The sequence below is a fragment of the Mesoplodon bidens genome (assembly GCF_964165515.1).
Source record: "Mesoplodon bidens genome assembly, chromosome: 3".
Taxonomy (NCBI): domain Eukaryota; kingdom Metazoa; phylum Chordata; class Mammalia; order Artiodactyla; family Ziphiidae; genus Mesoplodon; species Mesoplodon bidens.
The window spans coordinates 18,591,964-19,745,396 of NC_138178.1; the positions used below are offsets into that span (position 1 = coordinate 18,591,964).

Genomic DNA, 1,153,433 nt, shown 5'->3' on the forward strand with positions numbered 1-1,153,433 from the left:
CTCTACGCTCCCAGTGCTGGGGGCCCGGGGTTTGATCCCTGGTCTGGGAACTAGATCCCACACACATGCCGCAACTAAGAAGCCCGCATGCTGCAACTGAAAAAAAAAAAAATGGGAGACCTGGTGCAGCCAAAATAAATAAATAATTTTAAAAAATATTCATGACTTGCATCTGCTCCTACACTGCTAGTTGATGTCAGTGTGACTGGCGGGCACACTGCCACTTAATGTGGCTGAAAATAAGCCATGCACAGAGCCAAGTGCATCGCCTGTGGCAGGCTTAAGAATCACAGCCTCATAGATCTGAGACTTTTACTCATCAGCCCTTCAACTCCATCTCAAAGACTTGATTTCATAGCCCCATCAACAGCACAAGGTTCCCTCTTATACATCCTGGTTATTCAGCCCAGGGTCACTGAATAGTCTTAAGATTTTGGTTATTCATGGCTGAAACAATAAAGAATTTTTAACTTGGCTTTGGAACTGAACATTTCAGTCTGTCATATAAAGCTCCTTTGATTATCCTCTGGACATGAAGTCTGCCTTTCTGTGCTCATTAGCTGAGTTAGAGGCTAGAAAAGACACTTTGCTGATCTAAGTACTGATACAACAGTAAACAAGTCAGATTCTGTAGATGCCAACAGGAATGCTCCCTAACAACAGCAAAAGACATCAGTAATAAAGTCATGACGATCGATCGTTCAAATAATCTAAACCTAGACACATACATACATACACACACACACACACACACACACACACACACCTCACCACATTTTCTTTATCCATTCATCTATCAATGGACACTTAGGTTGTTTCCATATCTAGGCTATTGTAAATAATGCTGCAATGAACATGGGGGTGCATATTTCTTTTTAAGTTGGTGTTTTTTCTTCGGAAAAATACCCAGAAGTGAAATTGCTGGATCATACAGTAGTTCTATTTGTAAGTTTTTGAGGAACCTCCATACTGTTTTCTGTAGTGGCTGCATCAATTTACATTCCCACCAACAGTGCACGAAGGTACACTTGTTTTCCTCACATCCTCTCCAATACTTGTTATCTCTCACCTTTTTGGTAATAGCCATTCTAACAGCTGTGAAGTGATATCTCATTGTGGTTTGATTTGCATTTCCCCGATGATTAGTGAAGTTGAAGACCTTTTCATGTACCTGTTGGGTATCTGTATGTCTTCTTTGGAAATGTCTATTTAGTTTCTCTACCCATTTTTAAATCAGACTGTTTGGTTTTCTGCTATTGAGTTATATGAGTTCTCTTTATATTTTGGATATTAACCCCTTTTCAAATATAAGATTAGCAAATATTTTCTCTCATTTGGTAAGTGGCCTTTTAATTTTGTTAATGGTTTATTTTGCTGTGCAGAAATTTTTAGTTTGACGTAGTCTCACTTGTTTACTTTTGCTCTTGTTGCCTTTGCTTTTGGAGTCAAATCCAAAAAGTCATCGTAAGACTGATGTCAAGAAGCTTACCCCCTATGTTTTCTTCTAGGAGTTTTATGGTTTCAGGTATTACATTCAAGTCTTTAATCCATTTTGAGTGTGTATCATGTAAGATAGGGATCCAGTTTCATTCTTTTGCATGTTCAGTTTTCCCAAAACCATGTATTGAAAAGACAATCCATTCCTCATTGTATGTTCTCAGCTTCTTTGTCATAAATTAACTGACCGTGTACTTGTGGGTTTATTTCTAGGTTCCCTATTCTGATCCATTGATCTATGTGTCTATTTTTATGCCAATATCATACTCTTCTGATTACTATACCTTTGTAATATAATTTTAAATCAGGAAGTATGATGACTCCAGATTTGTTCTTCTTTCAAGATTGCTTGGCTATTGGGGGTCTTTTGTGGTTCCACACAAGCTTTTGCATTATTTATTTCTGTGAAAAATGCCATTGGAATTTTGATAGGGACTGCAGTGAATCTGTAGATTACTTTGGGTAGTATTATCTTTTTAATAATATTAATTCTTCCTATTCATGAGCATAAAATATCTTTCCATTTATTTGTGTCTGTCAGTTTCTGTCCCTAATGTCTTATCATTTGCAGTGTATAGGTCTTTCACCTCCTTGGTTAAAATTTATTTCTAGGTATTTTATTCTTTTTGATGAAACTGTAAATGGTTTTCTTAATTTCTCTTTCTGACAGCTTGTTATTACTATATAAAAACACAGCTGATTTTTGTGTACTGATTTTGTATCCTAAAACTTTACTGAATTCATTTACTAGTTTTAACAGTTCCTGGTGGCATCTTTAGGTTTTTTTTTAATATATAATATCATGCCTTCTGCAAATAGGGATAGCTCTACTCATTCTCTAATTTGGATGCCTTTTATGTCTTTTTCTTGCCTAATTGCCCTGACAAAGATTTCCAGTGGTCTTTTAACTTTTATACTAGAGCTGTAAGTGATTTACCCACTACCATTATGATATTAGGTTATTGTAAATTTAACTATATATTTACCTTTACCAGTGAGTTTTATACTTTTATGTGTTTTCATGTTACTAATTAGCGTCCTTTCATTTCAACTTGAGAAATCCCTTTAAGATTTCTTGTTAGACTGGTCTAGTGGTGATGAACTCCTCCATCTTTTGTTTATTTGGAAACTGTCTCTCCTTCAATTCTGAAAGACAACTTTGCCAGATATTCCTAATTGCCAGTTTTATCTTTTCAGTACTTAGAATATATCTCCCCATGCCCTTCTGGCTTTCAAGGTTTCTGCTGAAAAGTCTGGTGATGGTCTTATGGGGATATATTGTACATAACAGGTGGTTTTCTCTTACTGCTATTAAGATTCTCTTCTTGTCTTTAACTTTTGATAACTTAATTATAATATGTCTCAGTCTGGGTCTCTTTAGATTCATCTTCTTTAGTCCTCTATGGGTTTCCTGGATCTAATATCTGTTTCTTCCCCCCAGTTAGGGAAGTTTTTAGTCATTATTTCTTCAAAAAAACTTTCTGCCTCTTTCTCTCTCATCCTTCTGAGATTGGTGTCCCTTCAGCTATCTTCACTCTTTCTCATTCTTTTGTTGTTGTTGTTATTTTTTAACCCAAAATTCTAAAGCTATTATCCAGTCTAAAAAAATTTACTAGCCCAAGGAGAGGAGAAAAAAACAAAAGCAAAATCAAAAACAGCAAAACTTCTGAACCACAAATGCCAATTTTTTTAATGCAATAATTTGTTTGTAAACTAACCACAATGTAAATTCCAATGAGCTCTTCTAAATGCATCAAATTCAAGCTAAATACAATTCCAAGTTCAGGAAGGACTCCAAAAATTGCAGACATGTCCCAAAGGATAATCTAGCCTAATTGGGCAACAGACTTAAATGATAACAGCTGTCCTCTCCAAAAAGGACTTGCATGGTCAGGTAACTCCCAGGTTGTTTGCTGATAAATAGAAAAGTACCACAGGAAACTCAAGGCATCAATCAGTCTAGACTCACCTGTTCAGGCTTTTATCTTCAATCAACAACTTTTCCAATACATATCTCATGAAAAATTCTCAAAAACTTAAAGAGAGTAATCAAGTCTTCTATCAGCCTTCTCATCTCTAATCAAAATACACTCCTCCCTCCACATTTGCAGTTTTTCACCCTGAATCATCTTCTTTCTTCCTTGTAATTAATAATGGGGAGGAATGATGAAAAAGCAGAGGCCCTTGCTCTAGGCTCTGAAGTAAGAGGGGGAAGCAGAAGCTCCCTGTCTCTCTGCTCAGTGAGCTCATACCCACAAAGGGAGGTGCTGTGGACCACACTCTTTCATTCCTCTTTTCTACCATTGAGAAATGAACTCTGCCTCAGGGAGAAAATAAAATAGAATTTAACACTGATAATGAATTCCTGCCATCAACCCTGAGGGAGTTCCTGCTTAATCAGAGAACTCGCTTTAACATTTTTTGAGCTGGGTCAGTTACCTGTATTAATTAAAGGAAGCATCCAGAAAACCCAATGAACCTAACTCAAGTCATTTTGGCTTTTAAATGCATTGTTTAATTCCTTTGCATCCAATTGACATTCTAAATTACATTCTGCCTTGTAACTATTAAAATATCTTTGTCTTTCCTAAGAACTCACAGGCAGATGTTGAGGAATTCCCAGAAGAATACTGATGGGTAAAAGGAAGGCAAGTTAGAACTAGAATTTCCCCCCAAAAGTCCAGAAACTTACTAATCCATTTGCAGTTGAGCAAAGATTACAGTCTGTGTGTTTTACAAAAATTAATTAAAGTAATACATGCTCATGGCAACAGAAGAAACTATCTGAGATTTGTAAAGTGAAAGACATACTATGTGCTAAAAAAATTGATTTTAATAAGCTGATGTTATTTCCTCAACAAATTTCCCCAAATTAATATGAATAAATGCTAATATACAGGGAATGTATCTGATCTCACAACAATGAGAGCATATTATGGATATTTCTCAGCACTTTGCCTTTCTCATTTGATAATAACAATCATGGACATTCCCCAGCTCTGTCAATGCATATCACATCCATATAATATCTATATCTAATATCATATATATTGATATACCAAGATATAAAAATTATATATCTATACACATAAATATGTTGTAGAGATAAACCACACTCTGTTTAGCATGTACAAGGCCCCAGGATTATTTAGTTGTACATCTAGGCAATCCTCCCTCTAACAGAAAGAATTTCCAAACTCCACACCTAAGCAAAGCAGAACAGATAATGATGAACACAAATACCTAAACTTCACGTAGAGAAGTCTCAAAGATAAAAAGTCATTCTTGTAAAATATTGAAATCAAGGTCAAGGCACTTCCTCCCCTGGCAGTTTTTGCTACAGGAACAAGGTCACAAGACATGGCTCCATATCAGAATTTTCTCGTGAATGAATCTTTGGTTTTTTAACATCCTCCTAAATTAGTCATTTAGTAACTGCCAACATAATCATTTTCAGTTTTCTTGCCACTATAAACAAAGCTGTAACAAATATCCAGGAACATATGGCTTTACATACCACTATCTCCATAAGACAGATTTCCAAACTGGAATCCCTTGGCCAAAGAGAATGAATTTTTTAATTTTGGTAGATGTGGTCAGATTACATTCAGAAAAGGCACAGCAATTCACTACTTCCAGAAGCAAAGTAAGAGAATATCTGCTTTCCTGCAACCCTGACAGCACACAGTGTGATCCCTCCCCTTTGTTTCTTTTTTTCCCTACCAATTACATGATTTAAAAATATAAACTCCTTGTTTAACTTTCACCAACCTGACTTCTAGCCAGTTTGAGTATCTCTTCATATATTTATTAGTCATTTAAATTTTATCTTCAATGAATCACCTTTGCCCTTTCCTTCTTTATGTGTTTTCTATTTCTTACTAATTCAGAGAAATTAGCCACCAATCTCTTTGCATAACCCTGCAATAAACCTTTCTCTGCTCCAAACTCCAGCGTTTCAGTTTGTTTGGCTTCACTATGCATCAGGCACACGAACTTGCGCTCACATTTTCTAATGTTAATTTCTTTACTCTTTCTGTATATAGTATGAAAGAGGGGGCTAGCTTTGTTTTCATGTATCTAATACGTGTGTATATGTTACATATATTTTAATGTCTATCAGGGAGAATGAAGCAACCAAGATGGCAGAGTATGGGGACTCTAGTCTCCATAGCCCAACAAAGATCAATAATCAGACAGCTATCTACAAACAAAAACAGCACTGGGAGAGCTCTGGAGTTCACTGACGAAATTTAACACAGTGGAACAAAAAAACTTGAGAATAACCACACAAAACGGGAAGGAAGACAGCCTCATTTTGCCTGCACCATCCCATCCCCCAAGCCAGCATTGCTAAGCATCAAGAGAGAACTCTGTTAGAAACAGTTCCCCTCACAGGAAGAGGAAGGGCAGGGAGAGCAACCAGCTTCCCAGTCTTTCCGGGCCCCATAAAAAGGTCCCACTTCAGTTTCACCCCAACCAGAGACCAGCAAAGCTGAGATATATACAAATGACTAGGAATGATAAAGAAAATCAGAGGCTACCAAGAGCAGCCATACAGCAGGAAGGATCATGGTTTCTCAGGGACCTGCTCTAGACACAGACCCAGCAGCCTTCACTACCGAAGAAACCAACATCCAGCAGAGCCACCAGAGACCCCTCGCAGATTTCACCGGCTTCCATTCGACAGGCACCTGCAGCTGGCCACCACAGCTAAGCATGTGCACACCACCAGTGCCAGCCCCTGCCGCTGCTTGCCCTAGTCCCTATCCACTGAACCTGGAGACACTGCTGAGGACCCCAATAGCTCTTGCAGCCTTTGCAGACCTTTCCCTGCTCCTCATGCAGTGCTCACCAAGGACCACACATGATGCTGTGGAACCCAACAGCCCGAGTCAGTGAGCCATCACGCTCCCCCAGACCGGGTGCCACCACATGCCCCTGCACTTGGCAACCTGCACCACTAGACCTGGGGTCACAGCATGCACCAGTGTCTGCCCCTCCACGGTGAAAGTCTTCCCTTACCAGAGAGATAGTAATTATACCAAGAATCTTTTTTGACCACAATGGTATGAAACTAGAAATCAATAACAAGAGGAAAACTAGAAAATTCACAAATATGTGGAAATTAAACAACATGCTCCTGAAGAACCAGTGGGTAAAAGAAGAAATCAAAAGGGAAACCAAAGTATATCTTGAGAAAAGGAAAATGGAAACACAACATACCAAAACTTATGGTATGCAGCAAAAACAGTTCTAAAAGGGAATTTTATAGCAATAAATGTCTATCTTAAGAAAAAAGACCTCAAATAAAAACATAACTTTACACCTCTAGTAACTTGAAAAACAAGACAAACTAAGTCCAAAGTTAGCATCAGCAGAAAGGAGATAACAAACATTGGAGCAGAAATATATTAAACAAAGAAGAGAAAAATAATAAAAAGATCAATGAAACTAAGAGTTGGTTGGTTTTTTTTGAAAACAAACAAAATTGACAAATTTTAGCTAGACTTACCAAAAAAAGAGAGAGGACTCAAATAATTAAAATTATAAATGAAAAAGGAGACATGTAAATGATACTACATAAATACACAGGATCATAAGAGACTACAATGAACAATTATATGCCAAATAATTGGACGACTTAGAAGAAACGGGTAAATTCCTAGAAATATACAATCTATCAAGACTAAATCATGAAGACATAGAAAATCTGAACAGACCAATAACAAATAATGAGAATCTATCAGTAATCAAAAATCTCCCAAAAAAGGAAAGCCCAGGACCAGATGGATTCATGGATGAATTCTACCAAACATTTAAAGAGAGACTGATGCTAATTCTACTCAAACTCTTCAAAAACATTGAAAATGAGGCAACATTCCCAAACTCATTTTATGAGGCCAGCATTACCCTCATACCAAAGCCATATAAGGACACTACAAGAAAAGAAATTTACAGGTTTATATTCCTGATGAACATAGATGTAAAAATCCTCAACAAAGTATTAGCAAACTGAATCCAACAGCACATTAAAAGAATCATACACCATGATCAACTGGGATTTATTCCTGGGATGCAAGTATGGTTTAACATATGCAAATCAATCAGTGTGATACACCACACTAGTAGAATGAAGACAAAAATCATATGATCATCTCAATAGATGCAGAAAAAGCATTTAACAAAATTCAACATCCTTTCATGATAAACTCAACAAATTGGGTAAAGAAGGTAAAAACCTCAACATAATAAAGTCCATATATAACAAGCCTGCAACAAACATTATACTCAATAGTGAAAGGTTGAAAGCTTTTCCTTTAATATTAAGAACAAGACAAAGGTGCCCACTCTCACAACGTCTATTCAACATAGTACTGGAATTCCTAGCTAGAAAAATTAGGCAAGAAAAGAAATAAAAGGCATCCAACTCAGAAAGGAAGAGATAAAATTGTCTCTCTTTGCTGGTGACAGGATATATATAGAAAACCCTAACGATGCCACCAAGAATGGTTAGATATAAACAAAGAATTCAGTAAAGTTTCAGGACACAAAATCAACACACAAAAATCAGCTGCATTTCTACACACTAACAATGAACTACCTCAAAAAGAAATAAAGAAAACATTCCCATTTACAATAGTATCAAAACTACTCAGGAAAATTTTTAACCAAAAAAGTTAAAGATCTATACACCAAAAACTATAAGATGTTGAGGAAAGAAGCTGAAGAAGACACAAATATATGGATATTCTATGCTCATGGATTGGAAGAATTAATGTTGTAAAAATGTCCCTACTATCCAAAACATCTATGGATTCAATGAAATCCCTTTCAAAAATTCCAATGCCATTTTCCCAGATTCAGAAAAAAACAATCCTAAAATTCTTACGGAACCACAAAAGATCCCAAATAACTAAAGCAATTTTGAGAAAGAACAAACATGAAGGCATCACACTTCCTGATTTCAAACTATATTATAAAGCTATGGTATCTAAAACAGTATGATACTGGAATAAAAACAAACATATAGATCAATGCAACAGAATAGAGAACCCAGAAATAAACTCATGTATTTAATGAGTTTAAATCAACTAATATTTGACAAGGGAGTAAAGAGTACTCAATGGGAAAAGGATAATTCCTTCAATAAACAGTGTTGGGAAAAGTGGACATTCACATGTAAAAGAACGAAATTAGACCTCTATCTCACACCACTCAAAAAAATTAACTCTTAAGTGTAAAAACTGAAACCATAAAACTCCTAGAAGAAAACATGGAGAAAAATCTTGACATCTGTCTTTGCAATAAATTTTTTTGATTTGGACACCAAAAGCACAAGCAACAAAAGCAAAATTCAACAAGTGGAAATACATCAAAGTAAAAAGCTTCTGCACAGGAAAAAAAATTATCAATAAAATGAAAAGGCAACCTAAGGAATGGGAGAAGGTATGTGCAAACCACGTATGTGATAATTAAGGGATTAATACCCAAAATATATGAGGTAATTATACAACTCAATAGCAAAATAACAAAAAGTCCAATTTTAAAATGAGCAGAGGGCTTCCATGGTGGCGCAGTGGTTAAGAATCTGCCTGCCAAGGCAGGGGACATGGGTTCGATCCCTGGTCTGGGAAGACCCACATGCCACAGAGCAACTAAGCCTGTGCACCACAACTACTGAACCTGAGCTCTAGAGCCCGAGAGCCACAATTACTGAAGCCCACGTGCCTACAGCCCATGTTCCACAATAAGAGAAGCCACCACAATGAGAAGCCTGTGCACCACAACGAAGAGTAATCCCCACTCGCCACAACTAGAGAAAGCCTGCGTGCAGCAACGAGGACCCAATGCAGCCAAAAATAAATAAATAAAATAAATAAATTAAAAAAAAAACCTGGGAAGGACTTTGAAATGGGCAAAAAAGATGAGCGGGTGCCCTGTAGTTCATCCATTCTGATTATTTCCATCTTTCACTGTCTGTGAGCTGTTTTGCAAGTCTATAAATTGTAGAATATGGTTATAATACGAATGATTCTTGACCACAGAAATGCAAATTACTGGTGTTGGGTGAAATATAATTGACAATTGCCTTGGGGATAGATTAGTCTTTTTATCTATTGATATTTATAAATTCATTTCCATATTTCTTTATTGCATGTAAATATGTGCCTCTTTCAATTCTCCTTTGAAACTCTTACAGGTTCCTTCATTAGTTAACTCATTAAATAAAATCCTTGAGAAGTGTTGGTTTTCTATTTGTATGACAATCATGACTTTTATCTTTTAAAAAACTTATCCTATAACAGGAGCCACAATACTTTACAGTAAAAAGAAGATGGAAAAAAAAAAAAAAAAAACCTCAACGAACCATCACCTAGGCCCTACAGATAACTCAGTATCTGGGGAGGAAGAAAGAAATAGAAATGTTCACGCAGCCTGAACCTGCAACAAGCCAGTTGTTAGCTTTGAACATGGATTCCCCCCTCACTGGGAGCTTGGAAGAAGACAAATAAACAGTTATTTGGAGATTAAAACATCACCTTCATAATAGCAAAGGCTAGACTGGGGGTGGGGGTCATGTAGTTTAGTATGAGAGTCAAATGGGCTTTGTGTCACTGAACCTGAGAATTAAGCCAATCACGCAAGTTATGGCACAGCTGAACCAGGACAATTGTTTCAACAAATGATGCTTGGACAAAATGCATGGAAATAGAATCAATCTCCATCCCTACCTCACACCACTCGTAAAAATTAGTTAAAGATTAATCATATGCATAACTAAAACTACAGCTAAACTATAGAACGTCTAGAAGAAAATATAAGAGAAAATACTTGTGATCATGGGGTAAGCAAAAATTTCATAGATAGGACACCATAAAACACTTAGCATGAAGGAAAAAAATTGATTCATTAGACTTAATCAAACTAACAACATCAAAATTAACAACAGAGGGGGAAATTCTCATTAAGTTGTACACTTAAAATCTGTGCATTTCTCTGTATGGAAATTGTACCTCAACTAAGGAAAAGGAAAATGACAAAAAAAGTCATAGTGCATCAGAGCAAATGTTCACAAAAGGAAAATAAATAATAATCAAATGGCAGTTACTAGTATTACATTCAAACTATCGTATCAGAAATTTCCAATACATATCTGCTAAAAACTTCTTTTACAAGCCTCTCATTGAAGTGGAGATTAATTTTAAAGTGAAGAAATTCTGTCCAAATAATTGTCTTTCATCTCTAAGAAAGATAAATAATATTACTTATGTAATGCAAAGCGTGATTTAAATGGTTCTGGGACTTCCCTGGTGGCGCAGTGGTTAAGAATCTACCTGCCAATGCGGGGGACACGGGTTTGATCCCTGATCTGGGAACATCCCACATGCCGCGGAGCAACTAAGCCCCTGCTACACAACTACTGAGCCTGTGCGCCACAACTACTGAAGCCCATGCACCTAGAGCCCGTGCTCCGCAACAAGAGAAGCCACAGCATTGAGAAGCCTGTGCACCGCAACGAAGAGTAGCGCCCGCTTGCCACCACTAGAGTAAGCCTGCAGGGAGCAATGAAGAACCAAAGCAGCCAAAAATAAAATAAATAAATTTATTAATAAATAAATGTATTAATAAATAAATAAATTGCAAGCAGTTAAAATTCTTCCCTTCCTCTCAATGGAGTTTCATCAAATAGTCTGAGGAGTGTGTTGGCCTTTATTACCAGCAAAAAAGCAGATAAAAAAAAATCTGGATACAAAAGATCTTTAATAAAGTTTGTGTTCTAAACTTTAAAAATATGTAAGACTAGGGGCTTCCCTGGTGGTGCAGTGGTTGAGAGTCCGTCTGCTGATGCAGGGGACACGGGTTTGTGCCCCGGTCCGGGAAGATCCCACATGCCGCGGAGTGGCTAGGCCTGTAAGCCATGGCCGCTGAGCCTGCGCGTCCGGAGCCTGTGCTCCGCAACGGGAGAGGCCACAACAGTGAGAGGCCCGCGTACTGCAAGACTAGAGTTTCTTACATCCTGTGCTTTTTTCAGCTGTGGGACAAAACCCTCTTTGCTGTAGGACCATTTAAGGTGCCAGACTCTGCAACCTCCAATAGCTTGTTGTAGCTGATAGCGTCAAACAGAGCTTCTGGAAAATCTGTAGCATTTAATTTCATATTTCTTCCCAAACAATTTTGAATTTTCTCTCTTTCTCTTATTATATTTCAGATCAAGACAGACTTCCAACAACAAAATGTTCAGTTATGTAAACTCTAAAGCAGTGATTCTTCCCTATTTATTGATATGTTAAAAATATTAATATTACAGAATAAAAATTATCCTCTATCGTTGATGAGTAAGATTTTAATTAAAAGTTAGTATGTAGATTGTTAAAATTATGTTTGGGTTTGTTTTGTTTGTTTTTTAAATTTTTTTAAATTTCTTTTTGAAATCATGAACTGAAATACAGTCCAAGGTACAAAGATTTTTTTTACAGCTCTGTTGGTGTACAAGTGACATATATTCAATAATAAACGATACATATTTAAGATGTACTATTTGGTCAGGTTTTTTCTGGGTTTTTTTTTGCGGTACGCGGGCCTCTCACTGTCGTGGCCTCTCCCGTTGCGGAGCACAGGCTCTGGACGCGCAGGCTCAGCGGCCATGGCTCACGGGCCCAGCCGCTCTGCGACATGCGGGATCCTCCCAGACCGGGGCACGAACCCATGTCCCCTGCATCGGCAGGCAGACTCCCAACCACTGCGCCACCAGGGAAGCCCCCAATTTATATTTTATAAAGTAAAGCACAGGAGCTTTACCAGGACAGAAAAATGAGAAGCAGAGGTACCCAAGATGGTATCTTGAGTATCTCCAGCTGTGAACAAGCCAAAACTTAGAGGTTCACACAGCTATTTATCATAATCTCTCAGGGATCTGTGGGTTGATTGGACTCAGCTGGGTGGTTCTTCCCCCTGGTCTCTCATGCAGCTGCATTTAGATAAGAGCTGAGGTGAGAGTCCTCTGAAGGCCGGACGGGCTGGGTGCCCAAGACAGCACCTTCACCTCACATCTGATGCTTCAGTGTTGCTCCATGTGGCCTCTCTCACCTCAGGGTGGAAAGAGCCAGTTAAGTGCAAAGTCCACCACCATTTCTGCTGCCTTCTTTTGGTCAAAGCAGTCACAGAGCCTGCTTGGATTCAAGGGGGATGGAAAGAAATGGATTCCAGCTCTTGATGGGGAAGGGAGAGATGGTCCTGGCCATCTTTGGAAAATACAGTCTGCTGCGGACAGCATAGAAGTTAGATATCTATATCAGAAACAAACATTCCTTACTATTAAGAGCAAGCCAAATAAAATAAATGGGCAAAACTTTACAAAATGCTCAACCAAAAGGAAAAAAAAATCCCTCTCCACTCCAAAAAAAAAAGTAGCAGGATTCTTACTTCAAGTCAACCCAGGTCCCCACAAAAAGATGAAAGCGCTCTTTAGGCTGGAGGAAATGGGCAAAGATACATGTTGGACTTGGTAGACATGCCAAAAGAGTGAGGCTGTAAGAAACACAGTAAAAAATCCAATTCAATTAAGTAAACTGAGTTCCCCTGCATTCTCTAGCCACTAGCCACCCTCTGCAGAGATATTCCAGGGAGTCCCTACCCAAAGAGGGTGCCACCTGGAGAATATTCTCCCACATCATCATTCCAGGATATTCGGTTCTTCCTTGCCTGTGATTCAATCAGCCATCTCCCAAACTCGTTCACTGCCACTCCTGTGTCTTGAAGCTCTTTCTGGAGCGTTCCTCTACCTGGAGCTTTAACTTTGCCCTTGCAGACTTTCCACTACAACTTTCTTAAGGGAAAGTAGTTTATTCTCTCACACTCCATGCACCTTAAGTTCAGAAGGTGGGTTTGCTGTTCTCTGTGCTCCCCATTGCTACCTGCAGACATTTTAGTGGCTCAGCTTTTTTTCAAAACAAAACAAAGAGCAAACACATTTTTCTCGAGGCTCACGCCATTTAAGTAAACTATTCTGTTTACTTCTTCAGAACTGTAATCTTCCCAAAACCCTGACACCTGACTCCCAATCTTCCTTTAAGATGGCCTTAAATCTTATCATTCTGTTTGCCTGGAAGAGTCATGCATTACACCTGTTTCCTGATTTCTCATCCAGTTAGCACTTTGGTACCCTCAAAAGTGTCCCAGCCTCAACAATTTTATGTGGCCACCCTAATCCTGGGTGACTTAACAGTTAGCTACCCTTTGGCCTCATTTCCTTGATCAACTCAGACACCCAGGCCCTTGGTCACACCCTGGACATTGTCAACTAATCTCACTGCCTCCAGAAGCAAAATTCAATCTGCCTGCCTTCTGACCACAATGACCCATCCTTCCAGCTGGCTTGTTTCTGGCCACTCCCATTACAGCTAAACCTTCTCCAAACCTAGGTAACCTAGCCCTGCAGGAGAGCCACACGACTAAGCAGATTGCTTCCACCACCATCACCAATTTCAGGCTCTCAGGCTGCCTGGAAATCCCATTATATTTTTCTGAGCAACACACTCTCGGATTCTCTGCAATGACCTCGTTAAACTTTCTTGGGACTTCCCTGGTGGTCCAGCGGTTAAGACTCCGCATTCCCAATGCAGGGGGCCCGGGTTCCATCCCTGGTCAGGGAATTAGATCTCACATGCCGCAACTAAGAGTCCACACGCCACAACTAAAGATCCTGTATGCCATTAAGACCCAGCGCAGCCAAATAAGTAAATAAACATTAACAAAAAAACAACTTTCTCCAGCTCCCTAAATCTGTGACCTGCTAACCTCCTATCTCACCCCCAGCTGATGACCCTACTTCTTTTCTTACTTTACAAAGAAAATAGAGGCTTGAGATATTATTTTACACAATCTCATTGCTTTTAGGATGAGAAAACAATCCTGGACGTGGTCCACGTGGTCCTACACAGTTTGTCCCTACTGACCTTTCTCCATCTAGCCATGCCTCACACCAGAGCTCCCAGGACACCAGTCCCACTGGTTTGCATTCGATTTCTAATCCCTTCTGCCACTCTCCCACTCCCACCCCAGCCCATCAGCAAATGTTTTGGTTCTGGTTTCATAATGTGTCTTGGATCCAAACTCTTCTCCCCATCCCCACAGTAGAATCCTCACCAACGCTACCATCACCTTTCGTCTGGACTGTGACCACAGCCTCCTGAGTGCTCTCTTACTGCTTTTCCTCTTGCCCCGTCCGACTGATTTTCCAATCACAAGCCAGTAGGATGGCATACAGAAGAAATCAAATCACTTGCTAAACACCTTCCCATAGCTCCCCGTTGCAATTAGAATAAAACCCAACGTCCTCAAGGCTGAGCCCCAGGCCCTGCTTGGTCTGGCGCCTGCCTACCTCTTGGTCCCCATCCTCTACCACTGCCCTACTCTTCCACCATATTCCAGTTACACTGAACTTTCTAACCTACGTTTCTATCTCAAGACCTTTTCTTGCTCTTCTTTCTCTAGGGATGCTTTTCCAAGTCTCTGAATGGCTGCCCTTTTCCTTATTTTGCAAAGAGGTGTTCCCTGACCTTTTTTCCTTTCCCATGAAAGTCACTGCGCTGCTTGACTTGACTTTTTACACAGTACTATGACTGTTCAAAACCTCTCAATGGTTTCCCCTCATTCAGAGCAAGGTCCCTCCCAGACCAGGACAGTCCCTTCCTGGCTGTTTTTCCCACATTTCAAGTGCCCTCCTAACTCAGGGCCTTCAAATGTGCACTTCCTTTTGCCTGCAATGTTCTCATCCAAAAATCCACGTGGATTAATCGCTCATGCATTTAGGTCTGGCTCAAGTGTCACTTAGCTTCCTTGATGACCCTAATTAATAGAGTAAGTCCATCCCCACTCCCATCACTCTGTATCCCTCCCCTTTTAATTTCTGTCAAAATGCTTACATTACTTGATGCGATAAATTAGTTTGTATATTGTCTGAAGGGAATTGCTTTCTTCACGACTGTTTTGGTTGTTCTTAGAAGGGTAGGTGCTAAATAGCTTCTCATTAAGTAGTTAATGGCTGAACTATCTGAAATTACCCAATTAATTTATGGGTCTAATTTATACCATTAGGTCTCCACCCGCTTCCCCACATATATGTCCTTGACAACCCAGCTGTAGAGGGGAAGGTCAGGTGAATTCAATCACATTTCCAAATCTAACTGACTTTAACTGCTATGTTTTCAGATCTCACCCACTTTCTCTCTGGACACGCCACTTCCAAAAGTCACGGCGTTATTTCCACTTAGTCCTTTGCGATGACAAATTGTGTGGCCAAGAGTGGCCTGGTGCGTACGCATTACTTCATTTGCATCAATGTATCTCTGTAATATATTCTTAGAAGTGGGATCGCTGGGTCAAAGGGTCACTGCAGATGTAGATTAAGTCGCTGTTGCCCAATCCCTGTCTACAGGGTTCAGACCATTTTGGATATCCACCAGCGTTATGGGAGAAGCCACAGCCTCGCCGGCCAACTGAGTGCCCCTAAGCTTTGGGGGGCGGTTGCCAACCGGAGAGCTGAGAAACCGCCGCTGCGAAGCGCGCCCTTCCCCGCCCCCGCTCCAGCGGAGACCGCCTAACCCCGGTCCCGCGCCTCCCCTGCGGCCAGGCGGGAGGGGACCGCTCCTCTCCGGCTCCCGCGTGCGCTACGGGCGGGCTGCGCGCGGCCGGGAAGCCGGGCCTTGCACAACTGGCCCGAAAGAGGAAGCCCAGAGAGGGCTGAAGTCAACACTTCAGAAGACCGTTGCAAAAGAAATCGGCTTCTTGAGCTTTTGTGGAACCGCCATCCGGCCCCCAATCCCTTAGCCAATGATATATCGAGGCGACAACCAAGGGGGTCGCTCCCGAGAGGGGAGGGCCCGCGGCGCAGGTAGGGGAGGGCTGAGAGGAAGGCGCAACTTTCCCCAGAATTAAAACCAAGTTGTTTTCTTCTGGGGGAGGGCAGGGGGGAGGGGTAAGACGAAAGGAGGCACAAACCCGTGGAGTCGAAAAAAGCAGCCCTCGAGCTTTAGGCGTCTTCATCCACATCCGTGGGTGTGTCTCCAGCCAGGCGCCCTCCTCGCACCTCGATGCGGAGCCGCGCGCCGAGCGCTCCACGTCTGCGCGCTGCGTGGGAAGGGCCGGGCTGACACCACTTCCTCCCGAGGCTGCCGACCTGAACCGAAGCGCAGCCCAGTGCGCCGCGTCGCCCTCCCGGCCCAGCCCCGCGCGCGCGACGCCCCGCGCAGCCGTCGAGGTAAGCGGCGTCCGCCGGCCCGCCCAGGGGCCCTGGGAGCTGCACCGGGACCCGCCGGGCGGTCACCCGACCAGGAGTCTGGCCTGTCGGGTCCGAGGCCCGACCCAGCTCGCGGCGCCGGCCGGGTGAACGCGCGGCCCCCCGCTGGGCCCTTCAGGGCAGCGGGTCCCCTGGAGTCCCCTCCGTCGACCCCTGCGCTTGACCCAGCTCCGCGCGGGGTTGGGGCTGGGGCTCGTCTTTCCCGCGTTCGGATTTGTCAGATTTGACTGATTTCCTGCCCAGAAAATTGCTCCAAGGTCAGACGGGGAACCGGTACACCCACCCTCGCCTGTCCAGCGGGTCCGGGAGCCGCGGGCTGACCGACGCTGAAGGAATCCCGGGGGTATTTCACGGGGGGCATTTCAGGGGGTATTTCAGGGCGCTGTGCATTGAGTGCAAGTCGTGTGAGAATTTGAGTGACGATCACAGTCTGACGTGTCTTAGAGTGTTTCCTCTTTGAAAACTTTCAGACGGCTGTTTCTTCTTTTTAAAAATAACTTTTCCTCCGAATTATTGTCCTTTTCGTTTTAAAATAAGGTAGAGGAAAGATGTGGACACCAGGCACAAGTTTTGTAATTTGGCTTGAAATGAGTATCGAGAGCATCCTTTTAGAGCACGAAGCAGGAGATCATTATATCCAGGAGGACCTCGGGGCAGGGGTCCCCCTGAAGACCTTGCCCAGTGCACCTCTTATTTTCCTTCTGGGAAGGTATTTCTTATCGTTCAGACCATTGTGGAACGCTAAACGTGTCTTTTCCTAGTGCCACGGCAAAGCGGTTCAAAAATAGCTTTTAATGTGATCATTATAGAAAGAAATGGAGTATCGGAGGAAGTAACATAAAGAAAAAGCTCATGAGTTTATTACTCCTCAGGTATAATGTGATTTAAATAAAGGCCAGGGTACTAGCTACTACTAATTTTAAAGTCTCGGGCCTCTGAATGGATGTTTGGGAGCCTTTGTCCCTTTGAATAAACCTCCAGTGGCAATTTTCCCTCTGGCCTCACTGAAATACTGGGACGGCACATGGGCAGTCTTACAGTAATGCTGGCTAGCAAAATTAACAGAGGATCTACTACGAAACTTCTGTAATGTCTTCCGGGTGGTATTTCCTGTCTGCTCAATGTGTTGTGAAAGGTCTAAGAAATTTAATATCATCTTCAGACTATTAGTACTTAGTAATTTTCACATTATTACTAATATCTGTGTCTTTTCTGGGTATTTGGAAGACTTGGGTTCTGTTCCATATCTGCCTTTAACTAGAAAAGGGTGACGTTGATTAAGTTGCTTTGATCTCTCTGGACCTGAGATAACTTATCCATAAAGATTATTGGCCTACCAAATGTCTGTCATTAAAATAGCAGTTGAGGAATTGCCATAATTCTTTGAATTTGTCCTATCTGGAATGCTGACAAAGTTAGAATTGCTGATCACTAACAAGAAAGAATGGAGAAAATAATGATAACAGATGTTGTTAGATTCTGAAATATTTCGAGGCCTTTTTTTTTTTTAAAGTTCCTCTAAAAACAGTCAATTTTTGACCTATATGTAAGATGGCAAATTTCCATTCTTTTGAAAAACTTCAGTAGGGAGTTGATATGCCCAAGCTTGGGGAGGTCCATATTAGATTTCAAAATTCTTCACGTGTTACTTCTCAAGAAATATAACTTTGTAATATGGATTACTTTATGACTTAGTTACTTTAAATCTTAAACGCAATACTTACTGGGTTATGTAGTGTCCATTAAATCTTATGTATTTTCATGTCCTGAGAATGTATACCAATCACCCACTATTTTTTGCCTTTTTTCAATAACAAATTAGAAGTTCTAGATATTTTCATATTACTGTTAGAATGAACTACCTATAGAATGCATTACCATAAGTGTCTGCATTTGATATGCCACTTTGAATTTCTTCAAACCATCCCACTTTCAAAAAGCATGACTATTTTCACTTACTTCAAATCCTCTTCAATTTTACTTTAGTTATTTTTATACCCAATACCTTTTCGTGAGTGTAGAATCTTATAATAAATTAAGTTTGTGTTTCATAGTCTATCAGACCAAGATATTTACAATTGCACCACATCGCCATCACCCAGCCAAATTCCTGGCACCATAGTTGGGACTCAAATAACATTTACTAAACGTGCAGCTATATGAGTTCCACTTCTGGATTGTACCATCAGTATGTCATAAGTCCCTGAGACCCAGCTGGCCCAACCGTTAGGCCACGGGCCACACCCTTAGGCTACCAACCCTTAGGCTCGAGCAGGCAGAAATGTAGCACCACTCCAAGGCACCACGCCTTCTCAGCACATACTCTAGAGCCTGAATTCATGACTCCATTTCCAGACATTTCCTGAACATCATCTATGCACTTGAATCACTAAGAATCATATTATAAGAGCTGTTGTCTTTCTTCTCTGTCAATTGTTTCCTCTTTATCACCAAATGGTAATAGTAAATAATAATTATATTTATTCAGCTTATATTTTGTACCAGACCCTGTGTAACTAATTTAGACGTGTTGTTTCATTAAGCCTCACATCCTGGGCTTATACTATTATCAGCTTTTATGGTTGAGAAAATGATAGCACAGAGAGGTTAAGAAGCTTACCTAGGGAGTGAGAAGCAGACCTGACCTTTGAACTGAGCCAGTATGACACCAGCACTTGAAGTGCTGTACCAAGGACAAGGACTTAAACGGTGAAAAAACGATGAGGCCTTTTCTCAGTGAAGTTCTGGTTTAATAGGGGAGATATAAATGGGCAGCTACAGTTCCACACGTGACCAAGATCATGTGCTGTGGGAGCACCCATCAGATTCCTACACACTCTGGGGTCAGGGGAGATGAAATGAAGGTAGGCAAGCAAAGCATGTGCCTTGTTAATAGTGGGAAGACAAGCTATAATCACTTGTGAAGTTATTATCTTTATATATGTCTTTTGAAAAAATAATCTGCTTTAGCAGCAATCGTGATTTCATTTTTATCTTTGTGATATTCCAGTCCCTCTTGATAGCTGGCTGCATTGATTAAATCAGTGAAGTAGTGAGTAGCTTTTTTTCTGTTTCTGCTGGGGATCCTTCTGATTTGATCTCATATCACAGACTCATCAGTGAGATGACTGTGGGCTGCGAGAGGGGATAAATGCTAAATCACACAGCAGTTGTGATTTACCTCACAAACTGGCTGGAAGATTTACATCCATAGATAACTATCATACAAACTGGAGGGAAAATAAAGAGTGGTAGTAGAACAAGCAAACACTAGATTTTTTTTCTTCCTTTTTCACTATGAATTATTTCATACATACAAGAGAAGGTGTAAGATATATACGTAAATTACAGCAAATAATAATAAAGCCAACATCTGGATACCTATCACCCAGCTTAAGAAGTAAGATATTATCAATACATCTTCTGACTTCCTCCCAATAGAATTACCCTTTTTTCTTGATGTAGGTAATCATTATTCTGAATGTGCTGATTTCTTAAAAAGCATTTAGAAAGCACGTACATGCATTTGCAGAAATGTCAAACTGGGAATTAGAGTATATCGGCACTTGGGAAACAAATTAGCATCTCCACTGACTTGAAGCATGGTCATAAATAGAGTGTCCTATTAAATAAAGACAACTTAATTTAAATAGCATTAAAACATAGTGGATTACAAGTGGTTAAGAGTAAGTACCGTGGAAGTAGTGGTATCTTAGTCATTAATGAAGTGACCAAGATTCATCAGGGGATAACTAACTTTTAAGTGTAATAAAGCATATGTAACTTAGGGACTGCTAATTTCCATATTACTTAGATTTCTGCTTTAAATACAATTCAGTCATTCAAAAAAATATTTACCAAGCATTATTCTAGGTGAACAGAAGAGGCAAAGGTCTCTGCATTTGTGGAGTTTATATTCCAATGGGGAGATATAGACAATCATCAGTAAGCATAATAAATAAGTAAATAATATAGGTATTAGTGAGTGAAAAGTCCTATTAAAAAGGGCAAAGTTGAACGAAGTAAAATTGCAGTATTAAATAAGGTGGTCAGGCTTGGCCTCATTGAGAAGGTAAGATCTGAGCAAAGGTTTGAAGGAGTTAACTATCTGAGGGAACAGCGTTCCGGGCAGAGGGAACGGCCAGTGACAAGGCTGTAAGGCAGGGGTAAGCCTGGTGTGTTTGAGGAACAAGACGCCCATGTGGCCTAGAGGTAAGTGAGCAGGGAGAGAGTAATAGGAGATGTAGCTGGAGAGGTAAGAGTGGGGGTGAAGAGGTGGCAGATCATGTAGGGTCTTGTAAGCCATCGTGAAAACGTTGGCTTTTACACTGAGTTAAATTGAGGGGCCATTACAGGATTCTGAGAAGAGGAGTCATGTGATCTGACTTACAGGTGAAAGGCTCACTCTGATTGCTTGAGAAAAAGCTGGACAGAGTAAGGAACCTATTAGGAAGCTTTGGGAATCGGCATGTATTTTAAAGGTAGAGCCAATAGGGTTTCCTGGCAAAGTGGATATGGGTTGTGAGAGAAAGAGGAACCAAAGATGACTCCAACGTTTTTGACCCAAACAACAGGAAGGATGGAATATCATCAACCAACATGGAGAGGTTAGAGGGGAGACCATCAGAAGTTGAGTTTTGGACATGGAGATGAAGTGTCAACTGGTAATAACTATGTGTTTATTATATAAAAGACTACAGTCATTCAGCCTAAGTAACTACTTGGGAAGATACAGTTTTTAATTCTCATTGTACAAATTAGAAATGACAATTTAGAGAGTTTTAAGAATTTTACCTGAGATTACAGTTTAAGAAATGGGACATAAAACCAGATCTTTGGGATCCCAGTGCTTTAACTCTTCTTTCAAAACTTGCTGAAAGTGGGACTTCCCCGGCAGTCCAGTGGTTAAGACTCTGCCTTCCAGTGCAGGGGGTACGGGTTTGATCCCTGGTCAGGGGGATCCCTGGTTGGGAACTAAGATCCCACATGCCATGGGGGTGGCCAAGAGCTAAAACAAACAAACAAACTTGCTGAAAGGATTGGCCAGCAATCTTTTTTTTTATTTTTTTTAATTTTATTCTTGGCTGCGTTGGGTCTTCGTTGCTGTGCACAGGCTTTCTCTAGTTGTGGCGAGCAGGGGCTACTCTTCATTGTGGTGCGTGGGCTTCTCATTGCAGTGGCTTCTCTTGTTCCGGAGCATGGGCTCTAGACGCACAGGCTTTAGTCGTTGTGGCACACGGGCTCACTAGCTGTGGCTTGCGGGCTCTAGAGCACAGGCTCCATAGTTGTGGTGCACGGGCTTAGTTGCTCCACAGCATGTGGGATCTTCCCGGACCAGGGCTTGAACCCATGTCCCCTGCATAGGCAGGCGGATTTTTAACCACTGCGCCACCAGGGAAGCCCTGAGCAGCAATCTTTTTTTTTTTTTTTTTTTTGAGCAGCAATCTTTATCAAATAAATAAAATAAGAGTATAGTCAGCTAATCAGTAATATTTCATGCCCATGAGACCCAAGACAGTGAAAATTCCTTCTAATAAATGGGAGAGGGAGAGATGAATACTAAAAAGCCCCATATTTATACACAAATTCATAACCAGTTACATGGGCGTTATGCAATACAAGGTTTCTATGATTGTGAGTCTAACAGCAGGATTCTGAGGGAGGGAAGACAATGGCCTTTTCCAGAAAGGAGCTTTTCGTGCCCTGAGGCTAAGATATTTATATTTTCAAAATCTAAGACCAGATTCGGAAGAGAAGGAAGCTTCCTCGTTGCACAGCTGGATTCAAATAGACGCGAGTGTTAGAGCAGGTCTAAAGGGTCACTAGTAGCTCTTGAAGAATGGTAGATGATGCTGTTGTGACATTCGGAAAGCTGAAAGTGAATTTTAGGAAGTAGCTACTGAGATGGAGGTAACTGACATTTTATTTGTTTTGGTGATAATAGGTATCAGGGCAGTGTCATTATGAAATAGTAGCACTTAGTAGAATGCTACTTATATCATTGTCTACATCATAGTCCATGAAATAGACTGTTTTTTTCCCACAGGCAAAAGTCCAGTTTTCAATTAAGTGCATTATTAGGATTTCATCTCAAAAAGAAAAGAACGAACAAATTAGTTATGTGGCAGAAAAAATACCACAAAATCTTTTTCAGGTGATTTACAGAATGATCTCAATTCAGTGACTGATTAAATGAATTTGTCTAAGGCTGCTGTATTTATAGTATTAATGAACTTTTTCATCTCTGCTGTTAACATAAAACTCACAGCTGGGTCAATGAACTGATGAGGTTTGGGATGTAGCATTTGTTTATTTGTTTCATTTTTTTAGGGGAATGACTTCCTTCTAGTTAAATTCCATAAATGATATAACTTAGCAAATCAAGACTATTTCTTAGCAATTCAAGACCGTTTGTTGACTAACGCGGTGCATTAAATTTCCCCCATTGTACGTGGCAAACAGAGATGAAGTGGCTTGGGCCAGGAACGTGGGTAAATACAGCGTGATACTGTGAGCAGATCTCTTAAGACCAGTGTAGAATAGAAAAGCTGAAACGCCCAGGGAGCTCACTGCACTGACCCTCAGAGCAGAGGACCATCCTCGAGACTCACAGAGGGGGCTTCTGTGCTTACACCAACACTCGAGTTGAATGAAACTCTGCTCAACGTGCTGTCATTGGAACTGTTTTTCAGTTTCATCACATACCTGTTGAGGGCCAACCACGTGCCAGAGTAGAAGGTGTAAAACAGAATAAGATATGGTGCTAAACCTCAAGAAGCTTCTGGTCCAGTGGGAGACACAGGCCTGCAAATAAACACGTTCCAGGGTGTGATGTGCATAAGATGGTGACGGGAGTGATTCTAGAGAAGACAACGTAGGGGGGTGACCAAGAGGCACTTTCAAGGCTAAAGTTATTTCCAGGAGGCCCAGTGGAGTTTCCTCCAGGCACCACATGTATGAAATTGTTCAGCAGGGCTGGAGCATACAGTACAGTGGGAAAGGAAATGGGGAGATTCTGATTTAACTCTTAGTGAGTAATATTCAGATTACATTCATATGGTACAGTCATACCTACCATCTTTGAGTCAAACATTTAGGCACTTGTAATAACGGAACTGTTCTACTCTAGACCTACCCTGTCCAGTACAAACATAATGCAAGCCACACTGATAACTTTATTTTTATTTTATTTTATTTATTTTTTGGCCGCGCTGCACGGCATGCGGAATCTTAGTTCTCCAACCAAGGATCAAATCCACACCCCCTGCAGTGGAAGCATGGAATCTTATCCATTGGACCACCAGGGAAGTCCCCACATAGGTAACTTTCCATTTTCAAGAAACCACACTAGAAACAGTAAAAGAGAAACAAGGGATGTTAATTTTAGTAATCTATTTTATTTAATATATTTATCCAAAATGACTATTTAATGAATTAATATTAATCATACTAAATTGCGTTAAAGTCATATTAAAATGGTGGATGAACTCTTTTACTCTTTCTTTTTTCATACTAAGTTTTCCAAATCCAGCATATTTTACACTTACGGTACATCTCATTTCGGACTAGCCACAATTCAAGGGCTCAATGGCCACCTGTGGCTAGTGGCTACTGAATTGGACAGTGCAGCTCTAGGTAATTGAATAAACACTGTATCCTAACTCCGTGTTAACCCTTCAGCTGCATGGAGGATATTAGGCGCATTATGAAGTAAGCTAAAGGAAAAAAGACAGGAAAAGCATTTTCTCTTACTGTGGGGTCTGTCCCTGGAACCAGATTCTAATGCATAATTAAACCTACACCCAGAATGCTTTATGAGCCCTCTAGCAACAAAAACAAATTGCCATTGCTTACTTTTCTTTTTATTCTTTCTCTTCCCCTCTGCTGCGCCCCCCACTGCCCTTATTTTTTGGATTCTTCCTAAAAGTAACAGGGGCTGAAAAAGAGTGGAAGTAAAAGGTAGAGCAGGATGCCCTAAACCCACATCCGGCAAAATGTGATCGGTTGCCCTAGGCAACGGTGGTTGTCAACTCTTTTTTTTTTCTCTTTAGCTTCCACCTGCTAGCTCACGGGCATAACATACCCTCATCAACAGCAGCTCTCTTTGTGGTGGTCCTCAACTCCAGAAGTATACCTCCCTTTCAGGGCAGGAGGTAATGATAAGATTTGGATTGTGGAGTTGGAGGTGTCATGGGTACAGTTAGAAAAAGTCTCAGGGAGATTCTGATACAGTTCCTGTCTTGTTCAGAATGGTTAAGAAGCTCTGTCCTAGGGACTTCCCTGGCTGTCCAGTGGTTAAGACTCTGCGCTTCCACTGCAGGGGGCACAGGTTCGATCCCTGGTTGGGGAACTAAGATCCCAAATGTCACATGGCACAGCCCCCCAAAAAAAAAAAAACCTCTGTCCTAGAAACACTACTTACAGATGTCCTTCCCAGTAGCTTAGTCTTTTAAAAATGTCCCTGGCCTATGGAAAAATGGCATTCGAGGTACACAGAAATGCAACAGGCAGAAGTAACCATCAGTTAGTACTTGGGACTTGGGAACATGTACGTGGTGTGTGAATAAGTGACTGACATTTATTTCCACTGGTGGTTTTAGAGGGAGATATAGTAACAAAAATGATTATGATAATGGTGATAATAATACTAGCTATATTAGTATCACTAATATCACTTTATATGCATTAGATACTATGCTATGCCCTTTATAGGCGTCATCTCATCCCTATGACGTAGGAACTGTTTTCATTGCTACTTTATAAATGAGGAAACTAAACCAACAGAGAGGTTAAATTGCTTGCTCAGGATCACGCAGCAGCTGAGTGTATTCAGTAAGTGGTGTGTGTCACATGCTTGGATGAAAATACAAGATTCCCTGCCTAACCTCAGTGTGGTGTGAAAGACAGACACTAAATCAGTTGTATTCGAACTGGACATATAGATATTGTAACAGCAGCATTAGCAGAGTAGCTGCCAAATTCTACCTCTTAATCAGCCTGTGTCTTCAGAAGGCCACGTGGCTTGACTGTGAACATGAATTTTGAGTTAGACCTAGGCACAGTCCAGTCCTCCGCTCACATGAGCTTGCACAAATTATTATTTCTCCAGGCAGGAAATTATTATTTCTCTGAGTTTTTTTTTTTTTTTTTTTTTTTTTTTTTGCGGTAGGCGGGCCTCTCACTGTTGTGGCCTCTCCCCTTGCAGAGCACAGGCTCCGGACGCGCAGGCTCAGCAGCCATGGCTCACGGGCCTAGCCGCTCTGCGGCATGTGGGATCTTCCCAGACCGGGGCACGAACCCGTGTCCCCTGCATCGGCAGGCGGACTCTCAACCACTGCGCCACCAGGGAAGCCCTCTGAGGTTTATAATCTATAAAATTAAAATAATGTCACTACCTCATAAGATTGCTTTGAGAATTAAATCAGGCACTGTAGGTGCCTGATCTGTAGTAATTTTTCCATATTTATAATTCCTACTATTCTTATTTTAAAGTAGGTGCTAATACATATTAATATGAGCTTACATTGAGTTCTGAGTATTGGGTTGGCCAAAAAGTTCGTTTGGGTTTTTCCGTAAGACGTTTTTGGCCACCCCAATGCCAACCGTGGCGCTGCGCCGGCTACTAGGAGAGTTGAGGTGTAAATTTTGCCCCTTCAGCATAGTTGAGAAGACTTTAAAAATGCACATAAAGAGACAGATAAGCCATAAGGCACCTTGTGAACTGTCAAATTAGTGATCCTACCTCTGCTGCCACAGGATTTAGAGGAGGGTAGATCGCCAGGATGCAGAAGGGAGCCTTGAGCTGGCCTTGGGTGGTGGGTAGGACTAACGTGAGTGGAGAAAATGGGGTGCAGAGGTGTTACAGACGGTGTGCACAGGGGAAGAGGAATCACCTAGTTTCACTGTAAGCAAACGTTTAGTAAGAGAAAGATGCTGATGGATTTGGAGAGGTATGTGGCGTGCATCATGGATAAACTCATCCCAAATGTTTGCCCTGAAAAACTCCTCCAGCAAGCTGGGGAGAAGCCAGGATGACCTGTGCCCACCGGGACAGTGAGGGCCCTGGTTTGGTCATCAAGCCTCTGCTCCTTGACTAGAAGCACTGGCCTCCCTGCCACCCACTCCTTCACCTTCTGCCTGCCTTTGATTGCCATGGACTTTCCACATTTGGTGTTTGTACCCTTTGGAAAGCCTGCTGACCTGGCCCTGGAGACTGCTAACCTTCCTCTGGGCTGCAGGACAGACCCTGATCACTCCCGAAAAAGGCCTCGGGGGGCCGTTGCCCCTGGTGAATATTGACAGAGAGGGACCTTGAATGACCCCCCACACACAATTTGACACTACGTTATGAAGCAATGAGAGAATAATTGCATTTTTTAAAAAATTGTATCTATTTATTTTTGGCCGCGTTGGGTCTTCGTTGCTGCGCGCAGGCTTTCTCTAGTTGCGGTGAGCGGGGGCTACTCTTCGTTGTGGTGCGCGGGCTTCTCATTGCGGTGGCTTCTCTTGTTGCAGATCACGGGCTCTAAGTGCGCAGGCTCAGTAGTTGTGGCACACGGGCTTAGTTGCTCCGCGGCATGTGGGACCTTCCTGGACCAGGGCTGGAACCAGTGTCCCCTGCATTGGCAGGCAGATTCTAAACCACTGCGCCACCAGGGAAGCCCAGTAATTGCATTTTTGACTGGTTGTCTCTGCTGCAGAACTGCTGGGAGGATAAGGCAAATGGTGGAGGGGTTCAGATTCTTCACCAAGGGGCAAATAAATGAAAGATGCTGAGAAAAACAATATATTGCTTAGCTGATTGAAATATAAATATAAGCCATGAATTAAGTCCTGTGAATATGTCATCATTTTTAAAAAGTGTTTGGGGATTTTCAGCTTAAGTTTTTCAAGTTACATGGAAACTGTTATGTGAAATACGTACAAAATACATGCAGTTCTAGAAGTTGAATTCCCTCTATGTCTGCTGATTCAGCTGTTTGGGGTTCTTGAGATTAGCGGGGGGTTGTTTGTTTTGTTGGTGTCTGTGTGTTTTAAGTCAAGAATTAATTTTCATGCCCGGTTAATCAGTGATCTTTCTATGGATGGACTTGATTTAAATTAGTTTTGCTGGAATCCAGTTCTTTGCAGGAGCAATCATAAATTTACCCTAAATCCATTTGGGTTGGTCCTGGATTATAGTAGTATAGTACTTACTGCTGCTGTTTTTTTCTTTTTATTCTTTTAGCATATAGTGTTTGGTTCATTGCTACATACATTTGCAAAAATGACTCCATGAGTATGTTTTGATTGAGTGTGCAGAGAATTGTAAAAGTTATCACATCACAGAAAGAGAGGGCTTCCCTGGTGGCGCAGTGGTTGAGAGTCCGCCTGCCGATGCAGGGGACACGGGTTCGTGCCCCGGTCCGGGAAGATCCCGCATGCCGCGGAGCGGCTGGGCCCGTGAGCCATGGCCGCTGAGCCTGCGCGTCCGGAGCCTGTGCTCCGCAACGGGAGAGGCCACAACAGTGAGAGGCCCGTGTACAGCAAAAAAAAAAAAAAAAAAAAAAAAAAGAAAGAGAAAGAGCTTTTTTGTTTGTTTGTTTGTTTGGTCCTTTAGGTATAAAAAAACCCTTCTGCTCTCAATAACATCTATTAAAGAATAAAGACTCACACGCTATACACAAAAACTAACTCAAAATGGATCACAAAGCTAAATGTTAGAGCTATAATTATAAAATTCCATATAAGAAAATATAAGGGCAAATTTGTTGCCACCTTTGCTTCTGAAAGTAAAGCTGCATCTTTATTCATATTTATGAAATCTGGATATTTTGACTGTCTGACTAATACTTTTGTCAAGATAGCCCCCTTGGACAATAGGAAAGTGAATGGGGTGGAAAGTGCAGGAACCTAACGGATGGATTCTTGGAAGTTTTACTGAGACTTTGTCTGGAAAGGTCCACAAACACCTACCAAAGAAGTTAACCAAGCACGGTATCCCATTTTCTCTCAGTGGTCCATATCAAAACGAACCTAAGTTGTATCTTAATTTATCATCTGTCTTTTATACCAGGGCATCATCAGGCAGTTGCATTGATCTGAAATCAGTTATTAGGGGTAAAGTAGGTACAAAACAAAGACTCTATAATATGCCCGCCAAAAATTTATTCATATATATTTCATTTGATAGTTTAGATTCTGGTAAGATTATGAAGCGCCAAATTCTCTGATGTTCTTAAATATATTTCTGTGTTGTTCTATGACAGTAATATCTATTTTATTCCTACACCATTACTGTTCTGCTTTAATTATTGTCATTGTGGAAGTCTTTCATTATTTTTTTTCCTCCAGAATTTCCTTTGAATTTGACTCTGGTTAAATAGTGTATGTGTATGTAGATTTTACCATGGTTGTTTTCTAGATAGTTTGAGATTGTCCTTTTCAGATTTTCTTCTCTAATCCCTAAGTTGTTAGGAAAATACTTTTTTCTTCAGGGTTTTTAAATCTTGTGTTAGTAACTTCTATTTTTATTACATTTTGGTCAGAAAATATAACCTGTACAATTTCTCCTTTGGGGAATTTAAATTTCCTGGCATATGACTAGTTTTCAGTAAATGTCTTACAAGCTAACCCTACTTTTTACTCAAAGCCTCTGTATCTTTTTTTCCCATTAATCAATCAAATATAGAGAAGAAATTTGTTACAATTTCTAAGGTCATAATTTTGTAAGTCAACTCTTGAGTATTATTTTCTGTGAAACGTTGATTTAGTCCTCGAAATAATTTGTATAAATAAAAGAATATATTCTTCGCTGGAAAGTTTAATGATGACTCAGTTCTGAATCAAGACAAATAATGCTAAATTCTTATTTCTAGTTGTTGCCTTCAGAGAAATAAAGAAAATAATTAATTAATGACAAGAAAAACACTCCCTGGAAAGTTACTAAGCTTACTTACAAAAAATAAATAAAATACCCTTTAAAAAAAAGTCATCGTAAAATTTGTCTATCAGAAACAACACATGAAGGATACACTTTAGTTTTAATTTAAGCTAAATTAAAGAATTTAAACTAAATTCTTTTCACTTAGTTTAAATTCTTTTCACTAAGAATTTTTAGAATCTAGGCAAGAAAGACAAGGAACTGTTGCAGTGCACTTTCCACCTGAAATCATCCTTCTTGAATTGATCCCAGCAATGTTTAGGAGAAAAAAGTCACAGTTGGGTGGGGTGGAGAAGAGTCCCTTTTCTCCTTTTTGTGAGCAACCTTCAAAATGGAATTTAATAAAAAGGCAACCTATGGAATGGGAGAAAATATTTGCAAACCATACATTGGATAAGGGGTTAATATCCAAAATATATGAAGAACCCATGCAACTCAATAACAAAAAACCAGCAATCCTGTTAAAAAATGGGCAGAGGATCTGAATAGGCATTTTTCCAAAGAAGACATACCGAAGACTGTCTGATACATGAAAAGATGCTCAACATCACGAATCATCAGGAAAATACAAATCAAAACCACAGTGAGATATCACCTCACACCTATTGGAACAGCTATCAAGAAGACAAGAGATAAAAAATCTTGGCAAAGATGTGGAGGAAAGGGAACCCTAGTTCACTGCTGGCAGGAATGTAAATTGATGCAGCCACTGTGGAAAACGGTTTGGAAGTTCCTCAAAAAATTAAAGGTGGAACTACCATATAATCTAGGAATTCTACTTCTGGGTATATATCCAAAGGAAATGGAAATAGGATACCAAAAAGTTATCTGCATTCCCATGTTCATTGCAGCAGTCTTAACAATAGTCAAGATATGGAAACAACCTAAGTGCCCATCAATGGATGAATGGATAAATATGATGGATATATATATATATATAATTATATACATAATTTATATAATATATATTATTAACTGATATATATTATGTATATAATTATATATATTTAGAGAGAGAGAGAGGGGAGAGAGAGAATGGAATATTATTCAGCCATGAGAAAGAAGGAGATTCTGCCATTTGTGACAACATGGATAAACTTTAAGAGCATTATGCTAAGTGAGATAAGTCAGACAGCTAAAGACAAATACTGTATGGTCTCACTCTTATGTGGAATCTCAAAAAGCCAAACTCATAAAAAACAGTGTAGAATGGTGGTTACCTGGGGGTGGGGGAATCAGGGAGATGTTGTGTAAGGGTACAAACTGCAACTCATAGATAAATAAGTCCTTCAGATCTAATTATAGCATAGAGATATAGTCAACAGTACTGCATTATAAACTTCAAAGTTGCTAACAGACTAGATCTTACTTGTTCTCACTACAAAAAGAAAATGATGATTACATGACATGATAGAAGTATTATCTAATATGATTATAGTGGAACTCATTTGCAATATATAAATGTATCAAACCAACACATTGTACACCTTAAACTCACACAATGTTATATGCCAATTATATATCAATTAAAAAATTACATATTAACCTCTGGTTTTGCTAATATGCCCCTTAAGTCCACTTCTATGGACTTAAAACCAATTGTGATTCTTAACTCTATTTTAAGTTATAAAATTAATACAACATTATAGAAAATGTGCAAAATAGAGAAAAATAGACCAGCATCCTGATACAAGTGCTTTTTCACATGTTGATTTATTATCTTGTAGTATTTTTCCCCTGTGTTCTTCATTTTCTTACATTATTGTAATTTTAGAATATAAATTATTTTGTATCCTATTTATTTTACTTAAATATGTTGTTAGAGCCATTTTCCATGGTAACAACAAAAACCCACTGAATGTATTACAGTAATTAACTCTTCTCATATTTGTCGGATATTTAGATTGTTTTTAATTTCCAATAATGCTACCATTTCATCTCCAGGCATATAGAGTTCTTTCAAAGTTTACAAGATTTCCTTGAATTAAATTCCCAGAGGTTGAATTAACAAACCAGAGACAACGAACATTTCCATGATATCTAGATATTTAATAGACATCTGTTGATGAATGAATGAATATAAAGAAAGAGCTTCTTTAAAGCTCCTGGACTTTAGGTCATGCTTGGAAAATACCTCACTACTTGTAATGACCAGGAAATAGAATTCATTTTAGATTAGACAGAAAAGAGTTTATTACAAGGTATACGGCTGCGTACAAAACTGGGAGGGTCAGGAAGGTAGTTTGATGTTAACAGTCAAGAATAACACAGCCGGGCTTCCGTGGTGGCGCAGTGGTTGAGAGTCCGCCTGCCGATGCAGGGGACAGGGGTTCGTGCCCCGGTCCGGGAAGATCCCACATACCGCGGAGTGGCTGGGCCCGTGAGCCATGGCCGCTCAGCCTGCGCGTCCGGAGCCTGTGCTCCGCAACGGGAGAGGCCACAACAGTGAGAGGCCCGCGTACCGCAAAAAAAAAAAAAAAAAAAAGTACATTTTTTGTTACAATTTAAGAATAACCTTTTTTCTCAGATGAAGTTTAGAATCAGCTTGTCAGCTTTTATTTTGTTTTGATTTTAAATCCATTTGGAGGTTTAATTGGAATTCCAAAAATTTTGTATTCTTTAGGAAGAAATGACATCTTTACCATATTGAACGTTCCCTTCTGGTAACCTGGTATTTCTCTCCATTTGTTCGTCTTCTTTTATGCTGTATGGTTTTCTCTATATAGGATTGACAAATTCCTTTTATGTATTTCTATATTTTTCATAGCTTTTGTTGCTATTGTAAATTTGATCCTTTTGCCACATCACTTTCTAATATTTATTGCTGGATATATAGAAATCTTATTGTTTTGTATATATTTACCTTGCATCAGCCATCTTATTAAGGCTGTTTGCACCTAATTCTCTTGAATTTTCTACGTAAGCAATCATATCACCTACTTATGCTAATGTTGTCTTTTCCCTATTGCCTGTGTCCTATATCCACTGCAGTGCTTTTGTAAATAAAGTTTTATTGATACTAGTCATGCTTGCTTGTTTACTGTCATCTACAACAACTTTTTCCCTACAACTCAAGCAGACTTGAGTAGTTGTGACAGAGGCCATATGACTTGCAAAACCTGAAATATTTACTAGCTGGCTCTTTATAACAAAAGTTTGCTGAATCCTACCACAGAGTATCTATAAATTTGAGATATTTTTTCTGAACTTTTATTGTCTAAGATCACCCGAACAAACTGAAACAGTAGCAATAATGATGAGACTCTTTGACTTGTTTCTGACTTTAATAAGAAGACTTTTTGTGTTTTACCATTAGAATAATGGTTGCCATTGGTTTCTGATAGATACCCTTTATCGAGTTAAGGAAAGCACCAACCATTTCAACCTTACTAAGAGATTTTTATCAGGAATGGGTATTGAATTTTACCAACTGTCTTTTCACCATGCATTGAGATGATCATATGGCCTATCATTTAATATTTTAATTTAGGGAATTACTCTAATATATTTCCTACTGTTGGGCTGTTCTTGCATTCCTGGTTATTACATATTTTAATATACTTCTGGAATCAATTTTCTAAAATTTTATTTGCAATTTTTGTATCCATATTTGTAAGTAATATTGATTTGTTGTTTTCTTATTTTCTTATTATTTTTAAAACAAATTTATTTATTTATTTTTGGCTGCATTGGCTCTTCGTTGCTATGCGCAGGCTTTCTCTAGTTGCAGTGAGTGGGGACTACTCTTTCTGGTGGTGCGTGGGCTTCTCATTGCCGTGGCTTCTCTTGTCGTGGTGGCTTCTCTTGTTGCGGAGCATGGGCTCTAGGTGTACGGGCTTCAGTAGTTGTGGCTCATTGGCTCTAGAGCGCAGGCTCAGTAGTTGTGGCGCATGGGCTTAGTTGCTCCGCGGCATGTGGGATCTTCCCAGACCAGGGATTGAACCCATGCCCCCTGCATTGGCAGGTGGATTCTTAACCACTGCACCACCAGGGAAGTCCTCTGATTGCTTTTTAAATATCAGTTATTCTTATTGCTGTGTCATCATAAATCTCTGTGAAGACATCAATTGGAATTTTTTTTTTATTCTCTCCTATTTCTTTCATCACCTCTTTTTTCCTCAGGGGTCAGTATTTTGGGTTTTAGTCTTGATGCTCCCATGTTTGTGTTTTTCCTCAAATATTTCATGGGCCTTGGTTGTTGATTCATAATTTTAATTGAAGGGCTAGAATAACATAAGAAGGTGGTATGATTTACTTGTAGCCGAACAAGCCTCTTTCTTGACTAGGAGGCTGACTGTAGTGGTTCTATAGATGGAAGTGGGGGTTGACAGGCAGCTTTTCCTGTTTGGTCTGGATAACAATCAGGCATGTAAGTTTCAGCTCTCCTCCAGTGCTGTTTGCTGAGGCTGGCAAAGCCTTGTGCTCCAGGTGGAGCTCCTAGAGAGTTCTTAGTGCCTTTCACTGAATGTGGATGTTTCTCCTCCCACCCCCTTTGGATGCATGGATGGATGGATGGATGGATGGATGGATGGATGGATGGATGGACGGATGGATGGAGGAAAGGATGAAACGATGGATGGAGAGTTGACGACTGGACTGGGATCTGTGTATCAGTTACAGGATCCCAAACTTTCTGAGTCCCAAATTGCTCTACTTGGGGTTTTTTTGGCTCAAGTCCCACCTTAAGAACCAGTAAGACAGTTCTCCCACATTATATAAGACAAGGGTTCTTGCTGATTTTAGACCCGGGGCAATTGCGGTTTCTCATTCTTCCTTGTGACAGAGAAATCGAATGGCCCATAGCGTCAGTCCTTTAATTCCTCCAGGGTGTCCCTGGATTTCCATCTTTGCTGACCCCGGGTGTAGATGTTTCCCTTGGCTCTCTGTTTGACAGCCTCCTCCAGACCCGTATTGGACTGCTGTCCCCCTAGCTCTAGAGGTTCTCTGCACAATCCCTTCTCCTTAACATCTTCCAGAAATTCCTCAAAGGTTTGGGTCTAGCAATGCCATCTTTCCTGGCTTTCCAGACTGTTATGGAGTCCTTTCACTGGAATTTTAGGAGAGGTTGTGTATTCACTGCCCACTAACCAGAAGTTATCAATGCATTTTAAATATTCCTACCTATATGCAAACACCACTGTGTGCCAGTTACTGTGCAAGGGTCTGACTGTGTTAATTTCATCCTCCCAACAATTTTATGAATTATATTTCTTATCCCCGTTTTATAGATGAAAATACTGAAGCTCAACAAGGTTGAGTAAGTTGCTCAGGGTCATGCATTTAGCATTGAACCCAGGTGTCAAGCATCCAGTTATCACATTCACATGTAGTGATACAGCCCTGGTGATACAGCAGGGCTCCAACATGGACCATTTGAATGATGATCAAGGGTAATTCCAAGTTCCTTATTCACTGTTTTTATTTTCTTGATATGTGAATTAAATAGAGAGTTGGCTTAGTGGTCTAAATAAAACTGACAGAAAACTCTGTTTTCAAATACATTATTTCCATACTATCCTTGTTCTTTCTCACAGCTGTAAGAGAGAAATTTAAAATGCAGTAGCTCTAGAATGGGTCTGATCCCATGTAGACTGTGTGGAGGAAAAATATAATTAAAAGGCTCTCATTTGTCACATATAAAAATAATACCCAGGCTTCCCTGGTGGCTCAGTGGTTGGGAGTCCACCTGCCGATGCAGGGGACACGGGTTCGTGCCCCGGTCCAGGAGGATCCCACATGCCGCGGAGCGGCTGGGCCCGTGAGCCATGGCCACTGAGCCTGCGCATCCGGAGCCTGTGCTCCGCAATGGGAGAGGCCACAACAGTGAGAGGCCTGCGTACCGCAAAAAACAAAATAATAATAATACCCATAGGAAATCGTATGTAAATATCCTTCACAAAGAAAGTGAAGAAATTCATCAAGAGTCAGCTGTCCACTGAACCAATAGGCACCCTTCTTTGCTTCGTAAATGTGCTCGGATCTCAACTAGTTTGCTGTTAGTGATGCTCTGTAGACACGTTAATTTCTGTCTAGTTGGCTTATTCAGGGACACAAATTTCTGTATTTTTCATGACAAACATCTCATAATTGTGGCAAAATTAATTAAATGATTAATGCTGATATTATATGTTATATATTGTAATGATATAATAATTACTAATTGTAATTAATAATAATGATTTTGGACCTCCTGATGAGTAGATAAAATGCTTAAATTCTCCACAGAAAAAAACATTAACCTTTAAAAAAAATATTTTTAAACACTGTAACTGTGTTATTACTAACTTTTACTGCTTCCCATTTTCTTTTCATAGCCACAAAGTTCACTTAGTGCTTAGTGCGTGCTGGGAACTATGCTAAGTGATTTCCATGGACATTTTCCCTTTAATCTTATGAAATACATAATATCTCTCCTGTTTTGCAAGTGAGGAAACTGAAGCTTATATTTCTTTTTTTAATATTTATTTATTTATTATTTATTTATTTTGCCTGTGCCGGGTCTTAGTTGCGGCATGTGGACTCTCAGTTGTGGCATGCATGTGGGATCTAGTTCCCTGACCAGGGATCGAACCCTGGCCCCCTGCATTGGGAGTGCGGAGTCTTACCCACTGGGCCACCAGGGAAGTCCCTATATTTCTTTTTTCCAGTTAATATGGGCCAATTTCAGGATAGCTAGTGTTATTTATCTCTTATCCTTAAAAACCCTTTTTTTCCCCATTATAAACCATGAACATATAATTTGTTAATGTATTTGTTTAATTGTCCTAATATTATTTATTAATTAATTCAACTTTTTATTGTATTTGAAAGGTTGTTTCCTTAATCTTTATTTCTTATCTCTTTACTTTGGACCATTCTAGACTTCTATTTCATTGGTCAGTGAATCCTGGACCAGTAACTTATTATTTTAATTATTGTATTTACTCCACTGGTGTTACTGTATTACTAATATATATATATAGGTGTGTATATATATATATTTTTACTTTACCATATGAAACTATATATATTTTTCTTTGAGTTTTATTGAAATATAATTGATGTACAGCACTGTATTAGTTTAAAGTGTATGACACAATCATTTGAATTACATATATCATGAAATGACCACAGTAAATTTAGTGAATATCTATCATCTCATATAGACATAAAATTAAAATAATAGAAAAAACTTTTCCTTGTGATGAGAACTCGTAGGATTTACTTTCTTAACAGCTTTCATAGATAACACACAGCAGTGTTAATTATATTCATCATGTCGTACATTACGTTCCTAGTACTTATTTATCTTGTAACTGGAAGTTTGTACCTTTTGATCATCTTTATCCAATCCCCACCCTACCCCATGCCACAGTAACCACAAATCTTATCTCTTTTTCTATGAGTTCCTTTGTTTGTTTTTGAAGTATAGTTGACCTACAACCACTATGTTAGTTCCTGGTGCACAACATAGTGATTGGATATTTCTGTTCTATTACAAAATGACCATCCCAATGTTTACCATTTTCTCATTATCATTTCTAGATAGCTAATGACTGACATTTTGGTATTTTTTTATGCACTGAAGTTTGACATAAATAGTCATTTACCACATGTGCCTTTGCATGATACTTATTTTCTCAGAGCCTCCATTTCTTCACTTGCAAGTGGGACTAATATATTTTGCAGAGCAGGTGCAAAGAGGAGGGGTATAGCAGAAGAGCATAGCATCATGTTGGACACGTAGAAGATACCATGGAATGGTAGCTGCTATGATCATTTGCTCCACTCTCAACAGCTGCATAACAAGTCACCCCAAACTTACTGCTGTAGAACAGACAAGTTTATTATGGTTTCAGATTCTGTGCGTCAAGAGTTTTGGACAGGCCACAGCAGGGCTAGCTGGCCTCAGCTCCGTAATGTCCGTGACCTCAGCTGAGGAGACTTGAACAGCTGGGGGTGATGCAAACAGCTGGAGGCTGAGCTTACCTGGAGGGTTTTTTACTCACCAGCCTGGCCCCTGGACTGGGTAGGACTGGTGACCACAGTGTCTCCTGTGGCCCCTCGAGGTGGCTTGAGCTTCTCACAGGGTGACAGCTGGGCTTCTACAAGGAGTGTCTGGAGGGAGTTCTCAGAGGCCGGGGGATGGCCTGCCCTGCACATGGAGCATCATTTCCTTAACACAGCACCCATCATAGTAGTCACAAGCCACTTTAGAATGGGAAGCCACTTTAAAACCATCATCATCATTATACTGTGAATATGCTTCTTCCATATGAATAAGGAAAGGAAGTGCTTCCAAATTCCACAGGAATTGAGTGACTGTTTTCTTCAAGAGGTTATACGTTGCCCAGGACAGGAACATTAGTGGTAAAAACTGGGCTGTATTCTCCGACGCCTAAGATTAAACACCTGGTTCTTTTTCATTCCGTACCTTTAAACAACAAATAGATGCGACAATTTCTTATGCATTTTCAACACTGAGATAATAATACATGGGAGTGTCTTCTTTCCTTGTGTTTGACATAAAACACAAGCCGCTTTTGACTTGGCTAAAACTTTTGGTTCTCGTAATCTTTGTACATCCTGTACTTGCCTGTGACTTTTTTTTTTAACTTTACCATCTATATGTAGAGCAGTGGTTCTCAAACTTTAGTGTACAGTCAAATCACATGGAAATCTTGTTAAAACACAGATTATTGGGACTTCCCTGGTGGCTCAGTGGTTGAGAATTCACCTGCCAATGCAGGAGACACAGGTTCGATCCCTGGTCTGGGAGGATCGCACATGCCGTGGAGTGACTAAGCCTGTGCGCTACAACTACTGAAGCCCACGTGCTCTAGAGCCCGAGCACTGCAACTACTGAGCTCACACGCCACAACTACTGAAGCCCAAGCACCTAGAGCCTGTGCCCTGCAATAAGAGAAGCTACTGCAGTGAGAAGCCCCCACTCCTCAACGAAGAGTAGCCCCTGCTCACCACAACTAGAGAAAGCCCGCGTGCAGCAACGAAGACCCAATGCAGCCAAAAAAAAAAAAAAAAAAAAGAAAACCCACAGATTATTGGTCCTCACCCCAGAGTTTCTGATTCAGTAATTTTGGAGTGGGGCCGAAGAATTTGCATTCCCAAGTGTCTGGGAGATGCTGTGGGGCAGGTCTGAGGACCCACACTTTGAGAACCACCCTTGCACAGAAGGCACAGCACCAAATCGGCCTCACTAGATTACTCAGCTCTATCAACCCGCCACGTGCTTTCAGAGTCTGGCAATCTTCTCGTAGGATATACCTACTAACTGAACAAGGGCAATGGTGGTACGACCACTCTTACCAGTTTCTGAGCATCCCATGTGTATGAGACATTTGTAAACACTTTGTATACGTTATCTTATCTTATTTAATCCTTTACAAAAACCCAGTGAAATGTCCCCATTTTATAGATTGAGAAACTGACACTATTAAGGCTAAGTTTCCCAGCATCACACCACAGTGAGGGCAGAGCTGAATCCAGGTCTTAACCCTCTCCCTTTTCTTTCAATTCATGACCTCCCCACCCCCACCAGTTACAACCAAGAATGCCCTTGGGGCCAGTTGGTGGGAAAGGGATGGGCTGAGTGAGAAGATCCTGGTCAGGAGACCATTGGCTGGTGGCACAGTGGTTAAGAATCCACCTGCCAATGCAGGGGACACAGGTTCAAACCCTGGCCCGGGAAGATCCCACATGCCGCAGAGCAACTAAGCCCGTGTGCCATAACTACCGAGCCTGCGCTCTAGAGCCTGCGAGCCACAACTGCTGAGCCCATGTGCCACATCTACTGAAGCCCGTGCGCCTAGAGCCCCTGCTCCGCAACAGTAGAAGCCACCACAATGGGAAGCCCGTGCACTGCAACAAAGAGCAGCCCCTGCTCACTGCAACTAGAGAAACAGTGTGATGTGTGCTGGTCACCATCACCCTCCTCTCCACAACCGTGATCGGAATATCCAATCAGCCTGTATCCTTGATCACTGGAGCATCCAGTATGAAGTGGTGGAGATCTCGAAGGGGCCTGCTTTTCTTTGAGAAGGTGACATTTAAGCTGAGACCTCAAGCACCATTTTTAAGCTGCTGCATTCACCTAAAATCTCTCTCCTCAAACCCTAAGATGCTAAGACCCTAAGGCAGTGATTCAAAGTGGCACTTATTTTAAGTAAAATAATTGGTGGTTCCATACTATTGCAGCTAATTAATTTTGTGATCTAGGATAAGTTACTTAAACTTTGTAAAATAGGAAAAATAATGCTAACTTCAAAGGATTATTATGAGGATGCCATCAGCCTTCCAAGCCTTCTGGAAGCTAAAAGAAGGCTTCAGTTTCAACTGCTTAGTGGTATATTAAGGCTTACATTTACTGAGCACTTAGAGCTAAGCCCGGCCTGTTCTATGGACTTTACATGCATTCATTTATAGGAGTCACTTTGACCCCACAAGGTAGCTGATTATCACACCCTTCAAAGGTGAGAAAACTAAAACCCTGAGAGGTTAAGTAACTTGCCCAAGTTTACCCAGCCAGTAAGCAGCAGTGCTGGGTTTTGACCCCGGCCTCCTGGTTCTAGATACTGTCCTTGTCCCTGGGGAGGGACTCAGTGGTCCCCCAGTCTCAGGCCTAGGTGAGCCCACATGTCACAAGGGAAATGTAAACAAAATAGAAGCCTCCCCCCAACACCGCACCCCAGCTACTTATGGAAGGTTGTTTGGGAGAAAAATATTAGATGTTTTTGTTTTCTTTTAAGGGATGAATCATCTTGAATGTGGGGGAGTAAAAATTCAGTTCCTTTCTTGCTTCAAAACAGGAGAGTAGAAGGTATTGTCAGTGCATCTTTGAGGAAGAAGAGAGAAAATTTACTAAGAGACTCAGGAAAAGAATTAGAACTGGGTTGCCGCTGGAAACTCTTAAACGTACCTCAGATTTTTCTGATGTAAACTTTTTCCGTGGCACATATATTTTGGACACAAGCGGTCACAGAAATGGCCATAAATCCTTGCAAATAGAGAGAAAGCAGGGGCACCATGGGACACACACTGCTTGAGCTCATTAGGGCAGAGTTTACCACCCTTGACTGTTATTTTTACCGACAGCCCCAATCCTTTGGCGATTTTGGAGCCATGTGCAGAATACTGACCAAGACGAGAAAACAGAAATTTCCTCACCCCACAGAAAGGCAACAAGAATTGGTTGATATTTCCAGTTTTATCCTTAGGCCATGCTGCGTATAATTTTTCAGCAAATGAAAATATCAGGCTCATAACATTATTTCTTTTTCTTTTTTTTTTTTTTTTTGCGGTACGCGGGCCTCTCACTGTTGTGGCCTCTCCCGTTGCGGAGCACAGGCTCTGGATGCGCAGGCTCAGCAGCCATGGCTCACGGGCCCAGCCGCTCCGCGGCATATGGGATCCTCCCGGACTGGGGCACGAACCTGTATCCCCTGCATTGGCAGGCGGACTCTCAACCACTGCGCCACCAGGGAGGCCCATAACATTATTTCTTGAAAGAAAGGCAAACAGTCAGTTTCCAGCAATAGAGAACTGGTTAAATGATGGTGCAGCACATCCACCTCAAAGGTGCTTGGAGCCATGAAATTGGAAGAACTATGAGTGACAGAGAGGAACGCATGTTACAATTGCTACATACCGAATGGACTCACCTTCTCAGATAAGTTGGCTGTGTCATTATCTCTCTTCCCCACTCACTTCTGAAGGGGGCTCCGTTTGGTTTCCACCCTCAACGCTTCTCCAGAGATAACCAGTGACTTCTGTGTGGTTAAAGCCAGAGGGCATTTTTCAGTTCTTATCTTGAGAACATTCAACATTGTTAAACCATTGCATTGATCAGTTCATTACCATTTTCTTTTTGGAGGTGGGAGATGCTGCACTGAATGTTCAGGGACATTTTAGGACATAAAAGTATACAGTTGTCAGAGAGTTACATATCATTTCTTCTTAGTAGTACAAGTATTATAAAATGTGAGTCTTCACTTGTTCACATTGAGAATCTAAAGATTCTGAGACAGGCTGAGCGTGCCAGGACAATTAGCCAAGTGTGCTGTTCATAACCCAAGTCTGTTCCTTTCAACCTTTAGAGTTCACAATATAACTTTTAGGCTTATCAGAGAAAGTCAGGAAGTTTTTTTAATGTTTCCTGTTGGGTTAAATACAAAGATTTATTTTTCTTTATTGTCTTAAGTATTGTTGGAATTGAAACAACTTCTCTTGAATTCCAATTACAAGTGTTCGATAGGTAGGCCTTTGGTACCTAGATGATAATGCTTCATGATACATAAATCTGCTGCATCAGTCTCTTTTGAGTTTGAAAATTATAATCTGAGCGTTCTGGCAATTTCTGCTGCCACGAATTGTGTGTCCTGGTCTATGAATGTCAGTCTTCGCCAGACATTAACTTCACATTTCAGTGCTGCATCATGAAATCTTTTGAAAGCTTTTTTTTTTCTGTTTTTTTTTTGTGTGTGTGTGTGTGTGTGTGGTACGCGGGCCTCTCACTGTTGTGGCCTCTCCCGTTGCGGAGCACAGGCTCCGGACACGCAGGCTCAGCGGCCATGGCTCACGGGCCCAGCCGCTCCGCGGCATGTGGGATCTTCCCAGACCGGGGCACGAACCCGTGTCCCCTGCATCGGCAGGCGGACTCTCAACCACTGCGCCACCAGGGAAGCCCCTGAAAGCTTTTTAAATGAAGATCTGGGATCCAAATTTAACAGTTGAACTGTGTGTTCTACTACCAATGCAGATAACTTAACTGAAATGACAATTAAATAAAAAGACACCTTTTCTGTTCCACTCAGTTGGAACATATATAGTCAAGGAAAACTACGTCCTAGCTGATTCCTGTTGGTGGTAGCCAGATTTCACATTTGACTGTATGAATCATAACTTTAGAAGTATTAGAATGTCAAAATATGCTTTTGAATTGAGGAGATATGTTGCCTTTAGTTTTCCTTTTGGTTTCAGTGTCTTTTTGACGTTCTGCAGCAACCTGTGGATTTATTTTGCAATATGAAACAACTCACAAAGCTGGCCATCAGTCTTAGAGTGCTGTTGTGGTAGATTCAGCCCCTGGGTGGCTACTTCCTGCTTTCTAAGCAAAGCCTGGAATATGTGTTCTGCCTCGGGCTGTTTCCCACACCTCAGTGGACATGTCTGGTTCTCTTTACTCCAGTGATGGCCAAGATCATGACTCTTCATTCTTAGGAATCTTTAGCAGATGTCGCCTCTGCACTCCTGGAAATTAAAAAGCCATCTGACACTGATATTCTCATGCTTGGGTATTTAAGAATTTTAGCAAGCGCTCAGGGAAATCTTCCTTGGGCTAGTAAACACTGGTCTTCACTGCCAAAGCAACATGAAAACTCGAAGCCAAAGTGCTTTGACGTCTTCCTCTTCATCCTTTTCCACTTTCTGCTTGCAGTTGGAAGAAGAGAAGATTAATGTTTTAAAATCATCCATCAAAATCTTGTGATTACCAGCTCATTTCTGCTTCAGACTGTTCGTTAAGCATGGCATCTAGACCCAGGTGGCCCCTCCTTTTCTACCTATCCTAGGGGTAGATGTCAAGGTCGTGGCCAGATATGAACCTTAGCTTAGTGTTAGCTGTTCTAGAGGGGGGAGGACTATGACATAGTACCCACCATCATGTCTTTGAAGACACAACCCAGTGCTGGAGTCTAGAAGCAGTGATGTGAAAGGTCCTCCCTTTGAAAGATCCTCCCTCACGTGGGACGTGACCACGTGAAAGCCTGTTTCTGTTTGACTTTCTTTGTTGTGTGTGCCTTTTTCTCCTTTTTCTCTGTGTGTTTGAACGTGTGTCATCTCTAGGCAGATGTGCTATGAGTGTCTAAGTGTATTTTCCACCTGTGTTTTTCTTTCACACACCTCTCCTGCTATGACTTCCATCTACATGGCTTATTTTCTGCATAAGGCAAGAGGAAGCAGTACAGTGAAAGAGACTGGACTTGAGTTTGAGTCTTGTCCTTTGTGATCTTGGGCCTGTCACTCAAACTCCGGACCACAAGATCCTCATCTATGAAGATGGGAGTAGTATGATCTACCCCCAAATGGTTTTTATGAGAATTAGATGAAATAATATATCAACTCTGCCCAGGATAGATTTCTTTTTTTCTTTTTTTTTTTTCCTGTGGTACGCGGGCCTCTCACTGTTGTGGCCTCTCCCATTGCGGAGCACAGGCTCTGGACGCGCAGGCTCAGCGGCCATGGCTCACGGGCCCAGCCGCTCTGCGGCATGTGGGATCTTCCTGGACCAGGGCACGAACCCGTGTCCCTTGCATCGGCAGGCGGACTCTCAACCACTGCGCCACCAGGGAAGCCCTCTTTTTTCTTTCACATTGTCTTTGCCTGCATCTAACATTTCATTCTCCCCTGTTCCTCTTTCTTTTTTTTTGTTTTTTGTTTTGCTTTGCCTTTTTTTTTTTTTTCCTAATTTATTTGGCCTCTCTGGCTCTTAGTTGTGGCGCACGTGTTTGTTGCTGCATGCGAGATCTTTGTTGTGGCCTGCAGGGTCTTTTTTTAGTTGCGGCAAGCAGGATCTTTAGTTGCGGCATGCGGGATCTAGTTCCCTGACTAGGGATCAAACCTGGGCCCCCTGCATTGGGAGCGTGGAGTCTTAACCACTGGACCACCAGGGAAGTCCCTGCTTTGCTTTTTTTAAACTTGGGTCTCTCTGACTTAAAAAGATTGGTTCTTTTTTCCCCCAACTTTTTCTTTTGAAAAGTTTCAACACTTCAACAACAACAAAAAAGTAAGAATAGTGCAACAGACACCCATGTACCCTTCACTCAGATTCACTCATTGTTTACATTTTACTGCATGTGCTTTATTTTATTCACCATTTATCTCTTAAGAACAAAGACCTTCTCTTACATGACCACAGTAGAGTTATCACACTCAGAAAATTTAATTGATTTAATACATTTTCTGATATATAGTTCATATTCACATTTTCCAAATTATCCCAATAATGTCTTTTTTTTTATTCGAAGAATCCAGACCAGTCATTTTGTTTATTTTGCAGAATGTCCCTCAATTGAGGTTTGTCGGATTGATCCCTCCTGACTAGACTCAAGCGAAACACTTTGGTGACTGTATTGCAAAGGTGATGCCACATCCTTGGGGCATCACATCAGGGGCAGCAGTGTCAGATTGTCCCATCAATGACGATCCTAAGTTTGATTATTTGGTTAAAAATGTGTCCACCAGATTTTTCCATTGAAAGGTGTTCCCTTTGAAAGCGTTAAAGAATACTCTGTGTCACTTACTGTTTTATTTCTGAGTTCTGTTGAGCATTTTCATCTCACCTCTCACCTACCTGGAGCTTGACTTAGCAGAGAATCATCTTTCACCCACTGGTGTCATCATCCACTCTTCATTCTTTATCTCAAGTTTTGGTTTTTTTTCTTTTCTCTTTTTTATGTCGGCTGTGCCACGAGGCTTGTTCTTAGTTCCCCGAACCCGGGCCCTTGGCAGTGAAATCGCAGAGTCCTAATCACTGGACTGCCAGGGAATTCCCTACTGTTCATTCTTGCCACCCACTATGGTGGCTGTAGAATCATGTCCCTTTTCTTTCTTTCTTTTTTTTTTTTTAATTTTTTGGCTGCGCCGCGCGGCATGCAGGATCTTAGTTCCTGGACCAGGGATCGAATCTATGCCCTCTGCAGTGCAAGCAAGGAGTCTTAACCACTGGACCACCAGCAAAGTCCCCATTTCCCTTTTCTTATCTGTCTCCCCCCTCTACATTGCTCTTCCACTGCTCTCCCTTGAAGTCGTTCATCCATTTAGCAAATACTTTTGTGGGTCTTCACGACCAGGGCAGTCACCATGCTTGGTCCTAGGAAGGCATAAGTAACCCCTGCCCTCGTGAAACTTAAATGAATATATTGCATTTTAATTTTTTTAATTCATTCATTCATTTAACAAATATTCACTCAGTGTCTGTTGTGTGTCTACATTGCTCTGCTTCCTGAGAACCCAGCAAGAAACAAAAACAGTCAAACCCCTGCCCTCATGGGGCTTACTTCTAGTTGGTAAGTGGGGAGAGAATATAAACAGGGAGAGGTGGGCTTGTTGGGAAAGAGTTGGTTTTGAAATAGGTCAGGGAACACTTCAGGAATGAGGGAACAATAAAGCAAAGACCTAAAGGCAGTGGGGAGCAAGCCATTTAGGTCAGCGGGGAACAGGTGTTCCAAAGAGGAAAGCATGTGCAAATGTACGCCGGCAGGGTCCACGGAACAGCTGGGAGGCTGCCGGGAGCAGAGTTAAAGGAGATAAAATCAGGGCTTCCCTGGTGGCGCAGTGGTTGGGAGTCCGCCTGCCGATGCAGGGGACACGGGTTCGTGCCCTGGTCCGGGAGGATCCCATGTGCCGCGGAGCGGCTGGGCCCGTGAGCCATGGCCGCTGGGCCTGCGCGTCTGGAGCCTGTGCTCCGCAACGGGAGAGGCCACAGCAGTGAGAGGCCTGCGTACCGCAAAAAAAAAAAAAAGGAGATAAAATCAGACAGGCAAGAGATGGGGCGGGGCTAAGTATGATTGAATATGTGAAATAAGAGAGAAGTTTGGGCTAGAGATACACACTGGGGGTTGGCAGCTTGTGTGTGGTATTTAAAGCCATGAGACAGCATGAGATCAGCTAGGGAGTGAGTGTAGATAGAGGCCAGAAGGAAAACCAGGAGATCTGGGAGATGAGGAAGAACCAATCAAAGAGGCTAAGAGGAGAGACTAGTGAGGTACCTGAACTTTATACATTTTGGGGAGACTCCCTTTAAAAAAAAGAGTACAAAATGATGAATAAAAGTTAACAAAGTAAAAAGTAAATATTTATTTAGAGTGAGAAAGGAATCGCAACAAATTACTAATTTTTAAAAACACATACCACAAATCTTAAAAGAATACAAATGAACTTATTTACAAAGCAGAAATAGACTCACAGACATAGAAACCAAACTTACAGTTACCAGAGGGGAAATGGGTGAGGGGATGAATTAGGAATTTGGGATTAGCAGATACACATTACTACATATAAAATAGATAAACAACAGAGACCTACTTTATAACATGGGGAACTATATTCAGTATCTTTGTAATAACCTTTAATGGAAAATCTGAAAAAGACTATATATGTATAAATGGAATCATTTGCTGTATACCTGAAATATTGTAAATCAACTATATTTCAATTTAAAAAAACGTATCACAAAATCCAAAAGGTACATTTTAATTTTTATTATTACTAACTGCCTGATATATGTTTTCCTACATTTTTGGCTGCATATTCTTTGATCACCTCTCCATATGAGGATAAATGTGAAATACCATTTTCTGTAGTGGAAATAGCTAATTTAGTCTTTTCTCCCACGTGGTTACTCAAAATTAATTGTGTTATTGATAGTTTAGAAAAAGTTTTACTTCAGTCTCACAGCCCTCTATGGTAAGACTTTATCTGTAATTTCCCCTGTGGTTTCTACTGCTGGAGGTGCCTCTTGCCCAGGAGCAAGACCTCAGAGAACTGAGTCATTTGCTCTCACTAGATATGACATGGCACCCATGACTCCCAGTGGCTCAAGAAGCAGTTGGCCCAGCTCGGCTAGGACCACACATTTCCTGCCCCCTCCCAACTGCTAGACTGGCCCTGGGGGTGGTGTAAGGTGGCTGTGGAAGCCTGGGTCAAGGTGATTCCGTGCAAGGAGCAAAGCAGAACAGCGTTTCCTTTAGATATTCTCCTCGGAATAGAAGATGCGGTCCACAGTCCATGAGATTTACCTTGGGCCCAGCTCTTGCTGGAGTCCAGGTGGAGTGAAGGTAGTGCTGACAACCTGCCAACCCCACTGTAAGCCCTTGGACCACTACCAAGGTGATCTCCCAGCAAGAAAACGGTGTTCCCTATTGTTGGGGTGCCAGAAGAGAACTGCAAGTCTTAGAAGGAGCCTGCAAGTGAGGATCCCTGAAACTTTAGCTTGATTGGCTTCAAGGTCAGTTGGTCTCTGTTACGAGGAAAAGCAGGAAAGAAAGCCTTCATGGAAGCCAAGTGAAGAAAGTATTTCCAGGAGAAGGTGATCAATGAATGGTGTTCAATGCTGTTTAAGCTGCTGAGAATGACATGAAGGTCATTGGTAATCTTGACACAGTTTGGTGACATGGTGGGAACAAAAGTCCAGTTGGGGTATGTCTTGGTCAGTTCGAGCTGCTGTGACAAAAATGCCATAGACTGGGCAGCTTAAACCACAAACCTTTATTTCTCACAGTTTTGGATGCTGGGAAGTCCAAGACCAAGGCACCAGCCGATCCGGTGTCTAGTGAGGGCCCTCTTCCTGGTTGGCAATGTTCATCTTCTTGCTGCGTCCTCACATGGCAGAGAGAGAGAAGAAGCAAGCTCTCCCGTGTCTCTTCTTACAGGGGCACTGATCCCAACATGAAGGCTCCACCCTCATGACCTGATTACCTCCCAAAGGCTCCATCACCAAAACCATCACATTGGAGACTGGGGTTGCAACATATGAATTTGGGGGGAAGGGGGTGTGAGACACAAACATTCAGCCATAGCAGGGTAAATTCAAGAGGAAATGGAGACAAGTAGGAAACAGTGAATACAGGTAACTATTCATAGGAATTGTGCGTATGAAAATTAATGCCCATTCTTATTTACAAACGAGTGAATAATGTATTTTTCTATTTTTGTCTCTTCAAAAAACCATAAATTATGTTGTCACTTCTGTTTGATGTCACAGTAGATCCTAAATATAAAAGCAGTTCCCCATGCTTTATATAGATGCTCAAAATAGAATAAAAAGGGAACCTAAGAAAATCCCAAGATTTTAAAATTCTCTTTTCAGCCCAAGTCTATCCAAGTGACACCAGTCTACATCTTGCCTCCTAAAGATACAGAAAAGCCATCAGGACAGATGCAAGTGAGAATTGTGTTCATATGAACTGACCTTCCCCTGTGTCACACGTGGTTTACTTTTGAATCCTGTTGAACATTTTTGGGTCTTTTTCTGCCATCTCACTTTTCACCTCTCTGGAGCTTGACTTAGCAGAGTGCATTATGACTCCGCCCCACTCCACCCTGCATTCACTCAAAAGCAAAGCAATTTGGAAATAAGTCCATTTTAAAATCATACTTTAGGGCTTCCCTGGTGGCGCAGTGGTTGAGAGCCCGCCTGCCGATGCAGGGGACACGGGTTCGTGCCCCGGTCTGGGAAGATCCTACATGCCGCGGAGCGGCTGGGCCCATGAGCCATGGCCGCTGAGCCTGCGCGTCCGGAGCCTGTGCTCCGCAACGGGAGAGGCCACAACAGCGAGAGGCCCGCGTACCGCAAAAAAAAAAAAAAAAAAAAAAAAAATCATACTTTAAAAAAATATGGTAGTCCATCTCATGTTCTGTAGGTGTGTGTCTACACTGACAAATTCTAAGGTTTTTCAAACTGCTCCCTTAGGGTTTTTTCATTATTGAAAAAAATATGTCATTTCATGATTACTCTTTCACTTGCAAATGTTTTTTCCATCCAACTTTTGCCATCACGGTACCGCCTACCAAAGAATCCTATTGTCTTGGCTGTTCCTTTTGCGTGACTGTACATATATACATCTATGCTGTCCACGTGAATTTCCTTTGAGATTGATTGTTGTGTTGGTTTTGTATTGTTCGTATGACCATAGTGATTATCCTGTTAACTTAATAACTGTTAGCCTAGTTCTTAAAATTTTCACTGATCTCAAGTATACAGTGCAAAGCCAGTTAAGTTGGCCCAAGAGATTTCTTCAAGTTCTTTTTTGAGTATTATTTGATACTGTGTGTAATTTTAGAGATGTTTCTGTTTCCTGTTTTATGTTACACAGAAATTTTAGCTCCCCCCTTCCCCAAACATTGCAAGAACCTTTAACCACATGCTGTGTTGTTCCGTGAACCACTTCCTCTTGAGGAGTGCTTTCATTGCATTTTGAAAAAAACTACATTGAAGGAATCAGGCAAAATGCAATATTGTCTGTTATTTTCCAATCATACTGTACGCTAGCTACTTCATAGTTTCCGCCAGCATTTGTGATCACCTGGATTTTGCACTACATATTCCATACCAAGTGTGGTTCCTATCATCGACAGATCTTTTTTTTTTTTTTTTTTTTTGTGGTACGCAGGCCTCGGGCCTCTCACTGTTGTGGCCTCTCCCGTTGTGGAGCACAGGCTCCGGACGCGCAGGCTCAGCAGCCATGGCTCACGGGCACAGCCACTCCACGGCATGTGGGATCTTCCCGGACCGGGGCACGAACCCGTGTCCCTTGCATTGGCAGGCGGACTCTCAACCACTGCGCCACCAGGGAAGCCCCGACAGATCTTTTTAAAATTATCTCCTCTTTTGTATCTGTAGTTGCAATGTGTGGGCTGATTTCTTTTTTCCTAGGGAAAAAAAAAACACAGCCAGCTGTTTTTTAAATTTAAAAGTAATAAAAATACCTAAGCAAATTGATACTGACAGAGCCTCAGATTTTTCAACCTTCTTTCTCATGAATTCTAGTTATATTTTAACTCTGGCAATCTAGCTATAGACTCAAAACACCACTCCACTTGCCCTGATACATGATACTGCTACAACATGGATGAATCTTGAGGACAAATATTTCATTCCACTTACATGAGATAGCAAGAGTAGCCAGATTCATAAAGAAAGTAGGATAACAGATCCCAGGGTCTGAGGCTGAGGGGGGAGATGGGGAGTTATTATTTAATGGATATGAAGTTACGGTTAAGGAAGATGAAAAAGTTCTGGAAATGAATGGTCCTGGTTGCACAACAATATGAATGTGCTTAATGTGACTGAACTGTGCACTTAAAAATTATTAAAATGGTAAATTTCATGTTATGTATATTTGACTTCAATTTTCTAAAATTTACCAAAAAAATGATAGAATGGAGGGTAAAAAAGAAGTTTCAATGCAAGGATGCAAACATTTTTCTTTGCCTTCAACATGGAAAGACATATAGTATGTAGATGAAGTCTAGGTATTTAATCCTTAATACATTGATGAAGAGAAACACAGTTGTAGAAGACCCACTGAGGAAAATCTTTCAGAGATTTGTTTGAGCCTAGAACAGTGTCTGGGATCAGTACATTTTTTTTTTTTTTTTTTTTTTGTCAAACACTGGGAATGGGACCGAGCAATCTGGTTTTTTTGTTGTTTTTTTGTTTTGTTTATTTTTATTTTTGGCAGCATTGGGTCTTTGTTGCTGCCATGGGCTTTCTCTAGTTGTGGTGAGCAGGGCTCCTCTTCCTTGCAGTGCACGGGCTTCTCATCGTGGTGGCTTCTCTTGTTGCGGAGCACGGGCTGTAGGCACGTGGGCTTCAGTAGTTGTGGCACATGGGCTCAGTAGTTGTGGCACACGGGGTTAGTTGCTCCACGGCATGTGGGATCTTCCCGGACCAGGGATGAAACCTGTGTCCCCTGCATTGGCAGGCAGATTCTTAACCACTGCGCCACCAGGGAAGTCCCAGTAAGTATTTGTTGACTGACTTAAATTGTGTAACCTCAGGCAGGTTAATTAACCTCTGGGTGCCTTAGTTTCCTCATCTGTTAAATGGGGAAAATAAGTGGCCTATCTAGGTTGATTGTGAGGATAGATTTAATCAGTCAATACGTGTAAAGCTCAAGAACAGTGCCTGGCACAGAGTGAGAACACCTAATAGTTATTAGATATTGTTTTTATTATCAGACAGGTAGAGACTGAGTAGATTCCTCTCTCTCAACCGACAGCCACGCACAGGAGCGACAGAGCAGGGGGCTTTCTTCTGGGTATATAGATGGCTGTTCTGGTGGAATTTTGAAGACCAGTTCTAACCTGTCTGAACTTAATTGACCAACTCATTTTAATGATCAAAAAGTCAATTTTACACATCCTTTGTTTTTGCATTAAAATTTTTTTACTAACAATTATTCTATCTTTTCTTTTAATTCTTATTGCTCTAAATTTTCATTCTGTTCTTGGTACCACTACCTCAATGCAAGTAAAGATGATGCATGACTAAAAGCACGGCTGGAAAGAAGAGCTTTGCAACCATCAAATTAGACCATCCACAAATTCATAATCTCTTAATTTGGTGCTTTAGGAAAGCAGGCTTTTGACAAATAAGCGCCGTATAAAAATGTAAATAACACAAGGTTCTTCATTGTATTGATGCTGGCTGCCACTGAATACATCTTTCAGTAAAGCCAAGAATTGATCATCAAAAAGGAAAAATCTTAACCTTTTTATTATTATGCAGAAGTTATTAGGACCACTTTTTAAAATTTTTTATTTATTTATTTGGCTGTGCTGGGTCTTAGTTGTGGCACACGGGATCTTTGTTGTGGCATGCGGGATCTTTTAGTTGAGGTATGTGGGATCTAGTTCCCTGACCAGGGATCGATCCTGGGCCCCCTGCATTGGGAACGTGGAGTCTTAGCCACTGGACCACCAGGGAAGTCCCAGAACCACTTTTTAAAAAACTGTATAAACAGTAGTCGTTTTGTTTTCTATTTTATGAAAAATTCTTATAAGTTTATTATTAACTATTTTATTTAATATACAAAATTAGGGTTTTATGACTATATCTTTTCTTTTTAAATGTGTCAAATAACCCCCCCCCTTTTTTTTTTACCTAAGAGTCATCTCTTAAGGTATTGCAGTGATGTACCAAATTAAACAGGCGAAAGGTTAAAGGAAACTACTGGAATAGAAGAGAGGTCAGGGAGAGGATGGCAAAGAACATACAAAAGTCCAGCTATGGGACTTCCCTGGTGGCGCAGAGGTTAAGAATCTGCCTGCCAACGCAGGGAACAGGGGTTCAAGCCCTGGTCGGGGAGGATCCCACATGCCGCGGAGCAACTAAGCCCATGCGCCACAACTACTGAGCTCACTCGCCTAGAGCCCGTGCTCCTCAAGAAGAGAAGCCACCGCAATGAGAAGCCTGCGCACCACAACGGGAGTAGCCCCCGCTCGCTGCAACTAAAGAAAGCCCGTGCACAGCAACAAAGACCCAACACAGCCAAAATTAATTAATTAATTAATTACCAAAAAATATAAAATAAAATAAAGATCGAATGCAATTAAAAAAAAAGTCCAGCTATACAGACAAAGCTTTTATAACCCCTTATTTTAATACTATTATGCTCAAAATTCAGTTCCAAACAAGAAAGTATAACATATGTGTCATGAGAAGAATATTTGAATGTGTTCATATGTGTATTCATTTTTGTTCTCACAGATTTGCAAATTTACACATAAACATGTAAAAAAACAAAATGTGACACTGGCAAATGCAAACAGGCACATATAATTTATTCTCAGTTTTGAAGCCCAGTGCAAGCCTGAGGCATACAGCTAATTCTATGTAAATAGCAAAACACATATAATATAGATTATATGTTAAAGTGATATAGGTAACCTGATTTATTACTGTGTAATTAAGCTATTCCATTTCTGTTCTAAAGTGAAGTATGAATCTCTGTTTATGGGGCTTAAATGAACTAGATATATGATGTGAATAAAGGAATACTTAAAATAGAAGATATAATTTGTTTTTATTTATTAAATAATGGCAAATTAACCTACTCCTTGAAATGTTAAGTGACTTCAGGTTGAATTAGATAAGAAGGAAAGCCATGGATAACGTCACTTGAGTTGCATGGTGGCTATTAGATTTTTCTCAAAGCAACAAAAACTGATTCAGGCCTAAATAGATGTGAATTCCAGTGCACCTCTGTGTTTGCCAACAAAATTTATCTGTATAAATACCAGTATTTACTCACTTGGAAAGCACTAAAAAGAAGTGAAATATTGCTATAGTGAGTGATGTTCCAGAGACCTGTATCTGTGATTACAGCTTGGAAACAGACTCTCTGTTTATTTGCCCGGGTAGTTAAAGGAAACACGGGATTTGGTGACCTCCAAGGACTGTCCAGCCCCGGAATGTCACATCTTTGCGTGCAGGGCAACAGACTCCACGTCTAGGGCACAGGAGGTGGAATGACAGTGACTAATGACTTCTTCCCACTAGTCTGGGAGGTACCTACGCTCTCTGTGTTTTCAACAAAGCACTTTTAAACCTAAAGATGAGCAAGAGCTTATCCTTACTTAATAAGAGCTCCCAGTTGGGAAAGAAGTTCTAACACAGTAACAAAAAGAGCGTGATCCGGTATGATGGATGCTATTATTGAGTGCTTACACTAAGTACTGTATGCTATTTTATTTAAATGTCCCAACAATCCTATGAATTACATATTAATCTCTTCATTCGACAGATGAGGAAACAAACCCAGGGAGGTTAAATGCCTTATCAAGGTTGTTGTTTTGGGGGACTGGATTTACTGATAGGGTTACCAAGTACAATGGACAGCACATCTCTCTATCAGGCGTGAAGACATCCATGAAAGCTGGATTCCAAATGATCAATAGGGTTTTATGAAGGATATGTGCACTGAGGAGGATGTTATTTAAAGGGAATAGCATATACCAAGACAAAGAGAACGTTTAAAAGCCTGTTCGGAGAATGTCAAGGGCCCTGATGGGTAAGAGTTGAATCCTGAAAAGTAGGTTGGGGCAAATTACGAAGGACTCTGAAAGACATACTGAGACTTGAACTCTCCCCCACTTCATCATGATCTGTCACGGACGATTTTCAAACAGGAGACTGGCGCATGCAAATTTCTATTTCAAATTCGAAGTGATGGTGATGGGGCTTGATGGGGGATCCAGGAGCCTTCAGGCTGGATGAGCTGATGAGGGTCTCAACAGTGAGGATGAAGGAAAGGAAGCTCTCTGCAGGGGAAACCAGCAGGATTTTTTTTGACTGATTGGGTGGAAAAATGAGAAGAGTCAGGGACTATGCCAGGCTTTGTAAATTAGACTAGTAAATGAATAATGACCAAGAGCCAGGTTAGGGCATGTAGGAGGAGAATGCAGCAGAGGGGGAAGAATGGTGGCAAGGACTGTGGACTATTGAACGGGCTGTTTCAGGCGAGCCACTCAGATAAAATGAGGTCTGCCCTGGCTCAGGTCCAAAGTCATGGCTGGAATTGCTCATGCAAATGGCAATGAAACCTGCATCCAAACTGAGTTAGATAGTTGAGGTTAACTTGGCCATAGATATAAACAGGTGTCCTGTTAAGCATATATATATCAGAGTACTTAGGGTAGACTTTTTTCCTGCTCTCTGGGGATATAACTGACATATTAAGTTTAAGGCGTACAACATAATGATGTGATATATGTATATACTGTGAAACAATCACCACAACAAGTTGAATTGAGATATCCATCACGTGGCATAGTCACAGTGTTTTCTCTTATGGACAGATTTTTTAAATGTGTGTATTTAAAGTTTATATATGAAATTTACATATGTGGAGAAGAAAAACTATCTGAAGATAAAAGCTGAGGCTTAGAAGCTTGAGCCTTGTGGAAAGACTGAGAATTCGGGAAAATTGCCCTGTCATTCAAGGAATCTGAGGCAGAATTTCAGCCTGGATGTGCAGCCTCAGCCACCCACCCCTCTCCTATCCACTCTCCACACCCTCCAAAAAAAAAAAAAAAAACCCAGCGAAATCTGTCTGATAAAGAACTATTCCAAATTATTTATTTTTTTATTTAAAAATTTATTTATTTATTTATTTTCTTTGATTTTTTTTTGGCTGCATCAGGTCTTAGTTGCAGCATGTGGGGTCTTCGCTGAGGCCTACAGACCTTTCGTTGCAGCGCGGGCTTCTGTCTAGTTGTGGCATGCAGGTTTTCTCTCTCTAGTTGTGGCACCCCGGGTCCAGAATGCGTGGGCTCTGTAGTTTGCAGCATGCAGGCTCAGTAGTTGCGGCGAGCGGGCTTAGTTGCCCTGTGGCAGGTGGGATCTTCATTCCCCAACCAGGGATTGAACCCGCATCCCCTGCACTGGAAGGCAGATTCTTTACCACTGGATCACCAGGGAAGTCCCTCCAAATTTTTTAAATCTACGGTTTGTTGTTCTTCCCAAGACACAAAAGGAATTCAGAAATGACATACTTACAAAAAGATGTTAATTCCACCCAGTTGCGATGTGCACGTTGCTTGTTTTGCAATCCGTTGCTTCACTAAGGCTCCTCCACCCCTGCTCTTGGGGCTGTTAACCCATACAACACTTTGAGCGCTCAGGGCTGGGTGTTTTCTTGCTCGGTTTCTCTCTTTTTAATCCTGATTTTGACCTTCAGGAAATACTGAACATACAAATAGACACAGCCCTATTTTCTCATGCACGTGTATGTGTATAGGCACTATATATATCCGCGAGACTCTTCTTCTGTCCATAAGGTTTTCTTGGGGAAGATCAATATGTAAGATGATTTGAATGTACACATTTATGTTAATAGCCCTTAACTAAATGTTTTATTATTTTCACCAAGGATAGAACTCTTTTAAACTGTGATCCATTCAGTAACATATTTACTTATGACAGGATTTACAGAATAACTTTGATGTTGACTCCTTTATATAATTCAATATCAACACACTCTGGGGAAAAGGAATGAAAGGGCAGGGGGAAAGATTTTTACCAGATGAACGCAGGGAGAATCAGCAGAGGTCACAAGAAGATGCTGCTGTTTCAAGTTATTTCCGTGTTAGGTGTATGATTCACTCTGGCAAGTCCTCAACCCGTTCTGTTTTTTTTTATTTGATTTGATTTTTATTTTATACTGGAGTATAGTTGGTTTACAATATTGTGTTAGTTTCAGGTGTACAGCAAAGTGATTCAGTTATACATGTACATATCTCCATTTCTTTTCCCATTTAGGTTACTACAGAGTACTGAGTAGAGTTTCCTGTGCTATACAGTAGGTCCTTGTTGATTATCTGTTTTATATATAGTGGTGTTTATATGCCTCACCCCATTCTGTATCAGTAGTGTATACAGGCTGAGAAGCTAAGGTCTTTGGGCTCAGTGGATATTTCTGACCCATCAATGCCACATTTCCTTTCAAGACTTCATTCTTCATCATTTAGCGCTTTTCCAAATGTAATGGTTTAAGAGAAAACATCAAGGATAAGATTCTTATTACTGGCATCATCTTTGCTTCCTTTGAGTTTATTTTAACACTGACTGGCAGTTTTGAGGTCAGCAAATAAATCTATATTTTTCCACTCTGAAAGGATTACTTTTCTCTCATGAAAAACTTTGAAATATGTTAACACTAGTACTTACTCTTAACTTTCCCTGTTAGTAATAATCTGAAGGATTCCTTTATTTTGTCACATTATTGTACTACATAATATTCTAAAGAAAATAAATTCACATGGGCAGTTCTTGAATTTTATAGTTTTTTCCTGCTAATTTCCTCTTATTAAAGTAATGAGTGAATCATCCATTATAAGATTTTGAAACCAGATTAATTGTTTGAAGGGACACTTTTTTTTTTTTTTTTTTTTGCGGTACGCGGGCCTCTCACTGCTGTGGCCTCTCCCGTTGCGGAGCACAGGCTCCGGACGCGCAGGCTCAGTGGCCATGGCTCACGGGCCCAGCTGCTCCGCGGCATGTGGGATCTTCCCGGACCGGGGCACGAACCCGTGTCCCCTGCATCGGCAGGCGGACTCTCAACCACTGCGCCACCAGGGAAGCCCAAAGGGACACTTTTTGAAACCATGAGTACTTTGTTGACTTAAATATTTTCTTTCCTCTATTTTGTAGGTAATTTGAAGAAGGGAGAGTATGATTCAGATACTTTATAAGCAACTGGGAGGGAATTAAAACCATATATGAGTGGATCCTAGCATTGACTTCCCTCCCCAACCAGAGGCAGGGCCCATCTGCATCTCTTTTTCCTTCTCTGACTATGATAAACACTAAACCCAACAATCCACATAGAATGGGATGAACTTCTTCCATCCTTTCTTCACTGTTGCTGTTTGAATCCTTCCTACCTCTTAGACCTACACACATAGACCGACACCTGCAGTGTCTGCCTTACCTGTCACTTCTGTACCTGAAGGGCTCATCTGCCTACCTTGTGTGGTTTGACCCTGAGCACTCACTGAATAGCTTCATCAGACTCAAACACGTGCCTCCCTGTCCCATGTGTATGTTCACCTGATTCTTTCAGGTGTGTCTGCTACTTAGAAGTGGGCTTGTCCCATCGTATCATAGAGTTCTTTTGTTTGAATGAAGTCCCCTTCCTGGCCCTTCCTGGTCAACCCAGTTTTGTAGCTTCCCCATGCTCCTGCAAGATACCTCCTCCACTAGAAGCCAGATAGGAGGTTCTGGAAAATTAACAATCATAGCAATTCAAATATTCTCCCTCCAATATAAAATATGCACAACTGAAAACTTGAAATGACTATTGAATGTACTCAGGAACTATATAGCTCAGAGAGGCTTTTATGTTTCACTGGAGAGAGAGCCTAGAAGGAGAGCAAAGAAAGTTACTGTGGAGAGCAGGAAATTCTGATGGAAAATACTCTCAATCCTCACCTCATCTTCCGCGAAGATGGTGAAGTTGTACATGGAAAAAAGAGTTGTTCCTTCCTAAAATTGGGAGAAGGGAAAACATATGATGGGAAATTTAAGCCAGAAGATTTCCTAAGTGATGTAAAGTGAAGATAACTTTTTTTTTTTTTTTTTTTTGCCGTACGCGGGCCTCTCACTGCTGTGGCCTCTCCCCTTGTGGAGCACAGGCTCCAGGCGTGCAGGCTCAGTGGCCATGCTCACGGGCCCAGCCGCTCCGCGGCATGTGGGATCCTCCCGGACCGGGGCACGAACCCGTGTCCCCTGCATTGGCAGGCGGACTCTCAACCACTGCGCCACCAGGGAAGCCCGAAGATAACTATTGAAGATAATATGGGAAGATTGAACACTAGCTTTGCAGGGTGGATATTTGGAGGATATGCACTAATTCACTCCAGATGGTTTTTACAGCCCTCATTCCTTCTGATTTCTCAGTGTCAGTGCCATTCTGGGTGTTTACTGTTAATATCAACCCAGCTTGTAGATCAGTTCTTGGAACATGGTTAAGTGCTAGATAAATGTGTTCATCGTCATCATTATCATCACCACATCTCTACTTTCAAGAATTGGGTTTTTAAAAAATTATTCAGGTCAGTTTTAAGTAAGCAGAGTCAGTATGAGAAAGGTCTTTTATATAAACAGTTTATAAAGAGAGAACCCCTGATTAGCTAAAGCTATTAAATATGAAAAAGTATTATTGCTCGAGTATTAGTTTGAAGTTATGGTAAAGGGAGAACTGTAAGTTTTCAAGATGATTTATTCAAGGAAAGATAGATCTGACTTTGCCTATTTTAGCCAAATAATTTTTTTATTGAAGTATGGTTGCTGTACAATATTACGTAAGTTACAGGTGTACAATATAGTGATTGACAATTTTTAAAGGTTATACTCCATTTGTAGCTATTATAAAATATTAGCTATATTCCCTGTGTTGTACAGTTTATCCTTGTAGCTTATTTTATACCTAATGGTTTGTATTTCTTAATCCCCTACCCCTATATTGCCCCTCCCCCCTTCCCTCTCCCCACTGGTAACCACTAGTTTGTTCTCTATATCTGTGAGTCTGCTTTTTGGTTTTATTCACTAGTTTCTTGTATTTTTCAGATTACACATATAAGTGATATCATACACTATTTGTCTTTCTCCATCAGACTTATTTAAGTTAACATAATGCCCTCCAAGTCCATCCATGTCGTTGCAAAGGTCAAAATTGCATTATTTTTTATGACTGAATAGTATTCCATTGTGTATATGTACCACATCTTCTTTATCCATTTATCTGTTGATGGACACATAGGTTGCTTCCAAATCTTGGCAATTCAAATAATTTATTTTATTTATTTGTTATTTATTTTGGCTGTGTTGGGTCTTCGTTGCTGCACGTGGGCTTTCTCTAGTTGCAGTGAGCAGAGGCTGCTCTTCATTGTGGTGTGCGGGCTTCTCATTGTGGCGGCTTCTCTCGTTGTGGAGCACGGGCTCTAGGCTCATGGGCTTCAGTAGTTGTGGTGCACACGTTTAGTTGCTCTGCAGCATGTGGGATCTTCTCGGACCAGGGATCAAACCCATGTCCCCTGCATTGGCAGGTGGATTCTTAACCACTGTGTCACAAAGGAAGTCCCAAATAATTTATTTTAAATGCAAACACACACGTGTGTGTGCAGAGATGATAGTATTATGGTTATAGAAAAAACAACAACAACAATCTTTTAGTGCTACATATGTATCAACATAAAAAAATTAGTCATGAGTTGATTATTGTTAAAGCTGGACACTGGATACATAAAAATCATTATATTATTCTCTTTACTTTTGTATATATTTAAAAGTTTCCATATAAAATGATTAAAACACAAACACACACATACATACATATAAATATTGTTTGGCTTAAATAATACATGCTGCACTCACCAGACTTCTTAGCTTGAGCTGTAATTGGTACTAATCTTCTAGTGTTTTAGAGCATTTGGGACCCTAAGAAATTATCTGCGGCAAACTCCTCATCTTACAGATGAAGCAGTTGAGTCCCTTTGCTAAACAACACATTACTAATTAAGCCTCATAATCATGTCTCCTAATGTCCTAATCCAGCCTTGCTAACGATGTCAGGAGGAGAGTGACTAGTTACACCTCCCAGGGCGTCCCCACCCCACTTTATGGAAACGCTTTTCCTCTCTTGGACAGTTCTTTCACTCGGTTTAAGTAGAGAAAGATTATAATGTAAAACTTGTTTTATTTCCATCTCTCATCACTTGATTGTGTGGCCATTTTAGTTCTAAGTGTTTGTCACCCTAATATTTCCAAATGTGCCAAAAGCTGCTGTTTCAGAGATAACTTTGTAAAGCAAGAAATCATTTGGTAAATAATCTTACCACTGACATAACATTTTTGTGTAGGTTTTTAAATGGAAGTGAAGTTCTACATGACTCTGATGCCATCACCTGTGGCCTGAGGCTTTCTCCTTTTCCAATCAGGGTGTCCTACGGTGATGTGAATTCCTGAATGTTGTCCACTTTGTCCACTTGGCCCCAAAGGGACTAGTTCCATCTGGAAAAAGAGTCCAATTGGTGGTCTGAGACAGTTACTAGGGTTCCGTTCAATCTTGGACCAAGCAAATTGCAGAGAGGTCAGGCATGGAATTTCAGGGTGAAATGCACCTCCCTCTCTACAACCTTCTCTTCTTGACTTACTTGCCTGTCTATGGGGCTTTGGGGGAAAAGAGAGAAATGGGACAGTTATCCGGGGATCAGACTTTTATTAGATTGTTTATAACTGGATTTCTTCCTTTTTCAGATGGGTGAGTCAAACGAAGATATAGACCAAATGTTCAGCAATTTGCTGGGAGAGATGGATCTCCTGACCCAGGTAAATTCCCTTCCTTAACTTTCAAATGAGAAAAAAATGGGGTTAAATGGATGTAGGCGAAGGGTATATCGTTGTCCATTGTACCATTTTTTCACCTTCTTGTTTGAGATTTTTCAAAGTAAAAAACATTAAAAGAAAAAAATGGGGTTACAGAATTTGATTTTAATATGACAAGAGAGCTATCTTTTTAAAAAGACTGGAAATTGACAATATTATATATTCCTGATGTAACAGTGGTGGGGGAGAAAATAAACCTTTTTTCCTGTTTATACCCTTCTGAGTTCAGTTAATTGAATACCTGGGTCACACATACATTCTGTTATGGCAATTTTCATGCTCATCGTGTTCAAATATTTAGCCAGTGGAGGAATTTTCCCCAAGCAAACCTTCCACCACCACTACCACTAAACAGTTTCCCCTGCAGTTACCTTTATATAAAGACTAGTCAGCTCATCGCTTTCTGCATAAAGCACTAAAATAAGAATCATCCAGTACTCCTCAATATGATAGGGATCTTAAAGTTTTCTACAAAGTAAATGAAGAATAATCTATGTTTTTTTAAGTATTTATTTTAGGAAAAATAAATCATTGTTAGTTAGCATCTACTTTATATTCCGTATAAAATTCAAGAAGGTTTAGATTCTATGAAAGAAGAGACAAAATGTGAGACAACAGGCTTAGAGAAAAGGGTGCTGACTAATAACCAGGGAGTGTTAGGATGGAAGCCACATTTCTGTAAATCAGAGGACCTTTTTCCTCCCATGAAGAGGGAGGGCTTAATGAACATCTGTGGTCTCTTTGTCCATTCACTCACTTCTGCTCCATAGAGGAATGATTATTCTGATTGGTCAGAGTCTGGGATTTTCATAGTTGAGTGTTGTTACTCTAATTCAAGAAGAAGAGGGCCCCTTAGAGTGTCTTGGATCTGCCTTCACTGAAGGCCTTTCGGGGTTTTGATCCTTCTTCATTGCGCTCAGGTGAGTGGGGTCACAGGGTTTGCTTGGCTAAAACTGTGATTGAAAGAGTTCCTTCCTAAAACCGGTTTCCTCTCTCTCCTTTCCCTCTCTCTGTATTTTACTCAAAGCCTGTTATGTTACACATTCATGCATTCATGTTTTGTTAGAGAACTACTTCTGATTTCTGTAAGTAGCCTAGTAAATTATATTCCTGAGAAAAAAATGAGTTGGCAACCCTAATTGTGATGTTATACTTCCCAGTTACAGCATTTAAAAACCAACTAGTTAATGAATTTTTTTGTACCTTCTTGCACTAAATTTTTTTTTTCTGGTATTTGCCCCGTAGTTTCTCCATCAACCTCCCCCTTTCTTGGCAATTTTTGCAAGCTCATTCTGGTTTTTAGAATGAATTTTGCAGTTGCGGTCACTTTTCCCTACATTTTGTCATTGATTCTAACTTGATTGGGTTCATTGTTTTTTAACTTCTTCTTGATTAATGGCCTTTTTTTCCTACGTATAACTGATGATATCTCATTAATTTATTCTCAAACCTATAATGATTGGTTTCCTTCAGAAATTTAAGACATTGAACAAGGATATTACTTACCAAATAAAATTAACATCAAAGAATGTACTCATTGTCATGAAAACATTCATGTTTAAGAACAGGTGAAATCACTTCTCAACTGTGGATGTAAAAATATTTTTAAATATTAGCTTTTAAATCATACAAGCAGTCACTTTATCCATTAGAAAGTAATATTATTTACAAAATTAGTAACTTACTGTGTCTTAATTTCTTTTTAACAAGTTTTATTAAATAAGAGTAACAGCATTAGCATTTTACTGTGTAATAACAGATTGCATCCTGAAACAGCTCTTCAAGTGACTAAACAATTCCTTTCTTTGATGTCATAACTTAAATCCTTATGAATTGTATGTAGTGTATGTGTCACAATGCTTCATTCCCGGAAATTTTTTGTTGTTTCTAAAAATGAACAATCTCATTCTCATCATTTGACCTGTTTTGTTTCAAGATGTACCTTCTAGAATAATTTTTAACTTGTCATTTTCTGTAGGAAAAAAAATCACCTAAAGCATGTTCAAGTAAGAATACAGTTTTTAGAGAACATATTTAAAGAGAACGTGTACAAGCAACAAATGATTCTTTACTTAATGATTAAATTGCACTGCAAAAATATTAGTATCATGAATAACTCTGGGGGTTGGGATCCGTTTTCACAGAGTTTAGGAGTCGACACTCTCCCTCCTCCAGAACCTGAACCACCCAGAGCTGAATTTAACTACAGTGTGGGGTTTAAGGATTTAAACGGTGAGTATCATTTCTTTTCTTAAGTAATTTAAAATGATAACAATGACTAAAACTGTACACAACTGTAATCTGAAAACAAAATTTAAGGAACTTGGACACCATGACAAGTATAATTTTTAAAGTCCTGGATTTCATTCAGATTGAGTGCTGCTGTTTGGATTGAATTGAGAGGCCAAGAAGATATTTTTGCCTGTAATGAAAAGGAACACTGTCCTGTATTTGCTGAAAGTCTCAAAGCTTTGAAATATATATATTTTTAAAAACAGAGAGTTTCTTCTTACTCCTAAGCCATTACAGTAATAAGGTACAGTAGTATAAGAAAATATTAATAAGGAAATGTCCCTTCGAGGATATTAATGAACTGCCCATTTCATAATGATTGAGAATATATGAATAGATGCTTCAAAATATATTTTAATTAATATATTTAATATATAATATAGTATATTTGCTCTATTTGACATTTTAGTCTCCTCAAGTTTGTCATATTTTATTAACCAAAATCTCTCTTCCTACTTAGTGCATTGACAATCTTTAGCCCATGTGCTATTCAAATTACAATGAATCTTGAAGTAATTGCTTCCAAATTAATGAGAATTCACTGCAGCTCTTGGAAAAGATTTTCCAAAGACTTGCAGCGCCAACCAAAAGAATAAAGAACAAAATAATAGAGAAGCCCAGTTACAGAAATCCAGAGTTCCAAGTTTTATTTCCATTACTCACTGGGTTCCTTTGTTTCTGTCATTTTCAGTAATTTTTTGATTAAACCCTGAAGGTTCGAATACCTGTATCTTGAAAAATTATAGTACATCTCTTCTGATGTCCTCTTTTTCCCACCCTCTTTTCTATTTTCCATAGAAACTTATTATTTCTGTCAGTCGTTTCCATTGCAACATGGAATGATGGTAACATTCATGACGTTTCAGAAAACCAACGCACTTTTGTCAAATTATGACATTAATAGAGAACATGTACTTGCACATATGAACAGTGCTGATTTGCCTGACACGCTCATAACAGCTGAATAATCAGTTCAATTAAAATTAAAATTTAATCAGTAATTTAGTTGTAGTAAGCTCAACTAATGCTTTCGAAGCACTTATTACCTAGTATCAAAAAATTACTGAAAATGTCAGAAACCAAGAAACCCAGCCATACATAAACATAGTCATGTTAAAAGACAGTAACAAGAAACTCGTGTCATTAAGGAGACAAGACCATAAAAAGTACTGATATGAACTGAAAATTAAATTTGTTGGGAATTACAATAGGAGTAGATTTTTTTTTACTGTCTTCCCTTAAAACATTGCTTAAAATGAGTCAAAAAATATTTCACCCAAAGTTATTTGGAGAGTTAACGATAAACTTCTGAACAGAATCCCCAATTATTATTATTATTATTATTATTTTTATTTTTATTTTTTATTTTTTTGCGGTACGCGGGCCTCTCACTGCTGTGGCCTCTCCCGCTGTGGAGCACAGGCTCCGGATGCACAGGCCCAGCGGCCATGGCTCACGGGTCCAGCCGCTTCGCGGCACGTGGGATCCTCCCGGACCGGGGCACGAACCCGTGTCCCCTGCATCGGCAGGCGGACTCCCAACCACTGCGCCACCAGGGAAGCCCCAGAATCCCCAATTCTTTATCACTCAATCCCATACCAATATGTTGAGGATTATAATTTGCTTTGGAAATTGTTACCAAGTGTGTTACTGTGGGAATTTTGTCCCTAAAATTTTTGTAAAGGATTAAAATCATTTGCTGTGTGTCTACAGTTACAATGTAATTGATGACACTAGAAAATTAGGAATATGCTTCATTAGTTCTACACATATTTTCTCTGAGATTTTTAAATTTTTACTTAATTTTATGAAAAGCTATATGCAAAACAGCGGTGGCTTAGAAGGAAAGTGCTTTTTACCCAGTTAAGAGATCCAAACTTCAGTCCAAGTGCTGTACATAGAACTATTAGCATGAATGTAATATGCTACATGGCGTTTATGCTGATGATGTTTGGCAATAAATGATTTCACCATGCTTTCTGCTCATTTGTTTCTGAGAGGGCTTCACTTCCCCTGCCTGCATTTCCTCCATCCAGTTCACGCTGCACACAGCAGCTAGAATTCTCCCCCTCGTGATCACTTGCACCTTGCCCGTACTTTGTTCATCACACTCACCATCCGGTGACTGCCTGATGGACAAAGTGCTGTAGCAACACGACTCACTCACGGCCACGGCTCCCTGTATGCCACGGGGTCTAATCAGCTTTCAGGATCCCAGGTCTTTATCTCCACAGCAATCTCTCACGTGGAAGAAATTCCAGTGAAAATCGTCCTCCCTCCCCCCAACTCTGAAAATTCGGGTATGCCCTTTCCTTTAAGAGTTAACTCCCAGCTCACTGTCTTAGGAAGTCTTTACCACTTAATCCCAATAAAAAAAAATTTTTTTTCATTCCTTAATACCCCCTTGGTGCTTTATTTCCTGCTATTGACTGTTTATCATTAACTGCTCTTTTTGTGATGTGAGAGCCCCTACAGTTGGACGGTGTGCCCACAGAAACTCTGCCCTCACCCCAAGTCTCAAGGCGTATTAAATAAATCCCAGTCGGTGGACACCTACTATCTTCCAAGTATATTTATCAGTGGTGCTCGGTCTGCCCTCCAAAGACCTGGGGAGAATTTTCCAGCCTCTCCCCTCCCCTACTTTCTAAAACTCTAAGATCTTGCACCAGAATGTACAAGAATTCTCTACTTAGGCATCTAATCAGGTGCTTGGAGTTGACTTTATAGCTGACCTGTGAGGTCCCAATGTAGGGAAGACATTCCCCCGTTTTTTTTTCTTTTCTCTGCTTTCTTTTTCTTTTCTTTCTTTCTTTTTTTTTTTTTTTGGAGGGAAGGGATTTTTTTTAGCTTTATTGAGGTTTTTAAGTTCATTAATTAATATTTTTGGCTGCGTTGGGTCTTCATTGCTGTGCACGGGCTTTCTTTAGTTGTGGCGAGCAGGGGCTACTCTTCGTTGCGGTGCACAGGCTTCTCATCGCAGTGGCTTCTCTTGTTGCGGAGCACGGGCTCTTGGTGCGTGGGCTTCAGTAGTTGTGGCGCATGGGCTTAGTTGCTCTGTGGCACGTGGGATCTTCCTGGACCAGGGATCAAACCCGTGTCCCCTACATTGGCAGGTGGATTCTTTTTTTTTTTTTTTTTTTTTTTGCGGTATGCGGGCCTCTCACTGTTGTGGCCTCTCCCGTTGCGGAGCACAGGCTCCGGACGTGCAGGCTCAGCGGCCATGGCTCACGGGCCCAGCCGCTCCGCGGCATGTGGGATCTTCCCGGACTGGGGCACGAACCCGTGTCCCCTGCATCGGCAGGCGGACTCTCAACCACTGCGCCACCAGGGAAGCCCGGCAGGTGGATTCTTAACCACTGCACCACCGGGGAAGTCCCAATTGAGGTTTAATTGACAAAATTGTAAGATATCTAAACTGTACAGTGTGATGATTTGGTGTGCAGACACATTGTGAAAGGTTTCCCCCCATCAGGTTAATTAACACATCCATCACCTCACCTGTTTACTTCTTTTTTTTTTTTTTAGTGAGAACATTTAAGTTCTACTCTTTCAGCAAGTTTCAATTATACCATACAGTGTTATTAACTGTAGTCATCATGTTATACTTAGATCCTCAGACCTTACTCGCCTTATAACTGAAAGTTCCTATTTTACCAACCTCTTCCTGTTTCCCCCACCCCAGCCCCTTGCAACCAGTACTCAAATGTACTCTTTAAAATGACCTTCGTTACGTTTTTCTAGGTGCAAATCGTTGTCTTGACCATTAACGTGATTTTCCCTATCAGAGTCCTTAAATGCACTGGAAGACCAAGATTTAGATGCTCTCATGGCGGATCTGGTAGCAGATATAAGAGAAGCTGAGCAGAGGACAATCCAGGCCCAGAAGGAGTCCTCTCAGAGCCGACCTCATTCAGCATCTCTGGATATACCAAGTTTCAGTGGTGCAGCCTCTCTTGGTTACGCAGCAAATGTGGCTGCACCGGGTATTAGCCAATATGAGGATGACTTACCTCCTCCACCAGCGGATCCCATGTTAGACCTTCCTTTGCCACCACCCGCTCCTGAACCGCTCTCTCAGGTAAGTCCGTGGGGTCAGGACTGTTGACCTCTGCCACCCAAGATCTCTGACCTTCTTCAGAGTGGCGGTTACATTCAAGTTTGTACGCCCAGAGCTCTGAGACTCTAAGAAACAAGGATCCCAGATGTGTTCATTGCAAAGCCAGAGTCTCCATAAAAGGACACATTGGTGTGTATAAAGAACATATTAGGGCCATATTCAGGAATTGTTATAGTTTGGCTAAAATCTATATTTGTATGCAGCTTTCCCTGATAATACTCAACCTTTTGGGGTCATGTTTTATTAACTTGGTATGAACTGTGGAAGTGATTTATACATTTCTGTGTCCCTGGTCCTAGTCCAGTACATAAAGAATAGAAGGCATTCCTTACCTATTTCAGAATTGAACTAAATGGAATTTTGCTGAATTTGGCAGCCGTATTCAGTAGGGCAAAGATATCTATGTATCACGTGTAAGGTCATAGTTGGGAGGGGCATTATGGGGCGGGTAGGTGATGAGTGCTTGATATTAATAGATTTCTGGGAAGTTCATATTGTCATTACGTTGGGCGTTAACTCATATCTCTCATCCATGCAAGAAGAGTGCTTTAAGGATTTTTCTTAGAGTAAGCCACTTTTAAAATATTTTACAGTAAGAACCTAGCTCTATTTCCTGTGGCTTCTGCATTCGTTGTACTGGGTGATGATCAGTATTCCTAAATACGACCCTAGTAACCCTGAAAGTCCCTACAATGCCTTTTGATTGAACAAATATGAAATATAAATCAAATATTAAATCCTACTCATTGCTCTGTTGTGTGATTATTGTATAAAAATTATTTGAAAATTGGTGATCCATATAGAACAGAGGCTCTTTTTCCCCCAATTTTATTGAGGTATAATTGACATATAGTATTGCACAGATTTAAGGCATACAGCATGATGATCAGATACACATATATTGAGAAATGATTACCATAGCGAGGTTAGTTAACACCTTCATCACCTCATAAAAAGGTAATTACCTTTCTGTTTTGTGTATGGTGAGAACATATAAGACCTACTCTCTAAACAAGTTTATAATACAGTACTGTGAACCATAGTCACCACGCTGTACTTTAGATCCCCAGAGCTTATTCATGTCATTAACTGGAGGTTTGTACCCTTTGGCCAACATCGCCCTATTTCCTCTGTCCCCAGCCTCTGGCAACCACCATTCAACTCTCTGTTTCTATGAGTTCAGCTTTTTTAGATTCTCACATATAAGTGAGATCATACACTATTTGTCCTTCTCTGTCTGACTTATCTCATTTAGTGTAATGCCCTCAAGTTTCATCCATGTTGTCACAAACAGCATGATTTCCTTTTCTCTTGGATAAATAATATTCCATTGTATATCGACACCACATCTTCTTTATCCATTCGTCATCAACATATACTGAGGTTGCTTCCATGTCTTGGATACTGTGAATAGTGCTGCCATGGACATGGGAGTGTAGATCTCTTCAAGATAGTGATTTCATTTCCTTTGCGTAGATACCCAGGAGTGAAATTGCTGGATCATATGGTAGTTCTATTTGTAAGTTTTTGAGGAACTGCCATACTGTTTTCCGTAGCAGCTGTACCAATTTTACATTCCCACCAACAGTGCACAAAGGTTTCCATTTCTTCACTTCCTCGCCAACACTTTTTATCTCTCGTCTTCAATAACAGCCATTCTAAAGAGCAGAAGCTCTTAATATAGGGTCCATGAAGAAGTCAGTGAGTCTGTGATTCCCAACTGTATGCAAAGTCAAATGCATATGTGAAGCTTTATGGGCTTCATTGCTTTAAACATATTCCTAAAGGGGTTTGTGGCTCAAAAACAATATAAGAACTACTGGTATAAGAAGTTATATGTCTGCTTTGGGCTCGTAAAATATTTCACTCTCTTTTCTGCCTGCTCATGTGTTTGTCAGTAGTTTGTTGTGTTTTTTTTTTTTGGTGAATTATAAGTTTAAGTTTGATTGGAGAAGATAAGGACCCTTTAGGAATCTAATAAAAACTAAGAATCCCAGAAAACGCATACTAATCCAAACGAATGTATATAATTTCAGGAAGTGCTCAAATCCCTTGAGATTCACCTACAGCTTCCTCAGGTTAGACCCAATTTTGAGCCAAACAGAGATTTTTGCAGACTTAATATGTGAACCTCTGAGTCATCATTTCATCTTTTAAGTTACTCTTCCTAAGATATAAAGGGTGACTGTCTTCTGTATCTCCGGGTTGAAGATTTCTGTTACAGTTACTTAAATTTTGAAAATCGATCACGTGAAATTTGGTGCCCTCTATAACACAGCCTTTTGTCAACATAAAGTGACTGAGACACTGACGATGGCAGGGGTACTTACTCCCTGGTGTTATTGATGGACTGTGTTGAATCTTGTCCTTTTACAGGAAGAAGAAGAAGCCCAAGCCAAGGCTGATAAAATTAAGCTAGCGTTGGAAAAACTGAAGGAGGCCAAGGTCAAGAAGGTAAATTATGAATCACTTTTACATGGGGCAGTCAAATGAATGACTTTGTATTATGCTTAAGGCTAAAAAATTTTTTAAATTTCGAGTGGTGCTTTCCAGTGAGTTGTCGTTTTTTTTTTTTTTTTGCGGTATGTGGGCCTCTCACTGTTGTGGCCTCTCCCGTTGCGGAGCACAGGCTCCGGACGCGCAGGCTCAATGGCCATGGCTCACGGGCCCAGCCGCTCCGCGGCATGTGGGATCTTCCCAGACCGGGGCACGAACCCGTGTCCCCTGCATCGGCAGGCGGACTCTCAACCACTGCGCCACCAGGGAAGCCCAAGTTGTCGTTTTTTAAATTTAAGGACAAAGATAAATGATTCTTTCTATGACCTCGCTTGGCTCATTTGTAATTGATAAAGAGGGGACCTATGTTAGTGTAAATGTGGAGGTTTCCAAGTCTCTACCCCCAGGTCTCCCTCCCCTAAGGATGCCCTCTGGGTTCTGCTCACTCTTGTGTAATTGCAGGTGGCGCCCCCTTCTGGGGGCGAGTTGGCGAGTCAACTGGGTCAGAGTTCAGGTTCTAGTGGCATCACCTCATTTCCACGATGGCTTTTGTGCATTTTATATACCCCCTGAGGCAGCCCCCAGCCTGCCCTGGATGTCCACGTTCCCTCCTGAAATACCAAATGTTCTTTTGGCTAGCGCTGTGTGTTCAAAGTTGGCATAAGTTTTGAGTGACCTGCCTTGACCCTGTTGTCCCAATAAGCCTGTAATTTATCGTGCTTTTCTGTAAAGCATAGGTTTTTCTGGAGACACATATATTGTATTATATCAGAGACACATGTATTTAACCTCAGTAGAATCATCTACCTAATAATAAAGTGTTAACAATAGTTAGTTAGGTAAATTAAGAGAAAGATAAACAGTCTCACTTTGACTCCTGAAGCATATACCGTGGCTGAGACTTGTTAAGAACTTTTTACTTACAGTTGGGTGAATTATTCTTTTCATACAGGGCATTAGATTTTATGTTCCTGCAGCACCTCTCATGGTTCCTTGAATGAAGGATTTCAGTACATGTTGATCGATATTTAATAAAGATTCCTTGACTACCCCAGGATCCAGACTTCCAAGGTTCATCTATGAGAATTTTTCCAGATCATTCTGGTTCCATTCATTTCAAGCATGCATGAACCTTTTTTTATCATTTTTCTTCCCCATTCTCTATGTGTGATTGCATTCTATGGTCGCTTATTGAACTGATACATCCTCGGCTGCCTTCTCCCACCTTGTCCTCACTCTGTGAACCCCTGGTTAAATCCAGCCTGGGCCTTCAGTGCTGCCTGAGCTTCCGAATCCAGTCTCTCTCCCACGAACCTAGAAAACTACTTCCACCTTGTCCTCTCTCTGAAAATCTCCAGTACCTCCTTCCTCTCCCACATTTTCTCAGCCCATTGCACTGAGGAGTAGAAGCAATCCAAAGAAAGGTTCTACAAGCTCCCAACACATTTGCCTCCCTACCCGCCTGCATTTGTGGCAGGTGGTCCATGGTCTTTCCTGTTCCTGTGCATGGACTGTCATGTTTCTAAGACCCGTCCCCCTCGTGTGATTCTCTTCCCACCTCTTTTTTGTCCCTCCTCTGCTCAAGGATGTCCCCCCCAACACACACAGTAAAGCCCACATCCTCACAACGACATCAAGTCCCTGCATGATCTGGTTGCCAGCCCTCTCCCTCACCCTCCGTTCTAGCTTACTGGTCTCACTGCTGCTCCACAGATGTTCCAGGCCCGCCTCTGCCTCAGGACCTTTGTGCCTTGCGTTCCCCCTGCCTGGAAAGCTCTTCCCCAAATTCCAGTGGGTTCTCTCTGTCCCTCGCTAGGTCTGGTCCCCTGCTTAGTGCCATGCACACACACACCCCTGACATCCCTTACCTTCCCCTGCTTTCCTTCCTCCCCACCCAGCATACTGTCCAGTTTACTTGTTTATCCTGTTTAATGCCTGCCTCCCCTCCCCACCCCCAGGGAAGCGCCTCCAGGGAGTTTTGTGTTTTCTTTACCGATGCATCCTCATCTCATAGAACAGGTGCTGGGGTTACAGAGAGGCGAACCAGTCAGGTGAGGTCCCTGCCTGTGTAGAGTTCACTTCTAGGGGGGGAGAGAAGTGCTATGAAGCAAATAAAGCCGGAAGGAGTGATACTGCCCAAGGGAATCTTTTTTTTTTTAACTGAGGTAGCATTGGTTTATAACATTATGTAAGTTTCATGTGTACATTCTTATATTTCTGCTTCTGTATACCCTACCCAAAATTTAGCTTCCATCCGTCACCATACTGTTGATCCCCTTTACCTCTTGAGCAAGAGGGAAAGTGGGAGGAGCTGAGGGCAGAGAGGCAGGTGGGGTCACAGGGTCTCACAGGTCGGAGGAAGAGTTTGGAACATATTGTAAGTGCAGTGGGAAAGCATTTGGCCGCACCACGCGGCATGCGGGATCTTAGCTTCCCGTCCAGGGATTGAGCCTGTGCCCCCTGCAGTGGAAGCGCAGAGTCCTAACCACTGGACCTCCAGGGAAGTCCCCATATGAGGGTTTTTAACAAGGGATAATACATGGTTTTTAAAGATCATAGTGGCCATTGTGTGGAAAGTGGATTGTAGGGGAAGGGATGAGAGCAGGGTGACCTGTTTCATAGCCGTCTCTCTAGCGCAAGACCTCACTGTAGATAAACATGTACTGAACCAAGTTACAAATGGATAGCAGGGGAAGATGGGCTGTCTTCGGTTGCTGACTTTCTCTTTGGAGATAAAAAGACAAGAGAAAATGAGTAAAAATACAATTCATAATTATTTCAACTATTTTAAACCACTGGATGGTTTATAAAATGGGGGCCACATTGGAGATACTCTCAGAGGATAAATGAAAAGAGAAGTTAGTTCTTAGATAAAAAGGTAGAACATGGGACTTCCCTGGTGGCGCAGTGGTTAAGAATCCACCTGCCAAGGCAGGGGACATGGGTTTGATCCCTGGTCTGGGAAGATCCCACATGCCACAGAGCAACTAAGCCCATGTGCCACAGCTGCTGAGCCCGCATGCTGCAACTACTGAAGCCCGTGGACCTAGAGCCCGTGCTCCGCAACAAGAGAAGCCACCACAAGGAGAGCCCGTGCTCCGCAACAAGAGAAGCCACCACAAGGAGAGCCCGTGCACCGCAATAAAGAGTAGCCCCCACTTGCTGCAACTAGAGAAAGCCTGAGCGCAGCAACGAAGCCCCAACGCAGACAAAATAAATAAATAAAAATTTTTTAAATATAAAAAATAAGGTAGAACAACTAGCATATTTGGCCAGTTTTCCTAACTGAAGATGAAGAGAACAGGGAGGAGGAAGCAGTATTTCCACAGAACTTTGCCATAATGAGGTGAATTGTAACTAGCAAAAAGCACCACCTGCCTCTAGTCAACAAAGCAGATGTGAAACAGAAGCAGTTCTGATCAGTGGGAGAGGAAAGAAAATTAAGAAGCTAAGGTGTATATTTTGTCTGACTTAGGACACTCCAGACTTATTTCTAAAACCAAAAGGCTGTCTGGCACAGAACATCGAAAAAAAATAACTGAGTCATACTCATCCATTAATAAAGTAACTAAGATGTACTAACACATAAGCTACAACATGTTTTATAAAGGATGGAATCAAGTTTATCTGCAGTACTTTGCCCTCAAGTATTCTGTGGGGTGTTGACATCACTTTGGATCACGAAGAATGACGTACACAGTTTGTGTTGCAAAGCTGTTGGAACTGGAAACAGAATCGGATTCACTCATTCATTCACTTTGTTTTAAAGCTCTGTGACACAGGAGACCAATTCCATTTGTAAATGTTATCATAGAAGCAAAAATGTATATATTGCAAATGATTTAGGGCTCGGATAATTTTGTATTTATTAGTTTGCAAAAGAAAAAGAAGAAATGATAAAAACCATTAAATCTTTACTATGATGGATTAGAAAGGGGAAGTTTTTTCATTCTTGAGTCATTTTACTCTACATCATATGGTGTTGATATGAAAAGGACTCAGCTTGCTAATCACCTAACTGTGATGTAGGGTGTCATGTGTTGGTATATAGCTACTCTTCAGCTTGCAAATGTGAAGAAAGCTGTGAAGAAGACTAAATATGATTTCTTCTTGCTAAAAGTAATCAGCCTTCTCTTGTTTTTTTTTCCCCTAAGTTTTATAATTGTGGACATTGGTAACTACATATGGATTAAATTTAGTTTGAAATTTCTGCCCAAAAAAACCCCAACCCTTTCATAATTGCATCATTGTCAAATTATGTAATTTAGTTTTTTTCTCTCTTTAAAAACAAAACACCAAGCTATGTTTTATTTTCTCAAGAATTCCTAAGCAAGAACGAAATGTGGTCAAACATCATGAATATTTTCATCGGGAAGATTGTCTTCTAAGTCCTAACACTGGTAGTGTTTCTTAGGACATGTAACTACTTTATAGCAATATTCCTCAGCTGAGAGCAGCAGGTATGCCTTCCACAGAAAATAAGCCATGGTCATTCCACTATTTGAGGCATTTCTGTTTTCCACACAACCATCCATGCCTGATTTCTCTGGTCAGATGAATGGGTCTTTGACACTGTAGTAGTTGGGCCTATTGTTTCATTTTTTAATTTAATTTAATTTTATTTTTTAAAATAAATTTATTTATTTTTGGCCGCATTGGATTTTCATTGATGTGTGCGGGCTTTCTCTAGTTGCAGTGAGCCGGGGCTACCCTTCCTTGCGGTGCATGGGCTTCTCATTGCAGTGGCTTCTCCTGTTGCGGAGCATGGGCTCTAGGCACACGGGCTTCAGTAGTTGTGGCTTGTGGGCTCTAGAGTGCAGTCTCAGTAGTTGCGGCACATGGGCTTAGTTGCTCTGCGGTATGTGGGAAGCTCCCGGACCAGAGGTTCCCCACTGAACCCACGTCCCCTGCATTGGCAGGCGGATTCTTAACCACTGCGCCACCAGGGATGTCCCGGGCCTGTTGTTTTAAGTACATCAAAAGACGTACATACAGGGACTTTCCTGGTGGCACAGTGGTTAAGAATCTGCCTGCCAGTGCAGGGGACACGGGTTCGAGCCCTGGACCTGGAAGATCCCACATGCCGCGGAGCAACTAAGGCCGTGTGCCACAACTACTGAGCCTGCGCTCTAGAGCCCATGAGCCACAACTATGGAGCCCGTGTGCCACAACTACTGAAGTCTGCGTTCCTAGAGCCCATGCTCCGCAACAGGAGAAGCCACCGCAATGAGAAGCCCACGCACTGCAATGAAGACCCAACACAGCCAAAAAGAAATAAATAAATTTATTTTTTAAAAAAAGATGAACATACAACAAGAACAACTGTCCAACTAGAGGTTTCTGGGCTACAGGTTTTCAAGGGAAAAAAAGTATTCTTCGGACAAGCCTGGAATAATGGTCTAATTTGAATGGTCTCAGGAGGAGGAAATGCACCTTTATTGCCCTGATGTCTGCATTTGAGTCTTAGGTGTGCAAGTGTGGGAAGAGCAGATACTAGGTGTGCTTCGACTTGTGGTCCTTGCCTGCGCCTCGTCCAGATTCTTATCACCATCCACACCCTTGGTTGCTCTCAGTAACTCTGCACAGAAATCCACAGGAATTGCATTCTTCACTGTTAACTACACATTGTCTTCAAGATCCAGTTGGGTGGGAGTGGGACCAGCAGTTTCCCTGCTGCTCAGAATCTAACCCAAACTTTGGGGGAGGAAGAAATGTTACCAGTTGTATGGCCTCTCTCTTCACTCCATCTAAGCACTTTTTAAAAATAATGTGTGAATAACCAGGACCAACCTTAGGCAGACAGAATAGGCAGAACTTGTCTCTAACTATCTCATGCTTCTCTTTTCAAGTTAGAATAGACATTTAAGCAAGAGTGTCAGGGGGTTCTGGTTGACGATGTTGCTTCCGGGAATTCTCTGCTGGCGGCCTGTGGAGTAACTGCAGGCACTGCAGGCTGGAGTTTGGGCAGGGATGGTCTGGAAAGGGAAAGGCAGCCTTCCTTCCCGTGTGGCTCTCAAAGATGGACTCTAACTAGAGCGAAGTCCCACTTAATTAGGGAGGATCAGTGATCTTGGCAAAAATAAAATAAGAACGTAGATCTTCCCAGAAGGAGTTATGGAAAATCTTCCCTTAAACATAAGTGTCTAATAAACGTGGGCCTCATGGGCACATTTCCACTGTTCCTTTTGAAGACTGGATAGATAGCACCGTATAACCTGTAGCACTCATAACTAACAACTGCTGGAATTAAAAATATGCTACAGGGCTTCCCTGGTGGCGCAGTGGTTGAGAGTCCGCCTGCCGACGCAGGGGACATGGGTTCGTGCCCCGGTCCGGGAAGATCCTACATGCCGCGGAGCGGCTGGGCCCGTGAGCCATGGCCACTGAGCCTGCACGTCTGGAGCCTGTGCTCCGTGACAGGAGAGGCCACAACGGTGAGAGGCCCGCGTACCGCAAAAAAAAAAAAAAAAAAAAAATCCTACAAATACACAGGTATCAAAGAAAATCCAAACCCTAGCTGATTAGTTGTTCAATTAATTCTGTTATGTTAGATCAGAATCATGGTCTCTCTTAGAGATCAGAAGTTTTAATAACCTTGACAAGTTGTCTGGGAAAAATCAGTGAAATCCTGTGCCCTTAGGAGTAAATTCTCACACCAAACCCTCCAGATTTGGAATAAGGTAGCTACCAATTTGACTGTGAACTCAATGCAGTAAATTTTTTTTTAGTAGAATGAAAAGTGCATTAGGTCACTCATTTGCCTGCATGCCTCCATAATAGCTCTTTCTCAATCTACATTGATCTGGCTTAGTCCACCTCTAATCTCAAACGTGTTCTGCTGTGACACGACCTGCCTCTCAATAAGACCTCTCAGTGATGCTGTGTCACTCTGCAACTTCCGACCTTCAAAGAATTGTAGATTAACCAACTTGGTCTTAACCTGTGTCATAGAACTCTCGGGTTGCATGAAATGGGACCCAACTCCAGCTAAGCAAGACAGAAGAATTTATTATAAAGATACCAGCACGGCTTTCAACTAAGCAACGCTTCTGGGCTCTGAGATGAACCTGAAGAAGTAACAGAAAGATGTCAGGGAGGCAGGCAGGCAGCACTTCTTGGGTTGTGTTGGTTTTCTCTCTCCCTCACCAGAATGCAGAGTCTCTGAAAGCTGGGCAAGGACTTTGCTTATTGTGTATTTATTTGGTTTTGAGAACTGGTTTCTCTACGTTTATATTCCTGGCACCTTAAACAAGTGCTTGGCATATGAGTGAGTTTGTGGGACACCTTCTTACTTAAATTCGCAGAAGAGATAGCAACCTTGAAACCTTAACCTTCGTGGGTGGCCTTCTCCAGTTGCTTGAATTTACTGGCTGCCCTGTGGCTTTATCCTCAGCTTGTTGTCAAGGTGCACATGAATGATAACAGCACGAAGTCACTGATGGTGGATGAGCGGCAATTAGCTCGAGATGTTCTAGGCAACCTTTTTGAGAAAACCCATTGTGACTGCAACGTGGACTGGTGTCTTTATGAAATATATCCAGAACTACAAATCGGTAAGTCCCAGCTCCAGCAATTGGCTGTACTCCAAAAACCCTGTGAGTTTGCTTTATTACGGGCTTTGGCCTATTGCGAAGAAGAGTTTGGTTCAAGGCTATCAAGACTCCCCCTACATCACTTCCCTTAGGTCAGGTTCAGTGCTTGCCTCTTCATTTATCTGTGGCAAAGAGACTTGGATTGGAGCAGGTGGCCAGACCTTGGGGAATGTAAGCATTATTGCTGCTACTTCTCTAGCGGATCCAAAAGGGAAAGAAAGTGACAGGAGGATACTTCTCACCGCATGCTTAGCAAGCTGAGCAGATGGTCGGAGAGCCTGGGTGTCTGTCAGCCGATGTCTCTTTAAAGTTTACTTCTTTATACACTAGGGTAACTCTGCCGCGGGCCTCACATCACTGTCCGCTCACTCAATGTCTGACACTTTGTCTAGTGGAAGAGGCTCAGCCCCGAAGAGCAAAGGACAGTGGATAGAAGTTGATTGAGTTTTTTTAAAAAGCTAAAAAGCAATTAAAGAAATACTCTGTTACTTCTCATTCTTAATACCACTCATAGAACAATTGTCTCCTGGGAGAGCCTGTTGGAATACAGAATTACATGTTTTAGAAGCTTTGGGTACACATCTTTCTGGAGGAAATGGTCTGCACAGAAATAACCTCTTGAAGTTTTCTTCAACTCTCTGAGTCAAATAGAGAATTGAAAGCTCTCTAAAGGAAGGTTTAGGGTTGGTTCCAATATCTGTACATTGTTTTTTAGAGTTTTAAGGAGTGATGTTTTATAGCACTCATCACTTAACTCACAATTTCATTCAAAGTTGTTTACCCAATTATTGCCTAATTGTCCTCCTTCCATATAGGATGTTACCTCCACCTGGGGCTATTTAAAATAGTCAAAAATTCTAATATGAAAAAAGAGCAATGGCTGACCATTATCACTATACTGTAGGTTCATCTGCCATGTTTTTAATGGAAAATAAATTGAAGACCTGAGACTGAGGAATACACATAATAGAGATGTTACAATGTGACATCATGTAAGAATTAGGAATTTCTAAAAACTGATGAGAAGTATGAAGCATTGTATTAATTCAACACCAGCTTATTTCTCTGTTGGAAACCCTGATGTCTTGGGTCTGAAAGAATGCTTTTTCTTGTTTTATCAGAAAGGTTTTTTGAAGACCATGAAAATGTTGTTGAAGTCTTATCAGACTGGACAAGAGACACAGAAAATAAAGTGCTGTTTTTGGAGAAGGAGGAAAAATATGCTGTATTTAAAAACCCCCAGGTAAGATAACTTGTATATTGTTAAACCATATAAAATATCCATTTTTTAATGTCACCTGTGTACTCACCAGATCATTCATTATCTCACAAAATGTCACAAATGTATTCCTTTCAAAGAAACACAAACAACTCTTAGGCCATATGTAAACTAAGAGCCCCTTGAAGGATTCAGAGAGAAAATAATCCATTTTGTTTCTTTTGATTCAGCATCCAAAATATACCTGTTGACTCATCCTCCTCTTCTGTCCTTATAGCTCGTTGGCTACATTAGTCCAATATATGTGACACACTCTGAGCCATTAACACTTCATAGTTTAAAGATACCCTTTTCTTTGTTGTTCATATTTGGTGCTTATGGATGTTGGGATAAGTCAAGAGAGCGCCTGGAAAATGTACAGCTCTCCATACAGTCTACAAAATAAAAAGTGTTGTTCTCCATATTTGAAAAACCTTCCTCAAATCACGCATACAAGGATGTCCCAGACTTGTCCCATGGAAATCTCCAGCCTACTGTCTGTGCATGGCGGGCAGGGAAGTTTCCTCACACAAAGTTGTGTTCAAGCGCTCACCTGGGAAATCTGTTGGAGTTAACCAGGTGAAGAGTAGAGTAGAAGCAGGCATCCTAGGCGGGGTGTGTGTGCAAAGTCCGAGAAGAAAGAGGGAAGTTCTTTTAAGTCATGGGAAATTGTACAGCTGGACCATGAGGAGGAGGAGGTAGGGATAGGGCGTGACAGTGCATTCAGATAAATTGTGGAAAAGAAACTGATAGAAATAGCATATTGGGGGCTTCCCTGGTGGCGCAGTGGTTAAGAATCCACCTGCCAACACGGGACACGGGTTCGAGCCCTGGCCCGGGAAGATCCCACATGCCGCGGAGCAACTAAGCCCGTGCGCCACAACTACTGAGCCTGCGCTCTAGAACCTGCGAACCACAACTACTGAGCCTGTGTACCACAACTACTGAAGCCCGCGCACCTAGAGCCCATGCTCCACAACAAGAGAAGCCACTGCAATGAGAAGTCCGCACGCCGCGACAAAGAGTAGCCCCTGCTCGCCACAACTAGAGTAAAGTCTGCACTCAGCAACAAAGACCCAACGCAGCCAAAAAAATAAAAATAAATTAAAAAATTAAAAAAAAAGAAATAGCATACTGGTTAAAATAAAAGCAGATCAGAAATGAATGTTTCCAGTCACCAGTTCATGCAATCATGATTGTAAGGGGTTCGTTTAAAATATATTTTCAGGCTGTTTACTCAGTTTTTAACATTTTGGTTTTTTTGGCTGCGTTGGGTCTTCATTGCTGCACACGGGCTTTCTCTCTGGTTGTGGAAGCAGGGGCTACTCTTTGTTGCAGTGGGTGGGCTTCTCATTTTGTGGTGGCTCCCCTTGTTTTGCGGTGGCTTCTCTTGTTGCCTAGCACAGGCTCTAAGTGCACGGGCTTCAGTAGCTGCAGCACGTGGGCTCAGTAGTTGTGGTGCACAGGCTTAGTTGCTCTGTGGCATGTGGGATCTTCCCGGACCAGGGATCAAACCCGTGTCCCCTGAGTTGGCAGGTGGATTCTTAACCACTGCGCCACCAGGGAAGTCCCAACATTTTGTTATTTTTATCTTCTCAAAGAACCAGTTTTTATTTTCATTGATCTTTGCTATTGTTTTCTTCATCTCTATTTCATTTATTTCTGCTCTGATCTTTATGATTTCTTTCCTTCTACTAACTTTGGGTTTTGTTTGTCCTTCTTTCTCTAGTTGCCTTAGGTATAAGGTTAGGTTGTCTATTCGAGATTTTTCTTGTTTCAACATTTTGCTGTTTTTAAAAACCCAGCCTCAACCACTCATGCCTGCTTTGCCTGTTTAGCTATATTCTATATTTCTTTTATATGAAGCTGAATTTTTTTGCAACTATGGGATTCATTCAACTTTGTGGTCATGATTGAGGGGCATGGAGCATGCCCCACTCTCTGTGGGTGGAAGAGCTCAAGTCTAGGGTTCGTTCTTGCAGAAAAATGATTTATGGAAGTAGAGATGGTGAGTGAATTGTCATCTGCAGAAGCTTATTAGATGACAGAAGATTCTGAAGCCACTGACAGTGTTCCAGGGTATTGTTCACTGTGTGTTGTATTTATTCCCAGCATCCCAGTGCCAGTGAGAGCCGGTGGAGGCCCGACCCCGCTTAGGACTCACGGATGCTGGAACAGGTCCTGGTCTTCCTGGCCGGCAGCCATGGCATCAGGCCATTGATTTACACTCACTTCACTCTCTAATACTTTGCCACAAGCCCCAAAACTTTAGGAATAGATGCCAAACAAGCATAATTGTCTAAGAATCAAATAGAGACAAAATTTAAAAACTTGAAAAAGTCTGAAAAATGGTCCCAAAGGCTTAAAGATGCATAAAAACTAAGCACTACTAAATACTTAGTGCGTCCGAATCACTAAGCCCTGAAAAATAAGTGGCGGGGGAGATTTTGAATCAACGTGTTGTTTCTGCTGTGATTTTATTCTTGATCAAACTGTTTTTTAACAAAATCATGTGGTCCTAGCAAGACCTCCTTTGGACTGGAGAGCAGCAGGAACAAGATGATCAAGGGCTTTGTAGATCGTGTTAAAGACACTGGGCTTTGTCCTGAGGCTTGCAGGGAGCCGTTGAAGGGTGTTGAGTTGAGGGAAGATCACTGTGATGGCACAGCAGAGAATGGATTTGGAGAAAGTAAAAGTGGCAGCCGCCATGTGATGGAGAGGTGGTTACAGAAGCCCAGAAAGAACAGATGATGATGGACTGAAGGGCATTGGGAGAGACTCAGGAGGTAATGGAATTTTGCAGAATATGGTGACCGCTTGGATGCTGGTATAATAAGGAGACATAGAAGCAGACATGGATGACACTGATTCCCCGCTAGGGAATTAGATAGATCCTGATGCGCTTCACTTCGGTAGGAAGCATGAGAAGAGAAATAGGTTGGGATATAAACATGATGAGCTAGATTTTAAACATTGCTGAGTTTCTCCTTCTTCAAAAAGAATCTCATTTCACCCTCCATAAATTCAGCGTGAAATTTACACATTTTTACTTTTGTATTTTCTATCAGATGGGCAATATTTTATCTATAAATGTCACTAGAGACATGCTTCTAAATTTTTCCTTGTGTTGTTTTCTTTTCTCACGAGATGAGTAAAAATCTTTCTACCTTTGACATCCCCATATCACCTGTTCTCCAACTCCAAGGTATTTATTTACAAGGAAAAAGATAACTGACTGGATTTTGGTCACTTTCCCAATATCCCCCCTCAAACTTACCTTGCATTAAGGAACTTTCCTCTGTGATTGTAAAAAACTTCTAGAGATAAAGATAGTGACAGGAACTGACTTCTATTAGATAGTATTGGTTCTAAGTTCTTAAGATATCAAACCTAAGAACTTTTTTTTTCTAACTTTTATTTGCATTTATTTTTTGTGGCATTTATTCCCGGGCCAGAAGTTTTTGTTTCTTCAGTTTCTTCTGGGATATCTTTTTCTTCTGTGCAACCTCCTCTTCTGGTTTAAGAACAATCTGTTCTTTTTCAGTAAGGCTCATCTCAGTGTGGCAGGGAGAGCTCATGTATGGGTTGATCTGACCATGAGCTCTGTAAGTCCTGCACTGCACTGTGCGGGCTTTGTTCGCCTGGATTTGCTCAATGACCAGAGAATCTACATCTAAGCCCTTAGGTTCAGCCTTACTCTCTGCATTTTTGAGCATGTGCAGTAAAAATTCTGCACTCTTTTTGGGCCGCCAACCCTGCGTCCAGCCCCACTGTTTGGCCTGGCCACACCTACCAACTCCGCCATTGTAATGACAGAATGGCACACATTGCTTCTTTATAGTGACATCCTTCAGATACTTGGTGGCTTTTCGGATACGCATACACGTATTGGCCTGGGCAATTTCACGAGTGTTCTTAAAGTGAACGAAGAGTTGAACCTCTTGATTTGCGTGATTTTGTGGGGTTTTCTGGATCAAGTGAATAGCAAACCATTTTTAGAGGTCACCTCAGGCCGCTTACTAGAAAAGCCTAAGAACTTATTTTCATGGCAGTTTATAACAAAAGCTACATTTTATCAAATGCAGAGGGATAAACTGATGATCCAGGGAAAGAGGGAAATTGCTAGAAACTATTAATAGCTACTCTATGCTAGGCTAGAAGCTTTGCAGGTATTATCTTCAATCTTTACAACTGTAAGTGTTAAGAAATATATATTGCTATTCCTCTTTACAGATAAGAAAACTGAGATCAAAGATAGAAAGGAGGCCTTTGTTTGATCTTAAGACTCATTGGGGACTTTGACGAGTGGTTTCCATAGGTTGAGTCTTCTGTTCAGAGCTCTCAAGACTATAGGAAACCTGGAATGAAATTGGTAGTGACTGAGGACATCCTCCGACAAGGTAAATTGAATACAGCTAGCAGGATGATACCACAAATGGAAACAATTGACTCAGAAGTTACTATACTGACTCAGTTTCCCACAATGAGAAGAAACCGATTGCCAGAGGCCCAGATCAGAATAAGCCCCCATTTATTCTTCTGCTGTCTCTGTAAAAGTGGATGCAAAGGCCTGGCCTGGGCCACCGTTCCTGAAGAACCGTGTGCTAACAGTCACATTGTTTTACATGGTAAATGACATCCTCTGTGCCCTTAGAGACAATGGTGCCTACTCTCATAGGTCTGCAGGTGTAGATCCCTGGAGTGCTTGAGAGTTCAGATTCTGTCTTTCTCCTTGGAATCTGCATTCATGACTCCAAAGTCAGTCTGTTCTTGGCCTCCCCATAGCCTGTTTGATATGTAAAATATGGATCAATATTTGCAGCTTGACTGAGAAAGAGCTTCTGTGGCCCAGAGTATCAGTTCTGGAAAATTACTAAACCATACAAAATTATGTAAAATTTCATGATATTTTACAACACTGAAATCCTTAGTACTTAATAGGATTCTCTTACAAACTACTTATCTGCGGGGATAAGTCTAGGCAGGCGGCGGTAAAATGAATGCAAAGGGAGGTTTTGAGCTCAAATATTAGAAACAACCATCAGTAAAGATTTGGGGACATCAGTGGTGTGCTTTGCAGGCACAAATGCAAAGCACCGCCTCCACCCATGACTTGAAAAGTGATGTTGTTCACCTGTGTCTCAAGTGTCACCTGCTGACTGTGTGGTCTTAGCAGGCTTTCTGATGACACCTGAATTCAGCGTTTCTATTTGTACAATGTGATACGGCTGTACTTCCCACCTCGCAAGGTTAAATCCAGCATGAAAACCGCTTGCAACATCGCAACGTTATATATAAAAGTCAAGTCATTTGATGCCAACCGAAATTCAGTGGTCACCTATAAGAAAAGATGAACTGAAGCATGTTAAAAAATTTTAAGAGTTTATTTGAACAAAATTTGATTCAAATCAGGCAGAACCAAATCAGAAGTCATTAGGAGCACTCCTCAGCTAAGAACCAGGGGAGAGACTTACAGATAGAAGGTACAGAAACCAAGAAAGGAAATTATTTGATTGTAGCCTAGGTAACTGTTTGTGATTGGATGCCCTTAGGTTTCAGTTTTTTGTAACCTTTAGGCTCAGATTTTGGTTTGCTTACGTAGGCTGCCTGGCATTGGAGTCCCCGCAGTCCAGTGGCCTCCTTGTCTAATTAATTTAACAAAAGTTATCTATAATAAGGTGATGGAGAAAAACCAGATCCTGCAATTTTGTGGACCAAAAGATGCTTAATTAGGAAGGAATTTCCCCAGGATGACTGGTCTATACTTAGAGAGGTAATATCAGATGACTTCATTTTTATTTTTTTTAATTTTTTAAATTAAAAAATTTTTTTAAACCTTTTTTTTTTTTTTTTTTGCGGTACGCGGGCCTCTCACTGTTGTGGCCTCTCCCGTTGTGGAGCACAGACTCCGGACGCGCAGGCTCAGCAGCCATGGCTCACGGGCCCAGCCGCTCCGTGGCTTGTGGGATCTTCCGGGACCGGGGCACGAACCCGTGTCCCCTGCATTGGCAGGTGGACTCTCAACCACTGAGCCACCAGGGAAGCCCTTTTTAAACCTTTTTTTAAATTTTATTTATTTTATTCATTTATTTTTGGCTGTGTTGGGTCTTCGTTGCCGCGTGAGGGCATTCTCCAGTTGTGACAAGCGGGGGCCACTCCTCGTTGCGGTGCACGGGCCTCTCATTGAGGTGGCTTCTCTCATTGCAGAGCACGGGCTCTAGGTGCGCAGACCTCAGAAGTTGTGGCACACAGACTCACACGGACTCAGTAGTTGTGGCACGCAGGCTCAGTAGTTGTGGTGCACGGGCTTAGTTGCTCCACGGCATGTGGGATCTTCCTGGACCAGGGCTTGAACCCTGCATTGGCAGGCGGATTCTTAACCACTGGGCCACCAGGGAAGTCCCAGATCACCTCATTTTTAAAGGAGGAAAAGCAGAGTCATGAATTCTCCTGCTGGCTGCTGTTACACCCCGCCCATTAAATAGCTACTTTGGGACATCACTGGTTTAGCTTCATGCCCAAGAGGAAGGAACCACGTAGGAGTCTCACTCATGAACCTTGATGAGGATACAAGACTATCAGTGGTTCTTCAGAGCTACTGCTGACTCCTGGGTGTGCAGACACTGCCGTAACTGGCACTGGGGATCACTTGGTCATGAGAAACTGCTCTACCTAGAACTTTTTAACATGATTATTGAAAGGATACAGAGGCATCTCATGGAAGCATGACCAAGCTTCTCGGGCTGGCACTGGAAATGGAATATTGTGGGGACCACAGTCGAGAGCATCTTTGCTCCGGATCTCCCTCGGACCTCTAGCTCCTGTCCCTCCACAAGCTGTGTCCTTGCCCTCCTTCTCAATGACCCCCTTACTCTCTTCCCACACAGCCCCTTATGGCTGACCTCTATGAATGAAGATCAAACTTTTGTGCTTGCAAACCCCCTAGAACAAGTTTGAGAAGTGATGTACCACCTCGCACATTTGTATGTTGACATGCAAAATGTTTCAGAATTTTTCATCGCAAGTTTAAATAGATGCCAAGAAGGCAATGTCCAGCATGTTATCAATTTTGGCATTTTAATAAGCTAGCCAGTGGAACCGAAATACAGTTCCACAGCCATTTGATTCCCAGCAGCATCCATTTACAAAGCACATGAATAAGCTTTTTTTTAATAGACTATTTTTTAATATAAATTAACTAATTTATTTTTGGCTGCGTTGGGTCTTCATTGCTGCGCACAGGCTTTCTCTAGTTGCGGCGACGGGGGCTACTCTTTGTTGTGGTGCGTGGGCTTCTTACTGTGATGGCTTCTCGTTGTGGAGCACGGGCTCTAGGCATGCAGGCTTCAGTAGTTGTGGCGCATGGGCTCACTAGTTGTGGCTTGCGTGCTCTAGAGCGCAGGCTCAGTAGTTGGGGCACGTGGGCTTAGTTGCCCCACAGCATGTGGGATCTTCCTGCACCAGGGCTCGAACCCATGTCCCCTGCATTGGCAGGCAGATTCTTAACCGCTGCGCCATGAGGGAAGTCCAAATAATAGACTATTTTTAAGAGCAGTTTTAGGTTCACAGTGTAGGGGAGTAGAAATACCTGAGGTTGGGGCAGAGTAGGGACCCTCTAAAGCATGGGGTCAGGACAGGGACCCTTTTGCCCAGGTGGTCCCGCCTCTTTGGGGTAAAGTAGGTTGGGGCAGTAGAACCTTACTGTCCTAATTAAAGCAACTTTGTTGAGGAAGCAGCTGAGTTTCTCCTAGTTTCTCAGTCTGGTTGGCGTTAGGAAAGTTCCTCTTCCCAGTTGACTGTAATCACAGGGTGGTCTGCTCATCCTAAAAGAGTGCCAGATGTTCAGATGAACAAATGAAACTCAGCCATAACCCAAAGAGTTTTGTTTTCCCAGCTGCGCTGACATACAGCTCCCACTGTGCAAAGACCAGTGGGGGCCCCAAACCAAAAGAGATGCGTGAGGCCTGAGGTCTGTGTCTGGAGAGGGAGACAAACCCTGGTGTTAACATTAGCTGTTCTTCTTGCTAGGAGCCCGAAGAATCTCTTTTTCAGAGAAGGTATTGGGAAAACAAATTAATGTAAGGTCGCCTGCTTGCTGTATTGCTGTTCATTTCTTTCTTTCTTTTTTTTTTTTTGCGGTACACGGGCCTCTCACTGTTGTGGCCTCTCCCGTTGCGGAGCACAGGCTCTGGGTGCACAGGCTCAGCGGCCATGGCTCACGGGCCCAGCCGCTCCGCGGCATGTGGGATCCTCCTGGACCGGGGCACGAACCCGTGTCCCCTGCATCGGCAGGCGGACTCTCAACCACTGTGCCACCAGGGAAGCCCGAGGCTCCTATTTTAAAAGAAAGTCTGCTCTTTACTTCAGTGCCCCAGAGCCCCTGACCAACCAGTGTGGGCATGTGTATCAGTCAGGGTTGGAGACATGAACACAACCTCAGAATCCCAGTGGCTTAGAGTAGCAGATATTTCCTCTGTCTGGGGCCTGCAGGTCATCGGGTCCTCTGTCCACGGCTGCAGAATGTGAGTCAGATCTAGGGAGTTCCACGTGCCTCTTCTTGTCCTCGGACCAGCAGCCACCTTGACACACTCTCCTCCTGGTGAAAGGCAAGCATGCCGGAGAATGAGTGGAAACACACAATGCCGCCTCTCAGGTCCTCTGCTCAGATGGAGGCACTGTCCCTTCCACCCACGTTCTGTTGGCCGAAGCAAGTCACGTGGCCAGACGCAACATAAGGGGGCAAGGAAATGAGCTCCGGCCATTCTGGGGGGAGGCACTGCACAGTCATCACTAGATGACGGGCATCGGTGAATTCTGACACAGGGCGGAAGAGAAGAATTGGGAGTGATGGTCGGGTCTTCATCAGGTGTACCCCAGCTCTAGCCAGGCTGCTTGTTCACGGGTGCTCCAAAGGCACCCAATATTCTTTTAAAATTGAAGTATAGTTCATTTATAGTGTTGTGTTAGTTTCAAGTGTACAGCAAAGTGATTCAGTTATACATACATATGTACATATATTCTTTTTCAGATTATTTTCCATTATAGGTTATTATAAGATATTGAGTAGAGTTCCCTGTGTTATACAGTAGGTCCTTGTTGTTCACCTATTTTATATATAGTTCTGTGTGTATGTTAATCCCAGACTACTACTTTATCTGTCCCCCTCAGCCCCCCTATCCCCTTTAGTAACCATAAGTTTGTTTTCTATGTCTGTGAGTCTATTTCTGTTTTGTAAATAAGTTCATTTGTATTCTTTTCTTTAGATTCCACAAATAAGTGATACCATGTGATATTTGTCTTTCTCTGTCTGACTTACTTCACTTAATATGATCATCTCTAGGTCCATCCATGTTGTTGCAAATGGCATTATTTCATTCTTTTGATGGCTGAGTAGTATTCCATTGTATAAATATATATCACATCTTTATCCATTCATCTGTCGATAGACATTTAGGTTGCTTCAAAGAGCCCCAATGTTTATCTAACTCTGGGCCTTTTTACATGCTTTTCCTCCTGTCCTGCACACTCTCTTTATTCCTTTTTCCCTATCTGAATATGAACATCTTTCAAGGCAAAGTTTCAACTTTGACCTCCTCTGTAAGTCTTCCTTAATCATCTCGGTTCACAGTGAGTTCTTCCTCTCTGAAAACCTATAGAACTTAGCTCATTTTGCATTTATGCAGTGTCTTATATGGTTCCCCCATCTATGGATATATAGCCATCTACTTACATTTATCTTTTCAGTGTGATAGATTCTTAAGAACAGTGATATTTTACATGTAAAGGGTACTCACAAATATTTACTCATGGATTGATAAGTGTTTGTTTGATTTACTCTTTATTGCAGAAAGGCGATATTAAAAATGTCACATATTTGCTGTTTCTGTTCTATCCTGCTGCTCTCAAATCTTGCATTTTCAGAAGCTGTGAGAAAAAGAGGCAGGCTGTAACTGAAAGTCTCATTTCCCATTTTAAAGTTCCCTTATTGTTCCACTCAGGTTTTCCCCAACAGATAATTAACTTTTGATTTCTGCTGCTTGCTACAGAGTACTCCAAATTCTCACCCATGAGCAATCCATCCTTTCTAAGGACTGCCCTGCGTGATCTCCAGCTTGGATTTTCTTTGTGCTTTTTGCATTTTCATTAAAACAAAAACACAATATAGCACTGTCACTTGGAAGGGGAAAAAAAGGTATTCAGAAGCCGAAAAAGGGAGAGGGGTCTCAGAGAAGACACGGCTACATCCTGACCCTTCATGATAACTTCATAAAATGAGACCCTTCATGTTTAGAAAGGCTCTTCCCTTATCTTTCCTGCAGAGGGCGACACATGCCTTCCTTTTCCCAGATGATGAGGAAACACACATGCCCTGGAGTCTCCCTCACGGTCTCTGTCCATTCTTTCAACTCATACAGGCTCACACTTTTTCTAGAGCCCTAAAGCAAGTGTGCTTGCTAGGAGCACACTCTGCATTCACTCTCGACTAGGTCATCACTTTTTGTTTGTTTGTTTTTGGCAAAATACACATAACATAGAATTTACCATTTTAACCACTTTTAAGTGTGCAGTTCAGCGGTATTAAGTCCACCCACACTGTCATACTGGGTTCTCTCCTATGGTGTTTAGAGCATTTTAATGCTGAGAAAAGTCATGAAAAACTCAAAGCTCTGGCACTAATTGTCCTCAGGCAAATCTCTTAATCCTTCTGTTTCCTTATCTGTGAAATAGCAATCGTACCTACATTGTGGGGTTCCTGTGAGGATGAAATGACAAGCATACCTGTAAGGCCTCAGTGTAGAGTTCTGGCAGATGGCATATGTTACATATTACATTAGTCACCGTCCTCAAGCCAAACATATGAAATTAGAATCACTTCCAAACCCTATAGAGTAATCACACTAATTCACACTATGCTGTCCTTTCAAATAACACGTAAATGTTTCTTTAAAAACATATTAAAAGATAATTCAATAAGAATTATGGAAGGAGTTGTACTTGATTTATTTCCTCTATTTAAGTTAGCAAGTTGCCATTGTTATGCATTCTATTTCTAGGAGATCTCCTAATTCTGCAAATTTTATTTGCCTGCGGTTTGCTTCCTCTCTGTCCAATACACTCTGTTCTCAAACTTCAGTGTAAGTAAAAATCATCCAGGAAGTGTGTTGGAGTGTAGATTCCCAGGCCCCCTGAGATTCCAGTTCCGTAGGTTGGGAGCCCAGGAACATGCATTTTATGGAGCATCCAGGTGGTCTGGGGATCACACTTGGAGAAACACTCCCATCGTGTCAATAAACATTTGTGTTTAGACTCAGGAGGGTCCTTAATTTAGTCACTATGCACCATGAGTATATGTTCTAGTTTTAATACATTTTTTTCAGGCACTATTTTACAAACTCTACATTTCCACATAAAAGTGCTAAATACTTTGTGGCAGTGGTCACGCCTGACACAATCCACGAACAGACGTTCCAAAGAGATAATCACGGGACAGGGCGAGGGTCCTGCTTCCCTGAGTCGGGAACTGCCGGAATTAGAGTAGGTTTAGTCTCTCTGCCCTTGAACTTCACTGACCTTCAATTTCAGGGGTAGTGTTGTGTGGTGGTAAGGGCACACACATCATACACACTCAGCCCCTGGTGTTCATTCAGGGTGCAGTGCCCTAGCTATTTAACCTTGCTGAGCCTCGGTTTCCTAACCTGTAAAATGGGGGTACTGTCACTTACCTCACAGCCTTGCTGTTAGGATTAGGGGTGATGTTTGCAAAGCGCCTGGCTGAGGATCTGGCATGTAATAGGTACTCCCCCAAAATGGTGAGTGCTTCTAAACTGTGGTCTTTCTTTCTTTTGCTAAGCTGGTTCTCTTTCCAGAAATGCCCTTTCTGCTTCTCTCTGTCCTTAGAAGTTGCCAAGTAGCAAACTTTATGTTGTGATTGACCCACGTGGTTTTTAAAAATTAAAATTAGTTGCCAACGCTTACAAAAATCCAGATTTCATGCTTCTCTGGATAAGCCAGAATCTGTAGTCCTCAAGGCCTTGGGATCCTACATGGTGATCAAAGGCCTGGGACATGGGACACGGGCTCTACCATCCTCTGGTTCTGGGCTCTTCCAAGGGCACTGGGGTCTCCCAGCTTCCAGCATTTGACTCATGTTCTAGACCATGGAATTCAACAATTAAATGACGTTGTATCCTTTGCTAGTGGTCTCTCTCTGCTTGTTTCTTCATTGAATGTGCACTCTGGGAGGAAGGGAAGGTGTTACTTCTGGCCAGTGGGGCAGTGGTCAGCGCTCAGCAAGTCCCTCCATAAGCACTTGATTGACAGAGACCATACACTGTGGTCGACAGTTTACTTCCTCCAGGTATGTCTCCTCTCTCCAGCAAGACCGCGAGTTCCGTGCAGTGGCTGCCATGGTAATGAACACTTACTGATCTGACCTTTTACTATTTTATTTAGAATTTTTACTTGGATAACAGAGGAAAAAAAGAAAGCAAGGAAACAAATGAGAAAATGAATGCGAAGAACAAGGAGTCCTTGCTTGAGGTACGTTTAATTTTGTAGAGTAGAATAAAAGAGAGTTAACTGTATTTTTAAATGATTTGCTTCTCAGAACAATGGGCGATTCTGAGACACACTGAAATTTTTTTTTTTTTTGCTTTATAACAAATTTAATCAGTTATACATATACATATGTTTCCATATCCCCTCCCTTTTGCGTCTCCCTCCCACCCTCCCTATCCCACCCCTCCAGGCGGTCACAAAGCACCGAGCTGATCTCCCTGTGCTATGCGGCTGCTTCCCACTAGCTATCTGCCTTACGTTTGGTAGACACACTGAAATTTTAACTTGGGGTTTTAAAATCAAATTATTACTAAATTATAGCTATTTAGACAATTAAACTGGTTCTTGGAGTCAGTTGTTAAAAAGTTTTGCTTTAGACAGTATATTTTACTCTTCATGAAGTTGGATTCGTAATTTTTGACTAAAAGACATGAATCCACATAAAACTCATCTCTGACCATATATTTCATTGCTTATGTGCTCCGCAGAAGTCAGGCGTGACTTCTTTGCAGTGAATTCTAAGGTGCCCTTCCAGCTGCCAGGTATGGTAGAAAGTCTGAGATTGCAGTTAAGAGATCTGATCCGAGTTTGGCTCTGCCTGTTGAAGTTCATGTGTTATTGGGCAAGTCCAAGAACCTTGGTTTCCTATATCGTATTGAATTATTACAAAGACTTAGGGAGGCAGTGGAAGCACAGCATGTAAGGTACGGTACACATGTCTGGATTATCACTGCAGGGCTGTGTTCCAGAAGTTCATTTGATGGTTGATTTTCTGAAACTTCTAATGAGTTTTCACATAGCAACTTTGCTCAAAATCGAGGCTCTGGGGCTTCACTGGTGGCGCAGTGGTTGAGAGTCCACCTGCCGATGCAGGGGACGCGGGTTTGTGCCCCGGTCCGGGAGGATCCCACATGCCGCGGAGCGGCTGGCCCCGTGAGCCATGGCCACTGAGCCTGCGCGTCCGGAGCCTGTGCTCCGCATGGGGAGAGGCCACAGCAGTGAGAGGCCCGCGTACCTCAAAAAAAAAAAAAAAATCAAGGCTCTGTTCCCCGACCCTAATGCAGATGCGTGCCAGATCACAGGTCACAAATGGGCATAGGAGCCCCAGACAGATTTTTGTTGTCCCTGACAACATGTTGACCTTTTCTTGAGTTAGGAGATTTGGGGCTTCTCTTGAAAACTCAGAAGACCTGTTGACACCTTGGCCCACGTTCCCATCTGGAGCTAATTCACTGATGCTGAAGGGCACCCTCTCCCAGGCACCTAGGCCTGCCCAGACCCCTGCACAGGGTTCTAGCCCAGCCGGCTCTCCCAGCCTGTTCCCGATGGAGCAGGCCCTACAACCTTGCTGCCATGCACTCTCAAGCTCCTGGAGACATGCTACAAGTTTTGGTTCCTGGGACCAAGAACACAGTAGGTATTTCCCAGGGAGGCCAATGGTGGGAGTGGGGACATTCTTTCTGCATTTATCAAAGAGTCTCCAAGTTGAGTTGAGGGAGATAAAGCACCAGGCATCCCCAGCAGCAGAAAGATTCAGGTTCTGAGCATCCCCAGCAGTGATGGACACAGACAGACACGGAAGGGGAGAGAGCAGTTTCCTGACACAGCCCTTGGCTGCTAATCAGTGCTTATTGCATCCGCAGCTGTCTGTAAATCAAGGACTGGTTATGCCTTGGTTTATACAATTGCCTGAATAGGTCTTGTTGGAAGACTTCAGCAGTTTTTCAAAAGCCAGATGGGAAAGAAAATACAAAGCATGTTATGCTGTGAAAAATCAGCATTATCCTGCTTTCGAACTTGGACCCCAAATCTGCTTGAATTTAAGAGATCATTGAAGGGCTCTCGCGTCCCCGCACACGCCTGGGTGCCTCGGAGCCCCTGTAGTTGGGCCCCAGCCCGGGGTCTCCCACCACGCGCGAGGCCAGATGCGGAGGCACAGCTTAGAAAACCGGGAAAACCGGGACGAGAAGCGTTTTGTGCCAGATCACTGCTGCTTATGTGCGGAGACGGAGCAGACCTCCTGGGGAATGAAATCAACGTGTGAGCCTCTATGGAGACCCCAGATTTAAAGCAGGGCCTGAAAAAGTTGGCTGATGAGTTTGCCAAACTTCAGGATTATCGACAAGAAGAGGTTGAAAGACTTGAAGCCGAAGTAGTCGAACCTTTGCAAGCTTATGGAAGTGGAAGGGAGCAGGACCCTGTGGTCTGTGCCCCCCGTGTCCTCAGCCTGCCTTTTGTCTGTGGAAAAATATTAGCCAAAGAATAAGCTTAATCTGAGGAGTGAGAAAATGCAGAAACAAAGGAAAACAGTCAAAGGAGACCAAATAATAATAGTTTAGTCATTAAGCAAAGTCAAGGACCTTTGGTTCCTCCTCAAGGGCTATATTCTGAGCCATATCCTGTGAGCTGTCTTACAGGTACTGAAAACCCCACCAGGTGGAAGAAGTTAACTACATGATGACCAGACTGTAGCCATGACATAAGCTGCCACAATTCCGAGAATCGGCCTCAAAGAAATGGAAACAAACCGACCCTGGAACTAAAGATTAACTGTACCTAAAACAATCAGGATGATGCTGATCAGACCACCGATGATCAATGTCAAGATGACGGTCAGAGCTGACTGTGCTGCTTCTGCATGTAGCTTCTCCCTGCATCTATAAAAGCTCTTGCCCTCTGACTGTCAGTGGGGTAGTCGGCTTTTGGATAGGCGTCCACCCTCCCCACCGGTTGCCAGCATCCAAAATAAAGCAAGCTTTCCTTTCTACCAGACTGGCCTCTTTAATGACTTTTGAGCAGCAAGCAGCTGGACCCCACTTTTGGTTACAGAACCACTGTAAAAATGAAACGAGATGACCTCAAAGCAACATTAACAGTAAAGAATTGAGGAGCTAAACAGTTAACTCAGAAAGAACACGTCAGAGAAACCCATCTGATTGACATGTTATTTCACAGGCAGAAACTGAATTACAGGGACTTCCCTGGTGGCACAGTGGTTAAGAATCCACCTGCCACTGCAGGGGACAAGAGTTCAAGCCCTGGTCCAGGAAGATCCCACATGCTGCAGAGCAATGAAGCCCGTGCACCACAACTACTGAACCTGCGCTCTAGAGCCCACGAGCCACAACTACTGAGCCCGTGTGCCACAACTACTGAAGCCCGCACGTCTAGAGCCTGTGCTCCGCAACAAGAGAAGCCACCGCAATGAGAAGCCTGCACACCGCAACAGAGAGTAGCCCCCCTCGCCGCAACTAGAGAAACCACACACACAGCAACGAAGACCCAATGCAACCAAACATAAATAAATTAATAAATAAATTAATTAATTTTTTAAAAAGAAGCTGAATTACAAAGAGCTACAATGTATGCTACTCAAACAACTCGTCATCTGGAGGAAACTACTGACAATTTTGAAAAGCAGAAAACAAAGAATATAAAGACTATATTTTCAGAATTTATCACTATCGCAATGCTATTTCACGGCAAAGCTTTAGACGTCTCCACTACTACCTACCAAAATACACAAAAGATTGATGAAGAAGATTTAGAGGTTTTCTGAAATTCTCTGTATCCACCAGATTATTCATCCCATTTAGATATCATAAGAGCAAATTCAAAGCCACGTCTTCAGAGATCAGTGTCAGCTAAGTGTGCATCTGGAACAGGACAGGTATCCACCTGTCGACTAAGAAAGGATCAACAAGCAGAAGATGATGATGAAGAGGATGAAGACTTAGATGTTACAAAAGAAGAAAATGAAATTTCTTAAGTAAGCTTTGCATTTCCATTTTCATCTTAAATGACTTGGAATCCAGAATTACTAAAACTGTTAAACTTTATACTGGCTTGATATGTTAAACCTCAAAATGAAATCCTACTGGAAATGGAGAAATTATTAAATGACATTTATGCTGACCAAAAAAAAAAGAGAGAGAGAGATTATTGACAAGGCAACTAATGCCAGCTAAACTGGGGGAAACTAGGAAAGATATGAACAAAGATGTCACCCAGATCCACTACACATACATTTACTTGAAGGATGCAAAATTAAGTTTATTCTGCTTTTATGAGACTGAATGAAAGGAGGTTGAGAGTTATAAAAAAACAAAGCCAAAAATAAGTTTGAGTGTTTGAACTGAAAGATAGAATAATATGTAATTTTATTGTACTGCTTTTAAAATAAATTTATTAAGAATTGTATAATTCTATGCATGTTTTGATTTTTAAACATCTGCACCTAGGAAATATACTTTGTCACTATCCTTTTCTGATACTACAGTATTAATAATTGTCTTCTTTCTTCTTTGATAAGAAACTATCCCCCAAAAAGGACATCTTGCCATTTTTGACAACATGGATGGACCTTGAGCACTAAGTGAAATAAGTCAGACAGAGAAAGACAGATAGCTGTATGTCTCATCTATCTGTGGAACCAAAAAAAAAAAAACCCCTGAAATCATAGATACACAGAACAGATTTGTGGTTGCCAGAGGCGGGGGTAGGGATGCACGAAATGGCTAAAGGGGGTCAAGAGGTACAAACTTCCAGTTATAAAATAAATAAGTCCTGGGGATGTAATGTACGGCATGGTGACTATAGCTAACAATACTGTATTGTATATATGAAAGTTGCTAAAATAGTAGATCTTATAAGTTCTCATCATAAGAAAAAAAGAATGTGTAACTGCGTGAGGTGATAGATGTTAAGTACACTTATGATGGTGATCATTTTGCAATATATACATACATCAGACCATTAGGTTGTATACTGAAAGCTAATACATATTCTATATCAATTGTATCTCAATGCAAAAGAAAAGAAAATTATGCCAAAAATAAAATATTAATGTACAAATATTTTATGTATAGAATTGTATATTTTAATTTTTCCATTTACTAGCAGTGAAACAGTAATTTTTTCACTTACAGGTACAGGAATAAGTTTTCTATTTATCAACTTATAGTAACAGAAATAGACTTTATGTAATGCTTTCTTTTATAATATACCAAGATCGTACTCACAACCTTCCTTATGAAGCTGGGGCTCTCGTTACTCGGATTTTGCAAGTAAAGGCACCGAGGTTGAGTCACTTGCTCGGGGTCACAGAGCTAAGTGGTCAAGAAGCCTGGAAGTCTAACTCAGGAGCTGAGACTCAACCACCATGTTCTTCCTGTCTTTTGGCAAATGGTATGCAGTGTCAATATATGCATTCAATCAAAGCTGTAGGCAAAACGATTTTTAGCTTGAAGGCTAGTTGGCCACAGTTTGTTTAAATGTGAACAAAATATGTGTTTTATCTTTCATGGGTTTTATATCGTTGGAATCTCCATTTCAGGAGAGTTTCTGTGGAACATCCATCATTGTGCCAGAACTAGAGGGAGCTCTTTATTTGAAAGAAGATGGGAAGAAATCCTGGAAAAGGCGCTATTTTCTTTTACGAGCTTCTGGAATTTATTATGTCCCCAAAGGAAAGACTAAGGTCAGAAAAAAAAAATGCTTTTGCAAAAAGGCATTTCATGAAAGTGAAAGTAAAGAAATCCTCAGGTGGTAATTTAAATAAATTCTACTTTGCTGTGAGATTCATGTTACTACGATCTTTATACAGATACATATCCTATTCGGACAGAATTACAGAAATCCTGAATCTTTCCACTGCTGTCTCTTGAAGGTGAAGAGTTTTATCTAGTTTAAAGTCAGGTTTCAGGGCTTCCCTGGTGGCACAGTGGTTGAGAGTCTGCCTGCCGATGCAGGGGACATGGGTTTGTGCCCCGGTCCAGGAAGATCCCACATGCTACTGAGCGGCTGGGCCCGTGAGCCATGGCCGCTGAGCCTGCGCGTCCGGAGCCTGTGCTCCGCAGTGGGAGAGGCCACAACAGTGAAAGGCCCGCATACCGCAAAAAATAAATAAATATAAATAAATAAATAAATAAAGTCAGGTTTCAGAAATTATGACTGAAGCACTTTTCTGAAAATTAATTTGTTTCTTTACATATCGATCTTTGAGGACTTTTTCCCCCCTTTTTACTCTATTGTTCTGTCATTACAGTAAAACTTCTTTTATCTGGAATCATAGTGGTATTAGAAGTCATGACAGATTTTAATTTAGATTTTAGCTTTTATAACTTGAATATTTAAATTGTTCTCTGAAGTGTATTATATGCATTTCCCTGCCTAATTTAGCAGAGTATCTTAGATATCATTTCACTTCTACTTGGTGATTTAGGATTATTGCCTCAAATCTACAAGCACATAGTAAATTTGTCTTCTTTGAAATGTAACTTTAACTCTCATTCTAACTCTTAGCTTTTTCTAAGACCTTTCTTAGAGGATGGCCATTTCCATCTTTTGCTCACCTTTGCAAAGTTGTAGGCTGTCTCTCTTTCTATATCTGGAGTAAGCCAAAGCATCTTGCCTTCACTGCCGAATCCAGGGCACCCCCCAACGGCATATTTTCAAATTGCAGGCTGCTTCTAATAAGGCTTGACCCACATCCCTTGCAGGTGAAGTCATAGTGACTATCCAGGGCTATTCCCACTAGTTAGAAGACTGTTATCTCTGTGGAATGCAGGAGAGCATTATGGGAAATTCTTGGTCCAGAGCAGCTACCACTCCTATTTCGTCTCAATCTTAGAATTCATACTTCTCCCATCTGTGCTATCTTCATTCCAGTCCCAAACGTGGGGGGCATAACAGTTGACCCACAAATTATTTGTTTTATTTTAGAGATGTTATGTCTTTGGCTTTTACATATAAGTGAGATCTATAAGCCTATCAAAAACAACACACTTAGGACAAAAATTAGAAGCATTCACATTGGAGTTGGACAGGCATCCTTTCTGTCTCTGCTCCCATTAACACTGATGGAGGAACTAGCCAGGAAGTCAAGGAGAAGAATAACAAGTATAGGGCTTCCCTGGTGGCGCAGTGGTTGAGAGTCCGCCTGCCGATGCAGGGGATGCAGGTTCGTGCCCCGGTCCGGGAAGATCCCACATGCCACAGAGCGGCTGGGCCCGTGAGCCATGGCCGCTGAGCCTGCGTGTCTGGAGCCTGTGCTCCGCAACGGGAGAGTCCACAACAGTGAGAGAGGCCCGCGTACCGCAAAAAAAAAAAAAAAAAAAAAAAAGAATAACAAGTATGATTACTGGAAAAGAAGAGGAAAAACTCTCTTTATTCACAGTCGACATGATTGTCTACCAGACAATATAAGACACTCAACTGAAAAACTTAAGAGTTTGGTCCCAATGGACCAAATAAACTTACCAAATAAGAAATTGTTTTCTTTATATAAAAATATGCAAATTAAATATGCTGCAAAAGATTCCATGCATTGCAAGAACAAAAAAATACAAAATACCTGACAATAAACTTAACAAGAAAGGTTCAAGATCTTATATGGCATAAAATAGAAAATTTAATAAAGGAACTGAGTTAGAATTGAATAAACAGAAATGTACAATGTTGCTAGATGAAAAGATATTAATTCTCCCCCCAATTTTTCTATATATTCAATTCCAATAAAAAAATTTCAATAGGATTCTTTGTACTTGAAGTTCAAAAACTGATTCTAAAATTCATCAGAAAGAGATGCAGTTCCAAAATAGACACACACAAAAATTTTAAAGAACATTATGGAAGAACCTCTCCTCCCAAATGTCAAAACATTAGACAAAAACAGTACAGGAAGAGAAAACAGATCAACAGAGAGCCATCTAATATAAGAGAAATTCAAGTGAGCATTTTATAGCAGTGGGGAAAGAATGTGATACTCAACAAATAGCATTGAAATAATTGTATATCCATTTGGAAAAATATAGTTTCCTACCTCATACCATGTTCCAAGTTAAATCTTACGTTGATTAAATGTATTTGGACAAAATTACAAAATATTAGGAGAAAATATATGGTCAATATTCTCATAATTTGGCAGTGGGGAAGCCTTCTTAAACAAGACTAAAAACTCAAAATTATAACAAAGAAACTTGGCAGGTTTGACTATATAAAGTTGTGTTTAACTCCTTATGGCCAGATACCAAACAAGAAGTTAAAGACTAGCTCTAGTGTCAGAGAGTACATTTGCAGCGTGTATAACCTAGTATGAATATCCATAAAACATAAAGACTTCAACAACTCATTAAGAAAAAGATAAACCTACTCATAGAAAACCAGCAATGCTTATTAAGTGAGAATTCACAGAAACAGAAATATCAGTAGCCAGTGAATAATTAAAAAGTTGCTCTGGGCTTCCCTGGTGGTGCAGTGGTTGAGAGTCCGCCTGCCGATGCAGGGGACGCGGGTTCGTGCCCCGGTCCGGGAAGATCCCACATGCCGCGGAGCAGCTGGGTCTGTGAGCCATGGCCGCTGGTCCTGCGCGTCCGGAGCCTGTGCTCCGCAAAAGGAGAGGCCACAACAGTAAGAGCCTCGCATACCGAAAAAAAAAAAAAAGTTGCTCTATCTTATTAGTAATCGGGAAAATGTAAATAAGTGAAATTTTTCCTCCCGTGAGATTGATAACACTAACAATATTGATAATATGCAAATTTCATCAGGAGTGGGTAAGAAAAATGGGCACTCTTATGTACAGAAGTTTGGAATGTAAGCTGGTACAGCCAAATTGGGGGACAGTTTAGCAAAATCTATGCAAATATAATAGGGAATACCCCTTCAATGGACAGCTCCATGTTTGGCAATCTACCCCAGAGAAACATTTGCTCATATGCACAATACATTTTGTAATAGCAAAATATAGAAGTAACCTCTAGTCATCTACAGTAGGATGGTGGAATAAGTAGCTACATCTATACAGTGTAATGTTATGCAGCTATACAAAGAATGCAATAAATCCTTTCATATGTCCTAATATAGAAAGACCCCAAGATATAATGTTAAGAAAAAGAACAAAGTCATGGAAAAATATTGAGAGTAAAATCTCGTTTATATTTTAATAATGGTATATATGTATTGGGTATGTCTATGCATACATAGGTATATAAATGTATCCCCAAAAACATTTGGAAGAATGTCTTCTCTGGAGAAGAGAATGAAATTAGAAAAAAAAAGAGTGACGAAGGAAGATTTTTGTTTTGCTATATATAAAATAACTTATTTTTTAAATTATGATGAATGTTTTATTTTTCTAATTAAAAAAATGAAAACTTTGAAAATCCAGAAGAAAATACCTTACAAGAAAAAAGTATACTACCATATATAAAGGAATAATTGTGCATTGAGATGTAGCAATTCTACCCTTTATTTTGTTATTCATTAACTCAGTAAAGAATTATAGAACGTGAGGGGGGAAAAAGTAACAGAACAAATTTGTAATTGAAGTGTAACCAAATATGTAGATTAGAGCTTGATGTCTTCTCAATGCATATTATATGTGGAGGAGAGGGTTCTGTTTCCACAGCACCACCACCAGCCCTAAAGAGAAGGCATGAAAGGAATCTTTTCTCCTCAGGAAGAAGTGTATGAAGTGTGTGCGAATTTTCTGAGCATCAAATTTACCTCTCATTGTTCATCCTGAGGGGGACTTTTTTCTAAATGCTCAGTCATGAAATCCATCACTGACTTAGAATGGCAGAAGACAAAATGAAATATTTGACGAGGTGCTTCGTCACCTTGTCTGAACCCCATCAATAACGATGCCAGTCATCTCTGGGAGTCCACGCGTAGGTGCTAGAGCAGCAGTATAATCTTTTGCTCCACTCTTGGTCTGTGGCATGCTGTTTTGCCTGGGTGTGCTCTTTCCTTCTTAAAATGTAGGCTTGGCTTTTAGAAAGCTATACGTGGTAGATGCTTATATAAATTACCTGAAATTGTGTATTTTCCTACTAAAATGTAATCCTTCGTTGTGTCATGAAGAACGACCTTAGAAAAATATTACTTGTCAGCTAGGTTGAGGTTATTTTTTCCTTCTCTTTCAGACATCTCGAGATCTGGCATGTTTTATACAGTTTGAAAATGTCAACATTTACTATGGGATTCAGTGTAAAATGAAATACAAAGCACCCACTGACTACTGCTTTGTTTTAAAGGTAGGTTTAAGAAGTCCTTACTTTAGATCTGTAAGCAATTTAAGGTAATGTTTCCTTTTAAGAAGAAAAATGTTAAATGTTATACAGTTAACTACAAGTATAACATAATAAGCTTTTTATTGTAAACCAAAATAGGAAAGGGGGAAACATTTCTACCCACTCAGATCGTTTCTCCAAAGCCTGTTATCTGAGTCTAAAACTTTCATATCAACCTGTCTGGATTTCTTCATCACTTTATGAAAAAGAGAACTCTACATTTTGAACAGATTTTAGTTACAATTTTATTGACAAGACAATCCGTCTTTCAGTTCTTTCTTTATCAGACTCTTATTCCGTTGTAAGACATTTTTAGAAATTAGGAAGTTGACAAGATTTTCTAGAAAAATACAGAAAATACAAAAAATAGGAAAATATATCTTTTTCTAAAAATAGCATTACTGGGTCTTGAAACTTTTTAAGGTGCGTATGATCAAAAGGCAATATGTATTATCAGGTGTCTGGTAAGGTTGACATTAGCACCATATTTTGGAAGCTTGGGCAGGAGTAACTTTTCTCTGCCAGCTGTAACGACTGACCCCTAGAAATGGACTCAGGGCATTTATGCAGCTGTTCTGGTCATGCCATTTTCTCTGACCTCACAGATTCCTTTCCCTTCACAGACTCACACCAGAGAGCGGGGGCTAGTGCATTCCACTTGGCCCCGGTGCAGGGCTGGGTACAGAATTTCTTTTTTTTTCCTACAAATATACTTCATCTTTTATTATTTTTTAAATTGAAGTATATAGTTGCTGTGCCATGGTATATAAGTTACAGGTGTACAATATTAGTGATTCACAATTTTTAAAGGTTATACTCCATTTATAGTTATTATAAAGTATTGGCTAGGGCTTCCCTGGTGGCGCAGTGGTTGAGAGTCCGCCTGCCGATGCAGGGGACACGGGTTCGTGCCCCTATCCCGGAAGATCCCACATGCCGCGCAGCGGCTGGGCCCGCGAGCCATGGCCGTGGAGCCTGTGTGTCCGCAGCCTGTGCTCCGCAGCGGGAGAGGCCACAGCAGTGAGAGGCCCGCGTACAGCAAAAAAAAAAAAAAAAAAAAAAAAAAAAAAATATTGGCTATATTCCCTGTGTTATACAATATATCTTTGTAGCTTATTTTACACCTAATGGTTTGTACCTCTTAATCCCCGACTCCAATATTGCCCCTCCCTGAAATCCCCCAGAATTTCTCCTTTCTGAATCGGAGTTCCTCTGTTTCCTTCTGGGATAGAAGTCTGTGGAGCAGGTGTTAATGAGACCAGGTTCCTGGTGAGGCACCTTTGTATGTCTGTCACCCACCCACCCCCAGGGAGACCCCATTACCATGTTTCTGGAAACGTCCGAAGCTGGACTCCGTGTGTGCATATGTGCTCCTGGCAAAGCTGTCACCTTTCCCGAGGAAGTGGGCCAGTCTCTACTATAGGTTTACATCATTTTCACAAAGTAAGGACAATGCTTACATTTACATTGGTGGCAAACGTATTCTTTGTCCAGAACCCTGTCACGGGAGATGATCATGAACCCACTCCCTCATTTCAGAGGCCCCCACACTCGGGTGCCACTGTCACGCACCTGTTACTCCAGGAGTTGGGTATCGCCTTGACCCAGCCATTCTCAAAACCCCGATGGGGCACAGGCAGCCTGGGCATCATCCATATGCAATTGTAGGAAATACTACAGAGAGGTCCCATGTGCCATTTACCCAGTTTCTTCCAATGGTAACATCTGGCAAAACTGTGGTACCATGTCATAACCAGGATATTGACACTGGTCCAGTCAAGATTCAGAGCATTCCCATCACCACAAGGCACCCTCCTTTATAACTACACCCACTTCCCTCCTATTCCCATCCCCTTCTTACCCCCTGGCCACCACTAAGCTATTCTTCATTTCTATCCCTTTGTCAGAAAATGACATCTCTTAATGAACAAAAAGCACACGAGAAATGTTTCATGTGTAATGCAATGATTTAAGCACTTTCCATATATTCACTCACTTAATCCCTTTATCAGCCTTATGGGGTGAGAGCCACAATTCCCCCTAGTTTGTAGATGTGGAACCTGGGCACAGAGACTCCCGAAGTGGCTGAGCCAGGATGAGAAGCCGGGGGGTGGCCCAGAGGCCATTCTCTCGGACACTGTTTGCTAGGCCACAGAATCTCTCCTCTGCCTCCCCGCCAGCCCAAGCCGCCCTTGAACTTTGTCTTCATTGTGTTTCTGTCTGCCCCCATGGCCCTTGTTTGCAATCCTGAGACCCTGAGAAGTTACCAAAATGGAGGCCCTCCTTTGCACATGGGCGTGCACTGCACCTCTGCAGCACTGCCCACATCTCTTAGGTAGGGAGAAGGTTTTAGAGAGAGGTTCTGAAATGCTGGTCAATAAACTGGCTGAATCAGAGTCAGGGGAGGCTGGTTAGAAATACAGGTTCCAGGGCCCTGACCCACTGAATCAAACCATTTAAGGATGGGGCCCAGGAATCTTAGTTTTTCCTCAGCACAGTCAAGTTTTGCACTCAGAGGATCAGAATGTGTTCTAACTCTAAGCGTCAACAGTCAGGGCTTATCAGCTGGTGACGAAATGCACTTCAGAGCGGACAAATAGAATGAACGTTGTCAGAAGGGGGCAAGGGCCCTAACCCATGGCCAGGGTCCAGAGGCTGGAGGAGGGATTTCCAGCAAGAGAAAGAAGAGCTCTCAGACCTAGAGGTTCCCAGGCTGAGGATTTAGACCCAGTGAGCAGGGTGGGAATGCAGTTTCTGGTGCTGACTCACAAGCTTGGAACTAGGTCCCAGAATCATGGGCTGAACTATCTGATCTGGGACACAGGTCACCCTGGGCTGCACTGAGCGTGGCAACGCTGAGACCCAGGGCAGGGCCTCCCAGATGGGAGAGAGGGCTCAGAGGTGAAAAAAAAGCAGGCCTGATGATCCAAGAACAAACAAGAATCAGGACAAACAACCCAAGGGGAACACACATTTCCCTTTCCTCAGAATGATCAGTTCTGTTCTCAAGCCAGTTTCCTTATGGGCAATCACCCTGCTTATTTTGCTCTTAGGCATGCTTCTCGGTTCCTTCCCAAAATATTAGGAATTTCTGTTCATTTGCTGAGTAAAAGTGTCTGTCATCGTTTGGAGAACCTCATTTGTTTATGAACATTTTGGTCATTTATGTGCCTTTCTGTCCACTGTGGGGAAAAAATTTCCTGATATGCAAATATTTCATGAGGGTGAGCAGATTTAAAGAATTCAAAGAATGTGCACATACACTGCAAAAGGAGTTGGAGATTATGGCGAAGCATGTTAAGAGATCGTGTGATTCCACAGACATGCAAGGGCTGAGAAGTTCAGCCCGGGAGTTTCTTACTCAGGATAAACTCACGGATTATCACAGTCCGTGGTGGGGCGCTGTCGAGAAGATGGGAATTTGAGTCCTGGCCTTGTCACCTGGCACATTGTCGGGACTCTCTAAGCTTCATTGCCCTCTGCTACAAAGTGGAAATAAGAACACCTCCTGGGGGCTTCCCTGGTGGTCCAGTGGTTAAGGCTCCTTGCTTCCAGTGCATGGAGCACGGGTTCGATCTCCCTGGTTGGGGAACTAAGATCCTACATGCCGCATGGCACGGCCAAAAAGATAAACAATTTTTTTTTAAAAAAAAGAACACTTCCCGTGCAGATTAAACAATATTTGCCCATAAGACCATCAGTGCAATGTCGAGAGACATAGCCAGCAAGCGAGAACTGGAAGGCATTCGTACTGCACTCTAGAACCAATTAAATATTTCTATTGACCAGTGGTTCTCAAACTTCAGAGTGCATGGGACTCACCAGGAGAGCTATTAAAACACAGGTGGCTGGGCCCCCAGAGTTTCTGATTCTGTGGGTCTGGGATCAGGCCCTGGAATTTGCACTTCCACCAAGTTCCCAGGTGATGTTGATGGCCCAGGGGCCACACTCTGAGAAGGCAGTAGAGACATCACCTGTCCTTTAAGAGGTTGAGCGATGTGGTCAGTAATACAGCAATAGCTTTGTATGGTGACAGATGGTTACTAGACTTACCCTGGTGATCGTTTCATAATGTAGGCAAGTGCCACATCACTAGGTAGTACACCTGAAACTAACATAATATTGTACATCAGCTACATTTCAATTTTTAGAAATTAATAAGTAAATTAAAAAGTGTTTTAAGAGACTGACCATACTCACAAAAAAGATATCAGAGGTTGTCCATACTCACAAGAAAGGACTTGGTACCCCAGAATCATTTCTACCCTTGTGCTCTTTCTTTGATGCACACTCCCCTTTCCTGTGAAGTTGCTCCTTTGTGAATTTTTTCTCACTGCATTCTGAGGTGAGGTATGATGGGGCAGTGGAAGTGACCCTCCTCCAGGAGGAATTATGTCTCTATTGAGCTCCGTTGAGAGGTGGTGAGGGGTCATGGAAAGAGTTCTGGAATTCTGCTCCATCACTCACCTATTCCCTACCCTTACTCTGCTACATTTTCTTCACAGTCTGAAATGACATTACTTAGTGTTTTGTATTTTTATTGGCTTTCTCCCCTAGTAGAATATAAATGCCTAATCAAGTATGAGCTCACCTTAACCTGATTACACCTGCAACAATCCTGTTTCCAAATAACGTCCCATTCACACAGATACCTAAACAGAGGGTTAGGACTTCAACGTGTCTTTGGAGGAGACACAATGAAACCCATGATACCCACCTACTTTTCCAAGCTAGAAATAGAGAAATCATCCCTGAAGTCCCTCCTCTCCCCTCTGTTGTCCATTCCCTCCTCAAGTTCTGGTTTCTACGAGAGACGGCTCTCATGCAGCCCTCTCTGTCTGTTCTTCCTCCTCACTCCACGGCCCCAGCCACCACTGCTGCCTGGATTCCCTGCTGTTCCAGAGGTCTGATGGCCCCACTGCCTAGAGGACAACGTCCAGATGCTATTTTGACACAAGGCCCTTGACTCTGCTTCCTCTCCAGCTTCTTTTCTGCCTCTCCTTTCCATGGCTCCCAGGTCCTGACCACACAGAACTTCTACACGTTCCTCAAATGTATTACAACATTCTGTCACTTTGTCCAAAGAGCCTCTCTCTGGTTTCCAACTTTTACTACGAACTTTACCATGTCACAGAGTGATCATACATTTGTTTACATATGTCTCCCCCAGGGACATCCCAGCCGCCACTTCCTAAGTACAGTGTGAGCCTTTCTTTCTCATCTCTGTCTACCTAGGGATTGGTATATTTCTGAGCACCCAGAGGTATCTATTGAATGCACAGGCCCTTGGTTTCTTGTTATGCTTCTGCCACTCCCTTTGACCTGGGATAAATGGCTTAACTTCTCTGGTCTCCCACTGGGAAGTTCAGAGGATCTGTAAGATCCCTTTGAACAACGATCTGCAGTTGCCCTGACCTCGGTGTGCTGCATGGCACATCCTGCAGGAGCCTCTCTTTCTGTGGTCAGGAGCAACCAGACCAACGGTGGAAGAGTCTAACCAGTGGCACGGAGCCAGCATTTGTCCTTAAACGTCTTTGCAAGTATTTTTTTCAGCTAAAAGCTCAAGGGAGTAAACCCCTTGGCCAGGTCCTAAGACACGACAAAAGAATGAGCACAGGAACTTGCTGTATGATGTCCTGGGAGCCTAGGAGGTTCCTGCCTTCACAAGGGAGCCAGAAAGGAGCCCACTAGGCAGCTCATCTTAGAATCATAAAATCTGAGGATCACGAGAGACCTTCAATGTCATCTGATGCTTAATTCTTCTGTATACAGTCTTAGCACACATGTGACATAAGGAAGTTGGTGAGACGCACGCCACTAATGTTGGAGAGAATGAACCAAAGTCTATACTTCGACCTCCTGATCATAGGAGGAGCCATAGTTAGAACTCAAGGTCAAGAGTTCTTGCCTCTCTTTTGTGCTCAACAGCCATTATGCTTAAGGGAATGACTACATTTTAGTCTATTTGGATGAAGTACATACTTAAGAAATTGTTGATTGTGCTGTTTAAGTGGATGCCTCTACCCAGACAGTTGCTTTCATTGCAAGCACAAAACAGTTTAAGTCTGCTCCTGGGAACCTGGCTTTCCCATGACATGACATGCACCAAAAAACAAACCAAAGGAATTTTAATATATCAGGCCAAAGGTAACAAGATCAACTTTTAAAATTCCTCCAGAAACAAAACAAAACAAAACAACAGCTGCTTTCTAAGAACTATAGGCATCAAATTGCTGGAGAGACCCATGTTTTGCCCCTCTTACAAGACAGTCAGAACAGGAATGCAGTTGGAAGTTAGGGAGCTGTTTCTGGTGCTGAAAGACAAGGATGTTCTGTATGACCAAGGACCTTCGTGCCTGTCCATCACTGTTCTCTTTGATCAGGAGCTCCTGGAAGGCCTGGATGACCCCTAGTGCAGCACCTAGCTCATTGCCACTTAAGATTAGACAGAAATATTCCTTCTCTGCGCCATCCATCTGGAGGCCAAAATGGCCCATTTGGGTAAGAGATGACAGAAGACGGGGTGAAACCCTGAATTCCTGGTAGCAGAAATAACCCTAGGACTTGATGGGGGGGGGTCACAAAGGCATTAATTCCTTGACATAAGAGTTACATCAGGTAAGTTCCTTTATCTGATAAATGGAGAAATGATTTGGATTTCTTGTAGGGCTAGAAACGTGATAAATGTGAAGGCGTTCAAGTGTTCAAAAAGCAGGAATGAAAATGATTAATGATAATAGAGTAAAAAAATGCTTGTGATAAATCATGTCACCGCTTTCTTAAATTCTTTCCAAATTTAGCCTCTGTAAAAAATATACTCCTGTTCCTAATCCTAAAATTGCTACTGGTAATTTTGGCCACCATCTCAGGAAATGTCATACACTGTGAGAATTTTTTTAATGTTTTTGAAAGGTGCTAATAAGTGAAGAGCTTATAAATGGTCTTTGAAATGGCTTTTTCTAGCATCCGCAAATTCAGAAGGAGTCCCAGTATATCAAGTATCTCTGCTGTGATGACGCAAGGATGCTCAATCAGTGGGTTACGGGAATCAGGATCGCCAAGGTGAGAGAGCATTTGGACGCACCCTATCTTTGCTAACCAGCCTCCTGACCTGGGTCCAGTCTTTGTGCTACTGAGAAACAGCTGATCCATTCTTACTGAGTCAATGCCATTAATGGGTCAGTGCTATAGATATTACCTTATTTGCCCATTGGTTTTTTTTTGTGTGTGTGTGGTACGCGGGCGTCTCACCGCTGTGGCCTCTCCCGTCGCGGAGCACAGGCTCCGGACGCGCAGGTCCAGCAGCCACGGCCCACGGGCCCAGCCACTCCGCGGCATGCGGGATCCTCCCGGACAGGGGCACGAACCCGCGTCCCCCGCATCGGCAGGCGGACTCTCAACCACTGCGCCACCAGGGAAGCCCTGCCCATTGGTTTTTTTAAGTAAGTGAGAGTGGTTGATACATGGACCTCTCCCATGACCTGAGAGTCAGGGATTTACTTTCACGTGCGACATCTCAGATATTGATGTATGGAGAGCTTTGCAAGTGTCGTGTGTAATTAAGAAACACGAGATACAGTCTGCAGTAGAATTACATAAAGATATATGTCATCACAGTGCGTGGCTAAAGCTCTCCTCTAATGCGGAGGTGAAAGTATTACCTGACTCTGCTAATCTGGAAAATTATTTAACATATGAAGACATGATTTGTGGATTTTTTCATTGAAATATGTCTACTAAAAGAAATCTCAGGAAAGGAATAAAAAGAGTAGTCATGAAGTCCTTTTTTCCCTGAATTTGCAGTTTGCAATTGAGTGCAGAATTTGGGATTACTCTGTTGCTTCTTTTGTGTTCTCTCCCTAGTATGGAAAGACGCTCTATGATAACTATCAGCGTGCCATGGCCAGGGCAGGGCTCGCCTCTCGGTGGACAAACCTGGGCACTGTCAACGCAGCCCCACCAGCCCCGTCTTCTACAGGTACCTTGCAGAGGGGAAAGTCTGACACCTGTTCAAAGCTCAGAGGTCGTGTTCAAACTTTTCTAATGTATTTCATAGAAACAGAACTTTGTAGACACTGTACAGAATACATTCCCTCCTGATGGTCAAATTTAAGATCCCGCCCCCCCCCACACACACTTGTATCTATTCCTTTATAAGTGACTTTTAGCAAAGCTCTGCCCGTTTTTTCATGATATGCTTGTGGACAAGATGGTGATCACCAACTTAGGGTGAGCTTGAGAGGGAGCTGTGTCTCATCACAGTATAGATGTGATGTTTGTCCAAGGCTCCATTAGTGCCCAGCAGGCTGCTCGCACCAACAGTGATATCATTCCTCGGTGTTTTGTCTCAATAACGTCATGGCTAGAGCCCCGTACCCAATTCTGGACATCACATTTTAATGGTAATAGAACAGCTACTGGTTTATATTTTTAAGAAGGAGGGCAAGACATTGAGGGATGGAGTGGGTACTATGCTTTATATACACATTATTTCTTGTCCTTACAACCACCCTGCAAGGTATACATTATTATCCTCACTCCACAGTTGAGAAAACTAAAGCTTGGAGAAGTTAGTATGTAGTACTTCTCAGTGGTTGAGCTGTGATTCAAACACATTGTCTTTATGATAAATAATGGTTGGAAGAACTTGAACCATTGTGGCCAGTGATTTAATCAGTTGTACCTCTTAATGAAACCCCAATAAAAACTCTAGACACCAAGGCTTGGGGGAGCTTCCTGGTTGGTGAACAAGTCAAGGAACCAGGTGGGTTACATGCCTTGACTCCACAGAGAAAGGAGTCCACATCCAGGACCCACCCAGACCTCGCCCTGTGGGCGTCCATTATAATAAAACTGTAATGGGTGAGTATAGAGCTTTCCTGAGTTCTACAAGTCATTGTGTTGAATTATTGAACCTGAGGGGTCGTGGGAGCCTCTCAGTTTATAAAGGGCTGGTCAGAAGTGGCGGGTGGCTGGCATTGAAGTGGAGGCAGCCTTGTGAAGGTTGTACCTTAAACCTGTAGAGTCTGGTGCCAACTCCAGGAGGTGTCAGAACCGAATTACAGTCCACCCACTTGGGTGGAAACAGAACCCACGTCTTGCCAGGACCTTAGCTCTACCAGTTATGTGTGTGTGTCAGAGGTCATTGGGGATTTGCGGGTGCTGTGAGATGCTCTTTTGATAGGGCACCGCTGAGCCCACATCCAGACACAGGCATCCCTCCCATGAAGTCCCCAAGAGAAAGAGATAAAGACACAGGAGCCATGGCAAATAGAATTCCACGTTTGATCAGCTGGGCTACTGTTCATAACTCCCAATTCAAGGCTACCTGTTAGAACAAGCTAGAGCACGTGGTTTAAACTCAAAGCCTGAAATGGGTCTCTCTCTCTCCTAAGTTTCAGCCCTAGCCAGAGACAACTATAACACCAGGGATTTAAAGAAAAAGAGGAAGAAAAGAAGGGAGCGAGAGAGGAAGGAGGGGAAAAGGAAGGAAGGAAGTGAGCAGAATGACTGGGCTGGCTCTCAACCCACAGGACTCTGCCCACCATTAACCTAGTAGATAGGAATGTGGAGGTTGAGAAAAGGAGAGGGTAGGGGGAGTGAGGCTTCTCCAGCGTGGCGAGAGGGATTGGGACATCCTTTCCTCCCAGAGGGCTCGGCATACGGTAGACACTGAGTCCATCACAGATCTGTCGACATCAACCACAACCGGGCCCTTAATACTGCCTGTGGTTCTTACTGTGTTTCTCTAGACCAATGGTTCTCGACCAAGGGAGACTTGGACCCCCAGGGAAGACTTGGCAATGTCTGAAAACATGTTTGGTTGTCATGCTTTGGAGGGTGCTTGTGTCATCTAATGGGTAGAGGCTAGGGATGCTGCCTGTGCTGCAATGCACAGGACAGCCCTGAACAACAAAGAATCTGCCCGTCCCAAATGTCAGTCAGTAATGTTGAGAAAACCTATCCCAGTCACTGTAATCTCCTAGTTTCTCTAATTGTTTCAGACATTCTTCACTCTCCTCAGATTTCCAATCTCCAGCCCCTTTACTCTCAGCAAAAAAAAAAAGAAAGCATCAACTTTCCACCACCAAACCCAGTGATTTAACCTGCATCTACACCCATCCTAGCCCATGTCTATTATGCTACCTCCTAACAAGGGTCGATTCTTCCATGCACGCTCTCGTCCCCTATTCTTGCCCCAACTGGAGTCCTGCAGCGCAACTCTGATGCTGCCCCTGGAGTTAGCTCAGACCCCAAGAGGGCACAGTCCTAATAAGCCTGCCCTTCCTTCAGATGCCAGCCACACTTCAGGGGTCCCCAGGCCACCCAAACTTTTGACCTACCGGCCACAAATCTGGGGGTTTCCCAGAACCCCCTTAGGTTCAACAGTTCAACTCATAAAACTTGGGAGAGTGCTATCCTTATTGTTACAATGTTATTATAGAGTATACACTGGGACTTCCCTGGTGGCACAGTGGTTAAGAATCCGCCTGCCAATGCAGGGCACACAGGTTCGGTGGGGAACCTCTGGTCCGGGAGGATCCCACATGCTGCGGAGCAGCTAAGGCCGTGTGCCACAACTACTGAGCCCGCGTACAGCAATTACTGAAGCCCGCTCGCCTAGAAGCCTGTGCTCCACAACAAGAGAAGCCACCGCAATGAAAAGCCCATGCACCACAACGAAGAGTAGCCCCCGCTCACTGCAGCTAGACCACACGCAGCAATGAAGACCCAACGCAAGCAAAAAATAAAGAAAGAAAGAAACATTTTTAAAAATTAAAAAAGTAAGTAAAGGATACACATCAGGACCAGCCAAATGAAAGACGAATAAGGTGAGGTCTAGGAGGATCCCAGATGAAGAGCTTCTGTGTCCTCTGGAATCAGGGTGCATCACCCTTCCAGCACATGGATGTATTCACCACCAGGAAAGCACCACTGTCCAGATTTTTTATTGGGATTTCACTTCATCGACATGATTGATCAAATCATTGGCCACGTGACTGAACTCAGTTTCTAGCCCCCGTTCTCTACTCTGCCGATGTCGGGCTGGCCTAAAGCCTCAACCCTCTAATCAGTTGGTTGGTCTTCTGGTGACCAGCACCCATCCTGATCCACCTTGTTTGCATAAACTCAGATGTGTTCCTAGGGGCTGAATAACAAAGACACTCTGATAGCTTGGAAAATACCAAGTTCTGTGCCAGGAACCCAGGACAAAGACCAGAGAGATGCGTGATTATGCCATTCTCTTCTACTTTCTCTCCTGCTCTACTGTTTTCTTCTCATCAATATTGCTCCCTTCTTCAAAGAAACAAAATCAAATGTAAAACCCTCCTACAACTCCAAATGCCCCTCCAGCTAGTGCCCCCATCTGACAAGCAACTGTTCTAAAAGGTGGACCATATTTGCTGTCTCCATGTTTCTACTTCCTTTTCACTCTTCAACCCATTTCAGTCAGGCTTCTGCCTCTACTACCTGGTGGAAAATGCTCTTGCTCATCTCACCAGCGGCCTCTGTGTTGCTAAATCAAACTACTGTAAACCCCTCTTTTTAGTCCACCTTTCAGCAACCCCAACTCAACTGACCACTCCTCCTTGAACCAATCTCCTCTCTCGGCTTTCCAGATACCACACACTCCAAGTCCCCCACCCCGCCCCCACTTCTCTGACCACTCTTTTAACCTCCTATAGTAACTCTTCTTCTTCTTCTTCAACCCCACCTTAAACTACCCAAGACCCATCAATCCTAACCCTATCCTCATTTTACACTATCTCCCTAAGTGATCTAATCCACCCCCAGCACTGTGTATGAGCTGACCACCTATAGCTACGTAAATCCAATCCAGGCTTCTCTGTTGACCTTCAAACCCATGTATCCAACTGTCTGCTCATGGGCTTCACGTGGATCCTTCCCAGACACCTCAAACTCAACATCTGCAGAACTGAGCTCATCCTCTTACCCTCCAGACTTGCTCCCCCATTGTTGTTCTCTGTTTCCATAAATAACATCATCATCTGCCCAATTGCTCCTGCAGAAAACATGCAAGAAAACTCACCTCCAAATCCAGTCACCCCTAAATCCTGCTGATTCTACCTTCTGAATATCAGTCAAACCTGTCCATGCCTGTTTGTCTCCATTGCCATCAAATCCTAGCCACCATGATCTTCACTTGGCTCCATGGGGTGGTGCTTCAGCCCTTCAGATGCTTTCCACTGCTCTCAGATTAAGTCCCCAGTCCTTAGCAAGGCCACCAAAACCTGCATGAAATGAGCCTCGCCCATCTCACCTGCCTCTTTCCCCACCCCTGTCTTCCTGTTCCTGCTACAGAGCCCATCTGCTTTTCCCAGTTTTTCAAAGCCCCAAGCACCGTCCTTTTTCAAGGACTTCTCAGATGCTCTTCCTCTGTTTATGATGCTCTTTGATTTCATGTGGCTAATTCCTGCCCAGCCTCAGATCTGAAATGAATTGTCCTTGGTAGGCCAGTCATAATTAATAATCTGTGTGATTATTAGTTTAGTATCTGTTCCTTCCTCCAGGCACTGAAGGAAATCATGAGGTCAGGGACTGTTTCTCTCTGGTACATCATACTTTTCCCAGCACGGACCGCAGTGCTGGGCAGATAACAGGCATTCGGCTAGAATTCGAAGATGGTTGGGACGACAAATGGAAAAATGAATTAACACCTGGTAGGGTTTCTCTGAGGGTGAAGTAATGTGAACGCCCTTAATACTAAATGCAAAATGCATGTTCATTCCGTTTCTCCTAAATGAATTGCTTAAATCCAATTTTTGAAGAACACGATTGCAGCAGTCAGATGAGATGTCCATTGATCAAAAAGGAGGATCTGGGCTTCCCTGGTGGCGCAGTGGTTGAGAGTCCGCCTGCCGATGCAGGTGACACAGGTTCGTGCCCTGGTCCTGGAAGATCCCACATGCCACGGAGCGGCTGGGCCCGTGAGCCATGGCCGCCGAGCCTGCGCGTCCGGAGCCTGTGCTCCGCAATGGGAGAGGCCACAGCAGTGAGAGTCCCGCGTACTGAAAAAAAAAAAAAAAAAAAAAAAAAAAAGGATCTTTTCCTTGACGGAATATCCGTTAGTAGAGAGTAAATTAACCCATCTTGGTTCTGCTGTAGAGTCTTATTTATCAAAATTAAGCCCTGCAGCCCTACATAGGACAAATGTGCTGAGATCTTAAAATAAACCATACTGAGAGCATCCCTGCTTATTATTAAATGCTTCCATTTGAGCATCTAAGGGGAAAAAAGTCTTCAATTTAAACTGTCTTTCAGTTTATGCCTTAGAATGTATTGCCATGAGCACCTGCTGGGTGGGATTTTAAGCTCTAAAGAGCTACATTAGTGACCAGCTTGGAAGGAACTGAAGATGATGAGCTTAGAAGGAAGGGAAGCCACTTTCAAATAAACGTGAAGTTCATTCTTCTCAGTTATACACATACGTACACGATGACTGTGATCACATCTTAGCAACAAAGACCCGCTTGAAATGACGCCATCTTTTAAAATTCAGTTCTTCTCGTATATTATTATCCAAGCCTCTCTCTTCCCCTAAACTCATCACACAAAATCACTAGGGCTCTTGGAAGGTGTTTAAGGGACCCATGTCCATCCAGGAGCCCGGGACAAATCAAACCATACGTTCCTTGCAACAGCCCTCTTCCCTCTGCCACCAAAATTAAGGTAAATGTCAAGAATAGTGTTGAAAAAACAAATGTTCCTTGGGATCAGAGGAGTTACTGGCTGATGGGCTCACTTGAACCTCGGGCTGTTTGGGGCACTAGTCAGGGAGCCTCCTTCATCACCCCAACAACTGTTTTCTGAGCCATTGGCTTGCAGAGTGGGGGTCACCCACAGAGGACAGATTTCCTGGACCTTGGACCCACAAGAGACAGATCAGAGCAAGAACTGCAGCCGAGGAGACCTTGCGCGGGCACTAACTCTCCCTGGGCAGGACCTGCTCTCAAACCATCGGATAGAGCCTGGAGACAATCAACCCCAGGCCCCATCAGTCTGATGCCTCCTCCGCTTCAACTTTTCATCTGGAATCCCTTTCCTCTCCTGCCCTCTCCCTGTTCACATGGTTGACCCAGAGTCCTGGAGAGGCAAGGCCAAGTGGTGCAGGGTCACTGGCTGGGAGTCAAACCACAGGCGATTTGTGTGCGTCTGCTGTGATTACCCAATTGAAAATCCCGAGGCATCGTTCTACATCCAAAGTGTTTAGCAACAAGTAATGTATTCTTGATAAATGGCAGGGTTTTTTCTTTTATATTAGGAAACAGCCGTGGAGGCTTTTTTTTTTAGTACTTATTAAATGATTTTATGACTTTAGCCACTGTTTTTCATCAGGACTCTTTCGTGGCAATTGGCAGAAATCCAACTCAATCTAGTTTAAGCAACAAAAGCCAAGGGGGAGAGATTTATTACGGCACAAAACTAGGAAATCCAGAGGTAGGCTGCTTTCAGGCACAGCGGGATCCAGGGGGTTAAGCGAAGTCATCAAGATACTGTTTCTTTCTTGGGCAGTGTCCCCATGAGGTGGCAAGGACTGCCACTGGCTCTCCAGGCTAACATTTTTCACACAGCTGGAAATCTTAGTACAAAGAGAAAGCCCCACTTTTGAAAACGCCCTGGAAGGGCTCCATTGCATGCTTATATATACCTAAATCACGTAGCCGCACTGAAGAGGATGCCAGTACACGTGGTAGTAGGATCGGCCCTTTACAAACCACATGGGTGAAGAAAGGGATGAGGGATCATTCCCCTCCTGGGAATGCACTTGAGTTCTGTAAAACATGCGGGTCTCATATGTGTTTAATAAACTTCCCACCCCTAGTTCCTTTGAGGTCTGCCAGAGAGACGTGGCAGCAGAAGGGGTGGTGTTGCTACTTGACAGCTGGGACATTAATACTGTGACCCCAGGACAACCTAGATCCGAAATCGGTGGCACCTACAGGATATATGAGTTATGTGGGTACCCATGGGTTGTCTCAGGATGGGGCAGAGAACCCACAGAAAAGATTAGACTTCTTGGTTAAGGGAGGACAGCGGCGTGGAGCATCTGAGAGATTGCTATAGACGTGACTTCTTTTGTTCCCGCAGACTGGCAGAGACCTAGACATCCTGGTTACATAGCAGTGTGCACTATGTTGTTGAGAAATCAGGCTGTGCGTGTTTGGGCAAAAGAAGCAAAAAATATATATATTGATAATTTGTGCCCTTTCAAGGAATTTCCCCTAACTGTCTTCAGTATTCAGCTTTGGTTTCTGTTTATACAAAGGTGTTTCCATTACCTGTAAAGAAAGATTTTGAATATGCATACAAAGAGGGAAGAGGGGAAAGAGAAGAGACCAAAGGAAATGAGGAGATTGGGCGCTTTGGAATCTAAGGGGTTTAAATCTCTCAGGGGCGGCATGGGATGGGACACAAGACCTTACGAAAAACTCTTAAATTTAAACATCCTAAGACCTTAAGATGTTTAAACCTGTTATTTTCCGCCCTCCAGAGCAAAGATGTGGCTAATCAGAGAGAGACATTAAATAGTCTTAGAGATAATCTCGTGTTTACGTGGCACAGGGTGTTAAGTTCTGACAGCACCGAGCAGATGTGCCGAGGAGGGCAGCTCTGAACAAGGAGATGGCTGCTTTTGCTGAATGAGGAGCATGCATTTTACAGCAAAAAACCTCACAGCAGAACAAGTTGGTATAGCCTGTTCCAGCCTCTTGATTGTATAAATGGACACGAACATATTTTTATTCTGAAATAATTTCAAACTTACAGAAAAGTTGCAAGAATAATGCAAAGAATTTCCATAGACTCTTGACCCAGAGCACCAATACTGAGTATTTGTCACATTTGCTGTATCATCCCCCTCTCCCCATCCCACCCCGCCATATGTTGTCCCTAGACCGTTTTTTTTGGAGCCTCTTGAGAGTAGATTGACTATATTGTGTCCCTTTGTCCCTTAAATCTTCCTTTTGTATTTCCTAAAAAAAAAAAAAATTAAAGCTATTCCCTTACTAACCACAGTACAGTTATCAAATTCAGGAAATTTAACATTTCATGTTGATAGAGTATATTTATGTAAACCACAGCCCATATCCCAGTTTTGCCAGTCGTCTCAATGATGCCTTTACAGCAATGCTCTTTCCTGGCACCGGTTCCGTCCAGATTTGGAGTTTGCATTTAGGCATCATGTCTCTTTCATCCCCTTTCCTCTGGAACATTTCCTCAGCCTTTCTTTGTCTATCAAGACATTAACATTTTTTAAAGAATACAGGCCATTTATTTTATAGAATGTCCCTCAGTTTGGATGTGTCTGATATTTCCTTGTAATTCATCTCAGGTAATGTGTTTGGGGCAGGACTAAGCTGCCGTGTCCTTCTCGGGGTATCCCAGTCGGAGCCATATGGTGTCTATTGCCCCTCATTGGAAACATTCATTCTGACCACTTGGCTAACGTGCTGTCCGATTTCTCTCCTGTGCAATTTTTTCATGTTGTACCTGATAATTCGTACAGAGATACTTTGAGATAGTGCAAGTATCTGATTCCTCATCAGACCTTCCCTTCTTCCCTGTCTCCTGAAGTACTTAATGACCTTCTCTGAGTTGTTGCGTAGAGTTTTGGGTTTTTCAAAATATTTGGAAAATATTTAGAGAAGCAAGCACACAGTCATTTCATAAATATTTGGCAGAACAGCTGGTATTGAGCAGAGCTAAGGCAACCTCGGATTCCCTCAGGGAGGAGACCTCAGGTCGGGGTCTGGGAGGCAGTTCAGTCATGGGAGGAGCAGGCTCAGTGTGTGGAGAGCTGGCTGTCCTCCCCCCGGGATGCCCTCTCCGGAGCCAGAGACATCAACACACAGCTGCTTCTCTCTGACTCTCAAAACTGTGAAACCTCGGCTAGGCACACTTTTGTGCAAAAGGGCAAATAAAAAGGCAGGAAAAGGGCTTCCCTGGTGGCACCATGGTTGAGAGTCTGCCTGCCGATGCAGGGGACACAGGTTCGTGCCCCAGTCCGGGAGGATCCCACATGCCACGGAGCGGCTGAGCCTGTGAGCCATGGCTGCTGATCCTGCACGTCCGGAGCCTGTGCTCTGCAACGGGAGAGGCCACAACAGTGAGAGGCCCACGTACGGCAAAAAAAAAAAAAAAAAAAAAAGGCAGGAAAAGAAGCACATATCAGGACTTCCTGGGGGGGAAAAAATCTAATTTCAGGATATAGTGGGGGTTTGTATATTTTGCCCAATCCCCTCTGTCCACCTTTTTTTTAAAAAAATTTATTTATTTATTTATTTATTTATTTTTGGCTGCATTGGGTCTTCGTTGCTGTGCGTAGGCTTTCTCTAGCTGCGGCGAGCGGGGGCTACTCTTCGTTGCGGTGCACAGGCTTCTCATTGTGGTGGCTTCTCTTGTTGCGGAGCACGGGCTCTAGGCGCACAGGCTCAGTAGTTGTGGCTCTTGGGCTCTAGAGCGCAGGCTCAGTAGTTGTGGCGCACGGGCTTAGTTGCTCCGTGGCATGTAGGACCTTCCCGGACCAGGGCTCGAACCCTTGTCCCCTGCATTGGCAGGCGGATTCCTAACCACTGCGCCACTGGGGAAGCCCTGTCTACTGTTTTTGTGCTCAAAGTATTTTTTGTTAAGGATAACGTTAAGTTGTTCCCGTGCATAGCATGGTATGAACCCAGATACATCCATTTCAGAAAAATCTTCAACAACAACAATTCTTTTATAAAGGAGGTTTTCAAGGTTCATTTTCCAGTCACCAAAAAGTTTTTAAAAGCAGAACATACTGTTCTCTAGGACCCCAGTTAATCCAGATTTTGTTGCTTGTATGAAGTATTCATTTCCCTGAATGTTTTGCTGAATTTCATGAAGTATTGTCGTAGAACCTCAGGTTTTTTCGAAAGCCCTGTGTACCTGTGAATCATTTTGCTTTGGAGACATAAAACTGCTTTGTCTTTTCAGATTAACTCTGAAGAATGTTGAAAATACTTTGCCCACAATTTTTTTTATTGAAGTATAGTTGATTTACAATATTGTATTAGTTTCAGGTGTACAGCAAAGGGATTCAGGTTTTTTTTTTTTTGGATTATTTTCCAGTATAGGTTATTACAAGACATTGAGTATAGTTCCCTGTGTTATACAGTAACTCCTTGTTGCTCACCTGTTTTATATACAGTAGTTTGTACCTGTTAATCCCATACTCCTAATTTTCCCTCCCGCCTTTGCCCACTCTTCTTGTCTCTCTTCCTCCCCCTTAGGAGTTAAAACAGGCACCACCCAGGCCAATGGTCAGATTCCCCAGGCAGCACATTCTATGAGTACTGTTCTCGGAGAAGCCCAGAGACATGTTGAAACAACCAAGGTAAGACCCACTTCTATCAGACTGTCACCTGTAAGCCCATATTCTAAACCATTAGCAGTATTCTAATAACTGTTCTTTTAAAAGGAGAAAATAGAGTTCCAGCAATTCAAAAGTCACTGTAATTTCATTAGATAATTGCTTCATATATATATATTTATCTTAAAGTTACATAGGCTAGAATGGAAAATTAAAACCAACTATCATAGCTTCGGGAAAATGTAAGAATTTTTTTTAACGCTGAGGGTTGGTAACTATTTTTAGTTTAGCTACATTTATTTTGACTGAAGCAATTTTTTTTTTTTTTTGGTTTAGTCAAGTGGTTTTAGCACTCTCTGAAAGTGGCACCTGCATTTTAAGCCCTTGGGATTTTTACTTACTTTTTCTGAATAAATTAGAGCAACATGTTAGTCAGAAGCCCTTTATTAAATGCTATCTGGACCCCAAACCAGATTAGAAGAGTACTGACAGGGTCCCACTATAAAATATTCATTATTGTATTTTTCTGTTAACGTTCTACATATGTCCTCAGGGTGACAGAGAAGAAAACGCATTTTAAAATAATTTCCAAATTGGTGTAACATTCTCTATAACTTTTTTTTTTAGTAGAGGAGATTAATGAAGATTCATTTAAATCTATCTAAAAATTATAGCTAAAAGTTATAATTTAGTTATTAGTCCAATTGGTAATGCCTCAATTGACCATACAAGTTCCACTGAATATTTCCTATGCATGATTCAAACCAGTCTTAAATGTAGTAGTTTTCCACTTCATTCTCCCCTTTCATTTTGTCCATCAGCCAGTGGTGGGAACAGTTAAATCCTGTATTTATCGAGCTTCTTATAATTTTTGAAAACCACAGTAGACCATTTAAGGTGTGTTTCTCTAATATTCTTGTTAGCTTCTCAAGTCTGACAATCTCATCTTGCAGTGTACTTTCAGAGATTATTATTTTCATGGTTTTTGTAATGCCAACTGAAGAAAAACATTTTTAAATGCTGAAAGCAATAAAAGGATCCCAGAATAGAAATCACTTAACTATGCGTGAACACTAATTCCCAAACTGCCTGTTCTGTATTTTTTTAAAAAATACATTACCAGTTAATTTCTTATCATGCTAAGCAGTTGAACTAAATAAAATAAACTCAATCATAAGGGCACTTTGTTAGGGGAAAAAAAAATTTCTAATCTCCAGTGGCAAGAGGTTATTAAGCAAAGAAAGAAATAAAATGAAAGCCTGATAAAATGTAAATTGCAATGATAATTATCACTAAAACAGAGGGATTCAATTCAGCTGCCTGAAACTCCTGGGGGAAGCTGCATTATATAAATATGAGGTGAGCTAGCTCAGGAACAACCTGGAGTCTCAGGACTGAGGGACTGAGCCTCCCCCTCGGGGGGCAGACGCTTCCTAAATCCGGAGACTCACCTGTCCGGGAACTGTCATGTCCACGTGGCCGTGTGGTCAAGAATAAATGCTGTTGTCGCTTTGTTGAAGGACAAGAAGTCCGGCCTCGGCAGCCACGACGCCGGAGCGCCCATGGCCCAGCCCCTTCCCAAGGCCAGCCTGCCTCCGCCCCCTCCCGTGCGACGGTCCTCGGACGTCGGCTGCAGCAGCCCAGGGATGGCCCCCAAGGTCAAGGGCGCGGCCGCCGGCTTCCCCGCGCCGCCCCACGACCTCCTGCCGCCGCCCCCGCCGCCGCCGCCGCCCCTGGAGGACGACGAGCTCCCTCCGCCGCCCCCCGACTTCAGCGACGCGCCCCCGAACTTCGTGCCTCCTCCACCGCCGCCGTCGTTTGCGGGCGACGCGGGGTCCTCCCTGCCGCCGCCCCCGCCCCCGCCCGCCCTCGCCCCCGAAGCCGCGAAGCCGACCCCCGTGGTGGTCAAAAGGCCGCCAGCTCCCCCCAAGAGGCAGGCGAACCCGGGACCACCCGGCGGGGGAGGCGGGGAGCAGGATTTCATGTCGGATCTCATGAAAGCTTTGCAAAAGAAGAGAAGCAACATGCCCTAAGGGAAACCTAGAAGTATCTTTGGGTGATGGGTGTAATCATTGCTAACCTCAAGTGCATTTTTGCTACTTTGTTTCCGTGACATCTTGCTCATTTTAAATACAATATTGAAGTATTCAGACTAGAAATGCAAATAGGAAACGTCTCCCTGTTTCTCGAGTACATTCATAATCCTTAACCCAACACAGAATTTAGAATATCTGCCTGAATGTACGTATCTTTCCTGTGTACTTCCACTTCAATGGAGTTTACCTTCCCTTCCAAGTTAACTAAAATGATGTCTTATGTTCATTTATTTTATTATGTTACGAAGCATCAAATTAATAAAAGTTTAAATTTTTTTCCTTAAGATGGTATTTCTAGAAATAGTATAAATCTAGTGCAATATCAGTTCTATTTTATAATATACTTGACCTTTTAAAAATCCTAGGCCTTCTAAAGTCTTGTTGATCTTCGACATATTTTCCATCTCCATCTCAATGACCTCCAGAACTTTCAGAAAAATCGAAAGAAGAAAAAGAAAAAACCAGGAGAGGTAGAGTGAATTTAGTTTCTTTGAGACTCATTGCTTGATTGATGGGAGTCTTGGACATACCCTAGTTTGGTTTCGGTTTTCTAATGGTTGAATAACATAGTAATTGGGGAAAAAATAGTTTTTTAGATAATTTTTGGATTCTCTGTTATTATAATGCCATAAGTTGCTATAAATAAAAATTTAAAGACAGGAAAAGGCAATCAAATTACATTCTTCAACCAGGAATGTTTTCCCTCAGATAAATTTAATGCTTAATTTTAACAACCAGTTTATCTTAAGTTCCTATTACCCTTATCTTTCTTCTCTAATTGGCTTCTGAGAGTCCTTTTAGATTTTCTTAGTTTTATTTCCATGGTTCTGTTTTATTTATTTATTTTTTTAATGTAAAACACCTCAAAATCTTCTTAAAGTGGGTAGAAAATAATAGCTAATGTGTTGGACTTCCTGGGCAGTCCAGTGATTAAGACTCCATGCTTCCAGTGCAAGGGGCACAGGTTGGGGAACTAAGATCCCACATGCTGGGCGGTGTGGCCAAAAATAATAATAATAACTAATGTGTTATTTTCTACTTAAGGAAGATAATTAATCTTATGTTTTAATATTTGGAAAAAAGTAAGCTCTAAATTGACATTTAAAACAACAATGAAAAAGCAAATTCAGATTTTAAAACCAAAATATTTAGTAATTAAAACTGGTAAGGTGCACTAAATTTTTCCTAAGCATTGGGACCCATCACTATGGAAAAGGAGGGCTCAGAGAGTAGGACCCAGGGGACTGGGGAAGGGAAAGGGAGAGATGTGGTTGTTATGGGCTTCACAGATGACCCCCAAACCATCAATTCAAACATATTCCTAACTTAACAGAGAAGAAATGAGGCCTGAAGATGTGCTTAACCTACATCCCACAGAGCTGGGTCGCCACCCGGGTCTCCTAACTTCTATCCATACTGTACATTTACTTTATGGGGAAAAACTATAAAAATCCAAACATTAAAACGTTTGTGAGTTTTAGCATTAGGTAATGTGTATTTTAGAAAAGCTATAGAAAAGAATTAACTGATTTTGTGGTCAAAATATTGATATAATTTTGGTGGACCAAAAGGTTGAATGCACTGTCTCTCTCCATCCCTGCCTTTATTACAGGATATAAAAGAAAACATTAGGAAATAGATGGTCCAGATAGTCCTTCTTTGCAGAGTTCAACATGCACAAGTTTTAATTACCACAATTTAGTTAAATAACACTATTCCCCAACATGGTTCACATTTGCTGCCATGCTATTTTAACTAGTAATTAGTTTTAACTAGTAGTTAGTAATTATGCAAAGTATAAACATGCTATTAGCCCTTCAACCCACAAATCACTACATAAATAACAGATACATATCATGAATAGTGACCAGTCACATCCCTTCTTTCAACACCATTAGGGATTGATCAATCGATCACCACATACTTATTATTCAGTTTATGCACAGACAGAAAAGTGTCTTAAGGTGATATGGTATTGTATGTATGTGTCTTAAGTCATTAACGTTTAGAGATACAGAAATATTCATAGATTAAATGAAACTATGTCTGGGAATGTCTTTAAAATACTTGGGGATATATAAATTATACCTCAATTAAAACAATAACTAGGAACAAGGGGGAGGTGTGTAGGGGTGTAAATGAAGCAAGATTATCATGCATTGATACTTAATAAGCTGGTTGAATGGTAAATCAGGTTCATTAAACTATTCTCTTTGGTAAATGAAAATTACTATAACAAGACAAAAAAGCTTGAGGAGTACAATTAAATTATATTCTTATTTGATGTACCCCAAATTGCTGGGTACATGGTATTAGATGAAAACTTACAAATTCATTAAAAGATGGTTATAAGATTTTTTAGTTATTGAGAATAACTCAGGTAGTTATTATTCATTAAATTGATTAAAACAAAAATGACCACAAACATGTTCCAGAGAATAGGTCCACTTTATTTGGTTAAAAAATGTTTTTATATATAACCATTATTATGAAATGCAGGATTGTCAAGAAAATGTCGGTGGTCATTAAGAATTTGTCAAATAGGTTATTCTGTGCTGGGTTCGGTGATAGAAGTATCCCTTAGTTGATTTTTCCCAGGTTAAGATGAGCAGCTCACCCTGAGCTCTTTGGCCCAGGAAGGAGTAGGTGAGGAATAGCCTGCTATCTCAGCCGCAGAATGCTTCTGGAAAGGACGGCGAAGAACTTGCTGGAGGAGATGGACCTGGTAAACAATTTAAAGTAGATAAATATAGATGATCTTAATCAGGACCCTTATTAATTTTCTAAATTTCTGAGACGACAAGGTAAATTTTAAATGTGCATGAAAATGTTTAAACATTTTATGTTTCATTAAAACTTCAACTATAGCTGTTACTTAAAATTTCTGTTGTTCCAGAGAAAGTTCCTTAAGTAGTAGTTTTTTGCTGAAACAGGAGAGTGAATATGTACAGCGTCACAAAGAATACATATAATTCCCGATCATTTCTAAATTCCTTGACAGCATTAAGAGAATTATAATTTTCTAAAATATTTATAAAAATAAAAGGATGTCAGTGATTTACGCTCTTTCCAAATCAAGGGCATGGATTCCAACTCATACTGCTTCATTTGCAATTTTGTCCCATGGTATAAACTGAGGGATCAACAAACACACCTCTTTCAGCAATAATTCTAGGATCAAAATGTATATTTTCATCCAGTTATAAAAGTAATTAAGTCGTGGGGATGTAATGTACAGCATGGTGACTATAGTTAATAATACTGTATGTATATTTGAAAGTTGCTAAGAGAATAGATCTCAAAAGTCCTCATCACAAGAAAAAAATAATTGTAGCTGTGTATGGTGACAGGTGCTAACTAGATTCATTGTGGTGAGCATTTCACAAGATACAAATATCAAATCATTATGTTGTAGACCTGAAATTAACAAAATGTTATATTTCAACTATACCTCCATTTAAAAAGTATATATAATAAATATTATACCTATCTAATCTTACCTACTAGTTTAAAAGCTCCCTGAATAGATTTTTATACTTCTCCACAGCAACTCGCAGAGGGTGAATTCTCAAGAAATGTTTGATGCAGGAATGTAAACACAAGGTGTATGTGTAAAGAGTTATAGGTCTAAAAGTTTAACAAGATCTTTTTCTTTTCCTGCATGAGAATTTAACCCTTAGTTAACTTTCTGGATCTGTTCCCCTGGTAACCTGATAAGGTGGTATACGTATGTCCACTGTATCACCATACAACACGGCTTATGACTGACACATAGCATTTGTCCTGGGAGGACCGTAAACACCTGATAGAATGCGTTGTACTTTCTTTAGTGTATAAGGCAGGTCTCTTGTGGGGATATTGGAAACTATGCCCATGGAGCTGTTAGAAGAGATACTGGTTTCCGTAGAACGTGCAGCTTTTCAGCCAGGGCTGGCCCTGCATCTTCCCAGTGTGGATCGTGTCCCCCTGCACCTGAGCTTTACCACTGTACCTCCCTGCCTGCGTGGATGCTTCAAGAACTCCTGCAAAGGAGGAACCTAATGGTGCCCTGCTGGTAAGCTGTGTTTCTGTCCTGTATCTTTCTGAATCAAGGGGGGCCAAAAGCAGTCTGTAATAGTCTTATGAATCTGAATGTTTACTTGGACCTAGGAAGACACCTCCCCACCCAAGGTGGGCACTGCATCCTTACTCAAGTATAATTTTGAGGGAAGGGAGAAAACAGGGAGGGAACAAAAGAGGGGGAAGGAAGGTGAAACAAGGCAACAAAAACATCTTATTAAACACTGTTTAGGGGCTTCCCTGGTGGTGCAGTGGTTGAGAGTCCGCCTGCCGATGCAGGGGACAGGGGTTCGTGCCCCGGTCCGGGAAGATACCACGTGCCGCGGAGCAGCTGGGCCCGTGAGCCATGGACGCTGAGCCTGCGCGTCCGGAGCCTGTGCTCCACAACGGGAGAGGCCACAACAGTGAGAGGCCCGCGTACCGCAAAAAACAAAACAAACAAAAAAACCCCACTGTTTGGTTTCCCCAGCTTAGACTAATTTATCTAAAGATAAATACTGAGTTAGCTTCCTTCTCTTTGTTTTTCCTTAATACCCTAAAGATTACACTTAAAAATATTTTATTTTCTAAAATGAAAACTTAGATTTGTCAGGCTAATTAAACTACTGAAATGTAAAGTTAATGCAAGTTCCAAATTAGAAATAGCAAGAACAGTTTCTCTGTCGTGCCCACTCTGATCAGTTGGTAGTGACTACACAGCATGCTGTGATGAGAAGGATCCTAAGGCTGTGACCCATTTGAGAGAGAAAGGGGGCCGCGATCATTAATAATGTCTGTTCCAGTGCAGGACAGAAGAGTGACAGCAAGAGTGCTGGGGCTGTTCCTCTTCTAAGAAATACACTGTGTGCAATGCATTTTTAAACAATTAATTAGGAAATATTTGAGGCATAAAAGAAAGTATGCAGAATAATATGACAAATACCTGTGTATCCTCCACTCAGCTTCAGAAATAAAATGCTTCCAATATGGTTGAAACCTTGAATATTCTTCCCTAACTCAAATTTCCTCCTTACTGCAAATCAATCACTGTCCAAAGATGATATCATCTTTATTCATTTTGTTACTTTTACTATATATGCATATATCCCTAAAGACATGGTTTTACATGTTTAGAGTAAATTGGGGTGGTAACACATTGTATGTATTCCTTTGCCACTTGCTTGTTTTGCCAAACATTATATGTTAGATTCATCCAAGCTGATGTGTATAGATGCAGTGCATTCATCTTCACGGACGTCAAGATTTCATTTCATGGACCCAGGTTGCTAGTGCCATAGATGCCTGGTACATGCAAAAGCTAATTCCCTCTGGAGAGATGCACCCTCAAATCAGGCTTCACTGGATTTCTGAGATTGAAATCCAAAATCCCTGAACATAAACAATGACTAGCAGAACCAGACCCTCGGAAGTTCAAATAATGTAGATATATCAAATGAATATATAAAAATTTCAACACATTAAAGAGTAAATTTTGAAATATGAGAAAATGATTCACTGATTTAAAAAAAAAGAGAGACCAGGTAATGAGAAGCTGGGAAGCTGGTGCTGGCAAAGGTATGGTTTAGCATGTCTGCAAACAAAATCAGGGTGTTTAAAGTATGATTCGTTTTAAATTAATAAAAATAAGCCCAGAAAAGTCAACCAACTTACCTCTGAAAAATCGTTCCTTTCTGCTTTTTGCACTGCGGATTCTACCATCCAGTTCTTCAGCACGTATCTAGGATTAACAGCTTAAACAAGAGGGAAAAGTTCATCATGGAACAATAATGACTAAGTCGACACAGGCCATGTGAAATTACCACTGAAATGACATAACCTTTAAGAACTTTGCCGGAAGGCTCAAATGAGAAGAATGATCAGCATCAGTCAATTCTGATTGTTTATAAACAATGTACAGTATTTATTATCTTATGGTACAGGAAAAACTTTTTTTTTGCATCATGAGCAATATTATGTTTTATTTTTCTTTTCAGTGTTTCATCATTAATTTGGTTTTCACCATATTCAGTTCACTAAGCATTTTATAAAGCTGGGAGAAAGTAGAAGATTCATCCTGCAGCCCAAATAAAGGGAGGAAAAAGTTGCTGCTCTTCAAACACAGAATTCAGGTCTGACTCAGTAGGAATGCTTAATGCTGTTGTTGCCAAGAGCAAATAGGAAAGGTTACATGCAGGCAAAACTCTTTGTAAATTTATATTTTTTATAGTAACCATGCACTTTTTCATACTAAAAAGTATTATAGGGACTTCCCCGGTGGCACAATGGATAAGAATCCACCTGCCAATGCAGAGGACATGGGTTCAATGCCTGGTCCGGGAAGATCCCACCTGCCGCGGAGCAACCAAGCCTGTGTGCCACAACTACTGAGCCTGCGCTCTAGAGCCTGCGAGCCACAACTACTGAGCCCATGTGCCACAACTACTGAAGCCCGCATGCCTAGAGCCCGTGCTTCGCAACAAGAGAAGCCACCGCAAGGAGAAGCCTGCGCACCGCAACGAAGAGTAGCCCCTGCTTGCCACAACTAGAGAAAGCCTGTGCACAGCAATGAAAAACCAACACAGCCAAAAATAAATAAAATTAAATCTTGAAAAGTATTATAATAATGGCACATTCCAGAAGTTATGTCTTTATTTGAGATGAGACTTTTCCAAGATAATTTATCAACTAGGTGGAAAGGAGGGATGTTTATCCTCACTGGCCTGAAAGAAATTCTGAGAGGACTCCAGAAATCACTGTTTTGTGATTCTGAACAACATTTTTCTGAGTTACTTGAATGGAGGGAACACACAAATTCCACTTTGACTTGGTTTTAAAGAGCTGCCAAGACATGACAGATAATCTAAAATACAAGTGCCCTGTGACCCAGTAATTCTACTTCTCTAGGAATATAGTCTATGGGAACAAATTTAAACATTAAAAAGCATTATTTATATTAAGGAAAACTAGAAACAACTTAAATGCCTATTAATAGGGGACTGGTTAAGTGAAACATTACATACCCTTTCAAAGATATATTATGCAGTCATTAAAAATGTTACATTATAAAGAATGAAGTAGTCAGGGAAATGTTTATTTTTAGTGAAAAAAAGAAGGATCTAAAATTATACCATAACATGATTACTACTACATTTTCTCCTAATCAATACACACAGAAAAAGAGACTACAAGTGTCAATAAATGCATCGAAAAGTGAATAGCAACTGTGGTTGAGTGATGGGAATCTTTTTATTCTTTCTACAAGTTTGCATCTTCCAAATTTTAAAGAATTCATGCAGAACTCTTTTAAAATAAAAACACATATACACAATAAATATATATAATCCTTAGACGAAAAGGAAACTGACATGCAAGGGAAATTGTGGAAGCAGTCGACTTAGGCAGAGGGAGAGTGGAGTCACCCAATTAAAAGTTTAACAAACTTGGGCCTCCCTGGTGGCGCAGTGGTTGAGAGTCCGCCTGCCGATGCAGGGGATACGGGTTCGTGCCCCGGTCTGGGAGGATCCCATATGCCGCGGAGCGGCTGGGCCCGTGAGCCATGGCCGCTGGGCCTGTGCGTCCGGAGCCTGTGCTCCGCAGCGGGAGAGGCCACAACAGTGAGAGGCCCGCATACCGCAAAAAGAAAAAAAAAAAAAAAGAAAAAAAAAAAAAAAAAAAAAAAAAAGTTTAACAAACTTGACCAACACTTTATAGAAACCTGGCAACGAAATACTGTTAAAATATGCTGGGACTTGTAGCTGCAAGCAGAAGTACTTTGGATCAAATTATGTGTTGATATGCACAAACTACCTGAAATCAGAAAATTGTAGATCTGTTCATAGGATTCTTTGAAGTTATCTAATTCTGTACTTTTTTTTTTTTAATCTCGTCTGGAACTTTTTCCCATTGCTCACTGTGGAAATTAATTTTTCCTTTCCTTGAGAGTACACTGTTCAGCATTTATTATTTCTCTAAAAGAATTCAAAGCTGCAGCCTTGAATTCACTAAATGTCTTTCATCTTACCATCTCATCCATCCTGTCATAACCAAACAAATCCAAATACTGAAGACAGCCACGACATTTTCTTCTCTCAATTTCTTTTTTCTCTTAATTGCTGATATAGTCCATATTGAGCTGGCCTATAAATTCTGTATGATTGCACCAGTGAACATAAGTGGCTGGCAGCTAAATCCATGCTGATCCCCAAAGATTGATTACTCACTTCCTTGTAAAAACTCAACTTGCTTTTTTTTTTTTTTTTTTTTGTGGTACGCGGGCCTCTCACTGCCGTGGCCTCTCCCGTTGCGGAGCACAGGCCTCGGACACGCAGGCTCAGCGGCCACGGCTCACGGGCCCAGCCACTCCGCGGCATGTGGGATCCTCCCGGACCGGGGCACGAACCCACGTCCCCCGCATCGGCAGGCGGACTCCCAACCACTGCGCCACCAGGGAAGCCCCTCAACTTGCTTTTATTTCTACAATAGTGTCCTGAGTCAAGAAGCAGTCTCATCCTCTAACTTAACATGGAATATTAGCACCACTCTTATCTCATCAACATGAGTCAGCCGTCCTGATGACACACACTAGCTCTCCACAGCAGTCCTAAGTAAGGCAAGAGTACTCCAGGACTTGAGTACTTGTCTTAACTTCTTTGATCTTCTTAGAACCCATGTTGCAAAAAGGACTAACTTCCCTTTTTTTTCCTTCTCCAAGCCAAGTGTAGTCACATGGTAAACTGAAAGCAGTATATAAAGGTGATTTATTTTTAGCATTACCATTTACTACATGTGTATTATGGCCCAGGCACTGTAACAAGATAACTTACATATATTATTGCTCATCGTTACAACATCCCTGCAAAATATGCCCATTTTATAATAGCTAAGGGCCTTGAAAATTGGGAAGTTAAATATCTTTCATATTATACAGCAAAAAAGTGGCAAGATGAGGTTCATCTGTCAGATTTCAAAACTCATGTTCTTTCCACCATAAACCACACCACCTTCCTTGTCTCTCCACCATCTTTTAAGGCCATATTATTTTAACATCAATATGCAAACTTACTGAAAGCAGGGCTATCATAATCAAGTTAAAAGTCATCTGAAATTGGAAAGGCTCATATATGACACTTCAACTCAACTAAAATACACTCATCTAGAGTTTTTGTAGTTAAAAACAAAACAAGAGCTGAAAACTGGGAGTAATAACTTCCAGTAATTACTTCCTGTTGCTTTTATGTAATAATCCTTAAAGCTGGAAAAATCAAAAGGATTACCTACTTGTCATTCTTTTTCTTCTTTCAGAATCTGAATCATTCATGTTACTAAAAACGAACAGAACAAAGGAAAAATCAAAAGGATTGCCTACTTGTCATTCTTTTTCTTCTTTCAGAATCTGAATCATTCATGTTACTAAAAATGAACAGAACAAAGAACAGAATTAATCACTGTCTCCCCAAATCATATCTTTTTTCTAAAAGGGTGAGAATTATTTCACAAGACAAATATTGAAAAAAAAATTTTAATCACATTGAATCAGTGTCTGAAAGGAAGACAGAAAATCCTGTTTGATTAAACAATATATAAATTACTACCTTATTTAGTTATTTTAGATAATACCAAAACTTTTATTTTTACCAATTAAAAAAATATTTTTGTCTAAAAAAAAAATCTAAACTCTCTGGCACCTCTCTTTCCTTATCTTAAAACATAGTTTTCTGAAAATAATTTAACTTGTTCTTCATTACTCAGGGTCATCTTTATGAATAGCCCTCAACTGCCATTAAACTGTGACAGGCTATTTGCTCCTGTGCGTCCTGTGGTTTTCCTGTCTCTCCCTTCAGGCACCACTACCTGCAATTTCTTTACTCTTTCATGTTTGTTGCTTCCGATTCATTGTGACAGTTAACAAAGCAAAGTAACTTCTGACGATTGTATAAGATGTGACAATTTATAGACACTGGATGAAAGCCTGGGGAGCTCGCTCTCTCCAGAGCTTCAAGGCTTGGCAGACTTGGGCTCAGGACACAGGGGAACGGCATGATCAAAGTTGAGGTGAACAGAAGGGTGCTCTCTGCGTGGGTGAGATGTTACCAGACACTCCTCAGCTGGAGCAGACTTCCCGGGAATAAAAAGGAAATGTTGAAAAATGGAAAGGAAGTGAGGAATCTGATGGGTTGACGATGCTAAAGTAATACATTACATGCTTTCTCAAGAAGTGATTAGGTTACCTTACCTCTTCAGTCTCAAAAGGTACTGGGACACCCAAGCAGGAAAGAGTTTGTGCTTTGAGATCGTTTTCAATGCCCAGAATTGCTGGAAGAAAATACAGTAATAGACTGCTTATTAATACTTGTTCACTTTATTTTAACTTCATGTCCCTTAAATTATGTACTTTAACAATAATTTATAACATCCAGATTTCTCTTAAGGTTCTCTATTTCAAGTAGAAGTAGTACTAAAAAGGAATAATGTTTTCCTTTTCTTTATATAACTTTCAACTCAGATTCTAATTCATGGAGATCCATGTAATGGCATGATTTAAGAGAAATAAAAAATATACATAGTTCTTATAAATAGACATTACATGTGAATACTTACATTATCAAAACCCTTCCTTTAAATAGGGAAAACTCACTTAATATAAAATTTACTTTAAAAATTTAATTTGCAACTGTGTTTTATTTAGTTATCTATTAATTCATTTAACATATATTTATGGAATGTCAACTATGCTAGGAACTATGTTAGTTGGGAAGGATAAAAAAATTAATAAGACATAATTCCTGCCTTTAAAAAGGAAAGTGTGTAAACAAATAAGACAATGCCATTTTAGAAGTGTTATAGAAATATACATAAAGGCTAAGGGGACACAAGCTATTAGCTCTAGTTAAGAGTTAGGGAGTTAAAAAGGTTTGAAATTCAGAAGACACAGAAATTAACTATTAAAATGATTAAAAGTGTAATGATCTCTCTCAAATTTTCCCAACACTCAGTAATTTAAATATTAACATCTGTCAAGAACTCGTTCAAATCACTTTAACATTACTTTGTCTCAGTTAATGTTAAATGTTAAATCTCACCTTAAATGATAATTAGTTCTGATAGCTCATTAATAATTTTTAAATTATATCAAAGCTGCTTATTGGTTAACATTTGCTGGATTTCTTGCTGAATAGGTAGACATTCTTTTATTCAAACCACTCCTAAAAATGTAATTTATGGCTATTACATACCTGTGAGAACTATATACAAATAGTTTTTATATATAAATAATTTTTTTTAGTTAACACAGAAGTCATGAAATATAATGAAGAAATTGAAATTTAAAAAAATATGGCTAGGGCTTCCCTGGTGGCGCAGTGGTTGAGAATCTGCCTGCCAATGCAGGGGACACGGGTTCGAGCCCTGGTCTGGGAAGATCCCACATGCCGCGGAGCAACTAGGCCCGTGAGCCACAATTACTGAGCCTGCGCGTCTGGAGCCTGTGCTCCGCAACAAGAGAGGCCTCAATAGTGAGAGGCCCGTGCACCACAATGAAGAGTGGCCCCCGCTTGCCACAACTAGAGAAAGCCTTCGCACAGAAACAAAGACCCAACACAGCCATAAATAAATAAATAAATTAAAAAAAAAAAATATGGCTAGACTTTCATCTGAAAAATAATAAAAACAATGACTGCAATATAAAAGACTTACACCTTATAAATAGAGCTATGTTTCTAACAATCTATAATAAGTGGGAGTCTTCTGGTTAATACCCATATTATTCTATAAATGTAGCAGATTAGTATTGAAATAAAAAGGCAACACCTTTCTTAAAACTGAATTAAGAACAGCCATTTTGGTAACAGTTTGGCAGTTTCTTAAAAAATTAAACATAAATTTGCTAAACAATCCAGCAATTACACTCCTAGGATCTACCCAAGAGAAATGAAAATATGTTCACACAAAAACCGGTACATGAATGTTCATAGTAGTATTTATTTGCAATAGCCAAAAAGTGGGAATGACCCAAATGTCTGTCAACTAGTAACTGGATAAACAAAATGTGGTCCATCCATATAAGGGAGTAATAAAGTAATAAAGAGGAAATAATATTTTAAGACGTACTTAAAAGGTCTTAAAAATAATAAAGAGGAAAGAACCACTGATACAGGTTACAACATGGGTGAACCTCAAAAATATGCTAAGCGAAGAAGCCAGACACAAAAGACCACATATCATATGATTCCATTTACAGGGGAGGTCTAGAAAGGGAAAAGAGACAGAAAGTAGACTAGTCGTTGCTTGGGGATGGAAGTGGTAAAAAGGGATTGACTGCAAATGGGCAAAAAGGATCTTTTCAGAGTGATGGAATTGTTCTAGAATTGAATTGTGGCAATAACTGCACAAATCTATAAATTATTTAAAAATCATTGACTTGTACACTTAAAATGAGTCGAGTATTAGGGTATGTAAATTATGCCTCAACAAATCTGTTAAAGAAAACTGAGTTAAGAAAAAAGCCAAAAGTCACAAATTAATACCTGAGGAATGCTGAGCTCCTGTAACTGGCTTTGAGTGATCTCACTGAGCTGCCGAAATGTCATTGTAAAGTCAGCTTCTGTCTTTTCCATGAGCTAATGAAAATACTTATATTTAGCAACCTCAATTCTTGAAGAATATACGGAATAGTCATTCAAATGTTAATCAGGAAAAAGAGATAAAATGATAAAACTCACATATAAGAGAAATGCAATTAAATCATCATCACCCTTGCTTTTTCCAAGTAATCCCAATTTGGCTTTGAACAATTCTCTAAATCTAAAAGGAGAAATGTCAATTTGATTTGTTATTAAATTTCTCACTATTTTAAGAATTGCCCTCAAACCAAGCAGGATGCTTTAACATGTGTTAAAACAAACAAACAACAAACCTTGTATCATAAAGAATGGGATACCCCTCCAGAATCTGAACAGCACTACAGGGAGAAAAAAGAAAGCACCGTTAGACCTTGGTTAAATGTTAACATTCTTGAATTACATTTTACATGAACAAAGTGAACCTTCTCATACATTAAATAGCATTCGATTACATACTACTGATTCTGATTTAGTAATTTAATTGTATATCATATCTTAGAGAAAATTGTCAATATAAATTCACTGTCTCAAAGATTTGGATCCGGTACAGGTCAAATCAGGTAACTCCTGAAATATTACTATATACAATTAGCTTATAGGATAAATGTTAATATGTCTTTGTAATACCAAAAGGGTTATATAAATGGCTCTTTTTGGTGTATTTTATTTTATTTTAAATTTATTTATTTTACTTATTTATTTTTGGCTGCATGGGGTCTTCGTTGCTGCACACCAGCTTTCTCTAGTTGCGACAAGCGGGGGCTACCCTACGTTGCAGTGCGCAGGCTTTTCATTGCGGTGGCTTATCTATTGCGGAGCACGGGCTCTAGGCGCGTGAGCTTCAGTAGTTGTGGCTTGCGGGCTCTAGAGTGCAGGCTCAGTATTTGTGGCACACGGGCTTAGTTGCTCCACGGCATGTGGGATCTTCCCAGACCAGGGCTCAAACCCATGTCCCCTGCATTGGCAGGCAGATTCTTAACCACTGCGCTACCAGGGAAGCCCTGGCGTATTTTAAAAATTATCTTAGACCCAACATAATGCATTACAGATACTTCACCCAATACAATAACATTTTATTTGCCTGAACATATGAAAATAGTGAAATACTTCATAAAAATTTAAAAATTAAAGAGTTATTAACCTTAAACCCATTTTTAAACAAATTATCTACTTCTTAACATTCTTAATGTATTTTAAATTATACAGATGCTCAACACACTCTGAAGCTCCACTCCCCTGACCTTCCTGACCTTATCTCCTATGACTCTTCCCCTCGCTTACTCTGCTACAGCTACCCTGGCATTCATGCTGTTCCTTAAACACCCATACACACTCCTGCCTCAGGACCTTTGCACAGGCTATTCCCTTGCCTATAGCCCTCTTCCCCCACATATCTCTGTGGCTGCTCCTGTTACTCCCTCAAGCCTCTGCTCAAATCCAGCCCCTGACAAGGCGTGTGAGCTGCAATAGTGCCCAACCCTATACCAGCCCTCTGGGTGTAAACACTGCTGCTTCTCTTCTGCCTTCCAGATCTTGGCAATTTCTCTTGTGGCCAACCTAACCCGTGACCATACAGGGAAGGGCATTTTTTGACCGGTTTAGCTAAGTTGATACAGTATAAGGCCACTACATGTATATGGCTATATGATTAAGTCCTGGCCAAGGTGAAATAAGGGAAGTGATGTGTGCAAATTCTGAAATGAGTCCTTCAACACTGAGGACTTGCCTCGTTTCTTCTCCATGCTCCTGCCTAGAATGTGGATGTGATAGATGGTCCCATCTCAGACCATGAGGGCCACAAACAATGGATGGTGTCATAGAAAGCTAAAAGCAGTCTGGGACTCAGAAAACTGAGTCCCCATACCAGCCCTGAATTACCAACATGAATTACCATACTTTTACGTGAGGGAAAAATACATGTCCTTCTTGTTCAAGCCACTATTATTTGGGATTTCTGTTACAAGCAACTGAATCCATACTTTATCTAATATCCTACATCTCAATCAGAGTAAAATGAAAATATTAATGGTTATGTAAAATTTCAGAAAGTATAGCACCTATATACCCCATGTGAGTCAAATACTTAAGAAAGTAATCAAGGCAGAGACTTCAAGATGGAATTTAAAAAAATAATAAAAACAATGTTAGTAAGCAGTAAAATGACTGGAAATGCAGAGAGGGGAGTGGAGTGTTAAGAGCGAAGACTCAAAATAGAAGAGACGTACTTCAAGGGAAAACCTACTAACAGTCTGAAATTCAAAATATTAAACTATCTTAGCAAAATGCAGCAGTTGGGTAATTAGAGGTAAAACAAAAGCATTCTAAAGGTCTCATTGGGATGGAGGGAAAAACAACGGGCAAATAGGAGCTTAGTGAGGGAAAATATTTGGAAACTTGTTCTCATATAACAGTAGAGAAAGTGGCAGAAAAACAAGATAACTGTGAGGGGTGGGGGATGCAGTAGTTTCCAAATCAAAGTTGGGGGTTGGAGAGGAATGGATAAGCTCCTCAAATCATAAAAAGGTAAGGAGAATAGGGAGAAACTAACACATAAAATAAAACACAATGTAAGACAGAAGGAATAAAGTAAGTCAATTATTATAATAGATGTGAAAAGCCCACATATGTCTATTAAATCAGAAACCATCACACTGAGTTAAAACCTGGCTATGTTTTGTTTACTTTTATAAGAAACATACTTTAAAACAATGTGATAAAGATAAAAAAGTGAGATTCAAGGCAAATACAACAAAAGTAAGCATGAATATTAATATCAGATAAGTTGAAATTGAGAGCTAAAAGTATTAATCAGGATAAAGGGGGGTCACTGTATTAGGATAAAAGGCACATTTTCTGAAGGAAATATAAGAAAAAAATCAGTATGTACCAATAATGGCATATTATACAAATTCAAAACAATTAGAAAAGATTGCTTGCTAAAAATACAATTAAAGTGGGAGATTTTAATACACATCTCTTATGAATCAAACTTATCTAATAGATAAAAAATAAACAGAATTATAAAAGACTTGAATAATATACTCAATACACTCAATTTGATATATTAAAACGTTTGTGCACATTTTTTATATGATCATGAAATATGTACAAAAATTTATTTTGTTGGACCATAAAGAAACTGTAACACATTTTGACTAGATTTTACCAAACACGTTCTTTGATCATAAAAATATGGACAAAATAAGCCCAACTACTTAGAAATTCAGAAACACACTGATAATAACCCTTGGATCAAAGAAATAAACCATGATTTCACAGCACCTAAAAGGCAATAAATAGGAAAACACTTTATCCTGATAACTATGGAAAAAAGCCAAAATGGTACCCCCCCAAAAAACTATACACACATATATATAGTTTGAAAGCCTTTGTTATTAAGGATTAAATAGTATGGTTTTTAAAATGTTGTTTCTTGCTTTTCAAAAAATGATCATTATACAAATATATTTTCACACAGATTTAATTAGTAGATTTAGGATTTACTCACAGTTGCTTTTGCCCAGGATCCAGTAATGGGTTTAGAGCTTGTAACAACTTGTTTAAATTAAACATTCCAATATTAGCCTGATTTCCTATTTTATATCTTCTTTCATCATCAGATGTGTTTGGTACAAAATCTGTTTAGAGCAAAAATACTATTGCTTTACAGTGGGGACAATTATAATAGATAGTTAATTCATTTTTTAAAAAATTATTTATTTATTTGGCTGTGCCACGTGGCATACGGGATCTTAGTTCCCTGACCAGGGAGTAAACCCATGCCCCTTGCAGTGGAAGCACAGTTTTAACCACTGGACCGGCAGGGAAGTCCCTCTTTCTTCATTTTTAAGTTTATATTTAAACTTAATAAATTTATATATATTAGATAAAAATCTTTCTGACATTAAACGTTTAACTTCAAAGTAATGTAAATACTTAATACCCATGCACATGAAAATCTTTTAAAATATGGTTATTTGCCTAATAGAGGAATACATTCCTAACCTACAAGAATTTCCAGGTTATCACACGTGTACTTCAAACTCCAACTTGATAGCATGTCCCCCACAAAGTCTGCTCTGATCCTTTTACAGATTAGTAAAGCAGGAGGTTAAGTTACTCATCCAAGGGCACAGATTAAGGATCAGATGCCAGAACTCAGACCCATGTCTGTCTGACAACACATTCCCTTCCTCCCGTCGTGTCATCTTCTCTAATATGTCATTTTTTGAGGGCAGAGGCCACAAAGGACTCAATACTGTATCCCTGTGCCACCTGGAAGATTGAGAAGCACATAAAATGACTGTTTTATGAATGAACCCAATTCTTTCTACCACCCCACTACTGAGTTAGCTATAATGGTTTATCTAAAATAAACCAGTGATAATTTTCTTAGTGAAATAAGGAATATACATATAAATCATACACACCTGGATTATAGGCCTCCATAAAACCAAATGGACCATAGTCAATTGTAATGGATAACAAACTGAAGTTATCAGTATTACAAACACCTAAAACAACAACAACAAAAGATGCCCAAAACATGACAAAATAATAAAGCATTTTTAACTGTATAAAATTTATACAGAATAGGAAAGGTCATGAAAATGCATTTGTTTTAGAAATGAAACAAATTATCAATTGAAAGTTTAACTGGTGAAGTCAAATAGCTTAATATATATTAAAACTGTATTTTAAAATTAAATTTAGCCTTTCGTTGTATACTTCCTCCACAACCAAAGATGTCAAATACTACAGGAACAAAAGGCCCAAGAAATGAAAGCTCCTCTCATTTATCCTGAATTTCTAGCATTTATTTAAAAATATATGTTATTTGGAATGGAATTGAGACTACTAAAGAAACAACATTAATTAATTTTCAAAGGTTGTGAGAGGGGGAAAAGGTAAAAATATGGATATGTACCCCAGAACAGTCCTTAGCTGCAGACCACCAGCAGTGTGTGGGGAGGGAGTGTGACCTCCTAGGTGGGGGAGCGGGTCATGGATAGGGGCGGAGTGTGAGGCAGGAGAGAGGCAGGGAATGCATACACCAGCCCAATATAGGATAGCTGGACATGGTGGCAACAGTGTCCAGTGTAGCCAGTTTCAACCTTTTTTAGAGCAGGATGACCCTGCTTATCAAAATGTTCAGTGCATATATAGACTCGAATCCAGCCAGTCTACTTTCAGGAGTTTATCCTCAGAAACTCACCTTCGAGAATGTAAAGATATAACTTGCATGGTGGTCACTGCTGCACAGTTCATAACAGCAAAACCTCTGAAACACCCCCCCTGCTCACCACCCCACCCACCACAGTGAGACCCAGCGAGGATGTAATTAAAGCAGATTTCAAGAAGTTTTACAATGTGGGATCCCCCTTTGGCATTTATCTAGAGACCTTAGTACATATGTGACTTGCTTTTATTTTAAGACAGTTATTCTTAGTTCAGGCAGATATTCCTTCCAATGTAACCCCACACAGTGAATGGCTTCAGACACACACAAGCCAGCCCTACTGTTTTTGTAGGGGATATATGAATACCATCGAAAAAAAGTCTAGAAGTGAGATAAAATGGTTAATAATGATTCTCCTGGAGAACAGAACTCACATGCACTTCTGTATATTTTAAATTCTTTACCATAAGCATGTAGTGCTTTTATGGTTAATGGTTTTTTAAGAAGCTTTTAAAAGACCTAATATATACTCACAAGGTTAAAAAGCTTTACAGGTAACAACATCAACAGGTCGAGGATGCTTATTCTATTTTGCGTATCTGTTCCGTTCAAAATCATTTTAAACATGAGAAAATTGTTTCTCGCTAAAAATAAATTCCTATATTATAAATGTTATTCCTGCTCATTGGCAGGAATGTTTTGAAATACACAAAAAAGAAGTCTTCTGCTTCAACAAATTAATTCTACTTTCTCATCAGAAGCATGAAATGTCAGGAGATTACTTACCATGAGCAAAACCAACAGACATCCACAAGGCAATAAGCTGTGCCATCTCAGACACCACAGTAGAAAAAAAATCCTAAAATGGAATTTAGAAAATTTTCAGATTTTTAAGTAACATATGTTCTTTTAGGGTCTTCTGATTTCCAACATGAAAAGGTGTTCTCAGAGGTGGGCCAAAAGATGACTAAAGAGATGGAAAGTAGTACATGTAAGAAAACAATGGACGAACATAGAGTTATAGATCCAGAAATAATATATACAAGGCTCAGGCATAGTATTACAACCAGGTTTTCTTCATGTACAATAAGAAAAGGAAAAACATTAGAATTCAGCACAGGGAGTTAAATGTCAGCAAAATGCATTATTAAATTTTGAAATAAGTCACCAAGAAAAATAAAGGAATTTCCTTCTCTGTGGCTGTTAAAAGAAAGAAAAAGTTAATGAAGATCAAAAACTTTCCACAAGAACAGAAAATCACATTTGCCTATTATGTATGTATTTATTTTAGAACTACTACTATAGAAATACCTATATATCCAACATGTGAGAAAACAATGTATGTGACCAAGTTACAAATGCTGTTCAAAAAATAATGTATATAGTCAGGATGTAGTCACACCTGTTCTCTTTTTCTAGATACCTTTCAAACAGAACAACTTCCTTATCTATGTCTTGTTTACAAGGTGGTTCGTCGTCTCTTTCTTTAACAAAATGTTCAAAATGCTCTACATTTTCTTTTTTAACTTTAGATTTTTAAGTGCTAAGTTGTAACCACTAATGGTGGCCGGCCAATGATAGAAAACAGAGTATTGTCCTTTCTTTTAAAAAACTTACCAAATATCTGTTAGGTTCCTTGACATCTACTGAGGGGAAGTGTTCCTGTATGATGAAGTCTAATAACATCCTGGAGATAAAGGGGAGATAGTACCAGTGTTCCTCAGAATACAGTATTGAGTATCCAATCATCTTAATCCACTCCTGACATTCATGAATTCATTAGATGCATGCTTATAATTTTAAAAAGTAAAATAAGATTTTACTCCCAAAATAGCCATAGAGAAATATTTCCTCAATACCAATCACAACTGGAAATATGTTTCTAAGATCATATTAGATGCCATCTTATTATGTTACAAATTCAGATTAATTCAATAAACATCCATGGAGAACCTCCAAGCACTAGGAAAAAGAATGACAGACCCAAACCCAGACATTAAAGTGCACACAGTCTATTAGAACATCTGAAGAAATAATGACATTACCGTATAATACATGCAATAATAGAAATATATAAAAAGTATAAAGATAACAGAGCAGAGAATGATTATTTATGTGTGGAAGGTCATGTAAGGTTTCACAAATAAAATGTCAAATAAATTGGCCAAGGTTTGAAGTTAAAATATTTAAGTTGTATATGTATCCTATGTTTAATTCCCTGTTTTAACTGACTAATGAGTCGAGTAACTATTGATACTAGTGTTTATTGCATTGGATAAGAGAGAATCCTGAAAATAACTGGGGGTTATAGATATGACTTGGGAATTATTAAAGTCCAATAGGAGTGAGTTTGTTTAGAGTGGATTAGAGAATTGTTTCAGGCACTTGGGAAACAAAAAGGAATACATACATAGTCATGTTAGCCAGTCCAGTCATTTTAAGGATAAAGTGCTCACCAATATACAACAAATGTCATAGAGATAAGTGAAATATAACTGAACTATGACCACCAGATAGAACAATTTCAGTGACACAGTGAATCTGAGCAGAAGTGACCCAAAAAAACAAATGAGAAGTGAAAATGCCCAGTGAGAGAAGACCTCTTTGAAGGAACCATTCATCTGTCTTCCCTGAAGAAATCTCCAGTAAGATTTGTTCTTAAATGCTTTGTGCAATTTCAGTCTGTTGTTTGCTTTTGTCCTGTTGAAGGGACTGAGCTTCATGTCTGGGTCAACCCAGTATGAAACAGGCATCACACACATGTCAAAACCAGAGTCCAGGAAAGAAGACATATGAGACAGAGGACGCATCCTGGGAATCCCAGAACTTGGAAGGGAATTGCAGAATTGGGGAGTTTGAGTCACTTCCACCCAGGTGTCTGGGTAGCACAGAGGCCCTCAGTTCCAACTGGGTTGCACACTAGATAAAAGCATTCCTTGAGAAAAGGGTCTACTGGGTCTAAATCCTTCTTTTTCAGCCTCATAGAAACCCACACGATGTTAGGCACACAGCAAGTGTTGAAAATATCTATTAATTGAAAGTTTGGGTTTTACTTACAAGAAAACCAAAAATATTTTAACTTCACAGCACATAAATAAGCATTTCTTTCAATTGTCTTCTACCATTGAAAAAAATGGTTTTCTCAAGAATAAACAAGTGGGACCTAATGAAACTTCAAAGCTTTTGCACAGCAAAGGAAACCATAAACAAAACCAAAAGACAACCCTCAGAATGGGAGAAAATATTTGCAAATGAAGCAACTGACAAAGGATTAATCTCCAAAATTTATAAGCAGCTCATGCAGCTCAATAACAAAAAAACAAACAACCCAATCCAAAATTGGGCAGAAGACCTAAATAGACATTTCTCCAAAGAAGATATACAGATTGCCAACAGACACATGAAAGAATGCTCAACATCATTAATCATTAGAGAAATGCAAATCAAAACTACACTGAGATACCATCTCACACCAGTCAGAATGGCCATCATCAAAAAATCTAGAAACAATAAATGCTGGAGAGGGTGTGGAGAAAAGGGAACCCTCTTGCACTGCTTGTGGGAATGTGAGTTGGTACAGCCACTATGGAGAACAGTATGGAGGTTCCTTAAAAAACTACAAATAGAACTACCATATGACCCAGCAATCCCACTGCTGGGCATATACCCTGAGAAAACCATAATTCAAAAAGAGTCATGTACCAAAATGTTCATTGCAGCTCTATTTACAATAGCCAGGACATGGAAGCAACCTAAGTGTTCATCGACAGATGAATGGGTAAAGAAGATGTGGCACATATATACAATGGAATATTACTCAGCCATAAAAAGAAATGAAATTGAGCTATTTGTAATGAGGTGGGTAGACCTAGAGTCTGTCATACAGAGTGAAGTAAGTCAAAAAGAGAAAAACAAATACCGTATGCTAACACATATATATGGAATTTAAGAAAAAAAAACGTCATGAAGAACCTAGGGAGACAGGAATAAAGACACAGACCTACTAGAGAATGGACTTGAGGATATGGGGAGGGGGAAGGGTAAGCTGTGACAAAGTGAGAGAGTGGCATGGACATATATACACTACCAAACGTAAAATAGATAGCTAGTGGGAAGCAGCCGCATAGCACAGGGAGATCAGCTCGGTGCTTTGTGACCACCTAGAGGGGTGGGATAGGGAGGGTGGGAGGGAGGGAGACGCAAGAGGGAAGAGATATGGGAACATATGTATATGTATAGCTGATTCACTTTGTTATAAAGCAGAAACTAACACACCATTGTAAAGCAGTTATACTCCAATAAAGATGTAAAAAAAAAAAAAAGAAAAAAATGGTTTTCTAACCTTAGTAAATCCAATTCACCATAATGAGCCAAAATTTCTAACGATCCAATTCTAAACCATGATTTTGCAACACGCAGCACTACTGCACCTGAAAAAGAAACATTTATTTTAGCATAAACTATTTTAAACTACGCAAACACAGCATAATATGCTTTTCTTTAAAATGAAATTACTTTAATAAAAAAGAATACAGTGATTGGATTTATCAGAAAAACAATTAATTTACATCCTAGAAAGGGTCAAGGATTTTTCTGTCTTTCTTTAGGCCTGAATCAGTTAGAATGTGAGGAACCACAACACCTTCACAAATACTGAGGCCCCAACCTAGTGAGTGCTACTTGGTTAAACTGTTAAGCTCCCACTGTCTCCTCAGTTGTGACCTTTTCCCTGTACCTCACCTTGAAATATAGAATTAGTGGAATATTTCTATGGCACAGCCCCTGTACATGACTTCCATTTGTGTAACTAATTGGAAATTAACTTCAATTTTTAAAATTTGCCTATGTTCTAACTTAGGAATATGCTGAAGAAATACAGTGAATCTATGCTTTTTTTTTCTTTTTTTTTTTGCGGTACGCGGGCCTCTCCCTGTTGTGGCCTCTCCCGTTGCGGAGCACAGGCTCCGGACGCGCAGGCTCAGCGGCCATGGCTCACGGGCCCAGCCGCTCCGCGGCATGTGGGATCTTCCCGGACCAGGGCACGAACCCGTGTCCCCTGCATCAGCAGGCGAACTCTCAACCACTGCGCCACCAGGGAAGCCCGAATCTATGCATTTTGTGTTTGTGTTTGTAGCCTTCTATTTCCGCCTTCCGTTCTGATCGTAGACATTAGTAATATATTTAGTAAATGAATTCATGCTTTTTTCTTATAAGGAATGCTGTACTGACATGTGTTTCCTTGTCAAGGTGAGGTCTATCCCAGATGACAAAGCTGCTGCTCTGCTGGTGCTGTCCTTCAATGAAACACCATACTCACTTCTACATCTGGGCCTTTGTGCACTTCTCCCTGCCCCACCCCCTCTTCTCCCAGTACTGAAAACCTTGCTAACTTTCTAATCTTGTGCTCAAGGTCAATTCCCACTTCCTCCATAAAGCTAACCGGATTTCCCTTTTCCTAACCTCAGATTATTTATTATTCATTTGCTATGGAGTCTATAGTGTCTATTGCTATAGACACTATTGCTATAGTGTCTATGAAGACTGAGTTTCTTAAGACCAGGGACCACGGTATATACTTATTACTCCTGGACCCCCAGAGATGAGTCCAGTGGTATCACAGAAAAGGGTTAATTAGTATTTTCTGGGTTGACTAAGTTATCCATATAGTCAGGACTCATTCACGCTAGTAATCTGAATATTTATTTTCATGTGGGTTTTTTTTTAGCAATAAAAATACATTCACTTAGAAAAAAATATAAGAGCTCAATAGATGATTCTGAATGTTTACTTTATGAATAGCCATTGAATCACGGAATGTCAGTCCTGAAAGACATAGAAGGTGTCATCTCATCTAACCCCTCATTTTAGTTGGAGAAACCGGGGAAAAATGTGACTTGCCCAAAGTCACAAATCAATTCCCACAGAGCCGGTTAGAGGTTTCACATATTCTTTTTGCCTGTCCAGCTCTTTTCCTACAGTGTCTGCTGGGCAAATATTAGGGAAAAGCACAATCAAAATATCTGTATATGACTTAGATGTGGAAATTCTATGAATGGCCTAAAAAGGAGAAATACTTGAGATAATTTGAATCCGTTAAGTTTGGTTTCCAAACCATCTAATTCAAAATTCAGATTAACAGGGAATTCCCAGGTGGTCCAGTGGTTAGGACTCTGCCCTTTCACTGCTGAGGGCCTGGGTTCAATCCCGACCAGGTCCTGGTCGGGATTGAACCCACAAGCTGTGAGGCGTGGCCAAAAATAATTCAGATTAACAATATATACATCATAGACATAAAAGCAGTGTTGTGCCCATCATATCAACAGTCTGTGATCGGAATCTCATTTCCAATCACCATAAACAAAAAGACCTAAATAGCTGTTAAAGCCCCATGTGCAGTAATAGTATGCATTTTATCCAGATAATATTAAAGACGAGAGAGAGAGATGCCTTAAAGATAAATAACCTTTAATTCCTTCAAACATGAATACTCTAGGGGGATTATTATGAAAACCTTATCAAAACATATTTTTCCCAAAGTATGAAGAACATAAAATGTTCTCTTGGTGAATCACTATAAACATCAGTTAAAACACTGGCCCGTAACACAGTGATGTCCAAGGGGCCCAATAAAGCAAGTAGGGCCGTCAGGGGTTCTCAATAGCTCTGCATTTTAAGTAGTTAAATATGTTTATTATTGATTTTCAGGTCTCCTGCCTCTCCAGAGATTCAGTCAAGTTTCTCTCGCTCTTCCTTTTTCACAGCTCTGTGGCACTTTCTCATCCCCTTTCTAATTTATTTCTGACCTCCTAAAAGCTGAAGGAAAAGTTAACCGAACTTATTGGAAGTAAACATGAAGTAAGAGCATCAGGATCTGAGGTAAGGACTGAGGGGGTCTCCTGGGAAGGAAGTATATGAATGTTCATGCACTGGCTTTGTAATGTTTTGCTGGCTGTTCATAAACTTCCCAGGTTAACTTCCCAGAAGTTTGTTGTTAGAAAAGGATGGATTAGTGATGTAAGGGTGTGGGAAAGGATATTCTATTATAATATCCTAACACTGAAATTACATCATGAAGATCCACAGGTCATGTTTTACGAAGACTGCAAAGATGCCCAGTTTCTGTTGTTCCTGAAGAACTTAGTCTAATTTTATGTAAGTGTTCTAAGAACTGTTATTACCTCGTTCTTTCACAACGTTTCCATTGTAGAACTGATCTCTCCATACTGCATCATCACTTACAACCAGACTGAAAGGTAAGAGAATCAAACGAAGTTATAGTGTACTTTAACTGCTAGCAAGCTATCAAGAAGTAACTAAAACTATAAGGAACGATGAGAAATCATGCTATTGGTTTATCTGCTCACTTGACTGACACATTTCTGGAGATAACATGATGCGGTCCTGAAAGTTAGCTTCAAGGGAAGAGGAATTACCTTGCAGCTCTGCTAGTGGGAATTCTGAGATAGTACATAGCCTCGCTACACAAAAATTCTCTCATGGAGGAACGAAGCACAGCTCTGCCGTCGCCATTTCTGTGGGTAATGTGATAAAAAAGATTTCCAGTTATAATTAAGATAACATCAATTTTTACTTAGATGACTAAAAAAAAAAAAAAAAAGAAGTACCGGGAGTATGGGGTTTTTCCTGAGCCTTTTAATTGGAGCTCCCACTTTTCACCCTGCCTTAAAAAAAAAAACCTAAATATTAGCAGATTTGTGTTAATATTTAGCAGAAAAGCTATTATTCAAGAAAACATGTAGTACCTGTTCATGTAAGTTCCAATAAGATGGGCTCTTCCATCCCCGAGCTGATCTGCCCATATCCCAAACTAAAAGGGAAAATTATTCATGTTTATTAACCTTTAAAGCTTTTACTGTAAGTTATAATCAAAGTTACTTTGTCAAAATTGAAAATGGAATAGCGCATTTTTAAGATTATAACAATCAACAACCTGAATAAAGGTGAAAGTAAAATTCAATCCATAAGACATAACTGAAATTCATTTAAAAAACGTAAATTTAAGACATATAATTAATTTCTTCATCATCTTATAGCTGAGCTCAAGCTTGTTAGGTGTAGAATACTGAGAACTGATCTATTTAATTCCAGAATAGGAACTAGGAATGATTTATTAGTAGAAAATTTGCCTATACTATACGCATACAATATAAAATCAGGAGCGTACTGTACCTGAAAAAATTGCTTTTGAATGTACATGATTAACTGTTTCCAAACTTTTCTGTTAAAATTTGTTTGTGGTTGTTCAGCTCCCAGCTGTGCCACTTACTAGCTGTGGAAATTTGAGTTACTTAATCTCACTGAGACTGACCTTTCACTTCTGTAAAATGGGAAAACCCTTGCCAGATTGTTGTAAGAATGAATGTTAATATATGCAAAATGCCTCGCACTGTGTCCAACACACCCAAGTGCTCAAAAGATGGTAATTATTATTATTACCAACAATTACTTATGTATGACTGATTCACTTTTATGTATGACTGATTCACTTTGTTATAAAGCAGAAATAAAAACAAATAAACAAAAAAACAATTACTTGCTAAGTTAAACATCACTCTATTCTCTTAATCAATTAATCTTTAACTCACAAGAAAGTCACAGCAATTTCAACAATTGGTTCTGTGTTTCCTTTTTTTTAAATCAGATTCCACACATTGAACTTGCTTCAACATCTTGCTGTATTTCTAGAAGGTGCCTTCTTAATTGCTTCAGCATGTATAACATCCCCAATGAATCCTGACTTAATTTCTAGCAGTTCTAAAAATGTTCTACAGCTATCCTGGCAAAATTATATTCTATTTGCCCTTCTGAGGCTTTTATATTGACTCATTGTGCGGCCTGACTTTGCCTAAATCTCTTGCCAAAACTCCACTGAATGAGTTCTCTAGCGATAATCACAAAAATGTTATATTGTGCTGCCCCAGTTTTCTCAATTCCATTAGAGAAACTTACGCCCTAGCTTTATCACAAGAAATCACATCAGCTAATCTATATATGACATATTCTTTTAGAAACATCTTCCTGAAGTCTCAATACACTAAATATTAGAAATTAATGCAAAATAACTTCTTCAGTAGGATAGCATTTCTACCAGCTGTTTATATTTGCATAAGGAAGTGATATTGGTGATACTCTTACCTGGTGGCCCCCATATCTGTGAGCCAATGGAATGGATCCAAGTACTATCTTTTCGCCACTTACAAGCTGGATAAAATCATCTGTTTCTGAGACAGATACATCAAGGTCCAAAATATCTTCTAGCACTTGCTGAGGCAGGAAAAGAAAAATCTTCTTACAAACTTAATCCTTTAATAGTTTTTGAGAAAATAAACTTTATGGAAAAAAGAAAATTAAAAGAATAAACTTCTTCCAAAATTACATTAATATTTTCTCAGAAGAGATGTACCATACTTTCTAGGATTATTTATGCTACTTGGGAAAATTAGGTCTATTAGATAGTTCTAAAATTGTTATGGCTTTCTTATTATGCATGGTAAAATAATATTCTTCCTAGTACATATTCTTTAAAGGAACTAGAAAAAAGTAAATGTCCTATTGTTATCCCAAATTCATCTATATCATGAGAGAATAATTTAGAATTTGTTATTGGAGCCCCTTTCTAAGAATTTAACTCATTTACCCCTTTTTTCCACAAAAGTGTGTTTTCCTTGTAAGATAACTTTAAAATGAAACTGAGTACTAGGCTCCAGGAATAAGTATCAAAAAGTGACTTCTAAGAATGACATTCTCCAAGTTATAAATTTTAAACACCAAGATAATCATTTATCAATAGATTAACAATTTAACTCTGAAAAAAATATTACTAATTTAGACAAAAGTTATAGTGACTTAACTGTTATGAAAAAGTAAAGCCTAACCTTTGAAACTGCTACAAGATGTACTCTTGATTTGAAAGGAGTGGGGAAGGCAATTGAAAAAACACAGTTTTTCACTTTACGCACATAATTTTCTTTAACAGGATCAATTGGCAACACAGTTGATAAAAAAAAAAAGACAGCCCTTCTTAGTGTTCTCATTTGTTGCATATTCAGCATTAATAGTCCTTAGAAAGCCTACAGTTCTTTAAGAAACTCAACTTAAACTACTATTTTGTTCATACTTTGTTATTTAAAGACTTATTTTCAACCATATCTATTCAGTATTCATATATTACAGTATATTAAACTGTCCAAGAAGATGGGAGACGAAAAAAGTTTAAAACAAGACACATACCCTGTCTTCAAAGATTTTCACTTATGGGAGACCAATGGGATGTGCAATGTATTTATAAATAAGAATATAGGAATAAAATGAGGTGAGCTGTATTACAGTATCAGAATTACAGTACTGGCCAATCCAGTAGATCCAACCAAAAAAATATTTGGCACTTAATCACATTCTTTCTGCCCTTCAGAAAAATCATAATTAATTGAAGGAAACAGATACATACATAAATAACTCTAAACCAGGCAACAGATGTTTTACTAAATGTACAAAACTGCTTCCAATCCCATCAGAAACTTCAAAACATTTGATACATGCCTGTTCACAGGGCTAGAATTCTAAAAACTGCCTCTAAAGAGATAAACTATGTTTCATGAAGTCCATGCACTAAAGCCCATGTACTTTATTTAAAAAGCTGTAGAGGAAAAAAGAGAGCTTTGGGTATGCTTTAGATACTCAGAAAATGTTTACTTTTAAGTACAATTCTTAAAATCTTAATGTTTTCCTAATCCAAACAAATTAAAACAAAAAATAGAAGAGGATAGGTGTATTACTAAAACAAAGGACACAAAAACCTATGTTTCTGGATAGAGATATCATCAGGATGTCACTGTCACCAAATTATTTACTCAACATAATGGAAATCCAATCAAAATCCAATCAAATTATTTACTAAACATAATGGAAATCCAGTCAAAAATCGTAGTAGGATGTTTTTTTGAAGAAAGAAAGTGTAAATCTGAGAAAATACTTTTTTAAATAACAGAAATGGGAGCTTCCTTATCATTTTAAAAACTGTAAAAATAACTAAAAATATTGCTATCCCCCAAATAGATGCAAAAATCAATGGGACTCCATAAAAAGCACAGAAACAGTCCAAAGTAATGTAAGAATTCCCTATATAATGAAAACAATATTTTGAATCAGTGGAGAAAGGTAGCATCAGGTCAATTTGTTCAATTGTTTGGAATAACTCCTATTTATTCCACACAAGCCTAGGTGAACTAAATGTCAGTTATAATAGAAACAAGAGAATTCTTGTATCTTCTCCATATGAGTAAAAAACAGGCAAATGTGGGTCAGATTTAGCTCTTCACACTTTCCCCTAAGTACATGGTGAATAAGGCAGCATCATGGGGGAACAAACGGGCAGTCAACCAAAAAACAGATTTTAGTATCCATCAAGAAAACCTGACTATGATTAGGGGTAGATGGTCCAATAGTGTATTTTCTTCTCTTTTAGGAGAGCCTCTGTGTGGAAATAGACTAAATTATATAATTAATGCATTATCTTTTATGATGCTCTAAAATTTTAGTAGAGCATGGGCAGTATATAATGTTTCACTAATACGTAGTTTTTTGTACTGATTGACTCACATTTTGGCAAAGTAGCTGAACAGCTAACACCTGTGATCACTGGCCATGGAACAAAAAAGACTAATTGCTTCAGAGGTACCCAGTCCTCACCCTTGTTACATTTAGTGAACTAATCAGTCATAGACTAAGACCCCAGAGAAAATTCCAAATGCATGTTAACCCGTTATCTTAACATTTCAGAGAAATCGGTAATAGAAATAAGGGTATTATTTCAAGTCTTCAGAATTCAGTTTGGTCTAAGAATATGAAATGCACAAAAATTGCTAACCTTTCGGTGCAACTCTTCTCTCAATCAATGTTCTTACCAGAGTTACATTGATAATTCATTTATCAGTTATCTAATAACATCAGGATGAGATGTTTCTATGCAGTACTATGAAACAATATATGGTTATATTTTGTATATAATCTCTCGGCTGTAAAACCTAGTCCTACCTAATGTTTTGAACAGTATCATCATTATGGAAATGTCTTCGAGTGTAGCCAATTCTCCAATATCAAAATAACTTTGAAAATGTTTCAACTGTACACTTATTCCATTTTTATCAGTGTTACTAGTTGTTTCATTTGTATAAGTGCAGTCAAAAAGGCCCAAGCCATTTCTAGACTGTGCACAAGAGGAGTCTGTTCTTTGGCAATTACTTGCACAGCTTAGACAATGTTTTAACTTTCTAGACTCATGCTTGGCCTAGTTGGGTCAAAGGAACTACTTTGTATTCTGCATGTCCTGTTGGTGGGTTATTTGTTCATGGGAAGTTTAGCTACACTATAATGGTGGAGGCCTTCACAAATTTCATCTGCCTTCCCTACGTAGCTTTGCCAAATTACATCTTTTTAAGAGCCAGGTTATTGTTTTAATCTGGGTAAACAGTTTCTAAATGAAAATGGCATAACAGAATTGTGTAGTGCTCTCTCTATCAACTATGTGAGCTTGGGCAAGACACTGAATTCCTATATATGTTTCTCTACCTATAAAAAAAGGGCAAATGAAAATATTCTAAGTCACAGGATTGTTGCAAGTACAAGTGTTTACTGCAACACTCTATTTTGGCCAACTCCACCTGTGGATAGTTAGTACATAAACCTAGATCAAGTTAAGCCACAGGTGCATATTAACAACCTTAATTTGTAAAGCACCTGACATCTTTTATATAATATTCTTCAAAATTGGGGGAAAAAAACCTCAACAAAACTGACATTTTTTAAAACTTCTTTATTATATGCTTTTATTCAGTTAAAAAAATTTGAAGATAAATGAAAAATGTGCTCAGCTATACGGGTACTTGCATTCTTTAATGCAAAATGCATGAGTCAGAAGAACAAGAAAAAATATCAGAGAATCACAGTTGCCTGTTTGCTGGTCTGTTTTCTCCTAAGAGTGACTTTTTTGAGGACAGAGTTAAGTTTCTTCTATTTCTGTATCCTCAATGCTTACACTTTCTCTGATAGGCTTTGTGCGTTTGTACGCATGTACTGAATGATTAATTATATCACGACTTCTCTTAGAAAGACACCCTCTCATTACCATGAGAAGAGTAGATCTGGCCACAGAATTAAGGAAAGGTCTTTCTAACCCTTATCGGGCATTAATCCTGTCCATTCTCCAGTATTCCCTGGGCTGCTTACGAGTAGGTTCAACATTACCAAATATTAAACAACTTCGCACAGCTCAGTACACCCACGAGCGGGACTCACATATCCAGATGTGAGCAAGATTGCCAAACCAGGCCACAATATACCTATAAGGTTTTCAGAGGAGAGCGTCCAGAAGTCGAGAGACGAGGCTAATCTAACTTCTCTTTCACAATAGCCCTGCTCGGGGTGTGACTTGTTACTGTAAAGATGCAAAAGGCTGGCACTTCCTTCAAGGCCAGGTCGCCATAAGGAGCAGACGACGGCGTGGCAGGTAACACCCAAGAGAAGCAGCCGCGGAAACTGGAGCCTCCGGATTAGGCAGCAAAACGGGAACCCGATGCTTCGCGTCCTACTTCTGCCTAAATACGCAGAAGGAAAGTTCTTGATTGTTCGTCGGACGCCCTGTGCCATTTCTAGATGACAGTCGGTCTAACACGGGTGCATTTTTGCGGAGACTGCTGGAGGCACCGGCTGGGCGGGGTCGGGGGAAGCCGCTCCCCAGGAGGAAGATCAAGGTGGTTTCTCCCGAGCCAGCGGCGGGTGGGCGGGTGGGGCTACGAGGGCGTCCAGCCGCCCCACGGTCGCTCAGCCCCCTGCGGCCACGCTTCCTCCTCCCAGGCGGGAAGCACCCTCGGGACGAGCGAGAAGGGGCGGGGCTGGGGAGGCAGACGCTCTTCCGCTGCCGGACTTCCGGCTCCGGGTCGCGGCAGGAGGGGCCGCTGGGCCAGAGGCGGAGCTGCAGCTCTGCCGCGACTTTCAGACGCGGACCATGGCTTCGTGCTGGTGGCGGTGGCGGCACGGCTGTTCCTGGAGGCCAGCGGCGCGGAGCCCCGGGCCCGGCTCCCCCGGCCGCGCGGGGCTGTCCGGGCTGCGCGCCGCCGCCGCCGCCGCCGCCGCCGCCGCCCGCGCACAGGTGAGGCCGGGAAGCGCGCGCCGTGGCCGGGCTCAGAGGTCACCGGGCCAATGACAGCGGCGCCGCAGAATGAATGAGGGCGAGCTGCATGAGCGGCGGGCGGGGGCCGCGGGGCTGCGCTGGGACGCGACCCAGGGCTGGCGGGGCACCGAGGACGGGACAGAGCCGAGGGGTGGGCGCCCCGCGCTGGGCTGCAGAGCTGTGTCCTGGGGACAGGGGAGCGTCTCGGGTGTGGGGAAGGGGCGGTGAGGAGCCAGGTCCCGGGGAAACGCAGGTGTGGCCCAGTGGTCTTCTGGGGTATGCGTAAAGCGTGGAGAGCGTCTGCAGGTGTTTCCTCTCGAGTTACAGCCAGGGCTTCGGGGGCAACAGAACTTAATTGGGATTCTAGAGCAAAAGGTGCTCTGAGCTCTCAGAGATACGGAGGGTCCGGGTAGCCTCGGAATAGGCGGAAAAGTCTCGTGGAGAACGCAGGGCTGATGCTTAGAGTGGACCGGAGTTCAGTCCTGTGGTAGTTGCTTCGGAGGGAGGGCACACCAGGACAGGCTGGAAGGAGAAGAGGCCTGAGTATGTCCCAAGTGGAGAAACCTTGATTTTTAAATCGACCTATGACTTCTTGAAGCAGAGTCAGAATCTGAGCACTAACCATGACTCCCTGACGCTGTCCACTGCTGCCTTTGGACTCCATCTCATTTTTCTCCCTTTCCGGTCAGTTTAGCTCCTGTGTATTGACAAGTTTCTGTGGCTCTGTGAGTCCTTTGCCTCGCTTTGTAGTGATTAATTCTTAGCGTACCACAGGCTAGGCTCGTACTGGTAAGCATAACCACGCAAGGTCTGTGGACTCACTGTCCTTTTCGAGACTTCTCCGGTCGCATAGTAATTGTATGTGTTCTCCTCTCATCCTCAAGGCTCTTTTTTTTTTTTAAGTTTATTTGAATTTAGGACTATTCCCGTTTCAGTCAGATTTGGTGCACTTCCGTATCCATCAAAGACCATTTCCCAATATGAAATATGTAGTTATTTCTAAATGTCTACTTTGGGATACATATGCATACATAATCACAGCTTATCCAAAATAGACATTTGGAGAGAGAATGGCAGCTGGGCCAGTCTATGTATTAGACAGTAAAGAGAGAATATGGGAAAAAGAGAGTCTGCTGGGATCCATTTCAGTACTGTCCTAGCCAGCCTACAAATATTTCCAGTACCGCAGATGAGGATGTTATTTGGAGAGATGGATGCACCCACCACTGATGCCACTGATACTTCTTTTCTTTGATGCTCCTTATTTATTTATTTTTTTAAATTCCATGCCCATTAAACAATTATCTTAGCCACAGAAAGGGTGCTTTCCTGGAGAAAGTATGCTGGATGTCTTCCATTTCTGCCTTAATGACCACAAGGAGGAGCCTTGCTGGTAATGCCAGTACCGTGTATTTCTGATTCGTGTCAGTGGTATTTTTCACTGTAAATACGTGAGCCTTCTGGTGTCTGCCTCAGGAGGGTGTGTTGTGGCTAGTTCATGTCTGTTAGGGCCTGATAGTCCTTGGGGACAAAGAGCAACAACAATAAAGCCACGCCCGTTTCTCCCAGCACAGCTCCACTTTTCCTGATGTTTGTATGTTCTCTCAGCTTCTTCATTGGTAGTATTCAAACGTCTTGGAATAGGACAGAAACCAGTGTGTATCTGATTGTGCCAAATCACTTGTCAGTATGTCTTGATTCTTACTCAGCATTTTCTCTTTTTTAAAAAAAGTAACTTCATGAGAGGCAAGGTTGGCTTTCAGGGAGAATATGTGATGGAAAGACACAGAATCGGAATTGGGAGATGGTTGTTGCCTGTGCTAGTAGTGGCACACTAAGTGGCTCCGGTTACACCACTCCCTTTGAATACTTTCCTGTTCTCCTGAGCACCTCTAACCTCACTTTGGGAAACATTGCCCGAAGGTACTCCTTTTTTTTCTTTGCGGTACGCGGGCCTCTCACTGTTGTGGCCTCTCACTGTTGTGGCCTCTCCTGTTGCGGTCCGGACGCGCAGGCTCAGCAGCCATGAATCACAGGCCTAGCCGCTCCGCGGCATGTGGGTTCTTCCCGGACCGGGGCACGAACCCGTGTCCCCTGCATCGGCTCCCAACCACTGCGCCACCAGGGAAGCCCGCCCGAAGGTACTCTTAAAGCAGAAGAAAGCTTGGTTGAGTACATATCATATTAAATGTACACAGCTAAGAGCTTTACATATGATCTCTAAATTAATCTTAGCATCTCTGTGAGTAGATATTACCAGAAAGCTGTCTCAAGGTAACTACCGGGAAATGTTGGGATCTGAGCCAAGATCCACCTTCCAGGCTTTCAACAAGCTATGCTGTTGCACTGCCCAGTGGTTAAGAGTGCTCTGTATTAGCTGTGTAATTTTAACTCTTCACCCCAAGTTAGAGGTTAGGTCTCAGATCGAATAAGCATTATAATAAATCCTAAATTCGTGTAAATCATTTACACATGAAGGCTGACAAAAGTAGGTTAAGTGTCGTGTAATGGTAAAATGAAAGGATTATCACTTTTTTTCCTTAGGACATTGTAATGCCTGGGGTGTCATAAATGTCCTTACTGGTTTAATGAATATATAATGCTATGGTGAAAATAGAACTCAGGATCGCCTTCTTTGTCCACTTCCTGCCTGGCAAAGTCAACCTTTATTGTCATTTTAATATGTCTAAAGCAGGGTGTGTTCACTAAAGAAAATACAGAAAATATGAATTTTAAAAGAATAAAGCAAAAAACTCGCACGATCCTATTTATTCCAAAATAACTTTTTTTTTTTTTTTTTTTGCGGTACGCGGGCCTCTCACCGCTGTGGCCTCTCCCGTTGCGGAGCACAGGCTCCGGACGCGCAGGCTCAGCGGCCATGGCTCACGGGCCCAGCCGCTCCGCGTCACGTGGGATCTTCCCGGACCGGGGCACGAACCCGTGTACCCCGCATCGGCAGGCGGACTCTCAACCACTGCGCCACCAGGGAAGCCCAAAATAACTCTTTTTAATAGTCTGGTTTATATGCTTCTAAACCCTGTTTTCTGTGGATTTTATTTGTGTGGGTGTACACATTTTTAGTGGAATCACATAATGCACACAGTGCTGTAGGTGCTTTTTTCTTTTGATATATTGTAAACATACCTGTATTACCAGTTTTTCAGACCTTTCTGAATTTCAAGTTCCCCGGCTGTATAAAAACAAGTAGTTGTGAGAGTCAAATAGTATGAAAGCACATTGTAAGGCTTTATTACCTTAGTTTTCTTTTTCTACTGCTAAATCCATCATTTGTCAAGATATTTTCTTCAAGTATTCTGTAAGAGCCCCTCACACATCAGATTAGTAAATTAGTAATTTTTGAAATGCCTGTGTCCCTGAATTCTTCAAGTTAGCTGCTGTATCTATGGGTCCCCACTCCTGTGCACAGTAATTCTTGGAACTATTTGTCGGCACCACCTCTGAATCCTTTAGAAGTCGTTTCTTGTTGTTCTTGTTCTCTCATTAATATTATCTAAATGTGCTGCTGAGCTTGCTTGTTTGTTGACATTACTTTTCAAGAAGTACCATTTCCAAGTATATTCAGGAACAGTGGCTTGAAATAGGCAGTGTTTGTGTAACTGTAAATTTCTTCCTTAACATTGAAATCCTTTCTTTTTCACTGTCTGGGGAGATGCTTTTGGGATATTGGTTATTCTTTGTTTTAAACCAAGTTAAGACTTTAAAAGCGTGTAAACCACACTAATCCTTACTATTCTCTGCCCACTCTTAGCTAAATGGAAGGGAATTTCAGATCTAGAAAGATAGATGTGAATATGGAGCAGTCTTTGGGGGAAGGGATAGATTATAGATGTTTTTTATTTTCTGCTTTTTTCATATTTATATTTTCTTTAATGACGAAAATTGCTTCTGTAATAAGGAAAGAAAACTTTTTGTTATTTTTTCTAAAGTCTGCAGTCTAAATGGACAACTAAAAGCTAAAGGTTACTTTTATTATAAATTATGGGAGTTTTAATTTATCTAGTGTTATAAACAAGTTTTTCACAAATATTCTTACAAGTTTCTTAATACTTTTATTTTATAGATGTCCTATTTTAATCTTGTGAAGAGTTTAACATCTGCCTTTCCAAATATGTATAGTATGTCACGGTAAGTTTATAATCCGTATTGCAACTAAAATTATTAGCCATACTGCCAGTAGATTTCTATTTTAAATTGTGGTAGGCTAGTCCAACAAATTGGATATGCTGTTTAAGTGCCACAGTATCTGCTCTATGTGATCTCTGCCTTTTGAAAAAATGGCAATACAGTTGTCCCTTGGTATGGTGGAGGGGAATTGGTTCTAGCCACCCCCCCACCTCAGATACCAAAATTGGGGATGCTCAAGTCCTATAATATTTGCATACAACCTACACACATCATCCCATATACTTTATTTTTATTTTTTTTTTAAGGAACATTTATTTATTTATGGCTGCGTTGGGTCTTTGTTGCTGCGTGCGGGCTTTCTCTAGTTGCAGCGATCAGGGGGGCTACTCTTCGTTGTGGTGCGTGTGCTTCTCATTGCGGTGGTGTCTCGTTGCGGAGCATGGGCTCTAGGCATGCGGGCTTCAGTAGTTGTGGCACGTGGGCTCAGTGGTTGTGGCTCACGGGCTCTAGAGGGCAGGCTCAGTAGTTGTGGCGCATGGGCTTAGTTGCTCCGCAGCATGTGAGATCTTCCTGGACCAGGGATCAAACCTGTGTCCCCTGCATTGGCAGGCGGATTCTTAACCACTGCACCACCAGGGAAGTCCCCATCCCATATACTTTAAATTTATTTATTTATTTGTTTGTTTGTTTTTATTTTTGGCTGCGTTGGGTTTTTGTTGCCGTGTGCTGGCTTTCTGTAGCTGAGGGGAGAGGGGGCTACTCCTCGTTGCAGTGCACGGGCTTCTTATTGTGGTGACTTCTCTTGTTGCGGAGCACAAGCTCTAGGCACAAGGGCTTCAGTAGTTGTGGCACATGGGCTCAGTAGTTGTGGCCCACAGGCTCTAGAGCACAGGCTTGCAGGCTTAGTTGCTCCGCGGCATGTGGGATCTTCCTGGACCAGGGCTCAAACCTGTGTCCCCTGCATTGGCAGGCAGATTGTTAACCACTGCGCCACCAGGGAAGCCCCTCATCCCATATACTTTAAATCATCTCTAGGTGAGTTATAATACCTAATACAACGTAAATGCTGTGCAAATTGTTGTAAATAAAATGTAAATGCTGTGTAAATAGTTACCAAGCATGGCAAATTCAAATTTTGTTTTTTGAAACTTTCTGGAATTTTATGAGTTTATATATTTATATATATAAATATATTTTTCTATATATATAAATTTTTTTTTTCAATTCGAGGTTGGTTGAATCCGCGGATGTGGAACCCATAGGTATGGAGGCCCAACTGTATAAAATTTAAACTCAGAACACAATGAACATGGTTTATATTTCTTTGATTTTGTGGGTTTCCAGGGTCCTGGTTATAAAAATTGATGTATTGTTGAGCAAGATCAGAATTCTGTTATGTTTTTCTAAATTATAATGACCTTTTTGTATTCATGCTTAATTTCCAGCAAGTATCTGGGCTTAAATTTTCCATCATCATACTCTGCTGTATATATATGCATAGGTCTGTATAATTCTTACTTAAAAGTGAAGTTATCTCAGTAAAGTAACACTCAGTCTTCCACTGTGTGCATTTCTGCCTCTCCAGGTTCCATCACATGACACCAGCAATGTGCTGCTGTAGTAAAACACGGAGCGGTGAGAAATACACTGATCCTTTTAACCTTGGCTGGAGAGACTTGAAAGGTCTGTACGAGGACATTAGGAAGGTAAGATATTTTTGACGATGCTGTAAAGTAATGTTGATTTCTTAGAATTATGAGCAAACAGTGCAGGTTTTCACATGTGTGCCGTGCTGTTGCAGAATTGATTCCCAAATGTCATGTTTCAAATGTTTCTTGAGCAACAAGTGTGGGGCATCATGGAGGATGCAATGCAAGTTACTATCCAGAGGGGGGTGATGGCAGAATTGGGAAACTGAAAGAAAAAAGGTACAGGCAGCACGTACATGTCCAAGGAGTCATCTAACCTTTCCTTGCCAAATCCATCACGTGCTCCAGGCCTGGTGAGGCTATGAAGCCACCAGTGACTCCTGCTACTGTCTTCCTGTCCAGTTCTGAATATCAGCGCCAGGCTGACCCAACTAGGGCTTTCTTCGCGAAGCATTCTTTTCCCAGGATTTTCAGTGGCCCCCAGCCTCACGTGGATTCTCAGATGCTGCCCAGAAATGTTCACGTGCCCCTGGTCAGCTTCCTTCCCGTTTCAAGGTTCTGCACTTTCCCCCTGCAGCCCCCACCCGACTCTCCTGTTTTCACCACTTCCTGTCCAGTGGACCAAGCAGAGGCCGTGAAGGAGGAACTCCCTGCACGCCTGCTCCGGGCCGTTTGCAGCCCACACTGCTGCGTGCCGGCCTCCTCCCCTCCTACCTCAGTGAAGTCAGGGTTCCCTCCTTTCCAGCTTCATCCCTGGACCTCTGGTTAAGTCCCATCCCCTTTGCCTCCTCGGGGCCCTAGGAGCTCCTCCTGCGATTCCCTGCCCTCCTGTCTTTATCTGCAGACTCGCCCTCCTCATTCTCTTTCAGATCCACGTTGGGTGCTCCAGCTTCCTCCTGTTTGTCTTGTAAAGGACCGTCCCTTGACCCCGTGTCCTCCTACCCCTTACCTTCCAGTATTCTTGGCCTCTCTCTCTCTCTCATTCCTTCACCACTGCTCCGCCATCGCACTGTGCCTTCCTTTCCAGCCTCTCCTCTAAAACTGCCTTTGCTTCCTTCCACCAAATCCAGTGGGCACTGCTGGTTTGTGTCTTCCCGGACTCCTTGAACACGGGACACTGTTCACCACAGCCCCCTCTATGAAACCCACCTCTTGGCTTCTGCACTCTGCTCGTTCTCCTGACTCTTAGGCCATCCTTCAGTCAGCTTCCTGGGTTCCCCTCTGGCCCCTCCACCCCACCCCTGTGAATGGTGCCGTTCCCTGGGGCTCTGTCGGCTCCTGTGCTCTCTCTGTCTTCAGTTTACCCATTCCCATGCTTATGACTCCCACATGATATCTCCAGTCCAGATGGAGTTTTCTCTCCTAAACTTTGTTTGCTCACTGGGCAGCTCCCTGGAATGTCCATGACTGTCTCGCACTTGGCAGATCTGAAGCTCTACCTTTTCCTACAGATTGTTTTTTCTCTTGTTTTTCCTACTGATTGGAGGTTACCCCCCAGGAACCCGGGGAGGATCCTCGAGGCAGCCCTCCTCTTCCCCTCCACGCCCTCCTCGTCTCATCTGTGTCTTGCCTTCAGTCCCCAGCCTTGCTTTCCTCCTCCCACCCTCAGCCTGAGCCAGAGACGCCCCCATTGTGCTCCCAGAGCAGCTGCACTTACCTCCACGACAGCAGTCCCCCCGCAATATTGTTTTCCTTCCCCCATCTAGACTCTGAGCTGCCTGTAGGCAAGGGGCTGTCCTATTTATCTTTGAAACCTCTGCGTTTATTATCGTCCTTGGCACTGAGTCAGTAACTGAGGGAGTGAGTGGCTGGCCTGCTGGACTGTGTTCACTTGAGCCCTGCTGAAGGTCCTTTGGGTCCATTTGTAGCTCCCATTGCTCTCAGGGCATAAGCTCTGGTTCTCTCCAGCAAGTCCCTGAGGGACAGATACAGTAAACACACATGCCCATCACCAGGAAGGCTCTCTCCCCTCTTCAGAAATCAAAATCCTACTTATCCTCTAATCCCCAGTCAAAGCTTATCTCCTCCATGAAATGTTCAGTTTTTCTCTTCCACGCTGATCTCTCCATTCTTTGAACTTTAATGCACTTAATGTATGGCATTCTTCAAGTTACCACCATATTATTCACTGAATATTTCACATTTAAAAAAATTTTGCTTTCCCAACTCAATTGGAAGCTCCTTGCCATCAGGTAAACCATGTCTTACACTTACCCTATGAACCTTTGGCTTGTGTGGCTAAGTAACGGCCGAGCCAGACTGACCCCTGCTCTTCTCTCTGGCCACGTCTCATCTTCCAGCCCCTGATACCCACTGACCTCCTGCTTCATTGGCTCCTGCACTCCCCATCTTTGTCCTCTCCCCTCCATCTTCCAAGCTGCAACCAGCCCTGTTTCTTTCTCTCTCCAGCTGTCACTGGCCATCTGGTGCTTTCCTCCCCGCACCTGCTATCTCTTGGAGTCGTGGGGGGGCAGCAGTGCCCACCCCAGCACTGAGGCCCCTGGGGGCGAGCCAGGCATTGCTTGTGGCCCAGCCACACACAGCCAGCTTTATGGCCATGCAATGTTGGAACAGTTTCCTACTGAGTGTTGAATTTCTCAGTTAAAATGAATACACTAAAATCAAATCAAGGTTTTGTGAAAGAAATCCCACTGACTATGCAGTTATGATGCTGTATTGACACAGAAAAACTTTGTTTCAGGAACTGTTCATATCTACAACAGAACTTAAGGAAATGTGTGAATACTACTTTGATGGAAAAGGAAAAGCCTTTCGACCAATTATTGTGGTGCTAATGGCCCGAGCCTGTAATATTCATCATAATAACTCTCGGTGAGTTATTTACTTTCTTCCCTTTATTGGTTTTATATTTGGCAAACCTTCCTTCCCAAGGTTACTGTTTAGTCTCCTGTTTAAGAAGTAGCATGTATCTGAGAATTCACTTTGTGGTAATTAGTTTCTAGCTTTGTGTTCCCAAGGTCACCCTGGAGTCTAGTCTGGGCATCTTCCTTTTCCATGCTTTTTAGTATCCGTGGAAGAACAACTTCAGCTGCAAATAAACATTTTGGAAAGAATTTTCAAAGCCACATTGAGTTTTCTCATTCAGAAGTAAAGAATACCAGGATGTATGCATACTTGTAATCATTGTACACACGGGGCCATTAGTCCAAAGGTTGATGGTTATAAAGTCATGAGTTAAGCCTGGATTCTGGGCACCACACCCGCTGCAGGGCCTGACTTCCTGTGGCCTTGGAAATGTGCCAAAGAAAAATCTTCTTAAAAGAAGGCATTTTGACTATCGGTCTTCACCTTTTATGTTTCAAATATGTGTAAATTTTTCAAATATTAAAACAACTGCAATGTTTTAATATTAAAGGAAAACGCCAAAGGACCCATTGCCATTATTTTTTAGGCTCTTTGCCATGTTACTGGAGTGTCTGCATAGTTTTTTTTGTTACATCATGTAATCTCTTGATGTAACCTCCAGTAGACCGTAATGTACTCATACATTTCCCTAGTGTTGAACATTTGCATTCCATTCCCTTTTCTCTGTAGATAACACGTTAAGGCATGCCTAAGGTTTGCCAGCACGGAATTTAAGGATGCTGTCAGAACGAGTGTCAGATGTTGCTTCTTAGCACATGCTTGCCTCTGCCCGCAGCCGTTTGCGCCCCGCTGCTGTGCCCCTCCAGCTCCAGGATATGATTCCGTGCTCATGGGTGCCTCCCACTTACCCTGAGACTTTCCAAGTGCTCACAGTGTAGTTTGAACAGGCCGTGAAATCTCTGGCAGTGACCGTTTTCCCATCATCAGGACCACACTTTCACTCCACCGGAAGGCAGGGCGGCAGGAATGCTCCCTCTGAACCAAACTTGAAATGGTCTAGAACCTCTCACGTGGTCTAGAACTGGGTTTCTCAGCCTTGACTCTGCTGACATTCAGGGCCAGATAATTCTTTGCCGCGGGGACTGTTGTGTGTCTTGTAGGATGTTTGGCAGCCCCTCCCCTAGTTGATGATGACCAAGAAATTTCTCCAGACATTGCTGGGTGTCCCCGGAGGAGCAGAATCGTCCCTGGTTGAGAACCACTGGTCTAGAGATAGTGTGTGTTTATATTTTTAATTTCTCAGATTAACACACAATACAGTTCATCACCCTCACAGAAAACAAGGGAAGGAAAATACTCTGCATTTGCTCACCTTAAATCCTGTCAGCTGTTATCCCCAGAGTCAAAGTCTTCAGTTTACCTCATTGAAACTGTATAAGCTGTTGGTTGCAGAAAAAAATGGGAGACTATATACCCAGAAAAGGCACTGCTAGTTTAAAACAAAGGAAGTTCAATTCTGCCTTCTCCAGGGATGTTCCAGCTACAGCTTCGTTCTCCCCGTAGCTGACAGGAGCAGGGCTTGCTGAAGGCACAGTATGGAGGCATCGGGATGCGAGTCGTGACTGTGGCGTGCATTTGGGTGGTACAGTAGCCTAACGATATTATTCTCCAAGCCCCAGCTTCTTGAGAATACTTACTTCCTAAGGACCCTTTTGGATCAGGCTCTTAATAGGCCAAATATCTAGCTGTTAACTTCCAAGCCACTTAAAGCAAGAGGGGGTGGGGAGTGGGGGGAGAGCCTGGGCCGTTTGTGATTTTGCTTGTTGCTGAAAGAGCTTTAGAGCCATGTGGGGCAAAGGTAGAAGATTCTGGGCAGGATCGCGCTGGCCTCTGTTTCTAGCTGATGCCACCAGCAGCCCTTCCACTACTTCACCTGCCTGCTTGTTGGTGTTGGCAGAATTGCTTGAGGCCTGCTTCATCATTTGACAGTCACAGTTTAATGGCTCCTCTGAGGCTTATTAGACATCATCGTCTTGCTTCTGAGATGTATATTAAATAGGTTGACAGTAATCCTGGAGGGGATTTTAGAAAACGGAATAGAACAGATACCTTAAGAAATGGGGGGGGACTACCTTCTACTGAGTTCCTCTTTTACTGAGTTTCCGTTTTTCCTGTATTAAGCTTGTCCGTCGTCCATTATGTGTTCCCTGCTAGATCACTTCACTGGGAATTCTTAACCTGAGGTCCGTGAAAGCTGGGGTGGTGGTGGGGGTGGTCTGTGAGCCCCTTAGAATTGTACGCAGAAATTTTCGTATGTTTGCACGCAAAGGTATACATGGCTTATAGCATATTCTTAAAGGGTAACGTGGCCCAAAAAACCTTAAGGCTTCATCTTTATTTTTCTTCTGTGTGTCCTGATAACCACAGTACCTGGTCAGGTAAGGTAGGGCGCATACAACAGATAATCAGACTTGAAAGGTCCAGCAAACAGAGTTGTGGTGGATTCTGAGCCTCGCTGCCCAGATCCCCCTTCCCTGAAGGACCCTTTGCTCCAGCTGCTGGGCCAGTGTTGCTGGTAGAGAGCCTTCAGTTCACAGCCTCTTCAAGGGTTGCCCCGGCTGCAGAGAATCCTCTCACCTGAGCCAGTCCACATCCAGGGACTGACAGATGAAGGGCCATCCTAGCTCCAGAGCACACGATGGAGTGGCCGCGGCTATGGATGGGCCTGCACTGCAGAAACGTCTCCCTCTACCGCATCCTCTTGTCTCCTCCCCTCCCTCAGGTGTTGATCCCAGGGGCACTTCTGAGCAGACATTCTGTACTTTAAACGTGAGAGTCTGCTTTCCCGAGAACCCAACCCTCAACAGAGTTCAGCAGAACCCAACTACCTGTGGGTCAGAACTTACCTTATCAAAGAATCCAAGTCAGAACTGAGCTTTATAAAGGATAGATTTCTATGAAATTGCTCTACTTATTGACCACAACACAATTAGTCTCTTCTCAAACAAGCCAAACCTGTCCTACTCAGAGACCTCATTGAAGACACCTGTTCTTATCATCAGTCTGACCCCATCAGTTTCTCGTGGAAATCTTCTGGCACTGGAAAGGGGATATCGCTGCCAGTGATTGGGATAACAGGCCTACTCAGGTTATACTGGGCACAGATCTGTTGATCTCGACTGTACAGATAGTCACGTGGCATTGAGTCCCACTAGTCCAGTTTACAAAGCCAGACATTTGATTAGATAGAACAGATAAGATGCAGTTTTCACATTAGTAAATAGGTCAAGCTTCCAAATGCGATAAAACTCTTAAGTTCAGAGCAAGTAACTTTTGTGATTGTCATGAAGACAAAGGAAACTACAAAAACTTACTCTAGGGAAACTGTAACAAGACAGTCATCACAGCACCAGCTCACATGAGTGATTCCTAGAGTCAGGCCACTAACGATTCTAGAACCATTCCTGGTTTCTGTGTGTTCTGAATCATTGAGCCAGCTACTGCTGCGGCTGTTTATGGGTTAGGAAGGTTGGTGCCACGAGAAATATTTTTGTCTTTAACCTAGGAGATGGCACTTTTGATGTGTCCATACTCATAATTAAAATGGATCTTGATGTAAAGTCTGTAATAAGGGATACCTACTGAGGTAGAGGAGGCTTTGATAACCAGGTGGTTGTCCATCTCATGGGCGAGGTCAGGCCCAAGCCTCAGGGGAACATCGTTGAGAGCAAGGCGGCTACGAACATGCTGTGTGCTCACTCTTCGGCTCCCACGACCCAGGGGGAGGCTGATTCTATCACTGAAGGAATCAACGTCTACGTTCATCAGCTGTGCTCAATTTGAAAAACCCAAATGCTGCATTATTCTTTTGCACCCTGGATCCTGTGGAGAAAGCCAGCCTGGATAAGCTGCAGGTCTGAGATATCATCATGGAGTCACTCTCCACATGTCCAGGGCTTCCAAAATGCAGTGTTTCTTCAGTGGCAAGAAAATAACCAGTAGCATGAATCCTGCATCATTTACGATGCAACTTTGCAGGCATCTTTTTTTATCTGGATATAAATCTGAGAGATTCAGGAGCTGCTGCTCTTGAATGTCAGTTATTTTTCTTGATATTAAAACTGCTGATGGATTCGTGACTGTTAGGATCAAGCTTAAAACCGCTATTCCCTCCAAAGAAAGGCAGTCTCCACTGTAGTCTGGTGCGCTTGTTCGGGTTTTCAAAGGTGAATGGCCAGTGACCAAGGAAAATGATGTGCTAAGCACGTTGGAGCTCACAGGTATCCCTCCTGCACTCTGCTGTCCCTTAGAAGGAAGGCACCTTTGATCTTCATGCGTCAGTGTGCCAGTAAGGAATACAGGGAAAGGGAACAAGGCTGCAGTGGCTGGGGGCAGAGGCCAGGGAACAGAAATATGGGGCCGAGGATGAGAAGCGAGAGTGAGGGGTGGGCAGGAGCGCCTTCCGTCCCCCGCGTTCAACCTGGACGCCACTGCAGAAGGGGAGACACTTCAAGGTCGTGTCAGTAATGTGGAGAAACAAGATTTTAGACAGATGAAGTAAAATCAAGTAATTTTAAGAATCAGATCACTGAAAAGGAAACATTTGCGCATCAGCAGAAGAGGATGGTGAAAGTGAGAAACTGTGTTAGGCTGAAAAATGGCCCCACAAAAGTATTCACGTCCTAATCCTTGGGACCTGTAAGTGTTACATTATATGGCAAGAAAAGGGTCTTTGCAGAGTTAAGGATCTTGAAATGGGAGTGTCATCCTGGATTATCTGATGGGCCCGAAATGCAATCACTTGTATCCCTAAGGAGGGAGGCAGAGGGAGATTGCCGTAACAGAAGAGAAGGCCGTGTGAAGATGGAGGGGAGAGACTTGAAGGTGGCTGCTTCAAGCTTGTGGCCACAAGCTAAGGCCCTCCAGCAGCCAGCAGAACTGGAAGGAGCGAGGAAAGGATTCTCTCCTCGAGACCCTGCAGGAAGCCTGGCCTTGCCGATACCTCCATCTCAGGGAAACTGCTTTTGGACTTGTGGTCTCCAGAACTGTGGGAGAATTTCTACTGATTTAAACCACCAAGCTTGTGGTGATTTGTCGCCGGGCCACAGGAAACTGGGACAAACCCCATCGTTCACATCCTATCGCACGAGTGCAGAGAGTGTGCCTGCTGGGGCTTTTCTCTCCCTCTGGAGGTACCGCTTCTGGATGCACCAGATCTGGCAGTGCAGACCCAGGGGGGAGCTGAACACTTTCCACAGTGTCAGTAGTTGAGGGACCCAAACTTGTAGCAAGTCAGCTCAGTGGCAGATAAAGATAGAATCTTAAGTGACATGGATATATTGTTCAGCATACTGAAAACTTGAACGTGTCTACTTTTATCAGGTAACAACTAGGAGATGCAGTTCACATCCTAAAGAATTTTAGAGACAGACAGAGAGAGACTTTGTTTGCATTTTAACTAGAGAGTTTCTTCGGTACCAAACTGATAAAGTATTCATTCGTGCCTTTAAAACTCGAGATGATGCGAAGTGTCAGAGAAGAGGAGGTCACCCTCCCATGACTGTGCCTTTCAGAACAGGAGAGACTTCCTGCCCTCGAGCTCCGAAGAGACTTGGGAAGTCGTTGGCATAAGACCTTTAAACTGGGCCCCCAAATTTCAGGTCATGCCTGCGGTTTAGAGGCGGGGCAGCAGAGGCTGAGCTTGTGTCAAATCCCTTCTCAGGAGAAGCTTCCATTTGGGGCTTGCAGTCAGTCAGGCGAATACCCCCACTTACAGAGCCCCAACTTTGTGTGTCACAATCACCAGGACTGCTGCTTCAGAAAGTTCAGGAACTTCAAAATGCCAGTTCCTGAGCCCCATCATGAGGGATCCCAATTCCTAAGTCTAAGGAATTTTCAGTCTGTATTTTCAAGAGTATTGATTTTGACACGGTGGGCAAGAGATGATATTTAAGAAACACTAATCTTGTCAGAGTTCTCACAAGCAAAGTGAAACGCTTCTGTTTAGAATTGGCAGAAGAAAATAAACAGAAGAACATGGGGAAATAGAAACAGAGGCTTCTGAAACCCACCTGAGAACTCTGGTCTTTATACAACCTCTGTAGCTTTGGGAATAGAAGCTTCTCTGTCTCTGTTAAAGTGAAACCACATTTACTATTTAAATTCTTCTGCTTCTCTCAGTTGTTGCAAATCAAGGTAACCCATTGATAAGGTCTGATTTTCTTTTTGGAGACAGTTTTCCCACACTGGGGGTTTACTTGTCATTTCTTTAAGACTTGGCATTATATATCAGTATGAATAGGAGGAAAAAGCATTTTATTTAAATCACATGTGAGCTTGGTGAAGGGTATGTGGGGGGGGTCATTATATTATTCCATCTGTCTCCGTCTGTGCTTGAAATTCTTCATTATAAAAATGTTTGAAATCTAATGAAGAGGGAAGAGCCTGACTGTTGTGAGGGGCTGGCTGAGTCATCGCACGCTCTTGCAGGTGTGAAGGATGGAGGACAGAGCCACCTTTCGAGACTCAGCCTCGGGGCCTCGTTTTCTCCTGCTGTCCCGCCTGACTGGTTTTTCTTAGCACCTCTCCCAGAAGCTGGGAAAGTGCGGCAGCTCTTTCACAGCAGGAAGTAGACATGGTGCCCGGTTTTTTGAAGGCATGACTCAGTTCGGTACTTCGAAGATTTCATCTTCAAAACAGTGTGAGTTGTTTCTGTGATCTGTAAATTTGGGTTCCAGACCATTATGCCGTACTGTGGATACGTAGTGACAGTATTTTCCAGATAGAAGCTGGCACATGTTAAAGGCTAATTGTGCAGGAAAAAGTACATCAGATAAAATGATAAAGCATCTAAAATGGGATGTTTATCCTATGTAGGGGCTGTGTCACGATGCCAAATAACTTTCTAAGCAAGAATCCTCATGGCATCAATTTAGCCATAGAAAAGGCATTTTTACATATATGTAGTCTATGAAATTTCAAGATATTTTAAGAAATCTTTGTTTTAATATCTTCAAATTATAAAGAACTCCAGTGCTTCAGTGAGTACTGCCATTTTACTGCAGCTTCCCACCAGGACCCCTGCCTGCTGACATAGTTTGTGATAACGGAAGTGGTACCCGACCTATAAATACATGAGAAAGGCTTAGAGGTCTTAACAGTTGTTTAAGGTAAGATCTACTTTTAATGAGTAGCAAGTGTATATTTCATCAGACTGAAATTCATTGAGAAAATGTTCTAAAGAAATAGTCTTTCTATTTATGTAAAACACAACTGTAAAAGTCTACATCTTTTCTTGTGCGTTAAGATAGGATCCAGTAAATTTACCTGAAAAATTTTAAAGGTCCAAGCTTCCTTCTATAGGGTCTGTGAGTTTCTCACTGAAGGATTCAGAACAAGCTCTTGGAAGCCATCCAAAGCTCCATTTACTCATAAACTAAAGTAGTTTTACAGGATCGTTTGTCCCTCCCCTCTGTTTCTTTACTTCTCCCTCCTCAGAAGAATGTGTTGTGACCCAGAAGTGTTCAGAACTGTTACAGTTGTGACATTAATAAATAATGAGCAGCACTTTACAGTTGATTTCTGGGCTAAAAGCAGTTGGAAGATTCTGAGGTTTAGTTCTAAAAATCTTAAGTAAGAGTTGCTGGCAAAGCACCATATTTTAAAATTACATGTAAAGCAAGACAGGAAGATAGTCCTCAGGCTGATTTACTGTTTGTAGTTAAATTCCAGCATCTTTAATGTTAATTATACTTCATTTTTCATGGCTTTCTGCTAGATCTGAGGAATTAGAATGAACACTGGCTTTTGCAGATGTTCAGATTAGGTTTTTAAAGAAAAAAAGTCACATTTCAGTATCCCTCTCACTTTTCTCCCCTCTAAGAGAGAACGTGGTGACATCTGAAAAGTAAGCTATAGGAATAAATAAAACATTTGGTTAGCGTGTGTTTGAGCCAGGCTTCTGTTTTATTTAGATTCAGAAAATTCAATTGGTTATTTCTCCAGTTTGATTTTTTTAAAATTCAGTTTTTTTAAATTCCCATAGATGATGATGGTGAGAATAATGATGATTTAAAAGAAATTGGGGTTCCCTTTTAACTGTAAAAGTCACATCCAAGTATCTTCTTGGGAATGTTTCTCCTGTATTTTGTGTTAAATCTGGGAAATGAAAGTTTAAATTTCTAATGCACAGGTTAAATTTGAATTGGAATTCATATTCCAATATGAATTATCAATTCATATTGGTAACCAATATCAATAGCCAATTGGAATTATGAATTCCAGCTCTCTTGGTTATCAAGGTCTTCTTATGAAATATTTAAGGCATTATTAAAAGCTTTGAACACAGTGACCATTGGTTCTTTCATACACTTCTTTAGAATGCTCTTCACCCATCTTCCCCATCCACCCCTGAAATTTAATTGTAACCTAACTGTAAACTTGACCAACTGACCAAGACCACTGTTACAGGACATAATGATGATTCTTCAGCCAGATACCCAGAAATCTCAGGTGTTTATCCTTTTTTTGATGTTAATTACACAAATTCTACTTCTTAGTGTGGTGTCCCGAAAACATAATCTTGGTGCAGAGTATCTTGTGCATTTTTAAAATGTTCTCTAAATGATAGAATTGGCTGTGTAGGGAAGCCAAAGTTTTTATATAGTTTCTCTTAGAGAAATAAAATTCTTTATCCTAGATCCGATGTCCAGTTTTCACAAGATGATTGCTGAGAAGGTTATAGGCGGTGTCTCTGTTAAAAAGCATTGCTTTCTGTTAACTAGAAATGTGCAAGCAAGCCAGCGTGCCATAGCCTTAATTGCAGAAATGATCCACACTGCCAGCCTGGTCCATGATGATGTCATTGATGATGCAAGTTCCCGAAGAGGAAAACACACAGTTAATAAGATCTGGGGTGAAAAGAAGGTACGGCTTTTTGGTTTTTTAAATCTTTCTTATTAAATCCCATACTCTTTGAATTGCATTTATTTTCCAGATTTGTCTCATTAAAAAGTAAAATATGGGCTTCCCTGGTGGCACAGTGGTTGAGAGTCTGCCTGCCAATGCAGGGGGCACGGGTTCGTGCCCCGGTCCGGGAAGATCCCACATGCCACGGAGCGGCTGGGCCCGTGAGCCATGGCCGCTGAGCCTGCGCGTCTGGAGCCTGTGCTCTGCAACGGGAGAGGCCACAACAGTGAGAGGCCTGAGTACCGCAAAAAAAAAAAAAAAAAAAAAAAAAGTAAAATATGCTTCATCAAATGTGGTCTTCCAGCTTTCAAAATAGTTTTCATGTCTGGTCTATATACAGATGTTTGATCATGGATAACAGCACAGAAAAATAAACTTAGTGTTTCTGCTTCTTCACAGTTTTATATAGAATTTGGTTAAGGAAGGAGATTTTTTTAGTTATCCAAAAAGCATATTTCATGAGGAATCACACCTTTTACTTTGGGGCTTACATTACTCAGATTCACTTTAATTGCTTAACCATTTACTAACTGCCACATGCAAGAGTTTCAAGGCAAGTAAATAAAGAAAACTAATATACATATATATATATGTATAAATACACATATATACACACACATATTCATACACATCTGTATCAATCTCAGAGGGATACTGTTCTCCCATGAAATTTTTACCTTTTTGAATAGAAGCTTTATAATTGAATAGTTCATGTGTATTTTAAAGCATATTTCCACATTATTTTATTAGCATTTCTTGAAGGGGGTGTGTAGAACGTGGCATCTTGTTTAAGGATGTTTAAATCATGGGTTGAGGAAGGGGATAAAATTCAGCAAATGAAAGGGAAAACCCACAGGCCTTCTGGGAGCAGGCATCTCCCGCCACACATGCCCCTCCCTTGGCCATCCTGCCCATTTGAAGCACAAACAAAACATTAATGTGAATGAGGTTTCCCTCTCCATACCTTCCCCGCCCTCACATGTCTGTAATACCTGGTTCCCACCTGTTTTCTAATCGTATTCAAAGAAGAAATATACCTTAATTATTATCTTTACATGCTGGTTTTTCTTTAGCGCACATGATTTTGTTAAATCTTTTTATTCCCGATTTTAGATGAAAAGGTTTTGTGTCCTATTGACAGAATTCCATACGTCAGAATGTTGGTAAAAAAGGATGGAGTTTCATTTTGGAGAGGCCCTGGGTAACTCTGTGACATGTCCTGCAGTCTGCTGTGTCTGTTTTCAGAGCCTGTCCTTAAAGCTTTATACTTGAGCCCTTGGGCAAAGGGGGAAGAATAAGTGAACAAGTTAAGATTTTTCTCCTGACTGGTCCCCTCTGTGACTGCCTCTGCTGTTGGGGTCCTCCATCCTTTTATTATTATTATTAATTAATTTATGGCTGCGTTGGGTCTTTGTTGCTGCGCGCGGGCTTTCTCTAGTTGCGGTGAGCGGGGGCTACTCTTCAACGCGGTGCTTGGGCTTCTCATTGCAGTGGCTTCTCTTGTTGTGGAACATGGGCTCTAGGCGCGCAGGCTTCAGTAGTTGTGGCTTGCGGGCTCTAGAGCACAGGCTCAGTAGTTGTGGCACATGGGCTTAGTTGCTCCACGGCATGTGGGATCTTCCCGGACCAGGGCTCAAACCCATGTCCCCTGCATTGGCAGGCGGATTCTTAACCACTGCACCACCAGAAAAGTCCCGGGGGCCTCCTTTAGAAGACCGTGCTTACACTGTCACCTGCCTCTTTCAGCTGCAAGGCTGGTCTGCCCTGCATGGGGCCACCTGCTAGTCTCCCCTTTTTTGCCCGTCAAACAAAACTGCTGTGTTACCAATAAAAATCCATTCATACAGCACCTCCTCCGTGAATCCTCATTCCCCTATTTGGGTCCCTATCCCTTCTTTCCCTTAACCCCTCACCCCAGCCATCCCCAGTCTGGCCAGCTTTAGTTCCAAATGCTGGAACCTTTTGGCCTCTGGGATCCCCAGGGCCAGGAGAGGAAAGAGGCAAAAGCCTAGAGATCCTGAGCCCTCACCTGCTAATGATGTAGGGTGGATGATGGGTGTTTGTGTACCTATAAATCATAATGTGTACAATGACTTTATTTTTTTAATTTTATTTATTTTTGGCTGCACTGGGTCTTCGTTGCTGCGCGTGGGCTTTCTCTAGTTGCGGCGAGTGGTGGCTACTCTTTGTTGCAGTGGGCACGCTTCTCATTGCAGTGGCTTTTCTTGTTGCAGAGCACGGGCTCTAGATGTGCGGGCTTCAGTAGTTGGGGTGCATGGGCTCAGTAGTTGTGGCTCGTGGGCTCTAGAGCATAGGCTCAGTAGTTGTGGCGCACAGCCTCAGTAGTTGTGGCGCACAGGCTCAGTAGTTGTGATGCACGGGCTTAGTTGCTCCGTGGCATGTGGGATCTTCCCGGAATAGGGATTGAACCCATGTCCCCTGCATTGACAGGCAGATTCTCAACCGTTGCGCCACCTGGAAAGTCCTACAATGACATTATAAGTGTATATTTACATTTACATCAAGATACTTTATACAGTATATGTTATATAAAATGATTAGTTGGTAAACATACTGAACATCACTAATTTTAGATACTAGAGAACTAACAGACAGTAAAAACTTGGGACTTCCCTGGAGGTCCAGCAGTTAAGACTCCACGCTTCCACTGCAGGGGGCACGGGTTCAGTCCCTAGTTGGGGAACTAAGATCCCACATGCCATACGGTGCAGCCAAAAACAAAAACAACAACAACAAATAAAAAAACTTAAAATGTGGTTATGTTGCAAATTCTGTGGATTAAAATTCCACAAACTCTATCATTTATAACTACTCTATAACACCTATCCATATCTTTAAGTATGCAAATTAGTGTATTTGAGTACAGCATGTAATTCGGTCATGAATAACTTATAATAGTTGCAAATACAATGCAGACGTTTATTCCCAATCTAAAGAAGATTGGGAAAATACTGATTGGTGTTCGATGAAAAAAATATTTTGTCCTGGAATGAGGGGCAGTGTAATAGCGTTCTAAGAGCATTGAACTTGGAGCCAAGATTCCTTGGTTTAGTTTTCACTGAGAAAAGCATGGGTTGGGCCGTGCTCTGGTGCGTACTAAGTACTAGCTGGATAATTCCCGCTACATGCCCTTAGGAGTTTGGTAAATAGGAAAAATGTGGGAAGAAAACAACAGTATCCAAGGGGTGCTGTGCTCACAGAAGATCTGAGTGAGGGGTCTAAGTGAACTTCCTGCAGGTGCTGCCTGAGCTAATTCTGCACATGACTGCCAGGTGATGAAGGGGAAGGACTTTTTTGAGCAGAAGAAACAGTAAGTGCAAAAGCACAGCCACATAGTTTGATGGGAGAGCAAATGGTCCAGCGTAACTAAATGAAGGCAGTGACATTTTGCTGGGGCTAGGGATGAAGCCAGAGGGTCAGGTACTTCCGTCTCTAGGCATTCATTTCTTCAGCTCTGGAATGGAGAGGCGGACGGGGTCATCTCTGAGAGCCCATCCGGTTCAAACAGCATCCCAAATCTGTAGCTGATTATAACATAATCCTGCTGAGGAAGAGGAAGGGGGAAAACTTATGTCCAGGATGACCCCTACCTCCCATCCTGTTTCTCTTCTGAGAAGTTAACTTCATTGTTGGCTCTGATGCTCAGATACTTTTCTCTGAAAGTTTTCTTCTCTTCTTTTCTAGGCTGTCCTTGCTGGCGATTTAATTCTTTCTGCAGCATCGATAGCTCTGGCACGAATTGGAAATACAACTGTTGTATCTATTTTAACCCAAGTGATTGAAGATTTGGTGCGTGGTAGGTTAATTCTGACTTTTCTTCTTTTTTATTCAATCTTATTTTTTTGCCAAGCAAACAAAAAACCCTCACATGACCACTTTCCTTTTTTATAGGTGAATTTCTTCAGCTCGGGTCAAAAGAAAATGAAAATGAAAGATTTGCACACTACCTTGAAAAGACGTTCAAGAAGACTGCAAGTCTGATAGCCAACAGTTGTAAAGCAGTATGTACGTTCTGTCTCTTTTCAAGTTAAAAACAAACAAACAAACAAACCTCCTAGTTCTTTCTTGGGAGCTAATTCTCCTAGAAAAAATTTCACTGGAGAACCTTAAAATAGTAACCGAAATCCCAAGAGGTCATTGAGAAAAGAATTGCATCCCCAGACAGTGGAGAACTTCTGCTGAGGTGTCCATTTTTGCTGTGTTCTTTTGCTATGCAGACATCAACTTTTCATCTTTCATCCCAAGAATTGAATCAAAATAAGCTTTATAATATATTCCCCAATCTAATTTCCAAATGGTATAACATTTTTTTAAATTAATTTATTTATTATTTTTGGCCGTGTTGGGTCTTTGTTGCTGCATGTGGGCTTTCTCTAGTTGCGGTGAGCAGGGGCTACTCTTCGTTGTGGTGCACGGGCTTCTCATTGTGGCGGCTTCTGTTGTTGCAGAGCACGGGCTGTAGGCGTGCAGGCTTCAGTAGTTGTGGCACGTGGGCTCAGTAGTTGTGGCTCGTAGTCTCTAGAGCGCAGGCTCAGTAGTTGTGGCGCATGGGCTTAGCTGCTCTGCGGCGTGTGGGATCTTCCCGGACCAGGGATCAAACCCGTGTCCCCTGCGTTGGCAGGCAGATTCTTAACCACTGTGCCACCAGAGAAGTCCCTAAATGGTATAACATTTTGAACAACTTATCGTAAATAGTTTCTCTCGTGATTATCACACACACTGTTTCTTACATTTTACGTATAAAAAGTAATGAAGTGCTGTGTTCTTAAGTATAATATTGACCTGGGAGAAAATATATAACTATCAGATTGTACTGGTGGTCTATATACTTTTCTTATGAGTAGTAGATCCTCCCAGTTTTATGAAATATAGACAAGCCATTTTCCTTCCGAGTATAAATTGAGTGTGAACCATAACTTTTTTTACCCCTTGCTTTCTCTTTGGCCTTCCCTTTACTCTTCGCATAGTTTTTCTTTTTAAAAATCAGTTAGTATTATCCTTAATCTGTAGACTAAACTGTGGTATTCACTGCTAGCCCATGAATGAGACAATTCTCTCCATAGAATTGTTCATCTGACTGTCTCTCAGCCTAGCAGATATAAATGAGATGAAAACTGGGCAAGTAACAGTCCCTTATAATTAAAGCAACAAGAAAGGAAGACTTCTAAGGGCCAAATGTCAATTGCTGTCGTGATACATAATTAACATAATTACATAATTATGTAATAATTATACCATAATTACAGTTAAAGAGAGCTTTTTCTCAGGCCTCTCAGGTGAAAAAGTCCTTGGCCAGTAGTGCCTCTATTTGGAAAAGTGTCAAGAAATGTGTAATTTGTAAGCCAGAAAAGAATGAGAGCAACATTTCTTCCTAAAAAGACCTAAGTGAAACCCTAAGGAATGTGAATTATGTAGAACATGCTGGCCACAGTCTCAGCCATTTTTGTCTTTTTATTGAAAGAGCATTTTCTTTTTTTTTTTTAATTATTATTTCCAAGAAATTGCGAGTTTAGTTTTCTAAAAAAAGAGAGACAACAATATGATAGACACTAGAATGCTAAATAAAAGAATAACTGATTTAAAATGGGGGCCATAAAGCTGTGACCTTAATCCTTCATTGGATTTTGATGCCAAAATCTCCATGAAGATGGAGACCCATCCTCATAAGGCACATTACTGTGTTAGGGGAAGCTCCGTAACAACTTCACAGGCCTGAGGCTGCACTTAGAAGCACTAGCACTTAGTGGGGCTGTTGGAACTGGAAAACCTGAGGGTCATTGTCCACACAGGCCCAGGGCAGCAGCGTGACCCTGGAGCCAGAACATGAAATAGTGCACTCAGTGATCGAATCCTACAAGGGCCCGCAGCAGTGGAGCCACGTCATCAAGGAAAGACTTAATTCACTCTCCTCTGCTTAGGAAGCCAAAGACAGGGTAGCACTTGTATTCGCTTGTAGAGAGGACCTCATCCTTCACAGATGAGCAAGTTAAAAGTGGACTTGCATGTGAATATGGCCCGAACCTCGTTAAAAATGAAATGTTTTATACTGTCCACTAGGAGGCATGCTGGCATCACCCCAGAACTACCCACTTTTCATGCGATGTATTCCTAAGCTCCAGAGCTGTTGGAATAATAAAGCAGAATCGTAGTGTGAGCTCTCTGAATAAAAGTTTCTATATTTAAGTGCCTATGGGTACAGATGTTCCAGAGGTGTTATATATTCAGAATTGCTATTTTTGTGCAATCTTGGTACTTAAAATGCAAAGACGTGAGCTCTGAAAGAACGCATGCAAAGCAAATTAGAGATGCCAAAAGGAAGGAGTAAGGAGAATTTAAACGTCAGAATCATTATAGCAGAACTAATGGAATTCCAAGATGTTATGGGAATTTGAAGGGAACTTAATAGCTTAAAATTCATTGTCCTAAGAGCTATTTAATGGAAAATAGTATTAAGATTAAGAGAGGGCCGTTCAGGATTGCTTTGGGACACTGATTGATGTTAAAAATAGAAGTAATCTTGAAAGATGATTAGCTCCTTGTTTCTACACATAGTCATGCAAAATACGTTGTGTAGCTTACCAATGAACACTATGCCTCGTTCCCCAGAAAATCTGATGGGAATGAGACCAGAGGGGTCTGGTGGCCCATCCGGTGTTACTGAGTCAGACGGTAGCTGAGCTGGGATTTGAACCCAGAACTGGGTATGATAATCCTACAGGTTCATGTATTTTTTTTTTTTTTTTGATACGCGGGCCTCTCACTGTTGTGGCCTCTCCCGTTGTGGAGCACAGGCTTCGGACGCGCAGGCTCAGCGGCCATGGCTCACGGGCCCAGCCACTCAGCGGCATGTGGGATCTTCCCGGACCGGGGCACGAACCCCTGTCCCCTGCATCGGCAGGCAGACTCTCAACCACTGCGCCACCAGGGAAGCCCAGGTTCATGTATTTTTCTCATTTCTTTCTGAATTTCTTTTCTCTCGAGTGCTGCATGTGGCCTGGAATCAATTGACTGTCTTCTTGTTACCTCATTTTCAAAGCTACAGAGGGCCACCACAGAATTTGGGTTTGTGGGTCATATCTGCTGAACACCTATTTTTGGTTATGATATTCTTATCTAATCTACAAATAGACCTTATTCAAATTTTAACAGTTGTTGTAATATTGTTATATCAGTAACAAATGGGAAATTTTTTTTCTGGCCCAGGATCTCATGTGGCATTTAGTTGTCAAGAATCTTTTTTTTTTTCTTTTTTTTTTAATTGAATTATAGTTCATTGGTAGTATAGTTGTGTTAGTTTCGGGTGTACAGCAAAGTGATTCAGTCATATCTGTATCAGATTATTTCCACCATAGGTTATTATAAGATATTGCATATAATTCCCTGTGCTGTACAGTAAATCCTGTTGCTCATCTGTTGTACTTATAGTAGTTTGTATCTGTTAATCCCATACTCCTAATTTATCCCTGCACCCTATGGTAAACATAAGTTTATTTTCTATATCTGTGAGTCTGTTTCTGTTTTGTATATAGATTGATTTGTATTGATTTTTAGGTTTCACATATAAGCGAAATCATATATTTGTCTTTCTCTGACTTCACTTAGTATAATATTCTCTAGGTCCATCCATGTTGCTGCAGATGGCAATATTTCATTCTTTTTTGTGGCCGAGTAATATTCCATTGTGTATATATACACCACATTTTCTTAAACTGATCATCTCTTGATGGGCACTTGGGTTGCTTCCATGTCTTGGCTGTTGTAATAGTGCTGCTATGAACATTGGGGTACATGTATCTTTTTGAAATAGAGTTTTCATCTTTTCTGGATATATGCCCAGAGTGGGATTGCTGGATCATATGGTAGCTCTATTTTTAGTTTTTTAAGGAACCTCTGTACTGTTTCCATAGTGGCCTCACCAATTTACATTCCCACCAACAGTTCCCTTTTCTCCACACCCTCTCCAACATTTATTTGTAGACTTTTTGTTGATAGCCATTCTGACCAGTGTGAGGTGATACCTCATTGTGGTTTTGATTTGCATTTCTCTAATAATTAGTAATGTTGAGCATCTTTTCATGTGCCTGTTGGTGATCTCTGTGTTTTCTTTGGAGAAATGTCTATTTAGGTCTTCTGCTCATTTTTTGATTGGGTTTTTTTTTGGTACTGAGTTGTATGAGCTCTTTGTATATTTTGGATATTAACCCCTTAATGGTCACATCATTTGCAAATATTTTCTTCCAGTCCATAGGTTGTCTTTTCTTTTTGTTGATGATTTCCCTTACAGTACTGTGCAAAAACTTTTAAGTTTGATTAAGTCTCATTTGTTTACTTTTGCTTTTATTTCTTTTGCCTTGGGAGACTCATCTAAGAAAATATTGCTGTGATTTATGTCTAAGAATTTTTTGCCTATGTTCTAGGAGTTTTATGGTGTCATGTCTTTTTTTTTTTTTTTTTTTGCGGTACACGGGCCTCTCACCGCTGCGGCCTCTCCCGTCGCGGAGCACAGGCTCCGGACGCACAGGCTCAGCGGCCATGGCTCACGGGCCCAGCCGCTCCGCGGCATGTGGGATCTTCCCGGACCGGGGCATGAACCCGTGTCCCCTGCATCCGCAGGCGGACTCTTAACCACTGCGCCACCAGGGAAGCCCCTTTTTTTCAGGATCTTAGTTCCCTGACCAGGGATGGAACCCGGGCCCCTGCAGTGAAAGCGCTGAGTCCTAACCACTGGACTGCCAGGGAATTCACTATGGTGTCATGTCTTATATTTAGGTCTTTAAACTATTTTGAGTTTATTTTTGTATGTGGTGTGAGGGAGTGGTCTAAGTTCATTGACATACACGTAGCTGTCCAGCTGTCTCATCACCATTTGTTGAAGAGACTACCTTTTCTCCATTGTATGTTCTTGCTTCCTTTGTTGTAGATCAACTGACCATAGTTGTGTGCTTTATTTCTGGGTTCTCTATCCTGTTCCATTGATCTATCTGTTTTTGTGTCAATACCATGTTGTTTTGCTACTGTAGCTTTGTAGTAGTATTGTCTGAAGTCTGGAAGGGTTATGCCTCCAGCTTTGTTCTTTTTCCTCAGGATTGCTTTGGCAGTTCTGGGTCTTTTGTGGTTCCATGTAAATCTTAGGATTAGTTGTTCCAGTTCTGTGAAAAATGTCATGGGTATTTTGATAGGGATTGTATTACATTTGTAGATTGCTTTGGGTAGTATGGCCATTTTAACAATATTAATTCTTTCAATTCGAGACTGGGATATGTTTCCATTTCTTTGAATCATCTTCAGTTTCCTTTATCAATGTTTTATAGTTTTCAACGTATTGATTTTTCACCTCCTTGGTTAAGTTTATTCCTAAGTTGGTTTTGGGGTTTCTTTTTCTTTTTGAAGTGATTTTAAATGAGGTTTTGTTTTGTTTTGTTCTGTTTTTTTTTTTTTTTTTTTTTACTTTTTCTGATATTTCATTGTTATTGTAAAGAAATGCAACAGACTTCTTTTTATTAATCTTGTATCCTGCTACCATGCTGAATTCATTTATTCTAATAGTTTTTATGTAGAGGCTTTAGCATTTTCTATATAGAGTATCATGTCATCTGCAAATAGAGACAGTTTTACCTCTTCTCTTCCAATTTGGATACCTTTTATTATTTTTTTTCTTGCCTTTTTTTTTTTTTTTTTTTACTACAGATTCTATTTCACTTCTAGTGATCGGACTGTTCAAATTATCTGTTTCGTCTTGACTTAGTTTTGGCAGGCTGTATGCTTCTAGAAACTTGTCCATTTCTTCTGGGTTGTCCAATTTCTTGGCATAACTGTTCATAGTATTTTCTCATGTTTTTTAGTATTTCTGTGATATCGGTTATTACTTCTCTTCTTTCATTTCTTATTTTGTTTATTTGGGTCCTCTCTTTTCTTCTTGGTGATTCCTGGCTAGAGGCTTGTTGATATTGTTTATCTTAAAAAAGAAAACCAGCTCATGGTTTTATTGATTTAAAAAAATAATAAATTTATTTATTTATTTTTGGCTGCATTGGGTCTTCGTTGCTCTGCAGGCTTTCTCTAGTTGTGGTGAGCGGGAGCCACTCTTTGTTGCGGTGTATGGACTTTTCATTATGGTGGCTTCACTTGTTGCGGAGCATGGACTCTAGGCACGCAGGCTTCAATAGTTGTGGCACGCAGGCTCAGTAGTTGTGGCTCGCGGGCTCTAGAGCGCAGCCTCAGTAGTTCTGGAGCACAGGCTTAGTTGCTTCATAGCATGTGGGATCTTCCCAGACCAGGGCTCGAACCCATGTCCCCTGCATTGGTAGGTGGATTCTTAACCACTGCCACCAGGGAAGTTCCTATTGATATTTTAATCTCTCTTTTATTTTTTTCTTCTCTGATCTTTATATTTCTTTTCTTCTGCTGACTTTGGGTTTTGTTTGCTCTTTATCTAATTATTTTAGGTGGTCGTTTAGTTTGAGATTTTTCTTATTTCTTGAGGAAAGCCTGTATCACTATGAACTTCCCTCTAAGAACTGCTTTTGTTGCATCCTGTAGATTTTTGTAAGGTTGTGTTTTCATTTTTGTTTGTCTTGAGATATTTTCCGATTTCCTCTTTGATTTCCTCATTGGCCCATTGGTTTTTCAGTAGCATGTTGTTTAGTCTCCATGTGTTCATTTTTTTCCCCCTTTTTCTTTCTGTGGTTGATTTCTAGTTTCATAATGTTGTGGCCAGAAAACATGCTTGAAATAATTTCTGTCCTCTTAAGTTTGTTGAGGCTTATCTTGTGTCCTGGTATGTGGTCTGTTCCTAGAGAATGTTCCATGCATGCTTGAGAAGAATGTGTATTCTGGGTTTTTTTAGATGCAGTGTCCTGTAGATACCAATTAAGTTCAACTGGTCTATTGTGTGATTTAGGACCTCTGTTGCCTCATTGATTTTCTGTCTGGAAGATCTGTCCATTGATGTCATTGGGGTGTTAAAGTCTCCTACTATTATTGTATTCCTGTCAGTTTCTCCCTTTATGTCTGTTAGTATTTGTTTTATGTATTTAGGTGCTCTTATATAGGGTGGATATATGTTAGCAACTGTAATATCCTCTTGTATTGATCCCTTTATCGTTATATAATGTCCTTCTTTGTCTTTCTTTATGCGCTTTGTTTTAAAGCCTGTTTTGTTCAATTTGAATATTGTTATGCCTTCTTTCTTGTCCTTCCCATTTGTATGAAATGTCTTTTTTCATCCCCTCATTTTGAATCTGTGTGCCTTTTGCCCTGAGGTGAGTCTCTTGTAGGCAGTATATTGTAGGTTTTCGGGTTTTTTTTTTTTAATCCATTCTGCCATTCTGTGTCTTGACTGGAGCATTTAGTCCATTGACATTTAACGTAATTATTGACAAGTATGTATTTATTACCATTTTAAACCTTGTTTTCCAGTTGATTTTGTAGTTCTTGTTTGATAATTTCTTCTTTTTGTTTTTCCTTTTGTGGTTTCATGGTTTTCTTTTGTATTATGCTTGAGTTCCTTTCTTTTTTGGTTTTTGTGAATCTGTTGTATGTTTTTTATTTGTGGTTACCCTAGTGTTCAAGTATGTAGACTCATAACAATATCTACTTACTTTAGACTGATAGGTTCAAATATATTCTGAAAGATCTACATTTTTTTTACTCCTCTCTCCCATATTTTGTGATTTTCATGTCCTATTTTACATCTTCATGTTCATCGTTTTGCTGTTAATTGTAGTTATAATCATTTTTACAAAATTTTTTGATTGTTTTTTAATCTGTGTGCTGTCTTATTTAAGTGATCTTCAGTCCTTTTATATATATGCCTTTCCTATTATGTTTTTCTCTTTCCTATAGATGCTTGCTTCTTTTCTATTTAGAGAAAGCCTTTCAATATTTCTTTTAGGGTAGGTTTAGTATTGATGAGCTCTTTTAGTTTTTGCTTGTCTGAAAAATTCATTCTTTCTCCTTCTATTCTAAATGATAATCTTGCTGTTTAAAATACCCTAGATTGTGGGTTTTCCCTCTCAGGAATTTGAATATATCATGCCACTCCCTTCTGGCCTGCAAAGATTCTGCAGAGAAATCAGCTGATAGCCTTATATGAGGGGTCCCTTGTAACTGACTCTGTTTTTCTCTTGCTGCCTTCAGAATTCTCTCTTTAGCTTTAACTTTTGCCATTTTAATTGTGATATGTTTTGTTGTAGGTCTCTTTGGGTTCATCTTGTTTGGGATTATTTGTGTTTCCTGTACGTGGCTATCTATTTCCTTCTTTAGGTTTGGGAAGTTTTCAGCCATAATTTTTTGAAATGCATTTTTGGTCCCCTTCTCTCTCTCTTCTCCTTCAGGAACCCCTATTAGGCATAGGTTGGCACGCTTTATATTATCCCATAGATCTCGTATGTTGCTTTCATTTTTTTTCATTTGTCTTCCTGTGTGCTGTTCTGATTGGGTGATATCCATTATCCTATCTTCCAGATCACATATTTGTTCTGCGTTATTTAGTCTGTTTCTAGATTGTTTTTTATCTTGATAAATGATGTGTCTAATTTTGATTGGTCCCTCTTTACAGTTTCTAGTTCCTTGTTATGGTGGTCAGCATTTCTTTCAATAGTTTTTCTTAACTCCTTTAGCATTTTTATTACCTCCTTCTTGAACTCAGGGTCTAGTAGACTGGTGAGCTCTGTTTTATTGGTTGTTTTTTCAGGGTATTTCTCCTGTTCTTTTGGGAGTAATTCCTCTGCTTTTTCCATTTTACTTAACTTTCTCTGTTTCTATGAATTTAGGAGAATCAGTTGTCTACTGTGGTCTTCAAGGGGTGCTTTTATGTGGGAGTGTTCCCATGTAGACTGTGAGTCCAATATTTTTGGTGTGAGGCCTGTTTCTGGTGTGGATGCCAGCCATGTCGTAGAGTGTGCTGGCTATTATCCCCTTGATAAGGGGTGTGATTGGTGTTGTGGTGACCAGAGCCTGCACTGGAAGTTGGGCGGGACCTCCTCTTTGCTCTGTGGCTGTCAGAGCCCTGTCAGGGGCAAGGTCTGCTCCCCAGGGGTTGGAGTAGGTGCCCTAAGGGTTGGGTTCAGTAAGGCTCTGTTGCCCTTGAGAGCGTGCTCTGTTCCAAAGGAGGTGAGTGCTGAAGCAAGTGAGGTCCATGTGGCCACCATGAAACTATGCGCCACCAGTGCAGGCATCTGCACCTCTGCCCAGAAGTGGCCCAAGGTCATGTCCCTTTCTCTGTTGTGTTTTTTCCAGACCTAGTGCTAGGCTGTGGTGTGGAGTGGGCTGGTGCTAAGGGCTGGAGCATTGTGGCTGCAGGTGGCTGTGCTGCTGCCTGGGGCTTGGACTGCCTCTCCCAGGACCTGTTGGCCCCAGAACCGGCTCCAAGCTGCGGTGTGGGGCGGGCAAACCAGAGCATAGCTGCTGGGGAACGAATTGCTGCGTACTCCTCCCCAGGGGCTGTCCGCCCAAGACGAGCATTTCTGTGGCATCACCTGGTGTGTGCACTAAGTCTGCATACCAAGTCCACCACTGACGGACCCACCTCCACTATGTGCACGCAGACAGTGGGCTCTGAGGTTCGGCCTGGGTCACGCACCAGGCCCTCCCGGCTGTCTCCATGCAACTAGACCAAGTCCTCTCCAGGGCCCGTCCACCCCTGTCCTCCTGAGATTCAGTGCCTAGCTGCTGTTTATACTAGTAGCCCCGTCTGGCGTGTGTTTTGGACTGGGAGGTGTGGTGAGGTGGCAGGTGGCAGTGCCCGTCTGGGCTGTGACTGCGGGTAAGCCCGCACACACGCACTCCTCACGAGCAGAGTCCAGGCCCCTGCAGCCCCTCTGTCTGTCCCAGTGGACCTCCCAGCAGACGGGGGCTCCCCAGGGTGAGGGCCTGCCTTTGTGGACCTCTCCTCCTTCCCCATCCCTCCCAGGGGCACCAGTTTCATCCTGATGCCTTTTTTTTTCGGCCTATGCAGTTACGTAGAGATCTTTTTTTGTAGCTCTAGTTGTATGTGAAATCTTCTGCCAGTTTGCAGTTGGTTTCCTGTGAGAATTGTTCCACATGTCAGTGTATTTTTACTGTGTGTGTTTGTGGAGGGAGGTGCGCGCCACGTCTTCCTGCTCCGTCGTCTTGCTCCTCTCTCTGTCCTGGATCTTCGGTCTCTTCTAATCTGGAACAGTTTCTCAGTCTTTCTTTGTCCTTATATCACCTTGATATCTTGAAGAGTACAGGCCAGTTACGTCGCTGAGCCCCTCAGGTTGGGTTTGTGTGGTATTTCTCAACATGGGGTCCAAGGCTGTGAATTTGGGGCAGGCACACAACAGGAGCCATGCTGTGCCTTCAGGTCATCCCATGGGGAGGCCGGGTGCACCGTGTCCCTTTGTCCTGTTACCGGTACATTCATTTTGATCACTTGGTTAAGGTCGTGTCTACCAGGTTCTTCCATTTAAGTTTACTGTTTTTCCCTATTTGGGGGAAGTATTTTGAGATTATGTAAATGGTTCTGTTTCATATCAAACTCTGACTCTGGTTTTAACATCTATTTGTGATTCTTTCCTGAGACAGTTGCCAAATGACGGTTTAATTCCGTCATTTCTTCTGCACATCACTTCTACAGTAGACTTGGTGTTTTATTCTAAGGAAGAGCTTATCTGTATGGACTCTTGGGTTCTATTTTAGTCTATGGATTATAACCGTTACTGGTATTTTAATGCTCAGTTGTCCCATATTTGGCCAATGGGAAAGGCCCTTCGGCCTGACTCCTGTGTCCTTTTAATCTGTCCCTGTCACTCTTTCAGTACTTCCTTAATTTCTGGCAGGAGATATTCCAAGCTTGTCTTGTCCTCCCCAGCGCTGGGATCCGTCATTTCTCCAAGGGGCACTGGTTCCTTTTGGTGGAGAATGGTATTTAGAAACCAAGACCTGGACACCGGGTGTCATCGCTCCTAGGCTCTCCCAGTGGACACAGCTAGAGAATGTGTGTGTGTGTAATCTATGTGGACATGTGTATAGCTGTGTCTTTATCCATCTGTGTTTATTCAAACCCCTGAGGTACCATATTGTTACCATACTATAGGTTTCATGATTTATACCAACATTCTGTCTTTCCTTACTTGTAACTTCCTTCCCCAAAAGTACGAAACATGGACCCCATTCTCCGCAACATATTTATTTGCTCAATCCTAGAATATACCGTACAGGGTTAAAAATTGATGGCTCATATCTCTGTGAGAAAACCTAGTAGTTCAGTATTTATAGTTCCTTTTGTCTTTAGCTTCAGGATAACATTGTCAAAGTTCTGTGTTCAAAATTTACCTTTCTCCCTGTCTCACTGCAGTGGTTTTATTATTTGAAATATAGTTCGGTTCCTTTTTATTCCATTTTAGGGATTCCCTTCCATTCTGACTGATTTTGTGCTTTGGTTTCGAGGTGATTGTTGTTTCTAGCATGTGAAGCATTAACGTGGCTCCGGAAGTCAAGTGTACAAGAGGTGACTGCCCGCTCATCCCTTTCACCCTGGCCCTACCCGATCCTTTCCACCCACCCTGTAAGTCACCAGTCTCCTTAGTGTCTGCTTCCTCCTTGCTGTGTTTCTTTTTACACAAATGAGCACATACATGTATGTTATTTCCCCTTCTTTCTTACAACAAAAATCAGTATTATACTCTACTGCTTTCTGTGTTGCTTTTGCATTTGCTTTCTGCAGTTAACAGTATACAATGGGTGTCAGTCCATGCCGATTTGTAGACTCTTACTCTTTTTAAACAGCTGCATCGTATCCCACCATGTGGACATGGCATGGTTTACTCAGCATTCCTATATACAGACATCCTGATTTCTGATATAACTACAAATAACACTGCAGTGACTAAGCTTGTGCAGATGTATTTTTTTTTGTTTGTTTTGTTTTTGTTTTTGTTTTTGGCGATATGTGGGCCTCTCACTGTTGTGGTCTCTCCCATTGTGGAGCACAGGCTCCGGACGCACAGGCCAAGCAGCCATGGCTCACGGGCCCAGCCGCTCCGCGGCATGTGGGATCCTCCCGGACCGGGGCACGAACCCGTGTCCCCTGCATCGGCAGGCGGACTTCCAACCACTGCGCCACCAGGGAAGTCCGTGCAGATGTATTTTTGTGTTGTTAGAGGTGTGCCTTTGGGCTCTGTTTTAAAGTAACGGTGTATGTGGTTTTGTTAGAATCTATCCCTCCATGAGGGCTGTGTGTATGCGTTTCCACCAGCAGTTTAGGGGCGAGTCTTGCCTGTTTCCCTACAGTTACACTAACTGAACGTGGCCTCAGACTTCTAATATTTGACCGTCTGATAGATGAGAAATGGTATTACAGTGGGGTTTTAATTTACATCTCTCCTTTCTGAGTGAAGTGGAACTCCTTTTAAGATCCTTAAGGGCCGTTTTTATGTCTTTAATATTTGTGAATTGTCTACTCATGTCTTTTGCCCATTTTTCTAATGGGTGGTTGGTCTTTTTTCCCTCTCAGTTTTAAAGAGATCTTTATATATTAAGAATATTAGCCCATCATCTGTGATAACTATGTTGAAAATGTTTTCTCACAATATTTTCTGTTGGTTTCTGACAACAACCTCTTTTGATATTTTTTGTGTAATGGTGGAGCTCCAATAATCTTCATTATTTTTATTTATTATTATTATTTTTTAATGTATTTATTTATTTTGGCTGTGTTGGGTCTTCGTTGCTGCGCGTGGGCTTTTTCTAGTTGCAGTGAGCAGGGGCTACTCTTTGTTGCAGTGCGCAGGCTTCTCATTGCGGTGGCTTCTCTTGTTGTGGAGCACGGGCTCTAGGCGCGTGGGCTTCAGTAGTTGCGGTGCGTGGGCTCAGTAGCCGTGGCTCGTGGGCTCTAGAGTGCAGGCTCAGTAGTTACGGCGCACAGGCTTACTTGCTCTGCGGCATGTGGGATCTTCCCAGACCAGGGATCGAACCCACGTCCCCTGCATTGGTGACAGATTCTTAACACTGCGCCACCAGGGAAGTCCCTCCATTATTTTTAATAAATAATACCACAGTACGTATATTAACTCTTATGGTGGTGTAAACACACCCTTTAAAGATAGAGATGCTTGATAAATGTCAAGTGCTGTGCCCCTGACAGTGTAAACAGGACTTTCTGACCTTTTTGAGGCAAGGCGTAGGAGAGTCTCCTGAAAGGTGTGGACCTTCCCCCCAAAGACGCACGTGTGCACCTCGTGGCCTGGCTGCGGGCCTGCTTCAAACAGAACAGTTAGCTGAGCTCTGCTTTCTTTTACCGAATCACTCTTGGTTCTCCACCCTTCTCCAGAAAGATTTGAGGCACCTCTGTGATGCTGAGGACAAGAAGCATTCACTTCCATCAGCACACCTCTTGGCCGTTTTGGGGGTTGCAGTGCTTCTGCCTTTTCTGGTCGGGTAGGACAGATCCAGACAGTCCTCACCTGGGTCGGGGGAGCAGGCCTCTGCAGGGGTGAGGGGTGCTCTTTGCTCTGCACTGGTGCACATCGAGCAGAAATGTCCCTTCCCAGCCTGGGGGCGGGAAGCTGCCCGCGGAGGAGTAGCGGGCTTCTGCGTCCGCGCCTGTGAGCTGCAGCAGGCAGCGCAGGCAGACCTCAAGGCTTTATGCGTCCTGGGCCACGTGACTTGGCCTCTCTGAGCCTTGACTTTGAGGCCCTTTGGAAGCAGTGTAGCCGAGTGATGAAGAAGAGTCTCTGGAGGAGACCTCCTGGGCTCAGTCCTGACTCCACCGTCTCCTTGTCCTGCAATGTCTGGTCCCCTCTGTGTCTCAGCCGCTGCCTCCTCAGTGAGTTAAAATGGGAGAAATCGGAATAGTGCCCGGCCCATAGAGTGTGCTCAGTGATTGTTAGCTTTTACTGTCATGAGCCGCAGAAGAAATATTTATGGGATGTTGTGAAATTTAACTAAGATAATGTAAAGTGCTCCATAAATTTTAATTCCTTGAGTTTAGAAATAGAATGGAGTTTTTAAAAATCTTTGACTTCTCAGAAGGAAGTTTGTATTTCTGTGCTGCTTTGTGTTGAGGAAACAGCATTACCCTGTCTACAGAATTGCTTTATGAGTTATTTCTGCCTGGAAGGGGGTGTCATTGTGTTCTGAGCTCAGCGTATCCCAGGCTGCCCAGGCCTTGCCATACACTCATTCTCTCAGACAAGTTGATGCATTTCTTCTTTCAAAATTTCTACACTGTCTCCTGGGTGGTCTCATAGATCCCTCCTTACAGCCTGTGGGTCAGTGCCTGCCAGTGGTAAGGTCTTTGCTGGTGAAAGCAGTTGAGTTTATTATTCACTCAAGTAAGGGGCCGCCTGGCCTTTTATGATGTGGGCTTTTTCATCGAGGATGTGTGGCCAAACATTATACAGGCACAGGCTTCATTCAGTCACCGGAAGCCTTCTCAGGGCCGAGTAGGTTCTGTGCTCTGGCTGCAGCAGAGGTGCCTGGACACTCTCCAGGCTCCTGTTTCCACATCCAGTGGAGGGGAGGACTGTTCACAGTCACAGCGGACATACGGAGTTATAACTAGCTGCCCGGCCCTGTGCTGAGCGTTTACAGGTAGCATCACGTGTATTCCTCACAGCAGCCCTCTGCAGTAGGCACTTAAGAGCCTGCATTTTACAGATGAGGAAGATGAAGCGCAGAAAGACTCAGTGACACACAAAGGTCACATGGTGACTGTGCGGGCCAGAAGAGCACCGTCTGGCTCTCCGGGGGTCAGTACAGACCTTCCCTCTCCAGTAGTGGAGTGTCCCTCTCCTCCTCCCAGCCCCCCACAACCCCATTTTGGTTTTTACCATCTCTGTTCTCTGAAATGTGGGGGGGCCTGCTTTGCATGCTTAGCAGAGCAGCGGGAAATGCACTGAGTGGCCAGTGCCAGCTGGGTTTTTTGGAGTTTTACAGAAGACTTAGAAGTCCTATTTCTCCCCCACTGGAAAGGGGGAAAAAAAGGCTTTTATACAGTTACATGACTTCTTGTGAGAGAAATATGGAAACAGCAACAGGGGCATGAGACTTGAGGCTGTTACAGACACATCAAGAAATAATAGCATTTCAGAATTAAGTGAAATCACCAAAAATTATTATAAGAAAGGACTACAAATGGAGAAATAAACATGGCAACATCCTGTGTACAATTAGATCAGATTAGATATCTATCCCTAAAACAAGGGTAAGTCGGTAGAAAAATAAAAATAATGTCAACAGTTGGGTGAGGTTTGCTGAGTGCTGGAAGCCAGCATTTCAAATACTGGAGTCTCTTTCATTTGCATGTCAAAAAGGCTGACCAGCAGAACTGGTCTAGTTGTAATTTGGTTTTTTCTAAGCGGTGGGAAAGATGGCTTATCCTGTGAAAGAAGGGGGAAAAGGAGAGTTTTCTTAAAGTTTAAGAAAACAATCTGAGGCTGAAATCCTTTCATTACAAACGTTTGAATCACAGGTACTTTGTACGTGTCTGGTCTCCTGATAGCAGTCTCTCCTGACTGCATATAATCCAGCCTCACTGCCTCTTTTCTAAGAGGAAGGAGGCATGACTCCCCCTCCGGGGCCGCCGCCCTGCCAGCAGCCTATCTCAGGATCCTCTGTTTCAGGTCTCTGTCCTGGGATGCCCTGACCCAGTGGTGCATGAAATTGCCTATCAATACGGAAAAAACGTGGGACTCGCTTTTCAGGTTGGTCTGCTGCTTTGTAAGAGTGCGGCCTGTTGGTCCAGCGGGCAGGGTGGCGGGGACACTGGGATGGTGGTGCTTGTGACAGCCCTTTCTCCCTTTCCAGCTAATAGATGACGTCCTGGACTTCACCTCATGTTCTGACCGGATGGGCAAGCCGACCTCGGCCGACCTGAAGCTCGGGTTAGCCACTGGTCCCGTCTTATTTGCTTGTCAGCAGGTATGTCTTTTGGGTTTTTTTGGGGCTGCATTGGGTTTTCTTTGCTGTGTGCGCAGGCTTTCTCTAGTTGCGGCGAGGGGAGCTACTCTTTGTTGTGGTGCGGGGGCTTCTCATTGTGGTGGCTTCTCTTGTTGCGGAGCATGGGCTCTAGGCGCGTGGGCTTCAGTAGTTGTGGCTCACGGGCTCAGTAGTTGTGGCTCACGGGCTTAGTTGCTCCGCGGCATGTGGGATCTTCCTGGACCAGGGCTCGAACCTGTGTCCCCTACATTGGCAGGCAGATTCCTAACCACTGTGCCACCAGGGAAGTCCCAGCAGGTATGTTTTGTGAACTCCCTTGGACACATTGCTGAGAAGCCCTGCAGGACCAGGACCTGCCAGGCATGGCTGATGGGAAGGTTAGAGGAGGAGGAGATGGAAAGCATTTCTGAGAGACCACAGCTCTGGATGTGATCCTAGTTCCAGGACTGAGGTGTCCAGGCCAGTCATTCCACGTCTAAACTCTGTCCGTTTCCTTATCTGTAACATTGAGAAGATGACAGCCTTCCTCCCAAGGTCATTGTGAGGATTAAGTGAGATGATGTTCATGCAGATACTGTGTAACTTAAGCGCTGTGTGCATGTAAGGAAGCATGGTGACTCTTTCCGTGTGTTCTGGGCACTGACAAGGCGGGTGGTGTCTACATCTTGATGATAGGGCTGGACTTTGGCTGTGCCTCAGAGCCCCTTAAAACAAGCACAGGAAGGCCTCCAAGCATGAGAAATTCTCCAGTTCTAGAAGTTTAATGGGACTGTTTGCTGCTCTCAGAGAGCCTCAGCCATTGCCTCAAAAATGTCAAGAAGTCAGTGGAATGCACTAGAACCACATAATTCCTCCTTTCTCCAGGTTGAGGGGCTGTCAGTTAAGGAAGTAAGTTAAGCTACCTTCATATTCTCCTTAATATGGATGAAAAGCTGAGGAGAAGCTTCAGAGATGCTGAGGTGACTTGCAAGGCAGGCGTTTCCAGAGCCTGCTTTGGCCCCTGGCCACGCTGCTTCTGGCTGTGCCAGACGCTCTTTGAAAGAAGTAGGGCATTAGCTGGTACTTGGACAGCTTTTTAATAGATTTTCGTCTTAGTAGTATTTAATTTGTTATTGAGCAAAGCAGTAAAATGGGCATCGCCATGCCATGAAATCAGAAATTAGCTCTTTGATCTAAAATTTTGTAACTTTTAGTCTTCTGAAGATTTGGCCTCTATTCTTTCTCAAAATTTACAAAGATAAATCATGTCTTCCATAGACCTTGATGATTCCATTTTGATTACAGAAACCTTGCTTTCAATCAGTTGCTGGTGCAAGAAAGGAGAGGTCATCTTTTAGTCACTATCTAGTAGAGCTGTAAACAGGGGTGACCCTCAGAGGAGGCTGATGCTTGGGGGCTGGGCCGCTTACCTTGGGCAGACCAGTAGCGGACAGCGGTCAACCCAGGAACGAGGGAAGGGAATGGAGGTGCTGGTGACCAGGCTCCGGGCAGCCTCTCAGGACATTGAGGCAGAGGTGAGAAGTGCAAGTGCTGCTAGGAGCGGTTCCTTTCTCCCAGACTGACTCGCCCACCCAGAGCTCAAGGAGAGTATTCATACGTGTGCCGTGTTCTGGCAAAAATCTGTCAAATCCCCTTGTGTGCATTAAAGCATGAGGGAGGGACTTTTTTTTTTTTTTTTTTTTACCATTAACCCACAAAAAAGCAGAGGATTCACGAGCCACGTAAATGTAAGGCATCCTCAGATCCGGAAGGCAAGGCGCTGGCCGCCGTGTGCACAGCTGCAGACATGAGTCTGTTCCCCGGGCCCTGGTGAGGAAATGTGAATAAGGAATACAAGCTGGGCTGAGTGCACTGAGCTGCTGCAGCCCTGGGGTTCTCAGGGTGGCCAAGGAAGGCAGCTTTCCCTAAAGAAACCCGTATCTACTAAAAAGCCTTGGGGGCTGTGCTGATAGAAATCTTTACAAGTCTAAATAATTGTCATGAGCCCCGTGATACTAAGTTAACAGCTGAGTCCTGCTTCAATTTTAAGATGACTGAGAATGTTGGCCTCTTCTGATTGTGTTTCACCACGAACATATTTCAAAAGAAATGCATTTGCTTTTCTCCTCACAAAGGAGTACGACTAATTCTGTGTTCAGATACGGAGGGGCAAAGTCGGGGGAATGGACCATTCCTACAGATTGACTTGTCAGTTATGTACAAGAGATTAAAAAATGATGGTTTAAAAAGGCAAGGAAAAGGAACGAACAGAAGCTTCCAGTGTCCCAAACCACAGTTCTGTGGTTTCACTGGGAAATCCCAGCATCACAAGGCACACACTCACCCTCACCAGACAGCGCTTTTCCTGTCTGTCCAGAAGGCAGTAGGAAAAGGAGTTAAAAGGCACATCGTGCAGCCTTAGGAAAGGGACACAAATAAGGCCGAGCAGGACGCGGCTCTGGACAGGACTTCTTTCCTAAGCAGACTGATTGTTCTGTCTCACGGCGCATGGGCCAAAAGTTAGGTCAGATCCGTCTAAGTTCTTTTCAACTAAAACATCAAGTTTAGGCTCTACAACAGATTATACTGTCAAAAATTAGGTTCTTGGTCAGAAATTTGTCAAGATTTTGGAGCTAAGATTGATTTGGGGTAAAACAAGTTCCAAAAATAACATGAGAATGTGCCCTATCTCCATTTAATGAAAATGCATTGTTTTTATAATTTGCAAAGGATTCTTTTGTTTGTTAACTCTGACCTCACAACTCCTTTTTGTGGTAGGTATTATGTGCCTTCTACAAGTAAGAACGTGATGCTCAAAACTTGGCCAGAATGTAACCTCTGGTAAACGGCACCACAGGCAATTAAACACTCCATGTCTTCAAAGACCAGTGTCGTTTCACCACACGCTGCAGTGTTTCTGCCTCTGCTCGCGGGGACCAGTGCAACTGCCCCATGGGCCTGAGCCCTGGGAGGCCGCCCAGAGCAGAGGACTGGCTGATCCCGCTCTGAAAAGGCACTGACGACACTCAGAGTCGTCTCAGTGTCGGCCTTCAGTATTTGTCCTTAACCTGCCCGTTTAGTGGAGTAGTGGCAAGATGTCTGTCATCTTTCTCCATAGGTAGGTGAGTTTTGTTTGCAGATTAGATAAATTAGTCTTTGAACTTTTCTGCTTATGAACGTGGAGTTTCACTGGACCAGGACAAGCAACCTTGGGAAACCACTTTCCCTCTTTCATTTAGCATGCTGGGTTGTCTTGAAATTGGAGTTTGTTGATAGAAACTCCCTCTGTCTGGAATCCACTATTTTTGACCTCTCTCTGAAGGGGTTTCTTGACAACAGGGGATTTAAGAAAAGCTTCTGGATTGCTGGGGAGGTCCCAGAGATGACTGTCCTTCCATGTGTATGTGTACACATACTGTCTATAAAAACAAAAACCTTATGTTAAAGTAAACCTTTATAGAGGTTGGATTTCAAGATCTTCACCAACCAAATGGAAGTGTTCTCTTTTTTTTGGTGAGATTCCATTAGTTCCCAGATACCCTTTGAAAGCTCTCTCCTTCCTTCTGCGATCAGTCAGCAGGACCTAAACGTCAGCCTGTGGTCGTGCTTCCACTGCCGTCACCAGCACCAGCCCCGCACCAGCTGCACGGGCTTCTGCTCGCTGTGACTGTTGTGGCCTTAGAGCCACCCAAGTTCCTGCTTGAGTAACAAGCTCACTACAGTTTACTGATCGCCTTTGTCATGAGTTTATGGACAGATTTCACAGTTGGACTCTGATTCATCCACGGGTGATTTTCCTACTTGTAAAACCAGAGCCTAGGCCAACAGGAACTTTATTTCTCAGCACATCTGCGGGCAGGCCAGTGTTCCTCCTGCCTGTTAATGTTACTCATTTCTTCTCACACATTCTGGGGACAGGGGAGTGCCTCAGGGAAGAGTTTGATATTGATATTTGCACATTAAGATTGCACACACTGCATGTGTCAAAGGAAGGATGTAGTCACACTCAGTGGAGAAAAAAATTTTTTTTTTCAAATTTTGCTTTCTCGGTGCTTTTTATAGTAAAAGGAATCAGAAACTACCCAATCAGCACATTTTACCATCGTTGTTGGTGCTGCAGAAAAAGCTCATCTACCCTAAAAATGGTAATTTTACCAGATGCCCAGGACAGTATCACATTAGCTTTGAGGATATACAGCCTTCTAGAAATCCAATTTTGAAATGTGGTATTAAGAAGCTAAGACCAATGCCTACTTGATTTGACTTTTGACCAGTAAAATTGATTTGAGCTTTCCTGATTCGTTTCCTATGAAACTTCAATTTTTATTCTTAAAAAGCCAGTACCTAAAACTAATTACTGGTTTTCGTTTAAGAACTGACCAGCTGCCGGCTCTGTAAATTTCATAAGGACATTACTAGCAGCCTCTGCTTTGTCTGGACACGTACTTTGCTCTGAAAGGAACAGTCTTAAGTCCTCATTTGCCATCATCTAGTTGAGACTTTTCTCTCTGTGCCCTATTTTTCCTCTAGGATTACTAATACCGAGGCGGTGGCTACAGGACCACAACTGCTTTCATCCCTCGGGCTCACTGCCAGGGAAGCGCCGGCCGCTGCTGCGAGCACTGCCGCAGCCAGAACCAGACCCCTCTTAACCTCTTACTTCACGGACCCCTAAGCTGGTAGAACTAAGAGATTTCTGATCAGGTAGCTCAGCCGCTTCCTAACACAGACGAGCAGGCTGAGGGGCTCAGCTGTGGCCGCACCAGGACTAGAGCTCCAGGCTAGACAGTGACGTGGTTTGGTGTCCTGGCTTCCCGCTTCCCAAGTCCGATCATGGCGGCAGTTCTCCTACCTTGCTGCCAAGTACCGTAGAATATAGATTTTGTCTTCAACGCGTCTTGTAGCTGTCTTCTATTTTTCTCTTACTGCCATCAGCTTACCACTGGTCTTTAGAATTTACTACAGTAACCCGACTGCTGCTTCTACCTCTGTCTCCTCTAATTTGATGGTTCTCAACCTTGGCTGCATATTAGAGATGACTGAAGAGCTTTTAAAACCATGACGCAGGGTCACGTGATTCCAGGGCCGGCCGGTGTCAAGCAGCGCTGCCCTCGTCCCCTCCACGAGCCGCCTCGCGGAGCCCTGCCCGTGATTCCCTCTGCTCAGAGACCTTGATAGCCTTCGGGTGTCACTCAGTTTCGAACTAAAAGCACATTGCCCACCTTCTTCTTAGGCCAGTGGTTCTAATTTGTCAGCAGAGACAGCAGGACCAGCAGCATCTGGGAACATGTTAGAAGTGCATGCTCGGGCCCCAGCGCTACTTAATTAGAAACCTCGGGGGAGAGGCCCGGTAGGCCCCTAAAGCTGAGATCCGTAAGAGAAGCCAGGAAGGAGATTTTAGAGGTGAACGCTTGCTCCTCTTTTCTCTCGGACTCAGCCCTGGACCAAGGATACAGCAGAACAGTGGAGGGAACACGGATCAACGGCTGCCCCTCTTGCGTACCAGCTCGTCCCTGGACCCGGAAACGGGAGTCCTCTTAGCTCTGCTGCTTGTAATCGCTAGTTTACTGCTCCCCCGCCCCCATCGTTTAAACGTTTAATCACTTTTGTGGATTTTGTTACCTGTTTTTACCTCCTAGTGTTTGAACATCTGATTTCTCCCAAGAGCATTAAATAGATTTTCTTTCTTTCTGGTTAGTTCCCAGAAATGAATGCCATGGTAATGAGACGGTTCAGTTCACCAGGAGACGTGGACAGAGCGAGACAGTACGTATTACAGGTGAGAGGGTCCAGAACGGAGGACGGCGACAGCAGGTGCCGTGTGGCAGACGAGTTCTGTACACAACGGAACGAATCTCTGACACAAGACCAAGGTTGATCAATTCCTGATGCGGCAAAAACTGAGAAGGACCAAGTTATATTATGCATTTTTCTTCTAGAAGTCTTCCCATTCTAATGTAATTGGCCTTGGGTGGGGCTTGGACCCTAACATTTTGAGGAAGCTCTAAGGGGTTCCCACGTGCAGTCAGGGGTAAGGCCTGTTGGTTTGCAGCCCGTCTCCCCCGCGTCCACCACAGCAGCTCCGCTGCCCTCCTGTCGGAGCCCTAGGAAACTGGGCTCTCCTCGTCCATCCTACATAACTGCAGTAAATGTGCAAATAAAGAAACGGTACCTTTGAAAAAATTTTAAACCAACATAGCAATTAAACTTTAACCTTCAGGGGCTATAAGCTTATTTCAAATATAGCACCACATATCCTCAGAACTTTTCTGTGGAAGCCAGATCTTTTTGCACATTTTCAGTTTGGATCACTGTATTTTGCAGATGAGCCGTTTGGAGCCAAAAGGTCTCACAAATGAGAGTGAGTGAGCAATTTTTAGTAAGCAGTTGTAGTCTGAGATCTGTCGTTAGTCAAATACTTGAAAGAATTCCAAGTAATTACCTTTCAGATTTTTAACATTTCCACAAAGCAAAACCCCTTAACTCTCTATATGGTTAATCATAACGTGCTATGGCTACCACCTTTTTAGAGGGTAGTTTGGCTGTACTATTAAAAACTCAGTGTGAGGGCAGCGGGAGCTGATAAAGAAGGCAGTATACCTGGGAGTGGTCATGGCTTCAGAAATAATGATGTTACTGACGGCTAAAGTGAGAAGTGGGACTGAAAAGAGGGAAATTAACTGTGGCTCTTACACCACACACTGAAGTTCCAGCAAGCCTGGGCAGAAGTGCACGTAGGCAACAAGTCCACAGGAATGTTCCAAAGACCTGTGAACTCCAGCCGCCTGTTCAGCCGCAGGGCTCCTAGCCCCTATTCCCTCACTAAATATGAATGGACAAGTCGGGTTTATTTAGTAGGATTGCTAAATAGTTGATTAAAGCTCACTGAATGAAAGAGTGAGACCAAGTTAAACAGACTCAGGAAAAATAATACGGGGATTCAAAAATACTGCATCAAACAAGAACAGGATAATATTTTCAAAAAAACTGAGTAAGAACGAGCTCTAAGAAATTTTAAATGAATGTGAAAAGCCAACTCCGAAGAAGTGTTGGAATGTGACATTGAGGAAGTTTTCAAAATGAAAACAGCAGTAGAAGAAAATGAGAAAGGCTCTTAACAGGATCAGTACAATCATGCAACAAATATTCCAGGAAGAGACTCGAAAAACAAAAATCAGAAAAAAGGTGGTCACCTACAAAAGGAAAAGTTCAGCACTGGCTCAGGGTGCAGCAAAACCCTGGACTCTATAGAGGGCAGTGAGCAAGGCCGCCCAAATGATGAGGAAACATTTTCAACCTAGAATCTGTCCAGTAAACCATCCACTAAGGAAGGCCAATGTCACTGTCACACAAAGAACGCAAAAGTTGACTTCCAGTACACAGATTCTGGGTAAGTTATTTGCTGATGTGCAACAGAACCGTGGAAACACCAAAAAGAGAAAGACATGGGTACTAAAACCAGTGGAATGAACCAGAGTTCAATGAAAAGTCATCCTGTGATGGCAGCTGTACGGCAGAGCTACAAAGCAGTCAGTCTAAGTAACGAAGAGAAGGAGGCAGTTATATTCAGAAGTGAGCTTCCGTACAGTAAGGCAAAGCAAACTAAAATGTGTCGTATTTTGTGTCACTTGGTTCAGGAAACCAGAGGCCTCTCAACCATGATGCTACGCATATTCTGTTCTGAATGACAGAGGGAACCATGGAGAAGGAAATACATGTCTTGATTCTGCAGTAAACATTTTGACATAACGAAAATAGTAAATGTAATTATTTTATTAGTGTTTAGCTTTCAGAAAGAAAGAACCAACATAAAAACATGGGTACAGAGTGGAATGGAAATCTTTAGTGTAAAGATAGAGGAAAGAGAAGGAGCACTGGTATCCTCATAAGGTGACGTCAGAAGTCGATGGTACATGATGTGACAAGTCATCTGTATTAGAACTAAAGACAGCAGTCAGCGGTCAAATTAGGAGACAGTATGGGTGGGCTAAATCCTTGTCTTTCTTAGCAGAAAGGCAATAGATAACTAAAATTACGAATCGAAACATTAAAACCAACAGATAAAACTGGTGCCTTTGGAAGAAGGGAACTGTTGCTTTTCATCGTAAGCTCTTCTGTACTTTTATTTATCATGTATGTGTGTTAACTTTCACTTGGAATTTTACTGTATAGATTTTAATATATGTAGAACTTTTTAAAAACTCTAATGCTTAAATGAAAAATAGGGGGACAGAGAAGGTTACTTGATATTAATGAATTCACTCCTTGGCATGCTAATACAATAAAAACGTGCTTCAGTCTGAGAAAGGGGCCTAAAGGAAGTGGGCGGAGGAAGCTCTGTGAGTTGGAGAGAGAACATTTGAAACACAGTTCGGCTCTTCACTAACCGGATCTCAAAAGTATGTTTTAATTCATATAGCAGGAATTTAAGAGCTGATCCCAGTGGGTGGCATGCATCTGTTCTGTTGTATTTTGTCTCATAGAGCGATGGTGTGCAGCAGACAACCTACCTCGCCCAGCGGTACTGCCGTGAAGCAGTGAGAGAGATCAGTAAACTTCGACCATCCCCAGAAAGAGACGCCCTCATACAACTTTCGGAAATTGTGCTCACAAGAGATAAGTGACAACTCTTTCTGTTATTTCTGGCAGCTATTTTACCAGACTGTGCCTAAAGAATTTTGTGGAGTATACTTTGCTTCATGTGCAGATAACCAAAAACTCATTTTAAAAAATAATTTCCACCTTATTAATGGGACTTTTTTTTATTGGCAAAGTTTTTCAGAAAACTTTTTAAATGTAATTAAACCATCTGAATCTGTCATTCTAGTCCTGTAAACTCTAATCGTGGTACTTGATGGTTATATGTGGTATTGTTTACACGGTTAATATCCACATGTAAAGCCATTACACAAATAAATAATCAATGTTAAAATTCAAATGGTTTATCTTGTTTCACCATAGGAGTAAAGATCATAAAACTGTGAAGTCTACATTTCAATCCACATTAGTTAGATTTTTAACAGTATCCAAAATTTCATATAGGAGAATGGTTTATTATAAAAGACTGTACATAAAATTTAGACAACAGGTTATATACAAAATTAAGAGAACAGTCCACTCTAAAAAATGAAGATGGTAACTGATCAATAGTGATACTGAAATCATGTTTAAAATTAACAAAGGCAAAATGCGTATGCAACAGTCACATTGATTTGGTAACAATAATGGTCTTTAATTTTCAGAAATAAACGTTTTGCACTAGTCTTACCATTTACTATGCTGTTATCCGTAATGCTCAGTACATAACTGTAATTTGAAATCCAAACAAGTCCTCAATACACAGAAACCCACAACCGAGTCCTCTACTGTAATATCCTAGGCAATACAGAATTGTACACACGAGAAGAAGAGAAGACATCCCTCTAACCCTCCCTTAAGTTAAGAGGAGACACACAAAGTGCACGTGTTGCATTTCAGTTATGTCAAAAGACAATACAAATCTGTTGGTCAGCTATATCCCTGTTCAATGATTAATACATGGTGCACCTTTCTTCCCCAATTATTTTATTTTTAAAATCTTTTCATGTTGCTAGTGCCAGGTAATGGGTTAAATAGTGCGTATTCAAAAATCAATCGCATCCACTGCTACCAAAAAAATATGTAAAAGATGATTATCATTTCCTTTCATTGAACCAGTATATCACAGTCCACTGGAAAACCAAAGGACTGATAGAGCAGTCCTTAAGAATTTTACCTACAGCATATGCACTTTGACACATTTTCTTAGCTTTGAAAAAGTTACGTTAGAAAAGGAATTCAGTAGACTGACTTGTAAATAACCATCTCAGATTTTAAATTCTACAAAAATCAGCCACTGCTGTTGGGACAGGTTGAGATAAGGCTAAAATTTTTTTTCCAAGTTAATATATTGAGAAAATAGAACCATAATTCTGCCATAAATCAGTATCTGTTATTATTTTTTTTAAAGCAAACCAGTGAAGGAAAGGACAAAAACCTTTGGTTCACTTACGTATTTATGAATGGAAAAAATTTATAATGCAAATTCACTCATTAAAAAACTTCGGTACAAATGACAAGACTACAGGTAACCCAATTGTCTTTGTTTCACATGGAGATCTTGGAGACTCAATTCGTTTCAAGAGACCTAAGTACAAGTACTCCAAGTAAGTATTACACAAACTAGAAGCATCTTGGATTTTGTTAAGTATATTTCAATACATAAATTTGTATGCATGCTTTAAACAAACAGTATATTTCAAGAATGAGAGAGTCTAAACAAAAAGTATGACCAGCACCAGCATTTAAGTTTTCTGATTTTAATATTAGTCTGACAGAGCGTTAGTAACCATGCTGCACTGAAACATGTAATGGCACAATCTGAATCATGATTTGTGAAATATTATACCCTACACCCCCAGAATATTTAGGCTGGTCATGAAGTTAACAATGTGTAAGTAAGTATATAAGCACAATCAGTGACAGACAGCCTCTTGTATAGATTGCTGTTTAGCAATACACCAACTGCCTCAGAGATTTATGCTTACAGGTAGACATTCAATTATACCAATAAAACAGCATGTCCTGAACATATGGGCACATTTTAAGACAATCCCGTTAACCGTAATGGTCCCACAGTATGACTGAGTGATAATAAGAACCTACTTTAAAAGCAAAAATTTAATCAGTATAGTGCATGATCGATTCAACATAGTTCCCAGGGAACAGACCAGTCACTCGATTGCAGACTCCTTCATACCAGCCATCATCATTCTTCTTTATTACATAGATGATTGCACCCTCCATAAATGATAGCTCATCATCCTTGTCTTTTGTATAATCATATATTGCCACAACTATGGAGAAAAGAGTTGAAATATCATGTCAGTGCACTATATCCAACATTTAATCGAGTTTTAAAATGTAATGCCAATTAACAGTATAGCCAACCCAACTATTTTAATGAAAAGTCTTAATTCTTAAATCTATATATCTAGGTAGGTCAAGTATCCAACCATGGCTACTAAATCACTAGCTTGATCTTCGGGCCAAACTGACAACTAACTAACTAAATTAGAGAAGTCAAGAGTTTCTACCAACCTATGTAGGAAAGATCTCTGAATTTTAGGATTTATTAGATGTTTCAATTCATTCGTTCAAATATCTACTAAGTGCCAACCACATGCAAAGCACTATTCAAAATAGTGAGCAAAGCTGCGTAGCCAATCAGTAAACCAGGTAACAACCATCTAATTTAAAAATATACTGGGAGGTAAATATCCTACTCATCGCAGGAGAATATTCATGTAGTTTATGGGGCTATACCTAGATTTAAATATACATATACATACACGCACACACACACACACACACACACACCCCTTAAAGGTCAACAAGAATTTCTATTTTTAAAGGGGAAATAGGTGAGTAAAGACTCATTAATTAAGACTTAGAGAACCATTTTGCAATTCTGTGATTATGCTGAGTTCAAAATATCCACTTCCTTTGCAAACAGTGCTGTGGAAAGGAAAGGCATCAAACAACTACCAGCTTTCCAAACTATTGGTTTATGAATTTAATTATTCCTTCCTCTGTCTTTACAACATAATTCTGAAATATGTAATTTTCTAGTATATGTGGAACAGTAGTCATACAACTTTTTTTTCATTAACTTACCTCAGGTAGTGTTTTTCTTAAAATAGAGTTTTTAAGACATTTAAGATCTTCTGGAACTCATTTTTCCCTTAAGAAAGGTGGCTTTGCCCCATAATTATCCTGAACCAGTGAATTATAATAAGGAAGAGACGTGAAGTACTGATCCACAGCATCATTTGCTAAACTGAAACAGCCAATCTTTTTTCCCCTTTACAAAACAGTATATGAAGTAAACTCAACAAGTCCATTCTCCATTTTAATCCTGTAGCAGAATCACAGTATTGTGATCACAAGCTCACTTAACATACCAGTTTCAAAAACACCAAAACATACAGAATAAATAATGTCAAATTATTATCCTGGTATTTTGGCTAAATAACCACCCAAGAAAACCCAGTGACTGCTAGGGATAAACATTTTCTTTGTATTCAGAGTCACATTTTGAGTGGTATAGATGACTTTTAAACTGATCATGACAACACCTGATACCCTCAAAGCCATTCAGCAAAATGGAAATATTATTTCCTCGGGTTCTTAGTTCTACTTGTACAAAGAGCTGATAAAAACACTGTCAATTTAATTGTTTCTATTTTCCAAATCCCCTCTGTAAATGAAACTTAGTCCCACCTAACTTCCCCTTCCCCAGTGCATATATTCTCTCATTTAATAACTCTCACTGCTGAGTATTTAACCATTCAATGTCCATTCTATCTCCAGGACCCTAACTCCATATAAAGATCTAAACTCTCCCTTCTGTATGTACTTACCGTAGGGTTCTTTGGAAATAGAAATCTAATATTCTTATCTGCATCTATCTACATGATAAAAATTTGAAAATAGCTGTCTAGTCCCTCTGAAATCTTCTTTTCCTCGACTTAAAAACAGTGCTTTCAGCTGTTTCTTTTTATAGATGCACTTTCTAGATATTTCAGCCTCCTGAATATCCTCTGAAGGCATTCTTGTTTGCAAGATCCTGAAATATGGTACTCAAAATTAAAACATAATACTGGTCTAATATAAATGAATATTATCAGATTTGTACATATTAGGTTGAAGTTCAGCTAATGTACCCTAAGAATCTGACTTCTGGAAGAGTCATGTCATACTGCTGGGTTAACATAGTCAACTGAACTCCTATTAAACCAGGTTTTAGTCATCTTGTGATTTACAAAGGTGACTACTGAGTAGGCTTGGACTCTAACCCTACTAAATACCAACTCTGGTTTAGACCAGGAGTCCGCAAGCAGTGGCCCATGGCCAAATCCAAGCCGGTGCCTCGGTTTGTCCGTGAAATTTTGCTGGGGCACAGCCGTGCCCGTTCACTTGTGTGCTGTCTACAACTGCCTTTTCTTTTTTTTTTTGGCCACACTGCGTGGCTTCTGGGACCTCAGTTCCCCAACCAGGGACTGAACGGGGCCCTCAGCAGTGAACTCGCCGAGTCCTGACCACTGGGCCGCCGGGCAAGTCCCCACGACAGCTTCTGTGCTACAACAGTGGGGTTGAGTAGTTGTGACAAGACTGAATGGCTGGCAAGTTTAAACTATTTCATTTTGCAATATATACAGCTATCAAATCACTCTGCTGTACACCTGAAACTAACACCACCACCACATTGTAAATCAACTATACTCTAATTAAAAAATAAAGAGAAAATAAAGAATCCTCACTTTATATTGGGAATGTACGGGAACTAAATCATCTTGGCTGGTAAAGCTATTCTCAAGGTGGAGAAACGCTGGACTCGGGGTTCTTTACGGCTCTAAAATACTATAATTAGCTGTTTCCCTTCACAGCAGTTCAACGATGACTGTACCCTACCTTTCTCGATGTAATTTTTTGGGGCCCAAGCAGGATCCCCATCTGCATATGGATCGTTATACTGGACTACAGCGGCCTCCTCATCTTCATAGTCCACTGGCGGCGGCGGCGGCGGAGGTGGAGAGTCGTCAAACATGGGAATGTCATCTGGTGGAGGAGGAGGTGGTGGGGTCGGACTATCAGCAACTAAAACATCCAGATACTGAATTTGAATTCAGAAATCAGACTAGACAGAAATTCGTAAGTTAACAGAATCGAAGAAAACTCTAATTCGTATACAGCATGCACTATAATAAAACATGCAATGATTAGAAATAAAAGCTTGGTGTGTTAAAGCTTCTACTACTTTTAAGAATAATTTTGCAATAATAAAATGAGCTAAAAAATTAAGGGTATTAGGAAGTTCTACAAATTAATGAATGCAGAGGTTAGGAGACAATCTGTTTATAAGACTACAGGAATAAAGAAGTTCCCATATTCCAAGGCTCAGATCAGAACAAATGTCACTCTTTAGTTAGCATATATCCTTAAATAAGCCTTACATCACATTTGTCATTTGGACTATAGTAAACGTTACGAATAACATTAATGGTTTGATAATCATTTATTGTGCACATTCATGTCCCTGATTTTGGCTTTTAGTTACCTTTAGTTCCACAGAAATAAGTCTCCAGTGGGTGGATACATGTTTATTTTTTGTTTTTTTTGGGAGGAAGGAAAAAAAAAAAAAGCTGGTGGTATTAGGTCTGCTTCTATGTGTACGTTTTTCTATTATTTTATTTAAATTTTAACAAGGGAAAATAAATTTAAAATAATTCCAAGCTAGTAAAAAAATCTCACTGAATATTTTCAAAAATGTTTGTATTCATAATAAACTTTTTTTTTAAGATAATCAACTTCTTAAATGTAGAAAGCAAGCTAAGACTTTTACATTATTGCTAGTAAAACTAAGAATGGGACGAGGGAAAGACTAGATCCTAAAGATCCAATTTTCTAAGAATACATCCACAATAAAGATTTTTAAAATAAAGTACTGCAGGAAGATGTTTAAAAAAAGAAAAAAAGAAAGGAACTCAAATCATGCAAAACAATAAAAACGACTCATACCTCAAATTCTAGATGGTTGTGGAATGTGTATGTGTGTGATTTAAATAATCAAAGGTGTAAACAGTGAAACGGGAAAATGTCAGGCTAGAACTGTGTTCAATGAACTATATGGTACCAGGTAACAAATGCTCCCAATATTAAGGAATTCAGAGCTGGAGCACAACTAATTCTTAAGTTTCTGATGGACAAATTTCTTTAAAAGTTAAAGACATATGAAAATGCTCTGATATAAATTGATACAGGAATTATATAATATCTGCAGTGGAGAAATTCAGAATACCAACATACTAATTCAAATGCCAATTTCTGGGGCTATTTCTGTGAAGAAAATGGTCATCATCTACTTGTAATATAGTCTTAAAGTTTTCTACACCCTCCTTGGAATAATGCGCTGAGAATATAACTAAGGAACCCAGATTTAAAACATAAGCAGATAATAGCCCTACTTGATAACCAATTTAATTATGTGATTTCTGTTTTATCCTGTTGGGGGATGAAAAAGACTATTAGGAAACAAATCCTGTGTGCTGATGCTCATTCGGATAGCTCTCAAACAGGTGTACAATTTATTTTTCCTCCAAATGCTAGGATTCATTTTATTTCTGCCCATCCCTTCTCCATAAAACTTGCAAATATTATTGAGGAGAAGAAAATACATGTGAATCCATTCTGACATTAAAGAGCCACAGCTCATATCCTTAATATGGCTTAATGTATAAATTATATGTTTGCCTGAATTCTTAAAATACATTTACCCTTGATTTATACATAATTTACTAGTTTACTATGTCCAACTGCTGTTAATCTACACTGGCTTATCTTCAAGTTACATACACTGGGGCAAGAGTCTGGTCAGTCTAATTCTCTGTGCATAATACTCTGTCTAGCACCACGCATGATTGTTCAAACATTTTCAGATGTTAATCATAAACAGACGTAAACACACTGCTTTTTTTAGAGGCTCATGTCTTAAACTGAAACACATTTATTAATAGGTTAACTGCTAACGTGCATTCATTATCACCAATTTGAGTGCCATAAGGGAACGTTTATGAGAAGAACGAACACAGAAAATCTGTAATTCATAAAACATTTAAGATATTGATATGCAATTTTTCAACAATCTTCCTAACATGCTTTCAAAGAAAACAGATGCCAAATAAAGTTGGGCATTCTGCAGCACAAGAATTACTAACTCAAGTTCTTATGATTGGGAAAAAGAACTAAAATAGTACCGTGGGCCTCTTTAGCAAGACCATGAATGTACGTTAACACTGAATTTCTATAAAAAAGGGGTTATTACCCAAAACCTAATCAATGAGCTTTGGACTCGCTAAATGGATGTTTATTATGGCTATTTTAAAATGTGTCCTAAAAATTCTTGGCTCTAAGGCACTTCAAAGGTTGAACTGGCTTAGTTTTTAAACTCTTGCAGACTTAATTTTTAAACTCTTAGAGCATTAAGGACCAGCGATTTACCTTTGTTCACTTATTTTTAAAAGGAAGATTCACTTATTTTTACATGTTTAAACACATTAGAGTTTCCAACCAAATGTAAACGATAAGGTTGGTTTATGCTCAGAAGTTTCAACATTTTGAAACTGTTTTAAAAGCCCATTAAATCACCAATTTCTTAAAGGTAGGGACTTTGTCTTAGACTATGTGTATTCCTCCCAGAGCCTAGGACATAACACTGAATAAACGAATACTTGACTGGACGAAGGGAGGAAATGTGGAGAATAACACAATAGGGTCAGCAAAAGCTGCACAGTGGAATTTGCCACAGTGTTTTCTCCTGGAGGATGGGCTGGTCATGTGAGTTACACATTTGTTCAAACCATTCTAAGATTTATTTTCATGGTGATGATCCCAAATGAAGTGAATTAGTACTGGACCACCTTACTATCTTAATCTCAACAGCTATTTTGGCATAATAAAATTCAGTAATAGGGGTATTTTTCATTTTGCCAAATAACACTCACTATGATCATGTAGTTAGGATTATATATCTCCCAGAACATCAAAGCACTCAGGTAGTAATATAAAAACTACTCTATCCTAATTAAATCCATATATTCAAAAGAATTTCCAAAAGTCATTAAACCTGACCTTCAGAGAAGACCTAAAAAAGGTGACAGATTTGCATGTTCAGAAATCATCCTCATGGGCCCACACACAGCCAAAACATGAAGAGGACTCTACACTGATTATCACTCTTAACGGAAAGCATGGATGTGATTTACTTATTCTTGCAGATTCATTTTTATCTTAAAACAAATCTTTATATAGGTTCAAAATGATTTCTGTATAAAAATCTGAGGCTACAAAGTTTTCTCCAAAAATGTTTTGTAACCAAAGGAGGAAAAAAAAAACAATGAAAAACAAAATAAAACAAAACACCCATCCCAACTGCATGATAAATTTAATCTCACAGTGAAACTTTCTATACATCTTGATGAGAACTCAATTCCCCTAATAACTATTGAAAGCTAGTAGTTTCCAAACAATTTGAATTTTGGGGTTTGATTACTCTTAAGAATCTGCAAAGATCAGATTTCATGTTTTAGAGCATGTAAATACATAAGAAAACTGCAGTTTTGAAAGTCATCTGAGTCAGTAATCATGCACACAGAGGAAAAACTGAAGATCGTTCTCTTCAGTTTCAATAACATATCTGCACCTCTTTTCAAGATAAGATTAGCTTCTCAATAAAAGTAAGGAAAATGATGACTCATCAGCCATGCATGCTATAAGGAGACAGCCTCTACTCTTGGATAGCTCGGTTTTTCCAAACTTACTGTTTTCCTGCACCCTGGCCACGAAGCCTGTGAGAGGTATCTGTGGAGTCAACTGAGGCATAGGGGGAGGGGGTGGAGCAATAGAAACTGGCGGCAACAACACAGAATGGGGGAAGTAAAACAGATAAAGGAAAGAAAAGGAAACAAACAAAAAGCAGAAGTCAGTTACAAAGACCACAAACATAAGTATGCAAAGAACAGTCTGCAAATGAAACAAAACAAAACAAAAAACAAAACAAAAACCTGCAGAACCTTCTTCAAGTTCATTTCCCAGGAGCAAACCTAAAGCTGAGTTGTGTTTAGCCAGCTGGTTAATTTTATTAAAAAACAAATACACTTGCTTTAATCCTAATGTTATATTGCTTGGGTAAGATTTAAATTTACCATCACCCTCACTTTCACGCAATGAAATTTCTGAATTCTATGGAAAGACTTTAAAAAAAACAGGTAACAGTGAAGTACCAATAAAGGTTTCCAGGATATTGTGTCTTCGCCTTATCTCTCCAACCTAACAGGTATGTCTAGCTTTAGGGTAATGTAAATAAGGACCTAAATAAAACGAATATGTTACAGGATAGCTGTTTATTCCATGTATAAATAAATGAATTAATTACAGGTTTCCTTTAAAAACAAATTTACACACAGTTCTCTAGGAAAAACCCTTGTTTGTAAAACAAGGTTATTACTACTTTTTACGTTGACAGTTTTAAAGACATCACTCTTAAATTTACTGGGGCATAAGAGTGCTCCATATACCATGTTAATTGTTCACTGAATTTCATGGGATATTTCAAGTGACCTTCTTCCTTTCATCACTATTCTGAAAAAGGAAACCTAATCTAACAATAAGGTAAAATATGCAATTATTTGCATTAAAGTAATTTCTAAAGAATCACTGGGTAGCTGGAAACATACTCCGTCTTCCTTCTGGAGAACACATAATTTATAGGAAACTGACAGCAAATGCTCATGTGGACAGCAAATGTATTAAAAATTAAAACTATCTAAAAGTAAATATTCATATATTTACCACCCTGTCTTATTTTAACAAGACGGTAATGGCCAAAGATTGCTTAGAAAAAGTCAATAGGACTGAATCACAAAATTCAGTTTACTGGTAGTCACCAAGAAGTGACACTAAACTGACATGGAAAAACAACTGATTGGCTCCCAAGGATCATTTAATTTAAAGATTGTTTCAATTAATCCAATCTACAATAAGCATAAAAATATGAAAGATGTTCAGTGTACAAATAAGCAACAACTTAAAGCAGTATATGTGCATTAATATTCATTGTATGGCTAAAAATAACATTCAATTCACTATGAAATTAGTCCTGGTTCATTTTGATACTCTGTATATAGAAGTATACACAAGTATGTATATACTGGAACAAGTATGTGTGTGTGTATATATGTGTATATATATGTATATGTATATATATATATATACATATACACATGTATAAATATATATATATATATACACACGCACACACTTGTTCCAGTATATACATATATATACTTTTAATAAATAAAACATTATGTAGCTTTTTAACTTAAAAAAAAAAAAACTCCCACAAACCTAAAAAAATTTTTTAGAAACAACCCTTAGTAACGAGCCATGCTGGTTAATACATAAAGAAAAAGAGGCTACATTGTGACAATACTAATCATTATCACCACATTTAGACAGAAGGGGAATATGCACATCAAAACACTAAAAACATTTACATACTACTACTACTACTACTACAACACCAACAATAACTCAGGTTGAAGGATAATTTGACAACACACAGTAATATATTTAAAATTTGAGGCCAAATTTGCTTTATGATGTCCAAAAATACAGACATTCAGTAATGAAAATGTTGTTTGAGGATAAGCAACCCACCCAAGTACTGTTATAACAGAACTACACCAACATGTATCAGGCGAAGAGTCACCAGAAACCCTATTTGCAGAGTAAACTAAGTGATGAAAAGAAAAATAACGAACACAAAGATGGGATCTAAAAATGCCGAATATGAAAAAAAATTAAAAGTTCATGAAACTAGTGAGACTAATAATCAGATTAACTGTGGAATTCTCAGCCGCCAGCTACTTTTCATTACCAAAAGGAGACCAGGGGAAATGTGAGGTAAAATTCTAACTGGTAAAGTTTCTTAGTAGCTTGGATGAAAATTTTAGTCTGGAAAAGGGTTGTAAAAATTTTGGGATTATCTGTGAGTTGTGATATTTCTGCTAAAGTGGTTTTCAATTCTTAGGAGGTTTTTTGTTTATAACACAATTAGTCTTTAAAGTTTAACCAAAAAAATAAATAACAGAACTTTCTCCTTAGCTCTACTTCAAAACACTTGTTCAAAACATGCATCATAAATGAAAAGAACTTAAAACCAACTTTCTATGTAAATATGGAGTATTCAGTGTTTTTTAGGTAAAATAATATAACATGCAGCCTACAAAAGCCACATGGGAAAGTGTTTCAGTCTATGCCTGGTGATCACTGCTTCAAGCCAGTAACAAATACTGAACTGGCTCATTTCAGATTTCTCCTGGTTGGATTGAGCATCTTGATATGGAAAGTGAAATTAATGACTACCCTAAGCAATTTGAGCTTTCTCACATTTTATGCCAAAGCTATTTTCTAACCTAATCAGCCTTTAAACACTGATTGCAGTTAGTGTTGAGATGTGCAATTTGAGGTGAACAGAAAGAAATCAAAAGAAAGTCCTCCCCACTGTTACAATTATTAGAGACAGAATAAGCAGGCATCACAAATGGTTTTTAATGGTTTGGAACTCATTTCAGTATAGGTTAACAAGCTTAAAAGTGATAGCCAGCAATTTCATTATATTATTGTAAAGAAAAACTGTCACAATGTTTTTAAGTTTACTGTTATTGAACTGTATCAAACATGCCAATAAAAATAAATTCAGCTTAATTAATTTCAGTGTTTTTCTTCTCTAGTTCTACTTACAGTAGTAAAAATTTCATCAGTTAAGTTTTAGTATACGAGTATACTCAGTAAGCCTGAATTTTTTTGAAAGGGATAAGCAATTATTCTTAAAATGATATGCTTCAAGGTCTGTTTTTTTTTTTTTGGCTGCACCATGCAGCATGCGGGATCTTAGTTCCCCAACCAGGGCTCAAACCCGCGCCCCTTGCAGTGGAAGCGCAGAGTCCTAACCACTGGACCACCAGGGAAGTCCCCAAGGTCTAACTTCTTAAAACAAAAATAAACATGAAATAGCACGGTTTCAATTGTTGTCTATCACTGGCAAGAATAACAATTTCAAATAATTTCCTTCAAAAGGAGCTCCACTGCTGCCATTACACCTGCAAAGCACAAGCTTACTTGAATTCTGAGAATAAAGTGGACCTCCGTTAACATGAGGCTGAGCAGAAAACTGAGCCGTCACAGAGGGAGTCCGTCTGTATCCACCAGAAGATGTCGAGGAAGTGGTAGAGTTGTGTCGAGAAATCTGCCTGGTCATTGTGCCATACTGGGAACCAGGAGCTGAGCCCGGGGCTGCTGAAAAGCATTAGTCAAAGGCAACCAACAAAGAACTTGAGCATTGCACGTCACTCCAATGGCAGAACAAAGAGAAGGAGACTATCAGCGAGAAATGTTTATTACTTTTTAAAGCCCACAGCACAAAATAAAGAGAAAAGTAAAGATAAAACACAAACAGCTCTATCTCTGAAGTTACAAAAAGAAGGAAAAACAGATACTGTGTGGAAAGTGCAAAAGTAAATAAGTAATATTCTTAAGGCTTTTAATTTAGCATAATACCAAATGGTATTTTGCTAATAAAATGTATAAATTTTTTTCTGTAACATTTTAAAATATACAGCTTTTATATGTCAACTGTGTCTCTCCAACAAAATAAGTGTCAAATGATAGTCTGAGGCGGAAAGCATCAGTTTTTAGATGTGAATGTCTTAATCTCTGATTTACAAACTTCTCCTTTCCATTGCCAAATCTTCAGAAGCACAGTGTAAGAATCTATCCAGCCAAACCCGGCTTAAATTGTAAAATGCGAACAGTTAAGCACATTTTCCACATGTACTACTATGTTTATTTGAATGTTTAATGTATTAGCAGTTATTACCAATACATATTATAGTAGAATCATTTTTAAGAGAAGTACAATTTTTAGTTTCAAAGCACTTATATATAATGTCAGATTCGTTGTATATCTCCCAGCTTTTAAGAATTACACACTTTGCCCTATCACTTACATTTCTGTAACTGATAAGGCTGAACAAAATTTTGGACTCTGTAAAACATGGACATTTTAAGGCAGCTTTGTGTAGAAAATCCATTATCTTTTTCCATATACTTGGAGGGCTTTTTTTCCATACTACACCCAAAGCACTTTTTAAAAAAATTATCATGCATATTTAAACTAACTAAAGTATTAACAATACTTAAAATTTTATTCAATGTCATCTTTACCAACATTTCAGAAGTTTAAAATTTTAAAGGTTAATATAAAGTTCAAAGCCTGTAAAGTTAACTATACCTTCCAAAGGTAACTTCAGGATTAACATTATCCTCCCAAACATCTAACCATGACTGAGTAAATAAAAAGACAACATCCTGGTTTCCTTTCATTCAGTCAGCCAATTTAACCTCTCCTAGAGGTCATACAAATTATTAGAAAAAAAACCATACAGCAGAGATTGTTCATTAAAAGAAGTGCTAATATTCAACATTTTGGAGCTCCCAAGCCATAGGCAGTCACTAATTATTTAAATCATCCACATGCTCAATTTCTAAACAGAAACACACTTTATAAATAAGAGCCTATTCAAATGCCTTCATAAATGAATAACTCTGGACAGGTAAGTTTTCCAAAGAGCTGAGAAGTAACCCTTTAACCATTTTTAATAGAAATCTCAATAAAATGATTTCTATATTTCTTTTGACTTATATAAAAACTGTATAAAATCCAGGTTATTTGTCTTGGTGATTTAAAACCAAAATAAAGCTATTTAATAGTAGTTCCAAACTATGCCTATTTTAGAATTTATTTTAATATTTTATTAAAATAAAATTATGAAATAAATAATAACAAAGGGTGTATGATTGATATATACATAACTATACATGCTATATATAAATAATACATACATACATATACATATGGTTACATATACTAATATATATAATTATTTATAGTGGTTGTATATAATTTGTTTACATAAATAAATATTATTTTTATATATATTACATATATATTTTTTAAGGAAAAATACTCAGCTCCAAGAATTAGAATATTACCAGTATCCCTGAAGCTTCTGTTTGCCCCCTCTGAACCCCAAACTCCAAAACATATGTGTTAAACATTCTCCCTCTTCACTATACGGTAAGTCCCCTACTCACGAAGCTTCAAGTTGCGAACTTTCAAAAAATGCAAACATGCATTCGCGTGTCCAATCACGTAAAGTTAGTTCACGTGTCTGGTGTACATTGTCACGTGCGTGCATCCTCCACAAGTGGCTGTGCTTTTGTGTACTTTACTGTACAGCACTGTATGGAGTACAGCAGTACAGTACCTTTATTTCAAGCCCAGGATGTCCAGAAGCAAGTGTAAAAGCAGCAGTGGTATAGCTGGTGCTACTGTACTTTTCAAGGTACTGTACTGTAAGATTAAAAATGTTTTCTTGGGCCTCCCTGGTGGCGCAGTGGTTGAGAGTCCGCCTGCCGATGCAGGGGATACGGGTTCGTGCCCCGGTCTGGGAGGATCCCATATGCCGCGGAGCGGCTGGGCCCGTGAGCCATGGCCTCTGGGCCTGCGCGTCCGGAGCCTGTGCTCCGCAACGGGAGAGGCCACAACAGTGAGAGGCCCGCATACCGCAAAAAGAAAAAAAAAAAAAAAAAAAGTTTTCTTTATTTTTTGTGTTTGTTATGTATTATCTGTGTGAAAAGTGTTATAAACCTATTACAGTACAGTACTACATAGCCAATTGCGTTAGTTGATACCTAGGCTAACTTTGTTGGACTTACGAACAAATTGGACTTAATGAATGTGCTCTCAGAACGGAACTCGTTTGTATGTAAGGGACTCACTGTATAGTTTTTTAAAAATCATAGATAATTATAACCTTAAACAATACACACAGAGATCTTGCAAATTTATAAATAATGGAATGATTATGTATTGATTATGTATTCTTGCTGTTTTCCTTTGATATTATCTTTTAAGATTCATCCATGTTGACAAGTATATCAATGTATCATTCATTTTTATTGCTTTATTTGCATATGAACATGCCAAAATTATTTATCCATTCCACTGTAGAATTTGGGTTGCATCCAGATTTTTGCTATTACTATTATACTGCTACTGTGAACATTCCTAAATATGGTTCCTAAGTTTCTCTGGAACAGTGGTTCGCAAACTTCAGCAGTGATCAGAATTTCACCTTGAGGGCTTGTTATAATACAGGCTGCTGGGCTCCAGTCTCAGAGTTTCTGAATGAGTAGGTCTGGAATGGGACCTGAGAATCTGCATTCCTAACTAGTTCCCCCATGATGATGATGCTGCTGGTCTGTAAATCATACTCCAAAAGCCACTGCTCTAGTATAGTGGTTTTTAAACTTTATGGTCTTAGGATCCACTCTAAAATTAGAGAACCTCAAAAAAATTTTTTTGAAGTGGGTTATACCATATTAGAAATTGATTAATTACCATAATTAATTGATTAATTACTATATTAGAAATTAAAACTGATTTATCTTTAAAATACATAAATACACAATCCATTAGCTGTCAAAAATGATGTTATCATATGTTATGTAGCCTCTGGAAAATTCCACTGTGTGCTTGTACCAGAATGAGAATAAAAAAGGCAAATAAGTCTTAGTATTATTATGGCTATAGTTCTGACCGCAAAAACTCCAAGAAAGGATTTTGGCAACCCCCAGGAGTTCCATACTGTGTTTTGAGAACCAGTACGCTAGGGCAAATATCTAGAAATGAAACTGATAAATCTCAGGTAGAAACCTGGTTCAACCTGACTGGGTAACAACAAATTATGTTCTAAAGTGACTGTATCAACAAATAAACTCCCACCAGCAACATGCCTTTCTGCTACTGCACATCCTCATCAACATTTGGTACTGGTGGACTTCTACATTTTTACCTATCTGGTAGCTATAAAATAGTATCTCGTAGTTTTTGTTTTCCTGATTATTAATTAGGTTGAGGGCATTTTTTTCCCACATGGACTTTCTGCCAACAATTTCTATTACTTGGGTCTTTTGTTTATTACTTCCTTTTCCCCTCTCCTCTGAGTACAAGTGCCAATGTTTTGAAAAGAAGTTGCTAGATGGCTTTATTTCACCTAAGCTCTCAATATTTGAAACAGCTCTTTATCCATTTCCACCCAAATGCTACTGTGCATTTCTAGGCTGAATGGTTTTATACCAAGTCTATATTTGGAATTCCTTATATGCTCAATCCAGTCTCCCCCAACTTGGGAGCAATTTAAATGTATTTTATTGAACAAAATGTTTCATGGCATCCTCAGATGCCATAAATCCTGGGCTATATCAGAGTTTTTCAACTGTGACCCACTGGAAAGCCTCAGAGTACCCCACACGGCACACCATTCTCTTTTTCATCTTCTTCCTCTTGTCCCCCACCTTCACCCCACTCCTGTGACTGTGGTATATATATACCAGGGAGTTCCAAATCAAGTTTCACTTTAAAGAATATTTACATCACTATTAAAAAAATTTTTTTTGAACAATCACTGCTATAATATTCCTAGAAAAATCTAAACAGAACAAATGCAAACCACATTAAATTGGTTATAAACTAGGCATAGAAGCATCTGACATCACAGAGAAGTTTCTGTGTAACTTCAGAGGCCTTTCACCAGAAGAAATTAGTGTAAATTAGATTTAATACTTTAAACTTTGTATTACCACCTACAACCTAACAACTACAAATACTTTAAACTTTGTATTACCACCTACAACCTAACAACTACAAAAGCGAGCCATCTAACAGAGGAGTTTACTATGAACTCTGCACAGTAAGGTAAATCACTCCAGAGGTTATGCAGTCTCACCTATCACAGTGTTCACGGGCAGAAGTGGTGGAAGAGGTGGTGCTGGTGGAGCTCCAGAAGGAGGAGGGACAGAAATGTTTTCTAATAAAATAGTTTATAACTCAGGTCAGAGTGCAATAAACAGAACTAATCATTCTGAAACAGTAAGGAAGTATGTTTTGGAAATAAGAAAAAAAGAGAGAGATACCCATATGTAAAGCATGTTCAAACGAGTAAGAATTTTACTAGGTAAAAAGGCCATTGAGTTCACACTTTCATTAACTATAAAATATGTCTGTTTTTATAAGTAGCTTTTTCTCCTTTTTCAACAACATCCTTGAGAAACTAAGTATTTTTCCCTAACAACTTTTGATTATCAAACTTACTTTTAAAGTGTGTATTTTTAACACCATAAAGTCTTCCTTTCACTTAATAAAAAATCAGGGGACCAATTTAATGCTCTGCTATGATTTCTTAAATTTTTATATAATCTAAAAAGTAAAAGAGCTTCTCCTAGTTTAATCCCATTTTATATTCATGGCATTTTACTGAAATACGTATTGAATACCATACATAAATGTAGTAAAGTCACAAAACCAGCTAACAGTGGAGTTGACATACTTACTAGCCTACAAGGCAACATCAAAGTTCAATGATACATAATTCACATTAAAGACACTGATCTTTTGGTTGAATTATCAATAATATTGGCTTGCTCTTGAAATAATAAATATCATTCTTGACTTGTGCCCAAGGCAAGTATTTCTAAAGCAAAATGTCCAGAAAGTTATTTAATAAAGCTATTTAATATGCTTTTCTATAAGTAATGAGAAACATCTGCAAAACTCTAAAGACCCTGTGAAAACCAATCAAAAATTGTTTTTAAATTTGCTTTCATTCTGGCAACAATCTCCTAAGTTTAATAGTTTTATCTAATGTAATTAAATTACTTCAGACTTCTATAATAAAGCTCCTAACTACTACCACATATTAAAATGGGTGAGTATATGACACACCTGGTCCAATAGTGGGTGGCGAGGGTGTAGGCACGGCAATGGGAATGCCAATACTGCTGCTGCCACTGTTTTCTCGGCTTCCACTTCCTCCACTGCTTCCACTGCAAAGGAGAGAGAAAAATCATGAAAATAGCAATTCTAGAGATTTATTCAGAAAAAAAAATCAACTCAAAGCCACTAAATACTCCTTTTATGATGCATATGTGTGTGCTTGTATGTATACACACAAGTATATATAAAGAAAAATTTTAATTGTCCAATATAAATTTTAACCCTAACACTTGAAGTGGTTCTTGTGTTTCACTCTATTTCTCCATCTACTGAAAAACCAATATAGTCACGTAGTACTCAGAACTATAAGAGATCACTGAGACATGAATGACCAATATAATCTTATAGTACAATGAGTCAACAAGGATTTATTTAAAACCTCGTATAGGGCTTCCCTGGTGGTGCAGTGGTTGAGAGTCCGCCTGCCGATGCAGGGGACACGGGTTCGTGCCCCGGTCCGGGAAGATCCCACATGCCGCGGAGCGGCTGGGCCCCTGAGCCATGGCCGCTGAGCCTGCGCGTCCGGAGCCTGTGCTCCGCAACGGGAGAGGCCACAACAGTGAGAGGCCCGCGTACCGCAAAAAAAAAAAAAAAAAAAAAAAAAAAAAAACTCGTATAAACAGCAGTGAACAAAACAAGACATGAACCACACTGTCATGGAGCTCTTCAATGAGACTGTGAAAATTGACATTAACAAATAGTGTGACGGAAGCCACAAAAGATGCTATGGAAACTAATAAAAACGGTAACCAGTTTTAGTCTGAAATTAGTATGTAAACCTCCACTCATCTCAAAGAATGGCAATAAAACAGGGAAATGTTTGGAAAAAATGAGCACATGACAAAAAAAAGACAAATAAGACAATAATGAAGTTTCAGCAAGGCACAGTCTAGAATGGTTGATACTACTAAACTCTAAGCAATTACTTCTATGGACTTACTGTCCCTTTAGGTATACAACCTCGCACTGACCAGCTTTAGTAATGTATGTGTGCACATGTACATTATGCAAATGTACATATGTACACGTGTAGCCTTAAGCTCCATATTATACTTTTAAAAATCAACATCATCAGCTCAGTAGGCCCAGAAACCCAACAGGGAAATGATTTGCACTGCCTAGGTAAGTTTTTTTTCTCCAATATGAGCATTCTATAAACACATTATCACATACTAATAGAAAGGGGAAAAAAGGTATTTATATAACAAAAATAGCTTTGATATGAAGGCCTCCCTCCTCCCAAGCTGGCCAATACTCTGCTTTCTGCCACCACCATATCACAGACAGATGAATATTTTTGCACTTATGTGCTTCCACAATTACTGGCTTATGTGCCTTTTTCTAACATGGAGATTGGCAAGTTACAGCCCACAGGCCAAATCTGGCCCATGGTCTGATTTTTATAACCTGTGAGCTAAGAACATTTTTTTTACATTTTAATTAGTAGAAAAAAAATCAAAAGAGGAATAATATTTTATGACACATTAAAATTATATTAAATTCAAATTTCAGTGCCATATATAAAGTTTTACTGGAACACAGCCATGCTCATTCATTTACGTGTTGCTGGTAGCTGCTCTCATGCTACAGTGATAGAGCTGAGTAATTGCAGCAGAGACCATATGGACCACAAATCCTGAAGTATTGACAATCTGGCCCTTTATAAAAAAGTTTGTTGATCCCTGTTCTAACAGAACAAGCTCCTGAAAAAAAGAACTATATCTCACAGGTATATCCCTGATATCTAATGAAGTAACTCTTAACAACTAACTAGTTGTTGAATATGATTAAACTATTACTACATCCACTATAAAGAACAACCATGCTGGGCCTCCCTGGTGGCGCAGTGGTTGAGAGTCCGCCTGCCGATGCAGGGGATACGGGTTCGTGCCCCGGTCTGGGAGGTTCCCATGTGCCGCGGAGCGGCTGGGCCCGTGAGCCATGGCCGCTGGGCCTGCGCATCCGGAGCCTGTGCTCCGCGACGGGAGAGGCCACAACAGTGAGAGGCCCGCATACCGCAAAAAGAAAAAAAAAAAAAAAAAAAAAAAAAAAGAACAACCATGCTTTGGTATAATAAGTCAATAATAAACATATAAAAAAAACCCCAATTTTGGTCCTCATTGAACTTACCCTGATTCAGTAACTGCAGATACCAATATGACAATTTATTTACTAACAGTAACAATAACAACAAATAACAATTACATAGCATCTAAGAGCATGATATATCCTGCATAACTGAAGCCCCCAAAATGATTTTACCAAGCTGTATCTCTAATAAAACCAACCTAAAAGTCAAGGTAAAGAAGTTCCTTGCCCAAGTTATTAAGTGAGAGGTAAAAATCAAAGAATAAAAAAAACTGAGCTATATGATAAATTTGTCTGGCTTTATAAACATGCGCAAAAATAAAGTGGCTACTTTTGAGGGGAGGAAGGCAGAGGCAGTAATTGGGAAAGGGCCTGAGGGGGATTTCTGGGTTGCGGTTATGTTCCATTTTCTGATCTGGGTGATGGTTACATGACTATATTCAATTTGTATTAATACATCAAGTTGTCATACGTAATAAAGTATATACTTTTCTGAATGTATGTTATGTTCCATAACCAAGTTTTTAAAAATCCACTGGGTAGCTGATTTCTAGAACTTTTAAAAATGAATTTATACAGTAACATATTCTAGTACATCAACTCTCTTAAGAAATTCTTCCTCAGATCTAAACTGTTTTCTTTCCTCCAACCTCTTAAAGTTTAAATCACATTGTATAGTTTCTGATGTTTAACCTGTTATCCAAAAAATTTAAGCGTGGTTACCTTAATCTTTTCTAAAAGACTATTTAAAAAAAACATTCTTCAGACTTCATCCAAATATACATTTGTACCTCTGTCAAAAGGAGGAAATACTAGCAATCTGCTAGCAGTATAAATAGATACTAAAAAATCTAAAAAACAGAAGTCATAACATAAATTTAAAGGAACATATACAATATTAATACCCTCAACTTTTACATTCTATATTAGCATTAGACTAGCACTTTACCTTTACCAGCAACCCTATAGGAGTTTGTCACCAATCAATAACGCACATTCTCAGATGTTCAAAGGCTCAACCTAAAAATTTACCTGTGTGTCCTCGGTCTCTGATTTAAAGAAGCTGTCCTGCCTGGACTATGCTGACTTCCAAGCCTAGCAGGACTTGTCATGTAGTCATTAGGAACTGTTGGAGGTTTAACAGGTTCCAGGGTTTTGTAAGGAGTATTTCGTCTAAAGAAGCATAATAGAGAAAGGAATAATGAATAAGAAAGATAAATGGTATTTTCTCCCAAATTTGTGACTGTCCCTTTATAACCAAGTATAACACAAGTTTTGGGTTTTTTAAATAATAAAGTTTGTTTTTAAAAAACGTTTTAATTGGGATGTATGAATTTTGTTACTTTAATACAAAAGCTAAAATTTGTTGCCTTTTCTTAGGAAACCCAATGGAAAGGGTAATTTAAAAGTTTTCATCTTATTTCTAAAAATCATGGTTATGATTTTTTTAATGCTCAGTAATATCAAACTTTGAAATACATATTATTCCCAGCTCAGTAACCCACAAGCCACTGTCCTTGTATATTATGGAAGCTAAATATCTCCTCTGCAATTTACTCCTACCTCAATTTAGAGATATGTGAACAAGTACATTCTGATCCTAGATGTGATGCCATTAACTTCTCAATAAATGATTTTAACTTTTCTATTTAATAACTTCGTATGTTTTTTTCAGGGGAAAGGTGTTTACAGAATGAAAATAGAAACTAAGATCCTACAAGAAAGCTGATTGCTGATCCCTGTTACTATAAAATAATGATTCCCCCACCCCTCCACCAAAAATAAGGAGTCTAATTTTCTATAATAAAGTGAACAATCTTTCAGAAACGTCTTACAAAGTATTCAATATTTGTATTGCATTGAAAATTGGAAAGGAAGAAGCCACAAACAATTACCTTTTCTACTTCTCCACTGGCCTTCTCACAAAGCTACTCTAGAATGAAGGGCCCTAAGATTACCAGCAGAAGCACAGTTAGAAGTACTCCAAGTAAAGAGTCCCCAAGTCTCAGGGGAAACAGAAGAACTGCAGGCTAGCAAACCAAAGTACACAAAGTAGACCACTTATTCAAAGCTCTGTAATATCAATATTGCAAATACATGTGAAGACACCATACATGGAACCTTCTGGTCATTTCATTTTAAATAAACGTAACTCAGATTTATACATAAATCTTTTTATATATGTATTTATAAATTTATATTTTTAATGAATTAGAAGATAATAAATAAATGATGCTCATTTACATACATACAAAAAAACTTTTCTAGTACAGAATTCCTTAGAGAATATTACAGAACAGGCAGGTTCATTTTGGATTCTGTTCAAGGAAATAGGAACCAAAATGAATCTGTAAAAGGTAGTATTATCACACAGAAAGGGTCCTGTCACAAGGATCCATACATTTACTTAGGTCACAAAAACATCTCTTCCTTTGACATACAAATCCTCTTGTAAGATGTAGCTGAATTCTTACCCCAGTGTTCCCCGGCCTGACATAGGAGGACTCGGTGGTTTCTGAGTAGGAGGATTTGTTCTCGACAGTGTGCCAGTTCTTGCAGGCTGGTTATTTCCATGCTAAAATGTGGAAAGAAAAGCTTTTAGTTTTATATCAAATTGTTCTCTTGGTGTTTTGACACCATGTATTATTTTTTTTAATATCAGAATGTGAAATAAGGATTTCCCAGACAGTTTTAATAACAGACTTTGGTACTACATTTTAAAAAGTGAAGATACCACTTGTACTTGGCTTTTCTTATTATTTTATGCCCTTCATACCAATTTATTGCAAAATACAGGTGAGATGATTGAATTTTATATATTATTTTATTGTTAAAAATGTTCACTGAGATCTAACTTATCTGCAATTCAAATGCTGGGTTTCTTAAAATTTCTGAAATGTGCGCATGAATATAAACTGCAGATCTCAGTGTCAATTTGCTAAAATATTCATCTAAAAAAATCATCTCTATCCCAACAACTCAGTAACAAAGTCATACATAATGCCTGGGAAACCTCCTAATTGTAAGTCAATAAAAGCAAGGCAACTATCAAAAAATGAGCAAAGCAATAAATGTTAGCAAAATTAATGTTCCTATATAAATGCAGATGTCAATATATCTTTGATATATTAACACATCCAAGCTAAATGTTGCTGATTTGAACTGAGTTTGAGTATATTTAATCTACATAAATCCTATGGGGAAAAAGCAGACAGACACAGGAAAAGTTTTCAAATTTTAGTGGCTCTGCGGCCTCTATTGATATAGAGGGGAAACTGTGGATCAAATGATAAGTAGTAACTCTTACCTTGGCTTTTAGCCACTTTACGTTGCAAAAAAAGGGGGGAAAAAGTAGAAATTAATTCTAGATAAGTTATATCTGATAGGACAGGTTTACATTTACAGTTACTCAATTCATGTTAATAAGCTTTTACCCAGCCATATTTCAAATATTTTGTAAAGAAAAGATATCCATAGCAGTAGGGAAATATTCATGGGTATCACATATTTTTTCAAAATAATACATTCATAAGGAAATCACTTAATTATGCCAATCTCATGCAGCTCCAATAATTTCTTAGGTCAGTATTTTATCCTATGAAATTAATCCAACTGAATCACAGATGATTTAAAAAACAAACTTTGATTTAAACACAAACACCATACCTCATTAAATGTATGGCTACTTTAATACATCAGTGTACAAGACCTAAGACTGCTGGATAATGAATGCCCATGTATGAGTATTCATTATTTGAATGGTAGTATAGTATTTTAAAGAGTGATGAACTGCAAATGTTAAAATTCAAAATCACAGCTTGTTTCCCAAATTCAGAAAAGGACCTAGTGTTTAAAAACAAAATTACAATGCACAATAATAGCTTAGCCAGATTCTAATTAAGGAACAAGCAAACAGGGTCTGGATACCCTCTCATATGTAGCTTATGAATACAAATCCTGACCAGGCCAACACTAGTAGAAAGTTATATGTTGCTTTAGTTCTAAATTTTCTTCTGAACGAGTTTGACCATAATTCAAAACTGAAGAAAAGCTGCTTTGATCCTAAAGCCTACTTCTATGAAAACTGGCTAGCGTATATATATGAAATAATGTGTCCAAAGCATCCTACTTGTACCACGCCACTTAAGAAAAAAATATCTTCAGGTTGCAGTCTTTTCATTTTGGGGTGGGGCGTGGGGTCTCAAGTTCTTTCCATAATACTTGCCATTCTAAATATGTATCTATCTATCATTTTTCAAGTGACTACAGAAGCAACATTAAGGAAATCATCCAAAAATGGAGTATCCTTTGACTTATATTCTCATTTCTAGAAACTGTGCCAGAATCTTGGTATTCTCTAGTGTTTGTTTAGAATAATATGGCTCATTTTTATCCTGATTAAACAATGTCTGGAATACTACCTAGCCACTACATTTCACACCTGGATTTAGAAATTAAACTTGGAATAACCTTATTATCCTTGAAGATAAGATTTATTAATATGATAGCATTATAATACACTAAATACTATTCTAAAGTAACTTAGAAATATTCTAAATATGACCACACATCTTCCCTCATTTGCTGTTTCAAGTGAACAAGAAACAAACAAACAAACAAAAAACAGCATACAAGTATAAACTGGTCCCAGATGAAAGGATGAAAGGAGAATTTAATTGGGAATGAAAATTCTAGTTGAACTCTGCTACTATGCAATGGTGTAACCTTTAACCTCTTATGGAGCACAGCCTCCTCTCTTAAGTGCATGTTTATGTATACAGATGTGTTGGGGTTAGCGAATGTTGGAAGGAAATGATCTCTATACCTTACAACTCAAAATATAATTGTTAGCAACCTACAAAATTTTTCCATTTCAGTGTCCCCCAAACACATTCAAAACTAGGCTTTTTATTTCCTTAAGATCTCACTTCATTTCCTTAACATTTACATTTATGGATGAGTCAGTTTACCATTTCCTTGGAACCTTAGGTTGAAAACAGAACTCTCTTTGATTCCTACCTACCTGCAAGCCCTAAGTAGATCATAAGCTTTGCATACCACAGGTATGAAAGTCTGTAAGATGCCAATTCTTTCTCTGAAATGATTCATTAGCTCACTCCTCTAATAAAATCGAAACCTTTTAAAAATACCATTCCTACATATTATAAAGCTTTAGTGTTTCCATTAATAAAATATAGTAACTCCTAGATCATATGGTCTTTTCAAGGCTTGCAAACATATGTGGAAAGTCCTTCATAAGTTATGAACCAGGCTATAAAGCTGTTAATTATTATAGCTGTTTAACAGAAATAATTTTAAATGTTTCTACTAAGTGCTCAAGCCTTCTCTAGTCTAAGCATACTCTGAAACCTTGTTCTTCCTTTTGTTAGGATGAACTTTAGTATTTTTATTTTTATTTTATTAGGATGAACTTTATTGTTCATCTTCTTTTTATTCTCCTTTAGGCAAACTTTCTGGTAGTCTCTCTATGCAAGGATTCTCTTATCCATATCTTACGCTGTTTCCAAAAGTCAAACCAGACTTACCTTAAGACACTTTTTCCATATTTTAAATTCTTACTAAACTTATATGTACCATCTATTTCATAGCATAAAATGCATTAACACAATAAATATCAATTAAATGAATAATACAAATACCAAAACACTAAAATTTACATCATGAAAGAAGAAAATATGATGGAATATTAATCTTGGGGGGTAAAAAACAACACAAAACTTGGTAGCTATAAGAAGAAATATTGGGACTTCCCTGGTGGTCCAGTGGTAAAGAATCTGCCTTCCAATGCAGGGGACGTGGGTTTGATCCCTGGTTGGGGAACTAAGATCTCATGTGCCACAGGGCAACTAAGCCTGCGCACCGCAACTACTGAGCCCACGTGCCTCAACGAGAGAGCCTGCAAGCCGCAACTAGAGAGAAGCCTGCGTGCCGCAACGAAGACCCTGCATGCCGCAACTAAGACCCAACACAGCCCCCCACCAAAAAAGAAAGAAAAAGATAATAAATAATTTTTAAAAGAAACATTAATATATTTGGATACAATTTTTAACAGCCTGTAAATATTTGTTTAAAATACCAAAGCATCAAAGTCAAAAGCCAAACAGCAGGATGAGGAAATATTTGCCAAAATATAAGGAGGTAATTTCTTTGATAGAAAAAAGAACCCTTACAAATCAGTTAGAAAACAAACTTCTAAATAGAAAAGTAGGCAAAAGATAAGAAAATAATTCTAGAATTCTTCCAATTCTTCCAATCCTTAAAAGTGCTTTAGACACTAATTTAAAAATAAATCTAGGGCTTCCCTGGTGGCGCAGTGGTTGAGAGTCCGCCTGCCGATGCAGGGGACGCAGGTTTGTGTCCCGGTCCGGGAAGATCCCACATGCCGCGGAGTGGCTGGGCCCGTGAGCCATGGCCGCTGAGCCTGCGCGTCCGGAGCCTGTGCTCCGCAACGGGAGAGGCCACAGCAGTGAGAGGCCCGCGTACCGCGCAAAAAAATAAAAAAAATAAAAAAAATAAATCTAAAGTTTTCCTCCTTGTAGTTTTGGCCCTGGCATTTGTTCATTAACTATTACCCAAATTTCCAACTTTCACAGATCTCTACAATCCTCTAGAAATATTTAAGCCAACAATGATTTCTTAGGGAAATAAAACTGGATCAATATAGCTGCAATGAGACTACTGGGGAAAAATAATTGTATGTATTTGTATATCACAGAAACAAAATGTGGACGAATAAGCCACGTATCAGCTTCTTAGATACACTGTTCTCACTGACCACCCACCCTCCCACCTACCCACGGTCAAAAAAATATTTCAAAATAGTCCGTACAACAATGTGAATGTACTTAATGCCACAGAACTGTACACTTAAAATGGTTAAATGGTAAATTTTATGTTATGTATATTTTACAATAAAAAACTTAAAAAAAAATACCTGCGTCTAAAGTATCCACATTACAAAAAGTAGATTGCTAAAATTCACATCTGCAGACTTTCAGTATATATTATGCTGTGTTTACACTTCTCATTTATACATATATAATAAAATAGTTAAATTTCCTCACCCAAAATTTCCTTGTAAAATTTGGTTTCATTTTATACTCTTCTTGTACTATGTATTAAACTGTTAAACACAATTATTAGTGGGGAGATAATAGAGGACAATCACTTCTAAGATGGTGACATTTTTTTTTTAATGAGTGTATATTGCTTTGGTAGGAAGAAAAATCAAGCAAAAGGGGAAGAAGTGAGCGCGTGAGAACGTGTGTGCATGGGTGTATGTATATGCATATGTGTATATACATAATTTTTACTTCCAAGGCAGGTAATAATATTATAAGTTCTTCCAAATTCTCAAAATTCAAATTAAATCAATCTAGTCTAAATACCTTAAATTAAAATTGAACTTAAGCTCTTAGACAACCCTAGCCACATCCTTGGATAAAAATACAAGAAACCAGTAACCTCCTCTACATTTGCAAAGTGTTCCAACTTCCAAGCCTGACAGTGAAGGGGAGATTCCAATAGTCTCTGAGAAGAGCAGAATAAAGAGCAGTGTTGCCAGCTATACTCCCCTCTTGATCAGGAACCCCAGATAAGTCAGAATGCAACAAATCCAGCAATACCACCAGGCAGATAACCAGCTAGGAAAAGCTTCAAGATTCTAGCTGACCCCTAAAAAAATTATTATAAATATTCTGGAGACCAGAAAAAAAATCAAGTAATGGTCCTCTAAGAAAGGGACTACCAAATTTCAGAGGAATAGTTTATCTTGGGCAAAGATAGCTAAAGAATTCAGGTCATTCCAGATGCTTCCAAAATAACAGATGAATATCTAAAAAGATGAGAGGCTACAGGTATCCTTCAAGAGCAGCTAATTCTGCCATGCTAAGAAATGGAGAAGGGCAACAAACAATCCCTTTCCTAAAAGCCTGTTGGGGCAGGGGGTGGGAGAGTGGGGAGTGATGCACAGAACAAGACTACACACAATTGTTTCATTTTGCATAAACTGCTGAAATTATATCCACATCCACATAGATGTATTAATACACACATATTTACGAATAAATGAACAAAAGTATTTATAAATTACTTTCTAAACCAATTCTGGAAAGCATATACATTTTTTATTCTTAAATATTCATTCAGTAGTGAAAACAAGACTTGGCATTCACAACACAAATTTATAACATTAGTCTAGGATTCAAACGGCTTAACAAATGCGTGGCCATTTTAAGTGTTTATATCTTCTTGAATACAGCCTACTGCACAGGTAAAATTCTGCCCCAAGCTTAGTATAATATGTAACTAGTATTAAATAAATGGTCTATAAAAATTGTACTGCTAATTACTAAGAGAATCTATTAATTCTTTAAGAAAATCAGCTTTCTCACTATATTTCCTATCCAAAATATTTATTGGATATGCAAATTATTTCAAGTTAATGTAATATAAAACGCTTACCTTGACACCATGGCCCACATCATCCAGAACTGTATAGTCAATAGGTTTCCGAATATACCTTACAGGACGCTCCATATTTGCAGGTGCTATTATTTTGTGAGTTCTTGATGTATTCTTATTTGTTGTCAAAATACCAATCTCTCTTCGAGCCACTTTCTCTTTATGAATGTCCACAGTCTATATTTTAAATTTGAACAAAGCAAGAAAATATTATTTGGCAGAGTAAATAATATATACTATATCCACATATAATGGACCATAAGACTGTATCATGTGTCTATTTTCCAGTGAATAATACTGCATCTTCCCCATCAAAATTAAGCAAATTAATATCTTTCAGGCTCAAAACATGGATTATCTAAAGTGATTAAAAGCACCAACTAAGTTATTGGTTTTGATACCAAAATGATTCTTAGGAAAGCAATTTTCTTGCCTAAAAACCTGCTGTGTGTGGAAAGGGAGGGCTCTTGCTCTGTGTAGCTTACATTTTATTTTGTGGGGATACAGACCAGAAAAAAAAAAATCAATAATAACAACTAGATGAAGTACTATAATGACACACGCACAGTTTATTTGGAATTAAAGGTATTTAGAGCAAGATGTCCGACTAGGTTGAGAAGGCTTTATAGAGTAAGTAGGTTTTTAAAAAATGAATAGAAATATAAGAGACAAATATTCAAGGCAAAAAGAACAACATGTTGCAGACAAAGGTGTAAGAGGAAAAAAAAAAAAAAAGATAAGACCAGAGGTTCCAATCTGGCAGCATGCAGCCTACACATCTGCAGCCTCTCTAGTACTGGCCTTTACGGCTTTAAAAAGTTTTTTTTTCCCCCTTATTTATTTATTTTATTTATTTATTTTTTATTTTTTTGTGGTACATGGGCCTCTCACTGTTGTGGCCTCTCCCGTTGCAGCGCACAGGCTCTGCGACAACGCGCAGGCTCAGAGGCCATGGCTCATGGGCCCAGCGGCTCCACGGCATGTGGGATCTTCCGCGATCTTCCCGGACCAGGGCACGAACCCACGTCCCCTGCATCAGCAGGCGGACTCTCAACCACTGCGCCACCAGGGAAGCCCTCCCCCTTCTTTAATTGCCAACATTTAAAAACTGGGTAGTAGTCAGCACGTGAGAAATAATTACACAACCACTCAACAATTTAAACTTTGGCCTAACAGCAATGCGAAACCAATAACAAATTTAAGCTGAGTGACAACATCAGGTCTGCATTTTAAAAGATCCCTCTGGCACAGGTGTTGAGGGCAGATAGGAGACTACTGGCAGTTAGGAAGTAATTACAGTAGCCTAGGTGAGAAAATGTAAGTATGGGAACTGAACTGAAAGGGGGTGGGGAAGGTATTGTCAGGAATCAGGAAAAAAAAGTTTAATGTTATGTGCATTTCTGCACATCTTGTGAGAAGAGGTACTGATTCCCTTTGTTTTGTATATTTATATAGTAAACAGCCTAAGAAGATATAGTGTCTCCTCAAAGAGCAAAAGGCAGGTTTGTTCACTGTCCGGTATAATAAAGATACTGCCACTCCCCAGGGCAAAGGGCAGGAAGGCTTACTGCCCATTATAAAAGATCTGGTCCCCTAAGCTGGGAGTTCCTTTCCTGTAACACACCCAATTGTGTGTGCAGGCATCAATCACCTGGGTCTCTCTGCAGTATCCTGAGAGAAATTGTGGCTGGTTGTCTGACACAAGTGCTGACTAATGCCAGGAGTAATGACAGCTTTTGTCTCTGACCAGGAGTCTCAGGTCTTCTACTCGAATCCATGGAATTGTGCAGGCTAACTTGTGAGCTTCCACAAAGGGTAAGATTTCAAACCCCTCACAATTTTTGACAGTTTTGGTAATGAAGATGGAATGCTGACAAAGACAAAGCTTTTTAGAAATGGAATGAAAGGACAGTTAACAGGAACTGAGAAAAGTCCATGGGAATCGTGAGTGAACATGTTGACCAAATTGTATGGTCCCCCCCAGGCAATGTCTGGTCCCCTACTTCATGGCCTGCTCATGAGGCTGAACTGGGGTGGCACTTTCAGGCTGAGTACCAGGAAGTAGTTTCAAACACAGCAGCCTGAATGATGCCCTGGTTACTGTCAGCTATCCACCAAGCTCACCAGGTCGGCCCTGTAAACAACTAGTAATAAGATTTGTCTGGCAGAGGGAGGCGGGAGCACCATAAATGTATCCATGATGAGGGTGAAAGAAGGAAAACTGTAACCACTGTGGGCAGAACCAGGAGAATCTTTAGCAACTGCTAGTTTGCCAGGGAGATTGATGGGGTGGGAGGGGCACATAGTGCTTGTTAAAGAAGAAAGGCAACACCTGGCTGTCTTAGTGCTCAGCCCCTCCTGCAGTCCGTCTTCTCAACATTAAACCCATTCGAGATAAGCAAAAGACCTCAGGCTTTGGCAGTGGGCCCTGTCTGCTATAAGACAGTTCTGGCCCTTCTGGGAAACTTTCCCCGAAACAATCTCCCAGGGGCACTGACTAGTCTTTGGGCTCTTCCGTACTAAAGTGGATTTTAAATGATGATTTAGCAAATGATTCACCACAGAATGAGAAACTCACCCACAGAAATCTAGATTAAATTCTATCAGCTTCAGAAAACCCTCCTAAGTCCTTATGCTGAAATCAAGCAAGAATTGAAGAGCTGTTCTTTTGACAATGGAGCGAGCAGCAGATAGTCCACATTAGGTAGACTCCTAAAAACAACGATGCCACCCGTGCAGATCAAGCCCAAGTCGGCCAAAGAGTACAAACTCATGGCCTCCGCCAGGAAGTGATGTGGCTGTAGCCGCTGAATCAAGGCATCCCCTAATGGAAATGGATGATGCCAGTCAGCAACGACGGCCCTGCCACAGAGTACACAACACAGGGCTATGGTGCCCCAAATGCTCGCAGCTACAGCGCCACTCAAAACTGAAATAAATTCACCTTGTTTACCGGTGCAGAGCTGCTCTCTCCCAGCCTCCCCCTACACCCTTTAAAGAGAAAGACTGTTAGGGGCGGGGCCAAGTTCTCCCAGTCCCCAAGGGGAACTGAAGATCAAACATACCCGGGTTTGCGAGATCACTGTGGGGAGGGGAGGGACATTTTATAGCTCTGATATACACTGGAGCCCATGTCACCTTCATGCCTCATCCTGTGGAGGGAGAGGGTACCTTATGCTTTCAGCTATGAGCTTTGGGTGCAGTTCACAGTGGGGAAGAGAGGCTAACGTGTTCTTTTGGGTGGGACTCTTGGTACCAACTCAATGTATTACTGTTGTGGCTTCCAACACTGAATGTGTAATTGGTATTCATATTTTTCATGCTTGCACGGTGAATGCTCTTAAGAGCCAGAGGGGATTATGCCAACTGGGAAGAGCCACATGTAGAAAAGCACTAGCAGCCTTAGTGGCCCACAGTCCTTATGACCCCTCTGAGTACAAGTTTCTGTGCCTGGGTAATGTTACTGACTGGAGCTTCTGACAAGAGGAACAGCCTCCACCAGAGGTGCCCCTTGGACTTGGTATATTCAAGAATGCAGCCAGCCTGGCCCCTATGACCTCTCAGCTCTACAGGAAAGAGTGGCAGCTACCCCTTTAGGGAAAATTTATTTTCCATTCTGTTGGTTCAATGAGGCCCTTGATTCACAGAAGATCCCCTAAATGCCTGGGCCTGGTGCACTAATGATTCAACTAAGCTGAGACCCTGTGGTGTTCCATGGATTGCTGTGCTGTTCAACCTCAGTGCCAGCTATGCAGAAATGAAAGTGGGTGTGGTTGCTGTGCTCTGCGGGCAGAACTCAAGGATGTTCTCAGAGATCTGGCTGATATTCCCGGTGATAAACCTTGTTAGACTTCTACTGATATGGGGCTAATACCCAATGGTAATAGCTGTTCGGGTCTGCTACTTAGAAAACTACAGACTGACATCTTAAAGACTTGGCATATAAACTGTGGAGACAGACAGTAGTTGCCGAGCAGACCATCTGGGTCACTAATATGGGCCATGGTAAGGGCCCATTGTCTGATGAAGCCAACAGGAGTCCAGCTGCTGATGAAGCCTGCACTGCCCAGACTGCCATCTCTGCCGGTGGATCCATCACCACTCCAGATGCGTCAACACATGGACCATCACTGAACAGACACAGAGTAAAGGACTCTCTTCCTGATGCAGAGGCAACCTCTGCGTCCCACACTGGTGACTCCCGGAAAAAGACCCATTCGTCTCATGGTGAGAGAGGCCACATCTCCCGCCACTGGAAGACTGGCTACATCAGACCTTTAACCCCGTCTTCAGACCATCAGTAGTGCCTCGCCGTTGATGACACTCTTTCAGGTTATGGTATTACAATACCAATCCAATCAGCTGGCTCCAACCATACTGTGGCCCCTGACACTAATCTGTGTCATGTTTTTCACTTTCCAAACCATTTGCTATCTGACAATGGTATACTTTTTAACACAAAAGTCACAAAAAATGGGTTGTTTGTCAAAGTATGTGATGGGCTTCCACACTCCCTACCATCCACAGGCATCTTGTATTGGTGAGTGCTGAAACAGCGTCCTCAAAAATCAACTTAAAAAACTCAAAAACAAAAGACAACTGGATTCAAAAATGGTCAAAGGACTTGAATAGACATTTCTCTAAAGAAGATATACAAATGGCCAATAAGTACGTGAAACGGTGTTCAACATCACTAATCATTAGGGAAATGCAAATCAAAACCACAATGACACCAATATGTATAAAATAGATAACTAATAAAAAAAAAACACAATGAGACATCACACCCATCAGGATGGCTGCTATCCGCCCCCCCCACAAACAAAAAAAGAAAATAATAAACGTTGGCAAGGATGTGGAGCAATTGGAACCCTTGTGCGTTGCTGGTAGGAATGTAAAGCAGTACAGCTGCTGTGGAAAACAGAATGGTGGGTCCTAAATCCTTAACTATAGCATTACCATATGGTCCAGCAATTCTACTGCTGGGTATATACCCCAAAGATTTGAAAGCAGAGTCTCCAAGAGGTATCTGTACACTTATGTTTATAGTGGTGTATTCACAAGAGCCAAAAGGTGGAAGTAACCCAAGTGTCCATCAATGAAAGAATGGATAAACAAAATGTGGTGTATATATATATATATATATATATATATATATATTCATTCAATGGAATATTAGTCAGCCTTAAAAAGGGAGGAAATTCTGACACATACTACAACATGGATGAACCTGAGGATATTATGCTGAGTGAAATAAGCAGTCGCAAAAGAACAAGTACTGTGTGATTCCACTTATATGAGGTGCCTAGAGTAGTCAAATTCATAGAGACAGAAGGTAACATGGTGGTTGCCAGGGGCTGCAGGGAGAGAGCAATTAAGCTGTGGTTTAATGGGGACAGAGTTTCAGTCTTGCAAGATGAAAACAGTTCTGGAGACTGGCTGCACAACACTGTGAAGGTACTTACACTACTGAGCTGTACACTTAAAAAGAGTTAAGAAGGGAAATCTTGTTACGTGTATTTTACCACAATTAAAAAACATTTTTTTAAGTCAACTCTAAAAGATTTCTGACTATACCCCCCTTGGCTCTTCCTGGTTTACATACGTCAGCAAAGCAGGTTGGTCACTGAACATGGCTGTTCCCAGAAAGAGACTGTCTCCTCTTGGCCACTTGGGATCCGCCCGAGCATGATGCTTCATTCTTTCCCCTAATGGAGACCCCATGCTGGCCTGATCAGTACAGCCTCTGGGTGGCAGCCTCTGGGTGGCAGCCCAGCCAAAAGGGGGCCTTGGGAATTTTAACTTAATTGTGGTTTAGCCGCCTGAATTTTCTTGTTGTACTTCTGTGGTCTTAAGTATTCTGCTCACCAAATCCCCTTACATTGGACCATGTGGACCAAAGTGGTGGACGTAATAGGATCTCTAAGTTTAATAAAAATGCTCTCGTCCCTCTGGCACCTGACCCTTCCAGACAAAAACGGTCACGGTGAGGGTCAGGGATAATCGGGAAAAAGGGAAAGGTTAGTGACTGGAATGGGACACACTGATTCTGTAGCAGTGGAAGAAGAACAATCCTGGCACCAGTGAAAGAAAAACGTTAAACCTCAGGAGGTAAGAAGGAGGGAGGGACATTTGTGATTCTGTCTTTCTGAATCCCCCAGAACCTTCCTCACAAAGGAAAAGTCCCGGGTGTGGCTCTCCCAGATCGTGCAAGTGCCTCAATAAACGGAACTGCCTGCCGGCTCTGCCATGCCCTGCTGGACAGCTCTGATCACGTGATCATCCTTCTCCTCAACGTCACTGAAAAATCTCAGGAAAGCAGAAGAAGATGGTCCTAGCCCCTGAGCCTCCCACACAGAACACCTGCCAATACCTCCAGGTGTCTTTCCAAACCACCCCCCCCCCCAATTCCTGTAGCTATCATTCAGCCATCCCTAAGGAGCAGGTGAATGCTACCTGACAGGTGGCACAGACAAACAGGACAGACTGGACTGACTGCCTTCAGGTAACACCTCCAAAAACAAAAAGAAGTACTAGACTCAGTTATTTGTATTGAACTGGGAGCCCTAAGGCTTGCCAGCTGTCCAGGAGGCAACACTGGAGAAACTGCCAGCCTGTGCTCGCTAAGTAGGTCCCACCTGGGGTTGGGGGGTGGGAGGGCGGACGACAACTGTAAGCACCACATTCTTCACAGGAGTGCTCATGCGGAAGCCAGGCGTTCGTTACCTTACTTCCCTCCAGAAATGTGGTGACGTGCACTGCAGGGGTGATCCTAAGAGACCTTCAAGTGTTTAAGCAAGCACCACCCATAGATCCTGTATCCACAGACGGCTGTGACCTCTCCAAAGTAAGGCTATTCTTGATTGGGGGGAGGGGGCCCTCCCAGAAGGATAACTGACTTGTTAATTATGTGTCATCTGCTCTGAGGCATTTGTGCCTGAAATGGAAGTTATCCAATTAGAAATGGTGGTTTGCAATCTGTCCCTGACTTTAGCTGAGGTGAACAATGAGATCGTGTCAGCCCTGGAGCCGTTCAGGTCAGCGTCAGCTCACGGGCCAGGGCCAGGGTCATTATGGACGACAGAACTGCCCTAGACTTCCTGCAGGCGAGGCCAAATCTGTGCATTCCCTAATACTCCTGCAGGACTTGGATCAAGTAGAAAGTCAGTACAGAAACTTGAAGAGAAAGCCACTGGGCTCTCTAAGGCAGACCCTGAAGGTTTATGGTATTTGTTCAGCTGGCTGGTCTAGGACCCTGGGGAGCATAGATGAGGTCAAGATTGCAGCTTGGCCTCATCCTGCTACCATGTTGATAGTACGTAAACTAAATTACATGTTTTATGAGACAAACTGAATGGCTCCAGTCCCAGGCTCTGTCAGATAGATTACTCAGGGTGGCCAATGAAGAGCGTAATCATGGGAAATTTTACCAGAAGCCAAGAAGGGAGAGACATGAGGGGTGAATGCTGTTGGAAGGCAATTATCCTTGGGCCCACTGCATTTCTGTTCATCTTGTAGTGGAGGCGCTGCCTGTCTTTGTTCCAGACTATCTTAAGTATGTCTGTCCAGCGAACAGCGAACAGCCAGGAAGGAATCAGGAACAAAGGGCAGGTTTGTTCACTATCTAGCACAATAAAGACGTCACCTCCCTCCAGGATTAAGGTCAGGCAGGCTTACTGCCCATTATGAAGGTCTGGAGGTTCCTCTCCTGTAACAGGCTGCACTGCAAATGTAGGAGCGGCGCCACCACAGGCATCACTCACCCTCCACACAGCCCTCTACGGAGCGTGGGGCTGGGAAACCAGCAAGAATGCTAACAACTCCGATCCTGCTACTGCCATGAGGAATCAAGTCCGATGTCTCTGACTGAGAAGTCTTGTGTCTTCTACCAGCATCCATGAAACTATGGCAGGCTAACTTGTTAAACTGCAGTTAGCTACATTTTTGTGTGTGTGTGCCCCTACATATCTCAAACTCCTTCCTTGTCTGACAGTTCCAGCACAAGATTGACTAGTACAAATTCTAGCTAAATTTTGCTTGACATGGAATTAAGTTTAGGTACTCATTATTCCACACAAGGAAAAATAGAGATTTCACTGGAAAGGAAAAAAAAAAAAGATGGATCACCACTCACCTTGGTGTGCTCCTAACTCCCAAACACTCATACTGTGTTCTCCTTTACAAGGCCGCCTGACAGGCATGGTGCCTCCCGGTTTAGTCGTAGGATCTTCCCCTTTTCTCCTTGGCAAACTCATCCACATTCAGGTCTGAATTACTCTTAACACTCACATAAACTTTTCTCTATTCTAGACCTCTCCTCTGCGCTACAGAATCATACAAACACCTGCTATGTTCCTCTGGGATATTTCAATGGTACCTCAAAATGAATGTGCCCCAAATCACACACAGAGTCGACTTTACTTCCTACTTCAGTTCTCTATCAAGTTATATAGTTCAGACATCCAGCACTTATTTCATACCCAGTATCACTAAATCTTGTCACATTTACCTTTAAGTACAAGAAATTTGTTTCCTTCTGTTTCCAACACTTTAATCCTAGTCAATCCACTATCATCTCTCACCTTGGCTATTGCATCTGCCGTCTAACTGGTCCACCTGCATCCAATCTAGCCTCTTTCCAATCTGTTCTCCACGGTATAACCATGGTGATCTTCACCAAAAAAGTAAACTTGCAAAGACAAAATGAAAAAATCTGAAGCTATCTTACCTGCTTAAATCCTACTTAAAAGAATATCCCACATGGTTCCCAGTCTTCGTGGGAAAAACAAATTCAAAATGGCTCAAGTTCTTTCCATATTTTTCTCAAACATCATGGTGTCCACAACTCTCTTTAAAATCATCTTTTTTTCATCCTTCCCATTTCCCTCACACCCTGTAGAACTATTCAGGACACTATTTCAAATTACTTGAAAAAACTTTTCTCTGAGTTTACTCCCTCCCCAGTCTCCCAATTCAAATCATGAAAGCCCACATCACAACCCGTCCAGCGGTGTACAACCCTCCATATGACAGGGTGAGTGAATAAAGCAGGAGGAGGAGGAGGGGAACGGGCTTGGAACATTTGTATAACAGCAGCATGCATATGTTCACCAAGCCAAAGTTAGCTTTTCCAAGGAGACCAATTCCTTCTCATATTTGAATTTCCTTACTTTCACACTTTATCTTTAGATGGCAAAAGAAGCAGTCTGATATAAAGAAAATTAGTTTTCAATTCTAATATAATAACCATAAAATTCAAGAGTATCTCAAGCTGAGAGGGACTAGCAGGCTGTAGCACCCTACAGCAATCCCCAGACCCATGAAGCACAGGTGAAAACCACTCATTTTTTTTTAAAAGGGCACACAAATGTGAAATCAGAAAGCCTTGGTTTGAACACTCTTTCACTTACTAGTTATGAAATTTTATACAAGTTTTAACTCACTAAGATTCCATTTTGCTTATATAAAATGGGGACTGGGATAATATTAGAATCTATTTATAATATTGCTTAATACAAAAAGTACCAGAAAAAATTAACCACAAGTGAATCATATTTATCAAACTATCCAATCTACAACCCTGCAATTAAGGCAAAGTATTTTCCAAAATATTAATATAAAAACATGGACACAGCACATGGTGTATTAGGAACACTATAGACGTTGAAACTGGAGGACATTAAGCTAAGTGCAATACGTCAGATACGGGGCTGGGGGTGGGGGAGACATATCATGATCTCACTCATATGTGGAATCTTAGAAAGTTGAACACTAGAAGCAGAGAGCAGAATGGTGGTTACCAGGGGTGAGGAGGTGGGGGAAATGAGGAGATGTTAGTCAAAGGGGACAAAGTTGCAGGTGTGCAGGATGAATAAGTCTAGAGATCCAATGTACAGCATGGTGACTGCAGGTAATAATAATAATAATAATAAAGATTTTAGAAAACTCCTCAGAGCCCAGTCTAACAAGCATTAAGGTTCTAGAAGCTTGAAACTCATTGATTCCAAGGTAGACAAGTCTTAAAGGCTAAAATTCATTTGAAAGAAGAAAGCAGATCTTACAGATATGGGTATCAGTAGGACAAACTAGAGAAAAGATAGAAACCCAAAGACAAGTTCTGATCAATAACCATGCTTGATGATTCAGCACCTTAAGGAGAACTGATAAATAGAAGGAATGTATATGACATACATTTGGAAGTAATGAATCGAATGAACAGGCACAGGGTGATCACCTTGTAAGGCATTAGTATATTCTTAAAGATCTTATCTATAATCCAAAACTCACAAAAATTCAAGAACTAAGTTTAACACAGGACAGTATTTGTTTCCTGCTTAAACATCAAATGACAATAAAATAGTTTAACAACTCCCCTGTCCAGTTTTGAAATTACACAATGGTTCCTAATTATTTTTTTAATTTGAAGAAAATCTTCACATTTAAAAAATAATTTTTTGAATTTTATTATTATTTTATATTGCACTTTAAGCACATAAAATGAAACAGTACTGCAATGGGCTGGTAACAAAGACATACCTGCAGTAGCCTAATACAAAGTAAACAAGGCTTGGATCTGGGTAACGTTAAGAGGCACAACCTAGAGCTAATAAAACACAACTAGAGGGGCTTCCCTGGTGGCGCAGTGGTTAAGAATCTACCTGCCAATGCAGAGAACATGGGTTCGAGCCCTGGTCCAGGAAGATCCCACATGCCGCGGAGCAACTAAGCCCGTGCGCCACAACTACAGAGCCTGCGCTCTAGAGCCCGCGAGCCACAACTACTGAGCCCACATGCCACAACTACTGAAGCCCGCGCACCTAGAGCCCGTGCTCCGCAACAAGAGAAGCCACCGCCATGAGAAGCCTGCGCACCGCAACGAAGAGTAGCCCCCGCTCAACACAACTAAAGAAAGCCTGCGTGCAGCAACAAAAACCCAACGCAGCCAAAAAATAAATAAATAAATTTATTTATTAAAAAAAAAAACAAACAAAAACAGGGCTTCCCTGGTGGCGCAATGGTTGAGAATCTGCCTGCTGCCAATGCAGGGGACACGGGTTCGAGCCCTGGTCTGGGAGGATCCCGCATGCCGCGGAGCAACTAGGCCCGTGATCCACAACTACTGAGCCTGCGCGTCTGGAGCCTGTGCTCCGCAACGAGAGGCCGCGACAGTGAGAGGCCCGCGCACCGTGATGAAGAGTGGCCCCTGCTCGCCGCAACTAGAGAAAGCCCACGCACAGAAACGAAGACCCAACACAGCCATAAACAAACAAACAAACAAATAAATAAAATTAAAACAAAAAACAAAAACACAACTAGAAAACTCTCCTGACAGACTTACCATGACAAGTACAAATAATATCAAGAGTTGTGAGAAAGAATAATAGCAATGGGGAACATAGGAAAATCAGCAGAAATATTCTACCCCCCAAAATAACCAGAACACCCTGAATAACCCTAAGAAACTCCCTCCCCATGCGGTAATAAACAGTGAAATGAGAGTTTGACAGATTAACCTGAAAAAAAAAAAATGTGTGGCCTTCAAAGCCAAGTACAACACACCGCACCTACTCACAACCAGATACACGTCTCATTCCTCCACTCCCATCCAATGTAGTATTGATGCTAAATCTTCCCAAACTGATCTTCAGCTTCGAGCCTCTCAATAAAAACCTTAATGGGGTTTCTCATGGTTTCAAAATACATACGGAAGGGCAAGGGGGAAAGAATGACCAAGACGTGGTTTTAAAAAAAAAAAAAAAAAGAAAGGGGGAGGTGGGGGCTTGCCTGCTGACATTTATTATAAAGCCAAAGTAAATAAAACAGTAGGGTTCTTAAATAGGGTTAAATAAATGGACCAATTCAACAGAAGATACAACTCAGAAACAAACTCATGATCATAAGGAAACTTGTTACCTTACAATGATTGCACAGGAGAAAAGAAAGCATTATTTAAATAGGGCAACTAGTTTGCCAGATAGAAACACAGAAAATGGATCCCTACCTCACGCTAGAGGGAAAAAACCAACTCCAGATTCATTAAATGTAAATGCAAATAAGTGGCAAATTTATACTTGAAATATTACATTAATGAGAATGAACTACTATGAATGAAATATATGAAATACAGATAAATAGTAGAAACACAACACTGAATTAAAAAAGCAAGCTATACTGGGCTTTGGTTTTGACTACATACAGCCTGAATCTATTTTTATTAAACCCAAACCCAAACAAAATTAAACAGTAACTATTTAAGGATACATATAATTTGTGATAAACTTTAAAAGGGCAAGGAAATAATGATAATAATGCCCCTTGGGAGTATAGATTGAAACACAAAGGTAGAAAAAACAGAATTGACCATTTTCTAGTTAACTTTGGTGGTAGAGTCACAGATGTTTATGTTATTATAAAATTTATGTTACATTACATTTATTCTTTTGAATGTTATTTAGTATAATTTTTTTAAGTCTTTAAATTGCACAAAAAGCACAAATAGAGCACAGAGAAAAAAATGACTACTATTCCTGGAGCATTATCAGAAGACTCCATAAAAGAAACCTCACTTTAGCCAGCCATATCTGGCAGGCCAAAGAGAAGAAAGTAGACGGGGCGGGGGGTGGGGGGTGGTGGAATTCCAAGCAAAAGGAACAGTATAAGCAAAGGCAAAGAGGCGTGAAAATACAACACCTGCCTAGAGATTGGAGAAAATTTTAAATAGAATGAATAAAAATAAGTTGAACTCTACTCATATTAAGAGTTATTAAAGAAAGACTAAAGAAATTAGGAAACCAAACTTGACAAGTTCTTTTTAAAGCGCCAAGCGGACCCTTTATAGTATGAGCAGAATGGGAATTGAACAGGAATAGGTAAAATAAATTGTGTAGAAAGCAAAGGTTCGAAGGAAAGAACAGTTACAATATTCCAAAAGTGATTCTATTTAAAAGAAAAACAGTGTTTTCCAAAATGAGTGTTGAAATAAAAAGATAAATTTCACAAGTAGACAAGATTTTTAAATTACCTTTTAAGACATGATTATTTAAAATTATTGTATGGAAATATGTTGTTTTAATTATACTCTCCCTTACCACTTTGGGAAGTTGGCGGGGGGGGGGAGGTGGTGTGTAAAGAAAGCATATGCTCCTTTTAAATATCCTTCAGAAAACAATCCTTTTTAATTATCAAAAGACAGGCGGGAAAGAAGTACGACATAGCAAAACTACTAAATATTTCACATATTTTCTTCAATATCATATCCGAAGGCCTACTAGCCCCACAAATGACAGTGCCAATACAGCGAGGTCATTATAGGTTTCAAGCAAAGAACCTTGTATGTAAGTAAAAGCACAATAAATGCTCGCTGAATGAGTAACTACAGAATGAAAACCAAAACACTTTTGCCCTGAATAGAAAAAGGAGAGGAGTATGAAAGGGGTAGAAAAAGTGTAAAAGAGTCCTGAGACCAGCCACACACAGAAAGCCTTCAGCTAAGAAAGAGACAATCTTTGTCTGTTACTGCTTATTTGGACCAGACTCTGGAAATGGCCCTATGCCCAAAATTCTGTGTTACAGAGCTTTGTTCAATAAGCTTGAAACAAGGTCCCAATCAACTGCGAAGTTAACTTGATTCAGAATGACCTATATATACACACTATAAAACAGACCTATTTAGAAAAGATGAGCTGCAAAATAAGACTCTGGTGGAAGAACATAATATAAAACACCCAGATCAGAATTATTCTGAAACATTTTATCCTGGGAAAAACTGGATCTGTCACTAACACGTTGGCCTACACCCAACTTTAGTACAACACAAGGACACTTTTCTGTCTCCCCCCCTCCTGCTTAAGAAATATAATGCACACTATACAACACTCTACATGGCAATTATGTGTCCACATCAAAAACAATTTTTTGTGCTTAATTTAGTGACAATCATTTTTGATCCAAACCAGGATCTAAAGTAAATATGAGCTTTTAAGAGAACATTAGATCACAGTTCATCTTCTACATGTCACTCATAAACTTGTACTAATTCCCCAACTCCTTACCCAAGAATTAACATTTGTTTTAATATCTCATGAGTGTCCCTCCCCCCTCAAAAAGATAATATATTTAAAATTCTGTAGAAATGTCAGGCATTATAATCTAATGACTTCAATAGCATAGACTCAGGAAGCACACTGCACAGATTTACAAGTAGACTCTACCATTTACTAGCTGTGTAGCCTTGAGCAAATTACTAAACTACTCTATGACGTCAGTTTTCTTACCAGACAAATGAGGTTTAAAAACAAAGAATTTTATCAACCTCACACAGTTAATATGAGGATTAAATGAGGTAACATGTATAAAGGATTTTCAACAGTGTCTGGCATGGAAAGAACTAAATAAATGTTAGCTTTATTTATTATTATTTATTATTATTATTATTATTCTATGTTCCCAAATCCATATTCAAGTGTTTAACTCTGAGTTTACCAGATGATGTTAAACCTGTTAAAGCTTATAGCCAATAATAAATACAACTCTTATGAGCAATCTTAGAAATTAAAAATTGTTACTTAATTCATTTAAGATGTTCCAGCTATATTAGACATATAACAAGGAGTGTAAATCAGTATTATCAGAAGAGTCAAATCCAACACTTTAAAAGGATTTGGACTGTACTTAATAATAACCTCTCTGAGCCTCATTTCTTTCACATTCATCACAGGAGTATTTTTGGTCCTGTAATTCTTCTTACAAGAAAGGACAACATTTGGGGATATTTATACAGAAAGAATATTTAAAGATACAAGTTGGTAGATGAAATTTAGAGATTAAATTTAGAGGATTGATTACATTATTTTGTATTTATATATATATATATATATATATATATATATATATATATATATATATATATATATAATTGAATATATATATTTTTTTCCTCCCCAAAATGATAAAGGGAAATAAGAGGAGGAAAATCAGTGGCCAAGAACTTCCAATAAATCGCTGGATATCAGAAAGCAAATGGAAGCAAGGTAACTAACTGAACAGAACAACAGAAGAAGCTAAAACCCAAAACGCCCGTAGACAGCAAGGCAATTTATTCTAAAAGAAAAAAATAACCCTTGAGAGGCTAAGAATTTGGAAGCAACAGTTTCTTTAGACTACAAAAGTGAGGAACAGAATCAAAACCACAATGAGATAGATACCCCTGGACATCCACTAGGATGGCTCTTTTAAAAAAATAGATAAAACAGAGATTGTGAGGGTGTGGAGAAAACTGAAACCTTGATACACTGCCAGTGGCAATGTAAAATGGTGCAGCCACTTTGGATAACAGTTAGCAGTCTCTTGAAGGGTTAAACACAGCGTTACCAGAGGATCCAGCAATTCCACTCATAGGTATATAACCAATATAACTGAAAACATATGTCCACACAGAAACTTGTACACAAATGTTCATAGAAGCATTATCCATAATAGCCAAAAAGTAGAAACAGTCCAAATATCCATTAACTAATAAATGGATAAATCTGATATATCCATAAAATAGAATATTATTTGGCAATAAAAAGGAATAAGCACTGACACATGCCACAATATGGATAAGTTTTGACAACATCATGCTAAGTGAAAGAAACCACTGCAAAGGACCACTTACTACATGATTCCATTTATATGAAATACCCAGAATGGGCAAATCTACAGGGATAACAAGTAAATCGTTAGTTGCTTAGGGCTAGGTGGAGAGAGGATGCAGGGATTGGGGAGTGAGAGCTAAGAAGGATAGGGGGTTTCTTTTTTGGGGTAATGACAATATTCTAAAATTGCTGTGGTGATGGATGTGTAACTCTGTGAATATAACAAAAGCCACTGAATTGTACACTTTAAGTGGGTAAATTGTATGGTATGTGAATTCTATCTCAATACAACTGCTCTTCTTTTAAAAGTGAGGAACAGAGCTAAAAGCTGGAGAATTGAGGGTCTGTATACTGAACTGTTGAGTTCGCCGTCCTTCCACTCACCATGTTCTCAAATGCCAGCTTTTCCTCATAAACACAACTCTCATGAAAGAAATTAGAAAAACTCTTCACTGCAGAAACAGAACAGCACAAGAAAAGACTTTTAAATACTGAAGACTTGGGTGGGGCCCTGCCCAAAGCCCAACCCCCACAACTGACAGTCTCTGTCACATATTTATAGTTTCTACTTAAGCATTTCAGTTCCTCATTGTTAAATAGAAGCAGACTAGGATCACCAGATTATTTGATATAACATTGCATGGGGGGTGGGGGAGGACCTAAAATAAAACAAAACAAAAAAAAACAGAAAAAAAGAACATGAAAAAAAAATTTACAGAGACTAGAGGAATCCTTTTTTTAAAAGGATTTATATTATATGAAATATATATATTCATGTCATATATGTTTATATATTATATGAAGAGTAAAAGGTAATTCATTAATAAATAAGAATCCAACTTGTGAAAAAGAGCAAGAAAATTCTTAAAAATTAAAAACAATAGTAAAACTTAACAATATAAATATTTGATACACTCTTATTTATAGTTGGGAAAGTCTCCCAAAGATGTAGAAACTAGAAAGGGAAACAGTACTAAAATATTAATTCAGAAGGTCTAATATCTGAATAGAACATCTAGAAAAAAAGAACAGAGAATACACGGGAAAAGAAATTATCGAAGAAATAACACTAGACCCGCCCCCCCAAAATATAGTAGCATATCCCCCAAGTACCAGCATAATGTACTTTCAAAAGACCAATACCGGGCTACCCTGGTGGCGCAGTGGTTGAGAGTCCGCCCGCCGATGCGAGGGACATGGGTTCGTGCCCCGGTCTGGGAGGATCCCACATGCCACGGAGCGGCTGGGCCCGTGAGTCATGACCGCTGAGACTGTGCGTCCAGAGCCTGTGCTCCGCAATGGGAGAGGCCACAGCAGTGAGAGGTCCGTGTACCGCAAAAAAAAAAAAAAAAGACCGATACCAAGTTATTTCCCTGTGAAATTTCAAAACACCACAGCTAAAGAGAATAAATATTCCAAAGGTTTCCAGAGAGAAAAAGACAAGTTACATACAAAGGATCTAGAACCAGAGACATATCAGACATCTCAATGACAATACTGGAAGCCAGAAGAAATGGACTATATTGCCTTTCAAAGGAAAATAATTTTCAGTCTAAAACTAAGGGCAGTGCAGCACAGTGATAACAAGCAGATTCTAAAATGAGACTTCCTAGTTCAAATAATGCCATTTAATAGCTGTATGATCCTGAACGAGTAATATAACTTCTTTGTATATCAGTTTCTTCATCTGTGAGATGGGATTGTTGTGAGAATTAATTCATAGGTGTTCATGTGTGTAAAAAGCCTAATACACAGTACTTACTATAAAAGTGCTCTAGAAAGCAAGACTGGGTAAAGAAAGGGGCAATACAGAACTTAGCTTTTCACTATAATCCCTTAGGTAGCATCTGACTGGCTTGGACACACTCACATATTATCAGACGGACAGAGGGAATTGTGAAATGAAGCCCAATGATAACACCTGGGCAGAGAAAAATATCCATATGCCTTTAGCTCAAATGAGACAGAAAAATAGAAAATAAAAATTGTATTGAAAGAGAACCACCTGACCAGACAGTCAAAAAGGGAAACAGGATGTTGTGAGAAAGATTCTTGGTCTGGTTGAGCAGCAGAACCAGAGTAATCCAGGACAGGCTGGGTCAGATTAAAGAAAAAAGACACCGTTTGTTGATAAGAGTAAAACAGAGTACTTAAACAGAGAAACTGACTTTTAATCACAGTTAAATGACAAGCTTGTTCAAAGATGAGATTCACTGAGGCTCTGGGGGTTGGTTTTGGTTTTGTTTTCTTTTGAGGGTAAATTTAAAGCATTTTAAGTTAAAAGATAATAGGAAAATAAAAGTAAGAGAAATAAGACCTTATATCTTACTAAAACTCAGGAATACCTTGTTAATATAAGGAATACCAACGGAGGCAATATGACAGATTAGATAACCTGAAAAGTCTCCCACTTACAAACTGCCTAAACATGCTTGATAGACTATGACAGAATCTTTTTAAAATTCAGTCCAATATTAAATAGAGCAAAGAAAATCCAGGGAGAAGGAGAAAGGAGGACTAAAAGAGCAGAAAATATGAAAGAAGCTATTCTACAGGGGCTTGCTGGCCACTAACAAAGGGGCTTAGACTTTTATGCCAAATGGGAACTAAACATAAGGCCTTGGCTTGCTGAAGGTGGGAAGATAGAACTGACATGGCAAAAGGAACTTTGCAAATGTGATCAAGTTAAGGGTCTTGAGAAAAGAAGATTATCAGGATTACTGATGTGGGCTCATGCAATCACAAGGGTCTTTAATTAAAAGGGAAAGAGGGAGGCAGGACAGTTAGTGCTGATCAGAGTGATGCCATGTGAAAAAGACTCAACTGGCCATTTCTGGCTTGAAGATGGAGGAAGAGGCCACCAGCTAAGAAATGCAGGAAGCCTCTGGAAGCTAAAATAAGGCAAGAGAACAGCTTCTCCCATAGAATGTCCAGAAAGAACAATCCTGCCCACATCTCAATTTTGGCCCCAGTGAAACCCATTTCATATTTCTAAGCGTCAGAACTATAAGATAACAAAGTTGTGTTAAGACATTAAGTTTGAGGTAATTGTTATAACACCTCTAGGACACTAATACACACACACACACACACACACACACACACACACTGGAGAGGAAGGGGGGCAGTTATCCAAGATAGTATAACATGTTCCATGAAGTTTTCAGGTACAAACCTCTAAATAGTCCTGGATTGATAGTATCCCTAAAACACTTGGCAGAACAGAACTGTCTAGGAATAATCAATTTATCTTATCAATGTATTACCCTTAGCCTGCAGAGAGATCTCAAAGATGAGATCTTAAGATGAGCTCACAATCAAAATGCATAAAACACATAAGGAAATACTCCACCATAAGCAGGAGGCAGCATACACACATCACATGTGCACATACACATACGTGCACACATACACAATAAGGCCGCCAAAGAATGTTAATCCAGAGGAAGGAAGGGAGGGAGGGAGGGAGGGAGGGAAGGAGGGAAAAGAGAAGAAAAGAAAAAGTAACAATAGGTGACAGGAATAAAAAGTACAGAATAATGGTGGTTCATCTGAATCCAAATATATCAACAACTACATTAAGTGTAAATGCAATAAATGCCCCAGTTAAAAGAAATAGCACACTGTATTTTTTGGGGGCGGGCTTGCAGCATCTCAGTTCCCGAACCAGGGATTGAACCCAGGCCATGGCAACGAAAGCCTGGAATCCTAACCATTAGTGCACGAAGGAACTCTCACACTGTATTTTTTTAAATCCAGTTATTCTTAAAAGAGACAAATCTTAACAGGAAAAAGTTGAAAGTAAAAAGAATGGAAAAGTTCACTTTGTTATACAGCAGAAACTAACACAACAATTATACTCCAATATAGTAAAGCAATTATACTCCAATAAAGTGAAGCAATTATACTCCAGTAAAGATGTTAAAAAAAAAACAACAACTAAATTACATTACCAGAGGTCAGGATAGTGATTACCTTTAGGAAGGAGAGGAGGGGTGGCAGGTGGGAAGAACATAAGGATGATTGGCTATGTTGTAGGTCTTGATGAATACACAGGTTTTTCCTTTGTGATAATTCATTTAAAATGTAGGTTTACATTTTGTGCATTTTCTATGTGTGTTATACTTCAATAAAAGGTTAAAAAAATTTTTTTAAAGAATGGAAAAGATAAATTCTATATATTAATATGTAGTATAATGATATCAAGACAAAATAAACTGTAATTTAAAAAACCCTAGAGCCGGAGAATCCTTTATTCCATAGTAATGCTGTCTTTCATCAAAAATATTTTTACATGAATTTATCAATGGAGGTTTTAAAATTTATACTTTGCTCTTCAAAAGAACAAACCAAAAACATTAGAGAAGCTACTTTCATGCCAAGCTTGGTGGGGGAACAGTTTTAGAAAAAATGAACACGTGGGACTGCACATAAAACTGCAGGTGGCTAGAAAGGAAACCAGCTCAAAGGAAAAATAACTAAAAATAGGCTTAGAACAGTGATTCTGACTGCCTTCATTTGGATTTTCAAATTATTTCAGAGCTAAAATGTATACAATTTGTTTTTAACGAAGATGGTTGGTTATTTTAGAAATAAGTTCTGCCATCATTAGATATACTTATTTATATCTTAGAAGTTCTCAAGTAACACTTGAAATTCAGAACCAAAGGATTTTTAAATCTGAAAATTTTTTAGATCTGAAATGATCGTAATGACAAATACAGCAAAATAAATTATTCCTGATTAGTTGAAATAAAAATTCCTATGACAGCAAATTTTGTTGGATCTCTAACAAAATATTTTTAGGGATGTTATGCCTTGATGTACATGCCAGATTCTTTACAGATTTCCTCTATCTTTATATATTATTATGGATTTACAAGCCCTAATGCTAGAAACACTTAGAAAAAGTCTTAGAAGTAAAAAAAAAAAAAAAGTTTCTTTAAAAAATTAAGACAATGAAAGTAGTTTTTAAATAGGAAGCTATTGCCTCCAAAAAGTTATCTTTAATTTATCACATGAATCTAATCATGAAGAAACAAACATTCATATTGACATTCTACAAACTGACTGGCCTATAATTTTCAAAAGTATCAAGGTCAGGTGAAGTTAAGAAGTCAAGGGTAGACTGAGGAACTGGTGCAGTTTGAAGAAGGCTGAGGAGACATGATAACTAAATGCTTCTGAACTGGGTCTTTGTCCCATAAAGCTATTGAACAAATTGGCAGACAAGTGGAATGTGTGGATTAGATGGTAATTAACCTGATTTTGATGACTGTTTTATGGCTATGCAGCAGCATGTACTTACGTCTAGAAAATACACACTGAAGGATTCAGGAGTGATGGGGCATCACAGCAGCAGGTTATTCTCAAACAGTCCAAAACAAAAAAGTTCTTTGTCCTGTACGTGCAATTTTTCTGTGAGTTTAAAATTGTCCCTCCTCCTCCTTCAAAAAAATATTTTAAGTCATCTTTACTACTCAGTGATAAAAATGAGAGCAAGACTTTTTTTTTTCAAATTCAATGATTCAGAGGTATTTAGCAATCAATGTTCCATTAATCTGTGGAGGAACACAACCAAATAAGGTTTCTCTAAAATAAGGATACAATGACTTTTTTTTCCATCAACTGAAATTAAAAGGGAATGGCCCCATTCAAAACTGTTACAAATTCTAATGGCCCTGAAGTCTCTGCATTGAGCTCCTCTAAAGAGATTCTGAGACCTTCCACTATAATTTCCTTCCCTTTTATTTGTTGAATAAATAGACGTATGCATGGTAGGCACCAGAAATACAGCAAAGGTGACAGTGAACCCTATGGAAGGCAGACAGTGAATAGGACAAATTAACGATGTAATTCTAATAATAAATTCTATGAAAGGGAAGTATAGGACGGGAAGTATAGGACGCTATAAAAATAATTAACAGAATTCTAATAAGATGTGTGCAGGTGGGAGGCAGCCAGAAAGGGGAATTGGGGAAAACCACCCTTTAATAAAATTTAGGGTAAGACCTCAAGGATGAGTGGGAGTTAGCCAGGTGAAACATGTCTGTAACAATACTAGCCAGGACACTGACAGGCAGAGAGATTTCTTATCCCTGGAATTTAAAGGTCCGAGGTGGGTTACTAGTAAGGGATAAGGCTAAATATAAAGGCAGGTGCCAGGCCTCTTAAAGAAACTTAAATGTTGTTAAAAAGATTTTAAGATTTTTTTTTCTGGCAGTCACTGATTTTCAAATCTTTCTGTTGTTCATCCTAATTTCAAATCAACTCTTACACAGAATCTCATTATGTAATATAAACAAAAGTAGCACTGTCCTGTCTAAAGTGGAAAAGAGGGTGCTTTAGAACTTCACCAGCTGAGCTTCCTGCTTCCCTAAGTGAGGGCAAAGGCAAAAACAGGAGGAAAGAGAGGGGGCAGTATCAGAAATAACACATGGTGGGGCTTCCCTGGTGGCACAGTGGTTGAGAGTCCGCCTGCCGATGCAGGGGACATGGGTTCGTGTCCCGGTCCGGGAAGATCTCACATGCCACGGAGCGGCTGGGCCCGTGAGCCATGGCTGCTGAGCCTGCGCATCTGGAGCCTGTGCTCCGCAATGGGAGAGGCCACAACAGTGAGAGGCCCGCATACCGCAAAAAAAAAAAAAAAAAAAAAAGAAAGAACACATGGTGGGCTGTATTAGCCAGATTTCCAATCAGAAACTGATGAACTATTCCAATTAGAAAAATTCAAAGAGCATTTATAACATAGAGGGACTAAATACAAAGGAATGGTGAGGGATATGGGAACAGAAAGGAAGGTACAGGAACTAGTGTTAGCAGCAGCAACAGCACCCCTAAATCCAAAAGGACAAGGGCAGGAGAGATTACCAGAACGATGAAGAGAAAGTCACACAGACAAGGCCACCAGGAAGGGCTTTATTGAGGGGAATAATGACTTGTCTTGGGACACAGCCAGTCCACCAGGAAGAAACCAGGGAAATAAATATTCTGAGCTTACCTTCCTCACTGCTTCCGACCTGCCCATGTCCACACAGGCTGCACCCTATCTGAAGCCGGAAGTCACAGACGCCCATTGACATAATCCATACAGTAAACCTCCCAGGGTAAAGACCAGCGAGGAGAGAACAGATCAGGAAGACCAAACATAAGCTATCTGTCATGAAGGAGTAGGCCCAGAAGTACAAGGAAAGATCAAACCTAGCCTTCTGGAACCAAGGAAAAGGTTTCCATGAGACCAGGACAATTAAGCTGAAGCCTTAACAATGAGCAGGAGTTAGCCAGGCAGAGGAAATCGGGGAGACAGACATTTCAAGCAGAGGGACTAGCCACTACAGCGGCACACTGCTAGAACTCTGAATGAGGAGGCTTGAAGCACAGAGTGTGAAGGAAGGGAAGGAATGAAGCTAGAAAGGCAAGGGAAGACAAGATCATGCTTGCATCAATACCACACCAACAATCCAGCCTTTGTCCTGAAGGCAAAGTTTAAGGATTGAAATATCATCTGATAGAGGTGGGTGTGGGTTTTTAATAAAAGCAGTAGGCACAGAGATTTTCTTTTTAATGGTAATGGTCAATTCTCGCTCTTATTTGTTGACCAGCTCCTGCCTGGTTGTTTCACAAGAACTGCAAGGCAAAGTGTGAGTATGGAGAAGACTGCAAACACTGACACTATGAAATTACAGGTTCTAATCCACTTCAGCCTTTTTTTAATTCTCCACACTTGGACTTTCTCAGGGAACAGGTGGGCAAAAATATTTTCAGTGACCACATTAAGTACTATGTTTAAGATTCTGAACCAAATCATTGATAACTGAAAATTTACACTAGGGTACATTCATTTTCCTTTGAAATGGAGAACTTTCTAAAAACAACAGTGAGGGATGTCCCTGGTGGTCTAGTGGCTAAGACTCTGCGCTCCCAATGCAGGGGGCCGGGGTTCGATCCCTGGTCAAGGAACTAGATCTTGCATGCCACAACGAAGATCCCGGCAATGAAGATATCAAGTGCTGCAACTAAGATCCTGTGTAGCCAAATAAATAAATAAATATTGGGCTTCCCTGGTGGCACAGTGATTAAGAATCCGCCTGCCAATGCAGGGGACACGGGTTTAAGCCCTGGTCTCAGAAGATCCCACATGCTGCGGAGCAACTAAGCCCGTGCGCCACAACTACTGAGCCTGCACTCTAGAGCCCGCAAGCTACAACTACTGAGCCTGTGTGCCACAACTGCGGAAGCTCACGTGCCTAGAGCCCGTGCTCCACAACAAGAGAGGCCACCGCAATGAGAAGCCCACACACCACAACAAAGGGCAGCCCCCGCTCGACACAACTAGAAAAAGCCCGCACGCAGCAACAAAGACCCAACACAGCCAAAAATAAAACAAATAAAATAAAATAAATAAATTTTAAAAGCTAATGTTAATAAATAAATATTTTAATTAATTAATTAAAAAAAACAGTGATGCTTATTCATAAAGGACTACAGATTTTCTGAAGTTCCACATGGATAATTTAAAGATTCAAGGATCTGCTCCTTGCCAGACCCTAAGGGAGACACTAGGGACACAGTGATGAACCAAACAGATGAGGTTTCTGTCATCATTAAACTTACCTCTAAGAGAAGGAACAGGCATTAAATAAGTAAACAAACATAATCACAAATTTGTCACGTGCCACAAATAAAAGCAACAAGGAAGAGGTGGCAAAAAATATTTCTAGATTTAAAAGAAAGATATCACTGCTCCTTTTTGCAAAAGCAACATCCATGGAGTAGAAGGAGACAAAATCAAACCACAATGGACTGAGGCATATATATGTTTCAAGGAAGAAGATGCCACAAGATGACAGATTCAAGAACTTAGGCTGTGAACTGTCAAGAGAGAAAAGGTAATATCTCAAAATGCATGGTAAGGAATGCTTTTTTTTAAGATAGGGGGAAAATACTTAATGTTGATTGGAGGGGGAATTCAAGAGAGGCTGAATATAAGAGAAAGAGTGGATGATTAGCTATGATGACTAATAATGCCAACGTTTTATATCCAGGTGTTAGGCTAAATGCTTTATATGCAATTCTTTATTTCATCTCTAAGGTCAGCTCTATAGTCCCAATTTTGCATATGAGAAAACTAAACTCAAAAAAGTAGGTTATCTGATCAAATCACATGCTGGCAGAACTAGGATTCAAACCCAGATCTTTATGACTTCAAAGCAGACCATACCACACTGTCTCATTCAAAAAATACTTTTCAAACCACCTCTTAAGCTCTGGTTAACCACGTACTGAGGATACAGAGATGAGGAACTCCTGGGGCACAATCGGTCGGAGTGTGGTACTTACACAGGATGGTCTTTACCTTCAAAGAGAGAGGAAGGGGAGACAGACATGTATCAATACCTCAGGTCACTGATACAAGGAGGAGCAAGTAAGACGGCAGAGCACAGACTGCATCAGTAACCCTACCCTGAGCTAATCAGTGAAGGCTTCATCTGGTGCTTATGTTAAGCAGAACAGAGATGAACAAAGTTAATTCCAACTAAGACAGATTACGGAAAAGCAAAGAAGCACAAAATTGCATGCTGTGTTTGGAACACTTCAAGAAGTTGAGCGTGGCAGGAATGTGATGAGAGTTGGAAGAGACCAGACCAAAGGGCCTTTTATGCCACGCTAAGGTATCTGAGGTTTAAACCACAGCAAGTGAAAAACCATTTCCAGGCTTTGAAAAAAGATTAGGCAACTGTAAAGACCCAGCAACTGATTAGGAGGTTCAGGCTATAGCCTGGTGAATGGCTTACAGACAACCAAAAGGTCAGAAGATCTGGAAAGAAACTCCCAAACTAACCGCTTATAATCAAAACAGAAGGGCTTCCCTGGTGGCGCAGTGGTTGAGAGTCCGCCTGCCGATGCAGGGGGACGCGGGTTCGTGCCCCGGACCGGGAGGATCCTACGTGCCGCGGAGCAGCTGGGCCCGTGGGCCATGGCCGCTGGGCCTCAGCGTCTGGAGCCTGTGCTCCGCGGCGGGAGAGGTCACAGCAGTGAGAGGCCGGCGTACCGCAAACAAAAACAAAAAAACAGAAGAAACAGAAAAACAGAAGAAGGAGGGTTCCAAAGTCCCTTTTAAGGCTGTCTGCCTTAAAAGTAAAGAACAGAGTCTCAGGTTTCCAAAGGATCCTCTTTCCCTTGCTTCAAGGCTTAATCACATCAGTCTGCCATCTGATGACGGTTAGGGAAGACTGATACTCTCTTTTTCTGCTAAACATGCTGCTCTGATTCAGGAGCTATATATTTCCCACCAAGCAGGTAAGAGAAGCAGAGAAGCAACAAAAGCATACACCTACTCCCCTAATGAAACACAAGCTGTAATTCAGCTTTATCAATGAAACCAAATCAAAGAGAAATGAACTACAATTTAGAACTTCAGATTTATTTTTCCAAACTAACCTCCAGGTACATTCCTCATTCCAAATAAAACCTGCATCCTAGTCACCCTGAACAAGCCATCATGTCTTTGTCTAACGCCATTGCCTCAGACTGGAATGCATTTGCACTCCATGTCAATATGATAAATGCACAGGCTCCCTTCAAACCCCAACTTAAATGTCACTCCTTCAGCGCCACCCAAACTACATGCCCACAGGACTTTTTTCTCTATTCAAATGTTTATTAAATATTTCCATGTATTGTACTGGATAGTATACAGACCAACCCCTCCTAAACAGAAATTTTAACAAACACTTACTGAATGCTAAGCATATGGCAGGTTTAGTGCTAGGTTCTAGAATTTTAAAAATTGAATAACAATACAATCTGCTGCCTTTCAAAAACTCCCCAACTACAATAAAAAACATACATAGTAAAGGTAGCATTTAGGGTAAATGAATGAGGAAAAAAAGAGAAATAAGACCAGAATGAAAATCAATGCAGTGGATGAAAATCAATTCTACACACACTCTTTCACAAAACTGAAGAGGAGGGAATACTGTCCAACATATTTTGTAAGACCAGCACTACACTAACACCAAAAACCACAGACCAATAACCACTGGTATGTATATTTTACCAAACACACAAAAAAACTTAAAAAAAAAAAAGAAGAGTAGGCTTACTGAACCCAAAGCTAAAGCTGAAAGTGGTAATGACTAGTCAGTCAGTAAGATGAGTAAGGACTCCATATTTCTAGGCTACCTATTGATACTATACTGCCAGTTAATTAAATGTGAATTTAAAGCTTTTTACAAGCTGTTACCTGTGAGATATGATTGATGGAAGACTCCATTCTCCGAAGCTGAGAGGCTTGGATGTCCAGCAATTGCAGTACATTGTTAGCCAATGCATTTATTTGATAAGCAACACTAGCTAGGGATTGGGTCGTGTAGGCTTTGGTCTCTTCTAAAGCTTTTCTCTTGTCTGTAGCCTGAAATAAGAACAAAAACAACCAATATTTATTTAGGTTAACATTCATTAAACATCTGTTCTATAGAAAGGCAGAGTTATAATTTATATTTTTTAATAGAAAAGCCCAACTGAATCAAAAAATTTATCGGACCAGTCTGATGAACCACAAAGCACTCTACCCTCAGACCCTAATAAAGGCATGTGCCTCAGGTCCTACTGCTCACTCTCTGCCTGCACCCTGCACTGACCTCCCCGCGTGTCCCCTCAAGGCATGCTGTGTATCTCCTCCAGGACCTGTGAGTAATAAATGTCTCTATTTCACTTTCCCTTCTAGTCTTTTGTTGAACCCTGAGCTCACCATCCATGACACCCTGGGGCTCTACTTAACAAATGTTAATTTAACAAAAAACTCACATCTACTAGTCCAATGATATGGACTAAATCCATTCTACCTTACATTCCTGTTTACATTAATCACCATCAGAAATCCAAACCCCCCATTAACCATTACAACCAAGCTTCTCATCTCCACCAAAACTACTATAAATCTTATGACCCCAACCTTTACCCATCCATTCTTCCCAAACTCTAGTACACAACTCAGAGTCAGACAGTAAGAAATGTTCAGAGACAAAGTTCAGAGCAAAATTCAAAGACAAGTGATAAACCCTGGGGGGCGGGGGGAGGTGGGGGGAATGGAGGGGGGCGGGGAACAGAGTGGCCAGCAACTTGTATCACAATTAATATGTAATCTAAAAATTAAAAGGCCAAGAATAAATAGAAACAATGGAATAGAGATCTAACAGTTCAAAAAAAAAAAGAAGCAATGCAACCACTCTTAACCATTTTTAAAAACACTCAACATCGCTCATCATAGACAAGAAATGCAGATGCAAACTAATATGAGATACTATTTCTCACCTATCCATCCAGCAAAAATCCAAAAATGGGACAAGGTACTCTGCAAAGTTGTGGGAAAGTCTCTCTGATACACTGCTGGTGATAGCCAGCAAAATTACACATGGACTTATTTTCTGTCCCAGTAATTTCACTTTTAGGAATCTATCTCAAATAATCACTGGCAAAAATATTACATAATTATTCATTACAGCACTATTTGCAATAGAAAAGACTAGAAACAACTGATATAACCAGCGATGGGGGACTGGTTGAATAAACTATGGGACCTCCAAACAGCAGAGTACTATACAGCTCTAAGAAGGAACGTTGAGGGATGTCGTTATTACCACTACACTCGATCTCCAGAATATTGCTAAGGTAAAAAAAAAAAAAAAAAAAAAAAAAAAAAAAAAAAAACAAGATAGAAAATAAAAATGTTTATTGAATGCTACTACTTAAGAAATGGGGAGGGCTTCCCTGGTGGCACAGTGGTTGAGAGTCCGCCTGCGGATGCAGGGGACACGGGATCATGCCCCGGTCCGGGAGGATCCCACATGCCGTGGAGCGGCTAGGCCCATGAGGCATGACCGCTGAGCCTGCGGGAGAGGCCACAACAGTGAGAGGCCCGCGTACCACAAAAAAAAAAAGAAATGGGGAAAGATACATAAATATATGTTTTTATTTTTTAAGAGAAAAGGATAAAACATAACATCTTTAAAAAATAATTACATATGGGGTCAGGAGTAAACAGGTTGGCAAGAACATGGATAAGATTCTTTAAACATACCTTGTTTTTAGATTTGTTTTTGGAACTATGTAAATAATTCACACAATTATAAGAAAATTAAATTTTAAAAAGGAATTTCCCAAAATTAAATGTAAAATTAATCAAATGAGCCTAACTGTGCATCCAATTAGTGGCTTAACCAGAAAGAAAATATCCTAAAAGTGGCTTCAAAGCACAGAAATTTGATTGTACATTCTTTTTTTTTTTTTGGCGGTATGCAGGCCTCTCACTGTTGTGGCTTCTCCCATTGAGGAGCACAGGCTCCGGAAGCGCAAGCTCAGCGGCCATGGCTCACGGGCCCAGCCGCCCCGCGGCATGTGGGATCCTCCCGGACTGGGGCACGAACCCGCGTCCCCTGCATCAGCAGGCGGACTCTCAACCACTGCACCACCAGGGAAGCCCCTGACTGTACATTCTTAATGGGGCTTATCCTTAGGACGAAAACAACTGAAAGAGGAAAACAAAAAAAAAATACTAAAGCTGTTTTCAATCACTTTGTTGCTGATGGCCGTTGTGGAATTATTATCCTGAGACTATTGTTTGTGTAGTGTGGGACAAAGCAAGTCATTACTTAGGTTTAAGTCATTGAGACCTGAGATGTTTGGCATAATTCAAAAGAAATTCTGATGTAAGAAGAATGAACTTAAAAAACTATCGTCCTGGACTTAAAGTGAAAGAGCATTCATTTGAACCTAATTTTGATTTTATCACGTATTATGTATCAATATCCTAGTTCTGTCCAACAAAAAGGCCTAAATGTAAAACATGGTGACTGTAGTTAACACTGTACTGCATAATTGAAATCTGCTAAAAAGGTAGAACTTACATGTTCTCAGCAAAAAAAAAAAAAAAAAAAAAGATATACATGAAGTGATGGATGTGTTAACTAAATATTGTCAATGGAATGATAGCAGATACGGGTGCTACTTCCAGGCCTAGACGTAAAAACTTCCCATGCGTCTTCCGATGCAATGGTTAAAGTAAAATGTAGCCCTACCAAAAAAATAAAGCTGTATTTAACAGAAACCATTTTACACTGCTTCTATTTTAAATTTAAATTTAAAATAATTAAAATCAAATAAAAATTTAAAATTCATTTTCCCAAACTAGCCACATTTTAAAGTGCTCAAGAGCCATATGTAGATTGTGGCCTTACTGGAGACAGTGCAGTTCTAGTCACAGTTAATTTTCTCTATAGACCACGGATTTAAAAGTTAAATCTGCACAAGAATTACTGTTGTCACTTATTTCAGATTTGTAAGTTTAGTATCCAATAGTTGGTCTCCCTCGTGCTTTTTTGTTTGTTTGTTTGCGGTACGCGGGCCTCTCACTGTTGTGGCCTCTCCCGTTGTGGAGCACAGGCTCCGGACGCGCAGGCCCAGCGGCCATGGCTCACGGGCCCAGCTGCTCCACAGCATGTGGGATCTTCCCAGACCGGGGCATGAACCCGCGTCCCCTGCATTGGCAGGCAGACTCTCAACCACTGTGCCACCAGGGAAGCCCTTCTTTGGTGCTTTTACTGTATTAACTACCAAGCAGCCTTAGTATGTTCCAAAGGATCACACAAAATGGATTATAAACTAGAAGACAAATAGCACTTCTCCAAGGAGCTAAAACAGACACTGTTAATCAATTATAGCAGTCTTCCTACAAAAGTCTAAATACTTTTAACTAATCACTCTAGGAGTTGACACATGATACGTAACCCATTTGCCATCCCGGTTTTATGCCACTTACGAAGTTTGCTTAAAATGGAAATAAACGTATTCAGCTTTAAAGGAAGTTAATTATTTAAAAGAGCTAAACTCAAAATAAACAATGTAGCCAAGAACTAAACAGGAAATTCCTTAGATAACTGAATTTTCTGAAGAGCCCATATATAAAACTAGCTCTCCCTCACTTATCCACCTGTGGATCCCAAGCTTAGCTAGAGAAAAGAAACTTTTCAAGTAAAACTACTCCTATTAAGTCCTTTTCTTGCCCCTCAAGGTGACTACACAGGCAAAATAATCTCGTTTTTCACTCCCTAAAGTGGAAATTACGAGTTATAAGCAATCTCTCTCATACCTATACATTTATCTTTAACCACACTTCCTCTCCCACGTTCTCAACCTTCACATACAACCACAAGAAAAACCTTTCTACCTCTATTACAAGTAATTACTTAAATCCCAAAAGAGACAGAGAGAACATCCTCATCATGAGTATGCTTAGAAAGTAATGCAGGGCTTCCCTGGTGGCACAGTGGTTAAGAATCTGCCTGCCAATTCAGGGGACATGTGTTCGAGCCCTAGTCCAGGAAGATCCCACATGCCGCGGAGCAACTAAGCCCGTGAGCCACAACTACTGAAGCCCACGTGCCTAGAGCCCATGCTCCACAACAAGAGAAGCCACCGCAGTGAGAAGCCTGCACTCACCAGAACTAGAGAAAGCCCACGTGCAGCAACAAAGACCCAACGGAGCCAAAAATAAAATTAATTAATTAAAAAATTTAAAAAGTAATGCATTCTAAGTGAAAAAAATACTATATGGTTTCATTTTTGCCTGCTTTTTTAACAAAGAGAGAGAGAGATAAATTTAAAAGTTAATGTACCATGGTCCTTATCATTCAAATTGACCTTGTTAACAGTTAATAGTGTATTTTCTTCAAGTCTCTCAAGTACATGTATGTATACAAGCATGTAAAACTTACCATAACTCTATAGCTACATAACCTTTTTCCATTTAAAAATATACCATGGGGCTTCCCTGGTGGCGCAGTGGTTGAGAGTCCGCCTGCCGATGCAGGGGACATGGGTTCGTGCCCCGGTCCGGGAGGATCCCGCATGCCACGGAGCAGCTGGGCCCGTGAGCCATGGCCGCGGAGCCTGTGCTCCGCAACGGGAGAGGCCACAACAGTGAGAGGCCCGTGTATCGCAAAAAAAAAAAAAAAAAAAAAAAAAAAAGAAAGAAAAAAATATATACCATGAGCATTTTCCCATGTGCTATTTTTCTCTTCCTATTCTTTTTTAAAAAACAATTTTCAATAGCTTCATGATTATGGCAGTAACTGTTTGTTGCCTACTCTCATTTTAATTCCTCTAATATTAAGACCCTGATCTTAATCAGGGCATCAATGTGAAAAGCAAGTTCAAATCCCAACTTCCTCTAAATAACCAAACAAGAGATGGCATTACTTCGTAGTTGTAGGAATTCAATGGAAAACATGCACAGTGAATTACAAATATCTCCTACTGTTCCCCTGGTTAGCATAGAGTCTTATATATATGTAGAAAGAGTAATATGATAACCCCATGTATCTGTCCTTCAACTTCAATAAATGTCATCTTTAGTTTTAAAAAATTCACATTTTACTTGGTTTTATAATGTTTGCAAAGTTTTATATCTAAAATATATTAAAAATTAAGTTTCACTGATTTTTAAATGAAGTTAGGACCCTTCTTAGAAAATATCTTAAAATACCCATTTTAATATAGATTTTTTTAAGGAACTGTTTTTCTTTTTTTTAATATAAATTTATTTATTTTATTTTTGGCTGTGTTGGGTCTTCATTGCTGCGTGCAGGCTTTTCTATGGTTGTGGCGAGCAGGGGCTACTCTTCGTGGCAGTGCACAGCTTCTCATTGCAGTGGCTTCTCTTGTTGTGGAGCACGGGTTCTATGCATGTGGGCCTCAGTAGTGTGGCACACGGGCTCAGTAGTTGTGGCTCGCGGGCTTATTTGCTTATAGATATTTTTATATCATATGAAATGTGATATGATATGATATGATGATATCATGATACCATCTATATCCTATGAAATAAATACCAAACCATCAATACTGTCATTTGGCTCTAGCTCCACCTTAAATCTGTATTCCTCAAACACTACTACTGTTGATTTCTTAAAGGTACTTGTTTATTGGGAATTTCCTGCAGGCCCAGTGGTTAGGACTCTGTGCTATCACTGCAGAGGGCACAGCTTTGATCCCTGGTTGAGGAACTAAGATCCCGCAAGGCATGCGGTGCAGCCAAAAGAAAAAAAAGTATTTATTTATTTTACCAGTCTAATAAAACTCATCACTTTCTCCCCACTCCTCTCTGTAACATTTTAGCTGTATAATTAAGTTCCAAACAAACACTAACCTATAAACTAACTTTAAGAGCATCATTTCTAATACAGGGCCCGACTACTGAAAGATGTCCTACAGGGAAAACAGCCTATACCTAGCACATATCCTACAGTACTAGCCGAATAACATTTCAGAAAAATAGTATGACAAATTAAAATGTTCTCTTTCTTACTCACCTTGAACCCTTCTTTAAAGTCTGACAAGAGGATGTGAAAATAGTTTCTTTTCTTTGAGGAACAATAATTTCTCTGTGTCCTAACTGCAAGTGGTTTAATAACCCTGCCTAGGTAACAAAACACAGGTCTCTTGTGCATTGAAAAAAAAAGCTTTGACCATCTTGCTTCTGTCTTTACCTTTCCTCCCACTCTTTGTAGAAATGTCACCACACTGTATCGGTTTAACAACTTCTATCTTAACTCTAATCCAAACTTGCCAGAAACTTTTCCAAAGTCAGTATTTTTCCCACAGAATATTTCAAATATTTAAATAAGGTTTTTCCAATGAAAAAATGGAAGGTATTTCATGATAATTCATTAAAAAATAACCCACATCTACCAAAAAACACCATATTTCAATGACTCCAACAAAACAGATATGTCAGAGGCACCATTTTTATGTATCACTCAGAAAAACCCTACCAACTCAATTATGTCAGAATGCTTTCTTATGAAGAAATTTTATTTTATACTTACAGAAAATGTTCTTTGGGATTTAGGTGGTGAACTTTGTATGTCACTCTTAATCATAGAGTAATACCAGCTATAGAGTTCATTTTCAAATTTTTCCAACTTCCAAAACAAACGCTTTACATCTTTTGTTTTGTATGATTCGAGATTTAACCAAACCTTGTGCACAGCTCTTGACAGTCATGTCTATTCAGTTTCCTTAAAACTAGAATACCCCTTCCTCCCAACCCTGACCTTTTTTTTCTTTCAAAACATAGACATTATTTTAAAATTCCAGGCCAGCTGTCTTATAGGAAGTCCTACAACCTGGATTTGTCTGATTGCTTCCTCATGATCAGATTCAGATTAAACAGAGAGGCTGGAATAATATATAGAAGATGCTGTAAACTTCCTACTACATGTGATACATCTTTTAAAATAAGGTTCCACCTTTATTCCCGGGACTTTGCTCCAAGCTCCTGACACTAATTCTGTAAACTCTGATGCTGGTGCTATCTTTTTTTTTTTTTTTTTTTGCGTTATGCGGGCCTCTCACTGTTGTGGCCTCTCCCCTTGCGGAGCGCAGGCTCCGGACGCACAGGCTCAGCGGCCATGGCTCACGGGCCTAGCCGCTCCGCGGCATGTGGGATCCTCCCGGACCGGGGCACGAACCGGTGTCCCCTGCATCTGCAGGCGGACTCTCAACCACTGCGCCACCAGGGAAGCCCCGATGCTGGTGCTATCTTAATCTTACCAGGAGGTATCAAAAAAAAATTTTTTTTAAGAGAAAACCCAAGGCTCTTTTCTTTCTTCAAATGGTCCTTAAATGGTTTGACTCTTTTCTTTCCTCAAATGGTCCTTAAATGGTTTGTTGACAGGCTGCAATAATACAGTTATACCAACAGCAAAACCATCCAAATTCATACAAAGACAACTGGGAACAATAACAACTGCTGCTTGGCTGATAGCTTTTTAAGGACAACATTAATTGTAAAATGCATCCCAGTTACAGAAATGTTAAAATGCGGGGGTGAGGAGAAAGTTTCTTAGAACTGCTAAAATACACTCTATAAAGTTTAAGAACTCTTTTTTTTTTAAAGAAGTATGTTAATGTTAATGAGAAGGATTTAAAATGTCAACTTTTAATACCTGTAACAGGAGGAGTTTTATATACACAAAACAGAATATCTACTTTGCTGAAGGCCACCTAAGTATTTGGTTAGTTTGAGACTTGAGAAACTTTCCAGGAGGAATCCATAATCACTTCGTGGAGAGGGATGTGAGGATTCAGGAAAAAAGAGCACACAGGCCAAATCCTGGTTGGAGCCATGGGGATTAGGGTATGTATGCATACACTCAATACCTAGCTAACATTGAAAGGATCTAATTTTTCTCCAACACAATACCTATTCCAATAAAAGTAAAAAGGAAATAAAAAGAAACCCTACCAAGTTACAGGAAATATCCAGCAAGAAGAATAAATTTTTTGCGTAACAATTCAGGTTGAAACTTAGTCACTGTAAGCTCCAGCACAGCTCCTCACCACCACCTCCCACTTAAAGTAACTGCTAACTGCCTAACAGTCCTTTCATTCCAGCAAAATCTAGGGGAAATCCCTGCTGCCTGTTGTGTCACACAGTTTTGAGGTAGAGGAATGGGAGTTGTTGCACACGTTCTTCTTTAATTGAAGAGCTAACACAGAACAATCAACAGCTGGTATACTCATATATATACTTTTAAAAATAAATTTATTTATTTATTTATTTTTGGCTACACTGGGTCTTCATTGCTGTGCGCGGGCTTTCTCTAGTTGCGGCGAGCGGGGGCTACTCTTCGTTGCGGTGCGTGGGCTTCTCATTGCGGTGGCTTCTCTGTTGCCGAGCACGGGCTCTAGGCGCACGGGCTTCAGTAGTTGTGGCTCGTGGGCTCTAGAACGCAGGCTCAGTAGTTGTGGCGCACGGGCTTCGTTAGTCCATGGCATGTGGGATCTTCCTGGTCCAGGGCTCGAACTCATGTCCCCTGCATTGGCAGGTGGATTTTTAACCACTGTGCCACCAGGGAAGCCCATCAGCTGGTATACTTATTAAATAACATTCCAAATTCAACTCTAACGTAGATTATGTTTTTAAACCTTCCCAAGTCAATTTATAACTCCAGGGCATTTCCAATAACTAAATAATTACGTTCTGAAATTTTAGGTTTTACCCTAATTATAGCCTCAGTCAATGACACTTATCCCAGACTCATTCCTTTACCATCCTGTACCATACTACAGGATGGTAAAGGAATTATATTTATAAAAAACAGGCTTAATGAAAACCTGTAAAAACCCAGTTTTAGAAAGAGCAACTACATTTAAACACAAAATAAGTGAAATGTATTAAATAAGTTAAATAATGTCAGTGTATGTCAGTAAGTTAAATAAGTTAAATAATGTCAGTGTATTGTTGACAGAATATATTCCACAGGAGTCCAAGACACTGGGTTCCTTCCATCAACTCCTTCCATGTTAACTAATTACCTTCTCATATAATCTTATTTCCTCTTAAAAGGAATTAAACTGAAAGAGCCATGATGATCAAGAGTGTTGCCTGGGCAAGCACTTTAACATTCTGCTGGAGGGTGCAATTAGACAATATGTATCATGGTTCTTTAAAATGCATATATTCTTCACTTTCTAGGAATTACCCAAAAGAAATAAAAGGCCAAGTGCAAAGAAACTGTATGCTCAAGAATGTCCACACCTTTGTTTATAACAGGAAAAAAAAAAAACAAAACCTAGAAACAATCTAAATGGCCAATGACTGGTGGTTAAGATATTCATGTATTAGAATGCCATGCAGTGAATAAAAGTGATCTAGGTATTTACCAACAAGGAAAATGCATTAAGTCAGAATTCAAACTGGGAAGTAGAACCACTGTGAGTTACAGAATAAGAAATTATAGAATTTTACTTTACACAATTACAGGAATAGCTGGGAAAGTTGTGAAGGTCCCAGAGGGAAGTATGAGGATCAGAGAGTCATCAAATAGTCTATCTGAGACACCCAACACATCCAGCTGCAGAAAAGCAACTGCAAAGGAAAGACTCATAGAGAGATCTGGGAAGCTGTAGGTCTCCCACCAGGTGAGTGGGCCTGACGCCACTGTTGACCAAATTATCAGCAACCAAGAAAGAGAGCTGGATGCAGAGCAAAGGAGACCAAGGTCAAGCTGGAACCCACCAACACCTCTGCATCTCTCACTGAATCTTACCACAAAAACCTTCAGAGGTTAGTGAGTGTTGCTTACACAAATTCTCTTTTAGCCAATTCTAACCCACACACATGCAGGGAAGGAACCATACTATAACTATGCCATACACAATTCCACCTTAAGTAAACTGATATAGTATGAACCACTGTGATACCCTCTGTCAATATGGTACACACACACCTCTGTCATCACATTCAGCTCCTGAATAAAAACAACAGCAAAATCACGCTTCAGTCTAACATAATGCAACCATCCCTCATACAACCAAAAAGATGCCATCTCCCCAAAAGAGAGTACAAAGTCTACTTTCTCTTTGAGTAATGTTCTTTCCTTTCTTAGTTGAGTTGTACTTCCCCTTTGATATCATGCAACTTAAATATTGAAATACAAGGTTAACCACTAATAACACACCTTAAGTTAATACAGAAGAATGGGGGGGGCAGAGAATAGGTTACTATATACACAAATATTAAGATACAGAACAAATATTCATAACTACTAGGTTTTCATTCTATAACTGGTCATGAGGTCATAGCTGGTGTTTATCATAATTTTCTTCTCCTACTATCCATTACATATTTCATTTGCCCTCAGCAATCACCTCATATGGTTGTTGTTGCTTGCCTGGTGGGCGGACTGGTAAAAGGCACTCCAGAGGATCTCCTGCATTCCAGACATACTCCTCTTTACCCCCATTGTGTAGTAGCAACCCAATTTCCACTTGAGAGTCAGGATCAATCACAGTAACCAATACAGTAATCTCCTGCTTTGCCTGTTAGTTCACTGGCATGAGGAAGCCAAAGTGACTGGTGCTCAACTTCCAGTTTAATAGAACCAGCGCTGCATTTCCCAATAAAAGCATTCCTCTCTTTGGAACTAAGAACTCTAAACCAGCATGCCCCAGAGTTGTGGATACAGAAGAAAAATTTTTGGTAGTGGATCATTACGGGTAATAGTGAGAAAATGTCACACCTCGTTTCCACCTCTTGATTCCCTGACATATGAATGCTGGCTACAAGAGAAACCCCACCACACACCGGTGGCTGATTCAGAGACTAGACCACATCTTAGAGAACACTACCCCAACACTGCAAAGAATTGCCACCAACTGGGCAGTGAGTCCTCAAAAGGACATATTCCACTGTTCTATCAATTCAGCTCCTTCAGGCTAATGGGGAACATGGTAAGACCAGGGATTCCATGAACATGAACCCAATGACACATTTCACTTGCTGTAAAATGAACTGCCTGGTCAGAAGCAATGTGATATGAAATACCAAGACATAATTAAGGCATTCTGAAAGTCACAAAGAGTTTTGGCAGAAACAATGCAGGGAGGGAAAGCAAATCCATACCCAGAGTAAGCAGCTTTTTCAGGGAGAAAAAAGTGCCGTCCTCTCCATTATGGAAGTAGTGAATGCAAACCACCTGCCACCAGATATCTGGCTGGTCCCTCCAGAGGAATGGTGCCCTCTTAGGGGGTCACTGGTGGCTCTCTGCTATCGGCAAGGTGGTCATTCAGCAGTAGCAGTAGCCAGGTTGGTCTGGTGAGTGGAAACCCATGTTTCCGAGTATATGCACAATCTCCATGCCTGCCACCATGGTGTCTTTTTCATGAGCTCACTGGGCAAGGATAGAGGTGGATAGGGAAAGAGGGTGAAATCCAGAGGTAATGTCCTGTCCACCTGATCACTAAGATCCTTCTCTGTTGAGGTTGCTCTTTGATGGGCATTCACAATGAACACAAATATTACTCTGTGTCCATTTGGAAGCATATCTATATATCTATTCCCCATACTTCCAATTATGTTCCTTCCAAGCCCATCATCAATTAGCCGAACGATTAGCTACTGCCATGAATTAGAGTGGGTCCACATCTCTAACCATCTCTTTCAAGACAAAACAACTAGGTGCACTGCTCAAAGACCTACTAGTGGTTTGCAACAAGTATTTACTGTATAGCACAGGGAACTATATTCAATATCTTGTAATAACCTATAATGGAAAATAATCTGGAAGAAAAAAATATATGTATATATAACTGAATCACTTTGCTGTACACCTGAAACTAACACAGTATTGTGTATTAACTATATGTCAATTAAAAAAAAAAAGATCCACTGGGAGAATTTCCCTTCACCACTGCCCTTCTGGGTAACTGCTGAGTATGGCTATAATGCTACAGATGTCCATCTTCAGGTGGTACCAGCATATTACGTAGAACCATCTGTAAACTAGACCAAAGTGTTTTCTTCCTCAGTCAACTGGGACTCCTCATGAGGCCATAGGTGTGGGGTGAGAGTGAAGAAGCAAAGAAACAGGAGGATGAGTATACACCATATGGAGTACACACCACAAGAGAAGGTATATAAAATACTCAGTAATAAAAGCAAGATATAAAATGATTATGTACTTGTTTTAAAAGAAATGTGTATACACCTCAGAAAAGGTCTAAAAGGAAATGTATCAATACAGTAGTGGTCATCTCTGGGTGATTTTTAAGTATTCTTTATATTTCTTTATATCCAATTTTTTAAATGATCATTACTCCAATAACAAGAAAAATGATTATTTTTACTAAGAGAATTCTCTTGGTATAATCTTAATGGGAAAAAAAACAGAATATATATCTGTGTATATAGTGTGACCTAATTTTCTTTGGTATAATTAAATACCTACACAAGCTAACTCATCAGATAATGAGAGAAGATACATCAGCATGTTAACAGTTGGATTATAAATAATCTGTGTTTTCATCCTTATCCTTTTGTGACATTTCCAAATGTTCAACAATAACCATGTAACATTTTTGCAGACACCAGGAGACTAGGAAGAAGGCTGTCTTAGTACAGCATGAGGGGGAAACAGAATTTGAATCCTTGATGACACTGAGCTAAAGAATTAACCAACAGTAGGATAATCTTACCTTGGAATTTCTTATGATATAAAGTAATAATAAATGTTTCTTATTGTTTAATCTTAATTGAGATGAGTTTACTACCTGCAAACCTAATGCATCCTAAATGACTTAACTTTTATATGAGGGAGGGGGAGAGTAAGTTTCCCAAAAAGGGTCTTGGTTAAACTAGAAATTAACAATTTATAGTAATACTTCTAGTCATATAGACAAAAAAAAAATCTATTAGAATAACTTCCAAATTACCAAGACTATTTTCTAAACTAGTCCACTAATTTATAGCTGACTGTGTTATTCATTACAATTTATCTGAAAAATCAGCCTAGTTTGCCCTTCCCACAAGGCAATTATATTTTAATCTGTATTAGTCTGCTCAGGCTGCCATAACAAAATACCACAGACAGACTGGCTTAAACAACAGAAATTTATTTTCTCACAGTTCTAGAGACTGGAAAATCCAAGATCAGGATTCTGTTTCTGGAGCTCTCTTCCTGGCTTGCAGAGATCTTTCTCACTGCATCCTCATCCTCTGGTGTCTCTTCCTCTTGTATAATAAGGACACCAGTTCTGTTGGACCAGAGCTCCACCCTATGACCTCATTTAACCTTAATCACCTCTTCAAAGGCCCTATGTCCAACACAGTAGTTATATGGGGGGTTAGGGCTTCAACATATAAATTTAGGAGCAGGGGGCATAATTCAATCCATACCATCATTTTTCTTCTTGAACATTAAGAAATATATCCATCTTACAAATACCCCAAATGTACTCCTGATAGTAATACTTTTAACAGCACGTATTATTGGTTTTCAAAGCATTTTTCACGTAGTAAACTAAGCAGACATCCTGGTTTCACAGATAAGGCACTATGTAAAGCTCAGAGATACTAATTTGTCCAAAGGTCCCCTAAACGGTAAATGGTGGAGCTAGGACTGTGTACCACACAGCTCTTAATCTTGTCATATGCACTTAAAAGATAGGAATTTTATTTAACCTAATGTTCTGAACAACAGAAGCAGCTTGGGGTCAGAAAGAGGAAGGTCAGAAAGAGCAAAGGACAGGGTTCAAAGCAGAATAAAATTAACAGGAACATTAGCTTGGAGGTAAGCAAGCGTTAGTCAGCAGGCCCAACGGAGAAGGAAATATGCCACAAGGCTAGAGAAATCCTACAGACCCTTGAGGAATTTGGACTTCATCCTGAGGCTAAAGGGGAGCCACTGAAGGATTTTCAGAAAGAAAAGACATGACTAGTTTTGGGCTTTAGAAAGATTACTTCAGTTGCAGTTTTACCAAGTGGATTGGGAAAATACAGACGAGAATGGAGACAGGAATTCTGTTATAATATGTACTCTGCACCACACACAAGAAAGTCATCTTTACGTTCAATACCCCACGAAGACAACTAACAATGAGGAGAAAGAAATTTGGTGAGGTTAAGTAACTTGCCCAAAGGAGCACTGCTAGGAAGAAATAGGGCCACCAGGTTTCCCAAGGCCATGGTCTCCCCTACGCCACACTGCCTCCCAGTCTACAATTCCAAGAGGGAACAAAGTATAGTTCTAATGTGTCACAGTGAAACCACTGAAGTATTTCGTCTAAGATGAGCCACCCCAAGTCATCATTAACTAATTTGTGTACCACATGAATTTTAATTAACTGGAAGGGAAAAAAGAATAGAGTGAGAAAGCTGACTTTCTCCACATAGCTGAGAATGTTTCTGATCTACAAAACAATTAATGCTCTATAGAGGGGATCTATAAATGAAAAAAAAAAAACAACTTAAACATTTAACACTTTTCTAAGTTATTCCTCACTAAAGGAACAAATTCACATCTTTAATTCATACCCAAATAAATGTGACTTTGCTAGGAAATTACTAAAGGAATAGAATGCATCATTTCACAAACTACAAGGTAAGGTAGTAGTTAACACTGTCACAATCAGCACCACCCTTAATTAACTGACTTGAGAAAAACAAAGTACTTCTGCTTAAAAAAAAAATCAAGGTTCTATAAATATCAACAAAAGTACCTTGTGCTACCACTGACTCTGCCTATTTCCTCACTTACACCAGCTTACAAGTCTCACAGAAACAGTCTTGGCTATCTCCATCCTAGTGATTCATTAACCACATTTTCCAAACCAAAAATCATAACTAGTATGACACTATCTGACAAACTACCTTTATCTTAATTTGTTATATAAAAGTATAAGAACTACAACAGTATGAATCAATTAACAAATCTTTACTGAAATCAACTAAATTTTCTAAATTACAGACAGCTATTCCCAAAAACTGTGAGACAGAGAGTCATTTTTACAACTACTCCAAAAAATCTAAGACATGAACAGAGGAACATTCTGTTAACACCCATCAGTTATAAAAATAGAGACAAAAGAAGGAAAAATATTTTATTAACAAATTACCACAAACTGAATCCAAACCAAATAATTTAACCGATCAGAAATCTAAGTACCAATTAGGGAGATACAATAATACTAAAAAGAAAGCCATCTGACAAAATATGTACAAGACCTATTTGAGGAAAACTACAAAACTCTGATGAAAGAAACCAAAAAACTAAATAAATGAAGAGATAATCCACGGTCATGCATAAGAAGACTTGATATTGTCAAGACATCAATTCTCCCCACCTTGATCTATAGATTCAATGGAATCCCAATCAAAATCCCAGGAAGTTACTGTGTGAATATCAACAAAGTGATTCTAAAATTTATACACAAAGATGATGTCAGCCAGATAGCCGAGTAAGACACCCCTCATCGTATCCACCTTCAACAACAATTTTGCATCTGTCCTTGGACAAAAGGGAGCTGTGGGATCCAGAGAAGAGACTATAAAACTCAGGAGCAGTCCAAGATCAAGGAGAGCTGTTTTAAGACAGACCTGTACCCATGGTCTCAGCTACAGACTCAGAACCAACTCTATATCAGAGGCCATGGCTATAGCCCCATTTCGCTTTGGTTCTGACACCAGCACCATATGCCAAGGGGCATGGGAGGACTCTTACCCACCTGTACATCTGGTAATACATATACAGGCATTCAGTCTCAGATGTGAACCATGAACTGGCCTGTGAATGAGTTCCAGCCCCTCGCAGCTGCAGTCCAGGAGCCCCTAGAGAACACTAATTTAGACAATCACCCACAGATTAGAGAACCTCTGTAGAAGTCCAGGAGTCCAGTTGAGAAGTTCCAGCCCACCACTGGGACAAAAGAAATCTGAGACAAGATGCATTGGAAAGGGTAAGAAGCACAGTTTGATTTTACCCACTTTACCCATCCCTTCAAGGCAGCACAGCTCAGAGCCAAAAGAACACTTCCCAGCCAATGACTTCTCCCTCGAGGTAAAGTGAGAGCAGGTGAGGGAACGCCTAGCTTCCCCAGCTGTGTCACACACTGCCAAAGAAGCCCCGTCCAGAATACTGAGCCGTGAGCAGCAAAACTAGGAGGTGGTGAGTGGCTGGGAGACCAGCAGCCCGACCTTGGTGCGGAACACAACAGAAGGGATGTGGATCCTACTAAGCACGTCAAGGGCTCCATTAGGAGGCCCAAGCACAAGCTCCTGGGGATGCTCTGCCCATAGATACCCCCACACTGGCCCACAGGCGCCACCAGTGCCCCTCGTGCCCGACCCCACATACCCCACCTCATGACGGGCTCCCGTGAGTGCTCCACACAGTACCAAGAGTGAGCTTTTGCAGCAGGCTAGTGAGCACACACAGAAAGCCAGCCTGAACCTGCAGGCCTGGGAGAGACCATAAACTTGAGCCATAAGCACCACCCTCAGGAAAGCAAAAAGGAGGCTGTCAGCATCCGGCCTGGTACTTTGCAGGATCAAGAGAATGCAAACAAGCTTAAGAATTCTGTCACAAGGAGGAGCAAGAAATGTGGAGCAGGAATGTCCACAGAAGATATATCAAAGCCTCGGAATCCCTAGCAGATCTGACAGAAGATATTTCCCTTCTGCAGTCAATTAGTAAAAACTGGAGGAGGCGACTGCTCCTTCAGGTGTGAAGACAGCAACACCAGAATTCAAAGAATATGAAAATTCAAGAGAAAATGACACAATCAAAGGCTCACAATTTTCCAGTAACCAATCCGAAAGACATGGAGTTCTGTGATTTACCCAATAAAGAATTCAAAACAGGGGTTTCAAGGAAGCTCAATGAGCTACAAGAAATCAAAAAGATAATTTAACAAAATCAGTAAACACATGAACAAAAATGAGAAGTTTAACAAAGAGAAAGAAATCATAATAAAGAAACAAATTCTGGAGCAAAAAAATGCAATAAATGAAATAAAAAATGCAACAGAGACCATCAACAGCAGCATGGATCAATCAGAAGAAAGAATCTGTTAAGTAGGAGACAGGAACTTTGAAATTATCCAATCACAGGAGAAAAAAAGAATGAAAAAGAGTGGGAAAAGCCTATGTGATTTTGGGGATATGATAAAAAGAAACAATTTGTGAATTATTGGAGTCCCACAAGGAGAAGAGAGGGAGAAGAGGGCAAAAAGTATTTTTAAAGAAATAATAGCATAGAACTTCACAAAATCTGGGGAGAGATTTGGACACCCAAGTTCATGAAGCTCGCACGTTCCCAAACAAATTCAAATCAAATCTTCCGCGAGGAGCGTTGTAACGAAACTGTCAAAAATCAAAGACAAAGAGACTCTTAAAAGCAGCAAGAGAAAAGAAGCTTGTCACCTACAAAGGAATACCCATAAGGCTATCAGCAGATTTCTCAGCAGAAACCTTATAGGCCAGGAGAGAATAGGATGATACATTCAAGTTGCTTAAAGAAAAAACTGCCAACCATGATTACTTTATCCAGCAAAGTTGTCTTTCAGAAACAAATGAGATATAAAGACTTTTCCAGACAAACAAAAGCTGAGGGAGGTCATCACCACTAGGTCTGCCTTATGAGAAATGCTGAAAGGAGTTTTTCAACATAAAATGAAAGGATGCTAATTAGCAACATGATATACAACACACTGGTACAGGTAGGTATATCCTATCCAACAGCAGCAGAATACACATTCCTCTCAAGCACACACAGATCATTCTCCAGGATAGAATCTATGTTAGGTCACAAAACAAGTCTTAGCAAATTTAAGGAAACTGAAATCATACCAAGAATCTTTTCTGACCACAACGGTATGAAACTAGATACCAATAACAGAAGGAAAACCGGAAAATCCACAAATATGTAGAAATTAAAAAACACACACCCGAACAACCAATGGATCAGAAAAGAAAACAAAAGGGAAATCAAAAATCACCCTGAAACAAAATGGAAATACAATTTATGGGATACAGCAAAAACAGCTGTAAGAGAGAAGTTTATAGCAATAAATGTCTACATTAAAGGGAATTCCCTGGTGGTCTAGTGCTTAGAACTTGGTGTTTTCACTGCCGTTACCTGGGTTCAATCCTTGGTTAGGGAACTAAGTTCCCGCAAACCACGTGGCACAGCCAAAATAAATTAAAAAGAAATGCATTTTAAAATAAATGTCTACATTAAGAAAAATATCTCAGATAAACAACCTAACGTCACACTTCAAGAAAAAAACAAGAACAACGTAAGCCTAAAGTTAGCAGAAGGAAGGAAATAAAGATCAGAGAGAGACCAGAAAAAATAGGAAAGATCAATGACACAAAGACATGGCTTTTCAAAGAGACAAACTAAATTGACAAACCTTTAGTAAGACTAAGGGGGAAAAGACATGAATAAACCAAATCAGAAATTAAAGCAGAGACATACAACTCATACAATAGAAACATTAAAAAAATCATAAGAGACTCCAATAAAAAATTATACACCAACAAACTGGATAACCTAGAAGAAATGGATAAATTCCTAGAAACATACAACCTACCAAGACTGAATCATGAAGAACTAGAAAATCTGAACAGACCAATAACAAGTAAGGAGACTGAATCAGTAATCAAAAATTTCCCAGCAAAGAAAAGCCCATTACCAGATGGTTTCTCTGGTGAATTCTACTAAACATTCAAAAAGGAATTAACATCAACCTTTCACAGGCTTCCAAAATAAATGAAGAGGGAACACTCTCAAACTCATTTTACAAGGCCAGCATTATCCTGATACCAAAACCGGATAAGAAAACTACAAGAAAAAAAAAAATTACAGGCCCATACCCCTGTTGAATAAACATGCAAAAATTCTCAACAAATATTAGCAAACTGTATTCAACAGCACAATAAAAGGGCCATACACCATGATCAAGTGGGATTTAACCCTAGGATTCAAGAACAGTTCAACATAAACAACTAACATATGCAATAAGTGTGATGCATATTAATAGAATGAAAGATAAAAATCATATGATCTCATTAGATGCAGAAAAAGCATTTGACAGAATTCAACATCCTCTCATGATAAAAACTCTCAACAAATTGGGTACAGACGGAAGGTAGCTCAACATGATGAAGGCCACAGATGACAACACCATACCCTAAGGTGAGAGTTTGAAAGTTTCTCCTCTAAGATCAGGAATAAGACAAGGGTGCCCATACTCACCACCTCTATTCTATTGTACCTAGTACTGGAAGTCCTAGTCAGAGCAATTAGGCCAGAAAAAGAAATAAAAGGGGGCTTCCCTGGTGGCGCAGTGGTTCAGAGTCCGCCTGCCGATGCACGGGATGCGGGTTCGTGCCCTGGTCCGGGAAGATCCCACATGCCGCAGAGCGGCTGGGCCCGTGAGCCATGGTCGCTGAGCCTGCGCGCGTCCAGAGCCTATGCTCCACAACGGGAGGGGCCACAACAGTGAGAGGCCCGTGTACCGCAGAAAAAAAAAAAAAAGAAAAGAAATAAAAGGCATTCAAATCAGAATCAGAAAGGATGCACAAAACAATCTGTTCACAAATGATATTATCTATATACAAAATGCTAAAGACTCCATCAAAAAAAAATTAGAATAAAAGAACTCAGTAAATTTGCAGGATACAAAATCAGCACACAGAAATCAGTTGCCTTCCTATACACTAACAATAATATATCTGAAAAAGAAATTTGTTTAAATCCCATTAATAGCATACAAAACATCAAAAACAATAAAATACAATTTTTTGTACTAGTTTGTATGGATGCTATACAATAACATCAAAAATAACAATAATATATAGGAATAAACTTAACCCAAGAGGTAAAAGATCTATACTGTGAAAACCATATGACTTTGAAAAAAGAAACTGAAGACACAAATAAATGAAAAGATTTATCATGTTCATGGATTGGAAAAATTAGTTATTGTTAAAATGTCCACACTACCCAAAGCCATCTATAGATTCAATGCAAGCCCTATCAGATTTTCAAAAGCACTTTTCACAGATAGAAAAAAAATTCCTAAATTTTTTATTGGAACTACAACATATTGGAAATAGCAAAAGCAATCCTGAGAAAGAAGAACAAAGGTGGAGGCATCACACTTCCTGATTTTAAACTATATTGCAAAATGATACTAATCCAAAAAATTATGTATATATAAAATATACATATAGTACCAGTGTAAAAACAGATACAAAGACCAATATAACAGAATTAAGAGCCCAGATATTAACCCTCACATATACAGTCAAATAATATTTGACAAGGGAGCCAAAAATACCCAATGGGGAAAGGATAATCTCTTCAATAGTGTTGAGAAAACTGAATATTCACATGCAAAAGAATGAAACTGGACACCTATCTTACACCACTCACAAATATCAACTCAAAAAAGGATTAAACATAAGACCTAACACCATAAAACTCCTAGAAGAACACAGAAAAAAGGCTCCCTAAAATTAGTCTTGACAATGACTTTCTAGATATGACACCAAAAGCACATGCAAAAAAAACTCAAAAATAAATAGGTGGTGGGCTTCCCTGGTGGCGCAGTGGTTGAGAGTCCGCCTGCCGATGCAGGGGACACGGGTTCGTGCCCCGGTCTGGGAAGATCCCACATGCCGCGGAGCGGCTGGGCCCGTGAGCCATGGCTGCTGAGCCTGCGCATCCGGAGCCTGTGCTCTGCAAGGGGAGAGGCCACAACAGTGAGAGGCCCGCCTACCACAAAAAAAAAAAAAAAAAAAAAAAAAAATAAATAGGTGGGACTATATCAAACTAAAAGGCTACAACACAGCAAAAGAAACCATCAACAAAATGAAAAGGCAGCCTACAGGATGGGAGAAAATATTTGCAATCCGTCTATCAGGTAAGGGGTTAATACTGAAAATATACAAAGAACTCACATAATTCAATAGCAAAAAAAAATTTTTTTTTAATTTAAAAATGGGCAGAGGACCTGAATAGACATTTTTCCAAAGAAGACATACGAATGGTCAACAGGTACATGAAAAGAGGCTCAACATCACTAATCAACAAGAAAATGCAAATCAAAACCACACCTCACACATGTCAGAATAGCTATCATCAAAAAGACAAGACATAACAAGCACTGGCAAGGATGTGGGGAAAAGGGAACCATTGTGTCCTGTTGGTGGGATATAAATTGGTATACCCACCATGGAAAACAGTATGGAGGCTTTCAAAAATTTTAAAACAGGACTACCATATGATCCAGAAATCCCATTTCTGGGTGTATATCCAAAGGAAATGAAATCAGGATCTCAAAAGGATAACTGCACTCCCATGTTCACTGCATTCTTCATAATGGCCAAGATATGGAAACAAGCTTAACAACCTTAAATGTTCATCTACAAATGAATGGATAAAGATATGGTGCGCACGCGCGCGCACACACACACGCGCGCGCGCACACACACACACACACACACACACACACACACACACACACACACACACACACACACACACACACACAATTTCTCAGCCACCAGAAAGAGCAAATCCTGTTATTTGCAACAGCATGGATGGACCTTGAGGGAATTATGCTAAGTGAAATAAGTCAGACAGAGAAAGACAAATACTGTATAATATCACTTATATGTGGAATCTTAAAAAGCTGAACTCAGATAAACAGAGAGTAGAATGGTAGTTGCCAACGGTGGTGGGGAATGGGAAAATGTTGGTGAAAGGGTACAAACTTCCAGTTATGAGATGACTAAGTTCTGGGGATCTAATATATAGCTTGGTGACAATAATTAACGATACTGTATTATATATTTGAAAGTTGCTTTCACCACAAAACAAAATGGTAATTATGTGAGGTGATGGACGTATTAACTAACCCTATTGTGGTAATTGCTTGGTAATGTGTATGTGTATCAAATCACCATGTTGTATACCTTAAACTTTTACACAACATTGCATGTCAACTGTATATCAATAAAGATTGAAATTTTTAATAAATATAGTTTATCTAGAGAGTCAAAGGACCAAGAATAGCCAACACAATGCTAAATACAACTTTGAGACCAAAGTTGTACTACCCAACTTCAAGACTTACTATAAAGCTACAGTAATCAAGACAAGTGTGGTTCTGGCAAAAGAACAGACAAATAGATCAATGGAACAGAAGAGAGAGGCCAGAAATAGGCCCATATAAATACAGTCAATTGATCTTCGACAAAGGAGCAAAGGCAACACAACGGAGCAAGGAAAATCTTTTCAACAAATGGTGCTGGAACAACTAGACATCCACATGCAAAAAAAAATGAATCTAAACAGAGATCTTACATACTTCACAACAGTTATCTTAAAACAGATTACAGACCTACCCAAAATGCAAAACTATAAAACTCCTAGTTTTATAGGAGAAAATCTAGAGACCTTGGGTTGGGCGATGACTTTTCATTTATTTATTTATTGGCCAAACCACGCGGCTTGTGAGAGTTTAGATCCCTGACAAGGGATCGAACCCGGGCCCTCGGCAGGAATTGAACCACGGAGCCCTAACCACAGGACTGCCAAGGAATTCCTGGGCGATGACTTTTTGGATACAACACCAAAGGCATAATCCATGAAAATACAGAACTGATAAACTGGACAAATTAAAGTTAAAATTTTCTGCACTGCAAAAGACACTGTCAAGAGCATGAAAAGACAAGACACAGACTGGGAGAAAATATGTGCAAAATATGCCTGATATGGGAGTTCCCTGGTGGCGCAGTGGTTAAGAATCCACCTGCCAATGCAAGGGACATGGGTTCGAGTCCTAGTCTGGGAAGATCCCACATGCCACGGAGCAACTAAGCCCGTGCGCCACAACTACTGAGCCTGTGCTCTACAGCCTGCAAGCCACAACTACTGAGCCCACGCGCCTAGAACCCATGCTCCGCCACAAGCGAAGCCACCGCAATGAGAAGCCCTTGCACCGCAACGAAGAGTAGCCCCCACTCACGACAACTTCAGAAAGCCTGCTCGCAGTAACGAAGACCCAACGCAGCCATAAAGAAAGAAAGAAAGAAATATATATATATATATATATATATATATATATATATATTTAAAACCTGGTAAAGAACTGTTATCCAAAACACACAAAGAACTCTTAATCGCAACAATAAGAAAACAAATAATCCAGTTAAAAAATGGACCAAAGACCTTACAGACATCTCATCAAAGAAGAGACACAGATAGCAAATAAGCATAGGAAAAGATACTCCACATCATGTCATCAGGGGAATGCAAATTAAAATGAATTATCACGGGCTTCCCTGGTGGCGCAGTGGTTGAGAGTCTGCCTGCCGATGCAGGGTACACGGGTTCGTGCCGCTGTCTGGGACGATCCCACATGCCGCGGAGCGGCTGGGCCCGTGAGCCATGGCCGCTGAGCCTGCGCGTCCAGAGCCTGTGCTCCACAACGGGAGAGGCCCGCGTACCGCAAAAAAAAAAAAAAAAAAGAATTATCACTACACACCTATTAGAATGGCCAAAATACAGAACAATGACAATACCAAATGCTGATAAAGATACAGAGCAACTAGAACTTTCATTCACTGATGATGGGAATGCAAAACTGTACAGTCAGTTTGGAGGTGAAAACTTACGTATACACAAAAACCTGTATATGAATGTTTATAGCAGTTTTTACTCATAATTGCCAAAACCTGGAATCAACCAAGATGAACAGATAAATAAACTGTGATACATCCACACAATGGAATACTATTCAGAGCCAAAAATAAATGAGCTATCAAACCATGAAAGGACACGGAGAAACCTTAGATGAATATTACTAAATGAAAGAAGCTAATCTGAAAAGGTTACATATTGTATGATTCCAACTATATGATCTTCTTTAAAAAGCAAAGCTTAGGAGACAGTAAAAAAAATCACTGGTTGCCAAGAGTCAGGAAGGAGGGAGGGATGAATAAGTGAAGTACAGAGGATTTTTAGGTCAGTGAAACTACTGTGTACTGTAGAATAATGGTGGACACATGTCATTCTACGTTTTTCAAAACCCAAAGAATGTACAACGTCAAGAGTGAACCCTAAACTATGTAAACAAACTATAGACTCTGGGTGATAATGATGTATCAGTGTAGGTCCATCAGCTGTAACAAATGTACCATCCTGGTGCGGGATGTTGATAATGTGGGAGACTGTACATGTGTAGGGGCAGACAGTACACGGGAAGTCTCTGTGCCTTCCATTCAATTTTGCTGTGCATCTAAACCTGCTCTCAAAAAGTCAACTGGAAAAAAAAAAAAGAAAGAGACAGAGAAAAAAATAAATCCATTCACCTCAGTATGTTAGCTCAAACACAGTTTTAGTGCATCAACAGTATAGTTCAGGCTGTAGAACAGGGCTCAACAACTATGACCCTCAGGCCAAATACTTACCCCCCATTTTTGCAAACAAAGTTTTATTAGAACACCTTCACACCTATTAATTCACATATCATCTATGGTTTTCTTACTACAATGGCAGAGTTGAGTAGTTGTGACAGACCACATGGCATGCAATGCCTAAAATAATTATTATCTGGCTCTTTGTGAAAACATCTGCCCACTCCTGCTCTAGAACAGTGATTTCCAACCTTAGGTGGACATCAAAACGCCTGGTGAGGGCTTCCCTGGTGGCGCAGTGGTTGAGAGTCCGCCTGCCGATGTGGGGTACACAGATTCGTGCCCCGGTCCGGGAAGATCCCACATGCCGCGGAGCGGCTGGGCCCGTGAGCCATGGCCGCTGAGCCTGCGCGTCCAGAGCCTGTGTTCCGCGGTGGGAGAGGCCACAGCGGTGAGAGGCTCGTGTACCGCAAAAAAAAAAAAAAAAAAAGTGTACAATAAAAAAGGAAAATATACAAGATAAAAATCAGGTTATCCAATAATATAAAAGATAAAGGCACGACGTTAATACACAGACCACAGAGACCACAGAGTACTACATAATAAATCAAAGCCATAAGTTTGGCTCTGATCTCCACAAATCCACAAAGATAAAGGAACAAGATCATTACATGACTTACAGTATCCATGAGGTCAAAACATCTTGGTGGGGCCTCCCTGGTGGCGCAGTGGTTGAGAGTCCGCCTGCCGATGCAGGGGATACGGGTTCGTGCCCCGGTCTGGGAGGATCCCATATGCCGCGGAGCGGCTGGGCCCGTGAGCCATGGCCGCTGGGCCTGCGCATCCGGAGCCTGTGCTCCGCAACGGGAGAGGCCACAAGAGTGAGAGGCCCGCATACCGCAAAAAGAAAAAAGAAAAAAAAAAAAAAAAAAAAAACATCTTGGTGGAAGTAAACTTTTTTTCGAAGACTTGTGCCTGACTATAAAAGGAATGTTTTATTACAGTTCTTCTCAGCGACATAAATATGTCATTTATTCCTCTCACCTTACACCACCTTACCTCTTCACTCAAAAATGAAACAAAAACCCTGAGAGTGGCAGGGTTTTCATATAGACAGTACCATGCTACCTGCCTGCCTTTCTTTTCTCTCTCTCTTTTTTTTTGGGGGGGGGGGCGGAGGGAGGCAGGGGGAGTAGGGGGAATAAGGATGAGTGTAAGAAATGCACAATTGAACTGGAGATAAGTGGCTCTATATTCCACAAGATATGATTAAACACTAATAATAAATCCAGTAATGCAAGCAGTCCCCAAGTTATTATACTTAGTTGATACAAAAGGGATTTATTCAGACCTATAATTCATTTCTCCTGCATTTACCCACTTACTGAACGGCTTCTGTTGATTATGCCAAATGTGACCAGATGAAAGAACACAATATATATCAGGGCACAGCAAAAAAAAGCACAGTGTCATCTTACCAGTGTTAAATTTAAAGTGTGGTTTCTCTGTCTTCAAATGTGGGAACCACTACACTGGTTTTCTACAGTTTAATGCCAGCAGTTTGGGTATATTTTTGACTGAGACCTCATCTCCTCCACTACCCTCCCTTGCATCTGACACTATCAAAAACGAATTACGTGTAGCTCTTTCAAACTTGCCGTGGTACACATGATTTTCCTACTACCTAGATCCCTTGCCTCCCAACCTCCCCTTCTGCTTAACTCATGACTCAGAAAAACTACCTCCATGAGAAATTTAAATTTCCCTGAAACCCCCAAACATTGCACTGTTCCTTAAAATTCTCTCTGAAAGTTCCTTTTTAAAAGGGACAGTTCTCAATCCACATATAAGCCACACATATTTTGAAGGTACTTATAAAAAGATTCTAAGTGTCTAAAAATCCAGCCATCTATAATACAGATTATGACAGAATATCAAAATTAATGTTAGAAGGAGGAACTTGCCCCTCAGCCCCATGACACCACAGCACACAGCCAGAGAGACCTTAGAGTGCCTTTCCTCTCTCCTCCCGCTGCCCACTTCTGCCCACACTGCCAGCTAACAGTCAAGGCTTATTCCTATTTTCCAACCCACTGCTCTGCCAATCAATTCAATTGTGGAGGAGTAAAAGCTGGAGTGCGCCGGAACCAACTGTGTACTAACGGCTGAAAAAGAGAAGGTCTACAGATTCACTTCTGTGACTGCAAACTGCCTTCTGTGGGCATATTGGCTTTATGCTGGAGGAGAATGGCTCCAGGTAAACTAAGTCATCTTTGAGTTCTCCCTTTCCCTATCCACCGTATCTCCTTCACCGAGCTTCCTGATTCTTCTTGCACCTATCCCTCCCTTTTCCATCTTAACTGCAGCTATCTCAATTCAAGAACAGATGTAACAGTCCTCTAACTTGTCTCTCTGCATCCAGTCTGCCCCTTCACAAATCCATCCTGCACCCATGCCAGACGACTCTTCCTCATCCTCTGTGCAAAAAGTGGAAGGATACAAAACAACTTGACGGTGGCTTGGGGGAGGGGATGAACAGGCATATGGGGAGAAGAAGGAAGGGAAATTCTAGGTTTTGCTTTTAATACAACTGAATTATTTAATCTTTTATGGGAATCTATTAATTACCTAGATGCTCTTTTAGGAAAAAAAATGCTGCTTGACATTTTTTCTTTCTGTAAGCAAAATTCTAACTGCCAAAACTAAAATTAAAAACCTTTCAAAAGTTACAATTATTTTCTTCTATACAGAACGTTTCCTCATTTAAATGTAAGTACTACAGATCGATTTTCTCTTCCCTAAATTTAAGGCTTTATAATCTTCTATCATTCAATGATTTTTACATAACTATACTGCATATAACATAGACATCACAACACCTAGAGTCTTTCATAGAGTAGGCAATTAATAACTATTCGTTGAGCATCAAACAACTATTTGTTGAATTACTTTTAACACATCTCTACAGCCTCAAACACTCCTCCTTCTAGAAAAGAAAAATAAGTAGTCACAGCCCATCACAATGATTCCAGGCACCAGAGAGTTTAGATAATCCACGACCACTCGCTACCATCACCTCAAGACCAGCCTCCCACCATCTCCTCTTGAGCTCCTTCCAATCCATACATACTCCAGCCTCCTTCCAATCTGTTCTCCACTCTAAACACAAGTAATCTTTAAAAAGTAAAAATGATGTCATCCCGTTGCTTAAAATTTTCAACGTCTTCTCATCTGCCTCAGAAAACAGACCAACATCCTTAACATAGCCTATAAAAAACTTATTTGATCTGGTCCCTACCTAAGTCCCCACAGATCACTTTCCCCTCTTTGCTCACTATACTCTAAAGCACACAGGTTTATTAACTTGTTCAAAATCATTCTGCTCATAGAGAACGGACGTATGGACACGGGGAGGAAGGGAAGGCTGGGACGAACTGAGAGAGTAGCACTGACATATATACACTACCATGTGTAAAATAAATAGCTAGTGGGAAGCTGCTGTATAGCACAGGGAGATCAGCTCAGTGCTCTGTGATGACCTAGAGGGGTGGGATGCGGAGGTTGGGAGGGAGGCTCAAGAGGGAGGAGATATATGTATACATATAGCTGATTCCCTTTGCTGTACAGTGGAAACTAACACAAGATTGTAAAGTAATTATAACCCAATAAAGATGCAAAAAAATAATAATAATAATTCTGCTTTCCCTCACCTTTGGGCCTGTACACATGATGTTCCTGTTCCCTCTGGTAAGGACATTGTTGTTCCTTCCCTCAAAATTTCTTGGTTAACTATATTAAATTTGGTTAATTATATTCACCCTTCAGATCTCAATGCCAACATTACTTCTTTGATATGCCAGGCTGGGTGGGAGCAGCTGACATACACTCTCATGTCGACATGTGCTTCCCTAGATAAAATTTATTACAGGATGTGATTTATTTGATTAGCGAGAGAAGCAGAGATTATATCTTAAGGGCAACAATTACACCTGATTTGCAAAATATACTTAGGCACATGATAGTCAAAAACTGCTGAATAACTGAATAAGTGACAAACTAATATATTCTGTCATACAGTGAAGTATGCTACATATAATTACACATATTTCACTTTATTGGGCATTCCTATGGTTCCAACTTGGGAACCCATAAAAATTTGCCAGTTTTCTTTAGGATCTTTATGGCATTCTCTGATTATTCTGAAAGAATGGGAGTATCACCAGTTTGTTTCCCCACTATTCATAGTAAAGTCTAAATATGATTGATTATTAATTTTAATGAAATGTGGAGATGAAAAAGAAAAAAAGATTTCACAACCTTTTTGATAGGGAAATGGTTTAAAAGAGAAATGGATTAATCCAAAGCTTTTTTCATTGAAAGCATAAAAATATATAACAGAAGAGGGAAAATGTCAGAGAAACAGCTGAAAGAAAAAACATATTCTCCATTTTTTTGTCTTTTTCTACTACTTTAGTTGGGTCATTTTTATTTTTACATTTTTTTTAATTTATTTTTTGTTTTGTTTTGTTTTGTTTTTGTGGTATGTGGGCCTCTCACTGTTGTGGCCTCTCCCGTTGCGGAGCACAGGCTCCGGACGCACAGGCTCAGCGGCCATGGCTCACAGGCCCAGCCGCTCCGCGGCATGTGGGATCTTCCCAGACTGGGGCACGAACCCGTGTCCCCTGCATCGGCAGGTGGCCTCTCAACCACTGCGTCACCAGGGAAGCCCCATTTTTATTTTTTTTAAGACATAAATACTTTAGTACAGAAAAGGAAGATATGTACCATAGGTAATATCAGCAACAGATTTCTTCAAATCTAATTTGGAACATACTCAAAGTAGAAATAAATGATTACGATAAACATTTTAAAATTAGTGTTTCATACTGCTTCATAAAAATCATATAATTTAAACAACTTCCTATTAATCAAATAAATTTATTCAAACAAATTACCAAACTTTTGGCATGGGTAAAATTTGGAGAAAACAGATATATAAAACTAAAACTATTTCAAAATTAGTGTTGAAAGGTGAAATATACAGAGCAATAATAGGACCCATAATATAAGAAACTACCCAAAATGATTAACATAGTATATGCTGTACTAAGAGAATTCCTACACAAGGAACTTTAAATTTTTTATGAGGTATTTACACAAGCTTTTAGTCAGAGATGTGCACTACAGATAGTACTATACAAAGATATTTAAAATTCAGAGTCCCACTATTACCATAAATGGAAGACATTAAGTCTACTAAGCCAATCATCTATACCAGAGTTTCTCCAAGTGGGGTCTGTGGACTAATGAGGATCTCTCACACCCTTTCTGGAGGTTCACAAGGTCAAAACTATTTTCATAATACAAATGCTATTTGCCTTCTCTTCTGGCAAGATGCCTTTTAACATTCTGTGTAACAAAATGAAAAGTATATATAAAGTAATTCTGCTGCATTCTAAGTACAATAGGAAAAAGCACTTGTGCAATTTATTTGCAAGCTGAATAAGCCATTTTTCCATGGAACTTCAAAAAACAACTGACAAACTATGGTTAATCAGATTGGATATGTGGCAGACATTTTCCTAAAAATGAACGAAGTGAGCCTATCATTTCAAGGAAAATAATTGGCAGTGTTTGTTGCCAACAGTAAAATTCGAGCTTTCAAGTAAAAAATAGAATTTTGGAAACCTTTCATCCACCAACGTGAGCTGGGAAGCTTTTCAATACTTAAAGACTCATAAGATCTGTAGTGATATTAATGAATGTGACTTTTTTTCATATCATATAATGAAGCCAGTCACTAAAGAGATTGCAGTAATATAAAAACAATGCCACTCTTCTCATTAAACTTTTTTTGTTTTGGAAACCTATGGATATTTTCCAAAAAATTATTATTTACATTATTTATGTTAAAACCCATTACATTTTATTTTAAATGAATTAATAAACGTTTTAAACTTCTCCATTTTAACTTTTGATACAGTAAATATTGATAGATACAACCACCTAAAGGAAAGTTCCCTGGGATCCTTGATATTTTTTGAGCGTATAAAGGAGTCCTGAGACCTTAAGTTTCAGTACTGTTGATCTATACTGTGAAGGAATAAAGACAAAGATGTTCTAATTTAACACAATCTCACTTGTATTTTCTCTCTTCAGCAAGACTGAAAAAGTGATTTTAATAAAAAGATTTTAAGAATGTTTAAGAGAGGGGCTTCCCTGGTGGCACAGTGATTGAGAGTCCACCTGCCGATGCAGGGGACACAGGTTCGTGCCCCGGTCCGGGAAGATCCCACATGCCGCGGAGCAGCTGGGCCCGTGAGCCATGGCCGCTGAGCCTGCGCGTCCGGAGCCTGTGCTCCGCAACGGGAGAGGCCACAGCAGTGAGAGGCCCGCGTACCACAAAAAAAAAAAAAAAAAAAAAAGAATGTTTAAGAGGAATCACAGTTCATAACAATCTGAATTAAACCACTTCCTGAACAACCTACTTATTCAGTATCTTGATACCTAAATTATGACAAAGTAAACACTTAAACATAACATTTGCTAACAACAAAATAGAAGGAATAAGTGTAAGTAAATTGGCGATTTTTTTTTAGAGGAAATTCAAAAACTAACTCAGAAACAAACTAATGAAAAACATCAGAATTATAGGGCTAAAAGTTAGAGACAAACTCTACTAAAAACCATCAGAATTGTAACTTTAGACATAAACTAGTTCAAACTCACCCTTTTTTTTTTTTTTTTTTTTGCGGTAGGCGGGCCTCTCACTGTTGTGGCCTCTCCCCTTGCAGAGCACAGGCTCCGGATGCGCAGGCCCAGCAGCCATGGCTCACGGGCCTAGCCGCTCTGCGGCATGTGGGATCTTCCCAGACCGGGGCACGAACCCGTGTCCCCTGCATCGGCAGGCGGACTCTCAACCACTGCGCCACCAGGGAAGCCCTCAAACTCACCCTTTTTTAGAAGATACAATAAAAGAGTTAAAGGCTGGTTAAAATACAACTAATTCGTGATAGAATGAGGACCAGAACTAAGCTTCCAGACTCCCGGAACAGTTCATGTAAACTTTTGAGAGCTTATGTGCCAGGCACTGGAGATATGGGAATAAACCAGACAAACGTGGTAAACCTGCTTTCTTGTAGATCAGCATCAAGTGTCAAACATATGTAATGAGCACCACAGAGGAAACATATAGCACTCTATGCGAGCATTTAATAGGGTATAAATTGACCTGGTGGGACAAGGAAGAGGTGTTTAAGAAAGAAACCTTATTGCTGTCATCCACCAACATCCTCATCACTCCCCTCCTTCGCTAAGGACTCACTAATTCATCACTATTCCTATCATATTCTTAGTGATGTCAACATTCACTCAGATAATCCACCCAAAACTCTTGTCTCTCAGTCATTTGACTTCCTGAACTAAAACAATTTTTTCTTCCATTTTTTCTTCATCACTGTCAAAACCTCCCATGGTCATCACTAGTAATTACACCATTTCCAAAAATACAGACTTTAAAAATCCCACATTCTAAACACCCAACTTCTATCTCTGCAGTTTACTCTAGTACCTAGATTCCAACTATCCTTACATTTCATGGGACTTCCCACGCACTAATCGTCCCAGTTTTTCACTGTCTGTGTCGCAACTAAGATGTGCTGCGAGTATAAAACACACATCAGATTCCAAAGATTTAGTACTTTAAAGAGAATGTAAAAAAAAAAAGAATATAAAATATCTCATTAACAAACTATTTTTTAATATAAATTTATTTATTTTTAATTTTGGCTGTGTTGGGTCTTCGTTGCTGTGCGTGGGCTTTCTCTAGTTGCGGCGAGCAAGGGCTACTCTTCAATGCGGTGCTCAGGCTTCTCATTGCAGTGGCTTCTCTTGTTGCAGAGCACGGGCTCTGGGTGTGCGGGCTTCAGTAGTTGTGGCATGCGGGCTCAGTAGTTGTGGCTCGCAGGCTCTAGAGCGCAAGCTTAGTAGTTGTGACACACGGGCTTAGTTGCTCCATGGCATGTGGGATCTTCCCAGACCGGGGCTCGAACCCGTGTCCCCTGCATTGGCAGGTGGATTCTTAACCACTGTGCCACCAGGGAAGTCCCTAACAAACTATTTATGTTGATTACTTATTGAAATAATTATATTTTGGATGCACTGGGTTAAATAAAATGTTATTAAAATTAATTTCAACCTATTTCTTCATACTTTTTAAATGTTATTAGAAAAATTTTAAATTAGATATGTGTCTCACGTTATATTTCCATGAGACAGTGCTAATGTATTCTGTGATGACTCCTAAACGTGGATCTCTAACTCTGACTCCTCCCTAAATTCCAGAAAGACCATCTGGCCTATCTATTTCATTGTCTAATATAATGCAGACTTAACACACATCCACAGCAGTACTCTTGGTATCCTCCTGTCCACGTGCTACCATCCACTGACACAGTTAGGAAAACAGTTTAAACTAGGAGTCATCCTTAACATGCCTCTTTCCCTCACATCCAATCCACCAGTAAGTCCTGTTCAGCTCTACCTCAAAAATATCCAACCTCTCCCCTCAATTCCTCACCCCACCACTTAAAGTACAGGCAGTTCTCATTTCCCGCTTAGACTAGTACAATCCCCTCCCTGCTGGTAATTCTGCTCTTGCCTTCCCTTCAATATGTTTTCCACTCAGTAGCCTGAATGATTCTTTCAAAAAGTAAACCAAGGGACTTCCCTGGTGGCGCAGTGGTTAAGAATCCGCCTGCCAATTCAGGGGACACGGGTTCGAACCCTGGTCCGGGAAGATCCCACATGCCGCGGAGCAACTAAGCCCGTGTGCCACAACTACCGAAGCCCACACGCTCTAGGGCCTGTGCTCCCCAACAAGAGAAGCCACCGCAATGAGAAGCACGCACACCACCATGAAGAGTAGCCCCCACAACTAGAGAGAAAGCCCCCGTGCAGCAATGAAGACCCAACACAGCCAAAAATAAAAATAAATTAATTAAATAAATTTTAAAGAAAAAGTAAATCAAGTACTCTAATGATAACCCCATCACACCTGGAATAAAATCCAACCACTTTTCAAAGCCTCCAAGGCCCTACATGATCTGGCCCCTGACAATCTCTCTGACCTCTCTCCTCCTAGTCTCCCTCTCAGTAATAACCCTCTAGACATTACCCTTACAAAGATTTTTCCAGTCTCAGAGCCTTTGCACTTGCCTTTTCCTTATATCTTCACATAGAAGATGCCCTATCTACCCTCTAGGTCTCAAATCAAATGTCACCTCCAGAGTATCACTTCCTACTTCCCAAGCTAAAGAAGTCCCCCTTCCCAATCCCAATTTTCTTTATCCTGTCACCCTATTCTATTTTCTAAATTTTCTACTTCCAATGTGAAAGTCTTTTTTTTTTGGGGGGGGAGGAGTTAATTATCTGTCCCCTCCTCTCTGTAATGAAAACTTCCTAAAGGTAGGAACTTGGCCTCACTCACTATTCTATCTGTGGTACCTAGGATAGTACCTGACACTTAGTAGGTACTCAAAGGATTTTGATCAAATGAAGAATGAATGAATGAATATAGTAATTTTTCATCTGAACTATAAGACCTGACAAATGAGTAATATTCAGACCAAGAGGAACAAGTTTTCTAGTCAGAGAACATTTGCAAAGGCAGAAAAAAAACAAAATTTCAAAAACGGAAAGGCCAATATGACTGGTAAAACGAGGGTAATGGGATGAATGCAGTAAGACTAGAAAGACAGGAGCTATACTATATATGGCCTAATAGGCCTCACTGTGAAACTGCATATTTATGAGGAATCACTGACTAACTTTTAAGCAGGGAAGTGACATGATCAGATTTCCATTTTGAAAGTGACACTCAAGTGGCACAGTGTGGATAATAGGGAGGTGATCAGAGGGGGATGTGTGGTGATGTAAAGAAGACAGAAGCTACAGCAGTTTTCTAAGCTTTACACTAGGAGATGGAATAGACAGATTTAAGAAGAAGATTCAACAGGACCTGGTACAGATGAATCAGTAGTGGTAGCTGGGGAAGGAGGTGCCAGGAAAGAATAATGGAGGAGCCAAGAACGATGCCCGGCTTTCGAGTGCATGAGTCGATGGAAAGTAAGGAGTAGGAGAGACTGGGGAAAGGTGATGAGTTCAGTTCCTACAAGTCTGAGGTACCTGTGACTCAAACAAGCAGATATATGGATTGAAACTGCAGTGGAAGAGAGATCATTCAGATGGGAATAACTAAAACAGCTAAGGTGGTAGGTGTAGAAAGGAGCTCATACAAAGTCACTGTAATATTTCAAGGTAAAAGAGAACAAAGGGCCAGACAGTAACAGGAAAAAGTAGAAAAGAATGCCATCACAGAAGCCAAAGAATTAGGTTTAAAAAAAAAAAAAAAAGAGGGTATGGTCAATTGTGTGAAGTGATGCTGAGAAAACAAGCAAGAAAAGAACTAAACACTGATCAAGAGGCTTGAGATGTTTCGATTCTGACTGCACAAAATCAGTAAAGAGAGAAGAAATAAAGATATGAGAAGTGTAAGGTTTCTAAAAAGGCAAGCAAGGATGGGACCCAGAGCAAAGATAAGGACTGACCTTAGCTAGGAGGAAGGACACCTCTCCTCCATTACAAGAAGGAAGCAGAATAGAACGAATGAGGACACCAGTAGGCTTGGAAATGTAGTGGTAAGAAAGTACATGTCGTATACAACGAGGTCTAGTTTCTCTATGAAATAAAAGATGAGAAAGGAAAGAGATTTTAAAAGGGAAGAGAAAATTTATAACAGTATATGGTGTAAAATGACGTGGAAGGACTTCCCTGGTGGCGCAGCGGTTAAGAATCTGCCTGCCAGGGCTTCCCTGGTGGTGCAGTGGTTGAGAACCTGCCTGCCAATGCAGGGGACATGGGTTCGAGCCCTGGTCTGGGAAGATCCCACATGCCGCAGAGCAACTGGGCCCATGAGCCACAGCTACTGAGCCTGCGCGTCTGGAGCCTGTGCTCGGCAACAAGAGAGGCCGCCATAGTGAGAGGCCTGTGCACCACGATGAAGAGTGGCCCCCGCTCGCCGCAACTAGAGAAAGCCCTCGCACAGAAATGAAGACCCAATACAGCCAAAAATAAATAAATAAATTTATTTTTTTAAAAAAAGGAATCTGCCTGCCAATGAGGGGGACATGGGTTCGAGCCCTGGTCTGGGAAGATCCCACATGCCGCAGAGCAACTAAGCCTGTGCACCACAACTACTGAGCCTGTGCTCTAGAGCCCTCAAGCCACAACTACTGAGCCCACGTGCCACAACTACTGAAGCCTGTGCACCTAGAGCCTGTGTTCCACAACAAGAGAAGCCACCACAACGAGAAGCCCCCGCACCCCAAAGAAGAGTAGCCACTGCTCTCCACAACTAGAGAAAAGCCAACGCACAGCAACGAAAACCCACTGCAGCCAAAAAATAAATTAATTAATTAACTTAAATTAAATGACTTGGAAAAAGATAGTGGGATTGCTGGGCTATACTGAGGGCTCACTTTTGAGTGGTAACCATGATTTTTAAATGGCACTAATCAATCCTTTCCACTACACTGCCTTCTTAAAGTGTTTGTTACTACAAGTCTTAGGTTGCCAATATTTGAACTAAGAAGTATCTTTCTCCATATGCTGCATTACATACCTTTCTGGTGTTTACGTAGAGGGCATTAATCCCCCATGGCCCAAATAAAAAGGGTTCTCACAAAGTATCACACTTGCCTTTCAAGAAAATAGAAAATAAAATTTACCAAACCCAATTTTATCACAGCATGTAGAAATTACTAACAGTAATTAAACATAAAGTCAGGAAACAAACTAAAGGTAAATTAAAGTTTTTCAGTAATACACTTTTTCATTAACGTGAGTATTTTTCTTTCCTTTAAGTTTCAAGGAGATAAATAATAAAATTTTGCTCCAATCAAAAGCAGTTGAGAATATCCAACTGCACATCTTATGTACTATGCTTCATTGAAGCTCTAAATAAGAATATAATTCACATCTGACTTAATAATTAGATAATCTCACAGAAGTGTTAGAATTTTTTAATTTTAAAATATACTATAACTGAAATACTTTCTGCCTTATTATCAGCAATATAAGTTTACCAGTTGTACAACATAAAGTTTAGATATATTCGTTAAAAGCTGTATATGTGGGCTTCCCTGGTGGCGCAGTGGTTGAGAGTCCGCCTGCCGATGCAGGGGACATGGGTTCGTGCCCCAGTCCAGGAAGATCCCACATGCTGCGGAGCGGCTGGGCCCGTGAGCCATGGCTGCTGAGCCTGCGCGTCCAGAGCCTGTGCTCCGCAACGGGAGAGGCCACAACAGTGAGAGGCCCACGTACCGCAAAAAAAAAAAAAAAAAAAGCTGTATATGTGAGTGATATTACAAGGGACTTGTCCTGTCTAAGCTATATATATTTCTAAAAAGTTTAAAATTCGTGCAATTACCATATTTGATATTACTTTGGTCATCAGGGGGAAAATTAACTTTACATATAAAGTGGAAAATTAGGCTCCAAGCCTTAATTCACACTGAAGTTCTGAGTGTATGTTCATGCCTGGAATTCCTTCTTAACACTGCAGTACAATGGTAGAAATTCAAAATTCTCTACATGCAAAATTAGGTAATTATGTATTTCACAACAAAACACCACTATGAAGGACTCCTAGGTGTATATATGGAAAAGAACTGAAAACAGGCACGCAAATACTGTACATGAATATTCATAGCAGTACTATTCACAACAGCCAAAAGGTAGAAACAACCCAAATGTCCATCAAAGGATCAATGAATAAACAAAATGTGGTATAATATACATACACTAGAATATTACTAAGCCATAAAGAGGAATATAGTACTAATACATGCTACCAAGTGAATGAACCTTGAAAACATTACGCTTTATATAAGTGAAAGAGACACAAAAGGCCATGTATTGTATAATTCCATTCATATGAAATATATAGAATAGGTAAATTCATAGAAACAAGGCAAACTGATGGATGCCAGGTGCCGGCGGGGTGGGATGGGGACAAACTACTTAACAGGTATGGGCTTTCCAGAGGAGTGATGAAAATGTTTTAGAATACATCGAGGCGGTGGTTGGAGAACACTGTGAATGCACTAAATACCACTGAACTGTATGCTTTAAAATGGTTGGTTTTATATTATATGACTTACAGCTCAATTTTTTAAATTCTATTATGAAGCAGATAATATTGCTATATTCTAATCAACCTATGGCAGGAATTACTAACAAAATTGTAAACTTAAAATACGTTAACTATTTTAAAGCTCTCTACTCCTTATTGTCATAAATAAATCAGAATAACATTCATTATCTTTTCCCCCACATATAGAAATTGTGCGATGGATTTAAATAAGCCTTTTATCTTTTAGAGATACGTACTAAAATATTTACGGATGAAATAATACATCAAAGATGGACTTTACAATAATGACAGACAGACAGGAGAGGATTACAGATGAAAGGAGACTGGCCATGAGTTGGTAATTGTTAAAGCTGGATGTTGAACACGTCGGGGTTCATTATGCCATTCTCTCCACATCTGGGTATATGAGTGTTTAATTACTGTGCTAAAAATTAGTAAAATAAGACTTTAAATGGTTTCCTTATACTTTAAGCTATACCTGAGATGGTACTACCAATATTCTTTAGTTGATATAAATCACAATTCCACAAACATTTGCTGAACTTGCTAAGCACAGATGCGTATCAAAATCAGAATCTATTTGATAACAAATAAACATTATCTTCCTTAGGATGTTTTGTTTTGCTTCCAGATTTTTTTCACAAATACTAGCTCACTACCAACTATTTCTCAGAAAATTTCATTTTGTAAATGAAGAAAATTAGTAAATTAGTTAGTTAAGTGTACCTATTCGGGTTGACACAGAGTGGTAATACTAAAAAACTTCAAGTCTCCTTTCTATGGAATTAATGTTTACAGTTAAAATCATCAGGTTAGCTATCTCCTTTAAAAACAAAATCCAGTAATAGCCATTTTCCAAAATCAAATAATTGCCATTTTCTCAATACCATACTTTTTTTAAAAATCCCGTATTTTTTAGGATGGTGTCTTATTAAATAAATATTAAGGTCTAAAAAGTTTGTAGCCCCAGGGTTTGACTATTATTCTTCAAAAGTCAAACCATAACTTCAGTGAAAATTACAATCAACACAAAAAGACATTAGAAAAAATATATAGCTCCCCCCAAATTCAAACGTTTAAATGCTCCACAATTAGCTTTCCACTGTCACTTTTACCTTACTTTTCTTACCAACACTATTTTCATGGAATTACATCTACACAATCTCCTCTAATGTCTGACTCAAACTCTTGTCCCAATATTAGCACTCTTCTTCTCTAGCTAACACATTCTTGCCTATTAACTCACAAATTTCTAATTCCTAGGACATAATTTAGCTGAAGATACAGTTATTCTAAATGGCCACAGAGGGACTTCCCTGGCTGTCCAGTGGTTAAGACTCCGAGCTTCCAGTGCAGGGGGGATCTCTGGTCAGGGAACTAAGATTCCCACATGCCTCGCAGCACGGCCAATAAATAAATACATGGTCATAGATCAGAATCAAAATTGCCCAAATACCTCTTTTCTACTGAGCTCAAGGAGTATTAGCATTGGGCTTCCCTGGTGGTGCAGTGGTTGAGAGTCCGCCTGCCGATGCAGGGAACGCGGGTTCGTGCCCCGGTCCGGGAGGATCCCACATGCCGCGGAGCGGCTGGACCCGTGAGCCGTGGCCGCTGAGCCTGCGCGTCCGGAGCCTGTGCTCCGCAACGGGAGAGGCCACAACAGTGAGAGGCCCGCGTACCGCAAAAAAAAAAAAAAAAAAAAAAGGAGTATTAGCATTCTTCAGCTATCAGAACCAACTGGAGAAAGCAGAAGCACATAAGAGTAATTAGAAAAGTGTTCTTATCCTCAGGGATTATTTCAATCATTTTCTTAAAAAAAAACCCTCTTCTAAAGATACAAACATACTAAAACTGAGGATCTAAACACACCAGAACTAGATCACAGTACCACACGTAAAGTTCTTATTATATTATAGTTACAAAAGGAAAAAAAGAGAGATGAATGGACTTTCATTAAGACCTAATATGCAAGGTCAGATTCTGCCTGCTTGACAGCAGCATTAATGTTTAATTAATGTTATGACATGATATAGGCCAATCTAACAATTAACTGAGGATTTTCCATAAAATTATCTAAAATCCCATTTTATTTTGTTTATTGAGATATGATTGACATATAACACCATATTAGTTTCAGGTGTACAATATAATAATTCACTATTTGTATATACAGCAAAATGGTCACCACAATAAGTCCAGTTAACATTCAACACCACACAAATTTAAAAAATTTTTCTCTTTTTCTTTCTTGTGGTGAGAACTTTTTAGATCTACTCTAGTAGCAATTATACAATACAGTATTATTAACTAGAGTTACCATGTTGTACATTACTAAAACCCTGTTTAATTCATTTAGATTTCCAACCTATACCTCTAATTTTGCTAGCCAGTGTTTTACTCAAACTTCCAAGTGCAAGTAAGATTGCTACCATTTCCAATCTGTCCTAATCTCCGCAAGCACTTTGACATCTTTACCTGAGCATAGTTTGTGTGGAAATCAGAACTACCCAAAATATTTCAAGACATTTTTTGTTTTGCTAACTTCTACTAATTCTTCTACAAATTTCCTTATCACAAGTGCAAAGCTGATTCAGAACAGAAAAAAAAAAAAGGCAAAGGTGCACAAGAGAAGAAGAGGATCCACTGAGCTCAGTGAAAAACTAGCCTATGATTCCTGTAATTCAATACTTCAAGTGCCAAAGCTACCATCTTTTGTGATCGGGCAAGTCCCCAAATTACAAACATACCTGTTCTTATATTACAACTTGGAACTCACAGAAAACAATAGTAAAATAGTTGTTAGGTTCCCAGACATGATCCACAAGAGTCTATTCCATGACATTTCTGAACTAGTCTGAGTTCTAGACTCATTTGCATCTGGAGACAGTATGATATGGAAAGAGCATAGCCTTTGGAGCCTGTCAAGAGTTAGGGAGAAATCCTGACTGCCAATCCCTAACTGTAGGATCAAACAAAAATTCATTTAACTTTTCCGAGTCCCAATTTCCTCATCTGGAAGAGAATACTGCCTATCACAGAGAGTTTTTGTAAGGATTAAAGGTAATACAATTCAACCAGCACAGACTGTGAAAGAGTAGGTACTCAATAAGTAGAAGCAAGTTACTCTTCCCTTTTCTATTACCCTCTTCATACATTCTTTTTATCCACTTAGGATACAGAATCAGAAAATCTGGGTTTGATCCTAGGCACCATCTCATACAAGATATGACACTTTAGGCTAGGTATTCAACGTCTCTGAACCTCACATTGCTCATTTGTTTAAAAAAGAAAGAAAGAAAGAAAAAAGATCATAATTATTGTAATAATTAAGTGACATTAGTTTATAAACTGGAATAAACTGTACAGCACCAAAAATGTCAGCTCTTACCTACTCTAAAGTGCTCCGCCTCAAAAAATTATCTGCCTTCCAAGATCACATGGGTATAACGAGCAAATGAATATAAACTGATGTCATGGGTGGAGGAAATCAAGCTAAATTAAGTAGCTCACTGATGACATCCCCTTCACCTTCCCAGACTTTAGGATATACTTGTTAACCCAAACAAGCCCCTGTTGGCGAAATTCCGGGGAAAAAATTAAATTAAAAAGTTAAGCGGGCTTCCCTGGTGGCGCAGTGGTTGAGAGTCCGCCTGCCGATGCAGGGGACGCGGGTTCGTGCCCCGGTCCGGGAGGATCCCACATGCCGCGGAGCGGCTGGGCCCGTGGGCCATGGCCGCTGAGCCTGCGCGTCCGGAGCCTGTGCTCCGCGACGGGAGAGGCCACAGCAGTGAGAGGCCCGCGTACCGCAAAAAAAAAAAAAAAAAAAAAGAAAAAGTTAAGCTATAAGGAAGACTTTTCTGTCCTTACCCAACCTATGCTGAGAAACCTTTCGTAAGCAGTTTCTACTCCTTTTCACTTAGACCTCCTTCTTATTCCTCAAAATAATCCCCATAACAAAGGCGGTATGGACCCTAAAGTAGAGCAAAGCGAACTGGCCAGATAAACAAGAGTGACTGTCCTTGACACAATCCACCAGAAAATTCAAACTAAAGGGGGGAAAAGGCAAAGATTTTTCTTTATGTCTATACAAATGTTTATATAAAGTACACTCTCTATTTTGAATATTATTTTCCTGTAAGAATTTCAAAAACCCTGTCCTTTTTAAGATAGTGGACTCTTCTGAGAAGTTTTGCTATTAATAAAACAATTTAATAATTAAAGTCAACAAGACCAAAAGAGCTAATAAAGTGCTCAAGGACTCAATTGCACTACAGCCAAAAGAACTTGCCAGCTAAACACCTTACCTGAACTGTACTTCCAAACTGTAGGAAAACAACAAAATGAAAAGTAAATTCTCAGGATAAAAATCACTCAGGCAATAATTTAACTCACCTTGGGTATAAAAAAATTCTCAAAACACAAGTGACCATATACCTTCCCCAAGAGAAGGTATGTTTACATAGGGTGTTAGCCCTTATCCAATCGGTCACAGAAGGGATACAATGAGATTTCAAAAGACGCCTAAATGGATATTTCTAGTACTATTTGTTCCCTCTTCACAGTACCACAGCACATCACGAAATCAGCTACCACCACATATGTCACCTTCCACCAACTGCTCATCATCTTCTGAGCCTGTCAGAGCGTGACCCTGTCTGAGCCTCCTGGGAAGGGAGCTAGTGGCCAGCTTCATGCAGCCCAAAGTTTAAAAGCTATTACAGTGCTGTGTATGAATTTCACTCTTTTTTCCCCCCAGTATTTCTAAATATCTCACTGGTGTCAAGTTTAGGACCACCAAAAAAACTTGGGGCCAGTGACAGTGGATCTTGGCATCATGGTACTAACATGCTTAAAAGACTACGTGAGAAACAACATGATTTATTTAATTAGGGATATAATGAAATTTTAAAGTGCTTCAAAATTACGATGGCAAGAGGGGAAAAGAAAAGGGTCAGGGGAAAAAAAAAACTTACAGCACACAACTACCTGAAAAAGAAATAGCCAACAGACAGGTTAAAACACGTTTGCATTGGCCAACACGTAGCAGTTACCACACTATATGTCAGATTTCCCAACATGCAAAACGAAAAGAAGCCACCCCTTTATGAAGTGCCTATCTGCTGACTTCTACAAAGAAATGACTTTTCTAGAAAGGGGGCAATATAACTTCCTGTGCTCTCCCTCTGACTTTCAAAATCTTTAAAACCTTCAGCAAACTGAGATTCACTTCAATTTTAAGGTTCTTCATGTGAAGTTGAATAAAACGTGTTTATTTTTAATATCGACAAACTACAGAAAACTTTTCTGCTTGAAAACTATATCCACATTTCTACTAGATTTTAGATTTTTTTAAAAGCTAAATATAAAGTTTGCAAAAACAAGTAATACAGTAGATGTGGCAGGGGTTCAACAAGTTTATCAGCGGAATTCCTAAAGTAAAAGCTTGAAAAAATTTATGAGATGAACTCCTAGTAGTGCTACTGAAGATACAATGTTACTAATATGGAAACTGAGAAACATTCAAAATATTCTGAAAACAGTATCTCCTTCTAAAAATAGAGGAAAAGCATCTGCCAACAGAAACCACTGGTTCTTAAAAATGATAATCACGTGGGATGCATTTCTATAAATACTTTAGTTCTGAACTGCAATAACCCCAGCCTCTGAAAGCACGTTTTGGTCATGCCTTACCACTAACAAGCGAATTTTTGGTGCCATTACATTGATATAAAGGACTCTGCTACTTTTATTTGCTTCTACTGCAAACTGTTAGTTTACGCAGTTAAAGATCTACAAACCAAACTACCACACAACATAATTCACTTTCAATCAATAAAATAAAAGCAAACAACCAACCATCTGCCATAGATAAGGTCCCAAGAATTTTCTAAAAAATTTAGAATGACATATTTGACGTTCTGGTTCTAGTTCGGGGATTCATTCTCTACATGTACTGTAAAGAGAGAAACCTCAGGAAAAAAGCAACCGGCGATTACACCATTCTATTTTAAGTTAAGTTACTTAAGAAGCCAGCAGTTCAAGAACTTTTGGGGAACAGAGAGTATTGAAGCCATTTTTCCAAGCAGTTAAGGATAATTTGTGCTTTACACTAACGACCGCCCTAACAACCTCTAGAATACATTACGGTGGGGGCGGAAGTGAAAATGATGAGACGAGGGGAGAAAACCCGACTTGAAAACGGATAGGCAGGCAGATTTACAAACCTTCAATTAACGGAATTCGGAGATTTAACTTCTCTTCTACGCCCTCCCTCGCTCCCCACCCGCTTCCTCCTCTCCTCGGGGGAGGTCTGTGTGATGTGACTCACGACAAATTTTAAAAATAAATAAATAAATAAAAGACACACCCTCTGGGCTGAACTGACATACTCTCGCCCCCACCCACCCTCCCCCGACGCACCCCCCGCTTCTCCTCTCGTTCCTGCCGCTCCTCCCCGAGCCTCGTCCCGGCCCTCTGCTCTCCGTTCGCTCGCCCGGTCCGAGACCCTCGGCCGGCGGAGAGGCGGCGGGGCGGCGGCGGGGGGCTCCGGGACGGAAGGCCGGCGGGTGGAGGGCGGCCGGGGGGCAGCGCGGCTCGGGGGGCCGAGCCCGCGGGGAGGCGGACGGCAGGGGGGCGCCGGACCGCGGCGGCCGCGGCTCCGGGCTCCCTCGCCCATTTTCTCTCTCCGCTTCTATGGGTTTCAACCACCACGGCCACTTCCTGTATTGCAGCCCGGCCACCCGCTCTCTCCCCGACTGGGGCTGGGGTTGGGGCTGCCGCTGAGGTTAGGTAGTTCCCCACCCCGCCCAGTGGGCTGCTCACTCGGGCGGCCGGCGGCGGGTCCTCGGCCCGGCCGGCAGCGCCCGCCCGCGCGCCCGCGCTCCTCACCTGTATGTAGTTGTTTTCACAGTAGTCCGCCACCCGGGTCAGATTCTGATAACTCTCTATCAACGCCCTCTTGCCAGACGGGATCTCCTCCTCTAGTAACATCTGCAGCTCTGCCATTTTCCACCCCTCTGCATCGCTTCCTCTCGCGTTAAAGAGACAGAGGCTGCAAGGTCCGCGGAGGTTCCGAGCACCTCACAGCCCGGACACAAACCGCCTGCCCGCCCTCCCGCCTGGTATTGTGGGACGGCACCTCCTCCTCGCCCTCCTCACGCTCTCCACCCGCCTCCACCCACTTCTCGCAGCCTCCCCAAGCTCGTTTTCTCGCGAGCCTTCCTGTCTTTGCCTCCCCCTTCCCGCAACCACGGGATTTCCCCCCCCTTTGGCATGGCCTTCTGGGAATTGTAGTCTCTCACTGGCTTGGCCGCCCATCGAAAGCGCATGCGTTCAGGGAACCTCAAAAAAAAAAGACCCGGGAGGAGAGCAATTAAAGAACTTGGAAAGAGAGTGGTGGTTTAAATCCCGAGTTTCTTAACAGCTCCGGGAGATGGCGCCACAGGGTGATTCTAGAGAATGAAACTGGTTCCCCGAGAAGGCTGTGAAGCTTGGCAAAACTTGGTTAACTAGGAAACGCCCTTGAATCAGATACCCATCTGATAAGGATTTAAAAGGACTAGAGTATGGAAAACTCCAAATCTTTACTTCCTCTATCTTCTTAGAGATAACGCGACTCGGGCTTTTCTTTCTAAACTTCTGCAGGCTTTACTTTCTAAACTTCCTCAATTCACTTAAAATTTGGGCAATACTTGGGCTTCCCTGGTGGCGCAGTGGTTGAGAGTCCGCCTGCCGATGCAGGGGACACGGGTTCGTGCCCCGGTCCGGGAAGATCCCACATGCCGCGGAGCGGCTGGGCCCGTGAGCCATGGCCGCTGAGACTGCGCGTCCGTAGCCTGTGCTCCGCAACGGGAGAGGCCACAACAGTGAGAGGCCCGCGTACCGAAAAAAAAAAAAAAAAAAATTTGGGCAACACTTGATATTAACAGCTCTATACCAAGCAATGTACTCAACATTGAGGGTACAAGTTGAGTAAGGATACTCTGTACACTTACAGACCCACGATTTAAAAACAAACACATATATATAATATATAAAAACGATTTACTATGTTGCACACCTGGAGTCCCCTTAAAACCATGATCCCTTATTGAGTTTATGATTAATCTATATCCAAAACTTTATTCATTTCTTTCTCCCCTCTGACCTCAATCCTGTGCTAACACTAATCAACCAACGTCAGATGACTATAGTTACTGCTGTCAATAACGTCTTTAATGCACTAAAATCGCTGTTACAGGTATCATCATTAAGGTAAAAACTCAGGATGTTTCTCCAGGGCAAGGTGAGCTCACAGACCGTGGACCATGGACCACCTGGCCAGAGAATCATCAACTGGAGACATTCTGACTCCCGAAACCACGATTAAGAAATGTCACAGGGCAACGATTAATCCCAGTTTCTTTGTTTCTCACCTTTAAAACACCTGTAACTCAAAGACCAAGCTGGAGTGGGTCTGAGGCTTGTCTCTCACTCACTTGGCTTGGCGCCGTGCAATAAACCCTTACTCTGCTGCAAACTCTCTCAGTCAAGAGTTTGGCTTTCTGAGCCATGAGCACACAAGCGCTTTGCTTGGTTACAAAACTAAGATAATACTGTAAATCAACAATACTTCCATTAATTTTTTTTAATTTTTAAAAATAAAAAATAAAACCAAACAATTTTTAGTACTATCACGCCCTCATCTCTTATTCTTTGACTCTTTGCGTGTATCTCCCTACATTTTTGAAGTTTTGTACAGGTTGTTTCTCTACATCGTGTAAAATCATTGTGCTTTTTAAAAAATCATCAACTGCTTTGGAATAGTCTAAAACACCCTATATTTCAAGCTTTTTATTTCAAGAGAAACATTAAATGCTTTTGATATAATGGACTATGAAAAGTATTGTCCAAAGGCTGAAAGGAAACTAATTTAAAGATCATTTAAAAGTCCATATTTTCATCTCTCCATGAAGTCATTTAGAATCACAATAACTATAAAAATAATAACATGACAACCAAATGTTTAAAAATTGACCCATGAATAGGTATTTATTGGATATTGCCTTTACTAGGGGCCAATGATGCTTAGCCTCTACAAGGAAAAATTTATATCTTCTCCAACCTGAAAGAGATAACTACACCCAGTCACCAGATTCTTTTTTTTTTTTTTTCCGCCGTGCAGCTTACGGGATGTTAGTTCCCTGACAAGGGGTTGAACCCTGGCCGCATTGGAAGGGCAGAGTCCTAACCACTGGACCACCAGGGAATTCCCCCAATCAAGGATTCTAAGGTCCATAAATCAATAAATGACATACTCTCCATAATAATCCGAAATAGACATAATAGTCTTTCTTTAATACTTATCTTTAATCCAAACATCATTTAATACAAGTTATTAAAATTTGATGTATTCTTGAATCTGGTCTCTACGCGAGCCAGATTTAACTATGGAAATCACTAAACTTATTTCCATATACTGATACATTTCAACAACATTGGGGAGTGATTAGGCAGGTGATGCTGCTTTACTCTTTTCAAAGTCCTATTAGATTTCCTTAATGCACACAACTCAGAGATAAATGACCTAAAGATTCTTTTCTATCTTTACCAAATAAGGCAATTTAAGCTTACACAGGTTAAAAGATTTAGCTAATAGCACTGAAAATAGTAGTCAAGTTCTCTGACTTCTAGAACAGGTCTTTCTACTATCCAGTTAAAACTTTCTCTTGAAATATTTATGGCTTATATAAAGTCCATTCAGTGAAGTTACCCCTCATACCTTTAAGGTGATTGAGTTGAATATGCTATCCTTTGTATTTTTATTTAAAAAAACAACAACTAGGGCTTCCCTGGTGGCGCAGTGGTTGAGAGTCCGCCTGCCGATGCAGGGGACACGGGTTCGTGCCCTGGTCTGGGAAGATCCCACATGCCACGGAGCGGCTGGGCCCGTGAGCCATAGCCGCTGAGCCTGCGCGTCCGGAGCCTGTGCTCCACAGTGGGAGAGGCCACAACAGTGAGAGGCCCGCATACCGCAAAAAAAACAAAACAAACAAACAAAAAAAACAACTAGTTTCCCTTACAATGATAGTCTGTAATAAGGCAATATTTCCTTTAAAACCAAATAGGATTTGTGGGGATAAAACCATAAAACACCAGCACCATACTGTAGCCATGGGCTTTCAATATTTTTTGACACAATGTGAACCAGGATATATATATATATATATATATGCAGGTTTAAAAGTTTCACAAAACTAAGTATGGTACTCTGATTTTTCCTATTCTAATTCAGTTTATTTAATGCTGGTAAGGACTATGAAATTGATCTCATGATCCACTACAGAAAGATGACCCATAGTCTGAAAACCATTTTTCCCTTCCACTAAATTAAACAAATATGACCCTTTACTAAGCATATATTATCATAAATTTATATTGTCATAAATTTTTTTAAATCACAGTTATTAACAGACCAGAAAAAATGTCTTAAAAGACTTAATAGAATAAAACTTAGCTAAAGTAAAGGACCTGAATTTCTATATCAAAACAGCTTACTCTGTACAATCTTAATTAAAATCCTAACAGGTTTTTTGTAAAAATTGACAAGGTGATTCTAAAATTTATCTGAATGCAAAGGCCCTAGTACAACCAAGACAACAGAAAAATGAAGTTAGAGGACATACACTACGAAATTTCAAGATTTACTAAAAAGCTACAGAAATTAGGACAAAGTGGACTTGGTGAAGAACATACAAATAGTTCTTTGGAACAGACACTAATATATGCAGAAACTTATTTTATGACAAAAGTGCCAATGAAATTCAATGGGAGAAAGGATTCTTTTTTCCCAATAAATGTGCTGGAGCCATTGGACATTTGTTTTTTTCATATGAACATTGAATCTACATCACCCAATACTCCAAAATTTATTCAGGATATATCACGGTTCCAAATGTAAAAGGTAAAACAATAACGCTTCTTCAAGAAAGCATAGAGCAACTTCACAAGCTTGGGGTAGGCAAAGATTTCTTAACCAGGATACAATAAGCACTAACAAAAAAAAAGAAAAAAAAGATAAATTGCTTTTTTTTAGGGTTTTTGGTTTTGTGTATAAATTGCTTTTTAATAAAATGAAAAACTAAGCCATTGTATTCATTTCCTACTGCTGCTGTAAAAAATTACAACAAATTTAGTGACTTAAAACAACACGAATTTATTATCTTACAGCTCTGGAGATCAGAGATCTCACTTGTTTAAAATTAAAATGTCAGTAGAGCTTTGTTCCTTCCGGATACTAGAGGAGAATACATTACCTTGCCATTTCCAGCTCCTAGAGGCTACCTGCATCCCTTCACTATGGCCACTCCTTCCATCTTCATGTCAAAAGCACAGCATCCTCAGGTCTCTCTCTGACTCTGCTTCTGTCATCACAACTTCTTCTTCCTGACTCTGACCATCAACCTCCCTCTTATAAGGATCCTTTGACTACATACATCCCACCTAGATAATCCAAGAAAATCTCCCCATTTCGAGATTCTTAACTTGATTACATCTGCAAAGTCCCTTTTGCCATGTAAGGTAATATACTCACAGTTTGCAGGGATTAGGACACGGACATCTTTGAGGGGCCATTAGTCAGCCTACTATAGCCATCATTAAAATTAAAAGTTTGTTCATGAAAAGACACTATTAAGAAAGTGAAAAGATAAGCCACAACACATACATTTGAGAGAGGACTTGTATCTGGAATATATTAAAACAAAACAAAACAGAAAAGCTCCTCCAAGTCAATGGGGAAAAAAAGAATTAAAAAAAAAAAGGAACAACTGAAAAAAAAAGATGACAACGGCACTCCACAAAAGGCCAATAAATATATGAAAAGGCACTCAACTCATTATTTATCAAGAAAATGCAACTTAAAACCATAATAAGATAACTACACTCCACCAGGATGTAGTGTAAAATTTAAAAGACTGTACTACATACCCTTTAGAATGGCTAAAATAAAAAAGTCCTGACAATAGCAACTGCTACTGACAATGTAGGGTAATGGGACTTTCATATATTACTGTCTGTAAAATGCTATAGCCACTTTGGAAAACAGTTTAGTAGTTTCTTATAAAGCCAAAAATATACTTAATAAATAAGCTAGCAGGGACTTCCCTTGTGGTCCAGTGGTTAAGACTTCACCTTCCAATGCAGGGGGTGAGGGTTCGATCCCTGGTCGGGGAACTAAGATTCCACATGTCTCGAGGCCAAAAAACAAAACAAAAATAATAATAATAATAACCTAGCAATCCTAATCCTAGATATTTACCCAAGAGAAACAAACACTAATGTTCACACAAAAACCATGTGAGTGTTCACAGTAAAAACATTAAAAGCTGGTAACAACTCAAATGTCCTTCAGCCAGTTACTGAACAAACTGGTACATCCAAACAATAGACCACTATTCAGCAATAACATGTAATGAACTATATATACACACAAAGTCTTAGATGAATCTCAGATGCATTTTGCTAAGTGAAAGAAGCCCCCCTCCCCCTCAAAAAAAGACCAATAGTACCTCGTGTTGGCATAATGTATCGCATCTAGCACACACTCACACACACACACACGAGGGTATATACATGAGTATACAAGTGTAAAAGGGCACAATCACTTTGGAAAACTGTTTGGCAGTACCTGTTAAAGCTAAATATACACCTCCTTAAGGTCCAACAATTCACTCCTAGGTATTTATTCAAGCAAATAAGTATATATGTCCACAGAAGGATATGTACAAGAATGCTCAAAGCAACTTTATTCATAACAGGCAAAAAATGGAAACAACACAAAAGCCTACAAACAAGGGAAAGGAGAGCTAAATGGTGGTATATTCATATAATGGAAAACTATGCAGCAGTAAAAGGACCACACTACTGATAACCACAACATGGATGAATGCATCACTAAATGCACTCTCAGAGGTGAAAAGTTTTATCAAGTGAAATTAACCAGACATAGAGTGTATCCTATATGATTTCATTTCTATGAAGTCAGAAAACAGGCTAAACTCATGGACGATGACAAAACTCAGAATCGTAGTTAACTGTTATAAGGGATAGATTGGAAAGGAACATGAGGAAATCTTCTGGGGTACCAGGAATATTCTATGTCTATTCACCAACTGGTTCGTGGTTACAGGGTTGCATATGTAAATAAAAAATCATCAAGCTGTACTCTTAAAAGTAGTGTGCTTTACACAATTTAATGTATGTATATTATATCTCATTTTTTTAATGAATAAAGAAAAAATATTTTTTAAAAAATCTCACCTAAAAAACCCCCAAAAACCAAAACAAAACAAAACAAAAAACAACAACAACAACAAAACTCACCTAGGTCTTCCCTGGTGGCGCAGTGGTTGAGAGTCCGCCTGCCGATTCAGGGGACGCCGGTTCGTGTCCCGGTCCGGGAAGATCCCACATGCCGCGGAGTGGCTGGGCCCATGAGCTACGGCCGCTGAGCCTGCGCGTCCGGAGCCTGTGCTCCAAAACGGGAGAGGCCACAACAGAGAGAGGCCCATGTACCGCAAAAAAAAAAAAAAAATCTCACCTATAAAAAGGAAAAATCAACAGACAATATGAAAAACAAAACATATACATCTTGGCAAATTTATTGAACTTTAAGGATAAAAAATAAAGGAATGGGGCTTCCCTGGTGGCTCAGTGGTTGAGAGTCTGCCTGCCGATGCAGGGGACACGGGTTCGTCCCCCGGTCCGGGAAGATCCCACATGCCGCGGAGGGGCTAGGCCCGTGAGTCATGGCCGCTGAGCCTGCGCGTCCGGAGTCTGTGCTCCGCAACGGGAGAGGCCACAACAGTGACAGGCCTGAGTAACGAAAAAAAAAAAAAAAGGAATGTTCTAAAGAAACAGTAGGTTACCATCAACAGAAAAAATATCAAGCCAACCTTTTCCTCTGCAACAGATGTCAAAAAACAATAGAACAAAGTCTATAAAATCCTGAAATGAAATTAATGTGATTCAGTAATTCTTTACCTAGTGTGGAAGATGAAAACATCCAAACAGAAAGTTAGATATAGTTCATCGTAGGTAACTGAATTGGATTAATAAAAATAAATGGTTGTTAGAATATCGAAGATAGAATGAAAAAGCTTAAAAAACTACCAAAGAGAACAGACAGATTTTTCTACAAAAGAATGATAATTAGCAGAGCTCTTACCAACAATAATAGATACAAGAGATAAAGGAGTTATTTCCTGAGACTGCTGAGGGAAAATAACTCTCAACCTAGAATTTAAACCCAGCTAAGTACCATTCCAAGGATGACATGGTTCAGACATAGAGGAGAGTTTACCACCCAGAAACCTTAAATTTAAAAAATATACATTTTAATGCAGACAGAAAATGTGGAATAAAAGAAACAAAAATGAAATTCATTGGTGAATTTGATTACCTATGGATTAACAGAATAAATTTTTTTCAAGTTAAAAAATTAACTATCTGGGATTTTTCTTTTTTTTTTTTTGGTTTTTTAAAAATATTTATTTATTTACTTTTGGCTGCACTGGGTCTTCGTTGCTGCATGCGGGCTTTCTCTAGTTGTGGTGAGCGGGGGCTAATTAAATTAACTAATATAATGTTATATGTCAGTTATAACTCAATAATAATTAAATAAATAAATATATAAAACAAAATGAAAAGGCAAACCACAGACTGGAAGAAAATATTTGCAAAACAAATATTTAATAAAGGAGTTGTATCCATAATATATAAAGAACTCTTACAACTCAATAATAGGATAACAAACCAATTTTTTACAGGCCAAAAGATTTGAAGAGACACTTCACCAAAGAAGACATACAATGGCAAATCCCCCAACACACACACACACACAAAACCCACAAAAAGATGCACAATGCCATTAGTTATTAAGTAAATGAAAACTTAAACCACAATAAGATTCCACTACATAACCAATAGGATGACTAAAATTTGGATGTGGACCAAATGTGGCTCTCATACAGCACTAGTGAAAATGCAAAATGGTAAGACCACTTTGGAAAACAATTATGTAGTTTCTCATAAATGTAAAACACACTTATCTTATGATCCTGCAATTCCACTCCCAGGTAATGAAAACATGTCCACAGGAAGACTTATAAGCAAATGTTCAAAACAGCCAAAACCTGAAGAGAACCATATGTCCATATAGATAAACTGATTGTAATATATCCACATAATGGAGTACTACTGAGCACTAAAAAGGAACAAACTGATACACACAACAGCATGGATGAATCACAAAAGCATTATGCTCAGTGAAAGAATATACACAAAAGGCTACATACTGTATGATTCCATTTATATGAAATTTTAGAAAATGCAAAAAAACAACTACAGTGATAGAAATCATATCAGACTTTGCCAGAGGCCGGAAGAGGGATAGGGGAGTGACTCCAAAGAGACACAAGTAAACTTTTAAGGGTGATGGAAATGTTCTACGTCATAATTGTAGTGGGGTTACATGAAAATATACATTTGTCAAACCTCATGGAATTGCACATTTAAAATTTGTGAGTTTTATTGTAACTCAATTACATCTAACTGAAGATGACCCCAGAAAGTACAGGCAGGAGAAAAATCCCTTGCTTCGAATATTAGAGAACAGGAAAAAGTTACATATTTTTGTTGCCTTTGATATATGATGAAAAGTCATACAATCCAAAAAGACAGCTTGCCTCTCCCAGTTGTAAGGGTGACTAAATGCTCAAGAGTTAACATTAAGTATTATAGGTACACATTGTGACACTAAATTATGAGCATGATGCTAACTTTTGAGAGTCCAACTTCTCTCCCATCATGTGCACTTTTATAGTATTTAATGCTTTAGTATTTTTTTAATGTTAATATTTTACTTTATTTATTTAGGCTGCGCCACGCAGCATGCAGGATCTTAGGTTCCCAACAAGGGATCAAACTTGGGCCCTCAGCAGTGAAAGCATGGAGTCCTAACCACTGGACCACCAGGGAACTCCCTGATTTAGTATTTTTCTGTGGGGTTATTTTTTTTTCAAATAAATCTCAACAGAATAAAGAATAACAGTATTAAATTTGATGGATTCCTTGGGCTCCAGTTGAAAATCAGACATTGTACGTTTCATTTCATGGATGTCTAGTCAAGCTAATCATTTTGGTCATGAAAAACAGTTTGTAACTGCAAACTCTGCACATGTGCTTGGAGAGAAATTGAAATTTCATGTATTCCACTTTGAAATAGCAGATTGCTGACGACCATAAAGAACTTAGTTCAGAGGGATGAAGAGACATGCCAGGCAAAATCATAATTTGGACTATCTTGTTATCTGACACACAAGGAGCGACACTGCATATACTTAGAGAACCTCAGACTCCTGGGAAGCTAATTCACAATATTGCATCCCAGGATACTAAACTGGAAGTTAGTGGTCAGCAAACCAGAATGTAGAGGAGCAATGTGGCACAGTGGACAGAAACCAGGAGTCCGGCAACCAGGGCTCTTCTCCATCCCCAGGGTCCCCATCCACTACACTATGTGACATGATCACGTTCTCAAAAAAAAAAAAAAAAGGAGAGGGGAGTGTATTAGTCTACTCGGGCCACCACAACAAAATAACCACAGATTATGTAGCTTAAGTTTATTGCCTCACAGTTCTGGAGGCTGCAAGTCCAAGATCAAGGAGTCAGTAGGTTTCTCCTGAGGCCTTTCTCCCTGACTCGAAGATGGCCATCTTCTCACTTTGTTCGCACGCGGCCTTTTCCCTGGTGTCTCTCCGTGTATCCTAACCCTCATCTTTTGATAAGGACACCACTCATATTGGATTAGGGTAGGACCCTGTGACCTCATTTAACCTTAACTACCACTTTAAAGGCCCTACCTCCAAATACATTCACAGTCTAAGGTACTTGAAGTTAGGACTTCAACCTATGAATTTTAGGGGGACACAATTTAGTCCATTGCAGGGAATTAACTGACATCCTAAGATTCTACAACCCTCAATTATTACCTTGCCTTGTTTCTTTTCAAATTAACAGTACCACCCAAGAATCCCCAGAAAAGGAAGGAGGGTTAATAGGACACTCTGTTTGAACAGTTTAGCAAGACAAGAAGATTTCAGGGGATGAAATGAACTGTAAACACTCCAAATTTTATTATAGTTTATGGTGGGTGTCTTTTTATGCAGAGTCATGACATTTGTAGGAGGTCAAGCCCAACTGCCAGTTTTCAGGCAGGCCTGATTCTTTTAACACAGAAAGATCTTTCTTGGACACATTAAGCCAAGCCAGTGTTATTTAGTGTGGAGCAAGCTGTTATCATGAAATAATTAAAAATTAGCAATGGCTAAAAATGAAAGGCGCCTGGGGTGCTTGGGGAAAAAATATACCCTTTAAATGAAATCTCATGTTGTGTTTTCTTCTTTTCCAGAAGCTGCAATATTTCCAGCATGATTTGACTGAATTAATCGCTTGTTAATTTTGGAAGCTGCTGAACCAACACAACCTCCTCCACTTCCCTCTCTCAACTTCAGGAGGATGCTGCACATGTCTGCGACAATCAGAGCAGCTGACCTCGCCAGCAATAACAAGGGTCACTTTCTTTGAACCTAGTGGCGAACTGGGTACTAGCAACGGCCCTTCCCTGAACTTCATCCCTCCAACCCTTCCAGTGGTTTTAACCAATCCCTTATTGTTGGAAATATCTAGAGTAATTTCTCTTTCCCTGACTAATACAACTGAACAAAATGACATTTAAAAAGTCTAAAGACAGGGACTTCCCTGGCGGTCCAGTGGTTAAGAATCCACCTTCCAATGCAAGGAACTCAGGTTCGATCCCTGATCAGGGAACTAAGATCCCACATGCCGAGGGGCAACTAAGCCCATGTGCCACAACTACTGAGCCTGCACGCTCTGGAGCCACAACCAGAAAGAAGCCCACTCGCTGCAACGAAAGATCCCACGTGCTGAAATAAATAAATAAATAAAAGTCTAAAGGCAAATGACAACTCATGTAAAGTTAGTATTTCTTTAGTTGGAAGTTACAGAAAACAACTCAAGATACCGTAAGAAAGAAAAAGGGAAAAGGGGGGGAAAAAAGAAAAAGAAAAAAAGGATTACATTACGAAAATTCAGACTTACTCATAGAACTCAAAAACAGAAATGTAGTCTGTCCTAAATAAGTACTAGTACTAATCATGGAGATTCCTCAGTAAATTAAAAATAGAATTATCATACGATCCAGAAATCCCACTTGTAGGCATACACCCAAAAGAATTGAAGGCAAATAGCTCAAAGATATTTGTATACCCGTGTTCATAGGAGCATTATTAAAAATAGCTAAAATGTGGAAGGAAGTGTCCATCAATGGATTAAAGGATAAGCAAAATGTGGTATATACTTACAATGGTATATTTTCGGCCTTAAAAAGGAAGGAAATTCTCTGATATGTTACAATATAGATGAACTTTTTTTTTTTTTTTTTTTTGGCTGCGCAGCATGTGGGCTCTTAGTTCCCCGACCAGGGATCGAACCTGTGCCCCCTACAGTGGACGTGTGGAGTCTTAACCACGGGACCGCCAGGGAAGTCTAACATGAATGAACCTTGAGGACATTTTGCTAAGTGAAATAAGCCAGTCACAAAAAGACAAACACTATGTGATTCCCCTTATATGAGGTGCTTAGAGCAGTTAAAATGATAACAACAGAAAATAGAAGGGTGGGGCTTCCCTGGTGGCGCAGTGGTTGAGAGTCCACCTGCCGATGCAGGGGACATGGGTTCGTGCCCTGGTCCGGGAAGATCCCACATGCCGCGGAGCGGCTGGGCCCGTGGGCCATGGCCGCTGGGCCTGCGCGTCCGGAGCCTGTGCTCCGCAACGGGAGAGGCCGCAGCGGTGAGAGGCCCGCGTACCGCAAAAAAAAAAAAAAAAAAAGAAAAAAAAAGAAACAAAGGAAGATCTCACATCAGTAACCTAACTTGTCATTTTAAGACACTGGAAAAGGATGAGTAAACTAAATCATCCTAAGTAAAGAAGGAAGGAAATAACAAATATTAGAGAAAAAAAAAGCTTCAGTCATTTATACTCAGTCAGCAAGTCTGTCCCTTTAGTTGCATCCTTACCTGCTGTGAATATTTTTGGTGTTTATACTTTCGGCCAGTATACTGAATGGAGAATGGCATTTCATTATTTTAATCTGTATGCTTGAGTATCTCTTCGTATGTTTATTCTTTATTGATTAGTCAGATTTCCACTTTTAAAAACTGCCCGTTCAAGTCCACTGCACCTTTTTGTATTAAGTTGTTCACTTTCTCTTATTGATTTGTAGATTCTCCTCATATGTTAAGGATATTAAATGGGTTACAACACCTTGTATGACTTTACAATTACTTTAGTCTTTGCTTATGGTATTTTGCCATTCAAAAGCAAAACATAAAAACAAAGAGAAAAAAATGTGTTCAATAAATATAAGCATTTCTGATCAAAGTTGTTGTTTGCCCTCACAAATCTGTTCTTCCCTTCCTACTGTTCACTAGGTCATCCAAGTAAACTACACTTCTCAGCTTTCCTAAGAGGCTAGATGTGGCTGCAAGATGAAGCTCGTTACCAACGGGATTGAGGGGAAGGGATATATAAAATTTCTGACTCACTTGTTTCAATGACTTATCTCTGGCTTTCCTTAGCACCAGCTGTCAATGGTGGAATCCAAGCCTTTTTAGACTGAGTGCAGTTAAACTCCTTTATGGACAGTTGTGTTCTTATAAGCTGAGATTAAATAAACTGTCCACCGAAGACTTTCTACTACCAAAACAATTTAAAGAGTCCAGTACAGCTGATGTGAACTCAAGAATAAGACTCAAGGACTTCCCCAGTAGTCCAGTGATTAAGAATCCACCTGCCAATGCAGGGGACATGGGTTCGAGCCCTGGTCCGGGAAGATCCCACATGCCGCGGGTCAACTAAGTGTCCTACAACTACTGAGCCTGCTCTCTAGAGCCCACATGCCGTAACTACTGAGCCCACGTGCTGCAACTACTGAAGCCTGTGCGCCTAGAGCCCGTGCAACCAGAGAAGCCCGCACACCACAACGAAGAGGAGCCCCCGCTCACCACAACTAGAGAAAGACGGCACACGGCAACGAAGACCCAACGCAGCCAAATAAATAAATAAATAAATATTCAAATTTTTAAAAAAAGAATAAGACTCAATCTCTGTTAGTGTGTTTAATTTGTTATCTTGACAGATATGAATCCCATAAAATAATAAAGGCATAAATTTGCTATGTTTTGCCTCTAGATTGTATGTTGTTTTATTTTGGCAAATTGCAAGTGTGGATATCTTAGGCCAATACTCTACACATGATGCAGAAGAATTTTAGACTCAACTATTCCACCACTGACCAGTATTACACGCTTTTTCATTTTCATAGAGAATCAATAAGGAATACTTCAAAAATGTTTGCAAGAATTCAATTATAATCATATAATTTTAAAGAACACCAGTGTTTTTCATTAGAAAATTAGTTAATATCTCTAACTATGATCATAACATCAATAAAATGGATCATGACCAGGATTTTTTTTTTTAAATTATTTATTTATTTATTTATTTATTCATTTATTTATGGCTGTGTTGGCTCTTCGTTTCTCTAGTTGCGGCAAGTGGGGGCCACTCCTCACCGCGGTGCGCGGGCCTCTCACCATCGCGGCCTCTCGTTGCGGAGCACAGGCTCCAGACGCGCAGGCTCAGCACTTGTGGCTCACGGGGCCAGCCGCTCCGCGGCACGCGGGATCCCCCCAGACCAGGGCTCGAACCCGCGTCCCCTGCATTGGCAGGCAGACTCCCAACCACTGTGCCACCAGGGAAGCCCCCAGGATTTTTAAAAATAAAAAAGAGAAGACAATTTTAGAGTATATAACACAAGTATTATTTAATGAAAATTTTGTTTTAAATGATATATGTATAAGAGTATTCCGTGGTGATGGAAAACACATTTCTTATTTGGAAACCTAGTCTGAAAAGTTTGTAAAATGCTTGGACCACCAGATCAAGTCGATGGAGATGTCCATATAAGAGCAACACTTTGATATCAACCCAAGGAGCAGGGTAAATAGGAATGTAATCCTAATAGTCCTATAAGTGTTTTGAGCAAACAGTATCTTTTTTTTTCAGATTTTATTTATTTAGTTTAATTTGTAAGACATTCAGATGGTTTAATATTCAAAAAGCTCAAAAAAGTATGCATTGAGAATCACACCTGATTCCTAGTAACCAACCCCAGAGGCAACAAATGTTACTAATTTCTTATAGGCCTTGTAGCTCTTCTATGCCCATAAAAACAAAAAATTTTACCTAAATCGTACATAGTGTTCTGCCTCCTTTCTTTTTTGTTCATTTAACCATATCTCAGAGATCATTCCATATCATACGTTAAAACTGCCCCGTTATTCTTTATGGTATTTTACCGATTGGATGGGTCATAATTATTCACTCAGTTCCATGTGGAAGGACATTTAAATTTTTTTCAAACTTTATCACCACAAAACTGCAGTGAAGAGTTTTTATTTTACATAAGAAAATATAGCCCTATATGTTATCAAAACATATTTAAGGGAGTTCCCTGGCAGTACAATCGTTAGGACTCGGCGCTTTCACTTCTGTGGCCTGGGTTCAATCCCTGGTCGGAGGAACTAAGATCCCACAAGCCGCTCAGCACAGCCAAAAACAAAATAAATCAAAACATATTTAAATGTTACTATAACTTAAACGGTTTTGTAATGGCACATGAATAAAGAGACAAAAGAAAAAGAATAGAAATTCCAGAAAGAAGCCCCCAAATATAATAGGAACTAGTTTGTTCATTCGTTTGCTTGTTTAAGGCAAATCCATTTACCTGTCTGAAACACACTGGCCTATTCTGAAGGAGAACAGTCCAACCTTTTAATTCTGATTAATCCTGGATGAAAACAGTTTACTGGATTTGGCTTTGCTGAAATAAACACAAAGGCCTGAATTATAAAAAAAAAAAAAAGATTTGCATTGCAAAATTAAGTTCTGTGAAGTAGGATTTCTCCATTTTCCCACCATTTCCACATTTTCCAAGGGCATATAATTTATAAAGTTGAGTTTTTATTGTGACAATATATGTATAACATAAAATTTACTGCTTTATTTTTAAGTGTACAGTTCAGTACTGTTGAGTATATCCACAATGTTGTACAACCATCACCATTGTCCATCTCCAGAACTTTTCATCTTCCCAAAGTGAAATTTTATACCCATTAAATAATAACTCTCCATTCACCCCTCCACCCAGCCCCTGTCAACCAGCAGTCTACTTTCTGTCTATATGAATTTGACTACTCTAGGTACCTCGTGGAAGTACATTTGTCCTTCTGCGACTGGCTTATCTGGCTTAGCGTAATATCTTCAAGGTTTATCCATGTAGCATGCGTCAGAATTTCCTTCATTTTTTTAAGGCCGAATCATATTCCATCGTATGTATGTTCCACATCTTGTTTATCTACTCATCTGTTCATGGACAATGGGGTCCACCATTTGGGTATTGTCACTAGTGCTGTTATGAACATGACTGTACAAACATGTGTCTGAGTTTCTGCTTTCAAATACATGTCCAGAAGTGAAATTGCTGGGTCATATGATAATTCTAATCTCTCTTTTTTTTTTTTTGGCCACACTGCAGGGCTTGCAGGATATTAGTTCCCTGACCAGGGACTGAACCCGGGCCCTTGGCAGTGAAAGTGCAGCATCCTAACCACTGGACCGCCAGGGAATTCCCTGATAATTCTATATGTAATTTTGTCAGGAACTGCCATACTGTTTTCCAGAGCAGGTGCACTATCTTACATTTCCACCAGCAATACACAACGGTTCCGATTTCTCCACATCCTCACCAGTACTGCTATCTTCCATTTTTTTGATAATAGCTATCCTAATGTGATGTGACGTGGTATCTCATTGTGGTTTTGATTTGCATTCCCCAATTGATTAGTGATGCTGAGCATCATTTCATCTGTTCATTGGCCACCTGCATATCTTCTTTGGAAAAATGTCTATTCAAGTCCTTTGTACGTTTTAAAATCTGTTTTTTGTTGTTGCTGCTGGGTTGTGGGAACTAGTATTTTTAAAGGGGGCATTTCAAATCGGGGGGAAGAGATGAATTATTCAATAAGCAATGTGGGGCAATTGGGTACAATTCTACAAAATAAATTTGTTACACTTCTCATATTTGCTTTTTTCAGGGAAATAAAATATTCAGATAAAAATGTAGACCCTCGGGGCTTCCCTGGTGGCACAGTGGTTGGGAGTCTGCCTGCCGATGCAGGGGACACAGGTTCGTGCCCTGGTCCGGGAAGATCCCACGTGCCGCGGAGCGGCTGGGCCCGTGAGCCATGGCCGCTGAGCCTGAGCGTCCAGAGCCTGTGCTCCGCAACGGGAGAGGCCACAACAGTGAGAGGCCCACGTACCGCAAAAAAAGAAGAAAAAAATGTAGACCCTCTGTGCGCCATAACCAGTCCCTCCACCCACCAAGGCAATCACTAGCATGAATTTAGTGTTTATCTTTCTATTGAAAAATATTTTACACATTACGTTTGTATAATTTATAATTCTGTTTTTTGTGTTTTATATATTCTACAAATTTTTTTCCACTTAACATTATATTCTTGTGATTCACAGTCGAATGGTCCATTCCTTTTTCATCACTGTGTAAGTATCTCATTGTTTAAATGTTCCACACTTTATTATGCATTCTCCATTTGAAGGTATTTTGGTTGTTTCAAGCTGTTTACTATTGCAAACAGCTTTCTGATGTTTATATTTTTATATTCAGGGAATTTGGAAGGACAAATAGACCAAACAAGGCTGGTGCTGGTATTCATGATGTCATCAAGGACTCAGGCTCTTCTCCTTGGTACATTGACTCTTGTTATATATGGGGTAAGATAGCTGCTATGCCTCTATCCATTTCAACAACTTTTCATTACGAAGAAGGATGAGGGTAAAAGGCAAAGAGGCAAGCCAACTAAATCTTTACCTGTAAAAACTCCTTCACAGAAGCACTATCCAGCAACTGCCATTATACTCACAGACCAGAACAGTGACACATGGCTACCTTTAGCTGTAGGAGAGTCTAGGAAATTGAGTTCTTAGCTTTTTATAACCTCCATAGAGACAAGGGAGAAGGGAGTTGGATATAGAGACTATCACTCAACATACGTGTTGAGGGACTTCCCTGGTGACGCAGTGGTTAAGAACCCACCTGCCAATGCAGCGGACATGGGTTCGATCCCTGGTCCGGGAATATCCCACATGCCGCAGAGCAACTAAGCCCGTGAGCCACAACTACTGAGCCTGTGCTCTAGAGCCTGAGGGCCACAATTACTGAGCTCACGTACCACGACTACTGAAGCCTGCGCACCTAGAGCCCATGCTCTGCAATGAGAGAGGCCACTGCAATGAGAGCCCTGTGCACTGCAACGAAAAGTAGCCCCCCTTGCCACAACTAGAGAAAGCCCGTGCGCAGCAACGAAGACCCAACGCAGCCAAAAATAAATCCCCCCCCCAAAAAAATCTCTTATACCGTATCAATCATAGTAGTTCTGCTTTCCTAACCAAACTGTAGCTGATACAAAAATAGTCTTCATGGATTCATAACAAAGTACAAACTCCTTTGCATGGCATATATGACCTTCAAGTCGGCCTCAATCAGTGCTTTGACCTTTCATCCAGTCCTTTGACCCACCTTCCCTCATAACAATGCTGCCATCATGTGAACAAACTTGCTGCCAATCACATATGGTGTACTGTTTTAGCTTTTTTTTCTTCCAGTTTTACTGAGATATAATTGAAATACAGCACTGTATAAGTTTAAGGTGTACAGCATAATGATTTGACTTAACATACATCTTGAAATGACTATCACAGGAAGTTTAATAAACAAAAAAGAAAAAAGTATTTTTTTACCTGTGATGAGAACTCTTAGGATTTACTCTAACAACTTTCATATATATCATACAGCAGTGTTAACTGTATTAATCATGTTGTATATTACATCTCTAGTATTTATTGTATAACTGGAAGTTTGTATCTTTTGACCATCTTCATCCAATTCCTCCTCCCTCCACTTCCCACCTCTGGTAACTGCAAATCTGGTCTCTTTTTCTATGAGTTTGTTTTTCTTTCTAAGTATAATTGACCTACAACACTATGTTAGTTCCTGGTGCACAACATAGTGATAACGATATTTCTATACATTACAAAATGATCACTTGTTTTAGCTTTTCTACCTCTACCTAGAATGACTCTCTCCCCATTCCAGAAGAACCAGCTAAAAAGTTGCTTCCTCTGTGACATCCCCCTCATCTGTCACATAGATTTAATCTTTCTCTTGTTCCCATGGCACTTAAATTTTTTAAATGAAAGTTTTAATTGAAGGATAACATATACAAAGAAAAATAAACAAATCTTAGTTATGCATTTCAGTAGTTACACAAAGTGAACATACCCCTGTACCCCTGTGAAAAGCACCTAACTCAAGAAATAGAACAATACTAGAACCTCAAAGTTCCCTCTTCCCATTTCCAGACACTATACCTCCAGCCTGAATTTGAACATAAGTTGGTTTTGCCTGTTTGAAACTTATGTAGACAGAATCATACAATACGGTCTCTTTTGAATCTAGATTCTTTTTCCTTGTGCCTCTGAGATTCACAGAAGATGCTGAACAGATGTAGTTCATTTGCTCTCATTGCTCTTCAGTGGTCCATATTTACTTATTCCACTGTTGATGGTCACTGAGTTGCTTCCAGGTTTGGGCTGTTAGCAAACAGTGCTATTATGAACACTTTTGTAGTTGACTTTTGGTACACATAATATAGTGTTTTTTATATCTTTCAGTTTTAACACTTCTGCATTGTGGTGTAATTATTACATTACATGTCTGTTTCCCACACTAGACTGAGTTCCCTGAAAGGCTTTTAACTTCAGTGTCAATTACATTACATGAGACATAGCAGGACTTTTAAAATGTTTGCAAAGGAAGGAGCATCTAAAAGAATCCTTTTTATTTTAATATTTATTCCTTTATGATTCTTAAAACCCTTAAACGTACTATTTTACCTTTCTTGTGGTCATGTGTAAGAAGTGGACCCATTCTTAATTAAAGTATCTGTAGAAACACATGATCAAGAATGCTTTATTGTGGGCTTCCGGGCTTCCCTGGTGGCGCAGTGGTTGAGAGTCCGCCTGCCAATGCAGGGGACACGGGTTCGTGCCCCGGTCCAGGAGGATCCCACGTGCCGCGGAGCGGCTGGGCCCACGAGCCATGGCCGCTGAGCCTGCGCGTCCGGAGCCTGTGCTCCACAACGGGAGAGGCCACGACAGAGAGGCCCGCGTACCGCAAAAAAAAAAAAAAAAAAAGAATGCTTTATTTACTGCAGTGATCATTTCATAATGTATACAAATATTGAATCATTATGTTGTACACCTGAAACTAATATATTGTTCTATGTCAATATATCTCAATTTAAAATAAATGCTTCATATTAGGCACTGTACTGAAAGTACTAAAAGGCATTAGTGTTCCATGAGATATATTTTAGGTAGAATTACAGGATTACATAATTGGAAGGCACCTTAGGAACTGATTCAATCCATCATATTCATCATTACATTTCAGTAGGAAGTACCACATCTAAACCAGCATAGTTACAAGAAGGGGCTACTTTTTAAATACCTTTACCTGAATAACCTCAATTTCTTTTCTCCTTACGCTATTCTCCTTGATTGGAAATTCACAGTACCAGCAAATGGAAATACAACAGAAATCACTGGCAGAAAAATTCTTATTCATAACTTAAAGACCAATGTACTGTAAATTCGCTTATTACATAAGCTTAATGAACAGTTGCTGAAATGAAGTCCTAGATACGAAATGAATACCCAAGCCCTCTTATAAGTATGCACGACTGACTGGAACTGAAAAGGTTATATAATAAAAGAGCATAGAAAGAGTAGAGGAAACGGTAGATATTAAACACATAAAATCTCCCTAGTTGGACACTGTTAGTTCCTTACACTCTGGTGTCCTGGAAAAAGTCCAAGATATAAAGCAAGAGATTTTTGCATTGACTGACTCCTGGCTCTGTCTACTTGCTCCTGTACTTACTGCTACTTGACCCTGGGCAAATGAGTTAATATGGTTCAATTTCCTCATTGACAAACACCCTACAGCGTTTTTGGAATACATGTTATGTGCTTGGCAAGTATCAGGCACTCAGTAAGCCGTAGTTTCTATTACCTGGACGGTAATCTAACAGCACACGATCTCAAAGTTAGTAAGCATCAGGAGCAAGAAATAAGACCCCAGTTCTCCGACTCCAGTCCAGTCCCACCGGGATACCTCTGAAAGGTACCACTGAGTGTCCATCCCTTTGGCTGGAAGCGGATGTGGTGTTTTGAAGTAGCACAAAGTGCGACGCAGCAGGAAGGCGGGATTTCCGTCACAATGGCTCCAGCATCTGCGGGACAGAGAAAACGAACCGGAACAGGTGGGAGGAACGCCCACCGCCAGAGGGAGGTGTCCGGAAGCGTCCGAGCGGGGACTACATTTCCCACAAGCCCGCGGGGGCAGGGCGAGGGGCGGGCGTCGGGGACCTTATCGGACAGGCCTAGCCCGGCAATACCAAGGTAAATGCCGGCACTGCGGCTCCAAGGGAAGAGTAACTTAGAGTCTGCGCCTAGATTTGGACTAGTCACCCTCCTAACCCATCCCGAACTGACAGAGGGACCTGGCGACTTTGGGATTTCCGGGCCGCAGAACTCCACCCCCAGAACCTATAGCAGTACCCCCGCGTTGGGCCTGGGGGCGCTTCCTAGATGCCTGAGGACGCGGGGCGATGTGCTAGAAAGGTGAAGGCCCAGGGTACCTCTTTCTAGGGTTGATGACCCGTACTGGTCCCTCGATCGCCCCTCCCCCACGCCCTGTCGCCCATTAGCTCAGGCTGGAGCTGTACGGAGCCCGGATCCCTGGGGTTCGAAGTCGGGGTTGGTGCAAGGGAAGGTGCTCTCCCTCCCCCCGCCCAGTCTAAGTAGCAGGCAACCTCCCCTCTTCTTTGGTTGTTGCTCGGACGTCCTTGTCTCGGGGCGGCTAAAGCTGTCAAAGACCTGCGAGCCAAGCGCTGCTAAGCACCTCCATCCAGCATCCCTAATCCTTTCACGTACCCTTTCGGGTGTTAGGAAGATTGCCGCTGGAGAGGCTAAGTAACTTGCCCTCGGTCGCAGAACTTAAATGGCAGAACTTAAGGTTCGCACCAGGCCCCCCTGGATCTAAAGCGCTTTGCTAAAGTCCCATCACCTTTCTCAAACCTTAACCTAAGAGAGGACAGGCGCTGGGGACCACAGTCATTTTTTTTGCCCAGCGGTGCCCACACGTGCTGCCACCCCGCCTCGGCTGCCCTGGTGCCGACACATCGGTCGGGCCTGTTCAAACAGCGAGCCCGGGGCCCTCTGCCGATCCATCTCGCTGCTCTTCTTTTCCGCTTTCTCCGGCCCTTTTCCAGGGACAGACAGGCGGCGCGCGTCATCGCCAAGGCTGCTGGGCGGGTGGGTGGAGTTTGCTGCGCGGCGACGGTGGCTGTAGCGAGTGGGTCCCCCCAAGACTCTGGGGCGGGGCTGCAGGGAGGGCGCGGACGGACAGACGGGCCTCGCCGGGATGGGGGGTGTGGCCGCTCCTCCAGGGCCCTGCCGGTGGGTCAGCGGCACAGCGACCACCAGTGCCCGGGGCCCCTCCGCCTTCTGCTAGAGATGCTCTTCCTCTCGGTGAGTTGTTTTTCTGTCTGGGCGGCCCGGCCTCCCCAGCCTAGGTCACGCCCCGGGGAGGAGGAAGGAGCCGGGCCATCTCAGACTGTGTGGCCTGGATAGGGCAGGGCCTCGGGGAACTGACCAGCTGCGCTCCGGGTCCTCCTCCCTTTGGGCATGTTGATCCGCGGCTGCGCCCCATGTTCCAGTTTCATGCAGGCTCTTGGGAAAGCTGGTGCTGCTGCTGCTGCCTGATTCCAGCCGACAGACCTTGGGACCGGGGCCGGCGCTGGAGGCTGGAGATGGCGGACACGAGATCCGTGCATGAAACCCGGTTTGAGGCGGCGGTGAAGGTGATCCAGAGTTTGCCGAAAAACGGTACGTGCACTTAGGCCCGGCTGGACAAGCCTTCTGCAGAGGCTTGAGGCCCCAGCTTCTGAATCTCACCTCCTTTAGCCTTCTTTCTGCTTCTAGTCTTGCTTATTTAACCTACTTTTTTTGCGTTGAAAGGGCATGTAATTGAAGGGGAGGTGTCGGATGGGAATTAATTGCCTGCTGATCTTTCACGCCTGAGACAAATATATTATCCATATTTTAAGCAGTTTATATTGTTGTCGAAAAGACCCTTAATGACTGCGGATTTGGGTATGTTTTTTCAAAAATCTGGGATGGGGATGCCTAGGGCCGCATACTCATAAAGTCTACTTTTTGAAAACTTTTGATGTGAAGGGAAAGAAAGGAAAGAACAACTATATTCATTTGTAAAACGATTTCTCTTGTTTAAAAAGTATATATATATTTACTACTTAAAAAAAAACCCTGTTCTATGGTCCTAGTGTTCTCTTTTTCATACTCATATGGGACCTTTGAAACTTGGGTGAAAAGTCATTGGAGCTTTTCTTTCATATTTAACCTGTCGTTTCTCTGGCTTCTGTCAAGATTTTTCTCTTTATCGTTGGTTTTGAGCAGTTTGATTATGATCTGTCTTGGTATGGTTTTCTTCATATTAATGCTGTTTGGGGTTTTGCAGAGCTTTTTGAATTTTTAATTTTATGTCTTTGACAAATGTTGGGAAGTTTAAGGCCGTTATTCAAATTTTTTTTTCGGTGGAGAGGCTTGGAAAGGGGGAATTTGACTTTTCACTTCATATCCTTCTGCAATAAACGTGTATTTTTCCACAATAAATGTGTATTTTTTTAATGATACTTTTAACTACTATCATTGTGCCAGAGTGTAAAACTGAATATAACACATATATTACTGTAGTATTTAATGTCATGTTCCCTATTTTCATTAATTATCATTTGGCTAAGTAATGAATGTTCAATACCATTAACAAACATTCAGTAAGTGTAGATACAAAAGGTTTTGAAAACAAATATATACAAAATAGCTTTCCTTTTGTAATCTCAAACACCAAATTGGAGGAGGACATATGAGGGATTGAAAGAAAAGAGTGAATAAACAAAGTGTAGAGAAATAACATAGGAACTTATTTAGGTATTGATTTTTTAAATGTCTGATGAAGAGAGTTTACAGGAAGGCATGATTCTAAGAGTTTTGTTTAAATGGTACCTTCATCCTTACTTCTAAACCACACGTTTTTATATTTTTTGAAAATTGATAGAGCTAGACTTGATGATAGTTTGCTATCTTTGCTGACACCATATATCACTTATTAGGAAACCCATATAAGTGTAAATACAGTTTGTGTTTATATAACATTTAAGAAGGTATTGCCAGTTAAGAACCTCTGCCAAAGGGCAGCTGGGTAGGGCAATGTTCAGTACTGTACTATTATCTCCTGAAACTAAATTGATAATAATTGAAGCAGAAGTATTGTTATAATGAATCATTAAATAGTTTTATAGTAAAACTTTTAAGTTGTGTCATCTGTCCTGGATTATTTTGCAAATATTCTTATAGTTTTTTTGTTGCTTGTTGCTTAATCTTTATCTATGGCATAAAGTTATAATGAATCCTATAGCACCTATGTTTGGTATGCCCTTGACCTTTAGAAATTTATTTTCCTATAGAATGTTTTAAAAACATACATATCAAATGCATTGGGTTGGCCAAAATTTTGTTCAGGTTTTTCTGTAAGATGTTGTGTGTGAGCACCTTGAGGACGAGACTATACTTTATCTAGTGTCTTATACACAGAATATATTCAATATATGTTATTAGTTTTTGCTCTAACCTAATGTATATGTTACTCACCTTAACCAATAAACTTTTAAATCTCAGTTGATTGACTTACTGAAGATATTATGAGATGAGGCTTTTGATGTTTTCATTTAAATAGGTAACCATTTTTAACTATAGTTTCTCCATTTTTTCCCCTCTGCTATATAAAGACTATATCATTGAAACACTGTATCTAATGGATACTCCTAAATGAGCATATATTGTGTAGATAATTTATTATTGTGATTTTGGAATTAATTAATCACTCTTGGCCAAACCTGAAACACCAGCTCTCAGCTTGTCTGTGTTGTAATTTTCACAATGTTTATAAACTACTAGCTTTTGATTACTGCATGTTATCAGATTATTATGCAATCTATGAAGTTTTAAAAACATCTTTTTACAGTTTAAATTTTTGTTTTCATAATAAATTTTGGAACAAAAGTAATGCACAATAAATGTAAATTTTTCTCAAATGCAAATAAACAAAAAAGAAACTAGAAGTAATCTATATGTGACAGCGATATCGATCCTCTTTTAACATTTTGACATGTTTCCTTCTACTCTGCTTTTTAAGTATATAAGTACTTATTTTGTAAAAATGGATTGCGCTGGATATGCTGTTTTAAACTGCTGTTTAACTCTCATTTTATAGTAGATCTTGAAACTTTTCTCATGCTATTTTTTATATTTTTCTACAGTAAAATTTTTAAGGGTGGTAGTTATAAATAATCCCATAATTTATGTATATCATAATTATTTAGCCAGTTAGTTATTATAAAACATTTATATTCCAATTTTTCTCTCTCATTAAGAGTATTGCAACTTATAGCACTTGTTCAAACAATTTGAAAACTTTAAACATAAAAAAGTTTATTGATAAGCTAGAAATATGTGAAGACTGATCCTCAAAAAATTGGCATGTCCAAAACTATGGAGGTAGGAAGTGAGAAATCGATTTTATCTTGGATTAATTCTTTTTCTACCACAGTACACACTGGTTGGCTTTAGCCAAAGTTCCTAATCCCCTGAGAAATTGGAAATTTGGCCAAGAGAAGTTGAATTTCTTACTGTTGCAGTTTTATTAATAATATACATATAACTTTCGTTTGTGCTAGTCAGTGTGGTTTGTCACCATTTTTTAATAGAAATACCTTGTTACAGTTGCATGATATAGTTATTCTATATTTTAATTTATATGTTTTTTTAATGACATTTGCCAGTTATTTTGGTTACATCTACAACATGTTTATTCGTTTATTCTCTTATTTATTGAACTATATTAGGCGTTGTTATTAAAGTGTAAAATCTCAGAGATTTTTCAAATCAAAGAAATAAACTGAGCCATAACTTTTGTTTCTGTAAAATAAGAATAAGTTGTCTGAACTATTAATGAAATATTAAAAATCACTGTTAGTAAGCTAAGCATTAGCTCATCAATTGTGTTCTCCAAGTGATCTCACTTAATGTATGTTTCCAATAGGTTCATTCCAGCCAACAAATGAAATGATGCTCAAGTTCTATAGCTTTTATAAGCAGGCAACTGAAGGACCCTGTAAACTATCAAGGCCTGGATTCTGGGATCCTATTGGAAGATACAAATGGTAATTTTATGTAGAGAGCTATGAAAAAATTTTGAGTTTAATGACATAACTATCATATGACTGTTACTTTTGTGGTTATGGATTATTCTGTGCACAAAGTATTCTAGGTACTGGATACATTTTTATCCTCTATGTGCTCTTTTTTTTATTTTAAAAAAGGGTTTTTAAAAAAATAAATTTATTTTTGGCTGCATTGGGTCTTCATTGTTACACACGGGCTTTCTCTAGTTGCAGTGAGTGGGGGCTACTCTCTGTTGCAGTGCGCGGGCTTCTCATTGCGGTGGCTTCTCTTGTTGCGGAGCATGGGCTCTAGGCGTGCGGGCTTCAGTAGTTGTGGCATACGGGCTCAGTAGTTGTGGCTCGTCGGCTCTAGAGTGCAGGCTCAGTAGTTGTGGCACACGGGCTTAGTTGCTCCGCGGCATGTGGGATCTTCCTGGACCAGGGCTCGAACCTGTGTCTCTTGCATTGGCAGGCGGATTCTTAACCACTGTGCCACCAGGGAAGCCCCCTCTGTGTGCTCTTAACAAAATTTCACACAAATAGGAAGGTCTTGGGGAAGAAAAGAAGACAATAAAACCAAAAGAGGTAGATTTATCAAAGATATAAAAGCATTTTCAATTAGTGTTTCTTTATGGAGTTTGTTCTTTTTATTATGCCAAGAATAAGTCCCAAACTACATTAAAGAAACAACAGACTCTCCTGCCTCTTTTACCTGCCAAGAAGAGGAGTGACCTCTTGCTTGTCAGGTGACCTTGTTTGCTTTGAGCCATTGAGATAATAAATAACTAGAAGCATGACTCAGGTTCTGCCTTACTTTTTCTCTAAGCTGTCACTCTTATCCCACTGTACTTGAATAGAAATTTCAGTTTTACTATATTTAATAGAATCACAAAATACCTCTGCCATGTTTCCAGTTGACTAACATTTGATGTTCTTAAACACTATTGAAGAGGTGACAAATGTCTAACAGGATGTCTGATGTCTAACATGACCATACGTCATGTATGTCAGGAACAGAGTGTGCTAATTGGCAGAGTAAGTCTTTAAGAGCCACATGTTTTGATGGCTAAGTTTCTTCACCCTGCATTGGAAGTCCTTAAACTCCTTTGAGGATTTCTTTCTTTTTTTTTTTTTTAACATCTTTATTGGAGTATAATTGCTTTACAATGGTGTGTTAGTTTCTGCTGTATAACAAAGTGAATCAGCTATACATACACATACATCCCCATATTGCCTCCCTCTTGCGTCTCCCTCCCACCCTCCCTATCACACCCCTCTAGGTGGTCACAAAGCACTGAGCTGATCTCCCTGTGCTATGTGGCTGCTTCCCACTAGCTATTTTACATTTGGTAGTATATATAAGTCCATGCCACTCTCTCACTTCGTCCCAGTTTACCCTTCCCCCTCCCCGTGTCCTCAAGTCCATTCTCTATGTCTGCGTCTTTATTCCTGTCCTGCTCCTAGGTTCTTCAGAACCATTTTTCTTTTTTTTTTAGATTCTCTATATACGTGTTAGCATTCGGTATTTATTTTTCTCTCTCTGACTTACTTCACTCTGTTTGACAGTCTCTAGGTCCATCCACCTCACTACAAATAACTCAATTTCGTTTCTTTTTATGGCTGAGTAATATTCCATTGTATATATGTGCCACATATTTATCCATTCATCTGTCGATGGACACTTAGGTTGTTTCTGTGTCCTGGCTATTGTAAATAGAACTGCAACGAACATTGTGGTACATGACTCTTTTTGAATTATGGTTTTCTCAGGGTATATGCCCAGTAGTGGGATTGCTGGGTCATATGGTAGTTCTATTTTTAGTTTTTTACGGAACCTCCATACTGTTCTCAATAGTGGCTGTATCAATTTACATTCCCATCAACAGTGCAAGAGGGTTCCCTTTTCTCCACACCCTCTCCAGCATTTATTGTCTATAGATTTTTTTATGATGGCCATTCTGACTGGTGTGAGGTGATACCTCATCTTTGAGGATTTCTTAGTCATGTACTTTCCTCTAAGATCTTTTTGACTGGTCATATTAGGTTAAATGTAAGAGCAATATGTTATTTAAGTTGTTGGAAGAAAATTTATTTATTTACTTAATGATTTTCCTCAGAATTGACCTTTGGTGGAGTTAAACTGCTTCTGGAAAATATCTGTAAAATGAGAGGTTTTCTTTTTAGGCAAAAATTTCAAAGGGCTCTTCTCATTATTTGAGGCTTTAAAATTTTCCTGTCCCTCACATTTTCATTTTTTTTTAGAAGTAAGAAACCTTTTCCATTTTTCAAGAGTTAGACTCTTATTTTTTAATATAAATTTATTTATTTATTACTTCTGGCTGCATTGAGTCTTCGTTGCTGCCCGCGGGCTTTCTCTAGTTGTGGCGAGCGGAGGCTGCTCCTCATTGCGGTGCGCGGGCTTCTCATTGTGGTGGCTTCTCTTGCTGTGGAACATGGGCTCTAGGTGCGCGGGCTCTAGAATGCAGGCATGGGCTTCCCTGGTGGTACAGTGGTTAAGGATCCGCCTGCCCATGCAGGGGACACGGGTTCGAGCCCTGGTCCGGGAAGATCCCACATGCCGTGGAGCAACTAAGCCCGTGCACCACAACTACTGAGCCTGCGCTCTAGAGCCCGTGAGCCACAGCTACTGAGCCCGCAAGCCACAACTACGAAAGCCCAGGTGCCTAGAGCCCATGCTCCGCAACAAGACAAGCCACTGCAATGAGAAGCCCGCACACCGCAACTAAGAGTAGCCCCTGGTTGCCACAACTAGAGAAAGCCCACGTGCAGCAACGAAGACCCAATGCAGCCAATAAAAAATAAATAAATAAATAAATAAATAAATAAAAAGAAAATTAACCAAAACTTCTGTTTATTTGAAACATGACTGTGACAGTTCATGTCGAGTTTCTAAAATGTTCATTTTTGTCACTGTTATTTATTTATTTATTTATTTATTTATTTTTTTTTATGGTACGCGGGCCTCCCCCTGTTGTGGCCCCTCCCGTTGCGGAGCACAGGCTCCGGACGCACAGGCTCAGCGGCCATGGCTCACGGGCCCAGCCGCTCCGCGGCACGTGGGATCCTCCCAGACCGGGGCACGAACCCGCATCCCCTGCATCGGCAGGCGGACTCTCAACCACTGCGCCACCAGGGAAGCCCTGTCACTGTTATTTATAATGATATAAAGACTTTTTTTTTTTTTTTTTTTGCGGTACGCGGGCCTCTCACTGTTGTGGCCTCTCCCGTTGCGGAGCACAGGTTCCGGACGCACAGGCTCAGCGGCCATGGCTCACGGGCCCAGCTACTCCGCGGCATGTGGGATCTTCCCGGACCGGGGCAAGAACCCGTGTCCCTGCATCGGCAAGCAGACTTTCAACCACTGCGCCACCAGGGAAGCCCGAAGACTTTTAAAGAGTTCTTAGCAAATAATTATGAACAGTCTACGGTCTCTATAATGTATATAGAGATTATAGAGACTATAAAATGTAGTCCCTATAATCTATGGTCTACAGATAGGTTTTGTACTAATTAGTTTTAGCTACTATTTAATTTGCCATTTTATTCACTGTGATATTTTTCTTCAAGGTGGTGCATTTAAAGAGATCCTTTGGAAACATTAATATAGCTTTAAGTAAAGCCTGTTTTAAATTAATGATCCTATAGCAATAACTATAAATTGTATTCTGAGCAATTGAAATCAGGTGTCTTTCTGTAGTTAATTGGATATTTTTATTTCTAGGGATGCTTGGAGTTCATTGGGTGATATGACCAAAGAGGAAGCCATGATTGCATACGTTGAAGAAATGAAAAAGGTAGGGAAAATAATTCACAATAGAAAATAAAACTACTTAGAGCAGTTTTTTAAAAAAAAAATATTTAGTTATTTATTAATTTTGGCTGTGCCGGGTCTTAGCTGTGGCCCACGGGATCTTCGTTAAGGCATGTGGGCTCTTTAGTTGCGGCATGAATGTGGGATTTAGTTCCCTGACAAGGGATTGGACCTGGGCCCCCTGCACTGGGAGCACAGAGTCCTACCCATTGGACTACCAGGGAGGTCCCTATTTAGAGCAGCTTTGATTTAGTTTTGTTATCAAGCAAATTAGCTGCTTTGTTTTTAGGAACAAAGAGATTGTAATATGTTAGAATATAGAATCTAGATTATTGAGCTTATCAGGGCTTTATCTGTCTCATCAAAGTTCATCTTGAGGTAAATGTTTTTTCCTTCAGATGTGTCACATTGTTGGGACATGCTATTTTCTTTTCTTTTCTTTTTTTAATAAGTTTATTTATTTTATTTTATTTATTTTTGGCTGTGTTGGGTCTTTGTTGCTGCATTGCGGGCCTTCTCGGGTTGCAGCGAGCGGCTACTCTTCATTGTGGTGCGTGAGCTTCTCATTGCAATGGCTTCTCGTCATGGAGCATGGGCTCTAGGCACGTGGGCTTCAGTAGCTGTGGCACACGGGCTCAGTAGTTGTGGCTTGTGGGCTGCGCAGGCTCAGTAGTTGTGGCATACGGGCTTAGGTGCTTCGTGGCATGTGGGAATCTTCCCGGACCAGGGATCGAACCCGTGTCCCCTGCATTGGAAGGCGGATTCTTAACCACTGTGGCACCAGGGAAGTCTCGTGTTTTCATTTTTTCATCTTTCTTATTTTTCTCTATCGTTGACTTCTGCAGGAAGTATATAGATAGGAATCTTTTCAAATACTGATTTCCCTTACTCAGGAGTGTGGGACTTAACTGGGCTGTCTTGAAAACATTTCTGTTTTGAAACTTTTTATGAGAAATAGGTAATAAGACTGCCCAACAGTGTTCTCATACAAGTGTTGACTCATAAGTTGAGATGTTTCTATCACTGGATTTATCAGTAACAAGCATTTTTCTGTGAATGCAAAAATCCTTCAGAAGCAGAATAAGACAAGGATGCTTTTAGTTTCTCTGGTAACTAGTAAAGAGGGCATTCTTTATTAACTAGCTCTTCAAGGAGCAAATTAATGAAGAAATCATGGATTTTTGATTTTGATCATCAGTAAGATGATCTTACTGCCTTTTTTTTTGTGGTACACGGGCCTCCCACTGCTGTGACCTCTCTTGCTGCGGAGCACAGGCTCCGGATGCGCAGGCCCAGTGGCCATGGCTCACGGGCCCAGCCGTTCCACGGCATGTGGGATCCTCCCGGACTGGGGCATGAACCCGTGTCCCCTGCATCGGCAGGTGGACTCCCAACCACTACGCCACCAGGGAAGCCCGATCTTACTGCCTTTTTATAAAGGAACATTTGTATTGCTATGTTGGTAATGGATCGGAAGTTGTGAAATCTAGATCTGTATAATAATCTTAAATAGTCTTTGAACATAGAGAAAATATGTAAAAAATGAATATTTTTTTGCCAGATGCTTTGATAGTATTAATCTCTGTAGTAATTTTTATTTGGTAGATTCAGAGTAATTTGTTTTAATGTCTTCTACATTGCTCAAAGTTGTGCACTTTGTTACAGTTTCACAATTTTTATTTGGTGGACTTTGTTTTTCTATAAAAAAGGTCAGAGCTTAGTTCTTTTGGCTGTTAAGTATATCAGTAGCAGAACAAAGGAGTCTTTCAAAAGCAGAGAGAGAACGATAATGTACAGCTTTGGTTTGATAACATTCTTTTTTCTTTAAATATTGTTATAATCTTTCCTCATTCCCTCCATTTTAACTATTTAGTGGTAATTACTTTTAATTGTATTTTGTAGATTGATACAGAAAAGACATGTGTGTATATATATATCCTATTATTTAAAAAAAGAAAGGAAAACAATAATGGTATCATATTAAACATACTGTGCAGCTACTAGCTTTTTGCCTGTAAAAAAAATTTTATAGATATTTTTCCAGTCAGCACCCACAGAACTAATCATAGTCTTTTTAATATCTGCAAAATATTCCATATATAGAAATACTTTATTTTGTCAGTCATCAGTTGATGGCTCTTTATTTGAATACTTTTCACCTAATTTACCTTGCTCTTTAAACTTGATGATTCTAAATTGGCCCGTAGTTATGGAGGTGTCTGAAAATGGTTGCCATTTCCTACTTTACTTAACACCCTTTTAAAAACACTACCTTGGGCTTCCCTGGTGGCGCAGTGGTTGAGAGTCCGCCTGCCGATGCAGGGGACACGGGTTCGTGCCCCGGTCTGGGAAGATCCCACATGCCGCAGAGCGGCTAGGCCCGTGAGCCTTGGCTGCTGAGCCTGCGCGTCTGGAGCCTGTGCTCCGCAATGGGAAAGGCCACAACAGTGAGAGGCCCACGTACCGCAAAAAAAAAAAAAAAAAAAAAAAAAAAACAAAAAGAAAACACTACCTTGGTGTTAAAGAACAGACACAATAATTTTACTCTAACCCCAAAATTTTCTATTTTATTTTACATTAGTGCCTTTAGTGCTTAATGCACAATCTATAGCTTATTGTATAAAATTTTACACGAAGTTTATGTAAAATAGTTTTCAAAATAAGAAGGCTTTTAAATTTTTACTTGAAATTTTCCTAGGGTGGTATATGCATCAATATGTAATTAACATATATACTTTCAGGTGTCTATAAAAGCACTTCAAATCTCAAAGTTATCAGTAAGTAAATTATAAATATATTATTTGGTGCTAGTGTGGATCATATTAATAGTTGGTTTTCACAGGATTTGTTTCTTTTGATTACAGATTCTTGAAACTATGCCAATGACTGAAAAAGTTGAAGAATTGCTACATGTCATTGGTCCGTTTTATGAAATTGTAGAAGACAAAAAGGGTGGCAGAAGTTCTGATTTAACCTCAGGTTGGACTCTTTTACCTAGTTTTTCATTCAGCAGCTGATACATTATGCATGCATTAATATTTATATTATATGTCTAATTTTTTTTTTTACTTTCACATGCCAGTCCGAGTGGAGAAAATCTCTAAATACCTAGAAGGTAGGAATAATGAAATCCATGTGAAACTTTGGTTTAAAATTTATATGCCAAAAGAACTCTGCACAAATTTATATAACTTATGGGCTTTTCACTCAAGAGTTTTCTTTTAAGCAAATACATTGCATAAAGTTCCAAAATATTATAAACCCTAATTTTTTTTTCGGAGTTTAAAAAAAAAATTTATTTTATATTGGAGCATAGTTGATTAACAATGTTGTGTTAGTTTCAGTGTACAGTGAAGTGATTCAGTTATACATATACATGTATCTATTCTTTTTCAAATTCTTTTCCCATTTAGGTTATTACAGAATATTGAGCAGAGTTCCCTGTGTTATTCAGTAGGTGCTTGTTGGTATAAACCGTAATTTTTACCCTTAGGTTATTAAAACATGACAGACGGTTCATTTGCATACAAAATTATAACAGAAGTCATGGTTTTATTTTTATGATTCATATTTCATATTTTCTATTTTGCTTTATGAATTATATTAGCTAATTATATTAGCTATTATATTGCTATGGCTGAAATGACTTGCTAGCTAATTTTAAGTGAATATGTTTATAGTATGGTTTAACTCTAGTGTAGCTAGCTAAAACAAGACGTCAGTGAATTCACCTCACTTGGTCTTTTTTTTTTAGAGTTCAGTTTTCATGTTCTCAGTAACGAATTGAAAGTCTTATCTTTTTACATACTAGCAGGAGCTGAATAATCTGCAGACTTGCTGGTATTAACCATAAACATTTGCTCTTTAAATTGTTTTAGAAAACAGAGTGAAATGAGCTCTAAGAGTCATTCTAAATGACAATTATATATGTTTTAAATAAAAATCAGCCTGGGGCCTCCCTGGTGGCGCAACAGTGGAGAGTCCGCCTGCCAATGCAGCGGACACGGGTTCGTGAACTGGTCCGGGAAAATCCCACATGCCATGGAGCGGCTGGGCCCGTGAGCCATGGTCGCTGAGCCTGCGCGTCCAGAGCCTGTGCTCCGCAGCGGGAGAAGCCACAACAGTGAGAGGCCCGCGTACCGCAAAAAAAAAAAAAAATCAGCCTGGCCATCCTTTTTTGTTTTCTGGCATTCCATTCACAAGGCATCTTTAATTAATTTATTTATTTATTATTTTTGGCTGTGTTGGGTCTTCGTTTCTGTTCGAGGGCCTTCTCCAGTTGCGGCGAGCGGGGGCCACTCTTCATCGCGGTGCGCGGGCCTCTCACTATTGCGGCCTTTCTTGTTGCGGAGCACAGCCTCCAGACGCACAGGCTCAGTAGTTGTGGCTCACGGGCCCAGTTCCTCCGCGGCATGCGGGATCCTCCCAGACCAGGGCCCCAACCCGTGGCCCCTGCATCGGCAGGCAGATTCTCAACCACTGTGCCACCAGGGAAGCCCTGTTTCCTCTTCTGATCTTCAAAAGATGCTGCTGAAAATAACCATGTACAAATGTTACTTTACATATGTGGAAGTATATCTGTAAGAAATTATATTAGAAATATAATCGTTGGATCAAAGGATGTGGGCGTTTGATAAGTGTTTCCAATTTTGTAAGATATTGCCAAGTTGCAAGACAGTTTGCAATCTTCAGTTTGTTTCTTAAATAAAGCATCTTGTTTAAAAGTAGCCGTTGAGGGCTTCCCTGGTGGCACAGTGGTTGAGAGTCCGCCTGCCGATGCAGGGGACACGGGTTCGTGCCCCGATCCGGGAAGATCCCACATGACACGGAGCGGCTGGGCCCGTGAGCCATGGCCGCTGAGCCTGCGCGTCTGGAGCCTGTGCTCCGCAACGGGAGAGGCCACAACAGTGAGAGGCTCGCGTACCGCAAAAAAAAAGAAGAAAAAAAGTAGCCGTTTAGGCCCAGTAGAACAGATTATCTATGTCACATGGGCTTTTTCAGAATATATATACATAGTAAGTTTTGAAATCAGGAAGTGTAAGCTCTCCAACTTTGTTCTTTTTCAACATTGTTTTGACTATACTTTTTTTTTTCTGGCCGTGCCACACGGCTTGCGGGATCTTAATTCCCTGATCAGGAATTGAACCCACGCCCCCTGCAGTGGAAGTGCAGAGCCCTAACCACTGGACCACCAGGGAATTCCCATTTTTGACTATTGTTTGATTCCTTGCATGTCCGTATGAACTTCAGGATCAGCTTGTCAGTTTTTGCAAAAATGGCCAGCTGGAATTTTGTTAGGGATTGCAATGAATCATAGATCAGTTTTGGAAGTATTGTCATCTCAACAATATTGTCTTCTAATCCATTTATTTAAATGTGCTTTAACTTCTTTCAATTGCTAGTTATTTTATTCTTTTGCTGCTATTGTAAATTGAATTTTCTAATTTCATTTTTCGATTGTTTGTTGGTAGCTTGTAGAAACACAATTACTTTTTCTTTATTGATCTTGTATCTTGCAACCTTGCTTGACCATTTATTAGTTCTAATAGTTTTTTTGTAGATTACTTAGGATTTTCTATGTATGAGAGCATGTCATCTGCAGAAATCATTTTACTTCTTCCTTCTCAGTCTGGATGCCTTTTATTTATTTTTCTTGCCTTATTGCCCTAACTAGAACTTCCAGTACAGTGTTAAATAGAGATGACAAAAGCAGACATCTTTGTCCTTTTTTTTAAAATTAATTAATTTTATTTTTGGCTGCGTTGGGTCTTCGTTGCCGTGCGCAGGCTTTCTCTAGTCGTGGCGAGCAGGGGCTGCTCTTTGTTGAGGTGCGCGGGCTTCTTATTGCGGTGGCTTCTCTTGCTGCAGAGCGCGGGCTCTAGGCACACGTGCTTCAGTAGTTGTGGCACATGGGCTTAGTTGCTCTGCTGCATTAGAGATCTTCCTGGACCAGGGCTCGAACCCGTGTCCCCTGCATTAGCAGGTGGATTCTTTTTTTTTTTTTTTTTTTTGCGGTACGCGGGCCTCTCACTGTGTGGCCTCTCCCGTTGCGGAGCACAGGCTCCGGACGCGCAGGCTCAGCGGCCATGGCTCACGGGCCCAGTCGCTCCGCGGCATGTGGGATCTTCCCGGACCGGGGCACGAACCCGTGTCCCCTGCATCGGCAGGCGGACGCTCAACCACTGCGCCACCAGGGAAGCCCAGACATGTTTGTCTTGTTCCTTATTTTAGCAACAAAACATTCAGTGTTTTAACATTAAGTATGATTCTAGTGAGTTTTCGTAGATGCCCTTTATCAGATTGAGGAAATTCTCTTGTATCCTCAATTTCTTCAGCGTTATATTCATGAAAGAGTATTGGATTTTGTCCAGTGCTTTTTCTGCGTCCGTTGTGACAGTCTTGTGGCTTTTATCCTTTAGTCTATGAATAGGGTGTACTCCGTTGAGTTTTGCATGTTGAGTAGGGCTTACTAGTAATTCTCTGTGCTTTCTGCAACTCTCGTCACAGAACCGCTGTGACGCTGTCAGGTAGTTTTGCTGCAGCCATCCATTTGATGGGGGTTTCGGGGGTTCCCCGATGCTTTGTTTTGTTGAAGGTGTCTGTGGGTGGTGAGTGTTTGTTTTTTATTTATTTTTTTGTCTTTTTTTTTTTTTTTTCCTGGTTGTCAGGGAAAGAGTAAGGGAGATTCACAAGCTATGCTGCCATCATGATTCTCTAAGAGAGAATAGACCATAATGCCTATGATAGAATTGAAATTTTACTCCTTAATTCTACTAATTAGGGAATATAATAAGAATAAGAATATAGGCCTGACTGTTTAAGATGAATGGAGATTTTATATGTTATTTGGGATGCATGGCAGCATCCAAAATGGACTTGTATAATTGAACATAAAGCCCCGAAGTTTATGGAGGAAGACCACTGTTTTTAGCCAAGAGCCACTTAGGATGCCTTCAGTATCTCAGAGTTCCAGAACTATAATTCCCAGTATCACAGAATGGGGTCTAGTAACCATCAGCACTGGCATCCCATGGGAGCTTTATGGCAATCCAGAATCTTAGATTACCCCAGACTTACTGATTCACAACCTACCTTTTAACTAGATCTCAGGTGATTCCTATCCATGTTAATGTTTGAGAAGCTTCCATGTATTTACTCTCAAGGTATGACTTTGGGTAATAGGACAATTTGCCTTTTTAAGTGATGAATCACATTTACTAATGCTTTTTTTTTAAAAAAAGCTTAACTGTAAAGACATAATAATGTAAGTTGTGCACCTGAAGCCCTAAAGGTAATAAAAGGATAAAAAACTTTTTAGGGGCTTCCCTGGTGGCTCAGTGGTTAAGAATCCGCCTGCCAATGCAGGGCATGCAGGTTCAAGCCCTGGTCCGGTAGGATCCCACATGCCACGGAGCAACTAAGCCTGTGCACTGCAACTACTGAGCCAGCGCTCTAGAGCCTGTGAGCCACAACTCCTGAAGCCCATGTGCCACAGCTACTGAAGCCCGTGTGCCTAGGGCCCGTGCTCCGCAACAAAGAGAAGCCACCGCAATGAGAAGCCTGCGCACTGCAACGAAGAGTAGCCCCCGCTCGCCACAACTAGAGAAAGCCTGCGTGCAGCAACAAAGACCCAATGCAGCCAAAAATAAATAAATAAAGTTATTAAAAAAAACCTTTTTAATGTAGTCCACCTATAATATTGATAAGATTGCTTTTAGGGCCAAAGCTGTTTATGTTTTCAGCATGCTAGCCTATAGCAACTGTCTCTTCATTTACTGTGTATTAAAGATCATTCATCTCTTAACTTTACATTTTGATTGATGTTACCTTAAAAATAATTTATCCACTGCCTTGTTCAGAAAGGATTTAAGATAGCTTTATCATTTTGTTGTGAACTGATAACTGGAGGAATTAATGGAATGTACGTATATTTACTGTCAAAGAAAATAATACTGTTCATTATATGTTGAAATTCTAACTTTTTACTTCAATATTATTTTATTAGTTATTTGTGAATTACAGTATTATTTTAAAATTACAACATGATTGTGTGTTATAGCATTACAGATTAAATGGTCATTTCACATTTCAGATCTTGGTAATGTTCTAACTTCTACACCAAATGCCAAAACTCTTAATGGTAAAGCTGAAAGCAGCGATAGTGGAGCTGAATCTGAGGAAGAGGAGGCCCAGGAAGGCGTGAAAGGAGCAGAACAAAGTGATAACGGTAATCTTTGGGTTATGAGCTAATCACTCTACATTAACTAAGGCGAAAGGCTATGGAGAGGTTTGGACTTATCTGGCATTGTGTGCGATTAGGGCACGTGGAGCGATGTGGGCTGTTGACCCTATAACCAGGTTCGTTGTGGACCAAGAGGCTCTACTACAGAGTTCAGGGACAGCCAACCTTAAGCATAAATGGATTGATGTTAATTGAAGGCAAACAAGGATAGGCCACTCCTCTAGATGGAATGCCTGAAATGCTGCATTAGAAATGTTTTCATTTAAGGTATTGTGCATATGCATATGAATATGCATATGTTACCAAGGAGAAGAGACAAGTTAAATTCTCAATATCTTGTCAAGAATGGCATGGATTCCAGAGAATAGGATACAGGCAGAGATTCTGATGAAGAGGGAACATTGGAATCGTGGGGTACTGCATTAGGGGGGCCTTGTGAGTAAGAGTACCAGTGATTCTTGGGGAGACTAGTTTAGAAAGGGGACGCAGAAAGACACTAAAACAAACCATACAGCTTAGTTTTGCCTTCACTTTCCAGTAAAGGCTGACAAATAATACCTTCTTTGAAGGCTCTTTTTATTGGCTATGTAGACCTATATATGGCTGGGTCTCATAGAGCAATTTGCCTATGCCCGAAGGAGTGAAAAGACCTCAAGAGATTGATCTCTTAAAAGGGGTTCTAGGGCTTCCCTGGTGGCGCAGTGGTTGGGAGTCCGCCTGCCGATGCAGGGGACGCGGGTTCGTGCCCCGGTCCGGGAAGATCCCACATGCTGCGGAGCGGCTGGGCCCGTGAGCCATGGCCGCTGAGCCTGCAGGTCCGGAGCCTGTGCTCCGCGACGGGAGAGGCCACAACAGTGAGAGGCCCGCGTACCGCAAAAAAAAAAAAAAAAAAAAAAAAAAGGGGGTTCTAGAAGATTCACAGGGAGCTGAAGCAGTTTTGAAACCAACGCAGTTTGGGTGAGCTCTCAGCATATAATTAACCCCTTTTCAAGGAGCATCCCATCTCTCTGATCCACGTAGGAAGCCCTTCAAATGGATTATGATAGGCTGGGGAAATGACTACCTGATATTAGAACATAGTGTACAGAAGTTTTCCTACAGTGAATTTTTATGAATCTCTCCGTTTTCACATAAAAGATAAGAAACTGATGAAGAAATCTGCAGACCCTAAGAACCTGGAAATTGTTGTCACTAATGGCTATGAAAAAGACAGCTTTGTTCAGGGTGTACAGAACGACATTCATGCCAGTCCTTCCCTGAATGGCAGAGGCGCCGAGACAGTAAAATCTGTCGATCAAACCTTGGAGCAAACGGAAAAGACTGCTGTCTGCGTTCACCAAGGTAGTGTCGCGTCAAAGTTGTGTCTCTGGCTTCTTTCCTATGAGTAATATGTTCTTTTAATAATTTTAGGATACTTAGGAGCTGTTGAGAATTTTTAAAACCTCTATTCAGCAACATCTTAAGGTTTATTAATATTATAAGGGTTTATAGCTTTGAAAGACCGAAATAGGGCCAAGGCTTTTATAGTTTTCTTGAAATATTTTTTGTTGTGTTTTTGTATGGAATTTAAAAATAAGGTCTTTGAAATTTTTTCTTTTAACTCACATCTCTAATTATATGATACTTTTGTTCTCAGGTCAGCAAAATAAGGTATAGTCGTTTCATAATTTACGGCTCTAGGAGTGAGCCTATAGTGTGTACACAGTGAATTATGGACATTGCTGTAATTCACTAGAGAAACCAAGAAATACCATTTCTTAATATAACAACCAAATGTGCACAGTTGCATCCCAAGTTTAGGGTCCTAGCTGGTAGTTTTTTCTTATAAAGTTGATAGGTTTTTATAAGTTTGATCTGGACAGTGTCTTTAGAATTCCATGATAAAATACTTTGTAATCTTTTTACATAAAAATTACTGACTAAATTTAAAATTTTGGTAAGTTAAAAGAAAGTAAATCAAATTTATCTCCCAATATGAAAATAATATAGAGCAGATAAATTTTGAAAATGTAATAAATGCATTTGTCTTCAGTTAGAGAATAATTATTCTACCTGGACATTTGTATATATTTAGATGTAAATGATGATCATGTTGAAGATGTTTCAGCAATTCAGCATTTGACGAGTGATTCAGACAGTGAAGTTTACTGTGATTCCATGGAGCAATTTGGACAAGAAGAGGTAAAAATGACATTTTTTAATTGGTAAATTTTCAAACTGATATATCAGAATTCCATGCATAACTTCTGTTAATAACAGATGTGTATGCTGTTCACCACTTTGAAAACATACTTCTAACATGTTTAAACATTTGTATTTTGGTTTTTTTGTGAATTAAAAAATATATAAAATTCCTAAATATTCAAAAATGTTTAAATATTATAATTTATAATGTATTTACATTTATAAATATTCTGAGAGAGGTGGGATGGGAGGCAAAAGGTGAACTCCTTATGCTAGTCCTTACGTTTGAGACATTGATAACAGCCAAGAAGAGTGAACAATTTCAAACAGATAAATCTGTTCTTCACATTGACTAATACATTGGACTGAAATTTTAAGTGGAAATACTTTTCAAATTTCAGTTAATTAAGATTTGGTATTGAAAACTAACATTTGGAAAACCACTAAAAGTACATGAATTTTTTTTTTTCTCTTTGACAACTTTTTCTGATAACGACCAGGGTGGTTTTGACAGCTATATTTATGTTTGTTGTTTTTACATCCTCCCCCTGGTCTTTCCCCACCGCTGTTCTAACACAGTGCTTTTTAAATTTTTAAAATTTATTTTGTTTTATTTTTTATTTTAAAATTAAATTAATTTAAAATTTTTTAAATTTATTTTTAAATTTTATTGAAGTATAATTGATTTACAGTGTTGTGACAGTGCATTTTGAGTACAGTAACTCTGGATGTTTAAATGTTTCTTGGATGAATGACTGAGTCACGAGCACAGTTCACTGCCAAACATCTCAGTTCTTTGCTTGTATATAAATCATCTCTATCCCATTTCTCCCCTACAGATGGGAGGCAGAATATGAATTGAAGACATTTTTTAGAAAAATAATATTTTCTATAATAACATTAAAAAAATACCGCTTTATAAAACCAGTCATTCTTCAGTTGTCATGGAAACCTTGTGGTGTATAACTATGTGCTTTACGTTTGTAGTCTTTAGATAGCTTTACGTCAAACAATGGACCATTTCGCTATTACTTGGGTGGTAATCCCAGTCAGCCCTTGGAAAGTTCTGGTTTTCCTGAAGATGTTCAAGTATCTCCTGGGAATGGCAACAGTGGGGACACACAGGCGGCAGCAGTGGAAGGCAAAGGTGAAGTAAAGCACGGAGGAGAGGATGGCGGGAGTAACAGTGGAGCGCCGCACCGAGAGAAACGGGCTGGAGAAAGTGAGGAATTCTCTAACGTCAGGAGAGGGAGAGGTGTGTAGCACTTGTTTTTTGTTCTCACTGTCTTTATAAATGAATTAATGAAACGGGGAGGCTCTAGATAGGAGAGGCACTAGGACTGTCCCTCTGCGAAGGGAATGTTGAAAGTTATCCTCGCGGAACATCTGACCATTTTCCCTTATGTCTGGTTCTCTCCTTTGACTCTACAGGGCATAGCAGTGTATTCTTTGAAGGTGTGGGAGAAAACATGTCTATTTCCACATCTTTTATGCAGTTTTTTAAGGTAGCCAAATTTATGTTGTATCACCTCCTTGAACGCTCACTGATTGCTCCAGCTGTGCTGCTGCTTTTTTCCTACTATAGGTGAAAATCTGAATTCCTTATTGTTTCCCATTTCCCTGCTTAGGTCAAAAGACATCATTTCAAGCTGATAAATCAAGTAATAGAGATAAAAGAACATTTAACAGTACAGAGGGAAGCATTAAGAATATTAATGTGATCAGGTAATAAAGAGTTGAGTGGGGAAGAAAAGTAGGAATATTAATTTACAGTTGTTTATAGTAAGGAATCAATAGGTACTGTCAAAATAGCCATTTGAACAAAAACAAACCTTTCTAATTTATCAGAGAAAAATACACATTTTTAAAACAGCAGTGAAAACAAACCATGTAGTAAAATATTTTTTAAAACCCATAAAACAATGCATAATATAAAAGACTTAAGATCAAATGTATTTGTGAAAGCAGTACAAGTAAAGAGGCTCTACTCACCTACTTAAAGAAGAAGGTATTTGGACTGGTTCACAAAACAAAGCATAACTTCATGCTATAGTCTACAAGAGGCATATTCAGAAAGTAACAAATAAAAATACAGGCAAAGGTATCTCACACAAATGCACATTAAAATAAGACAAGGTTAGTAATCTTGATATCATGGAAGATTAATTTCAGGACAAAAAGCATTAAGATAAAGAGGGCCACTTGTAATGTTAAGGTGTGCAGTAGAGACTTTAAATTGTTAATATCTTATATAACATCAACACTTCAAAAAGCAAAATCTGCAGATGATATAAGGAGAAATAGGGAAAATCATATTAATATTCAGGAGACTTTAATATCCTTTTTTTGGTCTATATGAGAGTATAAGGACAAAAACATAACTAAGGATAATGAGAACCTTACTAACATAATTAATTTGGTAAATCTAATTGGTAGTTATCAAACTGTGTACCATGATACCTATGGAACCTGATAATTCTAGATGCTAAATTTTTCTTTGTTACCCTTATGACACCCAGGCAAGAAACTTTGGACTGTATTTCTTATTTATTGTCACCGTTGTCTCCCCCTTTCTACATTTGGTCCATCAGATAAACCTGTAATTCATTCTCTCTAATGTCTTCCTTTCCAATTTGATAGCCAGGCCAAGCTTTTCATTTTTCACTGAAACCTCTTAAGCTTGTATGACTGTTCTTATTTTCTAATTAAATACATTCTCAAAGTGATCAGGATAATCTCTCTTTTTTTTTTTTTTACTAAGACACATTCTTCCTATTGAAGAATATACAGTGTTTTTTGTCTGTATATATGCCTATATATATATAGGTCTGCCTATAAAGCTTACACTCCTCACCTTCACATGGAACTTGATTCGACCTGTCCTTTGCTCTTCCTGATGTTATCATCCTCATGTTTTCATCACTCTAGGCCATCTGGCCTCTTATATGGAGGAAGGATCTGAAATATAAGGCCATCTGTCATTTGAATATCTATGTCATTGAATATTTATTTATATATATATATATATACATACATATATATATATATATATACATATATATATATATATATATATATATATATGTATCGCTGATCCAGGAAAAGTCCCCAACACAGGGCATTTCACAATGTTCAAAGAAAGAGAATAGAAAACAATTCCCCCATTACCTCAGCCCCTACCTCTAGTCCCACTCAGAAGAGCCTAATATAGAAGCAACAGACACTGATGATATCAAGCCTACAAGGTCAGGTCTGGGCCAACATACCAGTAGGGCAATGTCAACGTGGCAGGAAACCCACTCTATTTAGGTAGATTGATAGAGTTGCCTGTGTCATAGATAAACAAGCTGACAAAAACTGACCTGGGAACTATGTAGATATCCTACAGACAAGGAAAAAATAAAAAGGAGAGTAGAGAGGGGGAAAGGCGCTTAGGATGCAAACAAAAGATCTGTTTTGGAAGAATATATATGCCAGAAAACAGAACATTTTAGATAACCAGTATTCCTCACTCAATAAAAAAGAATATAAACACTTACAAATAGGAGATCGAAGCAGAGATGATAAGCCTAAAAAAAGGAAATTGCATAGGTAGGGGGAAAATTGGAGGCATAAGTAATAGTTATATAACTTATAAATACATTGGAAACAGTAAAGAAGAGAATTGACATGGCAGAAATGCAAGTCATTCATTTATTCAAGAAAGGCAGCTTATACAGTTTGGGCAGAGGGCCCCTCTTTACAAGAAAAAATACAAATTTGTGAATATTTAGTTAAGAAAAAGGTCACAACGTATTACTAGAACCTTGGATTCAGGCTTCTTTCTTTAGGTAATTTAACAAAATTGTTTATATGAAACGCTTCCTGTTTAAAATCTGACTTTACCCACCTACAGCTCTCTACGGCTTCCAGAAATCACAGGGGCCCGTACAGGGGGATGGGCTGATACTCCTGTCTTGGTGAAGGCGGTTTGAACACTGAGTATTACAAAGGATGTAGTAAAGTGAGCAGAGATAGCAGTAGTTCTCTGTCACCATCAGAATCCACTGATAGACCGTCACAGAATATGTCAGGCTCTTAAGGATGCAGGAAAAAACTAAGCCTCAAATTTGACTTCCCACTTTTTTTTTCTGTGTAAATTCCAGACCAATAGCTGAGTTCAGGAATGACCACTTCAAATTTTACTTCCTTTCGATACAAGAGTAGAGGTCTTCTTGAAAATGGCATCGAGCATTTCAGTGTACTCTTTGGGGTTTAACTTGGCAGATGCTGTTTTGGACTTCCCTGGTGGTCCAGTGGTTAGGACTCTGCACTCCCAATACAGGGAGCCCAGGGTCGATCCCTGTTTGGGGAACTAGGATCCTGCATGCCACATGGCGAGGTCAAACAAACAAACAAACAACTGTTTCAGCCTTTGTGAAAAATAACTTGGCAACACTCATTAAGAACCACAACAAAATTGTTATCCTTTCACCCAGGAATTCTTCTTTGAATTTGTCTGACCTAAAGAAATCAACAGAAATTTGGACAAGAATTTATATACAAAGACATTCATTGCAATGTTATTTGTAATCGCAAAAACTTGGAGTCACCCTATCTAAAAGTGCAAAATGATTGAGTAAATTATTTCATGGTCTTACTAGTGAATTCATATAGCTGTTTCAGTGTTTTTGGAATTGGAGTAAAATTTAATGATGCACGTAAATGTTCATAATATTTTTTAAAAGTAGTACACAAAATCACGTATAAAGGGTAATGCCAATTCTGTAAATATAGGCGTAGAAAAAAGAACGTATGGATAGACAACAAAATGTTAGTAGTAGTGAGATTTCAATATAAGTGTAATGGAATTTATAAGAAAAACCATTTAAAAACCTTTTGGGAGGCTTACAGTGATCAAATAGGAAAACATGGCTATTTAGTGTAGCTTTTAATACTCCAAAGAAACAGCCTCATATTTTTTCAATCTTGTTACTGTATTAGTGAAGAATTTTTAAGAATGTACCCCAAATATGTGTATTATTTGTGTATTATATACATTGAGTCATGTACTAGTATATTAGGTACATTATAAAACCTTAGCAAAAAAAAAAATTAAGACTATAAATAGAAGTCTATACCTATGTCAACTTCTTTGATTTTAATAGTTTATTTTGTGTACTTCCTGATTGCTTCCACTCCACTTTGGAGATTTAGGTCTCAAAGAAATAGAGGAAAAATGAAAAAAGAAAAACACAAAAAACACCCCACCATTTCTACTTTTCTAAGAGTGATTAAAACTAACTTATTTTGCTCTCTTAAAATAGGGCACAGGATGCAACATTTGAGTGAAGGAAACAAAGGTCGGCAAGTGGGAAGTGGAGGTGATGGGGAACGCTGGGGTTCAGACAGAGGGTCGAGGGGCAGCCTCAACGAGCAGATCGCTCTCGTGCTCATGCGCCTGCAGGAGGACATGCAGAATGTCCTTCAGAGACTCCACAAACTGGAGACGCTGACGGCATCGCAGGTAGCCTTCCTCATTTGTCTTATCTTCATCTGCTGTTGATCCCATCAAACAGTGTGTAATTGGAATCTGTGTTAATCTGATTTAAATGAACCATACAAATGATACCCAAAGCTTATTTTAGCAGTTAAGTAAGATTATATGTTTAGGGAACCAGGTTCAGATTATGTTTTATCAAGAGGTATATGGTGTGTTCCAATGAGAAGAATATTCAAATACACTGATTTGAATGGTTTTGCTAAGAAAGAGACAAATTCTGGATCCACAAAATGCTAAACAGTAACAGTTTACAAAATGCTTTTTCTTGTTAAATGTGTGATTTTTTGGTATGTGCATTTAATATCTTTCTTGCTAGACTATAAACACTGTGATTGTAGGGACTGTATATATACTATTTTATTTACTGCTGCTAAAGGACAGAGCCTTGTTCCAAGGAGGGGGCACAATAAATATTTGCTGTTAGATTTTAAAAAAATCGGATTTACACACATCAATGGAGTTTAATGGTTTTTAAAAGGATCTACTTTTGAAAATATTATTTCAGAAAAGACTGACCCAAAAGCCAAATACTACTTAAAATAATTGGAATTTTTCAGCATATAAAATTAGCAGTACCATGTTGGAGACAGGAAGAACACGAGAAGAATAAGAAGTGTTGAACAGTGCAGTTTGTGGCACTAATAGAGACCACAGCTAAAGTCCTAGGGTTCACCATTGAAGGGCCATCCTTTTGTAGTAAGCGTTGTCTTCTATCTTGACCTCTTTTTAAAATGCTGTGGAGGTAATACACTAACTTACCCATTCTTTACTGTAAATTAGTTTTAGGCTCAAAGCTTTCAAGCCAGAGAGAAATGTAGAGTTATGATTTGACCTCCACTATGGTTTGCTATAGCTTATCATGAATCTCCAAAACAGATATTTGGATATTGTTCACATAATCTTTACACTTTTACAGTTTTAATAATCAAGTCTATAGTTCTCAAATGTGTTTGTAAGTTGGTAGTTTATATGGAAATCAAGGAATTAATAAGAAATGTTGAGTAAGTAACTTAATAAGAATGTAAAAGAAGTAATGGTTCTGATTAATTTGAGGTTTTATTTTGATAATTTTATATTTGAACTATAAAGTGTCAGAGATAATTATTTGGCTAGCAATTTTAGGGACTTAATTTGGTCACTGTGAGTTTCAGGATAATCAAAGCATAGTTAGCAGAAAAATCAAGAGTAATCCAATATTTCACCCTTTTTTAAAAAAAAAAAAAGATAGGAAATAGAAAAAATTACTGTATTTTTTTTCTTTTTGTCAAAGCTAAATCAGTTTCATTTGTGTTGATAGGCAAAATCATCAGCATTACAGACCAGTAATCAGCCCCCTTCACCGGTAAGAAATTCTTATCTTAAATCTAAGTGCCAGAGTTTCAAATAAGTTACAGTAAATTTAGATTATATGACATCCTGAAAGTATTCCAAATGAAATCTACCCTTTAGAACTTTGAAGTTTAAAATATATTTTGTTTTGTACTAAGTCTGAAGTACTTCTGAAAGTCTACATTCTGAATTACGCTTTAAAATTATCTCCCTCCCTTTAGCAGGAGTGAGATCTATTATTAGTTATATAGTTTCAAAATTATGGTGTGTTTTTTAAGTTTATATGTGCAATATGTAATAGATTGGTGACCAGCTTATTTTATTTTCTCAGAGACCATCTTGGTGGCCCTTCGAGATGTCTCCTGGTGCATTAATCTTTGCTATCATATGGCCTTTTATTGCCCAGTGGTTAGTGCATTTATATTACCAAAGAAGGAGAAGGTAATATGATAGTTTTATAATTCAAAGTGGTATGTAAACTCTTATACTCTATAGCAGACAGAGCTTTCAGTGGCAGTTAGGGAGATAGGTCCATTTTATAGATAGATTGTCATACTGAGCATTCTGTACTGATCCTGAGACTGAAACTACCTTGGAAATGATATCTAGTGGGTTTTTAGATACTTGTTAGATTAAAATTTTTTCACTTGACGGCATCTAATGTATTTGTACACCTTTGATTTATGCAACAGCAAGAAAATGATTACAGGCTTAAGTTTTATGTCTTATGAAGAAACAGTGTTCTCAAAGTATGATTTTTTGGGGGGGCCCTTTGCTAATATTAAAGGACAACAGATAAGAAAACTAATAATGCCAGCATGCTCTCTATACCTTAGAAATATAGACATTGGCATTTCAGAAAATGTTCATCCTGGTGGTTGACTAGAAATAGGGCTTATTCTAATTTGAGGGCCAGAATTCCAGTTTGGATGCCAGGAAATAACTCAGATAAGTCTGAGAATAATAGGTTCGAATCCTTGCAAGTGCTCTGAGATTGTCTAGATGAGGAATAACCTGAGGCCAAAACTCTTGGGTTCAAGAAAATTGTTAAAAGCATTTTTTTGGACACTATGTAAACTGAATTACTCTCCCTGGATGGGCAGATGGACAAATATTTGTCATTTGTGGCCTCACTGATTATGTTTCTGGTGTTTCATCACCATTTCCCATTAAGTCAAAACAGATGGGGAAAAGAGATAGGGGATTTGGTGGTAAGATTTTAAGTGCTCTCTTACATATGTGCAGTAGAAACACATTTTTAAAAAATCTACGAGTTTAAATAATTATAGGTCTGTTGTTCCTCTACCAAAGAACCCACATTTCTAATTACTGCACGTGATAACAAAAGCAAAAACCAAACATTTACCCTTCTCCTACGTCAAAGGGCTAAGCAGCACACTAGTCTAAGTGCTCCAGTGAGAATGCATTATAGTAGAGAAACGGAAATGCATGTGGCCTTAGGTGACTTGGTTTAGTCTTCCTTGTTCTCTCCTTATGTTAAGACTGTTTGATTTATGTTCATAAATGAACTCAATACGTTTTCTGGTACATTAATGTTCTTGGAATATACTTGCTCACTTAAAAAACTTTTGTGAGATTTCAGAAGCCTAAGTTGCCTTCTCAGTATCATTTACCCCCTTTCTAAGCCATCTGTGTATGTGTCATTTCAGCTGTTAAGATACAGACCTTGGGACTATATCTATAGATATAGACTATAGACCGTGGTCCAGTGGTTAAGAATCCACGCATCCACTGCAGGGGGTGTGGGTTCAATCCCTGGTTGGGGAACTAAGATCCTGCATGCTGCATGACGTGGCCAAAAAAAGGGGAAAAAAAGATATAGACCTTAATTTAAATCCTTTCTTTTCTTTGTTCACACATTTTGTGTTTCTCCTGTGATGGTTGGGTGCTATACAGTGTTTTAAATCCTAATATCCCTGACAATAGGAGGAAAAAAGAACCAAACCTTTTTTCAATATGTGGTTATACTGGATTTAAGCGGCTGGCAACAGTGGTGCTAACGGGAGGTGTTTACATGTTTTGCAATGCATTTCAAAGTTCTTTTTCATGTTTTCCTTTGTAGAAACTTGGGGATTGGAGAATAGAAAAATTCAACACATGACAAAAAAACCTAAAGTTTACTTCGATTAATAATTTATTTCATGCTTAAGGTTGAAGCAGCTTGTCAGTTTATTAAAGACTGAAAACACAAACTGTACTTTGCTTCAGCAGTCCCGGAAAATTGCAGTTTTTCTAAAATTATTATTATTTTTTAATGTTCCTTACTTGTAAAAGTGTATGCGATTTCTCCTAAGTATTCCTTTCAGTTGTTGACAGATGTCTCTGCATGGAGAAGCTTTTCTCTGTTCCTAAGTTTCTACTTTGTTCTTATTGAATCTTTATCCAGTCTTCCAATGTCTGTTAGGTATTTAATCCTTCAAAGTTGTAAATTATTAGTGCTCTGCAACTGCATTTTGATGAGACGTAGTGTTTTTATGTATTGCTTACTTACATATGTAAGGAGTCAACTGGGGTTGGCTATGGAAATAAGTTTTGGCTTGAGGGGATGTAGGCATCTTTTAATCTGGCAGTGTTTAACAGGTTTTAATCTGACAGTTATAGGAAAGAAGACTAGAGAACATGGTGCATGGTTTAGGGAAGACAGGTCTGTGTTAGAGATGAAGAGAAAGATCTAGAAATACTCTTAGGATGGGAAAAATGTGGCCAGGAGAGGGTGTGCCCTACTTATAACAGGGCCCACCCTGTACCTCATCCTCTAGCACAGTGTCTGGCATGTATTAGGCTTTCAATAAATATGTGCTGAATGCATGGCTGAAGGCCTACTCTGGGCAGGATGGCAACTGAAGTACCATGTGACCTGGAGAAGCTTTGATGTTATTTAACATCTGGATGCAAACACACACTGAGATAATCCTATACACGTGTAAAATAAGTGGTTATCTATTTGTGGTAAGTTTTAAAAAAAAATTTTTTTTTACATGAAAAGTAATACTTAAGGTCCACTGCTTGATTCTTTTTTCCCCAGTATAGAAGAATATAAATTTTTTATAGTTGATTTACAATGTTAATTTCTGCTATACAGCAAAGTGATTCAGTTATACATACATATACATTCTTTTTTTTCATATTCTTTTCCATTATGGTTTATCATAGGATATTGAATATAGTTCTCTGTGCTATACAGTAGGACCTTGTTGTTTATCCATTCTATATATAATAGCTTACATCAGAAAAATATAAATTTAAAAGTAAAAGAGATCTCATATCACTCTGAAGGGGATCTGAAAAACATTCTTTCTGTACATGCTATGAAGAGTATCATCTGCAGACCTGTTCAAAATTAGGCCCTGAACAGCCTCCTATGGTACTACCTCCCCTCAGTTACCTAACCTGGTCATTCTGCTATTAAAACTATCCATGAGTTAAATACTGAAAGCAGGCCAGTGTTTTTTTTTGGCTGCAGGGCGGCAGCTTGCAGAATCTTAGTTCCCCAACCAGGGATCGAACCTGGGCCTACGGTGGTGAAAGCACCGAGTCCTAACCACTGGACCGCCAGGGAATTCCCTGAAAGCAGACCTTTTAAGTCCACAAGACTATTCTTAATCTATTACACAAAGACCTCACTTCTCAGATACTGCATTTTTTACAAACGGAAGGTTTGTGGCAACCCTGTCACAAGGCTGTCAGTACCGCCTCCCAACAGCATTCAGTCACTTCATGTCTCTGTGTCATATTTTGGTAATTCTTGAAATATCTCAGACTTTTTCATTATTATTGTATCTGTTATGGTGATCTGTGATCAATGATCTTTGATGTTGCTACTATGACTTGCCAAAGGCTCAGATGATGGTTAGCATTTTTTAGCAATGAAACATTTTTTTAATGATTTTTTTTTAAAGGGAACTTTATTTTTATTTTTTGGCTGAGTTGGGTCTTCGTTGCTGCACAGGCTTTCTTTAGTTGCGGCGAGTGGGGGGCTACTCTTTGTTGCGGTGCGCGGGCTTCTCACTGCAGTGGCTTCTCTTGTTGCAGAGCACGGGCTCTAGGCGTTCAGGCTTCAATAGTGGTGGCACGCGGGCTCAGTAGTTGTGGCTTGCGGGCTCTAGAGTGCAGGCTCAGTAGTTGTGGCACACAGGCTTAGTTGCTCCTAGGCATGTGGGATCTTCCCGGACCAGGGCTCGAACCCATGTCCCGTGCATTGGCAGGCGGATTCTTAACCACTGCACTACCAGGGAAGCCCAATAAAGCATTTTAAAATTAAGGTCTGTACAGTTTTTTGAGACATAATGCTATTGCCACTTAACAGACTATAGTAGAGTGTAAACTGTTATATGCACTGGCAAACCAGAAAATTTGTGTGACTCACTTGATTGCGATATTAGCTTTATTGCGATGGTCTGGAGCCGAACCTGCATGATCTTCAAGGTCTGCCTGTAATTTGAAGGAAAGGATGTTTCTAACCACTTTCCTTTATCAGTCTGTCCAGGTTCATAAATGTGCTGGTAGGTGGTTTCCTTAGAGACAATGAGCTTTCAGTTTTTATTTAATAAAAACTGGATAGGGTGGGACAGGTCTCAGGAGAAACATTCTTCAGATGGAGCCTGGGGAAGGTGATACTGGACCAAAAATTCAGGCCCAGGCTTCTGAGGCAGGGAAAGAATCTCAGCAGTCCAGGCAGAGCAGAGAGTTCAGTGGGCTGGGGAAAGGCAAAATGTTATTCCTGTTTTCTTATCTGTTGTTTTCTGTAACTTTTCTTCTCTTACCACACTATACCCTACATTTTACAAGTTAATTTTTTATAAAAGGAGAGAAAGAGCTCACTAAGTGCCTGGAAAACATCCCAAAAATTCCAAAGATAGTGATAGTGACTTATGTCTCTTCTATTTCCCTATTACAGTTGAAGATTGGGGGGTTCATAGACCAATTTGTGTGTTTTTTGGTAAATCTACAGATTTGGTAAATCTTGTATAGCAGTCTGCATCACGTGGGTTCTTAGTAAGTGTTGCTAACTGTTCAGGCACCTCCCAACTAGCATTTCTGCTGAAGTCTCACTCAGGCAGTCTTTACAACCACCCACAATTCTCTTCCTCCAGGGGCCATTTTTCTTCATGCCAGAGTAATCTCCTCCCGTTATGTGAAAATCCAACTGATTATTTAAAATGTCACTCCTGCCAAGGTGTACATAAGATTCCTGCAGAGGATAAGGAGTGGTCTGATTATTTAAAAGATCATTCCTGCCAAGGGGGTTGCATAAGAGCGTTTCTACAGAGGAGAGGAATAAACTTGTAATGAGAGAGTTTCAGGCATTTTGGCATCTGGAATGCTGAGGAGGGTATAGAGATTTTACAGCTGTGGGTCCTTTCCCAGAACTCAGATCCCATGCGATTGTTGTGCTCACAAGCCCATTCTTCTCTGGTAGCTCACTCTGCTATCAGTAAAACCATCACATTATACACATCTGAGTTGTTGGTTTATATGTCCCTCCCATCCTCATCCTATCAACTAAACTGAGAGATTTTTTTTTTTTTTTTTTTTTTTTTTTTTTTTTTTTGTGGTACGCGGGCCTCTCACTGTTGTGGCCTCTCCCGTTGTGGAGCACAGGCTCCGGACGCTCAGGCTCAGCAGCCATGGCTCACGGGCCCAGCCGCTCCGCGGCACGTGGGATCCTCCCGGACCGGGGCACGAACCCGTGTCCCCTGCATCGGCAGGCGGACCCTCAACCACTGCGCCACCAGGGAAGCCCTAAACTGAGAGGTTTTTTGAGGGCTAAGAGCCTGCCTCAGAGATGTCTGAATCCCCAGTACCTGGCACAGTGCCTGGAAAATAACAGATACATAATATGTGTTGATTAAATGAACAGTCCAGGTTGTGTATCTGTCAACCTTTTTTTCTTTTTTTTTTTGCGGTACGCGGGCCTCTCACTGTTGTGGCCTCTCCCGTTGCGGAGCACAGGCTCGGGACATGCAGGCTCAGTGGCCATGGCTCACGGACCCAGCCGCTCCGTGGCATGTGGGATCTTCCCGGACCGGGGCATGAACCCGTGTCCCCTGCATCAGCAGGCGGACTCTCAACCACTGCGCCACCAGGGAAGCCCAACCTTTTGTTGTTTTATGAAGGTTCTTTGTTTCAAAACTTTCCATTTTGATAAAATTATGAAATAATTTTCAAAAATCTGAACTGTGGAATAGCCAACTAGAAAAAGATGAGAATCTAGAAGCTATGAGAGGAATGTACATTTAAATCGTTTGTTAGAAACTACTTGGTAATGTCATCACTTGCAGTTGGATCTTTCCTATTGAGCTCTAAGTGACACGAAGTAACTTCATAATGATCATTTGTAATTTTATGGTCTTATTTTGAATTTGAATATTATTATTATGTTACCATCAGCGAATTCTTTGGTATGGATGTGTTTCATATTCAGGTTGCATTTATACTCAGAGGACATTGTTTTTTTCCTTTCTTTTCAAAGAAAATTGAACTGAAGAAAATATTTTACTGAAGAAGACTACTGGGCCTGGATGACCTCGGGATGAAATGGATTGTGGAGCTCACACGAAACTCCTAGTTTGTGATGATTACATTTCTTTTTGTTGTCCAGTAGTTTGGTTTGTGTACATATATACATATATATATTTTGCACTACACAAATGATAACATTTTAAGGACTAATATTGCTGATACTTGAATAATCAATCTCAACTAGGTTATAAGTAACAGACTTAGATTTACCCTACCCTTGAACTTGAAGGACATTAAATTATTAATTATTCTTTGGTAACATGTTTACCTGATTATCTCCCATAGAGAAATATAAGCTGCTTTTCCAAGGTACAGTTGTGATAATAAGAACAGATTTATAACTGGGTATTTTTAATTTTCTAAATTAATTATGAGAAAGTATGCAAACCAGGAGTGAATTTCAAATGAGATGAAATCGACTTTCTTTCTTAGTCACTGAACCACCATGCGATTCAGTAGAAAACGACTGGAAGAATCTTCTCCACGTCCACTTTGTGGGCTGCCCATAATCTTCCTTGGGCATGCGCAGCTCTAACTTTAGTATTCAGGCATCATTATGACAAAGTAGAGCCCTATGTACTAGGCTTTGGTTTTACAAATGATTCACAGAATAGACATAACCCTCTAATGGAAATGATGAAGAATGGGCTTAACGTGTTCTGAACCTGTGGATCATTAATAAGATTTGTATTCAATCATATACATGGATTACTTTGTAATAATTTTCCTTTAACTGAGGACATCTTGTTTCTGCTTCATAGGGTGCTTTGAAATATAAAATGAAAACTTATTTATACTCTTTTTACAAAGGTCAAAGAGGAAACACAGGAAAATCACTTTTCTGCAACTGGTAAACCACACAGACCGGACTCTTAACCTCTTAGTGCCTCAGTTTTTCCTTTGGGGTATAATATTGGAGATACACCTATTTCACAAGGGGTATTGGAGAGATCTGCAAGCTAGCAGGCCATATGCTTCCATTTGAATAAGACATACCCAACTAATGTAAATTTGTGTCTCTCCTCCACCTCCCACATTTAGACTAAGAAGACTGTAATTTAGATCCTTGAAGGCTTTGTTTGGAATTATCCTTCCCGCATGCCTTTTAAAACTCCCTGCTCATGTAGATGTACCTTATGCTTTAAAGGTTTCTCTGATACAAAGGTTTAGTATCAAATAATTTTTTAAATTCTTGGTATGTGTGATGTTGGGTTTAGCATCATGTGTTCAGAGTGTTCTCAATAAGAGAGAAAGTAATCCATCCCTAGTCTAAAGGGTGGTTCTTTGTTTACCTGAAGAAAAAAGTATAAGAATACAATTTGCTTTTCTGAAGACTCTTTTTTTCCTTATTTTTTTTCTTACATGTAACTTGATGTTTTTTATTTTTTAATCCCATCTTGATTAAAATGTATCTGTCTAAAGAGATCTACTAATATTTGCTTTTTAAAAGCTGTCCTCTATTTATTTAGGGAAAAAAATGAAGCCGGTAACTGAATTATATGTAAAAATAAAATTTAGACCTGTGGGTTGGGAGTTATTTTAAAAAATTAGCTATCAATCTGGCATCAGAAAATGGTGGCTTTTCTCTTAGTATATAAATAAATAAGATGCAAAGTAAGAATGTAAGCAGTTGTGATTCATTACAAGCAGTTGGAGGTAACTAACTCCTAGGGATAACCATTTGTATCCTATTCCAAAGTCTTATTTTATAGTTTGAAAAGCACTTTGCACACAGTTCTTGTATATACAAGTAAAGACGTAATTATAGGATGTAGTGTTACTGCTTTAACAAGAACCTCATTTAAAATTGACAGCTATGGTATTTTTTTAATGATCTACTTCTTTTCTGTTTCTTTATTGTAAAATTAAGTTAAAAATAAAAGGTTAATGAAAAATGTTATGGTTTTTATTCCTTGTTACTGTTAGAAGTGCATTGATTATATAAGGATTAAATGGGAATAAATAGTAGGGGTTCATAGGAAGTAATTGTGCCTCGTTCAAAATAAAGCCATGCTATTACATGTAATTTTATAAAAATCAGAAACAGGCTGAAGTTGAACTCATTTAGTCATTTGGCTGAAAATGTTACTGATCGTGTCAAAATCTTAGTTTCAATTCTTATTCCAAATAGGTAGCTTCCCATAGCCACTCAGTGTGGCCTTAGTCAGCCATGTTAAATACATACAGTTGGTCTTAGGTAGAAAATGGTGAGAAGGTTTTATGTTTTTAATACAAATGTATAACTTGTAACTTCTCCAGATAGTGATAAAAGTGATGTTAGCTGTTTGTAACATTAAGATACCAGTGTTCTGGGGCCTGTAATAGGAACCTAACTGCAGTGGCTTGAGTTTTTTTCCCTCATATACGAGGAGTCCAGAGGTAGGAAGTCCAGGGCTGGTAAGGTGCTTCCACAATGTCCTTAGGGACATAGGTTCCGTCTGTCTTTCTGTTCTGTCATCTTTAGGGTGTGGGCCTTGTCTTCATGTTCACTAAATGGCTGCTGTACATCTCGGTCCAATGTCTACATTACAGGTAGGCAAAGATCCTTACCCAATCAGGAAACAGTAACTTTCCTGGAAGTCTCACACAGGATACTCCTTCCCCATCTACTTGGCTAGAACTGGGTCTCATAATTATATCTTTGTCTATAAGAAAGAATATTATTTAAAGAATAAAATTGTTTATAGAGATATAATTTTACAAATTTAATTTTGCCCATACACAGGAAAGGCCATGTCTTTTTGCCTTTAATACACTTAACTGAGTTCTCTTCTTTCTCTATTTGTTTTTCTTTTCTGCTTCTCAACCCTTGTTTTCCCACTGACCTTCTCTCTCTCCATTAATCCTCCTTCCCAATGGAACCACTTTTTCAAGCTGAAAAACGGTAAGTGTTCTTTTCCTTTTTCAAAAGAAACAACTAAAAGAACTTTTAAATACGTACATAATACAGGCGAGGTGTAGCCATTGTTATTTTCTCTGCCCAGCACCTGTCCCTCCTCCTCCTGATAACAGCATCACTCTCCTTGCCCTTCCCCACAGCACAGAGCTCCTCTTCTTCCACTGTAATCCAGCCCTACCCGCTGAGCCACAGTAATGGGCATGTGACTCAGACCTGGCCAGTGTCTATCTCATTCTCCTCCTGACCACAGTGACAGTCCTAGGGAGGGGTGTATGACCATCAGTGAAGCAGTCAGAGTTATTCTCTGGATTTATTTCAGGAAACTAGAGGAGAGAGCATTTTGCCTTTTCACAGAATATTACATAGTTGGGATTATACAGTATGTAGCCCTTTTAGAATGGCTTCTTTCACTTTGCAATATACATTTATGGTTCCTCCATGTAATTTCATGTCTTCATAGCTCATTTCTTTTTATGTTTTTATGGCTGTGTGTCAATAAAGTTTTATTTACAAAACAAGTAGGGGGCCGTATTTGTCCCATGGGCTGTAGTTTGCTGACTTCTGATTTAGGTAATTCATTCCTTTTTAGCACTGATTAATATATCATTGTCTGGATGTACTAGTTTATTTATCCATTCACCTATTGAAGGACATCTTGGTTGCTTCCAAATTTTAGTAATGATGAATAAAGCTGCTATCAACATCTGTGCATAGGTTTTTGTGTGGTTGTAAGTTTTCAACTCATTTGGGTAAATACTAAAGAGCTCATTGCTGGATTGCATGGTAAAGTTACGTTTAGTTTTGTAATAAACCACCAAACTGTCTTCCAAAGTGGCTGTACCATTTTGCATTCCCACCAGTAATGAATAAGGGTTCCTGTTGCTCCACATCTTTGCCAGCATTTGGTATTGTTGGTGTTTTGGGTTTTAGCCATTCTGATAGGTGTGTAGTGGTATCTCATTGTTGTGTTCTCTTTCTCCTTGAATTACAGGCTGTAAGGTTATTACCAGGGAGATCCTGGGGCTGTATATCCTGCCACTTGGAGGAGCCTTAGATAATAAGGCCAACATCTAGACCTAGGAACTTAGATAAGAGTCAGAAACAGTGAGTTCAAGTCCTTTAATCCAGTTAATTCTGAAAACACTACCCCTATGTTTATACAGTTTGTTTACATGGGTTAATAAATTTGCCTTCTCACTTAAGGCAGTTTAAGGTAGGTTTCTGACACTTGGAACCAGAGTCCTGACTAGTATAGAAAATGCATGATTGTCAGGACTGAGTGTAGGCTCTGAAGCCAGACACTCTAGGTTCAAATTCTCTGCAATCATGGGAAGTCCCTTACCTTATGTTTCAGTTTTCGTATGTATACAATGTGGATAAAAATACCTCATATACAATGTGGATAAATACCTCATATACAATGTGGATAAAAATATCTCATAGAGTTAATATATGTATAAAATACGTAGAGTGAATACGTAGAGTGAATACAATATGTAGAATTTGTATTTAATTTTTGATAGTTTGATTAATATGTGTCTCGGCATGTTTCTCTTTGGGTTTATCCTGTATAGTACTCTCTGTGCTTCCTGGACTTGATTGATTATTTCCTTTCCCATGTTAGGGTAGTTTTCGACTATAATCTCTTCAAATGTTTTCTCAGACCCTTTCTTTTTCTCTTCTTCTTCTGGGACCCCTATAATTAGAATATTGGTGCGTTTAATGTTGTCCCAGAGGTCTCTGAGACTGTCCTCAATTCTTTTCATTCTTTTTTCTTTATTCTGCTCCCTGGCAGCTATTTCCACCATTTTATCTTCCAGCTCACTTATCCATTCTTCTGTCTCAGTTATTCTGTTATTGAGTCCTATAGTATTTTTAATTTCAGTAATTATGTTGTTCGTCATTGTTTGTTTGCTTTTTGAACTGCTTCTTTTTGATACTTCTATTTTGGGAGTTATCTATTTACTTCCCTCTACTGAAAAACAATTTTTAAAATTCATTTATTATTTATTTGGTTGCGTCAGGTCTTTGTTGCAGTAGGGGGGTGGGCTCCTTAGTTGCAGGTCACCAGCTTCTTAGTTGCAGCACATGGGCTCCTTAGTTGCAGCAGGCAAGCTCCTTAGTTGTGGCTCGCTGGGTCCTTAGTTGTGGCATGCAAACTCTTAGTTGTGGCATGCATGTGGGATCCAGTTCCCAGACCAGGGATCAAACCCAAGCCCCCTGCAATGGGAATGCGGATTCTTAACCACTGTGCCACCGCCACCAGGGAAGTCGCCCCTATACTGAAAATTGAAGATTTCATTCTTTTTCCTTCCTTTGCAGTCACAGTTCATGTGTAAACAGTTTACTGTTTATCAGTTTGCTACTAAAGGATATGGTAAAGGATACAGGTGGACGTGTAGATGGAAGAGATGCATAGGGCAAGGTATGCAGGAAGGAGTGTGGAGCTTCCGTGCTCTCTGGGAAGCACCATTCTCCCAGCACCTTCACGTGTTCACCAACTAGAAGCTCTCCAAACCCTGTACTTTGGGGATTTTGATGGAGGATTAGTCACATAGGCACAATCAAATATTAACTCCATTTCCAGCCCCTCTCCTTTCTCTGGAGAATGGAGGGTGGGGCTGAAAATTCCAAGCTTGTTTGTTTTTTGTTTTTTGGCCCCATGGCATTCAGGATCTTAGTTCCTCGACCAGGGATTGAACCCGTGCCCCTGCAGTAGAAGCATGAAGTCTTAACCACTGGACCACCAGGGAAGTCCCAGAAAATTCCAAGCTTCTAATCATGGCTGGGTCTTTCTGTTGATAGGCCCCCCTACAGGAGCCCACCCAGAGTCACCTCATTAGAACAAAGGACATTGCTATCACCCAGGAAATCCCAAGGGAGCCAGAAGCCCTGGGTCAGGAACCAGAGTCAAAGACCAAATATGAGAACAAAAAAAATCCTCCTGGTGCTCTTATGCCTTCGGAAATTATTGATAGAAGTATTTTAGGAGCTCTGTGCGGGAACAGGAGGCAGAGACCAATATATATATTTTCTGTTATCTCTTACCATCCTCTTTTCTTTCTCTTTGGATGCTTATAGGATATTCTCTTTTTTCTGGTGTCTGAAATGTCACTTTGTTGTAAGTTGGGATGTATAGGAAGGGTATTTGCTGCAATGATGCTATGTAACAAACCAGCTCAAAACTCCCATTCTTTCACCCTCCTCATCCCATCCATCAGTAAGTCGTATTGATTGCACCTCTAAAATATGTCTTGAATCCAGGTGGGCTGGTTCAGTAGCCTTTTATTCAGTCTCTCTCCTTCAAATGTTGCTGTGACCAGTCCACTTTCCATAGTTATAAGAATGACCCATCCACAGCTGGCTTGGTATTAACTGAAAGGAGTCCTGGTGGAAATGGTAAATATTTGCACAATCTTTTGGACTCTGAGCATGTTCTTCACTGGCTAAAAACAAGATGGTTCTTCCTGGCAAACAGAGTGATCAGACCTGAAAGTGATCTTCAAGATGTTTTGGAGATTAATAGCAGAGTTTTATATAGCAACCATTTCCCAAACCCCAAATTAAGACAAATATTCTGAGAAGTAGTAGGGTACTTAGGGCTCAAATAATGATCATTTATTAAACACCTTTTATGTTTGCTACATACTTTGTATAATTAAATTTAATTAATTAATTAATTAATTAAATTAATTTAATTCTGACAAAGGTACACTAAAGTAAATTAATTCTGACAAAGGTACACTAAAGTAAATACATTTCCTATATTTGTTTAACAGTTAGTGGAAGTGGGGAGAAAATTATTTTCAATTAATAAAAATTATATATAGTAATGAATGCAGATTTCTCCTGGCAGAGCAATCTGTTCTTCAAAGACTTGTATGCACACACATCCATACAACTGCCAAAACACTTCCATTTTTCCATTCTTGTTCTGTCTCAGGTTTTTCCTTAATGAGTATCTGAACCCACAAAAAGGTTTAAGTTTAGATAATAAATCACTTGTTCCCAGCAAACACCATTACAGCATGCAGAATTCCAGGTGGCCATAGCTGCACCTGCTAGGGCTGCAACAGCAAACTGTTCTTAACTTTTCCACTTAAGGGCACTGTCTCCTGCATTGGGAATAGGTTCAATGTACATCTCCCTCGATTATTCAGTAATGTTTCAAATCCCTGATAAGACTGGTGTCCTGGAAGTTCCTCATAATTAATCTGCACAATACAGGTAGACGATCAGAGTTTAATCCACCCAAGGTTTTTTACTCTGGCAGAGCAATGGTTTAAACCATTTGTGCTTGATTCCAAAGCCAGTGTTCTTTCTAGTACTTGAAAATTCCAAAAGAGGATGACAAATAATCCTAGCTTTTACCTAATTTAAGGGAAAGATGTAATTTACATTAAACAAAGTTTTAATTGTTAACAACTGTATTTTGAACATATTATTGTTAGAAGAGGTGACTATTAGGAGGATTAAATCTGAGTAGTCATTACTAAAACAAGCTCAGTAAAACCATTAAATCATGGATTCAGTTACATTGCAATGATTATTACAGTGTCTCTTTCACTGTAACAGTTTTAAACTTATATTTTCTTCGTCAACTACATTAGTAACACGGCTCGTACTGGGATGGTGATGGAAAGTAAAAACACTCAAGCCATTTTGCAAAAGGAACAATAGTATTTAATAGATTAACAGGAAATTTACACATGGTACATTTAAATTTGAACTTTGCTCTTTTGGGGGGTAAGTCTGCAAAAAACCTGAATGAATTTAAGATATGACCTGTGAAGCTGAATCATAGTGTATCTATATTTAAAAGAATGATGTTGACAGAGAATATATCGAAGTATGTTACAATTGTATTTACTAAGTGAAAGTAAGTTAGTTATTTTTTTAAAAGAATCCGGCTATTCTGGTAATGCTGCCTGCATACGTTTTAAGCAAATCATTTAAAAAGTAAACCATTACATTTTTTGATAAAAATTAACAAGCTGTTAAAATTGCTACAATATATCTCACCTAAGCTCTCCAGTACTATTTTAAATACATATGTATTGTAGAAAAAGCACCAGAAGCAGTCAAGGCAGCAAAACTGTATTCATAGCAAAATAAGCCAAAACCCTCGTCCTTTTGTTTATTCCTCATTCCCGAAAGGAGTTATATTACTGAATGAAGGAATTTTACAACTGCATTTTTGAGGTCACAGTTACAGCCTTAAATGATTGGCTTTTGCAGGCAATCAGGTACAGATAAATTACACTAAAATAAAACTGTATGATGTTTTTGTCATATTAACACCAAACTGAATGGTGGACTGAAATGAACAGATGAGAAAGAAAATCAAGCTCGAGGCTCACTCTCTCTAAAGTGGTCATGTTTCTAGTTTTACTGAAGCATTAATTTTCATAAAGTGCACTAACGAAATAAATAAGTTGAAAAAAGCTTTGAAGATCTATGTACAACTCTGAGATTAAGATAAATTACTGATTATGTTCTTGATAGCCTTTTAATGCTGTGGAAGCTGTAACATACATGAAAAGCTCATTGATCCGGGTAAAATAATGATTTTTCCCCCCTTAGATCAATCTAGTATTAAGGCGTATGTAATTATGCTAGCTTATTCTATAAGGCAAGGTTAGATTAACGGGAAAATTTATGTGCTATAGGCTAAATCCAGATACTGTCAGGTGCTGGGCATTATTCCTGGCTTCAAAATAAGATGTATCAGTTTCATTGTCTGGTTGGGGTATGAAAGGCATTGTTTGATGCTGTAGATTTTCCCACTCCACATCACTGAAGAGAGGATGATGTTTCAACTCTTAGGAAAAATATCAAACAAAGCAATATCATGACACCATTACCAAAGTCCTATTTTACAGGAATTAAAGAGAGACCGTCCCACATGTAGCTTGCCCTGGTTTACTATGTCCGTTTCACAGACATTTTAAAAACATCTGTCTCTTTCTTCAACCACATACTTCCCAACAGCACACACTGTCTGTCGTTCTGTATGTCACCTGGCATATGACAGGTGCCTTAACGGAAGCTTATCTTCCTCACTGCCTGCATCTTCTCTCAGAATCCCTGACTCGATGAGAGAAGACAGCCTGGCCTACTTCCTGCTGCCCGACACGGCTTCCACACCACTAATCCTAATCTTCCATGATTAATGCCCCACTTCTTATTCCAATTCCTTGCCACCTGCTTTGATCTCTGTAATCCTCAGCATCGTCACCCTAGATTACTTCAGCAGGAGGCTCATCCTCCAGTCCCTTGCTCTCTTCCCTGTGCTCCATCCTTATCCTTCCTGGTAATTTCAACACACACACTGGTGATATTTCTGACACATTCTTTCTCTTCCTGGTTCTTTGATTTCTCTGATTTCACTGACTTGCATCTCTACAACACACCAGCCGCCCAGCAGTATGGCCACATCCGAGTCTACTGCTTCCACTTACAAAATCTCAACTTTGCCTTCCCCTTTAACTACATTTTCCTTCTATCTAGTAAAATGAAATCTCTTTTGATCACACAGGTATTTAGTTGGCAGACATAGCCACCCCTCTCCTCAACTATTCACTTCATTAGGCAACAAATAAAGACAGCAGAAAAATGAAGTGTCAATTAAGGCAGTATACAAACCAAAAAAGCAATTAAATTTAAGGAAAATATCAGAAGATGACTACACAGGAAAGAATTGTTTGTCTGTATTGGGGGTAATGGGCTGGAAAATCAATATGTATATATGATGGATTTTCCATAAACTAAAAGACTGGTAGGAAAAGGGATAAAAGAGCAAAAATAATTCACATTTAGAGAATTTATTTGTCTCAACAGTTCAAGCATGTGTTACTTTAGAGTTATTTGTAGTATTAACTCGAACTGGGATATCTGGATGTGATGTGATGCTTCATGATCCTCTCATCATAACTATTTATTTAAACTGAATCCACAAAGGAATTCTAATCTAGGTTAAGATTAACTAAATAAACAGTTGTTGAAACAACTGTTTCTTAACTGAAGAATACCCCTATCTGCTTCACTAGGTAAACTGTTCATTTAACTAATGAACAAAAATTTGAGGTCACTGGTAAGAATGTACTGAGCAAGTTACAGGGCATTATAGCCATTTTCTATACAACGGTTTCCCAACTTTGTTACAGTTGACCTTTGGGACCAGATAATTCTTTGTAGTAGGGACTGTCCTGTGCACTGTAGGATGCTGAGCAGAATCCCCGGCTTCTACCTACCAGATGCCCCCAACTGCTGTGACAACCAAAAAATGTCTCCAGACAACGCCAAATGTCCTTTGGGGAGCAAAATCATCAGCAGTGGAGAAGGCTGTTCTAAAGCAATTTTAATTTTTTTTATTTTTTATTTTATTATTATTATTTTTGGCCGCACCTTGCAGCCAAAATAAAAATAAAAATAAAAATAAAATAAAAATAAAACTGTATGATGTTTTTGTCATATTAGTTCCTTAGTTCCCTGACCAGGGATCGAGCCTGTGCCCCCTGCAGTGGAAGCTTGGAGTCTTAACCACTGGACCACCAGGCAAGTCCCCTAAAGCAATTTTTAGAGCTTGGTTTTCAAATGTCTGCATTCTCACTTTACATAAGTTTTTGCTCAGATTCCACTCTTCAGGTCTTCCTGACCACCCCATCTAAAAAATAAATCTCTTGCCTTCACTTTGTACCCTCTCACTTTGCTTTCTCTCTTCATGTACTTACCACTAGATGGCGTTATGTTATGACTGTGTTTACTTCCCCTCTTTCCACTAGAATGTAAGTTCTAGAACTTAAGCACAGGAGTGTGTCTGGTTCATCCCTAGGATACCTCCAGTGCCTGAAACGAAAACACTGCCTAGCACCTAGAAGTCACTCTATAGGATTTGTTAAATAAATAAACTGTTGACCTCATTGGAGGCAACACCTAGAAGCTGATGTGAATGACATATTACTAAAGTCCATTTAGTAATATACCCTACTTCACATGGAAATGCATTTTGAGACACAGTGCTTAGTTGTCTCTATATATATACATTGTGACAAAAAGGATTTTAAGGCAGCTGCTAATGAGATTTACTGGTGTTTCAAAACTGGGTTTTAAAATTAATTGGAATTCCCTGCACTGGAAAGAACATTTGAATGGGTCACAATGCACCAATTTTGTCTTTTTTGAGGCAACCTGGCTGTGAAGAATGCAACAAGGAGTCAAAGTCCGTAAAAATATTTGATAATCAATAATGATATCAGGGACTTCCCTGGTGGTGCAGTGATTAAGAATCCACCTGCCAATGCAGGGGACACAGGTCCGATCCCTGGTCTGGGAAGATCCCACATGCCACTAAGCAACTAAGCCCGTGCACCACAGCTACTTAGCCTGCACTCTAAAGCCCACGAGCCACAACTACTGAGCCAAATCAGTAGTTTGGCTCAACAAATCAAGGGTAAAAGAGTTAACTAACACAAAACCTTACCTTTCATTCCAGCTCTCTTTGTATCATCAATGGTTAAGAGTATTTCTACAGCACTTTGAGCATTATCAGATAACTTTTCTTCACCTTCAGGCCAAGGGATATCTATAAATACAAATAAACTTGTTAATCATTGCTCAAGACAATAATACACAGAGATAAATGAGATAAATGAATCTATCTTAATAGGAGAAAAAGAATCACCTCTTTTCAGAATATTCTGGAATACTTGCTGGGGTGTTTCATCGTTGAAAGGGGGAATTCCTGTTAGAAACTCAAACAAGCAAACTCCAAGTGCCCACCAGTCTACTGCAGGACCTGGAATTTAAGAGGAAGCAGCTGAACTTGCAAGCATTTTCTATAAATGTTTGATCAACTAAAACATTAACTGTGGATATTTGGGCACAATGAAGACCCAAAGGCTCGTTTCCTTAAGGCTTTCTTCTGGCTTCCAAATGTGCAAAGACCCAAATTACCTTCCTTTAGGCAATGTGGTAATTACTTTCTTGGAAAATATTGGGCTCCATAAGATGATATGGAAAAAGCCGAACGAACTTTTTGGCCAGCCCAACAGAAGTTTAGATTAGCAATTAATATGGCTAGTTAGAAAAAAGTTTAAAAAGTTATTAATAACCTCTGATATTCTGGATACTTATTTGTGCTAAATCCTAAAACACAACCAAGGAATGCATTTAATCTAAAAATTATTCTCTAAAAGAGTATTTCTTAATTTCAAATCAGGAAACAATACCATTCAGATGATTCTATAGCCCACTCGTTTCACAAAGGAATGAGATGAGGTAGTAATATTAATGCAAACTGGAGGATAACCTGCTAACTAGGGAAAGCCTTAACCTACAGAGGGTTTTGTTTTGTTTTGTTTTGTTTTTGCCACGCACACCATGTGGGATCTTAGTTCCCTAACCCGGGATCAAACCCGTGCCCCCTGCAGTGAAAGCACAGAGTCTTAACCACTGGACTGTCAGGGAAGTCCCCTTACAGAAGGTTTTAATGTGGCTTTATTCCTTTTAAGAACATAGAGGGACAAATTAGTTTAACAAAAAATACTCATTTAAACTATTGCCTGAGGAGGTAATTAGAATATAAGTCTTAATAAATAGGTAAAACTGATTTCTTTCTTTAAAAATTTTTATTGGTGTATAGTTGCTTTACAATATTGTGTTAGTTTATACTGTGCAGCTAAGTAAATCAGCTATACATATACATATATCCCCTCTCTTTTGGATTTCCTTCTCATAGGCGTTCCCTGTGCTATACAGTAGGTTCTCATTAATTATCTACTTTATACATAGTATCAGTAGTGTATATATGTCAATCCTAATCTCCCAATTCATCCCACACCCAGGTAAAACTGATTTCTAAATAAAATCTTCATTGGAAGCATCATTTGTATACAAAGACATTTTAGACAATTATTTTAAACATGACCTTATAATCTGGTTTATACGCTTGTTTAGATACATCTATGAACAAAATGTTTCCTAAGCAAAGGTTAATTTCAGTCCAAAAATGATTAACTTCCATATAAATTTAGAATTGAGACTCTAGTCTAGATCTAAATTTGCCTGAAAATTACTCTTTAAAATCAATTTCACAAGACAACCCTCAGAATGGGAGAAAATATTTGCAAATGAAGCAACTAACAAAGGATTAATCTCCAAAATTTACAAGCAGCTCATGCAGCTCAATGTCAAAAAAAAACCCAATCCAAAAATGGGCAGAAGACCTGAATAGACATTTCTCCAAAGAAGATATACAGATTGCCAAAAGACACATGAAAGAATGCTCAACATCATTAATCATTAGAGAAATGCAAACCAAAACTACAATGAGGTATCACCTCACACCAGTCAGAATGGCCATCATCAAAAAATCTACAAACAATAAATGGTGGAGAGGGTGTGGAGAAAAGGGAACCCTCTTGCACTGTTGGTGGGAATGTAAAGTGATACAGCCACTAAGGAGAACAGTATGGAGGTGCCTTAAAAAACTAAAAATAGAACTACCTTATGACCCAGCAATCCCACTACTGGGCATATACCCTGAGAAAACCATAATTCAAAAAGAGTCATGTACCACAATGTTCACTGCAGCTCTATTTACAATAGCCAGGAAATGGAAGCAACCTAAGTGTCCATCGACAGATGAATGGATAAAGAAGATGTGGCACATATATACAATGGAATATTACTCAGTTATAAAAAGAAATGAAATTGAGTTATTTGTAGTGAGGTGGATGTACCTAGAGGCTGTCATACAGAGTGAAGTAAGTCAGAAAGAGAAAAACGAATACCGTATGCTAACACATATATATGGAATCTAAAAAGAAAAAAAATGGTTATGAAGAACCTAGGGGCAGGACGGGAATAAAGGCACAGACCTACTAGAGAATGGACTTGAGGACATGCGGAGGGGGAAGGGTAAGCTGGGACAAAATGAGAGAGTGGCATGGACATATATACACAACCAAATGTAAAATAGATAGCTAGGGGGAAGCAGCCCCATAGCACAGGGAGATCAGCTTGGTGCTTTGTGACCACCTGGAGGGGTGGGATAGGGAGGGTGGGAGGGAGACGCAAGAGGGAAGAGATATGGGGATATATGTATATGTATAGCTGATTCACTTTTGTTATAAAGCAGAAACTAACATACCATTGTAAAGCAATTATGCGCCAATAAAGATGTTAAAAAAATCAATTTCACAAAATTCATTACTGTGGTTAAGCAACTACCACCATTTCATTTTAAAACAAGTAGAAAAAAAAACAAGTAGGAAAGCATCATGGAATGTGCCATTAGAAAAAATAATCACATGCATTTAGAGAGCCTTTTCATCTGCAAGCCACGTAATCCCATCTTCCCTAAGGAACACAAGGTACAAACAGTCTCTAGGCTTCTATTTCTATAGTAATCACTATAAAAACATACAAAACACCTCGGTTAGTAGGCCTTTTAAGCAGCACTGAGAAAGAATTATTCCAACAGCTCAGATAATATAACCAAATAACAGAAAAGTAGGGGGAAATCAGGAAAAAATGTGCATTTTAATTTATTTTACTTAGGTTAGAAATTAGTACCCTTTTCCCAGCTCAGCCGAAAATGTACTCATGTCATGTCAAAACATACATGATTTTTCCATGGATATGTCATACATACCCATATACTTGAGTCAAAGTCTAATAAGATCATGTATTGTGATAAATCATATTATCAATTATAAAATAAATCAATTATAATATATATCATTAGCCAGAGATATAGAATAAAGTTGTTTTATACTACTGGCTTTCTAATTTAAAACCTACTTCTTTAATTTGTAAATTGATACTGTTAATTCCTTTCTATTTTCTAATAATAATAGAATTGAATGATTTAGAAAATTCAAGCCCTTCTGTAGCCACTAATATTAATATTTTTATCAAGCCTATTTCTTCAGTTGTAATAAAAAAAGCTATATCTACACTCTCTGCTACCTTTAAAAGTTATAAAAAAATTCCACATGCCTAAATTTGTTTTCACAGAGAAGAGCAATCTCTCTGGATGTCTTCCTGCTCAGAAGACAGAAGACAGTTCATAAATGAGCTGAAATGAAAAAAAGTTTTGTATGCAATGTGATCTAGTTAGACTTCGTTCAGTTAAATGTGCTTTGCCATGTTCCTTTATGGAGAAATTTACTCACCCAAAGTCAGAGATCCTGCATGTAAGAAAACAGGAGTTAGGTACATTGTTTAAAAGTTATGAGTTCATTCTCATATCATTCATTGAACTAGAAGCCAGGTATTGTGCCAGATATAAGAGATACAAAGATGAGGAAGACAGTTTTCCCCAAGGAGAAAACACCCTACTCTGGGAGAGACAATACAGGTAATTTTTTTTTTTTTTTTTTTTTGCTTGCAGTACGCGGGCCTCCCACCGTTGTGGTCTCCCCCGTTGTGGAGCACAGGCTCAGCAGCCATGGCTCATGGGCCTAGCCGCTCCGCGGCATGTGGGATCTTCCCAGACCAGGGCACGAACCCGTGTCCCCTGCATCGGCAGGCAGACTCTCAACCACTGCGCCACCAGGGAAGCCCAATACAGGTGATTTTAACACAATTTTGAGAACTGAAACAAACATATGCAAGAAGCTGTGGAAACTCAGGCCAGGGTCCCTAAGTCCCCTTGGCTGAGGGGAAGACATGGAGGGCATCAGAGGTCTCAGTAGGATGTTTGGAATTAGAAAACTAAAGAGCCGACGTGAGTGTTTCTGGGGCCTGGGATTCCAGGGAAGAGGTTAGAGAGCAGGGAATTGTTTTTTAAAATTATAAATTGCTATCTATTATTTGTTTTAAACACTATGTATCAAATTACTTTTATAGAAAATAAAAATTTTAGAATATTTCACTAGCTAGCTAAGATAACTAACTACATGTCCCACTAAAAGAGTGGCAAGATCTTATCAAGTAAATCTTTACATTTGAGGTTTACTTTCATACTGTATCCTAAGTTGGAGAAAATGTAAATTATAATATAGGAAATGAGCTGGCAAATCTGTGACTTAGCAAAAAGGACAAAGTACCAAAACTAGTTAAGTGCCCAGAGGAACTTAGATGCTTTGGCAGATAAAGAAAGGGGAATATTAAATGTGTCTGCTTTCACATTGTAGAGATTATTGACAAGGGTGAGTGAGGGCTGCCAAGGAGCTCTCCTGGAGGGCTATGCACAAGGAGAACTCAGACTCTAGATATAGCAGTGAATAATTAGTTCTCCATAATTGATCAAGGGATGCTTTATGGAAGAGGTGACATTTGAACTGATGAGCAGATGAGAAGAAATTTGGCAGGGAGGTGACTGGGGACTGGCTTTTCTAAACTAAGGCAAAACGAAACAAAACAGGACTTCCCTGGCTGTCCAGTGGTTAGGACCCTGCGCTTCGACTGCAGAGGGCATGGGTTCAATCCCTGGTCGGGGAACCAAGATCCCACATGCCACACAGCGCGGCCAAAACAAAACAAACAAACAAACAAAAAACCTACTAAGGCAAAACAGTTGTGCAAAATAAGGAAAATGTGAAAATAAATGTGTCTAAGTAAAATGGGAAAATAAGACCTATAAAGAGACTAACTGAGAGACGAGACTAGCATGAGAGCTCAGAGCCTCGAATCAGTGACCTGGCTTTCTTTTTGCAGGTAGGAAGGAGCCACCAAGCCAAACACCTCCTTTGTTTCACGGAGAAGAGTAGCATGAACTCCATTATGCTTTAAGAGGGAAAGTCTGGTGGCAATGATTGCAAAAAAGAGAATAAAGTTGAGGAGATCAAAGAGAAAGTTATTAAATGAAGGAAAGGGAAAGATGAGGTTCTTACATGGAATAGCGGCAGAGATGAAAAAGTGAGGAGACACACTGCAGAGATGTAATTCATCGGATTTAAATGCCTGAAGGTAATGAAGATGGTGAACAGAGAGACGGAACAGAGGAAGAGCAAGCTAGAGGACAAGTCGAGCTCTGATACATAGCATCTGAATGACAGTAGAATACAGAATAGGCACTTTGGCCAAGTCAGGATTAGAGACAGATTTTTTTTTTTGGCCTCGTGGCATGCGGGATCTTAGTGTAGGCCCAACTGTCTATTCCTGAACCCAAACTAAAATAGACCTGGGGAGACATTTAGAACAAAGACAGTAGAGGGGGTGGAAGGCGGGACTTCTCTGGATCATTGAGACTAAACCAGCAGGCCAAGAACAAATGGCTGCATGTCTTCTTTCCTATAATAAAGGCCATATATGTGAGAAAAGAGTATTGCACGAGTTCATTTTCTTTTACTTTACACAATCTAAGTACTAAAGAAATTTAAAACAATTTATCTCAGAAGAAAACATAGTGATACTGCAAAAACGCAAGATGTGCATGCCTTACCATGGGCCCTATATGTGAGAAAAGGCCATATATGTGAGAAAAGAGTATTGCACGAGTTCATTTACTTTTACTTTATGCAATCTAAGTACTAAAGAAATTTAAAACAATTTATCTCAGAAGAAAACATAGTGATACTTCGAAAACGCAAGATGTGCATGCCTTACCGTGGACCCTGATTAACAGCAGCTCTGGTGCGAGGTAGTCTGGAGTTCCCAGAATTCGCCCATCATCCACGGGGGCCGCCCCCCTTCTCACACTCTTTGGAGTTCGGTATGGAGTTCCTGACTTGACCTGATCTGGGGTCTGCTAATTTCAAAAGAGTTTAAGACACAATAAATATCTTAATTCCTTTTACAGTGAACAGAAATGCTAAAACAAAAGAAAAGCTAGGCTGCTGGGCATAAAAGATACACTCAAATACTTGATCAGTTTTGAAAATGGCCTTGTAACTAATTATAATTATGAAAAGTCCTATTGTAAAAAGCCCTAATTATAATAATGAAATTCAATAGTTTAGATAACACCAATTATTTCAGTAAGAGCTGGAAATGCAAGAAACAATGAAAAAATCCACAAGAAAAAATTCTTGATAGGATGGATCAATACAAGCTTGAGAGCAGTCACAGAGGGAGGCTGTGGCTGACAAATGAGTGAATTACTAGGACAATGCACACAACAGAACTACACATAAATAACCTCTCGTGCTAACTGGCATTTATGGTTTTAAGGTATTTTGTTGTCTCACAAGGACTCTGTGGGACCAGCAGGACAGGTGTCATTATATTTTACAGACAAACGGCAGACAGAGGCTCTGAAGATAAGGACTTCTAAGTCACTCAGTAAGTTCTAAATAGAAAACTCAAGTCTTGTAACCCTACAGTCGAGGTTTACACTTTCTGTATTACGATGTCTCTCCGAAGGAAGGAAAAAATGAAACTTTGGGTTTAAAAAGATAAAGGTTTAGGGAAAAAAAAATTGAAATATCTATTTTTCAACTTTCTTCTATAAAGGAAAGAGATCATCTAAATATGTCCTTAAAAGGCAGTAAGGTAGATGGACTTTAATTTTGTGTCTCAGAATTGCTGTGATCAAGTGAAAATATGTGACTGTAAATATGTAAACATGTTATCTGTAAATATGTGAAAGTATACAGAATACAAATGAAGGAGGCATTGGAGTTAAGAATGATAAACATTGCTACCTGCTTTACCTTTCTGTACTAAAACCTCCAAGGAGCCATAGATTCCCAACAAGCAAAACAAAACTATATGATTAATATTATATAGTCTAGCTGACAGGCAAGTGTCTGGCCTTAATAGTTTATTTTTCTAAAATCTAAAGGACAGAACATTAGCAAGTGATCACATACCTGATACGGCACGTAAGATCTTTCTTTCTGAGTAGGGGTTATAGCCATGGGATATGAACCACTATAGGCACAGGAAATATCCATCATATTTAAAGAAGTAATGCTCATTTTGGATGGTTCTGAGCTATTGGATGCATTAATATGACTGTTAAAACTCCGAAAAGCCACAGCATTTCTTTTAGAGGTTAATGTTTTCAACGCCTCCAAAGAAGGAGCTAACATTTTTCGGTTGCTGTCTTGGACAGCAGGACTCTCATCACCGCTCGGCAAGGTGCCTTCTTGGCAGCTGGGGGATGCAGGAAGTAGGTCTTCAATATTTGATTCTTCCAAAGAGGATTGTTTGATGCTTTTATCTGGATCTAAGGACTGCCTTCCTAATGGACTTTCCATGATGGAAATTCCAGGAAAAGATGAATCAGAGTCCATGCGAATACTTTTAGGAGTTCTATCATCATCGGAACACAGGAAACTAGAACTTAAGTAGTCTTTCTTACTATTCTTGTCACAGTCATCATCCAGTTCACACATAAGGTTTTTTGCTATCATTGGGACAGGGGATTTTTCTGGGGTTTGTTGTTTATCAATGAAAGAATTGCCCATGTTCTCCTTATTAGCACCGTCATTTTGCTGATCTCTGTATACTGACAGCTTAAGGTCCTGGACTTCAGCTGTTAAGCCTGTCCTTTGATTGGCATAACCATCTCTCATTTCATTACTACTGTTATACTCGACACAATTTTTTTTATTCTGTATAATTTCCTGACAAGGACTGGAGTCAACTAACTCAAAACTTCTTTTACAACTTCTTTTCCCAAGGTGTTCTTCAGTCACCCCACTGGAATCCACAGCACATTGATGTGACTGATGGTAACCAGACTGGCTTGTGTCAGCAGCCAGATGAATATTATTTACATCCAGTTCTCTTGCTTCCCTAGAAACTTCCCCAGAAGAACATTTTTCAGCAAGGTTTCCACAAGAGTTTCCAGTGGCAGGATCGGCACTGCTGTTATGAATGGGAGAAATGGCTAACTCAAGATCCCTTTTATTGAAACTTTTGGTCTCCATGGCATCTGTAGATCTTGTACCTAAAGGCTTTTCGACTGTATTCCAACTCATCACTGTAGAGCCCACTGCATTGTCGCTTTCCTAAGAGGGAGGAAAAAACGGTTAAAAAAAATTATGTAAAGCTGAGAATCTTTAACCTTTTAAACCTCTGCCCACTTAAGTGGGATAACTGACCCCATAAGCTACGATGGGTAGCTCTTTCCACATTCCTGTGGAAAAACAGAACAATGATAATGGAGAATTAGAAAGCAATATAAACAATTATAGTATACATTTATACACATTATTTTGAGTGAAACACTAGTATAAAATTTAAACCAACTATTCAATAATATGTATTTGATGGTGTATTACATGTTATTTAAATAGGACAAATTAATAGGAATATATTCAGGCAAAACTTAGGGTAAGGCTACATTAGGTATATATCTGCTGAGCAAAAGGGATGATTGTTTTGTATTTCAATCACAGGGCATGAAATACAGTTAATGGAAAATTACAGGCTAAAAATATTGTTAATGTAAACACGTATCACTTCATACAAGTATAATAAAACCAAGCTGACAAGATGAAGCTAAACTAACGGCAATTTGTAATTAAAAACCCAAAATAACAGGAGTTAATATCCATTGTCAACAATATAAACTGATGATGCGTTGATAACAAAGTGCTTTTCCTGAAGACTGCTGGAATTCCAACTCTGCAGGTGCCCTTGTGTGATCAGAATTTTGGACATAATCTTGCAAACTGGCATATGGTAATCAGGATTTTTACAAGATTACTCAGAGTGAATCTTCAATAAACCCTAATAGTGCATATTTTGATATGTGAAAAATCGAACTTTATTAACTTACTTAGTAATAGTAAGGAGCAGTTAGTCATGAACAAAAAGACAATTCCTAAAGTACAACTCACTGCTCTGGAAGCACAGAAAATGATGCATTTGGGGATTAGCAAGTTTATCAGCGGTCCCCTGTGGTCCATTGTCACTCCTCCAACCTAAGCTGAGAGGCTCTACTGTAACCCAATCATTGCATTCCTTAGGGATGCAGCCGAGGGAGGAAGAAGGTTAGCTATGTGTAGTTTGAAATATTATATAACATGCTTTCTTGACTAGAAAAGAGGTAAAATAATAGAACGGAAATCTGGCTTTTCCTGAAGCATTTATTACCTAGAGGGCAATCAATAAGGAGAGAAGGAAAAAAAGACTGAGAAACCCTGCCTTAACTAAAAAATAATTTGACCTTACTCCTAAAATACACATATCCAACAATAATGAAGAAAATCATGCTACTGAGAATAAGGAGCGAATACAGTCCAATTTATTTTATCAAATGGAAGGTTTACTCTTTGTGTATTAACATTATTCTAAGCTAACATTATTTTGTCAGCATTCTATAAAGGAAACTTTATTATATTTTTAGTTCCCCTCAGCTTTAATAGCTTTAAAAAGCCCGAAACAGAATATATAAATTAAGTAAGATAACTTTCAGTAAATTTATTCACTTGGTAAGCAATCTCCTCAGAATAGATACTTTCAAAGACACACCTACATTACCTTTGTGGTCTAAAAGTTATTTCTGATCCAAAAGAGTTACCATTCCATTAAATGAAAAACTGGCAAAAAACAGTAAAGAAGGAGGTAGTATAAGTTTAAAATAAGACAGGTTAAAAAAACTCAACAATCTAAGGTCTGTGTCAGGGTAGGGAATTAAAAAAAAGAAGTCCATCTAGATGCCTAGAAGCCAAACATTTACTATTAATATACTGCAAAAATAAAAAAATTGGAATCTCATATACTGAGCAAGAATAATTTCACACTTGAATGAGAAATGAAATATTTCAAGAGAATTTGACAGAATATATAGGAAAATGAAGAATACCTTGACTGCCATTCATGTAACCATTTCATTTCCTAACAGAATTTGTATGAAAAGGTACATAGCATTTCTATCATTAATTTGACACACATAGTTGGTTTTGGGTAAGGTGAATGTCACTCTGACCTGGCAATCCTTTTCCCATCTGGGACTGCTGTGGCACTCGGATTCCACACTGGACATGAAGGTGTGGGATTGACTGCTGGTGCTGGATGTCGCCAGCCTTTTCCTAGACTGGAGGAGATGGGAAGTTAGACACTTCACAGGCATCCCGGGGTGGGAGGCAACGGTTTCAAGACCTGTGGGGAAGAGAAAACATTGAAGCTTATGTCACATCTTTCCTACTTTCGCGCTGATCCTGAATCTTTACAGATAATTAGAAAAAGTATTAAGTGTTTCATATCAGAACTATTTCCATGTAAACATTATTTCATCCATAAGGATGGCTTTGGGTGGTTTTGGCATACAAGTACTGTTCTGAAAGTTAAAAAACAAAGCAAAACTCTCAATATTCATAAAGTAGAAATCAGGACAAGGGAGCGAATTTACATAATTAGGAGGAAATCCATTTTGAATAATCATTAACCAACTTGAAACTTTTCTTGATGAAGGACCATTTTTTTGTTGTTGTTTTTGTTTTTGTTTTTGTTTTTTGTTTTTTGTTTTTTGCTGTACGCGGGCCTCTCACTGTTGTGGCCTCTCCCGTTGCGGAGCACAGGCTCCGGACGCGCAGGCTCAGTGGCCATGGCTCACGGGCCTAGCCGCTCTGCGGCATGTGGGATCTTCCCGGACCAGGGCACGAACGCATGTCCCCTGCAATGGCAGGCAGACTCTCAACCACTGCGCCACCATGGAAGCCCGAAGGGCCATTATTGATGTGCTATATCCAGGTATGCTAGGAGGCTGGAATGGGACTACATTTACTCGATTCAATTTGTATTTAATTAAAACTGCGGCTTTATTTTAATGTTGAGGTTTACATGCTTACAAGTGTGGAATTATACACATCCATAGAGACTTTTTTACACTACTGGGTAAAACAAATAATAGTGATTTGTCTAGGAGTGAGCCAGTGCAAGAAAGCAGCACCATCTATATGATACAAGTTCCTGTAACTTATATACAAATAACGATGCTAAAAATTGTTGCTCTGGGATTTCCCTGGTGGCACAGTGGTTAAGAATCTGCCTGCCAATGCAGGGGACACGGGTTTGAGCCCTGGTTTGGGAAGATCCCACATGCCGCAGAGCGACTAAGCCTGTGCACCACAACTACTGAGCCCGCGTGCCGCAACTACTGAAGCCCACGCGCCTAGAGCCTGTGCTCTGCAGCAAAAGAAGCCACCGCAATGAGAAGCCCGCACACCGCAACGAAGAGTAGCCCCCACTCGCCGCAACTAGAGAAAGACCGCACACAGCAATGAAGACCCGATGCAGCCAAAAAAAATAATCAATTTTAAAAAATAAAAAATAAAAATTGTTGCTCCTGAACTTAAAATGAGACACAATAGATAATCATGCTATTACTACAGATCACAATACATGCATGTAAAGATTTTATATGTATATAAAAAGATATGTATATCTTGTTTTCTCTTTCCTGAAAAGGGTGAACATGACTTTAATCCCAAGTAAATTCTTAGTTTACTATAGTTTTTTTGATGTAATAAACCTTAGAATTTTAAAACTGTAAGGAGATTTGAAAGTCTGTCTAAAACAACTTTCTCTTTGGCACATAAATCCTCTCAATGGGATTCCTGAGACTCACTGGACACTGACCTTGACATCTGAGTAAACTGCTCAGCTGCTTTTCCCCAGCAACATGGGAACTTGATCTAATGCGTCTGCACACTGTATATTTGCTACTGAGCTCCTTCTGGATCACCGATACGATCAGACCATTCCCTGCTTTGAAACTTTTGGTGGCTCCCCTTTTTCTATAGTTTACATTCCAGGCTCTCTGTAACAACACTGATCCTTCCCCATGTACCTTCCCCATCTACCTGCTAAACTTCCTTTTTCTTTGCACATGCTTCCCATTCTCACATGTTGTCCTGCTGTCTAAAGGTGGAAGATACTTCCATGTGTCCATGCCTTTGCTCATGCCTCTATATGAAATGCCCTTTTCTAATATACTTGGAGCTATTAAGATCCTATTTCTCTTTTTAGGTCCTGCTTGGCTGTTCCTATATCTTTATTTAGAACCATTCTTGATTTTTCCAGTAAGCAATGATCACTTTTTGTGTTGGGTCATAGTATTCTTCCTATGGCATTTATTTTATAGGACTGTTATTATTATCCCTTTATACCTACAATCACCACAAAATTACAGGTTCTCCGGAGGCAAGGACCTCTCATATTCATCTTCATATTCACTCATGTGACCAGCACAGTGCCTACCACATTCTGATCAGATTAAAAAATGGCTGAGGGAGATGCAATCATTTCCCTTAAGAACAAGGCTATAAATCACATCTGCATATCCTATATTTTAACAGTTTTCTGGGTTTTTTTTTTTCCCAGCCACACCACACGTCTTGCAGAATCTTAATTCCCTTACCAGGGATTGAGCCCAGGCCACAGCAGTGAAAGTGCCGAGTCCTAACCAGGACCACCAGAGAACTCCCTAACAGTTTTCTGTTTATCAAAGTTATATATATATTTCAGCTATTTTGATGTTCACAGAAGTGTTTGAAGAAACAAGAGGAAAGGGTCAGTGGACAGAAAACTATATTTGCAGTCAGGAATTAATTGACCCACTTACTAGTATGTAACTGAAAGTTTTCAAATATTAATTTTCTCATTTGTAAAAAGGAGGCAATTCTTTCTATCTATCTGTCTACCCATTCATCCATTCATCCAAGATATGTACAGATTTGAGGACCAAATTCTAAACAAGGTAAAATCTATGGAAAAAACAACACTAATTACCCTTCAAAGCATCATTATTCACATTCCCAAGATGATGAACATGCATGCAGACAACTAAATTGTCCACTGTTGATAAGTTATAGAGGGTAAGGTTAAGTGCTATACAAATGTCCCACTTGCCTCCTTTACTACTTGACTTTTGTCTTTTATTGTGTAATAATTAAAAACCATACCTTTACTTCAACTATTTTATTTCAGAATCTTTTGGAAATAATTTTATAAAGGCACAGAATAGTACAAGTACTACATCTTCTCCATATAAGACTTCCATAGATTCAGTATAGTAATATTCACCCAATGATCATTACAATGTTATAGCTAATTGAAGAATTAACTTGACATTTTATTCTGTTGATTTAAAGATCTGCAACAACCCCTGTCAGAAATGGCATTTACATTATAAAATAGAGGAATGCCACAGAGCGTTTGAATATTTGAATATTCCAAAATACTTTGTTCCTCAAAAGATACATTTAATGGAATAAACTACCTTTTCTTTTATACTCACATGATTTTAGTAGTTTGCTAGAATAAGGAGTAATGTCCTTTTGATCTATAGACATAGGACAAGTTAGTCCTTGAGAAAGCTGTGATGTTTCAGATACATGGGTTGAAAGAATATTTGCAGAGTCTTGACTTTTTTCTGCAACTGGTGTGTGCTATGAAAAAGAGAAAGAGAAAAACAAATGCTATGATTTACCTTCACAAAAACACCACCTAAATGCATAGACAGTTATTACACCTAAGTAGATAAAATGTTGAAGTAATTCAACATGCTTGATATTTTAATTCATTTAAATGGCAATCATGAAAGGGCATATTATATGAGTTTTTTCTTATCAAGTACTTACAAATCCCAAAGAGCTGATGAGAGATAATACTTGTCCAGGGGTTCTTGAATAATAATCTTGCCTAGGTTTAGCCATAGATGGTGTTGTAAGAATATCCATCATATTGATATCTATGTATGGAAAGAAAAGTATATGATATTCTTCAAAAACTTCAACTGTCATTGACTAAATCAATACTTATTTGTTCTGAACTTTGCCTCACTTTCCACATTATTAACATTATCTGTAAAGTTGGCTTGTGCAAAACAAATAGAGCTGGGAAAGCCATCACGCCACACAGGAAACATGTACGACTAAGCAGACAGAGAAATACAAACACCATATGTTCCCTCTATATACAGAATATAAAAAACAAAACAAAACAAAAAAACAAGCTCAGGGATACAGAGAACTGATTGGTGGTTGCCAGAGGTGGGGGGAGGGGGTGGGAGAAATGGATGAAGGGGGTCAAAAGATAAAAATAAATTAATCAATTAAAAAAAGATAAATACAAGAGTGATATCTAACTGGCAAAAAAATAATTCTTGGTAATAAAGTATTAGAAAAGGAGGTTGAGGGGACTTTCCTTGTGGCACAGTGGTTAAGAATCTGCCCACCCATTTTTCGCAGAACTAGAACAAAAAATTTCACAATTTGTATGGAAACACAAAAGACCCTGAATAGCCAAAGCGATCTTGGGAAAGAAAAACATAGCTGGAGGAATCAGGCTCCCTGACTTCAGACTATACTACAAAGCTACAGTAATCAAGACAGTATGGTACTGGCACAAAAACAGAAATATAGATCAATGGTACAGGATAGAAAGCTCAGAGATAAACCCACACACATATGGTCACCTTATCATTGATAAAGGAGGCAAGACCATAAAATGGAGAAAAGACAGCCTCTTCAACAAGTGGTACTGGGAAAACTGGACAGCTACATGTAAAAGAATGAAATTAGAACACTCCCTAACACCATACACAAAAATAAACTCAAAATGGATTAAAGAACTAAATGTAAGGCCAGACACTCTAAAACTCTTAGAGGAAAACATAGGCAGAACACTCTATGACATAAATCACAGCAAGATCCTTTTGGACCCACATCCTAGAGAAATGCAAATAAAAACAAAAATAAACAAATGGGACGTAATAAAACTTACAAGCTTTTGCACAGCAAAGGAAACCATAAAAAAGATGAAAAGACAACCCTCAGAATGGGAGAATATATGTGCAAATGAAGCAACTGACAAAGGATTACTCTACAAAATTTACAAGCAGCTCATGCAGCTCAATATCAAAAAAACAAACAACTCAATCCAAAAATGGGCAGAAGACCTAAATAGACATTTCTCCAAAGAAGATATACAGATTGCCAACAAACACATGAAAAGATGCTCAACATCACCAATCATTCGAGAAATGCAAACCAAAACTACAATGAGGGATCACCTCACACCAGTCAGAATGGCCATCATCAAAATATCTACAAACAATAAATGCTGGAGAGGGTGCGGAGAAAAGGGAACCCGCTTGCACAGTTGGTGGGAATGTAAATTGATACAGCCACTATGGAGAACAGTATAGAGCTTCCTTAAAAAACTAAAAATAGAACTACCATATGACCCAGCAATCCTACTACTGGGCATATACCCTGAGAAAACCATAATTCAAAAAGAGTCATGTACCACAATGTTCACTGCAGCACTATTTACAATAGCCAGGAAATAGAAGCAATCTAAGTGTCCATTGACAGATGAATGGATAAAGAAGACGTGGCACATATATACAATGAAATATTACTCAGCCATAAAAAGAAAGGAAATTGAGTTATTTGTAGTGAGGTAGATGGATCTAGAGTCTGTCATACAGAGTGAAGTAAGTCAGAAAGAGAAAAACAAATACCATATGCTAACACATATATATGGAATCTAAAAAAAAAAAAGAAAAAAAATGGTTATGAAGAACCTAGGGGCAGGACAGGAATAAAGATGCAGACATAGAGAATGGGCTTGAGGACATGCAGAGGGGGAGGGGTAAGCTGGGACGAAGTGAGAGAGTATCATGGACACATATACACACTACCAAATGTAAAACCGATAGCTAGTGGGAAGCAGCTGCATAGCACAGGGAGATCAGCTCAGTGCTTTGTGACCACCTAGAGGCGTGGGATAGGGAGGGTGGGAGGGAGACGCAAGAGGGAGGAGATATGGGGATGTATGTATATGTAGAGCTGATTCACTTTGTTATACAGCAGAAACTAACACACCATTGTAAAGCAATTATACTCCAATAAAGATGTTAAAAAAAAAGACAAAGGAATCAAAAACTATCCATACAAAATAAAACATAGCACAAAACACTGAAGACAGTAAGAGAGAAAAACATGGGAAAAGGAACTATAAGAAAATTCTTTGGAAAGAACTATGCTTATTTACAATGTCCCTAGGAAAACTTCCTGTGCTTTCTGCAGTCTCATTAACACTGGATCTTCAGCTCTCCTTTTTTTCTTTTGGCTAGCTTAATAGTGTAAAATGATTCATTTATTACTTTTTTTAATTAGCATTTCTAGTGCTACGAGTAGTGAAATTAACATACTCCCATATATATGTATTTGTGAATTCTGTGTTTATTTTCTCTGCCCCTTGTTTATCATGGTGGTGGTCAGGTATATTTGAATAATTTCTTTAGGTATTAGTTGTCTATCATGTTGTAGTTATTTTAGTCATTTTACTGATGTTTAATTGGTCAGCACCAGTTTCAGTAGGGATAAAAATTTGGAAGAACAGAAAGTGTCAGTTCCTCTTTGACGATCCAAAGATCTTCAAGGACATTTGAGGATATAAGATTAGTTGATCCGTTTTTGTCTTTAATTGAATGAAAATACCAGTATACCTTTTTAGCCTATTGCAGAAAAAAATAATCATCAAATTTTATTCATTATAAACTAACAAAGAAAACAGTATAAATTAATGAAATGTAGCGTCTAAAATGTGTTGGATTTTTTAAAAGGTACTTACTTGCTGTGTTTCTTACCTCTATTCAAAGTAACTTTGGAAAGGCCAAAATCTGTTAGTTTAATATGACCTTCATTAGAAATAAGCATATTGTCTGGTTTCAAATCCCTGCACATATAAAAAACAAATAGCAGATAACTAAAAAAGAGCTAGTGTTGATTTTAGAATTACCAGCGAAAAAAACAGAAAGTTACAGAACAATCAAACCCGACTTATTTTCTCTCATTGGTGGCTTTGAAAGTGCAGAAAACTCTCAAAAGCAGACTATATTTTGTATATCTGAATCTACAAGAAAGTTAACTATTTAATGCTAGATTATCTTTGGCATTATTCATTACATATTCTATTAAAATAAATAAACTTCATTAGGTAAAATAAACCTCAAGCCAGGTCAAAATCATATTTACCTCTTTCAAGGAGGGTGAGATTAAGCCTTAATCGAAAAGAGCCACTTAACCTTTCTTTGCAAAGAGCAAAACACTGTAAATCAGCTGGCATTATAACATATAGCACTTTTATATGATGTACAGCTAAAGGAGTGGAAAAAAGATTCAATATTCTCCACAAAATGGGATACCCGAAGACAAAGCAACATATTCAAAACACACAGGGAGATGAAAGAAGAGTTGATATAATTTCTAAACTCACACAAGTTACTACTAAACTTTAGATAACCCAGATATGTGGGGTTATGCAAATATTTAAGACTCAAATATTTAATACATAATTTGATTACTTGTGCTTTAAGTAATAGTTTGGAGAAAAGTCAGTCTTTACCTGTGGATGATGCCATGTCTATGAAGATAGTCTAGAGCCAATGCCACTTCAGAAATATATTTCACAGCCATCTCTTCATCAAAATAACCATATATGTGTAGGAGAGACTTGACATCTCCACCTATGAGATACTCCATTACCTGTCAAAAGGAATATAAATATTGCAAAATAAAACCAATATGACTACTTTAAAAATATCTTACTTGAGCATTACAGTTATGCATTTTTAGCATGGTCCTCTAAGACACATTTTCTTGGTGTCACTCAGTACACATCAATACCAGGTTTACTCATACTGCCATATACTTTTTAAAATTTAAATTAAACTGTTTAGTCTGAACAAAAATTCAGACATACACAGAAGGTGTGAGAAGAGCAGGATGACTTCTCATATTCTCTCCATCTACATTTGCCCATCATTAGCACTTTGCCACATTTGCTTTCTTCCTCTCCACATATATGAATATAAAAATGAATATTTATGCTAATCATTAACATGATTGTTACATAATAAACATAACACAATTATTAACATCATTAACATAAATACCTTACATGCATGTATTTTTGTTCAGATTAAACAGTTTAATTTAAAAAAATATGGCAACATTAGCAACTGGTATTAGTCTATAACTTTAAAATTTTGGCTGACTAACTCAAGAATAAAGTTGAAGAGGTCATCATGTATCTCCCAACAAGGTCATTCTTATGTAACGAAAGCATAATAAAATGCACGGAATTTAATGCTAAAATAATGCTATTACCTGTTGTATAGTCTGTACTCAAATTTCTCTGATTACCTCAATATTGTTCCTGATGGCCTCTCTCCTCGTCCCTCATGCCCAGGCCAGGATCATGCATGAGATTTAGTTGTCATATCTCTTTCGTATCTTTTAATCTGGAATAACTTTTTGCCTTTTTTTGGCAGGGTGCTGGATGGGGTATGGGACGGTCTTTCATGACATCTGATTATTTCCATATGATTCAATTCAGGTTATGAATTTTGGGCAGGAATACTACAAAATCGATGTTGAGTACTTCTTAGTGACTTCCACCAGATGACACTGCTAAATATTAGTGTGTTCCATTCCTGGTAATGTTAACTTTGATGACTTAGTTAAGGTGGTGACTTCCAGGTTTCTCCACTGAAGAAGTATTTTCTCCTTCTTTGTAATTAATAGGCAATCTGGGGAAGATACTTTGAAACTATGTAAATACCTCTTTCCCCAACAAACTTTCAAGCAATGATTTTAGCATCATATGACTGTACATGATTTTTGCCTGAATTCATTACGGCTATGAGGCTGCAAAGCTCTATTCATCCTTCTACATGCACTAGTCATTATTCTCAAAATTTTCTATAGTTTCAAGCTATAAAATATTGCCTACTAAGGACTTGATAATATAAGGTCATTTCTTTCCTCTTTAAGGCAATCACTTCCCTGGTACACAGAGGTTAGTTAATATTTGTTGATGGTATGAATCATTAAAACATTACTAAGCACAAAAACTGTGCTAGCATGGGGAATATAGCATGAATAAAATGTAACTGATGCACTTAACGATTATAATTTAGTAGGAGGGAAATAAGTAAGCAAACAGATAACTGTATCTGAGCTCATGAGAATGCTTGTTTTCTCACACCCTCATCAACAATGATTATCAATACTTTTTGTCAATCTAAGGAAGAAAAAATGAACTTGTTTAAATGTTTATTTACTTTTAGGGAGATTTAGCATCTTTACACTGCTTTTGGTCTTGCATATTTCTTCTCTGAATCACTTGTATTCTTTGCCTATTTTTCTACTGGGGTATTTACCCTTTCTTACTGACCATGTATATGGTATTTTGTGTCAATGTAGGCTTTATTTTTCACTTAGTAAGATGTGCACCATTCTCTTAAAATAATCACATCAGTTTTCTTCTAATACTTTTATGGATTCCCTTTTCAAGTAGAAATCTCTGATACAAAAGGGGAATAAATGAACTTTGCACTATCTCAAGTTTCATAACCTCACAGAATTATTTCAAGTGACTTCAGAGAACAGAATCTTGACAGTACATACATCATAAGGGCAAAAAGAATTGCAAACAAATCCTAAATTGAATCCAGTTGTTTTAGTGTTAGGAAAACAATACTGGTATTGCTATGTTGAAAATACTATATGCATATATATATATATAGATAGATAGATAGATAGATAGATAGATAGATAGATATAGTTAGGAACCCAGATTCTCAGGGTGAAAGAATACAAATATTTTTCAAAATATTTTTATATTTTATATATTTTTCAAAAATGTTAACTAAAAATTCTGTAATTTTCCTTTGACCTGGAAATATCAGCATGAACTCATGATATATTTTTCTATAAAAATGTGTGTTTCCTAGTCTGCCCACTGAGAATGCCTAAAAGGAATGACAACCTAGTGGCAATGAACTTTTCTAATCACTACCTCCTAGATCACGGTCTCTAGACACTATTTCCCAAAAATGAGCTAGACCTCCTTGCCTAGATCTAGTTCAGGATATTTGCAAAATAAGCCTTAACTATCTTGTCATGACAGAAAGCAAGGAAGCTATCAGAATACTAGGATAGTATAAAAAGACAAAGAAATGAACTGAAGGGGCTCCCACTCACTAAAGACGGGACAATTTAAACACAGAAAAAAATGACTGCAATGGATTAAAACACATCAAAACTACAACATTCCATGAATTCATAAAGATACTTTAAAAAACACACTTATTTAGAGGTTGCACTTCTGAAAACTGGTGATGAAAGGGAAAGAATCAAGCATTTATTCTGCCTTCCTTAGACAAGCTGTATTTCAGAGTAATGAAATAGATAATAAGGGAAAGTTCTTTATAGATGAATTCCAGCTAATAAAAGCTGAAGGAATAATAGAATATTTTAAAATCATCATTTTGAAAACCTTAATAAAGAATCCAGGCATTAGGGTAAGCTGGGATGAAGTGAGAGCGTGGCATGGACTCATATATATTACCAAATGTAAAATAGATAGCTAATGAGAAGCAGCCACATAGCACAGGGAGATCAGCTCAGTGCTTTGTGACCCCCTAGAGGGGTGGGATAGGGAGGGTGGGAGGGAGACGCATATATATGTATATGTATAGCTGATTCACTTTGTTATAAAGCAGAGACTAACACACCATTGTAAAGCAATTATACTCCAATAAAGATGTTTAAAAAAAAAAAAGAATCGAGGCACTGAATCACAGGATGCCAAGACCATTTACATGAAAGGTTGGTGGAGGAGTTGGAATGGATTAAACAAATTTGGTGAAGTGTTGCCAACTGGTGAACTTGGATGATGATATATGGGAGTTCATTATAGTAATCTTTCAATTTTTGTATATGTTTGAACGTTTCCGTAATAAACATTTCCATCTTTATGTTCCTTGTACTTAGCGTAGTACCTGGAAAGTAGTAATCAATTATTTGTTGTTATTGTGGCTAAGTTTAGTCATACTTTATCTTTTTGTCTCAAAGTAGCTTTGATTTCTAGGAAATCTTTTGTCTAAGCCAGTGCTTCTCAAACTTTAACATGCCTGGGGATCTTGTTAAAATTCACAGTCTGGGGAATTCCCTGGCAGTCCAGTGGTTAAGACTCGCACTTCCATTGCAGGGGGTGCGGGTTCGATCCCTGGTTGAGGAACTAAGATCCCACATGCCATACAGCACGGCCAAAAAACAAAAAACAAACAAACAAAATCACATTCTGATTCAGCAGACTTGGAGTGCAGCTTGAGATTCTGCATTTGTAATAAGCTCTCAGAGGATGCTGATACTGATTGTCTGTGGACACACTTTGAGTATCAAGGATCTAAACCAGTGATGAAGTTAGTACACAAGATATGGCCGCCTATCTGATCTCAGGAATAATAATTCAAAAATATTATAGTAGGGACTTCCCTGGTGGCACAGTGGTTAAGAATCCGCCTGCCATTGCAGGGGAGATGGGTTCGATCCCTGGTCCGGGAAGATCCCACATGCCGTGGAGCAACTAACCCCATGCACCACAGCAGTGGAGCAACTAACCCCATGCACCACAACCGTGCTCTTTGGCCCATGGGCCAGTTTGCCAACTATTGGCTTAAAAGATGTAAAGTCAATTATTCTGTTTGTTTACACTAAACAGAAGCTATTGGAGTTACCAAACATTTAATCCACACACTGTCTCTGAAGTCAGAAGAACCTCTAGAACTTGAAGTCAAAACACCTACCATCCTCACCTCTTCCTGCCCCCACCCAAATTCCTCATTAGAATTAAGAGTGTAAGCTGCTGTGTTAAATGAAAAGCAAGCAGCTCTCCAAGTCCACACACCCCAAATCCACCACTTCCCTAAATCTTTCCTTATTATACCCCAAGCTTTATGCCTTTACTTAGCAAATATTTGTAGCACTCTGTGCCACACACTGTTCTACATAGTTTATATCAACCTATTGAAATTTTAATAACAACCTTTGAGGCAGGAACTATTATTATGTCCATTTTGCAAATGGGGAAACTGAGGTGTGATAGTTCATTTTATGTGTCAACTTGGCTAAGCCATGGTACCCAGATATTTGGTCAAACACTGATCTAAATGTTGCTGTGAAGGTATTTTTTAGATGAGATTAACATCTAAACCATTAGACTTTGAGTAAAAGCTGATTACCCTCCATCATGTGGGAGGGCCTTATCCAAGCAGCTGAAGGCCTGAAGAGAAAAAAAATTGAGGTGTCATCTCTTTCTCCTCCAAAGAGGAGGGAATTCTACCTCTTCACTGCCTTTGAGCTTGAGCTGCAACATCAACTCTTCCCGGAGTCTACAGCCTGCTGGCCTACCCTGCAGATTTTGGACTTGCTCGCGCCATAAACATGTAGGGCAATTCCCTAAAATAAATCCCCCCCTCTCTCTACACACACACACACACACACACACACACACACACACACACAGAGACACAGGCAGACAGACAAACACACACACACACACTCTACTGTTCTTTTTCCCTGAGAACCCTAACTAACAGAACAGGTAAGGTAACTTGGCCAAGGTCATAAAGCTAGTAAGTGCAAGATCTGGAATTCAAACCCAGGTAGTCTGAATCCAGAGACTGTAATTCTTAAGTCACTGGGTTCAGTGATTTCTGAATGAAGAGAAAATGTCAAGTTATTTACTCACCAAGTAGACATTGTTTGCTGACTGCAGTGAATAGTACAAATGCACAATGAAAGGACTTTTGCTTAGGGCCAGGGCGTCCCTCTCAGCTTGTACTTGATGAGTCATATTTTTGTTGATCATGTCTGCTTTTTTGACAACCTGTAGTACGTAACATGACAATAGACACATCCATTTTATTTTTTATGACAAAGTATTCTCAGGTTTCCAAGTTGCTGTCATGAAAACAATCAGAGAGAGAAAACACAGATGTTGTTTGGACCTTACATTGCCAGCGGGGAAACTCTGCTAGAAAAACAGCTAATATGGTGAAAACAAACAAAACTTTCTTTAACATAGAACTGCTTATCTTGGTATCAAGTGGCAAAAGTATCACATCCCTTTTGATAAGGAAAAAGATGTAAGCAAATGCTCCTTGACTACCCTGCCTATTGGCAGAAAAAAAATTCTGTTCTATTCTTCTTACAACTAAGCCAAAAGATAGTAATGTTCCTAATACGTCCCCAGATAATCAGGAATGTAGGCATAGAGAAAGAGTAGCTAATTCATTTTTTTAAATTTCTGGTTCTTTGATGGATGGAAATAGAAACAGAAAGAGGAGGAATGTAAGTTTGTTTGCCTGGGAAAAAAATTTCTTAAAAATGGTTAGAGTTTACTGAAACTTAATGGTCTCAGATTCTGTGTTATAGAAAATAACTAACTACTCTTTTTAAATCTCAAGGTAACTGGTAAGGAAGCAAAACTATAATCTACATTAAAATTGGAGCACTAGGGCTTCCCTGGTGGCGCAGTGGATAAGAACCTGCCTGCCAATGCAGGGGACACAGGTCCGATTCCTGGTCCGGAAAGATCCCACATGCCGGGGAGCAACTAAGCCCGTGCGCCACAACTACCGAGCCTGCGCTCTAGAGCCTGCAAGCCACAACTACTGAGCCCACAAGCCACAACTACTGAGCCCTCAAGCCACAACTACGGAAGCCCACGCATATAGAGCCCGTGCTCCGCAACAAAGAGAAGCCACCGCAGTGAGAAGCCCGCGCACCGCAACAGAGTAGCCCCCGCTCGCCGCAACTAGAGAAAAGCCCGCGCACAGCAACGAAGACCCAACGCAGCCAAAAATAAATTTAAAAAAAAATTAGAGCACTAAACTGAATAGTTAGTAACATTGAGATCAATTCTCAGGAAGATTACAAGTCAAAAAAAGGCATATTTCTTCCAAAGATTCAATAGAACATGTAATAAAACCATTAATACGCTGTAAATTCCAGCCTTAGAGCCTTTCTGTAAGAAAACAAGGGAAATTGACAGAGCCAGTCTGAAACATGATTTCACCTATCATTCCACTAGATTGCAAGCTCTATGAGGGCATGTTCGTTTTGTTACCACTGTACACAGACTCTACACACAAAGCGGATATTCACAAACACTTATCAAAAAGTGTATTGGATGACATAAATCACAGCAAGATCCTTTTGGACCCACCTCCTAGAGAAATGGAAATAAAAACAAAGATAAACAAATGGGACCTAATGAAACTTCAAAGCTTTTGCACAGCAAAGGAAACCATAAACAAGACCAAAAGACAACCCTCAGAATGGGAGAAAATATTTGCAAATGAAGCAACTGACAAAGGATTAATCTCCAAAATTTATAAACAGCTCATGCAGCTCAATAGCAAAAAAACAGACAACCCAATCCAAAAATGGGCAGAAGACTTAAATAGGCATTTCTCCAAAGAAGATATACAGACTGCCAACAAACACATGAAAGAATGCTCAACATCATTAATCATTAGAGAAATGCAAATCAAAACTACAATGAGATATCATCTCACACCAGTCAGAATGGCCATCATCAAGAAATCTAGAAACAATAAATGCTGGAGAGGGTGTGGAGAAAAGGGAACACTCTTGCACTGCTGGTGGGAATGTGAATTGGTACAGCCACTATGGAGAACGGTATGGAGGTTCCTTAAAAAACTACAAATAGAACTACCATATGACCCAGCAATCCCACTACTGGGCATATACCCTGAGAAAACCATAATTCAAAAAGAGACATGTACCAAAATGTTCATTGCAGCTCTATTCACAATAGCCCGGAGCTGGAAACAACCTAAGTGTCCATCATCGGATGAATGGATAAAGAAGATGTGGCACATATATACAATGGAATATTACTCAGCCATAAAAAGAAACGAAACTGAGCTATTTGTAATGAGGTGGATAGACCTAGAGTCTGTCATACAGAGTGAAGTTAGTCAGAAAGAGAAAGACAAATACCGTATGCTAACACATATATACGGAATTAAAAAAAAAAAATGTCATGAAGAACCTAGGGGCAAAACGGGAATGAAGACGCAGACCTACTTGAGAATGGACTTGAGGATATGGGGAGGGGGAAGGGTGGGCTGTGACAAGGCGAAAGAGAGGCATGGACGTGTATACACTACCAAACGTAAGGTAGATAGATAGTGGGAAGCAGCCGCAGAGCACAGGGAGATCAGCTCGGTGCTTTGTGACCGCCTGGAGGGGTGGGATGGGGAGGGTGGGAGGGAGGGAGATGCATGAGGGAAGGGATGTGGGAACAGATGTATATGTATGACTGATTCACTTTGTTATAAAGCAGAAACTAATTAAAAAAATAAATAAATAAACTTAAAAAAAAAAAGTGTATTGGTGTTTTCATTTCAACAGCTAATAGGGACTGGTTAGTATAATAGAAGGAAACGCAAAAAATCTTGGGAACATATGAAGCGAGGGAGAATTAATTTCAGTAGGGTGGGTCTGAAAGTTCAGGAAAGGTTTGAAGGGGGGCTAAGATGAACCTTAATACATACATAACATAGGTGGAGGAGAGCAGAGAAGGGTGGAAGGAAGGCACTTAAGGAGGAGATAGAATAAACATAAGTTTGGAAGCAAGACAATACACAGCATTCAAGGACTAGCCAATTGTCTGGCGTGGCTAGAACATAGACTATGTAGACGATACAGTGGAAGCTTAGAGCCAGAACTTGGAGCATGACTGCTTTTCTAAGGAGTTTGGACTTTAGCTTGCACGGCACAGCCAAAGGAGTAAAATAGTGATTCCAGTTAGGGGCCTGTTCCAATAGACTAGGTATAGAAATGAAGGCCTGACGAACCTTAGAAACATCATGTCAAGTGAAAAAAGCCAGATGCAAAAGACCATACATTTCATGATTCCATTTATATGCAATGTCCAGAAAAGGCAAACCTATAGTGATAGAAAGTAGACTGATGATTACCTGGGGCTAGGGGTGTTAAGGGGGGGAGACACTGTAGATGAGCAAGAGAGGTCTTTTCAGGGTGATGGGAATGTTCTAGAATTGGAATGTGGTCATGGTTACTCTATATTTAATTTACTAAAAACTGAATTGTACTTTTAGAAAGAAAGAAAGGGAAAGAAAGAAAGAAAGAAATGGAAAAAGTGAAGTCCTGTACTTGGGCAGACTTCGGAATGGAATGGAAGGGGTAATACGAATGAATATGAGACAGAATTGACAGGCCTAGTGGAGAGAGAGAATATACAGATGAAGTAGAGAAAAGTTAAAATGACTGAAGTTTCTAGCTTGAATGACAGAGATGGTGGTATTATTACATGGAGAGAAGGAACACAGGAGGCAGTTAGGCGGAGAGGACTGTTCGAAGTTAGGCAAGCACAATTCCGAGGTGCCTGCTAGATATTCACACCGCAATGTCCGACAGGAAGTTGAAACTGCATCAGGCTGCTGGCTTCTTTCCTTTATCACCATCACTCAGTGCTGAGATGTGAGTAATCTGAAACTATGGGAGTGGATGAGAATCAAGAGTGGCCAGAACAGCTTCAAATATATTGAAAGCTCTTGAATGCTTTGGAATGATATATACTACTGCAAGGATAAAGGAGTGATTTGGGACATATTTCAGCTCTGTCTTTAAATATAAGTACATTCTAGATTTATAGAATGAAGAGAAAAGTGGGGTTTAATGAGATCTTTTTGGTTATATAGGTCAGAAGTTAATCTACATCACAGCATGCTGACTACAGTTAATCCTACATTGTATATTTGAAAGCTGCTGAGAGAGATCTTAAAAGTTCTCATCACAAGAAAAAAAATTTGTAGCTGTGTCATGATGGTTGTCAACTAGACTTATTGTGGAGATCACTTCGCCACAGACAAATACTGAATCATTATGTTGTACACCTGAAACTAGTAAATGTCAGTTACATCTCAATAAAAAAATGAATCTGTCAAACTGATAGAATTAAAATATAATATGGAAATAACTGTTTCAAATTTAAAGTTTCAACCCTAATCCTGGTAAAGACCAAATTAGTAAAAATGATTCAGAAGTTCTGGCGTCTCCTAAGCTTTCGCGGTGCGAAGAGAAGGGCGGGGCAGTGGTGGCACCGACTTGCCCGCGTTGTCACCCCAAGTGAGAAGTCATCCCACAGGGCTCCGGAGGTTTCAGTGAGCCAGGCACCCGTCTAGTCGTTCCTGCGGCCCTGGGGCCTGCCCAGTTCAGGGGGCGGGAAGGAGGGCCGAAGGGCTGGCCTCTTTCGCTTTCTTTATTCCTTGACTCTTACCTTCACCGCGTACAACCTGTTGCCTTTCTGCCCCAGATACACCTTCCCGAAGGCGCCGCGGCTAATGGGCTTCACTATGGTGAACTCTTCAATGGAGGGAGGTCGTGGCACCGGGATCCTATTCACGAACTCCCCTGTCGGCGTGCCTCCTCCACCCTCCATCTCGCCGCCGGCGGTGGTCTCCATAGCAGGTCAGCCCGGATGCAAGTCTCTGTCAGCGACCAAGGGCCCTTTCGGAGCCGCAACTCCCGCCAACTGGTTTCAAAGCGAGGCTCCGCCCACGCCGCGCTTCGGTAGTGACGTCACGCCGTCGCTGCGCACGCCACGCCCAATCCAGTGCGGCCCCGCCACTGTCACCTGCTCTGCGTCGACGCAGAAGCCAATGAACGTGAAGACGGGGCAGCTGGGAAATTCTTGAACCAACCACAGACTCTTCCAGGGTGACAGTGGCTCACGTACCCCGTTTGTAGTGACAGGGGGCGTCACAAATAGTTCTTGGCAAACGGGGAAAGGGATTACGGGGGCTTGAATCTGAATCGAGGGATTTGAAGAGTTTTCTCCCGACCTCCAAACGAGGCTGGTGGGACCCGGCCCTCATCCCATTTTTTTTGTTTTGTTTTTTAAACTCCTTTGCAGCCTCCCACCCGCGGGAGAAACGTAAACCAGTTCGGTCTGGTCCGTGAAACAATGGCCAGTGAAATCACAGAATGTGGAGAAACTGGATGAGCAGGATGCGCATGACTGGTCCTGTAATTTGATATTTTAACAGGATGTAACTTGCCTATTTGAAATAGGAAGAGTTTTTTATTTATTGTGGGGAAGATAAAGAGCACTTAATTGTAGCAAAAGAGGTTATAATAGCTCAAGGCCCAATCAGAACAGGAGAATATATTGTAAGTATTGATAACAAAGCTGGAGAAAGATTTTAACAGGGTCCGTGTCCTTCTTTCCCCTTTAAAAAGAAAACTACAGCCAATGAGTTCTAGGGCTCCGGCGCGTGCATTACTCAACGTCAACGTGAACTACCTCGGGGGGCGTCAGCTGCCCCCGAAAAGGCGGAGCGTTGTCGCACGCCCCTGGGTGGCGGCCTCACCTGCCCCGGAAGTACTGTTGCTTTAGCGCCTTGCCTTCCGGGGCAGATTGTCTGTGTTTGCAGCAGCTGCAGGGAGGGGAGGCCATTTTCCGTTTCTAGGAAGAGTGAGGGCGAGAGGAGAGAGAAAAGAAGGGGAAAAAAGGGCTCAGCGCCTCCCCGCCGGGCCGTGGACAAGAGGGACAGTTTCGGCAGGCGGGTGAGGTCGCTGACGGCCTGGAGAAGATGTTTTCCCTGTCGAGCACCGTTCAGCCCCAGGTGGGTCCGGCATCCAGTCCATTTTTCTCCCCCCGCCCTGCCCGCGTTTGCCGTTTGCGTTTCTTGGAAGTGGTTTCTCTTAAGAGATCGTAGGAGGGAAGCGTTTAATCCAGTTGGAGTCCTGGAGTCCTGGGGTTGAGAAGGGATCGGGGCGACGCTGAGAGTAAAGGGCTGACGATGAAGCAGAAGCAAAATACCAGCTTGATGGAGACCTTGGCTTATCGATTTGATTGCGTGGAATTTTTGCTACAGAATCCATCAGGCATTGTTCAGTTCTAGACATTCTGGGGTGGGGGTGGGGAGGGGGCAGGGGAAACGTCTGCCGTAGATGTAAAGGGAGCAAGTGATGTTCCTTTTCCATCCTTCCGCCTCTTCAAAGACTTTCGTCTTCACAACCCCGATTCTCTACTCTTTCTTTTAAATGGAATTTAATCCAAACATGCTATAAAAATTTGAATAATCTTCTATGAATGCTTTCTCTCTTTTTTGACCAAAAGTAAGAAATAAATATATATTGATATATTTAAGTTATTCACTGCTTGCACTTAAGATTTTGATTCAGCCTCCTCCCCCTCTTTTCATTTTTGAAGCAAAAGGGCAGAGAAAAAAGATTCCAAGCGTTTTTATTTTTAATTCTTCTTTCAGGAGTAATCACCGGTGGCAATGTTTTGTTCTTAGTTCATTTAAAAATCTTTTTTGATGGTGACATTTTGATTTTTTTTGAGAGTTCTTCACAGTTTTTCAAATAGACAGTTTTTGAAACATTCCGTTTTCAAAATAATTTTTGACGTTCTTTAGTTTCTTGGTTAAAGCATATAATTATGTCTCTCTATGTAACCTCCACTCCCTTTTGTTTTGTTTTGTTTTGAATTTTGCTAGTACTGGTGGGGTAATAAAAAATGAAGTGGTTATTTATTGGGCATCAGTAATGTGCTAGGTGAACAAAGCAAATGTGGAATCTTGATGATATGAAGTAAAAAATGAGTAGGAGTTAGCCAAGTGAAGAGTGAATAGATGTAAACAGGTAGACGGAACATCTGGAGGTTCTGAGATAGTGACAAGCCTAGCTGATTGGAGGAACAAGAATAAGGCCAGTGTGGCTAGAGCGTGGTGATTAAAGGGCCAGTGATGGAAAGGAGGTTGGGGAGAAGACCTGATGCAGATCATACAGGGTGTTAAAAGAAGGGACTTTGGGCTTCATTTTAAGTTTGTTGGAAACCATTGAATGCTTTTAAGCATGTTAAGGAGTAACGTGATCAGATTTAGATTACAGTCTATTACAGAGTAATAGATTACTCTGGCTTCTTGCTGTGTGGAGAATGTGGAAGGACAGAGTGGAAATGTTTTCAGTTTAGGATGTTATTGCACTAATCCAGAGAGGGATAATGCACCGCTAAGTGGTGACAGTGGTTATGGAAAGAAGGGGATGAGATTTATTTTGAAAAAAGAACAGAGGGAATTCCCTGGTGGTCCAGTGGTTAGGACTTCATGCTTTCACTGCCAAGGACTGGGGTTCAATCCCTGGTTGGGAAACTAAGATCCCAGAAGCCGCGCGGTGCGGCCAAAAAAGAAAGAAAGAAAAAAGAATAGAATTTCATGAGGGATGATGGAAAGAGGTGTTTCTGGGTTTGATCAGCTGGATGCAAGTAGGTGTTATTTACCAAAATGACCGGTGTCTGGAGGAGTCCTACCAATCGTTTGAAAAAGAATTAGACTTGGCTTGCTGAATACAATATTAAACCTTTTGAAACTGAACTGCAAGAAACTGATGTCAAGAAGACCCGATTTTAGGAGAATTTATCATTAGCTGAATAGAGTTAGTGGTATGCAACGTCGGTAGAGGTAGTGAAGGAATTTGCTGTACTACAGGCAGTCCTAACTGGACTCATGTAGGACCGTTATATGACACAGAAGTTCAACCTTTTCACTGAGGACAGATCAAACCATCTTTTAGCAGTTTAAATTCTTTATTGAATGAGAAGAGGTACAACTAATTAAAATAAAACTTTTCAAGGTTATAGACAGGGAATTCCCTGGCAGTCCAGTGGTTAGGACTTCACACTCTCGCTGAGGGCCCAGGTTCAATCCCTGCTCGGGGAACTAAATTCCCAGAAGCCGCATGGGGAGGCCAAAAAAACAAAAACAAAAACAAAAAATGTATAGACAGAAAATATGTATCTTAAAATAATTTGATTCCTATAGTTTTTTGTTTGTTTGTTTGTTGTTCTTGTTTTTTGGTCACGCTGCGCAGCTTGTGGCATTGAACCCAGGCCCTCAGCAGTGAAAGCGTGGAGTCCTAACTGCTGTACCGCCAGGGAATTCCCTGATTCTTGTAATAGTTTTAAAAGAGCTTATTGTTTCTTTCTGACTCTAAAAATAATACACGCTAATTGCCAAAAATCCTGAAAAGAAAAATATAAATAAGAAAGATCACCTATAATTTCATCACCCCAATAGATCACATTTTAGAATAAGTTCTTTCATCCTTTTAACTCTACACAAATATGTGTATGCATACTTTTAAGAAAAATGTTACATAAAGGTTTGCGGCTCGCTTTTTTCATTTAAAAAACAATGTTATGAATTTATTTCTGTATCGATAACCATGGGATGAAAAGTCTTTAAGTGAAATCTGGAGTCAGATTATCTGTGTTAGAATCCTTCTTCCTCTAGTACTTTCTTGCTGAGAAAGTGTGATAGAAATGTAATAGTAACTAATGTTTATAGCTGTTAGGAGGATTAAATGAGATAATATAAGTAAAGTACATAGTTCAAAATGTGGCATATAGTAAGAGCCCATTTAATTTAATCATTTACTCAACAGGTATTTATTTAGCATCTACTGTGTGCATTATTGCACTGGGATACAGTATTGAATGAAACAGGAAGTAAGGTAGAGAAAAATAAAATATAAAGTGTTAAGCTATATTAAGTATAACATAAAAACAGTTTATATTAAATAATTTATAAATAAAATAGAGAAAAATAATAAAATAGAGGGAAAAACCCCTTGCCACATGAAACTTATGCTCCAGTGGGAGAATGTGGTATAATAAATAAAAACTATTTGGTCTTTGTTCCCAATTCTTGGCACAGAGCTCCTAAAACCCTTGTTAATTTCCTGTGTGATGGGCATGTCTTTATTCTTAAAGCCCCTCTTTGGATCACACCTGGATTTACGCTAATGAGATGACTTAGATTGAGGTTTCTAGTAAATAATATATAGATAAATAAGTAAATATATGAAGTGTGTTAGATAGTGAAAATGTCAAGAAGAAAAAATAGAGCAGAAAAAGGCAATAAGGAATATTTTTTAGGGGAGGGTTGCTGAAATCTTACATAGGTTGTCCAGGGAGAAGATACATGAAAAGATGACTTGTGAGTTAAGAACTGAAGGGAGAGCAAACTATGTGACTAACTGGACAGGAGGGAATAAACAGCAGTGCAAAGTCCTTGAGGTGAGGGCCTGCCAGGTGTTTTCCAGGAACAGAAAGGGGGATGCAGTGGTGGGAGCAGAGAGAAGGAAGGGAAACTTAGTGGTGGGTCAATTCGGAGAGGTGATAAAGAGCCAGGGAGGGCTTTCTGTGTCATCGTTGTTAGGACGTTGGCTTTTATTGTGAGAATAGCCATTGGAGGGTTTTGAGCAGAGGAGTGATGAGATCTGACTGGCTTTAATAGAGCAGATTCAGGGAGAGAAGTTAGGATGCAGTTGTAAAAATCCACATATGGATGATGGTGACTTAGAATAGGATGGTGCAGCGGGGAAGTTGAAAAGTATAAAATTCTGGGTATATGCTTACTTGTTTCATGTCTGAGAAATATTTCATTTTTGTGGTGGTATCATTTGTGTAGCCACTCCCCTATTGGACATTTCTAGCTTTCCACAAATTTTTAAATATTTTGATGAAAACTGTCTTCTGTGCATATGCAAGCATAGATCATTACTTACTAGATTATTTCCTTGGAATAAATCCCTAGAAGTTAGATTGCTCGAATGGTGAAATGTATGTATTTTTAATACTTTTGCTGTATATAGCCCCTATACTATCCTGAAGGGATATACCAGTTTTCTTCCTACCAGCAATAATCTGAGTATTTATAATTTTTAATGTATAGTTTTGATATATGGTGTATATTTAACTTTTTACAATACCCAATCCTGACAATAAAAGTTTTTTTTCTGTTTTTATTTTAAAAAGCACTACTTATTTTCAGCTTCTATCTTTTTATAGGTTACAGTTCCTCTGAGTCATCTCATCAATGCCTTCCATTCACCGAAAAACACATCTGTTTCTGTCAGTGCATCAGTTTCTCAAAACCAGCATCGAGATGTAGTGTCTGAGCATGAGGCTCCCAGCAATGAGGTAATAGTTTTTACCCTGGGTGTGTGAGAAAGTTTTTTTGGTTTAGTACATTGTAAACATGCCTGAAATAACTTTCTATGTTTAGGCATTTGTAACAGGGTGATTTCTGTCTTCAGCTTAATCTCCCTTTTACGATTAAAGATGTCCAACTCTGGCTTTGTTGTACATATAGAAATATTACTTTGTTTTATTTTTAACATTTAATTTATAAAAAATTTCATGTGGCAGTGTATTGGTATTCACTTCCTACATTACTGCTTGTGTAATATCCTTTAGATATTCTTCTGTGTTGCTTCAGTGGTAGCAGGGAACCTACAGTTAACTCCATAATTCCCATAATTCTCAGGAAAGATAGTATAGCAAGAAGTTATCATCTACTGCCTTATAGGAGCTTTCAGTGTAAATGAGCAATTAGAATATAGATACCTGAAAGTGAAATGTATAAGCTATGAAACCGTACGTTGAGTATTCAGAGAATTAGAAAATCATTGTGGCCTAGGATATTGCGAATTCCCAACCTAGGAACCTTGTGTTTACAAGATTCATTAATAAGATAGTTGCTTGTAGCTCAGAATACATTTTTCATAGTAAACATTATAATCTATAGTTAAGTTTCTCAGAAACCTCTTTAACCATAAATAGCTTATGTTCTTAGTCCTGATATCAGGGGCTATGGCAAAGGACAGTAGAGGAGGAGTTGAAAAAAAGTTTGCAGGACTTCCCTGGTGGCCCAGTGGTTGAGACTCCACGCTTCCAATGCAGGGGGCCCAGGTTCGATCCCTGTTCGGGGAACTACAATCCCACATGCCACGTGGCGCAGCCAAAAAAAAAATAGTCTGCTTTTGGTGGGGGTGGGATGGGGGGTGGTTGTGAGGTGAGTCTTGGGATACAATTTTACTTAGATGAAAAGTTTGTCTTTATGCTTTCCTTTTTTTTTTTCTTTTTTAATTGATTAATTGATTTATTTTTGGCTGTGTTGGGTCTTCGTTGTTGCGTGTGGGCTTTCTCTAGTTGTGGTGATCGGGGGCTACTTACTTCGTTGGAGTGCACAGGCTTCTCATTGCGGTGGCTTCTCTTGTTGCGGAGCATGGGCTCTAGGTATGCAGGCTTTAGTAGTTGTGGCTCGTGGGCTCAGTAGTTGTGGCTCACGGGCTATGGAGCGCAGGCTCAGTAGTTGTGGCGCACGGGCTTAGTTGCTCCGCGGCATGTGGAATCTTCCCGGACCAGGGTACGAACCCGTGTCCCCTGCACTGGCAGGCGGATTCGTAACCACTGCGCCACCAGGGAAGCCCCTATGTTTTCCTTTTATATTATCTGCCAAATTCCTATTGCCTCTGTCTATAGGCAATCCATTCTTGTATTCTGTTGTGACACCCTTCTTCCAATTTACAGCCCAAGAGCTTTGCTAATGATAAGACTGTATGTATCAGAATTGCTACATGCAGCAGTATTATGTTCATTTTAGAAATTTTGGAAAATATTATATAGGTAGAAGAAATTAAATTAACCTATGATCCTGCTTCTCTTTTTCTCACTTGTACTTTTATATTTTATAATAGTTGGATCATACTGTATATGCTGATTTAGATTTTGCTTGATCATTTTAATAGTCTTAAGAACTTTTTATTCCATACATTTTCTTTATTTTTAATGACTTTCAGAGTGTTCATTTTATGATGTTCTGTTGTTGGATATTGTTTCCAATTTTTTGCTGCTCTAAACAACACCATTTGTACTCTCCGTGGTGCTAAATGTTTGACTGTTTCATCAAGTGAAATGGCTAGGTCAGTAGTGAAGTACATTTTGGGGGCTTGAAAAGTAGCTAAACTCTAGAAGCCAATGTTGAGCTTAAGACTAATGGTCTCAGATACAGAATTGGTGTCTTATCCTCTGATTTACCTTCATTATTCTTATGGTTTATCATTGATGACTGTTTGTTATTGCTTCACAAACATTTTTATTCTTCTTAAGCACCCTCCCTCATCTCTACTCGCACTTCCTTTGCTCTGAGGTTACATTGCTTTCATCAAGTCTTGCTCATCCAAGCACCCACTTCACAGCGCAAGCAAAAAACTTTCAACTTCCTTCAAGCTACTGCCTTCTTTTCCTGTTGCTTTCAGACTTCTTGAAAAAGTAGTACTCTGAACTTAATATCTATTCTTGCTAAACTTTTATTCATACTACATCCCATTGTAGTTTGGCTACTACTTTTACCATTTTATACACTTGTTTTGGTATATTTTGTTGACTTCCTTAGCAGTAAGTACAGGCCTTTTTAAAAATCCACATCTTTTTCCTCTTTTCCTTAGCATTTGACCTTGCTGAACATCCACTGCTTTCAAAATACTTCATAAATTGAGTGATACTACATTGATGGGTTTTTTTTTTCTCTTTCTGTTTTGCTGGGCTTTTTTATTGCCAGCCTTTTACATAATGTGTGTACATTTATCTGTAATCTAATTTTCATTTTGCATAGTCTCACAGATTATATATCTTAATGTCTATATATATTTATACGCTGATAACTCCCAAATCTATCTCCAACTCTGAAGTATCTCTAAAGTTTTAAAGTAATTATCTGGTGGCTTATTAAAATACCCCTCGGGATAGGCTCCAAGGACCTTGAAATTAAGATGCCTAAAACTGAGCTGCTTCCCCAGATTCCAGTGTATTTGATCTTAGAGTGGTTTTAGCCCCTCTTCATCAGTCTGGGTGCAACCAAGAGAGAGAGACCACATAGTCATTTGAACAGTGAATGTTTAATATAAAAAATATATATAATTTTTTAGTTTAATATTTTAAAAACCCTGGTCTAACAGGGGATTAGAATAACTAGGGATTGGCTAGTAATAAGTAAAGAAAATTCAAATATATAGGACTTGCAGATTCAAGAAGCAGCTAATCCTCCCAGGACTGAGAGCTTCCCAGGAAGAGTTCTCCACCCCTGGGCTGAGGTTCTGAGGTTGTTGGAGAGGGCATGGCCTTGGCTCACTGAATGGCACAGGAGTCACTGGTGCAGTGCCAGCTGAACCTGATGGAAATCTGCCCCCTCGGGTACCAGGAGAAGCTGTTCATGGGGATGTGTGTTACTGGAAAAGCTGCTGGGTACTGCTGGCAACTGTGCACTGTAGGAGCCAGGCTTTGGAGAAGCTGCACGAGTGGCAGGAACCACTCCTGGAGAAACCATGGGTGTTATGTTGCACACAGGAGCCCGCTGAGTGAACACAATAGCCTGAACCCGGAGCAGAAACTCCTCCTACAATGTCTCTCCAGTGCCCTCTACTGACAGCTTAATGTTCTAGCCAACAAAGGAAAAATATTTAAAGAGCCCAGATCCATGAACATGGAGCCAAAAAAAAGGATGAAGAGGAGCTAAGAGACAACAAATCAATAACCAGCACATCCATCCAGAACCCTTCTCCCTCACAATCCCTATACTTTACTGGTTTCTTCAAATGTCTGTTGTCTGTGACTTGGTATTTGCATCCTTCTTAGTCCAGGGCTCAGTTTGGGTTCATACCATTTTTCTCTTGTTACATCAGCCTTCTGTTCTCCAGCTTATCATCTTTGTCTTCTATTTTCTTCCTATAAAACAAAACTAATGATATTAGCTATAGAATTAAATTCAAACAAGGCTCTTCACAATATGGCCATAGCCCATCTTTCTAGTGCTTTCTTCAGTCACTAAACTTTTTACTGCATCTCAGACATTCCAAGCCCTTTGATCACTTTTTGTTTGCCCTCTTCCCCAAGGTTTCTGCCCCCATCATTTGTGAATTAAGTGTTACTTCAGTGAAGCCTTATCACTTAGGAAATTAGTTGTTGTGTTCTCTTATGACTTTTTAAAAAATATCTCTGTAATAGCAGTTACCTTATTGTATGATAATTATCATATTCATATGTACCTTATTTCTCTTTATGTTCCTCGGACTTGATACTCAATATGTAAGGGGCATAATTTTCTGTCTTAGTTAAAAATCTGCATTTCCCTTTGTATTATAAATAGACTTTTTGGTTTCCCCATTTTAAAAGATAAAATATCTTTGCAGCTCTTGAACATTGTAGTCCTTCTGATTCCATTATAATAATGTGCTTTATAGTCTACAGTTTTTATTACCTTAAAAAGCACCTTTTAAGGGCTTCCCTGGTGGCGCAGTGGTTGAGAGTCCGCCTGCCGATGCAGGGGACATGGGTTCATGCCCCGGTCCGGGAAGATCCCACATGCCGCGGAGCGGCTGGGCCCGTGAGCCATGGCCGCTGAGCCTGCGCGTCCGGAGCCTGTGCTCCGCAACGGGAGAGGCCACAGCAGTGAGAGGCCCGCATACGGCAAAAAAAAGCACCTTTTAAGTATTTTATTTCATCCTGCCTTTATCTTACTGTATATCCTAGGATATGTAGATGAGCAAGGCGTCATCTCTTCCATTGATCCATATTATCTTGTTGAGAAATAGGCAGGATATATTTTATAGTCATTTTCCTAATGAGGAAAAGGATTCTAAGAATATGAATGACTTGTCACAAAGCTAATATTTGACAAACTCCTGAACATCAATCCAGAGCTATGTAATCTGGGGATCTGACTACATCAGTCATAAAAAGTTGATGCTTGGTCTGTTTATTTTTGCTCTTCTTACTTGAAGTTTTAGCTGTTTGGGGCTTGTCCTTAGGGTCTCCCTGTCAGCTCATTTGGACAAGAAAATAGCTCACCCCATCCTATTTCTAATTATTTTAGAACTGTTTTAAGGTGAGTGTATTTTCTTGACTGGTTTTCACACATCTTCTACTTTGTTTAATTTCCCTCCTTATTAGAAGTTAGATATGGCTAACTTAACAGAACCTTTCTGTTCAAATAAGAATCTCAGCAATTCTTTATTGGATGGGCTTTTGTTTATGGTCATTAGGGACTGGAGGAAGTTTTAAAGCTCCATAGACTGGTGATACTATTGGGAATATGATTTTTTTTAACCTGTGTCAAACCTCACATGACTGACCTCAGTAAAACTAGAACTAGAAAAATATTCATACAAATTTATTTTTTAAATATTTGAAAGAAACGGGGAATCAGTACATTTGTTAGACTTTAAAAATTCACGTTGTGGGCTTCCCTGGTGGCGCTGTGGTTGAGAGTCCGCCTGCCGATGCAGGGGACACGGGTTCGTGCCCCGGTCCAGGAAGATCCCACATGCTGTGGAGTGGCTGGGCCCGTGAGCCATGGCCGCTGGGCCTGCGCGTCCGGAGCCTGTGCTCTGCAACGGGAGAGGCCACAACAGTGAGAGGCCCGCGTACCGCAAAAAAAAAAAAAAAAAAAAAAAAATTCACATTGTTTCAATTGATAAGTACTCTTCAAGTTAAATAGCTTGATAATAATGCTTACTTGAGATAAACAGCAAGGACCTACTGTATAGCACAGGGAACTGTATTCAATATCTTGTAATAACTTGTAATGGAAAATAATCTGAAAAAGAATACATATATTTATACATATATAAGTATATGTATATATAACTGAATCACTGCTGTATACCTGAAACATTGTAAATCAACTACGTGTCAGTAAAAAAAAAAAAATTAAAAAATAATAATGCTTACTTGGTTGAATTAATCTTTTACAGCCTGTACTTAACTTAAGGGACCTTGGATTATCTGAATTAAAAATTGGACAAATTGATCAACTGGTAGACAGTCTACTTCCTGGAATTTGTAAGGACAAAAACGTTTCTTCCCACTGGCATACATCTCATGTATCTGCACAGTCCTTCTTTGAAAATAAATATGGTAAGTTAATATATTTTGTGTCCCAATGAAGGTAAGCCATTCCAGTACTATTGATAATTTAATTGATACCACTTATTAATACACCTCTGGTTTCCAGTGTTTCATTACATTGTTGATTAGAGTTGTTTTTGTTTTTTTTTTTGATTAGAGTTTTGAAATTGTCTCTAGGAAATAGCAATTTTTTGTTTCTCTGTGCTCTTAGCTAAAAGACTTTAGCTAGACATATATATTTTTACCTCTTGGTTTGAATTTAATTTCATTGGCAGCTATATTTGTATATCATATAAAAAAAGATAATCCAAAGGACAAGTGATAGACAATAATATGATGAAGAAATGTGATTAAATTTGCAATGCTTTTAGATAAAAATACAAAAAGCAGAGTCATACATGGGCAAATGAAAAGCAAAACTCATTTTGGTTTTTCTAATATTCGGTAAAATTATTTGTTGTATTTCATGACTTTTTTGTTTGTTTGACTGTTAGAAAATTTACTTTTTACAATTTCCCTCCAGGTTGCTTAGATATATTTAGTACTTTACGTTCCTCTTGCTTGTACAGACAACATTCAAGAACTCTTAAAAGAATTTGTTCAGATCTTCAGTACTGGCCAGGTATGAAGCAACCGTTGTACTTATTTTGAAAAAAATAATAGATTTATTTAATCTATTCAGATTTGTCTTTTTCAATGATATTAATGATTAGAAACATTCATTTGTAGCTCACAGTAGAACTTGGAGAATATTTGGAATCAACTAGTTTGGGTATATCTGTGTAATTTTTAACCTGGGAAATATAACTAGATTTTGAATGTGAGTGACAAGTGCCACAGTAAAGGAAACTCTAGGGAGCTCACCTATACCTGCTCCAAAACAATTAAGCACATTTGTTTACTTCTCTCATTTTCAAAATCCCATTGCAATGACAAAAAAAGATAAAAAAGAGAAAAAAGTCAGGGCAGCAGCAGAGGGGTTTTGTAAATGGACCAGAAATTTGTTGACTTTCTGGAACTTGTAAAGTAGATGAAACCCCATTGATATCAAAATCCAATATGTATTCATTCATATTTATTTAATATCAGGCGCTACTGATAGGTGTTAGGCGAGAGTGATAGTTATGTAACTGAAAAAGACATATGTTATCAACCCTCATGACGCTTATAGTAGAGTGACATGAAAGAGGTGTGTAGTGCTAATTCCAGTAAAACTTAGGAAAAATCCCCAAGTTCTAAGTCAATAATAGTGAGCTCTGGGGTAGCTGGTTTAGTGAAACAGTTGAAAGATTGCGAAAAGTGGGCCAGTCACAGAACAGATCTGGCTTGCAACTTTTAGACAAAAGAACACATTTGTAATAACCTGTCCGTGTGTGTATGTTGAAAGGGGACTCCTGGTTTGAGGGTTGATGCCAAAGAGAGAAACAAGATAGTAACCAGGTTACTTTGGACTTGAATCATACACTAAAGGTACCTGCTCATTTACCATAAGTCCATGTTTTGTAGTCTAAATATATTTACCACTTTGATAGTTTTGAGGACACCTGGCTGCAGTTAGTACTGATCATTGTGTTCTTCTTTACAAATACAAATGGTTTGCAAGAATCTCCACATTTAAGGAAAATCTACAGCATGAAGGAGAGGCACCAGGTTGGGCAAAGAAATCTCTTTTGTAGTTCTTTGAAGAAATGGTTAATGTAGAAGACAGAAGAATACTTAAGAAGGATGATACACTCATTTTTAAATATTCAAGGAAGAAAAAAACTGAGCACGTATTAGGGTATAAAAAATATCTTAATAAATTTTCAAAAAGTTATAACTCAAAGGTCAGATTCTCTGATCATATGATAAAACTGAAGTCAAATAATAGAAAAGATGCCTAAAAAACATTCCTAAATATGTGGAATTTTTTTTCTCCCTTTTTTTTTGCGGTACACGGACCTCTCACTGTTGTGGCCTCTCCCGTTGCGGAGCACAGGCTCCGGACGCGCAGGCTCGGCGGCCCTGGCTCATGGGCCCAGCCGCTCCACAGCATGTGGGATCTTCCTGGACCGGGGCACGAACCCGTGTCCCCTGCATCGGCAGGCGGACTCTCAACCACTGCGCCACCAGGGAAGCCCTGTGGAAATTTTTTTTTTTTTAATAAATTTATTTATTTATTTTTGGCTGTGTTGGGTCTTCTTTGTTGGGATTTTGTTGCTACGCGCAGGCTTTCTCTAGTTGCGGTAAGCAGGGGCTGCTCCCCGCTGTGGTTCACAGGCTTCTCACTGCGGTGGCTTCTCTTGTTTCGGGCTTCAGTAGTTGTGGCACACGGATTCAGCAGCTGTGGCTTGTGGGCTTAGTTGCTCTGCGGCATGTGGGATCTTCCCCGACCAGGGCTCGAACCCGTGTCCCCTGCATTGGCAGGCGGATTCCCAACCACTGCGCCACCAAGGAAGTCCCGGAAATTTTTAAAGATACTTTTCTAAGTGTCTTGTGGCTGAATGGAATTGAAAACAAATTATAGACAATTATTCCTGAACCACAATGAAAATCTGCATATCTAAATCTTTGGGTTGAGGACAAACTGAAGCTGAAGGCATTGTATGAATTTTAGGAAATAAGGAAGATGGGAAGTAAATTGATTGAATATTTATTTTTAGAATTTCTTTAAAAGAACGTGAGAAATTAATATGGATAAGACACATTAAATTAAATGAATATAACGGCAAGAAATGGTTTTACTTAATTAAATCAAGAATAAATTTAGGGCTTCCCTGGTGGCGCAGTGGTTGAGAGTCCGCCTGCCGATGCAGGGGACACGGGTTCATGCCCCGGTCTGGGAAGATCCCACATGCCACGGAGCTGCTGGGCCCGTGAGCCATGGCCGCTGAGCCTGCGCATCTGGAGCCTGTGCTCCGCAATGGGAGAGGCCACAACAGTGAGAGGCCCGCATACCGCAAAAAAAAAAAAAAAGAATAAATTTAATTTGAAAAGAAAATAGAACAAACAGTCTGATTAAGAAATGATGAGAAGGGCTTCCCTGGTGGTGCAGTGGTTGAGAGTCTTCCTGCCGATGCAGGGGACATGGGTTCGTGCCCCGGTCCCGGAAGATCCCACATGCCGCGGAGCGGCTGGGCCCGTGAGCCAGGGCCGCTGAGCCTGCGCGTCTGGAGCCTGTGCTCCACAACGGGAGAGGCCACAACAGTGAGAGGCTTGCGTACAGCAAAAAAAAAAAAGAAAGAAAGAAATGAGAAAATACAGTGTTAGAAGTGAAAAGTGGGAACTGTCACAGATAATGAAGATTTTTAAATTGTAATGTATATAATTTTATATTGTAAATAAAAATATGTTGAAACATAATTATTTGAGTTATAAATTATTAGCAGAATTGACCCAGGAAGAGAGAAGACAATAACTATAATATTTGAAAGATAATACCTTTCGAATATAATCTCTTTGCCCCAAAGGCACTAGGCTCAGATGGTTTTATGGCTGTATTCTGTTTTCCAAGGTCAGGAGTCTTCCTGTTACTTAAAGCTTTTTTAATAAAGAAAAAGATAGACTAGGCTTCCCTGTTTATTCCATAAGATTACTGATACTAAAATATTAGTACAAAAAAGAATACAATAGATTAATTTCACTTCATATAGATATAGAAATCCTAAGTAAAGTCTAAAAAGGCACATATAGACATATCCTAAAAATTATGATTAAGGAATACAAGAATGATTTAACATTAGGAAGTATGTTAATTTATCATGTTAATTGATTAGACAAGAAAAGGATTATTATTTGTGTATGATAAAAAGGCATGTGAGGGCTTCCCTGGTGGCGCAGTGGTTGAGAGTCTGCCTGCCTATGCAGGGGATACGGGTTCGTCCTCCGGTCTGGGAGGATCCCACATGCTGCGGAGCGGCTGGGCCCGTGGGCCATGGCCGCTGAGCCTGTGCGTCCGGAGCCTATGCTCCGCGGAGGGAGAGGCCACAACAGTGAGAGGCCCACATACCGCAAAAAAAAAAAAAAAAAGGCATGTGATGTATCCTAATTATTATGCTTCCTAAAAACTTGTAGAATAGATACTTTTAAAATTTCTGAAGTGTATCTGTTAGGTTCTCATTAATATGAGAAACAGGATGTCTAGTATCCTGTTTTTGTTCATTAATTTGGAGATCCTGAAATATCTGATTAAAAAGAAAAGGAAGTTTTATATAAGTTAAAAGGGGCAAAGTTATAATTAGGTGATACGATTACCAGAAAATTCAGTAAAATCAACTGAAAGGCTGCTCTGGTGCCATAGAAGATAAATGCATAAAAATCAATAGCTTTTTTTTTTTATCCTAGCAATAGGATAGCAATAGGATCTTTATATATCCTAGCAATAGGATCTTTATTTACAGATCGTTCAAAATCCATTAAATCTTGTATCCTGACAAGAAATATGCAACATGATATATATATACACACACAGATGTATATATGTATGCATATGAAACCTGACTGAAGGAAATAAGAGCTGAGTAAAATAAAGTGAAAGAGTACTGTAGTCCTTTTCAGAAGAACTTAGCGTTCTAACATTATCAATTTGCACCCAGATTTTCAGTGCAACTCCAATCAAAACTCGAAACATTAGTTAGGAAAATAAAGAAGTTGATTTTAAACTTGGGCATAAAAAGGGAATCAGATTATTTTCTTACCCCTTTAAAAAGTTCCAAAGAACTGAAAACAAGTAGAAGTATTAGATGAAGTCAGTAAACTGCCTTTAAAATCTTAGTGTGAGGATGAGACTCTTTAATCAAAGCACAGTGAAGAAAACACTAAAGATTAAAAGGCATGGCTTCATTAACCTTACAAATTACTGTATCACTTAATTAAAAGACAGAGACATTAAAATAAATGTTTGAAATATACATGACTAAAAGTATATATAACATCCATATTCTGCAAATGAAAATGGAAAAATATGAAAGGTCATGAGTGCTCAGTTCACTAAAGAAATAAAAATAATCAATAAAAATTTAAAATGTGGGCTTTCCTGGTGGCGCAGTGGTTGAGAGTCCGCCTGCTGATGCAGGGGACACGGGTTCGTGCCCCGGTCCGGGAAGATCCCACATGCCGTGGAGCGGCTAGGCCCGTGAGCCATGGCTGCTGAGCCTGCGTGTCCAGAGCCTGTGCTCCGCAACGGGAGAGGCCACAACAGTGAGAGGCCTGCGTACCGCAAAAAAAAAAAAAAAAAAAAAAAAATTAAAAATGTTTTCAAAAATTTTCCTCACTTCTAATCTGAAATGCAAATTGAAACAAAATGTTACTTTCTGCCCATCAGATTTTGTACAAATTAAAAAGATTTTTATTTATATTCAGTGCTGCAAAGGATATGGAGGAAAGGACACTCATATTCATTAGTGGGTGTATAAATTCTTGACAACATCCTTTTGGAGGACAGTTTCTTAGTGTTAAACAATTCAAGTCTCACAGTGTCACTTTTAGGAATGTCGTCTGTGTGTGATGAAAGATAACATGTACAAGATTTTTAACTGCAGCATTATTTTTAGCAATAAAAACTAGGAAACAGCTAATGCCCATAGTAGGGAAGTAGTTGAGTAAATTGCCGTACCCTGATAAATGGGAAAACTGTAAACAGCCATTAAACTGCATGCACTGTCTGATCTGTTCTGAAAAATACCCATGATAAATTGTTAAGGGAAAGAAGACAATTGCAAAAAGTTATGTACTATTTTTATAGAAAGAGCATGTTTTAATACATAGAAGTATAGTCATGGAATTGTTCAGTTGGTTACTTCTGGAACACTTCAGCACACTTGTAACTAAAGTCATTAAAATGGATTGAATCTGTAAATCAACTTTACTTTTCTTGGTAATTTTAAAATATAAAAACCAACAACAAAGAACTGAGTTAAAAAATAGATAATAACTAGGATGTACGGGAATAGTGTCAGAGTTTTGATTCTTAACGCACTTTCCTTATAAAAACTTAAAATGAGAAGTAAATGTGATACTGTTTGATTCAGTTTTCATACAGTCTCGGGGTTTTAAAACTTTAAAATCAAGGACACGACGTCTGCAGTCCACTTCTGAAAGATTAGCAGAAACACAACATACAGCACCATCATTCGTGAAGGTAATTAGACCTTTTATGCTGTTGTTTGAAAAAGCAGTAATTTTCAAGTTATTAGAAAGAACCTTCAATATCTGATTTCTGTTGCTGACTAATAGATTTTCTTCCATCTTTCCACTTAGGATAAACGATTAATATCCTGTGTAATCAGTATAGCTAGAACTCTCCTGGGTGCCAAGCTTATCTTTCCATTAGCCTATTAGACATCTTCCTCTGTTGTTTTTTTTCCCCTATCAATCTATACCTGCTTATGTATTCTTGGATAAGTAGCATCCACCCAAGCTAGAAACCTGCTGGACAGCAATGATCTGTCCATCTTCTCTCACCTCCCCCATCCATTAATCACTAAAATCCTGTTGATCCAGCCTCTTAAGTATTTATTTCTTAAATCTGTCTTTACCCCCACTTCCACTGCATAGATAGATCATAGTTATTTCTTGCCTAGATTCCTCTCATAAACACTCATTTAGTCTCCTTGCCTTTAGTTTTGCTACCTTTAGCCCAGCCTCCAGACTGCCATCCACCAGACTGTCTGAAATGTATCAGTGTAATGGTTGTATTCCTCTGCTTTATGGTCAGACTTCTGCCATGGTACATATGGCATTTCATCATTTGGCATTCTGCCTACCATTTTTGTGTTCTCATCTTTCAGTGTGCCCCCTCCTCTCCTCCTACCCTCCTCCTCTCTTGGTTTTTTTAAAGTCCTGTCAAAAAAGATTGTTTATAGCTCTTGAACACTAAAGGCTGCTGTTTCATGGCTCTATCAAATTATTCATGCTCTGTGTTGCCGTGGTTTAGCTGTGCCATTTTCTGTAAGGCCTTTACTGACTTCTTAGGTAGCAATTGTTTTACCACCATACCTAGTACCTCTAACATAGTATGAAACTGACTTCAAACACTTAGTTATTTGTGTATCTCTGCCCAATAGACTGAAAACATTCAGATGATTGGTTGTTTATCTTCACATCTTCAGAACTTATACAGGACCAAGTATATGAAAGGTGCTCAGCAAACATTTAATAAATGAATGAAGTTTTTCCTCCAGCAGAAATAACGGAATGTGACCTATTCTAAGCCATTAGAACCCTAAGTCAACATGTGACCTGTTAACTGTTCTCAGTATAGTTAGTGGTCTTATGTAGAGAGTTTCTCTATATTAATTGCCTGCAAGTATAAGGTCCAGTGTTAGTTTCCTAGCTATTGATTATTTATTGTTGAGTCTTAATTCTTCACATTGACAATAAAAAGTTTTAATTCTCGAATTGTAATGAATGTTTTTGTGAGTGGTGGTTGTATTTTGGGGGCGTATTATCTGTATGGTCAGCTGATACTGATGTGTTGTTTGCGTATTTAGGGATTTCTTTTGCGGGACAGAGGATCAGACATCGAGAGTTTGGACAAACTCATGAAAACCAAAAACATACCTGAAGCTCACCAAGACGCATTTAAAACTGGTTTTGCAGAGGGCTTTCTGAAAGCTCAAGCACTGACACAAAAAACCAATGGTGAGTTAATTTGACAGCATCCATACTGAGGGAAGAATACCTGAAAGACAGTTATAGTCCTGCCTTTAAGTGATCATAATAACTGTTCTAACAGTTTCCCAACATTTCATTGCTTATATTTCATGATATTTGTATCTTAAGCTGTGGTGTAGAAGTGGGAATATCTGCTGGCACTTTTCACTTTCTGAAGTGAGAAGCCAAAGTCAGCGATAGAAGCATGAGTGGCTTCGTGAAGTTTTTGGTAACAGGCGCTGAAAGGCAGTCATGGAGATTATGCAAAACATGCCAGGCTCCAATATTGCACGTGGTGAACCGTGATTACCATCAGTAAGCTAATATTTGCATTTCATTCAGCTGTCATTTCTCATTGATATAATTTGATTTAAGGCTTTTTCTTTTTTCTCCAGATTCTCTAAGAAGAACTCGCCTGATTGTCTTTATTCTGCTGGTAGTTGGCATTTATGGACTCTTAAAAAACCCATTTTTATCTGGTAGGGGCTCTTTATATTTATCTGACTTTTTTTTTTTTTTTTGTCTTTTATATACTCATTTCTTTTTCATAGTTAGTCTATCTAAGACTTAGAGGTAAGAAAACATGAAAGTTTATAGTTCCAGGGTCTAGGTCTTTCATTCCTAAGTCAAGACTTCTCAGATTGGGTCACTTTAAGATTGTTTTTTGCATTGAAATTAAAGTTCCAAGGATTATGTTAGAGTGCAAGTGTTAGATCTACTTCTGGTAGTGGTTAGTTCCCCAGGTTTTTAGAAAATGATACATATCCAGTAAAATTTTAAAAACATGTAGAAGAATTTTGTAATAGCAATACAAAGTGACAAAGACAATAATAAATTGAATTTTGTAAAAATTAACTTATATGGAAAATTACTTTAAATAGAGTCGCAGATTTTCTCAGTTTGCAAGTCTAAAATGAAGTAATAATGTCAGGTTTAAGCGGTTCCAATTGCTTTTTCAACTATCATTCAGTTTTTACCCCCTGTTTTCTCCTTTCTTGATGATGGATTACCTTGAGAGAAAAAAACTGATTTACAATTAAGAACATTGCTTGATCTGTATAAGGAATCATTCCCAGAACTTGCATGTAGCCCCAGTTATTTTAAAACTTGTTAGTGGCATCAAACGTGAGATGAGGTTTTAACATCTAGGAATAGCCTTTTTATATCTAGATCTGCCTTCTCTTGTCTCCTTTTTTTCAAAAAAAAAAAACAATATAGGGATGATAGGTGATATCAGCAGGGTGGTGGAGGGGTGGGATGAGCTCTGATGATTATTCCTTTGTGTTTCTTAATTATGTACAATGGAGTTTGAGAACCATTGGTTTAAATTTTTATTACTCGATATAAGAAGAGGAAAATTCTTAGTTTTAATTGGAAAGGCAAAGATGTCATTTTATTATGAATCATTTATTCCTTGAACACCATCTCAAAATCCAGAAGACCTAATATCTACTCCTCACACTGATAAATGTATGTGAACTTAGATATTTAATTTTTCTGGGCTTTCTTGCATATGAAAAATAAGGTAGTTAGAATTTTATGAATCTATCAAATACGTAAACATTTGTTTTTGTCCCTTTAGTCCGCTTCCGGACAACAACGGGGCTTGATTCTGCCGTAGATCCTGTGCAGATGAAAAATGTTACCTTTGAACATGTTAAAGGAGTAAGTTAAAAAGTTTACCTTGATCTCCTCAAACATTATCTTAATTGTATTTTATTATTCTAAAAGTTGAAATAATAGAAAATATATATATTGGTCTCTGCCCCATGTTCCTGGCACAGAGGTCCTAAAACCCTTGTTGTAATTTCCGAAGTGCTAAAAGCACCAGGAGCATCTTTTGTTTTATTGTTTGGTCTTTGACTCCGGTTCCTGACACAGGGCTTCTGAGTCCCTTATAATTTCCTGGGTGATAGCAGTGTCCTTTGTTCTTTTTTTTTTTTCCGCCTGGGCCACACTGCACGCAGCTTGCCAGATCTTAGTTTCCCAACCAGGGATTGAACCCGGGCCCACGGCAGTGAAAACTTGGAGTCCTAACCACTGGACCACCAGGGAATTCCTGCAGTGTCTTTTGTTCCAATAAGGTGGCTCTGGGTGGGCGCCTGGATGGGGGCCGGTCACCAGAAGGACCCAGCCATGATTAGGGTCTTAGAACTTTCACCTCCACTCTGTTCTCCAGAGAGGGGAGAGGGGCTGGAAAGGGAGTTAATAATTGATCATGTCTATGTGAGGAAACTCCCATAAAAATCCCAACAGGTCCAGGTTCAGGGAGCTTTCAGTTGGTGAACACGTGGAGGCGTGAGGAGAGTAGCGTTTTCAGAGAGGACGTGGAGGGGCCTGTGCCTGTTCCTATGTCCCTTGCCCTACCTGTCTCTTCCTTCTGGCTGTTCTGAGTTATATCGTTTCATAATAAACCAGTAGTCTAGCACCTAAACTGGCTTCCTGAGTTCTCTGAGCTGCTCTAGCAAATTAATCAAACACAAGGAGGGGTTGTGGGAACCTCCGATTTATAGCCAATTGGTAGAAGCACAGAGACAACCTAGATTTGGGATTGGCATCTGAGGTGTTTGTGTGTGTGGTGCTAAGTCTTGTGGGACTTTGGCCCAAAGATGTGTTTCACGTTCACCCCTTCCCAGGTACTTTCCTTTTAACACTGCCCAATGTACTTGAGCTTTCTCACTGAGAGTTATTTAAAGTTGTGTAATGTGAGGTTGCAGGTTGGCTGCAAATGTGTTATTACGCCAGTGTAATTTAAAATAAATAAATATGTGAAAGTACACACGCAGAGGCTTTTTTTTTTTTTTTTTGCGGTACGTGGGCCTCTCACTGCTGTGGCCTCTCCCGTTGCGGAGCACAGGCTCCGGACACGCAGGCTCAGCAGCCATGGCTCACGGGCCCAGCCGCTCCGCGGCATGTGGGATCTTCCCAGACCAGGGCACGAACCCATGTCCCCTGCATTGGCAGGCGGACTCTCAACCAGTGCGCCACCAGGGAAGCCCTGCAGAGGCATTTTTAATTTACATTGGTAGCCAACATTTTAAAATTGAAGTTTCACCCACAGAAAGATTTCTGGGTTGTTTGTTCATTTGTTTTTTGAACATTGAAGCCTGGAGCGCTAGGCCTGTATTCTTTGGCAGAGCCATGTTGTGGTTGTCTTTAAAGGGACTGTTGCTTTCCAGTTCAGCACACTGCCACCACTATTGTTTTACATCTGGCCTTCTGCACTCATTGATTGATACCGTTTTGCCACTAGGAATTTGCATTTGTGACTTCTGGTTATATGCTGACTAGTAAAATGGCTCACCATTTCTGATAGGCAGCTTTCTTAATCTCATGTCAGAGTTTTAAAGTTGAACTAGTATTCTGATTGCCATTTTTGTTGGCCAGATTGGGCTTTATTTTTGCTAGAGATCTCAATTCTGCAATATTTTATATTTTGGAGATTAAATCTTTAAAATTTTTTTTTACCACAGCCATTTATAAAACAATATTAGTACACTATAGCTTAATTTTTGTCACTGTTCTTTGGCATTTGTCAGGAACTAAATCGTTTATAATCTAGTAGTAGTTCCTTGTAATGAAAATGATCTCATAACTAATCACAAATTAATGTTATAACTTAAACACAGACTCCCTTATCATTAATATATAGTAAGACCACATAATTTGCCATTGAAGCTTATAACCAGGTCCAAAAATGTTTTGGATTTGAAACTTACTAGGTGACTCTTTATATTAAATGCCACTGACACATTTAACGAGAATTTTGAATATAACAGTTCTTTTTAACCAAAGGAAGCAGTTAAAAAGGGTTTTTGTTGGGATATATAAGGAGACTTCATATAACTGGCATCGAGGGTCGGGAGAAAACTCTGAGTATTTCTAAAGGGACCTTTTTGTATACTTTCACTGAAACAAAAAGCTAAGTTAATTTAATCTGCAGTTAAATTTCTGATATTCAAAGAGGGTATCTTGGTAATATAATAATTATTTGGTAAATTGTATCACTTTAGGTGGAGGAAGCTAAACAAGAATTACAAGAAGTTGTTGAATTCTTGAAAAATCCACAAAAATTTACTGTTCTTGGAGGTAAACTTCCTAAAGGTAAGATATCTTCCCTTTTGCGTAACTTGACAAAATACTGTAATATGTCACTAATTTAACTTTTATCAGATTTGACTGATCAAAGTTTAATTCTTAATTGCTATTTTACAAATAAGTGCTCATTCTGAACATACTGTCCTGTAATCTTTTTTTTTTTTTGGTAATTTAAAATTTTGTTATAATTTCAAACTTTAAGTAAATTGCAACAATAAATAGTACAAAGAACTCCCTCCATACTTTTAACTCATGAGACTCAACATTTTTTTAACATTTTGTTCTATTTGCTCATTCCTTTCTTTACATAACATGTATTTTTTAAACCATTTGCAAGTAAATTATAGATGTCATGCTCCTTTGCCCCTAAATACTCATTGTGTGTTTCCTAAGAATTATGGATATTCTCTTTACACCACTTCAGTACAGTTATTAAAATCAGGAAATTTAACATAGATCCAAAACTATTATCTAATTCAAAGTCATATTCAAATTTCAACATTTGTCCCAATATGTAAACAGTATTTAAATGATATAGGAGAATTAGTTAAGGAGCAGATCCTGAAGTGAATCATTAGTAGAGACAAATACGTTTTGGCTATGTTTCAAAATATCGGTCATTGATGTGCCTTCAACTGCAAAGCTATATAAATTAATAATTATTTGTTATAAGTTCATGTCAGGCTTTGTTTCTGATTTTTAATTTGAACCATTCTTGTTTATTTTTTCTTTTAGGAATTCTTTTAGTTGGACCACCAGGGACGGGAAAGACACTTCTTGCCCGAGCTGTGGCCGGAGAAGCTGACGTTCCTTTTTATTATGCTTCTGGATCAGAATTTGATGAGATGTTTGTGGGTGTGGGAGCCAGCCGTATAAGAAATCTTTTTAGTAGGTTTTAACATATCTTTCATACAGTACTAATGTCTCTTAACTTTAGGGGAAGAGGGTTTCTTACCCTTTCTTTGCTACCTGTTTCTGACTGATATAGTTGGCTGAAATAGCCATTGTAGGGTTCTGGTTTCAGATAACTTAGTGTGTGAGCTAAAATAGAACTGTACTTTTTTTTTTCCCCCCCAATTAGTCGGAAGAGCTAGTGGAAGTGCTAGATTGCTGGGTGAGGCTGGGAGCTACTGAAAAGCTGGGTTTTTGTTTGTTTTGTTTTGGGGGTTTTTGGGGTGTGTTTTGTTTTCACCTTATTTATCAATTCTTTTTTTTTTCTTTTAACTTCTTTATGAAGCTGGTTGCATAAAAGATATACATTCTCATATTGACAATTCTTGTCATGAACAAAAGCAACAAAAATAAGGCAATAGTAAGATGTACTTCACATATAAACAATCATGCAGTAGTAGGAAATCTGGCCCTGTACAACAAAAATTTAGGTAGTAAAATGTGAATAAGCCCTGTATTCAGAAGATACCCAAATGTGTGAGCAAAGACAGCACACCGATAATAGAACCCACTTAGGTTCCTTGTTTATTACGCATAATTCCTTAATTATCCATTTGTGAAATAAGAATAAACATTAAGAAGCATGGGATCCAAATTGCATTCATTTTCACAATATCAATACTAAACTCAAAATAGCAACTTCGTTGAATATAAATGTTAAATGTTTCAAAAGTAAAAGGCAATCTTAATTTTTTGTAATCCTATGAATAGAGTCTGCAAAAAATGGTAGATTATTTTACTCTACTTACAAGGAGACTAGGCCTCAGCCTGCACTGAAGGAGTATGAGCAACAAACGACAGCAAACAAATATCATTAGGAGTAATGCCCGTACATATCAAAATATCTTGGTGAACCACATTCTACTTATATAGCCAATCTATTAAATAACCAGCATAATGGAAGCTTACGCCTCATGCAAGAGAATTACTAAATTAACTATATATCTATTAGAAATTTCTAAACCCCACTCCCAAAACAATTTTAGTACACCTATCAAGTACTGTAGGTCATTTAGAAAAACAGAAATAAAACATACACACAGCCTTTGTATTAAAAATTTTCATAACCTATAAACAATGTTCAGATATAAACTGTGAACTAAATGTTTTTTCTAAATATGATTTATGTAATCAAGACTTTATTAAACAAAGACAGGTCTTAGGAATATGATCTGTACAAACTTACAGTAGTGTATATTCCAATAGAGATTTTCTTCCTATTATGATATAACAATATAACTCTTTTCTGAGTGAAGATATATGTTAAGGCTTAAGATGTAAACACTTTGGAAGGCAAACAACTTAGTGAAGAAATTACTGTTCATTTAAAAATGTGTATCATCTCATAATAGGCCCCAGAATTTTCGAATTCACATGTGAGAATACATTTACATGTTAAATTTCTAGGAAAGGCACAAGCTTTATGTAAAAAAGCAGCAAAATTTTAAACGCACCAATTTATTGAAAAAGCCGTTACTTTTATTAGAAACAAAAAATGCTTCTCAAGATGTTGGCAACAAGTCATAGTATAGACGTCTGTTTCAAACAGTGTGCTTCTCTCTTCAATTATAAATTATATTCCAGTTGGAGAAGGAATACCTCCTTGGCTATGGGAAGTAGAAGTATTTGAGGGACTGTGTAAGCTGGTCTCCTTGTACACAAACCATGCATTTCCTCCCCAAAGTATCATATTCAGAAAGCCAAAGATCACAGATACATTTAGGGATCCCATAGTAGTCACAGAGCCAAAATGACATATCACTCCTTGTTGATTACAAGGCAGAAGTTCCTGGACAATTTTGCGACCAGTAGCTGTTTTAATATCTGTAAGAGCTTTAGCCCAGGCTGAAGTGCTCACCAACCACAAAAAAGTGGCAACAAGAGTAACAACAAAATCAACCATGGGAAGTTTTCGACTATCACAATACAGGTTCGTGTAACCAACATAGAGCAGCGATGCAGTACAGGAAGACAAAGACTGCAAAAGTAACATAGAACTGTGCAGAAGAAGAGTAATCTCCGATAAGGACGTGAATTTTCCAATCTACATCACACATATTTACACCTTGAGGTGCCTGAAATGATGCTTCATTCAACCTGAATTGATAACCAAAAGTAGCTGTAATCGTTTTATTGTCAGAAATTTCAGGATGACAAGCCACTTGAATTTCTGTTTTGCCCTTAAAACCTCCACAGGTGGCAAAAGCAAAGATAGAAGCAGTCCACTTGAGGACCTTGATGAAGCCGAGTGGCTCCTTTAGCGGGTTGAGGTTGAGCTGGAAGGAGGACATCCTCTGAGGGAAGGAGGGAAAGGGAGTCAGGACGGTGGGGCGGAGGAGGAGGGGGACCGAAGAGACAGCTGCCTGGCCGTGAGAAAGGGCAAGCGGGGCGGGCCTATCAAGTTTTTAGTATGTATTTAAAAAGTATTTGCCTCAAATCTGATTGTATATGGTTTGTACAGCTAGGAAGAATGAATACTCAATGGTATAATTTTTTTTTTCTTCTGAGGCTACTGTTCTTAAATCAGTTAAGAAGGACCTCCTTTTATGTATTTTCTCCCTACTGAATGTCTTTTTTTGGCTTTTTAACTGTCTTAAAAGTTGTTAAATATTTATGCAATTTTATTTTAAAAGTGTTGATTTTATTAAACTTATTTGAATCTTTTCTGTCTTCTTAGGGGAAGCAAAAGCAAATGCCCCGTGTGTTATATTTATTGATGAATTAGATTCTGTTGGTGGGAAGCGAATTGAATCTCCAATGCATCCATATTCACGGCAGACCATAAATCAACTTCTTGCTGAAATGGATGGGTAATTGAATCTTCCTCTGTCTTTAGAATTTGGTGATATATTTGGTAGCATACTAGAGATAGGAAAAATTCATGTTTATAGGCAACAGAGTAGTCCCTCGTCCAAGAAGTAAAGACAAGCTATTTTGACTATTGTATTGTTTTTACTAATGGGATCATTGATAATTGTTATATCAACTTCTCTTAAATTAAAAAATAGATTTTTCATTTACTGTAGCATGGCAGGAAAGCAGTGATTCCAGCTGAAAGTAGTAGTCTCTTTGGAGATGTAAAGGGAGAATACCCTTATCCCTACACTGTTTGTGACTAGCTTTGAGTGTTGCTGTAGATGAAAAAAATGTTCTTAAAAGTCATATAAGACATTCTGGAAGTCTAGGAGCAAATAATTTGAATTGTTAAACTTGAAAATATTTTTCAAAAATTAGTCGGGGACTCAAGCTTTTTGTGTCAGGTCATCTCTTCCTAACTAGAAAAATTATTATGAAGGTATGTAACCACAGATGACTTGGTGATTTATTATTAACACTTTTATTGAAGTGCACTGGCATTTTAAGAAACAATTAGGGATGCCTTATCATTTTGGGCATTAAAAAGATCAATCCCTTTTCTTTGCTGTTAGTAAGATTAACGATAAACAGTTCTGCATAGAACATTTCTACATGTGTGCTGTTTTAATTTTCAATGAAAAGGTCCTTTTTTTTTAATAATAGTTTTAAACCCAACGAAGGAGTTATCATCATAGGAGCCACAAACTTCCCAGAGGCATTAGATAAGTAAGTATTAAAATTTTTGTGATATATTCTAGAATAGTGATGAACTTTAAAAATATTGTGCTAAGTGAAGGAAACCCATCACAAAACATCACATATTATATGATTGCTTTTATATGAAATGTCTAGAATAAGCAGATCCATAGCAACAGAAAGTAATTTAGTGGTTGCCAGAGGTTAGGGAAAATGGGGAATAACTGCCAGTAGATTTGGGGTTTCTTTCCGCTGGAGAAGAGAGGGAGGGGGTAAAAATTCTCTAAAATTAGATTGTGGTGATGGTTGGGCAACTCTGAATATATTAAAAACCACTGGGTTACGCTACCAAATGTAAAATAGATAGCTAGTGGGAAGCTGCGGCACAGCACAGGGAGATCAGCTCGGTGCTTTGTGACTACCTAGAGGGGTGGGATAGGGAGGGTGGCAGGGAGGGAGACGCAAGAGGGAGGGGATATGGGGATATATGTATATGTATAACTGATTCACTTTGTTATACAGCAGAAAATAACACAACATTGTAAAGCAAATTATACTCCAATAATGATGTTAAAAAAAAAGCAACACTGGGTTTTCGACTTCAAATTCTATGATATGAAAATTGTATCTCAGTAAAGCTGCTAAAAGAATCTTCTCACAACTTAAACATCACAAAGCTTTTGGGTGGGGGGTAGAGAGGATTTTTAGAATAAAATTGACTATAGTTTAAATTTTTTATTGGTTTTATTATATAGAAGTTATTCATACTTTCATTTGATCTAATAGTTGGTTCTTGCCTAAGACTCTAGTTTAACATTTTGTACTTAATAGCAGTAAGATGGATGTGTAGCTCTCATAATAGATTGCTGTAGAATTATTTGTTCCTGGACTGGCTGACTTGCATGTCTTTGTCTCTGAAGGGTTGTATGCTATCTAGATGCACACATTTATCTATATGAACCTTTGTTCTGCCTTCTGGTTATTGAAACTGTTATTTGAGCCACGTTTTATAAGGAACTAATCTGAATATTTATGTTCAAAATAAATATTGGTTGCCATTGTCTTTCCATCTTCTCTTTAGGATGTCAGTCCTGTTTAACTTGACCTTCAGCACGGTCAGCTTATTAATTTATATTTTCTTTTTGTATTCTCCCTTTAGCGCCTTAATACGTCCTGGTCGTTTTGACATGCAGGTTACAGTTCCCAGGCCAGATGTAAAAGGTCGAACAGAAATCTTGAAGTGGTATCTCAATAAAATAAAGTTTGATCAGTGTAAGTCTTAATTCGATGATACATTATCTCCATAAAATGGTAATATATCAATCCACCCTGTTTGTGGTCCTTACTCAGGATGTCTTAAAAGACAAATTCCTTTAAAAGTCTATTTTTCTCTCCTCTTGTTTGTCCATAAAGTCCATTTCTCAATTAATGTGTGTCCAGAGATTCTGTCATTTTGAATCCCGATTCTAAAGAAAGTTTTCTTTTGAGTACTTAGATAATGCTTGATGAAATCTATGTATAAATGTTTCTTTAGATGAATGTAAAATATAAAATAATATAAAAAGCACCTGTATATTATGAGCATAGTACCTCATGATATAGTCACTTTGGGGCCAAAAGAGGGGAAGCAAACTATAAAACAAAACACATGGAAATATTATGTAACTACCTGAGTAATAAAAGCAGCTATTAAAGCTGAAGTATTTTCAAAGATATCTGAATCAATTCTTAAAACCAAGTATGTTTCCGATAATAAGGGGGGCTTTTATGTCCAAAGTTATTTCAAGATGAAATTCTGAAAACAAAATGTCTATGAATGTGCTTTTTCAGTTTGTGGTTAGGCCATAATTAAAGGTTTGTAAATCGTTATCTGGCAACTCTACCTTTCTTTGTTTATCACAAAGTTATTTAAATATAAGAACTTTTGTGATTTGTCCCAATGACAATTTTAATGGTGTGTTTAATAGCAGTTTTGGCTTTTTCCCCTTAGAATTCAGTGAAGTAAGCTTTTGTAAAATTACAGTTCATGATGGCTATCTTCTTTTTTCTTTTGCAATGTGAGTTCTTTATGAAGAGCTTTTTATTAGCTCTTCTGAAATTTTAATATTGTGTCCTGTCTGCATATAGCTGTTGATCCAGAAATCATAGCTCGAGGTACTGTTGGCTTTTCTGGAGCAGAGTTGGAGAATCTTGTGAACCAAGCTGCTTTAAAGGCAGCTGTTGATGGAAAAGAAATGGTTACCATGAAGGAACTAGAGTTTTCCAAAGATAAAATCCTAATGGGTAGGTTTTCTTTTTTTTCCCCTGTTCATTATGTTAGAGAAAAAATTCTTTTTTTTTTTAGTTGCCACTTGGTAATTTTTGGTTTGGTGGTAATTCACTCTTTTTTTTTTAATTTTTATTTATTTATTTATTGGCTGCATTGGGTCTTCGTTGCTGCATGCGGGCTTTCTCTAGTTGCGGCGAGCAGGGGCTACTCTTCACTGCGGTGCATGGGTTTCTCATTGCGGTGGCTTCTCTTCTTGTGGGTGCGTGGTGCTTCAGTAGTTGTGGCTTATGGGCTCTAGAACTCAGGCTCAGTAGCTGTGGCGCATGGGCTTAGTTGCTCCGCGGCATATGGAGTCTTCTTGGACCAGAGCTCGAACCCGTGTCCCCTGCATTGGCAGGCGGATTCTTAACCACTGCGCCACCAGGGAAGTCCGAGAAAAAACTCTTAATTTTGAGAGAAAGTTTATAAAAAAGAAAGGTATAGAAACATGCAAATATATACTCTAACAGAGCAACACAGTTTGGCCTGTTACAGAACAAATATATTATAACTTACATTACACTCTTTGGGGGGCATGAGTGCCCATGTCTTTCCTCTTGTCTGATATTGCTGATAAAAGAATAGTTAATTTTACTGTTTTTCAATATTTAATTTTTATTTTAAATCTTGAATTGCCTTCAAAACAGGTTAGTTGTGATGTTCCTGTTAAATCAGAAGTTTATTTTCTAGAAATAGAATAAAGCTTTTCCTTTTGATATAAGGATTAAGATGATAGTTTTTACAGTTTGGTTTTCAGTTGACAAATTATGGTTTACATGGGTTGTAGAGTGGAATCTACTCATTTTTTAAACTTTCACACTTTTAAAATATTTATTAATGATATTAAATCATATGACTCTAAGAATGACTTTGAGGCAAAGGAGCTTCATTCATTTAAATATACCTTCCTAATGGAGTATTTTACTTAAGTAAATTTTTATTCTTAGGGCCTGAGCGTAGAAGTGTGGAAATTGATAACAAAAACAAAACAATCACAGCGTATCATGAATCTGGTCACGCTATTATTGCATATTACACTAAAGATGCTATGCCTATCAACAAAGCTACAATCATGCCACGAGGGCCAACACTTGGACATGTGAGTATCTTTAGTTTTTCTTTTCTTTCAAATAGTGCTCCCCAGGAGCTTATGTAGAAAATTGCTGATGAAAACATTTCAAAAGAAAATTCAGCTACTTCCTAGGTGTGTTGATACTTTCTTCTTTAACTTCCTCAACTGTCTTGAAATCAGACATACTTGTGAAATTTACCTGCTAATAAAGGATATCCTTAATATTTCAGATAATATATTTACATTATGAAATGTAATTCAGGAATGACAGCAAAATATAATTCTTAAATATGTAGTTGCTCTTTTCCCCTCAAAAGAAATTATGTATCATAGTGACTGGTTCAATAGTTTTTCTAAGTTTTTTCTCATTGAGTACAAGTTTCATTTTCATATCTTTCTAATTATAGACGTTTTATTTTTATTTATTTATTTTTTTAATTTTATTTTTGGCTGCGTTGGGTCTTCTTTGCTGCACACGGGCTTTCTCTAGTTGAAGCGAGAGGGGGCTGCTCTTCATTGCGGTGCATGGGCTTCTCATTGCGGTGGCTTCTCTTGTTGCAGAGCACAGGCTCTAGGCGTGCGGGCTTCAGTAGTTGTGGTACATGGGCTCAGTGGTTGTGGCTTGCAGGCTCTAGAGCACGGGCCCAGTAGTTGTGGCGCACAGGCTGAGTTGCTCCGCGGCATGTGGGATCTTCCCAGACCAGGGCTCGAACCGTGTCCCCTGCATTGGCAGGCAGATTCTTAACCACTGCACCACCAGGGACATCCCTATAGATATTTTAAACATTTTTGTGCAACGAGGGACAAACAGTTGTATTGCAGCATTAACTACTTATTATTTATAAACTGCACTTTTGCTTTCCTCATTTTATACATAGCTGGTTTGGTAATCAATCACCATGACCACCTCTATTAAATGCCACTGAGCCTTCAGCATCATGGTATTAAGTAAGGTCATGAGAGACAAATGATAATGCAGGTTATTAATGTAAGTGTTTCAAAACTGTGTCTGAATTTTTTCTTTGGTTTTCAATTGTCTAGGTGTCCCTGTTGCCTGAAAATGATCGATGGAACGAAACTAGAGCTCAGCTTCTTGCTCAGATGGATGTCAGTATGGGAGGAAGAGTGGCAGAGGAACTTATATTTGGAGCTGATCATATTACAACAGGTTGGCTGTAAAGAATAGCTTTGGTTCAAATTGTGTTTGTTGGTTTAAAGATTTTTTTTTAACTTGAGTTTTATGTATATTTTAAAATTTTAGGTGCTTCCAGTGATTTTGATAATGCAACCCAAATAGCAAAGCGGATGGTCACCAAATTTGGAATGAGTGAAAAGGTAATGGCTAATTTTAATCCTTCCTCATGTATCAAATGTTAATGTGCCAAGTGTCTCTTTGTGAGAGAGGGTTCTCATTATAAATTGATAGATTTTCCCCTGTCTCATTCCAAATGGATTTAACAAAGCTTGCTCTAAACTAAATGTCATTTTCTGAGAAATGTAACATACTCTTTCCATTCCAGCTGCTCAAACAGTAAGAGTTATTACTTCATGAATTAACCAAATGATAATATAAATTCTTTAGCTTTTTTTATTCATATGACATCGCAGACCTACTTGTTGAGCTTGCTTACTTTGCCCTTTCCACATACTTCACGTTCCTACATTATCACTGTGGCTCCATAAAGCAATTCCAGTACTCTGTGAATTGTGGATTTCTGGACTAGAATAGCTGCTAAGGTTTTCCAAGAAGGTATTCAGAACGATACTTAGGATTTAAAATTTTCTCTCTTGCTCACACTTTTTAGTATTATACTTTCAGAAGAATAATGAAGTTTTTTGCCCTCAAGGGCATTTTTATATTGTATTTTTTCCTTGCCCCCATGATATTTATTTTCTTATGTATAGGATAGTACTTCCTCTGTTACATATATTAGTGTTGGAGATTTTTCTGTTGGATTTCTTTCTTTTCATTGATTTTAGCTTGGAGTTATGACCTACAGCGATACAGGGAAACTGAGTCCAGAAACTCAATCTGCTATTGAACAGGAAATCAGAATCCTTCTGAGGGTAATGATCTTTTTTTTTTTAATGTTTATTTATCTATTTAGTCAAAATGTGCCTAAATTTTTGGGAGCTTGCAAAAAAACTAAAGTTCCTCTGTTTTATAAAGTTAATAGGTGCACCATTGCTGCCGTGATTAAATATGTCATAGACTGGATCTTTGACATAGACTGGAACCCCTGATCATAGACTGGATCTTTATTTTATTCTGGCCATAGGCTAAGAACAATTTATATATATATATATATATATATTTTTTTTTTAAATAAATTTATTTATTTTATTTTTGGCTGCATTGGGTCTTTGTTGCTGCACGTGGGCTTTCTCTAGTTGCAGCGAGCAGGGGCTGCTCTTCATTGCGGTGGCTTCTCTTGTTGCTGAGCATGGGCTCTAGGGCACGGGCTTCAGTGGCTGTGGTGCGGGGCTTCAGTGGTTGTGGCGCGCGGGCTTAGTTGCTTCGCGGCATGTGGGGTCTTCCCGGACCAAGGATTGAACCCGTGTCCCCTGCATTGGCAGGCGGATTCTTAACCACTGTGCCACTAGGGAAGCCCAGAACAATTTACATTGTGATTTAAATATTCAGTTGTACTTTAGCTGATATATTTCTAATATTTTATGTATTTTCTTTAATTTGATTATTTTACTTGGACATGGTTATGTTCAAAATGTCTAGTAATTGTATTGTGTTTATATGACCTGTGCTTCTTGGTGTTGGTAAATTCATTTTTACATTTTCCACCCAATTTTATAAGGACAAAAATATAATTTGCTAGTAAAATATTGGCATAAACATTGTACAGGCAAATATGACACTGCCAAAAATGAACTGTTATTACTGCCGTTATTCATAAGCTGATAAACTTAATTCAGACTCACCTTTGGAAAGAGAGTTGAAGGATTTAAATGAAAAGTTCAAGGTGGGTTGCAAAAAAAAAAAATCAAATGTATGGAAGTCAGGGATCACCTCTAATGATACTGTATTACAGTATTGAGAGGTGAGTGTATTACCAAGTAAAAGAATGGAAATTATATCTTTTCTGGCCATTCTAGATTGAGTAAATTGGTGAAATCTCAAGAGGCAAAAGGAGCAAACTCCCTTTCCTTTTAGCACGTATACCGAAAAGAGAAATAGATTTCTGTGTTCACAGACCTTATTTAGAAAGCAGATGAGTACAGTGTATACTTTTATTTCTTAAGTAGCTTTTTGTTTAAGTAGTCCTCAGTTATCTCTATGATAGATTTTGAGGTTAAAAATGTACCATTTGAAAGTATGAAAGAGTTATCTTTAGGGAACCAAGCTTTTAAATGCGTTTATCTTTCATAAATAGAAGTCAATAGATTTTATAGTTTTTTTAGGGTGCATAAAGGCTTTTTATCTCATTTAGGGTTTTTGCTTCTCCTAAGGTTTCTGCCTCTTACATATCTGCTTTGTATTTCAGGATTCGTATGAGCGAGCAAAACATATCTTGAAGACTCATGCAAAAGAGCACAAGAATCTAGCAGAAGCTTTATTGACCTATGAGACTTTGGATGCCAAAGAGATTCAGATTGTTCTTGAGGGGAAGAAATTGGATGTGAGATGATAGGTCCTGATGCATTGTTGGTTTTATTGCAAGACCATAAGTAGCACTGCAGTAGTCGTATTTTGCAACACTTTTCTCCCATTCTTGGTATCACTCAAGGGTGTGAAACACTTTGTCAGTCTTTTGTCACATTTATCTAATTTTGATTACTCTCATGATGGACAGCTACTGCAAACAGCAATTTATTAAAGAAAATAAAGAACTATCAGGATTGAAAACAGCTTGTTTGAGAAATGTCAATCAGTTATTAAGTTGAAAATAAGTAATGATTTTATGGTTGGTTACAGTGCTAGATGTGAATAGAAATTGTGCCTTTAGCTCTTGGGAAGTATTTTTACTTAGGAAAATAAAATTCTTGAAGGATTGTCTTTATTTCTAGATAGTACCACTTATCTTTGATAAAGAAATGATGCTATTTGGCTATTGGTAAATCATATTTCTACATACATCAGTGGAAACTTCATTAAGATGCACTTAATTATGATCTAGATTGACCATATATAAAGTGTTTTTTTAAAAATCTAAGAGTAGAGAATTGTGAACCTACAGATACAATCGGAATTTAAATGATTATTATAAGCTTTTTAAAATGCAGCTTGCATTTTCATGGTCTTTTTTTTTTAACATTACTATCACTCTGAAAATGAAGTTTATTTCAGAGCAGCAGTATTTTGTTAAATAAACAAGTAACACACCTCAAATTATGAATAACTATGTAATTATGCTTTGCGTTAAAACCAAAATAAAACCAAAAACCCAGTCCCATTCAGAGTGAACTTTTGAATTATGCTGTGTTAGAAATGGAAAGTTGTGTTTATTTTTCAGTCAGATTTTGTGAATATGAATGTGTTGTTACAGAATTTACAGATGACTTTATTTAACTCAGTAGAAAAATTATTTTAGAGCACATTGTATTGGTTTTACAACCATACTATATTCTTGAAGTGATTTTATTAAAATTACCTACAGTTTTCTAGTAACTTTTAAGCTGTATATGGTCTTAGTTGAGGTTGGTAGAGGGAGCTTGCTACATGATATTCTTGCCCTTTATTTGGGTAATTTAAAATTTTGATGTACTTTCAAACTTAGAGAAACATTACCAGAATAATACCAGGAATTCCCATATACCCTTGATTCAGATATACCAGTTATTTTCATTTGCCCGTTTCTTATTGCCCCTGCTTCCTTTCTCCCTTCCTCCTCTCTTCCCTCCCTCCCTCCTTCCCTCCCCTTCTCTCTGTGTTTATATATATATGAGTATACATGTCTTTGCATGGACACGTTCTCATTTGTCTTGGTAGACTTCTAGAAATTGCTGTGTGATGTGGTGAGTTTCTGTTTAACTTTTTAAGAACCTGATGAACTGTTTTGAAAGTAACTATATAATTTAATGTTCCAACTACCAGTGTATAAAGGTTCCCGTTTCTCCATATCTTGTACAGTGTTTCTTATAGTCTTGTCTTTTTGACAAAGCCAATCTAGTGGGTATGAAGTAGAATCTCATTGTGGATTTAATTTACATTTCCCTAGGACTAGTGATTTTGAACATCCTCTGCTAGGCTTTTGGTCATTTGTATATCGTCTTTGGAGAAATGTCTGTTGAAATCCTCCCTCCCCTCTTTCGGTTGTTGTCTTCTGTGTTGTAAGAGATCATATATTCTAAAGACAAGCCCTTTATTATATGGATCTTGTTTTTTTTTTTTTTTGGCGGTACGCGGGCCTTTCACTGTTGTGGCCTCTCCCGTTGCGGAGCACAGGCTCCGGACGCGCAGGCTCAGCGGCCATGGCTCATGGGCCCAGCCGCTCCGCGGCATGTGGGATCTTCCCGGACCAGGGCACGAACCCATGTCCCCTGCATCGGCAGGTGGACTCAACCACTGCGCCACCAGGGAAGCCCGATCTTGTCTTTTTTTAATCCAGTCTGAAAATCTGTTGTTTGAGTAGGGTGTTTAGTTCATTCATATTTAATATTTATGTAGTTGCTTTTACATCTGCCATTTGCTATTTGTTTTCTGTTTTTCTCGTATCTAAAGAGATCCCTGTGTTCCTCTTCTCTTTTTTTTGGCTGCACAGCATGGCTTGTGGGATCTTAGTTCCCCAACAGGAATTGAACCCGGGCCCTTGGCAGTGAGAGCACGGAGTCCTAACCACTGGACTAACAGGAAATTCCCTGTTCCTCCTATTGTGAGTTATGTCTTAGCAGTTGCTCTAGGGATGACAGTACGCATTTATCGCTCGTAATCACAGGCTCCTTCAAAATAATACAAGTTTAATTCTGTCAAAATGTAGTAAATTTGTTCCAGTATATCTCCTTTTCTTTCCTTTGTGCTATTGTTGTCATGTTACATCTGTACGTGTTACAACAACTTAATACAATTATTAACTACTGGTTTATATAATCTTAAGTCCTCTGTCTTTATCTGGGGATGTCTTTATTTTGCCTTGTTTGTTTGTTTTGTTTTTTTTGCAGTACGCGGGCCTCTCACTGTTGTGCCCTCTCCCGTTGCAGAGCACAGGCTCCGGACGCGCAGGCTTAGCGGCCATGGCTCACGAGCCTAGCCGCTCCGCGGCATGTGGGATCTTCCCAGACCGGGGCACGAACCCACGTCCCCTGCATCGGCAGGTGGACTCTCAACCACTGTACCACCAGGGAAGCACAACAGTTTATTCTTTAATCACTTTGAGTGTGTCGTCCCACAGCCTCTGATTTCCATTATTTTTGGTGAAAAGTCAGCTGTTAATGGTAATTTTGGTCTCCTTTTCGGATAGGTTGTTTTTCACTTGCTGCTTTCAAGAATTTTTTCTTAGTCTTGTCTTTTAACAGTTTGACTATGATGTGTATAAGTGTGGATATCCTTGAGTTTTTCCTACTTGGGATTCGTTGAACCTCTTGGATCTGTAGATTAATGTTTTTCATCAGATTTGAGACATTTTTGGCAATTATTTCTTCAAATATATTTATTTGCCCTTTCTTTTTCTGGGATTCTCCTTTCACATATGTTGATCTGGTCTCTGAGGCTTTGTTCATTTTTTTCATTGCTTTTCTCCCTCTCCTCTTCAGATTGAATACTTTCTGTTGATTCAGCTTCAAGTTCACTGATTCTTTCTTCTTTCAACTGAATTTTTCATTTCAGATATTATATTTTTCAGCTCCAAGTTTCTATCTGGTTCTTTCATATACCTTGTATCTCTTTACTGAGATTCTTCATGCATTGCATCATTTTCATCATAGCTCTCATTAATTCTTTAAACGTGAATTCCATTAGTTCTTTGAACATGTTCATAATAGCTGCTTTTAAGTCTTTGCTCATTCTAACATCTGGAGATACTCAGTTCCTATTGAATGCTTTTCTTCCTCAGTAAGGATACACTTTCTTCTTTCTTTGCTTTGTAATCTTGATGAACTTCAGATAATGTAGCAATTACTAATTCTGAATTTTTCCCCCAAGGGTTGTTCTTGTTTTATTTAGTAACTTGCCACCAGTAAATTTGTGAAATCTGTCTCCACGGCAGTGTGCAGTCACCGATGTCTCTACTCATTTTTTAAAATAATAAATCTTGCTTCCTAAGCGTTGCTGCTGGATTGCATAGCTTAGCATATAGCCAAAGACTGGACAGAGGTTGTGTTCAAACCCCATCAGTCAGGCCTCCACTCTGCCAATGGATCTGTGTGGGCTGGCAAGTACATACAGTGTTCAGGTCATTTTCAAGTCTGCTCTGGTCTGAGCTTTCTGATGGGCTTTTTTGCTTCTCCCTTGTGCATATGTGCAGGCTTTGGCAACCGTGGGTATGTGGGTGGCCTGAACCAGCTTCAGTTTCTGCTTTGCATGCCTGTACATCTGGAGTATATAGAGTGCTTATCCAACCCAGATGGCTGTCTTACCTCCTAGAACTTCCAGTGAAATCCCTAGCTACTCTGTTGTTTGCCCCAAACAGGACTACAACCTCACTGAGCCTTGTTTGCTTACCACTGAGCTCCCAGGTTAACTTACAATGCATCATATCAAATGAGTCCCCTCTGGCAGGGACAACAAGCCTTGTTCCCTGGGTCTGCTGTTGCCCTGGCTGAACTACTGCACCTGTAGACCTGGCCCGGGATGTGGAAGCACAGCAATCCCACAGGCTCACAGGTTCTTTCCCTAACTGGGTTTCAGGAATAAGCACTTCTTAGTTTGTTGTAGATCTTCAGTTAATTTCCAGAGTGCCGAAGTGGCTGTTTTATTAAACAGTTTATCCAAATTTATAGCTGCTTTTTAAAAAATGGAGATGATTTGTCAACCTCCTCCCCTCATCATGCCAAAAGTATATTTCCCCAGCTTATTCTGAATCACATTTCAACCAAATCAGTTTAATAAGGATGGACTTTGAGAGGACTTGTAAACTTTTTAAAGCTGTCCATTGAAAGCTACCACAATGCCAGAGTTTTACAAGTAACCTATACCTATTGAATAGATTACTTGTGGTAATTGACACATGTTTTATTTTTAGATATTCTTTGTTCATATTCATTTTAAAGTAAATACTGAGTTACTACAATCTGGCTAGTTATAAGCATTTTTCTTAATGTAAGTATGTAATATTTTAATAAAATATGTTGGAATGTAGATTTGATCTTTGAATTGAAAAAAATAACACCTAGTCGTGGACATAAAATTTGGAGAGTTGATACATTTGAACTGAGGGTTTTATTTCTATGCAGATTCTCCCCTGCCCCCATTCTGTCACATGAATCCCTGTTCTTTTGGGCAAGAATGTGATTCCCCGACACACACCCCTCCCCACCTTTTAAGACAGAAATTTAATTTAGTTATGTATCAATGCTTCATATGGGAATATAATGGGTAGCTAATCTGTTATGAATTTGAGAATGTATTTCATGAAAAAAGAAATTACAGAGCTGCCAAAGAGAGAGGGTGAGAGCGAGAGAGGTTGTAAAACCTGGTTTGGGGAACTCGATATGAATCTAATCTCCTGCAGTTCTGGGAGCAGGTATGTAACTCATACCCAGGGAACCTGGAATCTGAAGGAACTGGTAGGTTACTTTGGCTCAGGACAGGAGAAGAACTGCTAATGTGTTGAGACTGTTCTGCACTCTCAGCATTTGCTTTGACAAAGACTGAGTGCTTATCGAGGACCAGATGTTAGTGAAGCGTGAAAGAAAGTGAGCCATGGTGGTGGATCCACGTTGGGTACCGCACAAAAGGCCACTTAGAGGCGTGAACAGGCCTCAGAACAGGATAGTCCAAAGTGGGGCTCTGGATTCCTTAAGAGCTAAGAAGAAAGAATGGATTACATTCACTTAGGTCAAGGGAGTTACAGGTGAGAACAGCTGTGGGCACAGAAATGCCCCTGAGAGAGAAAGTCAGCTTTAAAACAATTGCCAGATCCAGACTGCTCAAAACCATCTCACATAAGAACTCTACCGCCCCCTGCAGTTTTGAACCTGGCAGCATGGGAAACCATAATTAGCCAGCTGAAGGAGGAAGGATGGGATGAGGCAGGAAAGAAGGGGACCATGCCTGCTTTCCACCCCTACTGCAGGTGGTCTGCCCGTAGCATGGCCTAGCTGATTAACTCTGACTTGGCATTTTTATAGTTATGTGGGGCTGGACATTGTTTTTCAGTGCTTTGTGAGTTAAAGCAACTCTGGACTTCTTATTACTTGAGAGTAAGGGTTTTCAACCTGGGTTGGGCGAAGAACCTCTGAATATTTAAAAGGGTAGTGGGAGATGAAGTTGCCTTCTAATTATATCCCATGAGTCAAAAATAGTGGTTACATATATTAACAGATTTTTGTTTGAACACTTTTCTGGGTGATATAATTCTATTCATAAGATTTTTCAAAATTGAAATATTTGTGTAATTTCCATCATAATCATGTATGGGATATGTGTGTGAGTAACTATTTTAACAAAGCTTCTAATGTCTTGGTATTTTTTTTAATTTTTATTGAAGTATAGTTAATTTACAGTGTTGTATTTCAAGTGTACAGCAAAGTGATTCAGTTATACATATATATCTATATACATTCTTTTCCAGATTCCTTTCCATTATAGGTTATTACAAGATATTGAGTATAGTTCCCTGTGCCATACAGTAGGTCCTTATCTGTTTTATATATAGTAGTATGTATATGTTAATCCCAAACTCCTAATTTATCTCCCACCACCGCCCCCCTGCTATCCCCTTTGGTAACCATAAATTTTATGTTTGTGAGTCTGTTTCTGCTTTGTAAATAAAGTAAGTTCATTTGTATCATTTTTTTTTAGATTCCACATATAAGTGATATCATGATGTCTTTCTCTGACTTGACTTCACTTAATATAATCTCTAGGTCCATCCATGTTGCTGCAAATGGCATTATTTCATTCTTTTTTATGGCTGAGTAATATTCCATTGTATATGTATACTTCATCTTCTTTATCCATTCACCTGTCAGTGGACATTTATCGAAAAGATACATGCACCCCGGTGTTCATAGCAGCACTATTTGCAATATCCAAAACATCATGGAAGCAACATAAATGTCTTGGTATTTTTTATATGATTTTATTTCCTCCTCCCCCTTATATGATATTTTATTGTACTATATTTATGGTTCAGTATTCTTTCCCCTTAAAATTCCTATGCAATTTAGTCATGTTATATTTCCATAATCATTATCAGTTTAATACTTTTAATATTGAAATAGCTAATCTAGGGATTTAGTAGAATGATCTATTTATTGTTAAAATGGGGACAAGAGAAACTGCTTTTAGTTGATTACAGCTCTTATTTCCCCCTTTATTCTGTTGATAACATTTTTATGATTATGTTAAAATTCAGGAATTATTTTGTGGGATCTTATTCTTTGCTCTCCATTTTATGTTGGTAAACTCTAAGGTTATATATCCTTGGTCCTTTTAGCTTCTCTCTATATTTTTGTATCATCTGTATGCTGATGACTTCTTAGTCTTTCTCTATAGCCCTTTTCCATTTAGGCTACATGTCCAACTGTTTTTCTCCATAGCATTTGATTTGTATGTTCATAAGAAGCTGTTCTTGGGGACTTCCCTGGTGGTCCAGTGGTTAGGACTTCTCACTCCCAATGCAGGGGGCGCAGGTTCAAACCCTGGTCCGGGAACTAAGATCCTGCATGCCACATGGCACGGCCAAAAGAAAAAGAAGAAGAAGAAGAAAAAAGCTGTTCTCTAATTTATTGTTTCTGTGTCTGCCTTTTCCCACCTGGTGTTGAGTTCTAGGAAGGAGTCTTGAACACTAGTATCTCTAAGACTAAATGCAGTGCTTTGTAGGTAGACAGCTAATAAATCTTCAGTGAGTGAAAGAATAATGGGCATTCAGTAGATTGATCCTAATTCCCCCATCAGGCAGAGCACTGGAACAGATGGGTCAGATTCTCCATAGACGGTTAAATAATGCCATAGAGAATATGAGTAGTAAGTGGTTTTTTCGTCTTTGAAAATATCGCAGTGACTATAACAATAAAGAAGATGGAATGTCTTCCTGAGGAAAATCTGCCTTCTTTTTTGGAAGATAAAATGTGCAAGGTAGGACTGAGTGCCAGGCTAACAGTATCTTTTACATAGAAGGATCTGTTAACTGGATAAAAAGATAACTCTAAGACCTGCAGCATGTGAAACTCCTTAAGTATTCTGGATTGATTTCATACAAGATGTGTTTTATCTTTGATCAAACAGTTGCCTCCATTCACAGTCCTGAGGCATGTTAAAGACCAGTTGTTGGTAAACTTGAGATGTTAGGAATGTCTGTATAACTCTCCTGGAAGTTCTGAACTAGGTGATGAAAGAGAGGTGCGAGAAGACGGAGAAAGAAGAGACAAAATATGGAGGATTGGAGAAGATGGTTGCTAAAGGATTTCCAGGAAGAACAAAAGAGAGACTGTTTATATTATTTGGAAATAAGCATCGTTATCTAAAAAGAAACCCAAATCAACTATAACCAAAATATCAAATGACTGAATGATTATAAGAAATTTGTGAATCACACTATGCAAAGCCTGGGGCTTCCCTGGTAGCGCAATGGTTGAGAATCTGCTGCCAATGCAGGGGACACGGGTTCGATCCCTGGTCCTGGAAGATCCCAAATGCCTCGGAGCAACTAAGCCCGTGTGCCACAACTCCTGAGCCTGCACTCTAGAGCCTGCGAGCCACAACTGCTGAGCCTGTGTGCCACAACTACTGAAGCCCACGCTCCTAGAGCCCGTGCTCTGCAACAAGAGAAGCCACCGCAGTGAGAAGCCCACGCACCGCAAGGAAGAGTAGGTCCCGCTCGCTGCAACTGGAGAAATCCCGCGTGCAGCAATGAAGACCCAACGCAGCCTAAATTAATTAATTAATTTAAAAAAAACCCCAAAACTATGCAAAACCTGGTGCACAATGTTTCCTGGTGGAGGGAGCACAGCTCCCACCAAGTAGAAGCATCTTGTCAGCATTATCTCTGCTAGGCCAAAAGGTTCATAATTTTTTATTTTTAATTTTGCTGAAAGATAATGTTTTATACTGTTACAGCACAAAGAAAACTGACTTCAAAATTTATCAAAACTTAACGTGATCTTTTTTCTTCTTTTTTTTCTTCTTGTTTGGGAAGTCGATAGGAGGGCAAGTGCATACTTGTACCCTGGTTCTGCTTTCTGTATGCTTCTTCATCCTTGTTAGATTTTAAGATTCTTAAGTTCATGCTTCTTCTTAGTGTCATAAGATCTCCTCAAATCCTCTCATATAAAATTTGAAGAAAGAGTTGTTAAAGGAGTACATATAAGGTAAAAAGAATGTCTCTCTTGGTTGGGTTTTATAAAAAATACACCTTTTCTTTTCTTTTTTTTAAAATACACCTTTTCTAAAAGTGAACTGTTAACTATGCTTCTCAGTACTCCGAATCACAAATTTCATTTATCCACCAAAGCTGCTGTTGGTCACTGTTAGAACTGATTATATGGTTAGCATTATATTTTGTAAATTACTTGTGATGCCAAGGTGATGTTTAGGATTTGTGCTTAACTCTGGGGGAAATATTTCTTTAAATGGATAATGCTGATTTTTTAAAGAGGGTTAACATAAATCATAACAGTGGGAAAATAAATTTTTACCAGAACTTTCAAACTATCTCCTATTTCCTATGCACCTAATACCATCAGCATGAAGTCATCCACATAATGTGTAAATTTGATGTCCTGTAAGGTAGTGAGAATATCAAGATCTTGGTGGATTAAATTACCACAGAATTATCAGCATTTGATGAGCAAATGTTGTCTTGAGGCAAGATGATGAAGTTGAACCCCTATCCATATCAAGTAAGAGTAGAAAGCTTCTGGTTCCCATGGTTAATTTGTGAACTGATTGTATCCTTTGATCATTAAAAAAAAATTTAGGGGACTTCCCGGGCGGTGCAGTGGTTAAGACTTCGCCTTCCAATGCAGCGGGTGTGAGTTTGATCCCTGATTGGGGAGCTAGGATCCTTCACGCCTCACAGCCAAAATAACCAAAACATAAAACAAGCAATATTGTAACAAATTCAGTGAAGACTTTAAAAATGGTCCATATCAAAAAATCTTTTTAAAAAATTTAGTTCCTTGATTGTAAACAAAAAGAATGTTTTATTAATTATGCATGTTAATGCTTTATCTGTATTTGCATTTATACTGAGTGTGTGTGTGTGTGGGGGGCTGCACCGGCCCTGGCAGCGAAAGCGCCAAGTCCTAACCACTGGACCGCCACGGAATGCCCTATACTAAATTTTTTGGTCACAAATTTTATGTGGCCAAATGTACTGATATTTTCTTTTGACACTTCCATTGTTTTTGTTTGAAAAATCTTCATAAACTTATAAATAATACCACTCATCCATATTTTCTTCTAAAATATTTAATGGTTTCACTAAAAAGACTAAACATTTTTACTAACCTGGAGTTTCTTTTGGTGTATATGTTGAGATTTGTAGTTAACTTCTTATCATTAATTGATTTTTCCCAAACCACTTATTAATAATCTATATAATTCTCATTGATTTGTATAGTTTCTCTTATGTTAATACGTTCTCACCTCTTACTGTTTTCCAGTAATATGCTTATTCTTCTGTAGGCTAGTATTTAATAATTATATTTTTATATTTACTAATTATGTATTTTATAATCTAACAGAAAAAATTTAATTTATCTTAACTTTCTTTAAACATATTTAAAGCTATTTTATTTTAACTAGAAACAAATCACTATATGTCTATGCAAAAGCAACATATGTTTATTGCTGAAAAGTTAGAAAATATAAATAAGAAAATAAATATGAAAGAAGGAAGACCTTAGTAGTGAGAGTGGATGTAGCTATGCCTCATTCTCCTAGCACTGGGTCCCCCACGTGCAAGGTTCTGAGGGGTGATGTTAAGCTTTTGCCCTACCTCCTTCCCCTCTTAGAACCCACTTGGGTCCTAGGTTGGTGACTGAGGCGCCTATTTTGTATCCAGTGAAAAAAGTTTGGCCACAAAGGGGATGGCCATAACACCTTTCTTGGTACCAACTCCCTATAAAACTAAGAGGTCCTATGTTTGCCACAGACTCTGGAGCAAAAAACGGCTTAAGACTTTATGAAGTAGAGATGCCGACCCGTTTTTCTTGTAGATGGAAGTGCATTGCTGGCTGACTGTAGTCATGAGAAAATAAGCTCAGTACCAATAAGAGAATAATAATAAGAGAAAATAAGCTCAGTGCCTTCTCATAGGAAGCAAAGACCCTCATTGGAAGGGCTAAAGTAGGCACGTTGCCAACTGATGCTCCATATCCTCACAATGCTGGGGGGTCAGGGACACGGGATAGTCTGGATTCTATGGGGGAGAAGTATGGAAGTAAAACAGCTGAAATTTTAACTTGCATTCCTAATGAGTTTCAATGTTTGAGAGTTACAAAGAAAAGTTACAAACACCCCAGTCTGCCTATGGAATCTCAGGAGTCACAGATGGTGTCTACTCTGGCTAGGTAGCGAAGGTAGGAAGAGGGTGAAAATTTTTTCCAGCTATAAACTGCCATGATAAGCAGAAATTATCCTAAGGGGGCCACAGAGTTGAGGGGTATGTTGGGCATGAAAATGCTCAGATCAGGTCTCCAGTGCTAGGGACAGGGTAACCAACCATGCCAGTTTTCCCAGGACTGTCTTGGTTTTATCACTGATAGTCCTGTGTCCCAAGAAAGCCCCAGTCCTGGGCAAACTAGGGAACCTACTTGGGACACATAGTAGACTGACAGCCCCAGCAGCTGTCCTTCAGGATCCACGTCTGTGTCTGTCCTATGCCCATGCTTCCCACGACTGCTCCCAGCCATTGTACCCACAATAGGGGTAAAATACAGGCCCTTTCCTGGAAGATGGAGGATTTATTTCTCATATGACTTTGGCTCCAGGATTCCCCTTTGGCCTGGCCAGAAATGTTGTTAGAACTGTGCTGCAGTTTTAGACTCTCTCTACCCAGTCCTCTTTGTTTCCCTCTATCTCCACTTCTTCCATTCTTCCTAGCTCCCTCCCTCCATAATTTTCTATGGCCACTTAACATATTACCACAAATTTCGTGGCTTAAAACCACACATATTTATAGTATAGTTCTGGAGGTCAGAGGTCTGAAATTATTCTCACTGAGCTAACATCAAGGCTGCATTCCTTTCTGGAGGTTCTAGAGGACAATTAGTTTTCTTGTCTTTTCCGACTTGTAGAGGCCACCTGTATTCCTTGGTTTGTGGCCCCTTCCATCTTCAAAGCCAGCAATGACCTGTTGAGTCTTCCTCATATCATTCTGACACTCCTGCCTCCTTCCACATATGAAGGACCCTTGTGATTACACTGGACCCAACTGAATTTCTTAAGGCATCCATAACATGTTTTTCATCATAAAACAGGTATTACTCTGACATTATTAATTCCATTAACATATGTTAAATAAATATTAAATAAATAATTATTAAATAAATATGCAGGAAACCACCAGGGCATTATTTGAGTCTTAGATAGGCATGGGAGCTCTAAGCAACAACTTTACTTTAAAAATTTTTTTTATTTATTTATTTGGCTGTGCCAGGTCTTAGTTGGCAGCACTCGGGCTCTTTTAGTTGCAGCATGTGGCATCTAGTTCCCTGACCAGGGATCGAACCTGGGCCCCTGGCACTGGGAGTGTGAAATCTTAACCCCTGGACCACCAGGGAAGTCCCTAAGCAACAACTTTCTAGAGGGCATCTGTTTGCAAAGAAATCTGGGAATCTTAGCTTTCAAGTGCTTGGGGATCCAGGTAGCATTTGACAAGGCCATACAGAAGTTCAGAGTTGGCCTAGCATATACTCCTTGAGCATCTCTGGTCTATACAGAAACACTAGTCAACCAAATCTTGACAACCTACCTGGAGTCCTGGTGTGTGGTTCTTATCTCCCTACAGCCTGGTAGTGTCTTTGACCCTCATTCCAGGCTGCATCAGCAAGTGTCAGAGTCTTCTTCAGATGTCACAATAGGGAGCCTTTACTGGTCTCATAGGTCACACTGGGGAGTACTGCGGAGACAAATAGAGGACAAAAGATAATTTTATGGTTGGGCTATTATAGGAAGAAAATTGTGGGTGATCAGAGTTGAAGCCAGTCACACACATCAAAACCATTTGGTCCAGCTAAGCTGGATAGACCTGAGAAATGTTTTTTTGTTTGTTTTTTGTTTTGTTTTTGTTCATTGCTCTTTCACCTGTGAAGACACTGTCCTGGAACCAGCTATCACTTCAACAGGGACCCTGCCTCCCTCCAGAGTTTTTCGGCACAACTGCTTTCTTTCTTTCTTTATTTCTTTCTTTTTTTTTTTTTTTTTGGCTGTGCCACGTTCCCCAACCAGGGATGGAACTCGTGCTTGCTGCAGTGGAAGCGAGGAGTCCTAACCTCTGGACCTCCAGGGAATTCCCCCAGCAGCAATTTCTGCTGAAGGTCTGGACACCTGACTTCTGAGTCACTAATTCCAAACAATTTGTTGTCAAATCATTCAACCTACAAAGCACAAAATGGCATTAAATGGCCTCTGAAGAATAAGTACCTAAATTAATATCTACGCATTTGTCTTGCTGTAAAATATGGCTGCCAAACTTTCAAATTTTGCTGGTGCATCTTGTGCAATGGTGGTATCTGTTACTTTTTACTTTGGTTAATCAAAATTCTTAAAATCATTAACATGATTTTGATCTTGAAATCATCAACAAATGTAATAGGAACCTGCTGAGTTTGGGGATAGCTGGTTTTGTATTAACTGTTGTTGTGAGCCTGCTTCTGCTTCTGTCTGTTTCACCCACAGTACCAGGTTTGGTTTAATTGTATTGTAACTGTATAATTACAGTAATTGTATAATTACTGGATCAAGTACTACATTAAAAGGAGTTTCTGTATACCGTCGCCTCTTTCTACCAGTATGGAGTATGGAGTCAACCTATTTTGCTTTATTCCTAAGAAATGGAATAAAGATGGAAACACAAATTGCAGATAGAGAAAGATGGAAGCAAGGGAAAAGATTATTTAAAGTTTGGGAAATTTTAAAGAATATGGGACAAGTATAAAGCATAAGAGGTTTCATAACAATGGAGAGGATAAGATTCCATAAGGTCACTATGATGATTAGATTTAGGAGTGGGAAACACATTTGGGTGGATAAAGCAAAGGAGCAAAGAGACTATTAAGAGGAAACACAAAAGTTAGATGTCCCTATTAGTTAGCTAATTACTGAAAAATTTGGCTAATAGAATTTTAGGGAAATTTAGCTATATTGCTTTTTAAATTTGTAGCAACGATCTTATACTTCAATAAAAAACAGAGTACTTGTTTGCATTCTACTTGATTTTCTTCATCTGCATACTATTCTTCAATATTCTTCAATCTATACCAACCAGTTTGTGCCTTCCTTAAGTACTGCCAGAAAATATCAACTCTCCTGTTACAAAATTATAGCTTAAAAAAGTTCTTCACTCTTGTTGTCAAACGAATACACAGATATCAAACAATAATCATTTACAAATTATAATGAAAGAATAATATACCATTACAAAAAAAAAGCGCCCAGATACAGATATATCAAGAAGTGTACAGGATTTACATAATGAAAAAAGCTACCAAAGGCTAATGAAGGACATAAAATAAGACAAATTGAGAGACATAACATGTACCTGGATACACTGATACAAGAGACTGATTCTCAGTTAAAATTCTCTTAACCTAATTACAATCAAAATCTCACTAAGATCTCTCTTTAGCTTGGCATAGTGATTAAAAATTCATCTCAAATAATGTAGAGGTAAACATTTCCAAGAGAATACTGAAAAGGAAGAATAAGGAGGGGAACCTTGGACCTGTAATAGATATTTATATTTCATACACTACTGACACTAGAAGAAGCAGACCAGAATGGAAAACCCAGAAACAGAAAAAACATCCGAGAATTAAATGGAAGATTAAGGGGTAAACTCGGTGAGGAAAGATGGATTGTTTGGGACAAGTGGATAACCATTTTTTAAAAAGTTCTCATATGTTACACCATGCTCCAAAATAAATCTTGAATTTAGAGATTTAATTAGGGGAAAATAAAAGCAAAAACTAAAATATAGGTGAAGAAAATGTGCAGACGGAACGCTGGGCCACAGGGGAGGGTCAGGAGGCACGCGGAAACGCGTCTTCATTTCATCTGGAGAAACTGCGTTGGTTTCTCCTAAGTTTGCACTTGATGACACCTGTCGCCACAATCTCTGGAACCATGAAAACAGCTTTCTGTACTTACATCTGTTAAATTCCATGGAGAAAGCCTGGGGCCCAGAGGGATGTGGAAAGGAATAAACTGAGGGATAAGGAGATTTACAGAGTATTTTTAGGGGAGCTCTCTGGGGGACGAGGCCTTCAGCATCCTGAAGCTCCACTCCACTCTAGCCCCAGTCGCATGCGAAGACGACTCTCTCACGGAAGATTCTAAAATTTGCAAATGTCCAGAAACGCTCAGCCAGCTCGCACCACCGTTGGAAAACAACTCAGCGCGTCCCACAAACAATCGCAGAGATTTGGGACTTTCGGGCCTCGCACATGCGCACTGGGCACTCCTGCGCTCCGTGCCTCTGTGCGCAAGCGCAGTGACGCCGTCTTACAAGGCGCGCACGCGCACTGTGTTTAGCTGTAACGCTTGGCTAGGGTTACTCTGGGCTGAGAGATGAGAAACCGCGGAGCTTCCCAGCTGGGATGTTGTGGCTAGACCGCGTTGGCTTATCTGTACCGCTAGTGTTAGGCTCAGGAGACTGTGAGAAGCCGAGGGGGAGGTGAGGTGTGTCTGAAGCGTGTAGGCTCTGCGATGAAGAAGATTTTTGGCTTCGGAAGTAAGAAGGGCGAGTCGCCCTTCGGCTCCTCCACCAGCCCGCGGAGAGAGAGCGGTAATCGGGCCAACTCCCGGCCCGAGTACCACATCCGACACAAGGATCTCGGGAAGGCCCACAAAGCTGCCAGCGTGGGCAACGTAGCCAAAGTGCAGCAGATTCTGTTGCTTGGGAAGAATGGCTTGAACGACAGGGACAAGATGAACAGGTAACCGGGGAGGGCGGGAGGAGGCGGGGCGGACCTGGGTGGGGCCCCTGCTGTCAGTTTCCCCTCCGAGGCTCGTGGACACCTACGTGGGGTCCCGCGCCCCGCAGACTTTATAGGCAGCAAAAGCCTTAGCTGGTTTCGGACCCGCTCATGATTCCCCTTATAGAGCACTTTACTGACAGTTTTAAAGTCATTTGGCTGAATGTCAGTAATCACAGAAACGAAATTAAACATGAACAGCATCTTATTTTTAATGTACACATTTTTATACCGTAATGTTATATGTTACAGAGAAGTGCATAATGAGGAAAATAATTCTCATGACAGATCAACTTCTGGACTAAAAATTCTTCAGATACAATCCAGTATCTTTAAAAAAAATAATTTATTTATTGCTGTGTTGGGTCTTCATTGCCGTGCACGGGCTTCTCATTGTGGTGGCTTCTCTTGTTGTGGAGCGCGGGCTCTAGGCGCGCGAGCTCAGTTAGTTGTGGAACGTGGGCCTCAGTAGATGTGGAACGTGGGCTAGGTAGTTGTGGCTTGCCGGCTCTGGAGTGCAGGCTCAGTAGTTGTGGCCCATGGGCTTAGTTTCTCTGCAGCATGTGGGATCTTCCTGGACCAGGGCTCGAACCCGTGTCCCCTGCATTAGTAGGCGGATTCTTTATTTTTGGCTGTGCTGGGTCTTCACTGCTGCACGTGGGCTTTCTCTAGTTGCAGCGAGTGGGGGCTACTCTTCGTTGCAGTGCGTGGGCTTCTCATTGGGGTGGCTTCTGTTGTTGTGGAGCACGGGCTGTAGGTGCGCAGGCTTCAGTAGTTGTGGCATGCGGGCTCAGTAGTTGTGGTTTGCGGGCTCTAGAGCGCAGGCTCAGTAGTTGTGGCGCACGGGCTTAGTTGCTCCACAATATGTGGGATCTTCCCAGACCAGGGCTCGAACCCGTGTCCCCTGCATTGGCAGGCGGATCCTTAACTACTATGCCACCAGGGAAGTCCCGAGCCCATCCTTGATTCAGGAACCATTGCCTTCACAGGCTGAAATCTTAAAGGTTGGAGGCTGCCATTGAGCAGGCCTCAGGGGTGAGGCACAGGGGTGATTTGGGAGGGGAGCCTATAGGAAGGAAGATATTTAGGCAGTACATAGGGAAAGAGAGGCACAGCTGCCAGGACTCTGTTTCTACAGCACTGTCTCTGCTTGAGGATCTGAGTGCCTATGAGGGTTTTTAAGAGCTAGCTATTTATGTGGACCTGAATCAGGCAGGACCTGTATAGGAAAATTAAGTAGACTTTATAATTTTTAATGTTTTAATCTCTCTGGGAATAGTTTAACATATAAATTAGACATATAAATTTGTTCTTTGACTTTTGTACATTTAACTTTCAAACATTTCAGGGGACTCCCTGTACTGTTTTAGAGTAAAGGGAAGGAATGGGGCCTTCTTTTTTTTTTTTTAATACATTTATTTATTTATTTATTTATTTATTTATTTATTGGCTTCATTGCTGCGCGCGGGCTTTCTCTTTGCGGCGAGTGGGGGCTACTCTTCGTTGTGGTGCACGGCCTTCTCATTGTGGTAGCTTCTCTTGCTGCGGAGCACAGGCTCTAGGCGTGCGGGCTTCAGTAGTGGTGGCGTGTGGGCTCAGTAGTTGTGGCTTGCGGGCGCTAGAGTGAAAGCTCAGTAGTTGTGGTGCACGGGCTTAGCTGCTCCGCGGAATGTGGGATCTTCCCGGACCAGGGCTTGAAGCCGTGTGCCCTGCGTTGGCAGGTGGATTCTTAACCCCTGCGCCATCGGGATAGCCCCGGGAGCCTTCTTTAATAAGTGGTTTCCCTGCTGGAGAACCAAGACTGCCATTTTTGATGGACACAGATTACTCTTTGAACCAGGCACGGACAATGGAGAAGGAACAGCATATCCTTCTACTTTGTTTTAGGTCATCAGGTTTGTTCCAGTTCTGGTAAACAAAAGTTATGTTACCCATTAATTGGGTTTTCAGTTCAGGTTTTAGGACTTTGGTGAAAACAAATTATTCTCAGGCTCTGCCAGTATATTGGCTGTCACCCTTTGTTATTGGAACTAAGAATGGGTCTTAGCTAGATATTTCATAGGTTGGGAGAGATGGAAGCAGAAATAGGTAACTAAAAGCTTTTCTAAAACAGAGGCCACATTTTAATGATGTCAGGAAACATCACTTAATATATAGATAACCAACCTTTCACTTGATTTTTTTTGTTTGTTTTTGGTTAAATAAATGAAATCACTCATTTTTGTTATATATTTTTGCTCTGAAGGCTTTCCAACAAACCTGGTGTTGATGATTCATGGCCTACATCAGATGATGAAGACTTAGATTTTGATACCAAGGTAAAGTTCTCTCCTGTGAAATTAGTTTTCCTGCTTTGAATTTAGTTTTGTGTAGTATTAACTTTTAAAGTTTAGCAGTGGTCTACTTCTCATTGTTTTATGTTTGTAGTAGAAAGTTGGTCAGAGCAAACCATTTTATAAAATATGACTAGTTGAATTTTTTTTTTACTTTGCTAAATACTGACGGTCGGGGCTGAAGAGAAAATGGGCTGGGAAGTAGATAGTGACAGGAAAAGTGTATTGGGAAGCACTTTCCCACAAGGGAGGAAATACGAAATTTGGTCAAGGATAAGGATTCTTACTGTGACTTTTCAACCATACTGACGTGATTTCTATATGCTCATGCTTAAATGAAATCTTTAGTGGATACAGTTACTTACTGTAATAATCATAGCATTTTCCTGGGGCCTTTCACTTCCAAAACTATGTAGCATATATCATCTAGCTCTTTTTTCTTGGACAATTTTTATTTTGGTATCATAGAGTTGTTAGGAGAGAACTTTTTTTTTCTCTGTTTCTGTCTTTGGTTCTGCATTAAGCCTAAAATAACAGTCGAAATTATGGAAATGTAGAAATTAAAATTCTGTTTCTCAAAATCCATATTATGAAGGGTTCGCTGTGTTTTCTGAAGCATTACATTAAGCGTATATTTAGGGAATTCCCTGGTTGTCCAGTGGTTAGGACTCCACGCTCTCACTGCCAAGGACCCAGGTTCAATCCCTGGTCGGGGAATTAAGATCCCGCAAGCGGTGCAGGATCTTATTTCCCCGACCAGGGGTTGAACCCATGCCCACTGCAGTGGAAGCATGGAGTTTTAACCACTGGATCGCCAGGGAATTCCCAATACTTCTTATTCTTAAAGCTCTTGTTTTCTTCTCTAGAATGTCCTGAAACCAAGCTTAACAAAGCTAATGAGTGCTTGTCAGCAATCCAAGAAAAACAGTAAGTTATTTGAAGACTGTCCTTCTTGTGTTATTCACTGATTTGAAATTACGGATGTTCTCATGTACTCCACCTTGTTTTCACTATAGTAGAAGCAAAATGTGGCATCGTGAGACCAGAAGAGAGAACCTTCTTTGAGCACAATAGTTCTGATAGTGGAAATGAAGATGTGGTCGAAACCTTTCCCAAACCATCAATCCAGGGCGTCTCTCATCCTGCTTTCCCATCACCTGAACCTCTCCCAAAACCTCTCAAGTCTTCAGCAGGCCTTGGTCTTACAAAGGTAAGTTGTTCTGTTTTGTTTTTAACTTTTTTTCTGTGCTTTTTCACATACCAGCCCCCTGATTCTTACAGTGATGAAAAGGATCCCTTACAGAAATGGAATTCCTCAAGATCACGATAGAAAACAGTATAATAACAAGAGCAATATATGTGCAGGATTGAGATTTATGAACGTTGGTGGCAGTAAACCATTCTGAAGTATGCCATTATGAGAGGAAAGAATGAGAAAGCAACTAGAAAGAACAGCTAGATGAACATGAAGATGGGGAGGGGGACGAAGGGGAAGAATTCATTTAAGAAGGACAAGATGAATTTAAAGATTGAATGAGGGTCAAGGTGAGAGAGATTATTATACAAACAACAGAAATAGTGGGGTTAAGTGAGAGCAGAAACTCTATATTATAAAATATGATAGAAATTATTTCAAATTCAAATTAACAAGAGAAAATCAGGTCATGGGGAAAAATGCTCGTGCTCTTTTGAATGACATATAGTTGATTTTTATGAAGAACTGAAAGAGACTTTGATCTTTACCTTTTTTTGGTTGTTGTTGTTGTTTTTTAATTGAAGTGTAATTGATTTACAATACTGTGTTAGTTTCAGGTGTACAGCAAAATGACTTGGTTATACATATATATGTATATATCTATATTCTTTTCAATTCTTTTCCATTATAGTTTATTACAAGGTATTGAATATAGTTCCATGTGGAAGTTAGTTTTAATCTGAAGTTTTTTCCTTTTTAAAAAATTCTCACTTTTAAATTAATAAGGTTATGTCTTATATTTAATCTAGCAAAACCTTTGTTCATAGATAATGCAAGATGAGCTCTGTTTTAGGCCTTATCAGATTTATTATGAATTAAGAATTTTGGGCCCTTCTGTTTCTTGTGGTTTCTTACTTACTGTTTGGTATATACTTAACTAATTTATCTTACTGTTTGGTATCATCTTGGTAGGTGTTTTAGATCTTTTTGAGAATAAACAGAGAGGAAATAAATAAGTATTTTATCTAGTCTTCCACTAAGATTATAATTTCTAATTATGTAAATGAGGTTCTTAATTTCAAGTCATTAAATGAGAAAATTTTAAACTGCAACAGTCTTAAAGAAAAAAATATAGAAATCATTTTTTCTGGAGAGATTCTGATTTATCTTTTCCTAGTAATATCTGCACATAATGGGCACATATACACACATCAAATGAATGAAATCACAATTTATGATTTTTTTCTAATATAAACTACTTGTTATTATAAAATAATAAGGAAGGAAAAATTACCAGCAGAGTGTACAAAATTATCTTTGTAAGATAATTTTTTACTTTTTAAAATATCTCCAGCAGTAGGTACATTTCATGTTATTCTTGAGAAACTTTATTAACTTCAGTATTTACAGGTAAACTAGCATGTAAATATTTTGTTACACAAGTTAAACTAACATGTAAATTTTTTCATATCTAAAACTCAGGAATCCTGGTTACTTGATTTTTTAGTCCCTTTGTTCTTCCCTCATGTGAATATTGGGTCCTGTTTGTTAATCATAGATGTATCTGAGAACTTTTAAATCTCCCAACTTGGATAATCATAGTTTTACTAATTTTTTTTAGTTCTATATCATTTCCCCAATCTTTAACTGCCATTCTATAAGGTGTAGATAGGAAGAGTTATTAGCGTGCTGTTCACAGGTGAATAAGGAAACCATGTGAATTTTAAAATAGGGTTTTATATTTCTTCCGTACATCATAGTAGTACTTAAAAATGCCTCATAATTCCATAATCACATAAACATTCTCTTCTACAATTTAAAACTTGTCCTTTAAGATTAATTTTTGAAAAGGAGTCTTCTTGTAGTCTCTTGAGTTGGTGTTTTACAATTAAATCTTTTCATTAAACTTAAAAATGCTTATTGCTATAATATCCCAGAAATGAATATTTGCACATATTCATGAAAGAGTATATTTTATATCCTTAAACAAATGTTGTAATATATAATTGAAAAATTGAATCTCATAGTTTTCTTCCCCAGTCTTGTTTATATTTTCAAAAGTTCAGAACTCTGCATAGGTTTGCATCATTTAATTATACCAGGTTAGTATATTTTACAGATATCTATCTTAACATCATATGCTTTTCCTGAATAAGTTTATCTATTACTAATCCAAATGCATTTATCCAAATCTTTCCTCTAAGTCCCCTGGGTGCCTCAAATTTGTTATGCCCCAAACTGAAGACATTGTCCCTGATGCTTTCCTCTTTCCTGACTCTTTGTAAGCTACTCTGTCATCTGTCTTCCCCATCCTAGTAGATAACATCACTGAAATACCGAAGCAGGAAAAATCCTGGACTCCATCCCTCCCTGAAATCACCACATCCTGTTGCTCATCAAGTTCAGTATTTTCTACCTGCTTACCATTTTTCATTTCCTATTACTTTCTCACTTATAATTTTGAAATGCTCTTTTCTAGTTTTGCTCCCCTGATGTTCATCTTTACGTTGCTGCCAGAGTGACCTTTCTAAAATATATTTGTGAAGATGTAACACCTCTACTTATGTAGTGGATCCCCATCACATGAAGGAGAAAGTTCATGTTCTAGGAGGACACTTGCTTTTTTTGGGTTGGCTCTGATCCTCCAGTTTTGTCTCTCCATACCATTCCCGGTAACTGTGTTCTAGTTTTCCACATGACTTGTTATGTTGTTTCACGCCTCATCCTTTTGCTCAGGCTGCCCTTTCTAGAATCCCCTTCATGTCCCCGCTCTACACTGTGTGTGTCTTTTAAGACACAGACCTGTCTTTGCAGCATTTCCTGAGCTATCCAGATACAGCTGACTCCTCTTTCCTTTGTGCCCTTCCTGTACTCTGTTCACATCAATTGTAGAGCTTTTGAGTGATACTTTGCTGTTCTTACTTGTTTTCATGTAGTTCTACTTCTCCTAGAATACAGAGCAGAATTGGTCTTCTATTTATATTTCCAGCTTTTCTCCCAGGATAGTGCCTATGATTTGATAGATCCAGTAAATGTTTGTTGTCTTACTGATTGATTGAATGACCAAATGAATGAATATGATGTTTTCTGGGATGAGGTGTTTGTTTTATTTTGTTTTGTTTTTATAGGAAGGAGCAACAAATCCAGAAATTGGAGAAAAAGAAAATGATACTGATATTGAAAGCGCTCCACAAGAGCAAACAGATCATAACAATTTGACTTCTGTTGATGGAGCTCAGAAGAATAATAGGAGTGGTAAGTTAGTGAATATTTATGAATTTTTTTCTATGCTTAAAGGCTAGTCTAAAAACATCTAAAGTGTGTAGATCCAAATATACTACCCGTTTCTTTCTTTCTTTTTTTTTTTTTTTTTTGCGGTACGCGGGCCTCTCACTGCTGTGGCCTCTCCCGTTGCGGAGCACAGCCTCCGGACACACAGGCCCAGCGGCCATGGCTCACGGGCCCAGCCGCTCCGCGGCATGTGGGATCTTCCTGGACCGGGGCATGAACCCGTGTCCCCTGCATCGGCAGGCGGACTCTCAACCACTGCGCCACCAGGGAAGCCCTTTTTTTTTTTTTTTTTCCATTTCTTTTAAAGTATGTTTCTTTTGCTCTGTTTCTTCAGAAGTATCCCAACTACTACCAACTTTTTCTTCCTGAAAATGCCTCAACCTTCTGAAATTCTTTTCTGCTACTTTATTTTATTTAAATATTTGTGGATGGAGATAGACATATATGTATTTAAAATTCATAGTAGTAAATGTTCTCATTAATGTATCTGTGGCTGCATTTTACAGATATGATGTCAGCATTAGGATTAGGAGAAGAGGAAGGTATAGAATCGCCTTGGGATTCTGAGGTACTGTCTTCTATTATTATTATTTTTTTATTTTAAAATATAAGCACTGAGTGATGTTAAAACATAAAAGGGGGGATGCTTTGACTTTACTTTCTCACCTTTGCATTTGCCCATCAAAATTTTTTCCTTATATTTTTAACCTGTAATTAATTAAATAATTGTGTGCTAAGTATAATAACTACCACATAGTGCACTTTTGTTAATTTGCAAGATTCACCTAATGAAACCAGTGTAGCACAGAGCAAAAACCAAGGCTTAGAAGTCATAAGGAATCAGTTTGGGTTCTGAAGTTAAATTTATCTAAAAACTGAAGCATTGGGCTTCCCTGGTGGCGCAGTGGTTGAGAGTCCGCCTGCCGATGCAGGGGGCACGGGTTCGTGCCCCGGTCTGGGAGGATCCCGCGTGCCGCGGAGCGGTTGGGCCCGTGAGCCATGGCCGTTGGGCCTGCGCGTCCGGAGCCTGTGCTCCGCAACGGGAGAGGCCACAACAGTGAGAGGCCCGCATACAGCAAAAAAAAAAAAAAAAAAAAAAAAAAAAAAAAAAAAAAAAAAAATAAAAACTGAAGCATTATTCCAGGTCAGCCTATGGCCAAATGTATGTTTCTTTTTTCTTTTCTTTTTTTAAAAAATTTTTTGTTGGAGTATAGTTGATTTACAATGTTGTGTTAGTTTCAGATATACAGCAAAGTGAATCAGTTATACATATATCCACTCTTTTTTCGATTCCTTCCCTATGTAGGCCATTACAGAGTATTCAGTAGAGTTCTCTGTGCTATACAGTAGGTCCTTATTATTGATCTATTTTATATATAGTAGGGTGTATCTGTCAGTCCCAGTCTCCCAAGCAAATGTATGTTTCTTTGGTGCATATGGATGTGTAAAACTCCTAGTGAGGTTCAGAGAGAAACAGGTTGAAATGTAGTTTTTTACCACTTAGACCTGAAAAAGATAGTGCCTGAGACTTGAAAGTATTATTACATTTGGATTTTCAAATAGATCTGCAAGGAACGTTTCAAGAGAAGCAAAAGAATGGGGGATAATAAGGATGTGGCGTTATAATAACAACAGTTTGGTTTAGTGATGTTTTAATAAGTACACACCATTTTAGATAAACTAGTGTGCGTTGAGTACCTTTATGGCAGCCATACTTGAAGTAACGTAAATATAAAGTAATGATGACCTGTTGTAAGGTGACAGCTATGGAAGGAGATAAGAAGGGCCTGATCTGTTAGATATAGGCAGCTGCTGCAGTGATACAGCACTGTGTTTAAAGTCAAAAGACATGGTAGCATCCTGGTTCTGTCACTAGCTGTGGGATCTCGGAAAAACTTGTCTACCCTGGTTGAGCGTCAGCGACCTCCTTCGTAAAAATGGTACTGGTACCCACTTCTCAGGTATGTGTACGGAACAGATGTGGTAACAGCTGTGAACACACCTTGTAAACTGTAAAGGGTGCTATAGAAATGTAAGACAAAAATGATCACAGTGGCAGTTAGTGACTCACTAAATGCTGGGGCACTTTTTTAAAACCTGAAGGACAATAAAATGACAGTAGTGTTAAGAATAGGAAAATTAGAACGGGCATGTGGATTTCTAGCTTGGGGTATGTTAAGTTTCTATAGACTGTTATCGGAGATCTCCTATAGGTATCAAATGCTTTGGTACTTGAGGTCCTCTCGACATTTTAAATGTTTTGATCTTAAATAAATTCCTGTTATTGAATACCAACTATGTACTGGGCAGTTAGACACTGACTGTACCAATTGAGGGGTTAGGCTGTAGTGGTGGGAACCAAACAGGAATCCTTTATAAGTCACTGTTAAGTCCTTCATGTAAAGAAAATGGAGAGGGCTTCCCTGGTGGCGCAGTGGTTGAGAGTCCACCTGCCGATGCAGGGGACACAGGTTCGTGCCCCGGTCCGGGAAGATCCCACGTACCGCGGAGCAGCTGGGCCCGTGAGCCATGGCCGCTGAGCCTGCACGTCCGGAGCCTGTGCTCCTCAACGGGAGAGGCCACAACGGTGAGAGGCAAAGAAAATGGAGAATGTTACGTTAGACAACATTGAGAGAGTTTGTAGTTAGGATGGGGATGGAAGTGGGAGTGGAATTTAGGTAGTCAGAAAAGATCTGCATGTGAGAAAAGCTACCAAGGGGAGGATGGGAAGGAGCCAGTCACGTGAGGGTCCAGGGGAGGGACGTTCTGGACAGAGAGAACAGCGGATCCCAGTCTGTTCGTCATTACACTCTCGCATCTTGGAATGACCAGGAAACAGGAAGTGGGGTAACTGTCCTTACAATCACTTTTATCATTGTTGTTGTATGTAGAAAATAAAATGTGCATAATAAAAGCTTGGCACATTTAGATGATTAATAAATAAAAGTTCTTATTCTTCCCTTATTAAAGCTTGCTGTACTTTTTTTTTTTTTTTTTTTGCGTTATGTGGGCCTCTCACTGTTGTGGCCTCTCCCGTTGTGGAGCACAGGCTCCGGACGCACAGGCCCAGCGGCCATGGCTCACGGGCCCAGCCGCTCCGCGGCATGTGGGATCTTCCCAGACCGGGGCACGAACCTGTGTCCCCTGCATCGGCAGGCGGACTGTCAACCACTGCGCCACCAGGGAAGCCCTGCTGTACTTTTTTGAAGAGTTGCATAACTATATTTAAATTTTTTGCTATTATTTAAACATAAAAGTTTTTCTTACTACTTCGCTATTTTATTCAACTATTTTTCCTATCAATAAAAATTTTATCAAATAACAGATTCTTATAAGCCCTTGTTTACCTAAATGAAGCAGCTTCTACAGTGTTCTGTTTATGCTTAACATGACATACTTCATGGTTTCTTTTCATGCCAAGTATATTATTTTAATACTAAAAAAATTTCTGTCTTTAGAAATATTTTAAATTTATAGCAAGTGTACTTATTAAAGAATTTATTTAAACACATATTTTTAAAAAATACTCTCTTCTTTTGACAAGGAATGCAAAGTAGAGTTAGGTGTTTTGAAGTTAATTCTTTGCTGAAATGTGCCTGTAAGTCAGGCACATTTTTTGTCTGTGAAAATAATTCCTCTGGCTTTCCATGCTCAGTTTACAGAGTCAGTAGCCAAATGAGGATAAAAGATAGACTTGATCTAGAGAGTGTATATGAAGTTTTCTATTTAAATGTTTGGGTTTTCAATGCATGCTTCTCTTATTTTTAAATCTAATTGCTTGTAAAGTAGGAAATTTTTAAAAAGTAGGGTATTTTCAGCTATTAGAAGGGGATTAGGAAAGCTTTATGCAACTCATTATTAATATCAATTTTAACAGAGTATCTCTGAGAGTCTTCCACAGAAGTATGGTGATCATTTATCTGGAGCTGCAGGTCAAAGAGGAAAAAATATATTAAATGGACAAGTAGAAGGTAAGAACTATATTTTTATGAAAAAGTCATCTGGCAGCATGTTGATTTAAAATGGGAATTCTGATATATTCTAATAGCCAAAGAAAATCACCTGTCGGTTAAGAGGAAGAATCATTCCTCACACTGATTTCAAGTTGAACTGAGCCTGTCTCATTCTGGAAAAGAAGTGTTGTATCAGAAGAACTAAGCAGCTACATCTTTTTTTCTAGTCAAAAATCCATCAGGAGTTTTTAGGCAGTTTTTATTTGGCCAAAAAGCAGTGCTTGAATACTTAACTGTGTGCTGTGTTCTATTTAAGTTCTGACTGTCCAGATGTTCTTTTGTAGACAACATGCCATGATATAATCATCTATCTCCATGTCTATTATCAAGTTACACTGTGAAGTGTGCCACCCTTTTGAGGTGGTCCTCAAAGACACAGTTCGCTTGTTGTTTAACCAAGTGTCCTAAAGCATGTACCTGAAGTTATATCATTTTTTATTCTAAAAAGCTATGCAGCTTATATTCTGAAAACTATTAAAAAACATAACACTGTTGATGTAAAAAAAAAAAAAAAAGAAAATCACCCGTCAAATGCATAGTGAGGAAAAAGACGAGAAAAGGAGGGGAAGCTGTGTATCTTATCTGGTGTCAGCCACAGATTAATTGAGAGTCCCCTTTAAGGAGCTAAATTATTAGTTCCGTTTCAAGGTACTCTACAACCTAAGGAAAGTCGGGAAATGAGGAAGAGGAAAGAAGGAATAAAGAATGAGAGAGGCAGAGGTTACAGGGAGTAAATGAAGGAAAAGGAAGCAGGGGTCTGTGGAGGACGAGGGCAAAGTAAAATAGGTCTTTAGAAAAAGGAAGAGAAGAGTATTTGAAACGTGAGACAAATTTGAAGTGAGCTTCCAGCACCGAAACTTGTCAGAGACGAACAGCAAAGCTTTCCCACTCTTACTGTGGGAATGTAGAAGCAGACTCATAGATCAGAGTTTCTCAAATTTTAATTAGTCCCCTGGAGACCTTGTGAAAAGTGCACATGCTGAGCAGCAGGTCTGGGATTGTGCATTTCTGACAAGCTCTCAGAGTCGCAAGGCTGTAGGCTTGCATTTAGAGAAATCTGGAAGAGGAGCCACTGGATAGTTCAAGACAGAACAGGATCAAGGAAAAGCATTATTTTGTTTTTCTTTCTGAGTGTGTTTATAGCCAGAGGGTAGCAAAGCGTTGAAGTAGAACTTATAGATGTAAGGTGCCACTGCTAAGCAAAGAGGAAAAAAGAAGTGGTGGGGATGATCCATAAAAAGAATGTAAAAGGGGAAGAATTAAGACCACAGATCCAGAGACTACCTTTGAAGAGGAAAGAATATAGTGAAAGGAAAGAGGGGGGGAAAGAAGGGTGTTAGGGAGGTGATTGTGGAGGTGATGAGGAAACTTGAGAGAACTCTCGTTAGATGACTTCAGTGTATTTACACTGAAACAAGGTTAGGTCATTGCTGCTCCAGAGAATACTGGAAGCAGGAGTGGGTGCTAGAATTGAGGTAAACCCCAGCTCCTCCTTGTAGCTATCAGGCATCAAAGATATATGTTGTGTTGGTATGTGTTATTCAAATGAGATTAATTTGAATATGGAAGCATTGGCTGTTTTTTTTTTTAAGATAGGTTTGTTTATTTGTTTGGTTTTTTTTTGGCTGCTTGGCTTGGCATGTGGGATCTTAATTTCCCCGACCAGGGATTGAACCCGTGCCCCCTGCAGTAGAAGCATGGGGTCTTAACCACTGGACCGCCAGGGGAGTCCCTAAGATAGCTAATTTTTTGATGATAATTGTTTCACAAAAATCCTTTTAAACATTAGCATGATATACTGAACCAAACTAATTTTGGAAACAAAAGAAATTAATAGGGTTCATTCCCTAAATGCTAAAATTGTTATTTTCAGTAAATACTACACTGATTTTGAAATATGAAAGATTTTTAATATCTAATAATTCTGTGGCAGTAAAATTTCCTTTTTCCTTTTTGATAATCGTACTTTGATATTGAAAACTTATAATACGTTATTTCTTAGATGTGCCTTATATACCTTCTTGCATGAGTGGATTGAGAAACTTTAAGATGACTAAACTAGAGGATCCAAGAAATGTAGGCATACCAGTAGCCCACATGGGTATGGAAAAAAATGAATATTTTTATGAACTATTATTCTACAAGTGTATATCCAAGCTGATCAGTTCATAACACTTTCTCTGATGAGAAATGAATTATACATTCAACTGAACTGTCATCCCAACTGTGCACTTCCTAAATTACAGGACAAATTGAAGAACATGATAAATACTTGTAGTATAATGGTGTAAATGATGCTGCTGTATTGCATTCAAGATATGCTGTTGCGTTTTACCATCAGCTTTCACATTTACCTTCTCGGGGTCATGATTTGTTCCTCTGATTAAAGATCACTTTTCTCCTCATCAATCAGCATGTTCACATTGGTACATGTGCATTTTTCTATTTTATAAAGGCTTTTGGAACATAATCTTACTTTTGAAATCTTAACTGCATGTTTTGTTAAACCTGTACTCCTATTTTTTCTTCAGTATATATAGTGGATTCATATGTCTGTCTTGTTGCAGTCCTAACTTCCCCCAAGAAACAAAACACCAAAACCTAAAGTATTCACTGCCAAGGCCAAGCATGAGGATTCTGCTCAGTACTAACTGCATGAATATATAGTTGGCTTTCATAGTTATGTGTAATTGATTCTATGTCCCTTTTGCCTTTTAGATTCTCCTGAAAAATATCCTCACTTGAAGGTAAAAACTTATATTTTTATCTTGAATTATTAACTACAGATTGTATCAAATGTACATTATTTATTAATCAACTTGTTTCAAAACCCATTCAGCCTGCAGTTGGAGTGAAAGATTCTGTTCCTAATAAAACAGTAGGAATGAAGGATTTACAAACATCCAGATCAGGTAAATTTTGCAGTGCAAATTTCACTCTGGAAAGAGGTACACTAAAATATTTGAAATGCTCACAGCCTTCATATTCCTAATTCTTTTTTCTTTTGTTTTTGCAAAAGAAATTGAAGGATTTAATTTAATTGAAGGATTTGACATAAATAAGGCACATGTTTTGTTGGTATCCATGTTTTGAAAAAAAGATATTTACAAGCATAAGAAAAAGATATTTTTAAAATGTAAGCTTTAACTCAGATGTTTCTATGTATGTTTCAATACCGTAAAGTTCTCAGTTTGGAATCTCTGTACTTCTTAGGGATTCTCAGAGGTTAATTATTAGATTCTAAGATTTTTCCAGTTTTATAAAATGCTTATTTGAATTCTGACCTTTACCTAGACTAAAGCTTCACTTGCTAACATGTCAATTGTATTTCAACTTTAATTATTTCATTTTAGTGGTGTTACACGGATGAGCTTAAGCCAACCAGATGTTTTGATTAGCAGACTCTGTGTGTGTGTGTGTGTGTGTGTGTGTGTGTGTGTGTGTGGTCTTTGATTATTAAAAGTGGGGGAAAGTAATCATACCTTAATGACGATTTGATAGACACAATCTTTTAAAACAGTAATTCTGAAAGTTTTTGGCTTTAAGATCCTTTTATTTATTTGTTTGTTATTTTTTATGATCCGGATATAGGATCCTTTTATACTTTTAAAAATTATTGGGAATTCCAAGGAACTTTTGTTTAAGTAGGTTGTATCTACTGATGTTACTGTATTGGAAAATAAAACTGAAAAATTTAAAATACAAGTACACACAATCATACATTCTATTAGCCATTAGAAGTATGATGTTATCACATATCTTGTCTCTGGAAAACTCCTCTGTACACTTAAAACAGAATGAGAATGGAAATAACGTTTACTGTTATTGTGAAAATAGTTTTGACCTCTTGGACCCCTTGAACAATTGAGTCTTGGGACTCCAGGGATGCTCAGGTGACACTTGAGAACCACTGTTTTAAACCATTTACAGAGCTCATGGATGTGAAATGATAAAGGGACCCTTGGGATGAAACAGGCTTTAAACGTTCACTTTTACATTTCTTGCTTTTTTCTTTGATTTGTCTTTTTTTTAAATATATACAGCAGGTTCTTATTAGTCATCAATTTTATATACATCAGTGTATACATGTCAATCCCAATCGCCCAATTCATCCCACCACCATCCCCAACCCCCTGCGGTTTTCCCCCCTTGGTATCCATACGTTTGTTCTCTACAACTGTTCCTCAATTTCTGCCCCGCAAACCGGTTCATCTGTACCATTTTTCTAGGTTCCACATATATGCGTTAATATATGATATTTGTTTTTCTCTTTCTGACTTACTTCACTCTGTATGACAGTCTCTAGATCCATCCACGTCTCAACAAATGACCCAATTTCATTCCTTTTTATGTCTGAGTAATATTTCATTGTATATATGTACCACATCTTCTTTATCCATTCGTCTGTCGATGGGCATTTAGGTTGCTTCCATGACCTGCCTACGGTAAATAGTGCTGCAGTGAACACTGGGGTGCATGTGTCTTTTTGAATTATGGTTTTCTCTGGGTATATGCCCAGTAGTGGGATTGCTGGATCATATGGTAATTCTATTTTTAGTTTTTTAAGGAACCTCCATACTGTTCTCCATAGTGGCTGTATCAGTTACATTCCCACCAACAGGGCAAGAGGGTTCTCTTTTCTCCATACCCTCTCCAGCATTTGTTGTTTGTACATTTTCTGATGAAGCCCATTCTAACTGGTGTGAGGTGATACCTCATTCTAGTTTTGATTTGTATTTCTCTAATAATTAGTGATGTTGAACAGCTTTTCATGTGCTTCTTGGCCATCTGTTTGTCTTCTTTGGAGAACTGTCTATCTAGGTCTTCTGCCCATTTTTGGATTGGGTTGTTTGTTTTTTTAATATTGAGCTGCATGAGCTGTTTATATATTTTGGAGATAAATCCTTTGTCCGTTGATTTGTTTGCAAATATTTTCTCCCATTCTGAGGGTTGTCTTTTTATCTTGTTTATGGTTTCCTTTCCTGTGCAAAAGCTTTTAAGTTTCACTAGGTCCCATTTGTTTATTTTTGTTTTTATTTACATTACTCTAGGAGGTGGATCAAAAAAGATCTTGCTGTGATTAATGTCAAAGAGTGTTCTTCCTATGATTTCCTCTAAGAGATTTATAGTGTCCGGTCTTACATTTAGGTCTCTAATCCATTTTGAGTTTTTTTTTTTTTTTTTTTGCGGTATGCGGGCCTCTCACTGTTGTGGCCTCTCCCTTGTGAGAGATCCCTTGTGATCCCTTGATCATTATATAGTGTCCTTCCTTGTCTTTTGTAACATTCTTTATTTTAAAGTCTATTTTATCTGATATGAGTATTGCTACTCCAGCTTTCTTTTGATTTCCATTTGCATGGAATATCTTTTTCCATCCCCTCACTTTCAGTCTGTATGTGTCCCTAGGTCTGAAGTGGGGCTCTTGTAGACAGCATATGTATGGGTCTTGTGTTTGTATCCATTCAGCAAACCTGTGTCTTTTGGTTGGAGCATTTAATCCATTCACGTTTAAGGTAATTATCAATATGTATGTTCCTCTGACCATTTTCTTAATTCTTTTGGGTTTGTTTTTGTAGGTCCTTTTCTTCTCTTGTGTTTCCCACTTAGAGAAGTTCCTTTAGCATTTGTTGTAGAGCTGGTTTGGTGGTGCTGAATTCTCTTAGCTTTTGCTTGTCTGTAAAGCTTTTGATTTCTCCGTCGAGTCTGAATGAGATCCTTGCTGGGTAGAGTAATCTTGGTTGTAGGTTCTTCCCTTTTATCACTTTAAGTGTATCATGCCACTCCCTTCTGGCTTGTAGAGTTTCTCCTGAGAAATCAGCTGTTAACCTTATGGGAGTTCCCTTGTATGTTATTTGTCGTTTTTCCCTTGCTGCTTTCAGTAATGTTTCTTTGTGTTTAATTTTTGCCAGTTTGATTACTGTGTGTCTCAGCATGTTTCTCTTTGGGTTTATCCTGTATGGGACTTGCTGCACTTCCTGGACTTGGGTGGCTATTTCCTTTCCCATGCTAGGGAAGTTTTCGACTATAATCTCTTCACATATTTTCTCTGGTCCTTTCTCTCTTTTCCTTTTGGGACCCCTATAATGCGAATGTTGTTGCATTTAATGTTGTCTCAGACGTCTCTTAGGCTGTCTTCATTTCTTTTCATTCTTTTTTCTTAATTCTCTTCTGCTCAGTGAATTCTACCATTCTGTCTTCCAGGTCACTAATCTGTTCTTCTGCCTCAGTTATTCTGCTACTGATTCCTTCTAGTGTAGTTTTCATTTCAATTATTGTATTGTTCATCTCTGTTTGTTTGTTCTTTAACTCTTCTAGGTCTTTGTTAAACATTTCTTGCATCTTCTCGATCTTTGCCTCCATTGTTTTTCCGAGGTCCTGGATCATCTTCACTATCATTATTCTGAATTCTTTTTCTGGAAGGTTGCCTATCTCCACTTCATTTAGTTGTTTTTCTGCGGTTTTTACTTGTTCCTTCATCTGGTACATAGCCCTCTGCCTTTTCATCTTGTCTATCTGTCTGTGAATGTGGTTTTTGTTCCACAGGCTGCAGGATTGTAGTTCTTGTGTCTCCTGTCTGCCCTCTGGTGGATGAGGCTATCTAGGAGGCTTGTGCAGGTTTCCTGATGGGAGGGACTGGTGGTGGGTAGAGCTGGGTGTTGCTCTGGTGGGCAGAGCTCAGTAAAACTTTAATCCACTTGACTGCTGATGGGTGGGGCTGGGTTCCCTCCCTGTTGGTTGTTTAGCCTGAGGCAACCCAACAGTGGCGCCTACCTGGGCTCTTTGGTAGGGCTAATGGCAGACTCTGGGAGGGCTCACGCCAAGGAGTACTTCCCAAACTTCTGCTGCCAGTGTCCTTGTCCCAACGGTGAGCCACAGCCACCCCCCGCCTCTGCAGGAGACCCTCCAACACTAGCAGGTAGGTCTGGTTCAGTCTCCCCTGGGGTCACTGCTCCTTCCCCTGGGTCCCGATGTACACACTACTTTGTATGTGCCCTCCAAGAGTGGAGTCTGTGTTTCCCCCAGTCCTGTCGAAGTCCTGCAATCAAATCCCACTAGCCTTCAAAGTCTGACTCTCTAGGAATTCCTCCTCCCGTTGCCGGACCCCCTTGTTGGGAGCCTGACGTGGGGCTCAGAACCTTCACTCCAGTGGGTGGACTTCTGTGGTATAAGTGTTCTCCGGTCTATGAGTCACCCACCCACCTGTTACGGGATTTGATTTTGCTGTGACTGCGCCCCTCCTACCGTCTCATTGTGGCTTCTCCTTTGTCTTTGGATGTGGGGTATCTTTTTTGGTGAGTTCCAGTGTCTTCCTGTCGATGATTGTCCAGCACCTAGTAGTGATTCTGGTGTTCTCACAAGAGGGACTGAGAGCATATCCTTCTACTCCACCATGTTGGTTCAGCTCTTATTTGTCTTAAGAAATTTACATCTGACAATTTTACTTTCTTTAAAAAAAAGAAAAATATTTTTGTTATGTATTCATTTCCTGTGTCATGGCACTGTATGCTCTTTGGATCTAGTGTGGACCTAGACTTATCCTATTTTTACCTGGAAACAATTAGTCACTCAAGGCTATCATTTCTTTTGTAAATTTATGATATTTATCCAAGCCTTAAAAAATGAGTTCTGAAGATATTGGTACATTGAGGAAAGACCATCTCATTGTATTAAAGTAGTACCATTCATTAAAAGATTTTTTTAAACCCATGTCTCTGGAACACACAATACTGTCATGCATATTTAAACATAAAATAAATGGTTAGACATAATTTTGTTAATGAAAAAGTTTATATGTTGAAGAAACGTAATTATTAATAAAGCTCTTAAGGTATACAGAATATGTAATAGAGATTGATGAGTGAATCAAAGTAAGTAATACTAGAAAATTAAAAATTAGAAAAAAAGAGAGGCAATAGTTAACGTATCTATATGAATGGCAATGACGTGTAAGATACAATAAGCCATGAAGGAGTAGTGTGTTTGGGGGGAGAGGAGGACATGGGACTGCTTCCCTGAAGAAAGAATTTGTTCAGGATAGTCAAATTTGTACTAGTATTCACATTCTAATAAACGGAAACTTTGTTTTCAGATTTTTCAGATTGGGATTCTGCTAGTTTGTCGCTCAATAATGAGACTTGTCAAAGAGCCGGGCATTTGAAAGTTGATGATAAATATTCATTTGTGTCACAATCAATGACCAAAAATCAGTCAGCATCCACAGAATTTGGACAGATGACCTTAACAGATAAAGAAAAGATTAATATCGGAGCGGTGTTTCTGTTAGGGAATTACACGCTCCGTGACCTGTGTGAGTCACAACTGCCAGAAAACAGAGAAAGCAAACAATGTAAAAATAAGCACAGAGCACACAACCGTAGGCCACCTCGGCATGGCTTCACCATAATCCTGATGTTTCCAAAATCATTTTGTGGCAAAATCTGCTTTGTGTTTACTCCTTTTATTCAACCTGCAGCCAAACGTCTTTTAGCAAGACGTTTGCATTCTTCCTCTGACCAAAGCAACATAATAAATAACAAAGGGAATTAGAGAGAGAATAGGTTCGTTAGGCTAGTATTTAGCATACACCTGAGAGTGGGTAGCAAGATTATATTTAGAACTTTGGGACTAGTTGGGAAACCTAGGTAGACATCTCAAGATTCACTTCTCAAAATGTAGTTTCTTAGCTTTATTTTTGTTTAGCTCTGAATTCATTAGTATTAGTTATAACTATATTCAATGTAACGAAAAAAGCACCTCCAAAACCAAATACTAAACTATTTCTTGTATTTTCTATGAGTGTATATATTTTAGAATTGGCTTTCCCAGCAGTAATGGGAGTCATTGGGGATTGCTACATAGTCCCTCCTTCTTAGCTGCATCCACATAGTATATCAACTTATTATTTTTAATGAAATAATAGTTCACAAGGGATATTGGTTTTAAGGAGTGCTGATCATTTAAAGATAGTGTAAGGAAAATCAATTCTAATTCTACTAGGATGCCCAGTCTATTGATTAACCACATCTAATATATGTTCTACATAAATACCAATTAATTTAGTGCCCTTAATCAGTCATATGATCAGGGCTATAGTAATAAATCATACACTGTTTTCTTTTTCCAGTCCTATAGTTTTATCTTCTTGTCTTTCCTTACCTGTGGAGTTAATGTTACATTTACAAAAGATTCTCAGTTATCTCCTAGAGTAGTGACTACAAGCTATAAACTCAAAGTTTTTTTTATCTATACAAGTGACTTGTTTGCTCTCATTTCTCCATGAGCTTGGTAGGTCCAAGAAGCACGAATTCAAACGAAACACCTACACGAGCCCCCTCAACACAGGAAGATGTGAAACAGGAAAACTGGAAACTAAATACAAGCAACTTAAAACAGTTCATGCAGATCATTTCTCTTCTCAGTTGATACCTTTTATAAAATAATAAGCAGAGTCTAGTTCTTGAGGGGCCCAGGATTTGTGCATTTATTTATTTAATAAAGATTTATTCTATGCTGGGTCCTGGTAATTTTATATCCTAAATATTTCTGGCAACAGTCCCTCAGTGTAGGCCTGCATCATCTTTTTTTTGCATTATAATGCCATCAAATTCGTCTCCCTCTATTTATTTGTATGGCCTTCAAATTCATCCCTCCTGCAGCATTTAGAGTGATCTATCTCAAATGAACCAGTGATCGTGAACCACTCTTTAAAGCATATTAATGTCCAGCCACCTTAGAATGACACGAGGCTTTCATAATCTAACTTCGACCTGACTCTCCCTCTCTAGCCCTTTCTGTCTGTCCTTTGCTCTGGAATTCTGAACTGCTGGTGATGCTCTCTCATCTATCCCTGTATTTTAGACAAATATTCACCCTGTTTTATGTATGCTTCTCTGCCTGTCTTGCTACAGCTTTCCATGCTCTCTCCCTTTCCTGCCCTCTATCTCCTTGAATCTGACTGACCTCACTGTGTAAGTCTCAGCTCAGGCATTATCTCTAGAAAAGCCATCCCTGACACCTTTTATCTACATTCTTCTTTAAACTCAATGTTTAGTACTGAGCAGGAACTCAATAAATAATTATTGAGTAAAATAAAGACTGTTTATACAAAGATGATTTCAAGAGATTGTCCTCTACAGTCTAGAAGCAAAGAGGATAGACGTGAAGAAATGATTTACAGTTCAGGTGATGAAGATACACTAGAAAAATCTATAAAGTACTAAGGTAGCTACTAGGAAAGAGATACCTATTTGGGGAAAGAGAGCTGTGATCAAGGAGGACTTCACAAAGCAGGCTGAATCTTAAAAGATGAAAAGAACTTTGTCAGAAGAGTAGAGGAAAACATTTCAGATTAAGGAACTGATAAAAGCATGAAAAGTAACAGTAATTTTGGAAACCATGAATAACGTTGCAGTTGAAGCTTGGTGTGTTGTTAAATAGGTACTATTATGAAGTAGAGAACAGAGTATATTGTGACTTTATATGTTTGTCCTGTATTTTTTTTTATATTTTATTTTTTATTTATTTTATTATTATTATTATTATTTTTGCGTTACACGTGTCTCTCACCGTTGCGGCCTCTCCCGTTGCGGAGCACAGTCTCCGGACACGCAGGCTCAGCGGCCATGGCTCACAGGCCCAGCCGCTCCGCGGCATGTGGGATCTTCCTGGACTGGGGCACGAACCCGTGTCCCCTGCGTCGGCAGGCGAACTCTCAACCACTGCGCCACCAGGGAAGCCCTGTCCTGTATTTTTAAATTTGGTTTGTTTGTTTGTTTTGTGGTACACGGGCCTCTCACTGTTGTGGCCTCTCCCACTGCGGAGCACAGGCTCCAGACGCACAGGCCTAGCGGCCATGGCTCACGGGCCCAGCCGCTCCGCGGCATGTGGGATCTTCCCAGACCGGGGCACAAACCCGTGTCCCCTGCATCAGCAGGCGGACTTTCAACCACTGCGCCACCAGGGAAACCCTTTGTTTGGTTTTTGATTGTTCTGTTCATTGATGTTTGGTGGATGAATTTGTAAATGAATCTTTGAGATGTTTGTGTGCCTGTAACCTGGTGACATCTGGTATTTCCCAGATGGTTTGTTGGAGTTTTAGATAATTAGAAGTATTTCTTAAAGAAGTAAATATTCAGCTAAAGATTAAGCTTAATTTAAATTGTCATTTGATAAAATTTTTTAAATTTATTTTTATAAAGATTATGTCTTTTATCTAACTGTTCTAAGTAGTTAATTTTAACTAAACATATAGATTTGTCAGCAGAACTAGACTTAGAAATGACATCGGAGGAAGCACAAGAAAGGCTTGATGGAAGTGAAAATAACCACTCACAGGTATGTAAAAATGTAAATGTAAATTTCTGGCTCAATATTGTTTTCTATGCTTTAACAACATAACAGAGTTCAAATGAAATTACCTTTCAAAATTAACCTCTTAGAATTGATAGATAATAATTTAATATTTAGCTTTTATAGTGCTTTAATTACAAAGCTTAAAATATTGTTAGAATCTATTATAATTTATAGTTAAACCTTGTCCTTGGAATTGAGGCCAAAAATTTCCTGAATATTGTTTGCTTCTTCCTTACATGATAAAGAAGGTGATAATCAAATACTGAATCGTATGATTAAGCAGTTGAAATTATGAACAGTATATCAGTGATGGTCCGTGAGTTAGATTCATGGAAGGAGAAATCATTCCCAGCTGTTCAAAATTTGCAGTTTCAAATTGCCAGTCACTAATGCCAAGATTAAACATTTATTCTGTCTTGTGACCTCTATGTAATCGACCTAAGGATCTACATTCAGGGAGAGAAGGGGTCATACAATCAACCCAATTGCCTATTAAGGAAGCAACCCTTCCAGAATTGGACGTTTGTTGTTAGGGTACAAACAATAACTTTCTAATTTATTTCATTTCAGGGTAGGAAACCAGTAAATAATATTAAACAATGTTTTATCCACTTACATTAGTGGATATTAGAATATAATATAACTGAATGAAAGCAGGTATTATATCAACGTATAATACTATCATAGTATATAATTTGCATTAAAGTTTAGGAATTTGTTCCTCTTTCTGATTGGTGTTAATTGATTTTGGCTCCTAGTAATTTAAGGTTTGTCTATTCTCCAGTTACTAGTCCTTAAAAAAAAATCCTTATGTGCACATAGGGACTTTTTACGGTACAGTGAGGTGAAATATTTTTAAGTAAGGAAGGCTTTGTAACATTAAAAATCATCTCCTAATTCATTTTTGGTAGATCTAACATATATGAATTATTTAGTTCAAACAAACAGTGACAAAATTGGGTTTGTGAGTTCATGTTTTTCTCCTGTTTTAGGCTAAGGCAAGTTATTTTTCACTTCTTAGTTGTAATCCAGTGATTTGTGAGTAGCTAAACATAGATTAAGAAGTTTAACGGTTAAATTTTAATTATTTTCTAATTTTTCTTTGTCCGTACTTGATTACTTAAGGATAAAGTTATTTTACAAACATGTACCCTGACAGAAAAGACATCTGAAACTCAAATCAAGCCAATTGATCTTCCGCTTTTGCATCTGCAAAAAATGCCTCAGGAACCAGAAATGAATAAGGAATGTGACAGAGAGGACATATCTGTATGTTCAAGACTTCCTTGTGTACAAAACCATGAGGAAATGTGGATCAAACAAGGCAAATTAGGGTGGAAAAATAACTTCAAACGCATCACAAATAAGTTAAAGCAGAAGTTTGGTGGAATTTTTGAAAAATACAAAATTACTGTTTGTCCTGAGGAAGAGCCACTACATGATAACCCTAAAGAAGGAGCAAACATAAAGGAAATACCTTCTAATTTGACAAATAATATACCTGACTGTGAGGCAAAAGATGCATTTGGAGTATCTGTCTCTCTAGCATTCCAAGCATTTCCTGAACAAAAAGAACCCAGTCTTGAAAATGTTTTTCCATCTTATTTAACCTCCGGGTCTTGGGGACATGCTTGCCCGTCATCTTCACAGCTTTATTTAAATGAAAATAAATTAGACTATGAAAGTGATAAACCAGACACTGAACATGTTTTTGTTGTTGTTGTTGTTTTTTGGGTTTTTTTTGTGGTACGCGGGCCTCTCAGCGTTGTGGCCTCTCCCATTGCAGAGCACAGGCTCCGGACGCGCAGGCTCAGCGGCCATGGCTTGCGGGCCCAGCTGCTCCGCGGCACGTGGGATCCTCCCGGACCGGGGCACGAACCCATGTCCCCTGCATCGGCAGGCGGACTCTCAACCACTGCGCCACCAGGGAAGCCCTGAACATGTTTTTAAACAAAAATGAGGAGAGTTTTTATAATGATACAGAAAATAAAAAAGTAAGGGACCCAGTAGTTACATTTGAAATGCAAGAAGACCAAGAGTTTGCTATGCAAATGTTACAAAATATGAACCAAAATACCACTAATTGGAAATTAGACATCGGATGTATACCTCAGTCTAGTGATCCCAAAAGACTTTTTGATTTATGGCTTGCCTGCTCCAATGAAATGAAACACATGATTCAAATAAAAAGTGATATTTCTGCTGTTACAAATACTTATAAGAAAACCAAACCAATACAAGAGGGTTTTAAATATAAATTACACTCTATAGTATGGGAAGGAAGCAGTGACTGAAAGAAGGGACATAAACACGTATTCCTGCTAAACTAATCTCTTTATTGTGCTTTAGTGTATGCAATCTTCTCTGCCTTACTCAATTGCTTGGCACTTAGAATTCCAACATGGCCACTTCAAGATATTTTTAATAACAAATACATGTACTCCCACATATTCTTTAATCACCACTCTCAGATGTTTCTGTTGAGTCAGACCTTTACATTATGTTGTTTAATAAAATGTGGTAAGTTTTGACATGTATGATTTTATCATATAGGTAGTATAAACCCTCAGCAAAAAAAATTCAGTATTTATCTCCAAAGGAGAAAACTGAGTTTTGACGTGCAGTGAGGTTTTTTTTCCTTCCAGTAATAGATTTTTAAATTTGTTTGTTTGCTCTTTTGTGTAAGAGGAGCATTGACTGAGTTTGCAAGATAGACAAAAATCTGTAGATATTCTCCTTTAAAAGAAAAAGAGATGAACCCTACCCCCAACTGAGGCATTAAATTACTTTGCCAAAGTCACACTTTTAACTTATCTGATTAATCTGATGAATTCATTTGGTAATTTATCAGATTCAGGGTTACAGAATTGTATCATCTCTTTTGGTGCCATGAAATGATAGGAAATGCCACTTTAGGGGCTTTGGACAAATCATTGAACCTTTCTTGGTTTTATTCCCATTATTGGTAAATAGTGGGGCTAAAGTAGATAATTACTTCTATACCCTTTAGCTATAAAATTTCATGGTTATTGAATGTGAAATTGGGAGGCATTACTCATTTTCCAGAATTCCACACTAACTAACAATTCATCAATTTCACTCTACTCCTGTTTTTTGGTAAACTTTGGTTCATATATTTTAGTGAACACCATCACTTTTTTGATATTCCCAGGATCCAAATGAAAAAAGAATTGTAAAAGGCAGTGGGGGAAGAATAGCTTCAGTGCAGAAAGAAGGATGTTTCCTTTTTGTTACTGAAGCAACAAGGTGTCACATCCTCTAAATTTGGCTGTTTAATGCAAAATCCAGGTGGTAAAGACCAAAGAGGACAAATTTTGTGTCTTTGTCTCTTTATTTCTCTATCTCTGCCATCAGACAAGGAAGAGTGGATGTGAATAGCTGCACAACATTAAGAAAGCCTTTTTTGAAATTTTTAAAATTTTATTTCTTTTCCTCAAACAGAAAGAAGCAGAATTTACAAAAATTTCAATGACTTGTAATTAAAAAAATTAAAGTAAGCAAAAAACTATTTTTATTGCTTAAAACCGGGGCAAACTCTGAGTCAAGTAATTAATGACAATGAAAAGGTCTTTATAATGAATAAGGTAATAACGATTATATGTAGTGTCAAACTTTCATTAAAGGTTGAAGAAGCAAAGAAGAAGCACAAAAGTAGTGAAATGGAAGTATCAGAAAACATATATGATGCTGATGATAGTGGATTAATTCAACAGAGAAAGAGCAGAAAAACGAATAACCAACAGTTTCCTACCATGGAGAATGAAGATTCTGATAGGTAAGCCTATGTCAGTATTTAACAATAGATAATTGTTATTTTCCTATAAAACAAGTTCTCATTTGAGCTAATGTTCATGATTAACAAATTTTATATTTTACTAGGGTTATAGTTATTTCTAATACTCTTGTCCTTTAGCCTTAATACTAGAGTTAATTGGTTAACACACCACCATATTACAGTATTAGAGTATTCTGGATTTGACTGTATACTTACCTTTACCAGTGTGTTGTATATTTAAATATATTTTATGTTACTAATTAGTGTCCTTTGATTTCAGCTTGAAGACTCCTTTCAGCATTTCTTGTGAGGCAGGTCTAGTGGTGATGACCTCCCTCAGCTTTGCTTTGTTTGGGAAAGCCTTTATCTCTCCTTCATTTCTGAAAGACAACTTTTCTGGATAGAGTATTCTTGGTTGGCAGTTTTTTTCTTTTAGCGCTTTGAATATGTCGTCCTACTCTCTTGAAATCCATTGATAGACTTATGGGGGTTCCCTTATAATTTACAAGCCTCTTTACTTTTGCTGCTTTTAAGACTCTCTTTTTGTCTTTGATTTTTGACAGTTTTGTTATAATGTCTCCTGGCGAGGATTTCTTTAAGTTGAGTTTGTTTGGTGACCTATGAGCTTTAGGAACTTGGATATCCAAATGTCTCGCCAGGTTTAGGAAGTTCTCAACCATTTTTTCTTTAAATAAGCTTCTGCCACCTTCTTCTCCCTATCTTCTCTTTCTGGAACTGCAATGATTTATGAATTATTTCTTTTGATGGTATCTGGTAATTCATGTAGGCTTTCTTCCCACTTTTTCATTCTTTTTTTCTTTATTCTCCTCTGATTGGATAATTTCAAAGCTCCTATCTCGTAACTCACAGATTCTTTCTTCTGTTTGATCCATTCTGCTGTCAGTGCTCTTTATTGCATTTTTCCTTTCATTCATTGTATTCTTCAGCTCCAAAACTTCCATTTGGTTATTTTTTATTATTTCTATCTCTTTGTTAAACTCCTCATCTTGTTTGTGTATTACTTTCCTGATTTTATTGGGTTGTCTCTCTGTGTTTTCTTGTAGCTCACTGAGTTTCCTTAAAACTACTATTTTGAATTCTCTATCAGGTAGATTGCAGATCTCCATGTCTTTGGGATTTGTTACTGGAAAATTATTGTGATCTTTTGGTAGTGTCATGTTTTCTTGATTTTTTTAATGTTACTTGAAGTTTTGCATTGCTGTCTTTGAATTTGAAGTAGCAGTCACCTCTTCCAGTCTTTAATAACTGCCCTCTCCAATGTATCCCAACTTGCATTTTTTTGTTCCAGTGGTATGCTGACACTTCTCTGCTGGAAACCTGGATTTCCACAAAGGCTCTCTCGTCTGTGGGTGATTGTCTAAGACAGTGTTTTCCAGGGGTTCCCTGGACGTTGCTAAGAGTGGCTGGAGCCAGTTCATGGGCCATGCAGAGTCCACAGCTGGGATGTGGTCTGTATGTCTGTTACCACTTGGGTGGACAGGACTCTTCCCAGGTCCCTTGGTTTATGGTGCTGGATCCTGCAACTGCCACAAAGCCACTTTTGTCTGTGGATAGATGCCAAATTGTTGCTGGTGGTGGAGGGATACTATGAGGTACCTATTTTTCAGCCCTGATGCTGACCTGACCCCAACATGTGGGTGTTTAAAAGTAAATTTTCCCCCCAAGATATTTCCTTGAGTTCTTCTTTCATGTTTTATGTACCTCATGTTATTTTTAAAAATCATGCAAATTAAACATTATTATATATCAAAACAAAACAAAAAAATATGGTAGAAATCTAATTATTACTCCCATATCTAAGAGTCATTGCTTTTAAGCAGTGAACTTCAGCTTTTCATTGTAGCACTTGAGGTTCTTCAGAATGTCTTTCCAGACTCATCTCTCTGCTTCCTTCCCTGTATTTTGTACTTTTCCTTCCAAGTTTCTAGGAAACACCTAGACTCCATGTGTCTAATCTTTGTGCTCACATTCTAATCACCAAGGAGAATGAGTTTCTCCATTTTCTTTTCCTCATGACCTCCTCTGTTTATTTAACCTCTTCTGTAAAGCTTTCCTATGTTCACTTATAACTTTCTTATGTCAACTCTTACATATCACATTGTATCATAATTGTGTATCTGTCTTTGAAGCAAGAATTTGTATTTGCTTGCATATGGTTGGTACTTCATAACTGTTTTGTGAACTAATAAATGACTTATGATGGGTAAGAGTTGGAATTTTACAAAAATTGGTTTTTTATTCTTTATCAGTAGAATTATTAGAAAACATTGGCTTTTTAATGGATTTTTTAAAGTAGCGGTCCTGGTGTGCACATGAAGGAAGTAAAGAAAAAGGAAAATGAAACATGGACATCAAAAGAATGTGTGATTACACCAATGTTTGAGAAGGCTGATTCACTGATTGGGGGTCTGCTACACATGAAGGATGACGGCAGTTTAAGTGGAGTAGATCAGGATGGTGGCAGGTAAAATCTACAAATTCTTGTAGGTCAAGAAATATTAGCACTGAATACTTTTTCCGGAAATAGAACAGCATAATATAGTGTACAGGCCATGACAGGAGTATTCTCAACTATACCAGATGAACGCTGCTGAAAGGTTAAGATGAGGACGAGTGGCTTTGACCAGAAGTAGTTTCAATAAATATTCCCCATGGAAGCTGGACTGTAGTGAATAAGTATAAATGGCTCCTTAGGGAATATTTACTGGGAAAGGCAATAGAGAACTGGATGGTAACTGAAGAGGAATGTGAAGTTCAAGGGAGTTTCCTTTCTCTTTTTATGTTAAGATGGGAGGTTTTTAGAGTATGTTTGTATGCTGTTGGAAATGAGCCAGTAGAGGATGCATTTATTCAGTTTAATCTTGTTTGCATGTCCAATATTAGAAAGCTTATTGATTGTATTACATTATCTTTAAAATATTATAGTAAACTAATTGTACATAATACTTCTATTCACGTATAGTTTTATGGTAAGGTCTTGTTCATTGATTTTGAAGTGTAATATTCTTATATAATTGAATATGCAGATGAGTACTTAAAAGTTATTCTATCATACATAGATTTTAAAAAATTATATAATCATAAATTTACAAACATTTAGGCCCTACTGAATAGGATTTAATCATTCCTTGATAATTCTAGGTGACAGTATCATCATGAGTGGCTGTGGTTTTGTAAGGTACTCTAAAACAGGTTATGTTAACTTCATAGTGGTTTAGATTCCAGGGAAAAGGGTAAGATTTTGTTTATATTTGATAGGAAAAAAACTATTAACAATCTATCACAGATTATTACTTTTGGATTATAAAGCTCTAAATTACAAAAGTCATGCTTCCTATACCAAAAGTGTCATTAACATGTATTGTGCGCTAAGTATATGTTGAATGTATGAATAAACAGCTGAATAGGTGAATGAATGCCTGTTGATGAATTTCTTTACAAAAGCAAATCTTTATTGAAAATAGAATTCCAATATTGCCTAGGTCTAAAGTCTTTTTATTTTTAAAATATATATGTAAGATTCAGAAATTATTATTTATAGTTATAACTAGACATGGAATAATAATACAGATTCATTTGCTATCATATTACTTAAAAACACTTAAATATTACCTTCTCATAATATTGTGAAACACAAGTGTTGAAGCCAGATTTCCTGGGTTTGAATTCTGGGTCAGCTGCTGATCTGCTGTATGGGCTTGGGCAAGTTACTTAGCCTTTCTGTGCTGCATTTCTTCCTGTGTAAAAAGGACCTAATGTATTACCTCTCTCCCAGAATTGTTGTGAGGATTAAAATGCCTTTAAGACATGTAAGGTGCTTATAATAATGCATAGCAATTACATAGTAAGTCCTCAAAAAGCTAATATCTTGATTATTAAAAAAGGGTTTCTTTCATATAAGGAATTAATACTTTCCAAATAGGTTTTAGTGCCATAAAGTTAGTTTTTAATTGAAAATGACAATAACAAAAAACCCTGGTATATTTCTTCCTATCAAATAATGCAAGTAACATTATGTTTTTCCTTTTCCTTTGATTGTCAGCTTAATCTAATTTAATGCTTTGTTGATATTATTATGGTGTATTTTCTTTGTCCTTTAATGTTACTCTTTCTATTTATTGTTTAATCTCTTTTATAGAAAATTAATTACCAATGCAAAGATTTTATGTAAAAAACAATAGGTTTACGTATTCTTTGTATTTTAAGTATTTAATATTTGCCTGAAAAGAATCATTTGTTTTTTTAGGGCTACAAAGGAAACATCTAATGAAAAGAACAAGGTAGAGTAAAAAATTAATTATAAAAAATATTATCCTGTAGTAAAAAATTACTTTGTGAAAGGTATAGTGGAAAAATAGAAAATCTTCCTTTGTTGTAGAAACATTTACTTTGAAAAAATAATTTAGAAACACTGTTGATAAAATTATCCCTTTGATAAAAATCTGTTCTTTTAAGAAGTATCTGTGTTGTTGCTTTAATAAAGAGATATTTATCACCTCTGTACACTTAGTATATTTTATAAGTATTTTGGGGTCATTGTGAAATAGTATTTTTTATTTGTAGGTCAAAGAGCAAATTAATTCTATGGATGACCTTGATGACTTAAGTCAGTCATCTGAAACAGCTTTTGAGGATTGCCAGATGCTTTACTCTAATTATAAGAATTCCATGTTTCTAATACAGCAACTTGGCATGGAGTGTAAAGGTAGGACCATGGTATAAATGTAAAGCCTTTTTGTGTATACTGTTGTAATACTTGGTAGAATTCACCAGTGTAGCCATTTGGGCCTGGAATTTTCTTTGTGGGAAGGTCTTTAAGTAGGACTTTAGTTTCTTTTTTAGATATAGGGCTATTTAGTTTATTTGTTCTTTTTTTTTTTTTTTTTTTGCGGTACACGGGCCTCTCACTGCTGTGGCCTCTCCCGTTGTGGAGCACAGATTCCGACGCGCAGGCTCAGCGGCCATGGCTCATGGGCCCAGCTGCTCCACGGCATGTGGGATCTTCCTGGACCCCGGCACGAACCCGTGTCCCCTGCATCGGCAGGTGGACTCTCAACCCCTGCGCCACCAGGGAAGCCCTATTTGTGCTTTCTTGATTGAGCTTCGGTATTTTCCCTCTTTCAAGGAATTTACCCACTTCATCTGAGTTGTCAAATTTATTTACATAATGTTCATAATATTACTCTGTCAGTCTTTTAATATCTATAGAATCTGTAGTAATTTCTCATTACTCATTTCTGTGAAATTGGTAATTTGTGCCTTCTCTCTCTTTTTTTTTTTTTTCATTATCAGCCTGGCTAGAGGTTTATCACTTTTATTCATCTTCTGAACATATTTGGTTTCACTGTTTTTTTAAAAAATTATTTATTTATTTATTTATTTTTGGCTGTGTTGGGTCTTCGTTGCTGTGCTCAGGCTTTCTCTAGTTGCAGCAAGCGGGGACTACTCTTCGTTCAGTGTGCGGGCTTCTCATTGCTGTGGCTTCTCTTGTTGTGGAACATGGGTTCTAGGTACATGGGCTTCAGTAGTTGTGGCACGCGGGCTCAGTAGTTGTGGCTTGTGGATGCTAGAATGCAGGCTTAGTAGTTTTGGCACACAGACTTAGTTGCTCTGCGGTATGTGGCATCTTCCTGGACCAGAGAACAAACCCGTGTCCCTTGCATTGGCAGAAGGATTCTTAACCATTGTGCCACCAGGGGAGTCCCTCACTGATTTTTCCATGTCTTTTTTGTTTTGTTTGTTTTGTTTTTTCTCATTGATTTTTTCTTTGATGTTTTTTATTTCCTTTCTTCTGCTTGCTTTGGGTTTACTTTGCTCTTTTTTTTAAAATATTTATTTATTTATTTTATTTTTGGCTGCATTAGGTCTTCGTTGCAGCACGTGGGATCTTTTGTTGCAGCGCGTGGGCTTCTCTCTCTAGTTGTGGCGTGTGGGCTCAGTATTTGTGACACTCCAAATGGGGTGTGGGCTCCAGCGTGTGTGGGCCCTGTAGTTGCGGCATGCCGGCTCTCTAGTTGTGGCTTGTGTGTTCAGTAGTTGCAGCGGGCGGGCTTAGTTGCCCCATGGCATGTGGGGTTTTAGTCCCCCGACCAGGGATCGAACCCGTGTCCCCTGGATTGGAAGGCAGATCCTTAACCACCGAACCATCAGGGAAGTCCCCTAATTTGCTCTTTTTCTGGATTTTTATGTTGGAAGCCAAGTCATTGATTTGAGACCTTCTTTTCTAATACAGACATTCAGTGCTATAAATTTTCATTCAAGTAAGCAGCATTCCACAAATTGTAATATATTATGTTTTCATTTTTATTCAGTTCAAAATACTTTGTAATTCCTCTTTTCATTACCTCTTTAATCCAAGGATTATTTAGATGTGTGTTATTTAGTTTTCGAATATTGGAGTATTTTCCAGAAATATTTTTGTTCTTGATCTCCAGTTTGATTGCTTTGTGGTCAGAGAACATACTTTGTATGACTTAAATCCTTTTGACTTACTCCTTTATTTTATAACCCAGAATATAGTTCTTTTGGTAAGTGTTCCATGGCTACTTGAAAAGAATGGTGGTGTTCAAGTCTACAGTATCCTTGATGATTTTCTGCCTGCTCTTTCTATCACTTATTCATTGAGGGGTATTGAAATCTCAGGCTGTAATTGTGGATTTGTCTATTTTTCTTTGCAGTTCTCTCAAGTTTTGCTTCATATATTTTGAAGTTACTAGGCGCATAAACGTTTAGGGTTGTTATGCTTCTTATTAATTGACACTCTTATCATTATGAAATGACCTTGTTTATTGCTGATAATGTTTTTTGCTCTGAAGTCTACTTTGTTTGGTATTAATATAGCCAGTCTAGCTTAGCTTTGTTTTGTCACATGTTAGTGTGGTATATCTTATTTCTAACCTTATTACAAATTTATGTCTGTATGTTTAAAGTGCATTTCTTATAGGTGGCATACAGTTGGATCTTGCTTTTTGATCCAGTCCGACAATCTGCTTTTTCTTAAAAATTTATTTATTTATTTATTTATTTATTTATGGCTGCGTTGGGTCTTCATTGCTGCGCACAGGCTTTCTCTAGTTACGGCGAGTGGAGGCTACTCTTCGTTGTGGTGCACAGGCTTCTCATTGCGGTGGCTTCTCTTGCTGTGGAGCACAGGCTGTAGGCCCATGGGCTTCAGTAATTGTGGCATGTGGGCTCAGTAGTTGTGGCACATGGGTTTAGTTGCTCCGTGACGTGTGGGAGGACCAGGGCTCAAACCTGTGTCTCCTGCATTGGCAGGTGGATTCCTGACCACTGTGCCACCAGTGAAGTCCCTGACAATCTGCTTTTTAATTGAGGTTTTCAGACCATTTTCACTTAATGTGATTATTGATACAGTAGGTATGAATCTGTCATTATGCTGTTTGATTTCTGTTTATCTCATCTGTTCTTTGTTCCCCTTTTCTTTTTCTGCCATCTTTTAGATTAATCAAGTAATTTTTATGATGTAGTTTTATTTCTTTTTTGTTTTTTTGGTTTATTAACTGTAACTCTTTTGTTTCACTATTTTAGTGGTTGCTTTAGGGTTTACAGTATTTTACTTAGGGTTATCACAGTCCACCTTCAAGTAATATTGTACCACATCATATATAGGATAAGAATATTACAAAATAGTTTACTTCCACTTCTTCTCTCCTTGCCAGATCCTCCTGGATCTGTGGGCTTGTAGTTTTCATTAAGTTTAGAAAGTTGTTGGCCATTCTTTTCTTCAAATATTTTTTTTTCTGTTTCTTTCCTCCACCTCTTTGGGGCATTGTATATTTAGCCACTTGAATTCCTGGTCAGGGAATTAAGGTCCCGCATGCTGTGCGGCATGGCCAAAAAAAAAAAAAAGTATTTGTTCAATGTATGGATGAGTGAAGGTGAAAATGCACAGTGCTTTATACATAAAAATTACTCATATATTTTATTTCTATCTTTGTTTTCTTCCTAACGCAGATTCTGTTAGCTTATTGAAAATTCAGGATGCAGTTCTTTCCTATGAAAGATTAATAGAACTTAAAAAAGATCACTGTGAACTACTTACAGGAAAAAATAAAAAAATGGAAAGTAAGGTTACTGGGCTACAAAAGGAGCTATCAGAAACAAAAGAAATGAAATCACAGTTAGAGCATCAAAAAGTGGAGTGGGGACAAGAGCTCTGCAGCTTGAGGTATTGAACATCTTGGTTTTAAAGAAATATTTGAACTGTTTTTATTTACTGTAATACTACAGATGTGTATTTACTTTAATACTAAGGGAAGTTTTATAATTGCTAACTTACCTGCTGGGATTTTACAGGGGAGAAAACTTCATTAGTATTGTGGAGTGTGAAATTCTTGGAAATAATACAGCAAGTTCTTAACAGTGGATACTTCTACTAATAATTTAATGTATATATTTCCAAATCATCATTTTCATGGCCATACAGAAGTCCTCCATACGAAGCCTCATTTTTTTTGTAATCGCTCTTTTTTTTTAATTTTATTTTTTTATACAACAGGTTCTTATTAGTTACCCATTTTATACATATTAGTGTATACATGTCAATCCCAAGCTCCAAGTTCATCCCACCCCCCTGCTTTCCCCCCTTGGTGTCTATACATTTGTTCTCTACATCTGTGTCTCTATTTCTGCCTTGCAAACCAGTTCACCTGTACCATTTTTCTAGATTCCATATATATGCGTTAATATACGATATTTGTTTTTCTCTTTCTGACTTACTTCACTCTGTATGACAGTCCCTAGATCCAACCACGTCTCAACAAATGACCCAATTTCGTTCCTTTTTATGGCTGAGTAATATTCCATTGTATATATGTGCCACATCTTCTTTATCCATTCATCTGTTGATGGGCATTTACATTGCTTCCATGACCTGGCTATTGTAAATAGTGCTGCAATGAACATTGGGGTGCTTGTGTCTTTTTGAATTATGGTCATTATTTTTTTAGCAAATTGAATCTCAGTTATTTTTCATTTTTCTGTATTATATTTAATGCTACAAGGAATGTCTCTTCTATAAATTCATTTCTACATTTCTGATTATTTATTTTGAATAAATTCTTTAATATTGTGTTATTTGGTTAAAGTATGAGAACTTTTAAAAAAGGTCTTTGATCCATGTTTCTAAATTGTTCTCCAGAAAGTTTATATTACTTTACACTCCCACCCACAGAAGTATGAAATGGCCATTTTTCTCAAGACAAAATTTTTAAAAAAATTTACGTAGTTTTATTCTTAACATATACATGGATGAAATAGAAGGTAAAAATGGAAGGTGATTACTGATTAGTTTATTCAATATCTCTTTCATACAGAGATAAAATTAGTTCACAGGTTTGTGCTGAAAGCACAAAATACTCTCTATTTAATTAATTAATATGGTCCTGCCTTACGGGATTTAAAATTATTTATTAAATAGATAATAATCAATAAGTTGAAAATGTTGCAAAAGAAGAAACATAAAAAGTGTGGGGCAACAGATATTAGACTCCCTAGCCTAGTCTTGGATTACAGTGTCTGAAGATATATGTTCTGTAAAAGGCATCTGCAGATTTTATCTGGCACTGTAAGTCATTTAGGGGTACCTGTAGTATTTTATGAAGTTGAAATTTTATTTCTAGTGAACTTATAAACTTGTTTCTAAACAACAGCTTCTCTTTTTAACTAGTAACTAAATTATCTGTCCTAAAGGAGGAGTAATTATGACAGTGTGGAAAGCAGGGTAACTTTCGGCCTAACTTCAGTGAATAATTTCAAAATTTCTTTCCTACGCTATTCACCAGAGTTACCCTTGACTAAAACTTACTTAAGTGGCAGAATGTTTTTCCATTGCTACCTTTCAAGTATATATATCTTTATGAAGAGATTGAAGTGAGGAATTAAAAATATGAGACCTAGAAAGGAAAAAAAAACTGGAGAACAGAAATTTCATTAGGATACTAAATCAGCGGGTGAAGAGCCAGATCATAAAATGAACTTTTTATTTTCTAACAAAACACATTTTAAGGTAAGCATATTTAACTGCAGATTCACCCTAAAACAAGAAGAAGAGAAGAGAAGAAATGCTGACATGTTATATGAAAAAATTAGGGAGCAGTTAAGAAGAAAAGAAGAGCAATACAGTAAAGAAGTTGAAATGAAACAACAACTTGAACTCACTCTCAGAGCACTAGACATGGAACTGAGGACAGTGAGAAATAATCTGAATCAGGTAAGTTAATCTTTGGTGAAAATTTCAAATTTCCAACAGTATTTCATCAGTATTATTTGTAATATCTCTTTGATTTAATATATATTATTTAGGTTTAAAGCAAATAAAAAGTGTTATCTCATCCTAAATATGAACTATGACATTTATAGCTTAAATTATTAATTTCTTGCCATTCTTAGCTTCTAATACATGCTCTGTGTATGTTTTCTGAATGGAGGAATGGAAGGTAAATTGAGCTTAATGATTAACATAATGATTGGCATTTTTGGTCCATTCGAAAGTAATATTCTTAATTCCAATCCATGTGTTAATTTTGGCTTTTCTATGTTAAAATACAGGGTAAATTGCCTTGAGACTGTGATGGAACTAGTTAAAAGCTTTGTAAAAAGATTTTCTTTCACAATACTATATCTCCCTGTATTTTTGCTCTGTGATAAGTTTAGCAGTCATTTAAATTAAAATCTTAAGTTATTCATGTGGGATAAATATCCTTGTGTTTATTTAAAAAGGCTACTTCCTTTTAACAGTTTTTTTTTAACTTTTAACAGTTTTTTTTTAAATTCTGCTCTTAAGCTTTTGACTTTTTTTTTTTAATGGTATGAGACCAAAAACCTCATGAAATGTGTCTCCAGGTTGTAGAAGAGCGAAATGACGCTCAGAGGCAGCTTTCTCGAGAGCAGAATGCCAGAATTTTACAAGATGGAATCCTGACCAGTCACCTTGCCAAACAAAAGGAGATAGAAATGACTAATAAGGAAATGAATTCTCAGGTATTTTCTTTAATCATTTTCAAATATTTGTGTGTATGTATCTGTATATGTATATATTTTAAAAACCAATACTACACATCACAGACAGTGTAGAGGATATTTAAAACCTATTTAAGTATATTTTTGGGGGGTGACGTTTCTCGTCCATTGGATATTTAATATTTTTAATTCAAACATAATTGAATTATATTTGATTAAATTTAATTCAAGTAGTATTTTTAATTCAAATCCATTTGTCTGCAACAGTCAAGCAGTGACATACAATAGCCTCATCCAAGGAGAGGCTTTTAATATTTTCCATAGGAACTGATGAACTTTTCATAATCTCAAAACTATTGCTACCATCTAGAAAAGTCTGCACCCTGATGACGGTTTAGGCAGGGAAGACCACGTGTGCTCCACCATCGACCACACTACCCGACCAAATCCCAGCACTGAATACGTCCTTGCCCTCTGCTTTGGAGTGAACATGTCAATCACTATGCACCTCATCATTTTCAGTGTCTAAATCAGAGTCTGTTCTTGGCTTCACTGTCATTTCTTTAACCAGTACCCCATCAATGACATTTTCACATCACTTACAATTTTTCAGTATCGTAAAAGCTGCAACATTAGTTGTAAAAACATTTTTTTTTTTTTTTGTGGTACATGGGCCTCTCGCTGTTGTAGCCTCTCCCATTGCGGAGCACAGGCTCCGGACGCGCAGGCTCAGTGGCCATGGCTCACGGGCCCAGCCGCTCCGCGGCATGTGGAATCTTCCCGGACCGGGCACGAACCTGTGTCCCCTGCATCGGCAGGCGGACTCTAAACCACTGTGCCACCAGGGAAGCCCATAAAAACATTTTTGAGCACTTAAAAAAAAAATATTTCCTTAGAATAAACTTACAAAATTACCAAAAAAAAAAAAAGAGAAAACCCCCAAACAAACAAACAAAACAACATTATGGTTTTTGGCAGTGATTTCACTTCCTTGATAGATTAATAGAGAGGTTAGTTTATCCCTTCCACTGATGGTAAGGAGGAAAGGTATAGCCAGTTCAGAGACTGTCTTTTGGATGTCATTCTTCTACTTGTGAGAAAATTAACACTTTGCTCCATGTAGTGTCCTATTTCAGTACAAGGAACTTTTGAAAATAGTGATAGATATGCCATAATATTTATTTAGTGATAATTTATTGATAAGTATTTTATTTTTAGTGAAACAGTTCATTGTATTTCCCCCTACCTTACTATTTTAAGAATTATGAAGAGAGAATATAAGTTATTGCAGCAGCAAATAATCTCACGATTTTCTAAGATCTCTATAAATTTTACCTTATTTACCACTAGTGTATGCACCATAGTGAAATATAAGGCTCATTTCATATTTATATGTTTGTACTAGAGAACTAGCTGTGGTTTGGTGTAAGAGGACTCATAGTAAAGTCAGAAGACCTGGAGAAAAGCCTGCAGCTTGCTTGTATTCTTGACTTCCTCATTTCCAGGACTGTCATAGCTAAATGAGTTAATTGATGTTTGAGGAAGTGCTTAGTACAGTTATCAGTAGATGTAATTCTTGTAACTGACTATAAAAATATTAGAAACGTAGAATATTTATGGAATATTCTCAGGACTATATAAATATTAGAAACATAGAATATTTATGGAATATTCTCAGGAAAAAAAATTTTTTAGGAAATTTAATCTGTCGAAATATATACAGAGCTAAGGCTTTTACTATGGGGTAGCTGTATAGGTTAGATAGCAGATGTAATTTTTTTTTAAGCTAGCAGGTGGTATTTTATTTTATTTTTTATTGAAGTATAGTTGATTTACAATATTGTGTTAGTTTCAGGTATACAGCACAGTGATTCAGTTATATATATATATATATATATATACCTTTATAGATTCTTTTTCCAAATATTGAGTGTAGTTCCCTGTGCTACACAGTAGGTCATTGTGGGTTATCTGTTTTTTATATAGTAGTGTGTATATATTAATCCCAACCTCCTAATGAATCCCTCCCCCTCTTTCCCCTTCAGTAACCATAAGTTTGTTTTCTACGTCTGTGAGTCTCTTTCTGTTTTGTAAATAAGTTTATTTGTATCATTTTTTTAGATTCCATGTATAAGCAATATCATATGATATTTGTCTTTCTGTCTGGCTTACTTCGTTTAGTATGATAGTCTCTAGGTCCATCCATGTTGCTGCAAATGGCATTATTTCATTCTTTTTATGGCTGAGTAGTATTCCACTGTATAAGTATATCACATCAGATGCAATTTTTAAGTGTAGTCAGATTTATTAATCTTTTATTTTAAGCCTTCTGGGTTTGTTATAATTTAGAGAAAGGCCTTTCCAATTCTGAGCTTCTTAAGAATTCTCCTGTGGTTTCTTTTTTACTTTCATGGATTCATTGTCTTCAGTTAAATTTTTGAACTTTTGAAGATTTCTGCCTGTAAGAAGTCTGAGTTTTGTATCCAACCTTATTTTTTCCAGTTGGATATCCACTTATTGCAGCCTTTTCATTGTATAAACATATAGGTTAGTCTTTCAGAGGAAATCGTGAAATGTCAATTTATTGAGTACTAGCTAAAAATTTCCTTTATTTCACTTAGGTGTCCGACAGTCCTGAAAAAGAAAAAGATCTGTTACATAAAAACCACATGTTGCAGGATGAAGTTGCCATGCTAAGACTGGAAATAGACACAATAAAATGTCAGAACCAGGAAAAGGAAAAGAAATATTTTGAGGACATTGAAATTGTAAAAGAAAAGAATGATGATCTTCAAAAGACAATAAAACTGAATGAGGAAACATTAACAAAGACAATATTCCAATATACTGGACAGCTTAATGTTCTGACAGCTGAGAATACAATGCTAAACTCTAAGCTGGAGAATGAAAAACAAAGCAAAGAAAGACTGGAAACAGAAGTGGAATCCTACCGTTCTAGACTGGCTGCTGCCATACATGATCACCATCAAAGTCAGACATCAAAAAGAGACCTGGAACTTGCCTTCCAGAGAGCAAGAGATGAGTGGTTACGCTTGCAGGACAAAATGAATTTTGACGTGTGTAACCTGAATGATAACAATGAGATGCTTTCCCAGCAACTTTCTAAAGCTGAAAGTAAATTCAGTAGCCTAGAAACCAAGCTCCATCACACGAGGGATGCTCTCAGAGAAAAGACTTTGGTGTTAGAACGTGTACAGAGAGACCTAAGCCAAGCACAGTGTCAAAAGAAGGAACTTGAACACATGTATCAAAGCGAACAAGGCAAAGTGAATAAATACATTGGAAAGCAGGAATCCTTAGAAGAGAGATTATCTCAACTCCAGAGTGAAAACATGTTGCTCAGACAGCAACTGGATGATGCGCAGATCAAAGCCGACAGTAGAGAGAAGACAGTAATTAACATCCAAGACCAGTTTCAGGAGATTGTGAAAAAACTTCAAGCTGAAAGTGAAAAACAAGGTCTGATGCTGGAGGAAAGGAACAAGGAGTTAATCAATGAATGTAACCATTTAAAAGAGAGAATGTATCAGTATGAAAATGAGAAAACAGAAAGAGAAGTAAGTATCCAAGAAGAGAAATAATTCTCAGACTTCCTGAAAGAAAATTCAAAGTGATTTTGATTATGGCTAAATGTTGAATCTAGTTGAATATAAATAATATATAGACTATAAATCTATAGACTGTAAATCAGCCTAAAAGCATACCTTGTATCCAGCAAATAAAGAATTAGACCTGAGAGGTGCTTTACTTTGAGTAGAGACATTGTGTCACCTATGAAATTTTAAGAGATTAAGTTATAAATTGTTAATGGGTATAGACAGGTATTAGTAATTTACTCTTCTACTGCTAAGATAATAATTTTAATCTTTATGTCACCACATTTTAGTATCATGATGAAGCAGATAAATGAAACGCTCAGATCTAAAATGAATTATTTTGAAATTAAGGTTCAGTTGTGTGTATTACCTTGACAGTCAATTCCAGTTTTCCCAAATGAACTGATGTGTCGATGTCATATCTCATAGTACTTTTCCTTCAGTAGCTTGTCATAACTTTTTAGTTGATATAATTTTATTTTTATTCATGTCAATTTGAATTAATTTGGGAAATAGTTCAGCCTCAAACCATGTATTCTTAGGACCTCTCAACTCTTTAAAGGCATCTACTTTTCATTAAATCATAATTTGGGATTAAAGTAGTGAGCTTTAGCAAAACTATACTTGATTTAATCTTCCCACTTCTATTTATCATTTACTTGGAACATTTTTACAAATATTTTGCTCATAATTCTCATTTCAAGGCTCAGTTACTATCATTTGGATATAAATCTGTCCAATACAAAGAGAATTGTAGCTCTCTGTGACTTATTAATTTGGCATTGGACTCCCATTTTCAGACTAGTGAGGGGTGGCAGATTCATGAGTAGCAGGAATAGGGTGGGGGACAGGGTCATAGGGGCTGCTATCAGGAGGCAGAGGGAGGCCCTGAAGGTCTCATTTTAATTCTAGGAATTAAAATGGGAATGACCTCATTTTAATTCTGAGATAGGAATCTATTGAGCACTGGATTGAATATGTGAGGATCTCTGAAGTTAATCGAAGCCTCCAGTAGAGAAGAGGGAAGATGTTCCCACCACTCGTCCCACCTACACACCCATTTCTTTCTGAGACTTGAGGAGGTCCTCAAGCTCAGCAAATTGATCGGGAAGGGCGGGGAGTGGATAGTGGGACTGAATCCATTGTCTAAGTAACTTAATAGTGATAAGGCCGGAGGGTAACACCTTCTGTGTCTTAAACCAAATCAGTGAGCAGGAAGGTGCACATACAAGAAGAAGGAGACAAATTGATGCCTCTGGTGATAGTTTTCAAAGTACATAGGTTGGAGTTATCTATTATTAACATAACTTAATAATAAGGTAATTTATAAAATCAGTGACAGAGTATCTTATTAGGCACTTGTGAGACAACTTCAACAAGAACTGGCTGATACCCTAAAAAAGCAATCTATGTCAGAGGCTTCACTGGAGGTCACGTCACGTTATCGTACTAATTTAGAAGATGAGGCACAGGATTTAAAGAAAAAATTACGTCAAGTCACAAGTCAGGTATGTATGAAATTTAACGTGTCAATACTTAATGTATAGGATAAAGTGTTTTAGGACACTAATTTTCATGGACGGCTTTCTTTTGTATTTTCGTTACAAGTAAATTTATTACAATTTTGTTATCTTTATAATGCACTTGTTTCTTAAACTCTGACTTTCATTGTGCCATTTGCATTATATATTTTTTCTTACAATATTTACCCTTAGGAAAGTTGAGAATTGTGCATGATTCCTCACAGAAGTTGAGAGACTTTTTTTCTATTAAACAGTATTTTTTAGTGATATCTCTACTACCATGATGAAGCAAGCCAGATAAAATCAGAGGATAATGTTTAATGGAATGTTCCATAAAATTGTCATTTTTCTTCTTCACTTTCGTGAATGGATATAGAATCTGTGTATATTTATTTCATGGATTTCAGAATAACTTGTGCAGAAAGGTCATTATACAAACCAGTTGAAGTTAGGCATTGCCTTCATTTTCTTTTCATTTTAGATATATTATAAAAGCGTAGAGATACTCAGATCGTGTATAGTATGTACACCCAAAATAGAAAATTAAGAAAATTATCTAGGTCCTGCCATTGTATTTTTAAGAAAACTATTGAGATAATTCACATATCATATAATTCACCCATTTAAAATGTGTAGTTCAATCTCTCCTTGTATATTCATAGAGTCGTGCGCTTGGCATCAATTATAGAGCACCTCCATCACCCCCAAAGGAAAACCCTGCATCCCTTAGCCATCACCCATGGCCCCCATCTCCCTCAGCCCCAGCAACCACCAGTCTAATCTCTGTCTCTGTAGATGTGCCTGTTCTGGGTATTTCATATAAATGGAATCACACAGTATGTGGTCCTTTGTGATTAGCTTTTCTCATTTGACGTAACATTTTCGAGGTTCATCCATGTTATAGCGCATATCAGTACTTCCATTTCTGTTTATTGTTGAACAGCACGTTATGTGGCTAAGCCGTTCATCCATTCATCAGTTGATGGGCCTTTGTGATTAGCTTTTCTCATTTGACGTAACATTTTTGAGGTTCATCCATGTTATAGCGCATATCAGGACTTCCATTTCTGTTTCTTGTCAAACAGCACGTTATGTGGCTAAGCCGTTCATCCATTCATCAGTTGATGGGCCTTTGGGTTATTTCCACCTTTGGGCTGTTAATAATGCTGCTGTGAACAGTCATTTTCAAGTTACTGTGTGGACATAATTTTTATCTTCCTGCTGTTGGATTTTATCCTCTGAGTTAATTGGCTGATTTCACCTTTTCTTGGCCTTTACTCATGCTGTCCTTTCTGTCTTTACAGTTTCTTTTCCTCCTGCCTAATCCTCCATTTATTCAGACCTGGCCCCCAGTCTTCTCCATGAAGCTCTCTCTCTGACTGTCCTAGCTCTCATTGACCCTGTCATCTAGTCTGTGAAGAACAGTTTAGCCCTTAATTTTACACTGTTTTAATTTTTTTCATGAGAGAGAATCTCGTCTAAGTATAAATTTGTCTAACAGGGAATATTTATTGATATGCACGGCACCTGTCTTGCATAAATTGAAAATATTTTAGCTTAACAGTTGCTAGGATACAATTAAGTACTTTATACCATACCAATCATTTTTTCTTGGAGATATTGATATAATAAATCTTTTATTAAAATGTATTTTAAGCAATTAAATATACAATTAAAAGCTCTTAATCTAATAGAGGAGAATTGTTCAATTAAATGCTCTTTTTTTTTTCCCCTCACTCTGGAAAAAAAATCTAAATTTGCCTTCCTTCATTATGCAGCCAGAACTGGGGATTTTCACATTTATAGCATTTCACCAACTGTAAAGCTCTGTGGATAGCTTCTCCGATATCCATACCACATAACCTTAATTTTCTCATCCGAGTACTTTCTAGACATAAACAGTTGCTGGGAGTGAATTGATTCAGAACTTTGATTTAGCAATAGGGTGATATTTCCATGCCAGTGACTTAACCCTTCCTCTGATGGTCACGTAAGTTATGTACCACTCAATCCAGGAGGTGCTATTTGCATATTAGTCCATGATCACTGCCCACTGAGTAGTACAGAGAGGAGGTAAGTTATAAATTATTATAAGTGGAAAAAAGGACTAGTGGAGTCAGTGAAAGTTTTTGAAGTACTGGGCACATACATTCTGGTCCTCATGCTCCCTGTTTACTGCCAATTTCAATGGTATGGAGAATGATTTCAGTGTGACTTGTACAGGAGACCACTTCTGTTGGCATGCCATCTGCCTAAAATATCAAATTGTTTAGAACATAAAATACAGCAATAGTAATAATTCTGATTGTAAACACTTAGCATTTACTATGTGCCACGTACTTTTCTAAATACGTTATGTATACCCACCTCCCAATTTAATCTTCCCAACAACCCAGTGAGGTCAGTGCTATTATTATCTTCATTTTACGGCTGGAGAAACTGAGACACAGAAAATTTAAGTAATTTGCTCAAGGACATACAGCAAATAACTGGTGGAATTGGGACTCAGACCCACGCATTCTGGCTCCTGTGTAGATACTACCTCTCACACTAGTCCCTGAAGCATCTGGTTGTCACCAACCGTAGTGTGTAGTGTGAACGTTCATAATCACTAGAAGAGCTGTGGTCATTCACATATGTGGATATTTAAAATTATAGTTGGTATAGAGCGTGGAGTAAAAAATATAAATGTCTTTCCCCATTTGGCCAATTTATAAATTAGTGTATTTATTTGATAAAATATAATTTAAAGCATGAATGATGTTGTGGTTTAGTACTAGAGGTCAGTAACTTGTAAAGGGCCAGATAGTAAATATTTTAGGCTTTGTGGTTCACAAGGTGTCTGTTGCAGCAACTCAACTCTGCTGTTGCAGCAGGAAAGTAGCCATAAACAATATGCAGATGAAAGACATAAAAACAGATGATGGCGGATTTGCTAGATTATCAGTAATTTAAAAAAAGTTTTTTCTCCTTTTAGTTGCAAGAAGCACAGGATCGACGTACAGAGGCCATGAGATGTGCTGAGAAGACACAGGATCACATCCAAAAGTACAATTTAAAGCAGTACAGAAAATAACTTACGTATAAGTATAGAGCAGATAAGCAGTATAGTATGAGAATTATATCAGTTATGACAATAAATACATCATTGTGAAGCTGGGTAAACATTTCAGCTTTGAGCTATTTTGAAATGCATAATTTTTCTCCATTATTTCTAAATTTTTCACATTATCCACAGAACACAACTAGAAAACGGCACAATTGCCAAATCATCTACTTTTCAAAATTCTAAGAACGTATTAATTGAACCTGCAGGTGTTTGTTCAGAAAATGTGTGGTATTTTAAAATCTATGTGTGAGAATAATTATTTTAAAATATGCATTTTAGGCTTGAAATTGAAAATGCCGAGTTAAAAGCTACAGTCAAAAAGCAAGCGGACAAAATTGAAGAGCTTCAGAAAAACCTGTTAAGTACAAGTTCAGTAAGTCAATCTCTTAATTCCTGTCATGCTGAAAAGGAATTTTAATGTTTTTACTAGTAATATGTAAGAATATTTTGGACAATATGAAAAGTCTCATTGATAAAAGAGTTTATTTTTATACTGATACTACTTGCTACTAGTAGCATAATTCCTCTTTATAGAGGAAGTTGACTGAAATAATAAAATTGATTTTTATAGCAAGATTTTAATTTAAAAGATTGTGACAATCCAAAAGCAATATTTTATATATACCACATTTTGTTTATTCATTCATCTGTCAATGAACACTGTGATTTTTCCACCTTCTGGCTATTGTTAATAATGCTGCTATGAATAGTGGTACACAAATATCTGTTTGAGTCCAGAAATTTGAGTAATGATTTGATCTAGAATTCTGAATTTCCCATGTAATCTAAACCCTCCAGTGCTATTTTGAGAATGAATTACTTTTAATGTTGTAGTTCATTTTCTTTATCAAGAAGGAATACTAGGTCACTATGCAAGCATTTTTCTGAAAGGAATGTATTTTTTCCTTTCTTGGATTTTATTTTACTTTATTTTTTAAAGATTTTTTGATGTGGACCATTATTAAAGTCTTTATTGAATTTGATACAATACTGCTTCTGTTTTATGTTTTGGTTTTTTGGCCAGGAGGCATGTGGGATCTTAGCTCCCTGACCAGGGATCCAACTTCCTGCATTGGAAGGCAAAGTCTTAACCACTGGACCTCCAGGGAAGTCCCCTTTTTTTCTTTAAAAAAAGAAAAGAGATGCCAGTGAAAAACTAGAAATGGCTGCTCAATCAGGGCCTTACATAGTAACAGGTGCTCCTAGCATAGCAAGTTCAGGAACAATTTTTTTCCCAGACACTTGAGTTAATCAGCCTTTCAAAGGTGTAACAGCCAGTCTCAGAAAAGACTGATGTGTAATCCAGGATTCCAATTTATCAGTGTATAGTGAAAGCTGTGTAACTATTTACCAAGCAGAAAGGGATTCTCCTGCCGTTTATACTCTCCTTTGTAGGGGAAGCTACCTATGATTTAAAAATCAGAAGATTCTGTTGTGAACCCTAAGTTGGAGAGATGAGGTAGATGCACCTACCAACTCGTTTCTTTCCATCACAATAGTTAGATTCATGCAGTGTCATTATACAGATATACCTGTCAGGGGGACTAGAACATTCTATTGACTGGCCCTTCTTGTGTTCAAAGAAACATTGAAAATTATTTTTTCTAGACTTGATATGCATTAGTCACATTGTATTAGCATACTTTTCATACAAGTGACAATACAATATGTTGACAAAAGGAGTCTCATGTGAATGAGAGTGCCAGATGTCCCCTTACATTGTCAAACAAATCTATTTGGGTATCAGAAATTGAAAATTTTGTAAGGATACCCCACACTGATTAAGCGTATTAAAAAAATAATGAGGGATTTTCTGTAGATTCCTATAGAAATGAGTTAGGATTATGACATAGAATTATTGGCCACTTTAAGGTCTACACAAATCAAAAATTTAATGAGACAGCTTTTCACCAACTCAGTCAGTAGCCCTGGCTTCTCCTAAAGTTCTCATCTCAGGAATCCCCAGGCCAGAGCCAACCTGAGTTAAGATATATGGTCAGCACAGTGTTGAGATGAAGAATCTGGGCTGGGAAGAAGAGAGAGCTCTAGCTGACTCAAGACTCCAAACAGTATAGTTGAGTATTCACCTGAAAGGAGTGTCAGAAGACTTCCATAAGGTCAGGTCTCTATGGAATAGGAAATTATTCAAAAGAAAACAAGGGCAGGGACTTCCCTGGTGCAGTGGTTAGGAATCCGCCTGCCAATGCATTGGACATGGGTTTGATCCCTGGTCCGGGAAGATCCCACATGCCGGGGAGCCACTAAGCCCATGCACCACAACTACTGAGCCTGCACTCTAGAGCCTGCGAGCCACAACTACTGAGCCCATGTGCTGCAACTACTGCAGCCCACATTCCTAGAGCCTGTGCTCTGCAACAAGAGAAGCCACTGCAGTGAGAAGCCCGCGCACCACAGTGAAGAGAAGCCCCCACTCACCTCAACTAGAAAAAGCCCGCACACAGCAACGCAGATCCAATGCAGCCAAAAAAAAAAAAAAGAAAAGAAACCAAGGGCAAATAATTGATAATCTGATCCTTTTGAAAAACTTTCGCATTATAAAAGAAAATAAAGACAAAGTATGCTGGTCAACATCCTAAGGGTGAGGGTGCCCCCCAAGATTAGAAAATAACACTACACTCAAAGTAACACCAATAAGAATAAACATAAAGTGTCCAAGAATAGCTCTGTACAAGGATAATCCACACCGAGTAATGGCTCATGAGTGTGGCTGAGGATGTTGTCTATGAGGAGCAAGAAGGGGGAGAGAAAAGTACAGGTGATCTCAGCAAAGGGGTCAAGGCTGGAAAGGTAGGTTAGGGAATCTGGTACGACGCCTTGAGATGTAAGGAGCCCTGAGAGAATTTAGAAAGAGGATTAGAAAGGGTCAAGGACTGAACATCAAGGGTTACTGTCATTCAGACTGAGGTGGGCTCAGAGGAGCAGAGGCAGAGTGTGGTCATGTTCGCGGTTGCTGCTGAGAAGTGAAGCAGGGTAAGGACTGAAGAAGAAACGGTTCTTGATGACCCTTAAAACTTTTAGTGGAGTTACAAGATTGAAAGTCAATTTAGTGTAAAAGAAGAGAATAAGTGATGAAAGATGAATTATGGATGAGACCATGCGTTAAAGAATGTAAGAGTTCAGGGCTTCCCTAGTAGCGCAGTGGTTAAGAATCCACCTGCCAATGCAGGGGACACGGGTTCGAGCCTTGGTCCGGGAAGATCCCACATGCCGCAGAGCAACTAAGCCTGTGCGCCACAACTACTGAGCCTGTGCTCTAGAGCCCGCAAGCCACAACTACTGAGCCCATGTGCCTAGAGCTCATGCTCTGCAACAAGAGACGTCACTGCAATGAGAAGCCCACGCACCACAACGAAGAGTAGCCCCTGCTCACCACAACTAGAGAAAGCCCGCACGCAGCAACAAAGACCCAACACAGCCAAAAATAAATAAATAAAATTAATTAATTAATTTAAAAAAAGAATGTAAGAGTCCAGTAGCAGGGGTGAGGGAGAAAAAGGATGAGAGAAAAAGCTACAAGAATCAAGAAGAAGTTACTTTTTTTTTTTTTTTTTTTGGCCGTACGCGGGCCTCTCACTGTTGCGGCCTCTCCCGTTGCAGAGCACAGGCTCCGGTCGCACAGGCTCAGTGGCCATGGCTCACGGGCCCAGCCGCTCCAAGGCATGTTGGATCTTCCCATACCGGGGCACGAACCCGTGTCCCGTGCATCAGTAGGCGGACTCTCAACCACTGCGCCACCAGAGAAGCCCGAAGTTACATTTTTATTTAGTGTATAGAAGACTTAAACTTTATTTAAAGAGAAGAATGGTTAATAGAAATGGAGAAATTGAAACCTATGGAAGAATGCTTACAGAGAATGAAAGGCTTTATCTTGTGTGGGAATTTTTCAAAGATTATATTAGTAAGATGTGATTTAACAAAACCTGGAATATCTTAAACCATTGATGAAAATGTTTCTAGGGCATCTTTAGAAACTAAAACGTAAATATAACCACTCTTTAAAAAAATTTCATTAACGTGTAAAAATCTCTGGGTTATTTATTTACTTATTTATTATTATTGTTATTATTTGGTTGCTCCAAGTCTTGGTTGCAGCATGCGGGCTCCCCAGTTGCAGCAGGTGTGCTCCTTAGTTGTGGCATGCAACCTCTTTGTTGCGGCCTGCATGTGGGATCTAGTTCTCTAACTAAGGATTGAACCCAGGCCCCCTGCATTGGGAGCACGGAGTCTTATCCACCATGCCACCAGGGAAGTCCCAAAATGTCTGTTTTTTTTTTGTTTTTTTTTTTTCTTTTTGCGGTATGCGGGCCTCTCACTGTTGTGGCCTCTCCCGTTGCGGAGCACAGGCTCCGGATGCGCAGGCCCAGCAGCCATGGCTCACGGGCCCAGCCGCTCCGCGGCATATGGGATCCTCCCAGACCGGGGCACGAACCCGTATCCCCTGCATTGGCAGGCGGACTCTCAACCACTGCGCCACCAGGGAGGCCCAAAATGTCTGTTTTTAACAAATAAATTTTGGCAATTTAAATTCTAGAAAAATGATGAAAATGAAAAATCAATATAAGCTGTTTCAAGAAAAGTCATTATTTTTGAAATCTGTCCTTATTGGCATCAGGTTTATAAACTGTGTTTCACTATAAACGTATATTACTCATGAACTCATGAGAAGTAATATTTTTAAGAAAGAAGAGTAAGTCTCTAGGTTTTAAAAAATAATTAAAAAATTTTTTTTTGAGGGTGAAAAGGAGCAATTAAAGGAATATATTGAGTTAAAACAGTCTCTGGAATATAGTTTGGATCAAGAAATGAAGAAAAATAGTGAATTAGAAAAAGAGATTACTGGGTAAGATTTTAATATTTCTGATAATTTCAACACTTAATTGATTTAACTATAATTTTGTTTTATTAAAACCTTAGATACAAATTCATTTTAGATGTGTATATTCATACTTAAACAAATCATCCATCCTATTTAAAAGTTTACTTTAGAAACTCACAGCACAATCTGAAACTGTTTTGAGTACCCCAGTATTACAGTTCCTTTTTAACGATTTCTAAAACAATAACAATAGTGTGCCTTGCATATAGTAATGTCACTCTGCTCTTCATCATCGACCTTGAATTTTTATGTCTGCAAGATATCTTTGCTCTTTTTGGGTAATCCTGCCTCCTTTTAGTTGTGTTTTTCCCCTTCAGCGTTCAAGTATTTTAATATCTAAAAACCTATTTGTGTCACTGTTTAACAACATCAAAAACTATCTTGATTTTGCTTATATTTTCTTTCTGCTCTAAAAGTTTAGTTCTAAAATATACATAGAAAAACGTATGTATGACTTAAAGAATAATAAAATTAATGATCATGTTTTGACCACTCAGATTAAAAAAAAAAAAATAGAGTGTTTCCCAATGTCTGTGATGCCTCCACATGGCTCCCTTTCTGGTTATTTGCTGAGCACAGTTAGCCCTCAGCATCCGCAGATTCAACCAACCTCAGATTGAAGGTATTCAGTGGGAAAAAAATTCCAGAAAGTTCCCCAAAGCAAAACTTGGATTGGCCTCAGGTGGCAACTATTTCCATAGAATTTATTTACATTGTATTTATAACTATTTACATAGCATTTACCTTGTATTAGGTATTATAAGTGATCTAGAGATGATTTAAAGTATACAGGAGTATGTGCTTAGGAGGACTTGAGCATCTGTGGATTTTGGTATTGTACTTATGGTTCTTCCCTGATTCTCATTAGTATTTTTCTCTCATTTAATTTTCTCTACATTGCTTGGCATTTTGTTAACATTGTGCTGGGCAAGATTTCTAGATCTCTTAAAACAGCTTGAAGAGACTGGTACACATTCTCTCTCTGCTGATTTCCTTTTTCATGAAGCTCAGCCTGGTTTTATTCTCCGTCAACTCAGACTCCAAAGATTTTTCTTTCTTGTTTCTTTTTCTATTTTGAGTGAGTGTCGATGTTTTTTGTTTTTGTTTTTGTTTTTGTTTTTTGCGGTACGTGGGCCTCTCACTGCTGTGGCCTCTCCCATTGTGGAGCACAGGCTCCAGACGCGCAGGCTCAGCGGCCATGGCTCACAGGCCCAGCCGCTCCGCGGCATGTGGGATCTTCCCGGACCGGGGCATGAACCCGTGTCCCCTGCATCGGCAGGCAGACTCTCAACCACTGCGCCACCAGGGAAGCCAGTGTCGATGTTTTTTTGCGTGTTATTTCTTTGCTTCTTGTAGAGGCTGTGGTCAGTAGGTACCAAAATGTCTTTTTGTGTCTTTTCAAAATATTCATATATGATATGCTCTTCTTCTTCAGCTTGGATACTGATCTCTGGTTTATAACTAGTATTTAATAATAAGTTAATATTTCATATTAACATACTAAAAATGGATACTAATAACAGCTTACTTATAAGAACCGTATAATATATGTATACACATACTATATTAACTCTTTACTTAGCATGTGTCATAAAATTTTTCTTCATATTATTTACCTAAGATTATAATTTAGTTATTATGCTTTCAAACAATATTAGATTAGAACAGATGAGAAAGGATTATAATTTATAGAGTTTATTTTATATGATAGAACATATATCTGTTTAAATAGTTATTAATTATCTACTCTTAAAGAACTTGACTTATTCATTCTATGCATTTCTACAGACTTAAGAAACTCTTAAAAATGCCAAGAAGGAAGTTAAATGAATATGAAAATGGAGAGCTTAGTTTCCATGGAGATTTAAAAACCAGTCAAAGTGAAATGGATATTCAGATTAATATGCTAAAACATAAGGTAATTTTTAATCAGTTTTGGGACCCAAAAGTCACTTAATTGGGGGAAATATAAATCACTCCATTCTTTGAGCAGTGAAACATAGATTTGTCTCTTAATTTTTTAGACTTGATACCAGTAAAAAAGACAGCTTTTTCCTATATAATTTTTCCATAAAAAGGGCACACTGTTGACTGTTTGTGTCTTGAACCATGGCTAGTGATCTGAAGCTGAGCAGCACACCATTACCCCAAAGCATCCATAATTTTTGGTGACAGCTTTATTGAAATATAATGAACATACCATGCAGTTCACTCATTTAAACTGTACAATTCAGTGACTTTTAGTATATTCAAAGAGTTATACAGTTATCACCACAATCAATTTTAGACCATTTTCATCACCCTAAAAAGAAACCCTATACTTTTTAGCCATCACCCTGTGCCAGTTTTCCCTTCCTCATATTCCCAGCCCTAGTACCACGACTGTACTCCCTGTTTCTATAGATTTGCCTATTTTGGATATTTCATGTCAGTGGAATCACAGAATATGGGGTCCTTTGTGGCTGCCTTCTTTCATTCAGCATAATATTTTTAAGGTACATCTGTTTTGTAGCGTGGATCAATACTTTATTTCTTTTTATTGCTGAATATTATTCATTTGTATGGACATACCACATTTTATTTATCCATTCATCAGTTGATGGACCTTTGGGTTGTTTCCACTTTTTTGGCTATTGTTAATAATGCTGCTATGAACATTCATGTCCAAGTTTCGGTGTGAACATATTTTTTTCATTTCTTTTTGGAATATACTTATGAATGGAATTGCTGTATCATATGGTAACTCTGTTTAAACTTTTGAGGAACTGCCGTACTGTTTTCCAGAGTGGCTGCACCATTTTACATTTTTATCCAAAGTGTGTAAGCATTCCAGTTTCTCTACATGCCCACCAACACTTGTCATTACCTGTCTTTCTGATTATAGCCATCCTAGTAGGTGTGAAGTGGCATCTCATTGTGGTTTTGATTTGCATTTTGCTGTTGACTAATAATGTTGAGGCACTTTTCATGTGCTTATTGTCTATCTGTGTATCTTCTTTGAAGAACTGTCTATTCAACTTTTTGCCCATTTTTAAGTTGGATTGTCTTTTTATTATTGAATTGTAAGAGTTCTTTTTGTATCCTAGATACAAATCTTCGATCGGATATAGGATTTTCAAGTATTTTCTCTCATTCAGGAGCTTGCCCTTTCCCCTTCTTGATGGTGTCCTTCAAAACACGGAAGTCTTTAATATTGATGAAGTTCAGTTAGTCGATTTTTGTCTTTTGGTGTCATATCTAAGAATTGCCAAATCCAGTCATGAAGATAAACACCTGTGTTTTCTTCTAAGAATTTTGTAGTTTTAGCTCTTGCATACTGACTTAATTTCTACATATGGTATGAGGTAGAGGTCTAATTTTATTCTTTTGTATGTGGATATTCTGTTGTCCCAGTACCATTTGTTAAAAAGACTATTCTTGTCTCATTCAATTATTTGGCACTCTTACAATCAGTTGGCCGTAAATGTGGGGCTTTCCTTTTAGATCCTCAATGGTAACGCATTGATCTATATGTCTGTCCTATGCCAGTACCAAGTCAGATTTTATGAGAATTCTTTCTTAGTCATCTTGCATCTTACCAGTTGTTTTATGTAATAGTAAAAAGTCAGTGTAGTGGAATGTCTTTAACTCTACTTCCATGGAGGTTTTTTGCCTCTTGAAGGAGCCTGTGGCCAGCTTATGCCTCACTGACCCCATGACACAATGGGAAGTAGGTTTACAAAGGTAAAGTCCATTCCTTTTTTTCTCCCTCCATTCAGACCTTTAGTCTCTCACCCAGTGCCTCCCACTTCACTCCAGTTTCCATCAAATCTTGGTCACGAGATCTGCTGACTTCGTCTGCTATCTGCTTCATTATGTTTAGCTCATTATAATTCATAGACTCATCCATAGGTTTCACCATCTAGGAGAAGATTAAGTCTGGGCTGTCAGCTTTCCTCGTTGGAAGTCTCTCTAAGCCATCATGTTGCAATTCACAATTAAATCATCTTTTGATGTGGTTCTTGTGTGTAACACTCGTGCTGATCTTGTTCTTGACATAGATCCTGCATTCTCAGAAACCACAGTTCCCTGTATCTACCTTCTTTTATTAAAAAAGAAAGAGATGCATAGCTGTACTTTATAGCTTAACACATAATGAATAGACTAACTATTTCATCCCGTCCAAAGAAAAATTTTTAAGAGTGTAGCTGTTAAAAACCAGGTAGGGCTTCCCTGGTGGTGCAGTGGTTAAGAATCTGCTTGCCAATGCAGGGGACAATGGTTCAAGCCCAGGTCTGGGAAGATCCCACATGCCATGGAGCAACTAAGCCCATGCGCCACAACTATTGAGCCTTCACTCTAGAGCCCGCAAGCCACAGCTGTGGAACCTGTGTGCCACAACTACTGAAGCCCATGTGCCTAGAGCCCATGTTCCACAACAAGAGAAGCCACCGTAATGAGAAGCCTGTGCACCTCAACAAAGAGTAGCCCCTGCTCGCTGCAACTAGAGAAAGCCTGTGCACAGCAACGAAGACCCAACACAGCCAAAAATAAATAAAATAAATAAAATAAAAAAATTTTTAAAAGGTAATAATTTATCTGGGACAAATAATAGGTTAGTAATTTGAATTTCAAAATTTCAAAGTCAGTTTGTATGATATAGAGAAGCACTGTGGTACAATGTAAAAATGAGATATCCTACCTTCCCTTACAAACAAGCTTTAAGTAAGGTAAAGGAAAAATTGTATTTAATTATATACTGCCAAAGGACGTTCCATTTGTTTTACTACTGAGAAGATTAAAAATGCTTCCATGATGTTTTATTTCCTCTCTGAGGAATGGACAATGAAGATTGAGTCCTAGATTAATAAATATTCAAAGTTGCCTATCCCTTAGAATTTCAGTTAATTGAGATGAGCTAAAAAAGTCTGATTTTGGTAATTAAACTGACGATTTCTAGTTGTTTTTCAACTATTATACTTCATATGTCTCCTTGCTTACCAATCTTCCTTATCTTCAAACTTGAGGGGAAATTCTGAAGAGGCATACCTGCCTATTTGTAAGAAATTGTAAGTGAAGGGAACCTGCCAAAAACTTCCTCCTGAATAGTTCTTAGGTCTTTCTTCTAGTTATCTCCTTCTTCTCATCAGCACTGTTTGTCATTTTAAATTAATCTCAACATTTATTCGATTCCAGTTTATAGGAAACCAATTTGTACTGTGTCTAAGTTATGTTTCTTATTATCTCTTTTTTTTATCCACTTTTCTATCTGTTTTTTCCTAAAAATCTCCTCAAAGTTTAGTAGCTGAAATAAGCAATGTTTATTTTGTTCACAATCTATACTTAGGAAAAGCATAGCCAGGACAGCTGGCCTCTCTTCCCCTCAGTTGGAACACCTACCCTGAACACCTAGGCTCTCTTTGTGGCCTGAGCTTCCTCACAACATGGGGCTGGGTTCCAAGGTTAAGAGCCAGGCAGAAGCTGTGTTGCCTTGTCTAACCTCACCTTGCAATTCACACAGCATCTCTTTCACCATATTCTGTTCATTAGGAATAAGTCACTTATGCTTGGCCCATAGTCTACCTTTTTTTATGGGATAATTTTTTTAAAAAACTTATGGATACATTTAAAAACCAGCATAATCTACCCACTGGCCACAATTTTTATATTCCTTCCACATGAAGAATACACTTATCCCTACTCAGTTCCCCCACAAGTCTCAATTGTTATGGTGTCAGGCTCAGGCTTGAGTCCAGGATCTTACCATCTTTCACCAGGTACAGATGGGGATGAGGCTTCTGGGTGTGGTTTCTAGAGTATAGCCCCTTGAGTACCAATCCTCTTAGTACTAAGACTTGAGAACTAAAGGGACAAATTTTCTGCCACCCACATACCCAACATTCTGTTAAACTGCTAAAGACTCTCCCCTTCAGAAATGGAAAATGGAAAACATCCTGGTCCATAGCAGTTCTGAAACACAGCCCGATATCTGCTGCCAGCTCTGTGATTAGGACTTAGTCCCGACCATGGAAGTGATTCTCCTTTGCTGTACCCTCTGAGCTCTTTGTTCTGTCCTTTTCATAAGAAATGACCTGTGTTTGAAGCTGAGTAGTGTTTCTCAAGCCAGCAAGGGAAGAAAATGACACTGAAACCTGGAGGAAGGGGGACTTACAGAACTTCTAAGAAAATCCCAGAGGCCTCTTCTCATTTTGCACTGTCTTGGTCTCTGTTAATCCAAGCTAGCAAGCAATGTTTTTGCTACCACAGTTCTCTTTAAAGCTTTGAATGTCCTGTGAATTTTATTGGGGTTCATGACATTGAAAAAGCTACCCTCCCAAATCTTTTTGAGATAAGCTCTTCCCCTTGGGCTTCTTGTGAAGCTGTTGTAGGATGGTAGGATGGGAAACTTTGTAGGATGATGCCTTTAAAATTCTTATGCTTTGTAAAGATCCTTACAGGAATTTGAGGCACCAACTTAAGTCTTTCCAGGGTGTTAATAAAGGGTTCTACAGTCTTGGCTTCATCTTTAGACCATGTTTTCCTGGCAGCACCCTAAATCTGATCTTAGCCCAGAAGCTATTTCTCTGTTTTAGCATTATTTGGGCATGTGGAGATGCTGTAAATGGGATAGAGATATTTGAACCCAATGAGTCCTGGATCCTTTATATTTAATAGTCTTTTATTTTAGCTTATCCCTCTCATCAATTTTACTTTCAGCTGCTTTGTAGCTAGAGTCCCCCTTCCTCCAGGTTGCAGTGTCATTTTCTTCCCTTGCCTAGAAGCTGCCACCTTCAGCCTCTTCAAGGGCTGTCAGGCTTCCATTAACAGTCTTGCGAAGCCCTGAGAATTTCGTGAGATAAGTGTCAAAGAATTTGTAGACATGTTTTTTTTTCCTTTTTTTTTGTGGTACGCGGGCCTCTCACTGTTGTGGCCTCTCCCGTTGCGGAGCACAGGCTCTGGACACGCAGGCTCAGCGGCCATGGCTCACGGGCCCAGCCGCTCCGCGGCGGCATGTGGGATCTTCCCGGACCGGGGCACGAGCCCATGTCCCCTGCATCGGCAGGCGGACTCTCAACCACTGCGCCACCAGTTTAAAAACATGTAGACATGTTTTTAAACTACCACATCCACTTGCCTTGTCTGACCAAATAATCATTCTGTCTAACGGGAAGTAGTTCTTCCCAACTCAGTGTCATTGAAATTCCAGCAAGTTTTTTTGTTTGTTTTGTTTAGTATGTTCTCTTATTCTGTGGAAAGTAACAAAGCATTACAAGAATTAATGGCATTTTTTTGTTCAGAAAAATGTACGGATCATCTCGCTAAACTATTACACGGGGAGATGTGATTTCTCCTTAACCCTGCAAAGCATTTCTCCTTGGAATGCAATTCAAATTAGCATAAAATATTTGTAGTTCAGAAAAAAGGCTTATGGCATTAGAAGCCATATTTACAAGACTCATTAGAGTCTGATTTTCAGAGTCTTATTTTGGGAGGCATTTATTAATCAGCCCTAAATAACTCAATATGATATCCCTAAAACTTTAAAAATCATGGAGGGTTAAGATGGGGGTGGGGAAGGAGTAAGAGGCTTTCTACTAGGAGGTGACTTATAGTCATTTTATGGAGGAAAGGCATGAAACAATAGAAGAATAAAAGTATAAAATCAAATGCAAATTTTGTGTAACAATGATGACAGTGAAGGATATATATTTGTGGCTCTTGGTGGTTTGAACTTTTTTCTTCATTTTCTTAGTAATTCAAGGTCCTATATGCTACAATATAGACACCATTTTATTGTAACTGAATTTATTTTAAAAGTTGATACTGGTTTTGAGTTAGGCTATTCTCAGTCTACGTCCCTAATTACCAAGCGATTTTATTTTATTCATGCAGATTGATGACCTTACAGCAGAACTGGAAACTGCATCTTCAAAATGTCTACATCTGGGTACAAAAAATCAAGTTCTTCAACAGGAGTTATTATCTATAAAAGTAATGCAAAAGAAATGTGAAAAACTAGAGAAGAATAAAAAGAAGTTGGAACAAGAAGTAGTGAACCTCAGAAGTCATATAGAAATGAATATGATAGAACACAGTCAAGTAGAGCAGTATAAACGGGAGGTTGAAGAAAGAGCAAGACAGGATATAATAGAAAAATTAAAAGAAGTCAACCTATTTTTACAGGTTAATTTTTTGATCTGTAATGTGCTTTAATTCACTTCACTATAAATTACATTTCGGATGTATACATTTTATGTGTTTCTTCTACTTCCCTTATAGCAGTTTGTTTTGTAAATTTCTGGAAGGAAGGTGGCATTTGTTTCTCCCTTTAAATATTTCAGTTTCCATCGTTATTCTCACTAAATTGATCTTTCAGAACATTTCTCACTAAAGAATCATTTTATTTTTAAGACCAACTGGCATAAAACAAAACTATTAGGATGAAAAGAAAATATTATGATTTACAAATTGTACTATACTCTTGGATTATTCTTAGCTGTATTGTTCAATTTAAAAATTTTTAAATTGATCCTATTATTCTTTGAATTATCAGATTACATGAGTATGAATATAAGAATGATCCAACTTTAATTTTATAATTAAGATTTAACTCAGTTTACATTGATGATAAATATTTTTAAAGTTCAGCTTTTTTTTTCACATTTAAAATTGCTCTCTGAATCATTGACACAAAACTAAAGGGAACAAATATACTATAATTATTCAGGTTATAATTATTTTAAACATGTATGTTTTTATTTTACTTTAGACACAAGCAGCATCTCAAGAAAACTTAGAGCAGTTAAGAGAGAATAATAATGCTTCAATAAGAAGTCAAATGGAACTCAGAATTAAAGATCTGGAATCTGAACTCTCCAAAATGAAAACTTTTCAAGAAGATTCTACTAAAGCAGAGTTGGAAAAATATAAGCAACTCTACCTCGAAGAACTAAAAGTTAGAAAGTCATTGGCAAATAAACTAAACAAGTAAGTCAAAACATAGAATCATAGAAAATAAATTTAAATTTAGCTCATTAATTTGCCTCTAAAGCATAATTTTTATTGAGCCAGGTTCATGAGATTAGTAGGAAGTGAAAGCTAACTAGATAGTATAACTTTGGAAAATGATGTTAGTAAGTGAAGTCACCTTTAAAATGTTAGTCCAGTTTGCATCTCCCCACCTTTTTGTTGGTTTTACATAACTTTATTTTTTATATTTTCATATATTGGGTTGGCCAAAAAGTTCATTTGTGTCTTCCCGTAAGATGTTACTGGAAAAACCCAAACGAACTTTTTGGCCAACCCAATAGTTAACCTGATTTAGTCTTTAAGCTAAGTGTTTTTGAAACTTTGTAATTTAGATAAAATTTCTTGTTGAAATTTCGGTAAATAGAAATATTAACGAGTTTAATTATTTTTTGGAAGATTACAGCTTAAACGCAAAGCATCACATTTTAGCATTTGGTAAATTTACTTTCTTGATTATGATCTTTGGTATCATCGCTAGAGGGCGCCCTGAGACAAACTACTGTATTTGAAGTTTTTCTACTCTACATAAAGGCATGCTTGTGAAATAAGGGGAAAGTAACAGAGGGGCGAAGGGCCGTATAATTCACAAAGTGTCTAAAAATAACACGGTGGCCTGCGTGAGGGTGTGCGTGGAAAACCGCAAGGGCAGATCCCACCCCCAGTGCCTCAGTAACAGTGTTACCGGTACCTGTCCGCAACCTGTTAGGAACCGGGCCGCACAGCAGGAGGTGAGCGGTGGACGAGCCAGCAAAGCTTCACCTGCCGCCCCCACCATCGCCCCCCATCGCTCGCATTACCGCCTGAACCATCCTGACAACCCCCATACACCCCCATCCATGGAAAAGTTGTCTTCCATGAAACTGGCCCCTGGTTCCAGAAAGGTTGGGGACCGCTGCTCTAGATTATTCCTCAGTGCCGAATGCTTAATTTCTCTGAGGTAATGAGTGAAATGTGTATACAGGGGTGGAGAAAGCAAATGCTTGAAAATGTCTTTGAGGGATGGTTTGTTTTTTCATCCCTGAACTGGTTTACTAAAGGTGGGTGTCTAAGTGCAGCCATCGCAGAAAGCAGCAAGCGTCACCTGTTAAGCCGTCTCCATTGCTGACGCCATTTCTCTCCTCTCCCGACTTTGACTTACTTGTTAGTTAAGGATCCCCCAGACACATATATACTTCTTTAGAACAATTTTACACCTAGGATTGTTTATAATAGGTCTGCTCTGACCCATTTTCAGTGTTAAAACGTGGTTTAATGGGACATTCCATTTACTATTATGGCAATTTAAAAAATGCAAATCATTTATGAATCATTTAGGGAAAATGCAATGAATGAAATTGGTGTTTTGCCCTCTTCCCAGGACTAATGAGAGGCTGGCGGAGATCAGTACCAAACTACTGGTGGAGAAACAGCAGAACAGATCTTTACTCAGCACTCTTACTATGAGGCCAGTCCTGAAGCCACCTTGTGTAGGAAATATTAATAATAGTTTAGTGCTCAATAGATATCTTACTCCAGGAGAAAACTTAGAGATTTCTACCTCAAGTTCACGCCCTTCACGTGAGAGCATGGAGATGTACTTGACCAAGGTTAGTTATATTATCCTTTTTTCCTTGGGTTTCAGATTTCTGATAATAATTCTTGTTTTTAATTTGGTAAAATTCTGAATTGTTTATTTGACTTACACACACGAAGTAAAAGCCATAATTAATTGTGCTAATAAAGAGACAGAAATTTTATGATTTTTTAAAGTCCCTGGATTTCTCATTTTCAAGAGAGATTTATCATTAACTTTATTCAGTAAATGTAATTAAACTGACATTTCTTGAAAAACTGCAGTTAAATCCTATTTTAGAAATTAAATATTATTGCCTAATAACCAAAGATATACTTTCTAATTGATTTCAGTTTGGCAATGGTTCATAATCATTTTCAAGTTTTGCTGCACCCTAGTTTTTCTACCCCTAAGCATAAGTGAATGATTGGCATCCAAACACTTAACCATATATGGATTTTTTTTATTTAAAGGAATCCTAGATAAATCCTTTGTGTGAATTAAATAGACTTGTAGCACTAAATAGGTTAATTTCTTTTTTTAAGTTAAAATTTTTTGTCGTTTTCGTACATGAGAGTGCATCCTTAATTGCTATTTTACTTAGAGCATTTTTATTGAATTTTTATAAAATGTCTTGCTGAGCAATTGTAGAACATTTCTAAATACGTAAATAAAGCAAATATTTAAATTTTAAAAATGAAGTCCACTTATGTCTCTATCTTGCCATCACCTGGATGAATGATGACTATGATGGGGAGTCTTTAAATTGCAACTGGTTTTCATTGTGTATCATTGTTATTAAAATATGCATCTCACTCAGTGCACACGGGGTTATGGTTTTGATGGTGTTTTCATGATGTTCTTGATGCAGAGAAAAGTAGCCCTTGTTAAATGAAGTCTCAACCTGTTTTCTCATTTGGCTTCACGTCGTAAGAAATCATAGAAGAGCAAAGCTAAGGTTTCTTAGACAGTGCTATGGCTAAATTGGGTCTAAGTGCTTTATGAAACTGGACTCCAGGGTCAAAAAGAAAATGCATGTCAAGCCCTCTGTCAGTTGCTAAGCATGATGTAAACTTAGAATGTTCTCATGAGTTGTCACCCAAAAAATCAAACAATGTATCATTTTACAAGATGAAGATGAAAGAGTGTGTGAATGCAAAAACAATGTTAGAGAAAATTTCTGTGGGAATTTTTTCCTTTAATTTTTTTGGAGGAAAGAGGCGTTTATTTTTTTAGTAATTCTAGATAAATCGAAAAATAGTTTATTTTAAACTCAATATTGTAGTTACTAGGTATACATAGTTCCCTTGTGGGGTCTTTGCCAAATCGTGCTGGTTTTTATAAGAGAGATTGAAGAGCACTATTTAACTCTATCAAGATGCAAAGACATGTCTCCATAATCACTACAGAATGCCACGGAAGAGTTATTATACAGTTGTTGTTCACATAATTCTTAGTAAGACTTACAGAAAGAAGGTGCCTTCTGGAATTGCTAGGAATATAATTATTTCTACTAGGAAAACATAAAATAATACTATGAGAGGTGTTAACGTACTGTCTAAAATGATAGAAAGAGGTGGGTTTTTGGATGGGACATGATAAAACAATAGCCTTCTAAAGGTTTTAGCTATGATTCTACAGAGTAAAATGTTTAAAGTGGCATTAAGATTGCATTTGTTTATCATTCTCCTTTATTTGCAATGTTTTAACATTTTGGACTATTCCTACTGTGAAGTTTTATCTTACTCAGCATTTTTCCCTAACTTTATGGAAAATAATTATAGCAAAGTACTGCTCTAGGTGTGTGGTTTCAGTTGCGCTGGTTGTAGCAGCAAGCTTTCTCCATGTATCTAACACTTAGATTTATTACCTCCCTCACCAGTACATGAAGTTCAGTCTTAGCAGTTGATACCATTGTGGGGGTAGGAGATTACTACGTATCTGTCTTGCTAATTTTACCCTCAGTTTTCACATTCTAGTTAATTCTGGGATGTTTTGTCCTATATATCAGAAGTAATTTTACAGTTTTTTTTCAATTGTGTTATTTAATTATATTATTATAAAATACAAAAAGTTAACATTAGCCAAAATAGCTACATCACTGTTAGATTTTCTTGCACATAGAATTTTTTCAAGAACTGAAAACTTAAAAATCTATTCCAGACAATTTTATAACAGACACAATCTCACTGGTTTAAAAATTTTTTTATGTTCAAGAGTTTTTAGGTATTTGTGTGCCAAACATGATGCATGGCCACAGTAGTTAATAAATGCCCTTTAAATCTGTCTTAAGTAGGAGGATTACATTTTACATTGACTGATTTTGGACTTTTGGTGCATTACTGACACTTTGAAAATTTTTCTAATGATTTATTTAAGTAATTTAAAAAATTGCTCAAATGTCCATTCAGTTTAGCAACTCTCTTTCTAAATGTGGTCATACAAATGCACTGAAGCTAAAACAATTAATATTCCTAAGACTTTGACTTTTTATATGACACAACATTTTGTGTCTCACCAGAATACTGAGTCACATTTCTTTTAAAAAAAATAGGCCTCGTGTTTACATCACCAAGGCAGTGCCTATCCACTCCTGAGTTTTAACTCTAATCAAATTACCACAGTAGTTAAGCTAGTTTCTCATAAGGCACAGGCAGAGTTCAATAAACTTGTTTATTGTCTCAGTTTATTATATCAGTATAATCCTTCTTGTTCCCACTTCATTTTGTCCACATGGACAAATGAGTAGGCATTTTATCTTTTGAAAGACAGAGGTAATAGTTCAACTTCTTAACAGTTCTTTTTCTTTCATTCATTTTTTTTCCTGTACTTAGCTTTTCAGCTCTTTGATCTACAAATTCTTCCTCAGTTCTTCTCTCTGCAGCAAAATATATGTACTTAATATCTACAGACTGCCAAGTGTAATTTCCTTCATACCTTAGCCTGTTTACAATTGGATAATGAATTGAAGTGGTTTAAATGACTTGATTTTATTACATTTTCGTGACATTTAAAATGAGTGATATCAAATTTTTAAAGTATCAATAATTACTGAAAATAAATTAACTCTGGAAATGAGTGTGCATCTGTATGTGTGTGGTGTGTATATATTTATCAGATTGGTCTTAAAAAGAGAGTGCAACATTATTTTCCAGCCTGCAGTCTCAGATATAATTTGACAGTAATACATTATGGTTGGGTGAACGAACACATACTTGTTGCGCTTCATATTGTTACTGGCTTCACTACGTTTCTTTCTAAAATGTTCCTTTCACCTTTCCCCTACTTTATAGTGGGGGTTGTTTTGAACAATGTACATTAATTATAAAGTCAGGGAAGAAGAAGAAAACGTTCCCTCAGTGTCGTGTGGTCCTCTGCCTTGTTGGAGCTATGGTGGGTAGGTAGCAGATGACACTTCTCTTCCCCTTCTGAGTTCAGCACGCGGGAGTCAGCAGCTGGAGATCAACTAAGGAGCTTTGTTACTGACACATTAACTAACGAATTGGAGGATGTGCTTTAGGTGTGCAGTCACAGTGGGCCTCAGAATACTTCATCCCAAATTAGGCCTAAGGGGAGGAAGCAAATGCTTGACCCCCGCCCCAGGGCAGGCTGCTTACTGCGGGCATGAGAGCAGACCCCAGTTCCCGGTGCTGAGGGCACACACACCTTCTCAAAGAAGAGATTCGGAAGCAAGCAAGCACTTCTTAGTTCCTTCTCCCAAATTCACGCATTGGGTAAATCTCCCCTCCTCTCATGAGGAGGGTAGGAGTGTAAGTCCTCACGTTGAAACTTTAGGCCAAGGAATTAGCCTGTAATTTCTGACTGGATTTAAATTCTAATTGAGATTACACTCATGTTTTCTGTACATACAAACTAATGATGAGAGATTGAAGTATGCTAGATGGTAAAGAGAAATCTGTTTTGTGTTTTAAATTTTGCCATAAATAACCCACAACGTGGATAATTCATTTGTTGACTCATTTCGGTAAACCAAGTTTTATTTGGAGGAAACGAATATCGTTTTAAAGAAGACTCTCCTTAGGCTTCCCTGGTGGCGCAGTGGTTGAGAGTCTGCCTGCCGATGCAGGGGACACGGGTTCGTGCCCCGGTCTGGGAAGATCCCACATTCCGCGGAGCGGCTGGATCCGTGAGCCATGGCCCCTGAGCCTGTGCGTCCGGAGCCTGTGCTCCGCAACGAGAGAGACCACAACAGTGAGAGGCCCGCGTACCGCAAAAATAAATAAATAAATAATAATTAAAAAAAGAAGAAGAATCTCCTCAATTTTGGCCTGTGTGATTCAACTAAAGATTTTCTCCTTCAAGTTCCCTGTCCTGTGGTTAAGAAAAAAAATCTGTGCTTTATAAATTAAATATATTGACTGCTACTAATAGGAGTTATAATTTATTCTTGTTCATGCCTTTAAAACATATAATTTAGTTAGAAAGCTACTATTTCATGTCTCATGCATGAAACGTTATTGAGCTACATGACAAAGTTTTACATATTCATTTTCTCTGAGTTATAGTTAAAAATCTATGTGTTTTTTTTCTTAATCTGAGGAAGTAGCTGGCGTAGAACTCTCTCTAGACTCAGTGAGAAGGCCATTGGCTTTGTGACACGTTGGCTTTGTGACAAAGTCTCTCTGAGCCTTTGTTACCTCTTTTGTAAAATTAGGGACTTTGACTAAATCAATGACTCTCATACCTTAAAAAATTTTCTTTCAAGGAAAAGAACCTTTCTTTTTTTTAAAAAAAAATTCTGCATGAAACTGTATTACATAAAACAGAGACAAATATAGAGCTGTTTAGCTAAAGGAGTGGCGGAGACCCTGAAGCTGTGACTTCTTTTTCCTTCAATCCTGCAGTGTCCTCAGTGGGGGACCTTCCATTTCTATGGGACATAGTTTGGAAACTACCAGTTGTGAGAGAATCCTTCTAACTAAAAATCTTTAAAATTAAAACTTGCTGATATATTGTTTTCCTGTGTATAATTTTCTCACCTTTCTGTGTTTTTGTTAAATGGAAGAGTTTAAAGAAAAATGCAGGTGTGTTCTCCTTATTATTTATTTATTTTTTTGCGGTATGCGGGCCTCTCACTGTTGCGGCCTCTCCCGTTGTGGAGCACAGGCTCCGGACGCGCAGGCTCAGTGTCCATGGCTCACAGGTCCAGCTGTTCCGTGGCATGTGGGATCTTCCCGGACCGGGGCGTGAACCCGTGTCCCCTAGCATGGGCAGGCGGACTCTCAACCACTGCGCCACCAGGGAAGCCCTGTTCTCCTTATTAATGTTCGACTTCCAACTACTTCCTCCAGGTGAACATGATCTTCACCTAGAAATCAACATAAGGGTCTCGGAAGTACATATTGAGGAAAAGAGCTTTTGGGGGAAAAGAGAGTAATCTTACACGGGTCATTCCCTAATTCAACACATGTAAAAACGTGACCTACATTTTGCAGTGTTTATTAATGGTAATAAAAAATTATTTCAGTAAAGGCTTCTTCCTTCATCTGTTATGAGTTATTAATTTTACAAAACCTGTCTAGTAATGTTGTCACATTATTCATTTCATAGGGCCTCTCTACAGTGCTGTTGTCAGAAAAGTGTTATGGAAAACAGTCTCTGAAAATATTGGGAAACCTGCTAGCCAAAAAATTTGTCTTCGCACCTAAAATTTACATAGGCATTGGCTATCATGATATCATTATCATCACAGTGTTTGTCATGTTCAGTATACTATTTGAGACCCTGTTTAGTGAGAGGGTGCCTTTTATAAGAAAGATTTTTAAAAGAACACTCTAGGTGGAGACACTTGTAATACAGTTTGAAATGTTCCCACACATTTCAGAATTAAGTAGATAACTATAATTAGTCAAATGTTTCAAAAAGTTGGCCCTAATTTCTAGAATGGAAACAAAGTTACAGTTAAAGAATTATGTATTGTTTTCCTTGTTTCTAATTCTAGAAAGTCATGAATCAGAAACTGAGTTTGAAAACTGGCTCTAGCCTCTACTTTTCCTTTCTTCAAGCAGATTTTCTGAAATAAATGTTTTAGTCCTAATATAGACAGCAAAATACCTTTACTTAATTTTTTGCCAGTAGAATTTTGACATGACATTACAACAGAACCATTTTCTCCATTTTATGTATTTAAGATTCTATGTTGAAAAATTATTACCATAGAACATACCTTAAACTTTTAGTTATATAGAAGTGTAAGAAAGGAAAACTCATTTTAAGGAAAGATCCATTAGAGTAAAAAACTGATTAAACTTTTATAAAGAGCAATTTTTCTAAGAATTGCAAAGTAATGCATTCATTGTAATATATGACTTTAATCGTTTAAATTTGTTTGTACCAATAAGATCAAATATCACCCTCTGAAATTATGTATATTCAATAGACTGATATTTATTGTACTTTTTATCAGATTAATCTAAATAACATTACATATATATGTTCTTTATTATCTAAAATCAAAATAAGTAGGAATTTATTTTATTTATGTGATTATTTTTCTATTTAAGCAATCCTCAAATTAGGTCTAGTCTCTATAAGTATTATTTAAAGGCCACATTTCATAAGCTATACATCATTCCTACAAAAATGTCTCTTGTCTAACTTAAACATAAATAATATTTGACTTATTTCAGATGCGGCAGGAGTTGCAAAATGCTATAACTAGAGAACTAGAAAAAGGTATGTTGCTGAAATTTATGAATTAAATTTAGACATTGATTTCTGAAATAAACTGTAAATATTCAGTAGTAAATGGCATCTCTTTCCATTGTTTGGATGACAGATACTATTGATAGGTTAAATATCTTTTCTTATACATATCTAATGAAAAAATGTGAAAGAATGAACATTCATAATGAAAAATATCCTGATTCCTCATTTATTCATCATGTTCCATAGCTTTAAAAAGAAAATCTCAAAAAGTCTATGTATTTCTTTTTATTTCTGGCTATATCCTTCCTCTCTACTTCTGCCATCCCTGTGGAACTGTCAACCTGCACGCTGACACTATTAGAAAACATGGGGTTTATCAACTTCTCAAGTTTCTGGCAGTGATTAAGGCCAAAATACCCACACTCAAGCAGTCACGTTCATGTAGCTGTCACTTAGTGGCTGACATTAAAATTTCCTGTCATTGACTTTGTCATTGGTTTATCTTTCGCTCTCAGGAAAAATTCCAAATTCCTTATCATGGCATAAAAACACCCAAATCAGTTTGGGTCCTGCCATAGTATTCAGCCTTATCTCTTTACTACCTTCCTCTAACCCTTTGCTCTACATCTAGTCAAATAGACTGCTTACAATCCCACAGGTGCTCTTCCTCACCTTTAGTCTTTGTATTTGCTTCTTCCCTCCATCTCCCATACTTTTTCCTTGTCCTTCAGGTATCCACTTACATACCACCTCCACCAAAAAGCTGACAGTATTGACACAAAGCTGGGTGTCACTTCTGAGTGTTCCTTGCACGCTCTTTTATACCTGTCATAGTATTTATGACTCTGTATGGAAATTGCCTGTTTGTCTGTTTTTCCAGTTTATAGTATGATTTTTCAGGGTGGACTGTGTCACCTTCATCTTGTAATTTCAGTGCTTGTCACAGCACCTTAGCAGATGGTTGTTGAGTAAATGAATGACGAATGAGAAAGCCAGAAGCTCTGATACTCAGCCACAAGAGCAATTAATTCATCGTGCAACCACAGGCAAATTATATAATAGTAATCTTGTATTTTGTGTTATGTCATGTATAGATACTTTTCATTCTTCTGAACGCTTAGAAAGGTCTCGGTTTTTTTTTTTACTAACTTATATTTAGTTAACTCAAGTATTTTAGGTAAAGAATATAATCCTTTCTTTTTCTTTTCAGATGCTGCTGAATGTGAATCTGGATCCTATAGCGCTTCTCCTCTAGGAGCTACTGATGAGTCAAATCTAAATCAAGATCTAGTTTGGAAAGCGTCACGAGAATATGTACAGATTTTGAAGAAAAATTATATGATCTAAAAGATAAATAGTAAAAGTTTCCCTACTGGGTTGTTTGCATAACATTTTAGTTGTTTCCCATTAAACATGATGTGAAAATCTTGATTAAAGGAAAATATTTTTGTATTATATGTGTATGATGAAAATTTATATAGTATTTTAAACCATGTTTCTCTGCATCTAACTTCCTTTTAAGCAGATTTTGTGAATCAAAACACTGTTGAGTTTTACATACTCAAACTGAGCCCTGATACCAGCACCCAGACAACCAAACTTGTCATTAATATATAGTGGTGTTGATTGATAGCTTTTTTCTATTTCCAATTTTATCACTATATATAGACCTAAAGATTTAGACAGACATCATTTGGATATACTGCTGCTATGGCTATTGTCAATGTTTTGTTTTTTAAAAAATATTATTTATTTTTGACTGTGTTGGGTCTTCGTTGCTGCATGCGGACTTTCTCTAGTTGCGGCGAGCGGTGGCTACGGGCTTCTCATCGTGGTGGCTTCTCTTGTTGCGGAGCCTGGGCTCTAGGCGCGCGGGCTTCAGTACTTGTGGCAGGCGGGCTCTAGAGCACAGGGTCAGTAGTCGTGGCGCACAGGCTTAGTTGCTCCATGGCATGTGGGGTCTTCCCGGACCAGGGCGAACCTGTGTTCCCTGCATTGGCAGGAGGATTCTTAACCACTGTGCCACCAGGGAAGTCCTTATTGTCAATGTTTTGATGTATTACAATTGTTATAGTGCCATAAAATTTAGTATATATAACTTTAAACACTGATTCATAGATCTTTCCTCATGGAGAAATAAAATTTCCCTAAGACTTTTCACCTTTTCTATTTATTTACTACTTACTTTTTGGAAACAGTCTTAGAGAAGAGTTCCAAGCACCAGGCTCAAACAGACATTTTCATAAAACCACCATATCTCCCATATATTCTCCTAATGTAACATTTATCTTTCCTAAATGTCATTTGTTCTCCCATAAGTTCCCTTCCCTCCCCCCACCAAGAAGTCATGTTTTTCAGAAGATGCCTTTCTCCTACTCCCTGTCACTTAAGTAGTATATAAGCCCCCAGTTGTAGCCAGCCCTTCAAAGGGTTTCTTTGTGAACCCCTGCATGTAGTCATACACAGGTAAATGTTTTTTTCTCATGGTAATCTGCTTTTGTCAATTGAATTTGCAGATTCCCAATTAATGAACGTAAGAGGGTAGAGGAAGTGTTTTCCTTCCCAACAATTCCAAGAGCTAAAATGTTAGTGACTCTTACTTACATCCTTTATTCCCTTTTCTTCTGTCCTTTCAGTGTACTTAGTTGGCAGAACTTCATAAGAAATTGCTTATCGTTCTCCCCTGTAACCTTCACCCAGGCATCTACGTGCTGCCGAAGAAAATTATTCTACTACTTTTATTTAGTTAATTTGCATCTTCTTTCTTCACAATGTCGATTTCAAATCTCCTCTCTCTGTAAACTTTTCACCCTGTTTTTTCCCTCTCGTGTACCAGGCAATCTCATTTCTCACGACAAACTTCTTTAAAGATTTGCCTGTATCCCCACCCGCTCTAGGCTGTCTTCTCCTTCCCCCATTCTCTCAAAACTACTCCGAAGTCACCGATGACTTCCACATCGCTAAATCAAAGTGACACCTTTCCAGTCCTTGTCTAACTGAATTTCTCATTCCTCTTGGCTTTCAGTATAACTGACCTCTTTGAGACACTCTCTCCTTTTGGCTGGGCTTTTAATACTCTTTAATTTTATCCTGAATGCACCCACAGCGTATTGTGATCGGAGACAGAGTTCTTATTAATATCTCACAGTAAATACACAGGCCTTCCCCCCTCGCCCAGGCCTGCACCTGGGGCAACACGGTGAGAACAGGTCAGTTGTTCTAAGTCAGCAGGTGAAGGGGCGGGAGTTAGCCGTCCTTCTCTCCTGGGAAGCATCTCCTCACTCTGGCCTTTGGTATGTAAGTAAAACTGTTACCCACCCCAACAAGGGTCCTTCTGCCCAGTGTCGCCCCCACCAGTAGAATGAGTTGGGTTCAGAAGCAAAGGAAAGCTTTACTCTTTTTTTTTTTTTTTTTTTTTGCGGTACGCGGGCTTCTCACTCTTGTGTCCTCTCCCGTTTCGGAGCACAGGCTCCGGATGCGCAGGCTCAGCGGCCATGGCTCACGGGCCCAGCTGCTCCGTGGCATGTGGGATTCTCCCGCACCGGGGCACGAACCCCTGTCCCCTGCAGCGGCAGGCGGACTCTCAACCACTGCGCCACCAGGGAAGCCCAGAAAGCTTTCTTCTTTGATCAAAGAATGCAGAGGCACAAGCTCCCGCTCAAGAGGCTGTGGGCGGGGCTGCTTCACAGGGATCCCATCAGCGGGGAGGGGGTGGAGTTCTCGCGGGGCAGGCGCAGGCGCAGGCGCAGCTGCTTCCCATCGCAGTGCCCACATGGCCCACCACCGCCATCTTGATTGGGGGTGTTGTGCGCAGCGTTCCTGCATACGGTCGGACCTCCCACCCCCAGCTGAAGCATTGCGCAGACATTTCACACCCGGAACTCGGGTCTGAAGTGCTGGATGCGAGGACTCTGCACGAAGCCCCCCTGTAAGCCAGTGAAAGCAGACTAAGCACAAAGGCAAAAAAGGTTAGACTTTATTTTACTACCCAGATTCTATTTTTATTTCCTGGGAACAGCTAATGGGCTTTGCCGGTGATGAAATCTCTCCAGGAGCCAGACCCGGAGTCTCCAAGTTTCTGGGCCTCATTCCTCCTTGAAATGTGAATTCCTAGGGAGATGGTGCAGCTTCGGGGGCCTACTCAGAACTGTAACTATTTGGTCCTCCTGGGGGGATGAGACTTTATGAATCCTTTCAGATCAGAGCAATTAACTAGACAAATGGCTGTAGATATGAATCTCACACTGCACAAAGAGTCTCAGAGGGCCAGGGCTTTTTACAAGATCGATGAGAAATCCCAGGAAATTTTGCTTCCCCACAATTCCACCCCTCATTCCGGAAGGAGCTTTAGCCCCAATATCGGCCACTGTAACCAGTCCAACTAAACTTGAAATTGGAATCCTTTGGGTTTGTCTTAGCCAACACTTAATCAGAGCTACGATCAGCAGGACCCTGACGTAGCAAAAGAAGTTGGTCTCAGCTGAACTCCCCCAAATCTCAGGTTCAGGCATCTAGCCGAGTCCCCCAAACCATTAGGGACGACCTTGGGAAGGCAGGTGGCTTCCTCCTTGTGTTTCCATATTAACCTTTGCTATCTGGCCCAAGGCACTGTAAGGAAGCAAAATTTGTCACCCCTAAACGTGTCTCTTTGGCACGAGAATTATTTTAGGCTGAATAATTTTAAGAAGTGGAAGACTCAGGAAGTCTTTCTTTTTACCACCCCCTTAACTGTTGAAGAGTTTAGATAAAGGGCCTGGTCCGAGAAGACCGCCATCACCAGAGACACCTAAAAGGAATATGGGCTAGGTGCGGTAAAGAGCGCTCCAGATTTTTACAGGGAGTTCCAAACATTTGCTTTTCCATCTCCATGTGAATTGCCTTCCTCCACTTTGTAGTCCCAAACCACTACCCATAACATCCTCTTTTGTCTTTAGCTGAAGATGGTATTTAAGGGGAGGTTTTTAGCCATTCTGGTGAGTTACTCAGTTTTCCTGGGTCTCTCCCATGTATACAGGAAGTATACATGTTAGTAAGCTTTTTTTTGTTTTTCTCCTGTTAATCTGTCTCATATCAATTTTATCCTGAGACCAGTCAGACGAACCTAGAAGGATAGAGGAAGGTTTTTTTTCTCCCCGCCAGCACATACCTTAGTACAGGTAGCGATGCTAATTTACAAGTGGCACAGACTTTGCTTCGCCTGCAAGGAAGGAATCTATGGCAAACTCTGTTATCCATACAATACTAGCCAGTGAGTTGAAGCTCACTTGAATGGCTTCAAGCTGAGGTGGGGTCATTGTGTTAGTCATACTGCTCGCTGCAGGACCGGCCAATAAATTGAGAGACGAGTTGTTGGAGCAAGGAATAGCGACCTTATTTGCAAAGCTGGCAGGCTGACAAGATGGGAGACTCATGTCCCAAAGAACCATCTAGCCTAAGTTAGAATTCAGGCTTCTTTTATACTGAAAGGGGAGGGAGTAAAGTCAAACACTTCCTGGTTCCCATCAGCCTCCTGAGGGGAGATGTTACTGTTTTCCTCTTTTTCCTCCCTGCAGTCATTCACAGGTGGGCCTGGTCACCATGCTTCCTGGGAGCTAAACAAAGGTACTTTAGCTTAATGCTCATTACCTGGGAGGCAGGGTTCCCAGAGATGGGCCATTATGTATAATTTAAGCTTGTAGGCAACATCGCCTCAGTGATTAACTTGTAATAGAATACGAAGGTTCTTCGCTTTGTATGGTATTGTACAGTTGTTCACTTCAGCAGAAGTCAGGGACAAATTTCATACTGCCTTTTGTGAAACAAAAATAAAAATGGAGTCGGTAATGCTCCCTAAAGAGGGCTCTCTAAAGTGGAGCTGGGAGGCCATTAAGGGGTGTGACATATGCAAGTCTCAGCCTGGATGGGATCTGACCTTTTGACCGTTTATTGTCCTAATGAAGTCATCCAGAACATCTGCCAGAAACTCAAGATACTTCTTGGACCCTACCCTAAAATAACTTGTGATCCCTTAAGGACAAGTATTTCCTGACTCGTATCAGAGTCAGTCATAATTCTCATCAGGCAATTTTTGTCAGCCTGTGGCTTTTTGTCTTTATAAGCCCCTGACTCTCTCTCGGAACACTCAGTTTTACGTGAATCTGTGTCTCCCGAATTGAAATTCTTTTTTGTTCCTTCCAGTTTTATTGAGATATAATTGACATGCAGCACTGTATAATTTTAAGGTGTACAGCATAATGATTTGACTTATGAGATGATTACCACAATATATTTTACTATAATTATAAACATAACTATATCCCTGTTGCCAAGATATAGTGAAACATAACTATAGCCCTGCTGCTGGGATATAGTAAAATTATTAGTCAGTGTTCTCCAGAGGGGAAATAAAAACAGTATGAGGTTACCTATCTATCTATCTATCTATCTATCTACCTGTCATCTATCATCTATCTATCTATCTCTATCAACAGGTCTGAAATCTGCAGGGTGGGCCTGCAGGCTGTAAATTCAGGGAAGAGTTGATGTTGCAGTCTTGAGTCTGAATCCCCAGGACAATAGTCTGGAAACTCAGGCAGGGTTTCTATGCTTCAGTCTTGAAAAGAGTTCATTCCACTTTGGGGAACCTCAGTCTTTGCTCTTAAGACCTTCAACTGATTGGATGAGGCTCATGGACATTATGGAGGGTAATCAGCTTTATTCAAAGTTACTGATTTAAATACTAATCACATTTAAATACACCTTCACAGAGGGGACTTCCCTGGTGGCACAGTGGTTAAGACTCTGCGTTCCCAATGCAGGGGGCCCGGGTTCGATCCCTGGTCAGGGAACTAGATCCCACATGCACACCGTAACTAAGAGTTTGCATGCCACAACTAAAGGGCCTGCGTCCCTCAACTAAGGAGCCCACCTGCTGCAACTAAGACCTGGTGCAACCAAATAAATAAAATCATTTCCTCAAAGAATACTTAATGGTATGGTAAAGTGCTCCAAATGTGATGTTTATAAAAGCAGGATACAAAACTGTCTTTAAATATATATATATATTTAAATACCTTCATGGAAACATCTAACTTGTGTTTGACCAAACAGCTGGGATCATAACCTAGCCAAGTTGGCACATAAATTAACTATCACACTGGGTAGATATTTTAACTATCAATTTTAAGAAGAATATTGAAATATTCTAATATTTTTCCAGTTCTAGGCTAGGTTTTATGGAGAACCTATAATGCAACCTGTATGTTCCTTCCTGCCCCCCTGCAAGAGTTTTTTATTGTTTTACTTTTTAAATTTTTTTATTAGAGTATAATTGCTTTACAATGTTGTGTTAGTTTCTGCTGTACAATGAGGTGAATCAGCTATATGTATACCTATATCCTCTCCCTCTTGGACTTCCCTCGCCGCGACCCCCATCCCACCCACCTAGGTCATCACAGAGCACCGAGCTGAGCTTCCTGTGCTTTATAGCATGTTCCCACTAGCTAGCTATTTTACACATGGTAGTGTATATATGTCAATCCTGATCTCCCAGTTCATCCCACCCTCCCCTTCCTTCCTGTGTCCACATGTCCATTCTCGACATCTGTGTCTCTATTCCTACCCTGCAAATAGGTTCATCTGTACCATTTTTCTAGATTCCACATATATGCATTGATATATGATATTTGCTTTTCTCTTTCTGGCTTACTTTACTCTGTATAACAGACTCTAGGTCCATCCACATCTCTACAAATGACCCAATTTCATTCCTTTTCATGGCTAAGTAATATTCCATTGTATATATGTACCACTTCTTCTTTATCCATTCTTCTGTCATTGGACATTTAGGTTGTTTCTATGTCCTGGCTATTGTAAAGAGTGCTGCAATGAACACTGCGGTACATGTGTCCTTTTGAATTATAGTTTTCTCAGGGTATATGCCCAGTAGTGGGATTGCTGGGTCACATGGTATTTCTGTTTTTAGTTTTTTAAGGAACCTCCATACTGTTCTCCATAGTGGCTGTATCAATTACATTCCCACCAACAGTGCAAGAGGTTTCCCTTTTCTCCATACCGTCTCCAGCATTTATTGTTTGTAGATTTTTTGATGACGGCCATTCTGACTGGCATGAGGTGATACCTCATAGTAGTTTTGATTTGCATTTCTCTAATAATTAGTGATGTTGAGCATAGGAGTTTGTTATTGATTTTGTTACCAAACCAAACTTGGGTCCACTTGCCCAACGCACAGCAAAGATAATCTACTGACACCAGGTTGTGATGAAGGAAAGTGTGGCGTTTATTCCAAGGTGCCCAACGTGGCGCCAAGCAAGGAGAACAGACGGCTCAGGCTCAATAGACCCAAACTGTCCGATGGTTTTCAGGGAAGGGTTTTTAAAGGCAACATTAGGGGTGAGGATGTAATGTGCCAGATGAGCTTGTGTACATCCTTCTGGATTGGTTGGCAGTGAGGTAACAGGGTGGTGTTTTGGGAATCAACATCAACCATCAGGTTCCAACCGGTCTGAGGTCTGTGGGCTTGTGGTCAGCATGCAGTTAACTTCTTCCACCTGGTGGGATTTTCAGTGTCTGCAAAACAGCTCAAGGATATATATGGCTTAGAATATTATCTATAGCCCTTGAGGAGGAACTAAAGGTCCTTGACTTTGTTTTATGGCTAAACTATTATTATTTTGTCTTGCTTCACTATTTTCCTTTTTTCTCACTTCCCTAATTACATTTGCTCTTTGGAACTGGGGGAAAGCCTAGGAGGCTAAAGGTTTTCTACAAACAAGAGGCAGGGGCCATGGGGAGGTCCCCACTGGGTCCTGCTCCATTGCAATTAGTTTTTCTTTTTAACAGTGTTTCCCCCCTTATTTTTAATGGATTCAAGAGGAGGGGAGAGGGTTCCTAGTTAGTTTTTCAATCATAACCCACCTAAACTGGAAGGTCTAGAAAAATCTCTCTCCTTAAAATAAAATAATCTGCGTGTCATATTCCCTCACCTCAGATAGTAAATGCGTGTTATATCATTCGAAAAGCCACAAAACCAAAACCAGCCAATTCCAGAGCTCTAGTCTATGTGCTGGATGCTAGAGATGCAACAACAAATAAAATGTGGCTTCTTCTCTCTAATTGTTTGTTACCGGTTGTCATTTTGATCCTTATGCTAATGACTCACTGGAGTAAATAAAACAAAATCACTTTATGAAACTGCAAAGAAAATGGGAAGGAAGTCGTAGGAAAGACCACTTAGCTTCTGAGATATTTATTAGGAGTTGGAGAGATTTGTTCTAAAGGGATATAAAGCCTTGTTCCAGCAGGAAACAATTAAAAAAATTTTTTATTGGAGTATAGTTGACTAACAATGTTGTGTTAGTTTCAGATGTATAGCAAAGTGAATCAGTTATATATATATCATACCTATATAGATCCATTATTTTTCAGATTCTTTTCCCATATAGGTTATTACAGAATATTGAGTAGAGTTCCCTGTGCTATACAGTAGGTCCTTATTAGTTAGTTATCTATTTTATATGTAGTATTGTGTATATGTTAATCCCAGTCTCCTAATTTATCCCTCCCCCCCATGCTTCCCCTCTGGTAACCATAAGTTTGATTTCAAGATCTGTGAGTTGGTTTCTGTTTTGTAAATAAACTCATTTGTATCATTTTTAAATTAGACTCCACATATGAGTGATATCATATGATACTTGTTTTTCTCTGTCTGACTTACTTCACTTAGTATGATAATCTCTAGGTCCATCCATGTTGCTGCAGATGGCATTATTTCATTCTTTTTTTATGGCTGAGTAAAATTCCATTGTGTATATGTACCACATCTTCTTTATTCCTTTCTCTGTCGATGGGCATTTAGCTTGTTTCCGTGTCTTGGCTATTGTAAATAGTGCTGCAGTGAATGTTGGGGTGCTTGTATCTTTTTGAATTATGGTTTTCTCAGGGTATATGCCCAGGAGTGGGATTGCTGGATCATATGGTAGTTCTATATTTAGTTATTTAAGGAACCTCTATACTGTTCTCCATAATGGGTGTACCAATTTACATTCCCACCAACAGTGTAGGAGGGTCCCTTTTCTCCAAACCCTCTCCAGCATTTATTGTTTGTAGATTTTTGATGATGGCCATTCTGACCGGTGTGAGGTGATACTTCATTGTAGTTTTGATTTGCATTTCTCTAATGATTAGTGATGTTGAGCAGGTTTTCATGTGCCTACCGGCCATCTGTATGTCTTCTTTGGAGAAATGTCTATTAAGGTCTTCCGCCCATTTTTTGATTGCATGGTTTGTTTTTTGATATTGAGCTGCATGAACTTTTTGTATATTTTGGAGATTACTCCCTTGTTGGTCGCATCATTTGCAAATATTTTCTCCCATTCTGTGGGTTGTCTTTTCGTTTTGTTTATGGTTTCCTTTGCTGTGCAAAAGCTTGTAAGTTTGATTAGGTCCCATTTGTTTATTTTTTTTATTTTCATTGCTCCAGGAGGTGAATCAAAAAAGATTTGCTGTGATTTATGTCAGAGAGTGTTCTGCCTGTGTTTTTCTCAAGGGTTTTATAGTAGTCATCCTTACATTTAGGTCTTGGATTTTGAGCTTATTTTTATGTATGGTGTTAGGGAGTGTTCTAATTTCATTCCTTTACATGTAGCTGTCCAGTTTTCCCAGCACCACTTACTAAAGAGACTGTCCTTTCTCCATTGTATATTCTTGCCTCCTTTGTTGTGGATTAATTGACCATAGGTGCGTGGGTTTATGTCTGGACTTTCTAAACTGTTCCATTGATCTCTATCTCTGTTTTTGTGCCAGAACCAGTGTTTTGATTACTGTAGCTTCGTATCATAGTCTGCTGTCAGGGACCCTGATTCCTCCAGCTGCGTTTGGGAGGATAGCTTTGGCTATTCATGGTCTTTTGTGTTTTCATATAAACTGTAAAAGTTTTTGTTCTAGTTCTGTAAAAAATGCCATTGGTAATTTTATTGATAAGTATTGCATTGAATCTGTAGATTGCTTTGAGTAGTATAGTCATTTTGACAGCGAGAAGCAATTTGCTCAGGATGGTTCTAGGTATGCGGTAGGCACCTGATATTCATTAAATCAGATCTGATTTTCCCAGCCTGTGACTCTTTGTGTCCAGCAGATGACGCCAAATGACTGGCCATGATTCCAATACATGGGCTCTTTGGAAAACATGAAATGTAATTATAAAAGCCCAGCACCTTAAACAGAGCATTCATGTTGTCTGTCTGCGACGCTTTCTTTTGCTCTATTTTAGCGTGATGTGAATCAAAATGAGAAGCAGACAGTAAAATGATTGCCTCTCCTGGCATGTGGTAATATTGTGGAATAATGAAAATGTAAGTCAAACACAGAGACAGCCCAGTAAAACAGCACCTAAACACAGAGCTGGTGTGGGGAACTCGTGTGAGTGTGTGTGTGTGTGTGTGTGTGTGTGTGTGTGTACTTGTGCTTCTGAGAAAGATAATAAAGAGTGGAAGTGATGAAACATACTTTAATAAAAGGTAAAGAGAAAATATTGTAGAAAAACCTATAAAGAGAGTAAAAAAGTTGGAGATGAAAGAGAGAGAAAGAGAAGGGAGAGCTCAAGGGAGCATGAGACGAGGCTACATGGATAAAAGTATTGACATGGGGACTCCAGGAGACAGCATCCTATTCCTCTATTTCTAATAATTGAATTTCTAATGAATATCATACAAGTAGAGGACGAGAAGAAAATACAGTAAGTCATCTGGAACCAATTCAATGGAGTTCTTCATTTCAAGGGACTCTGACTTCGTCTCACAAAGACTGGGAATGTTCCATACCCCTCACAGCACCTGTTACAGAAGGTGAAGTCGAAGCTGCAGGTACTGAAAGAGGAAACTCCCTACTGTGGAAAAGGAGAAAAGAAAAACGCAGCATTGAGTTCGAATAGTAGACCTACTGAGTTCACTTCTTTGTTAAGCTTTTAAAATCTCCCCCATTGAAAGAGAAAGTCTGCCTCAGATAAGGGGGCGCTGTGAAGAGGGAGGTTGTTCCTGCTGCATCGAGGGATCTATCAGTTCAGAAGCTGCTTCCAGAACAGGGCCACCCACACCCTAATTCGGAAAACAGTTCCCTGTGTCCTACGTCACCTGTTGGGAGACATTTCAAAAAGGAAGAAAAAGAAAAGCAGTCATGAGATATTCCAATGAGCAACCACAAGCGACCACTGAAGCCAGGACCAAGACTCTACTACCATGGTTTGCCAGGAGACTGTGGCTCCTCTTAGGAATCCTGCAAGTTATAAAACTCCTGAGTGAAACGATGCTACAGGCAGAAGTGTCTTTAAAGCATCGTAGTATACAATATTTTGGGCTTCGCAATTTACCTAAATTCCAATGACCTTACCAAAAACTAAACTTGCCTAAAAACTAGAAGTCCCTTTCTTCCAGGAGAGTTGATTTGTTACAAAAAGAGTATGACACCCAGGTTCTTACAGCTTTGAGTTTAATTATAAAATCTATGGAGGGGAGAGGTGTTTAATCCAGATTATTCCAATTAATCCTTCAAAAGATGCCTTCCTTTTTTTCTTTTGGCCGTGCCACATCTATGCAGGATCTTCGTTCCCTGACTAGGGATCGAGCCCATGCCCCCTGCAGTGGAAGGGCAGAGTCCTAACCACTGGACCGCCAGGGAATTCCCCGAAAATGCTTTCTAAACAAGCTCTGATAAGCCAGTGGCTCTCAAATTTGTGTGTTAATGAATCACCTGGGGTGCTTGTTAAGATGCAAATTCCCAGGCCTAGCTCCAGACTCTGATCAAAGAGGTTGGGTTTGGAGCCTAGCAATTTGCATTTTAAACAATCATTTCAAGTGATTCAGATGCAGAAGATCCAAAGACCTCTCTTAGAGAAATATTGCCCTAAGCAAAGGCAGGATTGGTCATTCAGGGAAGCCTTCAAACTCACTTCCCATCTGTCCATCCATCCATCCATGCATCCTTTCAGTCATTCCCTCCCTTTCTCCTGAACTCATTAATTCAAGAAACATTTCTGGTGCCCTTGCATTGTACTAGGAGATGTTGGACGTAGTAAATACAAAGAGACTCAGTTCCCGCCTGGAAGGTATTTTACACCTAATGACTGATAGGCTGAGATATATATATATATATATATATATGTATGTATGTATGTATGTATGTATGTATGTATATATATATATACATACATACATACATATATATATACACACACATATATTATACATATATATTATGTTATGTTAAATATATAATCTATTTATATTATATATAATATATATATGAATGACAATGTCAAGTGGTAACTGTAGAATTTACAGCTGTGATACCAAAGAGTGTTGCAGGAATTTAGAAGAAAGTTGCCTGGACATGAGCTAGTGTGGCTGGGAAAGGAAGACATCTCCATGGAGGGTGTGGGATGTGGCCTGGGCCCTGAATGATGAGGAGTAGGCAGGATATTTGAGAGGAAGGAACAGTATTAGCTTCCTATCACGCTTGTTAAGCAAGGTCATTATTAATACCCATAAGCCTGCACTAAAGATAGCAGAGTGGCAAGGCATGGCCAGGGATTAAAAGGATAATCTTATTTACTGCCTTCAGAGGAGCCATAAAGGATGGGAAGCCAAAAGTTCCTGACTCAGCAACATCATCTCCTTTTTTTCAGTATTCTGGTGCCAGTTGGACCATTTTTTTTACTTTGATAAGTTGATAAATAGTAGGAACGCTTGACATGACATGTTTACTGTATATATCCTGTTTTCCTCTTAGGTCCATATCTATTTCATCCAGCTGCTTTTAAAAAGTTAAAATTATGGTCATAAGACATAAGACGGGCATAGACAATTAGCATCATCAGAAGAGGATCAGAACTGTTCGAAACCAAGGGAGGAAGATGAGTTTAATTAAAAATTACTTATGTAATAAGGAGAGCTGTATTCCTAAAGATTTATGCTTAGACATATTAATATTTTGCCTATCTCATTACGTGAAAGACATTTTAATCTAGCTACTTTGTTTTTCTTCTCCAGCTTTTCTTCCCAACAACCACAAAGCATCAAAAACAAAATATTTAAGCCAATTTTGTCCAGGAGTTTTCATTGACCATGTGGAGAAGGGGTATTACTATATACTACCACCACCACACTTGGTGGGAAAGGGGACAGACTCTGGAGCCAGACAGTTGGGTTTTTGTTTTGTTTTGTTTTGTTTTTGCGGTACGCGGGCCTCTCACTGTTGTGGCCTCTTCCGTTGTGGAGCATAGGCTCCGGACGTGCAGGCTCAGCGGCCATGGCTCACGGGCCCAGCCGCTCCGCAGCCTGTGGGATCTTCCCGGACCGGGGCACGAACCCGTGTCCCCTGCATCGGCAGGCGGACTTTCAACCACTGCGCCACCAGGGAAGCCGGACAGTTGGGTTTTTAATCTTAGACCCGTCACTTACTATCTTTGTGGCTTTGCTGTGCCTCAGTTTCCTAATCTGTAAAGTAGACACAAATAGGGTCTTGTGATGGTTAAAGGAATCCATACATACACAACGCTTAGAACAGCCCACATAGTAAAAGCTCAGTCAGTGTTAGCTATTGTCATGAGCTCTGGTGTTGAGGAGGGTACACAGGAGCGAGTTTCTTGGGATATATAGATAGGTTGGAGAGATGTTAATATGTACTTGAAAATCAACTCTAATATGGGGCTAAAAATTATTCAACACCGCCCTGAAACTTTTTCTTTTTTAACATCTTTATTGGAGTATAATTGCTTTACAATGGTGTGTTAGTTTCTGCTTTATAACAAAGTGAATCGTCTCCTACATATACATACATCTCCATATCTCCTCCCTCTTGTGTCTCCTTCCCACCCTCCCTATCCCACCCCTCTAGGTGGTCACACAGCACGGAGCTGATCTCCCTGTGCTATGTGGCTGCTTCCCACTAGCTATCTATTCTACAGTTGGTAATGTATATATGTCCATGCCACTCTCTCACTTTGTCCCAGCTTACCCTTCCCCCTCCCCGTGTCCTCAAGTCCATTCTCTACGTCTGTCTTTATTCCTGTCCTGCCCCTAGGTTCTTCAGAACCTTTTTTGGGGGGTTTTTTAAGATTCCATATATATGTGTTAGCATACGGTATTTGTTTTTCTCTTTCTGACTGACTTCACTCTGTATGACAGTCTCTAGGTCCATCCACCTCACTACAAATAATTCAATTTTGTTTCTTTTTATCCACCCTGAAACATTATTTATATTCTTCCCTGTCAGAGGAAATGTTTAAGACTATATATAAGAAGGCACAATAAAAAGCCGAATGACACAGGTCTTAAATATGAGAAGTACAAGGGTAGGGACATAAAGGAGAACCGGAGAAGAACTCGTACAAAATGCGTTCATGGCCTTTGTCTCTGAGCTTTCTAGTAACCATTGCAAAAAGGGAAATGATCGGTTACGCACAAGATAAAAACAGGCCAATTGTGCAGGAGAAACACATTTACTTACAGAATTAATGATGCAATTAAGACCAGAGAGGATACTCCCAGAAGTCGTCTTTAGAATGAAGCTGTGTAATATAATAAAAAACATCTTTAACATCTTTTCATCACATGAACCAGAGTTTCACAGGGTACTCCCATGACACTCCTCAAATCACCACCCCCTCCAAGCACATGTCAGTAGAAGTTCTATGAGGAGACGACATTTGTGCGCAGTGCTCAGCTCTGTGTTGATGCTGCTCTGTGGAGAGGAAGATTTTAGAATGTCTGGAACACCCATGACTTACACCCATTCCGAGTTGTTTAGCTTCTTAAAGCACATTTAATCCTCAGAAACCTCTCTGAGACAGGCATTATTAAGCCCATTTCATAGATAAGAGACTGAATCTGAGGGTAGTTGGACAGCTAGAAAACTGTGGGGGAGGATTTGACCTGCTGACTCCCAAGCCCTCCCCAGTCTCTGGCTGTGCCTTCATCACCAGACTTCTCAGCACCCTGCTCCCTCTTCCTCGCCTCTCATTTATTTTTTTAATCCATCAACATCTGATTTTTATGTCTGCAACTCCATTTAAATTGCTCTGGCAAAAGTTGCGAATGATTTTTTTGTTTGTTTGTTTTGTTTTTTTTGCTGTTCGCGGGCCTCTCACTGTTGTGGCCTCTTCCGTTGCGGAGCACAGGCTCCGGACGCGCAGGCTCAGCGGCCATGGCTCACGGGCCCAGCCGCTCCACGGCATGTGGGATCTTCCCAGACTGGGGCACAAACCTGTGTTCCCTGCATCGGCAGGTGGACTCTCAACGACTGTGCCACCAGGGAAGCCCGCGAATGATATTTTTGTTGTCAAATCCATTTACCCTTTTCTCAGCTTTTTTTTTTTTTTTTTTAGTTTTGAAATCATTGATTATTCACTCTTTGGCATTCTGTTCTCCTTTGGCTTTGGGGCCACTAAATACTCCTGGTCCTCCTCCCCCTCTCCCCTGTTCCTTCTGTCATTAGCCTTTAGGACCTGCTCCTCTCCACCCACCGCCCATAGGTTGGAGTTCCCCATGGTTCCGTCTTTTGTCCTCTCCTCATTTTACTCTATGCATTTCCCCCAAGAAAGCCAGTCCTCTCCCATGAATTCAACTGCCATCTTGAAAACACTAATTGCCAAACTTACACGGTAGTTGCGTCTTGTAGGGGGTTGAGTTCTAAGATCAGGGTCAGAGGTAAGAATAGCATTTGTCAACATGAGACTTGTTCATTGTTTTCTCAGTTGAATTAGAGATGAAACAGCTGGCTCGAATTTGGAGCTATGATGCAGGAAAATGTTTCTTTAAAGACTGGAATTATACTCAGAATGGTGAGATTTTCATACTGTGAAGACCTACAAGCAAAATGAACCCATTTGGAGGAAGAGCAGATTCACACCTCCCATTTCTCCATCAGTTCAGAGCCTGGAGCCATAGGGTAAAATTGCATAAAGAAAACAATTTAAATAATTCTTCCCCACTCTCCCGCACAGGTGAATTTGCATATGTAAAAATGACTCCCTGTGTCTCTACAAACTCCCACTGCTTGCCTATTAGACATTTTCATTCGGTTGTCCCACAAGATTTCAATCTCAGCTTGCCCAATATTTAATCTATTGTCTTCACTTCCCACTCAGTTTTAATTAGTTATAACAAGATGTGCACTGTATATTATTGCTGTGACAAAGATACTCCCAATTCTTAGTAGCTTAACCAGTAAAAATGCATTTCTCGGGGCTTCCCTGGTGGCGCAGTGGTTGGGAGTCCGCCTGCCGATGCAGGGGACACAAGTTCGTGCCCCGGTCTGGGAAGATCCCACGTGCCGCGGAGCGGCTGGGCCCGTGAGCTATGGCCGCTGAGCCTGCGCGTCCGGAGCCTGTGCTCTGCAATGGGAGAGGCCGCAACAGTGAGAGGCCCGCGTACCAAAAAAAAAAAAAAAAAAATTAGAAAAAAAAATGCATTTCTCATCTGTGTAACAGTCCAAGGCAAAAGTTCCAGGTCAGGAGACGGAGGGTGAAATGGGGCACAGGAGATCCACTCCACAAGGTCATCCAGGGATCCAGACTCAAGTAGTTGCAGCCACCTTCAATATATGGCTTCCAAGGTTGCCTTGGTGTGAGAAGGAGGGAGCAGAAAAGAGGATGGCAAAGGCCCATCTGAGTTTTAGTGTCACATTACTGCTGTCCCACTCCGTTGGGCCACCTGAATGCGTGGGAGGGGAGCATAGCACCCAACTTGGGTGGAGAGTCTGTCACACTCTCCCTCTCCATTTCTGATTTTTTCTTCCACCAGTATTTGCTGTGTCTCAGTTTCCTCTTCTGTAAAATGGACCAACAGTTGTACTCCTCACAGGGGTTGTTGTAATAAGTGAGATAGGGCTCCCCTGGTGGCGCAGTGGTCGAGAGTCTGCCTGCCGATGCAGGGGACACGGGTTCGTGCCCCGGTCCAGGAAGATCCCACATGCCGCGGAGCGGCTAGGCCCGTGAGCCATGGCCGATGAGCCTGCGCATCCGGAGCCTGGGCTCCGCAACGGGAGAGGCCACAGCAGTGAGAGGCCCGCGTATAGCAAAAAAAAAAAAAAAAAAGTAAGATAATCTATGTAAGACAATTAGAATGTGCCTGACTCATAGTTGATGCTCCAAAGTCGGTTAACTACTATTGTTATTAGTCAGTTGCAGGAATTCATCAGCTACCCGTTTGCACCAGGCTACAAACTCTCTTCCCCATAACCAACTTCACCAAGTCAGTGAGTCCTACTTAGTTACTTAAGAAATACATGCATATTTATGTTTCCTTAAATGCAAGGAATAATGCTTCTTACGTGGAAATTAAAACATATGGATTTGGGGACTTCCCTGGCAGTCCAGTGGTTAAGATGCGGTGCTTTCACTGCTGAGGGTGTGGGTTCAATCCCTGGTCGGGGAACTAAGATCCCACAAACCATGAGATGTGGCCAAAAAAAAAAACAAAAAAAACAAAAACAGAAAACAAACGTATGGATTTGGATTAAAAAAAACAAACCAAAGCCACTCTCCTTGGGGGATCCAATGTATTCATATGGCTTCAACCGCCATCTTTAATATGGGTCATATACGACCTCTGTGACTGGATTAGAACTCCCCGCTGGAAGAGATCTACAAAAATCTTCTTATTTCTTCATTTTAAAACTGAGGAAACTACAGCCCGGGTAATGGCAACGCTGACACTCAAAGCTAGGTCTCTGCACTCCAATCAAGCACTTCACTGGACTCAGCTCCCTTCCTACACGAGCACGTTCACAAACTCCTCTTGATTCTCATTCCTGTGTTGACCTCCTCGTTTAATTTCACAGAAAAATAAACTAAGCCAAAAAACCAAACAGTCGTCCTCACAATTTTTAGTTGGTGCCTATTAAACGAAAATGACTGCTGCACGAATTTTCTCTAATCTCCTATGTTACCAAACCAATTATGAGTCCAGAGTGAGTACTAATTTCTGACTCTTCTGCCTGGTTACTGGGATCCCTTCCTGCTTTTTCTTCTGAGCAGCAGATGGCGCTGTGCACAAGCCTGGAAACGTTTTTTTCCATACACAGGGAAAGTTGAGGGAAGATGTGCTCAAGTTTCTTGCTAAACACTCCTTAATTTTATAGGCATGCTTACCCTCCTCGTCCCAGGTTTGCGTGCTCACAATGAGTGTGAGCTGTGAACTAACAGGCACGAGTGATACTCTGTGTGTAATTTGTATGGTCCAGGACATTGTGGCAGGGACTGGTGGTTCATCATTGAACTTGCTTCCTCTTCCTCCTGGTTACTCAGCAGGACCACATGTCCTGGTTTCCATCATAGTTCACTTTGGCCATGTGACTGAAATGTAGCCAATGGAAAGAGAGAGGAAGTGATCTGTGCCATTTCCAGGGCTTGCCTATAAAAATCTCCTGTGCTTTTTCCCCTCCACTTTCTGGATGTATGCCCAGGCTGACCTTGGAAATCATGGGTTGAAGGTGGCAGAGTTGCTTCCATCCCAGGTCCCTGAATGACTGCATGGAGCCAGGTACCCCACTGACTTGGGCCCACATTGGGCTGTTACATGAGTAAGAATTAAAGTCTCATGTGTTAAGCCTCTGAGATTGTGGAGTTTTTGCTGCAGTGGTTAGTCTACCCTCCCTGAACAAAATTAATTGGTGAAACCTACTGTTCCATGTGATGTTCTTGGGGAAGATGTTTAAAGAAGTATCCAAATTTCTGCACAATTGCATATCATTTTCCCACATCAGACACCAAACAGGAAGTGACTGTTCCCTGTCAAAGGAGGTTTCAAAGGCTTCCTCACCCCAATTGTTTCAGCAAACAAAGGACTTGATCTGCAGCCTGGAAGGCAGGCAGATAGCAGGGAGAATGCAAACAACTCAGGATAAAGACAGAGAATGGCACGTGGTCGAGTTTATTTATGAGCAAAGCAGATAGCCAGCAAGTTGCCGAGCATATTGGAGTTAAGTAAATCCTTCAGTAGGAATAAAGGTACTGTAATAAGGACTGTCCATGGTGGGGAGATTGTCCTTAAAGCTGGCCACAAACAATTTCTCCCCTCCCTGTATACATAAGTTTCTCCTACATCAAGAGGGGTGTTCTCTCTCTTCTCCCTTGAATCTGGGCTGGCCTTGTGACTTGCTTTGGCCAACCAAATGCAGTGAAAGTTCTGGGCATAGGCAGCTTCCACTCTCTTGGAACCCAGCTGCCATAGTGTGAGGAAGCCCAACTAGACTGTGAGATGAAGAGAAGCCCAGGTGGGGAGAACTCAGAGGCTCCAGCCAATGGCCAGCACCAACCACCTGCCATCTGAGTGAAGTCTTCTTGGCTGTTCTGGCCCAACTGAGCTCCCAGCTGAAAGCAGCCACATAAGTGACCACAGTGTACACCACATGGGGCAGAAGAATTGTTGATGTAAAGTCAACCAACCTACAGAATCATAAGAATTAATACATCGTGCTCTTAGTCATTATATTTTGGGGTGGTTTATCCTGTGGCAATAGATAACCGAAGTGCAGGAAAAGTCATTAAAGCTCTGGAGCAGATGCTTCAGGACACGGCAGAGGACAAGGCAGAGAAGAAAATCCTTCAACAATAAATTCCTGAATCCCCTATGATTGAGTCAGCTGGGCCAGGAGGACCCAAAGACCATTGAGATGCAATCCTTGCCCTCATGGGGCTCATGGCAAAGCAGAATGACAGAAATGCAAACAAACAGCTAGTTATTGGACTGGCTGTTGAGTGGGGGACAAAAATATGGGAGCCATCCATTTTTTTTTTTTTTTCTTTTTGCGGTATGTGGGCCTCTCACTGCTGTGGCCTCTCCCGTTGTGGAGCACAGGCTCCGGACGCGCAGGCCCAGCGGCCATGGCTCACGGGCCCAGCCGCTCCGCGGCATATGGGATCCTCCCAGACCGGGGCACGAACCCGTATCCCCTGCATCGGCAGGCGGACTCTCAACCACTGCGCCACCAGGGAGGCCCGAGCCATCCATTTTTAAGAGCTTAAGTTGAGTTTATAAGATGAATAGGGCTTGATGAGTAGCTGAAGGGGATTGCAGTGGAGGAGCAGAAGCATTCCAGGCATGGGGAGATCACACACAGAGTCAGGAAGGGGTGGATCGTGATGGTAAAAAGAGGGAGCACAGGCAGCCTGCAGAAGCCGGGCTGAGAGCAGTCAAGCCAGGTGAGGCCCACCCTTGCAGAGTGCCCTTGTTCTTAGCACAGCTGCCTGGCTGGGCTCGGTGCCGCCCTCTGCCGGACGACACCGGGAGTTGTGTCACCGCCATGCCTGCCCACGCAGCTCACCAGGGCCAAAAGAGGAGCTCTTATTTTGGTCTGAGCGGTGTACAAATGAAGTATCAGGTTCAGGTTTGTAAGTGACAAGAGAATAAAAAATCAACATCCCTCACTTGTACAAGTGGTAACCCTTCTGTTTCTATCACCTATGGTTTTTCACAAAGAGCATCAGTTTGGGCTCTCTGTGCTTTTATTACATAAACCAATAGTCGCCAAATGTTTTTTTTTTTTTTTTTTTTTTTTTGCGGTACACAGGCCTCTCACTGTTGTGGCCTCTCCCATCGCGGAGCACAGGCTCCAGATGCGCAGGCTCAGCGGCCATGGCTCACGGGCCCAGCTGCTCCGTGGCATGTGGGATCCTCCCGGACCGGGGCACGAACCCGCGTCCCCTGCATCGGCAAGCGGACTCTCAACCACTGCGCCCCCAGGGAAGCCCGCCAAATGTTTTTATCTCACTAATTTTAACCCTCCTACCTACAAAAATAAGTACATAACACTACTTTCAGACCTGTGGTATTAGAGAAAGAGAAATGAGTTCTCTTTCTAAGGGTGGAGGGGAAAGGCTTTACCCCTGGCCCTACCACCTGTTTTGGGGGCCAGGAGTATCTGAAATTAGATGTGAAAGAAGATCCACTGGATCTTCTTATTTAAAAGAACATTGAATTTAAACCAAAAATTATGGTAAGAACACTTAACGTGAGATCTACCCTCTTGACAAATTTTTTAAGTGCATAACACAGTATTGTTAACTACAGGCACGGTGTTTTACGGCAGATCTTTGTGTTTTTAAGACATTTTACGTAAGCCATACAAATACATCATCAATACAGGTGAATAACGTATCCATGCAAATATGTATATGGAAGTTACCAGAACAAGTCAGGTAAGCAGTCAACAAGGTTTGGAGAATATACTGCCCTTGTCGTCTGTGCCTTCCAGCCTCCTCCTGAAGTCCCTAAGAGGGGCCCTCCCATCCATCCCCTGAGGGAAACAGCTGCCCACCTTCTGCAAGAGGAACCCAGGAAATGGGCTTCCTCCTGTCCCCTCCCCGGCAGCACATTCCTTGGCTCTGGTCCATTTCTGCTTCGTCTTGTCCAGGCAGAACTGTTTAGGCCTGAAGTCTTCTCCTCCCCAGTCGAGAACTGTCATCATTACCCTTCCTCTCTCCTCACCACCCCTTGGGTCTGGGGCCTGATACCCACCTGTCCCAGGCCCGCTACCTCCTGCCCTCCTGCCCACTCTCCATAGCAGCTGGACTCCTCCTTTCTCCCCAGCCTTTCCTTGATAATATCTGAAGTCCGTCCTTAGTAGATGAGTGTTCCACCTAGTGGCAGCGCTTCCCTGATTTTGCAGAAACAGTAATAATATCAATACAATAATAACCGTAGTGACAGTTGCCACATGTATGCTTACGAGGTGCCCTGAGCTTTACTTTATAGGATAACCTGCAACGCCCACAACAGTTTTGCAAGGTGCCGCCATCATTCCCACTTAGGGATGAGACAGTTGAGGCCGAGGGTTTAAACTTAAATATTTGAGCTGGAATTTGCACACCAATGGCCCACCTGTCACCAAAGCCTGCATCTTTCTGTTGCACCCCATGGTTTTTCTTTATCACTGTGGGGATTCGTTTATATTAATGCCGAATCAGTGCTGGAATGGCCTTGCTGGGTGAGAACTATCCCTCTTCATCCCCAAGCAAACAGTCTAATTTGCAGGCTGTGATCAAAGTAGACAGATAGATAAATGAATGGATAAGAAGATAGAGAAAATAAATTCATTGGAAATACTTGAGGTTCCTTTGGGGACAGAGAAGAATAATTCAAAGGAATTCCAGCGTCTAGAGCTTTGTCTTACTCACATATCCCTATTATTACTTTTCTCAAAGCCCAGGGCCCAGAAACAACCCATGGGTTCTGCCCTCCTACAGATGTGGTTTATTTAAGCATTTAAACGCCAACATCCCACCTCCTGGCAGTCGGATTTCTCGCGCTCTGACAGGTTCAGAAACTAACCAGGGATACGACGTGGCTATGCAGCAGCCCGGGGGCTGCACAGACCTGCAGGCTGCACTTCCCTTTGTCGTGGAGAAATAACTCTCCCATCGCTCAGCCTCCTTCACAGGCTGAAAACAGACCCTCCCCCCCACCACAGGCGCATCCGTGGCGGTGATAAAGAAATGTCTCTCTTCACCCCGCGCGCTCCCAGGTTAACACCTGGCCAATTTCACCGCCTTTTGGGTCGGCCACTGCCCGTCCTGCGGAACCCAAAGTGACAGATTGACGCCACGCTGTGGGTTTGGATCAGAAAGTGCCTTTGAGCAGACGTTTATTCTCTGCTACTTCCCAGCCTTAGCTACTACCTGGAAGAGCCAATGGAGGGAGAAAACAAAACAAAAGCTCGTTTCTTGCTCTTGGGAACTAGGCAGAGGGATGTTGGACATCCGCTACAGCTGTTCTCCACACCAGGGAGACATTGAATCAGAAGACAATGCGTCAGCCCCTCAAAAACAGGGTGAGAGCCCCTTCCATGCCGAGGCAGTGATAACAGCCCCCGACTGCATGCACGTTAACTCCCCCCCACTGTCCCACCCCAGTCTGTGGGGACGGGTTGGTGATTGAGGGTTTCGAACTCTCTTTTTTCCCTCCAGTGAGCATCCAGCTGATGGCCTCGCTGCGTGTTGTTTATTCCCCGGTACTTCGTGAGCAGTTTTCTCTGAACTTTAACGCCTAGAACCTGTGACCTGACGGGCTGAGAGCTCTTATTTCCATCATGTTTCAGCTGTGCCCTCTCCCTTCGACTGTAGGCAAACCATTTAATTTCTGCTCCCTTTGTCTTCCTATAAAAGGGAGTTTTGGGGGGATAATTTCCCAAGAAATCTCAAGTGGTTTTAAGATCAAAAGTTTTTTTTTTTTGCGGTACGCGGCCCTCTCACTGCTGTGGCTTCTCCCGCTGCGGAGCACAGGCTCCGGACGCGCAGGCTCAGCAGCCACGGCTCACGGGCCCTGCCGCTCCGCGGCATGTGGGATCCTCCCGGACGGGGGCACGAACCCGTGTCCCCTGCATCGGCAGGTGGACTCTCAACCACTGCGCCACCAGGGAAGCCCCAAAAGGTAGTTTTGATTCCTTATCTCGTTTCTTCCAGCTATTTTTGAGTTTTGTTCTTCTTGGTTTGCAGAGGCTTATAAAAGTGCATTTGTTGTTTTCCAGATTCACAGGTAAGAGCAGAGGTTTCCAAAGAGCGAAGCCAATCTGCGCTGAGGCTGAACCAGTATCCATAGAGTTGGTCTTTGACTCTAACCAGCTCTCTTGTTCTGAGTAGGTGTGCAGAGTGAAGGTACAGGCAGACAGGCTTCATGGTTCCTGTGTTCCAAGAACAGAGCTGCTGCACAGGCTCGCTCTCCAACCTTCTTTTCCAGCAGGTATGACTGGTTTGTTTGAATTTTGAGCTGCAGTCAAGAGTGGAGAGTCTGATTGGATCTCAGTGCTAACCAAAATGTTCAGGACTTGTGCACAGAATGTTGACTACTTTCTAACTTGAAGTCCTGTAGTCTTCCTGGTGAATAAAGGGAAAGGGTAGCAGGGCCTTGTTCTTGTGTATCTTCAGTGACAGTGTTTAGATCAAATGCCTAAGATGTCCCAGAATGTGACCCAAGTCAGGTAACCCAACCCTCTTTCCCATGCAGTAAACAACTTCAGGGGCTTCTCTCCCCAACGGGGATGCTTGAACTGTGTATTCTCAACATCATCATGATAGTATAGCCTACACTTTGTGTTTTGCAATGAGAAGATGGACAATTCAAACCAGTTGATTAAAATCCATGTGGCTCTGGAAGTAATGAAAAACAGTCCTATAATGAGGCACAATCTCTCTGTCTCATACATACATACACACCACTCATAGACGTTTGGATTTTCATTTTACTCTACATCTAATTATAACCCTTTCTTGGCTTGGCCCACGCTGTCAATGACTGTGGAGCCCAGAAAGGCAGCTGAGGAAGCACCAAGCTGACCGTCCACTGGTGGTTATTTGAGAGTTGATCATAATACTTCAAGTTCATGGCTGCAGTGGGTGCTGCCCAGCGTCAATAGCACAGAAGGCTTCCTGTTGTACCAGAACCTCCATCTGAAAATGGATAACATCAGTAGGAAAGCTGGCGCAGAAGGTAACATTTCCTTAGCAGGTAGCAGGGAACAGTCCATGAAAACAAACTGATCTCAGGTCCCCCTGGAGAGTTTAAAGAGGTCTGTATTTGTCCTGAACAGGTCAGGCCACATAGGCAACACACAGGAGACTCAGCTTGGAGCTCTGTGGGCCAGAGCAGATAACTTAAAGTCTCTCTCTATATAACTATGTGTTCTTTGGGGGAAAAGATTGGGGTGGGGGATCAAGTGGGTTTGGGAAATTCTGCACTAAACAAAGTTAAACAGCCTTCTTTAGCCTTTAATATTCAGGTTTTATCTCAAACCTCTAAGAGGGGGAAATGAGAGGGAGCTTTTCCCAAATGTTTTTGACCTGGGAAAAACAGGTCAAAAACAGGTCTCTCTTCACTGGGAATCCCTAACATTTCAAAGGCCACTAATGTCCCACCAAACCCAGTTTGGAGAAGGCTATTTGGAGAAGTCAGGGAAGCTCCAGCTGTCCAGGGTCACCAGCTCCACTGAGACTCAGCTCCCAGGTCAGTGGGGTCATTCCAAGGGGGGTGGCCTTCACATATGGGCACCCACATCCATAGGGGTGTGTGAAGGCTTGCTAAGGGTACATGGATTTAAAAAAAATTTCTAAATCCACAACCTGCACGTGCACGCTTTCCTAAAATCACTCTGCTGAGAGCTGAATGGCAGTAAGCCATTCCAGTGGGGTGGAGGGTCTCCCCTCCTACAAAGGCCACTTCATAAAGGTGAGACATGCTTCTCTCCCCTCCTCTTCTTACTATCATGCATGCCCCAGGGCCCACAAATCTCTGGGGTGCCAGACGAAATGCTGTGTTTTGAGAAAGCGAATGAGTCTATTGACTTAGTAATCGTTTTGCAACTCAGATGATTTTTAATTCTTTGCTTTCATGAAAATTGAGGGAAGACCTAATTGAGCTGTCAGAGATTAGATTAAAAATAATTTTGATGATAGATTACCCTATCAGAAGGAGCTCAGTAATTGATATTTCTATGATAAAATTCCTTTCATTCTCATATATTTATTTTCATGAAAAAGTTTTCACAGTGCTTACAATAACTGTAACAACAATAATTGTAAAATGGGAATAATGTTGATGAGGGACCCCTTCTATTTTAGTAAGAAGTCTGATGAAAAGTAGTTTTTCCAATAAAATTGTACTTTTTATGTTTAATAATTATTTATAAGAATTCTATTTTGATAAATCACATATTAATAGTATCTATAAATCACATTAATTTGATAAATCACATATAAATAATTCTGGACTGAATTAATATTAATTCAGTCCAGAATTATTTCTTTTTTTTTTTTTTTTTTTTTTGCGGTACACAGGCCCCTCACTGCTGTGGCCTCTCCCGTTGCGGAGCACAGGCTCTGGACGCGCAGGCTCAGCGGCCATGGCTCACGGGCCCAGCCGCTCCGCGGCATGTGGGATCTTCCCGGACCGGGGCACGAACCCGTGTCCCCTGCATCGGCAGGCGGACTCTCACCCACTGCGCCACCAGGGAAGCCCCAGAATTATTTCTTTGATATCTAGAGCTATTTGGCTACAGGATTTAAAAATTAATTTCAAATTAATTAAAATGTGTAGGATCAATTTCAAGTTATATACATATTTTTGCTGCAGATAATTATTATGGGTGATCAATAAAAGAATTTTAGGCATAAAATAGATCACATTAACATAAAATTATGTAAAGAAAGTGGAGTGGAAATACAACTTTAAGGAGTAAATGAAATAATGTTTGCCTATTAAAGACGAGCTTGTTGGTGTATATTAAAATGAATTATGGTGGATATCACATGGCTGTGATATTAGATTATACTGGAAACATTGAAAAAAGTCATATTAGGATTTTATTTTTAAATGTTTAGTATTTCCAATTCACCAGAAATTATATCCTTTGCAGCTCTTTAAGCTGATGAAGAAATGTTTTAGATGTTAACTTAAATAGGTGTGAAAAGACATATAGTTTTTTTTAGGTTCTTTTTTTAGTCAAATGACAGTATTAATATGCATTTTGAAATACTCACAAGTGAATAATTTGAAAAGATGTATAGTTTAAAAATTATTTTAAGGGGTAAAGAAGCAGGAAGTTGAACAAGCACATAAGGAGAATGAAAAAATAGGGGTCCAGAAATGGCCACATTAGGTCTGAATCAGGCTCACTTCACACTCCCTCCCTCTGCCGTCCCTCTAGTGTAGCGTCCAGGTCTATCCAGCTCTTGGTGCCCTCAAGTCCCAACTTAATGTCCCACGTTACCACTAATCTCCTCCTCCCAGAGGTTGCACTCATTTGTTTCATACTAAATAACCAACCACGTTGACCTGGCCCTGGGGCCACCTCATGGAACCATCCTGGGATTCATGGTTCCCTGCCCCATGCTCCTTGCCTTGTTCTTCCCCCAAATCCCAGAAACCTTCAGAAGGTAGAAAGCCCAGGGTTGGTCCTGGTCCCCAAGCCCTAGTCCATGCATCACCATCTCAACAACTAGGATTAATTTGTAAGTTTGCAGTTTTCAAAGTGCCTCCCTCTTTATCTTCTTTTACTCTTTACCACAACCTGCTGTGATAGATGAAGATAGAAAGAAGATGGATGGATAGATGGACAGATAGATAGATAGATAGATAGATAGACAGATAGATAGATAGGAGAAACGGGGGCTCAGAGGATTTAAGTGATTTTCCTGTGATGGCACAGCAAGAAATGGTGGAGTTGATATTTGGATCCAGGTTACCTGTCTGCAGATTCTTTGCTTTATGCACAACATCTCACTGCTCCAAGTCCAAGGTCAAAGAAAACCAATTGGAATCTTTTGAGTCTGGGGTGGCCCGCTTAGCACTCTTAATGATCACACCTCTGGAGATGGTGGTAGGTGTTAGCATGTGGTCCTGGTCTGATGGCCACTGTCTGGGGCCATCCCACTTCATCAGGATTCTCTGCCAAGCATTTGGAAAGGACTTACTGCGAGGGGAAATCAGCACATATGCATACTTATTGCGGAATAAGATTACTTAACTCGGAACAGGATATTATGGTGTGGAGCCAAGAGGAGCTGAGTATTAACAAACATTCACATAAAAATGTGCAAGATTTGCTGTGAGTGGAGTTTTAGTTTGTATAGCTGTACCAGAAATAAGACTTGATTAGTAAAATACCAGTTATCTAGCTTTAGTTTAGTTTTGTTTTTTTAATTTATATTTATTTATTTATTTTTGGCTGCATTGGGTCTTTGCTGCTGGGTGTGGGCTTTCTCTGGTTGCAGCAAGCAGGGGCTACTCTTTGCTGCGGTGTGTGGGCTTCTCATTGTGGTAGCTTCTCTTGTTGCGGGGCATGGGCTCCAGGTGCATGCAGGCTTCAGTAGTTGCAGCATGTGGGCTCAGTAGCTGTGGCTCTTGGGCTCTAGAGCGCAGGCTCAGTAGCTATGGTGAACAGGTTTAGTTGCTCCGTGGCATGTGGGATCTTCCCGGACTAGGGATCAAACCTGTGTCCCCTGCATTGGCAGAAGGATTCTTAACCACTCCGCCACCAGGGAAGTCCCTAGTTTTTATTTTTAATTAAAGACACCAACTTTTAGAAACCAAGAGAAATACTAAATCTGTATCAACTTACCTCAAAGTACCCAAATTAATAGTTATTTCTGGTTAAGTTGACTTTACCTATACTTTTGTATTATTTTTTGGAAAACTTTTGAGGATAACTTTTTGGTGTGTGTGCATTCAGACATACAGTTTGGAAAAATAATTACTCTGTCTTTGGAGCTTGATTTTTTTATTCTTCAGTGTGAGGTATTTCATTTGAGGCTGAGCTCTTGAGAACATTATAAAGTTAACTGGGATCTCTAAGAGTGATTGATTCTGTAGGCCTTAAAGGAGCCAGTCTGTAGGTAAGATACACAGTAAATAATTTTAGTCCACTTAGCCCACGCAGGACATAATTTACTAAAGGACTACAGCATCATAAACAGCACAAGGTCACCCTCCAAGACCACCTGGAAGTTCAAGTGTACAGATGGCCAGGAGTTTAGCAACCTGGAACTTATTCTGCCTGTCCTTGTCGGTTGGCTCCAGCTGTTTACTTCTGAGTACAGCTCAACTTGCTGGTTAGTCAGGCTCCACTGGCAGCTGGGACCCACTGGCTACTAAAAGAGTTGACCTTGGGCTGATGATATTCCTTACACAAGTTGACAGGGTTGCCAATATTAGATTCTTGTGTGGAATTTAGAAGCAAATCTGGGTGAAACTTTGGGGCCCTTCCCAAGCAGAAGCTGAGTAACCTGAAAAACTTGCAAATGATAGCCCCTGATGCCAGTTGTCTGCTCCCTTCTGGTTCCTCTCATCAAGCCTGGGCTGGACCAGCTGAGTGTAGAACTTCATCTCTCTGTGACTGGACTGTCAGTGACCGATATGCATAGACTGTCAACTGGGAAGGGTGTAAGAGATCACTTACCAGGGTAAATGACCATCCAGAGGACTACTGGCATTTGGGGCAGGAAAATCTCTTTCTGTGAAAACTTTGCTGTGCAGGAGAAACAGCATCCAGGCTTCTGGCATCTACATATCACTAATGCATCTGCCACCATTATTATGACAACTAAAGATCACCTCTCCCAGATTTTCAAATACTGGGGAGGGGGGGAGAGGAGGAGAGGGTCATATTATTTTCAGCTGCCAATGCTGCATACAGGGAGGACACAGGGCTCCAGGGAGGAGGACCATAATGCAAATTACAGTGAAGTCAGCAGTTTACTCTGATATCTCTAGACTTTAAACATCCTCGTGCTGCTATCCATCTGTAAAGTAGGAATTAATTTACAGATTAATTTACTATTCATGGTCAGTGTTTGTGAAGTGCTTTAAAGTCCTGTGCAAAAGATACTACATAACTGCCCCAGATGATTTATTATCTATTTATAGTACAGGGCAGTAGCAACAGGAGTATAAATTACAGAATAAAAAATTTATATTGGAATCCATTCCGGAAATACTTAAAAAAAAGAGACAGATCAGGGATGGATAGAGCACAACTGTGTCCAGACTGACAGCTCTGGGAGGGCAGGTCTGGAACAGTCTGGAATATTCTCTATATGTCCCAGTCCTGAGCACCAAGCCTGGCGCTGAGCTGACAGTCAGCCGTCATGTGTTCATTCAAACTAAAGCACATGCATGTTTGCATTTGAGCTGCCCTCTTAGATAGTTAGTCAAAAGGTGTACCTTGGAGTTTCATTTCTAGTTAGTCCAGGGCTTCCTGACCAGGCGCCTCTGGATTATGGTGAGGAAACCGGACCCTCAAAGCAACCCAGATTGAGCGGGAACACAGAAGGAATCACCTTGAAGCAGGTATGCGCGATGTGGTCAAAGTGAGCCACCAGTGTTGCTGGCCATGTGTATAGAAGAGGCCCCCTGGCCAGCCCATAAATCCCTCCTTCCCAGGAGCTCCAGCATCCTGAGCAAGGTGCTGGCTGCCAAGTGCTCTGAGCTGCCGGGAACTTCATCTGTATTCTTGTTTCTAATCTGCAGATCCAGGCTCCATGTCTGTAAATACAAAGAAAGGAGCAGGGCTGGGTAGACAAGCAAATACATGTGAGCACCGCAGGCTACTTCTTGCTACTTGCCTTCCAACAAGAGACGTGGAGCCTCTACTGCTGAGCCTCAGCAAGTCCTACAGCTTTGTCTGTGATAGGAGCTTCCTCCTCTGGAACACAAACACTGTTGGTTGTTTTTTCTCCTTAACAATCAACTTTTGTTCTTTCCTGGCAGAGCGCCTACACAGCCCTGGGCTACTCTTTCTTTAACTGGATTGTGGGAACACTTCTCTCCTTTCCAGCTCTCCTAGGAAACCCATTAGGGATCTCCACTGGAGAAAAGCTGTTTCTTGGGGTTCCAAGTGGTTAGTTACATTCCTCCACCTGGATCCAGGGGAAGAGTAGGGTAGCGTGGACACGGGTTATACGCCCACCAGTTTCACCAAGTGAGGCAATACAGAGTGTCCACAATATCAAAGGATGCTCCTCTGGAAATCATAGCTAGCCAGGGGGTTTACAGCTTAAGAAATGGCTTTGCAGCCAAATTCAGGGTGTGGCAAGTTCTTCAGGACTCTGGACCCAGTTTTTTTCAACTACCCAATAGCATGGGAAGAAAAAAGGGAAGAGAGAGAGGAATGCTCTAGTGTGAAAGAAACTTAAAAGAGACCTAAGTCACATAATAACCTTATACAGTGTTTCAAATAAACCTATGGTAAGAAAGATTGTTTTAGGTATTTGAGAAACTTTTACGAAGTTGGGTATCATAATTTTGTTGGGTGTGTTAATGGCATTATGGTTATGTGATAGAATATTTTCTTCTTTTTAGATGCCTAATGAAGTATTCAGTGGCAAAATGACTCGAAAACTTAGATTTGCTTTAATATACCCTAGCTTAAGGAAAAATGACTGTTCATGAAACAAGCATGACAAAATGTTGATGGTTATTGAAGCTGGATAACTGGTACCTGGGTATTTGTTATACTCTATTTTGGGGTATATTTGGAATTTTTATCAAAACAATTTAACAGAGAAAAATTAAATGGTTTATATAAAAATATGAGAATTAGTTATGGGATAAAGTTACTTAGCATATTTAAGGCTTCTTTTACTTTTTGTCTAGATTAGAGAGAGCCTGGTTTTCTAGAACTTCTCTGACTTAAGCTCTTTGAAGAAGAGGTTTCTGTTTGCAAATTGCGTATGGTTTACCTGCAGTTTATGGATTGTTTTACATTTTGGAAATACTGTTAAATTCAGTGATGTCAACTGAATTTAAAAGAGATTAAGCAGGATTCAATATTTTCCACCTTCTCTTTTTTGTTCAGTTTTTAAAATAATTATTTTATTTTATTTTTAATTAATTTTAAATTGATATAGTTGATATACAACATTATATAAGTTTCAAGTCTACAACATAGTGATTCACAACCTTTAAAAGTATACTCCATTTAAAAATATTGGCTATAGTCCCTGTGTTGTACAATATATCCTTGTAGCTTATTTATTCTATATATAGTAGTTTGTACCTCTTAATCCCTTACCCTTATCTTGCCCCTCCCTCCTGCCCTCTCCCCACTGGTAACCACTAGTTCTCTATATTTGTGAGTCTGTTTCTTTTTTGTTGTATTTACTAGTTTCTTTCATTTTTTAGATTCCATATATAAGTGATATCGTACAGTATTTTTCTTTCTCTGTCTGACTTATTTCACTTAGCATAATTCCCTTCAAGGCCATCCATGTTGTTGCATATGGCAAAATTTCATTCTTTTTAATGGCTGAGTAGTATTCCATTGTGTGTGTGTGTGTGTGTGTGTGTGTGTATGTATGTATGTGTGTATGTATACCACATCTTGTTTATCCATTCATCTGTTGATGGACACTTAGGTTGCTTCCATATCTTGGCAGTTGTAAATAATGGTGCTATGAACGTTGGGGTGCCTGTATCTTTTCAAATTAGTATTTTTGTGGTTTTGGATATATACCCAGGAGTAGGAATTGCTGGGTCATATGGTAGTACTTTTTTTTATTACTACATACTGGTGGACGGCTACTCCCTAGTGGTATTAGACACTTAAGCCCCTTTTTGCTTTCCTTCCTAGGGGAAAATTTTGTTTGGTGGTGTGTTTCTATTCAAGTTCATTTTCTGAAGTGTCTTCCCAAGTGGCTCCAATTCCAGGGTCCCTTAAGTCATGGAACCATAAATTATATGTGAATGGTTACCACAGACTTTGATATTTTTTCTTTTTAAAATAATATACATTTTATTGATATAATCGACATACAACATTGTGTTAGTTTTAGGTATACAGCATAATTCTTTGATACACATATTAATTGCAAAATGATCACCACAATAAGTTTAGTTAACCCCTAACACTACCCATAGTTACAAGTATTTTTTTCTTGGGATGAAAACTTTTAAGATTTACTCTCTCAATAACTGTCAAATATACAATACAGTATTGTTAACTACAGTCACCATGCTGTACATTACATCCCCAGGACTTATTTATTTATAACTGAAGATTATACCTTTTGACCACCTTCACCCATTTTGCCCACTCCTCTACCTGTGGCCATTGGCAACCACCAAATTATTTCTGTATCTATGAGTTCAGTTTTTGATTTTTAGATTCCAGATACAAGTGAGATCATACAGTATGTGTCTTTCTGTGACTTGTTGAGAAACAGTAAAACAGCCAGTTATTTTACTAGCAAAATGGTTTACTCAGGAAGAGCAAAGAATTGCAGTTTGGGACATGCAATGTGTAGTGAACCACAGGCAAGTTCAGAGAACAAAGGAGAGGAACCTTCTCTTATAGAGGAGAAGGGAGAGTTGGAAGGGGCTGTTATAAACAAGGAGTCCATTGGAGGAAACTGAAAGTTTTAAGTGTAGTGGCTTTTTACTGGCTGAACTGTGACAGTCTGTTATTGGCTGGCCTGCTACCAGGCAAGGAGAAATTCTTCCTCCCTTCTGCTGTGTAGTAAAGTAGTAACCTTCCTCCTGTGGGAGATGAAAATGTACCTCTCTTCCTGTTGGATCTGCAATTGACATTGAGTGGTAGGGTGTGAGAGCTCTCCCTTCTGGCCCCCAACTCCATTTTATTTTATTTTACTTTTTATTTTTTTGGCTGCCTTAGGCCTTCGTTGCTGCATGCCGGCTTTCTCTAGTTGCGGTGAGTGGGGGTTACTCTTCATTGTGGTGTGGGCTTCTCATTGCAGTGGCTTTTCTTGTTGCGGAGCACGGGCCCTAGGTGCGTGGGCTTCAGTAGCTCTGGTGCGCAAGCTCAGTAGTTGCGGCCTGTGGGCCCTAGAGCGCCGGCTCAGTAGTTGTGGCTTGTGGGCTCTAGAGCGCAGGCTCAGTATTTGTGGCGCACGGCTTAGTTGCTCCGCCGCATGTGGGATCCTCCTGGATCAGGAATCAAACCTGTATCCCCTGCATTCGCAGGTGGATTTTTAACCACTGCACCACCAGGGAAGTGCCCCCGCCCCAACTCCATTTTTTTTTTTTTTTTTGCGGTATGCGGGCCTCTCACTGTTGTGGCCTCTCCCTTTGCGGAGCACAGGCTCCGGACGCGCAGGCTCAGCGGCCATGGCTCACGGGCCCAGCCGCTCTGCGGCATGTGGGATCTTCCCCGATCAGGGCACGAACCTGCGTCCCCTGCATCGACAGGCAGACTCTCAACCACTGCGCCACCAGGGAAACCCCCCTGACTCCATTTTAAATGAGGTTTCTGTTTATCAGTTTTCACAGACTTATTTCACTTAGCATAGTGCCCTCAAGGTCCATCCATGTTGTCCCAATGGCAGGCCTTTTTTATGGCCGTATAATATTCCATTGTATATTTATCATATTTTTCTTTGTCCATTCATCCATCAATGGACCCTTAGGTTGTTTTTATGTTTTTGCTATTGTCAATAATGCTACAATGAACGTGAGGGTGCAGATGTGTTTTACAGATAGTGATTTTGTTTCTTTTGAATAAATACCTAGAAGGGGATTGCTGGATTATATGGTAGTTCTATTTTTAATTTTTTAAGGACCCTTCATGCTGTATTCCATAGTGGCTGCACCAATTTATATTCCTGCCAACAATGTACAAGTGTTCACTTTTCTCTGCATCCTCATGGACACTTGTTATATCTTGTCTTTTTGTTAATAGCCATTTTAACAGTTATGAGATGATACTTCATTGTGCTTTTGATTTGCATTTCCCTGATAATTAGTGATGTTGAGCACCTTTCCATGTACCTTTTGGCCATTTGTATGCCTTTTTTGGAAAAATGTCTATTCTGATCCTCTGCCCATTTTTAATAGGATTGTTTTTCTTTCTATTGAGTTTTATGAATTATTTATATGCTGTAGGAATCACATTGAGTCTATAGATTGCTTTGGGTAGTTGGACATTGCAGTAATATTAATTCTTCTAATCCAGAGCACAGAATAGCTTTCCATTTGTTTGTGTCTCCTTTAGTGTCTTTCATCAATGTTTTATAATTTTCAGCAATACAGGTCTTTCACCTCCTTGGCTAAATTTATTCCTGGGTATTTAATTCTTTTTGATGCAATTATAAATGGGATTATTTTCTTAATTTCTCTTTCTGATATTTGTTCAAGTAATTCAAGGGATTGTTGTATATTGATTTTGTATCCTGCAACTGTACTGATTTTTTAATTAGTTCTAACAGTTTTTTTGAGGGATTTTTAGTGTTTCCTATATACAATATCATATCATCTGCAAATAAACACAGTTCTACTTCTTCCTTTCCAATCTGGATAAGTTTTATTTTATTTTTTTCTTGCCTAATATATCTGGCTAGGAATTCCAGTACTATGTTGAATAAAAATGGTGATAATGGGCATCCTTGTCTTGTTCCTGATCTTACAGGAAAAGCTTTCCGTTTTTCACCATTGAGTATGTTAGTTGTGGGCTTGTCATATATGGCCTTTATTATGTTGAGGTACATTCCCTGTATACTCACTTTTTTGAGAGTTTTTAATCATGAATGAACCTTAAATTTTGTCAAATGCATTTTCTGCATCTATTGAGATGTTCATATGATTTTTATCCTTCATTTTGTTCATGTGGTGTATTATATTTATTGATTTTCAGATGTTGAACCATCCTTGTGTTCCTGGAATAAATGCCACTTTATCATGACATATGATCCTCTTTTTTTTTTTTTTGCGGTACGCGGGCCTCTCACTGTTGTGGCCTCTCCCGTTGCGGGGCACAGGCTCCGGACGCGCAGGCTCAGCGGCCATGGCTCACAGGCCCAGCCTCTCCGCGGCATGTGGGATCTTCCCAGACCGGGGCACGAACCCGTGTCCCCTGCATCAGCAGGCGGACTCTCAACCACTGCGCCACCAGGGAAGCCCCATGATCCTCTTAATGTATTGTTGAATTCAGTTTGCTAATGTTTTGTTGAAGAATTTTGCATCTATGTTTATCAGGAATATTGGCTTATAATTTTCTTTTCTTGCAGTGTTATTGTCTGGTTCTGGTATCAAGGTAATGATGGTCTCATGAAATGAGTTTGGAAGAATTCCCTTATCTTCTGTTTTTCGGAAGAGTTTGAGAAGGGCTGGTATTAACTCTTCTTTAAATGTTTGGTAGAATTCACTCATGAATCCAAGTGATCGTGGACTTTTCCTTGTTGGAGATTTTTCATGACCAGTCAATCTCTTAACTAGGAATTGATCTGTTCAGATTTTCTATTTCTTTAAGATTCATTCTTGATAGGTTGTATATTTATAGGAATTTGTCCATATCTGCTAGGTTATCAGATTTTTTGGCATATAATTGTTCATAGTAGTCTCTCATGCTCCTTTGTTTTTGTATCTCATCACTTGTAACGTCCCTCCATTTATAATTTTATTTCACTCCTCTCTTTTTCTTGATTAGTCTAGCTAAAGATTTATTTTGCTTACATTTTCAAAGAACAGCTTTTTATTTTATTTATTTACTTATTTTTAGTTTCTATTTCATTTGTTTCCATTCTGATCTTTATTACCTTCCTTATAATAACTTTGGGCTTGGTATGTTCTTATTTTTCTAGTTCCTTGTTAGGTTGTTTATTTGATATCATTCTTTTTTCTTGATGCATTTATAGTTATAAACTTCCCTCTGAGAACTTCTTTTGCTACATCCCGTAAGTTTTGGTATGTTGTGTTTCCATTTTTATTTGTCTCAAGATGTTTCTGATTTCTCTTTGGATTTCTTATTTGACCCATTGGTTGTTCATTTGCATGTTGTTTAATCTCCACATATTTGTGAGTTTTCCAGTTTTCTTCTTGTAATTGATTTGTAGTTTCACACCACAGTGGTCAGAAAAGATGCTTGATATGGTTTCAAAGTTTATTAAGACTTTCTTGTGGCTTGACATGTGCTCTATCCTGGAGAATGTTCTATGAGCAGTTGAGAAGAATGTGTATTCTGATGCTGTTTGATGGAATGTTCTGTAAATGTCTCTTAAGTCTATCTGGTCTAGGGTGTCACTTAAGTCCAATGTTTTCTTATAGATTTTCTGTCTGGGTGATGTATCCGTTGATGAAAACAGGGTATTGAAGTCCTCTACTATTATTGTATTGCTGTCTGTTTCTCCCTTTAGGTCTGTTAATATTTGTTTTATAAATTTAAGAGCTCCTTGATATTTTTTTAAAATGCCTTTGGATTCCTTAACATGAATCAAACAATCAGAATATGCTTGGTTCACTGGAATGTATATAAACATGATATGTTTCCTGCCCTTAACAATATCACAGGTCTAACCAAAAAGACCATGTGGAACCACAGAAAAATTGAAATTTTTGAAAGGCTCACGTAGGGCAGGATATCTGTTTTGGCAAAGTGTTTTTGAAGGATATTGCCATTCATTCCAGAACCAAGTTGAGACTTGTCTTCTCTGGCCTTCTTTACTAGGTGGTGTTCATTCCTTTTTTTTTTTTTTTTTTTTGGTTGCTAATACCTATTGTTTAGCTGCTGAGCTACAAAACCCATCATAGCAGTCATGCCAAAAGGTGAGTTTCTTTTGCCTGGCTTTCAGGAAGTTAGCAGAAAAGTAATGTAAGACATGCTGGAGCAAAACAGGAGCAAAAAGCACTGAAGCTTGCAGAGGCCACTTCCACTTAGTAAAGGCCCCATATGTAAGACTGCAACCCAGAAACAGAGCAGTGGTGCTCTCTACTTGGGCATCCTGCAATAATCCCAGAACTGGGTGCTATAGTGGTTTCCTTCCATCTCTTCTGTTTTTAACTCAAATGGACAAGATGAAACTGTTTCCTGAGGCAGTATCAAAGCAGCTTTCCTCACGTCACAGAAACTTCCAGAAGTTGGAGACTTAGAATTGGAACCCGCAGTGGGGGCAGTGGTGTCAGAGCCCACCGCAGGAGTACAGGGGAGAGACTGGCATCCCATCAGCCTCCACTTTCATCCTTGGTCACATACCACCCACCTTGTTCCGTTATAGAACAAGTGGCTCTAACTCGGAGGGAAATTCCACACACTATTAGATCCTGCAGTGGTTCATGCAGTACTGCTGAGAGCTGACAGTATGGCCACCGCTCTGCAGAGTGCAGTGATACGCGAGGGACTGAGGCCCCAGGTTTCCTATCCTCATGTCACTTATGGTCCAGCAGTGTCTGGAGAAAGACCTCATTTGTAAAGAGGCAGAAACTTGGTTTCGGTGAATTTGACTATCAGAAAGGGAGACAGTGCCCTTTGGATTTTACTGCCCTTCTATTTTCTATATCTGTGTTTTTGCATCAATTTGTCCTCCTAGGACTCCAACTTAGACCAGTTACTTAGTGCATGGGGCCAAGAATCCAGCAGTAGTCTACAAATTGACTCCAGTACCCATTTTTTTTGGTGGGTCAAGTAGTATAATCCACTGAATCCCTAGAGTTTTGATTCTGCTCTGGCATCTGTGAGTGCTCTATGAACTGCACATTAGAAAAAAAATAGAAAAAAAAAATTAAAATCCCAATGAGGTTGTTCGAGTGTCTGGGTGGTCTGGGTTACATGTGTTCCAAATTCTGTTCTGAGCTATTTCACTGACTTATCGACATTGAGACACTGTGTCTCATGTCAACCTGGCCATTGTAAACCAAGGGTCCTTGTCAAACATGCGGTAAACATTCTACGGCAGAATCATGATAACTCCCTAAGAGGAATCATGATATCTCCTTAGTTTCCGTCACTAATTGAGAAAAAAGAATATGAGGTTTAAATGCTGGCTCTAGGGCTTCCCTGGTGGCACAGTGGTTGAGAGTCCGCCTGCCAATGCAGGGGACACAGGTTCGTGCCCCGGTCCGGGAAGATCCCACGTGCCGCGGAGCGGCTGGGCCCGTGAGCCATGGCCGCTGAGCCTGTGCGTCCGGAGCCTGTGCTCCGCGATAGGAGAGGCCACAACAGTGAGAGGCCCGCGTACCGCAAAAAATAAATAAAAATAAATAAATAAATAAATAAATAAATAAATAAATGCTGGCTCTAGCATTTACTAGCTATATGACCATGAGAACTTGGGCAAGTTAATATAACCTCTCTGAACTATTGCTTTAGTTCATTATCAGTAAAATGGGGCTAATAATATTTACCTTGTAGTGTTGTAGCGGTTAAATGATAAACCCTGGTGGAGTGTCAACATGTACTGTGGGCAGGTGGTGGCTGCTCCATGAATGGTAGCTGTGAATGAGTTAACAATTAGTGTCTTAGTGCAGTGAGGAGTCAGAGAGAAGGGGGACAAAGGGGAGACTTCATATTATTATGGGATGTGAAGGAATTCCTGATAAGGCATGATGAATGGGACACATTTCTGAAGGAAGCCATTGAATCTCTTTCTCACTAGATTCTTTAAAATAGGACACTATCCATCTGTTGAAAGAGTTCACTATAGGGTGGATTACATCCTGAGGTGCACTTTGGGTTCTGGGAAATGTCTGTTAGCAGAGGAACTGCTATTGAAATTCACCCATGAACCCAGACCCTGACCCTTTCTCGTAAGCTCATCCCTCACAGTGGCTCTACCTTCCAGGTTGGTGATAGACCAGCTCACTGGCCTTTGGCAGTTTTGTTTTCAAGTTGGATGGAAGCAGAGCTAGTACTGAAGCAGCAATTATAGTTCCTTTAAAAACAACCCAGATTGTCATGGAAACTGAAGGCAAAATGACAAAACTCCAAGGTTGGGGGGTATCCTTTGTTAAGTGCTTATGAAGGTATGTGAAAGGAAGAGAAAGTTCAGGCCTGGAAAAATGATGGATCTATCTAAGAGGAGGAAATGAAAGAATAGGTAACAACACTCTAGGGGTGGCCCCAAACAGCACTGTTGAAATCGTTGGCCCTGTGGAAGCATTTGATTAGAGAGTTTCAATTAGATTACGTCTCAGATTCATGCTGGGGTAAAAAAATACCTTGTGTTACATTGACCACTATATGATTAAACTGAGAGTCTCTGGGGAGGAAATCAAAATGGTCACTATACATGCTTCCTGGCTAGATATTAAATCCCTTAAAAAATTTACCTGTCGTTTCCTCAAGGATTAAATAAGAATGTAGAGTGTTTCCTAAGTTTCAGTGAATTCAAACATTTTAGATTTTTTTCTATCTCTATATAAAGAAGACATATCCCAGGTATTCAATGCTAAGTGTAGACTCCATAGCATTATGAAACATAAAGTACTCTTATTCGTTAAAGCCTCCTTCAAAGCTTAAACATGTATCAGAGAACAAAATTAAACCTCTGTTTACAAAGTATACCTTTGTTCAAAATGTTCCTTATAAAGACTCTAGGCCTTTTAGAACTAATATCTGTAGAATTCTCCTACTGAAGCAGTTTGTAAGAGCTGTAGGTTTTTAAGGCTTGACAAGGAAAGTACTATTGTAAATAATTTCAAGCCACACCTGGTTATCAGTGCCTAGTTGGAAAACTGGTGGGAAAGTGACCATTTAATTCTTCTTTATGCATAAAGTAAAAAAAGATATGTCAGGATGAGGGGTAATGTTTTGGTGCTATTATGATATTTCCAGGGACTAGTGATGGCCCAAATCCTGTTTTGTGACTCACTCCTTTTCTGCAAAGGGCTCTTGACCTGAGAGTGAGACTCAAGGCACAAAAACTAAATGTGAAACAAAATACAGGAGTCTTTATATCCGAGGATAACTAATACTAGAAAAAGGCCACTCAAACGGAATTCACTTAAAGTGAGGACCAAAATGTCATAGTAGACAATGTAAAACAGGTTTGACAGGTATGATTTTTGACAAATAAAATGCAAATTTAGAAAACTTCGTCTATTTTGTTTCCTACTCAACAAAATGATCTTATAATGACAATTGTGCACTAAATCATTTGCTGAACCAAAAATAAATGGGGTGTTGATTTGAAGGATGTGGTAGACTGTTACTTCAGTGGCCCTCAATGAGCCAAGCTGCTGCTGCTTCGTTGCATCCCTGTGAGTCCCCTCACACGTTGATCCTGGGTTTGGCCATGTGACTACTTTGACCAATGGAACATTAGCAAGAGTGATGCAAGTGAAACACTGGTTAGTCCTTGCACAGTGGACCTTGCCTTCTTAGAATGCTGCTTTTTGGAAACCATCCACCGTGCTGTGAGAAAGCATAAGCAACCATGGAGAGAAGCCTCCCTGGAGGAGAATCAAGGCCTCTAGCCAAGTCCAACTGGGCTCCCAGCCGGTAGCAAGTACCAATTTCCAGCCATGTATGTGAGTCCATTTGAGATCTTATAGGCATCCAACTCCAAGCCAACAACATGTGAAGCCTAATAACCTCCTGGTCAACCCACAGAGTTGTAAGAAGTCATAATAAATTGTGAGAAGCCATTAAATTTGGGGTGGTGTGTTATGTAGCATTAGATAGCTAAAACAGAAACTATGACCTCAAAGTGGGGTCCTGCCACCACATGTGGCATTGATTTTGAGTCTGGTGGAAGAATGGAGAAATTTGGAGAAATGACGAAGAGACTGTTAGTGGACACTGAAGGGAAGTGAGGAACATCCTACTAGAAGCTGAAGGAAAGAGAACCCGAGTTACGTATTGGTAGAACAATTAGCCAGACTATTTGCCTGTGGAAATATGCGAAATAAATAGAAAGGGTAGCTTATGAACTTGGGATCTGGCTAAGGGGATTTCTGGACAGTATGTTGAAAGTGAAATCTGGCTCTTTTTAGATGCCTATGGTGAAGTCCAGGAAGAGCCAGTTGAGGCAAAGAAGGAACTGTTTAGATTTCAAGCAGAATTTAGAAGAACTAAAAAGGCACTAGAACTTGTGGGTTTGATAATAAAATTGCTTCCATCCTTAGTCTCTCCAAGAAAAACATTTCTCAAAGTAAAAAATGGTCTTGGTTTGAGGATGAAATACAGGGTGCTATTAGTAAAATATGACCCCCGGGTCAATGTCTCTGTTAAGGCGTCAGAAAGATTTAAGGACTATCTCAATGATCCTCTCAGCTAGACAGGAAGACTTCTAAGAATCTTAAAAGTACCATGTGAAGCAGGAGAGTTACCAGATCATCCAATAGCACTGTGAGAAATGTTACATTGTTATTGTTGTAAATCTTTAAATGTATGGGTGGTTGGTTAGGCAACAATAGATAAGCCCAACAGAGCTAATGATTTTTAGATGCACTTGTATAATGGTAGGATAAAATATCTTTGACTTCACATTTGACTTTTGATGTAATCAGAAAAAGGGCTATTTTTGCAAAAATATTCAAAAATTTTATTTAATTTTTCCACGTGCTTTGTATCTTTTATGTCATCATCTTTGTTTATTTTCTCTTCTTCAATTGTTAACTGGTCAAATTATCCCCATTTATTATTATTATTTTAAAAAATAAATTTATTCTCTTTATTTTTATTTTTGGCTGAGGTGGGTCTTCATTGCTGCACACTGGCTTTTTCTAGTTGCAGTGAGCGGGGGCTACTCTTCGTTGTGGTGCGCGGGCTTCTCATTGTGGGGGCTTCTCTTGTTGCAGAGCACGGGCTCTAGGCGCGCAGGCTTCGGTAGTTTTGACACACAGGCTCAGTAGTTGTGGCGGACAGGCTTAGTTGCTCTGCAGCATGTGGGACCTTCCCGGACCAGGGATTGAGCCCATGTCCCCTGCATTGGCAGGCGGATTCTCAACCACTGTGCCACCAGGGAAGCCCCCCCATTTATTATTGGCTTGACATATATTTCAAGCAGTTCTGCAATATTGCTTTCATCAACTTCATGAAATCCAGCATCTTTTGTAATATTTACAAGTTCTTTTCACTTCTTCTATATTTGAATTTATTATCTGCTATAATGTTGGTAGGATGAATACTAATGTCTTGAAAGAAAGGGTCTTTGGTTGGACATTAATTTTATCAGTAGTCAGTTTATTAATGAATAGGTTTGCTTTAAGATGACTTTGCTTCTCTTAAATAACCCAGACAATGGATTCTCATATAATGAGAGGCCCCCTGTACCACTCTATTTATAGCTGAACAGGCCCTAGTACCAGACAATGCTTGACTCTCTGGTAAAACTGAGTTGAAGCATGTGATTTTGGCTCACAGTCTAAGAGGATTGTCTACGTTTTATCCTGAATCTAAATCTTGGCACAAGCCACTCAGATATAACTTCGGGGAGGGAGAAAACTAGAGAGAAGTCTGGATCCCCTGGCCCATTTTAGCATGCCATTAGAGGTGGAAGAGGTGGAGAAAAGAAATGAATGCTCTGAGAAGACAGCTTCTGCATAGTCTACAGGAGGAGGCTGATGAGAGAGGTCTGCCCACCTGTGTTGTCCTTAAAGGCACCATGAACCTGCTCACTGGCAGATATGACCTGATGAATGTCCTGGGCTCTCACCAATAAAGTTAGTAAACCCTCATCTCTTGTGAGAGGATGGAGGAAGGAGGGAGTAGGGAAATAGAAAAGCAGGAAAAGAGGGCCGGAGATTCCCATCCCTCTACAGTGTCCATCTTACTGGAGAGAATCTACCCATTAGGTGATGGGAGGTTGGAAAGTCACAAAGCAGAGAAGGGAGGTAGGTGTTATACTCCGAGAGCACATCACTCTCTATTTCTCTCTTAATCTTCCCCCGTGGAAAGGAGATACGAGAGCTGAGTAAAGGAAGGCACACTTCTGGGCAGAATTGCTTTAGTCACAGACTGATAGAAGCTGGTCACAGGAATGAGCTCTCATGCAAGCTGAAGTTCAGAACTTACTGCTGAAAAAAGCTGTAAGATTTTTTTAAAGCCAATTTCCCCCAAAGTGTGTTACTAGAAATAGAAGGGAGTGGACTCCAAGGAAGGATTGAAGTGGAGTGAGAAGCTCTTGAGTGCAGATCTGGAGATTTGTGCAAGATTAAGCTGAGATCGAGAAGAAGAGAAAGATAGAAGGGAACCTATTGTACTTGGAATTGGTTTCTTTAAAAAAACTATTTCAGAAGAGTTACCTGCTTCTATTGCGAAGTGTTAAGCTTAGCTATTCCCACAAAGAACTCATTTTTGTAAATAATGAGTAGAACATTTGTAGCTATATTATATTATAGCTATAATCCACCCCCAAAGCCCACATTTTTTAGTTCAAACACAAAAATTAAATACATGATAAGGGAACATTTAAATTGAATAAATAGTTTTAGTGTTGGATCATGTTTCAGCTGAAGTTGTACATTTATAGATACAGAACATATATATTCATTCATTCATGTAACTCAGTAGTGCCTGTTCACTGCTAGTCACTACATGTAGTGCTCACATTATTAACACAGGTTTGGAAAACTTATTTTTAAAGGCTATAATGTATAAAGTGGGGTTACTGGCAGCAAGTCAATATTTTTAAATGGAACAAAATCAGTAATGGAAAATTTGGAAAAAGCAGATATTCTTCTGCAAAGTACTTTACCTTAGGGGTAGAAGTTGCTGAAATACTGATCACATTATGCCTTTGCAATAAGAGCACAGATAGAAAGGTTAATAAATGCAGAATGCAAGTGAAAAGAATCACTTAGGGAAAAAAAAGACTCTAATTGTGATGCCTTTGGGGTTTTGCTCTAAATGAATCCGTTGGACTTCTTCCTGATGCCAAACGAAGGGCTGCAATCTACTTTTATGTATGTTTCAGAGCCATATTTATTAACCCTTTTAATGCAGTGCTTTCACAGTAAACATAAGAATACCTGAAATCCAAACTTTCTGTTCATTTCTCAGTGGTCATCACAATGTCCCACCAAGCCAAAATCCTATGAGATCCTCCCTCTGGAATAAAAGCCTGTTTCTCCAGCAAGCTTTTCAACAGGATTTGAACTCTTCTATGCAGCTGGCAAAAACGTTGAACCAGCAAATTGAAAACACCCAGTGGTTTATATGTTTGGGTCTAAATAAAATTTCCCATGCACGCTATTCTATCGGTTTTATACATTCCCGAAGCAGGAACTGATAAGCTGAGCTAACAGGCAAGGGCTGAGAGGTGAAAATTGGTCCAGGATGCACAGTTTGTGAATTTACAGTCTGTTGAGTGGGCCCAGCTGTGTGTCTTCTCTTCAGCAGGAGGGCTCTTCCCTTTTAAGAACTTTGTTCCACTCCACCCACCATGGTTTCTACCACCTCCCCACGAGACTTCACTTCCTATGGGAAAGAACCACTTGTTGATAACATCTCAGGGAAAGTCAGAGCCGCTTTAGGGTAATCACACAGATACCCTCTCTCCACTCCTCCTCCTCAACTGTGGCTTATTGTTTTCCTTCCAAGAACACTGATGTGAAAGGAAATGATGTGACACTAATGTCAATGAAACCCACCTTGCTCTCAGTCTGAGGGTTGGTTACGCTCTGAAATAGAAAGGGGAACTTGGCTTCTCGGAGGCTCATCTGAGACCCAGAGTGCTGAATTTTTATTGTTTTTATTTTTTATTTTTTGCAGTACGCGGGCCTCTCACTGTTGTGGCCTCTCCCGTTGCGGAGCACAGGCTCCGGATGCGCAGGCTCAGCGGCCATGGCTCACGGGCCCAGCCGCTCCGCGGCATGTGGGATCTCCCCGGACCGGGGCATGAACCCGTGTCCCCTGCATCAGCAGGCGGACCCACAACCACTGCGCCACCAGGGAAGCCCCAGAGTGCTGAATTTTAACCTGGTCAGTTACTTGGACACTTAAGTGAAGTTGTTTCAGAGGATGTTGAACGAGGTTTTCAAGCCATTCTTTCCCAGGTAAAGGCTATGTCTTCAAAGGCAAGCCTTTCTCTCCCCAACTTATCAATGGCACCAATTTGGCTTTTGGTGGATGTACCCCCCCAAGAGGGAGGGGGGTCTCTCTTTTATTCACTGCTGTATCCTCAGGGCCTAGAAGAGCGCCTGACACATGGTAGTTGAAAGGTAAATGTTGAAAGTTATTTGTTGAAACGTACGTGTTGATTGATGATATTAGAATGTCAAGATGCTCAATCCATGCCTAGCATTTCCACTTAGCATCTAAAAACTTACACAAACGGATGTTGGGAATTTGGTTTGATGTACTTAAAATTATAACAGGAATTCTTACAGCCTCAGCTCAATTACTTGAAAAATCAACTAGTCTCTCTGTTTCTGTTTTGCCAACTGTGAAAAGGGGTCTGGCCACGTCTTCATTGTGACGGTAGAGCGAGGACGTAAGCATGGTTCCTAGAACCTAACAGAGAGCCATGCATTCCTACGGGGTGCTTGTCAACCCCAAACTTAGCTCATTCTTTTTCTGAATGCGGACGCATAAAATGGCATAGATTAAGATGTCTGTCAAGAGTTAAGCCTCCTTATTTTTATCTTCTCTTGATAGAATTGTCATGGATTCAGCACTGAAAGGGTCTTTTAGGCTAAATATTAGTCCCCAAATTGGATGAATTGGAACTATCAATATTACAGACAATACCTACGTGTCCTAAACCTGCCTCCTGAAAATGTACTCTGCATGCATGTGGGGAAGAATAATGTATGTCGCATCCCAGCATCCCATAACATTCCTTTTATAGAACAAGATTCCCACAGAGTTTTAACACACAAAGTTGTCTCTTAAGAAGAAGGCCCTATTTGGGAGCCAGTGGACACCCGGCAGGGATTCCTGACCCCAAGCCCCATTCCCAGCACCCCCCAGCTCCTGTTGTTACGTGATCCCAGGCAAGGCTTTTAACCCCTTGGGACTCCAGCTTCTTTATCTATGAAATAACATTGGCTTCCTGCCTTCCAAGGGAACCAGAAGGAAGAATGAGTTAATATTTACATAGCACATTGAGAGCCTCCAAGAAAGACACCGTACAACTGGGAAATATGATACAATGGGAAGAACGTCCTTTGTTTTTAACTTGTTGGTCTCTGGTCAGCCTTTCTGGGCCTAGTCCCTATGTACAATGTTAAAATAACAGGCAAAAGTGAAAGACCATTCTGAACCTAATTCAGGTAGGGTGACTCTGAATTGTAGCTGCTGGAGTCTTTGTTCATTTGTTAACTTTAGGGAGTCCAGGGACTCAGCTAGTGGTTATTTCCCCAGTTGCTGAAGGTGTAATTGGAATAGACATAGTTGACAAGGGGCAGAATCCCACATTTGGTCTCTGACCCGTGGGTGATGGCCACTATGGTAGGAAGGGCTAAGCAGACACCCCTAGGGTTTCCATTCATATCAAGAGAGTAAATCAGAAACAGTACTGCATCCCTGGGAGGAGTGCAAAAATTAATGTTGCCATCAAAGACTTGAAAGAAGTCTGGGTGATGATATGTAGTGTAGGCCCTGACAGTTTTTTGTTTGATTGTTTATTTTTCGTAGTGCAAGTGCCTGATTTAAGCTTTGATTGCCAAGGCATCCTCTTCAAAATCAGCTATCTTGAATAAACACAGTGCCAGCCGCAAGACTAGATAAAAAGCCAGGCTGTCCCTACTCCAACCCACCAGCTCCTTTGTTAGAGATCTTGGTTGATTTCGATAACTGACCATCTGGGCTCCTGGGTTTCCTCTTCTTGTGCTTTAGGTTCCTGCTCTTACATTTTATTTATTTATTTTGAATTTTTGAATTTTATTTTACTTATTTTTTTATACAGCAGGTTCTTATTAGTCCTGCTCTTACATTTTAAACTCACCAATAAATAGTGAGCCTGCAAAATCCTAGGCAGCCCCCTCTCAACCCCAATAAAAGCAGAACTCCAGGGACTTCCCTGGTGGTCCAGTGGGTAAGACTCCATGCTCCCAATGCAGGGGACCCAGGTTCCATCCCTGGTCAGGGAACTAGACCCCACATGCTGCAACTAAAGATTCGCATGCCAAAACTAAAAAAAAATCCCGCATGCCGCAACGAAGATCCCGTGTGCCACAACCAAGACCTGGCGCAGCTAGCTAAATAAATAGATAGATAAATAGATAGATAGTTAGATAACAGAACTCCAGGCCTGTGCTCTCTCTCTCTACCTGTGACTTTGCTGTATGACCCTATGTGTCCCGTCTAATTTCTAGGACTTGAAAATAATAAAAATTTTTTTTCAAAGCTTCCTATTAGTTATTGCTGAGGGCATCTTACAATTATAATAAGAACCACAAGGGCCGGTCCAGCCACAATATTAGTTATCTATAGGCTGAAAGCTGCACAAAACATGACACTTACCACATCTCCATTGAACTCACCAGTTTGACCTGTGCAAAAGTCACACTGATCTTGAAGAATGAGTGATGCCTACTATAAACTTAATGAAGTGGTCACTAAAACTCCACCTGCTGCCCCAGATGTAGTATCTTTCCTGGAGCAAATTGACATGTTCTTGAGCACTTGCTTTGCGGCTACTGACCTGGTGTATGCCCTTTCTCTATACCAAGTTGTAAAGGCCACCAGAAACAGTTTGCTTTTACTTGTCAGGGCTAACAGTGCACTTTCACAGTCTTGCCTCCGGGCTATACCAATTCTACTTTCTGTCATATTATTCTGGACAGATCTTGATTATCTTGACATTCCACAAAACATCATACTCCAAGCTCACTGATGACATTATGATGGTTAGATTGGATGTTCATAAAGTAGCAGATACTTTAGAGGCCTTAGTAATGTGTCTGTAAATTAGAAGGTGGGAGATAGGTCCCATTGAAAAAAAATCCCCTTATAAGAGGACTCAAACTCAAGCTCAGTGTAGTTAAAACCCCTGTTGTTCAGGGGTCAACTGTATATATCACATTTGAATGTGCTACTTGGACCCACCTATAGAATCAACTGTAAGCCTGGTTTACAGATTGTTCTGTCTTGTATGCTAGTATCACTCAGTGCCTGCCGCTCAGGGTTGATGCTGAAGGATGCTGGTGAGGAAAAGCATTCCCATGGGTAGAACTCTGAGCAACATACTTAGTTGTACACAATGTCCAGACTGAGAGATGGCCAGTAGTACATATGGATACCAACTCTTGGGCAGTTGATAGTGGTTTGATTGGATATGTGTTAGGCATCACCAGAAAAACATGAATATATATATTATATGTATCACCAATATGAGATAGATGTATATATATTAGAATATATAATATATATGTTAGGATATATCTACATTTATATATATTTAGGATACAGGCATATATTGTTTCATTATGCTTCACTTTTCTGTGCTTTATAGATATTATGTCTTTTTGAAAATTGAAGGTTTGTGGCAACCCTGTGTTGAGCAAGTCTATCTGTGCGATTTTTCCAACAGTATTTGCTCACTTCGTGTTTCTGAACTTACCTTACTAAGGCTGATCGTGCTAACACCAATGCTGAAGTCTTACTATGTCAGCACCAGAGATCAATACTGATGCCCTGGTGGCAGGTTGACTTCACTGGACCTCTTCCATCTTGGAGGGAGCAGAGACTTGTCCTCACTGGAGTAGATACATTCTAGGTGTGGATGTGCCTTCCCTGCCCCACGATGCTTCTGCCAGGAGCACTATCTATGGACCAAAGAACACCTTATTCACCGTCATGGTACTCTCCGTAGCATTGCTTCTGATCAATGACTTCCATAGCATCTCTTCTCTCACAGCAAAGCGAATGCAGCAATGGGCTCTTGGCCACGGAATTAACTGGTCTAACCATGTACTACATCACCTAGAAGCAACTGAGCAAATTTTGAAAGCTTACTGGTACAATGTAATGGCTTATGAAGACTCAGTTCCTGTGTCAGATGGGAGTCAGCATCCTGAAAGGATGGGGTGCTATCTTAAAGGATATTGTAAATGCTGTGAAGGATATTGTACACGTTTGAAACAGAGAACATATATGGTGCTATCTCCCCCATAGCCAGAACATACGGGTCTTGGAATCCAGGGGTGGAAGTGGCTTGTTTGCCACCGAACCCGTAGATTCAGTCATAGAGTTTTTGCTTCCCATCCTGACTATCTTGAGCTCTGCTTGTTTGGAGTTTTTAGTCCCCAAAGAGGAGCTGCTCACCCAGGGCTCCAGGTGAAGAACCCCAATCAGCGAGGCCCTCTGCCAGACTTTACAGAGAAGAAAAGCATGACTGATGTGTCTGTGAAGAATCCAGGAGAAGGACAACCTCTCAAAGGCCCTCGTGTCTGGAAAATACATTCTGGGCAGTATTGGAAGAGTTTTGATTCTGTCAGGTTTATACAACAAGAGAGACATCAGTCGTGCTTACTGATTTTTATTTACTTGTTCATCTAAATGGAAAGAAAATTCAGGGTTTTAAGGTCTGTAGAAATGGACAAACGTTTTCCAGGCCTCTGAAGCACTTGAAGATACAATTAAAAAGAAAAACTTCCTTATTCTCTTGTCTGCATAAGTTATAGCACTAACTTAAAATAATAACTTATAGAGCAGGGCTGCTGGTTAAAGTTAACGTTAGTCCAATTACAGCCTCATTTAACCATCACTGGTGATTCTGCGAAGGTTATTATTGTTCATATACTCTACTTACTTCTTGATAAAGGGCCCACTCATGCCTTTAAAACATTGCTTGTTTTGTCCATATTTTAATGCTGTAGTTAAGTGCATGGACTCTGGAATTTGATGCTGGGGTTTGAATCCTGGCTCAGTCACTTTCTAGCTCTGTGATCTTAGTAAGTCAATTAACCTCTCTGTTCTTAAGTCCCTTATCTCTAAAATGAGGATGATAGCAGTACCTGCTTTTTCTTAAATTAATTTTTTAAAATTGGAGTATAGTTGACTTATAATGTTGTGTTAGTTCCTGCGGTACAGCAAGGTGAGTCAGTTATACGTACACATATATCCACTCTTTTTAAGATTCTATTCCCATATAGGTCATTACAGAGTAGTGAATAGAGTTCCCTGTGCTATTCAGTAGGTTCTTATTAGTTATCTATTCTATATAAGCAGTACCTACTTCAAAGTGTTGTTTGGAGCATTATAATATGCAAAGTCCTTACAATGGTGCTTGGCCCATAGTAAGCGATGAATAAATGTTAGCAGTTGTTAATATTATAATTTGGCAATGCTTGCTCTATGTCGGCTTGCCAGGAATATAAACCCTTTTATATCCTCTCTCTCTTTTTCTCTAGCAAACCTGCAGAACACCTGCTAAATAACTTATGGATTAAATTGTGTCCCCTGTTCCCGCCCCCTCCTCCCTGCCCTACATTCATATCTTAAAGCCTTAACCACCAATGAGACTGTATTTGGAGATAGGACCTTTAGGGAAGTAATTAAGGTTAAATGAGTTCACAAGGGTGGTGATCTAATCTGATAGGACTGGTGTCCTTACAAGAGGAGGATGGACGAGACACCAGAGATTTCTCTCCCTCTGCAGGTACACAGAAGGAAGGCCGTGTGAGGATGCAGAGGGGAGGCAGCCGTATACTAGCCTGGAAGAGCAACCACACCAGAAACCAATCCTGCTGACACCTTGATCTTGGACTTCCAGCCTCCAGAACTGTGAGAAATAAATGTCTTGTCGTTTAAGCCACTCAGGCTATGGTATTTTGCTATTGCAGCCTGATCAGACTAAGACAATGACCATGAAATGTTTTAACTCACATTTTCAGTGAGAGACAACTGAGCAGTCCTGAAGTACAACACGTGATGCCATCCTCCATGCCACTGGGAAAGTCTGGTACCTACCATGGGGGGGTGGGGTCGCCGTGAGGAGTCATATACCCTCAGGACTACTGTCCACTTGCTTCCCTCAATATAACTACTTTTTCTACAAAATTAATGGAGGCCTCAGGCTGACTACTAGCTATACAGGGGTTAGTTATTACCTGCGAGGAGCTCTTTACTCTGATTTCTTTCTTCTTTTAGGCCCATCACAGATGATTTTGTAGGAATAAGAATTTGGTCCATTGAGTCATTGATCAGATTCTGGATTAGTGTGACCTCATGTCGGCTGGAGCCTTCCATTCTCTCAGGAGCTGGGCCAGCGCTGGCTGGAGTCCTGGTCATTCCACTTCTTGGGATGCCGAAGCCCTCCCTAAGATGTCTTCTGGTTCCCTGAGGCTGCCCTTTTCACACACTCTTCCTCCCCATTCCTTGTCCCACAGTGGCTGGATCTGTGCCCCAGAGTTGCCTTTTGAAAACTTCAGTCACAAGAAGCACTCACGAATTCAGTTGTCCTGACCGAAGATTCAGGGATCACGGTAAGAAGGTTTGGGGATCATGGGAGGTGAGGCCCCAGCCTTGGAATTTTCTCTCCTGCTTCTCTACACTCTTTTCTCTTTACCTTTCCTTCCAGAATTCCCTAAGAGCTCTTCCCTTCAGTACAGAGAAGAATTCATCTGGATTCTAAGATTTACACTTGCAGATACCCTGGTTAATATGCTTGCAGAACAAAGAGCCTTCCATTTTAAGGCAGTTTTGCTTATAAATTTATTATAAATATATATTATATAATATGTATGACATATGCATATATGTATATTATATGCATATTATGTATATGTATTGCCTATATAAAATACTACATATTTATAAATATCCTCTTTTTTCTTCTTACTACATTAGGAGCAATTAAGGCAATTTGGAGATAAAAGGAACTGCTGAGTTTAGGAATAAAGATTTAACTGTGGAGTTTGGCTCTCCTCACAGCCACTCATTGACTTACGAAAAGCTGTTTGCAGTTTACTTCTGAATTTATTTCTCAGGTGAAGGGTATTCAGAATCTGAATGTAGGAATTATGTAAAACATGAAATCATGTAACTGTAGGAAAATCAGAGCAGTCTGGCTTTGGCTTTTCAAATCTTTAAGGCTTTCCTAAGAGCATTATTAAAAAATAAGGGGGTGGGGTGGGGAGAGAGAGAGAGAGAATGAATGAATCCAGAAAAGTTTGTTGTATCACATTGAATTTCCTAGTTGACCTCTGCGATGGTAAAGTTAGATTTCTATGTATTTGACTCTAAATGAACTACAGAAAATGCAAAAACGTATACAGCGTAATCATGGCAATTGACAGCGATCATTCTAAGGATGCTACATCTGGAACAGGTTTTGCGCCTGGAAAGCTTCAACCAGTCGGTCCGCGGGGCGCTGCAAGAGGGCTGGGCCGCCGCTCCCAGCACTGGCTTTTCCGCGGAGCCCGGCACTCCCCAAACACCGCGCCTGGCCCGGGGCTACGGGTCCAGCGCCCCGCGTCTCCCGAGCTTCGCGCGTCCTTGGCCCGCGTCCCGCCTCCGCCCCTCCCGCCGCCGCCCACGCCCCACCCGCGGTGGGCAGGAGGAGGCGGCGGTCGGCCCTCCCCGCGCCCTTTTTAAAGCGTCACGGGCTGGGGCCAGCCGGCTGATCCTGGCGGCGGAGGGAGCGGCGCGTCGAGCGCCCAGGGCTGCGCTTCCCCGGCCGGCGGGGCGGCGCCGTGGGCCGGCCGCTCCGGGCTCCCCGACGCCACCGGCGCCCCAGCTCCGCCCCGGGCCTCCCCGCCATGCGCCCCGGCTAGTGCGCCTCGGGCGCAGCGCCCACCAGGCCGGTCCCGCCGCTCGCCCCGCCGCCGGCATGCTGCCCCGGCTGCTGCTCGCCGCGCTCTGCCTGGCCGGCCGGCTGGGAACCTCCCGCAGCTGCCAGCTGCCCTCGGAGTGGAGACCCCTGAGCGAGGGCTGCCGCGCCGAGCTGGCCGAGATCATCGTGTACGCCAAGGTGCTGGCGCTGCACCAAGAGGTGCACGGCTTGTACAACTACCTGCCCTGGCAGTACGAGGCCGGCGAGGCGGGGCTCTTCTACTCGGCCGAGATCGAGATGCTGTGCGACCAGGCGTGGGGCAGCATGCTCGAGGTGCCCGCGGGCTCCAGGCTCAACCTCACCGGCCTGGGCTACTTCTCCTGTCACTCCCACACCGTGGTCCAGGATTACTCCTATTTCTTCTTCCTCAGGTGAGCCCGCCACCTCCCGCCCACACCACCCCCTCGGCCATTTGCGTGTGAGGTCACCTTTATTGGGAGCCGGATCAGGACCTCCCACAGGATCCTGGCCGTGCGTGCGATGTTAGATGATGCCTTGGGCTCCTTCCCGTACTCGCCTCTTTCCTGCTCCTCCCGACGTGTCTACAACATCCGGGGTACCTCTGGCTAAGACTTGGCAAAAGAGGGATGATTCCTGCGCTTAAAGGGCAGAAGAATGTTTCAGGCAAAAACTCTAGGTGGTTTCCAGCAACAAGTAGCCAGCCTGTTCCAGGAGCAAAGGTTTATGCGGGGGGCTCCGGGGGGTGGGTGGGGAGACCCTGGTCACAGTGCTTTGAGGAATATAAAGGTAAATCAGGCAGGAGCCCTCTCTGATTGAGTTCCATGAAAGTTGGTTTGTGGTCCAGATGAAATGCTTGTGGATAAGAATTGAGGCGATGGCTTCGACTCAAGTTTGAAATAAAGAACAGGTGGAACCCTAATTTAGGTGGGACCCTATATTTTAAGCTGGATTCGGTGAGAGTAGTTTGGGCTGGGCGGTGGTCAAAACAAAGCCCCTCTGAAATCGGACCGTTGCTGGAATTCTGGCTCTGCTCTCCCTATGATTTTGAGCAAGTTACTGACCTTGTCCAGAACCTCAATAGCCTCACCTTCATAATGTGAGAAACAAGGCTGGTTGAGACTAAAAACACAGTAACTCATGCAAAACACCTGGTTCAGGTTAGATGGGGAACGAATAGTTACTCTATTCTGCGCACCTGCTTAAATGCCAAGATGGGAATGGTGTGGAATGCAGCCCAGCTGTTGTCTTCTTGTTTCACTCATGTTAGCTCATATCAGCTGCCAGCAGACCTCAATGCCAGGCTCTTCGAAATAGCAAAGGTTTATGGAGGACGGTAAGGGCTCGGGCGGGGTGTCACAGGGCTTTGAAGAATACAGAGGTGAATTAGGTAGGACGCCCTGTCTGATTGGAGACTCCTGGAATCGCGTGCAGTTCCATGAAAGCTGGTCTTGTGGTCACGGTGAAATGCGTGTGGATAAGAATTCAGACGATGGGTTCAACTGAAGTTTGAAATAAAAAACAGCAGGTGGAACCCTAAATGCATTGGTTTTCTCCAGTTGAAGGAGAAGACTGATACGTTAGATTCCATTTTGAGGTTCTGTATCTATCAAGACAGCGAGTGAATCCACGGCTGTGATGGGCCGTGGATTCACTCTCTATCTTGATCTTCAGGGGATCCAGAGGATCCAGTCTTCCCAGCCTCTGGAGTAGCAGTAAGGAAATATGGACTGACCATGACCTTGGCCTGCAGACTCACTTTTAGCTCTCGAGATTTCATGTCACTGAGAAAGAAAACAGTAAGTTCCACAGAGGGCCGTCGGGAAGCTCATGTCAACACATGTTTTCCATATTGAAGCCAGAATATCTAAGTTTAGAATACATGGCGTGCTTTGTGTTGGCTTGGGTGGTTTAGCTAGATTAAGCTGAGTTTTTTTAATTGCTTGAGAAGTAAGTGTTTCTAAATGAAGTCAGCAAGGAGTGAGACAGTGTCTTCTTGATACAGAGAAACTTCACATAGATTTTTTCATGCCTTTATTTAGGGAAAACACTGGGAACCCACCTATAAAACTATTCAACAATAAAACTTAATTTTCCCAAGAAAAAAGAGCTGGGGCTTCCCTGGTGGCGCAGTGGTTGAGAGTCCGCCTGCCGATGCAGGGGACACGGGTTTGTGCCCCGGTCCGGGAAGATCCCACATGCCGCGGAGCAGCTGGGCCCGTGAACCATGGCCGCTGAGCCTGCGCGTCTGGAGCCTGTGCTCCGCAACGGGAAAGGCCACAACAGTGAGAGGCTTGCGTACTGAAAAAAAAAAAAAAAAAAGAGCTGGAGTACTTGAGAAGAGATTATTTTCTTTTCCGATTTTATAATGAAATACAGTTTTGTCTGCTGGCTCTGCGGTGGTCAGCCAACTCTTTCATCTTTTGCTATGACATGTTTATAAAACGTTAGGGCAGAAATACAGAGTCAAATGGTAGTCTGACAGATTTCTATTTCTCAGGGCTGTGTTGCCCTGATGTATGTTAACAACCGCATACAAATCATTCCTCTTCTGTTATTCTGGGACCCACTGAGAAGAGAACAGATTCTGGTCAGTGTCACAGGAGAAAGTGGCAGTGGAGACTCCCTGGTGACCCCTAAATGCCCCCTTTTGGCCGGAGGGTAACTCCCATCTCTCCTTTTCCTTTTCTTGACTTTATCTTGCCAACAGATACTTTACGTGAGGCTCTGTAAAAATATTAACTAACTTTCATACTGTCCTCACTCTGTGCCAGATGCTTTACTTACTTCTTAAAATGCAGTCCTTACACCACCATTAAATAATAAGGCGCTGTTGTCATCCTCTTTTTATAGATTGTAAATGGAAGCTTAGAGAATTTAAGAAATTCACTTTGTGTCAGACAGGAGGTAAGTAGCAATGGTAGGACTTGAATCCCGGCTCATTACAACTGGCTTTCCTTTCACCAAGAAACACTCTGAGAAGGATGGCCACTTGGGAGCCACAAATAGACAAACAGACACATGCGCACACTCCCCCATTCCCCAGCTCACGTTTTTTGAAAACCTTAAGAATAGACTCATGTGATGTGAGGCAGAGAAACAAAGTCACTCCTCTGATGAGAGCCGTGTAAGACATTGTCGTATAATTGGCAACTGCATCTACATCAGTGAAGTTAGAACGCACACTCACACCATGCACAAAAATAAACTCAAAATGGCCTAGAGACTCTGCGCCTTCATGAGACTTCTTCTCATAAACATAAGACATGACACCATACAACTCCTAGAAGAGAGCATAGGCAAAACATTCTCTGACATAAACCGTGCGGATGTTAGGTCAGTTTCCCAAGGCAATAGACATAGAAACAAATATAAACAAAAGAGACCTAATCAAAATCAAGCTTTCGCACGGCAAAAGAAACCATTAAGAAAACGAAAAGACAGCCTAGGGAATGGGAGAAACTATTTGCAAATGATACGACAGACAAGGGCTTAATCTCCACAGTATAAAAGCAGCTCATCCAGCTCAACAACAAACCACCCAGTCAAACAAACAGGCAGAAGACTTCAACAGACACTTCCCCAAAGAAGACATGCAGGTGGCCGGTAGGCGCACGAAAAGATGCGCAGCGTCACTAATGATTAGAGAAAAGCAAATCAGAACTACAGTGAGGTACCACTTCATGCCGATAAGAATGGCCATCATTAAAATGTCTACAAATAACAAATGCTGGAGAGGGTGTGCAGAAAAGGGAACCCTCCTGCACGGTTGGCGGGAATGTAAGTTGGTACAGCCACTACGAAAACCAGTATGGAGCTTCCTCAGAAAACTAAACATAGAACTACCGTATGATCCAGCAAGCCCACCCCTGGGCATATACACGGACAAGACTATAATTTAAAAAGATACATGCGCCCCTATGTTCACAGCAGCGCTATTCACAATAACCATGACGTAGAAACAGCCTAAACGTCCATTGACAGATGAATGAGTAAAGAAAATGTGGTGTATATACAATGGAATACTACTCAGCCATAAAAAAAGAACAAAATAATGCTATTTGCAGCAACATGAGTGTAACTAGAGATTATCATACTAATTGAAGTAAGTCAGAAAGAGAAAGACAAATACCATATGATATCACCTACCTGTGGAATCTAAAATATGGCACAAGTGAATCTGTCCACAAACCAGAAACAGACTCACAGATAAAGAGAATAGACTTCTTGTTGCCCAGGAGGACGGGGGGGAAGGGAGAGGGATGGACTGAGTGTTTGGGGTTAGTAGATGCAAACGGTTACACTTAGAATGGATAAACAACATGGTCCTACTGTATAGCACAGGGAACTATATCCAGTCTCCTGGGATAAACCATAATGGAAAAGAATATTTTTAAAAGTACATATACGTGTATAACTGAGTCACTTTGCTATATAGCAGAAATTAGCACAACATTGTAAATTAACAATAATTTAAAAAAAGACATTGTCATAAATTTGGCAACACTGTCACAGTCTTCTGTTGACTCTTGATTCAGGATGGTACACCCCATATGTATCCAGTCTACAGCTGTGCTTTTTTCCTTTTTTCCATTAGGATGGATGAAAATTATAACCTCTTGCCTCATGGAGTCAATTTCCAAGATGCCATCTTTCCAGACACTCAAGAGAACAGAAGGATGTTTTCCAGCCTTTTCCAGTTTTCAAACTGTTCCCAAGGGCAGCAACTGGCAACTTTCTCCAGTGACTGGGAGGTCCAAGAAGACACTAGGGTAAGAATTGGCTGTACTCTGAGCTACAGCAAAATAGTAGAATAGCTACATCTTGTGTGCATTTTGTGACAAAGGGAGTCAAGAGTCCTCTTCCAAAAACCCAGACCAAAGAGTATTTTTCTCCCTTCCCTGCCCGCAGTTAACAAACACTGCTCATAAACTTTGGATTTCTGAGGCTTTACTGTTTGGCGTGGGGTTCCTCACAAAGTGAGGGAACAAGATGGGATGAAGGTTGGCACACTGTGCCTCAGTTTCCTCTTCTGTTAAATGGAAACAATAGTAGTAGCTACCCCGTAGGGCTGATGGGACATGATTTAACTGGGCAGGAAATGGAAATGTGTAAAGCCCTTAGCACAGTAAGTGCTCAATACACATGAGCTATTATGACTACTATCACTATTACTATCATTATTATTGATAGCATAGGGCTCTAAGGAATTTTCTAAGAGGAAAGAAAAAGCCCTTAAGGAAATAGGCTTAAATAATTATCATAGCTAACACTTCTATGACTCTTATCTATAGTTGCTAAGACGTAGAGGTACAGTGTGACCAAGGTAACTGTGGAATGTAAGGGTCGGGTAGTTTTGGGCATGAAAATATAAAAGGGATCCTTCAATCTGAGGCAGTTGCCAGAGTTGTGGAGACATTTTGAGGACTGTCACTTTCCCAGAGCAGTGGCATTGCCACAATAGACCTGTGGTGATTGTGGGACCAGGTCAGGGGAGGTGGTGGCCCATGGCTCCCAGTCTCCCATCTGAGATGTTTTTAGGACCATGTGACAGACCACTGGAGAGAGTTCTGATGTGGGGATGTGGGTGTCCCCTGAAACAAGGACTTTTTTAATGGGTCAATTTGCACATGTTAGGTGGCTTCCTTCTTTTCTCCTATCTGGGGTGGCCTTGGGGGATGTGACTTTCTCTTGTCTGGTGGATTGGCCCAGGGGAGTGGCCTTGTTTGCCCAAACCTCCTTACCTTCTGCCCAGGGCTCCCTGGCACCTGGAGGCTTTCTTCATGTTCTTTGCCTAGAAACTGTTCTCATGATGGGCAGGTGCATCCAACTAAGGGAAAATGTGGATTCTTACTTCCTTAACACGACCAAGGGTTCCTTCCTTAGGCCTCCTCGACTGACAGAGATCTAGACTCCTCTGATCCTTCCTTCATGGTTTGCCAGAATTTTCTGAGTGCTTGTCTTATATTTTGCTCCCAACATGGTTCCAAGCACCTGTTTGTTAGTTTGTTTTTCTGCTCTTCATCTGGTGGTGGGTGCTGGCACCCACCCTGCATTGAACTGGACCTACCAAGTATCAGCCTGAGTATCCCCAGCCTGGGTCAGTCCTTAGCATGTTCCGAATGAAATCCTTTTAGTCTTGGTCCTTTGGGTCTCCATCCTGTGGGAGTTTTGCTTAAACTACTAAATCCTTGGTAACAATAGATTTATATCAAGAGATCAGATGTTGTTCCAAAAATACCTTATAGTTTAGCCCCCAAACTCTTTAGCTATATAACTGATTAGCCCCGTGGTCACATAATGAAGCTATTAACATTTCCCTGGAATTAGATTTTTCCATCATTAGAAAAAAGTAGAACAATAGGACCATGGAGAATTGTTTCAGTGTGAAGGCACTCCTATTTCTGGTGGTCAGATGTTGATCTTGGGGAGAATTCCTTTTCCCTTTCATCACCCTGGTCTCTTAGACAACAAAGGGTGGGCGTGTGCATTTGCTCGAAGAGTCGGAAGCTTCTGGGGAGGAAAGTTAATTGTTACAGATTGCTGAGCTGCTGTGTAGCTGAAGGCGTTTATGGACCTTGTACTTTTCAACACTTTGGCTCTTTCCATTTTTATCCGTGGACCATTTGGAGATGTACCACATTAGAGCTAAATTAAATTAGCTAGTTCATTTGAGAATTTAGGTTTAAACTAAAACTAAGTTGGCTTTCTGGTAAATGTTGTTAGCATTTACATTTTACAACACTCCTTGAGAAATTTTTATGGCCTCTGGAGTGATTAAAGTAGCTGTGACTTGAAGATCTCAGAGTTAGATGAAGAGTTATTGACAATTACTTGCTCCTTTCTTCGAAAAAAGGCTAAAAATTCTCTGCCTTTTCTGTCTGAAGGTGAGCATGCTATTTTCTCTCCTACGCAGTCTAAACACATCATATTACATCAGAAGCTATGTTTTTCCTAAGGTGGTGGGGTCTCTGTCTTAGGAGGGACCAGAGGAGTTGTGCAGGTCACCTTTTTACTCCAGTTAGACTCTTGCTAATTGGAACACACGAATCCTTCATTTGTTCTGAGACCTTTATGAATGGCCTTGGATGTCGCACATTAACATGGCTTTCTTGAATTACGTGCCATATCTTAGATGATGATAAATCCTGGAGGAACGCTGAGTTCTTGTCCTTTTCACTGTTGCTGCTGCTCTCCTCTAAGCCCCCAGTCAGCTTGAACGGTGGATCTAGGCTCTGGTTGTGAAGGGCACATCTCCTTCTTTTGTCTCATAGTTCTCACTCACTCGGAGCATCACATGAATCTGGGACTCTAGGGTCCATCTGGAGGTTAAGAAATGGAACCAGAGGAAACTACGTAGGGAAACATTTTGTGATGCACACCCAGGGTGACCCGCAACTCATCCTCAGCAGCCGAATCCTCCCATTCTCTAGTTCCACCCTCAAACGTTCCACCCATGCCTCAGACAGTAGAAACACAATCTTGCTTTCAAAAGTTGCCAGGAGGGCTTCCCTGGTGGCGCAGTGGTTGAGAGTCCGCCTGCCGATGCAGGGGACACGGGTTCGTGTCCCGGTCCGGGAAGATCCCACATGCCACGGAGCGGCTGGGCCCGTGAGCCATGGCCGCTGAGCCTGCGCATCCGGAGCCTGTGCTCCGCAACGGGAGAGGCCGCAGCAGTGAGAGGCCCGCGTACCGCAAAAAAACCAAACCAAAACAAACAAACAAAAGTTGCCAGGAAATCAGCAGCGTTCCTAAGTGTTTAGTGTCTCTCTGGTGCAGTATCATGGTGTTAATGGGACCATGGGGGATGTCTTTGGCAAGTTAGAGCCTCCATCCCATTTTCTGGCAGGATTCTCTCCACACCAGCCAAGAAGCTTTTCCTTCTTTCCTTCCCTGCTGGGTGAGTGTTAACAATCAAAACAGAAGTTGTCTGTTTTCCCCTCTCAGCATGTCCTGTCCCCTAGGACCAATACCCAGACTGATCCACACTGTTCTAGAATGTCATGGGATTGAAGTAAAATCTGTGAAAGACCTGCTGCCATCTTTCTGTTTTCCCATTTTGGAGTCAGGAGGGATGGTGGGGGAGCTGTCATCCTCCAAGCTGCATCCGAAGGAACGTCGACTTTTCATCAGGAGATTGAGATTGGCTCAGCCATTTCCAGAGGCATGACCTCAGGCAGGACCCTTAATGTCTCACAACCTCAGTTTTCTAATCTATAAAATGGGGCTAAAAACGTCTAAACTGTCTCAGGTTGTTATAAGGACCTAAGTAGAGCACATGTTTGAAAGCACTTTGTCAAGTCTAAAGAGTGCTGACTGTAAATTGGTAATTAGAAAGTAGGGCTTTCAAATGTAAAGGATATGTAGCTTTAAAAAAGCTTCCTGCTTCTTCCCGGGGCAGTGGCAGAGTGGTGGCAGCAGTGGTGACAGGGATATGTGTTGGAGATGGGAACAGTGATGAGGAAGCTGTCATGTGTGCTGTAATTCATTCAATAGAACTTATTGGGTTCCAGCCAGGGAGCACTTAAAAAAAATCGTTTACTGAATTATAAACCATGTTCATGTGGATTCCCAAATCTAAAAGTACAAAATGGTAGTCAGTAGGGTTTTTTTTCTCCCACCTCTGACACCCATCCACCCAGTTCCCACCTACCCTCCAAACAAGTAACCACTGTTAACAGTTTCTTGTAAACGTTCGATGAGTATTCTCGTCCAACAAACAATTCAAACATGATTTATTGTCGTCTTTGACACCAGTGGCACTGCACTATGCACACTTTGCTGTGCCCTGCGTTATTCATAAGTAGATCTTAAACATCTTTCCATATCAGTGCATGTAAGTTGCTTTAAATTGTTGCATAGTATTCCATTGTATGAATGCCTCACTGTATATATTTAATCAAGTCCCCTGTCGATAGGTAGTTATGCTGTTTCCAATCCATTGATATTACATAGAGTGCGGACATGTATAACATTATACATACCTCATTTTGTGGGATTGTTGAGTCCAATCTTTTTTTTTAAAGATCTATTATTTACTTATTTTATTTTATATATTTTTGGCTGCATCAGGTCTTAGTTGCGGCATGTGGGATCTTCGTTGAGGCATGCGGGATCTTTTGTTGTGGCGCACGGGCTCTTCATTGTGGTGCGCAGGCTCCAGGGCATGTGGGCTCTGTAGTTGTGGCGCGAAGGTTCCAGAGTGCGTGGGCTCTCTAGTTTGCAGCACATGGGCTCTAGTTGAGGCGCACGAGCTCAGTAGTTATGGCATTCGGGCTTAGTTGCTCCATGGCATGTGGGATCTTAGTTTCTGACCAGGGATTGAACCCGCGTCCCCTCCATTGTAAGGCAGATTCTTTACCATTGGACCACCAGGGAAGTCCCAAGTCCAAACTTTAGCAAATGTTTATTGAGTGCCTACTGTGAGGCAGCTGCTGTGTTAGATACTAGAGTTTCAGTGTTGAGCAAAATACAAAGTTCCTGATCTCATGAAGTTTATAGTCTTAGTGTTGATGGTGGACACAATCAAAAGACCACGTTAATTACTTTATAATTTAAAATGGAAATCAATGCTCCAAGGAAAAGAAAGGAAATAATCAGGGTGTCTGATCTAGACTTAGGGGTAAAGAAAGCCTTTTCTGCTGAATTGATAATGGGACTAAAATCTGATGGATGAGGAGGTATCTTAGTTAATGTTGGGGTAACGGAAATGAGAGCAATCCAGAGAGGGAGAAGAATCTGTGCAAAGGCTCTGTGGTAGCAGGGTCCATGGTGCCTTTGAGGAAACCAAAGAAAGCTCCTGTGGCTGGAGGAAAGGGAGTGAGTGAGAAGAATGAGGCCAGAGCAGTAGGTGGGGTCAGACCATGCAGCGATTGGTAGATCCTGGTGAGGATTGGGCTTTGTTCTACAGTAATGGGAAACCGTTGATGTTTAGAAAGCAAGGGGTGACGGGAGCGCGCACACACACACACACACACACACGCACACACACACACACACACACACACACACCACACCACACCACACCACACCACACCACACCACACCACACCACACCACACCACACCACCCCCCAAGTGGCAGGAGTAGGGAACTGGAGTGGAGGGGATCCAGGTGATATGGTAAGAACAGGTAGTGGTTGTTAGAAAGCTACCAGATAGATGTTGGACCAGGGTGGAGGCAATGGGGGTGGAGTGATGTAGGCAAACTTGAGAGAGATTTAGGAAATAAAATCAGTAGATGTTCATGACGGTTTGGATTGGGGTGGTACAAGAGGTGGGAGGGTCAAAGATAACTCCTGTGTTCCTGGCTGACTGCATGCCAGAACTAACACTGATAAATGGGGATAGGACAGGTTTGGTAGGGAATTCATGAGTCTAGGGTTGGACATGTTGAGTTGAGGTGCCCTTGAGCCATCCATGTGAGATCTTGAATGGGTGGTTGTGTCTGTAACTTTGGAGCTTTGAGAAGAGCTCTGAGTAGAAGATATACCTTTGTGTCTGATCGATAACTAATGTCAGCTGAAACTGGACACGGATGAGACTTCCATGGGAGAGGGCTTAGAGTAAGAGTAGAAGCCCTAGGGCAGGACTGAGTGGTGTAGAATGCTAACACTGGTGGAGAAGGAGCGGTCAGACCGGTACGAGGAAAACTAGGAGAGTCAACGGCACAGAATGTCTCCGGAAGGATAAGTGATCGACCGAACCAAAAGCTGTTGAGAAGTCAAGTAAGATGAAGTCAAGTAACCACTCGGCTTTGGTGGCAGAGATGAGGACAGTTCCATAGAGGGAGGAGAATCTAGGTTGTGGGGTGTGAGGAGAGAGTGGGACAAGAGGATATGGAGATAGTGGGAGTGGACAACTCCTTCAGGACGTTTGGCTGTGGAGGGTTGAATACAGATGAGGCTGCAGGTGAAGGGGGCAGAACAGCTGGGTGGGGGTGGGGGGTGGCTGTTATATGTAAGGATGGCAGCCATCCAAAATAAATAAATAAAGATGGCAGCCATCCTGTTCAAAGCCTCTTGGTCCCTGTTTTCCTAGTCATCAGATGCTGTCTTCCCAAGTAGACTAAACTACTCGAGGGCAGGGATATCTGTTTTATTCACTATTGTATATTTGGTATGTTTTTATGGTGTCTTACACATTTGTTGAATGTATTATCTCTCATTCAGGGAGCTCTGAGGCCTTAGTGAGCAGAGGCCTCCTCTTTCTTTCTCCCTCTCTATTTCTGTTTTCTAAATTAATATTTAAAATCCACATGTAGCAGAAGTCACTCTTTTTCATGTACCGTTATGTTTTGACAGATACACCTGGTTGTATAATCACAACTACAACCACAATATAGAAAAGTTCCATCATTGCCAAAACCCTCCCCTGAGCTGCTGCCGTATAGTCAGACCCTTCCCCAACCTCAACTCCTGGGAACCTCTGGTTGCTTCTCCAACTAGTTTTGCATTTTCCAGAATGTCATGTGAATAGAATCATGTATGTTGCTTTTTTTTTTCTTAGTTTGGCTTCTTTTATTTAGCACTTGAGATTTGTCTATGTTTTATGTATCTGTAGTTCACTCCTTTTTTATTGCTTAGGAATATTCTGCTATAGGGCTGTACCACAGTTTTATTTATCCATTCAGCAGTTAGAGATACTTAGGTTGTTTCCAGTTTTAGGCTGCTGGAGCTGTTCTAAATAGAGATGTATGGTTTTTGTGTGAAAATAAATTTTCGTTTCTCTTGGGTAAATACCTTGGATGGGTTTCCTGGATCATAAGGTAAGTGTATGTTTAAATTTATCAGAAAATGCAAAACTGTTTTCCAGGGTGAGTGTACCATTTTGCATTTGCATTAGCCCTGTATGAGATTTCCAGTTGTTCTGCATTCTCATCAGTACTAGGTATTGTCAGTTAAAAAAAACAAAAGGGTATTCTAATAGGTGTGTGGTGCTATCCCATTGTGGGTTTAAAAAAAAAAAGCTACATATAAGTGAGACCAAACAGTATTTGTCTTTTTCTGACTTATCTCACTAAACATGATGCCCTCAAAGTCCATCTGTATTGTCACAAATGGCAGGATTTCCTTCTTTCTCATGGCTGAATAATATTCCATCGTATGTGTATATACCACATTTATCTTCATGCACTTGCTGATGGATACAGGTGGTTTCCATGTCTTGGCTATTGTGATTAATGATTCAATGAACATGGTACTGATTTCTTAAAGGTACTGATTTCATTTTCTTTGTGTATATACTCAGAAGAGAGTTTGCTGGATGGTAGTTCTATTTTTCATTTTTTGAGGACCCTCCATTTGGACTGTTGCCCATAATGACTGCATTAATTTACATTCCCACCAACAGTGTACAAGTGTTCCCTTTTCTCCATATCCTTGCTCACACATGTTATCTTTCATTTTTTGGATACTAGCCATCATGACAGGCATGAGGTGATATCCCATTATGGCTTTGGTTTTCATTTCCCTGATGATTAGTTGGCCATTTGTATGTCTGTTCAATTCCTTCATCCATTTTTAAATCAGGTTGTTGTTTTGCTGTTTACTTGTATGAGTTCCTTGTATATTTTGGACCAGATAGATGGTTTGCAAATTATTTTCTCCCAATCCATAGGTTGCCCTTTCATTTTATTGATTCCTTTGTTGTACAGAAGCTTTTTATTTATTTACTTTTTTTTTTCTTTCTTTCTTTTTTTTTTTTTTTTTTTGAGGTACGCGGGCCTCTCACTGCTGTGGCCTCTCCCATTGCGGAGCACAGGCTCCGGACGCGCAGGCTCAGCGGCCATGGCTCACGGGCCCAGCCGCTCCACGGCATGTGGGATCTTCCCGGACCGGGGCACGAACCCGTGTCCCCTGCATCGGCAGGCAGACTCTCAACCACTGCGCCACCAGGGAAGCCCAAGCTTTTTATTTTGATGCAATCCAATTTATCAATTTTTGCTTTTGTTGCCTGTGCTTTTGGGGTCCAATCTAGAAAATTATGGCCCACACCAATGTCAAGAAGTTTTTTTTTCTAGTTTCAGGTCTTACCTTTAAGTCTTTATTTTGAGTTAATTTTTGTGTATGGTGTGAGATAAGGGTCCAGTTTCATTCATCTGCATGTGAATCCAGTTTTCCCAACACAATGTATTTTTTAAAAATAAACTTATTTATTTGTTTATTTTTGGCTACGCTGGGTCTTCATTGCAGCATGTGGGCCCTCTCTAGTTGAGGCAAGCGGGGGCTACGCTTCGTTGTGGTGCGTGGGCTTTTCATTATGGTGGCTTCTCTTGTTGCAGAGCACAGGCTCTAGGCACGTGGGCTTCAGTAGTTGTGGTGCGCGGGCTCAGTAGTTGTGTCTTGCAGGCTCTAGAGCGCAGGCTCAGTGCACGGGCTTAGTTGCTCCGCAGCGCATGGAATCTTCCTGAACCAGGGCTTGAACCCATGTCTCCTGCATTGGCAGGCAGATTCTTAACCACTGCACCACCAGGGAAGCCCCACAATGTATTAAAGAAACTATTCTTCCCCCTTGTGTGTCCTTGGCATCTTTACTGAAGACTAGTTGACTGTACATGTGTGGATTTATTTCTGGGCTCTCAATTCTATTCCACTGGTCTGTTTTTATGCCTGTATCATGCTGTTTTAATTACTATAGCTTTGTAATATGATTTGAAATCAGCAACCATGATGCCTCCAGCTTTGTTCTTTTTTCAAGATGGCTTTGACTATTCAAGATCTTTAGTAGTTCTACACAAATTTTAGAATTGTTTTTTCCATTTCTGTGAAAAATGCCATTGACATTTTGATAATGATGGCTTTGAATCTCTACATCAGTTTGGGTAATATGGGCATTTTAGCAATATTAATTCTTCCAATCCATGAATATGGGATATCTCTCTACTGATTTTTTGTCTTTCTCTCATCAATCTTACAAAGTTTTCAGTGCATAGATCTTTCACTTCTTTGGTTAAATTTATTCCTAGGTATTTTGTCCTTTTTGGTGCTATCATATATAGGATTGTTTTCCTCGTTTACTTTTCAGATAGATTGTTGTTGGTGTAAAGAAATACAACTGCTATTTTTGGCATATGTTGATTTTGTATCCTGCAACTTTACTGGATTCATATATTCTAATTTTTGTGTGTGTGGAGTCTTCAGGGTTTTCTACATATAGAATCATGACATCTGCAAACAGAGATAATTTTATTTCCTTTGTTCCAATTTAGATGCCTTTTATGTCTTTTCTTGCTAGTACTTGGCAAGAGTAGGAAAAGCTTTCCATTTTCCCCATTGATTATGATGTTAGCTGTGGGCTTTTCATAAATGGCCTTTCTTGTGTTGAGGAAATTTCTTTTATACTTTTCTTTTATACTTTTATATTGAGAGTTTTTGTCATGAATGGGTGTTGAACTTTGCCAAGTGCTTTTTCTGCATACTGAGATGATCATGTGTTTCAAATTGTTCATTTTGTTAATGTGCTGTATTACCTTGATTTGCATATGTTAAACCAACCTTCCATCCCAGGGATAAATATCATTTGGTCGTGGAGTATAATCTTTTTGATACCTTGTTGAATTCAGTGTGCTAGTATTTTTTTGAAGCCTTTTGCATCTCTGTGCATCAGAGATATTGGTCAGTAGTTCTCTATTCTTGCAGTGTCTTTGTCTAGCTGTGATATTAGGTGAGGCTGCTGTCATGAAATGAGTTTGGAAGTGTTCTCTCTCCTATGTTTTGGACGAGTTGAAGAAGGATTGGTGTTAATTCTTCTTTAAATGTTGGTAGAATTCAGCTTTGAATCCATTTGGTCCTAGGCTTTTTGCTTTGGGGAGTCTTTTTATTACTGTTTGAATCTCCTTATTTGTTACTGGTATGTTTAGTTTTTCTGTTTCTTCTTGTTTCAGTATTGACAGGTTGTATGTTTCTCAGAATTTATTTCTTCTAGGTTTTCCAATTTGTTCACATAATTGTTCATAAATAGTCCCTAATGATCATTCTTACTTCTGAGGTATCTATTGTAATGTTGCTTTCATTTCTGTATTTATTGCAGTCTGCTCTCTTTCCTTCTTAGTTTAGGTAAGGGTTTATTGATTTTGTTTATTTCTTTCAAAAAATCAACTTTTAGTTCTTTTCTGTTATTTTCTAGTCTCTATTTGATTTATTTCTTCTCTGTTCTTTATTATTTTCTTCCTCTGATAACTTTGGGTTTAGTTCTTCTGTAGTTCCTTGAGGTGTAAATTTAGGTTCTTTATTGGAGATTTTCTTTTATAATATAGGCATTTATCACTATAAACTTTTCTCTTAGTACTGCTTTTACTGCATCCCATAAGTTTGGGTATGTTGTGTTTTCATTTGTTTCAAGATTTTAAAAAATTCCCTTTTGATCCATTGGCTATTCAAGTGTGTGTTGTTTAATTTCGGTGTATTTGTGAATTTCCCTCTTTTCCTTCGATTATTGATTATTCCATTGTGTTCAGAAAAGATTCTTGGTATACTTTTAATCTTTTTAAATTTGTTAAGACTTGTTTGTTACTTAACATGTGGTATAACATGTGATATATCCTGGACAATATCTATGTGTGCTTGAAAAGAATGTGTCCTCTCCTGCTGTTGGGTGAAAAGTTTTCTATATGTCTGTTAGGTCCTTTTGGTCTATACTGTTGTTCAAGTCCACTCTTAATTGATTCTGCATCTAAGTGTTACCTCCATTATGAAAGTGGGATACTGAAGTCTCCTACTATTATTGTATTCTATCACTTTCTCCTTTGGATTTGTCAATATTTTATATACTTAGGTGTTCTCACATTGAGTGCATATATATTTACAATTATTATATCTTCCTATTGAACTGACCACTTTATGATTATGTACTGACCTTTATCTCTAGAGACAGTTTTTAAAACCTACTTTGTCTGATATTAGAATAGTCACTCCTACTTTCTTTTGGTTATCTTTCACATGGAATATCCTTTTCCATTCCTTCACCTTCAGTCAATGTGCCTTTGAATCTAAAGTGAGTTTCTTCTAGATACAATACAATTGTATCTTTTTTTAAAATAAATTTTATTTATTTATTTATTTTTGGCTGTGTTGGGTCTTCGTTGCTGCACACAGGCTTTCTCTAGTTGCAGCAAGTGGGGGCTACTCTTCCTTGAGGTGCGCAGGCTTCTCATTGCAGTGGCTTCTCTTGTTGCAGAGCATGGGATCTAGGCGCATGGGCTTCAGTAGTTGTGGTCCGAGGGCTCGATAGTTGTGGCTTGCGGGAGCTAGAGCGCAGGCTCAGTAGTTGTGGCACACGGGCTTAGTTGCTCTGCGGCATTGGGATCTTCCTGGAACAGGGCTTGAACCCGTGTCCCCTGAGTTGGCAGGCGGATTCTCAACCACTGCGCCACCAGGGAAGTCCCAATACAATTATATCTTAATTTTTGTATGTATTCGCCTATCACATATCTTCTTATTTGGGAGTTTAGTCCATTTACATTTAAAGTGATTATTGATAAGGATTTACTATTGGCATTTTGTTAACTGTTTTTTGTTTGTCTTATAGTTCATTTTCCCATGTTTTTCTCTCTTACTATCTTCAATGTTTTGTGCTATGTTTTATTTTGTATGGATAGGTTTTGATTACTTTGTCTTTTTTTAAACATCTTTATTGGAGTATAATTGCTTTACAATGGTGTGTTAGTTTCTGCTGTATAACAAAGTGAATCAGCTATACATATACATACATCCCCATATCTCCTCCCTCTTGCGTCTCCCTCATACCCTCCCTATCCCACCCCTCTAGGTGGACACAAAGCACAGAGCTGATCTCCTGGTGCTACGCGGCTGCTTCCCACTAGCTATCTGTTTTACATTTGGTAGTGTATATATGTCCATGCCACTCTCTCACTGCATCCCAGCTTACCCTTCCCCACCCTGTATCCTCAGGTCCATTCTCTATGCCTGCGTCCTTATTCCTGTCCTGCCCCTAGGTTCTTCAGAAACTTTTTTTTTTTTAGATTCCATATATATGTGTTAGCATAGGTTATTTGTTTTTCTCTTTCTGACTTGCTTCACTCTGTATGACAGTCTCTAGGTCCATCCACCTCACTACAAATAACTCAATTTCATTTCCTTTTACGGCTGAGTAATATTCCATTGTATATATGTGCCACATCTTCTTTATCCATTCATCTGTTGATGGACACTTAGGTTGTTTCCATGTCTTGGCTACTGTAAATAGAGCTGCAGTGAACATTGTAGTACATGACTCTTTTTGAATTATGGTTTTTTCAGGGTATATGCCCAGTAGTGGGATTGCTGGGTTGTATGGTAGTTCCATTTTTAGTTTTTTGAGGAACCTCCATACTGTTCTCCATAGTGGCTGTATCAGTCTACATTCCCACCAACAGTGCAAAAAGGTTCCCTTTTCTCCACACTCTCTCCAGCATTTATTGATTGTAGGTTTTTTGATGATGGCCATTCTGACCAGTGTGAGGTGATACATCATTGGAGTTTTGGTTTGCATTTCTCTAATGATTAGTGATGTTGAACATCCTTTCATGTGTTTGTTGGCAATCTGTATATCTTCTTTGGAGAAATGTCTATTTAGGCCTTCTGCCCATTTTTGGATTGTTTGTTTTTTTTATATTGAGCTGCATGAGCTGCTTGTATATTTTGGAGATTAATCCTTTGTCAGTTGCTTCGTTTGCAAATATTTTCTCCCATTCCGAGGGTTGTCTTTTTGTCTTGTTTATGGTTTCCTTTGCTGTGGAAAAGCTTTTAAGTTTCATTAGGTCCCATTTGTTTGTCTTTTTATTTCCATTTCTCTAAGAGGTGAGTCAAAAAGGGTCTTGCTGTGATTTATGTCAGAGTGTTCTGCCTATGTTTTCCTCTAAGAGTTTTAGAGTGTCTGGCCTTACATTTAGGTCTTGAATCCATTTTGAGTTTACTTTTGTGTATGGTGTTAGGGAGTGTTCTAATTTCATTCTTTTACATGTAGCTGTCCAGTTTTCCCAGCACCACTTATTGAAGGGGCTGTCTTTTCTCCATTGTATATTCTTGCCTCCTTTATCAAAGATAAGGTGACCATATGTGTGTGGGTTTATCTCTGGGCTTTCTATCCTCTTCCATTGATCTATATTTCTGTTTTTGTGCCAATACCATACTGTCTTGATTACTGTAGCTTTGTAGTATAGTCTGAAGTCAGGGAACCTGATTCCTCCAGCTCTGTTTTTCTTAAGATTGCTTTGGCTATTCGGGGTCTTTTGTATTTCCATACAAATTGTGCAGTCTTTTTGTTCTAGTTCTGTGAAAAATGCCATTGGTAGTTTGATAGAGATTGCACTGAATCTGTAGATTGCTTTGGGTAGTATAGTCATTTTCACAGTGTTGATTCTTCCAATTCAAGAACATGGTATATCTCTCCATCTATTTGTATCATCTTTAATTTCTTTCATCAGTGTCTTATAGTTTTCTGCATACAAGTCTTTCATCTCCTTAGGTAGGTTTATTCCTAGGTATTTTATTCCTTTTGTTGCAGTGATAAATGGGAGTCTTTCCTTAATTTCTCTTTCAGATCTTTCATCATTAGTGTATAGGAATGCAAGAGATTTTTGTGCATTAATTATGTAATTATTTATAACTTTACCAAATTCATTGATTAGCTCTAGTAGTAGTAGTAGCTCTAGTGGAAGTTTTTTTGTTTGTTTGTTTGTTTTAAGACTTTCTGATGTGGACCTTTTTTTTTTTTTTTTTTTTTTGCAGTATGCGGGCCTCTCAGTGTTGTGGCCTCTCTAGTTGCGGAGCACAGGCTCTGGACACGCAGGCTCAGCAGCCATGGCTCATGGGCCCAGCTTCTCTGTGGCATGTGGGATCTTCCCGGACTGGGGCACGAACCCGTGTCCCCTGCATTGGCAGGCGGACTCTCAACCACTGTGCCACCAGGGAAGCCCGATGTGGACCATTTTTAAAGTCTTTATTGCATTTGTTACAATATTGCTTCTGTTTTATGTTTTGGTTTTTTGGCCCTGAGGCATGTGGGATATTGGCTCTGTGACCAGGGATCAAATCTTCCCCTGCACTGAAAGGCGAAGTCTTAACCACTGGACCGCCAGGGAAGTCCCATCATCAAGGACATTCTTAAACTGCCTTTTTCTTTTCTGCCCACACAAGGCACTGAAAAATATAATGCCTATTAGTGTCATTTGGTCTGCTGCCTTGATTTGCACTAGGTGCCAGCAGTTTTACTCACCTTTGCTTTTGCACCAACAGTGCAAATGTCAGCACAGTGAACAAGACATCTTAGTATTGTTCTGAAAATAGTTTTGATTTCATGGGCTCCCCTGAAAGGATCTCTGGATCCCCCAGGAATCTGCAGACTTTGAGAACCACTACTCTAGACCAGCTAGGTGAATGGCAATCTAGGAGGTGTTACCTGAGCTGAGTGTGGATGGGGGACATTTCACATTCTGAGCTGGGAAAGGGGGATGTGTGACCTCACAAAGGGGCCCAGAATTTCAGAAGGCCTGGAGTCAACATGGAGCTTGGAATGGTTTCAGCATTTCAGCTTGGAATGGGCTTCTAGCAGTGAGAGTAGTGGGAGTTGTATAGACCAGATTGTGGAGGGTAATGGATACCTATGAGAAGAATTCAGGGCCTGGGCTTCAGCAGATGTGGATTCTAATATGGTCTGTGCCCACTAACTAATGTTAATCTTGGGCAAATCCATTTACTTTGATGGATCTTTATGCTTAACACGTAATTAATATATGCTCAATAGGTATCTTGTTCATTGAAATTAAATAATTTCATCTGTGGAAGATGAAGGGGTTATATTTTATTTCTCTGAGGGTTCTGTAAACACTGAACATGATTCTGTTGTTATCACAGTTGAGTCAATTGAAACTTGGACAAACTGAGGAATGTGGGTGGACAGTGATGGAGCCGGAAGTGAGATCAGGGTCTCCCAGCTTCAAGTTCATGCTATTTATGTTCTCCATCCTGCCTGCTCCCTGGTCTCCTGCCTTCCAAAGCTGAGAGGTTTTCTTCTCATAGACTGTTACTTCCCTGACCCCCTTCTTATTTGCTATCCTTCCTTTATGCAGCTGGTCTGGTTTTGTCCTTTGATTATGCTGTTAGTGCACACCTTTTTGTGTGTGTGACACTTATCACAAATACAATGGTTTATGAAAATACTGGTTTACTATTCATGTCCCCCATCCGGGATATAAACTCCTTTTTACTGGTTGTTTTATTCCCAGGACCTAGCATGGTTCCCTCACATGGTAGGCATGGGTACCAAAATACAGAAGAAGGTTGTAAAGTATCACATGAGTGGTGTAGGCAGTAAAAGCTTTAGGAAGTCAGAGAAAGGGGGATCAGTGGGGCCTTGAGTATCCCAGGAAGATTTCAGAGAAGAGAGGGGGCTTGATCTGGTCCTTGTAAGATGATCTGTAATACAGTTGACCCTTGAACGACACAGGTTTGCACTGCACGGGTCCATTTATATGCAGATATTCTTTAGTAGTAAATACAGTCCTACGCGGTCCATGGTTAGTTGAGTCTGGGGATGCGGAGGGCCAACTATGTTCTACGTGGATCAACCCCCGTGTCGTTCAGGGGTCAGCAGTTTACTGTTTTCAAAGTACTTTTTGTGATATCAAGGGTCATGCTATTTACTTATCCTCTAGTTGAATGTTAGTAACTTCTAGGTTGCCACTAATAGGTCACTCATTGGCCAGGTAGAACCAGAACTGTGAGGGAGTTAGGGTGGTGGTCTTTTTCATTCATTCATTTATTCAGACCTTCACTGTACACATATTTATTGAATACCTGCTGTATGTCAGGCACTGGGAATACAAAAGAAAAAAAAGAGAAGAGAGTTCCCTGCCCTCCTAGAGCTTACACTGTGTGGGATGAGGGAGAGACAATCAATACATCAATCAATAATCAGTCAATAAGAAACATGTCAGCTAATGATGTTTGGCAAAGAATTAAAAGAGGGTGGTAAATGACAAAGAGGAATTAGCAACTACTTTAGGCTGAGGGGGTGACACCTACACTGAAGTCTGAATGACAGGGCAAGCTGTACAAAGGTCAGGTGGCAAAGCATTCCAGGCAGGAGAAGAAGCCAGTGCCGCTGTGCAAGACCCTGCTAGGCATGCTTGAGGGCTGGAAAGGTGTGAAGGGAGCATTGTCGGTGGGGATGAATGGAATGAGATGAGTTTAGAGAGGTGAGCAGGACCTGGACCATTTAGAGCTTTTCTAAGCAAGGTCAAGTTTAGACCTTTATGCTTCGGGGAGCTGTTGAGTGGAGTGATGTGCTGTGAGTGATGGAGGCAGGGTCTAGGGGACAGCAGTGGTGCTGGAGAGGAATGGCTGGATTCAGGATATGTTTGGAAGTGGGGCTTTTCCTGTGTTCCTCCAATTGTTCCCTGATCACAGTCTGTTCTTCTATCCCCACTTTTTAAGCCTTCTCCTTTTTCCTCTTCATATAGGGCCTCAGCCACCCCAAGGTGTTGGCTAAGTACCATATTTTGGGTTGCAAAAGTTACACTTCATCTTGGGAACATTTGCATCTTAATTTACTAATAATGTGCCCTTTTTTTCATTTTTAACAGTTTTTAATGAAAGTTGTATTCAAGATTACTTTATTCCTGCATCTTCTCAATTGTTTCTTCCTTATATTTGCCCTTTTCCTTTCCTACCTGGTGAGATTTGGCTTTACGTTTGAGGATCTCCTTGCAGTCTTTGTCCAGTTTTAGTCTGGTGATAACCACCGTGCTGGAGTGAACGCCCACATAGACAGTCGTGCTATTAGCCTTCTCCCGCTGCGCTCATTCAGCGTAGATGACATATTTCTTCCTGTAAACCTGGACTGCTTTGCCAGTTTGCTGCCCTCTGTAGCGCCCTTGTACAACGTGAACTTCATCGTCCTTTCGGATGGGCATGGATCGGACATTGTACTTCTGTCTCAGCTCTTTAAAAACAGGGGAAGGCATGATCTTCCTGCGAATGTGGGAAGGCGCAGTGAAATGCCTTTTCCGGTTCTCACTTGGGTCAGAAGTCACAAAGGGATTGCATTTCATTTTGGCCGCTGGTGCTTCAGCAATGGCCGCAGAAGGGAAGAGAGCAATAATTTGCTCTTTTAAAAACCAAGTTTAAAGTGGCAATTTGCATCTCGTTAAGGTTTTAGGATGAGTCTTGGTTTCTAACCCTGACTCAGTACCAATTGTGATTTTGTATATCACTTAGCCACTCTGAACTAAGTTTCCTTATCCGTAAGATGGATCAGATTATACCTCCTATGCATCATTCATAGCCCTGTAATAAAAAGCAACTGAGATGATGATTTTAAAAGTACACAGTTGCGGGCTTCCCTGGTGGCGCAGTGGTTGAGAGTCCGCCTGCCGATGCAGGGGACATGGGTTCGTGCCCCCGTCCGGAAGGATCCCACATGCCACGGAGCGGCTGGGCCCGTGAGCCATGGCCTCTGAGCCTGCGCGTCCGGAGCCTGTGCTCCGCAACGGGAGAGGCCACAACAGTGAGAGGTCCGCGTACTGCAAAAAAAAAAAAAAAAAAAAAAGTACACAGTTGCGATTACGTGTGAAACGTTGTCTTGGCTTTCATGCCCCTGTGTGTACCCGTTCTCCATCACCTAGCTCACAAGAGTGAGAATAAAAGATCTTGATGCAGGCAGGCCTTTATTCCATCAACAGAAATCTTTGATACTCCCTACATTCTCAGCATTGTGTGATGTATTATGGAGGATGTGGTAGAGGAAGATGAGCTGGTGTCTGAACTCAAGCATCTACTTAGAGAGATACAGTTAACCCATGTGGAAAGATGGATACTGCTGCAGGGCCTTATGACCCAGTGGGAAGCATTTGGATAAGTGGAGAGAAGATGAAGTCAGACAGGAAAGAGCATGAATGGAAGCCCAGAGATGAGGATGAGGGTAGATGAGGATAGCAGAGCTGCATGCGGGGGATTAGAGGACAAGTGAGGACACACAAGTTAGTGTGTCTACACCGGAAGTTCTTGACTTGTTATCAGGTATATGCAGTTCACACTAAAAGGAGGATTCCTCTGACGTGTCGTACAGGTGATAGTTTGTGGCTGTACTGTGCAGGCTGTCATTTCTTCTTGACTTCTGCCTTCAATTCTGAGCTTTATTGAAACACAGTCATTACTTTTAAGCATTGACTAATACCCCATGTAGTTACTTTAAAAACCCCACAAACTTCTTATTTTGGAATAAATATAGAGTCACTGGCTGTTGCAAAGAAATGGAGAGAAGTCTTTGGTACCCCTCACCCATTCTTCCCGATTGAACATGTTGTATAACTAGTGCAATAGCAAAACCGGGTAATGACACTGGTAAAATGCACAGAGCTGAGTCACCAGTTATACATAATGCACTTGTTTGTGTGTGTGTAGCTTCCTGTTGCTATCAACACAGTCAAGATACAGAACCGTCCCATCACCTCGGGCTCCCTTGTGGTACTCCTTATAGCTACAACTTCTCCATTGTCCATTCCCAAACCCTGGCAACCACTCATCTGTTCTCTATCTCCAGAATTTTGTTATTTCAAGTGTTATATCAGTAGAACCATACAGTTTAAGGAACTTTCTGAGATTATCTTCTTTCTCTCAGCATAACTTCCCTGAGGTTCATCCAAAGTTGTTTTTCTTTTTATTGCTGAGTAATACTCCATGGTATGGTGGACCATCATTTGGTTAACTATTCACTCACTGAAGGACATTGGTTGGTTTTGAGTTATCAGCTATAATGAAAAAAACTGCTCTGAACATTCATGCATAGGTTTTTTTGTTTGTTGGTTTGTTTTTTGCAGCACGCTGGCCTCTCACTGTTGTGGCCTCTCCCATTGCGGAGCACAGGCTCCGGACGCGCAGGCTCAGCGGCCATGGCTCATGGGCCCAGCCGCTCCGCGGCATGTGGGATCTTCCCAGACCGGGCACAAATCCGTGTCCCCTGCATTGGCAGGTGGACTCTCAACCACTGCGCCACCAGGGAAGCCCCATGCATAGGTTTTTGAGTGGACAGAAGTTGTCATTTCTTGGACTTCCCTGGTGGCGCAGTGGTTAAGAATCCGCCTGCCAGTGCAGGGGGCACGAGTTCAAGCCCCGGTCCGGGAAGATCCCACATGCCACAGAGCAACTAAGCCCGTGCACCACAACTACTGAAGCCTGTGCACCTAGAGCCCGTGCTCCAGAACAAGAGAAGCCACCGCAGTGAAAAGTCTGCACACAGTAACAAAGGCTCAGTGCAGCCAAAAATAAATTAAAAAAAAAAAAGGTGACTTCCCTGGTGACACAGTGGTTAAGAATCCGCCTGCCAATGCAGGGGACACAGGTTCGAGCCCTGGTCCAGGAGGATCCCACATGCCGCGGAGCCACTAGGCCCATGCTCCACAACTACTGAGCTTGTGCTCTAGAGCCCGTGAGCTACAACTACTGAGCCCGCGTGCCGCAACTACTGAAGCCCTTGCACCTAGAGCCCGTGCTCCACAGCAAAAGAAGCCACTGCAACGAGAAGCCCAAGCACCGCAAGGAAGAGTAACCCCTGCTTGCCTCAACTAGAGAAAGCCCGTGTGCAGCAACGAAGACCCAGTGCAGCCAAAAATAAATAAATTAAAAAAAAAAAGGGTATGCCACTTAAAAAAAAAAGTTTTCATTTCTCTACAGTAAATGGCCAAGAGTGTCATATGCTGGGTCATCTGATGAGTCCATTTGTCATTTTAAAGGAAACTGGCAAACTGTTTTCCAAAGTGGCTGAATCATTTACATTCCCACCAACAATGTCTGAGTGATCCAGTTTTTTGCATCATTGCTGTTTGCCATTATCACTATTTTTTATTTTATCCATTCTGATAGGAGTTCTCATTGTGTTTAAATTTTTTTTTTTAGATGTAACTCACCCTTTTAAAGTACATAATTCAGTGGTTTTTAGTATATTCTCAGGTTGGTGCAACTATCATCATTATCTGTATTTCCAAAGCATTTTCATCCCTCCAAAAAGAGTGACTGGTACCCATTACCAGTCACTCCCAATTCAGCCCTCTTCCCAGCCCCCGGCAACCACTATCCTCTGTCTCTATGGATTTGCCCATAGAAATGAAATCTTACAATATGTGGCCCTTTGCGACTGGCTTCTTTCACTAAGCATAATGTTTCACGGGTTCATCCATGTTGTAATATGAGTCAGCACTTCATTCCTTTGTATGGCTGAATAATATTCTATCGTATGATTACCACATTTTGTTTATCCATAAGTTGATGGACATTTGGGTTGTTTCCACTTTTGCCTGTTATGAATAATATTTCTAACAACGTTTTTGTACAAGTTTTTGTATGTATGTATATGTGTTTTCTTTTGGGTATTTTCCTAAGAGTTGAATTACTGGGTCATATGGTAATTCTATGTTTAGCCTTTTGAGGAACTGCCAAACTGATTTCCAAAGCAGCTGCGCCATTTTACCTTCTCACCTTCAGTGTATGAGGGTTCCAGTTTCTCTACATCTTTGTCAACACTTGTTATTATCTGCCTTATTGATTCTAGCCATCCTGCTGGAAGTGAAGTGGTCTTTCATTGTGGTTTTGATTTTTCATTTCCCTGACGAGTTATGATTTGAGCATCTTCTCATGTGTTTATTGGCCATTTACATAGCTTCTCTGGAGAAATGTCTATTCAAACTTTTGCCCAGTTTTCAATTGGGTTGTCTTTTTATTGTTGAGTTGTAACAGTTCCTTATATATTTTAGATACTAGACCCTTATTAGGTATATGATTTGCAAATATTTTCTCCCATTTTGTGGTCTGTCTTGTCACTGTGGTTTAAATTTCTATTTCCCTAATAACTGCCAATGTTGGTCATCTTTTCATCTGCAGGTTTACCATCTGTATGGCCTCTTTGGTGAAATGTCTATTCATATCTTTTGCCCATGTTTGTCATTTCCTCTTACTAGAGCTATGGCTGTAGACATTTTCCTTTATAGTATATATGTCTTCAAACTCTTCTTTGCAGCAGCACTAAGATGGATGAGACACAGCTGTTAAGCTGCTCATAGCTATAGATCTTTTAAATTGTGATTAAAAAAACACATAACATGGAATCTACCCTCAACCATTAGGTGTACAGTGCAAATATTAACTATACACATGTTGTAAGCAGATTTCTAAGACTTTTTCATTTTGCAGAAACTGAAACTCTAGACCCATTGAATAGTAACTCCCCATTCCCCACATATCCCTGCTGCTGGCAACTACCATTCTGCTTTTTGCTTCTGTGAGATTGACTACTTTAGATACCTTAAATGAGTGGAATCATGCATTATTTGTCGTTCTGTGACTGCCTTGTTTCACTTAGCATAGTGTCCTCAAGGTTCATCCGTGTTGTAGTATGTGACCATAGCTGTAGATTTTTTAAAAATTTTATTGAAGTATAGCTGATTTACAGTGTTGTGTTAATTTCTCCTGTACAGTAAAGTGATTCAGTTATGCATATATATATATATACATTCTTTTTCTTATTCTTTTCTATTATGGTTGATCCCAGGATATTGAATGTTGTTCCCTGTGCTGTACAGTAGGACCTTGTTGTTTATCCATTCTATGCATAATAGTTGGCATCTGCTAACCCCAAACTCCCAATCCATCTCTCCACCCCACCCCTTGGCAACCACAAGTCTGTTCTCTATGTCTGTGGGTCTGTTTCTGTTTCATAGATAAGTTCATCTGTGTCATACTTTATTTTTTATTTTATTTTTTTATTATTATTTTTTGGCCATGCTGCGTGGCCTGTGGGACCTTAGTTCCCTGGCCAGGGATTGAACCTGGGCCCTCGGCAGTGAGCGTGCGGAGTCCTAACCACTGGATTGCCAGGGAATCCCCCATTTGTGTCATATTTTAGATTCCACATATAAGTGATATCATATGGTATTTGTCTTTCTCTTTCTGACTTACTTCACTTAGTATGATAATCTCTTGGTCCATGCATGTTTAGGTAAATGGCATTATTTCATTCTTTTTTATGGCTGAGTAATATTCCATTGTATATATACACCACATCATCTTTATCCATTCATCTGTTGATGGACATTTAGGTTGTTTCCATGTCTTGACTGTTGTGAATAGAGCTGCCAAGCTGTAGATTTGGATCCATGCTAGGCCAGTGCTCATTTTTAACTCATTAATAACCATGTGATCTCACCATGACTCAGTTTCTCCATCTGCAAAATGGATAAGAGTAGGTCATAGTGGTATGGAACTTGGTAACTAAACTCAGAGCTTTGTGAATAATCCATACTCTCATCCTGTGGACCGCCTCACAGACGGCAGTTATGCATCTTCGCCAAAAAGTCAGAAGTGAGCAGGAGAAGGTTCTCATCCTGGTTTGTTGAAGAGGCTTCACTGAGTGACCTCATTTCTTCATTAATTTTTAATTTCTTTTCTTGCATAATGTCCACCCTTTAATCCCCAAATCATTCCAGAGTACCTCAGCACATATATCCTGAAATTGAAAGGGGAGGATCCAACAAGGGATCTGGTTCTTGTTAGGGGTCTTCTATGCCCCCAAAGAAGAGGACCTTTAAGCCAACCTCCGTCTGGCCCCACAAGGCACCCAGTTCTCTGGGAGTTGCTATGGAAATGTGTTCTGGTACTAGGAGGAAAGGAAATAAAGCATTCCGAGAGTCTTGCAGGCTAGGAAATGGACGTTCTGACGTCTATTCCCAAAGTCTACTGCAGTTGCTTTCTTCATTAAATTCTTGCTCAGTGTTTCATTGTTCCCATGTAGACACGGAGGCTGAATGTGTTGACTGTCCTTGTCCTTTACAAAGCAGCGTGAGAGATTTGGAAGAGAGATCTCTGGCCATCAAGCTGTGGTCTTAAATAAGACAGGATGATCATTTATCCCCTTCTTGTCTTGGAAGCAAAAAATCTGCCACCATCTGAGCTCTCCCTGTGGAGATACTAGCTCATGCAGACCTCTCTTGGGAAGGGAAAACGTATCTTTGCCTTTATCCTTTTTTCTTCCCCACACCCCCTTCTCCCAGTAGGCCCTTTGCTTCTGCATCATCCTATCCCAGGAGTTGACTAGCAGCTTCAGCTCTCACCTTCCTCAGCAGGCACTGTGGTTTTGCACACAGCTGGGGGCATTCCTGGGGATGGATCTCAGTGGTTAGAGCAAACATTGCCTGGGAGTCTTGGGCCAGAGGAGATTCCTCCAGTCTCCTCCATACTGCTCTGGTTCTCACTCACCAGACCCTCAGGGAATGCTGTCAAGCTTCAGTTCCCATGGCTGGTTTTCATCTTTCTTTTAGTTAAATCAGCTGTGACACCTGGCAGAGCCATGCTTCCCCTGGGGGCCTAGGCAAACCCAGATGCTGCCAGCCTGTTCTGGGGATCGGTGTCCCCTGGGTGCACTCAAGGCCAGTCCATTTACTCTGCACAGACACAAGGAGAAGAATGTCAGTGCTAGAAGGGAGCTGAAGAGTCACCTGGTCAATCCCTTAATGCAACATCGCGGAAGAATTTTATAGGAAAACAAAGACCCACCCCACAGCTACAACTCTTATCATGTGGCCAAGTGATGCTGTTTTGATTTTAAATACAGTAACTGTGATTTCACTAAAACTATTAAAATATTAGTAGAAGCTAGCGTAGGGTTCCAGAAGTGTGTAGACTGTGTCGTAGCTTTGTAGTAAAGCAAAATGGTCATAAATACAGGTCAAAGGAATATAATAAACCAATGCATGTGTGCGTAAATACATACATACATAAAAAGTAAAGGAAGGACATTTTTGCACAGTGTCAGGTGGCAACCCTCTAGGTGCTTTCTAAATCATTTCTATTTGTTTGCTTTGAGAAAAGGGCCCTTTTTTTCATTTCCTTATTCTGTGGCCAGAGAGAAGGGTTGGTTTCTCAGTTTTCTGGGAAATGGTCATAGTTGCATCTGGAGACCAGGGTTAGTCTCTATGTGCTGTTTGTCTTTTTGTTTTCATCTCTGGGTTCTCCCTGCAGACCCCCATTGGCCGCCTGCCTGGTGCCCATGGCTCCCACCTTATCTCTTTCTTAGAGTCCCATTCTCCAGACCCCAGAGATCTCTTCTGCCCCACCTGTCCTTTGCCTGCCTGTGTTGTGTAACCCCAAGGCTCTGCTAGACAGTTGAAGCTGATCTCATAGACTAATTCAGGGTAAAGTGGTAAGGGAGGTTAGTGGCATTATTTATTGCCTTCCGTAAACGTTTACATTTTAAAGCTTTAGATCCTTTAATTCTTAAAAAAAATGAGTCAAGGGGAATGGGGAGGGACATGATAGTGGAAGGGGATTAAGAGGTATAAACTGCTAGGTATAAAATAAGATACAAAGATATTAAAAAAACTAAAAACAGAACTACCATATGACCCAGCAATCCCACTACTGGGCATATACCCTGAGAAAACCATAATTCAAAAAGAGACATATACCACAGTGTTCATTGCAGCACTATTTACAATCGCCAGGACATGGAAGCAACCTAAATGTCCATTGACAGATGAATGGATAAAGGAGATGTGGTACCTATATACAATGGAATATTACTCAGCCATAAAAAGAAACGAAATTGAGTTATTTGTGGTGAGGTGGATGGACTTAGAGTATGTCATACAGAGTGAAATAAGTCAGAAAAGGAAAAACAAATACTGTAGGCTAATGCATATATATGGAATCTTAAAAAAAATGGTACTGATGAACCTAGTGGCAGGACAGGAATAAAGACACAGACATAGAGAATGGAACTGAGGACACGGGGTGGGGGGAAAGGGTAAGCTGGGACAAAGTGAGAGTAGCATTGACATATATACACCACCAAATGTAAAATACATAGCTAGTGGGAAGAAGCAGCATAGCACAGGGAGATCAGCTTGGTGCTTTGCGGCAACCTAGAGGGGTGGGATAGGGAGGGTGGGAGGGAGACACAAGAAGAAGGGGATATGGGGATTATGTGTGCATATGGCTGATTCACTTTATTGTACAACAGAAACTAATAGGGTATTGTGAAGCAAGTATACTCCAATAAAGACGTATAAAATAAAAAGATACAAGGATGTAATGTTCCGCACAGGGAATATAGCCAATATTTTATAATAACTTTAAATGGAGTATATAGCCAATATTTTATAATAACTTTAAATGGAGTATACTCTGTAAAAATATTGAATCACTATGTTGTAAACCTGCAACTAATATGATGTTATAAATCAACTATACTTCAGTTGAAAAAAAAGTGAGTGGAACAGGGCACTCAAGCAAGAGTGGGAAAATAGCTTTTCTTTTCTAGACGATACATTGGGTCACTCAAATCACACAGTTGATACCATCCAGACACCAACCATGAACAAGCCTGGGCCTGAGTTCATTCCTCTGTCCAGTTGTTCCTAAGGAAGATGAAACCTGCTTTATTCCAGACGTGTCTTTTTTATTATTATTATTAATTTATTTATTTAGTTTATTTTTTGGCTGCGTTGGGTCTGTGTTACTGTGTGCGGGCTTTCTCTAGTTGTGGTGAGCAGGGGCTACTCTTCTTTGTGGTGCGCAGGCTTCTCATTGCGGTGGCTTCTCTTGCTGCACAGCACAGGCTCTAGGCATGCGGGCTTCAGTTGTTGTGGCACGAGGGCTCAGTATTTGTGGCTCGTGGGCTTTAGAGCGCAAGCTCAGTAGTTGTGGCGCACGGGCTTAGTTGCTCCGCAGCATGTGGGATCTTCCCAGACCAGGGCTCGAACCCATGTCCCCTGCATTGGCAGGCAGATTCTTAACCACTGCACCACCAGGGAAGTCCCCAGACGTGTCTTTTGTAAGTTTTTATCTGTCTGTAATAAGGTCATAAGCTACTAATGAGAAGGAATCCTCTCTTTCAAATCCAATTCTTTTCATGAACAATAGGAACTTAATATGTATCTGTTAGTGATGAAATATTAATAAGTCTGAAGGAGTCAGCAGTAAGTCTTTCCTAGGGTTAGAAAACCGCTTACAAGGCCTTATTGGAAAGGCCCTATGAGAGCTTGGATTTTGTTACGAGAAACACTAATTAATTGAAACCCTCAAGTGAAGGGCATTTCTTCTCCCTTTAGTCAATTCATGTTGCAAACATGTTGCTCTCATGGCTGGAATTGAATGCTTTCTGGAGAGACCTATCCAAGGAAATTAGCTTGAGATGCTGTCATTGTCAGCATTGCAATCAGCTTACTAACTCTGCAGGGGTGGCAGGTTTGCTCTTTTCCCTTGAAAGGCTTCATCAACACTGGTATCTACAGGCATTTAGGGGCACCAAGGAAATATGTCAAAGGCACTGCTTACTCTCCTCTGGACACTAAAAAGTGGAGGATACCATTTTGAGTGTTGACCCGGGAGACCTGGGGGCTGAATCCTGGTACTGCTCCAAACTCATTCTGTGACTGTGGGTAAGACGTTCAACCTCTCTGAGTCTCTGCTGCTTTATCTGTAAAACTGGGATAATGATCTCTTTGCACAGGGCTATTTTAAGATTTAAACGAGCTATGTATGCAAAGACTGTGGCACAGATTAAGAAGTGGCTAGCTGCTGAATGGAGCTCTGTAATTTGGCAAATCCCCAAATGGTTTGCATTTTGGCCCACTGAACTTCTATCTCAGGATGGTGTATGAAGGCAGAGCTTGCAGACTGAGAAATCTGGGCTTCCAAATGGACGTCTCTTTAAATCTTGGACCCTAGAGCGTGGCCATGGAGGCTCAGATGCCTGGCATACTGCATAATGTCTCATTTTGGTTGCTGCCATGGAGAAGGCTCTGAGCAGAGAGAGGGCTCAGGGTGGGTAGGCTGGCTGGCTGCCCAGGGCTCTTGTTGCCACAGACTGAATGTTTATGTGCCCTTCCCCCCATTCATATCTTGAAACCCTAACCCCCAATGCGATGGGACTGAGAGGTGGTTAGGTCATGAGGGTGGAGCCTTATGAATGGGATTAGTGCCCTTATAGAAGAGACCTCATTGAGCTCCCTGTCCCTCCATGTGAGGGCATAGCGAGAAGATGGCTGCTTATGGACCAGGAAGCTGCACTCACCTGACACCGAATCTGCCAATGTCTTGATGGACTTCTTAGCCTCTAGAACTGTGAGAAGTAAATTTCTGTTATGTGCAAGTCACCCAGTCTATAGTACTTTGTTTTAGCAGCTGGACTGGACTAAATACCCATCTATATTATGATCTGGTGGTGGTCTTATCAAAGTTTTTGTAAAATACTTTATTTTTTAGAGTAGTCTCAGGTTCACAGCAAAGTTGAGGGGATGATAGAAAGATTTCCCATACACCCGCTGCCTCAACACATGCATGGCCTTCCCCATTATGAACATCCTTCTCCAGATGGTACATTTGTTGCAATTGACGAACCTACATTGATACATCATAATCACCCAGAGTCCATGGTTTACCTTCAGGTTCACTCTTGGTGTTGTACATACTATGTGTTTGTACAGATGCATAATGACATGTGTGCACCATTAGAGTGTCATATAGGGTAGTTTCACTGCCCTGAGATTCCCTTGTGCTCTGCCAATTCATCCCTCCCTCCCCGCTAGTCTTACTGGATTTTCAGCGAGAATTACATTATTTTGCATATGGGACAGGGCATGTGTAGAGGTGCATGCATCTGTTTTTATCTACTTGCATCATAAGACCGTAAGTTAGAAGCAGGTTAGGATCAGATGTAGAAAGATAAATTCTATAACATACATTTCTTTGTGGTTGTGGATTCTTGTCTTGACAATTCAACCTTATGTGGTGGAATTCACTTAGAATTCTTGGCTACCCCTGCTCCCCATCCCTGCCACTCCTCATGCTACGCTTCTCCATTATACCTGCTACTCTGAGGGTAGGGACCATGTCTTCATCATCCTTGTAGCTTAACACACAGAAATTGCTCAGCGAATGGGAGAATGAATGCTCAAGTACCAGCTCCAGAAACACCACTTCCTTTCATTTATGCAGGTCCATGAGCTTATGCTGACCGCCCGTCCCTCACTTATGCTGCTGCTACTGCTCATCTTTCTACTCATCCATCTGAGGGAAATTGGGCAGAGACCTTGGTCTCCAGAGACATGCTTCTCACCAAGCCCGGGCTTGTGGCTGGTTGAGGTGGCCTTGCTCCACTGTCTGGACCCCATCTGGGGAGACCTGGGGGCTGAGATGCAAATAACAGCCATCTTACCCCTGCAGGGATTCTCACCTCCTGTCTTTAATAAGTCAGTAGGATGCAATGTGGAAGGGTGCATCTTGGGGCCCAGGGTCCTATGACTGTGCTGTGTCCTGAATTTCTAGCCTGACTCAATTCATTGAAACCTGGGGAAATGAAGGTTAGCACCTGCAAACTGGGGTTGGGATAACTCTACCACCCTTGGTAACAAGGTTAAAGGATGATAAGAGTGAAATGCTTTGAGGCTGTCTGTAAGAGTTGCTGGTTACATGCACAGTGTGTCCATTTCTTGTCACCTGCCAGGGGCACCCCTTGTGTGACTGAGGGCGCTGGCAACAGAAGGACTGTTAGCAGGACTTGTCCCCCAATACTCAGCAGGTGGGCAGCTGCTTGTTGAGAGCCCTTGGCTGCAGGCCTGGCCTTGTGCACAAAGAGAGACTTGAGTGCTGTAGACCGTGGGAGGGGTTGTTGAGTATTGATTTGCCCATGTTTCTTCTAGTTGGAGAAACAACTAGGGGTGAATTGGCTCGGTGGATTTTTTTACTTGCAGCCTTTCTCGTGAAAGGCTGATGAAACTCAAGTTCTTCTCTTACAAGGCTGACCTGTGTGCAGTAGGTGGGGTTGGAATTGAGTAGAACATGGGAAGGTTCCTGTCTGTTCAGAACTTGGGCTGGGGGCTAGGCCCTAAAGGAGCCCTGGTTTGTTCCCATTGGAGGGCGTGGGAGGCCGGGAGAGAGAGAGGGAGGGGGAGGGAGAGACAAACAGAAAGAGAGAGTGAGAGTGTGTGTGTGTGTGGGTGGGTGGGTGGGTGTGGGTAGGTGTGGGTGTGGTGGAGGACATTTACAAGGGAGAGATGCCTCTGCTCCCTGCTGGGTCAGGGCTTGGGAAGAGGGTGTGGATGGCAGGATCGAAGCCCATGGTGTTAAAACAATTTAAACCTAATAATGAAGGCCAGAGAAGCCCACGTTGATGACTTGAGTTCAGTCAGTCAGGCATGGACTTGACTCCTGGCCTCACCGGACATTTGACCTTTGGGAATCCCTTCGTTGTGGAGGTGGTGGCAGGAGGGTGGTCTCAGATTCTTCATTTGTCATGGCACAATGTACAGGGTAGGCATTACTTACCTTGAAGAGGTTAAGATTTCAGGAGATAATGTATATAAAACCCTAGCTACTACACATCTCTGACACACAGTAGGTGTTCAAAAAATGGTAACTGTTAAACTGGGAGAACACATTGGAGCTCTCCGAGGAGATCCCGATCTGGCCATCCACCTTCATCCCTGGATGCGATTCAAATAAGACCCATTGAAGAATTCAAGATGTTGAAAGGACGAAGCTTCACAGAGCCCCGCCCCCCCGCAGTTAGGCAGTGACCTAGGGGCGATGGAAGACCCCCGTGGAGCCGGCAGCAAGGACCCAGCTGCTCAGAAAGGCGGGTGCCTCTGCTGGTGGGTCAGCGTCAAGGGCTCCGAGAGCTGCGTCTGTTTCTCTTCCCTACACTCTCACAAAAGTTCTCGACAACAGGACACCACACTCCCGTTTCGCCATGTGGAACGGCATTTCCCAGCTCTGCTGCCCTTTTCTGCTTGGCTATTCGTGTCTTAAAGGCCTTGGGAGGGCTTCCCTGGTGGCGCAGTGGTTGGGGGTCCGCCTGCCGATGCAGGGGACACGGGTTTGTGCCCCGGTCCGGGAGGATCCCACATGCCGTGGAGTGGCTGGGCCCGTGAGCCATGGCCGCTGAGCCTGCTAGTCCGGAGCCTGTGCTCTGCAGGGGGAGAGGCCACAACAGTGAGAGGCCCGCGTACTGCCAAAAAAAAAAAAAAAAAAAGAAAAAGGCCTTGGGGACATTTTTCAAACACCTGGCATGAAAGTGAACAGTATGAGCTGTGGGATCAGTTTCCTCATGAAAAAAAAATAGGATAATAATAGACTTTACTTCATAGGGTTGTTAGGAGTTAAATGTATTAACTCATGTTAATATACTTAATACACTTAGAGTAAAACCCCGATAAATATCGGTTCTGTTGTTCTCACTGTGATTATTCTGTATTCCATCTTCTCCTCCTACACCTCCATCCTCTCTTTCCATCTCCTGCCTTTGATTTGGGTTCCAAGAAGTTTCCAGGAAGGGCAGGGGATTGTCGGGACTGTCTTGAGAAGCTGGGTTCATCCTACCTGCCTCCTCCCACCCACTTCCATTCGGATGGGTTGAGTCAGCCCTGTTTTCTTCCCTTGTGCCTGGCAGAAATCAGGTCTTGCTCTGCAGAAGGTTGGTTCCTACCATTGCAGGAGCTGGTGAGAGAGTGTCCTCATCCGACCTTGAAGGATGGGCCTCCGGACAGAGAGGAAGTGAGCAGACCATGGGGCTTCTCTGGGCTGCAGGGAGGACTCTCATAAAACACCCTCCTGTTTCCTTTTCTGGGATTAAGGATGCAGATGACATCACTGGGAAACACCAGGCCTCTTCTTGATCCACTCACCCACCTCTCCTTTCTCCTACAAAGGTGGGGGTGTCCTGTTGGCCTGGGGGTCCAGCCCACCTTGGGTCTCCTGACTGAGCTTGGCTCCCAGCTCCACTGTGACTCATAGTCAGAGCTCACTCAGCCTTCAGCCCCGTGCCCTCTGCTTCCCAGTACCTCGTGTTCTGTCTGGGCCGTAATTCCCTTTCCATCCCACCCCTCCCTCCCCTTCTGCAGGGTATTCTGAGGCCGAGTTTAGGTGGATAAAAGAGCCATATGCATGATTTCCAAATTCTATATAATTGCTCTCATTTCAATATATCAGTCTACCATCAGGCAGTTCCATCCCCTCTGCTGATAAAGATAACAGCTATAAAAACACACTTTGAGAGGAAAACAGGAGGAGAGGCATGTGGCCAGTCCCTGCCAGCAGGATCATCATTTTGGTGGCAGTGGAGACCTCTGGCCTGCACCAAACTTCCCTGTTCCTGTGCTCTGTTGATGACGTATGGAACACATTGGCTGGCTTGGCCAGGTCCTGAAAGCAGCCTGTCTCATAAATGGAAAGTCCAGACAGGAAGTTTGAAAACCTGGCCATGGTTTCTGCATGGGATGAGGCTTTTCTCACTGTACCCAGCAGGTATTTCCTATCCAATGTGTTTCATTATGGAGGCCTAGGTATCTCAGATTTGGGATGCTCTGTCCATCGCCCCTTAAATCTCCTACCATTAAAAGGGCTATATTGTCTATGTCTTTGACCTTTCCAAAGATCATCTTGGATCCTTCTCTAGTGCTGCCTAGTTTGGGGATGCTTTTATTTTTCATTTCGTTTTCACAACCACAGATGTCATTACAGATGACAACGTGGTTGGGCGGGTGGTAAGTGACCAACTCAAAGTCACAGAGGTTGTTAGCAGGTAGGAAAATAATTCAGGTCCCCAAATGTCTGGTGTAGTGACTTTTGTTTAAAACTACATCGTGCTCCTGGGAGAAAAGCTGGGGTTATATGCAAGAGGCCTTGGGGGTGTGGGACTTGGGTTGGGTTTACCTGGAAGCCCTAAGTGCAGTGGAAATTGGGTAACGTGCATGAGCGCGAGGGAAGCTTACCCCTTCTCACTGACTCGGAGACAGCAATGGCCTTCTGGTGGCGCTGGGAACCCAGCAAATAATCTCAGCCTCTGACCTCTTGGAGGAGACTTCCATGTTGGAAGAGCATGGTTGTCTCCCCCAACCCTTCCCAGAGGTGGACAGTGCTGGTCCACACAGGCGAGAACCGGCGGCATCCCCCAAGGACTCAGGCGTGAGGCCAGGTTGCCTCCCTGCCTTCTTCCATCGCTCAGGCCTCCTGCCTTGGTTGGACTCTCTCCAGGGCCTCCTCCTTCTTCCCTTTAGCCTGGAGACTTACCCCGTAGGGTGGGCAGCTGTAGTGGCCCTGTATCATAGAGGGACTTGCACTGTGCTAGGATGTTCTGTTTCTTTCTTTTTTATTTTATTTTATTTTTTATACAGCAGGTTCTTATTAGTTATCCATTTTATAAATATTAGTATATATATATCAATCCCAATCTCCGAATTCATCACACCCCCACCCCCGCCACTTTCCCCCTTGGTGTCCATATGTTTGTTCTCTACATCTGTGTCTCAATTTCTGCCCTGCAAACTGGTTCATCTGTACCATTTTTCTAGGTTCCACATATATGCATTAATATGAGATATTTGTCTTTCACTTTCTGACTTCCTTCACTCTGTGTGACAGTCGCTAGGTACATCCATGTCTCTATAAATGACCAAATTTCGTTCCTTAATATGGCTGAGTAATATTCCATTGTATATATGTACCACAACTTCTTTATCCATTCGTCTGTTGATGGGCATTTAAGTTGCTTCCATGACCTGGCTATTGTAAATAGTGCTGCAATGAATATTGGGGTGCATGTGTCTTTTTGAATTGTGGTTTTCTCTGGGTATATGCCCAGTAGTGGGATTGCTGGGTCATATGGTAATTCTATTTTTAGTTTTTAAAGGAACCTCCATACTGTTCTCCATAGTGGCTGTATCAATTTACATTCCCACCAACAGTGCAAGAGGGTTCCCTTTTCTCCACACCCTCTCCAGCATTTGTTGTTTGTAGATTTTCTGATGATGCCCATTCTAACTGGTGTGAGGTGATACCTCATTGTAGTTTTGATTTGCATTTCTCTAATAATTAGTGATCTTGAGCAACTTTCCATGTGCTTCTTGGCCATCTGTATGTCTTATTTGGAGAAATGTCAATTTAGGTCTTCTGCCCATTTTTGGATTGGTTGTTTGTTTTTTTAATATTGAGCTGCATGAGCTGTTTATATATTTTGGAGATTAATCCCTTGTCCATTGATTTGTTTGCAAATATTTTCTCCCATTCTGAGGGCATCTTTTCGTCTTGTTTGTAGTTTCCTTTGCTTTGCAAAAGCTTTTAAGTTTAATTAGGTCCCATTTGTTTATTTTTGTTTTTATTTCCATTACTCTAGGAGGTGGATCAAAAAATATCTTGCTGTGGTTTATGTAAAAGAGTGTTCTTCCTACGTTTTCCTCTTAAGAGATTTATAGTGTCTGGTCTTACATTTAGGTCTCTAATCCATTTTGAGTTTATTTTTGTGTATGGTGTTGGGGAGTGTTCTAATTTCATTCTTTTACATGTAACTGTCCAGTTTTCCCAGCACCACTTATTGAAGAGACTGTCTTTTCTCCATTGTATATCCTTGCCTCCTTTGTCATAGATTAGTTGACCATAGGTGTGTGGGTTTACCTCTGGGCTTTCTATCTTGTTCCATTGATCTGTGTTTCTGTTTTTGTGCCAGTACCATATTGTCTTGATTACTGTAGCTTTGTAGTATAGCCTGAAGTCAGGGAGTCTGATTTCCACCAGCTCCGTTTTTTTCCCTCAAGACTGCTTTGGCTCTTTGGGGTATTTTGTGTCTCCATACAAATTTTAAGATTTTTTATTCTAGTTCTGTAAAAAATGCCATTGGTAATTTGATAGGGATTGCATTAAATCTGTAGATTGCTTTGGGTAGTATACTCATTTTCACAATATTCATTCTTCCAATCCAAGAACATGGTATATCTCTCCATCTGTTGGTATCATCTTTAATTTCTTTCATCAGTGTCTTATACTTTTCTGCATACAGATCTTTTGTCTCCCTAGGTAGGTTTATTCCTAGGTATTTTATTCTTTTTGTTGCAGTGGTAAATGGGAGGGCTTCCTTAATTTCTCTTTCAGATTTTTCATCATCAGTGTATAGGAATGCACGAGATTTCTGTGCATTAATTTTGTATCCTGCAACTTTACCAAATTCATTGATTAGCTCTAGTGGTTTTCTGGTGGCATCTTTAGGATTCTCTATGTATAGTATCATGTCATCTGCAAACAGTGACAGTTTTACTTCTTCTTTTCCAATTTGTATTCCTTTTATTTCTTTTTCTTCTCTGATTGCCATAGCTAGGACTTCCAAAACTATGTTGAATAATAGTGGTGAGAGTGGACATCCTTGTCTTGTTCCTGACATTAGAGGAAATGCTTTCAGTTTTTCACCATTGAGAATGATGTTTGCTGTGGGTTTGTCATATATGGCCTTTATTATGTTGAGGTAGTTTCCCTCTATGCCCACTTTCTGGAGAGTTTTTATCATAAATGGGTGTTGAATTTTGTCAAAAGCTTCTTCTGCATCTATTGAGATGATCATATGGTTTTTAATCTTCAATTTGTAATATAGTATATCACATTGATTTGCATATATTGAAGAACCCTTGCATCCCTGGGATAAATCCCACTTGATCATGGTGTATGATCCTTTTAATGTGTTGTTGGATTCTGTTTGCTAGTATTTTGTTGAGGATTTTTGCATCTATATTCAGCAGTGATATTGGTCTGTAATTTTCTTTTTTTGTAGTATCTTTGTCTGGTTTTGGTATCAGGGTGATGTTGGCCTCATGGAATGAGTTTGGGAGTGTTCCTCCCTCTGCTATATTTTGGAAGAGTTTGAAAAGGATGGTGTTAGCTCTTCTCTAAATGTTTGATAGAATTCACGTGTGAAGTCATCTGGTCCTGGACTTTTGTTTTTTGGAAGATTTTTTATCACAGTTTCAATTTCATTACTTGTGATTGCTCTGTTCATATATTCTATTTCTCCCTGGTTCAGTCTTGGAAGGTTATACCTTTCTAAGAATTTGTCCATTTCTTCCACGTTGTCCATGTTATTGGCATAGAGTTGCTGGTAGTAGTCTCTTAGGATGGTTTGTATTTCTGTGGTGTCTATTGTAACTTCTTTTTCATTTCTAATTTTATTGATTTGAATCCTCTCCCTCTTTTTCTTGATGAGTCTGGCTAATGGTTTATCAATTTTGTTTATCTTCTCAAAGAACCAGCTTTTAGTTTTATTAATATTTGCTATTGTTTTCTTTGTTTCTGTTTTCATTTATTTCTGCTCTGATCTTTATGATTTCTTTCCTTCTGCTAACTTTGGGTTTTGTTCTTCTTTCTCTACTTCCTTTAGGTGTAAGATTAGATTGTTTATTTGAGATTTTTCTTGTTTCTTGAGGTAGGCTTGTATAGCTATAAACGTCCCTCTTAGAACTGCTTTTGCTGCATCCCATAGGTTTTGGATCATTGTGTTTTCATTGTAATCTGTGTCTAGGTATTTTTTGATTTCCTCTTTGATTTCTTCAGTGATCTCTTGGTTACTTAGTAATGTATTGTTTAGCCTCCATGTGTGTGTTTTTTTACGTTTTTTCCCCCTGTAATTGATTTCTAATCTCATAGCGTTGTGGTCAGAAAAGATGCTTGATATGATTTCAATTTTCTTAAATTTACTGAGGCTAGTTTTTTTTTTTTTTTTTTTTTTTTTTTCTTTTTGCGGTATGCGGGCCCCTCACTGTTGTGGCCTCTCCCGTTGCGGAGCACAGGCTCCGGACGCGCAGGCCCAGCGGCCATGGCTCACGGGCCCAGCCGCTCCGCGGCATATGGGATCCTCCCAGACCGGGGCACGAACCCGTATCCCCTGCATCGGCAGGCGGACTCTCAACCACTGCGCCACCAGGGAGGCCCTGAGGCTAGTTTTGTGATCCAAGATGTGATCTATCCTGGAGAATGTTCTGTGCGCACTTGAGAAGAAAGTGTAATCTTCTGTTTTTGGATGGAATGTCCTATAAATATCAATTAAATCTCTCTGGTGTCTTGTGTCATTTAAAGCTTGTGTTTCCTCATTAATTTTCTGCCTGGATGATCTGTCCATTGGTGTAAGTGAGGTGTTAAAGTCCCCTACTATTATTGTGTTATTGTCGATTTCCTCTTTTATAGCTGTTAGAAGTTGCCTTATGTATTAAGGTGTTCCTATGTTGGGTGCATATGTATTTATAATTGTTATATTTTCTTCTTTGATTGATCCCTTGATCATTATGTAGTGTCCTTCCTTGTCTCTTGTAACATTCTTTATTTTAAAGTCTATTTTATCTGATAAGAGAATTGCTACTGCAGCTTTCTTTTGCTTTCCATTTGTATGGAGTCTCTTTTTCCATCCCCTCACTTTCAGTCTGTATGTGTCCCTAGGTCTGAAGTGGGGCTCTTGTAGACAGCATATATATGGGTCTTGTTTTCGTATCCATTCAGTGAGCCTGTGTCTTTTGTTTTGTTCCACAGGCTGCAGGATTGTAGTTCTTCTTGCTTCTGCTGTCTGCCCTCTGGTGGATGAGGCTATCTGAGAGGCTTGTGCAAGTTTCCTGATGGGAGGGACTGGTGGTGGGTAGAGCTGGCTGTTCCTCTGGTGGGCAGAGCTCAGTAAAACTTTAATCCGCTTGACTGCTGATGGGTGGGGCTGGGTTCCCTCCCTGTTGGTTGTTTGGCCTGAGCCTACCCAACACTGGAGCCTACCCGGGCACTTTGGTGGGGCTAATAGCAGACTCTGTGAGGGCTCACGCCAAGGAGTACTTCCCAAACTTCTGCTGCCAGTGTCCTTGTCCTCACAGTGAGCCACAGCCACCGCCCACCTCTGCAGGAGACCCTCCAACACAAGCAGGTAGGTCTGGTTCAGTCTCCCCTGGGGTCACTGCTCCTTCCTCTGGTTCCCGATGCACACACTACCTTGTGTGTGCCCTCCAAGAGTGGAGTCTCTGTTTCCCCCAGTCCTGACGAAGTCCTGCTATCAAATCCCACTAGCCTTCAAAGTCTGATTCTCTAGGAATTCCTCCTCCAGTTGCTGGACCCCCAGGTTGGGAAGCCTGACGTGGGGCTTAGAACCTTCACTCCAGTGGGTGGACTTCTGTGGTATAAGTGTTCTCCAGTTTGTGAGTCACCCACCTAGCAGTTTATGGGATTTGATTTTATTGTGATTGAGCCCCTCCTACTGTCTCATTGTGGCTTCTCCTTTGTCTTTGGATGTGGGGTATCTTTTTTGGTGAGATCCAGTGTCTTCCTGTCATGACTGTTTAGCAGTTAGTTGTGTTTCTGGTGCTCTCACAAGATGGAGTGTGAATGTTCTGTTTTTTGCAGCCCTAAGGGCGGTCTCATCTGGTCTCCTTCCCTTGAAGACTCCATAAATGGTAGCTCCTGTCATTGTTCTTCTGAACTTCTTTATTCCTCATGACAATTCCAAAAACCAGGTGGTGGTATCCCCACCTCACAGTGCAGGGACCAGGCTTAGAGGAGAAGGCTGCCTAGTCACAGTTGGTGAGTTGGTGGGATTCAAACCCAGGCCTGTCCGCACCCAAAGTTGGGATTCTTTCTACTCTACCACCCTACTTCCCTCTGCTATGCTGTTTACCCCAAACCAAGCTGTCTTCTGGAATTCCTCATTTTTATTTCGTAAAAAATTAAAAAATTTTAATTTTATTGGTGTATAGTTAATTTATGATGTTGTGTTAGTTTCAGGTGTAGAGCAAAGTGATGCAGTTATATATATACACATATTCATTCATTTTTAGATTCTTTTCCCATATAGGTTATTACAGAATATTGAGTAGAGTTGCCTGTGCTGTATAGTAGGTCCTTGTTGGTTACCTGTCTTATATATAGTAGTGTGTGTTTGTTCATCCCAAGCTCCTGATTTATCTCTCCTCTCCACATTTCCCCTTTGGTGACCATAAGTTTGTTTTCAATATCTGTAAATCTGTTTCTCTTTTGTAAATAAGTTCATTTGTTTAATTTTTAAAAAAATTAGATTCCACATATGAGTGATATCATATGATATTTGTCTTTCTCTGTCTGACCTTACTTCACTTAGTATGATAATGTCTAGGTCCATCCATGTTGCTGCAAGTGGCATTATTTCATTCTTTTTAATGACTGAGTAATATCCCATTGTATATATGTACCACATCTTCTTTATCCATTCCTCCATCAGTGGACTCTTAGGTTGCTTCCATGTCTTGGCTATTGTGAATAGTGCTGCAGTGAACTTTGGGGTGCATGTATCCTTTTGGATTATGGTTTTCTCCAGATATATGCCCAGGAGTGGGATTGCTGGATCATATGGTAGTTCTATTTTTAGTTTTTTAAGGAACCTCCATACTGGAATTCCTCATTTTTAGAGGCATCTGGAATGTGATCTAGAGTCTCCAGGTGGCTATGGAACACGCTTGTCCCCCAGCCCTGGTGGATGGGGACTTGGCAGGAACTAGGAACATATCAGGACTCCAGCTTAGAATGGGATGTGGCTTAGGGTAGGAGGTCTGGTCCAGCAGGAAACCCAGGATGCCAGACTGGAAACATGGCAGAAACCAACTGTATGGCCTGGACCTGTGGCTGAGATAAGGGGATGCTTGCCTCTGGCCGGCTTTAGAAATTGGGGGTGAGGTGCCAATGAGGTCCAAGGATGCTGCGCATTTTTGGAGGTGAAGCCTGCTTGACTGCGAGTATCATGACAAAAATAGAACAACAAAAGCAAAACCACAAGCAAAGTTGGGGAGAGAGGTTGCATTGGAAGCCTTGCTTGGGTAGGGGGTGGTCTGGGTTGTGGATGGCAGGAAGTCATGGTTTGACAGTGAGGGTTATTATCCTGTAGGCAGTGGGATGAGAGGCAGAGAGAAGTTGACGTGCCTGGCCTGGGAGGTGATGGTTGCAGCCACGAGGCAGCATGAGGCCACCTCAGAGGAGACAGGAGAGAACTGAGGTTGAGAACCGCGCCTTGGGGCTTGGCTGCAGTTGAGGGAGGAGGACAGAGGGACAAGACTCAGCCCGGCCGACAGACAACCAGCCATGAGGAATGTGGGTGGGAGAGCAGGAGATTGCCGTGTGGCGGGACCCTCTCGCAGAGACAACCAGGGGGGCAGCGGTGCCCAGAGCTGAAGTTCAAGGGGCGGAAAGATGCTGGGTTTGGCAAGAAAGAGGTCCTTTAGGACTGCAGCGTGCACATTCCTGCTCGTCCACGTTGCCGCCTACCATGGTCGACGTTGGGAAGTTGTGCTCTGAGTGGGAGACCTGAGGTCCTCAGAGAGTCACTTGTGTTCGCTGTGCAGGACCAGTTAAGGCAAGAGAACGTCCCTGGTCATGGGAGGAAGGGTAACAGCCACTGGTGTTTTCCACTCAGGCCTTGGTTCGGCTGACCACCGAGGCTCCTCTCCTGCCAGCTTCAGTGAGGCAGTTTTGCCGCACCGTGTAAATGTAGTCTATGAGTCCCCCCCGGGACAGGGAGGGAGGGAGGCAGGCTTCCAAGGGCAGTTGACGGCTCGGGGTCTGATTCCACTTCCTGACAGTCAAGGACTTTTCTTCCCTTCAGAATACTACAACTTTGCAGATGTATGTATTAGAGTGATGACCTGCCTTGACACTGCACCTGTAAGTAGACAGGCTCCCACTTTAGGGTGTAGACCCTGAGAAGTGGACGGTGTGATGACACGCCTGCCTTTGCAAAGTGCTTTCTATTTGCTTAGTTTATTAGTTTGTGGAGTGGCTTTTAAAGAACTTTTTAAGAGTCTCTAATTTGGGGAGAGACACGCTCTTTGTCAGAATGAAATATAGGTCACTGAAATCACAGAAGAATTCATCTAATTATCTTCTGTGCCTGGTCGAAGCCTCTGAAGCGAGGAAAAATGTAAAGTTGGGGCTTCCTGTAAATTAAGCTCTCTATCAAACAGAACCAAAATCAATAAATGGTGTTGCACTGAAGCAGCCTTTAAAAGGCAGGACTGCCACGTCAGGGGAGGTGGAGAGAGCCCTGGTCTACGTCCTGCCCCATCACGGTTCCGTCACGTGGCTCACGGATTCTTAGAGCCTTGGAGGAAGCTGAGAGGGAAAGGTATTCCGCAAAGAACAGAAGCCTGTAGCTAGCGATCTGCAACATTGCGCAGAGCTGTGGACTCTGGACAGATCACTTAAAATTTGCGAGTCCCAGTTGCCACACTGGAGCCCGCTTGGGATGCTAAATGCTGTCTTCCACCCAGGTTTGTTGAAAAGGCCCAAAGAGAGAGGATATGGGAGAGTGCTTCTAATGCCATGAGGCACTATACACACACAGTCAAGGGTGGTGAAGCCTCTCTGCTTTTGGAAAATGTTGGGGTCAGAGTGTGCTCCATAAAGAGCCGCCGGCTTCGTCACCCATGTTCTAGATTGAGTTGAAGATTGCTTTTTCTTTAACGGATCAAGATGGTGTAGGAAAATGTCATCCTACCTGCAGGTGAGAGGGAAGTTTCTCCAGTGTAGGATTCGATGGACTCGCCCACCCAGTCAGGCACAGATGGCTCTGGAAAACCACAGCCTGTGTCTGTGGGCTGTGATGCTCTACTGTTTTCAGCTTTGATAAGAAGACGACAGGGAGCCCCCTGTGGTCAACTAGTTCCCGAAAGGGTAAGGGGAGAGGGTGGGACCAAGAGAGGCAGGCGCAGTTTCCGTTCTCAAACCAATCAGAATTCACTCCCCGCCCCCCGGGGGGGGGGCGTGAGTGAGGAGCCCTGGATAGACCAGGAGCGTACCTCCACTGAGGGACCCTCTACAGAGAAACCAGACAGCAGGGAAGGAGACTCCTCCGGACAGATATTACCATTTAGAAGTAACTCGGCCCAGAACTAATGCTGTGGGCTTTGAATTCATTAGCGCTTTTTTACCTCACTCCCAGATGCTTCTTGTTCACAGACCATGACAGATTTATTGAGACATTGCCTTAGGAGCCTCTGGGGAAAGGCTTACAAAGGACCTGGAAGTCTGATGCCTGGGTGGGGGGTTCGCTTTCTGTGCTGGAGACTCTTATTGATGGGCAGTCACTAAGAATGAACTCTTAATTTGCTTCATAGAACTCAATGGTTTATCATCCGGAGTGAATTCCATGCCGAGTCCCGCTTGTGTGGCGTCTGCCTTTTCCATGTGTCATTCTATGGCATCTGTAGTAATGAAGCTTTCTCCTTGGGGAGAGCCAGCGTTGGGCTCTCTTTTGCATGATGCCTCCTTCTAGCCAAAATCCCCACACAGCTAGCATCCAGGAGTCAGTGACTCAGGATCACGGGAGAAAAGAAGCATTAACAATGAACAACAGATCACTGCCTGGTTTATATTCTTAGACTATGGTGGCTGATCGCTTGATTTTACTAAGATAAACTGTTAAGAGTCAAAACCATTGGAGTTTAATAAATAGAGAATATATTTGCCTTCTCATGTGCCTATGACACTTTCAGTGACTTACACCTATAATCTCTTTCTCTCTCACACAACATCAAAATCTAATAATCTTTGGGGATAGGAGTCAGATATATATTGAGCTCTAGTTAATGAACTTGCTAACCATAATTTCAAGATTAGTTGTGATGTGCTTGTGTGTGAGAGAGAGAGAGACTGTGTGTGTGTGTGATTATGAAAGTATATGTACATATAATTTATAAAACACTGGTATTTGGAAGTCTTTCTCTTAGCCCTTTTTCTTAGGTTTTGTGTATAAACCGTAGTCCCTTAGTGCCTGCATGTTCTTAGGACATTTACTAGCAGTGTGATTTTAGGTAAGTCACTTGCCCTCTTACTCTTTATTTCTTTCTTCATCTCTTAATTTACAATTAAGGATGCCTTTGGCTACAAGTAAGAGAGAACTCTGGACTCAGCTAATTTAAAACAAAGAGGAAGGGACTTCCCTGGTGGCACAGTGCTTAAGAATCTGCCTGCCAATGCAGGGGACATGGGTTCAATCCCTGGTCCGGGAAGATCCCACATGCCACGGAACAACTAAGCCCGTGTGCCACAACTACTGAGCCTGCGCTCTAGAGCCCACGAGCCACAACTGCTGAGCCCGCGTGCCACAACTACTGAAGCCCACATGCCTAGAGCCTGTGCTCTACAACAAGAGAAGCCACCGCAATGAGAAGCCCACGCACTGCAACGAAGAGTAGCCCCCGCTCGCCACAACTAGAGAAAGCCCGCGTGCAGCAATGGAGACCCAACGCAACCAAAAATAAATAAATTTTAAAATATAATAAAAAAATTAATACTAGATTAAATTGTTTATAGAAGAATAAAACAATGAGGAAATGTCTTATCACATGAGGCAAGAAATCAAAAGCTATGGCAGCTGCAGAAACAGTACAGTTGGGGCTCTCGGACCCCTCTGGGTGACTCTCTTGGCTTGGCATTCTCTCTTTGGTGCCTTTGTCCTCAGGCTAGATTCCCTCATGGTTGCAAGAAGGCTGCAGCAGTTGAAGGCATCAACTCCAGGGCCGACAAGATCCAAAAGAGGGAGACATTCTCTCTTCCTGTGTAGCTTTTATTAAGAACAAAAAAATTATTCTCATGAACTTCCCCCTCCCTGCAACCCGGCAGACTTTCTCTTGTGTGTCTTTGGCCAGAAGTGTGTCACATACTTGCATCCAGTGGACCACTTAACTTAGACCAGTAAGGACCCGCCCCCTAGGACACCCTCCTGCAGTAATGGCCATGTGAAAAAGGGTGGAACTTTAACAAAGTTGGGATTTAACGGGAAGGGAGGAAGGATTTGGGTGGCCATCACCATGAAGCCTGTAAGATTATTGTGAGGAATGTTGACATAACGTGGTTTAATGAGTGAAGCACATACAAAACTCTTCGAACAGTGCTTAGGACATGGGCACCACTATGTGTGTGTTTGCTTATTGTGCTAAATATATGTATTTGATGAGTCTGAGGGCCATACCAATAAAAAGTAGCATTATGAATGGTATTGTTTTGTTAGAGGTAAAAGAAAAGAGAGAGCCAAAGGTAAACAAGAAAGGAAATCTAGTTGATGCTCAGAGCCAAAGAGGAGACAGAGTGAGCACTTGGCCTGTATTTGGTCATCGTCTTTATCTTGGGAGGAGTTAGAGCAGCTTTCTAAATAAAGGAAAAATACTATTGTCCAATGTGTTAAAGAATTCCAGTCTCAGAAGTCTCCTCTTCCCCACAGCTATTTTCTTTTACTAGTTGAAAGTGGTATTTAACTGCAGAAGTATTCTTAACACAGCCAGAGGTCTCTTAACCAAATAAAAAGCTTAGATTCCATTACTCTTGATGGGAGAATGGAGTTGGAAAATAGTGTGTTGTGTATCTGTGTGTAAATTTATGAAAAGCATACACATACACTTGTAAGAAACATATAAAAGCTATGGCAATTCTAGCCAAGAAAAAGGAAAAGAAAAAACTTGGCTTCTTGAAGCTTTTAACTAGAACTAAAAATAATCTTCCTAGTCCATGTTTGATACATTACTCAAGAAAAAATTTATTCTGTGTATCCCAAATGATTTTGGAGTTCATATTCACACTACGTGACTTAAGAAGCTCCCTGTTGTATCTGAAGATGTTTTATGTCATTTGGGACTTAGGCTTTTGTGCTGGCCACTTGATACGGCATTTTAGATGTAACAGGTGACAACTGCAAAACTACAGGTCTTTAGAAGAAGAAAGGAAGAACCAGTTCTAAATGGGAAAGCTCATTCATGTTAACGCATCATTTCATTCTTACAGCTGGAAGAGATTTGGGGGGTTTGCTGATGGTTCGGTATTTTTCTTAGATCCAAAGCAAATCTCTTTAAAGGGTAGGTGTCCATCTGACAGTAGAACTTGTCATATCAAATCCTTCCACTTCAGGGAAGCCAAAGGAAGGCAGGGAGAAATTTTGGAGCTCTTACCCTGGTGTGAAAACAGCAGTTTCTGTTTTCTTTCTCTTGGCCTTTTATCAAATTTGACTTTGAATCTCAGAAAGCTACGTTCCATTATTTATCGTCAACCTCCTAAAGTCTGATGTTTGCCCATCTATCTGGTCTGACACTTAGCATCCACAAATACAAATAGTCATTTCTTTCTCAGAAGCTGTTTCCTCATGCTCATGCCCTCAAAGAGGGGTCAGAGGGTCTTCCTCTACATGGCTGGAGTATTTTCTTTGAAGTTGAGACCACAAGTAACTATTTGGAAGCCTCCTAAGGAGGTCTTTAGTGCAAACCTGGATCACCAACGTTGAAATGGAAACTGTACTGATTTCAGCTGATTTCTTGGGAGTGGCATATCCTTTGTGCGTCCCCAGCGCTCTGAGCCTAGGTGCTTCCATTAACTTCCTAATGCAAAGCCCTCCTTTGTCCTGAGTTGCTCCAGGCTTTAGAGCAAACACGGATCGGGGAGCTAGGCTACAGGTATACGGTAGTCCCAGAGCCTTGAGGAAGAAGCAACAGAAAAAACACCCCGATGACGTATGCCAACACCTTTCCCGACCTTCACAAGGACCATTTCTATGAATAGATTTGCTACATAGACTGTAGCTCGGATAATTTAAGACTGATGGAAGCGTCTTCCCTCTTTGTGCGTTTCATGCTCTTTGGCTTTATGGTTCTTCTTTTCTTTGAAGGAAATACTGGTCTTCAGCAAGGAGTCGATCCACATGCCGTTTCCTTTCCTGACTCATTTTTGGGAACAGTGGATAAAGTGGGTGACAGTCACCCAGCAGGCTCTGGCGACACTAGGTTTTCACAACAGCCCTGTGGTGTGTGTACTCTGAGGACTCTCCTGTCGTAGACGTGGACACTGAGACAGGGTGGGCTGAAGCCACTTGTTGAAACCACCGAGCTGGTGAGGGCGGAGTCTGGGCCAGGGCCTGGGTGTAGGGGATCCCAAGCCCATGCTTACGCAGAGCTGTTTCAGGATGGTGGCGCTCTCTGCCAGCACCTTAGGGGGCATCCCTATTGCCAAGGGTGTGGTGGTGGTATTTGTGGGTTCTTCCCTGCTGTTAGGCACTTCTGTTCCCCGTCCTGCCTACTTTTCTTCCACTGAGATGTCACATTCTAAACAGACCAAGTCTGAAGACCACCAAAATCTCCCTTGCATTTCTGCACAGAGCTTTATACCCCATAGAAAACTTTCCATTTTCCATCCTGATTGGTTTGGTCAGTAGGGCTGCTTCTGGGTGTCAGGGCAGAAATCCCAAGCTTGGGATGTTGCGGGCGGAGTTCGGGCAGCACAGTTACTCTGGAAAGGTGTGGCCTTCTGCAAGCCCTTGGGTCTGGGGAGGGTTGTGCAGCCTTGCCCCCTTCAGGGGCCTCAGCGTCATCTCCCACAATTCTCGCCTCTCCCCACTGCCCAGCTCCCCCCGCCCACCCTGTGTTTCCACTCTGCATAGCTTGCCATTGTGGTGGAAAAGATGTTGAGCTCTGTACAAAAGCACCAGACGTACACTGAGTATTGTGGGCTTTGGCCTGTTTCTTCCACAGAGATCAGGGCTGGAATGTCACATTATAAATCTCCCGTGCCTCGCAGCTGCCTTCTCTGGGCCAATAAGCAGATAAGTCTTGAACCTAAGGTTAGGGAATTTCCATCCTCTGCTGCACCAGGACCCAGACACATCTTTCTCGCTCCCAGTGATCTTTTCTTTATTCTGGCTCTTCACCCCCCGACACCCCCCCCCCCGCCCCCTGCTCTTTCCACACGCACGCAAATGAAACACTAAAAAACAATACAGTAATCCCAAAGGTCTGTGGAACTGGAGGGTAAAAACACAACAGATATTCAAAACTCTTACATCTGTTATTTTCATTGCTTTTCCCTCTCAAGGACAGTACAGTTATGCTGAGAAAACCCTTAAGAAAGGAAGGAACATTTTAATTTTCCTGAAGACTCACCTGTAAGTGTTTTGGGTACTATGTGGTGCTGTGGTAAACACCAGGCTGGCAAGAAGCCCTAGCCCTGACCTTGACCCTGACCAGCCTTGAGATCTAGGCCACACCACCAACCCTGTCTGAGGCTCAGGTTTTTTGACTGTAATCCGAGGGGTTTGGACTAGATGATTTATAAGGTGTCTTTCAGCTCTGACATCCTATTTTTTGAGTGGAGGAGATACTAAGTCCATAAAGATGGTTTCCTATGGGCTGGTCCTTGGCTCACCCTGACCCCCCTGTATATGCAAATGATAGAACACTTGGGTAACTAGTATTTGAGTGTCTGTTACAAGCCAGGCACTGTGCTAAGGAATAATAAGGCATAGTCCTACTCTTTGTAGCTTGTATACTACGACTACTACGACTACTAACGTGGGTGAGATGGCAATGGTAGCCCTTCCCAGGTTACAGTGGATTAGGGCACTTGTAGGGTACTTCTCAGAGTCTAAGATTTAAGAGTCTTATGCTCTACCGACTAAGCTAGCCAGGCAGGTCAGAGTCTAAGGTTTAATTTTCATTCCTGTCATTTTTGGATATCTGCTGCTTCGGCCTGACTCTTGCTTTTGGCAGTGGCATCCTGACTTTCTGTGGCCACCCTTTCTCCTTGAACTGATTGCATCCCTGTGATCTAGGCCTGGTCCAGTAGATTTCATCTCCCCTGGCCATGGTCAGTGTTTAGGAAATGGGCAGACACCTAAGCCAGGCCAATGAGACTTCTGCTGGAACTGTAAGGACAAAGCCTCCCCGTTCCCTTTGGGGTCACCAATAGGAAGAGGGTACACCTGGTGCTGTTGGCATCTTCACCACGACATGGGGCGAAGCTCCTGAGGATGAGGTTGGTGATGGGGAAAGCAGAGGAGAGGAGACGGGAAAGCCTTCTGATGGCGTCGTCAGCATACCTGAGTCCAGCCCTGCCAGAACCTAAAGTGAGTCTTGGACTTGTCCGTTTCATAGACCAAAGACTCCTTTTTCCCTACTGGAGTTGTGGGTTGCATTTGTGTTACCTGCAATTGTCATGATCACCGTGGCTCTTTGGGCACTGCTGTGTTTCTGCCGCCCCCTCTGGGCAGCCCTTCACCCTGTGGATTGAATCAGTTAGGAGGTGTCTGACTTCAGGGTTGTACCCAAAGCAGCCTAAATGCTAGGGTGTTTATCAGTCTCCTCTAACAAGAAGCCCAGGGCCGTGCAGGTCCAGGGCTGGTATCTAGTGTCATCGGAGGCTCAGGCTGTCAGGGTCTTGGCACCTGTGGCTCTCAGCCTGGCCTTTGAATTTGTCCCCTTGTGGTGCAAGGTTGTAGCCTTAGGAATCACCTCCTCACACAGCTGCTTTATCCCAAATGGAAATTTCTCTCCAAATTCCTTCCTAGTCTTGGATGGTTGGGGGGTTTTTTGTTTGTTTGTTTTTGTTTCATTTTGTTTTTGATCAGAAAGAAAATGTTGTAGCAGCCCTTTAGCAGGCTTTCCTTCTGCTTCTGGCAAAGAAAGACAAAGCCTGACACTAGGTAAGGGCGGTAAAGACAGATTTCACGCAGTACTATGGCAGTAGGAGAAAGACTTGAGTATGTGGAGAGCTGGGCTTAACTCTGATCTGGGTAGAGGTGGCTGTGAGTTTTAAGAGGAGAATGAACAGAGGCTCAAGCACAGACAGAGAGGTATAAAAATCACAAAAAGCACGCTGGTTAGTCAGTGTGATGAGGCCATGGGGGTTTACTAACTGGTGCTAATAGAAGTTAGTCTCCTGCCTCCCATATAGCCTGGGAGACCGGGGACGGTGTGTGTGGGTGTGTGTGGGTGGGTGCTATCTTTCCTGATGATTACATTTGAAAGGAATGGCTCTCAGGTCCTTGAGAAAGACACTCCTTGGTTAGAGGAGATACATATACATCTCAAAGGGACAGAAGAAGGATTTACAATTGTAAGGTTTTTTGTCTTGTTTTGGTTTTTAAATAAATGCTTTAAGAAAAGGGAGTCAGGGGCCTATCAGGCTGTTGGCTGGAACAAATGGTAAATTCATTTGGCAGCTTTGAGGTTTTTCAGGTGGGAACTCACAGGGCACTGGGTTCAACCCAGGGACAGGACCACAGGCTGCTAGAAGCCGTGCTAGAGTTTGTTTGAGCCCCTTAGTGGGTGCAGTGGGTAAGATCCTTTGTGCAGAGAGTCAAAGTCCTTTCAGCACAAGATTGAGGCCTTGTGGATTAGAAGACTCCGAGGAACTTGACTAAAGCTTCGTCAAGAAGAGGTCTTTGTCATTTCCTTGGCCAGGATTGTGCTCCTGGCCCATGATAATTAATCCACCAGGAGCTCCAGGCTTATACTGTGGCAAAAGAAGTGTCATTTCCCCTAGTAGTGTCGAGTCTAACCTTAGACTCATCAAGATACATCTCCTGGAGGTGGGAAAGCCCTTTCTCTGAGCCTGGAACCAGGAGGAAGGTGAATAAAATCAGGGTTCCATGGGCAGGAAGAAGCGGGTGAGGAGTGGCTTTCGGGCCTGCCACTGGGTCTGGGTGCTGACTCCCCAGCTGTGTTGGGTGGAGGGCCCATTCATGTCCATCTTAACCATATTCCTGCTCCATAGACAGGCTCGATGGAGGAAAATTGGCCTGAAGAGTATAATACGGAGTTTTAGGAATAGCTCAGTATATCTTGAGAGTCCTAGAATGATGGATGAGGACGTTTTCTTTCTGATTGTGGTGGTCTGGCAGAACAGCAACATGTAGTGGTCACAAGTCACAGAAACAAGGATGAAGTTATTGAATCTGCATCTTGGTTACAAACCAGATGATCCACAGGGGCTCCCTTGAAACTTTTCTCCCTCTCTTCACTCCCAACATCCTGCCCTGTAATACCCGTGGACAGGCTTAGACATCACTGGGCTTTGCCTCAGCAAGGTGGTGGTTTCAGACAGGAATCAAGTGATGGATGGAGTACGATTGGGGGCGGGGGGCGTGGAATCCCAATCAGAGGGCAGGTAGTAAGATTTTCTTAAGTGAAATTCTACAGGTTGCCTAACAGAGGTGTCCTTGAAAAGTTATATTTTATTTGAATTAGGAGAGCTTAGTATTTAACGAAATCTTGCAGTGACTCTTTAGGGAAATGGAAGTAAACAATTTTGGGAACACGTAACTCCATTTGGTATACCAACTGAGGAGTCTAAATATCAGATGTGTCTGAACAAAAATACACTTATTCTAAACGTTTTAAAAATAGATGATGAGTCATCGAAAACAGTTGAAGCACAGGTTGCTGCTGTGGGCAGTGTGTGGTGACTGCGTGAAGTGCTGGGCTGTGAGTGACAGCTGGTGATGTCTAGGTGGGCTGGTCCACACGCTAAAGACGGGAAGGCAGATGGCGATGGACGTCTGCAGGGCTCTCCTGGGACTCTCCCAGGTGACACATGCATTGTGATTGTCTGGGTCCCTTATTTGCTTTCATGGGTGATATTCATTTTTTTGGAGTGTTGGATTCTAATGGGGCAAATATATATTAAGTACCCCATTCAATAATCTGTGTCATAGAAGGAAGCATAAGCTCATTCAAAATCAAAAACATTTGAGTTGGATGAAGTCTTTTATGAGCATCATGTTTGTTTGAACTTAAAATATCCAAATTCTGGAAATACTGATAATTTGGCATAGGTCAGATCATGGGCATTCTGGGTAAACTACAACAATATTTGTTTTCTTTTTCTTTTTTTAATTTAATTTTTATTTTATATTAGAATATAGTTAATTTACAATGTTGTGTTAGCTTCAGGTGTACAGCAAAGTGATTCAGTTCTACATATACATAGCAGTATTTGTTTTCTGAGTGAAGATTTTCAGACGTTATTACCTAGCATGATTTCTCCACACTAGGCCAGAGGTTGGCAAACTTCGGCCCTCAGGCCACATCTGGTCAGCTGGTCACCTCCGGCCCACTGCCTATTTTTGTATGGCTCCTGAGCTAAGTATGGTTTTTACATTTTTAAATGTAAAAAAAAAAAAAAAATTTGCAACATGAGAATTGTACGAAATTCTAATTTCAGTGTGTATAAATAAAGTTTTAGTGGCTCACAGCCTTGGTTGGTGTTAGGGATTGTGTGTGGTTGCTTCTGGGCTACAATGGCCTGGATGAGTGGTGTCCCAGGCCATGTGGCTCACAAAGCCCAAAATATCTATTCACTGGCCTTTTATCAAAAATGATTGCCATCCCCTGCCCTGGACCCTTTCATGACTTCCCTTATTTTCTTCTTCCCACGTGAGAGGTCCTTTCTCTTCGGGGTCAGTGTTCCCTGGGCTGAGTGCCCACGAGCCCCCCAGGCTCTTCCTAAGTCACAATTCCACAGGGTTAAACCTGAGCGAGCCACCCTCTCAGCTTGTCCCTCAGCGAGTGAGCAGCGGGACCGGGGAGAGAATGTTCCCTGCCCACGTTCAAGCAGGTGGTGCCAGAGTCACAGACCAGTGACTTCTCCGTGGTCTACCTGTGAAAACACCATTAGCCTTTGACTTCCTATTTTTTTCTTTTGCTTCAGGCCGTATCAGTATTTTATTTGCATGTACATATTTTAATCTTTTTAATTTTCTCGTAATTTATGGAGATGGGATGAGATGGGCTGAAGGTGGGCAAGAGGGGTCCAGGAGGACTGACTGGTTTACTCGTTCATTCATGTACTCGTTTATACCTCCATTAAACACTTACTGAATAAGAGCCTCTGTAGACCTCAGGGAGCTCAGAATCCAGCCCGGGAGCAAAACACCTAACCAGGTAAACTGCAACAGGATATTAGCCAAACAACAATTGTACTGGATTTGTCTGCGGTACAGAGGTAGCATGGATGAGAGCTTGGTTTACTCTGCAGAGGCTGGGGTTAAGGGCACGTGATCAGGGCAGGCTTTGAGGAGATCATACCTGACCTGGGACTTAAAGGAGGATGACTTAAAGGGACGGTTTGGCTGGGCTGTCAAAGAAGACTAGCATTTCAGGCAAAGGACACTGAACCTGCAATGGCACCAAATCATAAAACAGTCCCATGAGACGGAGAATTTCAATTAGTTCATTATTGCTAAAGAAGAAGTTTCAAGATGGGCTGAGAGGGAAGAAGAATCTGTAGCTAGAAGGCTAGGAGGGAGCTCGGGAATGAAGTGATGCCCCAGGCCAGGGTAGTGTTCAGTCCAAATGATGCCATCAGAGCATTTCAAGCTGGAGTTAAGTAATCTTGGTTCTAACTCAGTTCTCTAAGTCTAGCTGAGTGTCTTTACTGCACCTCAGTGAAACATGATTTCTTTGTAGGGTTAGGTAAATGTCCATGTCACTACATCATGATTTTTGAGCTTTGGGGATTGTCCTAATTCATTCCTTCATTGACTTATTCACTCAACTAATATTTATTGAGGGCCAGCTTTGTGCCAGGGACTGTTTCCAGGACTGAGGACGGAGCAGTGAGCTGCTCTAGCTGGCGCCCACTAGCTACTTGCAGCCGTTCATTGTTTGGCTACGTAGTTGGTTTGGGGAGGACCACACAAGCCTGCCTCTTGGTCTTACCTGATTTGGCCACAGCCATTTTGGCCGTGTCCTCTGAGTGGCCACTAGAAGTCATTTTCTATTTTGCACCTGCATCCGTTTAAAGGGTATAATTGTGGCCATCTTTGAACACACCGGAAGAACGATATTGGGGGTTGTGCAGATGGGGTCGAATTCCACGGAAGGCGAGTGCACGAGACATAAAAGAGGAGCTCCCACAAGAACGTGAACTATTCATCATTTATTCAGGCAGTGGCTCCCACACATTTTTGGCTGGAGCTCCCACAAAGAAGAACATTTTAGGACCAAAACAGAAGTTTCACAAAGTTATGAAAGTGTAGCCCTGATACTTTCTATTCTGTCCTGATTTATTTACAAATGTAGGTAGAGACCCGCTAAATTGATTTCACAACCCACCGTGACTGCGTCATGGCCTCCAGGCTAAGAATCGCTGTGTCAAGGTGAACGTTCCTTGCTGGCTGACACAGGGTTTTCAACTGTCTTTATTTCTCCCAGTTCTCACTAAGTACTTGTTGATGGATTGTTTCAGCTCCTCCTTGGCCTTTGATATCCAAGCAGCTGTGCACAAACTGAGCCGTAGATCACTCAGTCTTTGTGTTACCGAGGAAGCCCAGCCATACATGCCCCCTGCATGTCTTGCCCCTCCTGAGGTGACCCGGGCTGCCTGGTCATAATTACTCCAGTTGGGCATTAAATGGAGTCAGACCCTTCCTGATAGAGGATCTCGCTGTCAGCTGTGAAAAAACGATCGTGACCGACACCTTCCCTGGGCAGGACTGCAGGTCTGAACTTGTGCAGTCGGCTCTGCTTGGGGTGTGTGGGTTCTTCTAAGGGTTTCAGATGTGGGTGACAAGGTGGGAAGTTGAGAAATGTTTATCTTCTCTATTCTAATGGCGTACAGGAGATTTAGCCAGAAAATCCAGGATAAGGGGAGAAAATGACAATCAAATGCATGTTTCTCTGAGGTTCACCAACCCCAGCGTGTTAAAGCATTTCATGTTGTTTATTTTATTTTATTATTATTATTTAAATTTTTATTTATTTATTTATTTTTGGCTGCATTGGGTCTTCATTGCTGCGCTCGGGCTTTCTCTAGTTGCAGCGAGCGGGGGCTACTCTTTGTTGCGGCATGCGGGCTTCTCATTGCGGTGGCTTCTCTTGTTGCAGAGCACGGGCTCTAGGTGCGTGGGACTCAGTAGTTGTGGCTCGCGGGCTCTAGAGCACAGGCTCAGTAGTTGTGGCGCACGGGCTTAGTTGCTCCGCCGCATGTGGGATCTTCCTGGACCAGGGCTCGAACCTGTGTCTCCTGCATTGGCAGGCAGATTCTTATCCACTGTGCCACCAGGGCAGCCCCCCATGTTGTTTATTTTAATAGAGAACAATTCACCTCATTCTGTTTGCTCCGAAGCTGATCTCGGGCGCCATAGCTAGCATCTGAAAGGGTGAGGGATGAATTCCTTCCTTTAGAGTCTTGCTTAGCATTCCAGCAGGCAGTGTCCCCTCTTTTTTTCAAGTGAAGCAATCCTGTGGACAGAGCAACCTAGTGATGACTCAGGCTGATTCTCTTTTAAATATGCACTGCTTTCTGGCTTCTGGGGAGTGCTTTGGAGAGAGTTTCCTGTTACCTTGAACTCTCAGGCCTGACGCCTTACTGAATATTTAGTTTATTTATTCATTCAATACGTATGTTTTGAGCCCTGACCTGTCAGGGGGAGCCCTTGGGTTAGTCAGTGTGCAGGTAAGAGCTGGAGGAAGAAAGGACCGGCTTCCAGGAGGGGGTGGGGCTGGATCTGTGTCGTAAGGAGAATGGTGGATGCGGGAAGGGGGCTGCCCTGGAGAGGAGACAGTCAGGGGAGTGCAGGACGTGATGGTGTATGAGGGGTGAGGGGTAGCAGTAGCCAGGAGAGAGCACAGGTGTGCCCCTAAAGCATGCTCAGAAACAGGTACAGTGTGATGCCCAGCCATTCCAATGGATGTCCGTTCCACTAGATGTCCCGCCATTCCGATGGGCCTGCACAGTCACCACGTGTATACAACCTCAGCCTAACATCAGCACCTGATTGCTTGACAGGCTGCACTCATAGTGATATATAGCCAGAGAAGTCCATGGTTCCCCTGGTCAGAAAACCCAGATATATTGGTATTAAAGGAAGAGTCTTTGTCCAAGAATCTGATGTGACCTCCTCAAAGAGTCCTGCCAGGTTATTACTTCCACGGAGTTAGAAGCATGAGTCTGTTTTATACCTTCTTTCCCAGTGAGCATGGCAACTAGCCCAGTCCTGCCATGTTATATAAATCAGTATGTATTCCTAGTGTTAGTTTCAGGTCAAGGATCAGAAAACCCAAGAGGCTTAGGTAGAGGTTTGTTTCTCACTCATGTGAAAGTCAGGTAGGCAGGCCAGACTGGAATGGAGTGCCCTGGGGTCTGGTCCTTCCGTCTGGTTACTCCCCTGTGCATGGCCTCTGTGACTAACTTCAACTCATGGCCCAAAATGTCCATTCCAGCTCCAGCCATCACATCTGCAGTCCAGCCAGCGGGAAGGAAAAAAGGGTAAGAGAAGGACATGCTTTTACCTTTATGAAGTACTTCCTAGAAGTTGTACATTATACTACTCTACCTACCACTTCTACTCATATTCCGTGGTCAGAACTTGTTCACATGGCTGCAGTTGGCTCAAGGCAGGCTGGGAAACTTGGGTTCTCACCTGGGCAACCCAGTGCCCGGTTACACAGTTCTCGTAGGATTCTGTTACTGAGGAAAAGAGAGAACCCATATCGAGGGACCGTTGGCAGTGGTGTTTGGCTCTTCTGCTATTTAAATAACCAGAGGAGTCTTCCAGGGGCCCTTAAAATCAAATGTGTTGTCGCAGTCTGCTCACAGCCCCACAGCTTCCCAGGTATTCTCATAATGTCACAAGATATATATGAACGGGCCTAAGGACAAGGACTTGAGTTCTGACCAGACCTGTTAGTCTTCAGTTGGTCACCAGATATTTATTTAGTGCTCCCAGTGATTTAAGGCATTGGACCTAGGGTCTAAGAAGGGCAAATCCTGTCCAACAATGACCTTCAAATTAGGGTTGAAGAGAGAGACCTGCTATTCTAGGAAAAGTCCTGCAAGTAGAGAGAGAGAGAAGGAAGGGATGTGGGCTGAAGGTGGCCCTTTCCTCCATCATGTATGTATATTACCTTCCTTCCTTAAGCCACATCCGATTCTCATCCCTTTGAATAGGGAACCACCCTGACCCAAAGGTGACTTCTGCAGACATCTAAGCTCGTTCATAACATGGATCTTATTAGTGTAACTCTCAAAGGGCTATACGATTTTGAAATCCTTGCTGACCATTTCATTGCAGCCTTCTGTGCACCAGTAATATATTTGAAATGTAGCAGTTATCCCCACATCTTGTTTCCCAACTGTAAAATCTCATTCCCAGGAGAAACAGTGTACTGGGGCTTGGCTTAAGGGGAAAAAATTCTTTCAATTACTATTTTTCCAGATGCCTTATTTTTTCTTTTTGTGTCATTGCTTCTTTAACTGAAATAGTCTGATGTATTTTAAGCTATTTGCTTTTCTCTGTAAAACATCTGCCAGCAGCGTTCTCTGCTTTGTCGGAAAAAAACAGTCCGTTTTCAGATATTTAGGTCTGTTGATGAACTACGCTGGTACCTAACAGTCTTTGTTTTCAGGAAGTTCTTTGGGTTTACCAATTAGTTAAGATTTTTATTAAGTCATTGGCTGTAAAAAGTTACTGATTTTGGTCACTCTTAATGGGATTGCTCAGGCTTTGATTTCATAGTTCTTTTAGGTAATTCTCATGATTTGGTTGGTATCTCCAGTATTTCTCTGTATGGCCCCATGTGAGAAAGCTGACCTTCCCAGAGTGTCTAATTTATTCTTAGAGTCCAGCTGATATCTGGACAGCATTGATCCATTTCTACCCTTTATTACATAGTAGTAATCTTCATTATAAATACAATTATAAAATACAAAGCTTCCTTCTCAGGCAGCTTAAAAGCTACAGTGGGATGGGTTGGATGGAAGTTGAGCACTGGAGTAGGAATTTAGCTTACTCCAAAGGAAGGCAGCTTTTCTCCTGGAACGGGAGATGAGGAGATGCAGATATGTTTAAGGAATGGGGAAGAAAGCTTTGTTCTGCCCCACTTCACTTCTTCCTTTCTCTCTCATACACACGTGAGCGTGTACGCACACACACACGCACACACGGAAGTCTTTATTTCTCTATAAAGCAGGAAGCAGTCATCTGCCAGGAGTGAAGAAAGAGGTGGTCAGAGAAGAGGGCTTTGAGGGAGCACTGAAGGCTGGCATCACTGTTGTGAGCGATAGCAAAGAGAGTTGACTTGAGACACATAAAGGAAGAACTGGGCAGAGTTGAAGCTGGAGATGCTGAATTTGTAGTGGAAGCAGTCAACATCTGGGGGGTGGAAGGGGAGAAGTTAGATCTTTGGTTAGATCTGGGGCTGGTGTATTGTTGGGGTGTTTATTAAAAGGACAAGAAGGCAGCGGGGCTGAGGGTATGGACGAGAACATAGTTGAAGTTATGGATCATTGATTAATTCATCCATTAAGCAAATATTGATGAAGCAACCAGGGGAGAGAGGGTGGCTGCATAGGGAAGGAGGTGAAGACAGGAGTAAATGGATACTTTTGGAGAAAATGGAGAGGTCAGGAGATGAGAAACCCCAGGACGTCAAGGACCAACAAAGGAAGTGATGGCATGAGCAATCTGGAAGGATGATAGTGGAAGCCGGTGTATACATAGCTCTGTATGTGTGCCAGGCATCATTCTAGATTCTTGGTGCAAATTAACTCATTTAACTCTCACAGCAACCGTATGAGAAAGGACTATTGTTTTTCACATTTTACAAGCATGGAGAGATTAAGTAACTTGTCCAAAGTCTCCCCACTAGTACAGAACTGGAATTTGAACCCAGGTAGTCTAGCATCAAAGCCTAAGCTTTCCACATTGTACTTGTACTGCCTCTAGGAAGGTGTGGTGCGTAATGGGTGTAGAATGTTAAGGGTGGGGTGGTTCCAGGTGATGACTCACTACTGGAGACATCCGGTAGGAGGAGAAAGTGGCTAAAGCCTGGTGTGAATGAAGGTCACTGGAGGCAAGATCAAGGGTACATTATCCATGTGATTCCTGGTGGGAGAGAAGTCTGGGCTAAAAGCATTCCTGAGTGTAGGCTGGTGATTAGAAGACCAGTGGATGACAAATGAAGAGGTGGAGATTGTGATACAATCAGATGGCCTGAGTCCGAAAGCTCCAGGGTTGTTATATGTGAGTGGAGGAGGAATGGTTTGGAAATGCCATTGTTGGGGGAGGAAAAAACGAATCCCTCCTCCCAACCCTGCAGCCTGAGGGACTGGGAAGCTGTGTTCTTGGAAGAGCGAGGCTTCAGCCAGGCGGGCAGATGGAAGGAGGGTTCCCCCCGCGAGATGAAGATGTTTGAGGATTGATTTTCTATACTGCAGAGTTCCAGCGATTTGGGAGGGAGGAGGGTGTGGGCAGCCTGGATCAAAGCATAACGACACAGAGAAAGTTGGAGTGAGAGCAGGGCCGAGGATGGGAGGTGGAAGGGGCCAACATTTTGGGTGATGACAGACCTGGGTGGACTGTGTGCCTTCAAGGGTCCAAGTGGAGCCCTGGTGTGAAGTTGTATGGGCCTCCAGCAGGCCAAGGCCCCAGCTTGTGACCACTGTCTAAAGGGCCCAGGCTGGCCTTCCATCAGAGCCAGGCCAACGAACATGCTTTCCACAGACCATCAGCTTTCCTTTAGCCGTGGCAACAATTTGTGAATGGGCTTGTTCTGAGTCATATTCTGTCCCTATCCAAGGGGGAGTCTGTTTTTTTTTTAATTTCATTGAAGTATAGTTGATTTACAATGTTGTATTAATTTCTTCCATACAGCAAAGTGACTCAGATAGATAGATAGATAGATAGATAGATAGATATTCCTTTTCATATTCTTTTCCATTAGGGTTTGTCGCAGGATATTGAATATAGTTCCCTGTGCTCTACAGTAGGACCTTACTGTTTAACCATCCTATATATACTAGTTTGCCTCTGCTAATCCCAAACTCCCATTCCTTTCCTCCCTACCCCTCCTCTCACTTGGCAACCACAAGTCTGTTCACTATATCACCAAGAGAGATTCTTAAACTTTTTCTGTGCCGTAGAGCTCTGTGACAGTCTGGTGAAGCTTCTGGACCGCTTTTCAGAGTAATATTTTTCAAGGCAGAAAATAAGATGCCCAGGGTTACAAAGGCAACCAGTTTTATGTACATAAGTTATCAGAATATAAAAAAAACAAATTTGTGATATAGAAATACACATGCTCTATTGTTGACACATTATAGAATAAGAACTAGCTGCAAGTCTCATAACATTTATAACTTCAAAGTAATGATGAGCATCAGTAATTTATTGAGATATAAGGTGAGATGAAGGTGTCTGATTTCCACCAGTGACAGAACGTCAGGTGTTGCTAGTACTGCTGTGGCTTGTTGACTGAATTCAGAATAGAGCAAAATGCTATGTTTCAGTTAGAAATCAGTGAAAATAAATATGTAATATTTTCCCACCCAAATCCACAGAGCCTCTGAATTCTACTCACAGACCTTTGGCGGGTGGGAACCCCTGAGTAAGAACCCCCATAGAAGAAACATACACATAGGACCCAATTCTTGAAATGCAGACAGTTTAGGACTTCTGGCTTTTCCCATTCCACCATGTCTGCCTAAAAAAGTTGATAATTGTTGTACTCATGCGTGGACCTCATTCACAAAGGTTTGTGAACACAGTACACTTGTCAGAGCTCTAAATGGATTTGTGCCCCTCACTGTGTAGAGTCAGGTCTGGACCAGAGCCTGGGACAGACACATGTCATTGGAGTTCCCACTGAAGCCCCATCCTTACAAGCCCCTCCTTTGCTCTGTGCTCCAGGTCTCCTTCTAGAACGGGCTTTCTCAGCCTTAGCACTGTTGACATTTCGGGATGGATACTTCTCTGTTGAGGGGGCCTGTCCTGGGCATTGTGAGATGTTTGGCAGCATCCCTGCCCTCTGTCCACAGATGGCAGTAGTGTTATCTCCAAAGTCACGACAAGCAAAATGTCTACAAACACTGTCAAATGTCCCCTGGGAGGTAAAATCCCCCCAACCCCATTTGAGAACAATTGCTCTAGAATGTGGTTTCAGCTGTTAACCCAATCGTAGCAGCCACTGTCTGCTGTGGCTGTTGTCAGTTGCACAGGAGGACAATCCTACCTCACATATCAAAATGGCATGCCGTCCCCTCAGTGTCAGATTGACCTCTTACCGATAATACAGAGAAACATTCGCACATTGAGGGGAACTCTCATCCCAGTCATGGGAAGAGAACATTTTCCATTATTCACAATATTTGCCACTAGAAACTGGGTAATACTTTCCCTCAAAATAATATCTAAGTATACCCACCACTCTGCTAAATGTCTACAGATTGCTTTTGTGACACGTATGCTTTCTGAGGGCACATTGCAAATCGGTGACCCATTATCACTGATTAGAGAAGAAAGTGAAAAATGTTAAACCATTCACAGAGAAACTTCACAATCTCTTCTCCTGGAAAGCTTTTTCAAAAGGATTAGAGACCTATTTGATGAAAGTGATTTGGCTGAGGTTCTGCCTGGAGCATGAGCTTGATGACATCTGGAATTCTGTTCCAACTGTGCAATTATGAAAGGAAAAAATGAACGAAGAAAATCATCACTGGGGCTTCCCTGGGGGCGCAGTGGTTAAGAATCCTCCTGCCAATGCAGGGGACATGGGTTCGAGCCCTGGTCCGGGAAGATCCCGTATTCTGCGGAGCAGCTAAGCCCGTGCACCACAACTCCTGAGCCTGCGCCCTAGGGCCCACATGCCACAACTACTGAGCCCGCGTGCTGCAACTGCTGAAGCCTGCACGCCTAGAGCCCGTGCTCCACAATGAGAGAAGCCACCGCAATGAGAAGCCTGCACACCGCAATGAGGAGTAGCCCCCGCTCACCGCAACTAGAGCAAGCCCGTGGGCAGCAACAAAGACCCAAAGCAGCCAAAAATAAATAAGTTAATTTCTAAAAAATCATCATCATAACTTGCTCCCAAGTTAGCATCTTCCATTATAACATATAGATGTGTAAACAGTACTTTTACTTTAAAACAATACATAGCTGTTAATTGTCACGTCTTTCCCATTTTATGTTTGCGGACTACCTTATAATACCCTTCACCTTTCATCTACTTACTACAAAAAGAAATTTCAGTGGCTAAAGCAAGCCCAGAAAATTCTTTCTCATTCTAGATTTTCTGTTATTGTGCCCTGCAGGATAGGACTGTACTCCCTCCCACTTTGACTTCTTAGCTTGCTTTTGTATAGCATTTTATAGTTTACAAAGACCTTCCGTATATATACGTCTTCATGCATGATGTAATCCCCAATTCTATCAGACTGGCATCACGACTTTCATTTTAAACATAATGAAACATAGCACAGGGAGATCAGCTCAGTTCTTTGTGACCACCTACAGGGGTGGGACAGGGAGGGTGGGAGGGAGACACAAGAGGGAGAAGGTATGGGGATATATGTATACGTAGAGCTGATTCACTTTGTTATAAAGCAGAAACTAACACACCACTGTAAACCAGTTATACTCCAATAGATGTCATCTTTTAGTCTGATGGCCCCAGATGACCTGGATCTTCACTGTATCAGTCAGAGAAACAGAACCTAGAAGATAAATGTAGGAAAACGGAAAGACTTTTTATGGGGGATTGGCTCATACCATCTGCCATCTGCAAGCTGGAGGTCCAGGAAAGACAGTAGTATGGTTCCAGTCCCAACCCAAAGGCCAGAGAACCAGGGGTCCAATGGTGTAAGTCTTGCCCTGAGTCTGAAGGCCTAAGAACCAGGAGTGCTGATATCTGGGGGCAGGAGAAGACAGATGTTCCAGCTCAAGCAGAGTGAGAATTCACCCTTCCTCCACCTTACTGTTCTATTCAGGCCCTCAAGGGATTGGATGATGCCCACCCACATTGGGGAGGGGATCTTCTTTACTCAGTCTAGAGCTAAATGCTGATCTCTTCCAGAAACACCCGCAAAGTCACACCCAGAAATGTTTTACCAGCTCTCTGGGCATCCCTTATCCTGGTCAAGTTGACACATAAAATTAATCATCACATTCATCTCCACTTGAGGTCAACCAGGTGTCTGCAAAGCTGGTCTTGCCAACGGTCCTGTGATAGAGACCTTTCTGTCCCCTCACTTTGGATGTTGGGGGACTAGACATGTCTTCAGTGGAAGAAGAGCCTTTTGCCACATCAGAACTTGCTACACAAAAAGGACTGACTTCCCAGTTGCTGCTCCAGGGATGGAATGGTGGTCAGAGGACAGAATTCCTACTCTACTCTGAAAATCTTTAAATACTTGTTTATCTACAAGATGGAAGTTGTTTGGGGGCAGTGACTATATCTTATTTATCTTTTTAATGCTCACAGCATTAAAGAAATATTCCCTGAGTTTACTTCCTACATTTTTTGTTTTTAGGGGTAAAATATATATAATCATAATGTTTTCATGATGAGTTGACCCTTGATGAAGTGTCCTCTGTTATCTCGAGTAGTAGACTCCATGTGCTGAAGTCTACTTCACCTGATGTCAGTGTAGCCACACCAGCTTTCTTGTGCTGCATGTTTCCATGATGTATCTGTGTCTGTGTATTTAAAGTCCATTTCTTATAAATAGCATGTAGTGGGTCTTGCTTTTCTATCCAGTTAGATCATCTTTGTCCTTTTAATTCGTGTTCAGTCCAACCATATTTAATGGTTGAGTTTAAGTGTACCATCTTGCTATTTATCATTTTCTATGTCTTACCTGTTATTCGATCTTTGTTTCCACCTTAATAGAAAAACAGGATGCAGAGCAAAGAAAGTAGGCCCTGTCTGTATGATCACGCACATCACAATCTTGAAAAGAGTGCTGCTGGATCACAATTCCAATACATCGTGAATGAGGCATCCTGGAGCCAGGGCATCATGTATGTCCTGCCGTCCTTTCATTGGACCTCATAGCTAAGGCTACTGTTGCCTGCCATCCTTTTCCATTTAGCCACAGTTCTTGGCATATATGAGAAATACATTAATGGCTTTAAGTACCTGGCTTTGGTACCCCATCCAGTGGATCTTAGGGTTATGTCAGTTTCTTAGGCTCAGAATTTGATGATCACTACTTGTCACACACAGCCCGGTGTATGGAGTAGAGACCAGCCTATTGTCACTAATTTACAGCTGTCTTCACACTCCACCTGTGTTTCCCAGTCCATAGCAAGGACTGATATTTATTACTGTTTTGGTTTCTACTCCTGACTGTCCACCTGTTTCCATCCCACCCAGTGTCATAGACCCCACCCAGTCCAGCACTCCAGACGTTATCACTGGGTGCCCAGCTGTCCTTCTCTACTCCTGCCCAACCTCTCTCTTGGGCACAACACCTCAAATACTCCACTGCATCTGCAGATTCTTCCTCTACAGCCCGGTAAGGCCTCCTCGGGCCTATCCCACCTTAGTGAGCTGGCTGTAGGGGAGTGCCACCTCTACCCCTCCCTGCTCCCTCTTGCCTCATACATAAGGTTTGGGCTTTAATGGCCCTGATCAGACCATCCCTTAAGCACAGTGCTCAGCTCTGGACACCACATTAGGTAGAATGAATGGATGGATGGATGGATCAATCGATTGGAGGGTTTCTTGAGATGTGGAGTTTAGACCATGAGGGAGTCTTGAAAAATGTAATGTGAGAAATGGTCCAGGGAGCTGGTGATATTTACCCTGGGATGGAGAGGACTTAGAGAAGGCATGATTCTGTATAGTACAAACCTTTGGCATGCTACCTTGGAGAAGAGGAAATGGTTTTATTCTGCGTGACTCCAAAAGCAAGAATTGAAACCATTTATGTTATATTTTGCTATAAGGTATGTAAGTATGTTTACCTTTGGGATAGGTGGTTGTGCTAGAAAAAAAAAGTGAGCTGGATGTGGTCAGAGTGTCTTTCCCCAGTGGCCACTTGTCAGAAGTGGGTGAGAGGTGCCTTCACTGGGTGAGAGGTTGCCTGCAGGACCTCGAAACATGTGATTCAGCGGCTCTGAATTTTGAAATTATTCTTGATTAATAGTGGGCCACCAGGGATTTTAAGGAGGGGAAAGGTGATCTGGATGACTTTTTGACTAGGATCAGTAACCTATTGAATATGAGCCAGTGAGGCCAAGAGGACACCCTAGTTTGGTGACCTCAACAGCACTCCCGCTGACGGGCTTTCTTAGCACCTCGAGGCGTCCCTTCAGGCCTTGCTGCTTATCCCCCCTCTCTGGAATCCCCTTCCCACCTACCTGCTACCTGATGGAGACCCACTGGTCTGACCGAGGTCTGTTGCTCTCCCCAGTTGGGCTCTCCTGGGACCCTGTGTTTCATTCGGACCATCTCTGCCTCCCAAATCAGCCTTCCCCCCGAACAGTTATGGGTGGTGCCCTCTCCTTCAGCACACAGAAGCTTCTAGAACTTCAGGCTTACTGCATTCCCCTCCACCTGGGCTCAGTGATCCCTGGGGGCTGCTCACCACGTCCCATCCGGTTCCCACCTTGGGGAACTGCCAGTCTCCCTTGAAAATCTCTAGCTCCTCTTGGTCTGTTCTCTCGCACCGTTCTCCATGGTGCTCACACCCCGGAGACCCACACTGACCGTGTGTTCTGGGGAGTCTCACATTCACACATGTGTACATACAGAACGTGATGGACAAGCAGGAGCTATAGCCTGGATCCCCACAATGACACTCAGAGGAAGTCAGGGCATTTAGAGATCCACAGAGAGGTACAGTGGGTTAAGACCAGGAAAATGGGTCTTACCCCAGGTCCCTGTGGAGATCGCACCTGGCCGTTCCACTTAGCCTGTTCTCAGAACCATCAGGGTTTAGATATTCTTAGGCTGAGTGAAACGTGACAGGTTGGCTGCCATGGCAACACAGTTATAAGTTCCCTTTTGGCAATGAATTTTCAGTTCAGAAGGCATTCTAGGATTTCTACTTCAACCCACAAGTGTAGGATTTCCTGAAACAGGTCAGAAGAACCTAACGAGCTCATTCGTGCTGGAAAGTCTGCAGCCTAATGCAATGATTTTTGTGTCTTAAGCCACACTGTGTGGGAATGTGGTTTCAAGACACAATCCGAAATAGGGAATGTTAAGCTCTTTGCTTTATGGCTTTCCGGGAGATTGGGAAGGGCTCTAAAAACTCAGAGCTTCACCTGGAAATTTGCATAGCCTAAGCTAATCATACCAGATGCTTCAAGTGGAAATTGAGGGGATGATAAGTCTGTAGCATCTGAAACCAGTCTCCTTCAAGGTACAGAACTGAGCTCATAGATGAATCTCAGACCAGACCTAGTGTGTCATCCGTCTGTCAAAGGGAGGGAATTCCACTTTCCCTTGGTTTCACTGCAAAGTGCAGCTGTTCCATGGGGATGTGTGCACTGCTGAGTTCAGGCTCCTTATAAACATTTGCAAAGATCCACATGGCAGTGGAGGTTGTGTCCACAGGCTGTATGCTTAGAGAAGTGTTATCAACTTGTAAAGCTTAATAGACTAATGTTTACTGAGTACCCGGAAAGTTCCAGGCATGGAGCAGGGGTGCTGAGTGATGGAGACCAGGAGGCAGACACAGGTGTTGTCTCCAAAGATTCATCATCAAGCGCAGAGGTGAAGACAAGTATGTACATGACCATGATGTATCCCTGGGGTGAACCTATCTATGTACCTTATGATAAGATATCACATAATGGGTTTTAATTCTTGCCTCCGCAAGATAAATGCAAAAAGGGGGGTTCCAGGCACCATGGGAGGCCAAAGGGGGTGGATTACATGCAGTCGAGGGACCCAGGAAAGGCCTTGTGAAAGTGGCATCAGAGGCTGGCCTTGGAGAGGGTGACTTTTAAGTGGGTGGGGGTGGGGAGACATGCCAGGTGGAGAACGCATCGGTAATGAAGACTCTACAAGTGATGGTTGGGGTGTGTTTGGGAAACAGCAAGACTAGTTCAGGGTGCCTGTAATTTAGTGCTTGTGAAAAGAGTAATGATGTCAAATTGGAAAGCCAAGTGAGGACCACCTCCTGGTGGGCTCTGGTTGCCTTTGAAGGTTTCTGAGCAGAGAAGTGATGTAATACAAGTGCCCTGGCATGTATTTCCCAAACAGGGGATTGCAGGGGAACAATCATATTACTTTCTCTTCTAGGAGATTAAAGTTACAGACGGGCCCAGGGGATGTCTGTAGAAGCCCATTCCAATCTGGTTTCGTCTACTTGGTTTCTTTCCTGTGTTTAAGGCTTTCAAAGAGTCCAGATGGTCTCTTTCCCCCCAGTGACTTTTAGAAATAAGTAATTTATTCTTTAAATCTATCAAGGGATTGTCTTTATCTCGCTCACAGAGGGGGAAGGGAAGGAAAGGATGTCCTATGTTTGTATATCGAACATTTGGCAAGCATCAGGGCAAGGGTATGTTTTCTGAGCCCAGAAGGCTCTGGGCTCCCTTTCCAGGCTGTAAATTGGCATTTGGGGAATTATTGTCTCTTTCGGTACATTCCCTCCTATGAGATGTGACATCTAAGTGGGCATTTTTTCTGCCAGACTCAGCCAAGGGAAGAGGTTAGAAACAGAAGCTCCTTGGGATTCAGACAGCAGGGAGCCTACCACGTGCTGGGATAACATCAACTTTCTGGGTTCCCACCAAGGGCAGAGAGTGAGGAGTGGGCGGACAGGGGTGTTGTGGGAAGAGGGAAGTGAGAACTGAGAAGGAGAGTGATGGAGAGAGAGAGGGAGCTGGAGTAGGAATCACTAGGAGTCAGTGTCATCTTATAGAAGGAGCCTGTCAGCATCTAACAGAGCTTTCCACATCCTGGGCCCTTGACAAGACTCTTTTTTAGTCCTCACATCCATTGTAGCAGTTAGATAGAGGGGCTCCATTTTGTAGAGGGGTGTTTTGTCTCCTTGAGGTTCGGCCACCTGTGCGGGGTCACCTAGCTGCCCAGGGAGGTGCCAGGTTGTAACCCGGGTTCCAAAGCGTCTCCTGACACGGAGAAGCCTGGAGGGAGGAGCGGGTGGATGCAGGGCTGTCCAAGGGGGAGGCTTGGGGGTCCGCTCAGGGGGCAGATCCTGAGCCTTCTGGGCAGGGAGGTCCAGCCCGGGTCTGGAAGGAGGCGCCGGAGGCCATCAGAGCGGGGCTGCTCGGGAGCCTGTGCCATGTGGGCTGCTCGCGGTGCAGGCTTTATTCCCCAGAATGGCACCGCTGCAGAAAGCAAAGGACCATCTGGAGAAGTGGAGGCCAGTTTGTAAGGGCCGAAGTGGAGCAGTTGACAGGGGAAGGTAGGGTGGGGTGGGAACGCTTAGGGAGCCCAGAGGTGAGGCCTGGAGACGGATGGCAGGGGGGACTGCACAGCCGTGGGAATGCACTTGAGGCCACGGAACCGTGCATGTAAACATGGATGCATTAATGGTGCATTAATGGTGTTCTGTGTATGTTACCACAATAAAAAAAATTATTTGAGAAAAGGAGGGACTTCCCTGGTGGCGCAGTGGTTGAGAGTCTGCCAGCTAATGCAGGGGACACAGGTTTGAGCCCTGGTCTGGGAGGATCCCACATGCCACGGAGCAACTAGGCCTGTGAGCCACAACTACTGAGCCTGCGCGTCTGGAGCCCGTGCTCCGCAACAAGAGAGGCCGCGACAATGAGAGGCCCGCGCACCGCGATGAAGAGTGGCCCCCACTTGCCACAACTAGAGAAAGCACTCGCACAGAAACGAAGACCCAACACAGCAAAAATAAATAAATAAATTAATTAATTAATAAACTCCTACCCCCAACATCTAAAAAAAAAAAAATCCGCCTGCCAATGCAGGGCACACGGGGTCGAGCCCTGGTTCGGGAAGATTCCACATGCCACGGAGCAACTAAGCCAGCGCACCACAACTACTGAGCCCGCGTGCCACAAGTGTTGAAGCCCACGTGCCTGGAGCCCGTGCTCCACAAGAGAAGCCACCGCAGTGAGAAGCCCGCGCACCGCAACGAAGAGTAGCCCCTGCTTACCGGAACTAGAGAAAGCCCACGCGCAGCAACGAAGACCCAACACAGCCAAAAATAAAATAGATAGATAGATAGATAGACAGACAGATAGATAGACAGATAGATAAAAAGAGAAAAAAGCATAAGGCCTGGCTTTTCCTCGGGTCGGTCAAGTCTATCAGTGGGCGGGGCTTCCTGGCTTCCAGCTCAGGGAGGGGGTGAGTGGGGAGCTGGCCGCCCACCCTGGGCCTCTGGGCAGACCTCACAGCAGATGCACACGCCCAGCCTTGGGGACAGGATTCCAGCGCTGAGGCAGCTCTGGCCACAGGATGTATAAAGTTTATGAGTCAAAAGGTCACCTTCTCAGGGACTAGAGTGGAATTTGATGTTCATTAACTGTTAGTTTTTAAAAGCTGAGCTTGGGTCTGCCCTGGTGGTGCAGTGGTTGAGAATCCGCCTGCCAATGCAGGAGACACGGGTTCGAGCCCTGGTCTTGGGAAGATTCCACATGCCGCGGAGCAACTGGGCCCGTGAGCCACAACTGCTGAGCCTGCGTGTCTGGAGCCTGTGCTCCGCAACAAGAGAGGCCGCGACAGTGAGAGGCCCGCGTACCGCGATGAAGAGTGGTACCTGCTCGCCGCAACTAGAGAAAGCCCTCGCACAGAAACGAAGACCCAACACAGCCAAATAAGTAAGCTGAGCTCATGTCCTTCTTCACTAAAGTTGCCTCCTTAATTCATTTTAGATTTGAGTATCCAGAGTGCTCGCAAGTGGGGTTACGGACGCAGGTGAGGAGGCGGGCAGCTGGAACGCTTGTTTTCAGTTTTCTCTTTTGGTAACTGAAACCACTGTGTCACAGGCAAAATATTGTCATGTTTAGTTTGCGCCTGGTTTTTTGGGGGTGGGGGGACGGGCGGAGGAGTGGGGAGTAGGTGGAAGGTGGTGGAAGGGGAATGGACTTGTGTGCACTGCGGAGGGCCAGGGAGGAGAGCCAGGCCCCTGGAAAACTCCACTTGCGCTATTGGTTTGCAGATGAAATCTACTTATTTGAAGACCTCTGTCACAGAGCTTAAGAGCAAAGGGCACACAGCCTTTGAGGAGAGATGGTCTGATTCCAAGCTCAAGTTCCATCACGTACCATGGGGCTTTAGGCAAGTTGCTTCTGCTGTCTGAGCTTTGTGTTTCTAATCTCTAAAATGGGACAAATAGTTCAACCTACCTTGTGGGTCAAATGTCAGAATTTAATACGAGAATGTGTCCAAAACAGGTAGTACGGTGCCTGGCACGTGGATGCCTTGATAAATGGTAGTTATTATTCTTTCTCCAACGCCAGAATCTAGGGGTGATAAAGTCCCAAGTGTGGGGATCTTGGTGCATCAAGTAAATAACAGCCCCCTTCCACAGCCGTGAACCGGATCTGATGGGTCGTGTATGATGTCCCCAGCTGGTTACATGCTTAGCACCTGCTCCTTTATGACTGGTTGGGAAGTGTCACCTGTGACTCGGCTGCTAGTCTAATCCTCATCAAGCTCCCCCCACCCTTGCCCAAGAGTGGCTTTTCTTACCTAAAATGGCAACTGGCAACTGCAGTCTTCTGTGATTCCTGCTGGGTGAGGATCCCTGGGGGCCGAGGCCCTGGGTGCTCCATGGGGCTAAGTCATGCCGAACACCTACGGAAGGAACCTCATGGCACCAAGGCATGTGCAAGAGAAATGCACCTAAGAGCTGATCATCCCTTCCAAGAGAATGACTTTATTATTTATTTATTTTTGCTGTGTTGGGTCTTCGTTTCTGTGCGAGGGCTTTCTCTAGTTGTGGCAAGCAGGGGCCACTCTTCATCGCAGTGCGTGGGCCTCTCACTATCGCGGCCTCTCTTGTTGTGGAGCATGGGCTCCAGAAGCGCAGGCTCAGCAGTTGTGGCTCACGGGCCCAGTTGCTCCGCGGCATGTGGAATCTTCCCAGACCAGGGCTCGAACCCGTGTCCCCTGCATTAGCAGGCAGACTCTCAACCACTGCGCCACCAGGGAAGCCCCCAAGAGTATGACTTTAAAAACACGTACTCATTTCTAATTGCACAAGTGAAACATGCACACATATGGTATTTGTATAAAAAAATGTATGCACTACAGATAAAAGCACAGCTTCCTTTACAACTCTGAGTCCCAGGCCCCTCCCCGGAGGCAACCTCCTTAACAGTCAAGATCCTTCCAGACCTCAGACCAGGGTTTTACATGCATACATGTGGACCCTAAAAAATAGTTTGGTGGGCTTTTTTTTTTCATAAGTGGTATAATACTATATGAATGGGTCTACAACTGGGGGGAGGTTACCACTTGATAATACATGTCGGAGATTTATTCCCTTTTCATCCCTTTAATTTTGCATATTATTTCATTGGGTGGACAGGCTGTAGTTTATTTAGCCCTTCCCTTACTGTCGGGCATGAAAGTTGTTGCTACTTTTTCAATCTTATTAATACTGCTGTGACCGTCCTTCTTTATCCCCATTAGGAACATCTGTGCGTATTTTCTAGATGGGTAATGAGAAGAGGGGAACATACAACTTTTATAGGTTAAATCCAGAACAAAACATAAAACTTTCATGGCTTTATTCCCTGAGTAGGAATAAGACAGATGAATCAAGGGTGTATTTAAGAAAAAATAAAGAGCAGGGAGACAGATGAGAAAAGCATATACTTTGAAGCAGTTTTTAAAGTTAGGTAATAAATATTAGTCTGTAGTTTTTGATACACTCAAAATATGTATAGAGCTCTATGGGTTCATACCGTATTTTAAGATCCTTATAGAATCCATCTGGATTTTAAAAGTTTGGCTAAGGACTTTTTGAAAAAGAAGAGGAATATCCTATCACATGATATACTATGAAAGCCCCATGAGACTGGTGTACTAACCCACAGCTAAACAGGCCGAAGTAGGTCCAATCAGACCTTAGTATAAGTTAGAATCCTGAGGAAGGAGGTAATATAATCTGTGGGAAAGGGAGGAGTATTTATTTATTTATTTTGGATTTTATTTTATTTTTTATACAGCAGGTTCTTATTATCTATTTTATACATATTAGTGTATATATGTCAATCCCAGTCTCCCAGTTCATCACACACCCCCACCCCCTAGCTTAAGGGAGGAGTATTTAATAAAATGTGGGAGAATAATTGCTTTGCTTTTTGGAAAAAAAATGTATTTATGTACTCACATCATACCACATACCCAAATAGATTCTAGGTAAATCAAAGAAATATGAAAAATTAAATCTTAAATCAGTATAATACTCTTAGAAAACAATTTGGCAACACAGAGCAAAATTCTTAGAAATGTTCATTACTTCCAGTCTAATAACCTAAGAATTTCACTTTCAAGTGTCAGCCCTAAAGAAATAATCCTGATAAAGAAAAATGTGGCATGTTATTTTCTTGAACATTATTTAAAATAGTACAATGTTCAGAAACAGCCTGTGTGCCCAGCCAAAGGAATATATCTAAATAAGTTAAAGAGTAATCTTATAATTAAATAGATTCAGTCATCAGAATAGTGAAACTCTCAGATTGTAAGGTTTTTATGAAATGAAAGCTTGAGAAAGCCAAATTCAAAATTGAAAATACAGTGTAGTTTATAACTAGGTTAAAAAAAATGCCAGTAAAAGAAGTAATTTTTGAGTGGTGACTTTGTTTTTTCTGTTTTGAAGTAGTTTCCAATTTTTAAAATAATTAGCATGTAATAGCTTTATAATTCGTTATTTCAGTCAAAACTCTTTTGAGCACTTACTGTATGCCAGGCACTGTATTAGGGTAATAACTGCACTAGGGTAATAGCAGTAAAAACGAGAGGCAGGGTCCCTGTTTTATAGTGTAATGGAAGAAAGAGATAATTAATCATTATTTAGTCAACTGATCATGCTATTAGGGGCACGAGCAGGTTGCTGAGGTAGTCATTAGGGGAGGTTACTTACAAGGTGGTAAGGAAAGACATCTGAGGTGGTGACACAGGAACCAGAAGGATGACAATGAGCCTGATGTGCAGAGTCATGGAACAGCATTTCAGGAAGGTGGAACAGCAAATTGTTAAAGAGGTGGCAAGGAATAACTTTGGTTGTTTGTGTAATGGGACAATAATTAAGGCATATTTAAATTTTCTTCTCAGAGCTAATATTCCTTTTTCATTTGTCATAGAATCTGGCCATAACCATGCAGTGGGTAGGATTCTGTAATCTAATGCCTTTCACATGTAAAATTTGCCCTGACCATGTTATTGAAGCTTTTAAGTTTGCAGGGACTTGTGCCAGATACCAAGGCAGGAAGGACAGCCCTTGAAAGTTGGCAGAAACACATCAGTGTGCTTGAGTATCTGTTTGTCATCTGTGGTTTAAGGATTTTCCAATAATATTTTTACCTATTAAAATATTAGCTGAGAACTGATTCTGGGACATGAGGTTATGGACTGAGCCTGTATGTAATTATAATGGTCAACATTTAGTGGATGGACAGCTTCCCAAATACCACCATGCACAGTCTTACCATTATCTGTATCTCCACTGTCTGAAAGAAGAAAAAATAGCTGCGTAGCCTGAGCTAAGTTTGAAGCTAGCTCTCACTGAATCCCACCCCCAGCTCTTTCTCCTCTAAGGAGAGGTGGCTCCGGGGCTATCTGTCTTGATTCAGTAGCAGAAAATCCTGTATCTGGGTTTGAAAAACTCTCCCGAGCAAACAGACTTTGGACTGAGTCAGACCCTGGATGTGGCCGTGGACCAGTCATCAGTCTCTGGGAAGTAAATAGGAGCATGCTCACAGCTTATAAATCTTTGTTGCATTTCCCAGTTGGGCTGGGCTGGTGGCAGGAACCCTTTGGGTTTTTCAGCCAGTACTGATGATGCCAGGAAAATACACCACACATCAGGAGGGAAAGTAGAGCCTGGTCCTTAGCTGCCCTTTTCAGAAGGGCTGGAGACAATACGGAATGTTTGAAACCTGTGAGTGTGAAAGGCCCCAGGGAAGTGAGCCTTGGACCCAGATGGGTCAGGCCAGTGATGCCTTTGAAGAGAGAGCAGGGGCAGAGCAGGCTGGCTTGCCTCTGGGCCAGTTTCTGCTCTAGGCTTCCCCTCCCTGGTGGGACCCCCGTGATCCATGGTTCAGCCTTCCTACTCTCAGCAGCCTTACCCGGATGCCTTGAGATCAGAGGGGCTGCCTTTAGGTCACCTTGGACTGAGTTCAGAGGTCCACAGAGCCAGGGGGAAGCTTCACCTTGGCCTGCTGTTCCCTTGGGCAGCAGCAGTGACCCGAGGCCTGGAGCTTAAGGAGCCAGTTGGTGGCTCTGTGAGCCCCACTCAGCAGTGGTCCGCACACCCAGGGCTGGGGCAGGAATGAACTTGGCCCCCATCGCCAGTAGTCGCACATCTGTCGACTGCTGGGTTTGGAGGTGCCCACACCATCAGGCCCTTTCATTCGTCCTCTCCCATAGCCCGAGATGCCATGGAAGCTGAGCACGCACATCAGAAGGCCAGTGGTCAGATCTTTAAATAAAATCCTGAGGTCCCAGTGACCATGAATAGCACCCATGCCTCCCAGGGGAATTCCTGCATTGGCAAGTCTACTGTGGGTCTGTTTTCCTCCCACTGTTTTCATGGGAGAGAATCCCAGCCCTGGCCAGAACTGGACAACTAGGGACTAAAACGCCCAAGGAGGCTTTGACCAAACATTCAGAGGCATCGGAAGACGTCTTTGAGGCTACGGCTGAGGTTCAGGGAGGACCATGACTCGCCAAAGTCACCAACTTATCGATGGCAGGACAGGGACTAGATGGAGGTGCCCATCCTTCTACTGTGATGCCAACTGTCTGGAATGAATTTCTGGGAACCTAAAAAGGTCACACCCTCCTTTCCACTTTACCGGGGAGTCTTCTCTCCCTCGCCCCATGGAAAGTGCTCGGAACGGAATAAGAGCTACCAGCAGCCTTCTCACGCGAGGATCTGCGGTTTCCGTTTTACCTCCTTCGGTAGGTCTAGAAAAGCCTTGGGGGTGGGAATCAGTCTTCCATGACCTAGTGCTTCCCGGTCATCCTTCCATCATGGACAGTGGGAAATGATGTTTGCAAAACTCCCTGGGGAGATACAATCCGCGAGAAGCTTAGAACCTAGATCGAAGTGTCACAGAATGGAACAAGTTCAGTTCCCATCAGCAAGGTCCACGTGCATACAATTGAGTGATTAATATTCTTTCTCTCTTTATAGAGAGATATGTCTATATCTCTATATAGATATATATAGAGAGAGAGTGTGTAGTGGGATGCAGTGAGGACATTTATTCATTTAGGTATGAGTGGTAATTAAAATATCATTAATTATCTTCAAAATTTATTCTAAAAGTTGCTGAACTCCTAGACCCATGATGCCTTTTCCAACCATAACCGTAAAGGATTTTTGTAACGGACATTGATAAAGAAAGCCCTGAGAACAACGTAGCAGGCTGCTCATAGCTGAGTGGACTGGCTGCCTCCAGGGCTAGGAAGATGGACATCCCCCCAACACATGAAATCAGTTCTTGTTGCCTGTTGGAGGGCTCTGCCACAGTCAGATGAGAACGGGTGTAAAACATTTATGGAGGCTGATTTAATGCAGGACCAACGTGTATGGTTGATAGGTTAATGTGTATCATATCAAAGAGGGAGACATGCAGAATTTTTGAACTTTGTTTGACCAAAAGACCCCCTTTTGTCCCCATGCGAGCATCACGAGTTGAGCATTATGTAGACCTCACCTTGGCAGTGCTTTCTAGGGCATTTATCTGAAGATTTACCTTTATCTCTCTCTGTAACGGAACTTAATCGGTAAACTTCCCTTTCTGTGATGGCACAGAATGGACCCAAGGCGGCGCAGTCTCTCCTGATTTTAATCATAGTCGATTCAAGAATTAAGCCCTGGCCTTTGAAGACCCTGTCCTCTTCTTCCGCCACCTCTGGACTCTTTCTGAAACGTGATCTGTGTCCTGAATTTACCTGGGCTTCGGGTAACCCAGCATCTCCCCGTGAAAATTCAGTCTTTTCTCACCTCCATTATGTCCTGCAGCTCTTACGGATTTGGTGTAGAATACACAAAATAACCTAGTCAGCGGGGCCTGGGAGAGAATCAGAAAAGAAAATGCATTAACTTCAGGGATCATTAAAGCCAGTTCCTGATCTTACCAGAACAGGGAGTCAGAACAGACTTGGGATAGGACTTCACAAGGATCACAGTGAACCAGCACCTACTTTCCAAAGGTGGCTCCTGCTTCTCCGTTTGTTGCTCATTTTTAAGTCACTGAACTTGTTTTTATTTCAACCTGCATCCCTTCCTTAAGTGCTTTATTCCATGCCAGGTACTGGATACGAAGATGAAAAGATGGAACCCTTGCATTTGAGGGGCTTTGACTGTCCAGGAGAGAGTCAGACTCACAGTGTGATAAACTTGACAATAGAATTGGGGAAAGATTACATGGCTCTTTCTGGAGGAATCAGGGAAGGCTTCACAGAGGAGGTGACCCTTGAACCCAGGCTTGGAGAATAAGTAGAATTTCGTCGGTTGGATAAGGATGTGGGGGGTAGTTGGTGGAGATTTTCTAAGCAGAAGGAACTACACGTGCAAAGGCATAGATATTTGAGGGAGCCCAGTGTGGTTATGAAGGAGCAGTTCAATCAGGAAAGCTCAAGTTCAGGTGAGGAACAGTCATAAAGATTCATTTACTGTATGTTTACCGTATGTCAGGTGCTATGTCAGATGCTTTTACATCTGTTATCTGATTTTAATCTTCAAAAGCAAGTCGATGGTGGAGGCGTTATTACCCCCGTTGTGTAAATGAGGAGAGTGAAGTAAGGCAGCTTCATTGATGCAGGCGAGGCGGCCCTGCCATACGGTGAAGGAGCAGTCAGGATGCAATCCCAGTTTTGCCTGGTTCTGAAGCCCAGGCTCCTACCCAGGAGGCCAGACAGCCTTGGCTTGTCTGGGGAGAGTGGGGGGAAGGGAGGGTTGGGGGAGCCCCCGAGCCAGTACTGCCCAGTGGGAAGGGTGCTGCTGCCCCCAGCTCTGTCCCCTGACCCCCTGCCTGCCTGCTCCCACGCCCACTTGCCCATTCTCCATGCCCCTCGCCTTCAGTCACAGCCTGTCTGGGGCATCTGCTCTCGCTTCTGCTGGGTTCCTGGCACAGGCAGACAACTCTTTTGACTTTGGGTGGAGCACAGGAAGGACCAGATGCCAAGTCGAACACAGTCATAGGAACCTCAGGTTGTTTCTCCGGAGAGTCCGCAGAAGAGCCACGCTGTTACTCCTGTGGCTCGGGAGTTTTCTCGGTGGTGCTGGGTGGCATCCAGACTGCCGCTGCCAAATCATGCAGGAAACCATTCTGCTTTGACTTGACTCTGCTGCTCGCCTCCTCACCCCTCTGCCTCTAAGAGCTTTAAAACAATGGTGGGACGAAGAGACAGGGTGAGGGAGCACTGGCAGGAACTTGGGTTGAGGCCTGTGGGCTCTCCATCAACCCTCCAGGAGTTCCCGCATCCCACGGAGAATGAAGGAGTCTTGGCCTCTGGCCTTGACGGGATCAGAAGGCACCATGCAGTGTAAGCTTTTCAGAACTGACAAATTGTGTGGCCAGCGACCCACTTCAGAGTGCCTCTCGCCCTGAGAGTGGCTGCTCCTGGGCAGTGCACATGGGTAGGTTCCAGAAAGCGTACCTTTCCAGTGTCGCTGGGGAAGCACTTCAGAAAGAGTGGGATAACCATTTTGGAAAGAGCTCTTTTGTGAACTTCCATCTGGAGGTTTGAAATCGGCAGCAGTCTGTTGAGAGTCAAAGCCTCCTTGACAAGAATCACTGAGAACTTGAGCTGCGACCTGGCAGCCCGAAGCAGTGATTGCACATCCGTGTTCGAAAGTGGTGTGAAAAGGGTGAAGGGTGGGCAGTGAGGGTCTTGGCAAACTCTGGGACCCGATGCTTTTTCCATCCTTTACCCTCTTCCATTCTTTATTGGCTGTTTTCCCTCCAAACTCATCCAGTTGTCAGCTGTTGCCTTTGCATCTCCGTTTGCCTTGAGCTTCTCTCAAGATGAGTGTTCCAGAATTTTCTCCGACAGTGGGCCAGGTACTAAACATTTTAGACTTTTTGGACCACACAGTCTATGTCACAACTACTCTGCCATTGTAGTGGGAAAGGAGCCACAGACCGTATGTAAACAAAGGAACGTGGCAGTGTTCCAATAAAACTTTATTAGCAAAAACAGGTGGTGGGCCGGATCCGGTCCACAAGCCATAGTTTGCTGGCCTCTGTTCTAGATTTTAATTCTCTCCTTTTTTTTCCCTTTCTCTTTTTTGAATCTCAAGAACAGGAGCAAAGTGTTAAAAAGGCAAGCTGTTGGTCAGTGTTACCACTTTGGGACTTGCCTCATTTTTAACATTTCAGAAAGTACATTTTTGTCTTGTCTGTATAGGGTTATTTAAATTGAAAGCAGCTGTGAAGGCAAGAATCCTCTCAGGGAGCCTTTGGTATGTCTGCTGCCATGAAATAGTAATCTTTAATGCACTGTCTTTTTGTTAAGTAGATACAGAGCTTAGTGGTATATTGCGGAATAACTCAGGGAGAACTTTCTGCACCGTACAGTGCCAGGCATGGTATAATAAATGCTTCTTGCTGGAATGAACGAACATATGGAAGTGGAAACCATTTAGAAATGATTTCTTTAATCATTTAGAGGTGATTCTGTATTGTATATGGATTCTATATGGTAACATGGCTTCAATTCCTTAACCCTTCAAGATCTTGATTGGGAAACTTTCCCACAGCACCTGAGATTCCTGGGGACAGCAGAGAACACATGGGAAGGTTTTAGGTAGAGCACAGGTGAGAAACTCTCATGGGTTTGTCCTGTCATTGGAGGCTGGTGACCACCCGAAAGGCCACCCTAAGATCATTCAGCCCCACAGATGCAAAAACGCCCATCTTGGCATCCTTCCCTGTTGGCCTGTGGTCATAAGGATGGAGGAGGATTAACAACCAGGGATGAGTTCTGCAGTTCACGGCAGCTGGGCAGAACCACCTGACTCCCCCTCCCCCAGCTTCCATTGAAATGCTCCATGGAAGTGGACAAGTGTCCAGAAAATAATCATGATAAAATAGCAAAGGGAAGAAATCACATCAGAAAGTCTAATAAGGGCATGAGTCCAACTTCGTTTAAATATTTATGTATACCAATAGAAACAATCCTAGGAAGAGATATATTAAAATGTCAACCAGTGGCCGTCTCAGTGCAACAGAATTACAGATGATCTTAATTGTCTTTTTTTTGGTCTCAATTTGAAAAAGTTTTTCTACAATAAAATATGTTGCTTTTTATAGTTTAAAAAGACGTTACGTTAAAAAGAAGGTAAAGAATGGGCATCCCAGCCTACCTTTTGTCTGAGAATAAAAGTGCAGGCTCCCCTGTGACAGCCTCCCCATCCACCCTGAAGCAGTGGAGCTTTCTAGAGAAAAGCGACTCAGCCACAGGTGGATGCTGGGGGCTTAGACATCTGACAGGCAAGGGCTTTCTCCTCTGTAGCCAGTCAGAGCTGGTGTGACGTGGTCCTGAGGATGGGGCTGCTCACTAGGAATCAGTTGCTTGGGGGTTGCCCCAAATGATCATTTGCTTCTCTTTGGTTGTTCTTCAAAGAACACGTGGCAATACGTGTTTCCTCTTGGTCTGACCTTTCCCCCTCCTCTCCTCAGCCTCTTATAAAGCACACAAAATTAAATGAGCAAGTGTGTTGACCTTTTATATGTATACTTTAAAAGCAGTTTCTAAAGAGATTGATTTCATTTGGAAAGCATTCCAGAGAAAGGATAGTTTCTTAAAGAAACATATATTTAAAAGCACAGGTCTTGTGTAGAAATTCATGCTTTCACAAGAGGTGAAGGCCAGGGTTCCGGAGGCCTGCTTGAGACCCTTGTGACAATGGCTTCATTTTATGGGGTTAGCCTCTTATTCCTAGGGCCTAAGCCCTCCCTATTTGCAGGCAGAGCCCACTTTCCACAGAGATAAAGACCTTCTGCTTGGTAAGGGGTCCTGGGTCACAGCTTTGCTATTGGTGACATTGGACAAGAGTCCTTCTATGTCTTTCTGCTCCAGCTCAAACCCTACCATGTCAAAGAGAGGCTAAGGGATTGAGAGTGACATATTCACCAAGGAACTCCAGTCATCCCTTTCATCCCATTTTAATAACTACCCCCCACCCCCACACAGACACACACAGACACACTTTCTGGCTGTCCCTTTGCTTCATCTTGGTTTCTTCAGGCCATTGTCAAGGTGGCCTTCCTCTTGCTCTATCTCCCTAGAGTAGGGAACAGCTGGGCCCTGGGTCTGAGGGATGCCTACAAAGAGTGTTGATGTCTTAGATGTGCACTAACGTTCCACCAAGACCACAGAGCTTGTTGCATCCCACCGTGTTTGCTCTCATTTATTATTTTATGGTATCTTTTTTTGTGTGTGTGGTACGCGGGCCTCTCACTGTTGTGGCCTCTCCCGTTGTGGAGCACAGGCTCCGGACGCTCAGGCTCAGCGGCCACGGCTCACGGGCCCAGCTGCTCCGCGGCATGTGGGATCTTCCCAGACCGGGGCACGAACCCGTGTCCCCTGCATCGGCAGGCGGACTCTCAACCACTGCGCCACCAGGGAAGCCCCTCATTTATTATTTTAAAATGCAGCGTGTGAAGAACGTCATAAAATGTAACTCAGCCTTCTCTTTGATGTTATGTTCCAACCCACTATTGGATTCTGTCCTTTCAAAATGAACAGCCAGCCATATTAAAACCCAGTCCTCTTTTTTAACTTTTCATTTTATACTGGAGCATAGTTGATTAACAACGTTGGGTTAGTTTCAGGTGTACAGCAAAGTGATTCAGTTCTACATATACATGTATCTATTCTTTTTCAAATTCTTTTCCCATTTAGGTTGTTACATAATATTGAGCAGAGCTCCCTGTGCAATATCCTGTTGGTTATCCATTTTAAATACAGCAGTGTGTACATGTCAATCCCCCCGAAAACCCAGTCCTCTTCTTTTAATAGACTTTGCTTGGATTCTTTTATCTTGTTCTTGGTTCAAGGATCTGTCATAACTTAGAGAACGATCATGACTTAGTGAGAGTGGATATAAAGTGCTGAGCCTAGTACGTGGCCATATTAAACTGTCAGAAAGTTATATAGATGATATCTGGTCATATACTATCTAAATAATGAGTTCTCTAGAGTCTCCTGTGGCACCTTCGAGGGGCTCATTTTGGCCAGAAGAGGGCAGTGTGGCACATGTTCCCTCCCCCAACCCCCTTAACAGTGGCAAAAGCTCTTTGTTAAATGACAGGTATTTTTGGAACACTTAACTTGATTCAGATGTTTTAGTGTATGCCTAAAATGGCCAGGGCAACAAGGCTACAAAGACCATGGTGAAATAGGCCTTCGGCAGTTTGTGATGTGACGAGGGCAGTGCACGTACCCCCGGGGCTGTGTGGTGCTTCGTGTGTGCTGTATGAATAGCTCTGCGTGCTATGGAGATGGGGGAGTAGGAAACGTTCTGTGTAATTGGAGAGACACCTACAGAAAGTGTCATGGGGATGGACCTGCAGAATGGTTCTAGGACTGCCAGACAGAGCTGGGGTCAACCAGCCCTCCAGGAGGAAGGAAGAGCATGCAGAGAGGCCCAGAGATGGGAAAGAACAAGACATACTGGGGAACAACTAGAGCCAGGTTGCTTTGGGCATAAAGTGTGTGAACAGGAGGAGGATAAGTAAGACTGGAGATGCAGGCTGGGTCCAGTCACAAAGGTCTTAAGGGTTTTAAGAGATTGAACTCTATACCATAATAATCACCAACATTTAGTGGACATTTACTATGTACCAGGGGGTCTTAGTCTGTTTGGGCTGCCATAACAAAATTCCACCTACTGGGGGACTTATAAACAACAGAAATTTTTTGCTCAAGGTTCTAGAGGCTGGAAGTCCAAGGTCAGGGAACCGGCATGGACAGGTGAGGGCCCTCTTGCAGGTCACAGACTTCTTGTATCTTCACCGGCAGAGGGAGCAAGGGAGTTCTCAGGCCTCCTTTATAAGGACGTTAATCCCATTCATGAGAGCTCTGCCCTTGAGGCCTAATCCCCCACCAAAGTTTCTATCATAAATGGATGTTGAATTTTGTCAAATGCTTTTTCTGCATTTATTGATAGGATTTTTATCCTTCATTTTATTAATGTGTAGCACATTAACTGATTTGCAGATGTTGAACCATCTTTGCACCCCTGGAATAAATGCGCCTTGATTATGGTATATGGTTCTATTAATATATTGTTGAAAAGAGTTTGTTAATGTTTTGTTGAGGATCTTTGCATCTGTATTCATCAGGGATACTGGCTTGTGATTTCTGTGGTGTCCTTGTCTGGTTTTGGTATTAAGGTAATACTGGCCTTGTAAAATGAGTTTGGAAGTGTTCTCTCTTCTATTTTTTGGAAGAGTTTGAGAAGGATTGGTATTAATTTTTCTTTAAATGTTTGGTAGAATTCACCACTGAAGCCATATGGTCCTGGACTTCTGTTTCTTGGGAAGTTTTTGATTACTGGTTCAATCTCTTTACTAGTACTTGGGAAGTTTTTGATTACTGATTCAATCTCTTTGCTAGTACTTGGTCTGTTCAGATATTCTATTTATTTTATGATTTAGTGTGGGTAGGTTGTATGTTTCTAGGAATTTATCCATTTCTTCAAATTGTCCAGTTTGGTGGTGTATAATTGTTCATAGTCTCTTATGATCTGCTGTAATAGGTGTAATACCTCCTTTCATTTCTGATTTTATATATGGCTCTTTTCTTTGCTGAATCTAGCTGAAGATTACTATTTTTTTCAGAAAACCAGCTTTTAGTCCTTCTACTAAATTTGGGCTTTATTTTTTCTTTTTCTAGGTCCTTGAGGTGTAAAGTTAGGTTGTTTATTTGAGATCTTTCTTGTTTTATCATGTAGGCATTTATCACTATAAACTTCCCTCTTACAACTGATGTTATTGCATCCTGCAAGTTATGGTATGTTTTATTTCTTGATTTTCTCTTTTGACCCTTTTGTTGTTCAGGAGCATGTTTAATCTCCACATATTTTTGAATCTTCCGGTTTTATTCTATAATTGATTTCTACTTTTATACCATTGTGGTCAGAAAAGCTGCTTGGTAAGATTTCAGCGTTCTAATTTATTATCTATCCTGGAGAATGTTTCCTGTGCATATGAGAAGAATCTGTGTTCTGTTGCTTTTATTTTATTTTTTTTTATTATTATTTTTTTTTGCGGTACATGGGCCTCTCACTGTTGTGGTCTCTCCCGTTGCGGAGCACAGGCTCCGGATGCGCAGGCTCAGCGGCCATGGCTCATGGGCCCAGCCGCTCCACGGCATGTGGGATCTTCCCAGACCAGGGCACGAACCCGTGTCCCCTGAATCGGCAGGCGGACTCTCAACCACAGCGCCACCAGGGAAGCCCTGTTCTGTTGCTTTTAGATTGAATGTTCTGTAAATGTTAAGTCTATCTGGTCTAACGTAGTTTAAGTCCAGTGTTTATTTTTCTGTCTGTATGATCTATTTATTATTGATGGGGGATACTGAAGTCCCCTACTATTATTGTATTGCTGTCTATTTCTCCCTTTAGGTCTGTTAATATTTGCTTTATATATTTAGATGCTCCTATGTTGCATGCATAAGTATTTACAAATGTTATATCCTCTTGATGAATTGATCCCTTTATCATTATATTAATGACCTTTGTTTCTTATTATAGTTTGTCTTATAGTGTAAGTACAGCTTACCCCAGCTTGCTTTTGGTTTCCATTTGCATGGAATATCGTTTTCCATTCCTTTACTTTCAGTCTCTGTGTGTCCTTAAAGCTGAAGTGAGTCTCTTTTAGGCAGCATCTAGATGGGTCATATTTTATATCCATCAGCCACTCTGTCTTTATTTATTTACTTATTTATTTTTGGCTGCGTTGGGTCTTTGTTGCTGCATGCGGGCTTTTTCTAGCTGCAGCGAGTGGGGGCTACTCTTCATTGTGGTGCATGGGCTTCTCATTGCGGTGGCTTCTCTTGTTGTGGAGCACGGGCTCTAGGTGTGCAGGCTTCAGTAGTTGTGGCACGCAAGCTTCAGTAGTTGCGGCACATGGTCTTAGTTGCTCCGCGGCATGTGGGATCTTCCTGGACCAGGGCTCGAACCCGTGTCCCCTGCATTGGCAGGCGGATTCTTAATCACTGTGCCACCAGGGAAGTCCTGCCACTCTGTCTTTTGATTGGAGATAGTCCATTTACATTTAATGTAATTATTTATAGGTATGTATTTATTACTGTTTTGTTAATTTCTTTCTGGTTGTTTTGTAATTCCTCTGTTCCTTTCTCTTCTCTTGCTCTTTGCTGTTTGTTTGATGATTTTCTGTAGTGGTAGAGTCCTTTCTCTTTATATTTTATCTACTATAGGCTTTTGCTTTGTAGTTACCATGAGGTTTATGTAAAACAACTTGTAACAGTTCATTTTAAGTTAATAACTTATTTTCCAATGCTTTTGATGTCACAAGTACATCTTTTTATCTTGTGTATCCACTAACAAATTATATAGTTATTTTTCTACCTTTATCTTTTAACCTTCATACTGGCTTTACAAGTGATTAACCCACTGCCTTTATGACATTAGATTATTCTGAATTTTACTATATATTTACCTTTACCAGTGAGATTCATACTTTTTAATGTTTTCTTGCTACTAATTAGCACCTTCTCTATTCAGCTTGAATAACTCCCTTTAACATTTCTTGTAAGGCTGGTCTAGTAGTGATGAAATTCTTTTGCTTTTGCTTGTCTAGAAAATTCTTTATCTCTCCTTCAGTTCCGAAGGACAGTTTTCCAGGGTAGAGTATTCTTAGTTGGCAGTTTTTTTTTTTTTTCTTTCAGCTCTTTATAGCTGTATATCATGCCACTCCCTCTGACCTGTAAAGTTTCTGCTGAAAAATCTGCTGATCGTCTTGTAGGTTCCCCTTGTACATAACAAGTTATTTTTCTCTTGTTGCTTTTAAGATTCCTCCTTGGGCTTCCCTGGTGGCGCAGTGGTTGAGAGTCCGCCTGCCGATGCAGGGGACACGGGTTCGTGCCCCGGTCCGGGAAGATCCCACATGCCTCCGAGTGGCTGGGCCCGTGAGCCATGGCCTCTGAGCCTGCGTGTCCGGAGCCTGTGCTCCGCAACGGGAGAGGCCCCAACAGTGAGAGGCCCGCGTACCGCAAAAAAAAAAAAAAAAAAAAGGGCCTCCCTGGTGGTGCAGTGGTTGAGAGTCCGCCTGCCGATGCAGGGGATACGGGTTCGTGCCCCGGTCTGGGAGGATCCCATATGCCGCGGAGCGGCTGGGCCCGTGAGCCATGGCCGCTAAGCCTGTGCATCCGGAGCCTGTGCTCCGCAACGGGAGAGGCCACAACAGTGAGAGGCCCGCATACCGCAAAAAAAAAAAAAAAAAAAAAAAAAAAAAGATTCCTCCTTGTCTTTAACTGTTGATACTTGAATTACAGTGTATTTTGGTGTGGGTCTCTTTGGGTTCATCTTATTTAATACTCTCTGGGTTTCCTGGATCTGGATCTAGGTTAGGGAAGTTTTCAGCCATTATTTCTTCAATTAAGTTTTCTGCCCCTTTCTCTCTTCCTCTTTAGGGACCCCTTTTGCTTGATGTTGTCTCGTAAGTCCCTTAGGCTATCTTCAGTCTTCTTCATTCTCTTTTCGTTTTGCTGTTCTGATTGGATGAGCTCCACTGCCCTGTCTTTGAGTTCCGTGATCCTTTTTTTCTGCTTCATCCGGTCTGCTGTTGAACACCTCTGCTGTATTTTTCAGTTCAGCTATTGTATTCTTCAGCTCTGTCCCTTCTGTTTGGTACTTTCTCATATTCTTGATCTCCGTTGAAATTCTCATTTTATGCATGCATTCTTCTCCTGAGCTCTGTGAGCATCTTTATCACCATTCTTTTGAGCTCTTCATCAGGTAAATTACTCATCTCCATTTCATTAAGGTCTTTTTCTGAGGTTTTATCTTATTCTTTCCTTTGGAAATATTCCTCTGTTTCTTCATTTTTCCTTGACAATCTATGGCTTATATGCGTTAGATGAAACAACTACCTCTCCCAGTCTTGAAGGAGTGGCTTTGTGTAGGAGATGAACCTTATCGTTCAACTCTGCCCTACCTCTTGGATATGTCTCAAACCTTTGTGATTGTCCAAGAAGCCTACTTTATTCTTAGTGGCTCGTAGTAGTTGAGGGTGTGCCAAGACCTGTCAGGGCAGGATTTCAGTCAGCACCTAGATTCAGGCTGATTGGAAGCCAAGCCCTCATGTAGAAGCTTTTACAGTTTGCAAATATCTCTTTTAGGAGAAGACTGGGAACTGGGCATTTCTGTCTACTCCCTCTGCATTGAACCCCATGGTAATAGCCAGTTAAGAACTATTTCTTTGTTTGCTACCATCCCGATGAACCCATGAACACAAGCCCCGCTGGCCACCAGAGCCACGCTATCAAGGGATGTGTTCTCTGGGTGACAGACACAAAAGCTAGGGTGTCAGATGTGTACATAAGCCCCCTTCTTGGAGACACCACAACCTAGGGTGGAACAGAGGGAAAGCATGACAATGGATCCTGAAGGCCATAGTCTTTGTCGAGTATTTCAGTTGGCCTTTAGCTGTGTGTTCAGTGAGAAGCCTGCCCCTCAGGCCAGAGCTTTCAGAAGAGCGAATCGGGTGCTTTTCAGTCGGCTGCCTCTGCACTGGGCCTTGGTGCTGGGTAGCCAGGTGAGTCTGTGTGCGCCCTTTAAGAACTGTTCTCAGTTCACTCATAGCCTGTGGGTCTCAGGGAGGCAAGCCCTGGTGGCTTTCAAACCTGGAAGTTTCAGGGGCTTGGTCTCTCAGGTGCAGGTCTTAAAAGTTGGGGTGCCAGATGTGGGGTTCAACCCCTTTGCTCCTCAGGGATAAGCTCAGTTGTCAGTTCCCTCTTGATTGCAGGTTGCTGCACTGGGTTTATGATGAGATTGTCTCAGCCTCTCCTACTTGCTTCAATGTGCGTTTTTTTCTCGGTTGTCTGGTATATAGGGGTCACTCGTAGTTTTGGGGTTCCTTTCAGGGGAAGATGTTCTGTATGTAGCTGTAGATTCGGTGTGTCCATGGTGGGAGGTGAGCTCACAATCCTCTTATGTCACCATCTTGAACTGGAACCGTATTTCTTGTCTTTTTGATGACAGGTGTGAGTGATACCTCATTGTGGGTTTTGTTTGTTTTTATCAGGCAAGGCTTTATTGGGGCCCCTGCTGCAGCAGGGGGGAGTGAGAACAAACAACAGGTTCCCTTGCTTGCCCACTCCCTGAGAGGGGGCGAGCTTGTTCCTTATATGGGGTGAGGGTAGGGGTGTGTCCAGGGGTTGGGCCGAAGGGGTAGCTTAGGTGTTTTGCCCACCCCTTAGGTGGTGTTGTGTGCAGGGGGCATGTGCAGTCCCCTGCTTTTGTTCCAGACCCCCTGCTTTTGCTCCAGGCTCCTCAAAATGGCAGTTGGGTTTTTTTGGTCTCTGTATCTTTTGTCCAGAATTTGCCCCAACTGAGCATGCACGCAGTAATTTTTAGTCCCATACAGTTTCTTTTAATTTGTTGCTTGAGGAGAGGTGTGTCTAGGTGCAAGCATTGCAGCACTGCAGCAAAGGGTCCCAGGTCCCAGCCTGTCTCATTCCCCCATGAGAGACTCTACACATTTATTAAGGGGTAAGAGGCTGAAGGTCTCTTCTTCTGAAACTTCCTCCTGCTGGACAGGGGCCGCAGACCCTAACCCTCCCCTAGAGGAGAAGTCCCTCGCTGACTGTTCCAAGGACAAGTAGGGACCTGGGCCACTTTCTGCTGGAATGGGCTGAATTTCTTGAGCCATCATGAGCCTTACTTCAAACTGTTGGAGCCTAAAAGACACAAACTTAACCAAAAGGTTAAACAAAACAAAGGCTAAAAAGGAGAAGAACAACAATTGCCATTAAAGCACCTAGAAAGGGAAGGAACCAGGTTAACTTTGGGCTTCCTTGACTGTTGACCACCAGACAAGGAAGGCGATATCACCCCTGACAAAATTATAAAGCCACTCTGCCTGAGCTTATATTTCCTTAATATTAACTTTTACCTGTCCTGTTGCATTGATTCAAGTGCAGTGGGAAGTATTAGTTATCGCACTAACTCTGCCTTGCTTTGCCAGAAGGTACTCAAGGGCCAGACGATTGTCAAGAACCACATCAGCCAAGGAAACGAGAGGTCCCAAGTCCCATTAAGGCTTCAAATAGGAGCCAACCCACTACATCATTTTACTTACCTGTTGATGGTACCTGTCTTTGGAAAAGGCGTCTCAGATCTTCCGCTGGCTCACAGGTGCATTGTTCTTCTGTTGTGACCCATGGGGTTTCTGGAAGTAAAAGCTTTAGTCTGGACAGATGTACCCAAGAGATACCCCTTGCAGTTTGACAGCAGTGGGGGTGGTTAAAATTACTTTATAGTGGTCCTTCCATTTTGGCAACAGTTGGTCTTTGGGGGAGCCCTCTTTCCAGGTATTGAGAAGAACTTGGTCCCTGGGGTTTATTTGTGAAGGAACTGCTCCTTCCTCTGTATTTTTAGTGGGAGCTGGCAGTGCCTTGTAGGCATAGTCCTGGATTGCTTTCTGAACTTGTCCTAGAATAATATATCTCAGGGTCTGGTTCACTTCCTCATCCAGTAGAATGTCAGTAGTAAGAAAAGGCCTCCCGTAGGTCATTTCAAGTGGACTAAGTTTCAGACCACTCCTGGGGGCTACACGGACCCTGAGGAGTACAGTAAGAGGCAGGTTGGTCCAGGGTGCATGAGTCTCTGGGCAGAGCTTTGCTAAGGTTTTCTTTAAAGGATGGTTCATTTTCTCTACCTTCCCTGAAGACTGGGGGTGCCAAGAGGTGTGTAGCTTGTAGTCTAGCCCTAGGGCTGTTGTGAGCCCCTGTGTGATTTTGGCTATAAAAGAGGGCCCGTTATCACTCTGCAGGGACTTTGGAAGTCCAAACCGAGGAATTATTTCTTTTAAAAGGGACTTACAGACTTGCATGGCATTTTCAGATCGGGTGGGGAAGGCTTTAACCCATCCTGTGAAAGTATCAACAAACACTAGAAGATATTTATATTCTGATCATGGGGGCATTTGGGTGAAATCTAACTGCCAGTCTTCCCCCGGGTATGTCCCTCAGCATTGAATTGGCCTGAGTAACGACGGGTGGATTGGATGGGCCTGTGGGTTATTACAGGCAAGGCAAGCGTTACTTGTTCTTTTAAGCCCCTTTCCTGAAAAAGCCTTTTGCATCAAGTCCCATAGTGCATCCCTCCCATAGTGGGTGGCGTCATGTAAGCTCTTGGTGAGTTTCCATTGTTGGGCTTCAGGGATTAGAAACATATCTTCCTTTTTATACCAGCCTGTGCTTCCCTTCTCAGAGCTCCATTTCTCAGCATTTTCTTATTCCTGTGGGGAAAACTGAGGAAGGCTAGGGAGTTCAGGGGGGGCCAATCAATAGAGCCTTAACTTGTTCAGGTTCCTGTAGTTAAGCTGCCTGTTTTGCAATTTGATCAGTTTTGCTGTTCCCTTGGCTTGCAAAAGATCCATCCCTCTGATGGCCCCTGCAGTGGATTACTGCTAGCTGGGTAGGAAGCTACACTGCTTCCAACAGACCAGAATCAAATCTTTATGTTTTATGGGGGAACTTCAAGTGGTTAACATTCCTCTTTCTTTCCATATGGCAACATGAGCATGTAGCATGTGGAACCCATATTTAGAGTCAGTGAAAATATTTAATTTCTTATCCTGCCCTAATTGCAAAGCTCTCATTAAGGCTCGTAAGTCTTGCACAAACCGACACTCCCCGTTAGGCTTCTGTACGGGGAGGATCAGGGTGCTGCAAGGGGATTGGCAGGGCCTAATGAGTCCGTTTCAGGAACCTGCTGAGCAGCGGTTGGACTCCCCTCAGGGCCTTAGGCTTTAAAGGATATTGTCTCTTCCAGGGGTATTTTTCCCCAGGCCTTAACCTTATTTTTATTGGGGGAACATGCTTTGCCCTTCCTGGCACCGAGGTATCCCAAACTGCAGGATCTACCTGTTCTGTAATTTTTGGGGGATGTCTTGGGGCATATTTTGATGCCCAACAGGTGGGTCATCTGGGACTACTAAGAGATGCATTCTCCGTTCGGATTACCTTCTTGGATTCACCCTGACCTAAGAATATACTAGCTCCCAACTTATTTAGCAAATCTCTCCCGAGAAAAGGGACAGGGCATTCTGTCATGTACAAAAAGGAGTGAATAATAATAATGGACCCGATTCCACAGGCGAGAGGGGATGGTGAATCGCCTTTCCTTTGGCTGTCCATCGACTCCCATCACAGCACAGTCATGGCTGGAGAGGGGGGCCAGCTGGCCAAGTCAGAGCAGAGCAGAGCAGGCGGCTCCAGCGTCTACAAGAAATTCAGTTCTCCTACCTGCCACATCGAGGGTGACCCAAGGCTCCGCTGCAGTCATGAGGATGGATCTGGAGCCGGGCAGGCGCTCGGGCCCCTTCAGTTGGTGCGCGGGAATCTCTCATCCGAGAGGTTTGCAAGGAACTGGGGCCGGTCGGGAATGCCCCTCAGGCATCCCACAGGAGGGCGCCCAGGACATTCCGCCTTCCAGCGCCCCCCTTTCTGACAAAAGGCACACTGGTTTGGGTCCAAGGGGCTTCTTGGTGGTCTGTCCAGCCTTCTCGGCCCTCCAGGGTCCCCTCGAGGTGGTAGGTGGATCAGAGCAGCCAGAAGCTGCGTTTTCTTTATCAGCCTCTTATCCTTATTGGCCTCCTCTGTTAAGTCTCGGTTGTTATAGACCTTGAAGGCCTCCTCAGGGTTGACAGCGGGGCTGGGGGCCCAGCCGCAAGCTTCTGTAACTGTCTCCAGATATCAGGAGTAGCCTTGGTGATAAAATGCATGGCCCAGAGTGTCCTCCCTTCTGCGGACTCAGGGTCTGTATTGGTGTCCTTCCTGAATGCCTCTGTCACCCGGCTCAGGAAGCCTGCTGGGCTTTCACCTTTTTCCAGTGTAACCTCTCAGACCTTATCGTAATTGACTGGCTTCACCATACACCTTTCCATTCTTTCTGATAGACAAGTAGTCTAATGTCTCATCCTAGCCTACACGGTCTTCATAGTCCCAGTATGGGTCATGTTCTGGGACTGCGCCCCACCTACCTGATAAATTTGGCCGTGTGGATTGGTGGCCATCTGCGGGTTCCCTGGCCTTTCTCAGTATGCGCTCCTTTTCATCAGGGGCGTGCAACACGGGGCCAGAATAACCATGATGTCCTGCCAGGGGAGAGAGAATGTCAATCCCAGCCTGATAAATTCATCCCTAAACTTGTCAGGGTTCTCTGAGAACCTGCCAAACCTCTCCTTCTGGGTTTCCTAAGTCTCCCATTGAGAAGGGGCTGTGCACTCTAATAATGCCTCCTTTGCCATCGCTACTTCCCGAAGGGGGGAAAGGCGGGGGCTGACTTTGAACCTGATCCTGGGAAAACTTTGTTCTTTTACAAGAGAGAGAAACCAAGCCCAGTCTTGCATCAACCTACTCTTAATAAACTCCATTTACCTAATTAAATTTAATCCAACCTTAGAAAATCCTGACCAAAGTTCCTAATGTTACTCTTCTGCAGACCTGCAACTTTCTGTGGCCATACTTTGTCCCTATTCTTCCCCCATTCAGAAACAGCCAGCTCTAGGACAAAGTCATCCTTTTTCCTTTCAACAAAATATATTTCCATTTCCTCATACCTTCTTTTCTTAACGCATCCCACTTTCCTTAAGCAACCATGAACTGTCTTTCACATTAGCATTCCATAAATCGGTAGCCGACATCTCAAGGTGGCACCAAACAGCTTAATTTCTCTCTCAAGGTGGCACCAAACAGCTAAATTTCTCACAAGAAGACAAAAGTAGGTAAATCTAGACCTGTTTAGCAATTAATGTTCCAATAGTTTATCTTATTTGAAATGGCCTGCATATACAATTCCTATCTTAATTCCTTTAGCTTCAAATTTACCAAAAATTGGAGAGACTGTTTTAGATGGTTGTTTCCAAAACATAATTATTCCTATGTAGTTTAGCAAAAAGTTCTTATCCCAGTTACATTTACTTAAAAATTTAACCATATCAGGTTATTGTCCCTGTTGACAGATTTTTATAACAGGAACAATATGCACTTATTGACTTCCAGTAACCCTAGATACAATGAAAGTATTGTACTTTATGTTGATGACTCTAAAGATGGGTCTGTATTAATTAAACCCATAGCTTAAGTTAGACAAGTTAATTTCTATAGAAGCAGAGATCTCATAGTTTTCCCGCTTGAATTTAAAATGGCCTTTTTTCCCCCCCCTCAGTCTGGGGGACTACAGATCAACCAGGTAGTTCCTGAGAGCCCAGGCAGAAGAGTTACATTGCAAAGGCAGAGGAGAGAGAGATGCAAGTTCCTGTCTTTTCTTTTTGTTCTTTAAAAGCCCACTAAGTAACCCAAGGCTGGAGTCTCAGGTAACGTGGACTGTGTTTGTATGTGCTCATGATGTCGGCAGTGACTTCCAGGAACAGCTGCACAGACAAAAACTACATCACAAAGATACCCATCGCAAAACTTAGACACAAACAAGAAGTTTTCAGGATTAAGGGGATGGGAGGGTAGGGGTAAGGACCAAGGGAGAGGTAAAGGGAGGAGGGACAGAAAAGACTGAAAAAGAGACAGAGAGACTGCCTTTTCAGCCCGCCCCCTGCGGCTGTCTATTCAGGTACCAATCTGCATGCTTCCAGAAAGGGCCAGGGAAGGAGGGTGCACCCTGTCCACCGGGGTGATCAAGCCCGGAAACCAGCCAGTTGTATGTCGTCTGTGGGTCCCCGACCCACAGGTGGGACTCTCACTCACGCATGCACCGGTATATAGAAATCTGATGCTTCAGCTCGTTCCCAGCGGGACTTCTCTTGGCGGCAGGAAAATAAAGGTGAGAATATTGGGACGATCGGACTTACAGCCCACTACACGATATGAGGTTTGAACCTCTATCACTCTCAGAAATCTCCAGTCAGGGCGAGCCCGCTGGACCAAGGTCTGCAAGGTGTGAAGGGAGCCTCTCCCACCTCTGCTTATCACCCGTCAAGGTGAGCCACTGCCGGCCAGAGGGAGCTGTAGCTTGCTGGACATCCACTCTCTTGGAAGGACAGGACAAAAGGAGGAGAGGACAGAGAGAGAAGTAGAGAGATTTCAGGAGAGGGAAAATGGTGAGGGACAAAGGGGAGGGGAGAAGCGCTGCCTGGATGAGGGTACTGAGGCCCCTCGGGGGCCAGAAAGGTAGACTTACCAAACGAGGTGATGCTGAAACAAGAGGTTCCCATGGGGAAGCTGCGTTTGGTGGTCCCGGAGGTGCCCAGATCCTCTCCCCGAGAAGGGACAAGCCCCATGTTGGGCACCACAGAATATGTTACCAACTAGGGTTCTTGGCCTCCTTAATCAATAGAAATTGATCAGAGGCCAAGTTTAGTCAAGGCTTTATCAGGACCCCTGCTGCAGCAGAGCGGGGGTGGGGGGGTAGTGAGAACAAACAACAGGTTCCTTTGCTTGCCTGCTCCTCACTGTGGTTTTGATTTGTATTCTCCTGACGATTAGTGAGGTCTAGCACCTTCTCGTATACTCGTTGGCCATTTGTATATCTTCTTTGCAGAAATATCTGTTGAGGTTCTTTGCCTGAGAGGGGCTGGAGGAAGCTCACGGACCACTGAAGGGTCCACAGCCAGGACTGATGTTTGTCTTTTTTTTTATGCTTTAAAATGAACAATCATTTAATGTATTATCATTTTTCACTTATAAACATACAATTTGCATACACAGGGAAGAATAGGTTCTGTGGACACAATAGAATACTAGAGACAGGCAAGCAATCAGAAAGACAGGCATGCATAGACTCCTCCTGGGTCCCTTGGTGGATCCCACAGTTCTCTTAAAGTCACTTTTGTTCATGGATAGATGCCATTTTTGTTGGGGGCGGGAAGAGGGATGTCTCATATGGCCATGATGCTAATGTCATTCCTCAACCTTCTTATAACAGTGTTAGTTGTTTTATGTGTGTGTGTATATATATATAAAATACAATTATAATTATTATATTATACTATATATAATATATAAATATACATTTGCACATATGGGAGTGTTTCTATCAGATGAAGTCCCAGATGACTAGATCAAAGGGTATATGCAATTTTCATTTTGACACAGATTACTCTTTATAGAAGTTTACACTCTACCCACAGTATATGAGAATCCCTATTTTCCCAAATGCTGATTCTGATTTTACCAAAGGGTAAAATCAAAATTTCATTTTGTTAAAAAAAAAAAAAAGCAATCCATTGTGGATCTACTTTGCATTTATCTTATTAAGTTTTTCATATAAGAGATTAAGAGATATTTGTATATTACCTTTCCTGTAGACTATTCATATCCTCTGTGCATCTTCGTTTCGGGCTTTGTTCTTTTACTTCTTGGGTCACTAGAGCTCTGTCCTTTTTGCTAGAGTGACGTATTTAGAATATCTTTTTTTTCTGTAAGAAACCAAGGGGGCTTAGGTAAGAAACAAAAACTCAATTTTTCAAAAGAGACACTCACTTCCAGCCCATCCCACGATGACTAGAAAGGTTTCCAGAATGAGGGTATTTGCACCTCAGCACAGGCAAAGCCCTTTTGTGGAAATATGCTGAAAGCCCTCTGTGGATCCAGTTTCGCTTCCAAGTGGGTGATCCTCAAGCTTTGGCTTTACTGTAAAATGTTCTATAGCCAGATTAGAATTGAACAGGCAAAACTGCTGAGTGAGAGCAAAAAGTGAAGAGTGACCTGCTCCAACGGGGACTCAACAGGATGCAAATCGATAGGCACGTAAGAAGACAAAACCATGGAGTATCTTTTTAAAACAAAATTATCTAGGGTACTCAAACACAGAAAGCAAAAGAGGGGGCCTCTGCATTTGGGGTCCACAGGGTGAAAACAAGAAGGGGGCATGAGGACTGTCCTTATCCTGGGTTGGGGCCATTGGAAACATCGGGGTCTATGTTGCCGGGCTGGCAGCACCGGGAAGCTTACCTGGGGAGGTTTTCTGAAACTCACCTGAGTCTCCTGGTGTTTCCTCCCCAGCTCATGTGTTCCTCGGTGCAGAAGGCCCTGTTTGAGGAGGAGGACCATGTCAAGAAGCTGCAGCAGAAGCTGGCCACCCTGGAGAAGCGGAACAAGCAGCTGCGGGACCGGGTGAAGAAGGTCAAGAGGTCCCTGCGGCAGGCGCGGAAGAATGGCCGCCACCTGGAGCTGCTGAACCAGAAGCTGAGCGAGAAGCTGGCGGCCGCGGCAGGCGCGCTCCCGCACATCAACGCGCTGGGCCGCGAGCCCGCGGGCGCCGCCTACCTGCGGGGGTAGCAGGGATGGAGCCTTGGCCTCACCTGGGACCCGCCGAGGCCTCTCCCAGGGAGTGGAAAAGGACACTGGGCTTAGATGTGCACATAGCTCAAGAACTCTTGTAGATGATATTTTTACTGTGCATTTGGTAGCGTCTAGTTGGTTTACAGGGCGAGTCTCGTATCTCCTTGGCTGCCGGCCTCCTACCCTTCCCTGGCCTTGTCCCAGACCCAGTGCTCTGATGCCGGCAGTGCCATGTGCTTGCCTGGGGCCTGTCCCTGGCTTCCAGGAGCAGCCTGGAAAAAGTGCACTTATTAGGGAAAGAACATTTTAGAATCTCTAGAGGTACAAGAACTCAAGGGGTTCAGCCTCCATTTCCAAAGAAAGGCAGTGTGGTCCCAGCTCTCAGCAGCAGGACAGCCGTTGGTTTGAAGGAATGATAGGTCGTGGAATCTTCTGGTGTCATTAAGACTTAGGGAGCTCATCATAAGTCAGGGAGTGGAGCTAGAGGTGGCAGGTAATGAAGTAAGAAGAATTATACCTGATTTCCAACCTCAGCTATCCAGAGTTACAGAGGTTTCCCATGGGCCACTTTAATCTAAAGGGGCATTGCCTTTATGGTGCTGTCCTGTTTCACGAAAGCACACTTCTAAGTTGGAAGAGCTCGAACGGTATCTCAGCCCCTGCTAAATTCTAACTCACTGTTTGCTCAGTGATTACTTCCAACGTCTCTGAATTCGAGGTGAGCTGACCCAATATGTTGTGAACTTCCGTTGTGCAAAGACACCTCCTTACCTACTGGGGTCTGGGGACCCTGCCTCGTCGCTATTCAGGCTCTGCTCCCAGAAGGGCTTGCTGAGGGCATTCCGATCTTGGCTTCTTTATGCAAATGCTTTCCACCCACCTGGACTGTCCAGACAGACCCTGGGAGTAGTCTTTGCACATCAGCCCGCTTCTCACTGCATTAGATCCTCCGTACGATCGCTTCACCTTCTTTGGGAAGAAACCTCTAGAGAGAGTATTGCAAGTAAAAGATATTCACAATACCTAACACTTGAGCCCTTCACTTAGCCACATGTGATCCCGTCCCAGCTGTGTGACTAAGAAGTGCCCCTCCCTTGGTTATCTTCTGATGATGGTTCTCCAAACCAACCAGTGTCCCTGCCCCTTTACCACCCCAGATACAGGAGGGCCCGACAATGCCGTCCTCTCCATTGGAAATGGCAGTTAGGGTCAGATTTCCATCCACTGCCTTTAGAAAAACCATGTCCTCCTTGCTCTGGCAGCGTGCCTGGGGCATGAGCCTTGTGACACTTGGGTCTTGATGGTAGGCAATGGCCTCAGAGGAGAAGTCAACGCCCTGGACTGCACAGCCTGGGGACTTTTGCTCAAGGGCTCTTTACTGCTAAGCTTCTGCCAGCACTTTATCAGCTGTAATCTTCATGGTCTGGTACCATAGAAGGCACATCTTGTGGTTTATTCTTCCCAGGGATGTTTCATTACAGCAGTTTTGCTGCCACCCAAGGGAATGACAAGCCTAACAGTAATTTACAGCCAGTGTTTGGAGAACTGTGGAAGCTGGATCTCTTCAGATGCATTATGTCTGCCTCTTCAATAAACATGAGCAATAGTTCAGCCACAGCAGTAAAGCAATGCGTGTTTCTTTTGGAGCAGGGGGCCTGCAGGAGTTCCAGCTTTGGCCTGAAAAGGCCATTTAGATCCTCTGGGGGAAGCATCTGTGGGTCACACCTGAGGCATTTAGGAGATTGAGCTGAAGCCTCCTCTGCTTTCCCCGTTGGGATGAGGCTAACCCTGTCTCTCCCCGGGTTCCCATCTCTCAACACACCTGCAGACAAGCAGTGTTATCCTGGCCTCACCTCACAAGGGACACGCAGCTTCATTAATCAATGTCTTCAAAAGTACATTAGGATCTGTGCCAACAGGAGCTCCCAGGTCCCCATTATCTGCTACGTTGTCATCTTACGGCAGCCCTCGCCACCCGCTCATTGTACTAGTAGGAATTGTTCATGCAAGAAAAACCCAAGAATTGCTCAGAACTTGACACACATTGGCTGACCTGCTGTAGCACTATCTCTGAGCTGTGGGCCATGGTTTAGTTCCACTCAGCGGTTCAAGGAGGCTAAGTGACTTTGCCAAAGTCACATAATAAGCAAGAGGCTGATAGAATCTAGCATCTTTAAACCAGGGTCCCCAGGAGGTACCAACTGGTGGCATGTGGGCCACACCTCATGTGGGGATGAGGTTTCTGTGTTTGAATGTCAACCTTCACTGGACTACGGTTCAGGCCGCTGTCTCTGCTATCGCACCCACCCCCGTTTGGGTTTTTTGTTTGTTTGTTTGTTTTTTAACACACATCACGCATTTGTGGTACCTGCCTGGCAGCAGAAGTTAACAGGGATTCCCGCTTCTGTGGTGCAAATCCTCACCTTCCTTTGGGGAGAGAGAACGCAAAATCCAATCACAATGACTATGGATCAGCTGTTCGCTCAGCAACGCCCACATTCTATGATGGTTTAAAAAAAAAAAACTAAGTACCCAGAATGCTTTAGGCTCTCGCACACACATCTCATTTAATATTCCTAATAATTTCATAAATAGTGATTCTGATCTCCATTTTCCAAGAGGAATCTGGGGCTTCAAGAGATTAACTTGCCCAGTGTACACAACTAGGACAGGTGGCCAAACCTCCAACACTGTCGTCTTTTCTCTTTGCACGTGCTCACCTGTAGAATGGGGATAATCACTCCTACTGTAAAGGCTGTGAGGAGGACTGAAATTACTCATACAGATGCTTAGCATGACACCTGACACCCCACACGTACTCAGTAATATTACTCACAATAATCATCTATATTATATTGATAAATACTCACCAGAAAGGCCCAATGCATGTCAGAAATAAGAGTTTGGTGGGATTCCATGTAATTTTCTTGTCCGATTGCCATACAATATTCCAGCTCCTTTCCATTTTCCTTTTTTCTGAACTACCTCCTTTTCTTTCACATTCAGTAGTTGGTTGTTCCTTCAAATTTACCAAGAAAATATAGTCCATCAGAAATGTGTTTGCTCACCTTCCTAGGGTCGACTTAAAAAATGCACAACCTAAAGGTTGAGAATTGCGTTTTACTCGGTGGACATACTGAGGATTTCAGCCCGGGAGGTGCCTCTCAGGTCACTCTGAAGAGGTGACCGAGAAGCCAGGGTACGCAGGAGCTTTTGCAGAAACAAAGCAAAACACAACCAGATAGAACACTGAAAGATGGCGGTTAATTAAAGAAAAAAAAAACAGACATCGCAAGTTAACGAATTTTCTACGTTATGGGAAGATGTTGAGAGTCTGGGCTTATCGAAGTCATTCCTTTGATATGCACCTTAACTAGCTAGGGCCAGTGTCCTGTTTTCCTCCATCCTGAATCCCCTCAGGGTGCACCGTCAGGGCCGCAACATCCTTTGTTTACTGATATGGCAGGGGACATTCTTCATCCATACTAGCTTGTCACTCACACTGTCTAGTTTGCCTCCCTTCTCTCCTCCCTTCCAACTCAAAGGAAGGCTCATCCCTCTGGGCCACATCCAGGGTCAAACCCCTGCCCTGTTATCCTGAGTTCATATTGCTCCTCTCAAAACCTGGCTCCACCAATGTTCCCTCTTTTATCACAAATCTTTTCTTCGTTGGGGAATCCTGCCCTTATCCTCCAGCCATGCTCAGATTTATCCATCCCAGGAAAAAACAAAACAGTTTAGAAAGTATTGAAGCTGTCTTTAAAGATGGTGACACAGAAGGCTCCTGGACGCCCCCTCCTCCAACGGACACACCTAGCGAACGCCTACACCCAGAGCAACTCCCTCTGAAAGAAACTCAAACTGGCTAAGGACCTCTTATACAATGAGGGACCAAGAAAACACCTATGTCTTTCCTATGTATGAGTAGGAAAGGCTGAGACGTGCTGTTGCCATAAACCCCAGCCCTGGCACAGACTGTACAGCTGGAAGGAAATCCCCAAATGCCAGCTTCTCCTTGAGGGGCGAAGGGTTTGGACCCCACATCTGCAACCCCCAGGTTTTAAGACTCCTACCCGAGGGGTGGGCCTCCAAACACCTAGCTCTGAAAGCCAATGGGGTTTGCGTCCATGAGATCCACAGACTATAGCAAAAGAAGAAGCAGTTGTTAAAGGGCACAAGCACTCACTTCAGCCACCATCTCGGGGTCAGTGCAGAGGGAGCAGGGAAAAAACGCTCACCTTCACCTCCCAGTCTTTCCCTGAATGGGGTCTACTTGGATACTTTAAAAGCTGCTGCCTGAGGGTCAGGCTTCTAATTGAGCCCATATCTAGGGGCTGACTGCCATCCTCCCCAAAGACCAGGGAAGCCAGTGGACACCACCCCTGTCCTCTCTCTCTGACCTGCTCCAAGTTGCCAGAATCTCCCTGAAAGAAACTTGTACACAAGTCTGCACCCCAGCCTTTGTGGCTGCTGGTAGCTGATGGGTCCCCAGATCACCTGGCTCTGACAGTCACCAGTGCTTCCATTCACAAGTCCCATAGGACTATAGAAAACAGAGGCAGTTTTAAACTGGCCATCCCCCCAGGGATCAGCCTAGAAGGAGAAAAAACAGAAATGCCCAGTCTCCCAGTCTTTCCCTGAAAGGGGTCTCTTTGCATACTTCAAAAGCTTCTGCCTGAGGGTCAGCTTTCTACTGTACTATGCACCTAGGGCCTGATTGTGACCTTCTCTGAAGACCAGGGAAGCCCACAGACACCTCTTCCTCCCTCTTTTTCTAGCCTGCTCCAGGTTGCTAGTTATCTCCCTGGAAGGAACTTGTATACATATCTGTGCCCCAGCTTTTGTGGTTGCCACCTCAGGGTGGCAACCCAAATTGCTTGGTTCTGATAGCAAACAGGACTTACATTCGTGTAGCAAACAAAGAAGTTCTTAAAAGGCTCAAGAGTACACCCTGGCCACAAAGCTATACACCTGGGCCCAGTGCAGAGGGAGTAGGCAAAAACACCCAGCTCCCATTTCTCTCTGGAAGATGCCTATCTACATACTTTCCCAGCTGCTGCCTGAGGGCCCAGCTACCAACCAGGCTTCACGTAGGTGCTGTGTTCATTTCCTTTGGAACCCTGCCAAGTTGGCAGACCTTCAACTACTGGGAGGTACTAGGAACAAAAAAAGGTGGCTTGGACAATCACAAAGGTTACAGGAGCATGAGCCAGCCTGATAGATAAGGTTCATCTCCTACACAAGACCACTCTAGCAAGACTGGGAGAGGAGACTGCTTTATCTAATGTGCAAAAACAAACACAGAGTCAAGGAAAATGAAGGAAGAGAGGAATATATTCCAAACTAGAGACCAAGATAAAACTCCAGATACATCTTAATAAAACAGAGGTTAGTAAGTTATCTAACAGACTTCAACTAACAAACATAAAGACGCTCACTGTGGTCAGGGGCATCTTGGCTCCATCATCATCTGCAGGAACAAAGTGAGAATTTCAACAAAGAGATAGAAAATATTAAAAAGTACCAATCAGATCACAAGGCTGAAGAGTATAATAAGTGAACTGAAAATTTCAATAGAGGGTTACAACAGCAGACTAGATCATAAAGATCCATAAACTTGAGATAAGGCAGTAGAATTCATCTAATCATAGGAGCAAAAGACAAAAGATTGAAGAGAGCTTAAGGGGTTTATGGGACACTATCAAACAGACCAATATACACATTTATAGGGGTGCCAGAAGAAGAGAAGGAGAAAGGGCAGAAAGCTAATTCAAAGAAATAATGGCTGAAACTTCCCTAACCTGGAGAAAGAAACAGGCATCCAGATCCAGGAAGCCCAGATTTTCAAAAAGGATGAAAACAAAGAGACTCACGCTGAGACACATTATAATTAAACTGTCAAAAGATAAAGACAAGGAGAAAATCTTAAAAGCAGCAAGAGAAAAACAACTTGTTATATACAAGAGAACACACACAAAATTATCAGATTATTTTAGCAGAAACTTTGCAGGCCAGAAGGGACTGGGATATGTATTCAAACTCCTGAAAGAAAAAAATCTACCAACCAAGAATAAGCTATCCAGCAAAGTTGTCCTTCAGAATAGAAGGCGAACCTATTATATATACAAAACCCTAAAGACTCCACCAGAAAAAGTTCTTAGAACTAATAAATTTAGTAAAGTTGCAGGATGCAAAATCTATATACACAAATCAGAACTGAAGGAGAGAGAGTTTTCCAGACAGGCAAAAACTGAAGGAGTTCAGCACCAATAGACTAACCCTACAAGAAATGTCAAAAAGATTTCTTTAAGCTGGAATAAAAGGGCACTAATAGTAACAGGAAACATATATAAAAGTATAAATCTTGCTGATAAAGGTAAATATGTAGTCAAATTCAGAATAATCTAATGCTGCAATCAATGATGGTGGGTTAATCACTTATATAACTAGTATAAAGGTTAAAAGGCAAAATAGTAAAAATGACTACAATAATTTGTTAATGGATACTAAAGATAAAAAGATGCAAATGTGACATCAAAAACATAAAATGTGCTGGGAGGGGAGAGTAAAAATGTAGAGTTTTAGAATCATTCAAACTTAAGTTGTCATCAGCTTAAAATAAACTGTTATAACTCTTATTTGTTTTATGTAAGCCTCATGGTAATCACAAAGCAAAGCCCTATACAAAACACACAAAAGATAAAGAAATCTAAGCACACCACTCAGAAAAACCATCAAATCACAAGGGAAGAGAACAAGAAAAGAAAGGAACAGAGGAATACAAAGCATCCAGAAAACAATTAACAAAATATCAGTAAGTCCATATCTATTAATAAGTGCATTAAATGTAAGTGAACTAAATTCTCCAACAAAAAGATATACAGCGGCTGAATGGATTAAAAAACAAACAAACGTAGCTTTACCAAGGATACAGCCTTTGAGAGAGTAAGGCAGGGTTGAGACCATCGGCACTGAATATGCAACTGAAACCGGCCTCTATATAAACTTTTAAGATTCCGGTGGGCAGGTGCAGAGAAGTACTCATCTTAACAGCTACAGGAGACAAGTCTCTTATGTTCACAGGCCAGGAACATGCAAGAATCAAGAGCAAATGTATTTCCACCTGTGTGGCTGACAGGGTCTTGGTGCTCTGGCCTGGTGTCAGGCCTGAGCCACTGAGGTGGGAGAGGCAAGTTTAGGACATTGGACCACCAGAGACCTCCCGGCCCCATGTAATATAAATCAGCGAGCGCTCCCCCAGAGATCTCCGTCTCAATGCTTAGATCCAGCTCCACCCAACAGCCAGCAAGTTCCAGTGCTGGACATCGCACACCAAACAACTAGTAAGACAGGAACACAAACCCACCCATTAGCAGAGAGACTGCCCCAAATCATATTAAGTTCACAAACACCTCAAAACACACCACCGGACGTGGCCCTGCCCACCAGAGAGACAAGATCCAGCCCCACCGACCAGAACACAGGCACCAGTCCCCTCAACCACGAAGCCTACACAAGCCACTGAACCAACCTCACCCACTGGGGACAGATACCAAAAACAACAGGAACTACGAACCTGCAGCCTGCAAAAAGGAGACCCCAAACACAGTAAGTTAAACAAAATGAGTAGACAGAGAAATATGCAGCAGATGAAGGAGCAAGGTAAAAACCCACCAGACCAAACAAATGAAGAGGAAAAGGCAGGCTACCTGAAAAAGAATTCAGAGTAATGATGGTAAAGATGATCCAAAATCTTGGAAACAGAATGGAGAAAATACAAGAAACATTTAACAAGGGCCTAGAAGAACTAAAGAGCAAACTAACAATGATGAACAACACAATAAATGAAATGAAAAATTCTCTAGAAGGAATCAACAGCAGAATAACTGAGGCAGAAGAACGGAGAAGTGACCTGGAAGGTAAAAGAGTGGAAATAACTACTGCAGAGCAGAAAAAAGAAAAAAAGAATGAAAAGAATTGAGGACAGTCTCAGAGACTTCTGGGACAACATTAAACACACCAACATTCGAATTTTAGGGGTCCCAGAAGAAGAGAAAAAGAAAGCGTCTGAGTAAATATTTGAGGAAATTATAGTCAAAAACTTCCCTAATATGGGCAAGGAAACAGTCAAGTCCAGGAAGCACAGAGTCCCATACAGGATAAATCTAAGGAGAAACAAGGCAAACATATTAATCAAACTATCAAAACTTAAATACAAAGAAAAAATATTAAAAGCAGCAAGGGAAAAGCAACAAATAACATACAAGGGAAACACCATAACGTTAACAGCTGATCTTTCAGCAGGAACACTGCAAGCCAGAAGCGAGTGGCAGGACATATTTAAAGTGGTGAAGGGGAAAAACCTACAACCAAGATTACTCTACCCAGCAAGGATCTCATTCAGATTTGACGGAGAAATTAAAACGTTAACAGACAAGCAAAAGTTAAGAGAATTCAGCACCACCAAACTAGCTTTACAACAAATGCTAAAGGAACTTCTCTAGGCAGGAAACACAAGAGAAGGAAAACACCTACAAAAACAAACCCAAAACAGTTAAGAAAAGGGTAATAGGAACATACATATAGATAATTACCTTAAATGTAAATGGATTAAATGATCCAACCAAAAGACACAGATTGGCCGAATGGATACAAAAACAAGACCTGTATATATGCTGTCTACAAGAGACCCAGTTCAGATCTAGGGACACATACAGACTGAAAGTGAGGGGATGGAAAAAGGTATTCCATGAAAATGGAAATCAAAAGTTGGAGTAGCAATTCTCATGTCAGACAAAATAGACTTTAAAATAAAGATTATTACAAGAGACAAAGGACACTACATAATGATCAAGGGATCAATCCAAGAAGATGTAACACTTGTAAATATTTATGCACCCAACATAGGGGCACCTCAATACATAAGGCAAGTGCTAACAGCCATAAAAGGGGAAATCGACAGTAACACAATAATTGTAGGGGACTTTAACACCCCACTTTCACCAATGGACAGATTATCCAAACAGAAAAAAAAGAAGGAAAAACAAGCTTTAAATGACACAGATGGACTTAATTGATATTTATAGGACATTCCATCCAAAGACAACAGAATACACTTTCTTCTCAAGTGCTCATGGAACATTACCTAGGATAGATCATATCTTGGGTCACATATCAAGTCTTGGTAAATTTAAGAAAATTGAAATCGTATCAAGTATCTTTTCCAACCACAACGCTATATGACTAGATATCAATTACAGAAAAAAACTGTAAAAAATACAAACACATGGAGGCTAAACAATATGCTACTAAATAACCAAATAACTAAATAACTAAATAACCAAGAAATCACTGAAGAAATCGGAGGAAATAAAAAAATACCTAGAAACAAATGACAATGAAAACACAACAACCCAAAACCTATGGGATACAGCAAAAGCAGTTCTAAGAGGGAAGTTATAGCAATACAATCCTATCTCAAGAAACAAGAAATATCTCAATTAAACAACCTAACCTTACACCTAAAGCAATTAGGGAAAGAAGAACAAAAATCCCCCTAAGTTAGCAGAAGGAACAAAATCATAAAGATCAGATCAGAAATAAATGAAAAAGAAATGAAGGAAACAACTGCAAAGGTCAATAAAACTAAAAGCTGGTTCTTTGAGAAGATAAACAAAATTGATAAACCATTAGTCAGACTCATCAAGAAAAAAAGGTATAAGACTCAGATCAACAGAATTAGAAACGAAAAAGGAGAAGTATCAACTGACACTGCAGAAATACAAATGACCATGAGAGACTACTACAAGCAACTATATGCCAATAAAATGGACAACCTGGAAGAAATAGACAAATTCTTAGAAAAGTACAACCTTCTAAGACTGAACCACGAAGAAACAGAAAATATGAACAGACCAATCACAAGCACTGAAATGGACTGTGATTAAAAGTCTTCCAACAAACAAAAGCCTGGAACCAGATGGCTTCACAGGCCAATTCTATCAAACATTTAGAGAAGAGCTAACACCATCCTTCTCAAACTTCCTAAATATAGCAGAAGGAGGAACACTCTCAAACTCATTCTATGAGGCCACCATCACTACCAAAACCAGATGAAGATGTCACAAAAAAAGAAAACTACAGGCCAATATCATTGATGAACATAGACGCAAAAATCCTCAACAGAATACTAGCAAAGAGAATCCAACAGCACATTAAAAGGATCATACGCCATGATCAAGTGGGATTTATCCCAGGAATGCAAGGTTTCTTCAATATACACAAATCAATCAATGTGATACACCATATTAACAAATTGAAGGACAGAAACAATACGATAATCTCAATAGATGCAGAAAACACTTTTGACAAAACTCAACACCCATTTATGATTAAAAACTCTACAGAAAACAGGCATAGAGGGAACCTGCCTCAACATAATAAAGGCCATATATGACAAACCCACAGCCAACATCGTTCTCAATGGTGAAAAATGGAAACCACTTCAACTAAGATCAGGAACAAGACAAGGTTGCCCACTCTCACCACTATTATTCAACATAGTTTTGGACGTTTTAGCCACAGCAACCAGAGAAGACAAAGAAATAAAAGGAATCCAAATCGGAAAAGAAGAAGTAAAACTGTCACTGTTTGCAGATGACATGATACTATACATAGAGAATCCTAAAGATGCTACCACAAAACTACGAGGGCTAATCAATGAATCTGGTAAAGTAGCAGGATACAAAATTAATGCACATAAATCTCTTGCATTCCTATACACTAATGATGAAAAATCTGAAAGAGAAATTAAGGAAACACTCCCATTTACCATGGCAACAAAAAGAATAAAATACCTAGGAATAAACCTACCTAGGGAGACAAAAGACCTGTATGCAGAAAACTATAAGACACTGATGAAAGAAATTAAAGACGATACAAAACAGATGGAGAGACATACCACGTTCTTGGATTGTAAGAATCAACACTGTGAAAATGACTATACTACCCAAAGCATTCTACAGATTCCATGCAATCCCTATCAAACTGCTAGTGGCATTTTTCACAGAACTAGAACAAAAAATTTCACAATTTGTATGGAAACACAAAAGACCCTAAATAACCAAAGCAATCTTGAGAAAGAAAAATGGAGCTGGCGTAATCAGGCTCCCTGACTTCAGACTACAATACAAAGCTACAGTAATCAAGACAATTTGGTACTGGCACAAAAACAGAAATATAGATCAATGGAACAGGATAGAAAGCCCAGAAATAAACCTATGCACATATGGTCACCTTATCTTTGATAAAGGGGGCAAGAATATACAATGGAGAAAAGACAGTCTCTTCAATAAGTGGTGCTGGGAAAACTGGACAGCTACATATGAAAGAATGAAATTAGAACACTCCCTAACACCATACAGAAAAATAAACTCAAAATGGATTAAAGATCTAAATGTAAGGACAGATACTATAAAATTCTTAGAGGAAAACATAGGCAGAACACTCTATGACATAAATCACAGCAAGATCCTTTTTGACCCACCTCTTAGAGAAATGGGACCTAATGAAACTTAAAAGCTTTTGCACAGCAAAGGAAACCAAAAACAAGACGAAAAGACAACCCTCAGAATGGCAGAAAATATTTGCAAATGAAGCAACTGACAAAGGATTAATCTCCAAAATTTACAAGCAGCTCATGCAGCTCAATATCAAAAAAGCAAACAACCCAATCCAAAATTGGGCAGAAGACCTAAATAGACATTTCTCCAAAGAATATATACAGATTGCCAACAAACACATGAAAGGATGCTCAACATTGCTAATCATTAGAAAGATGCAAATCAAAACTACAATGAGGTATCATCTCACACCAGTCAGAATGGCCATCATCAAAAAATCTACAAACAATATATGCTGGAGAGGGTGTGGAGAAAAGGGAACCATCTGGCTCTGTTGTTTAGGATGTAAGTTGATACAGCCACTATGGAGAACAGTATGGAGGGTCCTTAAAAAACTAAAAATAGAACTACCTTATGACCCAGCAATCCCACTACTGGGCATACCCTGAGAAAACCATAATTCAAAGAGAGTCATGTACCACAATATTCATTGCAGCACTATTTACAATAGCCAGGACATGGAAGCAACCGAAGTGTCCATTGACAGATGAATGGATAAAGAAGATGTGGCACATATACAGAATGGAATATTACTCAGCCATAAAAAGAAATGAAATTGAGTTATTTGTAGTGAGGTGGATGGACCTAGAGTCTGTCATACAGAGTGAAGTAAGTCAGAAAGAGAAAAACAAATACCATATGCTAACATATATATATGGAATCTAAAAAAAAAAAAAGGTTCTGAAGAACCTAGGGGCAGGACAGGAATAAAGACACAGACATAGAGAATGGACTTGAGGACATGGGGATGGGGAAGGGTAAGCTGAGACGAAGTGAGAGAGTAGCATTGAGATATATACTCTACCAAATGTAAAATAGCTAGCTAGTGGGAAGCAGCTGCATCGCACAGGGAGATCCGCTCCATGCTGTGTAACCCCCTAGAGGGGTGGGATAGGGAGGGTGGGAGGGAGATGCAAGAGGGAGGGGATATGGGGATATATGTATACATATAGATGATTCACTAGTTCTACAGCAGAAACTAACACACCATTGTAAAGCAATTATACTCCAATAAAGATGTTAAAAAAAAAACAAAACAAGACCCATCTGTATGCTGCTTATAAGAGATTCACTTTGGCTTTAAGAACACACACAAAGTAAAAGTGAAGGAATGGAAAAAAGATCTTTCATATAAACAGAAACCCAAAAAAAGCTGGCGTAGCTATATTTATATTAGATAAAATAGACCTTAAGACAAAGGTTGCAATAAGAGACAAAGATGGTCATTATGTAACAATAAAGGGGCCAATCCAAAAATAGGATATAACATTTGTAGATATTTATGCACCCAGCATAGAAGAACCTAAATATATAAAACAAATATTTACAGCCCTAGAGGAAGAAATAGACTGTTATACAATAATAGTAGGGACTATTTTTCTATGGACTCTACTTTCATCAATGGGTCGATCATCTAGGGAGAAAATCAATAAGAAAACACTGGACTTGGGACTTCCCTGGTGGTCCAGTGGTTGGGACTTTGCCTTCCAATGTTGGGGGTGTGGGTTCGATCCCTCGTTGGGGAGCTGGGATCCCACATGACTCACAGCTAAAGATCCAAAGCATGGGACAGAAGTGGTGTCATGACAAATTCAATAAAGACTTTGGAGAATGGTCCATATCCAAAAAAAAGGAAAAAAATCTTTAAAAAAGAAAAGAAAACACTGGACTTAACTGACATGTTAGACCAGGTAAACTTGGCAGACATTTAAGAACATCCCATCCAATAGCAGTGGACTACACATTCTTCTCAAGTGCACACGGAACATTATTCAGGATAGGCCATACATTAGGTCACAAAACAAGTCAATAAATTTAAGGGGACTGAGATTATATCAGGCATCTTTTCCAACCATAATGGTATGAAACTAGAAATCAATTACAAGAGTAAAACTGGAAAAGTCACAGATATGTGGAGGTTAAAAAATACGCTACTGGGCTTCCCTGGTGGCGCAGTGGTTGAGAGTCCGCCTGCCGATGCAAGGGACACGGGTTCGTGCCCCAGTCCGGGAGGATCCCACATGCCGCGGAGCAACTAGGCCCATGAGCCATGGTCACTGAGCCTGCGTGTCCGGAGCCTGTGCTCCGCAATGGGAGAGGCCACAACAGTGAGAGACCCGCATACCGCAAAAAAAAAAAAAAAAAAAAAAAAGCTACTGAACAATCAATGGGTCAAAGAAGAAATTTTAAGAGAAATAAAAATATATCACAACACAAATGAAAATGGAAACACAACATACTAAAACTTAAGGGGTGCAGCAAAAGCAGTTATGGGAGAGATGTTCAAGTGATAAATGCTTACATTAAGAAACAAGAAATATGGGGCTTCCCTGGTGGCGCAGTGGTTGAGAATCTGCCTGCTAATGCAGGGGACACGGGTTCGAGCCCTGGTCTGGGAGGATTCCACATGCCACGGAGCCACTAGGCCTGTGAGCCACAAGTACTGAGCCTGTGCGTCTGGAGCCTGTGCTCCCCAACAAGAGAGGTCGTGATAGTGAGAGGCCCATGCACGGCGATGAAGAGTAGCCCCCGCTTGCCACAACTAGAGAAAGCCCTCGCACAGAAACGAAGACCCAACACAGCAAAAATAAATTAATTAATTAAAAAAAAAAAAAAAAGAAACAAGAAATATCTCAAATAAACAACTCTCTACTGCAAGGAATAAGAAAAAGAACAAAGTATGCCCAAAGTTAGTAGAAGGAAGGAAATAACAAATATCAGAGCAGAAATAAATGAAACAGAGACTAAAATGACAAAAGAAAAGATCAATGAAACTAAGAGCTGGTCTTTCAAGAGGTAAAAAAATTTAAACATATCTTTAACTATACCCACTGAGAGAAAAAGAGAGAGGACTCAAATAAATAAAATCAGAAATAAAAGATGAAATTTTACAACAGAAATTTACAACAGATATCACAGAAATACAAAGGATCATAAGAGACTATTATGTACAATTATATGCCAACAAATTGGACAATTTTTAATAAATGCATATATTCTTATAAACATAAATCCTACCAAGACTGAATCATGAAGAAATAGAAAATGTGGCAAAGCAATTACTAGCAAGGAGATTGCATAAGTTATCAAAAAGCTCCCAACAAGTGAAAGTCCAGTACCAGATGGCTTTGCTTGTGTATTCTTCCAAACATTTAAGAAGAACTAATACAAATTCTTCTCAAACTCTTCCAAAAAATAAAAAAAGAGAGAGAGAAAAGCAGAGAATACTTGTAAACACATTTTACTAGGCCAGAATTACCCTGATACCAAAACCAGACAAGGACACTACAAGAAAAGAAAATTATAGGCCAATATCCCAGATGAAAATACATGCAATAATCCTCAGAAATCAACAATATTCAATATTCAGCCAAATATAACAATAAATTAATGGGATCATATAGAATGATCACGTGGGATTTATTTCAGGGATACAAGCATGGTTCAACACCCACAAATCAATCTAATACACCACATTAACAAAATCAAAGATAAATATGACCATCGCAATAATGCATAAAAGAGTACTGGACAAAATTGAATATCCATTCATGATAGAAACTCTCAATGAAGTGGATACAGAGTGACTGAAACTCAACATAATAAAAGCCTTGTGTGACAAGCCCACAGCCAAGATCACACTCAGTGGTAAAAAGCTGAAAGCTTATCTTCCAAGATCAAGAACAAGACGAGGACACCCACTCTGATCACTTTTATTCAGCTGAGTACTGGAAATCCTAACCTGGCAATTACACAAGAAAAATAAATAAAAGGCATCCAAATCAGCAGTGAAGAAGTAAAACTGTCTCTATTTGCAGATGACATGCTATTATATATAGGAAACCCTAAAGACCACACCAAAGATGTTAGAATAGACAGTAAAGTTGTAGGATACAAAAATCAATATACAAAAATCAGTTGTACACACACACACACACACACACACTACCACAAGCAAATTAAATAAATCATTCACTCAACATTCAAAGTATAGAAAACAGAAATTTAAAACAACCTTTGGTGCTACAGAGAAACTACCATAAGGGAATGAAAAGCAAAGTTTACTCTTTTACCTGTTGCACAAGGATTTAACTAGTAAATATTTAACAAAGAGAACTTAAGTTAAATACTCAGAAACCAACGAGCTACTTATGAACAGTTTATTAGAACAAACTCATCAATGTAGCAAAATGGTGAGAAGATTTATAAGTAGAGATGACAAGCCTAATAAGCCTGGTGATAGCTGGTTGTCCAAGAAAAGAATCTTAGTTCAACTTTAAAAAATTACCCCAAATTATAAATTTTAATGTATTTTTACAAAGGTACAGCTTTTTAGAAATGGGCACAACCTTATCTAGAGAGTAAAAATAAACAACACAATAGTTTGCTTAAAATCAGCCACCAATTAAAAAGTGTTCAAACTCAACAATAACTTTATCTTAATATCAACAATAAACAAATCAACCCCTAGTTTTACACTGGAATAATCTATTAACCAATAGAAGCAATAATGTTAACATGAATAACAAGAACCATTTCTCCTCGCATAATGTTACATCAGTTACTGATAGCTAACAGCAAATAAACACAATTCAACATTGAATTATTTATTAAGTACACTGTTAACCCAACACAGGCATGCACTCAAGGAAAGATTTTAAAAAGTAAAAGGAACTCAGCAATCGCAAACCTTGCCTGTTTACCAAAAACATCACCTCTAGCATAACTAGCATTAGAGGCACTGCCTGCTCAGCGACAACTGTTAAACTACCACAGTATCCTGACCATGCAAGGGTAGCATAATCATTTGTTTTCTAAATAAGGATCTGTATGAATGGCCACACAAGGGTTTCACTATCTCTTACTTTCAATCAGTGAAATTGACCTTCCCAAGAATAGGCAGGAATAACAAAATACGGTAAGAAGACCCTATGGAGCTTTACTTAATTAACCCAAAAAAACTAACGAACCTCCAACAGATAACAAAATTTTCACATGGGTTGACAATTTTTTTTAATAAATACTTTTTTTTCTATTTTTTATACATCAGGTTCTTATTAGTCATCAATTTTATACACATCAGTGTATACATATCAATCCCAATTGCCCAATTCATCACACAGACACATACACCCCTTGCGGCTTTCCCCTCTTGGTATCCATCCATTTGTTCTCTACATCTGTGTCTCAATTTCTGCCCTGCAAACCGGTTCATCTGTACCATTTTTCTAGGTTCCACGTACACGCATTAATATCCGATATTTTTTTCTCTTTCTGACTTACTTCACTCTGTATGACAGTCTCTAGATCCATCCACGTCTCAACAAATGACCCAATTTCATTCCTTTTTATGGCTGAGTAATATGCCATTGTATATATGTACCACAACGTTTTCATCCATTTGTCTGTCGATGGGCATTTAGGTTGCTTCCATGATCTGGCCATTGTAAATAGTGCTGCAATGAACATTGCGGTGCATGTGTCTTTTTGAAATTGTTGTTTTCTCTGGGTATATGCCCAGTAGTGGGATTGCTGGATCATATGGTAATTCTATTTTTGGTTTTTTAAGGAACCTCCATACTGTTCACCATAGTGGCAGTATCAGTTTACATTTCCACCAACAGTGCAAGAGGGTTCCCTTTTCTCCACACCCTCTCCAGCATTTGTTCTTTGTAGATTTCCTGATGATGCCCATTCTAACTGGTGTGAGGTGATACCTCATTGTAGTTTTGACTTGCATTATTCTAATAATTAGTGATCTTGCTCAGCTCTTCATGTGCTTCTTGGCCATCCATATGTCTTCTTTGGAGTCATGTCTATCTAGTTCTTCTGCCCATTTTGGATTGTTTTTTTTTTTAAATATTGAGCTGCATGAGCAGTTTATATATTTTGGAGATTAATCCTTTGTCCGTTGATTCATTTGCAAATATTTTCTCCCATTCTGAGGGTTGTCTTTTTGTCTTGTTTATGGTTTCCTTTGCTGTGCAAAAGCTTTTAAGTTTCATTAGGTCCCATTTGTTTATTTTTGGTTTTATTTCCATTACTCTAGGAGGTGGATCAAAAAAGATCTTGCTGTGATTTATGTCAAAGAGTGTTCTTCCTTTGTGTTCCTCTAAGAGTTTTATAGTGTCCAGTCTTACATTTAGATCTCTAATCCAGTTTGTTTTTGTGTATGGTGTTAGGAGTGTTCTAATTTCATTCTTTTACATGTAACTGTCCAGTTTTTCCAGCACCACTTATTGAAGAGACTGTCTTTTCTCCATTGTATATCCTTGCCTCCTTTGTCATAGATTAGTTGACCCTAGGTGCGTGGGTTTACCTCTGGGCTTTCTATCTTGTTCCATTGATCTATGTTTCTGTTTTTGTGCCAGTACCATACTGTCTTGATTACTGTAGCTTTGTAGTATAGCCTGAAGTCAGGGAGTCTGATTTCCACCAGCTCCGTTTTTTCCCCTCAAGACTGCTTTGGCTATTCGGGGTCTTTTGTGTCTCCATACAAATTTTAAGATTTTTTGTTCTAGTTCTGTAAAAAATGCCATTGGTAATTTGATAGGGATTGCATTGAATCTGTAGATTGCTTTGGGTAGTATACTCTTTTTCACAATATTGATTCTTCCAATCCAAGAACATGGTATATCTCTCCATCTGTTGGTATCATCTTTCTTTCATCAGTGTCTTATAGTTTTCTGCATACAGGTCTTTTGTCTCCCTAGGTAGGTTTATTCCTAAGTATTTTATTCTTTTTGTTGCAATGGTAAATGGGAGTGTTTACTTAATTTCTCTTTCAGATTTTTCATCAGTAGTGTATAGGAATGCAAGAGATTTCTGTGCATTAATTTTGTTTCCTGCAACTTTACCAAATTCATTGTTGATTAGCTCTAGTAGTTTTCTGGTGGCATCTTTAGGATTCTCTATGTATAGTATCATGTCATCTGCAAACAGTGACAGTTTTACTTCTTCTTTTCCGATTTGGATTCCTTTTATTTCTTTTTCTTCTCTGAATGCCAAGGATAGGACTTCCAAAACTATGTTGAATAACAGCGGTGAGAGTGGACATCCTTGTCTCGTTCCTGATCTTAGAGGAAATGCTTTCAGTTTTTCATCAATGAGAATGATGTTTGCTGTGGGTCTGTCATCTATGGCCTTTATTATGTTGAGGTAGTTTCCCTCTATGCCCACTTTCTGTAGAGTTTTTATCATAAATGGGTGTTGAATTTTGTCAAAAGCTTTTTCTGCATCTATTCAGATGATCATATGGTTTTTATTGTTCAATTTGTTAATGTGGTGTATCACATTGACTAATTTGCATGTACTGAAGAATCCTTGCATCCCTGGGATAAATCCCACTTGGTCGTAGTGTATGATCCTTTTAATGTGTTGTTGGATTCTGTTTGCTAATATTTTGTTGAGGATTTTTGCACCTATATTCATCAGTGATATTGGTCTGTAATTTTCTTTTTTTGTAGTATCTTTGTCTGGTTTTCATATCAGGGTGATGGTGGCCTCATAGAATGAGTTTGGGAGTGTTCCTTCCTCTGCAGTATTTTGGAAGAGTTTGAGAAGGATGGGTGTTAGCTCTTCTCTAAGTGTTTGATAGAATTCACCTGTGAAGTCATCTGGTCCTGGACTTTTGTTTGTTGGAAGATTTTTAATCACAGTTTCAATTTCATTATTTGTGATTGTTCCGTTCATATTTTCTGTTTCTTTCTGGTTCTTGGAAGGTTACACATTTCTAAGAATTTGTCCATTTCTTCCAGGTTGTCCATTTTATTGGCATAGAGTTGCTGGTAGTAGTCTCTTAGGATGCTTTGTATTTCTGAAGTGTCTGTTGTAATTTCTCCTTTTTCATTTCTAATTTCATTGATTTGAGTCCTCTCCCTCTTTTTCTTGATGAGTCTGGCTAATGGTTTATCAATTTTGTTTATCTTCTCAAAGAACCAGCTTTTAGTTTTATTGGTCTTTGCTATTGTTTTCTTTGTGTCTATTCCATTTATTTCTGCTCTGATCTTTATGATTTCTTTCCTTCTGCTAACTTTGGGTTTTGTTTGTTCTTCTTTCTCTAGTCCCTTTAGGTGTAAGGTTAGATTATTTATTTGAGATTTTTCTTGTTTCTTGAGGTAGGCTTGTATAACTATAAACTTCCCTCTTAGAACCGCTTTTGCTGCATCCCATAGGTTTTGGATTGTCGTGTTTTCATTGTCATTTGTCTCTAGGTATTTTTTAATTTCCTCTTTGATTTCTTCAGTGATCTCTTGGGTATTTAGTAACATAGTGTTTAGCCTCCATGTGTTTGTGTTTTTTACGTTTTTCCCCCTGTAATTCATTTCTAATCTCATAGCATTGTGGTCAGAAAAGATGCTTGATATGATTTCAATTTTCTTAAATTTACTGAGGCTTGATTTGTGATCCAAGATGTGATCTATCCTGGAGACTGTTCCATGTGCACCTGAGAAGAAAGTGTAATCCGCTGTTTTGGGATAGAATGTCCTATGAATATCAATTAAATCTATCTGGTCTATTCTGTCATTTAAAGTTTCTGTTTCCTTATTTATTTTTATTTTGGATGATCTGTCCATTGGTGTAAGTGAGGTGTTAAAGTCTCTCACTATTATTGTGTTATGGTCGATTTCCTCTTTTACAGCTGTCAGCAGTTGCCTTATGTATTGAGGTGCTCCTATGTTGGGTGCATATATATTTATAATTGTTATATCTTCTTCTTGGATTGATCCCTTGATCATTATGCAGTGTCCTTCCTTGTCTCTTGTAACATTCTTTATTTTAAAGTCTATTTTATCTGAGTATTGCTACTCCAGCTTTCTTTTGATTTCCATTTGCATGGAATATCTTTTTCCATCCCCTCACTTTCAGTCTGTATGTGTCCCTAGGTGTGAAGTGGGTCTCTTGTAGACAGCATATATATGGGTCTTGTGTTTGTATCCATTCAGCAAGCCTGTGTCTTTGGTTGGAGCATTTAATCCATTCACGTTTAAGGTAATTATCGATATGTATGTTCCTATGACCATTTTCTTAATCGTTTTGGGTTTGTTTTTGTAGGTGCTTTTCTTCTCTTGTGTTTCCCACTTAGAGAAGTTCCTTTAGCATTTGTTGTAGAGCTGGTTTGGTGGTGCTGAATTCTCTTAGCTTTTGCTTGTCTGCAAAGCTTTTGATTTCTCCATCAAATCTGAATGAGATCCTTGCTGGGTAGAGTAATCTTGGTTGTAGGTTCTTCCCTTTCATCAGTTTAAATATATCATGCCACTCCCTTATGGCTTGAGAGATCTGCTGAGAAATCAGCTGTTAACCTTATGGGAGTTCCCTTGTATGTTATTTGTCATTTCTCCCTTGCTGCTTTCAATAATTTTTCTTTATCTTTAATTTTTGCCAATTTGATTACTATGTGTCTCAGTGTGTTTTTTCCTTGGGTTTATCCTGTATGGGACTCACTGTGCTTCCTGGACTTGGGTGGCTATTTCCTTTCCCATGTTGGGGAAGTTTTCTACTATAATCTCTGCAAATATTTTCTCTGGTCCTTTCTGTCTCTCTTCTCCTTCTGGGACCCCTATAATGCGAATGTTATTGCATTTAATGTTGTCCCAGAGGTCTCTTAGGCTGTCTTCATTTCTTTTCATTCTTTTTTCTTTATTCTGTTCTGCAGCAGTGAACTCCACCATTCTGTCTTTCAGGTCACTTATCCATTCTTCTGCCTCAGTTATTCTGCTATTGATTCCTTCTAGTGTAGTCTTCATTTCAGTTATTGTATTGTTCATCTCCGTTTGTTTGTTCTTTAATTCTGCTAGGTCTTTGTTAAACATTTCTCGCATCTCCTTGATCTTTGCCTCCATTGTTTTTCTGAGGTCCTGGATCATCTTCACTATCATTAGTCTGAATTCTTTTTCTGGAAGGCTGCCTATATCCGCTTCATTTAGTTGTTTTTCTGGGGTTTTATCTTGTTCCTTCATCTGGTACATAGCCTTCTGCATTTTCATCTTGTGTATCTTTCTGTGAATGTGATTTTTGTTCGGCAGGCTGCAGGATCGTAGTTCTTCTTGTTTCTCCTGTCTGCTCTCTGGTGGATGAGGCTATCTAACTGGGTTGACAATTTTGGTTGGGGTGACCTTGGAGAACAAAAAAGTCTCTGAGTGATTAAAGTCTAGGCATACTAGTCAAAATATATGATCATTTATTGTTCCAAAAATGGATCAACAGACCAAGTTACCCTAGGGATAACAGTGCAAACTTATTCTAGAGTTCATATTGATGATGTATTTGTTGTAAAAGGTTTACCATCTCAATGTTGGATGAAGACACCCCAATGGTGTAACCACTATTAAAGGTTCATTTGTTCAATGATTAAAGTCCTATGTGATCTGAGCTCGGACTGGAGTAATACAGGTTGGTTTCTATTATATATTTCTCCCAGGACGAAAGGATAAGAGAAATGAGGCTCACTTTATAAAAGCATCTTAAAACCAATTAATGATATAATCTTAATTTAATAAATATATACAAATCTTACCCAAGAACAGGGTTTGTTAGAGCGGCAGAACCTGGTAATTGCATAAAACTTAAACCTTTATAACCAGAGGTTCAAATCCTCTCCCTAATAAAATGTTTATAATTAACACCTTAATATTCATTATCCCTATTCTTCTAGCTGTGGCATTCCTCACATTAATTGAATGAAAAGTTCTAGGCTACATGCAATTTTGAAAAGGACCAAATATCACTGGACCATATGACCTATTACAACCTATTGCCATGCAGTCAAATTATTCATTAAAGAATCATTACAACCAGCTACATCTTCCATTTCCGTATTTATCATAGCACCCATTCTAGCCCTAACTTTAGACCTAACCATATGAATCCCTCTACCTTACCCCCTCATTAATATAAACTTAAAGAGTGTTATTTATACTAGCTGTGTCAAGGCTAGCTGTCTATACTATCCTATGATCCAGATGAGCTTCCAACTCAAAATATGCACTAATCAGAGCTCTATGAGCAGTAGCACAATTTCATATGAACACTAGCGATTACTCTTCTATCAGTCCTTTTATTAATAATAAATGGATCCTTTACTCTCTCAACCCTCATTTATGAAGAATCTTCCCATCAGGACCCCTAGCCATAATATGATGTATCTCTACTCTAGCAGAAACTGATCAAACCCCCTTCGACCTAACAGAAGGAGAATCTGAACTTGGGCTTCAAAGTAGAATATGCAGGCCCATTCGCTATATTTTTCTTAGGAGAATATGCCAACATCATTATAATATTTTCACAACAATCCTTTTTCTAGGAGCATTCCACAACCCCCCCACACCAGAAGGATATACAACCAATTTTATTATCAAAACACTATTATTAACAATTTCTTTCCTATGAATCCGAGCATCCTAGCCTTGATTCCAATACAATCATCTTATACACATCTGCTTGGAAAAAATTTCCTACGGCTAACACTATCCCTATGCATATGACATGTCTCACCACATATCATAACATCAAGCATAACCCCACAACATAAGAAATATGTCTGATAAAACAGTTACTTTGATAGAATAAATAATAGAGGTTTCAACCCTCCTATTTCTAGAATCATGGGAATTGAACCTACCCTTAAGAATTCAAAATTCTTCATGCTACCGCATTACACTACATTCTATAGTTAAGGTCAGCTAAATAAGCTACCTGGCCCATCCCCTGAAAATGTTGGTTTTTATCCTTCCCATACTAATAAATCCTATCACCTTTATCATTATCTTAACAACCATCATCTCAGGAACCATAACTGTAATAACCAGCTCCCACTGATTGCTTATCTGAATTGGATTTGAAATATACCTGCCATTATTCCATCATAATAAAAACGTTTAATCCACAAGCCATAGAAGCATCCACCAAATACTTTCTGACACAAGTCACTACATCAATATTACTTATAATAGCCATTATCATTAATCTATTATATTCCAGCCAATGAACTATTACAGAAATCTTTAGCCCAATGGCATCAATAATCATAACAGTAGCCCTAGTCATAAAACTAGGACTATCTCCATTCCACTTCTGAGTACCTGAAGTCACACAGGGCATCTCATTAATAGCAGGCTTAATTTTATTAACTTGACAAAAACTTACACCCCTATCAGTATTATATCAAATTTCACCTAAATTTAATACTATCTACATCTGTACTATAATATTAACTTAAATTCAATACTATCTACATCCATACTATCATTTATAATTGGGGGATAAGGCAGCCTAAACAAAACCCAATTACGGAAAATCACAGCTTACACATCAACTGCCCATATAGGATGAAAAACAGTCATTATATGGTATAATCCAAGTATAAAATCCTAAACCTAATTTATATCATAATAACACTTACCATATTTATATTATTCATTTATAGCTCAGCCACCACCACACTATCACTATCACATACATGAAATAAAATACCCATTATTATGACCCTTATTCTCATCATGCTGCTGTGTATGTGTGTATGTGTGTGTGTGTACATATACATATATATATCAAACAGAGGTCTGCCTCGAGTCTCTACTTATGGGTTAGTAATGGTCCTTCAACTGATTCCAAGACCTGAGACAGTTCACAGACCTCCTTGATTAAAGAGGAGGGAGGGTGGTCAGAAACCCTGAAGAAAACTCTGTGGTAACATTACAGGATGCTATATATCTTCCTAGTTGTCTACAGATGCTCACTAGTGTAAATGTGCACCAGAGAAAGGAAAATCCTAAAACCTTTATAGGACTGGATAGTGGCACTGAGCTATCCCTGAGCTAACAGTCAAATGGGATGCTTATGGTGGGGGGAGGTCCCATAGAAAATGGTGTTCTGGCCCAAATCCATGTCACAGTAAGTCTCATGGGTCTGTGAACCAATTCTGCAATTATTCTCCCCAGCTCCCGAGTATGTAGTTGGAATAGACATTTTTGGTGTCTGACAGATTGGAGCTCACACTGGATCCCTGAACCATGCAGTTAAGGCTAGTATGGCAAGGAAGGTCAAGAGGAAACCTTGAAGTTTCTCCTCTTAAGTAATGAGAAAGGATATAAATAGCAAACAAAATAGAATCCATGAGAACAGTATCTTACCAAATAGGGAATATCAAAAAAATAAATTATAAATAAATTATAAAAAGGAACCAAAGGGAAATGCTGGAATTGAAAAGCACAATAACTGAAATGAAAAATTCACTAGAGGGGCTCAACAGGAGATTTGAACACACAGAATAAATAATAAGTGAACTTAAAATGGTTCAATTGAGATGATCAAGTCTGAGAAACAGAAATAAAAAGGAACGAAGAAAAATGAACAGAGCCTAAGAGGCCCGCAAGGCACCACCAAGCTTACATATAATGAGAATTCCAGAAGGAGAGGATTAAAAGGGCAGAACTTAAATCAGTGGTTGCCAGGGGCTGGGGCGAATGCGTAATGAGTTTCTTTTGGGGTTGTAAAAATGTTTTGGAATTAGATCGTGGTGTTGTTGGCACATTATGAATATACTAAAGAAACATTTAATTATACACCTTACAATGGTTAAAATAGTGAATTTTTCATTATATAAACTTTACTTCAATAAAAAGAAATCATCATCTCAGTTCCTCCTGTTTGCCCACACTCATTATATGCCCTCATCCTAAGCCACACTGGATCCAATTCACTCAGCGCCCAATGTCTTTGCTTATACTATTCCCATGCCTTCTGCCTTGGTCTCTCTTTGTCTCCTCTATCTCAAAAAATCTTATTCAAGTTTCAAAATCTGCTCAAAGTCTGTCATGATTCTCATTCCCATAGCAACTATTGCAGTTCTTCAAAATTATATAGTGTGGAAGTGAGTAGCTATTGAGAAGCCTTGGGTTAACCAGTCTAATCTCAACTGGAAAGTTTTGGGGAGGATCATTTTTAAAAGGTTGGTAAAAAAACACATGTAACATTTACCATCTCAGCCATTTTTAAGCGTACATTTCAGTAGTGTTAGTTATATGCACACTGCATAATAGCTAAGCAGCACTAAACCCTGATTTGTGAAGCCTTCCCCAACCCCCTATTTGGAATCAATCACTCCTCCCTCTGTGATCCTATAGCATTTGGGGCATACTCCCATTCTAGGGTTTGACCACATTTCTTTCTGGTTAGCTCTTGTTTCTGTCCCCGTCACTAATTTGTGAGCTCCCTGAGGGCAGGGCTTATGGCACCTTCATCTCTGAGTGACACTAACTGAATGCTTGTCAGGGGAAAAATGAAGAGTTGAAGAAGACAGAATCCTGTACCCAGAATGGTAAGGACTGGAGACATGAAGGGAGAGGAGCAAAGGATGCCTGTCTTCATCACCCAGGCTTCCTCCTCTTCCTCTACATCCTGGCCTAACACCTTGCTCAGCCTTGGCCAACAACAGGGACCACGGGAATCACTCCATGTGTTCCAGGGTCCTGTCAGCTGCTGGCCTCAAGGAAACTTTTTACCTCCAGAACAGTTTCTTCCATGTTAATGTCCCACAGCAGCTGAACTGCCATTATCCAAAGCTACCTGTTCCGTGTATGAAGATTCAGTCTCTTTCTAGCATCCAACTATCCTGGACTCTAGGACCACAGGAAACATCCTTGGGTATGCTTCTCACCATCTTTACCTGCTTGCCACCTCATATAACTAAAACACAAAAAAATAACCATGTGGCCACATCATTTTGGGGTTATCCAGACACGATTTCTCCAGAAAGGGGATTAAAAAGCCCCTTGTTTCTGTCCTGCCCCTTCAACCCTGCTGCCCCTGCCTTGGTGTCTACAGAACGTGGTGTCTTTGGAAGGAGAGGTTTAACATACGAGTAAAGTCCTGTGAGTTTTTCTACTGCTTTCTTCAGCTTTTGCTAGAGGCTAAGAGAGGAGGCTGAATAAAGAAACCGAAATGAAACTTTTTGATTATCTGTGTTGTTCCAATTAATCTTGCTCCCCACTAAGGGATCATGAGCTGGCCGCATCGCTCTGTCCCTAAATGATGAAGCTCCATTTGCCAGATGGCTGGGCATGAACCGGATGGCCTGGCATTTTATTTCTTCCTGTCCAGTAACATGAGAAAATTCAAACCAGACACTGAAATGTCCTTTTTCTTTTATTAAAAACATTGCTTCATTGTGTAGCTGGGCACTCTGTGAACGTCAATATTTCTAAACCTTTGAACGCTGGAAACAGTCATAAACCTACCATTCTAGAAGTGCCAGACAATTATATAATCTGAGTCTGAACGAGTGATTCTCAACCCTGGCAGCCCATTAGGAACAACTGGGGAATAAATAAAAGGATGCCTGCCAGTCTGCCCCCTTCTTACCTGAATGGGGCAGCAACATAGGCATTAAAAACAAAGCAAAACATCAAATCAAGCCAAAACAAAACAAAACACCTTCCCTATGATGATAATATGCAGGAAGAATTGAGAAGTCACTGCTCTGAAGGTAACGTAGGTTGTTTACCTTCAGAATAAACACTTTATCTTGGGGAGCCCCCTGGGTAAGAAGATATACACTGAGGTACTTGGAGCACCTCTGAATATTGGTAAACTGATCCAAATGCAAATAGTTTAGACTATGTTAGCTATCTACTGCTGTGTAACAAAGTACCACATACTTAGTAATAACTGAGATAATACACATTTCATTGCCTCAAAGCAAGACATGTTTATTAGCTCGCAGTTTCCATGGGTCAGGTGTCTGGGCATGGCTTAGCTGGATTCTCTGCTTCAGGGACTGTCACGAGGATGCAAGTGAGCAGCTGGCCGGGGGTGGGGTCTTATCTGAAGGCTCAACCTTATTTCCAAGTTCACATGGGTTACTGGTAAGATTGGTTCCTTGTAGGCTGTTGACCTGAGGTCCTTAGTTCCTAGCTGGCAGTTGACTGTTGGCTGCCCTCAATTCCTTGCCACATGGGCTGCTCCAGAATGACTGTTTACTTCATCAAAGCATACAGGCCAAGAGGGCAATAGGGAAAGTCCCCAAGTAAGATGTAAGTTACAGTCTTGCATAACCTAATCAAGAAAGTGATATCTGCAACTATACTCCAATTCAAAAAAAATCGATTAAAAAAATAATAAAATGAAATGAGAGAGCCTAAACCAAGATGGTGGAGTAGAAGGACGTGCTCTCACTCCCTCTTGTGAGAACACCAGAATCATAAGTAGCTGCTGGACAGTCATCGACAGGAAGACATTGGAACTCACCAAAAAGATACCCCACATCCAAAGACAAGGGAGAAGCAACAATGAGATGGTAGGAGGGGCACAATCACAGCAAAATCTAATCCCATAAACTGCTGGATGGGTGACTCACAGACTGGAGAACACTTATACCACAGAAGTCCACCCACTGGAGTGACGGTTCAGAGACCCCCATCAGGCTTCCCAACCTGGGGATCTGGCAACAGGAGGAGGAATTCCTAGAGAATCAGACTCTGAAGGCTAGCAGGATTTGATTGCAGGACTTCGACAGGACTGGGGGAAACACAGACTCCACTCTTGGAGGTCACACACAAAATACTGTGAACAGTGGGACCCAGGGGAAGGAGCAGTGACCCCAGGGGAGACTGAACCAGACCTACCAGGTCTCCTGCAGAGGTGGGGAGTGGCTGTGGCTCACCATGGGGACAAGGACACTGGCAGCAGAAGTTCTGGGAAGTACTCCTTGGCGTGAGCCCTCTCAGAGTCTGCCATTAGCCCCACCAAAGAGCCCAGGTAGGCTCCAGTATTGGGTTGCCTCAGACCAAACAAGCAACAGAGAGGAAACCCAGCCCCACCCATCAGCAGTCAAGCGGATTAAAGTTTTACTGAGCTCTGCCCACCAGAGCAACAGTCAGCTCTACCCACCACCAGTCCCTCCCATCAGGAAACCTGCACAAGCCTCTTAGATAGCCTCATCCACCAGAGGGCAGACAGCAGAAACAAGAACTACCATCCTCCAGCCTGCTGAACAAAAATCACATTCACAGAAAGATAGACAACATGAAAATGCAGAGGGCTATGTACCAGATGAAGGAATAAGATAAAACCCCAGAAAAACAACTAAATGAAGTGGAGATAGGCAGCCATCCAGAAAAAGAATTCAGAATAATCATAGTGAAGATGATCCAGGACCTCGGAAAAACAATGGAGGCAAAGATCGAGACTATGCAAGAAATGTTTAACAAAGACCTAGAAGAATTAAAGAACAAACAAACGAAGATGAACGATACAATAACTGAAATGAAAACGACACTAGAAGGAATCAGTAGCAGAATAACTGAGGCAGAACAATGGATAAGTGACCTAGAAGATAGACTGGTGGAATTCACTGCTGTGGAACAGTATAAAGAAAAAAGAATGAAAAGAAATGAAGACAGCCTAAGAGACCTCTGAAACAACACTAAACGCAACAACATTCGCATTATAGGGGTCCCAGAAGGAGAAGAGAGACAGAAACGACCACAGAAAATATTTGCAGAGATTATAGTAGAAAACTTCCCCAACATGGGAAAGGAAATAGCCACCCAAGTCCAGGAAGCACAGCGAGTCCCATACAGGATAAAACCAAGGAGAAACACACTGAGACACATAGTAATCAAATTGGCAAAAATTAAGTATAAAGAAAAATTACTGAAAGCAGCAAGGAAAAAACGACAAATAACATACAAGGGAACTCCCGTAAGGTTAACAGCTGATTTCTCAGCAGAAACTCTACAACCCAGAAGGGAGTGGCATGATATACTTAAAGTGATGAAAGGGAAGAACCTACAACCAAGATTACTCTACCCAGCAAGGATCTCATTCAGATTCGATAGAGAAATCAAAAGCTTTACAGACAAGCAAAGGCTAAGAAACTTCAGCACCACCAAAGCAGCTTTACAACAAATGCTAAAGGAACTTCTCTAAGTGGGAAATACAAGAGAAGAAAAGCACCTACAAAAACAAACCCAAAACGATTAAGAAAATGGTCATAGGAACATACACATCGATAATTACCTTAAACGTGAATGGATTAAATGCTCCAACCAAAAGATACAGGCTTGCTGAATGGATACAAACACAAGACCCATATATATGCTGTCTACAAGAGACCCACTTCACACCTAGGGACACATACAGACTGAAAGTGAGGGGATGGAAAAAGATATTCCATGCAAATGGAAATCAAAAGAAAGCTGGAGTAGCAATACTCAGATAAAATAGACTTTAAAATAAAGAATGTTACAAGAGACAAGGAAGGACACTGCATAATGATCAAGGGATCAATCCAAGAAGAAGATATAACAATTATAAATATATATGCACCCAACATAGGAGCACCTCAATACATAAGGCAACTGCTGACAGCTGTAAAAGAGGAAATCGACCATAACACAATAATAGTGAGAGACTTTAACACCTCACTTACACCAATGGACAGATCATCCAAAATAAAAATAAATAAGGAAACAGAAACTTTAAATGACAGAATAGACCAGATAGATTTAATTGATATTTATAGGACATTCTATCCAAAAACAGCGGATTACACTTTCTTCTCAGGTGCGCATGGAACATTCTCCAGGATAGATCACATCTTGGATCACAAATCAAGCCTCAGTAAATTTAAGAAAATTGAAATCATATCAAGCATCTTTTCTGACCACAATGCTATGAAATTAGAAATGAATTACGGGGAAAAAACGTAAAAAACACAAACTCATGGAGGCTAAACACTACATTACGAAATACCCAAGAGATCACTGAAGAAATCAAAGAGGAAATTAAAAAATACCTAGAGACAAATGACAATGAAAACACGACAGTCCAAAACCTATGGGATGCAGCAAAAGCGGTTCTAAGAGGGAAGTTTATAGTTATACAAGCCTACCTCAAGAAACAAGAAAAATCTCAAATAAATAATCTAACCTTACACCTAAAGGAACTAGAGAAAGAAGAACAAAACCCAAAGTTAGCAGAAGGAAAGAAATCATAAAGATCAGAGCAGAAATAAATGGAATAGACACAAAGAAAACAATAGCAAAGACCAATAAAACTAAAAGCTGGTTCTTTGAGAAGATAAACAAAATTGATAAACCATTAGCCAGACTCATCAAGAAAGAGTGAGAGGACTCAAATCAATAAAATTTGAAATGAAAAAGGAGAAGTTACAACAGACACTTCAGAAATACAAAGCATCCAAAGAGACTACTACAAGCAACTCTATGCCAATAAAATGGACAACCTGGAAGAAATGGACAAATTCTTAGAAATGTATAACCTTCCAAGAACCAGAAAGAAACAGAAAATATGAACGGAACAATCACAAATAATGAAATTGAAACTGTGATTAAAAATCTTCCAACAAACAAAAGTCCAGGACCAGATGACTTCACAAGTGAATTCTATCAAACACTTAGAGAAGAGCTAACACCCATCCTTCTCAAACTCTTCCAAAATACTGCAGAGGAAGGAACACTCCCAAACTCATTCTATGAGGCCACCATCACCCTGATATGAAAACCAGACAAAGATACTACAAAAAAAGAAAATTACAGACCAATATCACTGATGAATATAGGTGCAAAAATCCTCAACAAAATATTAGCAAACAGAATCCAACAACACATTAAAAGGATCATACACGGGCTTCCCTGGTGGCGCAGTGGTTGAGAGTCCGCCTGCCGATGCAGGGGACACGGGTTCGTGCCCCGGCCCGGGAAGATCCCACATGCCGCGGAGCGGCTGGGCCCGTGAGCCATGGCCGCTGAGCCTGCGCATCCGCAGCCTGTGCTCCGCAACGGGAGAGGCCACAACAGTGAGAGGCCCGCGTAACGCAAAAAAAAAAAAAAAAAAAAAAAAAAAAAAAGGATCATACACTACGACCAAGTGGGATTTATCCCAGGGATGCAAGGATTCTTCAGTACATGCAAATTAGTCAATGTGATACACCACATTAACAAATTGAACAATAAAAACCATATGATCATCTGAATAGATGCAGAAAAAGCTTTTGACAAAATTCAACACCCATTTATGATAAAAACTCTACAGAAAGTGGGCATAGAGGGAAACTACCTCAACATAATAAAGGCCATAGATGACAAACCCACAGCAAACATCATTCTCATTGATGAAAAACTGAAAGCATTTCCTCTAAGATCAGGAACGAGACAAGGATGTCCACTCTCACCACTATTATTCAACATAGTTTTGGAAGTCCTAGCCATGACAATCAGAGAAGAAAAAGAAATAAAAGGAATACAACTTGGAAAAGAAGAAGTAAAACTGTCACTGTTTGCAGATGATACATAGAGAATCCTAAAGATGCCACCAGAAAACTACTAGAGCTAATCAACGAATTTGGTTGCAGGAAACAAAATTAATGCACAGAAATCTCTTGCATTCCTATACACTACTGATGAAAAATCTGAAAGAGAAATTAAGGAGACACTCCCATTTACCATGGTAACAAAAAGAATAAAATACCTAGGGAGACAAAATATATGTATGCAGAAAAGTATAAGACACTGATGAAAGAAATTAAAGATGATACCAACAGATGGAGAGATATACCATGTTCTTGGATCGGAAGAATCAATATTGTGAAAATGACTATACTACCCAAAGCAATCTACAGATTCAATGCAATCCCTATTAAATTACCAATGGCAGAACTAGAACAAATCATCTTAAAATTTGTATGGAGACACAAAGGACCCCAAATAGCCAAAGCAGTCTTGAGGGAAAAAAACAGAGCTGGAGGAATCAGACTCCCTGACTTCAGACTATACTACAAAGCTACAGTAATCAAGACAATGTGGTACTGGCACATAAAACAGAAACATAGATCAATGGAACAAGATAGAAAGCCCAGAGATAAACCCACAAACCTATGGCCAACTAATCTATGACAAAGGAGGCAAAGATATACAATGGAGAAAAGACAGTCTCTTCAATAAGTGGTGCTGGGAAAACTGGACAGCTACATATAAAAGAATGAAATTAGAACACTCTCTAACACCATACACAAAAGTAAACTCCAAATGGATTAGAGATGTAAATGTAAGACCGGACACTATAAAACTCTTAGAGGAAAACATAGGAAGAACACTCTTTGACATAAATCACAGCAAGATCGTTTTTGATCCACCTCCTAGAGTAATGGAAATAAAACCAAAAATAAACAAATGGGACCTAATGAAACTTAAAAGCTTTTGCACAGCAAAGGAAACCATAAACAAGACGAAAAGACAACCCTCAGAATGGGAGAAAATATTTGCAAACGAATCAACGGACAAAGGATTAATCTCCAAAATATATAAACAGCTCATGCAGCTCAATATTAAAGAAGCAAACAACCCAATCCAAAAGTGCGCAGAAGACCTAAATAGACATTTCTCCAAAGAAGACATACAGATGGCCAAGAAGCACAGGAAAAGCTACTCAACATCACTAATTATTAGAGAAATGCAAATCAAAACTACAATGAGGGGCTTCCCTGGTGGCGCACTGGTTGAGAGCCTGCCTGCCGATGCAGGGGACACGGGTTCGTGCCCCGGTCCAGGAAGATCCCACATGCCGCGGAGCGGCTGGGCCCATGAGCCATGGCTGCTGAGCCTGCGTGTCCAGAGCCTGTGCTCCGCAACGGGAGAGGCCACAACAGGGAGAGGCCCGTGTACTGCATAACAAAAACAAACAAACAAAAAAAACCCAACTACAATGAGGTATCACCTCACACCAGTTAGAATGGGCATCATCAGAAAATCAACAAACAACAAATGCTGGAGAGGGTGTGGAGAAAAGGGAACCCTCTTGCACTGTTGGTGGGAATGTAAATTGATACAGCCACTATAGAGAACAGTATGGAGGTTCCTTTAAAAACTAAAAATAGAATTACCATATGATCCAGCAATTCCACTACTGGGCATATACCCAGAGCAAACCACAATTCAAAAAGACACATGCACCCCAATGTTCACTGCAGCACTATTTACAATAGCCAGGTCATGGAAGCAACCTAAATGCCCATCGACAGACGAATGGATAAAGAAGATGTGGTACATATATACAATGGAATATTACTCAGCCATACTAAGGAACGAAATTTGGTCATTTATAGAGACATGGATGTACCTAGCGACTGTCACACAGAGTGAAGGAAGTCAGAAAGTGAAAGACAAATATCTCATATTAATGCATATATGTGGAACCTAGAAAAATGGTACAGATGAACCAGTTTGCAGGGCAGAAATTGAGACACAGATGTAGAGAACAAACGTATGGATACCAAGGGGCGAAAACCGTGGTGGGGTAGGGATGGTGGTGTGCTGAATTGGGCAAGTGGGATTGACATGTATACACTGATGTATATAAAATTGATGACTAATAACAACCTGCAGTATAAAAAACAAACAAAATAAACAACTAGTAGTAAACTTTCTTTGGGTTATTTGTATGGAAATATGTTAACATAAATGTTTCAGACATTACATGAAATTTCTAAAAATCTTATATGTTCTGGCATAACATTATAAGTCATAATTCTAGTTATTTCTTTAAAATGTATATCTCAGAAATAACTAAATTTCCTTGTCAATTGCAAAAAACAAAAGAAAACAAAACAAAACAAGAAGTTTGTTGTATTTGATGCTATTGTAAAGGTTTTTTTTTTAATTTCTTTTTTGGATAGTTTGTTGTTATTATATAGAAACACAATTGGTTTTTGTATGCTGGTTTTGTATCCTGCAACTTTACTGAATTCATTTATTAGTTCCAACTGTTTTTTAGTGGAGTCTTTGGGTTTACTATATTTAAGATCATGTCATCTGGAAACAGAGACAATTTTACTTTATCTTTTCCTATTTGGATATCTTTTATTTCTTTTTTTTCCTATGGCTATGACTTCCAATACAATGTTAGAAGGTGTGAGAGTGGGCATACTCCTCTTTTTTCTGATATTAGAAGAAAAGCTTTCAGTTCTTAGTGTTGAGTATAATGTTAGCTGTGGGCTGGTCATATGTGGCCTTTATTATGTCCTACTGACACATTTTTATCACTGTTTCCACCATTTCCATGGCTGGGTATTTTTATGAAGGACAACTGGTAACCTTGGAAGTAGCTGGAAGTCACAGAAGCACTAAAGACACATTTATTGTCCCTTGATGTTATCCAACATCCAACAAAGAATCTGTAAGATTCAATTAAAAGCACACAGAAATCCAGGGTAAAAGGGAACTTAAGATTCTGGAGGTCAACTCCATATTCAAAACCCTTCTTTAGCTGTCTCTTACTTGGGGCTGTAACAGCAGAATACTACAGACTATTGGGCTGAAACAACAAACTTTATTTTTCACAGTTCTAAGAAGCTCAGAAGTCCAAGATTGAGACCCCGGCAGATCTTGTGTCTGATGAGGACCCTTTTCCTGGATTGCAGATGGCTGTCTTCTCATATCCTCAAGTGACAGAGAGCAAAGAGAGAGGAAGCAAGCTCTCTGTGTAACTCATTACAAGGGTACTCGTTCCCTCATGAGGGCTCCACCCTCATGAACTAATAACCTCCCCAAGACCCCATCTTCAAATACCATCACAGTGGGGATCAGAGTTTCAACACATGAATTTGGCGGGGACACAAACATTCAGTCTATAGCATTCTCCACTGCTGTCCAGGATCCACGGGCAAACTTCCAATGATGGAGAGAATGCTTCCCAAGCAGAGGGCTATCATTGTGAGAGGCAAACTCACAATGCTGAGGTTAACTCTTGTTCCTCATAAATGCTTTCTCTACGATGTTGTGGAGATGATTCAGCTTCTCTGTACTAGTGTCCCCATCAGTAAATTTAAAAATCAATCCATCTATCTATTATCCTTATAGCTATTATTTGCTCTCCAGCATAGCCCCTGGAAAATACATCAAGACGATTGTTTTTTACACTTGCTCAAGTACATGGATCTCTTTCAAAGAGTTCTACCTACACCCCACCTTGTTGTTTGCAGGCAGCACTTAAAACAGGCTTTCTTCATTAAGTGTGACTTTCCTTTGGATCCCCCAAGGCAGTTTTTTACTTAGAGTTTATATCAATAACTCAGACCCAAGTGTTTAGTTTGGAAGATGGAGGTTATTGTAAATCTCTGGGTTACCGAATCCAAGGCCAAGTGCAAAGTTTTTCTAAGCATCAGATGGAGGGAGGGGACCCTAGCCCTTCCATTGACAGCCCTGCCATTGACAGGTAACCCCGTCAATGTCCCAGAGGCATAAGCCTTTACACCCATCCAGTCTGCTGGCTTGCCAAGAACTGTACATCATGGGGACTTTGGAGAAGAAAACGACACATCAGTTTGAGCGACATGATTTTTTTTAAATCTCCATAAATTTTCTCTTGTTTTGGTCATGAGCATCAGTGATGATGAGTAGAATATCTGTCCTGCCACCACGACAGAATGTTCATCCATCATCCACCCCAGCAAGCAGTTTGAGGCTGGGCCTTCAGCAACCCTACCTTATCTGCACACCATGACGGATGGCCCACCAGTGGCACGGAGTGGGGTCACTGATGGGGGATAGGAGGCCTCAGGGGTGGGGGGAGCCACAACTGGCTTTCAGCTAAGAAAGAATGGGAGGATTCTCCCACAGTCTAGCTCACATCACCTAGAACCTATTTCTACTTTTAAAATTGTTAGTTATGCTTATACATGTTTTCAACTCATGCTATTCGTCATTTTTTAATTTTACTTTTTCACTGCGACCTTCAAGGACTGGATTATTGTTCCTTTCTTTGGAAGGTGGTGGTGGGAAAAAAAGGGAAAATTATAACCCACAAAGTACGACAAACAAAAATTAACCACAGGGCATTTCACAAACAACTATTCTTACATCTCTGAAGAAAAGGCGTTACTCTCAACTCATTTTTACCATTTTGGTGTCAGACACCAAGTGCCAACAAGCCAACAGGTTGTACACGTCAAGTGCTTCCCATTTTCTGGCTCTCAAATAATCAAATATCAGCAAGGTTTTGGCTGGGAAGGTCACCAGCTCCTCTTTCCTGGAAACTCAGCCTGTGAAGATTTAAGCCCTCCCTTTCCTTATTTTCCCTTCCAAAATACCGCGATGGATATATGCAGGTGTTTCCAGCTCTTTCTCACTAACTGTTTAGTGAGAAAGAGATAGTTTTTCATCAGACTAAAAAGAGACATAAACAATATCCCAAAAGAAGAACAAATTCTAACATCTCCCTGAATAGATCATGATTTCTCTCACACTATGAACTCTGACCTCTTCTAGAATAATGGAAAATTTGACAGTTTTCCCTTTGCCTCCATGCCTCCCTATTGGCTAATTCACATGTATAAGTTTATACTCTTAACGATACCCTTTAGGAACCCTCCTACACTGTTGGTGGGCCACATGGAAAACAGTATGGAAGTTCCTTAAAAAGCTAAAAATAGAGTGGCCATATGATCCAGCAATCTCATTCTTGGGCATGTAACTCTAATTTGAAAATATACATGCACCCCAATGTTCATAGCAGTACTATTTACAATAGCCAAGACATGGAAGCAACCTAAATGTTCATCAACAGATGAATGGATAAAGATGTGGTATATATATACAATGGAATATTACTTATCCATAAAAAAGAATGAAATAATGCCAATTGAAGCAACATGGATGGACCTAGAGATTATCATACTAAGGGAAGTAAATCAGAGAAATACAACTGTCATATGATCTTGATTATATGTGGAATCTAAAATATTATACAAATGAACTTATTTACAAAACAAACAGACTCACAGACATAGAAAACAAACTTATGGTTACCAGGGAGGAAAGGGGGTGGGGGAGGGATAAATTCAGACTTCGGGATTAGCAGGTACAAACTCCTATATATAAAACAGATAAACCATAAGGTTCTACTGTATAGCACAGGAAATATATCCGATATCTTATAATAAATCATAATGGAAAAGAATATGAAAAAGAATCTATCCATATGTAACTGAATCGGTTTGCCATACACCAGAAACTAATAACACAACATTGTAAATCAACTATACTTTAATTAAAAAGAAAACGAATACTCTTTAGTTTAGATCAACAGAAGTCTATACCATTTCAGGTTCCCTTTATAATTTTCCTGCCACTTCTCTTCACTGTGTATTTTCCTTACTGGACCCACTGTCCCTTCTTCCCATCTCTCAGTAGATTTGGAGGACAGACGTTGCTGGGAAACACAGAGCTCTGTGATATTTTCAGCCTCCTCCTTAGGAGGAGAGCTAGCACTTAGCTTCTCATTCCAGTCCCTCTCATAGAAGCTGGATACATGCTGCATTCCCAGAACTCTCCAGTGTGTTGGGATGAAACATAAAAATAACGTTTTCCCCTGCAGGGGACAGATCTTGATTAGAAATCTTGAAATATTTTCTCAATTTCGTTTTCCATGGAAGGGACTAGATCTTAAACTCTGCAGCTGGCAAACAGCCAAATGGGTTTTCAATGTGTAGGCCCTGACATCTCACGAGAACAATTCAAAATGCTTACAAAAATCTTTCGTTTCAGGGGCTTAGTTTAGGGAGTTGGAGCGGATCCAGCCATTTCTGGGCCATGATCCTGTTAATAAGAGTGCACGTGTCATCGTGCTCAGTGATTGATGCAAATGGCGCCCAGCACCTAAAGGTGTTGGAATTCTGCCATATAGTTTTCCTTAGACCTGATTCATCTTGCATAACCGAAAGTTTATACCCACTGAATAGCAATTCCCCATATCCCTTTCACCCTGCCCCTGGCAAATACCATTCTACTCTCTCCTTCTATGACTTTGACTATTTTGTTAAGAGGGTAAATCTCATGTTAAATGTTTCTATCATAATAAACAAAATAAAACCCATTCCTTGTCTTGGGCAGAGGGCTTGGTGATCTGGAGTAAGGCTACACCAGCCCATGCTTAGAGCATCAATTAATCCACTCATGGTATCTCAGGCAAGGGCAGCTTGTTCACTTCTTTAACAAGTATTTATTGAGCACCTATTATGTGCCAGGCACAGTGCTAGTTCTGGCTGACAATGATGACCATGCAGGAAGGTTCCCTTCCATAACAGAGTCTAATTCTCTCTCCAATGGAAGGGAGAAATAAACTAATAATTTATTTTAGTTAATAATAAACTAAACATAAACTAATAATTATAAACGAATGATATGAATAAAATTAACAGTGTGCTGGATGAGAAAATACTGCAGTAGGGGTGGAAACCAAGTGAGGAGACCTACTTTAGATAGGGAGGCTAAAGAAGGTCTTTCTGAGAAGGTGACCTTTATCACGAGACCTGGAAAACAAGGAGTTAGAAGGAGTCTGAAAATATATATGATCCCCCAGGAAAGGGAATTATTCATTGGAATGTGGTGATTGGCTATCAGTGTCTACTGAGAACCATCTCTATGCTTGCCTCCTCTTCCTGGCCCCTATACTTTGCTCCCTGTGGGCATCTAGAGACACTGAACTAGACTTAGAGGGAGGCAGGAGAGATGGCAACCACTGCAATTTCAAGGAGACATAATACCAACACACTTTATGTTGCTATGGACATTTCCTTCTATCTTTAGCCTCAACTTGCCCCTGAGCTCCAGACTCTCAGATCCATCTGCATACATACTATTTCCATATGGCTGTCCAATGTACACCTCCAATGTATCAGGTCTAAAACAGAACTCTTCATTTTCTGTCTGAGATTCTCTTCCCTTGTAAATGACACCAACTCAGTAGCACAAGCCAAAAACACAGAGTCATTCTTGATTCTTTTCTTTTTCTCATCCCCTTCATGCAATACATTAGCAAGACCCTATCACCAGTATATATCCAGAACCACCCACTTCTCTCCTTCTCCAAGGCCACCATCACGGTACAAGGCCACCATCATGGTACAAGGCCACCATCATGGTACAAGGCCACCATCATGGTACAACTCCTCAGTGCCTGTACTGCTGCAACAGCCTCCTACAAGCTTCCTTGCTTCTATCATTGTTTCCTCTACAACTAGTTTTCCACAGCATAGAGTGACTGTTGTAACGTTAAATCAGGTCTTCTTAATCCCGTTAGTAAACCTTCCAAGGGCTTCTCATGGCCTTCATAATTCCTGAAAAGCCACTGCTCCATGCCCTTCTCAGACCTACCTTAGACCATTCTCCTTGTTCCTGACACTCAGCTTTCCTCAGTCCTCTCCACTCATACTGAGCTTTTTATTCTTTACTACTCAAGCTCATTCCAGCTTCAGGGCCTTTGCACATATTATTCCTTCTGCCTGGAGCCCTCATCCTTCAGAACTTGGCATGGTCTTTCTCCTCCTGCTTCTCCCACTTCTCCTTTAAAACTTGGTTAAATCACTCCCTCAGGAGGCTTTTCCTTGGGTACACCCTCTAATATAGTCCCTAGCTGGTTGCATTACCTTGTTTAATCTAATTCACACCATATATTTCCACCTGCAGTTATCTTTTTTTTTTTTTACTTGTCAATGGTCTCCCCCCACCCCCATTAGAATATTAGCTCCAAGAGTACAGGAACCCTGTCTATTCTGTATACTGCTATACCACCCAGAAGGTTGGGTCCATCCTTCCTGCTTAGAACAGTGCCTGACACACAGTAGGGGTTCATTATACATTTGTTGGATGAATGCACAAATGAATAAAATATACTGTAAAATATTTTTATGACAGTCTTAAAATATATATGAAGAAGACATTCTTATCCCCATTTTACAAAAGAGGAACTGGAGGCTGAGAAACCCAGAGAGATTAAGTAATTTGATTAAAATCACACAGTGAATCTGTAATGAGGCTGGGATTCAGACCCAAGTGGTCTGACCCTAGTAATCTTTTTTTTCTCTTTAATAGCAAGTACATTTTATTTTTCTTAAAAATTTCTCAATCATTTTTATCAAGTTATAAATTACATATAATAAAATGTACCCATTTTAAGTATATAGTCCAGTAAGTTTTTTTGTTTGTTTGTTTGGGTTTTTTTTTTGCGGTACGCGGGCCTCTCACTGCTGTGGCCTCTCCCATTGCGGAGCACAGGCTCCGGACGCGCAGGCTCAGTGGCCATGGCTCACGGGCCTAGCCGTTCCGTGGCATGTGGGATCTTCCCGGACCGGGGCACGAATCTGTGTCCCCTGCATCGGCAGGCGTACTCTCAACCACTGCGCCACCAGGGAAGCCCAGTCCAGTAAGTTTTGACAAATATAAACAATCTTGGAACCACCACTACCATATAAAACAAGATACAGAATATTTCTATCACCCCCAAAAGTTTCCCTGTGGCCCTTTGCGGTCAGTCTCCACTGTCCTGGCATCGGGAACCCACTGATCTTCTTTCCATTGGTATGTGTGCTTTTTTTTTTTGCTGGTGCCTGAACTACTTTTCACCACTAAAGTATATGGCCTCTCTAAGCTTTAGGCTTCTCGTTTGTATTATGTAGATGATGATAATGCAGTATCTTCCTCAGAGGTATACGTCAGTTGATGTATATAAAGTGCTTATAATGGTGTTAGCTATTGTATTAGTCTGCTTAGGATGACACAGCAAAATACCACAGAGACTGGGCGGCTTAAACAACTGAAACTTATTTTCTCACCGTTATGGACACTAGAAGGTGCCAAAAGATTTATTTTCTGGTGAGGGCTCTCTTGTTGACTTGTAGAAGGCTGCCTCCTCACTGTGTCCTCACATGGCCTTACCTCTGTGCATGCTTGAGGTGAGAGAGAGCTCTCTGGTGTCTCCTCCTCCTCTAAAAAGGACATCAATCCCATCAGATTAAGGCACCCATCCTTGACCTCATTTGGCCCTAATTACCTCCCAAAGGCCCCATCTTCAAATACCATCAGAGCTTCAACATACAAATTTGCGAAATGAGGGTGGGGGGACATAATTCGGTCCGTGGCAGCTATTATTATCAGAGTCATACAACTAGTAAATTTCAGAGCTGAGACTTTTGCCCAGGGCCCTGGGGGCTTGCTTATTCCATTACTGTAGTCTTTCTACCTTTTAACCAAAACTATCAGAATGATATTAATAGTGACAATGGGAGATGTGTGATCTTTACTTGCAGAAGCGGTGACTTTCCTAGTAGCCCTGCATGGTTGTAGTCTCACCTTAATTCTAGAGGATGGCAGACTAGAGTAACAGAAAGGGCAAGACTTTGGGGACAGAGAGTCCTGGAATAGAATTTATGAGATGGGAATAATAATAGCTGCCCATAGCATTGCCTCAAGAGTCCATGAGTTCATGTACGTAAAGAACCTCCCACATGCCTGACTTTTAGTAGGTGTTCAGCCAATGATTTTAACCTTTTCAACAATACATTAAAATGATCCTACACCATGATCAAGTGGGATTTATTCCAGGGATGCAAGGATGGTTCAATATCCACAAATCAGTCAATGTGATACCCATTAACAAATTGAAGAATAAAAATCATATGATCATATCAATAGATGCAGTTTTGACAAAATTCAACATCCATTTATGTTAAAAACTCTTAACAAAGTGAGTGCAGAGGGAACACACCTCAACATAATAAAAGCTATATATGACAAACCTACAACCAACAACATTCTCAATGGTGAAACGCTGAAAGCATTTCCTCTGAGATCAGGAACAAGGATGCCCACTCTTGCACCTTTTATTCAACATAGTAGTGGAAGTGCTTACCACAGCAATCAGACAAGAAATAAAAGGAATCCAAATTGGAAAGAAAGAAGTAAAATTGTTACAGTTTGCAGATAACATGATACCATATATAGAAAATTCTAAAGATGCCCCTAAAAAACTATTAGAACTACTAAATGAACTCAGTAAAGTTGCAGGATACAAAATTAATATACAGAAATCTGTTATGTTTCTTTACACCAACAATGAACTATCAGAAAGAGAAATTAAGAAAACAATCCCAATTACAATTACATCAAGAAGAATAAAATACCTAGGAATAAATTTAACCAAGGAAGCGAAAGATCTTACACTGAAATATGTAAGACACTGATAATAGAAAATAAAGACACAAATAAGTGGAAAGATATTCTGTGCTCCTGGATTGGAAGAATATTGTTAAAATGTCCAACTATCCAAAGCAATCTACAGATTCAATGCAATCCCTACAATGGCATTTTTCACAGAAATAGAACAAACAATTCTAACATTTGTATGGAACCATAAAGACCACGAATAGCCAAAGCAATCTTGAGAAGGAACAAAGCTGGAGGCATCATGCTTCCTGATTTCAAACTATATTACAAAGCTCTAATAATAAAAACAGTATGGTACTGGCATAAAAACAGACACAGATTGATGGAACAGAATAGAGAATCCAGAAATAAACATGTGCATATTTGGTCAGTTAATTTATGCCAAAGGAGCCGAGTATATACAGCAAGGAAAGGATGGTCTCTTCAAAATATGGTGTTGGGAAAACTGGACAGTCAACATGTAAAAGAATGAAACTAGATCACTATCTTATACCATACACAAAAATCAATTCAAAATGGATTAAAGATTTGAATGTAAGACCTGAAACCATAAAACTCCTAGAAGAAACCATGGGGTAAGCTCCCTGACAATGATCTTGGCAATAATTTTCTGGATTTGGCACCAAAAGCAAAGGCAAGAAAAGCAAAAATAAAAATGTGGGACTACATCAAACTAAAAAGCTTCTTCATAGCAAGGAAAACCATCAACAAAATGAAAGGCAACCTGTTGAATGGGAGAAAATATTCACAAATGATGTAAGTGATAAGGGGTTAATAACCCCCAAATACAAAGAATGCACACAACTCAATAGGAAAAAAAAAAAACTCAAAAATATCCAGTTCAAAATGGGCAGAGGAACTGAATAGACATTTTTTCAAAGAAGACATACAAATGGCCAATAGGTACATGAAAAAGTGCTCAACATTACTAATCACCAGGGAAATGCAAATCAAAGCCACAAGAAGATATTACATCATACCTGTTAGAATGGCTGTTATCAAAAAGACAAGAAATAACAAGTATTGGAGACGTTGTGGAGAAAAGGGAACCCTTGTACATACACTGCTAGTGGGAATGTAAATTGGTGTAGCCACTATAGAAGTTCTTCCAAAAATTAAAAATAGAACTACCGGGGCTTCCCTGGTGGCGCAGTGGTTGAGAGTCCGCCTGCCGATGCAGGGGACACGGGTTCGTGCCCCGGTCCGGGAGGATCCCACATGCCGCGGAGTGGCTGGGCCTGTGAGCCATGGCCACTGAGCCTGCGCGTCCAGAGCCTGTGCTCCGCAACGGGAGAGGCCATAACAGTGAGAGGCCCGCGTACCGCAAAAAAAAAAAAAAAAAAAAAAAATAGAACTACCATATGATCCAGCAGTTCCACTTATGGGTATTTATCCAAAGGAAACAAAAAACCTCTCTGCACCCCCATGTTCATTGCAGCATTATTTACAATAGCGAAGACAATCAAAGTATCAAAGTATGGAAACAAACAAACAATCTATCAACAGATGAATGGTTAAAGTAGATGTGATGTATGTATGTCTGTGTGTGTGTGTTTATTATATAAAATTCAGCCATTAAAAAGAAGGAAATCCTGCCATTTGGGACAACATGGATGGACCTTGAAGAATTTATGCTAAGTGAAAGAAGTCGGACAGAGAAAGACAAATACTGTATCATCTCACGTATAGGTAGAATCTAAAAAGAAACTGAACTTAGAGAACAGACTGGTAATTGCCAGAGGCAGGGGGTGGGAGGTAGGCAAAATGGGTAAAGATGGTTAAAAAGTACAAAATTCTAGTTATGAGCTAAAAAAGTCCTGGGGATGTAATGTCCAGCATGGAGAAATAGTTAACAATGCAGTATTATACATTTGAAAATTGCTAAGAGAGTAAATCTTAAAAGTTCTTATCACAAGAAAAAGATTGTAACCATGTGTGGTAATGAATGTTAACGAAACTTACTGTGGTAATCATTGCACAATCTATATCTATATCAAATCATTATGCTGTACACATAAAACTAATACAGTCGACCCTTGAACAGCACAGATTTGAACAGTGCAGGTCTACTTTTAAGCAGATTTTTTCCATTAAATATATACTACATGATCTGCGGATGCAAAACACATGAACGCATGAGTGCAGAACAAACCCACAAATGAGAAGCGCCGACTGCGAAGTTTCATGCAGATTTTCAACTGAGGGGAGGTTGGTGCCCTCCATTAGGCATGTGGTGCCTAATCTCCATGTTGTTCAAGGTCAGCTGTACAATGTTTATGTCAACTATCTCTCAGTAAAAGAGAAAAGGTGTAGAGGTTCTTTTGTACCATTGAAATAGAGCCTAGGTTTCGATTATTGAATGAAAAAATGCAAGGTCTCATGAGTAGCCAACCTCAGGGCATGCAGAGGACAAAATGGTGCACTTTCAAAACACAAAACAAAAACTTCTCCAGGTATCAGAGAGCTCTTTGGAGACATTTTGTCCTTTTCAGTATAGAACCAAATTAAACGTTTAAAATTTCAATTTAGGTTGGGAAAGGCGGATGGGATGAATTGGGAGATTGGGATTGACATCTATACACTACTATATATAAAACAGATAACTAATGAGAACCTACTGTGCAGCACAGGGAATTCTACTCAGTGCTCTGTGGTGACCTCAATGGGAAAGATATCTAAAAAAGAGGGATATATGTGTATGTACAACTGATTCACTTTGCTGTACAGCAGAAACTAACACACCATTGTAAAGCAACTATTCTCTAATAAAAATTAATTTAAAAAAAGAAAAGAAAAGAAAATCTGGGCCCTAGTCCTGTTGGCTTCTAATATTAACTAGATTTTTATTACTGGAAAGCAAGGTAGTCATCATTTAAAAAAAAACTATAAGTTAATAAGTGATCACCAATAAAGGTGTTAAAAAAAAAAAGAAATGTCATCATAAAAAAAGTGATCATTTATAGGAGCTATAAAAATTCCCAAAGTGTTAAAATATAAAACCACTTATTTAACCTAACAACCCTGAGATAACCATTGTGAACATTATTCTAAATTGATTTCCATGCTTACAATTATTCAAAAAATGTTTAAAAAACAAAATAAAATTTCAATTTAGGACAGCTAGCCTCATTTGATACTGCCAAGTAGTTCTTCCCTTAAATGGTTATTGTGAGATGGAGAAAAAGAAGGCTAGGCTATGGGGAGCATGGTTATAAATCCCATGTTATTAAAAAGAAGATGTTTAGCACCATTGAAGAGTTGCACTCTGAGTGTCAGACAACGGTCCTATGAATACAGAAGTATGCCTAATGGTTTGTGACCCACATGGAGAGGTCTTGCCAATGTGAGGACTTGGGCTGTTATTTAATCTGTACCAGACTCTGGGTTAAGTGCTTTTCTAGTCTCATTGAATCCACACAACCATCCTGGAGCAAGTATTTTACAAATATAAAATGGAACCTTATTTTACGGATGAGAAAAAAAAAGGTCAGAAAGGTTAACTTCCTTCCACTCACAAAGCTAGCAAATGAAGTTAGGCTTGTGAACTTTGAGATATCTGATTTCCAGCGATCGTCTTAGCCATCAAGTGAACTGCAGAGTAGGAATACTAATAAGAGCTTCTATTTCAGGAGCCCTTTTGATATGGGCAGGAACAGGAATATGCCATTGAGGGGATCCCCTGGGAAGGCTTCACTTATTAACTACTTTCCTCTTGGACTCTGAAGAAAGTCATATTTAGCACATAATTATAAGGTTCCCCCCGCCGACCCCCAGGATGAAATTCCATTTAATTATCCAAACTCTCTAGTAAAAGGTACCAGGGAACAGGTAGAAACATAGAGAAATCTATACAGAACTCACAAAGGCATTGAAAAGAAATAAATAACATTGAGTATTTCATATGTGAGAAACAGATACTTGCCTTGTGGAAGAAACAAATTAAACAGCAGTAAAGATAGCTGACCAGATATCTGGTGACCAGATAGCTGGTTAAACATTACATCAGGGTGTGTCTGTAAAAGTGTTTCTGGAAGAGATGGGCATTTGAGTCAGTGGACTAAGTAAAGCAAATGGCCTTTCCCAATGTGGGCGGGCCTCATCTAATAGAACAAAAAGGCAGAGGAAGGTTGCATTCCCTCTCTGCTTGACTGAATGATCTGGGACATTGATGTTTTCCTGCCCTCAGCATTCCTGGTTTTCAGGGCTGCAGACCTGGACTGGAATCTTCACTATTACTCTCTTGCCATCGAACTACACCACTGGCTTTTCTGTGCCTTCAGCTTCCAGATGGCAGATCATGGGACTTTTCTGCCTCTGTAATCACTTGAGCCAATACCTTATAATAAATTTCTTTTTAAATAGATCTATCTAGAGCTATATAGAAAACTATATACAATAGCCAAGACATGGAAGCAACTTAAATGTCCATCAATGGAGGAATGGATAAAGAAGATGTGATGCATATATACAATGGAATATTACTCAGCCATAAAAAGAATCAAATAATGCCATTTGCAGCAACATGGATGAACCTAGAGATTATCATACTAAGTGAAGCCAGAAACAGAAAGACAAATCATGTCATATCACTCATATGTAGAAACTAATTTTAAAAATGATACAAATGAACTTATTTACAAAACAGAGTGCTTATACTCACTTTCTGTATTTTTCTCTCATCACAGACCACATTTGAGTAGCACGGAAGGCTACTCATGTTGTAGATTTGAGGGTCCTTATTCTGCAAAGGAGAGCCCAAAGCTCTTTTTAGTAGGGATTGTAACTGGGAGAAGAGGCACGAGAGGTGAGCTGAGCCTGGGGCTCTTGGGAGTGAAGTGACTGAAATGGCACAGATACGTGGCTTTCAGAATGATAGAAGGATGAATAAGAACAAAGATACAGAAGCCAAAAATTGAGACAATTTTTAGTGGTCACACCAGTCCAATGGGACATGGAGTTGGCATGGAAAGAACAAATGGAAATATCCAAAATGTAAAGGAGAGGTAAGCTACGGATTGGGAGCACAGGTGTCCAGGGGAGGCAGGGACTGGGGACAGTCCCCTCTTCTCGACATGCCCAGCACCCCCCTAAGATGAGCCATCTCCTCCCACACGACTGTTCACTTCAGGAAATGATTCCCTTCGAGATTTGTGTCTCCCCCTCTGCAATTTTTTTACAATATGGTTTTATTCTATTTAGGAGCAGATCTGTAATCTGAATAGCTCTAAGTTATCTAAAGACATTTTTCAATGGAAATAAAATTACATTTGCCCCCCTCTTGTGAAATTCCCAGAACTGGAAAATTCTGTGAGAAATGGGTGAATCGACACCCATTTTTCTAAGAATTCCCAGAGGAAGGTCCTGGAGTCATTCACCTTCTGCTTCACTCTGGGTGCCCAGGGCAGCTCAGCCACGTTCCTGCAGACGGGTCCAGCTCCCTGAGGCTCACATCACCGCTCACTGTCAACCCAGAGCCACTCCTCTGTCACACGGTGGCGGGGGTGGGGGCGTGTGGGGCAGGATTGGGTTCCCTGCCTCTTTTCCCTACTCTCTCCTCTCTGTGTCTCTACCCCAGATCCCACCCTGTCTGTCGGGGTCTTTCAGCACAACAGGCCCCAGCATGGTGCTACGAGAAGGAATTCTCCTTGGTAGGTGAGAGGTCTGGGTCTTGAGGGGGCTCATGACTGAGGGGGCTCATGATGGAGGGACAGTCATGGTCCTTCTAAGATGGAACTAGGCATGGGTGGCCTAGACTTGGACCCAGGAACAGAGGCAGATGGGGTCTGGGATCAGGTCAGGTGCACAGAAGGGACTAAGGGAAGGAGAATGAGCAAGAGACCAGGAAGAAATGGTTTCCGGGAGCCCATCTAAGAGGGCACTGTGCGTGTAGAAGGTCCCCTGAAGGGAGCAGTGACGGGGAGCCTTGCACTGTTCTCTGAACCCCCTGTGTGACTAGCGTCAGCCCGGCCTCCTTCTGGTGGGGTTTCAGCTGCCAGATTACAGCAACTAGCTCCGATTCTAGTGGACTTTAATACAGCAACTTTCTGCCCTTGTACCTGTTTATTCCACAAGGAGAGGGACTCCTGAGGCAACGAAGCGCACAAAGGGCAGAACCCACTCCAGGGTGTTCCCACGCCCCTCGGTGAACCAGCCCCCCAATTCTCCACTTGTCCTCTCATCCCTTCCTGTTGTCAGCAATACTGGGGCGTTAGATCTGGCTCCAGGGACAAGAGAGTCTGCTCAGAAGAGAGAGCAGAGGGGAAGCTGTGACAGATGTGACACCTGCAACAGGAATCAGATTCACTGATGCGCTTTTTATTCCCGGGTGGCTGGAGTGTTTCAGAGGATTCTGGTTTCTAGCTCACACCCTAAATGGTCTTTTGGGATGCACAAACACTTCTAGAAGGCTCCTAGGGTGGGGTGACATAGTTCTAAGCAGCCAGAGTTGAGACATAGTCACTGATGGGCCACAGTGACCCTTGTCACCCCATCTATGAGCCTGTGAAGTTGGGTTTGCAAAACACGGGGTGCGTGCTCTCCACAATCTACACCAGTGTTCTCAGCCTTGGCGGCACCTTGAAGCTCCCTGGATGACTGTAATGTTGAGAACCCATGTTCTATACCTTCTCTTGTAGGTGGGCCGTCCCCATTCTCTAGTCTCTCTTCCTTTTGCCCAAGCAGCTTCATTTCCCTAGGCCAAAACTCAAATATCAGAAAAATTAAAACAAGAGTTCTGATGGCTCGCTATGCAACCAAAGGATGAAGTTCACAGAACATGATGGGTATAACCTGCCTCAAGAGGTCCTTAGGTTTTTCATGGTTCCTACTTTATAGAGCTTTCGGGGCTCTGATAGAACTCACCTGAGCTACTTCTGAAGGCCTGATATCCCCAAAGGGCTAGCAGAATCTGAGAAGGAAGTAAGAGCAGGTACAGGAAAGGGAGAAGAAAACTCACAAGGGGAAAGTGAGACCATGGGTAGAGGCAGGATGAAGGCACTTTCCTGATCTCTGAATGCTGTCACCAGGCAGCCTGGCTGAGGACCTGTGGAAAGACTGTTACTTGACAGACCTTCCCCACTTCTTCCTTTCATTACTAGAACCCCTCAAGTTTTAGCTCCCCAACGAAAGACTACAATTCCCAGCGTCCCTTGCAAGAAGGTGTGACCATATGTCTAAGTTCTGTCCAATGGGATGAGTGCAAGTGATGTATGCAATTCTGGTTGGGCACTTACATGGGCGCTGTATGCCCATCACTCCTTTTCCCCACTTCTTATTGGCTGAGGGTGGTGGTGTTGAGCTCTTCCTGGCCATGCAGGTATTCAGAGCATTAGTGGGATGGTGAAGCAACAGAGTCAGCTTAGTGCTCTGATAAGAGAGACCCCAGAGAGCTCTCTTGCCCCTTCTGCCATGTGAAGACACAGTGAGAAGATAGCTGTCTATGAAGTGGGCCCGCATCAGACACTGAATCTGCCAGTGCCTTGATCTTGGACTTCCCAGCCGCCAGAACTGTGAGAAATAAATGTCTGTTGTTTAAGCCACCTAGTCTGTAATAGTTTATTATGGCAGTTCAAGTGGACTAGGACATATGTCTTTTTATTATATGATAATATTTTGCTTCCTTCTCTCTCTGTACCATTAGCCTTTAATGGGACCTAGCAGATGTAGAAGGGTATTCAAGACTTGCCATCTTCCAGTGTACTGTATTGGGTTACAGGAAGTTTCCAGCATCCAAGAGAAGGGAATACACTGGCTAGAAAGAGTAGGCCCAGGACATTTACAAGTATTTGAGGCTGGAGAGGAGAGTACAGGACCCCATACACAACCCATGCGGAATTTTCCCTCTTCTTCCTGCCTCTTTAGGCCTCAGAGAAATGGAAAGAATCTCTACACTCCATCTTTAAATTAGAGCTCAGGATGAAGAGAAAAAAAGTGATTCCAGAGAGGGTTAAAGGATGTTAACCAAAATTCATGAGCAGATCACAGGAAACAGAAAGTCTGTACTAAGGTGCCCATATTAACCATAAACAATATTTTGTTAATGGCATAGCAACTATCCTAATACACTTCAAGGAAGAGATAAAAAATTCAAATGGGCCAAATAACATAAGGAAAGGTGCTCAAGCTCACTAGTAATCAGGAAAATGCAACTTAAAACCATAATGATATATAAGTGTACAATCACTATTTTGGCAAAAATTTTAAAGTCTGGCAAGTCTAAGGGATGGCAATGATATTGAGTAATAGCAATTCTCAAACAAAGCTGCTAGGGTTCTATGTAAATTGATACAAACATTTCAGGAAATGATTTGACATTAGTAACTATAATTGAACATTTGCATATACTATGACCTAACAATTTTCCTCCTGAGGGATGGATATTTTATCCTTCAGAAATGTGAGTGCATATGTACCAGTACACACGTAAGAGAATTCTCATCAACAAAAACTGGAAACCAGCCAAATGCCCATTTACTCTAGAATGGATAAATGCATTACAGTATATTCAGTGGCATCCTGGAAGATGTTTACAACAGTGGGGGAAAGCCCTGGTTTGCAGCATTTGCCAATGTCTGTGACGTAAATACTCCCATTGTGGCCAATTTCAGGCTCCCAACATGGTATCAACCAACTCTCAAAATTCCTGAACATTCAACAGTGAGCTCTTGTGAGCCTGTACAAGCTGGTTCCAGCACATTATTGAGTAGATTCATACTTGGAATACGAGATAGCAGTAAAAATGAATGAACTCTAGCTCCATGCACCAACATGGATAAACCTCACAAATAGAACCATGAGCAAAATAAACAAATCTCAAAGAAGGCATAGAGTATGATTCCATTTATATAAAGTTCAAAACAGGCCACATTAAATCAGAATGTTGAGGGATGTATGCGTAGGTGGTAAAAGTATAAAGAACAGCATGGGAGAGATCACCATAAAAGGGAGGAAAAGGTTAACTCTCATGGGGAAGAAGAGATTATCAATGGGAAAGGACATGGGGTGCTGGCAATGTTTTATTCCCTGACCTTGGTGGAGTTACATGGCTACTCTCTAAAAGAATTTGTTAAATTATACGTATACGTTGTGTGCATCCTTATGTGCACAGGTTAACATCACTGCTGTGCTAGAGTCTGCTGGTCCTGCATCCTCATACCAACTTGTGCTATTTCTTCCCAGCTTCACATTCAGTGATGCGTGTTGGTAGCTAGAAACCAGCCATTTCTGATTTCTGGGACTATTTACACCACTGTAACTGGCAAACAACAAGTCAGGGTTTTTTTTTTTTTTTTTTTTTTTTAAGAACTGATTTAACAGTTCACCACTGGTTAAATATAATAATACATTTTAAAAAGTATCTCAAGATTGGTTTATTTAGGCAGATATTTATTTTTCCAAGTCTGAATACCCTCAACAATCTCAAGGCAAAACTGCATTAAAAAATAAAAACTAATCTAAACATGACAAGATCTCTGCAATGAAAAAAGGCTTCAGAGTTAAAGAGAATGAACTAAGAGAATTATAAAGTGTTTGGGACTGTTAATTACTTGATGTGTAACAAGAATCATCACACTGGCAGTAAAATTAAGGATGCTATCTAAGGACCCGCCATTTTTCCTTACAGAAAAAGTTCTTGATGAATACTTTGCAATATGGTGAAAGATACAGTGGATCAGGAACTTTTTCAGTCTACCATTCAACTTCACTATCTGAGTAAATATATACTAAAAGTGGCCCCAGATGTTATACTATACCAATTCTTTGACACTATTCTGGGCAGCTCTCCTTAGTAATTACCAGTCATAACTTTTATAGCAGTGAGAAAACACTTGTTTTCTACATATTTATGTGAGTCTATGTTCTTAAAATTTTAATAAGCCTAATATAGGGTTATATGATATCCCTTATTGTTTATTTCAGCTTTCCTGACAGTTAATGAGTTAAAATCTTATTTTACAGTAAAATAAGCCCAGATATATTATGACATAGAATAAGAAAAATTTTAGTGGTTTTCAGAGAAATTTGGGGCTTATGAATGGCTTCTTTGGACAATGACTTCAAATCCCTTGGGAGGGTAGGACACAGAAACCCTATAGTTGTATTTCAGTGGAAAGGTTTCCACTGTTAGGGAAGGAATCCAATGGGAAAATTTTTTTTAAGTATTATCATCATTTCAGTTCAAGTATGAAACTGAAAATAATGGATTTGCTTAGACATTAATGTCCTCACATATAAACCTGCAATGTGGAAACTTAGCTTGACTGGAAAATACGGTTTTTATTTGATGGGGGAGGGTGTCAGGAGCAGGGGTGGGAGAAGCCCCTGACTTCTTGAATGATTCTGATTCATTTATCATTTAAGACCTAAGCATTGGGACCAGACAACCACTGAATTTAGTTATGCTCCCACTGATTCTGGGGAGGAGTGGTTTACCTCGAGCTGAGTGGGATGGGGATGGAGGAGACTTGGGTATGGGAAGCTCTTCTGTGGTTGCTGTAGCTGCGACACTGGAATGAGTTCAGAGTTGACAGGTGGAATCTACTACACAGGTGAGTCAGAGTCCTGGGTTTTAGGTCTCTCATCCACGAGCTCTTACTCAACACTTTCCTTTCCTATTCTGCCAGCCTGGCAATCCCACACTGAGCCCAGCTCATGGCGATTGTTCGATTTTATGCTTCCCAGGTCCCACTTCTTTCTGACATTATTGGGCAGGATTTGATTCTTATTCATTGTAACATGAACTAAAACAAAACAGAGCATTCATTCATCCCCATATTTAATATCCATGTTGCCAATGGTAGTTCTATCCCCAGACTTCATGGGGAAACATGTCACAACCTATTTTTCAGGAGCCAGAGGAAAAAGAACTTTGAGTTCCACCCTCAAGCTTTGTCAGAACTAAATCTAAGTCATCATAAGAAGGGGAACCTCCCCCAATTAAGGAACCACTTTTTCTAGAAATCTCCTTTTTGTGCTTACAAGAAAGTACTTCTAAATATAAGACTAGAATTGGTTAGTGACATTCAATTCCACTTGGCTGACATTTCTACTAAATTATTTCCAACACAATGGTGGTATACCACAGTGTGAAGATGTGTTGAAATCGAACCAGAGGCATTATTGCTCCAAACTTTGTGTGTGTGTGTGTGTGTGTGTGTGTGTGTGTGTGTTTTATTTATTTATTTTTATTTTTGGGGGGCTACGTTGGGTCTTTGTTGCTGTGTGCAGGCTTTCTCTAGTTGTGGCGAGCGGGGGCTACTCTTCATTGCAGTGTGTGGGCTTCTCATTGTGGTGGCTTCTCCTGTTGTGGAGCATGGGCTCTAGGTGTGCGGGCTTTAGTAGTTGTGGCACACGAGCTCAGTAGTTGTGGCTCACAGGCTCTAGAGCGCAGGCTCAGTAGTTGTGGCACATGGGCTTAGTTGCTCTGTGGCCTGTGCGATCTTCCCTGACCAGGGCTCAAACCCGTGTCCCCTGCATTAGCAGGCGGATTCTTAACCACTGCGCCATCAGAGAAGCCCCAGACTTAGCTGTGATATTCTAAGCCATAGAAGAGAATTCTTTCAGAACTATTTTCAGTTGAAGGCGGCTTGTGGGAAGAAGAGAGCAGTTTATCAGAATTATTGGTAGTCTCTTCCAAAACCAAAATGTACATTCCAATTCAACCCAATATCCCCACCTTCTCAATCAGAATTTCCTAAAGCATGAGATAGGCAAGTCTGTTTGAAAATGTTGATTCTGATATGCACTCCCTGATGGAGAGGTGTGTTAAATGGGAATGCTGGTTTATGAGAACTGGGGACAAGAGGATAATGGAGCCTTCTTCCCCACCTTTCTAGTAACTTAATATATCCAACCAAGTGCCACACTGGACCCAATGAAAGAAGAGAAGAAAGAATCTCTGCCTTCGAGAAGCTTATGCTCTAGCAGGACAGCCGAGAACTCAAACGTGAGTCCCGTGAACAAAAAGGTCACAACACAAGCAGAAGCGGGCAACTCCTAAAGCTCTCCTGTTTCCTCTGGAGCATAATTAACCAGCACCCAAAGGGCCAGAGAATTTTCAGGTGTCAGCTTGGTAAGGTTACTAAGGCATAGTGCAGTCAGAATGTTGTGGATGAGCCGTTCAGACATCAGAAGTGGGTGTCTTCAACCATAGTAGATTGAAAGGTTTCCCACTTTCACAGCCATAAGGGTGCACAAAGCTGGAGGAAGGATGCCCCCAGGAAAGGCAGCACGGCCCTCTGGCCCCCACCCTAAATGACACACAAAAGACCTTGCTACCATATGATCCAGCAATCCCACTCCTGAGCATGTATCCAGAGAAAACCATACTTTGAAAATATATATGCACCCCACTGTTCATTGCAGCACTATTTACAATAGCCAAGACATGGAAGCAACGTAAATGTTCACTGACAGATAAACAGATAAAGAATATGTGAGATATACATATATATATGTATATATACACACACACAATGGACTATTACTCAGCCATAAAAAAGAATGAAATAATGCCATTTGCAGCAACATGGATGGACCTAGAGATTATCATACTAAGTGAAGTAAGTTAGACAGAGAAAGGCAAATATCATATAATATGACTTATTTGTGGAATCTAATAAATGATACAAATGAACTTGTTTACAAAGCAGAAACGCTCACAGACTTAGAAAACAAACTTATGGTTATCAAAGAGGAAAAGTGGGCAGAAGGGATAAATTAGGAGTTGGGATTAACATATACACACTACTATATATAAAACAGGTAATCAACAAGGACTTATATATAGCACAGGGAATTCTATTCAGTACTCTGTAATAACCTATATGGGAAAATAATCTGAAAAAGAATAGATAAATGTATATGTATAACTGAATCATTTTGCTGTACACCTGAAACTAACACAACATTGTAAATCAACTATACTCCAATATAAATTAAAAATTAAAAAAAAAAAAGACCTTGGTCTCTTCTTGCTGCAGGAGACCTTGCTGGATGGCAGAGAGCTAGCAAGGTGTGCATGCTCTCCTGCTAGAACAACTGAGCAACTGTGAAGTTCATTTAGAGACCCTCAGAGAGTTGTCCACTCTTTCTGACCTCACAGCCATCCCAACTAATTCAGATCCTCTTTTCCTTAGGCAGCGGATGCTCACATTTGGGACGAGCAAGAAGTGAAGATGAGGTACATATATACAATGGAATATTACTCAGCCATAGAAAGGAACGAAATAATGCCACGTGCAGTGACATGGATGGACCTAGAGATTGTCAAACAGAGTGAAGTAAGTCAGAAAGAGAGAGACAAATATCGTATAATATCGCTTATATGTGGAATCTAGAAAAATGGTACAGATAAACTTATTTGCAAAGCAGAAACAGAATCACAGACTCTAGAAAACAAACTTACGGTTACCAAGGGGGGAAGGCGGGATGGGATGAATTGGGAGATTGGGATTGACATATATACACTACTATGTATAAAATAGGTAACTAATGTAAACCTACTGTATAGCACAGGGAACTCTACTCAATGCTGTGATGACCTAAATGGGAAGGGAACCTAAAAAAGAGTGGATATATGTATATGTATAACTGATTCACTTTGCTGTACAGCAGAAACTAATACAACACTGTAAAGCAACTATACTCCAATAAAAATTAATAAAAAAAAAAAAAGAAGTGCATTTCCTCTTTGCATGGAGGAGATGTATGCTTGCTCAAAATCCTTTCCCTTGGAAAACCACCCATACCCCGGTCTATTGTAATGCTGATCAGTCCCTGTGATTTGGAGCAGGAATGACCACCCCTCTAGCCCCAGGGGTGGCCATGGGATAAACACAACAGCAAACCCACTACTCAACTTTCTTGGCCACAGTGGTTCCGGGGTAGATGTGTGGCTCAAGCCAGAAACATCAGCCTTGCCTGTTTCTACAGCTCTCAGGAGAGATCTCTTCCACTGGGATCACAAGCCGTTAGGACTATGCGAGGCCAGAGCCCCCAAGGGCCTTATTTCCCTCTATTTAGGAAGACCTGGATGGAGAAAAGAAGAGCTAAGAAATACAAAGAGAGCTCCCTGAACACATCTAAGTACAGCCCCAATACATGCACTTCTCAGTTACCTAACCCATTAATTTATTTTTTTGCTTGAATTAGTTTGAGTTGGGTTTTTGTCATCTGTAATAAAAAGAATTCCATTTATCTATTACAGTCTTCCAATTTATAAAATAAAAATACAGGATGCCCACTTGAATTTGAATAATTTCTTAGTATAAGTATATCCCAAATATTGCATAGGGTATACTTACACTAAGAAAATTCAGTGTTTTCTGAAATTCAGATTTCACTGGGCATACTGTATCTTATCTGATACATAATGTGTGTCAAAAGGGTTTTTAAATCCTTTACTCAAAAGGGAGGAGATGGGTCACCTGGTGGATTTACCCTTAAAGAACATGGAGAGAAAATAAGGAAGGTTTCCACAGAAGCATCCAAATTTAATCTTTCTTCCCCAAGTCACCCCTGCTTTGCACTAAGCAGATGAGGGCAGTTCCAGCGTCAGACTATTACCTCATCAGAGCCAGAAATGCTTCAGCTGGGCCAGTAAAGGCCCCTTTCCCCAATACTTGAATCATCTGAGGGAGCTTTAAACGTTTCTACTGCAGAGGCCACACCCCAGACCAATTACATCAGAATCAGCAAGACTCCCACAGGTGATTTCAATGGGCCGCCACGTCCGAGAACCACTGAGCCAGGTCCTTAAGAAATTCAGCCAAATTGTAGGAGTTCAAACAAGAAATGAGGAAGTTCATCCTGAAGTGTCCCCACCCATCCAGCCCCCAGCGACCAGGAATGAACAAATCACCGCAAGTGGGAATCAGCCAACGTGGTAGCCTGAAGGCTCGGACACCGGGGAGCCTTCATTCCAGGCTTGCCCACGCTGGGCCATGTGGCCAGCAGGTGTTTGGGCCACAGGAAAGCAGATAGGGCGGCCCAGCCTTGCTCGCAATCAGCTCCAGAATAAACAAAGCATCTGACATAGAGTTTCATGCCTCCCTCTCTCAGTGCCTGTTCCCCGAGGGGGAGGGAGCGGAGGGGCAGGCAGGGTGGCGGGTGGAGGTGCCCTAGATGAGTATCCATGATAACCGACAACAGCCTCTCTTTCCTGCCCTCCCCGTGTGCAGACAAGCCACCCCTCACATCCAGATCTGCCAGAGGGCGTCCCCTCGGCTCCAGGTCCTAATCCATGATTTTCTATTCCTGTACCTCATTCTCAGAGGAGCAGACCTACCTCAGAGCCTCAAAATCATCAACAAGGCACCTGGCGAGGGAGCTCCTCGTCCACCTCCGAATCTGCGCAGCCACTCTTCAGCTGCCAACACAATCTCTGCCCATCATACCTCTCCACCTTTGAGGGAGGAAACCCTGTCTATTAAGACTTTTGTAGAGTGGTTTTAGGTTTACAGCAAAAATGAGGGGAACGTACAGAGATTTCCTATATGCTCCCTGCCCCCAGACATGCCTCGCCTCCCCCAATATCGACATCCCCCGCCAGAGTGGAACATTTGTTACAACTTCTGGACCCGAAGTCTACAGTCTACATTAGGGTTCACTCTTGGTGTTGTACGTTCTACAGGTTTGGACAATATATAATGACATGTATCCAACATTATAGTATCATACAGAGTAGTTTCACTGCCCTAAAAATCCTCTGTGCTCCACCATTTCATCCTTCCCTCCCAGCTAACCCCTGACAACCACTGCCTAAGCATGTCTATTGTTGATTAGGTACTTAGAGCTCCTGGCGTTCTCCTAGGCATCCTGAATGCATCAGATACTCACAATTGGCCAACTGAAAGGAAACATCTGGAATTGTCTGATTAAATTGACTCGGAACATTGCGCCTTCCAGCTGTTATGAATACCTAGAGGGCCAGGCTCGGTGAAAACTGAATCCTGGGTAAACATCCATCCTAGTGGTGGGATGACCCTAAGACGACACGGGGGTGGCACCAGGCGAGGTCTAGGGCAGGCTAGTGACTTGTGTCCCCAGTGGCTCCAGGTGTGTTCTGGCCACTTCCCAGAAGCCATTGCTGCGCTGACATGCTAGGCTGGGATGCTCAGTTCTGAACCAATACCTCCTTTTCAAGTTTAAAAATCCCTCAGCCTGGGCGCAGAGGGAAGAGAAACAAAGGGGATAAGGCAGTAGAGGAAGGTTTTGAACTCTATTCCAGTTGGGCTTCAAGATAAATATGGCAAAGCTCTACCTTCTGATGGCTCCCACGAGCCAGTGTGACAGTGGCGCCTGATGGGGGCCCTAAGACGAGGTTCCTCCTGTCTGTCCTCTGCAAGCAGGGAAGCAGAGCTAGCGTCCGGGCAGTTTCTAAGAGGGGCCTGAGCCTATCGGGCTAATGAACGGCCAGAGGGAGCGCAGCGTGGCCAAAGGGGAAATGAGCCGGCACAGCTGAGACAGCCAGCGCCCAAACACGCGGGCTCCGGGTGGAAGGACCCAAGGTGAGCGGCGTGGCGGGACCACGTGTATTCAGCCAGACGTGTAACTGGTAGAGAGGCTGACCTGCTAGTTCCATTTACTAAAGGAGAAATTTGGCGATTCATGAACTCATCCAATATTTATTTAGTGCTGACCGGCGTCCTGGGGATGAGAAGGTGAGCAAAATAGACTTGACCTTTGCCCTCAATCATTCAGATCCACCCTCCACTACCGCCATTTTTAACACACTAGCCAGGAGTCGGTAAGGGGGAAGCAGGAGGCTCGGGCAGCTCATCCTAAATGTGGAAATCAGCCTCGTAGCCTCCTAAAACGATTCACTGGCAAGTCAGCTCCAAGTGTGAATCTGTGAGCAGATGCCTTTAAGAGCATCACAAGCTAATTCACAGTTACTTTAGGAAACTTTTGGAAAAAGCCCGTCTCATTGCCTCTTGGAAAAACAGGGTTGCACACATTTACCTGGGGGGGTTGGGGCACTTGCTTTCGCTTCAGCAAAGTCTAACAGCTTTTCTTGCTGCTGAGGAGGGGAGACCCAGCCAGAAAGCCGATGAATATTTTATCTCCTCTCTCTGAAAGACAATAGAAGTTTCTAGCCACTTCACAGTAGTGTGCGGGCCAGGGTATTGCCTTAAAATCACAGAGGGTAGCTTCCTTCAGAAAAGGAGAGGCCGGGGAAGAGCCACAGTGGTCCCGACAGGAAGAAATGGCTGCCCCTGGGGCTTCTGGTCTTACCTTCGAGGTGTGGGTGCTGGAACCAGTCCTGCCCAGCATGTGAGAGCTGGCTTATTCCCGCTGGAGCTGCATCCCTGGTGCCTCAGGTCACAGGGGGACTTTCTACGAAGAGCTACCCTGGAAGGGTTTTGCGCAGACAGCTGGAGCAGAGATGTAGCCCCACTTCCTCTGTCTTTAGCGCCATCTTTGGCTGCTCAGCTGCTGCCTTTTCCCCTAAAGAGCATCTTGTCTCCTGCTGGGGAGCCCTCCCGCCAGCAGGGGGCGCTGCGGTGCCCACCTGCAGGGCTCTTCCTTGCTTGACTGCTGCATCCGCTCCTTGGAGGGGGATGAGAATTGGATTTAAAGAAGTTTAACCCAAAGGTGCCTCCTGATTTGGCTGGAAGTAATACTGAGGTGTGGTTAGTTGGTTGGGCAGTCAACCTCCTGATAATTAGTTACTACCTTAGTTACTACCTGTAGCTTCTGAGCTTTACATATAGCTCACCAATGCCGGCCCCTATTGGATTCCACACCTGTTGGCTGCTGCCAGCTAAATGAGAAAGGCTCAAGAAAGACTGGACTCCCCTGTTGAAGACACATAGATGGTAGGGTCTCATTACTCAGGGTGTGGTCTTGGACCAGCAGCACCTGTGCCTCTTGGGAACTTGTTAGAAATTTAGAATCTCAGGGCCCATCCCAGGCCTATTGCATTGTAATCTGCACTTTAAGGATATGCCCAGGTGTTTCACATGACCAGTTAACTTTGAGAACCCCTGCAGGAGGGGACGTCCTAGCATCTCAGTTAGACCACGGGATGGTTCTCTTTCAGTGCAAGCATTTTAGCTGTATCCCTCTCCACTGTACCTTATTTTTTCCTCCACAAGGTCACAAGTGTCACTCAGCACACTGATTAGAACTAGGATAGGACTTATAATTTCACAATGCCTGCTTTACCACAAGGCCTTTTGGTTAGTATAAGTTTTGTCACATGTAATAGGCTTGGATTTTTAAGACAATCACTAAGAGGTCTGGATGTTTATTCCCAAGTGCTTTCCCTCCCTCTAGGGGAGTGTTTTCATGGAGGCTTGGCTGTGGTTGAGGACTGCAGTTGCAAGGTTGCCTAATTCCTTGCCTGTCGACTGATAATGTCTCCTACATGTATTTACTATTGCTCAATAGACGTAGATGCCACTTGAAATAATAAAATACAAATCCAGTTTTTACAGCTTTGTTGAGGTATAATTGGTTTACAAAGAACCGCACATACTTAGTGTGTACAATTTGATGAGTTTGGACATATGCAAACAACTGTGATTCCATCACTACAATCAAGGCAATAGAGAGATCCAGTACCTCCCAGGGTTTCCTTGTGACCTTCTGGTTTTGTTCGTTTTGGTTTTGGTTTGGTAAGAACACTTACTATGAGATCTACTCTCTTACCAAATTGTGACATGCACAAGATTGTATTGTAAACTATAGGCATGATGTGTATGGCAGATCTCTAGATAGAATATATTCATCCAGCATAACTGAAACTTTACACACACTGAATAACAACACTCCATTTCCCTGACTCCCAAGCCCCTGGAAACCACTGCTGTAGTCTCTTCTTCTATGATTTTGACTATTTTAGATACCCCATACAAGTAGAATCAAACAGTATTTTTCCTTCTGAGGCTGGCTTATTTCACTTAACATAATGTCCTTCTGGTTCATCCATGTTGTCACAAATGGCATGACTTCCTTCTTTTGTAAGGCTGAATAATATTCCATTGAATGTAATACCACTTTTTTTTTGAAAATTCATTTTTAAAAGCTATTTGCACTATCTTTTCTTAGTCAATTCTACTTGCTAGTGTGCTGAGGTTCATGAAACTGGGCCACATTGTTTAAGAGTTTGGGGACCATTGCTCTAGTGGTCTGAAGCCCCAAGCTCCCTGGAGTGTCTTAATCAAAAGAAAGACATTAGTACCTATTTCCATTCAGCTGTGAGTTTTCAAAAAATTTAAGTTTTTTTTTTAAGAGTTAAATATAAACACTGACCTATTGTTCTCCAAAAAAAATAGGGTCTTTGGGGGAACTGTTTGTACCTGGATTATGGTTATATATTTGTGTAACATGATTTAGTGGGGTACAGGGTCTTTGGCAGGAAGGGTAACAAATCTGATGCCATGTTGGATCTGTTTCTTTCACTTTAGTCTTTGTATTCTATTGCTTTTGCTACAAGGTAATCACTAAAGGGATGTTGCCTTTAGCTTAAAGTATACACAATGGCCCATCTCCAGGAACCCCGCCTCCCATTCCTGAGCTTAAGCTAAAATACCTTTGTTTAGCTCCCAGGAAACATACTGACCTGGCCCACCTGCTGGTGGCTGATGGAAAGAAGAAATTAACACCTCCTCTCCAGTGCATGGCCGAAACCATGCAACATGGCCAAAATATCTGCAACAACTTAAGGCCTTTTTTACTTTACCTCTCCACCTCCCCACTTTGCTCTGTAAAAGAAACTAGCATCCAAACCCAGGCGAAATGGTTCTTTGGGACACTAGTTCACCATCTTGGTCTGCTGGATTTTGAAATAAAGTCACTGTTCCTTGCCCCAACAACTTGTCTCTCAATTTATTGGCCTGTCATGTGGTGAGCAGCACAAGCTTGGACTCAGTAACATGGTAACACCACCTTCAGTCTTGTAAGTTTCCAATTTAGATTTGGTCAAGTCCTCAATTACAAGCCCTCCAATAATAGATGTCTTCCATTTAGATCTACATATTTTTGCATTGCAACTTTTTCAGTTACAACAGATCTTAGAGACCAAGAATTTAGACAAACTAGACTTGGAATTGGACTTTCAAATTGCTATATTACAAAAACAACCTACTAAATTACATTAATGTGACAAAGATAATGTGTTCGGCTGACAAGAGTTTGTCTTGATCTTGTTCTTTTAATTTTCTTCCCTTGTGTAGATTTTATATGTTCATCTGTAGGTAAACACTACATGCCTATAATTTCCAAATATATATTCATATATTAGGAATGCTTGCATGCTCAAAAACATTTCTCAAAAGGGTACAGAATCAAAACTGTTTGGAGATCAGTGAACTAGATTAATGATCTCTTGCTGTCTTTTGTCAACAGATGGACCAGAAAAGTCCTTTTATTGCCATTCTTTAAAGCCAGAATCATGCTACCACATTCTCTAGGCCTGAGTCATCCTTGTTAACATTCATATTTGAGCTTGTTCATTTAACACCAGACTTGGAAAGAACTGACAGGAAGTGTGGGTTTCATAACCATTATAACAATTCTAACTCACGCTCTTCCTTGCCTCTGGGCTGGGCTCCAAAGCTGGAAGAGCCCGAAATTCACAGATTCAACTGAGACTCTTTCCCATGTTTCTCAGGAAGCAAACAGGGTGAGCTGGACATGGCAACAACCTTTTCTAGGCAAAGAGCCAAACCCAAAGAGAGGCGTTGGCCCCCAGCACAATTGTAACACAGGGATTCAGTGATGTCTGGGTGTCAGAGGGTTCTAGAGCTGGAAGCTACCTTGGGTACCCATCATGGTGTAAGTGAAGACAGAAGGCCAAGGTCAGAATGATTCATCCAAGATTACACAGGTCGTTAGAGGCACATCCAGGACCATGACCAAGTCTTTGGATTCCACCTGGGCTCTCAGACTCTATAATATCCCCTCAGGGTTGATGTGGGATGGGGGGATGCCAGGAGGAACATGGAGAATTGTTGCCCTCTGATGAGACACGGCCAGATAATGTCTGGTGTTCGGTGATCTCAGTGTTTTAACAGCCATCTCCCGGGCACGTGGCTCAGCACACCTGTGTGGGGTCCATCGTGAGAGGACCGTGGGGGGCTCCCACTGGGAAAGGTCCCTCTGCACAGCCCTGCCCCTGGAGAGGAGAAAGCTTACCTGCTGCTTCTTCAACACTGGATGATGGACTCACAGCTCCAGCTCTTCTGACCATGCCTCCAGCTCCAACACACACCGAGCGGCGGCGGAGAAATGAGGGGGGGTGATGGAACCTTGAGGAGGGCAGAGGTCTGCGGTGTGTCGCTCATGGTTGTATCCTCAGTGCTAGGACGTGCCTGGCACATAGGAGGCACTCGGGAAATTTTTGTTGAGTGAAAAAGGCCTCACCCGAGAGGGTGGGACAGGACAAGTGAGAGGACTGAGTTTTCAGCCCTGACCATGCTGGGCTTGTGGGTGGCCACAGAGGTGACAGCTGGGAGTCCAGCCTGGAGACTAGGTCAGGAAGGACCCAAGAAACATCCCAGTCGGCCTCCTTCTCTTACACCTTGACCTGGTCGTGAGCTGTGTTATGTTGCCTGCCAGCCCAGGAGACCCCTCAGGCCCAACTGTGCCCCTTACACAACTCACACCCTCCCTCTAAGTCTCAGTTCTCTCGTGTGTGAGGCAGAGATCAGGACCATTCCCACTCACCTCACAGGCTGTTGTGAGGCCTGGATGGTAATTCACCGTCAAGTGCTTCAGTCACCGCGAACCCCTCTGCACATGCACGTTGGCGTTAGAGAGAAGGGGACACCGGTAGATTCTGCCCAGAGCACGTTCCTGCTCATCTTCAGGTGAAGCGGAGCCACTTGAACTGGTCCAGAGGAAGAGCCCTTTCCAGCCAGTCTCTGTGCCCAGGTTTAACCTCAGTCATGAGGACCAGCCGCTGTGGGCACGGCTTCATTTCCCACCTCCACATGGAGCATCAGAACTCCTGAGCTCTTTAAGAAGGACCACATTGGGGCTTCCCTGGTGGCGCAGTGGTTGAGAGTCCGCCTGCCAATGCAGGGGACACGGGTTCGTGCCCTGGTCCGGGAAGATCCCACATGCTGTGGAGTGGCTGGGCCCGTGAGCCATGGCCGCTGAGCCTGCACATCCGGAGCCTGTGCTCCACAACGGGAGAGTCCACAACAGTGAGAGGCCCACATACTGCAAAAGAAGGACTACGTTGACACCAACTGGTAGATGTGGTGCACCTGTGGATTTGAGGCATTTGGCCAGAGCTTACTTTTTTTCTCTGAAGAGTTAAAAACATCTTCTCAGGACACAGGAAATGCTGTGTCTTGAAGCTTGCAGCTTTTCCAGGGCAGTTTGCTAATGCTTTGGTATTTTGTGCTACATTCTTACAGCAAATAGAAGATTTTAAAGACATTACTTGGACGCATGTCATTTTGAGAGCATCTTGGTTCTTTCCAGCATCCAGGGGCTCTGTCTGCACACTGCCTCTCCCTCAGCATGTGGACTTGGGTCATGAATCACAGTCCAGCCTCACCCTCTCTCTCCAGTCAGCAAGGGTGGCTGAGTGGTCCCGAGTGTGCTGACAGAGGGACAATGCTGTGGGGTGCCCCCTGCAGTCCCCATGTCCTGGTAGTCACGGCCATGGGTGGTCCTCACTTCTAATGAATAGAATACGGCAGAAGCAGTGCGGCACCATTTCCAAGATTAGGTTATAAACAGATTGTGGTTTCCATGCCGGGTACTTTTGTGTTCTCTCACTGCCTGTCTCTCCCTCTGGCATCACTCACGTTGTCAGCAGTCCTAGAAGAGGCCCACATGTATGGCCAGGAATAAAGCCTTCAGTCCATGAGGTCACCTTTTCACCAGCGAACCTGGTGCAGTTGGCCTAGGCATCAGTATTTCTGAAATGTTCCCAATGTGATTCGAACGTGAAGGCAGGCGTGAGAAGCAGTGGCAGAAGCTGCTTAGGGTCCCTGTCCAGGGATCCGCGGCCGTGGCACCACCTGGGAGCTTGTTAGAAACACAGCAGCTCTGGCCTCACCACGGACCTGCTGACTCAAAATCTGCATTTTAGCAAGATCCCCGGGAGAAGGAGTGACAAGCCCTGGGATGCAGCTATTGGAGCAGTGACAGCCTGGGGACTGTGTGCCAGGAGCACAGCTGAGGGAGCAGGGCTCCCCTTTAGGGCCGTCTGACTTACCTGAGCCGGAGGTGATGCGAAGTCCTCCCCACTCGCGGTGCCCTTGAGACATTCCTTCACTGTAGGGATTACCATCCAGATACGAGACAGTTTGTTTAAAAGACTCACCCCGGGGCTTCCCTGGTGGCGCAGTGGTTGACAGTGCACCTGCCAATGTAGGGGACACAGGTTCGTGCCCTGGTCCGGGAGGATCCCACATGCCGCAGAGCGGCTGGGCCCGTGAGCCATGGCCACTGAGCCTGCGCGTCCGGAGCCTGTGCTCCGCAACGGGAGAGGCCACAACAGTGAGAGGCCCCCGTACCGCAAAAAAAAAAAAGACTCACCCCGGAGTAAGCTCTCTCTCCTCCCCCGGGGGTGCCCTGTGACAAGCACTTTGTGCTAGGTGGGTACAAAGGTCAGCTGTTTTCCATGTTCTTGCTGGGGAACAGCTGGCCCTCGTTAGAGAGGTCGGTCAGGATGCTCTTCTGCATGATTACAGCGAGGTTGGCTGGCGGCTCAGCAACCCGTGTGTTTTTCTCCATGAGTTGATATAAAACAGCCTGACTCAGCAAGGCCCACAGAAATGAATCCTGATGCCCTCAAGACAAATATCATGTTGAAGCTAAAACAATGTTATAGGGAGGGGGAAGAAGTGGCCTGAGATGTAGGAAAGAGGAAAAGGGTTCATAAGTTGACCAAGAACTGCATTTTTCTGGCCCACTAAGTCTTTCTGGACTTGCTGGTGGAAACATATTAGGAAGATGAGCTCATGATAAATACAGTTCCTCCCAGGAGAGGCTGGAAGAGAACCAGAGATCTGAGACACTGTCTTGAAAATACATCAGCAGTTTTGAAGGCGATCTGGAGAAAAGCAGGTGACAAGGAAGCCTGCATGTCAGGGATGAAACTCCGTGTGTATGAACAGAACTTTCCAGAGATATTAATCAGAGCAAGAGAAGAGACTAACTTAAAACAAAACACAAAACAAAAACCTGGCAGTGTTATGACTACTGTCTGCATCTCTGATTCTAGATCAAATCCAGCTTCTGTGACATTTCTCCGGAGACATGGAACAACAGAACGGCAGAAAACACATGGGCTGACAACACAGTAATGCCTGGGTTCTCTCTGCCATTCCTCATTTATTGAACTATGTGTAAGGCTAGGCCGAGCTGCTAAGAGAAATTTCTCTTGGAGATGTAGCATGGAGCTTAGGAAGTGATGTGCCAAAATGCTAACTGATTCGGTTGTGTCATTCAACTCAGTAATTATCAGTGGCCCCCAGTTACTTACTAAGTAAATGAAGTCCAGATTGTGTAGCTTGGAATTCATAAAATTCCAAACTACATAAAATTACGGGAGGCAATACAGCGGGATGACCTTTGGTGTTGGTCCAACTGAGTTTGAAACTCTGCTGCCAGTGGGTAAATCGTTGAATCTTTCTGAACCCATTTAGGCAATAAGGGCACCTTCCTTGTTGAGCTAATGGTTAAATGAAACATTGAATGGAATTCACTTAGCACAGCACCTAGAACAACAGCAAACGGCTAATCCATGACATGATTAGTACCTGTAGCTATCGTTGCTGACAATAATAAGGCTATGGTTCTTTTCTGGATGGACAGTTCTGTATCTATGCAGGAAGGCTTTTGTTTAATTCTTGGCTCCCTGAATGTGTTACAGCCAATGATAGATAACCCCAAGATAATGTGTCAGACCAAAATTTATCTGAAAAATATAAGAAATGTGGGGTGAATTTCAATGCCTGTTGAACATTGTTTGAGCCCCAGGGAGGTTCGGTGAATGTCTGAAGGATAGAGGTGCTGGCCCGGTCACTGTGACTGGAACTCAGTCAAAAGTTTAGGTTTGACCTTAACGTTTCAACTCTAAGGCCCTGATAAATCCCAGCTTTCTATTAGGAGCAGTTTTACACTTCTCTGCATTTGCTTTGGCTACATTTTCGGTCACAGTAGGGGAGACCTCTCTTTAATGAATCCTCACAAATAGTTTTCAGAAGTGGTTAGCTTACTAAAGTTCTTTTGTTCCGTAAAGTCTGCATTAACAGTGTCACCTATGCACCCACTGAATGATCCCTTTGTTATGATATACTTCCTAACTAGGGTCTGGGTTGCGAGAAGCCATGTCAGCTAAGAAAGGACTAGTCATCAGGTATCGGGTATTTCTTTGGGGCTCACTTATTTCCACTAAGGCCCATGCTGTTTTCACTTGATATTGGCTGTGTGGGATAGTGTTAATTCTACACTTCTACAACCCACGTCCAATTCATTTTTTCCTCTCTACACAACAGCTTACTATTTGGATTGGAGGAATTGTCTGGTGATCAGCTCCAATCCCCAGAATATATTTGATGAGCTATGAGCTGTAAGCACCCCCCAGCCAAAAAAAAAAAAAAAAGACACTATTCACTCTTCTGGTTGAAATGGACAGGTCCTCATCCCCCATGTCCTCTGCCTGCATTTTGTTTGTGGAAAAACTTTAGCCAAAAAACATGTTTAATCAGAGAAGTGAGAAAATGCAGAAACAAAGGAAAACAATCAAAGGAGACCAAATAATAATAGTTTAGTCATTAAGCAAAGTCAAGGACCTTTGGTTCCTCCTCAAGGGCTATATTCTGAGCCATATCCTGTGAGCTGTCTTGTAGATACTGAAAACCCCACCAGGTGGGTGAAGTTAACTGCATGATGTCCAGACTGGAGCCATGACATAAGCTGCCACAGTTCTGAGAACTGGCCTCAAGAAATGGGAACAAACTGACCTTGGAACTGAAGACTAACTGTACTTAAAACAATCAAGATGATGCTGGTCAGACCACCGATGACCAATTTCAAGATGACGGTCAGAGCTGACTGTGCTGTGTCTACACGTAGCCCCCTCCCTCTGCCTGTAAAAGCTCTTGCCCCCCGATTGTCCGGGGTGGGGAGGTGTGGGAGTCGGGCTTTGGACAGGCGTCCCCTCCCCCCACAACCCGGGTGCCAGCATCCAAAACCAAGCAAACTGTCCTTGCCACCAACCTTGCCTCTTCATTGGCTTTTGAGCGATGAGCAGCTGGACCCCACTTCTGATAACGTGATCAGCAAAGAATCTTCCTTTGGGCACCGAGAATTCCAAGGCGATGCTGAGGATGGACGTGTGTGGGCGAGTGCTACTCAGAGACGTCTTCCTGGAAATCAGTGTTGGCTTTTCCTCCAAACAACGCAAGAATATCTAGTTAACACGATCTGGGTTTCTGGGCCTGCCTCTAGCCACCTTCTGCAGTGGCAAGGAAAAGGGGGGAAGCCTGAGCGCCCACCACAACCTCAATGCCACGATGTGCATGCCCTGCCCCCATCCCTGGCATCCCTGCCCATCAGGCTGGTGATAAAGTATTTAGGGGATTTTATGCGTTTCCAGGGGCTCAATTCAAACTCCTTCCTTCAAATCCAAACTTCAGAGAGAGGAGGAAAGAGAGAGCTGTTGAAACACCCCAGTCCTGCTTCTTATGGAGGAAACAAACCACATACATCTGAAGGTGATTAATTGTCTTTATTGGAGGAAAACAAGAAGTCATCAATCTCATTGTCATTATGATAGAAGTCCTGATATGTGTACATGATTGTCAAGGCAGAGAGAATCATTTGCTACACAGGCCCGTTAACAATTTTGCAGTGCCGCAAACCTACGTGGGGTAAATTTCTTGCAGAGTTTATTACATGCATGGAATAAATGCACAGTTTCCCTTCTTTTGGACAAGCATGGTTTCATGGAAAAATCAAACCAATTGCAAGCCTGGTAATAATAGACACAGGGACATTCCTGGGTTCAACGTCATAAGCTTTTGGAAAATGTGCTCACTATTGGGGGAGCTGCAAGAAGGACTGTGACATTATGTGTGGTGACCAGAGCCAATTTAGAAATTGTTCCAAATTTTATGCTGGACAGAATGTACCTTTCATGTCTTCCAACCTGATCGTGGGGCTGAGAGAAATGTCCTCTGGAATATGCCGCCTGTCTTGCAAAACAAAGATGCTGCTGCAAGGTTGCAGCATTTTTGTCGCTGTCAAAATGGTTTTTGTAAAATGTCCAATCCGCTGCCAGTCCTGCCCCAGCGCTCCTCCTCCCTCAAGTGCAAGGCTACCATGAGGGCCCAGGAACCTCAGTGTGTCCAGATGAAGGTTTTCCTTTGAGAAGTAATTTATCTAGTGTTTGGGGCTTTTGAGTCCCTTCCCTGGTCATACCTTATCCTTATGACTAAAGCCTCAAACACTCCTTTCATTTTCTTTTTCCTGTCCGTAAGAAAAGAAAATCACCTTGAAGTAAAATAAGTTGGTAAATCATCAGAAGACATAATCACCGTATGAGAAGTTTTCTGGAGACCAAAAGATTAAAAATGGATGTGGCGAATGCAGAAGCGGCATTGGTACAAAGGGGGAAATGCAATAGTTAGTCCCTTTGGTGTAGAGAGATTCAGACACTGAGAAGCCATTCCACACTTTGTCCACGAAACCAGACCTGGCAGCCACATGCTGTGGGGTTGGCTGCCAAATGCACAGCCTTTGGATTTGCAGAAGCAGAGGCCCACTGGAGTCACAAGCCCAGCTGCTCCTGCTGCAGGTGGCAGGGAAGGCGGGAAGGGCTGATGTTCCTTGCTGTCTGATTCGGCGCAGAGCAGGAGGCGGGCCAGGCCGTGGCCAGCACGCAGGGCCCACTTCACAGTGGGGCTGGGCTCCTGTGCCCACGCCCAGGCTGCAGATCACGATGCACTGGGACCACAACGAAGGCTGGGGCTGAAGGGGGCTTGGGCCTCTATCTTCCTCTTTCTCCTCCCTGCCTGCTGTCCAGTGTAGAGGCCTCCCAGCTATCTCATCTGCAGACCAGTTTTCTTGGCATCTCTGTGAATTACGTCCCCCTTTTAGAAATCTGCCCAATTCACCTTTCCTATCACAACACTTTCAATTCTGAAAACCAAAGGACTGGAATGCTCTTTGGCCAATGTCAGGTACACCTGAAGCCCCAACCTACGGCCAGCCCCCTGCCCCCCGCAAAGAGTTGTGGGTTTCATAAAGGTATATACATTTTTCTTTAAGCAAACTGAACAGTGTTTGGTCTGGAATGTGTTTAAGGAAAAGGCCAACTCTGCAGAGTGTGAGTGCACAGAATGGGAAGCAGTATTGTTTCAGAAGAACATGCAAAGGTTTCGTGCATCGGTTGAATCAGAGGACTTTCATTCCTTTTGCCAGAAGTGACTGTGCAACCCTGGGAAAGAGTACATCTTATTTCTGTTTATGGAAATGGGAGGAGCTGCCCTTTGCTGCACTCTGCTGCTCCTTCTCACATCCAGAGGAAACCCAGCAGTGAGCTTGTGGAAATCATATGAAGTCGAGAAGTCATGAGTGTTGCAGGCAAAGCACAGAGGCCATACCCTCCTTCTCCTGCCCTCAGCCCTGGAGCGATGGTTCCAGGGTGGCTTCTCCAGGGTGAAGAATCAACACCAGCCTAGGCTCTGGGTGGGCCAGGGGGCCACGGTGGCCAAAGCCTTAAAATACAGAGTTATCTCCACTGGGGTACGGTCTTTTCTTTCTGTTTAAAATTGCTCACAAAATGTCAAACCCCAGGGCGTTCATCAGATTAAGCTGTCACTCCTCCAGAGAAAGGGTCAATCCCCCTTTTCAGGAGGGGTCACTTGGGTTCCCTCCCTTTGTCCCTGGTATTTTGGGCCTTCATTCTAAAGGGGGGAGGTCCCCCTCTCCCGATCACAATTCACCCAGGATCTGCTGGACACCAAGGGAGACAAATGAACAGGATGAGGTTAGTGACGGGCAGGTAAACTGAGTCTGGGGGGTCAAATGCCAAATGCCTTTCTTCACCAGCTCATGCTCCCTAAGTGCCAGAGCCTTGCCTGGTTAACCCCAAGCCTGACTGCCCAGTTCTCTGGACGCTGTGCTAAGAGCTGGCTGGAGAGCTGGGACCTTCTCGAAGGTCTGTTGGGGCCACATGCGGGCGCACGCTCTCTGTTTCAGACAAATGCTAGCCTCCCTGATGGCCTCACGGATGAGATGAAGATCAGGGAAGCGAAGGGGGGATAGACAGGCAGCTGAGGGCAAGACCATCTGAGGACACTCTTTCAAATGACAGAAACAATCCACTTGCTCTGAGGAGGTGAAAAGACCAAACTGGGGGGTGGGGAGGTTGGAAGGCAGATTGTGATGAAGTCCATGGTCCACCATTAGCCTCAGCGGCACACACTGGCCTCCAGTGGGTGTGTAAGCTGGGGGCCCATATGAAATGCTCAGCTTCGTTGGTGGAATTTGACATCAGTGAGGGTCCTAGGACTTTGCCACTCCACTTGGCAGGCGTTACCAAAAGGCACATTCTGAGCTCTCTTCCCATGTTGTCGTAAAGTGTAAATAATACTAAATACGGTTGAAAGAGAACCTCCATTCTTTTACCACTAAGGCTCTCTCAACAGAGCATAAATTCTACATGGGAGTTATCAGTATTTTCTCCTCCTCCTAAAACAGTGGGAATACACGCATCCAGACAGTAGAGACTCACTTGATGTCAAGTTCAACAGAGTCTACTTTTGGGCTGAAACAGTCACCATCTCCTGACGTGTTACAGGCCAACCATGGCCAAGAGCAGACCCCCAACTGCAAAGAGGGGGTCCGGTCCATCTCTCAGCTCTTCTGCACTTTCCAGGTAAGACATACTTTCAAACTAATTGCATAGAACATGCACCCCACACATCAGCTCCAGAAAATAATTTATCATCAATAAATTTGGCTTCAGATGTTGCTTTCCAAGTGCAAATGACTGCATATAGCACACAGTACAAGGAGCTGATAACTATTCAGGCAAACGTTCTAAGTATCAAAGTCAGGCAAATTATCACCCCTCCCCCAAAACAGCTAGTTCCGTGTTTTCTTTTTTTTTGTTTTTTGTTTTTGTTTTTTTTGGCCGTGCCACGAGGCACGTGGGATCTTAGTTCCCCGACCAGGGATTGAACCCATGCCCCCTGCATTGGAAGCACAGAGTCTTTACCACTGGACAGCCAGGGAAGTCCCTAGTTCCTTGTTTTCTTATACTGTTGAAACTTGAATCTTCCATTACACTTGTTGGTAAGCAACATTCTAATAAACCCCTGGGAGAGATGCCTCAGTTTTCTGTTATTATTTATAATATTCTTGCTACTGGCCTCCAACTCAGGCACCACTTGCTTCTTAACTGGGCCTACTGTCGTTTTATAGACATTTCCAGGCTTTTTACAAATTTTGAAGAGTAATCACTTGATTTTCACTCTGGATGCTGGTGTGGCAGACACCAAGCGGGAATCCTGTCAAGGGGCTGAGTGCCTACGACCCAGTGGACACGGGGTAGACCAGATGCCTGTCTTTCTGGCTGCTCTCCTGCACACCTGCCCTGCCCTCCTAAAGGAAGCAGAATGGAGTGCTGAGCCTCATAACACTGTGTGTGTGATGGGGGGCATCACTGAACATTCGGCCTGGACCTAGGCCAAGGTGCAGAAGTGACAAAGATGGCATGGCCTACAGGACCACTGTGTCTGGTCAACTGTGGGAGAAGGGCATGAGGACAGCAGCCAGGAAAGTCACTGGACCATTAGGCAGATGAACAGGGACCCACTGTGGGCTCGAGGCTGACTGTGCGATGCAGACTCAAGGTATCACATGGGCACAAGGGCTGAGGGGGGGTGCTTCTGCAAAGTGGGCATTTGGAGCCACCTGCTCGTCTCTTCAAGACAGCATCCTTGAAGCCTCCTGGAGAAGCGCTTTTCCCTGGGTTTCATGCTGTGCTCACTCTATCCTGCACACCGATCCACCACGTGGGTGGAAAATGTGGCCCAGTGGTCCCCAAACATTGCTGGTTTGAAAGTCCTACATCCCAGGAAATCCTTCAGTCCTGGGTAAACTGGGACCTTTGGTGACCCCACCATCACAGGTCTTTGGTTTGGGGATTCCCTTGGTCAGAAGGATGGCGTTCAGTGCTGGCTGGGGTGGTCTCTGGCCGTCACTGCAGTGGCCAGTGTCCTGCTTGCCGGATCTCCGGCCGTCACTGCAGTGGCCACTGTCCTGCTCTCCTTAACCACCCCAGATAAATGGAGTCTTTTCCTCTCCTCCCTTCTGGATCAGCCTCTAAGAACAGCGTAAACATTTGCAGAAACAACTGGTGTAAGCTGGAGGCCATTTTTAGTTGTAAGATTAGAAATGCATTTTTAAAAAACAGAGAGATTAATTTTAAAACTGCATAGCTGAGAGCAGGGCTTCCATGCTGTTACTCCCCTCGTGAGAAACGAGAGCTGTGTGGGAAATTCACTCCAAACAAAATGGCATCGTGCTCCTTCGGCCAGGGAGGCTCTTAAATCTTTGCTGGGCGAGCGGGGGTCCTCTCCTTCACAGCAAGTCTAGCCTTTCGTCTTGGGAGAGCAGGCTTCTTCATTTCTGACCGCTGACGGCAAGAGGCCCCAGGGTCTCCAGCTGGAGAGGGCTTTGCTGCAGGAGCTGCCAGGCAAGGTTTTCTGCAGGTTCCCTCCCACGGTGCCCACACCCCGGGGGAGAAGACAGGCTGCAGAAGGGCTGAGTTGTCTTCTCAGAAAACTGCCCCTCCGAGGAAGAAGGGGAGAGAAGGAGAAGGAACTGAAGTAAAGTGCACTCTTCACCTCGGAGACAGATTCTTGATCGATCCTCTTATTAGAATTTTAAAAAGTACTTTTAAATTCCCTTCGGAAGAAAAAAAAAATCTCTTAAAGGTTAACATAAAATTCTACTACTGACAAGCAAAAAGGTACAGGGCACGGAAGTAAGAAGTAGAGCTCAAAAGGACATATTTCTTAAAAGGAAAAAAAAAAACCCTAATGCACAATATTTACCGATACTTAAATAATCCAGTTGAAACCTTTTTTTGTTATGAATGAAAAAATACAACATAGACGGTTACCTCTACTGAGAAGATCGGAAACGACAGGGCTGAGGGAGAGGAACTGAGAAAGTCCATTCTGTTAGGGCTTTGCGAGACTCGTATGTACAGCACCAGATCCTATCAAATCCGCTCCCTTGAGCCAGTACACTTTGTGAGAAATGAACACTTCAGAATTGCAGTATAAAATATGGCGGTAAAAAACTTCTGTCTTCCAGTCCTGTGCAGGGAGGCGCACCGTGCAAGGTGGGATCGCTCTGGAGTGGCTGGTGGTGCTGGGGGCCCCTGGGGGCCCCCTTCCCTGGCCTCACCCCCTGGGCCCCACCTGTAGGGCCGGTCACTTGCTTCCAGAGTGCACTGTCGTCACAGTGGTGGGCCTCGGTCTCCGATCCGCTCCCATTCCTGAGACCCCTGATGAAGAGGACATGAAACTACAGAGCGTGGAGGGCGCCAGACCTGCAGGGGGACAGCGGACACAAGAAGTTCAAAGCTTAAGGATCTACTCACTCCCTCTTCCCGCTGCTGCAAGGGTTTGTGGCAGGGGACAAGCTTTTATGCACTTGACTCCAAATTTTTCCCTATCCACAGGAAAACATTTGCAATGTATCCAAATTCTTCTTAGACCCAGGTCTTCCCTCCTTGTTTCATTATAATAATGATAACTGCTTTGTATGTGGATACAACATGGTTTAGCCACCATAGTATGATGGGTTCCATTTACTGAGCACTTACTACATATAGGCGTTGGGCTAGGTATTGAATATATACCGTCCTTATAAGAACTGTTTATTTCTTTCAACTGTGCTGAGAAGCAGGGATTTTAAGAGTGAATAAAGAATGTGATACCCCCTTCTAACCCCAGCTTGGTGTGTGGTCTGGACTCTTGGCTAAGAAGTGTTTGTGACATAGGGCACATTGAAACGGGGTTGCTGATTGAGTCCTGTGTGGACTCGGCAGCCCCCTGGCCTAGAAAAATTCCTCACGGGCTGCACCTCCGATGCTCCCCAAGCAAATGTGTTGGCATCAGAATGTTCTCCCATGGGATGATCTTCCTAGCTGCAGCAGTACACCCTTTCCTGGGAAAACATAAGGGCTGGACATTCCGGAATGAGGTGGGAGGGCTATTTAAAGAGGAGGGAAACCTTTTTTGAGGCAAACAGGAAGGAGTGTGATGCTCAGAGTGAGACCAAACTGAAGGGTCTCGATGATTATGGAAATGAAGGCCTACAGGGACGATCAAGGCAACTTCTCTGCAGTGCAGAGGAGCCCATGGAAAGGCCTAGTATGAGATTAAGAGAAATATACAGAGTGGGGAGTGGGAGAGAAAAATAAGGAGGGTGAGTGTGTCCCCCGTGACGTACTATCCCACGCACAGATGAAGGACAATGAAACATTAGTACTATTACTTTGATCCCAAAGCCAAAACACTTTGCATAAATTAGCTCAAATGATTATCAGAAGAAAAAAAAAAAAAGAAAATACATTTTAAAAGTCAATGAGATCAGACTGTCATATGAGTCTCTGCCATCCCTTCCTCAGTCCCTAAGGGTGATGCCCAATGAGAAGCGAATCAGAACATAAGGAGATGGATGAGAAAGTGTCGGGCTTTTGTCTACACACACGTGGCTGTGTGGGACTTGAGCCTCAGATTTCTTATAAATGGAAACAACAGTAGCTACGGTTGCAGAAATATGAAATAACTAAATTTGAAAAAATATTTAAAAAATAGTAAATAGGATTCTTGGGAATATTAAATAAGATCAAGTATTAACAGACCCCGACAAACAGTAGCTACTCAGCAAACGAGAGTCCCCCTCTCTCCCCAACGCCAGTTGGAAAGTTCTGTTTTTGCTACATACGCACAATCTTTTTGGCTGGCCAGACTGAGGCTGCTCGCAACACTTGCATTTGAACTGTCCAGGCTGCTGCCAAGATGTAGTTTTCTCATATGTCTCACGACGGCCGTGGCATTAAACGCTTGCTGAAATTTAAGAAAGGGGAAAAGCAGACAAAATATTCCAGCTAATTAGAAAAGACCGAGACTGTCTCCTATCATTTATCCTGTTACCCTAAGCAGTTCAAACTTCTGAAAACGGTCTCATGATCCACCAGAAAGGAAACTGATGTTGCCTCTTCTTCCAAAAGTACATTCATCATTTGACCTTCTCCCCCCAAAAAAATATATTTTGGAGATGAAAAGAGTATTTTTCTTCTGACATGATACCGTAGAATATAGAGTAAACGTAAGCCAATTCTCTCCATAATTTAAGAGAATGACTTCTAGAACAAAAGGTGTTTTATAATAATAGAGTACCTTAAAATATATTTTAAGAGTTTTAGTTTTCTGATTATTGGTGTTTTGTCCTAAATCATAGCATTTCCTGTGAATAAAGTAGATCAGTGGAATTATCCTTTGTGTAGTCTCTAGTTGTTGGCTCTCATGCAAAAACAGCCAGCTCTTAATTACCCATGCTATGAGAACATAGGGTAATGGTTTAAATCCATCACATTTTTACCAGAATGTATTGATGAGTTCAACTGAGATTTCCTGGTTTTTTTCCCCCCTTTTTATGTCACTTTAATAAAAGTCAACCCTTCAAAGTTCCAGCAAAGTGAAGGAAGACAACAGGGATTATGTTCTTAAGAAACAGCGAATGAGGAAAAGCTGGCAATATTGCTATTTTTGGATCACAGAGGGGCGATATTATTAAATCATACACTTTATCCCTCTCACACCACAATGCTCTCGTCAAGTCTTAATCCTTATCGGTTAAAATTAGCACACATTTGGGTGAGGCTCTGGGGATTCTCATCAAACTTGGGGGATAGTAACACTTAGAAATAAAAAATGCTTGAACTGCAGGGCCAGTTTCGTTTGAGTGGTTAAGTTCGCTGGGAATGTAGGAAACACAGGACTTACTCTCCACTTGCTTTTGGCAAAGTTCTTCCGGATCTGGGCGCTGACCGACTCGTGGATGTTTTTGCTGAGGGCTGTGTCACCAGCGATCCTGAAATGGAGGCAAAGATGCTTCTTCAAGAGGGTTTCTTGGGGGGCGGGGGGCGTCTGACACTGGGTCCCAAGCTGCTCTCCTGGGGAAGCCATGTCCTGTCCCCTCCCACAGGTTTGCTGAGAGGGTGGCATGTCACTGTCCCTCCAGGCTGCTTATTTCAACGCACAGCTCTTGTCTGAACGTCCATGACCCACCACCACTGCACTCCAAGCCCGGTCCCACCTCCGTACCCGGCACCCCCTCCAGGACGGGTCAGCACCTTCGTGGTGGGCCACTCTGCCCGGCTCCTCGTTCTTTCCCTTTTCACCCCCATTCCTGCAACATCAGAGTCCACAAGGACAGCGCAACCTGAATTCAGCTCTCCTCCTTCTCCCCCTCCCCCAGCTTCCTACCTGCCGTGTCTCACCTCTGAGGTCTCAAGCGTGTCCCCCACCTGGTCTGAACACCAGACCCCTACCCAGGGTCTCCCCCCCACTTCCTGCCCCCAACCCCTCTCTGGCATCCCCAGGATCTCTGATCCATAGACCTGCTCACACCTGGGGCCCACTGCTCCCTTCTGGCTCCATCCCGGCTGACCTGAGCTCTGCCATGTTCTACTCCCCTCCCTCCCCCCAGGGTCCCTCACCTTCTCTGTGCTCAGTGACAGGGTTCCCAGCCTCAGCTCGGCCCTGCTTGGCACACCTACTCTTGCATTTCCTAGAAAAGTTCTCAGAACCGCAAGGACCATGTCACTGCTACCTTCCACTGGGTCCTTTACAACACTGGGCAATCTTTTCTCTAGTTCTTGCTTGACCTTAGCCTTCTATTAGCAGGGAGGAAGGGAGGTTTAGTTTCGACCTCCTGTCCTCAGAGTCCCCCCTTATCCTATTACTTCCTCCCTCTGCTTTATCACACCTCTTCTCTCTCCCCCCGCCCCTCCCCCCATCCGTTCTCACGCCTCCCTCTTCTCTCTGGGCTTAGTCGCCAGTCTCGTTGATGAGCTGGGGGTCCCTCCAGCCCATTCTTCTCCCTCACATCCCTTCTCAACCTCAACACCACCCTCGCTCTACATTTGACCGCTTGGCCTCCCCCAATCTCACAGGAAGTTGCATTTTGCTCAGTCTTTTCTGGGCTTGAAGTCATCCATTTCCCTTTCCTTTAGCACCAAACTATTCAATTCTGAGCTGATGCCTGATGCCTCAGAAGTAATTTCTTGGATCTCAGAAATGTTAAGGGGAAGACGGATGCCGGGGACACTGACCATACTTTCTGGATGGCAGGTCGCTGGCAGAGCCTGTCAGGTCCCAGACTCTGAGGGCCCTGGACACAGACCAGACTGGGCACAGACTGCCTTGTCCAACCAATTTAGGACATGAGAGGAACAAGCCTGGGGCTTATTCAGATAGGAAACCAGCTCTGGATAAAAAATATGTTCCCACCACCAGCCTTTCCTTTTAGGAACCGAAAACATGGCTGGTGGACTTTGGAAGGTAAGTCTGTGCCAGGCTGGGCCTAAGTTTAGAATACCGTACAGTCTGCTATTCCCAGCTCAGAGCAAGACCCCCGTAAATAGACTCCTCTAGTTTTCCCAGCAGGGCTGAAAATACACAGCTCAGAGGATACTCAGAAAGGAACCAAGGCCAGTCAGGTTTCCATTTCCAACAACTGTCAATTGCCTGCTTTCCCCAGACGCACATCAGTGAAGAGAAATATGTGAATGAGCAAATCCACCCGAAAGCCCAGGCACGAGGAGGCTGGGGAGCAGATGTCGTTACTCAGCCTCTCCTCCTGGAGGCCTCACATGAGTGCTTCCTCCTGTTTGTAACAGCTGCATCCTCAGAAAAGAACGCCAGTTCCACCTCGGGGTGGTCAGCTCTTTCTTGGAAACCAGGGGGCAGAAGTGGTAGTAAGGACGGACTTCTCAGGCTGAGCACTGACAGGGGGCACACACAGCCCGCTCCAAACCAAACAGGCCGGGTGGCGGGGTGTCAGGGAGACTCCCTTCCCTGTGGGTGAGCAAGGCTGAGAGGGGAGGAAAATGCAAATTTTCAGTTATCCTAGGAGTGTTCCGTGCTCACTTCCCACAGTGCCAGGGCGCGCTGCGGCTGGGTAAGAACCAAGCGGGGCACACGGTGGCCCAGAGGCCGCTGTTAAACACTCTTCTTGGAGGTAAGGCCACCTCGGCTCACGACAGCTCACGACCTTCCTCAAACAGGCAACTGCGCAGGGATATACGTATATGTAGAGCTGATTCACTTTGTTCTACAGCAGCAACTAACTCAACCATGTAAAGCAATTATACTCCAATAAAGATGTTAATAAAAAAAAAAAAAAAAGAGGGCTTCCCTGGTGGCGCAGTGGTTGAGAGTCCGCCTGCCGATGCAGGGGACACGGGTTCATGCCCCAGTCTGGGAAGATCCCACGTGCCGCGGAGCGGCTGGGCCCGTGAGCCATGGCCGCTGAGCCTGCGCGTCTGGAGCCTGTGCTCCGCAACGGGAGAGGCCACAACAGTGAGAGGCCCGCGTACCGAAAAAAAAAAAAAAAACTGCCTCCTTTTCAGAAAATTCCTTCCTTTCCCTTTCCTTCTCCTGTCAGTTTGGGGTAAAGAGCATCATTTTGGAATCTGACAGTTCTGCCTGGAAACATTTCTGGCTTTGCTGTTAGCTAGTTGTTTCCTGTTGGCTAAGTTTCTTCATGTTTCTACATATATTTCCTTATCTCAGAAATGGAGACAAAAATCTACCTTACAGGATTATCATAAAGGAAAAAATGCGGTGATATTTTAATATGATTAGCACAGGGCCTGGGACATCATCGATGATAAATGACGGCTGTTATTATACATTAAAATACTGTGAAACTCATCAGGAAAGGATCTTGGGCCGGTCCCCTTTGGAAGGTTAATCAGCATATGAGCATCCGGAGAAAATGCCGCAGGAGACGGTAGAATCAACAGGGAACAGTGTTCTAGAGGACTGGTTGGGGGGCGGATTTCTCCTGAAGTCAAGGGTCTGCGCATTGTATCGGCTATTTTACTACTCCTGGCCTTTGTTTCAAGCTGTGACAAAGTGAGAGAGTGGCATGGACATATATACACTAGCAAATGTAAAACAGATAGCTAGTGGGAAGCAGCTGCATAGCACAGGGAGATCAGCTCAGTGCTTTGTGACCACCTAGAGGGGTGGGATAGGGAGGGTGGGAGGGAGGGAGACGCAAGAGGGAAGAGATATGGGAACATATGTATATGTATAACTGATTCACTTTGTTATAAAGCAGAAACTAACACACCATTGTAAAGCAATTATACTCCAATAAAGATGTAAAAAAACAAACAAACAAACAAAAAACCATAAAGGAGGCTCACGGTGCTTTAATAAGAAGAGCTTAATGACGCAATTGCTATGTGCCAGATGCACTAAACCCTTTCTGTGTGTGCATGATCTCAGTCACTGCTTACTTCAATCCTGTAAACTAGGTATTGTTATTCTCACTTTAAAGATGAGAAAATTCAGGCTCAGAGAAGTATAAACCCAAAGTCACTGGGTTCAACCCTAGTAAGTGGCACAAAAACAAGGTGGCCTCAGGGCACCGCAGGAAATGTAGTCCAGGATGTCGTAAACTATCAACGCATCCCTCTGGAGGTGAAGAAATACTAACTTGAAAAGCATCTTAAAAGGAAAAGAACATGTGACCTCAATTCATTTACAGACTGAGTAATAAGTTCAAGGAATAAAACTCCACTCTTAATGCCTCCTTTGGGAATTACCTTCACCAAAAATGATCCTAAAATACTTCACATGAAGTGAAAAAGCTACAGCTATCTTTTGTGCATCTGTCATTAGTGCCTTCAGAAGACTGTGTCCTCAAGGGTTGGTTTGGGGAAAGGATGAAAGCCACCGGCCAGACGGGATGCAAGCTTCACCCGTGGCTTTCATAACGAAGCCCCAGCTGACCGGCCTCTCTAGTGGGTGATTCTTCTTACCACGGGTGCCGAGCTGCCTGCTCGCATGTGTATCTTTTATTTGGATCTTTCTCCATCAGGTTCCGAATGAAGTCTTTTGCTGTTCAAAAGGAAGGCACAAGAGGGGGAGTCAGGATGTGGCTTGAGATATGACAATATGATACCAGGGTGCCTCTGGGGGGTATCAAGGGTACCATGGAAACACGAGACCAGCCTTCCATGGACACTTGGGACCCGGGACAAAAAGGCAGGTGGTACCAGCATCTGGGGAAAAGGGAAGACAAGGTTTGGGTTTCCGAGTGGTGACCCAGTGAAGGAGGAGGCAGCCCAGCCAGGCCTGGGACCCTGCCTTCCCAGCTCGAAGTCCCTTCCCGCTGGCAGCTAGTGGCGCCTTTGTTTCAGGGAAAAGGTGAAACGTCTTGGTCGTCAGGTGCCTCTCACTCAGCTCACTGTTGCCTTAGGGAGCTGTTTTGTTGACGTCCTCACGTTAAGAGCTCACCGATTCAACAAAGTCGCCCGAGCACCCACTGTGGATGCACAGCCCTCCAGAAGCCCCCTCTGCAGTCCCGCGGATGATTACAAACAGCAAGCAGGAAATTAGGGTGCAGGAGATGTGCTCTGGTGGGGAAGCAAAACTGCTTGGAGGCCCAGGACCAGGTATGACCCAGAGCAGGACACTGAGAACATGAGAGGTTGGGACCCAGAACCAGAAGATGACACGTGCCAGGTGGGAAATCTGTCACCTTGTGGCATCTGGCAGCTCAGTCCCCACAGGGCTGGACTTCTGGAGGACAGCTGGGGCCCTTCCTGACTCAGAAGTAAACTACTCCCCATGCGGCTCTTTCCTGCAAGCCTTGGAGAACTATAGTCCGGTCCCAGGTTTTGGAAGATTGAGGAAGAAAGCAGGGCATTTCCAGTTAGGAGGAAATAATGCAAATAATAAAATGGGATATTTGAATAGCTCATTCATTATTTCATGTGATCCTTACACCACCCACCAGGGTGGGAGTAGTATTATTACCATCCTCATCTTGTCAGGGAGGAAACTGAGGCTGGAGACATTCCATCTGCTTACGTGGGCCTTGGGTTTGAGTTTTATCCCTGAGGAGGAAATGGTGAACTTCCCTGGGAATGTTTTGTGTGGCACAGTAGCTGAGACTTGGGCTCTGGAGTGAGGGTGTGGGTTCAAACCCCAGCTCTGCCACTTACTAGCTGTTATTTCACCTTCCAGGGCCTCAGTTTCTTCATCTGTCAAATGGGGCTAATAGTAATCCCCACCTGATAGGCTGCCCTGAGGACTGGGTGAACTAGGCACACGTGCGGAGTTTACAGTGCACAGCACACAGTAAGTAAGCTCAATAAACTCGAGCTAATACTGTCTCACTCCAGAGCACCCAGATCAGGGTATGGCCAGCAGTGGTGGAGGAGTGAGTCCCCATCCCTCAGCCTGGCTCAGGGCATGTGTCCCACACGTGTCCCAAGCCTCTCCTCGCTTCTCAAGTCAAGTCTAAGTGTGCAGCATCCTCAGGAGCCTCAGGACCGTTTTGAGCCCCCAGGGACTGTTGGAGACTCAGGTGGGCTGGGTGTCGGGGTCCCAGGAGCCGCCCACCAGGAGCCGAGAGACCTACCGGAGTCGGAGATGTCATCCCAGTAGGGGGAGTCAAACTCATATTCCGCCTTGAGAATCTGCTCAAAGAGCTTGGAGTCATTTTCGTCATAGAAAGGAGGGTAGCCGCAGAGCCTGGAAGACAAGAGGATCTCTTGTGAGGATCTGAACCAGCTGAGGACCCAGCACCAGGTGGTGGCTTGACATCCTGCCTGGGAGGAAGAGCTGTCTTCACAGAGGAAGCCTGCACCGTGTGCGCTCCAGACACAGTCTCAGCAAAGGATGCACACGTTCTCTGGGCACACGTGGCACAGAAGTAAAATTGTGACTTCACAGGTAGCTAAAAGGGTTAACCCTGGTGGCGACGGAGGGTCAACACATCTTAACGCTTTGCACGTTATTCACCAGAGTCCTGCACGCCCTGAACACCTACCAGGCCGCCCTCTGTGTATAAACGTTACTGATCTTACTGCCTGGGATATGGTCCCTAATAGACGATGGGTTAGTGAAACAAACAAAATATATGTTCGGTATACATTTCAAGACCTTTCCAGGTTCATTTTATTTAATAAATCATCAGAGGAAGAAAGGGAAATTTTATACACTTGAGTCACCAAATTGCCACAAGTGGCCCCAAACTGCAGAGTATCACCCTACCATGCCCAATTCAGGTATTTGGAAGGTTACAGTTTTGCCCATTAATATGCAATAAGCAGGGCTTCCCTGGTGGCGCAGTGGTTGAGAGTCCGCCTGCCGCTGCAGGGGACACAGGTTCGAGCCCTGGTCCGGGAGGATCCCACATGCTGCGGAGCGGCTAGGCCCGTGAGCCATGGCCGCTGAGCCTGCGCATCCGGAGCCTGTGCTCCGCAACGGGAGAGGCCACAACAGTGAGAGGCCCGCATACCGCAAAATAAATAAATAAATAAAAATGCAATAAGCAGAAGTTGACATAAATTTTTTTTTTTTTTTTTAAATAAATTTATTTATTTATTTTTGGCTGTGTTGGGTCCTCGTTTCTGTGTGAGGGCTCTCTCTAGTTATGGCGAGCAGGGGCCACTCCTCATCGCAGTGCGCGGGCCTCTCACTGTCGCGGCCTCTCCCGTTGCAGAGCACAGGCTCCAGACGCGCAGGCTCAGTAGCTGTGGCGCACGGGCCTAGCCGCTCCGCGGCACGTGGGATCCCCCCAGACCAGGGCCCGAACCCATGTCCCCTGCATTGGCAGGCAGACTCCCAACCACTGCACCACCAGGGAAGCCCTGACATAAATTTTAATACCATGACCCTTTTTCCACTGAACTGTTTCAAAGTTGATTTTTAAAAGATCATATGGGAATTTCCCTGGTGGTCCAGTGGTTAGGATTCGGCGCTTTCATTGCCGAGGGCCTGGGTTTGATCCCTGGTTGGGGAACTAAGATCCTGCAAGACACATGGTACGGCCAAAAAACATTTAAGAAAGAAAAAAAAAAAAAAAGAGGATACTAGGATGTTGGTGCAAGAAACTTCTTGTTCTAGAGGTACTGACAGTCATAATAGAAGTAGGAATTTTTGTTAAATACCCCAAATACAATTCGTGCCATGAAACTGTGGGTTCTCACTCCCAGGTCTGCTATGGGCTCTGAGGTGACCTTTACCATTAAAGGCCAATGATGCATTTTCTGGACCAGAATGCCCTCATCTAAACACGAAGAGGCCAGACTAGAAAATTCCTAATATTCTTTCTGGCTTTAAGATGCTGTGGGTCTATGCTTCCTCCCCCAATTTGTTTGGCTGGTCCATGCTTGAGGCCCACGGCGGGCAGGCAGGGGCAGCCTCTGGTTGGGACTGGACATCGGGAAGGGGTGAGATTGAGGCTGCGGCCATAAGTGACGGACAGGGCAGAGGGCAAGCCTGGATTCTGGAAGGCCAAGCGCAAGGCTGGATGGCGCAGAACTTGGTTTCGGGCCCGAGACAACCCACAGGGCGGCAGCAGCCATGGTGAGAGAGTCCCGCCCCCAGACGAGCCCTGAATCTTCCCACGCAGCCCAACTGTGTTCAAAGCACAGCTACAGCCTAGAGACCAGTTTAATGAGAACAAGTGAACAGGAATCAACAGACTCCAGGCCTTCGAGGGATTTAGGCTGCCAGCAAGTAAGAAATTTAATGAAGGTTCAAAACACAGCTTTTAGTACAAATTTTCAGCCGCTCCTGCCGCCCTACACAGCATCATTGGTCGTGCTGCACAGGGGAACAGCCGATGACACTTTTAAAGGCTGTGAGACATTCTGTGGGCTGATAAGATTCAGAATCATCTGTCTTTACAAGGTTGATTTAGGGGCTAAGTGCCTGGAAAATTTCATTTTTAAAGATTTGCTGCTTTTGGCGAAGTAAGAGCCAGTGCTTCTGAAACCACGAAGCACATATTTCACTACCCAGGAAAGCCTGGAGCTGAGAGATGGATATGGAAATGTTTCCCATAATGAGGATTTGGGCTAAATGAAATGTGCATATTAGGAAAAGCAGACAGGGCAAAATGTTAGTTCATCTCGGAAAATAGTGAAATTTTAGATATGTGAGGCTTTTGTTTATTAACAACGGACTGTGTTTTACTTTACAGTTTGGCTTTCTTTTCAAGGAAAAAAAATCTTTAAGAAAATTCCAAGAAAGATTTAATCTTCTTGTGCCAGTTTTCTTAAAGTAATCCTGATTTCTTCTGGTTTTAGCTCCTCTTTTTGGGGGGGAGGGGGAGTATAGAATACTGTGTTTATGTGTCTGTACTGGGGATGGAAGGAAAGGAAACGGATGGAGTTTGGGGACTAAGTTAAAATTAAGAAAGAAAAGTTTTAAATAAGGGCTGAAACAGAACAGAAGGGCAAGGAGAAGTTGTAAAATCTTCCTCAGATCTAGAAGATTCACAGAGTTCCCTGGTCAGGCTATTTCGTGAGCAGGTTTGCGTGGTGGGTTCAATTAGGAGAAATGACTTTGCGTTGTTTCTACCTCCATATACAGAATGCTGACTTCCGTGGTCCTGGATCCACACATTTGCAGATTTCATCTCTGTGTTCATATTTTACATTATCAAACCATTTAAATAATCTACAGATGATCTCACTGTGGGTTCTCAAAGACGATAAAGCCACTCCCAATTGTTCTAGGCCTAAAAGCCCATGGTTCAGAATAACATCTAAACTTGACAACCCAACAACAGACGGTCACGCCCAATACAGGCAACTCGCCTTCATGGGCTCATCCATCACGTCCATCCCAGCCTCAGGAGGGCCATCTAGGGAGAATGCTCCCACCTCCCGTCTTCCCTTTGCTCCTTAGTCTGCCATCTCATCTACCTTGGCACACTTACACAAACATACTACTAGATTCTAGTGTAGCTTCGACTGAGCACTTATTTTGGGCCAAAAACTCCACCAAGGCGCTTTGCTGGATTATCTCACTTAAACCTCACTCTCCCAGGCACTTCCCTGGCCGTCCAGTGGTTGGGACTCTGCATTTCCATTGCAGGGGCACGGATTCAATCCCTGGTCAGGGAACTAGACCCCGCACGCCGCATGGTGCGGCCAAAAAAAAAAAAAGGATTTAAAAAAATAAAATTTAAAAAATATAAAAAAATACAAAAAAACGAAAACAAAAAACCCCTCTCTCCCCCCGGAGGTGTGCTTCCCCAACACCTTCCCTGTGTCCTTCAGAGCCACCCTCCGTTCTGCTCTGTCTCCGGGAGGCTGACCTGTACAGAGGGTTGACTGAGGGTTGGACTCTCTGGCATCTGGTAGGGGGTTGGCCAGTGGGGGCCCCAGGGGAGATGAGGAAGGAAGGAGGAAGTCAGGGCAGGGTGAGCATTGCACTGAGCCTTCCCATCCAGCGCTCAGGCTGGTTACACCCCTGGGCAGAGGGCCAGTGCTGCTCTCAAGGGAAGGGACTCTACCACACTCCCTTGGGTGTGGTAACTGCTTTCTCCCTCCCCCAGTCACTGAGGGTCTAAGGGTGCTTACGGCTCAGCTGCTATAAATCTCAAGGTCCCGGTGCTGTTCCTTGTGGTCCCCTCACACCAGATCCGTGTATACAGTCCCTCATACAATTCTCATTTTAAAGGTAGAGAAACGGGGCTTCCCTGGTGGCGCAGTGGTTAAGAATCCGCCTGCCAAGGCAGGGGACATGGGTTCAAGCCCTGGTCCGGGAAGATCCCACATGCCGCGGAGCAACTAAGCCCGTGCGCCACAACTACTGAGCCTGCACTCTAGAGCCCGCAAGCCACAAGTACTGAGCCTGAGTGCCACAACTACTGAAGCCCACACACCTAGAGCCCGTGCTCCACAACAACAGAAGCCACTGCAATGAGAAGCCCGCGCACCGCAACTATGAGCAGCCCATGCTCGTCACAACTAGAGAAACCCTCGCGCAGCAACGAAGACCCAACGCAGCCAAAATTAAATAAATAAATTTATATTAAAAAATAAAATAAAAAAATAAAGGCAGAGAAACTAACTTGCAGCAAAGTCAGGATGCCAGCCCTACCTGTCTGATTCTGGGTCTGTGTTCTTAACTGTTTTGCCTGTTTACTAAAGGGAAGGAGGCTTGAGAACTGAACCTTATGTTTCAGTCTTGACTTTGAATTCTCTCTGCAGGCCATTTCATTTGCCCACCGGTCCCTTCATCTGCAAACAGAACCTGGCAACTGGACGCTACTTCCCCAACCTCATCTCCCACACTCTGGGTCTAGTAGCTAAGATGCTTGGGGTTGGTTGCTGCCCACTGGGCACTTTTTGTTTCTGGACCAAGGTAGAGGTATGCACTCTACCTGGGCTGCCCTCCCCTGGCCCCTTCCATCAACTCTGGCACACCCCTGGAGATCAGCTGCCGTGTTACTAGTAAGACCCAGTGCCCTGCCGCCAGGTGGGGTAGGTGCCCTGCTCTGTGTCCCCACGGCAGTGGACAGAGCTCCATGGTGACTCTTCCTACACTGCACGCTGCCCTGACCTGTCCACAAGATCCTTAAGGCAGAACCATGTCTTATGTCTTACTTTTGTCTTTGGATTTTCAGTGTCCAGCCCAGGTCTACCCATGGCAGATCCTGGGTAAATGTTTGGATGAACAAAGATGCTCTTGAAAAAGAGGCTTCATCATTGGCTGTTGAGCCCCCTGGATGGGCTCTGAAACAGAGACAAGGATGACGGATGAAGGACAGCCCACCGCTGCCCAGCCCAGGTAGCTGTCAAGGTTCCCACCTACTGGGGCTTCCCTGGTGGCACAGTGGTTGGGAGTCCGCCTGCTGATGCAGGGGACACGGGTTCGTGCCCCGGTCCGGGAAGATCCCACATGCCGTGGAGCGGCTGGGCCTGTGAGCCATGGCCACTAGGCCTGCGCGTCCGGAGCCTGTGCTCCGCAACGGGAGAGGCCCCAACAGTGAGAGGCCCGCGTACCGCCAAAAAAAACAAACAAAAAAACCCTCTTCTCTTTTCAGTGGACATGGTCCCCCCTTGGGGAAGCAGCTCTGGGCAGTTGTGTCCTTACAGTTAGAAAATCAACACCTAATGTTCCACCCCAGCCTGCCTTCTGGAAAGACAGAGGGCAGGAGCACACTTGGGACCATTGTGGCCTGTCGGTGGGAGAGAAGGATGGAGGAAAGTGAACCTGGGTCTCTCCTCAACCAAGTCCCACTATGGTCACATCCAGTAGCCTTTGTTCAGCCCTTTGCTCCACCACAGAGCTGCAAGGGGATGCAGGGGAGAGAAAGTCTGCTGTCCAGACCCTGTGGAACTCGGCAGGGCTGAGCAGAAGTTCACGCCTGCCTCACTGACCCCGAGTAACTGCAAAATCAAGTAACACGTATAAGCAAGTTTTCTGACCGCCTGAAATACGCTTCTTAAGTGCCCAAACATATTGCAAATAGTTTACATAAAAAGCATCTGAGCGCAACAGTCCACACTGATGACTGAATCATGATCAGGAAACAGCAACCCAGGTCTTGCCCTTTAGTCTAACTGGAAGAAGGGCCCTGAAGGTGAAGAGAGAAGTGATTTTTCAAGGAAAGGTGTGTTGCTGTTCTCTGCGGACTGACTTTGCTTTCGGAGGAGTTTCGTGATGTGGTTTCCTCAGCCTGGGATTTAGAGAAATAAAGACACAGATTCAAATCCTGGCTCCAGCAAGTCCTGGTGGAGTGACTTTGGGGAAATTATATATCGTCTCCCGGTCTCAGGTTCCTTTGTGAAAGGAGGATAACAAGGCCCACCTTATAGAGAGATATGATAACATATATAACATATACTATATACTAATCTATATTACATATAACACACACATATGGATTGATGGATGGATACAGACAAAAGATATAACATTTGAAAGCGCCTGTCACACAACAATCACTAAATGCCAGCTGTCCACCCTTATCACCACTTCTTCTCTTTTCCATCCCACCAACTCCATCTCACTTTTCAGGTTCCTTCATTTTAAATACTGTGAACTGGGACCCCGCTCACCATCAGGAAGGCCAATGGGAGGGGGAGAGAACAGACGAGTCCTGAAGGACTCAGTTTACATTCTAAATGTGAAAACAAAGCAACATATTTTAAAATTTTGTAACTAGTCTCAGAATCACCCACGAATGACCACACATCCCGACCTGAACTTCTAAACTGCTCTAGAAGGGAAGGAGAGAGACGTTCCCTCTGGTCATGATTCTGTGCCCTGCGTGATGGATATGAGGACAGGATGTCCTGGAGACCTGCTTTTCAACCTTAATCTTTGTGGGCCGGTATTTCCAAGCATTTTGCCAAGGAGCCCTCAATTCTAGGAATAGCTCAAGCTTCCCTGAGAACACTTACTCAAAGGTATATTTGTGAAGAAAGAATATTTTTATGCAATTGAGCAAAATAACAAACCTGCACGTATATTGCAAACCAGAGGAGCTACATAGGGCCCACCCAGGCCCAATGGGTCTCTGAAAAACACTCACAAAATCAGTCAAATCTGGGTGTCCCTCCTCTGGATGCTAGAGTCTGTTGGATATGTAACAACCACTGGACAGCCACCAGTTCACCCTTTGTCTTGGTTGTCAGTAGTTATTCAACAAGTGTTTATTGGATGAATGTCTGGGACCCCATACTAAGGAATCTGGGTTGTATTTGTCTTACTCTGGTTAACAGGACAGACTTTTAAAAATAATAAAATAAAGCAAAGCATTTTAAGCTGACAAATCTCTGGCAATTAGTTGCAAGGCTCACGCAGCAAAATAGATTTCAGCGTATTATTCGGATTTATAGACCAGAATGACCAATGAGACCCGAATGTTTCCAAAAATGTAATGCAATTACTTCAGCAACTAGAGATTTGATTATGTGCATGCCAGAGCTTTCTCCTTACAAACTTGGAAGAGACAAGGGAAGGTTCACGTATTAGAACCACATGCAGGCTGACTTCAGCAAGGCATCGTTGGTGAAATGCAATGGATAAATGTCCCACGTCACCCCTGAGATTTGGTTAGTATGTTGAAAGCTGAGAAGGAGGAAGCAGATCAGGCAAAGACCGAGAGGAGGAAGGAAAGGGACACTGGAAGGTAGATGGGAAACACATCCCTTAGAAAGTTTATACACACCGGAGCTGAAGACTGGGAGCCAGGCAGGAGGGGAAGAGGAACAAACACTTCCCCAAGCGTGAGAAGTTAGCAGCGTACTCCACCTGGAGTAAAATAGTTCTAAAACATTCTGTACGCAGTAAAGGGTTAGGCTGGACAAGACATCATCCAAAGCTGCTGTGTTGTGATCCAGGGTTCTACTTCCAAGTGTATAACGTTTTGATTCTTGCATCAGCCAAACGGATAGCACCTCCAGGAAGTCTGGAGGATGAGCACAGAGGCCCCACGCCTCCTCCTGCAGGTGAGGTACAACTGAAGGAGGTTCGGACAAACCCACTTCCAACTCAGCTCCTGCTGACAGTGCATCGGAGGGCTTGGTGGGGAGGAGAGGGTGAGTGAGGGGAGCATCCAACAGCCAGGATGTTGTGTTAGGAGAAACACAGCCAAACTTTCAGCAGCTAAAATTAGTTCTCAAGAGTGATGGACCTGCACCAAGGGGTGCAGACATCCAGTCTGGAGGCGATTAACATGCGCACTAACTGATGGTTCTGAACCCCAGCGGATTTCCAGCTCGACATTTTTTTTTTTTTTTTTTTTTGCGGTACGCGGGCCTCTCACTGCTGTGGCCTCTCCCGTTGCGGAGCACAGGCTCCGGACACGCAGGCTCAGCGGCCATGGCTCACGGGCCCAGCCGCTCCGCGGCATGTGGGATCTTCCCGGACCGGGGCACGAACCCGTGTCCCCTGCATCGGCAGGCGGACTCCCAACCACTGTGCCACCAGGGAAGCCCCCAGCTTGACTTTTGCATCTAGACTTTGCTTTTTTTGTTGTGGGGCTCTTGCTCCCTCCCTCCCTCCTCCATCCCCCCAGCTTCCTTCTCTCTCACGTTCTGCTTGGGAAGCAGTTATGAATCTGTGCAGACTAACAGCCGCACTTGGGAGATGCCTTGGTACTTCCATCCTGTTGGCCTTGGCTTTATTTTATTTTTTTGGGTTATCTACCTGATTTATTAGCACTAGTTTGACGAAATCAATGGGAAAGTTAATATGCCTAAGGAAAGTAGACTCAACCCTCGTATATATAATACTAATGCTTCTCTCGTGATTACATGTTTAACAGTGGCACAAATCCCTCCAACACTCCTCCCCGGTCCCAGACCTTCCCTCATAAAAAAAGTCATAAAAATACGTAAAGCCATAAAGTATTAGGGGAAAATTTTTTTTTATAAATCCTCCTAGGGTGGGAAAGGCTCTTAAAAATATGAACTAAGGGGCCTCCCTGGTGGCGCAGTGGTTGAGAGTCCGCCTGCCGATGCAGGGGATACGGGTTCGTGCCCCGGTCTGGGAGGATCCCATATGCCGCGGAGCGGCTGGGCCCGTGAGCCATGGCCGATGGGCCTGCGCATCCGGAGCCTGTGCTCCGCAACGGGAGAGGCCACAACAGTGAGAGGCCCGCATACCGCAAAAAGAAAAAAAAAAAAAAAAAAAAAAATATGAACTAAGTTAAAAATTGATATATTAACTATATAAATATTTTAAACACCATAAATAATGTAAAAAAATGACAGTTGGAAAAAACTCACTTGTAAGACATATACAGCCAATTTCCCTAATCCACTCCCCCTAAATTTTTAAAATCATTAATAAGATTAAACATTTAGAGGAAAAACAATTTACAATAAAATGTGTCAACATCTACTAAAATGGTCTTAGGGATTAAAAATGGAAGGAACCCATAAACACAAAGAGAACGAGAGAAGAGACAAAGCAGGCAAGAAGTATTAAATAAATTTTAGAAGCTGGAAAGTGCCTACATGAAGGAAAGTAAAGAAGCAAAACTATTTGCCCTGTGCAAGCTTAGAGAGGCTAGGGTGCACAGAAAGACCAAAAAAAAAAAAATTTTGCTGTCAGCCTACATAGGAACTCAAACCCTGAGATCTCCCCCCAACTCTACATAGCCAGAGTCACGCATAACTTAAAAATTTTTGCTAGTGTACACATACACATTCACAACAATGAGTTTTCAATTTGGAGAGTTAATTCTAAATAATATATTTTCAAGTCTTTATAATCAATAGCGTTAGGTAACAAGGAAACACCACTGTATGGTTTCACATGGTCATCAAAGATTCTGTGACAAATCTACTCTCATCCCTTCCACACTACCCCAGTAGTCCAGGGGAAACATGTGAGCTGGACAAAAAGCATTTTTGTTACACCTACAACTGTCACTTTCTGGATCAATCACATCACATGCTCCTTTGTTCTTAGAAAATAAGAGAACTGGATTAGAAACTCTTCTCCTGGACTAATATTTTACCCTAAAAGGATATTTCAAAGCTAAAGCTAAATTTATGAAAATTTTAAAGTTGTCTTCAAAGATCAGTCACAGCATTACTGCCATGTACATATGCTGAGTCCTCCTTGGGGAGAAAAAACAAAAACCTCCCAAATTATGAACTCCACCTTCAAACATTCCAACAAATATTAAAAAAAAATAAGTCAAATAAGAATTCAGACCATGCAACAATGTCTTTTATTATGTATGGGTTTTTAAAATTATTTCTGCAATCTCTCCATACACAGGCAAAGAAAGTATTGTTTTGCGTATTGGAACTTGCAGACCTGATCACTGCATAGAGAAGGGAAAATTACCCCTACAACACGCTTACCCAGGAGGCCAATTCATCTGCCGACCTCCAAGAACATGGAGATGAACATGACAGACAGACTGTCCCCCATCTGAACCTTCATTCACCACCATTCGATAACACTTCTTCAGGCCCAGATCAGTAGCACATTTCTTGCCAAAAATCATTAAATGTCCAAGAAGACTTTCATCGTTATCTTCTGCCGAAGAAATCTGGGATCACCAGAAAATGTGTTGGTGCTTGAGGGGAAATGTCATGGAAAGCAAGACACTGGTCATCCTCATAAATGATTTTGGCTGGGATTTCCTTGTGAATGATCTTCCCGAAGATCGTGTTGCCACCAGGCCAGGCGGCCTGAGCCTTAGCGATCTCATCTGCCATCTCGGCCTCCCTCCCGCGCAGCCGGCCATGGAGAAGCTGGCCTAGGTTTTTTTTTTTTTTTTGCGGTACACGGGCCTCTCACTGTTGTGGCCTCTCCCGTTGCGGAGCACAGGCTCCGGACACGCAGGCTCAGCGGCCATGGCTCACGGGCCCAGCCGCTCCGCGGCATGTGGGATCTTCCCGGACCGGGGCACGAACCCGTGTCCCCTGCATCGGCAGGCGGACTCTCAACCACTGCGCCACCAGGGAAGCCCTGGCCTTGGCTTTTGATTGAACTTTTCACTTGTCCCCTGGCCTCCGATGGCTCTCTCCCAAGGCACTTCTGAGGATGATTAGAAACTGTTTTCATTCTCAGAGGTGCATCCCTGGAAGTGCACTGTGAGAGCACAGTAAGGTGATCGGAAGCCGGAAAGCGGTCTCGTGTGTTGCCCGACTCCGGTGCACCTGTACTTGGCACTGAACCATGGGCTCCCGGTCCTTCCATCTGAACCACCTCCACGAGTGTTTCCAGACTTGCTGGTGTGAACTGGTACCTCTCCCCTTCCCACCTCCATCTCTTCTCCTCCTGGGCACAAACCCTGCTCAGACTAAGTGCTCTGAATTCATGACTCTTGTTACTACAGCTCCTGGCAAGCTGGCCATTTCCCTCTCTGTGCCCCTTTTGGTTTTTTTTTTTTTTTGTGGTACGCGGGCCTCTCACTATTGTGGCCTCTCCCCTTGCGGAGCACAGGCTCCGGACACGCAGGCTCAGCGGCCATGGCTCACGGGCCCAGCCGCTCCGCGGCATGTGGGATCTTCCCGGACTGGGGCACGAACCTGTGTCCCCTGCATTGGCAGGCAGACTCTCAACCACTGCGCCACCAGGGAAGCCCCATCCCCCTTTTGGTTTTTTAACTATCTCTGTACTGCCTCCCTTCTGTCTCTCTGCTGCGGTGCTACATTCCAGACGGTAAATCTTTTAAAACATAATAAAAGCCTCTTTTGATTCCTTCATTTGCTCGGTGTGGTGCTAGACGAGTTCAACATCCTGATATTCAGAGATTATATTTTTCCTATTACTAAGTGTTGGTGATATTTATTTATTTATTGGCTGTGTTGGGTCTGCGTTGCTGCACGCGGGCTTTCTCTAGTTGCGACAAGCGGGGTCTACTCTTTGTTGTGGTGCGCGGGCTTCTCACTGTGGTGGCTTCTCTTGTTGCGGAGCACGGGCTCTAGGCGCACGGGCTTCAGTAGTTGTGGCTCACGGGCTCAGTAGTTGTGGCTTGTGGGCTCTAGAGCGCAGGCTCCGTAGTTGTGGCGCACAGGCTTAGTTGCTCCGCGGCATGTGGGATCTTCCCGGACAAGGGCTTGAACCCATGTCCCCTGCACTGGCAGGCGGATTCCTAACCACTGCGCCACCAGGGAAGTCCCAAGTGTTGGTAATATATAAGTTCAAAGCCGGATCAAACCTTCCAAATTATATTTTAAAAATTATGTCTCAAATTGAACGCGACATCTTTTATCAAACACAGTAAGCACATCATCTCCTTAGATAATTGGGTCTTGGAGGATAAACCATCGGCCTCCCTGGCCTGACAGCCTTGCCGATATCTGAAGACAGTCCTTCCAAGCCTAGATCACCGTACACCGCTTTTACGGAGCCTTCCTCAAGTCCCGGGCAGGGTTCACGTCTCTCCCCTGGGAACTCACCCTGCTCTTGCCTCCCACCTCCGTGACAGCCAGCAAGACTGGATTGTAAGTTATCTGCTTACTGTCTGTCACCACAGTAGCGACTCCGTGACAGCCAGCAAGACTGGATTGTAAGTTATCTGTTTACTGTCTGTCGCCACAGTAGCGACTCCATGGCCAGGCAGCAATGAATCCAGCACAGCAGCCCCATGAGATTGCCGGGCACATATTAGGATCAATAGATGTTAGTTAAGTGAATGAATGTCAATCCCCTGCCTTCCACTCTCCAGGCTAAATATCCCGATGCATTTAGATACTACTTAAATGACAGTTTCCAGGAGATGATGCTTTACCTGAAATGTTTTTCCATTTGGCCTGAGGCGGCACCATTCAGTGTGTAAAAGGAGCCATTCCCTTCCTGCTTCTCCCGCTGGGTGCCCTCTCTACCAGGGGCTTTGCGAAGACAAGGGCACAGATACGGGTGGATTCCACCCTCCGTGAGGTCACCGGCAGGAAGCTGCGCCCACCACCATGGAAGATGCAGAACTTCTTCACCTCAGTGACACAGCTTGTAAAATTTCCTCCACCACCCTGTGCCCGTCCCTGCACTCACTTTTTGAAACCAGGGAGTATTTTATGTTTGTCTCTTTCCTAAGGGTTAGAGGTGAACCAGCTGTCAACAGACAACCAACAGTCTTTCTTCCAAAGCAGCGAAGAGAGGGCCACAGGCCCATTAACAAAGCTGAAATATGGTCAAGCAGGACTTGTAAACAAAAGGCATTTAGGCAGCCACAGGATCCACTCAGTATAGACTACGGCGGGGGGCGGGGGGAGAACTGGGTATCTTTCTGAAAACCCTCAGAAAGCAGCCACACTGAAAAGCACTTGGCGAAGTAAAATCCGTGAACCTGTGAATTATGACCAACCATCAATGCCTGCTAAAACAAAAACGGTGAGGCTGGAATGACAAAGGAAGGGCGCAGGGCAGTGGCTGGTCTTCAAGAGCAGCCGGTGTACGAACTGTCTGCACGCACCACTCTGACCGGCCGATGCGCACACCTGTGCGCCCTGTCAGACATCACCTTTGGGAGAGAAGGGTGACCTGGAGCCCATGACAGCCTTGATAAAAACACCCAAGGCCATCCAACTCCATCCAACTCCACCCAACTCCACTGCTCTGATCCCTCATTCACTAAAGAAATTCCCCCTTTGAATTTGCTTTCTCCTGGAGCTTTTCTCCTGGAATTTGCTAGTTTGATGACGTGCATATCCTATGAACTCACAGGGCATGCATCTCATTATGATTTAATAAATGGACACTCTAATTGTGTCTTTTTTTTTTTTTTTAGTCTCTTTGGAGTCTGGCTAATGTGAATCAGTTCACTGGGATCATCTGAGCAAGATGAAGCAACAGATCTGATTTCGTTTCTAAACGTCTAAAGCCAGAGTTCAGACCGTGAACCCATGGTGGCCTGAATGCGGCTATGTGTCCTACTTTGCTGTAGCATATGAATATAAGATGACTGCTGCCTGCTGACGATGCGAGTTCATTATTCCTGTTAGTGCTAACCACCCTCATACTGAGAGTACTAGTAACAACCATCACAATACCCCAGGCTTGGATGTTCACTGGGGTTCAGTAATTACACCGCATTCTCTCCTGCTGAAGCTTGGGTTCATGCCGCCTCCCTGGGACATATGTATCCATAAAGAGGCAGCTGTCAGTGGTTGAAAGAATGGTGACTACCTCGGTGAGGAACGTCCATTGACTCAGAAAACGGACGTAGCATGTGGGTTAAGCATTCTTAGCTCCATTCTTACAAAGCTAATTATGCTCTGTACATGGGCCAATTTATTTCTGTGACCTAGTTTAAAAAACTGAACCATGTAGGAGGCCAGTCAAAAAGTAAGGGTGTGAGCGCTTCCCTGGTGGCGCAGTGGTTGAGAGTCCGTCTGCCGATGCAGGGGACACGGGTTCGTGCCCCGGTCTGGGAAGATCCCACATGCCGTGGAGCGGCTGGGCCCGTGAGCCATGGCCGCTGAGACTGCGTGTCCGGAGCCTGTGCTCCGCAACGGGAGAGGCCGCAACAGTGAGAGGCCTGCGTACCGCAAAAACAACAACAACAACAACAACAACAACAACAAAAAAAAAAGAAAGTAAGGGTGTGACCAAAAGTATTTGCCTGGGATTTCCTCTAGGCAGAGAGGTCACAGGTCACAGCATGGGTAAGTACCCTCAACACCCACGGAAAGTCCACCTTAACCATCCAGCCTGCCCTAATGCCCTAATCTCCTTAAGATCTCAGTTTTTATACCAGCAAACATTCACCGTGTTTCTCCACAACATGTTGTATCCCTGGGCAGAATGTAGGCAAGTGATCATTCAACAATCTCCTTGAATTTGTCAGTAGCAAGGCAGCCGACATGGAATCACAAGATCGAGTTTGGACAATGAGATGCTGATTCTCATCTTGAGTGGGGACCCTTATTTCCTTGGAACTTGGGCTATCTTGGCGGAGCCAACCTCATCAGCCTGGACACCAGCAGATTCATCACGGTGTCCAGCCCACTCCATCCCCAATCCTTCCCAGCAGCTTAGGCTACTCAGGCAAAGATGTGTTTTGCAGGTCCTGATCCCCAAAGGAAGATCCCTGGGCAGGGTAAGGACCTATCAAAAGGGTTTTAAGAACATGAGTCTCCTTGTTAGGAAAAAATATCTCTCCTGCCAAATGATGGATAACAGAAATGGATAACAGAATGTAGAGATCCGAAGAGAACCGATTCATCTAGGACCTGCACTGACAAAATGAAGAATGTTTGCACAGCACACGGAGAGGAGAAAATGCGGTGTCTGTCACAGCCACCGTTGCTGCAATCTGATATCTCAGTGTGACAGGTTTACCAAAGGAAAATAATACTGCTGAACCCCCCAAATGGCAGAGACTAATCTCTTTCCCATTACAGGTGATGTAAAGAATGAGGGGCTCTGCACGGATCCCCAGGGGATAGCTGGCTTCCCCTGTGTGCTTCCTATTGGTCACGACCCACTCAGCAGCCTTCCTCACCAGTCTTCAGATCAAGGATGGGATGGGAAGACCAGGCACAGTGAATCCGTGGGAAGTAGCCAGAGTCTGAGGCTGAGTGAGGTCCACGAGTTCTAGCATTTGACACTAGTTTAACCTGGAGCCAGCCTTGTGCTGGGAACACCAACCCGGCCAGAGCCTTTCACAGAATATTTTCGTCAGTCCTCAAACGTGCCTCAGGCACCCCTGTTCCTGTGCCTGCATCCCTCCCCTGGTTGGGATGCTATCCTCTAGCTTCTCTGCTTATGTTAGACTTTTCCAACCTTCTCGACATCATTGGAATAGTGGTGCCCCCTTCCTGAATACTCCCCTCCTCCTCAATGGTTGCTTCATCCTAGAAACTCCTAGAGCGGTACACAAGCCTTGCTGTCACTCAGTCTACTTAGGAAACAACTTGTCCCGCCATATACATCGTTAGTACTCTGATGAGAGGCATCATGTCTTTGTCATCTTGATTATCTTTAGCACCTACTGCAGTACCTGGAATAGAGAATGTACTCAAGAAATGCCAGTTGTTGACACTGATAATGGATGATTTTTTTTTTTCTTTTTGGTTGCACCGTGCAGCATGTGGAACTTCCCCAACCAGGGATCGAACTTGCGCCCCCTGCAGTGGAAGCGTGGGGTCTTAACCACTGGACCACCAAGGAAGCCCAATGATAATGATGAATTTGAGACCAGTGGTTCTCCAGGCATAGACCTATTATGTAGCAATTTATATCTAGGATTTGGCCTTTCACTCATAAGGATCTGAACATCCTGGAAGGTACAAATGAGACATCCAAAGTCCATTCATTCTCTGCTTGAGACTCTCAGAGCTCTGGAAGGCACCAAGGAAGACAAAAACCCAGGCTGCCATTTTGAAATCTGACACAATCATGAAATCAACCTGAGACTAATCCCTGGGGTAAAGCTACTGGTGACCAGGTAACCATCAAGTTTATGCTTATCAAGTTTGTACTTAAAATAGAAACAAAGAGATACAGTATTTCTTTGCTTGATGCTCTATATGACCCCAACCAAATATTGTATTGCACACTGCAATGATAAGGATTTGGATGTCCTACTGCTCAGATCATACCCAGATTTATATCTCCACACATGCTTACACTAGTCAGTGGGTATCCCAAAGGCGTCTCAAGTTCAACATGCCCAAAACTAAATTCTTGATCTCACCTACCCCCTAAACTTGTTCCTATACTAGCCATCTGGCCCAAACTTGGGTTTATCCTTGAAACATCCCTCTCCTTCATTCTTCACATTAGAAGTATATCCACCACTCCTCCTCCATTCCTGTCCCCCTGGTAGAAGCAAACATTACCACTCATCTGACCTAAGCCTCTGAACCAGTCTCCACACTCCACGTCTGCTCTGTCCAATCCCTTGTCCACAGAGTAGCCAGAATAACACTCGAGTGAAAATCAGATCACATCACACCTCTGGTCAACCCTTCTTTGGCTTCCCACTACACTTGGGTTAAAACCTAAGCTTTCTTCCAGATCTCTCCTTCCTCTGGCTCTTGCTGATATCTTCCTGTCTTGATACTCTAACCGTGTTGGCCTTCTGATATTTTCCTACCTATGGGCCATGGTGGACATGGTTCATTACCTACTGCAAATCCATTTCCTGCCTTCTTCCTCACTAGCAGAACTGTGATTTCACTCAAGGGTGCACTGCACTGTCATACAAATGTTTGATATCATTGTTATTATAAAGTGGGTGCCATGCCCAACCTAAAACATCCATGTTTTAAGGGGAATTTGCTGTAATACTTTCACTAAGCTTCTGTCAACCAAACCATTTACTATGGACTGACTTCTGTAATCCAAATTCATATGCTGAAACCCTACCCCCAACATGATGGTGTTTGGAGATGCTCCTTTGAGAGGTAATTAGGTTTAGATGAGGTCATGGGGGTGGGGCCCTCATGATGGAATTAGTGCCCTTATAAGAAGAGATACCAGAGAGCTTTCTCTCTCTCTCTCTCCCATGTGAGGACACAGCAAGAAGGTGGCCATCTGCAAGCCAGGAAGAGGGTTCTCACCAAGAACCAAACCAGCTGGCACCCTGACCTTGGACTTCCAGCCTCCAGAACTGTGAGAAATAAATGTCAGTTGGTTAAGCCACCCAGTCTGTGGTATTTTGTTAGAGCAGCAGGAGCTGACTAAGGCACCACTGCTTGGTTTTAAACAGCTTATCCCAATAATGCAGTACACACCTCCTCATAGGTGTACTGATATATCATACCCTGATGCCAAGACTTCAGGGAGATAATTATATACACAATTATAGAATACAAAGGGAATCTATAGACATTAGTGCAGATCAGAGCAGTGGTTCAAGATTCAGGACAGATGTAATGGAACAAATAAGCAGAAGGCCAGATGAGGGCTATTTTGTTTTGCTTAGCTCCATGGAAGATTTCTCTAGATAACACCTGCTTTGGTGCTTTGCTAGAAGGGGACTGGCTTATCATTCATTTCTCTAAGTCTTTCACAGTCAAGTTGGGTGAGGATAAGAATTTTAGTTGAGGGTTTAGGGAGCCAGGTAAATAACACAGGGCCCACGGCCAGTATCTGCTCACCCAGGACCCTCCAATATGGTATGCAAAATTGTGTGAGTGTGAATTTATTAGGGAAGAGGGTCCACAGCTTTCATTAGATTCTCAAAAGGGTCTGTAACCTACCTCCCCCCACAAAAAGGATGAAACTACTGCAGAATATGGCCAATGTGACTTGGAACTGAAAGCATTCTCTAGGTGCAGTGTGTTAGCTTTGCAGCTCAGATGAACCTGGCTTTTACCTAATTCCATAAGTGGGAGCACTACAGGCCAAATATATTATAAAGGATAAATTCTCCCGTGATAATGACAAGAATCTACAGGAGCTGTCAGCTATATCCTCACTCAACTGTAAATGCTGCCCAGTTGAATGTATGCTGTAGAAAGACCATTTGCCTCCCAAATAATGAGACAAAGCCAATACAGGGGGGACGTTTCCAGCATTCCCTGAGGATGCCACTGTCAGACCTTTCTCCCATCACAATCCCTCATAGCCTTTCGTTGTGTGCAGTGGGCTCCGTCGGTGAGAAAACATTGCCCTCCTTGGGGATGCTAACGAGGAGAAATTCATTTCCTATCAATTTCAGAAACTCATTGGCCTAAACCTATCCTGAAAGTATGTTCCATAGTAAGTGTTTGAAAATTATCACTACAAAAAGAAATTGTAGCTTAAAAAGTAACTTTACAGTGGACTTAAGCAAATCAAAACATAAAAACCAAAATTGATCATCCTAAAATAACTGCAACAAGCTTATGACTATGGCATTTCCTGGGTCATGGAGATAAGGCACCCGAGAAGAAATGAGGAATTTAAAGGCTAAATTTTGGTTTTTTATCACATTTTTCTTATTGTGATTTCTGTTGGACATGCCCTAATATTTTCATAGTGGTTTGTATCCCCAGCAAAGCCAAGGTGGTGCACAAAAAGATGCTCAACACATCACCAGCCGTAAGAGAAATGCAAATCGAACCCACAACAAGTTACCACTTCACACCTCTTAGGACGGCTATTACGAAAAAATGAAAAATAAGTGTTCGCAAGGATGTAGAGAAACTAGACCCTTGTGCTTCACTGTTGGTAATGTAAAATGGTGGTGTTGCTTTGGAAAACATTATGGCAGCTCTTCAAGTAGTTAAAGATAGAATTACCATATGATCCAGCAATTCCACTTCTGAGTATACACCCCAAAGCATTGAAAGCAGGACTCGAACAGATATTTGCACACCTGTGTTCATAACAGCCTTATTCACAATAGCCAAAAGGTGGAAACAACCCAAGTGTCCGTTGATGGATGAATGGATAAACAAAATGTAGTATATACACACAATGGAATATAATTCAGCCTCAAGAAAGAATGAAATTCTGACACATACTAACTACAATATAGATGAACCCTGAGGACATTATGCTAAGTGGAAAAAAAAAACAGACAAAAAAAGACAAATATCTTATGATTCCTCTTCCATGAGATACCTAGAGAAGGCAAATTCATAGAGACAGAAAGCAGAATGGTGGTTGCCAGGGGCTGGGGGGAACGAATGGGAGTTAGTATTTACTGGTTTTCAGTTTGGGAAGATGAAAAAGTTCTGGAGATGGATGGTGGTGATGGTTGTGCCATACTATGAATGTGCTTGATGCCATTGAATTGTACTCTTAAAAATGGTTAAGGAACTTCCCTGGTGGTGCAGTGGTTAAGAATCCGCCTGCCAATGCAGGGGACACGGGTTCGATCCCTGGTCCAGGAAGATCCCACATGCCGCGGAGCAACTAAGCCCGTGCACCACAACTACCAGGCCTGCGCTCTAGAGCCCGTGCTCTGCAACAAGAGAAACCACTGCAATGAGAAGCCCGTGCACCACAACGAAGAGTAGCCCCTGCTCGCTGCAACTAGAGAAAGCTTGCACACAGCAATGAAGACCCAACGTGGCCAAAAAAAAAAAAAAAAAAAAAAGGTTAAAATGGTGTACAAAATTAAATGTATCTTTTGTCACAATTTTTTTTTTTTAAAAAAAGGAAAAAAGAAGCCAAGGTGGCAAGCCATACTTACAAGATATAGGCAATCACCCCAATGGACCAGCAGTCGACAGCTTTGCTGTAGGGTTTCTGTGCGAGGACCTCGGGAGCTGTGAAACAACAGAGACACAAGCCTGACAATTTAAAGGACTAAGACATAAGGCGGGTTTTTTGCTTTTTGCTCTTTTTGTCTGCTACTTGGGCTGAACTTTCCGTGATTCTAGAAACTGAGTAGGCAGACACAATCTGATATATTTGTTGGCTTTTGTAACTAGACAAAAGGGGAGCGTTTGTGTGTGTGTACAACTGGAGGTTATCAATCAATCAATACATACTTGATAGGAGGTATTTTCTGTCAGTGCTGGGCTAAGCACTATAGCTCAGACCAGACTGAGAGAGAGGAGAGAATACTCAGTCTGGGGCCTGGGGTGTGATTCCCCTCAAATCAGTTCAAGGAAGCATTTCTGGCCCCTGTGTAGGGCCTTTCTAGGTGCTGTGGGGACAGGCAGGTGAAGCCCCTTCCCCCTGCCTTCATGGGGCTGACAGTCAAGATCAGACCTAAAACCTTCTCTCCAAGTCCTGCCTCAGGCCTGCTCCTGGTTCCTTCTCTAAGGTTTTGGGCGGCTTATCTGTCACTATACTGCCATTTTGTTTCCTCATCTGTGAAACAGGAAAAATGCTATTGAATCTCACTTCCTTGGTTCTAACCCACACTTCATCAAGCATCACCAGTCCAGGGCCTTGGTTTATTTTGTACTATTCCCATACTTCCTGTTCCTGGCTGTGGCTACTGCCCAGTGTTGGATACCCACCCAGTGTCTGGCACTCAGCAGGGTCTGCCATACATATTTGTGCAAAGGGTAAATAAACACAGGGAAGGAAGTAAACCTTCTTCACAAGTAAAACCTCCTTTTTATGCAAATACATCTGATTGAAGTGTCTAGGATAAACTTTGCAGAAAGTTTAAGAAAGTAGAGAAAGTAAAAATAGCTCTAGCTTACAAGGCACTTGTCAGGCTAAGCTGTGTGTTCTATGCGTTGGGGATGCGTTAACTCACCACAACCCTTCTTGGTGGAGAAGAGCTTAGTTATTATTCTTCTTCTTCCCAAGTTACAGGAGAGGGTGCACGGGGACTCAGAGATCAAGCCACTTATCCCCAGGATCCAGCTGCCAAGAGGCCTCTACCCAACTTAGTCTAACCCGAATTAAGTGCCTGTGTGATCTGGGTCTCGTCCTCGTCATTCATAAACATTTTCTACTGTAATCCTTTCAACAACTCTGACACTTAGCCATTATCTGCACCTGATCCATAAAGAAAATGAGCCTCAGAGATGTTCCTTTTCTGACGCCACATAGGAGATATAGACCAGTTGGGATCTGAACACAATTCAATCTCACCCTTGTCCCAGCTCTTTCCACTGGAATCTACTGACTGTTAAGGTGAGTCTTTCTTCAGTCTCTAAGCAAAGTCCTTTTGCAGAAAAATGAACAGGGAAACCCTCTCATCCTGTTGCAGATAAGCACCTTCCTGAGCAAGAAGAGGGAGGGACACAAACTCTTGCTGGATGTTTCTGGTTATGATGGTAAGAAATACAATCTACAGATGATCCCCAAATCTAATTTTAGGTTTCAGCCTCAATTCCTCCAAACTTCTGATCAGACTTTTTTTTTTTAATTTAATAAGAGCTAAATAAATACGTTTGTACAGCTTTGCTGTGTTTACCCTCAATGCAGTAGCAGAAACAGAGAGTGTTACAAAGCTGGGGAACTCACAAACTGGAGAAGTGGCCCTTAGATAATTGGGAGCTGGCTGAATCCATCCTTCCTCTTCCCCAGAACTGCTAAGAGCCTCTTTCTCAGATGCTTCTATTATGGCAACTGACAAAAGGGAGCCATTTCCCACAGCCAACGTCTTGCTGATTTAGGAGGTAGGTGCTCTCAGAGCTGATGTTTTGTTCTGAGCAGCCACACGAGCACAGGTGGTGGGAGGGGACTGGTTCTGCAAGGAGCATATTTCGGAGCCTCCAGGGCCATCCTCGTGGCCTGATGGAAAGTTCAAGAGAGGCAGAAAAGGCTCACAGAGCTACATCTGACCCAGCCCCTCCTCCCGGCACAGCTGACAGCGGGTATCAGGAATGCCGCATCAAGCAGGTGGGCAGAGGCCCTGGCTTCCATGTCACGGCATCTGCAGGGCTCTTTAGGGAGCTGGCGAGACAGCCTGGCCCAAATGCACCACGAAACCAGATGTCAGCTGACGAGGGGATAAGACCCGGCCCCTAGAAAGCAGGGTTGACTCCTAGGAAGAGCTAACCCTCCGTGTTCTCCTGACCACCTCTGTGGATGGGGCAGGAAGGATTCTTTAAAAAATAAATCCTCCTCCTCGTCATCATCTGTTAGAAAACAGCAAGTACTGGCCACCATACATTGTTCAGCAAACAAAGGAATAAAGAACACGGTTTCCCTCCTGAAATCCACACACGTGGTGGTACCTGCATATCAGGCGCTTTGCCTGCAGTCTGGCAAATGCTCCAGTGTTCTGGAGAATCGGGCAGTGCAGACTTGAAAAGCAAGTGGCTGATTTTTATGCAAGTCGGAGCTTGGATGTTACTTGGGATGTTTAGATTCTTGAAACCACAGATGCCACGAATTTTTTAAAATATGAGATTTTTGTTTAACTAGTAAACTTTATAACATCAAGTATATGCTTTTGTATAAAAAGACTTCTGATTTAGATCAACAGTATGGATGTTAGGGAAAAGTTCTAAATGATTAACAAATACCAGGGTATCTACATTGGTGGTGGAACTCTATGTACTTGTGCCAAACATGTCTTGTTCTCTTTGGTGTTGTGTCTTATCTGGGTCACAGCAACTGCAATGAAATATAAACATTTTTTAACCATTGGTGGCAGGTGAACCATTTGCCCTCTGGTGAGGTCCTTAATTGCACTTGAACCCAATCCAGAGAGTGAAGCCAGAAGTGTAACGTCATGGTACAAAAGACAAAGCAAACTGATTTGGAAATAAAATTCTCACCAACTTAAAATATTTTTTAAATTGTATGATGGCACACACATGAATGGCTTAAATTCTATTTTCCTTTGTGATATGATTCCTGGAAACAAATGTTCTTTGGGACATTGTTTGAACAAGCCCACCTAGCTTTAAATAGCTAACTTGTCATCTCATAGTAATTCTTGAAAAAAATAAATTCTCAGACAATATTCAAAACCCTCCTGACAATTTGATATGGTGAACAAATCATGAACCCCTGAGGTCAGGTGGGATATTTTCTCTCCCTCTGTCTGCGTCCTGCCGTTGGCGCTATTGTTTGGCCAACCTGTTGTACTTATCTGGTTTTTGGTCCTCCTTCCGTTCCCCTGATCCCTTTCAGCTGGAGTGCTGGGAGAATCCCCTTCTCTCTGATCTTTTCATAGACCCGTTTTCACTTTGAGAACCAGCCAAACTCCCTTGTGTTATCAATCTTATACCATTGGCAAGAATTCAGCTGTAATTCTAAAAAGTCACACCATCCAACTTACAAACTCTGGGACAACAAATGAGCTCCCAGGCTGAGGAAGCCCAGAGCACGGTCCATCCAGAGACTTGGAAAGTGATGAGGGTTCTCTGTGCCACCATCATCCCATCTCTCCCCCAGCACCAGCAGGAGATGCTGATTAAGAACTTCTTCACCACAGAGAAACAATTTTCTCTCCTAATCGTACCCAGCATAATTCATGTGTCGTGGGAGGTTGGCGGTGACTCTGGCCAACCCCACACCTTCTAACAGAGGGAGACTTTGAATCGAAATAACTTAATTGGAGCTATTGACAGAGAAAGCAGTCATTAAGAGGCACTGTGGCTTGTCAGTGATGCCATCAACCCCCAGGCAGAGCAGGAAAGGGCTCAGTTTCCTGGCACAGCCATAGCAGAAGGCAAAGACTCCAGTGGGGTGGGCATACACGTTCCTCCAGTGCACTTCAAGGCCTGGGCCCTCAGGGCTGTCAGTGGCTACCAGTGGCAGTAGAGAGACCCACCCACCCGGAAGTGCTCAAGGGACAGATCCAAGATAGGTGGCTGGTCCAACCTCCCGACTGCCTCTTAGGCTTGGCTGAAGTCAGCCTTTTAGGCCAGAAGGGAGTGGCATGATATATCTGAAGTGATGAAAGGGAAAAACCTACAACCAAGAATACTCTCCCCAGCAAGGCTCTCATTCAGTTTCGACAGAGAAATCAAAAGCTTTACAGACGAGCAAAGGCTAAGAGAATTCAGCACCACCAAACCAGTTTTACAACAAATGCTAAAGGAATTTTTCTAGGCGGGAAACACAAGAGAAGAAAAAGACCTACAAAAACAAACCAGAAACAGTTAAGAAAATGGCAGTAGAAACATCCATATCGACAATTACCTTAAATATAAATGGATTAAATGCTCCAACTAAAAGACACAGACTGGCTGAATGGATACAAAAACAAGACCCATATATATGCAGTCTACAAGAGCCCCACTTCAAACCTAGGGACACATACAGATTGAAAGTGAGGGATGGAACAAGATACTCCATGCAAATGGAAATCAAAAGAAAGCTGGGGTAGCAATACTCATATCAAACAAAATAGACTTTAAAATAAACACTGGGGCTTCCCTGGTGGCGCAGTGGTTGAGAGTCTGCCTGCCAGTGCAGGAGACACGGGTTCGTGCCCCAGTCCGGGAAGATCCCACGTGCTGCGGAGCAGCTGGGCCTGTGAGACATGGCCGCTGAGCCTGCACGTCTGGAGCCTGTGCTCCGCAACGGGAGAGGCCACAACAGTGAGAGGCCCACGTAACGCAAAAAAATAAATAAATAAAATAAAATAAACACTGTTACAAGAGACAAGGAAGGACACTATATAACGATCAAGGGATCAATCCAAGAAGATATAACAATTGTAAATATGTATGCATTCAACATAGGAGCACCTCAAGGCAAATGCTAAGAGCCATAATAGAAGTGGAGAGAACAAGGGTGGGGTGGAGGCAGCTCCACCTGGGTGACATGTGTTGGGCCATGACAGTTGGGTTCCCAGGTCTATTCATCAAAAACCTGTAACACACTAGCCTCTGGTAGGCTCCTACCATACCTTATCCATCCCTTTACTGCTGTGTGAATCACACTGTCAAGGTCCAGACTTCATGCTGCTGGAGAACATCTCTAGACTGTATTTTCAGGGCTTAGTACATTCTGGTTGTTCACCAAACGGTGATGCAACTGAACCCAACCTACTCAACACACACGCCATTATTTCTATAAGAAAATGTTTTCCAAACGTCAGACAACTGATTTACAAATAAACTTAGCTGCCTCAAATATTTTTGGTGAGTACCTACAGGAACAAAAAAATGAGAGGGTCACAAACAAATTCTGGATTGCAAGCAACTGTCATTTGGGAAGTCCCTGTATTAGGTACAAGTAAGATAAATTGCTGAATACATGCCCTATTTCTGACATGAATTTGGGAGATAAAAGAACCAGAATTAGCCCTAATTCTCTGTGGGTGTCTGTCATTCATGTTGCTCTCCTTTTAAAAGCTTTTCTCAAAGGGATCTCAGAGTTATTAGTTCTAGGGCTAAATGGCAGAAAAGATAGTCTGTTAAATGATCTCTCAGAACCTCCTTCCTGGTCAGATCTTGGGGACTATCAATTCAGGTTTTTTGAGGCTATTGCCAATAGAAACAGTATCCCATCAGCTTAATTTACCCCAGGCAATAGAAGTGATCTCCATATAAACCACACAGCCTCAGCAGAGCATCCCACGAGCTACTGGAGAGATCTGTGGACAGATGTTCCCTCCTCTGAGCCCCAGGCTTAACCCACGCTCTTTAGTGAAACAGTACATTCAAAATTTAAAATAATTGAATTTACTGCTGCGAGACTCACTACCAACCCACTGTGGAAAATTCCACTTGGTGGGAAACGTCTTCTATAAACCGAGCTGTTTTATATTGATTCAGAGCAGGGTTTTCTGGTAAAGGGAAGGACTCCAGAGATTTCAGAAAGAAAAAAAACAGAGAGAATTTCAGAAACTTTTCATGTTGTTTTTAAAACAACTAAGTTGCCCATTTTCCTTACTGAAAGAGAGAGAGGAAAAAAAGGCTTAACCAAGTGGAATTGGAAACGAGGACAGTGGCTTGTGGAGGTGGGGGCCACAGTCACCAGTCCTCAGGCTCTCATAAAACAGAAAAGGAATTTTCCCATTTCCTGCGTCCAAGGATGTGCTGAGAACCGTCTCTGCAGAGAGCGGGGAGAATGAGATCTCATCGTGTTACCACGTTCATGTTCAAGGTGATCTGTTCCCCTCCACGGATGTTTGAGGACCACTCCTCTTTGTACTTCAAATATGACCCCTTCCACTGGGAGAAGGGTGGGGACACAAGCAGGAGGGGCATCCCAGGGTGGCAGGAGCAGCCCTTGATGCTGGAAAAGGAGAGCTTGTGGTCCAGAACCATGGTGGTGGTGTTTCTCCTTATTCAATCATTTAATGGGCTGCATCTCACTTCAGGCACTGGCTTTATGGGTGACGAAAGCACACCTGGCCCCTGCCCTCATGGCACACCTGTTCTCCGGGGCGTTGAGGGTAGACACAAGCCACAGACGTAGTGCCAGCCTCGGCCACCCTCCTAAGGACGATGATCAGAGTCAGACAAGATCATGGCAAGATGGGAGAGGTGGTGTTGATTTTTAAGTTTAACTCAGTCGAAATCCAACCCTGAAAATACTGAACTTACTCTAAATAAACCTCAAAAATATCCAAGGAAAGAAAATATTACCTCCAATAGTCAAATGATGGGGAAGGTGCAAACAGAATGAGAAAGATACAGCCGGAGAAAGAAATCGCTGTGGCTAGTGGTGCTGTTAATAAGTATATGCACGTTGTTCATGTCGTTTTCCAAGAATAAAGTAATAGGCGTAAAGATGAAAGAGTAGGAGAGGTCTGAAGGATGTGAAATGGTTGCCGGGATTTAGGTTCTTGTGACTTAAAATGACTTTAGTTGTCTGGATTTAAGAAGTTTTAAATAGTTGGGCACATTGGCTTTTCAGTGAAAGAAACCTAGGCTCCACCACTTACCACATGTGTGGACTTGGGTAAGTCCCTTAATCTTTCTCAGCCTCCATTTTGTTCATCTGTAAGATGGGAACATTAATAGAGCCCAACTCTGAGGATTGTTATGAGGCTTAAAGGAAATAAGCAGCACATATGTATGGGTACAATTGGTAGTTGTTATGTAAGGAGGAAAAGTTGGAAAGATCATAGGAGCAAAAAGAATGTAGGTTTTATTACTCTCTAGAATTAAGGCTGACCGGATTCTTGATATCATCTGGTACTTTCCTTAGACTCTAGCGTAACATAGAATGATTCATAAATGAAGATTTCCACCCTTTTGATGAAAACCCTCAGAAGTCAGGACAGAGCTGGGCCCACACGCGATGCAAGGGCAGGTCAGGAGAACTTGAATCTTAGAGTTGGAAGGAGCCAGTTGGTCCCTTTGTTCATCTAGTTCTTGATCCTTGTGGTCACTTCATCACCAACACATTTACATCATCATCCCCGCTTGGTCCAGGCACCAGCCTAGACACGGCAACAGGAGCAGGTTGTTCATCATGGTTGACAGACAGTGCTGTGGGCATCAGGACCATCTGTCCTGATATTAGAGATCCATGTCATGGCCGAGGACCTCTGGCTGTGCGTGGCCCCTTCGTGGCTCTGCATTTATTGAAGGGAGAGGCTGTGCTCCTTCCACATTTCCTCTCCCTGCCCTGCCCCCCTCCTTCCCCCAGCCCCACCCTCTCCTACCTCCAGGCCAGGTGTCATCAAGATTCCCATCCCCATTGTCCTGAGCTCTCCCCATCCTTTAAGTAGCTACAAGGGTGCAATGCCCAGTTCTAACCAGTTCTTGTTTTCATTGGCCCCAATTATAATTCTTTTTTAAAGGGGTGTTTAAAGATTATTCTGGAAGACTGGTTATAAAAATGGGTATATCCTAATTTTCTCCCTAATTCTTTTTCTTTTTAAATTAAGTATAGTTGATTTACAGTGTTGTGTTCGTTTCTGGTGTACAGCAAAATGATTCAGTAATATGAAAAAGAATATATATATATATATATTCTTTTTCATATTCTTCTCCATTATGGTTTATTATAGGATATTGAATATAGTTTCCTGAGCTATACAGTAGGACCTTGTTGTATATCTATTTTATATGTAATAATTTGTATCTGCTAATCCCAAACTCCTAATTTATCCCTCCCCACCCCCTTTCCCCTCTGGTAACTATAAGTTTGTTTTCTATGTCTGAGTCTGTTCCTGTTTTATAAATAAGTTCATTTGTGTCATACTGTAGATTCTACATATAGGTGACATAATATGGTATTTATCTTTGTCTGGCTTACTTCACTTAGTATGATAATCTCTAGGTTTATCCACGTTGCTGCAAATGGCATTATTTCATTCTTTTTCATGGCTGAGTTATAGTCCATTGTGCGTGTGTGCGTGTGTGTGTGTGTGTGTGTGTGTGTGTGTATGTCACACCTTCTTTAACCATTCATCTGTCGATGGACATTTAGGGTTGCTTCCATGCCTTGGCTACTGTAAACAGTGCTGCTATGAACACTGGGGTGCATTCCCTAATTCTCTGGAGTGTGTAAAACTGCTGACATCTGTGCCACCTGCTGAAACAGAGCTGACAAGACACTCAGATCAGCACCTCTACCTGTCTTTGAACAAGCTTCTGTCTTTGAAAATGAACTTGAAACTTCTAACTTACTATGTAGCCTATGATGTCAGCAGACAGACACGCAGGCAGATGGGCAACCTGCCAGCCTGCAGCTTAGTCTAAGGTTCATCTGTTGACCCTGCTGGCTGGCCTCGCCTCCCTGAGGAGGCCACAGAGAAAGGCATTTGACTTGAACTTGATGCATGCCATGGTGGGGAGGAAAAGGCTCTGAGACACGAAAGCCAGTCATGGTCAGAGGTAGTGGAGTCTTCTTTTAATATCATGGCTTTTCCCAAGTTGCTCATGAAAGGAGGTCAGGAGGCCTAGGGGTCAGGGGGCCTGGATTCAAGTTCCACTCTGCTGGGCAGGCCGGCAACATGATAGCATCTTTACAGGAAGGAGCCTAAGAGAGGAGTAGGTGGTCTAATGGGAGAGCACCGAACTTCCCTGCGAGTTTTAAAATCAGGCTGTACACCTGTAGACTGGTGCTAGCATCTGTCACCTCTGACCCAGCACTGAATCAGAGGACAGAATTAGAGGCTGGGCTCTGCACCAGTGTACCTCGAATTCATCATCTTTCTGTGTCTCAGTTTCCTGTCTTGAAGGGCACCTGCCAGTCTGTCCCCGTGTTAGGCCTTCATGGAAAAGAATCTGTGCTCACCCGTAGAGCTGCAGGTGTCCCCTCATTCTAAGGCATACAGTTGTCCCTCAGCATCTGTGGGGATGGGGGTCCAGGACCCTCTGTGGACACCAAAATCGGTGGATGCTGAAGTCCCATATGTAAAAAAATGGCATAGTATTTGCATATTACCTACGACATCCTCCTGCGCACTTTACCTCTAGATGACCCGTAACACTTAACACAGTGTTAACGCTGGGTAAGTCGTTGCCGGTAAGCAGTAAATTCAAGTTTTGTTTCTTGGAGCTTTCTGGCAATTTTTCAAAAATATTTTTGATCTGCAGTTGGTTGAATCCGAGGATGTGGAACCCGTGGATCCAGATGGCCAACTGTACCGTTAGGGATTTGTGTCCAAGGACACTTGATCCAAGTTTTCCTGTCCCTGAGGGATTTCCACAGGTAGTGAGAAGGGACATAGCTCCTCTGCTGGAGGATAAGTGGATAGTCTTAAACCAAACTGTAATATAGTTCCAAAGAGTTAGTGACACTGCGTGTCATCATGGTGGTGAAAAGGATGTCACTGAAACAGTGGGAGATGCACACTACTATGTATAATAGATAACCAACCAGGACCTACTGTATAGCACAGGGAACTCTACTCAATATCTTGTAATAATCTATAAGGGAACAGAGTCTGAAAAAGAATAGATATATACATATATGTCTACATAGATATAGATATGTATAACTGAATCACTTTGCTGTATGCCTGAAAGTAACACAACATTGTAAAAAAAAAAAAAAAAAAAAAACAGTGGGAGAGAAAGAGGACCTTTCTACCCAGCAGTGGACTGTTCAGAGATGGTAAATAAAATTCTAAAGATCAAGGAAAGTAAGATTCAGGCATAGAGCTCAGAGGAGCATCCAGTCTCAGTAAGAGCTGCATTACAATGAGGAGGTGGTACTGAACGGGCTAACTCAGATCTGCTTCCCGCTAGTAGAATTTTCAGCAGGAGGGGTATTGAAAAAGAAAAAAAAAATGTGCTGAGGGGCTTTACCGTGAGCATCTTAATAAGCAGATGTTGCTTCACCTAGGTTTAGAGGATTGCAATCTGGATTGTTGGCAAATGAAAACACAGCTGAGATACAGAATCATTCCTCACCGGTGGTTTGTCTTCAGCCTGACGCTGCGGAAGAGGAGCAGAAACTTCTTGAGACAACTCTGTTCTCTTTCTGGGGGTTATAGGTTCCTTAGCTCTTTCTCACCCTCCCCCAAAGCTGTAATTTACTAAAAATGCATCGCAGATGAGCAGCTCACTTGGATTTTCCTAGTAGCTTCTTGAATTTTACCACAGGCATGAAGAGTCCCCATTAAAGCACCATCCTGGTTTCTCATTACCAGTCTGATGGGAGCTAGGTTACTATTCAAATGCTGCCGAAGCCAAAATGTGGCTGATGGGTGGTGGGGAGAGACTGAGGAACGGGAAGGGAGTGGAAAACGGAGGGGCAGCTGGTTTCTGGTGTTTTCAAATGTGGGAGAGACCTGGAACTCAATGCTACAGCGGAAGAAAAATGTTCTGAGTAAGGCATTTTAGAGCAATGTGGCAACGGATAACCCTGTAATGTGTTCCTTGCAGGTTGTCCCAGGATTCCACCTCCGCCCTAAAGGGTTTGTGAACCGCAACCGGATGGTGACTCTGCACTGAAGCCCTCTTCACTTCTGAAATCTGATGAGCTACACTTCAACATGAAGAAGACTGTTACAGTCATTCCAGTGTTTGGGTTTATAATCATTAAAAGAAAAAAAAAAGAGTGAGTTACAAAATGCTGCAGTGCTTCTTTCCTCTCTGCCACCGCAAAATGGTACCAGTTTAGAAACCATGAAACTCCATCCCAGGATTCAAGTACTGAGAGAGGAGCCGTCAGGAGTTCCAGAAGGATGGAGAGTGCTTTACAAAGAGTTTTAAGAGGGATTAGTGGGCTGGGGGCTCTTCCAGGGCAGGGCTGGGTTTACTTGGCACACGTTCTGATCATGAGCTTCTGCCCTCGGCCATATTCAGTATGTCAAGGCTAATACCAGGCCCTACAAGCCTCCCCACGTGGGGAGGCCCTGTTCTCTCTGACAAATGGGGTCTGGCTGCAAGCGCCCAGTGTGATGAAACGGTCGCTGCTGGTTGTCACTGAGTAGCTGCTGAGAGAGAAGGAACGAGAAAGTTCTGATGTGGGTCCTCCGCCTACTCAGCTGTGCCCTGTGTGACAATTCATCAGTTACATAAAATCCTGTTTCAATGCTAACAGTCTGAGAGGGTGAGAACAATGATGTAATGCTCAGAGCCGTGTACTAAAATACAGTATTTAAGTGAACACCAAATAAAAACCGAGCTCTTTGGGAGAAAATGACCACACAGAAGAGTGAAGATTAAAGCAGCAGGAACAAAGGATCTATGAGGAAAGATAAAAGGAACTGCGTGACTTAGCCTGCTCAGGAGAACAGAGATGGATGACGTCAGCTTAACTGAGTTTTTTCTTGTCTGTTCTGAGTGAAGATGGGAAAAAAATGACAGTCAATATCCTTGACACGCGAATATTTATACACTTAAAGGATACGAAGTCACACATCTGTAGACATACAGAATAGCAGAACCAGAAAAAAATCATGGAGGTCAACGCATAAGCAGCTTTTGGCCGGAAAATACTCTGCGGGAAAGAGCTCTTTGCAGAAGGCGCCCCTTTGCCTTGTCACTAACCTTAAACCAGGCACCTCATGCTCTACTCATCTCCAGCCCGATCACATCTTTCATATCTTTTGATCACACAATACTTTGCCTAAGTTCTTGGTTCTTTCATAGACCAGAGAAGTAGGAATGAAAAGTAAGTAACTGCGAGATGACCAGATCTCTTCCTTAGCTTCCCTTCAGGAATCTTGCAAACTGTGTGAACAGGTGGGGTCTAAAGAAAGATCATGAGGACTCGAACAGCCTGCACCCAGCCTGCACACAGTGGGGATGGCGACAACTCTGACCCCCTACCTCAAAGATTCACTGAGATTACTTCGCTGTTTCCCTTTAAAAGCTTTCATGGTGGGGTTCCCTGGTGGCGCAGTGGTTGAGAATCTGCCTGCCAATGCAGGCGACACGGGTTCGAGCCCTGATCTGGGAAGATCCCACATGCTGCGGAGCAACTAGGCCCGTGAGCCACAACTACTGAGCCTGCACGTCTGGAGCCTGTGCTCCGCAACAAGAGAGGCCGTGATAGTGAGAGGCCCACGCACCGCGATGAAGAGTGGCCCCCGCTCGCCGCAACTAGAGAAAACCCTCGCACAGAAACGAAGACCCAACACAGAATAAATAAATAAATAAATAAATAAACTCCTACTCCCAACATCTAAAAAAAAAAAAAAAAAAAGCTGTCATGGTGGAGCAGAATCTTGGGAGGCAGTTTTGGGGGGACGCTGAGTCTACCATCTCCCCAGATTGCTGGCATTCTGATTAAAGGCAACCTTCCTTTCTGTCAACATTTGTGAGTATTGGTTTTGTAAGTGGTAAAAGCAGCAGGACCCGATTTGATGACTAATCAGTTCAGCACGCTTATTTGAAGTACGAGAAACTGAGAACCCAAGAGTTTAAGGGAAGGGCTCAGGCCTTCCTTGCATCTAAGCAATGGTAGAGATAGAATCTCACAGTCAAGACCCACTGTTGTGACTGCTACCAACTACAGGCTCGGTGGCTCTGAGAACAGTCCCTCATCCCAACACGGAGCCCTGGTTCCTGGAACCCCTGGTTTTCAAGGTCTCATCCTAACCTCGAGCCCCTTATCAAGCTTTAAAAATGCGATGGTCCCATGAATTAAAAGTATTCCTTTAATGGTGAAAAAATATGCTGAGAATGTTGAACCAACTGTTCTCCATTTCCACTTAGAAGAGAACACAACGAAACTTGTTTGAACTATTTTAGACAAGTTAAGCCAGGGTTAGACCAAAGACTTCGGCAATGTCTATGCAGGCAACTAAGCTGCGAGAAGAAATGGGAATGCCTCCTTCTTCACAGTTTAAGTAATATAACAATGAGCCACCTTCTAAAGAACCAAGATGTAGCTCTGCTTATAAACACAATGATGGATCAGACAGAAATGCACCTTCCTATTTTTGAGGAACATCCAATAATGGAAGAGTGGTTTCCAGTATGCACTCCAAATGGAATACTGCAAAGGGATGGATCATCACTCAAAAAGGCTCGATGAAAAAAGAAAGTCTCATGTAGCTCAAAGGCAAACATCACGAAGCAGTTAGGAGTCTTGCCACCCAGCACTACCCCAGCCTTCTTGCCCTTTTTAAAAGTGAAGTTTGCAATCCCTGAATAAGAAAGACTATTCTTTGGAAGAGCACAGGCTTGCCCTCCTCTGGTGAGGCACTGTGGCACTTAATCTAGAGACAAAGGTTCAAAGTTCTTTTAAAAGAGTTTAATTTTCCCACAGAATCTGAGAAATCACATCAGTGTGCAAATAGCAACATCGAGAAATAAAACAACAGGCTTTCTTCTACAGAATAGAAGTACATTTGTCATCTTGTAGTGTCTTATCAATTACATGACAGAAATGGGTGCTTTCTGTGACTTACGGTTCCTATTTAGTGATTCAAGAGAGCCCGTCTGGATATCTGAATTAATGCAGTGGAGCAAGTTGCATAAATGATTTTACAAACTTTCTCAGCTCTGACTTTCATCTCTTATTGGCGATGCCAAGGGGAATGTTATATCTGACTCAATTAAATGGATTCTAAATCCAGGTAAATACCACATTAACGGTCACCATGTTACCCTGAGGAGCTGACTGCCACCAGACGGCCTTATCATTTCTCCTAAATTCTCTCCAAGAACTTATTTATGCATGCCCTCCCTCCCCAAGTGAGTCTGCTCATTTCCCCCAGGCCCTACATACCAGAAGCCATTCATGATCTTGGACCTTTGTTCTCCTGCCTTGCCTGCATCCGTAAGCCCTTCCTCTTGGCCCGAGTTCCACCCTTCCTTCAAATCTTGCCTCCTCTGTGAGTTTTCCCCTGCTGGTTCTAGCCCTTACTGATCCGTCTCTCGCCTGTATTTTTTTTTTTTTTTTTTTTTTTGCGGTATGCGGGCCTCTCACTGTTGTGGCCTCTCCCGTTGTGGAGCACAGGCTCCGGATGCGCAGGCCCAGCAGCCATGGCCCACGGGCCCAGCCGCTCCGCGGCATGTGGGATCCTCCCAGACCAGGGCACGAACCCGTGTCCCCTGCATCGGCAGGCGGACTCTCAACCACTGCGCCACCAGGGAAGCCCTCGCCTGTATTTTTGAGGCTGCTTCTGAACTACGTCAGTTACTTCATACTGCAGACATGATACCTTATATGGATCCGTATCACCCACTGGCCATACTGTATTGGAGGAGCCCCCGGTGTTGACAGAGCCCTAGGTGCCGCCTGCAGTAGGAACGCAATACACCTGGATGGAGAGATGCCCGCCATCTCCTGTCATCAGTGACCTGACACTCAGCATGGGCCCTGGTTCCTTATATGGGGTGTGTAAGGACCAGGCAGCTGCTAAGGGTCAAGGGTGAAGTTCAAAAGGCTCAGATTTCTTTGCTTTCTCCCAAGGTACCTTGTGCCTTGGGATACTTAGGATAAACAGCCCTTTTCCCATTATTTCTTCCTTATTAGAGAACTCATTTAAATTGAAGTAGTAACTTGATGTTGGTGAAACTAACTATTCAGCTGAAGAGTCATTTAGGTAAATAACTTGACACAACAACAAAACAACTGCACTCACCAATGGAAACCCACACTACCTAGAAGGAATCTGAACTAAAGCTGACAGCCGTCCTCTGCTCCCAGCTTGGGCTCTTGGGACGTGTAGCCTCCAGGACGGGCAGCAGAGAACAGCACTCCCTCCCTTCTCTCCCATAGATGCCTAATGGCTCTGCCCTGTTCAAATGAAAAACTGCCCGGCAAAAAGGAGGCCGTGGCTTCTGTGTCCAAGGTCCCAAAGAGCGCCCCCATCAGACTGCTGGGGGGGGTGGGCAGGTGGACGGGGCTGTGTCTAGCCCCAGGCTGACAGCACCCTGGGGTCCTCTGATGAAGACCTGTTTCATCTTCTCTGCAGCATTACTCTACCAGGCTCCCACAGAAATAATTAATTGTTCAATTAATCTATAATTTAAGGTTCCCCAAACCAGTGGTTCCCACTCAGTCTTTATCGTACCTGACTTGGTAGCCGCAACTGACACAAGGCACTTCATCTTCCTTGAAGTACTGTCCAGATGCCACACACTCCCCTGGTTCTCTTCCTACTTCACTCACTGTCCCTTCTCTGTCCCTCTGAGTCCCCGGGACTCAGCCCTGGGACCTTTCCTCTCCTCCATCTACACCCACCCCCCACTTGATGATTCTATCCAGGTTCATGGCTGTACAATGCATCAGAGGGGACTTCCCTGGAGGTCCAGTGGTTAGGACTCTGCGCTTCCGCTGCAGGGGGCATGGGTTCGATATCCCTGGTCGGGGAACTAATATCCCACATGCCGTGTGGGGAGGCCAAACAAAAACAAAACCCCCCAAACAACAACAAAAAAACAAATAAAATGCACCAGCCGGTATCAGTTCCCAAATACCGTCCATCCCCACAGCTCATGGATCCATATTTGAGATGTGCCTTCTCGCTAAACTTCATTTGCAGCCCCCAAATCAATCCCTGGGATGCTTCCGCGGTCGTTTGTAGACCTGCCCAGAGTGGGCCGGGAGTCACCCAAGTGCTCCTTCCCAGCCGAGGGTGAACACCGCAATGCTCTGCCCTCTTGTGTTGTCTCTCACAGTGACAAGAACTATAGCTTTCATGGTCCAGCTAGTGCCACATTTTCCCATACTTTTGTGCATTCTGTTGATTTCACTATTCAAAACGGCCCCCAGGGCTTCCCTGGTGGCGCAGTGGTTGGGAGTCTGCCTGCCGATGCAGGGGACACGGGTTCGTGCCCCGGTCCAGGTAGATCCCACATGCCGCGGAGCGGCTGGGCCTGTGAGCCATGGCCGCTGAGCCTGCGCGTCTGGAGCCTGTGCTCCGCAACGGGAGAGGCCACAACAGTGAGAGGCCTGTGTACCACACACACACAAAAAAACGGCCCCCACCCCAGGTGTCAGTGCCGAGGTGCTGTCCAGCGCTCCCAAGCACAAGAAGGCTGTGCGCCTTACGGAGAAAACGCATGTTCGATAAGCTTCATTTAGGTGTGAGTTACAGTGTTGTCGGCCTGAGCTCAACGGTAGTGAATCAGCAACAATATTACATAAAGTGTCACTGGACAGAGATACACATATAACAAGGTCAAATATCGACCAGCCGATGACAGTGCTGGGACTAGAGACCCGCAGGAACCCAGCCCTGTATTTCCCCTGGGAGCGGGGCTCACGGTCTGCCCGTTCAGTGCTCACAGTGACTTTATAGGACAAAACTGCTGTGCAAAACGAGAGTCTCCCCTCAAGGCCTGACTCCTATTCCAGCTGCCTTCCTGACCTCACAGACGTTATCAAATCCAAACCTGAACCCCTGGTGATATTTCTGCAACGTTCCCCCTACCACATCTTAATTAAAGGCAACTGCACCCTTCCAAGGACTCAGGCCAAAACCCTTGGAATGACCCTTGACGTGTCTCTCTTTCAAACCCTACTTCTGGGTTTTCAGAAAATCTTGATGACGTCACCTGAACATCATATGCGCAATCTGACAGCGTCTCATCGCTTCCGCTCTGCCAACCTGACCCAGCCCCGACCATTTCTTGCCTGGACAACTCCAGAGCCTTCTAACTGGTCTCCTTCCTTCCACCCTGGCCCTGTCCCCCCCTGCCACCTCTCCTTATCCCAGCCTGTCCCCCACAGGGATCTTGGTGAAAGTTCGATCATGTGACCCGTTACCTCAGATCCCTCCAACGGCTTCCAGCCACCCGTGGTCGTGACAGTGACTTCTAAGTCCTGGTCTGCACGTGCCCTACCCACTGCTTCTCTGACTTGCTCCTTTCTCACCCTGCTCCTGTTGCTCCTCCCACACTCCTGCCCCAGGGCCTTTGAACCATCCTTGGAATGCTCTTCCTCCCAATACTGGCATGGCTGGCTCCTTCACTGCAATCATATCTTTACCCCACTGTCATCTTCTTAGTGAGGGCTGCCTTGATCAGTGTAGTTAAAATTACAACCCCCTAAATCTAAGAAAAAAAAAATGTCATGAAGAACCTAGGGGTAAGATGGGAATAAAGACACAGACCTACTAGAGAATGGAGTTGAAGACATGGGAAGGGGGAAGGGTAAGCTGTGACAAAGTGAGAGAGTGGCATGGACATATATACACTACCAAACGTAAAATAGATAGCTAGTGGGAAGCAGCCGCATAGCACAGGGAGATCAGCTCGGTGCTTTGTGACCACCTAGAGGGGTGGGATAGGGAGGGTGGGAGGGAGGGAGACACAAGAGGGAGGAGACATGGGGATATATGTATATGTATAACTGATTCACTTTGTCATAAAGCAGAAACTAACACACCATTGTAAAGCAATTATACTCCAATAAAGATGTAAAAATTACAACCTCCTACACGCACATACACAGAAACACACACACACACACTTCCTATTGTCTTTCCTGCTTTATTTTTCTGCATAGCATTCATGTCCATCTAAGATACTAATTAATATATTTAGCTGTTTGCTTATAGCCCGTTTCCCTCTCACTCAGATGTAAGTACTACGAGGTTGAGGACTTTTATCTGTTGTTTTTTCTTTCTACTGATGCATCCCCAGTGCCTAGCACAGAAGGTAGGCACTAAATAAGTAATTCTTGAATGAGGCATAATGTAGCACTTACCATACATTATTCAATTTACCTGTTAGCCCTCTGTCTCTCACAAGACTGTGAACATTTTGAGGTCAGAGGCTCTATCTAATTCGTATCTGTATTCCTAACACCAAACTACTGTGCATGACGCATAACAGGAATTCAGTAAACACATGCTGAATGAAGAGAAGGGGAGCAGAGAAATAAAAAATCGCTCGTGTTTATGAAGCTTAGGTTTTTATTGAATTCAACAAGCATCTGTGCAAAGATGAGCAAGCCAGAGCCCCTGCTCTAGTGGAGAGGGGGAGAGACACAGATAAATATGGAAGCTGATGCAATGTTGTAAGAGCCATGATGAGAAAAGGAAAAGAACCAGGATGACAAAGGAGAGGATGGATGTTGGGAAAGCAGTCAAAAGAGGGTCATGTAGGGCTTCCCTAGTGGTGCAGTGGCTAAGAATCTGCCTGCCAATGCAGGTGACATGTGTTTGAGCCCTGGTCTGGGAAAATCCCACATGCCGTGGAGCAACTAAGCCTGTGCGCCACAACTACCGAGCCTGTGCTCTAGAGCTCACGAACCACAACTATTGAGCCCGTGTGCCACAACTACTGAAGCCCGCGTGCCTAGAGCCCATGCTCTGCGACAAGAGAAGCCACGACAACGAGAAGCCCGCGCCCCACAATGAAGAGTAGCCCCCGCTCGCCATGACTAGAGAAAGCCCGCGCACAGCAACGAAGACCCAACACAGCCAAAAATAAAAGCAAATAAACACATTTAAAAAAAAAACAAAAAGAGGGTCATGTAAGCTGGGCTTTGATGGCCGAATAGGAGCTTGCCATGCAGACCGTTGGGGAGAAACAGCCTAAGCTCAGCTGCTCACTGCCTAAGGCATGTCTACGTAGACACAAGCTCCCCAGTGTTGCCCCTTTCTTACTCTAAAAGGTCCCCCAAGAATCTTGGTGCTCAGTAAATGTGAACAAACAGAATTGCTATATTCCCATAGTCCTCCTTTCCCCTTCTTCACTCCAAGAAAACTCTGTATCTGACAACAGAATTACCTGATGGCTCCACTTGCCACCATTTAGGGTAAAAGAGCAAAGGCCACATCCAAACATCAGTCCCGGTTCCCAGACTCATCAGCAACTGACATCTAAACACAACCAGACCACTAGGATGGCAGCCACTTAGAAACCCAGAGAAACTGCCATTCCACAAGCTCTGTCAAAATGTAAAAAAGCGAAAATCAATTTAGAAAGTGCTAGAGCTTTCCAACATCAGAGTCAAATATGAGAACAGTATGATGCATATGTAAATATGCACATTCTTTGTCAGAGCCCACATCCTGAAGCAGGAGCTGGGCGGCTACAGCATCCTCGGCTTCCTCACCCGGCGTGGCCTGGGCAGCAGCCCCTGCGGAACAGAGCAAAGCCATTCCAGCCAGGAGACTGGACCCCATGACCTCATAGGCCTGTCCATTTTCTGATGCCTATGACTCACCACGGTTGGAACCGGCTTTTTTCCTCCCTGTCTTTTAAGAGAAGTGAGAATAAGCTTGTCTCATTCATTTTTATTTGCTGCTTGCCTGGTGGCTTGGACTGAACTGGAGAAATTCCACACACACACCACACACGCTCACATTTCCACCCACGGCCCCCACCTCAGGGCATACACATGTGTCTACACGTGCATCTCGCACCACAGCTGCTGATGCAAGTCCTCCTGATGGAGTTCAAGCTCTTCCTGAAACCATGACTTTTCTATCCTAGAACGGGGACTGCTCACCCTGCCATGCGTCTCCATCAGACGTGCTGGCTTCGCAAACGTGATCAGAACCATCTCCCCTTCTGCATCTAGTGCATACACACAACCCAGGGACAAAATTCCTGGGTACTGTGACAGTCAAGAGCTAACAGGTACTGACCACATCTTTTCCTCCCCTCCCAGATTTATACCATCTTGATCTCCTCCTAAATCTGTGGCTTCCTTCCCTTCCCCTCACTTTAGTCTCTATTCCCCTCAAGTCTGTTCTTTTCTCCTGAGTTCCTTTAAAAGTGCAACAGCTGTGACATTAACAGTGATGACTTAACGCCCATTATCCTGCAAGCACTTGAAGGGCCCTGAAGTGCCTCCGAGGTCTTTCGAAGTTTCCAACCATGCTCTGGGCCCCAGACCCGTTTAGCATGAGGCCTGCTTCCCTCAGCCTGCCTGGGAAGGTCACGTGGTTGTATCCCCAAACAAACAGGAATGACATTGGTCATATAACATCACCTCCTCTCCTTCAGGGCAGGCTTACTGTTCTCATTAAGAAAAGCCATCACGGTTTGTATGATGAGAATTCAGCCTTGGTCTCCATTTTCTCAAAGTCTCTTCCAGTCCCAGTTCTTCCTGCTCTTAGACCTTCCTAGCTTGTACTCACTCTCTCCCCAGCACAAGCTGATGCCTCTACCTGGAACTCTGTCCCCTGACTTTTTCATGGTTGGGGCTGCTTCTCGTCATGAAGGCTAATGCCTGAGTCTCCTCCTGTCCCCTTAACTATCCCAACCCCTCCTCACACCTGTCATTCTATCATACACTCCCGTTTTGTCTTCTTCATAGCATGTAAGATCTGAAACACCCCTGTTCACCTGTTTCTTTTCTGCCTGTCTCTCCCAACTAAAAGGTCAGCTCCATGAGGGCAGGTGTTCCATCTCATTCACTGTCTTCACCCCAGTGCCTAGAACAGCATCTGGTACATAGCAGGCACTTGCTGGATGAACGAATACAGTCATGTAAATGGAAGCCTCAATAACTTCGTACACAGTTCTGATGGCCTTTCCCCGGGCCCCCAGAAGATGGAAGTTGAGTCTCAGTATGTGTTCAGATCTGCCATAGCATTTTCTGCATTCTGAGTGTCAGGGACAAAGGATCTCTGGGGTTCTGATTTTAGAAAAAACTTTAATTCTTGGCTTCTCCAGGACAGATCAGGATTGGCTAATTAAAGAGAGTGACTTGGTCAAGGTTTGAATCAGATTCCTCCTATCAATATTTTCTATGTGTTTCTATCTCAACATTTTGTTTTATGTGTGTTTGTACCTTATTGTCATCCCACATGTCACTGTAAATCATTTAAAGACATAGATACACATGACATATTTCTGGTCTTAGAACCTGGGAATTCACCCAAATCAATTCCTGGCCTCCACACAGGCCCACACCCAAATCAAACGGAATTTCCACCCAACTATTAAAAGGTTTCAGGGGAAATCACTTCCCTTCAAACTCATTCCAGTGTCTCTCAATCTTTTTATTCCTCCCTCAAGGGAAATGAAGGCAGCTGTGATCACGTGCCAGGCTCAAATGCTTAAGACAAGCGATCAGGTTGACAAGTGGGAAAACACACATGCGCAGTCCTTACCGACATAGCCTGGGGTCCCACAGGCTGTGGACATCACGTCTCCTTTGCCCTCCATTTTGGACAATCCAAAGTCACTGATCATGATTTTGGACTCCTCATCCTGACTGTAGTACAATAGGTTCTCAGGCTAAAAAGAAATGTAAAAAAAAAAAAAAAAATTACAATCTGTTTTAAAAGCTGGGTTAATTGTGGGAGCCTCACCAAACCACCAAAACTTAATGACACTGGAAGAACAGACTTGACCTTTAGACACAGTAAATGCCTTAAGAAAAGCAGTGTTTAGTGAAAACAATGCAGGGAGCCTTATATAGTATTGGGCATTTACAGATTTTCAATAAACGTGAGTCCCTTTCCCTTATTAGTATTTTCTCTACTTAAGAACAATGAACCATATATTGAGGCAACTAGAAAGCAGATGCCTCTCAGACTTGTCACTTCATTTCTTGGGTTAGGGGCACAGAGATTCCCAGAAAGAAAACTGTCTTGGCAGGTGCTATTCGGTTTCTTTTTTCTGACCCTTGTCAGCAACCTGTCTCCAACCTAAGGGTCTCTCTCCCCGCCCTAAGAGACGTCCCGTGTCCATAGCTTGGGCACATGCACTGCACTTCCCCCTTTCCTGGGCCAGCTGATATCCGAGCACTCCGCTCCCTGAGAAACAGGGGTAGGTCATCACGGAATGAATCGGAGGTGGAAGATCTAGAGCTTTCTAGCCATGTGTCCTTAAAAGCTCTGTTTCTGTAGAAGATGGGTCAAGATGATTCCTCATTTGCTTCCCTGACTGTAAAATGTCAGAGCTCAGGCAGCAGTAATGCACGACATGCAGCAAAGGTTCGATTACAGCTCCCGTTTCCACTCTAAGTCTGTATATCAGTGGCACCTCCGTGGTGTCTACATGGGAGGGGCTTAAGGATGGCAATCCTGGGGTAAACCAGGAGATAGCAAAGTTTCGTTTGTATGACATCTTGTGGAAAATTGGGGAATCTGGATGCTTCTGGCCAAAAATGGGGGCGGGGCTTATGGAGATGGAGGGAGATGTTGAGCAAGCATCCCCCCACCCTTGCTGTCTCTCACAGTGATTTTCCATCCATGACCCCTCACTCTGCTCAACAGCTATACATCCCCATGTGTCCTTGCCACATGTGCAGTGGAGCCCAATTCTCTCCCCTAATGCAATGCCCCTCTTGCAGGAGTCTTGAATAAAGCCTTCCTTACCATTTTCTAAGGGGGAAATAAACATTGCCCATCTAGGAAATGGCTTACCTGCTTAGAAATGATTTCTAGTAAGTACACCACATCACATCTCTACGGTCACTAAACTAACTTGTTCAGGAAGAGCTAGCTGCCTGCTGTGGCCTGGAAGCACAGAACTGGCATTTGGTGAGGGCACAAGAGAGCAGAGAAGGCACGGCTGCCTGGCACAGAGGCGCCAGGTCACCTTACCTAGCCCTTACCTGGCCCTCTGAAGGACCTGCAAGTCCTGAAGATGAACTATTTGTGCTCACAGCCCATTTCACCCATCAGGAGGCCAGCAAAGGCTGTAAGAAGTCCATCAACGTCCTCAAATACCCTTGTCTAGAAGTTCTCCAAGTGTGGTTCCCAGGCCAACATCAGCATCACCTGTAAACCCCTTAGAAATGCAAGTTCCCGGGCCCTGATTCAGACCTGCAGGATCAGAACCTCTGGGGTAGAGCCAGCAATCTGTGTTTTTACAAGCCATCCAGACAATTCTGATGTAAGCTAACATTTGGGAGCCACTACCCTAGTCAGTGGAAAATGATTAACATGGAGAAAAGAAAACACTTCACAGTGAATTCCTATGAAAGGAAAAGCCACACCATTTTATACCTTGACAGCCAGTACCAGATAATGGCCAGATGTTAACATTCTGTTTCAACACATGTTTACCATTTATTCCTTAAATTGATTTAGATTGCCCGTAGTTGTGCATAGCATGGCTTCAGTACAATATAATCCCTGTGTTTCTGATAGGAGTGGTGAGTATGTGTGCTGGGGTGAGATTTCTATCTTGACTGGTGCCGTGAGTTCTGGGGGCTGGACCTATAACTGCTGTAGAATGAAGCCACTTTATAGCCTCAGGTCAACAGCACAGATTTTTTTCTGTTCCTCAAATTGATATGTTCGATACCTACCCTTGGTACTATGATACCTACCCTTCGGCATCCACAGAGACCCTTGGGCCAAGGTGACCAAGGCCCAGATCTTCAATGCTATTGGTGAAGGGTGAGTATTTCAAAACCTCATAGGGATGGAACCAACAGGACATTGGGAGAAGGCTGTAACTGTATGTCATTTAACCCATGTTTCTGGATAACCTTTTATTTCCTTTCTCCCTCACCTCACACCCTCTATCGCTCCCTTTCTTTCATATGGTGGGTTGCACTGAAACAGGGCTGGAATTGGGAAAAGACTGGAGAACTGCACTGGGCAATCTTCATGGCATCCATGTCTTGAACAAAATTACCCTTTAGATAAGCCTGAAGCAATACACAGCCTACCTCCCCATGGCCCTTTTGCTGTATAGTGGTTATTAAATGTCCCAAACAATGGCCAGCCCCATTGATCTTCATCATCTTTCAATCTACTTCTGGGTCCCAAAGACCCCGACAACTAAGACTACACAAAGCCCACCATTCATTCCACCCATACCTACATCAAGGCAACCTCATCCCTCCTCTGGAGCCAATCTGCTCCGACAGGTGCACTGTGGGTTGGAAAGCAACTGGAGGGTGTTGCTAAGCGACAGCCTCACCTTGAGGTCCCTGTGGACAATGCCCATTCTATGGAGATAGTAGACAGCATCCAAGACCTGGCGGATCAGAGTGCTGGCATCTTTCTCTGTGTAAAATCCCTTCTCCACTATCCGGTCAAACAGCTCTCCACCAGATACACTGTTAAAAAAAAAAAAAGAGAGAGAGAGAACAAATCAGTATAAGTTAAAAAAGACATGTTAAATTTTTCCATGAAAACTACCAATAAGACCTTTCAATATGGTGAAAGACCCACACTTTATTTCAAAAATTAATCCATTTTCAGATTTAAATGTTGCCCCCTTATTCCCCAGAAGCTATAGCAGGGCAGTGTTTCTATGTCATGATGGTACAGATGGTCCAGGATGAAATAAAGTAAATAAAAATAAACCAGGATCCATGGACTAGCCAGGCCTGAGAAGTTTCTCTTGGCCTTTGCCTCCATCCTGCTGGGACAGCATTAACTCAGAATAACCTTCCAGAATATCAGCATCATCAGTTATAGGGTGATGACACTGGATAAGATGCCTCCTTTGCATGCGAGTATAGCCTTAAAGATTTGGGCGATGGGTGGGGTGCTGTGGGCAAAGCAGGAAGCAGCCAACAGGACGTCCGGGTTCTTGACCCAGTTCTGCTCCTAAGATGTTGAGAGGATGGGCACTCCTGGAATCTTTGCACCTCAGTCTTTTTATCTGTAAAATGAGGTAGTTAATCTAGTCAACCACTCCCTGAGAGGCACCAGAGCCTCAAAGCCACTTGTGATTTACAAAAAGAGATAGAAGAACAACACTCCATTACATTGTTTTACTTTGGTTTTTGTTGAGAAAATTTCATTTCAATTTCTTTGAATTTCAGATTGAATTACCTTTTTTTTTTGTATTTATCAAAAGGGGACCTAGGTTGCTAAAGGTTAAAAAAGCCTTGGTGGACAGAGACCCTTTCAGCATTGAGATTTGATGTTGCTCTGAGTTGAACAAAGTAACAGAACTGTAAAATCCTGAATAGAAACAATTCAGCTGATACCTTTGCCTTCAAATTCTTGGAGTACAGACTTCTCTAAGAAAAACAATGCTTTGGGCAAACAATTAAGCCATCCCTTGAAATTAGTTTCAAGGGATATATCAGCACTATTTTAATAAAAGAGAAAAAATTTTTCCAAAAACAAAATGAAAAAGGTTTATGTGAAATATTAAGATCATAAAAGTTTCATAAACAACTTTTACATCTTTAAAAGACAGGCCCCAGCAGTAACACACACACATACACTAACACACAAAGCTATGATTCATTTTCTTCAAGTCAAGGCAATTAATGTTCAATAACTGAGCCACTGAAATGTTCTTTTAAAAAAAACTAATAAAACACAATTGCAGCTATAAAAGCCCTATGTATTAGAGTCTTTCCCATTACATATAATCATTCCAAGCCATACTGCGTTTGCATAATGTCTCATTTCCAAAGCAAACTGAGCAATCTAGATAAAAGAAGAAGGATGCTCAGGAGAAATAAAAAGCAATTCAAAGAGTGAAAAGAAATACAAACAGGGGAGCAACTACATCCTGATGACCATGTTGTCTGTATTAACCATCCTTAGGTAAGCCCAGATCCCAAAACATTCCCTCTCAGCAACTCACATCAAGTTCTCGCCACTCTTCATTTTTCTGGAACCTTCTTTCAATGATTTCAATGGAAGAACTTTGCAGAGCTTGAGGATGTATTACAGGAGATGCACAGTTGACAGGGGTAGGGAGAACCTGCGTGCATTCACTTGGAGGCATTCACTTCACTGAATCATTTATTCAATCATTCATTCCACGTGTACTGGGCGCCCATTAGGTGCCAGCCACCCTGTGCAGCTGGTGCCAATCAAGGCGGCATTAGCTGCGCCGGAGGAAAACCCTGTCTTGATTGTGCCCCTCCTCATTCCCTACATCAGCCCACCTTCAATAATGGCACTGCTTACTAGTGTTCCAGTGCTTTCTTACCGCTGGGCTGCCTGCTACTCACACCCTCTGCAAGGTGCTGGAAGCCCTCGAGCAACAATGCTCACCCCTGGGACTTCCCTGGTGGTCTAGCAGTTACGACTCCACATTCCCAATGCAGGAGCAATCCCTGGTACATCCCTGGTCAGGGAACTAGATCCTGCATGCCACAACTAAGACCCAGCACAGCCAAATAAATAAATAAATAAATAAATAAAGCTCACCCCTTCCTCCACCTCCCACCCTTAGCACTCGATGACCTGCACTTTGCCAGATCCCCTCCCTCCCTCCTGCTTCCCATTCTCTCAAAGTCCACCTCTCTGCAATGTGATATAAGGTATTAATAGCCATTGAATAATATTTTCACTGTGATAGGTCAGCAATGCAATAAGAATTGAAGCATTAGAGTTGAAGTTTAAGATACTCCTGTCACATGTAGTGTCAGGGTCTCAATTTTCTGCACATTTAGTATTTCACTTCTTAAATTTCAAACTGCACCAGGGATTTATTTTTCTGAACACTGCTCAGAAAGAAAGCGATTTCCTTGGAAACCAAGGAACAGGGGGAAAGTTTAAAAAACTTGCCAATAAAAAATGTAACAATACTGATAAAAATACCTTAAAGTTTGTAAATCACTTTATACTTTCCAGAAATCTCCTTAAGCACACATTTCAAAAGGCCATTCTTACAGACTGAATGTTTGTGCGTCCTGTCCCCCAATTCATATGTTGAAGCTCTAACTGTACCCCTCCCCCAAAACTGTGTGATGGTATTTGGAGGTGGGAATTTACGGAGGTAATTAGGTTTAGTTGAGGTCATGAGGGTGGGGCTCTGATGATGGAATTAGTGTCTCCATGAGAAGAATAAGGGACACCAGAGAGTTTTCTTTCTCTAAGCCATGTGAGGACCTAGTGAGAAGGCAGCCATCTGTAAGCCAGGAACAGAGGCCTAACAGGAACCAAATGTGCCAGCACCTTGATCTTAGACATCCCAGACTCCAGAACTGTGAGAAATACATCTCTGTCCTTTAAGCTGCCCAGTCGCTGGTATTTTGTTATGACAGCCTGAGCTAAGACACCCAATCATTTTCAAAATCACTTGTGAACAACCAGAATCCCAGAATCACTGATAAGGAAATAAATTTAGAATTGTGGCAAGGGGCGTGTCTCATTTTCAGGCTGGCAGGACACGTGAAGGTTGGGGTGGTGGGCTGCTGAGCTGACAGGTTGTTTGCTTGAGTCAATATCCTTCTACGGCAAGCTTCCAATGTGTGCGGTTTAAAGGTCCTCCTTAGAAATGGAGTTCCCCAATGAAAACACGCAAAGCATCAGATTGTAGTTGGAAGGATCAGGGGTCAGGTGATTGGAGAAAAGGAATAGGACCATAATAACAGGTCAATAAATAAAATTACTTAATGGCAGCTATGGGAGAGAGGTTCAGCTTTAGGGGGATGTAGCTATATAGAAGGAAACTGGCTACCAAAGACTAAGAAGACAGGAATATGGTTTGAAAAATTCTCTCCTCTCACTTTGAACTTGGACATTTATTTAGAATAACCTGCCTTTGCAGTGAACTTGGGTTTGCTCAGTGTCTGATCTTCCTTGCCTATTACACTGCACTGCTATCACTGTATGTGAATCTTAACTATGCCAAAACCAAATAGTTGGACGTAATGATCTCAATAAAATTTGTTTACTTGCAGAATTTTAAGTAATGCAAATCTCTTCAAATTAAAAAATAGTCAAGAAACAGAATTTCAAAGTTGCTGGATCAAGTAAACTAAGTTTTGATTCTATACTGTAATATATTCTGTAATGTACTATTATATACAACTTTGTTAGTATACCATGCATCCACTGTTAATACTGGGCAAACCATGTTGTTTTTTACATGCACTTGAACTTCTCCATCTGATTTTGGTAGATATTTTCCTCTTATTTCAAGATTTACTGCTAATTATAGTCTAAAATGTTTTATATCTTACATCACCCACACGTTCATTCAAAAATGGTACTCGTGCTAATGCTGAAAAATGGGCTCCAAAAATCTATTACTCTAGAAGTTAGATTTAATAAAATATGAAGAAGGCCAATGGAAACCAGAATATGTCACCCCCAAATATGCCTCTTCGACATAAAATTATTTTGAACTGAAGGCAGTTAAGAAGCAAGTAAATGTAAAAGAAGCTCCCACTTTTCTGTCTGAAGGCAGGAAATAAATTCTCCTTTCACTGGAGACAGACTCTTATCAGCCCAGAGTGAAACTGGCAAGCAAACCATGTTCAACTACCCCTTATCATCTTCATTACACGTCTTCACCATTTACTACCCCTATTACAAACTCCTTTGTCTTTTCCATTCTTCACAAATTTATTGTTTGCCTAAAAGGTATAAAAGCTTCCTGCTCTGGTCACTTCTTGAGGCCTTCATTCCCTTGTGAAGCCTCCTGTGGCTATGTAAAAATTCAATAAAATGTGTTTGCTTTTTTTCCTATTCATCTGTCTTTGTGAGTTTCATCTTCAGATCCCTGGTGAGGGTTAAAGAAAAAAAACTTCCTCCTTCCCAAAAAGTCCAAATAGTATAGTGCTGTGCTATTAATATTAGAGACAGGAGTCTGAGAAGTATTAGTGCTGATACTGGGGATGATAAAAAGCAGTGTTACAGCAGATATGCCCTGAAATTCACAAGAATGTCAGATAACTAGGCAGCGCCAGTGTTAAAGACCCGGGAGACGTGGCTACAAGAGCCACATGGCTTAATGTGCCCCAGAGCAAGGCTGGTTATAAATGCGTGTTTTCTAAGAACCATTTCCCCTATTCAATCCTAAGGGGAAGGTAGTCCTGAAACATACAGGTTGTGATTGAGAGGCTGCAAACAAAGCATTTTTCAACTGTGAAACCCCAAGGCCCAGATGACAGAAATTTTTTTTTTCACCTAGCCTGGAGAAAGATAAAGACCATAAGTCTTTGCCTCAATCGAATCCCAACTTGGCAGCCCCTGGAACTTCCTTCCTCCCATGCAGGGCATCCGCTGTCTCTCTGTCCCCTGATCCTCACGATGTCATGTGTCTTTGGTGCCCTCACTCTCTGCTCCTGGGGGGACTCTCTCACCCACTCTGGGACGATTAAGGGTTTATTTCATGAAAACTTTGTCCTCAATATTTCCCTCCTTCAACAAATCCCACTTTAATAATCAAAATATCTTTATTCTCAGAATTCAGTTTCGCAACATCTTCCCAGCCTCCATCTGTTCAGAAATTTCCAAAACACAAACACATGCCTCACCGTGGAATGGGGCAGAGAAATGTAACCCCTTGTGTGCCACTGCATTTTGATTCTGGCTCTTTTCCCTTCTCAGTGTCTGGGTGTTGTGGACTGAATTGTGTCCCCCAGCCCCCAATTTTTTAATGTTGAAATCCTAACAGCTGCCCACCCCCACACCCCACCCCCACCCCACCCTGGCCAAAGTACAACTCAGAATGTGACTGTACTTGGAGATGGGGCCTTTAAAGAGGTAATTAAAGTTAAATGAGGTCATACAGGTCTAATGAGAGAAGACACCAGGGATGAACACAGAGGCTGGACCCTGTGAGGACACAGTGAGAAGGCACGCCAAGGAGAGAGGCTCCAGGAGAAGCCAAACCTGCCGACACTCTGATCTTGGACTTCCAGTCTCTAGAATGCTGAGGAAATAATTTCTGTTGTTTCAAGTCACCCAGTGCGTGGTATTTTGTGATGGCAGCCCAAGCAGACTAATACACTGGGCAACTAAAGGACAGTCCATATTTGTGTACTGTATCTTTGAATGTATACTGTCTTTATAGTTTTTTCAAGGTTTATTGGGGGAAAACATTTTTGCTACTTTACTTGCATTGTATGCTTTTTTATTCACCTAATCAAATAGTCTTGCATCAAGTGCTAAAATATGCTATCCCTGTTTCCAAGGGGTACACAGTCCAGTGTGTATGGGGGGCAGGTGACTGAGATACACAGACAAGAAAAACACAGTACAGATGGTTCTGATGTTGAAGGGAGAGGGGGTGAAGGTGTTTTGGAAGACGACAGAAGGCCAGGGGACAGGGCAGGAAAAAGTGAATCGGAGCTGCCTTAAAGGAGGAGCAGTATTTAGTCAAGTGGAGAAAAGTCCAGTGGGTAGGCAGAGTCCAGTCATTTGAACGATCATGAAAGGAGTTTTTGCTGAATTAATTTTCAGGGAAATAGAATCAATGAAAGAAGCATTAAGTGAGCACCTTCTATAAGCCCACCACGTGGCATGCAGTTAGTCTCTATTTGGGGAACTACAAACTAAGTTCAAGTTGACCCTCAAGACCACTAGCAACTAATGACTTGCCAGGCTGTGATCCAGGCTGGTTGACCACAGGACATCGTAGATGGGAGAAATCCGTGGTTAGAGAAGGTTCCTGAAGGAGGTATCTGAACTTCCTTTGTGTCCTCAATCTAGCACAGCACTCACTGAATGGCAGAAAAGTGCTGGCTGATTCCTGAAGGAAGGCATTAGGAGGAAGATCATGACAGGCAGGCAGAAGAGGGAGACGCAGGAACGGACAAGATATGCAAAGAAGCCAGACTTATCTGGAAGATGTGACTGGTGAGGATGAGTCAAATCACGAAGGATTCTGGAAACCACGCAGCAGAGACTGGATGGGCTGCATTGGACCGCACTTAATTCTAAGCTGCTTGTGATCTAAGGCAACCCACTTCTGAGAGAGATGCTACTGAGTGTGACCATCTGTGTATGTGGGCATGGAGGGGAGGGACATCTTGGAACCAAAGTCCTTTTGCAGGGTGTGTACCCTGTCCTCCAAAGCAGGTCTGTCCCTGCCATCCTGGAGGCTTACTGCTTTTATGGTCTCGGTCCTGCAGGCTTCCTACCACCTTTAGATGTGCTCACAAGAGCACATCTAAAATCCATTCCTCTGACTCCATGTCAACCAGCTCTGCAGTGTGCACTGATCTTCCATCCATCCAGGAAACAACTCTCACTGCCTTTGGTGGGGCCTCAGTGATCCCTAACAATCATCTCTCCCTGTTTTCCAACTATGCCCCCCCTCCAGCTCCCATCCAGCTGCCCCTTAAGGCTGGCCAGGAAAAATGTGGTTACAGACAAAACAATGGGTAAGAAATAACTGAAGGTGTTTTAATTTTGTATATGAAACATGCTTGCTGAGACTCTGATAGAGAAATTCTACTCTTGCATTACTCAAGAAAACGATGAAAAGGTTTGTTGAAAAAAATTATTAGCATGCTCAAGATTAAAACAGTTAATCTCTTCCATCACCTGTCCACATTCCAAAAAAAGATAAGTTAATTACAAAATCATTTTTATGGGCCCAGCACGCTTCCACTGCACTGCTCTGCTACAAATCATTTTTAGATTTTTGTATTCTAAGAGGGCAAAGTGTGTCTTATCCATATTGAATCCCCAGGATTTATGACTTATATTCTAGTGAAGGAGGAAGAGAAAGGAAATAAATGAACAAATAGGTAAACGTGAAACATTCAGAGAGTTCAAAACGCTGAGGGGAGATAGAAACACGCCTGAGATGAGTATGTGGTGGAGCCACTTTTATGTGGGCTCTGAGATGGCCCCACTGGATGACAGGGAAGAGCCAGCCCAGCGATGATCGGGGAGAGCTTCTGGGCAAAGGGGTGAGCCTGTCCTAAGGCCCTTAGGACAGCACAGGTCTTTCTTAGGGTATTTGGGGACCAAAAGCAAAGTCATGGTGACTGGAATCTGGTGGGCAGAGTAGAGTGGTTGAGAAAGACGAAGGCTCAGGTCATGCAGGGAAATGTGTTATGGGTTGAATATTTATGTTCCCCACCCACCCCCACCAAATTCATATGTTGACCTAACCCACAAAGTGATGGTGTTAGGAGGTGGAGCTTTTGGGAGGTAATCAGGCCATGAGGGTGGAGCCCTCATGAACGGGATTAGTGCCCTCATCAGAGACCCCAGAGAACTAGCTGGCCCTACTTCCACGTGAAGACACAAGAAGTTGGCAGAACCTGGAAGACGGCTCTTACCAGAATGCAACCACGCTGGCACCCTGATCTGGGACTTCCAGGCTCCAGAACTGTGAGAAACAAATTTCTGTTGCCTATAAGCCACCTGATCTATGGTACTTTGTTATGGCAGCCCAAAGAGAAAAAGAGGCCATGTAAACTAAGATTTAAACAGGGGGTTTATTCTACATCAGATGAGGTATCATTGGAGGGTTTTCAGCCAGGAGACAGGGGAACTGGTTTACAGTTTTCAAAAATCACTCTGGCTGCCTGCAGTGTGGACAATAGGTTATAGAGCAAGAGTGGAAGAAGGCAGATCATTGTGGAGCCACTGTAGTGATCCATGTGACAGAGGCTGGTGGCTCAGCTTGGGGAACACTGGAGTCTAAGAGAAGTATACAGACATGAGGTATGTTTTCGAGACACAGTAAACAAGACTAACTGATGAAGATGATATAAGGCATGCTGGAAGGAGAAGAATCAAGAACATCTCCTAGATTTTTGACTTGAGGAACAGCTAGATTATTTGAAAAGGGGGTCCCTGGTGAAAGAACAAATTTGGAGGGGTTAAAAACAACTAGGGCAGTACTGACCACCAGAACTTCCTGTGATGGTGGAAATGCTTCTTATCTGCAATCTGATGTGGTGACCACCACTCAGAGAGAGCTACGGTGCATTTGAAATGTGGCTAGTGCAACTGGAAAACTGACTTTTAAATCTTATTTAATTTTAATTAATGTATTAACTAATGTAAATAGCTCCATGGCACTACCATATTGGAGTGCATAGATCTTGAGCCTTGGGTAGGATATGGAAGTCTGAGATGCCTGTTGGATGGGGATGTCAAGCAGGTAGCCATAGATACGAGCCTGAAGGTCATGGGGAGGATTAGGGCTAGAGTTCAAAACTAGCAAGTCATCAGCATGCAGATGGTCTTCAAAGCCAAGAGGGTAGACCTGATCCCCTGGGAGAGTGTAGCTGGATAAGGGAAAGACGTCTGAGTGCTGGGGATGCCAACACTCAGATAAAGGATGAGCCAGCAAAGGACCAGACAGCAGTAGGAAGCAAAGGAGGCGTGTGGGGCCATGGAAATCAAGGAGAAGGGTCTAGTCAACCCTGACAGATGCTGCTGAGAGATGAGGGCAGAGAAATGTCCATTGTATTTGCGAAGATGAAGATCAGGGCTGGAGGTGAAGAGCTGGGAGTCATCGGCATATGAGATGGCTTCTAGACCTTGGGACTGGAGATGTCCGAGTACAGGATTGGCCTATGTGAGCCTCATTTTCTCAACTATACAAGGGGGAATTATGCCTGATCTAAGAATTAAGTGAGGGGACTTCCCTGGTGGTCCAGTGGGTAAGACTCTACGCTCCCAATGCAGGGGGCCCAGTTTCGATCCCTGGCTTGGGAACTAGATCCCACATATATGCCGCAACTAAGAAGTCCACATGCCGCAGCAAAGATCCTGCATGCCAGTGCAGGCAAAATAAATAAATTAATTAATTAATTTAAAAAAAGAAAAAGAATTAAGTGAGACAATGAAGGGAAAATCCCTAGGCAGACTCCTGGTGTGCTGCAGTGTTTTGTAAACATCGGTGCCCTTCTCCCTTTTCTGCAGAGGATGGGGGCAGGAGCCAACCACTGACTGACAAGGGATCGGTGTGAAGGGAGCCAGAAACGGGGAGTTGCAATGTGAGGAGGGTGACATAGGGCTTCAGGCTGAACAGGCAGGAGAGTCCCCTGCTCTCTTCTCTGCTCCGTGCAGACAGGCTGGGCTTTTTGAAGATATCCATGCACTTGATTAGGATGGAAATCTGTGACAATGTCAGCTTTCTTACGTAATCTCACAACTTTGTATTGTGACTTCTGTATTAATTAGATGCATTTCTATAACCTTCTATAATGAGGACTTGCAATGTGAGGGTCAGAACGTTTTTGACCTCTGATGGCACATTTCCTGAGATGTTCTAGGTTAATGAAATACTAATAGATGTGCCAGAGCCCCAAGCAGTGACCTTGTGGTAGAACATACACAGTATGGGCTTTATATTAACAGATGTTCTTGAATATATCAAATATAATTTTTGGAAAAATTCTGTAATGAAATGTTTGTTACATACTGGCCTTCCCACCATTAGTTCCAATGAGGAAAATTTCACTTGGCAACAATTTTTTTTCTTTTGCAATTTTCTAGTATGAAAATAATTTTGCATTCCTTGAGTAGATAACAACTGGAAGAGATTGGAGACAGCTCTGGAATAGGTCTGGAATATGGTGTGGTTACAGGTAGTCCGTAAAATTGCTAACTCCCATGTAGGGAATTGACAATTGGCTGTAAGCACAGCTTTGCCTATCTTGGGTGAGTTTGCTCAAAACTAACGGAGAACAACTATGTAATTTTACATATGCTCAGAGATTCAGAATCTGAAGACAACTTGATGGGGTCCCAATTTTATGACAAGCCTAAAAAAAAGGCGTTTAATTCCTTTGTCCAGCTTTAATTTATTATATGTATTTATATTCATTCTAGTGTTTCTCAGCCAATCTGTACTGAAAATCTTACAGCAGATGCATGGGACAGCACGTGCATTCAGGTAATGTGAGAAAGGTCTAACAGTGCCTTCAGAAAAACACAACCAAAATAAAAACGGTCTACCTATTGTTCAGACTTCATTAAGTCTGCGGAGTTCAAGTTCACTTTCTATCAACAGCATCGACAAATGTACAAGATCACAGCTGCCCACTGTAGGGTTCCCTGGCTCTGGGCCACCTTTGTACCTCTTGAATCCTTACATATTTTTATCTTTTGAATTCCCACTCATCATTTAGATCCTAGCTTGAATATCACTACTTCAGAAAAGCCTTTCCTGATCCCCAGACCAGATTAGGTCCTCCCTTCCCCCTGCCCCATTACATTCTCTCTTAGCATCTGTATTTCTGCCCAGCACTCATCAGGTAGAGTCGACGGTTGGCATATTTGTCTGTGTAATGCTTGTCCTCCTACTCTGCCCTGCCTATTCCAGACTGTGACGTCCACGGAGGCAGAGGCAATGTCAACCTCTTCACTGACACTGTTTTACCCAGGACCTGGCCAGGTACCTGGCACAGACAAAAAGCTAACCAAACAGATGTTGAATAAAGAAAGATTTTGCACACACATACACAAAAAACAAAACAGTGAGTAGGATCTGGGTGTAGCTGGGCATGGCATACACAAGCAGTCATGCGAATCCTCAAAGCACATGCCACGGAGGGAACAACAGAAGTGTTCTGAGGCCCACCTCATCCATCAACCCACCCATCCATCCAACCACAATTCTCCCAGGCACCTAAACTTGCTACTGGTTTGCGTGCTCTACCTATGTCTCTCCAATCATATCTCCCCTTGACCTCTTCTGCTTTGCGTTTTGCTTTTTTTGCCTGGAAGAGGCACCCTCACTGAAGGATGTTCTAGGGCCCCCGATGCACCCAGTGAATGGTTCTCTCACCTGGCTGGTCCTGGCTTTGCCCAGGTACCCTGAGCAGATGAGACTTTGTAAATTCCCCTCAATAGAAGATTACCTAAAAGCACCTAAATAAGAGAACCCTTCAGCATATTTTTATAACCACCCGTTTAACAATCATGTCAAAAATCCATTTAGAATGATTTGCTAAAGGGTGAGTTATGAGTGATATAGAGCAGGGTGTGGGGACACAGTGACCCCCAGGGTGTAAGTGCCTGTCTAGTACTGTCATGACCTAATCCGTGCCCCAAGGACTGCATGGGGCAGATCAAAACAGACCAAAGCCGTTGGCAGAACGAAAGCAGTGAAGCCATCAAAGTTTGCTGTCATTTGCGAATTCTGATTGATAACCATTTTAAACATTCCCCTGTAATTGCACAAATATACATGATACACTGAAATGGCTTCGTCAGTTAATCTGCTCTTTTAGAATGAAGATAATGAAACAGACTAGGTTCCAGACATTTCACTTAAGTATCCACTATTGCTCTCTCTCACTCAGCCCAAATGCCTCCAAGTCTGAGAATATATAACCAAACCTCCACTCATAGACTCACACATTTCCCACGTGTTCTAGTCCCTTATTGGGCAAAAAGAATTCTTGCTGATGGACTTCCATTTTTTTCTAGCTCCCATACATTGACCCTCCACCTGTAGCAGAGTGAAATAAGATGTATCATGACATTGAATGGGATCACTGCGACATATCTGAAGATAACCTACGACAACCTACAAAACCTCATTATGGTTGTATTAAGTATGAGCCTTAACATAAAAACAAAGCAAGGTTTTCTCCAAAGTGAAGAAGTCTTCTGAAGGTGGCTACCACTAACCCCGAGGAATGAAGAGCAGCCTTGTGAAAACCATCCTGAATCTGGGTGGTCGTTTACTACCTCCGAGGTGCCATGCCCGAAACGTAGGAGCTGCCTTTGAACAAAGATTGACAGTCAAAGTGTGGATAACTGGTAAGACCTAAAGTTCATGCTTTCACACCTGAAATTATCTCTTTATAAAAACAAATTGTTTGTTAAAATAAGAGTATGAAACTTTAGTTACCATCAAATTTAATAGAGGAAACAGAAGTCATGGAAAGGATTCGGGCCTCTTCAGGCCACTCTTCGCTCATCATCCATCACTGCTAATGAACATTTGGGGCCTCTCCCTACTCCGTCTGCTGCCAGCAGGAGCTTTGAGACGTGGGCGCAGTAAAGAGCCCTTTCTGGGGGTCTGTGTATATATAGCCGCTGTCCTTGTCACCAGAAGAATCACTCTGGTCAGCCAATGACCCCAAATCAGAAGCGTGTAGCAACTACCAGTGGTTTTTCAGGTTCCAAAGAGAAAGCTCCTTCCAGGAACTCTCTTCTTTCCCTCTTCATGTTCTAAGCCTGTCCTCAGGGGGGACTCTGAGCCGCACACCCTGCCTGCCCGCCCGTCCCCTTCCTAACCCTGAACCCGAGTCCCTGGGTTCACATGAGCCTCCTACGTCTTCCCCCCTCTGCTCTCTCAATGTCTGGGCATGGATGGCTCTTCATTGCTGCAGCTCCACAGCAGACCTCTGAGTGAATTCTTCCTTTCTCAAGATTATTCTGAAAGACACACCCAGCATGCTTGCTTTTGAACTGTTTAAAAAATATATTTAACAAATAAGAAAAGTTTAAATATCATGAGCTGTGAGGAGTGAAGAGAGGAATTAAATTCATTGTCCTGGGCCAGACCAGAAGCCAGGATAATGTCTTAACTTCCCTTTGCTGAATCTCTGACTGGGTTTTTTTTTTTTTTTTTTCCCGGTACGTGGGCCTCTCACTGTTGTGGCCTCTCCTGTTGCGGAGCACAGGCTCCGGACACGCAGGCTCAGCGGCCATGGCTCATGGGCCCAGCCGCTCCGTGGCATGTGGGATCTTCCTGGACCGGGGCACGAACCCGTGTCCCCTGCATCTGCAGGTGGACTCCCAACCACTGTGCCACCAGGGAAGCCCTTGACTGGGGTTTTGATGGCTGATTTTATTTGTCAGTTTGACTGGAACACAGGGTATCCAGGTATTTGGTCAAATGTTATGCTGGGTGTGTCTGTGAGGGTGTTTGGGGATGAGATTAACATTTGAGTTGATGAACTGAGTAAAGGACATTGCCCTCCGCAATGCGGATGGGCCTCAACCAATCAGCTGAAGGCCTACATAGAACAAAAAGGTTGAGAAAGAGGAAACTCCTCCTGCCTGAATTCCTTCTAGTTGAGCATTGGTATCTTTCCTGCCTTTGGACTTGAACCAAAATGTCGGCTCTTCCCAGGTTTTGAGCCTTTGAACTACAACTACACCACTGGCCCTCCGGGACCTCCAGCCTGCTGACCCTCCCCTGCAGATCTTGGGACTTGTCAGCCTCTAACAAAGTGTGAGCCAGTTCCTTACAATAAATCTCATGTATGTGCACATCTTATTGGCTCTGTTTCTCTGTAGAACCCTGATGAATATATTAACTAATACAGGGACTTTCAGCTTCCGGGTCTCGGAAGCTTCTGGGAGTTTATAGGACTCCTTGGCTTAAACCCCAATGAATGGCACCACCTGCTGTATTCAGGAAGATAAATTCCTGGTCTCCAATGTAGGGACCTTGGAGGCCAACTGGTCAACCCTCTCCTTTTACCAGTGAGGGAAGTGATGCTCTGAGCTATGGCGTGACTCACCTGTGGTCACACGGTTCACAGATGGCACGGCCCCTCAGCACTGCCTCATGGTGCCTCCTGTGAAAAGACCCCTTTCTCAGCAAGTCTAGTCACTAACCTATAAGAGAAACTGGAGAGCAGAAAAGACAGTGTGGGAAAGACTGGAAATGAAGATTAGAATCACAGAGGTGGCCCGGAGAGGAAAGCAAGAAAGAGAAAGTGGATTCAGGAGTTGTCCGTCTATTCAGAGATCCCCACTCAAACATTCTCCTGAGTGGGAATGGACAGCATGGAAAAGTCACATTTCTAAGTGATTTACCCACGGTTCCAACTTCCCCCTCAATTTCCAGCAAGCTTTTCTAAGATATATGAGCCTCAGTGGGCAGATCTGAGATACAGTATCTTATGTTTTTACTTTTACAGGTAACACAGGCATCGAGCCAAATTCTAAGTGTATCTTTGATGACAAAAAATGCTGCAAAGCCAATTTGAAGTCTAAAACGCTGTCCAAGTGCCAAATGGGCCTTAGGACACACCTTCAACAAAGTTGCTGTTTTTGATTTGTGGTTTTCTTGAACAAAGTTCTTTCTCAGCCTATCTTTTCCTAAATTTGGCAAAACGAAAACACCAATGAAAATCCACATACAGCAACACTAAAACCCCACAACTGCCTTAGGTAGAGACTCACTTTCTTATTGTCTTTGGTACATTCTGTTTCTAGTGATTTCACCTGGTGTGCGTGTATGCATGTGTGTGCCCGTGTGTTCAGAAATGACTAGGAGCTTTGGTCAGTCCGGGTCTTACAAATCAGCAGGTCCTCGGCAATGAGCGAGACCGGAATGGGCACCCTCTTGGCCCCTCAAGGGTCAAGCCCCTCAGCAGCGGTGGCCCCCACACCTATCACGGAGCATATACAATGAGGCTTTGCAGGCACAGAACTGAGAGTCTCAAGCATAGAACTCGACTTTTGTTTTTAATGTTCACATTTCTTTGCCGCCAGCATCTTTTAAAATGTGACCTTCTGTTTCATACACGCTAAGATGGCTACCATTTTGAAACCAAAAAAATCCAAAAAAATGGAAAACAACCAGTGTTGGTGAGAATGTGAAGAAACTGGCATCCTCAGACATTGCTGGTGGGGATATAAAGTGGCGCAGCTGCTCTGGGGAAAACAGTTTGGTGACTCCTCAAAAATTAAACATAGAGTTACAATATGACCCAGCAATTTCATTCCTCGGTGAATGGCAAACATTTTTCATATTCATTTATGTTCATATAAAAACTTGCATATAAATGTTCAGAGCAAAATTATTCATGACAGGCAAATTTCCATCAACTGATGATTAGATGAACCATAGTGGTATATCCATATAATTCATACAAGGAAATATTATTCAGCCATTAAAAGGAATGCAGTACTGATACACAGTACAACACTGCGAACACAGTGAAGATATTACACTAAGGGAAAGAAACCGGACACAAAAGGCCACATATTGTATGATTTCGCTTATACAAATTGTCCGGGATAGGCCATTCTACAGAGATGGAAAGTAGATGAGTGGTTGCAAAGGCTGAGGGGAAGATGAAATGGGAAGTGACCACGAATGGGTACAGAGTTTATTATGTGATGAAAATGTTCTGGAATTACACAGTGGTGACCGTTGCACAATCTTGTGAGTATACGAAAACCCACTGAATTGTGTTCCTTAAAAGGGTGAATTTATGGTATGTGAATATCTCATTAAAAAAATGCCTTCTTTTCTTTTTCTAGACCCATTATTGTATCAATAGGATGACAAATGTGCACAAGACATTTATACCAACCCTAGAAATAGCCTAGTTTCTTGCCTTGGCCATTTAACAAACAGAATTTTCCACTTTGTCTTTGTTTATTGGTTGTATCTTCTCCACACGTGGTCTTTCTCTCCTTTCTGATGACATGCAAAAGTGGTCTCTCATTGGAGCTACCTACCTCTTTTAGGACAGCCCTTCTCGTCGACTGCCTGCTGCCTACACACACCTATACCCACTTAAACCAACCCTCTGTCTCGAATACAGGTTCTTCTCTTGAGGAATAAAGCAGAAGAACTATAAAGCACACACCTTTGTCAGATGTGTTATTCTTAGACAACCTTTGGGAATAAACCACATTCTCTGGAAACAGCCTTTAGTTAATTACCTCTCCCAAGGTCTCCTATCACATGACCTCAAATAACTTTAATGGTGCCTCACTCACTCAAAGGAATATGAATTTCTTTTTTATTCCTATCAATAGATCCCTTCAGCTAAAACCTTAATTGCATTAAAACCTCACTAAAGTGATTTGCTTCAAAATATACCAGAAGTCATTTTTAAAAGGGAATATGCTAATTAGGGTAATAAAATGTTCTAAAAGTGGATTAGAGTGATGGTTGTGTAACTTGGGTACATTTATTAAAAATCACTGATTTGGGCTTCCCTGGTGGCGCAGTGGTTGAGAGTCCGCCTGCCGATGCAGGGGACACGGGTTCGTGCCCCGGTCCAGGAAGATCTCACATGCCGCGGAGCAGCTGGGCCCGTGAGCCATGGCCGCTGAGCCTGCGCGTCCGGAGCCTGTGCTCCACAACGGGAGAGGCCACAACAGTGAGAGGCCCGCGTAACGCAAATAAATAAATAAATAAAAATCACTGATTTGTACACTTAAAGTGAGTGAATTTTACGGTATATAATTATACTTCACTAAAGTTGTCAAGAAACAAAAAAATAAATAAGGCAGGCGGGTAGAGGCAGGGGGTAGCGGGGGGGAAGTGGGTAGAGGTGGAGGGAAAGCAAGGTGGCCCTTAGGCTGACAATTAGAGGAGGCTGGGTGATGGGTAAATGCAGTGGATACTGCTGGTGTTGCCTAGTGCGCCCCTTTCAGGCCACCCTAGTCCACAGTTCTCAGAACTGGCTGTTGAAATTGCCTTGCAACCCGCCTCTTCCCTCTGCCCTGTCCTGCTTCCTTCATTCCTGGCAGATGCGGATCCCAACAGCTCTTCCCAGAAAATCACCTACCCCCAGAGCTCTGCTTCAGAACCTGTTTCCAGGGGACCAGACCTAAGACAGAGGCTTATTATACATTCTCTCTACATTTTTAAGTGTTTAAACATTTTCATAACAAGAAGTAAAGAACAAAACAGAAACCATACACCTAGAAGTTCCCCAAAGTGAAGTACTACAAACTCCAGGAAAATTACACCTGATATTTCACAGATGCTGTAGTCAATACTAAATCTGTTGTTCGATGAACTCTGAGTCAGAAACCTGCATTCATGCAAACACTATCAGTGTCTTCCTTGCTCTTTCATAAAGGACCGTGCAATGCATTCACCCATCTGTCCAGAAGGATGTGTTGAACTCGGAAGGTCTCTTCTTACCCTGTGTCTGCAATAGTTCCAAGAGTGTCCTCGTCAAACATGAAGAAGGGAAAACAAGGAAATCTGAGACCCTCAGAAAGGCAAAGAGATACAGGAAGGTCTGGATTTTACAGTCCAATTTTCCCCTACGTTTAATATAATTGCACTCTGCTAGAAAGCCTGCAGGCAAGAGGATAATAAGATTTCGGTGATTAAATTATTTAAAGTCTCTGATATTGTAGCATTTTGGACAGCATCCCACATATTTTGTCTGTTATATCAGAAGGATGATCTGGAAAATCCCCTTTCCTTAGGGAATCCAGGAGTCACCAATTATCTGACATTGCTTTGCTTAAAAAAAATCCCAAGTATTAGAAAGTGTTTGTTGTCTTACCATTATTAAACCCCCATTGGCCCATTACATGAATGCCAGCACTATACAAAATGTTCTCAAACAAAGAGATGTAAATTACTGATTTTGTTATGTGTAGGAGGTCCAAATAATACCTAGCAACCTAGCACTATGGAGTGTGCTCTGTCTGATGCAAAAACAGATCTTTCCTAAGAAGGCAATGCCTTCCAAATTCTTGCAATTTGCTCCAGAACTGCCTCAGTTTACCTATTTGTGCCTTGTCCAGTGTCTCATCTTCTCCAGTTGTAACCTCACCTATCTCCATCAGCCCATCCTGTCTACCTCTGGTTCCAGCTTCTGCTTCTGATCTTGACATGGTACCTACATCATGGTACCGACATCAATGGATCATTCACTTACAACACAGTCCTCTCCTACACGTGAATTCCCCCCACAGGCTGGCCCTTGTGCAAGCTGTCCCACAACCCCAAACCAGGAGTGGCAGGAAGTGCTGCCCAAATGGAGAAGAGTTTTTGGGCATGGGCACAGAAATGCATAGGGAAAAATCAGGAAAATTAAACCCCAAATTATGTGATGAAATAGCAAACCGCACTACTCTGCTACCATGCTATTATAAAATATTTTTACAAGTTAGGAAAAATATTTGGCATAAATAATACCACTTTTCAACTCTTAACCACTGTCCATCTTTATTTTTAAAAAATATTTGTGTAATCAAAACGGCAATATGAGTTTTCTACTATCTTACCCCCAAAGAACCTACAATCACCCATACTGAGAGTGCCTTTGTGGAAGTCCAGGGGTCCAGGGGAGATGTTCCAGCACATCACTGGAGCAAAATAAGATCTGAGATTGTACCCAGTGAAAAGGTGAGAGGAATCGTTTCAAGTTACCCATGTAAATCCCCCAGGTCAGCATAGCTTAGGACTAAGAGAACTTCTCAGCCTGTGATTTCTCCCAGGTGGTAAAGTGAGCCCATGTGAGTGAGTCCCTGGCTTCCCCAGCCGTGCAGGACACTGTCAGAGAGACCCACTTCTTTCTCACCCTATCCAGAGAACTGTGGTGTGCTGCATGACTGTAGGACAAGGAGAGGCTGCAAGGCTCCTGGAGGGCAAAAGGACATGGATTCTACCAATTGCTTTGCTGACTCTATCAGGAAACCCACCTATAAGCCACTGGGGATACCATGCCTGCAGATGCATCAATTCAACCATGAGTACTACCAGTGCTCCATGTACCTCACCCACACACCGCCTTACCCTGTGGCTGGCTCCAATGTGTGCACATCCACAATGGTGGAGAGAGCAAGACTTCGCAGATGGCTGTGAGCATGCACAGAAAGCTGGCCCAACTCTGTGAGATTGGGAGAGAGCGTACAAGCTTGAGGTGCAGCACCACCCTAGGGAAAGCAAGCTAATGGGAGGCCGTCAGCACCCAGCAGGACTTTGCAGGATCAAGAGAAGGCATACAAAGTTAAGAGTTCTCCTGCAAGGGGAAACAAGAGGTATGAGGCAGGAGTATCCATAGAAAAGGTGTGAGAAAGCCTCAGAATCCCTATCAGGGCTGATGGGAGGCATTTCTCTCCTGAACCCAGTCAGTAAAGACTGGAAAAGATGACCAATTCTTCAAATGTGAACACAGCAATGCAAGACTTCAAGGAATATTAAAAAATAAAGGAAACATGACACCACCAAAAAATACAATAATTTTTCAATAATTGACCCCAAAGAAATGGAGAGCTGCAATTTCTCTGGTAAAGAATTCAAAATTGTTGTTTTAAGGGAGCTCAGTGAGCTACAAGAAAACAGACAGTTCAACAAAATCAGGAAAACCATACATGAGCAAAATGAGAAGTTTAACAGAGAAATGGAAATTGAAAGAATCAAATTCTGGAGCTGAATTTGAATGAATGAAATTTTTTAAATGTCATAGAGAGCATCAACAATAGACTGGATCAAGCAGAAGGAAGAATCTGTGAACTAGATCACAGGTCACTTGAAATGATCCAGTCAGAGGAGAACAAAGGAAAAAAAGAATGAAAAAGAGTGAATAAAGCCTACATGAACTATGGAGTGCCTTTAAGAGAAATAATTTTCACATTATTGGAATCCACAAGGAGAAGAAAGGGAGAAAGGGGCAGAAAGCTTATTTAAAGAAATAATGGTGAAGAACTTCCCAAACCTGGGGAGAAATCTGAACATCCAAATTCATTAAACTCGTAAGTTCTCCCAAAATTTCAACCCAAAATGATACTTTTGAAGACACGTTACAATAAAACTGTCTAAAATCATAGACAAAGAGAGAATTTTAAAAGCAAGAAGAGGGAACGGAAGAGATGATGGGGCAAGTGAAATGAACGGCCACCAACCACACCAAAGGCCCGTCTTCATCCAAAGAAGGTGATGTTGTGTATATGGTGGGATTGGAAGGGAGTCCTCTATTATGAGCTCCTTCCAGAAAACCACAAGATTCATTCCAACAAGTACTGCTCCCAATTAGACCAAATGAAAACAGCACTCGACAAAAAGTGTCCAGAATGAGTCAAGAGAAAACACATAATCTTCCATCAGGATAACACAAGACCACATGTTTCTTTGATGACCAGGCAAAAACTGTTAGAGCTTGGCTGGGAAGTTCTGATTCATCCACCGTATTCACCAGACATTGCACCTTTGGATTTCCATTTATTTAGGTCTTTACAAAATTCTCTTAACGGAAAAAATTTCAATTCCCTAGAAGATTGTAAAAGGCACCTGGACCAGTGCTTCGCTCAAAAAGATAAAAAGTTTTGGGAAGATGGAATTATGAAGTTGCCTGAAAAAAATGGCAGAAGGTAGTGGAACAAAAGGGTGAATGTATTGTTCAATAAAGTTCTTGGTGAAAATGAAAAATGTGTCTTTTATTTTTACTTAAAAACCAAAGGAATATTTTGGCCCACAACTCTACAAAGACCAGTATAGCGTTAAATTCTGAGCAGTCTACCACAGTAATATGGCTTATAACAGAGGATAAGAGAAGGCGGGGAGGGGGAGGAGAGGAGAAAAGGGAAAGCATGGTCCTCCTCATGGGGGAAGAAACTCATGGGTTACTTGGAGCACTAGAGGCTCCACAGAAGCCCTGGCATTTGGCACCATCATCAAACTCTCGGGATGAAAAGAGGGCACGTTTCAGGACTTGCTGCAGATCTGGCTGTCCTCCATAATAGCCCCCGCCGGCAGCACAGCCTTCCAGCCAGTGCCAAATCTACACAAAGGGACCCACAGCACTCACTGGCTCAGCGCTCCTTTAAAATTCCTCAGCGTGCCGACAGTGGAATTTCAATCAGAGTCGGCTCATCCTTCTTTCCCCTGCAACCTGAGCATGCTGCCAGCCAACCCTCAACCCTATAGCGATGAAATATTGGGTGGGGAGGGTATGAGAAATGCAGGGTTTTCAAAAAACAGACTTTCTTTTAGTTTTAGGTTCACAGCAAAACTGAGGGGAAGGGACAGAGATTTCCCATTTGTCCCCACCCTCACACACGCACAGCCTCCCTCATTATCAACACATGCCACCATTTGTTACAACTGATGAGCCTACACTGACACGTCATCATCACCCGAAATCCACAGTTTACGTTAGGGTTGACTCACAGTGGTGTACGTTCTATGTGTTTGGACAGATGTATAATGACATGTATCTACCATTATAGGGTCGTACAGAGTATTTTCACTGCCCCCAAAATCACCTGTGCTTTGCTTATTCATCCGTCCCTCCTCCTTAACCCCAGGCAAACACTGATCCTTTTACCATCTCCATATTTTCACCTTTTCCAGAACGTTATTGTAATCATATGGTGTGTAGCCTTTCAGGCTGATTTCTTTACTTTCTTAATATGTATTTAAGTTTCCTCCATGTTTTTTCAGGGCAAGTACAGCCTTTCATTTCATTTCTTTTTCTAAAGAAAGACACTGACTGACTATGCCGCCCCACAACCTGTTGGTATTAGAACCGGCCAGGCTGCCAGCTGCTCCCTGCTCCAAGGTCAGAGCAGAGTATTCTACATGGGGTTTGGTGACCTGGACCAAACGGTGCAGAGAGAGGGCCACAGATGGATGAGAGTGTCCAGCTCCTTCTACGCACACACACTTCTGCCAGTGTTATCGTGTGGATGGTACACTGCAGGACAGTGGTGAAGGTTCCAGGCGCTGGGGGTTGAATCCTTGTTCCTCAACTTCCAGCTCCCTGAATTTAGGTATCATACTTTACCCTCTAGATCTCATATCTGTAAAATGGGTGTGATAACTGTGTTATTGCACAAGATCAGTAGGAGGATTAAATAAGATAATGTATGAAAGAGAGACACAGAGCAAGCACTCTAGAACTACTAGCCATTAATATTATTATTGTTACTATTATTATCATTTTATCATTATTTGAAAGCACTTCTAAGCAAATGCTTGGGATCATATCTCCATGTCACAAATAGGACTGAGTAAAATTTAACTGCTTTCACAATGTTTACTGAATGCCTATTTTGTAACAGGTCCTCTGTGAGGTGTGGGGAAGGATGGATCCAAAGGCCCCAATCCATCCTCCTATGGAACTACTTCTTATGCACAACCAACCCATTCCAAACAGCGGGCTTCAAAGTCCTTTGAAAGGATGCAGGCAATACAGAAAGACACAGAATATTTTTTTTTTTTTTTTTTTTTTTTTTTTTTTTTTTTTCTTTTTGCGGTATGCGGGCCTCTCACTGTTGTGGCCTCTCCCGTTGCGGAGCACAGGCTCCGGATGCGCAGGCCCAGCGGCCATGGCTCACGGGCCCAGCCGCTCCGCGGCATATGGGATCCTCCCAGACCGGGGCACGAACCCGTATCCCCTGCATCGGCAGGCGGACTCTCAACCACTGCGCCACCAGGGAGGCCCAACACAGAATATTTAATATAAGAAAAATAAAGCCGAAGAAGAAAATAAAACAAAGATGAGGGGAGGGGAGAGGCAAGCGCAGAAAGCCATGAAGTTCTCTGTCCCCGGTGAAAGCGGTCACAGATGTGGTTCTAAGATTTTTCTACAACCAAGTCCAAGAGGTTTGTGTCTAGAATAACATGAACCAATTGCTCAAGGGAAGCACGAGACATGTTGGACCCGAATGGAGGCCACTGCTGGGGGCGTCATCACAGAGAATCTTAAAGAGGCTTCAGATCTGATCTGCTCACCTTTGAACCTCTGGCCTTTCAAAAATTTTAATTTAGAAATTGATCATACATATAACAAACGTATATATGGATATTTATGGTTTTGGAAGTCACAAGAAAATGAAGTTTTCAATTAGTTGGCTAAAAGCAAGTTCAATTCAGGAACCAAGAAAGCATTTGAGCCAAATGGCTCCAAGAAACAAAGGCGACTGAACCTTAATGTAGCAAACAGCTGCTGCTGCTTAAGAAGAGAAAGATCAACAGCCACTATGCTCTCAAATGGAGGCATAGGGTCTTACATGAAGATTCGGGGCAAGGGAGTGACACTGTAATGATATTTTAAGTAATTACTACAGGCCAGGCACTATGCTTAACATTTTATTATATATACATTATCTTATTTGACCTTCATGACTTCCCAATTTTGGGGGTATGTGCTATCATTGTCTCCACGCAACAGGTGACGAAACTGAGAATGAGAGGGGTTAGTACTTGCCAGATAGTAAGTGGCAGAGATAAGACCTGACATGAGGTGCGTTTTGGCTCCAACGCCAACGTCTTACGTCCATCCTAAGACACAGATGATCTTGCCAGATAGCACCATGGTCCCTCATTGCTGCTGTCAACTATCGGCTCCAGATCACTTCCCCCTTACTTTTCAATGATCTTATTAGCTCTTCGTTCACTGTCTTCTTCTCCAACACCATGAATGATTGGTCATTTCTCTATGCACAGATCACCCTGCCCGTGCCTGAGTCTCTCGAGTTCTTGAATGGAGGGCCTCTCGGATCCTTCAGTGGTTTAGTCCTGCACCCTACCTCACATGCATTCATGCTCCTGGTCATACCCTGGACCTTGTCGTTACTAATAACTGCAACCCCTCCATGATCTTAACATCAGGCATCCTCCTCTCTGACCTCCACCCTCAGTCTTCCCAACCTTCTCCTTCTAGTACCCGGGACCCAGCAATCCTTCACCCTCACTGGACCTCCAATCCACCTTTTCTATCTGTCATCTTTTCACTGTCCCCAGTCACCTCCACGCTCTCCCTTTCTCCTTTAACCAGCTTCAATTCCATAGCCAATCATTGTAATCACCCCCTTCCACACTCCCTTGCTCCTCTCCTGTCTCAGTTACTTGGCAAAGCCATGACCCTGGTTGATCCAACTCTACCTGCTCTGTGCCTGTACCTGTGCAGCTGCACATGGTGGTGGAAGACACACATGTGATGACTGGTCCCACTTTCAATTCCTGACCATGCTGACCCACGACACTGCCTGGCAACTGTATTCTATTTCCCTACATTCCATTCCAACAGACAATCATTTCACGACTTCTTTCCTCCATTCTCTATTTTCCAAGACTTTTAGTAGATAAGATCCGGTTGGTTTCTTCCTTCCCTGACAAAACCGGAACAATCAGAAGAGAATTTCCAGGGACTTTCACCACCTAAAGCATCTGTACCAAGTTATTCTGCCCTTTCCTAGTCAACTATGTCTCATCCTTCTAAAGCCAATCCTCCTTCCTGTTCACCAGATCTCATGCCCTGGTCCAAGGACTACATCTGAACGATCCTCCCTAGTTCCCTCCATAGGATCAACTTATCCTCTCTCGGTTGGATCATCCTCACCGGAACACAAGTATTCTCATTAAAACAAACAAAACTCTTATCTTGATGTTGCTTCCCCTGCCAGCTACTGTCCCATTTGTCTCGGCTCCTTGGTAGCAAAGCAAAATACACTCTCTGCACTTAAATTCAAATCCTCTCCCCACAGTTCTCTCTGAACCCTTTACCTCCCATCGGGCTTTCGCCCTAGCACTTCACTAAGAATGCTTTCATCAAGATCACCAAGGTAGTGATTCTCCACTGCTCAACGTAGCCATGAAGTCTCAGTCCTCAACCTACTGGACCCGCCAGCAGCATTGGACACCAATGGTCATGGCTTCCTTCCTGAAACACTTTCTGGACTCACCTTCCAAGGTACTGCTCTGCCCAACTCAGTCACTTCTTCCCAGTCTCCTTCTCTGACTCTTCTTCTTGCAGCCCCTAAATGTTGGGGAGCCCCAGGCCTTGGTCTTCAGTCTCCTCTCTGTCCACCCTCACTACCTTGCTGATCTCACCCTGGGTCATGGACAAATTCACATCAAAATGCCAGTGACTCCCCAACGTCTGTCTACAGCCCAGACCTCTAGCTTAAACGTATTGACCTGCCTATTCCAACTCTCCACTTGGATACATCTCAGACATTTCAGACTCGGCACGTCCAGGAGTGAACTGACTTTCCCTCCCAATCGGCTCTAACCCCAGCCTTCCCCTTCTCGGCTGGTGGCAACTCCATCCTTCCAGCTACTCAGGGCAAAGATCCTGGCACCATTCCTGACACCTCTTTTTCTCTTCCTGGTATACATCCCACCAGGGAATATCATTGACCCTCCAAATATTTCCAGAATCCGACCACATCTCCCTGTCTCCCTTGCAGACCATCCTGGCCTGAAGCCCATCCTAACTGGGTCACTGTGGTAGCCTCTTAATGACCTCCCTGGCTCCACCACTGCCCTCTATGGTCTATTCTCATCATAGCCAAGCGGCCAGAGAATTCTTTTAAAATGAATTCAGATCACAATTCACCTCTGCTAAAAATCTCCCAAAGGTCCCACAGTCTCCTCGGAGTCAACCCAAAGTCTAGTCGTCCACATATAGTTACAGAGCCCTATAGGACCCAGCCCCTAGTGCACCTAGACCCCATCTCCATCTCTGCTCCCCTGCCTCATGCACACCAGCCACACTGGCTTCTGTGATGTTCCGCGGCCACACCACGCACACGCCAGCCTCAGATCTTTCCACTAACTTTTCCCTCTGCCCCTAAATATCCACTATGTTTACTCCCTTAACTCCTTTAAGTCTCTGCTCAGATGCCACCTGCTCAATGAGGTGTATACCTGACCACGCTTCTCCCCCTGGGCCCCTGAGCACCCTACACCACTTCATTTTTCTTGAGAACTCACCACCTTCTAACTTACTAAAGAATATACTTATTATGTTTTTTTGGTACTCTCTGCGTCCTCTGCTCTATAGAGACAGACTGTATTGTCTGTTGTAACCTATAACCATCCTTGGCACTCAGCACATACTTAACATACAAGATTTGTTGAATGAAAAACACACACACAGAAGAACAGCCCTGTCCCTTGTTCCAAAGCTCCATTATTCTGGGAATTCTATTACACCCAACTGCAATGACACGCAGGCAAAAAGGATGGCATCCGTCAGGATACTGATAACCTGAGTGAGGAAGGAAGGCCGATTTTAATTACTTTTAAGGTTTTCCATGTGTTGGATTACCTTTAAAATTTTCTTCTCCTGGTTTATAGAATCTGTAGTTGTTACAATTGCTCATCATAAGCAGAGATACTGCAAATCATCATCTCCAGTACCGTCATATCTTCTAGGCTTTTTTTGTAGGTAAACAACTGACCAAAGAGCAAGTGAGGCCAGAAACACGCATGTACACACACACGCACACACATCCATGCACGTGCACATGAAAAGCCAAACCACAGTGGCAACTTCTATAGAGTCACTGACTTTGGCAGCCAAAGCACGCAGCTCTGCAGCATGAAAAAGCCAAGGGGTCCACAGGGAGTGTGGGTGAGTGGAGTTTTAAGGGCAGATAGAGAAACCAGCCTGCTTCATCTCACGCAGCCATCAACGGCACAAAGATCGCATTTCTTTATAATGATTTTAGAAGCCAAGTCTCTGGCTCAGTCCTATTACCACACCGATAATGTGATACTGGAACGCTTCTTCCCAAAGACTAATTCATAGCCTCCGGTTCCTACATGCAGACCATGTCAGGCCACTTAACCCTGCTCTGATGCCAATTCCCATCACAGGCTGTCTGGATCCACCCTGCAGTGGCTATTACCCTTGGACAAGGGCTCTCCTAATGGACTAAAATTATAACACAATCCCAATGTTTGTACAGGCATAACCAGTCCTGCCCAAGGATCTGTACAAGTGGCCAACTGGGATGACAAAGCAGATAGGGCTGTCCCTGCAAGATGTCAGCACAAGATGGATTGCTAGAAAAACATGCAGTATTTCCTTAGATCTGGAATTTTAGAAACTGCAAATCTACCGTATTTAGTAAGACAAGCAATATCATGACTGTATCAGGCCACTAACACGCGATACAAGTCTGGAATCGCAAGTCAGCGCTATGAAGGCAGCTCTCTGCTTTGCTCCCAGGGAGGCATTTAAGCACATCTTCCAGTTTAAACGGCTCTGATTTACTTAGAAACATGCCACATTTAAAAAATTCTGTGGATCTTAGACAGATCGTATGATATACAGTGATACACCAGAATCTGACCTTGCACATAATCAAATTAAAAAAATAGGCCTCATTGCCTTGATGTTGAGAGTTGTGTTTAAGGCTGGGATGTATTTCGGGGGCCCCCACATGGTATGGAAGAGTGTGATCTCAAAACACCCTCATCCCAGTGTGTGTAACTTCTGCCTCTGAACGTCTTATCAACCCAATGGTTATGCTTGTTCTATAAAATACAATGGGCCATACACATCGTACACAACCTCAGTACCAATCTCCAGATACAGATTGCTTAGACATTCACATGCTGTCAGTAAAAAAGCTACTTGAAGCAAGATTTTAAGAAATCTCGAATATCAGAACAGACTTGTGACAGCTTCTTTGTCCTCAATGCTTGCTTAACCTCAGACGACAAACAGACCCTGGCTTGATGTTTTGCAGTCTTTATCTTGCTAACATTTCTGGGCTTGAAAGGGATTATTTTGAAAAGTCTGCAGAAGGCTTTAAGTTGCAGCCTATGGTAATCAGAAGGAGCCTGATTTTTGCTTCCCTTCCTTGGGTAATAAGTTTTTACAAAACAGCAAAGCCCCAGATGCTGGCTTTTTGGGCCCCATGACCCACAGCCCTTTGCACGCTACAGAGGCCCTGGGCAGAACGGCCAGAGGACTGCAGAGAAGGAGGGTATGGATGTGATCATAGGCAGGGCTGTCAGGGGCATGGATTTAACCCAACTAGCCTTCACCTTGGCCTTAGGTGGTCAGGAGTACAGCCCAGAGGAAACTTGGTTCCAGTGAACTTTCACCTGGATGCAAAAACAAGCGCAAAAAAGTTTTTTTTTCAGCTATTCCGGTGGAAACCAAAGTGGGAACTGGGAACTCAAAACCTTCCCCTTTGTTGGAAACCAGTCATCGTAGGTAAAGCTTGGGACCTGGGAGACTGAGAACAAATCCAAGCTGTATCACTCAGGCAAGTCACTTTTCTCTCTAAGTCTCAGCTTCCCCAGCCATCACAGAACGGGTGTGAGGATTTAGTGAATAATATAAAGTGTTTAGCACAGCTTTGATCTGTAACAGGAGGTCTATAAATAATTAGTACTCATAATAACATGCTCTGATTGTGGCTTCTGTAGAACTGTTTTTCAGGACGTGTCTCTCTGAATTCTGAACTGGATCTAATTAATGTTGAGTGTATGTAAGTCTATTTTCTATTAGCCTTCAGTATTCCCTTTATGACATTAAATGTCATCAGTTCCATTTTATAAACTAAGTAAAAATCCTGATGAACTATTTACTAGCTAGGAAAAGCATATGGCATGTGCATAGGGATGAAATACTGAAGACTTCCACCCTGAGAATTCCTTTCCAATGTATTTGCAATGTGTGGGCAGAGTAGAAAAAGTACTATTTATTTTTTCTTGAAGATTTTAAGCATTGCGTGTAAATATGTTACGTAAACAATGGGATTTAAAGAAAAACAAATGTTAAGATTTTTGTGGGGGGAAAATCAATTTTAAATATACACAACATCCAATTTCAAAATTTCATCCTGCTATGGTCAATGACTGCGGAACAGAATTGGAAATCCTCCATAGCAAATGTTATTTTGAGCACGTGTCTCTGATACCAGAAGTACTCAGAAGTACATTAAAATGGTTTTGACCTTGAACATGGGTGAATCAGGAATATTCCCTAAAAAGAGAAATGGTCTATACAAACACCATACTATTCGTCAGCGTCTAATCTGCTAGGAAAGCATGACCCATTTTGAAATCCTTTCTATTCCTTCCCTCTCAGAACAGCTGTAGACATGTCTTATGATATTAATTTTACCTGCGAGACTCCAAGACGAGAGAAGACGAATACTGAGGAGACAAAGTATTAACTGACATTGCCAGCGGGCACTTATGATTTTTTAAGGGAGTAGTTAAAAGTTGTCTGATTACAAACTACTCTGGATGAACATCCTTTGAAAAAAAGTTTTAAATCATGTTTGGGTTAATATACCTGAGTTGAGGTTACATTTTTACTCTTTTTTGCAGTTGTGCCTTTTTGTTATTGTATTTTATAAATGGAAATTTTTCTAAATTCAAAAGATACTTCCATTGGAGTAAAAAATTACAGTATCAGTTATTATCCCTTTTTACTGAGAATAACAAAAAATATCCTGTTTTTAAGGTAGTTTACTCCATCAACCAAGATACCTCCACAACAGTTGGCAATTTATCTGACACTTAAGTATATTAATTTATTATTGCCTCGTACATATTTTTACAAATTTTATACTTAAGTATAAGGTAATTGTGAAGTCATTTGTTTACCTCTTGATAAGCAATCTGGAAAGACATCAGAACACAGGAAGCATGATTTGTTCACTATATATTGCACTTTTCCATACTTAAGACATTTTTTAAACAAGGAAAATTGTACATAAATTTCACAGTGTAGATTATAATTTCTTAAAAGGAAACAAAGTTGACAGAGAGGTCAAAATTAGCATTTGAATGTCAACGTTGAATCACTATCAGTTGACTTTGACAAAGTTATTTAATGTCATATTCTATTTTTTAAAGATAAACCTATCAGAATTATACATTCTATTTAAAATTAATTTCCTCTCTACACCTGATAGCATATTTTACAATTTTAAACCCTCTCTAGTTTCAAAGATGGTGAGATGAAGTTCCAAGTAAGTATTCTTTAAAGCTGGGTGTTATTTAAGAAAATGCCTTAAAAAAAAAAAAGAAAAGAAAAGAAAATGCCTTGTCTTCAAGTGTCAGTATATTTTCGTTTCTGCAGCATTGTTAAGTCTTTACACAACCGCTCAAAGCATTTATATGTTCATATATTTTTGGTAGACTTTTTTGAACAAAAAGACATAGCCAAAGCTAGGATACAGTGCAATACTCAATGCTGGTGTAGCACTATAATTTACGAGGTAATAATCAAATCATGAAATTTAGCTACCGTGAACAAGACCCTCTGGGCTCAAGCATTTTAAGTACATTTTTTTTAACCAAACAATTTCTTTTTGTTTTTCATTGCTCAGTAATGCACCATTATTTTTCTTCTCTTTACCTTTTGAATCCCTTCACCCATTTCTCCCACCCCTCATGCCCCCACCCCTGGCGACCACCAGCCTATGAGCTAGATCCACATATACATGGGTTGAGGTTACATTTATTCTCTCTTTAAAATGACTACTTCATGTCCTTTTGTTTAGGAAGAAAACACCCTACTTTTTAAAAATTTACTTTAAGTATAGTTGATTTACAATGTGTTAATTTCTGCTGTACAGCTAAGTGGTTCAGTTATACATATATATACATTCTTTTTCATATTCTTTTCTATTAATGGCTTATCACAGGATATTGAACATAGCTCCCTGTGCTATACAGTAGGACCTTGTTGTGAAAACACCCTAGTTTTGAGCTGAGACGTACAGGAGCTTGGAGATCCCATCACACAGGAACATACTAATGCCTTCCACTGGTGAGGATCTCCACAGTCATGACCACAAAGTGCTCTCACATGCATTTCTTACTTAGCCCGCGGCAACCTGGTGGGGAGCCAGGACAGGCATCTGCAAGCTGATCTCATGGACAGAGGACTGTGGATCTGAGGGGCTGCCCCCCAACCACATGGCTCAAAAGGAACACGGCGGGGACACTTTTCTACTGCAAACTGCAAGACAAATGTGCTTACTTATTATTCAACAAATTTAAATCTTTAAGAAAGTTGTGATAGAGGGAAACATGCCTTTAATACTTCCACAATTACATCCAGCAACTCGGGTGGCAGAAGCTGGGACACAGATGGAGCATATAAGTCACCTCAGACCCGAGGGAAGGTCCTGAGGAGTAAGACTGGGCAGGGTTTTGTTCCTTTTAAGGCAGAAGGAACATCTCCTAAAATCCCGGGTACCAAGCTCTTCAAAGTACTAACAGTTCCCCAAACAGCCTTTAAATGCAAGAACTTCTCAGCGTCTATGTCCGTGTACCCAGCTGCCTTCTTTAAAGCGGATTGACATAGTTTTGTTTTTGTCCAGCAATCACACTCCATTCTTATACCCGAAGATGCGGAGGTATAGCTGTAATACAGCTCAAGCAGAGGAAAACCCTGAGGAAGTGATGTGACTACTACAGAACCCTCAGAGACTCGAAAAACCCCAGAACACAAACACCGAACCATAGGGTCGCTTCTCTATACATACGGATGCCATTTTCCTTATACTTTTAAAGTAAAAGATGACCAAAGGTACAAATCCAGAAATCCATTTTAAAACCTTGCTTGTGTGCATTAAGACTACCTCAAGGACACCAACATGGTAATATATGGTGTCTTTTAGTAGAAAAAATTACTTTCAGTTTACAGAGCAGCTGTGCTGCCCATAGAGCTCTTGCTTCCTCAAATATACAGGCTGATAAAGGATGAGCTTAAACTGTACCAAAAGATACAGGTCCCCCTGTGCTATACAGTAAGTTCCCTACACTCGAACCTTCAAGTTGCAAACTTTCAAAGATGCAAACGTTTTCGTATGTCCAATCATGTAAGTTGGTTCACGTGTCTGTACAAGTGCTTGTGCTTTTGTGTACTTTACTGTATAGTATTGTATGGAGTACAGTAGTACAGTACCTTTATTTCAAGCCCAGGACATCAGGGAGCAAGCATAAAGGCAGCGGTGATGTAGCTGGTACTACTATACTTTTCAAGGTACTGTAGGGTAAGATCAAAAATGTTTTATTTTTTGTGTTTATTCTTTTTTTTTTTTTTTTTGCGGTACGCGGGCCTCTCACTGTTGTGGCCTCTCCCGTTGCGGAGCACAGGCTCCAGACGCGCAGGCTCAGTGGCCATGGATCACGGGCCCAGCCGCTCCGCGGCATGTGGGATCTTCCCGGACCGGGGCACAAACCCGTGTCCCCTGCATCGGCAGGCGGACTCTCAACCACTGAGCCACCAGGGAAGCCTTGTGTTTATTCTTTATGTATTATTTGTGTGAAAAGTATTATAAACCTATTACAGTACAGTACTATATAGCCAATTGTGTTAGTTGGGTACCTAGGCTAACTTTGTTGGACTTACGAACAAACTGGACTTACAAAGGTGCTCTTGGAACTTGTTTGTATGTAGGGGACTTACTGTACTGCAATCACAGCATGCTCTTATGTAACTGATACCTCTGTTGGTATTTTTAATCATTTGTTTCCTTATGTAGATAACCTTCCCCTTCTTTCTGAGATACCCCGGAAACTGATGCCTTTAATTAGTTCTGGGTCTGTCATTGACCAGCTATGTGAGGTTACGGAAGCTACATAACCTCTCTGAGCTATAGGTGCCCCACCCTTTCCTTTTAGAGCTAAAATTCTACAATTGTCCTGCTTAGACTGTTCAAACACCTAATAATTCTCTTTTCTTCCAAACTGTAGGCCATCTCTTTCCAAATAATCATAAACTCTAAATGAGTTAAGTGTGACTCAACGAGATGGCTTAATTAAGAAGATGTGAGGTCACACACACACGTAAACCCACGAGATGATGCCCTGGAAGCTTCAGCTTTTTTTTTTTTTTTTTGCGGTACGCGGGCCTCTCACTGTTGTGGCCTCTCCCGTTGCAGAGCACAGGCTCCCGACGCGCAGGCCCAGCAGCCATGGCCCACAGGCCCAGCTGCTCCGCGGCATGTAGGATCTTCCTGGACCGGGGCATGAACCCGTATCCCCTGCACCGGCAGGCAGACTCTCAACCACTGCGCCACCAGGGAAGCCCCTTCAGCTTATTTTATATACACACTTATTCTTGTCTCCATGCCTGTACTTAAGCTTTTTCTCCCACCATAGACTCTACAACACTCTCTTTTCTACCTTTTCCCCATCCACAGTCTACACTCAACTTCCAGCCCACCCAGTTTTTCACCTGTCTCAAGAGCCCCTATTATATGGCCATTAGAGAAATGCTATTAAACTTCCGATATTCTGTTACTATTAAATAATATTTATTGACTGTTTACTCTGTTTTCTCATTTTTCACTCTTGTTTCAAGTGGTCCCTGACAGACAGCATTCATTCCCATGATTGCATTTCTTGTTTCTGCCATAATACTGGAAACTCAGTAGGGACAAGTATTTTTAACTTACAGCTTTGTCAATTTTAAATAAAACCCTTAGCGTGCACCTGGTCCAAATCCCTTGGTAGGCAGTGGGGGAGGAAACCGCCATCTGTCAAATAGAATGGTTACTGTCTTAGTCCGCTAGCACTGCAACAAGATACTGTAGCCCGGGTGCCTTAAACAACAAACATTTATCACAGTTTTGGAAGTCCAAGATCATGGTACTGCCAGATCTGATGCCTGGTGAGGGGCTGTTTCTTGGTTTTCAGGAAGCAGTCTTCTCACTGTGTCCGCATAAGGTGGAGAACAGAGAGAAAGGAAGCAAGCTCTCACCTGTCTCTTCTTATAGATTAAGAAGCACCAATTCCCCCGTGGAGCTCCACCCTCATGACCTAATTACCTCCCCAAATATCCTACGACCTAACACCATCACGTTAGGAGTCAGGATTCCAACATGAGTCTGGGGAGACACAAACATTCGGCCTATAACTACTAAAACGTGCCAGGCACTTGGCTATTCCTCATAACACTTCTAGGAAGGGCCATTTTCTCCACCTCCAGATGAGGGTAATGAAGAACACATTTCTGTTACTTCCAGGAGATGACTTTACAATCTGTGCTAATTTCAAACCTCTTTGGGATTATATTAAAATGCAACCCAGGGCTTCCCTGGTGGCGCAGTGGTTGGGAGTCCGCCTGCCGATGTAGGCGACGCGGGTTCGTGCCCCGGTCTGGGAAGATCCCACATGCCGCGGAGCATCTGGGCCTGTGAGCCATGGCCGCTGGGCCTGTGCGTCCAGAGTCTGTGCTCCGCAACGGGAGAGGCCACAGCAGTGAGAGGCCTGCGTACCGCAAAAAAAAAAAAAAGCAACCCAGATGTCAGCAGCTCCTGCTACCTTCCATTTCCTGTGTCCCCTGATCAGGCTTTGTCATAGCCCACTGCCAGACTGGACACAGAACTCAGCCCATCTTTGAATTTACCCAAAAGAATCCAGCCACAGAAAAGCATCAGTGAGCAATGAGAACCACCTGAGGTTTTCAAGGACCCACAGAGGAGGGAGTTCACCTCTCGATCTGCTCAGACAACAATAAAGAAGCAGCTCCTCACAAGACAGCTCTGTTGCCGCACCAAAGTTCTCCCCCATCCCATCCGTCAGCAGAGGTCTTAGTCTTTCACCAGTTCCTCCTGCTCACAGGCTTCCGGCCTCCAGGCTCCTCTCTCCTGGATTTCTCCCATTTCTCACTCCCTCTGCTGTACAGAGCAATTCACTCTGCTCTGCAACTGCTTCTCCAACCACTTCTTCTCAATGTGCCTCTGAGATCACTAAAACCGGGCTCTCTCCAGGTACACAGCCCGTTGCACTTAGAGACCAGCAACAGGTTTAATTAACTCCTGTAAAAACTTCTGTTACAGAATGTTAAGTCTACACTGGTACTTCTGACGTGCAGAGTTGAGTACTGTATCTATAACAACACAAGTGCTTGTCTGCAGGAAGGAAGTCTTGGGTTCACCCAAACCTACCATCTCCCACCATCATTTCCGATCAGATCTTCACAACACTCATCACTATCTAGATGGACCTTGAACATTTATGTGTTGACTTGATTTCTGGGTTTCCCTCTACTAGATAAGAAGCTCTGTGAGTGCAGGGTCCTGTTTACTTTGTTCACTGCTGTATTCCTGATGCCTAGAAAGGGACTGTCACCTAGTAGATGCTCAGGAGATATTTTTGGATGAATGAATGAACAAATATATGAATGACTAGTGGCTAGAGGAGGCAACATTCAATTCTGAAGCTCTGAGCCGTCAACACCATGGATCCCAGATTTTGACCTGCGACCAACAGTGCAATATTGAGTGATAAATGATCTTCCCTAACACTCCTCTTCTGATGAATTGCATTCTTCCCCGTATAGAGTTCTAGAAGGTATTTTCATAACCTGGATGTGGAGGGAGACAGAAGCAGAGAGATTGCTCACTCGCAGTAAGGATGAGAAAATGTACTGTCAGAAAATGTATTGTAATTGGTCTCAAATTACATATTGAGCGACTGAAATGTGCCAGAAGCTGGGGTAGGCAGTGAGGCTACACACGTTGCAATGTGGTCTCTGTCCCCTGTGCATATGTGCATACTTCTCCAGACTTTTCCCTTGACTCTGAAGATCCTGGTGTGCCAGGCAAATTCACCCTCCTCCCAGGCTCCGCTCACCTGCACCTCCCCTGGCGACACCAGCTCCTCCATCATGGATGCTTCCCAAGCGTACTGGGGATGGCCCAATGTCTGTTACTCACGTGATGTCATTTAACCAACCTGTAATTATTTGTGTACATACATCTATACCTCACCCAAACATAGCGAGCCCCATGAGTCAAGGCCTACGTTATATGATCTCACAGAGTCTCGCCAAAGATCTCTGTTGAATGAATTAATAAATTCCCGAGGATAGGTGTGCTGCTGTTAGCTTCAGAGAACTACTCACAAGCATGGTTCGAAGTACATCTTTGGGCTGCAACTGATTCTAAGGCTGAAAATACTGAAGGATGATTGCACACACAATAGACTCCTCAGCATAACATGCCAAGAACCACCACCTTTCCACAGACTTGAAAAGTCTTAGATATAAATCCTTATTGATTCTTCAGGGCCATTCAAGAGAAAAAATATTTTTCTCCATTGCAGCATTTCATTCTCAAAAAAAGGCTTGAAAGTCTTCCATTTCCATGTCAAATCCCTATTAAGACAATCAGGGCTTTGTGCCAGCCGGTGGTTTGGGACAATGGATCTGTGTTTCGTTGAGATTAGAGAATTTGTCAGCAGTCACCTTCTCTAAGGCATCACCTTTGGGTCTCATGGCCATTAAATAATGGTTGCATTGAAAGATCAGTAAGAATGCCTTGAGATGACCGGTTAGAGGCAGCAGGTCGCAGACTTGCCATGTTTCTCGTCACTCATCCCGTCTCTCCATGTTCAACAACAGGCATCCGTTCTTCTGTGTTACTAATGGGACCATGTCTTGAGATTTGTCTCAATCATCTTCTAGGTATAAGTGAAGACAAAACCAGTAGGGGCATTCTCTAGGTGATGGTCCAGTGCCCTTCCTCTTCTCTCATTGAAACCCCAAGAGTTACTTTTTGCTAGGAATTCTGGAGATGGACCAAGTTGGGTTTCTTACACCCTAATTGAAGTCCTAAGTCTCAAGTCACATACAATCATGCATGGTTCAGACTGCAAATGGTTTGCTGTAGCATCGCTCTGTTGTTCACCTTCAAAAGCATTTCTCCTTAGAGGTGACAACAACTGAATATTAGAAGCGTGCTCTGGAAGGTCTTGCTACTCAAAGAGGAACTGTTGGAAGAGCAGCATCAGCATCACCTGGGAGTTCAATGAAATGCAAATTCATGCCCCCTTTTCCCACCCAGGCTTACTGAATCAGAATCAGAATGAAGGTGGGGCCGAGGAATCTTTGTTTTAACAAAATCTCCAGGTGATTCTGATGTGCACTAAAATTTGAGATGTGCTTTAAAGCACTCGCATGTAGATTTCTCAGCCATACTTCCCAGAGGACTGGAATCAAAAGACTGGAACAGGTAATTATTTTCAGGTTCCTGTAAGTGCTAACAGAGTGTTATACACAGGTTTTGCCCTAGGATAACTGCAAGAGAGACTTGCTAAATAAAACCCGTTCACTGAAGGAGGAGGAGTAAGACTGATAAAGGAAGCAGAGGGTCAGTGCTAGTGGTTAGTTCTTTCTGAGTTCCTAGAGTTTTCTGGCGAGTGGTTTTGGGTAATGTCAATACAAAGTAGTTCTAACCCTAAAAAGAAAAGAGGATTATGGATGAGTCCTCTTGCTCAATTCAGCCTGCTTACTCCTCCCTGCCTCACATCAGGTGATCACAGAAACATTAGGTGAACTTCTCCTCACGGATTTCTTCATTACTATGATAATCTGCACCGTGAGACCTTGCGTGGTGCATCTATGAAAAGAGTGAAACTCTCAACAGTTCTCAGGGTGAATCTTCAATGAGAAACTCTGGAGGAGATATTACAACGGATGGAACCGATGTCACAGAAGTAAAAAGGACCATAAGAGACCACTATGAACAATTATACACCAACAAATTACAACAAACTAGTGAATAAAACAGAAAAAAGCAGACTCACAGATACAGAGAACTAGTGGTTACCAGTGGGGAGAGGGTAGGGGGCAGGGGCAATACAGGAGTAGGGGACCAAAAAAAAGGGTTATTATGGGATTATATGAAACCATGTGTCTAAAACTTTTGAAAATTGTAAAGCACTACAGAATTTTTAAAAATCTTTCATTCAATTAAAAAAAAGTTAAAAAAACACATCATGACAAGTAAAAAAGAAAACCCGTCGTGTTTCTATACACTAATAATGAACCATCCAGAAAGGAAATTAAGAAAACAATCCCATTTACAATTGCATCAAAAAGAATAAAATACTTAGAAATAAACTTAACTAAGAAAGTGAAAGACCTGTATGCTAAAAACTACAAACTGGTGATGAAAGAAGTTAAAGAAAACACAATAGAAATACATCCTTCCAATCTTCACAGATTGGAAGACTTAATATTGTTAAAATGTCCATACTACCCAAAGTCATCTACAGATTCAATGCAATTGCCATCAAAATCTCAATGGCACTTTTTTTTAGGAAGAGAGAAAGCAAGCCTAAAATTCATACAACCACAACAGACCCTAAAGAGCAAAAGCAATTGTGAGAAAGACGAACATAGCTAGAGGCATCACATTTCCTGATTTCAAATATATTACAAATCTACAGTAATTAAAACAGCATGGTACTGGCATAAAGCTAGACGTGTAGATCAGTGGAAAGAATCAAGAACTCAAAAATAAACCCACATATATATGGCAAGTGATCTTCCACAAGGGTGCCAAGAATACACAATGGGGAAAGGATAGTTTCTTTAACAAATGGAGTTTGGAAAACTATATATCCACATGCAAAAGAATGAAATTAGACAACTTATTTTACATCTTACACAAAAATCAACTGAAAATGAATTAAAGACTTACACTTAAGACTTGAAGCTGTAAAACTCCTAGAAGAAAACATAGGAGAAAACTCCTTGACAATGGTCTTGGCAATAATTTCCTGTATATAACACCAAAAGCACAGGCAACAAAAGCAAAAATAGGTAAATGGGACTACATCAAACTCAAAAGCTTCTGCACAGCAAAGGAAACAAGCAACAAAATGAAAAGGCAACATACGGAATTGGAGAAAATATTTGCAAACCATTTACTGGATAAGGGGTTAATATCCAAAATATATAAGGAATCCCTACAACTCAATAGGAAAAACACCAAATAAACAGATTAAAATGGGCCAATGACTGGAACAGACATTTCTTCAAAGAGGACATACAAATGGCCAACAGGTATATGAAAAGGTGCTCAACATCACTAATCCTCAGGGAAATGCAAATCAAAATCACAATAAGGTACCACCTCATACCTGTTAGAATGGCCGTTATCAAAAAACTAGAACTTATTCAGCTGAAGACCTGCTGTACAACGTTGTGCCTATAGTTAATGATACTCTACCATGCACTTAAAAATTTAAGAGAGTAAATCACATGTTAAGTGTTCTTACCACAATGAAAAAAACAATCCCATTATCCCTTTCCCTTGCCTCTTTTGATTAAAGAATCTATCCCATTGGGTTTTGGAGTTCTTGGCAGATGTGAAAGTGCCCAATAGTGAGGATTCTGGGAAGCAAGTAGGCAAGGTCTGCAGAGAATACTGATGTCAGATGAGCAACACAACTTCCACATTCCACTTTGCGTGTGAACTCCCAACATCTTTGGAAGGCTTAGGGCCAATTATGAGATCCTTAAGGCACCATACATTCAGAAGGGAAAAGGTAAAAGGGAGAAAAAGAAACAAGCTATGAGGCATTTCAACTTTGAATGAAAAAAAAATCAAAAAGAAAAGTCAATGAAGAAGATAAGTCACGATGCATATGGTAAAACCATCTTGAGGATCTTGTATAATCATCCCCTGACAGCTCTACACATAGCATTTCAGGTTGAAACTATGAACACCTGCTCATATTGTGACTTTGGGGCATTATTCAAAATTTACTTAAGTCGTTTTTTCAGGACAAGTCAATTTATTTACCCAAGTGGAGATTTAAAAACCTGAGGGAGCCATCTGGTGGCTTGTGTGCCGACTAATTAAAATCCATCTCCTGGGCACAAGATTGCTGCCCTGTGGGTATTGTCATGGAGCAAATGGTACAAGACAAACAAGAGCTGACAAAAAGCATTCTTATGCTGTATAAAAGCCAAATAGTGTAATTTAGACACAAATGAACCAAAATTAAGGGTGGGTATGCTTAAGAGTAATTCTTATATTATTTTCTCTACCTGCTCTGAAAAAGAAACCAAATAATGGCTATGAATAATAAAAAGTTGTGTTTTGAACTCTATTTCAAGATTGTATTTTCACACAGAATAAGGAGACAATTAATTCAATAATTTAAAAACTAGAAATCAAACCAAAAAACAAATCAATGGCTTGCTGAAATGATGCACAGGTTTAATTAGCTTTACAGCTTGTTCTTACTTTGTAAGAGAAGCAGTAGCGTAAGATGGGAAGATACAGGTCCTGCTCAGAAAAATTAAAAATTCAAGCCCTGAGCATCGTTAATAAAAATAATTTAGTATTTAATGCACCCTTTCTTTCACATCTAGAATGTTATGGTTTCAGTGCAGTGTCTACCTCTTCAAATACTGGAAAATTCTTTCTCTGCAATACATTTTCTTTCATGTTGAAAAAAGTGTACGTATTATGCTCATTAGGAAGGAGAAAAGATGACTTCCAAATTTCAGATAATTGCCTTGAGTAAGAGGTGGTTCTTCGTTAACAATACACTTTATAAACTTTTCTTCTAAACCTCTGTTACTCCAACTTGCCCAGCACCAAATAAGTTACTGGAAATGATTTGTTTTTTTTTTTTTTTGCATGAGGAAAACCCAGTTCCTTACACAAAAGATGAATTACACTGATTTCACTGGCAACTGTGAAGAAGAAGCAGTTAAGAGTTTCTCATTATTGTTCATTGTTGAAGTATAAACTGGCTGTAGAAATGTACCAGAAAGTTGGCATAAATGTTGAAAATCAAAATGTAATTTTTCAAATTACTTATAAAACCAATACAAAGGCTATTTTAAAAAAGATGTCTCCTAACCTATAATTTAAACCAAATACATTAAAAGACTATGAAATATACATTGTCACTGGACTATTTCTAAATTAATAGCATTCTTTTTTTTCATTGCTTAACATCTTTGTTTATTATTGTGGTTGTCTTGGATAAATTGAACACTTTCTGAGGTTCATAACTAGATATGTAAATTATATGCTTGCTAATTTAAAATACTTTAATTACATTAAATGTACGTTCCACATTTTATTGAATTGTTTTCTTTAAATCAGCTTTAACTCCAATTGTCATTGCCATATGTCTTTATTTTCTATGGATATTAAATTGTATCCTGTTTTTATTTTTAATTCATATTCACCTTTGTGTTGTATTCAGCACGAAACAGTTCAGTTTTTAAAATTCAAATGATTCCTTCACATTTAAATCAGAAATTCATTATTTTAAATGTAATGAAACACAGCCATTTTTGCTATAACACTTGCTTTGAAAATATGAACTTGTTCCAACATGACTGATATATCACAAAATTTTCCATTTGCATATATGCAATTTTGCCTGTGAGAAACACTCAGTCAGTTCTAAATCAGGGCAATTTTGCCCCCCAGAGGCCATATGGCAATGTCCAAAGACGTCTTGGCCGTGACTTGGGTGGGGGCTGCTACTGGCATCTAGCACGTAGAGGTTAAGGATGCTGATGATCATCCTACAACGAGCAAGACAGCTCTCCCACCACAACACAGAATTATCCAGTACCAAATGTCAGTGGTGAAAAGCGTGAGGAACTCTGCACTCAGTGAACGAGGAACTGAGCTGGGTAGGGATATGCAAAATGCACACCCTTCAAGCATCTACCAGCTACCCTGGATTTCCCTGTGTGATGAGTCCTTCTCATCCATGTCACGGTTACAGCTTTCCATCTGATTACAGGTCATCCTTCTCCTACCACCTCTCAGTAACTCACAAGCTCCAACCCTTCTTACACCCACTTCCACAAGCACATTTCAGGTCATTTTTAGGGTAACTATTCTTAACCATTTAACATGCATAGAACTGGGCTGTCTCTATTAGGTTCCCACCTTTTCTGTATAACATATCACTGATGAACTTCTGGAGTGTTGCATGCATCACGCCACTTCTCCCATAAGCTCTGTAGTTTTCATTGTGTGATTTTTGCCTCGCACGGGGAGTCTTAGAAATACATACGACAGTATTATAGCAGAATGGAATGCATGTTTTTATTTCTGTGTTAAATATACTTATTCTCCTCTCCTCTCTGATTAAATACCTTAATTGTAAAATGTTTTCAAAACATGCTCCCCTGGTCTAAAGAGATTTTAAAATGACTTCAAAATGATAATTTGTAAGCATATGTAAGGGCGCGAGAGAGGGGTGTTCCCCTCATTCTACCACTATTTAGAACTTGTAAATAGATGGCTAGCACGTTGCCTGATACATAGCAGGCATTCACTATTTATTGAATTTACTAAAATAAGCAAAATGCCTTCCGCTCTCCCTCCCCCACAAAATCCAAGTATAATCTGATAGAGGGTATGAACAACCCTAACATTCCTACATTTAACTTTTAGAAATACATTATACTCTCATATAACATACGGTGACATGGCCTTTTGCATGTGAAAGTTAGATGCTCACACAATTAATTTCAGCTTTGAATTTCGGCCATGACGTCTAGCCAAAGTCACGTTTGAGTTGAATCACTATGTTTGTCTACTATAGAATGGTGCTTCGTTGCTGGAGTATCTTTGGCACTTTCCTATTATTATTCACAAAAATAGATGTTAAATGATAAAAAATGCACCTGAAGCAACTAGTGATAAAAATGAAGATCTCACAATAGTAAGGCAGGTGAGATGAGACGAAGATGGCACCCATTAAATGGAGCCAAAGTGGCCAATTGGCTGCTTACTGAACTCTAGCTTGTCCACTGTTTGGGTTTAGTTATGAAAGGAAACAACGAAAGTCAAAGAACTATATGGAATGCTAGTAATATAGCATCAGAAACTGTGACTAAAAGATTAGGTGTAATGAGGGATTTTGTGTATTTTTATATACCTATTTATATAAATATTAATGTATTTTTACATCTCCCTGGAATAGAAATATGTGCGTGTATGGATCAAGTTTTGCAAATAAGTACCATGTTTTGGGGAATACAGTATGTAAGAAGATAGAGGTTTGTTTGTATTAATACTCTAAAGAAGAAACACACCTGTGAGGGTCAGTGTGGAGTCAATCAGCACGGGAAATGTAAAGAAGAGCGAGCGAGCAGTGCCTCCCAACACTGTCAGGGGGACACAGAGTCCTGGCCCACTGACCATGACCATGGACTGAGGCAGGTATGTACCTGCAGTGGAGGTGAAGAGTTCAGACTATCCATCACAGCTTGATGGTAGCAACCATTACAATAAGCCCATTCCCGCCTCCTGCTCTGATTCCAAGCAATCTCCTGATTAGAGTCTGCCTTTTCAGGTATTTTTGACTAAAGGGAAAGACTAGGATGCTTAGCAAACATGAGCTCACTGGATAATTACACATTTCATTATAAATTAATAAAATTGGCTTTCTCCCTGTTGATTAATGGGATGATGTTCTGACCGAAAGACCTACTCTTGCTGCGTTGAGAAATCAGGGGAGGTCTAGATGTTGGATTGCAAGGCACTGATTCATCCAGGTAAATGCCACTCCTTGAGGGTCACCTATGTGTGTGGCTGACCTTCCCCAGATCTTCCTCAAGCCTAACGAGCATCTGCAGCAGCATGAAGGTCAAGCGCGGGGGTGGTCCAACCATCCTCTCTTCCATTCTCTCTGATTCCTACAAATGTTGATCAAAGTCTACATTCCTTCCCTGGTTTTTTTTTTTTTTTTTTTTTTTTAAACCAACAAGATGCATGTGTATCCGCTGTACCAACACAGAACATCCAGGCCTTAAATGTCATTGCTGTGAAAAGCCAGTTAGCAATGAGCACCCCTGGAATTCTTGAGAACAAAGTTAACCTAATGCTGCTACACTTCAACCAACCTCTGGGTAAAAGATAATTAATTCATGGAAACCCCAAAGCCAGAACAAGACCCACAATAAACCTAAGGTGTCTTCCACAAGTCTCCTACCATTTAATTTCTTAAAGGAGGTACCCACTTAACGGAAGCCCTAAGGAGATCTGAAATAGGTTCAGTGCCTCCAGGAGTTTCAAAAGGATCTTTTCCATACAGAAATGTATCTTGTCATGTGATTATGCTTTGCTCTTTTCACAGAGAGTGATCTCTAAAGCTCTTCAAAATGTCAGCTTGACAATGTAGCCTGCTGCTGCTAAGCTCCATGCCCTTCCTCTCTCTGCTTTAGTTTTCTCATCAGTAAAGGGTGTGTGTGGTGTGTGTGTGTGTGTGTGTGTGTGTGTGTGTGTCTGTGTGCTCGCATGCACGTGCATTGGATCTCTCTCCGTGGCACTTCTTGAGGCTGGCTATGAATGATATTTATGTGCATGCCTACCCTGTCCCCTGTCCCCTGTCTTCCACTTAACTCTAAATACTCTAGAAACAAGGGCTGCATCTTAACGTCCTTGAATCTGTCACAGTTACTGCTACACTGTGATGCTTCAACAAACGTCTGTTCCTATTGGCTCTGAGGATCCCCAGGTGAAGAAGAGAGGGATGTTCCTCAAGATGCAACTAAACTCTGGCTGTTGAACTTCTTGGTGACATTCTTAAAAGTATCTTCTTACATCTGCTGTGTCCCCTGTTCATGGCACAATAGCAGACGCCCAAAAGATAGGTACTGACAAGATGCATAAATCAGTGAATAAACCCTACTGTGCCCCTAGAAGGTAAATGTAAATGAAGCTAAAGGAAGAGCAGCTGACGTGTGGCCGAGTATATGAGAAACATGATCAGATAGCATTGGTACACAAAATATTTCAAATCAGGTCTGTCCAAGAAAGATGTGTCACCTTTAAGGGAAGTATACATTTCCCCCCAGTTTAATTGAGAAATAATTGGCATACATCACTGTGTAAGTTTAAGGCGTACAGCATGATGGTTTGACTTAAGGATACTGTGAAATGATTACCACAATAGGTTTAGCTAACATCCATTTTCTCATAGAGATATAAAAAAATAGAAAGTAAAGAGGAAATGGAAAAATTCTTGGAAACATACAGCTTATCAAGACTGAATCAGGAAGAAAACAGAGAATCTGAATAGACCAATTACTAGTGAGGAGATTGCATCAGTAATCACAAATCTCCCAATGAAGAAAAACCCCGGACCAGATGGCTTCTCTGGTGAATTTTACCAAACATCTGAAGAAGAAGTAACACCAATTCTTCTCAAATTATTCCCAAAAATGAAAGAGGAGGGAATACTCCCAAGCTCATTTTACATGGCCAGCATTATCCTGATACCAAAACCAGATACTAGGAAAGAAAACTAAAGGCCAATATCCCTGATAAATATAGACGCAAAAATTCTCAATAAAACACTAGCAAACCAAATTCAACAGCACCTTAAAAGGATCATTCACCATGATCAAGAGGGATTTATCTCTGGGATGAAAGGATGGTTCAATCTCTGCAAAGAATCGCTTTAGGAAAACTAATATTTTACAAGGACACCAAGAATATTCAATGGAGAAAAGGCAGTCTCTTCAATAAATGGTGCTGGGATTAGTGGATATCCATATGTAAAAGAAAGAAACTGGATCCATATCTTATGCTACTCACAAAAATTAACTTGAAGTGGACGGAGGCCTGGTAGTGGCTTTGCTCTGGGAGCCATCAGTCTGCCTGCCTACCTCTTAGCTTGAATGTCGTTGAGCCACACAGCTTCCGGAAGTTGTCACCAGCATGTTTTTTTAATCAGATGGGGCTGGAAGGCACCCTCCACAGCAGTGGGGCTGTGACTCCACACCTTGCCTGGACATGGGCAAACTGGGCTCCGGGGCCAGCAAAACTCCTCACTTGAGGATCCCAATCAGGCAGATCTTTACCATCCAATTTTCCTGGTCTGAGTGTGCCCCGACTTGGTTCTGCAGGCGAACAAATCTGCTGGTTTGGACTACTACTTGGGCTCTGCAGGTAGGAACTCCCGTTTCCAAGATTCAAGTGCCCGGTGTTGCAAACCCCTCCCCGCTTCTCTGTCACGGTCAGATTCCCAGGGGTTGAGCCCCACAGATTCCCCTGTGATCCCCATTGTGTGAGATCAGAATAGGGGCTCCCACAAAGTGACCCACCATGCTGGGGGAGACTAGATGTCTCCCCGGGTTCTCTTTTCCTACTGGAGGAACCAGAGGCTCAGGTCAGACCTCTCTGGCATGGGGAGGGGCATGTGGTCAGCATGTAGCTTCTCCTCTTACCCTTCCAGTGCAGTCTGTCTTGGTCTCTGTGATGCAGGGGGTGCTTCAGCCTCACCCCTGGGTTCTATGATTCTCTCAGTAGTGTCCTGTTCTTGAATAGATGTTAGCTGTTCTCGTGAAGGGAGTGAAATGACCTATGTTGCCATCTTGGTGACATCTTATTTATACTTCCAGAGATACTCTTGGGAAGTATAAACAGAAGAATTCTGGCAGCACTTTTTTCTGGACCAACTCACTTTTCATGGCATATGGAAAAACTAATGTTTGCTAATCTTCATTGTCAAAGTTCTCTTAATTATAGACTAGCACTGTTGTTTCTGCAGGAACAGATGGGTGGGTGCAGGTGGGCCAGATATTTAGATCTGCTGGAGAGGACAGACATCCAGTGGTGTGACAACTGTGGGTCAAGGCCAGGATGTCTTTCCCTGCCTCCTACGAACAGAGTTTGCAGGGGCATTCACTTTGTCTTATCAAGACAAAGAATGTTTGTGCTGCATTGCTTTTTATTACAAGATCAGTCAGCAGCAGCATTCAGCAGCAAGTGCTCTGGGGGACAATTTTAGGGTCTCCACACTCTAAAAATGAAAAAAATAAAGTAAATAAAAATATAAACTTTTGGAGTTCTGAGCACTCCAAAAGGTAGGAATGGAGGGAATTTGTCAAACTCTTGCAAGGATGCATTCTCATGCATATTTATCCACAAGCGATCCTGATGAGTTCTTTGCTAATTATCCTGTGGGACTACCTCCCTTTTACTTTTCCCATCTTTCCTGCAAAGCAAGGTTTGGATGCTTCTCGCTGTGTGTGTTTCTCCCTCAGCCCTGCAGGTGGTGCTTCTGCTCCAGGGCGCTCCGGCTGCCCTGCTAGAAATAGATCCATCCAGTTTCCTCAGAAGCAAGTACTTTCCACATCACCTTATGTAACTAAAATGGGTAGTTTTCTATTTTGCTTTTAGCCAGAAACCAACTGTTCCTGGAATCACAGGGCCATTAGATTTTATAAAACTGAAATGAATACAAAGAGGCAGAGAATAAAAAAGAGAACAGGCTTTCATGATCAGGAGTTCTAGCCAACAGGTTTATGTGGGAGATGGATTTTGATTTCAGGATGAATCAGACAAGCAATACATACAAAAGCATGGTCTACCAAACACAAATCCATCTTCCGGTCTCAACAAATTGATGGAAATTCCAACTATGATAGATAAAACGTCAATCAAACACAACAGGGATTTGTGTAACTTTTTGTGTGCCGGGTGTGCTGACGGCTGCCTTGGTGTACCCTTGAGGGGAACACATCCCTGAGAGGGCTCTGTTCTCCTCGGGTTTCTCTGTTGTATTAGCGGTGTGTTGTATGACTGTCAGTATTTGCTTTAGTGGAATTTAGCATCATTCTTCACAAAATCTCCCTCTGCCTGGGTCCTGACTCCCAAAGTACTCTGTTTTCACTGGCTGAGGTTGGACAGTGTTCCAGGCAGCTGTAGGTGGGTTCGTCCGAGCATGGTGGCCACACACGAGTCCAGCCACCAGTCCACAACTTGCAGGACCTGAGTCCTAAAAAAAAGCCTGTGTCCCTGGTCTTCCTAGTCATCATCCAGAATGCTAACAACTTTCATGTAAAAACCAAAAGCTGTCACACTGCATCAGAAGTACTGCTTTGTTGTCTGTCTCCACTAATCTGCAGGCTCTTTATTTTTCATCCACAGCGAGTGTAGGTCCTAGTCCATAATAGGCGCTCAATAAACACGAATGATATACAGTGGAGAAAAGACAGCCTCTTCATTAAGTGGTGCTGGGAAAACTGGACAGCTACACGTAAAAGAATGAAGTTAGAACACTCCCTAACACCATACACAAAAATAAACTCAAAATGGATTAGAGACCTCAATGTAAGACCGGACACTATCAAACTCTTAGAGGAAAACATAGGCAGAACACTCTATGACGTAAATCACAGCAAGATCCTTTTTGTCCCACCTCCTAGAGAAATGGAAATAAAAACAAAAATAAACAAATGGGACCTAATGAAACTTAAAAGCTTTTGCACAGCAAAGGAAACCATAAGCAAGACCAAAAGACAACCCTCAGAATGGGAGAAAATATTCGCAAATGAAGCAACTGACAAAGTATTAATCTCCAAAATTTACAAGCAGCTCATGCAGCACAACATCAAAAAAACAAACAGGGCTTCCCTGGTGGCGCAGTGGTTGAGAGTCCACCTGCCGATGCAGGGGACATGGGTTCGTGCCCCGGTCTGGGAAGATCCCACATGCCGTGGAGCGGCTGGGCCCGTGAGCCACGGCCACTGAGCCTGCGCTTCCAGAACCTGTGCTCCGCAACAGGAGAGGCCACAACAGTGAAAGGCCCGTGTACCACACAAAAAAAAACCCAATCCAAAAATGGGCAGAAGACCTAAATAGACATTTCTCCAAAGAAGATATACAGATTGCCAACAAACACATGAAAGAATGCTCAACATCATTAATCATCAGAGAAATGCAAATCAAAACTACAATGAGATATCATCTCACAGTGGTCAGAATGGCCATCATCAAAAAGTCTACAAACAATAAATGCTGGAGAGGGTGTGGAGAAAAGGGAACCCTCTTGCACTGTTGGTGGGAATGTAAATGGATACAGCCACTATGGAGAACAGGATGGAGGTTCCTTAAAAAACTAAAAATAGAACTGCTATATGACCCAGCAATCCCACTACTGGGCATATACCCTGAGAAAACCATAATTCAAAAGGAGTCATGTACCACAATGTTCACTGCAGCTCTATTTACAATAGCCAGGACATGGAAGCAACCTAAGTGTCCATGAGCAGATGAATGGATAAAGAAGATGTGGCACATATATACAATGGAATATTACTCAGCCATAAAAAGTAACGAAATTGAGTTATTTGTAATGAGGTGGATGGACCTAGAGCCTGTCATACAGAGTGAAGTAAGTCAGAAAGAGAAAAACAAATACCGTATGCTAACACATATATATGGAATCTAAGAAAAAAAAAGGTCATGAAGAACCTAGGGGCAAGACGGGAATAAAGACACAGACCTACTAGAGAAAGGACTTGAGGATATGGGGAGGGGGAAGGGCAAGCTGTGACAAAGTGAGAGAGTGGCATGGACATATATACACTACCAAACGTAAGATAGATAGCTGGTGGGAAGCAGCCGCATAGCACAGGGAGATCAGCTCGGTGCTTTGTGACCACCTAGAGGGGTGGGATAGGGAGGGAGATGCAAGAGGGAAGAGATATGGGAACATATGTATATCTATAACTGATTCACTTTGTTATAAAGCAGAAACTAACACACCATTGTAAAGCAATTATACTCCAATAAAGATGTTAAAAAAATAAAATAAAATAAAGTACAGTCTTAAAAAAAATGAATGAAATGAATGGCGGGGTACAGCCCAACTACAGAAAACTGTCAATAGATTGTCCAAAGTATTCTGGTGGAGGAGGCATAACACTGTTATTTATAAACCAATGTCATCCCATCTGCACCCACCTACTGTACCTGTTTGTAGAGGTGTAACTTGGGTTCTAAGTGGGGAAACATGACAATAGATAATATATCTTTGAAAAATTATGTGACAGATACTATGTTAAGCACTTACATAGTATCTCATTTAACGCTCACAACAATCTGTGAGCTAAATATATTGTTATTACATATTAAAGAGAAGAAACTGAGGCACAGACAAGGTAAGTGATTTGCTCAAGGTCACACAGTGAGCTGCAGAGTCAGGGTACAAACACATGCAGTCTGACTCGAGAGCTGGTTCTCTGAATCATCACACTGTCCCGCCTCCCTTTGCTGTGTTGTGTCTTCGATCCTCTTAATGGAAAGCCTAAAGCAGCACCCACACTAACATCAGTGACTTCTTGCTTGAAGGTGGGTGATGGGGGGAGGTAGGCCTTATTCAACCTTCTCAGTAGCTGATCATCGTGTTTTTCCTACACGTACATCATCATCCACTAAGGGGAGTTTCCAACGCCTTAGTTCAGAATTTCTCTTGTTCTTGGAATTTTCAAGTGCTTCTTGTAGATCCCATTCTCTAATTCGGAGGAATGAAATTACCTAATGAAATTATGATGTCTAGCTCTACTGGGACAAATAAGGCCTTAAATTGCACAACAGCTATAAGGCAAGTAGACATTCATTTCTTGTGCACACAAGTTCACGATCACTGCTCTCCTCCTAGGAGTGACTCCCGGACCCCAGATCCTTCCTCCTGGTCATTCCACCTTCTCCAAGAGGAAGGGTGTGCATCTCCTTCCATCTAGCGACAGGAGAAACAGCACAAAGAGTTTTGCATGGGGGGTTCTGATGGGCCAGGCCTGTAAGAGCACATATCACTTCTGCCCACATTCCATTGGGCTGAATCCAACTGCAGGATGAACTAGGAATTCAATCGAGCCCTGCGCCCAGGAGGGAAAGGAAATGGGTTTGATCAACAGCTAGGCAGCTTCTGCCACACAGGCTAATCTTAGAATTAACAGAAGATGAAAACGATAAAAGAATTTCAAACCCCTTCATTATTTCAGTATATCATGTATACTTTTCTTCTTTCTTTCTTTTAAAAGAGAGAACCATGACGTTGGAACTTTCAGGCTCTTCATTTTGTGTAAATAGATCATCATCCCTCTCCAAATGGGATACATGCAATCCATGAGGGGCTTATACAAAATAAAACAAAGCAAGAACTTGGACTTTCTCAATTTCTAAGGTGTTTTCATCCCCACAAGGAGATCACTGCTCATCTCCTTCCACTGCTTATAGGTTATGGCCGTGCTGGCAGGAGGATGTTGCACCCAGCAATTACTGACTTCTGTTTCTGCATTATCATTATAAGGGACATAACCAGTATTTCATACCATCCTCTGATGAGAACGTAACCACAAGTGACAGATGGCACAGAGGCAAAAGTGCTGGTGGTGGCAGAAATCACAAAAAGATGAACATATTCTGCGGAAGCAGGGATGCAGGACTGGTGCCCACCCACTGGGCTCCTTGCTAGGCCCCAGGCTCCTGGCGTATCTTAGGGCTCTGGGGGACAAATTTGAAAAACTACTGTTTAGAAAGCCACGTCAGCTGCTGTAAAGAGCTATGGAGAGACCGATAAAAAAAATCTATGCTAGTAACCCAGGAGTCAGTATTCCCACATCTACCTCTACAGCTGTGTTTTCCCAGTTAATAGCAACTATGTGACATTGAGGAGCCCCCCCTTTTCTCTTTATAAATTTATTTATTTAATTTATTTTTGGCTGCATTGGGTCTTGGTTGCTGCATGTGGGCTTTCTCTAGTTGCAGTGAGCGGGGGCTACTCTTCGTTGTGGTGTGCGGGCTTCTCATTGCGGTGGCTTCTCTTGTTGTGGAGCATGGGCTCTAGGTGCGCGGGCTTCAGTAGTTGTGGCTCGCAGGCTCAGTAGTTGTGGCTCGCAGGCTCTGGAGTGCAAGCTCAGTAGTTGTGGCGCACAGGCTTAGTTGCTCCATGGCATGTGGGATCTTCCCGGACCAGGGTTCGAATCCGGGTCCCCTGCATTGGCAGGAGGATTCTTAACCACTGCACCACCAGGGAAGTCCAAAGAGCCCCCTTTTTTAAAGATAAACACTAGCTGAATGAAAAATGATTGATGGCTCTGTCTGGTCCTGTAAGCAGATCACCTTTCTATGCAACACTGGAGTCTTCTCAGGGCTTACGCTCAGAGAAGCTCACAAGCCTTTGGACCAACCACCAGACACCAACTCCTATGTCACTTTCCACTGCAAAAAATGGGTATCTTGCCACCTCTGCCAGAAACCCTGAGATTAGGATTATACCTTTGCTTCTGCCCCCATCCCTTTCTAACTGACCAAATCAACTAATTAATTACGTAGGATCCCAGTTGAGCCCATGTCTAAAATTGGATATACAGTGACTGGTAATGTAAGGCAGCAAAGAAATTGGACTAAGGCATTTCAATTATTTGTAAGCCTCTGTGATGAGTTAGCACCTTAAAGGATTTATCTTTTAGAGGATGCACATATTCTAATTCCAGAAGACAGAATGTCATTGCACTAATGTGTTTCTATTTCCCCCCCCTTTCAGATTATAAGGATAATGATGCAATCATGCTCTCTTTTTTTAATCCTCAGCACCTCTCATGGTGGTTGGCAGAGGTACTTAACAAACAGTTGGGGAAGCAAGATGAAAATAAGGAATGAATGAACCAAAGTAGGAAGAGGGGGGAGGGGGAGAGAGGAGGTTGTTTTGTAATACAATCTGAAATACTCTTTAAAGCTTTGTTGGATTTTCCCAAGAAGATACAAAATCAGATGAGCAGATACCCCTTTGCCCTTGACCCATGGATAAAATGAAAGTGAACCCAAACCCTACAGACAGTAGGTTCCCTAGGCCTGGTTTAATGGCTTAAGTCCTTGATTAAGAACCAAGAGATGGGGATTGGAATTTGTCTTCTTTGCTAAATAGCTCAAAAGTTCTAGGCCCTGAATAGTGTACATCTCTTCTGGGCCTCATATTCAACATTTTAAAATGAGAATGGTACTTCCTGGTCTTTCTCCCAGAGAGGAGGTGGAAAGTCAGGGGAGGGGCAGGCTGTCAACAGGCTACAGATAAAAGAAGGGTAAACTAATTGGGAAAATGAAAGGACTCTACAAATGCAAAGTACTGCTGATGCAAATTCAAAATTTAACAGACATTGCCTTTGACATTTTCATTTGCAATTTTCAAAATGCATTACTTTGGGTGTGCCAAGTTTTACTAAACCAAATAATATAGGTGTCTGTGTTTGCATTTGGAATGATACCTCAAAAAGACAACCAAAACCACTGATGTCCCTGAAATAGGGGCTCATAGTTTCACGGATGGGGAAACAAATGCAAGAAGTTACTAAGACCGTTTGGCTAGCTTCACAAATGATCACGTGAACAGAGCCAGAAAATAATGACAATCCCAGCCACTGTGGGAGCAGTACCCATCAGACAGCATTCTTTTTCCCACTGGGTAATGAGGAGAAATCATCTGTGTACCCAAAATGATTAATTAATGAGCAGACTCAGAAAAGACCACGGTGTCAGCCAGCTCTTATCTTATGCCTGAGTCAGTCAGAGGAGCTTCCCTTAATTCTTCTCGACAGACTCTCAGTGCTTTTGTTTTATTTTTTGGAGGTGCCCTGAGTGGTCTCTGTGTAAGTATGACAAGCTTAAAAACAAAAACAAATTCCAAAAAATGTAAATATGACACAACATTGTAAATCAACTAAATTTCAATTAAAAACATTTTTTTATGTAAATATGGTCAACTGTTCTTATAACAAGAAATTCTGGGCATCTAGTCCACTTTCTTATATTCCTTTTCTACTGGCTTCCTATCAAAAGTAACCTTTCCTTCAAAATGTCCCAACTGCTGGCTATGCCTAAAGCCTACAAGTTACTAAAAAATTAAAAATTAAATTCAATTAAACAAAGTGGCAAAACTCAACAGAAATATTTTCAAGCTGATTGAATCACAAATTCGTCTAGTGCCCTCCCCCAAGGTATTGGGTAAATAGGTATTTTCATGGACGCTGCTACAGGGAGGAAACGGGATCACTCAATTCTACAGCCACTGAAGAAGATGCTTGCTGTTTCTGAGTTAGCAGACTCTGAGCTTTGGGCTCGAGGCCTCCGTGCTAGATATTTTTATCCCCATAATATTTAAGAATGCAGTCAATTCTTTCTATGCCTCATATTTTCACTTTCCCTCCACTGACTCTTAACTGCATTGCAAAGTCTTCTTTTTAGTTTGTCTGGTCGTTTCCACAATGGCCCAGGGGTGGCGAGAGCTGGTCCCTTCTGAGCCCTCATCTCCCTTTACTAAGAAAAAACAAACCAGAAAAAAACCCTCCAACAATGGCCTTAGCACTCTCCCCACACTTTCTCAGCCAAGAATTTTCTCAGCCACAATGTAGTCCATCTTTACAAACCCTCCATGTCTTTTTTTTTTTAAACTTTCCATTTATGTCACTGTGGAGGCTTTCCCTGGGCCTCACCATCAGGTTCTCAACCGCCCCCAGACAGGGTGACTCACCCGGGAGAAAGGTCTGAGGTGGGAGGCGGGGCTGGGTGGCTACCCGCCCCAAAGAGCCCTCCCCCCACTACAACTCAAGCTCCAGAGAGTCAGGGTCCCTCTCCTGGCCTTGCCGCCAACTGGGACGCTGCTAAGAGGTGGTACCTCCTCCTTACCTCCTCGCCCACAGGTTCACATCTAAGGTCAGGCACGCTTCCAGAAGCCATCTCAGCAGTGTCCCGTGAACCCTCTGGGCTTCAGGCCTCTCAGGCTCCTTCCTTCTGGTTTTCAAATTTCTTTTAAGGACATGCAGACCTGGATTTGGATCGCCATTCAGTTCAAACCTGCGGGGTACCCGTGAGTTAAGCATCACCCCGCAGAACCCTCGAGTTAAGACACCTCTGTCAGTGAATTACATCTCAGGCCCCAAAGCACCTGTCTCTGCTGCTTCCACTCCTACCTGACCTTACCTGTCGTTTTATTCTGCCTCGTACACAGGAGACCATCAGTATTTGCTCGCTTGAGGGCCCAGATGTTCGATTCTACACTGCGAGGCACTTGCGCTTCTGTTACGTCTTTTCATTCTCACAACAGTTGAGTAAGGCTGGGCAGGCCCTCACCAATTTTACAGAGTGGCAACCTCTGCCCAGAAGCCCTGTAACTTCCTCAAAGGGCCTCAGCTAGTAAAAAGTAGATTTTTTGGACTGTGATATTTTGAACTAATTTCAGGACACAAGCTGTCACTCACCATCTGCCTGTGGGTGTTCAATTTGCTTCACGACTTAAGGGGGGCTGCTGTGGTGAGGAATTCTATCTAAGAATTTCACAGAATCCGCGAGCCATGAACCAAGGACTTCTCCCCAGGGAGTTCACCAGCCTTCCCCACAATCAGCATCTCAACTGGACATCAAGACCCAACTCACTTCCGTTTTACAACACAGGGTTTTCTGAAGGAATGTGCATCTGTGTGTAGTTGTATATAGAATGTAGTTGTCTCACATATGTCCAAAAAATCAAATATTTGTGTGTGGGGATTTAACACTGCCTGAGAAACTCCCACAGGAATGGAGAGGGATGGGGGGAAATTAACTTTGGAGTATGGAGTGTGGATTCCAGCTCAGCTTCTTACTGGGTGACCTGAGGACCTCCAGACCCTAACATATAATCGGGGTCATTTAAAGTAAGCTCCAGTGCATCATACAAGATGTCCATATTCAATACCCAATAATATCCCAGATTAGTCAAATCAGATGTAGACTCACAATATTACAAAAATAAGAAGGAATGAACAGCCCATCTGCCTGCAAGGCTATTTTTATTATACTGTCTTGGGAGTTAATAGTTGTAAAATGATGGAGGAAATCGGTGCCACTGAAGAAAATAGAGACACGCAAATAATTTAAATGAGAGGCAAAGGAAAAGATCACCAACCCTTTTGCTGAGGTGATCTAAAGACTTTAGAGAAACACGGTACAAAAGTGTATGACAGGGCTTCCCTGGTGGTGCAGTGGTCGAGAGTCCGCCTGCCGATGCAGGGGACACGGGTTCGTGCCCCGGTCCGGGAGGATCCCACATGCCGCGGAGCGGCTGGGCCTGTGAGCCATGGCCGCTGAGCCTGCACGTCCGGAGCCTGTGCTCCGCAACGGGAGAGGCCACGACAGTGAGAGGCCCGCGTACCGCCAAAAAAAAAAAAAAAAAAAAAAAGTGTATGACAGAGTTTAACACAAGGCTGACTGCACTTATGCTGCCTTGATCATAGTTTTATTATTCTAAGTTGACATCCAACTGGGATCAGGAATCAGGCAGAAGAGAAGGGAAGTAAACATACAGAGTATCTCTCATCCTTCTTATGCTTTTCTGACGGCCAGATTGAGTTAAATTGCTTCGTCCTACGCCTCACTTCCCTACCACCAGCACCTCCCAAAGTCAGTATCAACAACAGCAACAGAGCGTGTAAACGCATCCACACAGCCCTGGGACTTGAAGAACCTCCAGGCTCACACTGGGGGAGCACTGCCAGCTTGCATCACAGGTGGCAGCCTGCAGACTTCACAGATGTGGAACTTTGGGTGGGTTATTAAAACCACAGTTAGAGGGACTTAACTATTTGTGCTACACTGAAATTGCCTCTCTTGTACAGACCTAATCTGAATTTTACAGAGAACAGGCTAAACTAACTACAGTGCATGCCCAACCATTGCAGTGACCATGTCACCTTGTAATTCCCAGTCAAAGACTAACATAGGATCATATATGGGGTGAGAGATGCGGGTTTACAGAGCATCTCCTATGCCTCAGACTACCTGCTAAGCAGACATAAATCCTTAGGAATCCTCATAAGAAATGGCATGAAGAGAGCCTTTTCGTGGCTGATTTTACAGCTAAGGAAGCAGGCCCAAAGAAGCTCCAGATCTGGACTTGGAAGGCAGGTCTGCAAGAACCCCTGTGCTTTCTGAAATGCCTTGCTTCCTTAGAACACTTACCTGTGCCCATTAGACTCGAAGAACGGGGAATCCATGAGAGGTTAGACGCAGGAAACCATAATTTTGAATAAACGGTATTGACCTTTGTCCTCTGTGTTCTGGAATTCCCGCATCTGGCCATCTCTTCCCTATCCATCTCGTGTCTGCTGTGTAAGATGCCAGCAAACACTTCCTGTCTTCCTCTGAAGGCTTTGCCATTTTCTCTGCTACCCATGACCCATCTCTCGTCCCCTTTTTAATAAACACTTTATTTATTTTTTAGAAACTATTTTATTTATTTATTTGGCTGTGCCGGGTCTTAGTTGCGACACGCGGGATCTAGTTACCTCACAAGGGATCGAACCCGGGCCGCCTGCACTGGGAGTGCAGAATCTTAACTGCTGGACCACCAGGGAAGTCCCAGTAAACACCTTAAATTCTTGTTGGGCAGAGGATACAAGATGCCTAATCCTGCAGAGCAAAGGGAAACATCCACAAAATAAAAAGACAACCTACGGAATGGGAGAAAATATTTGCAAATCATGCAACCGACAAGGGCTTAATTTCCAAAATACACAAACAGTTCATATAACTCAACACCAAAAAACAAACAACCCAATCAAAAAAATGGGCAGAAGACCTAAATAGACATTTCTCCAAAGAAGACATACAGATGGCCAACAGGCACATGAAAAGAAGCTCAACATCACTAATTTTTAGAGAAATGTAAATCAAAACCACGACGTATCACCTCACACCAGTCAGAATGGCCACCATCAAAAAGTCTACACATAATAAATGCTGGAGAGGGTGTGGGTAAAAGGGAACCCTCCTACACTGCTCGTAGGAATGTAAATTGATACAGCCACTATGGAAAACAGTATGAAGGTTCCTTAAAAAACTAGAAGTAGAGTTACTATATGATCCTGCAATCCCACTCCTGGGCATATATTCCAAAAAGATGAAAACCCCAATTTGAAAATATACATGCACTTCAATGTTCGTAGCAGCACTATTTAGAATAGCCAAGACATGGAAACAACCCAAGTGCTCATCAACATATGATTGGTTGATGAAGATGTGATATATATATCTTTTTAAATCTATCATATATATGTATACACACACACACACACACACATACACAACAGAATATTACTCAGCCATAAAAAAGAATAAAATAGTGCCACTTGCAGCAACATGGATGGGCCTAAAGAATAACATACTAAGTGAAGTAAGTCAGGCAGAGAAAGACAAATATTACAATGCTATCACTTACTTGTGGAATCTAAAAAATGATATGAATGAATCTATATACAAAACAGAAATAGACTCACAGACATAGTAAACAAACTTACGGTTACCAAAGAGGGAAGGGGAGGGATAAATTAGGAGTATGGAATGAACAGATACAAACTACTATACGTAAAATAGATAAGCAACAAGGATTTACTGTATAGCACAGGGAACTATATTCAATATCTGGTAATAACCTATAATGTAAAATAATGTGAAAAATATATATATATAAAACTGAATCACACCTGAAACTAACACTATATTGTAAATCAACTATATTTCAATTCTTAAAAAAAGATGCCAAATTGGATTTGTAAGGGAGAACTCATTATCAGAATTATACAGATCCAATTCTACCCTAACCAAAACGACCAAACTAACAAAAACCACCCAAAAACCTGTTAACAGAATTAAAACAAAACACGTTATTATAATCCTGCTTTCTTATATACTAAAGCTACAGTGAAACCTTACTCAACCAGATCTCCCCTAACTGGTACTCTGAATAACTACAATTTTTTTTTCTGAATTCAATTTTTAAGAGAATGAAGCAATTGATACTCAGAACACATCAAGTGCTGACTAAAGAAAACAAATACCAGGCTGTGTTCTGGAGTCTGGCTGTCCCCGACCCACCCCTCTAAAACTTCTCCACTGGAGAAGTCTTATTTGCCTATCAAATTTTAATTCCAAGATTTTGTGATGGGTAATGTCTTCCCAAACTACATGGTCAGTCCTTCTTCTGTTAACATCCCAGATAATTTTATAAACACCTCTCTCTATTCTAGCACTTACCATCCTGAATGGCTGTTGTGTATCTACACATCTGTTTCTGCCTCTGGACCAAGGGGCAAGGCCATCATCTTTGGGTTCCCAAAACACAGTGCACAGTAGGTGCTCAAAACTTGCTTGCATTCAAAAATAAATAAGAAAATGCACGAAAAATAGCTGTTTCCCATCTTCTATATCCATATCTACATTGCTGCACTGTGGTTCTTTATTTCAGAATGACGATGCTGTAATTTCCTAAATCGATAAAGATGAAATGATTTTCATATAACTTACTGCTAAATAAGGATGCTGAAGTATTACAATGCATCTCATAAAGATGTTCGACTACTGATGAAATCAGGAGTTTCTAGTTAACACTACTTTTGGTTAATCTGACTGTTCAATTAATAAAAGCATTCTCATCCTGGAGGCACTCCAGCTAAGAGAGAAATTGCTATTTTTAGAGCAGCACAGACCATACACCATGTTTGGATGAGACTAAAAGAAAGTATGTCTCAACCTTTGGCAAGAGAAATGAACAACTGAATTCTGGCCTAAGTCCTTGTTACAACGAAGACCTTCATTCCTGGTTTCGTTTACCTTGAACAGAGGTAGTTGTCAAATGGAAATGGCCAGCCATAGTCACAGCCAAAGACCAGACTGGTCTTCCTAAACCAGCCTATGTTATAAACACACGCATGTTCATGTAAATGAAACAGAAGTTGCATAAAACAATATTTTCTTATTCTTACCTACATATGGTAACTATCATTTTCTATTCTGTTGTTTTCTTTTTGTAAAGCCAGTTACAATCCACCAAACTGAATTCAAGATCAGATGGTGGGTCAAGACCTGAGTATGAAGAAATCTAATCTATAGTCAAAAACCACCAATTAAGCAGCGCACAAGCCAGCAGCCCTAGTTTGTCCCTGATCCTCACTGATCACAAATGATGGTACAGAGGAGACGGCATACTCAGTGCCTCTCAATTTTGATTATGTCCAACGGTTTTCACCAAGTCTTACTTCACACTTCTAGAACCAATATTACTACCAACACCACCACTGCAAGGGAATAAGTTACTAGAACTAGAAGAAAAGTAAGTGATATTTAACTCATGTTATAAATATACACTAAAAGTAGACCTTCCACGGGAGATGTATTAAAATGAATGCCATAAAATATTTAAAGGAATTATACAAACAACGCTTATCATCTGACAAACTTCACATCCTACCCCGCCCCCTACCCACAAAGTTTTACAGAATCCATTGTATTCCCAGCTGTCATTTTGTCAATTGTCAATCATCCAGAACATGTACTTCACTTGAATTTCTACTCTTGATGACTCATTTCTGGGGAAATCTCTCTTCTTTTTGAGTTATCACCTTAGGTAAAGAAAATAAGAGACTCTCAAAAATGTGACATCTTTTGGGAAGTCTGGCTATGTGGACAAAGGTCTCAACTCAAAACTTCAAGGGCAGGTTACAGGGCCTGAGGACCCACATTTTTCATTTGTCCCTAGCCATTTTCACTCAGTGTTTCATACAAAACTAAGATAATACTATAATTGGTATAATTAACTCATGTTTCTATTCCAGCAGCGGTGGGGGACTGCTAACTGTAATCAGCTACATTGATAGCATTTACTGATAACGGCAAGGGGCTTTATATAAATAATGTTCTATTTTTAAAACTTGCCCTAATGCAGCTGCTTCTTAAAATTATATTTAAAAGGTTAAAAAGGAGGATGAATAGAGCACAGCTCTGGGCATACCTGGGCAATAAGAGTTCATTAATATCACTAATTGGAGGGGCAGTTGTATCCCTCATCCCACACACATCTACACGCACATTCACACACACACACACACACACACACACACACACACACACACACACACACACACACACACACACACACACACTCTTCAAAACAGCCAGGAAATAAGTCAGAGAACAATACTGGTCTATTTTTGGCTCACCAAGAAGAATGAATCAAGTATCAAACCTTGGATGATTCATCTATGGAATTTATACCTTTGAATAAATATGAGAGTTTACTTTTTGACAGCATTTCACTTTTTAAAAAACATCTTTATTGGGGGTATATTTGCTTTACAATGGTATGTTAGTTTCTGCTGTATAACAAAGTGAATCAGCTATACATATACTATGGAACTCAGTTATCTTACAAGGTATCTGGGCAATGGAGGGAAGACAGCTGTTTGAGAAAGCAGTTAAATATGTGCCATTTCCAGGTGGGTGCTATGGAGGCACCTTTCCTCACAGTGACTTGAGTCACCAGGAGACCAGAGCACTGCAGGACTTGACTCCCACAGCCCGTGGGCCTGGTGGCTTCCACAGAGGCTGTCCTGAGCCCTGCCAGCGGGACCCTTGGAGCCTTCTGCCATTTCTGCATATAAAACAGCAACTCCAGCAATGGCAGAATCTTTGCCTACTTGGGAGTCTGAGGGACAGCTGAAGGAGAAACCCTGGGCCCCAGCCAGGCTCCCAACTGGATATCACATGAATGAGAAAGAAGTTTCTATCATAAGCCCTTAAGTCCTGGGATGTATCTGCTCTAGCAGGAAAGAACTCTAGATTTCCTTTCTAGGAGCAGCTGAGTATTACACCATGTGTTTGGAGAAAAATAAAACAGCCTAAATTTATACCAGGCTCCTCCAGTGAATACTAGCAAATGACCTGGAGTTCATCGGAAGGTGGATATTTAAGAAACATTTTGAGATGTTTATCACAGAGACGTCACTTTAAGAAACCACATTACCTTGAACAAATGGACCTGGAACAGTAGAGGCAATCTAGCCCTCTGTTCTCCTCCTCAGACCCAGCCCAGCTGATTGGAAGAATTCTGAAGTCTGTTTAGGGGTGTACTTAAAACCACGGAAATGATGATAATTAATTGCAATTAATTAACCAATTAAAATCTTTGTAATCTTTGCAGTGTTTCGTTTTGTTCCATTTTGTTTTTGCAGATTGCTTTAGATTATAATTGCAGGGAATGAGCCACTGGAAGTGAAGGTTCATTGGAAACTAAAGAATAAGCTATAGGTAATTTAAAAAAATGAAAATGTCACCTTTTAAACAGCAGTATATTTCAATCATACCGGGGGGGGGGGTGGCAGGAATGATACTGAATTCAATATAATTTACTAAAAAACAAAAAACAGCTACCTTAGGGGCAATGTAAAATACAGCCCAAATCAGCTGTTGGAAAAATACGAGGATTCGCCCAGAATTTAGAGAAAGTGATGGAATCAGATTTGGGTTAAATAGTCCTAAAATCTCTCAAAAAGATTCTACCTTTTATATGTCCAAGAACCAGAAAATGATTCTCTTTTAACCTCCTGGCTCACTCCTTTGTTGCTAAATGTAAAGCAACAGAGATTAAGAAAAGGAATTTGGGTTCAAGTTCAGCAGTGTTCCAAGTATTTTGAGAGTGCAATGATGTTTCTTCAAATCAAGGACAAATGAAAGACCCTTGACACAGGTGCACGTACTGAATCTCCACTGAGTTACTGAGCCTCTGGCTTTGGTCTGGATTTTGGCCACTATTTGGGGAAAAATACCTCATTTTTGTGCTTTACATATTTAGTAAAGAAAATTAAAATACAAGCACGGTCAGTCCTCATCATCTGTGGATTTCTTATTTGTGAATTTGCCTACTTGCTAAAATGGCTTTGGGACCCCAAAATCAATACTTGCAGCACTTCTGTGGCCATTTGGGGACATGAACAGAAGGGAGAAAATTTAAGTCCCAACTTGCACATTCCCAGCTAAGGTTGAACCGAGCAAAGCTCTGCCTTCTTGTTTCAGCTCTGACTGTAAACCAGTATCCTTTTGTTGCAGTTGCTTTACTGCCACGCTTTTCACATCTTTGTTGCTGATTTTGCTGTTGAAAAAGGTGCCCAAGCATAGTGCTGAAATGCTGTCTAGTGTTTCTGAGCTCAAGAAGGCTGGGATGTGCCTTATGAAGGAAAGACACGTGTTAGATAAGCTTGTCCAAGCGTGAGTTGTAGGGCTGTTGGCTGTGAGCTCAATGTTAATGAACCAACACTACATATTAAATGAGGTCTCTTTAAACAGAAGCACACAGAAACCAAGGTTACATATTGATGGGTTCATGAAAATGTGACCAGAGGCTCACAGGCACCTAAGCCTCTTTTCCCCCAGGAGCAAGAGCTCAGGAATTACTAAATCAGCGTTCACAGTGACTTCATACATCTAAGAATTCCAGTGGATACATTTCAGAAGTATCTATTGTTTCTGCAATTGAGGCACACTTGAAAACTGTATCAAGTCTGACAATAGAGTACTATTTACAAAGTTATACCATGAGAAAAGAACAGCCATTCCAAGGCCATCCAAACTTTCCTATCAAACCAGCAACTCGTGCCAAATAATCCAAATGGGTTTTGTGAGATTTAGTGGGTTTGGAAACGACCAGATCCATTTCCTGCAGAACTGTCTGCAAAGCTACCCACCTTTCACACCACATGGCTGCCTCTGCTCCAAACCCTGGCCAAAACGATGACTGGCCAAAACCCAGACCAGAGCCAGAGGCTCAGTAACATCAGTGGAAATGCAGAAAGTGTGCCTGTGTAGAGGGTCTGGTCTTTCCCCTGTCCTTGATTTTTTTTTTTTTTTTTTTTTTTTTGCGGTACGCGGGCCCCTCACTGTTGTGGCCTCTCCCGTTGCGGAGCACAGGCTCTGGAAGCGCAGGCTCAGTGGCCATAGCTCACAGGCCCAGCCGCTCCGCGGCATGTGGGACCTTCCCGGACCAGGGCACGAACCCGTGTCCCCTGCATCGGCAGGCGGACTCTCAACCACTGCGCCACCAGCGAAGCCCTGTCCTTGATTTTTAAAAGTATCATTGCATTCTCAAAAAATTTAGCAACACTGCTGAAGTTGAGCCTACATTCCTATTCTTAATCTTTGCTGCCTTTCCTGTAGCAAGAGATTAGCAAGCAGGAGGTTAAAAAGTAGAGAATCGTTTCCTGGTCCCTAGAGAATCCCAAATTCTAGTTCCAGTTCTAGGACATATGAAAGGTAAAAACATTTTGAGAGATTTTAGGACTATTTAACCCAAATCTGATTCCATAATTTCCTCTAAATTCTGTGTGAATAGGTGTATTATCCTTACCCCTTACTTCGGGTTGTACTTTACATTTACCCTAGGGTAGCCTGTTTTTACTGCAAATTATGTTGAGTTCAGCATCATTTTTTTTCCTTTCTAAGTTCAGTGAAAAGTAATATTCGTGTGACCACAAACAAACTGCTTAGCTGGGAACTCTGATCCATTCTGAAAAAAATCCAGGCAGATAAATATCCTAGAATATTAACTAACACTGCCAAGATGGAACCATTTCTAACCCTGAACTGTGTATTTATATACAATTGACAGAGCTTCATGAGCTGCTTTCTTGGAAAGCCCCATTTTCCCATGAAAGCAAGAATTCGAAATTTATTACTAGATCTACTTGTTCTACTGAGTAGAAGATTCTTATGTTTCCAAATATAATGAAGAACGTCAAGAATTACAAGTAGTATTGACTCAGTAAATGACAGCTTGTAGAGAATGACATTTTCATCTATTAAGACAATTACTGCTGAACATGAATATGAATATATAACTTAAGTGGATGGATATTTCTTCAGGCATTCAGACTCCTGAGATAATTTTAAAGCAGTGATTTTCAAGCTTTTCTACCCCCAGGACAATGATTGAAAAATATCTGGGAAATATTCAAGCTCCATGTCTCTTTTATAAGTCAAAAGTATGGCAGAATTTCCAAAGAGATGAAATATTCCTTTATTTTTTTTAATTGACTACATTGTTACACAGATTATATTGCACACCGTGAAATTTTAGAGCCAGGCAGGACTGCAGTACCTCAATTGGGGGTAATCAAAACATAGCCATAACTAACAAGAAGGGCGTCCATCGAGTGGTCTGGAAGCCCTTCTGCGTGAACTACAAGGCATTCCATGGTAAGTAAAGCATGGACCCTACTATCTGATGTGAAACATCACCTTTTACTTACAATAATTAACAATGCCATTGTCACTGTCATAATGCCATGGCCACAGGACCCTGGAGGAGAGGGGAGGGAGCTGGGAATGGGCAGAGATGAAGCTAAAGGAAGGAAGGCCCTGAGGATGGACGGAGGTTGAGGTAGTCAGAACAGTGGCTCTCCAAAGCTGTCCACATCCTCATCCCTGCTGCCCATGAGTCTGACCAGTTACATGGCAAAAGGGACTTTGCAGATGTGGTTAAATGAAGGATCTGGAGATGGGAAGACGAGCCTGGAATATGCAGGTGGGCCCAGTGTAATCACAAGGATCCTTAAAAGAGCCAGAGGGGATTCCCTGGTGGTCCAGTGGTTAGGACTCCATGCTTTCACTGTTGAGCGTCTGGGTTCAATCCCTAATCAGGGAACTAAGATCCTACAAGCTACATGGCACGGTAAAAAAAGAACACTTATTAAAAATAATAATAATAAAATTTCTCTTTAAAAAAAAAAGAGCCAAGGAAGGAGCTATAAATGGTAGAGAGTGGAAGATGTTATACTGATGGCTTTGAAGGTGGAGGAAGAGGCTGGGAACCAAGGAGGGCAGGTGGCCCCTAGGAGCTGGAAAAGGCAGGGAAACAGATTCTCCCCTAGAGCCTCCAGGAGGAATGCAGCCCAGCTGATGCCTTGATTTTAGCCCGGTGACCCCCCCATTTTGGACTTCTCACCTCCAGAACTGTAAGATAATACATCTGTGTTGTTTTAAGCCACTTACGGTAATTTGTTACAGCAGCAACAAGGAACTAATACAGAAGCCAACATCTAAATGTCAGTGTCTAAGGGACTGAGATAGTGAGATGGGGCAGGATGCAGGCTGTTGTCAGTCCTCAAGGGGTCCAGGCTGGGTAAGTCAGGGACCCCACCCAGTTGGAAATAGAATCTTAGTGACTGGGGAAGGGTTTTGTCTGTCTCTGGGAACAGAGGGTTGGCAGAGGCCAGGCAAGTTCAGGCCAGGACCCTCGTCCCAGCAGGGATGCCACCATATTGACGGAAACCACAGCGGGCGCTCTGCCCCAGTGCTTGGGCATTCAAGAGGGCGCCTGAAGGGAGTTCCTGCCCTGCCTTCTGCTGGAACTTTTGAGGAAAAAGGAGAGCTCCTTCCACAGGATGAGGAGGTGAGTCCAGGGCTGTCAGCTGGAAAAACTGCCGAAAAAATAAAGAACCCAAGAGGACACAGAACTAAATGATGGAAACAGATTTGGACTGAAATCCAGCTGTGTCAAGAAGCAAGTTTTACCCCCACTGACTTTTAGTGTTGAAGCAATACTTTGTGCTTAATCCACTGTGAATTGGGTTGTTAACTGAATGAGTCCTGAATAACACACAATCATTACAAAACTTCTCTCTTTTTCAAATAGAAGACATTAGCTCTCTGGCATTTTAATGAGGGCAAATAAATTTGGGGGGGAAGGGGGGATGGAGAAGAGAATAAAGTCTGGAATATATGAGCCACGTCTTTAGTTCAGCCATCCCAATACTTAAGAAAACTCTCTGAAATATTTTTAAAAATTAAATAACACATGGGAATTGTATAACTATAGACAAATATATAAAGATGAAAACACATCACCTATTATTATAGGAGTTTCAGAAGTGAATGGGCAAGGTAGGGCAAGCGGGTTTAGCATTGGCTAGTTTGAATAATTTCAGTGATAATTTTAGTTTGAACAACTTCTAGGGTGTAGGGGCTGTCTTAATTTGTCTAGCCCTGGGGGATGAGGGGTGAGAGGAGTATTGTTCCTGAGAGTAAGAGCCCCACAGAGGAGGCAGTTAGGGTGTGGGCTGTGGGTTGGCTGGTCTACATACAGAAGGTGTCATCACAGGTAAGCTGTGCACTATCTCTAGGAACTGGCTAATGCTGAGAAAGGCAGACCCTCCAGGGTTAGCAAGGCCCCAAGGTATCAAAACTTCAAAAACACATGGTTAATACACTGTCATATTACCCTATAATACTTTACCAGTGAGCTATTTTCTTGTTAATGTATTTATGTTCTGTTTATTTTCTGTTAGCCCCACTATAATGTAAGCTCCTTAGGGCAGGATGATTATCTGCCACGAGCACTGCTAATTCCCAGCACCTACACCAGCAGACGATGTTCAGTTCATATGTATCGAGAGAATGAATGAATTTCTCCTCCTGGAACTGCTATTTCTGTCCCTTGCCCATTTTCCTATTTAAATGGCTTGTATTTTCCTGTTGCTTTGCACTCTAATGAATACAAAAATTAAAGCTTGGTCACTTAGGTGTTTTGCAAATATTTTTTCCTGTTTCCCTTTTTTAAAAAACTGTTTTTAGCCATAAAGAAGTTTTATTTTTATTTTCATGTAGTCCCAAAGTTATTAATATTATTCTTTATGGCTTCTGAGTTTTAGGTCAAGTGTAGAAAGACTGAAAAAGTAGTATGATATTAGTGTTTTATTATTTCATTATTTATAATTATATCTTTGGGACCACTAGAATTGATTTTATATTTATATAAAGAAATAAGGCAGAGATCTATTTTTTCCTAAATTACTAGCGCTATTTATTAAATAATCTACCTTCCCCACTGGTCTGAAATATTTTCTTTAACATATACCAAACTGTGTGTGCGCATGTGTGCGTGTGTGTGTGTGTGCGTCTGTGTGTGTATGCTTATACACAAATATGTTTGTAATTGGGTGGGGGGAATGTCTATTTTCTGAACTCTCTACTCTGAGCCTTACTAGTCTTGCATCAGTATCACATATTACATAAATCACTATGTGCTAATAGCCTCTATTCTAACCAGCAAGAAACAGGCCACACTTTACTACCTGATCATTGAAGGGGCTGGTTTTGTAGCTGAAATGAACAGCTGTATCAAAATACAGAAATAGCTGTGAAGGGGAAATAAAAGTACCAACACGGGAAATCAAACAGGTGCTTTGCTAATATGGCCCCTATGACGGAGGAAAAGAGTTCAACCATTTGGTTTAAATCACTTCACCTTAAAAAAACAAAAACAAAAACAAAAAAACAAGCAAAATAGGAGCTGCCAGGTCTGTCTCATCTCTGTCTGGAGTCAAAGGTGACACTACCAAACTGTGTCAGTCTAGGGGCCAAAGTGAGCTAGACAGGAAAGCCAGGGGTGGGAGGGCCCCACAGCTAAGGGGAGTGGGCGTCACTTTCCTTCAATGTTTCTGACAATCTAAAAATTGACACTTACAGGATGTAAATGTTGGTTTGGTTATGGAAGGCTTCCCTCTCCTCCTCTTCAGTTTACTCACAGAAGTTAATATTGTAGATTAAAATAGAAAGAAACTGAGCCCCATGCCAAATATTTAACCTCTCTGTCCAGAGCCTTTCCATCCCCATCCACAGATGCCCATTCACACTGTTGCTTACCACCTTCCCATCTGCTCAACTTCTCTGCTTCCAACACCTAGTTCATGCATCAGCCCAATTTCTGGAAGGCCCTTACCCACGCTGGCCCTTTGTCAGTTTCACGCATCACTCTGAAGACAGGTTTCAAGAATCTGGGGGCAAGGAAAAGGAAGTTTCCTGACACCCTCTGTGTTGTTTCAGGAATGAGGTTTTCAGCCATACACGTGTGGGGGGACCTCTTACGGGCGGGAGCTGCAACTTGAGTTGCCTTCAGCAATCAGCACTGAAATATTAAAGGAGTCAGGGCACAAACAGTGCGTGGAACAGTGGCTGGCACGGTAAGTGCTCAACACATGGGAGCTCATCAATTTTTCGGCCAGTTCTCCATGACTCTCGTCGTCTGTAGTCATGTGACATATGGTCATGGCAATGTTTGAGTGAAGCTGACAGGTCCAAATGGACATCAGGGAAAACCGACCAGTCCTCGGTGCATAGATTATGGGTCAGTGCTACTGTCAAGACCAAATCATAAACCAATATAAATATCTCTCAGCATCCATGATCCCTGAACATTGGACCACTCTCTGTGTGTTAATGTCTTGTTTACTTTTAATCTTTCGATGAAATTGTGAACCCCGGAATCAGAATGAACCATAAAAATGACAAAATCGGGCTTCCCTGGTGGCGCAGTGGTTGAGAATCCGCTTGCCGATGCAGGGGACACGGGTTTGTGCCCCGGTCCGGGAGGATCCCACATGCTGCAGAGCGGCTGGGCCTGTGAGCCATGGCCGCTGAGCCTGCGCGTCCGGAGACTGTGCTCCGCAACGGGAGAGGCCACAACAGTGAGAGGCCCGCGTACAGCAAAAAAAAAAAAAACAAAAAAACAAAATCTAGGGACTTCCCTAGTGGTCCAGTGGTTAAGACTCCATGCTCCCAATGCAGGGGGCCTGGGTTCGATCCCTCGTCAGGGAACTAGATCCCAGATGCCGCAACTAAGAGCACACATGCCACAACTAAAAGTTCCTGAGTGCTGCAACTAAGAACCAGAGCAGCCAAATAAATATTTTAAAAATTAAAAAAAATAAACAGAGACAGGATCAAACTACATATTTATTGTAAAAAAAAAAGACATAATCTAAACCTCATTTTGTTTTCCATTTAATGAGAAACTGAATATAAAGACTTTTATAAATAGTAGGCTCAGCTCAAACCAATTCCTAATATCTACACTTTTGTGAGAAAACCAGTTTATCTATGCTTTTAACTGAGTTTCCTGTTCAACAGTACTTTAAATTTTACATGAGGGGTGAGAAAGAAATGAAGCCTCTTTATGAAGCAGGCTGTCAAACTGCCATGAGGAGAAATAGGTTGTTATTAAACAGTATACTTTGTTTAGTTAATGAGTCTATTTAACCAACTAACAGAGATTAAGCTCCGTTTGAAAAGGGAGGGAGCAGGGAGGGGAAGAAAATTGAGTGAGTTATGAAAGCTGGTTGCTATGGAAACCTCCTCCGTGAAAAAATATAGTCACCCCATAGGGTGGTCATAATCTCTCTTCTTTTCAGTTTAATCCAAGTTGTAGGAAGCAGGAAGGCAATGGTGGGACATTAATCTCCCTCTTCTAAAGGCTTATATAAGACGGCTGAGAAGGGAACTCAGTATTTCCTTTCTCAGGAGCATAAACAGCCTTCTAAAAAGTCTGAAAGAATATAACTCATTGCACAGACGTCTGAGGATAAGTTAAAGCTGTAAGCGGTTTGGAAATTAAAGGAATTCTAGGCCCTTGAAGGATCTACACCACCTCACTGACTTGCAGATCTCAGGGATTCTGGATGAGTTTTCTACCCAAACATGGCAGGGAAAAACTGTCAATACTGTAACTGTAATATTAGGGCATGGAATTCTACTGAGTTGCTTGTAAGTTTTTAAATCTTTCTCTCCATGATCCATCTTTGAGAAGCTAAACAGAGGTTAGTAATTAGCAATTGGTTTGCATTTTTTCTTGTTTCAATCAATTACTGCTTCTTTAAGGATGAAAGCAGACTTGTGTGGCCAGATGCCCTTACACTATGACTGAGGCATTCATACCAAATGGAGCTTTGCCAACTGAGCCACAGGCCACTCAACCACCTGGTGGCCAGGAGGGATGTCAGGCCTGGAAAGAACTAAACAGCCCCTGAAAGGCTACTCTGGAAAACAGGAGGACACATGTCACAACGGTATCATCTAAACTGACAGAACAAAATTAGAACATGAAAATACTTTCTGAGCAGAGCCTGGATCGAAATAATATTTCATTCATCTTAATCCCCGGCTGGTTTTCATCATGTCCACTTCTGGGGAGCAGGGATGATTTGTTTTCAACCAATTTGAACAGACCAGAGACCTGCATAGATATAGGTCATTAATCAAATGTATTGGGCTTCCCTGGTGGCGCAGTGGTTGAGAGTCTGCCTGCCAATGCAGGGGACACGGGTTCGTGCCCCGAGCCGGGAAGATCCCACATGCCGTGGAGCGGCTGGGCCCGTGAGCCATGGCCGCTGAGCCTGCGCGTCCGGAGCCTGTGCTCCGCAACGGGAGAGGTCACAGCAGTGAGAGGCCCGTGTACCGCAAAAAAAAAAAAAAAAAAAAAAAAAATCAAATGTATTTACAGCCATGCTCCAAGTCACAAAAGTCTCAAAATCACAAGAAGTGAAACACACCATTCTTGGGCTTACAAGCTGAGATGTCCCTGAGATGCTGTCAGGGAAGAACATAAGGGTAACTGGCAGAGAAGCATAGCCTGTTACAGCCACACAGTTCTTCAGTGGGAAAGCCACGCTTCCCAGCTACTGCAACCCTCAGCAGCTGTGAACTTCAGTGTTCCCCTCTTTTTTATTTATCTCCAGAATTGAGAGAAGTGGTCTTTATTTCAGTCAACTGCTTGCTCTCTTGTTTGCACTGTGGCAAATGTTGCCTCCTGTTCTAGCCTGATGCCTAAGCCCTTTGGTTTGGACACTCCTATGCTGTACACACACAGAGGCCTTCGGTTTAGTTTAGTGATGTGATCATGAGAAAATGTAATTCTGCTGGGATTGAGGTGCCAGTCCTGGTCATCCATCAACCATTTCACCTTACAACAAAGTTAGAAGATCATAAATTCACAAAGGTTCCATATCATATATTAAACTCACAATTAAACAGCATCTTTACTGCAAACGTAAAACCCAGTAGGGAGAGAACAGATGTAAACATTTCTGGCATACAATTCTGGGGGCACAAGACAGGCAGCATTGTGTTGAAAGGCTCTTTGTCAAAGCAGACTGGGCAATATTTTTTTTCTGAGTGTAGACTCAAAAAAATCAAAGGTTATGGGTGATCCTGAATCAACATGAATTCTTCAGTGAGATAATTAAAGGCCCAAATCATTAAGGGCTCTGTAGGAAGGGCGATATTAAAAATGAATCTGTTCTGAAAATGTGCCACATCAGACCTTTTCTCATTTAGAGTCTGATATTACACATCAATGTAACTACATCTCTCCATCACATCTTCATTGAGGAAGATTTAATCTCTGATTATGCCAGCAAAATGGAATTCTGTGCCATATTGACAATTGACTCTCAATGCTTTGAAAATTATTGATGGAAGCAAAATAATTACTATTCAAGGTTGGCAGTGAAAGATCCAGTCTGCTGAAGGACCCAAAGGCTCTTAAAGATCTGGTAAATGGAGGACTTCCCTGGTGGCGCAGTGGTTAAGAACCTGCCAGCCAATGCAGGAGACATGGGTTCTATCCCTGGTCCGGGAGAATCCCACGTTGCACGGGGCAACTAAGCCTGTGCACCACAACTACTGAGCCTGCACTCTAGAGCCCGTGAGCCACAACTACTGAAGTCCCCGCCTAGAGCCCGTGCTCCGCAACAAGAGAAGCCACCAAAATGAGAGGCCCGTGCACTGCAATGAAGAGTAGCTCCCGCTCGCCGCAACTAGAGAAAGCCCACATGCAGCAACAAAGACCCAAGGCAGCCAAAAAAAAAAAAAAAATCTGGTAAGCAATTTACAATGAAGGTTTAAAACCCTGAGTATAACTACAAATGGGACCTCTTAACTTTTTTTAAAATATGGTTTAAAAAAAGAAAGTCAAATAGTATAAAAGGGTATATGTTAAAACATGCTTCCTTCCTACTCTAAATACTCATGCTTTCCTTCAAGAGTCAAGTCCTAGCAGTTTTCTGAATATTCCTCCAGACAGTTCCTGTACATATAAGCATATATGTGTCTGTATAACCTATATAACTTTGGTTAAAAACATAAATAACACTAAATGCTACATAATGTTATGCATGATGCTTATTCATTAACATCATATCTTCAAAACTCTTAAAGGAAAACATAGGAAAAACATTCTTTGACATAAACCACAGCAAGATCTTTTCTGACCCACCTCCTAGAGTAATGAAAATAAAACAAAAATAAACAAATGGGATTTAGTTAAACTTAAAAGCTTTTGCACAGCAAAGAAAACCATAAACAAGAAGAAAAAACCCTTAGAATGGGAGAAAATATTTGAAAATGAAGCAACAGACAAAGGATGAATCTCCAAAATACATAAACAGCCCACGGAGCTCAGTATCAAAAAAACAAACAACCCAATCAAAAAATGGGCAGAAGACCTAAACAGACATTTCTCCAAAGAAGACATACAGATGGCGAAGAGGAACATGAAAAGTTGCTCAACATCTGTAATTATTCGAGAAATGCAAATCAAAACTACAATGAGGTATCACCTCACACGGGTCAGAATGGCCATCATCAAAAAATCTACAAACAATAAATGCTGGAGAGGATGTGGAGAAAAGGGAACCCTCTTGCACTGTTGGTGGGAATGTAAATTGATACAGCCACTATGGAGAACAGTATGGAGGTTCCTTAAAAAACTAAAAATAGAACTACCATAGGACCCAGCAATCCCACTACTGGGCATACACCCTGAGAAAACCATAATTCAAAAAGAGTCATGTACCACAATGTTCACTGCAGCTCTATTTACAATAGCCAGGACATGGAAGCAAGCTAAGTGTCCATCGACAGATGAATGGATAAAGAAGATGTGGCACATATATACAATGGAATATTACTCTGCCATAAAAAGAAACAAAATTGAGATATTTGTAGTGAGGTGGACAGACCTAGAGTCTGTCATACAGAGTGAAGTAAGTCAGAAAGAGAAAAACAAATACCGTATGCTAACACACATATATGGAATCTAAAAAACAAAACAAAAAAACCGTCATGAAGAACCTAGGGGCAAGACGCGAATAAAGACACAGACCTACTAGAGAATGGACTTGAGGATACGGGGAGGGGGGAAGGGTAAGTAAGCTGGGACGAAGTGAGAGAGTGGCATGGACATATATACACTACCAAATGTAAAATAGGTAGCTAGTGGGAAGCAGCTGCATAGCACAGGGGGAGATCAGCTCGGTGCTTTGTGACCACCTAGAGGGGTGGGATAGGAAGGGAGGGTGGGAGGGAGAAGCAAGCGGGAAGAGACATGGGAACAGATGTATATGTATAACTGATTCACTTTGTTACAAAGCAGAAACTAACACACCATTGTAAAGCAATTATACTCCAATAAAGATGTTAAAAAAAAAAACTTAAAAAAGAACTACTATATGACCCAACAATCTCACTCCTGGGCATATACCCTAAGAAAACCATAATTCAAAATGACACATGTACCCCAATGTTCACTGCAGCACTATTTACAATAGCCAGGACATGGAAACCACCTAAATGTCCAACGACAGATGAATGGATAAAGATGATGTGGTACATATACACAATGGAATATTACTGAGCCATAAAAAGCAACAAAATTGGACCTAGAGTCTGTCATACAGAGTGAAGTAAGTCAGAAAGAAAAAAACAAATATCGTATATTAATACATATATGTGGAATCTAGAAAAAGGGTGCAGATGGACTTATTTCCAGGGCTGGAATAGAGATGCAGACGTAGAGAATGGACATGTAGACACGGTTGGTGTGGGGGGAAGGGGAGGGACGAAGAGGGAGACTAGGATTGACATATATACACTACCATGTGTAAAACAGATAGCTTGGGAACATGCTATAAAGCACAGGAAACTCAGCTCAGTGCTCTGTGATGACCCAGATGTGTGGGATGGAGGTAGGTGGGAGGGAGGTCCAAGAGGGAGGGGATATATGTATACATATGGCTGATTCACTTCATTGTACAGCAGAAACTAACGCAACATTGTAAAGCAATTATACTCCAATAAAAAAAATAAAAGTAAATAAATTAAATAGATGAAAAAAAATCATATCTTCAAAAGCACCCCATATCAGCACATAGAAGTAACCTCATCCAGGGCATAATATTTCCACATATATATGGCATACATGATGGAACTTTCAAAGTGTGAACAATGTTGATTTCTAGATGCTGACCTGAGCATCTAGAACTTTAGAAACAAGATACTCCTGTGCAACTATGTTATTTTACTTGCAGATGCCACTGCAGGGGTCTGGCTGTTACTGTTACTCATTGTTACTCTAATCCAGAAAACTGTTTCCTTCTCTGCCCAGTAGGTGCATCAGCTCTCTGGGTCACAGGCAGAGTGGGTGGGTAGCTGTAGCTGGGAGATGATGGAACAAAATAAGATACATTGGAAGGGCAGAAGCAGGCTACCTTCAAAATCTCCTGCGAAACTTCCCTAGAGTCCAAAGTTCCCATTACTGTCCACTCAGCTGTTCTCAAGACGCAAGTCCATCCACCTCCGGGCACTTGCCAGTCCTTAATCTTCCATGACTTTGTTTGTACAACCCAGAAACACCATCTCCTCTCTCTCTCTATCAAGCCTGGGATGACTGAGAACAGGAGACAGTGAGTCACCACCGAGAGGGGCCGGGGATGACTTTTCTGAATATAAATAGGCATAATTCAGTGGCTGGAGAACTATTCCTGGAAACAGAGGATGAGCCACTCAGGCTCTTCATAAGGGGTCCAGGTCGATTTACTCAGTTAAGCAAACTGCGCTTCTTGGGAAGGTAGATATTTGAGCAAAGTTAATAGTGTAGTTATTATTGACTTATGGTGGCTCTTCCTAATATAAGGGGACAGTCCCTTAGCACTGAGTCCTTGTAAAAGATGCTAAAACTCAGGCTTGTCTGGTGTTTCTAAATAGTTCTAATACATATCTACACTAAAGGTCACAGTTCTGGTGCAGTGGAGTTAGCAATGACTATCGTTAGATATTGTTAGGTAACGTCTGGAAGACAAGGCTTAACTCTTTAGGAGCCTTTGAAAAACACGATTCACTTGCAGTCCTTGCTGGAATCTCAGGAGGCAGCTACTCCATCCCCACTTCTATCTGGGATATTAAATATTAACCACCCTAGATGAATGTTTATTTTACAAAGTAAAAGGTAACCTATTTCAGGTTGTCTATTTGTAGCCCAGCTACAAAATATGGTTTATGACATAAATCTCTATAAATCCTTTAGGACCTCTATCTATATTATAAATAAATACTCATATAAAATTTGCCATTTTACAGTCTTAATTGAGTAGAATTCTTAATTGAATAGATTACATTGTTATAGAAATTATAAGATTATGAGGTTACATTTCTTCAGTTATCCCTTATTTCTGTTAACTATTTTAAAGACTGTGGAAAACTCCATGGATATTGTCAAAATTTGGGTTTGGTTTTTGGTGTGTGTATTAAAATAAATTTGTGATATTACATGTGAAAACAAACAAACAATCCCTACTTCCAGGGTTCAGAGCTCTTAATGCCAGAACCAAAAAGCCCAAATAAATAAAAAGGATCATGATTGAAAAAATTTTTGCCCAATTCCCAATATCTTCTGAATATATTCTCTTAGTTTTTTCTTTTCATTGTAAGTATTATAAGTGAGAATGATTTTTAAAATAAGCAGTCATTTGAACATTATTTTAGAACAATCCAATTATTTGCATGCTTTTTAGTATTTAGATACATGAATTAATAATCTCCTACTATACTCAGGGATGGCTAAAAGATTTAGCTACCTCCTTCAAGGACCTTTACCAAGGGTTTATAACCTAAAATAGCTGGAGTCCTTTCTTTCAAATAACTTGGCATCCATTGGCAGGAAATGTTCTGGTTGGGACTTCCTCTGCACTGACCCCATGTCTGACCCAACACAGTTTATCCCCCTGTCCCGCCCCCATCCCATCTGAGCCTACAAAGATGCAGTTTGGACAGATGTCACTGATCCATCGAAAGCCCCTGGCGACTCAAGGGACTCCACTCTTCCAGGGAGAATGATGGTTTCTTAAACCATCAAGATGTTAGAAAACACTTCCTGCTGCAGCCCGGTCCCTGCACGGGAGCCTCTCTGACTTCCCGTAAGCCTTACAAACCGGCCTACGGGCTCTGTGGTTTGTGCCCCAGTGACATCTGTATACACCACCCTGTCGCAGACAAGAAATTCCCCTTCTTTTTTTTTTTTTTTTTTTTTTTTTTGCGGTACGCCGGCCTCTCACTGTTGTGGCCTCTCCCGTCGCGGAGCACAGGCTCCAGATGCACAGGCTCAGCGGCCATGGCTCATGGGCCCAGCCGCTCCGCGGCATATGGGATCCTCCCAGACCGGGGCACGAACCCGTATCCCCTGCATCGGCAGGCGGACTCTCAACCACTGCGCCACCAGGGAGGCCCAAATTCCCCTTCTTTAATGATGCATCTTCCTTATGCTTCATTGGTTTGTTTTAAAGGCACCAGATGTCAAATCTGTATGCAATGCAACCTCATCCCTTTTAGAGGGCACTCCTGCATCCATTATGAGTGAAAACACCATGTGTAGCTGCCCTGAAATATTTTCAGTCTCATGTGCTTGTCACTAGGGGTCTGAATAAATGGTTATTGGAGGGGAGATGAAAAGAAAGGTATGATGTTGAATGAAAATGCTTACGGACAGGTTACCTTATTAGAATGTTCTACAAAAAAAAAAAAAATCCTAGATTCCTAAATTCATTTGCCTAATAATCATTATTACAGACCTATTAGGTTCCAGGCATTGGGATAAACCTTGAGGATGCACAAATAATAAGACAATGTTCAAGGCACTTCCAGTTAGAAGAGACAGATGTGTGGGCAAGTAAGAGCAGAAAGAGCACAATGAAATCATTTACAAGACAGTGGAAGAAGACAGGAAGGATTGGTTTAATTCCTAGAGAGAAGCAGGCTAGAAAGAGTATCACAGCTAGAACTGCTGTATAATTTAGTGTCTAACCAGCCTATTTAGAGAATGAAAGAAGCTACCGAAGTTAACAAAACCATACAATGTCTGAAATTTTTATTTATGGACTGACAATTGGTTTATCACACTGGTAGGCCTATGAAAATAATTTTGTTTAATAACTATTTTCACAAATAAACTTATTTCAAAAAAATTAGAATAACCTACATCCATGTATGGAAACATTTTTAAAAACTTTTTTGTTGATTGTCTGAATATCAGAAAATACTGTAAACAGAATGATTACTCTTGGAACATAGTTAAATATTTTAATCAATTGTTAATTCATATCCCTCTCCAAGTCCATATCTGAAGAATTCATTTTCTCCAATGTGGATTTGTTATTTTTAATTTTTTCATAAAATCGCTTACAATCTTCTATACAGATTGCCAACAAACACATGAAAGGATGCTCAACATCACTAATCATTAGAGAAAAGCAAATCAAAACTACAATGAGGTATCACCTCACACCAGTCAGAATGGCCATCATCAAAAAATCTACAAACAATAAATGCTGGAGAGGATGTGGAGAAAAGGGAACACTCTTGCACTGTTGGTGGGAATGTAAATTGATACAGCCACTATGGAGAACAGTATGGAAGTTCCTTAAAAAACTAAAAATAGAACTGCCATACGACCCAGCAATCCCACTACTGGGCATATACCCTGAGAAAACCATAATTCGAGAAGAATTACCACAATGTTCATTGCAGCTCTGTTTACAATCGCCAGGACATGGAAGCAACCTAAGTGTCCATTGACAGATGAATGGATAAAGAAGATGTGGCACATATATACAATGGAATATTACTCAGCCATAAAAAGAAACAAAATTGAGTTATTTGTAGTGAGATGGATGGACCTATAGACTGTCATACAGAGTGAAGTAAGTCAGAAAGAGAAAAACAAATACCATATGCTAACACATATATATGGAATCTAAAAAAAAAAAAGGTCATGAAGAACCTAGGGGCAGGACAGGAATAAAGACACAGACATAGAGAATGGACTTGAGGACATGGGTGGGGTAAGGGTAAGCTGGGAAGAAGTGAGAGAGTGGCATGGACGTATATACACTACCAAATGTAAAACAGATAGATAGTGGGAAGCAGCTGCATAGCACAGGGAGATCAGCTTGGTGCTTTGTGACCACCTAGAGGTATGGGATAGGGAGGGTGGGAGGGTGGGAGGGAGACGCAAATGGGAGGAGATACGGGGATATATGTACATATATAGCTGATTCACTTTGTTATACAGCAGAAACTAGCACACCGTTGTAAAGCAATTATACTCCAAAAAAAAAAAAAATCGCTTACAGTCTTCAAAGTTGCAATTTACAATCACTAAGTTTGAAACTGTGAACACCTCCAAGTGGATCTTCTCTATCAACCATAATATTTATATATATTTTTTTGCGGTACGCGGGCCTCTCACTGCTGTGGCCTCTCCCGTTGAGGAGCACAGGCTCCGGACGCGCAGGCTCAGCGGCCATAGCTCACGGGCCCAGCTGCTCCGCGGCATGTGGGATCCTCCCGGACCAGGGCATGAACCCGCGTCCCCTGCATCGGCAGGCAGACTCTCAACCACTGTGCCACCAGGGAAGCCCCAACCATAATATTGTTAACTTGGAAACCATTCTATAAGTTGCTTTAATACCTAGTACATTCAGAGCAAATCCTGCTAAACAAAAACATTCTAAACTGTAAATTTTAAATCAAATATATAAATTCTCCAGCCCAAGTATTTTTTTATAGTTACTGTCATTTTGCTACCTTTCTTGGACAAATACTACCTTTCTTTGATAAATACTACCTTTCTTTTAACAGACAAACCCTATCAAGTAAATTGTCTCTACTGATGATTTTTACAATGTTTTTCTGCATGTGAATGCTGCAAAATAGTCAGCCTTCCCAATCTCAATCCACTGCAGTACAGATATAAAATTATCCAATTAAAAATAGTAGCTCCACCAAGACACTGCCCACAGATTGAGTTATTCCAAAGAACAATCACAGAATTTCAAAACTCTTATACATTATTTGAGCTCTCATCATGAATTTGTTCAGTTTCTTTCTTTCATAGGGATGTGTTTCAAGTTTTGTTTTTAATAACTGCAGTTTGCTAAAAATGTCAAAAGCTACTGTTGTTTTGCACTTAAATTGTTGAACACTTTGATGAAAGATTTCCAACTGTTTTTCAACCAATACAGCCAAACTCTGGGGGATTTGTTTACAAAGAAGTTTGATACCATTTTAGTATCCTTATGTTGATTTACAGAGTACCATCCTTAAAGGCTCATACAGTTCTAATATCCAATCGTTGGAGCAGGTAGCTTAGAAGAATGATAAATGTATAGAGTTAAGTGGAAAACAAGAGAATGGAAGAAGAATCTTGCCAGAATCACATGAAAGGAGAGCTGAGCAGTGCTGGGACTGGGCTGAGATTGGAGACCGTTTAATTTTCAGCAGCTCCAAGCCACTCACATGTGTCCTATCCCCCAGCAGTACCCAGCAGCCCTGATGTAGGGGCAGAGGATGCAGGCAGTTACAGTGATGTCAAGTTTTGCATCTGCAAGATGGATACAGCAGGCAAAGAAGGAAGGATGTTGGCAGGGGAGTGACGGTGGGGATACTGGAAGGGTTTAGACTGGATAAGGAAGCCCAAGGAGGGAGGCGCTGGGGGGCTCTCAATAATGCCAAGGAAGAGACAAGAAATAAAAAAAATTGAGGGATTATTGTCAGCAAGGCTGAAAACAGACATAGAGTGGTGAAGATTAAGATTACAGAGCTGAAGCAACTTCGGGGAACACCATTCTGGAAAGTGCCCATGGGGTTGTGTGATAGGAGAGGAGCTGGCTGAAAAACACTAAAGGCTATCATGTGGGTTGTCCACAGGGACACTGAAGGTACCACACTGATCATCCTGAGCACAGACATTGGGGGAGGGGGTAGAAGTCGATGCCTCAGACACCAAAGTCTTCAATGTATAAAAGAAGGTGGGGTCAAACAGTACAGAATTCCAGTTATAAGATAAATAAGTACTAGGGATGTAATGTACAACATGGTAAATACAATGAATGCTGCTGTGTGTTATATATGAAAGCTGTTAGAGTAAATCCTGAGTTCTCATCACAAGAAAAAAATTTCTAGTTTTTAAATTTTGTACCTATATGAAATGATGGATGTTTACTAAACATATTGCAGTATCACTTCATGATATACATGAATCAAATCACTGTACTGTACACCTTCAACTTACACAGCGCTGTATGTCAAGTCTATCTCAATAAAACTGGAAGAAAGAAAAAAGATGATGGGCAGCTGGCAGAAACAAGGAAGGCTGGAGGAGAACAGAGCTTCAGAGTCTGAGCCACAAAGGAGCAAGGATTTTTATTTCAAGATGTAAAGTTTTCTCTTTCTGACTCACTTCACTCTGTATGACAGTCTCTACGTCATCCACATCTCTACAAACGACCCAATTTCGTTCCTTTTTATGGCCGAGTAATATTCCACTGTATATATGTGCCACATCTTCTTTACCCATTCCTTTGTTGATGGACATTTAGGTTGCTTCCATGTCCTGGCTATTGTGAATAGTGCTGCAATGAACATTGGGGTGCATGTATCTTTTTAAATAAGTCAGAAAGAGAAAAACAAATATCACATATTAACTCATATATGTGGAATCTAGAAAAATGGTGATGATCTTATTTGCAAAGCAGAAATAGAGACACAGATTAGAGAACAAATGTATGGATACCAAGGGGGAAAGAGGGTGGTGGGAGGAACTGGGAGACTGGGATCGACACATATACACTATTGATACTATGTATAAAATAGACAAGTAATGAGAACATACTGTATAGCACAGGGAACTCTACTCAATGCTCCGTGGTTACCCAAATGGGAAGGAAATCCAGAACAGAGGGGATATATGTATATGTATAGCTGATTGATTTTGCCGTACAGCAGAAACTAACACAACATTGTAAAGCAACTATACTCCAATAAAAATTAATTTTAGAAAATGTAAAGTTAATCATCCAGATCTAGCAGAATTGTAAACGCCTGCTTCCAAATAGCAACCAGAGAACATCTCCATAATCCCAGCCATTCCCATTCGCCCTGCCCTGTAAAACATCAAATTTCCTATCAAATTTCCTACATTCATCAGGGCTGCCAAACCAGCTTCATCACCAACATGCCTTATTTATAAAGCCCCATGGATTCAAAGAGATAAGACACGGTTTTAAAAATATCTGGGAAATGGAGTGGCTGGGCTAGCAAACGCAGAAAACCCAACTACAGGACTGGATTTCTAACGTCTGCACTTGTTTCACACAGTTTTACACTGAGAAAATGGGAACAGCAAATGAAACAGACTACAGAACTTTAGACCTGAGACCTTAGGCTTGTCTAAAACAAGTAAACAAACAACAACGATAAGAACCCTCCACTTTATGGACAGACCAGGGAGGGCAGGCGCTGGGCTGTCACAGGACTCGTAAGGGCAGGAGGGAGCTTGGCACCCGTGCCTGCCAGCTCCGGTCCCGTGCTCTTTCCATTCGCAGCATCCCTAAATGAATTCCTTAAATAAGCCCTGTGAGATCGCCCCCAAATCTCCTACCAGATGCCTGACAAAATCTCCCAATGGGACCGTGAGGGAGTTTACACCGAATAGCCTCAACTTTCACCATGAAGTAATCTGAAAAGCATTTAGATTTCCAACAATTCCAAGGAAGGGGCGGTGATTCCCTCAAAAGGACAGAAGTTGGGGTTGGATTAGATTATTTCCAAGGTTAGCTTGGGCTACATCCCATGACTCAATAGTCTCTGCCCTGCAGGAACTCAGATTTAAATTGGCAATTCAGGATATGATCACTGAAAAGTAAATGCACCACAACATGAGTAAACTGTGGAATGTTCTAGAACTCCCCCCTTAGACTCCTTCCCTGCTATCCCCTTCCTCCTCGTGAACCCAGGCCGCACTCAGTGTGGCCTCCCACTCCTCTCAGGGCCCTTCTGTTGAGTCGCTCACCTGCCCACTGGCTCTCCTCCAGCCTCTCAGGCCCCCTGATCTTCCTCTACCACAGGGCGCAGCTGCTCACCCCCATCCTGTGCCTGCTGTTGTGCTGCCAGGATGCTTTTTCTGACAGCCACACACAGGGCTGGCCACAGCATTTGCTGGGCCCAGTGCAAAATAAAACTGTACATTGCTTGTTCAAAAAACAGGAAAATTTTTTTTCCTTTCTTCTACTGTCTCTCACTCAACCTGTCCTGGTGAGTTTTTTTATCTGTTATTTAATGTCACACTCCTTCGGTCACAGGGATACTCACCTGTGGGGTGAGTGCAGACCCTATAGCACCTGCGGTTCCGCCTACACTGGCGTGTGGGGTGCAAACATCTGACCAGACTCCGCCGCTTATGCCCAGACCCCCACTGGGTGGGAACAAGGGAGAAGGTGTCGGTGGGAAGGTGACAGCACCTGGAAATTGATGTGAGCCAATGCTCGAAGTCTCTGGGACTTCGCTTACAAAACACAAATTCAGAGTCAATTATTAAGCATTTTAAGATGGCAAGTGCAAAGCACTGAACCCCAAGCATGGGACCCTCCTGGGCATGGGGCTCTGTGTGCCCGCACTGGGCACACACCCATGAAGTCAGGCCTAGCCACGTGGCTCATTACATCACTTTCTTCGGGTCTTTGCTCAAATGTCACCTTCTCAGAAAGGTCTCCCCTGACTGTATATAAAATAGCAAACCACTCACCCACCTTCCAGCATTCCACATCCCCCTGACTTTACTTTTCTCGATAAACTCTACCACTGTCTGGTATATACTACCTTGTTTATGAAGTGAATTGTTTACCTGTTGTCCCTCTCTTCTGCTGCAACGTAAGCTCTATAGGGGAAGGGAATTTGTTGTATTCACTGCTGTATCCCCATGGGTTGATAAAGCCAGACACACGTCAGAGGCTCCAGAAGTACTCGTTGAGTAAATGAATGAACGGTTATCATAATGCATAATGACCAGTACACATTTAAAATGTTACAGAATTTCAGGAAAGAGCGAATCTCTGTGGGCTGGTCCCCTGGGACCACAGAGGGTGCACATCTTACATTTTAAAGAGGAGCAATTTTATACAATGATTTCTTTCTGCAAGGTTTGTGCAGAATGCTCTGGGGTCACAGGTCACTTCTAGTAGAGGTGACACCCTTGGGTGGAGGGTGATTAGGACTTAGCCAGATGGACGTGCTGGGCATGGGGTGGGTTGGGAGGCTGTACTCCAAGCTGAAGGGCTGGTACAAAAAGAGGCATTAAGGAGCCTGGGCAGGATAATGAGGGGTTTAGCCTGATGGTCTAAAAGAAAAGAGAGGGCCTCGATACCTGAGAAGAGGAGAAAGAGCATTTTAGAAACTGGGAAGACATGAGAGAAATCCTAGGAAATTGGTTTGCTTGGAGTAGAGAGCCTATTTCTTTTAATAAGTCATCAGATAGAATTGTAATTCAGGGGCATTTTAAACCAGAATGTCTAATCTGATATATTCAGAAATTTATTAGTGCATATGCACACTTTTTACAAGCTCCAAATGCTTATATACTAGGGAATTAGAAGCAATGAAGTCCACAGTGATATCTCTATTTTTTATTTTATAAGCTCCAATTGCTGACTCTACAGCATTACATGTATCCTTGAATCAAATAAATATGTGTACAACATGTAAGTTAATAAGTGGATAATTTCTGAAATTGATGTTTTATATTCTACACATGCTCTACTCTTTATGTACTTTTATGGATTCTCAAATTTGAGTATTAGTGACCAGATGTTACCTAACACTATTTTTACAATTGTTCTATAACGTATGGGATTTTTAAATTGTGCATACTTTACAGAACTCATTAGATTTCATGAAAGATGTTCAATTTCATTCAAATTGGATAAAATGGGTAAGATGTTGTTTAGAAAAGTATAAAAATCTTTACAACAAACGTGATTGCATTAAAAACATGGTTATAAAAAGTCAAAACTGTGGGAGGACCTTCAAGATGGCAGAGGAGTTAAGACGTGGAGATCACCTTCCTCTGCACAAATACATCAGAAATACATCTACACGTGGAACAACTCCTACAGAACACCCACTGAATGCTGGCAGAAGACCTCAGACCTCCCAAAAGGCAAGAAACTCCCACATACCTGGGCAGGGCAAAAGAAAAAAGAAAAAACAGAGACAAAAGAATAGGGATGGGACCTGCACCTCTGAGAGGGATGTGTGAAGGAGGAAAAGTTTCCACACACTAGGAAGGCCCTTCACTGGTGGAGACAGGGGCTGGGCTGGGGCGGGAAGCTTCAGAGCCATGGAGGAGAGCGCAGCAACAGGGGTGCAGAGGGCAAAGCAGAGAGATTCCTGCACAGAGGGTCGGTGCCGACCAGCACTCACCGCCTGAGAGGCTTGTCTGCTCACCTGCCGGGGTGGACGGGGCCTGGGAGCTGAGGCTCGGGCTTCAGCTTCGGAGGTCAGATCCCAGGCAGAGAGGACTGGTGTTGGCTGTGTGAACACAGCCTGAAGGGGGCTAGTTAGCCACAGCTAGCCAGGAGGGAGTCCAGGAAAAAGTCTGGAGCTGCCCTAGAGGCAAGAGACCATTGTTTCGGGGTGCTCGAGGAGAGAGGATTAAGAGCACCACCTAAGTAAGCTCCAGAGATGGGCGCGAGCTGTGGCTATCAGTGCGGACCCCAGAGATGGGCATGAGATGCTAAGACTGCTGCTGCAGCCACTAAGAAGCCTGTGTGCAAGCATAGGTCACTCTCCATACCTCCCCTCCAGGGAGCCTGTGCAGCCTGCCACTGCCAGGGTCCCGTGATCCAGGGACAGCTTCCCCGGGAGAACACACGGTGTGCCTCAGGCTGCTGCAACGTCATGCTGGCAGAGGTCATGCTGGCCTCTGCCACTGCAGGCTCGCCCCGCATCTGTACCCCTCCCTCCCCACGGCCTGAGTGAGCCAGAGTCCCCTAATCAGCTGCTCCTTTAACCCTGTCCTGTCTGGGTGGGGAACAGACGCCCTCAAGATACCTACACGCAGAGGCGGGGCCAGATCCAAAGCTGAACCCCAGGAGCTGTGCGAACAAAGAAGATAAACGGAAATCTCTCCCAGCGGCCTCAGGAGCAGCAGATTAAATCTACACAATCAACATGATGTACCCTGCATCTGTGGAATACCTGAATAGACAACGAATCATCCCAAAATTGAGGTGGTGGACATGGGGAGCAACTGTACACTTGGGGTTTGCTGTATGCGACTGACTAGTTTCTGATTTTTATGTTTATCTTAGTACAGTTTTTAGCACTTGCTATCATTGGTGGATCTGTTTATTGGTTTGGTTGCTCTATTCTTTTATTTTTTTATTACTTAAATTTTTTTTATTTCAATAATTAAAAATTTTTTTATTTTAATAACTTTATTTTATTTTATTATTATTATTATTTTCTTTCTTTTTTCTCCCTTTTCTTCTGAGCCATGTGGCTTACAGGGTCTTGGTGCTCTGGTCGGGTGTCAGGCCTGAGCCTCTGAGGTGGGAGAGCCGAGCTCAGGACACTGGGCCACCAGAGACCTCATGGCCCCACATAATATCAGTCGGTGAGAGCTCTCCCAGAGGTCTCCATCTCAATGCCAAGACTCAGCTCCACTCAACGACCAGCAAGCTAAAGTGCTGGACAACCCATGCCAAACAACTAGCAAGACAGGAACACAACCACACCCATTAGCAGAGAGGCTGCCTAAAATCATGATACAGACACCCAAAAAAACACCGCCAGATGTGGTCCTGCCCACAAGAAAGACAAGATCCAGCCTCAACCACCAGAACACAGGCACAAGTCCCCTCTACCAGGAAGCCTACACAACCCACTGAACCAACCTTATCCACTGGGAGCAGACACCAAAAGCAACAGGAAATATGAACCTGCAGCCTGTGAAAAAGAGACCTCAAACACAGTAAGTTAAGCAAAATGAGAAGACAGAGAAATAAGCAGCAGAAAAAGGAGCAAGGTAAAAACCCACCAGACCAAACAAATGAAGAGGAAACAGGTAGTCCACCTGAAAAAGAATTCAGAGTAATGATAGTAAAGATGATCCAGAATCTCAGAAACAGAATGGAGAAAATACAAGAAACATTTGACAAGGACCTAGAAGAAATAAAGAGCAAACAAACAATGATGAACAACACAATAAATGAAATTAAAAATTTCTAGAAGGAATCAACAGCAGAATAACTGAGGCAGAAGAACGGATAAAAGGTAAAATAGTGGGAATAACTACTGCAGAGCAGAATAAAGAAAAAAGAATGAAAAGAATTGAGGACAATCTCAGAGACCTCTGGGACAACATTAAATGCACCAACATTCGAATTATAAGGGTCCCAGAAGAAGAAGAGAAAAAGAAAGGGCCTGAGAAAATATTTGTAGAGATTATAGTTGAAAACTTCCTTAATATAGGAAAGGAAATAGTCAATCAAGTGCAGGAAGTGCAGAGAGTCCCATACAGGATAAATCGAAGGAGAAACATGCCAAGACACATATTAATGAAAATATCAAACTTAAATACAAAGAAAAAATATTAAAAGCAGCAAGGGAAAAGCAACAAATAACATACAAGGGAATCCCCATAAGGTTAACAGCTGATCTTATAGCAGAAACTCTGCAAGCCAGAAGGGAGTGGCAGGACATATTTAAAGTGATGAAAGGGAAAAAACTACAACCAAGATTACTCTACCGAGCAAGGATCTCATTCAGATTCGATGGAGAAATTAAAACATTTACAGACAAGCAAAAGCTGAGAGAATTCAGCACCACCAAACCAGCTTTACAACAAATGCTAAAGGAACTTCTTCTCCAGGTGGGAAGCACAAGAGAAGGAAAAGACCTACAATAACAAACCCAAAACAATTAAGAAAATGGTCATAGGAACATACATATCGATATTACCTTCAATGTAAATGGATTAAATACTCCAACCAAAAGACATAGACTGGCTGAATGGATACAAAAACAAGACCCATATATATGCTATCTACAAGAAACCCACTTCAGACCTAGGGACACATACAGACTGAAAGTGAGGGGATGGAAAAAGATATTCCATGCAAATGGAAATCAAAAGAAAGCTGGAGTAACAATTCTCATATCAGACAAAATGACTTTAAAATAAAGATTATTACAAGAGACAAAGAAGGACACTACATAATGATCAAGGGATCAATTCAAGAAGAAGATATAACAATTGTAAATATTTATGCACCCAACATAAGAGCACCTCAATACCTAAGGCAAATGCTAACAGCCATAAAAGGGAAAATCGACAGTAACACAATCATAGTAGGGGACTTTAACACCCACTTTCACCAATGGAAAGATATCTAAAAGGAAAATAAATAAGGAAACACAAGCTTTAAATGACACATTAAACAAGACGGACTTAACTGATATTTATAGGACATTCCATCTAAAAACAACAGAATACACTTTCTTCTCAAGTGCTCATGGAACATTATCCAGGAGAGATCATATCTTGGGTCACAAATCAAACTCTGGTAAATTTAAGAAAACTGAAATCATATCAAGTATCTTTTCCGACCACAACACTATGAGTCTAGATATCAATTACAGGAAAAAATGTAAAAAATACAAACACATGGAGGTTAAACAACACACTGCTAAATAACCAAGAGACCACTGACGAAATCAAAGAGGAAATAAAAAAATACCTAGAAACAAATGACAATGAAAACACAATGATCCAAAACCTATGGGATGCAACAAAAGCAGTTCTAAGAGGGAACTTTATAGCAATACAATCCTACCTCTAGAAACAAGAAAAATCTCAAATAAACAACCTAACCTTACACCTAAAGCAATTAGAGAAAGAAGAAGAACAACAACAACAAAAAAAAAAAACCCAAAGTTATCAAAAGGAAAGAAATCATAAAGAGCAGATCAGAAATAAATGAAAAAGAAATGAAGGAAACAACAGCAAAGATCAATAAAACTAAAAGCTGGTTCTTTGAGAAGATAAACAAAATTGATAAACCATTAGCCAGGCTCATCAAGAAAAAAAGGGAGAAGACTCAAATCAACAGAATTAGAAATGAAAAAGGAGAGGTAACAGTTGACACTGCAGAAATACAAAGGATCATGAGAGATTACTACAAGCAACTATATGCCAATAAAATGGACAACCTGGAAGAAATGGACAAATTCTTAGAAAAGCACAACCTTCCAAGACTGAACCAGGAAGAAACAGAAAATATAAACAGACCAATCACAGCTCTGAAATTGAAACTGTAATTAAAAATCTTCCAACAGGGGCTTCCCTGATGACGCAGTGGTTGAGAGTCCGCCTGCTGATGCAGGTGACGCGGGTTTGTGCCTCGGTCCGGGAGGATCCCATGTGCCGCGGAGCAGCTGGGCCCGTGAGTCATGGCGCTGAGCCTGCGCGTCTGGAGCCTTTGCTCCACAACAGGAGAGGCCACAGCAGTGAGAGGCCTGCGTCCCGCCAAAAAAAAAAAAAATCTTCCAACAAACAAAAGCCCAGGACCAGATGGATTCACAGGCGAATTCTATCAAACATTTAGAGAAGACCTAACACCTATCCTTCTCAAACTCTTCCAAAACATAGCAGAGGGAGGAACACTCCCAAACTCATTCTACAAGGCCACCATCACCCTGATACCAAAATCAGACAAAGATGTCACTAAAAAAGAAAACTACAGGCCAATATCACTGATGAATATAGATGCAAAAATCCTCAACAAAATATTAGCAAACAGAATCTAACAGCACATTAAAAGGATCATACACCATGATTAAGTGGGGTTTATCCCAGGAATGCAAGGATTCTTTCATAAATGCAAATCAATCAATGTGATACACCATATTACCAAATTGAAGGATAACAACCTTATGATAATCTCAACAGATGAAAGAAAAAGCTTTCAACAAAATTCAGCACCCATTTATGATAAAAACCCTCCAGAAAGTAGGCATACAGGGAACTTACCTCAACCTAATAAGGGCCATATATGACAGAACCACAGCCAACATCGTCCTCAATGGTGAAAAACTGAAACCATTTCTACTAAGATCAGGAAAAAGACAGGGTTGCCCATTCTCACCAGTATTATTCAGCATAGTTTTGGGAGTTCTGGCCATAGCAATCAGAGACGAAAAAGAAATAAAAGGAATACAAATTGGAAAAGAAGAAGTAAAACAGTCACTGTTTGCAGATGACATGATACTACACACAGAGAATCCTAAAGATGCTACCAGAAAGCTACTAGAGCTAATCAATGAATCTGGTAAAGTAGCAGATTACAAAATTAATGCACATAAATCTCTTGCATTCCTATACACTAATGATGAAAAATCTGACAGAGAAATGAAGGAAACACTCCCATTTACCAATGCAGCAAAAAGAATAAAACACCTAAGAATAAACTTACATAAGGAGACAAAAGACCTGTATGCAGAAAACTATAAGACACTGATGAAAGAAATTAAAGATGATACAAACAGAGGGAGAGATATACCATGCTCTTGGATGGAAGAATCAACATTGTGAAGATGACTGTACTACCCAAAGCAATCTACAGATTCAATGCAAACCCTATCAAACTACCAATGGCATGTTTCACAGAATTAGAACAAAAAAATTCACAATTTGTATGGAAACACAGAAGACCCCGAATAGCCAAAGCAATCTTGAGAAAGAAAATTGGAGGGGCTTCCCTGGTGGCGCAGTGGTTGGGGGTCAGCCTGCCGATGCAGGGGACGTGGGTTCGTGCCCCGGTTCGGGAGGATACCACGTGCCGCAGAGCGGCTGGGCCCGTGAGCCATGGCCACTGGGCCTTGCGTCCGGAGCCTGTGGTCCGCAGCGGGATAGGCCATGGCAGTGAGAGGTCCGTGTACTGCAAAAAAATAAAAACTAAAAAATAAATAAGAAGTGGAGCTGGAGGAATCAGGCTCCCAGACTACAGACTATACTACAAAGCTACAGCAATTAAGACAGTATGGTACTGGCACAAAAACAGAAATATAGATCAATGGAACAGGATAGAAAGCCCAGAGATAAACCCACACACATATGGTCACCTTATCTTTGATAAAGGAGGCAAGAATATACAATGGAGAAAAGACAGCCTCTTCAATAAGTGGTGCTGGGAAAACTGGACAGCTATATGTAAACGAATGAAATTAGAATACTCCCTAACACCATACACAAAAATAAACTCAAAATGGATTAAAGACCTAAATGTAAGGCCAGACACTATAAAACTCTTAGAGGAAAACATAGGCAGAACACTCTATGACTTAAATCACAGCAAGATCCTTTTTGTCCCACCTCCTAGAGAAATGGAAATAAAAACAAAAATAAACAAATGGGACCTAATGAAACTTAAAAGCTTTTGCACAGCAAAGGAAACCATAAACAAGACAAAAAGAATGCGAGAAAATATTTGCAAATGAATCAATGGACAAATGATTAATCTCCAAAATATATAAGCAGCTCATGCAGCTCAATATCAAGAAAACAAACAACCCAATCCAAAAATAGGCAGAAGACCTAAATAGACATTTCTCCAAAGAAGATATACAGATTGCCAACAAACACATGAAGGGACGCTTAACATCGCTAATCATTCGAGAAATGCAAATCAAAACTATAATGAGGTATCACCTCACACTGGTTAGAATGGCCATCATCAAAAAATCAACAAACAATAAATGCTGGAGAGGGTGTGAAGAAAAGGGAACCCTCTCGCACTGTTGGTGGGAGTGTAAATAGATACAGCCACTATGGAGAACAGTATGGGGGTTCCTTAAAAAACTAAAAATAGAAATACCATATGACCCAGCAATCCCACTACTGGGTATAAACCTCAGAAAACCATAATTCAAAAAGAGTCATGTACCACAATGTTCATTGCAGCTCTATTTACAATAGCCAGGACATGGAAGCAACCTAAGTGTCCATCGACAGATGAATGGATAAAGAAGATGTGGCACATATATACAATGGAATATTACTCAGACATAAAGAAACGAAACTGAGGTATTTGTAGTGAGGTGGATGGACCTAGGGCCTGTCATACAGAGTGAAGTAAGTCAGAAAGGGAAAAACAGATACCGTATGCTAACTATGGAATCTAAAAAAAAAAAAGGTTCTCATGAACCTAGGGGCAGGACAGGAATAAAGACACAGACATAGAGAATGGACTTGAGCACATGGGGAGGGGGAAGGGTAAGCTGGGACGAAGTGAGAGAGTGGCATTGACATATATACACTACCAAATGTAAAACAGATAGATAGTGGGAAGCAGCCGCATAGCAAAGGGAGATCAGCTCCGTGCTTTGTGACCACCTAGAGGGTTGGGATAGGGAGGGTGGGAAGGAGACGCAAGAGGGAGGGGACATGGGGGTATATGTATACGTTTAGCTGATGCACTTTGTTATACAGCAGAAACTAACAAAACATTGCAAAGCAATTATACTCCAATAAAGATGTTAAAAAAAAAGTCAAAACTGTTGTAAGAAACAAAGGAGGACATTATACATTGATAAAAGGATCCATTCACCTTTGGATCCATTCACCTTTGTGAATGGATGTGTGATCCATTCACACATCAAACATGTATTACACATCAGAGCTCCAAGATATATGAAGCAAACATTGAAAGGATTGAAGGAAGAAACAGCTCTGTAAAAATAGGAGACTTCAATATGCTACTCTCCGTAATAGACGGAACAGCCAAACAGAACATCAATAAGGAAATAGAGGCCTTGAACTACAAGCCCATTGGATCAACAGACACACAGAACAGAGCATCCAACAACAGCAGAATGCACATTTTTGTCAAGTTCATATGGAACATTCTCCAGGATATGTTAGGTCGCAAAACACAAAAAAATTCAATAAATTTTAAAAGACTGAAATCATACAAAGTATCTTTTCCTAACACAATGGAAGGAAAGTAGAAATCAACAGTGGAAGAAAAACTGGAAAATTCACAAATATGTAGAAATTAAACAACACACTCCAACAGCCAATGGGTCAAAGAAGAAATCACAAGGGAAAGGAGAAAATGTCTTGTGACAAATGAAAATAAAAACACAGCATACTAAAACTTATGGGATTCAGGAAAAGCAGTGCTAAGAGGAAAATTTACAGTTTTAAGTGCTTACATTAAAAAAGGAAGATCTAAAAAATGTGATTGTATGTTGGCAATTTCAAACAGTTGAAACTGGTAAAATTGGTTCATGATTATCTTGGACCTTGGCTTTTCTCTTTTCTTTTCCTCCTTAACTCTCTGAACTCTAACTCTCAGTAGGTTTTCCAGTGGCAGGAAAAACAATAAAAGCATATTAAGTAATTAGCCTGGAGGATGACAAAGAAGCAGCAGCTGCAATATTGGGTTTGCCTCTGCTCAGGTCTCCAGCCATACCTCCCACCAAGATGTCACACAGTCCCCCATCCTAGCCAGACTGAAACCCCACAGGACAAAACCGCATACAGGCTGAACCCCCAAAGACAGATCCCAACAGACTGAGCACCTTACAATGGCACCCCTCAAAGACTGAACACTCCACAGACCGGACCTTCCACGGGTTAAACTCCTCCCAGACTGGACCGCTCACAACAGACTGGATCCCCCATAAACTGAAACCCGCAAAGAACAGATCCCCATAGACTGGACCCCCTACATTCTAAACCCCTCACAGATTGGACCCCTCGTAGACTGAACCCCTCACAGACTAATCCTCTCACAAACTGAAGTCCCCACAGACTGAGCCCCACACATCCCACCCAGGCTCCTTAAAGCCTCTCTGTGTGACAGTCCTTCAGCCTGGAGCATGGATTCCCCCCACCTACACCATGCCCAGCACATCCATCTGGCTAAGTCCTAATCCACCTAAGGCCGTTTCCTCCACTGAGGACTTCCTGGTGATCCAGAGCTCCCTGCGCAAACCTTGAGGGGTGCAGTGCTGGTGGGTTATGATTGCTCTTCCACAAAGAAAGTCATGGAATCCCCCGACTGCACCTCATGTGTGTCCCCCAAGCCCCTGCCCACCCACTCAATACTGAACAGAAGCCACGGGCCCTCTGGGCTCTCAATTAGTGCCTGTTGTGAACAGAGAGAAGATTTTGGTAAATTATATGTAAATATATGAAGGTGTCATAGTCAGAAACACTTTTGTCTTCATTATTATGCTTGGCTACTTACAAAAGACTTTCTGTTGGGAGTCATAATTTGTGTTCTAATTAAAACTGTTTCTGGGAACACACAGTATGAATTATGAATACAATATCCACATGAAATAACACTGGCAGCCCACAAATAGGGAACTGTTCAAACAGATTCATGCACCAGCTAGTGGAGTAGATAAATCATATTTTCTCTTGGAAGCTGCATATATTTTTGTGTCTTGGACTGCTCAGGAATCAAATTAACATTCTTTAAAGAACGTGTGTTTAATCATTAGTTTTCAGGCTCAGCGGGCAACTAGTTGCACACATCTTAATGCTGTTCTGGAATAAAAGGAATATCAGAAATATCTCTATCTCGCATGGAATACGCACAATGCAGCAAATCACAATACTGGTAAAAAACGTTCAGCCATTCCTTCATTAGTTGAAAAAATTAAGAAAGAAACACAATCACTGCTGTGAATGAACTGAGATTGGTTTAGTGACTTTCTGTGATATTATGTAGTAAATTTTATTCCCCTAACAAACCACTACAATATACAGGGCATTTTATAGTTAGCTAAGCATTTATGTAATCATAAGTAATACATTTTTCAAGGTAAACTGAACTATTCACATTAATATTACCTACAAGATTTTTTCCTAGAAAATGTCATCAGTGTATTGTATTACGTTCATTAAGTGTATTCACTGGGTCACTCGCTGGCTTGGATAAATGACCCAAGTTTTCTGCTCAGGTTCTTCATGTAAAATTGGGATAAGAGTTGCTCCTGAGGACTTCCCTGGCGGTCCAGTGGTTAAGACTCTGCACTTCCAGTGCAGGGGGCATGGGTTTGATCCCTGGTTGGGGAACTAAGATCCCATATGCCACATGGCACAGCCAAAAAATTTTTAAAAATTAAAAAAAATATATGCTGTATGCAGTTTAAGTTAAAAAAAAAAAGAGAGAGTTGCTCCTGAGTTTGTGATAGGATTAAATGAGTGAATAAGTAAGTGTTAACCACTATTCCTATTATATGTAATCATTAATGGAACAAATATTTAGTAAGTGCCTACCGTAATGTGCAAGCATGGTTCTAGCAGAGAACAAAGCAGAGATACGTCTTCTGACGGTGACAAGTGCTACAGAGAAAAATCAAGCTGGGCAGGGGGCCAGGAATCAATGTGTGCGTGGCAAGAGATGGTAGGGAAAGGTGCTATTTCACAGGGGCGCTGGGGAATAATATCTCATTGAAACGGTGACATTTGGTAGAAATTCTAATATTTCTAATATTTCCATGATAGCGTGAAGATATCAAAGAGACAGTGTTCCAAGCAGAACAAAGGTCCGTGGTGGCACAGGCGTGGTGTGTCTGAGGAACAGCAAGGTGAATGAAATAATGAGAGAGGAGTGGGAGGCGAGGTCAGAGAGGTGACCAGGACATGGAAGACCCTTGAGACTGCTACAAGGACTTGGTCTTTGCACTTCCCTGGTGGTCCAGTGGTTAAGACTCCCCGCTTCCACTGCTTGCGGCTTGGGTTCAATCCCTGGTTGGGGAACTAAGATCCTGCATGCTACATGGTCCGGCCAAAAAAAAAAAAAAAAAGGACTTGGTCTTGTACTCTGAGATGGGAAGCCAGTAGGAGTTTTCAAGAGACATGACAAGGTCTGGCTAACATGCTGAGAAAGAACAGTGCAGTGGGGAAAGGATGGGGGAAGTAAGATAAGTTTTATCCATGATGGTGGAGATGATGAGAAAGTGGCTGGATTCTCGAGATAGTCTCGAGTTAGTGACCACAGGGTTTGCCAATGGATGGGACTGTAGGGCCTAAGAGAAAAAAGGTGAGTCAAGGAAGACTTTGGATTTTGGCCTGAGCAACTGGAAGAAAGAAGTTTACCATTTGCTGGGATGAGACAGACAGCAGGAGAAAGCAGATTTTGTGAAATGTTCAGGAGTTTACTTCGGACCTGGTGAATATGATACAATTCAATAAGAAATATAATCTCATTCTTGAAAAAGTAATTCTGATGTGCCCTTTGAAATGTATCAGCCTGAAGTGTTTTTTACTTCCTAAGCTGTTATAGATGTGGAAGGGGAGGAGGTGAGGGGCTGTCCTTTATCATCTCCAGATATGTGGGCTAACACCCCACAAGCAAAGTCAGACCAGAAATAAACTTTAAACAAACTGACTTTTCTTCTGCAATTTACTTCAATGTCATTTTGATCTCACACTATCTAAAGAAGAATGTTCCAAAAAGAACTATTCATTATGTTGTACACCTAAAATGAATATAATGTTGTAAGTCAATTATCTCTCAATAATAAAATTTTAAAAAGAACTAAAAAAAGAGAAGAATGTTCCAAAAAATAGCACTCGGGGAAAAAAGGTATTTGTCCCAAACCCTGAAAAAAATTTAAATATAGACCTCTATAAACAATCAAGTCTCCTTTGCTGCAGTAGCAAAGGAACAAACAGTACTCAGAGTCGAAATAGCAATTAGCTAAGTAATAAAATTACTACTGAGCATCCCCTATTATATCTGAGTGTCAGTGCCTAAGATGATGTTTCTTAGGAAACCAGAAACCTCCCAGGCACAAATACTGTGAACTACAGTCCTTCTCAAATGATGTGTTCTAGATCATCCCCAAGTATTTTGAAATCAAGGACTTTCTAAACTCTTAAAAAAAACAAACAAGCCCATGTTCCACTGACCCAGGCAGAAAAAATACAGGGGTCTCAGGAACAAAAACTATTGAGTCTTACTGACAAAAACTAAAACACAATAACAAAAATAACAATAAAGCCCACAAAATCCTCAAACCAGACCAAAGATTTTCCCAGGATTATATTCTGATCCATTAGGGTTTCCTTCCTCCCTTCCTTCCTTCCTCCCTCCCTTTCTTTCTTTTTTGCCATTGCTTTTTTTAAAAATCTCACTGATTAAGATAACGAATGGAGGAGAGGAAGGAATAAGAGGGAGGTCAACTTGAATTTTCAAAACATCTGACATAAAACATTTTAAAGGAATATAATTACGACATTCAAATACACTTAATATTTAGGACTAAACTATCAGTGTTTTACCAAATAGAATTCCTTTGGGGACCAACCAGAATCAACATAAATTGCAGATGACATGATTGTTTAGATAGGAAATGCTAAGAAATCCACAAAACAACTACTACAAACAATAAGTGAATTTAGCAAGATTGTAAGTTAATGTACAAAAATCAACTGTATTTTTATAACAGAAGCAAGTCACTGGAAAAATGAAGGAAAAACCCATTTACAACAAGATCAAAAAAAAATATTTCAGAATAAATTCAACAGATATGGAAGACTTACACACTGAAAACAATAAAATAGTAAGAGAAATGTTCTAAAGTTCATCCCATTCTGGACACTTTCATGCTCTCCTGCCAACCTATCTTTATATACACTACTGCTCATAAGTATACAGTCAAGTTGCTTAGAAAGGTAGAATTCAAATGTACTTGAACTTTATCTCATAAAATTAAAGACCATCTGCAGAGACAAACTGATAAAATAATTCCATAGAGAAAGTAGTCTGCATTGAGGACCTATTATTTATGACAGACTATCTCCCACACATTTTTTTCATTCAGTACTCACTACAGCCCTCTATGTAAATATTATTATTATTATGTAAAATTTTTTTCAGTGAGGAAACCGATAAGAAAGGCCCAGCTTCCAGTAAGAAAGGCCCAGTTATTTGCTAAAGTTCACCCAGCCAGTAAGAGGCAGAGGTGAGACGTACACATATGGAGTGCTTGCCTCTTATTTAGTGACGGTTTCATAAACAGAGAACTTAAAGCAAGTGAATGCATATAGCTTTGGATTCAAGTATTAATATTTTGTTTTTTGCATCGCCAATAAAAAAAGCACACATTTAAATGTACTACGGACATTTTGCGGGGCTTTTTCTTGTCCCCAAAATGTTCTGTTTTTCCTATTGGGCAGTCAATATTTGGTGGGAAAGTGATTCACTTGCTTCTTTAAGAGTTGATTCTGTATAAAAGAAAAGTCACATGAGTTTCTAGGAAGGATATCAGATCTGGGGGGAACTAGAAATGTGAATCATAAAACAAACAGAACAGCAAGGAACTAGGAAAGATCGCACTTAGGATACTGAAAATTAACATGGAGTCAGCAGTCACTGCCTGTCTAATAGCAGACAACAACACACAAACCTGTAAAACTGCTGGTCATCACCTAAGACTGTCAATTGTCAGAGAAAAATTGCCCACATGCTTCCAACTTGGACACTTTTATAAGTGTTTATAAAAAAGTGTCATAATCTACTAAAAATACTTTAAAAATAATGAAAGATTAAATAAATGCATTGATGAAAACTTATTTGCATCCTAACATGATTCCAAGTTAATGTGTTGTTTAAACATTCATAAGAAAAAGGAAAATCGATGAAAAAGAAATTGTTAGCCTGACCCTCAAATCTTCTAAATCCCTTTGGAAATTCAATGTCTGAAAATCATTAATAAATAATGAAATTTAAGTATATATTCTGACCTTCAGCAAAAATCCTCTTTGGTCATTAAGCTCACTAACACAGTGTTCCAGAATTTACTCAAGTCGTGGTGAAAATGCAGCACTCTGATACAGTTTCCGTCACTTAATTATAACAAGTTTAGTCCTGGAATACTCCTACGAATTACATCACTTAGAATAAAGCATTTGTGTATGTGGGCAGGCTAATTTCACCTCACATTAAAAAAGAGAAAAAACAATAAAACACCTGTTCAAGTATAGCCTCTACCTAGATATTCAGCTTTCTTATTTCTTCCACCTTCTGGTAAGCTCCAGAGTTACTGGAATGCAGAAATATTCTAAAGGGGGACTATGATAATGGCATAGTCCAACTCCAATTATACGTCTCGTATGTTTGGCATGAATCACATGTGCATTTATCTGCCAGCAGAAGAGGAGAAGGGAAGGGACAAAACACACAGCTACCATCTGCTGCCATCCCCCAGCCTCCCTAGAAGAAGACAAGGGTGGGAGTTTCTCCTGGAGACAGGAGCAGAGTGTACTTCACAGTGGGCCCACTGAAGTGCTTTCAGGAAGCAATATTTGGACCTTGCACATTAAAAAAGCAAAAGAGACATCCTAAATAGAGCGACCCTGCAATAGTAGCATTGGATTCCATTGTGAGGACTCCAGATTTTCAGTCGGATCCAGCAGCTGCAGATGAGACCAAGTGAGGTCTAAAGACCACTGGTCTTAGACGGACACATTCTTGCCCACTGCCCTACAGTTCTCACCACTCCCTGCTGTCTTGCCTGGCCCATTCCTTTAAGTTATTTTACCACCTGGCCCTTTAGGCATTTGAGTTTGCAACCCCTGGTCTGCACTCATCAATTAAACCAGGTACTTACAGCTGCATGACCAAGTACAAGTGATTTGGGCTTTCATAGATGTCTTCCAGGGCCACAATGTTTTCATGCTTAATCCTGAAAGAAAAAAAAAAGCACACACACAGAATAGTAAGTACGAGACATGCAAACTATTTTAAAAAAAACAAAACAGATGTCATTATAGCAAAAAGTTCTAAGACAGAATCGAAACTCCTTAAGGTGACATTTTTAAGACACCTCTCCATCTTGTCCCCAAACTTTTTCCCAGACCCATCTCTCATGCTCTCTGCTCTTCTTCTTTCTGGAGGCTCTATATCTTACAATGTAGCAATACTGGATTCACTATCACTGCTTCATGTATATCCCACTCTCCTGGCATTTATTCATATGAATCCCAGGAATGGGCCAAAATCCTATTATCTTGCAGGGCCCAACTCAAATGGCTGAGCCCCCAAGGAGAATTTAATTGCTCCCTCTTCTGTAGTCTCACAACGACCAGAACAGACTGGCCTGAATAGTCCACTGTATGCAAATCCATCCCCACAACAGGCTAGATCTTCCAGGGAGCAGTTTCGTCCTCATGTTCCTGACTCCATTGTAAGCGATGGAAAACCAGACTGAGTTTCTCATTGGGGTTCTAGTCACCATCGCCAACAAAGGTCAGTTCAATACCCCAAGCGAGCTAGACTGGTGCTACCCCAAGAGTGGTTCCCAAACAGGCAACACCAGCATCTCCTGGGAGACTATGAGAAATGCAAATTCTCAGGCTGGGCCCCATCATACAGAATCAGAATCCCCGAGGCTGGGGCCCAGGAATCTGCCTTAACAAGATCCTCAGATGATCATCCCACACAAAGTAGAGCTGGAGAAATTCTGTATCAAACCAGGGCTTCTCAAAACCTCAGGGCGCACATGAATCACCTGGGGTCCTGGTTCCACTGCGCACTCTGATTCAGTGGGTCCAGGACAGGGCCCAGGGGTCTGCATTGCTAACAAGCTCCCAAGGGATGCTGATGCCGCTGGTCTGCAGACCACACTGGGAGCGGCAAAGTCCTAACGACCGAACAAAGGGAGAAGGAAACAGTCCAATTCTAGCTCCTCGAAATACCGATTAGGAACAGCCTCTGCTCAGAATGTAAGGTTTAGTGTTTCTTTAAAGCATTTGGGAGAAGAATCATTTCATTATGAGCTAATTAGCTCTTACTACACACTTTTTCTCTGAAATGACTGCTGAGCCATTTAGAAGCAAGCACTGAACGGGCAGATTCCTGTGAACCCTTGAAAGAAGGGACTACATCTTACTCATTCTGTTTCCCCTAGTACCTAGCATAGAGCTGCTTGATAAATGTTTGCTGAATGAATAAATGATATTTAAGGCTTTTGCTCCTAAACAGCAAGTCATTACTTAGTTAGGGAAAATGGATGCAATTTTCCTAAGTGTGAGCTGTCTTCCCCTCAAAAGAAGTTTATAAGGAATATTATCTTCCCTATGAGCAGATGAAAGAAGAGAACAAAAGAATTACCTAAAAGAGGTAATGTTTTGCTTTGATTGCTACGGCTCTTATTAGCCAATGCAGTTGATGTGTAGGAAGTGAGAAGACAGAGTATCCCAAATTCACATTTCACCCGCTTCTAACGTGGAGAACCTAATTATTTGTTAGCAATGGTTTCTGTGGTGTCTGAGCAAAATAACATCAGCAACATATCATGTGAGCCAACTAAACTATGCCACCAAGGAAACCATGAGAGATTAATTTGGAACTGCTGAGACCCTAGGTGTCTGTGGAAGTATCATTATTGGACACACCTGAAAGAATATGACAAAAACAGTATACAGCGCATGGATTTTCCCTCTTTTCAATTAAAAAAAGTTGCCATTGGAATCAAGCACATGGGCACAAATATTTTCTTTCAGTGAAGTTAATTTAGGGGTTAATTAACAGCTTAGATTCATGGCAACACGAGAAGAATGGGGTTTATATGGAGAGTTGCCAGATAAAATACAGGGCACCCAGTTAACGTTTGATTCTAGATAAACAATGAACATTTTTTAAATATAAGTGTGTCCCAAACATTGCATTGTTGTTTATCTGAAATTCAAATGTAACTGGGTGCTAGATCCAGCCACGTAAGTACATGAATCACAGTCAATGAGCCTCCAAACTGGGCTTAGGGGTTTGTACCTGGAGTCCCAGCTCCCCTCAGAGGTTCAGCCAAGAAGACAATTTGAGCCCTGGACTACAGCCATTAATATTCAACTATATACAAAGAATCAGCTACGTACAAAGCACTTGCCCGGCCAACGTAGGAGACTCTAATAAATTAAGAACATAAATCCCTTCTTTGTATGCAGGGGCTAGAGAAATTAAAGTCTATTTAACCGTTATGTCTTACATGAGTTCTTACAGTGGCTGAAATGATATTGCTACTGACTCTCCTTCTTAGTGGATGAATCAATCAAGCAAGCAAGCATCATTTCCTGACTTTCCGCTCTGTGTCTGATACAAGAAAAATACAAAATAAGGTTCTTCCCTCCAAAATCTTACCACCTTGATGGGGAGACCCATGAAGCAATTAGGGAAGAATTAAATGTTATGCTCTGCAGAATTGTTAAATTCAGAGAAAGCAAGGCCCTGGGTCAGAATTATGGTGAAGCCCTCAAAAAATGATGCAGGTTGAGCTGGGTTGGGTAATGTGTGAATAAGCATATTAGAAATTTCAAAGAAATCTTAAAATGGCCTCTTAAATGTCTGTTAAGAAAAGTGGTTTAATTCACTTGTAAATGTTAGAACGTGATCGAAGAAAACATCCTGATCCCCCAGAGCTGTTCTCAGGTACTTTATTCCACCCTCCGATTCCTTAAGATATACAAAAACTGAACTTAAATTTTTTACATTATTTCAGTACCTAGGTTATCTTCACAAAATGCCATGTGAATATCCATCCACACATCTCTGGGCGCCCACCATGTACCAGGCACATGACTAGGAATCACAGCAGCGACATCTCAGCCCTCACGGAGCTCAATCTTTCTTCTGTTTACTATAAATCATCCTCGTTATAATTAGTATTGACTCCTGGGAGCCACAGAGAACAAGCTTACATATCTTATAAGCTCGTCTCATGTATCTTGCAAATATTTGAGGGATATAATTTCCCTACTTAGTTTACTCTTCCTGTCATCGACCAATTCCCCTTCAACATGGTTTATATTCCTACCATCACGTTATTGTCACTCTTGTTTGTCCAGACTAGAGCATTCAGAACTGAAAGTAAGGATCCCCGTGTAAGACAAAGCACCAAGAACAACATATTAAATCATAGAGTAGAACTATTAACCATCATGAGCTGGATATTCTACTTTTTGTAAATAAAGTCTAACATTAGGTTCACTTTTTTAGGCAGCTACACAACTGTTGGCGTATAAAGAAGATAAGGTCCATGGGGGTAGGGATTTTTGACTATTTTGTTCACTACTGTCTCCCCAATGCTAAGAAAAGGGCATGGCAGGTAGTACTTTCAATACATGTTAGAGTCAACGAATGAATGACTGGATGGATGAATGGAAGAATATAAAGTTTAGGGTCAATTAAATGACCAGATCATTTTTACCTGAACTTCTGCCAAACAAGATCTCCTTTCTTACTCAGGCTTGACCTTTTGAGCGTAACGTCTTCGCTTTAGCTTCATTCAACTCAATCTTTTGGGTTCCATGCAATGCTTCAAATGATCAGAAATATTCTGAATTTTGATTCTCTCCTCTATTATAGTTACTACCCCTCTCCACTTTGGGCCATCTGCATATTTTGTTGGTACACATTCATACGGTATGTCTTCATCCAAATTCCTAGTTAAAGTCTTAAGTGAGAGAGTTACACGCCAGAACTCCATGGTATTCCACCAGAGACCCCATCAAGAAAACCAAGACATTAATCAGCTGGCTTCAATGGCTGCTGAGTTACAAACCCAGCAGTTTTAGCCCATAGTTTATTGTACTAACCATAAGTAGACAATTAGATTCTTGGCTGAAATGGCATTCCTCACTTTTACATAGCACATAATACTATTTGAAAGGGAAATGGAATGTTTGGGAAGTTTTGTTCTTAGTAAACCCATGGTGACTTCTAGCAACCACTACAGTCTTTACTAAATGATTATAAACCATATGCTTAATTTACTGTTCCAGAACTTTGCTGTGCATTGGAGTCAAACTTCCCTGTATACATCTCATAGTCTTTTTCATATTTGGAAAATTTGCCAACATCTCTTATATTGTTTTCTCAAATATTTCAACTGTGACTTTTTTGCGATAAGTGCAATTTCCTTAGTCCCCTGGGATGTAACACATCTAAACCTAGTGAACTAATTTTATAACTTTCTTTAGGCCCCACTTACATAGCTGTTTTATACATACCATTTACTGAGTGTTAAGTCTGTGTCAAAACTATACTAAGTATTTTTAAGGATTTCATTTAATACAGCAATCCTACAAAGTAGCTATCATTCTCCTTACTTTTAAAAGAGGAAAACTAAGACCCCCAAGAGGCTAAGAAAGTATTCCAAGGTCATACAACTAGTAACTGGAATTGCCAAGATTCTAACTCCCAAGACCCTGTTCAAGCACTTACAAGTTCATATTAACTATTAACTATGAGAATATCAAACAGTCCACATAAATTCAGTTATTTGCATAGAATTAACACACCTAAAGCATTAAATTTCATAACTAACAATATGATATCCACTTCTGAGGGGAGTGGGGCAGAGATTTGTTCTACTATCCTGAAATCTACTGGAAGCTTTCAAGATACTTGGTTATACACATCCTGACAGATAAAATCCCAGCGGGTCAAAGGGAACCAGAGGAAGAGATATTCAGAAGCAAAAGGAACAGTTAGGCGTCCAGAAATCACAATTAGGAAGAGCCTTGCATCAGCCTACATCTGCTGGCATCATCAGAAGGGGGAAGAAAGTGGACAGAGAAAAGAGGTGGGGCATCTCAGCTACAAGCAAATGAAAACCAAGGTTCTGTTAACCCTGCATAGCTAAATACCTGTAGGTCAGCACTCGGTCTCTCCAAAACACGGCCAAGAGGACCTTCAAACATGATAAACGTCCACCCCCAAACAGCAATCCTTTCTAAAATATGCATCATTCAAAAGAATAATGTCACTGAAAGCAACTCTGTGATGAAAAGAACCTCTCAATTTTTTTTTTCTTTGCGGTATGCGGGCCTCTCACTGCTGTGGCCTCTCCCGTTGCGGAGCACAGGCTCTGGACACACAGGCTCAGTGGCCATGGCTCACGGGCCCAGCCACCCCGCAGCACGTGGGATCCTCCCGGACCGGGACACGAACCCACGCCCCCTGCACCGGCAAGCGGGCTCCCAACCACTGCGCCACCAGGGAAGCCCCTCTCTTAATTTTAATCACTTATCTACCAGGCCCAAAGTAAGCACTGTCTGGTATATTTATGTACAGAGGGTAAATGGTTTAGGTGGTAATCTTCTCTAACGTCTCCATAATCTACAATAATGGACAGAAGAGGTGGATAGAGGGAAGTGGGCCCAGGCAGAGAGAGGGAGAGAAAAATTGAATGGGAAAACAGCATATGGGCACTGAGGCAGACTTCTGCCTGCATGGTAACTGACAGCCAAGCAAGAAAACCCCAGAAAGAGCCAGGAAAACATTTTAAAGTTAATTCATGCAAAAAATCGTGCCAAATGCACAAGTAGGCCTCATTCCAAACCCCCAGGCTGGAGAGAACATCGGGACCCAAAGGACAAGCATCCTATTGACTGTACATGCTCCTATGAAATGATAGTGACATCATTTCTCCCTCTGGTCTAATTCTCCATGGTCCAAGGAGCCACACATTTTGAACTCCATATGAACTGAGGAAAGTTATAAAAACACAGAAGAGAAGAGAAGAGAAAGGAAAATTCAACATTTTTTGCTTGTTTTCATCCTATCGTGGTTCACTGATCTGGAGCGGGGGCGGGGGAGACCATGGCAGTAATTATGAGCACTAAGAGAATTATCAGAAGAAAAGGCAACAAAAGACCTTTCCTTTGGGTGGTCCTTGGAAAAGGTCACTTATCTACTCAACTTAAAGAGGCCACAAGAAGGTAAGAGATGGAAGGAAATTCAGAAGGGGCAGACAGGAGACACGGTGATTACTAGTGAAAGCAGAACAAAGATGGTGGAGGAACCGATCTCGGTGCAGGTGCACAAGGCGGGAGTTATGTCAATGAGCCGCGACCAGCTTCCTGTCCTCCTCCCACAAGCACTTCCGGGTTAACAGTCCAGTCCAAGGAAGTGCTCCCTCAGGGGAAAAGCAGGTCCCTCTCAGGCAAAGACCTAAAGGACCAGGTCTTTCACTACCCACCACTCTTATCTTTTTCTAAACAGCCCAGAAAGTTTAAATTTCATTCACAGAAAAGAGGCTATGGTTCTCTGGCATGGCAAATGGCCTCAAAAATATTTGAAGAATATTCTGACGTCTTGGCAAACAGTTTGATTTTTCTAAGTAACTATGATTTCCTTTTTTTTTTTTTAATCAACAAAATCATTTCCTCCTTTCTTGGGTCAGATTTTTCTCTCCCTCTTGTTACAAGCAGTACAGGAAACAATGCTGAGAAAATCAGGATATTGTCAGTCACAAGGGAAAGTGATAAAGTTGAAATATTTGCCAGGTGGTATTAAAAAAATAGTACCTTTTTCCTTTTTATAACTTAACAGGCGCATCCACAGATGTTATCTCATTTCATTCTCCCAACAACGCTATAAAGCAGGCATTATTATTCCTATTTTATTGATGATCACTCCTAGTTTATAACCACTTAATCATTCTCCTATCTTCCCTCCGGTCTGCCTCTCTTTCTAACCATTCTCCATGCTGTTTCCTGAGCCATCATTCCACAATCAATATAGAATTGATCAAATGTCTTAGAATGAAATTCATCAATGGCTCTCCACAGTCCAGAATAAAGTCCAAACGACTTGACATGACCTACAAGGTCCCATATTGCTTGGTCCTCACCCGTCCATTCCACTCATCCTCCACCGCTGCCCCATACCAGAAACTTACTGGACCCAGGCAGTTCTCAAACACTAGTGCACACCTTCCTCTCTGGCCACATAGGTGTGCTCATTCCTCTCTTATCTTCTTATTAAACTACTCATCCTCCGAGACCCATCACTTCCACTGCGAACCCCTTGCTATCCCCTACCTCTTGCAGGACTGATTCCCTCTCCTCTGGGCCACCCCAGTTCTTTCATCACCTTGTCTTTGTACATACTGCATTGTACCCATCTGTTTGTATGCATATGTGTGTACATAGTTAAATGGCTTTATTTGCAGACAATAAAAGTCTAGAAGGATACATGTTAAGCCAGTAAATGAGTACCTCAAAAAGTGTGCTATAGGATGGGAGGAAATTTTCACCTTCCAGTTTTTCTTAACTGAGGTTCTTCATCTGAACAGAACAGAGAAAATGATTTGAGTGACTATTTTCTCAATTCTCCCAAGGATGGCACCATACTAGTTGCATAGGAGAGAAAGTGAATTCACTATATAGAATAAATGCTTTAGGGAATTAGGGCCTGATTCTCTCTCACTGAACCCAAGTAGAGAAAGGTTGATGGACTGTTGTGCTGCCAGACTTTTACAAAGAGGTAATTTTTAGAAGGCTCTTGATCAAAATCATCAACACCTGATTCACCAAAATGTATCCATAATGCTGGACACAAAGAAACACATATTGATTAGTTTAACCGCTCAAGAAATCAAAAGATAGATGTGTCAGAGCTGAGACCCAACCTAAATGCAAGATTTTGGACAAGCCTTTAAATACTTTCTGACTTGATTTCCTCATTTGTTAACTGAACATTAAATTATGTGGTTTCATTTTCTGTGTATACACATATATATATATATATGTATAGAAGAAAAAAATATTATATATATACACATACATGTATCATGTTACATATATAGAGAGATCTTGTCTATTAAGAATATAGGGGGGCTTCCCTGGTGGCGTAGTGGTTAAGAATCTGCCTGCCAATGTAGGGGACACGGGTTCGAGCCCTGGTCCGGGAAGATACCACATGCCGCGGAGCAAATAAGCCCGTGCACCACAACTACTGAGCCTGCACTCTAGAGCCCACGTGCCACAACTATTGAAGCCCAAGCGCCTAGAGCCTGTGCTCCGCAACAAGAGAAGACACTGCAATGAGAAGCCCGCGCACCACAACGAAGAGTAGCCCCCGCGCACCGCAACTAGAGAAAGCCCGTGCGCAGCAACGAAGACCCCATGCGGCCAAAAATAAATAAATTAAAAAAAAATAAAAGAATATAGGGGACTTCCCTGGTGGCGCACTGGTTGGGAGTCCACCTGCCAATGCAGGGGACACGGGTTCGAGCTCTGATCCGGGAGGATCCCACATGCCGCAGAGCAGCTAGGCCCATGCGCCACACTGCTGAGCCTGTGCTCTAGAGCCGCAACTCGAGCCGCAACTGCTGGGCCCGCGTGCCACAACTGCTGGGGCCTGCGCACCTGGAGCCTGTGCTCTGCAACGAGAAAGGCCACCGCCATGAAAGGCCCACGCACCACAAGGAGTGGCCCCCGCTTGCCACAACTGGAGAAAGCCCATGTGCAGCAACAAAGACCCAATGCAGCCAATAAATAAATAAATAAATAAATAAATTAATTAATTAATTAAAAAAAAAAGAAGATAGGCCACTCCAGGAAAGGCGAGGATTCAAAATCCAAAGCTTCGAATCATCTTTTTTTGATGCCAGCAGATGACGCTGTAATCAACAGGACACTAAGAGGCAAAAGACTGGTATCTTTTTTTTGTGTGTGTGGTACGCGGGCCTCTCACTGTTGTGGCCTCTCCCATTCCAGAGCACAGGCTCCGGATGCGCAGGCTCAGTGGCCATGGCTCACGGGCCCAGCCGCTCCGCGGCATGTGGGATCTTCCCAGACCAGGGCACGAACCCGTGTCCCCTGCATCGGCAGGCGGACTCTCAACCACTGCGCCACCAGGGAAGCCCTAAATCAACTACATCTTAAGAATGCAAGCCAATTTGTTTGTTTAAGGATTAAGTACCACATGTGATATTTTCTCATTTTGAAATGAGTTTTGCTTTGAATCCTTCAAAACAAACAAACAACAATTAAAACCTTGTGCACTGCTGACCATGTGTTCAAAAAAGCATCTCAGGCATCCTTAGTACAATGCAGGCTACATAGGGTGGAGGCCTGGCCAGCATTTGTACATAAGGAGGCACGGCTGGAGCCTGTAATGGTACCATGGGAGGGGCGCTAACTAGGCTGGCTCTGTCTCTAGGGGAAAATGATGGACATCCTCTAGGACAGAAAATGGTGTACATCAGTCACGTCATTTTCCAGAGTCTTAGTTTCCTCATCTAGAAATTAACTAGGCAAACAGGATACTCCCTCAGGTCCTTTCCAACTCTAACAATCAATGAACTCAAAATTAAGGAGGCAAAGTATATTGAGGTATAAAGGATCCCACAATGCTTGATTTTAAGCCAATATTCAGTGTTCTCCAGAATACTGCTTGCTACACAGAAACCTGGATGAGTCATGCTTCAACAGGCTCTTTTGCGTGGGTAAGTCTGTCAGTTAGACATGGAATAGAATTTATTGAGATAAGAATCCATTCACATGGAAAAGACCTTCTTTTCCCTCTCCCAAAGTCAGCTTCTACAAGGTCCTGAACCAACAGAGAAAGGACCAAGTGATTTGTTCATGTCTGGAATAACTCCAGAAGTTCCAACCAAGGCCTGGTTAGCTTTAGTCCAAAGGAGAAATGTTAGGTCCAAATCAGTGCAAAAAACCCAGTGCCGGGCACATACCAACACTCAGCGAGTATTGTAGAAGAATGGATAAGTGAATTAACAATTAATTCCAGCCTTCTTAAAGTCTTACAGACCAAAGGCACTCAAAAAAGGTTAGAAGATTTGACTCTGTGTAATTCTTTCCTGCTCCTATTACCACCCATTATAACTTACAGGTGGGTCTCAAAATCGGCTGTATGTTAGAATTACCTGAGGAGTTTTAAAATATATAACACCTGGATCTAGTCCCTGGACATTATGATTAAATTGGCTTGGGAAGTAGCCTAGGCTTCCGGATAGTTTTGGGAAAAAAATAAAAAAAATCCAAGTGATTCAAATGCAAAGTTTGAGAACCACTGGTAAGTTACTGAGTTAATGAAAACCTTAGATGGTGAGGAGGGATTTACCTTTAAATACTTGGCTGAATACATTTATTTCATAATTGATCTGATTTAAAGGTAAGATTCAGGGTGTCCTGAGGATAAAGGTTCAAGGCAACTTGCCCAACATATTAGTCCTCTGGGAAAAAGAATATGAAAAATTAACAATTTTCAACTGGTTAACCATAACATTTCTAGTATTTCTTAGTAAGGCTTTGAAACACTAACACATTTAAGGGAATGTTGTGGTTTCCGTCTCTGGATTTTTGGGTAACTTTCCGTCAAAGGGTAATATACATTTCTCTGGGTATTTTAACATGAGAATAGATGCCTTGCACTCCTGGAGAACATAAGGCACACACCTGCCTGGAAACAGAGATAAAGTCTTGTAAATTTCATTTACTAGCTCCACTGATATGAAAACACAGTCTCCAAAGGCACCTTAGCAGGAGAATCTCAGAAAGCTTGTTCCAGGTTCACTGCAGGTAATTCCAAGGCGAATTCAGAAGCCACGCCCATGTGAGATCCTGTGATGACCTATAACCAGGTGCCAATGGCCTGGGCTGCATCCTTCAGCTTCATCACAAACACCCTGTGCCCCAGACTGAAGACACTGGGCTTGCATTCAAGAAGTCTCTTAGAGGCTTCTAGCTCTGAACACTTGCATTCACGTGAGTATAAAGGAAAGGGGACCAAGACAATGCACTGGAATCTTGGGAAAAGGCATCATACCCTTTTTCTTTCCTACCGTGAGAGCCCTGTGTTTTCTCTGTGCTGATACCCACAGCGAGGTCCTGTATTTCACAACTTGAATCCAGGACTCTGCGAAGTCCGTAGGTGCCCAGAATGGCTCAGGGGCATGGCCCTGGCACAGCACAGCCCGCACATGGACACAGAGCCCCGGAGCACGGGTAAGAAATGAAGAGGCACAAGTCTGCTGCCTGTTCTCCTTGCAGATAATGAAGCATCAGGGCCAGGCGAGCACGATCCTGGGCAACTCCCTAAATCTGCTGGAATATTGTGCTGTTTATTGATAAAGCAAGAAGCAAATTATAAAAGAAAAAGTTGGGATGAAAAAGAGTAAGAAGGAAAAAGAGAGATGGAGAGAAGTCTGCTCTGAACAACTGTCTCCCGTCAGCTCCATTTCAGACTTAGGAGGATGGAACTTGTGCTGTAAAACGCCCCTCGCTGTTCCAGGAAAGTGCCCACATTCAGAGACAACAAACACCAAATTGAGCGTTCTTTAGCTTTTGCACATCAGTAATTAAAGCCGTCACACAGCTCGCTCAGGTCAGCCCCAGGCTTCAGAAAATCAAGTGCATTCAATGGAAAAAAACAGTGTTCAGGCACTTATATCGTGGGAATTCATGAGGGTGTTTGTGGCTGGTTGTGTGCTTTATATATATATATATATATATATATATATATATATATATATATATATGTGTGTGTGTGTGTGTGTGTATATATATATATATATAATTTTAAAAAACACAGAGATAATCGCTATGAGTGTCTAAATCACGGCAACTCTGTATTCTTTCTTGAGAAAGCAAGAGCAAGTTTCTTCATACCTGAGATTAGAGGCACGATTAGAAAGAACAGTATGTTGGACTTCTCTAGTGGTCCAGTGGTTAAGATTCTGCGCTTCCACTGCAGGGGGTGCGGGTTCCATCCCTAGCCAGGGAAGTTCCGCATGCCGTGCAGTGCTGCCAAAAACAACAACAAAAAAAAAAAGAAAGAAAGAACAGCATGTTTTGCTTTGTCGATGATTTGTTAAAAGGATGTGTCTGATATATGCATCGCCTCTCCAAATCGCCGTTTTATGGTAGACGGGTGTGAAATGCTGAGACAGTTTAGAGTTTATAGTTATATGATGTCCTGCTAATAAAAGATGATGATAACCCAGGGGATGAGCGCCAGAGCTGTGAGCAAATTCTCAGGAATGATACTATTCACAGATGGTGGCTCATAAGCTAATTGCTATTCACCCAGCTTTCTATTCAGAGTTTAAAGGAGAATTAGGAAAGCAATTGTGCTGTGAGGGAGAAGGGGATGGGAGAAGTCCAGCCACACAGATTGTCCCTGACAGCTACACAAGGGTAGCCGGGGAGGGGAGGGTGGCCGTCCCTGCACTCCTCGGCTCAAGCAGAGCAGCTGACGTGCTCAGGCAGTGGCCACGGTCTGCAAGCCCAAGATGGGGGAGGGTGGGCCAGGCTGAGGTCATACACAGCCCGCTGGGTGCATTTCAGGTGACTGCCTTTTTCAGAGCAAAGCCATGGAGACTTTTTTCCTCCAAACATCCAAGCATCTTACTCCAACGGCCAGACTTCCTTGAGGTCACTTTGGACCCATGCTCTCCAATCTGGTTTCTCCCAAATCCTCCAGGTTCTCAATAAATATTGTAGAAACCATCATGAAATACAACTTTCACAGATCCAACTCTAATAGATACCAAATGTGAACACAGTGGAAACTACCAGCACGTTCCCTTGTGTTCTCCTTGAGAGCCTCTGTAATAAATAAAAGTTATAAAATTGGACTTATGTCACGCTGGTGAAATACTATTATTTCTTACCTGTTTGTGTACTGGGGCTCTATAGGTATAAGAATTAATTTTTTTATTTTTTTCTATATGTATAAGAATTTATTCTTTTTCATTTTTAAAAAGAACTTATTTTTTTAAAAAAGAAGAAAAGAAAACGAAAAAGATAGGGAAAAAGGAAACCAGTGCACTAAATAATACAAAAGTGAATAAAAAAGTTTCTTCCCTACTCTACCTAGAGAAGACGAGTATTATGAATATATTTTCAGATACAAAGGGAAGACCTGTCCTCAGAAAGTCATTCCGCAAGATGCTAATGTTCTTCCTGAATCGTTGGCCTCTTTAGAGTTATTTTTTTTAACTTATGTTAAAATCAGGAAGAAGCCAACCATGCAACAACAGAGACAGGAAGGGGGTGAGGCGCTACATACACACGTACGTATACACGTGCACACAGGCATCCACGCACACACACATGTATATACATACACACATATACATTGTGGGGCCACTCTCCTTAAGCCCAGTCTGAAGTCACACAGTGCTGGATCTAACAGCATTGGAGTTGCTATTCCACCAGAGGCTGGGGGGCAGTCAGCACTGTGGAATACACTCCTGCAGGCACAGAGCCTGGCAGAATGATTTATCTCAGGGAAAGGATGCCAAGAACATTTGAGGGGTAAAGGAACAGAAAAAATAAGGGCCTGGGTGGAGGAAGGTGCGAAGTGTGGTGCCTCTTGAAAAGCACGCACAAAACTAAGTCAGGATGATTTCCCACCCTGTGATGCCGAATCAGAAGGCAGAGGAAGCCCCGGTGTGGACGTGAGCTGGTTAATTCAGGAGCCTTAGGGGGAAGCAAACTCCAACGTGGGAATGCAGACTGTCAGTTCTAGGATCTTGCAATAAGGGTGTGGAGTCAGATGAACCATCTGGTAGTGCTCCCTCTTTCATCTTTTTTTTTTTTCTTCCCTCTTTTTTCTTGCTGGGGGTGAGGGACGGGGCTGGTGGTAAACGAAGCACCTGAAGCTCTAATGTGACTTGATGACAAACACACAGAGGCCCAGCTTAACAAGACAGTCCATCAGCTGTCATGATGAACCCTGCACAAGGATGCCACCAACTGCACTGCAGGTGGGGCAGCAGGGGAAGGGAAGGGAAAAGCACGACCTCTTACTGTCACCGCCACTCTTCCTCAAAGTTCACTGCATATAAGAGCCCTTGGAAGAGCATCAGGGCACATTATTTCCAGAAAGCTTGCATAAAACTCACAGACCTAGACTTCATCACACATCCAGAGAGTACCTATGGGTGCCAGACCTGAGGCCAAGCAGTGGGGTTAGAAAGATAAATAAAACAGAGTCCCTGAAACCCAGCGGCTCCCTGGCCAGCTCAGGAAGACAGGTGTGTATGTAAACGTCAGGATACAGCACAGCCAACCTCCTGCCAAGGAGCCGGACGCGGATCATGGAAGCACAGCCTGCTCCCATGTCTTATTCTGCCTAGGCACTCAGCAGGGCTGCACCCGGGGAGCTAACATGTGCTCTGGGTTTTGGCAAGTTTGCCAGGCATAGAAAAACAAGGAAAAAAGCACTCCAGAGAGAGGGAACAGCATTTGCAAAGACACAGAAGAGTGATGTGGACATAAGGATACTCAGATGGACGGGGAAGAAATCGATGAGAGTAGATTGGGGAAAATTATGAGAAGCTTGCTTGCCAAGTTCAACAGAGTGGGTTTTATGCCAGAGGAACTAGGAAGCAGGATACACATGTCAAACTCCAGCTCTGAAAAAAGTACATGTAGTGTTTTGTTTGGCAGGGATATTTAAATATAGCCAATATTTCATAATAACTATAAATGGAGTATAACCCCCTAAAAATTATGAATCACTATGTTGTACACCTAAAACTTATAATATTGTAAATACCTCATTCTTAAAAAAGAGCAATACCAAAAATAAATACATTAATTGCTTAACTAAGCCATGTGACGTAGTTCCTTACAAACCATGCTTGAAATCCTAACCCTCTCTCTCTCCTACTGATGTTGTCACTTTAAACATGAAATTTCACTTTCTTCCATTTTTAATCTCCCAGGTGGGAAGTTCATACGCACTTTTCTCTTACGTCATAAACAAGTAGAGAAGTCAACTTGACCACAGTGTAAAGGTCTATATTTCCTTGGGGACCGAGGCCAATGCAAGAGCTCTTAGTAAGTAGTGATGGAAAGGTTGGAATCCTGCAAAATGTCAAGTTCATGACTCTTTTCGCCAATAGTTTTGTTTTTTTTTTTTTTCCTCTGAAAGAGAAGAGAATTGTGAGAAAGAAAACAATATCTGTCATGATCTGGGGTTTTGTTCTTCAGAGTCTTCCGACATCTCTAGAATCGGGATACCACTGATGGAATATTTCTTATTATTTTCAAAAACCACACTGTAGATATTGGAAAGACCTTTTCCTCTTCATCAGCCACCAACACTTGTCAGCTACTTGATGGGATTTCTGGGCTCCGGGAGCCCAGAACACAGTTTCTATGGGCTCCAACACACAGCCTCTGGTCATATGTCAGGCCAGCCTCTCTCTCCTTTTAGAGACATAGCTATCTGCTCTTTTTTTCTTCTTAACTGTTGCTCAAATTTAGTACCTAATAATAACACAGAAGGTCAAGGCAGCAGACCTCACAGCTGCCTCTCCGGATCAGTGTGAACTCAAACTTGGCAAAGCACAGATCTTAAGAGATACTGAATAGACATAGGGTTTCAAAGTGAACACTAGCCCCTCAACTCCAGATATACAGGACAAGACTCTGCTGTGAGATTAGATCAAATAAACAGACCAACACTGAAGTCTGTCTCTGGGAGCGGTATGATCACCAAGACCCCCATGTAATATAAGCACGCCCATTTGCAGCTCCTACCCAATTCCCCTAAAACACCATTACTAGGCTCATGGAACCTGGGAATGATGTATATATTTGAAAGTTTCTGGCAACTCTGATGATTAGGCAAATTTGGGAGCCAATGTCTCAGCCAGCCCTCCATTTACAGATGGGAAAATTAAATGACGACTTCACAAATGGTCAGCCGGTTATGATGACAGTATGTCCCAGGGTATAAATGCTTTATATTCTATGGAGAAACAACTTTTGTATAAATGAACTTACAAATCAAAACAACACACTCTGAAATAACACTTGTTCTACCTCCTTCCAGATTTGAATTTTGCATTCTGGGGCTCCTTTCATGGTGGTGGCGTGGGGAGGATTCCTGGGGTCAAAGTCTAGGGCACACACCCTGGGCAGGACATCTCCTAGGTCATGTGTCCTTGACCCTGCAGTCTCCCTCCCTCTCCATATATGTATATATTCATATACATAAATATGTCCATACATTTTCACAGAGATGGATTTTCTACTAAGCATCGCCAAACAACATTTTTAAGGAAACTGCTATGTTTCTAAAGTAAAAGAAATCAGCATGACAAAGGATAAAGAATTGCTAAAGTTTTAAAGTAATAACTTCCTACAATTCAGTTGGACTTTGATTTTTTTTTCCTTGTTCACTTACATATTTTTTGTAATAACTATCATTTACTTAGAGATTTCTATGTGCAGGACCCTGGGCTGATCACGTTTCATTTCAATAACTGAAAATGCTAGGGGAGGGACCTATTATCCTTATTTTACAAGAAAGGAAACTGAGATTTAAGGGGATTGGGCAATTGGCCCAAAATTAGTTAACTGGAATGTCCTGAATTCAAACCCATGACTGTCTTATTGCTAAGCTCACTACTTTGGGAGGGAAAGTCTGGGTGTAGTCCCCTACATTTCTTTAAGAGAAGTAAATTTTTCCAGAGAAAGAGAAGTCTTACTATTTCTGTAACATTATAACAATATTAGTTACATAACAAGATTTTTTTTTTTTCAAATTTCTATTACCTGTAATGGTGGTCAGAGAGGGTTCTTTAGAGCTTCACAAGTCAGACAGGGAGAAACTCTGAATATTCAAATGAAACAATATTAAAAAATTCTCACTGATATTGCAGGAAATTACTCTCCTAATATCCTTGAAAAAAATCTTTGAAAATCAATTACAAGAATGCTTTACACTTCAGAGATCATCTCCCATACTGAGACTTGAGTTTTTACCCAGCTTCTGGATAAAAATAATTAACAGAATAAACCAGAGAGCAAGTAATTCTTCTCATAGAAATTTATTTTCTGTTTCGTGAAAGACACTAAACAGAAACTATTTACAATGTTTCAATCACTTACTAAAAAGCTAGACATGTATAAAAAAATTACAGAAATTCTCCAAAAAGTATGAAAATGATTTAAATAAAGTCAGAAAGCCTCATGATGCAGATGGACAAATAAACATTTCCCTAGGAACGTTTACAACATAGGCAGCATTTTTAGATAAACTGCTCAGAAGTTATTTTTTGGAAACTCCGATGATGTCCATGTAACCCTCTTCCTTCGTGAGGTTCTTGAGTTTTCACTTGGTCTACATCATTCCCACACAGCTTGTGCTTTGGGGAAAGTTAACTCTACCCCTGGCAGTAAGATTGGGGCATTTGGCTCAGGCCTTGAACAAGGAAGCAACTGGTCTCGAAGTTGCTGGCAGCCATCATGGGACCACAAGAAGGAACTAACAATAGGATGACATTGTGGAGAACAGAGCAAAGAACTGATAGAAACCAAGGTCTTGATCTCAGTATCGTTTCACTGAATGAAACCAAATGAAAGCCAGCCCTATCTTTGGAGAATCAGACACATCAACCAATTTCCCCCCTTGACTGTTTAAGCCAATTTCTAATACAAGCTTTGTTTTCTGTTGCTTACGATCAAATGCATCCTAATGGATAGAGAGGGTCCAGAAAGTGAAGAAGTTCATATATTTCTAACTTATGCCATAAGTGTGAACAAAAATAGAAGTCTGTTTCATATCTAGGTTTAGCAATAAATTTGAAAATGATAGCGTCGCCTTAATAACGAATATATCATTATTATTAGTCCTGACTAAAAATAGCAGGGGATAAATGGTTGTTCCTGTCAGAGTGTGGGAAAATGTTCACTGCTCTTCATATACTTCACAAAAATGTGCATCCACTTAAAAATGTGAAAAGAATAAGGAAGACAGAGAAGGATACAAACTTTGGAATGATTCTCAGAGATGTGAGACATATGGTAAAGGTCAGAGGCTAAGAAAACGAGAGTTTCACAAAAGAAAAGGAATGGATTTAAGCCATTTGTGAAGATTTTCTAACCTTCACACAATCCCACTTGGATTTCTGCGTATTTGAAATCCAATCCTAACATAGGAAATTTCTACAGGAGCCATTTGACACCCATTTCCACTTTCTTCAGAGATAAGGAAGAGATCCACTGAATGCAGCCTTAGAGGGATATTAACATGAAATTAGTATTAACTTGTAATGGCTTATGAAAAAATAACGAGGAAAGTCATTTCTCTGTGGAGTTACACAAGATATGAATCAGAGCTTTCAGTGCCTGTAAGGAAAAATGTGTAATTTAGCACAAAAGGCCTGGAGCCCCTTCAGAATCAGAGGGAAGACTGCACAATGCAGCGGTGGGGGGGTCACTAAAATCCCAGAGGAAGCTCCAAAGCTCAGATGGCTGAGAGCAGCCAGGAACCCCGAGGAAAAGGTGAGGGAAGCCGCGCACTGAGGAAGCAACAACCGAGGGAGGAAACGAAGGCAACATCTGAGAAGAAGGTCATGGAGGTTTCCAGTGATGGGGCCAATGCTGTGGGTAAGGAAATATTCAATTTGGTGGCCTATTAAGATGGTGAGTTATCTGATTTGTCACAAACATGGAAGGAATTGAGTTTGGGTGTCAAAGGTTTGGTCATTTGGCACAGTCCTCTGGTTTGAGTTGTGTTTATTTTTTGACTCACACTAATGGAGAAAAGAGACATTTATTGTTGGGAAATTCAAAGAGGTAACTCTGTCCTGTTTTACTCAGGCAGCCCTAGTGGAAGAAGTAACAGGGTGAGAGCCTCTTGGCGGGGGGGACTTTTACACCCCAAAGAAGGCTAGGTCACACAGACTGCATTAAATATATATATATATATATATATATATATATATATATATATATATAGTTTGGTGAGGAGAATAAATATGTTATGTCTAGTTTTTATAGTCATTTTGGGAAAAAGAAAAGAAAAAGAAGTTATGTAACTCAGTCTCTTCCAAGACTTACTTTTGATTCTTTATTTTTATATTTTACCTCAAATATACTAGGAAAAACTGTTTTCTTCACAGAATATTCCCCTACACTCACTGGAAATGACTACACAGTATTCTTCTACATTGTCAAGATCCAATCATAACTCGAAACCCTAAAATAAACTAAAGAGAGTGGGTGGTAAAATTAAATGAAAAGCATAAAAAACATGGAAAAAAAAACAAAAAGAAACCAGTGTTAGGGTAAATTTAATTTATTGTGTCATTTATTATTGGCAGAATTATTTTTGAATCTAGCTTCTGGCCATGTGTAAATTTAATTAGAATGCCTTCCATGTCCTCTTCCAAGCTATTTATTTTTCCAGTATTGGAAAGAATATGTTCTGAGCCAGCCCTGGGGAAAATCTCCAGAAATTTCCTTTCAGGTCTATATTTTCAATTGCCTTTGGGTGTGCCTCCTCGACCAATCAGTTGTCCATTTAACTGTGGTATGATTTAGTTCACACTTTCCCATCTCACCTACAAGGATATTCATTAATTTATTCAACAAACGTTTATTGAAGCCTTATTATGGCCAGTCCCTACACGCATTGGACTAAATGACTCTTGACTTCAAGGAAATCACAGTCTAGTCCATCGATGGGCCAGTGAATATTTACAACACACTCTGGATAATAGGTACAGCATCTCCAAGCACACGAGAGTTCATCTGTGTCAAAATTTTGCTGAAAATTCTATGCTGACTCAAAGTGATTCCTGCTTCCTTTTCTTACAGTGTTCAAAGCCCATCTCCTCCATGGTATGTTTTAGAGTCTGTCCAGGATCAACTTATTCCTCATAGTCCTAGATTTACATGTTTTGATGATTTAAATAAATATTGAGTTCTTTTTTTTTTAAGTCAAAATTTAGTTTATCAAAATTGTATTTTGGGCTTCCCTGGTGGCGCAGTGGAAGAGTCCACCTGCCGATGCAGGGGATGCGGGTTTGTGCCCTGGTCCAGGAGGATCCCACATGCCACGGAGCGGCTGGGCCCATGAGCCATGGCTGCTGAGCCTGTGCTCCGCAGCGGGAGAGGCCACAACAGTGAGAGGCCCGTGTACTGCAAAAAAAAAAAAAAAATGTATTTTAAGCCAAAGAATATCCATGATGATGGATAAATTATTCTTTAAAATCAGTTTGAAAGAATTTAGTTAGAATATGCAGTTTAGAGATTCCTGATCTTTTTCACGTCACCACAGGGTGAAAAAAAGATCATACCTGTAGAGCCCTGAAATAAAGACAGATGTAGGCCACAAATGTACTTTTTTACTGATTACAGAGAGATGCAAATAGCCTGATTCCATCTCATGAAAGAAAAGTTTTTTATCTGTTTATATCTATTTCTCATATCCTCATGGTTTCCACAGAGAAAACAAAGTACTACTTGCTTTGTGAAACTTACTAGCTGATCTGTCCAACAGGCTTACAAATAAGATCCCCCAGTGTGGCTCAGTGCCACCCATACAACCTACACTTATTGAGAATCTAATATGTGGAAAGCTCTGTACTAGCTTCTTGAGGTCCCACCTGTGAGACAGACAGAACCCCTATTTCTACAGTGAAAGAACCTGGGAATGGAGAGACACCCTAACCTGCCAAATATCCTGGACCTAGGTTTTCCTGATTCTAAAGTCCTTTTCCTTTCCACCATTCCTACTGGCAAAACATGTAACTTTGGCAAAGCCTTGCTTAATTGCATGGGGTGAAGGCAAGCTGACAGCAAACGAAACCCCCAACTGGGAGAAATAGCCTCATGTGCAGAATAAATGGGAAGAGTTTTCTAGGAGTAGAAATTGCTGGGTCTAGGAACACAGATTCCTCCCAGTGAGAGGAAGGAACCGTTCTGCAGAATAATAATAAGGACATCTGTCGGTTTCTATCATCCAAAAGGGGAGTTTCACAAAATGTTATATTATAGGGTGTTTTCCCTCTTGTTAAAGTCTCAGAGTTTGAGGAACTAGCAGTATAAAAAAAATCATCGATTATTCTAGTAGATCTACCAAGAAGGTTTTCCTGTAAAATTTCAGCTGCATAGAAGTCTCCAACTGAACAGTGGGAACATGGATAGACTCTCTAAATAAGGAATATATATCCTTAACAATTTAACAATCAGCGGATTGTTAAATAGTAATCCTTTTCCAGAGAGCACTGCAATGAAAAATGCCTAGGGGCTTAGATGATCTGGTAATGAATGCAAGAGCATGCAAATCAATGTAACTGAACAAATAATAAACAGATGGACAGTGGAAAACAAAATGTTAATTATAAAGTAAATAAACATTAGATCTCCTTTAGAGCAAGTTTTCACATGAATGTGTCCTAGAGAAAATGGAGATGAAAATTCTCCTGAGGTTTCCCTTTAGTGGGCGGATGAACAAGATAGTTAACCCTTAGAGCGCTTTCTGGTTCTGATCACTCCTCTTGAAAAGCATTTTTTCCATATTTGTAAGGCAAAAAAAAGGGAGAAAGGATTTTCTGCTGCTGAAAGTCCTGTATATGGCTGTCAACTGAATTAATTAATTCCTACAATTCAGCAGATAGGTACTGAACATTCTGTATGTCCCAGGAAGGAGCTACATGGTAGAGCTAAAGAGGGAGCCAGAGGGATGAGGTCCCTGTGCTTATGAAGAAAACGGTCCAGAGAGGGTGAAGAAGGACAGCAGACAAGTAAGATCATTTATGACTGTGACGAACACTGGAAGGGAGGTGGTGGGACAAGACGAACAGTGATGGAGATGACAGTGGCCAGAGAACGTGTCCCTGAGGATGTGTTTTCTACCACAGCAGAAGGAAGGTAGACAGCTCACCTTCCTCCATCCCGCTCTTCTTCCACATTTACAGACTTGATGGTACAAAAAGAGGGATGGGCAGGGATGGCTACACAGCCAGTGTGGGATGGAGTTCACTGCTTCCTTCATCAGACGTTTACTGAGCTCTGAGGATATTACTACGTGTGAGCTCCTCGGGTTTTCCAAGGAGACTCCAGCGAGCAGGCTGTTATGATGTTGCGTGTTATGTGTTAACACAGGGGTTATGGGATCACGCAGGAGGGGAGCCTGGCCAGTTGTAGGGGCTCAGGGAAGACTTCCTGACGGAAATGAATGTGGCAGATGAAGGATGAGGAGAATTCATCCAGGAAAAGTGGTGTGTGGGTGGGGGATAAAGGGGACAGAGTCTTCCAGGTAGAGAGAAGGGCCTTTGCAAAAGGCCCGAGGTGCCCAAGATCACAGTGCGTGGTGAGCAGCAAGAGTTTGCAATGGTCAGATTATAAAGGGCTGGGGGTGAGGATGGGGAAGGCTTGCTGGATGCAGTGGGATAAAGCCAAGAACAAAGGTTGAATCTTGGAGAGCAACCAGGCTAGGAGTTGGAACTTTATCCAAATGGCAATGCAAAGCCATTCAAAGCAGATCTGAGGAAGGTCACGGATGAGAGCTTTGGATCCGAGAATGAAAAAAAGTGAAACATCAGCTAGGAGCCTAGTCTTCATCAATCCCACCCCCACTTTGCAATGAACTTCCAGGCAATCAATGAGGGAGGTACGTGTGTGTGTTTGTGTAGAGGGAGAGGGGAAGAAGAGGGAAAAGATGAGATGTAGCGGGGGGTGAGGGGGGATGGAGAGATAGAGATAGAGGAGGAAGAGAGACGGTTCCTGCAAACACAGCAGCACTCTCTTTCCCTGCCATGAGGTCCTTCTCACCACGAGTGTCTGGAACCCCACCTACTGCCCCCCACCGTTCTGCTGCCTCTGGTCCCTGGAGGCACAGGCTGGGAGGAGCCGTGGGAGTGGGGAGGTGGGGACGAGATATTATGAAGCTATGGGCTGGGGTGCTTGGTGGCCTTCCCCTACTCTCTAAGATTAGAAGCCATCTTGTGCATCTGTGATGTTTTCCCTCTTGTTTGCATGTCAAACCAGAGAAGGAGCGCGTTTCTTTCCGTCTTGTGCCATATGGTTCGTGTTCCCATCTGAGTGATTCGCCTGAATATAGCACCACAGCCTCACAAAGGGGAAAGGAGCCGAGGATGCTTTACCGCTACCAAGGATGCTTCACTGCTAGCAAGGATGCTTCACCGCTAGCTCCTAACCATGTTCTCCAACAGACTGCTTCCAAGGATAAAAAAGATTGCCAACACTTGCACGATTTCTGCAGCTGACATGGCTCCCCAACAACGAGGGCAGCTGTATATCAGCAGGTCCAGTAGCACCAACATCGGGACCTTTCCTGGACCTTCCACAGTATTAACATTGCCTCTACCTCCCTCTACCCCCGGGCCAGCCAGTGATGAGATTAAGGAGGAAACTTAAGTCATATGTCCATGTGTTTTCATAAAAGAAAGACACAAATGCCATCATCAATGGGCAGGAAGGTAATGTAACAATGAGATTCACTTCCTCCTATTAGAGTTAAAAAAAACAACACTTGGGGCTTCCCTGGTGGTGCAGTGGTTGAGAGTCCGCCTGCCGATGCAGGGGACACGGGTTCTTGCCCCGGTCCGGGAAGATCCCATATGCCATGGAGCGGCTAGGCCCGTGAGCCATGGCCGCTGAGCCTGCGCGTCCGGAGCCTGTGCTCCGCAACGGGAGAGGCCACAACAGTGAGAGGCCCGCATACCGCACAAAACAAACAAACAAACAAACAAAAACAACACTTGACTTTTTAGAGGGGGGAATATTCTAAACAGAGGTATATGCAGTCATCATGTTTTAGGGATCTAAGATTCCAAATCCTCTTCAAAGAGAGTATGGTGTTGATTCCTAGCTGCTTTTGCACACGCCTATTGTGTTGGCGCTCACGTGTGCTGATTAGGAAGATTCAAGAACAAAGGAAACATGCCCAGTATTCTGGGAAAATGTGACCAGCGCTCTGACCTGTGCTGAAACAGTGACTGATGGAGGGGCAAGATGCCAGAACCAAAATTTCATACTGAAAATCACTGTGAAATAGCAGGAAAAACCTTTGCTTTGGAGAAACTTGGGTTCAAATTCCCATTCCAACATCTATTGACTGTATAATCTTAAACAAGGTACTTGACCTGTTTTCTTATCAGTAAAAACAGAGTACAGGCACACCTAGTTAAATTGCACTTCACTTTATTGAGCTTTGCTTTACTGCGCTTCACAGGTACTGCAGGAGTTATTTGGGGGTTTTTTTTGTTTTTTACAAATTGAAGGTTTCTGGTAACTCTGTCAAGCAAATCTATCAGTGCCGTTTTTCCAACGGCATTTGCTCTCTTCACATCTCTGTGTCACATTTTGGTAATTCTCACAATATTTCAAGCTTTTTCATTATTAGTATATTTGTGATGGTCTGTGATCAGTGATCTTTGATGTCACTACTGCCAAAAGATTATTACTCGCTGAAGGCTAAGATGATGGTTAGCATTTTTTAGCAATGAAGTATTTTAAAATTAAGGTATATACATTTCTTTTATACTTAATGCTACTGCACATTTAATAGTCTACAGTATAGTGTGGACATACTTTTATGTGCACTGGGAAACCCAAAAATTCGTGTGACTTGCTTTATTAAGATAGTCGCTTTATTGCAGGGGTCCAGAACCAAACCTGCCATATCTCCAAGGTATGTCTGTATATAATATGCCCCTTATAGGATTATGGTGAGAATTAAATCAAATACAAATGTGATTACATATCAAGTATATGTTATACATTTTACATATATAAAATACCTAGTAATAGTGCCTTGGCTAAATAAAATACACCTATCACCAAGAGAAGGTATAAAAACTCCAGTCTTTTCTCAAAATGAAAAGAGGTCTGTAAGATGGATGGTGGTGCTGGCTGCACAGAAATGTGATGTACTTACTGCCACTGAATTATACACTTAAAATGGCGAAGATGGTAAATTTCATGTGCATTTTACCACAACTTAAAAAAAACTCCAAGGACAATTTGGAAAGTGTTTGAATGTCCAGATGGAGAAACTCACAGTGATCAAGAGGGAGATTTCTTCCACTTTAAATTGGTTGGTTTTCTTTCCAGCCCAGGGGATTTTTAAGTAGTGAATTGTTAGTAACAAAAATGTTCAATGGGGCATCACTTAAATATAAAACGAAACACTGGGTTTTATCAGGAGTCACATATTTTAGAAAAGAAGAAAGAGGAAGAATTAACCCTTATAAGATAAAAGCCTTAGTTCTGCAGATCACTGCTCCCGATTTTAACTTAGGTTGAACATTTATAAATAAAATCAGTTTTGCTGCATTAAAATATGGAGGCCTCATTTCCAGTAACTATGGACATTTGCAGGACCATGAACCAATAGATCTGAAATGCAGAGGGGCTTCCTGCATCCCTGGGAAGGTCCCCTGGGTTCCTCCTCTCTATCAAGGGTGCATTTATCCCTTCCCCCACCCCCAGACTGGAGTTCCTTGAGGGCAGGACCTTGTCCTATGCTCCTGCTCGATGCCATGGGCTCAGAGGGCACTCAGTAAACTTGTGAGTGAACACGACTTTATATTCCATCAACTCCAAATGGTGATATCTGAACAGTTTTACACTAAATCAGATGTTTCACTGATTACAGGTCTTAAAGCAAACAACTGAGAGAGGCTGTTGGGTTTCCTGAGAGAAGTGAGAAGCACACACTTGAGCTGGGCTGGAAGTCGCAGGAGGTGGTGGTTCTTGGTCTTCTGTCCAGCACAACCAGAGGGACCAGGCCTGGACGGTCACAGAGCTGGGACAGCCTGGCGCTCGGTCTGCAGCGCCCAAACCCTCACCCTCCCATCGTCCTCTCCCATATCCTTCAGGGTGTGTATCAACTTCTGAAATTATCAGGTTCACTGTCTATGTCCCGTACCCTTCCCCCTCCAGTGTAAACTCCATCAAAATGGAGACTGCATCTGTTTTGGTTACTATTGTGTCGTATCTCCTAGAACAGCATGTGACACGTGCCGAGTGAGTGAATGAATGAAAGAATGAATGAACGAACAGCTGCACAAAACAAATCCTAATCTCCTGCTTGTGCTGTCACCCAAGCCCTGCTGAACATGGCCAGAATCCTGGCCACCATCATGACCCCTGGCTCATGTCATCATGAGGTCCCCAAACAGGGAACCTTGAGATGTTGCCTCTTGGGGGCAGGGAAGGTGACAGGGAATGAGCTGGTAGGAAGAACAACCAAACTAGACTCTAGCTGCGAGGACAGGAAACACCGGCAAAGAGTCAAGAATCATAGTGATGCTCAGTGGGGAAGTTGCAGCAAGTGGCTCTGCAGGGCTGGCCAGAGTGTCCCTGAATGGAATCCACAGAAGCAAAGGGAGGTGCAGTGCCAGCAGGACAGGGGACACGAGTTCCTGGTCCCCATGCCGCTGAGCTAGAGGAGGAGGTGAGAAATCTCCCACCCAGAGCTCTGTCCCTGTAGAACCAGTGCCTGAAGGACAACTAACAGGACAAGAAGACAGTCACTGGGGGAATGGCTGTCTTACAGCTGAAAACAGCTGCCGGAGGGGAACCTGGGGGCATCTGTCTGTTTGGAGGTGTCTCCTGAAAAAGCAGATGGCCTTTTAGGCTACGTTTTATTTTTTCTCTCCCCAGTCAAGCAGTGCACATTCGACGCTGTGTGGCCAGAGAAGATGACAGTACAGTCGAGAAGAGGGATGCTAATGCACAAGGACCGATCAAGGAAGTACTTCAGCAACAGGGAAAACAACTGTTTCCAACCACAATGGGGTTGAAAATCATCCTTCAAGAAACAGGGCTTCCCTGGTGGCGCAGTGGTTGAGAGTCCGCCTGCCGGTGCAGGGGACACGGGTTCGTGCCCCGGTCTGGGAAGATCCCACATGCCGCAGAGCGGCTAGGCCCGTGAGCCATGGCTGCTGAGCCTGCGCGTCCGGAGCCTGTGCTCCACAACGGGAGAGGCCACAACAGTGAGAGGCCCGCATACCGCAAAAAAAAAAAAAAAAAAAAAAAAAGAAACAAAAAGCTCCTACTCGGACCCCAGGACAACCCAAGCCCCTCAGCAGCTGGCCTCAGGCTCTCCCAGTTCCCACAGTGCCACCGACTGGCCCAGAAGGAATCCTCCATCCAAAGTCAGGTTGAGCCAAGCTGGAGAAATATTCTTTCTGTGCAAGACTTCAGACTACCCAGATCAGGGCCTCAGAGAGTCAAGGGAATGTAAAAGGTCAGGGTGTCCAGGACAAAAGCCTGTGCCCAGCCTTTTAAGAAGAGTAGCTTTGATTTTTCACACGGTCTTAGGGACCGAGTCTCTACAATCACCCTGAGCGGTGTGCGTAGGTATCTAACAATGCTTACTGTTAGCAAGCTCACAATGCCACAACACTCTCTGTCACTACACTTGAAGTTGACCTTCTCCAGTTTAACCTTCTGCCGAGATGGAAGGAAGTTGCCAGAAACCTCAGTTATTGGAGCATTACTGTTGCCTCTCAACTGCATTAACCCTTCTCCCGTAAGATGACTAAGGCAGGCTTTGATCTATTTGCTTGTTCCTCTCAGGCACGGCTCCGATCTCCCCCCATTCTCCCAAAGTGTGGCAGCCAAGACAGAACACACCCCTGCAGGGATGGGACCCACTGCAGGAAAGGAGTGACTTCTTAGCTCACGCTCAGCTCCCAACATGCACGTTACTACCTTTTTATCTACCAGAGGAGGCACGACTCACTCGCTGTGGGTCAGCCCCTTGGGGCCTGGCTAGAGGAGACCCACCAATTGGGAGGCACCCCACCTTTTAGGTCAAGCACGAGACCACAGACAGAAAGAACTCCCAACAGGCCATAAGAAGGGCTGGGTTGGGCTTCCCTGGTGGTGCACTGGTTAAGAATCCGCCTGCCAATGCAGGGGACATGGGTTCGATCCCTGGTCTGGGAAGATCCCACATGCTGCGGAGCAACTAAGCCCATGCACCACAACTACTGAGCCTGCACTCTGGAGCCCGTGAGCCACAATTACTGAGCCTGCGTGCCACAACTACTGAAGCCTGTGCGCCTAGAGCCCGTGCTCCGCAACAAGAGAAGCCACCGCAATGAGAAGCCCACACGCCGCAACCAAGGATAGCCCCTGCTCGCCGCAACTAGAGAAAGCCCGTGTGTAGCAACGAAGACCCAATGCAGCCAAAAATAAATTAATTAATAAAAAAGAAAAGACAGAAGGTCCAGAGGCAGAAATGAGCTTGCCAGTGAGAAGAGGGTATTGGGGAGAAGAGGCGGTATTACAGTTATGTAAGAGATGGCCAGGTGATAAACGGCGTCAAAGATCACGGTGAGGAATTTGGGCTTAACTGTTAGAATCCTATACCCTTAGGGTTGGAAAGGGGTCATTAGTCCAAACTATACCCAAAAGCAAGATGAAAAGCCCATGTTGGAAGCATTAAAGCCCTTCTGGCCTGAGGTCCCTCTGAACTCACTAAAGATCAGGTGATCAGTACGGAGGGACACAGCCCCACCTCTATCCACCCTCATTCTATGACCATAATAACCCTGAACTCATAACCTTCTCAATAGACGGTCCCCTTCCTTCTGTACCTGGAGCCTCTCACTTGAGAGGATGCTACCAGCAAAAAGTGGTTCAAGCCCGGAGAAATGGACCATCCTAACAAAATCAAGAACTCTAAAATTAAACAAAAAAACAAACAAAAAACGCCATTTGGCTCTTCTAAGAGTTACCATTTGGGGCTTCCCTGGTGGCGCAGTGGTTGAGAATCTGCCTGCTAATGCAGGGGACACGGGTTTGAGCCCTGATCTGGGAGGATCCCACATGCCGCGGAGCAACTAGACCCGTGAGCCACAACTGCTGAGTCTGCGCGTCTGGAGCCTGGGCTCCGCAACAAGAGAGGCCGCGATAGTGAGAGGCCCACGCACCGCGATGAGGAGTGGCCCCCGCTCGCCGCAACTAGAGGAAGCCCTCGCACAGAAACGAAGACCCAACACGGCAAAAATAAATTAATTAATTAATAAACTCCTAAAAAAAAAAAAAAAAGAGTTACCATTTGGCACTTTTCTGCAAGATACTGTGGAGGCTGAAACACAACCAGAGGTAGAGAATGTGTCCCGTCTCTAATGCCTGTAATCAGATCTTCCCACACCAGGAGCTCCTCCCTTCCCAGCCACAAAGGCCTCTAACTTTGCTCCAAGTGATGTGCTGACGGTCTCGACGTGGGGTGCACACAAGAGCTCTGGCAGGAAGGACAAGTCTTTAGCTCTGTTTCTGTACTGCTTTCAATTTCTATTTAGTTAGTGTCATCTTGGGCTTTCAACACCTTGGAACAAGCTGTTTCCACGGCAGCAGGTGGAGGGCAAAGTGGATTGCAGAAAGTTATAATTTTCAAGATCATGATAAAATAAATCCCCTGGCAAATTAAACAAAATGGTAATATTTGTCATATGCTTTTTTAAAACTAACAAGCAAGAATTCAGCATCTAATAAAAACATCCCCTTTCTTTTAAGTGCAGACCATTAATGCTATGTTGTTTTATCTTTGCTCTGTAGCTTCATAACAGTTTTTAGAACAGACTAAATATTAAGGTGTTGAGACCAGGAAAGTTTGCTGCACCTCTGAGTATGATGCAAAGTATGCAAAGTATGATGCCTTTTACTTTTTCCAAGGTTAACCACATTTCAGAGCAACGTCCCAACATCAGTGGTGCTCAAATGAAGGAATGCATCAGAATCAAGGAGAGAGCTTCTACAAACACAAATCCCAGGACCCTGTGCCAGGCTTAATGAGTCAGAATCTCTGCAAGGGAATCACAGGTTTTCCTCGGTTACACCCACAGTTAACACAATGAAATTACTTTCTAACTGTGAATTTTCTCCTTTAATAAGCTCTGTGAAGAAAAATGCAAAGTATGAAAACATTCTAGCATTCCTAGCAGAGGTTTTATATATGAAGCTCACTTTTCAGAACAGAAAAGCTCCATCAATGCACTCCAAAGGGGAAGAAAGGGCCCAGACTCTCAGAAAGAAGGTGGGAGACTGTTACCTTCCTACAAGCATCTAGGTGAGTCCACATTAGCTAAACTGGGTTCTTTTCATTTCTTCCAACAAAAGCTGCTTAGGACTCGTGCCTCAGTCTGGTTCTCTAACAACGAGTGGTAAGAACATTCCTCAGTATATCCCAAATAATCCATAGCACATGCCCTAAATCAAACAACATGTCTTGAATCAAACACACAAGAGGAACAAACACTGAGCTGCCGGACCCCATACTCTGAATTGGAGTTAAAGGGATGTAAGGGCTAAAAGAGCAGCGATTAAGGCTGACTTCCTGGATATGAGCCAGAATAAAGTAAATCGGGGAGTGATTCTGAAGGGCTCTGAAGGTCAGGGCAAAGGATCTGAACATCTCTTAATTAATAAGCATGTAGCTGCCAAAGACTTTTGATCGTACAGAGCTTGGATTCTGAATTTCGGAGCCAGATTTCCAAGATTTGAATCCCAGCTCTACCGATTCCAGCTGTGGGACCTCGAGCAAGTGGCTCACCCTCTCTGGGCCTGAGCTTTCTCACCTATAACATGTGGATAAAAATAGTACCTCGCCCACTAGGTTGTTCTGAGGACCAAATGACTTTGTGTATAGGAAACAGTATGTGTTTGTTAAATTAAGTAGTTCTGGAAGATGCATTTAAAGGAGAAAAACTGGATGGAGAGAAAAACAGTGGGGAGGATACAGCAGAATCTGAGTCTATTGAACTGTATTTGGTTTTTTGAATGGCTTGAAGCATTAGCGGGCATAACCCTAATATACTATATTAAGGAGGAGCTTCAAAGGGACCATGATGATCTCTTGTGATGTGACACCGAGGGAAAGGCTGTGATGACACCATTGGTCAAGGGAATGAAGGAGGGAATTGGGGGTGAAGGAGAAGAGCTTGGGCTGTGGATCCAGAGGCTGGGTTTGAATCCCAGCTGAGAGCTGTCAGGCAAATGACTTAACCTCTCTGGGTCTTACTTTTCTCAACCGTAAACATGGGAGCACTTTCAGGATGCCTCATGGAGCTGCTGTGAGGATTAAATAAGCAAATATAAAGTTATGTGCTATAATAAGAACTGTATAATAATAATATAATAGATATTGTCCATATAATAATCATGTCAAGCACTTAGCAGGGATTCTGGCACAGAGTGAAAAGTCAGGAACACTGAGGTCATTGCTATCTTGATGATGAAAGTTAAATGTCTCCCAGGGTTTTAAAAAAGTCACAAAGGGTGAGAGGAAGCCAGCAACGTGTTTTTTTAATTTATCTTTCACTCTCTCACTAAGTACTGTGGCAGGTGCTGGCGAGCCAGTGGTAAGTAAGCAAAGGAGAGCTGATCTTTGCCTTCACAAGAAACAAGTGATGCTCCAGGCGTCACCTCCAGGAAAGGTAGGATTGAACATGGAAGGTTCTGGAAGGAAAGTTGCAGGGGGAATGTGTGACCGGGCTCTGAGCTAGCACATGGGTTTAGTCTTACAGACATTATAGACACAGACAAGATGTCATTATCACTGCTGTACAGGTGGCCCATCTGATGCTTGAGAAGCTGGGCTGCCCTTGGCCACAATGCTGGAAAGCTCCATGCTGGACTCAGAACCTGAAACCAAGCAGAACCCTGCAGGGTTTTCCCAGGGACCGACGTTCCTCCTCCGCCCCCCCCTCCCGCCCTCACCGTGCCATGTGCCCTGCCTCTTGCTTGTAGAAAAGCTTTCACCTCCTAGGCCTTCCCAGAGTTCCAAACAGCAAATTTAACCAGAGAAGTGAGAAAATACAGAAACAAAGGAAAATAGTGAAGCAAGACAAAATAATATTAGTTTAGCCATAAAACAAAGTCCAGGACCTTTAGCTCTTCCTCAAGGGCTATAGATAACATCCTGAGCCATATCCTTGACTTGTTTTGCAGAGACTGAAACCCTCACCAGCTGCAAGAAGTTAACTGTGTGCTGACCACCAATACACAGACCCCAGACTGGCTGGAGCCAGAAAGTTGATAACTGAGATTCCAGAAACATCACCCTGTTACCTCACCATCGACCAATCAGAGACCTGTGCACGAGCTGATCAGTCACCGTGCAACCCACAGGGTTAAGGAACCCTTAACCTTCCCTTTAAAACCCCTTCCCTGAAAGCAATCAGACAGTTCAGGTCTTTTGAGCCTGAGCTGCCCTTTCTCCTTGCTTGGCCCCATGCTGGGTGCCTTGCAATAAACGCTGTACTCTCCTTCACCACAACCCAGTAGATTGGCTTTGCTTCCCCTTGGGCCAGAGGATCCAAGTTTGGTTTGGTAACAATCCCAGTCCCTCCACCCCAGCAGGCTGAGGCCACCTGCCCCACTCCAACTATCTCCTCATGCCTCCAACTCTGGGGTACCGTATTCTCCCCAGGATCAGTCCCCGTGAACCCTCCGTGCTGGAGGCCTGGAACCAGGTGGCAACCGCTGCTCACAAAGGCAGGCCTTTCACCGCCCAGAGATGTGAACGTGTTAGAAGTAGCTAAGTTAAAATGAGAACAGTAAAAATCGGCAATCAGAGGGGTCACAATGCTTAATAAGACCAGTTTGGGTCCTGTTCACTATGGTCCAGAGAAGAAATGCATGGAGCCTCTAACAGCCTCAGGAACAGAACACTTTGCTCCTGAAAGAAAAACACATCTCAGGTCAGTCAGGTAAACAACGCCTTAAGTCCTCCTCTCCAGGGGGAACGAGCAGTGTCCCTGTCGGAGCTCCCCTGGGGCACCAGAGGTGTTCACAGCCCTTCACTGAGGACAGGATGACCTCTGCTTCATGAGGAGTTCGGGGACTGTGCACACAAGTTCCAGTCAAAGCTGTTGGTGCTGCATGGAAAATTAGGAAATGTTCCTGTGCCGACCTGAGGACCTTTGGTTACAGTCCTATTCTCCCCCTTACTTAAAAAAAAATCCAGCATTTAAAAAAAATTAACCATTAACCATTTTCTTTTATTTATTTATTTTTGGCCGTGGCACGTGGCTTGTGGGATCTCAGCTCCCTGACCATGGACTGAACCCAGGCCATGGCAGTGAAAGCCCGGAATCCTAACCATTAGGCCACCAGGGAACTCCCAGGTCCAGCATTATTACCAAAACTTACTACTGAAAAAGTAAAGAATAATCATCTAATTGCAAATACTCTGCTTAAAATAATGCTCAGCCCTCCTGGGATCCTAATTTCCTCACTTGGAAAGTGAAAGGGACACCAGAGCTTGTGGGAGTGTAAACTGCAACCAAGTTTTGGAAAATTAATCTGACAATGTCTATTAAAATGGAAAACATAGGCAACTTTGATCCTGCAATCCCACTTGGGGGAATCTTTCTATCAAAATAAAAGAACCCAGTATGATAGGCTACATAGAGGAGGATGTTTATCCAAGTATTATGTGTGGAGGCAAAAGCAAAATAAAGACACAGAAACAACCCAAAAGTCCATCAACAGGGAAATGGTTCAGCAAGTCATGATAAAGAGGGCATCTGAGACGGTGTGGTCAAAAAGAAAGGACTGTCTCAAATTTTAATATACCACCATCATATATTGTAAGTATTTACTGAATTAATATATAAGTGAATAAATGAATGAATGGGGGAAAAGTCATGATATATTCATATTATAGTATACGATGCAGATATTATAAAAAAAAAGAATGAGTTTCATCAGGCACAGCAGAAAGAAAAAGAGATTAGGAGGAAAAATGACTTAGGACAGGTCAAACTGTAACTGGCCTGACAGATCAGAAGACCCAAAATGTAAGCCTGAGGGTGGGATATGGGGGGGGGCGGTGAGTAAAAAGCAAACAAAACCAGGGCTGGTTTGCATCTGAGCCCCAGAAGGCTCAGGAATTCAGGATGCCGGATACCTCAGGTTGGATGGATCAGACCCGCGATTCTCTCTCCTGCCCTTAGAGCAAACCCAGGGGGAAAGCCTGAGATTCGCTCTGCAGACAGATAGAATCGGGCAGTCTCAGACGTGGCTGAGGGGTCAAAGAAGCACTTCAGAGAAGACAGGTGACTGAACAAAGGCCCTGCCTAGCTCAGCTCCAGAACACTGACAGCCAAGCTCTATCTCCACCTAGCAAAAGACACACAGAGGTTTACAGCAGCTTTATTCATAATTGCCGCAACCAGGAGGCAACTAAGATGTCCCTCAATAGATAAATGGACAAGCAAACTGTGGGACATCCAGGCAACGTAATGTTATTCAGCATGAACAAGAAATGAGCTATCGAGTCACAAAAAGTCATGGGGGAACTCTAACTGCATACTGCCAAGTGGAAGAAGCCAATCTGGAAAGGCTTGATTTCCAAGCCTTCCTATCATGGACTGCGTGATTCCAACTCTATGACGTCCTGGGAAACGCAAAACTAGGGAGACGGTGAAAAGATCAGTGGTTGCTGGGGTGTGGGTGGAGGGAGGAAGGGGGGAGGGAGAGCTGAACAGGTGGAGATCAGGGCATTTTTAAGGCGGTGAAACTATTGTATATGATACTGTAATGTTGGATACATGTCATTACACATTTGTTATCGATAAAATCCATAGAATGTACAACACAAAGAGTAAACCCAATATAAACTATAGACTTTAGCTAATAATAATGTGTCACTATTGGTTTATCAATTGTAACAAATGTATCACACTGAGGCAAGATGTTAATAATAGGGGAAACCGAGGGTGAGGGTATATAGGAATTCTCTGTACCCTGCACTCAATTTTTCTGAAACCTAAAACTGCTTAAATAAATAAATAGCTAAATAACTAAATGAATAAAGTCGGTTAATTTTTTAAAAACCTGCAATGAATCATGCTTACACAAGCACTAAAATGGCTAAAATTTTAAAAATACTGACAGCACCTAACATTGACAAGCAGCTAGAATTCTCTTACATTACTGGAGGTAATAAAAATGGTACAATCACTTTGGGAAACAGTTAAACACACTACCTATGAAATTACCCAGCAATGCCTCCCCTCAGTATTTACACAAGAGAAATGAAAACACACATCTACACAAAGACCTGAATACAAATGTTTATAACAGCTTTAACATAACAGCTGCAAACTGGAAAGAACTCAATTGTTCATCAATAGGTGAATGGATAAACACTTTGTATATGTTTATACAATGCAATACTTTGCAGGCTTGAAGAAGGACTAACATAGCAGCATAAATGGAGCTCAGTAACATCATGCTGAGTGAAAGATAGCAAACAAAGATACCAGACATATTGGATGATTTCATTATGTGAAGTTCTAGTACAGGCAAAAATAATTATAATGAAAAAAAATCAGATCAGAGATTGCCTGGGACAGAGTGGAAGGGATTAACTGGGAAAGGACATTGGAAGTTTTCTGAGCTATGGAAACATTTTGTACCTTTATTGGGCTGGTGATTATCTGGATGTGTACACTACTCAAAAACTCATAGAACCATACAGTTTAAATGGATGCATTTACTGTATACAAATTGAACTCCGATAAAGGACATTAAAATTTAAAAGAGAAACAAGGTACTTATTAAATCTAGGGAAAACCAAAAAGGTACAAGACAGAAAATGTAATCCTAATATACTTTATGACTGCTGTGAATGTTATTCACAGAGTAGCAATAAGCAGTAATGTAAGCACTCATCTCTGATTTAATCATTTAAGATGTGTGTGTGTGTGTGTGTGTGTGTGTGAGAGAGAGAGAGAGAGAGAGAGAGAGAGAGAGAGAGAGAGAGAGGGAGGGAGGGAGGGTGTGTGTATGTTTGTGGGATTAGATGAAACAGCTGAATCCTCTAGTTAGTACAATGTCAATAAATGATGTTCTAAAACAAATGAATCAAGAAATAGTAATAGAGATATTTTGTTTAGAAACTTGGAAGTAAATACCAGAAGAAACAGTTCAAGGAGTTTAAAATGTATCCTCTTTGGAAGAGAAAATCAGAGTAGTGGGGGAAAGGGACAAATGAGAACTATTATTCATTTTAAACCTAGTCTTACTATTTGATCTTTGAAACGACATATAAGTATCCTGCTTTGATAAAAGTAAAGTTAAATTTAAAAATAAAGGGCTTCCCCAGTGGTGCAGTGGTTAAGAATCTGCCTACCAACTCAGGGGACATGGGTTCGAGCCCTTGCCTGGTAAGATACCACATGCTGCAGAGCAACTAAGCCCGTGTGCCACAACTACTGGGTCTGCGCTCTAGAGCCGGCGAGCCACAACTAGTGAGCCCATGTGCCACAACTACTGAAGCCCGCACGCCTAGAGCCTGTGCTCCACAACAAGAGAAGCCACTGCAATAAGAAGCCTGCACACTGCACCAAACAGTAGCCCCTGCTCGCTGCAACTAGAGAAAGCCCGCACACGGCAACGAAGACCCAACGCAGCCAAAAATAAATAAATAAACAAATAAATTTATTTAAAAGTAAATAAATAAAAATAAAGACCCACAAAAATGTTCATGATGTACTACTAAGTACAGGAAGCTAGTTTCGGTGTAATGTGAATATGTTGTAGCTTTCATTTAAAACAACATAAAAACAAAAACTAAGCATATACGTACATGAATTTATGAGTGGAAAGAAAAGTGAAGACTGGTAAACAACAAAATTTTAACATTAGCTACACCAGAGGGAGAAATGAAAGATTATCAAGGTGATGTCATAGATATTAACTTTTTCCATATTGTACATTTCTATGTCACTTGATGTGTAATAATGAATGTATATTAATTTTTCTATTAAAAAAATCAACAAAAACAGCAAACACTGAATACAAGGGATTAAACAGGGTAACATCTACGGATCCTACAGGTCTAATATTGTAAGAGTGCATGACTCCTGCCCAACTTCTACTAGAAGTCCAGATGTCCCTGATTACTGTAATGTGACATGTATCCCAGATGCGGCCACATGTACTCTTGACAAATCTTTTAAAACCTCAAGTGAAGACATCTATGGAGTCTAATCCAGTTTGACTGACTGTATACAAGCATGTAAAAAGCAAGCACCTCCCAGATTTCCATGAGATGAGAACCAGAGGGCTGCTACAGAGCAGACACCAGCACACAGTGAGCAGTGAATGAAGGGAAGGAAGGTTCTGGAAGCCAGGAAAACTAGGCATAAGTCATGTGCCCATGTAGGCACGGTCTTGGATACCCTACCTGCTATGCTAGTTAATTTTCACAACCATAAAGAGTGTGATGAAGAAATTAAGGCTCAAAGGAGTTCGAGATAAGCAGGAGGCCCCCATCTCTGGCACTCTCTCCTCCAAGAGAATTCACTGCCAGCAGCATTGGCCTCCCCTGGATCAAGAGAGTCGGTTTTCTAAGCGAGATAAACTCCCCTGCACAAAAGGAAGGGAAGAAAGCAGGCACATTTTGGCTACTCCCATCTTGGGTTCATCATCTCTGAAGCAAGGAACATGCCAGCCTGACGGGCGCCCTGATGGTACCTGTCCCCTGCCACAGCCCTCACTGCTATGGGCCAGGCTCTTTCCTGATCATTCCAACACATCCCCCTCCTGTGTCCTCACCTCTCGTGAGGCTAATGCAGGAAGAAAAAGCTCCTTCCTCCTTAGCTTTCCAAAACCTAAGTTTTCTGGCCAACTCAGGTTTAACTGACTACAAATGCCTCCCTGACCACTCTGGCCACACGGTTCTCCCTTCCTCTAGGGCCCAGGAATGAAATCCAGCTCTCCACGTCCACCTGCAGGAAGACGGAGCAGACATACTTTTCCCTACCCCTCCTGCTGAGTGTAATCAAAACCCCTGGACATCTGATAGAAAACGAACATCAGAAGATGCTGCAGCGGAGGGGGGATGCAGGCTGGAGAGGGACCTTGGGATCCAAAGGAACATGATGGTGATGCACTCCCTGAGTTTTCTTTATGCCTCATCTATCCCAGATATAGAGCTGGAAAAGGTGGCAACTGGAAACGCCAACAGGTACAAACTAAAAAGGCCCGAGGAAAGCCTGCTTTCTCTCTTGCCAAAGGACCGGGAAAGGGTCCTTGGCAAGACAAGACATGCAGACAACAGCCACGCAACTCCAGCAAAAAAGCACAGGAAAAATGGTGGCCCACCAGCGCCCACCCCAGCAAAAACCGAGTGAGGAGGCTGAACGTCCATCCTTGCAAGACTGTCCTAAGATGCCCCAATACCTGCACCAGGTGGTGTCACGAAAGGCCAGGTGGGGAGTTGAAACTTTTGTCCCTGCTGGCCAGTAACAAGGCTTATCCCCGCCAGCCTCCACCTCGGGCAGCTCAGTGGAGACCACGCAGGAGGCTACACATTTCCCCCCACCTGGCAGTAAGAGCAGCCGCCTCCCAGGTGACAATGGAGGCCCAGTCCAACCTGGACTTCTCCCTACAACTGCCAGTAGTCAGGCAGCACCCACCCCCTTCTCCTGCCAGAGCAGTGTCAGCAAAGCCATCTAAAACAGAAGGTTTAAATAAGATGCAAAGTCTCATAATATGAAAATGTCCAGTAATCTAACCAACAACCACAACAAAACAAACTTCTAGAACTCTAGGGAAGTTCAGCCAGGTCGCAGGATAAAAGAAATACTTGCAAAAGTCAATTGTACATAGTCCTATATACTACCAGTGAATCCACGGGCACTGATAATTAAACTACAATACCATTCACAGTCACACACAAAATGAAATACTTAAGTATAAATCTAACAAAACATGCAAAGGGCTTGTATCATGAAAACTACACAATGCTGATTAAAAAACTCAAAAAAGATCTAAATACATGGAGAGACATACCATGTTCATGGGTTGAAAAGTCCACATGGTAAAGATGTCAATTCTCCCCAAATTGATATGCTGGTTAACACACTGTCAAAATCACAGCAAGACTTTTTGTAGATGGAAACAAGATTATTTTAAAATGTATATGAAAGGGAGCAAAGGGACTAGGATACAGCTAAAAACAATTTTGAAAAAGAAGAAGAAAGTGGGAGGAATAACACTTGATTTGAAGGCTTACTGTCTAGCTGCAGAATCAGAACGGTGTGATACAGGCAGCGCTGTAGGCATGCAGATCCACGGAGGACAGCGAACGCAGGGATAGACCCTCACAACTGATTGTTTTAAACAAAGGTCCAGAGCAATTCAGTGGAGAAAAGACAGTCATCTAAACACATGGTGCTGGTGCAACGGAAGCGAAAAGCAAAATAAAAATCGAAGCAAAAGGCAACAACAACAAGGTGAACCTTGAGCTGAGTCTCAACCTTCTACAAAAATTAACTCAAAATGGATCATGGAGTTAAATGTGAAAGTTAAAATAGAAAACTTTTAGGAAAAAACAAACAAACAACAAGAACAGGAGAATAAACTTCAGGACCTAAAGCTAGGCAAAGAGTTCTTAGACGTTACACCAAGAGCATAATCCATAAATAAATAAATAAACAAACAAACAAACAAACAAACAAATAAATAAATAAATAAATAAATAAATAAACAAACAAACACACACACACATATATATAATTTAGACTTCAACAAAATTAAAAGGTTTTGCTCTGTGCAAGACCCTGTTAAGATAATGAAAAGACAAGCTACAGAGTGGGCAAAAACATCTGCAAACCACATATCCAACAAAGGACTACTACTGGGACTATATAAAGAACTTTTAAAACTCAGCCAATCCATGGGGGTTTGGGATTAGCAGATGCAAACCAGTATATATAGAATGGATAAGCAACAAGGTCCTACTGTATAGCACAGGGAACTATATTCAATATCCTGTGATAAACCAGTATGGAAAAGAATATGACATGAATATATGAAAAGAATATATATATATATAAAACTGAATCACTTTGCTGTGTAGCAGAAATCAACACAGCATTGTAAATCAACTATACTTCAATAAAATATTTAATAAGATTTCAAAAATTACTTCTTTCCTCAAAGTTAATGAACAGATCTCCCAGAAGCAAGAAACACAGATTGCCATGCTGTGGAGTTCCTCATTTTCTGGCCATCACAGCACCGAGTCTGCCTATCACGCTAGCAGCTTATTCTCCTACTCCACTGATGCTAATTAATATATTCTGGGAAAAACAAAAGATGAATGGTAATATTTAACATAAATGGTGCCAATGTCAACAGTGGGGATTTCTGGACAGGTGGGATGATGAGTGTTTTTCCTCCTTTTGCTTATATACTTTTCCTAATTTGCTTTCTATGAGCACAGATTGCTTTGGTCATTACAAAAAGAAATAAAACATTTCAAAACAAAACAATAGCACCAGTTAGCCCAAGGACTTAAAAATTATGTTTCCTTTGGTGCAAAAGTAACTTTGCTGCAAAATACAAATGTATTTTCAACTAATAACTTTATTCCAAATCCTACTGGCTCCATGTTGCCATTGAGGGAAAATATCTTCCAGTCACCATGCTAATGAGAGGCTCATGGTGAAATGCTTAGGTGACTGTTACACACCTTGAACTCCTGTGACCAGACAGAGACAATTTTGAGAAAGCAATCCCCAGACTAAATGTCCTGCTCCCACCTCCCCTGCCCCAACCCCCAAACACCCATTCTACGTATTACTGAGAGGATTGAATGAGCTCATATGTATACAAAGTTTAGACCTTTCCAGCGTCTGCAGAACTAACTGAAAGCATCATTAAATGATTACTGTCATTACTGTCACTGAAGTGATGTTATTCACTCAATTTTGAAACATTATGTAAGAAATACAATCTTTCAGTTTGCTCATAATCCCGACTTTCCTAATGTGAAAACTAATTTCACTTCTTCGTATCTCCTTACCAACTTTTAACTATAGTTGAACACACACACACACACACACACACACACACTTTTCCTCAGAGAATCCCCTTTCCAAAGAGGGGCAAAGAACTTGAACCATTTCCTTCTGGAAACCATACTTGACAGAATCAATGACTCAAATATATTTTTGTACTTAGATTGAGATGGAATACAAAAAGTGAAGAACCTCAATCAAGTGTCAAAAACAGTGAGTTGGGCTTCCCTGGTGGCGCAGTGGTTGAGAGTCCGCCTGCCGATGCAGGGGACACGGGTTCGTGCCCTGGTCCGGGAGGATCCCACATGCCGCGGAGCGGCTGGGCCCGTGGGCCATGGCCGCTGAGCTTGCGCGTCCGGAGCCTGTGCTCCGCAACAGGAGAGGCCACGACGGTGAGAAGCCCACGTACCGCAAAAAAAAAAACAAAAAACAGTGAGTTGAGTTCCTTCTGCTTAAAACCATCGATGGCTCTGGTCACCTGAGGGCATCTTGCCCCATCCTCTTCTGCCTCTGCCCTCCCACCCTCCAGGGACACGCTCTCTTCGCTCTCAGGCGTCCTACAAGCCAGTCCTGCTCAGAACACCCTCTCAGTCCCCTCTCAGCTGCTTCTACGAACACTTAAAACCCACCTCAACCGCTGTCTCCCCCTGTACCCTTGCCTGAGAACCCCCGGGTCTGGGCCCCGCTGCACTGATGATTCGTCGGGAAGGCACTGACCTCATTGCGCTGTGTTTTAATGATTTGGGCACGTCTTTCTTTTGGCCGATTCTCCCTGGTCAATAGTTTCCAACACAATAATGCTATGGCTGGCACTTGAAGACATGAGACACATGTGTCTTCCTGTATTATCAGAGCAGTAGCCCCAGAGCACGCCCATGTTGGTTTGTGCATGGGGAACGGGCCACGAGGGTGTGAGGACCACATAAGGGGGAGGTGGGATGCAAGGTACCACTGCTTTATCACGGTCTCTATGTAGGCTAAGTTAAAACTTACAAAGAGACTAGGATCTAACCTGTAGGGAAAAGCGGGTGCCCAGCTACCTTGATTCCTGCCAACCATCAAGGACAGAGGCACCAATGCCACACACCATCCCAGTCAGGCCTCAAGACAGAAAGAGGGACACTCATTCTATGTAGTAACCACATCCCCTAGAGACACCATCTCCAAAGATGAACTATTGTCATAGATTTGCCTTACAGGACTCATGTGGCCAAGACTAGACTAATTAGAATTTTTTTTTAAATGCAATGACCCTAACAACAAAGGACCTCTATAAAAGTTTTCTTCTGTCAACAGAATCACGGAAATTTTAGGTCTATAGGTGTTTTGGAAATCAAACAGCTCCGGCCTTCCACTGCACAGGTGATAAACGAGCGTTCAAAGTAAATGGAGGTGCCCAGGGTGCTCCCACCATGTCCTGAACAGAAGAACCACCTTCCTCTCTCCGCCAAGGTCGTCTTCTTCTTCTACTAGCACGATGGGAGGAAAGCCAGCTGTGTCTTGCCCCTGATCCAGTGAACTTCCTGATACAGCCAGGGCATGATTAAACTCACAGATTAAAACTCAACTTCAGGGCTTCCCTGGTGGCGCAGTGGTTGAGAGTCCGCCTGCCGATGCAGGGGTCACGGGTTCGTGCCCCAGTCCGGGAGGATCCCACATGCCGCGGAGCGGCTGGGCCCGTGAGCCATGGCCGCTGAGCCTGCGCGTCCGGAGCCTGTGCTCCGCAACGGGAGAGGCCACAACGGTGAGAGGCCCGCATACCGCAAAAAAAAAAAAAAAAACTCAACTTCAAACAGCAGACGTATGAACACACCAGGGGAGGCCAATCCTTCCCTCTGCCCAGAAGTTACTTCTGTTCCTCAGTGAGGCTTCTCCATAACCCTTGAAGGTGCTTTGTCATCTCTTTTCCAGCTCAGAGTTTTGAAGTGGAAGCTCACTGAGAAGAGCTCACAGAGGCATCCGTGTGAGGTCCAAGGAGGAGGGCACATGGAAGGCAAAAGGCCACCATCTTGTCACAAAGCATCGAAGAGCCAAGGAGAGTCTTAAGGTGAAGAACATCATTTTCACCACTGTATCCGAGTTCCCTTTTTATGAGCCTCTTAACGGTCCAGCCTCAGACATGAAGCGCCCAGTGAAGTGGGGAAACAAGGCATTATCAGGATAGCCTGGGGCAAAAAGAAACTCAAATGACATTCTCTTGAAGCGTCCAGGGAACTGGGGGTACAGGGAGGATGGGGTTCATTAGTTGGGCAGGTGGCAGAGATGTGTTCTCAGGGGCGGGGCTGAGCTTCCTCACCAGGAAGCAGACATGTGTGGCCAGAGTAATCACGGATAGGTTTCCAGAAACCAAAGAAACAGGTGAGGGCAGGGCAGCTGCAGGAGTGGGAATGGTAGAGCTTCAAAGTGGGAAGGAAGCTCTTCAAGGCCCCAGGAAGCCTCTGTTGCATTCCTTCCAGGGATGGGCAGGAGCCTGTGGCTAGTGGTTTAGATGGTATCTCCCAGGTTCTCTGCACTTGGATGGGGTCCAAGGGTCCAGGGCCTCATTCTCAGTTCTGGAATGCACCACTCAGCAGCCAGCAAATGGTAGCGGTTAGGACACTGGGAACCGATGCCTACATTCAACGTCTGGTTCTGATACTTTTTGAGTGACCCTGGACAAATTACTAAATATCTCTGTGCCTCAGTTTCCTCATCAGTAAAATGGAGACCTCGTAGGTTTGTTGTTTGGATTTACATACAAAGTACTTGTGAGAGTGTCCTGTATATATTAAGTGCCACGTAAATGTTTGCTCTTATTATCATTTCCCTCAGGGGTTCTCAGGTCTTGACTCCTATTAACCAAACTCACAGGAAACTGATGTATAAGCCAGAAAGTCAATGCATAATTTTGGACTGAGACTTACAACCAAGGAGATGGGAAAAGTCAGATCAACTGGATTGTATATTTTCATTCAAGTAAGAAAAGTCTACTTAAGAAACCAGATTAAGATTAAAAGGTTGCTTTCTGAGCCCAAAGTCAAATCATCCAACTGAGTGGTCAAGCAGAAAAGAAAGACTGAGACATCTTTCCAGACCTGAGATGTCCTTGCCAAGACGACTGACTCTTTATGCTCAAACTCCTCCTTTTTGATATTCCGTTACATGTTAAGGATTGGGAAAGTTGGGGGTTCAGCTTATCCACAGTAAGATAGCGGGTCTTTCTGAGAGGCAGATGACAGAAAAGGGGACCCCTCAGCATGGGGAAGAGAAAGCACCCAAGGACCAGGGGGGTGCCCACGGAGAAGGGGAGAGCACCAAGATTGTCCAAGCGCAGCTGCACTGAGAACAGCACACACAGTGCCACACTGCTTACAGCAACGCTACAGAAAGTTTGTGACCTTGAAACCGGAAGCCATCTGCCCACCTCCGCTTTGTCACCTGGCCACCCTGCCATGACCCCTGAGGTCAGGCTGGTGAGCTTCTCTTCCCAATCGGGATTCAGGGACCTCAAGTTGGTGGCTTTACATCAGCCGTGTTAGGAGTATCTACCCCCAAAGAAGTGGATAAAGGCTGCAAGAGAGCCGGTTGTTAAATACTGACCAGTAAACCACTGGGCTGCTTCACCACCACTTGCTGAAATAGCCCTTATGGAAGCCAAGCGACTTCACTGTCACTAGATCCAAAGGATACCATCTCATCTTTATTTGTCTTGAACTCTCCAGCGTGTTGACAGTCAATCAATCACTTCCTCCCTCCCAAACCTCCTTTCCTCCTAGATTCTGAGACTCTCTGCTGACTTTTCTTTTGTTTCTAAGCCCATGTTCTCAGGCTCTACAAGATTCCCTTCCCCCACCAGGCCCTGTCATGTTGGCGTTCCCACAGTTCTCTCGCTGGTCATTGCGCTGTGTCCTTTAAGACACAGCTGGGCCATTGCTTCCTCCAGGAAGACCTCCCTGACCGGCCTGGTCTGGGTGATGCCCATTTCTAGAACATTCCTGTCCTTTCCGCCATCACAGGTGAATGTCCATCTACTTGTGTAACCCCTCCTGCTGGAGGGTAAGAACCTGGAGGACAAGGACTTGGAACCACAGCAAGAACAACAAAACCAATAATGACAAACGGCTGATCCTGGCGCTCATGCTCTACCTGGCACTAGCCCAAGGGCTTTGCATAGATTATTCCATTGACTCTTTTATGCCAACCCTATGATTCCTCCCAGGAGACACCTGACGTGCGCAGAGTTGGAATAACTTGCCCAAGATTACACAGACCTATGCGAACCTTGACGGGCAGGCATGGAAGCAGATGTTCTTAACCATTGCCCCACAGTGGCTCTTCCAGTTGGTGCAGCCCAAGAATTTGATTCCACGTATGTATGAGGAACAAAGAGAGGAACGGAGAGGCAGGGGATCTGCTAAAAGTAAATGTCCTGTTATTTCAATACAAGTTCATGTTTATAACACTGTTGAATAAATGAAATAGCCCCTAACTCCAATTTACTTGGTTCTTTACAACTGCCATTTTTCAGGCCAATGGGGCTGGATTTTTTTTTTTTTTTGCGGTATGTGGGCCTCTCACTGTTGTGGCCTCTCCCGTTGCGGAGCACAGGCTCCGGACGCGCAGACTCAGCGGCCATGGCTCATGGGCCCAGCCGCTCCGCGGCATGTGGGATCTTCCCAGACCGGGGCACGAACCCGTTTCCCCTGCATCGGCAGGCGGACTCTCAACCACTGCGCCACCAGGGAAGCCCGGGGCTGGATTTTTATACAGTAAAACACAACCTATGGTTCCTTCTTATCACCGGCTTAGTGAAAGTATTAGTGCAGCATGGAAGAAGGAAGAATGTTACTTACAACATGATCGTAAATCTTTCGACACAAACAGCAGAACACTGTACACTATGAAAATGGGCTACGAATTCCATTGGTCCATTGTCTCCATGTATTTTCTCTAGTGAGTCTGTTTTGTTTTGTTATTGAATCTCAGGTTATCCCCCCCAAAATAAAATAAACAGTGCCCTGTGGGTCTGAACTCCTGTTAGTTTTAAAAACAAAAGCATCTTTGGGTTTGGGTAGGAAAGAGCTGTGATACACCAGAGCAATCTGCAAAACTGGGTCTTGCTTCGGATCCTGGGGGTGACTACAGGCTGCCAGGCACTTGCCAGAAGGTTTGTGCTTTGTGTCTGCGGCTGAGGCAGCACGTGCTCAGGGATGCCGAGAGAGCACAAACGGCGCAGGGAGATGTGCCTGGGAAATTAACACAACGCTAAATGGCCCAGGAGGTTTTCCCAATTCTTCTCATTACAAAGCCCACAATGCCTCTCAAGAGCCATCTTCCCTCTATGGTAATGCTGTGGGATAGTTTATTAGAATGTGTGCCATCAGCCCTGGGGTCTCCTCACCAATGGAGGGAATGGGACATGTGGGTGATGGGTTTTTACTTGGCTTTAAAGCCCAAGAGGAAAGGGGGAAAGGGAAAGAGGGAAGAGAGACAGAGAAGGAAGGAAGGGAGGGGAGGGAGGGAGGGAAGTGGAAAAGGAGGAAGGAAGAAAGAAGGAGAGAGAGAGAAAGAGGAAGGAAGAAAAGAAAAGGAGAAAAAAGAAAAAGGGAATGGAGAGAAACTAAAAGTCAAGTCACTGGGAACGTCTACTCTGTCCAGGCTGAAGACCTTCCCACGCCAGCCTTGTGTTGGGGTCCAGGAATGGGGTCCCTGAGATGATCCCTAAAGTGTAATTCACCAGGGCCTTGACTTCAATCTTTTCCTTTAAGAGAATGACTACACGCATCTCTTCTCACTGAGCACCACTGCACGCTCACTTGAGAGCCGGGGTTTGTCTATTTTTCCGTCTAACTGGGAAGACCCAGCTCACAGGGTTGTTGGACTCCCTGTGTCATACAGGTGAAGCATATTGAGTCACACGTCATGTGTGCGACGCGACCGAGGATGTGCTCTCGTACGGACAGCAACTCTGAGAAGTTCACTCCTCTGACACCATCGCCACCTGAAAGAGAGCTAGTAGGTGCCAAGTGCTCTCTAAGCACTCCCGGGTTTTAGGGAACCAATACCTAACATCTCTTCCTTCTCTTGCTAAGTTTAGAAACAAGAGAAAGTGAGTCAGAGGAGACACACACAGAGGAGGGAGATGAAAACGTGAGCTCTGTTCCTGAGAAGCAAACTGGACCTTGAAGGTGGCTAATACTGGCCCCTGAATTCTGCAGCCCAGCCCTCTGAGCACTGGCCCCAAAGCCCAGCAGCAGGCTCTGCCGGCAGGATCAGAATGCACGTCCCCTGAGGATGCATGAGGCCCAGATGGGGCCACGCCCAGCGCTCAGGCCCCCCTCCCTCCGGGCTCTCCATCACCCCCTCGGCTTCTCCTCCCAGGGGAAGGGCGTGGAGAAAGGCAGGGCAGAGCCTCAGGTGAGCAAACCCCGGGGGAGTCTGAGGCCCAGGGATGTGGATTCTATTTCAAAGGCGTTTTCCCATGTCAACCTCAGAAACGCTCTACCAGGCAGGACGTTCAGATCTCCCTTTACTACTGACAGCGAGGCTTACAAAGGTGGGGACAAGGGTCCAAGGTCACCCAGGCAAGAAGGGAAGCAGGATCAGCACCAACCCTGCCAGACGTCAGAGCCTGTGCTGCCAGCCCTACCCCAGCACTGAAACTGAGGCCCCAGTGATCAGATAGTCTGGCCAAACATTGCATATCCATAGTAGAAGGAAGAGAAAAGACTAAATAAATGCAATGCTATTTTCTGATCAATCATGTAGATCTTTTCATTTAATAGTTTCGTTTCTCTAACCTTCTATCATCCAAGGAGAAAAATGAGCCTTGACTGATCATTAAAGATTTCATTTGCAAAATGATTCTGCTGTCATTAGAAACCATTCCACATAGCTGTGTATGACCTCTATGTATACTCTCTCCCTCGGAGGTCAGGAGTTAGAGACTTGTCTGGGCCACAAAATTGTGAAAGGGCTCCCACACATCTAAACACACCTCAGAGTTTTCGGATTCCTCATTTTAAACTCCCCCAGACCTCCCTAAAAATGATCAGTTCACGAGATTTCACACTACTCTCCCCGTTGGCATAGGATGTCAGCAGAAGAGCTAGTGATTTTCTAGGACTATTGGAGAAGTTTTTGAAGGTAGAAACATGGAATCAGGGGGAAGAAAGATGAAGAATACACAGAAGATGGGCCTAGAGACTGTCATACTGAGTGAAGTAAGTCAGACAGAGAAAGACAAATACCATACGATATCACTTACACGTGGAATCTAAAAAAAATGGTAGAAATGAACCTATTTACAAAACACAAATAGAGTCACAGGTGTAGAAAACAAACTTATGGTTACCAGGGGGGAAAGGTGAGGAGGGATAAATTGGGAGATTGAGATTGACACATACACACTACTATATATAAAACAGATAACTAATAAGCTACTGGATAGCACAGGGAACTCTACTCAGTACTCCGTAATGATCTATATGGGAAAAGAATCTAAAAAACAGTGGATATATGTATATGTATAACTGATTCACGTTGCTGTACATCTGAAACTAACACAACATTGTAAATCAACTATACTCCAATGAAAATTAATTTTTAGAAAAAGAATGCACAGAAAATGCAACTAATACAGAAAGGTAATTATTTATTGAGCATATACCACAGGTCAAGTACTGTTGCTGCTGTTTTATGGGTATTAATTCACCTAATCTCACACTAACCTTCAGGATAAGTGCTACTATTAGCCCATTTGTACAGATGCAGAAACTGAGGCACAGAGATGTGAAGTAATCTGATCGCTCGGTCTGTGAGTAGGTGAACCTGAATGTGCACCAGGCAGGCCTCAGGGCCTCCCCTCGACTACCAGGTCACACCATCCGACCACCAAGCACGGACACCCACCAGCCTTCAGAGGGGAAGACAGCCTCTTCCCTTAACTCTTCTTCCCACTCGTCTTCAAGGAAAGGAGGGCAAGTGAGATGGAAATTCACTGCCCTTAGTTGAGGAGTGAAGCGCAAGGCTCTACATTACTGCTAAGTTTCAGATATTTCTTCTCCCCTTTGTCAGTGGTCAGCTGGATTACCAAGCCCTGGCCTGGCCATCAGGTACATGAAAAGGTGCCCAACATCACTAATCACCAGGGAAATGCAAATCAGAATCACAATGAGATACCATCTCACACCTGTTAGGATGGCTATTATCAAAAAGACAAGAGATGACAAGTCCTGGCGAGGATGTGGAGAGAAGGGAACCCTCATACACTGTCGGTAGGAATGTAAATTGGACAGCCACTGTGAAAATCAGTGTGAAGTTTTCTTAAAAAACTGAAACTAGAACCATCATATGATCCAGCAACCCCACTCCTGGGCACGTACCCAAAAGAAGTGAAATCAGAATCTCAAAGAGATATCTGCACCCCCATGTCGATTGCAGCATTATTCACAACAGCCAAGACATAGAAACAATCTAAAGTCCATCACAGGAAGAATGGATAAAGAAAATGTGGTAGATGTGTACAATGGAATATCATTCAGCCACTAAACAAATAAGGAAATCCTGTCATTTGCAACAAGATGGATGAAACTTGAGACCATTATGCTAAGTGAAATAAGTCAGACAGAGAAAGACAAATGCTATATGATCTCACTTATCTGTGGAATCTAAGAAAAGCTGAACTCATAGAAGCAGAGACTACAATGGTGGTTGCCAGGGGCTGGGGGCAGGTGGGGGACATGGGGAAATGTTGGTCAAAGGGTAAAAACTCTCAGTTATAAGATGAATACATTTGGAGACCCAATGCACGGCACTGGAGTATAAGTAAAAGGCTCTATTTAATAATACTCTATTATATACTTGAAAGTGCTAAGGGAATAGATCTTAAATGTCCCCACTACAACAGCATAAAACCTGGTAACTACATGAGGTGATTGAGGTGATAACTAACCTTATTGTGGTAATCACTGCACAATATACACGTGTGTCGAATCACCACTCTGTACACCATCAGCTTACACAATGCTATATGCCAGTTATATCTCAATAAAGCTGAAAAAAACAAAGAACCGGCCCATCCTAAGAGTAAACGGGCATTCGGTCTCTGGGGTGGCAGGCAGGAGTCTGAGTTACGGGGACAGAACTGGCTTGAATATTTGCAAAAGGAGCCTCAAGTTCCTCATCTTCAAAATGAGTGAGATATTATCTAACTCCCAGCATCCTTCCGGTGAAGAAAAGAGCTCATTTATACAACGCGCTTAGTGCTCAGTACTTGACATGCTGCAGGGAGCCGTTATCATACAAACCGCAGGGGTGACACAGAATGTGTGTATCCTCTGGGCTGGCTCGGGTCTAGGAGTAGATCAGGGGCTGGATGGGGAGGACGTTTCCCACACTCAAAAATCATCAGGAAGCCACGAGTTAAAACCCCTGCCTTGCAGGAGAAGCCTCGCCCTGGGAGGACCGACCACGGTTTTCACAAGTATCTGGCGGATCTTGGAGCCGAAGCCCTCAGCGACTGCTGTGCTGTCTTAAGAACCTCAGGGCGAGCTCAGCCAAGCATGTTAAGGGAAACGGGCAGAGTAGGACAGCGTCGAGAAGAGCTGGTTTGTTTGTGAATTATCCCACACCCTAGTCTCTCTGAGACCCAGATCTTCTGCCTCTGGACGCTGTTCTATTCGTGAGGCGTCCACGGGGTAGAGAGAAAGCAATGCGTGGGTCAGAGGATCCGGGATCTGAGGTCTAGGGGTCCCTTCCCTGCATGACCCTGGTTTAGTCACCACCTCTCTGCTCAGCTGTGAAATGAGGATAAAGCACCTGCTTTCACTGGGAGTAAAGAGCTATTCTGGTTACTTTCCACTCCAAGGTGCACGGCTGAGAAACAGAGAAAGCGTTTCCGTTTGCCCTTTTCTCCACACTTCCATCTGCCCCTAGCAGTCAGGACTCCGGCTACCCCTGCGATGCCCGCGTCTGCCCTGTGGCTCCCAGCCCCTTGCCTCTGCTCAGGTCCCTGCAGGCTGGCCGAGCACAGCTGCTGGCAGCAGCCCCTCCAGTCCTGCGCCCCAGGGAGAGGCCAGGCTGTTTTCTTTTGGTTTCCCGATAACTGCTGTTTCCAAGAGCTCCCTGCCAAAGGGAGAGGGAGGGAGGCGGCCACAGAGAGCCACGGCCAAGGGCAGCCCAGGGCAGAGGCAGGACTGCGGGCCACAGGCCACGTGCTCTGCACCTCTGCCCGGGGGCCTCCCCGCCCTCCCCGCCGCCCTTCATCAGCTTCCCCCTGAGCACTCCCTCGTCTGCATCGTTCCTCTGAAGGCAGCGGACAGGAATCACATTTGAGAAGTTCTGCTTGGGACACAGCCTCGGGGATGGAGAAGAGCTGCTGGGCGTCGGGGGGGGGGGGGCCCGTGAGTGGCCTAGAACCACCAGGTGCTGGAAAAGGAAGGCTGGCCGGGGGCAAAATGATGCTGACGGGTGGGCAGGGTGAGCCGACACCAAGGCAAACACTACCTTTTGCCCAGGGCCAGTCCTGACCAAGGCACATGTGTCTGTCTGCCTCTCTCTTACACACAGACACGCACACACGCACACTCACACACAGCTTCTTCCCACCCTCTCACCCTGCATTAGAAGCCACGAGGTTCACAGGGAGGGGCCCTGACCTAGGAACCCAGACACCTGGGTTCTGGCCCCAGGTCTACCACGTCCTGGTCCCACGGCCTTCATCTGTCCAGAGCTCAGGGGGTTTTTTTCTCTGTAAAATAAAAACATTGCACCAGATCGGTATTCTCCAGAGTGGAGCTCCATGTACACTAGTGTCCAGGAAAAAGGATTCTGAGATTCACTACGTTTGCAAGCCCCTCGCACTCCAGTACCGGGGCACCCCCTCCTTTTCCTGGAGAGTCACACCCTTCACTTCCCTGTACCCCTGACACGTGATACATGAATATACATTTGGACAGTTAATTAGAATCTGAATCCCTAGAAATGCTCACCAGTTATAGGTGGCAAATTATTACTATTCTCAGGAATGAGTTACCTGGAGATAATTAAGACTGACGCTCAAATTCCTGATACCTTCTGAACAGCATCAAACAAGAGCTTCTAGAAAGTTCTCCTGAGAAGCTAACCACACGGACGATGTCACAGGTGAGGCAGAAATTCAGTTTCCCGTGTGCCAAGCACTCGGCTAACTAGTCAAATAGTCACTGTATGGTACATATTTTATCTGATTACTGATTACTGTCCACCGTCCTCAAAGATGCTGCACTTGTACTATTCCCTGCACCCAATTTCCACCAGCCTCGGGGTTTTTACCCAAGTTGTCTGCGCAACACCCATCTCATAGCATCTGTGTTGCTACATTCGTTCACCCTGAGAAACGATTCAGTACCAGACCCTGGCTTGACTGGGTGCAAAGAATTCAAAGACATGTGGAAAAGGATCCAGGCATCAGAAGGTGCACCTTCCACCTGAGGAGACAGGTAGGTAACTAGTACTCATAATGGATGGAACGTGATGGCTGGCAGGCACCTGAGGCACGCAAGGTGAACTGACGTGACTTAACGAGGTCAGTGATTCTGAGGGTGAGAATAAAGCCCTTCTAATGCTTGAAAGTAGTGTTTATATCCTGTATCTTTGAGGACTGAATTGAGACTCCCAAGTAAGAAGTCACCTCACTGGAAATGTATATTGATGCAACCACTATGGAGAATAGTGTGGAGGTTCCTTAAAGAACTAAAAATAAGAGTTACCATATGACCCAGCAATCCCACTCCTGGGCATATAACCGGAAAAGATGAAAACTCAAATTTGAAAAGATACATGCACCCCAATGTTCACAGCAGCACTACTTACAATTGTCAAGACATGGAAGCAACCTAAATGTCCATCGACAGATGAATGGATAAAGAAGATGTGGTATATATACACAATGGAATATTACTCAGCCATAAAATAGAATGAAATAATGTCATTTGCAGCAACATGGATGGACCTAGAGATTATCATACTAAGTGAAGTCAGACAGAGAAAGACAAATACCATATGATATCATTTGTATGTGGAATCTAAAAAAATGATACAAATGAACTTATTTCCAAAACAGAAACAGACTCACAAACATAGAAAACAGTATTATGGTTACCAAAGGGGAAAGCAGGGGGAGGGATAAATTAGGAGTTTGGGATTAACAGATACATACTACTATATATAAAATAGATAATCAACAAGAACCTACTGTATACAGCACAGGGAACTAGATTCAGTATCTTGCAATAACCTATAATATAAAAGAATCTAAAAAAGAATATATATACGTATAACTGAATCACTTTGCTGTACCCCTGAAATGAACACAACAATGTAAATCAACTATACATCAATAAATTTTTTTTTTTTTTAAAAAGAAGTTACCTCCCTCCACACACCTGCCAGGTCAGGGACACCATGAGATTTAGAGATTTAGAGTGTCATGTGTCATTGCCATGTGTTTTAAGATAAGGACCAACCAGAACAGAATGGGACAAAACTTGTCATAAAAGAAAAACTTGCTCCCACTGTTTACAGGACACAGAATGCTTGTGGGCAGAAGTTCAGGCCACAGAAGACTGATAAAGGACTTAGAGATCTCTGAGCAAACAGTCTGTCTGGTCAAGTAAGTGAGAGGGAAAATTCTTTCATTATCGTACATTTCAGTTGCTGAAAGAGAGACACGACCACACTTCACCAGATCAACATTTGCTAAACAAAGGAGCCTGAAATTTCCTAGGAAACAAAACACATGTTCACTGACCGCTCCATATTTTGTTTAAAAAACAAAAAACAAAAATATGAGTGGACTGCAGAGTAGAGACTCTTTTGAGGTTTTGCCTGGAGTTAAAAAAAGCATTTGAGTTAAAATGCAGGGGCCACTGTTTTGGTTGTTTGTTTCTGAAGTTGCCCTCGAGTGGAGGAAGTCTCAAAGGGAGTATTTAATCAGAACTGGGGACACCCACCCAGCCTCCCACTTGAGCAGCAGGGAACTGGAGTCAAATCTACTTTAGTGAATAGTCCTCCTCTTTTTTTTTTTCCAGTTGGGTATTTTTACAAATTTCTATTGTTCTGTTTGTTTGCAAAATAAGGTCACTTGTTCAGAACAAGCTTTTTGCCTAATGTATGCATCCAAGCATCCTCTCATTGGTAGTAAGAGATTTATACAATTCTGGAATTCGTCTCATCTCCAGAGGCTAACGCTGGGGAAGCCCCAAGCCCTCCCACTAGAGCCCATCAAGAAACTGTGTTAATACCTATGGGATGGGCCTCCCTGGTGGCGCAGTGGTTGAGAGTCCGCCTGCCGATGCAGGGGATACGGGTTCGTGCCCCGGTCTGGGAGGATCCCATATGCCGCGGAGCGGCTGGGCCCGTGAGCCATGGCCGCTGGGCCTGCGCATCCGGAGCCTGTGCTCCGCAACGGGAGAGGCCACAACAGTGAGAGGCCCGCATACCGCAAAAAGAAAAAAAAAAAAAAAAAAAATACCTATGGGTGGGGGCATCATGTGTTAGTGCCAAGAGCTCACAAGTCCTCATAAAACACCAGCATGTCTCGGCTGGAGAGATGAGGCCAAAGTGTCAGGATTCTCCCAAATCTGATCATGTTCCTGTCTCTACCAAGTAATCAGCTTGTCATGAAAGGGACTCAGTGGGAGGGAACAGAGAAGCGTTGCAAAGCAAAAATGTTCCGTCTTTTCTTCTCATGCTCGGTCAGGATGATCGCTCCTTTGAGGCACTGCACCACCTACTCCCGTGATGTCAGCTGCCAACGATGAAGTCATGGAATCACCCAGGATCCAGTAAGCCAGACGCTCTCTCTTCTCTACACTCCACCCCACCCCCTCCAGGCTCCAGGAGTCCACAGTGGTTAAATAAGGACCTAGAGGCCTCAGCACCTTGCCTCCCTGAACTGACTGAATCTCCCCCCATCAACTCTCAAAATGCGGCAGGGACAGGGAGACGCTCCTATGTCCAACACTCTAACCCAAAACTTGACCCATAATTTTACAACGCAAGAAAACAGAACGACTGGTCCAAGTAATACCAAAAAGATATTAAATCACTATCACTGCTCAATTAATAATGATGATAAACACTTATTACCATGTGAACCCAGACAACCCCCAGACACATCTCTGGCCTTCCCTAATTTATGGGGAGATTGTCTCCCCTTTCTCAATTCTATGACTACCCACGCATTTTTTTTTCAATTTATTTTATTTATTTATTTTTGGCTGCGTTGGGTCTTTGTTACTGCTGCTGCTTGTGGGCTTTCTCTAGTTGCGGCGAGCGGGGGCTATTCTTTGTTGCAGTGCGCGGGCTTCTCATTGCGGTGCCTTCTCTTGCTGCGGAGCACGGGCTCTAGGTGCATGGGCTTCAGTAGTTATGACACGCAGGCTCAGTAGTTGTGGTGCACGGGCTTAGTTGCTCCGCAGCATGTGGGATCTTCCCGGACTGGGCCTCGAACCCGTGTCCCCTGCATTGGCAGGCAGATTCTTAACCACTGTGCCACCAGGGAAGCCCTCTCCACGCATTCTTTTGAATTACTAAACAGTGTACACATTTTTGCTAATTCCAAAGTAATTGTTTTCTCAATCCTCTCCCTACGCAACTGCCCTCCCTCAAATGCAGAGATTACAACATATCACCCGTATTGAAATATTTTGGACTCTGTAGACCTAATGAAAATAGATTTGCTATATCCAGGCATCGCACATAGAGCAGACAGCATGTCATTCACAAGACACTCATTAAAAGATTTACCAGCCTCGGTTTACTTTGCTCCCACCCAGGAGCCGTCTCTGGTCTACAGAGGTCCAGTCGACAACCTACACGCAAAGAAAGTTTCAGGAACCCATAGGTAACGAATCCTTCCATCTTGTCTTCGGCCCTATAGCCCAGACCATATTACAAAGATCGTTTGCATTCAGCATTGCTCTATGACAACAAGCATTTCGTAGACTATGGCAGAAGAGCACCCAGGGATTTAACTTCTCAGTGGGTTGTTCTAAAATCTGCAGGAACTAGACTATCCCCAAACACATTCCATTTTCTTCTGAAAACGAGTTTGCTTCCTGAGATATGAAGAGGGTGCCGGGCACAGAGTCGGTACTCAATAAACCTTAGTTCAAACTACTTTGGATCTCAGGATGCTTCTGTTTCCTTTGGTCCCCTCTTTGGATAAAGCACACATTGATGCATCTTGGGAGGTCTTCATGGGCAAAATATCTGCATCATTCAAATGTGATCCTGCTGGAGAGCAGCTGTAGGAAATGAAACACACAGGCTGAAGTGGGAGCCACACAGAATCACACGGTCCAAGCAGATGAGCTGCCATGATGGTCGACCACGGGTGCACATGAATAATGGAAAAGTAATCAAATATCCTTCAGTATTTTCATTTTCACATCAGGGACCCAGGTTCAGCTATTGCTTCCATGTGGCGATACTGAGAATCAAAGCATGAACGAGGTCTTTCTGAAGCTAATAAGCAATTATCTTTCACCAAAGAAATGTGATTAGAGTGTCTGCATAGGAAGACGTTCTGTAACTTACAAACGCATGTGTTTCACAGCATCGTCTATATTAACGGGAGCTCTTCTTCGGCTCCTGGACTGCGCGGTGTTTCTCTTCTGCAGCATCTAGTACAGTAACATCCGCAGGTAGTTCTGGCAAATAGTTGTTGCTGTGGTTTGATAATGATGCCAACATCGGCATTACATCCAAGTAACGGTCCCAGGTGTTCTGATCATAGAACACACCTCCCAGAGATCTGGTTGGAGTACAAATAAAGCTACTCAGCTCACATCCACAAATATCAAGCTTTCTTTGTCTTTGGAGAGAGAAGGAACAGCTGAAGGTAGGTGGTGAATACAGACACTCCTCTGGGCAGCCCAGGAGAACAGGCAAATTGGTGCCAAAGAACTGGACAAGGACATGAATGAAGCAATCATCTAGAGCTGGAATGGCTACAATTTCCAGGAAGGATGTGGCTCTCTCCACATACCACCAATTAGGGAACACCTGGGCCATAGATGTGCCTCCCTGTCAGAAGAAAGGTACCCGTCTCTGCTTATGGTTTAGCTCATAACCACCTCCTTCCAGGGCAATAACTTCACAGCCTCCCCGTCACTTACTGAAGTGCCTCCCAGAAAGGGAAATGCTGTTCCTTCCAGATGGTAAATGCATCTGAGGGAGGAGATTTTTAACCCCTGAAGGCCAACGACTTTGAGTTAGAAGAGCTGTGAACTCCAGGACACCCCCTCAAACATGCCCTGGCCCCCATTCCTGAAAGTTCAACTTGAAGTTTCCATAGCTGGAACATCACCGCTGGATTCAGTTCTCAAGGGGGAGCCGCAGATGTCCCACCGACCATCAGGGCATTACAGGGTCAGCTCAACGCCTTGTGTTCAAGAAATCAAACAGCAGTCACCACAGAACCCAGTGTGATCTGCAAAATGGTTGTTTTGTTGTTTTCTTCCAAACAGACCCTGTGCCCCCGACTGCTTGAACCCTAGTGAGGAGAAGTGCTAAAGCTTCCCCGCAAAGCTGTGAACTCCTATGGGGCAGGGGCTGTGTATTTATAACTCAGTATCCCCGCTAATGGGCGCATGGTAGGGGCTCAATACATGTTGAATGAAGTCGACCCCAAACCCCACAGATAACTCAATAGCCTCATCTTAACTTAGCATTTATCTTCTTTGTTTTAAGCAGTTATCTTCAACATCCTAGGTTCACTAGAGTACTCACAGGAAAGAAAGAACTCTGTTTTCAGTCCCTTTACCAATGAGAGAGTTAATAAAGACAGATAAAACAGCCCCCCACCAAAAAATGCAGAAAACGAAAATGCCAGATCTGAAAAGAATGTGGGTGGGACAGGTGGCCTGGAAGGCACAGAGGATGGGAGACTAGCGGTGGATCTGAAACACATCTTAAATAAGGTCTCCAGAGAACCACCCCCCGCCTTTAAATTCTGGATCTCACAGGACTTCAGCATCACCATCTTTGAGGGTAAGGGTCCGTACATCTTGATTTTTAAACATGCTCACCTACTGCTTCCTAAGTTTGAACAACACTGATCTACATGTTACAGCGGGAAGCTACACCAAGGAACAGGTAGGTACCTAGGAGTAGCTCAAGTCAGGAGCTTTGGGGATAAATTCAACCCCTCCCCCAAATCTCCCTACACTCACCTCACCCCCTGTTCCCCTATCCCTGGGTCTTACTGGGTCATCTCCCTTTTTAGGACAGCTGGATCCCTCATCTCCACCCCTTCACAGGGTGCCTTATGCCCACCCAAGGGTGGAGCCCTCCAGACTATGTTTCCCAGACTCCCCCATGGCTGGTTCTCCTCCAGCAGCTGCAGGGGTGACAGAAGTGAGACAGAGGCTGCTACACACTGTCCTGAAGGTATCAGATTTAGCCACGGCCGGCTACACAATTTGCAGAGTCCACTGCAAAATAAAACTGCAGTGTACACACTGCTATATTTAAAATAAAGGGACTTCCCTGGTGGTCCAGTGGTGAAGACTCCACACTCTCAATGCAGGCGGCCAGGGTTCGATCCTGGTCAGGGAACTAGATCCCACATGTCGCAACTAAGACCTGGCGTGGCCAAATAAATGAATAAATATTTAAAAAAATAAAATAGATAACCAAGAAGGACCTACTGTACAGCACAGGGAACTCTGCTCAATATTCTGTAATAACCTAAATGGGAAAAGAATTTGAAAAAGAATAGATACATGTATACGTATAACTGAAACACTTTGCTGTACACCTGAAACTAACACAACATGGTTAATCAACTATACCTCAATATAAAATAAAAAATTTTTCAGAATTTTTAAAATAAAAATGCAGGGCTCCTTGCTCAGAAAAGCAGGGGGGCAGGTCTTCCCCTGGCTTCCACAGTCTCTTTCTCAATCTATCACAGCATTTTTTATTTGCTATTTAATGTCACGCTTTGTTCGGGCACAAAGATGCAAGGTCAGAACACCGTTCGACCCCATCGGCAGCAATCGAGACCCTCCGAGTATCCATGCCTGGGCCAGCACCACGCTGAGGGTGGCACTGGTTGCTGGAAGAGGGGAGGGGCATGTGGCTAAGAACCCACCCTGGAGAGGTGGTCAGGCAGTGGGGACAGAAACTCATATGACCAGTCCCTCCCATCAAATCTCTTAGATAGCCTCATCCACCAGAGGGCAGACAGCAGAAGCAAGAAGAACTACAATCCTGCAGCCTATGGAACAAAAACCACATTCACAGAAAGATAGACAAGATGAAAAGGCAGAGGGCTATGTACCAGATGAAGTAACAAGATAAAACCCCAGAAAAACAACTAAATGAAGAGGAGATAGGCAACCTTCCAGAAAAAGAATTCAAAATAATGATAGTGAAGATGATCCAGGACCTCAGGGAAATAATGGAGGCAAAGATCAAGAAGATGCAAGAGGGCCTCCCTGGTGGCGCAGTGGTTGAGAGTCCGCCTGCTGATGCAGGGGACAGGGGTTCGTGCCCCGGCCCGGGAGGATCCCACGTGCCGCGGAGCGGCTGGGTCTGTGAGCCATGGCCGCTGGGCCTGCGCGTCCGGAGCCTGTGCTCCGCAATGGGAGAGGCCACAACAGTGAGAGGCCCACATACAGAAAAAAAAAAAAAAAAAAAAAAAAAAAAGAAGATGCAAGAAATATTTAACAAAGACTTAGAAGAATTAAAGAACAAACAAACAGAGATGAACAATACAATAACTGAAATGAAAAATACACCAGAAGGAATCAATAGCAGAATAACTGAGGCAGAAGAACAGATAAGTGACCTGGAAAACAGAATGGTGGAATTCACTGCTGCGGAACAGAATAAAGAAAACAGAATGAAAAGAAATGAAGACAGCCTAAGAGACCTCTGGGACAATATTAAACACAACACCACTCGCATTATAGGGGTCCTAGAAGGAGAAGACAGAAAGGACCATAGAAAATATTTGAAGAGATTATAGTCGAAAACTTCCCTAACATGGGAAAGGAAATACCCACCCAAGTCCAGGAAGTGCAGTGAGTCCCATACAGGATAAACCCAAGGAGAAACATGCCAAGACACACAGTAATCAAATTGGCAAAAATTAAAGACAGAGAAAAATTATTGAAAGCAGCAAGGGAAAAACAACAAATAACATACAAGGGAACTCCCATAAGGTTAACAGCTGATTTCTCAGCAGAAACTCCAGAAAGGAGTGGCATGTTATACTTAAAAGTGATGAAAGGGAAGAACCTACAACCAAGATTACTCTACCCAGCAAGGATCTCATTCAGATTCGATGGAGAAATCAAAAGCTTTACAGACAAGCACAGGTAAGAGAATTCAGCACCACCAAACCAGCTCTACAACAAATGCTAAAGAAACTTCTCTAAGTGGGAAACACAAGAGAAGAAAAGAACCTACAAAAACAAACCCAAAACAATTAAGAAAATGGTAATAGGAGCATACATATCAATAATTACCTTAAACGTGAATGGATTAAATGCTCCAACCAAAAGACACAGGCTTGCTGAATGGATACAAAAACAGGACGCATATATATGCTGTCTACAAGAGACCCACTTCAGACCTAGGGACACATTCAGACTGAAAATGAGGGGATGGAAAAAGACACACCATGCAAATGGAAATCAACAGAAAGCTGGAGTAGCAATACTCGTATCAGATAAAATCGACTTTAAAATAAAGAACGTTACAAGAGACAAGAAAGGACACTACATAATGATCAAGGGATTAATCCAAGAAGAAGATATAACAATTATAAATATATATGCACCCAACATAGGAGCACCTCAATACATAAGGCAACTGCTAACAGCTATAAAAGAGGAAATCGACAGTAACACAGTAATAGTGGGGGACCTTAACACCTCACTTACACCAATGGACAGATCATCCAAACAGAAGATTAATAAGGAAACACAAGCTTTAAATAACACAGTAGACCAGATAGATTTAATTGATATTTATAGGACATTCCATCCAAAAACAGCAGATTACACTTTCTTCTCAAGTGCGCACGGAACATTCTCCAAGATAGATCACATCTTGGGTCACAAATCAAGCCTCAGTAAATTTAAGAAAATTGAAATCTCATCAAGCATCTTTTCTGACCACAATGCTATGAGATTAGAAATGAATTACAGGGATAAAAACGTAAAAAACACAAACACATGGAGGCTAATCAATACGTTACTAAATAACCAAGAGATCACTGAAGAACTCAAAGAGGAAATCAAAAAATACCTTGAGACAAATGACAATGAAAACACAACAATCCAAAACCTATCGGATGCAGCAAAAGCAGTTCTAAGAGGGAAGTTTATAGCTATACAAGCCTACCTCAAGAAACAAAAAAAATCTCAAGTAAACAATCTAACCTTACACCAAAAGGAACTAGAGAAAGAAAAACAAACAAAAGCCAAAGTTAGCAGAAGGGAAGAAATCATAAAGATCAGAGCAGAAATAAATGAAATAGAAACAAAGAAAACAATAGCAAAGATGAATAAAACTAAAAGCTGGTTCTTTGAGAAGATAAACAAAACTGATAAACCATTAGCCAGACTCATCAAGAAAAAGAGGGAGAGGACTCAAATCAATAAAATTAGAAATGAAAAAGGAGAAGTTACAACACACATCAAAGAAATACAACGCATCCTAAGAGACTACTACAAGCAACTCTATGCCAATAACATGGACAACCTGAAAGAAATGGGCAAATTCTTAGAAAGGTATAACCTTCTAAGACTGAACCAGGAAGAAACAGAATATATGAACAGACCAATCACAAGTAATGAAATTGAAACTGTGATTAGAATTCTTCCAACAAACAAAAGTCCAGGACCAGATGGCTTCACAGGTGAATTCTATCAAACATTTAGAGAAGAGCCAACACCCATCCTTCTCAAACTCTTCCAAAAAATTGCAGAGGAAGGAACACTCCCAAACTCATTCTGCGAGGCCACCATCACCCTGATACCAAAACCAGACAAAAGATACTACAAAACCAGAAAATTACAGACCAATATCACTGATGAATATAGATGCAAAAATCCTCAACAAAATACTAGGAAACAGAATCCAACAACCCATTGAAAGGATCATACACCATGATCAAGTGGGATTTATCCCAGGGATGCAAGGATTATTCAATATATGCAAATCAATCAATGTGATACACCATATTAACAAACTGAAGAATAAAAACCATATGATCATCTCAATATATACAGAAAAAGCTTTTGACAAAAGTCAACACACGTTTATGACAAAAACTCTCCAGAAGGTGGGCATACAGGGAACCTACCTCAACATAATAAAGGCAATATACGACAAACCCACAGCAAACATCATTCTCAATGGTGAAAAACTGAAAGCATTTCTTCTAAGACCAGGAACAAGACAAGGATATCCACTCTCACCACTATTATCAACATAGTTTTGGAAGTCCTAGTCACGGCAATCAGAGAAGAAAAAGAAATAAAAGGAATACAAATTGGAAAAGAAGAAGTAAAACTGTCACTGTTTGCAGATGACATGATACTATACATAGAGAATCCTAAAAATGCCACCAGAAAACTACAAGAGCTTCTCAATGAATTTGGTAAAGTTGCAGGATACAAAATTAATGCACAGAATTCTCTTGCATTCCTATACACTAATGATGAAAAATCTGAAAGAGAAATTATGGAAACACTCCCATTTACCACTGCAACAAAAAGAATAAAATACCTAAGAATAAACTCACCTAGGGAAACAAAAGACCTGTATGCAGACACGTAAGACACCGATGAAAGAAATTAAAGATGATACCAAGAGATGGAGAGATATACCAAGTTCTTGGATTGGAAGAATCAATATTGTGAAAATGACTATACTACCCAAAGCAATCTACAGAGTCAATGCAATCCCTATCAAATTAACAATGGCATTTTTTTCAGAACTAGAACAAATCATCTTAAAATTTGTATGGAGACACAAAAGACCCCAAATAGCCAAAGCAGTCTTGAGGGAAAAAAACTGAGATGGAGGAATTAGACTCCCTGACTTCAGACTATACTACAAAGCTACAGTAATCAAGACAATATGGCACTGGCACAAAAACAGAAACATAGATCAATGGAACACGATAGAAAGCCTATAGGTAAACCCACACACCTATGGTCAACTAATCTGACAAAGGAGGCAAAAATATACAATGGAGAAAAGACAGTCTCTTCAATAAGTGGTGCTGGGAAAACTGGACAGCTACATGTAAAAAGAATTAAATTAGAACACTCCCTAACACCATACACAAAAATAGACTCAAAATGGATTCAAGACCTAACTGTAAGACTGGACTCTATAGAACTCTTAGAGGAAAACATAGGAAGAACACTCTGACGTAAATCACAGCAAGATCCTTTTTAATCCACCTCCTAGAGTAATGGAAATAAAACCAAAAATAAACAAATGGGACCTAATGAAACTTCAAAGCTTTTGCACAGCAAAGGAAACCATAAACAAGATGAAAAGACAACCCTCAGAATGGGAGAAAATATTCGCAAACGAATCAATGGACAAAGGATTAATCTCCAAAATATATAAACAGATCATGCAGCTCAATATTAAAGAAACAAACAACCCAATCCAAAAATGGGCAGAAGACCTAAATAGACATTTCTCCAAAGAAGACATACAGATGGCCAAGAAGCACATGAAAAGCTGCTCAACATCACTAATTATTAGAGAAATGCAAATCAAAACTACATTGAGGTATCACCTCACACCAGTTAGAATGGGCATCATCAGAAAACCTACAAACAACAAATGCTGGAGAGGGTGTGGAGAAAAGGGAACCCTCTTGCACTGTTGGTTGGAATGTAAATTGATATAGCTACTATGGAGAACAGGATGGAGGTTCCTTAAAAAACTAAAAATAGAATTACCATATGATCCAGCAATCCCACTACTGGGCATATACCCAGAGAAAACCATAATTCAAAAAGACACATGTACCCCAATGTTCATTGCAGCACTATTTACAATAGCCAGGTCATGGAAGCAACCCAAGTGTCCACCAACAGACGAATAGATAAAGAAGTTGTGGTACATATATACAATGGAATATTACTCAGCCATAAAAAGGAACGAAACTGAGTCATTTGTTGAGACATGGATGGATCTAGAGACTGTAATACAGAGTGAAGTAACTCAGAAAGTGAAAAACAAATATCGTATATTAACACATATGTGTGGAAACTAAAAAAATGGTACAGATCAACTGGTTTGCAGGGCAGAAGTTGAGACACAGATGTAGAGAACAAACGTATGGACACCAAGGGGGGAAGGCTGCGTGGGGGTGGGGATGGTGGTGTGATGAGTTGGGCGATTGGGATTGACACGTATACACTGATGTGTATAAAACTGATGACTAATAAGAACCTGCAGTATAAAAAAAACAAAGAACAAAAAACAAAAACTCATATGAGCCAAGGTACCAAGTTCCCAGAACATGTTCATTGTACTGAACCTGCAAAACACAAATGCAAAAATAAAATGATTAAGAATTTTAACATGGCCTGGATTTATCACCCAGCAAGACGGCAGAGGTCCCAGGGAGCAGACCCTGGCTCATGTGTTTAGAGTCAGGAGGAAGGGCTTGATTGCACCGCCAGCAGCATCTCAGTGATCCCCCAGGTTCTGATCATTCTCCAAGTTCTGATCCGCCTCTACCTCCTGACCATGGCAAAAGGGGAATCTTCTTGGAATCGTTTTGAGAATCATTCCTGGCAGCCCTTCCAATAACTGTGTCAGCACCCAAATCCCTCTGTTATGGGCTGTTTGTCTCCCTGCAAATTCATCTGTTGAAGCCTTAACTCCCTATGTGATGGTGTTTAGAGGTGGAGCCTTTGGGGGTGATTAGGTTTGGATGAGGACGTGAGATGGGGGCCCTCATGATGGGACTCGTACCCTTGTAAGAAGAGGAAGGGAGACAAGAGCTCTCTCCACCATGTGAGGACACAGTGAGAAGACAGCTTTCTGCAGGACAGGAAGAAGAGCCCTCACCAGCCTCGGAATCTGCTGGCACCTGGATCTTGGAGTTTCAGCCTCCAGAACTATGAGAAATAAATATCTGTTGTTCAAGCCACGAAGTCTGTAGTATTTTGTTACGGCAGCCCCTGCTGACAAAGACGCCCTGGACTACTGACTTTGTGCTTAAAACAGGAGTTTCTGCTTTCTGCAACTGAACCCTGACAGTAAACTCTGTTCTCCTACCCAGCCCTGGTCCTGGGCCCCTAGGCAAGGCTACACCGCGGCTTCTGAGCCTCAGTGAACCACGTCCTGGGACCTCTTCAACACCAGCAGGGTGGAGCAGGCGAGAACCACAGGTTCAACCTTCTGGAAATAGGTTTTTACCAGGAAAACATGTGTCTAAAAAAATATATATATATATGCATTTCCCCATAGAAACACTGCTAGTAACCTAAACTAGCCTTGAACTTCCCAATCATGAGAAACATTTCTACATCTGAGACACTGAGAAATGCCTGAGTTCACTGACTCCCTGAAAATCCACTGCAGGAAATGAGAAAGGCAGAAAATGCAGAGTCCACCAGCATTGGCTCCGCTGGTGGGTGATTCCACATTCCTCCTGACTTATGGCTCTGTGGACTCTGAGAAGTGTTGACAGCCCCGACTACAGGCCATTTACGAGGCAAGAAAAATACAACCAGGATCAGCACGTCCCAAAATGTCACTTTGAAAGGAGACGCCTATAAAAACAAGCCTCACACCTATAGACTTAACTGTGGTTAAGCAAAACAAACTCGTTTGGTATAAAAGAAATTACTACGTCTTGAAATGCTTGGGGAAGGGTTGCTAGGTGGTGGTTGGGGTTTTTTTTCCTTGCCCCAAATCACGTTAATGACAATTTGACACGGCCAAGCATTCCTCCCTGTAAAACGAATGTCATCAGGCTCTAAAATGAGCTCACCACTCCTAATGACACACACATAACTTCACTCCCATGTTTTAATGAGAAAAGAAGGGATCGCAAATTCCCATGTGACACAACAACTGCCCGGCCAAAGATAGTTACCAATTGAGTGGCCCAAGCTTGGGAAGACAGGTAAGTCCAGAAGGATCTAGATTTGGGAGGGGAGGAGGGGATAAAGGCCAAAGACCACTGAGGGTTTTATTTTAAAGAAATATTCAGAGCTGGAAGATAAAGAAAAATGTTGGCAAACAAACTGAGGACAGTGGGAGAAGGCAGAAGGCAGACCTCAATGCCTATTGCATTTCCACCTCATTCATTCATTCATTCATTCATTCAGTAAACATTTACTTAAGTGCCTGCTATATGCCCAGCCCTAGGCTTGTCCGATAGACACAGAAATAGACACCAATTAATCCCTGTATTTAACAAGCTTCAGTTCAGAGGAAGAGAGGTAAGAGACAATCACAAGATCACACTGTGAGGAAAAACTAGAGTAATCTAAAACAGGGGTTGGTAAACTACAGCCACAGGCCCACCACTTGTTTTTGTAAATAAAGTTTTACTGAAACACGGCCCACCCACTCATTTACATACTGCATTTGGCTGCCTTGGCATGACCACAGCAGACTTGAGTAGTCACCTGCATGGCTGCAAAGTGTAAAACATTTACTACTGGATCCTTTAAGAAAATATTTACTGAGCCCTGGCCTAAGAGAATAAAATGCAAACCTTCATTTAGACTGAAGTTTAGGAAGGCTTCCTGGAGGAAGTGACATCTAAGAGGCACCTGAAAGATGAGGACGAAAGAGGCAGGCAGAAGGAAGAGAAAGGGGTCTTAAGCAGAGGGGGCTGTGTGGGTGAAGGCAGAGGTGGAAGAGAGCTTGGCAGGTTCAAGGACTATAAGGGGGGACGCAAGCAGGACAGAGAGATAGTAGCAGCTCCATGGATTCTATCTGATCGAAGCAGGAGTAACAGCAGCATCCAGCAGACACTGAGTGAGTATTATGGGCCAGGCTGTATATTAAGCACTTTACACACATTAACTTTGTACTCCCTGAAGGAGCTTAATGGAGCCAATATAATTAGAAATGAGGGGCTTGCAACTGTATTTGCATAACACGTCCCTTAATGTTGGGAAAATGCCAATTGCTCACATCAGAGAATCGGGAGGTAGGTGTGGGCTAATAGACACTCCAAGTGCCGCCGTGGCAGTGTCACTGTGCAGAGGGAAGCGACATACACGATAATTTCATCCTTTGAATTACAGTGAATTATTAACATTCTAAAGAAGGATATCCCTAGCTGGTAAATTACCAACCTTACTGGTGGTTTCAGACCTTTAAATCTTTATTGAGAAATCCTGGAGAATAAGAAAAATCCTGAGTTTCAAAATGAGAGAAAAGGATGGATTCCAGAAAAAGGATAGATGATGCCTGACATCCTCCTCCTAGTGAAATTCTAGGGAGATTATGAAATGGAAATTTTATAAACATTCAGAAAACACTGAGGTGAGGACGCTGAGCCACGCTAAACTCCCGCCCTGTCTGGGCAGGGTTACAGGGCTGACAGGTCAGAAAAACGCCACAGAGTGTACGCTGATTTCAGCCAAGCAAATGACCAAGCCTTTCCCATATATTCTTTTGATAAAGGAGAGACAAACAGGCTTTTAAAAACCCCATGATGCAGATGTATAGCTGGCTGCACAATGAGAATCCGAGAGAACACTGAAGTAGGCAGGACTGGTCTTCTTTGTGGGTCTTCCTCCATGAGGGTAAAGCCCACGTAAATGACAACCGGTAAACACTATTTAATCAGAGCCAGCTAGAGCAAGGGAGTCACCCACCATCACTGGCATTTGGTAGAGACTCAAAGCAGGCAGAGTGGGAAAGTCTGTAGTGAAAAAAGGGAAGGTTTCAGGGATGCCCTGATTGGAGGCTGTCGGCATGGAGAAGCTATAGGCAAACTAACTAGAAGCGGGGCATCCTCTGTGGCTGGTTTGGAGAACACATGGGGCTTTCTCAGGCTGGTCCTAAGACAAAAATTAGGGGAGTGTCAGTGACTAGTTAAGTCCTGGTCATTTAGGGCCAGCTGCCCCAGGGGTTACCGTTTGCCTCCCTGGGCTGGGTGTTTCAGATCAGAGGGCAAAGGTTTCATATTCTATATGGTCTGGCCACTTTCTGTTTACATCATGTCTCCCACCCACCTCTGCTCTGCGTCCAACATGGGGAGAACAGGCAAACCGTTCGAGTCAGTTTCCTTGAAAGTGGCATGAAGAAATTTTAGAAAGTAGACAGGGAAAACAAAGCAATTGATTAGCCCCAAATTCAGAGGAGATCAAATTAAAAATCAATTAAATATCTACCCCAAGGAAACTCAGGGGCATACAGAATGATGACGCTTAAGTGTACTACAATAGGTGGCTAAAATAATTGTCAGCAATGTCAGTTTATATGTGGCTTATCAATGCCTGAGTAAGATGAATGGCTGATTCATCCACAGCTCTGCAACTTTGAGCAAGCAAGTCACTTGATCTCTATCAGCCGTAATTGCTCATCATCTGTAAAACAAATAGATTGAAATAAAATCACTCAGGTCCTTCACGGCTGTAAAATTTTATGGTTCTATGATTCCAGTCACTTGGAGAGTTTTTATTCTACATGCGGCAGAGTTATGTCTGCCCAGCTAGATATATTAATTCATCAGGAGCTGAATTGGAAAAACAAAACAAGTCACATCCATGTTTTGTAGAAGTACATTCACATTCAGCAATAATTACTGAACAGTAACTATGAATAAAGCACTCCCCTAGGAGCCATGGGGGAAACAGAGAAGAAACAGAGACCCAGCACTAAGGGACTCTAGTTGAGAAGTGAAAATATGCACAGAATTAACTCTAAATAAACAAAGTACTCAGTGCCCTAAAATGATACCAAAAGTGCTCTAGAAAATGACAAATACTCAGGTACACTCTGAATGGCTTCCCTAAAGGTTGCAAAAAGAATGATTAGCTAGTGGCTGTTATCTTTTCAGCACACTGTAATTTGCATATTGTAACTTGCAAATAATTTTTGTTTGCTTTAAGTTTCATTTGCTCTCATTCCTTTTCCCCTCGACTTTGGGGTTTGGCACATCAGAGTTATACTAGCTGGTCTCTACTGCAAAGGGCATTTAAAAGGAGGGTTTATGCCAGAATAATGGCAACTCTACATGTGACAAGATGTTCTGGCCAGAGAAAACCCGGTCTCAGAAATTACTAAATAACTGCAATGAAGGGGCAATGAAATGTTCCCATGAGGCCGGTTTTCTTCAAAGTCCCGTTCCTAGGAAGTGGTAAATATTGAAAATTACCATTTCCTGTTCCCCTCCACCCCTGCCTGAAAGTACTCGAAGTTGGGGGGAAGGGATACGGGTTTTTTAAAGATGCAGTTTCGTAACGTTAGAATGCCTTACATTTTCACTGGCAAGAGAGGGGCTAGGGAAGATTTTTCACTTGCCCTTCCTGGCTGGGAAGGCTGATCTTTAATGTTTGCAGCTCTGTTGCTGCCATCCAAAGACACTTCCATTTTCTCCAAATTAAGAGAAACATGCAAATCACAAAATAAAAAGTGCTCTCTGCCCAGGAAGTACAGCCACTGCCTGCAGGCACGCTTTTCAAACTGCCTCTGTAGTCTGCTACAGTAAACAAGTCAGCCTCTCTGACACACGAAACAATTCTTGGTTACATTTTACAGTCTGTTCCCTATGGAAAAAACAGACAAAGAAAAAAACCCCGATACAAAAAGAGGCACTTCAGATGGACACAACTCTCTCAAGTTCAGTGCAGAGCATCCATTATTTTCTTGAATAGCAGTTGAGAATTGCAAATTGTTTATCTGTTTTGTTTTGTTTTGTTGGATGTCCAGTGCAATGGAAAGGCTTTCTTGTTCTATAACTTCCTCTCCAGGGTGAGAGACAGCCCTGAGCAGGTACACTGCAGCGTGGAGAGAGATCTGAGGGCAGGAAACAGGAAGTTCTTGGAGACCATTGGCTCCTGGTTTGTCAATTACCAAAAGCAAGCCCCCCAAATACTGACTCAATATTTACTAAATCTGATGAGGGATCTGGAGGTCCCATCTGATGTTGACTGTATTTACTGCACATCCCCAAACAATTAGCAGGCACTTTTTGAAAGCAGGGTTTCTCTTTGTTTTCCTGCAAATTATCCTGGGTGTGCCTCCTATTTAAATTCTGTGACTAAAAGCCCTGAGGATGCTGCTAAGGATGCAGTCAGCGTGTCTAATCATTATTCTTAACAAGTTCCCCCTCTTCAGGTGGCCAAACCAGCTATGGGATGCTCCCCACCCAGTCACTATGGCACACATCTGGCAGAGCCCAGTGCCTTGCAAGCTGTCACCCACATACGAGATACAAAGGGACAAAGAGCAGCTGCGGTCCCCAGCTGCCCTGCCAACTGCAATAAGTACACTGAACCACCCAAGTTTTTTCTCACCCCCTTGGGAATAGTCACTTCAGATTTGCTATAAACTAACTCATTTCAACACGACATAAATGTGAACTCCCTTACTTAATATTCACGTTCTCCTGAAAAGCTGCGTGTAAATATACCCTTTAAAAACAACAACAACAAAGTCACTATTTAAAAGAGCTTGAAGGCAAAATCTTCAATAACTCATCCTTTCTACAGCACAGACATTCCTTCATTTATCTCTTGGGTTTACTGGTGACAGAGCCACACATCTAGAAAAAAATCTACGGAGATGCTAAGGCAACCCCAAATATTCATTCTTGAGCATCGAATAAGAAAAGGAGGGTGAACATACTTACTTCTCTAAAATGATATGTAAAGGTGGATCGTTTTATTATAGAAACCATGTCACCTGCACTTTCCTATGGAGTCCTCGCTGCTTTGTCCTTCCTGCTGTATTTGTTATTCTGGTCTAAGGATTCTCAACCCTGGCTCCACATTAAGGGAGATTTGGTTGTTTTGTTTTGTTTTTACCATTTTTAAAAATTGAAGTCGAGTTAACTGACAAGGTTGTGTTAGTTTCAGGTGTACAGCAAAGTGATTCGGTTAGACATATATATACAATCTATTCTCTTTCAGATGGGAGATTTGTTTTTAAATACTCATGTTCAGACCCCAGTATGGACCCCAAAGATTCTGATTTAACTGATGTGGAATAGGCTCCAGTGGTTTTAATACACAGCCAGAGTCCAGGACCACAGGCGGTAAGTCACTGCGATCCATCACCTAAGCCTGAATAGATGTAGATGAGAAAGTCAGTATGCTGCTAGTTCCAGATCTCCCGGAATTCTGTGTACAGGGTATTATTAGAGGGACTTCCAAACTGTTGTTTGTGTTAGCTTATTTTGGAAATCAGAGTGTATTTTAGGAAAGCGGTTGTGGGCTAGCTACTCCCCAGTTGTTGCTTATTAGTTTTACGTTATGTACCGTCAAACCTCTCCCAACACTGCGGAGAACTCTGTTTCCCTTTAAAAGAAAATGAAACCATAATATCAGAGCATGGTACTCAGAGATCATTTCCAACTAGACAATTAACAGAGGAGGAGAGTGAAGTCAAGAGCGAATAAAATGAAAACCACTAATAGAAAGATGCCGCAAGTCAGAGGGAACCAAGAAAACAAGACCACAGTCTAATTTTCTGGTAGGAGACGGGGTGAAGACCAGTCTCTGCTGCTGGGGACTCCTGTGCTCCTGTGCTAAGGACTCGTGTTCCTTATAAGTAAGAGAAGCCCCTGAGAACAGCTCTTCTCAAAAGCTGCTCTCAGTACCAGAGTCAGGCTCGTTCTCAACTGTCAGTGATGGAATCAGAAAAATAGGTATAGGAAAGGGAGTGTTTGGGGAGTTTTGTTTTGTTTTTTATTCATTTATCTTATTTATTTTTGGCTGAATTGGGTCTTCGTTGCTGAGCGCAGGCTTTCTCTCTAGTTGTGGTGAGCGGGGGCTACTCTTCGTTGTGGTGCCCGGGCTTCTCATTGCAGTGGCTTCTCTTGTTGCAGAGCACGGGCTCTAGGCATGAGGGCTTCAGCAGTTGCAGCTCACGGGTTCTAGAGTGCAGGCTCAGTAGTTGTGGTGCACGGGCTTCAGTAGTTGTGGCACGTGGGCTTCAGTAGCTGTGGCTCGCGGGTTCTAGAGTGCAGGCTCAGCAGTTGTGGCGCATGGGCTTAGTTGCTCCGTAGCATGTGGGATCTTCCCAGACCAGGGCTCGAACCCATGTCCCCTGCATTGGCAGGTGGATTCTCAACCACTGCGCCACCAGGGAAGCCTGAGTTTTGGGGGGTTTTTTATTTAAAAGACTATTCTTTCTTCTGAGATGGTACCTTTACTGTGTGTTTAGACTATTAACTTTCTTTCTTTTGCAAAATGATTTTTACAAAGGATTTAGTTGGCTCGGATGTGTGTATACAGAGTAGCTGCTCAATTAATGATTCAGGAACAACTGAATTGAAAGCTCGTGTACACACATGTAACTCCCTACTGTGTGAGGCTCTGAGTACATTTTTTTTAAGCAGCAAATGGGCAGATAATGCCCTCTGGCAATCAGCGTTAGATTAGTACTTCAAAGAAGAGAGGTATCTTTGTTTGATCCACAATAGATTTCAATGGTTATATCGGATCAATGATTCAACCTTAGGCAGTCATGAAGGTGAGGGAGGGGAAAAAACACTTTTGCCACCAGATACGCAAATCTCTGTTGTATCAACGCTATTGCTCCCCTTTTACGTTCTGGTACAGACACAACTGTCGAAGACCGTGAGAAAATGGGCAGAGGTAAAAGCCAAATCCTGCCTGAAAAGTGTGGCTGTTCTTTGGTGCCCATCCCCTGGGGCATGGGATGGCACCCTCCAGAGACAGGGAGTGGGATGGTGGGAGTGATCAGGGAAGGCAGAAGGGAAATCTGGATCTTTCTCTTTTGGCCTAGATGCCAACACCCAGCATTTTCCTTTTACCTGGTGAGTGAGAGATGGTGGAAGCAACCTGAGAACTAGGAAGGCAGATCCCCAAACGGACCCACACCGACTGGACAGAACCCCTGGGCTCTGGAGAGCAAAATACTGTGTGTCCCTTGAAGGACAGAAGCGTCTTGATTTATGGAAGTCTCCACGTTTGATTTTTCCTTTGTAATGCCCTAGCATTAGTAGTCCCAGAAGTGCCAGAGGTAAGCAAAGGGAGAGACACCGAAGAAAGCTTGTTTGCCTATGTCTGAGCCTGGGTGTAAAGGGACAGAAACAGGCGGTCACGTTCCTCAGAATGAAACACAGAGAAGGTGACTCTTGGGGCTGAGGGGAGGCTGGGGGGTCAGGCTCCCTCTCTTTACGGGGTCTGTCTTCCCTTGGAACTAGTTTTGGAGAGCAGGTGTTGTCTTTAACCAAGGAAGTGAGATTTCCTAACCATGTGAAATGTATCTTTACTGAATTCTTTCATTGGTAGATTTCATTTGCTGTCTTACATAAACATCCTGACTTTTCAAATATACACTTGGTCCTACTTGAATTCTCTTGGGCTCTTTCCTTTTCCACTTGGGGTCTCAGAAGATGGCGCCCATCAGGGGCTTTCCCAGCCTCCCCTGGCCCCGTCCTCCCATTTCCTTCCCCCGGTACCTAGGACCTGGACGATGGCTTTCTCCAATGGAGACCAGCCTCTAGCCTTGAGGTCTCTGGCTCTCAGAAGAGCTCTAAGGGAGTTAGAAGCCAGGGGAGGGTGAGCACTCTATGAAAAGAGGGCAGAAAGGGGGCCATCTGGAGCCTGGGGCCTTGCTGCAGCTCCTGCAAAGCAGAGCCCTGGACAACTCTGGGAGAACCACACTCCAGAAAGACATGTCAAGGCCAGTATATTCAGGCCACATGAATGTCAGCTGTTTACGTGTATATTTAACTCTGTTGGATACAAAACTATCCAGGCATTTCACAAAGGATGAAAAACAGTTATAAACTATAAGAAAGCAAATCTTCCTTGCTAAGAGTCAGCCACCAGGATGCCCTGCATCTCTCTGGGGGCTCAGTCCCTCCTTACAAGGCACCCGGTAAGCTAACACTGAGTTGAGGATTTAAAGTACAAACAGGACAAGTTCTGGACGCCTCTTCAGTGGTAAGAGAAACACTCCTCTTCTGAGGGATAAAACCATGCATTTTTATTTTTTCTTTTTCTGTTTGGTAACTTGATGTTTTATTTATTTATTTATTCTTTATTGGAGTATAACTGCTTTACAATGGTGTGTTAGTTTCTGCTGTATAACAAAGTGAATCAGCTATTCGTATACATATATCCCCATATCTCCTCCCTCTTGAGCCTCCCTCCCTCCCTCCCTATCCCACCCCTCTAGGTGGTCACAAAGCACCGAGCTGATCTCCCTGTGCTATGCGGCTGCTTCCCACTAGCTATCTATTTTACATTTGGTAGTGTATATAAGTCCATGCCACTCTCTCACTTTGTCCCAGCTTACCCTCCCCCCTCCCCGTGTCCTCAACTCCATTCTCTACAGCTGCATCTTTATTCCTGTCCTGCCCCTAGGTTCTTCAGAACCACCTTTTTTTTTAGATTCCATATATATGTGTTAGCATACAAAACCATGCATTTTTAATCCCCTGACTTCCATTTCAGTGTGGACACACCTTCGAGAAACCCATATGACAAACAAGTTAAGGTGGGGTGTTGGGTTCACAAGGATGTCCCCTCTTCTGGGCACAGCTATGAAAGCACCAAGATGGGGCCCCAAGGGTCACGTTCATGCCGTGTGAGCCTGACCATATCTGTTTGATCCAAAGATAACTCTTGACCCAAGACAGGTCTATGCTATCCCTGGAATCAGACAGTTGGAAAAGAGAAGGAAGAGAGAGAGGAAGAGAGGGAGAGAGGGACGGAGACAGACAGACAGAAAGACACAGAGAAACAGACATGGATGAGACTTGTCCAACAGACAAGGGATGAGACTTGAGGTTGAATTACACCAATGGTTACACCCTAGAAAAAAGATCATGAATTCTTAAGATGACGTTTCAGGAACAGACCTGATTGCCTCTCCAGGAGAATCTTGGTTATTCATTTTTTCCCTTGGATTAGCTCAGATAAACCAGTATTCTCATGATAAACAACTGGAGTTGGTTTTCTTTAGCTCATGCAGAGCTTTATAGGGATATGCCAGGCTGCTATTACTGAAAAACAGAGGAGAAACAATTCAAAGATATTTGAATATTTCTCACAATGTTGTGCGAGACTTCATATAGGTTTGGTGGGAGAAACCCACTGAGTTCTTCATCCCTGTGGGCCGTCCATGAGCACTGGAGGCTATGAAGACTGTTCTGAAATGTTAGATCCATGAGATCACTCGTCAGAGCAGGGACCCTGGCAAGACCCCTCTGGTTTCAAAAAGCTAAAAGAAGCTGATGGTGGTTTACCCACCACAGCTGGTCCTCAGTGAAAACTTGCACAGTCATGCTTCAGGGCATCCCACTCAGTGCGGGAGAAATGCCCTCTTGAGCAGGATAGATGCTGCTGTCCCAAAGCCTCCCACAGGCCCAGATGGCAAGTCACCGGAGACCAGCCTTAGCAGCCCAGGCTGACGTCAGGGCCCCCAAAGGCTCTGTACTTGGTCACCATGTTTGAGAAACAACGGCAGGGTCAGAACGGAGGCCCTGGACTGAGCTTGCTGAGTCAGTGCTTTTCAAAGTGTGGTCCCTGGACCAGCAGGACCAGCATCATGGGGTAACAGAAACGTAAATCTGGGGCCCAGGATCTGGGCTGGGCCCCGCAGTCTGTGTTTTCCCAAGCCCCCCGCCCCAGGTGATTCTGATGCCTCTCAAATTTGGGGAACCACCAGCTAAAATCTCCAATGAGTTCCCAGAAAGACTGGCCAAGTTGTGAAGAATTTCTCAGCAAGGGTTTATCCTCACTTTACATCTACGTAGGGAAAGCGGCATATTTGGTCTGAATATCAGCTCCCAGCCTAATGAACAAATCCAGCTACCCAAGAGGCTCCAAAATCTACTAGTAGTATTTTCAGGTTATCTGTGGTTTTCCTTGTTGGTTAGTCTTTTTTAATCCAGCAACTGTACTACGTGTTTGTATTAGGAGGCCATGTGATACACACACAAAAAAGGCTTAGATTCTAGAGAAACCTAGATTTTAATCTCAGCTTTGGCCGCTACTGAAACTTTCTGAGTCTCAGTTTCCTCATCAAATGGAGATTCAATACCTGCCTTATGGTGTTATAAAGTCTGGAGATAAATATGCACAGCAGCAGGAATATGTGTGCTCAACAATGGACATGCTCATCACCATCACCACCACCATCACGATCATCACCATCCTCCTCCTCACTATCACCACCATCCTCCTCCTCCTCCTCACCATCATCATCCTCATCATCACCATCATCATCACCACCACCATCACCATCTTCCTCCTCATTATCACCACCACCGTCACCACCACCATCATCACCATCCTCCTCATCATCACCATCATCATCACCACCACCACCATCACCACCATCTTCCTCCTCATTATCACCACCATCATCATCATCACCATCCTCATCATCACCATCATCATCATCACCACCACCATCATCACCATCTTCCTCCTCATTATCACCATCATCATCATCACCACCATCTTCCTCCTCATTATCACCACCACCATCATCATCATCATCCTCATTATCACCATCAACATCATCACCACCACCATCACCATCTTCCTCCTCATTATCACCACCACCATCATCATCATCATCCTCATTATCACCATCAACATCATCACCACCACCATCACCATCTTCCTCCTCATTATCACCACCACCATCATCACCATCCTCCTCATCACCATCATCATCATCACCACCACCATCACCACCATCTTCCTCCTCATTATCACCACCATCATCATCATCACCATCCTCTCCTCACCTTCATCATCATCACTATCCTCCTCATCACAACCATCATCGTCATCCTCATCCTCACCATCCTCCTCCTCCTCTTCCTCATCAACACCACTACCATCATTATCATCTCCAAGTCCTTTTGCAGGTATGGCTTACTTCTTGAACAACAGCCTCTATGGCTTTGGTGAAGAAAGTTTAATTTTTTTCTTCCAGTAGAATCGACATGTTACTCATCCTTAATACTCCCTTAAAATTTATTGCCACTTTTCCAAATAAGAGCAATATATCTAGTAGAAGCCTCTTCCCCCATTAGCTTTTTATTTACTTACATAAATCTTAGGGTTCAGCATCATTTTAAGAATCTACACTCACAAGGTATTAACCAGAACCTGAGCTATCTGAGCCCAGCTTTCCACTCTCCACACACGCAAAGACAGAAAGGAAAATAGGTGCTCCCGGGAGTGCACACATTGTTTCCACTGAAATCACATGGTCACTGTGCCTGAGTGCTGACAGCTACTTTGCCATCATAATGTTCTGATTACTCTAAATCTAGTTAGTACAATCACACTCATGCAGTCCTTGAAAAAATAAAAACTCGGGCTTCCCTGGTGGCGCAGTGGTTGAGAACCTGCCTGCCAGTGCAGGGGACACGGGTTCGAGCCCTGTTCTGGGAAGATCCCACATGCCGTGAAGCAACTAGGCCTGTGAGCCACAACTACTGAGCCTGCGCATCTGGAGTTTGTGCTCCACAACGAGAGGCCGCGACAGTGAGAGGTCTGCGCACCGCGATGAAGAGTGGCCCCCGCTCGCCGGAACTAGAGAAAGCCCTCGCACAGAAACAAAGACCGAACACAGCCAAATATAAATAAATAAATTAATTAATTAATTATTTAAAAAATTAAAAAATAAAAACTCAAAGTGGAAATGCTACCTGAATGAAAGACCAAAGCATGGAGTATAATAGAAATATGGAGATACGCAAAATGATTCACAACCATTGACAATGTCAGATAAACATCTAAGGGTCTTATTGGGAAATAGCATCATCTTTGCTGTTTATCTTAAAACATACCTGGAAATGGGATAAGCCATTTTCACAATGGCAAATATCAAACTGTATGTTTGCCAGAACAATTTCTCTTATATTAGGTGCTAAAGAAAAACCAACTCATATAATTGGAGCCATCAAGTTAAAGATATTGAGACATCAACTCATCTATTCCCCCTTTAGGCAGAGCTATAACTGCCCCAGTGTAAACAGTATTTTCTAAAGTCTCCAGATAAGATACTGTAGTCCCACATTCCAATATTAGATAATCTTCCCCTAGCAAAAAATTGTTTTTATTTCATCTATGAAAAAATTTAAATTTCATCTATGAAAAAAAATTTCACCTATGACTTCTGAAGGAGTTCAGAACATGCTACCCCAAAATGTGTCATGTGGGCATATTGAATATTTTGAGTTAAAAACAACAAATACAAGAAAAACACTGTGACCCTCCTTCTTTTAGAACAGGAGATGAAATTCCCATTTGAAAGACATCTCCACCCTGTAGCAGAAGGAAAGTAACATTCTCATCATTAAGAAATAGAAGTTGAAACTGAGAGAATTCTAAACAAACAGACCTTGTTGAAATAATTATTACCTTCCTTTAGTTTCCCCACATAGTCTGATCACTTTTCAACAACTGTCTTTTTTTCTTCAACCTCATATAAAAGCAAATCAATCCTTTTCACCATTGCTTTGGGTCTTCATTCCTTAGGAAGGTTCCCATGTCATGTAAAACTTGCATTAAATCAATCTGTATGCTCTTCTCCTACTGACCTGTCTTAGGTCAGTTTAATGCTCAGGTCCAGCCCCAAAGAACCCTAAGAGGGGCTTCCCTGGTGGCACAGTGGTTGAGAGTCCACCTGCCGATGAAGGGGACACGGGTTCGTGCCCCGGTCCGGGAAGATCCCACATGCCACGGAGCGGCTGGGCCCGTGAGCCATGGCCGCTGAGCCTGCGTGTCTGAAGCCCGTGCTCCGCAACCGGAGAGGCCACAACAGTGGGAGGTCCGCGTACCACACCAAAAAAAAAAAAAGAACCCTAAGAGAGTATAGTAAAAGTCTGCCTCCGGTACACCCCTGTGTCCTCAAGTGCCATGTCCTGATCTGTGCCCAGCCAACGGCAAGCGGGGAACTGCGGTAGTTTAATTTCTCTGGGACTCATTATCTTCACTGTAAAATAAATGATATAGAATATTAGGGCTACATGTTATGATTCTAAATCTTCACGAACTTAAAAAAAAAAAGCACAGTGCCCTCACAGAATGCTAGCCACTCTCATACAATAATAAATATATGTGAACGGATGCCAGTTGTCAAATTTGTCCAGGTAACATAACAGCAGTTGCTCCTGGCTCTCCTCCCAGAACCTAATTTCCAACCTCTGACCAATCCAGTGGCTCCTGGTGGAACCTTCCCAAGCACTCTCATATCCTTCCTAGGCTGGTACCCAGATAAGGAGACATGGTATCCCATGACTCTTGTTTTCCTCTCCAGTGGGGCTTAAATGATACAGTCATTTTGTTATGACTTACATCCTACTTTTCAAGTACAAAGTGAAATTTCAGCTGGCTAACAAGCCCTGTTTGAACAGTAAGGCTTCTGCATACAAAGTGCATTTCCCACCGTCATCTGAATCAGAGTTCTCAGAGGGCTTAATATGCAACTAATTCAACACTTGCAGAGTCACTAGCTTTGCACCCCAAGTACTGTGACCTGGGAGGCAAGCGACTGGCTCAGTAGGCTCCATCTTTCACTGACGCTATATATATATATATATATATATATATATATATATATTTTAGTCTGACTACATTGATACATCCTAGATTTCCAACTCAGAAACATCTGTTAATTAAATTACCTACAGATCACATTGAAGAACAAACAGCAGCCTTAAGAAATATCTAGAGGGCTTCCCTGGTGGCGCAGTGGTTGAGAGTCCGCCTGCCGATGCAGGGGACACGGGTTCGTGCCCCGGTCCGGGAGGATCCCACATGCCGTGGAGCGGCTGGGCCCGTGAGCCATGGCTGCTGGGCCTGCGCGTCCGGAGCCTGTGCTCCGCAACGGGAGAGGCCACAGCAGTGAGAGGCCCGCGTACCGCAAAAAAAAAAAAAAAAAAAAAAAAAGAAAAAGAAATATCTAGAGACAGGAGAGGTCTGGCTCACGCAGCCAGGTTTGGAGGACTAAACCTTCAGGATGCCCTTACTGGGGAATTCTGCCTCTGCCCGAAGACCCTCTGTGGTTTCACACGGCAATCTCAGCCTCCACAGAAAAGATGGGATCACTGGATGCTCTGCTTATGGAAAAAATGCCCAAGGGAAACACAGGATAAAAAGCTTAGAGCAGACACCTTTTTAAATGACTCCACCATGTGAAGACACGGCAAAAAGACGCCGCTGTGAACCAGGAAGCAGTGCCTTGATCGTGGACTTCCCAACGTCCAGAACTGTGAGAAATAAATTTTCTGTCATTCATAAGCCACCCACCTGTATTATTTTTGTTGCAGCAGCTGAACAGACTAAGACAGAAGGCAACTGTCATGTCCTAAGTAGGCTCTCTGAGAGTTTTAAGAAGACAGCATTGGTCAACAGGGCCTAGTGTTTCAGAAAAACTAAAGGGCATCTATACTTTGAAAAGGCTATGGTGTTTGGCAACTCAACATTAATTGGGGCTCTTGGAGGAAACAGCGTCAGTGTCACCGCTGGGCGGAAGCCAGTGTTGTAAAGAGCTAGTAAGTGAGCTGATGAGGGAGGAAGTGCAGCAGTCCATGTAGAAACACAATTTCAAGAAGCCTAGTAGGGGAAGAAGACAAGACGAAGGAAAGAAAAGAAAACAGAAGGAAGGAGAAAACGAGGGGCATTCTGAAACCATCGGAAGCTAAAGGGTGAACCCACTGTTCTAAAAGTCAGAACTTCAGAGGAGAAATGATCCCATTATATTCTGTCAATAATATCAAGTGTTGGCTTCCTTTGGTCCATCTTAAAAACCCAGACTATAATTATGACCTACCTCAGGGGCCAGAATTTTTGTCCTAATGAGTTTATGCATCTCGACAGTACTAACCATCATACACCATCATGACATCCAGTCTCTTCATCTATGTAAATCAGCCCCTCATCAGGGTAAAAAACGGTCCAAGGATGCCCTCTCTCTCTCTCCAACCCTGCCTTAGCCGTAGGCATCACTCACTGAAGCAAGCACCATTTTCTTTTTGTTTAGGGCTCCTCCTCTCTGGCGGGGACTTTCACAACCGTACCCCAGATGGTCCTCAGTCTCTCTCTGACATTGCTCTAATCCACCTGCATCCCCTGCAGCATCACAGGAGTCATCCTTCATCTTCCCAACATTCCCTCCCTATCCTCCTCCATGCAGAAGTCTTCAGCAGTTACTCTGCCGCCCAGCAGATGAAGTACAAACCCTTTATCCTCCTAGGTAAGCGCCTCTGTGCTCTGAGCCATGCCCCCGGCTCCTTCTCACCTGCATCTTCTCAAACGCTCCCAGCCACACTTCCAAACTCAGCCCCAACGTCATCTCTTTCTGTCCACACCTGTTCCAGTTGTTCCATCCACTGAGATGTCTTCCCTCCCCCCTGCTTCCCCACCCACGAAAAGCCTCCCCATCCTTCAAGGTCACTCCAACACCACCTTCTTCTGACTCGCCCAATGGCTATAATTGGTCCCCCTTCCAAACCCCTCTGCCAAGCATCTGTGCTTCTCCTACAGTACGCTCAGGCCACTCTTACGCACACTTGTTGGGTGCTCTGGGAAACCTCCTTGTCTCAACTCTCAGTTCCTTGAGGCGTGGACTGCATTTTGTTCATTTTTGAAAGTGTGTATATAGCGATCAACAAGGTTCAATAAATGAAATCTATTAATTCAGTGCAAAACTGTGCTAGTTTCTTTATGGAAGGTAGTTTAGTCATTGAAACTTTAGAGCCATTGATAGTATCTTTCTATATTTTAAAGTTTAGAAAAGCTATAAACAGGAAAGGAAAATCTCAGCCAGAATTATTTAAAACTATAGGGGTATGTCTTTGGTATGCCATTCAAACGTTTCCCTCTGCAGTCTCCATTTTAAAAGAGAGGATCGTGTGTTCCATCTGAAAAGAACTGACCGCAAAACTAGAAATTCTGTGCCAAGTCGGCTAGGGATTTAATGTACTCTATCAAACCTTTTTTTTTTTTTTAAGTTCTTAGTTTTTTAGTGATTTCCATCTTTGAAATGAACGCAAATTTGCCACTCTCAAAACATTTTTGTTACGATACACGTGCTTATGTTTTCAAAATATTTGAAGATTCTCTTCACTGAAGGAAATAAAGCATTTTGATTTCTTTTTAAGAGGGAAGGGAATACACATTGTCTTCTTCAATCTTCCCTCCTGTGACATTGGTATAATTCAATTCAATAAAACAGAGTAGTACCGAAAGCAGGGACTTTGCCAGGCACTAGAAATACATGAGGGTCTCAGCTCTCATCCCTATCCTCAAGGTGCTTTAAATGTAGTGAGAAAGAAAGACCAGGAAATGGGCAATTACTCCATATTGTGATAAGTGGTACAACGGAGGAAAATACTCCCTGTGACTGAAGCACACAGAAGGGGCAGCTATATCATCTTCTTTTCCAAAGGAAAGTTTCCTAGATCAGTGTTTCTCAAAGGTAAATGTGCAAACGAATCACCTGAGGGTTCCGTTACACTGCACACTGATTCAGTGGGTCCAGGGCAGGGCCCTGAGAGTCTGCACTTCCAACAAGCTCCCTGGAGATGCTGCTGGTTTGTGGACCACACTTGGAGTAGCAAGGGTGCAGACCAGACGCCAGCGGAGGCGAGACCAGGCAGAGGAAATGATGCGAACACAGCCAGAGGGGAGGCCACAACACGAACATCTCAAAGAGGTAATTGAATGGGGAAAAAGCAAATTTAAGACTAGGAAAATACCAACAATCTTGGAAGTGTGATATGGCCTTCTTAAATAGATTTAAGAACTCTCCAACTCAGAGTAATTATAAAAAGACAAATCTAAATTATTGAAAAGCCTGAGCTGTAAAATATTTTGAAATGGACTTGAGTTATTTCAAGTTCCTGTAGAATCTTGAACTCACAGCTACACAGGATCACTGCCCCATCTACTTAGGTGAAAAGGTAATTACCAACATTTAGCACACTGGGGTCAAGAACTTAAAAATATTCATTTTCCTAGGAAGCTTTTATAATACCTTCATAAGAGTTTTTTATTGTCATATGCTCACCACACAATTTTTGAGAGTCGTAGAAAGGATGCATTTCAAATGGGTCTGTATCCTGAGTAAGTCAATTTCAGAATAGCAAGATTTCATATAATAAATGTAATAGATGATTGTCATTTTAAAAAAAAGATGCAATGAAAAAATTCTGAGTGATATATTGATATTATGGGTTATTTTGTTAAAAATTATGGTTTCTGCTAGTAAGTGAATGCAGCTTGTTCCTGCAAAAAAAGATTAAATGTACACACTAATTGAACCCTTGAGAACAGAGAATACAGAAGTCTGAAATCTCAACTCTGAAAAGTGTCACTGCCATCTGTTCATCCAACTCAGCACCAATATTGTGAAAATATTCAGGCATATTTCTTGTGTAAGTAGTTTTTGCAGAACAAGATTACCATTCAGAAGTTTGTACTATACTGCTTGACACTATGGTCTTATAAAGAAAAAAACCCTCTCATTCTAAATTATTTTTTAAAGAGGAATATCTTTTTGGAAAAATTACATCGACTGAAGAATAATAATACTAGACTGAATAATAATAATAACTTAATGATTGTCCCCTCACCACCTACATGAGCTAAAGCATCCAAGTCTGCATAATGTAATTCTGTGTCACTTAATTAAATGATGATGTTTTGGAAAGTGAAACTACTTGCCATATTCCTCCAGGTAATTATACCAATAAACAAATTTTTATTTCAGCTTTTTTTTTTTTTTTTTTTTTGCGGTATGTGGGCCTCTCCCGTTGCGGAGCACAGGCTCTGGATGCGCAGGCTCAGCGGCCATGGCTCACGGGCCCAGCCGCTCCGCGGCATGTGGGATCTTCCCGGACCGGGGCACGAACCCGTGTCCCCTGCATCGGCAGGCGGACTCTCAACCACTGCGCCACCAGGGAAGCCCTATTTCAGCTTTACTGAGATGTAAGTGACCAGAAGCAACTTCTGCATGGATAGTGTTCATGAGTTAAATTCAGCTTACTGACCGATTCGTACAATCCTATAAGGTTTTTTTTTTTTTTTTTTTAAAAAAAGGCATTCCAAACCAAAAAAAAAAAGGGAAACACAAAGGGAAGGAAGGAAGGGAGGAAGGGAGGATGGCAGGAGGGAGGGAGGAACTCGCTCTGGGCAGAAGAACAAGTTAATCAAAGTTTCAACCATTCTACTTACATCTTTAAAGAATACCTGAGTAAAAGCAGGTGTGGGAGTTTCTAGGGCTCACTGACAATGTGCTGTGTTCTGAATCCAACAGAAAAGGGGACCTTTACGGAGTTAAACAGAAAGATGTGCTCACAAATGGATTTGCCTCCCAAGTTTTAACATTCTACAAGATATTGCTAACATTCAACCCAAGACTGGGCACTACCTGAATTTTTACTCTGCCATCCCTTTGGGTCACCTCCCAGGGGCTGAATCAAGCGGCTCTGCCCTGGAGGGCCCCTGCCAGGATTAAACAAGCAAAGAGCAGCAACACACACCAGGCATCCACAGTGAGGGAATCAGGGTTGGATGTGTGGAAATACAATTCACACCAACCACCTCAACTCAACCCAGGGAAGCACTGGTTTTAAAGAAGTAGTGACATTATCCCTTACTCTCCAGCAAGGAGACTCACTAGAAAGAATACCTAATGCTGAGTAAATACTTCTTTCTGTAAGTTTACTTTTTATACCTAGAAAAAGTTACCTACTGATGCATAAAAACTTGCCACTGAGGAAAATTCTGTGGCTTCTGGAACTGGTGGGCTTATCCTGCCAACGGTACCTTTCCTCTGTGGTCAGCTCTTCAGTGGCCTCCCCTTCCCTGTGGCACTTACCCTGGGCCACCCACAGGATGACCCATGTCCCTCAAACCCACTCTGATGTCCAGTCACAGTATGCGAGAAGCCACCCCTCCCTTTGTTTCTAGAACATTCCAGAAAGGTACAGCGAGGGCGAAAGGTCAAACAGAGCAAAGCGGGAACAGGAGCGGGGCCTGGGTGCTCAGCACGCCTCCCTGGCCTGTGGCCAGACAGGGAGGGTGAAAAAGGTTTCCCAGATTACGTGCCCCCTGCCACAGCAGCACTTTGCATAGCTCCCGTCTGGAGCTGGCTTCTTCCTACTACACTTCTGAGTAGTGGTATCATCATTCTATTGCCAAGAAGCTGGCACAAAGGACCAAGGTCCTCAAACACACCTGAAATGGGAAGGAAGTCTTCCTAGTGGTTCATCTTTAACATGGGCTCTGAGCTCCTTTCTAGCAAATTCCAGAGAACCAGAGACAGCTGGAGGCAGAACACGAGAGCAATCACGGCAGCCTGCAGCATCAGTGCATCACCACCGAGGAGGGGAGGCAGAAAGAACAGCACATCTAACTGAAATCAGCAGGCGATTCTGGAACCCGATCCAAGGTCCCTCACTGGAATCTGGCCAAGCTACCGGGGCAGGGTCTTTAGTCCTTGCCAAACATACCACGGGGCTCTTTCTTTTTTTTTTTTAATAAATTTATTTATTTTGATTTTGGGCTGCATTGTGTCTTCGTTGCTGTGTGCAGGCTTTCTCTAGTTGTGGCAAGCGGGGGCTACTCTTGGTTGCGGTGCACGGGCTTCTCATTGCAGTGGCTTCTCTTATTGTGGAGCACAGGCTCTAGGCGCGCAGGCTTCAGTAGTCATGGCACGCAGGCTCAGCAGTTGTGGCTCAGGGGCTCTAGAGCGCAGGCTTAGTAGTTGTGGCGCACGGGCTTAGCTGCTCCGCGGCATGTGGGATCCTCCCAGACCAGGGCTCGAACCCGTGTCCCCTGCATTGGCAGGCGGATTCTTAACCACTGCGCCACCAAGGAAGCCCACCACGGGGCTCTTAAAGATGAGGAAGAGTCACTTGCTTGCACTCTACCAAGGGATGCTCTACAAGAGAGCCAGCGTGGTTATGTGGAAAGCGCTCTGAATGAGGAGGCCAGAAACCATCGCTTTGGCAGCACATCCGCGTAAGTCAGCTCTGTGACCTTGGGCCACTCACTTCACTTCTCTGGACCTGTTTCTCCCTCAAGGTCAAGAGAACTGGACAAGATCTCTAAGTGCTCTAAGATCTTCCAGTTCTAATGCCTGGTGACTCTCATGTTAGGGAAGCAGACAGTAAGAGAGACAAAGAGAGCAGCAGCCTTCAGAGTTTTTTTCAGCAAGAGAAACAGTCAAGCTATTGCATTCCTAACAACTCTGCAACCACGCCGGGCATTATCACTGTGGCACCTTCTCCGCTGGATGAGGGCAGCCACCTCCCCTCGGCTGCTCCCACGGGGAGGCCATACCTGTGTGATGTGATTTCCAGGAAGGCACCTCCTCCCCATTCCCGCTGTCTAGCAAGATGTCCCCCGTACACATAGTAATAAATAAACAGCAAACATTTGGAGAGCTCACATAACATGCCAGGCACTGTTCTAAGTGCTTTGCATGCATCGGCTCTTTAATCCCTACAAGAAATATGTGAGGTAAGTACCAATAATATCCCCATTTCCCTGATATTTTTTCCGGCCGCACAGCACGGCTTGTGGGATCTTAGTTCTCCAACCAGGGATCGAACCTGGACCCCCCCCGCCCCTCCCCAGCAATGAAAGCGCCCAGTCCTAACCAATGGACGGCCAGGAAATTCCTCCCATTTTCCTGATGATGGAGGCAAAGAGTTGAAATCATTTGCCCAAGGTCACACAGCTCCTAAGTGGTATAGTCAGATGAAAACTTAGGCAGGCGGGTTCTCAGGTCTTCACCAATATTTTACACCTGACCCTCTGATGGCAGGATAAGAGAGACAGAGATTATTTCCCTTCGCTATTAATGAGCACCCCCATGCAGTGGGCTGTTGTCTACCTCAAGAGTATGTGTCCCTGTCTTAAACAACATGGAAACACCGGACGGATCAAATCATGATGGAGAAGACAGACAGACCCGGGTCTGACTTCCTGCTCTATCTACGTACGTGCTCTCCAGGAATTTCTTATTTAAGTCCCAGCTCCTCAACTGTAAAATGTGAATAATAATAGACACTTCAGAGGTTTCCTGTGAGGATTACAGAAAACAAGGCTCCTAGAAGTCCCAGCTAGTTTCTAAATTATGACAAAGTGAGAATATGTATATTTAAAATCTCAAAGGGTAGATAAAAATGGCTCTAGGGCTTCCCTGGTGGCGCAGTGGTTGAGAGTCCGCCTGCCGATGCAGGGGACACGGGTTCCTGCCCTGGTCCGGGAGGATCCCACATGCCGCGGAGCAGCTGGGCCCGTGAGCCATGGCCGCTGAGCCTGCGCGTCTGGAGCCTGTGCTCCGCAACGGGAGAGGCCACGACAGTGAGAAGCCCGCGTACCACAAAAAAAAAAAAAAAAAGGCTCTAATTTTCAGGTTCTGGTTTTAGAGTTATCAGTCTATTAATTTATTAATTGACATCTATTTCAATTAATCGATTTAGCATCTATTGACATCTATTATCTATTGAAATCTATTGCCGTCTATTTCTTACTATTTGTTGGGAGTCATGAGACTTTTTTTTTTTTTTTGGCCACGTGGCTTGTTGGCTCTTAGTTCTCCGACCAGGGATCGAACCCGGGCCCTGGGCACTGAAAGCGTAGAGTCCTAACCACTGGACCACCAGGGAATTTCCGGGAGTCATAAGACTTCTGATTCCTATTAGCTGTTTCTAGATTGAACAAAGTTCCCATAACGGTCTCCTAACAGAAGGGCAGGCTGTGGACCCTAGAAGATGGGGAACAGCTCCATAAGTGAGACTCTCTCTGCTGTCTCCCCAGCTCCATCACTCACCAAAAGTATACTCTCTGCACCTCAGTTTCTCCTTCCACAAAATGGATACAATTTCTGCTCTTACATCTTCCGCCAACATATTCTGAGCTCTTACAATAGCATGATGAGAATGGTAATGCCTAACATTTACATAATCCCTAACACTGGAACATTTCAACGTAATTTAAAAAGGCTTTTCATATGCCTTATGATCTTATTTAGGCACCCAGATAGCAGATTTTTGACAGCCTTGAGGGTATATTGACTAAATTAAGCAAAAAGAATTTTTTGCTCTTCAGTGGAAAGATATAAAAAAACTGAAATTTATTTTAAAATGTGTATATACATATATGTATGTACATATGTGTCTACATATATGTGCATGTGTTCACATTTATGCACATATACACATATATAAATGTATGCATTTAGCACATCAGTTCTGTAGCCTTCAACAAGAACGAAAACACCGCATCCATCACACCACTGTATTTGTTTACAAATATCCTTGCCTGTGTTTGGATTCCCCAATGATACCTATACCTCATACCTGAATCACATAGTCAACCCTATTTTTTAAGTATTTATAAAAGAAAAATGTAAATGGCTAAAAAAATGAATATTAAATCCCATTTACCAAATTCCATATATATCACTATTTTAGAAATGATTTCTTTCACTGTATATTTCCTAAAAACTTCAGACCAATCACCTAAGACACTGACCTCAATTTTTTTTTTTTTTTTTTGCGGTACGCGGGCCTCTCACTGTTGTGGCCTCTCCCGTTGTGGAGCACAGGCTCCAGACGCGCAGGTTCAGCGGCCATGGCTCACGGGCCCAGCCGTTCTGCGGCATGTGGGATCCTCCCGGACCGGGGCACGAACCCGTGTCCCCTGCATCGGCAGGCGGACTCTCAACCACTGTGCCACCAGGGAAGCCCTGACCTCAATTTTTAAGCTGACCTTGAGGACAAAAGTCAGTGATATGGCTTTAAAATGATAAGTTTTTAAACCACCCAAGGATAACCCTGGACTTCAAATATGTAAAATAAAATCTATTCACCAAATTTTATAGAGTTTAAACTAGATAATGAGTCATAAATAAAACTTCACTGAAATCATTTATCTACCCATATAAACAATGCCAAAACCATGTAGAAAATAGAACTGACACAACCTAAAGTTTAACAGAAAAGAAACAGTGAACCTTTGGGGTATATTTATTTCTTTTTCTGTATTTGCCATCCTGGTCTATCCTAGGACTCCTTGGACTTAATCTTTCACGCTGTGAAAGACCCTCCAATATAAGCTATTCTGATTTTTTTTGAAATGTCAGACAAGAAATATATGTATATATACATACACACACACACATACATATACACATATATATTCACATACTCATAGAGATATATACAGGTACAGATATCAACTCACACATCTGTTGGAATCATTTAAATAAAATTTATATAAATCATTAGCTAAGTAAGTTTACTTAAGAAGGGAGAAAACATTTGCTAAGATATATTATTAGAGGAATTTAAACCACCAACTAATCCACACAAGGGCTGAACTGCCCAAACACAGAACCAGACTAGCTGACAGGGAGCTAGCAAACGGAAATAAGCGTGCAAATAACTAACACTGTTTCTAAAAGTGTGATAAAACACAATGTTTCTTCAACTACTCTAAATATCTACAGAGTAATATATATAGTATAAAAGGTGGCAGGAACAGCCAGACTGGATGAAGCTGGCTTTGTTGTTACAGGAGAATCACCTCCGCCTCTGCCTCGGCTTCCAGGACGCTCCCTGCCCCCATTGGCTGATGGCCCCGTGTGCACTGGGTCACGAAAGCCCGCTAGAAGTCAGCAGAGATTTCTTCCTCGCCCTAATCTCTACCGAGTCGGCACCCGAGCCCAGTGTTTCTAACTCCATATTATCACCTGAATCCCCTCCACCACTCCTCCCCTCCACCACTCCTCCCCTCCATGGTCCCCATCATGCCTTTAGCTCAGGGCTGGACTCAGGAAATCCACAGGAAGCGGACCTCACAGGCAGAGTCAGGAGGGATAGAGGTAAGCTTGGTGCCGTGGGGTCTCAGAGGGAAGGGTCCCCCCCCAGCAGGGACAATGGAGGGGGGGAATCCTGAAGGAGGGGGTGTCTCAAACTGAGGCTCAGGGCTTCCCTGGTGGCGCAGTGGTTGGGAGTCCGCCTGCCGATGCAGGGGACATGGGTTTGTGCCCCGGTCCGGGAAGATCCCACATGCTGTGGAGCGGCTGGGCCCGTGAGCCATGGCCGTTGAGCCTGCGCATCCGGAGCCTGTGCTCCGCAACGGGAGAGGCCACAACAGTGAGAGGCCCGCGTACCGCAAAAAAAAAAAACAAAAACTGAGGCTTAGCCTACTGTAGCAGGAAGGAGAGGCAGAGGCCAGAATCATCTGTTCCTTTTGGAAGAATGAAATTGAACTTGGGGGGTGGGGAGGTGAACGCTACACAGCAAGATGGCAAAGTGGAGGGGAGGGGCTGTTTACAAAGGAGCTTGGATTCCATCAAGCAGGTGACTTCCCACAATTAAGGTGGGGAGGGCCAACATTAGACATGCATTTAAAATCTCAGTTGCATAGTGTTACTGGAACAAGGCAGGAAGAAAGGGAGTCTGTCTGATCATGAGAGCCACACTTCACATGATACTGGGGAAGCAGAAACCGCAGGCAGGGAGTGGCCCCAGAGGTTCATGGTCACCGGAAAGATAAGCCAACATGCCTGGTCAAACTAGTTTGAATATGTCTGTTTTGTACTAAGGGATACCATCAATTCTCTTTTCCTCCCATTCATAGCATTCTGTAAGCAATGCCCAAGAAATTGATAAAAACTCATAAAAAATGCATTGATTCTGGATCTCAAATCAAATTTTAAAAATGTTGCTGGATTATCTGCTATGAACAAAGCACCATGGGAAAGCCACTTGGAAGCATCAAATGTATCCTGTTTTGGCAGTAAAGTCACATTGGCATGAGACCAATTTTATTTCTTATACACATGCCCACTGTTAGGATGAAGTAAACTATGACCAGCAAATAGTGGTCTGAACAAAGCGGAGTTTACAGTCAGATCCACAGGGCTCAAAGAAATGGAAAGGCCGAGGTATAGAGCAAAAGAGGAGGAAGTCCACCAAATTCAGCAAGATTCCAAGGTCAAATCTCTGGTAGGGCCAGAGAGATGAGCGTCCGCTCATGCGTGTGTCTGATGCTTTCACTGAGCCTGGCGTGAACAGGTCCAGGATGGGCTGTGTCGATTTTCCAACAGGACTAGGGTCCTTTGGCAGATACACCCACCCGTGCATGCTCCAAGCCTGACAGTCAGACTGTGACTTTAATCAATAACCACCACCAAGTAAATTAACCGCATCCCTCAACCTGTTTTGCTCGAACTGCACATATTTTCCAAAATTAAGGGAACTTTCAGCAAGGGTTTTCCAGGGTAGCGAAGGGTTCTAGGATCATAACAGATAGACCTGCCTCACTATTTGTTATCACATGGCCTCCAGCCATTCCTTTTCTTACTTCCTGCCTGTGTTCTTAATCCCGACACTACCTTTCCAGAGGAGAGGGGTCTCCATGTTGGAACACCACCTTCTAGGGCAGATCAGATCCTTAAAAAGCTGTATTGGTGCCTGAGAAACTCAAGTATCAGCTTTACCAGCTTGGCCATTTTCAGTCATTGGAAAAGTGGTTTTGTTCGCCCTGAATCGATGAATTTCTATTGATGCGTCTGTTCCTCTAACACACACAATAAACTGTCACTTGGCAGTGATTTAAAGAAGCAAACGGGCCAGGCTGCCATCAGAACAAAGCTGCAGGAGCAGAAGCCAGCCAGATTTAAATGCGTTAATTTACAGAAAAGCCTTTCTCTGAAGGCTAATACTTAATTCAAAACCAGCTGTCCTCTCCTTTGGGGGCTCAAGCTGCCTGCCTTCCCTCTAGTTAATCTGTACGAGAGAAACATGTCTGGTCCAAGATAACCAGGGAATCAAGCTACTGTAAGAAGTGCCTAGGCCTCTGGAGCCCGGTTCTCCCCTGGTTGAGGTGCTGACTCACGCTCCTCCCAGAAGACCCAGCCCCACCACCCTGCCCGAGATCCGTCCTGACCTTGGCCTTAGTGGATCCTGGGCTTTGGCGTCTGCTGCCTTCAGCAGCGCTGACCCCCTTCGGATAGTGGCCTTGTCACTGAGTCCTGCTGACTTGACCACCCCCTACGCCAGCCTCTCCAGGCCGGGAATGGTCATCACTGCCCCTACTTCCCCCGCCACCCTCAGAGAGCCAGGTTCTCGCTCTTGAACCCAGCCAGTGGCTGGTGCCCACTCCCCAGTGATGGGAGGATGGGGTCAAGTCAATTCCCCTCTCTTAGTATAAAACCCAGCTCTTCAAAAGGGACCACATTTAGTTCGCGCCTCTAAATGAACCCTCTCACCTAAAGGAAACGTCATTGGGCATTGGGGGTGGTGTGTGTGTGTGTGTGTGTGCGCGTGTGCGTGCGCGTGCACACACGTATGTACACATCTTTCCCTACTCCTGGACATGTGAAGTGCATATTTACCCCCCTGGGAGGTGAGACCATGAGGCCAGGGCCCTAGAGCAGCTGTTCTCAACACTGACTTGAATGTAAGAATCCCAGGATGGCGAGGGGGTGCTTTTCAAAATTTCCCAATGGCCACCATAACCTCCAATTCTAACTCAATTGGTCTAGGACGGAGCCTGGGTGTCAGGATGTTCGGAAAAGCTTCCCAGGTGATTTTACTGTGCCACCAGGGTTGAAAACCACTGATTTAGAGAGAAAAAGGCAGAGACCGTCAGCTGAGACTGCTCAGTGGATTCAAGATGGAGAACGTGCAATTTAAAAGCAATCGCTACCCAGGCTCCTCCCCCAGGGAAGATCATCTCTGTAGCCGACAAAGTAACCATTAGAAGAACAGCATGTAGAATCCTGGTGTCATGTTTCATAAGCACAGTAACTCTTTAACCAGTCTGAGCCTTGGTTACCCCAACTATTAGGAAAAGGGCTACTCTAAATACATCTGTCTTGTTTTTTCCATCTCCTATTTTCCAGCTTTATGCATCCCCTTCATCCCCCCATTTCAATACAGACTGTTTATATATTTGCTTTTCTACTTCTCCAAAAATACTTTATGTGTTGCCTTGAAATTGGATTTGGGTAGTGCCTGCCCTCTAAGTAAATAATACTACAGAAACGATAAACTCTATAATCCAGTGCAGGGTATGCAACACTGATGATGTGATATTCCATAATGCAGAGAACACTCCCTTCATGGGACCAGGGCTAACCATTCCACCAGGGAAAGCTGGTGCTGAGCCGCATAGACCCTGCCCCTGGCCAGTCAGACAGCATCTCTCTCTGCTACACAGTAACTGTCTACCATGAAGCCAGCCTCTTTTTATTCCCTCCGAGCTTGGTTTAATATTCACTTTCAAGGAGGAGATTCATTTTGGAACTATTTTCAGAGCAAGAATAAAGACATCCTTAAGGATATATTAGCTACATTACTTAAATCCAATGAAATACATAAACCTCTCACCCTGCAATAAACGCCAACACATAGGAGGGCAAGCAGTCTCCCAGATGGGCCTCCCTGGATGAAAAATAGCCTGGAAATATACAAACGACCAGGGTATATGACAGAATTTGGAATAATGCAGGCCTCTCTGGGACCCTATCTACAGTGATTTAGTTACGGAAGGTACCAAAGGATTTTTTAATATGTGTTTTCAGAAAACGTTAACATCCAGCAAGGCCAGATCACAGCTGAGCTGCTGAGCTCCAGACCTCCGTCGTCAACTGGTCATCTCCACCCAGCCATTCCCAAGACCAGCATGTCTGAATCAGAACTCATCACCTGCCCTCTGGCTCCTGGATTTCTGATCTCAGCTAATGGGGTCATTATCCACCCAGGTATCCAATCAGAAACCTGATAGTTATCCTAGAATCCACTCTCCCCTCAATCCTCCCCCCATTCTTTCTGAATCCCTAAGTCCTGGAGATTCCATTTTGCCTCTTGCATCCCAACACACACCTCCTGTTTCAATGCATTGCTTCCCAGAGGCCTCCAATCGCTCCCTAACTGCTCCCCCTAGAGTGAGTCTTGCCCGCCCCCAATCTATCCTTCCAAGTTCAGCAACAATAATCTCTATGAAACAATCCTTCAAGGCTCCCCTCTGTCTAGAGGATAAACCGGGGTATACAGCCCCCCACGATCCAGCCTCTCCAACCTTGGGTCTCCCACACCTTGCCCTGAACCCTCCACGTGGTCCAGTGAGCTATGTGGAGTTCCCAGCACACCAGCCTGCCTCCCCGTCTCCTTTCCTCTGTTTGCACTGCTCCTTCCTGGTTGGAATATCCCTCTGCCTTTCTGCCCTCAGCAAAATATATTCATTGTCTGGACCCACCTCCTCTAAGAAGCCTACCTTCACACCCCACCCCAAAGGGAAAACTGGGCAGCCCTACTCTTGAGCCCCTGGTCAGACCTCTCACACAGTATCTACGACGTTCTTGCACTCCTGGAGGGCAAGGATTGTATCTTGTCTTTTCAACCTCGGTTCCAACTGATGCATAGGAATTTACTAAACATCAGTGAAATGAAGGAATGCTTCAATGGTGGCTTCTAACAGCAGTTTCAAAACTATCTTCATTACAACTTATATACTTTGCTTTCGGCTGCTTATGACTTGGAACGGCTTCTTACTCCACTTATACATCGCTTGCAGGGGACTAAAACAATAAATCAGTACAGGAGATACAGCACCTTTTATCCCCTGAGAAATCATTTCTTTGTTTTCCATTCCTGAAAAAGGGGTCACACTTCAAGGCACCCCAACAGCAGAGAGTGAGAACTATCAAAATAAGTGATTCCCAATCCCTGGTCCTCCCTTGCTTTTATTTTTTTCTTAATATTTATTTTTATTTTTTATTGAAGTATAGTTGATATATTTATTTTTAATTGTTTTTAATTGGCCACACCGCACAGCATGCGGGATCTTAGTTCCCCCACCAGGGACTGAACCCATGTCTTGTGCATTGGGAGCGTGGAGTCTTAACCACTGGACCACCAAGGAAGTCCCCTCCCTTGCTTTTAAATGCCCTCTTGCTGGAAGTGCGTATTATTTGAATGAGGCACAGGGTGGAGAAAGCACAGGGACCAAGGCATGAACGAAGACTGGCTTATGAAGTCTACACTGCTGCCCCTGCCCATGTAGATGCAAGATAACACTGAGTATAAAGCTGACTTCCGGGCCTCCCTGGTGGCGCAGTGGTTGAGAGTCCGCCTGCCGATGCAGGGGATACGGGTTCGTGCCCCGGTCTGGGAGGATCCCATATGCCGCGGAGCGGCTGGGCCCGTGAGCCATGGCCTCTGGGCCTGCGCGTCTGGAGCCTGTGCTCCGCAACGGGAGAGGCCACAACAGTGAGAGGCCCGCATACCGCAAAAAGAAAAAAAAAAAAAAAAAAAAAAAAGCTGACTTCCCCGGCTTTGTGGTTTCTAAGCCCATAAGGGAGACACATGAAAATAAAGGCACCATCCTTGACTCAGCATCCAGCAGCCCCTGTGCCCCAAGGTAGGCCCTCTGGGAAGCTCTGAGCCCACCCAGAATTCCATCTCAAAGGCCAAATATCTGCAATGTGGCTACAACTTAATACACAGCCAATATCCTCTTCTCTGAGTGCTGATTTCATATTGGAAAATGAACAATTTAAATAAATGTTTCATTAACATACTGTTTTTCTGCTTGATGCTAATGTACTTAAGAGTAATTTGTTTTCCCAAATTCTCTGCCACAGAATCATTTCATGCAGTCCTCACAGGACAACCTGAAACTCTTCAGGTCCCTAAGAGACAACCTAGAAACCAAACAAACAAATAACAGAAAACCCTTGTACTAAAAAGCCATCAAGACCCATTTGTTCTAGAACACACATCACATATGCTGCAGAACAGGAAGATCCGGACCACCTCAGTGGTGCTGGGTTTGTATTGACGGCAACAAAGCACTGGTTCAGAGGGCACTGTTGGTCCCCAAGACACAGAAGTGGGAGACGTGGCTTACTCAGGAAGAATGCAGAGAGTGTGACATCTTGTTTTGAGACCCTGTAAGGCTTGTTCCCATTTTTCTTTGCTTATCTGATTCTTACTTTGTGCTGATTCCAAACCCCCAAAGTTTCAAGGATACTCCTAACATCTTTTACTAATAGGAGAGCTGAAAAACTTCACAGCACAATGCTCAGATACACTCCAATCACGCAAAAGCAGGTCCCATATAAAGGTTTCTTCCCCCAAACCTTGTGAGACACGGGGGAATGGCTTGATCATGAGGACATCGGGAGCAGCCTGGACACCACGCTAATGGGAGGCCATCTTTTGGGTGGATCCAGCCACATCAGAATGGTTCTCTGTGGCACCACTGGGCTGGAGCCATGATTTTGATTTGATTCTGCGATACTGCGATTTATAAGATATATATATTTGGTTACTAAGATGACCAAAAAATACTTCTCATATATATATTTGGTCTTGTCCACAGTTCCTGACTCATGGCTCCCAAAACCTTTGGAGTTTCCTAAGTGTTGAGAGAGACAGAAGTTTCTTTGTTATATGAATGAGGTGACTTTTAGAAGCACCTAAGGATGGGGGCTGGTTGCCAGGAGAACCAACCACATGACTAGAGGGTTGGGACTTTCAGTTCCATCCCCCTGACTTCCGGGGAGGGGAGAGGGGCTGGAGGTTGAACCAATCACCAATGGCCAATGATTTTTATTAATCACGACTATATAATGAAGCCTCCATAAAAACCCCAAAGGACAAGTTTTTGTCCCTTTTTGGAGAGCGTCCACACTGGAGAACCAGAAAGCTTCTGCATGCCACCGTGCTGCCCCACGCTCGCTCCAAGAGGACAGAAGCTCCCTTGCTCGGGACCCTGCCCTGTGTATCTCTTCCATCTAGCTATTGGTTCACACCCTTTAAAATCCTTTCAGAATAATTCAGTAATCTAGTGAGTAAACGGGTTTTCCTGAGTTCTGTGAGCCATTCTAGCACATTGATCGAACCGCAGGAGAGGGTCCTGGGAACCTCTGACTTATAACCAGTTGGTCAGAAGTACAGGTAACAACCCAAGCTTGAGACTGGAGCCTAAAGTGGGGGGCGGTCTCATGGGACTGAGCCCTTCACCTGTGGGATCTGATTCTGCCTCTGGGTAGACAGTGTCAGGAATGAGTTGAACTCTCGGACACCCTGCTGGCAACAAAGAATTGTTTGTTGGTGTGGGAAAACCCTGAGCCACACACCTTGGAATGGGGTCCAGGAACCCTATCCAGGTTCTATGACATGGGGAGCAAAAGCAAACTCAGTGAAGAGGTGAAGCAGGTAGCCAGTGAGCTCTTGCACTTGCTGGGTGCCAGGTGCCAGGTGTGTGGCAGAGAGCAGGAGACCCACCAAAGACTGGAAATCACACTGCGGGGGGGTTACCTCCCTGGCTGTGCCACATCTGAGCTGCAAGGCAATGGAAAAGTGACTTCCATTTTGAGCTTCACCTCCTTCTTATAAAATAAAGTAACAACAACAAGAAAACAATAATAGTAACTGGGGGCAGTGGCAGTGGCAGCTACCCTTTCATTGAGCACTTACTATGCAGCAGGTGCTGAACAAATACTTGCTAAGCACCATCTCACGTAATCCTGAGGACACCTGGGAGGATACTGTTAACTCCAGTTTATGGAGGAGGCTCAGAGCTCAGGAACCAGCCCAAGGTCACCCAGCTGCAGGGAGTGGCAGGGTCTCGGTTCAAAACCGAGTCCATCCGACTGCCATGTTCTTTGGAAAGAATAACAACCTCAAATGACTGGCACAGACATTAGGAAGTGCTATATAATCTGGAAAGTGCTCTGGACGCCCTACATGAAAGGCAGTCAGGGTTAACAAGCCCACCCCTCACTGCGGTCCAGCATCCTGGTCACCCTCTCCGACCACTGGGCAGGCAGCTCCCAGCAGCCTCCGCTCTCCCGTGGGTCAGAGGCCCAATCATCCCGGAGCATCATCCACTGGGCGGTGAGGGAAGGAGGCCGTCCCTCCTGGCACTTACTTTCTCAGGACCGCAATCTCATTCTCTATGCTGCTTTCTTTGCCCTTCAGTGCCTTCTTGGGGATACACTTCACCGCAAAGAGTTTTCCAGTTGCCTTCTCTTCAGCTAAGACCACTTCGGAAAACGCCCCGCTGTGAACAAAGAGGGAGAAAAAGAAGCGGCTTAGATTCAGGAGATCTGGGAATTCCCGACAGCTCCTCTGATCCCACTACCAAAATTTGAGTCATAACAAGAAGAACAATTCCCGGCATTACTGTGACTTTTTAACCAGCCACACTCCCAACCAAACTTCTTTGTGCAGAGGGTAGACAAAGGCAAGTGTGACCTCTTGCAAAGGGACACAGGAATGCCCACGTGGGTGTGGGCACCTGCCATCCTGCACAACAACCAGGCAGCAGTCACTTGGGAGCAACAGAAAAGCTCCAGAAAGGTTCCTGCGGGAAAGATCAGGTCCATCTGAAGCTGTCAGCACCCACACCCCCAAGCAGACGAGAGGATAACACTGAAATGTCTAGATTCCTCCTAGGCCCTTTCATTCCCAAGAAAATTTCAGAGCATGTGGCAAAGCCGTAATTAATTCTTACAGATAGGTAAGGGTGTAATTAATGTGTGCGACGCACGGTACTGACACAGGTTAATTAATTTGTAGGGCCGTGCAGGGCTGCAGTGAGCAGGTTGTTTCTTTTTTCAACCAAACAAATAAAAACAAACATGATGCCCTGAGTGGGTAGAACTTCCTGCCTGAAAATAGAAATCTAACTCTGTGAGGCCACATCACCAAACTGAAAATGTAACCAGAACATTCGGGGCCAGAGATTACATTTCTTCAGAGAGGTGGTCTGCGAGCCCCAGATGCTGCATTGTCCCCCCACCTGACACCTTGTCTATTTCCAGCAGACAATGCCTGGATGCTGCTCTTGTACTGGGGCACAACTTCCCTAACAACTCAAACAAAAACAGACACCTCCATTGCCCGCTGCAGACCTCTGTAACCTGGGCTATGTGCACGCAGGCCACAGAAAACCACTGAGTCATTCTCTATCCCTACACTTTCAGGAGCAACTCATTTCCTCTGAGACACAACAAACATGGCTTCTAAACAGTTATGACTAGAGACAAACTCTCCTACATCAAAAGAAACCACTAGAAGGACCAATGTCATCCCAATATTGGTCCCTCAGGGCCTTTGTTCTTCAGCCAACATCAAAGAGATGCCTAAGGGCTTCCCTGGTGGCGCAGTGGTTGAGAGTCCGCCTGCCGATGCAGGGGACACGGGTTCGTGCCCCAGTCCGGGAAGATCCCACATGCCGCAGAGCTGCTGGGCCTGTGAGCCGTGGCCGCTGAGCCTGCGTGTCCGGAGCCTGTGCTCCGCAATGGGAGAGGCCACAACAGTGAGAGGCCCACGTACCACAAAAAAAAAAAAAAGAGAGAGATGCCTAAGCAATGGAGGAATGGATAAAGAAGATGTGGTACATATATATAATGGAATATTACTCAGCCATAAAAAAGAACAAAATATTGTCAATTGCAGAAATATGGGTAGACCTAGAGGCTACCATACTGAGTGAAGTAAGTCAGACAGAGAAAGACAAATATCATATGATATCGCTTATATGTGGAATCTTAAAAAAAATGGTACAAATGAATGTATTTACAAAACAGAGAGTCACAGATGTAGAAAACAAACTTATGGTTACCAAGGGGGAAAAGGGGGGGTGGGATAAATTGGGAGCTTGGGATTGACATACACACAGTACTCTATATAAAATAGATAATAAGAACTACAGTTGGGGGTTCCCTGGTGGCGCAGTGGTTGAGAGTCTGCTGCTAATGCAGGGGACACAGGTTCGAGCCCTGGTCTGGGAAGATCCTACATGCCGCGGAGCAGCTAGGCCCGTAAGCCACAACTACTGAGCCTGCGCGTCTGGACCCTGTGCTCCGCAACAAGAGAGGCTGCGATAGTGAGAGGCCCACGCACCGCGACGAACAGTGGCCCCTGTTTGCCACAACTAGAGAAAGCCCTCACACAGAAATGAAGACCCGACACAGCCAAAAATAAATTAATTAATTAAAAAAAAAAAACTACAGTTGGCACAGGGAACTCTACTCAATACTCTGTAATGACCTATATGGGAACAGAATCTAAAAACGAGTGGGGAGATTGGTTCAAGATGGCAGAGTTGAAGGACGTGCTCTCACTCCCTCTTGCAAGAACACCAGAATCACAACTAACTGCTGAACAACCATCGACAGGAAGACACTGGAACTCACCAAAAAAGATACTCCACATCCAAAGACAAAGGAGAAGCCACAACTAGACGGTAGGAGGGGCACAATCACAATAAAATCAAATCCCATAACTGCTGGGTGGTTGACGCACAAACTGGAGAACACTTATACCACGGAAGTCCACCCACTGGAGTGAAGGTTACAAGCCCGACATCAGGCTTCCCAACCTGGGGGTCCAGCAAAAGGAGGAGGAATTCCTAGAGAATCAGACTTTGAAAGTTAGCGGGATCTGATTGTAGGACTTCGGCAGGACTGGGGAAAACAGAGACTCCACTCCTGGAGGGCACACACAAGGTAGTGTGCGCACATCAGGACCCAGGGGAAGAAGCACTGACGGCATAGGAGACTGAACCAGACCTACCTGCTAGTGTTGGAAGGTCTCCTGAAGAGGTGGGGGGTGGCTGTGGCTCATCATGAGGATAAGGACACTGGCAGCAGGAGTTCTGGGAAGTACTCCTTGGCATGAGCCCTCCCAGAGTCCACTATTAGCCCCACCAAAGAGCCCAGGGAGGCTCCAGTGTTGGGTCGTCTCAGGCCAAACAGCCAACAGGGAGGGAACCCAGCCACACACATCAGCAAACAAGTGAATTCAAGTTTTACTGAACTCTGCGCACCAGAGCAACACCCAGCTCTACCCACCACCAGTCCCTCCCATCAGAAAACTTGCAAAAGACTCTTAGATAGCCTCTCATCCACCAGAGGGCAGACAGGAGAAGCAAGAAGTACAATCCTGCAGCCTGTGGAACAAAAACCACATTCACGGAAAGACAAACGAGATGAAAAGGCAGAGGGCTATGTACCAGATGAAGTAACAAGATAAAACCCCAGAAAAACAACTAAATGAAGTAGAGATAGGCAACCTTCCAGAAAAAGAATTCAGAATAATGATAGTGAACTTGATCCAGGACCTGGGAAAAACAACGGAGGCAATGATCGAGAAGATGCAAGAAATGTTTAACAAAGACCTAGAAGAATTAAAGAACAAACAAACAGAAATGAACAACACAATAACTGAAATGAAAAATACACCAACAGGAATCAATAGCAGAATAACTGAGGCAGAAGAACGGATAAGTGACCTGGAAGACAGAATGGTGGAATTCACTGCTGTGGAACAGAATAAAGAATGAAAAGAAATGAAGACAGTCTAAGAAACCTCTGGGACAACATTAAATGCAACAACATCTGCATTATAGGGGTTCCAGAAGGAGAAGAGAGAGAGAAAGGACCAGAGAAAATATTTGAAGAGATTATAGTCGAAAACTTCCCTAACGTGGGAAAGGAAATACCCACCCAAGTCCAGGAAGTGCAGCGAGTCCCATACATGATAAATCCAAGGAGAAACACACAGAGACACATAGTAATCAAACTAGCAAAAATTAAAGAAAGAGAAAAATTATTGAAAGCAGCAAGGGAAAAATGACGAATGGCATACAAGGGAACTCCCATAAGGTTAACAGCTGATTTCTCAGCAGAAACTCTACAAACCAGAAGGGAGTGGCATGATATACTTAAAGTGATGAAAAGGAAGAACCTACCACCAGCAAGGATCTCATTCAGATTCAATGGAGAAATCAAAGATTACTCTACCCAGCAAGGATCTCATTCAGATTCAATGGAGAAATCAAAAGCTTTACAGACAAGCAAAAGCTAAGAGAATTCAGCACCACCAAACCAGCTCTACAACAAATGCTAAGGAACTTCTCTAAGTGGGAAACACAAGAGAAGAAAAGGACCTACAAAAACAAACTGAAAACAATTAGGAAAATGGTCCTAGGAACAATACATATCTATAATTACCTTAAACGTGAATGGATTAAATTAAATGCTCCAACCAAAAGACACAGGCTTGCTGAATGGATACAAAAACAAGACCCATATATATGCTGTCTACAAGAGACCCACTTCAGACCTAGGGACACATTCAGACTGAAAATGAGGGGGTGGAAAAAGACAGTCCATGCAAATGGAAATCAAAAGAAAAGCTGGAGTAGCAATACTCATATAAGATAAAATAGACTTTAAAATAAAGAATGTTACAAGAGACAAGAAAGGACACTATATAATGATCAAGGGATCAATCCAAGAAGAAGATAAACCAATTATAAATATATATGCACCCAACATAGGAGCACCTCAATACATAAGGCAACTGCTAACAGCTATAAAAGAGGAAATCGACAGTAACACAGTAATAGTGGGGGACTTTAACACCTCACTTACACCAATGGACAGATCATCCAAACAGAAGATTAATAAGGAAACACAAGCTTTAAATAACACAGTAGACCAGATAGATTTAATTGATATTTATAGGACATTCCATCCAAAAACGGCAGATTACAGTTTCTTCTCAAGTGCACATGGAACATTCTGCAGGATACATCACATCTTGGGTCACAATTCAAGCCTCAGTAAATGTAAGAAAATTGAAATCATATCAAGCGTCTTTTCTGACCACAATGCTATGAGATTAGAAATGAATTACAGTGAAAAAAAAAACGTAAAAAACACAAACACATGGAGGCTAAACAATACGTTATTAAATAACCAAGAGATCACTGAAGAAATCAAAAAATACCTAGAGACAAATGATAATGAAAACACAACAATCCAAAACCTATGGGATGCAGCAAAAGCAGTTCTAAGAGGGAAGTTTAAAGCTATACGAGCGTACCCCAAGAAACAAGAAACGTCTCAAATAAACAATCTAACCTTACATCTGAAGGAACTAGAGAAAGAAGAGCAAACAAAACCCAAAGTTAGCAGAAGGAAAGAAATCATAAAGATCAGAGCAGAAATAAATGAAATAGAAACAAAGGAAACAATAGCAAAGATCCATAAAACTAAAAGCTGGTTCTTTGAGAAGGTAAACAAAACTGATAAACCATTAGCCAGAGTCATCAGGAAAAAGAGGGAGAGGACTCAAATCAATAAAATTAGAAATGAAAAAGGAGAAGTTACAAAAGACATTGAAGAAATACAAAGCATCCTAAGACTCTACTACAAGCAACTATGCCAATAACATGGACAACCTGGAAGAAATGGACAAATTCTTAGAAAGGTATAACCTTCCAAGACTGAACCAGGAAGAAACAGAATATATGAACAGAGCAATCACAAGTAATGAAATTGAAACTCTGATTAAAAAATCTTCCAACAAACAAAAGTCCAGGACCAGATGGCTTCACAGGTGAATTCTATCAGACATTTAGAGAAGAGCTAACACCCATCCTTCTCAAACTCTTCCAAAAAACTGCAGAGGAAGGAACACTCCCAAACTCATTCTATGAGGCCACCATCACCGATACCAAAAACAGACAAAGATACTACAAAAAAAGAAAGTTACAGACCAATATCACTGATAAATATAGATGCAAAAATCCTCAACAAAACACTAGCAAACTGAATCCAACAACGCATTAAAAGGATCATACACCATGATCAAGTGGGATTCATCCCAGGGATGCAAGGATTCTTCAATATATGCAAATCAATCAATGTGATACACCATATTAACAAACTGAAGAATAAAAACCATATGATCATCTCACTATATACAGAAAAAGCTTTTGACAAAATTCAACACCCATTTATGATAAAAACTCTTCAGAAAGTGGGCATAGAGGGAACCTACCTCAACATAATAAAGTCCGCATACGAACATCATTCTCAATGGTGAAAAACTGAAAGCATTTCCTTTAAGATCAGGAACAAGACAAGGATGTACACTCTCACCACTATTATTCAACATAGTTTTGGAAGTCTTAGCCATGGCAATCAGAGAAGAAAAAGAAATAAAAGGAATACAACTTGGAAAAGAAGAAGTAAAACTGTCACTGTTTGCAGATGACATGATAGAGAATCCTAAAGATGCCACCAGAAAACTACTAGAGCTAATCAATGAATTTGGTAAAGTTGCAGGATACAAAATTAATGCACAGAAATCTCTTGCATTCCTATACACCAATGATGAAAAATCTGAAAGAGAAATTAAGGAAGCCCTCCCATTTACCACTGCAACAAAAAGAATAAAATACCTAGGAATAAACCTACCTAAGGAGACAAAAGACCTGTATGCAGAAAACTCTAAGACACTGATGAAAGAAATTAAAGATGATACCAGCAGATGGAGAGATATACCAAGTTCTTGGATTGGAAGAATCAATATTGTGAAAATGACTATACTACCCAAAGCAATCTACAGATTCAATGCAATCCCTATCAAATTACCAATGGCATTTTTTACAGAACTAGAACAAAAAATCTTAAAATTTGTATGGAGACACAAAAGACCCCAAATAGCCAAAGCAGTCTTGAGGGAAAAAAACGGAGCTGGAGGAATCAGACTCCCTGACTTCAGACTATACTACTAAGCTACAGTAATCAAGACAATATGGTACTGGCACAAAAACAGAAATATAGATCAATGGAACAGGATAGAAAGCCCAGAGATAAGCCTACGCACCTATGGTCAACAAATGTATGACAGAGGAGGCAAGGATATACAATGGAGAAAAGACAGTCTCTTCAATAAGCAGTACTGGGAAAACTGGACAGCTGCATGTAAAAGAATTAAATTAGAACACTCCCTAACACCATACACAAAAATAAACTCAAAATGGATTCGAGACCGAAATGTAAGACCGGACACTATAAAACTCTTAGAGGAAAACATAAGAAGAACAATCTTTGACATAAATCACAGCAAGATCTTTTCTGATCCACCTCCTAGAGTAATGAAAATAAAAACAAAAATAAACAAATGGGACCTAATGAAACTTAAAAGCTTTTGCACAGCAAAGGAAGCTACAAACAAGACGAAAAGACAACCCTCAGGATGGGAGATAATATTTGCAAACGAATCAACGGACCAAGGATTAATCTACAAAATATATAAACAGCTCATGCAGCTCAATGTTAGAAAAACAAACAACCCAATCCAAAAATGGGCAGAAGACCTAAACAGACATTTTTCCAAGGACTTACAGATGGCCAAGAAGCACGTGAAAAGCTGCTCAACATCACTAATTATTAGAGAAATGCAAATCAAAACTACAATGCGGTATCACCTCACACCAGTTAGAATGGGCATCATCAGAAAATCTACAAACAACAAATGCTGGAGAGGGTGTGGAGAAAAGGGAACCCTCTTGCACTGCTGGGGTAATGTAAATTGATACAGCCACTATGGTGAACAGTATGGAGATTCCTTAAAAAACTAAAAATAGAATTACCATATGACCCAGCCATCCCACTACTGGGCATATACCCTGAGAAAACCGTAATTCAAAAAGACACATGTACCCCAATGTTCACTGCAGCACTGTTTACAATAGCCAGGTCATGGAAGCAACCTAAATGTCCATCGACAGAGCGTGGATAAAGAAGATGTGGTACATATATACAATGGAATATTACTCAGCCATAAAAAGGAACGAAATTGGGTCATTTGTAGAGACATGGATGAATCTAGAGACTGTCATACAGAGTGAAGTAAGTCAGAAAGAGAAAAAGAAATATCGGATATTAATGCATACATGTGGAACCTAGAAAAATGGTACAGGTGAACCAGTTTGCAGGACAGAAACTGAAACACAGATGTAGAGAACAAACATATTGACACCAAGGCGGGGAAGTGGCAGGGGGGTGGTGGTGGTGGTGTGATGAATTGGAAGATTGGGATTGACATGTATACACTGATGCGTACACAATGGATGACTAATAAGAACCTGCTGTATAAAAAAAAATAAAATTCAAAAAAGTAAATAAATAAAAAAGAGTGGATATATGTATAACTAATTCACTTTGCTGTACAGCAGAAACACAACATTGTAAATCAACTAGACTCCAATAAAAATTAATTTAAAAAAAAAGAGAGATACCTACGCAAGAACGGACTTTTCTCTCCCCCTCTTGTGCTATGTGACAGGGATAGGCATCTGTCCTGGACCAAAGGAAGACGAATATATATATTTTAAATCCTTTCCAGTGAGAGGAATTCACTCCACTTAGTGCAACTAACTGTGAGTCTTCGGGGCAAGTGTTCGTCCTGAACCCTAACTCTGGAGAGACGAGTCTGTCTATCTTCAAGGTCTATATCTAATTCTAGAAACCGGAGGGGCTGAAGGTAGGCATTCAATGAAAGAACCAAGCGGAACATGTCAGAACAAAGATCCTCTGCTCACAAGCACTGGCCAAGTTGGAGTCTCCCACCACATGCCTCACATTTGACTCAGCCAGAACAGCAATTATGAACTAGAAATACATAAAACCCAGGACAGATTTATCACAGAGTGATATACGGCATCAGACATTCCCAGCGGCATTTGGTCACTGCCAATGGCTTTCGCCCAAAAAAGCCAATTCATAACAACTTGAGGGAATCCCCAGCCCAGGAGCTTCCCCTCTCCCTCACATCTGTCTCGGGGATGGACTGAGGCGGATTCTTCTCCCAGTGAGGGTTCTGAGATGGAAGGAACATGGATGGCTGTGGACCTGCTCCCTTTCGCTGTCCTCCAGGAAGTGGAACAAGATCCACATTAGAAACAAGAAAAACCAGCGAGGAAAAACCAGGATTCTAGCACCACGGGTGATTTTTTTTTTTTTTTTTACTGAAGTATAGTCAATGTACAAGGTTGTGTTAGTTTCAGGTGTACAGCAAAGTGATTCAATTATACGTATATATATTCTTCTTCAAATTCTTTTCCATTATAGGTTATTACAAGGTATTGAGTATAGTTTCCTGTGCTATACAGTAGGTCCTCGTTGTTTATCTATTTTATACATAGTAGTGTATATCTGTTAATCCCAAACTCCTAATTTATCCCTGTTCCCTCCTCCCCCTTGGCAACCACAAGTCTGTTCTCTATGAGTCTGTTTCTGTTTCGTAGATAAGTTCATTTGTATAGTATTTTAGATTCCACATATAAGTGATATCATATGGTATTTGTTTTTCTCTGGCTGGCTTACTTCACTTAGTATGATAATCTCTAGGTCCATCTGTGTTGCTACAAATGGCAGTGTTTCATTCTTTTTTATGGCTGAGTAATATTCCATTGTATATATGTACCATATCTTCTTTATCCATTCATCTTTCCATGGACCTTTAGGCTGCTTCCATATCTTGGCTATTGTAAATAGTGCTGCTATGAACATTAGGGTAGCACCAAAGGTGATTTTATGCCATGGATTCCATGCATTCATTTCCAGTTGCCCCATTTGTCTCTTGGGTCCCTGATGCTGATGACACTCCAGCAGTTTCTCTCCTGAGTCTGTCAGATTTACTGCATCCATTTTCCAAAAGGTGGAGAAGCCCCTTGGCAGCCAGAACTTGAGCTAAGAACTGCAGGCAGACCTCTCCCCCTTGCCTGTCCCCTTGCCCCCTCTGTGTCCCCCTGAGCTCCTTCCTCTTCAGAGTCTGTAAAGATAGTAACAGACTTTGGCCAATGCAGAGGAGGTATTCTGCTGAGCTGTCGGGCACACATGAGAGAAGTGCTTCCCTGCTCTGCAGACCAATCCCTCCCAGAAACAGAGGGAGAAGTGCGGTTTCTCGTGAATCAACCCCTTGGCCCTTGACAATGGGGAGGAGGCTCGAGGTCTCCATCAGAGCCAGTGCTGGTGGGTGGCTGCGGGCAGCTGAGGCCAAGGTGACACATGGTGTCCTTGGATCGAAGGCTTCTCTGCCTTTGTCCCTAATGTTGGGAGGGAGGGATGAACTGTCTGTGACCCCACAGCGAGGGCAGGACAAGGGGACACAGACACGCAAAGGGCCTCGTGAGCTAAGCAGCTGGGACTTGACAACGAACAAGGCCCCTTGTGACTCCACGGTTACTAAGTGGAGTCACAAAGTCAAGGATATATTCCCGTCCTACCAGAATGAAACTCAGCCTACAATTCCACTTTTGTGTATACACCCCAAAGAATCAAAAGCTGGGACTCAAACAGTATTTGGACACCCATGTTCATAGCAGTGTTATTCACAATAGCAAAAAGGTAGAAACAGCCCAAATATCCATTGATGGATAAAAGGATAAACAAACTGTGGCATAAACATACAATGAAATATTATTCAGCCATATAAAGGAATGGAATTCTGACACAGGCTACGACATGGATGAACCCTGAAGACATTATGCTCAGGGAAACAGGCCAGAGTCAAGAGGACAAATCCTGTACGATTCCACTTATACGAAGTACCTAAAATAGTCAAATTCATTGAGACAGAGAGTAGTATGGTGGGTGTCAGGGGATGGGAGAGGGGGGAACGGGGAGTTGTGGGGACAGAGTTTCCATTTGGGAAGATGAAAAAGTTCTTCCGAAGATGAATAGTGGCCATGGTTACACAACAGTGTGAATGTACTTAACACCCCTGAATTGTATGCTTAAAAATGGTTACATTGGAAACATCTGATAAGCTTTTTCACTCATCACCTCCCTAAAGGAGAAAGAAGGTATATGAATAACTGGAGGTGCCGGATGCTGTGTACCACTTGACATTTACAAAGTGCTTTGGCCCCTATCAACACATCCAATTCGTACAGCAACCCAAGAAGTTACTGTCCCCTCTGTTTTACAGATGGAGATACTGAGGCTCAGGTAGTAAGGGTCAGAAAAGAAGACGTACGCTTCCTAACCCTTCCCAGGTCCTTTTCAAGACACTCTGCTGGGTTGCTAGCAGGCGGTCTTCCCCACACAAGCGTGGCAGGTGACAGCAACGGAGGGTCAGATGCTGCCTTTGGGTGAGCTGTCCTCCCGCTCTGCCCCGAGTGTGCAAATCCACCTCGCTTCCTCTTCGAGCCAAACAATGTGTGCATTTACCCCGGCTTTAAGCTTTCCAAAGACAGAGGTCTCTAGTCTTCTTAGGGGGATATAAGATTAGCATAAATTGAAATAAACAGAAATCACTGCAATAAACAGAAATCACTGGAAGATACTTTGCCGGTTCTAAGAAAGCTAAATAAAAACATCAGAAGCAGAAACTCAAGCATGAAGAGCTAAGGCACTTTCGATGTAATTACACAACAAAGTGATGTGTGTGTCTGCGTGTGTGAGGTGGGAACGGGGTAGCGGGGAGGGAGAGAGAGGGGGCTGGTCGCAGGAGGGAAGACAGCAAGAAAAATCATCTGGGGGCCAGAAAGCCTCCAGACAACCCAAGGAAATAAATCCCTAAGAACGCAAGCAAGGACAGAGAGTTACCAAGTTATAAAAATACAAGGAGGACAAAGCACGTGGCACTCCCTGAGCTGTAAAATACAAGCTTTGGGCATTTAAACCTGAGCGGTAGAGCCTTCCAGCCAGACTGAGCCGCACTTGCATCTTGAAACGCAGTCTGTGCAGTGGCCGCTCCTGCCTGGCATCCCCCACCCCCGTCCCCCCTCCACAATCTGACTTCTCCCCTTGTCATCCCTTGACTGGAACCAGGAGGGCTGGGCCCCTGGGAAGGGGAGGGGCGTCTCCCAAATGCTAAACACAGCGCCTTCTTCTTGCTGCTCATCCTGTTGGTCTCTTGTGTGACCTCTGATGGGCTCGGCCTCCTTCCTAAAACTCCCTCTTCTTGGTTCTACAACAGCTCTCTCCTTCCACCTTTACATCCAGCTCCTCTCCATCGCCGCCTCCTCCTCTTCTTCCAGTCAAACATCAGCGAGCTCCGAGGTTGCATCCTCAGCCCTGCCTTCATCCTATTCTACACCCACCCCCAGGAAATCTGGTGTTTGCCGTTTCCACACCACCTATCTCCTCATGGCCCCCTAACCTTGGTCTAAATTTGAACATCTCTCATCTCATCTCCTGTGCAAATCTCATCTTTCCAGCTGCCTACTTGGGTTCTCCAGCTGACACCCCCGAGCAGCCTCTCAAGAGCACCATAACCAAAGCAAAAAACAGTATATTCACCCCCAAACCTCTCTCTCCTATACAGTCTCTTCTCTATAGATTCAGGAACCCAGCGTAGAACTCTATGTCATCCCTCTCTCATTTCCATCACCAAGTATATCCCGCTTTCCGCTAAAATGATTCTCAGATGCCTGTCTGTTGGTCCACCCCTACACCACTGCTCTGGTTCACATTCCTTTATCCACTCAGGACTGCTCCCAGCACTCTCTCCTGGCCCCTCTGCCCCCAGCAAGCCTACCTCCCACCGCTATCTCCAACCTGCTCCTGGAATTACTTTTCCAAAGCAAAGATCTGACTATGTGGCTACCCTACTTAAAACACTGAGGTTTTATGTCTACACAGGATAAAGTTTAAACTCCTTTGCAAGTTTCCACGGCATTCAAAGCTCTCCCCAACCTGACCCCAACCTGAAGGCTCATCTACCACCAAGCCATCCATCCCAACACAAACTCACCCCACCATGCACACACACGTCACCTCCACCCAACCACAAAGGTCAGCTGGCATGTCCCAAATACACCCATGCCCTTTCACACCACTGGCCTGGGTTCAATTCCCCCCCACCTCCCCCTTTCCTTGAATGCCGTTCCTTTTTCTTTCTGCTTGGCACAATTCCATTATAAATGGAAGTATATTCCATTATAAATTTTAAAGGGCCTAGCTGATATATCATATTTCCTAACCTTTGAAGGCTTTCTCAATTGTTTTCCACCAGACAGAATGAGAGTCACACACTTGGCTTACACCTTCATTGCCCTACTTACACCATGTGCTTGCCTGATGCGAGCAGAAGTCCTAAGTCATTCTCTTCTGTGTCTCTATTCCTAACAATATTGGCACCAACAGACGCCCAAGGCAGTTTCGATGATCACCATTACCTGGGGCTCTCCTGGGATTCCTCCCTGCACTCTAGATCCACAAAGGAAATGATGTACGCCAATGACCTTCCACGCAGTGTAGAAGAAAAAATACTGTCCCTTTCCTCCTTTATAATGTATTCCTCTAAATTTCTATGCAAGCCTATGCAGAAAGATCCTCAAAGGTTTCTCCTGAAGCGTAAAAATTCTTAAGAGTCTTTCCAGATATATTTTAAACTGTACACTATGTACCTTAATGCTTAAGTCATATTTTACAGTTCGATAATCCTGAGGTCATTATTTGTGAATTTATGGCATGATACTTCTCCCCCTTATCCTGGTTATAGAAGTAAAATTTGGTAGGAAAAATGAGAAAGCAGATTTTTAGATAAAGGACTCTAGGAAATGCATAATCGTGGGAGAAGTAAAAATTCCAGTGACTCGAAAATTGTATTTTTTCACGTTGTGACAAGATATTTCTTTGGTTTTTAAAGAAAACTATTCTATTTTTTAAAAACACACCAAGTTTCCATCTAAATTAAACCTCTGATGAATTCCTAAAAAGGTCAGAGAAAAATTCTTGAAATGCTAAATATTTTCATCGTCTGAAGATAAGCCGTACAAATTACAAAAGCTGAATCCTCCCCCCTTTTCTTCCACATTTCAGAGCAAATCACATCATCATCTGGAGGCACCTTGCTCTGACTGTAAGCCAGGCACCCAGGAGAAAATAAACAATCTTTTGAGAGCTGAATTTCCAAGACTCGAGGAAAATGTCACATTTTCTAAATTCACTAAAGGATTCTAAACAACTACTTTTGCTTCTCACTTCATAAATGATGGCTCTGAAAAAGGCTGCTTCGTTTTTTGCTTTATCTAGTCAGTTGTAAGAATGGAACCCTGGCGTAGTAATGAACTATCCACACTGTAGACTATCCGTGCTATGAAGCCCAGCTGAGGACTGGCACCCAACCCTCCATGAATGAAATGATCCTTACTCTCAACTTAACCAGCGGAAGGGCAAGCAAAGAAGTGGGTAGGGCTCTGGAAATTCCTTATATTTCTGAGCTCCCTGGAAAAGCAGCACAAAATCCATGTGTGCTGAGGATGCCTTGGCTTAAGACAGACATTTAAGGGTTTTGTGAACCACAACTAGAAATTTACCTTCCAGTTGTTAAAGAAAATTCCTAGAGCACCTTACCTCCAGATCTGCTGCTATACATTGTGGCCAGAACTCAGAGCTAAGCCACTCCCACAGATAAACGCTAGATAACACAACTACTCACTACCAGTTATGATCATAAAAAGTAAAAACAAGAATCTACAGGGTGGAGGGATAAATTAAGAGTAAAGGATAACAGACATACACCACTATATATGAAGTAGATAAACAAGGATTTACTGTGTAGCACAGGGAACTGTAGTCAATATCTTGCAATAATCTATAATGGAAAATCTCTAATGAAGTAATACATATATATGTACAACTAAATCACTTTGCTGTACACCTGAAACTAACACAATATTGTAAATCAACTATACTTCAATTTAAAAAAAAAAAAAAGGATCTCTGGATTCTGCTTTCCCTATTTCTATGATCTACAACCTGAAGTTGCTAAGAACAAATATCAGTTAGTATCTAAGAAGAGTAGCTGATGCGCTGGCTCCCTTAAGTGCACATAATTTTAAAATAAACTCTTCTGTCAAACGAGAGCAATTTAATCACAAAATTTACAAACATTGAGTATCTGACCACCCGCTGTGACTTGCACATTTTTGGTGCTCCCCAAATGTCCGTCCAATTGAACTGGTAAAACCTCCAAAAGACGTCTCTGATTTTCAGGCAGAATCAGGAATTCCAGAGCTGTCTTTCTGACTCACGACAGTACACTAAAGCGGTCGCTTGATAAAATTATATCCATCCCAAATTAGACCAAGACGTAATCAGATGGTGCTGAAATGATCTGCCCTATTAGCTTAGAGTCAGCTATGATTGTTTCATTGCCTTTCCATGCTTTTGAATCATTCTACATACAAATCAGATTGACTATGTTATTATCTTTGTTAATAGCATCGCCTCTAGCCCATTGCCACTACTGTGACGTGCAACTGGACAGACAGACGTTATGCCAGGCTTTGGACCATAAATTAAAATGTTCTTTTCCACTAAGCCTACTACTTTCCCCAGTGTCAGGCCAGGACAATATTAAGGGCTGATGGGGAAAAAAATGAAAATAAACCTAAACAGCAGAAAATGAAGTTGGTAATATTTGGCTTCAAACAATAAAGAAACTGACAGGTGCCTCTGAGACCTATTGTTCCAGAGCAGAATCAATTCTTAAAATAGGAAAACCTGTCTGCTCACCCCAAGAGTAGTCGTACTGACCCCAGAGAATACAAATGGATAATAACAGTAGTGGAGTCAGATGGTCTCAACGTCTAAACTCTCCAGCCAGAAATTCAGCAATTTTAGAAGTGGCATTAACTCTTTCTGGTAGAACCTTCACTTAAATATCTTCATTAATTCATACACCACTCATGACATTTTGTACTAATTCAGCCCACTGACCTAAAGAAAGCCATGCCCCATATGAATAAAGCTCTGACTAGCAAGCAAAGCAAAAAGTCTCACTTCAAGAACAAATATGTTTGCATGAAAATTGGCATCCCATTTAGATATAACGTCTATTACATCAAGTGTGTCTTCTCAAACCCTCCACTTGACAACTACATAGTAAGTCATGTTAGTTCACGTAGATGCTTGAGCTAGAAAAAATGCAAACTTTCTTTAAAAAAAGGATGTATAACCCAAGCCCTTATTAATTGTGACCCGTGTCTCACCAACCAGTTCAAATCAGAGACATCTTCTTAACTTTAGTAAACCATGCATAGGAATAGGGGGATTCCTACTAAAAGTAACTATTCTTTTTCACCCAGAAATCCCCTCTTCAACTGGCAAATTCCGCAATGATTAGCCACCAGATCCTATAACAGCTTCAAGAACCATGACGAAATGTTCTTTAGCATTCACCCGATTAGCCTGATTATTGCCCGGATCAATTCTCGTTCCAAGTATTACATCCCTGCCTCTAAAACCACTGGAGCAAGTGATGACAATGCTTGTCCCAGGGAAAGCTGCAAAACACCAGCACTGTCTTGCGGGTGACATGTTGGGTTTCTTAACGGTTTTTCTGTGGCGGTAAATCTTTCCCACTAATTGCAGCACTGATCCAAATGAGGAAGAGAAATAAATTCCAAATGAATGCCTCCTGTCGTATTTTAAAGAACACGCTTCATTTAACAGCACAACTTTTCCACTTCACTTCTTTGCTGCGGTCCCGTATTTTCTCTCTGCTCTTCTCCAGTCACTTGTGAAAGGTTGATCTGGAACCCTAGTGAGTCAGGCACTTTTTCTCAGCACATCATCCACAAGGAGTATTCATGGAAGCCTGGTTTTTGAAGGTGGTGGCATTACTTCTGGAATTATAGAGTGTCCTTGTAGCCTCAGCTAAAAGGCTAGCAACACTAGAAGGCACATAAGGTGTCCTTGTGGGGCATGTATGCATCTGTTGCAAGAATCCACTTTACTTGGATGATAGGCGTGATGACTTGGATGAAATTGGAACTCCCAGTATATTTTCCAGATTCCTTTGTCAACCATGCAGACCTCCTAGACCTGCAGCCTTCACAGATCTCCTGTTTGACCAAGATTCTCCCTACGGGGGTGGCTCTTCAGAATGACCCTGCCCTTTCTCACTCCCACCCATCATGGCAGGGAAACCAGAACTAGCGGACTTGTGTCCCCTGATGCTGTGACTGCTACGAAGAGCCAGCATCCCCCTGATGCCACGTACACAGGCTTTGGAGAGGCTGGGGGACGTCATCATCAAGTGGTGGGCAAAACCATAATCCCAAAGCCGGGATGGACATTTATGGTTAATCCCAGTTGGCCATCCCTCACATGGCCATTTCTACTCACTGGGACCCCCTGGTGGGCTCATTTTTATTTTTTATTTATTTTTTTGCTGTACACGGGCCTCTCACTGTTGTGGCCTCTCCCGTTGCGGACCACAGGCTCCGGACGCGCAGGCTCAGCGGCCACGGCTCACGGGCCCAGCCGCTCCGCGGCATGTGGGATCTTCTCGGCCCGGGGCACGAACCCGTGTCCCCTGCATCGGCAGGCGGACTCTCAACCACTGCGCCACCAGGGAAGCCCTGGGCTCATGTTTTTAAACCCTCTTTTAAACTTCTTTTAATTCTTGTTCAGGGCAGACGTTGCACTTGAAGGGAAATGCCTTTGAGCTCCATGCCAACCAAACTCACACATCAAGGTACTCATTCTTTCAAGCTCCCCCATTAAAAAATAGAGTCCTCATTGGTATAATAATTACTACGTTAAAGGGATATTTGGCTGTTATCTACAGAAAGAAAATAGGAGGCTTATTATAATCTGGTTTAAAAAAATCAATAAAAGTTTGAAGTAGCGCAACACTGGAAATATCCTAAATATCGTCACACCTCAGAGATATTGCGGGTTTGGTTTGAGACCACCAAAATAAAGCAAATATAGCAATAAAGCAAGTCATACGAATTCTTTGGTTTCCCAGCGCACGTAAAAGTTATGTTTACGCTGTACTGTAGTCTATTAAGTGTGCAATAGCATTATGTCTAAAAAACAATGCACATACCTTAATTTTAAAATATTCATTGCTAAAAAATGCTAACCATCATCTGAGCCTTCAGTGAGCTGTCATCTTTTGGCAACAGTGACATCAAAGATCACTGATCACCATCACAAACACATTAATAGTGAAAAACGTCTGAAATATTGTGAGAATTGCCAAAATGTGACACAGAGACACAAAGTAAGAAAATGCTGTTAGAAAAATGGCGGCAACAGACTTGCTCAACCCAGGGTTGCAACAAACCTTCCACTTAGTAGAAAATGCAGTGAAGCACAATAAAGTGAAGGGAAACAGAATGAATTCTGCTTGTGTCCACCAACAGGGAACTGATTAAGTAAATTACAACCTAAAAATAGAATGGAATACTATGCAGTCATTTAAAATAATTAACTAGACTTATGTGTGCTAATATGGAAGTATCCCCAAGATACATTGTTAAGTGAAAAAATAAAGGTGCAAAGTGTCTACTGTGTTCCTGTTTGCATAACACATATGCGCGCATGCATGCACACGCAATCTCTGAGAAGACAGACAAGAAGCAAATAAAATTACTGCCTCCAGGGAGAGGCCCAAGAATGAGGCTGGTTGGGAGACTTCTTCCTTTTTACCCATTTTACTATATACCCAGTGCATGTACATGCACTGTTTTTCCATTAAAAGTTATTTAATGAGGTAGAGAAAATTTTGGAAAAGGACCGAGAATAATCAATAATCATCTCTGCAAAATGACTATCCAGCTAATTAAAGGCTTGTACTAGCTATATACCCTATTGACAAAACGTCAGCTACAATCCCATTACAGAGCCAAGTTCACGCCTGTGCTGGATGGATAACCATCCATCCAAATGGGGCTGGTGTGAACTGGTGACTCAGCCTCTCAACCTGGCTCACCATTAGCCTGGACACCTTCACCAATGCAGAAATTCAATAGCTTTTTGAAGAAAACCTCTTCTTCATAGAGATCATTCATACATAACACTAGGGAAGTCATTCTGGGGGAAGGGGGAATTGAACTATGAGTGTGTTTCAACAGACACAAACGTCAGGGAAATGGAGGGAGGTCAAGAAAGGCGAGCAGACAAAAGCAGAACAATGCGGCAGATGATACACATGAGGGGAGTGCGGGAAGAGGGTAATTTATGGGGCACAGTACAATGGGAAGAACATATTGTATGTGTGTGAGGGCGCGTATAAAGCTACAAAACACATCATTCCTATTCACAACACGGCAGCATCCTTCAACGGACAGAACAGTGTCCCCTAAAGATGTCCACGTCCTAGTCCCTGGAACCTGTGAATATTAGCTTCCTAGCAAAAGGGATTTTACATCTGTGATGAGGTGAAGGGACTTAAAACAGGGAGAGTACCGTGGATTACCCAGGTGACCCAGTGTAATCACAAGGGTCTTTAAAAGAGGGAGGCAGGAGGGTCGGAATCAGAGAAGGACATGGGACTCCAGAAGCAGCGGTCAGTGAGGCAAAAAGGGTCATGAGGCAGCCTCTAGAAGCTTGCAAAGGGAAAGAACAGGTTTTCCCTGAGACGCTCCAGAAGGAACACAGCCGTGCAGCATCTTGATTTTAGCCCTGTAAGACCCACTTCAGAGCTTTTGACCAGAACTCTAAGATAATAAATTTGTTTTGCTTCAAGCCACTAAGTTTCTGGTACTCTGTTACAGCAGCAGTGGGAAAGTAATATAAATCTACATTATTAGTATTTGTCCCCAGTTTACGGATGAGGAGACTGAACTCAACAAGGTTCAACAACGTGCCCACCTCTCAAAGCCAGGGACTGAAGGAGCCAGGATTCAAACCCAGATGTAAGGGGTGAATGGAGTGCAGCCACTGGACAGGTAACTTAAAATCACGCCGTGGACGTCGTAAGAGGCGGTGGAAGGCTGTCACTGCATGCAGTGGGTGGTCAGAAGGCATGAACAAACACGGGAAATGAACACAGCTGATTACTACGCTCGGTCGAATCCAATGGGTCACAGGTAATTCTCTGCGTCTTTTTACATCATTTTGAACAGAAACAGATAGGTGTCCTCCCGGTCACAGTGATATGATAAAACTTGGCTCTGCAGGAAATCCATTTACGGCAAACATTTCTCTATTTATAGCTGTGAATGATATAAAAACAATTTCTACATTTCCACCAGGAAAATTCCCTTCTCTTTCTTTTAGCTTTAGTGATTGTTCCTAACTGGCTGCATCTCCCTACCTTAAGCAGATGAAATGGTCTACACATCTTCCCATCTTTGAGCTGCACACGTTGGACAGATAAATACTCAAGGCTGGAGACAGAACCTGGTCAAGATGCAAGTTATTCTGTGCTTCATTGTAGGTGCAAGGTTTCAGCCTAGGGAACAATTCCCTTCCCCAGAAAGGTGGGTTACTGTGAAAAGAATGAAGCTTCCCTCACCTAGATAATCACCACCACCATCATCACCTACACTGCTTATTAAAGCCTTATTAAAAGCTTACTTTAAAAACTATTTGACAACAGTTTTCTAATCCTACCAATAACCCTGCATGACAACATCATGCCCACCTGACAACTCACAAAATGGAAGTTCCAAGAGGTTCAAATTTTGCTAATCAGTTAATCAACAGACATGCGAACTCTGGTTTGATGCCACTGTCATGCTTTCTCATTTTCAAAACTATGCCACCTCCTTGGGTGGAGTTAATTTCATAATTCAGAAAGAGTAAGAAGAGTGGGTGGGTTGCAGAGGTCCTTCTTACTGTATTTCCCCCACAAAATTGTCCACATTCTCACCCATACTGTGTCGATGACCATCTGGGTTCTGATGCGTAAATTCATTGAAACTTTCTTAACCTGCAAACCTGTGAATAGAACCCCAGGAACTCTGGTTTCCATGTACGTTTCTGACAGTGTTTGTCCATTTCCATCCCAAGAGCTGAGGCAGAACTGTTCTCTTCCTTCCCACTTGCAGGAACCCACACTCCCCATGAAAGGAGGGCGGGTGACTTTTTAATTTGGACTTCTGTTCGTGTTCCTAAGCTACTCCTCCGTGTTTTCAAACTAGGTCCCCTCCTTATTGCCTTTACATCTTAAAATTCTACGTACTAATGTTCATTCCTTTCAAAAGTATAAAAACTCGGTAGACTCAAGATTGACCTTTGCACGGTCCCACCTACTGATCCTTCTTTTTCTAAACTTCCCACACACCCGTTCTTCACCTCCTGATGAATGGAACCGACTTAATCTTCAAACGCAATGGACAGTTCTCCATTTCCTGAAGCATCACCACATTAACATTGCCCCATCTCAAAGAAAAGTTCACATGTCCGTCTGCAGGCACTAGCGTCTTGCTGGAAAGCTTTATTTGCTGTTCAACCATACACACACGAACTACTAATCGATTTGTTTTGAGGCTCTGATGACATTATCTCTGGCCGGAAATGAGTACGCCTGCCTGGTGGCTACCCACAAAACAAAAGAGCATCCTGTGAGATACCTCTGTGTGGAAAATGAAGGCTGGAAGCAAGGGGATATGGTTCATTGGGCTTTTCTCAACTACTTGGCTATGGAGGTTATGACCCATCACAGAGACCATGGAAAGGAATGTAGGGACTACTGTGCCCCTGCCAGCCCTCCCCAAGTCTCAATGATAGGAACGGTGACCTGGATGCTCTGATGCCCAGAGAGGCCACTGGTCCTTTCTGCTTGGCTTCTCTCAATAGGGCCGAGCAGCACACATGTGTCTCTCGCAGTGCAAGGTGGATGCATCCTTTAGAAACTCTACAGTCCCCTTCCCCTGACACTGCAATATTCAGGTCGGGCTGCTCTGAGATTTATGAAAGGTAAAACAGGTTCAACCCCTCAAACAGTGAGACTCCCCCAGAGCTGGGGAGGGGTTCCAAAAGGCTTGTCTGCCCCAAAATATCTCCCCACATTTGCCCATTAAGGTGCCTGAGCCACTTCTTTGGTAAAGGGACATACCTCCTGCCATCCCCTCTGAAGCAGAGGTAACATGGCCTGGGCGCGTGCCACGTTCGCACCTGCTCAGCAGGAAGTCCTTAATGACCTTGGGGACAATCTTCAGTTTAAACATTAGTCAGCTCTGGCCTGTGACAATGAACTTCACTCTCAGAGAAACCGGAGCTACAGGCTGTCCTAGAGGTGGTGAGGGACAGGGGCAAGTGTCCCCAGGCCCTGCTGCTGCCTGGGGAGCAGGTCCTACATCTGTGAGTCCCCTCTCTGGCTGGTCAGCAGGCACGCAGTGAGCATCTGCCTCCCTCCAGGGAGGGAGGCGGATGGAGCCAGCTTTCTGCCCCAGGAAGCTCCCAGGCCAGTGAGAAGAGAGGCAGACCATAAACAAATACATATGTCAGGTGTTGATAAGCGCTGGAAACAAAGATAAAGTGTGGGTCAAAAAGAATCGCATGAACATTTCTATATGGGGTGGCCAGGGCAGGCCTCTTTGCTGAGAACTGAATGGAGCAAAGAAGCGGGCCCTAAGCATATCTAGAAGACTCTTCCAGAAGGAGGAAACCATTAACGAAGGCCCTGGGCTGGCGAGGGCCCTGGCATGGTAAAGAGCAGGCGGCCCGGGTGCCCGGAGCTGTGTGGGAAGGAGGAAACGGTGGGGAGGGCCAGGAAATCCAGACAGAGCATTAGGGGCCATGGGCCATGGCCAGGGTTTGGCAGGCTGAGGGTTTTTCTCTGAGAGATATGCAAACCCACCAGTTAGAAGACACATTTTTCTTCTGAGGGAGAACTTAAAAAAAAAAAAAGCACAAAGAATTGTGCCCAGCCCAGTACTGGCTTCAAAAATGCCATTATTTGAGCTACGTTAACTAGGCATTCTCACGCTCCCTAAAAAGTAGAATTCATACCCATTTAGTCCAAGTTCCTCACAAAACTGTGAGCAGGCCCTTTGTACTTGCCTGAGTTATTTCAGGAAGCTGCTTAGATGTGCCCTCTTTGGGCCTCAGTTTTGCCATCCACACAATGGGGATGACACTCTACCTTGTGCACCAAATAAGAGTCGTAAAGGCAATGCACACCAGGCCTACCCTCAGACCCCACTGTGAGCAGAGGCGCAAAAACCCCAGCACTCACAGCTCCACGTCCCACACTCTGTCTGCTTGCCCGTCTCCCGCCCAACGCTGGCTGCACGGAGAATAAAAATGCCACTCTGCATCTCATGGTTAATCTGCCAGACACCTAGCAACTGGTCTGCACCACCCCCAGGCCCTTCCTGGAACTGGCACTTCATCCTCATAATGGCTCGAGTCATGTCACAGATCAACAAAAGAAGGTTATGGAAATGTATGGAAAACACACACACACACACACACACACACACACGTAACGCTAAAATGATTTAACTTTATTTTTCCATTTGCCACAGACCTGAATGCTTCCGAAAAGTCGGCTTAAAAATAGAAACTGGGGCTTCCCTGGTGGCGCAGTGGTTGAGGGTCCGCCTGCCGATGCAGGGGACACGGGTTCGTGCCCCGGTCTGGGAGGATCCCACATGCCGCGGAGCGGCTGGGCCCGTGAGCCATGGCCGCTGAGCCTGTGCGTCCGGAGCCTGCGCTCCGCAAGGGGAGAGGCCACAACAGTGAGAGGCCCGCATAACGCAAAAAAAAAAAAAAAAAATAGAAACTGGATCCACAAATTGTTTTCACCATTAAATCAGATCCATCTCGCGAGCAGCAGCAAAATGAATTCCTTTCCTCTCTCCTGGCTGCCTTCCTTTCTTTTCCAGGAATAAATCACTATGTCTCAACCTTCAAAAATGACAGGATGGGCTTCCCTGGTGGCGCAGTGGTTGAGAGTCCACCTGCCCATGCAGGGGACACGGGTTCGTGCCCTGGTCCGGGAAGATCCCACATGCCACAGAGCAGCTAGGCCCATGAGCCATGGCCGCTGAGCCTGCACGTCCGGAGCCTGTGCTCCGCAACGCGAGAGGCCACAACAGTAAGAGGCCCACGTACCACAAAAAAAAAAAAACAGGATGGCAGAACGAAAGAGATGGACTGTCAATCTCCAGGAGGCTTGAGGGCCAGTGTTTTCCCAAGGGTAAATATCAGGGACAATTTGGCCTTGGTTTTTATTTTTTTCCTCTAAATTTTATTATTATTATTAATTTTTTTGTTTTGGCTGCGTTGGGTCTGCGTTGCTGCACGTGGGCTTTCTCTAGTTGCAGCAAGTGGGGACTACTCTTCGCTGCAGTGCGCGGGCTTCTCATTGCAGTGGCTTCTCTTGTTGTGGAGCACGGGCTCTAGGCACACGGGCTTCAGTAGTTGTGGCGCATGGGCTTAGTTGCTCCGTGGCATGTGGGATCTTCCCAGACCAGGGCTCGAACCCGTGTCCCCTGCATTGGCAGGCAGATTCTTAACTACTGTGCCACCAGGAAAGTCCCCTGATGGCCTTGTTTCTTTCTTTCTTTATTTTTTTTTTTGCGGTATGCAGGCCTCTCACTGTTGTGGCCTCTCCCGTTGCGGAGCACAGACTCTGGACGCACAGGCTCAGCGGCCATGGCTCACGGGTCTAGTTGCTCCGCGGCATGTGGAATCTTCCCGGACTGGGGCACGAACCTGTGTCCCCTGCATCGGCAGGCGGACTCTCAACCACTGTACCACCAGGGAAGCCCGGCCTTATTTCTTTACTTGATTTTTTAAACACAAATACCCATCCAGACCTTCCTCCTAAGTGTGTGCAGCTATTGGCTGGCTGTGCCTTCCTCCTTCTCCCTGAGCTTCACCGCATTTGAACAGGAAAGATCAAAGTGTCAACGTGAAAAAGGAAAAGATGAGAACACATGTCATGGCATTGTTCTTCAAAAGAGCATCTGATACAGCATCCAAGCAAATGCTATTTAGTAAATGAGTTCCCAGGCCTTAGCCAGGCTGTACTGCCATATCAAGAAAATCTGAGTTGTTTAAAGATGTTGCTTAAATTTCCCAGTTAAAAAATATAATAACAATGTTGGATATGTTCTAGGACAAAAGAATTGGAAGGTATGCATAAGTTAGCAGTTTTACAGGAGGGCACAAAACCCCAAAAAGCAATACTGGAGAAGAGAAAATATTCAAATCTTATGAATTAAAAATGGGGGAATAGGGCTTCCCTGGTGGCGCAGTGGTTAAGAATCCTCCTGCCAATGCAGAGGACATGGGTTCAAGCCCCGGTCCGGGAAGATCCCACATGCCGCGGAGCAACTAAGCCCATGCGCCACAACTACTGAGCCTGTGCTCTAGAGCCTGCAAGTCACAACTACTGAGCCCGCGAGCCTAGAGCCCATGCTCCGCAACAAGAGAAGCCACTGCAATGAGAAACCTGAGCACCGCAACGAAGAGTAGCCCCCGCTCACCACAACTAGAGAAAGCCCATTTGCACCAACGAAGACCCAACGCAGCCAAAAAAATAAATAAAAAATAAAAATTTTTTTTAAAAAGGGGGGAATAGTAGAAGATACTGTAAGCAAAGTAAAAAAAAAAAAAAATGACAGGGTGGGGTGGAAACACAAATTTTCAGGAAAGCTGGAATGGTATATCCATACCATGGAATGCTATATGGCTATTGAAAAGAATGAGAGTTATATGTGTTTATCTAGAGGGATATAATACCCCAATTTATCTAAAGGGATATCATTGCAACCCATAAGACAGAGTTAATATCCCTCTGATACCAAGGGCTTCCTACTAAGACAACTCCAGGGGGCGCTGCTCGCAGAAACCATGCCCAGCGGAGATGCTCTAGTCCTGCAAATTGATGTGAACCAGGATACAAATATGAAGTTTGCAGAATGCCCAATGAACATATTAACTGATGCTCAATCTTCCTAGTGGTCCAGAAAAGGCTAAATAAAACCTCAACAGAACAGTTTACTTCTTATCAGGTTGAAAAAAGGTCAGTTTATGTGGAAAAGCAGCTGTCTATAAATTGCTACAACATTTTTGGAAACAAACTAGCTATCCCTGTTCAATTTCATTTTAGGAAATCCATCCTATAGAAATAAACGCATTCTATAAGGATACAGGTATAAAGGTGCTGATTGTAGCACTATAAGAAATGGAAAATAATGAAAACAACATGAATTTCCAGTAATGCTGGAATGGTACATCCATACCATGGAATGTTACACAGGCATGAAAAAGAATGAGTTAGAGTTATAGGTATTTATCTAGAGTGATGTAATATTAAATTTATCTATAGAGATACAGATGCCTCAAATAAGAAATACAGATGTTCAGTGACTATTCTAGCAATTAAATTAAGTGATGAGATCTACTTGAATTAATACGGATAAATTTCAAAAACATAATAATGGGTGAGAAAAACAGGTTACTAAAAGATACAGTATTGAGGCCATTTATGTCACTCCATAAAACACACACACATACACACCAACAATACGAAGTCCTACACTGTAGGACGTACAGTACATACACATGGAGGAAAGGTATAAAGACACACAATAAGAATGCACACATCAGCTTCCAATACAAGTCGTTTGTGGGGTGGGCAAAAGAATGAGACACATATCCATAACTGTGCCCTGCACCCATAACCTTTTAGACATCTAAAGTAAATATGGCAAAATGATAATTAACACTTGCTCAATCTGGGTGGTGGGTACATGGTAATCTGTTCATTTATTTTTCTGTGCTTTTTGGTAAATTTGAAATATTTCACGATATTTTAAACATTTAACCAAAGGCGGAATAGACAATGGTGCCTTAAGGAACTGCAGAGTTGGGGGCAGATAAGGAAGGAAGCCCTGGGCCCCGGTTTCTTAGGACAGACCCCGATGCACCTACCATCCTAGCATAGCAATGACAGGCTTCCACTCTCAGTAGCACTGGACCACATGATGTAACCTCTCATTTCTCCCTCAGTACAATGGAGATGGTGACACCCCATACCTCACAGGGCTGTTGGGAGGATTAAATGAAAAGATGGGAATTATACCCTCACTCCCTGGTGTGATCCATACATATTAATTATTCTGATGAGGCGATAGGCCCTAAAACAAAAACATGCACAAAACATGACCAGAACTCAGAGGAAAAAGAGAACAAACGTGGTCTGGCCAAAATGAAGCGCCATACTTTTACAAAGCAGGGGCATTTGAGTAACCTTTTAGGAGTGGGAGTTTTCTACAGTAAACTCGGACCTAGAGAAGGGAGGGCCTTCTCTAGGTTCAGAGGATGAAACTGACCGCGTTAGAACATGACTAAAGAGGCCTGGATGCCCTCAGAATGGCCTCTGGATGTTGGCCAGAAAGTTTTAACTTTAACTCCTGGCCTCCGATCTTTGATTCCACAGAGGACTTCTTGTTCATTCTCATGAGGACACATCACTTACCAGGGCATCGCTACCCACTAATGGCAGTGGGAGAAGAGGTTAAAGTCCCTGCTTTCACAGGTTGAAGGAACAAAAATCGAGATCCAGGAAGCACTGAGCAAATAAAAGCAAGTCACTGTGGAATTTAGAGCTAAATTTGGTGGGATGGACAAGAAGTTGGAGAATGGAGAAAATATCAAGTGCTGGTGTCATCAGACAGACCCGGAAGGGACAAGGCCTGACCCTGGTGACCCCGTGGGAAGAGTCCCCATGGGAAAGAGGAACAGGAGTTTGTGTTGGGCTGTGGCTGAGACCATTATAGTTTCATGAATCTCTGCGTGTCTTAATGTCCTGACATCACGGGGGCAGCAACATGCCCAGTGGCTAACTGTTCACCAAGCCTGTTTCCCTTCTGTCCCAGACACACAGCTGGACTCTAGTTCCCAGCCTTACAGGGACACATGACCAAGTGACAGAGCTCTGGCCAATGGAGCATAAGTAGATGCCTTGGGCCCCTTCCAGGCTGACCCAGAAACACCCCACACGGGACTGTCCATCCATGTTTGCCACCTGCCCACTCAATGCAAAGGACAGCAGGTTCTAGAGGAGGGTAGTGCCACAGAGGCAAGGAGCCCGGGTCTAAAATTTGGAGGCCGGTTTGTTCCAACAGCTAACATAACTAACATAACATAATACACCAAGCTGCAAAGTTACAATCCCCGACCTCCCTTTCAGCTAGAGGTGGTCAACGAGATTTAAACCAAAGTGATCATGTGAGGCTTACAGAAGACTCTTTAAAGGGGGCTGACTTGCTGTGATGCCTATTTTTTTGTCTCTTGCCCCTCCTTTGCTTCTAGATTAAGGACGTGACAGCTGGTTCTCCAGCAGTCAGCTTGTGAACTTGAGTTCTTCCTAGTGGTGACAGAATAGAGAGATAGAAAGAACCCAGGTTTCTGTGCCTCCATAGAGCCAGCATGCTAGTCTTGGATTCCCTATTTTTTTTAATTCTTTTACATGAAGTAATAAACCCATAATCTGTTCATACCACGTTCATAGGAACTCTGTCACTATCTGCCAAATCTACTTCTTTAGTAATAAAGTGGCCATAAGAACTACCCAATTAGAGTGGAGGTCTGCATCACAATGCAGAGTAGCGAGCATAAAGAAGGATCACGGCAATAATACAGAGCCATTAATATAAAGGCATTGAAGATAGAAGAAGCGAGGAAAACTTTAAAAAGCAGAGCACGAAGGACACTGTGACTTTACAGTAAACACAACTGGAAGGTTACGGCCTAAAAAATCGGGCTTTAAAAGGATAAACTCACAGCTGGTCAGTCTATGAAGGAGTACTGTGTCCCATTACGGGATATGGACCAGGAGAGGGGACACGGGGTGATGCGTGGGGCACAGCCTTCTATTCAAACAATCTCATAGCCAGACAAACAATGCAAGGAGGAGACGGCTCAGGGCAGAGAAACGCCAACCACTGCCCATAAACAGTGATGTATGCAGCAAGGTCAGGCTTGAAAATAAAACGAAAAGAATTAAACGTGACTCTTTTGGCCAAGTGATCAATAAATACCTGTTGAATGAATGAATGGAGACAACATAAACTTTTAAAAAGCCTACACAACAAAAAAGAAAAAGCACAATGTGGACTTCCCTGGTGGTGCAGTGGTTAAGAATCCGCTTGCCAATGCAGGGGACACAGGTTCGAGCCCTGATCCAGGAAGATCCCACATGTCACGGAGCAACTAAGCCCGTACGCCACAACTACTGAGCCTGCGCTCCAGAGCCCGCGAGCCACAACTACTGAGCCTGCATGCCACAACTACGGAAGCCCGTGCGCCTAGAGCCCGTGCTCCGCAACAAGAGAAGCCACTGCAAAGGGAAGCCCGCACACCACAACGAAGAGTAACTCCCGCTCGCCGCAACTAGAAAAAGCCCGCGCACTGCAACAAAGACCCAATGCAGCCAAACATTTAAAAATTAATTAATTTTTAAAAAAAGAAAAAGCACAAGGTTAAAGATTAAATTAAGCAAAAGAAGCCCAATTATGAGTGGAGAAAATTAAGATTTTCTTTTCTCTTCTAGGAATGATTTAATTGCTCAATAGTGTACCCAGGGAGAGCACTATCAAGTGGAAATGATCAGCAGACCTGGCCAAAGCTCTCCACTGGGTAGCATTTGAACATCCTCTATCGGGAAGAGCTGGATTAGGGACCTGTTAAAAATGACCTATGAAAGAGTTCCCTGATTCCTAGATTATAAATCGTTGTAATTAGAGACAGAAAATCTCCTTTGCCTTTATTATCAATTCCCTGGCCTCAGTTACTAGACCCAGACTCATCATTTAGCAGTTATTTACGACATTAACCACCCTGTGAGGAAAGCCAGCAAAAGTCAGTTTTCGGTTTGTGACTGACCCAGTCAGTACATTATGAGAACACTATCGCTAGGAAACAAAGGAAAAGCAATGTCACGTGAGAGCAACTGTAAGTCTTGCTTCAGTTATAATCACTCTGCATTCGATAGTTTATCATTTCAACATGGAAGATGCATCTTGAACTAGTGCCCTACCATGCTGTTTTGTGCAAAATGGGTTGGGTTTGGTGCAGTTCTGATGACTCCCCGTCATCTCTCCTGCTCTGTGGAAGTTCACAATGACAGACACTGGAGCCATTGTGTTTATCATTAGGAACTTGGTTCCAAAGAATTGGACTTTGCCTGCAGACAATCTGTTTAAGCAAATGTGACGCATACAGATGAGAAAAGGGCAGGGCACAAAGAAACTTCTGAGGTTGGTCATTTCCACGCATCCCCAGCAACCATTACCTATTTCAGCACAAGGCACAGGAGGATGAATGCACTTGGGGCGGGTTGCTGGAGGGAGCCTTGCTTTTTTTGCCTGACTGGGTCCCTAAGATACGCTACCTCCTCCTGAAGAAAAACAAGTATCAGAAACTCATCATCAAATTGTGATGGTCTCGCCACTAATGTCCAAAGCAAGACTACTGACATGAATGTAAACCTCACGCGACTTCCACTTCCTGTTCTATTTGCCAAGGGGAAGCCTGACATTTAGGGTCCTTTAAGCCTGTGCTCTAATAATTTGATCCTGGATAATCTGAGACTTCTAATCATCTCAGTCTCCAGACTAACAATGGAAGTGAAGGGAGGAAGGTTGGAATTACAGTGCAGAAAGATGGATGGGGTCCACAAAAGTCATGTACAAAAACGGCCCTTGGCAGAAAACACATGAGAACCACTGCCACCCCTAGACCCCCAAAGCCACGAGGACACCCCTCCTGTAAACTCTTCTAAGTCCTGTATAAATCGCAACAGGACTTGCATGCCTCTCCATTTGTCCAACTATTAGCATGCAAATTAGCAAGCTGCATTCTCCCACCAGATTGTCTACCATGATGAATGGGGACCCCAGTCAATTTCAGATCGCAAACTGTTAGATGAGCCACACAAATCATTAAGTTCAATCCCCTCACCTCCTAGAAAAGGAAACTGAGTTCAAGAAAGGTTGAGCAACTGGCCCAAAGCCCAGGCACGACAACACTGGGGTGATAATTCAGTCTAGTGCTTTCCTCCAGCAAGATATTCATATTCACCTGGGAGGTTAGACTGCCCAATGCTCCCCTTTAACAGCTTGAAGGGAGGGAGCAGCTTCACCCTGTTCCTCGTTCTGATGACAAGAGCCTCGCAGTTCATCACAGAGAAGTGTTTAGGAGCACATGGCCTCTGGAGTCAGCCAGACCTTGACCCGAATCCCTACACCAGCACCCATCAGCTCTGCAAGTTTGGGGCAGTAACTTAACCACTCAGAGCCTCAGCTTCCCCATACATAGAACAGGGATATGAGTCCCTTCCTTAGAATGGCAATAAGCATTACATGGTTACGTATATTACAGGCACATTACCCAGCTCAATACATCATGACCAGTTGGATAAATATCTTTTTCATGAGAATATGAGAAAAAAAATCACGTTTAAGTCGTTTCCATTTCTAAAGCCTTACCTCCAGGAAGGACCTACCCTCCTCTCAGTGTAATACAGGGGGAAGGAATCTTATCTACTCCCATCCATACTCAATAACATTCATCTTGAAAGGCTCATGAGTACCTAGCCCTAGAGAAAAAAATTTTAAATATATATTAGCTTAAGGGCTTTCTTCATGACTTTTCACAGCCCTTGCATTTTAAAACTGTACTGGCTTAAAGAATGGCCTCTCTTAATCCCCAAGGATGAGCAAAATTTGTAAGTGGCCTCTGTCCACTGCATAAAGGAATACCCAGCTCCATGTGGCTCACCTCTAATGGCCTTAGGAAACAGACCCACAGACCTATTAATACACACTCATGAACACTGGCCATCTACAGCATTTTGTATCTGCCCAGGACAGTCCCAGTATAATGACTACTCGGTCTCCCTTTCACTCAGAAAAGTATCCCAATCAGGACAACGTATTACATGATAATTACACATACGATTAGTACGTGTCAGATACTTATAGTAGGAAGTACTCAATAAAGACACGTGGATGAATACTGTGGGGCACCTTTGTTGGGCAAGTTTCCTATCATCTCTGAGCGTTCATTTTTTTCATTTTTAAAAAATGGGGACTATAATACCTATTCTGCAAGGTTATTTTAAACATCAGAGATGTGTTCTGCAGAGTTTCTGGGACATTTTTGTCCTATAAATGCAGTTATGATGATGATAATGAAGATAAGGAGTTAATCAGTTTAGCTCTCTAGAACTGTTTCCTTATGCAAACAACTAACATCATATATCATTTTACCTTTGACAAGATGCTTTCTCGTACATCATGATGTGTGATTAATAAAATCAGGACGTAAATTTAGACCATGTGAGTCTCTTCCAACTTTAACCTCCTATGATTCTATTTCTCCAAGATTTACTGGCTAGGAATATATGGTACCTTCCAGAGAGGACAGCAACAATCATTGAAAATACCACTTCTCTATTCTACAGAATTCTATTGCCACCCCTCAGGCAAGTCACCTGACTCTTCTCAGATTTCCTACATGCAGAATGAATGTACTTGTTTCCTTAGAATGAGAAATGTGATGTGCTCACAAAGGCATTTCATTCTGAAGGTCATCTGTACATTTATCGCTATAGCAATGTTCTAGCTAGCATGTGCTAGTATGTGATAGGTAAGTGTTGGATTTTATCATCATCATTATTATTATATAATTGTTGTTATGTGTAAGGAATTTTGACCCAAACAGACTAGGTAGCTCCTCCATTGAATGCTACATCACCTTGAACAAGTTACTTAATATCCACAAAGAGGTATCATCATCTGTAAAATGGGAATAATACTACCTACTTAGTAATACTACCTACCTAATAGGGTCACTGCAAGGATTAAATAGGTTAATATATGTATGATAATTAGAACAAAGCTTGGCACTTAAAAGTATTCAATAATGGTTGTTTTACTGTCACTGTTAATAGCATCATTGTTATCTCCAATGTATACTATCAAGTAAAAACAAAAAACAAATGCCAAGCAAATAGTATGCTACTGTTTGTTTTTTAAAAAGGGGATGTAAGACTTGTGGGACTGGCCAAGATGAAGAAAGCTCACAAAAGCCTATCTCTCCCACTGATTACAAGTAAAATCTCTGCACAGAACATAAAAACCAACTTCTTGAGGCCTCTGAAGAGCAAACAATATCAGATAGATTGAGAAGAAAGTTAAAAATTGAAGAAACACACATTGGCAAGTTTCCTGGGTTAAATTTTCCTCCATTATCTCTTGGCTTTGATTCAAAAGTGGGCCCAATCAAAGAAATACACAGTGGGAGAAGAAAACAAAAACTTAAAGAAAAATCTCCTCTTTCTGGCCAGATGACTAGGAAAAGGAGCCTCTAAAAACCAAAGAGTGTGAGGGGATATCCCAGGTGTTTCTTCTTTCTTTTCCTCCCTGCCCTGATCTAAGGCCGGACCTTGTCACGGCACTGCACTGCTGCTGCACATCACGAGACCCTACAAGCCAAAGAAATAACCCGTTTCTTTGACCAAAGGAACTGAAAAAGGGGGGCCCTGTGCTCTGGAGAGTGCAAGGGATGCTGGTTACTTTTGTACTCTCTCTTTTCTCTCACTGCTTTGCCCCGAGGGCAGCCCCAGTTACACAGAGCTGCACAATAGCTTACATGGGGTGCACAATAGCTTAGGGGAAAACTCTAAGACACATCCACCTTTCTGACCAGAGAACTGGGAAGGACTGCTGAGAGTGAGAGTGTGAGGAAAATCCCAGAGAGGGGAGGGTTGGGGAAGGAGATCTTGTAAATCTATATACGAATCAACACAAGTTCCAGGCTACCCATGAGATGCACAACTGTGAAACACACCCAAAGGAGCAATGGCTTTGAGAAGTAAATTTTGATATAAAGAACCACGTTAATCCAAAACTAACTCACAAATAGCACAAATGTGGGGCAGATCCAAACAACACAGCAAAGGCTTTGAAAACTGAACTGACATGGTTGCTACCACCCCCAAAAGGTGAGACAGACTTGTCATCTGAGCCCTACCTGGTTGACCTCCTTCTTTAAAAACAAAAAATCATTCTCCAGCAGCTTTGATTAGGACCCAGTGTCTCACAACATAATGTTCAAAATATCCAGGATACAACCTAAAATTGTTAAGGAAGGAAGGAAGGAAGGAAGGAAGGAAGGAAGGAAGGGAGGGAGGGAGGGAAGGAGGGAAGGAGGAAAGGAGGAAAGGAGGAAAGGAGGGAAACACAATCAGTAGATCAATAGACACTAACCCCAAGATGATTCAGATGTTGGAATTATAGACAAAAATGTTCAAGCAGTTATTTTAACTATATTCCATAAGTAAGCTTGAATACTGTTGAAATTAATGGAAAGACAGAAGTCCTCAGAGCAAAATAAAAATTACTGAAAAGAACCAAATGGAAATTTTAGACTTGAAAAATATAATAATTTATATATTTTTAAAAAATTCACTAGATGCATGAAATAACAGAATGTAGACGACAGACGAAAGTGTCAATAAACTGGAAGATAGAGCAACCAAAATACTGAATCTTAAGGGTAGAGGAAAACAGGTTGAAAAAAATTAACAGAGGCGTAAGGACTTATGGAACAATATCAAAAGATCTAATATTCATGTCACTACAGTCCAAAAATGAGAGAAGAAAGAGATTGGTGCAGGAAAAATGTTTGAAGAAAGAATGCTGAAAGCTTACCGAATATGGTAAAAGACATAAATTTACAGATTCAAGAAGCTCATCAAACCCCAAACAAAACAGGTTTAAAGAAAAGACACAGAGACAATATTCAAATTGCTAAAAAACCAAAGATAAAAAAAAAAATCTTGAAAACAGCCAAAGAAAATCAACACACCATAAAGGAAACAGTGATTAAAATGAATACAGATTTCTCATCAGAAATGATGGAAACTGGAAGGCAGTGGAAGAAATCTTCCAAGATTTTAAAATTCTACATCCAGTGGAAATCTGTATACAATAAAATACCATTTAGGAATAAAGGTAAACTAAAGACATTTTCAGTGAAATTTTAAAAAGAGAGAGAGAGAGAGAATTCATCACCAGAAGATGTGGTCTAAAATAAATGTCAAATAAATGCCTCATCAGGCTGAAGGAAAATGATACTAAAAGGACACTTAGAACTTCAAGAATATGGAAATCTGTCAGAATATTAATTGTGGTAGTGATACAGGAGGAATTTTGACTTTTTCTTTTCTATATTATCTGTGTTTTCCAAGTTATTTTTTATAATAAATATGTTACTTTTATAATTAGAAAAAAAAGAACTTCAAGAATAAAGGGAAGGCTAAAGAAATGGTAAATAGCTGGGTAAACAGATTATTTGTCTCTGCTTAAGTTCTGTATAATCAGGATGGCTATCGAAAGCAAAAATTAAATGGAGTTTTTAATGTGTGTAGATATAATACATATAACTGTAATATGAAGAGGACACAGTAAAGGAATCTATTTGGTTGTAGGACTTTTGAATTTTATTCAAGTGATAAAACACTAAAAGTAGACCATGAAAAGCAGATATGTATACTATAATCGCCATGAAAAACAGATATGTATACTGTAAAACACATACACACACACAGTCCAATAGAAAAGTTTTACTGGAATATTCAAAATATCAAATAATCTCAAAGAAGGTAGGAAATAATAAAGAGAGAAACAAAAACAAGAAGAGACAAACAGAAAGCAAGTAATGAAATGGTAGACCTAAATCTGACTATATCAATAATTACATTAAATATATATGGTCCAAAAATGACAATTAAAAGACAGAGATGGTCAGACTGTATAAAAAAGACCCAAGTATATGTTATCTATAAGAAACAGCTATAAATATAAGAATATAAATAGAACCAAATTAAAGGGATGGAAAAAGAAAGACTATGAAAACACTAACCAAAAGAAAGCCGTATATTAATATCAGACAAAATAAACTTCAGAAAAAGGACATCCAGGAAAAAAAGAGGATTGTTATATAATGATAAAAGAATAAAATTACCACAAAGAAATAACAATATTAAATGTGTATGTCTCCATAAATACAGCTTCAAAATATGTTAAGCAAAAACTGAAATAACTGAAAGGGGAAATATGACAAATTCAACATTACACTTGTATGGAGACATCAACATCCCTCCCTAAGTAATCTAGAGAACAAGTAGGCAGAAGATCACAAGGATATGGAAGTCCTGATTAATACTTTCAAATATTTTGGCCTGATTGACATATATAGAACCCTAAACCCACCAACAACAGAAAACACAGTCTTTTAAAGTGTACATGGAATACTGACCAAGATATACTACATTCTGGATCATAAAACAAACCTTAAAGTTTTTAAAGAATTGAAATCACACAAAGTATGTTATCTGACCATACTGAAATTAAATCAGAAATCAGTATCAGATTATCTAGAAAACTTCCACATATTTGGAAAGTAAACAACACACTTCTAAATAATCCATGAGTCAAAGAGAAGAAAAGTAGAAAATAAATTGATTGAAACAAAAATACACCTATTGAAATTTTGTGGACTACAGCTTAAAGAGAAATGTATAGTATTACATACTTGTGTTAGAAATAAGAAAAATCCCAAGTCAATAATCTAAGATTTCACCTCAAGAAACTAGAAAAATAAGAAAACTTCCCTGGTGGCGCAGTGGTTGAGAGTCCGCCTGCCGATGCAGGGGACACGGGTTCATGCCCCAGTCCGGGAGGATCCCACATGCTGCAGAGCGGCTGGGCCCGTGAGCCATGGCCACTGAGCCTGCACGTCCGGAGCCTGTGCTCCGCAACGGGAGAGGCCACAACAGTGAGAGGCCCACGTACCGCAAAAAAAATAATAAAAAATAAGGAAACATGTGTTTACACAGAAACCTATATGCAAATGCTTATAACAGCTATATTCATAATCATCCAAACTGGAAACAACCCCAAAGCCCTTCAACTAGTGAATGATTCAAACAAATGGCTGGACATCATGCAATAAAATAATACTTAGAAATATGGAGCAAACTATTGATACATGCAACGACATGGATGAAACTCAAATGTATGAGGCTAAGAGAAAGAAACCAGACTCAAAAAGCTATCTACGGTGTAATTCCATTTATATTACATTCCAGCAAAGAAAAACTATAGAGAAAGAGAACTATAGGAAAAGGTTGCCAAGGATCAGGGCTGGGGGAAGTTTCTGATGACAGAGAGGTAGCACAAGGGAATTTGGTGGTCATGGAAATGTTCTGTATCTTGATGGTGATGCTGGTTACATGATTTCAGGCACATGTCAAAACTTATAGAACTATACACTGCAAGAGTGATTTTTACTGTCCATAAATTAAAAAGCATTTTTTTTAAAAAAGGGTTATAAACATACACCAATAAATGCACGGCACTAGCTATGAACCAGGCACTTCTTATTGAGTGGGAAAAGTGAAATACAGTTTCTTCTCTCAAGTTGCAAGCCAGCTTTGACAAAAACCTATGGTAGTCTAGCGTTCTTTGTTCAATCCATGCCGTAAGATCCCACAAGCCGAGTGGCACAGCAGAAAAAACAAAACAAAAAAACGTAATTACAGCAAAACCTCCAAGGTTTTGCTCTCCATGGTTTCAGTTACCCATGGTCAACCACAGTCCAAAAGTATTAAATGGAAAATTCCAGAAATAAACAAGTCCTAAGTTTTAAATTGCAAGCCATTCTGAGTAGCATGATGAAATAACGTCTTCCCACTCTGTCCTGCCCGGGACGTGAATTATCCCATGGTCCAGCATATCCCATCCGTTAATTACTTAACAGCCACCTTGGTCATCAGGTCAACTGTCTTGGTATCACCATGCTTGTATTCAAGTCATCCTTATTTTACTTAATAATGGCTCTAAAAGCGCTAGAGTAGTGATGCTGGCAATTAAGATATGCTGAAGAGAAGGCCATGAAGTGCTTCCTTTAAGTTAAAAGGTGAAAGTTCTCGACTTAATAAGGAAAGGAAGAAAAAAATCGTATGCTGAGGTTGCTTCGGTCTATGATAAGGAAGACTTTTCCGGGACTCCCCTGGTGGCACAGTGGTTAAGAATCCACCTGCCAATGCAGGGGACACGGGCTCGAGCCCTCGTCTGGGAAGATCCCACATGCCGCGGAGCAACTAAGCCCGTGCGCCACAACTACTGAAGCCCACGTGCCTAGAGCCCGTGCTCCACAACAAGAGAAGCCACCGCAACGAGAAGCCCGCGCACCACAACGAAGAGTAGCCCTCGCTCACCACAACTAAAGAAAGCCCACACGCAGCAACAAAGACCCAACACAGCCAAAAATAAATAAATATATTAAGAAAAAAAAAAAACTCTTCCATCCGTGAAATCGTGAAGAAAAAAAGAAATACACGCTAGTTTTGCTGTCGCACCTCAAACTGCAAAAGTTATGGCCAGTGTGTGGTGAGTGCTTAGTTATGATGGCAAAGCCACTGCATTTGTACAATAAGATATTTTGAGAGAGAGCGAGTAGAGTTATAATTGTTGTTTTATTATTAATTATTGTTCATCTCTCACTGTACCTAATTTATAAATTAAACTTTATCATAGGTATGTATATATAGGAAAAAACAAAGTATAAATAGGTTTCATTACTATCCCAGGTTTCAGGCATCAAAGGGGGGTCTTGGAACGAATTTCCCAAGATATAAAGGGGGACAACTGTATTAATAATATAGACTTTGAAGCAAGGCAGACCTATGAGTTGAAATCTTGCCCCACCTGCTTCCTATGTGACTTGAGACAAGTAACTTCAGTTTTCTTCTCTGTACAAGGGATATAAAAGTCCTACCTCACTGCGTCACTGTGTCAATTAAATCAGCGTGATCCCGCAGGGCAGTGTCTAGCATACGGCAGACGAGAACTGAACGGACGTTATTATTTTTATCATAATAAATTTTTATTTACTGATGCAAACACTCCAGGTGTAGTCCAAGACAGACCTAAATTGCTATGAAATCTGCATAATAATGGATAGAGTGCTAAATACAAGCAATCAATGCGGGTGCTGGGTGACCCTTCTGCTAATGAGCCATCCTGTGCAACATCTCCTTCTTGCCTCATGAGAGCAGGCTGATGAGATAACTGTTAAAAGTATTAGCATTCATGAAACTTTAATGCTTCCACACTGCACACTTTAATGCTTCTCCAGCTGTAAAGCACTTTCGGAGCCTCTTATGTCATTACCCCATCACAACAACCCAGGGAAAGTCTGATCTCTCCAAGACAGCACAGCAACAAGGGCCTGGGTGCAGAAAGCACCATGCATGATGCCCTCAGGATCAAGCACAGCCCACCACTGCCACCGAGTAGACTGCGAGGTGAACAAATGTTTGATCTGAGCACAGGAGACCAATGTGGACACAGAACACATCCATCACTTGGGCTTTCACTACTTTGAGTTTTCACTTGAAATAGAGGATAAAGCGTCATTGGTTCAACAGACATTCATTAAGCACTTTTTAAGAAGAAGTCAAGGAGCCTGACCTCAAGAGGCTCACATACTCCTAACAGGCCTTCCTCTGTGGGGCTGAGGCTCCTTCTGTGACTTGATGAACCAACCAGCGGTTCAGGCTCAGAATTCCCAGCACTTACGGTAACGCAGCACCCTCCTGCAAGAGGCTCATAGGATTTATTTACATCCAATTCCAAGAACTCAAAAGCTTCACATAACAACTCTCCTGCAGACAGCATTTAGGAAGGAAGGCCAGGAAAAAGACCTTGGACAGGCAGAAAAATGAGATGCCCATCAATAAAGCCAGCAAAACGCCCGTCCAAGCAGCTGCAGCCAGAAACACGTGATTGGGAACACTGCCCACATGAGCCGCCATCAGAACTTCCTCTTCTGGAGCTGGACTGGGCAGGAAAGCCAAACCTTTGCCACTCATCGTGGGGTGAAAACACAACCCCAGCTGTATTCTCTGGGGTCTGTGCTCTTGATTCTGTTCAGGAAAAGAAAATACAGTCCGTATGGGAGGGCTGTACATCCTCAGGTTCAAACAACCATGGATGGCAAGTATTGGGGAAAAGAATTCCAGAAGGTTCCAAAAAGCAAAACTCGCATTTGCCACACACTGACAACTGTTTACACAGCATTGACAATGTTTTATGAGTACCCTAGAGGTGATTTAAAGTGTACAGGAGGATTGCGTAGGTTATACGCAAATACTACACTGTTTTATATAGGACTTGAGCATCTGTGAATCTGGTGGCTGTGGGGTCCTGGAACCAATTCCCAGTGGATACCCAGGGACCACGGGACCACGGTAACTGAAACAAAGTTAAACAAAGCCTGATCACGTTGGTCCTTCTATTACGGGAATTGTCAACATCAGCCCCACGGCGGTTTGCTTGTTTTTCCCCTGCTCTCTTTGAACAGACTGAAATCACCTGGACCAGGAAACATTTTTCCCTCGGACATAAGCAAACGCCCCTATGAGCTTTAGTGAGCTTTTATGAGCACAACCTTTCTCCTGGGTTTAACAAAACGCACAGATACTGCCAAGCCCACTTTCAGGCTCAAAGACATCGAGAAAGCAGCAATTAACTGGAAACAAGGAATAAAACACAAGGGCGGCAGCCAGGCAGTCTAAATCCTGGAGGCCAAAAGGAAGCCTTATCTATTAAAATGAGGCGTACTATATTTAATTACAGCTCCAGGAATGAGCCTTGAATCTCTCGATGGGCAGGTGCAAAAAAAAAAAAAAAAAAAAAAAGGGCTTTTCGTGAAGCCGGTGGTGGAAACTTCAAGGTGATCTGAAACCAGGGGAGCTTAAGGCAGTGCCTTCTGGGGCCTTGATGGAGCCCACCCGAATCCCTCTGTTGGAAAGGGTTTTATAAATATCTTGGTGACTTAACACATTTTGATACTTCTTTGTACCCTCCAGCCACATGCTAAGGGTTTAGACTGAGTTATAATCCATTGGGTATCTTATTACACCAAAATATGCCAGGGGATAATGACAGCTTCCTCTAGCATGTTTCATTCTCTTTACCACTGTGCCTTCCCAGACATGTATGATTTGATTACATCCTTTCCAACAGCCCAGTGAGGAACACGGGGCAGGGATCATCTCGATTTCACAGATGAAGACACAGAAAAACAAAACCCACACTTTTGAGTGAATTCACGCAGCCTGCTAATAGACGGGGCTTTCCACCTGCATAGTTCAGACTTGCTCTTCCTGCTTGGAGATGCTGCTGGCTTGGTGAGAAATTAGAGACGGTCCATTCCTAGGTTCTATGTAGTGGAAACAAATCTCCATGCCCATCCTGGAATGAGGATCCTTCTGTGTGGCCCCAATCCTTCCACTGTTGCCCAGTGGAATCACCCAAAAAGTTCATTTTTGTAAATACCAGTGTCTGGGCACCACCCAGAAATTCTGATCCAACTGGATTGGAACAGGGCCTGGGTATGTGCATTTTTTTAAAGTTCCCCCAGGAGATTCTCATTGGCAGCCACAGATGAAAACCACTCGCCGGCAGGCCCTACCAGGTCATAAATATCTGAGTTAACTAGAGAATTGAAGTGACAATCGATAAAGGCCGAGGAAGGGAGATGTTCAGTTCCAAAACCGAGATTCCCTGCCACCTAAAGTGCACTGAAACGGGGAGACAGGGCAGGTACCAATGATGAAAAAGTCGAGCCTCTTTGCACCCAAGTGGGCCATCAACTGCACATGTAAGCCATGCACACAGTATAACTGCTGAGGGAATGGAAAGTGAAGGTTAAACCATCCTGCTTCAGAAACCAGGTCTTCTGCAAAGACCTAATGGCCTAATCCTTTCCTGCCCTCAGTCTCTGCTTCTTATCAGAGAGCAGGGACTGCCTTTAAGGAACAAGAAATCTAGTGTGTACACACTGCTGCTGAATTAATAAGGCTTCTCAGAGCTTGTGGGCACCACCTTTCTGCATTCATCTGCATTCATTTCTACTGTCTTCCTGCAGAATGGATGCACAGGAATTCAGAAAATGCCAAGCTTGTACATCCATGTCCCCCCTGCATCCTGCAGAAGGGCCCTCTGTTTCACTCAAGCGATGGCCAGAATGAAATCACATGTGTCGCTGACTCTGGAGAAGGGCTGAGTTACCGGGTGGTCCCGAGGCTGCCCTGGCAGCTGGCCTAGAAACTAGGACCACACTGCTCTCAGCAAATGATCCAATTCTGCTTCACCCGTATGCAGCCACCTTAGAGAAAATACAGTCAATTCTCAGCTGTGCGTCTTGAGGAAAGAACGCTTTTGTGGTGGATAACAGGACATGATTAAAGGAGATCTTAAGACAGCTTTGGAGAAGGTTTCAAAAAGCTTCCCAAACCATCCTAGAATGAACAGTATGGCTCTGAGTTTAGGCCAGCAGGACACACAGACGCTGAAGGCTAGGGTTGGGGTCTATATTCAGGTTTTTCTATACCCACAACACGATTTTTGTTTGAAAGTCTAAGGGCATTTCCTCCCCCACAATAATGAAAGCAGACAACAACGGAGAGTGTTCTTTTCAGTGATTCCCAGTCCCCAAATGGAAACATGCATCCAGCCAGGAGGCCTGGAGGGAATAAGCAGTGTAACCCAGGCCTCTGTGTAATTCACCTTGTGCCCTGTGGCTACTTCTGAATCACGGTCAATGACAAAGTACCCGGTGAACGGAGGACAAACCCCGGTGTATTAAGTGCAGCAGCAGGGACCTGCCAGCACCTGTCTGGGGACAAGGTTCACTTAGAAGTCACATTCTCAAACCTCAAAGTTCTGGACGAAAAGAATGCCATCACCCCACCCACGTCAAGACACGCAAATTCACATCTAAGAGGAAGGTGGCAATCCATGTTCACTCGTGTCATGATAAAACCACACTGGTCCAGTCCAACACTTGTCTCTAATCAGTTTTCCTCCAAGAGCGGGATTCCAGGTCAGGAAATAGCTGTGTGTGTGCCGGGCTCAGGGTAGCTATCAGCGTGCTCACCAAAGGTAGGTGGTGCCTTTGGCCCAGGGCCCTTCCCATTAGCAGCTGCTGAACGGAAAGACTTGCAATGAACCCAATGAAGGCTCTCGCCAACCCCTGCATTTTGGCACAGGCTGCTTCCTCTTCTGAGATACCTTCCTGCATCTCAGAAAATTTAATAAGATGTGAATGGTCACAGCCTCTGCGCCCACACCCCCTCTCAAAGGTGACCTCGTACTCCGCCAGAACTGCCAACCCAGTCTTGGGTGGGGAGACTATTTTCCCGAAGTGTTAATGTTGCTTATGAATTCGTTTTCTTTTAATAAACTTACACAGTCTAAGGGTCAAGTATATTTCTGATTTTATTACTTTGGCTTAAATGCACAAACTAAGTGAAGTGGGTTCCTCCCAGCTTTCTCCAGGTTATATCAACTAAATATGGATCGATATAAGGAGTTCAGTTGGTGGGGAGTGGGAGGGGAGATAGGTGTGTTTGGTTTTTTTTAATTGCAGGAAAATATATGTAACATAAAATTTACCATCTTAACCATTTTTTTTTGTTTTGTTTTGGGCGGTTTTTTTTTTGCGGTACGCAGGCCTCTCACTGTTGTGGCCTCTCCTGTTGTGGAGCACAGGCTCCAGACGCACAGGCTCAGCGGCCATGGCTCACGGGCCCAGCCGCTCCGCGGCATGTGGGATCTTCCCGGACCGGGGCATGAACCCGTGGTCCCCTGCACCGGCAGGCGGACTCTCAACCACTGCGCCACCAGGGAAGCCCCATCTTAACCGTTTTTAAGCGTACAGTTCAGAGGTGTTAAGTACATTCACCTCGTTGTGAAACTATCACCACCATCCATCTCTAGAACTTGTTTCATCTTCCCAGACTGAAACTCTGACCCCACTAAGCAGTCTGAGTCCATTCCCCACCCCCTAGCCCCTGGCAGACACCATCGTACTTGTGTCTCTACAAATTTGATGACTCTAGGGATTTCATGTAAGTGGAATCAAGCAGTGTGTTTCCTTTTGTGTAGCTTCTTTCATGTAGCATAATGTCCCTAGGTTCATCCATGTTGTAGCCTGTGTCAGGATTTCCTTCCTTTTTAAGGCTAAATAATATTCCATTGTATACATCTTGTCTATCCAATCATCTGTCTACAGACTTATGGGTTGTTTCCACCTTTTGGTTGTTGCAAATAATGACGTCTTTAGTTCTGGAAGGATTTGTCTGAGGTACCAAAGAGATAAACAGAGGGAAAGGGCACAGAGTTGAAAGGAAGGATTTCTCGCTGAGGGCAGGCAGCCAACTGGAGATTGGGATTTGAGAATCGTCATCCCAGAGCTGTTTCACAGGGTGTCTTGGGATGCCTGTTAAAAGGTCTCAACCCCCCCCCCAGGCCCAGGGAATCAGATAAGCTGGAACAGGACCCAGGGCTCTGCATTTTGCAAGCTCCCCAGGAGATCAGACAGATAAGGTGAACACGGGAGATGCATAAAGAGAAAAGAGGAGCTGCTCATTCTAGAAAACAGTCTTGAGAAGCATCTACGTTCACATGAAGGAAGGACCAAAATAATCCCAACTGGAAACGGGAAAGATAAATGCGTGATGTGGAGAGGCAGCAAGGGAATCCGTAAATAAAAGAATCTGAAACAGCAATAAGGGCCCAGCTGAGGGGGAAAGAGCGTGAGTCGAGGGGGACCTGATCGGTGGATTTCTAGACACTGAAATCTCAGGGCGCCACTAGCCCGTACACGGCGTCTTCGTGCCAGTTTGCAAAAGCTGCCCTTCCTCTGGGTGCCCCCTTGGCCAGCAACCTACAGAAATGGGAGCAGCTGCGGGGCTTAAATCAATGACTCCCCTTGTTGTTCCTGGAAAAGGAACAATAGGATTTCCTGGTGTCAGTGGCAAATCACTGTCTCAGTGGAAACCAGGACGTGAGACTCCCTCTTCAACACAATATGATTCATCTCGGTAAGCTTAAGCCTCTCCAACCTGATGAACAGAATTTAAAAAGAGAAGGGATGCCTCGCCGTGGCTGGGCATCCCTCATTTCTCAGGATGGAATCCTCAAAGCCACCACCTGCAGGAGGCAGATACCAGCTGAGCTGCCGAAGGAAACCTTATTTCCACTGGACCAGGTTTTCCAGGGTTTTCTTAGCCGCTTGGTTTCCTCCATGGTGTCGATCAGCTTGAGGGATACTGTGCATACTACCCACTGGAACAAAGAATCGTGAGGAAAAAGGGCTGCGAGAAAAATCCAGGCTGTAGCCTTACTCCAAACAGTAAAGCATATCCAAACAGGAGCTGTAAGTCTTTCAACGTGTTCAAAAATTCATCCTCGGGGCTTCCCTGGTGGCGCAGTGGTTAAGAGTCCACCTGCCAGTGCAGGGGACACGGGTTCGAGCCCTGGTCCGGGAAGATCCCACATGCAGCGGAGCAACTAAGCTCGTGCGCCACAACTACTGAGCCTGCGCTCTAGAGCCCGCGAGCCACAACTCCTGAGCCTGCATGCCACAACTACTGAAGCCCGCACACCTAGAGCCCGTGCTCTGCAACAAGAGAAGCCACCGCAATGAGAAGCCCACTCACTGCAATGAAGAGTAGCCCCCGCTCGCTGCAACTAGAGAAAGCCCACGTGCAGCAACGAAGACCCAGTGCAGCCAAAAATAAATAAATAAGTAAATAAATTTCAAAAACTGTGTTTCTTTTGAAACAATTTTCAAAGAAATTTTCAAGAACAGTAACCACAACCAACATGAGATCTAGCCTCTTATATTTTAAAGGGCACCATACGGTGTTGTTAACTACAGATGCAATGCTCTAGAACTTATTCATCATGATAACTGAAACTTTCTAACCACTGAAAAGCAACTCCCCATTTCTCTCCCTCCAGCCCCTGGCAACCACCATTCTCCTCTCTCCTTCCATGTGTTTGACTATTTTCGATACCTCTATACATAAGTGGAATCACACAGTATTTGTCCTTCTGTGACTGGCTTATTTTACTTCACGTGATGTCCTCTGGGTTCATCCATGTTGTCACAAATGGCAGAATCTCTTTCCTTTTTTAAGGCTGAATAATATTCCATTGTAGGTGTATACCACATTTTCTTTATCCATTCATCTGTCAATGGACATTAGGATTTTTTAGTCCATATTGTGGCTGTCGTGAATAACACTATAATGAACCTGGGGGTGCAGATAGATCTGGGAGACCCTGATTCTTTTGCTATCCTCAAAAATTTTAGGGCTTCCCTGGTGGCGCAGTGGTTGAGAGTCCGCCTGCCGATGCAGGGGACATGGGTTCGTGCCCCGGTCCGGGAAGACCCCACATGCCGCGGAGCGGCTAGGCCTGTGAGCCATGGCCGCTGAGCCTGTGCATCCGGAGCCTGTGCTCTGCAACGGGAGAGGCCACAACAGTGAGAGGCCAAAAAAAAATTTTTTTTTAATGAGGTGCTCAGCACTGTAACAAACAGCCCAATAAATCGTTTCCTCTAATCAATGCAGTTCCTTTGGAAAATGTTCCCAGCTCTGCCTTTCTATGGGGAATATTAAAAGACTGTTTTCTTGCTTCCTTTCATTAATTCCACAAACATTTATTGAGCTGTGCTAGGAGCTAAGGATACAATGTGACCGGAAGTAGCAGGGTCCCACCCTCCTGCCTATGCCTGGTGGCACCCAGCACTGGATGAGCAGAAGAGAGACGGCCTGGGTCTTTCCATTTACTCCTTTACAGCGTGTAGAGAATCTTAAATGTCCCAAGCACTGGCTCATACACTGTTTCCTCTGATCCTCACAGCAACCCCAGGAAGCTGGCTAGACAGGCATAATATACCCATTGCACAGATGAGAAAATAAAGGCTTAGGAAGTTAAGTGACTTGCCAGCTCTCACACATTTAGCATGTAGTAGAGACTGCAATCCACCTAGATCCTCCTGCTTCTAGTCTATGACTCTTAGACAAAAGGATGAATTCTGGGGTGCCCCTTCTTTTGGGGGAAATGGTAAATTCTCGTATACATGTGATATGATGTGATGGGGGCAGGAAAGGTCAGGAGGAGGACGAGGAAGAAGGCAGCTGTCTGAAATCACCTGTTCCATCAGAGCAGCCCTCCTCGTTCTGTCTTGTTAGTATGTGGTACATGCCCGAGCTTGCAGGGCTGGCCTGGATAAAGAACAAACAGCAATAAAGCCTCAAAGCACAGAAAAGCCCCAATCTTGCCGTGAGAAGCATAACTCAATTCTTGTGAAAGAGACTCATGCTGCCCCATCTGCTTTCACTATTATTTATTTTTGGTTGTGCAACTGAGCTGAATAAACAAATAAAGGACAGACCCCGTTTGTAAAGGGCACAACTTCGGCCAAGGAAGTCGCCAGATGGACCACTCAGGCCATGGAAAGTCCCCTCCAGAAAGTAAAGACCAATCTTCCTGATATTATAACATGTGGAAGCTTTGGATCCACCTTCGAGAAGCTTCTACATCACAGTTTTATCGCCTTTAAAATTATACAGCAGGTCTTAGACGATCTGTGCCACGCTGGGTTTTTGCAGAAGAATGTTCATTTCTCTGGGACCTTGAGAGAAAAGAAGTCCAGAAGCTCTTAACAACAACTTCAGTTCTTGAAGACTCTTGGGAGTCCGCCGCCCTCGTGTCCAGAGGGCGGCCACACGGGTCCCACCATCAAGGTTCACCTGAGCCCCCTGCAATCCTGCACCCGCTCAACTAACACTTCTCACGCTCTTGCTGCCTTTGCACCAATCAGGGTGATGGGGGTAATAATGATCATAAAACACCTCAAAAATAAACAGCAAGCCAGAAAAAAACAAAAACAAAAAACACCTAAGGAACAAGGTAATGTCGGTCCATGACTGTTCTCTCTGTTGGAAGCGGGAAGAGGTGAGATGCCACTGCTCTGTTGCCATCAACCACTGAAATTCCCCAACCGGTGAGGCTTCAGCCCTCAGAGGGGACATGGATGCAGAGCAGGGACAACCTGGGAGCGCAGCCACCTCCTGGGAGGGGAGAGAAGGGGACAAAGCGCCCATTGGGGTCTCCAGTAGGACACGTACCCAGCGGCTCGCAAACCCAGCCTTGCCAGGTCTGGTCAACAGGCTCCCGATCTGATTACCATGCTCCAGCAAAGGCAGGAAAGCAGGACACCTATGGGGTACTCTGTCCGTAACAAAGCCAGCCACGTTGCCCTCAGAAGGAAGTTCAAGTCTCCTGAGACACGCTAACTGTCCTAAGGCCAGTGTTTTGCCTGCTTAGGAGCTTGGGCTTTTAAACCTGGCACCTTGAATACCACCACAAAGCAGGATGCCCAGAGAAACGTTCTAATATGATCTTCCAGCCTCCAGACCACCCTGCAGGAGCCGCAGACCTAGCTCGGAAGGACTGGCCCAAAAACAGAGGAAAGAAGACTGTTGTGTTAGGAAACACAAAACAGAAAGATCAGGCTAAGTCATCACTGTCAGTTAATCCTCCATCAAATGCATTCATTCATAAGGGTGGAGCCAGCCCAGCTGAGTGGGGCCTGACGTGAACGTCTGTCTCGTGATAAGATCTCTGTTTCCAAGTGCCCCCTCCCTGCTCCCCATCAGCCCGCTTCTGCCAACGTCCCTTCTCTCCTTCTCTCCCCTCTGCCCAGCCGCTCTCTCCTCACTTGTGAAAAGTAGCCCAGGCTGCCAGATGGCTGTGACACACGCCACCCCAAGGGACCTGCCACCGGGCTGCAACCTGGCTCCCAGGAGTGGTTTCTGGTTCACGCATCTCATTGAACGTATTTAAATACATTACGTGCGGGCACCTGGCAGCACAAGCAGGGGGAGAAGCGACGGCTCCTCCCACAAGCCCAGCAACACACACACACGGAAACATATATACACGCACACACAGTTGCAAACATACACACACATATGCAAACATATACACATGTACACATATGCAAACACATACACACATACCAACACATACACATGTACACACATACACATGCGCGTTCACACATACGCACAAACACATACACATGCGTGCACACATACACAAGGCACACCTGCACATACACACATATACAGATATACACATACACACACCAATACACTTCCCTTCCCCTCCCTCCTCCAGGGGCCGAAATTCTACTACGGTTCACGTTCACAGCCGGTCCAGTGTGCCCTGATCTCTCCCCTGTGACTTCTGCCTAGGGGGCTCCCACCCCCCAACCCCCCACGCTGGTCCTCAGCATTATCACATGCTGCCCCTTGGGACACACCAGGGTTCCTCAGTGTCGGCAGACTGACATTGGGTTGGATCATTCTTTGTCCTGGGGGCCGTCCTGTGTGTTGTTTAGCAGCATCCCTGTTCTCCACCCACTAGATGCCAATAGCAACACACACAACCCCCGAATGTCCCCTGGGGGTTAAATCACCCCCAGGTGAGAATCACTGGTACATACTATCTCTTGAATTAAACCATTAGCTCCTAGAGAACAGGGTCCATATTATTTCTTTTTATTTCCTCCCCAGCACCTAGCACAAGGCTGTGCACACAACAATACCGTGAAGTACTTGCTGGAATGAATACATGACTAGGCACACAGCAGGAAAACGGCACAGAATAGCATTTTGCACAGGGCAACCTATGTCCCCAGGTGAACCTAGGCTTGAGCATACATAAAACCCCCCATGTTCCTCACTATGTTATAAACAAGAATCCGATTTTCTCAATCGCTCTACCCCTTAGCGATTTGAGCCGGCAGATAGTGTTTTGAATATACTAGGCACCAAAAGAAACTGAAGAATGAATAAGGGCAGACCCAGGCCACTGTTCGTAGAAAAAAAACTATGAACTAGAACAAAAAGGGCATTGCTACTACCCACTGGGCTGGGGCTACCAGGTTTCCATTTTCCCTTCATTGCTGAGTAAGCAGAAGGGCTTTGAGCTGGGAGACTGTGTAGGGTAGAGAGAAGGGTATGAGCTGGGGGTGTCAGGTGGGCATAGGTGTGAATGCTGGATATGTCAACTATTAGCTCAGACGTCTTTGGCAAGCGGCCTCTAGGACCCTCAGTTTCGTCGTCTGTAAAGGGAGAAATAGAATGCCAACCACAGAAGGTTACTGGGAAGCTTCATGGAGGGAATCTATGTAAAAGTGTTTACACAGCAGGTATTTAATAACAGTACAGTTTCCTCCTCTTTGTACTAGCCAGAGAATTCAACGATATTTCTCATCAGCAAAACATGAGGTACAAGCATAGCGTGGAACTTCACTGAGAAGCCCTTACCAAGAATCCACACCATGGTGTCTTCTGAAAGAGAGACTGACTCCACGACAAAATGGTAGAATGTCCCAAGCCATTAGAGAGGACAGACAATCCTTTAATGCATCGAAAGTCAAGGTGAAGGGTGGTGCCAGGCCTCAAAGCCTGGTCTTTTCTGCTATAGAGGCTCACCTCAGAGATATTTAGGGCTCAGCTCCAGACCCCGAAATAAAGCGAATACTGCAATAAAGCGAGTCACTAAAATTTTTGGTTTCTCAGTGCATATAAAAGTTATGTTTACCCTATACTGCCATCTATTAAGTGTGCAAGAGCATTATGTCTAAAAAAACAATGTACATATACCTTAATTTTAAAATACTTCATTGCTAAAAAATGTTAACCATCAGCTGAGCCTTCAAGGAGTCATAATCTTTTTACAACAGTGATATCAAAGATCACTCACTGGGCTTCCCTGGTGGCGCAGTGGTTGAGAGTCTGCCTGCCGATGCAGGGGACACGGGTTCGCGCCCCGGTCCGGGAGGATCCCATATGCCGCAGAGCGGCTGGGCCCGTGAGCCATGGCCGCTGAGCCTGTGCGTCCGGAGCCTGTGCTCCGCAGCAGGAGAGGCCACAGCAGTGAGAGGCCCGTGTACCGCAAAAAAAAAAAAAAAAAGATCACTCACTGATCACAGATCAGCCTCACAAATACACTAATCATGAAAAAGTCGGAAATACTGCAAGAATTTCCAAAATGTGACACACAGCCATTAAGTGGAAAGATGGCTCTGACAGACGCTCCAGGCAGGGTTGCCACAATCCTTCCGTTTGTAAAAAACACAATGAAGTGCAATAAAGCAAAGTGCGATAAAACCAGGTCTGCCTGTGTATCAAATATATTGTCAGTCACTAGGAAGTCAGGTCACAGCAACGGCAGTGACAGCAGGGGCTCCTCCAGTCCCAGATGAGAAAGGCTCCCAGGCTGACTGCCCAGCCCCACCAGAGCAGATGCACACTGATGGGTGATGCTGGGCCTCACCTGCCTCCTTCCTCAGTGAGATCTAAAAGCAGGTGAGCACACCTGGACAGCGAATGGTTCTGCTCTGGGAGAGAAAGGAAGAAGTTACACAGCTTTCTTCCCCCTCCCCCACTCCTCCTCCATCCTCCACGTGGCCAAAACCACCTCCTCTCTGGGCATCCCGGCTTTGCCACGGTCTTACTAAGTGACCCATGGAGGGTCCTTTTTCCTGTAATTCCTTCTCCTCAAACAGACCATGGGCGGTGTCGGTCTGTCCCGGCACCCTGGGAAGGGTTCTGGAACTGTAACGGTGCTGCCAACACCCATCAGTGCCCCATGGAAGAGCTTCCTCAAAGCCTAACCCCTAAAGGGCAGAGAACTTGCCTGTAATTCTATGTTCTGCTCTCCACGGTCTGTTCTAAGGGGAAAGCCCCACCTCTTTCAAGCCCATCTATTAAAAAGAGTAGAAAAATAGCCCTTCTTTGTGTTGTTCCAGCCAAATCCTAGCATAAAACCCCATGTGTGCCACTCCCTAGACGGAGTCTCCTGGGGAGGGACTCAGATTTGTGGGGGAAGATCCGTCCTGATGCCTCGGGGCCAGTGACAGGAAAGTGTTTATTTCTGCTCTCGCCTCTGACTTGTCTTTCTCTCTTTTGTCTTTTCTCAGAAGCCACTGGAAGGTAAGGAAATCATGAAATATGCATGTGGGTATGGATTGTGGGCAGCAAAGATAAAGCAGTCCGGTTCTTATCAGAATGAGAAGAGGGGTAGGTTCCTGGCCGTGAAACAAGACCCAGAATCATCCATCCACATCTTAGCCAAGGTTGTCAGTAGCCCCAAATGACCCTGTCCGTTCAGCTCTAAGTACTGAGATTGATTTTTAAAAGACAATCTATGAAAGAACTGCTGGGGAAGTTTTTATTAACTTGATCCCCTTTCCATCCCAGGTGCATCTAGCCCATTAATCAACCAATAATATAAATGATAATAAAGTACCAAGTTTGGTATGGATGCAAAAAAAAAAAAAAAAAAAAAGGAATTAGTAGAAGTTGAGAACATAGATTTCAAGTATGGCCCAAGGCAAGTTTTTCTGCAATCAATGCCTTAATTTATCCACTGCTAAAACTGGGCGTGAATTTCTGCTACCTAAATGCTATAGTGAAAATGTAGAGAAATCCTTAACTTGGGTGCCATTTCATGGAAGGAAAAGGTTCTACATCCGAAGCAGGGCAGTATCGTTACTGCTTCTCTTTGCTACTTCTTTTTTTTAAAACATTTTTTAAAAATTTATTTATTTATGGCTGCGTTGGGTCTTCGTTGCTGTGCACGGGATTTCTCTAGTTGCGGCGCGCAGGGGCTACTCTTCGTTGTGGTGCGTGGGCTTCTCATTGCGGTGGCTTCTCTTGTTGCAGAGCACGGGCTCTAGGCACACGGGCTTCAGTAGTTGTGGCACGCGGGCTCAGGAGTTGTGGCTCACGGGCTCTAGAGCGCAGGCTCAGTAGTTGTGGTGCATGGGCTTAGTTGCTCCGCAGCATGTGGGATCCACCCAAACCAGGGATTGAACCTGTGTCCCCTGCCTTGGCAGGCAGATTCCCAACCACTGCAATACCAGGGAAGTCCCTCTCTTTCTTTTATGGGGATAAAGCCCCTGATTTCAAGCCCCTATGTCTCAGAATGAAGACTCCGTTTCCCATCCCCCTTGCATTAGGCGTCAGTAACCGCCTAAGCTCTGGCCAGTTCACATGCACCTTGGCCCCTTTTTCTCTGTCTCTTCATCCATTTTGCTGCCTGGGATATGGATGCCCCATTTTGGAGCATGAGCTCAAGGCCACACAAGGCAGAGCAACAAGCTAGAAGGAGCCTGGGTCCCTGACACCATGAACCCACGCCAGCCCCAGACTACCCACCAGAACTTGTACAAGAGAGAAACAGCCTCTATCCTGTTTCACTCATAATTATCTGGAGTTTTCTATGACTTTCAGCCAACCTTAATCTTAACTGATATATTAAATTTCAACAGTCTGAAATTTTAAACCTGAATATGAACTTCAAAAAGACATTAACAACCAAGTTAATTTACTAAGACACTTGTCTACATCCTTTAGTGAACAAAGGAACATTTAAGCAAACACAGACGTTTAAAAGAACATTTAAGGAGAAAGAAGCTTCCTCTACAGTAAGTGAATATATATCTTCAATTTTTTAAATCTTTCACATCATTAAATCCTTGACAGACAACAATAAATTGTCCTGTACATTCTTTCTGTGTTCTGCTAGAGTAACATATTGGCATCTCGCCATCCTTTCAAAATTGCCTAAATATTTATTCCTTAACTTTCCAAAGTATATAAAACCTTAAGTGAGTAATACACCCAAATGAACCATTCTGGCATCCTGCATTTCTTGGAGAGCTAAATATTTTGCTCCCTTAACTGGAAAAAAAATCTTGATTTTAAAAATTAAGACTTTTTTTTTTTAAACTGGAAAGAACTGACCCGTTAAAGACTTGGATACATGGAAAAGGCATATCATTGTTTGAACTAACTGTAAATATTCTTGATAACATTCAGTTCATTCTAAACAGTCACAAAATTGACGTCATCGTTGTATCCTGCATTGTCATAAAGTCATGTGTACACATGACAGTTAGAAGAAAAAACTATTTGTATCTGAGAATGTTTTAGGCAGTAAAAAAGTTGAAGGCACTTTCCTTTCTCAAAAACAGCATGGGCTTTCACTGTGGCAGCAACTTGTGTTGCGAGAAATACACAAGAGTGAAAAAAAATGTGCTTCCTTTGAAAGGAACCAGAATCTAAGTTTTCAGCCCATTAGTTCACAGTTTATTCTTTTTTTTTTTTTTTTTTTTTTTTTGGCCGTGCTGTGTGGCTTGCAGGATCTTAGTTCCCCAACCAGGGATTGAACCTGGGCCCCTTCCCCAGCAGTGAGAGCACCAAGTCCTAACTACTGGGCTACAAGGGAATTCCCAACTTTTTTTTAAAGTGCAGGATTTTGACAGTGGTGTCTTTAATCCTAAATGAGATTTTCTCCTGAAACAAATTCCATCTCCAAGACAACCTTATCCCACTGACTTCTAGTGTATGTTTAGAATCAGCTTTTTTTACTAGCTCTCAAACTCAAAACAATGAGATAGTCAGCTCTTAATCAACCAAAACAATAAAGGTGAAAAGTGACAAAAAAAATCCGAGGCCACAGCTAATACAAAAGCAAATGCAAAACTATCAGGCTTGGTGACACACCTGGCTGGCCTGATATGGGTGGGGGAGGGGAGACAAGGAAGCAGGTCTGCCTTCCTCTGTATAACTTTCTCATATAATATGTGTGTGTGTAAAAATTAGCATGCATTTCCCAAGCACACACCAACTGAGAAGGAAAAACAGCTCAAAAATAAGCTGCATGCCAAAAATATTCAGAGTGAAGCTAGCCTGGGATTGAACCTTTCCCAGAGATAATCCACCCTTGATAATCTCGTTCTGTAACTGAATTTAAGCTTCTTCTAGTATTTGCCTTCATCAGATGTACTATTCATGGCTGAGGTTTTTTTTGTCAGTACTGACATGACACCTGCCAGTCCTGGAACACCCCACTTTGCTGAGAAATTCATAGCTCCCCTTGAAGACCCTTGAAGATCCCTGGCAGGAGCAGTACTTCCCCTTCCACAAGCACTGTGCTGAAAAGATCTTCATTACGTTAAGCCATGTCTCAAGTCCAAAGATAAACCTCCTGTAATAGTCCTTCAATGACTCTCACACAGTATTTTCCCTCCCCATCCTCAAATTGCAATTCCTGCATTTTAAAACATTTCCCATTTGTAAAGGTCAGGTGAGGGGAGGGCTTCCACCAGAAAACAAGTGTATCCTCACTGGCAACTAATCTTCAATCCACTTGACCCCACCCCCACATAAAATGAATAACTTAAAACAGATACACAAACAGGTTGATGTCACAGGCACTATTCTAGGCTAAAAGACATCATCTTTTCTCCATAAGATATTATAATACTTATGAATTCCTCATCTATTTATGCTGGTGGTGGTGTCTTTAATTTCCTTTTGCATTCATTCTCTAAGAGTGTGATTTCTCCACTACCAAAGAAATATAATTGACACCATTTATAAAAATGAATTTCCAATGACAGGCTCATTCTTACTGCCCATAGGACAACTGGGATTGGGTCTGAGCAGGCAGATGCTTAAAAACAAAGATGTGATGCTCCCTGACTTCAGACTATACTATAAAACTAGAGTAATCAAAACAGTATGGTACTGGCACAAAAACAGACACATAGGTCAATGCACCAGAATAGAGAGCCTAGAAATAAACTCAGGCACTTATGGTCAATTAATCTACGACAAAGGAAGCAAAAATATACAATGGAGAAAAGACAATCTCTTCAATAAATGGTCCTGGGAAAAGTGGACAGCTACATTTAAAAGAATGAAATTCAAACACTCTCTAACACCATACACAAAAATAAACTCAAAATGGATTAAAGACCTAAATTTAAGACCAGGTACTATAAAACTCCTAGAGGAAAACACAGGCAGAACACTCTCTGGCATAAATCACAGCAATATATATATATATATTTTTGGATCCATCTCTTAAAGCAAAGGAAACAAAAGCAGAAGTAAACAAACGGGTCCTAATTAAACTTAAACACTTTTGCACAGCAAAGGAAACCATCGACAAAACAAAAATACAACCTACTGAATGGGAGAAGATATTTGCAAATGATATGACCAATAAGGGGTTAATATCTAACATATATAAACAGCCACAAACTAGCTAGGTAGCCAGAAATGAGGGCACCATAGTCTTTTCACCAGTGAATAAGGGAATGGGGCGATCCAGAGTACCCTGGCTCAGTTGTCTCTTATCTGTGGTTCATATATAAATTTCAGACAGTCGGTAAACTCCTGAAATTGTCTGCAAAATTGCAGGTGTGTGTGTGCATATGTGCCTTTTTCTTGTGAGAACATGCACAGCTGGCATCAGATATTTTAGGCCATGTGAAAAGGTGAAGAACTTGCACGGGAGGATCTTGAACGGTTCCTTCTGACCCTAAGACTTTGTAAGGCGGGTTAGGCTGTGTGTGCTGGCCACTTCTCCAGCAGGGCCACTCTGCACCCCAAAGGCACCTGCCCACCTCCAGACGTCAGCCTGGGCTCCTCAGACTTCACAGAAATCACTGCCGCTGGCCCCACTGCCACTTGCTTCTAGGAGACACCAGAAAGACCTGTTTTCAAGCCAGCCCAAGTGGCAGACTGGAGACGGCAAAACGGTTGTTTATAGAGACTCTGTCTATGTGGGTCAGGGAACATGTCACAATGCCGGGTTAAGTTACTGACAAGAATATATAAGCAAGTGTTCAAGGGTTTCATCCATTGATAAACCGCATTGCACCTGCCAGACTGGCCACCAGGGAACCACATAGGCAGCACTATGGATGCTGGGAGTATGCACTCTGCCAAAAACAGGCAGGAGTGGGGCCGTAAAATCTGCCCCGGAAGAGGAACAATCTGGGGTCAACTGCAGGGACAAGAGTAGCCAGGTCCTGGTTCCAGCTCAGAGAGCTCCAAGCCCTGTCTCTACCAGGCCACTCATATGTGCCAGCGGGCAGACTGGGAGACCACACGACTGTGGGGGAGAGGGAGCCAGCTCCCCTTATGGGAAAGGTCTCCCTACTGGCCACAGGGCCCTTGCACAAATGGATATGATTGCAAATGACAGCTGCTGGCTGTGCATTTGTGTTCCTCCCGTTTCCTAGTGAAGGAAAGCCATCATGATGGCGTTCTAGGCGCTCTGCTTCCAACCTCCCACCTTGGAGAACGGCCCCAGAGCAGGGGGACACAAGCCCGGGGCCAGCAGCCATGAAATCCACAGTCGTTGCTGTCCAGAATGATCCTTCTCAAAGAGGTCACATATTTTTTTTAAAAAATTAAGCCTCCAGCTAGAAATGTATTAAACAGAAGATGGTGGCAAATCACTGCTACAGGGCTTTGAATGATTTTTTAATGAGTGAGTGTCTCTCTGGGCCATCATCTCAGCAAATCTGCTCACACTATGTTACAGGTGAGGAAAGGAGCCAACTCATCAGGTTCTCACGGCTGGTAGGTGGCAGAGAGGGGATACAGAGTCAGCACTCATTCTGAAGTCAGAATTCTTCTACTACTCAGCCTCTGATGGTGGAGTCTGGGGATCTTTCACTCCAGTGAGATTTTCTTTTAGAAAAAGGAATTGTCCTTCCAGATGCAGGAAAAAAAAAAAAAAAATATATATATATATATATATATATATATATATATACACACATCTCCTTAACTTTGCATCACCTCTGAAAGTAAATTTAAAGTGAACTTATCCCATGAGGCCGTATGACTTTAAAACAAAAACACAATTGAATAAAATAAATCAATGTGTTCCCGAAAAAAGCAACATCACCTGATTTAACCTCTGCCCTTAGTTTGGTGACTACTCTGTCCAGCCTGATGAGCTCAATTACCTGCCATCAGTTACAAAGCAGAACAGCATGGCCCAGACATGCCCAGATATTTTCTATCAAAGCTTGAGAGTCTGTCTTTAGACACCTGACACTTAGTTCTTTCAGGCTGTTACAACAGGACACTATAGACTGGGTGGCTTCTAAACAACAGACATTTATTTCTCCAAGTTCTTGAGGCTGGAAGTCCAAGGCGCTGGCAGATTCAGTGTCTGGTGAGAGCCCACTTCCCATCTTCTTGCTGTGTCCTCACATGGTGGAAGGGGCAAGGAGCTCTCTGGGATCTCTTTATAAGGGCACTAATCCCATCAAGGGGGCTCCATCCTCATGACCTAATCACCTCCCAAAGGCCCCAACTCCTAACACCATCACACTGGGGGTTAGGTTTCAACATATGAATTTTGGGGGGGGACACAAACATTCAGTCCATAGCGCGCACACATGCACAGCCTCCAGTGACCCATAGTTACAATCGAATGTGCGTGGGGCAGGATGATTCTGCAAAAGGCATGGAAATGGGCCATGGAAATCTGACTGTGTCCAACTCAATAAGCATTATCAGATCCCCAGGGTCTGCACAGCATTATTTCCTTTTCATTACAAAGTGAATGAAGCAGGAGAACCTGGCCTTACTCCCTTACACAAAGAAAGTAACAACGGAGGGGCAGTGGGAATGGCATCCTGATATTTTTCTTCAACATCCATCCCATTTCCTCCTTCTGTCTTAACGCCTCCTTCCCCCTCCATCACTTCCCTGACTTCCGATTAAGCTGGGGTGGGCCCCCAAACGCCCGTTCCACACCACAGGAACCTAACAGCCACGGGTGGCAAAAGCATCTAGCAAGTCAGGGTGTCAGAGTGCCCTGCCAGCAGCTGGCTCTGATGGCACTTCCAAGGGCTGTATTGCTATTTCATAACACTTATCGCACTCTAATTAATTTCAAAACAATGTCTCGACGTCGTCCTCTGCCTCCACCTACTAGGCAGAGATGGGACAACCCTTGAGTGGTTTCCCAGGCCCAATTAAGGCTTCACAGCAGAGGCGAGGGCTGCGGCACAGGGGAGCACTGCTCCCAGGCAGGGGCCCCTGGAGATCGCACTCAGAAAACCTTGGAGACCCCCCAGGGAGGCGCCGGCCAGCTCCCTCCTATGCCCTGGCTGGGTGTCACCCACACCTTTCATGCGTGGGTCTGCAAGCTTGGCTGCCCCATTCACAGCTGTGCCACGCTATCTAGAGCAGGGGACACAGTGTTTACCAGCACGCTCCGCTTGTACTGAAGGTAGGAATGCACCCCTGAGGTGTCGCCTGGCAGCGCACGGCTCTCTGCAGAGCTGGCCTCTGCTTGCAAAGAGCTGCCTGCGATGCAGATAGTCAACTTGAGGCCAGTGAATGTGAGGGCTCGAGATAAAAGCTCGGGCAAGAGGTGATGGAGATGAAAGGGAAGGGATAAATAGCATGAGCAGGTACACACGCTGCAGGAATTACCACAAAAGGGAAGCGTGGGAAATCACTCCATTAATTCATACCATGTGGACGACCTCTATTAAAAAATCTACTCGGGGGACTTCCCTGGTGGCACAGTGGTTAAGAATCCGCCTGCCAATGAGGGACAGGGGTTCAAGCTCTGGTCCGGGAAGATCCCACATGCCGCAGAGCAACTAAGCCCGTGTGCCACAACTACTGAACCTGCACTCTAGAGCCTGCGAGCCACAACTACTGAGCCCACGTGCCACAACTACTGAGCCCGCGTGCCTAGAGCCCATGCTCTGCAACAAGAGAAGCCACTGCAATGAGAAGCCCGCGCACCGCAACAAAGAGTAGCCCCCGCTCGCCACAACTAGAGAAATCCCGCGCGCAGCAATGAAGACCCAACGCAGCCAAAAATAAATTAAAAAATACATAAATTCATTAAAAAAAAAATCTACTCTGACACCTGCACCGTACAGAGTCACTGCCAACTGCTGTGGTCTGATAAGTCGAGTCCACACTTCATTTAGGGCTTCGTAGGAGACTCTAAAGATAAAGTCATTCTCTCACAGAATACTCATCCAGGGCATATGGAAGAATCACCATCACATAAAGGACTGGGGTACCCACTCTGTGATTTGGGGGAGTTTGGGAGGCCTCTATCCTCAGAAAAAAAATCTGCACCCCTTAAAGAGCTATTAACATCATTAACTTGACCTCCCATTTGCAAGTCTCTGAAGCATCCTACTAAGTTGTTATCCGTCACTTTCATCTTAGGGTGAATGATGTGGTGGGAATGAGTGTGGGTGACATCTGGGAAGGGAGGGGAGCTTGGGAAAGGTGTCCTGAGACCCTAGGAGGGGGTGTTTCCCAGGCTTGTGCTGATCAACAGAGACCCTGAAATGCCCAGGTTATTAACACAAGAATGGAGGAGCCAGGGGCCCATAACCTTTGCTTATTACTGAATAAGCATCTATGAATAGATATTTTTACACTTCTATTTCAGATAATACTGACATTTGCTGACTCCTGCCAAGGGTCTGTGTTGGACAGAGCATTCTGCTGTCAAGACAGACAGAAAAATCTCCATCCCATTGACTCTTGAGAGCTCTTTGGAGCCTGATGCCACTTTCTGACGAGAGGAATCGCTGGTAGGACCCATCAGAAATGATTCCAGTTCCCTGGCACCTTCCCTCTGGGATACGTGTCATTGCAGTGGTGAGCTGAGGCTTGCTGCAAGCCCTTGAATGATGAGAAAAGGACTCAAATATTGACTCGGGGTCAATCCAATAAAATCAAACCCAAATAAACAAAAAGGGTACAAATCAACCAAAGCTCTCTCTGCCACAGGGCAACTCCCAGGTCCATGACAGCTGTTCGACAACAGTCTGTGAAATAAGCCATCATATTATTAACCTTGTGAATTGATCAATAAGGTCACTCAAGGTCCAGCAGGAGAGGCTGGGAGCTCACTGGAGGTAATCCATGTGTAAATCCAAATCTTCAATAGAAAAGAGGGAGCTTGTTCATTAAAGGGACCTTGTGGAGAAACCTATTTTTCTCGTGAAAAATTAGCTCCTAACTTCTCCTTTTGCACCGGTTTACATTTTTATGCACTGTACTTTCTAAAAGTAAAGCCCCTGTGACTGTAAGTCTCTGACCCACTAGCTGTTACATGAAGACTAGACCATGAGACCCCCAACCTCTACTGCTCTGCTCATTCACTGCCTTCCTAGGAAATCCTGGAAACAGAGCTGAGGGCATCTGGGGTGGGCCACAAAAGTATGATTGTACTTGGCAGATGGCTGTATTAGTCAGCATTCTACAGAGAAACAGAAGCAATAGAACCAGAGAAACAGAATCAATAAATAGACTTAATATAAGGAATTGGCACACACAATTACAGAGGCAGACAAATTGCAAGGTCTGCAGTGTGAGTAGGCAAGTGGAGACCCAGAAGAGCTGATGGTGTAGTTCCAGTCTGAACGCCAGCGGACTCAAGACCCAGGAAGAGCTGCTATTTCAATTCAAATAAAGCCAATGTCCTAGTTCAAAGGCCATCAGAATTATATATCACAGATTATATGATCTAACAACTGAATATTGTAAATACACTTGTCTTACCTCTCAATAAAAGGGTACTTTTCTTTTTTTTTTTAAAAGGAATTCCCTCTGATTTAGAGGAGGGTCAGCCTTTTTGTTCTATTCAGGCCTTCAGCTGATTGGATGAGGCCCACCCACACTAGGGAGGGCAATCTGCTTTATTCAGTCTACTGATTTAAATATTAATCTCATCCGAAAACACTCTCACAGACACACTCAAGGGTAACGTTTGACCAAATGTCTGGGCACCCCAGATCCCAGTCAAGTTGACACATAAAATTAACCATCACAATAGGAATGGCTGTTTTCTACAAGGGGGAATCCAGGGGCAGGTGTCAGGGGTCCATGCAAAGCTGAGGATCCCAGAGTGAACTTGGCCAACATAAAGAAACCAGACTTCAGGGTTGGAACACAGCCACGGGACTCCAGGGTGTGGAAAGTGTCTTAACGTCAGGCCCTCTGTCCAGAGGCCCACAAGGACACCAGGAGGACCCGCCTGGGGTTGAACTTTGTTCTATCATGAATAGTGCCATTACAAGAGACAATGACATACCCATATTGCTGTCAGGTGTAAAACCTAGCTAATCTGCAGGGGAAAAAAATGACTTCTTGGAATTTTGAACAATGCTCTTGTCAAAGACCCAAGCTTCCCTGGTCTGTGACCCTGTTGGGACTCATGAGTCTCTGAGACAATGTTAACACCCTGTGTTCACAGATAAAGAAACTGAACTAGAGAGAGTTTGGGGTGCTGTGGCCGAAGCTGCACAATTGGCCACCACAACCTGAGCCCCTGCCTTCCCTCCCAGGACCCTGGGGTGCTCCCAGCCCCACCAACCACTGCCCTGACCTCCCCCAGCTTACACGGCTCCGTGTGACCGGGCCTCTCCGTCCTCCACCGAGTCAGAGGTGGGTGGTGGCCACCACATGTGGGTGGCTGAGCCCCTCCGCCGAACCTGGGGGGTTCACTGCCACTGACCTTTCTGGACGTGACCCACTGGCTTCACCACAGTCACGCTGCCTGTCTCTATGCAGAAACAGGGGCGCAGGGGCTCCAGAACCAGCACAAGGTCCTCAAGAGGCCCTCCATCCTCCAGGAGCCGCCACCAGGCCAGGCAGACTCAGGCCCCATCAGTGTTTCAGCTCCGACGGAACAGGCGAGGCGGCCATGACCCTCAGCCTCAGCACCCAGCCCTCCCCTCGCCTCCGTCTCCCTCACTCACTGCAATAATCTGCTTTAGCCATATCTGCTAAAAATACATCTCGCTTCTCTGTGACACTTACTAATACAGTCTATTTCAGGCCCGTTTGCATTCTTACGTACAAATGCCCGTATGGGTAGCAGTGAGTTCGCTCAGAACGGCAGAGCATTTCCTTCAGGAAAGCTCCTCTCAGCTCTGCTCAGCACATACGTCTGAAGAGCAAACCTTTCTGCACTGGATGGGCATCGGATATAGAAACTTCCCACACTGGATGGGCACTGGGGATATAAAAGAAAAAGGCTGGGGTCAGAGGAGAAAGGAAGAGGCCAAGAAGGAAACAGCCGTGCACGCCGTGAAGTCCACAGTTCCTTCTGCCCACATCTGTTCCTCCCTCACGGGCACACGCCCGGCCCCCAGAGTCACGGTCACCCCAAAAGCAGCTGCAGAATGGCCTCTCCATCGAAGCCACAGGACACATGCTAGAAACCGGGAGAACATCTAAAAAAAAAAGGCACAGACCAGGCTGAACTCCACAAGCCATCCCCAGGAAGCTGTTTGCCATGGCTGAGGCCCGGGGAAGTTATCATTTCCACTGCATAGTGGTCCCCTTGTATGAGCTCATCCTCCCCTGAGCGACGACCCTGCTGGCTTCCCTCGGCCGTCTTGGAAGGCTCCCTGACTTTCCTGGCGTTTCCTAGAACTTTGGCTCTCTCCTCAAATACATGGGGGATAATGACAGTTCTCCAGCTCTGATCTTTGCCTTCCTGGAGGGAAGGAGGGAGAAGACTTGTATGACGTTTTCAAAGGTCTTCCTGCGTGCTTCCTTTTTCTTGTTTTGACCCAGATCTTTCTAACATATTTAATTCATCTTCCTTTATTCGGAGGTGAAACACCAAGGCAAACAGTGATTGAGTGTCACTGGCTGCAGAGAAGGTACTCAAGCAAGGGAGAGAAGAAGGACCCCAGGGCTGGGGCCAGGAGAGGGAGGAGGATGCCTGGGCGGAGCCGGAGCTCAAAACCAGCTGGTGCCATATTGATGTCTTTCCGATTGCAGAGCTCCTGGGTGACAGACACGTAGATAAGCACAGAGTGAAGCATTCAGAATGCCAACTCCACCCTGCCCTTTTCAGCTCCCAGGACCTTGGCTGGGTTAGGTGCACCGACCTGAACTTGGAGCCACTGTTCCCCAGTTAAGAAATCAGATCCTTGAGAAAAATTAAAACGTTTTAAAACAAAAGCGTGAGACCGAATGATGGCCTCTCAACCAACATAGACTGGAGTCTCCCAAAGTCTGGAATTCGGGGCTTTGCCAGACCCCCACACACAGGAAATGGCCGGACAGAGATGCTTAGTGGTAGGAAGGAGGAAGCTGATCCAGCCAGAAATTATCAGAATGAAGGATTACAAAAAAAGCTAAAGGTACTTCTCGGACTGTATTATCTCTTGAACACTTAGCTAGCACTGTGATCCGGCCAGGAAAATGATTATTAACAACCCTGACACAGGAGATTCTAATGTCTGAAAATTTCATGCACTCTAGCAACAGCAGAATCTTATTTATCTAGGCTTGATTCCACCCTCAGTAATGGAAAACATTGGGATAAACAAAGAACCCTCCAGCACCAATACGGCACCCCATCGGTGAGTTCAGAGGACCGAAATTAGTCTTATCTCCTTGCAGTCTATCTTCAGGTGCTGCTGCTGAATCCAATTACATCGTGTAACAAAAGACAGTCACAATCACAAACTGTTTATCGTGCATGCCCCGTGGGCTTGTCTTGGAAGCCAGCACAGATGCCAATGTGTGTGTAATATACACACGAATATGGAAAAAAGCCACTAACGCTGAAGTTTCCCAGACCTCATCCCTTTTTATTTTCTCTGCTAGTCCTCTGAATAGCTCATCTTGAAAACTGTAGCTGCCAAGACAGAAGAATTCACTGCTTGAGAAGGAAAAAAAATTCCATTATTCCAACTTTCTTTCCTTGAGCCTGAGGAGAATAGTGATTATGACTGGTAAGATTTCTTCCACGAGAAGTTTATTTCTCCAGTTTAGTTACCATGTGGTACAAAGGAAGTGGGAATGCAGGTGAGATGACCTCAAGGCCCTCACAAGTGGTCCCCACACATCCACCCAGCTCTGAACGTGAACTGCAAGAAATGCCTTTCCCCCTCCAAATGCCCCGGCTGCTCTATCCATCACTGCTGAGTACGTTCTGTGGACCACGGGGGCAGGGATGGAGACAAGAGGAGGGAGGGAACAGAAGCAGGCGACCCCAGTTCACTTCCCGCTCTTCAGAGGGATGCTAAAAGCATGAAAGACGTAATGATTGCTTCTGGAGCTCTTCAGCTATACGATGCTCTATAAATACCAGTAACCACCCCCTCGAGGGAAAACATGTTTCAGTACAGCGGAGGTAAATGCTGCAGCAGCCTGCAGGAAAGATGGGCTGCATCTCAGAGGGATCTTCTGGCATCCTGAGTGCACCCAGAGTAATCACCAAGTAGAGCGGGTGACCCACACAGCATCCTGCTTTGACTGGAGAATGGTGCACCCCGGATTGCTGACATCTCATACGTCTATCCATTTTGACATGCCCATGCGATGCACACTCATTAAGGCCCCCGCTATCTGCCTGAGGGGCACTATAGCATTGTGGTTAAGTGCCTGGGCTCTGGAGCTGGGCTGCCCGGCAGGAAGCCCGGCCCTGCCCACCCACCAGTCGTCTGACCTCAAGCACGTCACTGAATCTCTGTGCAGTGAGGACATGGAGGTCCTCACTTATCACATGGGGATGATAACAAAAGCCACTTCACAAGGTCATTGTGAGGATTCATCCGGTTCACCTGTGTCCAGGGGTCAGACCTCTGTCTGATACACAGGGAGGGCGAGAGAAGGGACCGCTACAGAACTTACCTACCAAATGTAAGGGTCCGTAGTATTTCATTTATTCCTTGACTATTTTAAATTCGATTATTTTAGCATCAAAATCAAGATGAAAAAGGAAGGCGTTAGGAATTAGAAGTGGACCCAGCACTTAGCCATGTGTGGAAAACACAGAAGTAGAAGATGAGGTCCCTGACTGGGAGCCTCCAGAGCCCCAACAATGAAGGGTATTCAGGTGTTTTAGCTGCCAGGCGGTAGCATATAAAGGGAGTGGGGAAAGGAGCATTATCCAGACATTGTTTAGAACTGCCAGCTCATAGCAATCATAAAGCAGGCAGGCTTTTGGTCCATGTTATTAATGTCTGAAGTTCTGCATTGGCAAAGCCCTCTCTCAGCTCCTGCGACCACCCCTTCCCTTTGCCTCGTTACCCCCGTGCATGCCAAAATCTCACCTAAAAGAGAAAGAGCCGCCCACCTGAATCTCCCACCAGGAAGCCCTTAGTCCATCCACCCTGGGCAGTGAGCACTGTCCCTCCACTGCAGGGGACCCGAGGTGCCCTTACCATCAAGCAGAGGGCACACCTGCAGTCGGACAGGCCCAGGTGTGAATCCCTGTCCTGCCGCTTAGCTGAATGGCTCTGAGCAGTGGTTCCCAAAGTGCAGTCCCTGCAGCAGCAGCAGCAGCACCCAGGAACCCGTTAGAGATGCAACTCCTAATGCTCCATCACAGACATGCTGAATCAGAAGCTCTGCAGATGGGGCCCAGCAGCCTGGGTTTTAACAAACCATCCGGGGATTCTGATGCCCACCCAAGTTTGAGAACCACTGGCTTCGAGAAAGTGACAATTTTTTCTGGGTCACCGTTTCCTCACTCAAGAAAGGGGGTTAACAGCACTCACCTCATGAGGCTACAATGTAAGAATTAAATGAGATAGATGATAGACTAAAATGTAAGAATTAAATGAGATAGATGATAGATGTCAAGCACTGGCTACGGTGCTCCAAACACGGTAGATACTCAATACACTGTACTTATTATTATCATTATTTTATGATTATTATTTTATTATTATTACTATCAAAGTCAGTGGAACAGATTCACAAAACAGCAGTAGCTCAAAAACACCTAGAGTAAATAAGATTGGGATCCATGACAGCCCTGCTTTTCAGGGAAGTCATTTAAAGAACAGTCCAAGGACAGAAGCTAAGGGGAGTTGGTAGATACACCCTACCTTGCCCAAGGTCATCCGAGGGACCCTAGGATCCTGGGGTCACTCAAACACACTACCTGTGAACCATGGAGATTCCCACTAACTGACTCCTCAAGCATCTTGAGGGCTGGGAATCCCAGAAACCAAAAGCATTCCCCATTTTATTGTTAAAATAAGGATAATATGAGTTTTGAGGCAATGCCACTGGAGAGAAAACTAGAGGTATCTGAGTTCAAATACTGGTATTTAAAATGTATAATGGAATACTAGTGAACAGAATCCAACAGCACATGAAAAGGATCATACACTATGATCAAGTAAGGTTTATCCCAGAAATGCAAGGATTCTTCAATATATGCAAATCAATCAACGTGATAAACCATATTAACAAATTGAAGGAGAAAAACCATATGATCATCTCATTAGATGCAGAGAAAGCTTTCAACAAAATTCAACACCCATTTATGATAAAAACCTTCCAGAAAGTAGGCATAGAGGATCTTTCCTCAACATAATAAAGGCCATATATGACAAACCAACAGCCAACATCATCCTCAATGGTGAAAAACTGAAATCATTTCCACTAAGATCAGGAACAAGACCACGCTGCCCAATAGTGCTCTCACCACTATTATTCAACATAGTTTTGGAAGTTTTAGCCACAGCAATCAGAGAAGAAAAAGAAATAAATGGAATCCAAATCAGAAAAGAAGAAGTAAAGCTGTCACTGTTTGCAGATGACATGATACTATACATAGAAAATCCTAAAGATGCTACCAGAAAACTACTAGAGCTAATCAATGAATTTGGTAAAGTAGCAGGACACAAAATTAATGCACAGAAATCTCTGGCATTCCTACACACTAAGAGTGAAAAATCTGAAAGTGAAATTAAGAAAACTCTCCCATTTACCATGGCAACAAAAAGAATAAAATACCTAGGAATAAACCTACCTAAGGAGACAAAAGACCTGGATGCAGAAAATTATAAGACACTGATGAAAGAAATTAAAATGATACAAATAGATGGAGAGATATACCATGTTCTTGGATTGGAAGAATCAACATTGTGAAAATGACTCTACTACCCAAAGCAATCTACAAATTCAATGCAATCCCTATCAAACTACCACTGGCATTTTTCACAGAACTAGAACAAAAAAGTTCACAATTTGTATGGAAACACAAAAGACCCCGAATAGCCAAAGCAATCTTGAGAAAGAAAAACAGAGCTGGAGGAATCAGGTTCCCTGACTTCAGACTATACTACAAAGCTACAGTAATCAAGACAGTATGGTACTGGCACAAAAACAGAAATATAGATCAATGGAACAGGATAGAAAGCCCAGAGATAAACCCACGCACATATGGTCACCTTATCTTTAATAAAGGAGGCAAGAATATACAGTGGAAAAAAGACAGCCTCTTCAATAAGTGGTGCTGGAAAAACTGGACAGCTACATGTAAAAGAATGAAATTAGAACACTCCCTAACACCATACACAAAAATAAACTCATAATGGATTAAAGACTTAAATGTAAGGCCAGACACTATAAAACTATTAGAGGAAAACATAGACAGAACACTGTTTGACACAGCAAGATCCTTTTTGACCCACCTCCTAGAGAAATGGAAAAACAAAAATAAACAAATGGTACCTAATGAAACTTAAAAGCTTTTGCACAGCAAAGGAAACCATAAACAAGACCAAAAGACAACCCTCAGAATGGGAGAAATTATTCGCAAACGAAGCAACTGACAAAGGATTAATCTCCAAAACATACAAGCAACTCATGCAGCTCAATATCAAAAAAACAAACAACTCAATCCAAAAACGGGCATAAGACCTAAATAGACATTTCTCCAAAGAAGATATACAGATTGCCAACAAACACATGAAAGGGTGCTCAACATCACTAATCATTAGAGAAATGCAAATCAAAACTACAATGAGATATTATTTCACACTGGTCAGAATGGCCATCATCAAAACATCTACAAACAATAAATGCTAGAGAGGGTGTGGAGAAAAGGGAACCCTCCTGCACTGTTGGTGGGAATGTAAATTGATACAGCCACTATGGAGAACATTATGGAGGTTCCTTAAAAAACTAAAAATAGAACTACCATAGGACCCAGCAATCCCACAACTGGGCATATACCCTGAGAAAACCATAATTCAAAAAGAGTCATGTACCAAAATGTTCATTGCAGCTCTATTTACAATAGCCAGGACATGGAAGCAACCTAAGTGTCCATCAACAGACGAATGGATAAAGAAGATGTGGCACACATATACAATGGAATATTACTCAGCCATGAAACGGAACGAAACTGAGTTATTTGTAGTGAGGTGGATGGACCTAGAGACTGTCATACAGAGTGAAGTAAGTCAGAAAGAGAAAAACAAATACCGTATGCTAACACATATAAATGGAATCTAAAAAAAAGAGAAAGAAAGAAAGAAAGAAAAAATGTTCCAAAGAACCTAGGGGCAAGATGGGAATAAAGATGCAGACCTACTAGAGAATGGACTTGAGGATATGGGGAGGGGGAAGGGTAAGCTGGGACAAAGTGAGAGAGTGGCATGGACATATATACACTACCAAACGTAAGGTAGATAGCTAGTGGGAAGCAGCACAGGGAGATCAGCTCGGTGCTTTGTGACCACCTGGAGGGGTGGGATAGGGAGGGTGGGAGGGAGGGAGATGCAAGAGGGAAGAGATATGGGGATATATGTATATGTATAGCTGATTAGCTTTGTTGTAGGGCAGAAGCTAGCACACCTTTGTGGAGAGATTATACTCCAATAAAGATGTTAAAAAAATAAAATAAAATAAAGATGGTTTAAAAAAAATACCTCCCCTGAAGATCTTAAACAATTCATGGTAGATGTGTGGGGCAGGACAGGCAGATTTTGTATAAAAGATTATATATACCATCTTCTATAAAAGAGTATACCTTGTATAAAAAGTATAAAAGAGAACCTGTAAAAATGATATATTAAGAACTGAGGTGTCTCCCTTTGTGTTTTGTTGATTTTTTGTATTGACATGCTTTGATTCCTTTCTATTTATTTTTGTGTAAATTCTAGAGGTATTTTTGTTTTGTGGTTACCTTGGGACTTACATATCTTATAACAGTCTAACTTAAGTTGTTAACAACTTAAGTTCAATCACATACAAAAACTACATTTTAACTTCTCTCCCACTTTAAGTTATTGTCACAATTTACATTCGTTCCTAACATTTGTCTTTAAACATATTTTAGTTATAGCCATTTTAAATAATTTCCTCTTTTAACTTTCATATTTGAATTAAAATAGATTTACCTACACCAAAAAAAAATAATAAAATAAAATAAAATGTATAATGGAAGTCCTTAGAACATGTTCTGAATTGCTGAAGGGTATTTTTAGTAAGGAACGGTGAGAAGAATCATGTCCAAACTGACAGTGGCTGGAATCCAAGAGCTAAGGAGAAAACATGCTGGAAGAATTTCATCTTGGATTAAACACCACCATTACCTGAAACAACTCTGGCAGAGGTCACAAGGGCCTCCTAACAGCCAAATGCAGTGGACATTGGTCAACCACTGTCCCCTCTGGAATCTAACAGTTGATGGCTTCCATCCCCCTCAATCTCCTCCCTTTGACCTCCAGCACACCACCTGTCCTAGTTCTCCTACCCTCACCCTTATCTCCCTCCTCCTCCTCCTCTGGAGCTCCTCCCCCTACCCACACAGCTGCCATACCTCCCACTTCTCTTGCAGCCAACCCACTGAAATCCCATTCTTCCTGCTCTGGAGTTTGTGTTGTGCACATGAAGATAATGGAATGAAAAATCCCTAGGTTAGGCACCATCTCTTTATCTTGGTCTATCATCTACTCTGTCCCCTAATATGGATACAGAGGTGAACAAAGAAGAGGCTGGTCTGTCTTTGGTCTCCTCTTCTTGTGCCTTTTTTTTCTCTCTGGCAATCTCATCCCCCCTGGGCATATGGATGACCTACCTCATGGCTACCTATAGCCCCAGATTAATCCTAAGCCCTGCAACTTCATACCCCACCACTACTTCCCTCCACCTGGATGCTCCACCAGCATCTTGAGATCAGGATATCTGTAAGTGAACCCATTACCCTTCTCATAACATCCATTATGACTCACCCCAAATTCAAGTTCAGAGTTGGGTACACAAATTCAGGTGGAAAAACTTATGACACTGAATATCAATTTACTCCCTAGTTTCATCTGTCACCTTTGAAACAAACTGAGACGATATTAAGCTTCACAACAGATGTGACCAAAATAAAAAATCCTGACACGGTAAGAGAAACATCTATAAAGAAATATAACCATCCTCTTTGAAGAGGACTCTAAATTCACATTAATTATACTGTATCTTTATTTCATTTTCTAGTTCCATTAGACAGTTGTGAAGTCATTATCCCCACCTTGCAGAGCATTCACAGATCCATGGAGTTTCTTCTCCCAATTTGGAGAAGTCCGAAGTAGATATACTATCTGTCATCTCTCCATACCCTCCCCATTTGCCAGTCCTTCTAGTTAATAGAGCCATGCGGTCACCCAAGCTAGAAATATAGGACTCCCTCTAGACTCTCCTCTCTTCCTCATGCCCCACCATGAAGTGCAGACTCGTGAATGCCCCATTTCTACTTCCTAGACTGTGCTCAAATAAGCACTGCTCTCCTTGCTCCTTCCCCCACCCCCCATTTCTGCCAGCACTTCCACAGCTCGGGGAGCAGTCACCTCCTGCTTGGAACTTGTCAGTAAGTGCTTCCTATCTCATGTCCACTATGCTTCCTATTTCATAAAAGTGAGGAGGAGAATCCATTCTAAAACATGCTCCTCCTGAAATCTGCATCTAATATTAAGTATGATTCAACATGGTAGGAAAGGAAGGAAAAGAAGGAGGTAATTTTCATGCCTATAAACACAACTATACCATAGTTCCCAAACCCAGAGCTAGGAGGGGTTAAAACTTTATGGAAGGGCTTCCCTGGTGGTGCAGTGGTTAAGAATCCGCCTGCCAATGCAGGGGACACGGGTTCGAGCACTGGTCCGGGAAGATCCCACATGCCGCGGAGCAACTAAGCCCGTGCGCCACAACTACTGAGCCTGCGCTCTACAGCCCGCGAGCCACAACTACTGAGCTCATGTGCCACAACTACCGAAGCCCGCGTGCATAGAGCCCGTGCTCCGCAACAAGAGAAGCCACCGCAATGAGAAGCCCGTGCACCGCAACAAAGAGTAGCCCCTGCTCGCCACAACTAGAGAAAGCCTGCACACAGCAACGAAGACCCCACACAGCCAAAAATAAATAAATAAAATAAATAAATTTATAAATAAATAATAAATTAAAAAAAAAAACTTTATGGAAGACCCAAAAGAACTGAAAGCAGACAACTGAACAGATATTTGATATATATTCACAGCAACATGATTCACATTAGCCAAAAGATGCAAGCAACCCAAGTACCCATGGATGGATGAACGGATAAACAAAATGTGGTCTGTCCACCTAGAGATTATCATGCTGAGTGAAGTAAGTCAGACAGAAAGACAAATACCGTATGATATCACTTATGTGTAGAATCTAAAATATGACACAAATGAACTTATCTATGAAACAGAAACAGACTCACAGACATAGAAAACAGACTTGTGGGGCTTCCCTGGTGGCGCAGTGGTTGAGAGTCCGCCTGCTGATGCAGGGGACACGGGTTCGTGCCCCGGTCCGGGAAGATCCCATGTGCTGCAGAGCAGCTGGGACTGTGAGCCATGGCCACTGAGCCTGCGCGTCCGGAGCCTGTGCTCCACAACGGGAGGGGCCACAGCAGTGAGAGGCCAGCGTACCGCAAAAAAAAAAAAAAAAAACAAAGAAAACAGACTTGTGGTTGCCAAAGGGGAGGGGTATGGGGGAAGGGATGTACTGGGAGTTTGAGGTTAGCAGATGCAAACTCTTATATATAGAATGGATAAACAACAAGGTCCTGATGTATAGCACAGGGAATTATATTCAATATCCTGTGATAAACCATTATGGAAAAGAATATGAAAAAAATGTAAATATATATATGTATAACTGAATCACTTTGCTGTACAGCAGAAATTAACACAATATTGTAAATCAACTACACTTCAATAAAATAATTTTTAAAATGTGGTCTATCCATATGGTGAAATATTATTCAGCCTTGAAAAGGAACGAAATTCTATCACATGCTACAACATGGGTGAACCCTGAGGAAATTATAAGTGAAATAAACCAGGCACAACAAGACAAATATTATATGATTCCACCTATGTGAGATACCTACAGTAGTCAACTTCACAGAGACAGAAAGCAGAATAGTGGTCGCCATGGGCTGGAGGGTTGGGGGGAAATGGGAAATTGTTGAACGGGGTGTACAGTTTGTTTCAGAAGATAAAAAGAGTTCTGGAGATGGATAGTGGTGATGGTTGTACAACAGTGTGAATGTACTTAAGGCCAATGAACTGTATACTTAAAAGTTGTTAAAATGGTAAAGTTTATGTTATATATATATTAAAAGTTTATATATATAAAACTTTATACATATGTAAAGTTTATTTTATAAATATATATAACTACAAAAAAATGATAAAAAAAAAAAAAAACCATCACGGATGAGGTACCAGTTAGGGTCACTGTCAAAGAGCAGCTGCTTCCCCTGTCTTCCAGCAATTCCCCAAAGAAATCGCTGTACCCAAAGGTACTGTTATCAAAACTGCCAGCTTCCCATCCAACCCAGAAATGGAAGGAAGGTCCAAAGAGACTTAAGAAAAGCATCTAATAAAAAAAAAATTCCTTTTATTACATAGCAAAATACTTTAAATCCTATCAGCATATTTCTCATTTAAGTCAAACATTAAGTTCCATTAGCATATAGGGTATGTTTTGTTATAAACGAATGTTGGCTTAAAAAATAGGTTCCAGGGCTTCCCTGGTGGCGCAGTGGTTGAGAGTCCGCCTGCCAATGCATGGGACACGGGTTCGTGCCCTGGGCCGGGAAGATCCCACATGCCGCGGAGTGGCTGGGCCCGTGAGCCATGGCCGCTGAGCCTGCGCGTCCAGAGCCTGTGCTCCGCAACGGGAGAGGCCACAACAGTGAGAGGCCCGCGTACCGAGAAAAAAAAAAAAAGACTGTTCCACCAGATTCCCCCACAAAAACTACAGGGACTTCTAAGCAGCCTTCCAGAATCAAGTCTCCATCTGTCTCCAAAGAGAAAGAATTATCTACACAAACCTCAGGTCCTTTCCCCCATGACTTGACACCTTTCCACGGCCTCTCGGGGCCAGCACAGTAACGTCCAGCTCTGGGGTATGAGAGGCAGCAAGCTGAGCTGTTAGAGAATTACTTCTGGGCTATCTGGTCACCCAGAGTTGACTCCTGACTTGAATCCCAATTCCACCCTCTGCTGTCTGAAAGACTTCCTGTAAATCTCAGCCTCTCTAGCCTCAGTTTATTTATCTGTAAACTGGAGACGATAATAGTTCCTTCCTCTTAGAATTGCCATGAGGATTAAATGAATTAATAGCTATAAAATGCTCAGTGTTGTACACATAATAAGGATCCTGTGTTAGCTATTGTTACCATGTTGATATACAAGAATCTTCATGATGTGGCCACAGCCTCTTTTTCCAAGTGCAATTTCTGCCCTTGATTCCTGCACGGATCCCCCTGCTACCTGATCTGCACCAACACATCACACCGCTTACGCCTCCAGCTTCACATGTGCTGCTCCTTCTGCCTGCACGCCCTGCTCCCTCTGCCCCTCGTTGACCTGGCAAACTCCTGAAGGGGTGTCAGTTCACCGTGGGTGGCTTTCCTGGCACCTGGACAGACTTATGCCCACTTTCCTTTGGGTTTCTGATGGCCCTTGCCCACCATCAAAGCAACCCCCACCTTGGACACGTGTCTGCTCACCTGGCTCCCTAGGTGAGGGGCTGAGGCAGAGGCTGTGCTACTGATCCCTACACATGCGGCCTCAAGCAGAGGGCCTGGCACATAGAAGACGTCCAATAAATATGAATGAATGAATGCTGAGCATAAAAAGAACGAGACTAATACTGGGAATGAAAGAAGAGGAAAGAAGGAGACAGGCTGGACCCAGGACACATTTCACGTGGTCACCTGATAGGCAAAGCCAGCCCCACACTGAAAACTGGGTTCACCATCTTGAATGAGATGCTTTTCCATCTAGAAGTCAACATCAGGACGAGTGAGCTCAGGCCCCAAAGTCAACATGAAAGAGAATCAAAAGAAAGTTGCCCCATTTGTACCCAGGCTCAGGGAGGCAGACCAGGGCTGGTGCCCACTCTCCAAGAGGAGCCAGCCTGCTCCCACCGCCTGCAGGGAGCACGCGCACAGGCAGGGAAGCAGGATCAATAAGCAGCCACTCAACCTCCGGCTTCTGATCTACACAGGCCAACGGGGAAGGAGAACTAAAAATAAACATGCAGGAAACAGACACAGGGTGAAAGAAAAAAGGGAGCAAGAGAGGAAAATGAGAGGGCACTAATGGTTCTCTGACTGCAAGAGGGAGGGTCAACCCCAGGCCCTACACACACACACACACCACATACACATCTCACACACACACACCACACACACACTCCTACATACATCACACCCATACACATACATACACACACATACACACACGTGTATACACACCACACACACATACACCACACACTCGTACATACATCACACACCACACACACACACGTGCATACACACCACACACATGTGCATACACACCACACACATATACCACACACTCATACATACATCACACACCACACACATGCACACACGTGCATACACACGTGCATACACACCACACACACATACACCACACACTTGTACATACATCACACCACACACATACACACACGTGCATACACACCACACACACATACACCACACACACTCGTACATACATCACACACCACACATACACACACGTGCATACACACGTGCATACACACCACACACACATACACCACACACTCGTACATACATCACACACCACACACATACACACATATGGGGGCCCTGTTTAGTACAGAGGCGGCAGTGCACTGGGCCATGACGCTCACTTCAAACCAAGACTGGGTTTCTTAGGATTCAAAAGGCATATATAGTATTTTAGGGGAGATTTATATGAGGAATATGCCCAGATGTTTCATTTAATGAGAAATGGAAGAAACAACATACAATATGATAATAATTGCGTTAACTGTTTATGTATAGAAAAAGCCTGGAAAATACCTTAGAATTTTAACAGTGGTTATTTTTGAGTGGCAGGATTAGAGCTGATTTTTACATTCTTCTTCATGTCTTTATATATTATACAAAATACGGGGAGCACTTTCCTTAATTTACAAAAGCAAGCTTAGACATACTATATAGAAAGCCAAGGTTTTCAAAGCATCAGAGAAAATCATTATGAAATCTGGGAGGCAAACATAGCCATCGAGGCTAGTTGTGTTTCTGTAATAATGGGCATTTTGACACAATCTGAAAAAACTAATGATCTGGTTGCTTACTAATATGTGAACATTTGGAACCATTGAGACATATCTTTGAATACAAAGAAAAATCTAAAGCAATCAAGCAGGAATTCACCATCCTTTTTCTGATTTTCATCCATTTACTTAAATATCAGAATATGCCCGTAAGAAAATGTTCAATACTTAAGAAGAACCTAATAAACCAAAAAAAGTGAGGACAGAGAAAGAAATCTTCCAGGAATAACAAAGTCCAGCGAGAACTGATTATGTGTCAAGGCCTAAAAGAAAAATTTAACACGTGCATTTTCCAAATCCCTTGAAAGGGTCATTTCAGTGAAATTGTTCCCCAAGTAAAATATAACATTAGTTTCTTCAGAAACTAATTTCTAGTTTCTAGTTTCTAATTTCTAGTTTCTCCAGAAGCAGCAAATTTGGAAACCAGATTCTTAAAAACGTACTAAATAATATTATATTATATTTTCAAAAGCATATTATTATATTAGCTTTTCCTGGGAAAAAAAGTTCTCAGGGTTCCCACATAGTAAGTTGTTGTTTACACAGTTATTTAACAATTAGTAATTCCTGTGAAAGGCGTGCCTTTTATTTTCCAAATCTATAGCAGAGGATGGCAAATCAAATAAGGGAATATTATACAAATGTCGTCTCCCTTGGCTAAGCGAAGGCAGGGAATTACTGCAGGCTGTCCACACACCCCAGAGGGAAAGCCTGTCTCAGAGGCAAGAGTTAATTCCATGAGTTAGTTACTTGGACAGTCCGAAATGCAGACATTTACAGGTCTACATATGCCAACGACGGGGGTGGGGGGAACCTCGATCTTCTAACCTAGAACACTGAATTTAATTCAGGAGCATAAAAATGCTGAGAGTTTTTTTCTCTCCCTAAATAGAAACAAGACCACCTTCCCACTTCAGAGAAGCCCCCTTAAGCTCAGGGGGGCCATGACATCCAGGGTCCCAGGAACAGAACCAACTCCTTGCCCTACACTACACCACTACCCTCCTCTTCTCTCCCCGCTTCCTCTGTGTCAGGGGAGCTACAGGTCTCCCTCTGTGGAGATGCTGACTTCATTTCCATTAGCCTTAATGATCCACCTTTCGGGGGCAGGATGCTGTGTGGGCTGCTGAGGGCAGATGAGACTTGGGAAGAGACTGCTAAATAATGCATAAAAAGAGGCGCTACCAGCCCTCTGATACCTAATTATTTGCTTGCCTGAACCCAATAAGAAAAACAACCCCATGAAAGGAAAGGATGACAAAGACAGGCTCACTCTTCTCAAACCTTCAGGAAACTCTGGTTCCGAGGGGGGAGGGTGTGGTCTGGGATTTGGGTGCAGACCAGACTTGGAGCTCCCGTACCATCACACATGATCCTGCCATGCGGACTGGAGGCTGGAGGGAAAGGGGGGTCCAGGTGGGACCACCAGGGGGACAGCCCATCCCTGGAAAATGCAGGACAATGCTCCCTCCTTGCCTTTGGGCTGCCAGACAGACTTTTCTGTTCTCAAGTCCTACACACGCCCTGGGAAAACCTGTCCTCCTCGACTGGGGACTCCCCCAGCCCAGTCATCCTACACTCAGCTGTCCTCCACATCCGAGAACCAGCCTCATCCCAACAGCTGTCTACAAAGTCTGGTTCCATATTTGCCACGGTAGCCCACAGCCTGGCTTTTATTCTCCCCAATCATATGTTGCCACTTTAAAATCACTTGAAAAAAACATATTTGAATCAAATCAGCAGACCATCCGAATGACACGGATGTACTGTCATCATGTCAGCATCCTGGTTGTGATATTGGGCTACGTTGTACGATGTTGCCACTGGGGAAACTGGATAAAGGATACACGAGCTCTCTATATATTATTCCTATAATATATTACATATATATTATTCCTGTATTCATGTAAATCGACAATTACCTCAATTAAAATGTCCATTAAAGAAAACCCAATGAACATATTTTATAAGCTTCATGTGAACAGAGACCAACCAAGAGGTGATCCTACATGAGGATCAAGATGGTCATACAAACTGAGCCTGGCTGCTGTCCAGGCTTCTGTCATTCAGCAAATACATACGTCATCCTTCAGTATGCTGGTTACCATGCCAGGTATTATGACATCTGCCTCAGCTGATGTTCTCAGAAAATGAATAGTAATGAGAGAAAAATCACTGAGGGAGGCCTTGTGTGCCTGACAATTTCAATTTTTTAACGGGGGTGAAAATATTTAGACACCCATGAAATAACCACACTATTTACGACCAGACATTGCTCCAGCAACAATCCATCAGCTCCCACAGCTCCAGCTGTCCAGAAAACATGAGGGTGGATTCCCCACCACCAACTCTGACTACTTACTACATGCTTAACCATGGCAGCATCCTTCATCCTTCTGCTCTACAGCTATTTAGAAGCAAGTTTCTCAAGGGGCTGCGAGAGAGAACCTGGTACTTGGTTTGCTTCAAAATGAGTTCTCGAAGTCCTGTGTAACCAAAAATAAACTCAAAATGGATTAAAGACCTAAATGTAAGGCCAGACACTATCAAACTCTTAGAGGAAAACGTAGGCAGAATACTCTATGACATAAATCACAGCAAGATCCTTTTGGACCCACCTCCTAGAGAAATGGAAATAAAAACAAAAATAAACATATGGGACCTAATGAAACTTCAAAGCTTTTGTGCAGCAAAGGAAACCATAAACAAGACCAAAAGACAACCCTCAGAATGGGAGAAATTATTCGCAAACGAAGCAACTGACAAATGACTGATCTCCAAACTATACAAGAAGCTCATGCAGCTCAATATCAAAAAAACAAACAACCCAATCCAAAAATGGGCAGAAGACCTAAATAGACATTTCTCCAAAAAAGATATACAGATTGCCAACAAACACATGAAAGGATGTTCAACATTACTAATCATTAGAGAAATGCAAATCAAAACTACAACGAGGGATCACCTCACACCAGTCAGAATGGCCATCATCAAAAAATCTACAGACAATAAATGCTCGAGAGGGTGTAGAGAAAAGGGAACCCTCTTGCACTGTTGGTGGGAATATAAATTGATACAGCCACTATGGAGAACAGTATGGAGGTTCCTTAAAAAACTAAAAATAGAACTACCTTATGACTCAGCAATCCCACTACTGGGCATATACCCTGAGAAAACCATAATTCAAAAGGAGTCATGTACCACAATGTTCATTGCAGCTCTATTTACAACAGCTAGGACATGGAGGCAACCTAAGTGTCCATCAATAGATGAATGGATAAAGAAGATGTGGCACATATATACAATGGAATACTATTCAGCCATAAAAAGAAACAAAATTGAGATATTTGTGGTGAGGTGGATGGACCTAGAGACTGTCATACAGAGTGAAGTAAGTCAGAAAGAGAAAAACAAATACTGTACGCTAATGCATACATATGGAATCTAAAAACAAAAAAATGGTTCTGATGAACCTAGTGGCAGGACAGGAATAAAGACGAAGATGTAGAGAACGGACTTGAGGACACAGCAGGAGGGGGAAGGTAAGCTGGGACGAAGTGAGAGAGAAGCACTGACATATATACACTACCAAACGTAAGATAGATAGCTAGTGGGAAGCAGCTGCATAGCACAGGGAGATCAGCTCGGTGCTTTGTGACCACCTAGAGGGGTGGGATAGGGAGGGTGGGAGGGAGGTGCAAGAGGGAGGGGATATGGGGATATATGTATATATATAGCTGATTCATTTTGTTATACAGCAGAAACTAACACAACATTGTGAAGCAATTATACTCCAATAAACATGTAAAAAGAAAACCAAACAACAACTATTAGGTATAAAATATGCTACAAGGATATACTGTACAACATGGAGAATATAGCCAGTATTTTATAATAACTATAAATGGAGTATAACCTTTTAAAATTGTGAATCACTATATTGTACACCTGTAATTCATATAATATTATACATCAACTATACTTCAATTTAAAAATAAAAATAATTTCACCTTTAAAAAAAAAACCCTGTGTACCTTTTAACCAGAAAGTTCTGGAGATCTTCAACAAACAGGCCATGCATGACAGGCCATGACAACCCTCGTTTAACATGCTGCTTTGTTTGGCAACTCCTATTTATCCAGACTACGTGTAGCTCTCAACTAGTTTAAACAGCCCTTCGGAGCTACCATGGTGACCTTCCCATAACTCACAAGGACCAAAGGCACAGTCCCAGGAACAGACTCTTCCCAAGGGACGGAGGTTTCAAGGACCGACAATCTTCCTTGGCATATTTATTGCTGCTTGTAACGTATCAAAGTTGTTTTTTTGTTTTTTTGGGTTTTTTTGCGGTACGCAGGCCTCTCACTGTTGTGGCATCTCCCGTTGTGGAGCACAGGCTCCGGACGGGCAGGCTCAGCTGGGCCCAGGCTCATGGGCCCAGCTGCTCTGCGGCGTGTGGGATCCTCCCAGACCGGGGCACGAACCCATATCCCCTGCATCGGCAGGCGGACTCTCAACCACTGTACCACCAGGGAAGCCCCAAAGTATTTTTAATCCATGATCTCATTTGCTTCTTATGATACGTATCAATACTTTTACTTGATGAAACTGAAACTAACTCTCTCAAATATTTATCAATTATTGCTTACTCAGGAATTGACGATTCAACACAATTTTAGCCTTTTTCTGGCCTTCTCCTAGCTTTTGGGACATTTTACCCCATCTCTAGCAGGCAATAGTTTAGGAGAGAGAAAATGGGTCTTGAGTCTGGAAGGTGAAGTTACAGCTCAGCTCCATAATTCCCGGGTGACCTTGCATTTAGCTTCCCTGAACCTCGGTCTCTTCATCCGTGACATGGGGGTAACATCCACACTGCAGGGCTGAAGGGAGATTCGATGTGAAAACTTGAATAGTCTAGATAGTGGTTGCTCAAAATGTTACCCTTTGTGTCAAAAGTTGTTTTCTGAAGTAAGAGTCATTCAACAGAAATAAGAAACTAACAACCAACGTGAAATTTTAGGGCTATCAGAGAATTTTAATTACCTGCATGAATTGCTAGGTAATTGAGAATTGTCCATAATAAGTGGCTGCCTCAGAAATGCCCAGATGAGCAAGAGGATTTCTTTTTTCTTTTCGTTTATCTGAGTTGGTAAAGAAATGCCGCCCTGTTATCTTATCCTTCAATCAGAGATCCCCCATTAAAGTTCTGCATATAACTAAAATCCACGGAATTCTAAGTACTTTACAGGTGTGTCCTTGTCGGATTTCCACATTATGGCTGTATACACAAACGCAGGGTTTAGGAATGCTTATTATTCCCTGCTGATGCCCAGAATGACTGGGAAACAAGTGTGTGCTTAGCCTCTGGCTGAAGAGAACTGCATTATGAACTATCTCTAAGTGGCCAAATTTCAAAGAATATGAAATATGATGGACTTCCCTGGTGGCGCAGTGGTTAAGAATCCACCTGCTAATGCAGGAGACACGGATTCGATCCCTGGTCTGGGAAGATCCCACATGCTACGGAGCAACTAAGCCCATGCGCCACAAGTGCTAAGCCTGCACTCTAGAGCCCGCGAGCCACAACTACTGAGCCCACATGCCGCAACTACTGAAGCCCGCATGCCTAGAGCCCGTGCTCCTCAACAAAAGAAGCCACCACAATGAGAAACCCGTGCACCGCAACTAGAGAAAGCCCACGCGCAGCAACGAAGACCCAACGCAGCCAAAAATAAATAAAATTTAAAAAAAAAAAGAAAGAAATATGACAAAACGCACTTGGAGTGAATATACTGACCACTCCTTTCTGCCTTGTCTGACATTAGCCATCAATGCTAAACTTCTCAAATTATAGTATGGGTGCCAGGGGGGTGGGTAAGCCGCAAGATTACAATGACACGTCTTTCTGATGCACCAGTGTCCTCAAGGAGAGTCCGTGAACCATCCAGAGATGCCTGAGTTCTTGTGTTTACTACTCTCTACACTGGAGTGTCCTCAGGGGAAAAGTTGAAGAGCACTTCTGAGGGTGAAGGAAAATGCCAATTTATGGGACACCCATCTGCTAAGGCCTGTGCCAGGTGTCTGCACACCGTCATCTTGGTTAATTTCTTACTTAGTCATTCAACAATCATGGGAAGAAGAGGGCAGAACAGCCACAGACTTTTATTACTGTTTTGAGATACATTTTAACTGGGTTTTCAGAACCCAGCTCAGCATTTATATCACATCTTTGAGTCTCAGGCCCTAAGTGAGAAAAAAGCACCAGGAACTTGGCAGTCAAAACACACCAGCGGCAACCGCAGACGTGAGAAAATGGGTTGACAAAGATACAGATGTGCTGGAGGGGTATGAATTCTCGTTGTACTTAAAAAGGTCAACTTTTGAATATAAACAAATGATCAAATTTACTAACAAACACTCATAAGCACCAATACATGATACATTTATAAATATATATACATACTTTTTTAACTCTTAGAGTTTAATTTCATTCCCTAACCCAGATAGTCAGGAAATAAGTTTGCTCCCAACACGAATTCCAGCCACTGTTTGCTCGACGGAATGTTGCCAGAGATGCACCTGCTCTAGCATAATGCTCCTTTCTTCTTCCCAGTCCGCTCAGAATGGTCCTGTCCATGCTACTGTTAAGTGCTGCCCTCTGAATTATTCTCATCAACATGAGAAGACCCTCTTACCTTAACTGGTTAAAACTAAAAGCTTCCTGAATCAAATCAGCCCACTGAGCCTGTTTCGTCTGTCCTTGGATCCCTCTCCTTTCTAATAACACATAGGACAAAGAAATCTCAGTGAGTGAGCGCCAATGACATACAAACGTCAACTCTATTTTTGTTGTCCTTGTTACTATTGTCATTTTACACCCATCGTGCCGAGCTGCCTTGAGACGCTCACAAATATGGTCAAATGCTTATCAGCAGTTTAAAAAAAAACTCTTAACAGGCCAGAAATACAAACTGAACATTCAGGAAAACATGCCCATAAAAGAATCATTTATTTTTCATGAAATTAACAGAACTGGGGTTTTGGCAAAACCCTAAAACCACTGTGAACACACACACGTCTTCTTTCGTTGACTCACAAAGGAGCTAAGGCCCTTGCTGTGTGCAGAAGATGCAAGAAGTGTTGGATGGGAATATTCAGGGCCAGTGGATAGCAGAGCATAGCGTCTACTGTGTACTTAGGAGACAGAGATGCTCCCAGGAGAACAGTCTTCAGTTTCTGTGACAAGCAACAAACTTCTGGCTCCAAAGATGTTTGGGCAAAACAACACAGTCTCCACCCAGGGCTGCTCATCTGCTATTAGGACCATGTATCGACTACAATCATAGGGGAAGAATGCCTAAAACTAATTGTGAAAGATTTCCACTGCTTCGGGTTATGTTTACTTTAAAGACGTCTCTCGCTAAACGGCTGCCCCAAAGAGCTAAACCGCTGCCCCAAAGAGCAAAAGGCATTAGAGAATCAGCCCACCTTTGCTGAATTTCCCCATTTCCCTATCTCACCTTTGCATCCTTGTCTTTCTTATTTCCTCTTTGAAAACTGAATTCAGTAGTCACAGATGTAGAAAACAAGCCTATGGTTAACCAAGGGGGAAAGGGAGGGGGAGGGATAAACTGGGAGATGGGGATTGACATATCCACACTACTATATATAGAATAGATACCTAATAAGAACCTACTGTATAGTACAGGGAACTCTACTCAATACTCTGTAATGACCTATATGGGAAAAGATCTAAAAAATAGTGGATGTATGTATTATATGTGTAACTGATTCACTTTGCTGTACACCTGAAACTAACACAACATTGTAAATCAACTATACTCCAATAAAAATGAAAACAAACAAACAAACAGAACCTTGTTAAATGGGTGAAACCTCTTCTCCAGGCCAAGGGACTGAAAACCAGAGGAGAAGCCAAATCATATAGATAACATTATCACCACTACAGCCCCACTGCTGTGAAAACAAACCAGAACCGGTCAAATCAACTTTTTATTTATTCCACTAACTTCGGGTCTCCTGCCAACACGGCAGTAGACTGGGGTACAGTGACTGCTCTAATGTGTTTATGTCTCTGTTTGAAATTTAAGTGATACTGATCTTATGGTAAAATGAAATCCTGACTGCTATAGCAAAAGATTAAAAGTGAGAATTGACCCCACTGTATTACGCCATCTGTAAGAATATTGTTCACAAAGGTACCACAAAGACGTAGGGATGTAGATCAGCAATGACCCTCCCTTCTGACCTCCGCACGGACCCCTATTACCTCCTGCCCTGGACCCCAGCAGTAGCAGGCTTCTCTCCCTCGCTCATCACCTGCTTGTTGTCTGCCTGCTCCTTCAACAACGCCAGGCTTATGAAAGCCTGGACCGTAAGGCGCCTGCTGAAAGCGCCTAAAATAGCGCCTGGCACGTCGGATTGGCAGATTGGCTCAACAAGCACTGAATGCACTGACTTAGCGTCTGAGAACTGAAACGGAGCCCATGGCCTCACCTTTTCATGATGCATTCAACCAGCTTCACGCCACCTACTCTTGGTCTGGTTCAGTGTCAAAGGGCAATGCCCAGACAGATTCACTTCCGCTGGTTGGTTGTTTTCTGCATCATTCAAAAAGTCAACACGATATAAAAAGATACGCGCAGGAGTTGTTCCTGTATCTATTCCTGACCGCTCCGTTCCCCTCTGCCTGCTCCAGGTGCACATTTGTATTAGTTTCCTGTTTATCCGTCCAGCATTTCTTTTCATTACATGAGCAGGTGTATGTACAGGGAAGATTCCCAGGCCAGGACTGCACACCTTTAATACTGATTCACACTGCCAGATTCCCCTCCTGTAGGTTGTTAAAAGATATTGTTAGGTGGCTATAAAGAGGTGGCGATGCCTTAAATGTATGTGTGTAGCGTCGGTCACTAGAATTTTTCCCATTCTTGTCAAGGGGAATGCTAACCTAATTCTTCACTTTCATTAAACCCAGGCTCTTTTAAAATTTAAATCAATGCAGCATCCCCTGATGGTGGTTGGTTCAAGTTTCCTATTCTATTTCTATCCATCAATTCTCTAGGCTAACAGATTTTCCCTCTAGCAACTTATTAGAGGAAAACAGGCTTTCTAAAAAAGCCTAGTTAATATGGGGGGAATTAAATTTTTATAAGAGTATTCAGGGGTTCTCAGTCAGCAGCAAATTTTTTTTCCATCACAATATCCAAAATGACACGGAAAGAAAAACATAAATGAATATTTAAAATCTTTATTCATTCCAATTCAGGGGACTCCCCCCAAAACTAGTTTATATTCTCAGAGTTTTTAGTAATTCATGACTCTTTTTCACAGTGAGAACCTAAAATTAGAAAATGATGCCTATTTGCAGAATTAACGAAAAGGTCCTTTTCCCACTCCTTTTTGGGTTTTTTGTTGTTTTTTATTTTTGCGGTACGTGGGCCTCTCACTGTTGTGGCCTCTCCCATTGTGGAGCACAGGCTCCTGACGCGCAGGCTCAGCAGCCGTGGCTCACGGGCCCAGCCACTCCGCGGCATGTGGGATCCTCCCAGACCGGGACACGAACCCGTGTCCCCTGCATCGGCAGGCGGACTCTCAACCACTGCGGCACCAGGGAAGCCCTCCCACTCCTTTTAGAGACAGCATGAGGAAACAACATACTTCCACATGAGAATCTCTTTAAGGAAACTGACCCTCTAGCTTAGGATATTTATCATAGTCAAGGAGCACAACAGCAATAATCTGCTTTTGTACCAGCACGGTTTGCTAAATACAAGTATACTAGACTAAATTCGTTCCTTTGTTTGATATACGGTTGACCCTGAACAATGTGGCAGCTGGGGTACCAGTCCTCCCGGAAGTCGAAAATCCAAGTATAATTTAGAGTGGCTCTTCCATATCCACAGTTCTGCATCCCAAGGATCAACCATCCACAGATCAAACAACTGCAGATGACGTAGTACTGTAGTATTTACTACTGAAAAAAAATCTGCGTATAAGTGGACCTGCATGGTACAAAAACCCATGTTGTTCAAGGGTCAACTATACTTTTGTACCATGACTTCAACACACTTTAAAACCATTTGGCACGGACAGTATGATATCCTTTCCTGTGCTAGGGATTGTGAACATCAATTCCAGGGACAGTTTGTTCACCTTAATCAGTAACTCATACTCCATCCACCAAAGACATGCACGATCATACTAGCCCCAAACTGGAAACAAACAAATGTGCATCAAGTGTAGAATGTGTATCTAAATTTCATACAACCGAACAGCAACGGGGAAAAATGAACAATTTATATATGCAACAACATGAATGAATCCCACAAAATGTAAGTATGATTCCATTCATGTGGAATTTAAATCAGGCAAAACTGCTTTATGGTGACATAGGTCAGAATGATTACCTTTGGGGAGGGGGACGTTGTTCCAACTGGGAAAAGGGGACCAGGGACCTTCTAGGGTGATGCAAATGTTCTACATCTTGATCTAGGTGGTCGTTACATGGGTTAAAATTTTTGAGATTTGTGAACTTTACTCTATGTAAATTATACCTGAGCTGGTCAGCTAGCATCCTAACCAAGAAGTCCTTACTCAACAAGTGGCAACTAGAAGCACTTCTGCTGTCCACGTTTGAGTAATACTAGATCCTCAGCAATGATTTTTTTTTCTTGATGAAATTTGTGGCTTATTAGCATGATAAGTGTTAAGAATGGGGTAAAAAAAAAATTTAGATACTCCCTATCCTGCTTCTTACTCTGATCTCAGAACATGCTGGAAAAAAGGTATGGTTTCTATACTTTTTGTTAGGGGTCAGCAAACACTGCGGATCCATTCCTCTCCCCTCCCCGCTCTACCAGCCACTGGGTCCTGACACACCAACCTCTTCTCTGCACCTGGATGGCTCATCTCAACCCTCTCCCTTGATGAGGGGACAACTGGCCACTTGGAAAAGGAGGAGGCTCCCAAAACAAGTACTGCCTCAAGTCCCCACCTCTTTGCCTCGTTCCCAGGACCCAGGGATGGAAGGTCCATCAGCCAGAGGAGCTGACTACAGGAAGCTCAGGCACAGGCACCCCTTCGGAGAAGCCTGGAACTCCTCTAGGTGATAAATCTTCCAGAAAGCCTTAGCTCTTCATCCCACTTCCTCTCTGCCCCACCCACCAAACACAAACACACACACACAAAACCATCCTCAAGTCAACAAAAATTCAGAGTTTGGGCAAAATGTTGAAGACAAATTTCTTTTAAAGATTTACGGGGCTTCCCTGGTGGCGTAGTGGTTGAGAGTCCACCTGCTGATGCAGGGGACATGGGTTTGTGCCCCAGTCCGGGAGGATCCCACATGCCACGGAGCGGCTGGGCCCATGAGCCATGGCCGCTGAGTCTGCGCGTCTGGAGCCTGTGCTCTGCAACAGGAGAGGCCACAACAGTGAGAGGCCCGCGTACCGCAAAAAAAAAAGGGACTTCTCTGGCCCTCCAGTGGTTAAGACTCCACTGCCGGGGGCACGGGTTCGACCCCTGGTTGGGGAACTAAGATCCCACACGCTGTGCGGCCAAAATAAATAAATAAATAAATGCTCTTTAAAAAAAAAAAGATTTATCTATTCTAGGAGTGCCTGTCATAGGAATGACAATATTTACTGAAGGATACTCTTATCAGAACTTACCTCTCTCACGCCCTCTAAATAATTAGTCACTGAGGCTAAGACAGAGGGAAGAACCCAGGAGGCACCCATGATGCTGGGGAACACCCAGCCCCAAGGGGAAGGTCAGGGTAAAGGGGGAGGAGTCATCCCACAGCCCTGATAGCCCTTTCCCAGCAGTGCCCGCCCCCGCCCCAAGCCCTGCGTCCCCTCCCTCCTCCTCCCCACCGCCGGTGCCAGGCTGGCCCAGAGGAGCAGAAGGGGTGAACGTCCAGCCCTCTCTCCCTCCCGACTCCTGGGAACCTGCTGGAAGCCCACCTACTGCTTCCCTCCCCTACACCAGCGTGGCCTGAGTCAGAGGTTCAGAATGAGGAAGCCCTTTACTGCCACATACTACAGCCCTCAATTAGCTTTTCTCAGGAATAAAGTTATATCTTGGTCTCCGTCTGTCTGAACCTTCAGCCCGACTTCTCAACTGGTTCAGAGCTCAGGTGGGAAAGGCTGTGTTGTTAATGGGCCCGCATGCTTCACACACGGCCCCCAGGGGCCTGGGGCAGGTGTGGTGGGAAGGCAAAGAAGCCGGGAAGAGGCTTCACCAGGGCCCCTGCATGACGCAGAGAACGAACCCATCACAGGGGCCTCTGGGGATGGAGCACCTGATATCCACCCATAGGCGGTGTCTGCATGACTTTTTCATTCTTTTGTTCTGGAACAATAGGTATTTCCTAGACAGGTAACCTGAGAGACCCAGCATTTAGTCTCCTTGAATAAAACACTAAAGTCTCAAGTAACAAAATGAAATCAGGGGAGGGTGGCACAGTGGTTGAGAGTCCGCCTGCCGATGCAGGGGACACGGTCTGTGCCCCGGTCCGGGAAGATCCCACATGCCGCGGAGCGGCTGGGCCCGTGAGCCATGGCCGCTGGGCCTGCGCGTCCGGAGCCTGTGCTCCGCAACGGGAGAGGCCACAACAGTGACAGGCCCGCGTACCGCAAAAAATAAATAAATAAATAAATAAATATTTTAAAAAATGAAATCAGGGGAGAGAGATAAATTAGGAGTTTGGGATTAACAGATACACACTACTATATATAAAATACATAAACAACAAGGACCCACTGTATAGCACAAGGAATTATATTCAATATCTTGTGATAACCTATAATGGAAAAGAATCTGAAAAAGTATATATATATATGTGTGTGTGTGTGTGTGTGTGTAATATATCACTTTGCTGTACACCTGAAACTAACACAACATTGTAAATCAACTATACTTCAATTAAAAAAAAAAAACGACGAAATCACAAAGACCCTCAAAGTCCTCAGCTAGCTCTAAACGGCATTATGAACATTTACGGAACATATAAAATGCAAGCTTAAACCCAAACCTGCTGGGTTTAAAATGAATTGACTGCCTCTTTCTCTCTGGCAAGTGTACAATTTTTCTAACCAGTGTCAACGCTCAGTCTGCCCAACCTACAGGTTGACCTACAGGTCAAGGCCAGGGTGAGGCAACCCCAAACTGCCTCAACTGATCCCGTAAACCAAATCATTTCCAAATTTCCATCTCGTCCTGCTATAGAGCCACAGTTTACGTCTATAAACTTTGAATCCTCCTGCTCCAAGAAGGAGAGAGAAATGAACAAAATCAGAACAGCTCCCTAAAGGTATTAAACATAAAGCAATGTGCCTTAGAGATCAGTTAGTCCTTCTTCCTCGTTCCTTGTATGAAGCAACTGTAAGGACATAAAGTAAGTTCAGTATATGACCTGACCACACATGGGGAGACCCAACAGGAACTGGTATTAGAGGATATTAAAAAAGTATTAATTGCGTTAGTTGTGATCATGTTATTTTAGCTACATGGGGAAACTTCCTTCCTTCCTTCCTCCCTCCCTTCCTTCTTTCTTTCTTCACAGGACAGGATTAATACTTAATCCACACTAAGTATTATAAGGGGTGGAATGTCAAGATACCTATTTTTGAAGTTGAGAGGTAACTGACATATAACATTGTGTAAATTTACTGGTGTACAACATGTTGCTTTATGTTGCTTTGATACACTTACATACTGCAGTAGGATTACACTGCAGTGTTAGCTAACACCTCCACTGCCTCACATAATTACCATTTCTTTCTTGTGGCGAGAACATTTACCATCTAGTCTCTTAGCAACTTTCAAGTACATAGTAGAGTATGTTAGCTATAGTCACCACGCTGTGCATTAGATCCCCAGAACTTATTCATCTTCTAACTGCAAGTCTGTACCCTTTGATCAACATCTCCCCAACTTCCCCACCCCCAGCCCCTGGTAACCACCTTTCTACTCTCTGCTTCTACAAGTTCAGCTCTTTTAGATTTCACATATAAGTGATATCATACAGTATTTGTCTTTGTCTATCTGACTTATCTCTAGGTCCATCCATGTTTTTGCAAATGGCAGGATTTCCTTTTTTCTCATGGCTGAATAATACTCCATTTTATCAATACCATATCTTCTTTATCCATTCATACAGTGATGGACACTTAGCTTGTCTCCATGTCTTGGTTATTGTGATTAAGGCTGCAATAAGATATCTTCAATTTACTTTAAAATATGTTAGCATTTTTTACAAATGGAGCGAGTTAAATAAGCAAATGAATGAATGAATAGCTGTCTGACCCAAGGGACACACACCTGGTTAGTGGAGGAGCTGGGTAATAGCCAAGCATCCTTTCTCTAATGGTTTACAAGGGACCCTTTACAGTGTTTTATACTCTCAACACCAGAGCAGCTACTCAAGGTGACCGCAGCCTTTCAGAGGCCCATTTGGGCTCTGCCCACTCAGCTTTGGAGGGGCCCTGCACGGTCCAAATTAGTGTGGCAAACTGGGCTTTGATGAAAAGAGTAAGCTGCTAGACTGGACTTCCACTCAGATCCAAATGACCAAGGCATGGCCGAACAGTCATTGAACACTAGTCTGAGTAGACATCTGTTCCAAGTTTCTACAACCATATCAGTGTACCAAGAAACTAGAATCTCTCATCATGTAATAACATGACCTAACAGAATTAGGGTATATTCATACAGTAATAACCAGGAACTGCTTACTATGTACCAGGGACTATTCCAAGGGTTTGACAAGAACAATCTCAGTTAATCACTGCAACATCCAAAGAGGCTGTTATCTCCATCATGCAGAGGAAGGGACCAGAGCACAGAGAGTTTGAGAAAGTTACCACGACCACAGAGCCCTAAGGGACAGCACCACCCTTTAGGATGACTCTGCCGTACGTTCTCCTTGGGCCACACTCCATTTCCACATAGTCACAGCCGATGCTTTTCTCTGGGAGAAATGGTCCAGGGATACTTCTCATTTCTGTCCTTAAAAACAGTACAGGGGGCTTCCCTGGTGGCACAGCGGTTGAGAATCTGCCTGCTAATGCAGGGGACACGGGTTCAAGCCCTGGTCTGGGAGGATCCCACATGCCGCGGAGCAACTGGGCCTGTGAGCCACAACTACTGAGCCTGTGCGTCTGGAGCCTGTGCTCCCGCAGCAAGAGAGGCCACAGTAGTGAGAGGCCCGCGCACCGCGATGAAGAGTGGCCCCCGCTTGCCACAACTAGAGAAAGCCCTCGCACAGGAACGAAGACCCAACACAGCAAAAATAAATAAATAATTTTTTTTAAAAAGAGAAAAAGCAGAATCCGCCCCACAGGCCCAAACAAAATGTCCGATGTCAGAAAAATCTTTCACTTTGTTTTTCTCATGAAAAATTCAAACCATTCAGGTGCCCGCCTAACTCTCTTCTCCAAACAAATCTGGACTAGAAAGGCAGGCAGCTCTGTGATTTCCCCTCTAGAGAACTATCTGAAGGCTCCCCACTGGACAGCAGAGACCCAGGCTGCCCACTGAGCCTCTCATCCCGATGTGATGGGCAGCTGCCAGTCATTCCCTTCAAGGGCTCTGAGCGAGTTTCTGCAGAAAAGTCTTCACACCCATGCACAGGAAAGAAAGGAGGATGCAGTCAACCTTCCAAGACCTTCTCTAATGCTTCCAGTACTGACAAGGACTTTGAATGAACCTTTACAGTTAAATTACATCATTAATGTTGTGTCTTCAAAGCTAAAATGAGATACAAGACTAAAAAAATCAATTTGAAACAACTGATCCTAGAAAAGGTGAGGTGTCTTAGGATGAAATGGGGATACTGCCTGTTGGAATGGTCCCATTCCAGAACCCTTTCTCTCCATTAATCCAACAAGAATAAGTTAAGGGTGTCTGGTGTAATCTTAGAAGAAGTCACAGAATTCTCAAAGGAGGTCTTCAATTCTTCGAGAATTCTCAAAGAATTCTCAAAATACAGCACATGTAGCATCTGAAAGCATGGAGGAACGGGTAGACTAAAAACCAGATCACCAAGAACCAAGAGTTCTAACTCCAAAGGGTTCAGTAATTATTGGCATGAACGTTTCTGCAAAGGGCCTTGATCACAGAAAGAAAAAGCATTTTTATCTTGGCTACTTTCCCTATTTGAAAAACCTGAGTTTCCTCAAAAATTAGTAGCCTGAATGAGCAAGGTAATAATTAAGGCAAAGAGGCCATATTTCCTATCTGCCATGGAAGTGAACAGTGGTATCTACAAATAACAAGAGCCTCTCACCAGGAACAGCTTCCTTTCACTAGCTGGGAACTTCTCGTTCCTTCCCCAAATTTATCATTGTTAAAATTAGTATTTGACATTCACCAAATGCCAATAGCAGGCCTCTATCTGCTATTATGACTACATCATTTGTTCACCTCTGAGCTGACTTCCAAAACATTTTTAACTTCGGCCCAGGAAACAAGAGTCAGGCAAGAAGATAAGGAAGGCAATTTGAAGTTATACTAACGATAAAAATAAATTAGTGATATAATTTTCAGCCGTTGTCAAGGGCATGCTTCATGGTTTTTACATTACAAAGACTAGAAACTCTTTTTTTTTTCTTTTTATGACTTCAGACAGTGCAGATGTGATGGTTATAATGGCTAAAGGCTAGTCAGGAAAAGACCTTGGGATAGTCTCCTGTCTAAAAATGTGTGTTGACATTACTAAGCAATGAAACTTTGAAAACCCAAAGGCAAGTCTGTCTATTCTGCAGCCCAGTCGTGTCTTCCCTTTTCTCACACATATTTTGGTGCTAAGTATCTCACAGTTGGGAATGGCAAGGCCAACATGGAAGCCAGACAAATAACAAGAGACAGAAGGCCTAGGCCTGTCTTTCACCCCAAAGAAGCCACGACAAAAATGGCAGAACCAGGGGCTTCCCTGGTGGTGCAGTGGTTGAGAGTCCGCCTGCTGATGCAGGGGACACGGGTTCGTGCCCCGGTCCGGGAGGATCCCACATGCCGCGGAGCGGCTGGGCCCGTGAGCCATGGCCGCTGAGCCTGCGCGTCCGGAGCCTGTGCTCCGCAACGGGAGAGGCCACAGCAGTGAGAGGCCCGCGTACCGAAAAAAAAAAAAAAAAAAAAGGCAGAACCAAAGCTAATTTTAACTAAACTCTAGCCGTTCAGTATTTAAACCAGTTCCAAGGTGGTTTCATTTCAGAACTCTCACATTAACTCAACTAGCATATTCTCTTCCTCAAAGTCGAAGAGACCAGGGAAACGGAGATTTCCACGGTCCTTCTCATGCCTCACTATATAAGCACAACCCATGGTTCATGCCTCCAGGAAGGCAATTACAATATTATATTGTAAACACTAATTTCTAGGCTTGTCTCCATGACAGGGCCCTCAAAACGCCAGCGACACGATGTATCCATCTGTTTATTTGACAGCAGCGCCTGGCTCAGACTGGACATCTGTTATCTCTGTGCCATAAATACTGAATAAATCTTTATAAACACAGACTCTCTGAGAAGACTTTCTGCTCAAGAATACCCTTCCAACTCAAGCCAAAATTTCACTATTAAAGGTTAATTTCTTTGGCTCTGTCTTCCAGAGATTTTAAAGTAGATCTCTCTGAAGGGTGTCACTGTTTTCTCATCTGCTGTGAGCTAATATATAAAGGGAATAAAACAAAATGGCCCAAAGGGAAAGATTAAAGAGGAGAGAAACAGTGAGGAAGCGGTGGTGGAAAGAGTGAAGGAAATGAGAAGAAAAGATAAGGTGGGAAGAAGGCAAAGACACACCCGCCTCCTTCAGTCCTGCCTGGAATCCACCATCACAGCCTCCTTTCCTGGAGGAACTGTGGACGTTCCTGGGTGTATTCACTCCTATTGTGCCTCTTCTTACAAATGAAATGGAGGAAGCAGGTTTTCACGGTCCCCAAAATGCTCAACAGTGGTTGCAAGTTTCTTTTTGATTTTTTTCTCCTTTTTAGAAAAGAAAGCAAAACAAAAGGAGAAAACACTCTACACACCACCTTTCACGACCTCAAAGTGCAACATCATTCGACTCTGGACGTGAAAACTCTGCCTGCAGGTCAATGTTCAAGGTTTGGGGTGACAACGAAAAACAGTGACCAGGAACGGAAGGGCTTTGCAGATCCAACTGAAATAAAACATTAGGAGAATGAAGTTCCACTTCTGTATAACGTTTACAAGAAATCAAAGTTTTAAGAAAAGCAAATTACTAGGAAAGACTACTTTAATAACTCCTTGAGCACATGGTTTAAATTTTATGGAGTTTTTGGTCCATTCTAATTCATTAATAAGACCTGGAGAATTATTTCCGCTGCGTTTTTATGCCGTCAAAGAGATTCTCTTTTATAACTTTAAATGCAAATTGCAAATTTACATTTTTTCACCTTTCTGTGCAAGAAAATTCAACTTATACAATTTCCAATCTATTCTACGTTCTAGAGATTTTACTGAATCTGACTGTTAGCAAGTGCTTCTCGGGTTATTTGGGGGTTTTAGTTTCCATCTTTGAGTGCAGCATAGAATAAAGTAAGCTTAGGTGAGAGAGGGGAAAAACAGAGTTTGCCATTTGTCACATCAAATTAAACAAACCAAAACAAACAAACAAATGTATATCTATATATCCAAAAGGACTAAATTACAACAAGAGTATTAGGGGGGAAAAAGGGGGACAGCTCTACTCTTTCATAATTACTACATATTTTAAAAAAGAGACTTTTATGAGGAGTTACAAGGAATAAACAAACCACCCCAGGCCAGGGAAGCCCCATCTCTGCCTTTCATCAGATTTAAAGAGAAGTTCCTGCTATAAAGTAAGACACGTCAGGCCACTAAATTCTTCTCCATTTTGTTTAGACAAACAAAATCTCCTCAGCCTGCCTGGTACCAAAGACACAGCAGGAGAAAAGAAGGAATTGCAGGCCCCTCTCAGGACTCCGGGACCATCAGGTTCAAGTGCAAACCACTCAGAACACAGCTCTGCAGCTTGTTCATGCAACAGATGTTGACACCGACGATGCTAACAGAAGGAGGGAGGATGAACGGTAAGAGGAAAACTCCACAGCTGTCATCACAGCCGAACCCTCACATGCAGGCAAACAATACGATGCACATTTCAGGCGTATCAATTTCATCTCCGTAGCGCACTGAATGGTGATAAAGCTTCCAGCAGATATAAAGGGATGTGCATTCACAAAATAATTGTAAAAACATGTGGCTCTTGCTGTCTGGCCTTCAGTGAATAGATGCACCCACATACGAGCACTTTCAATCCATGTGAAACCACAGCAAACAACCGTTCTGGTCTCTGAGACACATGCAGTCTTTTTACCCACAGAAAGCACCTGTCATATAACTTCAAAAATGAGTTTCAGAAAAGAAAAATAATTTTAGCCTGTGGGATACAGAACAGTAGATAGTCCTCTGACAGCCAGGCACTGGGCTTGGGATAACAGCTCCTGGGAGATGTAGACAAGGGCGCCTGACATCTGTTCTACCCAGACAACGGTCTCCCACCCATGAGGGCTGCATGACTCCGTTTTAACAGCTGGGAGGGGAAGATGGGAAAGATTCCTGCACCAGAAGGCTGAGGTCTTGGGAAAATTCCATGGAAAACCAAAATCCGATGCAAGTATTATGTCTTTCTAAAAAAAAAAATGAAAGTAACATAGTGCTGTTTGAGGATATGGTTTATACTCGGTGTCCAAAGGCAAGTCTCTTTATTTTTTGTTGTCTAACTGAAGTCAAAACTATTAACTGTATGGTAGAATGGGGCGAGGCAGGAAGGAAAGAGGCAGATAGGCTTCCTCTACGCTACGGAGAACAAACCCATCACATCTCTACCACGATGCCTCAAACTTCAGAAGTTATGGTGAGAATTTTAAATCTCAAGGTTAGTAATCCCTAGCACGACTCCAAAAATGGAGACCCACTACCCCTGCTAAGAGGTCAGCAGTAGTGGACACATTTCATTACAATTTTTAAGTCCCAGACCAGTGAAATGAATAGAAAGGACGTCCCAGCAAACAGGAAGGTGACAAGGCAAAGATGTGCCCAGGGAGCCCTACTGATAGAATAGCCTGGGCTTAGAAACAGGGTTTTCTTAGAAGCTGAACATGCCGTTTAAGAAAGGAACTGAATTAATGTCCTGGGGAGTTAAGCCTTTTCATCCTTCCAACGCAGAGAGGACAGAAGCCAAATATATAATTCCATCAGGGCAGAGGAGAAACGAGGCCGTTACCTGATGTGAAGCAAAGGACCAGGGTTGGAGAAAAGAGGCCAAGAGCTGCTCAGAATGAGGATTCTTCTCTAAGGCAGATCTGAGATCAGGGATCCAAGGTGAAGAGGATGAGGACCAATGCCCAAGGTGCAGGGCAAGGACTTCAGCTGCCGGAATCACTCTATAAGCCTGGCTTGGAGCGGGGTATGTGGGAAGTGATCACAGCAGGCCTGACTTCTGTCCTTGGAAGGGGCTGCTTCCAAGGCTGGCCCTTGACTGGCACCTAAGAACTTGGATTTGCAAAGGGTCCCCACCATGCAAACTGCAGAGACTGGCTCCCTGTCCGACCCTGTTCATGTATCAGTGTGGTTCAGGCCTGAGTAGGACAAAAAGGTGAGGTAAGGGAGGATTTGCTCTCCACCTGACTACTAAGCTGGGACATTGGTGCTGGATGTCCCTGCCCTCAGACTGGGACTGACACCACTGGCTCTCCTGCTTCTCAGGCCTTCGGACTCGGACTGGAATTATACCACCACCTCTCCCGGGCCTCCAGCTGCTGACTGCAAATCATGGGACTTCTCAGCCTCCATAATGACATGAGCCAATTCCTTATGATAAATTACCTATCTGTCTATCCATCCATCCATCCATCTATCTATCTATCTATCTATCTCCTTTTGGTTCTGTTTCTCTGCTGAACCCTGAATAATACAGCAATATTATTTAATAGGTGTGAGGCTATTGCAAGGAATTTTTTAACTTTTCAGTTATGGATGGAGATTTGCTAATTTACGTCCTTAAATTTTTGGAATCATTAAGCAATAACCTGTTAGGTGCTATTATCCCTAAAGCCACCGGTTAATTCAGGGCTAGTAATGAAGGCTCACAAGTAGCGGAAGAACAGCCTGGAATATAAAAGCCAGGACCCCAGCCTACTTCACAGCTTTGAGTGGACCCAGCCCTGCTCCAGCCCCTGATCACTACAGCAGTGGATAGCTACGGGGCACCCATCAGCTGGCCTCAGTGCCAGGCCTTTCACACACATTATCACAAAACCTCAAACCCTGAAGGAGTCTCCCATTTTACAGATGGGATTCGGAAAGGCAGAGCAATTTGTCAGAAGTCCCAAGTCAGGGTGTGTCTGGTTCCAAACCCCACACACTCTATATCATCACTCTGTGGCCAACTACAACTTGAGAAACACTCCAACAGACTGGGTTTCGTTCGGAAGAAAAAAAATTTTAGGGCTGATTATTCAAGGTAAGACAACTACAGAAAAGCAAGAGAGCTTTTCCCTGTTGGCATATACAAAAATATTCAGTATCACCCTAGGCCTTTGGAAGTACTGAGAGCACCCTGAGAAGAACATATCCAGCCCAGGTGAGACTCCAAAGACTTAAAGAAAAGTCGCTGAAATTCAGGGCACCAGCTGCCCCTACAGTGGGCGACCACACAAGTGTCTCATTCCACTCGAGCTGAGGATAAACTGTACTACGCCTATGAACATTTCCACAGTGGGTGAAAGGTTTATGTTGAACATCTGCTTTCCTTCTGGGAGTCTGGAATTTGGGCACCGCCAGGCAGAGGTGCCTACATGATCAGCCCCACTAAAAACCCAGGCTGCTAGGTTTTAACCTAGCTTCTCCAGTAGACACCATCTCACACACAGGGTCACAACTTATTGCTGGGGAATTAAGCTCATCCTGTGTGGCTCCACAGGGAAAGGACGCTTGGAAGCTCGTGCCTGGTCTCCCTAGACTTTGCCCCACATGCCTTTTCCTTTTGCTGATTTTGTATCCTCTCACTGTAATAAATCACAGCCATGAGTAAGACTATCCGCTGAGTCCTGTGAGTTCTAGCAAATCATCAAACCGTGGTGGTCTTGGGGACCCTAACCCAGGGGGCTTCATACCTACCTTGTGAGTGACCAACTAAGCTGTGGTACCACAGATACTCAAGATCCAACCCTTTGCCATGTAGACCAGGAACGCATGTCTCCCATCCCATTGCACCAAGGAGGGATGATACTTCAAACTCAGAGGCACTCACAGATCCGCCCAAACTTGGACCGCAGGAAGTGTGGCATCCTGAAATGCTTGCCTAACAGACAGGTAGTCTTCCCATTGACATTGGGACTCTAAACACAACCATTCACCAGGTGAGGCTTGACCGCTCGTAGTACCCGGATGAAACGGAGCTGAGAGTCGGCCAGGAGCAGGGCCGCAAACGTGTTATCTGTTCTGTAGGTTCATCACTCTGCGTGTTAGTCAGGGTTCTGCAGAGAAACAGAACTAGTAGGAGATACAGAGAGATACAGGAGGAGATTTATTATAGGAATTGTCACACAGTTATGGAAGCTGAGAAGCCCCACAGTCGGCTGTCTGCCAGCTGAAGAACCAGGAAAGACAGAGGTGCGATTCAGTCTGAGTTCAAAGGCCCGAGAACTGGGGAAGCCAATGGGTGAAGTCCCAGAGTCTGAAGGCCCAAGAAACAGGAGCCCCAGTGTCCCAGAGCAGGAGCAGATGGGCGTCCAGCTCAAGAAGAGAGTGAATCTGCCCTTCCTCCGCCTTTTTGTTCTATGCAGGCCCTCAGGATTGGATGAGGCTTCCGCACGTTAGGGAAGGCTCTCTGTTACGCAGTCCACTGATTCAAATGCTAATCTCCTCCGGAAACACCCTCACAGACTCACCCAGAAATAATGTTTCACCAGCTATCTGGGCATCCCTTAACCCAGGCAAAACATATTACTGCAAAAAATGCTCTGAATGCATGGCTTTAGTTTTTCCTTCTTTTTTGTGGTTTTTATTCCGTGAATATACAACAAGTGCCCGCTTCTTGGAGAAGCACGTGTAAGGCATTTTGGGGAGACGCTAACAATAAGGTCCTGTTTCCCTTCAAAGCACGTGAACCCTGAACAAGTGTTCCAAAATTCCATGAGTTGGAACTACCAGATTCTGCTTCCCTTGGCCCAATTTCATCCTTCTTTTGTTGACTGAATCATCAAGGAAAATTGAGGAAGAGAACTGTAAGAAAACCTAGACTATTTTGTTTGAAAAAGCAAATATAAAAAATATCAAACCCTTCAATCTGAGAAAGGGGCAAAAAAAAAAAAAAAAAAAGAATACCATGCAAGCTGGAACAGGAAATGAGGGCAGAAAGAAGAATACCAATCGTTGGTAATCAAATCCTGTGGTCTGCAGAAGGGCATTCTGTAGTGATGAGAATAAGCAGCAAATCTCCAGGAAAGTGTGAGGCATCAAAGTAGCTGCGGCTAGGAAAGGTATTCAGCTGGGAGACCAGGGGATCTCCATGCCCCTCTCATCTCTAAGAGGAGAACAGCACAAAGAGGGTAATTCTGAGGCTGGTTGAGATGAAACCTGACCGAGCACCTGGTGTGTGGTCTGTGGGTTTCTCCTTGGTGATATGATGTCGTCTGCGCCCCACCCATTCCCCGTCCCCTCCCCAACGCCCAGAATGCATCTGGGCACAGTCAGTGGTTCTTTTCAGTTATCCAGTGAGAGTTCAGGGATTGTTCAGTGGCTACGTAGCATCTGCATTTACTTTAATTGAGTGGGCTTCACACAAGACTCTCTCCAAGGGTCTCCCCTTGCTGTGCAGGCTCTCCCAATTACTAATGTATCTCCATCCTGGGAGAAGATGGCTGGAATCTGGGCTTCAGTGGCTGCCAAGCGTGACCTGTCCCCCAATAACAGCAGAGCACAGGTGACAAGGAAGCCATGAGGCTGGACGACAGGGAGTCTTCAGGGAGCGAGCAATCTCAACATCTCCAGCAGCACAGGTAAGTACTGGCACCTGACACCATCCATCCGTCCATCCATCTGTTCATTCATTCATTCATTCCCACTTTGGAGAGAAAGTAAAAGACTTCAAACCTGGCCCCAGCCCCCTAGTCGGATCTGCCAGAGACCCAAGAACACTGAGACAGCAGAGAATGAACCCCGGAACCACCCACAGCATCGCCTGCAAACGACCGTGGGCTGATGGAAAAGGCTTCAGAGTCACAGCCTCACACGGTTGGGAAAACTCTAGAGCTGTTGCCCCCCACCAACAGGGGCAGGTTCCAGTCGGTCTCTGTGGGCCCAACAGCTCCCCACAGCCCACTGTCACCAAAGGGGAAGAAGTGCCCCCGGTCGCTGGGAGCAGCATTAGCCCCTGTCCCCAAACAGCCTGCAGAATCTGGAAACCAGCCTTCCTCAGATTCACCCCAAATCCTTCTTCCTTCAGATTCACCCCAAATCCTTCTTCCTAACGCAGAATGCCAGACCCAAAGGGTTCCCACAGCCAGCTCTGCTCAAGGAGATGTGCTGAGCCTTCTCGGTCGTCTTTTCCCAGGTGTGACCTGACTCTCCAGACCCCAACTCGTGGCAGCTGAAAAGAAAGTCACAGTTGGGGGTCATACAATGTCAGGAAAAAACAGTGGAGAGCTGCAAGAGGCTGCAGAGAACATCTCCAAATCCTCACTGAAGGTGAGGGAGTCGTAAATCTTTTTTTTTTTAATTGAAGTATAGTTGATTTACAATGTTGTGCCAGTCTCTGCTGTACTAAATCTTAAAATGTAATATAGAAAAGATGGATAATAGCCATCAGTCCTAGCTTTCCTAAGCAATCCCTTCGGGGAAGCAGAAAATTAGGCGGAAAGTTAGGTGTGGTCATGCAGGCAAGACGAGAGGCCTGTAAAGCAGGGACATTTCCCCACGTCCCTGCCCTAGAGGGACATAGAAACACATTCCACCCACTGGCCCCCTGGCTGCTCCCCATCAGTCAGGCTGGCTCTCTGAAGAGTTACACCGGCTTTTCTTGAGTATTGGTGAATCTTTTAAGCAAATTATTCCTTGTGGAGATGGGGACCATTTATCACCTCTTGGTGCTGTGGGATTAACCAGTTCCCTTGGGGGTGTCTAAGGATTGGTCCTGCACCCCACTCAGTACCTGGGTCCCACATCTCTACACTATCTTCTTTCATCCCAGTGACTGAAGGATCCCAGCCTCAGATTCACTCGGACCCGAATGCAAGTCCAGCTCCCTCCCATTCGGTAAGGAACCAGCTAAGAGCTGATCCCGGTGTCCATACAGTATGCTGACACATATATATGGCATCTAAGAAAAAAAAAATGTCATGAAGAACCTAGGGGTAAGACGGGAATAAAGACGCAGACCTACTAGAGAATGGACTTGAGGATATGGGGAGGGGGAAGGGTAAGCTGTGACAAAGCGAGATAGAGGCATGGACATAGATACGCTACCAAACGTAAGGTAGATAGCTAGTGGGAAGCAGCCGCATAGCACAGGGAGATCAGCTCGTGCTTTGTGACCACCTAGAGGGGTGGGATAGGGAGGGTGGGAGGGAGACGCAAGAGGGAGGGGATATGGGAACAGATGCGTATGTATAACGGATTCACTTTGTTATACAGCAGACACTAACACACCATTGTAAAGCAATTATACTCCGATAAAGATGTAAAACAAAACAAAACAAAGCCAGGGATGACAGCTCGGGGGCTCCACGCGGCACACTGTAGAGGTGACGCGTGTCTGATTAACTTTCCCACAAAACTCCCTTTCCCATTTCGGTTTATTGTTCTCATTTGTTCTTCCTTTCTCTACTACAGTAATAAGACACCGAGACCAAGGTGGAGGGAATATCCATTTGGGCAAATAAGAAAATGAGGCCAAGCTCCTGATTTGTTATGCAAAAGCCCCTAAAAGCATTTAAAAATATGAATCACACAGACACAAAAGCTCCAAGACTGCAGAGCTCCAGAAGGAAGCAAGAGAGAAATCCAACACTCAAGACACGTGGGTTCCAGCTCCAGCTCTGCCCCTGGGGAAGCCCGTGGTAGTTACAGCCTGAGCAGCTCTTCGACCAACGTTTCTTCATCTGCAAAGCCGGCAACATCTTGCCTCATTCCCAGACTACCGCGCTTGGCCCGCAAGTAGGACCAGGGGAAAGTCGTGTAATTAATTCAAATGACTTGGGGTGACGGCTAATTTGATTTAGTGAAGCTCTAGATATTCTGAAGCAATCTGATCCCTTTCATGTTCATCAGAAGCAAAACCTCAGGGCTGAGGGGCGCTGTCCCCCCCGTCACACTGACATCAACCCTCCTGCCAGCAGGGCTAACTGCCCCACAACGCCTGGTTCTCTTACAGAGCCAATGGCTGCCCTGGGGGCCACATTTATCACTTTGCTTTGCCGAGCAATCCCTCTCTTTATGGGGAGTACCAAGGTCAACATCAGGTTAATCCCCTCCAAATGCTCACAAATTCGAAAAGAGCCGGATCTGAAGTGATAAGGTTTTTTTTTCACATGGTAATTGTATGTTTTAAATTTTTTTAACATCTTTATTGGAGTATAATTGCTTTACAATGGTGTGTTAGTTTCTGCTTTATAACAAAGTGAATCAGCTATACATATACATACATCCCCATATCTCTTCCCTCTTGCGTCTCCCTCCCTCCCACCCTCCCTATCCCACCCCTCTAGGTGGTCACAAAGCACCGAGCTGATCTCCCTGTGCTATGCGGCTGCTTCCCACTAGCTATCTATTTTACGTTTGGTAGTGTATATATGTCCATGCCACTCTCTCACTTTGTCACAGCTTACCCTTCCCCCTCCCCGTATCCTCAAGTCCATGCTCAAAAAAAAAAAGTCATGAAGTACCTAGGGGTAAGACGGGGATAAGGGGTTTTGACGATTATCCTGGCTGCTGACTTGTTTCCAAGAGAAAAGGGCAAGAGAGAGAAGGGACGTGTGTGTGTCTTCATCACCGTGGCTGGCTGTTAAAATGAGGCAAGAAGTCAGAGGCTGCAAAGAGTAAGAGGAGAAAGCAAGCAAGCAAGATAGAATGCGGGAGACAAAACGAAAGTAGGTGACCCACGACCACTTAAGGGACCTCCTCACTGGGGGCGGTGAGCTGTTGCTCTGGGAGCTGCTTGCCCTTGGTCCAGGGGGCCCACGGGCCACCAAACCAGTAAACTAAATCCAGTGAATGCAAACAGTCGTGCACACACAGCCCAGGGACTTGCCAGAAGGGAAAGCTCAGGAGACTTGCAGCTGCAGACACAACTTCCTCTGCCCTTGCCTTCCAGGTGCACCGGTGTGGTCACCTTCCTCAGACCTGAACTTGGTGCCAACAGTTTGCCAGCCCCTGCGCTAAGTGCCGGGCACACTGGGATGGATGTGTCGAGTTACAGGTGTCAGGAGAGAGACAGGAGGGCTGGGAACAGCCACTGTGACACTGGGTGGCCAGGAAAGAGTGCTCCGAGGAGGTGACACTGCAACTGCCTGAGGACAGCCAGCGAGGCCAGGAGAGGGGTGGGGGGAGGAGCAGACAGAAAAGAGGGAAGAGCGGGTCCAAGGCCCAGAGCTGGGGAAGCGCCCGGGTGCTGGAAATCAGGGGCTGCAGGGGCTGGTGAGGGACGCGTAGCTGCAAGAATGAGAGGGGGGCTGGGGAAGGGGGCAGAGGCCCCGCATCGGAACCCCTGGGCCAAGGCAAGGATGTTGGGCTGTGTTCTACACGCGGTGGGAAGCAGATGGAAGCTTTGGAACAGGACGAGCCTTGATCAACTGCCGTCTTCCAGGACAGTGATGATGCTCCCGTGGAGGAGGTGACATCGAAGAAGGACAAAACAAGGGATTTCCCTGGTGGTCCAGTGGCTAAGACTCCGCGCTCCCAATGCAGGGGGCCCGGGTTCAACCCCGGGTCAGGGAACTAGATCCCAGACGCCGCAACTAAGAGCCTGCATGCCACAACTAAAGATTCCTCAGGCTGCAACTAAAACCCAATGCAGCCAAATAAAATATAAATAAATTTTTTAAAAATTGAATAATTAAAAAAAGAAGAAGAAGAAGACAAAATGAAAGTGGGGGGAGCACTGGGAAGTTACTGCCTCCGCCCAGGAGAGAGAGGACAGTGCCTGGGATTCAGGTTGTGGAAACAGAGATGGGGAGGAACAGACAGCTCTGAGGGATGACACGGGGCGGAATTCTGAACGTGGAATAAGAAGCTTCAGTGAGAAAGAACGGTGAGCTCTGAGTCTTCAGCGAGTGTTTACTTGCAACGGCCTAACATCCCTCAGTCCAATTCCCAAATCAGGAGCCCAGGTGATACAGCTCCCAGGAGCCAGCAAGGATGCTCAGCAGGCTGGACAGAGCCCAGCACCTTCCTGCCAAGAAAGCGCGAGTTCTGTAAAGCTAGGAGCGTCCTGCTAGCCCTGTGACAGCTCCCAGAGAGGAAAATAAGTGAAACCGAATGAAGGAAGGGGAAAAGCCTCCAAGGCTGCCGGACGAGGACGGCCCAGGCTGGCTCTCCCTCACCTCCCAGCCCTGCCTTCCACCCTCCAGGGTCCTGCCCTCTGCCCCACAGGACAACTCAGCAAGTGGCACTGTAATAGGGAAAAACAAATCTGACTCCATATTAGATCTGTTTCTTTCACTTTAACCTTTGTATTCTATTGCTTTTGCTTAGAGTTAAGAATGCTGTCTATAGCCTATTCTCAAGGCTTTGACCTTTAAGAGTGCAACACTTTTCCATTCCTATAGAATTCAAAAATGGCAGAACAGAGAATAACATTTGTTTTGTTGGAGGTTTACAGGAACATCGTGACCTGACCTACCTGGACCGAAGACTCCTGGATCAAGAAGTCTGCAACAACGAACCATGCCCCTCCCTCATCTTGCCCCTCCCTCACCTTGCCTTTAAAAATGCTTTGTTGAAAGCTTTCGGGGAGTTCAGGGTTTGGGGGGGCATGAGCCACCTGTCTCCTTGTGTGGACCTGGAGTAAACCTTTCTCCACACCAAACTCTGACGTTTCAGTATTGTTTGGCCTCACTGTGCATCGGGCGCATGAACTTGCATTCGGTAACAGCATCACCCCAGCATCCATGGGTGACAGTCAGAAGAGCAGAGAGCAAAAGAGAGAAGTCAGGGTACCACTTGCCTGCCCCCTCCATGCTTCGGTCCGGGGTTCCAGCAATGGCCTTCTCCCCACAACCATGGTTTCCTCTGGCATCCATCCTCCAGGGCTCGTGGCCTCCTCTCTTTGCCCTTTTGCCAGGGGAGGGGGGAAGGGCACTAGACCTTGGGCGCCCAAATCTGTTGCTGATTCCCTCCCCCGCCCACTTCGGTCACGAGCCGCTCCATTAAAGTCTCCTCACTGGAGGCATCTAGAGTGGGTCCCCTTCCTGCTGGGATCCCACCTGAAATATGAGGGATGCCCAGGTGCCTGGAAAACCCTTTAAACCAGAAACACAGCAGCCCATCTAGCACGGGGACGTGCCTTCCCGGTATCAGGGGTTGACTCCCCATCCAGTCCAACTCTTCCAAAGCGCAAAGATGTCTCACTAAAGAGGAGGTGCTGCAGTGCTCAAAATAACAGCTTCTCACGCACAGTGTGCTAAAGAGGAAATTGTAAAGTAATAGCAGGGTCGGCTAAAGTTAGCTAAAGTTAAAGAGCTGACATATACCTGGCATGGCCTGGGCCCCAGTACAATCACAGCGAGCCTGGATTCTTTAATAGCAGGGAGAGAATTTTCTAGTTATTATTTCCAATTCTTCCACCAACACATTCAAGAATATAATTCTTAATGCCAGATTTTATAGTCTTCTTGTCATCCTACACAATTCGGGACAACTGATACATGACATCTGCTTATTTGGGAGGAATCCTACCTTAACCTTGCCATGTATTCACTTGTTTAACAAGTCCTTATCAATATTTGTTGATACTGGCAGGCACTGGGCCAGCCTCAGAGAGAATGCAAGACACAGTCCTTCACCCTCAAGGAGATGAGAATCTGGTTTTGAGGAATGAGATAAAGAAACACACAATTAAATGCAAGGCAATGAGGGGAGCTCAGAGCTCAGTAGGCAGCCGGGGGAAACTTGAGGAGGGGCGTGTCTTATCTAGCGTGGAGGAGAGAACAGGGAAGGCTTCCGGATGAAATGAAATCTAAGCAGGGGCCAAGAGATGGGCAGTAGCCAGCCCGAGAGAGAAGATGGGGGCGGTCAGGTTGGACCCACATGTGTAAAGCGGAAAAGGAAACATGACACAGCTCTAGGCGTTCAGACCGGCTGAAGCAAAATATGAGCAGGACAGAGGTGAGCAGGCTGGGGGTGTGGGTGACACCTCGTGAACGGCCTCATCCGGAGGGAAACCATGCAGTTTATCATCCAAACCGGGACACACTAAGCGGGACACACGTGCACAGGGAAGGCCCACCTAAGCTGGGACTGTCCCAGACACGGGGTCACTCCACTTACATGACACGTGAAGCAGTTCACACTTCACACGGACAAGTGCCTGATGGGGTCTGAGCAGAGAAGTCACACGAGCAAATCTGTGCTTTAGGAAGATCACTATGGGCCCCTCGTGGACAACAAGCTCAAGAAAAGCTGACACTGAAGATGGTGAAAGCGGTGAAGGTGCTGCTGGAGAATTTCAGGAAGGAGATGGTGAGGGCTCACTGCCTGGGGGCGGTGGGGGCGGGATAGTCAGTGTCCACAGAGGAATGCAAGACATTTACACTGAAATGTATGATGTGGGAAAGGGATCAGAAGTGGGCGTTGGCAGAAGAGACGCAAGGTAGAGGAAGGAGCCCAACTGTTAACTGGATGTCTGGCTGGGGCAAAGAGAGGAGGATACTGGGGCCACTGGAAACCGGGGGACTCAGGTCGGGAGGCGCAGGGGGCAAGGGCGGGTTCACTCGAGACGTGCTGGGCTTGATTATTCAGGGAGCCACTGGATATAGGGGTCAGGGCTCCAGAAGGAGACCTGGGCTGGAAATGGGGACTTGGGACTTGTCAGCACACATGTGATGATCCAAGGGCCCCTGGAATGGGCAGCCGTGACCTTCGGGAGAAAAGTCTCCATGGAGGCTTGGGGTGTACAGGCTGCAGTGAGCTGGAGGAGTGAGGGGACCAAGAAGCAAACTGGGCGAGATATTTGGTCCTGGAGAGTGCACTGCGTCGCGGGCTGGGGGACATCAAATAAGACGGATCAAGACTTGGAGCAGGAAGCTACCGGGCGTACTTGAATAGAGCAAATGTCATCACCTGGGTGTTGGCAAAAGGCCTCCTTAGGTCCAAATACACACCATTCAGGATCTTTTATATTTTGGTTCCACAAAAAAACGAACCCTAAAATAACCAAATTAGTCAGGATACAACATCTATGTCTGTCTGAACGAACCTTGAGGGAAATGTTTCCTACGCTTAAGTCTGAGACACTCAAGTTATCATTTCAAGCTGGCAATCTGATGGGAGAGAAGATGAAATTTCTGTCACTGATGCTTCCAGACAAACAGAGGTGCTGGGTACCTGGTATTCCTCAGTATCTCACTCAGCAGCCGGAGGTAACAATTTACTTGTCACTGGGTAGGATTTAAGGGGCCTCTCTTTTTTTTTTTTTGCGGTACGCGGGCCTCTCACTGCTGTGGCCTCTCCCGTTGCAGAGCACAGGCTCCGGACGCGCAGGCTCAGCGGCCATGGCTCACAGGCCCAGCCACTCCGCGGCATGTGGGATCCTCCCGGACCGGGACACGAACCGGTGTCCCCTGCATCGGCAGGTGGACTCTCAACCACTGTGCCACCAGGGAAGCCCAAGGGGCCTCTCTTTTTGATACAGTTAACTAGTCACTCTTATAGTATTAGATGAGGTCCATGGAGAGTGGAAGACGAAATCTCTCTCACGTGCCTAGAAGTAAACGGAAGGGGCATAAAAATCCCCCTCCTTCCTCTGTTTTTCTGGACCATAACAACATCCTTGCTTTCTAGATATCAACACATACTCCATGGACGTAAGCAATCCCCTCAAAAGTAATAAATTATAATTGTGTCTATTTTTATAAACAAAAATCACTATAGTACCCCCATATTTCCTAAAGAGAGCTCAGTGGTAAAACAGTTCCATAAGCCAGATTACTATTTTCCATTTATCTGTAAGGTCTTTTTTTCTTTTGAAACTCCAAGATTCTCTCTTCCATTTTGGCTGGGTGTTCCCATGGCACGCTGGCACCTGAAACACAGCAGTTATTCACATCCAAGGAATTGCGTCCCCTTTAATACCTGTTATTATGTGGTCATGCCTATGGATTTGGGGCACCTTCAGTCAGAGCTAGTGAGTGATCTTTTGATCACTGTGTAATTATCTCATTACCAACATGGGCTGAAAATCAAGAACCACCAGAGAAAGAAAAGATCGCCTTCTTTGTCCCTCCTGTTACACAACTAAAATATCCTTACTAAAGGTTCACCCTCAACAGATTTATCTCCTCCTCAGTATCTGTTAGGGCTTGAAACCAAGGAGAAATTTTCATATGGTTTAACTACCAAATATCAGTGAAAAATCGTTCCGAATGCCTGGCTTCAATAGAATAAAATAAAGCTGCTGGGACATGACTGCGAACTCTCAAAAAGTACCCAGGCAGCAACTTCCCTGGTGGAACAGTGGTTAAGAATCCACCTGCCAATGCAGGGGACATGGGTTCGAGCCCTGGTCCGAGAAGGTCCCACATGCCACGGAGCAACTAAGCCCATGTGTCACAACTACTGAGCCTGCGAGCCACCACTCCTGGGCCCACACGCCACAACTACTGAAGCCCGCACGCCTAGAGCCCGTGCTCCACAACAAGAGAAGACACCGCAACGAGAAGCCTGCACACCACAATGAAGAGTAGCCCCTGTTCGCCACAACTAGAGAAAGCCCGTGCGCAGCAACGAAGACCCAACGCAGCCTAAAATAAATAAATAAATAAATAAATTTTTTTTTAAAAAAGGGCCCAGGCAAAATGGCCTGACGTACACAATGGACAGTGAACTAAGGCATAAATCAAACAGACTGAAGGCGATGGCTGGGACGTGGGAACTGGCTGTACGTGGTTATAATGTGGGCTAGGAACACCGGGTCTTAAGCTCCCTGGGATCCTGATGGCAAGCACAGAGGGCACAGCTCTGCCCACAAAGCCTCTGGCCCTTAGAATCAGTAGTATAAGCGAGATACTTTATCAATAGGATTTCACTCCTCATTAGGCTCACAGAGCAAAGCCCAGGCTGATGCAAGCTGGAGAGAAAGTTCTTCCTACGCTTGGATGTGAAAGTGGGAAGCAGACGAGGCTCAACCACCTGGAGCCCACACCTGCCTGGTCTTGGAATTCCTTACCCAGAGGCGCAGGCTGGGGCTCAGGGCCATGATGCTGGTCAGGGCCTCCTGCCTCCCCTGGAGGTCCACGGCTGGAGATGATACAGAAAACCTGCAGGGCCCTGAGGAGGCAGTTCCAACCAGAAAGAGGGACTTCTCCAGGCCTGGGGGAAAGCAGTGTGTTAATCTTTTTACATGGAGGGGTAGCAAGCCCATGCAGCAAGACGTTTCAGTGATGTATAAGGGACCTGTCTGTACCCTGCGACCCCCCTCCTCATCTGATGGCCAGAGCACCGAACTCCTCTGTTGGCCCAGATACCAAAGTGAGCCCAGAGGAAAGATGACGGCCCCCTGGAAATGCAAGAAAATACATCTGATACTTTATTTTATAGGTGGCAGGTTAGAAACTTGACATCGTCTGTAACAGCCTTGATAGAATCCAATTGGTTTTCTCCTGAAATATTCAGTCTTCCTAGATTCCATGACAACCCTTTGCAAGAGAGAGACTGTTAGAAACACCCAGAAACTTCAAGCCATCTGGATATTGCATTTTTCTGGATAACTCCCCGAAAAAGAATAGATTGGACTAAGATTTCCTTCCACCCAGAATTCCCAAAGGGTGAGTTAAATGAGGAAGCCTCAATTACCTCAAAATCTTACTAATCCAGAAAATACATTGCCAATAAGGTCTTGTTGGAGTTCTAAAAACAAATATTATAATTTATCGAACAATAAAAAGAATGATGTAATGTCCATTTGCTCGGAGTGGCCCATCAGTGTAAAATATTAAAAGGGCTATTATATCATCCCTCTGTTACCTCTATCAAAAGTGTTATTTTGGGGACTTCCCTGGTGGCGCAATGGTTAAGAATCCGCCTGCCAATGCAGGAGACACGGGTTCGAGCCCTGGTCCAGGAAGATCCCATGTGCCACGGAGCAACTAAGCCCGTGCTCCACAACTACTGAGCCTGCGCTCTAGAGCCCTCGAGCCACAACTACTGAGCCCGTGTGCCACAACTACTGAAGCCCGAACACCTAGAGCCTGAGCTCCGTAACAAGAGAAGCCACCACAGTGAGAAGCCCGCAACAAAGAGTAATCCCGCTCACTGCAACTAGAGAAAGCCCGTGCGCATCAATGAAGACCCAACACAGCCAAAAAAAGTAAAATAAAAATAAATAAATTTATTTTTTAAGTGTTATTTTTTTAAAGTATTGTGTCCAATTTTTTATTGCTTACTAAAGAAATTTTAAAACTCAATTAATTTAGTTAGTTTACTAAAGTCAGTAAGAAAGTAGGATCCATCAAGAGTCATGCTCCAGATGAAACACTTATGGTGGTCATGACTTAAGTACGAAAGAAAACCTTATTTTTTAAAAACCCAATATATAAAATAAAACCCTAGGAAGCTGAAAATGGTTTTTCCAATACTAATACTTTCTGCAACCTAGAAATAACAGGAACTCTTTCTGCTTTTGGGTGTCACGTGTGTGCGTGTGTTTTCTCTTTGGATCTAAGGCTGAATCACTCTCTGGCTTCGTTTAGAATAGCTGAGGCCCAGTGAGGACTGGTTACTTGTTCCCAGTGCTTTAGGCCCCAGGAAAACCATGGGTCTGACTCACTTCTAATGTGTGCCCTGTGTTTTGTTAATAAAGGCTGTGGAAAAGTCAGGAAACAGGACTTGGCTCTCGCGTGGATTTTCCTGTTTTTTTTTTCACAGTAACTTAGAAAATGTCACCACCCAAAATCAGTGGGTGCCAGGGAAACCCCCTTCCATTCTTGGAATCTCTAGTAAGTGCTGCAGGGCAGCAAACCTACCTCCTTGGGATCAGTTCTCTCAATTTTGCCTACTCATTTAAAAAAAATGTTTAAATATGGGAGGTGGGAGGTAAATATTGATGAGATTATACCTGTCAAGTTTTGAGGAAAATCATTAACGCTTATGAAATCTCCTGTCCCTGGGGTTTTAAAAAGCAGGATGGATTTCCATTTATTTGAGACGAGGTTTGAAATGGATGACCTCCCAGGGACCTTTTTAAATTTTCGGTCAAAAATAGAGAAGTCCATTCACTGAGGAAAGGCAAGCAGAAAAGAAGCAGGCAGCTGTTCTAAAGTTTCCTCTGCCCGATGCCCTAACCACGGCACAGCCTCAGCTGAGGTCCTTCTTCTACAGTATATCTGTGGACATCTCCCAGCATGGGGAGACCATCCTTCTCCACCTCCCACCCAGGTCGGGGTTGGAAACTCCTGGACAAACACAGTAATTGGGACCTTCGCCCAAATGAACATCGAGGGTTTTCTTGTAATACCTTGATTATCTTTTAAATAAAAGTTTCATTTTGGACTTTCAAAATGGCCAAAAAAATGTTTTGTTTTATGATCACTGGCAATAATGTGATAAGATGGATATGCTCAAACAATACTAGTAGGAATGTAAATTAGTAAAAAAAAAATCTTCTGAGAGCCATTATGGCATCATGTAAGCCCTTACAACAAATATCTTTTAACTTAATTCCCCATCTCAGAATCTATCACGAGACCCATGTTTACTGAAGCATGATTCACAGTTCCCAAGATATGGACACAACCTAAGTGTCAGTCAACAGATGGATGATAAAGAAGATGTGGTTCATATACACAATGGACTATTACTCAGCCATGAGAAAGAAGGAAATCCTGCCGTTTGTGACAACATGGATAGACCCTGAGGGCATTATCCTAGGTGAGATAAGTCAGATAGATCCTGTGTGATATCACTTATAAGTAGAATCTAAAAAAAAGTCAGACTCATAGAAACAAACAGAGGGTAGAAAAGTGGTTGCCAGGGGTTGGGCGTTGGGGAGAATAGGGAGAGGCTGGTAAAAGGGCACAAACTTTCAGCTATAAAATGAGTAAGTTCTGAGGCTCTAATGTAAAACATGGTGACTACAGCTGATAACACCATATTATATAACTGAAATGTGCTGAGAGAGTAAAACTTAAACATTCTCACACACACACACAAAGATAAATTTGTGAAGTGATGGGTGTATTAATTAACTAGATGGGATATGTATATTAAATCACCACAATGTACACGTGTACACTTTAAATATCTCACAACTTTGTCAATTATACCTCGATAAAGCTGACAAAAATCAAAACCAGGAGGGAAAGAAAGAAAATAATCAGGATTGTGAAAGAGATTTATGCACCAGGATATTCTCCACATATGTCTTTCTAACAGTAAAGAAAAAAAAATGGAAATAAGCCAAATATTGAACAACAGGGGAGGAGATTGCAATGAGATATTAAAATGCCACTAAAAAGCATATTTGCAAACAGCTATATAATTCATGGTAAATTACTCTAGGGATCATGTGTGTGTTGAAAGAAAAAGTCAGGTGTAAAGTTATACAGTAAGGATGCTACCAACTTAGATAAATGTAATTTTGCCCATGAGGACAATAATTATGGTGAGTCAGTGATGGAGCAAGTCCTTCTCTAACGATCAGGTAGGTCCATCTGCGTCTCGAAGCTGTCAACAGCTGGCCAAGGATTTATCCTCCACATGGCATCACAATATGATAATCATATGCCTCTTTGGATGACATGTCATCTGCCACAGCTGACCTATGAATGAGAGCTCCCTGCAGGCAAGGACTGGTCCAAACATTTCTTTGGATACCAAGCAATTTATACTGCTCTGACACCCTGGAGATGCTTATTCATTCCTGCTTAACTTGCTATGTGTCAGTGAGCATGGAATGCCCAGACAGCAGGAAGAAACTGTCTTTGAAAGAAAATACGCCCAGTGTCTATTTGATGTCAACATTAGAGCGGGGCCACTACACCAGAGAGTCCGAGCTCGCCCCTCGCGGGAGCCAGAGCAAAAGCCAGGAGGCCTGCAAGTCACTGAGGCTGAGGCCCTGGTTCCCAGCCCACAGCCCCACAAAGCCTTCCTCCCCTGGGCCCCGGGACCACCTTCTGAGCAATCCCCCTGGCTGAACGCCGCAACGTTTTCCCACCTCCTGGTCTGCAAGAGATCTCTCCTCTGTTTTCTTTCTCAGGAGCCTGTTTTCTCTGGCACGGTGGCACACCTCCGCCCCCATCCCGACATTCCTGGCTCTCTCTCTTCAAAGACACAACATTGAAACTCTGTTCAAATATCTCCCACAGTCCATGAAGTAGTTGTGCTATTTGCAATACCACCCTCCACCCCCGTCTCTCTCTCTCTCTCTCTCTCTCTCTCTCTCACACTCACACACACACACACACACACACACACACACGCAAAGAAAAATCAGAAGGTCACATCCATCACCCTGTGTTCAGGCAGTACTAACAGACACTATTTTTTGGAAACTGATTCTATATCGGCACGATGCTATGTTCTTTCCATGGACTGCCCTATGAGCCAAGTACTGTTACTGTACCCATTTCACAGATGAGGAAACAGAGGCTTTAGGAGTTTAAATGACTCATCCAAAGTCACACAACCAAACTGGGACTCAGCCCCAAGCAGTCTGACTCAGGAGCCCCAACAATGTTATATTAACAAACCAGTTCACAGGCCTCAGCAGCCTACAGCATCTCCAGCATCTCAGACCCTGGAAGATGTTTAGGGAGTCCGCCAACAGACTCGGACACACCCGTGATGAGGCTCACTTCTGGCAGAACAGCTGGGGATGCTGGGAGTGCTGGAGAAGGGTGGGCTGGACCAGTAAGGAAAGAAGAGATGGGAAGGAATAGGACTTTGAGGGCAGCAGAAGCCACAGGCAAAGAGAATTTCACTCGCCCTGGAAAAACTGTGACATGGAGTAAGGCAAGTGGCTTCTAGCTCTCTCCATTGCCAAGTATTGAATACTAGTCAGAACCTCCCCTCTGGTGCCCAGTGACATCCTGGCCTCATGGCCACCCCGCCCTGCAGACAGAGCCTTCTCACCTTCAGTACCACCAACACACAATCCGTGGGGTTGCTGCCCGACCCCCAGACTCACAGGGTCCTGGATTAGCTTTATCAGGCCCCATCCGGGCAGTTTGGAAATGAAGGCCTCTAGCCAAAGGGGCTGTAAGAGAAGCAGACATAGGACCCTGGGAGTCTAGAGTCACCCCTCCTCCACCCTTCCTCTGTGCACTACACAATTTTTCCTTTTCTGAATTTCATGTGCAACCAGCAATCAAGACAGGAAAAACAAGCAAGTCTTACACACACCCGAGAAAATGCTGATTTGTCTATTCTATTAATAACACCAAATCTCAGCAAATCAAATGGCATTACATGCCCAATTCCATAAAAAGTTCAATCCAAACTAAACGTTTTCTTTTTAAATGACATTTGCAGAGACCTCTCCACTCATATACTTAACACTGATTTTTTAAAAGGGACTATCCTATTACCTAAGGAAAAAACTATGTGGACCCTAAGAAACCCAGAGATAATATTTTTTAAATGAATTGAAATACTGTCCTTCATTCTGCTACACTACACAAGTCTTAGAGTAAGAACAGCCACAATCACATATTAATAAATACTCTGGCTCCCACAGTCAACTGCCTATTTTAAAGAAGACAAAATAACCGTGATTTCAATCTACTTTGAACCGGGAAGTGATTTCTTAGTGCTGAGTTAAGAATAAAGAAGTAAAGTAAAGAAGTAAAATGCAGAAGTAAGGAAGACCCTGAAAAAGAGCCATGGACACAGAATGCTTACAAGAAATAATTTTTAGAAAGTATAAATACTTATAGAATAAATGTATCTCACCAATATGTACTCCAAGATACTAAAAGAAATGTCTAGGTAAGGAAGTAACTTTATTTTTGAAAGGGAAAATCACATACGTTCCAAGTTTAATGGACCAGAAAATCTTGGGAAGCTTGTGACACCATTTTTCAAGAAAAGAAAAGTTAGTAAGCTAAGAAACGGTGTCCTAACTATAATAATGGGACTGAGAATGGCAAGAGTTGGGGCGGAATCTATAAATGTGGGAAGGTAACACAATCAAACAGGGAAACAAGACAGACTCACAAGGGAAAATCAAAGAGGGTTAACTCGACGCCTTTTTTCAGTAGAAATTCAAAATGAACATTAATGGAAACTTTTGAGCACAGAAGAGAAACTGACCCTCCATCACCGACTTCCTAAATCTGAACTGAATTTGGCCATAAAGCAAGATCAGAAAGACTTCAACTATGATGACGTCTACACAGGAAAGCCAAATGGAGAAATAAGCTAATTAACCACCTGAAAACTCAAGGCAAAAAGCTGGATACTGTGAGCAAGAAAGAGGGTTTTTTGAGACTTCCCTGGTGGAGCAGTGGATGGGACTCCATGCTCCCAACACAGGGGGCCTGGGTTCGATCCCTGGTCGGGGGACTAGATCCCACATGCATGCTTGCACAGGGGGGCCTGCCTGCCGAGGCTAAGACCTGGTGCAACCAAATAAATGAATAAATAAATATATTTTTTAAAGTAATGCATTTAAAAAAAAAAAAGAGGGTTTTTCAAGGGAACTATCCAAATTCAAATTCACAGGAATAGCTGCTCAAGTTTCTTCTACACTTTGCCTAAAATATTCCAAAACCATAGGGAAAGCTTATCAGAACACTTCCAGAAAGCAGCCTCCAAACGGGCTTTATTAGTGTCAGATTTCTTCAAAAGCGAGGCTTGAGAAAGCTGTAAAAAGTTCCCAAAACACAAGATGTTTGTACAAACCGTAACATCTCCGGCCGATTAGGAAGATAATGAGGCACAACAGATAAAACATCAGATCAAAAACACTCGCCGGATCCTCACCGTGGCTGACCCCTCTCCCAGCTATTTCTGAAACCACAGAGGAAAAAGATGATTTCCAAGATAACACACATCACAGCCAATGTATATTACTGTACCCGGGACACTGTCTTCTTTGCACAGTGAGCTTGCTGCAAGAGACAGGGGTTTTGTAAAACAAACAAACAAACAAGGAAGTTTAGTGTAATTATCTCCAGAAAATAAAACAGCAAGGACTTTGCCAAAGTAACAAACACATATTTCTTATTTCACCACCTCCATTCTCCCCACCTCCTGTTCAAAAGGAGAAAATTTTTAAATAAAGGAACTAAACTACACATACAAGTATTAGATTATCGTTGGCGGAATTTTGAGTTTCAGAAAGCTGCAGAATTTTCCCCCAAATCAAGGAACTTGAGGACAGTTGCCAGCTCTTAATTTTTCCAGTAAGGTCAGTACCTCCAAACTACCAACATGGTTACCATCATTTCATGACAGAAAGGGTATTTACCATGAGAAAATAGGAAAGACAAAATTTCAAGGAAAAAAAGGATAATCCTGTCCACTTAACATATCTGGATTTATGGAAACCCCAGTACATTATTATGAACCCGGGAAAACTTTGTCTTGAAAGTTTTCAAGGAGTTTAAATGACTCCTTAATGCTGGTGGGCCGCCCCCCACCAGCATTAGCATCACCTGGGACCTTGTCGGAAAGGCAAATTTTCAAACCCCAAGCAACTCAGGGGCTAAAGCCTAGAATGGGTATTTTAACAAGCCGTCCAGGTGATTCTGATGCTGGCTACAGTTTGAAGACCACTGGCAAAAAGCATGTGGACTTCAGAACCGGGAAGGGAGCGCAAGGACCCCAGTTCAAGGCTGGCCAGCCAGGTTTCCTGTCATCAACCTTGGTGAAAACAGCCCATTTTTTCCAAATAAACAATGGCACAATTTTAGTCTGAAATATACAGTATGACCGTGGAACAGAGCATTTGAAATCAGAACAATCCCACATCTAGGGATTCGAGATCCATAAACACCAGCAAACCAGAAACTTCTCCTTCAAACCACAGTTCCACGTCCTTCTGTTCTGGGACCCTGCATGGTCACCACCTTCCCCACCATCACCGTACAACACTCACACCATGTAAGATGTGAAGGCAAGTTTTAAATTCATGATTCCATTTTTAGTTTGATCAACCCAGCAACCCTGTGGAGTAGGTGTAGTAATAGATATGATCACCCGTTGGTTGGGCTTGGTGAGGGCGTCAGCTACCTCGAGCATTCACTATTTGTTCTTAACAGGGGTTTTACATGTTTTGTTTTTACAATAGAGATCCTCCATTCTGTCCCTTGCAATTCAGCACAAGACTCCTTCCCATGGTACAGTGCCCAAATTCATAATTGCCTAAGTGGCTTGCCAATCTGCTGTGGTGACATATGGCACACAGAAAATGCTGCAGAGGTTCTGGATGCTTCCCTAGAAGGCTTCCCCAGGCAGCTTCAGCCCCTCCCCACACAGGTGGGATAGACATTCCACTCAGAATCTCAGACCTGGTGACCTGCATCTGTCCCCTGCAGGCCTGCCCTTAGGGTCCCTGGGGACCACTGTGTGCTACCTGGGATTTCCCGGGGTTCCCCTGCACCTCAGCCAGGCCGGCCTTCACCTCAGACAAAGGCACAGATGGACCTTTCTCCCCAACCCTTGAATAAGCCTCCCCACCTGCCAAGAGATGCGGGCATCACTGTTAGAACCTCAAGACAGCAAGGCCCCTGGGAGAAGGGAAGGGGCCTGTCTTCTATCTAAGGAGCTACTCTCAGAGCGATGGCTGAGCACCTCCTTCAAACGTCCCAGAACCAACCTTGTGACACAAGGCAGGGTGGGCGAGGGCCAGTGTGAGTCAAGCAGAAAAGGACAGCAGGGATGTTCATGACCTCTTGCCAGGGACAGAAAGGGCCCAGGAGGACCCAACACAGATGAGCATGTGATTTGATTCACCTAAAGGAAAGAAAGGGGGAAAAGAGGCTAGAAAATTCAGTGCCAAACACCCGCACTTCACCCTGACCCATTTCTGCTACATTCAACCCCGGTACCTGCTACCCCTTACACTTGGTTTCATTTTTAATAGACACCATTGCACTTTTCTTTCTTGAATGGCTATCGAGAGGCGGGGCAAGCATGCTGGAGCTGGCTGGGGGGAAAAGCAGACAGTCGCTGGCTTCCCTCCGGTCACCCCATCCAGGGCCACCAAGGCCACAAGCTCTACTTCTGCAAGACGCCACAAAATGAGCATCCGAACATGAACTCATACCCGTGAGCACAGCCCAAGGCGCTGAGGTCAAGTTGAAATTCTTTTTAAACTAAAGCCAGAAACTTGTGAGCTCAGGTTCTTGGCATCCTCCTCACACGCACCCGCCCAAAAAATAAAACCCGGCCAAGGCTCAGCTGTGCCACGGGATAAGAAAACAAGACGCAGAGGCCTGGCCAAGGTCACCTCGTCCGGAGATGGTTACTCAGCACCCAGACCGGCCCAAATAAATACTCCATGAGTCAACGTTTAGTGAGATGGTGTCAGGGGACCATGAGGTGGGCTCCGAGCTTAGTAGAGGCATGAACACACTGGATTTTCGAGCACGTCTTGCAATGTGAGATGGGATCTACAGGCATTCTAGAAAGGTCACAGACACACAGCGGCCACTACGACAAAGCATAATGCTCCGGCACCTTTGGCAATTGGTACAAACCCAAGAAGAGCAAAAGCACTAAATATATCTGCAGAGATGGGTTAAAAATAATCAATAAAAGAGGGCAGGGGAAAGAATATCCTTCAAGATGAAACCGGAGCTCAACAAAGGCGAGACCCCAGGCTGTCCCTAAGGTCTAGAACTGCCTTGCTTCTGGTCACCTATTAAAATGCGTGTCATTCCAGCTCAGAGAGAACTAATATCTGTTATCAAATGTATTATATGTTTGCCCCACTGCCTTATCACACTCCACATGTTCTCCTTTGATTTGTGAAACCAGCAACAAAAAGATTTATCAGTTCACTTTCTCTGGGGAGCAGCCTTCCAGAGAAGTACTTGTTTTTTTTTTCTATGTGTTTCTTCAGCCTTTCGAGACACATTTATTACAAGGAGACAGATATAAGTCTATTTTGAGCAGATTGTAAATAAGGACAATATTAAGCTTCAAAGAAACTGGCTTTTCCTTTAAACACTTTTGGGGCAGGGGGCAGGGCAAAACTGCTCCAATTCTTTCGACTCCACCCCTGCCCCCAAGCATCTTCCTCAGACACGTTTACCAACTGGATGACCTCACTTATGAGAGACAGAAAAATATACACATATCAAGAAAATGCACGTAGTTTCACACATACCAGGAAATGGCATTGCTGACTTGTCACCACCATCATCTGGTTGGAAATTGTTAGTAAAGTCAATCAAGAAATATTTACTAATAATATGGCAAATTAATCTGACAAGAATTATGGGGAAGCCCTAAGAAAATAAACAGCATTGGGACTACCCTGGTGGTGCAGTGCTTAAGAATCCGCCTGCCAATGCAGGGGACACAGGTTCGAGCCCTGGTCCGGGAAGATCCCACGTACCACGGAGCAACTAAGCCCGTGTGCCACAACTATTGAGCCTGCGCCCTAGGGCCCATGAGCCATAACTGCTGAGCCCGTGTGCCACAACTACTGAAGCCCGTGCACCTAGAGCCCGAGCTCCACAACAAGAGAAGCCACTGCCATGAGAACCCTGCGCACCACAACAAAGAGTAGCCCCCACTCACTTCAAGTAGAGAAAGCCCGCGCACAGTAGCAAAGACCCAACACAGCCAAAAATAAATAAATAAATAAATTTATTAAAAAAGAAAAGAAACAACATATACCAAGATTTCAAGTGACCTGGATAAATGAAATGTGGTATATCCATACAATGCAACAATATTCAGCCATAAAAAAGGAGAAGCTCTGACACATGCTACCATACGGATGAAACATGAGAACCTTACCCTAAATGAAAGAAGCCAGCGCAAAAGGACAAATATTGTATGATCCCGCTTATATGAGGAACCTAGAATAGGCAAATTTGTAGAGACAGAAAATAGATTAGAGCTTCCAAGGGCTGCAGGGTGCAGCAATGCTATTATTGCTTAATGGTTACAGAATTTCCACTTGGGATAATGAAAGAGTTTTCGAAACAGGTAGTAGTGATGGTTGCTTGACATTGTGGATGCAATTAATGCCACTGATGTACAATTAAAATTGGTTTAAATGAAAAAAGAAATGGTTAAAATGGCAAACTTTATGATGTATATTAACCATACATATACTCATATATTATCCACAATTTAAAGAGGATTATTGAGGCACTTCTCTGGTGGTCCAGTGGTAAAGAATCCGCCTTCCAATGCAGGGTACACAGGTTCGATCCCTGGTCAGGGAACTAAGATCCCACATGCCGCAGGGAAGCTAAGCCCACGTGCCACAACTACTGAGCCTGTGCACCTCAACTAGAGAGCCTGAATGCTGCAAACTACAGACCCCACGTGCCCTGGAGCCCTCACACCACAACTAGAGAAGAGAAAACCCGCACGGCACAACTAGAGAGAAGCCCCCGCAATGAAGAGCCCATGAACTGCAACAAAAGATCTGACATGCCTCAACAAAGATCCCACGTGCCACAACTAAGACCCAATGCAGCTAAAAATTAAATAAATAAATAAATAAATAAATCTTTAAAAGATAAGATAAATAAAATAAAGAGGATTATTGATATAATTTACCAAAAACCACTGAATGGTATAGTTTACACGGGTGAGTTGTATGTTCTCTGAATCTGTATCAATTTATATGGTCTCAAGGAAGCTGTTTTTTTAAAGATTTCAAGTAACACAAGAGAGCTTCCTGACCACCCTATCTGAAAAAGTATTCCCTCTTTCCCCTTATTTTCTATTACAGCATTCATCACAAGGTGTAGCTGTTTTATTTCTTTGTATACATTCATAGCCTACATCCCATTTCCCCTCCTACCCATGAGTGTAGGGACCAAATACACGGAGGCAGGGACCATGCGTTTGACTCGTCAGCACCTAGCTTGATGCCTCACGTTCATAGAATAAGTAAACAAAGTGAATAAGGAATGGAATGAGCAAGAATGAGACAAAAATCATGAAAGAGAGAAATACCTGTTTTACTTAAAAAGGATGAGCACAAGAAAGCACCAATGACTGAGAACACCACTGGACCGTGCACTCTGTGACGTCCAAGCTGAGAAAGGGCAGCTGCTGACATTTCTGAGCTCCTGAGTCACCAACACTTTGCCACATCACCACCTGCCCCACCCACCTGAACCTGAGTGTCCAGTCTGCACTGGATAGAAACAATTCTCAAAAGAAAGATCTGAGAAGGCACCTCTCCTCGGTTCAAACATTTACTCAAGCAAAGGAAGCTGACTGTGCCATATGCATACCTAGATCAGTGGTTGTGGTGTTTCAAATGGGGCATGAGAAAATGAGAGTAAACAAACTATGTCCCTGGGGAAAGAATCTGTTTTTATTTCCCCCAGAAGATATGCTTGGCACTTAGACCATGAACCACTGTAAAACATTCAAGAACGTCACCTATCTGGAGGATGTCTGTCAACTTCTAGCACAGCCAGAACTGATGGGATTGGATCCACCATCTCCCTGAATGGATATTCATTCAACCAGCCATCCCTTGGCCAACCTGTCCCACAGGTCCCGAAGCAGCCTCCTCTCTGCCTTCAGGAGGTTCACCGTCTAGTGGGGAAGCCTGTAGGACAAGGTGCAAGTGCAGAGGTGGAGTGGGAGAGGGGTCTCTGGGAACCTTCCAGAAGGGGCTACTGTGAAATCATGAGCTGGAGTCATCCATGGGGTGGAAGGAGGGATCTGGAAAGCAGACAGCCAGACAGAAAAGACCCATGTGGGAAACAGCAAAGCAGAAAGGGTTGGGGGAGGAGGCGGGGATGGGGATGGTTTCCATAAACAGCCCAGTGGGACTAAAATTTGAAGCTGGGGGGAGGGGAAGGGAGGTTCTCTCCCACTGGCAATGGCAAACTTCTGAGGGATTCCAAGCTGGGCCACAAGAGGATCCCGTCTGCATTTTAGGTCCATCTCTCGTGGGGGTCTTTCCTTACAGGGAAGGCATCTTTATCCCCATTTTACTCATCAGGCTCAGCGTGGTCAAAGAGTCTGGATTGTGCTCTGGGCTGCGGACTGCAGGACCCATGCTCTTTCCAGCAGGCTAAGGAGAATTTATTGAGCGGTTTAGCCATGAACATAAGGACCAAGGTAGGCTAGTAGATGGTGGTACAGGAAGATGGATGTTAAAGATTTATTTTAGAATTTCGGGACACCTGAGAAGGTTTAGAGGCAAAGTGGAAAGAGACAGAGGAGAAAATAAAATGGAAAATGCTAGAGGTGGGGGGAGGGTTGAAGCAGCAGCAAGCTAAGGCAGTGAGGCCCCCTCAGGAGTCTTCCTTACAAAGAAAGGAGGGATTCTGGGCTTTGGAAAAGTGCAGTTGCCACAAGTCACTTTGGCTGGCCTCAATCTCCTCTGTGAAGAGACAGAGAAAAACAGCATGGGAAAGGGGTGGAAGAGCCCATGAGAAAATCAAACAGACAATTGGAGAGAAGGACTTGCTAGGCAACGGAGGAGGCCCAGGTAGAGTCAGAAAGCAGGATTCTGCAGAGAACTCAATTTTTTAAAATCCTGTCCGATATTAATTTATATTTTCTTATTATTTCTTATGTTCTTATTTCTTTTTTACATTTAACTTTCTAGTATCTGGAATTGATTTTGATGTTTGGGGAGAAGTGGTGGTCCCTAACCAGGGATGGAGGACAGGGATGCTGAACATCCAGGGACGCCCCGGACAGGGCTCAGCTAGGAAGAGTCATCTTGGCCACAGAACCAACAGAACCCCATTAAAAAACACTATGTGTTAATTTTTCCCAACAATCCCAGTGTCACTGATGTATTCGCATACAATTATCCATTTGACAAATGAGTGCTGAGCGGCTCCTGTGGGCCAGCACTGTGTCAACCACAGGCAAAGCATCAGCGCTGGGGCACACAAGTCATATACTTTCACCTGCACTTTCCCCGCTGATCTTGAGACATCCACAGAGAAATGCACTTCAAATGCTTTGAAATTCATAAGCAACTTCAAAGGGCTGGCAAAGTACTGCTAGGCAGGAGTCCTGTCGGTCCTGGTAAGAATTACTTGTCATAAACATTTAATTACATGTGTAAATGCTAAAGCTAAGTGGTTAAACACCGTGACCACACTTGTGTTGATGCTGTCTGTGTGCTCAGCAAATTCCTCTTCCGTAGATACCAGCCTGCTCCTGCTGGCTACCACTGGGCATTCCAAACGTACGGGGGTCTCCGTGAATGAGGTCTTACTGGGGGTTAGGGCGCACAGTACATACTTACAGAGCAAGACAATTACAGGTGTTAATTATTCTGTGTACGATCTGACAAACTGACTATTTTTTTAAGATAGCTGCTTAGGACGGTGGGCATGTGAGTCAATATGCAAGACACTCTAAGCAAACAGTTGAGCTGTGTCGCTGGTTTATTGCCTGCCTTCCAAGGGAACATAAAGATGGTGTATATTATGATTTTTTAAAATGGTGTGTACTACAACTCTGTCAGTCATTGTGTTTTCTTCAAAGAACATCAGCGATTCGTCCCACGGTTTTCTTGGCACTCTATCTGCACTGGATACAATGTATTACCTTCCAAAGTCCCTATGCTTCTGACCCTAGGCAAGTGACTTACACTAATGAAGTCTGTGAAATGAGCTGGCTGGACAGGAGATGGCTGTGGATGTCCCCAAAAGGAGTGATGGGGACACCAGGGTTATATTCAGTATTTCAAAAGTCCCAGCAGAGACCACATATTACCCACACTAGAATGGCACAGGCTAAAACATATTTGCTTTGGCCTAGGATTATGTCAACTCAGCGTGCAGTGGCCAAGGGGACAGCACAGGGAGAAGCGGGCAGCTAGGTCCGTCCTATATTAACAAAAACACACAGGCAATGAATGAGTGCCTCAGAAATACAGTATCCATGGGCTTCCCTGGTGGCGCAGTGGTTGAGAGTCCGCCTGCCAATGCAGGGGACACGGGTTCGTGCCCCGGTCTGGGAAGATCCCACATGCTGCGGAGCAGCTGGGCCCGTGAGCCGTGGCCGCTGAGCCTGCGAGTCCGGAGCCTGTGCTCCGCAACGGGAGAGGCCACAACAGTGAGAGGCCCACGTACCGCAAAAAAAAAAAAAAAAATACAGTATCCTTGGTCCTTGTGATGAAAAAGTTGATCTTTAAGATCCCTTCTGCTCCACGATCCTACGGTTCTAATTTTCACAGGAAGTTCTTCATACTAAGAGTAATCCATTCTCAGGGCAGCCCCGTCCACTACATAATTAACAATAACAAACAGCTCTCTCTCTTAGCTTCCCTACACCCGTCGATATCTTTTCAACTAATTAAGGGCATATTTATTTATAAGGGGTGTGATATTTCCAAACCGAATTAGATGCAACTGTATATCCTCTGAAATGTTAAGGAACCATCTGGATTTGCTCGATTAGCGGTTTCTTCCCCAATTGCTTCCTCTTCAAACAGCTCAAAAAACTAGATGCTCATTTTTTTCTCTTTGATCCTTTTTTTCAAAAGAAAAGGCCCCCCTGCTGTCACCTGACTGATGTCCTTGGAGCTCCCTGGCCTCCACACTGTCACAGTAGAGTTGGGACCACAGTGTTGCCCCGCTGTGAGGGAGTCCTGTGACGGAGTAGCAGTTGAGACAATGTTGGGGGGAAGAAAGTAAAAGTTCAGTGCATTGTGTAACACAGTTTATCATAATTTAAGCATGATTAATAACAGACTATGATTTTTTGTTGTTGTTGTTGTTGTTTTGTTTTGTTTTTTTTGCAGTACGCGGGCCTCTCACTGCTGTGGCCTCTCCTGTTGCGGAGCACAGGCTCCGGACGCGCAGGCTCAGCAGCCATGGCTCATGGGCCCAGCCACTCCGTGGCATGTGGGATCTTCCCGGACCGGGGCACGAACCCGCGTCCCCTGCATCGGCAGGTGGACTCCCAACCACTGCGCCACCAGGGAAGCCCAGACTATGATTTTAAAGCACATGGAATTTTTGCAAATCAGGTATTCTTAAATGCACTAATAAGAAGGTTTTCTATAGGAATTCTATGGTGCATCCTTGCATAAATGGAGATTAAATCTTTTAGAAAATCAATCCTGATCCCCAGGTTTATGTTTGTGAATTTACAGTCACTCCACAAGATCTGTTCTGGTAATTATTTCAAGATATGAGTTTTTTCAGGACTCACTGTGCCAAGAAATGGGCTAAGAAAGGCCATCAATTAGCTCGTTTAATCTGCACAAATAAAGCAGCTTCTATTATCATCATTAGGCAGGAAAGATGTTTAGGCACAAAGCAGGGACTTGCCCAAGGGAGGGATGAAATAGGTCCACCTGAAACCAGAACCAGTGTTCTGAGCCACTGTGCCATTCCACAGGGCAGAGGTGAACACAGAATGGCCGGGAGGGGACAGCTTGTCCTAAGTCACTTTCCAAAACCAGCCCACAGCCTCCCTTGCAACTGGTTTCAGGTGCCCACACTGGTGTTCAGACCACACCAGCAGAGATTTTTCTTTCCTTCCAGGTAACTTCACACATTTTGCTCCGTGCTCTTTTTCTGCTAACAAACAGATCAACATAAATTCCTTACGTAGATAATGCAGGCAAAACCATGCCAACAACACAAAAAGAAAACACAAAACCTGGCTGCCGGGCTATAATCCTGGAGCTGAACTGACACCATAATGATGAATCTATTCACCTGTGTAATGGATCACTCCACTCTGGGGTCTCATGGTCCGTGCAATTCTACTCACTACCTTTCTCCCACAGACCTCTCCTGTGTGTCCTCCGTAGAGGGCACCATCTTTTACCCAACTGCCCAAGCATGAAACCTCTTAGCCCTTCTCTCCTTGACTGAGGCTCCGAAATCCAAAGAATTAGACTTGACTACCTCAGCACATCTTCTGTCCGTTCCCATCTCTCCACGCCCCCTGCCAGTTAGGGCAGTTACCTCTCCCCCAGTTCCCCCACCCATGAGTCCAAGGGCAATTTAACTGGTCTCCCTGATGCCCGTCTTCAACTTCCTAACTTTCTCTCCAAAGTGGTCTTTCAAACACACACAAAGACTGATCACGTTTCCCCTTCAATTCCCCCACCCTCAGGGTAAAGTCCAAACTACTCAGTGTGGCATCAGAAGTCCTTGAAACCAAAGCCCTAAGTCCCTTTCCAGCCTCCTCTCTCATCACTCCTCTTATTCTTGCCTGCACCCCCAAAATAGACCCCATGCCCTTTCATCCTCTGGGTCTTAGGACCACAGCAGGGCCATCTGCCTGGAAGCCCTCTCTCCCTTGCTGAGTTGGTAAACTCCTACCTGTCCTTCAAGCCTCAAACCTAGCCCCACCTCCTCTATGAAGCCTTCCCTGATGCTCCCAGGCAAACTCTGAGGTCCCCGCGAGCTCAGCTCAGGAACCTCCCCTACCAGCCTCTCCAGACTATGATACGGATGCTTCTCCCCAGCAGAGAGTGGGCTCCTAGACCCCAGGGCTGAGCGCTGGCTGTCTTTGTACCCCCAGCAACCAGCCTAGGCCCAGGCACAAAGCAGGAGCTCAGCCATATCTGCTGATTCCATAAATATGAATAAAAACAGCATGCGTGGCTTTATAAGGTATTTGGGGGGATCAGACTTGGAATCTGATTTCAGCTTATAAAACATCCTATAGGGCTTCCCTGGTGGTGCAGTGGTTAGCAATCCGCCTGCCAATTCAGAGGACACGGGTTCAAACACTGGTCCAAGAAGATGCCACATGCCGTGGAGCAAATAAGCCCGTGTGCCACAACTATTGAGCCCACAGGCCACGACTACTGAAGCCCATGCACCTAGAGCCCAAGGTCCGCAACAAGAGAAGCCACTGCAGTGAGAAGCCCACGCACTGCAACGAAGAGTAGCCCCCGCTCACCACAACTAGAGAAAGCCCGCACGCAGCAATGAAGACCCAATGCAGCCAAAAATAAATAAGTAAATAAATTTTATTTAAAAAATAAATAGGGCTTCCCTGGTGGCACAGTGGTTGAGAGTCCGCCTGCCAATGCAGGGGACATGGGTTCGTGCCCTGGTCCGGGAAGATCCCACATGCCGCGGAGTGGCTGGGCCCGTGAGCCATGGCCGCTGAGCCTGCGCGTCCGGAGCCTGTGCTCCGCAATGCGAGAGGCCACAACAGTGAGAGGCCCGCGTACCGCAAAAAAAAAAAAGGAAAGAAAAGAAAAAATAAATAAATAAATAAATAAAGTAAAATAAAACATTCTATAAAGAGGAGTCGGTGGGGCGCAGAAAGGATCCCTTGGACCAGAGATTTGTCCCAGAAAGAGGAGAGAATTAGATAAGGACTCCTGAATGCCCATGTCACACTCTGGGTAAAGGCTGTGAGTCTCCCTCCACTCAAACGCCAAGCTCTCAAATGGGGATTCCAGAAGGATCAAGTCACATCTTAAAATACACTCAGCTCCTTAGAATATAAATGTCTCAAAACCATGACAATTACTTTTTATGTACTATTTAGTAGGGATTAGTGGTTGTGGGACTCACAGCTATTAAAAAAAAAAAATAGTGGAAGCCATGTAACATCAGAAGCTAAATGATGGTTCTGAGTGTAAATCAGGAGGTCGGTGCAGCTTCCAAACTCCAGGCTTCTTTTCTCAAGTCTTTTATTCCTCCAGTGACAGAAGCTTTAGTCAAATAATAAAAGAGTAACTCAGATGCTGTTCCCCTCACTCAGCCTCTGTCTGTAAGTTCAAAGTGAGAAGTAGGTTCAGAGTTAAGTTTAAACAGCAAAGCCATTCCCCATCATTAGAACACTTCTCCTTTGGGTGAACTCTAAAGACCAGCTAGCAGATGCCACACATGTCAGGGAACCACTTTAAAAGACTATCTTGGGGCTTCCCTGGTGGCACAGTGGTTTAGAGTCCACCTGCTGATGCAGGGGACACGGGTTCGTGCCCCAGTCCGGGAAGATCCCACATGCCGCGGAGCAGCTGGGCCCGTGAGCCATGGCCGCTGAGCCTGCGCGTCCGGAGCCTGTGCTCCGCAACGCGAGAGTCCACAATGGTGAGAGGCCCGTGTACCACAAAAAAAAAAAAGGCTATCTTGTATGAAGTAGGTCAGACAGAGAAAGATAAACATCATATGATATCGCGTATATGTGGGATCTAAAAAAAAGGTACAAATGAACTTATTTACAAAACAGAAACAGAGTTACAGATGTAGAAAACAAACTTATGGTTCACTGACCAGGGCTCGAACCCAGGCCCCCTGCATTGGAAGCACAGAGTCTTAACCGCTAGACCACCAGGGAAGGCCCCTGGGCACCATTTTGAACAGCGAAGTCACCCACAAAAGGCACAAGAATGTGAAAAACACAGCCCCAGAAGGACCACGAAAGGGACCCGTGTTACACTGAGAGCCAGACCCACGGCAGAGCCTCGCCTTGTCCCACCTGCCCCGGGAACACGTACAGCAGGCGACGCAAATTTCTCACTGCCCTGCTCGTGGCCTTGAACGGTCACAGAAACGTCTCAGGTGTTGCTTGGGGATTCAAATACATTTGAGCGAGTCAATGAATTCACAGACACAGAATCTGGGTATGACAAGGACTGGCTGTCGTCTGCGTTAACAGTTCAAACGTTACTGAGACTAGGTTGGATGTTGGGGGAGGACCCGACAGAACGGAGCCCCTCCCTGCCCGTGTGCTTCCTGACCTCGGGGAGCCACAGCCCCAACCCTCAGCTTGCATCCTCCTGAGTGTACCTGGGGGTACCTCCCACTACCTCACACCAGAACCTCAAAGAGACACACGTGGACAGCCGGACAGCACCCTCCCCACCTCCAGCCAGTTCCAATCCTCTACCTGCTGAAAATGAAGACGCTAATGACAACGACTAACTATGAATGCAGCAGAGTAATAATAACCTGACGTGTAACTCAGAAAGAGTTCCCCCCCCAAGATGCAGGGCTGCTATAATATATAACATAACCCCTGATCCCATCTACTTATTCAGTTATATATGACTTCTCTGTGCTGACACCTGTTAAAACACACAAAAACGGGAATGAGCTAAGAATGAGCCTTCTTATTCCAGCAATAAGCAACATTCATCCCTGGATACAGAAAACGACTGCAAAAAAGACAAAAAACAAAGACCTCCAAGCATTTCATTAGGAGATATATTTCCAAGTAAACTTTACCTGTTCCTTTTAATATATTTATCAAAATCTGTAATATATTAATATTTCATTCAAATGTATAATAGTAATCAATCATAGTAACTAAATACAGAAACTTTATAGGCCCTTATAGCCACAGGAAATTTAACTGACATATATAGACATATTTTTTTGCAAGGACAAATATTATACCCAAAGGCATCATTCTGTGGGAATAGGATATGAATTAAAAAATAAAAAGAGAATGAGGTAGAAATTCCAGTGGTTAAAGAGGAGTCTGTTTAAGCATTTTTTACGTGGATGATGATAGGTATCGTCTCTATTTAGATCCCACTGGTTCTATTTAAAAGAATGATGTAACCGTTTTATTTCAAGATGTCAATATTTACAATAAGCTGGATATAACATCCTTTGAAACTCTTTTTTTAACCTTTTTTTAATTAAAGTATAGTTAATTTACAATGTTGTGTTAGTTTCAGGTATACAGCAAAGTGATTCAGTTATACATATATATATTCTTTTTCAGATTCTTCTCCATTAGAGGTTATTACAAGATACTGAGTAGTGTTCCCTGTGCTATACAGTAGGTCCTTGTTGTTTATCTATTTTATATATAGTAGTGTGTATCTGTTAATCCCAAACTCCTAATTTAAACTAATGAAACTCTTAAATTATGATGAAAAATCTTCACTATCAACTCAAAGTGTGTGAGGGGTAGATGGCTTTACCAAATTATTTTAGGGATTAGGGGAGCAAAAGGCAGAGTACAGGCCCCTCCAAAGGAAGCTCGCCCCTCAGTTCCAGTGTAGTCTGGGTCTTAACATTTTGCAAGAGAAGCTGGAAATCTGGATTTTCTATGTACAATTGATCTTTTTAAAAAATACTGGTTTGGAAATTTTTTAAACAGTGTGCAGGCCAAACAAAACATATCTGCAGGCCAACATTTTTTCTACCTTGACTCTGAGCAATAGTTAGCATCCTCTGTCAACGTTTCCATATACTTAAATGAGATCCACTCATTCAAAACACCCCCACTGAACATTTCGGGCTGGCAGGTGCTATCCCGGGCCCTGGGGACCCAGAGATGGCAGAAACAACACCTGCCCTCAAGGAAGACACCCTAGGGGGGCCATCGACCAGGAGACAACCTTTTGCAATACCATCTATTAAACCTAGTGCTAGGGGAATTCCCTGGCGGTCCAGTGGTTAGGACTCCACGCTTCCACTGCAGGGGAGGCATGGGTTCGATCTCTGGTCAGGGGACTAAGATCCTGCAAGTCACGAGGGATGGCCAAAATAGATAGGTAGGTAGGTAGGTAGGTAGGGAGAGAGAGAGAGAGAGAGAGAGAGGGAGATAGCTGACTCTTTCATCCTAAAAAAAAAAAAAATCCAGTGCTACCGTTAGACCCTGGGTGCAATGGTCAAGCACCTTGGCTTGGGTGGGTCAGGAGTAGATGGTTTTATTTGCAGAAGCTTGAGACTGAAGAGAAGGCAGGACTAGAAGCATCCCAAGAAACCGACACAGGTATGACTTCAGTGCTGGGGATCGGATTGGCTACCTTGGAAAGGCTCCTTGGGAGATGGCCAATCAGGCAGACAGGAACTAAGATCATGACAGGACGTCCGAAGGCTAAGAACATCCAGAGGAGACAAAAACCAGCCCCTCTCCTCATTTCCAGTTCTTCAGTTAAAAACAGGCACAAGATGGAAATAAACCATTGAGACAAGATCCAAAAATAATCTTAACTGGGCGTCCAAGCTCCTAAAAAATTCTTCTTTTAATCACTTCTGGAAGGCAGCTGAAAGGTACGTACACCAAAACTCAGCTTGTGAAGCAATCAGCTTAATCTGCTTCTTTGAAAGATTAATTAAAACTGAGATTACCGACAGCAGCAGACGAGCCCGGTCAGCCGACGGGGCACATCTGAGATGAGGCAGAAACTGGTTCACCATCAGACAAACACAGCTGAGGGCCAGACGCAGAGGTGCAGCACAAAACCTACTTCTTCCTGCGCCCATAATTCAATTCCTGGGGGTGACACGAGTTAAAAATGCAAACCTCAGGGACAGCGCAAGGCAGGCACACAGCCCACCCTGTGGGACAGGGCCGGCGGGCAGCCTCTGTGGCCTTGAACTATGGAACCAAGCCAGCAACAGCTGTGGACGGAGAAGGCTGGGCACAGCCCACAGGAACCAGCAACGCAGCAAGGAACACAACTCCGGCTCTGAACTCAAGCAAGATCTTTAGTGCTTGTTTAAGCCCATTTCAAGGATCTGCTCAGCTGAAGGCCTAGCTCAGAAGGAGAGATAATAAGAGACCAACGCAAGAGAAAACTCTGTCCGCACAGCTCCTGCTCCATGGGGGTGGGGTGGGGCCTGTAAGGAAAGGAATGTTCTCTGATAGAAGGATGCTTTTTTCACAGATAGTAAAGAGGAGATTAAGTGGGAGACCCTTCTGGAAACCCTAGAGGAACCAGAATTTGAACACACTGCCACTGGACGTAAGCCCTGATATTGACAAAACCTTAACCACGCTCATCAGAAAAAGAACAATTTGGGAAACAGTTCCCGAAGTTTTCATTCCAAGAGGAATGGAGGAAGACGAGGAGGACACGGAGTAAAGTACAGAGGACGGCAGCAAGGAGGAGAGGGACCCCCACCAGGCCGCACAGCCCCCAGGGCTCCGGTGTCACCGCCAGCATTCCCCGCCCGGAAAGCCCACTCTGGACGCCTGTTTAAGCAGCCCTGGTCTGCAGGCTACGGAAGAATTATTCTTCAGGAAGTTTCCCCAAACATAATAGAGCATTTCTCGGTGCACTAGATGTCAGAGCCCTGAATCCCAGCCCTGCCCTGATGGCTCTTGTAAACCGCTGCCCACCGCCCATCTCCTCTCCCACCCACACACTGAAAAGGCTGGACCCAGATTCAGTTAGCACATAACCTATCTGCTTTTTCTCACTCCAATATCCTCTCATTCTAGGTGCTTCCACCGTGCAGATTATGTAACAATGGACATTACCATCGTTTTCTTTTAGGATGAGAAAAGAGTCGCAATTCAGGGAAATACACTAAAATTTGAATCTCCACGGTACTATGAACACCAAAGGGAGGGTTAGGCTTCGTGTAATGGTTAAGAATACAGATCCCAGAGCCGCCTTCATTCTCTCATCTGTAAAATGGGAAGAATAATAAAAGTCTCCTTTATAGGGTAGTCACGAAGAGTAAATGGGTTTTTGTAAAGCACTTAGAACGAAATGTGGCACCAAGCACTAGGTGTTCAAAGGAAAATACAGAACTGTTCTAGCCGCCATCAGGAAGCAGCTACAACCTACGCCCGAGTCAAATCCCAAGTCAAATCGGAGGGGCACTGTGCTAGGATGGGGAGCTCCCCCGAGGCAACGCCAAACCCCAGCCCTGTTCTCCGAGTTCTCAGGTGAAACTGCTCTCTCACCTGTGTCCCCCGCTGTGCACCTCATCACTAACTCAGGCCCGCCTCGTTGGGACCCCTGTGCCTGCCTCCCAGCCCCCTACGCCCCAGACACTGAGGTCGGTTCCTCATATTCTAATATTAGAATGCTGTATTCTAGTAGCTTCTATCACCACATCCTAGATATTCTAATTGCTTGTATCACCAGCTAAAATTATAAACATTTTAGCCTAGAACTCAAGACACGTCATGATCTGATCCCTTACCTACCCCTGTGGTTGATTTACACTGTCCTGTTAGTTTCAGGTGTACAGCACAGTGGCTCAGTTACACATATATACATATATATTTTTCAGATTCTTTTCCCTTATAGGTTATTACAAAATATTGAGTATAGTGCCTTGTGCTAAACCGTAGGCCCTTACTGATTATCTATTTTATATATAGTAGTGTATATATGTTAATTCCAACCTCTTAATTGATCCCTCCCCCCACCAAAGAATGAAAAGAAATGAGGACAGTTTAAGAGACTTTTGGGACAATGTCAATTGCACCAACATTCGCATTACAGGGGTCCGAGAAGAAGAGGGAGGGAAGGAGCCTGAGAAAATATTTGAAGAGACAACAGCTGAAAACTTCCCTAACATGGGAAAGAAAACAGTCACCCAAGTCCAGGAAGCGCAGAGAGTCCCACACAAGATGAACCCAAGGAGGAACATGCCAAGATACATAGTAATGGAATTGACAAAAATTAAAGACAAAAAGAAAATATTAAAAGCAACAAGGGAAAAGCAACAAATAACATACAAGGGAATCTCCATAAGACTATCATCGGATTTCTCAGCAGAAACTCTGCAGGCCACAAGGGAGTGGCATGATATATTTAAAGTGACGAAAGGGAAGAACCTATGACCAAGAATACTCTACCCTTACCTACCTTTCTAATCTTACTTCCTACTGGTTCCTTCATGCGTCCTTCATGCCCACCTGAGCCCCACCCTTTAGGCCAACCCTACCATCTCCCACAGTGGTGCTTCCGGCCTGGCATGTTCGACCTGCCTGTGGTACCCACCTCCAAAGCTGGACATCCCCCCAGTCTTCAAGGACCGGCTCATGCTTTAACACGACCTCCCTCTTCTCCCCCACAGACAGAATTAATGTCCCCATTTCTGAAGTGACACAGCTTTCATGTCTCTACAGGGAAGGCAGAGGAGTGTCCTGTCAGGAGTTCGAATCCCAGCTCTGCCACTTGGTAGCTGAACACCGCTGGGTCAGAAAACTAAAATCCCTGAACCAATCTCACCATAGTGAGCAGGAGAAGTGGGCATAATATACAGAAAAATTCTTGGTTGAAATTCTCCTCACCTTCCCTCTCTCGTGAAATTTATTACTTCTCTAAATTTTACTGCAGTAATTTAGGCTTATAAGTTTTCTTCCTACTAACGATGTAAGTTCCCTGAGTGCAGTATTTTTGTCTTTCTCAAAGGAACAAGCACAAGGCCTGACACGTAGTGACAGCTAAACGAAAATGTACTGAATGGATGAAAAGGTGGACTATTTTATACTTGCTCTATTATTTTTGATGTCTTTTTTTTAAACATCTTTATTGGAGTATAATTGCTTTACAATGTTGTGTCAGTTTCTGCTGTATAACAAAGTGAATCAACTATACATATACATATAACCCCGTATCTCCTCCCTCTTGCGTCTCCCTCCCACCCACCTATCCCACCCCTCTAGGTGGTCACAAAGCACCAAGCTGAAGTCCCTGTGCGATGCGGCTGCTTCCCACTAGCTATCTATTTTACGTTTGGCAGTGTATATATGTCCATGCCACTCTCTCACTTCATCCCAACTTACCTTTACCCCTCCCCATGTCCTCAAGTCCATTCTCTACGTCGGCGTCTTTATTTCTGTCCTGCCCCTAGGTTCATCAGAACCTTTTTTTTTTTTAGATTCCATATATATGTGTTAACATACAGTATTTGTTTTTCTCTTTCTGACTTACTTCACTCTGTATGACAGACTCTAGGTGCATCCACCTAGATGGATGCACTCCATTTTGTTCCTTTTTATGGCTGAGTAATATTCCACTGTATATATGTGCCACATCTTCTTTATCCATTCATCTGTCAATGGACACTTAGGTTGCTTCCATGCCCTGGCTATTGTAAATAGTGTTGCAATGAACATTGTGGTACGTGACTCTTTTTGAATTATGGTTTTCTCAGGGTATATGCCCAGTAGTGGGATTGCTGGATCGTATGGTAGTTCTATTTTTAGTTTTTTAAGGAACATCCATACTGTTCTCCATAGTGGCTGTATCAATTTACATCCCCACCAACAGTGCAAGAGGGTTCCCTTTTCTCCACACCTTCTCCAGCATTTATTGTTTGTAGATTTTTTGATGATGGCCATTCTGACTGGTGTGAGGTGATACCTCATTGTAGTTTTGATTTGCATTTCTCTAATGATTAGTGATGTTGAGCATCTTTTCATGTGTTTCTTGGCTATCTGTATATCTTCTTTGAAGAAATGTCTATTTAGGTCTTCTGCCCATTTTTGGATTGGTTTATTTGTTTTTTTAATCCTGAGCTGCATGAGCCGCTTATTTATTTTGGAGATGAATCCTCTGTCAGTTGCTTCGTTTACAAATATTTTCTCCCATTCTGAGGGTTGTCTTTTCGTCTTTTTTATGGTTTCCTTTGCTGTGCAAAAGCTTTTAAGTTTGATTAGGTCCCATTTGTTTATTTTTGTTTTTATTTCCATTTCTCTAGGAGGTGGGTCAAAAAAGGATCTTGCTGTGATTTATGTCATAGAGTGTTCTGCTTAAGAGAAATTAAGGAAACACTCCCATTTACCATTGCAACAAAAAGAATAAAATACCTAGGAATAAACCTACCTAAGGAGACAAAAGACCTGTATGCAGAAAACTATAAAACACTGATGAAAGAAATTAAAGATGATACAAACAGATGGAGAGATATGCCATGTTCTTCGATTGGAAGAATCAACATTGTGAAAATGACTCTACTACCCAAAGCAATCTATAGATTCAATGCAATCCCTATCAAACTACTAATGGCATTTTTCCCAGAACTAGAACAAAAAATTTCACAATTTGTATGGAAACACAAAAGACCCTGAATAGCCAAAGCAATCTTGAGAAAGAAAAACGGAGCTGGAGGAATCAGGCTCCCTGACTTCAGACTATACTATAAAGCTACAGTAATCAAGACAGTATGGTACTGGCACAAAAACAGAAACATAGGGCTTCCCTGGTGGCGCAGTGGTTAGGAATCCGCCTGCCAATGCAGGGGACGCGGGTTCGAGCCCTGGTCCAGGAAGATCCCACATGCCGCGAAGCAACGAAGCCCGTGCGCCACAACTACTGAGCCTGCGAGCCCAACTACTGAAGCCTGTGCGCCTAGAGCCGGTGCTCTGCAACAAGAGAAGCCACAGCAATGAGAAGCCCACGCACCGCAACGAAGAGCAGCCCCTGCTCGCCGCATCTAGAGAAAGCCCGCGCATAGCAATGAAGACCCAACGCAGCCAAAAAAAAAAAAAAACAGAAACATAGATCAATGGAATAGGATAGAAAGCCCAGAGATAAACCCATGCACATACGGTCACCTTATCTTTGATAAAGGAGGCAAGAATATACAATGGAGAAAAGACAGCGTCTTCAATAAATGGTGTCGGGAAAACTGGACAGCTACATGTAAAAGAATGAAATTAGAACACTCCCTAACAACGTCTACAAAATTTAAGATCTTTCTATTATTTTTAACCATTCCCCCATTTTTATCTATATCGTTGTCAATGGCAGCAACCATCCCATAAATTTAGTATAGACATCCAGATGGTTCTGAGGGAGACACTCAATTCTGAGTCCTGAATGACTCAATTCCATTCATTCACATTTGCTTATTTTTTACTGGTTCCTTCACGGACCCTACTACCAGAAAGCACTGTGCCTGACACTCTGTGGCCTACAGAAGGACAGAATTCCTGTTCCCAAATACACTCACTGGCAATGTGAGGACATTTTAACAGACCTCACCAATGTAACCAACTGGGGTGTTTTGTTTGTCTTTAAAAGAAAATTTGAAAATCATCATCCTGAAAAGGAATATTTTATTCATGCCGGTTTAAGTAGTGACGGGAAAATATTCAGTACTCAGAATGGAATGAAAAAAAAGAAAAAAACAGTCAGCATGAATTTCCAAAGGCATCTGGAAAACTGGCAAAAGAATTAAAAATATGAAAGCAACCGGTGATCCCAGCTGGGGTGAAACTGCCTTCCTGTGGAAACCCTGAATAGAAAATAAGCTTCTAAGATGAATTGCTTGATGCATTTTCTTTATATGTGTTACCAACCCTAAGACTGCTTTAGGAATTCCCAAAGACAATCCTCTGGAAAGTTCATTTACATAGTGATTCCAATTGATTCAGGGCAAAGCAAACCTACAACTTGTCCCCAGGGCCCCAAAGGCTTTAAGTTCATGTATTGGATTTTGTATTGAGAATAACAAGAATCTCGGCAGAAATGTGACTTAGAACAGAAGTTAAATCTTCCCCCATACCCACTATGATCAAAAAGACTGAGATTCCAACACACCACACCTGAGAATAGGGCTTCCGCACTCTTAGCAGAAGAGAATGAATAATGGCCCAACACACCCACTGTGGAGGCAGCCAATACTGACCATGAACCACCCCCCGCAACTTGGTGCCAGATTTTGAGCCCATTAGTGACCCCCAAATGAACCCCATCAATTTAAATCATAAGGTCAAGACTACATAAGACAGCATTCCATAGTCACGTATGGAGTACATGCTGAATCTATGGGCTGGAAGGACACCCGGTGGGCAAAGCTGGACCCGCGTTTCAGACCAGGATCAGCAGCTCACTAGCTGTGTGACCTTGGGCAGGTCACTCAACCTCTCTGGGCTTCTGTTTCCTCATGTGTCACTTACACATTGGACCAGATGCTCTTGCTCTCACGTAACCTGAGTGTCAGGGGACCAAGAGACTGGAAATACATGAGTCTTCAGAAGCACTTCCGGAGGCTGTGCTTGCCCTGGCCTTGACCTCTTAACCCATTTCACTCTAGCACATTGGGCCCTGTTCTATCCCTGACTAGTTGTGTGATCCTGGGCAACAGGCTTCGCTTTTCTGTGCCAGGTTTTTATTTTCCTCTACAAAACATGGGATTAAGCTGTATCTATGTCAAGTCCCTTCTAGCTCTAGAATTCTACTTATTGGAGAAATCCCTTCCACTGGGGAGTAAAACAGGCTCTGAACCACTTTATTGTTTTTCAGCCCCTTGGTGCAAATCACCAGAAGGAGGACTATAAAAATTCTGCATCGGCTTTGAAAATGGACAGGCCACAGGGGGCAAGTGCTTTATAAAATGTCATATATAGTATAAACATTATGTATTTGCTCCTCCAGCAAAGCCAGAACAATCTATTGGTTACACCTGTGACTCAAAATGAAATCTCATCCAGGACCAGCAGGCACCTCCCGAAGTTCAAGTCACTGTGGACGGCAGCAGGGTGCATCCCACGACCAGCATCAAAATCACCTGCAAGAAAAGTGGCCTACTCGCTGGGGCTCTGGGAGATCTACTACCAGTACGGATGCTGAATTCACCTCCTTCCCTTGGCCCAACTCCACACGAAGGCATCCCCCAAAAAAGCAGAAGACCACAGGTAACAATTCAAAGCCACGGATTGTGTGACCACTTTGCTCTCAGCCTCTTCCCCAAGAAGGAAAGCGCTTGAGACAGAATAACAGTTGACAAGGACACCAGGGTCAAGAAGGACAGTCTCCTTATAAATAAAACTTTCAAACTCACGGCCACTAACACTCACCCGAAATAACTGGACGGGAGCCGACCAGGAAAGGGCATGTTACTAAAACTGGCCCTCCAGCCTCCAAGAGACTCAGCAGAATGACTGCTGATGTGGGGAGAAGAGGAAGGGAGGTGTGGTTATTGTGCCAATGCACTGGGAGGCACAGTAACTAGGTCACGTTCCCACTCGGGCATGGACAAAGCCACTCGGCTGCTTGGTGGCACCGGGCAAAGCCGGGTCGTGCTGTCGTGCTCAGCATCTCTCAGGGAAGCCTGAGGAAGGCACTTCTGGCCACACCTTCCCCAGGGGAGCAGTATGGGGACATTTCTCGGTATCCTAAAGAGCCTGTCCCCAGAGCAGCGGGCAGAATGTAGCTAGAAGTCTAAGCACACACCCAGGGCTGACAACGGCATGAAACACACATGAAACATGCGTGTGGCGGCACCCCTTCCACCCAAAGCCTCAGCTCGCTTCGGAACCACACACTGGAGCTGATGCAACAAATAAAGAGCCCCTTCTCTAGCCAGATGATGTTGCCTCCTCAGCCAGATCCTGCAGAAGGACACCACACGGACAAGAAGCCCCTTCGGTGAAATGCAGCCACGACTCCCTGGCATGAAAATCATGCAGACTTAATGGAAATCTTGGCAATTGCATCACAAGCTTCACCTTTCTCGGGGCTCATAATGCATTTTCCTCCAACAACAGAGTTTTCGGGAGAAGCCGGGGAGCATGGAAACACACTCCATTCATGCCAGAGCCTGGGGCTTCCTCAGGCGTGAGGTTTTCCTTTTCACAGCAGACAAACCTCCGCGTTGGCACAGCTTATCTGAAAAATGGTTGGAACCTCTGGCCCTAGGCGATCCCGGAGCCACCGACATGCCCCTCGGAAGCCTTGAAAATGTGTGTTTTTCACGGTGTATTAATTCAAGAAGCACGTTAGATGAGATGTGTTCTAATTTTTGCTTTTAACCTCTGCAGTTAGCCGATTGGCCCCTTTCCTTGGGCCTCTGAAGAGCACACAGCAGAGCACAAGCACAGAGGCTGCCAAAAATGTTTCCTGAGGAAAGAAGGCACCCCAGAACATCCCAGGGCTTTCTTCTCCTCTGCTTTTACCCAGTTTTACTTGACACCATTTATTTGCAGACAAAGGACCTAGAAGCTGGAGTCTGGGGAAAAAGTGGAAAGTGAGAAAGCTTGTAAGTTTCAAGGCTGACACATGTAAGATTCTACTGTCACCAGGAGGGCTGAGAAGTCTCCTGCCAATGAGGAGGGGAAAACAACCCAGTGCCCTAAAATATCAGTGAAGGAGCCACTGTCTACAGACATCACTGGAGAGTGAACATCTCCTGAGAATCACTGCTCCAGCCACACAGAGCACTGGCCCCAGGTGAGATGCTAAGTGGCAGGTGCCAGAAAGAAGGGATGCTCTAGGGAGAAACAGAAAAAGAAATATCTGAGGTTTCTTCTCTCCCACAAGAGGCTCCAGTGCCTCACTCACTCAATGAAAGCAACTTGTTATGGGAACGGAGGCGGGGTGAGTGGAGGCAGGTGTGAAAGAGGAGAAATTTTTTTTTTTTTTTGGCCCCGTGGCACAGCAAGCAGGATCTTAGCTCCCCGACCAGGTATCAAACCTGCGTCCCCTGCAGTGGAAGCGCGGAGTCTTAACTACAGAACCGCCAGGGAAGTCCCAAAAGAGAGATGGTTTTATGGCCCAATTTTTTTAAATGAATAAAATATTTTAGAACTTACCCTCCAACAGATATAGCTGGAATTTACTAAGCAATTATTATGACATTGTAAGATAAACGCATGTAACTTTTAGAAAGAGCTTACAATCTATACATATATTTTCTAAGCTCTCAATAAGGAAGCTATTATATACTATGTCTAAAATGTGTATATATGTCAAAACATGGAAGAACATTATTATCCTGAGAATGGTAATAACTGTAAAATGAAACATGTGAGGGTAAGGTTATCTTCTTAGTTCCTTCTTATTTCATTAAAGTATTAAACCAGTCTATTATATGTAAGTTGTACATAAAATTCCTTTTTCTGATAACTAGTATATGATTAGCATAGAAAATCTGGGAGGGACTTCCCTGGCGGTCCAGTGGTTAAGACTCCACACTTCCAATGCAAGCGGTACGGGTTCGATCCCTGATCGGGGAACTAAGATCCCACATGCCATGCAGCACGGCCAAAAACGAAAAAGAAAAAAAAGAAAATCTAGGAAATACAGCAAGGCAAGAAGAAGAAAATTAAAGTTATTTGTCATTTCCACACCCAAAGATGAGTACTCTCATTATAACTGACGTAGCTACTTCCAGCTCTCTCCCTCTGCATATAATCACAAATGCTTTTCCACAAAATTGGGGTGTTACTTGATAGCTTCTTTTTCACATTAAACAGGATATCTTTTACCCACACCCTTAAATGATATCCTGCATCACGAGTTAAGTCTGCAGTGTGTTGCATTCTATCGATGTGCCATAGTTTATTTTGTAAATTTTGTATTATTAAATGAGTTGTTTCCAACTCATTTACTATAGGAAATCAATTACTACAGGAAATACTAGTGCATAGATGGATAGATGATAGAGAGATAGATAAACAGATTTCTTTTTTGTAAAATCTTTATTGAACTATAATTCACAATTCACCAACTTAAAGTGTACAATCCAATGGTTTTAGATACTTATAGAATTGCACAATGATCACCACAATCAATTTGAGAACCTTTTCATCATTCCCCCCCAAAAATCCCATGCCCTATAGCAGTCATTCTCCATATCCCCTCGAGCCCTCCCACCCCTGGTCCTAGGCAACCACTAATTTGCATTCTGTCTCTACAGATTTGGCTATTCTGGACATTTCACATAAATGGAATCATACAACATGCAGTTTTTTTGTGACTGGCTTCTTTCACTTAGCCTAATGTTTTCAAGGTTCAACCTTATTGTAGCATATATAAATACCATTCCTTTTAAATCGCCAAATATTATATCATTGTATGGATATACTACATTTTGTTTACCCATTCATCAGTTGATGAACATTTAGGTTATTTTCTCTTTTGGGCTACTATGAATAATGCTGCTATGAACATTCATCACGTACAAGTTTTTCTGTGGACACGTATTTTCATTTCTCTTGGATATACATCTAGGAGTGGAATTGTTGGCTCATATAGCAACTCTATCTTAACCTTTTAAGGAACTGCTATCCTGTTTTCCAAAGAAGCTGCACCACTTTGCATTCCCACCAGCAGTGTGGGAGGGTCCCAATTTCTCCACATCTTCACAACACTTGTTGTCAGTTGTCTTTTCATTATAGTCATACTAGTGGGCGTGACGCGGTATCTCATTGTGAGTTTGATTTGCATTTCCCTGATAGCTAATGATGTTGAGCATCTTTTCATGTGCTTATTGGCCATTTGTATATCTTCTCTGGAGAGGTGTCTATTCAGATCCCTTGCCCATTTTTAACTGAGTTGTCTTAATTATTGAGTTATATTTTAAAACATATTTTAGACAGAAGTTCCTTACCAGATTTGCAAAAAAAATCTCCCATGCGTTGGGTTGTCTTTTCACTGTCTTGATGGTGTCCTTTGAAGCATGAAAGTTCTTAGTTTTGATGAAATGCAATTTATCTATTTTGTTATTGTTGCCTGTGCTTTGGGGGTCCTAAGAAAACAATGCTTACTCCAAATCATGAAGATATATGCCTATGTTTCTTTCTAAGTGTTTTACATAGTTTTAGCTCTGATATTTAGGTCATGGATCCATTTTAAGCTAATTTTGTATACAGTATGAGGTAACAATCCAAATTCATTCTTTTGCATGTAGATATCCAGTTGTCCCAACACTATTTGTTGAAAAGACTATTCTTTCCCCCCATTAAATTGTCTTAGCACCCTTGTCAAAAGTCAATAGACTGTAAATGTGAGCGTTTACTTCTGGACTCTTAATTCTAGTTCATTGATCCAAATATGTCTGTTTTTACGCCAGTACCACACTGTCTTGATTATTGTAGTTTTGTCATAAATTCCGAAAGCAAGAAATGTGCATACTCCAACTTCATTCTTTTTCAAGACTGTTTTGGCTATTTTAGGTCCTTTGCATTTCCATATGAATTTTAGGATCAACTTGTCAATTTCTGCACAAAGGGCAGCGGGGATTTTGATAGGTATTGTATTGAATTTGTAGACAAATCTGGGGACTTTGGGGACTTCCCTGGTGGTGCAGTGGTAAAGAATCCGACTTCCAATGCAGGGGACGCAGGTTCGATCCCTGGTTGAGGAACTAAGATCCCACATGCTGCAGGGCAACTAAGCCCAAGCGCCACAACCACTGAGCCCAAGTGCTCTAGAGCCCGTGCGCCACAACTAGAGAGAAGCCTGCATACCGCAACGAAAGATCCCGCATTCCGCAACCAAGACCCAATGCAGCCAAATAAATAAAAAAATTTTTTAATTGGGGGACTTTTGCTACATTAACACTATTAAGTCTTCCAGCCATTAATACAGAATGTCTTTCCATTTATTTATGTCTTCTTTGTTAATTTCTTTCAGTATTTTATAATTTGCAGCGTATGAGTCTTCCACTTCTTTGGTAAATTTATTCCTATTTTATTCTTTTTGATGCTAAATGGAATTGGTTTCTTAATTTCATTTTCAGATGGTTCATTGCCAGAACGTGGATATACAACTGATTTTTGTATACTGATCTTGTATCCTACAACCGTGGTGAACTCATACCTTGGTTCTAATTGATTTTTAGTGGATTCCTTAGGATTTTCCCTCTACAAGATCATGTCATCTGCAAATAAAGACAGTTTTACTTCTTCCTTTACAATCTGGATGCCTTTTATTTCTTTTTCTTGCCTACCTGTCCTGGCTAGAACCTCCAGCACAACGTTAAATGGAAGTGACAAGAAGAAACATCCTTGCCTTGTTCCTGATCTGAGGGGAAAGCTTTCATTCTCTCACCATCAAGTATGATGTTAGCTCTGAGAGTATAATTCCTAACTGTATTTATCGTGCAAAGATAAAAAGCCTATTTCAGTATAACACCGATTCATAAGAGATTCTAAATACAACCATTTCCTAATATGCAACATCTTCTAATTTTTTCCCTAAACCAATTTCAACATTCTTTGTACTTGTACTAGGTAGGAAAAGTACAGTGACATATTAAAGAAAATCTCAAGTAATTCTCAAGTTCAAGAAGACTTGAAATGGACAGATTTAATGAAAGTCAATGCCTGTGTCTGGTGAAATAAACAACTGCTAATATAAAGCCCAAGCAGTGGGCATGAAGTTAAAGTCAATTTGATGTTTCCCTGAGCTGTCAGCTACTCAGTTCCCTGCAGAAAGGAAGACTTTATTCTGAGCATGTTCTGAAATTCTGTGTCAATTTCCCTGCTTGAATGTTCCCTGAGTTCTCACTCTGTCGCTCACCAAAATTAGTTCCACCACAAAAGGCTAAAAAAAAACATTTGGAAAGATCTATTCTAATTGTATTTAAATCTGTAAATCCTAGAACAAAGAGGGATTTGACAGCTACTTAATTTGATTATTCAGTCATACCAAATACTTCAGATTAAAAACTACACCCTGGGGCTTCCCTGGTGGCGCAGTGGTTGAGAGTCCGCCTGCCGATGCAGGGGACGCGGGTTCGTGCCCTGATCCGGGAAGATCCCACATGCCGCGGAGCGGCTGGGCCTGTGAGCCATGGCCGCTGAGCCTGCGCGTCCGGAGCCTGTGCTCCGCAACAGGAGAGGCCACAACAGTGAGAGGCCCGCGTACCGCAAAAAAAAAAAAAAAACTATACCCTGAAACCTGGATTATCCAGTTTGACTCCTAAACAAATTGTATGAGAGCAACATCTTCGTTAGCCAGGACACATAGACAGAGGTACAGGGGAAACATCTGGACTTCAAAAGACCTGGCCTCAAATCCCAGATCTTTCCATTCTTAGCTGTGCATCCTTGGGCAAGATACTTATCCCCTCTGTGCCAACTGTTAAAAAAAAATTTAAGGATAAAAACTCCTTCCTTGCAGGGAGGCTGTGAAGATTATGTATTACTCATAAAGTGCCTGGAACACAGTAGGTGCTATTATTACTAGTAGTAGTAGAAGTATTTCTTAACTAAACTGTTCAGGAAATAGAGTAGTCTGGTCCACTATAATTTCTGGTTTTCAAACTTGTGTGGCTGAAAACCCTTCTCAACAATATTAGTATTGTTCATCTCTCTGTATTATGATAGACAGGTACATCTTCCATTTCATTTCTGATACTATGTCAGTGACCAAAAAGTGTGTCAGGCTCATCCACAAGTAGTTCAGAAACTGGTATAAATGAACAAGATACACACCATAAGGCTGTGATGTGCATGATCACTACACTGTCTTATAGAGATAGAAGGCGCAGGACAATGGGCTGGCTATACAGTGAGTGACCTGGCACACATCCTAAAACGTGGTTTTCATTAATACATTCCAAATATGAGCTTAGGCCACTGTTGTTTGCCTGTTTTCCTTAAAAGGGGAGCAGAGGAAAAGAGGCAATGAACTGAAAGCTTTACTCTTACCTTGTATCCCCCAAAAGGCCACAGCTACACTCTGGAAACTTATCAGCGATGGCACTGCCAAACCCCTCCCTTCGCCCACATTAGCATCCTCCCAACCCCGGCTAATTGGCACACCTGAAACTGTCCAGTCAGTGAGCTAATGAGGACGTACCAGCACCGTGAAGGGGAAGCCAGGCTGCTCCTGGACACCACACCACGAGCTTCAGAAAACTCAGGCTGAGATTCTAATCAATTTGGAGAGGTTTGCTCTGTCTTCTTTGAAAGCTGGAGAATGAGTCTAGACAGTGTATTTTTCTAGCTGTGAAAATTGTACATACCAGGCTTCCCTGGTGGCACGGTGGTTAAGAATCCGCCTGCCAATGCAGGGGACACGGGTTCGAGCCCTGGTCCGGGAAGATCCCACATGCCGCAGAGCAACTAAGCCCATGAGCCACAACTACTGAGCCTACACTCTGGAGCCCACGAGCCACAACTACTGAGCCCGCGACCCACAACTACTGAATCCACGCACCCAGAGCCGGTGCTCTGCAACAAGAGAAGCCACAGCAATGAGAAGCCCGTGCACCCCAAAGAAGAGTAGCCCTCACTCCCGGCAACTAGAGAAAGCCCGTGCGCAGCAACGAAGACCCAATGCAGCCAATAAATACATAAATAAATAAATAAAATTAAAAAAAAGAAAATTGTAGGCACCTGACAACAGTTCCTGACTCAAAAAGCTTAGCATGTTGGCAAGTACGGGAAAAAAACAAGGGGGAGGGGCTGTGTCCACTGGGCAGCAGTGATTAAGAGAAGAACTAAACCCAGTACCCAGCTTGTACTCATTCCACAATCACAGCCAGGACACCTCCCATGGTCCAGGTGCTGGGCTTAGCTGAGCCACGAAGACAACACAAAACAATTAAGCCAGCATAAAATGCCTACCATATGCAAACAGCACGTAGGCACGCACGCACACGCGCACACACACACACACACACACAGTGTGCATGCCCGGACGCAGGGCCGTCTCATAATTAGCAAAGTCAGCCAGAGAAAACCATTCCTCAACAACTAAAAATCATCAGGCAACAAGAGAAATAAATCCAACAATAATCTGGCAGATAGGGGCTCCTCCTCCACACGGTCTCCTGAAATAAAAGTGGTCCCGTCAAAGCACACAGCCAGGCTGAAGGCCACGTGGTCATAAAGCACAGAAAACCACACCCAGTCCCCAGTACACTCCTTCCTCACCTGTGTCCCGCAGCTCTTGACAGGAAGAACTGGTGTTGAATGAGCACTTACTCTGTAGCAGGTGCTGGCTAAAGACTTTATATGTCAGCGCACTTAATTCTCACCACAGCCAGAGACAGGGTCCCCAACTACTACACTCCTGGGCCTCCCTGAGATCTGAATAACAAATCAGTTGTAGGACAAGAAGAAGGAACACTGAGGTCATTTTTATTCCTTTCCCAGGAGAACGTACATGTATTTCTGTGCCCTAAATTAGTTTAGCATCTGGAATCCCAATGCAACCTTGCAAAGAGCCCCAATGTGCAATGCACAAAAGCTCTGGGAGTTGGCACTGACCCAGCCACCTTGCATGGTGTGGCCCTGGAGAAGGCCCCCAGCTGACGCAGGCCTCTGCTTTCTCAGCCTGATCAAAGAACCAGATGTTCGCCAGGCCCTCTCCAGAGTCAACGTGCTGAAGCTTGAAAATCTAAGATGTCCTCGAATCTGCTCTCGGCCACATGAGTGAGGACTGCAGGACACAGCCCTGGGCTGGGCCTGGTTGCCAGAGGGACGGGGTGACATGATCCACAATAAAACCTGATGTTGTTCTAGTTCTTCTGATCTGCCATTGAAGAAATGCTATCCCAGGCCTCTCCTTGAAGTGTTCAGATTTTCATCACATTTGGCCAAGTCCAGCTGTGTGCACACCAGGAAGGGGATGGCATTAACTCTGTGACTCTGTAAGTCGCCGATCCCATTGTTAGTGCTCCATGTATGTACAAACCTGACCTTCTTTTACAATGGCTTTAAAGGCACAGCGGGTTCTTTTCACTTCCACCTCCTTTTTATTTCTTTAAGTCTAATGGGAAAAGGAAGGCTTTCAACAAAATCTAAATGGATGAAATTCATAAGATGCACCAGCGACTTCACACAGGTAGTACCTAGTATTGTTTCCACCGGAACCTCTAACCATTTATTTTAACCCCAAAGAGATGGATAAATGCCGAACTAGCCAATTATATTACTACTGACTATGTGAGCCTTCAATGAGTTGAGAAATGCTCTTTTAAAGTATGTTGATCCGGATGCAAAAATCAATCCATGTTATAAGGGCAGCAATCACACAAGAGCAGACGTGCCATTATCTTATCTGCTTCTAAAAGGAAGGATTTTTTGGCCTCCTTTCTGTTGTCAAACTGAATCATTATTACATAAAAGAGGCGACAAGTATAACTGAAACCCTGAAGCATCATGAACTGTTAGCTCATATTTGAAATCATGTATCCACTTAATCAGAAGCTGAAGCAGGGGCTTCCCTGGTGGCGCAGTGGTTGAGAGTCCGCCTGCCGATGCAGGGGACACGGGTTCGTGCCCCGGTCCGGGAAGATCCCACATACTGCAGAGCAGCTGGGCCCGTGAGCCATGGCCGCTGAGCCTGCGCGTCCAGAGCCTGTGCTCCGCAACGGGAGAGGCCACAACAGTGAGAGGCCCACGTACCGCAAAAAAAAGAAAAAAAAAAAAAGAAGCTGAAGCAGTATCACGGTCCGTGCTCTGCAGTATTCAAACCCAAGGAAGAAGAGGTTCATCTAAAACCCTGAAATCAGAGCTGCCCCCTTCCTCTTGACCCCGTTCCCGTCCCACTCCCTGTTACAGTTATGCAGGCCAAACACACTTCTCCCAACATGCCTTGCAACCAAAGCCCTAAGACCCTGCAGGTCTTACATCAGAGAAAACCCACAGGAAAAAATGCCTCCCTTTTTCCAGTTCTGAGGAATCATGTAGCAAATATCATGAAAGAGTCCCTTCTAATTGCTCCTTGAGGAGAGAAGTGATGGTGACTTTTTCATTTTGGATTTTTGCTTTTGTTTTTTAGTTTTTTATTTTATATTGAAGTAGAGTTGATTTACAATGTTGTGTTAGTTTCAGGTGTCCAGTGAAGTGATTCAGTTACACATATAGATATATCCATTCTTTTTCAGATTCTTTTCCCATGTAAGTTATTACATAATACTGAGCAGAGTACCCTGTGCTATACAGAAGATCCTTGTTGATTATGTATTTTATAGATCATAGTGTGTATATGTGACTTTTTCATTTTGTATCCATAGGGCCTGTAATATAGTAAGGTAGTGTGTGTGTGTGTGTATACACACACACACACACACATATACACACACACAAGGAGCTGCAGTCTTACCTGGTCTCAATTTGATACTCCGAATAGTATTTCTGGCTATCCTTTGACTTAGCAATTGCCAGGAAACTTATCAACCCCTGCCTTTCATATGCAGGGAACGACATCTCAAAATGACACCCCTTTTCAAGCTCTCCTAAAGGATTCGTGCCGATCCATCTACTTGATGACCCATTTTTTTTAACAATCTCTAACTGAGAGTTAGAGGTATCATACTTGGCCATGAATCAGAGTGGCAAAAACTTGTCCCAAATGAAGCGATGTCGGCTACCATTTACTGAGCATTTGGTATATACCAGACACTGTGCAAATAAAAAAAAAATGTACATGAGTCATCTCACCAAAACCTCCAAGCAATCCTATACAGTGTGGGCCATTATTATCCCCATTTTATGAATTACAAATAGAGGCTCAGAACTATACACACACACAGCTGGTGAGGAGGTGGGCTGGACAGAGAATGCTGTCTCCCCATCCACAGGCCACGACCTACTTATAAGATCCCTAATAATACCAAGAAAGCCAGCAGGCCACAACATTCTAGGAGCACCTCAAATTTTTGCAAAGTAGTGCCTCAGAGCTTTTTTTAATACTAAAAAATGTATGCCCATACCCGGGGAGTGTTCATTACCCAAGATATCACAATATCACAAGAGTTTCCCAAGAATCCAATGAACTTCAGTATTTGATAAACCTTAACAACTAGCCCTAAGAAAATTTTAATCAATCAGTAAAAGACCTTTGATATTAGGCTGAAAGGAGTGGAGAGGAAAGTTTTATTATTAAAAGGGCTCAGACCAGTTATGTAATTTGCAGAACCCAGCACAAAATGAAAATGGTGGGGGGGGATCCTTGTTCAAAAAATATTAAGAATTTCAAGACATCGGGAAAAGCTCATTAAACGAAGCCTGGGGCCCTCTGAGCGCAGGGCCCCATGTGACTATGAAGCTTGCACACCCAGGATGCTGGCCCCAGGAGGGTTGGCCGTCCAGGGCCCCAGAGATCACTCTGGACTCCAGAGCAATGAGGCCAAAAGGACTATGAACTGGTCTGTGAGCTCAGCTACACGTGTCAGACGCTTTCTCCAAAATTAACCACATGCAAAATCAGAATCTCAAACTGGAATGTTAAACAGTTTGGCTCCTAGTATCTCTGGATGTGAACTCAATACAAGATCCAGTGTTAACTGCTTCTTATGCTAAGAAGTTGCCTATGACAGCAGGAAAAGGTCATCTTGCATAAAAATCATTAGAGAAACAGATTTTAAAACATAACCTGAAAAGAAACAATGAGTAACGTGGCATACTGTGCTGGTACGTCTTTCTTAACAGAGCAGGTGTCCAACATGTTTAATATTCCTATTGGCTCTCTCCTGGTGTTTTCCAAGTAATGAAAATATAAAGAAACCATGTGAGGTCTATCATATATGATGAGGTCTTTATTGCACAACTAATAGTCATTTTTTTAATTAACAAGCCCTGAGAAAAAGTAAATCTGCTCTAACACATTTTTGAAAAGCACTTACAATACATTGCAATAAGAAAACAAAGCTAATTATTTAGTGTGAGCAGAACATCAACAATAAAAAAAAAGAAAAAACCCTTCAGTGAGGAAAAAAGCAGTGAACTGGGAGTCAAGAATATCTGTCCCCTTGTCACTCAACTGCCACTAAGAACGAGCTCAACGCCAGCTCATACAGGAGAGCCGGGGCTAGAATCATACTCCTGTACATGTTTTAGCCATTTGAGAAAATCAACCAGACTTGGTCTAAATTTCTGGCTATCTGCCTGTGTTTTCCACGACCTTTTGCTAATGGATATCTATGCTATAACTGATGTGTGCTTTTTTAAGTTCCAAAGCAACATTTTGTTTGCCAGAACCCTGAGGTGAGCGCTCTGTCTTGGCTTGGTTTTGTTTCTTTTTGGCAAATAGTCTGATTTAAAATCTCAGGGTTCTCTAGATGTTTTCAATATGATTTTCTTCATTTTGCCAGTACGGAAATTGCCACGTGATAACGAAATCTATCCTCAGCCTGTAACATTGTGATGAGGCCCACTTCTCTCTCAGCAGAGAGGTTTCTGGGGTTTTTTTTAAGTTTTTTTTTGATGTGGACCATTTTTAAAATCTTTACTGAATTTGTTACAATATTGCTTCTGTTTTATGTTTGGTTTTTTGGCCCAGAGGCATGTGGGATCTTAGCTCCCTGACCAGGGGTCGAACCTGCACACCCCTGCATTGGAAGGTGAAGTCTTAAGCACTGGACCTCCAGGGAGGACTCCAGCACAGAGGTTTCTGGCGAGCCTGAGCCAGGGCACGAATTCCAAGTGGCAGTGTCCTCACCCGCACACTGAACATCATACTACTTCCAGGCTCCAAGCTCCAGAGCAAGGCTCTGATGGGCCCGAGGAGAAGGGTGGCCGTGGTGACATTCTGGAGACTCAGTGACAGTGGTCATAACACACAAGGACACAAGTCTCCCTGTCAGAGCCCCCAGGACCACGCCAGAACACACCCTGGAGAAGCCTGCTTCACCTCAGGCAGCACAGCTGTGAGCTGGACACAGCCTTCCAGAAGCTTCTTCAGACAGATCTAGGTCCAAATCGCTGTCCTGTGACTTATGAATCACATGCCCTGGGACCAGTAAGCTCTCCTCAACTATCAAACAGTACTTAATTCACAGGGTTATTGACGGATTAAATGACCCTTCAAGTGGCCAAGTGGCCAGTGAAAGACCTCAGACAGATATTCAAATATTGGTAGCCATTATTAGGTTTTTTCAAGCCACCTCCACACCTTCCCAGGGACACCAGTGACCTCCTCAGAAGATAGGTTGGCAAAAGAAAAACTGCACATTTTTGCACTCAGGAGGTTTGGCCCAGGTGCTGAGAGCAAGGAAAACTTTTACCTCCAAGTCAATGAACCTGGGACTTTGAGACCAAGAGTTTGTTGAATTTTAATTTTGAAGGAAAGAACTTCAGGAAAGACTACTGTACGTGCCCAGAAATTTCTCATCCCATCATCAGTTCTACAGACATCACACGTTCAGAAGAAAAACAGCACAGCTGCTAACTACCCCTTGGATCGCCCCTGGGTTTGGACACACTAGCATGCAGAAAAAGTCATAAAACTATGAAAGGCCTGATTGCAAAGGAAAAGATGAAAAAAGCCAACTACATATTGCTTCCATGAGTACCTCAAGACTGCAGCAAGCCGTGTTTGGGGGGAAATCCTAAGATGGAAAATAATAGAAAGTAGAGGTATTTAACAGGATACCACAGGACACAACCAACTGTGGCCACAAAACGAATAGAAGGATGTGATCATCCAAATATCACTTCTATTTAGCTTTGGGCCTTCCTATTGAGGAGGACTCTTTTTTGGAGCCTGACAACCGGTTTTCTTTCTCCGAGCGCAGCCCCATGGCGGCCAAGAGAAAGAGGCTGCCAAAGGAAGGAAACGAGCAAAGCCCCACAGATTAAAGATTCACCGCAGCTAATCCACCGGGTGAGTAAACCACACGTGGAAAAGTGGTGACGATCTGAAGATGAAATCCAGAGGGAGAAAATACAGGCAGAATGTTCGGAAAAGCTTATCAGTAATGAAAACATTTAGAAAAGCAAGCTTCCTAACAGACCATGGAAACAATTTTATTACTTGGGATTTTTAACACTGAACCAAACACACTCTCCACCTATTACTCAGGGTGCAAGGCATTGTGGGAAACACCCAGGAGGGCAACCACGTGTGTGAGAATGTCCCGAGAAGCTCTGAGCTGCACCAGCTGGAGAAAATTCTCACAAAGGAAAAAACCTGCAATGGCTGACCCTCAACAGAATGATTCTAAGACTGGAAAGAACAGGAGCAGAGAAGTCCAAAGTGGGTTGCTTATGTCTGGGGACACGTGATGGAAGAAGCAAACTTAAGTGATCTTAGCATCTTAAGACCCTGGAAAATCAATGGGGCGTGACGGCAACAGGAGGACCTACACGAGCAGGACACAGAGGTCAGAACAGGTCTAGCGTATCTGGAGGACACAGCAGGGACCACTCCTCTCATTTGCCACTGAATCTCCAGTTGGTACAGCACCAGCCATAAGTGAGAGCTTCACCACCACTGGTTAAATGAATACACGGCTGCCATCTGGGAAATGGGCCACTGGAGAAGCTCTACTAGGAAAACAATTCAGTTACCTGCTCTTATAATTCGTCTCCATCTATTATTTCTGATAAAAATTACTTCCCTTCCCTTGGAAACCCTAAAACACTTTGCCCCATGCTTATGTCACCATGTGCTCTGTTAAGAGTTCAGGGGATAAAATGTGCCAACCTATGAAGTCAGTAGAATGTTAGTACAATGATATAATAGTTAAGGGCACTGGCTTTGGCCCCAGACAGATAACCTAACCTAAGCTCAAATCCCAATTCTTCCATATAGTTCTGTGTGACCTTGGCCAAGTTACTTAACCTCTCTGGGGCTCAGTGTCCTCATCTCTAAAATGGTGATGACAATGGAACCTATTATATTGGGCTGCTATGAGGATTTATTGTGAAAATTCATGTAAAATACTGTAGTTGGCATAGTGCCTAGCACCTAGTAAGTGCTCAATAAATGGTTGCTATTATTATTATCATCATTATTATTAAAACTATATGTTTCCTTTGTCTTACACAAGCGAGCTTTCTCTTTGGCATAAAGCAGGAGCTCATTAAGTAACGAAGAACGCTAGATCTTTTCCACTTCTGACTTCTTAGGCAACAGCCCAGCTCACTGTCCCTGAGCCCCAATTCTGGCAAGGTGCCCCTCTTTGCAGCTTCCATATTGTGTCCCCACCATGCAGCACTATCACACTGAAGTGTAATTACATGTTTGTCTCCCCCAAAAGTTCCCCAGGGACAAGAACCACATTTTGTCTCATCAACACTTCCGTAGTGCCTGGCACAGAGCAGAATCTCGGTCTGTAATATCTGATGATTTTTTTTAAAAAGAAAAAACTGTGGAATCAGTCTCACAGTTCTCCAAAGTCTTACCTGAAGCCTGACCGAGGCAACTAAGTGAAGGCACATTTTCAGATGGCTTTGGCCAGACAAACCCATTGGAATTTCTAGCACCAGGACTACTTCAAGTTTCCCTCATTCCTACGGGGCAGACCTGGCTTGTAAAGAGGGGCCCAGGGGCTTCCCTGGTGGCGCAGTGGTTGAGAGTCCGCCTGCCGATGCAGGGGACATGGGTTCATGTCCCTGTCCAGGAAGATCCCACATGCTACGAAGCGGCTGGGCCCATGAGCCATGGCCGCTGAGCCTGCGCGTCCGGAGCCTGTGCTCCACAACGGGAGAGGCCACAGCAGTGAGACGCCCGCGTACCGCAAAAAAAAAAAAGAGGGGCCCAGTTTACTCAGGGTTCAATGAACCCAGAAGTTTTCTGCAGGGTTAGGGCCTAACCCCCTGGCCATGCTAGAAGAAGAGATCTCAAACTCCAAATTCCTGGAAAGCTTTGGAAGGACACCCAGCTCTTAGTACCTTCAGGATTAACCAAGCTTTTTGGAGGTCCCTGCATCTACCTGGACCATTCCTGCGATCCTAGGATGAGATCACACTTAGGGAACATATTATACATTCAAGAATTCCTACAAGAAAGGAAGGCCACCAGGAACAGCCTTGAGAGGTGGCGAGAGCGGCCACACTGATCCTGAAGACTCAGAGGCTGCCACGTCCATGCCCCATTAGAACCTGCCTGGGAGCCTAACCAGCCAGGCAGGGCCCAGAAGTCCAAGATGAAGACATGGGCAGATGTGGTGTCTGGTAAGAGCCCACTTCCTAGTTCGAGAAGGCAACTGCCTTCTCGCTGTGTCCTCATGTGGTGGAGGGGGCAAAGGAGCTCTCTGGGGTCTCATTTATAAGGGCACTAATTCCACTTAAGAGGGCTCCATCTTCATGACTTAATCACCTCCCAAAGCCCAAGGAAGGCAATTTTAACACATGTTACCATGTGGATAAACCTTGAGGATATTATGCTAATATCTACCTCCTAATACCATCACATTGGATTTCAACACATGAATTTGGGGTGACACAAATATTCAGTCCATAGTGAACAGTAGTTATTTCATGCCATGAAGTGACTGAGAATCTAGGTTCCTGTGTCCCACCCCAACCGAGGGGAGTCAGGCACACTTGGATATGAATATTTTTTTACCTCCTTCTTCTCACATGGGTGATTAGCCCATTGGAAGCCTGCTGAGCGGGGTCTCCTGTTGGCACCTGGTTCTGTCCCACTGCTGACTCTGTTGGTGTTTAGAGGTGGTGATGAGAGCAGAGAGGGTAATCATGACAATAATCCCAATGAGGGCATCACCACCCGCACCAAACTAACACAAGATACCGGCACCCTGAAAAAAATCGGACACCCACCTCATTCAACAAAGACCACCACCCTATTTCCAGAGCCGATACTCAACCGGTGTGCAGTGGTCCAATCAGATCCGTTGGTAAAATACTGGAATATCTCCACAGCAGTGAGTGAATAACCACAGCCCCACCCCATCCCCCCAGAGACCCACCCCCAAACGCTGACTGCTGGGGTCTCTACTGAGATCTCCCCGCCCCCTAGAGGGACTGATGACCCATGACCCATCCAGCCACCTAGTTGATTCTCATCATCTTCCTTATACTCTTCCATATTTTTTAAATTCCCTACCAGGATGACATGTCCTTTTTATAATTTTTAAAGAATTTTTCTGAACGTACCAATCGCTTAAACACTGAGAACAAAAACAACATACACTTGAACAGGCCTAGATAAAATATACTATGAAACTTTGGGTTTTGCGTTGATGCTTTCAGTGTCAAGGCTGACCATGGCCCAACTTCTTGGGAACCGTGCCCAAAAGACGATAGCTAGGTTCCAAAGAGTATGCGTGACACCAACATTTATGAGAAAGAACTATTCTAAAGCTATAATCTTTGCAACATAATAATATCTTCTATTTGTATAAAGCCTTACTGCCCATACCTTATCTCATTCAGGCCTTACAACAGGTCTGTAATGGAAGCAGGTGTCATTATCCCCATCTAACAAACAAGGTAATCCAGACGTAGAGAGGATACGACCAAGGTTCCACCCTTCTGAAGCTACGGAGCCAGAACTGAACTCAGATCTCCTGACCTCAACTTCCTCCAAAGGTGTGCTGAGTCAACTCACATGCGCTCACAAGAGCCTCAGTCAAGAATTTTGGAGGCTTCCCTGGTGGCACAGTGGTTAAGAAACCGCCTGTCAATGCAGGGGAGACGGGTTCAAGCCCTGGTCAGGGAAGATCCCACATGCCGTGGAGCAACTAAGCCCGTGGGCCACAACTACTGAGCCTGCACTCTAGAGCCCACGAGCCACAACTACTGAGCCTGTGAGCCACAACTACTGAAGCTTAGAGCCCGTGCTCCACAACAAGAAAGGCCACCGCAATGAGAAGCCCGCGCACCATCATGAAGAGAAGCCCACGCACCACCACGAAGAGTAGCCCCCACTCGCCGCAACTAGAGAAGAGCCTGCGCGCAGCAATAAAGACCCAACAGAGCCAAAAATAAATTAATGAATTTAAGAAAAAAAGAATTCTGCAGTCGGTTGTTAAACCAGGGGTAGCTTTAAGTGGTTCCTGTGGGAGTAGTTACACCATGGAATCAGCAAGGTTACAAACCAGAGCTGGTTGACAGCACACAACGGGCTCCGATGGTCGCATAACCACACCACATCCACAGAACGAGGAGGTACCTTTTTCATCCATCAGTGTTCTCTGTTCCCACTGTTCCCACTAACCAGCTTGTAAGCAGCATGACGGGGGAGAAAGAGCACTGAATTCAGAGTCGGAAGACGCTCCAATCTTCAAGCGCCACTGGGCAACCTTTTCTCCTGACTCATCTCACCTCTCAGAACCTCCATGTTCTTCTCTGTAAAATGAGGGCAATGATTGCTCCCCACTCGCAGGGCTGTGCTAAGGCGCAGCAGGAATCGTGGATGTAAAAGTATTTTGCAAACTGCAAAACACCACAGAGCTGCGCAAAACTGTCTGCGAGTACCTCAAAAAATGAGGCACAGAATTACCCCATGACCCAGCAACTCCACTTCTGGGTATGAAATGAAAGAACCAAAAGAATTGAAAGCAGGGACTTGAAGAGGGACAGCCATGCTCATATAGCGTTATTCACAAAACCCAAAAGGCAGAAGCAGCCCCAAGTGTTCATCAAGAATGGATAGGGCTCCCCTGGTGGTGCAGTGGCTGAGAGTCTGCCTGCCGATGCAGGGGACACCGGTTCGTGCCCCGTTCCGGGAGGATCCCACATGCCGCGGAGCGGCTGGGCCCATGAGCCATGGCCGCTGAGCCTGCGCATCCAGACCCTGTGCTCCACAACGGGAGGGGCCACAACAGTGAGAGGCCCGCGTACCGCAAAAAAAAAAAAAAAAAAAAGAATGGATAAACAAAATGTGGTCTAGCCATACAATAGAATATTATTCGGCCTTAAAAGGGCAGGCAAAAACCCTGAGGACATTACGCGAAATAAAATACACTCGACACAAAATGACAAAATTGTCTGATTCCACCTATAGGAGATACCTAGAGTAGCTGAATTCACAGAGACAGAAGGCAGAATGGGGGTTGCCAGGGGCCGGAGGGAGGGGATATGGAGAGTGAGTGTTTAATGGAGATAAAGCTTCACTTTGGGAGGATGAAAAGGTTCTGGAGATGGATGGTGGTGATGGTTGTACAACAACATGAATGTCCTTAGTGCCACTGAACTATAGGCTTAAAAACGATTAAGATGGCGGCTTCCCTGGTGGCACAGTGATTAAGAATCCGCTTGCCAATGCAGGGTACACGGGTTCGAGCCCTGGTCCGGGAAGATCCCACATGCCGTGGAGCAACTAAGCCCGTGCACCACAACTACTGATCCTGCACTCTAGAACCCGCGAGCCACAACTACTGAAGCCCACGCACCTAGAGCCCGTGCTCCACAAGAGAAGCCACTGCAATGAGAAGCCCGCGCACCACAACAAAGAGTAGCCCCCACTCGCCACAACTAGAGAAAGCCCGCACGCAGCAACGAAGACCCAACGCAGCCATAAATAAATAAATAAATAAATAAATTTTTTTAAAAAAATGGTTAAGATGGTAAATTTTAGGTTATGCATTTTTTTAACCACAACTTAAAAACACACACTCAAATACGAGGTCTTCTAACTCCCAACTGTCAAAGGAGCCAAAAGGGCCTTAAAGACTTAAGAATGGTCAAGATGGTAAATTTTAGGTTATGCATTTTTTAACCACAATTAAAAAACATACACATCCAAATATTATGTCTCCTGTTTCCCAGCTGTCAAAGGAGCCAAGAGGGCCCTATAAAGTCAACATCGGGGTTTTTTTATCATGACTAGGACCACAAACTCCATTGACACTGGCCATGCTAATGCAGGCAGAGCGAATCCCAGCAGCATCGTTCCTGTACACGAGGGCCAGATACAGGCTGTCCCCAACTTTTATACAAGGTCTGCCCCCAAAGTTCATTTTCACCTTTTGGGTGTGGTGGTTGTTCAAGGCCTATTTTTTTTTTTTTTTTTTTTTGTGGTACACAGGCCTCTCACTGCTGTGGCCTCTCCCGCTGCGGAGCACAGGCTCTGGACGCGCAGGCCCAGCCGCTCCGCAGCACGTGGGATCCTCCCGGACCGGGGCACGAACCCGTGTCCCCTGCATCGGCAGGCAGACTCTCAGCCACTGCGCCACCAGGGAAGCCCCAAGGCCTATTTTTTAAGGAAAGTGAAATGTCTCATGGGGGTAAGGAGCCCGCTCACACCTAGAGAAGCCTTGAACACCAATGCCCAGTGAGGCTGAATTACAATGTGAATGTCCCAGCCAGGTCCTGGGAGCCGGGGCTGTGCTGGGGGAGGGCGGGAGGGGGGAGGTCACAGAGGCAGTACTACAGCAGCCTCCCTTTCAGGGCCCAGGCCAGCCTAGGACCCAGTTTTTTTTGGTTTGTTTGTTTGTTTTTGGCCACGCAGCACACGGGATCTTAGTTCCCCGAACAGGGATCGAACCCACACCCCCTGCAGTGGAAGCACAGTCCTAACCACTGGACTGCCAGGGAAGCCCCAGAACCCAGTTTATTTAATCAGTCAGTCGGCCTGGGATCCTTCTCCCAGTTGCCTCACTTGGCCTTCAACTTCCCAGTTTGGAACTCATTTGCACCTCCCCACTTCCCCCCGTCAAAGCTCCAAAACCACAATTACCTACTTTCCTCCTGTCTTCCAGCCAAACTGCTAGTTCTTGTCAGTTTCACGTGGGAGGAAAAAGTACTTTCTTTAAAATCACTTACATCACAGATGGCTGGTCTCTCAACCTATTTCAAGGCATTTGTATCTTCTAATGTTTTAAGGCAAATTTCGAGCAGCCATTTTTATGAAGGTTAAAGAAATGGGAAGAGCCCTGGGGGGCAGGGGGCAGGGGCCCTGGGGTGTCTGCCCCCCCGCCATCGTCCCACCAGACCTCTCCGCTTAGCACAGCTTCATTTCCTTCTTGTTTTTTCCCACAACACTGTGGGCCTTGGTGGGAGGGGACGGCATTGTGTGGGGGGCAGGTAGGAACGCCACTTGAAAACTGGGCACTGTTCGAGGTTTTGTTGAATATGATACCTTTAGGATTCCACTTACAGCCCCTGATCCAATTTGGCGTAAAAGCAATTTCAGTGATGTGAGCCGTGGTTATAAATGTCAGAGAGGGGGCCTCTCAACCAGTAAAAACGTTGACTCTGTCCAGTTGGGAAGCCTCTTCTTCCCATGCTCACTGCACTGCAGAGGTACCAATAATCTGTGACCCCAGACTTGGTCAGGCCATGGAAAGGTCTAACATGGAGAGGTCAAGATGAGGGATTTCACCCGATTCAGACATGAGCTTTCCAACTGTTTCACCTACATCCTGCAACCTGGGAAGTTAAACTTCTGAGATCATCTCCCATCCTCCATCACACGATCCCTGATAAGGATATTTTTGACTAAATCGTTACGCACGTTCATGCGGTCTATACCTAGACACGCTGCCATCTGTGAAAACTCCAGCGTTAAAATAAACTCACTACCTAGAGAATTTAAACTCACAAAAGTCAGTGACGTTTTGGAATACCGTAATCAACAAGTTACTTCAGTTCTCCAAGCCAAACGTTATTTTCAATAAGAAACCAAAGCAGATAAGACTGAAGCCATTCCCAGAAAGAAGCACGTTTCAGCTGCAAGGGCCACAGCTGCACCAAGATCTAAGTGCTGTTGGCGACAACAGAAACTGCAGTTAGAAGAGCGTCTTGCACAAGCTGATGTAGAGATAGACTGAAGAAAAAAAAAAAAACAGCTCAGGGTGCAGGGAGAGGTGCAGAGAGACAAAGCTGATGACATAACCCAGGGAGGGGATGAGTCTATGTATGCAGCAAACTAGGTCACTCAACACGCGAGCTGGCCCGGAGGACGTTTGGGGCTGAGGCTCTTGGTTAATTAACACCAGCGCCAGGGGAAGCAACCAGCCTCCTGTGGGAAGCACGTGCTGCATGGCACAATGGACCCCCCAAATCTGGGCAAGTGGCCTCTGAGGAGCAGGGTGTCAGCCCCGCAAGGGCTAAGGAGAGAGAAGGAGCATTTCCTGCACACGGATTCACGGCCATGTCCACACACCAAGGGGTTTCCACACGCCCTCATCTAACCTTCATTGCAACCCTTAGATCGGGTGCTCGGGTTATCCTGTTGTGCAGATGAGGGCCCGAGGCCGAGAACGGTGACATAATTTGCCCAAAACCTAATAGCTAGGAATCTGTGGACACAGGATTTGCACCCATGGCCTGGTAGCCTCAGATCCTCCGTGCTTAGCAGCTCAGGACTGCGCCCCGCGGAACATCCAGCAAATGTTCTTCCCTGGTTGACTGAGGACTTGTTGATGGTTTCTTAAATCAACTTTGGGGGGGGAGGTTAAGTATGCACTGTTCTGCATCTCTGCCCCAGGAGCTTCCAAACATCAATTTCCAACAGACACTGACTTGTTCTTCCTCACAGCACTGGCCCTGAATATCTGAGGGTAGCTATCCTCCACCACAGCTGCTGAAGGCAACTAAAACTTGATGGCAGTTGCTGTCTACTCAATCCCAGTTATGTGCCAGGCACCTCACAGATGTCACTGAATCCTTACAGGAATCCCACAAGCAGCAACTTCCATCTGCATCTTAACTCAGAAAGATGAAGGATGGACATCAAGAGGGATGCGGCTATGAAGGGTGGTGCTGGAGCTGCCTTTCTAGTACGGTTCATTGCCTCCTGATGCCTCCCCTGCCTGGCCTCAGCCAATATGCTGTCTTTAGGCTTATCCTCAAGATCTGGTGTTAACCAAGAAACGCATTCCTCCATCTCTGAATCCTGCTGAAATACTAGGACAAACAGCACGAGACCCACAGCTGACCACTGGAGACAGGGAATGAACTTGGTCTGCCATGGAATGAACTTGGCATGCCGTGGAATGAACTTGGCCTGTGGCATCCATTTGGTCTGATTCGAACCCGAAGAATCCACATACTGCATAATAAACATTTTTAAAAATCAAGAAGGATCTAACAGAAAACTAGCCCAAGGAAAAGGTGATCTCCTGCACCACAGAGAGTCAAGGGAGGTACCCAACGTGAACTGGAAAAGAAGGTAATGTTGACATGCCTCCCAGAGTCCATGTGTGTCCTTGTGCATTGGATGGACCAATGCGCAAGTCAGAAGAGAAACTTGCGACAGCTGACGAGGGCTCCAGGCTTCGTGCTGGCCACCCATAAGCGGTTCGTTCTTCAATTAAAGAAATGTGTCCCCAGGGACTGTGGGCTCCCTGGCGATGCCTGCAAAATCTCATGAGGACTGGAGGCAATGTGAGGTCCTGGGGTCCACCCTTGTGGGTGTAAGCTGTCCAATAGTGTGACAGGGCCCTGCTGGACCAATGCTAAGCCCTCCCAGAGGGGAGAGGAGGAGAAGGAGAGAGATTGAAGGGGATTTATGGAGATTTATTTGGGGAAAGGAAAGATTAAAGGGATTTATGGAGACCCAGCCAAAAAAAAGCTCAACAAGTTAACCCCTAAAATCCTCCTCTGAGAGGACAAGAAAGTCCACCTGCCAAGTCTAATTACTGTCCACTTGGTTGCCAAGTTTGATCCAGAAATTTCTACTTGAGACCTAGTCTTCATTAGCCCCTCCAGGAACAAGCTCTAAAAAGTGCAATTTCCCAGATCCCACCGTACTAATCGGTAAGGCCACGAGGGTTTATCTTTTTTGCAACCAAGAAAATCTTTTGGCTTTTTCTCTCCAAACATAGAACATACTATCAAAGAAAGAAGTAGCAGGAGTTTGCATGTTTATTATTTTTCACAGAACGTCTGGGCTTTAATTCCCAAATCAAGTGGGAGAGTTGTAGGTTACAGGTGCACCTGTCAAAGTGATCTTCCTGTTGATAATTCTAGAGGCAAAACCCAGCATTTTCACAGAAAGTTAAGCAGTTCGTCCAGCTGCTCAAATGTCCAGCCTATCATGACTTCCCCCTGTGACGGAACAGGAGATATTTCAAAAGCCCATCCCAGACACAAGCTCTTGGAAAGAAAGAGATTAGCCTTAAAATCCAATGGTCCCTTGGGACTTCCCTGGCAGTCCAGTTGTTGAGACTCCATGCTTCCAGAGGGTGTGGAGAATAGGGAACTCTCTTGCACTGTTGGTGGGAATGTAAATTGATACAGCCACTATGGAGAACAGTATGGCGGTTCCTTAAAAAACTACAAATAGAACTACCATACGAACCAGCAATCCCACTACTGGGCATATACCCTGAGAAAACCATAATTCAAAAAGAGTCATGTACCACAATGTTCACTGCAGCACTATTTACAATAGCCAGGACATGGAAGCAACCTAAGTGTCCACTGACAGATGAATGGATAAAGATGTGGCACATATATATACAATGGAATATGACTCAGCCATAAAAAGGAATGAAATTGAGTCATCTGTAGTGAGGTGGATGGACCTAGAGTCTGTCATACAGAGTGAAGTAAGACAGAAAGAGAAAAACAAATACCGTATGTTAACACATATATTTGGAATCTAAAAAAAAAAAAAAAAGGTTCTGAAGAACCTAGGGGCAGGACAGACATAAAGACGCAGATGTAGAGAATGGACTTGAGGACACGGGGAGGGGGAAGGGTAAGCTGGGATGAAGTGAGAGAGTGGCATGGACATATATACACTACCAAATGTAAAACAGATAGCTAGTGGGAAGCAGCCGCATAGCACAGGGAGATCAGCTCAGTGCTTTGTGACCACCTAGAGGGGTGGGATAGGGAGGGTGGGAGGGAGACACAAGAGGGAGGAGATATGGGGTATGTGTATACATATAGCTGATTCACTTTGTTATACAGCAGAAACTAACACAACATTGTAAAGCAATTACACTCCAATACAGATGTTAAAAAAAAAAAAAAAAGACTCCATGCTACCAATGCAAGGGGCGCAGGTTCAATCCCTGGTGGGGGAACTAAGATCCCACATGCCGTGTGTCGTGGCCAAAGATTTTTTTTAATTTTTAAAAAATAAACAAATAAATAAATCCAAGAGTCCCTCACAAGGAGAACCCAGGAGCCCAAAAGATGTTGTGTTTTCCCTCCAAACTCTTTCCAAGAGCTTCCCAGAACATGGACAGTCCTGCTGTGCCCACAGAGCAGGTGCTCAGAAAATCCTTGGAACAAAACTGACCAAAAGCAACAAACAGCATCTTTCTTCCAACCCCAAATCCCTGGCGAATCTCACATCCCACACCCAACCTACCAGCAATTCCTATCGGCTCTCCCTTCCACATGTTTCCAGAATCCAACCACTTCTCATCACCCCCAGAGCAGCACCCCAGTCCTCCACCACCATTCTCTCTCCCCTGGAAGGTTTCCATAGCCTCCGAGCTGGTCTCCCCGTTTCTGCCCTTGAACCCGTCCATTCATTCTCAACACAGCAACCACAGCCATGATGGAAACACCTGAGTCAGGTCAAGGAACACCTCTGCTCAAAACAGCCCTTGCTGTTCCCTCCGACCGGAACATTCTACCTTCAGCTATCCCAATGCAGCCTCCAGATCTTTATTCAAATAGCAGCTCTTCAGCCAGGCCCTCCCTGGCTACCCTGCTTCAAGCCACCATCACCTCCCCCTCCCAAAAATCCCCTTTCCCTGCTTCATTTCTCCCCTAACGTGTATACTAGATAACATACTCTACATTTTCCTGGTTCATGTTTTTTTTTATTTTCTGGCTTCCTCACCAGAATGTGAGCTCCAGGAAAGCAGGCATTTGTGTCTGCTTGTTCACTGCTGTACTCCCCCCTGCTGCGCACCGGTGCCTAGAATATAGCAGGTGTTCGATAGATATTTTTAAATGTACAAGAGGCTGAATTTGTATCATGCCTCAAACAAAGGGCTGAGAAATGCAAACTTCTAACCAATGCCGCAGCTGGGATACCCTTGGGGGGCACTCTGGGGGCTGCCCACCTCTCTGCTCCTCCGGGTAATATTCTTTTAAATGCTTTTCACAGACTAAAATTTTGAGTAGTCCCAGAATAATTACTCTTAAATCAGTCGGTCAAACACACAAATCACCTCGGGTAGCTCTGCAATCTCCCTCTCCCCCCCACACCCACGCACACACACCCGCCTCCCACAAAAGAACAGGTGAGTCTGTGTTCTACCCGGGCTTTCAGATAAATCAATAATCTGTGTCTTCAACAGGTGTACTGATTGAGCAATTTCTGAACAAGGCATGTACGGGAGATACTAGTGGGAAAAGACAGTGTTGGTCCCACAGAAATTTCTATTTATACTCTTCCTAGAGCAGCACCCAGCAGGCACTCATTTCATGAAAAAGCAGAGGCATTGTGCTACTGACATCAAGTGGGATGACACTTCCTGTCCTGAGCTGTATCACTTTGCTACTAGCCTGGGCATAAAAATGTCCTTCCAAATAGGGCTAAGCTGCTCTAGCTACACATGAAAGCTCCTGAAAAATTATAGTGAGTGCCTTCATTACCCAGACAAGCCAAAAAAATCTTAGGGTTGTAAGGGCAGTTGAAAATCATCCCATCTCCTTGTCCTCCCCCTGATTTTACAGGTGAGGAAGCTTGAAGACCAGGTCATGTGGAAAAATGACCAAGCAGCTCACAGGCCACACACCCCAGCAGTGGCTGAGTCAGACCTTGAACCCAGGCCCAAGGCCTCCATGGTGCCCGCTCCAGCCCCCCACAAACAGCAATTACTTCAAGACAAAACATTCGGTCTGTAAGAAAAGCGTGTATTCATACCCTGCAGAGATGAAGATCTATTTCCCAGGACGTGCCATTTCCATACTCTGGGGGAAGAAATGAGGTATGTTGGGAGAATCATTCTGTGTCAATTCTCAGGGCCTCCTCTGTTCAGATAGATGCCTTTCATGGCGTGGCAACTACAGAAGCCACTTCCATGAGTCTGGGGTACTTCCTGGATACCACGGTCAAACCTTTCTTCCCATCTGTATCTTTCTCCAAATGGCCTATTTTCATTGTCTTGGTTCAGAAGACGTGGAAAGACACCTACGGTAGAGATGGCCTGAACGGCCTCGACAAAAACTCCACAGAAATGTTTACGATTCCTAATTGCTGTTACACAACATTTATTTGATCCCTCATTAATCTGGCATGCCAGGCAGGGATCTGAAAACATGGCGTTGATTAATAAACAGCAATTAAGCCTTCCCACCTTGTTCAGAGCTAGGGTTAGGGCCTGGGATTCCCCTTCAAAGGGAGCCACACTGAAGGTCATAAGTTGAGAGGTTTCTCTTGAGGCCTGACTCAGGGGTGCATCAGAAAAACCCAGGTCCAAACCACACAGTGGGTTCCTTCCCCTATGCTGTCCTTTGCTTCCTCCAGCTCTCTTCTCACCCTTCTGGGCCAGCCTTCACTCCCATTTGGCTCCCACCTCCAGCAAGGTCCTACTGACCACACGGTCTAAATGGCTTGACCCTCTGGCCTTCAACAGTAGAGGTTCTGCTCTGCATGGAAAGGTACCTGGATCAGGCAGCCAGATATCAGATTACAAGGTTTTGCCAAGTGAGTGCTCCTTGAGCCTTCACAGTGCTTTATTTTAAAAGCATTTTAACACTGTGGGCTGACAATCTGGCTCCTGGCAGGGCTTTCCTGCCTTAGGATCCTAAAGGCATATGGTAAAAGTGTGACAAACAAAATGATTGGGCCTGCAGAGTACCTTGGAAATGAATCCCAATTGTAACTGCTGACACCCTTGACTGATGCTAGGTTTCACTGCAAACAAGTGTAGAGCCCAAAGCCAAAATCCACACTAACAGAACCAGAAGTGACCTCTATTTAGACTCAGGTCAAGATCACTGGACTTGGCCTAGGGCAAAACAGGCATCCTGAACTTTGGACCACTTCTAGAAAGTCCAAGAGACAAAAAGGTGTTGATAAGCCAAAAGCTTTAACATGTTACATGTTTGCATAATTATGTTTTCTTTACCTTAATATTAAAATTAGCTTTCCAAACACTAAAGTTAGTCAAATTATTATTAACATTTGCTGTTACATAATCCACAGAGGGGCTCAACCCCACATGCATAATCACAAGTTGTTCTGCCTAGATTCGAATATCAGCTCCACTTAATAAGTAGCTCCGGTTTGGCAGGTCACATAATTTCTCTTTTGCCTCAGTTTTTCCATCTGCCAAGTGGGGATAAAAGTAAATACCCACTTCATCAGGTTAATATGGGAGTAAAATGAGTTACTATACCTAAGGCACTTAGAATAACAACTGGTTCTTGGTATTTATTTAATAAAGTCACCTACATTTACTACTACTACTATTATTATTATTATCATGCTACTGAGTGAAAACATTTTGATCGTTTTATTGTTTGTGTTTCACTCTTCTAGAACCCCTGTCAGCACTACGGGACCATAGTGGGAAGCTTCTTTCCAAAGAATTCTTTCCAAGACAGAAGGCAAAGCTTTGGAACCCTAACAGAGACCCATCCCCAGGCTCACGGTGAATGTGGCCAGAGTCCAAGAGGTTGTTCTGCACGAGCTGTACGGTCGCTCCGTCACCATGAGGCAAGTCCCCATCCTGCCCAGAGGTGGAACCACCCGCAGTCATACCCAA

General features: G+C 42.0%; 11 protein-coding genes, 1 long non-coding RNA gene and 2 pseudogenes across 48 annotated transcripts in view; 6 read left to right on the forward strand and 8 right to left on the reverse strand.

The window, feature by feature from the left end:
- Positions 1 to 16,518: 16,518 nt before the first annotated feature.
- APBB1IP (amyloid beta precursor protein binding family B member 1 interacting protein) lies at positions 16,519 to 122,522 on the forward strand. Its single transcript, XM_081228712.1, has 14 exons — positions 16,519 to 16,759; positions 61,036 to 61,107; positions 63,309 to 63,396; positions 67,242 to 67,534; positions 69,950 to 70,027; positions 77,463 to 77,622; positions 78,783 to 78,904; positions 91,373 to 91,459; positions 96,813 to 96,956; positions 101,401 to 101,511; positions 108,511 to 108,609; positions 109,411 to 109,525; positions 119,820 to 119,923; positions 121,420 to 122,522. Exons 2-14 carry the CDS (start codon positions 61,036 to 61,038, stop codon positions 121,930 to 121,932), a joined length of 1,986 nt encoding a protein of 661 aa, XP_081084838.1. The 5' UTR covers positions 16,519 to 16,759; the 3' UTR covers positions 121,933 to 122,522.
- Positions 122,523 to 124,424: 1,902 nt separating this feature from the next.
- On the reverse strand, positions 124,425 to 153,717 carry LOC308614362 (protein adenylyltransferase SelO-like). 2 transcript variants are annotated; one of them, XM_081228713.1, is made up of 19 exons: positions 153,189 to 153,717; positions 149,727 to 149,845; positions 148,987 to 149,115; positions 147,594 to 147,658; positions 147,456 to 147,512; positions 147,264 to 147,362; positions 147,009 to 147,076; positions 144,173 to 144,260; positions 141,448 to 141,517; positions 140,617 to 140,689; positions 139,082 to 139,165; positions 138,160 to 138,289; positions 134,945 to 134,989; positions 134,751 to 134,832; positions 134,556 to 134,648; positions 132,266 to 132,345; positions 131,311 to 131,354; positions 127,705 to 127,784; positions 124,425 to 124,717 (listed from the first exon to the last, which is right to left on the reverse strand). In XM_081228713.1, the coding sequence occupies exons 1-19, from the start codon at positions 153,493 to 153,495 to the stop codon at positions 124,595 to 124,597; spliced, it is 1,836 nt and encodes a 611-aa protein (XP_081084839.1). In that variant the 5' UTR covers positions 153,496 to 153,717; the 3' UTR covers positions 124,425 to 124,594. The 2 variants fall into 2 exon arrangements, with proteins under 2 accessions (XP_081084839.1, XP_081084840.1); XM_081228714.1 differs by lacking the exon at positions 131,311 to 131,354 and adding an exon at positions 131,399 to 131,442.
- Positions 153,718 to 153,782: 65 nt separating this feature from the next.
- PDSS1 (decaprenyl diphosphate synthase subunit 1) lies at positions 153,783 to 200,440 on the forward strand. The gene is made up of 11 exons (XM_081228738.1): positions 153,783 to 153,997; positions 158,100 to 158,164; positions 159,750 to 159,870; positions 162,515 to 162,645; positions 171,423 to 171,564; positions 175,312 to 175,423; positions 175,519 to 175,628; positions 191,214 to 191,294; positions 191,398 to 191,511; positions 197,207 to 197,287; positions 199,992 to 200,440. Exons 1-11 carry the CDS (start codon positions 153,854 to 153,856, stop codon positions 200,130 to 200,132), a joined length of 1,242 nt encoding a protein of 413 aa, XP_081084864.1. The 5' UTR covers positions 153,783 to 153,853; the 3' UTR covers positions 200,133 to 200,440.
- Positions 200,441 to 200,540: 100 nt separating this feature from the next.
- On the reverse strand, positions 200,541 to 320,688 carry ABI1 (abl interactor 1). Of its 15 annotated transcripts, XM_081228727.1 has the most exons (12): positions 300,120 to 300,370; positions 255,494 to 255,661; positions 228,614 to 228,790; positions 223,437 to 223,451; positions 222,604 to 222,704; positions 221,162 to 221,302; positions 217,991 to 218,091; positions 216,996 to 217,076; positions 212,266 to 212,442; positions 208,905 to 208,991; positions 205,000 to 205,185; positions 200,541 to 202,382 (listed from the first exon to the last, which is right to left on the reverse strand). In XM_081228727.1, the coding sequence occupies exons 1-12, from the start codon at positions 300,234 to 300,236 to the stop codon at positions 202,207 to 202,209; spliced, it is 1,527 nt and encodes a 508-aa protein (XP_081084853.1). In that variant the 5' UTR covers positions 300,237 to 300,370; the 3' UTR covers positions 200,541 to 202,206. The 15 variants fall into 15 exon arrangements, with proteins under 15 accessions (XP_081084853.1, XP_081084852.1, XP_081084855.1 ...); XM_081228726.1 differs by lacking the exons at positions 216,996 to 217,076; positions 300,120 to 300,370 and adding an exon at positions 320,568 to 320,688; XM_081228729.1 differs by lacking the exon at positions 216,996 to 217,076 and having other exon boundaries at positions 212,266 to 212,439.
- A 188-nt stretch (positions 320,689 to 320,876) lies between these two features.
- ACBD5 (acyl-CoA binding domain containing 5) lies at positions 320,877 to 355,424 on the forward strand (the record flags this gene model as incomplete). Of its 7 annotated transcripts, XM_081228715.1 has the most annotated exons (15): positions 320,941 to 320,956; positions 322,006 to 322,087; positions 322,276 to 322,444; positions 325,737 to 325,857; positions 329,600 to 329,672; positions 332,554 to 332,668; positions 332,772 to 332,804; positions 337,782 to 337,916; positions 339,069 to 339,272; positions 340,006 to 340,112; positions 341,103 to 341,370; positions 345,422 to 345,621; positions 346,955 to 346,999; positions 347,318 to 347,427; positions 353,480 to 355,424. In XM_081228715.1, exons 2-15 carry the CDS (start codon positions 322,073 to 322,075, stop codon positions 353,490 to 353,492), a joined length of 1,608 nt encoding a protein of 535 aa, XP_081084841.1. In that variant the 5' UTR covers positions 320,941 to 320,956; positions 322,006 to 322,072. The 7 variants fall into 7 exon arrangements, with proteins under 7 accessions (XP_081084847.1, XP_081084843.1, XP_081084842.1 ...); XM_081228721.1 differs by lacking the exon at positions 322,006 to 322,087 and having other exon boundaries at positions 320,877 to 320,956; XM_081228717.1 differs by lacking the exon at positions 332,772 to 332,804 and having other exon boundaries at positions 320,877 to 322,087.
- A 5,676-nt stretch (positions 355,425 to 361,100) lies between these two features.
- MASTL (microtubule associated serine/threonine kinase like) lies at positions 361,101 to 392,713 on the reverse strand. 2 transcript variants are annotated; one of them, XM_081228705.1, is made up of 12 exons: positions 392,468 to 392,713; positions 387,884 to 388,021; positions 382,691 to 382,830; positions 381,933 to 382,021; positions 378,916 to 379,025; positions 378,573 to 378,723; positions 375,261 to 375,433; positions 372,190 to 373,335; positions 370,985 to 371,123; positions 365,112 to 365,225; positions 364,911 to 365,012; positions 361,101 to 362,249 (listed from the first exon to the last, which is right to left on the reverse strand). In XM_081228705.1, the coding sequence occupies exons 1-12, from the start codon at positions 392,651 to 392,653 to the stop codon at positions 362,092 to 362,094; spliced, it is 2,646 nt and encodes an 881-aa protein (XP_081084831.1). In that variant the 5' UTR covers positions 392,654 to 392,713; the 3' UTR covers positions 361,101 to 362,091. The 2 variants fall into 2 exon arrangements, with proteins under 2 accessions (XP_081084831.1, XP_081084830.1); XM_081228704.1 differs by having other exon boundaries at positions 370,985 to 371,126.
- An 878-nt stretch (positions 392,714 to 393,591) lies between these two features.
- Positions 393,592 to 427,422, forward strand: YME1L1 (YME1 like 1 ATPase). The gene is made up of 19 exons (XM_081229198.1): positions 393,592 to 393,815; positions 398,048 to 398,179; positions 403,792 to 403,954; positions 404,469 to 404,567; positions 409,954 to 410,063; positions 411,415 to 411,565; positions 411,973 to 412,056; positions 413,160 to 413,242; positions 415,591 to 415,681; positions 416,411 to 416,563; positions 419,304 to 419,436; positions 420,146 to 420,208; positions 421,338 to 421,450; positions 422,306 to 422,461; positions 423,434 to 423,585; positions 424,600 to 424,726; positions 424,820 to 424,893; positions 425,539 to 425,625; positions 427,059 to 427,422. Exons 1-19 carry the CDS (start codon positions 393,783 to 393,785, stop codon positions 427,200 to 427,202), a joined length of 2,148 nt encoding a protein of 715 aa, XP_081085324.1. The 5' UTR covers positions 393,592 to 393,782; the 3' UTR covers positions 427,203 to 427,422.
- On the reverse strand, positions 401,014 to 442,251 carry LOC308614669. Its single transcript, XR_014015419.1, has 3 exons — positions 441,986 to 442,251; positions 439,590 to 439,736; positions 401,014 to 401,764 (listed from the first exon to the last, which is right to left on the reverse strand). It is a non-coding gene; the product is annotated as an uncharacterized lncRNA (long non-coding RNA).
- On the reverse strand, positions 417,744 to 419,205 carry LOC308614667 (synaptophysin-like protein 1). The gene is given in 2 exon segments (XM_081229205.1): positions 417,744 to 418,581; positions 418,583 to 419,205. Coding segments are annotated over 2 exon segments (717 nt in total). The 5' UTR covers positions 418,918 to 419,205; the 3' UTR covers positions 417,744 to 418,199.
- Positions 442,252 to 442,390: 139 nt separating the features above from the next.
- On the forward strand, positions 442,391 to 511,933 carry ANKRD26 (ankyrin repeat domain containing 26). 8 transcript variants are annotated; one of them, XM_081227891.1, is made up of 29 exons: positions 442,391 to 442,773; positions 445,058 to 445,130; positions 446,012 to 446,072; positions 446,162 to 446,355; positions 449,469 to 449,595; positions 450,138 to 450,199; positions 453,509 to 453,602; positions 455,647 to 455,745; positions 456,363 to 456,391; positions 456,484 to 456,556; positions 464,896 to 464,978; positions 468,641 to 468,792; positions 471,107 to 471,277; positions 473,060 to 473,093; positions 473,377 to 473,518; positions 476,788 to 477,001; positions 478,861 to 479,044; positions 479,677 to 479,814; positions 482,415 to 483,371; positions 484,766 to 484,918; positions 487,911 to 487,981; positions 488,322 to 488,415; positions 492,797 to 492,903; positions 494,728 to 494,857; positions 500,812 to 501,102; positions 501,689 to 501,906; positions 503,306 to 503,534; positions 510,151 to 510,196; positions 511,380 to 511,933. In XM_081227891.1, the coding sequence occupies exons 1-29, from the start codon at positions 442,544 to 442,546 to the stop codon at positions 511,514 to 511,516; spliced, it is 4,593 nt and encodes a 1,530-aa protein (XP_081084017.1). In that variant the 5' UTR covers positions 442,391 to 442,543; the 3' UTR covers positions 511,517 to 511,933. The 8 variants fall into 8 exon arrangements, with proteins under 8 accessions (XP_081084017.1, XP_081084018.1, XP_081084019.1 ...); XM_081227892.1 differs by having other exon boundaries at positions 471,110 to 471,277; XM_081227893.1 differs by having other exon boundaries at positions 464,908 to 464,978.
- A 51,974-nt stretch (positions 511,934 to 563,907) lies between these two features.
- CCDC3 (coiled-coil domain containing 3) lies at positions 563,908 to 663,609 on the forward strand. Its single transcript, XM_081229206.1, has 3 exons — positions 563,908 to 564,466; positions 568,651 to 568,825; positions 661,725 to 663,609. The coding sequence occupies exons 1-3, from the start codon at positions 564,093 to 564,095 to the stop codon at positions 661,998 to 662,000; spliced, it is 825 nt and encodes a 274-aa protein (XP_081085332.1). The 5' UTR covers positions 563,908 to 564,092; the 3' UTR covers positions 662,001 to 663,609.
- On the reverse strand, positions 585,666 to 586,139 carry LOC308614785 (large ribosomal subunit protein uL24-like; annotated as a pseudogene). The gene has a single exon. The product of its transcript is annotated as a large ribosomal subunit protein uL24-like (transcript).
- A 67,783-nt stretch (positions 663,610 to 731,392) lies between the features above and the next one.
- CAMK1D (calcium/calmodulin dependent protein kinase ID) overlaps positions 731,393 to 1,153,433 on the reverse strand; it is a 423,988-nt gene continuing 1,947 nt past the window's right edge. Inside the window, exons 1-12 of one of the 6 annotated variants that reach the window (XM_081229200.1) lie at positions 1,025,829 to 1,026,351; positions 986,586 to 986,717; positions 888,721 to 888,795; positions 843,976 to 844,143; positions 789,629 to 789,767; positions 786,859 to 786,985; positions 765,295 to 765,370; positions 745,366 to 745,478; positions 743,759 to 743,837; positions 739,707 to 739,794; positions 738,650 to 738,767; positions 731,393 to 737,242 (exon numbers count right to left, since the gene is read on the reverse strand). In XM_081229200.1, the coding sequence (XP_081085326.1) occupies positions 737,124 to 737,242; positions 738,650 to 738,767; positions 739,707 to 739,794; positions 743,759 to 743,837; positions 745,366 to 745,478; positions 765,295 to 765,370; positions 786,859 to 786,985; positions 789,629 to 789,767; positions 843,976 to 844,143; positions 888,721 to 888,795; positions 986,586 to 986,717; positions 1,025,829 to 1,025,860 (1,266 nt within the window). In that variant the 5' untranslated portion in view covers positions 1,025,861 to 1,026,351 and the 3' untranslated portion in view covers positions 731,393 to 737,123. Of the gene's footprint in view, positions 737,243 to 738,645; positions 738,768 to 739,706; positions 739,795 to 743,758; positions 743,838 to 745,365; positions 745,479 to 765,294; positions 765,371 to 786,858; positions 786,986 to 789,628; positions 789,768 to 843,975; positions 844,144 to 857,790; positions 858,412 to 888,720; positions 888,796 to 986,585; positions 986,718 to 1,025,828; positions 1,026,352 to 1,153,433 lie in introns of those variants that run through there. The other 5 variants (XM_081229199.1, XM_081229201.1, XM_081229204.1 and 2 more) reach the window with 5 other exon arrangements.
- LOC308614332 (adenosine 5'-monophosphoramidase HINT1-like) lies at positions 754,720 to 756,154 on the reverse strand (annotated as a pseudogene). Its single transcript has one exon. The product of its transcript is annotated as an adenosine 5'-monophosphoramidase HINT1-like (transcript).

What these genes read in the sequence shown, in the direction of transcription:
- APBB1IP (XM_081228712.1), top strand. Translation starts at nt 61,036, where the DNA reads ATGGGTGAGTCAAACGAAGATATAGACCAAATGTTCAGCAATTTGCTG. An exon ending in ATATCCAGAACTACAAATCG is followed by an intron (nt 77,623 to 78,782) that starts GTAAGTCCCAGC and finishes TTGTTTTATCAG; the next exon opens with AAAGGTTTTTTGAAGACCAT. An exon ending in CTGTATTTAAAAACCCCCAG is followed by an intron (nt 78,905 to 91,372) that starts GTAAGATAACTT and finishes TATTTTATTTAG; the next exon opens with AATTTTTACTTGGATAACAG.
- LOC308614362 (XM_081228713.1), bottom strand. Translation starts at nt 153,495, where the DNA reads ATGGCACAGGGCGTCCGACGAACAATCAAGAACTTTCCTTCTGCGTAT. An exon ending in TATGGAGGCCTATAATCCAG is followed by an intron (nt 138,290 to 139,081) that starts GTGTGTATGATT and finishes TGCTCTAAACAG; the next exon opens with ATTTTGTACCAAACACATCT. An exon ending in CCCATTCTTTATGATACAAG is followed by an intron (nt 134,833 to 134,944) that starts GTTTGTTGTTTG and finishes TTCTCCTTTTAG; the next exon opens with ATTTAGAGAATTGTTCAAAG.
- PDSS1 (XM_081228738.1), top strand. Translation starts at nt 153,854, where the DNA reads ATGGCTTCGTGCTGGTGGCGGTGGCGGCACGGCTGTTCCTGGAGGCCA. An exon ending in AATATGTATAGTATGTCACG is followed by an intron (nt 158,165 to 159,749) that starts GTAAGTTTATAA and finishes CTGCCTCTCCAG; the next exon opens with GTTCCATCACATGACACCAG. An exon ending in GATTGAAGATTTGGTGCGTG is followed by an intron (nt 175,424 to 175,518) that starts GTAGGTTAATTC and finishes CCTTTTTTATAG; the next exon opens with GTGAATTTCTTCAGCTCGGG.
- ABI1 (XM_081228727.1), bottom strand. Translation starts at nt 300,236, where the DNA reads ATGGCAGAGCTGCAGATGTTACTAGAGGAGGAGATCCCGTCTGGCAAG. An exon ending in CAGAGACCGAGGACACACAG is followed by an intron (nt 218,092 to 221,161) that starts GTAAATTTTTAG and finishes TCTCCTTTGCAG; the next exon opens with TGGAAGCAGTGGAGGAAGTG. An exon ending in GCCCGTGAACACTGTGATAG is followed by an intron (nt 212,443 to 216,995) that starts GTGAGACTGCAT and finishes AATGCTTTTCAG; the next exon opens with CAGCCCCGGGCTCAGCTCCT.
- MASTL (XM_081228704.1), bottom strand. Translation starts at nt 392,653, where the DNA reads ATGGAGACCACCGCCGGCGGCGAGATGGAGGGTGGAGGAGGCACGCCG. An exon ending in CAGCAAACAATGTCTACTTG is followed by an intron (nt 382,831 to 387,883) that starts GTGAGTAAATAA and finishes TCCTTTTGACAG; the next exon opens with GTAATGGAGTATCTCATAGG. An exon ending in GCTGTTAATCAGGGTCCACG is followed by an intron (nt 365,226 to 370,984) that starts GTAAGGCATGCA and finishes CTTAAATTCCAG; the next exon opens with GTCCTGCAGTAGACTGGTGG.
- YME1L1 (XM_081229198.1), top strand. Translation starts at nt 393,783, where the DNA reads ATGTTTTCCCTGTCGAGCACCGTTCAGCCCCAG. An exon ending in CGAGCACCGTTCAGCCCCAG is followed by an intron (nt 393,816 to 398,047) that starts GTGGGTCCGGCA and finishes ATCTTTTTATAG; the next exon opens with GTTACAGTTCCTCTGAGTCA. An exon ending in CAAAGATAAAATCCTAATGG is followed by an intron (nt 422,462 to 423,433) that starts GTAGGTTTTCTT and finishes TTTTATTCTTAG; the next exon opens with GGCCTGAGCGTAGAAGTGTG.
- ANKRD26 (XM_081227891.1), top strand. Translation starts at nt 442,544, where the DNA reads ATGAAGAAGATTTTTGGCTTCGGAAGTAAGAAGGGCGAGTCGCCCTTC. An exon ending in GAGAATGAAGATTCTGATAG is followed by an intron (nt 468,793 to 471,106) that starts GTAAGCCTATGT and finishes GATTTTTTAAAG; the next exon opens with TAGCGGTCCTGGTGTGCACA. An exon ending in TGAGAAATAATCTGAATCAG is followed by an intron (nt 479,045 to 479,676) that starts GTAAGTTAATCT and finishes ATGTGTCTCCAG; the next exon opens with GTTGTAGAAGAGCGAAATGA.
- CCDC3 (XM_081229206.1), top strand. Translation starts at nt 564,093, where the DNA reads ATGCTGCCCCGGCTGCTGCTCGCCGCGCTCTGCCTGGCCGGCCGGCTG. An exon ending in TCCTATTTCTTCTTCCTCAG is followed by an intron (nt 564,467 to 568,650) that starts GTGAGCCCGCCA and finishes TTTTTCCATTAG; the next exon opens with GATGGATGAAAATTATAACC. An exon ending in AGGTCCAAGAAGACACTAGG is followed by an intron (nt 568,826 to 661,724) that starts GTAAGAATTGGC and finishes TTTCCTCCCCAG; the next exon opens with CTCATGTGTTCCTCGGTGCA.